Source organism: Periplaneta americana, chromosome 6 (assembly GCF_040183065.1).
Source record: "Periplaneta americana isolate PAMFEO1 chromosome 6, P.americana_PAMFEO1_priV1, whole genome shotgun sequence".
In the NCBI taxonomy this organism is placed as follows: domain Eukaryota; kingdom Metazoa; phylum Arthropoda; class Insecta; order Blattodea; family Blattidae; genus Periplaneta; species Periplaneta americana.
In genome coordinates, this window is record NC_091122.1 from 144,764,455 (window position 1) to 145,624,454 (window position 860,000).

At 35.3% G+C, this 860,000-nt stretch overlaps 8 protein-coding genes and 1 non-coding gene across 16 annotated transcripts in view; 1 reads left to right on the forward strand and 8 right to left on the reverse strand.

Moving 5' to 3' along the window:
* LOC138702289 (pickpocket protein 28-like) overlaps positions 1-28,353 on the reverse strand; it is a 42,121-nt gene extending 13,768 nt beyond the window's left edge. Inside the window, exons 1-9 of the mRNA XM_069829873.1 lie at positions 28,140-28,353; positions 25,124-25,536; positions 20,719-20,922; positions 19,053-19,194; positions 16,193-16,320; positions 12,275-12,389; positions 8,907-9,183; positions 6,490-6,543; positions 6,038-6,152 (exon numbers count right to left, since the gene is read on the reverse strand). Of these exons, the coding sequence (XP_069685974.1) occupies positions 6,038-6,152; positions 6,490-6,543; positions 8,907-9,183; positions 12,275-12,389; positions 16,193-16,320; positions 19,053-19,194; positions 20,719-20,922; positions 25,124-25,482 (1,394 nt within the window). The 5' untranslated portion in view covers positions 25,483-25,536; positions 28,140-28,353. The remainder of the gene's footprint in view (positions 1-6,037; positions 6,153-6,489; positions 6,544-8,906; positions 9,184-12,274; positions 12,390-16,192; positions 16,321-19,052; positions 19,195-20,718; positions 20,923-25,123; positions 25,537-28,139) is intronic.
* Positions 28,354-39,417: 11,064 nt separating this feature from the next.
* On the reverse strand, positions 39,418-66,400 carry LOC138702292 (pickpocket protein 28-like). The gene is made up of 10 exons (XM_069829876.1): positions 66,013-66,400; positions 60,461-60,664; positions 52,947-53,088; positions 52,137-52,264; positions 49,471-49,588; positions 47,843-48,119; positions 46,278-46,331; positions 45,223-45,337; positions 41,042-41,139; positions 39,418-39,680 (listed from the first exon to the last, which is right to left on the reverse strand). Exons 1-10 carry the CDS (start codon positions 66,363-66,365, stop codon positions 39,502-39,504), a joined length of 1,668 nt encoding a protein of 555 aa, XP_069685977.1. The 5' UTR covers positions 66,366-66,400; the 3' UTR covers positions 39,418-39,501.
* A 16,828-nt stretch (positions 66,401-83,228) lies between these two features.
* Positions 83,229-148,663, reverse strand: LOC138702272 (uncharacterized). Its single transcript, XM_069829853.1, has 23 exons — positions 148,444-148,663; positions 144,523-144,730; positions 136,845-137,030; positions 128,850-128,991; positions 127,067-127,226; positions 125,459-125,611; positions 125,225-125,371; positions 122,974-123,161; positions 121,224-121,474; positions 118,399-118,608; positions 117,991-118,210; positions 116,271-116,334; positions 102,530-102,737; positions 101,242-101,427; positions 96,611-96,752; positions 95,078-95,231; positions 94,751-94,900; positions 94,527-94,667; positions 91,945-92,132; positions 89,269-89,519; positions 87,588-87,797; positions 84,848-85,067; positions 83,229-83,419 (listed from the first exon to the last, which is right to left on the reverse strand). Exons 1-23 carry the CDS (start codon positions 148,589-148,591, stop codon positions 83,354-83,356), a joined length of 3,993 nt encoding a protein of 1,330 aa, XP_069685954.1. The 5' UTR covers positions 148,592-148,663; the 3' UTR covers positions 83,229-83,353.
* A 33,271-nt stretch (positions 148,664-181,934) lies between these two features.
* On the reverse strand, positions 181,935-234,190 carry Ranbp21 (exportin-5-like protein Ranbp21). 2 transcript variants are annotated; one of them, XM_069829223.1, is made up of 16 exons: positions 233,503-234,190; positions 226,914-227,144; positions 222,333-222,641; positions 220,300-220,452; positions 215,703-215,954; positions 211,934-212,209; positions 207,762-208,193; positions 202,298-202,495; positions 199,103-199,345; positions 198,001-198,264; positions 197,790-197,913; positions 194,877-194,962; positions 192,120-192,352; positions 188,210-188,447; positions 182,711-182,842; positions 181,935-182,322 (listed from the first exon to the last, which is right to left on the reverse strand). In XM_069829223.1, the coding sequence occupies exons 1-16, from the start codon at positions 233,770-233,772 to the stop codon at positions 182,176-182,178; spliced, it is 3,588 nt and encodes a 1,195-aa protein (XP_069685324.1). In that variant the 5' UTR covers positions 233,773-234,190; the 3' UTR covers positions 181,935-182,175. The 2 variants fall into 2 exon arrangements, with proteins under 2 accessions (XP_069685324.1, XP_069685325.1); XM_069829224.1 differs by lacking the exons at positions 226,914-227,144; positions 233,503-234,190 and adding an exon at positions 223,173-223,298 and having other exon boundaries at positions 182,064-182,322.
* Positions 234,191-242,390: 8,200 nt separating this feature from the next.
* Positions 242,391-252,906, reverse strand: LOC138701884 (NAD-dependent protein deacetylase sirtuin-3, mitochondrial-like). 3 transcript variants are annotated; one of them, XM_069829225.1, is made up of 6 exons: positions 252,416-252,906; positions 250,648-250,816; positions 249,602-249,837; positions 248,745-248,896; positions 244,769-244,885; positions 242,391-242,757 (listed from the first exon to the last, which is right to left on the reverse strand). In XM_069829225.1, the coding sequence occupies exons 1-6, from the start codon at positions 252,453-252,455 to the stop codon at positions 242,548-242,550; spliced, it is 924 nt and encodes a 307-aa protein (XP_069685326.1). In that variant the 5' UTR covers positions 252,456-252,906; the 3' UTR covers positions 242,391-242,547. The 3 variants fall into 3 exon arrangements, with proteins under 3 accessions (XP_069685326.1, XP_069685327.1, XP_069685328.1); XM_069829226.1 differs by having other exon boundaries at positions 252,530-252,717; XM_069829227.1 differs by having other exon boundaries at positions 242,598-242,741.
* A 7,308-nt stretch (positions 252,907-260,214) lies between these two features.
* Positions 260,215-276,913, forward strand: LOC138701886 (uncharacterized). The gene is made up of 3 exons (XM_069829228.1): positions 260,215-260,459; positions 268,314-268,454; positions 269,802-276,913. Exons 1-3 carry the CDS (start codon positions 260,292-260,294, stop codon positions 272,127-272,129), a joined length of 2,637 nt encoding a protein of 878 aa, XP_069685329.1. The 5' UTR covers positions 260,215-260,291; the 3' UTR covers positions 272,130-276,913.
* Positions 276,914-277,076: 163 nt separating this feature from the next.
* Positions 277,077-297,583, reverse strand: fy (fuzzy planar cell polarity protein-like protein). 3 transcript variants are annotated; one of them, XM_069829230.1, is made up of 9 exons: positions 297,428-297,583; positions 295,110-295,231; positions 294,282-294,429; positions 289,582-289,710; positions 286,246-286,443; positions 285,961-286,160; positions 284,483-284,646; positions 282,928-283,087; positions 277,077-281,207 (listed from the first exon to the last, which is right to left on the reverse strand). In XM_069829230.1, exons 2-9 carry the CDS (start codon positions 295,190-295,192, stop codon positions 281,150-281,152), a joined length of 1,140 nt encoding a protein of 379 aa, XP_069685331.1. In that variant the 5' UTR covers positions 295,193-295,231; positions 297,428-297,583; the 3' UTR covers positions 277,077-281,149. The 3 variants fall into 3 exon arrangements, with proteins under 3 accessions (XP_069685331.1, XP_069685330.1, XP_069685333.1); XM_069829229.1 differs by lacking the exon at positions 297,428-297,583 and adding an exon at positions 295,946-296,117; XM_069829232.1 differs by lacking the exons at positions 295,110-295,231; positions 297,428-297,583 and adding an exon at positions 295,946-296,086.
* Positions 278,198-278,269, reverse strand: TRNAY-GUA (transfer RNA tyrosine (anticodon GUA)). The gene has a single exon. It is a non-coding gene; the product is annotated as a tRNA-Tyr (tRNA).
* Positions 297,584-312,556: 14,973 nt separating the features above from the next.
* ckn (CRK like proto-oncogene, adaptor protein) lies at positions 312,557-817,159 on the reverse strand. 3 transcript variants are annotated; one of them, XM_069829235.1, is made up of 13 exons: positions 816,969-817,159; positions 425,115-425,282; positions 358,974-359,065; positions 353,227-353,322; positions 347,488-347,742; positions 346,649-346,759; positions 345,153-345,254; positions 341,530-341,796; positions 332,918-333,190; positions 323,582-324,577; positions 316,996-317,113; positions 316,156-316,228; positions 312,557-313,983 (listed from the first exon to the last, which is right to left on the reverse strand). In XM_069829235.1, the coding sequence occupies exons 1-13, from the start codon at positions 817,018-817,020 to the stop codon at positions 313,866-313,868; spliced, it is 2,721 nt and encodes a 906-aa protein (XP_069685336.1). In that variant the 5' UTR covers positions 817,021-817,159; the 3' UTR covers positions 312,557-313,865. The 3 variants fall into 3 exon arrangements, with proteins under 3 accessions (XP_069685336.1, XP_069685334.1, XP_069685335.1); XM_069829233.1 differs by lacking the exon at positions 816,969-817,159 and adding an exon at positions 641,094-641,934; XM_069829234.1 differs by lacking the exons at positions 332,918-333,190; positions 816,969-817,159 and adding an exon at positions 641,094-641,934 and having other exon boundaries at positions 313,724-313,983.
* Positions 817,160-860,000: the final 42,841 nt, after the last annotated feature.

An 860,000-nucleotide genomic window follows, 5' to 3' on the forward strand; every position in this document is an offset into this window, starting at 1 on the left:
TATATTTCCATTTCGTACAATATTCTGGTCACGAGACATAGTCATATACTTTGTCTTTTCGGGATTTACTTCTAAACCTATCTCTTTACTTGCTTCAAGTAAAATTCCCGTATTTTCCCTAATCGTTTGTAGATTTTCTCCTAACATATTCATATCATCCGCATAGACAAGCAGCTGATGTGCCCCGTTCAATTCCAAACCCTCTCTGTTATCCTGAACTTTCCTAATAGCATACTCTAGAATAATAATAATAATAATAATAATAATAATAATAATAATAATAATAATAATAATAATAATAATAATAATAATAATAATAATAATAACACTTTATTGCCAGAATAAAGACACATAATAATTTTTTAATATAAAAACACTCTAGCACCCCCAGAAAGAGTAAGTTACATACTCTTGCTTAGAGAGCATTCCACATAGTCTAATGTTAAGACATTTTATTAAATAACAGAGTAAAAAGGAAAGAAGAAGAAGAAACACAGATATCACAATAATTGAACTTTAAATTTTCTCTGTTAACAGCAATTTTTAATTGATTTTTTTAAATAAAGAGCATTAGCAAATTGTATGTTTAGGAATTTTGCTATTATCGTGTTATAAAACCTTGGGCCGAAGTTTTTACTCCCTTCGAGAACACCTCTGCTGTATGTTTTGAGAAAAGATAACTAACACGAAGTACGTTTGGTTTTTAATGAATGTTTTAATTCTTCCAATTTCTTATTGTGGGATGGCCCTATTTAAAAAGGACATAAATTAGCGTTTAATCTGTAAAACGACTACACAAAACCGTCACGATACTGTAATATCAGAATTTCTGTTATAACAATGTCACCACGATATAAATACAAATTCAAATATTTATCTGCCAAATTCTTCTCACTATAATTCTGTTCATGGGGGGGATATAAAATGCCGGAACACACTAAACAAGGAGCAGAATACTTCCTTGTTGCACAACAAACACAATGCTTTGTTATTTCGAGGAAAACAGAAGTTCTTATATTCCCATTCGTCTTTGTAAATGTATCTTTTTACATTCCTGTTGGACATGATTCCACCACTGATACTCGCAGACTTGTGGTCGCTATTTGGACGGAAACAGATATAGGAACGAGTAGTCTGCTAGCTAGCAGTGGGAGGGGTTCAACTATGATTGAGGGGAAGGGAACACACTGTGCTACTTTGCCCATCGCTGTTGTAGACAATCAATCAATCAATCAATCACAACTCAAACCGGGGACGGTTTCTGACCTCAGTCACTAAAGCTCTCCAGCGATCCTCTCTTCAACTGTGTCTTGATAGCCTCTTACTAGGAGCAGATAACTGTTCATTTGGTCCTTCAATCGCAGTCATGGCCTACGAAGTTGTTAGACCCCTAATATTCTCCACCACTCTTTGGAGGAGACATGTATGATCTGGGCATAGATCATAACCAGGCTTCGAGACTTGGGACCCGATAAATAAGTTTACTGTGCATGTACTATAGACTGCAGGTAGTGAAAGGTAGAGATGTGTCGAGGTAACAACGTTGCTATTTAGAATGGAGTACGGTAGTATGGGGGAACACACACACATATGTACAGGGACATCATTTTATTTTTACTAACATTTTTAATATTAACTTGCCTATACCTCTGGATCAACGCCGTTTGCTACCCCCTTCCACGACTGGAGTTCGATGATACTGACGTAATATACAAACAAATCACTTTACTAGGTATAGGAGGGAAGAAAAGTAGTTCATCCATTTACGTAAACTAGGAAATATTGCGCTTTTGAGTTTGATAATTTTCATTAGGTTTTTGTTTAATCAAAATACAGTACAGTATTAACAATGAGTGTTTTTACTCACGAACTGAGCTTTCCATGTAGACGTATTCATTATACAGTGTATATTATACTGTCTACAGCACATTAGCGTACAATATAGAGAATGAAGTTAAATTGAAAAATAATCATAATATGGATATTTAAACACATTTTTGAAAATGGTGGCTGTTCATTTCGATACAAGCTTCAGTTCCAATGTGCATATTATCGCACTATAGACTATTGTACATAATCCCAATTACCAGTTTCGTTCTTCGTACTAGTAACTCATGTTAAAATAATTCTGTACCTACTTTATAAAAGAGTACCTTACGTACTGTAAATTCAATCTTCACTTCTGTCCGATCCGAAAAAATAAAATTACTCAGACATACTATCTACTGCCCGTCCAAGTGGATATGTCGTAGGGTCGTAGAAAGGGGGGAAATCACGTGACAGTTAATTACTTAACAAGGCCCTTTTATTTATGTTATTTTAAACAGTTGTATAATATTACGTAGACGTCCAATTCCTAACACAAATTAGTATTCTCAGAAAAGAGCAAAGACAACCCAGCCACTAGCTGGCGAATAAAAGCTGGTGGGGGAAACCGGGATACGACGTAGGCAAATGGACGACGGTACCTGTGCGAAAATGATTCAATATTGAAAACTCTTTCGTCACTGGAAAACGCGAACATATTTTTGGAACTTACTGTTTACTATGACCGTAACGCTACTATGACTGTATATGTGTTGAGGTCGGTTGAGAGTGAAGTACATTAAAAAACTCAGGTACAATAAAAATTGAAGTAAAAATAAAATGATGTCCCTGTACATTCTGAAAGTAAATATACATTACACAATGATAATGTCAAAAGAATGTGAAAAGTATTTATTATCCTGTCTTTTATAAACATCTGTGTTTAATTATACACAGTGTTAATGGTGGAAATAAACATGTAGCAATTTTAATTTCTTCATTTAACCTATTGGTCGCCTTTAGGAAGTGCAGTTACAGTACCGAATTGCAATGTACTACAAGATAAATTTTCAGTGTCTCAAACGTAAATCTTTTTCGCTTATCTGCCAAAGACTGTTTGTATTTTGAAAAGCTGCGCTCTACGTCGCATGACGTGATAGGAGCAAAACAAAGAAACATAATATCATTTCAGTCTCTAAGAGACAGTCCTTTATTCTCGGGTGACTATGTCCAATAATTTGCTGTTTATATTACACAATGTTCCATATCCGTTATTTTTACATAAAATTGATTTCCACTTCTGTTTTACACATTCGGTAAACGGTGTACTTGGTGTCTCATTAAATCTCTGTGGCATTTTCTCAACTAATTTGAGGGCTTCCGGTATCTCTTGCTCTGACTTTTCTAACAGTGTTATAGTTTCAGACACAGTTTGAAAATAGGTTTGTATGAAAACCAAATTATTCATCAGAACATTCAAATCCAGAGCGTTTTCCTTTGCGTATTTGTTGGCATTCATTCTACAGTACCCCCACCCACTGTACGCTTTACCATTATACTCAGTACGCCGTTATGCGCATTTCCCACTGAACTGCTCTATTGGGTCCGAAGTCTCGAAGACCTGATCATAACCAAGCCATCATGTTCTTTGGTTTTTCACCAACACCACTGTATCTGTCTTCATAGACAGTTCTTAATTCCCCATTTTTTAGAATTCTCCTGGAATCATTTGTATAATTTGGCCATAAATCTTTCTCAAAATTTATTTTTCGAAAGGGACAATTGATTTTGTTGGATGTATTCACGCGTTTGGAAACGCAACATTAATTTTAATTTTCGGAAGTGGTATTAGTAGTCTACGAATTGTTATAGAACAATTACTTCATGAGATCGTTGTGCAAAAACATGTCGATAAAACAATGCTTCAATAACAGTTCTTACATTTTACATATCGTAGTTGTTCCTGCAATAAATCCTATGTGACATATTTATCGATTTTCAGATTTTTGCTCTATTAAATAGCTTAAATAGTGATACAACAAATAATAAAGTCTCCTACATGTAATTATATTTCTTTCTTTCGAAAATGTAAGAGTTCACAGTCTCCTATGTACGGCTGCCATAGGATGAATAAATGTGTTTTTTCCTCCTACTGAAGAATTGTATATTTTGCACATAGGAGTTATTGCAGGAACAACGACGGTATGCACTTCACAGATAGGTATGTTAGCTTGTAAATATTGTATGTCAGCAAAATGTTATAAAAGCTGAAAGAGGAAAGAAAATATAATTATGTAAATAGGCACAGTACCAAGGATAAGAAAACACACTTTCCCGCTAAATTTGGTAGCGTCACTATACATCTTAAGGGCTTAGGTACAGCTTACAGCAGTAAAAGCTTTGGAAATATTCAACATTTTTTTCCTCCATTACTGTACCTTGTACAATAATGAAAATTGGTATGTGTAAAACACTGTCCTTCTGCTATATGAAGAAAATATGTTTAGGATTAAAAAGATTGTTTATATTTTTTTTTTTTCAAAATTCAAAACTGTGGCAGTTCACTGTGCAGTGATGAAGCGTTTCCCTCATGATTAATAAACTTGTTATAACTTTTTCATGTTCTCTCTCTTTTATTTCATTGCTGAAACTCATGTTTACAATATCATGCTCTTTCAACTACAGTCCTTAATAAATAATATCTTTTTCATTTTGTATTAGAAGAAAATACTCATATTTGACCATTTTTTAAAATGAATTTATTTTCTATTAGACCATCTATCAAAGGTAGAGAAGTGATTTTCAATCATATTACAGAAATACATGCATAAATACACACAAAAATTTCATCACAGAATGTTGAATACTTTTTGAGTTATGAGGAAACGCCTCATCACTGCACAGTGAATTTTGAATTTTGAAAAAAAAATATATATAGCCTATAAATATTTTTTTAATCGTAAAAATATTTTTATGCTCACCATGCCGAAATGTAGTAATTATACACGTGGTAGCAGCCCTTTAATGCACCTCATTAAAGTACACCTATTCATTATAGTTCAGTTGTTCAGCCAATCAGAAATCACCATTGTAGCATTATAAAAGCGCAAGTATCGATTATTCTCGGATATGCAATCGAAAGACAACTAGCGAAACGTCACGGAGGCTGGAAATCCAATACTGTCGCAGAAGGTTATGTTCTGTTACTATAATAATTAGCGCTAATTGTAAATAATATTCAAATAAATTCAATTTGTCATCTCGTTTTTCAATGTCTAATTTAATTTCAATGTTATATCAAGATTAATATTTAGTTTACTCTCTAGATTATATCAAGGTCAATGACATTCGTTCCTCGGAAAAAATCAATACTTTCGCGTCTGCGCACATCTCACAATTTAGAAGGTCAGTTCCGCTTCTCACTTATATAACCATAACATGAATACTTATGAATAATTTGAAGTTATAAATATGCTCAAACATAAAAAATGGTATGAAACTTGCCTATAATAGTAATTAAGATGCTCCTATGAAAATTATGAAACTCGCTTGAGCTCGTTTTATAAACAAACATACTCGCGTCTTAATTACTACCATTATAGGCTCGTTGCATAATGTACTATTATCGTATAGCAGATGGACAGTGTTTTACACATATAAATTTTCATTATTTAAAAGATAGAGTAATGGAGGAAAGAAATGTTGAATATTAATGTTTAGGTGAGGGTTTGGACATTTTCCGTTGCTGGTTGTCACAATCAAAAATTAAGACAACGTTTCGAAGGGTGGTTCTCCCTTCGTCTTCAGGTGGAAGGAAGGAGAGAAGAGAAAAAAACCTACTGTTGGGATCGTTACGTACAGCTATTCTGTATGACTGATCAGCTGTGCGTAACGATCCCAAAAGTAGGTTTTTTTCTCTTCTCTCCTTCCTTCCACCTGAAGACGAAGGGAGAACCACCCTTCGAAACGTTGTGTCTTAATTTTTTATTGTGACAACCAGGAATGGAAAAACTCCAAACTCCTCACCTAAACATTAACAATCCACCATTGCTTTCAAACCCCTCATTTAGATCAAATGTTGAATATTTCCAAAATTTACTCTTTTAAGCTGAACCTAATCCCTTAAATTAAAGAAGTGGAACGACGTACGTTTCATCATTTTTACAAACAGGAGTATGGATGATGTTATTTCTTGTCTCAAAATTCGTATTGAAAGAAGCAACAAACTCACGGATTCGGTTGAACTTCTTTAGAGTCGATGTTGTACGTCACATCATTACACATGGATATGCATTTACATTTGTGTCTTCTGCCTGTCGAAGAATATAAGAACTTCACGTACAACTCTGAAATGAAGGAAAATAGATAGGGCCATTTTGAGAGATCTCCACACTTTTAAGAAAAGTAGCCATTGCGAGCACTGTTCCTAGAGAAAAAAGTCGAACTGCATGAGATCTGTGTTGACTGTGTATTTAATCTCCGTGTAAATGAATCTTTCGACTTCAACTTCTGTATTACGTTCACAGAAAGCAATAAATACAATGTATGTGAGTTAAACTTTTCACAGTTTGATGGGAGGTTTTGACATGAGCACATTAACAGTTCTCTTGTTGGAATCATCGTATTATTTTGCAGTGGTACAATACTTATATTTTTATACCTGCTACTATGAATACAGCTTACCTGGATGTTTTCCCAAGCAATGCATTCCTTCGACGTCACAAACTTTTGCGTGACCTGAAACAATAACGCATATCACAAAGTTGGTAATAGTTTCAAAAGCATTCATTTCTGCACAACGAAGAAAAAAAATGCATTATTTCAGTACTTCCACAATAGACCTAATTTTTATAATAGTTAGTTAATTTCCATTTAGAATTTAGAATTCAGAATTATTTATTAGTATGGCTCAGAAGTTGATGACCTAAAACTCACAGAAAAGTTATCTCAAATTTCTTAAAATATAACGTTAAAATTTAAAAAATGGCCAAGATTTTAATAGTAATAACAATAGTAGTAGTAGTAGTAGTAGTAGTAGTAGTAGTAGTAGTAGTAGTAGTAGTAGTAGTAGTAGTAGTAGTAGTAGTAGTAATAATAATAATAATAATAGGCTGACCAGACGTCCCCAATTTCCGGGACAGTTCCCGGTTTTGAGTTGCTGTCCCCGGGGAGCAAATATCTCCTTTTTGTCCCCAGAAATTTTGATTTTGTTTCAATGACTTTTACACATGAATATTTAAGTATCGTGATGAAACTGCTGTGATTAATGCACATTTCTGAACGGTTCTCAGTATGAACCAGCAGTATAGTATAAGATATTCTGCACTCTTTGAGAAGAACATACGATATACCATCTTTGTCTTCATTCGCGTTGTGCGGAAGCGTTATAACTGCCAGCGTCCATTTTTAAGTAGTTCAAAAATGATTAGTTTTGTGACAAACGAACAGGTGAAAATTGGTGTGATGTTTTTCAATATTTCAAAAAAAAAAAATTCTATTCCATTTGAAAATCTTCTCAAAATAGTGTCATTAATCATGTGTCTTTCAGTCAGTAATTCGTCGACTCTTCTCCACAATGCACTCAATCTGGACTGATGAAAAGTTCAAGAATGAAAATTGAAACAGCTTTGTTACAAGTGAAAACAAACTTTCATTTCTCATGTGAAGACCTTAGTGTGAAGCTGTATGGGAAGGAACAGATCCTTAAAAAAGATATATTTTTCAAACCAGTAGGCCTACTTGTAAAATGTGTGTGTTAGAATTCAGTGTGTACAATATCATGTGAAAAACTTCGATACATCCGTTAGTGCTGAAATTGAATTCTTAGTGGCCATAATTATGTATAGAAGTTATGTGTGTTTATTCATTTAATTCAGAAAGTTAAGATATTCTACAAATTTAGTGTACAAAGTTCTATAATTGTACCTACTGTTACATGTAATTTCTGCAACATTTCAACGCATAGTGACTAGATAAGATTTTGTGGTTTTTCTTGAAATTACCGATGTACCCTGTTGGACCATAAAAAATCTGGTCAGCCTAAATAATAATAATAATAATAATAATAATAATAATAATAATAATAATAACAATAACAATAACAATAATAATAATAATAATAATAATAATAATAGTCATAATAAATGATGCCAATACAAATTTAAATATTAGGAGGAACTGAAATTCCCAGAATATCTCTTAATCAGCATTTTAGCAAATAGCCATCGCCATTCGTAGGTTCTCCTGTTTGAAGGATCGCCAGTTGGTTTACTTTCGGCATTTTTACGTCTTCACTTGTGAGATACCACATGCTAGATACGAGCACTGCACGTTTGTGGTTAGGTCTGTCATTCGCTTTCAAAATGCTCAAAATGGTCGACCGATTAAAATTCATGGGCAGTTTGTTGCAGTTCTGGGAGAGATAGTAATGTACGAAGAGAGTGTCATATGTTTAACAATGACGGACAAATTTTCACGATGATGAGCGAAGTGGACATCAATCTGCATATGTGTCAACAATTCAGAACTCGGGCTCTGCTTAAAAAAAATTGGCTGAGAAGTTTTCAAGCATCCTCCATATAGCTCTGACCTGGCGCCGAGTATCTTCAACATGTTTACTCACATGAAGAAATGTTTTAGATGAAAAGCGTGCCGTAGGCCTATGTCTCTGATCAAATCGCCTCTGAAAAAGGAGTTCTGTTTACGAGTGTAATAAAAGAATTGTGCGCTTGAGGTCTGAATACATCTGTAGTATTTCATACAAAAATACTACATTTGAATGTGAAAAATGAAAATTATTAGAATACATTCCAGTAATGTGGAAGCACTTTTCTAGTGTCAGGGAAGTCAAAATATTTTAGACATTGGATTCTAGTTAACAATATTAATTCAGCTAAATAAATAAATTTTAGGTTTACATTGTAATAATATGAGTAAGATAAAATAGAGCAACAATAAGGTCAACTTTTCAAAGAGAAGCAAATTTGACAAATATAAGTGCAAGACAGTAATGTTTTTGTGAAAAAGCAAGCTGAATAGACCCAATGTTACTTCCCTTCGGCGGCTTTTTGGGTATTGAAATAATTTTAGTATGAACTTACCAACCCTGCGGTAAAAGTATGGAATGCAGCCACACTTCTTCTGGGCAAGTCTCATGCGACATTGAGCCTTGCACAAGTTGAAGGTGTAAACGGGACTGATCTTGAGGAAGTTCTCCTCGGGGAAGCGACACTTCCTTTGGGCAACGCTCAGTTCCCTCGCTTCCGGGGTCGTGATGGTCCCAAGTGCTTGCAGGAGAATTCTAAGCATTCCTTTCACATACACAGGATGACCAAAATCAGACAAGTCAACGACGTCAAGTGGGTTATGATAGTAAAACTGCAACAGGAAATATTAAGATATAATAGTTGAAATAAAGAGTCCTCATCAGAGACCTGCAAGAGAGCGATGCTTAACGATATCTGAGATCGGTTTTACCGAATGCTCTTCGTGTGTAATCGCTCGAGCTCGGGTTTGGCCTCCGCTCGCTCGAGATCGCCCGGGGGATCGCTCCCCTGTCAGAACGAGCGCTCGCGTCAACGACTGTATGCGAAGCAGTATGCTACAGTACTACGTAGTGCAGTACTGGTAGAAATCGAATGAATTCATTCGAATTATTTGATTATCAAAACCATTCGAAATAATAGAAATATTCACAATATCACTCGATTATTCATTAACTTTGCTTACCACCACAACAAGCCGTATGAAGTTATACAAAATATGTACTCGCATAACAGAATATGTTCCATTTTATGATAATGATAAGAGCTTCGAGTTCAGAATCATATGACGCAACAATAGAATGATAAGCTTTGAATGTTCTGTGTGGGTGCTGCGTACTGACTCTTCTAACAGCCCCAGAATCTGACCCTGATCTTCATTAAATTGAACACCTGACCTACATGGCGATAAGAAAAAAGAGCGCTGCTCTCAGACTATAGACCTACGTATAGAATGAGTAATCAACATACTGCAATTTTATTGAACAATTCATTCATGCATTCGAATGATTTCATCCTACAATGGAATAATCATTATAGAAATCATTCGATTGTTCTCAACAATTATATATATCTAGTCGAAATTTAATTAATTACACATTTTTCTTTGTTTAGATTGAAATAGCCTGAAATGATTTTCTGTATAAATATATTTCATTCCTACTTAGTTTAACAATTAATCGTGATAATTACTGTAAATGCAAATGAAATGTTTGGTTATATTACTATAAAACGTATATAAAACAGACAAATTACAATTTAATACGTGATAACTAAAAATGTCTATCGATGTATGAAATGCAAATAATAAATTAGTAGCGATATATTTTGTTTCATCTCGGACGTAGCATGAACTTTACTCATACTAACTTGGGAATATTTTTATTTTTTATTTTAGTAGGTTATTTTACGACGCTTAGGTTATTTAGCGTCTGAATGAAATGAAGGTGATAATGCCAGTGAAACGAGTCCGGGGTCCAGCACCGAAAGTTACCCAGCATTTGCTTGTATTGGGTTGAGGGAAAACCCCGGAAAAAACGTCAACCAGGTAACTTGCCCCGACCAGGATTCGAACCCGGGCCACCTGGTGTGGACAATCCTATGTACTTTCAGGTATTCTTATCCCTTACTTCTCTGAATTTAGTCCAAGCAGAGCTAGTAACTGCTTTCCCTTTTTTCCAATACTCTTGACTCTGCTAATTTAATTTTATTTTCGGTATATACTTTCGACATCGTGTCTTGTAATCTTTTACCATCAACAGAGACGGTGTCCGAGCATCTGCTTGAGATCGACGTCGATACTATTGAATCATCTTCAACATTCGTTTTGATGAAACGTACTGATTAGACAAGCCTACAATTCACCTACTGCTTACTGCTACCGGAAGAGCACTCATGAACACCGAGCGCTCGTCCTCAGACCCGATCGCTCGGTGTGTTTCTTTCCTTCGTGATTTATCGGAAATATTCGTAGATGATCGCTATTCATTCCGTCAGTGCCTTCCTGGACTGATAACGATATCCCGCGCTCGCTCTGATGCAGGTCTCTGGTCCTCATTGAATACCGTGAAGAAAGATCACCTTTCCGTATATGTGTGTGCGTGCATGCGTAGTGTATGTATGTATGTATGTATGTATGTATGTATGTATGTATGTATGTATGTATGTATGTATGTATGTATGTATGTATGCATTCATGTATGCATTTATGTATGTATGTATGTATGTACGTATGTATGTATGTATGTATGTATGTATGTATGTATGTATGTATGTATGTATGTATGTATGTATGTATGTATGTATGTATGTATATATGTATTTTCAGTAGGTTATTTTACGACGCTTTATCAACATCTTAGGTTATTTAGCGTCAGAATGAGATGTAGGTGATAATGCCGGTGAAATGAGTCCGGGGTTCAGTTTGCCCATACTGGGTTGGGGGGAAACCCCGGAAAAAACCTCAACCAGATAACTTGCCCCGATTGGGAAACGAACCCGGGCCATCTATTTTCGCGACCAGACGCGCTAACCGTTACTCCACAAGTGTGGACTCTATGTATGTATATATGTACTGTATGTAAATGTTATGTTTTATTTAACGACGCTCGCAACTGCAAAGGTTATATCAGCGCCGCCGGATGTGCCTGAATTTTGTCCCGCAGGAGTTCTTTTATATGCCAATAATTCTACTGACATGAGCCTGTCGCATTTAAGCACACTTAAATGCCATCGACCTGGCCCGGGATCGAACCCGCAACCTTGGGTATAGAAGGCCAGCGCTATACCAACTTGCCAACCATGTCGACTGTATGTATGTATGTATGTATGAATGTATGTATGTATGTATGTATGTATGTATGTATGTATGTATGTATGTATGTATGTATGTATGTATGTATGTATGGCTGGCTTATATATGTAAATAGTAATTGTAATTTTATTTTCATATCATAGTTGGAATCTCCTGGTAGAGGGGCAGAGAAGGCCTGACGGCCTTATCTCTACCAGGTTAAATAAATAAATACTAATACTATAAATTCAATTTTTAAATTATGGTTTATTTAACAACGCTCGCAACTGCATAGGTTATATGAGCGTCGCCAGTATGCCGGAGTTTGTCCCGCAGGACTTCTTATACATGTCAGTAAATCTACTAACATTAGCCTGTCGCATTTAAGCACACTTAAATGCCATCGATCTGGGCCGGGATCGAATCCGCAACCTCAAGCACAGAAGGTGAGCGCTATACCAACTACGCTACTCAGGTCGACTGTATGTATGTATGTATGTATGTATGTATGTATGTATGTATGTATGTATGTATGTATGTATGTATGTATGTATGTATGTCTTTACTTTAGAATAAGAAAATACCAAAATTTAAGTGATTCTATTCTTTGTTTATATATAGAATATACACTCACCGTCAGTCCCGTGTTATTTCTAACAAAAAAGCTTGCAGTTACAGATTTCATGACAGGGTGGACTTCAAGAGTTTTGCTTCCTTCAATTAACGTCCAGTTATCTGCTAGCCAATACCTGAAAAATTAGGTAAAATGTGTTTGTCGATCATTTAAATCAGGGGTCGTCAGCACAGAGCACGCTGGGGCTAGCCTCTCTTACCCGCGGAAAACGCAGTGCACTATAGTGCTCTCGTAGCTGCTAGCGGGTATGCTCTCTATCTCTCCCTGTTGCACGACAGTGCACACGGGACGGCACCGCGTACCCATTGCACATTTCAGCGAGTGCTGACGACCACTGATTTAAATTATGGTCCGTCCCAGGAATCTGTAGAGTGAAAGGCGAAATAAAACCTCTACGCAAGAGGACTAGAGATGAACAAACTTAACTGCCGCTCTCGCTCGCTGTGTTCGCTGCATTTGTCTTTCGAGTCTCGGCTCGTCATTCTCGCTGCGCTTCGAGTCTCGCTCGTCATTCTCGAAATAGCATTTGGTCGGAGTGGAAAGATTTCGTAACTTTGAATAACATACATAATTGAAATAAATAACATATACTGTATGTTTAAATCAGATAAAAAGACGAAACAGAACAGTATCTTAATTAGCAAAATGTTCTGGTTTTATTATGTGATATTACCTCTAAGTTATACAGGGACATCATTTTATTTTTACTAACATTTTTAATATCAACCTGGATATATCTTTGGATTAAAGGTCTAGAACCGGAAACACCGCTTGCTCCCCCTTCCAAGACTGGAGTTCGATGATACTGGCGTAAAATACAAATCACTTTACTAGGTATAGGAGGGAAGAAAAGTAGTTCATCCATTTATGTAAACTAGGAAATATCGCAATTTTGAGTTTGATCATTTTCATTAGGTTTTTGTTTAATTAAAATACAGTACTGTATTAATACTCAGTGTTTTTACTCACGAATTAAGCTATCCATTCGGACGTATTAATTATGCAGTGTATATTGTACTGTTACAGCACATTAGCGTATAATATAGAGAAAGAAGTTAAATTGAAAAATAATCATAATATGGATATTTAAACACATTTTTTAAAATGGTGGCCGTTCATTTCGATACAGGCTTCAGTTCTTTTGTGCATATTATCGCACTATAGACTAATTCCAATTACCAGTTTCGTCCTTCATACTTAGTAACTCATGTTGAAATAATTCTATACCTACTCTATAAAAGAGTACCTTACGCACTGTAAATTCAATCTTCACTTCTGCCCGATCCGAAAAGATAAAATTACTCAGAAATGCTATCTACTGTCCGTTCAAGTGGTTTTGTCGCAGGATCGTAGCAAGGGGGGGAATCACGTGACAGTTAATTACTTAACGAGGCCCTTTTATTTAAGTTATTTCAAATAGTTGTATAGTATTACGTAGACGTCCAATTCCTAACAGAAATTAATGTTTTCAGAAAAGAGCTAAGGCAGCCCAGCTACTAGACTTTACAGAGGGGCGAACAGAAGCAGGTGGGGGAAATCGGGATGCGACGTAAGCAAACGGATAACAGTACCTGTGCGAAAATATGGTTCAATATTGAAGCTCTTTCGCCACTGGAAAACGTGAACATTTTTCTGGAACGCACTATACTCACTAACTCAGTACTACATATGCGGCCTCGGTTCTATGTGGAGGACGCTTGGAGTTTACTAGTAGAGGGGTGGAAGTGAAGTACATTCAAAAACTCAGGTACAATAAAAATTGAAGTAAAAATAAAATGATGTCCCTGTATAAATATAAAAAAAACAATTCTCAAAGAAACATAAAACATAACGTTAATATCTTTTTCCTTGAGACTGCAAACTTGATCTTAAACATATGAAAAGAAAATTCCTAGTCTTTTAATAAGGGCCTAGTAATTAAATAAAGACTGGGGAACGGATTATTATACACTGAAAGGTAGAGATGTTTCAAATAGGCTACTTGATTGTTTATACATATATAACAGTTGCCAAAGTAGATAAAAGTTCAGTCAGGTATAAATAACTGTGGCGATTGAAGGTTGCTTCGGGACTTCGGGAGATGATCAATATCGAATATCGGAAGACGCGGTAGTCTTTACGTCAAGGACGCGACTATACAACATTGTCGTGCGGGTTTTCCGCTTTGCGGGCGCTGTTAGTCTCGCTTTCTCGACCGTTGTTCATCTCTAGCTAGGACCAATGACCGCTCTGAGGGCAGGCATTGATTAAACGAAACTACCAATTGCTTGCAGGGACCATAGTATCATCTCATATACCACCACTCAATGGCGTGACAAAACATTGGGTTATATGGGTGCATTCATAGGTAAGGTGCTACTGGATGACTATGACAGCCGGTGGTCGACCATTTCAGCTGGTCGACGGTGTAACAAGCTTCAGCTCACAAAGCATTGAAGCTGTTTACACAAAGAAGTCATTGAAATCAACGGGGCGTGCTAATCGGTAGCGTATCTGAGCAACAATGGTCCGTCCCAGGTATCTGTAGAGTGACTTGACGCATATGGAGGCGAAGTCTATCTGTGCCGAAGTGTATTGCGGGCAGCATCAGCTCGAGGCTGCTAAGGGGTAAGATGTTAGTGGTAGAGTTAAGATAGAAATGATTCCGTTCTTGCAAGCGATTAGTAGCTTCGTTCAACCAATGCCTGCCTCCCCAGAGCGGTCATTGGTCCTAGCTCTCCCACATAAGGCCACATAAAGCCGTCAGGCCTTCTCTGCCCCTCTACCAGGGGATTACAACTATAATATGAAGAATAAAATTACAATTAATATTACATTTACAATTACAATTACAATAAAAATTAAAGTCCGACAAGATTACCTGATTAATGAAAGCTAGGCATTTTATCATAGAAGTTAAGAACAAAGAATATTTTTGTATTTACTGAATTACAAATTAAACCTAGAATAACAAAATTCTATAGTGGTGAAATTACCGGATATTGAAATATTTTGTGATATATTAAGAGAATTATTTACAAGAAACCATGTCTGAACGAATCTCAATTACTGACCAAGTGCCTAGTAAGTTTGCGTTTGAATTGAGTTTTATTTCGACAGTCCCTGATGCTAGCAGGTAACGAATTTCAGAGTCTTGGCAGGGCTATTGTGAAAGAGGATGAGTATGAGGAGGTGCGATGGGATGGTGTTGTTAGTATTGTTTCATGGCGAGAGCGTGTGTTCAGATTATGTTGGGAAGAAAGATAAGTGAAGCGAGACGACAGGTACGGAGGAATAGAAGAGTTCAAGATTTCGAAGAGAAGGAGAAGTGAATGTAAATTTCTTTTCTTATCTAGTTTAAGCCAACCTATTGTTTCCAGGGATGGAGTAATATGATCATATTTACGAACATTGCTTACAAAACGTACACACAAATTATGAGCACGTTGAAGTTTCGTTTTGTTGTCGCTGGAAAGGTCTGTCAGTAAAATGTCAGCATAGTCAAAATAGGGAAATACAAGCTCTGCACAAGGGACTTTTTTAAGCAAGAGGGGAGATGAACATTTATCCTTTTTAGCACATGGATAATAGAATATACTTTCCTGCAGGTTTCTGTGATTTGCATGTCCCAGTTGAGATTATTATCCATGTGAATGCCAAGATTTTTTACCGAAGAACTGAAAGGGATATGCACTGTACTTACTTTAACGGGGGAAATGTCGAGGTGCTTTATCTCTACCAGGTTATATAAATAAATACTAAATACATACCACTTGCGCAGATGTCTTATTTCGTCTTTCTACTCTACAGATTCCTGGAACGGACCATAGTCAGATTCACTCCGAATACGTAAAACGACTTTTATCATAATGCAAAATAACAATGTAACCTTAATTCTTGATTAAGAACCTGAAAATCTAAGGTTTAGTTGTCACTTACTCTGGATCGTTGTAGAATGCCGCCATGTTATTGTATGTGTAGCAAAGTCCTCTTTCTGTGACGGTCGACACAAGCGGGACGATCTTCTGTTCTGTGTTAACGGCTCCAAAAATTAATAATTGACGTACCTAAACAAGTATGACATAGAGCGTCACTTATATAAGGTAGGTGTCCCTGATATGGCCATGCTAAGGTTTGAGAATTTTTCTAGCCGCCATTTCGAAAAAAAAATGTAAACCACTTTTTTCTTACTCGTTCTCAGTCTAATGGACTTTCTTAAAACAATTTCCTTTCCCCATAAAAATAGCTTTAATTGTCCAAAAAGTCCCAAATTCCAAAAGTCTACCTAGTGGCCATATCAGGAACAGATGCACATGATATGGCCACCCTTGTTCCATGTTCTACAAATCGTGATTGTTTTCAGTTTGATAGCGCAGTTGTGTTAAAATTAAATAATTTTGGTGTAAAATGAATAAAAATGACACTTAATAATCTTTTTTATAATTCAAAATTGTAGTCAAAATAGGTTTTTCCATAAAAATTAAGTTGTTTTTCTTAAAATACAAACTTTTTGCGTAATCCCAGCTATAGGCATGTAAATTTGTCAGGTGAAAAAATAAAAGTGAAATGAACTTGATATGGCCATGGTGCATTTGATATGGCCATATCAGGAGCAGGTAAGCTTTCACGAAAATCGTTTGATTATGAACAACTCGTAAAAGATACGCCATAACGATAACACCAATCAACAGAACATTAAAAACTGACTGGAGTACGATGGTTTTCGTGAAACAAGTCTTTGAAAAACATGCATAAAACAAAGGAGACTTACCAGAGAAAAATAAGAAGAGGTCACATGAAAACCGCAAAACAGGCAACTGACGCCATATTGCTCAACCTGACTGGATGGAAAACGATCAAGTGACATACCAGGATGCCCTTTCACTGGATGCTGCTGCAATTTAGCGAATTTTTTGGTTAACTAACTCACAATAGGGGGGTGGCCATATCAGGAACATGGCCATAACAGGAGCACCCACCTTATGAGGGGCTCACAACCAGAGTGGATCAAGTCCACCAGTGATCAGTTTGTGGATTAATACAATCTCGGATAAAGAAAACTTATATTTATTCATTGCCATAACAAACAAAGATCATAACTCATTTGTTACTCCACAGAGGGCAGAATTTTCTATGGAAGGTGAAGGTTGCTAAGCGTGAGCCAGGAACTTTAAGACTCAATATCTCAGAACTATTCCAGATGGACTTGGTCCACTCTGATTGTGAACCCCTCATATCATGCCACAAGAAATCAAATTCCAAAGTAAATTTCACTCAGAATTGTTTAAATTATAAAATATTTCTGGTTGTTTATAAAGAACTTTGATAAAAAGTAATCTCATAGACAAACAAATGTTTACTTTCTCATTTAATAGGTTTTTGTTTTGCAGTGAAAAATAAATTTCAATACTTTTGCAGAAATGCACCGTTTCAGTATCGCTGATATAAAAGTGTTTCGGAAATGTCCGTCCGTCTGTATAAAGCAATTTCTTCTACGTTATTATAAGGATTTTCTTTGGTTTGGGTCAGTTGCCAAAAACTACAAAAGCGCTGCTCAATGCCGTTTATTTCGTAAGAAAAGATCTGAAATAGTTTTGGCTAAAACTTCTTGCGTCTAAATATGACAAAGTGGCAGGCAAGACCTCCAGACCACCTGAGAAATGTTGAGCACGGTAGGAGAGAATTGTTGGAAATGTTTTACATCGCGCTCTGCTTTTGATATTCAAAAGGTATGAGAAATAGCGGTCATGTCTTCGCAACATGAAAGACAAAAATGTGTACACTTTATCACTCTGGACACAATTTGTAGTTAAGCATACTTAACTGTATACGTAGTTGTTCATTAATAATAGCAAGTTTTGTACCGCCCTGTATAAAATATAGGCACAATACAAATAATGCTAAAGTACAACTAAAGATTAATTGAGTCATTAAATATGAAAAAAGGCGAAACCAAAAATATGAACAAAATATTTGTCTGAGAATCTATGTAGACTTGATATTAAATGGTATTAAGAGAGTGGGGTAGCAAAGTATAGATTAATATAGAGAAAGTCATAGGCCTATCATTATATTAACCTTTAATGTTTCGTTATTTAACATTCCAACTCAAACTCGCATAGTGATGTACAATAGTACTTTATGCAACGAGCCTATAATGATAGTAATTAAGACGCGAGTATGTTTTTTTATGAAACTCTCTTGCGCTCGTTTCATAATTTTCATACGAGCGTCTTAATTACCATTATAGGCAAGTTTCATACGACTTTTTATGCTCGACCATATTTCTAACTTGAAATTATTCAGAAGTATTCATTTTATTTGTATCTGACAGAAGATCGGAAGTGACCTTGTTCATAGCTCGTATATTGTGAGATGTGCGCAGACGCGAAAGTATTGATTTTTTCCGAGGAACAATAATGTCATTGACCTTGATGTAATGTAACATGAACTAATTTTGATATAACCTGGAAATTGATTTAGAATTGCAAACGAGATGACAAATTGAATTTATTTCAATATTATTTACAATTAACGCTAATTATTATAGTAACAAAACATAACCTTCTGCGACAGTATTGGATTTCCAGCCTCCGTGACATTTCCCTCGTTGTCTTTCGATTGCATATCCGAGAATAATCGAAAACCTGAACTTTAATGAATAGGTGTACTTTAATGACATGCATTAAAGGACTGCTACCAGGTGTATAATTACTACATTTCGGCATGGTCGAGCATAAAATAAATTATGTACCTGGATGAACTGACTAGAAAGAATATTAAAATAAAAAGTATATACCTCAAGTAACACCTTCAAGTAGTCCTCGCTTTTAATCGGGTTGTTTGGGATGTCTTTTATGTATTTAAAATTATCGTAAGTTGCATTCGCCAAGCTTCGAATAAATTCTTTGACACCCTCTTTGTCTTTCACATTTTTCAAACTGAAATGAAGTTATCACAGAAGAATTAGAATTGATACAGAAAACCTCCATTATTAATATATTATTATCTTTCTTTTAAAATGTTATTGAGCATTTAATAGTGAACTGCAGAAACAAAATGAAACAAAACACATTTAGAATGAAGCTAGGAGAGAAGAGAGACATTCTTGCATCCAATAATAGAAAGCATATCACATAATAAATAAGAGATTATTCTATAATTGTAACTTCATTCTGAAAAAAATACTGTAATAATAAAATAATATAAGATAGGTAACTATAAAACTTAAAAATAAGTTGCATTTTGTCATGTCTTCTTGAACGTTAGAACAGCTGAGTCAATACGGATTGGAGGGACGACCAAGCAGTTTCTGTACGAGAAATTAAAATGGACTGTCGTTTAATATTAGAAATATGTTTTCAATATCTATTTCACAATATAGGCTAAAGAAATAGAACATACGACAGATGGAAGTACATAAGGAAGTTTCGAAAAGAAGAGAAGTAAATACGTACGTACGTATTTAGTGTAAAATAATTTGTTATCCATTGTGTAGTTTAGTAGTTATGACTTTTTAAAATGTTTCACGGACTTATGAATAGCTCTGTATTTTCCTCTTTCTGGTACCACGAGAGACTCCATGAAATTGGAGCCAATGTTAAGTTGATGGAAACACGGGAAAGATTTAATAAAATCTAGTAAAAATCTCACCATCACTGAGTAAAAGTAAGAGTTTTTTAAGGAAGAAAACAATTTCAATACTTAATTCGTTCCCTTAAAATTGATTGCTAAAACAATTAATATATGTTAATATTTTACGTCTCATTTATTTAGCTTTATTTCAATCCATTCTCCAGTATGGAATTTTAGGATGGAGAAATGCTTGTAATACTAATCTCACTTCACTAATACGTATTCAGAAAAGAATAATTAAAATATGTCTTAATAAACCAATTGATTACTCATCCGAGCATTTGTTCACTGATTTTAATGATTTGAAAATTAAACAAATTTATTATATTTCCTTATTAAACTTCATACATAAAAATCGCAATAAATTCAAATTGTATCATCATAAATATGAAACTAAAAGATCCGATTTTATACGACTAGACCTACAGGAACCAAAGTGTTTCACAAGCACAGCTCTGAGCCATGGTACCTACTTTGGTTAAAGGTTATATAATAAAATAATTTAAAAATACCCAAATTTGGAACATTTTAGTATAATAAATTTAAAAAATAGCGTTAGAAGTTTAATTTTTAAAGAATATATATTGATTTAATATGTATATGTATTTTGTAAGAGTTAAATTATTAAAATTGAAATTGTATTTTTAAAGTTATTTTATTCCTATATTTTTTTTCTCCTTGACCTACTTTGTGTCAAATAATTATCTTTGTTTGTGTTAAGTATGTGTTTAGATAGCACCCTAAGCACGAGTTTTTACTCCTTCAGGGAAGAATTAAGTCTGTATTTTAGTACATGTTATTTTACTAACAATAAACAATAAACAATTTACTTTTCTGTGATGTATCTATCTAGCAGAATTTCGTCGACTTTGTCATCGAGGCAGAGAGTTCCAGCAGGAAACAAGGTGTACCAGTCCATGTTGTTCACCTCGATGGATATGGCTGTGGGACTCTCGTCATAATGCTGCTTGATGCTCAGACTCAACCACACTGCGCCAGAGATGGCCAAAATGACAAACACCAGCCACACGGCACTGCACAAAATTACGTCATTGACGTTAGACATGCTATATAGTCAAATTATAGGAACACTGAACATAGAATATTCTCATTAGTACTGTCGGTAACTGGAATCTATGGCATTTGTGGTTTTTAGATAGGTCTAGATGAGGATGGAAACAGTCCAGTGAGTCTATTTTAAAGTCATTTTACATTATTTATTTATTTATTTATTTATTTATTTATTTATTTATTTATTTATTTATTTATTTATTTATTTATTTATTTATGTATTCATTCATCCATTAATTTACTTATTCATTCATTTACTTAATTATTTATTTACTCATTTACTTATTTACTCATTTACTTATTTACTCATTTATTTATTTATTTACTCATTTATTATTTACTCATTTATTTATTTATTTATTTACTCATTTATTATTTACTCATTTATTTAGTTATTTACTCATTTATTTATTAACTTATTTATTTATTTATTTATTGTTTATTTATTTATTCATCCATTAATTAATTTATTCATTCATTTACTTATTTATTTACTCATTTATTTATGTATTTATTTACTCATCTACTAATTTACTCATTTACTGATTTATTTATTTACATACTTATTTATTTACACATTTACTTATTTACTCATTTATTTATTTATTTGCTCATTTACTTATTTACTCATTTATTAATTTACTCATTCACTCATTTATTTATTTGTTTATTTATTTATTTACTTATTTATTTATATATTTACTCATTTTCTTATTTATTTATTTACTCATTTACATATTTACTCATTTACTTATTTACTCATTTATTTATTTATTTACTCATTTACTTATTTATTTATTTATTTATTTATTTATTTATTTATTTATTTATTTATTTATTTACTCATTTACTCATTCACTCATTTATTTTTATATATATATATATATATATATATATATATATATATATACATATATATATTTAGTTAGTTAGTTAGTTAGTTAGTTAGTTAGTTAGTTAGTTAGTTAGTTAGTTAGTTAGTTAGTTAGTTAGTTAGTTAGTTAGTTAGTTAGTTAGTTAGTTATTTATTCTGGTAGAGGCCATGAGGCCTTCTCTTCCACACTACCAGAAGTGTGTGATTTGCAGGAAAAATTTGTTCTCTATTTTTCCAGAAAACTTTCCACTTGCCCAAATGCGTGCGTTCTTCCATCTCTTTCTTACAGAACTGCACATATGTAATGTTCACTCAGTATTCTTATCAAACGTCGTCTTAATCTTTGATGGCTGTGTCAATACTGACTTCAAAATAGCGCCATTGTCACGTTTGCTTTACCAAACATCCACACTGATTCAAAACAATCGCTCAAGAGTATCATATTCTGTGAACTTTACTGATATAATCTAAATTTTCACAACAATATTTGTTCCACTTGGGACTGATGCAAGCCTATCATTTTAAAGTAATTAGTTATAATTTTCTGAGTTGGTTCGTGATTCCCCGACTTTGGTATGTCTGTAGATTCCTTATTTTACTTTTTACAACGCATTCCCTGCTCAGTTAGTTACTCATACCCAAAGCAAACATTAAGTGTAGTTAATTTCCACATCAAATTTATTTTTAAATCCTGATCATTCTCGAACTGAAAACTACCTTCTGAAATACAGATTTTCAGCGACCAATGGTTTAAGAATAGTCTGGATAGGGAATATTTTTTTAATGTGAGCAACAACATAGCTATTAGAAATATAAATGGGCCTTTAAACAACAGTAAGCAAAAGAAATTATAAAGATTCCTATTCAGAGTAAAACTAAGGTGGGAAGAGAAGATAAAAGATGAATATGAAATATGAGTATAAATAGAGAGAATCTTTCACTCTACATAAAATTACAGACGTTCGCTTATAGAATATAGGTCGACAGGGCGACTCGCGAACGGTACGAAGGCAATACAACACGCGGCAAACCATCTCTCGCACACTCAGCAGTTTTATTATTACTAAAATTATCTTGATTGCAAAAGGTGTTGGAAGTGATATTCCTCTACTGCGAAACATCTATGGTATTTCTTAAGAAAATTGGAGTTCACCCGCAAGTTCTTTCGTGATTCTCCCAATTTCACTTCCAGAATTGAATGTGGGTTGCGAGATGACGGCTAGATTTCTGTAAAATATATTCCAATTTTTCCCCTGTTTCATCCAGTTTTTCGTCTGTAAGTACGCGCCATGGTCTTTTGCTGTTTTTATTCAATGCTGACTCCGTTTCTCTATTTTTTTAACGAGGCTGTGTACGAAGTTGCTATTGGAACGTAAAATTAGGAACTGTTCTTGCAAATCGTCTTTTTACCTATCCGTAATCACTCTTTTTCAGATAAATCTCTACTATAAAATTCGTTTGCTCTAATATAAATGTCTGTGGTGTCATGTGAGCAAGTTAATCTAAACCACATCACTAACACAATCAGAAGAATAACACGCAATCTAACGTCAACACAACCACTCCTACAGAGAAACTGAACTGGACTGCCAAGCGTGTAGGAGACGTGGTTTTTCGCGTGTTTTATGGCCTTCATACCGGTCGCGCGCCGCCCGGTCGACCTAAATTGTGTAAGCGAACTCACTATATAAGCGAGTAGATTAAGAGTAGCATAAGAGGTAGCATAGCTAGTAGAATTTAACATGTTTAGGAAATAAATGAATGTTTGAATAGAATAACAGTAGGCCTAATAGGGGAATTTTGAGGTGTGAGTGAAAATGGTAGAAGAAAAGAGAAGTTGCATGAAAGTTAGAAGAAAAAAAAATGTTATGTTTTATTTAACGACGCTCGCAACTGCAGAGGTTATATCAGCGTCGCCGGATGTGCCGGAATTTTGTCCCGCAGGAGTTCTTTTACAAGCCAGTAAATCTACTGACATGAGCCTGTCACATTTAAGCACACTTAAATGCCATCGACTTGGCCCGGGATCGAACCCGCAACCTTGGGCATAGAAGGCCAGCGCTATACCAACTTGCCAACCAGGGCGACTGAAAGTTAGATGTAGATATAATTTTATTATTATAATGTATCGAATTAATACTCTCATTATATATTAAGAATGGGAATAGGATCATAATAGTATATAAATTGTTTCTATTTGTATTTGTTATTGAGAATGGTGGGTTAACAATAATTTGGAATGCATCTAATCCGCCATGACCGGATAAATGTTTGATGACATAAATAAATAAATAAATAAATAAATAAATAAATAAATAAATAAATAAATAAATAAATAAATGGAATAAATGAATGAATGAATAAATAAATAAATAAATGAATAAATGAATGAGTGAATAAATGAATGAATAAAAAAATAAATGAATGAATAAATAAATAAATAAATAAATGAATAAATGAATGAATGAATAAATAAAGAAATAAATAAATAAATACATAATACCTAAATAAATAAATAAATAAATAAATCAATAAATCAATAAATAATAAATAAATAAATACATAAATAAATAATTAATTAAAAAATAAATAAATCATTAAAATAAATAAATAATTTAAAAATAAATATATAAATAAATAACTAAATAAATAATTAAAAATAAATAAATAAATAAATAAATAAATAATTAAAAATAAATAAATAAATAAATAAAAATAAATAAATAAATAAATAAATAATTAAAAAATAAATAAATAACTAAATAAATAAATAGGCCTGATCAAAAAATAAATAAATAAATAGATAAATGAATAAATAAATAAATAAATCAATGAATAAATAAATAAATGCATAAATAAATAAATACATAAATAAATAAATACATAAATAAATAATTAAAAAATAAATAAATCATTAAAGAATAAATAAATAAATAATTTAAAAATAAATAGATAAATAACTAAATAAATAACTAAAAAATAAATAATTAAAAATAAATAAATAAATAATTAAAAATAAATAAATAATTAAACAATAAATAAATAACTAAACAAATAAATAATTGAAATAAATAAATAACTAAATAAATAATTAAAAATAAATAAATAACTATATAAATAAATAATAAATAAATAAATAATTAAAATAAATAAATAAATAAATAAAAAGGTGAATGAATGAATGAATGAATGAATGAATGAATGAATGAATGAATGATTGAATGAATGAATGAAGGAATGAATGAATGAATGAATTAATTAATTAATTAATATTAACGCTTTGTACTTACTGTTCACCACATGTTCTTTTCGGCGCAGCCAGATGATTAAAGCCATGAATCGAGGATTCGTTTAGGTAAAGAGTAGCATATTTCTTTGCTATTGAAGGTGATGTATTCTTTCTTTGTTCTTTAGCAGGTGTCGAATTCTCGGAGTGTGAACTGTCAACATGAGACGGACCGATCTTAAGGTTTGGAAGAGTTGGCGCTGTTGAAAATGCTGATGCCATGCCCATAATCGGTGAGCTCAGGTAGGCTGCAGGATTTTCGTGAACTGGACCAATTAATAAATGGCGGTCACGCAGTACCTCTATCCGGCGAATCATCTGCTCGGAACGATTGGTCCGAGGTCCTGGATTCGAGCCCATCATCGCTTCTAGAGAAATGGTCCTCTTGAAAGGAAGTGCGAAATCACTTACTTAGTTCTGTAAACAGAAAAGAAGCTACAACTGTTCCGTCTCCCTCAAGATAGCAAATTCTTAATAGGCTCAATTATACATTTCTTTTAGAATTAGAAATACACACACCAGGAAACAATGTTCAGGAACATTTATTGCAACTGTTTGTAATTTCTCGTTTTACGTTAATCGCAACTGCTACATTATTTTTATGAAAAAAAAAAAAAATGTGAGTATTTTAGCACTCACTACCAAAACATCTTCAGATGATTATAGAAATTCCGTTTGCCGTTAGAGAAGGAAAACGATCTCCTCTACTTTAAAAAGAATGGTAACTTTATGCAGAATACAATGAAACAAGGCTGACGTTATGCATTTGCAGAGTATGTTTGATTGAAAAGCGGTCGTTGAAATCAGCGAAATTTAGTTACTCCTAGATTACTTTGCAGCACAGATGGAGAAAAGAAACGACTTTAGCCTACTTGCAAGACGGATAAAATAACGTAGGCCTGTTATTTTTTTTCTCCTTGTGAATCTTTGAGTATTTATAAAGAAAAATAATGCAGAGTTAGTATAATGTTGTGTATTCTCATTCAAATTGAAGGAAAACTCTTACAATTAACAATTACTTATGTGTTAGTATTTATTATAGAAGAGCCTATTTAAGATAAATAAGAGTGCCTATTTTAAGGATTTCGAATGCTTATTAGGATTCATAAATAGACATATTTAAAGCCTTAAGATTTGCTGTCTAATGTTCTCCGAAAATTCGTCAAAAAAAAACTTTAGTGGCCAAAAGTCCACCATTGTGGCTAAGAGGTTAGCGAGTCTAACTCCGAACCCAGCGGCCCCGGGTTCGATTTCTGGTCAGGACGAGTTGCCTCGGTGAGGTTTTTTCGGAGTTTTTCTCTCACTCCTATGGATGAATATCAGGTAACTTTTTTCAGGCGATTGGAACCCCACTCATCTTCGCCACTTCCTTTCCTTCCCCATCATCCTTTCCTCATCATCCCGTTTCTGGTTTTTCAGATCACTCTACAGGCGGCCTCCCGAAGCTGCTGACTCTCTCGGCCGGCCTCCGTGGAATGTAGTTCAGCGATGTTTGATGGCTTGCAATGGCACCCGAGGCGGACCTACTCGGGGGAGGAGTTTCGCCTCGGACTGATAGGGGGGCCTTGGGGGAAGTTGCCGAAGCAGGAATGGTATATGAATTTCTGTTGGCTGTAGGGACCGGTCGTTAAGGGAGTCATGTGGTTGGATTTGTGCGCGTAGGGGATCTGAGGCACGCAACTCATTCCATATCGAGGTTTAGCGCAATAGATCTCAACAGATTGCAGTGCTGGGCCATCCGTGCCCCCCTCTCACTTAAATTCCTTTCCATTCCATTAGTGGCCAAAAAAGATTACTGCAGAATGTATCATTCATGCAAGCACCTATTAGCAGATTTAGACAATGAAGAGAAGTTAAGACAATTTACTAAAATGATTCCTGAAATCTTATATTAAATTTAAGAGTGTGATTCTCTTATCACATTACCTGTGACACTTTGTTTTCTTACCAGTAAGAATCGTTACAAAACTTTGTTCTATCTATTCAAAACATTCAAGCAATTCACATCTGAAATCGTCCTGAAAATGCTTGAAGCTATCAGAAGCGACTAAAGAACCCACTATTCAGGAATTCAAACCTACTACTTGAAATTTTATTATTTAATTTAAGGGTAGAATATATTACTTAAGCTTATACCTATTTATAAATTTTTAATTAATTCATTAAGAGCAAAAAAGTTTGTGAAAATGGACTCTACCATATAAATTCAGAGTAATTCTTCACATAGTTTGCTTAAGAATAAAAGTTGTTATAATTTTGGCACATAACTGGTTTTTAAATTCTACTCCATAGAACTGTGTAAACTTTGTAGAACCCATAAATAGATCGTCTGATGAAATCCTTGCAATGACTTATTCTCTAAGTTATTTTATGTTTTGCAATAGAATTTGTAAAATTAATTCAATTACTGAGATGGTAATAAATTCAATGTAGTAATTATCTAAATAAAATGGGAAGATGATAGACCAACTCACTCTATATTAAATGATATGATGCGTGTGGTCGCAAAATCAGATACATACTTTTTTTTTCGAAATGAGTTAATGTTATATTTCATTTCTTCATATGATTCTACAACTGCTATAGCACTGTTATGCTCCAAAGCCAGATATATCACATGGATTTGTATGATGAAAAATAGTATTCGTTGAAAATCCTTGGTTCCTTGCAAACGTTTTTCCTTCAAACTGAAAAATGATGTTTCAGTGATGTATCTGATTTTGCAATTAAACGCCTCATATAATATTAGAATGATCTACACAAACTGAAATCACATCATACTATTAAATATTTTATTGGCAAAAGAAGTGCTGCAAGCCTCAACTTTTTTCAAAATAATGACATTACCATTTTGCAACATTACTTTTCGTTTACTTCTCATACTTCTTTGCGACATCGGCACAAAGATATATAAATGCTATAAAATGGGACTATTTATTGAACGATATAATTTCTGTTTTTATTTAAATAACGTTGTGGGCAATACAACACATTATAAGTAACCAAACTCATACACTCACCCTTTTAGTAGTGTAGATCTGTGGGATATGATGAAGCAGCCCAATATCTATTACAGCAGCGGAAGTAAATGCGATTTATATTTCAAAGAAAAAATGTAAAATATAGTCCAACTCTTCAGAAAATCAAGAACGACTGACATACAATATTCTTGTCAACAGGCGACACTGCAGTATTATCTTTCACTGCGTCACGCAATGACATAACCTAACCAAACCGCAATCACGTTAAATCTAAGCTTCGACTCTCTGCCAGACATGATACTGCATGCAAACAGATTCATGTGAAGCAGTATGTTTGGAAGCGGAATATAAAACAAAAAACAAGCAGCTCGCTCCAATATAGGCCTACAGGGTGTTTCAGAATCGAATACACAAACTGGGAGAGGAAGTCTTGGAGATCAAGGCGAACAATGTGGGATCGCTGACTCGTCCTTATCCTATTATGGCAGTGGTAGGTATTTTTATGGGTAAATTTAGCCGTTGTGCAGTGATCGCAGCAAACCCACGTAGCTCATTCACCTCGTATGCTAGAATGTGTCAAACCCTCCTTGCTATTGCTCAGTGGTAGATCGTATATACAGGGACATAATTTTATTTTTACTTCAATTTTTATTTTACCTGAGTTTTTGAATGTATTTCACTCCCACTCCTTCTACTAATGAAGTTCAACCGTCCTCCACACAGATCGAAGACCGCATATACAGTCATAGTAGCCATACTGTCAATAGTAAACAGTACGTTCCAAAAATATGTTCGCGTTTTCCATTGACGAAAGGGCTTTCAATATGAATCATTTTCGCACAGGTACTGTCGTCCATTTGCCTACGTCGCATCCCGGTTTCCCCCACCTGCTTCTATTCGCCTCCCTGTGAAGGCTAATGGCTGGGCTGTCTTAGCTCTTTTCTGAGAACATTAAGTTTTGTTAGGAATTGAACGTCTACGTAATATTATACCCATAAAAACTGTTTAAAGTAACTTAAATAAAAAGGCCTCGCTAAGTAATTAACTGTCACGTGATTTCCCCCCCTTTCTACTACCCTGCGACTTGAACGGACAGTAGATAGCATGTCTGACTAATTTTATCTTTTCGGATCGGGCAGAAGTGAAGATTGAATTTAAAGTACGTAAGGGACTCTTTTTATAGAGTAGGTACTGAACTATTTCAATATGAATTATTGGTACGAAGGACGAAACTGGTAAATGGAATTAGGTACAATAGTCTATAGTGCGATAATATGCACATTAGAACTGAAGCCTGTATCGAAATGATCGGCCACCATTTTCAAAAATGTGTTTAAATATCCATATTATGATTATTTTTCAATTTAACTTCATTCTCTATAGTATACGCTAATGTGCTATAGACAGTATAATACACACTGCATAATGAATACGTCCACATGAACAGCTCATTTCGTGAGTAAAACACTTATTGTTAATACTGTAATGTATCTTGATTAAACAAAAACCTAATGAAAATTATCAAAGTCAAAAGCGTGATATTTCCTAGTTTACGTAAATAGATGAACTACTTTTCTTCCCTCCTATACCTAGTAAAGTGATTTGTTTGTATATTACGCCAGTATCATCGAACTCCAGTCGTGGAAGGGGATAGCAAACGGTGTTTCCGGTTCTCAATCGTTGATCCAAAGGTATAGCCAGGTTAATATTAGAAATGTTAGTAAAAATAAAATGATGTCCCTGTACAATAGTACAAACAAACTCATTGCTGTCCTTAATGAAAACATAATTAGTTTATTTATTACAAACAATATGAATTGGAAACTCAAATTCATGAAAATAAAAAAGTACTTTTTAATAATGATCTCACCAGAAACTTTAACATTCACTTATCATGATGATAATGATATTTTTCAAAATTCGTCTTTTCTTGAAGACATGCACATTGTGCTACTTTAATGAATCACTTTTGCGCTAATTGTCCTTCCGTATGTGTTTTTTTTTCTTTAGAAATTGTCCACGCAATTTCATAGCTCGCCTCAAGAATGTTTTTCGTTATGAATTATAGCCCGGTTGTTGTATCTGCTTTAATGTTGGTTGTTCTTTTATTTATTTCTACATGAAACTTGCTCTTTAGTTCTACCACTTTAGCACAATCCGCACCTGCCAAGAGATGAAATTTGTAAATAGTTTATAGTAACTTATATTATCTTGATCATGAATTTTATGTCGAAATTAGTTTGAAAATATGCTTAAATATCCATCGATTTATAATTAAAAAGAAAAGGGCTGCAGCAGAAAAGGAGAATTAAAATTTAATTAACTGAACTGTAAAAAATTAAAAACGTAACCTTCGATATACAGTAGCTATGCGCAGAATGCATATTTTTATAATGCCGCTGCACATTTCTTATTTTAGCAAGTTACTCGTAGTAACACTTTTTGGCACAGCAAACATCTAATGCTGACCCTTCCTCATAAAAAGTACAGTATTGTTCTTTCAGTTCCATATGGAAATAATACTTCTTTCCCTTTCATAATTATTATCTGATCATATTATTGTATTGTTCTTGCTTTGATTTTGTAACAGAGTTTCTTTACAAACAACGCAGTGATAATACAGTAGTGCATCGTTTTTGTTCTTATTGGACGCTGTGGTCCAGTGCCTTGGCCACTCAGATCACCCGACCTCACACCATTAGAGTTTTACCTTTGGGGTCACTTGTAGGCTGTCGACTATGCAACACCAGTGAATGATGCAGAGGAGCTATTGCAACGTGTTGAAAATGCATGCCAATTGATCCGTGATAACAACATGGTGTTTGAGCGTATATATGTCGTGCTCAGGTATGTGTAAACAATGGAGGGTACACACTGAGGATCTTTTGTAAACGTTAAATGACAAGTTTCCAAACATGTACTTGTGACACAACAAAAAAAGAACAAAACCAAAGTATGACCGTTTCTCCAATAAATAAGCATTTTCCGTCAAATTTTCATTTAAGGAATTGTTCTTATTTTTTATTCAGGTACACGCTCACACGTTTTCCAAACATACTTATGACTCACCCTTCTTTTATTATTGTATTATATTATTATGATGTACCGAAGTACATATGATATCGTCGGTTTCTTGGTAAAAGTGACCAAGTCCAAAATGCAAAATTGCTGAGAAAAGGAATTTAAAAGTTTAATGATCCATCCAAAGATAATTGTACTTCTTTAAATGTTAGTAATAAATTATTTTGAAGGTAAATGTGCTATATTATTAGTTTTTAATATAAAACCATAACGAATAGAAAGAAGTAGTGGTCGCACTCTGTTAATTCAAACGGCCGATACCACGCGGCGCTAGTGCAGAGTTCGCTCAGTCTGTTCCGTGTGTAAGTACGTAAATACATTTAACGTAAGTTGCACTGTTTACCTTTCGCTCCATATACGTACGTAACTGGCGTTGTACTTACAACATTAAGACTATTTGAAAGAAAAACACATTCATATACATCACACTGTAAAACAAATAATAGTTTAATATGTAAAAGTTAACTTAGGGCTGCTTGTAGGCATGCAATATGTACTCACCAATAGTTACTTGTCCGACACTTTGGAGAATTTACGAGATGATTTGGCGGCTCTCGGAGCTTGGAGTTCTCGTCGGATTTGTTTCGTCCGGAAGAAGAACCGACATTTCATATAGTGAAAGATTAGTTTCGGTATGATATCCATGGAATGATCCAAGCAGCATCCTGTTCCCGGTGGCTGAATTACAATTGAGGTAATACTGTCTATACACTCGTGAAATATGTCGCCCCACATTCCATCGCTCAATTTTTCTTTTATTGTCTGTTCTGTTTGCGTAAGCAAATGAAACACGCACGTCCTACAACCCGGAACAAAACACGAAGACATTGCTTCAAATATAAAACGACAAAAACATAATAATCTCGTCCTTTAATAAATAAATCGTGAGAGCTACTCACTTGTCACTCGTGTACGAATAACTGCAGATTAGTGTATTGGTACTTAAAGTATTTAACGCACTTAATTACACTAAAAAAGCAAACGAAATGAACGAACACTCTACTGCTTCTTTTATGGATATTCGCTTCCAACTGAGCAATACCGATCGCAGCGCCACTAATTCTCTTGGTCACCGTCGACAATGCTGAACAGATAGGAGTGCGCACACTTCTTCTTTCTATTCGTTATGATAAAACTATGTCTTAAATTTTCATAATACTTGGAAGTCTTGGAGTGTGACTTGGTTATTTTTACCAACAAACCGATTATATTTCCATGCAGGCATTCTGCGTTATCATATGATGATGGATGGGTAAAACAGAGAAAAATTCCCTACGGCACCGAGACCCGAACCCGGGTTTTAAGTTCTACGTGCTGACGCTTTATCCACTAAGCCAGACATGTCAAAACCCTGCACATTGTGCAGTCGCGCACATTGTGCACTGGTCTGCGTGCAACGTGCAGTTCCTATTCCCCTACCTGGAGGGAGTGAATCGGCTTGGAGGGGAACGCGACAGGGCTGTACAGTACTATAGTAGTAGATCAGCTTTTGTTTCAGTAACACAGATCAGTACGGGTGCTCATTGAGCTGTGATTGTGAATGCGTTATGAAAAATAGAGTGAGGAGTCCACAGATATAACGAAGAAGAGAAATCACGAATCATATAACATAACTGTTATGATGTTTTCCTCAGTCAATAGTAATTATTTTAAAATGAAAGGCTTTCATCATATCATGTGGACCTAATAGTGATATGAGAATTTAAATCATATTAGTAAAGTTCTCAAAATATGATATTCGCCTGCTCTTATTTCTTAATTAGTACTCTCACGGCAAGACAAACATGACAATGATGTTGTTTTGGAGTCTGTACTAACACAGCTGTCAATGGTTAGACGACTTGCAACTTTTATTTGATAAGCTGATAAGTGATGAGAATATAGTGAGTAATACATGTGAGGCTCTTGAGGTTGTAAGGGAAGGAAGAAAGCAATTATTTGTAAGGCGGAAAAAATTTTCTGGAAAGATAATACATAATGGCGAATTTTCCACCTCACGTTACTATATTATCTAATATACTTACGTTAATAAATCTTTAAACCTGACATAAAGAAAATGTCCTCGCTTCACAGCTTGTGAAGTACTCTTTTAACTCAATTCAGTAACGCTCCCAACTTGCTAATACTTGCTCTCAACGTTTTCCAAATAAACTATATATACATTTAAATTCAAGCTTAATTTAACCAACTTATTAATAATAATGTGAATTTATATTAATATACAGCAAGGAAATGATTCCAATGTAAAAGCCTCATAATGTCCTATTGCATGTAATTGGAAGTAAAATATTTTCTTTCTTAGCATTTGTGCACCAATGGTCCCAATAATGCTTGAGGAACAATGAAAGAGTATTACTTTGAAATAATCAGTACCTACTACGTAAAATGAAATATTGTGTTCTTTTTTGTTGTTTCGAAATTACTGCAATATTTATATTTTCTTCAAATACTGTATACAAATCATGTAAATAAATTATACTTTACAAACGACTGCATTGTGAATTGTAACTGAGTAAGTCTATTGTTTCTTGTGTTACAATTATTGTCAAATATAGACACTGACAATAATTGTGTTTTTTCCTTCTGCTAAGTATGTTTATAATGTCCAAATGTCAATTTAATTGAACACTAGAAGAGCAGAATAGATTCTTGTACATCCCTCCCGCTAAGAACTGGTAAGAGCAACACGTGAATGACGCAATCTGCACAGACCGGCGTTCCGTGCACATACACTGCACTTTCAGTGTCTGATTTTTGACATGCCTGCACTAAGCCATACCGGATTCCAGTGCCGCTACCGGATCGAATCCCCTCAGTATAAGTTGTAATTCTCAGTTTTTCCTCAGTGTGGCTTAATTACGGAAAATTACGAAAAATAAAGGATACAAGAATGAAATCCTACTCGTAAATTCGTGAAAAATTTATATTCGGTATCGTGTGAGTGTTTTGATATATGTAGGCTATTATGATATATATGTGAAAAGTTCTCGTGTTATAATGACACGTACGTGACGTAATCTAATTGTCATATCAGAGTTCCGTGCTATGCCACTCACTGAATAATAAATTAATTGCCAGCATTCGTTCGGGAAAGCTTAACCTCGTTCACTAAACTTTTCGCTCGTTTATAAAAAAAGAGTCGCATTTTGTTTGTTTTATACTGCAGGTAAAGCAGAAATAACGAAAAGCTGAAAAGTCAGAATTAATTATTGCAATTATCATTATTATATATTTAATATGCCTATTCATCTATTTTATGTATAAATTATTTGTACTAGAGGTATATTTTACTTTCATTTTAAAGAACGGTACTGAACTATTTTTCTCTATTTCTTGCTTTATTTTCTTTCTTTGTCGGCCAGATGCCTCCGTAGTGTTTCGGAACTTTCGAGGAAGTTGAGTAGTATAGTTCACCAAAAATCATATTTTCAGTTTTCGGCCTTAAAATTTCACAGTCTTCTCGGAGTGGATAATATGAGGAGACAAGGAGAAAGGCAGAAAATAGGAAAGATTGGAGAATGCTGGGTTTGCAGTGAAAGACAAGCCCTTGGGCAGAACACTGAATGAATGACATACTTTAATTACACATTTTAAACATTTAGTCTTATTATCAAGTGAGGCGTTTAGTTGGAAAATCAGATACACCACTAAAACATAATTTTTCAGTATGAAGGAAAAACGTTTACAAGGAACCAAGGATTTGCAACCAATACTATTCTTTCATCATACAAATCCATGTGATGTATCCGGTTTTGGAGCATAACAATGCTATAGCAGTTGTAGAATCATATGAAGAAATGAAATAACTTATAACTAGACTTCGTGGAATTGCCACGAGAATCGTGAGGTTTACTGCGCACGCGGTATAGACTGTGTGAGAAGGGGTCATACAAAGAATGGAGTATTCCTCTAATGTAAATACTGAGCAGTATACTGCGGTTACAATAAAACCTGTATCCTGCATTCAAGAAATATAATGAATGATCATTGAAGTAGGAAATGTCTAAACATGTAAATGCACAATTATTTTATAGTGAGATATATTAACTCTTAAAATTTATTGTAAGATACTCACATCATCCTTGAATATGTGCATTGCAGTGAAGAGTTATGTACATTTTGAGCGACTGCAATATAACCTCCTCCGATGGTCACTTAAGCAGTTTTTATTTTGGGAAAATGTACGTTCAACATCACACGATGTAATAGGTGCATATTTGAAGAACGAAAAGTCACTACTTTTTAGTACACCAACTTCAGACGTCTTGTTGTGATGTGATGGTACATCATTTCTAATACGAAGTTGTGAATAGGCAGAATTTTTAGCAATAATGTTTCTCAACTTACATTTCACTTTTTCTGAAATTAGTGAATTCTTATTTTGGATAGCGGTTTGTGATACTTTATCCACTATAGTAAGGGCTTCTGAGAGTTGTAGTTTAGACGATTCTAACAGGATGATGCTTTTGGACACGATTTTAAAATTAGAATCTATGAACAAAATATCTTCCAATAGCTGTTCAGAAAGCAATGATTTTACAGCTGCAACAGCGGAACTGTCTGTGCTATCCAATGCATCAATTACCTCCATTATTTTGTCGTAATGTTTTACATAATAATTAACAGCATCCAATCACGTTCCCCAACGGGTCAAGACTGGCTGCAGGGGTAAGTGTATTCCAGGGGCAATTATTTGGAACAGCAACACTCCCATTGTAGTATGTTTGATTGAATTCTTCTCTGTTATGAACATATGTTAAGCTTTGACTATTCCAACCACAGTAATGCAAAAACAAGTGCTTACATAGGTATACATTAACTGTAGCTGCTCTATCTATTTGGACCGGTCACAACTCTTAACATGAACTGCTTATACTACGAGACAGGACGGTCGCTCTCCTCCTCTATACTACCGTACATCTGCAACCTGATTGCTTGCTGCGTGTGGCAATTCAACGAAGTCTACTTATAACATTAACTCATTTCGAAAAAAAAAAGTGATATATCTGATTTTGCAACTACACGCCTCAAGTGCAAACTACGACATCAAAAATCTTTTTGTATGAAGAATAACACGCATTCGGTGTTATCAAGCTCCGCAAATATATATTCAAACTGCGCAAATATGCTTCGCCGTCACAACAATAACAACTACCCCACTATTTTCCCCTCCCCTACTGTGATAGTTCGAAGTCATATTTTTCGTGTGCGCGCGCAGCACTGATTACTCTGCGCGAAGTTATGGCACTCTCAATCCTCCACAACTGGCGCACTGTCCATTTTTTACGTACTTTGGCTTGCAGAAACTGCAAGCAACATGATTAAAACATACAGTCAAAGAGGGAAAGAACTAAATGCAGTTGATGGATATAAATACAGGAAGTGTTACAAGAACAAAGAAGAACAGAAATGAATGTGCATAGTGAAAATGTGTACTGCCAAAATAGTGACAACTGTTGAAGGTGGCATTCTTTTAAATACAGGAGGAAACCACACCGTCAGGTGATTATAAATGCCGCGAAACGCAAAGCCAATAAAGAAGACTTGTTCGACGGAACTTCGAAATTAATCAGGAAAGAAATCTGCTCAGCCCCACAAGAAATAAGCGAGAAAATAACGACCAGGGATATAAACCTAACAAGAAGGAACTTGCTAGAGTATCCAGATTGGAAAGGAGAAGGAATGAGGAGGTAACACAAATGATGGAGATGGAAGAGTCGGTAATTGAAAGAATCGAGAAGCGAACCCTTCAATGGTATGGCCACGTAAAAAGGATGAAAGAAGAAAGATGGCCAAAGGTTATTCTGGAATGGTCACCTCGGGGAAGGAGGAAGCGTGCGAGACCAAGAAAAACATGGAAAGCCGGTGTCATGCAAATGATGAAGGACCGACACATGCAGGAGGAGCATTGGTGGGATCGAGAAGGATGGCGGAAGGGAATTCAGGACAACCGCTGAAGAGTGGAGAAGCCCATAAAAGTAAAAAGTAAAGTAAGTAAGAAGGAACTTAAACACGCAAAGAAGAAAACTTCATCCAATACTACCTAAAACTAGCAAGAGGTTCATGAAGTTCTACATGTAGACAACACAGAAAGCAATAACGGCGATGATTGTTTTTAACATTAGTAAGCAATTTTTAAACCTCCAGCATTGATCGACATAAAGGCATAGGCCTATGCTGCTAATCCTAAGCCAAGAACAGAGTACACAATATTGACATTACTGATTTGTTTACTCTGAATTCTGAAGGGAATTTGCTTAGTATTGATGTGAAAGAGTGGGGGGTAACTGATGAGGGGAGATAGTTGCGCACTTTGATACAAGATTGACGAGGGTTTTTATTTTTTTGCGGAGCTTGATATTTCCCCACGCATTTCATTCAGAATAACTGTCACGGAGATAGACAAATAGCCAATCGGCTTGGATCTCATATAAGATTCTTCCCCGCAGTTCCAAAGTCCATTGCAAGGACGCGTAATCACTTGTCTTTTAATTGCTTCTCGTCTAATATCTCTCACTTTCCTCACTCAACCTGGGATTTATAGGACATAAATATTAAATATTATTTAAATTTTAATAAGTAATAATAATTTATTAGACGTTTGAGATGGGCAGGGCATGTAGCACGTATGGGCGAATCCAGCAATGCATATAGAGTGTTAGTTGGGAGGCCGGAGGGAAAAAGACCTTTAGGGAGACCGAGACGTAGGTGGGAGGATAATATTAAAATGGATTTGAGGGAGATTGGATATGATGACAGAGAATGGATTAATCTTGCTCAGTATAGGGACCAATGGCGGGCTTACGTGAGGGCGGCAATGAACCTACGGGTTCCTTAAAAGCCATTTGTAAGTAAGTAAGTAAGTAAGTAAGTAATAATAATTTATATGAAGCGAAATACTCTTGAACCGGGACTTTCAAGCTATAACTACATAATCTAAATTATTTTTGGATTTAAAATACTAGTATAATTACTCAGGGTAAGAAATTATTAACAACATACAGTAGGCCTTATAATATGATATGATATGCTATGACATGATTTATTTAACGACGCTCGCAACTGCCGAGGTTATATCAGCGTCGCCGGTGTGCTGGGATTTCGTTCCGCAGGAGTTCTTTTACATGCCAGTAAATCTACTGACATAAGCCTGTCGCCTTTAAACACATTGGGCCGGGATCGAACCCGCAACCTCGAGCATAGAAGGCCAGCGCTATACTGGCTACGCTACCGAGGCGACTATTGATATGATATATGCTATGATATGATATGATATGATATGATATGATATGATATGATAGGATAGGATAGGATAGGATAGGATAGGATATGATATGATATGATATATGATATGATATGATATGATATGATATGATATGATATGATATGATATGATATGATATGATATATGATACGATATGATATGATATATGATATGATATGATATTATATATGATATGATATATGATATGATATTATATGATATATGATATATGTTATATGATATGATATATGATATGATATGATATGATATGATATGATATGATATGATATATGATATGATATGATATGATATGATATGATATGATATGATGTTCATTCAGTAAAAGGAAAAGAAATTGGTTGGTTCACTGGCTGAGAAGAAACTGCCTACTGAAGGATGCATTGGAAGGTATGGTGAACGAGAGAAGAGTTCGGGGCAGAAGAAGATATCAGATGATAGACGACATTAAGATATATGGATCGCATGAGGAGACAAAGAGGAAAGCAGAAAATAGGAAAGATGGGAGAAAGCTGGGTTTGCAGTGAAAGACCTGCCCTTGGGCAGAACACTGAATGAATAATATAATATAATATAATATAATATAATATAATATAATATAATATAATTACATACGCAGTTCTATGATGAAAAATAAAGTTTGAAGAAATCTTAAGTTATATTTTTAAACCTCATTTCTAATATAAACTTTCATTAATGACTTCATGCTTAAAGTCAAATTTCTGACATTTTATTTAGTTCTTATTAATATTTCAGCCCATATATATACGTATGTATGAAGGCCTATATATATATATATATATATATATATATATATATATATATATACTGTATATATTGCTGCAAATATCTTCACAAAAATGTGCGAGAAATGCTGTTGACAAACAAAACAGAAAGTCAAAATCCATCTTTGTCATGTTAATGGTGTTGAACTCGTGAAATGTTAAAGTCTTCACAATTTATTGCTCGTATAATCGCATTTGCTTCACACTCATCCAAGTATCAGGGCAGAGTTTCAATTTACAGAGATATGGATAACTACATCTTCATTCTGTTGAACAAGACGTTCTGTCTTCCCTTGGGATTCTGAGCCTTCTTCTTCTCTACGTGGATCCGGTACAGATAAACGTACAGGCGCAACGTGAGGAAGTAGAAGATCTCGATGATGCTGAGGACGCTGCAGCCCAAGAACAGACCGCCTGTCCCCCCCACAGACACTGAAGACACACCAATATGACAACTGGTGAAAGTCACCACAACTAATCCGAGAAGTGTAATAGAATTATCCTCAGTTAATTATATTCTAAATGTTAGCTAGAGGCGGGTTAGGGACGACCCTTCAGCACGTCGGCTTCATAGTGGCTTATTGTGCACCCCGAATTATGGGATGAATGAGAATGTGGTGTACCAGCCCACCGGCCGCATGGGACCTCTCATCCGCTCACCCAATGGGCCTCATACAATCCCAGCCTTAAATTCATACCGTCAAGGTGACCAAGCAGCACAGGATCCATTTCGACAGCCCTTCTAAGGTGTCGAAGCGCCCTCGTAAGTGCTCATAAGGAATGAATCCTGGCAGAGATATTGCGAAAGGCTTGGAACTCAGAGACTGTTTCGGAGAGGACGCCCCTCCTGCAAGCGGACCTGAAGATGCCAATGGAATGAAATGATGAAGATGAATGATATGATATGAAGAGTTCGCGGGAAAAACGAAGAATGTCACAGTTTTCTTAAGGTTGATGTCATTATCTAATTCAATGGATCACTGTGAAATTTAATTTGTTCTTATGAAAAATGGTAAAAAGGAGAATTATCACGACGAATACAGTAATCCTTTCCTTTATTTTCTATAGAAAGAGCACTACATCTTGCAGTTATAGATTCAATTAGATCATTATGTAATCCTTAACAGAAATGTGACATTCATCGTTTTTCCCGCGAACTCTTCATATGAAATCTAAATTTCTTTCTACAAGGAAGAGGAAGGGAAATGAACCGTGGCAATGAAAATTCCAACCCGACATTTGTCTAACTGTGGATTTATTTATTTATTTTTATTTTTTAATTATTTTGCTAGGTTATTTTACGACGCTTTATCAACAGCTTAGGTTATTTAGCGTCTGAATGAGATGAAAGTGATAATGATGGTGAAATGAGTCCGGGGTCCAGCACGAAAGTTACCCAGGATTTGCTCATATTGGGTTGAGGGAAAACTCCGGAAAAAAAACCTCAACCAGGTAACTTGCCCCGACCGGGGATCGAACCCGGACTACCTGGTTTCGCGGCCAGACGTGCTAGCCGTTACTCCACAGGTGTGGACCTAACTGTGGAAAACACGGAAAAACCACGTCAGGTTGGTCGGTCCAGGGATTTGAACCGCGGACCTCCGAATGCGAGTCCCATGAGGAACGCATGAGCGACCTCGCTTGGTTTTCCCCGACTGTAAAGGGCGATTTCGGCTACAGACTCGAGGTCCTAATTTTTATATTTTTGCAGTTAATACATGTGCAAATAAATATAACATTTAAATTTATGTAACAATTCATTTTAGTGTAGGATACACTGTATATCTGCTCACCCCAAAGATCTGTAAGTCCAAAGATAACGTCTCTCTTGACCCTCATCTTGGGATATTCTATCATGCGCCATTGTACCGACAACCCTGAGGTTTCGAGTCTGTGAATAAAATACAAGCTTCAGTAGAGTATTATCCAATTAAAACATAAGTTATATTTAATAACCATATTTTTAATTACCGGTACCGAAGAATTTCGGTAAATATCAAGGCAATAGTATTTTAAAAGTTTACTTGCATGCAAATAGGAAGGTGGTCCAGAAAGTAAGGGCTGGTCTAACTATTAAACAGAAACAAAAAATAAAAGAAGTGGTTATTATATCCACGATTTTCCTACAACCATTGTTAATTTCTTTATTTATATTTAATCGCCATGACAATTGAAACAGCTGTAATAGCACTGTACTGTAGTGGCAAAAAAACCGGACCGACCCTTGTAGCTGAGTTCAGAGCCTTGTTCACTTCAGAGCACGATAGACTGGTAACTAAGACTATCATGGTTCGAATCCTGCCTGGAAAGGAAACTTCTTTTTTTTCCTTATTCAAATTTATTCCCAATACTTTTCGATTGCAGCGATATTTTACTACGTAATTAATATTCATATTCTTTATTCATATTCTTCATTTGCCTGAAGGTACAAGAATACAAGAGGCCTCGTCAATGTGATAATATAAAAAGCAATGTGTCAATATTTAAAATATTAAAAGAGTAAAAAATAATAAAATTTAACTAAAATACTACATCATTTTCAAAAAATTCATTCATATTATAAAAGGGATTATTTTATAGCCATCTCTTAATCTGAAATTTAAATTGTGTTTCAAATCACTAGAAATGTCCACGTATATTCGTTAGAGAATGTTTACGAAAGATTAAGTGAATCATGTCTTTATATTTGTTGGTATCTTGTTATATACTTTTATTGCAGTAATTACATAGCTTGATTGTGTTTTTTGCAACCTGACATGTGGTACATTTAATTGATTATTATTTCTTGCTTCATAGCGATGCAGATCTACTATACTTGTATAATTAGTAATATTCTTGTTTGCATACATTAAAAGTTCAAAAATATATAGATTGTAGACTGTCATAACCTTTTCATTTTTGAAAAGAGATCTACATGATAGTCTGGGTGGTGACATTGTTATAATACGAACTGCCTTTTTCTGCAGTAACAGATTGTTTGGAAGGTCAGAACTATTTCCATATAAAAGTAATCCATATCTAATAACACTTTCAAATAGTGCATAGTAAACTTGTTTTAAATAATGTTTGGGAATCTTGTACATGATACTTCTCAAGAGATAAATTACTCTAGAAATTCTTTTACATACATAACTGACATGACTATTCCACTTTAGTTTAGGATCCAAATACATACCCAGCATCTTTACAGATTCATTTATCACATTATTTTGGGTTTGTTTCAAACTTAGAGTTAACACATGAGTTTTTTCATCATTAACAATAAATCCATTAATTGAAAATCAGTTTCTTATTTCAGCAAATACAGCTTGCTTCATAAAATCTAACTCAGCAGTATTATTATGTGTGATAAAAGTTGTATCGTCAGCATACATTATAGTTTTAGCCGACACATTGTATGGCAAGTCATTTATCATAATAAGAAACAAGAATGGACCAAGAATAGAGCCCTGAGGAACTTATTATTCCCAGAACATGAAGTTTACAGCTTATTTTCTAATGGCTTTCGAAATGGGCTACGTCAGCAGTCGAAACTACAACAGTTTCAATAGATTACTCGCTATCTTGTGAATGCGGGCGTGGCATGCGCAGTGGCTCATTTCGGGGATTTATTATTCCGTCGGTCCGGTTTTTTTTGCCACTACTGTACGCAAGGCAGATGGGCCGCAGCGGGCTATACCACCGGTACAGCCCGTAATTTTCGCACCTATTATCTAAATCCAGCCTGTAAAATGTGCGTTATGCAATGTGAGCACGTGCAAGAGGACGGTACCTGAATTTAACAGACTGCAGTAGAACCTCGATTTTCCGTCACCCTATTAACCGATTGATGGATTGTCCGACTGACTTTCTCTCTCGCTCTTTTTTTTTCTTGATGTAGAAAAATATGAAGTACTGTAGCCTATGTACATTATGTTAGTACGAAAATTTTTCTACACAGTGTTTTCTTTACAAACCTTTACCCTTATACAGTATGGTCTACTCTTAAAGGGGCCTTACTATCTAACTTCTATGCAAAATGTTTTCTGCAGGTGTCAAAAGAAAACCTGTTGTGCTACGAAAAAAAAGTACAAGTAATTGAATGGTTTGGAAAAAGGAAAACTGTGGTTCATCTCTCATCAGAATACGCAATAGGAATTACAACTGTGCACGATTTAATGAAAAACAAATATAAAGTGTATGAAGTATGTAAATCTATAACAAGAGACCTGTAGCCCTACTATTCCTAGGCTATCTTTTCACAGACAGCCGTCATAAGGAGTTTTGTCGTTGAAAATCAGACTTAAATTAGTGAACGTCTGATCTATTATCTAGCATGTTAAAACAGAAGACCGCAGAGGAAATTACGAAACTGTATTAATCTATGCACTTAATTTGTGAAAACCTTATATGGTACGGATTATCCGATTTTTTCGATTAACCGTTCACTCCAGCCACTTCATTACTACGGATAATAGAGGTTCTACTGTATGTTTTTGTTTCGATTGTCCGAAAGTCACGGCACTAACGTCATAACTGACAGAGTTCTCAATACCATTGTTCATTTTCAACCAATATTCACAACGAAAGGTAATCACACAAACTCAAAGTGTGATACTCGGCTTTGGAATTGTTCACTTTATCAGGTTGCGCATGTGCGAAACTATTAGAAGTCTTGACCGTCGATAATATCTGACCAGCCCTTACTTTCTAATGTACAGGGACATCATTTTATTTTTACTAACATTTCTGATATTAACCTGGCTATACCTTTGGATTAACTTACCCCCTTCCACGACTGAAGTTCGATGATACTGGCGTAAAATGCAAACAAATCACTTTACTAGGTATAGGAGGGAAGAAAAGTAGTTCATCCATTTACGTAAACTAGGAAATATCGCGATTTTGAGTTTTATAATTGTCATTAGGTTTTTGCTTAATCAAAACACAGTACAGTATTAACAATGAGTGTTTTTACTCACGAATTGAGTTATCCATTCGGACGTATTCATTATGCAGTGTAGCCTATATTATACTGTTTACAACACATTAACGTACAATATAAAAATGGTGGTCGTTCATTTCGATACAGGCTTCAGTTCCTTTGTGCATATTATCGCACTATAAACTATTGTACCTAATTCAAAATATCAGTTTTGTCCTTCGTACGAGTAACTCATGTTGAAATAATTCTTTACCTACTCTATAAAAGAGTACGTATCTTACGTACTGTAAATTCAATCTTCACTTCTGCCCGATCCGAAAAGATAAAATTACTCAGACATGCTATCTACTGTCCGTTCAAGTGGTTTTGTCGCAGGGTCGTAGAAAGGGGGAAAATCACGTGACAGTTAATTATTTGACGACGCCCTTTTATTTAAGTTATATTAAACAGTTGTATAATATTATGTAGACGTCCAATTCCTAACAGAAATTAATGTTTTCAGAAAAGAGCTAAGACTGCCCAGCTACTAGTCTTTACAGAGGAGCGAGTAGAAGCGGGTGGCGGGATGCGACGTAGGCAAACGGACGACAGTACCTGTGCGAAAATATGATTCAATATTGAAAGCTCTTTCGTCACTGGAAAACGCGAACATATTTCTGGAACGTACTATGCTCACTATCTCAGTACTGTTTATTATGACCGTAAGGCAACTCTGACTGCATACGCGGCCTTGGTTCTGTGTGGAGAACGGTTGGAAGTTTACTAGTAGAGGGGGTGGGAGTGAAGTACACTTAAAAACTCAGGTACAATAAAAATTGAAGTAAAAATAAAATGATGTCCCTGTACCTGTAATGCTAGTAAATAATGGTAACAGGATTTTTCCTGTCTCAATCTATTAGACAGCGAAGAAACTTATAATAATTATCAGAACATTTCCGTTTTTTATAAAACGTGTTTGTTTAAAAATATGTATTCTGCATAAGGTTTATATTTATTCTGCATCCTTTAAGTTGACGTTGGAGAAAGGAAGAGGTTAGGTTATCAACTTACGGAGATTTGAAGTCTCTCAACTGATCTACATAATACGTCACATCGTTACACATGGAAACGCAGTTGCATTCAATCTTCTTGTTTGTCTTTGGATTTATCAAAGTTTTATACATCTCTGGAATGAGAAAATATTAACATAATGAGAGCAGTCGCTCAAACTCGCTTTTAATTTGAAAAATAACTTTCAAATTTTGTCTGTACTTTCAATGGCATAGGATGCTAATCAATTTTTGTTACTATTCTTCATATGCTAATATATAGGAAGTAAGGTTTCCAAAATGAAAAATGTATAAGGTTCTCAAAAGTAAGGCATATTGTAATTAAATTGAACAAAGAGATTTCGAACAAAATGCTCAGATACGTCAAACCTTGTGTGCAGTTATGAATATTTTTATGGAAACGAAAAATATTTTTGAGACTACTGTTGTTCACTTATGACGTCATCTAAACATTTTATAATAATATCCTATAGTTTTGATATTATCTGAAATAGCATATTTTAATACAATATTTCGTTTTACACTGAAACATTATTATGTTTACTGAAGACACATTTTGTTAGTAATAAATCTCCAAGTAGCAAATTACATTTAACGACGCTGTACCAACTACTAGGTTATTTAGCGTCGATGAGATTGGTGATAGCGAGATGGTATCTGGCGAGATGAGGCCGAGGCTTCACCATAGATTACCTAGCATTCAACTTTCGGTTGGGGAAAACCTCGGAAAAAACCCAAACAAATAATCAGCCCAAGCGGGGATCGAACCCGCACCCGAGCGCAATTTCAGACCGGCAGGCAAGTGCCTTAACCGACTGAGCCACGCCAGTGGCCAATATATATATATATATATATATATATTTTTTTTTTTTTTTTTTTTTCCCGTAAGTCTTACCTTATGCGCAAGCTTTTCACATTCACACACACAATTTTTCATTTGAGCATTTTTGCGACAGTTATTTATTTTCTAGCTTAAACCCTGATCTACAATAATCCTTTAGCATAAAACGAGTAAAATATAAATTTACTACTCATGTACCCTTAAGCGTATTTTACCTGCTTTTTGTCCCAAGCAATGCATTCCATTTACGTCACAAACTTTAACATTATCTGTAATAAGAAAGTGTAATTTATTAGTCACAAAGTAAATAGTTTTATTGCCATTTTAGAAATAATGAACTACGAACTACCGACCCGTGGCAGGCGAAATAATTTTACTTAAAAATCAATACTTTATCTCCACCCATAATATTTTATAATTTTTCAACCCAAAAAAAAAATCATTACTACGCCAAATTCAAATTTTAGTTTTTATTAGGTACGTTGAAGACGTTGACCTAAATATTATGTCGCTCGAACTCCCTCATTGCACAGCATAAATTGAAGACTGAAGGAGGAAAACAAAGGGCGACCCAACCTAAGCCGATATTTTAGTTTTTGCTAGTTAAAATCAAGACGACAGAAAGTGAAAATTTAGATCTTTTGGTCACAGTGCATTCTAAGCCAATATAATTATCTGTATAACATTGAAGTATATAAATAAAGCAACTTAAATAGATGGCAGGTGATTCGTAGAATCCCTATAATTGCTTGGAACTTTGAAGTGGTGGTGGTTAAGTGATTGTGTAGGTTTTGATGTCTGTAGGTTATAATGTGTAAGTAAATTAAAGACCGTTATGCATGTTGCATTATTAAGAGTTATTTTATTTGTATCTTTTATGCTATGTTGCGGGTCTGCTGGTAGGGTATTATAGAAGTAGTAACAGTTTTTTTTTTTTGAATAAAAGCCTACTTATACGTTCTACGTTGAGAGTTCTTGCTGGAAAAAAGGACCGATTATTTTATTTTATTTTATTTTATGTTTTTACTTTACGGATGATGTCAAATAACATTAAAAACAAGTTTATTTGTCTATTTCTTGTTAAATCAATACATTATAGCAATAGACCTAAACATACAGTGCGTATACTAAGTGGCTCCGCAGAAGTAGCAAGCAGAACGCGGAGACTCGAGGAGTTGTGTTGGTATCGTGTAGGTAGTCAATGACCTTGGCCGTATTGAATGGTTAAGGATGGGAGGGAGCGAGAGAGGAGATGTAATATTCCTACGTGTTCAAACCAAGCGCTACACAGTACCAACTTTACATCGCTGCCTGGTCGAATACAGCCGCTTGCTTCACTGCGGAGCCAGTTAGTATACGCACTGTAGTTATCAATACATTATTTTCAAATTGTCTTAGTTCTCAAGAAAGATTTCATTTAAGAATATGTGTGCTTAGGGTACTTCTGGAAAAGGGCAGTACGTACTTTATAGACTGGAGCAGGGAAAGCATATGATGAAGGAAATTACGAAATTCTACAAAAACTCGCAATTATTCCCCACAGAATTAATAAACGGAAGCAACATTTCGTACATGTTACAACAATGAATCAATAGAAATTATATTTACAAATGTTGGACTAGTATCAGTGAAGAAAAAGGAAGATAGGGAGTCCTCTGAAAGTATGATGATAATGGTAAAAGAGGCAAAAACTGAGCGATTCTTATGGAGACTAAATGCTCAACAGTTACCGTGGGAACAGTCTTATAATTCCCCCTTGAAACAATTTAGTAGAACTCACCAACTCTGCGGTAAAAGTATGGAATACAGCCACATTCCTTCTGGGCAAGCCTCATGCGACATTCCGCCTTGCACAAGTTGATAGTGTAGATGGGACTGATCTTGAGGAAGTTCTCCTCGGGAAAACGGCACTTCCTCTGGGTGACACTCAGTTCCTTCGCTTCCGGGGTCGTGATGGTGGCCATTGCAAGCAAGTCCAAACTCGTCAAACTTCCATCCCCGACAAAATATCCAAAATCAGACATGTCCATCACGTCAAGAGGACTATGAAAGTAGAACTGCAATATATGAGATACATGCCACTCAGTATCAATATTATATTGAAATACAGTAGAGTATCGATTATCCTAAACAATTGAGAACGGGGAATATTCGGATAACCGATTTTTCGGAAAACCGATCATTTACGAAAACAAGTTGTACTGGTGTCATAAGAGCAGTATGAAACAAAGAAACACTGATATTAAACACAAAACTGTACATACAGTATATATTTTGTATCACACGTCTTACAAATAACACAGAGAACTAACTAGCCTAGTCTGACAAGTTCAAAATTGTCATTAAAGTAGGCCTACAGTTTACGAAAAGAAGTCCAATTTTTTTCTTCAGAGCTGAGACTCGTCTTTTTCTGCCTCTAAATCTCGCAAACAACACTAGCGAAACTTTTACATGGCGCGTGCAAATTTGAATTTGCCGACTTGAACGCTTTCGGTTAACCGATGTTTCGGTTGATCGGTATTCGGATAATCGATGCTCTACTGTAATGTGTTATTATTATTGTTATTATTATTATTTATTGTTGTTACAATTATTATTATTATTATTATTATTATTATTATTATTATTATTATTATTATTACTACTACTACTTTGTGTTGCACTATTGTATTGAATTTTACCTAAATTATACTGCGGTCCGTCCCAGGAATCTGTAGAGAAACTTAGCGCAAATGGGAGCGGAGTCTATCTGTGCCGGAGTGTATTGCGGGCAGCATCAGCTCGAGGCCGCTAAGGGGTAAGATACTCGTGGTAGTGTGTTCAGATAGAAATGATCCCCTTCCTGCAAGCGATTGGTACTCTCCAAATTTCACGAGAGGATCCCTGCGACGGGAACATGATTCTTGCGGGGTAAGAAGAGGGAGTAAGCCAGTAACTCACCGTTCTTAAGGTGCAGGTGGATGGGAGTGGTGTCATTGGCCGACTGGGACAAACAAGGCTCAGTCAATGGCCGGCCGGTTCGGTGTCGGGATAGGTTATAAGAGTGGGGGAAAACCGGCATTTCTTGCTCGGATGTTCTCGTGAAATGCGGACTGTAGCTTCGTTCAACCAATGCTTCTGCCCAGAGCGGTCATTAGTCCTAGCCCTCCTCCATACCACTTGCGGAGAGATCTTATTTCGTATTTCTACTCTACAGATTCCCGGGACGGATCATGATACTGTATTTTATACGAATAAAAGATTATGAAACGAATTAATCTGAATTTGCATTGTTTTTTTTATGGAGAAAGTTGCTTTGATATGCGAGTGTTTTGGATTAAGGGCACGTTTTCGAAACGTGTTATGCTCGTAATCCAAGGATTTATTGTATCTAGTTCTTTGTGTGCCACGTGTTGAATGAAAACTCACGCTTATGTTAGTTTCCTCCACATTGTTGAAGCTTGCAGTAACAGATTTCATAACAGGGTGGACTAGAAGCGTCAGATGTGCTCCTTGCCATACTGTCCAATTGTTTTTCATCCAGTACCTAGAAACGAGACATTTATATCACCTTTGCATTACTACATTAAAAGTCGTTTCATCACGTACAATTTTAAAGATAAAGAAGTGGTTTTCCTGCATATATAGAGCAGTTAGTAGCGTTCGGGGCCGTCGGAGCAAGACTCCTTGCTGTGAGAGTTCAGGTGTAATCACGAAGTGAAATAGACACAGAGAGGCGCTGTGTCACGGAAGTCCATTTGATTTAGTGTTTATTAGTGAGTTGGTGTTTTACTCAGTTTTGTGCTAAAATTGTCATCATCAAGTCCCAGATTCTTAGGTTCGAACCTTCTGCATTGTGTTACTATCTCATTACTCTCCAAATTATGGTTCCCAAACATTTATCAGTGGTTCCCCGCTTTTATCAATGGTTCCCAAACTTTTATCAGTGGTTCCCAAACTTTTATGAGTGGTTCCCCGCTTTTATCAGTGGTTCCCAAACTTTTATCACTGGTTCCCAACTTTTATCAGTGGTTCCCAACTTTTATCAGTGGTTCCCAAACTTTTATCAATAGGCCTAGTTCCTAACTTTTATCAGTGGTTCCCAAACTTATCGAAAGCGTGACCCACTTTTGAGCGACACTTCTGTATGCGACTCCCACAACAATGACGTCACGCTGCAGCGAAATAGGAACAAAACAGCTGGAAGGTTCGTTGGCTATCATGGCGGCTGTACAAGTTGTTGTCTGTGTTACGCTAGCAAGATTTTGCGAAATTTCCATACTGTCATCTCGTTCAAAGAAAAGAGAGCATAAACAATTCATTTCTTGAACCGGTAGCAATAACTGGTCCGTTGACATGTTCGCTCATAGGCCATTAACATATTTTTTTACGTTATGCTCATTACAAACAATACAGCAGAAGATACCGCCATGACACAACAGTGCACGATGTCATTCGTCTGCTAACTCCCGCTCTATACAAGAACCAATCAGATTCACTGATGGCGCCTGATGGAGACTGCCACCACCTCTGCAAGCTGATGGAACCGGTGCGACACCGGTGAAGCATCAGTGACGTCATCGTTGAAATTCGGAACACCGTGATGCCATCAGATTGCTCTATACGCTCGGAATACGCTCTATAAACCTACATGTTACTAATTACGTCGGGGGAATTTTTTTGGTCCACGGTAAAATACTAATTGTTACTGCATTCGTATTGCATTTTTGATCCAGGAGATATACTGATAAAAGTTGGGAACCAGTGATAAAAGTTTGGGAACCACTGATAAAAGTTTGGGAACCACTGATAAAAGCGGGGAACCACTCATAAAAGTTTGGGAACCATTGATAAAAGCGGGGAACCACTCATAAAAGTTTGGGAACCACTGATAAAAGTTTGGGAACCATTGATAAAAGTTTGGGAACCATTGATAAAAGCGGGGAACCACTGATAAATGTTTGGGAACCATAATTTGGAGAGTAATGAGATAGTAACACAATACAGAAGGTTCGAACCTAAGAATCTGGGACTTGATGATGACAATTTTAGCACAAAACCTTGGAGCAACAGTAACAAATATAAATGACACTCGGGAGGAAATTAAACGCAGAATAAATATGGGAAATGCGTGTTATTATTCGGTTGAGAAGCTCTTATCATCCAGTCTGCTGTCCAAAAATCTGAAAGTTAGAATTTATAAAACAGTTATATTACCGGTTCTTCTGTATGGTTGTGAAACTTGGACTCTCACTCTGAGAGAGGAACATAGGTTAAGGATGTTTGAGAATAAGGTGCTTAGGAAAATATTTGGGGCTAAGCGGGATGAAGCTACAGGAGAATGGAGAAAGTTACACAACACAGAACTGCACGCATTGTATTCTTCACCTAACATAATTAGGAACTTAAAATCCAGATGTTTGAGATGGGCAGGGCATGTAGCACGTATGGGCGAATCCAGAAATGCATATACAGTGTTAGTTGGGAGGCCGGAGGGAAAAAGACCTTTAGGGAGGCCGAGACTTAGATGGGAGGATAATATTAAAATGGATTTGAGGGAGGTGGGGTGTGATGATAGAGACTGGATTAATCTTGCACAGGATAGGGACCGATGGCGTGCTTATGTGAGGGCGGCAATGAACCTTCGGGTTCCTTAAAAGCCATTTGTAAGTAAGATATACTCGTCTTTTATTCACAAATTTATAGTACAATTTTTTGGTCCAGGAAAATACTCGTCTTTAATACAACAAAGGCAAAAGTATAGCCTCTCAGACGCACTTTAACCTATACGTTGAAGTTCGTATGGTGAAAGAAAACAAAGTATTACGCATGCGGCTAAACATATCGTCTATTTTCATTAGACGAATGACTACTTCATCGACATTTTAAGTTATATCTATGTTGAAGTTCTGGTAAGTCCACGTGAAACTTGTGGATTTCGAATATATCAGGGAAATGTTTTCTCAGAGTACGAGCATTTCCGCTTCTGCTGCAACTGTCGCTCATGAGGCCCGGTTTTTAACATTGGCACTGATGAGTGTATTCCGACACATCTTAAAAGTAAATTAAGAAGAGTGAAAGAGTTACTTGCTTACATTGGCTCATTGTAAATCGCTGCCTTGTTATTGTAAGTGTAACAGAGGCCCCTTTCTGTTACAGTCTCCACTAGAAGGACGTTTTGCGATTCTGTGTTGAAATGCTGGAATTTCGGCTTCTTCCGAACCTACATAAATATAAAAAAGAGCCGGTTTAATGTCAGAATATAGAGAAGTCCAAAAAAAGTATAAGTTACAGAGTTTTAGGGAAATAATTAAAATACTTTAAGTAATAGTGAACATTGAAAAGAATAAAACATTTCTTTTGCATTTTGACATCATTATCTCGTGATGTTTTCTAATTACTAGACAAATCATTAGAAAGAGTTGCAGAGAAATTCTCACTTATTTCACTATACTCCTTTTCACGCGACTTAGTTCATGCAGGAATCAGATATCTTAACATAAATCAAGTTCTAATATAGTTTCGGTCATCGATGGGCATGTTCAGTTTTGAAGAAACTCCTCATCTGAGCATTTCTTTGACGCTAAAAAAGATCTGATTGTTTATTAAGTTTGATATCTGCACAAAGTATACAAGGTTTATTTACATTATTAGCAAAATCATTTATGAACAAAATCGGTCTTAAAACTGATCTCTGGGGAACTCCAAATTGTAACAAATGTTTCTGACAGGATTACCATGATTGACTATAGTTATCTTTTGCAGATACATCTGTGAAAATTAGTTCTTCTGAAAATTCAGAAAAATATATACACTGATTTAAATTTCTGATATGACATACACAAAAATGTCTTAACATTGTGTCTTGGATCATAAAAGTCATAAAGTAAAAAGGAGTCGCATACCGCATATAACAGCTCCAAATAGTCCTCGCTTTTGATCGGGTTATTTGAGACGTCTTTAAACTCTAAAAAATTATCGTACGTTGCATTCGCCAAGTTTCGAACGAACTCCTTCAGACTCTCTTTGTCTTGCACATTCTTCAGGCTGAAATGAAGTAACCATAAGAAAGAATCGATAATTTATTCTAAACAAGTGTAAAATATTATTACAAGGTTTATACAGGGATATCATTTTATTTTTACTTCAATTTTATTGTACTTGGGTTTTTGAATGTACTTCACTCCCATCCCTTCTACTAATGAAGTTCAACCGTCCTTCACACAGATCCAAGACCGCATATACAGTCATAGTAGCCTTACGGTCACAGTAAACAGTACGTTCCAAAAATATGTTCGCGTTTTCCAGTGACGAAAGAGCTTTCAATATTGAATCATTTTCGGACAGGTACTGTCGTCCATTTGCCTACGTCGCAGCTTTTATTCGCCAGCTAGTGGCTGGGCTGTCTTAGCCCTTTTCTGAGAACATTAATTTCTGTTAGGAATTGGACGTCTACGTAATACTATACAACTATTTAAAATAATTTAAATGAAAGGGCATCGTATGTAATTAACTGTCACGTGATTTCCCCCCTTTCTACGACCCTACGACGAAACCCCTTGGACGGACAGTCTGTCTGAGTAATTTTATCTTTTCGGATCGGGCAGAAGTGAAGATTGAATTTACAGTACGTAAGGTACTCTTTTATAAGGTAGGTACAGAATTATTTCAACATGAGTTACTAGTACGAAGGACGAAACTGGTACTTGAAATTAGGTACAATAGTCTATAGTGTGATAATATGCACAAAAGAACTGAAGACTGTATCGAAATAAACGTCCACCATTTTAAAAAATGTGTTTAAATATCCATATTATGATTATTTTTAAATTTAACTTCATTCTCTGTATTGTACGCTAATGTGCTGTAGAAAATATAATATACACTGCATAATGAATAAGTCCGCATGGACAGCTCAGTTCGTGAGTAAAAACACTCATTGTTAATACTGTACTGTATTTTGATTAAACAAGAACCTAATGAAAATGATCAAACTCAAAAGCGCAACATTTCCTAGTTTACGTAAACGGATGAACTACTTTTCTTCCCTCCTATACCTAGTAAAGTGATTTGTTTGTATATTACGCCAGTATCATCGAACTCCAGTCGTGGAAGGGGCAGCAAACGGCGTTGATCCAGAGGTATAGGCAAGTTAATATTAAAAATGTTAGTAAAAATAAAATGATGTCCCTGTACAAGATAAAATAGGGTAAGTTTAACGCTGGGGTTAATGTGACATCAGATCTAAAAGACTGTTTTAGATTGATGTAGAATAGTGTTATCAGTGGCGAAATATATTACATACTTCCTTCTACAATTTTGCAAGTTCCTTTATATTGAAAAATTGATATAAAAACTTTTTTTTTTGCATTTTTTAAACATTTTTATTTAGACAGAGTTCAAAATTCGTCTCTGGAATCTACTCTGTAGATACTGAAAAAATAAGTTATAAAATCAGTTTCCTTACCTTATTTGATAGTATTTAGATTAGGTAAAATAAAATGTACTGAATATGGGAAATTAAATGCAACAGTCTAAGCATATCCGCGAATATGGTTCACTTTTACAATTTTGAGGGAAGTGTGACCTAAAGACCTCGAGGAGATGTGATCCCTTTACAGGTAAAAGTGACAATTAATTGTAAAATAAAAAGAACAAACATTAATCAGTCTATTAAGTTTTCCGTCTAACAGAGTAAAGGCCGGTCCAAAATAAATCGGGAACGGAAACGACAACGAGAACGAGAACGGAAAAATTGTTAAAATAAATGTATTTAAATGTAAACATTCTCAATTAACGAAAAGCTTGCCAGAGCTCGGGAGCAGGAACAGAGAGTTGGCTAAGTTTCAACTTTGCCGTTCTCGTTTCCGATCACAGCCTACTAGATTTATCCTGTTGTCATCAAAAAGCTATTTGGTCGTCATATATTTTGTAGCAAGAAGGCCGTGACATAATTTCTTGTCCATTCGTTGCTTGTAACTAATCCAGAAAGTCAGTATAATCACTTTCAATATGTATACTATGTTTATATGTGACCAGACTACCACGTGAATTAAATTCTTAAATATTCCGTGCCTTAAATTTCGAAGTTGTTTAATCTGTGTTGTGTTGGCTGACTTGTACTCATGAGAAAATGCCATTGGTCAAGTATACACAAATAACCAACGAGTTAGAAAGAGTCTTCTCTTTCTAACTCGTTGCAAATAACATCAGAATGCATATTATCGACTTTACATATCGTTATTGACATACATATCGATATACACAGCCATTTCCATTCTCGATTTATTGTGAATCAAAAATTTCCATGTTCACGTTCTTCGCTTCCCGTTCTCGCTCTGGTTCCCGTTCCCGGTTTATTGTGAACCAGCCTTAAGTTTTTACAGTTTCCATTGTTCAAATTGTTTCACTTTTTTATGGGTGTAATTTTTAGGTTAGCCTATGTACTGTAATAAATTATAGCGTAATGTTGTTCTAATTAGTGCACCATTAATCTTGTTACCACTTATTACTGCTGAACTTTTAAATGTATATGTAGTGCGATCACTTTACATCACTTCCATTGCTTGTGATAAAAAAACTAAAAACTTCTGGGAACGCCTGTCATTTAAAACCAGTGTTCGAATCTGAAAGTTAGAATTTATAAAACAATTATATTACCGGTTGTTCTTTATGGTTGTGAAACTTGGACTCTCACGTTGAGAGAGGAACATAGGTTATGGATGTTTGAGAATAAGGTTCTCAGGAAAATATTTGGGGCTAAGAGGGATGAAGTTACAGGAGAATGGAGAAAGTTACACAATACAGAACTGCACGCATTGTATTCTTCACCTGACATAATTAGGAACATTAAATCCAGACGTTTGAGATAGGCAGGACATGTAGCACGTATGGGCGAATCCAGAAATGCATATAGAGTGTTAGTTGGGAGGCCGGAGGGAAAAAGACCTTTAGGGAGGCCGAGACGTAGATGGGAAGATAATATTAAAATGGATTTGAGGAAAGTGGGATATGATGATAGAGAATGGATTAATTTTGCTCAGGATAGGGACCAATGGCAGGCTTTTGCGAGGGCGGCAATGAACCTCCGGGTTCCTTAAAAGCCAGTAAGTAAGTAAGTTCGAATTGAAGGAGGGGGAAAGTCGAGGAATTTCCTCACTTCTGTATTTTCTTCCTCAACTTCTGCATTCCTGTATTTAAGCTTATTCTTAACCGGGAAAAGAAAATTTCCCTATCTAAATATATGTTTTAACATTATTAAAATTATACCGGCCTGAACAGCAATACTGTTCATGAAATTGCATTTCCAAAAAGTTACTTTTATTTTCTCCTCTAGAGTGACTTTCTTTGCTGCAGTGAGTTTATTTTGAATATAATTTGTAAATCATCTGGATTTCAACACTGAAAAGGTTATCCTTTAATATAAAAGTAGTAAACCATTTCAGATTGTATCATTATTTTATAACTATACCACAAGTCTACTATAGCACGGTCTAGTATATACTGTATAGTGATGAAGCTCAATACGTAGTAAATTTGCATCCATAGGTAGTTGCTAACCACTAGGATCGCTAATATCGCCTCATTACAGACAATGCGAAATAGTACCGGCACAGTCTATTGTTCCTAGCACCCTCACAACTCAAGCTTCGTGACTGTATACACTAGACCAGGATGTCGAACAGCGCTCTCGAGCTGTGAACTGTAGCAGCCCTCATTCCTTCATTACCGTGCAACGGTTGAACACAGGTAGCAGACAGACCAGGCGAATGATAGTAAACAAAAGCGGAATGCGGCGGCTGGCACTTAGATAATTTTATACATCTTACTAATTTATTAAGAGCTCATTTTATATTTGCACTCGATAAACTCTGATGAACAAAGAATGTAGGCCTACATGAGGATGCATGATGATGATGATGATGATGACAATAATAATAATAATAATAATAATAATAATAATAATAATAATATTAATGCGCACGCAAAGTAGCCTCAAACTACCCATACCAACACATAAGACATCATTGTATTCATCATCATACACAATCTCGCTATCGCGCTTGTGGGAATACCCTATCCAGTGAAATCAGAAACTGTCAGAATTTAAGAGTGATCAAAAAGGAACTCATTTAGAATTTTCTTACTGTGTAGAGTGAAATGCAGTAAACTGAGTATTCTAACTTATTGCAAATGTTTCGTAATTGCCACTGTTTTGTTCCGCTTTACATTTGCACAGTCAGCTACTTGCTTCTGGATATTTAATCATTTTTCTTAATCACTAATCTACTGCAATTGCTACTGTTACTACTAATATATTAGGTATACAATTTACTTTATTACTACCTTTTGTGCTCATTGTGATCTTATCTTCCTACTAGCATATACAGAGACATCATTTTATTTTTACTAACATTTTTAATATTAACCTGTCTATACCTTTAGAGAACCGGAAACACCGCTTGCTACCCCCTCCAAGACTGGAGTTCGATGATACTGGCGTAAAACACAAATCACTCTACAAGGTATAGGAAGGAAGAAAAGTAGTTCATCCATTTACGTAAACTAGGAAATATCGCGATTTTGAGTTCGATAATTTTCATTAGGTTTTTCTTTAATCAAAGTACAGTACTGTATTAAGAATAAGTGTTTTTAGTCACGAAGTGAGTTATCCATGCGAACGTATTCATTATGCAGTGTATACTGTCTACAGCACATTAGCGTACAATATAGAGAAAGAAGTTAAATTGAAAAATAATCATAATATGAATATTTAAACACAATTTTGAAAATGGTGGCCGTTCATTTCGATACAGGCTTCAGTTCTTTTGTGCATATTATCGCACTATAGACTATTGCATCTAATTCCAATTGCCAGTTTCGTCCTTCGTACTAGTAACTCATGTTGAAATAATTCTATACCTACTCTACGTACTGTTAATTCAATCTTCACTTCTGCCCGACCCAAAAATATATAATTACTCAGACATGCTATCTACTGTCCGTCCAAGTGGTTATGTCGCAGGATTATAGAAAGGGAGGAAATCACGTGACAGTTAATTACTTAACGAGGCCCTTTTATTTAAGTTAAATTAAACAGCTGTATAATATTACGTAAACTTCCAATTCCTAAGAGAAATTAATGTTTTCAGAAAAGAGCTAAGACAGCCCAGCTTTTACAGAGGGGCGAGCAGAAGCAGGTGGGGGAAATCGGGATGCGACGTAGGCAAACGGACAGTACCTGTGCGAAAATATGATTCAATATTGAACGCTCTTTCGTCACTGGAAAACGCGAACATATTTCTGGAACGTACTATACTCAGTAACTCAGTACCGCTTACTATCTGCGGTCTTGGTTCTGTGTGGAGTTGGAACTTCCTTAGTAGAAGGGGTGGGAGTGAAGTACATTCAAAAACTCAGGTACAATAAAAATTGAAGTAAAAATAAAATGATGTCCCTGTATATAAATACTTATTTATCCATTCACTATAGAAACGTCGTTCCATATCCATACCAGTCGCCAGAGTTGATGCACACAATGCATACAGAGCATTGCTATAGCGAGGAGAGACTGACCTCACTGACTGACTGTCGTTCCAGCTCGGGTAGGAAACACTACTAATCGTTTCACAGCTGGAGAGCGCTGTTCGACATCCCTGCACTAGACTGTGACTATATGTTGTTATTTTTATAATCGTTTGTTGCCGTTGTTGTTTTCATAAAACGATTTTGACTGCCTCTGTGGGTTTGGTAATCAGCATGCTGACTTCCAGACCTGGGAGTCCCAGGTTCGATTCTCGGACTCGGCTCTCGGAGAATTTTCCTTGAACAAGAAAAGTTCCCTGGGTGTCTAAAATCTGGAAATTTGTATGATTGCGAGTGTACCGGGTTATTCGAGGTACTAGAGAGTTAACAATGAATTTAAAACATATAAGTAATATAATAATACATTTTTGTAATTCATTTGTGAATTATGTACAACCTATTAAGACATAAATTACCATGGTCCCAGAAATTCAAAATACCATGTCAGGTGCCACAGTAATTAAAATGAAAGTTAATAATAATAATAATAATAATAATAATAATAATAATAATAATACTTACTTACTTACTTACTCACTTACTGGCTGGAAACCCGGAGGTTCATTGCCGCCCTCACATAAGCCCGTCATTGGTCCCTATCCTGAGCAAGATTAATCCAGTCTCTATCATCATATCCCACCTCCCTCAAATCCATTTTAATATTATCTTCCCATCTACGTCTCGGCCTCTCCAAAGGTCTTTTTCCTTCCGGCCTCCCAACTAACACTCTATATGCATTTCTGGATTCGCCCATACGTGCTACATGTCCTGCCCATCTCAAACGTCTGGATTTAATGTTTCTAATTATGTCAGGTGAAGAATGCAATGCGTGCAATTCTGTGTTGTGTAACTTGCTCCATTCTCCTGTAACTTCATCCCTCTTAGCCTCAAATATTTTCCTACGAACCTTACTCTCAAACACCCTTAACCTATGTTCCTCTCCCAAAGTGAGAGTCCAAGTTTCACAACCATAAAGAACAACCGATAATATAACTGTTTTATAAATTTTAACTTTCAGATTTTTTGACAGCAGACTGGATGATAAAAGCTTCTCAACCGAATGATAACACGCATTTCCCATATTTATTCTGTGTTTAATTTCCTCCCGAGTATCATTTATATTTCCCCATAATACAACAAGTAATCTCCTATTTGTGTTATGCCGGTTCCCATCTAACCTAACCTCCTGTACTCCCACAAAGTCTATTTTATATCTAGCTAGTTCTTTTGCTACTAATGTTACCCCTCCTGTTCTATATAGACTTATAACATTCCAAGTACCAAATCTCAAAACCTTATTCCTTTGAATAATAATAATAATAATAATAATAATAATAATAATAATAATAATAATAATAATAATAATAATAATAATAAATCAAGCTAAGGCGCTTGCCTGCAGATCCGGAGTTGCGCTCGGACGCGAGTTTAATTCCCGCTCGCTTGGGCTGATTAAAGATTTGGTTTTTTCCGAGGTTTTCCCAACCTGACAAGTGTCAGGTAATCTATGGCGAATCCTCGGCCTCATCTCGTCAAATATCATCTCGCTATCACCAATCCCATCGACGCTAAATGACATTGTAGTTGATACAGCGACGTTAAATAACCAAGTAAAAAAATGTAATAATAAAATAGTAATAATAATAATACATAACTTTATAACAAACTTTAAAACCAAATATATTATAGTTGAAAAAAAAAATAACATTTAAAAAATTTGTATGTGAAGGAGACATTCCCCCCTCCCCCTCCTACATTTTTATCAATTCGAACATTGCTTAAAACAATTAGATTATGTCGTAAAATGTATATTAATTATGATAAGATTATTCACTTTTCTGTGATGTACTTTTCTAGCTCAGTATCGTCCACTCTCTCATGGGGGCACATGGTTCCCGCAGGGTACAAAGTGTACCAGTCCATGTTGTTCACCTCGACGGATATGGCTGTGGGACTCTCGTCATAATGCTGCTTGATGCTAAGACTCAACCACACTGCACCACACAAGGCTAAGATCACAAACACCAGCCACATGGAGCTGCAAAGATACATTTTGATACGTTTTTATATTATTCTACAGAAAACAACCAATACACACCATACAATATTGAAACTGAAAGGGACGCTGTTAAACGTTCGGTCTCATTAAAAAATAATAAACTGATTTTACGCGTTTCGCTAAAAGAATACGGTAAGCTAATTTTACGCGTCTCACTAAAAACAAATATAAGCTAATTTTACGCGTCTCACTAAAAACAAATAATAACCTAATTTTACGCGTCTCACTATAAACAAATAATAAGCTTATTTTACGCGTCTCACTAAAAACAAATATAAGCTAATTTTACGCGTCTCACTAAAAACAAATAATAACCTAATTTTACGCGTCTCACTATAAACAAATAATAAGCTTATATTACGCGTCTCACTAAAAATAAATATAAGATAATTTTACGCGTCTCACTAAAAACAAATAATAACCTAATTTTACGCGTCTCACTATAAACAAATAATAAGCTTATATTACACGTCTCACTAAAAATAAATATAAGCTAATTTTACGCGTCTCACTAAAAACAAATAATAACCTACTTTTACGCGTCTCACTAAAAACAAATATAAGCTAATTTTACGCGTCTCACTAAAAACAAATAATAACCTAATTTTACGCGTCTCACTATAAACAAATAATAAGCTCATTTTACGCGTCTCACTAAAAACAAATATAAGCTAATTTTACGCGTCTCACTAAAAACAAATAATAACCTAATTTTACGCGTCTCACTATAAAAAATAATAAGCTTATATTACGCGTCTCACTAAAAACAAATATAAGCTAATTTTACGCGTCTCACTATAAACAAATAATAAGCTTATATTACGCGTCTCACTAAAAACAAATATAAGCTAATTTTACGCGTCTCACTAAAAACAAATAATAACCTAATTTTACGCGTCTCACTATAAACAAATAATAAGCTTATTTTACGCGTCTCACTAAAAACAAATATAAGCTAATTTTACGCGTCTCACTATAAACAAATAATCACCTAACTTTACGCGTCTCACTATAAACAAATAATCAGCTTATTTTACGCGTCTCACTAAAAACAAATATAAGCTAATTTTACGCGTCTCACTAAAAACAAATAATAACCTAATTTTACGCGTCTCACTATAAACAAATAATAAGCTTATTTTACGCGTCTCACTAAAAACAAATATAAGCTAATTTTACGCGTCTCACTAAAAACAAATAATAACCTAATTTTACGCGTCTCACTATAAACAAATAATAAGCTTATTTTACGCGTCTCATTAAAAACAAATATAAGCTAATTTTACGCGTCTCACTAAAAACAAATAATAACCTAATTTTACGCGTCTCACTATGAACAAATAATAAGCTTATATTACGCGTCTCACTAAAAACAAATATAAGCTAATTTTACGCGTCTCACTATAAACAAATAATAAACTCATTTTACGCGTCTCACTACAAACAAATAATAAGCTAATTTTACGCCTGTCACTATAATCAGATAACCTAATTTTACGCGTCTCACAAAATATAAATAATAAGCTAATTTTACGCGTCTCACTATAAACAAATAATAACCTAATTTTACGCGTCTCAATAAAAACAAACAATAAGCTAATTTTACGCGTCTCACTAAAAACAAATAAGCTAATTTTACGCATCTCACTAAAAACAAATAATAAGCTAATTTTACGCATCTCACTAAAAACATAATAGCAATCTAATTTTACCGGTCTCATTAAAAGTAAATAGGTTAATTTTACGCGTCTCACGAAACGTAAATAATAAGCTAATTTTACGCGTCTCACTACAAACAAATAATAACCTAATTTTACGCGTCTCACTAAAAAAAAAATAATAAGCTAATTTTACGCGTCCCACTAAAAACAAATAATAACCTAATTTTACGAGTCTCACTAAAAACAAATAATAAGCTAATTTTACGCGTCTCACTAAAAACAAATAATAAGCCAATTTTACGCATCTCACTGAAAACAAATAATAAGATAATTTTACGCATCTCACTAAAAACATAAGAGCATCTAATTTTACCGGTCTCATTAAAAGTAAATAGGTTAATTTTACGCGTCTCACTAAAAATAAATAATAAGCTAATTTTACGCGTCTCACTATAAACAAATAATAACCTAATTTTACGCGTCTCACTAAAAACAAATAATAAGCTAATTTTACGCGTCTCATTATAATAAAAATAAGCTAATTTTACGCGTCTCACTAAAAACAAGTAATAACCTAATTTTACACGTCTCACTAAAAACAAATAATAGTAAGCTAATTTTACGCGTCTTACTAAAAACAAATAATAAGCTAATTTTACGCATCTCATTAAAAACATAATAACAATATAATTTTACCGGTCTCATTAAAAGTAAATAGGTTAATTTTACGCGTCTCACGAAAAATAAATAGTAAGCTAATTTTATGCGTCTCACTAAAAACAAATAATAAGATAATTTTACGCGTCTCACTAAAAACAAATAATAACCTAATTTTACGCGTCTCACTATAAACAAATAATAAGCTAATTTTACGCGTCTCACTATAAACAAATAATAAGCTAATTTTACCGGTCTCACTAAAAACAAATAATAAGCTAATTTTACGCGTCTCACTATAAACAAATAATAAGCTAATTATACGCGTCTCACTATAAACAAATAATAAGCTCATTTTACGCGTCTCACTATAAACAAATAATAAGCTAATTTTACGCGTCTCACTATAAACAAATAATAAGCTCATTTTACACGTCTCACTATAAACAAATAATAAGCTAATTTTACGCGTCTAACTATAAACAAATAATAAGCTAATTTTACGCGTCTCACTATAAACAAATAATAAGCTAATTTTACGCGTCTCACTATAAACAAATTATAAGCTAATTTTACGCGTCTCACTATAAACAAATAATAAGCTAATTTTACCCGTCTCACTAAAAACAAATAATAAGCTAATTTTACGCGTCTCACTATAAACAAATAATAAGCTAATTTTACGCGTCTCACTATAAACAAATAATAAGCTCATTTTACGCGTCTCACTACAAACAAATAATAAGCTAATTTTACGCGTCTCACTATAAACAAATAATAAGCTCATTTTACGCGTCTCACTATAAACAAATAATAAGCTAATTTTACGCGTCTCACTATAATCAAATAATAAGCTAATTTTACGCGTCTCACTATAAACAAATAATAAGCTCATTTTACGCGTCTCACTATAAACAAATAATAAGCTAATTTTACGCGTCTCACTATAAACAAATAATAAGCTAATTTTACGCGTCTCACTATAATCAAATAATAAGCTAATTTTACGCGTCTCACTATAATCAAATAATAAGCTAATTTTACGCTTCTCACTATAACCAAATAATAAGCTAATTTTTACGCGTCTCACTATAAACAAATAATAAGCTAATTTTACGCGTCTCACTATAAACAAATAATAAGCTAATTTTACGCGTCTCACTATAAACAAATAATAAGCTAATTTTACGCGTCTCACTATAATCAAATAATAAACTTATTTTACGCTTCTCACTATAACCAAATAATAAGCTAATTTTACGCGTCTCACTAAAAACAAATAATATGCTAATTTTACGCTTCTCAATATAAACAAATAATCAGCTAATTTTACGCGTCTCACTAAAATATTATGCCAATTTTACGCGTCGCACTAAAAACATAAAAACAAGCTAATTTTACCGGTCTCATTAAAAGTAAATAGGTTAATCTTACCCGTCTCACTAAAAGTAAATAAGTTAATTTTACGCGTCTCATTAAAAATAAATAATAAGCTAATTTTACGTGACTCACTATAATTTAAGCAAATAATGATAAGTTAACTTTACGCATAGATATCGATAAAAATACGATAAGTTACTTTTACGAGTCTCACTATAAACAAATAAAATGCTAATTTTACGCGTCTCACTAAAAACAGAATAATTAGCTAATTTTACCCAACTTACTATAAGCGAATAAGCTCATTTTACACGTCTCACTAAAAATAATACGGTAAACTAATTTTACGCGTCTCACTAACAATAAATAAGCTAATTTTACGCGTCTCACTAAAAATAAATAAACTAATTTTACGCGTCTCATTAAAAACAAATAATAAGCTAAATTTACGCGTCTCACTATAAAAAAATAATAACCTAATTTTATGCGTCTCACTTTAAACAAATAATAAGCTAATTTTACGCGTATAACTAAAAGTAAATAAGTTAATTTTACGCGTCTCACTAAAAACAAATAATAAGCTAATTTACGCGTCTCACTATAAACAAACAATAAGCTAATTTTACGCGTCTCACTATAAAAAAATAATAAGCTAATTTTACGCGTCTCACTAAAAACAAATAGTAAGCTAATTTTACGCGTCTCACTATAAACAAATAATAAGCTAATTTTACGCGTATCAATAAAAATAATGTGCTAATTTTACGCGTCTCACTAAAAACATAATAACAAACAAATTTTACCGGTGTCACTAAAGGTAAATAGTTAAATTTACACGTCTCGCTAAAAGAAATAATAAGCTAATTTTACGCGACTCACTATAATTCAAGCAAATAATAATAAGTTAATTTTACGCATAGATATCGATAAAAAAATACGGTAATTTAATTTCACGCGTCTCATTATAAACAAATAAAACGCTAATTTTACGCGTTTCACTAAAAACAGAATAATAAGCTAATTTTACCCAGCTCACTATAACCAAATAAGCTAATTTTACGCGTCTCACTATAAACAAATAATACGCTAATTTTACGCGTCTCACTAAAAACAGAATAATAAGCTAATTTTACTCAACTCACTATAAATAAATGAGTTAATTTTACGCGTCTCACTAAAAACACATCAGCGAATTTTACACGTCTCACTAAAAAGAAAATAATAAGCTTGTAGGCGTTTCACTATAGGGAAGTAAGTTAATTTTACGCGTCTCACTAAAAATAATAGACTAAAGTAAGCTAATTTTATGCGTCCTGCTAAAACAAATAAGCTAACTTTACCCGTCTCGCTGAAAAGAAATAAAACGGTAAGTTAATTTTACGCGTTTCACTAATAATAATAATAATAAAAAATTGGAAATAATAGAAAAAACAAATGACCTTGGGAAAGAACTCAGGAATTACGGCGTAAAGACTGCTGTAACAAAGATCTTTTTGGAGTTATTTGCACTCAGAAAAGCGAATTGCGAAAATGTATGACACTGAGAATTCGTTTTTGTAAGCCTACGAAGAAATATGGAAACCGGTTTCTCTTACACAGCATCAGTATTATGATAAAGTAAAACCTTACCGCTCCGCTTTGGTTCTGTCCGGTGCCGCCACGTGATTTAAACCGTGTATGCTGCACTCCATCAAGCAAGCCGTGATATAGTCTTTTGCTATTTGAGAAGCCGTCATATTCTTATAATCCTTGATGGGTTGAGGGCTTCCATTGCTCTGAGACGAGGCGCTATCGAGGACCGCAGTGTTGGCTATGGCTGGGGAAATACCGGCAATCGGTGAGTTTTGGTGGACTAAAGGTTTTTCGTCATGGACTGAGCCTCCAAACATGAGGCGATCATGCAAGATCTGTATCCGGCGGACCATCTGCTCGGACCGGTTGATCCTTGGCCCGATAGTCTGCAGGTTGGGTGCATACATCATAGTTTCGTCTTCAAGACCCGGGCGATAGTTAACTTAATTCTGCAAAGAATATATACATACAGTACATACTCATCGTCCTGCTCCATGGATGACTGATAGCATACATAAAATCAAGACGTTACATGACGCTGCCTACAGGAAGTAGTATAGACACAATAAATTTTACAATTATAAAAACATTAGGAACAGAACAATGCAAAGTACAGGGACATCATTGTGTTTTTACTTCAATTTTTATTGTACCTGAGTTCTTGAATGTACTTCACTCCCACCCCTTCTACTAATGAAGTTCCAACTGTCCTCCTCACAGAACCAAGGACGCATATAGTAAGCAGTACTGAGTTAGTGAGTATATTACGTTCCAGAAAAATGTTCGCATTTTCCAGTGACGAAAGAGCTTTCAATATTGAATCATATTTTCGCACAGGTACTGTCGTCCGTTTTGCCTACGTTGCATCCCGATTTACCCCACCTGCTTCTGCTCGCCCCTCTGTAAAGACTAGTAATATTATACAACTATTACGTACGTAATATTATACAGGGACATCATTTTATTTTTACTAACATTTCTAATATTAACTTGGCTATACCTTTGGATCAACGATTAAGAACCGGAAACAACGTTTGCTACTCCCTTCCACGACTGGAGTTCGATGATACTGGCGTAATATACAAACAAATCACATTACTGGGTATAGGAGGGAAGAAAAGTAGTTCATCCATTTACGTAAACTAGGAAATATCGCGATTTTGAGTTTGATAATTTTCATTAGGTTTTTGTTTAATCAAAATACAGTACAGTATTAACAATGTGGGTTTTTACTCACGAACTGAGCTTTCCATGCGGACGTATTCATTATGCAGTGTATATTATACTGTCTACTGCACATTAGTGTACACTATAGAGAATGAAGTTAAATTGAAAAATAATCATAATATGGATATTTAAACACATTTTTGAAATGGTGGCTGTTAATTTCGATACAGGCTTCAGTTCTATTGTGCATATTATCGCACTATAGACTATTGTACGTAATTCCAATTACCAGGTTCGTACTTCGTATCAGTAACTCATGTTGAAATAATTCTGTACCTACTCTATAAAAGAGACCTTACGTACTGTAAATTCAATCTTCACTTCTGCCCTATCCGAAAAGATAAAATTACTCAGACATATTATCTACTGCCCGTCCAAGTGGTTACGTCGCAGCGTCGTAGAAAGTTAATTACTTAACGAGGCCCTTTTATTAATTAAGTTAAATTAATTAAGTTATTTTAAACAATTGTATGGGTATAATATTACATAGACGTCCAATTCCTAACAGAAATTAATGTTCTCAGAAAAGAGCTGAGACAGCCCAGCCACTAGCATTTACAGAGAGGCGAATAGAAGCAGGTGGGGGAAACTGGGATGCGACGTAGGCAAATGGAAAATGATGCAATATTGGAAGCTCTTTCGTCACTGGAAAACGCGAACATATTTTTGGAACGTACTGTTTACTATGACCGTAAGGCTACTATGACTGTATATGCGGTCTTGGATCTGTGTGGAGTACGGTTGAACTTCATTAGTAGAAGGGGTGGGAGTGAAGTACATTAAAAAAGTCAGGTATAATAAAAATTGAAGTAAAAAAATGATGTCCCTGTACAACTATTTAAAATAACTTAAATAAAAGGGCCTCGTTAAGTAATTAACTGTCACGTGATTTCCTTCCTTTCTACGATCCTCCGACATAACCACTAGGACGGACAGTAGATAGCATGTTTGAGTAATTTTATCTGTGCGGGTCGGGCAGAAGTGAAGATTGAATTTACAGTACGTAATATACTCTTTTATAGAGTAGGTACAGAATTATTTCAACATGAGTTACTAGTACGAAAGATGAAACTTGTAATTGGAATTAGATGCAATAGTCTATAGTGCGATAATATGCACAAAAGAACTGCAGCCTGTATCGAAATGAACGGCCACCATTTTCAAAAATTTGTATAAATATCCATATTGTGATTATTTTTCAATTTAACTTCATTCTCTATATTGTACGCTAATATGCTGTAGACAGTATAATATACGCTGCATAATGAAACGTTCGCATGGATAACTCAGTTCGTGAGTAAAAACACTTATTGTTAATACTGTACTGTATTTTGATTAAAGAAAAACCTAATGAAAATGATCAAACCCAAAATTGCGATATTTCCTAGTTTACGTAAATGGGTGAACTACTTTTCTTACACCCTATACCTAGTAAAGTGATTTGTTTGTACAGGGACATCAATTTATTTTTGCTTCAATTTTTATTGTACCTGAGTTTTTGAATGTACTTCATTCCCACCCCTTCTGCTAAGGAAGTTCCAACTCCACAAAGAACCAAGACCGCAGATAGTAAGCAGTACTGAGTTACTGAGTATAGTACGTTCCAGAAATATGTTCGCGTTTTCCAGTGACGAAAGAGCTTTCAATATTGAATCATATTTTCGCACAGGTACTGTCCGTTTGCCTACGTCGCATCCCGATTTCCCCCACCTACTTCTGCTCGCCCCTCTGTAATAGCTGGGCTGTCTTAGCTCTTTTCTGAAAACATTAATTTCTCTTAGGAATTGGAAGTTTACGTAATATTATACAGCTGTTTAATTTAACTTAAATAAAAGGGCCTCCTTAAGTAATTAACTGTCACGTGATTTCCTCCCTTTCTACAATCCTGCGGCATAACCACTTGGACGGACAGTAGATAGCATGTCTGAGTAATTTTATATTTTCGGGTCGGGCAGAAGTGAAGATTGAATTCACAGTATAGAGTAGGTACAGAATTATTTCAACATGAGTTACTAGTACGAAGGACGAAACTGGCAATTGGAATTAGATGCAATAGTCTATAGTGCGATAATATGCACAAAAGAACTGAAGCCTGTATCGAAATGAACGGCCACCATTTTCAAAATTGTGTTCAAATATTCATATTATGATTATTTTTTAATTTAACTTCTTTCTCTATATTGTACGCTAATGTGCTGTAGACAGTATACACTGCATAATGAATACGTTCGCATGGATAACTCACTTCGTGACTAAAAACACTTATTCTTAATACAGTACTGTACTTTGATTAAAGAAAAACCTAATGAAAATTATCAAACTCAAAATCGCGATATTTCCTAGTTTATGTAAATGGATGAACTACTTTTCTTCCTTCCTATACCTAGTAGAGTGATTTGTGTTTTACGCCAGTATCATCGAACTCCAGTCTTGGAGGGGGTAGCAAGCGGTGTTTCCGGTTCTCTAAAGGTATAGGCAGGTTAATATTAAAAATGTTAGTAAAAATAAAATGATGTCCCTGTATTTTACGCCAGTACCATTGAACTCCAGTCGTGGAAGGGGTTATCAAACTTTATTTCCGGTTCTCAAACGTTAATCCAAAGGTATAGCCAGGTTAATATTAAAAATGTTAGTAAAAATAATATGATGTCCCTGTATTAGAAATGCCAAACACTGTCATGCTCTCAGTCTTGTCGACCCCTCCATTTCCCGACGGTGTCTTTGGAAGCATTTACGTGACATGGGAATAGGAAGTAAAACTACAGAAACTGAAATCCCAAACATATCACTTGATAAACTTAATCAATATTTTACTCCACCACTCATCTCACAACCTGATAAACAACAAAAACTTAACACTACGAATACTCTCTTAGCCATTCCTCTTCCCACTCGCGAAAAAGTTTTGTTCTCTAATATTACAGACACTGAAGTTAGGTAGGCTCTTAAAAACAAGAGGTCTAGAGCGCAAGGCTCTGACAACATAAGCATTATTTTCATTAATAAATTAATCGATATCGTGCTTCCTGTGATAACACATATTTTTAATTCTTCCATCATTACTTCTACCTACCCGAATCTTTGGAAAACGGTTTTAGTGCGTCCTCTACCTAAAGTAAACACACCTACTGCACATCTCCTAAAGCATATATGCCAGCCGTGGCGAGAATGTGACTCGCGAGACATTGTGGCTCGCAGTGATAGCTGTGCATTTCGCTTGCTTCTAACCTCCGCCAATCCCCACCCTCTCACTCACTGGAGTCAAACTCCGTTCCATTTGTATTTGTCTCTAACCTGCGAGTGGCATATGTCTCTCTCGAAACCATGTACGAAAGTTCAAAGTAGGATGGGAGGACGCATTTTTTTGCTATCAATGTTAGAGAATATTAAATGTATGATTTGTTCACAAGTATTACGAGGAAAACGGTTATATAACATAAAACGGTATTATACTACATGTTACTGATGAAACATTAAAAGGTTAAGTGTTATTGTTGTTGTTATCATCATCATCATCATCATCATCATCATCATCATCATCATCATCTCTGTACGTCGACCCTTTTTCAGCAGATGTACGAATAATGCGGTTAGCTCTTCAATTCGAACTCACTGATTTACTATGTGATATCAAAATGAAAGCTAGATGTAAGGACTTGACAAATGGTCAACTTTTAAATCTTCGCCAAAAATAAATATCCGAAGCTTCGTTCTTTCGCTTGCTCTGTTGAAGCCATGTTCGCTACAACTTACGTTTGTGAAAAATTATTTTCAACAATTAAAATAGTAAAAACCAAATTTAGATCACGACTGACAGACAAATACCTTCGTGATCAACTTCGACTGGCAGTAAGTGACATAATTCCTGATTTTGAAACTTTGTCGCACACACATTCTGAAGACAGTTAATTTTAGGCTGTGATATTGTTCATTTATTGTTCATTTCTTTCTTCGTTACACGAACTAAACATTAGTTTGTAGCCTTGTACTGTATAAAATTATATATTAAGTGCTTGACGTAAGGAAAATGAAAATCCGTTAATAAGTCAGACAGTTGCTTCACTTCCCCTTCGGGTGTCCGCATCCCTCCATAGGTGCTATGCACGTTGCAGGTTACACAGTGGCTCGGCGCACGATACATTTTCGCCACCGCTGCTATACGCCAATTTGCATTCTCCCCGATCTATCAAAGGCTCTTGAGCATATCCATAAGCAATTAAGCAAATATTTGATTGAATTTATTATTATCGACCCCTTCCAATCTGGATTCAGAAGCGTGTGTTCGTTTCATTTGTAATGTCCGCTACTACGATCACATTTCTCCTTATTTCGATAAATTATTGTGGCTCAGGTTATACGAGAGGAGAAAGTTACATTCTCTTTCTCTCTTATATCGAATTTTGAACACCTCTGCTTCCTCTTACTTTGTCTGATTTTATAATCTATCTCCCGATCATAACTTAAATACTCGGTCACAATATGATAACATGCTAGAAATTCCACTCCACACATTATCTCTGTATTCTTCATCTTTCACTGTTGCTACTTCTCGTCACTGGAATACTCTGCCGCCTGAAGTCAAGGGCTGCCGAACTTTAATTTTTTTTTAAAGTAAATTAGAAAAATATCTTGTGATGAATTCCCAGACCTAATCCGTTGCAAATATTTAATGCAATGTATTTCACTGTATTTATTTTTATTTTTTGTTTCTTATTTTTATTGTGTAATCATGTAAATCGTGTTTATTTATCAATTAACACCAATATGTATTTCACTGTGCTCTTTTATTATTATTTTTATTGTGTACATTTTATTCAATTGTCAGTTTCTGGTTTGATTATGTGAATCCTACTTACTTGTAATTTAATACTAATGTGTATTCCAATGCGTTTAATTTTACTGTGTACATTTTTATTGAATTTTCGGCTTCTGATTTTGTGTGATTCGTATTTGATTCTAGCAACATTAATATGTATTCCACTGTGTTCATTTTTATTTTATGAGGTAAATTTTTATGTAACTACTTCTTTTGATCTCATCATGTACCTAAATCGTATCAGTATGTAATTTCTTAAATCCGATTCCGTTTATGTCCAACTATGTAAGCAAGTTTTAATCCTGGTTGAGTATAAGAGAAGAATACGGCCTTAACTCTGCCAGGTTAAATAAAGCCATTATTATTATTATTATTATTATTATTATTATTATTATTATTATTATTATTATTATTATTATCATTATTATTCAACAGATTCGGTTAAATTGGAAAATATTCAAAGAAAATTTATTTCCTTATATGCTTTTCGGTTGATACCCAATTCCTCTGACTTTAACTAAGAGATTACCTGTAAATATTTTAAATGTTGCAGCCTTTATTCTAGACGTCAAAATCTTGATTATCAATTTCTTTGCAAAGTCATCAATGGTGATATTGATTGTGAGTCTATCATAAACAACATCAGCCTTCGTATTCCTACAAAAGGTTTAAGATTTCAAAAAAATTGTTATAACAGAAATTCTAAATCACTTTCTCCAATCTATAGATGCATAAAATATGCCAATTTGCGTGGACACAATTTAGATCCTTTTAAGGTATAGTTTCGTTTTGATTATTAGTATTTACTATTCTTGTTATCAATTTTATTTATGTATGTTTTTGTTTATTTAAGATATTATTTATTTGTTTTTGCACCTTTGTATCTTCTGTTTGTGTATTGTGCTGAACTATAATTGGCCTCTGGCTGTTGTTCAGCACACAAATATTAATAATAAATAAATAAATAAATAATTATATTACTTCTTGTAAAGGAAAGTCTTAAGGAAACACTCCACTAAAAGGTACATCTTTTTCTCTAATCATTTTTAACCAAATTTTGAAAGCATGTTTAACCACTTTCAGGAAAAGGCTAGACGATTTCTTACGGGCGCAGTCATATTGAAGTTATAATTGTGATCGAGTTTAATAATTTAATTTAATTTGGGTATGACTATCATTACTATTACTATTATTATTATCATTATTATTATTATTATTATTGTTATTATTATTATTACATAATTATTTTATTTGTGTTGTGAAGATAAAAAAAATTGGCATTGTATTATATTAATTATGTATTATATTGTCTTGTATTGTAGTATTGTATTGCTTTGAATTGTATTGTATTGTCTTGTATTGTAGTATTGTATTGCTTTGTATTGTATTGTATTGTATTAATTATGTTATATTCATAGCATTGTAGTAGTTTTCTATCATACTGGTTGAGTGGAAGACAAGGCCGAATGGCCTTAACTCTGCCAGTTAAAATAAAACATTATTATTATTATTATTATTATTATTATTATTATTATTATTATTATTATTATTATTATTATTATTAATATGCAAAGGAATAACAAAATCTAAATACAGCTAACTCCAATCACTGTCCCATGTCTGCCAACAGTTCAGCAGGCTGGGAACTTATTGTTAGCTTCACCAAAACTTGTTGTATTAATTCACGCACATATGTATGTTTTCACCAATAAATACAAATTTTGATCTCTTTGAAATAAAATTTTGTAAAAAAATTAAATAAGAATGTATTTTAAAAAGCACTACTTTCGAATAAATTCGTGCTGAAAGAAAATTCGCATATACACAGAATTCACTGTTATTTCCCGAGTTTAAGCTTAAGATATTTTGATCTGGAAGGCCTTAAAACATACAATTTTTTATTTTATTAGCTGAAAACCCATATTTTGCGAATTCATGTTTTGCGAAAACTAGTTACCTCTAATTATAAAATTTACCTTGAGAAGAGTAGCTCTGGCAACAAAGCAAAGTCAACTTCTAATTTTGCTAATGTAGAACAACATATTCAACTATAATTCTATTCTATGAAAACTCGAAGATTGATCTGCTTCCCTACGCTATGAAATCGAGCAGGTCTGTCTCGGAGTGTTCTCGTGAATCGGAATATTTGACTCGTATCTCATGCGTCACGCAAGTTCATGACAAGTGGCTACTACGTAACACAGCCGCGACACAATCAGATTCAATGTCTGTGTTGTGTTGTCGGTATTGTGACATGGATTCATAATGACGAAGCATATATACTGAAGCTTACACCTGAATACGAAATACAAATCGCGTGATCTGATCTCTATAGGCTACCTAACATATTAAAGGAAATGGATTTGTAACAAAACGTATTCCAATTTCCCTTTCCTTTGGTAAAAATTAAAAGTATTCTCTTTACAAGCTATGAAGGTGAATGGGGGCCATGAAGGTAGAGCTCTAAGCTTCTGTATCTCGGCACCAGAGTAAGACGGTGTTCCTTCCATTTAGATAGAGCGTAGTGCCTTAGAATTTGTCAAAGTGTGTTGGTTTCGCGAGCAAATGCTAGGAGTTCCGTGAGTCCTAAATGGTTTATAAATTTCATTTTATACTCGAACGATCCTACTATAAAATGTATACAAAAATCAGGCAAATGTTAATGTTAATATTATGTTTTATTTAACGACGCTCGCAACTGTCTTAGAATTTCTCAAAGTGTGTTGGATTCACGATCAAATGCTAGGAGTTCCGTGAGTCCTAAATGGTTTAAAAATTTCATTTTATACTCAGAGAATCCTACTATAAAATGTACACAAAAATCAGGCAAATGTTAATAAATGTTAATGTTAATGTTATGTTTTATTTAACGACGCTCGCAACTGTCTTAGAATTTCTCAAAGTGTGTTGGTTTCGCGAGCAAATGCTAGGAGTTCCGTGAGTCCTAAATGGTTTATAAATTTCATTTTATGCTCAGACGATCCTACTATAAAATTTATACAAAATTAAGGAAATATGAATAAATGTTAATGTTAATGTTATGTTTTATTTAACGACGCTCGCAACTACTTTAGAATTTCTCAAAGTGTGTTGGTTTCGCGAGCAAATGCTAGGAGTTCCGTGAGTCCTAAATGGTTTATAAATTTCATTTTATGCTCAGACGATCCTACTATAAAATGTATACAAAATTAAGGAAATATGAATAAATGTTAATGTTAATGTTATGTTTTATTTAACGACGCTCGCAACTGCTTTAGAATTTCTCAAAGTGTGTTGGTTTCGCGAGCAAATGCTAGGAGTTCCGTGAGTCCTAAATGGTTTATAAATTTCATTTTATACTCAGACGATCCTACTACAAAATGTATACAAAAATTATGGAAATGTTAATAAATGTTAATGTTAATGTTATGTTTTATTTAACGTCGCTCGCAACTGTCTTAGAATTTCTCAAAGTGTGTTGGTTTCGCGAGCAAATGCTAGAAGTTCCGTGAGTCCTAAATGGTTTATAAATTTAATTTTATACTCAGACGATCCTACTATAAAATGTATACAAAAATTAAGGAAATATGAATAAATGTTAATGTTAATGTTATGTTTTATTTAACGACGCTCGCAACTGCTGAAGTTATATCAGCATCGCCGAATATGCCGGAATTTTGTCCCGCAGGAGTTTTTTTACATACCAATAAATCTACTGACATGAGCCTGTCGCATTTAAGTACACTCAAAAGCCATCAACCTGGCCCGGGATCGAACCCGCAACCTCGGGCATAGAAGCCAGCGCTATACCAACTGCGCTAACAAGGCCGACAATATGAATCAATAATAACATGAAACATCACCAAAACTGTGAAGTAACGGTTAGCATATCTGACCGCGAAACGAGCGGGTCCGTGTTCAAATTCTGGTAGGGATAAGTTAGACACCTGGTTGGGGTTTTTTCTAGATTTTCCCTCGACCAATTGAAGCAGAATTGTTTGGTGACTTTCGATGTTGAACCTTGGGCTCATTTCGCCATCATAACTACACTTTTCCTGGTTCGTCATAATCTCCGTTTCTTTCCCATATTTCGAACTTGCCCCGATGTAGAGTCGGATGCGGGCTGCCATCGAACTTGGATTTCGTGATATGTGGTGATTAGTTGCTGGTGGTAGTGCTATGTACCGTTGGCTATCCCCTGAGCTCGTGCGACCAAGGTTGAAAGAAGGCGGTGATGTTTACGCGGAAAGGTAAAAACATTCTGTAGTATATTATTTACAAAATCTTCGGATTTCACTGTCACAAACATTAATGGTTAGACTTTTATAACCCGCTCCCTTAGGATAACAATAAATATCATCATTAATTTGAATGTAGTATTCACATCAGTTTGTATAAGAGGAGTCTGTGCTTCCATATATTACAATGTTAAATTTCTCAATTTTGGGTACACTTTTCTCAGAAGTTATAAAAGATGCAAATGTACAAAAGTAGGGCATATGTAACATACCTTTATGTGTACAACCAGTTAAATAAATTTGAAATTCCACTGAGCGGTTGGGAAAAAAATCATTGATAGCATTTTTTTTTTTTTTTGCATTAAGAATGACTGCAAATTATTTATTATTTTTGCTGAAGATAGAAATAATCTTAATTTTTAACCTACTGTGTAAAATGCCATCACATTGATATTGTATATTAATTTCAGCCTTCTTGGTACTATACTTTCTGAGAAAAGTGTACCAATGTCACAAAAATAATAAAATGCAGAAAAATGATGTCAAAGTTTCCATAACATGTAATGTTAAATTCCTCAATTTTGGGAGTACTTTTCTCAGAAGTGATAAATGATACAAATGTAGGAAAAAAATAGGGCATATGTAACATACTTTTATGTATGGAATCGACTAAGCAAACTTAAAATTCCACAAAGCGGTTGACAAAAAAAATTCATTTACAACATTTTTTTGCTGTAAGAATTACTAAAATATTTTTCTGGAGATAGAGCTGAAAGCTGAAAAATATAAGAAATAAAATCATATTATCATTTTACATATATTAAATTACCGAAAAACGATAAAAACCAAAATTTCATTGTTTTTTTGTCAAAATTCGGTGTACAGACTTCCTTTAAGGGAGTAAATAATATATTACAGAATTATTTTACCTTTCCACGTAAACATCACCGCGGTCTTTCAACCTTAGTCCCACGAGCCCATGGGATAGCCGACGGTACATAGCACTACCACCAGCAACTAATCACCACATATCACGGAAATATTTGTAAATATATTACACTTAACAACTACACACATACAGTAAATTGTAACACACGTCCAGATATTCGACAAGGACATGTTTGAAATATAGGAGTAGTAAGAAAACAGAAATACAAATTTGTAAATCAGTAGGCCTAACAATAAATTTCATTAGTGATGTAGCCTATGGTGCTGAAATCTGAATATGAGATAAAGAAAAATAATCAGTCCATTGAAATAGACATCTCATGCTCTTACCAAAAGTTTAAGGACACCCGTCCAAAAGTGATGTTTCACTCGTGTCCTTATACTTATGTGAAACCTACTGATGTTTATACAGAGACCAAATGCCTGTGAAAAGTGAAGCTTTTAATATAGCATAGTTCAATCGCAACAGCGGAAGTAATGATTGATATTTTAATAATTTTATGATAAAATAATGTTTATTGTTGCCTCAGACAACATGACAACATGAATAGTGTGATATACGTTGGCCTGCTTGCGTGCCTAATTGCAGTATTTCGTGTCACTATTATGCTGACTATATAATTCATTAGATTACGTTCAAAATATTTCTATTATTTCCTCTTGTCTTTTGCATTGTAGCTAAAATTGAAAACATAATATATGGCCATACTAGTGGCTTGTGCAGCAAATGCTGCAAACTAAGTTCATTAGACGTTCAAATCAAAAGTTTTCAAATTTATTTCCAATGAAGAATACCAGACATTTTGAAGTTATTTTCTTCCATAATAGTGAAACATACTCCCTCTGAATGCTTTTTATGCCAAACACTTTCCCTTGAACCTATCCATCTTCAGTTCTTGAGCTTCAATGCGAAAACGCAAGTAACAATGTTAGGACGATCAGGGAATTTTTCATATGGGAGTAATCCAGTAGCTATTTCAGGTCATTGCGGATTATAGGTGAGAGTTAAGAAAATTTCAGGTTCGATTAAATCAAAGAAATATGAAATTAATTTTGATTTTGTTTCAAGACGCAGGTAAAATAGGAAACATGAATCATTACTACCTAGGGAAATGAGAAAATCACACATATAAATATGTACATCACACTGCCATTAAATATATGAAAAAGACCCACATCACTTGACTAATAACTATAAACATATTTCATTTTTAATAACAATATTGTTACCTTACGTAAGTTTTATAGTTTTCAGTAACATTATATATAGCTGTTACTCAGTAAATTATAGAAATGAAGATCTAATTTAAAATATTCTTTCTTTGCATCTACTTAGGCCTACATAAAACCTCAAAAGTTTTCACTTTCATATCATTAATGTGTGTAATTAGTGGAAAATATGTCTACTCACATAATTGTATTAACTATAATAATATTTAATTTTAATGGTAATAATCTCATCAAACATTCTTAAGTTTTGTAGTTCTTAATATCCAATACACAACTGTACTCGGAAAACTACAGACCAGAGAATTAGACATGTAAATTATTTTTTATACGCCATCTGAACTCTAAATATGTCAGCAATCTTTCAGGTCATGGCCTTCGTGTAATATTCTTTATTGTAGTGTGTGTTTTGTTTTATTCTAAAAGCCATTATTTCTCAAAACTGACGACAGGTGGATTTTGGAAAATAGGGAAATGATGTAGGAAAATTGACATTTCACTGAAACTACTATTTTTCTGAAAAACTTTGGGTTCCAAGCTTCAAAATGAGGAGTCATTTATTAAAATCCGTTCAGCCGTTTTCCCGTAATTTTCATTACCAGTTCAAATTATATATATATATATATATATGATATAAGGATGCAAAGTATATACTCACCTCCTCGGGGCCCACCCTGGTAAATGTTCTGGAATGACAAAGTAGACTATCAAAACCAATTGAAGGGCTTGTGGAAGAAAGGCCTATCCCACATTTTAAAACTTTCGAAAAAAAAAAAAAAAAAGGGCAATCAAAGTTCTTTTAGGACAGAATTTTTTTTAATCTTTGTAGGAATTTCTTATTTTGGGAATACGTTCATAATATATCAGGCTTTATGTCTACAAATATGCAAGTAAATTGGATTAAAGTTATAAGTGAAATTAAATAAATAAAAATATGGAAATGAAAACATCTGGAATAAATTAATTTAAAAAATGTGAATTCTTATGAATGTATTATATGACAGACATTTTATTATAACTTACTTACTTATGGCTTTTAAGGAACCCGGGGGTTCATTGCCGCCCTCACATAAGCCCGCCATCGGTCTCTATCCTGAGCAAGGTTAATTCAGTCTCTACCATCATATCCCACCTCCCTCAAATCCATTTTAATATTATCCTCCCATCTACGCCTCGGATTCCGCAAAGGTCTTATTCCCTCCGGCCTCCAAACTAACCCTCTATATGCATTTCTGGATTTAAATCCGGACTCCTGGCTCAAAAACACATTGCGCTAACACAGAGACACCGTGGAGGTTTTTAATGAAATACAATTTATTAAGTTTCTTTCTACTTCAAGCATTTTTGCCACCTTATTAGTTTAATGATAAAGTAATAGATCTAAATAAAATAAACTATATTCGAACATTGTTCCGCCACTGTAGTCCACCTGCGCCATCTTTTATATTGTGACAGCGACGTGAGAATCGAACTCACGACCAGCGTCCCGCAAGAAAGCAGATCGCGCGGAGCACGGAGGGACGGCGCGCGGCGGAGTAGTGGGGAAAGGGGCCTACACGCGAGGGGAGGCTGCGCGCGCAGCTGCTACTTAACGCAGTGAATGGGGAACGGACCTTCCCGACTCTTCGAGAAGTCCGTCGAAGTGGAGATATCCAGATAATTCTCTACACACCTGTAGAAATTTCTCGCAACTATGATTTTGCTATAAAAGAAGAAGCGCCAGCGAACTCGAGCAGTTTTTCAGTTATTCAGTCAGTGAGTAAGCCAGAGCAAGCAAGCAAGCCAGTGTTGTGAACCGGAGTTCGACTCGAGTGTGCGTCCGCAACTGTACCAGCATCCGAAGGCCTGAGTTCGAGTGCAGTGGACCGCAGTTGGAGGGACCTGAGTTCGAGTGCAGTGGACCGCAGTTGGAGGGACCTGAGTTCGAGTACAGTGAACTGTCTCTGAAGGTCTGTGGTTCGAGATACGGTGAACTCGAGTGACTGAGCTAGAAGAACTGTGAACTGAGAACTGATAGTTCTGATTTGTAAATAGTGCTTTGTAAATATTAGTTAAGATTAACAGTTAATTGTTGTTTGTAATAGTCCAAGTAAATTGTCATTGTCGTCGGTGGAGTGCTATAACGAATACTGTGTTGAGTGAAAATCCAATTGTTGACGAGAACGTTTAAGGCGAATTGTAGAAAGGAATTATTGTTGTGACGAATAAATTACATTGTTGTTACTAATAAAATTCACAATATTATAAGGAGAAGTGGATGAGGGAAATAAAGCTATCATCAGATATGTAGTAACCAGATAATATATTATGTGAAGTAGGTAAAGCAAGCTTACTCGACTCTCATACTTTTTCCATCTTTGATCTAAATGAATGGATCCATCCTTGGTTCGACTCTCGAAAAGCCAGACAGCAACCATTTCTAATATGATTTTTCTGATAAGAAAATCATTTAAACGTGACTGGTGTGTACGTATTAAAAGTAAATTTTTGCGCCTGTAAGTCTTTCCCGCGACTCACAACCGTTGGAGAAGTTGTCTACATGCCACGGCGAATTGAACTCCATCGTTGGTTTATCAAGCGAACAAAACGGAGTGGACGAACTATTAACTATAACATAATAAAAGCCACTCGTGCAGCAAACTCTGATATCGTACCGTACCACTTTAGGAAATGGACACACAGACTGATTGACGGTAAGTTCAAAACCACTCTCTATGTATAAGTAATGCTGAAAACTTGTAAGTCCGCGAAAATACGAGGCTCATTTCATAAGTCACGGCAAATATATTACATGAGCCAATAAAACTGCAGGAATAGAAATTCACTATATGCGATTGAAGGTCACTGGAATGTGCTTCGCAATGCTAGTACCAAGTTAGATCCGGGTATAGGAGGCAATGGGTAAGGGAAATTGAAAGATGCGTAAATATAAATCATTGTTTTATTATGCACAAAAGGAAACAAATTACATTACTCACAGCTGACACTCTTCAAAATAATCCCCCAAAGCTTCCACACATCTTTGCCAACGATGATGTAGACATTGAATACCATCGGCTGTGTGCGATTCATCTATGTGTACCACATCTCGTCGAAACGCTGTTAAGATGTCGTCCCTGTTTGTAAACAGCTTCCCAAGCAGCGGTTTCTTCAATTACGAAATGAGATCAAAGTCGCATGGACTGAGATCAGGCGAGTAGGGAGGATGTTCCAAGATCTGCCACCCCTACCGCTGCAATGCTTCTTGTAGCTTAGAATGACACTGACGAGCATTTCTGTCACAAAGAACTGCAATTTTCACGTATGACTGCTGTTCAACTTTACTTATATCCATCATGGAGCACAGCCACAGCCTCTAACATGTGCGTATGCTGTCAACTAGCCACCAATGCACACAGACGCAATCTGGCAGTGGCATCCCATACAGTATACAACAGGTTTTCAAACATATGTACTGAACTAACCACATTTTCGGTTATTCGGAAGATATAACATAGTTGCCATGACTTATGAAATTACCCTCATAATAAATCAATTTTTGTAGCATTTCGGTGCCTTTTCTTTATTCTTCATAATATGAGAAAGTTAATGTATTGTTGAGATATCATCATCATCATCATCATCATCACCGAGGTGCAAGTATTGGGCCTCACTAGCCCGTTACAATCTCTAGCCACTCTTCCATCATCATATAATGATGATGCAGAAATTCTGCACTGAAATATCATATGTACTTCGGTACATCGTAATATATGATATGCGAAAAATAATCACTTAGTGATTTAAGACGACGCTTATTCCTTCGGATCCCGGCCACTTAGTCACTCATAACGAGTGCACCTCTGCACATGTGTGGACACTGTGCCATTGTCATACGTCTATGACGCAGTGTATGAGGGTAGGCCACTAGAGGGAACCCAAGAGGTGAAACTTAAACTGAGAGGATTCGATCCGACATTGGGATGGGAATCCGGTGTGGCTTAGTGGATAGAGCGTCAGCACGTAGAGCTGAAAACTCGGGTTCAAATCCCGGTGCTGAAGAGAATTTTTCTCTGTTCCACTCTTCCATCATCATATGATGAAGCAGAATTTCTGCAGTGAAATATCATATGTACTTCGGTACATGGTAATATAATATGATATGCGAAAAATAATCACTTTGTGATTTAAGACGGCGCTTATTCCGTCGGATCCCGGCCACTCAGTCACTCATAACGAGTGCACCTCTGCACATGTGTGAACATTGTGCCACTGTCACACATCTATGACGAGTGCATAAGGGTAGGCCACTAGAGGGAACCCAAGAGGTGGAACTTAAACTGAGAGGATTCGATCCGACTTATATATACTGTATATATAATATCTTATAATAATAAAAAATCGAATTACCAACAAGTAAAAAGAAAATTCATTACAAAATATAAACATAGAACCAATAAAGAAAAAATTCTCTTAAAACAACAGGGAATCCGGCATGGCTTAGTGGATAGAGCGTCAGCACGTAGAGCTGAAAACCCGGGTTCAAATCCCGGTACCGAAGAGAATTTTTCTCTGTTCCACTCTTCCATCATCTCCTTTTAGGTCTTTCAGCAAGTCGGCAACTTCTTGGTGTATATGATAAGATTAAATGGGGAAATTTAAAGTTGTTCATTCTATCCACATGATACCGTATTTCCATTGAGTTCTGTAACTATGAACGTATTGCAACTTTCAGCTCATGTAAGGTAACATACTGGTACTTATGTTAGTGTTATTTTTCAATTCTGTACTGTCCAAAACAAAAACTTGTCTGTTTACATAAGATGGAACAGAATGTATTAAATAAATAATGAACATACTTTTTGAACATGTACTAAAATTTTTTATTTATACAGTAGATAGAAGATGATTGTGAACATTTCATTACACATATACAGTGATACTATAATACACATATTTTCGTTTGTCTTCGCTATCTCTGCAGTCACAAGTATGGTTGATCAGCGAAAACTATTTCATTTCCAGCAGTAAATAATTCAAATACAGCAATCTGAAAAAAAAAAATGTATATATATATATAGAAACAAATTATGTGATGGCGATTTGGGAAATATTTACCAATAATAAAGTTTTCTCTCCAAAGTAGGTACATGAAATTAAGAAAAAGCTAAAACTCCCAACAAGTAAAGAAAGTCTAATTCATAAAACTAGTCCTACACAAGCAATAAAAACAGAGCATTATGTGGACCTGGTTGAAGATACCAAGGAGAATGACACTCCAAAAGATGTCCTAAATTTGCTAGCATTGGAAACTAATCATAGTAGATCCCCTAACAAAGAATGGCTTCATATTTTTACCGATGGATCTCTACTGTTCAACCAAAATTGAGCAGGTGCTGATGTTACATTTCCATTTTCCTCGTTTTATAAACCCTTAGGTTGTGGAGCTCCCCTTTTAAAACTTTTTTCCTATTTGGTGTAAAATATTAATTTTTTGTATGTAGAGAGCTCATAGCTGTGGCAACTGAACCAAATAAAAATATTTGAAAAAAAAAATTATTTGGTGGCCGAAATTTGAAAAAAATATACCCAATGCAGGATTGTACTAAAACCGATATATCTAAACCGTTTTTAAAGATAGATTCAAACAGTTTTTTGCAATGTATTTGCAAAAGCATGTTCTACAAATTGTCTGTAACAGAATTGTGATATTAGTCCCTATGTTTGTAAAATAAACAATTAAAACTTAATAACAATTTTCTGATTTCCTTTCTTGCAAACAAACGGACGTATTTTAAAATGAAACCATTTAACAAAATTCTGTTACAGAGAAAAGTTTCCTAATAGTCTAAAGAATGTGTGTTCTAAGTTTCATGCATGTATCTTTAATAGTTCAGAAATTATATTCATTTTTGTCTGGCAATGTAGCAAAAAAAATTAAGTTACTGGAAACCGATAAAAGCGGGCGTGTGATTTAAAAATCCGATAAGGGCACAAATACCCACAAAATGTTATGCAATGCATTCCACACATATCAAAGGGTATTTTAAAGAAAAAAAAATTTTTTTGAAAATTTAATTTTACCGGAAACAACAATAAAAGTGGGCGAGTGATTTAAAAATCCATAACGCAGGAAGTTTAAAAATGGCGACTCAAAATCCGATAAGGGCACAAATACCCACAAAATGTTATGCTATGCATTCCACACATATCACAGTGTATTTTAAAGATTTTTTTGTTTTGAAAATTTACTCATTTTCACCAAAAAATACCATCCTCTCCCCTTCTATTCGGCACTTTAAAATCTGTTGTACCAGATCTTTTATTTTCAACAAGTTGTTGTATTTAGTGATTCTAAAGCAGCTATTACTGCTATAACAACAAGTCTGTCGCCTAAAAATAAAAAAATAACTGATTGTTGGAAAATTATACACCATCTGACGAAATTTAATAAAAGGACAGTATATTACAATCTTACATCATTTGTTCCAGTCTTCAACAGTGGAGCAGGAACATAGAGTGTGTGTGAAGGTCCTGCACTGAAATAACGTCCAATGTTGAACCCATTGATGAATACAGCCCCACGACCCCAACCTCTCATATCCAAGAATGTATCATATGGTGTGTCCACTTCCAAAGTGGCGTGAAGCAATTTCGGTGCAATCATTTCACTGGACACAGGTTGCCAGCCATCCAAACTGAAATGTTAAGTTAATCAAATGATTTATACAAAAATTATATGCTTCTATATTATATCGTTTTAAAATTATTATTATTATAATTTTTAAAGCAGTAAATATCCGCTAACGCTGCAATTTAAGGGGAGGCAGAGGTGAAATTTTGAACAAAACTGAAGAAAAAATGAAAATTTATTTTTTATTATCTTTATATACTATATTTTGATATTCCGATGTTAGTTTTTGATTTTGTGCCCTTTAAAAGTATGAAATTAAAACCAAGATAACTGTATTACTATATTATTCCCATAATAAACTAATACTTATCATTATTTATATACCTTCTCTGAACATATAAATAAAAAGAAATATGTTGTTGTTGTTTTCTAATGCCAGGCGTTTGACAATAAAGTCATTTGACCTCTTGCACTCCAATATTTTTCAAAGATATTATCATGACCAGCCACTGAAGCACAGATTTTGAGGTGTTCCGAATCCATTTCTTATAAAAAGAAATATTGAAAATTTCTTACAATATGGTGCATGGAGCATTTTATATCAAACGATATAAAGTTTTATAAAATTATTAATATTTACAGAACTATTGTACTTAGAAAGTTGAAACTTGGTATGTCCATTACTAATAACATACTTAGTATCCATGATCAATTTCAAATAAATCGGATAAATTTTGTGGATTTTGAAATATTCACCTCTGCCTCCCCTTAAGTAATAGCATCAGTTTTATGCCCATAAATGGAGAAAACTAAGGAAATTTACAGTATGATAAAATAAATCCAAAGTTTAGATAAAAGCTAGTTTATCAATGAATTCCAACACATTGTGGCATAAACGGAAATGAGAAGGCTGATTTCTCAGCAAAAAAGGGATCAAAAATTTTTTCAGCATAAAATCCAAAATCTGGCTTATCAATGTGAAGAGAATTATAAAAAAAGAAAATATCTTGCAACTACAATTTTGAATTTACCAATGGAAATGAAAACCATAAATGGAATAAGTCAGTACAATTTGGACAATGCCCTAAAGGCTAGCTGCTGATCAATGCTAGACATCTTCGTGTACGACATGCTTTGGCAACATCGTTAAAAACTTTAAATTAGGAGATTCATGAGGAAGTACATTGTGTATCATCAGATGGTTCTTTTAGACGGGCAGACATTATTGCTATTAACGGACGCTTAAAACGGGCTCTTGTTCTTGACCCTACTATCCGTTTCGAAAGAAACCTAAATCAGGCCACCGAAGTTGATATTGAGAAGAAGTCTATATATGAATCTTGTCTGCCTTATCTTTCTCAAAAGTACAACGTCCCTCTTAAACAATGGTCTGTCATTGGTTTGCTATTTGGCAGTAGAGGTTCTATTACAAAATTCACATGCAATTATCTTACAACTTCACATTCCTTTTGATTATGTAATGTCTGTCCTTATAAATATTATCAAGGATTCCCTTCAAATATTACATCATCATTTCTATTTCAATTAATCCACTTATATTTGCCTTCAACAATTAACTTTCTTTTTTCTTTAATGTATCACATCACATTATATTGTACATGTTTATTGACCCTTGTGGTCACTCAAATTCTTTGAGCTGATGTCTATAATTTAGAAAATATATATACTTCACTGTAGCTCATTCAGAGACAAGTGGGTAATCAACTCCAAGTCATTTATTAAATAGACTATTACATGGATCAGGCAAGAGCCTGGTGCTTTGTCAGTGACGGAGTATAATTTAGAGCAAGACCATGTTCAAGGAGGAGGGGTTTGGGGTTTTCACTTGTCAATTATTTGGGAAGAAATCAGTGAATTAGAAAGTGAAATACTTCAATGTTATATGCAATATCTGAGCTATAAACGTTTGAAATTATGATATTGTAATTAATAAAGTTTATTACAAACTAGTTTATGAAAAAAAATATATTTTCCCCGTCATACCTACTTCCTCCTTTTAAAAATCCTTTTCTCTTACAGTACTGACACATCTGCCCTAGCTTGACCATTGTATGGATTCAATTACCCTCCTATGTTACTTCTTACAAATCACTCACGACACACCCATGTAAAATATAATGCTACATGCCAAATAATTTTGAAGGAATATGAATAATGAATCCATTTATAATACTGTGTATAGTGACTGAACTTGTTTGTAGCTGTATAATATATTCCATTAAAAAATAAAAATAAAGATTTCTCCAACCTATACCCGGGTCAATTTTATTCACTGTGTAAATTTTTAGTGTACAAATTATAAATTAAAGAAAATGGTGACGTCATGAGTTTTCTTAAAAATATGTACGAGGTCACATTCTGGGATGAATACCCAACAATTTCATTGGAAGTTTAAAAATAACTGTTCTCCAAAGGTATTCGAAGAAATTATGTTGCTGTTTTACAGTTTCCTTAAGTTTGGAAATCATGATATTTCTTTGGTTATAGGTGAATAATAATTAAAAAGACGGTGTCAAAATGTTTTTATTTTTATTTTTATACAAAATATGTTGAAGTAACTTACCTATTAACCCAATTAGATTTGAACTGTAGAGATATTACTTCCCATCCAGTTATTTCATTGTTATCTATCAAAATTTCTGTATTCTCTCGCAGACCTTTTCTTTGATCAAAAGTGGAACGATATCCAAAGTTAACTCGACCCCAGTTTTCTACCAAAATGTCCAGTGTTTTTGTTCCACTAGTGGTAGAGTTCATTACCAATGTTGCATCTCTGAAAAATTACATATATATGAAACTTACTTCACCACCACACATATTTTATGTAAAGATTAATTTTTTGGTCCTACAACCACTGGGTTGAACTTCGGCATAGCTGAGTGATCAGAGCACCCAGTGCATAGAACCAGGGATCCCGGGTTCGATCCTCAGCACCGAAGCGAATTTTTCTCTATTAACAACAAATGGTATTTAAGCTACAATTCCAATAACAAGTACCTAGTTCAATATTATCTAACAAGGGAAGAGTTTCGGCTCGAACAGGAATTTTTGGTTAAAAATGTGTACAGATGCTTACCTCACAATGGTGATGAAGACCGTAAAAGCATTCATACGTGTAACTCTCCGTTTGGTTGGTACCGGTATTGGTCAATATACTTCTTTAAAAATGTACATGAGGATTCTCTATAAAATGCATGAAACAGCATGGAGCAGAGCAATAAGCACAACACACAGAAGCAACACCTGAACAATCTTCTGAACCACACTCCAGTGCTCAAAAATCAAATGCTACCTGAATTACATTTTTGAAGTCCAAGACTTGTTCACGATTCACCTAACCAGCTGACTGCCAGGAATACTGATGCATAGGGCGGTATACTGGAGCAGACAACTGGTTATGAATAACAGAGTGCATTTTCATTATAAACACTCGATTTCCCAAGTTAAGTTCTGGATTATCAGCAAGAGTCCTTATGTAATGTGTTATCCTCCGAGCATATATTTTGTATTGTCTAAGGAAATAGATATTCAGAGGCTGGATATATTTAGTTTTTTTAGAAGGAATGATCATGCATTCCATGTCCTAGCCTTGGAATGATTCCTTTATTAAGGGTGCGTCCTTGTGCGCATTCAATGACTCACACAACAGTATATACTTTTGATTAGCTGCAATATTTTCAGACAGAACGTTGAAGAAAGATGTTCTTAAATGAGCTTTAGACATTTTACCACTCGCACTAGTTCCTAGGCTAGGCTAGGCTTACGGGTAAGGTGTCCCATCCCCTTAACTTGTGCAGTGCTCTCCCCACCCCTCAACTTGTACAGTGCTCTGACAGACAAACCACACATTACACAAACGAATGCTTTTGGGAGCTTTACAGGGATGTAAAGATGGACCTGTATACAAATTATGGATACGAAATTTCTGTTCGAGCCGAAACCCTTCCCTTGTAAGTTCACTGCAACAGATAAAATATTATTAATTTTCCATATACCAGGGGCGTATACTGGTTAAAGGGTTTGGGCTACCGCTGACCCTATTATTACACAAAATATATCTAACAATTACTTTAATTTTAATTACTATGGTAAAACTAATAATATAAAATTATTACATTATGTTATATTACAAACTTTTTCTTTTGTAATTTCCTTGGGCTACCGCCGGTAGCCCTGGTAGCCCGCAAAATACGCCCCTGCCATATACTAAATGTAACTGCTAAAGACGTAATAGTGTAACTTACTTAAGTACCCAAAATCCAAAATCGCCAACTTGCGAAACTGATGTCAGTTTCTCAGTCTTTCTTTCTCCATCCAGCATCACAATGCCCATATCATATATTGCATCATTCTTTACTTGCAGTACTGAGCTTGTGGTGACGGAAGTGTCAGCATGTCGGTACAACACATAGCCATAACTTTGACCATTTCCGTTATTAACAGGTAATGCCTCCATATGAACTACATTATCAGAATTTGCTCGATCCTCTGCTGGCTAGTAACATCAAATATCAATCCATTAACTCATCAACTGATGTGATAGTAATAGTAATAATAATAGTACTGTAATTTATTCACCATAAACATTTTTACAAATCATGGCTTCATCAATCTTATTTATAGATCTTAATGTAGTTTCTGATTATACTATAGGCATATTTATGAATTTGTAACATTGTTATTGCAGGACATCTGCTGACACGATTTAAGAAGGATTTTAAATTTCTTTTGTTTACTACTTATTATGGAGCTTGGAATTGTATTATATATGTTTATGCCTCTATGAAAAATACTTTTAAGACTTGTGGTAATTCTATGAGTGGACAAATGGATATGACTTGATGTTCTTGTTTGGTACATGTGATACTCTGAATTCAATTTGAATTTTGCTTTGTCTTTTATGAATGAAAGACACTTTTTCTAGAATGTCTATACAAGGCACAGGCAGAATTTTGAGCTCCCTAAAAATTGCTTTACTTTGCGACCTTGATCAACCACTATATCAGTAATGAAACTAAAGTTTTATTCAATCTGAAGTGTGTACTTGTAACTACATGTAGATATTTTTCGTGGATTACAATCCCATCTAAAAACGGATTTTCATCCATTGTCAACGTGGTGTCCTTTCTTATATCATGTATTGTATACTTAATTTGTGTTGTAAAAATAAAGTTCAACTCAAACTATTTTATTTTCGTGTATTACATTTAACCCATATTACATTTAGCAACCTTAGAAAGAATCTGCAATGTTCTCATAGTAACGTAAGATGTTGATAAAGCGTCGTAAAAAAAACCTACTTAAAAAATGTTCTCATGGATATGAATAACAAGGCAAGTTGTATAGTATGACTGCATTAACAAAGCAAGTTGCATCGTATGACTGCAATAACAAGGCAAGTTGTATCTTATGTCTGCAATAACAAGGCAAGTTGTATCGTATGACTGCAATAACAAGGCAAGTTGTATTTTATATCTGCAATAACAAGGAAAGTTGTATCGTATGATTGCAATAACAAGGCAAGCTGTATCATATGACTGCAATAACAAGGCAAGTTGTATCTTATGTCTGCAATAACAATGCAAGTTGTATCGTATGATTGCAATAACAAGCCAAGTTGTATCATATGACTGCAATAACAAGGCAAGTTGTATTTTATATCTGCAATAACAAGGAAAGTTGTATCGTATGATTGCAATAACAAGGCAAGTTGTATCATATGACTGCAATAACAAGGCAAGTTGTATCTTATGTCTGCAATAACAATGCAAGTTGTATCGTATGATTGCAATAACAAGCCAAGTTGTATCATATGACTGCAATAACAAGGCAAGTTGTATTTTATATCTGCAATAACAAGGCAAGTTGTATCGTATGATTGCAATAACAAGGCAAGTTGTATTGTATGATTGCAATAACAAGGCAAGTTGTATTTTATATCTGCAATAACAAGGAAAGTTGTATTGTATGATTGCAATAACAAGGCAAGTTGTATCGTATGATTGCAATAACAAGGCAAGTTGTATTGTATAACTGCAATAACAAGGCAAGTTGTATTTTATATCTGCAATAACAAGGCAAGTTGTATCGTATGATTGCAATAACAAGGCAAGTTGTATTGTATGACTGCAATAACAAGGCAAGTTGTATTTTATGTCTGCAATAACAAGGCAAGTTGTATCGTATGACTGCAATAACAAGGCAAGTTGTATCTTATGTCTGCAATAACAAGGCAAGTTGTATCGTATGATTGCAATAACAAGGCAAGTTATATCGTATGACTGCAATAACAAGGCAAGTTGTATCTTATGTCTGCAATAACAAGGAAAGTTGTATCGTATGACTGCAATAACAAGGCAAGTTGTATTGTATGACTGCAATAACAAGGCAAGTTGTATTTTATGTCTGCAATAACAAGGCAAGTTGTATCGTATGACTGCAATAACAAGGCAAGTTGTATCTTATGTCTGCAATAACAAGGCAAGTTGTATCGTATGATTGCAATAACAAGGCAAGTTATATCGTATGACTGCAATAACAAGGCAAGTTGTATCTTATGTCTGCAATAACAAGGAAAGTTGTATCTTAGGTCTGCAATAACAAGGCAAATCAGAGTACTTCACTGTTAATGTATCGAAATAATAAATTGAATAACGAAATTTTGACGAATAATAAATTAAACTTATACATGTAAACTCTCAATAATACTAATTCAAAAATGCAGTTTCACAAAGACCTTTCTTTGTTAATGAAAACAATGTTACTTTTACTTACTGCCAAAAATCCACTTCTTACGCATACCTTGTTATTGCAGAGCACCCCTCAATTATAGATTAATAAATTTGAATGCAAGCAGAAGAGACCAAATAGTCATATCTATTGTTAGACTGTATTACCAAATACAGAGTTGAAAAACTTACAATCTTGTCAATAATCTGATTGAAATCAAGTTGCCCTGTGATTGGTGCAGCGTTATATGCCATCTTCTTACTAATTTCAGGAGGAGAAGGAACCTTTGTGAGAACCTTATTGTATTTTGCCACAGTTTCCACACATGCATCATATTTGTCCGTATAATCGCCAGCTTCAGATAAAGGGGCATCATAATCTAGTGCAAAAAATATTACAATTGAAATGAGTACTACATTTAACTTAAAAAATTGTTTTAGTTTTAGTTTTAGTGTTTAGTGTTTTAGTTTTAAAACACACCTCGATCAAATTCTCAACACACAGATAAATTTCAGAACACACACACACTATTTGACTCCACGTTTCAACACTTTTCAACACGCAAACACACCCCCACAATAGGCAGTGAAGTTCGAGATGACGCCAAGATCTAGTAGGCTCTGAGGATGGTGTGAAAGCACCGAAAAAGCTGTAAGCCATAGTTGCTTATGTAATTTAACACGAGTAAGTTTGCCAATCAACCAATCATTTATATTTAAGTGTTAAAAGTAGTGTACGAAAGATTCAAGATGGATACTATTTTTTCATACAATTTTTCCATGAATAATGGTTTGTTGACTGAAAACCTCCCTTCAACAATTGCATTGCCATGGAACAGCACAAGTGAAAACTTTATTTAACATAAATTTCTAATTGTCTTATCCATTTAGTACACATTTCATGAGTATGTTAAGTCATGAAGGTGTTCAGAGAGTGGCGGTGATGGTAGTGGGAGAAGAAATAGCAATAAGGAATAGCAGTAGCACTTTTTTTTAATTATTCCAACATACAGGTTCTGTACTTGTAATGGCAGTCTACTGGTAAATGCAAAGGTAATATAATTATTTTCTTGTTAAGTAAATAGGTCGAGAGTTTAAAGTAGAACCTTCGTTTGGGGTTGACCCAGTGCTGGTCCCACAACAGACCTAACTAGGATTTAGCCAACTTGTTATGCACATGGTAATCGCAAATTTACCTACTTCATGACGACTATGGTACTGGTATACAAGATCTTCTCTCTGATGACGCTAAAACAAAGGCTGGCCTTGTGTGAGTATAACTACACCTGCAAAAAGTGACAGTACAAAACGAGGAGAAACTAGAATCAGTACCGGTACTTTAACATCTTGGGCTGAATGAGCTCGTGATTCATTGAAAAAAAAATCACTCTCAGGTTAGGTTACCCCGATATTCACTTCACTTTCCCCAAGGTTAGGTACAGGATAGATGAAATTCCCCAGTCATGGTGAAGATAACTATTTTTATCCAGTTATGTTAATCAAGTTGGGGACATCCAAAAAACGAAACTATAATGGATCCGCTAGGGTTTTATAAAGGAAGGTAGATACTGGTAATGATTGTTGTTGTTTAGTCAACTGTCCGAAGACAGGTCTGAACCTCACAAATGTTATCAAGAAGGCACCACTTATGAGGAGATAATGGTGTAGGGGTGTCAATTCCTTTTCCCCTCCATTGCATACATCACCGACTAGCTACATATTACACTAATCAGACTTCAGATGCATACAAACAACTGTCAAATGAGATGTACTGCCTGATAATAGATTTAGAGGAGACTGTTGTACCTTTAAACACTTTTCACATTTTATTTTTTTTAATTTTGACAAATGAAATTTTTTAAATGAAAAAATGCTTGAATTAATCATTGAAGATTCCTGTACAACTTCCTGTATGTATTTTCCTGTTTTTCAGATCTATTAAGGATGGAAAAAATAAAATGAAGGGATATGTAATGTGTTCAAAGGTACAACAGTTTCATGTACCTTGGAACATACCCTCTTGTAAGTGGGAACACATGGAATATAGGTGGAAATACAGTTGTAAAAACTGACAATCATATTTAAAAAATGTATTTGTCATCATAAACCAGAGCAGGTTTCTCTGATTCAGATTTTATTTCCTGGAGGAGCAATAACTGCTTCAACAGCTTTCTTCAAGGCATCAGGATCAATTGGGGGCCTCTTAACTCCAGACTTACTTCGTGACATAATCTTAAAATAAAAGAAAAACAAAAACCGTAGTATCGTGTACTTTGGAACATGTTCCATGGTACAAGATGTTTTGTGTTCAAAGGTACAAGAGGGTGCACTTTTAAACAAATATGGCTCCCAAAACTAGAGATTCGAATAAATCATGGAAATTAAAATATGTTATTACTCACCAGATGATAGGGAACACACCGTACTTGATAGATAGTAACAAATACAATCTGGTTTTGCATTAGAAAACATATATCAATGAACGACTGTTTACTTTTGGTACTATAAAAACTTATTTTGTCCACTGAACTCACACTTTGCAGTAAATCAAACTGAAACTACGACCAGAGCTACTTAGCGGCTTTCTCTATCATCTACTTCAGTTTGAGTCCTCTAGGTAGCAGCAAAAATTAAAAAAACAAAAAATGTTCAAAGGTACACTATGCTAAAGGTACAACAGTCTCCTTTACATACCAGCCAGAACCTCAATCAGAGGATACAGTAATGATTATGATGATGTTAATCAAGTTCATTCTTGTAGCTCTATTTCTTACCATAACTAGTAACATCTGCTCCATAGGAATTTCCTTCTCCATTTGCACCATTGAGAAATCCAAAACTAGTCCCTCCATGGAACATATATAGGTTAACAGAAGCTGGGAACACCAGTATTCGTTCCAGAACATCTCTGAAACCTTTAAGTTAATGACAATTCAAACAATTATGTATAAGCATTGTATTGTATATTTCATCATATGAAAATTATGTTCAAATATACCTTCAACACTGGTTGTGTGGTGTGATTCAAACCAGTGGTCAAACCATCCTGTCCAATATTCCATCGCCATTGCTGGTTTGTCAGGGTGTAAGTTCTTTAGCTGGGATAACATACCTTCAGGATTACTTTGGAAATTTGCAGTTTGTAACACTATAAATATTATAAGATGTAAGTTATTAGATAAGTGTGTTTTTCTTGTATATCTACATGTTTGTTTAACAATTCAGTACGGTACCATTTATTAATATAATTGCTAATTTCTAATATGGAATTTAGAATGAAAATAATCAAATACAAATAAACATTGCAGTAAAAATAAATTCATACCTCCAGGAAGGCCGCCTTTATCTGCATTAGAACTATCTGATGTGAATAAGAGCTCAACAATCCCATACTTTTCATAATCTTCTTTTAAGAATGACAAATAAGCCACATCTTCTTCGCTTCCATCTCCTGCCAGTGATCCATATTCATTCTCAAGCTAAACAAACAGTTACTGGTATCTAAGATATAACCTACATTTACTGTAACTCACGCTTGGTGCATAAGCTATTTATATAAATGGATTTATACTCCACAGCCAGTTGGAGTGACATTTTGCCAGTCACAGTACTGGTTCCTAATTAATTACCGTACTTTCGTAATTCCGTTAGGAATGACTGGTGTTCCATGCCTTCACAATAGTTTTTTCAAGAGCAGAAAGTTGCAATATTGTATCGAAACACATGGAATATCAACGAAATTAGGAGGTTATCTTAACTGATAAAAAAGGATTCCAATTGACTGTGTGTATGAGATAAAGTAATAAATGCTAAATAAAGTGAAATGCAATAAAATTAAATATAATATCGATGGCACAGAACCAGACTGTTCCAAGTCCATTTTACTACTTTTTTTTTTTTCAAGATAGCTATTTAATCTCTTGACATTCAAAGCTTCATGAAACAATTTGGAATAAATAATTTCAAGGAAAAATTGTTCCAGGGCCGGGTATCAATCCCGGGACCCTTCGCTTAGCGGCAAATGCTCTACTGACTGAGCTACCCCAGGAACTATACACGACACCATCACAATTTTTCCTTTTATATCCACACAACTCACATGAGCTGACAAGACGCCAGAACTCAACTGTGAGTGCACACAAATACTGTGTGACTTTAAATTGTGGCTTTCTGTTAATGTACCTCCAGTAACGAATGTATTATACAAATCTGGCTTTCAGGTAGTAGCTCCCTGTAAAGCAGGTTATTCAATATCTCAGCAAATCATCATTTGAAATTATTCAAACCTGCTTTACAGGGAGCTACTACCTGAAAGCCAGATTTGTATAATACATTCGTTACTGGAGGTACATTAACAGAAAGCCACAATTTAAGGCACACAGTATTTGTGTGCACTCACAGTTGAGTTCTGGCGTCTTGTCAGCTCATGTGAGTTGTGTGGTTATAAAAAGGAAAAATTGTGACGGTGTCGTGTATAGTTCTTGGGGTAGCTCAGTCGGTAGAGCGTTTGCCGCTAAGTGAAGGGTCCCAGGATCGATACCCGGCCCCGGAACAATTTTTCATTGAAATTATTCAAACCTGCTTTACAGGGAGCTACTACCTGAAAGCCAGATTTGTACAATTTGGAATAGTTTCATAGCAAACTTATGGAGAGGAATATTTACAATTTTGTTCGATTCATATATGCAGACAAGAACTGGAACACAATGAAACACAGATTTTTTTCTTATAAAAAGTTGGACTTAGAACAGTCTGGTTTTCAGCCATCGATATGTAGGATATATCTTTCGTTACAAAATATACTGAACTTTGTAACTTTATACACTTTTTTACTTCCCTTAAATACTGTCACACACACCTGTACAGCAATTATTGGGCCACCTTTAGTGAACTGCAGATCCACAAGAAGAGGTATTAAATTAGCATTATATTCCTTCACTAAATCAACAAATTGTGACTGCGAAGACCGTACAACCAAATCAGGATACCTCAACAACCAGCTGGAAAGAAACTGCTATTAAAATTCCAGTAATTTTATTTTTCATGACACTAGTATTACACAATAATGAACAACTGAAATGCGATTTTAAGTTATTAAAAACACCACTAACAACGCAACATTTCTTCTTCGTAATTACCTTTACCCTCTACCGTGTATATAGGCTACAGGATTTTTCATAAGTAATGCATAAATTCAATGACATTCTTTTAGAAATTCCTCGAACACGTCAAGTCCTATGTTTTGAAGAGAATATGTTTCTGAAAAAAAAATTCGCGATCATTGTTGTGCGAGTTATGACGTCGTAAATAATATTTTAAAATTACATCCTATACCAATATTTTTTTGCTATCTAATATTGTTACATTTTGCATCACTATGAAATACATTTGTTTTATGTACAAGCATAATATGTTACTCTGGCAACAAAACAATTTGATGATAAATTGTATTATTCTTTGTGTTATTAAAGCTGTTTTATTGTTGCAATGAACATAAAATAAAAAAATGTACTGGTACCAGGATCGGTACTTAAGAGATTAGGGGCTGCCAGACAATAACCACTTTCAAGAAAAGGCTAAACGATTTCTTATAGGTGCAGGTAAATTGAAGTTATAATTGTGATCGAGTTTAATAATTTAATTTAATTTAGGTATGACTATTATTATTATTAGTATTATTATTATTATTATTATTATTATTATTATTATTATTATTATTATTATTATTATTATTATTATTATTATTATTATTACAGAATTATTTTATTGGTGTTGTGAAGATAAAAAGAATTGTCATTGTATTATATTAATTATGTATTATATTGTATTGTATTGTAGTATTGTATGGCTTTGTATTGCATTGTATTGTATTGTATTGCATTATATTAATTATGTTATATTCATAGCAATGTAGTAATTTTCTATCATACTGGTTGAGTGGAAGAGAAGGCCGAATGGCCTTAACTCTGTCAGTTAAAATAAACCATTATTATTATTATTATTATTATTATTATTATTATTATTATTATTATTATTATTATTATTATTATTATTATTATTATTATTAAAAAATTGAAGAATTGAGATTCTGTTGTTGATAGGAAACAATGAAAAAAAATGTACCAATGCAAGAAAGGAAACCATGCACCTATTTTTCAGTCAACTACGAATGGAATGGAAACGAAATTCATAGAACATTGGCATGTCAGAAGTATAAAAAGATCCAGTAAATCATCCACTGACAAAGACTTAAAAACTTGATGTTTTGCCAATGGTCAAAGAGGAACCACAATACATATGTTCTGTAAGTTGTCAATAAATTAATAAAAAAATGTTTGTGGAAACTGACTTATGCCACTTTTCCCAAGCACTGCAGATTTGATATCTGAAAAGCAGCTGTTTGGAGAATATTTTATCATATTAACCATTACTCTTATAAATTCCAACCCTTGTATAGGTTATTGCAAGATCACTTTGATAGAAGACTGTGAGGAAATTACTGTTCTCTGCAATAGAGACTCCAACTTCATATCAAATGTGTTTTTTTTCTGTTGGACTTATGTACATTTTGTTAAATGAAGAAGTGAACATCATAGTTGTCAACTTTTAAATCCACCCGAGACTTATTATTGCGATTCTTTCAAGAAATAAAAATTTCCCTTGGACTTGTTACCATCCAGTTGCAAAGTGTGCACTTAACAGTCTATTGGCCAGGCTTTCATTTATATGGCATTTCCTCCATACACGATGAAACAGTTATACCGCCGTGACTTGGTTCCAAGAACCTTGTTTGTACATAAACAGGTTGCACCATGAAAAGGTGAAGGAAAGATTATAGATGGATTGTGCTTCACTATCCTTCTGCAATCCACACATCAACCGAATGGATTTAGATCGCCTCCCTGTTTTGGATTTTCAGTATCAACCCAGAGACAGGCGAGATTTGGGAAGACCAAGAAAACCAGGAATATATTTGCGATTTATAAGAAAAAGGACAAAATTCCTATTAATCCGGTTGATGATGATGATGATGATGATGATGATGATGATGATGATGATGATGATGATGATGATGATGATGATGATGACCAGACAAAACTAAAGGTATTGGTCAGATAAGAATTCACCCTGGATGGTAGACACGCACAGTTTTCCCAAAAAGTCATTGTTTGGCCAGAGATTGTAGGATGCAAAGTTTTGGTCCCTTTTTTTACGAGACACTTAAAAGTGACCACATGATTCCAACTGGAAAGTAAAAGATAGTGTTCCTCCCATGTTCGGGAATAAAGTGCTTCCAAATAGATGGATTGGATAAAGAGGACATGAAGCCTGCAAAATAACCTAATCTTTCTCCATTTGATTACTTTTAATGGAAGTATCTGAAAATTAGGGTGTATACAACAAAGTCTTATGATACAGGCAAGTTGAAGAGGAAAGTAAGTTTGTTGTATAGAGAAATGCCACTAGTAGTAAATGAAAATGTTGTTCAAAAGGAATTTGTGCTGCGACTTAGCCATTACCAAAATATAGGTACAAAATATTTCGAACATAGTGAATCTTAATGTTTAAACTCAGATAAATCAGTTTATTTACTAAAATATCTGTTAGATTTTTGCAAAAGCTAGTAAAATTGTTATATCTACTAAATTTTAAAATGTCAAATGTTGAAGTACCGATACAGCTAATAAAATGTTATTTAGTAGGTACCAAAATTGTTATGTATTATGTACTGTATCTAATTCATAATTTCACAAACTTCTAAAAAACGCCAAATTCAATCAAAAGTGTAATGGACACACATTCAAAGTTATTCTCTATCAGATAACGTGAAGAAATGTAGGGTTTAATTTTAAAAATATTATCCATGACATCATGGCTCGCAAAACAATGGTTGCAAAGATATTTTGTTTTCAAAGAATATTCCTTCCCAAATATAAGATTTGTGTGTACTGTATATGAGTTTTTGTAAAAAAATTTCTCCATTTAATTTTCATTGAATTTTTATGCTATTTATGAATGCGTATGTACATTTGTGAAACTCTTCTTCTTATAAATACAGTAAATTTAAAACACAGTTCAGTACCGGTACTTCAGATATCAATTCATGTAGGTATCGGTAACTAACACAAAAAGGAAAATCTTTACCTTATTCCACATAATATAGGCTTATGCCAGAATAGTTTCAAGTAGTGATTTTCTTCTGAAGAAAAAGGTGGTGGAAATCTGTGTAGAATATATTATAACGGCTGGGAAATGATTACTATCCAATGCACAGGAATTTTGTCATTTGTAACCTCCTTTTCGCCCAACTTTCAAGGCCTAAGCGAAGTTAAAAAAAATTAATTACCATATTAACATATTTTCTCGGGTTTCATGATGTAAAATACAACAAAAAGATGCTGGAACGTGCGTGTCATCAGAAAAAAAAAGCAATGGTTTCATGCAAACTGCAGTTGAAATTTTAAATTATTTACCCATTATCATAGCCAATCTAAAAGAAATAACTTCATCACTTAATTTAAAAATTTGTTGCGCATATTTTATTTAAATATTGATTTTATAGTAGAAACTCTTTTACTACTTCTACTGTAATTCAGTTGCGAATTGTTTATATTATGGTACAAGTCTCCCTGTATATATAGGCTAATAAAAACACTGAATTGAAAGGTAATTTTGAATTTTTATTTGGTTTCTTTTGTACAGACTGTAAAATTTTTCCTTTGTCAGAAGAGAGCCAATTGTTGATCCATAGGTTTGTAAAATGAGACTTTACTGAAGCAAAAGCATTGGATAGAGATATCACTTGAAGAGGTCTTGGTTGCAAATATTTATTTTTTACATTCTTCTATACTGTCCATCCATAAACCACAAAAGAAGTAAATTAAAATCATCAGTACCAGTTCCAGAAAACACAGCCCTGCAGTATATATTGACTACACCCCAACTCTGGCTACTAGCAACAGGCATCTATAATGAACACCGATCAAAATACCCCTCATTTCTCGTGAAAAACAACAACTGAATAGACTACAGTGGACTATAGTGGACTTTATGTTGTCAGCAAACAGCTGGATACATTAAGAAGATTGATTGAATTTTTATTTAAACAATTTAATTTGTTTCATAACACAAACAGTACATAATCAATTAATGTAATAATAATAATAATAATAATAATAATAATAATAATAATAATACATATTGCTGAAAATATACCAAATTCAAATAAAAAGAGTTGGATAGTACACAAGATATGTCAGAAATAGTGGTATAAAAATAATATTACAGAAGATAGCAGATAACTACAAGGAAAATTGTCTCAACATAACTTTTCCATCGAAAATTTCACAGAATATGTCGAGGACCTAAATTTGACCATTGATGAGAATATATTAAGTATAAACTTAGATACAGTTGTATAAAAGGTTATAATAATAGTCCAATTGTCTATATTATGTTCATCCATTCAGATATGAACTAGCTGCTTACCTTGGCATACCACCAAATTCCCATTCTGCACATATATAGGGACTTGGTCTTAATATAACGAATAAATCTTCTTCTTGAGCTGTTTTTATATATGTAACAATGTCGAGGAATTCAGACATATCGTTACCTCCATTTCCAAAGTCAAATACACCTTGTTGTGGTTCATGGAGATTCCATGGAACATATCTGTAGCAATTAAGCAAAATGCACTTATAAAATTTCTGCGAACTCCAACTCTGTCAACTAAGCACCTGATGATGAGTGTGTATGTTCTTTATGTGAATCACTTGCGATAGATACCACATAACAAAATGCAGAAATCGATCTATTTCTATAAAAAGAATATAGCAAAGTGTAAACATTAAACAATATGCATATTAATGCGCTCTTCCTCTCATAAATACATATTGTATTATATTGTATTGTATCGCATTGTATTGTATTTATTAACATTCCAATGGTATTCGTATATTGCTTCACAGCTAGAATATAGAACAATCAAAAAGCTTAATACTACTATAAAGTCTTAATTTATAGTCACAGTCTGGTTGAAATATATGCAGAAGAGGTCTACTAGTACAACAGAAAATTTTAGTATCAATTTCATGAAGCGTTGTTGAATGTCATGAAATCACCTACAGAACAGAAGTTGTGACAAATTATGTTTTGAGTTTCATTTGTTACATCCATAGGGAGGATATTAATAATTTTTACTGCCATATAACGCACTCATTTTTGATAGCACAATAGACTTGCTGATGAAGTATAAAAGTTATTTTTTGGCGTGTATTTATGCTATGAACTGTTGAAGTAGTTACAAAGTTTTCACGATTACATACAAGGAAGATTATTAATAAAAAAATATACTGACAAGTCATGGGCATTATTTGTAGTTTTTTGAAAATGTAAGAAGGTAAATGATTAAAAATGTATACGATTATTTACTTTTAACACTTGTATCAGTAATGATTGGTTAAATTTGTTATATAAACAACTTTCATGTATTAATTGAAACTATTATGATATTTTACCTTGGTTTATGACCAATTTCGGCTTAATGTCCGCCATCTTCAGAAGTGAAGAGTTTCAAGAACTGTTACGGCCATACAATCAAATACATAAATAATTTTATCCTGCAATACTACATTTAAGTACCGGTACTGTATATCTTAAATAGGAACTAATTTCAGGAAGTAAAAATTGTATTTAAAAATTTATGTTGTGTTTTGATTACGGTGTACAAAATTATTTTTCCATCTGTTTACAAACAAATTTAATATCAACTTACGTCTCAACGGCATTGAAACCAGCAGCTCGAAGTTTTCGTAGGCGATCTCGCCAATATTGTGGATGAACACGGAAGTAATGAATTGTTCCACTGAACAACGTGATGTTTTTATTGTTCAATAGAAATGTGTCTGGTAAAGTTTCCAAACCCGCTAGTATTCCTCCTTCCGTGTAATATTCGTACAAAGTTGGCAATTCTGCATATTTCCCTGGAAAATGTAATTGGTCAAATAATTGATTATATTTGTTAAAGTAGGACTTTACTCTATGGAACCATTTCATACATTTTTACTACCGGTATTATTATAATCATTAATATAGGCCTACAGGAAATTTCAATTATAATACAGAGCAAAACGAATATCTCAATAATGAGGTGATTTCTTAGTTTAGAGGTCCGGTATTCCATTTCCAAAATCGTTAAGATTTGCCAGAAAAGTCCATCAATAATATATTTAAATTAAGTACAACTGTCTCCTTTCAAGTGTTTTCCTACTTTATTTCTATAACTTAACAGTTTGTCGTCTTTATCAACCACCATTTCACTGTTGCTAACACTGTAAATTGCTTAGTCCCATATTTTTCAATACGCGAAGTACCGGTATAAAGAGAAATGTGTATTGTCGCAAAAGTATAATTACCGTATAATAAATTTTTGAGGCATTTACGGAACTATCGATACATGTTTTCAGCAGCCCTCGAATCCAGATAGCTTTTATTTTAATGTCGTCTCTACATGTATATACAGCTACGTATATTTCTCGTAAACTAACTGGAATTTTGTTCATATTCATTAACCGATATAAACGAATAAGTTCATCCAGGAATGACGCATGTGAGATATAATAACTTTCAGTAACATATGTAAGAGCAGGGGTGTTGTCATAAATAAAACATGTACCGGGGCGCATCGTAAAAAGATTATTATTATTATTATTATTATTATTACTTATTAGTAATGTCGCTGTTATTATACTACTAATCTACACTTATAAAATACAAGTTGAGTAAGAAGCGAGGGAGGCAATTATTATTTTATGCTCGACCATGCCGAAATGTAGTAATTATACACCTGGTAGCAACCCTTTAATGGACCTCATTAAAGTATACCTATTCATTAAAGTTCAGGTGTTCCACCAAACAGAAAACACCATTGTAGCAATATGAAAGCGCAAGTATCGATTATTCTCGGGTATGCAATCGAAAGACAACTAGCGAAACGTCACGGAGGCTGGAAATACAATACTGTTGTAAAAGGTTATGTTCTGTTACTATAATAATTAGCGTTAATTGTAAATAATATTCAAATAAATTCAATTTGTCATCTCGTTTTTCAATGTCTAAATCAATTTCAAGGTTATATCAAGATTAATGTTTATTTTACTCTCTAGATTATATCAAGGTCAATGACATTTGTTTCTCGGAAAAAATCAATACTTTCGCGTCTGCGCACATCTCACAATTTAGAGATATTGCACAAGGTCAGTTCCGCTCCCCAGTCAGATAAGAATAACATGAATACTTATGAATAATGTCAAGTTAGAAATATGGTCGAGCATAAAGAGTCGTATGAAACTTGCCTATAATGGTAATTAAGACGCGAGTATGTTTATGAAACTCGCTTGCGCTCGTTTCATAAACATACTCACGTCTTAATTACTACCATTATAGGCTCGTTGCATAATGTACTATTAAAAAGCAAAAATAAAGAAGCAAGGTGCCCCCAGGTTGCAGAAAAAAATACCAGGTCGGCGCCCTGATACAACTAAACCCCTGTGTAAGAAGTCTTTATTTTAAATCAAAGCAATTCAGGTCAAAGCCAACGAGTTGTATACAATTTTGTTACGTGTAAGAGGACCATTGTCGTAATGATATAAAACTTTGAAATACGTAGGCCTACCGATTTTCGTGAGTGGGAAGATATTAGAACTTTCTGAAATATAAGTATAATATGTTTAGGTATACCGGTAGCCTATATAATGCAAATTTTGTTAACCAATTATTATTATTATTATTATTATTATTATTATTATTATTATTATTCACCGAGGACAAGAATATCTCCAAACAAATTATACTAATATTGTTTTCAATGCAAATAAAATGCTACGGTATGCCTATCTTACAAAAAAATTATGCATTGGTTAGGTCAAAATTAGGATACTGTTCGATGATTTGGAATCTAATGGCAATTTAACATAACAAATTGCTTGAATAAGCATAAAATAAATTTATAAATTATCTATATTTTAAAAGTTGTAATTGTATTACTATCCACAATATGAAACACATAATTTACGATGCAATTTTTCAATGTTCCTGTTTTGTCTCACAGAGAAAATTGCAATGCTTTACTGTTTTTATGTACTGTACATAAATTAATAAAATAATAGACGATATCGGTATACATGTGATATTTTTCAATCACACTTCAACATTATCGTACACATCATGCAAAAATATTTAATATAATTTAAATAGGCTTACCAGAGGTCCGGATTTCACCGGACCTGCTTTTTAGGTATGTGTCCTGCGTCTAGCCTGGCATCGTAGAGAATAAGAAATTGTTCTGTTTTTCTCTCTCGTCAATTCTCAGTACACCAAAGACAGAAATCGTCTATGTCTGGAGTCTACTAGAGGAAACGGGTTTGTAAAATTTAATTTAAGAATCTATCGTGTGTGGATTTCCACAAGTATTTACGGTGACAAAAAAATTCCTTACGCAAAAAAATTGGGTCATCAGAGAAATACCAACACTCGGGAAATTGAACAAGTTATAACCTGATTTATAACCTGTAGAGTTAAAAAGTTAATTTAATTATTTATTGTTAACAGTTTTACATAACTTTTATTGTATACTAAGACTAACAATTTACCGAATTATTTAAAATATTGAAAATAAATGTCACTTCAAGTCCTGCTTTTATGGGAAATCCTGTTCAACATAAAATAGCCAGTTTTTAATTTTATTTTTCATCTGGTAACCCTAAATTTAAATGACTGAATAATTGTAGCTATTAAATAATTATTAATAAATTCAAACATATCGAATCATGAACGTCATAATCACTGAAACTTCACCTAAAAACGCTGCGTGGATTAAGTTACTTATAAATGTGCCATTTTGAAATATTCTTAGTTTCCTAGAGTCGACGGTATTTCGGAAGGCGGTCGTCTGCTAGAGTTAGCGCCGAGAAAGACAGAGAGGGTGAGCGAGGAAGCGTACAACATTGCCATATCGTAGTACACGCGCACATGCGGTACATATAGGGCTGAAGAGAATTTAATTTTTCAAAAGATAATGACTTTTGCCGTTGATTAACTTACTCTAAGCATGACACTAAACAAATCCTCTTTCCTTTACTAACAATTCTTTGCGCAGTTCGCAAACCCATATGACATGCGTCTGCAGTCGTTTCTTGCGCATTGGCAACGTTGCAGCCAGCACCATGATGGCTGGCAGCGTTCTGCTCGTCAACGTTTTTAAAATAATTACACACTTTAAACCTAATTCCCGCGCCTGCCTGTGCAATACTTGTCTTTTTACACTGTCTCATTCCATTCATTTATCTTACACATACACAGTAAATGTTAGTTTTACATATTCAGTGTATTGAAACAGTCACACGTAAACAAACGAACTCGGTAAGCGCTTGTTACCGACTAATTCCGATTGGTTCTACGATACAAGCTTGTGACGTCACATGCCAGAAATGCTATGGCGCATATAGCAGCCGACCGCCTTCCGAACTGCCGTCGACTCTAACATTTTATAAAAATACATTGCTCAGAATTAAATTTTTAACTGGGTCGTGTAACATACGACTTACAACCCTGAAAACGATTGCGTGTGTGTGTGTGTTAGATGAACTACAGCGCGACGATACCACATCACAAAGTACAGAAATCGTACAAGATCTCTAAAAGATTAGGCTATAGCAAGAGAGAAAGACTCTCGAATACCTTGCAAGTTAGTGCGCGTTTTCTCGCAATCATAACATAGACTACGACTTAAACATATTTACACAAAATGTTATGAACCAATAAATATTTACGTAAAGTAAAACTATCCCCTTATGTCATTAAGGCGCCTGGGAGCATGGACGTACAGCTTCAGGCTTTATTGATCTTGGCACTAGATTGAGGTGCTGTTGCTAAGAAATGCTTAACTTACCTTTTACTAAACTGCCTGAAACCGCTGTAAGAAGAACAATGGTGAAGACTGCCACAACAATACGCGACGTCAGTGTCATGTTGAACATACCAAACTGACACTCAATAATACATGCACATTATGAATGCATTTATATAATAGCCGATAACGAATAATATTATATACTGTATTATATCTAATCGGAATGACAAAGCTCAAGTGTAGTCTAAATGTAGCAAATATTTCTAGTCTTCTTCGAGAGGCTTGCTTGACATGGCGCTCGAGTCGATTGCAAAGATTCCTGTCGATTGTGTAACAAAACATCTACCTATCTTAAATTCTGCTGTTTTGGTGCTCTATAAGTACGATACGTTGTACAGTAAGGGTACCGTATATGTCCCGTCACGGATATTACATTTTTAACCACGAGGAAAACCAACGCAGCAGGCAGAAAGCTTAAATGAAATTTAGCATTTTATTTTGTGAAAATCTCATTGTTGTCCATCTTGATTACACAACTTTTAACACTGTATCACTTCGGAATATGTATGATAAGACTTTCTTGTGTTAAATTCTAACGTACCTTGTTTACATGTTTCGACCTATTTATGGGTCATCCTCAGAACTGGTCGTTGTTGGTCTTGGCGCCTCTTGTTTTGTTTCCTGTGAGGATGTGTTCGTGTGGTATAATGCAGAGTCAAAGAGTGTGTGTGTTCTGAAATTGAGTTGTGTGTTGAGAATTTTGTTGGGGTGTGTTTTCGTGTCTGTATATTTCATATTCATTGTTGTCGTTTAGTCAACTGTCCGAGGGCAGGCTGGAACCTAATAAGTGACACTAATAAGGTATCACTTGTATGGTAACTAAGCCAGGAGATAATAGGCTAAGGCGACCAGTTCTTTTCCCCCTCCATTGTATACGTACATCGCCAACTAGTAGGCCTAACACATTAATTTCACTAATCAGACTTGAGGAGAATCCCACGTAATCAATTTCCGTCATAAAGGGGAAGGAATAAACGTGAAAGAGTAATGTGCTCAGAATTACAGCACAGACTAACTTAAGACATTCATGATATTCAACTTAGTGGGAGATTTTTGTATCATGCGTCGTGTCACGGATGTAGAAACAGCCAACGTTTCATAACTACATATCGGCTCAATTATCAGGACATGGAGGTCCAGTTCAATGCAGTCCTGAGTAGCAGCATTTAGTATCGGGCATAAGTTCCCCTTTCCATGCATCTTTGATGAAGAAAATGAAGCGTAGCTCAAAACGTATATATGCATTTACGGCAAAGTACATAAACCCAAAATTTCCCATCAGTTATCAGATTTCACTATGGAGAAAAAGTCTGTGCTGTATCAGGGGTACACCAGCACATAGAATACATCGCCCAGTTTCAGAAATAAAACTACATATTTTGTGTTGGTATGAATGTTTTATTTTTATTTCGGTTTATAAGTGGACATTATGCGTGCTATTCATAGACATTTCGCAGCACGCGCTACGAGCGTACTAAGCTAGCACCAGCTATCCACTGGTTACTAGTACAGAATTCAAATCATATCCTATCGGTAACACTGGTTTATGAATACGAAAAACGCTGATAATCCACCGAAAGCCCGCGCTAAAAATGTCTATGAATACGGTCCTATGTGTCTATGGCAAGAGAAGTAATTAATTAAGGGCATGCAATATTATTTTTTTAATATGAAGCGACATTTCGAAATTACTAATGGTTCACTCATAGTACCTATATCACACGTGTCTATTATCAACAGTAACTTAATCTCACTAGAGGTTATGATTTATCTAGAGAAAATAAAATCTCGAGTGGGATTTAATTGACTATTACACGATTAGAAGAAAGTATATAAAGATTAGAAGAAATACAGTACTTTAATACAATAAAATAAGTACTGACTTACTAAAATTCTATTTCACTAATGTTAGCTTCACCAAAACGTTTGAACGGAGCCGCCATTTTCAGTTGACTGTCTATGCAGTAAACAAATGAATCGCAAAGCATGTTTTATAGTACCACAGTCTATATAGTATATAGTCACGAAGCTCAATACGTAGGAAATATGCACCCATAGATAGTTGCTAACCACTAGGATCGCTATTATCGCCTCATTACAGACAATGCGAAATAGTACCGGCACAGTCTATTGTTCCTAGTATCTTCATAACTCAAGCTTCGTGACTATGTACTAGACTATGATAATACCGTAAAGAATTTGCAGTTTGAAACGTTGACAAACAAAGAAACAAATGGTAGGGAGGTGATAAAACAGAAGAAAGTATATTAAGATTAGAAGAAATAAAGTACTTTTCACTAAAACGTTTGAATGGAGCCGCCATTTTCAGTCGACTATCTATGCGGGAAACAAATAACGATAGCAAAGCATGTTTTATAATACCGTAAAGAATTTGCAGTTTGAAATGTGGGCAAACAAAGAAACAAATGCTAAGGAAGTGATAAAAACAAACAAATGCTAGGGAAGCGATAAAAATAAACAAATGCTAGGGAAGTGATAAAATTGTGCGATAAGCAGCCATGATTGGTTGAAAGACGTTCTTTGATACCGTTTTTTTTGGTCAAAAGTAGTAAGACGTAGTAAAAGTGTAATAGTCACTTTAATATTGCAGAACTTGCGATTATAAATCTGTAGCTGCTCTCGATGCCGAAATATTACTGACAGGCCGCGCAGCATTGATAATTTTATACGCCAATTCGCCACTCTCATGCCCATAGCGAGGGGAGGTAGCATCATTGGACGTGGTCACGCAAGTTACGTTGGTTCATGCCTAACTACTAATAACAGTCCACACCTGTGGAGTAACGGTCAGCGCGTCTGGCTGCGAAACCAGGTGGCCCGGGCTCGAATCCCGGTTGGGACAAGTTACCTGGTTGAGGTTTTTTCCGGGGTTTTCCCTCAACCCAATACGAGCAAATGCTGGGTAACTTTCGGTGCTGGACCCCGGACTCATTTCACCAGCATTATCACCTTCATATCATTCAGACGCTAAATAACCTAGATGTTGATACAGCGTCGTAAAATAACCCAATAAAAAAAACTAATAACATTAGGATTCGGCTGTGGCTCATACTGTTGTTACAACACGCATTTGAAATTCTGACAATTTTTGTTTCACCATGGATCCCGGAAGGACTGCCAATACTCGGTGCGGGGAAAGATGTATTGTACGTTGAACATTACGGAAATATTAACTGCTACATTAACTTCAAGAATCGAGCTCCAGATCCTCTGAATACGAAGCCACAGTGATATTGCGACGCCTACTCCTTTGGTACTTTTTATCGCCAATTACGAAATGACAAGTTATTGTATAATGATTAGATAATTATGATGGCAAGATAATCCCTGATTTAGTATCTACGCTTTGGAATGTTGTCATCAACTCTGAGAAAATAAATGTATTGTTTCTGACCATCTATCACGCCCATCTATCGTGCTTATGATTAAACTACAGTGAAATTCCATACACATCCGCCCCCTCCTTAATGAAAGAAACAATTTGGAATATGTATGATAAGAACTTTCTTGTGTTAAACTTTAACGTACCTTGTTATGTGGTGTGATGTTATCATACATATTCCGAAGTGATACAGTGTTAAAAGTTGTGTAATCAAGATGTATAATCAAGACAATACAAGTCATTTAATACACAAATATAGGTCGGAACGGATAAAAGCCATAAAAACATCACACCACATAACAAGGTACGTTAAAATTTAACACAAGAAAGTTCTTATCATAGCCTACATATTCCGAAGTGATACAGTGTTAAAAGTTGTGTATAGATGTATAGAAAGAAACAACACAAAAACAATTCTCCCCATGTTTATAGTGTAAGAAGATGGAACGGAAAAAGGAATATTTTAGTTTATCAGTTCTAAGGATTTCAGCTACCATTAATATTCAACATTTCAATAATAATGACGAGAAAAAATGATAAATCAGGGACAGCCCATCTCGAAACTTTGGTGACCGAGTTTTCAAATTTTGAAGGGAACTGTACAGAGGGATATGCAAGGGGGGAGGTTACCGGCCTTTGAACCCCCCTCCCCCTTCAACTTAAAAAAATACGTATTTAAATTTGAATATTTTTCATCCATAATCGTTTTCCCTTCTCTATTTTTTCACTGTCAGAGTAACAAAATCTGCATCGACATAAGGCATAGTCCTTCTATACCTCTTTCAATATAATCCATGTGCTTGGTATTGCTGTACATTCGAATTATAACAATGCTACCTTTATTATAGAGAGATCTACCTCCTAGTATCGACTTTGTAATAAAATGAAGCCTACAAAATATGAAATTTAACTTGTTGTGAAACAAATTTAAAATGTTTTGACAGTTCTGCAGTGCAGATGTTAAATATTGTGCATTGTCGATTTTAAACTCATTTTAAGAGCGGTATTCACCAGTTCCGTTAGTTTGAGTTCTGACTTTATTGTGAAATGTTCTTTTAACGTTTTGTGCATTTGACAGTTCACATTTTATTATTTATTTATTTATTATAATTTTATAATATTTATAATAATAAAAAGTAAAGTAAATCCATGGAACTACAGCCCATGAAGGGCCAAGACCGACCAGCCGGCTGCTGACCTCACGTCCACATGCCGAAACAGAGGTGGACGATCATCCAACCAGAATGGAGGTATCATGTGGTTAGCACAATGATCCCCCCAGCCATTATAGCTTGTTTGCGAAACCGAATTTTCGCTACCTATCATAGCTCCCCAAGTGCATCACGATGCTGGGTGGACACCGGTCTCATATACTGGCCAAAATTTCATGCGAAAATTTCTTCCCTCATGAGGACTCGAACCAGCGTGCATTCCGTAACGCGAATACTAGGCAGGATGTCTTAGACCATGACGCAGGATTAATAATAATAATAATAATAACAATAATAATAATACACAAAACTTAAAATACCTATAATGTAAACTGTAAACAATTTTAATAATGACCCCCTCCCCTTTGACAAAATTCTGTGTATGTCACTGGATCCATACCTATCTAATAATCACAATTACCACACCATTCTTTAACGTGGAACATTTTTCTGCGTAGCACTTGAGAAAAATTGTAACAAAAATTACAACTCGAAACTATATTAGTTGAACCAGGACGTTAAAATTTAAACAGGTTATGTACCTATGATGGACGGGTCCCGTTCTGACACCGGTGTGGTGTCATCTTCAGTGTCCTTCGAACTACTGCTGTTCCAGCTGATTTTGATTTCTGGCGTTTGTGTTCGTCAGTTTTTTTTTTTTTTTTATGTTAGATGCCATGGAACTACTCTGCAGCACATATAAGGATCACCTTCAAATTTATACAGATGGATCTCTAAATCCTAATAATGGGACATCAGGAGCAGGGTATTATATTCCATAATATCAAGAAAGTTATTTCATACCATGTTCATCCTCCTCCAGTCTTGACACTGAATTGCTAGCTATTGATGCTGCTCTTCAGTGTGTTACTCAAATTTCTGAAAAATCTATTTGCATACTTACCGACTTCAAGGGGGCTATATTTAATATAATTAAATATGTACCAAACCTATATGCACATAGAATTATTCCAATTAAGAAACAACTAAATGAACTAAAAAAAACTCTAAAAGGAAATAACATTTCAATGGCTATCTAGCCATTGTGGTATACCTGGAAACGAGAAAGTCGATAATATTGCAAAACAGGCAACATATTTGCAACCAAGACCTCTTCAAGTGATATCTCTATCCAATGCCTTTGCTTCAGTAAAGTCTCATTTTACAAACCTATGGATCAACAATTGGCTGTCTTCTGACAAAGGAAAAATTTTACATTCTGTACAAAAGAAACCAAATGACCTGGAAATGTACAAAAACTTGCCCAGACAGGTTCAAACATTTTTAACAAGAGCCAGAACAGGTCACATTGTCACTCAGTTGTACCTACACCGATTTCACATTTCTGATAATCCTACTTGTCTGTGGTGTAATAATCATGATGAAGATCTGGAACACATTCTTCTATACTGTCCATCCATAAACCACAAAAGAAGTAAATTAAAATCATCAGTACCAGTTGCAGAAGACACAGCCCTGCAGTATATATTGACTACACCCCAACTCTGGCTACTAGAAACAGGCATCTATAATGAAGATCAAAATACCCCTCATTTCTCGTGAAAAACAAACACTGAATAGATTACAGTGGACTATAGTGGACTTTATGTTGTCAGCAAGCGGCTGGATACATTAAGAAGATTGATTGAGTGATGGATTGATTTTTTTTGTTATTCTTTGCACTAATTACGTGCCTTGTTACTTCATAAGTATATATGTATCACACGAACTTATACTTTATTTAAAATCTTACAGTACGGTACTTCACATCAGACATATCAATTCTCCAAGATTTTTCATTTTTTAATATCAGTAATTTAATTAATTTAATTTTAAATATTCTAAACATGCTTTCTCTGTTTTTGAATGTATTTTTCAGTTCATTTATTTATTACATCTATGTAGATTCTGATAAGGAACATAATATGCAGGTGAAGAAATATTTTAAATTACATCAGTATGATATCACCACTTGTAATCGTTATCTAATAGATATATTCGGTAAACGAGCATTGAGTGACTTCTTTTCATATTGCGGATATATGCATCTTCAGACATGTCGTACTAACGTAACTTACGAGACATTACGAACGTTTCATGCTAGTTTGCAATGTTCCAGCGGGATAAAAATTCAGCCAATTTCATACCTCAAGGAAGTGTGTAGGGATAAGAAAATGGAATATTATGATAGCTTAGGATAGTTTAGACTTTTATTAAGTCTTACATACTTATCTGTGACAGGTTAGATTACGGTAGTTTAGGGTTTTGTTATGCCTTGTGACAGGTTAGGTTAGGTTAGTTTAGGATTTTAGTGACAGGTTAGGTTAGATTAGTTTAGACTTTTATTATGCTTTGCATATACGAAACTGTGACAGCTTAGGTTAGGACAGTTTAGGCTTTTGTTATGCCTTGTATAAGCGAATCTGTGACAAGTTAGGTTAGGTTCGTTTAGGATTTTAGTGACAGGTTAGGTTAGTTCAGGCTTTTATTCTCGTCAAGATGAAGGTGAAAGCGATTGAGTGTGGCGCTCTTGAGCAGGTAGTGATTTTTTGTTTTCTACGGTAGCAGTTGAAGTCAGTCGGTGTCTATTCCAAATTTGGCGGAAGTCACTCAATGCTCGTTTCACCATATATTTTAACATCTTATTACAGTAGAACTCCGATTATCCGTCACCCTATTAACCGATCGGCGGATTATCCGACTTTCTCTCTCTCTCTCCCCCCTCCCTTTTTTTGCTGCAGAGCAAAATATGAAGTCCTGTAGATTGTTAGTACGTATTTTTACTTTAAAGAGTTATTAGAAACCTTTTACACAGTGTCTAGTAAGAATGCTTCCACGCTCTTCAAGTAACAGGAACAGTTTCTTCTTATTTGTGGGAGAGGGTGTTTTTTTCCAACTTGTAAAATAGTCATTACGGTATCTACTTTTAAAGAAATGACCCTAAGAACTTTCACACAATTGCAAACCCATGCACCAATCAGTATTTGTCCTACTGTTTGAGTGGTTGTACTGTTTACTTTCTATGTAAAATGTCTTCCATGATCGTCGAAAGAAAACGTGTTGTGCTTAGTATCGAAAAAAATTGAAATAATCGAGAGGTTTGGAAAAGGAGAAACTGTAGCTCATGTCAAATGAGTACGAAACTACGTTACACCAGCGAATAGGGATTATAAAGAATGGACACTTCGCGTCGGTACCTTTGATGTAGCCGGACCAATTTCAATTACCTTCAAGCCAGCTAGAGCGTCAGATTCTGCTTTCTCCCTAGAGTTGGCGCTGACATCACACCAGCTAGCAATCGACACAGCGGAAATATAACACATATAATTAATACATCTTGGTACATTATGTACTCAAATAAAATAAACTGGATCCATAAAATAATAAATCCTTCATTAACTGTAATGTCTAGACTCTAGAGTTCCTTTATAATGAGAGTTCAGACGTTGACCCCAACAACAATTAAAATATGTAATGATTTGATAGCACTGAAAATGGAAAAACAGAACTCTTACGAGAAGTAAAACCATATACCTATATTATATTATTATACAAATATTAAACGAATTCGATACTTAATGTTATAATGTATTATATTATTTTATAATATAATGTATTATATCTGAAATATAAAATATTATTATTACAACTAGTTTGTCACTGAGAAATAAGGAAAAGCTGAATTTATTTGAAGTAAAGCGTCACTGGATTATGCAATAAGGTAGGCGATGTTTGGATCCTGTGCCTTAATTCTATTCTCATTATTATCTTAGCGTATGCTCGATTATACTACCTCTAGCGTTTGAAAGTGGAACCTAGCCGCTGGCGCACAGAGAAACAAAACATAGGAAAATTCGCTCAGTGTCAATTCTTTATAAACCCTATTCGCTGGTTACACTGTGCGCGATTTAATAAAGTAAAAACAGTGATACAGTGTATAAAGTACGAGAATGTATATCTATAAAACGACTTCTATCTTTCCACAATCAACCATTAGGATACCCTTGGCCCTAAAACTCGTCATTGACAATCGGACTTAAATTAGTGAACTTCTGATCTACTAACTAGCATGTTAAAAATATGACCACGGAGAAAATAAGGAAATTATAGGCCTAAGTATTAGGCCTACGCACATAATTTATGAAAATCTCTTATGGTACGGATTATCCGATTTTTTCGATTAACTGTTCAGTCCACCCCCTTCATTACCACGGATAATAAAGGTTCTACTGTACCTTAATTGTATCCGCCTTATTTACTCATAAAACTTCTGTAAAATTCTATTTCAAAGTGTGGTTAGTAATGGTAGGGTTGTTGTTGCGTGTATTAATGGACATCAGTTTTCTTAATTATAAAATATAATAATAATAATAATAATAATAATAATAATAATAATAATAATAATAATAATAATAATAATAATAATATAATAGTAATAATAATAATCATAATAATAATAATAATAATAATAATAATAATACTTACAGACATCTACATAAATAAAAAAACAAGCTGCTGCTGTTTGGTCAAATGTCTGAAGAAAGGTTTGAACCTCATAAGTGACACCAATAAGGTATCATTCATGAGGCAACTAGGCCAAGAGATAATGGGGTAGGGTGACCAGTTTCATTCTCCCCTCCATTTCACACAATAGCCGATTAGCTACATTTCCACTAATCAGACTTCAGATGCATACAAACAATTGTTCTTCCTCTGACACATATTGTCAAGTGAGATGTACTGCCCGATAATAGACGTACGTATCAGTCAGAACCTCAATCATAAATAAAAAACAAGTCTGTAACGTGTAATTTATTAAAACAAAGTGTAAATATCTTACATTAAAAACCTTTCTTATAAAACATTATACTGTGCAGCAATATTTGGAACATCAGTCATATTTTGGTTTGTAATAATGAATATTACTCTGCACCCAGAATTGGATTTTCTGTGAATGAAATTTTTTCTCCTGCGGTGAACAGCTCAAACACAATAATCTGAAACAAAGAACGCATTAATTCGAGTGTATTCTATGTCTGATTATAAATCTAAGGCCAAATTTATTTAACATGGTCAATTTTAAATATCAGAGCTAATATTGGAATCAAACACTGAACCTTATAACAATGAAGCAGACTTGCTACTGCGCTGCTGGTTTATTCAAGTGTTGTGTGCTGACACTCATACATACATCATGATATGTAATTGAAGAGGTGAATTCCAAACTGGCCTAAGTCCGAATGACAAGTTATGGAAAAGATGACAAAAACTGATAAAATAAATTTGACAGCCTTAGATCCGTATGGGCTATTCCATATGAAATCAATCAGTAAAAATCCTCGCATTTTTTAATACTCTAATTTTTTCCCTATTTATACAAGGTGCTGAGGAGAGTGCATTTTCAAAAATATACTATCGAAAGTCAAACGGTTTTCGTATTGTTAAGTGACAAATTTAGCGTATTTTATAAAAACAAGCCTCTTTCGGCGCTCTTAACTCTAGAACCATTTACTGCAGAACATTGAATGGGAGCTATTTTGAAGCTGACATATATTAAGAAGTAATCCTTGTTTTTATTGTATACAGAGAGACAGATAATCTGATTTTACTTACTTTTAGGCTTTTTGCCCATTTGTAAAAATGTAAAAAATATTAAGAAAAAAACCTTGCATTATTAAGAGGGATTCGGCATTGTTTGCTTAGTGGCTCGGCAATAAGTTTCGAGGGTATTAAATAAATTATATTCACACGCCTAGACTTGAACGGTGCAGTACCGCATGAACTGGCCAAGAGATGAAGATAAGCGAGCGTGTGTGTTTATGAAAACTTGTGATAAAGCTAGTCCAGCTATGTGCTACTAGACGAAACATCACGTGTTTTTGTCTTCTGGCCTTGCTTGCCTAGGTTAGCTCCCGCCTCACATTCAGCTGGTTAGTTCACGCGCATACTATTTACTTTCTTTATTTGATATTTTCAATACTTTCTTATCAACGGTGCACCAGTAAAAAATATGTGTTTATTTGTACTTTCAATGCGGAATCTAACCATATATTTTTAAAATATTTTTTTCGTGGGCAAAGGCGTCTTAATGAAGAAAAATCTAAATTTCTCCATTTCCATAAAAAGTAAGAAAAACTGTTTACAAGTCAATATAAACTTTAACTTCTCAGCATCAAAATAAACCATGATTTTGATCACTGGGTGAAAGGGTTTCGGAGTCACAACAGTTTAAAGTTGCTAATTTTATGAAAATACGTTAAATTTAAATACTTTTAATTTAAACACTATGAAGTTCTGATGCCTCAAACTTTGCACAAAGCATTGTATCACAGTTGTCAACGGACCGAAAAAGTGTAATTGTATTTAAAAATTGCAAGGTCAATTTTCTCTATATTTAGGTCGATTTGAGATGGAATAGCCTGTATGAAAAAAAACATATGCAGATACTCAGTCAAGACTTAGGAGAGACTTTTATATAAACTTAAACAGTTATATAGGCTTGAAAAGGATAAATTAAAACGTGAATAAAGCAAGTTAAAATCTTAAAAAAGAACTTAAGACATTTTGGAATCCTAAAAGTATACATGAAAATATTACTACTTTTTAAACTGTAATCACCTTCATGTTTTCAAGTATTCATATTGAAGACTTACGTGGTTTGTTCCAGTCTTTAACAGAGGGGCAGGAACATAGAGTGTGTGTGGAGGTCCTGCACTGAAATAACGTCCAATGTTGAACCCATTGATGAATACAGCCCCACGACCCCAGCCTCTCATATCCAAGAATGTATCATATGGTGTGTCCACTTCCAAAGTGGCGTGAAATAGTTTTGGGCCAGTCATTTCACTAGACACGGGGTGCCATTCATCCAAACTGAAATTAATAAGAGTAATAGCAGCGGCAGCAGCAGCAGCAGCAGTAATAATAATATAATATTTCACATACTATGTCATATTTGCTAAAAAAAAAGCTTTAATTAAGTTTTATGCTACTTTTAGACAACTTTACTAGTTATCGGAAATATACCTGTAATGAATAAATTCTAGGTCGGGGCACTTTACCTTTTCACCCATTTAGATTTGAATTGGAGAGAGATTATCTCCCATCCTGTGATTTCATTATTGTCAACTAAAATTTTGGTGTTCTGTCGTAAACCTTTACGTTGATCGAAGTTAGGACGGACTCCAAAATTGACTCGTCCCCAGTTTTCTACTAAAATATCGAGAGTTTTCTTCCCACCAACGGAGGAAGTCATGCCCAGGTTTGCATTTCTGAAAAAAATGATAATGTTAAAAATAAGTAAGTAATTTTACCATCATCGTCGTCGTTATGGTCATCATCACAGCTTTATTCAATCCTTTCAAAGATATAACCCCTACTGGAAGTTTGTGCTTATTAAGAATTAACACAAGCATTTTTTAGATTTTTCTATGTAATGTGGTTTTGCAGCCTCTCACTCTGCTATTATATTTTATACGTTCCACTACTCTCACCAATCTGGAGGTCTTCCTATTAGTCTTGTTACATACTCTGACATTCATCTCAAAAGTCATTGTTTCTGTCCATTCATAGTATTATATTCAAATAATTTTTTAATAAACCTAAACAATATTAATTTTATAACGAATTTCGTGATAATTTCATGTAAATTAATTTAAAATGCAAATGTGTAAATATATCCTTATTCTGATTTTTTCGTCTAAAAGACGATAATTTGCTGTACAAATCTGGAGACATAAAAGATTGGACACGTTCTTGAACAAGTGCCAAAAACCACTTTTACAACTTAAGCTAAAAGGTTGGTTATTTCGTGATAACCTTGGTAATTTCATGATATTACATTGATAATTTCGTGAGAGGTAGAAGAATTGTGGAAAAATTAATTAAAGTCAAATGAAATTCTTATTTATTGTTACAAGACTTCAAACATAGTATTTCTGTCTAATATTCATAGCAAGAAAACATAGAAATACATATCAACACAGAATAAGAATGAAATCAAAGTAAAAGTTGAAATCGAAAAGGGATCTTCTTGGCCCTGAAAGGGTGAACACTTTTATTATGTACTTTACTATAACCTATATTACTAGGGTAACTCCAAAAGTAATACATAACATTTGTTTAAAAATTATATTTTTATCCTACAGCTTTGCTATTTTCAAAGAATGTAGATACATCCTTTAGGAACAAAATGTCACTTTTCCACATAATCCCCGTCCCTTTCAACTGCCTTACATAACCTAGGAACGAGGGCCTGTAGACCAGCACGGTAAAAGTCTGGACCAACACGTCTGATCCACTCTTTAGCAGCGTGCACAAGGGAGCCATCTTCTAACCTTGTTCCGCGAAGAGATCCTTCATTTTACCAAAGAGATGGTAATCGCACAGTGCCAGTTTATGACTGTAAGGTGGATGTTTCAGTGTCGTCTATCCGAATTTTCTGATCTGGTCTGTGGTCTTGTGACTGACATATGGCTGTGCATTGTCGTGCAATAGCAGAACATCCTGCTTCTCCTGATGTCGTTGAACACGATCAGTCAAACTTGAAGTTTCTTGAGAGTTGCAACATACCCATCAGAATTAATGGTGGTTCCGTGTGGCATTATGTCCACAAGCAGGAGTCCTTCTGAATCGAAAAACACAGTAGCCATAACTTTTCCTGCCGAAGGTGCACTTTTGAGTTTCTATTTCTTTGGTGAGTTTGCATGATGCCACTCCATTGTCTATCTCTGTCTCCAGTCAAAAATGGTGGAGCCATGTTTCATCTTCTGTCACAATTCTTGCAAGTAAATCATCTAGCACTTATCATTGGCACTTAACATGATAACAAATCAAACAGAAGCTACACTGAACCCATTGCGTCCCCCTTTTCTTTTTTGTTATCACATCTTATCTTCAGATTTCTAAAATTCGTGTTGTAATACAGTTTTTAAAATAGTATAAAATGTAGCACTTAATGCTCAACAAAATTTCGCCTCAAACAGCTAAGATTTCTATCAGTAAAGCTAAGGCTATATGGCGACTACAGCTGTATCTAAAATTCCCAAAAACATTTCCTAAAATTTCATTAATATATAATAAATCATTGTACCAAATATCATATGCTTACCTTTAGTAATAAGCCTGTAATGTAATTACAAACATCCACAAAATTTGTACGCCTGAGAAGTCAACGCTAACTTGCTCTCTCCAAACATAAAAGCTCACTGAAGCAACTACAATAGTCACACAAAGCATAGCTATATGTTTCTGGAAACCGGACAACATATGCAATCCCTTGGTGGAAATTTGAATCTCGTAACACCATTGGTTAGTTCACGAAAGAGCAAAGAAAAAGTATCACGAAATAACCACTGCCACGAAATTACCAATGTTTACCCTAATATGTCAGACTGGAATTTCTTCATTATTTCACAGTATATGTACAAAAGACAGCAACCACAAAAGTGTAACAGATACAGAAAACAAAGAACAAATAAGGTGCAAATGTTTTAAGTCATCTTTGCTAATATCATCTCTGTGCTATATCTTAGTATGAACAACATAAAAATTATACTTTCAACTACGAAAAATTACTCAAACATCAAAGATACATTTCTTGAATTACAGTCAAACCCCACTTCTACAGTACATATGCGGAATTTATAACTTCCCACTATTTACACAATTTTCTTGGCTCCATTAATTTTTCAACATTCAATTTACATAGCTTTTCTCGGTTCCCAGAAAATTACTATTATAAGAGTGGTTTTTGACCTTATTTATAAATTGTTAAGTTCAAAATCCAATTAAAGAAATTTTTCTAAATCCAATCAAATAGGTACCAAGTCATACAGTAAATTTATAATGCCACTTATGCAAATACAAAGGTGTGTAACCTACTCACTTAGCTTCCCAGAATCCAAACATTGCTAGCTGAAGAACTGATGTAACTTTTTCTGTCTTCCTTTCTCCATCCAGCATCACAATGCCCATATCGTATATCGCATCATTTTTCACTTCAAGTATAGATTTGGTTTTGACAACAGTGTCGGCATGTCGGTACAACACATAGCCATAACTCTGGCCATTTCCATTGTTAATAGGTAATGCCTCCATGTGCAACACATTATCAGACTTACTTCTATCCTCTGGTGGCTATTAAAATGCACATAAATGTAAATTAATCACAACTGAAAATAGATCTAATAAACAGACGTAAGAAATTATTGCTATTAGCTGCCTTAGGCGAGACCCAACATCATATTCACTCTACATCACGGGATTCTAGTAGCAGGTCTGTCTAGTAAAATGATTTCCAAACTTTTCTGACTGTATGACACTTTTTATTTTAATAAATATCCACGAAATAAGTTTCGTTGTCATCTACCAGGTATCAAATAAAAATGTTTTGTTACTAATTTTATTTATATAATTACAATTGCAATCATATTTAATATTAATAACACACAAATAATTAAAAAATAATAATAATAAAAGTACAAGTTTAATGGGGTTGATGTTTCTGCTATTCATCATCTATTCTTCTTATTTTTAATATCAGGATCCTTATGTAATGTGTGACAAAAAATTACTTAAAATAGTGGTTATTTTAATACCTTAATGAGAAAGTATGTGTCTTTACTAACACGTTTTAGTATTTTCATAGCAAATTTGTGTTCACAAACACAACTATAATAATAATAATAATTATTATTATTATTATTATTATTATTATTATTATTATTATTAATATTTATTTATTAATTTATTGATATTTATGTGCTGGACAACAGCCATTGGCCAATAAAAGTCCAGCACAGTAATACAATTAATACATTAAAATGAACAACTATGGTACAAATTAAATATTTCAGTCAACAACAAAATAAAGAACATAGATTAAAATAATTAATTTACAAGAATTAATACTATAAAATATTAAGGAAAGGAGTTGTGTATAAGGATTATGCAAATAATATTAGCGAAGACATTGCCATACTTCTATACATTGAATGGATCGAAATCGCCTACATGTAAGTTAGCATGTTTAATACATGTGGAGACTGGCGAGGAAGATTTAGAATTTCTAATACAGAAGAGTTTGTGATGTCTCATGTCCTTCATAGGAATACGAAGGCTGACACTGTTTAAGAAAGACTGACAATTAATGTCATCTTTAAGGACCTTACATAAGAAAAAAATCGAGATCACGATGTCTAACATAAAAATTTCGACATTTAAAGTGCTAGCATTTTTTATCATAGTTATACCCAGAGTTATTAGGCAGGAATATGTACGAACATAATGAAATAAATTTCCTTTGAATATTTTCCAGTTTTGCCGAATCAGAACTAGTAATAGAGTTCCAAATTACAGAGGCATATTCGAGTTTCGATCTGAGTAATGTATAGTATAGTATTAAAAGAGAGTCAGGTGTTGAAAAAGTATAAGTAATTGACCGAATTATTCCTAACATTCTTATAAATATAATAATGACAATAATAATAATAATAATAATAATAATAATAATAATAATAATAATAATAATAATAATACTCGTAATAATAACTTAGACAAAGTCCAATTTTTAATGTAACATTAAATTATTGTTTCAGTTTATAGCATATTAAATATCAAAAAGAGTCCATACTTACAATTTTATCAATGATCTGATTGAAGTCAAGTTGACCAGTGATTAATACAGCTTCGTACGCCATTTTTTTACTAATCAGAGGAGGAAGAGGCACTTTTGTGTGAACCTTATTGTATTTTATTACAGCTGCCTTGCAAACATCATATTTGTCTGTATAATCCCCTGCTTCTGTTAACGGGGCATCATAGTCTGGTGAAACATGGGAAAATTAAAATAATTGCCTACTATCACAACAATAAATAAGAAATATAAAAAGTGGCAAATGTATGAAAAAGGAAATTGTTATATTTAAATTAAAAATTGTACCATATTGACTCAAATATAACACTGAGCCCTAAGTAAAATAAATATATCTCAATGTAATATAATCTACTCTTTGAAAATATTACAGAATGAACAAAAATTTACTAATTGAAAGCTATTTTCAAGTTTTCAGTTCCAGTCTTTATCAACATCCTCTTCTAATAATTACTTCCAGTCTTCTTGTTATTATTCATCTCTATTATATTTTTTATTTTTCTTCTTCCTCCTTCTTTTTCTTTCACCTTATCTTCTGGACTGGAATTCGATTCTTCAGGCTGGTAATGCTCCCATAAAATGTCATCCTCACTGACAACCGTGTTATTAAAAACATAGAATTTTTTTAAATCCACACTGCCTATATAGCAGACATTTTTTACGACTAAAAATGGCGAGGCTGCTATTATAATACAAGTACGATTTTTACAAGACTGTTTTATACAAAAAAAAACATAGTATTAAATTCGGACCAATATGGTATTATACCAATTAATGTAAGACACTTTTCCTCAAACTATTGGCTTCAAAAGTAAGAATGAAGCTTATAATCGATAATTTCACAATACTTTTTTAATTTCTGTATTAATTAATATAAAAAATAATACACCATGTTCCTAAAATATCGGATAGGTTTCACTCATTAACAATGAAAAAACTATTAAAGACAGCAACTTTCGTTTTTCCATATCGCAATTGTCAAATCAAAAAGTATCTGTTTACTCCACTAGATGTGTGTAGTTTTTAGAGCAACGCCATGAGTATGCATATTCAGAAAACTGGAGGTACAGCATAAAATACAATGTGTAGTTTGGTATATCAAGACGGAACCTGTAATCCAAATGCAAACTTCAAAATGAGGTACCAGTTGGCCTACCGTCTACAAACACCATTAAGGGTTCGCAGTACAACAAATTCATGGACACTAGAAGTGTTGTGAGGAAAATAAGTAGGAAAGCTGGGATAAGTGATAAAGATATCGAACGAGTTCGAGTATTATTTGAACAAATTCCAAAATAGTCGATTTGGAGGGCATCCAGAGAGTTGCATATGTCATTAACTGTAGTTCATAATGTGTTTTGGGCTCTATTCGTATAAACTTCAGTTGGTGCAGTATCTCTAACCTCATGACAAGCCAAAGAGATTTAATTCTGCTGATCACATGTTCGACAGTATTGAAGATGACACCAATTATTTGGATCGCATTGTTTTCTCAGACTTTTCACTTGTCTGGAAATGTGAATATATGCAATGTACGGATATGGGGATCCGAGAATCCTCGTGAACAGTTTTTGAGCGCTTCCACAAGTGGAACACCTACACCCAAACATAATTTTTCAGCAAGACGGTGCACCTTGCCATTGGGCACACAGTGTTCGTGATTGAGTCTGCATTTCAGCAGTAGATGGATTGGTTGTGATGGACTCATACCCTGGCCCCCTTGCTCACCAGACATTACGCCATTAGATTTCTTCTTGTGGGGGTATGTGAAGGCTAAAGTGTACACGAATCAAGTGCCAAACATTGAAGGACTGAAGAAAAGGATCAGAGATGCAGTATAGAGTATCACTCCTGACCTGGAGAGAGTTTTACTACCGTCTAGAAACCCTACAAATAACTACAGGAGCCAATATTAAAGTGATCACAACTACATGAAACTTTTTGAGTTGACAATGCAAATCAGAATATCGTCGCAAGTTGCTATCTTTAATACTTTTTGAGTTATTAATGAGTGAAATCCATTAGAGACTTGAGCAACATGCACGGTTACATGCTGATAGTGAATATTGAAAGACATAGGACAATAAAGAACATGTTCTTTACAGTAATGTACAAAAGTTAAGTGTGTAGCTTTCAACCACGTGTAGCTTATATTCGATAAGATAGATAATTATATATATTAATGTATATTAAATATTAGCTATTCTACTTGGCATCAACTATGTTTTACTTACCATAACTGGTGACATCTGCTCCGTAATGAGGGAAAATGTCCACAACATTTGCACCACTCATGAACCCAAAATTCGTTCCTCCATGAAACATATAAAGGTTAACTGATGCAGGGAATGCCAGTATACGCTCCAAAACATCTTTGAAACCTGAAAGTTACATACATATATATATATTTAAAACTCTCCATAATATTTGTATGCTGAACTTGTTAATATCAAGAAGGATGTAACTACCTGAAACTGAAGTTGTATGATGTAGTGGTTCAAACCAATGGTCGAACCATCCAGACCAATATTCCATTGTCATTCCCGGTTTGTCTGGTTGATATTGCTTCAGTAGTAATAATTCTTTTTCGGGATCTGTCTGAAAGTTTGCTGTCTGCAATACTGAAAAATAAAAATACACATTTGAATTTGCAGTAACCGTGAAAAAATTTTAATTTATATTTTAAGTCTGTGATCTGTTCACAGCTGTGGAGTAACTGTTAGTCTTCCTGACTGTGAAACGAGCGGACCTTGGTTCAAAGCCTGGTTGGAGCAAATTACCTGGTTGGGGTTTTTTCCGAGGTTTTCCCTCAACCACTTGAAGCAGAATTGCTGGATAACTTTCGCTGTTTGACCTTGGACTCACTTCGCCTTTATTAGCATCATTTCACTAATCATTTTCAATAGTTACAGACTGGGAGGACATGGCAGACATGGTTCCAAGATTCGCCTATAGATGCCATCTGTCTGCGGGAGCTGCACATATCCCAGAGAAGCTGCAGGTACATCAATCAGTGGACTGCAGTAAACAGGGGAGATGCAGCAGATTCATGCACGTGAATTGCAAACACTGCAGAGGAACTTCACAGGGAGGCGGAGGGGCATTCCTGTTCATGCAGACTCAGTCAGACCTGGATGCTGTGGCTGAATCGATAAGATGGCACCAGACAGTGAATCATGTGCTTATAAACGGTCCTAAGGATTTCAAAATCATCTCAATAAAGGAGGTTCCACAGTAAGCCTAAGGCTGCAGTGCTTGCCTATGGGCCCTCCTCCGAAGGGGGGGGGGGAGATTGATTTTTTTTATTGAGTTATTTTACGATGCTGTATCAACATCTCAGATTATTTAGCATCTGAATGAAATGAAGGTGATTATGCCGGTGAAATGAGTCCGGGGTCCAGCACCGAAAGTTACCCAGAATTTGCTCGTATTGGGTTGAGGGAAAACCCCGGAAAAAACCTCAACCAGGTAACTTGTCCCGACCGGGAATCGAACCCGGGCCACCTGGTTTCGCGGCCAGACACGCTGACCATTAGCCTACTCCACAGGTGTGGATGAAAAGATTGATCTACACAACAAGTACAGCCCATTAGTTAAAATGTATTAATTTCTTTTTATTTTATTTTTTTTTAATTTCAGACTCTGCTTCATTTTACATGCAATTATTATTAATGAAGATGATTTGGTACATTTTAAGGACTTCCTCTACCTTCATAATGTGGTAGAAAAAATGCATTCAACTGTATACCGAAAAATAAAATAACTGTTTTTATCATAATCATCGTCGTCGTAATCATCATCATCATCATCATCATCATCATCATCATCATCACAATGGTCGTGACTTATATGAAGTTTCAATTTCAAAATTTGACTGGAAAGGTTAAAAGACATTATATGGTGTATTGGCCTACATAAATATTCAAGAGTTTTGCTTGCTAATGGAGTTTAATTTTTAATTCACTAAGTGACTATGCGTATTATAATTTTTAATAAATTTGGTTTCCAACTACACAATTTAAAATACATGTTACATAAGAAAACTTCTATATATTTAGATCAAAATACTTTTTCACCTCCAGGAAGGCTGCCCCTTTCTGCATGCATACTGGGATTATCTGATGTAAATAACAGCTCAACAACTCCGTTCTTCTCATAATCTTCCTTTAAAAATGACAAATATGCTATATCTTCTGGGCTTCCATCTTCGGTCAGTGCCCCATATTCATTTTCAAGCTGAAAAATGAAGGGTTGCCTTAGTCTATTTATAACATATTAATCCACAAAATATGACAGGCCTACACAGTGACCAATGTTCTGAAACGAGATTAATTAAATGTTATTTTTACATGTAACTATTCAACATCCATTAGCTCGTGGTAGTATGTTTGGGTCAGTGGCGGTTCCTCGGAGGAGGGAAGGGAGGAATGTCCTCCTCACATTTTCTTCTTTTGAAAGTAAATACCAAATAAAATATATGCCTTAAAATTCGAGGAAGATTCGGTAATTTTTAAGTTCACAGTTATAAGAAAAACTCGGTTGATCGAGTTTTAAACGACGCGCGCTCATGTGCTGTAAAAAAACTGTGAGAAAGATGCGAGATTGTCTGTGTGGAGGAAAGGCACTCCATTCCTCCTCTACTGCAGTTAACATATATAGACAACAGCGCACTAGCGGCCGAGAAAGAAGTAGAGTTTTAAAGCAAGTAAATGAACGGCGAGGGAGGAAATCCTCCTCTGAATCAGTCATGGGCGGGAAATAGAAACCCACTGGTCGTGCAGCAAGCTCGCTACCGCTGCCACCTAATGATGTTGCATTCAACTGGACTATAACACATCTAGGAGGAGGCACAATAAATACAGTTTTAACGCAATGCTATGAAAGACACCATGTAAACTTTTTTTTAATTATGAATCAAAAATATTATTCATTGCACTTTATATTGGCTACTATTCATGGTTTGAAACTTTCGTGGATAATTGAAAGTTAAAGTCGGGTTTATGTAAAACAAAGAGGAAGTAGTTCTACGTAGTTGGCCCCTGAAATTCACTTCTATTCTTTGTTTACTAGACAGGGCAACAGCCAAGTTGTCAGTTTTGTACAAATATATTTGAAACTGAAAGTAGGTACTCCAAACTACAACATTTTTAATATAAAAAATTAATCGGCCACCAACAGCTTTGAACAATAATAGAACTGACATTCTTCAAAATCATGTGATACTGAACTTGTAAAATGTACATGTGGCAACACAGACCACGTGGGTGGGTGCAGTGTTCTCGCTTTCCTCAGATTATTTCCCATTTCCATTTCCGTAAAACAGTTCCGGTTACGAGTTAGTAGCTAGTCTCTTCCAACACGTGTGATGCTGTAGTGTGCTCGAAAAATGCTACGAGGTTGTGAATTTCCTTGTAATTGTTAATTTGCGCAATTATTCAACAATGAATGGAAGTGAAAACATAATATATTTTGGACAATTTATAAAACTCAGTTTACAAGAACAGATTATTGCTATACAGAAGGGAAGGCCAACCCCAACACTACCTGGTCTTACATGTATGCATGTAGGCTAATTTGTAGCATGTTTCATTCAAGAAGGTGTCATTTAGTGCTGTTAATTTCTTTCCTCCTCTTAAGAAATATGCAGGAGCCGCCACTGGTTTGGGTGATAAAGAAATACGTTGTCACTTTAATTAAATATTTAAAACATTTCAAGTTATCACAACTCAGGAACATGTTTATAATCGGCCACATTAATTCAGTTAGACTCAGATATTTAACATTAGCACTTCATGTTACCAGAATTTAATAATATGAATTGACTCATTTTTGGTATTAAAATATTTTGAACAGACACACCTGAAACGCAATAATTGGACCACCTCTTGAGAACTGTAGGTTTACAAGTAGAGGTAGTAATTTGGCATTATATTTCTTCACGAAGTCAATGAATTCTGGCTGTGATGACCGCACAGCCAAATCAGAATATCTCAACAACCAGCTGTAAAGAAACTGTAACATTAAAATTCTGTGGTAAAATATGAAGAAACTTAGTTATTTCAGATTGCTTCGTACTAAGTTACTAGTTAAAATAATATAATATATAATACTTGACGTAGCTTCTTTAATGACAATTCAGTGCTGCATACCAACTATTATATGAGGGGTTCACAAACAGAGTGGACCAAGTCCACCAGTGGTCAGTTTGTAGATTAATACAATCTCGGATGAAGAAAACTTATTACATTTATTCATTACCATAACAAACCAAGTCCATAACTCATTTGTTACTCCACAGACGGCAGCATTTTCTATGGAAGGTAAAGGTTGCTAAGCAGAAATGCTTGTGTATATTCCAAAAAATGCTACTACATATCTTACAAAAATATACAACAGTTGTCTAAAATTGCAGTATTTTCCTAAAGCCTAGAAACATGCTCACATAGTCACTTTTCTCAAACCAAGAAAAGATCCAATGATTCCAAGTAATAGAAGACTGATTAGTCTACTGAACATTCAAGGAAAAATTCTAGAGAAAATTATTGCAAGAAGACTTCTACCAATTCTTCAAATTCCATCAAAAGTACATCACGAACAGTTCGGTTTCAAGAAACATCATTCAACGATTCATTAACTAAAAAGAATCACAACCCATATCACAAATAACTTTCAAGCCGGCCAACATACAATAGCTACATTTCTGGATATAGCATATGCTTTTGACACCGTTTGGCACTCGGGACTTTTATTCAAATTAATTAAACTGTCAATAGATGATAGCCTTATTCACCTAATACATAGTTTTTTAACAGATAGAACTTTTCAAATCAAAATGGATGGCACATTATCAATAATCAAGAATATAAAAGCTGGAGTTCCACAGGGTTCCGTCTTAGCACCGCATTTATATTCAGTTTATGTACATGACATTCCATTGATTGCTGAATGCAATATGGGATTATACGCAGATGACACCACCTACTTCACCAGTGACATTTCAATCAACCTCGGACAATGTAATATGCAAAAACAACTCAAAATATTGGAAATGTGGCTAAGAAACTGGAGAATAAAAGTCAATATAAGTAAAACTCAAGCCATCATTTTTACCAGAAGAAAACCAAAAATACCAGATCACCTCAATCTCTTCTCCGAAAACATCTACTATAAACAATGTGTAAAATACCTCGGCATTACACTTGACAAACAACTTCGATTTCATCACCATGTTGAAGCAGCTCGTAACAAAGCATTAGCCAGATTCATTCATCTATAGCCATTGCTGAAGTCACCTTACATCAGACTTCCCTTGAAAAAAATCCTTTACACTTCTGTTATAAGATCTCAAATGATCTATGGCTGCGAAATCTGGAGCAATGCAAAATTCCAAATTATCAGACGTCTTCATGCTATAGAGAGAAAAGTATCCCTAACTATCACTGGTGCAGACTATAGAACCACCAATAAACAACTACAAGACATGCTTGAAATAGAATCATTCTACGACATTATACAGAAATTTACAGAAAACTTTCATGAGGACTTGCTGTACCACCCCAATCCTCTGGTAAGAGCCCTGGCAACAAGGGCATAAAATAACAACTACCGTCAAGATCGGTCACCTCAATTAAAAATATAAATGTTCCTCCTGCTTGTTAACCACCTCTGTTAAAGTAAAAGCCTTTTAAGGCTGACACTTATGTACCATACATGTTGCTGTTAAAAAAAAAAAGGTTGCTAAGCGTGAGCCAGGAACTTTAAGACTCAATTTCTCACAATTATTCCAGAAGGACTTGGTCCACTCTGGTTATGAACCCTTCATATAACATCCAAAAACTGTCATTTCATTATTTGGTATGGTGAAGTGAACACTATATTACCACAGTCTAGTACATACAGTCACGAAGCTCAATATGTAGGGAATATGCATCCAATGACAGTTGCTAGCCACCATAATCGCTACTATTGCACAGTCTATTGTTCTTAGTGCTCTCGTTGCTACACACTTGCAGCACTGTTTTGCGAGAAATGCAAAAAAACACCTCAAGCTTCGTGACTGTATGTACTAGACTGTGGGAACACCTACACAAAATTATGAGTTCCAGTTATAGGTGAGAATGATGGCTATCAGAGTTTAATTTTGACATGGGCAAGAAATGTTCGGTAAATTTTGCGTTTAACGCTCTCATTCAGAGATAGGTTCCTTTGATGCAAAGTAACTCAATGACATGGCGCTTATAACTTAGGCAGGTATGCTGCGGACTTTAGACATCCTTAAAAATCCGTCATACATCGATTAGTTCTGCAACTGTGAACCTTGAATGTAATGTCAATAACGGTAATCACTTACAATGACAAGTTTTCTTGCTAATTCAAAATATTGCACCTACAATTTCGTTAACTAGATCTAATAATTCATGTTAACATAGTTTCGCATCAGCATTTAATAACCAATTCGTTCATAATTTTTAATCATACAAAGGAATATAAATAATTGATTAAATGGCGATCTTACTCGTGTTAATTAAGTAAGCATGTGTGGCTTACAGCTGTTTCGGTGCTATTCGACACCATCCTCAAGGTACGATCACACGTCGCTACTTTTGCAGCGCTGCAGTACAAAAAACTGCGCAAGTCTTGTACTGCGACGTGTGAACAATGGTGCAACCCGAAAAGTAGCGGATGCCGAACCTGCTGCCCGCTACTTTTCCATGCTCCGCGCAACTTAAAAGTAGCGACGTGTGAACAGGGTTCTCAGGGTTGCAGCCGCAGCATTTTTGATATCGGTTTTGTTGAAACTTTTGCTGCGGTTGCAACCAGTGTTACCACCCAAATGTGTCAATGATACTTTTATTGTTTGGATATATTTTAATGTTAAATGTGATGAAAATAAATTATTTGTAACAGTTATTAAATACACAACACAGTCTGAGCATAATTGGTGACGATATAATTCATTTTTTAAATTTTCCGTAGCGTAGTTCCAAACAGGAGGGTTGCCAACATTGATTACGTGAATATACTGTTGGTTATCATTTAAGTACACAGGCGTTTTTAAAAGCTTTATAGTAAAAATAATGTCAATTTCTGAATACTAGATACGACAGAAAAGGAAATAATAGATAAGGAAGCTTTCGCATGAGTTTCTTACTAATGCGAACATAACCACAAAATGTATATTGAGAAGTCAACACGGAGATGGGAACCTGCAGCATGACTGTGGCTGCAAAAGTAGCGCCTTGCATGTGAACAGACTCGCAACCTCCAGTTGCAACTTTTGCAGCACTCGGGTTGCGCAGCACGAAAAGTAGCGTGCAGCGCGCTACTTTTGGTTTACATGTGAACACGACACGCAACTTTTGCAGGTGCAGTACAAAAGTAGCGCTGCAAAAGTAGCGACGTGTGACCATACCTTCAGAGCCTCGGCGCTATCTCAACTTCACTGCCTGTTGTGTGGGTGCGTTCGTGTGATGAAGAGTTGTGTCAAATAGTGTGTGTGTTCTGAAATTGATGTGTGTGTTGAGAATTTGACTGGGGTGTGTTTTAGTGTGTCTGTATATTTCATACTGTTCTAGCGTGTTGAGTTTTTGGTTTTTGGGTTGTATGTGTAGAATTTCCATGTCTGTATTTATGTTATTGTATGTGTGGTTAGCATTAGTTATGTGTTCGGCATATGTAGATGTATTGTGTCCACTGGTTATTGCTTTATGCCGAACACATAACTAATGCTAATCACACATACAATAACATAAATACAGACATGGAAATCCTACACATACAACCCAAAAACCAAAAACTCAACACACTAGAACAATATGAAATATAGGTGAGAATGATGGCTATCAGAACAGACACACTAAAACACACCCCAGTCAAATTCTCAACACACAGATCAATTTCAGAACACACACACTATTTGACACAACGCTTCATCACACGAACACACCCACACAACAGGCAGCGAAGTTGAGATAGTGCCAAGATCTAGTAGGCTCTGAGGATGGTGTCGAATAGCACCGAAACAGCTGTAAGCCGCACATGCTTACATAATTAACACGAGTAAGATCGCCATTTAATCAATTATTTATATTCAAGTGTTAAAACTAGTGTACGAAAGATTCAACATGGACATACAAAGGAATTAGTGTCTGATTTCGAAATCTTGAAAGTAAACTTAATTTCACAAAATGTAATTCACATGCAAGCTCTGCAGCAGAGAGCCAGTCATATTTTGAAAGTCCAAAGCATGTTTCAAAATTCAATATTTGAATATTTGTAATAATATGTTTTACAGTGTCCTCAGTTTACCTCATTACCCTGTTTATTGCTAATTTTCAGGAAATTAAATAACATAGGTTATATAACAGCTAGGTTTTATATTCTTATATTATACATGGATGTAGCATGTATTGTATGAACGTTTCATCTTATCTCGTCATCTTGTTAGTTCAGCTGTCTATTCATCTGCATGAACAACTCTCTTCGCATGAGAGGTATGCATAATTGTACAGGGTTTTATTTATAAATCTCGTCTGTCATAGAGTGTTTTATGTCTCAGCACAGTATTATACTGTGGTCTCAGATATTGCTCATGACATTTCCATAATTCAACTCCACTTCCTTCTCCATTGTTAGGATATCTGAATCTGTTCTCTGACAGTCTCACAGCAATATATGTAAACAGTACATCCATTCGCGGAAATTGTTTGTCAGTTGATTCTAGAGCAACGCATGTTTCTGTGTAAATATTATTTTAAATACGAATCAACTCGTCATGTACGTGCAGAATTTATTCAGACATTTCCAAATCAATTTCCTCATTCCAGAACTGCAATTTATTTATCTTTTTGCTATTATTTATACTCGCTTTAGCATCTCTGATCATATTGCGAGATAATCTTTTGAGTCAAATCCAAAGGCCTGGTAGACCCGGTTGACGAGTTGGTATAGCACTGGCCTTCTATGCCCAAGGATGCGGGTTCGATCCCGGGCCAGGTCGATGGCATTTAAGTGTGCTTAAATGCGACAGGCTCATGTCAGTAGATTTAATGGCATGTAAAAGAACTCCTGCGGGACAAAATTCCGGCACATATGGCAACGCTGATATAACCTCTGCAGTTGCGTCATTAAATAAAACATAACATTAAAAAAACATCCAAAGGCCTGTGTACTATTGTTGAGTCTGGTTCTATTGTTGTGAACTAGATGACGTCTGTAGATGTATTACTGATTTGTTATGAATATGATTTTGGTGATGAACGAAGCAGGTGATATTCAGGGATGTTGTGGCCCGAATTTCCTGGCATTTGCCTTACGGTTGAAGGAAAAATCTGAAAAACCTCAACCAGAAAATTCAACTTGACCGGGAATCAAACCAGGGCCCTCTGCATAAGAGATCAGCATGCTGACCCCTACACTACAGAGGTGGTCTGCAATTTATTATAACGTGCAAAAATTTTAATATAGTGATTTAGTGTAAAACAAAAAATTAAATTATGGTTTATTTAACGACACTCGCAACTGCAGAGGTTATATCAGCGTCGCCGGTGTGCCGGAATTTTGTCCCGCAGGAGTTCTTTTACATGCCAGTAAATCTACTGACAAGCCTGTCGCATTTAAATACGCTTAAATGCCATCAATCTGGGCTGGGATCGAACCCGCAACCTCGGGCATAGAAGGCCAGTGCTATACCATGTATGGTACCGAGGCCGACTGTGTAAAACAAAAGACACGAGCGAAAACAAATAGTTTTAACAGACGAAAAATTACACAAAATTGGCGCAAATCTGAAATGTATGCTAACGAAATCAGTCCTCTGAAATTAGCACAAATGGGGGTTTCAATTAATCTTGTAATCAGAATTTGTTTTCCTGATACAATGCCTGTTTATCTCAGAAAGGATTTTATACAAGTTTTAAGAAGCAGAGTTGAAGCGCAGGCACTGTCGATTGTGGCATGCTAGTAGCTGAGATGTAAAACACTGTGTGAGCGAACAAGATTTATAAATAAAGCCCTATAGTCTTGATCATTTTAGAACTTTCTCTTGTTTGTCTAGCTGTTTGTTCATCTGTATGAAACGACTTCGTTTTGGATGTATGCAACTTATCTCTAAAGGCTTCGTTATTTGCAATTGTTTCTTTGTAATTGTGTGTGTGTTTAATACTGTATACAGTATTATATTCCTATCTCTCTACCTACTAAGCTTCTCTCTGTTAATTATTTCTTTTTTATTTATAATCACTTTAGCTGTGAGACATATTGTGACTGTCTGTTGGTAACGGTACACTGAGTTTCCATTTGTTATCTTTGTTGTAGTGGAAGTGGGAATCAATCTGGCATTTTTCTTTGAAATAACTAGATTCCTATGATTGAAGAAATCACTAAAAATACATGTCAGACTGGCCAACTCCGGAATATCAACCAAGGACCTCCCGAATGCGAGTCTAATGTTTTACCACTGAGCCACCTCGCTGAATTAATTAGTATTTAGAATAACATTCTGTAACTGTGTACCTGTAGATATATATTAGTAATATAAAGATTCAATTTTAAAATGGTACTATATTATAACATTATCACCACATTGTAAGGTACTGTTAGTGTCTCTCCAACTGGAATGAATTTAAAAATGCTGTATCTTTCTTATTTATTTTATGTCCAATCATATTTAGCCATCAAACACTCAAAACCAGAGCCTGTTATTTATGAGAAACTTCGTGGTAATGGATCATTGTCAACTCATAACACCAACTCCAAGATCATTATCACAATATCACTCTCTAGTTTCTAGTGACAGTTACTCCTGATAATTTTCTTTTCTTGAATGTCTTGACAAAATACAGAAAGTTGCTCCTGCAAGAAATGCGTCATCTTCTTTGTTTGATATCTAGTTTGACACCGTATTTAGTTGAAATAGGATGGGTATATTGTAAAAGACTACAATATCATTCTCAAAAAAATATATACATATTAGCTATCAAGCTATCCAAAACACGTTAACACAATATCATTCCTTACAAAAAATATATTAACTATCAAGCTATCCAAAACACGTTAAATAACATTCATTGAATAATACTGTTATTTGTTACATAATGTAAACTCATCTTCACATGTTGCATAATGCATAGTGATTTGGTATTTATATTAATGGTACTAATTACAGTAAAATCACTCATAATCGGCACCCAAATAACCGGCATTACCAAAACAACGGCACTTTTGGCCAGGCCAAAAAAGAAAATGTTTAAGTGATATTGCCACATTAGGAAGTTCGCACGAACTTTCGTTTTCAAATTATTTGTGTTGTGTGATATGTTTTAAAAAGGAAAATCCACACAGTTTTTATGTTTAATATTTAGTTATGTTCGAGCCATCAATGTTGCCACATTAGGAAGTTCGCATGAACTTTAATTTTCAGTCAATATTCTAACCTATAATTAGTGTATTAAAATTATTTGCGTTGTGTGATGAGATTTAATAAGGAAAATCTAGGCTACACAGTTTTTATGTTTATTCAGTTATGAGCAAGTGATAGAGAAATAAGCTTCACATGGATTCAGTTTCAATATTTGGTACCGGTACCATGAAATACGAACTTTTTTTGTATACAATGGTATTTATTCAATTATCCGGCAAAATCTCGTATCCGCAACTAGCCTGGTTCCTTTGGTACTGGTTAAGAGGAATTCTACTGTAATAACAATTCCGTAAATGCTCGAGATACAAGATCATTAATGGCTTCACATCACCATCGAATTTAATAAAATCTCAACACAAATTCTATATACAAACTGTACGATGGCATTTCAATTTATATCATTGTCTTTCAGGAGGGAAGTTACTATTACGTACCTTGGCATACCTCCAAAGTCCCACTCAGCACATATGTATGGACTTGGTCTCATTATAACTAAGAGATCTTCCTCCTGTGCTGTTTTGATGTACTTAACAATATCAAGGAACATGGACATATCATTGTCCCCATGTCCGAAGTCAAACACACCTTGTTGTGGTTCATGGAGATTCCAGGGAACATATCTGCATTCATAAACATGTATATTTTGTATTGTTATACAATATGTAAAAAAAAAAAATACACAAACACATTTAGATATAAAGAGAGATATCAATATAGATTTTTCGAAAGTCAATAATATTCTGTCACAAGTGGGAACGGTTTGATTATTGGCATGGACATCTACAGCATGGCATGACGTAATCACAAATGGGAGAGGAAAATCAGTTGAAGAATATCTGGCCTTTACTAACTTACATGTACTAAACGAGGAAAGTGATAACACAAGAAGGGCACACGGGAAAAACTAACAATGTTACAATTCCTTTAAGGATGATGTCGTTATCTGATTCACAGTATTACTACCAAAAGTGGTAAAGGAGAATTAAAACCACGGATACACTCATCATTTCCTTTATCTCTAGTAGAAACACCAATAAATTTTGCAGTAATATACTGAAATAGACCATTATCTCACCCTTAATGGAAATGTGACATTGTTCGTTTTTTCCATGTACCGGTACCCTTCAACTTTTGAAAACAACAGAGATAAGAGCAACGTTGATCTGACAATAACAAACAGCCTACTATTATCAAGACTGAAAGCCTGGGAGTGCAGTGGAGAAGATAGCTACTCCCACCATCGCTACGTCACCTTCACTCTATCTCATCGCACAACTCATAACAGGACAGTTCATTTCCGCTGCTCAAAATTTATCATAAAACAAGACTAACTTGAAGAGTTCAGCAACGTCCTCACAAGGGAATTCTCCAATAGATATCTTATGACTAACTCGCAGAGTGCTTATATCAAAGAAATAGATGAACAATTGTCTAATATGGCCAGCACTGAACCTGACATTGAGAAACTCGTGAAAGATTACTCAGAAACTATACAAGTCATCATCATCATCATCATCATCATCATCCTTGCATGTATTGGGCCTAGTGGGCCGTTATGGTCTCTTGCCAATGCTTGAACGGTCTGCCCAAGGATCTCTTGTCCACAGGATGGTAATTTAAAATTTGGCGTGGAATTCTAGAACGAGGCATTCTGATGACATGTGATCTTCAGTTTTGTCTGTATTTCTGTACATATTCCGTAATCGGTTCAAATCTGCAGTTCTTTCATAATGTCAAAATTTCTAATGTGATCCATTCTCGTGTATCCTGCTGTACGATGCATAAATCTCATTTCTGCTGCCGTTAATCTTTGTGAATCAATATTACGAATCGTCCAAGCTTCACTACCAAAACAGAGTATAGGTCTGGCCAATGTTTTATAAATTCTTGTGCGTGTGTGTTTTTTGTACTAAGGTTGGTTTGAATATCTGATTAATTATCCCCATTGCTCTGTTGAATTTAATAATTTTTTCATTCAAATCTTTTTCTTCTTCATATGAAATTTGATAACTGAGATAACCAACATTTTTAACTTGTTCAATGATCTTATTATTGATGCAAATTTTGCTACGGACTGGTTCCCATGCCTGTCCAGAGGTTATAGGTGGCAACCCCGCCACTGGACTTACTTCCTCCAGGCTAGTAACCTGTTGGAAGGACATCTTCTTACTAAAAAGTCTCTATAAACTATACAAGTTACTTGCAAAATGTGTTTCAAAACTAGAAAACCAACAGGAAGATCTACCCAGAAGAAGACAGTTCCTTGATGGTCACATGCATTAACTATCTCACGCAAAAGAACTAATGCATTAAGAAAACGGTACCAGAAAACAAAAAAATGACCAGAACCTTAGGAAACAAAGGAAGAATGCGTACATTGAGGAAAAGAACTAGATTATTTTGTACCAGAAGACAAGGAGTGTGAAGATTGTGCTTATCATTAATTCTTGAGGGTACCCACCAACCAACAGATATTCTGGGTGACAGAGATTTCATAACGCAAGAAATAAAAGCAATCATCACAAGAATGGATCCAAAGAAAGCACCAGGAGAGGACGGAATAAATAGTTCAACTTTTACTCCAAGTCCTCACATTGTTCCTAAGGTACATAACAACAATCTATAACTCGTGCCTTAAAAATAGTGACTTCCCACAAATATGGAAGAAAGCACAACTCATACCTATCACCAAACCTGGAAAAGACACCAGTCCAGATGCATCTAAGTTTCGCCCGATAAGTCTAATCAATACTGTCGGAAAAATCCTGGAAAAACTTCTAATAGACAGGATAATGCACCATGTGCACTCAAACGACCTAATGAACCAAAATCAGTTTGGTTTTACACCAACTAAGAGTACAGTAGACGCCATGATGGCAGTGAAGGAGTACATATAGCAAAGCCTTGAAAATAACCAGTTTCTGGTCTTAGTTAGTTTGGACGTCCAAGATGCATTCGATGCGGCTTGGTGGCCCAGCATTATGAGCGCCTTGAGAAATTACAACTGTCCTCAGAATTTATACAACCTTGTAAGGAGCTACTTTAATACTTTAATCAGAGAAGAGCGACTTTGTGCGTGAACTATATTAAAGTAGGAAAAGCTGTAACAAAGGGTTGTCCACAAGGATCATGCTGTGGGCCAGGAATGTGAAACATCCAGTACAATTATTCTCTAATCAACTTGGAATACATCAACCACACCAAAGTCATCGCATTTGTTGACGATAATGACAAAAGGCAAAACCTTGCTGGAAGCAGAAAATTACGCCAACGTGTAACTTCAGAATATCTCGAACTGGGCCAAAGACAATAAAATAAAATTTAATGAGCAAAAATCTGAAGTAGTGTTGATAAGAAAGAACAGACGCAATATTGATAAAAGGACAAACATATTCTTAATTAACAAACTTCCGGAACAAGTGAACACAATGAAGTACCTGGGAATTGTATTGGACAAAAAGTTCGACTTCAGCACTCACATCCAACACGTAGCAGATAGAAGCACAAGACTCATAAATGCACTATCCAAGTCAGTAAAGTTCGTTTGGGGACTGAATCATGGAACTCTGAGAACAATCTATAAAGGTGCAATTCTGGCCTTATTATCCACTGGTTAATAAATCTAAAAATCGCGAAAGCATTCAGAACAATGTCTACTGAAGCACTCTGCACGATAACAGGCATGACACCTATTATAATCAAATTACAGGAGATAGCCAAAGCCTACAATGTCTTAAAAGGAAAATAAAATGCCAGCGTGGATACTGTGATACCACTAAAGGAATGGCCTCATCCAGCAAATTTCAATGGCATAGAGGATGTCGACCCTGCAAAAGATTATGCTGTGGAAATATACACTAAGGGCAGCAAGTCCATGGATGGAGTTGGCTCAGGAATCGTGGTGCTACTCAACAGTCAGATATCTAAACAATTACAATATAAGCTAGATGACAAATGTTCGAACAATGAGGTGGAACAACTTGCAATCTTGAAGACATAGAAACAGTACCAGAAATGCAACAGAACCTCAATTCTCCTAAACCTCTAGCTCTATATACTGACAGCAAAATTACACTAGACTCGCTAAAAAATACCAGAAATCATAAAAACTTAATAGAAAACATCAGGCAGATATTGAGCTATCTGAAAAGCAACCACTGGATGGTAGCACTCTCAGAGTCAAGGCTCACATCAGTATATATGACAATGAATTAGCAGACTATCTTGCTAAACAAGCTGCCGGAAGTGACAAGCCGGCATCCTTCAATAAGATGCCCAAGACCGAAGTACTAAAGACACTACGAGAAGAGAGTGTAACGAGTTGGGAAGGAGAATCACGAGCTACAAACAACAGAGCCGAAACAAAGAAGTACTTTCCAAGCATCGCAGAGGGACTAGTTATGAAAATCTCAATTACATCGGGACTCACGACCTTGCTCATAGGACATGGAAGAATAAGAGCCTACTTCTATAGATATTCCATGTAACACCAGATGCAACTTGCCCCTGTGAAGGAGGAGACCAAACTGTCGACCATCTTCTGCTCGAATGCTCCAAATACAACATGGAAAGACAAACACTACGGAGAAGCGTAATAACCAGGGAAAGGATTTATATGTAAATACATATTTACTTATAAAGCTAATATAATTTATATTTTGCATTATCTTTATGTTTCACAATGTGTAGGGTTGAAAAATCCTACTTTTATTTTCCATATTTTTCCATATTTTAGAGTTTAGTACATATTTTCGTTAATTTCCATATATTTTCCATATTTCATATAAAACAGTCCATATTATATTAGGTTTAACAATAAAACAAAACAAAATTCCATTAACTTTTAAAAATACATTTCAACAATAGAGATTTAAACACATGTTCAGTAATCCCTTTAACATCAGAGTTATTTGAAAATTAGCAGTCCTATCAACAATGGGAAAGTAAGTTACAAAACTGTATTAATTTAATTTAAAATTTTTAACAGACTTCAGTTGTGCAGCTCAACAGTTAAATGCCAGTCAGAGTACACATAGGTTCAGTTTTGTAAATCATACTATAAAGACGGTAAATATGCCAAAAGTACGTCATTCAGTCAATTTAAAATCAAAACTAACAAGTTACATTTCAGAATTTAAAGAAGATGGTTTATCAACTGACAATAAAATATTATTTTGTAATTTGTGTCAGTGTGCAGTATCATCTACACAAAAGTTCCTGGTGCAACAACACATTACAACTAGTAAACATCAGGCCAACAAACAACTAAATTCCAAGCAGAGACAATTGTTTTTAACACAACCAACAACATCGAATGTAAGATCTGAGTTTAACATCGACCTGTGCCGTTCTCTCATCTCTGCTGATATTCCTCTCTACAAACTAAAGAATAAGGTCTTCAGGGAATTCCTTGAAAAATATACTCAACATACAATCCCGGATGAGTCAACACTTAGGAAGACGTATGCTCCATCCATCTACGATGAGACAATACAGAAGATAAGAGATGAAATTAAAGATAGTTCAATTTGGGTTTCCATTGATGAGACTCCCGACAAAGAAGGTAGACTTGTTGGTAATGTAGTTATCGGTTTGTTAAGTGAACAATATTCTGAACGAATTCTTTTACATTGTGATGTTCTAGAAAAGTGCAATAACAAAACTATAGTTAAACTGTTCAACGAAGCTATGGGTATCCTGTGGCCAAAGGGTATTATGTACGATAATGTGTTATTCTTTATTAGCGATGCTGCCCCTTATATGGTCAAAGCTGGACAAGCATTATCTGTTGTATATCCTAAATTGACTCATTTTACTTGTGTGGCGCATGCATTTCATCGTGTGGCAGAAGTGGTCAGAGACAATTTCCCTAAAGTAGATTTGTTGATTTCATCAGTGAAAAAAGTATTTCTCAAAGCTCCCAGTAGAGTTAACGTGTTGAAAGAAATGTACCCTGAAATTCCATTGCCACCAAAGCCAATTTTAACTAGATGGGGTACATGGCTAGAAGCAGTTGAATATTATGCCGAACATATAGACTCTATTAACAATGTTCTCCTTGCATTGGACTCTGAAGATGCAGTCTCAATTGATACTGCGAAAACAGTTACCTGTGACATAAGTGTGAAGAATGACTTAGCTCACATTCAGCATACATTTTCATGCATCATAAAAACGCTCAAAAGTCTCCAAAATAGGCACCTTTCACTATCTGAAAGTTTTGAAATTATAAATAGTACTGTGGAACAACTGAATCGTGGTAGAGGTAAAGTTGCAGATGCAGTAAGAGCTAAGGTGGACACTGTACTTTCAAAAAACCCTGGATATGAAGAACTACAAAAGGTTGTTGCTGTGATGAGTGGTGAATCAACAGTGAAGATTAACTTGGACTTATCCCCAGCAGACATTGTGAAATTGAATTATGTACCAGTTACTTCTTGTGACGTCGAACGCTCTTTTAGTCAGTATAAATCTATCCTCAGAGACAATAGAAGAAGATTCACTTTTCAGCACTTGAAAGAAATGTTTGTAACCTATTGTTATGGTAACAGACAATAAAAATTGTGTTTTGTTGAAACTACATTGGAAGATAAGGTACGTCCATTATATTTTTTGTTTAGTTTGATTAAAATGTACCAATATTTAACGTACATAGTCATTTTTTTTATAATTTTTAGTCCATATTTAATTCCATATTTTGGTAAAAATCCATATTTAATTCCATATTTTGGTAAAAATAACTACATATATATTTACATATTTCATATATTTTTAGTCCATATAAATCCGTTCCCTGGTAATAACCAAGGGAGGATTTTGGCCACCAGATAGAAGAGACATAACGAAAAGTGGTGGTGGTAGTGGTGACAAGAAAGCATACCATTTTACTAAACTTATCTGCTTATTTGTTGATGTGATGAATCACTTTTTCCCCTATATACTTGTACACTCAATTGAATCCTACCATTGACATCAAGCTGTTTAGCGAGTTTTCACTTTTCATCTGAGTTAGATTGTTGCGAAAAAAAAAAGTACACAGAAATAAAATTGACTTTAATTCTATTTGGTGAGTTGCCATGATCGTGATATAATCTTGAGAAACTGAAAAAAAAAATTACTTTGTTACATGCATCTATGCACCTCTCTTTTTATTAAAATCAGAATTCAAGACATATATATTGTGCTTGTTTAGGGTTGTGGAAATAAAATATCGTTAGTATTCTTATCTAAAAGAATAGAGATCTTGATGTGCTAAGAGACTATATCATCTCTAATATATATAACCAAGGTACTTGAAATTATTAATTTATGTAGCCTATGTTTGAAAAACTGTTGTGCTACTGTTTTCTGGATTCTAGTGATCACCCTTGTATTGATGGGCAGATGTTTCTTTTTTGTGGAAGTATATTTATATATACACAGGGCTTTCATTTCAAAACTTCCCAGTCTAAATAACTAATTATTTAAACTGAATTCAATTTAAACAAAAAACACGTCAATTTAAATATTGAGGGGGAAGTCTGAAACCAGGCTTAATTGCATTTTAGATTTCACCCTCCACCCCCACTTTGAAATTTCAAATGGCGCCCCTATATTTTTATACTTAAATATGAAAGAGCATTCAATTGTTTATACACCTCATTCATTTCACATCTTTTGCCTGGCAACCCGACACTAAATCAAGTGTTCAAAATGTGCTCCATTGTTGGTTAAACAGTAAAGTCTATTTTGGAACTCCTAGCGACATGTGAAATAAATGGATGAGGCACATAAAAATGGATTCTCTTTCATATTTAAGTATAAAAATATAGGTGTGCCATTTGAAATTTCAAAGTAGGCTTGTGAGGTGGGATGTGAAATCTAAAATGCAATTAAGCCTGGTTTCAGACTTCCACTTCAATATCTAAATTGACGTGTTTTTTTGTTTAAATTGAATTCAATTTAAATAATTAGTTATTTAGATTGGGAAGTTTTGAAATGAAAGCCCTGTATATAAAGATTGGAGAATGATGGGTTTGCACTGAAAAACCTCTCCTTGGGCAGAATACTATGAATGAATGAACGAATAAATGAATATACCAGATCCCAAGCAAAAGCCACAGCAAAACTTACGTCTCAACAGCATTGAAACCAGCAGCTCGAAGTTTTCGTAGACGATCTCGCCAATAATCTGGATGAACACGGAAGTAATGAATTGCTCCACTGAACAATGTAATGTCTTTCTTGTTCAGTTGAAATGTGTCTGGTAAAGTTTCCAAACCACTCTTGATGCCTCCTTCAGTGTAATATTCATACAGGGTTGGTAGTTCATCAGACATCCCTAAATTTTAAATAATATAGAAATATGTACCGGTACTCTTTTTCACGTTTAATCTATTGTGATGCATAATAATACACTAGGAATAAACACATAGCTCTGGAAATTCATCTGAACGCCTGCTTCATGAAGATGATAATATAAAATGCACAAATAAATTATGATGCCATTCGGAGATGGCTCGGAGCTCTCTAGCAGTTACCTCTCAAACTTTCTGATCTCTTATGTTGCGGCCAACAAGTCTAAAGTATAATATATTACTGAATAATTTGCATTCAAAGTGCACAGTACTTACATATAGAAATGAAGGTAATGACTCGAAAAACTAGTAAGTACGGTATTAATTACAGTGAAACCTCTCATTTACGGACATCAAAGGGACATAACAATCTGTCCGCATCTGGGAGGTGTCCTTAATTGGGAGGGAGGCTCCCCAGTCTAACAGTAAATTTATATTATGCATTATGTATCCCTTCACGCTTTAAATGAAATGTATTACTGTAGTTTAATTCCAAATACAGTATACTACGTACAGTAAATCCTTTGCAACTTTGAACTACAGTAGATAAAACCGAAAAAGGGAACTACAGTTCTGTGCCATGCAATTTTATTCTAGGTCTACAGTTATGCAGTACTGTAATTTACAGTTTTCAAATTAACCTTTTCGTTAGGTGCCATGTCTCTCGAAACAGTACAACTGATTGAAGTGAAGAGAATAATCCTACTAACCCTATCATGTGTCGAATATAATTTCACGATCGCGGAAACTTTGGACCCATCAGACAGGTTCAATTTTATGACTTTGTTTATTCACCCGCTTTCAGCTAACAAGGGGTAGCCGGCTGAGCTAGTGGTAGCCTACGAGACACTTATTGTCTTCTTTCATGTTAAGGAATTAATGTACAGTTCTCAAAGTTAAATTTTTCATTTTTGTAACACATTATGTCTTGAAATCCAAGTTCTGTCCGCAGTCAGAAGGTAAAGCAAGCTTTAGGACTGTGAAACACCTGTCCGTATCTGTGTCTGAGATTGTCCATAAACGAGAGTTAAATGTATCATTACTTCTATATTATTTCAGTTGGGACATACAAATCTGTCCGTATATGAGGAGTGTCCGTATCTTGGGGGTGTCCATAAGGAGAGGTTTTACTGTATATACAAATATTCAGGAAACAAAATCTGTCAGGAAAAACATTCCAAGTACTGTACTGCAAAAAGTAACTCAATAATTTACTCAGAACTAAATACCGTAAAGTAATAACATTTAATTACTTTATCATAATTGTTGCAAATAGTTTTTATCTTTAGTTCTCGGCTTTTCGTATTATTTGGGTAAAATTGCTTCAATATCCGCAATACACTGAGATTAGAGTCTTCAATTAACAATAATACAGTGAAACTCCCCTTAATGGGCGTATCTCAATAGTGGGTACTTTTCACGTGGTGTAACGTTTATATTCGACCTACACTAAAAGAAAAAGATAAAAGGATTCTGTGAAAACTGAATCAAACTTCGGTTACTATGGAAATGCTTACGTCTGGGTATCCTATTTTACAGCAAATAAAAATCTTAAATTTCGATATAAAAATTTAGTTAATTTCGGTGCTATTTTGCACCAATATATATATAAATTCGATGTTATTTCACATTTAAAAGTACAACTTTTCGAATCTCGTCGTGGAAAATACATTACTGTATATTCCTACAAAGACTAGATGCTTGTATCACCAAAGAAATCTTAAAGATCTATTTTAACAATACTTACAGTTTTCTACTGGCACATACATGTTGTGTAATAGTTTCCCACCCTGCTGTGTATAATAGGCCTATACTTACTAAAAGGAATCACACAACTTTCAGACGTTTCTACTTCATATTTAAAAGTAAAGTCACTCAAAATACAATCTGGAGACCATATTATTCATAATTATTTATTGAAATAAGGTTTTAATATTAAATTCAAAATTGTGTGTGTGTCTATATATATATATATATATATATAATGTAGGTATTTCAATCATTTACAATTTACAGTAACAGGCCAATAGAGGCTAATTGTGAATGGGGACAAGAATCGCCTCCGATTCATATAACCAGACAACAATTTTTAAGAAAATTCCACTTCCTAAAACAAAATTGTAAATCCAGCCTATTCCAGTCACTGTTATGCTTGCCAACAGTACAGTCTTTTCGATAGTACTTAAAATTAAAATTTTAAAAATTACAATTATCTTGAAAACATTAATTTCGAAAAAATTCGTGCAAAAATTATAAATTTCCCGTAAACGGGACACAAAACTTGGTGTTACTTTGCGAAGTCAAACTTACATATTTTGACCTCAAAGGGCTTGAAATACAACTTTTTATTTTGTTAGATGAAAAATCGTATTTCGCTTATCCATGGTTTGTAAAACCAGGTATCTCAGTTTCCCATATGTATACATAACATATGTAAAACCTATTACGGAGAGCTTACTTACAATCCACTATGGGATGGAGGTATTAAAACACTTATATTCTGTGAGGGGGGGGGGGATAGAAGTTATCCTTGGCAGGGATGTTAATATGAATTTATGAGTGGGGGATAACTTTCAAACAGGAGGGAATCCCCCCCCCCCCAGTTAATTCGCACCCTACTTTTATGAGAAATTACTTCTTAATAGCAGACATTCTCAACAACGGAAAAATACACATACTGTATAGCTAAACGTCAAAAATTAATTTCATATTCGGAAAATAGGACTACTTAAAACACGCAGTAAAAATAAAAAAAGAAAACTCGGAAGAAGGTATCCACTATCGGGAAGTTTCACTGTATTACGATTAAAGTATTAAAAATTAAAATAAATACTATGTGAATGCAGAGCGACCCATTTAATGCGCAACAATTTATTTTTACTACAAAATTTTTCTTTTTCAGTTTGTCGCAACAGTGCTGGACTTATAATCCTGTGGACCCGGGTTCGATCCCCGGTGTACCCCAATTTATAACTTGTGTTGGGCAACTCCATAGTCTAGGTAACATAGTTTTCTCTGGGAGCTCCCTTGTAGTATCCCAACAAATCTCCATCATCATCTCATCCAACGAGCTAGAAAGCACTTTGATATCATCTCATCGCGGGTGTAGTGTAGACCAGCCTCCTATGGCGCGCCCTGAGCAATGATCCTTTCGGTAAATTGGTCTACACAAGTGGCTTCGTATGGGTGAATGACAGTCGAGTACCCGTCATTAGTTTTATTTATTCCTCCCCCCCCCCGCCCCCAGAGACGAAGATGATATAAAGCTTGGCTATTCCAAATTAATGCTGGAATCATACGGTAATGAAAAGGAAAATCGAAGTACCTACTCTCAGTAAATCTGAACACAATAACTTTATGACACAACAATTGGAAGTATATTTGTTGTCATCCTTGAGTTGTGCTGTAGGTGGTTACCACTATAATAACGTTTTATAATTATTTCAAATTCTTCTATATTGTTCTGTAACCACGTAACAGCACACAAATAATAAAAAGAAATACCGGTAATTATATGTAAAATTGTTACTCATGTGAACATTTTCTGCACAAATATTTATCTGTTAAGTATAGACTGAAAAATATGAAGTTTGTACTAAACAAATGATTGACAGCAATAAAACACCTGATTACACTCAATTCAATTCGACGAAAAGTAAAACTGTTCACGTGTGATACTTGACAATTTAAACTATACCTTTTGTCATGGCATTTCGGATATTCGTAGCATTCCACAAGAAATAAAACAACCAGCACATTAGAAACAAAAATATCAAAGCACGACAGTAATTTGCTCTTAAATTAAAATAGAAATATTTACTATTAGACACGAACTTTTTGTTCATTACGATTTCGTTATATACAATCAGAAACTGTCGAAATTCCAACCTTCTTTACCTACTGTCTATTGCCTACTGCCTTATGATGACGTGCGTGACTGATCGACTGAGCTCTTAACCTTGCAGTACTTGATGTCTCTTAGTGCCAATTCAAGAGGTATACTTACGCGCGAACATTTCAAAATTTAAATGTCCATAAATTTAATGTAAAACGTGATATCTTATCTTATTGAATGAAATTATTTTGAATACACTTCTAATCAAATCACACGTGTGACTGAGGAGGTAAGGCCTGTATCATGCATATCCAGTAGGCGTAGTGAGTCAATTCAATACTCTTATAAAATGTACTTACGTTAATTTTCTGAGATCTGCTGTATTGTAAATCATATTGATCACGACTAAATAAAATTATGCAACAGCGCGTTGTGCACCACTCCACTAAATGGCATTATATTGGTAACAATGTGCGCTCAGTTTATCGTCCCTCAACTGAGAAATGTATGCTTCTTAAAACCGGATCCTGTATTACAGAAATGAGATATTGTTTAAATTGTTGGAAAACTATGTAATATCATAAAACTAGTGAACCCCTTGTCATTTTAGGCACAAATCGCGACTGCAATGAAGTAAATTTATTATTATTTATCCCGACTCTTTAAGGGCTAATGGTACCAGTACCCGACACATTACATTTTTTAGAAATCTATTCATTTCACAAAATGAATAACGGCACTCATCAGGCATATTTCGTTGAAAAACAAACTAACAAAAATATTGCAATATTGCTATCAAGAACATTTGAAATGTAAATACAACTTCTTAGAAATAACTTGCCAAAAATTACTCGTATTTAGCCATTATTTTGTATTTTTGTAAAAATAACTAAAACTTTGTAAGACTCACAATTTAAATCCTGAAATGTTTTAAAGCTTTAATTTTATTGAAGATTATTATTAGGTTATTATAACAGTTTGATTATTGTTTGCTTACGTTTATATGGTTGATGACAGAGAATCTCATTCAGTGAACAAACGCACCAACATACCAACACAGCAAAATGAACTGAAATATACAATATCAAACCCAAATGTGACAAACAGCAAGAAAAGGAGAAAAATAACATATCTTAGTTTTTAACATAAATTTCACTACGGTACATAACAACTGAGAATCTTTTATCAAATGGCATTTAGAAGATCGTAGGTAGGCCTACCTGTTCTTTCTGTGTGTATTGATGAAATATGAAGAACAGCTTGATCGACAAGTGTAATTTCAATTCCTAGTTCTGTATTATCATTTTATATTGTATATTAATACCAATAAATTGAACATTAGAAATTATCTTGTAAGTACAGCCCGAAAGTTCACGTATTTGTTTTGGTTAAAATATACAAGCAAATAAGCATTTAAATATGTGGGGGGGGGGGGAAGGCACTAATGGAAGAAATAAACATATTTCAACATGTCTCTAATCTGAGTTGAGTAAAGATTAATTTTTGGTCCTACAGAATTTATCTGTAACAATTGTTATTAGAGGAGCGCACTCAAATGAGTGATTTAGTGGCAGGGATTCCATAGTATATGCACTATTAGGCGAAGAATCTACGTAAAGATTAATTTTTGGTCCTACATAATTTATCTGAAGTTATCTGTTTCGGCACTCCATGTATAATGGCAGTTGACTTAATATTATAAATGTCAACATGTATGTCGAACATGGAATAAGGCCACAAAGGGAATAACACTAGAGGAGGGGAATTCGATCCGGTGCTGTGAATTGAACTTCGGCGTAGCTCAGTGGTTATAGCGCTTGGTACATAGAACCAAGGACCCAGGTTCGACCCCCGTTGCCGAAGCAAATTTTTCTCCTCTAATAACAATTGAGTTGAGTGAGTTAATAATTTAAAATAATTAGACTAGACGACATTTCGGAAGGCGGTCAGCTGCTATATGCGCCGTAGCATTTCTGGTATGTGACATCATAAGCTTGTACAGTAGAACCAATCGGAATCAGTCTATAACAAGTACTTCCCGAGTTCGTTTGTTCATGTGTGAGTGTTCAATACACTGAATGAGTAAAACTAACATTTAGTGTGTGTGTGTGTGTGTGTAAGATAAATAAATGGAAGAAGAGACGTAAAAAGACAAGTATTGCATAAGCAGGCGCGGAAAATAGCGTTTAAAGTGTATAACTATTTTAAAAACGTTGACTAGCAGAACGCTGCCGGCCATCTTGATGCTGGTTGCATCGTTGGCAACGCGCAAGAAAAGACTGCAGAAGCATGTGTTGTGGGATTGAAAACCGTGCAAAGAATATTGCATTGCACGTGCGCGTAAAGTCCGATGCGGCAATGTTGTACCACAGTCTACTATATACAGTCACGAAGCTTGAGTTTTGAGGGTGCTAGAAACAATAGACTGTGGCGGTACTATTTTGCATTGCCTGGTAATGAGGCGATATTAGCGATCCTAGTGGTGAGCAACTATCTAATGTTTGCATATTTACTACGTATTGAGCTTCGCGACTGTATATACTAGACTGTGGTTGTACGCTGACTTAAGGCCCATTCACAATGAAAATTAAGCATAACCGTAACATAAACACAGAAGTTTGCGCCCAGGCTACCAAATGGGATCATTCACAATGATTCACATAAGCATTGACATAAACATTACCGTAAGACGTTAACATGAAAGTTTGCAAACTCCAAACTTTCATGCTTATGCTTACGTGATTTGCAAACAGAACACAATCATGGAGCGCTGAAGTATACGACAGAATATGAGGAAATGGCGTCGTTGTTATGTTTCCATGGTTACCAAGTATGTTTGCTGTTATGTTTTTATGTTCCCATCGTGAATGATGGTATGACTTCTTGATTTTACTGTAACGTTAAGTTAACGCTTACGTTATGTTTAATTTTCATTGTGAATGAGCCTTAACTCTCTCTCTCTCTGTCTCTCTCGAAGCAAACGCTAGCAGACTACCCCCTTCCGAATTTCCGTCGACTCTAATTATATCTCGATTCTTAACGCCGTCAGTGGCTTAAGCGCTGGCACCCTAGTCTTTCATCCAAGTGGTCCGGATTCGATCCTGGGCCAGGTTGTGGTGGACAAAGCAGACCTTGCAGAGGGTTTTCTTGGAGTACGGCTGCATTCATTTCCCTATATCATTCTACCAACACCACCACTTCATAAAATTTTGTTTATTATCATTATTATTATTATTATTATTATTATTATTATCATTATTATTATTATTATTATTATTATTATTATTATTATTATTACTACTACTACTACTACTACTACTACTATTACTATGTCATGCTATAACGACCGTCTTCTTTCAGTTCCCAAACGCAACTTTTCTCGATCCTGCAAATCTCCAATTAGTATTGTTTCATGTTCACTGCTTCAGTTATTTCATTTTTCCATCTTTATTCGGTTGAACATGGCTGTACCTTGTTTATTGTGTCAATTATACCAGTTTATATTTTCAACCCCCATTAATTCTTTAATCGTGCTACTCGTATTTCTGACTTTTTATAACTTCAACATTCTAGCCGATATTCGTAGAAAATTTATTTCTGTGGTCAGTATCTTACCTTTCATTCCAATTGGAATATGTCAAACTTCTAAGTGGTATATTAAAATTGGTTTCATTATTGTTTCATATATTTACAGTCCCTTGGTTTTCGTAATTCTTTCATTCCGTAATGTAGAGTTTAATGCATTTATAGCTCTTCGGGACTCAGATACCAGTATTCTATTATTTATTTATTACGTTTGGCAGCCCGTTTTGTTAATTAACATTCCTAAGTACAGTGGTCGAATTGGAAATAAATTGCTGCCGGTATGCACAAACTTGTGCTGTGTTACAATTATTCTGGAAATTCCTTAAATTAGACATTGCTCCCGAGCGCAAACTAAATAACACAAGGATATCACGCACTCCTGCAGGAATGTCGAAGAGAGGGTACAGAGAGAATGATGGGCATGTCCTGAAAAGAAAATGTTACTATAAACAAACAAATACAGTATAATTAATTAGAGTTCTGAAAACTGGACTTATCTGCTTTCAGCAGTGTTTCCAAAATTCTTGTAGATCATTCATTTTTTTAGTTTCCTCGGCCCTGCATGATGTAATTTTCAGACTCGACTTCCTTTATAATGCGTTTACTGGATGAAGATACTCGTTCTAACCACAAATCTAAATTCATTTTTCACTTCAAGCCAGTGGCACGAACATCCCAACAGGACGAAAAACATAGACTACCTATAGGGGAGGGTGTTGTACCTTGAGGATAGTGTACCTTGGAACACTTGATATATTCTAGTCAATGCTGCTATCTAGCGACGTATTCAAGAAACATGTTATAGAATGTACATCAGAGGGCAGTGTAAACTGTTTCCCGCACTTTTCTAAGCGTTGCTGTTCATGTGAGACAAGCCGTTAAATTTTACCTCTCTGTTGTAAATAATTTGAGTTTCGTATTTAAGTGTTTTATATATTGTTCGAAAGCTGAATCAGTGAAACTTAACTACCAGTCGATTCTGCACTTCTTGGTGAGTAAAATACACTATATTGTTTAAACATTAGTCACAATCTATGAACGATGAAAGTATTTTATCTTTGCAGTGCATGGTCTTGTACCTTGAAACAGAAGTAGGTGTTGTACCATGGAACACGTTCCAAGGTACAACATATTAACGCTTACTTATTTCTGTTTCAGGTAAAGATGCCTCGTAGTAAATTAGGGGTACAGAGAAAGCCTGTCGACGCGGAATTAATGAAAAAGTCCGTAGAAGCGGTCACTGCCCCACAAGACAAAAGAATTTCTATTAGGGAAGCATGTAAAGTGTACAGTGTCAAACTTGCTACATTGTCAAGACACCTGGCTGCTTTTAAACAATCTGGAAACGAGAATTTTACTTATTCAGTAAATTGTGATGTGAAGAGAATATTCAGTGATTCTGAAGAGCATTTTCTTGTTCAGTATGTTAAAAACGTTGCAAAAATGAATTACGGTTTGTCTAAGAAGGGGGTTAGAGAACTTGCATACAAATTCGCAGTTGCAAACGGAAAAGAATATCCTCCAAAGTGGAATGAGGAGAAAATTGCTGGGAAGGAATGGATGCGGTGGTTTATGCGAAGGCATGCAAGTGATTTATCGATAAGAAAGCCGGAGGCAACAAGTTTATCGCGTTCAAGAAGCTTTAATAAAGCCAATGTTGATGCATTTTTTAAAAATCTTGAAAGTGTGCATAGTCGCTATGGTCCTATTCCCGCACAAAGGGTTTGGAATGTAGACGAGACAGGTCTATCAACTGTCCAGACTCCTGCTAAGATTGTTGCTCCAAAAGGTGTTAAACAGATTGGAAGTTGCACTTCAGGAGAAAGAGGAAATCTGATAACCATGATAGCAGCAGTTAATGCTATAGGTAACCACATTCCACCCATGCTGATATTCCCAAGGGTATTCTTTAAAGAAAGAATGTTGTTTGGTGCTCCATCTGGAACAATTGGAGCAGCAGTTTCATCAGGATGGTCTAATGATGAAATGTTCCTGAAGTTTATGGAACATTTCATCAAATTTGTGAAATGTTCAAAAGACGAGCGCGTCCTCTTGATTTTAGATAATCATGAGACCCATCTCTCTGTAGAGGCTGTTGAACGAGCTTCTGCAGCTGGTGTTGTAATGGTTACATTTCCACCTCACACGTCGAATAAACTGCAGCCACTCGATCTGTCTATGGTCCTCTGAAGGGTTATTATAACCAAGGAGTGGATGCGTGGATGATCAATAATCCAGGAAGAACTTTTGACTTGTATTGTGTGGCTGAAATCTTAGGAACAGCTTTCCCTCAAGCATTTTCAACTACAAACATAGTTAGTGGCTTCAGGAAATCAGGAATATTCCCATTAGATCGTGGAGTATTTTGTGAGGATGATTTTCTTGGTGCATATGTCACGGATCGTGAAATTGACCTGCAAGCTGCGACTCCCATTTCCTCTGGACTCAATCTACAACCACAAAGCAGTGGAACTTCGATATCAGAGACTCCTGAGGCATCCCAAAATTAAAAAAAAAGATTGTAACGCCTGAGGAAGTCCAACCTTATCCGAAGGCAATGCCCAGGAAATTGAATACCCGTGGAAGAAGAGCTGGTAGGACACGAATTGCAACAGACACTCCTGAGAAGGAAGAGATAAGTTCATTGAAGGAGAAAAGAGCTTCCAAGACCCGACCTAAGGTTGCAAGAACTAACTTAATCGGTAAGTTGCAAAATGTTGCCAAAAGGAATCGAGTGCCATCTTCCTCTTCGTCTGAAGATGAACCTGTGCCTTTGGTCTCCACTGATGACGAAGACAGCACTGATGAAGCCTGCATTTTTTGCAACCAAGCATTTTGCAAAGATACGTGTGGAGAACAATGGATTCGTTGTTTAAAATGCCTACGATGGTCTCATGAACTTTGTGCAGGCGTTGATAAAGGAGCGTGGAAAACATATGTGTGTGACATTTATAAATAAATATTTCATTTCATATTAAATAAGGGAAGCCTAAACTGCAAACAATAGTGAAACACGATTTTAATTTTGATTTTTATGTTTAACAGTGTGAATTTTTAAGTTCTGATGTTCTTTAACATAATTTTATTTAAAATTCTTAAGTTCATGTTCTGTTTTGTGAACTTCTCAAGTTATTCATGTAAATTTATGACTCTCTGTGTCAAGTTACGTTCTTTAACATAACTTTATATCTTATTGTGTTAGCATCTCAAGATCATTAAAGTAAATAATTCTGTCTTTATTTTCTTAGTTTTTTACATTCATTAATAGGCCTACTTAGGAAGTTTATCCATTTAACATTGTTTTCTGATATGCTTGTGTGATAATTTAATGTGGATTATTAAATACAACATAAATTTCCGTAGTGTAAGTTTTGCACACACAAAACATCCACTGTTCCAAGGTACATTACCATGTTGTACCTTGGAACACTTGCCACGTTTTCTAAAAAATTGACTCTCCCTTCTTAGGGTATTCAATATAATATAGTCAGGCATATGTATCGATGGCTATACAGTGTTTCTTCAATCAAGACAAATCTGAATGTAAAATCGTGAACACAACGAAAGATATGGGCATAAATGTAAAAAGTGTTCCAAGGTACAACATTCTCCCCTACCGGTACTTGTTTTTTTTTTAAGATGGGACATGACAGTTAAGCGGCCGAGCTTGGAACTACAGTGCCATGTTGCCAATATGGACTACCACGCTGACAGCTGATGGAAGTTAGCAATTGTCGTTAAGATGGCTGACGTTAAAACATTCATTGACAATTGACGCGAAGGCAAGAAAACAATACAAAAATCGACAGAGAATCAAAGACGAAACGTACCAATGCTAACATTGTGTGCACAATAAATGTCTCAAAGAGAGCTATTAAGCGCTCGCCACGTGGGAACTGTAAGTTTGGCAACTCAACCGTTGTTACCATAGCAACAGGCCTACCACGATATGTGACATTCAGTTGTTTTTCCGATCGCAACGCTCCTGTCATGTTCCATCTTTCAAAAAAAACAAGTATATGTCGTGAGATGAGAATAAACGGATAAATCATGTGATTATCCATTGTTGCTATTAAAATTTTAAATTGTTGTTATTTAGTCAACTGTCCGAAGACAGGTTTGAACCTCATAAGTAACACCAATAAGGCATCACTCATGAGGTACCTATGCCAGGAGATAATGGGGTAGGGTGGCCAGTTCCTTTCCCCTTCCAATGCACACATCGCCGATTAGCTACATATAAAATTTTAAATGATATTGATTAAATGGTTATAATTAAACAAACCAAACTGTTAGCAGAACAAACAGATAATGCGGAAATTTTTAATTCTCTATACTAGAAGCGAAATCGATATTATCAACACTTATTTAAAATTTATTCAATTGCAGACGCTATTGTTACGCCATGAGAGGATAAAAAATACTTTCTATTCTCGAAGATTAGGGCCTACGTCATTCATGAGTTCACGTGGCTAACAAGAAAGACTGGCTACGGCGCGACGTCACATGGCCAACGTATGTGTTAGCCACGGCCAACATTTAACAAGTTTGTGTATAAATACACGTTTATCCTGAGCTCATGACATACAAAGCGCTCAGCCTTGGACCGAGTGGTGTGGAGGTGAAGTGTGCAGAGAGAGAGAGAGAGAGAAAGAGAGAGCGAGAGAGAGAGAGGAGAGAGCAATGGCAATAATGAACGAGTGCACACTATGGCTAACGTAATTGACTGTTTTTTCAGCTTCACTAAATAACAATCGATTTTAAATTTTTACTGCCGGTATGCATCTTGGCATCTTAAGGCTGATTCACAATGAACCAGGAACGGAAACTACGAGAACGAGAACGGAAATAATGTTAAAATAAATGTATCTAAATGTGGGCAATTCTCGCATTAAATACATTTATTTTAACAATATTTCCGTTCTCGTTCTCGTTTCCGTTTCCGGTTTATTGTGAACCAGCCTTTATTCTACTTCCGGTATGCCATACCGGCCCAATTCGACCACTGTCTAAATATTTATATGTTCAGATTTACAAAAGTATTTAATAAATTTTACAGAAGAAAGAGTTCGTCCAAAGGGCTGGATTGGGGAAGAGCTACCTAAAACACTCATTGCATTTCCGCGTTGAATAACAATGCTTCAGCGTTGAGAGCAGCGGTTTAAATTGTCCTCCATATTCTAATTGGCTAACTTCTGCTTCTCTTCCTATCCATATTATATATTTGTTTGTGTTAACGTGTGTCTTCCAAATCCCCATTTATATATGCATTTATTTATTTGATTGCAGTGCGTTACGTGTTGAATAATAGCATTGACCTCAGGTCATGTAGTTGCCATTCACTATTATTATTATTATTATTATTATTATTATTATTATTATTATTATTATTATTATTTTATTCACAGAAATTCAAAATTATATCGATTGATAAAATCTTATTCAGTGCAGACGCCAGCACAGAACACACTAGTTTGCCTTTCACAAAATGCAGACCGGGCTGAATCACTATTAAATTTAAAAGAAAAAGAAAAGAGTATTAACTTATTTAAATCTCCCAATATTCCTTGTAGTTCACCTTTCGTTTTAAAACTATGAGGGCATTATTGTAATAGCAAGTTTCTTTTGTGAGCTTATTGCTTAACGATATGCTCTGATTATTGTTGTTATTATTATTATTATTATTATTATTACCAGTGCTTTCTTTCTGGTGTAACGCGCCGAGACAGAGTTCCAGCACCTTTTTGTTCTATTTTTCATCATGGAACCGAGAAATACGTTAATAATTACGTTTTTAAAGTACGTATTTTTCTTTCTTTGAACTCCACGTAGGCTTTGAAAGTCTACCTACTGAAATGAGGTTAAAAATTCTCGTGCACTGGACAGAGATCAACTCCCCGTCCACTATAATATATTCTATAGAGAGTTTCACCACCTTTTTCTGCAGAAGCACTGCTTATTACTATTATCTGTAAATATCAGGATATCTAACAGATTGTTTAGTTTGTCCAACATTCCTCGTAATTGACTATTTTCACATTTTCTTATTTATTTATTTGCAAAAATGGTAATTTAAAATTACAAATAAAAGAACTAAAAGTTGAAATAAATGACAGCAAACAGACAGAATGAAACACCTAGCAAACAAAATGCGGTACAAAGCATTTACCAGTATTAATTAAACAAGTATGTATCATTATCCCTACTGAATACAAACATGTTAGGCCTAAACTTTTAGGGTGCTATGCATAGACATTTCGTTAGCCCGCGCTACGAGCGTGCTAAACTAACCCCGGCTATCGACTGATTACTTGTACAGGATTCATATCATATCATATCATATCATATCATATCATATCATATCATATCATATCATATCGCTAAGACTGGTTTATGAATACGAAAAACGTTAGTTCATTGATCATCTACCGAAAGCCCACGCTAAGAATGTCTATGAATATGGCCCTTAGACTCTGTTCATAAATGTGAAGAATTTAGACTTGTTTTGCGTCGGAATATACATTACATTTGCAAACAATAGAGGATTCCGTCAAGCAAGTAATTTTGTAATTTCTTTCGCACATTACAACTTTGAAAATTTGAAAGAACGTTTCTCCATAATAGACATGCATTCGGAAGTTGTAACCGTGAACAAAACGCAAAACATTTAGTCCCCGAAACACGTCTGGGGCAAGAAATTTTGTCTAGAAAACAGGGCGAAACAAAATGTTTAAGACAGATTTACATGCGACTACCGCTATTATATACTGCTGCTTCTGCTATTTCTACCTAAATAAGAACTTTCGCAATTTAGTAAATACAATTGTTGATATGGAAATAACACATTTTGAAATGATTCATAGCGCTATTGTTTTAGTGATTTCTTTTTAAGTAATTATTGAAATCCTCACCTGGACTCCTGTCTTGCGACATTAAAGCGTGCTGCACGAGTTTCTTCAACGTTTACTTTACTAGTTATTGAGCTTCCTTTCCGCTGGCCCTGGCAAAAGTCACATGTTTCTTATCACATAATAGAGGAAAAGAAGCTAAGCGAATGTAGATGTGTGGACGTCAAGCGGAAAGCATTTGATAATGACAAAGACAAAAACCTTCAACAGTTATAAAATGTTATCACAGTCTACTATATACAATCGCGAAGCTTGAGGTGATTTTTTGCAAATCTCGCGATAAAGCGTTCCAAGCTGTTAGCAACTAGAAACAATAGACTGTCCACGGTCGACTTTGGATTTAGAGTGGACTGAGTCGAATTTCCATCAAGTGCTAGGTCGTTGCGTATTTCGCATTGATGCTCGTGAAGAAAAATCCTAACATCTATTTCTTATTTTACTTCTAGATGCAAAAAGTGGTTAATAAACAGCAGGAGGGAAGATCTAATGACAAAGAATGAAGCATATCTTTATAATAATATAAAGTTTTGCTCTCTTCATTTCGAAAACACACAATTTATGAATGAAAACAAAAATAAATTAATCTGGAATGCAGTTCCAACTTTATTTGATGTTTCAAATAAACCTGTTCTGTTATTACCTGCAGCTGAGAAACAAAAGCTTTGCACTAATTCTACGTCTGTATCAGCTGAGTCCTTGAATAATTGTACATTTTCAGACAACTTAGGCCTACTTTTTTTTTTCAAAGGATATGTTTCTAATTATAGCTGTTAATTTTGTTATTATTTTTATTTGTTACTTTACTAGATACGTAGAAAAAGTAAGTCTGTTACAATAAAATTTATTGATCACGTTTTATTTCCAATTCTGGTGTGATTATTATTGCTTAACCTCAACCCGCTTTGTTAACTACGTAAGCCTACACTACAAGTATCGGTACACGTAAGTTACTCCCATTAATTCATATTTCCTTTATTATTGTTATTATATTGTTGTAAAGGGAAATGCAAATTAATATTTATTGGTTTCATAGTTCATTATCGCTATAATCTTGAATGAGTGAAGCGATTATAGTAAATTTCAGTTCGTTTTGCACAAACAAAAATAATATTAACCTATTTCTTGCAGGTATCTTCGAGTTTATGGTGGAATTTAATATACTTCATTTCGAAAAATCTGAAAGTTAGAATTTATAAAACAGTTATATTACCGGTTGTTCTGTATGGTTGTGAAACTTGGACTCTCACTTTGAGAGAGAAACAGAGATTAAGGGTGTTTGAGAATAAGGTGCTTAGGAAAATATTTGGGGCTAAGAGGGATGAAGTTACAGGAGAATGGAGAAAGTTAGGCTACACAACACAGAACTGCACGCATTGTATTCTTCACCTGACATAATTAGGAACATTAAATCCAGACGTTTGAGATGGGCAGGGCATGTAGCACGTATGGGCGAATCCAGAAATGCATATAGAGTGTTAGTTGGGAGGCCGGAGGGAAAAGGACCTTTAGGGAGGCCGAGACGTAGATGGGAAGATGATATTAAAATGGATTTGAGGCAGGTGGGATATGATAGAGAATGGATTCATTTTGCTCAGGATAGGGACCAATGGCGGGCTTATGTGAGGGCGGCAATGAACCTCCGGGTTCCTTAAAAGCCAGTAAGTAAGTAAGTAAGTAAAATAATAAATGAACTTTATCCATTTAATATTTCAATAATGGAAGGAAGGTGTTAATTTTTCCAAAAGAACACGACAACGAAAGTGTAACATATTTTGTCATCTGCTAGGAGAGATCTGTGATGATGAGGCGATAGTAACGATCCTAGTGGTGGGCAACTACCCATGTTTGCATTTTTACTACATATTGAGCTTCGCGACTATATATAGTAGACTGTGATGTTATGTTATAACTTCTTTGGTCTAAATATGGAAGTAAGGTTTTGAATTTGTAGGATATATTGCATGTGTTTATGGCAGGCTTGCCGTAAGCATTCACTCTGTGGGAAGCCAGCAAAATGATTAATTTGCTTAGGCCTATTACCAATCGGCCTATTTTGTTCTGTTTCCTTAGCTCGAGGTCTGCATTATTCCAATCTCATATGGAGGTGTTTAGCGCGAGAGAAATAATAAAATTATTATACGTACCGGTACCGGTATATTATGTTTCACTCGTAAACTACAACAATTCAGTATACCAGTACCGTAACTTTATTATGTTGTGAATGATAGATCTACTCGTATTAGGGCCTATTGTTTAAAGTCTATTTTCTTGAACTAACGTTTCAAATGAGATCATCGTACATGCACCGACCGAAATGATCCAGTCCAGAAAATGAAAGAATACCTTCTTATTTCGGTCAGATATATTTTAGATTAACCTCAAAATCTGTGCTTCGGTGGCTGACCATGACAATTTCTTTGAAAAATATTGTAGTGCAAGAGGTCAAATGACATTATTGTCAAACGCCTGGCATTAGAAAACAACAACACATTTTAGATTATAAAGAATTTTGTGTCGTCCAATCCAGAAAACGAAAGAACATCTTATTTTGGTCAGGATTGCTAGTTTTTTTTTTCAAGCGAAATCGGGACATTAGAAGCTAACTTAAGAAATTAACAAAATTGTAGGTAACTGTTTTCTGAAAATCAGTGTCCGCACGCACAATAATAAGCTTACTTAAAATTATAAAAAGTAAAATCATAATCACGACATTAAAGAGCGATTCAAAATAATACCGACAACGCTTAATATGTTGTACAGGACAGCGAACTGATCATTTTTCAATGGGGATCAATGTACAGAAATACCTACATAGCTCGGGCTCTGAGATGTCAAGTATGACAACGCTTTGGGGATACGATGGATGGGTATGCATTCCACCAATCCAACAAGAGCATCACATCTTCCATTAATTACAAAAGGGTTCGAATTCTGGATCTCTAACTTGGTTACAGAGCGTACATCGGCAGTGCAGAGATTGACGCACGTGGTCAAAAACGTGTGATTGTGTGCTAACAGCTAAGTATTCAAGTCGCTGCGTGGATTCGTGTAGTAAGGTCCTCTTCTGATGTTACAGAAGTCTCGTACACCATACACTTCAAAGTATCCCAAACAAAATAGTTTAGGGATGTAAGATCTGGTGACCGCGGTGGCCATGGAACAGGTCTCCCTCTACCATTGCCATCCAGAATGCCGTATGCAAGCAGATATTAGCCATTTTCGTAGTTGTGTACTGATACATCGCAACCTTAGAATGACAAGGTTATATCTGACAAAATTCGTAAAAGTCATGTTTTTACACTACAGGGTTCTATTTGACGCGTTCTATTAAAAAATATGTACCTTAATGCAGTGGCGGCTCGAGAACTTGTGGATTGGGAGAGCTGCAGTAGATTTCGGTACATACAAATTTCAATTCTTGATACCATTACTAATAAGTATAGGACAAAAATAAATGCACTCCATATCGAAAAACCAAAACTTCCTGACAGTTGGGAGATGTCTGTGGGACCATTTAGTAATCCCTGAGAAAAACTAATACCATCGATTTCAGTCTGAATTTCAGATCGGCAGACACTCAACTTACAATCTACCAGTTCCTTCTGAATTGTTTTAGAATAACCTTAAACAGTGGCATGTTCCAAATGATTTTTGAGAGGCTCGTTTAGATTACTCACGAACTGTAGCAACCCATGAAACACATCAGGGTTCTTCGAATCGTTTTTTCATCATGTCCCCTAAGGGGAAGTTCATATTGGCCACAAAATTTGATACAATCAATTTTTTTTTTAAATAATTTCACGATTTTTCTCACTTCTTAATTATGTTTGAGAATGTTTGTTCTGTTCGTTTCACTTAATTGCACAGCAGTATGAGTTGCGTAACATAGCCAATGAAACAACATTTTTCAGGTGAGACTGCGAAGATTCGTGCATTTTGCTTTTTAGGGGCAAATGTCCTAAATCTGTCACACCACTCCTAGTCCATGCAGCATCACCACCGAAGAGGAGGCAAGGAAAACAAAATACAGATTTTTTTTGTTCACATCCACGTAACCACAAATGCTTAGCGTAAATTTCATTGTTATACTTCCTTACATATATGCACTATTTCGGCTGGATGAAGCTTAAGTAAGATTTAAGTCGGGTAACGGACGACCCTTTAATTTCACTTCATTACATCAATATTCTCCGCAAGGGAAATTTGAGAAAAATAAAATTAATATTCTGTAATTCACACACACTCATGCTTGCAAATTTGCACTGGTTAAGTTACGATATTAACACAGTCTACTATATACAGTCACGAAGCTTGAGTTTTGAGGGTGCCAGAAACAATAGACTGTGACGGTACTATTTTGCATTGCCTGTAATGAGGCGATATTAGCGATCCTAGTGGTGAGCAACTATCTAGTGTTTGCATATTTACTACGTATTGAGCTTCGCGACTGTATATAGTAGACTGTGGTATTAAGACGTCACACCAAAGCATCACTCAGATATACTGATGGTCAACAATTTTCTAAAACTGGAAAAGAAGTCTCTTTCGTATTTTACGTGCTATATCAAAAGTATTCTACTCATGCAATCATTTTGAGTTAAGGCAAATATTTGGTTCTGCTGGAGGCTGGATATATACGTAATAATAAGTCAAAAGAGAATATTAATTTCGTTATATTAACTCGATAGGATTCTACAACAATAAGTATGTGAAAAGAAAATAAAAATTTTGTCTTTAAGTTTCAAGGGAATAGAGAATCCATTTGACGTAGCATTACAATAGCGGTGTGGGAGGAGAGGAAAGATCCCTTGTGGCCTGGCTCTGCAAGCCACTGCAGCGAGATATGGGTTTTAAACAGTGGCAGTTTCCCTCTGCTTCACTTCACCTCTCTACCCCCTGACCATGCAAGACACACTCTCTATGAGCTGACCACCCTGCAGATCCCAGGACGACTTTGAATGCAGTGTCAATTCCAATACAGTCGACGCGCAAAAAGATTATGCATAAGATAATAGTAGGCTACATATTCCTGGCCAGATGAAATATAAAGCAATTTACCAATAAAAGCTGTAACAATTCTTCTAAAAATTAAAATAAATATTATTTTTATTTTCCTGTCAAAGCAGGGAGTGCTGCAGCTCCGCAGCTCTTATGGACGAGCCGCCCCTGCCTTAATGCCATGTGTGAGAAAATATGGGAACTACGAAAGTGACAAAGTACTATCTGCAGGCCTTATATTCACACGCTAAGACAATGTTCTATCTACGAATGCGGAGCAAATAGAACTTTGTAGGGTATTGCTCCATGGTTTTCCCACCAAGCAGATACTAATGCCACACTAGCAGAGTTCAGAAAGGTTTGAATTGGCCACATATTAAGATGTTAACAAAAATAAGCTAACAATGAGTAATGTAACTTAACAGAAATAAACGGTGCAAAATACCCAGCCCCAGAACAAATTTTCCCTTGAAATTATTCAAGTCTGCTTCACAGGGAGCTGTACCTGAGAGCCAGATTTGCATAATATATACGGTATGATACTGTATGTACGTTAAGAGAAACCACAATTTAAGTCACACAGAGTTTGTGTGGACTCAAAGTTTCTGGTGCCTTGTCAGCCCACTTGGGTTATGTGGATAAAAAGGGAAAAACTGGGGCAGTGTCAGGTGTAGTTCCTGGGTAGCTCAGTCGGTAGAGCATTCGTGCGCTAAGTAAAGGGTCCCGGGATCAAAGTTTGGTTTCTGGCACCTTGTCAACCCACTTGGGTTATGTGGATAAAAAGGGAAAAACTGAGACAGTGTTAGGTGTAGTTCCTGGGTAGCTCAGTCAGTAGAGTATTTGTGCGCTAAGCGAAGGGACCCGGGATTGATACCCAGCCCCGGAACAATTTTTTTCTCATGAAATTATTCAAGTCTGCTTCACAGGGAGCTTTACCTGAAAGCCAGATTTGCATAAATGGTGCAAAAGTCTGTACATCATCAAGAACAACATACGAAACCAACTTCTAAACTGTGAGTAATATTAATAAAAAAATTCATATTTTACAATTTATTGTACGAAAAAACAAAAACAATGAGAAATGTTATGCATCACAAAATTCAGAGATCTTAAATATTAAAGAACTATAAAGCAACTCATTAAGATACGTTATTGTTCGTAAATAATCATGTAGAAGTTTTACTGTGCATTACAGTTTCATCATGTAATGGATTTACAGGGGAAAAAACCAAATTTTCTTTAAATAAACGTAACAACAACACTCAGATAATTCACATAAAGAAACACTGGTTCCGGTTTCAACAGTTACTTATTCAGCAGAAATTGTCTAATATTAGTGTAAATTAATTACATACACGAATAAAAAATATAACTTAAATATTTTATAGGCCATACGAAAACATACATCCATTAATTACATCTCATGAGAGTTCGTTCAGAAAGAAATGTATTGGAAGTAATATACTTAGTACTCAATCTATCACAGATAGCTTAAAAATGGAATATATGCAGTAAGAGCCATTTTTATGCCCATCAACATTTGTACGTAATTGAGTGAGGGAAATTTAAGAACTGTACTCTCAACATCGTATTGGCTAATAGTGTGACACATATCGAATGTAATCAAATTCAAATGTTTAATCTTATTTAAATGGCCCATACTGTAATGCAGTGGTTCCCAAAATGTGGGTCGCGACTCCCTGGGAAGTAGTGTAAAATAGCTGAGGGGGTTGCGAGATGATTTATAAAATAAAAGGAAAAAATGTATTATTAACATATAGCCTATTTATGATGTATTTACGAAACGTAAACAACGCTGAATTAAAAAATGTTTCAGTAGTTATAAAGTAAAAAATAATTGATGCGATAAATGTGCTTTTTTCTCCAGAAAACTCTCTCTCTCTCCCTCTCTAATATTTTCAATTTCAAGGAGATTTCTCGTGTTTGTTTTGATAAATATTATAGACTAAAAGCTTAATTTACATATATATTAGTTTGCAAATACTATCAACATTCTAAGACCTTTTTTCCAAGCTCCAGGTTTTCTTGCATTCTTTTGAATCCAAAACTGGTCTATGCTCTACGAAAAAGAATATAGTGTCGACATTCTATCAGTAGCTACGTATTTCAATGGGTCTTCATTAGCAGAGACCGGAAGTTTAGGCATTAGGAATCATTAAAATAGGCAGGCAAAAAGGCATCATAAATAGCTAAAATAGGCAGGCAAAAAGGCATTATAAATAACTAAAATACGCAATAAAAGGCAATTACAAAAACCTTGCACTTTCCACAAAGGGATTTCGGCAGCAACAAAAGTTTTACATAAGTCGAATGCAAATTGAGATTTTCGACTCGATGTTGCAATTATTGTTGGAAGCAAAGAAATCTTCTTCCCAGTAGCCTTGGAAAGTGCATTTTTGTGTTTGGTTGTACTGATATGTTGCGATATGAAATATTTAGCTAGCTACAACAACGTCGCAATGAAAACTGAAAGAAAAATAACGTTAGACCCGCACTCATTGTTACCTTGTCAAATAAACACAAGCGATAATTAAAACGTATACCGTTATAAATTTTTGCACGGCAGCACTCACTGTTGCAAAGAGAATATGAACTGACTGAATAACAATAATATACATTCGGTGAAGTCACTTTCATTGTACGGTAGCGGTTATAGAAATAAATTAAAATATACCTGTAGGCAATTTTTAATAATAAATTAATAAATAATTGATAAATAATCAAATAAATGAAAAAAAAAAGCATTTATTTTGTAAATTAGGCATTTATATTAAAAAAGGCAGAAAAGAGCAACATAAAACTGTGACGTTTCAATCAGAAAGGTATAATTCGTACAGATTTACTTTCAAAATGAAGACAGATTCAACACATTTAAAAAGGCATTCTGCCAAAGTTCCGTCTCTGTTCATTAGTATTTCTTGGAATTTCAGCCAGTTGAACGCAGCTATCTAAAAATGGACTCATTTATCCATCTGTAACTGTCATAATTGTTTTATCTTCCAAAAAAATACTCAAAAAGCTGTAAAAAAAACTCAATATTTGTTGTATCATACGGTACCGGTACATAGCTAATTTTACACGAGTTCTTAACACTGAAATGCATCAAATTCTTTTTGTCAAGTCGGCCAGAAATCAAGATTCTTATAAATTCATCGATTTTAGCTGTGGCTGTTATTATGTTAACATATTGGTCTGCAGATTACTATTCAAATTGTTTAAGCGTTCAACAATTATATCAGCAAGAAAATCCAACCTAACAAACCAAAAAGAATTGAAAAACTGATCTGTTTATTCTGATTTCTGATCTTGCAAGTACTGGAACATTACAAGTTTTGCAGTATTCACTGGTTTTCAGTAAAATTATCGCTGTTTTTTATTTTACAGGGATTTGTATTTTTTTAAATGGAATTAAGTACTGCTACGGTAGTGGGGCATCACAAAAAAATACCTCGTTCAAAAAGTTTGGGAACCACTGTTATAATGTAATGTTATGCAACCAAGAAGAACTATGAAAAAATGCGTAGAGAGCATTATGAACAACATAAAAATTAACAAATAAGCTTCACTTTTAATTTGATGCTTAATAGTACATTATGCAACGAGCCTATAATGATAGTAATTAAGAATCGAGTATGGATATTTATGAAACGAGCGCAAGCGAGTTTCATAATTTTCATATGAGCTTCTTAATTACCATTATAGGCGAGTTTCATACGACTTTTTATGCTCGACCATATTTCTAACTTGAAATTACCGGTATTCAGGTGTATACATTTTATTTGTAGGTATCTGACAAGATCGGAAGTGACCTTGTTCTAGGTCGTGAATTGTGAGATGTGCGCAGACGCGAAAGTATTGATTTTTTCCGAGGAACAATAATGTCATTGACCTTGACGTAGTCCCGTTAAACTTGATAATATTATATTATAACCTTGATTATTGAATTCGACATTGAAAAACGAGATGACAAATTGAATTTATTTGAATATTATTTACAATTAACGCTAATTATTATAGTAACAGAACATAACCTTCTGCGACAGTATTGGATTTCCAGCCTCTATGACTTTTCGCTAATTCTCTTTCGATTGCATATCCGAGAATAATCGATACTTGCGGTTTTAAAACGGTAGAAAGCTGACCTGTTATTGGCTGAACAGTTGTAACCTGAGTCGTCATTGGCTGAAAGACCTGACCTTTAATGAGTAGGTGTACTTTAATGACATGCATTAAAGGTCTGCTACCAGGTGTATAATTACCGGTACTACATTTCGGCATGGTCGAGCATAAAGAATTTTAGGACACAGTAACCTCATCTTCCAAGCATACTTTCATGTACTATTTTCCATTCTGAAACTATAGGGGCATAAATCGATAGAAAATCACATCTCCTAAGAAAACATATAAACATACAGACAAGGTATGAAGTGTCTGAAAAGACACTGTGCACTCAACACTTACACATATCATGTTGAACCAGATCCTACAAAATGTGTCGGAAATAGCTCCATCGACATTAAGATATGGAAAAGCTGTTAACAGATAACATAATACTACTTTGTGGCATATCAATTCCATTTCAAATTAAATTTAAAATTTCTGTATTTTACATTAATACAATTACTACAATCAGTGCACAGTAACTTTTTGGACACTAAGTAGAGTTCATCAATTTTAAAAATTCATATAATTTTGTAAATCCCATGAAAATGTTACTGACATTATAGGCCTCTGGAACTCAAGTTTGTTTGTATATCCTTCATTCTGATATCATTATCTCTATTTATTTATGCCTACTTAAAAAAATTATATACTGTACATTTAAATTAGTTCATTACAGAATTGTGTGTAAATATATCATTAATCATTGTCTTATACTCAATTCCATGACATAATTTGCACAAAATATGACATTGAGAACAATGTCATTTCCATAGTATAGTCAGTAAAATCACTAACCTCAGGATCTGATACAGTAGGCACTGCTTTACATGTTTAAATTGTAACTTAAACAATTACAATTTTATTTCAAATAACATTCATATCACAAAAAAATACCTTTCTTTTTTTAAATAAATATAAAAATAAAGCAAAATTCAGAATATGAAAGAGGAGTTCAACTCCAAAGAGTAATACTGGTTAGTGAGTGATTACTATTTGCGTGTCACCTACAGAACAATGTTAGAAGAGATGGGTAAAACTTGAACCACATTTATTTCAATAAACAAAAATAAGTAAATGTTTAAATAAGAAGTAATCAATATGAAATAAAATCTTCCATTTATGGAGAATTGAACAATTTCCTACTTTTACCAAAAATATACCTGCAAACTACATAATGGTACTTTTCTATTTTCCTCTACTTACATGGTTTTTGGCTATTTTCAATGTACCATATTGGCCCAAATCTAGTGTGATCTCGAATACAACCCAAGTTTTCAGATGTTCCATACGACAAAACCAAAAACACTTCAATATAATACGACCTACACTTTGAAAATATTACAGAATAAAGAAATTCACCTTATGAATTGAAACTGAATTTTTCTTCAGACCAGTAATTCCCCCACAAAATGTCATCCTCACTGCCACCCATGTCATTACAAACTCAGCACTTTTTGAAACTCTTCATAATTGACTCATAGCTAATCCTATTGCATGCCATAATTACCCATTGGGATATCAACTGCATACCTGTTTTATTATTATTATTTGTCTACTGGGGTCAAAGTATGGTTCCTTTTAAGCAACTAGTCATTCTGCTCTGTGTGATATCACTTCTAAACAGTAATTACCCCTAGTGTTATATTTCACACACGGGGGGAGGGGGAGGGAGATGGAGGGAGGAGGGGTGAGAAGATATATATATATATTGACTTTTAGGTGAGAAATTATCATGACAGAATTGTTACTAACAATATGGTGTCAATAAAAATTCCTTCGCTTATGTATAGTCTGGGCTAAGTTGCTCTTTTCAAAATATCTTTCTTTAAAAGTACATTTTTCTCTCAATTAATATCACTCAATAAAAGAATTGTATTCCAATGGATACCATCCCATTGTGGAATCCTGGGAAATGAGAATGTGGATGCATTAGCAGAGAAGGGCAGCACTGTTACTTACAGACCTGTTACTAAATCTACATATTACTCTGTGAAAAGATTTATTAAATCTACATATTTAGACTTCAACAAACAAAATTTGATAACACAATCTCAAGGGAAAAAATGGAACTCTCTGCATCATTATACACAGTTAATTCCCGATTTACCACGAAAATCGTCTGTAGCTGCATTTAGATTGGCAACAGGCCATGATTGTTTGGCCAAACACCTGCATAAAATTGGAATATATCAGTCCCCTAACTGCCCATTGTGCAACTCAAACCAAGAAATGGATTTCGGAACACCTCAAAATCTGTGCTTTAGTGGCTGGCCATGATAATATCTTTGAAAAATATTGGAGTGCAAAAGGTCTAATGACTTTATTGTCAAATGCCTGGCATTAGAAAACAACAACAATTTTGACCTAAAGAATTCTTCAATAATAAAATGTATACAGGTGTTCTAGTAAACCCTTCACAGCGATTTTGTTTTGTAGGACAGACCTCCCAATTCAGTACAGTACTGTTTATAATGTAACAGCAAGTTTTTCTTAGACTCCAAAACAATGTCGCATTACAGTATCTTGTTTCATCAGGTTATCACTCACAATAGACAACAGATAATTGAATGAGTTCAAAGACATTCTATAAAATTCAAAGAATTTGTTAGGATAAAGTTTCAGTTTCTCATGAATGAGCAGAAATTTTCCATAAGCTGTTCTTTCACTAATGACGGGATGAATCCACCATCGTCTTTGCCTACAGCGTCTACATCGAACTAACAAAAAAACATAAAGCAACTTAATGAGTTTAATTATTTAGGATATAAAATTTCTTTTGTTGAAAATTTGGATTTATCAGAGAAAATTGTAAAATTCAACAAATCAATGGGCATCATTAAGAGTTTTAAAACCTTCATTAGTACAAAAATCAACTCGTACTCGTCTTTATCAAATAATAGCTCGACAAGTCTTATGTTATGGGAGTGAAGCGTGGACTATAAGGACCAAAGATGAAAGCAGACTAACAGCTTGCGAGATGAGATTCATGCGCCGAACAGCTGGCTACACTAAATGGGATTGAAAGAAAAATGAAGATATCCTTCAAGAACTTAATGTGTCATCAATACTGGACTATACCTGCAGATATCAGTTAAACTGGAAGGAACATGTCTCAAGAATGGTTTCATCCAGGATCCCTAAGGCAGTAATGAAGTATCGTCCAAATGGGAAACTGTCACTTGGTTGACCTATGAAAAGATGGCAAGAAAATTGCTTTTTCAGGCCGTAACAGTTCTTTTGGGACTAGTACTTGACAGGATGATGATGATAAAGCAACTTTGGCTTGATAATCCATCTCGGAAGAAACACAATACAGTAGCTTCCACTACACTATGCACAAATGAGTTATTTCAGTCTAGTCTGACAGCTGTGCTGCTGAGTGCTACAAATCGTGAAAGAACTAGACTACAAATGTCGCTAGTGTGACACGTCATGTGGCCACACATAGCTACATTTAACGCAGAAACTTTGTACCTCGTCTGGCCACCCATTCTGCAACAGTTACAGCAGCTTTATTTGTCGCCAAAAACTAGCGACATTTTACAGCTCGACTGGCCGTATCCTTAAAGATAATCTGCAGAGAGTATGTAATCAGCTGGTTCAGTCTGAGACAGGTCGAATTACTGGCCAAGCATGGAATTACTATCCAATTCTATGGTCCCGAACCTTATGTTGGATCTTTATGTGTATAATCAAACAAGCTTTAAGGGACACTTGATGAAGGGTTGACTAGGAGCTTAGAGATCTACATCAGCCGTATCACAGGACAAACTCCTTACTAAAGAATCAAGACCTAACTTAACTAAACAACTCCTAACTCTGGAAAGGAAAAGCTTAAGATAGCTAATCGAACTACTGACTGGATACTGCCACTTGGATAAGCATTTACGAGGCGTATTCTTAAAGTAAGTTCCGTTTTCAATTATAGTCGTCGCATCACTGCAATTGTTATTTTGCGCATACGTTTTCTCTTCTTCAGTCCTCAGACAAGCTGTGCATGCACTTTCAGAGCTTCAGTCCGTGTGTGTGGTTAGTTGTGATCAGTTGAAATGTTTAAAGTGATCGAGCACCGCGCCAACTGTGAGATGCGGTCTGTTATCTGTTTCTTCAATGCGAGATACATCAAACCAGCTGACATTCATCATCAACTTTGTGAGATGTATGGTGATGATGCCATTAGTGATGGAATGGTCAGGAGATGGGTTAGGAAGTTCAACGTGGGCCGCATCTCTGTGCATGACGAGCAGCGTACTGGTCGGCCATCTTTGATCAATGACGATTTGGTGCATGCTGTCAATGAAAAAATTCATGAGGACAGGAGGTTCACAATTTCTTCACTTTCTTTGAATTTTCCACAAATGTCGCGGAGTGTTCTCTACAAAATTGTGACAGATTGATTACGATATCGAAAATTGCGCTCACGATGGGTACCCAAGATGCTCACCGAGGAACACAAAACCAAACGAACTTCCAGTGCATTGAGCTTTCTCACACATTACAGTGAGCAAGGCAATGAGTTTCTTGACCATATCGTGACAGGTGACGAGACTTGGGTGTCTCACATGACACCTGAATCGAAGCAGCAGTCCATGGAATGGACGCACATTGCATCGCCAAGGAAAAAGAAATCAAACAAACCAGGTTAACACGCAAGATCATGTGCACTGTTTTTTGGGACAGAAAAGGAGTACTACTCATCAAATTCTTGCCTTGGGGTGAAACCATTAATAGAGAATCCTATTGTCAGACCTTGAAGAAGCTCCGTCATGCAATTCAGAACAAGAGACGTGGGATGCTGACCGACGGAGTTGCGTTGCTTCATGACAATGCTCGGCCACACACAGCTCGTGACACCCAAAATCTCATCTCGAAATTTGGCTGGGAACAAATTGACTACCCCCTACAGCCGGATTTGGCTCTGAGTGACTTTCATCTCTTCCTGCACCTCAAGAAGTTCCTCGGTGGTCAACGTTTTGATGGCGATGAAGTGAAAACAGCAGTGAGGGAGTGGTTCGCATCGCAAGCGGGCAAATTCTACAATGAGGGGATAGAAAGACTTGTGCCATGACTCGATAAATGCCTCAATAATGGTGGAGATTATGTTGAGAAGTAATTGAAGTGTGGGGAATACAATGCAACAAAAATGGTTTGTAAATATCTTCCCGTTTACTTACTACACCCTTTTGGAACTTACTTTAAGAACACGCCTCGTACATACTTATATTGGGCCTCATAGATGACGCAACTTGTAGAAAATGTGGGATGGATGAGTCATCCGCCTCTCATTCTGCAGGACTGTCTAGGTTTAAGCCATATCAGACATTGATACCTCGGAAAAAACATAATGACTATTATCTCCTGAGGAGTTTCAGGAAATGAACCATATAGCATATTGAAGCTGGTAATCTACTGCAGTCTCCTGGGTTTATTAGTTTATGGGGTACAAACTGGGCTATTTGTGTCTAAGTGCTTCAGTAGATGTCTACAATCTTACTAAGGAAGAACAACAACAACAATAACAAAATAAAGTTCGTAGTCCTAGAAATTAAACTTTTACTACTAAAAAGAACTAAGCTGCAATTATAATATGAGTATGGTTTTCTGATGGCTAGTTTGATACACAAAAAAAAAAAAAATTCATTGTACTAGCTTCGGCCCAATACAGTAACATAATTAAATTCAATTACAAATATTATATAACACATGTTATTACAACAATCAGTACCTACTGTTCATGTTAACTTATTCTGAATGAATGGATGGAAAGTTTATTTCTTCTTTCATAAAAGCTGAGGTAAATTCACAACTACAAACCAGAATCACGTGACATATATTTGTAAGTGATTATTTTGTTAAGTGCTACATAATCTGGTGAATTATTGTACTTTTAGAAAGTACACAAACACTTTACTATACATGATGAGATATTCACAGTTCATAACGGCAATTTAACACAACTGAGCAAATATTTCAGTCTTTCTTGCTAAAAGCTGATTAACCTCTCATGTATGCTATCAATGCTTGTAAATTATTACATTTAAACCAACAATTCTTTTAAAGATACATAAGGGAAGGAGGAACGGTCTTATTGTCCAAAACAGATTATAGAATTTGAAAATTATTTTCAAACACATCCAATGTATGACATGATCATCTGCCTGTAACACCAGAATGATAGAAACAATAAAGACATACTAATATAGTATGATCATTTGAATTAATACCTATTTCTAAATGAAACTGGTAATTACATTTCTCCATAATATGGTTACGGAAATATATTTACAGATACTTCTCCTAGTCTTTGTAAAGGAGAATTATGCCTTCACGTTCGATATTACATATCATATAAACATCGAAAATGTATTCAGAGATACTTATTTCATGTGGTTTCCTATTTACGTCACACAAGAAAATCCAGAATCACTTCTGATAGAATATTCTGAACTTGACAAATGGATTTATTCAATTCCTCGTTTATAGTTCGTACAGCAATGATTTAACTGCTTGTCTTGTAGTAGTGAAAGGAATCACATATTAAATATTTTTATAATTGATTAAATGGCGATCTTACTCGTGTTAAATGTGTAAGCATGTGTGGCTTACAGCTGTTTCGGTGCTTCTTCACGCCATCCTCAGAGCCTACTAGATTTCAGCGTCATCTCGAACTTCGCTGCATGTTGTGTGGGTGCGTTCGATTGTTGAAAAGTGTTGAGAATTTGATCAGGGTGTGTTTTAGTGTGTCTGTATATTTCATATTGTTCTAGTGTGTTGAGTTTCTGGGCTATATGTGTAGGATTTCCATGTCTGTATTTGTTATTGTATGTGTGGTTAGCATTAGTTATGTGTTCGGCATATGTAGATGTATTGTCTTCTGGTTAGTGCTTTAATGTGTTCTTTGTATCGAGTTTGGAAAGATCTGCCTGTCTGTCCAATATAGAAACTGTCGCAACTATTGCATGTGAGTTTGTATTTGCCTGTGTGGTTGTATTTATTTGTTTGTGTTGTTTGTGTCTTTGTAGTGTGTGTTCTGTTCTGTATGCTATGTAGTATTTCTGTTTTGTGAATGAGGATGCGATCTTGTGTGTTTTTGTTTTCGTATGTTAGTGTGATGTATTTCTTGTGTTTGTGTTGTGTTTTGTGTGTATGTTGAGTTTTTGTTTTGTCTTCCTTATGATGTTATCTATTATGTTTGGGTTGTAACCATTTTCTTGTGCTATGTATTTTATTGTGTTCACTTCTTCATTGTAGTGTTGTTGGCTCGTGGGTATATTGAATAATCTGTGTACCATTGTCCTGAATGCAGCATGTTTGTGTTGTGTGGGGTGATTAGATGTGTTGTGTATGTGTGTGATGGTGGTGGTTGGTTTTCTGTATATTTTGAAGGTGTGTTTGTTGTCAACTTTTGTTATGGTGATGTCTAGGAAATTTATGGAGTTATTGTTTTCGAGTACCAGTGTGTATTGGAGTTTTGGGTGTATTTTGTTTATGTATTGGTGTAATTTCAGAACACACACACTATTTGACACCACATTTCAACACTTTTCAACAATCGAACGCACCCACACAACAGGCAGCGAAGTTCGAGATGACGCCGAGATCTAGTAGGCTCTGAGGATGGTGTGAAGAAGCACCGAAACAGATGTAAGCCGCACATGCTTACACAATTAACACGAGTAAGATCGCCATTTAATCAATTATTTATATTCAAGTGTTAAAAGTAGTGTACGAAAGATTCAACATGAAATACTTTTAGCTTTCCAGTTACAAAGTTATTGATCTCTAAGATTTATATTAGAAAAATCTCTTCAAAACTGAAATCTCGTGTCTCATAATAATATAAACAGCACTGTGTGAGAATATTTTATAGAATGACAAAATATACTGCTTATTGTTATTTGTTACAATGATCACATATTGTTTCCAAGTATATTTCAGGACATATACTGTTTAACTATGAATTTATGTATATTTACCACTATCTTTATTTAAGAGGTCTCAGGTAAGGGCATACCATTATACATCATACAACTTCTAACTTGCAATATAATTTCAGTGCTAAATTTTTCAATATAATGTTATCTCAGTTCAGCTGCCATATTCTTTGCAATAATTTAACCACCAGACATATTCCATGGATGTTACAATATGTATTGAAATTTGCATTTTATTATTTCTTCATTTTAGATTCAGTAATAAGAGCCTGGAACTTTAGGTGCTAAAAGTTAAGAATGACACAGAGTGATATATGGATAGATGTGGTGCCCGTGACGAGGGTTTTAAGCCTAGTTCACAGTACTCCAATATTTGCAGATGACACAAGTATAGTAATTACAGCCAAGAACTCCAACACATTCCAATCTTCAACAGAAGAAATTCTCTTCAAAATATGTGACTGGTTCTCAGTCAATAAATTAGTATTAAACTGTAACAAAACTAACGTAATTCAATTTAAATCCTGTCCAAATTCAACCTCGCAAATTTCTAGCGCAATAATTAACAATAGATCCCTATTAGAAACAACAACAACAACCAAATTTCTTGGCTTAAAAAATCGATAATGTGTTAAATTGGAAAAATCGTATTAAAGAAATTACCCCCAAACTAAATTCAGCATGTTTTGCTATTAGATCTATGCAAAAGATAGTAAATATCAATACCTTAAAAACAATATACTTTGCATACTTTCACTCGGTAATGAGTTTTGGAATAATATTCTGGGGAAATTCCACAGATAGTAACAGTATATTCCTATTACAAAAAAGAGTAATTAGAATAATAGTAGGTGCCAAATCTAGGGAATCTTGTAGGACTATTTTAAAAAAACTACAAATAATGCCCATGGCTTGTCAGTATATTTTTTCATTAATAATCTTCCTCTTATGTAATCGTGAAAACTTTGTAACTAATTCAACAGTTCATAGCATAAATACACGTCAAAAAAATGACTTTCATACTCCATCGGCAAGTCTATCATGCTATCAAAAAGGAGTGCGTTATATGACAGTAAAAATTGTTAATAGCCTCCCTATCGATATAAAAAATGAAACTCAAAACATAAGATTATTTAGGGCCAAATTAAAGTAGTACCTAATTTCTCACGCCTTCTATTCTGTAGGTGAATTCATGACATTCAATACGCTTCATGAAATTGATACTAAAACTATGTGTTGTACTAGTAGACTATATTGTAAATCTCTTCTGTATATATTTCATCTAGACTGTGACTATAAATTAAGACTTTATAATAGTATTAAGTTTTTTGACTTGTTCCATATTCTAGCTGTGAAGCAATGTATGAATACCATGGAATGTTAATAAAGACAATACAATACAATAATAGACAACAGAATCACAAGGACTGGGTAATGAATATTGTAAACTGTGCGCTAATTTGTAAGTGGTAATTAAGAGGATTACAGACCTTTAACAGTACCAAAAGGAAAATACTGAATGACAAGAATGACGTGTCAAAGAAGTGGGGGCATGGCTTCTATTTCATAAACTATACCAAGAAACAATATTAACTTTTAGCACCTAAAATTCTAGGCTCTAAGTTTCTTTTGATGTCACTTTACCTATCTCCATTAAAAAAAATAATAAATAAGTAAAGTATGGCATTTACATATATGAACTACCCCATTTAGAAGCAATCCTTTTAAATTATTTTCTATGAATGGTAAATCAAATCTTCCACACCACTCATTAGCAAAATTATCAGTTAAATTTGCGTGCACTCATCTTGAACAGCACTGAATTTTAACAAAAAACTTAAAATTAATTTGGTTTTCATGCAAATATATCCAAAATTTTGTAACCATGTTGCAATGAAAAGACAATCTACATGAATCACAAAGGCATAGGAAATTAAATTTTATTTAAAATAAAATGAGAGAGAAAAGAGACGTATAGGGAGAGCGAGGGGTGTATGTATACCCCACAGCTAAAAATTTTATTTGTCTGTATAAGACAACATGCGGCACTATGTTCTGATAGTCTTGCTAAAGGTTTTGATAAATTAAATAATTTCTACTTGGGTTTGCTAACTACTGTATTCTTGGATTCATCACTTCACTGCTTATTACGAAGCACAATTTCTCAATGGAATGTGATGATAAAGCCTTCACAAACATGTAACAGCTTTAACAAAGAGGAATAATTATCTCTTGTCACACAGAAAGAAAATTATTTTAATTTCTGTCTACCAATATGGCTGATGATAAAGTAAAAAAACACCTTGATAACATCCCAGTCTAGCATTCAACTGGAAAATACGAGGGCGATCCAGGAAATAACGACCGTTCGCGCATACCCGCCGCGCAGCTGACTCCCCTTCCTTGTTTGAAGGTCAACTGGCTTCCTTAACATGTGTTCTCATAATGTTGTGAGCACTGGTTGCAACAAGTCGCCATTGTGCATTTTGTGTTACTTCAAAATGAACGACATGATTGATAATCCCGCCGACTGGAAGGTGAGGAGTGTGATTCGATTTTTGAATGCCCAACATTTGAAACCTGCAGAAATTTACCGGAAATTGAAAGAAGTGTATGGTGATACTGTAATGAATGAAAGAAATGTGAGAAAATGGTGCGAAATGTTCAACAATGGGCGAACAAATGTCCACGATGAAACTCGACCCGGACGCCCATCACTCATCACAGAAGACCTGAAGACTAAAGTGAACGACAGAATCTTGCAAGACAGGTGCACATCACTCGACGAATTGCATATTGCCTTTCCTGACATGTCTCGTTCTTTGCTTGGTGAAATTGTGTTGCAACATCTTGGCTACAACAAAATCTGTGCCCGCCCGCACACTGCTGCTTCAACTCGAGAATTGCTGGATCAATTCGGTTGGGAAATCTTTGATCATCCGCCCTATAGTCCAGACCTTGCTCCTAGCGATTTCCACCTTTTCACTAAGCTGAAAGACTTTCTGGGTGGTACGCGTTTTGGAAGTGATGAAGAGTTGAAGAAGACAGTGAACACCTGGCTTAATGAACTGGCGGCAGAGGAGTATAACACGGGAATTCTAAAGCTAGTGAACAGATACGACAAATGTTTAAATGTAGGTGGTGATTATGTAGAGAAGTAAAGGAATCTTCAGTTATGTAACAGACTTTGTTTTTTCAAATAAATATATATATTTTTTTAATTATTACAACAAAACGGTCGTTATTTCCTGGATCCCCCTCGTACTATAAATTTAATGTTTGATATTGGGTTACTAACCCTTACTGGACATAACATTTTTATCAGGGTAATTAAACAAGTCTTTCGAAGTCCTATGTGAGCTAACATACAATGGTGACAGCTGTTGAATTATTCATTATTTTTCATTAAAACAGTGATCAAAGTGATGAAGTCAAAATGCTCATTATATGCCTCAAAACAAACAAGTCCTTTTTAATGGAGTATATAATAGAAACAACAGAAATTACTATTTTTGTAGACTGAAAACACAAATTGTCTGCATAAAAATATCCATGAATATAACATTACATTTTAAAAACATATAAAAAATTAAAAAGCTTCAGTTTATATCACAACCAACAAAAGATACATGCCCCTCTGTGAAATAGCCAAACAAAATAGGTTTCTTTCAGCAACAATGAGAACCTGTCCCAAACTGTTAATGCATATGCGCAATGTCAATGGTGGACTTGAGTGTTTTAGCAGAAAAAAAAAGACCTGTTATTCTGACTACTAATCTAGTGTTCCTGCAAGATTTTCAGAGAAGTTTGTGGGCTGCATCATTAATGTTATCAGAGGGATGCGCAGTAAGCAAAATTCTATGTTTCCCATCACTGTTAAATCAAAGATATTTTAAGTTCAATTAATTTCTTCCTTATGCTGTCATACCAACAGAAAACAACCATCGACAAGTTTGAAACTATCCATCATCGCACATACATAACACAGAAAATCTATGAACAGTTCCTCATTGTTTGATGAAATAACCATAATATTTAATCATAACAATGGGAACAAAGTCTCAAAGTTTACAGTCTGAGAATGAAAAATCTTATATACAGTAAAATCCCTCATATCTGGCACCCAAATAACTGGAAATACCAAAACAACGGCACTTTTGGCTAGGCAAAAAAAAAAAGTCATTCATGCGGAAGGAAAAATTCGGACGAAGATGCGAGTGGTTTTCATGGATCGCACATGTTGCATATCGTGTTTACTCTTTACATTGTTCACACGTGAAAACAGACAAAAAAAATCGTTATATCCTTGGACTATATCAGGTAGCATCAGTGAGCTGTCACTTGGACCTTAAAATGCGCAGAAATGATATCTTTAAACTTACCACTTGAACTCACCTACTTCGAAGGGGTGTTGGATGAGTCTAAATAGGAAAGTGTGAAATTTTCTATTCCTGCTTACTTATGGCTTTTAAGGAACCCGCAGGTTCATTGCCGCCCTCACATAAGCCCGTCATCGGTTCCTATCCTGAGCAAGATTAATCCAGTCTCTATCATCATATCCCACCTTCCTCAAATCCATTTTAATATTATCCTCCCATCTACGTCTTGGCCTCCCCAAAGGTCTTATTTTCTCCAGCCTCCCTATCACTCTACATGCATTTCTGGATTCACCCATACGTGCTACATGCCCTGCCTATCTCAAATGTCTGGATTTAATGTTCCTAATTATGTCAGGTGAAGAATACAATGTGTGCAGTTCTGTGTTGTGTAACTTTCTTCATTCTCCTGTAACTTCATCCCTCTTAGCCCCAAATATTTTCCTAAGAATCTTATTCTCAAATATCCTTAATCTCTGTTCCTCTCTCAAAGTGAGAGTCAAAGTTTCACAACCCCGCAGAACAACCAGTAATATAACTGTTTTATAAATTCTAACTTTCAGATTTTTTGACAGCAGACTAGATGACAAAAGTTTCTCAACCGAATAATAACAGGCATTTCCCATATTTATTCTGCATTTAATTTCCTTCCGAGTATCATTTGTATTTGTTACTGTTGCTCCAAGATATTTGAATTTTTCCACCTCATCAAAGGATAAATCTCTAGCTTTTATAGTTCCATTTCGTACAATATTCTGGTCACGAGACATAATCATATATTTTGTCTTTCCGGGATTTACTTTCAAACCTATCACTTTACTTGCTTCAAGTAGAATTTCCGCGTTTTCCATAATCGTTTTTCTGTTCCTACAGAGTGCAAAAATTTCATTCACGTGATAGTATCTTGGCTACTACCACTAAGCACTGCACAATGGATTCTGCGAAACGCAAGCAAAATATGCTTATGCTCAAATCGAGTATTACTTTGTCTTCATATTTGCGACATTGGCTACACTGCTCTTCACATCACATGACTCACATGACCGTCATTTAAAATTGTCATAAGGTTACGAAAACTTTTACTATTTTTTACGCTATTATGTATTAATGTATTACTGTATTACAATAATTATGAACTGATTAATGTACAATACTGTATTCAGTACTAAAAATAAACATTGTACGTATTTCAAAACTTTATTTTTAAACATCTATATGAAAATTACTAAATTTCAACATGGAAAAAAAATGTTTGTGCAGTAGTGTCTCTTTGCATAACCTATACACGTATTTTCCAATTATCTGGCAAAATCAGTTAACCGGCACTGACTTTGTCCCCACAGTTGCCAGATACGAGGAATTCTACTGTACATGAATGTTTAAGTTTCACATTTATGTCTTGATTTTCCCTTACTCGAATTTCATTGTAACATGTAGTCCTTTAGCAGTTGATTCGTTCAATTTTACAGATTTAATTTCCTAATGACCTGAAAAGGAATCAATATAACGATCATTGTCTATTAACTTCAGTTTTTGATGAAGGAAGTAAGAGGTAATGAAACAGGTATTCCGTATTTTCAAATAATTTATTAACTTGAGCTATATTTTTTATTCTTTGAAAAGTGTGCACAGTCCAACATCACTTTCTGTCTCGTCCATTCTTGCATTCTTTTGCCGTCTTGGAGGGCCAAGTCTTGGCAAATCTGCAATACGAATCTCCTTGCGAAAGAGTTGGCTGACATTCCTTCCTATTAACTGCAAGCAAAAATAGACAAACACGTTAATGTTCCTTTACACTATAATTTTGAAAAATATTGGAGTGCAAGAGGTCAAATGACTTTATTGTCAAACGCCTGGCATTAGAAAAAAACAACAACATAATTTTGTATAATGTATCTTAACACAAACTAAGTACGGGATAAGGAAAAATTCAAAATTTACTAACAAAGATTCAACTACAGAAGTGGAAATTGCGAATTGGCAGATGAAATAAGAGTAATAAAATCTGAATTTATTCTATTACCTTGTTGATTACTATTCTTTGTATGTTCAAAAGAAGACAAATGAAGTCACATAGGCGAACAAAATCAATTTTGTTTCAGACTTCATTATTCTTAGTGTTAAGTTCAAATACATTACTGACCTGGCTTGTTAATTTCTTGAAAATATCCCTCTTAGCTTTCTCAAATTTGTTACCCTTTTGATTAGCGGTTAGAATTTTTTCATCCAATTTCTGCAAATCTTGAGGATTGTAGTTTGGTATTTGACTCATAACCTAAATAAAAATATAAAATATAATTATTTTTAGTTATCTTAGTTCTCTAAAGCCACCTATCAAATTTTTAAAGTAATAAAAGACACTAAGATTCTTTTGCTGGCACAATTATAGCAGTAACAAAAATTTCATGCAAGCAGTACATACACTGAGTATCTATGTATCTACGTGACAAGCAACTAGTCCATGCCTGTGGCTATATGAAAAATGTTAGCTTATATAGTTAGTTGCAATAGTAGTGGATAAACCATGATGAAACATTTGAACAACACATAAATATAAAATTTTATCGAAAGTTATGCAAAATGGTAACTCAAAATGCTCCAACATCCTAAAACAGTCTTATTTTTACTTTGGCCAATTATGAGGTGGGGGATGCTTTCTTTTACAAGTCTTTCTGGTTACCGATGCTTGTAGAAGTGACTTGTAGTTGAGGCAAGTTACTCTCAAGGACCTTGTGCATAAGATACCAATAAGATAAGATAACAGGTCTTCACTGGAGATAATCCATAAAAGTAATGATTTGATCTCCAACTTTTATATCAGAAGTAGCTGAGATGTCTCATTACAACACAATTTTATTTGAATGTCGTTACTAAAGCCCAGATGGTTAGGCATTTATGATATTTAAAATAGGCAGGCAAAAAAGGAAATTAAAAACATGATTAAGGCTCTTTAGATTTAAGAAAAAAAGCGCAATAGCCAGACAAAAAGGCAGTTATATTCAAGAAACAGGCACTGCAAGTTTCTAACAGACTCAATTCAAATCTAGTCTTTCAGGTGAAGCTCCCTGTAAAGCAGATTTGAATAATTTCAAGGGAAAAATTGTTCCGGGGCCGGGTATCGATCCCGGGACCTCTGGTTGAACGTACCAGCGCTCTACCACTGAGCTACCCGGGAACTCCACCCGACACCGTCTCAACTTTTCCCTTTATATCCACACAACTCGCGTGGGCTGACGAAACGCCAGAGACCCACGAGTGCACACAAACTCTGTGTGACTTAGAATTGTGGAAAAATTTTTCCCTTGAAATTATTCAAATCTGCTTTACAGGGAGCTTCACCTGAAAGACTAGATTTGTATAATATATACGTTACTGTGTACGTTAACAGAAAACCACAATTCTAAGTCACACAGAGTTTGTGTGCACTCGTTGTGGGTCTCTGGCGTTTCGTCAGCCCACGCGAGTTGTGTGGATATAAAGGGAAAAGTTGAGACGGTGTCGGGTGGAGTTCCCGGGTAGCTCAGTGGTAGAGCACTGGTACGTTCAACCAGAGGTCCCGGGATCGATACCCGGCCCCGGAACAATTTTTCCCTTGAAATTATTCAAATCTGCTTTACAGGGAGCTTCACCTGAAAGACTAGATTTGCATAATATATACGTTACTGTGTACGTTAACAGAAAACCACAATTCTAAGTCACACAGAGTTTGTGTGCACTCGTTGTGGGTCTCTGGCGTTTCGTCAGCCCACGCGAGTTGTGTGGATATAAAGGGAAAAGTTGAGACGGTGTCGGGTGGAGTTCCCGGGTAGCTCAGTGGTAGAGTGCTGGTACGTTCAACCAGAGGTCCCGGGATCGATACCCGGCCCCGGAACAATTTTTCCCTTGAAATTATTCAAATCTGCTGTACAGGGAGCTTCACCTGAAAGACTAGATTTGCATAATATATACGTTACTGTGTACGTTAACAGAAAACCACAATTCTAAGTCACACAGAGTTTGTGTGCACTCGTTGTGGGTCTCTGGCATTTCGTCAGCCCACGCGAGTTGTGTGGATATAAAGGGAAAAGTTGAGACGGTGTCGGGTGGAGTTCCCGGGTAGCTCAGTGGTAGAGCGCTGGTACGTTCAACCAGAGGTCCCGGGATCGATACCCGGCCCCAGAACAAATTTTCCCTTGAAATTATTCAAATCTGCTTTACAGGGAGCTTCACCTGAAAGACTAGATTTGCATAATATATACGTTAACAGAAAACCACAATTCTAAGTCACACAGAGTTTGTGTGCACTCGTTGTGGGTCTCTGGTGTTTCGTCAGCCCACGTGAGTTGTGTGGATATAAAGGGAAAAGTTGAGATGGTGTCGGGTGGAGTTCCCGGGTAGCTCAGTGGTAGAGCGCTGGTACGTTCAACCAGAGGTCCCGGGATTGATACCCGGCCCCGGAACAATTTTTCCCTGGAAATTATTCAAATCTGCTTTACAGGGAGCTTCATCTGAAAGACTAGATTTGCATAATATATACGTTACTGTGTACGTTAACAGAAAACCACAATTCTAAGTCACACAGAGTTTGTGTGTACTCGTTGTGGGTCTCTGGCGTTTCGTCAGCCCACGCGAGTTGTGTGGATATAAAGGGAAAAGTTGAGACGGTGTCGGGTGGAGTTCCCGGGTAGCTCAGTGGTAGAGCGCTGGTACGTTCAACCAGAGGTCCCGGGATCGATACCCGGCCCCGGAACAATTTTTCCCTTGAAATTATTCAAATCTGCTTTACAGGGAGCTTCACCTGAAAGACTAGATTTGCATAATATATACGTTACTGTGTACGTTAACAGAAAACCATAATTCTAAGTCACACAGAGTTTGTGTGCACTCATTGTGGGTCTCTGGCGTTTCGTCAGCCCACGCGAGTTGTGTGGATATAAAGGGAAAAGTTGAGACGGTGTCGGGTGGAGTTCCCGGGTAGCTCAGTGGTAGAGCGCTGGTACGTTCAACCAGAGGTCCCGGGATCGATACCCGGCCCCGGAACAATTTTTCCCTTGAAATTATTCTGACTCAATTCAAATTTTGCAATTTCATCTCTATTTCAAGTAATATGATTCACTTTAATTTTCTTTTGAAATTTATTGTATGTATTTTCATTGTAAACTTTTATATATGTATTTGTTTTCTGGATCCTTGTGGTCACCTTTATTGAAGGGCAGTTGTTTTATTTTATTTTTAAAGGTATAATTCATTTTATCACCTAATTTAGACCTATATGATATCCGTGCCATAAGTCTATACCACTATGTACCGTAGTGGCAAAAAAACTGGACCGATCCTTGTAGCTGACTTCAGAGCCTTTTTCACTCCAGAGCACGATAGACTGGTAACTAAGACTTTCGTGGTTCGAATCCTGCCTGGGAAGGAAACTTTTTTTTGTTCCTTGTTCAAATTTATTCCCAATACTTTTCGATTGCTGGTAAAATTCATGTTCTGGGAATAATAAGTTAATTAAGTAATAAAATATCACTGCAATCAAAAAGTATTGGGAATAAATTTGAATAAGGAACAAAAAAAAAGTTTCCTTCCCAGGCAGGATTCGAACCATGAAAGTCTTAGTTACCAGTCTGTCGTGCTCTGGAGTGAACAATGCTTTGAAATCAGCTACAAGGATTGGTCCGGCTTTTTTTTTTGCCACTACCGTACATGTCTATATTTTCTAATGTTAAACTCTATCTTCTATTGGATAGAACAATTTTCATCACAGAAAACATTGTTCTCCATCAATTAACATAACTGGAACATGTTTGAAGCAAGCTAATGTACATGGACTTCCTTCTACCATAATGTAGTATCATCTTTCATTATTTGTCAGTTTCTCTCTCCTAGCCACTCCCAGATACTTCTAAACTTTTATGAACAAGCTGGTAATAATTCAGAGGAAAATCCAGATGCTATGATTTGGGTAGTGGGAGGAGATTTTAAACATACAGGTAATTCTGTTCTATGAAGGTTTAGTTATATCTGTGGGACAGTCGGCACTATACTAGCACATGAGAAGAGTAAATTGAAAGCAATTATGTTGATTTTTAAAATGATTTAAAAATTACAAATAGAATAACCTGTCAGTTTTGTTTTAAAAGGCGAAAATAGGTACTTATTCTTAAAGTAGGCAAAATAAATATACAGTACCTGGCCACATTATTATAATCACTCACATTTTTCCTGTACTTTAAATATTACTTCCTCGTTTGAACTCTTTCTTAAGCAGAATTCACATTACATATTTAATTTTTAAACAATACTAAGTAAAATTATAATTATAACAATGTTAATTCAAGAAATATTAATAAATAACCAACCACACCTCATTTTTACAGAAATTTCGGTATTTCGTACGACCTCCTTTGGCTTTAATTACGGCTTCAATTCTCTTTGGCATGCTTACAATACACTTCTGTATTATTTCCTGGATCCTCTCCTTGTGATTCCAAACATGTGTCAGCCTTTCACTAAATCGAACTCTGGTAGTAATAAATTCTTTTGCGATCTCTCTTGTTATGAGGTCCCAGACGTTCTCAATGGGATTCAAGTCCGGTGAGTTTCCTGACCATGGCAAATGTGGAATGTTTTTGAAAGCCAGAAACGTTTTGACTCTCCTAGCAGTGTGACAAGGTGCACCATCTTGCATAAAAATATATTTCTCCTCATTTGGGAACCATTCGTTCAACTGAGGGATAAGCCTGTTTTCCAATACCTGGATATATTGATCTTGTTTCATTGTTCCCTGAACAATGTAGAGTCGTCCTGAACCTTTGCCTGATATCACAGACCATATCATGACTGATATTGAGTGTTTAACTGTGTTAACCAGGCATCTGGGAGCAAAATTTTCTCCCTTTCGTCGACGAACAAACATTGCTTTGTCCATCAAACACTGAAAGGTTGATTCATCGGAGAAGCAAACCTGAATATTGTCAAAGAAACTGATGTGTGGTTGGTTATTTATTAATATTTCTTGAATTAACATTGTTATAATTGTAATTTTACTTAGTATTGTTTAAAAATTAAATATGTAATGTGAATTCTGCTTAAGAAAGGAAACCAGAGTTCAAACGAGGAAGTAATATTTAAAGTACAGGAAAAATGTGAGTGATTATAATAATGTGGCCAGGTACTGTAGGTTCTCATAAATATCTCGAAACACATTTAAATCTGTTTAAAACTTTGACATATTATGTCAAACTAGTAATAAAATGCATTTTCCCAGAGATTGGGGCTCTAGTCATTACAGTAGAACCCCGCTAGTCCGAACTAATTGGGAACAGGGCCTGTTTGAATTAAGCGATGGACAAGAAAGCAAACAGAAACTATCCCTCATTCCCTCCCCACCTTTCACTGCCCACCACTGTCTAATTCACTTACTAGTGATAAAGTAAGTTGTACTGTATATTGAACATTTTGAGTTTCGAAATTCTGTAGCATTAAATTCATTGAGTTTCAGTTAAAATACTCTTCCCCCCCCCCCTCTTCTCTCTCTCTCTTTTTCCCCATGTTCCGCTTATCCATAATTTCGGATTATTGGGGTTCAGACTAGGGAGGTTCTACTGTAATTTCTTCACAAATCGAAACTAGCAAAAAATTAGGAATGCAATTAACTACATACTTCTGTTATGCTGGGGAATAATGGACGCAATATCTCATACAACTGGGCTCCAAGTATCAGTAGAGAACTTAAATTTCCTTCATGTTGCCCATGCAACTGCAAGGCTTGCAAAACGGATGTCATGATATGAGCTGCCACTTCAGGAGTTAAACTTCCATCACTAGCTAGTTGTCGTACCATCGGAGCGGCTAGATTCGTTGCCTTCATGCTTGTTGTAGAATCGTTCCAGCACAGGCCTCTGTAGAGAATATAAGAAAGATTTTGTGCTTAGCATTCAATGTGAACTGTCTTGTATTAAGAATATAATCTAGTTACAACACGTTTCCTATATAAAGAAAAATGTTAACTAACGTGAATATAAATATAAAGACTGTGAGGGATAGTTATACACAGTTCGATTTGAAGTCCTGAGCATGGTAAATCCCAAGTTTACTATTACATATACTGTTTTTGCTGTAAGAAAAATCCTAATGTAAACATAAGAACGTTGCTGTCATACCCGTGATTGGCTCCCAGTCGAAACACTCACACGATGCAGGAAATTATAGTTCATATTTGTAAACCACAATCTTGTATTATTTGAAAATAAAACATTGAATTCTAGTTGTTAAATACGATGAAACATTTAACTTTGCTCATATGTAAAACACTATGTAGAAGAAAAGCTACTTTTATACAGTGAAACCTGTTCAAATCGGAACCTGAATAATCCGGAATCCTGTCTATTTCGGAACAATTTATTGGTCCCGGCGAAATTTGTATGTATTATGTGTAATTTTTCCTGAATAAAACGGAAACTGTCCAACGCGGAAACGGAAATTGTCTGCTACTGTTCAAAACGGAAACAATATTTTGGACACACTATATTTTGAAACAGCGTGTAATTTCAAGAAATATACGAAATATGTAGGTCACTAAGATAAAAACAAGTTTTCTTTGCAAAATTCTAGAGGGTACGAGGGTGTGTTGGCCCGTCGGTCATAAATTTTATTACCCTGTTGACTAGGCAGACGAGTCCTTCAAAGATTTTCAATGCTGCACACCCGTATACTGTCGTAGCTAAACAGAGCGCAAGTGTAGTGATTTCCAGGTGAAAAAAAAGTTGCATAAAATGTGGCATTAACATTAAGTGATGAAGTAAAAGTTATCGAGATAAAGGAAAATTAGAAACAAAGTCTATGTGAAATAATATTGAAGTACAGTTGTGGAAAACTCAGGTGTGACACTTTAAAAAATAAAGATCATAATGAGTGAGTGGCGTGCAGCCAATATTGGTGACACAAAAGGAACCAGAAAGCAACTGTTTATGTGAAAATAAATGAACCGTTGTGAGAGTGGGTTCTTCATGACCTTTCAAAGAACAAGCCAATTTCTGGATCTGTTCTGCAAAGCTAGCTATTGAACTGGGAAAGAAATTAAATAAACCTGAATTCAAGGCTTCTAATAGATGGCTCCTAGTCCAATTAATTAATAATGTGCAGTGATATGCAGTACAGTATTAGAGTATAGTGTTAGATATTAAATAGAATGAGATTAGTAAACTTTAGTAATGTTTAATGACTAATAAGTGAGTTACGATAATATTTATACAGAAAATGAGATTTTAATCAAGATGATTCACCAACGTAATGAGCGACAGAAAGCTGATTTAATGTGATCAGTGTTAAATGGAATATTTTGTACTTCTTGCAGTTTGGGACATGCCATTTTGTTTTTCATGTATATGAAAGATAAGATATTCCATTTTAATGTCACACCTGAATAATACGGAAGCCTGTCCACAACGGAAAAAAAATTAGGACCATGTCACTTCCGTTTTGAACAGGTTTCACTGTATTTTGTTATGTACTATGAACGCGGATGAATACCAACAGTAATACCGAGGTAGTCTGTTCTTGTAACAAGCTGGCGTCACTTGAGCTCTTAGTTGTTCACGTAAGCACGTGGTACTGAAGTATGGCTTTTGCATCCTCAACTGTCCATTGTGAAGACGTAAGACTTAAAAATAATTTAATTACAGTAACTATAAAGTAAATGTTTCCTAAACAAACGAATGCATAGTACTGAGGTTAGGCCTACTTGATGAGTAATGGGAAATGTTTAACATGAAGCAGAATGTACAACAGTAGGCGGGAACACGTACTGAGAATCTATGGCGCCAAACAGTGGCCAATGAAGCCTCACTTCAGTCACGTGCTATTGTTTACATTAGGATTTTTCTTACAACGAAAAGATTATAGTAGCTTAGCATAGGATTTCTTGCTAGAGCCTTTACATTTAAGTGTGCAAGTCGAATTTTGCTGGGATTTTGTGATTAATTATAGAGGGAAGTGAGAAGACTATTGGATAACCCGATGACCAATTAATTAAGAGATGGATAATGAAGGTTCTGCTGTAGTTAGAAAAATGGACTCAAGGAAGAAGGAACTTTTGTCATTAGTGGTTCTAAACAGCAGAAAGAGAATGAAGAGAAAATGTTCATTACATGTACATCCACTGTTGTTTGATCGGCTCGAGAAAGGGTTACTTTACACTCTGTACGACTATTACGATCTGAGTTAGAAAGTTTTTTTCACTGCTCCCGAATGTTAAAAACTTCATTTGATGCACTAGAAAAGTGAAAGAGGGAATCACAGGACTACATAGCTACAATAACAAATAAGGTAGAATGAATGTTTTGCTGTCTTTGAATATACAAATGACTGCCTTTGTTGGAAAATCTGCACAGTGACCTTGCTAGTCACATGTGGCGAGGGTGAGACACTTGCGTAAGGTAATGCAGTGTCCCAGTCTGAACACTCCGAATTTAAACAAATGTATCTCTACAAGTGACCACCACCAGTGTTTTAGTGTGAAACAACCCTAAGAGATTTATGAATTGATTTAATCTAAACCAATAGTTACATATAGGAGCATATATCGTCATTTGATGAATAAATTACCTTAGTTTATGTGAACCACGCATTTGGGCTTAATAATTTAAATGCAGTCAATCTTCTTGTCCATCATTGTACAAACAGCATTTTTAACAAGAGCCAGAACAGGTCACATTGTCACTCAATTGTACCTACACAGATTTCACATTTCTGATAATCCTACTTGTCTGTGGTGTAATAATCATGAGGAAGATCTGGGACACATTCTTCTATACTGTCCATCCATAAACCACAAAAGAAGTAAATTAAAATCATCAGTACCAGTTGCAGAAGATACAGCCTTGCAGTATATATTGACTACACCCCACCTCTGGCTACTAGCAACAGGCATCTATAATGAACACCGATCAAAATACCCCTCATTTCTCGTGAAAAACAACAACTGAATAGACTACAGTGGACTATAGTGGACTTTATGTTGGCAGCAAACAGCTGGATACATTAAGAAGACTGATTGTACAAACAGCAGGAATTGAGATTTTGTAAAACATTATCTGTACATTTTGTAGTGGAAATGGGAACTGATCCAGCATTTACCTTTCCAATAAAGAGATTTATAGTTATTTTATGATTCAAGAAAACACTAAAACTCGGATCAGAGTAATCAGCACCCAGCATTTGAACCCGAGATCTTCCCAGTGCAAGTCCAGTATTTTGCGACTGAACCATGTCGCTCAACTACTAAACAAAGAAGTTGTAAAAAGTGATTCAGATTTAAATAAAGTGTCGTGAACATCCAATGTGACTTAAAAGCACAATCTATGATCTTGTTACTACGGTACAATGAAGGATCGACATTTATGATGGCAACTGAGTAGTAAGAGAAGGTCAGTTATGCATGAAGAATATTAAATATAGTTTAAGAGATTGGAGAAAACAACAGCTATCAGAAACACCAGCTCACTGCTCCATAACTAGTGATACCTTCTATTACAATTTTAACGATATCGTAGATGAAATAATAAACCCCTTACCTTAGAACACATAATGCAACAGGTTGGCAAGTTACTTCATTTCTTAACGTCAATGTTCCAAGTTTGCTTATAACTTCTGCTTGTAGGCTAGTTGTGTTTGTGCGTGTGCATTCCATATCATCTTGATCCATAGCATTAAGCACTATTTCTGTACTTCCTCCTACTAGAATTGCTTTCAATACATCCAAGTATTCACGAGTGATTGTACGGTTCAACATATCTTCGAGCATTTCCTATAATAGTTAAAAATAAACATTAAGTGACTTTACACAACGGTTTATCTTTATAATATTAAATAAGACGTAAAAAACAGAACTCTCTTCTTTAATCTACAATCACTGAGGATATTTCATTTATTATTTCATACTGCATTCACTCGCGTAACTTCTCCCTTTTCTTCTCACAATTCAAAGGCGAAAAATAAAATCCATTGGGGGGGGGGGGGGGAATTACGCGAGAACTACTAAATATCGAGAATAACCTAGTCATAAATAACATCAAGAAATTCATTCATTAATTAAATTAAATCAGTGTTTAATATTAAGTACCCACACACAGATATACAATTTCAGTGGTTTTTCTTTGTACTGCTATTATGTCAGTTCTAATGCCTTTGGCCTGAACTCAGTGATCATGACGTTAAACTTAGAACATAAAATATTTGTATCAAAATTAATTTCTTAATTAAGTAAAAAAAAATAAATGTACATGTACACACATCAAAATTGTCTAAGGAACAACTAAAAAAATGAGAAATATTAAGAAAATTGACAAAGTTACAAAACTGAACGGAAGTTAATATTAAAATCCTAGTCATTTATCATTCTACCAGGTTACCATAGTAACCAACGTTGTTATTTGTATTGTTACATTGGAAAGAATTAAATTAGTGTGTTTTAACAGTGGACATAAATGTAACTAAAAACCACGTAAAATCGTAATAAACAGTTAAGAATAGTTTTAATGATGGAAGAACATCGTCATTTAAACCATAATGAAATGTTTAAAGCGACTGGCATAATTGAAAGTGGCGGAACACAAGATGATGCTGCAAGAGCTCTAAATACGGGAAGAGCTGTAATTTCAAGAATGTGGAGTCATTATGAACAATTTGGCAGTCCAGAAGAAAGGCACCAAGGAGAACCAAGGGTGACCACTGCAGGACAAGACAGATTTCTGTACCTTAGAGCCCTGAGAGAAAGAACTTCAACTGCCACAATGTTAAGAAGTGCCTTGCAAAATGTAACATAATTGTTTCAACTCAAACTATCAGAAATAGACTGCATGAAAAAGGCCTTCATGCCCGTTGACCTTTAAGGTGTCCAGCTATTCGTCATGGAAATCGAGCACGTCGTGTTTTGTGGTGCCAACATCAAAATTGGACAGTGAATCAATGGGGACAGGTCCTCTTTACAGTTGAATCACGCTTCAGTTTGCATCCAGACTCAAGAAGAGTGCTCATATTGAGGCCACCAGGTGACGCAGAAAGGTTCAGGAACGTACAGGAGATCCACAAATTTCAAGGAGCTTCTATCATGGTCTGGGGAGGAATAATGACCAATAGAAAGACAGACCTCGTTCTTGTAAGAGGAACACAACGAGCAAATGTTTATATTCAAAACATTTTGCAACCTTTTGTGCTTCTGATCACTGAAGAGAATGGGTCTAAAAATTCCTCTACAAGCATGATAATGCCAGAGCACATGTTGCCGGAGTGGTGTGTCAATGGTTTCAAACATACAATATTCAAGGGCTACAGTGGCCTGCGGTATCTCTTGATCTAAACCCCATACAGCACCTTTGGGATAACCTTCAAAGAAAAGTTTCGGAGGATCTAGACAACATCCAGTGTCTGGCTGTACACTCGGCTTAGACATCACTGGGAGAACATTTCTCAAGATGAGATTTCCCATCTTATTTCGCCAATGCCAATCGCTTTAAACATTTCATCATTAAAACTATTCTTAACTGTTTATCACGGTTTTAGGCGGTTTTTAGTAATAATAATAATTAGGGCTAGGATTTTGATGACCTATAAATCATGAAAAAAAATGTCCTAAAAATTGATCTTACTTAATTGGCTTAGTAGGAAAAGAGGTTTTGTACTACTTAATATTTAGACTAGTAATTAAATTAAATTATAGTACCAACATTTAAGTTTATTTAATTTTAAATAATTTTTTTCTAAGTGGTACACTTTAATTAATTATTTTACCTGATGTAGTTTCCATGTAGTCCACCATGTAGTCCGGAACTAGCAGGTATAGAAGAGTCTGTATTGAAGGGGTGGTTTGACTGACCCATTACATGGGGTGTACTACGTTAAAATGCCAATATTTGTGTAGAAAAACGATTAAAATATTATACAAAATAATGGGTATTAATGGACAAAATAAGTAGAGAAAATATGAAAGGATATAAACATTATTTTACATTAATAATGGGGATTTATGGCCAAAATTAAATAAAAATGCCTAAAAAAATGACCAAATAAAACAAAAAATGCTCTTATGAGCCGAAACAGGCAAAAAATGCAATAAAAAATGCCCTAACAAATACGTCTTAAAATACTCAGTTTATCACATAACATATAAATACTAAAGCAGCTATATTTCTGGCCTACTAGAAAAACGATGCATTTTCATCAAAATCCTAGCCCTAATAATAATAATATTCATACAATATTAAAGCTGTAAACCTTGAATGTTTCATACATTGCAGCCAGCCTCACTGAACTATTCATAAACATCTACTTACTTGGGCATCAGTGTTTTCTTCATCCATCCCACGTGATTCATACAACAGTGTAAGGTACCGCCACTTGTTATTGAGGTGAGTAAACACTAAAAGAAAATATAAAATAAATCACAAACTGCAAATTTCATCCGAGTATAATCAATTTGTGAACAAAGAAGGAATGCAAATCTGGCTTTCAGGTAGAAGCTCCCTGTGAAGCAGGCTTGAATAATGTAGAAGAATTGTGACGGTGTCGTGTATAGTTCCTGGGTAGTTCAGTCGGTAGAGCATTCGTGCACTAGACGAAGGGTCCCGGGATTGATACTCGGCCCCAGAACAATTTTTCCCTTGAAATTATTCAAAGACAGGAATGTTCACAACACTTTCAATAGATATAGGTTAAATGGGTCCGTCTTCTTGCTTATCAAGTAATGTATAGTCTTAATTGTTAACTATGTCACATTTATTGAATTGTGATTAACGTTTTCGGCAATTATTTGCAATCATCAGATCATCATAAGTATCATGTTATACATGCTGAATACTGAATTACAAAAATTAAGTGGAATAAAGTAATATTCGAACAAACAAACATGGTTATCACTTGACTAGATAAATGTTACGATTAGACATGCACTGACTAAGCTGTTTACATGAACAATATTTTCATTTTATCTTTTTATTTTATCATAATGATAACCATGTTTGTTTGTTCGAATATTACTTTATTCCACTTAATTTTTGTAATTCAGTATTCAGCATGTATAACATGATACTTATGATGATCTGATGATGGCAAATAATTGCCGAAAACGTTAATCCAATTCAATAAATGTGACATAGTTAATAATTAAGACTATACATTACTTGATAAGCAAGAAGACGGACCCATTTAACCTATATTTACCTAATTTAATTGCTTATCAGTCTATAGCACCTTTTCAAAATGACAATACTTTTTAATAAAGCTAAATATTTTCACTGTTTTAGAAGACAAAACTCAGTATAGTAAAAGAGTTTGAAAAATGCATTTAAAAGCTACGGGTATTTAAGGCTGTGTATTAAAGCTCAAGTCCATACTATGCACTAGTGACTAGCAACTAGCTGAATAGTAAACTATACACTAAGAACTTTGGACATACACTTAAGGACAAAAAAAAAACCGGACACTTTAATGTTTGCTGGTATTTTGCAAAACATTATCTTCTCATACAATATTATGGTAGCCATCTGTTGTTATGGAGACGTGTATACATTGTTGATTGTTTTTTGTTTTATAAACAAGCCATTACAACCAAATATTCCAATTTTGCTTTCGGAGTCTCAGCTATAACAATTTTGCCTCAACCATTTTGTGCTTCATTATCGTTATCATTCGTTATTTCATTTTTACATTTTCTGAGTTTAGTGGGGTTGTAACATTTGTCTTAAAACAAGATGCGACCTGAAGATGTGGCTCAAACTGTAGCCCTTTACGATGATGGACGCAGTGTACGTTACATTGCAAATGTTATGAATATGGCTAGAAGCACAACCCATGATGCCATAAAACGGTATATAGAGACCCTAGAATATACCAGAAGACCAGGTTCGGGTCGTCCAAGAGCTACAAATCCAAATGAAGACAGGTATATGGTGTTGAGAGTTCTTAGGGAGCGCAACCTGCCAGCTACTAGTGTAGCCCAGCAATTTGTTAACATGCATGGACGCCCAATTTCGGCCAAAACAGTTAGAAGGAGGTTGAAAGCAAGTGGACTGATATCAAGTAGACCTGCAACTGGTCCCAGACTTCTCAGGATGCATCGAGTTGAACGACTGCGTTTTGCAAATGATCACAGGGATTGGAGAAATGGACAGTGGAGCTATGTTCTGTTCACTGATGAGTCCCGTTTCAATCTGTGCTCACCTGATGGACGTGAAAGAGTTTGGAGAAGGAGGGGAGAACGATTTTCACAGTGTTGCATTTCCGAAAATGTGCCGCATGGAGGTGGTGAAGTGATGGTTTGGGCAGGAGTGTGTACGGATGCTCGTACAGAGTTGGTTTTTGTTGAAAATGGAAGACTAACAGCTGATAGGTATATAAATGAATGTTTGGCTGATCATGTTGTGCCATTTGGCCAATTTGTTTTAATGCATGATAATGCACGGCCGCATATTGCTCCATGCGGTCGGAGATTATCTCCAAGAAGTGGGAATCCATGTTCTTCCATGGCCAGCAAGGAGTCCAGACATGAACCCAATTGAACACGTGAGGGACATGCTGGGACGGAGTGTTAAGAATAAATGACCGAGACCAGAATCGTTACAAGAGTTGAGGCAAGCACTTGGCGAAGAATGGGAACTTATTCCTCAAGAAGATATTGCTAACCAAATTGAGAGCATGCCAAGACGTATGGATGCAGTTATTCAAGCCAGAAGGGGTAATACCCGTTACTAAAAAGAGTTTTTAATGTCTAAGGCACCATAAAATGAAAAAACAGACCAAACGATGCCATAGTTATACGCCCTTTGTAATTTTTTGTAAATTTTCTCATTAGAGATTTTTTTTTTTTTCAAATGTTGTCGTATAAGGTGCTAAATGAAACATTATTTTGTTTAAATGGGTTTTGTTTCATTTTGAAATAATTGGCAACAAAATACAAGCAAATATAGAAGTGTCCAGTTTTTTTTTTGTCCCTGAGTGTATTATATGCTGGAATAATGGCCTTCTTCAGAGACTATTTTTCTGAAAACCATGGCATTATGGTATAGCACTAAATTAAGAAGGCAGTGTCCTAATGCAGTTTCATTATGAGTTATCAGCTGTTATTATTTAGAAATTGTAATTCTGCGATTATATACAGTTTCCGAGTGAACAGTTCATGATACTTGACTCTCAGGTTTATGAACTGAATGGTAGTTTCCTCAGACCCTAGAAAGGAAATGTATACTCACTGTAAGGGCATATTTGTGCTAAGACAGGAAGAAGAACTGTCTCATAACAGACAGGTGGACATGAACACACAAATGGTTTGAGAAATGCTCGGACTAAAGGCCGAAGACGGTAGTCTGGCGCAGCCTGAAATGACAAATATCCAATATATGACATATATTAAGTAATTCCAAACTATACGCCATGGAAAACAACACTCAGAGCTGAACCTACCTCCAAGTTTGAAAACATTGTAGCCAAGATATTAGGAACTAGACCTTCCATTTGATAGAAGTCTCTGCCTAAACTTGGGCCTGTGTTACCCAGAATATGGTACGTAGTATCATGCACCATTGTCAGGAAGTGCTGCATACGATCCAAAGGGGTCTGAGCTCTAGGATGTGACACATCCACATGTTCCACAAATGAAGCAGTTATGGGTGTTCCGAGAACATTTGCTCTATCCACCTCTAGCATTGTGTGCGCTCCCCGATAACCCTGCATACAGAAACAAGTGTTATCATGTCCATACATCCTGTTCTATGACATCAAGTGATTAAATTCATTATGATTTTAATTTTTTTTTAGTAGGTTATTTTACGACGCTTTATTAACAGCTCAGATTATTTAGCATCTGAATGAGATGAAGGTGATAAGGCCGGTGAAATGAGTCCAGGATCCAGCACCGAAAGTTACCCAGCATTTGCTCATATTGGATTGAGGAAAAACCCCGGAAAAAACCTCAACCAGGTAACTTGCCCCGCCCGGGAATCGAACCCGGGCCACCTGGTTTCGCGGCCAGACGCGCTAACCGTTACTCCACAGGTGTGGACGATTTTAATTACTATGGCGAAAATCATACTCATATGTCAGGCAACAAAGTTCCATCAAAAATAATAAATTAATTACGTTATTACTACACATTACTTTATAACAACTTAGATTTTCAAATCTAACTAGCTTTAAAAAACCACAAAATGCTAAACACTAGGACAGTTTCAACATTAGCGTACATAATAGCAGAAAAATTTGGACTTCATCAGACAGAAGCTCAAGATTAAAACACTGCAGTCATGAGATCTGTCAGAATACCAATTAACCTTCGCCTCCCTCACATCAATCAAACTTTTAAATGAATGTTTTCTTATATTATTTTAATTCAAAGCCCGAATTTTTATCCCAACTACTTCGATTTAAAAGAATTTTTATTGTCATGAAGACTTTGTATCTAAAAAGCTCCTGGAGCTAACTATATACAGCAGAATAAACAATGATAATGAATTACATAAGCTTCTTTTATTTAAATCTGTTAAATACATTACACAGGAAAACTTACTTCTGACACAGCTGCAAGAGCTTCAGGGGTCCACAATCCATTGAAGACTTTAAGGAGCATGAGAAAGTGTGGTATGAGAGGAATAATATGAGGTGTCGCTGGATTGCGGCAAACTGGGTTACCAGTTTCTGTATGAGCCACAACGAAACCTCCACGAGCAGCACGATCTGGATCCTCTGGCCAAGAGCATCGTTTAACAGCTGCCAGAAACAGGTTCACATAAAACAGCATGTGGGATCGATTCTGACCTGTGGAAATGGAAAATGAAGAAATAAAAATAGCACATTAATAGTAATAAAAAAACTGTTATTCTTGTAAACAGAATTCAGATTAAATTAAAATATAAGGTAGCCTATCTTCAAATTAAATGTAACACTTTTAACATGTCCCCAATAGCAGGAAATTATCTTACATCATTCACCCAATCATGTCCTTTCAGGAGGGCTGCGTCATAATTTTGTAGACTCTGAAGATGGTCTACAGTGCATGCACAATGCTGATAGGGAAAATGGGAGTACCCTGAGAAAACCTGACATCAAACACAGTTTTTGTCCACTACAAACTCCATTTGGACGCACTAGGATTCGAACCCAGGTTACAGGCATGGAATGCAGACACTTTGGCCATTTGGCTAACAGTGTACCACACTTTTACCATTGAAACAGATACATTAAATAGACAGCAATAAGAGAAACTGTTATAGTAAATATGTCTTTGCTTCATCTGAATGGCACTTCATTCTTAAATGGCATGAATAAAATATCGTATTTTCTCGAATACACCGCGCACTTTTTTTTACCGAAATATACCACTGAAGCAGATACAATAAATAGACCAAGAATAAGAGAAACTGTTACAGTAAATATGTTTTTGCTTTAACATCATTTGAATGGCACTTTGTTCTTAAATGGCATGAATAAAATGCCGTATTTTCTCGAATACGCCACGCACTTTTTTACCGAAATGTACCACTGAAGCAGATACAATAAATAGACCAAGAATAAGAGAAACTGTTACAGTAAATATGTCTTTGCTTTAACATCATTTGAATGGCACTTCATTCTTAAATGGCATGAATAAAATATCGTATTTTCTCGAATACACCGCGCACTTTTTTTTTACCGAAATATACCACTGAAGCAGATACAATAAATAGACCAAGAATAAGAGAAACTGTTACAGTAAATATGTCTTTGCTTTAACATCATTTGAATGGCACTTTGTTCTTAAATGGCATGAATAAAATGCCGTATTTTCTCGAATACGCCACGCACTTTTTTACCGAAATATACCACTGAAGCAGATACAATAAATAGACAAGGAGTAAGAGAAACTGTTACAGTAAATATGTCTTTGCTTTAACATCATTTGAATGGCACTTCATTCTTAAATGGCATGAATAAAATGCCGTATTTTCTCGAATACACCACGCACTTTTTTACCGAAATATATCATTGAAACAGACACAATAAATAGACCAGGAATAAGAGAAACTGTTACAGTAAATATGTCTTTACTTTAACATCATTTGAATACACTTCATTCTTAAATGGCATGAATAAAATACCGTATTTTCTCGAATACACCGCGCACTTTTTTCCGAAATATACCATTGAAACAGAAACAATATATAGACAGAAATAAGAGAAACTGTTACAATAAATATGTCTTTGCTTCAAAATCATTTGAATGGCACTTCATTCTTAAATGGCATGAATAAAATACCATATTTTCTCAAATAACCTAAGCACTTTTTTCCCAAAATATACAAGTAAAAACTACAGGTGAGCAGCTTATTAGAAATGAAGTTGACAACATTGCCCAATTTTCCTTCCTCACAACTCCTAAAGGTACGGTCACACGTCGCTACTTTTGCACCGATGTAGTACAAAAAACTGCGCAACTCTCGTACTTCGACGTGTGAACAATGGTGCAACTCGAAAAGTAGTGGCTGCCGAACCTGCTGCTCGCTACTTTTCCATGCTGCGCGCAGCTTAAAAGTAGCGACGTGTGAACAGGGTTCTCAGGGTTGCAGCCGCAGCATTTTTGATATCGGTTTTGTTGAAACTTTTGCTGCGGTTGCGACCAGTGTTGCCAACCAAATGTGCCAATGATACTTTTACTGTTTGGATGTATTTTAATGTTAGATGTGATGAAAATAAATTATTTGTAACAGTTATTAAATGCACAACACAGTCTGAGCATATTTGCTGACGATATAATTCACTTTTTTTATTTTCTGTAGCGTAGTTTCAAACAGGAGGGTCGCCAACATTGATTACGTGAATATGCTGTTGGTTATCATTTAAGTATATAGGCGTTTTTAAAAGCTTTATAGTAAAAATAATGCCAATTTCTGAATACTAGTTAGGACAGAAAAGCAAATAATAGATAAGTAAGCTTTCGCATGAGTTTATTAATAATGCGAACATAACCACAAAATGTATTTTGAGAAGTCAACATGGAGATGGAAACCTGCAGCATGACTGTGGCTGCAAAAGTAGCGCCTTGTGTGTGAACAGACTCACAACCTCCAGTTGCAACTTTTGCTGCACTTGGGTTGCGCAGCACGCTACATTTGGCTTACGTGTGAACACGACACGCAACTTTTGCAGCTGCAGTAAAAAAGTTGCGCAGCAAAAGTAGCGACGTGTGACCGTACCTTAAGGTGGTAGCGCATGATATCTTTCCGCATGGGTATTTCAATTGTTAACATTGTTAAATGGCATTTGGATTAGCAGCGCATGTATCAGAATCAAGTTCAAGTGTGATAAATGTATACTTTGTACGTCTTATACTTTCAATCCTGAAAATGAGTACCACTAGAGTTATAGAGAAAAACTTAAAATTATAAAAAATGCAGAGGAACATGGAAATCGTGTGACATATGCTATTGATGTTGCAAAATGTCGTGGAAATAGCTGATTAAGTAAGACAAATGACATGCATAGTGTGTGTGTATTGGATGGATTTGAAATGAGTCCTATTCCAGGATAAAATTTATTTATTTATTCTTAACTGAACTGTATTTGTATTTGTTTTTAATTTGCTGTGAATACACATGTTGAAAGTTTTATTTTTTTAATTTGTAGTGTTTGTTTTAATTTTTTTTCCTTTCCCCTTTCGAAAGTGGGATGTGAGGGTGCACGTTATTCGAGAAAATATGGCATCTAAACAGGTTAATAAAAACAGAACCTGACCATTGAGATCATCACTGCTGGGTTCGACAGGAGGACTATCAAGACCAACAAACGCCATGAAGTCTAGTGGACTCTTGAATGCCTTGGAACTCAGCACAATCCATTCTTCTGCACCAGTTCCAATCACCTCACCAATAAATCGCGTCTGCCGTTCATAGTCACAGAAGTGGTTGCTGATCAGCAGTAAGGCTTCCTATTCCACACCACGAAATCAATACAAAATTAGCATTCTCATTATCTGTGAAATAACATCACAATATACTCATTTTCAGTCTTTGAAATGACTCAATCAGAAGCAACATACCGTCGCCTACAATTAAGAGACTCTACAGCCACGTAGTGACTTAAGACTCACAATATGTTCAGCACCCCAAGATTGTCACCAGTATATTTAAAGTATTATTATGGAAAGTTTATGTGTAATTTTACAGCAATAGCTGTAAAAATTTTAACGACACCACGAATTGACTGCTCGTCTACAACGCACCATTTAACTGCAAGGTAAGTTTTTACTATACTGTCACCAAGAACGCATCTACCAGTAGCAGGCTACATTTTGTATGAGAAATGTCAGTAAATTGTTCCATTATCTCTAAACGATTAAATGCTGTACTCACTACACCTCTAGTCTGCTATTTCCTCACCATTAGAACTACAGTAAAGCTTCCATTATCATTCTTAATTCATTTTTTTTAGTAGGTTATTTTACGAGACTTTATCAACATCTTAGGTTATTTAGCTTCTGAATGAGATGAAGGTGATAATGCCGGTGAAATGAGTCAGGGGTCCAGCACTGAAAGTTACCTAGCATTTGCTCATATTGGGCTGAGGGAAAACCCCGGAAAAACCTCAACCAGGTAATATGCCCCAACCAGGAATCGAACCCAGGCCACCTGGTTTCGCGGCCAGATGCGCTAACCATTACTCCACAGGTGTGGACTTCTTAATTCATTCCACGAAGCTGAGATGGTTACAAATGCTCGTAAACAAATCACTTAAATCCATCTTACAGTGACAATTCAATCAGAAAATAAAATCATTTTTGGATCTTACTACATTACTCTCAAGAGAGAACCTGTATGCAGTTCTGAAACATTGGAGTAATAAGTAGGAACCCGAAAATTTCGCATTTGCGAAATACGCGAATTTTTTAATTGTGGAGTGGAAAGTATCTTTCTTCATATGTAAGATGATTTAGCATGCTTTTCTAGCAAAATTAAAAGTGCGAAAAAATTCGAATTTTCTATCAAATTGCGAAATCACAACAAAAATGCTATTTAAGAGAGATTTATCGTAAAATACAATTTTCAAGCCAAAAACGCGTTTATACAAAAATTGAACACACTTTTTAAATACTCGAAACATGCCAATTAATTATCTCGTTATCAATTATTGTCCACAACATTGTTATTAACAAAAGTTGGTGAATGGAGCAATAAGAGAAAGTATATTGACAATAATTTATACGTCAGAGTATGAAAAATGATGAAGTTGTTAATTTACTATAGGCTGTACAACGTAATGAGACGTACTAAATTGAAACTTCACCATTTTCCCCCCCATTACTTAATCACTTGCTTAAATTTGTGATTTTCTAGCTGTTAAGTTTACTTCCCCATTAAACCCTTATTAATTAATAATCTCCGTCTACCTAAACGCTCATAAGAAAATCAGCCAAACAAAATAAACCAGAAGAGCATAAACCATGGGCAATCATTAAAATATATGATCCACAAAATCCCCAATAATTTAAAGTTATTAACCCACCAATAACAATTCCTATATGAGCTACAGACTGCTAGCAACACTTCTTTAAATACACATATATTACAGACTTCATTGCTAGCAACAAAAATTCAGCAAGGGAAAGTAAATATTAACAGAGTCACACTGCTATCAGTAGCTTGAACTATCCATATGATATTATACAAAATCTGATTTTCATCAACGCAACCTTACAGACGTTTTTAATTTGTCAATGTATGGGAATAAAAGTTCTACTTCTGAACTAATAAGAATTAACTTCAAAATATAGATTTTGGTTAAAAATACGCAATATAATAAATTCACTACTTATATTACATGATGCAAATACAACTTAGATACAGTCTGTGTAGCATTATAACTAATTCAATTTATTTATGAAGAAATATGGAACTTAAACATCACATACTTTTAAGTTCTATCTCACCTGGTATTTATAGTGAATAAAATCATCTATTGTGCATTCACCCTCATCCATGGTATCAGAACAGGATCAATAATTTTTACTTGCAGATTTAGTCTTCGAATTATTGCTATTTGCTCCATCATCTTCATAATCCATTGTTTCAGTAGGTTAGGTTCGGCAATGTCACTATTATCCACACCAATATTATGTTTTCCTACTTCATCTTTCATTAAACCAATCCATTTTCAATATTTTGTTCACATGAGTAATAGTGCTTTTCCAATCATCATGAGTAGTAAACTGAATGCTTCAGGAACTATTCTCTTCAAAGTTCTTAAAAACCCAGTCTAATTGCTTTCAGAAGTATTTTTCTTTACCATATTTCAGGTATATTAAATTAAATTCAAATTTAGGTGATAGGGAGGCGATCATAATAATCTTCTATCATGTACTAACTAATCAAATGAAAACACAATCTTTGGTCAATGTGGTTGATGAGACCAAGTAATTCAGCCTCCCTTAAAGCTGGGTCATACTGTTATGTCATTTTAATCAAGACAGAAATGTGTATATATAACTTACTAGAATATGATGCAGACATTTTGTTTCCCTTCTCAGACAGGTTGCACTGTCCAAAACGATACATCCGACAGTCCTGGAGCCAGCTTATTCTTAATGTATTTTGTAATTGCTTGAACCCATTTTATAGTGACTATTACACTCTTACTACGTCATACTACTTTTGACCAATAAAACGGTACGAAAGGACGTATTTCAACCAATCATGGCTGCTTATCGCACAATTTTATCGTGTCCCTAGCATTTGTTTAATTTTATCGCGTCCCTAGCATTTGTTTCTTTGTTTGCCAACATTTGAAACTGCGCTGGTCTGGACGTCAAAAATACATATAAAATTACAAACCACTCCAGTCGATGCACAGCAGTTTCAAATATGACTCGCATTGGCATTCAAGAACAAGAATTAATAAAAATCACTGATCATACCTATGCATATTCTGAAATCCGATTTACAAATAAATGAAGAGCACCATTCGGAAATCCTGAATAAGTTGAATACACCATGTAGGCCTAAATCAACGAGTTCCACTTTTATTATGCACACGTCCCATATAACATCAATTGAACCACCAACCACATTCAAATTTGAAAATTGTACATTCAATAATTATTCCTTTTAAAATTATTCATTCGGAAATTCTGAATAAGTTGAATACACCATGTAGGCCTAAATCAACGAGTTCCACTTCTATTACGCACACGTCCAATATAACATCAATTGAACCACCAACCACATTCAAATTTGAAAATTGTACATTCAATAATTATTCCTTTTAAAATTATTCATGTTTATTTTTTATGTCATCGTCGTTAATTGAAACTTTTCAAACACTTGTGTATATTAGTTAGGTTATGTTATAGCTTCTGCTCTGAGAGGATAAAAAGAACTTCTGCTATATGATATTATGGATAGTCACGTATCAAGATTGTTTAATATTAAGATTTATTGAATAGTAATCATTACAGTGTCTGTATAAAGACACTACTGCCATCTAGCATGCATCTAGCGTAATATTTGTAATGTTGAGATGGTACAATAATACATTTGAAGACAGTTGTAGTTTCGTAAGTCAATTAATATTTTATTGTATTGGAGTACTTCGTTACTTCTAATCTTTATATACTTTCTTCTAATTGTGTAATAGTCAATTAAATCCCACTCGAGTTTTGATTTTCTCTAGATAAATCAAAACGTCTAGTGAGATTACTGTTGATAATCACCTTCCTTCGACCTTGTATCACACATTAGAAATGATTACAGAGAAGATCCATATCTCCTACAGTATGTACAACTGTAAGTTCCTGCCCTGTATTCTGACTCATGTAATCAACTGATAATCATCCTGGCAACATTTCTGTACGATGTAGAAAATGTGAACATTTTTGTCCAAGCAAATGACAAATCCTTCCTATCCAGACTCACTGTTTTGTGAAGTACAATAATAATGTAATCTTTCTGTTATTATATTTGTATGTCGAATTAAAAATTTTCACTTACCCTTCAATTTTGAAATCCGATTGATATATTTTCTCTGAAAGTTTTGCTGTCATTATAAAAACAAATTTCCTTTTTACAAAGCATAATACGAAGCTTTTATAATGTAGGTTTTTTTTTTCTTCTTTTCCTTGCTCATAATATTCTTGAAATATCTTATCACACACCTATCTATATCATTCATTTTATTTGAAGAGGATGTCTGAGTTGTAATACCGAGAAAGAAAGGTCTCACTGTGCTCGAAGAAGTCCATGGCATCTCTCAAGAGGGATCCTGTTGGCAAATTGACATGCTTGCCATTCCGCCAGGCTCTACATCCGCCTACATTATTGACCTGACAATCAGGTTTGAGGCACAGGAACAACAGCCCGCTAAGTCCACACAGAAAAGTGCAGAATTTATGAGCCCACAGTTCCATTCTATTTGGAGAAATATCACCTCACCTCCATTGAAGTAGTTGGGCTAATGGTTGGCGCTAGGTGCACAATACCTCGCCTCTTTGTCAGTTTCTGCAAGAAGTTCCAGCTGAACAACAACTTCATTCGTGATGTTTCCCTTACTGCTATCAGAGGATCACTTGCCATTTTAAAATACCACCTGTACTTTGTTTCCTAAGAAGGAAGAACTTTTGTTTGAACGTCTAATCTATTTGTTTACTATGTTTAGGCCTGTTATGTGTATGCTATTATCTGTACTTAATTTCCCTTTTTTGTTCGTTCTCCACATTTCTCTTTTGTAGTCTGTTTTTGTTTTCACTCTGTGTGTTTGTTATGCTTTGTCCAATGAGGCAGTCCCATTATTGGGAAAGCTGACAAACTGTCTTTCTCTCTCTTTCCCTCTTTTCCCATTTTGCTAATAGATTAATGTTTACCTACAATATCAGCAACACATAATGTTACCTTCTTCAAAGGTATAATAAGCCCAGCTGCCTTTTCCATGTCACAAAACTTTATAGCAGAATATATAACATGTCTGACATGATCACACAGTTTACCTTTTGATGATGATGTGCATAAGAAACGAAATTCATAATGTGGCTGTATTCTAGAAGTAAATGGAGTTTGTCCCAATACTTCCTGTGACAATGATGTCCTTGGCCATATAATACATCAACATTAATCAATTGAAGTACACCTGTCTGCAAAGGTAACTTTTTGCAAACATCCAAATACATTTCTCATGCTACTGGTAAATTTCCATAAAGTATACTGTACCTGTAATGTTACTCTCTCCAATCTTGAGAGCTGTTCTGAATCTTTGCTTAATCCTTGTACTGTTGCATATACTTGGTCAAACACAGGAAGCAAAAGAAGAGGGTATCTCTGGGCAATTTTGACCATAAGACTTGCAGCATGCATGCGTACATTTTTCACCACTCTGCTGCGACTGTCTTTAGCCTGTCCAGGTTGACTAAAAACTAATGCTGCAAAAATTTTATCTAGAACACGTGGAAGAAGGCTTGCAGAACCCTCAGCCGTTGTCATACTCAGAAAAACAAACAATGCCGAGACACAAGACAGAAGAGTGGACAGCAACAAGGGATCTGATGGCTCGTAATTGAGGCATATTTCCAAAAGACGCAACCCTGATGCTATGCTTGGACGCTCTGTTGGTACTAATATTCGGCTTAAAACACTTTCCAGCAACTGAAAACAGAACATTAAAACATAATAAATCCATCATAAAAAGTTTAGCGTAATGGATACATTTTTAAATTACTAGAAGTAAATGTTAATGCTTTTACCATTGGTATTTCAGGTTATCACATGCTTAAGTTTTGTTACAGTTTTCAGACATTGTAAATAGCAATCTTTTTTGCACCATGACGCCTCATGACCAAATATGAATATCTAAAGTAGAGTAGCAAGAAGAGGCAGATTGGACAGAGGGAAAATGATGTCAGTCAACTAATCCTCAGTGCAATAACATATCTTCTTCTTGTGCAGTTGATTTGATAATGACTTGAAAACTAATGCATACAAGACTATCTATTATGGAGAATGATTGCAGGATAAAGAAACCATCTGATATTATAGATTGTTGCTGGACTAGTGATCATCACCACAAACAGACAGAAACTTAAATGAACAGATGTATATTCCACAAAACCTTCAAAGTGGGCATAAATACAGCTAAACAGCATATAGCAAATGCAGTTTACATTGTCGTGGTGCAGTGATATAGATGTCACAAACCTGAACTGCAAAAATGACATAGTATTATCTCACTGTAAAATTGACGAAAAATGTCGACTATTAAAGATAATCATAGATTAATAAAATAAAAGTGTTACAAACCAGTAAATTTGCAAATTATTTTACTGAACAAAACTGTAGTGGAATAACATAATGGAAGGCAACTGCACAATTACCGTATTTATACATCTTGATTACACAACTTTTAACACTGTATCACTTCGGTATATGTATGATAAGAACTTTCTTGTGTTAAATTTTAACGTACCTTGTTAACATGTTTCGACCTATTTTGGGTCATCTTCAGAACTGGTCGTTGTTGGTCTTGGTGTCTCTTGTTTCCTGTGAGGGTGCGTTCGTAGTGTAGAGTCAAAGAGTATATGTGTTTTGAAATTGAGTTGTGTGTTGAGAATATCGTTGGGGTGTGTTTTCGTGTTTCCAGATATGCAGAACACATCACAAATGCCAACCACACCTACAGAGACATCAACACAGACATGGAAATACTGCACATCCAACCAAAAAGCCAGAAACTCAACACACTAGAACAATATGAAATATAAAGACACACGAAAACACACCCCAACAATATTCTCAACACACAACTCAATTTCAAAACACACACACTCTTTGACTCTACACTACGAACGCACCCTCACAGGAAACAAGAGGCGCCAAGACCAACAACGATCAGTTCTGAAGATGATCCAAAATAGGTCGAAACATGTTAACAAGGTACGTTAAAATTTAACACAAGAAAGTTCATATCATACATATACCGTACCGTATTTAGTTGATCATAAGATGCACCCTTTTTGGTAAAATCACCACCTTCAAAACTGAGGTACATGCTATATTCGAAACAAATGCTGCATCCTCTGTGCTTTAGATGGTAGCCTGCTTTGGGAGGATGACAATAAAAAAGATTTCAGTGATGATTTGGATTTTATATATTATATACATGGCTTGGTTGTGTTATGAGGGTGGATCATTAAGTAGCACACAATTTTTTTCTGTGATGTTATTGCGGCTGGGATGGTGAAATTTTGCAGACATATAATTTGAAGTTTGCACTGGAGAAGTCATATTTTCGATTAGGTATAGCTCCTGCAACAGAAGCATTAACTACTTAGCAAAATGGCGCGCATGTTATTGTTGTTGACTTGTAAACAGCAAAGCTAGGCATAGTCCTTTTTTGTGAGTGAAAGGACAAAATTCCGAGTGAAATATGCAAGGAAATGTTGAAAGTGTATGGGGAAGACTGTTTGGACCATACCAACATCTCCACGTGGTGCACATTCTTTGAGGGAGGCCTTGTGAACCTTGTTGACCCACCACGTTCTGGACACTCAGTAACAGCTGGAATGCAATGAATGTCACAGCCATTGGGGAGGAAATTCTGAACAAGCGGATTCATCTGCAAATCTTGTCAGAGTGGTTAAATATTTCTTATGGTACGGTGTATGGTACTGTGTATGACAAACTGAATTTTCATCAAGTTAGTGTCCGCTGGGTGCTAAAGAACCTGACAAATGGTCAGAAAGACAAGCGAATGATGACATGCTTGGACCACTTATGGAATTACACTGCAGAAGGACACATCTTTCTGGAAGAAATCGTAACCATTGATGAGTCCTGGGTGTACTACCCCACACCCGATACAAAGCGGGCCTCCATGAGTGGAAACATCCCGATTCTCCAGCAAAAATAATAATAATAATAATAATAATAATAATAATTCAAAGTGACGCAATCTGCGAAAAAAAGTTCTAGTGACAGTGTTCTGGGATATGCATGGTGTTCTGTAGGTCAAGTTTCTCACGCAAGGGACTGCTGTGAATGCTGCATCTTATGAAAGAACATTGGTGAAGTTGCATCATGCCCTTCGTGACAAACACAATGCTGCAAATGTCAGACTGCTCCATGACTATGCTCGCCTCCATGTTGCGACTTTTATCCATAATAAAATCGAGAAATTTGGATGGAAGGTGCTCCAGCATTCACCACACAGTCCAGACCTTGCACCATTGGACATTCACCTGTTTGGTCCAATGAAGAAATTCCTGGGCAGCCAACACTTCAACTCCAATGAAGAAGTGCAATTGGCTGTGTGCAGATGGCTATAGGCTATTCCTAAAAGACGGAGTTCTATGAACAGGGCATCTTGAAACTAGTGCCACGATGGGAGAAATGTGCTAAGAGAATTGGCTCCTATATTGAAAAGTAGCTGAAGGATGTGGCTTCATTGTGTGTAATTTATTTTGTTTTACCTACTACACTATTTTTTTAAATTGTTGTGCATTACTTAATGATCCACCCTCGTATATTCGTCAGCAAACCTTTTTTTTTTTTTTTATTTTGATGTTCTCAAAATTCGGGTGTGTTTTACATACAAATGCATGTTGCAATATGTTGTTGTTGTTTTCTAATGCCAGGCGTATGACAATGAAGTCATTTGACCTCTTGCACTCCAATATTTTTCAAAGATATTATCATGGTCAGCCACTGAAGCACAGATTTTGAGTGAAAATAGCAAGTTGTAGCCGATTTAAGTGAACACCATATTTCAACGTTTTGGTGGCTACTTCATTCACACACAACCCCCAGAATGTCTGGAGGACTACATCTGCTGTTGGTCGACGGGTCCATTGGACCTAGCTGGGAGATCTTGTTGATCACCAGCTTTCCCTCCTTAAGCCACTGGAGGGCAATTTTAGTGCCATAGCAGGTCAGCACTAGGAACAGAAAGTAGAAAGAGGAGGAAGGAAAGTGAAATGAACCCCTAGGCCTCGAATGCTCTAATGCCGTCGGGGTCGAAGAAAGTAAGAGTTCAGTCAGAGGACTGGATAGGAAAGGGTAAAGAGGGAATTAGGTATTGAATAGAGGAAAATTATACCAAATTCAGTCATTAACTCATCAAGCTGACCAGTGCTAATTGATGAGTAGCCCCTCCCTTTAGTTCAGCTCGTAAAACCATGCTTACTAACAGCTGCACCACGAGAAGGTAGGGATGGGACATGGGGTATTTGCCCAGGTTGGTTCCTTTAGGCCTTCAATGGGAAGGATTAATGGCTCTCCCCCCTGTATCCGACAGATACCCTTTTGCAGCCATGTTGCAATATAGTAAATATGATATTTATAGCATGACATTAAATCCCACAACATGAAAGATTAGTAAAATGAAAACGTACCTGGGACAAAGCTTCCCACTCCAGATAGGTAGCTGACTGGTAGTTGCACTCAATACCTTGTTCTAACATTGACTTTTGTATCCTCGTAACCAACCAGTTTTCTACATATGTAAATGTCATTAATGGAACAACTAATGTAGCTTGTCTAAATGTCTGCAACAATTCTGACCGACATTGATGGAAGAACTGGGCAAATTCTTCTTCACTATCATAGTCAAGACAAGCATAGGCGGCAGTTTCATGAGTGTTGGTACATCTTGATAGTGGATAGCTGACCTGTAATATTCATATCATAAAAGAAAAGAACAAACGTAGCTTTAAAAGAAACAGATGAGTGAAACCCTCATGAATCTAAAATGATTTCATTTGGATAAATAATAAGACTTGCTCATACAGGTTCCATCTGAAACCAACACACTAATTTTGAGGGATAGTTGGGGAGACCAAGACAAACACTTTTTGTCAAACAACATGGAATTGGCAACACGTAATTATCTCTTTACTTCACGATCATAATGTCTGAAGTACAATAACAAACAGTACGGAAAACATTACAACAATAAATGTCCTCGATTCATCTCCAAATCAAGCTCACAGTGGCACACCTGGAACTGCCTCACTCTCCAAAATTCCAGGAGCACCAAGAATTGTTTTTGTTGCTGCCATTATTCTGTAATGAAGGTTATTCTAGTTGTTGACTGCCATGGCATAACACAAAGTGCCCATGTAACCAAAGAAAAAGAAGTCAAATTTGTTGCTCATTGTCTAAACATTACAGTAACAATAATTTGGTAATCATATAGAAAATAACTATGCACATCAACCCCATGTTCTCAGACAAAAAATAATGTTTACCTTGGGATCTCCAACTAGTCCTCAAAGTGTGTGTATTGGATTCTCATATACCTGTACAGTTTCATACAAAATTAAATCACATACATTAATTCGTTCTACAGTTACAAAGAGATAGATTCAGTAAATAACCAGAATCGATTTATTACAAAGGAATAAATAATATTATCTATTTACATATCATCTCCACCAAAGTAGTTCCTTTAGGTGGTAAAACACTTTTGCCAATGTTTGAAGGCATTCCTAGAAATCATTTTTCGATCTCTCTTTAAATGTTCTGTTTGCAAACTGTTGAAGAATATATTCAATCTGACAAAACACTGAAAGTTTGACAGTCGCAGGTCCCGAGAATATGTTGAAAGCTCCGAAACTATTACATTGTAATTGACAAGATACTTTTTGACTGCCAACGAGTGATGTATAGGTGTGTTATGTACGTAGAACCAACTGTTTTGTGTCCATTTTCCCACACATTTCCTTGCCACTGACTCAATGAGATGAAGGAGCATTTCTCTGTTTACAATATGCCTTTCTAACATAAATTCATTCTGAATGAGACACAGACTCTTAAAGAAAACCTCTAGCATAATCTAGCCTTTGCTTTTCTCGAGACGAAATTTTTGTTCCTGAAAATATGATTTATATTTCCACTTACACAACTGACATTTGGGCATGGATATTACAAAAATCATCAAATTTTATTTCCAGTAATTATGATGTTAAAAAAATTAACATACTGATCAGTGATAATGTTTACATAGTCATTCAGGTTTCTTTGTGTTCAGGAAGAGTCAGTTCGGAACAAAGTACTGCAAACATAATGAATGTTCAAATCATTGTGACAAATTCCATAAAGACTTTCATTTACATTCCTGCTTATGTTGACATCTCCTGAATACTATTTCACTGGCCACTTCATATAATGCTTTCATCATTTTCCGAAGTTGACAGTTGCCTGTACACATCAGCGGACTGTGTCTTTAATATCCAAATGTAACAGATTTGCCAACATACAATCAATGGCCAAATGAACAAACGTGCGCATCTCCAACTGAAATTGTAAATTGGCTATACAAAAAACGATTTTATAGTTCAATAACAATATCAATGTTATAAAACTGACAAAACCAATGGGTATTCATAATATATGTTTAAAATTGTCGGACGGCAACATTCATAACAAATTTCTTCCCATCATTCACATCTGAACACATCTACTGCACTCCAACTAAGGGAACTTCTATGAGAACACAACTTCCGTCATAAGAGTTAAACCTCCCTGATGAATGCTACAAACTCCTGACAGTAAAATATTCCATGTGGAAAATGAAATTGCCAGATTCCGGGAAGTTACTGAAACTATCTTGTATAAAGTGTTTTTATATGTCTACTGCTGTTCATATTTTCATTGAACCTGTTCTGTTGTCAATTTCATATTGTGGTATGCCAATAAGCTATTAATGTTTGACTATAATTATTTATTTATTGTGCCACCTTTGCTTATCTTAAAAGTTAATACTTTACATTAACGTTTTCGATACGTATGTATCATCTTCAGATGTAGGGTGTTAGGTAAACATTTATGATGAAAACCTTGCCTTATGGTATGGAACTTATTATGATTTTCGGATCTTGTTAAAGTGAATTGCTCTGACTTAACCTAATTTGGTCTATAATACACATGTTACATTAAGTTAAAATCATTTGCAGTCCATATAGTACAAGTTCAAAGATTCAAAATATTTAAAAGTGATATAAAACTATTAATAGAGAAATATAAAAAACGTTGTAGAACACTTTTAACACTGTAAGCACTTGTTGGCTGTGTGTGCCAGTTTTTAACATCGTTAGATGGGGCTGCTTCTGTTGATCTTGATTTTAACAGCGAACTGATGCGGAGTACTGTTTATATCACTGACATGTATATAATTATTAACAATGTGTATTATTAAAGCATTTCATTCAATTTTGGTCACTAAATTGATGTGAAAATCATAGATGTATGTTGCTATGCTGCTGTGTGTCGGTGGTTTGACGTTATTGGTACAATTGGATGTTGTCGAGTCTATGAGTTTAAAACAGCCTTGCGTGTCTGTAACAATATGCGTTAATATTAATAAATTGAATTGAAAATTGGCTGGTGTTGTTTTAAATTAAATTGAAGCAGTTCTAACCAAAATTCAATTTAATTTAAAACAACACCAGCCAATTTTCAATTCAATTTATTAATATTTACGCATATTGTTACAGACACGCAAGGCTGTTTTAAACTCATGGACTCGACAACATCCAATTGTACCAATAACGTCAAACCACCGACACACAGCAGCATAGCAACATACATCTATGATTTTCACATCAATTTAGTGACCAAAATTGAATGAAATGCTTTAATAATACACATCGTTAATAATTATACACATGTCAGTGATATAAACAGTACTCCGCATCAGTTCGCTGTTAAAATCAAGATCAACAGAAGCAGCCCCATCTAACGATGTTAAAAACTGGCACACACAGCCAACAAGTGCTTACAGTGTTTAAAGTGTTCTACAACGTTTTTTTATATTTCTCTATTAATAGTTTTATATCACTTTTAAATATTTTAAATCTTTTAACTTGTACTATATGGACTGCAAATGATTTTAACTTCATGTAACATGTGTATTATAGACCAAATTAGGTTAAGTCAGAGCAATTCACTTTAACAAGATCCGAAAATCATAATAAGTTCCATACCATAAGGCAAGGTTTTCATCATAAATGTTTACCTAACACCCTAAATCTGAAGATGATACATACGTATCGAAAACGTTAATGTAAAGTATTAACTTTTAAGATAAGCAAAGGTGGCACAGTAAATAAATAATTATAGTCAAACTGTTCTGTTGTATTTTTAACTTAAATACATACATACCCTTGTAATTTTTGGTGCAGTACATTCCAGCCACTTTGGGACAAATGTAAGAAAAACTTTATCCTTTGAGATGTGTTCATGTCTGAAGAATGACATCCATAAAGAATTAGCATAATGAACTAAAGTGAGGCTGGGATGTCGACTAAATGTTAAAATGGCGTCTAGGTAAATGGCAAAATTAGGTGGACGACCATTCAGTCCATCATCTTTCCCCCACAATATACACACTTGCGATCCAAGTCCTGTCAAAACCTGCAAAAAAAAAAAAAAAAAAAAAATGTTACATCACACACAATGACCAAAATCAGGTAAAATTGATACAATACATGAATTCTATAAATGGATCTAGTCATTTTCCCTTGAATACTAAGTGGCATTGGTGATTGAAGGAGAGACGCTACAGCGAATGATAAGTGAAACTGTATTTATTGGAAAATGAAATCCATAAGATGTCAGTCTCATTACATTCGAAATATCAACAAAATTGTAATAATTTTACAAAGATTTCTAATATAGTAAGTTACGAGATGCTATATGCAATGTTCTCATATAATTTCGAACATTTGTACTTTTATACAATGAAATGTGACATAATAATTCGGCTTTGTAAGTTTTAACACCAAATGAAATTTCTTGTGTTAGCACAAAGGTTCACTACAGAACAGACATATGACATAATCAATTCTGAATTACTACTATGCTATTATGTAGAGAATGAAATTAATCTGCACCAATTCTATCCATATTACTTAGGCTCACATTACGAAACAAGCAATAGTTCAAGTTCCCATGGGAGAAGATTTTCTTCTCATGAAATTTCGGCCAGTATATGAGACTGGTGCTTACCCAGCATCTTGATGAATCTGGGGAGCTATGCTAGGTAGCGAAAGCAGTCAGCTGATCGATCTTGCCTTTATGTACTGTCCCACCACGGATTATTATTATTATTATTCTATCAATATCTTCTGTCAGTTGGTTCAGGTGTGATAACTTATGGCCTAACCAGAGAATACCATTCGGCCCTAATCTAATTCAATGTTTTTTACATAAAAACTGCAGTGTCAAAACAGTACTTGTTTTATAAACACAGTCTAAACTTTTATAGTCGTAAAAGATGCCTACTTTATAGGACTGTCTAATAGTTCCCATCTATAAAAAAGGAAACAAACTAGATTGTTGAAATTATAGGGGAACCTCATTACTATCAACATGTTACAAAATACTGACTCGAATAATACAATAGAGATTGGAACCATATGTTGAAGGAATATTAGGGGAGTACCAGGGTGGCTTTAGAAGTGGACGATCTACCACAGACCAAATATTTACAGTCAAAATATTGATGGAGAAGATGTGAGAAAATTATATATTATATTGAGATATTTTTATTTTTCTATATGTTGCTGTTGTTCCCTAATGCCCGGACACTTGGCAAGGAAGCCAATATTTTTCGTAGATTGGGTGGGTTGGGATAATTTGAGCATGAGTTACAATTTATTGAGTAAAATTTTACCTAATCTTCAAACACATGCCAATGTAATATATATTGTCTATTTCACAAATTATGGATTAATAACGGAGAAAAATTTGCTCCGGCGCTGGGCATCGAACCCAGGACCTCCGGTTCTACACACTGGGTGCTCTACCACTGAGGTATGCCAAGGCTCAACCCACAGCATCCTCTTCTCCTCTGGTTTTTCTTTTTGGCGTACTCCATGTTCGACATTATGTCATCATCATACAGGAGTGCACTCATATGAGTGACTTTGGCAGCTGGGAACCAACAGTTAGATGATGAAATCTGTGTGACGACGTTATTAATTTTTGATCCTACAGAATTCTCTTCTCCTATGGTTTTTTTCCAGTTATTAATAAATAATAACCACAACACAGAATTCTGTAAAGGTAAAGGTATCCCCGTAACATGCCATGAAGGCACTTGGGGGGCATGGAGGTAGAGCCCCATGCTTTCCATGACCTCGGCACTAGAATGAGGTGGTGTGGTCGGCACCATGCTCTGACCGCCTTTTACCCCCGGGAAAGACCCAGTACTCAATTTTATAGGAGGCTGAGTGAACCTCGGGGCCATTCTGAAAGTTTGGCAACGAGAAAAAATCCTGTCACCACCTGGGATCGAACCCGGATCTTCCAGTCCGCAGCCAGCTGCTCTACCAACTGAGCTACCCGGCCGCCCCAGAATTCTGTAGGATGAAAAATTAATATCATCACATAGATTTCATTGTCCAACAGTACATAATTGTTGGGTCCAGCTGCCTAAGTCACTCATATGAGTGCGCTCCTGTATGATGACATAATGTATGTCGAACATGGAGTAAGCCAAAAAGGGAAAAACTTAAACTAATGCAATGAAATGTTTCATAGTATAACTTTGTTCTATTTATGACCATCTTAGTAACTAGATACATAAACTCTCATTAGCAAATACTATAATCTGGAGCCGCTTCAGTTCTTTCTTGAAATTGCCTCCCACCCTACACGCAAGTTACCTGTGTACTGCGGGATGCATTTCTTTGAATCTCCCCAGCTTATCGTTTTGAGCACATATGCTGTAAATGACTTGTGAATTGTAAGAATAGAAGTTTCTGAGCAACTGAAAATCGTCATATTATTATGAATGAGGGAACTTCGTACAATCTGAAAGTAGAATTTTATGTACCATTAGTTTCTGGAGAATAATTATGCTAATTTTTTTTTAATGTATTACATGATACTCACTTTAAAATCTTTCTTAAACGAAGTAATGAAGCTATGGACATTTTATGCAAGATAAGACCACATATATTGTTGTTGTTGTTTTCTAATGCCAGGCATTTACAATAAAGTCATTTGACCTCTTGCACTCCAATATTTTTCAAAGATATTATCATGACCAGCCAATGAAGCACAGATTTTGAGGTGTTCCGAATCCATTTCTTGGTTTGAGTTGCACAATGGGCAGTTAGGGGACTGATATATTCCAATTCTATGCAGGTGTTTAGCCAAACAATCATGGCCTGTTACCAATTTAAATGCAGCTACAGACGATTTGCATGGTAAATCTGGAATTAACTGTGGATTTTGATGCAGAGAGTTCCATTTTTCCCCTTGAGATTGTGTTATCAAATTTTGTTTGTTGAAGTCTAAGTATGTAGATTTAATAAATCTTTTCACAGAGTAATACGTAGATTTAGTAACAGGTCTGTAAGTAGCAGTGCTGCCCTTCTTTGCTAAAGCATCCGCATTCTCGTTTCCCAGGATTCCACAATGAGATGGTATCCATTAGAATACAATTCTTTTATTGAGTGATATTAATTGAGAGAGCATTTTAGTTATTTCTGCTAAAATGCTCTCAATTGTAAATTATACTACCGGTATATATTTTTGGCAATCAAGCAAGTCATGAACTATGATACCCAGATCACCAGATCTGAATCCCTATGATTTTTATTTGTGAGAAATATTTAAAAAAATTGCAAAGATAAAATATACAGTGTAATTACAAAAAGGAAACATTAAATAAGAAGTAATATTAGAGGAGAAAAATTCGCTCCAGTGCTGGGGATCGAATCCGGGTCGTTGATTCTAAATACCAAGCACTCTACCATTGAGCTACGCTGAAGTTCAATCCACAGCACCGGATCGAACCCCTCTCCTCCAGTGCTTTTTCTTTTGTGGCCTGACTCCAAGTTGGGCATGTATGTTGACATTTTTATATTAAGTCAACTGCCATTATACAAGGAACGCACTCAGTTGAGTTTCTTGGTGGCTGGAATTCCACAATAATATGCACAGTAATCTGTACATTAATATGCACTGTTGCTCGAAGAATCTAAGTAAAGATTATTACTGTGCATATTACTGTGATATCCCAGCCACCAAGTCACTCAACTGAGTGCACTCCTTGTATAATGGCAGTTGACTTAATATAAAAATATCAACATACATGCCCATCTTGGAGTCAGGCCACGAAGGGGAAAAGCACTGGAGGAGAGGGGTTCGATCCAGTGCTGTGGATTGAACTTCGGTGTAGCTCAATGGTGAGAGTGTTTGGTACGTAGAATCAAGGACCCGGGTTCGATTCCCAGCACCGGAGCGAATTTTTCTCCTCTAATATTAATTGTTACTGTAACAGATGTATTCTGTAGGACCAAAAAATAATAATAATATTAATAATAATCTTTACGTAGATTACGTGAGAAGTTTCGGTAATTCCTGAACAATTTCATCTTGGAAGAGTAAAGTAAGAACACACTCTTATTACGCAAGAACTAGAGAAAACTATTAGAAGTGAAATTTCTTTAAAGGTATTGGAAGGCAAAAGAAAAAATAACGCAAACCTGCTAAATCTGATCTACAGATGAGTAACATTTTATTGATTGGTTGATTTATTTAGTGAAGTAAAATGACGGCCAAATTAGAGATGGTGTCAACAATAAGAGCAGCAATAAGCCATTGTGCCTAAAATTTGATGATAAAGAAGAAAAAGTATTTAAATTAATACAAAGAAAAAGTATTTAAATTGATACATATAATGGAATAGCTTCGGCATTTAGAGACCGAACAACCACTCAGGAATTGGATTTACTGTTCTACTTACCAATGTCAGTCTCTTTAGAAAGTTGTAGTGGCGTTCATCAAGTGATTTGCTCGATGCAGCATCAGCAGCCTTAAAAATGCAGTTCATCACATCCGAGCTGAATAATACCAACAGAGGCATGCGTTCTTCCACATGACCCTTCCGATTGACAATCTGATTGAAAACAAAGCAATTACCAAACAGCTATTAGAAAAAATACTAGATATCTGTTTTATGCATTAACAAGGGGATAATAGACTAACAAAACTTATGTAACTACTGAAAATGCTAAAACAATATTCATATGTATTCATTTCAAATGTAAACTGTAAATAAATTTGAATTTGAATTTGAACATAATGTATATTTGGCCTCCATTATATAGTGTGGGTTTAAGCTTAATACACAGGGAATCGTGAAGTATGACTTGGACTTTAGAAACCTGTTAAATAGGTCATTTTGAGCAAAAAATGTCATATGAACACTGGTCTGATGATGATCAGTATTATGCAGAACTAATAAAGGGAATAAATTACAAATACGCAGAAAGATTATTAAACAGAAAACGAGCACATCTCTGATTGAAAGCAGATTTGCAAATAATCCGCCTTCCATTTTAATGAAATGGTTACACAGATGTGAATTGTGCACAAAGCATATTGTAGCTATATATTAAAAGAAAAGGCGCGCACGCACACGCACACACACAAACATACCCCCCTCACCCTTAAATAGAGATTTAGCAACTTTTTCAGCACCATACAGTGACAAAAGTAAAACTTTCTCTATTGATAACAAGGAATCTAGTGACTTCTTAACTACTGTTTGACGACTTTCTACTACTAAGATTTATTTCAAATCATCCGTCCTCAAGTGAGGTTGACAACTAGGATCCAGAATTAACCAACATAAAAGATAAAGGGAAATGAAACGAGCAAAATAATGATTTGATTTGTACATTAAAACAAAAATTTACATGTTAACATATAGATGAGAGTGTAGAAGTTGAAGAGAGGCCTTCAGAATTTCCATTACAATCTTCTGAACCTCATAAAAGGGAATTTGAAAGGATTTAAGGATATCACATGTAAATTTTGGTAAACAACCCCTCACTCCAAATAGTAAGCCTGTAACATCCCAGTTGTAAAGCGAAATGCCAGTACGTGGCCAAGTGCTTCAGTCTCGCTGCAGCCGGGATGGCGACAATGGGTAGTACTGAAGGTTCTTCCAGGGACAGATCTCACTGCAGTGATGTTGCAAGACACCTTGATGGCATTGATGTATTCCGAGGACGAAAGACACTTTTTAGAGGAGATCCAGGAATTGGCTTTGGGGCATTCTTCAAATGTACAAACACCTTTGCCTTTATGTGGGAGCTGGCACCATGACTGGAATGATTGTTTTCTGAGAACTTCTCTGAGATGTTTTCCTTTAGTTTGAGGAGTGACGCTGTTTGGAGCAATCTTCAGGCGCGTGAGAGATGTTTTCTTCTCTTCTTCTAGATTTCTCAGGTGATGTAGATGTGCATCATTCACGTGTTCCAGTCGCCTACAGATGTTATAGTGTTGAATACTGGCTTCCCATTCAGCTCTCAGAATTCCAAGACCTGTTACGTTCTTTGATGCATACCGCATGGCATTCGGAGTGTCATCTGGGCAATGGCAACACTGATAATGTGACTCAAGAAAGAAATGCAAGATTGCAAAATGAGGATGTTAGGCTGCTCATCGATGGCTGATGTCAACAGATCTCATCTATCCTACAGCTTTCCCAATACTTTACATCACAGTAAAACCCCACTCTGTTCAGTGCAGACTCCACTGTATGTATTAAGATGCGAACAAGTTACAAAACCTGGATCACAGAATGGCGTAAGATTTTTTTTACAAATGAATGAAGAAACTAATGATAATTGGACCAACGTCCATATGGCATTTTTTGCTCAAAATGACCTATAGACCTGATTCCTCAAGCATGGGTCACACTACATGACTCATCCAGAATATAACAATGTATTTCTTCCGTGTAATAACTCAGATAGTAACGAATTATACCTGAAGTAAACATTCTGCTGCAGGCGCCTGGAAGCTCTCATCATCCAAGAGAAGACAGAGTATCTGCAAAAGTCTCCCCTCATTTGCCATGATATGACTTATAGACACCCATTCAATAAAACCAGTGAGTGTCAGTAAAACCACCTGTACTACGCGCACATGTACATTCGTGTCTTGGCTCTGTTCACGCAGACTCTTAACAGACTGAAAATGTTCCATGATAAGATGAAGGAAGAAGGCAAATATTTCTCCCATATTCAATGTGAGTGCTTGATAAATATCTCGGCGACGCTGAGTTGATTCCAAGGTCTGAAATGAAGAATAAATGATACTTTAATAAATGTTTTAAACATTCTCATCAAGCAGATAAAATGGAAGTTAGTTAATATTACAGTTTCTCATTTTTTAATAGTACATTACGCAACGAGCCTATAATTGTAGTAATTAAGACGCGAGTATCTTTGTTTATGAAATGAGCACAAGCGAGTTTCATAATTTTCATACAAGCGTCTTAATTACCATTATAAGCAAGTTTCATACGACTTTTTATGCTCAACCATATTTCTAACTTGAAATTATTTTTAAGTATTCATGTTATGGTTATCTAAGTGAGGAGCAGAACTGACCTTCTAAATTGTGAGATGTGCGCAGACGCGAAAGTATTGATTTTTTCTGAGGAATGAATGTCATTGACCTTGATATAATCTAGAGAATAACATGAACATTAATCTTGATATAACCTGGAAATTGATTTAGAATTGAAAAACGAGATGACAAATTGAATTTATTTGAATATTATTTACAATTAACTCTATAATTATTATAGTAACAGAACATAACCTTCTGCGACAGTATTGGATTTCCAGCCTCCATGACGTTTCGCTAGTTGTCTTTCGATTGCATATCCGAGAATAATCAATACTTGCACTTTTATAATGCTACAATGGTGATTTCTCATTGGCTGAACAACTGACCTATAATGAATAGGTGTACTTTAATGAGGTGCATTAAAGGGCTACTACCAGGTGTATAATTACTACATTTCGGCATGGTCGAGCATAAACAATTATACAGTATAGGAAGTAAATAATGAGACTGATTTTTTAATAAATTTTAACTCCAATTGTTAAAACCATCATGACAAGAAACTTTCTTGCCTACCACATTAAATATAAATTACCAGTGACATATAATGTGTTATACTTTGTTTCTGGGGGGGGGGGGGGGGAGAAGTTACGTTCATTGTTATAAAATCAAAATGGAGCAAAGTGCTAACATTAAATTCTGCATAAATATCAATAAAAGTACACCAAGGACAATGTCGATTCAAAAGCTCATAAGACAAATGTTTATCCCTTCTTCGTCTTCTTTTGTATAAGCATTTGCCTGTTTGTTTTCACACACATTCTGTCAATGATGATTATATCTCCTCGTTCCATCTTTTTAGAGGCCTGCCTACTTCACTTCTTCCTCTAGGTCGTAAGTTCTTTACTGCTTTAATAAGTCTTGTTTTGCTGACTCTGTCTACATGAGAATTCCAATTTTTCTTGTGCTTACATGTCTCAACACCTATAATATTACACTCCTCTCTTACATCCTGATTTCTGACTCTGTTAAGTCTTGTTTTGCCTACAATGGCTCCGAGGATTGCCGCCTTGTTGTGGCAGAGGGGCTTAATACACAATGACAAATATGCATGTGAGCGAAAGCTACAGGCTAGTAAGAGGCGAGGGGAAGCGAATAGCAATCCACAACCGATAGATGAGGCTCGAAGTCAAGTGAAGACCACTCATCTAGGGTTCCTGACACCCAAAATATGTTAGGAGGATAGACAACACCCTAAAGCCCAGAAAGGCAGCTTATCTACAGAAAGGAATAATAATAATTCCATTAATGTATTATGTTTGTTGTATTTTTCCAATACTGCAAATCTTTTCACAAAAGAATGTAAACAATACAAGTCACAATAAGCTATTAAATCTGGGTGCGCAAGAAGAAACATGGGCATAATATGCCTAAGTGGATTTGAGTGGGGTGAGTTCTCCATGCTTGATGGCAAGGTCCAAGAAATGTAAATTAGGCACCTTGTTTTTGTTTCATTACTTGCTCATGCACCATATCCTCCAAATTTGGCACTCTAAGACAATGTCTATTATTAAAACAAAATCTGTGCTGAAAGAAAAATGTTTCAATGGCATCAGATCCAGCCACGACACAGTGACAATCTGTCTGACAAAACCACTACAAGTTTCCCGTTCTTACTTAAGTACCAAAAAGTTAGAGGATTGTACTTGGTATAACACAAAGTAATTCTGATCACATCTTCAGTGTTTCTTTAATATTAAATCAGTTTCATTACTTATCACAATGTAGATAATACTTACTTACTTACTTACTTACAAATGGCTTTTAAGGAACCCGAAGGTTCATTGCCGCCCTCACATAAGCCCGCCATCGGTCCCTATCCTGTGCAAGATTAAGCCAGTCTCTATCATCATACCCCACCTCCCTCAAATCCATTTTAATATTATCCTCCCATCTACGTCTCGGCCTCCCTAAAGGTCTTTTTCCCTCCGGTCTCCCAACTAACACTCTATATGCATTTCTGGATTCGCCCATACGTGCTACATGCCCTGCCCATCTCAAACGTCTGGATTTCAAGTTCCTAATTATGTCAGGTGAAGAATACAATGCGTGCAGTTCTGTGTTGTGTAACTTTCTCCATTCTCCTGTAACTTCATCCCGCTTAGCCCCAAATATTTTCCTAAGCACCTTATTCTCAAACACCCTTAACCTATGTTCCTCTCTCAGAGTGAGAGTCCAAGTTTCACAGCCATATAGAAGAACCGGTAATATAACTGTTTTATAAATTCTAACTTTCAGATTTTTGGACAGCAGACTGGATGAAATGTAGATAATATATAACCTAAATATAGGGTGGATGGTAACCTCTGCATCAAAATGAAACTGGTAATAGGCCATGAGGAAAAATTTGAAAAATCTAAATAAGTTTTTTTTCCCTAACATTCACCATTTTAGAGGAAATTGTTATGCTTCTATGAAGCATGTACAACATCATGGGTACTGCAATAACTCTACTAAGCATGGCGTTCACTCCTTACCTTGCTCTCTACCTCTGCTGTACTCAGTTGGTGATGCACTACATTGTGCTGCGATGCAAGATTTATTTTAACGATTTTCGCAATTATTCAATTTAAATTCATGGCTAAACAGTTTGATATGCAAAAAATTATTCAAGACATTAACGGTTCAGATTATTTTTACCTCTTTACTTATATAGCAGTCAGTCATTTTTCTCAGGCCATTACTGCAATAGAGGACTACAAATATTGGGCAAAAACTCTTTTTTTCCTGCTTATCGGTGCTTCACTGAAGGAAAAGTGTAATAAAAGTTTTGTTACATTTAATATGTTGTTGCTTTCTAATGCCAGGCGTTTGACAATAAAGCCATTTGACCTCTTGCACGCCAATATTTTTCAAAGATATTTTCATGGTCAGCCACTGAAGCACAGATTTTGAGGTGTTCCGAATCCATTTCTTGGTTTGAGTTGCACAATGGGCAGTTAGGGGACTGATATATTCCAATTCTATGCAGGTGTTTGGCCAAACAATCATGGCCTGTTGCCAATCTACATGCAGCTACAGACGATTTTCGTGGTAAATCGGGAATTAACTGTGGATTATGATGCAGAGAGTTCCATTTTTCCCTTGAGATTGTATTATCAAATTTTGTTTGTTGAACTCTAAATATGTAGATTTAATAAATCTTTTCCCAGAGTAATACATAGATTTAGTAACAGGTCTGTAAGTAGCAGTGCTTCTTTGCTGAAGCATCCGCATTCTTGTTTCCCAGGATTCCACAATGGGATGGTATCCATTGGAATACAAATTCTTTTATGGAGTGATATTGAGAAGCATTTCAGTTATTTCTGCTGTTTGAGATGAAGGTGTGTGTTTACAGACTATTGACAGAATAGCTGCTTTGGAGTCTGACAATATGTTGTTGTTTTCTAATGCCAGGCGTTTGACAAAGTCATTTGACCTCTTGCACTCCTATATTTTTCAAAGATATTATCATGACCAGCCACTGAAGCACAGATTGTGAGGTGTTCCGAATCCATTTCTTGGTTTGAGTTGCACAATGGACAGTTAGGGGACTGATATATTCCAATTCTATGCAGGTGTTTGGAGTCTGACAATATAACTGCATTCTTAAATTTATTGATGTGGCATAAAAGATTCCTGAGACTTTCACTTATTGCAATGATTTCTCCATCAAAACTTGTTGTTCCATATCCAAGAGATCTATAAATGAGAAGAGACAGCACGTAACACCTGCACCGGCACCTTGTTCTCTGGAGATCAAGGATCCGTCGGTGTATAAATGAAGCCAGTTTTGTGGAGGGTACCTAATATTAATTGTCTCTAAAGACAATGTAAAATTACCTCTTAAATTTTGGTGCATTGGTTCCCTTCCATCCTGTATAGCAAGCACATGAAAATATGCTTTCACTCATTCAATTACTCATATTTACCTTTCATTACTTGTCACAGAATTACCTGTAGAAGAGCCACATCCTCTGCTAATCTCAGAAACACAAACAAAACTAATTCTGTTTGACTTCCTCCTCGTGAACAAGCAGCTTGGAGTTCAGCTAGTAACGTTGGCCATTGTTGAGGCCATTCTCTTTTGATCATTTCCACAATAACTCTAGACAAGGCGTCCTTGATATGTACATGCTCTTGAAATTGTGGATGTATATCCCTCTGCAATAGTTCCATTGCATTTTCCTGCAGAAAAAGAGTAAATGTGTAAAAAATTATTAGCGGCATGAAGACAACATATACTACCTCATTATGCATTTTATGTATTTCACAACCCAGTTTTTTATCCCACTGCCAATGATATCACTCACAGTTTATTTTCTTGCATTACCACCTTGAAGATACACATAAATGAAATCATTATTTTACTATCAATAAAATAAAAATATAGCCTCCATTATTGTGTTCTGAACTGCATACAAAAAGCAATCTTCATAAACCCAAAAAGTAAAATATTTGACCTCAGTGATAAATTAAATTGTACAGTTTAAGTGAATTATGTGATTTATAACTACTCATTGTTAATACTTACAGAAAGATGCCTTCTCTCCCATACACAGTAATCAGTTATAGGTTGACAAATCGAACTAAAACCCTGACCAAGTTACTACGTGAGTGCTGGCTGTCTTGGAGTGAGCAAGTGAGAAAGCACGGGAGGAAGGGAGAGAGCACTATGAACTCAGCGTTGCCACATTTAGTAACAGGGATAGGCTACATAAGATTATTATTATTATTATTATTATAGAATTAGTATATTATTAGTATAGAATGCAATACTCGTCTGAGATGTTCTCGACTACCCTTATAACCTATTTCATCTTACAGTTTCTTTAATGTAGGTACTTCATTTTTAGTGTGTAGTACTCTTGTATTTTTCTCCTTATAATGCACCTATCCATATCATCCAATATAATTTTTTTGCTCACTTTTCGGATTTTACCGGTGTGGATAATTTGGTTTGGTTACTGTAGGCTACTTTTGTTTCTCTTCTAATTTTTTTAATGAATGATTCCGAATTTCCAGTTGCTGTTGCAGCTCGTTTTGTTGCTTGACGCAGTGGCAAATTAAATGAATTCCTGTTCTTCTCAGCAACAAAAAACTCATTTACCTTGACAACAATACTTCTTCCTTCACAGTCTACAACTTTATTCTTGCCTGTCTCCGTCGGTGTGAATTAATTATTTGATAATACTGTAGCTTAGGAATCTTCATACGCACGCACACAACACAACTCACAATCGGCTAGACTGAAATCGGCAACGTTGTGATAACAGTTGTATTGTACTTGCAGGTCCACTCACAGTTTGTCAAACCTGCTAACAAAAGTATTAAAAGGTTGACTAGTTGCCTGCAATGCTAGCATAATGGAACCTTCCTAGCAGACAGTCAAGGCAAAAATGAAAAATCCGTTATTGTTATAATACTGGAGAGTGGTTCTTGTATTGGTCGCAATGCCCACACACACCCTCTCAGATATTTAAGTGGTGATTGGTGACTGAATGACGCAGGTCGAGGGAGAGGGAAGAATGAAAGAGAGAGATTCCAGAAGTTGGAGTGTTTTACGGGGTTTCACTTGAAGTTGTCAACCTATATTTAGATGAACAGCATAAAAACTTAGGCTCACCATAGTTTTGCCTTCAGGTCAAATAGTTCTACTTATAGCAGATCCCCACCATACTCAAACAGATTAGACTACCAGGTTAATATATCATTAACAATATTTTATTTTTATAGAAAAAATAATAATTTTGGGCTTAAATGGGTTAACATAAATTTATGTTGCTTCACATTCTACAGCAGTGGACTTCAAGTTCCATATGAGAAGTTGTCCAATTCTACCAACCTTCCATTATGCACTTTTCGTATTATATTTTTCATGTTCCACCCATTAGGCCTACCTAAACAATTTTAGCAACTTTCATAAAAGAGATATGAAATCGGAATTATAATCTAAGAAAACATAAGTTACCTACAAAATCCTATGTGAGATGATGTAGGCTAAGATGAGTTCCTCTTCATTAATATTCACCTCGAAAACAAAGTGAAGGCTAAACAACAGCCATAAAGCCAGTACAGTGAAAATGATGTTCATAACAGCTGAACTAATGTCAGGTAATTCCACACACAATTAGGCCCATATCACAATTAAGTAATTTCTTAGAAGATTTTTTTTTTATTTTATTGGGTTATTTTACGATGCTGTATCAACATCTAGGTTATTTAGCGTCTGAATGAAATGAAGGTGATAATGCTGGTGAAATGAGTCCGGGGTCCAGCACCGAAAGTTACCCAGCATTTACTCGTATTGAGTTGAGGGAAAACCCCGGAAAAAACCTCAACCAGATAACTTGCCCCGACCGGGATTCGAACCTGGGCCACCTGGTTTCGCGGCCAGACACGCTGACCATTACTCCACAGGTGTGGACTCCTAGAAGATAATGCTCATGAGAAGAGAGAGCCGGTATTAGTGGATATTGATGGGGAACTTTATTACGTCATAGGTGACTTCATAAATCATGACAAATGTGTGGAAAATATATTCCTTTTTTTTTTCCCTGCCCTCTCTCTTCCCCCTTTTTTTTATTTATTCTTGGAAATAATTCACATTTATTTTATATTTCTTTGTTTCTACGTATTTTCTAATATTACATATTGTAATTTTTATATTTTAAATTATTTACTTTACCTGAACAAGAATCGAACCATAGAGAGTTTTCGCTTTATTCTCCATACCAATGCTCTACCAACTGAGCTCTTAGAGCAACTTGAAGAGTGATACGAAAATGTTTCTATTGGTATTTTATGGTTATAAAATATACAATAACAGATGGCAGCATTAATACCTTAGTTTTAATTTTGAGAAATAGATGCTAAGTACTTAAGTCTAATTAAAAATATGGAAACATTTCTAGCGCGTTGAAAAATACTAATAGAAACCTCCTTTCAGTTGGATAATGAGTGTCTGATTCTGATAACCATGCAATCAGCTTGACCAAGTATGTCTACGGCAAAAAGAAGTGTCAGTGAAGAAAGTGAACATACGTGTAATGACATTAATGGAAAACACTGGATGTTCTATAGCAGCGTTTCTCAAACTATGGTCTGCGGACCACCTGTGGTCCTCGAGGTTGCCCTTGTGGTCCTTCAAAAGAGACAGAAGGAAAAATAAAATTCAAACGAATTGCGTACTGGTATCGCACTATAGCTGAAAATCTCCGAGATTGGAAATGACACATGACAGTCACCTTTCAATTTTTCTCTCAGTGCTGACATTTTATGAAATTTATTACCCTACCCACTCTACTCTCAGCAACAAAAGAGGGATTTAAAACACTATAAACGTCGTGTTTCTCGCCAGCTTTTCCCTGCACACTGGCGCTGCACCTGTAAACCAGCCAGGGACCACCTGAATTCACAAAAGAGGACCAAAATATGTATTTATGGCTTTCTTAATAGTTTTGCCGACATCCAATGTGCATATTGAAATAGTCACGTATTGTACGTCGTACACCAATAATAGAACATGTCAAATTCCATCTTTACTTGTTGAAAATCGGGCATGTTTCTGCATTAATTTTTTTTCTATTTTTCTAGATGACGATATAAGAAATTTTAGACTCCATCTACAATATTTTAAAATCCGGGCGAATCAGATTCAGAAATTCAAATTACAATACTTTTCTAATTATATTTTTTGTAGCAAATCACAAGTAACTTATAACAAATTCTGTGCATTGTTGATTCGTTGCTGGCCTGTTTGCAGTTGTTTGAAATCCTTCTTATGTGGTACACGCTAGTAGTTGTCTATGTCTGTGTTAAATAGTGCCCACTAAACATAATGGGAAACTGGCTTTGATCCGGATCTTTGAAAAGAAAGGAATGTAATGATACGCTTCATTTAGGCAGTACTAATAGTTCAGAAGCTGTGTGTGTGAAGATATTAATATCAGTGATTCTAATGCCCTTAAATAAATACCTAGTCCTAGTGGTAGCTGTTCAAAGAAAAAATACTTTCGTAAATATTACAAGAGTTATTTGGAACTTGGATTTACTTGGTGTGACAATGAGAGTGAATCGAAACCTCGGTGCATTATTTGTTACGAAGTGCTTTCAAACGAGTGTCTGAAACCCGCGAAATTGAAACTGCACTTGAAGCACGCAAATGTAAAAAGTAAACCTGTCGAATTTTTTCAACTATGTGTTGAGTAAGGTGGTCCGCGGAACTGTTCTGACTTAAAAAAGTGGTCCCCACTTCAAAAAAGTTTGAGAAACGCTGTTCTATAGAATTTGCTCAACTTTAAGGATTAATTCCAACTGCAGTAGAAGAAGATTATGAAAATTGTGGTGCTATAACAAATTTTCTAAACAAAGGAAATCGAATCAAAATATTCTCTATCTTTTCAGGTGCTTATGTTGCGGGAAAACTATTTCGGCTGTTACAGAACAGTCTATAACATTCTCTATGGCACTCGGCAGCAAGCGTGCCCGGCATTAGTGCTTGTCATTCCTGGTGAAAGGGGTCTGCAAGTCGCATGCTACAGTCTTTCTCTCTCTATCCCTGCCTTCAAGGACACAGCACATTGTCACATTGCAACTGATAGCTGCTGTTCAGTTGCCTATGAACTCTGTTGACGTTTGTATTGAAGTACGTACGTCTTAGTTGAAGAGTGAGGTTTAATGTGACACCACAAAAGTTCGCACTACAACAAAGGATTTATCTTGTCGAGTGTTACTTTATAACGAAGAATTGTGGAATAGTGCAACGACGTTTTGCAACGCAATTTCCTGGTGTTCTCGTTCCACATAGGAAGACTATATTAACCTCGTAAAAAAGTTTAGAGAAACAGGGTCAGTTCTGAATAAACGTGAAAAGAGAACCCCAAGTGTAGCTACTGAGGAAAAACTCGCTGAGATAGGAGAAAGGTTAGAACAGTTTCCTCGAAAATCTCTCCACTGTCTCTCACAAGAAACAGGTTTCGAAAACCACAACATTTGGAGCCACTAAAATTCTTAAGTTTATGTCCTACAGAGTGGCAATACTGCATGAATTACCAGTCTAGAGATAATGTGAGTAGTGAGAATTTTTGTAACTGGGTTTTACAAAGTGTTGCCGATAGTGCTGTGGATCCTATAGTAATTATTTTGACAGCTGAAGCATGGTTTCACTTACATGGCCATGTTATAACGCAAAACAGTAGATACTGGAATGCAGAAAATCTTCATCTCATTCATGAAACTCCTTTACATAATGAGAAGGATGGCGTATGGTGCGCTATAGGCTAACTGTATATAGGATTACAGGCCATTGACGATACAATCAATGGTAACAGATATAGGACACAAATAGGGCCTATTCAATTCTTTTTTGAACAGTTAACCGATATAGAGTGCCAGAATGCTTATTTCCAGCAGTGCATTATTTATGGGAAAATCTAAAAAATAAAGTACACAATCCGTGAGTTAAAAGACAGGGAAAAATTTCAGTAAGCTTATACGGATTCCTCACTGACAAATATATCTTAAAATACTAAAAAGAGTAAAGTTGTCTGTGTTTGTCGAATGCGCATCATTATGCTTACGGAAAGGCACTTTTCAGTGCCAATAATTTATTTTGTGTGCACAAGGTTGGAATTTTGAAGTAAGAGGGAAAGCAAGGAATCCATGTTCTGAAATTTATCCAATAGGCCTACTGTAATTTCAATAGCCGACTCTAGCGACTGTAGTGGACTCCATTTACCGGGAATGACAAATGCTGATGCTGGGCCCGTTTGCTGCCAAGTGCCGTAGAGAATGTCACAGACATAAATACAGTTCAAGAATATTACAGTTTTGCAGAGAGATTTGCTACGTTATCGTGACCAGTAAGTTAATACTGAACTAAGAGGAGGGCAGGGCACAGTAGTCAAGAGAGACAAATCGTATATTTGGACGAGAAAATACAACGGAGGCATATAGGTCGGTAATTTGCTAGGAGACGTCGTTGCATATAGGCCACTTTTACACTAAATCTAAAATTTCTTTTCGCAAGATATACTAAAACCCTAAACTAACCTAACCTAACCTTTTTCTTAATCTGTGACAGGTTACGTTAGTATTTTAATATACGTTGAATACACTAAGGTTAGGTTTAGTGTAAAAGTGGTCTATATGCAACGATGTCTCCTAGCAAATTACCTTTACATTTTATGTATAATAAAATAACACAAATAATTTATAAGGTTATTGTTCATGTGAAACAATTTATGACGTCAAACACGCATGACGCCATAAACGATACTCTTTCCGTGAATGAGCAAATAATATGCAAGGCATGCCAAAAGCCTGAACAAACCAAACCTAACCTGTACTGATCCTCGATTATTGTACTGGTGTTGGTTATAATGACCAACGTTTTCTACCGAATTTCCCAAACTTCAATTAATATGAATGTCCAATTTCCTGAATAAAGTTCAGAACACGGTTACCTTCCTTTCCCTCATTTTCTTATTTTGATTACTTATAACCATTTATTGTATCTTAACTTATGACCTAAATTATGCATTACCTTAATAAATATTTTTTCTTGTTGCGACATATGGTTCCATCGATATTTTACACAATGTTCCATCAATTGCAGCCCAAAATGACGTACAAAATGGGATGCATTATTCTTCTGGGCTAAATACAACCCACAATGCACACACATAGGAGATGCCTCCTTAAATCGTTCGCATGCTGTATATGCTTCCATTCTATGTTCTTGCGGTGCATTTGGATCCATAGTTAACTCGACAGCACGAGCCAGCTCTTCTGCAATTTCTGCAACTTCTGTCATGTTTTATAGGTACTTAATATTCTAGTGAATGTTCCTAAATATAGAGAAATTAAGCCTGAATGTCTAAACACACAACACTCACAACATGGTCAATTAAGCCGGTAAAAAAAAATTGAAGTTTGAACATATTACATATTCTACATTATGCCACTTAACAAATGTACAAATAAACTGGGCTGTATAATAAACTGATATATTGGACAATTTATGTTCTTCGCGAATTTGAAAATTCATTCGTCTGTACGATTTGAATCGTTACATTGCACGCCACAGAAATAACCAGCACCCTCAACGTCCACAAAACAAATCAATTCTCATTTCTCTTTCCTCAACATACATTGTTGCCAAGTATAGTTTAGATGTTCTCTGACTTGCTCCAGATTGTTGATTATCTTTGCAGAGAAAGTGGCAACGCTGTGGAAATGTAGGGCAGCCAACGAGCTGGATGTGGCGAACACGTCTGCACCAGCGCTCTGGGTGGTACTAGCTTGAACTATCGGCAGTGTACGAGTGTACACAACTATAGCGGAGTTTGAGACTTCGGGAGGCCTAGCGTGATAATCTAAATCCTCCCGATATGTAGCGGAATTAAAAAAAAAATGTTAGCAGTTTAAATTTGTATAATTCCCCTAAAATTACCTACATAAATTTTGTTCGTTTTTTCTATAAGATTTTGTGTAATTAATGTTCTCTAAAAGATGACGCTAAAACTCATACTTTTAATCACGAATTAAAATATCACTTCATTCTCAACTATAGCAAAAAATAAAACTGTTATCTGCCATTGTCTGTGCTTCACTGAGAATAACATTAGATCTGAAAAAATGAAATGTATGCTGTGAGAGACACAAAATAGGTGATAATATTAGAAGGTTCAGCAACAAATGTTTGATAAGAGTAGTCTAATACAACAACTTGACATGAGGAATTTGAATAATGTGTAAGTAACATATTTTCCCTTGAAATTATATTTTTGATCTCTCCATATTTAGCAGTACTGACCTCCGTAGCGGATTTCGTATTTCTGGAATTGAGCACACTATGGGCCGCCAAGTTTTAACTGGTCAGCTGTGAGACGTATACACACGTGGAGATTTTTAAATTCCCTAATTAAGATGCCTCTTTATGATCTGCTTATAACTGTAGTAACCTAAGTGACAAAAAAAAAAAAAAAAAAAAAAAAGAAAGAAAGAAATATATCGTATTTCAATTAGTTTGTTGTAGAAAAATTCTGTAACGTGTAGCACTATATTGTTTTTATAGATTCCCGTTGAGAAATAATTTGTTAACGAAACAGTTGGTTTCAAAAATTAGAAATAAATGGTATCCCGCAACACACAGTATTTTGTGTTCTGCACACTTCCAGAATAAATGCATATATTTTGTAAACGAAAAGAGATGGTTGCTGACCAATGCAATATACGAACCATCAACATGTGGGAAATTCTGTTCTACTTAGTGCAACACATGCACACTGAATCACAATAGCGAGTGCAGTTAAAATTATCCCTATATGCATGAATCAATCCCAAGTCTGACAGTTGAAAACCAGCCAGGCAGCTAGCAGCTAAAATTATATCATGTAACCTACATTGCTGATCACTCATTGCCAGTTCTCTTGATAAAGAATATTTATCAATGAGTTACGTTTCCTACGACCTTTAAAATGTTTAAGCTTAGATAACTTACCTAAAAATAAGAACTATGCTTCTATGGTATCATATGTGTTATGAGAATCATGTAATCAATCACTCAGTTATTAATATACTCTACTAGTCAGAATTTGACGTTGTGTTTATATACCAGTAGTAGTTAATAAAATGAAACATCGGAATATGTATGGCAAGACTTTCCTGTGTTAAATTTCAACGTACCTCATTTACATGTTTCGACCTATTTATGGGTCATCTTCAGAACTGGTCGTTGTTGGTCTTGGCGCCACTTGTTCTGGTTCCTGTGAGGGTGTGTTCCTGTGGTATAGTGTAGAGTCAAAGAGTGTGTGTGTTTTGAAGTTGAGTTGTGCATATGTGGAGGTGTTTTGTAATTTTGTTATGGCTGTGACGTGTGACATGTTTGTAACATGTTTGAAACGATCTGCTTGTCTGTCCTATGTCGAAGTTGTTGCAGGTGTTACATTTGAGTTTTTATACGCCTGTGTGGTTGTATTTATTTGTTTGTTTGTGTTGTTTGTGTGTTGAGATGTTTTTGTAGAGTGTTATTTGTTCTGTATGCGATGTTGTAATTTAATTTCTTGAATGAGGTTGCAATTTTGTGTGTTTTTTTGTTTTCGTAACAGTCATAACAAAATTACAAAACACCTCCACATATGCAGAACACATCACAAATGCTAACCACACCCACAGACATCAACACAGACATTGAAATACTACACATCCAACCAAAAAGCCAGAAACTAAACACACTAGAACAATATGAAATATACAGACACACAAAAACACACCCCAACGAAATTCTCAACACACAACTCAACTTCAAAACACATACACTCTGACTCTACACTATACCACAGGAACACACCCTCACAGGAAACAGAACAAGTGGTGCCAAGACCAACAACGACCAGTTCTGAAGATGACCCATAAATACAGTAGCATGCAAATTAATCCGAACACTACATATTTCTACATTTTCTGTCATTGTTGGCCTCAAAGCTGCTCATACTGCTTCAATTGACATCTGTAGTACGTGTAATTCCATTGTTGAAGGTCTGTCATTATTATTTTTTTTATAATATGTGACATGTTGCCTGTCGTTTTGTACCGGTACTTATAAGCATTTCAGTTGTGTTGAAGACTTAATACTGCAATCCTGTGTACATTCTGTCGTCTTCACAAATGGATACAACTCCACGAAAACGGTCTAAAATTATAACATTAGTAGAGCATTCTTTTATGACACAGAGGCAAATTACTGCAGAATGTCACATCGGTTTGGCTACTGTTAATTCGATCATAAAACGATACAGGGAGACTGGATCTATCACACCCCAGAAAAAAGGAAATTGTGGCCGGAAAAGGAAGACTTCACCTGCAGATGATCGTTTAATTGTCAGGAAAAGTAAATTAAATCCTAGACTAACTGCTGTCGACTTAACCCGCGAGTTAATGGCTACCACTGGGGCGAATATTCACGCACAACAGTGCGGTGTAGGCTTTTGGAAGCTGGACGAAGGGCTTGTAAACCTATTAAGAAGCAACTGCTAACCCCTGTCATGTGCAAAAAACGCTTAATGTGGGCAAAATTACATCAATACTGGACAGTGAATGACTGGAAGAATGTACTTTTTTCCGATGAGTCTCATTTCGAGGTCCACGGCCACCGTGTTTCTTACGTACAGAAAGGATCCGAAAAAGTAACAGCAGCTCATCTCCAACAAGCACCCAAATACCCCCCTAAAGTAATGTTTTCGGATTGTTTTACACATGAAAGGCCTGGAGCATTAATACCTATGAAGGGAATGATGAATTCTGACAAATATATTCACTTATTGGAAACCAGAATCGTACCCCAGCTGCAAAAATCATTTCCGGATGGCAGAGGTGTGTTCCAACAAGACCTGGCACCATGCCATACGTCTCGAAAAACTACAGAATTCTTCAACAAGAAGAATATTCAGGTACTCCCCTGGCCAGGCAACTCACCCGACATCAACCCCATTGAGAACTTGTGGTCAATTTGCAAAAGAAGAATGCAAAAAATGGATTGTTCTACAAAGGAGAAGATGATTTCTGCCCTCGTTGGTGTATGGTTTCGCGATGAAGAAATGAAGAATATTTGTGGGAAATTAGTGGAATCCATGCCAAATCGTCTCAGAGCTGTTATTAGGAACAAGAGAGGCCACATAGATTACTGAGGTATGTCTTAGATCCTTTTTTTATCCCGTTTGAGTGTTTTTGCATAAGTAATTACGTTGTTCGGATTAATTTGCACGCTACTGTGGGTCGAAACATGTAAACGAGTTACGTTGAAATTTAACACAGGAAAGTCTTACCATACATATTCCGAAGTGATACAGTGTTAAAAGTTGTGTAATCAAGATGTAAAATAAAACACTTCCTCACCAACAGGACCACTAAGACTTTTTAAGGATATTATTAAGGATTTAGATTAGGGCGATCAATGTTCATATTTTAGGTGCAAAATTTTATTTTCTCGATTTGTACTGTTACTGGCTACAGGATATATTATCTAAAATATCATCGAAAGATGTTTAATGTCTGTGGTGATTATAATAAGAATGTGACGTTATATCAGTTGATTTGCTGTATTTACAAGTTAGTGACGTCATGGAACTGTGTCCAATTCCCTCTGTCAAAGTGTCCATCGCTGTTAGTACTACTGGAGAAAAGTAGACGAGCATTGCAATCGTATTCTCCAATTTAATCTTTGGAGAACTGCATCTGACCCTCAGTACTAAGCAGAATACCTGTTCTGCAATAGTCATCAACAACTGTTTTTGTTCTACTGTAATTGAGAGTTTTCCATGGAATGCCTTCATTTTTGTCTCCTTTTTTATATTTTAAAATTGTACATCTGGCTTATTTTCTTAAAATAATATATCGCTTTTTAATTTTTGCCTCATCTTGTATTAAAGTTAATTCAGCAGAAAAGAGCAATTTATTTATGTATTGTCTTTGTCTGTTAATACCTGCTCTTATAGTGTTGTGTTGTCTTTCCAAATTCTTAGGAGATCTGTAAGATGTTAATAAGGTAAGTGATAAACTAGAGCCTTATCTTACATCTTGAATTATGTGTTTTTGTTTATCTATTTGCATAATAAAACATATTTGTTTTCTGGTACATGAGACATGTGACTTTGATCAAATGTTTTCAGTATCTTTCTTATTTAAAATATTCTTGTGGTAAATTAGAACCTTATCTTACATCTTGACTTATAATGTGTTTTGTTTTTATGTTTATCTATTTGCATAATAAAACATATTTGTTTTCTGGTACATGAGACATGTGACTTTGATCAAATGTTTTCAGTATCTTTCTTATTTAAAATATTCTTGTGATAAACTAGAACCTTATCTTACATTTTGACTTATAATGTGTTTTGTTTTTATGTTTATCTATTTGTATAATAAAACATATTTGTTTTCTGGTACATGAGCTATGTGCCTTTGATCAAATGTTTTGAGAATCTTTCTTATTTAAAATATTCTTGTGATAAACTAGAACCTTATCTTACATCTTGACATATAATGTGTTTTGTTTTTTTTTTTTTTTGTTTATCTACTTGTATAATAAAACATATTTGTTTTCTGGTACATGAGCAATGTACCTTCGATCAAATGTTTTTGAGTATCTTTCTTATTTAAAATATTCCTGTGATAAGCTAGAGCCTTATCTTACATCTTGAATTATAATGTGTTTTGTTTTTTTTGTTTATCTATTTGTATAACAAAACATATTTGTTTTCTGGTACATGAGACATGTAACTTTGATCAAATGTTTTGAGTATTTTTCTTATTTAAAATATACCTGTGATAAACTAGAGCCTTATCTTACATCTTGAATTATAAAATATACAGTATTTGTTTTCTGGTACATGAGCCATGTGCCTTTGATCAAATGTTTTGAGTATCTTTCTTATTTAAAATATTCTTGTGATAAACTAGAACCTTATCTTACATCTTGACTTATAATGTGTTTTGTTTTTATGTTTATCTATTTGTATAATAAAACATATTTGTTTTCTGGTACATGAGCTATGTGCCTTTGATCAAATGTTTTGAGAATCTTCCTTATTTAAAATATTCTTGTGATAAACTAGAACCTTATCTTACATCTTGACTTATAATGTGTTTTGTTTTTTTTTTTTTGTTTATCTACTTGTATAATAAAACATATTTGTTTTCTGGTACATGAGCAATGTACCTTCGATCAAATGTTTTTGAGTATCTTTCTTATTTAAAATATTCCTGTGATAAGCTAGAGCCTTATCTTACATCTTGAATTATAATGTGTTTTGTTTTTTTGTTTATCTATTTGTATAACAAAACATATTTGTTTTCTGGTACATGAGACATGTAACTTTGATCAAATGTTTTGAGTATTTTTCTTATTTAAAATATTCCTGTGATAAACTAGAGCCTTATCTTACATCTTGAATTATAAAATATACAGTATTTGTTTTCTGGTACATGAGCCATGTGCCTTTGATCAAATGTTTTGAGTATCTTTCTTATTTAAAATATTCTTGTGATAAACTAGAACCTTATCTTACATCTTGACTTATAATGTGTTTTGTTTTTATGTTTATCTATTTGTATAATAAAACATAATTGTTTTCTGGTACATGAGCCATGTGCCTTTGATCAAATGTTTTGAGTATCTTTCTTATTTAAAATATTCTTGTGATAAACTAGAACCTTATCTTATATCTTGACTTATAATGTGTTTTGTTTTTATGTTTATCTATTTGTATAATAAAACATATTTGTTTTCTAGTACATGAGCCATGTGCCTTTAATCAAATGTTTTGAGTATCTTTCTTATTTAAAATATTCTTGTGATAAACTAGAACCTTATCTTACATCTTGACTTATAATGTGTTTTGTTTTTATGTTTATCTATTTGTATAATAAAACATATTTGTTTTCTGGTACATGAGCCATGTGCCTTTGATCAAATGTTTTGAGTATCTTTCTTATTTAAAATATTCTTGTGATAAACTAGAACCTTATCTTATATCTTGACTTAAAATGTGTTTTGTTTTTATGTTTATCTATTTGTATAATAAAACATATTTGTTTTCTGGTACATGAGCCATGTGCCTTTGATCAAATGTTTTGAGTATCTTTCTTATTTAAAATATTCTTGTGATAAACTAGAACCTTATCTTATATCTTGACTTATAATGTGTTTTGTTTTTATGTTTATCTATTTGTATAATAAAACATGTTTGTTTTCTGGTACATTAGCCATGTGCCTTTGATCAAATGTTTTGAGTATCTTTCTTATTTAAAATATTCTTGTGATAAACTAGAACCTTATCTTACATCCTGACTTATAATGTGTTTTGTTTTTTCTGTTTATCTATTTGTATAATAAAAACATATTTGTTTTCTGGTGCATGAGGCATGTACCTTTGATCAAATGTTTTGAGTATCTTTCTTATTAAAATATTCCTGTGATAAGCTAGAGTCTTATCTTACATCTTGAATTATAATGTGTTTTGTTTTGTTTTTTTTTTTTTTGTTTATTTATTTGTATAATAAAACATATTTCTTTTGAAAATGGCAAGTTGTAGCCGATTTAAGTGAACACCATATTTTAATGTTTTGGTGGCTACTTCATTCACACTGCATAGAATTGGAATATATCAGTCCCCTAACTGCCCATTGTGCAACTCAAACCAAGAAATGGATTCGGAACACCTCAAAATCTGTGCTTCAGTGGCTGACCATGATAATATCTTTGAAAAATATTGGAGTGCAAGAGGTCAAATGACTTTATTGTCAAACGCCTGGCATTAGAAAACAACAACAACATATTTCTTTTCTAGTACATGAGCCATGTACCTTTGATCAAATGTTTTGAGTATCTTTCTTATTTAAAATATTCCTGTGATAAACTAGAGCCTTATCTTACATCTTGAATTATAATGTGTTTTGTTTTGTTGTTTATTTATTAGTATAATAAAACATACTCCTTTTTTGGTACATGAGGCATGTATCTTTGATCAAATGTTTTGAGTATCTTTCTCATTTAAAATATTCCTATTCATTAATAGTTTTCTGTGCAAGGGCAGATATTTCACTCCAAACCCAACATTCTCTAATCTTCCCTATAATGCCTCCTTCCCCTTAGTCTTTACATATGATCCATAATATATCTTAATGTTGTCTTATCATCTGATATCTTCTGCCCTGAACTTTTCTCCCATTTACCATTTCTTCCAATGCATCTTTTAGTAAGCAGTTTCTTCTTAACCAGTGACCTAGCCCATTCCCTTTTCTCTTCCTGATCAGTTTCAGCATTATTCATTCTTAACCCACTCATTCTCATAGAGGTTAATTTCTTATTCTGTGTCTCCATTTCACATGGTTCATTCTTCTCCATGTCCACATTTCAAATGCTTCTAGGTATTTTTCTGCACTGCCCTCATACAATGCCACATTCCACATGAAGCACTTCATCAGTCTCTTCCATAGTTATTTTTCCAGAGTTCTGCAGAAGATGCTCCTTTCGTTGCCTTTGTTATCCTCCTTTTAACTTCCTGGTAGAAGCTTATGTTACTACTTATAGTACACCCCAAACATTTGAAGCTGAATATCCCATTAAAGAGCTTCATTTACGCTGTTAAAAATTTTTCAGTATCTATGAGAGTAATATGCGTCTCCAAATTGTATTCTCTTCCTTTCACAACCATTATTTTATTATGAATACATTTTCTTCTAAGATTAAAACGTCTCACATATTTTGCAGTCCTCTTATTACTTCAGCATAAATATGCCTTTAAAGAACCTATAAAATTATTTTCCAACTAACTGTCAAAATCAATTATCTGACTTTGTTCCATAGTTGCCAGATACGAGGGATTATACTGTATTTGATATAAAAAAAAAATAAAAAATTTTAGGCCTATATAAGTAATTCTTTAAGCTTTATTTCGAATATAATAGCAAAATATATTAATTTCATTAATATAATATATTACATTATATTATCAATATCTATCTATTATGCAGTTGGTAAAAACTTCACTCTCAAGTTTCATTTTATGGCACTGCCTAGAAAAGGATATTATTTCATCTTCTCATACTGTCTGGCAACTTCCTCAAGGTCATTGTTCCAATCCAAAGCCACGGCCAAACATTTCACACTTTCAATGATGTCACCAGAGAGAATAGCATCATGTTCTCGAAAACCAAAAGTTCCTACTACTGTCCTATTAAGGAGTAGTCTTGGGATGTTTAATTGCACAGCATCTGCTACACCTGCAAATGGATACACCTGCAAACATGATAGAACACATGAACATCTGATAGGAAATTAATACGTAAGAAAATATACCTAAGCTTCAAAGTATATGTTAGAAAATAATTAAATATGACAACAAAAATTAAACAAAAATAAAATTTCGATTAATTAATTTTCAAAACTACAAATGTGACTATTAATTTTCTACATAATGATATAAAAGAGCTATTCCATCTCAAATCGACCGAAATATAGAGAAAATTGACCTTACAATTTCTAAATACAATGAACCTTTTTTTGTACGTAGAGAACTGTGATACAATGCTTTGTACAAAGTTTGAGGCATCAGAACTTCATAGTGTTTAAATTAAAAATATTTAAATTTATCGTATTTTCATAAAATTAGCAACTTTAAACTGTTGTAGCTCCGAAACCCTTTCACCCAATGATCAAAATCATGGTTTATTTTGATGCTGAGAAATTAAAGTTTATATTGACATATAAACAGATTTTCTTACTTTTTATAGAAATGGAGAAATTTAGATTTTTCCTCATTAAGATGCCTTTGCCTGGGAAAAAATATTTTAAAAATATATAGTTAGATTCCTCATTGAAAGTACAAATAAACACATATTTTTTACTGATGGTATGTTGATAAGAAAGTATTGAAAATATCAAATAAAGAAAATAAATAGTACGTGCGTGAACTAACCAGCTGACTGTGAGACGGGAGCTAGCCGAGACAAGCAAGGCCAGGAGACAAACATGTGATGTTTCGTCTAGTAGCGCATAGCTGGGCTAGCTTTATCACAAGTTTTCATACACACAGGAGTAAAATGACGCACAACACTCGCTTATCATCACCTCTTGGCCAGTGCGTGCGGTACTGCGCCATTCAAGTCTAGGCGTGTGAAAATAATTTATTTAATACCGTCGAAACTTATTGTCGTACCACTAAGCAAACAATGCCGAATTCCTCTTAATAATGCAAGGTTTTTTCTCAATATTTTTTTACATTTTTACAAATGAGCAAAAAGTCTAAAAGTAAGTAAAATCAGATTATTCCTGTGCTAAACTATTATTATTATTATTATTATTATTATTATTTTTATTGTAATACAATTCTGAGGATTATATTCATTTGTTCAAAGTTTATACAATAAAAATAAGGATTACTTCTTATCATAACCTACCAAATGTCAGCTTCAAAATGAGCTCTTGTTCAATGTTCTACAGTAACTGGTTCCAGAGTTCTGAGCACTAAAAGAGGCTTGTTTCTATAAATTACGCTAAATTTGTCGCTCAACAATACGAAAACCGTTTGACTTTCGATAGTATATTTTTGCAAATGCACTCTCCTCAGCACCTTCTATAAATAGGGAAAAAATTAGAATATTAAAAAAATGCGAGGTTTTTTACTGATCGATTTCATAATGTGTAATAGCCCAAAATAACATATTTCAATCATATATTGATCATATGACGTATTTTACATATTTAATTTCATATTATGTAAGAACAATTCATGCTAAAACCTCCGTTCCAAATGTGCACATTTTTAGATCCCCACAGCAGATAGGCTGTAGCAATCTTTATCCATTGTTACAGTCACAAACTCAATTTTGTATTGTCTTAGTTAGCTACTTTTATTAAACAAGTAGTAGTTTCGTTATTAATACTTCTGGATTTTCAAGTTTTACCTCAAATTCATCAAAATAAACATATGCTTTAGATTCATATATTTTGTAAGAGACGGCTCTTTATCTGTTGCAACACAGTGAGATTTTCGAAGTTCAGATTCTAGCTTATGCAGACGACCATTTTATTGTAAGTAGATCCATAGAAAATTTTTAGTTGAGTTTCCTTCAATTAGAACAAGAAAGTATAAAAGTTGGGTTGAGAGTAAATGAGGAGGAAACGGAATATATGATAGTTACGAGAAATGGAATTATATTTATTCATTGTAGTAGGACAAAAAATTTAAGAAGTGCTGGCAAGTTATGACTAAAATCATCCATTCTGTACAGAAATAACTGGTTGTTACCTCAAGTGATGTGCCAATGACAATGAGGAAATCTGCTAGTGTAGCATCTATTTCATGTAACCAAAAACGATCTGGAAGAGCCTCACCAAAGAATACAATGTCCGGTTTCACTAGTCCCTGAAAGCCAGTATGAAGAAAATGAATACCAGCAAACAGGAAAATACAGCACGATAATGTCCTTAATGTTTCAAATCTGGATCAGAAATAAAATAAATTGTTAAGCAAAGAAAATATACATTTTCCAGAAAAAGAAATGTATATTTCCAGTAAAATTTTACTTATTCAATGATGTTATATGGAGGAAGTGCAGTAATCATGTAATTGATGCAATGAAAATTATGTTCCTCATGATTTAAAAATTATGTATGATGAACTTGTGTGTATACTGTTCTCCAACCAGGAGATCAACCGTGAAAGGAATGTGCTTACTATTGCCTCATCTATTGGAACGAAGTAGATAAATAATATTACCGTTATAACGCCAGTTTAAAAACCATGTGCTCTCCTGCATATGTTATTTCCTGTATGAAGAGATTAAAAGACCAGGAGATTAACTGTGATCTAATTTTGTAACTAGGGTAGTATCAATATGTCTGTATCAATGTTATGGTTTGTGCTGTGAGAGCTAGCCAATAGAGATAAGAGTACCCACGTGTGTGACCTTATGACATCTTATGACATCAACATTAATTCACAGCATTACCCCCCTTCGTCTCATCCGGCGGAGACTTTCTCGTGGTTGGGACACAGTATGCTCACATGCATGGTGTGGTCACATTAATGGAAAAACATAATTCTAACTCTGTAACAATCATTGTACTACATAAAGATTATTATTATTATTATTATTATTATTATTATTATTATTATTATTATTATTATTATTACTATATACACTCGGGAGGATATTAAACGCAGGATAAATATGGAAAATGCGTGTTATTATTCGGTTGAGAAGCTCTTATCATCCAGTCTGCTGTCCAAAAATCTGAAAGTTAGAATTTATAAAACAGTTGTATTACCGGTTCTTCTGCATGGTTGTGAAACTTGGACTCTCATTCTGAGAGAGGAACATAGGTTAAGGGTGTTTGAGAATAAGATGCTTAGGAAAATATTTGGGGCTAAGCGGGATGAAGTTACAGGAGAATGGAGAAATTTACACAACGCAGAACTGCACGCATTGTATTCTTCACCCTACATAATTAGGAACATTAAATCCAGACGTTTGAAATGGGCAGGGCATGTAGCATGTATGGGCGAATCCAGAAATGCATATAGAGTGTTAGCTGGGAAACCGGAGGGAAAAAGACCTTTTAGGGAGGCCGAGACGTAGATGGGAGGATAATATTAAAATGGATTTGAGGGAGGTGGGATATGATGATAGAGACTGGATTAATCTTGCATAGGATAGGGACCGATGGCGGGCTTATGTGAGGGCGGCAATGAACCTTCGGGTTCCTTAAAAGCCATTTGTAAGTAAGTTATTATTATATTTTTATTGTAATACAATTCTGAGGATTATATTCATTTGTTCAAAGTTTATTGCAAACCCAGCATTCTCCAATCTTTCCTATTTTACGCCTTCCTCTTTGTCTCTGAATAAGATCCGTATATCTTAATCTTGTATATCATCTGATATCTTCTTCTGCTCCGAACTTTTCTCCTGTTCACCATTCCTTCCAGTGCATCCTTCAGTAGACAGTTCCTTCTTAGCAGTGACCCAGCCAATTTCTTTTCCTCGACCTGATCAGTTTCAGTATTATTCTTTCTTCACCCATTCTTTATAACACAGCCTCATTTTTTATTCCGTCTGTTCATTTGACATGATCCATTCTTCTCCATATCCACATTTCAATTGCTTCTAGTCATTTCTCTTCACTTTGTTAGTAATGTCTGTGTTCCTGCCCCATACAACATCATACTTCACACAAAGCACTTCATTAATCTCTTCCTTAGTTATTTTTCCAGAAGTCCGCAGAAGATGTTTCTTTTTCTATTAAAAGCTTCCTCTGCCATTGTTATTCTCCTTTTCACTTCCTGATAGCAGCTCATGTTACCACTTATAGTACACTCAAAGTATTTGAAGCTCTCCATTTCTTCCACTGCTTCATTTTGATATCGCATGTTTAATGGATCTAAATTTGTAATTACAGTGCAAGCCCTGCAAAACAATTTGGACACAGAGATAAAAAAAAAATACGTAACGACACAATACGTGAGTCTCTTACCTTTTCGTGAAACACTTCGTCCAGTGTCTCACCTCTCTCATCCAGAAGCCCATTGTTAAATATGCAAAGTGCAGTACAGTAAGATCATCATCATAATAATAACAATAATAATCATCTTCATCAATCATCATTCCACATACCAGACCTACTGGTCTATTAAGGTCTCTATCTAGAGTTTTTTTTAGGTCTTCAAGTTTCTGCAACCTCTTGGAATGTGTGATAAGATTCGTTTTGGTCAACGAGTATGGAGCATTCTGGCAACATGTTTCCAGTTCAGTCTATAATGATTTATGTGTTGAATAACCGGGTATATTTTTAATTCTCTGAGTATGTCCTCATTCCTTCTGCGGTCAAGTAGGGAATAGCCAGCAATTTTTCTATGGACCCTCATTTCTTCCACTGTAAGTCTTTCTTCATCTGCACTCCTGATAATCCATGCCTCACTCACTGCCATATGTAAGAACTGGTCATGCAAGAGTTTTGCAGATCCTAAGCCTTGAAAAGGTTTAAAAACTTGATTGATTAATGAATTTAGAAATTTTACGCTTCATATCTTCTTCTTCAACAAATGAATGGTTGTAACCGAGGTACTAGAATGAACTAATTATTTCTATTAATATGTTACTTATACAGATGGGCAAATCGTAAAACAGCGAACACTAAGCTCCGCCCACGACCTCTGTCCACTTTTCCCCTACAAGCTCACTACACACTCTAGCGGGAAAGAGTGGAAATAGGGATTTAGGGTGGGATGACATATAGTGGAGGAAAGTGGAACAAAAAGAGTGAATGCGGCATCTACGAAGCAAAAGCGTAACTTAGTCCTGTTTCCCTCTCCAGCCTCTCCTTCTCTCTTCCTTGCTTCATGTCTCTCTCTCTTTTTTTTTCTTATGACTTAGCAGAGGGTAGTATTCGATCCGTTGATCTTCCTAACTTCCTAACGAAACGCACGCACGCTTTTTGGTCACACTTTAGACCTCTCGGCTACCGTGACGAGTTGGTGGTAGAAGGGAAAATGAATCTATTTATGTTCAAGGGAAGTGCCATAATGTATTGCAGAAATGCAATGTGTGTCGTTGGATATGTCTTAGTATGTATGTGGTTGTCTAATGCACATAATATGAAATATGTGCGAGGCGGTAGGCAGTGATCCACCGAAGCGGGGCAGATAGTAGAGAGAGACAGTAGAGAGAGAGAGAGAGCAGGCGAGCGAGGTGCCGAGTGGTGAGGGTGGGGATAACTTCCCCTACTGGCGCTGAATTGGCTTTGTACCTAAAAATGCCATTATTTTCGTTTATTGTGCTGAAATTATCATATTAAATTTGGAGGCAGTATTTTGTAAATTATGTATAGCACATTGAAGTTCAGTAAGTTCATACTGCATAATATATGTGAAGTACATGCAGGTACATATTGAACCGCTCGAGATTAGAACACACCTATGCATGCATGGTGCACACCCACATACACGTACACACACACACATATTTTATATGGCATATTATACAACTATAAGGTGCAAAAACGTAAGAATTATAAAGTTGAATTAGTGATCTCATTACATTAAATGAACTGTGTATTACCAAATCTGCCTCCACCTTCTTTGAAAATTGGAATAAAACAATCATTTAGACATTTATTCAATGCAGCTTCTACCTAATGAATTACTTACATAATTTGCTAATTTTTAAGATCCGTTAAAATTTATAATGAAGTAATAGTTGTTTAAAGCAGTTTCATATTCTTACTTTACACCAACTTCTTTCGCAGTAAACAGCTTCTCCTTTCAAGATAGATTCTCGGGTCTTAAACGGATCGTACTTCTTTGTACACCTGATGCAAGATGCAGTGCTGAAACCTCCATGGGCTTCTACCAATTTATCTTCTGGTATGCCGCTCACTTTAAGAAAAATAAAATAACCAGTCAAGATTTAAAAATTAAAATTATTTTTGCAGTATGCATTACAGTCAGTTTTGGGAAAAAAAAAAAAAAAACCTAGAACAAAATTTCTTAATTAATGGAGTTGTTATAAATTCTATTATGGAGCAATTATAAATACAGTATTAACATTTTACCAACTTGTGTAATTATTTCTCATTTGTTTACCTAGATTTAAGGCATCTTTCACTAAGGATAAAGTTTTTGATGTGATTAGAGTCGAAGGCTAATTTTTTTGATGTGCCGAAATGTGCTAGTAGCTTAAACAGAGAAAAACTGATGTCATGAAGATGTCGTTCAACTTGTAGTTTATTTTCATAAACAATATTCTGAAACTATACATAAATGTAATTAATCATTTACTGTATTATGTCTATTTTTTACATCACATACAAAAGGCTCCATTACTGCTACTGCCGCCGCCACCACCACCACCACCACCACCACCACCACCACCACCACCACCACCACCACCACCACCACCACCACCACCACCACCACCAGCAGCAGCAGCAGCATCACCACCACTATCATCATCATCATCATCATCATCATCATCATCAACAATAACAATACAGTTTAGGCAGATTTGGTCTGTTCACAGAAAACAAGATAACTTAAAAGTTACACAGAAATATATGCTGGACTAACAAATTTGCTACTTACATCTCTCAAGACCATCAATGTTCTGTGTATACATGCGAAGCAGTTTTCCTTTTTGGTGCAAAAGGCGAACAAAATGATGTCCCAAATTAGGATGGTACTTTTCTCCAGGATACAATTCCTTAGCTAGCGTCAGGAATGGACGTGGGTCACGCTCGAAGTAGCCCAAATCAAAGATTGCTTCAGGATATGGTAGATTGTACTGCTGTAAGTTGTAATAAAGTCCAGTGTCTGGAGACCTGAAGGTAAGCTTTTTACAGTGCTATTAACTCTGCAGACATCTGAAAAACTTGTAATTTAAAGTAAGTACGACATTCTCAGCTCCACTTCATTTAAAATAGCACTTTCATATTTTGGGTTACTAAATAATCAAAACTATATCAAGTGCATTTACGCCTAAACACATGTTTTGTACAAGATATTCGACCTAGGTCTATTATTCCCTTTTCTACAAAAATATAACAGACATAATACTTATTATGAAGTAAGATAAGAAATTAACTCATGTCATATAACTTATTTGTAGGCCTATTTGAGAATTTTTCCGAATTATTACGTTTATTTAAGGTTTCCTAAGTTACTGAATGGATATGTAAATAAAGAAATTTACTTTTTCTTAGAAAAATATTCAGTTCCACACGAGTGTATTTTTTTTTTACTTGGTTATTTAACGACGCTGTGTCAACTACGAGGTTATTTAGCGTCGAAATTGGTGATAGCGAAATATCTGGTGAGATGAAGCCGAGGATTCGCTATAGACTACCTGACATTTGCCTTACGGATGGAGAAAACCTCGCAAAAAAACCCAACCAGGTAATCAGCCCAAGAGGGAATCGAACCCATGCCCTAGCGCAATTCTGGATCGGCAGGCAAGCGCCTTAGGCAACAGAGCTACACCGGTGGCTACAAGAGTGTATTTAACCATATTTATATAAATGTAAAACTATCTAAACAATTTAAATACTGCTAATTTTTACTTGGCATTATGAACATTATTAAATTTCATTTGACTTGTTCAAAATATTATAGATGACAACCTCCAATGTTACCTGAAATCGGGTATTCCACTTGGTGTACTCAGTCCAGCGCCTGCCATAACTAGAACATTGTTACAATTGTCTTTCAAATGTCTCGCAAGTTTCTTCACAACTTCAGCAGCTGCCTGGCTGTTTTCACTGAAACATCTTAGGTGACTTCTAATATATATTTGTGCAGAAGCTGTAAAAGATATTAAAGTAAAATACATTTACATTTTGTATACAATTTCAAAACAGACAGCTATTGAATGCTAATATTATACAGAGAGTTCCTATGCAGATGGGTCCCTCTACCTCTACCCAGCAAAGTCTCTTGGTGGACAATGAATAGTCGTTTCCCGATGTATGAACAAATCTGTGCACATTTCCCTACACAGACTGATTCCACTCCACCCTTTATCACTTAGCTTCCATGGGACAAGCACTCCACATTATTGTCAGTAAGTCGACCTGGGACTGATCTGCATTTAGGAACTTCCTGTATATTTGTGCAGAAGCTATTAAATATATTTAAAGCTAATATAAAATTGGTATTTTTATTATAGCGTTACCAAGTTAAGGTACAAAATATGTATTTGCATTCTTAGGTCCTAGATATCACGAAGAAAACAAATTGAGTGCTGATGCATATACTCGCAACTGTCTAAGAATGTGCCCTCACTTCCTAGGCATACCAAAAGTCTTAGAAACAAACCTAACCTAACCTGACACTGATTCAACCTTACGAAAACTCGCTTTGATCGAATCAGTGACGGGTTAGGTTAGTTTAGGTTTTTTCTATGCCTTGCATAAACTCACAATTGTCTAACAATGTGCTCTTTCTTCCAAGGCACACCAAAAGCCTAAAATTACCTAACCTAACCTAACCTGTCACTGATTCGACCTTAAAAAAACTCGCCTTTCCTCTGTGAATCAGTAAGCAAATGCACGGAAATGAGATGCATGTGCTCCCCCCCCCCCCCCCGATTAAATGTGAAGCACAGGAACGCCATTTCATAATTTCAATTAAGAAACACGCCAAACGAATTATCTTTGCACCAAAAAGCGGATGCTCCCTGGACCAAAAATACACAAATTCAATCTTCTAACAAGATTTTTTTTTTAAATACTTTCGTTTTATAGTTTATTTCAGCGATTTTGAAAAAGGTAAGAAGTGGCGTTCCTGTAATTCACAATTACCCCCTCCCTGTCACCTATCTCTTCCACCTCGCTCGAGCGATCCTCTCCGCCGACCAGCACTTTAACAGAAACTTTCGACACTTATTTTCGATGTGAAATTGGCGTAGACACTCAATTTTTTTATATACAATACACGTGACTGGACTACAATGCAAGGATATAAATAAATTTGCAACTTAACATGGTAACGCTATAGTAAAGAATTATCTTAAAATAATATACATTATTTTGCATATCATTTCAGAATAGGCAGCTACTTACTACTATATTTTTTGTTGTTTTGTTTACAATGACTACTTTACCTATTACTTATTCACATAATGTAATTTATTAATAATGAGTATTATCTCTCAATGCCTCATACTTCAAATGCATGTATGAATGTGTATTTGACAAACAGGTGTATCGTACATAACCTCATTTCTTACAATAACCATTGACTCATAATAACATTACGGAGAAATATGCTTCTCAATATGTAATGAATATAAATAAAAATACTCTTTTCAAAATAATAGCAACTCTTTATCTTCTTCAAAAGGAACCTATGGCAGTTAAAATAACAGAAACTCTTTATCTTCTTGATAAGGAACCTACTTACTTGTATTATATACAATTTTCAGCTTCTGTATATTTATCATACTGTCTGACGTGTCAGTAAGTATTTTAATCGCTTAAATAATTATACTGACAACAAGTTGAGAATATAAATTACCGGTAATTTATATTTTCATTGAAGGTAAAGATCCTTGACAGTGTTGTTATTTTCGGAAGTCTGATCAAGCACGTTTGACGTTTTACACTCCTATCAGTCATAACGCCACCACAGATTTCGGGGGGGCCAATAATCTTATGAATAATGATAGGCTTACATTAAATTAATAAATACATGATAATAATGAATACCCTAAACGAAATGAACAAAAATAGTAATAAATATATGAAATATGACATTAGGCCTATAGTATTCAACAAGTTGAAATTTGAGTGTATTTCTTCTCCTCTTCCAAATATTTCTCGCAACATAGACTGCACTCGTAGTCTCGAATGTAATTATTTAATTAATCTTTTCTCCCGTATGTTTTTTGGTATTATCATGTTTTTTGTTGTATTTACAGCTATTGTTGTTAGGCCTTGAAAGAATTCCCACACAGAAATTTGTTGCTAGGGAAACCATTCTTCATAACATAAAATCATGTACCTAAAACTATACTGAAATATACCCATTACAGTGCACTTATTGTTACTTACAGTGCAGTTTTGCGAAGGCTTTGGAATAATATTGTTCTAAATTCTCAATGAACAATATATTGTACCCAGTGCTGTAGTAGGGCCGTACCGTCTAAAATAAAAACTCGCTGTTACCATACTGGAAAAAAATTAGACTCGAAAATATTTTAATTATGTATAAGTAGTCTTTAATATAAGTATTTTGAAATGAAGGATGTTATCTATTTGAAAAACATTTTGATTTTGATATCTGGCATAAAAGTAGCGGTTGGCATCTCATATCCTTCGTTGTTTTATCGAAAACCATGGTCTGACACTTCATTAGTATTGCGATTTGTCAATTTCGAGCTTACATACCGGCGTGGTAATTCTACCTATTTTGTGTTGTGCGAGGAATTCGCTTATCAAGAGCGACCGATGTGCTGGGGCATTGTCATAATTTCTCCCCAATTCTGTCCTTGCCACAAGTTGGGTCTTCTTCGTCGAACTGCATCACGAAGACGCCGAAGAATTGCAACATACGCCTTCTTACTGACAGTTTGACCCTCAGGAATAAAGTCGAAATGTACGAGACCCTGGATATCGAAGAACACTTCAAGCATTACTTTCCTCTTTGAGTCTATACGCCTGGAGAGTAGGTCACATACCACACGGACAAGGCAGAGAAGTTGCCTATAAAGCCACCCGAAGTTCCGATACTTTCTGGGCTCACCACGGCAAGAGAGATTCCGTGCCGACCGATCAAAGGGGGAAGTAATGATTGAAGTGTTCTTCGATATCCAGTGTCTCGTACAATGTGAGTTTATTCCTGAGGGTCGAACTTCAGTAAGGAGTCGTATGTTGCAATTATTCGGCGTTTTCGTGATGCAGTTCGACGAAGAAGACCCAGCTTGTGGCAAGGACAGAATTGGGTTCTCCATCATGACAATGCTTTGGTAAGCGAATTCCTCGCACAACACAAAATACCTGTCCTTCCACAACCAGATCTTGCTCCAGCAGATTTCTACTAATTTCCAAAGGTCAAATCCCTATTCAAGGGACGGCGGTTTGCGTCAGCCGACGAAGTGAAAATTCATGTGACAAGCGTTCTGTGGGAAGTGAAAAAGATGGGCTGCAGGAATGTTTCGAGAAGTGGTATGGACTCTGGCAGAGTGTGTCACTGTCCAAGGGGCGTACTTTGAAGGCGGTGTTGTGTAAATGGTTATATGCCATCTGAAAAAAAAGATATCCACATATGTTCGCACTGAGTCTATACGTCTGGAGAGTAGGTTACATACTACAAGGACAAGGCAGAGAAGTTGCCTATAGAGCACGGCGTTGCCACCCGAAGTTTCGGTACTTTCTGACTACTATAATTATAATTAACACAAACTTTATGACATGGCGCCTCAAGAAATCATAAGTGATACTAAAAAGGCACTACTTATGAGGCATTTAGATCAGGAACTGGGGTAGGGTGGCCAGTTCCTTTCCAACCTCCATTCCATACATCGCCGATTAGCTACATATTACACTAATTAAACTACAGATGTGTACAAACAATAATCCTCGTAGTTTATTTCAATAATTTTTTGTATAATATGGATTTATAAGCACAATAAAATTCGTTCAGGACACTAGAAAACTCGTAATTCGTACAAATAATTTATCAGCATATCAATAACAACCTCATAAAATTACTTACAAAAAACACTCCCAAAAATAATATACACTTATGAAAAAAAATAAATAAATAAAAAATTATTTGATTAACAACATTTTCACCGTTACAATTACACATATATAAAAACTAAATATAAACATTTACATAGCGATAATAAATTTTACAGGAGAAAAAGTTCGTCCAAAGGGCTGGACTCTGGAAGAGTACCCAAAACGCTCATTGCATTTCCGCGTTGAATAGCAATACTTAAGCGTTGACGCAAATAAGTAGTGCAATGGCGATCATCAGTAATGGAGATCAAAATTTAGCCGATTTGAGATACCAAAACTTTAGCGTCATGACTGCAAGGACCGAAGGTCTCCACAATAATTGTTCTTTCTCTGACACATATCGTCAAGTGAGATATACCAGTACTGCCTGATAATAAATGTACATATCAGCCAGAACCTCAATACTATATTAAAAAATTATGTATATGTACTTGACTCAGATTTTGCAGAAGACGGTTTCTTTTCATTGCTATATTTCCCGCATGTTTTTTCATAGGAAAGTGTTCCTGAACTACTATTCGTTTTACAGATTATATTTCCACGTTGCATAATTCCAGTAAAATGTTTCTCCATGTGTCAATATGATTACCAGTGAATTCTTGAAGTATTGCATTTAACTTCTTGTGATTGAGGATTCAACTTCTGTCATCTTGAAAACCGCTCATTAAACTGCACAGTTCCACTGCGAACTTTAGTACGTAACGTAAGTGCTTCTCTACTGTGCATGCTATTGTAGTGTAGTGGCTGGAGTCATCAATTCATAGTTGCTGATATACTATGAATTGTTTATATGGATAGAGTATAGAATGCTAATGCAATCTTATATATAAAAGTCAATGTGGCTATGTATGTATGTATGTATGTATGTAGGCTACTCAATACAATCTATACGCTTTGACCGATATTTGCCAAAGTTTACACATTTAACCTTCATAAACCGGAGAAGAACATAGGCTACATTAAAATTGTGCAAATGAACGTTAAATTAATTAAAAATGAAAAATATAAATAAATGCAATCAAACATTCATGTATAATATTAAAATTCAATCTTCTATAGTCAATTGTTTTTTATTATTGTCTGTTGTATTTAACATCGACTTTCATGAGGCCATGGAAAAAGCAAAACGATATAAAATAACATTGTAGATACATAATGAAGGCCAAAATCTAGACAATTCATGCAATAAGTATGTTTATGCAATCCAGAACCGTATTATGTGTTTCTCGAGACAGTTGTAGTTAATGAGCAGACTGTGTTTTATCAAACTCAATTCTTGAATTCTTTGAAAACACAAGGACTGCCAACACATAATTTAATACTTAATTGAATCACCAATACCTACGATTGCGAAATATTGACCTACAAAAATTATGCAATGGAACAGGAATTGATGTGAAAAAACTCATGCCAAACATAATAGAAGTGACAGTATTAACAAGACGAAAGGAGAAGATGTTTTTATCTCACATATTCCTATGATAGCCAGTAACATGCCATTCGACTTTAAGCAACTGCCATTTTAGTGCGGCTAGCATTCGTAATGACCGTAGTAAAATAAAGCTCAAGGACAGCCGCTCAAAGTTGCAGATATTCACTAAAAAAGTTCCGTTTTTCACATTGTAAGTATTGCGGAACTTGCACATTTATACAAAAGAGGGGAAAACGAATTGTATGCATATCAATGATACTTTTGTCATGTTCCTAATGTAGTATGTGTATGTACGTAAGCTCACTGAAAATAAAACTATATTAATTGTAAAATATATACAGTATCTTTAAAATATTATTGCCCATGTCCAATAATGTGTTATTGCGAAATTCTGTGTAATCATGTTGCCATTGTAGTATGTTAAGCGTTGTGGAAAGAACAGTCACTTCATTTCTATAACATATGTCTTTCAGAATATTATTATTTATGTTGACTTCTTGCAAAATTATACTCTATCTGCATTCTGTATATAAAATAAAAAGTAATATACTTAATACCGGTATGTTATGAATTTGTTAGATATATAAAAATCTTCTAATATAAATTGAATTATATACGTATAATATATTGATTCTTTGGTACCACCGATAGACAGGTAAGTTTCGGCTCACGATGAAACCCCAACGGATTCAGACTGGGAACAAGGGAATTCACTAATTACCGTCAGCTGTCTGAAGTTCAAATGAAAGCACACATAGACATGATATTACGTGAAATGTATGTCAGCACAGCTTCAGATCAATGTACAGATCTTATAATTATTTTATCTCTGCCTCTGTGCAACATAACATGTGAGGTGGGGAGGAAAGGAGACGGCAGAAAAATTAATGGTAATTAATATGCTGACAGCCACGACTAAAATAAGGCACTTGAAATTTAGCGGTAACTGACCGGCAGAGATAAAATGTAAGATCTGTAGAACATTGAGTCAACACTAAGTGGGTGTACAGAGATCGAAGGTTGTGTTTTTGTTTTGCTGACCTTCAAGACCATGTTAACTCATTTAAAGGTTACGTGACTGTAGCCTGTATATATTTTTGTTGGGTTTTACTTTGTGTATAGTTTGATTTTTCTATTATTTTATTTGTATTTCTGGCGTTGTGAAAGAGAAGGCCTAATGGCCCTAACTACACCAGAATAAATAAATAAACAAAACAAATAAATATATAAATTTAAAAAATAGTTGAATGTGAGACACATGATAAAATGTTTTCGTCTCGGTGCCTGATCTACAACTGTTTTTAATTTAGTTAACCCTGGCAGGCATTTGGCTGAGGAGTTCATTAATTCATGCACGAGGAAAGCTTAGCAAAGACAATTTGTTTTGGTTGTCTATAGTTAGGTTTCCGAGATTTCCGAAAATTTAACGACCAGTTCAATTAAAAATAGAAGCAGAAAGGAAAACCCGGGCAACGCCGGGTGCTTTCAGCTAGTAGATCTACATGCCTCTAAAAATCAAAATACTAAAATCGCAGAGTATTATACAAGTGTCTGAGAAATTAAATGTAATTAGGCCTAAATAAATTTTGGACATTAACCCAATTAACAAGTTATGAAGTGTTTTTAAAAGACAAAATATCATGAAATTAGAATTATTAAATATCTATAAATCTTGATTACACAACTTTTGACACTAGCTTATATCACTTAGGAATAAATTTATGGTGATCACTTTCACGTGTTAGTTTACATTTAACGCGTTAAAGCGATCGCCTAAGTTATTAAATACTTAACAAATAAGTCCAGCTCAAAATATTAGATTTCTAATAAATTGTGATATGATAGTTTCACAGAAGATGGATAGATCCCTTCACTACAAGAAGGGCAATATCATAAGAAATTTGTTTCTTCAGAGAAAAAAAGAGTTATTATTAAAAACGTAAAAATGTGCGAGGAATTGAACCATGATTATAAATCATGTCTTATGACAGACATTTCATCTAGATCATGCTTAGTTTTAAAATGAATAATTGGTATATATCAGGTTCTTTTCACGGTTAAAAATATCAGGTGGCTGTTCATTGCTGGAATATTGGATTCAAATCGCACTGTAGTTTCATCTACAGTTTCTAACAACTGTGATACGCAATTTCAACTCGTTATGTATTCTAACCAGTGGTAAGTGCATGGGCCTATTATAATACCGGTACCGTACTTTATAATTTTTGTTTTTAAAAATGGTGGTGGTTGTTCCTCGTGAGCTCACCATAAGAAGAAGAGCCAAGGACATGAGCTAAAGTTTCTATCTAGTTGCAATGTCATTCGCCATTCGGAGTTGCTAAGACCTTTTCTAGTTTCTAGCCATCAGTTAACCGATGAACAGTCTGCATATAGCACTACTACCTTGACATGAGTTCGTTTTTGAAACTCACGGAAGTCCGAAACTTTTTGGTTCTTGCAGCTTCATTCAATCTAATCATATTGTTCTAATATATTCAACTGTTTAATTCTGTCTGTTTCAATACTATTGTAATTACTATTTTTGTTGGTGACGTGTTCTGCATAATTTTATTTGTTGTGCAGTTTGGTTATTGCTTTTATGCATTATAATATCTTATTTGGAACTACTGCAGGTAGGTTTTTTTAGTAGGTTATTTTACGACGCTTTATCAACATCTTTGGTTATTTAGCGTCTGAATGAGATGAAGATGATAATGTCGGTGAAATGAGTTCGGGGTCCATCACCGAAAGTTACCCAGCATTTGCTCATATTGGGTTGAGGGAAAACCCCGGAAAAAACCTCAACCAGGTAACTTGCCCCGACCGGGAATCGAACCCGGGCCACCTGGTTTCGCGGCCAGACGCGCTGACCGTTAGTCCACAGATATACTACTGTAGGTCTCCATACCAGTTTGTCCTGTATAGAAATCGGGAGAAATATTTAAAATTATTATTTTAATTTGTAGACTTCAATTGAATTCTATTTATTTGTTTGTTTGGTGTGAATGTTTAAATATTTATGTAATGTGCTTGTTTTGTACCACTTGATGTTGTGATATTATGTTATTGATAGGCAATAAGTAAGTTACACTACATTATGGTACACTATTAGTATTCTACATTAATTGAAAGTATTCCAAAGAAATTTCTTAAATTCACTTTATTGTAGACAAAATGGTTAATTGTGAAAATTTTAAGATGTCCCCCGACATATTACATAAAAATATAATAGTACCATATAATTATAGAGTTGGTTACTATTATAATAAGTCTTTAATAATTTTATTGTGATATTTTCAGTTCTAGATGAAATAAATACCGGTATATCAAATATAATAAATGAAATAAATAAATACCGTACAATAAATAAATAAATAAATAAATAAATACTGTATACTGGTACTTATTTTAAAGATATTTTTGCATTTATATTGGATTTAAGATGGGCCTATGTGCAAAAGTGGAACTGTAACTAATAAGAAATGTACACCTATGCTCATTGTTGTTGTTGATCTGGTATGAATATCAAAATAAATAGTCGTGGAGTGAAAATTATCTTTCCTTCTTTTGAGAATATGTTCTCTTGAGCTTGTACTATGTTGTCTCAAGATTATATTATTGTTCATAGTTGATAACACAATTTCCAAGACAACAAAACTAGATCGGAATAATTGGGCTTAACCCATGAGTAGTGTAAGATTATTAGCAAGTACCAGTAATCTTAATAGGTAAATATTGGCACAGTTTTCCAAATTATTCCAAATACATATATAGGCTATAGTGTAAAACGACAGCCATTTTGCATTACCTGCATATTATCACAACTGAACGAGAAAGGTAATCATGGGTGATTCACTCTCTCTTGTGGAAGAGAAAACTAATCACGAATCAAATGTACATAATATTCTACACTTCTACAGATTTATACGTTTTAAATCTGTGTTATATTAAACTAATTTTTTATCCGGCGAGGTGAAGAAATTTCATTCCATTTCTGTTGGCAATCCTGACTGTTTATAGCCACCATTTCTGCAACGTGAAACGACGTGAAGTCACTAGTTTGTACAGTGCTCTACGTACGCAAGGTCAGATATGAAGTTGAATGGAGCATAAAATAAGAATGGAAAGTGTTTTTGACTCATGTAGACAAATTTGTCGTCTATGTATAAAGACAGATGATGTCATTCTACATCCTATTTACGATGAACCCTTCATCTATGAGTTCGACTTTCCTCTCCCTCTGAGAATCATGGCGTGCACTGGACTTGACGTAAGTACTTGCTTAAAGTGAAGTAACTAGAAATCATGTTACGATATGAAACAATAAGATTTTAAATTACATTATATGTTGTCTGAAGTAGGTATGGGCGTACGCTAGGAACCTGAGGTAGGCCAAGTTTTGTGACCGAAAGTAGCTTTTGCCTTTGTGGGACAGCAAAGAGAATCAATAAAAGAAAATGTTTTAAAAGTTCCTAGAGTTTGTGATCAATTTCCGATGATTAGGCCTATGTTTTTTTCTTTTTAAAGTTAACATTTTGTAATACCTATAGGCCTAGGCTAGCTAGGCTCTTATGGTAGTAAATTACTGTGAAAAATACAAATAAATGTTTATTTCTATATATAGTCGGTCTGGGTAGCGTAGTCGGTATAGCGCTGACCTTCTATGCTCGAGGTTGCGGGTTCGATCCCGGCCCAGGTCGATGGGATTTAAGTGTGCTCATGTCAATAGATTTACTGGTACCGTAAACTGGGGTTACTTTGAACACAGAGGAAACTTTGACCATTTTTTTTTTTTTCAGAAAATCATATTTAGGTTTCTACATACTGCACTTGTTATAGATGGAGGTAAATTTGGTATGAGAATGATTTTATGATAATTTACCTCCATCTATAACAAATGCAGCATGTAGAAACCTAAATATGATTTTCTGAAAAAGTGGTCAAAGTTTCCTCTGTGTTCAGAGTAACCCCAGTTTACGGTATGTAAAAGAACTCCTGCGGTTCAAAATTTCGGCACACCAGCATCTTCCTCATTAATGGCAAAGAACTGTTGACAAACTGGGGCACTACTTCGAAGGATATTAGCAGTTAAGACAGGTTGTGCTTGTACAGACCCAGAAACAAATTTGGGGCACCTGAATTTTCCAAGTTCCAGTTATAACATACTGCGTATGCTCAGTAGTACAGTCCCAGAAACAAAATTCAGGTGGCCCAAAATTTGTTTCTGGGTCTGTACTTTGTTGTTCATGTTGTATGCTATATGCCATACATAGTACAGCGTTTCTCAAACTATGGTTCGCGGACCACCTATGGTCCTCGAGGTCTGCCCTTGTGGTCCTTCAAAAAAGACAGAAGAAAAAATAAAATTCAAACGAATTGCGTATTACATTATAGCTGAAAATTTCAGAGATTGGAAATTACACATGGCAATCGCTTTCACTTTTTCTCCCAGTACTGACATTTTATGAAATTTGTTACCCTACCCGTCTATCGACTTCCCACTATACTCTCAGCAACAAAAGAGGGATTTAAAGCACTATGAACGTGGTGTTTCTCGCCATCTTTTCCCTGCACTTCTGGTGTTGCACCTGTACCCAGTGAGGGACCACCTGAATTCATTACAAAAGACCAAAGTACCGAACCTTTTCTTGTATTTATGACTTTAAATCTTTCTTATGTGGTACATGCTAGTACTTGCCTATGCCTCTGTTAAATAGTGCTCATTATACATACTGACAAACTCTGGTCCAGATCTTTGAAAAGAAAGGAACGTGATGATACGCTTCATTTAGGCACTGCTAATAGTTCAGAAGCTGCGTGTGAAGATATTAATATCAATGATTCTAGTGCCATTAAAGAAATATCTAGTCATTCAAATATAGGCCTAGAACAACTGTGTAAGAATCGACAGGCTCTGTCATCTCATTAATGTGAGTACCAACATTTATTTTTTTTTTAGTTAAGTTAAAGATTATCCAAACTCTAATAGCCTTGAATAATTAAAAAAAAATTAATTTTCTTCTATTAACGTTAACTTAATTAGCTAATACTAATATAAAATTAATTGAATTAAATTAATTTTAATGAAGTAATTCAAATTTAAAATATAAGTATACTGGTATTAAAATATGCAAAAAAAAATTATAAATTTACTTTCGGAGGGAACAAGAGTAAGGTAGCCCGCAGAACTGTTCTGACTTAAAAAGTGGTCCTCACTTCAAAAAAGTTTGAGAAACGCAATGATTTTAGGTTTCATTAGTTGCTTCTGCCCTACCAGAGACTCTGTCTCATACCCCATATTTTGGTGGGAGCATTAAAGAATATACATCACACACTTTCAAACGTATACACCAGATTTCCAGAGAGAACAAAAATGGTGTCCACCACTGGGGGGTAATGGTTAGCATGCGTGACATCCTCCACTGGGGAGTAATGGTTACCATGCACGACATCCTGGTTGGAACAATCCATTACGAGTAAATGCTGGACAACTTTCCGTGCTGGACCCTGGATTCATTTCGCTGACATTATCACCTTCATTTCACTCAGATAACCATCGTAGTTTATAAACCATCGTAGTTTATAAAGCATCGTAAAATAATCAATTTAAAAAAAAAAAAACAAAAAAGAAATAGTCCCAATGACTTACGAATAAACCTCTGTATGACTTCCAACCTCGAAATAATGTTCGTGGCTGAAACGTTTTCTTCTTTATCCTGTCAGACAGTCCTAAGAGAACTGTTACAGCCTGGGAAGATGAGTTTCATGCGATCTTTTCATATGGCATACCACAAAGCGTTTTTCATTTGGAGAATATTTTATTATTGCTTTGGGGAACCTGACGAGTCCATTCTCAAGAAATGCTCCTTCCAGTTCTGCTGATATCTAGAGATGTAATCTAGAACTGAGGCCACCAGTGTAGCTCAGTCAGATGAGGCACTTGCCTCCCAATTTGAAGTTGCACTCGGGCATAGGTTCGATTCCCGCTTGGGCTGATTACCTGGTTGGGTTTTTTCCGAGGTTTTTCCCAACCATAAGGCGAATGTCAAGTAATCTATGACAAATTCTCGGCCTCATACTACTCACTATCACCATTCCCATCGATGTTAAACTTAGTAGTTAATACAGCATCGTTAAATAACCAACCAAAAAATCTAGAACTGGTGATACATATATTAAGTTCTTGTAGCCAGCTGTTCAGCGCATGAATCTCATCTCACGTGCTCTTAGTCTGATTTTGTCCTTTTTACTGAGAGTCCGTACTGGTCTATCCATTATTTATATAGACAAATATACGTAGATTTTTTTTAAACTAATGATGGTTTCAGAAATCGGTCAATGATGCCCGTGGATTTATTGAATTTCAAAATGTTCAAGAAAAGATAGTTTATAATCTAAATAATCATGTTGAGCAATTCTAGTTTATTATTTAGAATCTTTTTCTAAAACTAGTAAATAGTCCACATCTGTGGAGTAATGGTCAGCGCGTTTGGCCGCGAAACCAGATGGCCCGGGTTCGATTCCCGGTCGGGGCAAGTTACCTGGTTGAGATTTTTTCCTGGGTTTTCCCTCAACTCAATATGAGCAAATGCTGGGTAACTTTCGGTGCTGGACCCCAGACTCATTTCACCGGCATTATCACCTTCATCTCATTCAGACGCTGAATAACCTAAGATATTGGTAAAGCATCGTAAAATAACCTACTAAAAAGCTAGTAAATAAGTGGTATTATACCTATATATTACCAAATAAATAATACAGGAAGATTCATTTGTAATTTTTCAGTTTTTACAGTACCCATCGATGCAGTGTGTTATCGGTACATATGTCACCTGCTCCTATAGCAGCTGAGTCAACCATTTGGGAAGCAGCAATGCTTGATCATCTAGTCATTCTATTGCAGTGGTTCGACACAATATTGGACAGGGATTAACTGGGATTTTATTTACAGAATAAAAATTCTGTAAAACGTGTATTCTTAAGTTTTGTCACCAGATATTCAGAATCTCCCATACCAACCAAGTAATTTTTTTTTGTGGGTTATTTTACGACATCTCAGATTATTTAAATGAATGCATCAAAATGACTTTTTCCTCTTAAGTCATATATTTCGATAATTTGATGTTACATCCTTTTTCGAGGGAGATCTTCAATTCTTCTGGCCTCATGGACTGGTTAGCTTTTAGACTGGTCTCTTGTCAAATGCATGTCTCAAGGGTGGGATGGGGTAAGAATAGCAGTGATGGGTAACCCGTCTTTCTAAATAAGCCATAAATAACAAAAATTATTGCTGTCTAGCAGGCATGAGAGCACACTGTTCTCTACCCTTTTCAGTTTCACTTCTGTGATGGTGTTGTACTGTTGTATTTCATAGTATAGTAATGAAATCCAATAATAATTTAATTAATTCGAGAATAAATAATATTGGAAGAAGGGAAGTATTAAATAAAGACATACCCACGACATCACAGGCAATTTTTCAGAAAGAAAATCTTAAACCACGAGCTTCCAACGCATCCCAGTATGAGCAACATAAATGGTCATATGGTGTAAAATAAAATTTTCTATTGGCTGTGCGCTTGTTGCTGGGGAGGGAGAGGGGGAAAGTGTGTCTATTGAAGGCTTCAGCCACCTGAAAAAAATATTTCCAAGGGTATTTCAACACATACTTCTTCAGCTGAGCATTATGCATTGCTTCATCACATTCAGTCACTGAAACAAACTCACAGCACAGCAACTTAGCCTATTTGGTGAGTGACATTATTATGAAGAACGAAGAGAAAAGAAGAAAATTTCAAGCAAATTTTCAAGAGGAACCTGCTACATTAGAATCCACACCTGAGAATAGTAATAAGTACTGGACTCATCTAAAAAGCTGTATACATACATAGAAAATAGCAAAAGAAATTATAGGATACAGAGAAGTGAGAACAAAGATACCTTGGGTCACAGGGAAAATTTTGGAAAAGCTGGAGGAAGAAGAAAGTGGAAAAACATCAACAGGGAAGAAGGTAGAAGAAACTACAGAAAACTAAAGTGATAAGGCAAAGAAAGACTGGATGAAAAATAAATGTAAAACAGTAGAGGATCTAGAGAAAAAAAAAAGATACGATTTAATGTACAATGAAGTTAAATATTTGGACTTCACGAATAATAACACAAAATCCATGGGATTGATAGAAGACGAAATAGGAAATTAAATAACAGACAAATAAGGAATACTGAACACAGGGACAAAATATGTTATGTAGAAGAGTTATATGAGACAGGGAATTGTTCAGATAAGTTAGCCATAGCAGTATCAGAAGACGAAAAAGGATTTTCTATTTTAAGAGAAGTTGAACTAGCACTTAGGGAAATGAAGAATGGGAAAGCAACAGGAGTTGACGGAATCTCAATTGAGTTAATGAAATGCTTGGGTGAAGACAAGAAGGAAATTCTATCATTATGCAACAAAATATATGAGAAAGGCAAATGGCCTGAAGATTTTACAGAGACAGTATTGCTGCCAATACCAACGAATTACACGAGAAAAACAAAGGGTCTGAAGATTTTACGAGACAGTATTACTACTAATACTGAAGAAAAATAATGCCAAGAAATGTAACAAGTTCAGAACTATCAGCCTGATATCACACTCCCCAAAGATTCTCCTGCAAACACTGAATCGACATTTAAATTCTAAGATTGAAGGACAGTTGGAAGAAGAACAATTCGGCTTCAGGAAGAGGAAAGGTACGAGGGATGCAACTGGATTACTATGAACATTTGGTGAAAGATACCTCGAGAAGAATAAAGAAGTGTATGTAGTATTTGTTAGTTTAGAAAAGACATTTGACAGAATGGATTGGAACAAACTGATGGACATCCTGAAGAAAATTAGTCTGAATTGGAAAGACAGGAGGCTTTCAGTAATCATTATATGAAACAATGAGTCAAAGTCAGGATAGGGGAAGAAATATCTGAAAGAAGTGAAATAGAGCAATGATTATGACAAGGATGCCCTTTATCACCTATCCTGTTCAACATCTACTTGGAGGATTTAGTAAAGAACTGTTTCCACAACATGGGAGTGGTGATAGAAGGAGAAAGAAGAATAAAGTGCATAAGATTTGCTGATGATATAGCATTGTTACCAGAAGAGGAGATGATACTAAGGGATATGCTACTGTTGTGAGCAGTATGGGATGAAGATAAATGTAAACAAGACGAAGATCATGGTTGTCGAAAGAAAAATAAAGAACGTAAACTTGCGAATACTAAATGAGGCAGTAGAGCAAGTGAACTGCTTCAAATAAATAATTGGGGTTGAAGCAGTTACTTGAGCTCCTGCCAGGAAGTCAAAAGAAGGGTAACAATAGCAAAGGAAGCTTTTAATAGAAAAAAAAAGAGCATCTTCTGCGAACCTCTGGAAAAGGAACTAAGGAAGAGATTAGTGAAGTGCTTTGTGTAGAGTATGGCATTGTATGGAGCAGAAACATGAACATTATGACGAAGTGAAGAGAAGCGACTAGAAGCATTTAAAATGCGGATATGGAGAAGAATGAAATGTGTGAAGTGAACAGACAGAATAAGAAATGAAGCTGTGTTGTTAAGAGTGATTAAAGAAAGATTCTGAAACTGATCAGAAAGAGAAAAAGGAATTGGTTGGGTCACTGGCTGAGAAGAAACTGTCTACTGAAGGATGCAGTGAAAGGAATGATGAGCGAGAGAAGAGTTCGAGGCAGAAGACGATATCAGATGACAAACGACATTAAGATATATGGATCATATGCGGAGCCTAAGAGGAAGACAGAAAATAGAGAAGACTTGAGAATGCTGGGTTTGCAGTGAAAGACCTGCCATAATAATTAATATTATGAATAATAAACATTCTATATAGGAAGTACTTAAAAACTAATGAGAATTTGGTTACCAGCGATTACATTTTCTCTGTGAAGTCAACCACACTCAATTTAAACGACACAGAATATCTCACTCACTTGTCGCTCCTTTTTACATTAACACCTGATACTTATCTCTTTCTCTAAATAACTGACTTCGGAAGTATGGTATGTGAAAACTGATACCATCAGTAGAAGAAGAAAGAAAATTGTCTCTCTCAGTGCTGTGACAATGGAAGAACTAATGGGACAGAGTACAGTAGATAGTTTGAGGATAATCGGACAAAGAGAGATGTTCCTTTTTGTCAGTGCTGAGACAATGGAGAAGTAAGGGGACAATGGGACAGAGAGTGATTTTATCTTCCAATTTTGCCACAGGAATTTGTCATTGCTAATGTACACTACTGCAAAAATCTTAGGCAGGAATTTATAACCTAGAGCCTTGTATTGTTCAAACGTTGGAGGGGTCTAATATGCGGATGTATTTTGCTCTTGATGTAGAAGGGCGTTTAATAAGCGAGTAAATATGATATTATTAAAATATACGCTAAATTTCGACTTAGCTTGAATCTAGGTTGTAGAGTGCGAGATTCCGAATATTTGCGATGAAAATTACGAATGAAATTAAAAATTTTACATAGTTTTTATTTTGTAAATACATTGCTGCTAAAATAATTCACTACTGAACGATTGCATTAGAATGACTGGAAGCCCACATGCTGCTGTTTCCCAATGTAAATAGCATTGATGGGCACTGTAACTGCTCTCAAATTGTAAATGGATCTCTCTCTTTTATACTTACAACGTATAAATTATCTTAAGATTCTAGCAGTCATAACTCTCACAAACATTGTGTTCCATTTAAAAAAAAGACGAAGTATCCAACTTTGTCCAGAAAATTGTGTTTATTTTAACTTACAAGCACACAGGTACAATACAAATGAATGCAGAAATCGTTTGAGAGTTGACTATATTTTATTAAGGGCTGTGAATTGTACTTATGCAAATTTTTTCATTACAGTTTCTCTAGCTTTTCCGAACTCTTGCAGAAAATTAAGGTTACATTATGTCATTTTTTAAGACCATGAGAATTTCGTTTTAGTACATAGTTTTTGTCATTTTGATTTAATTTATCTGTATTAGCTAATTTACTGATAAAATGACAATGCAGAACTAGTCTCCATCTAATTTGTTCATTTTAAGTAATTTTGTTTCTTCATATTTTCTTTGGTTGTTTTCAGGTATATCCATATGATGGACTACCACAGCTCATATGCCACAGGTGTATGTACAACATAAATCATTTTTACAGATTTAAAGAAAAATGCGAATTATCAGATAAGTTCCTAAGGGCAGAAAAGGAGACAGAAGAGGAAAAAATGGTAGATACGAAAATACTGTGTTATTGGCACTCATGTTATTTATCAGGCAGCAATCAAAATTTGTATTATAGATTCGCATTATTAATTAAAACAATCAAATAGGCCTAGTTTGATGCAGATTGACAGATAAATTTGAATTCAAAAATTGAAGGAGACTGTAGTTCCTGGAAATGTATGAAAATAGTATGTTGAAGAACACTGTTTACTGATTTATTTGATGCTTTGTTTAATGATTTATTTGAAATAGTGAAAGACTAAGTCAAAAGAAAGATCTGACCAGTGGTGGGAGGACACAATGAAGTGAGCTGAAGAGTTTATGGATATAGAATTAAGTTTGTCAGGAAGGGAGGTTCTGGGCGAAATTAGCGAAAGAAATTTTTTGAATTTTTTCGTTGATGAATGAATTATTTATAGAGTACAGAGTATGCTTACAGACTAACAGTACCAGAGCTCAATGTTTGAGCTGATGTAGACAGCTTTGATGACATGTCTCGCCCTTCTATAGCCACAGAGTCCATGTGGAGCTCGCATGCACCATAGCTCTCTTGCGCTATCTCTTTTACTCTGCAGCAGTGATCTTGGGCTCCTTTGCTTGCCTTGTGATGCCCTTGCCTTGTCTCCTGTTGTACTTATATCACTTTTGCATTTTCTCAATGTTTGAATTTCGAAACATTTTGAAGGTTCACAAGTTTTCACCACTCCTTTATAAAAGTTGAGGGTGCAACTTACCCCAGATCACTATTATTGTTTACTTAGTCGATCTCATTGTGCTCGATTAATCGATAGTTTTTGAGACATGTTTTGCCCCAGCCACCTAAGAACTGAAAAATTCTGAGTATCAACAATATGTATGTACTCTGTAGAAATATTAAATAAACAGTGAAACACTTTCTCAATATACATGTAAGTTGTTGTCACTTTATGGAAATTTGATTGTGTAAATAACGATAGCAGGGATGCCTTATGAGTTGGGTTTACAGTGAACTACTTCTGCCAAAATCCACATTTCCACTATTAGAAGTGCTTATAATGCTGGCAACAGTACTTTTGTTAACATCTGTAAATCGACTTTTTACACCACAATAATTCCTCTATTCTCCGAATACTTTGAGTTATGAAAAGTGCTGTTGACAAGACTACTGTTCTTTTTTTTTTATTCATAACATGTGTAATTCATGATGCATTATCCTCCAAATGTTTAACAAAATGAATATACTTAGTGGAAGCCAATATGTACTAAGTTATTCTATTGCTGTAATAAATATCATATTGGGTACATTAATAATTAATGTAAGTTTGATTAAGAATTAAACATATTTAAATTGATTTTATTTAATTTATTTTCAGAGAACTAAACGTAAAAGAAAGATTATACTAACAGAATCACCAGATGAAATAAAGACAGAAGAGGTGAAAGAAGAAGATGATGATGATGACGACGACGACGATGATTATGATGACGAAGATGATCTAGTAGATGACATAAACAAAGCTTATTATGAGCAAGAAAATGAGTTGCCAAATGTTGCAAACATATCAGATAGTAAAGAATTACATAAACAGGAGTCATTGTCATCATCCCTATCAAAAGAACAGAATTTTGAGATCAAACATAATTTATCTCAAGTTGATGCATCCATGACAAGTCCTATTCTGGTGAATTCTCAGTCAGAAATAAATTTGGATGCACAGGAATTAATGACCGAAGTACAGAATTTTGGCAATCAAGACGGCATTTCTGTTACTGACTTGACTGCTCCCAGTATAAAAGAAACTGCACTGAGACAGAATCCTCAGCGAGGCACAGAAATGGTTGCATGTGGAATATCAGTACAGGTATCTGAAAGTAATGCCAACTGTGTTGATTTTGTCGAAAATTCGGATTCCAACAATGTGCTGAGATGCAGATTGGAAAAGTCCCTATCAAAGCCATGTTCTCAAACTCTAACAGAACTGAGTGTACATAAACCATCGTCTTCAAAACAAGTTTATGATGTAACTTGCAACACTTCTCTGATTCTGCATTCAGACCAGAGAAATGTGATTTCACCCAAACATCAAATGTCCACCTTTATTGACTTGTGTGGAATTTCAGATCAGAATATGTTCACTGGTTCCACTAAAAAAGAAACTGTATTAAGACAAAATCCTCAGCTGGATGCAGAAGTGATCACTTACAAAACACTGTCACCTGTACAAATATCTGGAAGTGATGAAAACAGTGTTGACTTTCTTCAAATTTTGGATCCTAAAAATTTGCAAAGACACAGATCAGCAAAGTCCTTATCAATACCGTGTCCTGAAGCTGGGATAGAACTGAGTACACATGAACCATCTTCAAAAAGGGTTTGTGAAGTGACTCATAACACTCCTGTGATTTTGCATTCAGACAACAGAAAAGTGATTTCACCCAAACTGTTAAACTCCACTGAAAAATCTAATTTTGAAACTTTTGATAATGGTCCTGTTGCAACTTCATCAGAAACAAAATATCCTGTATTGAAGATGAAGTCCCGGTATGAAGTTTTGAATATGAAGGTGTTGGAGAAACAATACAAAGCAACTAAAAATACAATTACAAAGTTAACTGATACATCTGTTGATGCACAAGCTGCATTAAAGAGACAGTGTGTGGGAAATGAACAACAGGAAAGAGATAACGAAAATGAAGAGGAGAACTCAAGGGATGGCTTAACCAAAGGAGGACATAAAGAGACAACAAGAAGAAGTTCAAGAATGATGAAGAAAAGGTCAAGTGACGAAGTGCTTGCAATGGAATTAGCCATCATGGAACAACATAAGAAGTATGTTTCTCCAAGAAAAAGGAGAAGAAAATGTAGAACACTGAATCCAGATACTATATCGATTGATGTAGAAGCTGCAATAAAGCAACAGCGTGAAGAATATGAAATGGCATGTAAGGTGAAAAGAGCATCTCAGAAAGAGTACCCAGATGAGACAAATAATGCAGAGGAAATAATAAAGAAAAAGGGTAAAAATTATCAGGTACTGAATAGTCCCAATAAACATCTTATTGAGAAATATCAAACATGTCCAATCTGTGATATTGTGTGTCGGAAAAAAGCTTTCAATGATCACTTTATAGCACATTCAGTAGATAATGCTGAAGATAATAAATTTACATGCCTAATTTGTCAAAAAGCTTTCAAAGTAAAATTTTCACTTATGCGTCACATGTTGATTCACAGTGCAGTGAAGCCTTATAAATGTTCTAAATGTAACCGTACTTTTTCTGATACATCAAATTTAATAAAACATGAAAGAAGTCACAATGACATTAGACCATATGTTTGTCAGTTCTGTAATGCAGCATATACAGATAATAGTTATTTATTGAAACATATGAGAAATCATCATAGCAAAGTGAATGTCACAGATGCGAATTGGAAAGTTATACCACCAAGTACAGATCATGACTGTTACACAAAACGAGAGAAACGTGTTAGAAGACCTCGATACAGAAACATAAAATTGATAAGGCAAGTAGAAGAAACTACTAATAAGATTGGCATAACTAGTACTGAAAGTACTGAAGATATGGAAGACATAATTATTGCTTTAGAAGATGAATCAACTCCAGTGCTTATTGAAGAAGAATGCATTGACAATGACTTTATTGTGGTTGATGAAGTGATAGTCGGACAATTTGTGTAAACACTGTCTTATCAGCTTTTAAAAGTCGTGAAGAATTACATAATCACTGTGTCCAAGAACATTTTGACAAGACATGGAGTACATGTAACAAGAATTTAGAAATGAAGAAAGTCTGGAATTTTGTATGAAAGTACATGAATAATTGTGGAGGATAAGAGCAATATTTAGGTAATGAGTTTTCTTTATATTTAGTTTTTATAAAACTTGTTGAATGTAAATTGCGTAAAAAATTTTCCGTTAAATATTGCACATAATTCTTATTTGTTAAACATTATTTAGAATACATTATGTAAATTGATTGTTAAATTTCATATTGATATTGATGAATTCGGTCAGGAAATAAAACACACTTTTAACAGATGCAGGATTTTAATCTTGCATATATTGTTACTGGCAGCTAGACAGCTCAGTAGATAGAGAAATAATAGCCAATTATTGGCTATGGCCAAAACTTTAAGAATAATTATGGGGTCTACTAAACCTCCTATAAAATGGAGTATTGGATCTTTTCTTGGGGGAAAAGACAGTTCAAGCATGATCAGACCACACTATATTCTAGTGCTGTCACGAAAACAAAGAGCTCTACATCAATGGCCCCTATACACCTTTATGTCAAAGGGAGATTACCTTTACTTTCCCCTTTTATACAAACTAATTCGTAGCATGACAGCCCATGAAGGGCCAAGATGAACCAGCCAACTGCTGACCTCACATCCACATGCCTCAGCAGAGATGAACGATCATCCATTGAATATGAGTAATGTGTCATGAGCATATTTTCTAAACCGAATTTTGCAACCTATCACAGCTTTCCAAATTCATCACGATGCTGGGTGGGCACCAGTCCCATACAATGGCGAAAAAAATACACACAAATTTTTAATTTACACAACAATAAAGAATTTTTGTGTAGAAATAATATTGAACAATGTCAAAAAATTGAAGAACTGATTAGGTATGTATATAATCTTAGACAAAAAAAGACTGGCTGTGATATGCTAAGTCCCTTTTGGAAGACTTCAGTTAATTCTGAGAGAGCATAGGTTTACACATGAACGAATTTCTTATTCTTGATTCAGGTCCATTCTTCCTTTTGTTTGTTTGTTGGTTTTCGTCTGTCTACAGATGAAGTGTTATAACTATAAACACAGAAAGATCTCCAACTCAATGTATACTTTGGAAAGCCTATTGAAGCTATATTGAAGCTATATTGGTAAAAATCGGAACTACATCTCATGTTACACAAACCAATCGGTATTACAGGTATCCATCGTACAAACAATGTTATTGCTAATATTTTTCATATTATTCCCCAAAGAAGCATAATGGTTATAATGAAGTGTTTTACCAAAATATGAATACCACACATGGTTTTGGTTTGACATATGAATATACGAGTATAATGAATATAATGGTTAAACATTAAACTGAAAGCCATTGACAACAAATTCCCTCTGCTACTTGATGTGTTCACATCAACAGACTGTCTTTAATATTCAAACGTAACAGGTTTGCAAACATCTAGTCACCAACCAATTGTCTCCAACTGAAATTGTAAATCAATTGTACAAAAAGACAATTTTATAGTTCAATAATAATAATAATAATAATAATAATAATAATAATAATAATAATAATATCAATGTTATAAAACTGAAATTCTGTGCATAATAGGTACTCATAATAAGTTTAAATTGTCAAAATGGAAGTACTTATAATCAATTGGTTCCCATCATTCCCATTAGAACACAGCTACCACTTTTTGACCAAATGTGGCAAACTAAGGAACTTCTACTAGAATACAACTTCTATAATAAGAATTAAAAATTAAATTATGGTTTATTTAACGACACAGCATCGCAAGTATGCTGGAAATTTGTCCCCCAGGAGTTCTTTTACATGCCAGTAAATCTGACAAGAGCCTGTTGCATTTAAGCACCAGTAGCGTAGCATGAAATTTTGAGCAGGGGAAGCTAACTCAAGTTGTCTTTCATGCAATATGAGAAAACGTATTACAAAAATACAGTCTTAAAATAAATAGTAGTCAATGTCAAGTCAGCAGTCGAAGATTGGTTGGAACCTCGTAAGTAACACCAATAAGGCATGACCTCAAATGATACGTAGTAAAATATGATTTCATGGTATACACATATCTCTTAACAAATAGACACGTATACGTATAACATTAGCTCACTCCCTGTCATACTTAGAGAAATCACAATATTAGTATTATTAAGTAAGTATGTGCCTGTCTTTTGGTTGTGTCCTTCATTGACAGCAAGGGAGTCGGTCATTTGTTTTTTAAATCACACTTTTGTTCTTAAGTCAGTCTAGATAATACAATTGTCCTAAAAAAAGTCAAGTAAATTAGTGTCAGGAACTGTTATTTCGCTCATTATTTATTATATCAGCCACAATGCACACTAACACTTCAACTGAACACAACTGACGAAAAGGGATAACTCGGAAACTACTTATTTTAAATGTTAAAGCTAGCTTCTTGCGAGCCTTGCGGCTAGGGTAGTTTAGTTAGAAAGGGATGGAAAATCTGCGGGGTGGATTACACAGAAGAAACCAGTCTGCTTGGAAGCTGGTGTGTGCAGGCTTCTTGTTTACTGCTGCATCACAAATAATCCTGAGCTGCCGCATCACAATATTTAACGCGTAAATATAAATCCTATTAAAATTAATAAATAATTTTCTCCATAAACTGCAGGTTTATTATGAAATTATTAACTGGGGAAGCTAAGCTTCTTAGCTTACATTGTCGCTACGCCACTGTTAAACACACTTAAATGTAATTGACCTGGGCTGGAATCGAACCTGCAACCTCGGGCACAGAAGGCCAGCACTCTACTGACTGTCACTCAGGCCGACCATAAAAGTTAAACCCTCACTGGTTATAACTAATCTTATAATTATTTATAACAAAAATATATTCAAGAGGTAAATTAGGTGCAAAATAAAGATCTTTTCCCTAGTTGTATGAATCAAACACTGCCTGAAGAGGACTTAGACACATTCACACAGCAAGAGATCGATCATGTTTTGTGTCTAAGGCTGTACAATATATAGTTCAGTGATTACTCATGCTTATTTTAATTCGAAGATTAATGGTACTTCAGACTCATAAGGAAACTATTACTTATAGTGCGTGTTCAGTTCAAAGTGTGTCATGGCTCGCTGTATGCCATCATGTGGCTAGCCGATGAGCCTAGAGAATTCAATCTTCCTACACTTCTACAGAGGTGTTTACCTAAATGCGAGAGAAGTTGCCTAGCAAGTATGGCGTTCATTCTGAAGTACGCAGAGTCCGTGGATACCCTCTGGAAGTACATACCGATACGTGCGGTAACGCCGGTAGTGGCAGGAATGTGAACTGTTTGGAAACACGTACTGAGGTGAGTTTTTTTCTTACTGTCGGGATATGGCGAGAGGGTTAAGACGATTACTTACGTATTTGTTGACATTAACTTGGACGGTCAACATGGACACTGAGCATTTGATTTGTGTTGTGGAATGTTGCGGTATGCAACGGATGATAACAAATACCCTGCGTATGACTTGCCCGCGCAAAACACAGTTCGAAAGAGGTTATGGTAGCACACAGACTGTACAGACCGCCATCTGTTGCTACGACGTTCAAGTTATACTGTACACATTCTCAAGTTCAGATTGAACGCCTTGATTAATATGCAACTTCTCTGACATAAAAGTTGAAACTCGCTTCAAATCGCTGACTCACAACAGTGACGTCATGACACACTTTGAAATGAACCCGCAGTACAATGTTTGCTATTTTAAGAATATTAAAAGGACAATGATTTAGCCTATATGTCTTTCATATTAGTATATTTTCTCATGTGCAATTCCATATATTTCGAAAGGAAATTCTATTTTCAAAAAAAGGATTATATCTCAAATCTTTGAATGTGTAATTTTTTTCTCTTAAGTTATAAATTACCAATCTATTATAAGTATAATTACTCATATATTACCTCCATATATTTTGAAAGGAAATTCTGTTTTCAAAAGAAGGATTTTATCTCAAATCTTTGAATGTGTAATTTTTTTCTCTTAAGTTATAAATAACCAACCTATTATAAGTATAATTACCCATATATTACCTTCATATATTTTGAAAGAAAATTCTATTTTCAAAAGAAGGATTATATCTTAAATATTTGAATGTGTAATTTTTTTTTCCCCCCTTAGGTTAAAAATTGCCAACCTATTATAAGTTGTTGTTTTCTAATGCCAGGCGTTTGACAATAAAGTCATTTGACCTCTTGCACTCCAATACTTTTCAAAGATATTATCATGGCCAGCCACTGAAGCATAGAACCTATTATAAGTATAATTACCTATTGATAAAATAAAACTATTTAACTGTGTTTAAACAAAAATGTTGTTGTTGTTTTCTAATGCCAGGCATTTGACAATAAAGTCATTTGACCTCTTGCACTACAATATTTTTCAAAGATATTGTCATGGTCAGCCACTGAAGCACAGATTTTGAGGTTAAACAAAAATGTAAAACAGCATGTAGTGTATATGTCTTCAAATCCAGTGATATCAATTTACTCAATCCTTCAAGTAGCTAGAGGGATATGTTTAAGAATGAGAATAGCAGTAAATAACTTCTATGAGATTTTGAGAGTTAATCACAGACATTTTTGTAAGCATAATAGTCCATTTAATAAAGTTTAAGGGTTTTAAACCTGTATCCTCTTATCTCATTATAATAAGTCACAACTTCCTTGGCTAATTTTATGTAAATAAAACATGATTTATGTATATGGTGTTACACGAAAATGGTACCTAAGTCAAAATACTATATGTGGATTTGAATTTTTGTACATGATGACTAAATAGGTAACATATCTCGTGTAAGACTATTTGTCCATACTGTAAAATATTAGATAAATGTATTCTATTTTGTTATTCAAATGAAATAAACGTTTTATAGTCAATGTGTGCTATTTATTTTTAATTTTTAAGCATGAACACACGAATGACATTATCTTACTCAATGACAATAAAATACCTACATATCAGTGTGCAAATAGTACAGAATTCACATGTACATTACATCTTTCTTTCTGCTCTTCTAATGTGGTACAAGTGGGATTGATATAATTGTGCAGACTGAAGGGGGCAATAGAATACATTAAAATAAACATGAAATTAGGCTGAAAGTCTGCATAGTTTGGCCAACAGTGAGTTTGCCAGCTCATGTATGAAAACACTACCAGGCTTCCTAATGACACGAAATACCCGACGATATATATTACCAGTAATCCTTTTATTTAATTTGCAACAAGATCGTTCATTGCAATGAAAAACTGCAAAGGAAAAAATTATTCCTCACCAGTTTCTGTAAAGGTAAGAATAAAAATCAGACTTGTATGGATAGTAATTATTGAGTAAAACAGTGTTAACATTTAGGCGAACATTATTTTTTCTGAGAAAACATTCATTTGGGAATAACATATTAGAATGCTTTGTTGTACTCTATCTGAAAATTATAAGCTTTGGCATGTCACCCACTTGTTTGTTTCATGGCCTATTCCATATGAATACAACACATTTATTTTGTGTTACATATCAAAGCATTTGAAAGAACCATAATCTTAAACATTCTCCGAAACAATTATGTTATTGTTTTGTTTGTTTCATGGCCTACTCTATATGAATACACACATTTATTTTGTGTTACATTATATCAAAGCATATGAAAGAACCGTAACATTTACAAGAGAGTATTCATTATTTATGCTAGTCAAACTTCTATTTGTATGTGAAATTGAATGGAGATTTCAAATATGTAAAATTTAATATAGGATGCCATTTAAAAAAAGTGTACATAAATCAATACTTTTGTGAGACCACAGCCATAAGTTTTAGTTAGATATCTCCAACGTTTGTTTTTGTATTTTTTCATAAAATGAATATATAAAGAGTTATTAGCAATATTCCATACTCAATTAACACACTGTATAACCCTTAGCAGCAGTATCATCTCTTCCAGAATACGATGTAAGAGTAATGGAACGGAGAAAAATTCTCTCCGGCGCCGGGATTTGAACCCGGGTTTTCAGCTCTACATGCTGATGCTTTATCCACTAAGCCACACCGGATACCACCCCAGTGTCGGACAGAATCGTCTCAGATTAAGCTCCAACTCTTGGGTTCCCTCTAGTGGCCGCCCTCTGCACTACATCATAGATGTCTATGAACGTAGGACCAAAGTCCACACATGTGCTGAGGTGCACTCGTTATGAGTGACTAGTTGACTAGTACTTCGGTACATTAAAATAATAAAAAAAAATAATAATATATCTTCCAGAATAGTACATGCATAACTAAATCAGAGTGTTTTTAAATTTAATAGATCACGTCACACAAAATAGTGCACTTACAATATAAAAAATTACAGCTTTCTATTTTTTATTTATTTTTATTTTTTAGATGACTGTAGAAGAAACTTATTATCACACGTCCAAAGAATGCAAGCCACTCACCTCTCAAAAATGTCAACCAACAGCTAAAAGATGTGTAAGCCAACAAATGACAAGATGAAGCAGGAACAGGTCAAGGAGCCTGATCCTGACAGTACATGATGATGAAAATTACATCTTTATCTCGCAATTTTATGTCAAAGAACTCCAAAGGATGACAATCATGACAACATGGAATGTAAGGAATATATTACATCTAGGAAAATGAAAAAGGTAGACGAAAAATGTATGAAATAAATCTTGTAGCATTGCAAGAGATAAGCTGGCAAGGACAAGAAAAGATAGATAAACAGGAATACTCAATGTTATATAGTAGTTCTGAGGAATGAACTGGACAGTTTTCTATAGGATTTATGAAAAAAAAAAAAAAAAAAAAAAAAAAAACCAGAAACTGCATGCTAGAATTTGAAACAGTTAATGATAAAATATGTAAAATAGGATTAAAGGGAGGTTCAGGAATGTGACAGTGATATCAGCCCATGTACCAATAAAAGAGAAAGAAGAAATAGAAAAGGAATCTTTTATGATGTTCTTGAAGATACGAGTATATGTAGCAGAGTAAATAGATGTATGTTGGTCATTATGGGAGACTTTAATGTTAAATTTTGGATGTAAGAAAATAAAAATAACAAATGGTAGAACCATTTACATTACATAATGTAAGTAATGAGGATGGTACTTTGGGTACTTGTGGACACAAATTACAGCTAGGAATAACTTGTTCATAAGAAGCACACCATTTCTCCCATAAAAGAATGCATATGGGAATTTGGAACATACCTGATGCAAGTTAAACCAAACTGATTATGTGCTGGTATCACTGAGACATTATTCATTGATAATAATTGGTATTAAAAGTTGTAGTGGGCCAAATTGTGACTCAGACCACTACGTGGCAAAGAAAAAAAAATATGGGCACGAATTTTAAATGTAAAATACAGTACAAAAAATGCCAATAATGAAAGCTAAAACATGGGATATATGTTTATAAATTAAATAAGACAGGAAGATGAGAAATAAGTATCAAGAAGTCTTTGAAAATAAAATTATTGAAAAAAAAAAGAGAAAGCAAGGAAGTATGTAAAAAAAAAAAGGATAAAATAGATAGAAAAAAAGCAGTAGAGGAAATTACTGGAGAAAGAAAATTATCAGAAATGAAGACTGGTTTAACAAAAATGTTACAATATTATAGTACAGAAAAATAAAGCTGGAGAATATTTGAAAATAATGAAGGTGAAAGGATGGAGAGAGACGATTAAAGATAGAAAAGTATGGAGAAAGATTGTAAAAGAGCCCGAAGCTCATCAAGGGCTGTAGCGCCAAGTGGAAGGAATTTTATGTTAAAGCCTAGATCATATTATATAACAGATAGCTCATCCCTATATTAAAATCGGTAGCACTTTGAAGAGAACAACCGCCAGTATCGCCACCCGTCCACCGTAAATGAATAAGAGATGGCAGTACATTCGCTAATGCAATTCAAATGGGAGTTATGACATGACTCCTTAGATGGCAGTATAGTAAACCTGACAAAAGTTGTTACCATCAAAGCCTATAAAGCCAAGCAATCTGGGTATATATGATCTAGGGTTAAAGAAAAACATAGCAGTTCTAATGAGTCCTGTTTATAGGACTACCTACATTTATGAGTTCATAAGAGGGGGTAATGTGAAATAGTAAAAAATAAATAAATAAAGAAAATAAAAATAATGCCAGGATTTTGGAGAAAAAGTAGATACCTAAGGGATCAAGAGAATTAAGGAAGTTGGTAATATAAGGCAATTTCATTTCATCATTAAAAATTTGTCTCTCTTGGAATGTGAATTTAATTTCAATATGACTGAAGAGAGGCATAATTTAATAATATTCTATGATTATTTTTATTATAGTTTAATTGCAAACCATATTATTAAATGTTATTATTGCTACAGTTCCTCCAAAACAACTGACAGTTGAAAGTTACTTTCAGAACATGTGACATATCAGTTTAAAAATGTTGATTCACTATACATGTTAAGAAACCTAGTATATAGCCACTGCTTTAATGTGGTCATGATATTTTTTTATATTCCTGTCAAGAATAAAATATATTTTTAAGAATATATAATTTATAATATAATAACTGTTTAACTATAACTGCTATGGTACTGAGATTTTTCTATTCTTAAAATTGTATTCACGACATGAAAATTGCATTTATAGCAGAAATATAAAACATATCGTAATATTTTCCTCTCAAAAAAAAAAAAAAAAAAAAAAAAAAAACAAATCCTCTCTAGAAAAATGTATAAAATCACAATATTACATTCATCTCCTATATTTGTGTTTCAACACAGCACCTTAACAATTGGACGGATGTGACACAATTTTAGCAGTCATTTTCTTTAAAACTTCCATATATTTATCATGGATATACCTTATGTATTAATGTTCACTATCAGGTACGCTGTAGCATGAATGGCAAGTTTTATAGAGTGATTTAACTCTATTTGTTTTGTGCTACCAACAGAGTTGTTTGTCTGCTGTTAAAAATTTCAAAGTGCGACGAGTTATAAGCCTGAAACAAATAAGAAAAATTAGATGTAGAAAAACCATCACTCATATGCTAATATTGACTCACGTAATTACTGCCTTCCAAGTGTTACAATATGGTAGAATTCTGATTAGGGAATGATCAGTCAGTTTTTGCTAGTGTTACAATATGACAGAATTCTGATTAAGGAATGATCAGTCAGTTTTTGCTAGTCAATCAGTTTTTGCTAGTCAATCAGTTTTTGCTAGTGTTACAATATGATAGAATTCTGATTATGGAATGATCAGTCAGTTACAATATGGGAGAATTCTGATTAAGGAATGATCATTCAGTTTTTGCTAATACTGAATAACATAATTATTGTCTTTCAAGTGTTACAATATGATAGAATTCTGATTACGGAATGATCAGTCAGTTTTTGCTAATACTGAATCACATATTGTCTTTCAAATGTTACAATATGGTAGAATTCTGATTACAGAATGACCAGTCAGTTTTTGCTAATACTGGATCACATTATTGTCTTTCAAATGCTACAGTATGTTAGAATTCTGATCAGGAAATGATCATTCAGTTTTGTTTGGGCTATTAATTATAAGATTGTTGTTCAGTTAACTGTCAAAAGACAGGTTGGAATCTCATAAGTGACACCAATAAGGCATCACTCATGAGGCAACTAAGCCAGGAGATGAGATGGCCAATTCCTTTCTCCCCCCATTGCATACAATGCTGAATAGTAACATATTCCACCAATCAGACTTGAGCTGTGTACAAATAATTAGTCTTCTGACACATATCGTCAAGTGAGATGTACTGCCTGATAATAGATGTACATATCAGCTAGAGTCTCAATCAGAGGTGATTATATGATTATAAAAGAAAAGTATTGCATGCTACCACACTTATGCAATTACAATACTCACCTTTCTTGACAAAATGTAGTCTTGAAAAGTAGGGTGCATATTACATTCGCATGCAAACACCAAGACTCGAACAAATTTAAATTAACACTCTATTTATGCTAAGAGATACTTGCTGGGAAATTGCTAACAGAAATAGTCATTGTGGGTTCTTGTCTATTGTGCACTTTTCTTCCGTAATTTTATGTCCATTTTTGACAAGAATCATTATTAATACAAATGTTATTTTTAACTACAGTAATCACTTACCTGCTGACACTTTTTCCTTTATTCTGAGATTTTATACGGGTATGTACAACTTTTTAACAGTCGCATATCTTTAAATAAATCAAAAGAATTTATCAATTAATGATGAAAGGGTGGCATGATCTTAGTCATTGTCAATTAGTAGTCTGATATTTAACTCAGATCTGTTGATCAGAAGTTACAGTTCTGATATCACAAGAGAGGATGAATGTGATGTACCAGTATAGCTAGAGGTAAGGCTGTCTTTATAAACTGTCTTAATAATATAATTTTAACATTGAATGGTTTTTAGCATAGATGCATATTATATCTGCCAGTAATTTTTTTTTTTTTTTCTGAATTTTAGGATAAAAAAATTGGTGTGAATATTATACTCGAGTAAACATGGTGATTTACATTAAAATAGGAAACATATGCAATGGAGAAAACATTAAAAGATGGAATGAAGTGAAGGCACGTTTGTAATTGACTCTCTATGATGTGAAATGTGAGAGAGAAAAAAATAATAGAAAATAACTTATAGTTTAAGTACTGTTTTTGTTATGGTTCATAATTGTGGAACTACAGGCAAATGTTACCTCATAGTGTGAATTGGTACAGCAGAAGCATATAGAACACACAAGAGGGTTGTACCATGACGTAGAGCATGGCATTTGTGATATTCTGAGCACCAGTATGTTTCAAGAGCTACTGATGTTGCAGGACGTTTGGAGGCTGTTGCTTCTTCTGATGAACAATCTGGAACAGTAAATGAAGATCAACTCAGTACTGACCATGCAATTTTTATATGTTGTTGTTTATTGACAATAAAGTCATTTGACCTCTTGCACTCCAATATTTTTCAAAGATATTATCATGGTCAGCCACTGAAGCACAGATTGTGAGGTGTTCCGAATCCATTTCTTGGTTTGAGTTGCACAATGGGCAGTTAGGGGACTGATATATTCCAATTCTATGCAGGTGCTTGGCCAAACAGTCATGGCCTGTTGCCAACCTAAATGCAGCTACAGACAATTTTCGTGGCAAATTGGGAATTAACTATGGATTATGACGCAGAAAGTTCCATTTTTTCCCTTGAGATTGTGTTATCAAATTTTGTTTGTTGAAGTCTGAGTAATACGTAGATTTAGTAACAGGTCTGTAAGTAGCAGTGCTGCCCTTCTTTGCTAAAGCATCCGCATTCTCGTTTCCCAGGATTCCACAATGGGATGGTATCCATCGGAATACAATTCTTTTATTGAGTGTTATTAATTGAGAGAGCATTTTAGTTATTTCTGCTGTTTGAGATGAAGGTGTGTGTTTAGAGACTATTGATAGAATAGCTGCTTTGGAGTCTGACAATATAACTGCATTCTTAAATTTATTGATGTGGCATAGAAGATTCCTGAGACTTTCACTTATTGCAGTGATTTCTCCATCAAAACTTGTTGTTCCATATAGACCTAGTTGGGAGATCTTGTTGATCACCAGCTTTCCCTCCTTAAGCCACTGCAGGACGATTTTAGTGCCATAGCAGGTCAGCACTAGGAACAGAAAAGTAGGAAGGGTAGGAAGGAAAGTGAAAAGAATCCATAGGTCTTGAATGCTCTAATACCATCGGGGTCGAAGGAAGTAAGAGTTCAGTCAGAGGACTGGATAGGAAAGGGTAAAGAGGGAATTAGGTATTGAATAGAGAAAAATTATACCAAATTCGGTCATTAACTCATCAAGCTGACCAGTGCTAATTGATGAGTAGCCCCTCCCTTTAGTTCAGCTTGTAAAATTATGCTTACTAACAGCTGCACCACGGGAAGGTAGGGATGGGACATTGGGTATTTGTCCAGGTTGCTTCCTTAAAGCCTTTAATGGAAAGGATTAATGGCTCTTCCCCCTGTATTAAAATCTGTGCTTCAGTGGCTGACCATGACAACATCTTTGAAAAATATTGGAGTGCAAGAGGTCAAATGACTTTACTGTCAAACGCCTGACATTAGAAAACAACAACAACATTAATAATTCACACATGGAAAACAACAAAATACTGAAACTTCCACAACATCCATTCCAAAAAAAAAAGTACTATTGCTGTTCCACAATTGTTTAGGCCTACTAAATAAGCTCGACAATTTGACTTCATAATCCATTGTTCATTACCTGGAGAATAATCCATGAAGGTAGTTGCTACTTGATGGTGGAAAGTTCTAAGAACATCTAATCTATGGGCTCCACTAAGAGATCGAGCTTCTTTCTTTCCAGCATCTGCCCGCTGGTTTCGAGAAAGTAAGAATTTTCCTGTTTGACGATCCACCCACAGCAAACTGAAACATGCAAATACTAAGAATTCGTTTTTCTCTTGTCAAATGGAGCATAGCAATAACAAACTGTAATCATCACGTGCTGCCTTATTGCTGAAACAGTAGATCCTTCCTATAAATATACAGTAGATTTTTTTCAGTTTAATTAAAATAAATTTATATCACTTTAGTTATAATAGTTCTGACCACTGAATTCTACTCAATGACAGGGTCATATAAGCATTACTGTTCTAAGCTATCAATGGGCTACAGCAGTGGTCCTCAATCTTTTAACATAGGGACTCCCTTTTTCCGTCCTTTATATAACAACACCCACTATGGTCACACTAATTTTTATGTACTCAATGGCATTATCTTTTACTATTTCGGAAAATAGAAAAACTGGTTCCTAGCGAACATTTTGAAAACTACAAGTTCGTTAACAATGTTAGGTATCCAATGCAAAAAAATAATAGGCAAGTGCAAACAGTTCTTGAGGTTGAAGTGCACATGGCTAACTTAATCTGCTTGTACGTTTAATTAAAATGGCAGAGTTCGTATACATTAATTAGTTCATAGTATCCTCCAAAGTATCAATTACTTGTACTTCATAAATGAAAGCAGTGCTATTAATATTAAAATAATAATGAAAACTCATTCAATTTTAAAATAGCTTTGTTCGTAGTACAGTAAGAAGCTGTTGCCACTGATCAGACGCATAAGCATATCCATTTTTGCGTTCATAGTAGCAAAGATGATAGTTGCTGACTATTAATTTGTTGTTTGTACAATGTTTTCAAATGATTTGAAAAGATCATCTAACCATTGAAACAGTTTCTGACAGTAGCGAAAATTTTTAGTCAGAACATGAATGCGCAGATTCACTGCCATCTATATACTACCATAACCTTTTCCAAGACAAAAGAATAATATAAAAGAGACTGTGACAAAAAATACAAGTTGTTTATCTTGCCTTCCATTTTCATTTTAATTCAGCTCCAGTATCTTACACCATAGACAAATAAATTAGCTTGAAAAATAAGTGAATTTGTATGATAAATGAAAACCTGCCAACTATTTAGCACGTAGATATGCCACCAAGCAACACCATTTCCGTTCACAAAACAGCTACCAGGACTTCCCCTTATAAACCATTTGAAATTCATTCGTAGAGGGTAAGAAAAGGTAACTAGTTCCAACTGTTGGCAACTGTGCATGTGCATGTAGGCTATTAAATCAAACGGTTTCATATTTGTTCTACGAACAAAGCTAATATAAATATTCCCTCTGTACAAACAATAAAAAATGAAAAATAAAGACTACCAGTATTATTCTTACCCCATGACACCAGTATCGAGTTGGATACTGGGAGGGAAGTTCCGGGGACAACATTGTTCTGCAGCTCTTAAGATGTCAATAGCTCCCTTCCAACATTGAATAGACACATGTTCTATTTCAGTAAGTGGAGGGGATGGTCCACACAGGGCACAAATCTGTATACCTCCTACTAATCCACATACCACAAGTCTGAAAGGCACCTGAAATTACATAATTCAGTACACTATATGTTTTTTATACATTTTATCGTATATAAAAAGAAGACAATTTCCTTCATATACTCACAGCTGGGCTCCTGCATGGTAGAAACACAGGTATATCACATGCCGTACATGTACCCTCAACAGCAACAAGAAGTGCGAGTAATTTTTTCTCCTCTGGATGTAGTTGCCACCAGCTAGACGTAGCAACAGCCACCCGTCCTCGAATTAAGAGAAATCCATAAAGCGAGTCCACACACTCAGCCCAAGCATCCACCAGGCTCTAAAATACAATCATTGCTGCCAATTGATTCGTCTCCCCTACATGTACACACTATTGGTTAATTTCTTTCTGAAAGATACATCAGCTATGGAAACAAAGTAGGAATTTTCAGGTATTCATTTGATAACACTGTTCTGCATGGATTTTGTTGTTTTGAAATAAATGAGCGTTTCTGAATCAAAATTTCACACTGTTTGCAAAAATGAAATCCGTTTTCGCTACCACGTCAGAATGTTTTACAATTCAAAATTTTATGTTTTCAATATTTTTTTGTAATATAGTAATATTACAGTGTGCTTGTCATTTGTTAGAAAGGCACGACAGCTTGTAATTTAAACTTTATTACTTAAAATGTGAAATAATATATTTTATTATGTTTGTGTTTGATATTTATTAAAATCTACAAATTATATCTGCCCTTGGGGGCTGTACAATATTGTATCCTCCTCCTCAAAATGAACCGAGGTTAAGACAGCCGTTGTTTATTCTGAGAGATTTTTATCTGTCTGCACCCAATGTTATTTATAAACACGAAGTTGAAATGTTTAGTGTCTCAGGTCATAAAAAAATTATGAAGGAAATATTTACTCTTAGAGATTACGAAAACCATCTATTGTCTATCTGTGGAGATTTCAAGATTATTGGACTATTAATTGGTCAACATACTGGTTTCACGAAATATCATTGTTTCTTATGTGATTGGGATAGCAGAGCTAGGTCAGAAAAGTGGGAAAGGGAACAGTGGCCACGTAGGATTAATTTAACACCGGGTGAAAAAAAAAATAATAAAATGTGAGCCTCTTATTGATCCCTCAAAAGTATTGTTGCTACCTCTCCATGTGAAATTCGGTTTAATGAAACAGTTTGTGAAAACTCTAGATAAAGACAGTGAGTGCTTTAAATACCTTTGTGTTACATTTCGTTCATTATCCTATGAAAAAATTAAAGCTGGTGTATTCGTTGGCCCACAAATTCGAAAATTGATAATGGACAGTCAGTTCGAGAATATGAGTCGAGATCTAGGGCCTAAAGAATGCCTGGAATGCTTTCAGAAATGTTTTTATTTTCCTTGGAAATAAAAAAAGACCCAAATTATGTTACCTAGTGATGCTACAAAGTTTCAAACAGATTGGCTGCAACATGAGTGTCAAAGTACATTTTCTTCAGTCCCATCTAAATTATTTCCCTAATAACAACATGCGAGGAGGTCAAAGAGAAGAAAATTTGAAGTGCAATATTGAGGTAAGGTTATGGATGTGCTTATAATTATTAAGTAATATTAATTAATGATTAATTGGTGGCAAATAGCAAATTGTGACCTAGTTTTTCTCACAAAATTCTTGTTGAAAATAATTTTTATGACGTTTCACAAAGCTATAATTTCATTTCTAGTTATTCATGAATTGTCTGAAAACATGACATGATGGGGGGAAAATGGAGATTATTTTCGAATTCAGCACAAAAAATCCGTTTAGAATCGCCTATCAGATTGAAAACAACAGAAAATAAGTTTTGAAATGCAGAACGGTGTAATTATTGTTTAATTAACAATCTTAATATAAAATAACATTAACTACAGCTTTTTTTTTCCCCAAGTACAAAAAATAAAATTGTTCATATTTCCATACATATTCTACGAAAATCTGTCTGTCTGTCTGTCTGCCATTTTTTCCATAACTATAAACCCAAATGTGGTACTTTTATATTCAGAGAGTGTAATTGTTGCTGCATGACTGGCATAATTTGCATCATTTCTGTATTTCTAAGTGTTGCTAACCAGAGATATGAGCGGAAATAAAGAGCAGCCATCAAGTTCTTGACGAAAGAAGATGTACTATACTGCTGTTGAGATCTACGAAAGGCACAGAAATGTGTAAGGTGAGGTGACAATTGATAAGAGTAATGTGCGAAGATGGTAAGTTCAAAGAAGGAAAAACCAGTGTTGAAAACAAACTGCATAGTGGAAGATCATTACAGCAGTCGCCATGAAAATCCAAAACAGAATGGACGACATGATTCACACAGATAGGCATATCACTGTCTGAGATATTGCTGTGGAACATGGCTGTGATCAGTGCTGCTGAGTAGGTTATTAACAATCTTGGACACAGGAAATTGTGTTGCAAGTGGGTTTCAACTCAATTAACAGCAGATTTAAAAGAAAAGATAGTAATTCCACTAAGTTTACAAGTCTGTCTTTATAAACATAGATACAGATTAGTAGAACTATGGATAGGGAATTATTAGCATCTACACATTTTATCCATACAACTTAATAATACGTATTAATTCGAAATTTGAGTGGGATATGAAAACTATTTTCATAAGAAGTTCCTCAAATAAATTTATTAATTTAAACAAATACAAAAACATCTAAACAGCTAAACATCTATATTATCCAACACACAATCAGGGATTAACATTCATTATTGCACATTATTATCATGTATAAATGGATGAAATTCGCCTTTTTCATGTGTGTGACAAAGCAATAGATCCAACCAGTATCAGTAATCTGATGTAGAAAGTGTAGCTGCCTTCCTCATATGTGAGAAAAAGAAATAGGTCCCACCAGTATCAGTAATCTGGTGTTGTAAAAAGTGTAGCTACCGAAGTATAAAATATTCATATTACTGTAAGTGTATACATGTGCAAAATGCAAGTATATGAAAATTGACATATTAAAGAATGTCATGAAATAATATTTCATAAATATTTTAATACTCCCCTGTGTCGACAGCACAGATTTTAGGTCAATATTATATTCTAAAATTACATACACTTATTACAATTGGATTTTAAGAGAAAAGGGCAAATAAGAATTTAACACCACAGTAATAAAGTAACAGATGTTTTACTTTCATATCTGAAGATAAATTATGAATTACCATTATAATTTTCTACGCTTGGGAGGGATGAAAGAAAAAAATAAGCTGAAGCTGACGAATACAATTATCAGACAAATCTTTATATGGTACCGATAATTTGCAAATAACATGTTTCAAATTATCGCTGTATATGTAGATTTGTCTAATATAATTGCACTCATCAGCTCCAGCTTTTTTTTTATATAACATGTCATTTGCAGATTACCTGCAAATGCTTTTTACAAAACTAACACTTTGTTACTGTACTGACCTGCAATAAATGGTTCTCCTGACATAACATAATTTCTACTAAACCCAGGAGATCACTGCAAGTTACAGCTCTATCACTACCAGTTGTATCTGCACACTCCAACAAACGATCCAATATTGGATAGCAAACCTGTTAAAATAAATCCTACAGTTAGAATACATAACTGTTGTAGTAACTTTCAAAATTAGCTTACAGCAACAGTAACAATAACAACAACTAAGTTCACAACCATCAACATCTTCAGCATTTGCCAATAGGTATCACATACTCACTCTCATGAGAATAGCACATAATATATGTACCTGTATATAAGCTGTTAAAGCATGATGAGAGTTTATTTGTGATTCATAGCCTATCTTTAGAGGTCACTACATTCTATTACGTGTCTAATATTGAAGCATTTCTTCAAGTAATATTGGTAACTACTAAGTACATATTGGAGGCGTGTGGTAGCATTGCTGTTGAGGCGTAATGTTGCAAAGCTAGATGGTTGCAGGTCTGATTCCTGATAGCATCATGGATTTTCTCCATTGATCTAATCCTTCTGGCCGCACTATGGCCCTGGGGTTTATTCAGCCTCTAACAAAAATGAGTATCAGGGTGATTTCCTTGGGAGTAAAGGCAGTAGACATATAGGACTTGCATCTCTACTGCCATTAATATCCTTAGGAACATATTTTTGGGAAATAAGGGAAATGCGAATGAGGGAAATAAATAAGTTAAAAGAAATGTAAAATAAATTTTAAAATGTATGTGTGCATATAATGTAATATAGAAATTGTATGTTAAGTGAATGATAGCTATACTATATGACTGGAGGTCAATGCTGTCTTTCAACATTGTAATGCACTGCAACCAAATAAATAAATAAAATAAAAATACTGCCATTAATGCTGATTATACAGGTAGGAGCCTTAATTTCCCGCCACCCTCTGGACCAATTTGGCCTGTAATGGGGTTAACTTACTATTTTAGTAGTGGCAAAAAAAAACCGGACCAATCCTTGTAGCTGATTTCAGAGCCTTGTCCACTCCAGAGCACGATAGACTGGTAACTAAGACTTTCGTGGTTCGAATCCTGCCTGGAAAGGAAACTTTTTTTTGTTCCTTATTCAAATTTACTCCCAATACTTTTCAATTGCTGATAAAATTCATGTTCTGGGAATAATAAGTTAATTAAGTAGTAAAATATCGCTGCAATCGAAAAGTATTGGGAATAAATTTGAATAAGGAACAAAAAAAAGTTTCCTTCCCAGGCAGGATTCGAACCACGAAAGTCTTAGTTACCAGTCTATCGTGCTCTGAAGTGAACAAGGCTCTGAAATCAGCTACAAGGGTCGGTCCGGTTTTTTTTTTTTTGCCACTGCTGTACATATTAAAACAACAAGTGTCTACGTGATGACTATGTAAAATACATTCCATTAGAGAGGCAAGAAAATAATTTTACTATGTAAAATACATTCCACTGGAGAAGCAAGAAGATGATTTGTAAGATTTTGGTGTGTAGTGTGCCAAAAGTACTTAAGTAATAATCACATTTAATTCTGAAAGATACAGGCAACTAAAAATGAATCCATTTTTCAAACACTTAAGGCTAGTTATGAATGACAATATGCCATCTTCCAATAAGATTCTGTCACAACTCAAACATCTTCAGCTTCAATAAAATAAGAACATTAATATTTTTAATAAATTTATCACCTACACTCTTTAACATCTACTTGGAGGATTTAGTGAAGAAGTGTTTCCAGGACATGGGAGAGGTAACAGTAGGAGGAAGAAGAATATAGTGCATAAGATTTGCAGATGATATGGCATTGTTTTTTTTTACTTGGTTATTTAACGACGCTGTATCAACTACGAGGTTATTTAGCTTCGATGGAATTGGTGATAGTGGTATGATATTTGGCGAGATGAGGCCAAGGATTCGCCACAGATTACCTGACATTTGCCTTACGGTTGGGAAAAACCTCGGAAAAAACCCAACCAGGTAATCAGCCCAAGTGGGAACCGAACCTGTGCCCAAGCGCAATTTCGGATTGGTAGGCAAGTGCCTTAACTGACTGAGCTAAGCTGGTTACGGCATTGTTAGCAGAAGAGGAGACGATACTAAAGGATATGCTACTGGAGCTAAATGAATGACAGTTGTGAGTGGTATGGGATGAAGATAAACGCATGCAAGACAAAGACCTCAGTTATCGGAAGGAAAATAAAGAATATAAACTTGTGAATTCTAAATAAGGTAGCAGAGCAAGTGAACAGCTTCAAATAGTTGGGATGTATTATAAGCAGTAACATGAGCTTCTGCCAGGAAGTCAAAAGGAGGATAGCAATGGCCAAAAAAGCTTTTAATAGAAAAAGAAGCATCTTCAACGGCCTTCTAAAAAAATGACTGAGTAACAGATTAGTGAAATGCTTTGTGTGGAACTGTATGGGGCAGAAACATGGACATTACGATGAAGTAAAGAGGCAAACAGAAGCATTTGAAATGTGGAAATGGAGAAGAGTGGAGCATGTGAAATGGACAGACAGAATAAGAAATGAAGCTGAGTTTGAAAGCGTGAATGAAGAAAGAATGATGTTGAAACTGATTAGGAAGAGAAAAAGGAAATGGCTGGGTCAGTGGCTGAGAAGAAACTGCCTACTGAAGGATGCACTGGAAGGAATGGTAAACGAAAGAAAAGTTCATGACAGAAGAAGATATCAGATGATGGACGATATTAAAATTTATGGATCATATCCAAAGATTAAGAGGAAAGCAGAAAATAGGAAAGATTGGAGAATGTTAGGTTTGCAGTGTAAGAGCTGCCATTTGGCAGAAAACTATGAATGAATGAATTTGAGGACAGAATTATTAGTGTTGGATTATGGCTGCCACACTCCCATGACTGACCACTGCGATTCATATTTGTGAGAATCGTAAAAGACAAGATTTATAAAAGCATTTCTTAAAAATTGTAGGAAATAAAAGACATTATTCAAAAGGAGACAGCATTACTGGTAACTTTCAATGATGAACTTTGCCATGTCAATTTTTTACGAAGGTATCAAGAAAGTATAGTAGGCCTAAAGCCTTAGAAAAAAAGTTTTGTCGCACAAATACTTTATAAATTCCAGAAAAAAGGCAGAGCACATGATCAGACGTAAAACGAAACAAAACTAATTTTATTACCTCAACTAGTTCTTCTCTTGTAAACCAGGTCACTCATCCTCTAATCATGAACACTGCCTCCTTTGTGGAACTTAGTATCTGTGCAACAAAACTTTTTTCAAAGACCACATGAAAATAGGCACCATTTCCAATAGGTAAGTGCAAAAGCTGCATTGTATGTTTGCTTTATTTATAGGACTCACGCAGTTAGCACTCTTGGGAGTGTTGCTAAGCTTACTGATCGCACAGAGGCTGTTGGCATTGAGCCACCAAGGAAAGAATCGCACTGTATAGAGTAGACCAGGGTAATTGCAAACACTTTTCACTGATTTCAAACATATTTCAACATTACACAACCCTCAGTAATGGTAAGCATGACGAAGAAACATTGTGTTATTTTTAGATCTTTTTTTTTTCCTGAAAATGGGTTTAAAATAATAAGGTTGACTTTTTTCATCTTTTAATTGCTAGTTTACATTTACCCCACCTGTTTACATTTACCACTTTGAGAGGAGGTAATTGTAAACATCAATTTTCACACGGGCTATCAGACACTGAACATTTTTTGTTCTATTTCAGAAGAAAGAGCTGTACTCCTTCCAACTCCAACTTTGGTCACTGGTATATTTCGTCCCTTTAACCTATGATATATGACGATATAGGAACTCAGTACCTCTCCTGAGCTTCACGATAACTGTAGTTACTATTTTTCACATCTGTGACAACCCTCTCTAAATCCTCTACAGTGTAGTTGGGTGGGGATCTCTTTGATTACTGAAAAGTACGAAATGTAACCATAGTAAAACATGTTTACAATTACCCAAGCAATTAAAACTATGGGGCAAATGTAAACACGCCATAATTTAATGAAATGAGGTTATGGGAGATCTCGAAACCATTGTAATAAATGTTAACTACTATGCATTACTCATAAAAACATATTCTTAAAAAACAGCACTGTACATTTACTTACAATGCCAAAAATGAAGGTGAAGCAAAGTTCTTTCTCAACTTTTTTGTAGACTCTTACAAAATATTCGTTCACAACTAAGTAGTTACTCCTATTTGGTGCCAAACTGCTTTGTAGGTTAGTCAACGTGTTAATTTAAATATTTGCCCGAGTTAAAATTTTTATATTGACAGTTTAGTATTTCTCACAGCATTTGTTTACAATTACCCCTGTTTACAATTAGCTTCATCTACCCTAGAGGTATAATTTGATAACTACAAGTCATGTAGTTTCATATGTGACAATGGAAATAATACAACTTATACAAGCATCAGAAAAATGGTTACCAAGAGAATCAAAAACATTCAATCTTGCTTATAATAGTTCACATGAAATTTACTTAAGACATTACCACAGTCTAGTATATACAGTCATGAAGCTTGAGTTGTGAGGGTACTAGGAACAATAGACTGTGCGGATACTATTTCGTATTGTCTGTAATGAGGCGATAGTAGCGATTCTAGTGGTTAGCAACTATCTATGGATGCATATTTCCTATGTATTGAGTTTCGTGACTGTATATATTAGACTGTGACATTACCCTGAGTTCTCTCTTGAGACGTTCGGCATTTCGAGGGGAACGCAATTCATCTATACCAACTGCTAAGACCATTGCATGGAAGACTGACGTCAACAATTGATCTAAGAGCATTTCATTTGCGCCACATGCTGCAGCAATGAGAGTTACACTGGAAAAAGGGAGAAAACATTAAAGAAAACTTATGATTAGGCCTACTAATAATTTATAGTGTTGCCAGTAACAATAATTCACAGTTTAATTGGTATCACTACAAAGCTATTTGATAACATGAAATCTATAAGAATGATACCTTTTCTCATTTCCAAGTACCTATAAAACTATCCACAGTCTCCAATGTACGGCATAAGTATAAATTTAAATGAAGATAATAAAACGAAGGAGGAATAGGGCTACACGTATCTAATCATTTTATATTCCAACATGTAAATAAGCATTGATTGAGGCAGTATTATACTGTATCATAAATAGATGTTCCTAATGTATGTTCTTTTTGGAGGGAAAATGTAATTCATACAGTAGGCCTAAATAGAATAAAATTAATGTTTGTCTTTGTCAGTACCGGTAATAATCAGAGATATGATGTAGGCCTAATTATCATTTACTTGAATTACTGATTTAACAGTAGGCCTATAGTCTGTGAGGTAGGGCTCATATATTGTAGATTACATTTCTCTGCAATTAGCAGTATTTTAATATTCTTTCTTTGAAATTCAAAAAGTTGCATTAGACACACAATCAAGAAAATTACAAGACTATAATAAGGCTTTTTTATATAAATTCTTTGTTATGTTTATACTTTATTATAAAAAAATGTTCTAGCATTTTTACCTATCTTCCATAACTCTCCAAACTACAGTCGTCTCTTGAGTTGCTGTACTCCTTAGTATAACAGATTGTGATTTTCCAAACATGTGTACTCCATTCAGTGATGCCACTACCGAGAACGGGAGCTTAAACATAACATGTTAAATTTTATAAATTTCATTTAATTTTTATTGCATTCCATAGAATTTATCGCTAGTTACATTAGAACCTTTGAATAACACATGACATAGACCTATAATTGGCTAAGAGCCCAAAAAGTAGACCTATAAACAGTACGTACCCTACTTAACATATATACAGATTTCATTGGCCTTAAAACAATGTAACATTTGTGCAGGTAGGTACCTTTATGCATTACTTTATTTAAGACAACTGCGCTTGGAAGAATGTATTTTTTTTTTGTATGTATGACCTACATTATATTTAAATGACTAGTAAGTTACAGCAGTTTGTGGACATTCGTACAATAGTTTGCTTTCTTTTTTCCGAATTCATGTCATCCATTTGGACAAAAATTATCTTTAAATAGCTTAGGATATTTTTGTAAAGTATTTGTAATATTGCTTTGACAGGTTCAAAAATCCAAAAGTAAGTTAATTATGTGAAAAAAAATGTGATTGCAGTCCCTCTTTTCTTTTTTTAATAATCTAATATTTATTAAATATATTACGAGACGCTATGTTTCATATTGCATCTTTCTCGCAACTCTACATAAGTTCATTGTGATTACATCGACTTAAATTCTAGCGAGATTCCATTTCGGTAAAATCGCGTCTGAAAAGAGAGGTTATGTAAGGTAAGTTCAAAACATAATAATGTATATTTCATAAATAACTAACCAGTTCGCTATCCCCTCTTTTCCTTGTAAATAACGGTAATCCACCCGATGTCGTCAAACACATCACATGAACACCCATCACGAGGGGTTATCAGTTTTTATTAAATAAAGTCAAATACTTTGCTTCTCACTCCAATGTCAACACACTACTAACACCACGCCAGTTGCTACCATGGATCAGCGTTGCCAACCCTGCGGCTTGACTGGCTCGTACAGGTGCTATAGTACATGCACTTAATAAACACTACTGAAACTCACAGATTACATCCCAATATCAAAAAAACTGACAAATTTATCAAAAGAGAATTACATAAAAATAATATTACTAGTAATATCACAAAACTTGAAATATTTCATCAAAATTTTACTTCCAAAGAATTACCTATAGCTATAAAAAAATTAAAAAACCAAGAAATCTCCCGACAACATTCATTCAGAATTTTTTTAATATCTGGAGGAAAAAGCCAAATGTGTACTCTTATCCATTTTCAATTTATCATGGAACACCTCAATTCCTGCAGCTTAGAAAAAAAATCATTGTACTAATCACAAAAAAGAAAAAAACCTGCTCATGATGTTAATAGTTATCGATCAATAGCACTATTAAGCATGATAGCAAAAACTATGGAGTCAGTAATCTCCAATGGATTAACTTGATATTTAGAATCCCAAAATCTTTTATCACCAAGACAAGCTAGCGTTCGACAGCTACACTCTACTAATGAACAAATCATACGCCTCGGCCAAGAAATAAAATACAGTTTTAATAAGAAAGATACGTTGGCAATATTTATTGACTTTCAATTAGCATATGGTTCTGTTTGGAGAAATAAATTACTAAAACTAGGTATCTCCAGCAATATGTTCAGATGGATATCAGAATTCCTTAGTCAAAGATTCATTGCTACTCCATTCAATAACTCACTTTCTAATTACAGACAAATATATCGAGGTCTACCCCAGGTCGCTGTCCTCAGCACAACTTTATTTAATATTTATATAAGTGATTTACCTTCCCTATTAGAGGAATCAGACATGAAAACAGCTCTATTTGCAGATGATATAGTTTTGTGGACTTCCGGATCTCACAGACAGAGACAAAATTAAAAATTCTGCTCTTAAAGCTCTAAATCAACTACATGAATGAAACACATCAAATTTGATAACACTCAATTTAAGCAAAAGTAACTACCAAATATTTTCACTTGGTAAAAAAGAAAAAGAATTCAATATCCAATACAATGACCAACACCTTCCTAGGACTTATGAATCCAAATATGTTGGAGTTATTTTCGACAGTAAGTTAACATGGAGCAACCATTTGAAGTATATTTCTGGAAAAGCTCGTAAAATATTCTCCCTTCTGAAAAGACTTGCAGAAAAGAAATGAGGATGCTCTTGAAATACTTTGAACACTACATACAAAATGTTTATACAGCCAGTGCTGACATACTGCGGAAAAATTTTAATTAACTTACTTCACCTTTCATAAACGAAATAGAACATGTTCAAAACAAAGCTCTCAGCCTCATTACTGGTGGAATCAAAACAACTCCAATAGATTCTATGAAATTCCTTCTGTCCTTGTCGAGATAGAGTCCTGGCACTTTATCTGTGCACTTCGATGACGTCAGAGCAATGTTTCACTACAAATTGTAACAAAAACACAGTAGCCATAACTTTTCCTGCCGAAAGCACAGATTTGAATTTCCTTTTCTTTGGTGAATTTGCCACTCCATTGTCTGCCTCTTTGTCTTCGGTTCAAAATGGTGGAGCCATGTTTCATCTCTTATCCAATTCTTGCAAGAAAGTCATCTCCAGTGGTCCAAAAGTTCACTGCACACTGTTTTTCAGGTTTCTTTGTGGGCTTCTGTCAACATCCTCGGAACCCACCTGGCACAAACCTTTTTTAACTCCAACTGTTTCAATATTCTGCACACATTTGCTTTTTCTAGTCCAACTAGGAGTGATAATTCTTGCACTGTTACACGTTTGTCAGCCACAACCATGTTGTTAACGTGCTGCACATTGTCAGAACTTCGTGCAGTGCAGGGTCTTCTGCTGCGAGGTGTATCCCGAATATTGGCGTGCCCTCTTTCAACAGGTAATCTGCTTGCGCAACTAACTGTACTGCGCCAACTAACCTTACTGCAATCAACAGCTGCATCTTCCTACACCTTTTTCAACTTCTTGTGAATGTTTCCCACTCTCTCGTTCTCACTGCACAGGAACTCGACAACAGCACACTGCTTCTGAAGAATGTCAAGTACAGCAGCCATCTTGAAGGAGTGTTATCATGGCCCATTCATGGGAACAACTTACATTAAATTTGAATACAAGCGGGAAGGATGTATCTATGACCTTCATAAATTGCAAAGGTGTAGAATAAAAAATGAATTTAAAAAAATGTTGTGCATTACTTTTGGAGTGGCCCTATATTGGTTTTGGTATTGCCATCACTTTAGAAAAAAATTAAAACAATATTAACTTTTACTGTTGTTATTATTACCGCTTGGAATTTAATTTAGTTATATCATCAATATGCTTGTGTGAAGTACTGCAGCCAAGACAATTAATTAAATTGGCTCACTTGTTCTACTCAAAGCTTCATTATCTTTGCTCTTAATAGAATTTTATCTTTAAAGTCTATAAAATAATTTTTTTTATGTTGACATTTTGAATTATCAGGGCTGGGACGTGGCAAAATGGCGCCTCAGGCAACAAAAATACTTTTTGCTCCCTTGTATTTTCTTATCATTTGTAAAACTTTTCTCCATGACTATGACCATGGTTTGAATTGTAAATTATTTAAAAATAGCTTGTAAGAAGGTCTTAGACTAGAAACGTTTAGTTTAAATGTAGTTCTGTTTATAAGTATGAATAAGGGTGTAACTGTTTGTCTTATTTGAGCTGTTGTATCAGTGAAGCGAGGTGAGTCAGTGAAGTTATGGTTTTTACAGTGCAGTGAATAGTTTCGATCAGTAATAATTTATAGTATCAATGAAATGTGTTGTATAGTGTAGTGAAATGTGTTATATAGTGTCAGTGAAATGTGTTCTAAAGTGTCAGTGAAATGTGTCATAGTGCCAGTACAGTGAATGAGATGAGAGTAAAGTGAAAGATTATTATCAGTACCAATGTGAAACTGATGTAGGGCCTATATATATGTAGGTTGTAATGTAAAATTAGGTTCACTTATTAATTAGGTTACAGGTATTTTATGTATTATTAATTGTAATTATTGTGTATAACAGTATTGTATATTCTAATTGTATTGTGTATTGTTTATATTGTTTGGGCACTGCCACCAGGTGCTTGCCCACTTGCAGTGTAAATAAATAAATTATTACTAAAACTTCAGAAATTAGGTATCTTCAGCAATATGTTCAGATGGATATCAGAATTCGAAAGATTCAACATGGAAATAAATATCACTTTCCTTCTGTCCTTGTCGAGATAGAGTCCTGGCACTTTATCTGTGCACTTTGATGACGTCAGAGCAATATTTCACTACAAACTGTAACAAAAATATCAGTTCAAACATGCACACGTAGCATTGATTTCAGAAGAGGAGCTGAACTATTCTCAAGACGAAAGTAGGTCTTATAAATTATTCTAAGAGTTTCTTGTTTATTTATTTTCATTACCGTATATGTCTGATAGGTATTTAAAAATATAAAATTATTCTAAGAGTTTCTTGTTTATTTATTTTCATTACCGTACATGTCTGATAGGTATTTAAAAATATAACATTATGCCCTTTTTTTTTTTTTTTTTTTTAATTTTAGGAACAGGTGCTTCTGGAAATGCGATAGTGGCAGGAGTGCTGTTCTACACATGCACAGTTTTCCACCTTGTCTTTTGTACTCCCCTTTCACACAATAACAGTTTCAGAACGCACAGATGAAGTGTCAGATCTCTACAATAATATGGTAAAAGGATAAGTATGTTATTAATCAATAGAAAAAGTTATATTAGAAATGTTGAAATCAAACACACCAAAACAAGTCCCCTGATTTCGAATACAATGTACAAGCCATCAAAAGCTTGGAAGCAAATCTCCAACTCACCTGGCTGAGAACCCGAGAAGAGTTATTCTACAATGTACAAGGTTTGCTTTTTGGTATGAGGGGAACTATCTATTCACAATAGGCCTACTATAACTTTATTTAATAACTTTGGCCTCAACAAACAATATCTAATTTTATTTAAGTAATTGATTAACTAGCGGACTTACTCGTGTTAATTATGTAAGTTTGTGCGGCTTACAGCTGTTTCGGTGCTTCATCACACCATCCTCAGAGCCTACTAGATCTCGGCGTCATCTCGAACTTCTCTGCCTGTTATGTGGGTGCGTTTGATTGTTGAAAGGTGTTGAAAAGTGGAGTCAAATAGTGTGTGTGTGTACTGAAATTGATCTGTGTGTTGAGAATTTGATCGGGGTGTGTTTTAGTGTGTTTGTATATTTTGTATTGTTCTAGTGTGTTGAGTTTTTGGTTCTTGGGTTCAATTTCAGTACACACACACTATTTGACTCCACTTTTCAACACCTTTCAACAATCAAACGTACCCACATAACAGGCAGAGAAGTTCGAGATGACGCCGAGATCTAGTAGGCTCTGAGGATGGTGTGATGAAGCACCGAAACAGCTGTAAGCCATACAAAACTTACATAATTAACACGAGTAAGTCCGCCAGTTAATCAATTACTTATATTCAAGTGTTAAAAGTAGTGTACGCAAGATTCAAAATGGATAATTTTATTTGCTGAGAACATTATTGCTGATTTCATTGGAATTTTAAATCATCACACATATAAAAATATTTAAATTAAAAAAAAACAGCTTGTCATATAATGTAGACCTAAATACTAAACGAATATATATTTACTATATTTATTGTACTTACCATCTTATATGATTAACCAAGTCAGCTGTGTCTTAGGCAACTTGTTAAACACAAGCAGCTTCATTTATTTCTTTCTTTGAATCAATAAATGTTTTTCCTTCTTAATAAGAATGTGTAAATGAATGAATTTTCATTCAGATTACAAGCAGAAACTCGTATTCTGTTGTTACTCTGTTAATCTAGTATAGTTTTAAGTGCCTGTAAGATGGGTAATTTATATACTTTCGATTAATGATATTTGAGACTAATTTTCTTCATGTTAATAATGCCAGCCATTTTCCACTCCTTTAAATCCCGCATCCTCCTGGACCTTTAGTTTGCCATCCTCTTGCTACAGCTCCGATTCTTATTCATTTGCTATGGATTTTATAAAAAGAGTTCTTTATAGAGTGGCTGAATTAAAATAACTTAATCATCAGCATGTGTGTATATATATTTTTTATGACACGTGTATATGTGTGCGTGTATATTTATATATTTAATCTAATGGTGGGTACTTAATTGTTCGTCATTCATCCACATGAAGCCAGTTGTATAGACCAATTTACCAACAAAGTAGTTGCCCAGGGTGCACCATAGGAGGTTGATCTACGTTACACCCATGATAAGATGATGGGGATTTGTTGGGATGCCACAGGGGAACTTGAGCTCCTGGAGGAAACCCCTGTGTTACCTGATCCACAGGCTTGCCTAACACAAGTTATAAATCAGGGGTACACTGGGGATTGAACATGGATCTACAGAATTAGAAGTCCAACTCTGAAGCCACTAGACTACAGTAGGGGTTTTTAAAGCATATAATAAAGTAATAGAAGTGTATTGTCAATAATATGTCACTATCAAGTTCTAATAATATTGGTAATAGATATACCCATATTCTTTTGTATTCTGTGGAAATAAAGCAATTACTGTACCTATTTTGTTTTTAGATTAAAATATACAAAAATTCAATTAATGCCTTTTGCATTTTGTAGTTGTTTCGTAGCAAAATGTAGCAAATACTAATTTTTATTTTTAATTAATTTATCAATTTTTTAACATTCAAATTCTTATAGATTTATAATTATTGAGAATTAGAGCCAGTTATGAACTTTTTAATAAAAAATTAACCCCTAAATAAATTCTTTTATCATTCAATAAATCTGAATATAACATCTATTCTTATCACATACTATTGAACACGTAAGAAAATGTCGGTGATAATTAAAATAATTTGATATTATTTTTATTTAACTGCAATAACTTCATATACAAGCAACGGAAAACTATTTGTCAACAAAAAAACTCAATTGGAAAAATGATAAAGATTCATGGAGAGTAAAAGAAAAACTACAAAATAAATTGATTTTAACTAACATGATTTGAGGAAGAGGTGATTTGTTGGAAGTGTATGAGACAGGAATGGAAAGAATATGTTTTTAAGGTATAAATAAATACAGCACATTCATTTGTTCTATCTCTGAATTTTCAAATTGTTCTTTATATATACACATTATTTTAAATCTAACTGGGTGTACATAGACAAGTGATTGATATTATATTTCAATAGACTTATTAAATATGGCATTCATATGCCTGGAAAATGCAACAGGAATGCTGATGCCTTCATTTCAAATATATGTGCGCGTGGCTCGGTTCACATGTCTGCCATCTATTGTCCAGGGATGTATGACTGATTTAATCTTTTAATACCAGTCTATAATGTCTTTTTTTATATCTAACATTGCTACCAAACTATATAGAATTAATAATTATAACACTACCTAGTTTTGTACAAAATTCTACAAGTTGATTATAAACTATACACATTAATATTTCCGGTTACTGGCATGACTTGATGCCAACATTTTTAATTGTCCGTTACAGAGTAACTACATCTAACAAACATGAGTGGTAATACAAACGGACTCGTATCCCATGTTTCTGTTGTAGATGAAAATGGATAGCAATTCTCCTTTTAAATTATAGTAAATGCTCAGCAGAAGATTTGCTTTTCTGCCTTATACATATTTCAAATACAAAGGAAGTTAAGAGTGATGGAAGTTGCTGCTTAATGGGTGGATTGCAAAACAAGTATGATACTTAACACAGTCATTTCGGTTTAAATTTGACTCTTACAAAATGTTTAATACACAGCCCAGAAATTAATGGACTTGAAAGTAAAAAATATCATGATAATATGATTATTTATATTATTCAGAAACTAAATTATATACTGTCTGCCCACAAAAACTGTTATATATATAAAATGAGATTAAAATCGTAAAATGTATAAATAACAATGAATTTCAACAATGTAAAATTGAAACTACAATCATTAAACTGATAAATATTCTATACCAAATTTACAGAGAAACCAACCAACCAACTCCAATAAATTTATCTTCCTGAAGATAGTTTTGTTTCTCAGATTCCCATAAAATGGAGCAGTCTTTGTTTCAAGCATACAGTAACATTTTCCACAAGCTCAAAATTCTAAATTGAGAGCTATCTTTCGTGTTCTTTTTTAACTCTCCTTAGTTATGTTGGAACTCTACGAAGAAGAAAACGAAACAATGATATATAACGGCACATGTCCCATCTTCAGAAAAGAACCTAAAAGTGATATAAATAACTAGGAAATATTGTTGTAGTCTTACTAACTTATTTGTAATGAAGAACTGAGCTTATATTACCGTAAATAAGTTCTCTGTGATAATTATAATTACATTAATAAAAGTGATGGTCTGAATTCACTGTTATTTCTATTATGTATGTTTTATATAAAACACGCAAGGACAGAGAAAAATGTTCCCAGCATAAGATACTATTCTCAAAATCCAGAGCCTTTCTTTGTGAAAATATCGAACAAGCAGAAGTCTTCTTGTATGTTTAGGTTATTTATACAGTTTGTTTCAGAATTTAAGGTCAAATGTAAGATTGGAATATACACACTAGTATAAACAGAAAAGTTTCAGTTAACACAAGTCCACAAATTAACGATTATTGAGATATTGCACATATAATGTTAAGATTCGCCAGTCTTGTCTGCTTAGACACATTCTCATTTCGTTTATTTTCTCTTTTTACAGTGGTGTGAGACTAAATAGCAGGCATGTTGCTTGTCAGAAGATATTTTAGATCAGTGATGGCCAAGAGATCGATTACTGTCTACTAGTTAACTGTCAAGCCATGAATTATAGCCTGTGGTAACCCTCAACCCAAAAAGGTTGGCCATCCCTGGTTGATGTAGTACTGTTGTTAAAATGGAATGACATCATGGCAACAAGGTCGAGGTGGGCTTGAACCTTGGCCTCCCAGATCACCTGACTCCAATTTGTTATGTTTGTGTCTGCAGCCATGTGAAGCTCATAATGTGGAGTTTGTCTCGACACAGTTGCAGAAATGGAGCATTGGCCTGAAAGTGTTGGTCAACACCTAATGTTCGAAAGAATTCAAAACTCAATGCAGAGAAGAGTACAAAATTTCAAAATTTCGTACAGATGTTGGGACATCATTTTTAAACACCTTTTTAACTCTTGTAGCATATAACATCTTGATTGTCACAACACTAAAACTGAAATACCTTATGTTTAATAAAATCATTTTTACAATTTTTGTTTGTTTCTGCACTAGTCCTTCCCTAGTCAATTGTGTACCTTAACATAAAATTTGTAATATCTTGCAAACAGTTGATTTGTGGACCCATCTGAGCTGATGTTTTCTTCTTATGTTAGTATGTATGTTTCATCCTTACAGTTTTAATCATCACTTCTGAGACATTCTGTATAAACATCTTGTATGTCCATTGTGTCCGTCCTCCTTTCCAATTAATATTTTACACGAAGATTATTACATTATTTCCTTGTAAATGAATGATTCATGACTAACGTGTAAAACTTGAGGAGGTGATTCCGCAGGTTACTATTTTGTAAGTATAGTTTCTATAAACATACGGTTTGCAACAGTTGCAGAGTTATTGTTGTCCTCTGTCATTGTAATCTGTCCCTATTTTGAACATTACAAAATAATGCAAAAGACATCTAATGAAGTACTAGTAGGTACTCTCTTGGAAAAGAAAAGATTACATTCTCGAAAGAACAATCATTTGCTACGAAACATGCCTCACATCTTCGGAATATGTTCCTAGAAATATATTTGTTTGCTATTAATTTTCGGATCCTCGTGATCATCCTTAATTAAGGCCGGACGAGTTATTTCTCTCTCTCTCTCTCTCTCTCTACTGGGTGTTCAGTTCAAAATGTGTCATGGTTCGCTGTATGCCGTCATGTGGCTAGCCGATGAGCCTAGAGAATTCAATCTTCCTACACTTCCACAGAGGTGTATAATCTAAGAGGCAGAGAAGTTGCCTAGCAAGTACGGCGTTCATTCTGAAGAGTACGTACCGATACGTACGGTAACGCCGGTAGTGGCAGGAATGTGAACTGTTTGAAAATACGTACTGTCGGGATATGGGGAGAGGGTTAAGACGATTACTTACGTATTTGTTGACATTAACTTCGATGGTCAACATGGACATGGAGCATTTGATTTGTGTTGTGGAATGTTACCGTACGCAACCGATGATAACAAATACCCTGCGTACGACTTGCCGGCGCAAAACACAGTTCGAAAGAGGTTATGGTAGCACACAGACCGTACAGACCGCCATCTGTTGCTACAATGTTCAAGTTATACCGTACACGTTCTCAAGTTCAGATTGAAGAACGCCTTAAATAATAGGCAACTTCTCTAACATATAAGCTGAAACTCGCTTCAAATCGGTGACCCAACAACAGTGACGTCATGACATACTTTGAAATGAACACCCAGTATAATTTTTAAGTCCAATGATGCATTATGATTTTTAAATTTCCCAATTTGCTAGAACTAAAATTTTGCAATCATCAAATACTGAATTAAGATATTTTTCAGTCCACGCCTGTGGAGTAACGGTCAGCGCATCTGGCTGTGAAACCAGGTGGCCCGGGTTCGAATCCCGGTCGGGGCAAGTTACCTGGTTGAGGTTTTTTCCGGGGTTTTCCCTCAACCCAATACGAGCAAATGCTGGGTAACTTTCGGTGCTGGATCCCAGACTCATTTCACCGGCATTATCACCTTCATTTCATTCAGACGCTAAATAACCTAGATGTTGATACAGCGTCGTAAAATAACCCAATAAAAAAAATAAAAATATTTTTCAAATATGATGTCTGTATTATATCGTACAAGACAAAATTTGCTCCCATAACAATTACAGGTTGGTAATGTCGGAAAAAGAGAGGCAATTAAGGCTCAGTAATTCCCTCTCAGAAGATATAGGGCCTTGACAGAGTAACTGTGAAATTGAAAAGAGTCGTACTGTACATGTTTTAAAATGGAATTTTAGTTTACATTGACCCTTATGATAATTATTCGATCAATAAGCTATAAATAATCACGTTTTTAGATGTATTAATATTTTAATGTCATTTTTAATTTCTGTTTTGTGAACCAACATTTCGAAAAGTGATAATGCAAATAATGCGTCTCCCCTCCTATTGCCAATGTCCTAAGCCATTATCTAATTCCCTTGCTTTTGAATATTAGCCTGCCAAATTTTTTGCTTTTCTGAATCAAGTTTATTGCATTGCAGAATTAAATCTTTCTCATAGTTACGTTGAATCTATATATAATACCTCCCCCATTTATTAATAAAAAAATATGACTAGAACCAAGTCTGACTTGAATTTCAATTTATAAGCACTACTCTACCACCAAAGTAAATCAGGTTTGTTTTCGATTATTGTTTCTCTGGTAAGTTGTTTTGATGTATGGGATACTGGAAAAAACATAAGAATAACCAAACAATAACTATTTTACTAAAGATACACTTGTTTTTTAATTTTCCACGGACAAACAAAGGAACAACCATTCAAATGATAGATGATGATGTTTTCGATTATATATTTTCTTTAGATGTTTGTTTTTATACATTACTACTGCATTTCTTTCCCTCTTTCTTCACATAAGTACAATGAAACAGGAAAATGTTATTAGTGTTATTTCCACATTTTCTTCCTCTTTATATGTTTGAAAATTATTTTTTACTATATACAGTATATTTCAGACCAAAACTCTTCCTTCACTTACTGGACGTAATACAATTTTAATTAAACTTCACGAAATTATGCCTTAATATATTACCCAAAAGTATGGAACACTTCGTGTTTTTTTTTAAGTTACTACTTGAATTGCAATCCACCTTTTTGATAATACGAGGCCCTTATAAAGTACGAGTTTTACAAGTCAGTTTCCCTAATTCTATCACGTCTCTGCAAGTGCTATGAATTATTATACATGTGACAGAGTATTTCAAACACTAAACAATAATGTATATTTGTGTTCTCCAAATGTTTAATACACACCCAAGTTTTCACAACAGCAGTGGCTTGTAGGGGCCAGAGTTTTGTTCTTAGTATTGATTCTCTTCAACACTAATACCTTTCAGTAGTAAAACACTGATTTATGGTTTCTGAATTTTAAATAAAAATAACACACATTTTAATGTAAGTGTATCCAAAACAGCACCTGTTATTATTTAAACCGGAATATATTTTTTTATGCATATGTAACTCTGACCTCCACTTCTCTGAAACTTGTAGGCCACCAATGCTTCATAGTAAGTGTTGCATTTTAACAATAAATATTAACTGCAAGAACATCTCTACTTTTGAGTATTAACACAATTATTCCAGCATCATCTCGAGGCTATCAATATTCTGAAAATTAATTCAATCACTGTACAAGATAGACAATATGTTCATAATTGAAGTACAGAATGTAAGACATTAAAGTGTAATGTCGTGTACACTATTTTGTCCAGTGGCAAAGTAATAGGCTGAGACAGCTTCAGTGTCTGTACCATATTCTACAGTATAGGTATAATAGACATGGAGGGCCTAGCCTGACCAGCCAACACTGGCCTCACGTCCATATCCATCAGCAAAGGTGAATGATCATCCAACTACTACAGGGGTGTTATAGCTGGTTTTCAAAACCAGATTTCGCTATACAGCATAGCTCCCCAAATTCATCACGATGCTGGGTGGGCACCGGTCCATATCTTGGCCGAAATTTCATGAGAAAATTCCTTACCCATGAGACCTCGAACCAACACTCTTTCCATTACGTGATCCTAGTCCTGATACTTATGATGCAGGAGAGGTAACAGACATACATTTTAATAATCAATGATGAAGGTCAAGATGATGGTAATGATGATGATTGAAAACATTTTATGTTTATGAGTTTTTATTATTACATAATGCTTGATAAGGAATTTTATCCATTTTTTCACCTAGATGCCAGACTTTGTACCATTTATATGTGATGTGATTTGTTAATACCATATGTAAACGAATACTCTGCGTGATTGAATAATCGCGCATCCTAGTTTTAGGAGAGAAAATTAAAAGGTGTTTGAGGTGAAGCAGTACCAACCTTACGCGCATCCCAGTTTTTCCCCACTAAATTTCGGAAAAAATATGCGTGGAGTATTTGCGTATATATGGTATTTTTCTTGAATTTTGAGTGGATTTCGAAATACGTCCATATTAGTAGTAGTAATAATAATAATAATAATAATAATAATAATAATAATAATAATAATAATAATAATAATAATAATAATAATAATAATAATAAATTATCTTCTTTAAATTTAGTGTACTTAGGTTGCAGTCTCCCTTTACGATCAGTTTAATGTGACATGAGGTACTAAATTGCAGCTTCAACATTCCCCCCCCCCACCAATACTTCATCACTTGCTTAACCCTTTCATTCACTACGTCCTTTACAGAGGACAGCAACTTCAGCAATGCCGCTTCAGGGACGATGAATTATTGAGAGCAAGCCACATTTATGCTATCCTCTCCAGAGACATAGTTCTCTGACTAACCGCAAGATGTTGCCAACGGATGGTTTCAAACTCGCATGGCCATTTTGATGAGAATAAAACACTTTGAGTCGCGAATTATTTTTTGTTTAGAAAAGTGTAATTGTTCTTGACTTCTTTTAAGTTTTTGTGAATTGTCCACAGTCTCATTTTTACAGCATAATGCCTGGACTTCCAGATCTGAATTGTCCACTTGAGAGGACAAGATGAGTGAAAGGACCTCATCGTGTCAGCACTGGGACAAAAAGAAAAAGGAGTTTGTCAAATAAATTTGTGTATAACAAGAAAAAACAACTGTTTTCAGTAATTTCACATAAAAATTAAAAAATCTGCTGTTTCATTTCAAATAAAATTTATAATTTTAGTGAAATGATTCAAAATGGTTGCTCTTCATGACACCTTTCAAAATGGATTCTGTTAAAAATACATAATTTCAGTGAAAAACATTCAAAATGGTTACTCTTTATAACATTTGTTGTAGTCTCTTCAATAACAAATGCAGCTAAATAAATGAATGAGATCTGTTTAGTCACCTTGTCCTCTCAAGTGAATAGTTCATATCTGAAAATCCAGGCATCATGCTGTAAAAATGAGACTGTGGGCAATTCACAAAAACTTAAAAGGAATCAAGAACAAACAATTAGACTTTCCTAAATAAAAAGCATAATTCATGACTCGATGGGTTAAACTGAGTGATTTTCTAGCTGTTAGGTTTACTTCACTGCTGGCAACACTTCCTCGAATACACATATGTTACAGATATCAGGATAGTTAGTCATTTTGTAACTATTAAGATTAGCACAATTTGAGATATTTATCAGGCGAGGCAAGCTACTCTAATTTCACCAATTTTATTCAGATACCACATTGTGTGTATATTTTATATCGCGACTGCTATTGTAACATAACATAATATATTACGGAAATATAATTATTATTGTTATTACACTACATAATATGACTGTTTAGTAACATTCGTGCTTCAAGTTCAAGGTTCATAACATTGAAGTGCCAGACATCTTTAATCTTTGGTTACCTCACCATACCAGCTTGTCTGTAGTTTCGTACCCAGAGTTTCACTATGTTTTGGTATCCATCCACTGCACATGAATTTCTGTAAGTAATGACCTAAAGAGATTCTGTTTTTTATAATATTTTAGCCATCGGCATAGTTCAAATTGGTAGGTGTGTTTGCCTGCTGATCCAGAGCTGCACTCATTTGATTCCAGCTTGGGCCAATTACTTGGTTGGATTTTTCCATGTTTTCTCCAACTGTAAGGCGAATGTGAGATAAGGTCTCATCTTGCTATCAACAATCTCAATGATACTAAATAACTTAGCACTTGTTACAGCATCATTTATATAATGTTCAAGGATGTTTCATTTGATCAGTGGTCTGAATTTCTGACCTGTATTTGTTTTCCCATTAAATAAGTCTATTAATGTACTACCACTTCCTGAGCTTCCTTTATCAAATTAACTTCTATCTGTAAAAATTATTTTCGCCTCAATTGGTATATTGTTTATTATTTCTCTTGTTAACATTTTAAGTAGCAGATAGTTATGTGTGCGGTTACCCAGTAGAACTTAATCTACATAGACCTTTCTGCCATAATGACAACACTTCAAGAGTGTGAATTTCTAGTTTTAATACACGTTTTCCAAGGGGATAAGCAAGGAATACATAAAAAATCTACAATTCTTAAGAGTAAATGACAATTAAGACTGTAATGGTGGTGATAATGATTATAATGACAACTATAGAGACAAATAAAAATATGAAAGAGGAAGGGGATGAATCCAGATTACTCTTTCAAACAGTCACAGAAAAGAAAAACCTTATCTGTAATTAAAATATTCTACTGTCGTTGCATAACTTATTGACCAAAACTATATGTAATTCATTGGAATACACGTTTATGGAAAAAAGATATTTGTTACTGTACAATGAGATCATCTTTAACTATTCTATTAAATGCCTTGCTTACTTTGCCACTGTAATAAATTATAAACTATTATAATGCTGAATATAAATCTTCTCTAATTACATAATTCGCGCTTAAAATGAATTTCTATAACATTCAGAAAATCTTACCCGTAAACAACAACATAGTAATACATAAGTATAGTCATAACATAATTTAGATGCCTTCAAATTTTGCACTTTCGTTACACTGCATGAAAATGTTCTGGGTAATGGGAAAATTATTATTTCAACTGTAAATATAGGCTACCTACAAATTGGTATAGACATAAAAACACGAAAGAAAGTGTCTTAAATTACTTACATAGTACATTTCACTATTCTGAAGACTGGCTAAGAAGAAACGTCCTACTGAAGATGCACTAGAAGAAATAGTGAACAGGGAAAAGTTCGGAACAGAAGAAGATATCATATGATAGAGATATACGGATTTTTTTTTACTACTGGCAGGTACTTAACTGTTCGTCATTCACCCAAATAAAGCCAGTTGTGTAGACCAATTTACTGATGGAGTTGTTGTCCAGGGTCACAGGAAGCTGATCTATGCTACACACGTGATGAGATGAGATAATGATGGAAATTTATTGGGATGTCACATAGGAACCAGAACTCCCGGATAAAACCCCTGTGTTAACTGGACCATAGGCTTGTCCAATAGAAGTTATAAATCGGGGGTATGTCAGCGATAGAACCAGGGTTCACAGGATTATAAGTCTAGCACTCTAGCCACTAGACCACCATGGCAGCTATATATAGATCATATGCAGACTAAAAGAAAAGTAACAAAAAAGCGGGAATATTTGATTATGCTGGGTTTGCAGTGAAGGACTTGCCCTTGGACATAAAACTACGAAAAAAAATGTGTGTCTATATGTGTGCATGTGTGTGTATGTCATTTGGTTAATACCACGTAACCTATATAGTTTTGTAAAGATTGGAAATAAAAATTATTTTGATATTGATAGACAGCTTGTTTAATTTACGTAAATCAAAACTGTACCTTCAGTATCAACAATTATTATACCTTTCTTACTTACTTACTTACAAATAGCTTTTAAGGAACCCACAGGTTCATTGCCGCCCTCACATAAGCCTGCCATCGGTCCCTATCCTGTGCAAGATTAATCCAGTCACTATCATCATATCCCACCTCCCTCAAATCCATTTTAATGTTATCCTCCCATCTACGTCTCGGCCTCCCCTAAGGTCTTTTTCCCTTCGGCCTCCCAACTAACACTCTATATATATTTCTGGATTTGCCCATACGTGCTACATGCCCTGCCCATCTCAAACATCTGGATTTAATGTTCCTAATTATGTCAGGTGAAGAATACAATGCGTGCAGTTCCACATTGTGTAACTTTCTCCATTCCCCTGTAACTTCATCCCTCTTAGCCCCAAATATTTTTCTAAGAAACTTATTCCCAAATACCCTTAATCTCTGTTCCTCTCTCAAACTGAGAGTCAAAGTTTCACAACCATACAGAACAACCAGTAATTATACTGTAATTGTTTTATAAATTCTAACTTTAAGATTTTTTTGACAGCAGACTAGATGACAAAAGCTTCTCAACTGAATAATAACAGGCATTTCCCATATTTATTCTGCGTTTAATTTCCTCCCAAGTATCATTCATGTTTGTTACTGTTGCTCCAAGATATTTGAATTTTTTCACCTTTTTGAAGGATAAATCTCCAATTTTTATATTTCTGTTTCGTACAATATTCTGGTCAAGAGACATAATCATATACTTTGGTTTTTCGGGATTTACTTCCAAACCTACACAATTATTATACGAGTAATTCAAAATCTTAAACTGGTTTCTGTAATTAAAATAGCTTTTCAGCATGTACTTTCCACCATTACTTTACCATAAATTAAGTTTGCTGCTGACTTAACACCAGACAGTAATTAATGTTAGTTTATTCAAATATGCCATATATTATGGCAGAAATAAAATTGAGAACTTAAGAAATCAAAACTTTTTTTTATTGAAATATTCATATCTTTAAAATCACTAAAAAATTCCTTTAAAATATAAGTATCGAATGGCTTCATTATTGAAAGTGATTAACCTACTTTTGTGTAAAAATTAATCTGCGATATTTAAGTGTTCCAGTTGGTAGTCAGTGGAGCAACTGGTTACGGATTGAAAGGTCTTGGGTTTTTGGCGAGATTTTTCTAGATGCCAAAACTTCCAGAAATAGCCCTTGGTGATGATCACAGAACTTCATTCTAGTGCATGGAAGCATGGAGTTCTAATTTCTTATTTCTTCATGGCATCTAAAGGGAGACCTTTTACTATTTGTAAACACAACAAAGCTTAAGAGTTACGTTAACCATTCACAAATTCCTAACCATAAACTACATTTTGTAATTGTCGACATTTATGGTTATGGCTCATAATACCAGTAGGTGAAAATGGAAAGTTAATTAATACAATAAGGCACATAATATGAAAAAAGCAAATTTTTGGTATCACAGAGTGACAAATTATGTCAAACACATCTCATAAGTATGAAGGACAGAATATATTCGTGATTTGTAATTGCTATTCTCTCTTTGTCATTAGGTATAAAAGAGACACTAAGTCTCTTACTTCAAAATTACAAACTTCCATTCACTCTATGGCCAGTCAACTAGTTGTTCAGAATATCAAGTTAAGACGTCAGTGCTTTATACTTATTAAAATTAGGCACGTATTTGTTTGCACTTTGTTAAGTAGAAACAAAATGAAGCTGCACTCTCATGTTCAAGGAGAGGATAACAGTAACAGTATATTTATTTATTCCGATCTAAACGATGAATATTCTGAATGAAATAGATTTGCACTTAAGCTACCAGAAGAATGGCATACCGGTACATAGCAGAAAGACGTTGATATTCTAAATGTTTAGCAACAAAAGCTTGATTTATATTCAGCATTACATCGTTAACTTAAGTCTGTTCATATAAATAATGTACCTTCTTCTACTTTATCCCTACATTTAAAATTTTTAAAACATATTCAACTTGACAAACAAGACAGAATTATGAACACTGACTTCTTCCACTCATACTTTCAAAGCATGCAATAGTACCAACTTAACTGTCCAATGCTAGGAACTGATGCTTCACTGGCTGAGCCCTTGTCGTTTCTCTTCTTCCAACATGGCATCCAATTCATCTGTTAGGTTAGCAAGCATGTTCCCGATATCATTCAACACATCAGCTGGTTCCTGACCTGCGGCTCTGTAACAGATTAAATTAAACCTAAGTTAAATGTTGTGCATTACAATAAAGGAGAGGCAAAAAAGTTTAAGTACCAACTTTCTATATCAGAGACCTAATCTGTGCTTCAGTGGCTGATCATGATAATATCTTTGAAAAATATTGGAGTGCAAGAGGTCAAATGACTTTATTGTCAAACGCCTGGCATTAGAAAACAACAACAACATATCAGAGACCTAGTTTCAGATCCCAGCACATCCAACTGTACTGTTTTGGGGTACAATTTTTCAAAGTACACCTGATTCCCCTGTAGTCAATTCATAAAATCTCCATTTTTATCTCACAATTACTCTATCAAGCATGATATTTTCCTTGCATCTGTCATAATGTTTAGTAGCAATGTTAACAAAATGCTTAGAGCATCTTCTAAGATATAGTACCACAAGGAATGTAGTCATGCCAGGGTGCCGCCCAGTTATTTTTTTCTGCAACCTGGCAGCGCCCCACTTCTTTATTTTTACTTCTTAAAGTAATAATAGTCTTACTTTCCTTTTACTCAACTGTGTATTTTATAAGTATGGGTTCATAGTAAACAGAAGCCGCATTACCGGTACTAATAAATAATAATAATAATAATAATAATAATAATAATAATAATAATAATAATAATAATAATAGATTATTTACTACACTTAATTAAGCTTACATAAAATATCCTACTCTCTTATTCGACTCTTCACCTGAGCATTTAAGCTGCATACAATTACAATACCTTACCCTTTTCTTAAGACACTTCTGAAACAATTTCCCTCAATCGACTGTAATAAAATTCTGGAAATATTTGCTGGTCATCTTATTTTTTTTTCGTGCATTGAAGTCTCTGTGACTGTGATTCGATCACAATAGGTGTTAAACGGAAAGCTCTTGTTCTGTTATGTTATTCAGTATAAATTCATATTTAAATTGTCTTGAAAATGCGATTATTCTTTGTCAGGGTTCAGGTACTAGGAAAACAACTATAAAATACTTTTTTTCTCTCAAAATAATTAAGTACATACCGCTATTGTAAATGTAGTTGACGTACTACATAATGGGGTATGTACTACTGTACATGAAAGTTGTAATTAAAAAAGAAAATGATAATAGATACCATATATAAGTCAAAATTAAACTAACCACCTAATAAGTAGTGCCTGTAAATATGCTGTTTATGCACGGTTCTTTGAATAGCATGTTGTCGGGGTTTAACATAATAACAGTAATAATAATAATAATAATAATAATAATAATAATAATAATAATAATAATAATAATAATAAACTTATTGCGATGCACCCTGGTACTATTTTATTTACAACTACACTCCTGACTACTACTCTTTTATGTGTCCGATGATAATCAATTATAAATATAGTAGTAGTAATAGTAATAAAATGGTAATATTAGCAGCAACAGCAGTTAGTAGACTGTTGTTTATGATTATGATTATTATTATGATGATGATGATGATGATGATGCTGATGATGATGATGATGAAGAAGAAGAAGAAGAAGAAGACGAAGAAGAAAAAGAAGAAGGTAGAAGAGGAAGAGGAGAAGAAGAATAATAATAAGAAGAATAAGAAGAGTTTTTTCAATGCTTATTTGTGGCTAAAATGTAATTCGTGGTTATTGTAACAGCTTTTGAACTAAACTATTGATATATACAAAATAAAACATATCACAGGAATCATAAGCTAGAAATCAAGGGAAACCTTTTATTTAGAAATGTATGCTTCATTTAGTCTCGGAAAGGCATACCAATACAAAAATACATAAACCGTGAAAGTAAATTTACAATGGAAGCTTCAATGCTTTAATTTAAAAATCTGACCACTTAGTACTGACTATTACCTTGTTATCATAGCTACGCAAATATTGCATACTTCGGTTAGTGTGCTAGTTATCTTTATTAATTATCTTCTGGCACATATTATACTTCTATAGTGACTTCGAAAAATTAAAAATTATACTACTGTAATAAAACGTCAATGGTTTAATATTCAAAGGGAAAATACACACATTTTTATTTCATATGTGACACGTTTTCTAACACACTAGAACCTCTGTAACACACTTGAACACTTGAATTCCAAAATGTTAAATTAATTTATAAATTTTAATTATAATTTTCTTTTTTGTTCAAAATAAATACCTCTCTCTCAATGCCTTCTGACTAGCTGCAAGATCACCTGGAGAATGCTGGACTCTTTTTGGAGGCACATAATCTGGAACAAAATAAATTCCTGTTACCAATTTGAAATTAAATTAGTTATAGTAAATACACCGTATCATAAAAGTCATAGTGGGGTCTCAAAGAATTATATTTTCTGAATGAATAGATGTAGAAATGTAATATTGATGCCAGATGAAAATAAAACTTTTTCGTCTGTAAGTTTGAGGCACTGAAGGAAATAAAAGACTGTAACAATCGAATTTATTTATTTATTTACTAGCACTTCCTCAAATTAGAGGCTGGCATTAGACAAAGCATACAAAACAATACAAGTGTATAATGCGATTTTATCATTCCACTGGGTTTCCCCCCCTCCCCCAAAATTTAGCAATTGTTGTAATAATGAATAAAACATAATGAAAATAAAGGAGATATCACGTTAATAATACAGACGTCGCCTACCATCTAAATAGACCTCTTCCAATGTAACAGTCTTACCAGACCTCGCCTATCCTACTCCTCTCTCTCTGTACTTCATGTCACAACAGAATCACTCTCCTGTAGTACAGACCTTGTAATAAGACGCAAGCAAGTTACAAGCCTGGTTCACAGTACAGCGTATGCATTTTTACAAATAAATTAAAAACTAATGATAATAAAATGGTCTCATGGTCATATAACATTTTTGCTCAAAATTGCCTATGGAACTGATTCCTGAAGTACGGGTCATACTTCGTATATCAAATATTTAATTAACACAACACTATACCAATAAATTATTTTACTTCATGCAAAGAAACCTGCAATGTGACAACAAACCTGTTTTTGGATAGTCCATGGTGGTTAGGGTGGGATGCGGGCGAACAGCTCGCTGCTTGATAGTTCCAGCATTCTCATTGGCAAATGGCAGTGAATCCGATTCTGTACTCGAACTTGACTGTAAACAAAGATAACGTTAAAATATCAGTATTCAACTTCAAAACCTGAAGAGTTGATGATATACAAAATAGTTGCTGTATAGTTTAGTAACAAATAATTCTTAGCCAATTGGGGGAGGGGGAGGAAGTAAACAAACAAGACAATTTTCTAATCAAGTTACAGTACTTAACACAAGTACTTTGAACTGTATGAATAAGATCTTACATTTGAAGAATAGTTAGAAGTTTCGTTTAAATCATTACTCAAATTCTTTTATTACCTGACTAAATTTAAATGCTTTTGATTTATAGGTTTGTTTCTAATGCCTGCAGATGTGTTCAAGTAAGATCTCCCTGGGCTGTTATACTTTTTTCGCAGAGTAGAATTCCATTTCTGGGATAGAAGCATTTGTAAGGCACAATTCAACAAGTTATGACAAGATGTTTTGTTTGTTAAGAGATTTTAGATTTTCACAGTAATTCGGTTGTTGGAATGCATTTGAGATTATCAACCGTGTTTTGAGTATAACATTCTTCAATATTTTCGACCCAGTAGATGTCAGTTTTTTTTTTTTTTTTTTTTTTTTACAATGACACCATGGCTCATAGATATCATTAGTGCTGAGAAGTATAGACCACTTAGTTCGTCAGAAACAATCCAGAGTATACCACAAGTGGTGGGTCTACGTTACACTCTTAATGAATGAATATACAGAGTGTTTCAAAAATACGGGGCATAATTTCAGGTATGTATTTCCCACATGTAGACAATCAAAATAGTTCATTACAACATGTGTCCGGAAATGCTTCATTTCCGAGTTATGGCCTTCACAACATTGAAATTCACTGGAACGTGTTTCTTTCCGCAGGTCGTTGTCATTACAGAAGATGTTCAAAATGTCCACCTCCTGCTTCAATACAGACCTCACATCGATGTCTCATTGACCTGCGAACACGATCCCAAACTCCAGGAGTATTGCGTATGTCCTCAGAACATGCCACAATTCGATTCCGAAGAGATTCCAAATCAGGCACCGGAGACGAATAAACCAATGATTTTAAATGGCCCCACAAGTAGAAATCGAGAGGGTTCAGATCAGGTGAGCGTGGAGGCCAAGCAATTGGGCCACCTCTACCTATCCATCGATCAGGAAACCTTCGATCCAAGTACCGGCGAGGCGTACGACTGAAGTTTGCAGGAGCGCCATCATGCAAGAAGTGAATGTGTTGATAATTGATCAGTGGAGTGTCTTCTAAAACATGAGATATGGTTCCGGTGAATTTCAAAATTGTGAAGGCCATAACTCGGAAATAAAGCATTTCTAGATACATGTTGTAATGAACTATTTTGATTGTCTACATGTGGGAAATACATACCTGAAATTATGCCCCGTATTTTTTAAACACCCTGTATAGAGGAGAATTGTTGCAGCTCTCTAATTCAGGAGTAGAGTTCTTTCATGTGTCGTAAATCTATGATATGTGACTCGTTTTACTTTCTTTTCATTGTCAGCTTTGTCTGAACTAGTCAATCTTAAATCTACTAGTCAGCTGAAGGACAATATTAAATTATGTTTCATTTGAGAAATACTCTGTATGCGAAAATAGTGTTAAATAGTATGCATTGATTCTCCTACAGACAAAAGTTTAAAATTTATCCATTAAAATTATGTTTCACAATAATTATATGTAAGTTACACTGTGTTTCAAAATTGCAGTGAAACTTTCATATGGGTATTATTATGTTTACAATATTACTTCGTCTTCAAAAAACTAAATTTTAATATTGCTTACAAAACTAACAACTCTATCGGTAAAATTTTGTTCAATAAATTTGATACTACAGTGAAATTTGTGTAATTCGAACGTTTTTAATTCGAATTATTGTTTATTTCGAAGTTTTCCTTTGTCCCCTTGAATTTCCTATGGAAACAGTGCATAAATATCGTCTTTTATTCGAACATAATTTTGTTTCATTCGAAGAAAAAAAACCCAGAATGGACATGAGTTTTACAGTGAAATGTGGCAAAGGCGGAACGAGCCAGTACTGTAACAAATTGACCTGACCATAGGGGTTGGAGGCTGGAACCGGGAATGCATTGTATCTCCTTTTCGGAGAAAGTGGTCCCAGTGCGGTTTGACATCCCTTGGAGTGTCATTCACCTCGAAAGTACAGTTACCGTACTCAGTTAAAACGGTCACTGTGCATTGCTTTTCACAAACTCCGAAACCCCGATCTTTCACTTCCGAGAGCTAAGAAGATTCATTGAGGGACACCAAAATGTGCATGGTTCTCTGTTTGATGCATTAAATAAACTGAAGGACTTTACAGTAACCCAGCAAATCAATAAAAAGAAGCAGACTAAAATCACATCCTACTTAACAAAGGCCTAGTAAGGTATGTTTTTTTAACTACTGTATGTGTTGTGCATAAATGTTTACTAATTACTGTACCGTACTGTATTTATGTAATAGGCCTATCATTATACAGCACTATATTTTCTTGTATTATAATACCCTGTTGTCTTGAAATGTTATAGTAATACATAGTACATACAGTACACTTGTAGTTTGCCTTCTGCAGTACCATTTTTTTAATTCGAATTTTTCCATAATTCGAATTTTTTCTTATGTCCTTCAGATTCGAATTACACAAGTTTCACTGTAGTAATTTTGACAAATTTAGTTCTTCAGGTGTGTACAAATTAAATTGTTAGTTTCCAGATTGTGATGCCACATACATAGATCAAACGGGCCGGAATTTCAATATAAGATACAAAAGAACATAGAAACATCTCTCATGAAATTTCTCATTCTGCTTTCAGTGAACATATATACAATAACCAACATTATTTTACAGATATTAACTCAGATATGGAAATTTTACATACTAATAGGAAAGGTAAATTACTAAACATTTTAGAATCTATTGAAATACACAAAGATAAATCCATCAACTGTCATAATTTAAATGAAAAAGCAATTTATGAAAAAAACATTCTTTTTGATCTTTATATTACTTCCGATTTGAATAGAAAAAGATTAACGTAGTATCAGTCAATGTAATTTCTGTCCTTTCCCTCATCTCAGTCAGTCTCCTTTAAGCCACGCTACAACGCGGTCGATCACCTGAACCAGCCGGTGAGTCTTTCATACAAATCATAACTTTGTCTATTCTTCTTTCATTTATTTTCTTGTACTTTTTTAAACACGATATATGTTAACCTTTTATTATAAGATTGTATACACATCATGTGATGTTAATTATTTTAAATTGTCAGTTTTATCCATATTTTAACTTTATCCTACTTTTTACATTCTTTTTATAGAAGACATACTGGTCATAAATTTCTTAACTTTTCCAGCCTTTGTAAGAATTAAAGATTATTATTCAGACATTGCACTTTTCTGTATATCATTTTTAAATATAATATACATAAGTCTCATTATATTTATTCTCCTTTTGCAGTCGTGGTAAAGTCACTGAGGATGGAGAGGCAGTCTCCGAAACATGTCTGAATTTTAGTAATATTAATAATTATTTTATTTGAATAGTGTTCATACAACTGTGATATACAGTATATTTTGTACATTTCTTAGAATCCCTTGTTAGAGGGCATACATCAACATGATATTCAAATTCTTGCAACACTCTCTTCAACATAAGCTATCTCTGTTTATGGATCCAATCGCAGCACTGAACCAATGTCTTACTAACTTACTTCTTCAAAGTCTTGTGGTAGAAGTGACACATGAACTGTATCCTTCACATACCCCCAAAGAAAGAAGACACAAGGTGTCAAGTCTGGTGACCTGGTAGGCCAAGAGTGACAGATGAGAACATTGGTGGTAGCATGTCCAATCCAATGATGTGTTAGATGGTCAATTCAGAAATGTCTATGAAACAACCTTCGTTACCATTATTACTGAATTTGTTTTCGCAAATTGCAGAACGCAAAACAATTTATAATATGGAATTTCCATTTTTCAACTATGTCTCTTATGGTGATGGAAATAATATGTTTTCCGCAATTTAAACTTGGGGATGTTCACTATCAAATTACGTGTATGTTAATTTCTCATTAATTATATTTTTACAGTACTGGTACTTAATAATAATCATATGAAATAATTACCATTATTTCAAAACAGGGCGTATTAAACTGCGAAAATTTGTGTGTACAGAATAAATGTTGAGAATGTATATGACAACATTTGAAAGTTAAGACATGTTTCTCTGTGTCCAATGGTGAATTAACTTTTTCAGTCTGACTTCAATAAAAATATGAAAAACAATGCATTAAGCGCACTGTTAATAGTACACCATTATAGAAGCAATATATACTTTAAATTAATCACATTCAATTGCAAATTAAGGATAAAGTCACAATAATTGAAGTTTGATAGCATTGTTAAAACATGATGCACACTTAGTATTATGAAAATGATGACCAGAAGAATAATATAGTTTAGAATCAAGTGCAAGAAGCCATTTAAAAATTTGTTTTCGCATTTGTGGACCACTAGACACTGGTATCCTTGTCTTTTAATAATTATTTCCACGGTTCTAATTTAATAATACAATCAAACAGCAAGACTCATATTCCTCATTTTGTGTGTTTAGCTCAAGCAGGTGTTAAGATACAAGACTCATTCTTCTTGCCAGAAGACATTATGTCAACAACATTAATACTGTATACCGGTACTTTACTTTCGCACAGTTAACAGTGTGACTTTTTCTACAATACAAAAATGCATTTTGTTCGCAATTAAAATGAAATCAGTTGTTAATAAGTCTTATATTAAACATAAGAGTGTAGGCTACTGATTTGGCCATACATACATTTGGTCGATAGATTAATAAAGAGAGAAATTAATATACTGGCAATTATTTCTCACTTGACAATATGTGTCAGAGAAAGAATAATTATTTGTATACATCTTACATTTGATTAGAGATATTTGTTACTAGTCAGTGATGTATGCACAATGGAAGGAGAAAGGAACTGGCCATCCTACCCCATTATCTCTTGGCTTAGTTGTCTCATGAGTGATGCCTTATTGGTATCACTTATGAGGTTCTAATCTGCTTTCGGACAGTTGATTAAACAACAAATAACAACACTAATAGTACTGGTAAACTTGGCTATTTTGGATTTTCTGACAATGGATGAGACTAAAGTGACTTGTATGTATATCATGTGAATTTCAGATAATAGTAACAATAACCTGACACAAATACGAAGAAAATGGGAATTTCAGTTAACAGGTAAAAAAACTGAAATGCTTTCTGTTATAAACAAGTGATGTTCATTTTTACTTCGATACTTTTGCATAGAAAATGTGATGGGAGAGAGAGAAAGAGACGCAAATACTCAGAAAGAAAGGCACACTGATGACTAGGACCAGGAAGTTCTTGAACTAAAAAAAACATACTAAATGTGCATGCAAGTATGCCTTTAAAAATCTTAAAATATGCCAATAAATATGCACTAATAAAATGTTATATTACTTGATATATAAATAAATAAATAAATAAATAAATAAATAAATAAATAATAATAATAATAATAATAATAATAATAATAATAATAATAATAAGCAATAAATGTAATAATATTATTGGTCAAACTAAATGAGATTACACTTACATTTATTGTTGCAAAGTTGAAGCATGTGAATTGCTGTCCAAAAGAAGCGATGGGTTGCAGTTCATCATAATTATATGGCATAAATTTTCAATAGAGATAGAGAGTCTATTCTGCTGTCACTATAGATGGATTTGTATCTTGAAAAGCTTCTCTTAACGTCACAAAACGTTACTGGTGCATACTTAAATGCTTCTAACTGTTCCACAGTAAAAGATAATCCATTGGAATTAATGGAGGATTTTTCGTTTAAAATGTCTCTAATTTTGCAAATTTGTATGTACCATATCCAGGAGTTTCTGATACCATGTTAACTTACTTTATCCTTAAGCTTTTTCCATACACTACCAGGAACAGAATTTAGGCTAGATATTGTTTCTTCAAACACTTGTAATGCCACATTTAAAGAAACGCCTACCCTTTAAAGGAAGTTATTGCTTTATGCACACTACTGTGCCGTGAGATTCACTAGGTGTGCCGCGAAATTTTCAGTACTTTTCTGGTAAAAATAATTATAATAATTTCACTCAATACCATTTAAAAAAAATAGAATATGATGCTTTTATTTTAAAAATCCAAATTATGCATTTTTATGTAACATAAAATCAGCCTTAAAGAGATTAAATGTGAAAATATGCCACAATAATATAAATATCATGAAATATTATGCATTTATTTAAAAACAGCCGAAATATGCAAATATATGCAACATAAAATTTGGTTTGATAAGCTTAAATGTTGATGATTCGTAAGATAATTAATCAGCAATTAATTACAGCCAATGGAAAAATATATGCAAATGCATGAACTTCCTGGCCCTACTGATGACGATCAACTTACCTTGAAACTGGCATCAGAACCATTGCGACTCTGCTGCATGGCAAGACTGGCAATGAGCTCTTGCTCCACAGCCGAAGTGGCTGCTGAAAGCTCTGATGCTCCTGTTGTGTCAGCAACATTGCCCCATGACCGGCTCATAGTGGGAGGAGACGAATTCATCGTCAAGCCTTCGAACTTCTCCCTAAGTCCACCACTACCCAATGGAGAAGCTGGTGCGGGAGGAGGTGGGAGTGGAAGGTCATCATCGTCTGTACCTGTAAGTTCGTCACCACTGGGATAGGCTGGCAGAGAGAGGGATGGCGAAGAAGTGGTGGAGTGAAGATCCACCGTCACTACAGTGGTGGTAGCACTGCTTGTGGAAGAGGATGAAGCCTTTGGCACGGGACCACTGCAGTCTATAACAACATCAGACGCTCCCTGACCTCTGAGTTCTGATGCAATATCTCCAGCCCGCGAAGACTGTCTCTTTGGAGGAGAAGGTGGTCTTTTCTTTGGTGTACAACGGGGACTCTCATTTCCAATAATAGAGGCTGTAGGCGGTATTGATTCCGATACATAGTGCCCACTGCTTCCACTACCTGTACCAGAATTGTACTGTTCCAGGTTGTATTTACTGATATCTACCAGGTCTCTTGGTAAACTCTTGTAGGTACCACAGAAAGATGACGGTTTTTCAAAATCTGGGATTATGAAAGTAGATCCGTCATTTGTTGTGGATCGTGTTTTGGCTGTGATTTTGGCTACAGGTCGTGGTCGGACTAGTCCACGAGGACGTGGAAGAGTTCCACCACCCTCATGAAGGGCCACTGCTGCTTCATTGGTGGGTGTGATGTCTCCATCATCATAGCTGCGGGGTCTCCATCCACCAGATGGTGCAGGGGTTAACTGGTGTTGTTGATAGTAGAAGGTTTGAGTATTCTCAGCACTGAATGTGTGGTGAGTTCGCTCAGTGCTGTCCTCCAGGCTCTCGAGAGATTTGCCTCTGCCTCCTCGAATCTGAAACAGTAAATAATAAGCGCTGGAAATTCCTCATGAACAAATAAGCACAGAATTACTTATCGAAATTACAAACTGTGTAAAGCACATACAATTTTCCGGAAGTATAAAATGTTATATGTTATAAATATTATAAAAAATTATATTAAGTGCCATATGAAATTCAAATTTACATAAAATAAAGAAATAAAGTTTCATTATCGTATCTCTCATCTTCTATTTCGTATGTGAGGTATTATTTAAGATATCATTTTCTAAATTTAATTTGTTCATACGTAGGTTATTTTCATATTTCATATTAATGTTACTTTTAACCAAATTTTACCATTAAATATATATTCCAATCAATATCCCACACTTTATTACTGACAACACACTTAAATATCTTACTTAAATCTGAAATTTTAATACTGAGTTAAACTGCTATCGAGTTAGTTTATAAATAATCCTGAATCATGTACCTAGTTTTCTTTTACTGCTGTCAATCATAGTATTAAAACTGCTGAATTACTACTTTATCTGCAAAAAATAGCAGTTTTCGATTAGTATCATAAAAATTAACTATCCATGTATAGATAAATTTGCTTAATTTTACACATAAATAACTGAATCTTGCCACAGGTTTAATAATATAATTTATTAATACATCGCAAATTGATCTCAATAAATCCAATGCAGACCTAAATGATAAATGTTGAATACTCGTATAACTTAAAAATTTCAAGTTGGCCTGAACTTAAATTCGAATTTTCAAATGAGGTTTCTGCATTATATTAACATTGTAATTTCAAGACAATTGAAAGGCAGAAATAATAGAAATGGAATCACTATATAACTCTATTTATAAAATACAAGAATACTTAGTATCTACCCTAATAAGCTATCATTGTTATCCAGTGCTACAGTTGAAACATTTTTTTACTGGAATTCGGCTATTTCAGAAGCCCCTAAATTGCTTCATCAGTCATTTCCTGTATTATTTATACTGGAAATGTGCAACCCTAATATTATTTTTACTGAAACTGCGTTCTGATCTAACTACAGCACTGTCCTTACCCTATATCTAACCAATAATACATTACAATATAGTTTAAGTCTCACGGTATCTTTAAATTATCTAAGATAAAGAATTACTTTGATATAATTGTGTAGATGTTTAAGCTAGAATAAACTGTGGAATATTATATTCTCTTACTTTTGTGAATAATTTTAAGAACTGTGTGTCAGTATCATAGAAGTCATTAAAATTGTCATCACTCTCTTGTTCACTCTGCTTGAATTTGAAAATTCGCCAAGATATCTAAGATCTAAACTTTTTTCTCAGAGTAATGAAGACTTAAACTGCAACTTGGTCTTATAGTTTGAATCATTTTTACAACACAGTTTTATAAAATATTACTTGCGTCAATATATATTATTGTTACACAATAAAAATGGTAAAAACCATTATTTTTATTTTTGGAATAAGCTGATATTAGAAGTGAAAAGAGCTGAGAAGAAGGAATGCATTCATACTTGTCATATCTTAATAGGTTAAGGTAGGCTACAATCAGTGAACATATTTAATGAAATTATGGCTGTAGATATCTTTTATATACAGATTAGTGTAGGAAATTAAATGGAAACGCTCAAATATATTTATCACTGATGTTATTATTACAGTTTTAGTTCAGTTGTCTCATCACACTCGTGTCTATGAGCCAAAGGTCATAACTGAAGCATTCTACAATGTTAATAAAAATCAAATAAGCAGTAGTTGAGTAAGTCAATAATACGCATTCAAGCGCAGAGTTGAAGAAAGTGACAATTTCATTATTATTATTATTATTATTATTATTATTATTATTATTATTATTATTATTATTACTTTGGCTTTTAAGCAACCCGGAGGTTCATTGCCGCCCTCACATAAGCCCACCATTGGTCCCTATCCTGAGCAAGATTAATCCAGTCTCTATCATCATATCCCACCTCCCTCAAATCCATTTTAATATTACCTTCCCATCTACGTCTCGGCCTTCCCAAAGGTCTTTTCCCCTCTGGCCTCCCAACTAACACTCTATATGCATTTCTGGATTCGCCCATACCTGCTACATGCCCTGCCCATCTCAAACGTCTGGATTTAATGTTCCTAATTATGTAGGTGAAGGATATAATGCTTGCAGCTCTGCGTTGTGTAACTTTCTCCATTCTCCTGTAACTTCATCCCTTTTAGCCCCAAATATTTTCCTAAGAATCTTATTCTTATTCATCATTTTACTAGCTATCTCAAATATTAAATTAATTATAATTCATTGAATTAAATTAGCTCATAAATTAAGTTACTACTTTACCTTACAGATTTATCTAAATTTAAATAAATGTGTAGTGAAGAATATTGCTGGAGAACCTTTTAAGTGTAGTGTAAATATTTGTAATTTAAATTTATGTATTGTATTGATTAAGGCTGGTTGAGTGGAAGAGAAGGCCTTATGGCCTTAACTCTGCCAGCGAAAATAAAACATTATTATTATTATTATTATTATTATTCTCAAAAACCCTCAATCTCTGTTCCTCCCTTTGCTGTGGTCGTGCCGGAGAATCAGTCCCATTCTGAGGCTTATTGTTAGGTTTCGTAACAAGCGGTTTTTTACGGTAATGGGTTGTTAGCCTTTGCCCAACCCCCAAGCTGGAGGACCATCCCTTATCGGCTGTCCACAACTGCTTATTCAATATATTCGCAGCTACCCTCCATATCTGGAGGCCGTCTCCTCTATCCGCAACCTGAGGACGTGCCATGCCATGGTGATAGGGACCCACAATACAATACATATTATTATTATTATTATTATTATTATTATTATTATTATTATTATTATTATCATCATCATCATCATCATCATTTGTTTCTTTCACTATAGGCTACAGCAATGAAGATTTGCTCTTTGTTTAACAAATGAATATGGCATAAAATCTTTAAAATAAATTAAGTAAATAAATAAATAAAACTAATATAAATGTCACGTCATATCATACTGTTTACACTTCCCTAATTTTTTAAATGGTATATCTTACATATAAATATGAAATTAAGACAGTTGTTATAAACAGAAACCCAACTATAATGAAAAATGTATTACCAGAGGAGAGACTTGCTTATACACAATGTTAAGTACAAAAAATTTGTTCTAATGCATCTATTATTACAAGTTAACATTGTTGATGCTGTTCTGTGCAATAACTTATTTAAATGTGCAATTGAATGTGACTGTTCAAGATGCATTACAATTCTATGTGAAAAGAATTTTGGTAAATAAATCTTGCAGAAATTTTCACAAACCGTGTCGTGATTTATATTGCATTATTGCTTTAGGAACCATTATCAACATGCATTTGTGTAAAAAAAAAATGTCATGCATAAATTGCAGTAACATTGAACAGAAAAATTACATGTACAGCCCATTGCTATGCACAAATATGAAGCACAGTTAGCACTAGTTATCTATGACTGAGGAAACACATCACTAAAAATTCAGGAAATAAAATACAATTTTCTGTAAACTCGATCTCAAAGAATTGCAGGACATATTAACAATATTTGTTGCACACTAATTATGTATTCAAGATTTTATTCCATTACCGTTAGACAGGTCTACGTTTAATTCAAAACCTGCAAATACATTAAAATGTAGCCTTCTTGTGAGATTTTCTGCAAAGAAACACATAAATTATATCCTTAAAATTAAAGCATATGGATATAATCACCATTTAAGTATAATAAGTATGATTAAACATGGAAAACTGCTAGTAATTCTGGAACATAAAATCAAGAACACAACCTGCAATTATATGTAACATATAACTTGTATATCATTTCCATATTAATGTCTTATCATATTTCTAATATAAAAAAGTCCTGAATTTTTAGTGGAAATCTTTCAGAAATTTTAACATTATCTTAAAAGTTTCAAAAATAATTTTATTATAAAATTCAAGTTTTCATAAATAATATTTCATAATATGTTATTTATTTTTTTGTTATATATCAACAATAATTATTTATTCATATAAATTAAAATAATTTTGTGAAGCTATATTTTTTATTTTAATATGTATTTATTATTTGTAACACAGCACAGCCAAAAATATCCCATTTTAAAATGCAACTACTATTGATATAGCATTGCAGGTGAATAATGTGGTGAATTAAAGAAAGTAGAATTGGAACATGTCGTAAAGGCAATAATGTAATAAATAAATAAATAAATAAATATGAAGGTATGAACTTTAAAGTTATAATAAAAATATAGCTCTTCAGACTGAAGGTGCATACATAGCCATGCACAGCACCTATTGTACTTGCCATTTATAAAGAAAGAAAACAAGAGGTCAGAAAATGTTTGTGTGCGCGCAGAAGTGCGTGTTTGTGTATATGTCTGCGTATGTGCTTTTCTGCATATACAGACAGAATGTTCGTGTAAAGCATGAGAGAAACAACGCTTGAAAATGAACACAGACCTTAGGTTTGGTGCTGAAATTAAAATTCTGAAATTTCCTGAAAGGATTGACTTTAGGACTCGAAACATTGCAAAGTAAATTAACAACAGTGTGGTTCCTTAAAGCACATATTGTATGTATTATTTTAACTGTAATTAATTAATAAATCGTTTTGTTTTAATATAATAATTAATGAATAAATATGCGAATGGGATGTATTATGAGAACATTCCTTGGCCTGCTTTCAGAGTAATATATCATTTATTTTTAAATTAATCGATTATATAATTTCGTAATAGTAAAAATACACATACTGTTATATAAGTTAATCGGTCCATATGAACTAGTAAGATTACAGCAAACCGTGTTCCTATAACCTACCTACAAATTAAATATCAATAATAACAATACATACATATAAGATAAGAAAATGGATCATTTTTCCTATCAGGCAACAAATCATAATGCTGAAATAGAAATCAATTGTTAAAAATTAATATACGACCTCTAAGAACTAATTAGTAACTTACATTTTACATTATTTGTTTCACCTAATGTTTAAAGTTCGTGGCTGATTTTCCTTTCATTTAATTTTTTTTAATATAATTTCTACACAATGAATTCAGGCATGATTGTTAATAATGTTGTTGTTTAGTCAACTGTCCGAAGACAGGTCTGAACCCCACAAGAGACACCAACAAGACATTACTCATGAGGCAACTATAAATTAAAATATGAGTTACCGAAAATAGCTTTACATCCAGAAACATTTACCGGTACATATTAATATGTATATATGATACAAACTTATGTATATCAAAATAATTTTGGAAGATCAGCCATGAATGTGTTATTTATGTTATTTCAGAAATCTAGTGAGAAGAGCTTGCCTTTCTCCAAATTTAATATACATTGCTCCCTAAAATACAGAGAAATAAATATTAATAAATTAGGCCTATAGCAATGGATATGCAACATTTTTTTTAAGATACATGAGATAAAAGAAGACATTCACTAAATGAATTAATTTTCCAGCCTTAAATTGTAGTATTGTAAACAAACCTGTGACATATTCATGTTTTGCCTCCACAATTAAATAAATTTTCAAGTAAATCTTTATAAATATATCATATTTGACAGTAGATAATAATTACTAAAGGAACTCTGCATCTGTCCGCAGTACATGTTGAAATACTTCAAATACGTGAATCAAATTGAGAATGAATGAAGCCAAAGTAACAGAATATGTATGGTTCGTTGATTGCTAATGCCTCCTAAGATGTAGTTATTTCCATCTTGTCCTAGACTCTGCTAGTATGACAATGGGAAGGGGCATCTGCAAGATTAAATATATTACCCCTGATGATAGAGTGGTAAGTATAATTTTGACGTAAGTGAGATATGGCAGGTAAAAAGTTTAAATCTTAGTCTGAAATAAAACTATAGATTCTGTAGCAATTATTCATTATAACACTATGTTTTCTGACAATAAGAACTACTGCTATTGCAATGGATAAAAGTGCTATGAGAAGAATGAAAGTTATTAAGGTTCAAGGGAAATAAATCTCAAACATCTGATTGTAGTACAAGTAAAATATTATGGCACTGATAAAAAGTAGGAAAAAAAGAGCTTCAGTTCGATTGGCGTTTCCTGTAAAACAGATTTATCGTCATTTAAAAAATTTTAAAATTGCAGAAGATAAATGGGAAATGATGGGTGCTTTACAAAGACAGAGGGAAATAGTTCAAAGATATGCATACTATAGAAATGTAATAGTTATTGAAAGACTGAATGATGTATAATCTAGAAGCTACTCATGCAGATAAGTTAGAAGAGGCAGAATATGAAGCAAAAGTTTTAAGAAAACGTAAATTTTAATATTATGTAAAATTATTGTGCTAGATTATTTAACTTGTAGCAAGACGCCTGAATCAAAATAACTTAGAGAATAAAAGTGCTGTCAAACACATGCTTTCTCAATCACCCATTATATCTTAGGAAATACATGAACTAATTTTATTTATGCAGATACTCTCAGAACAATATTACTTGTGAAAAGGATACAGTCAACCATTTGAACATTAACTTTATGTTCAGTATGTTAAATGTAGTAATTTTCCACAATTCTCCATAACTGGGGTTTATGATGGTTATTTACCCAATACGAAAAAATAATGGAAATGAAACATGGTACTTTTCTTTAAAGAAATTATCATTTTTAGGGTGAAAAAAATAAATCTTTTGAAATAGACCTATGTTGTCAGAAAATTAAATGCTACCAAAGTAACAGTATAAAAACAAGATAAATAAAGAGACTTGAAACATGTCTATGTCACAATAATATGAAATATAAATAATTACTTTGTTCTTAAAGACCAAATAACTTTCTACTATTTAAAGAATGAAATTATGGGCATTTTGTCTTATTTTTATGGAGTGAGGCAAGTTTAATCCTAGATTGAAAAGGAAGTCCTGAGTTCCAATGTAATCTATTTTAATCTAATTTATTTATTTATTTTAAAAGTATATAAACTTTAAAATACATGAAGTTACCCACTACTTAAGTTTCATTTTAAATTCAACACATAATATCTTATAATGTAGTGTACTGTAACTAATATTTACTAGCCTACATGCCTATAATTAATTTATCACACTGAATTTCAGACAAAAGTCTGTAAATGAGAGCATACTGTACAGGTACAAACAATGGTTAATTTTTTTAGTTGGCTATTTAACAATGTTGTATCAACTACTAGGTTATTTAGAGCAGATTGAATTGATTATTCTGTCTATTTCACAAACTCCATTCTTTCCCATATCTCACATTTCAAATGTTTCTATTCGCTTCTCTTCACTACGTCGAATGTTCGGACATGTTTCCGCTTCATAAAATTTCACACTCCATACAAAGCACTTCACTAGTCTCTTCCTTAGTTCTATTTCCAGAGGTCCACAGAAGATGCTTCCTTTCCTAATAAAAGTTTCCTTTGCCATAGCTACCCTCCTTTTGACTTAATGGCAGCAGCTCATGTTACTACTTACAGTACAGCCCAAGTACGTATTTGGAGCTCTCCACTTGTTCTACTGCCTCATTTCGAATTCGCAAGTTTACGTTCTTTATTTGTCTTCCAATAACCAAGGACTTCATCTTGTTTATATTTATATTTATCCCATACTGCTCCCAGCTTTCATTTAGCTCCCTTTCTCCCCTTCCCCTTCTGCTAGCAATGCCATATCATCAGCAAATCTTACGCACTTTATTCTTCTTCCTCCTACTGTTCTGAAAATAGTTCTTTACTAAATCCTCTAAGTAGATGTTGAACAGGATAGGAGGATAAAGGGCATCCTTGTCTTACTCCTTTCACTATTTCACTTCCCTCTGACATTTATTTTCCTATTCTGATTTTGATTGTTTCATATAAAGATTACTGAATAGCATACAATTGTCAAATAAACCAAAATGAAAACAAGTCAAAAAGAAGCAGAACAAACTGAAAAAAGCTGAAATGCGATCAAGGCGATGGCTAACAAAAGAATTCGCTGGTGTAATTTTATAAAAGCCCTGTGCTTCCTAGAGGAGTGAAAGGATCCTACTACCACTATAGTTTCACATCACAACATAGTAATTGTGAAGAGACACAATTTCTGTTTGTTTCAGTTGCATAAAATAGAGACCAAACTTAAAACGTTCTTTACATTCAATTAGTATCATTATAAGATTTAGTTCATTGCAGTTTGACTCTCTGTTATACAAAGTTAATCTGAGTTTTGTCAAAATTAGAATTAGAAGAGATTACATTGGAACTGCTGAAGTGAGACAGCAAGAGAGTGAGAGAGAGAGAGAGTGACTGAGTGACTACCTTGATGGGGACAATATCTGGACAGTACATAGGTTGGAAACTGAACGGTGATGGTGCTATGGTGGAAGTGGTCGTGCTAAAGGCATGGTGGTGATGATGCAGTAGGTGTTGGTGGTGGTGGTGGCTGTACGAAGAAGACATTTGCTGGCTCCCTTCCACCTCCCATGGCTGGTGGAATGAGTGGAACGTTGTGTGCACGTTTGGTGGGAAGCAATCATCGCCCTCATCTGGCGAATTCAAACCACCGCCGGGCGGAGTTGAGATCAACACCTCCTTGAAACAAATGGAATCAGAAAACAGCCACACATGCAAAAAAGGAAAACTAAAACATAAAATAACAAATAACAAAATACTGGGTATGGTTTTGTTACATATGCAGCTGCAATGCACTGAATTATAGAAAGAAAATCTTGCAAAATAGCAATTAAATTCCAACTTTTCATTGTCAATATGCTGAAATTTTAACCAAGAATTATACGAAAATATGAGGAACGGAAATACATTGGATGTGTCCTACATTTTATATCACTGAAGCACTGGCTCAAGGAGGTTCATAACCATATTACGTTTTGAACGGATGCTGAACAGCCAGAACAGACTTTTAATTCTGCAAGCTACAATATGGTTACAATCTTGTTCTGCACTGTCGAGATTGTTACTAAGGTCGGCCAAGGTCTCCAGCTGGTGCTGCCCTTGAGTGGGACATGAATAGAACTCTGAGAGTTTCCTTCTGCAGTGGCATGAACCCAAATGTGTATAATAAATACTTCCCAATATATATATATATATATATATATATATATAGAATAACCCACTCACACAGAGCGTGGACTGGTGTGACATGCCGTATAACCACCTCGACCCTGCGATCTTAATTGAACTAATTTATTTCCAATTAATTCAATTAATTTTAAATTACTCTTAATTTATTGCAATGTAATCTATTTTGATTAATTAATTTTATTTCATTGATTTAATATATTTTAATTTTATTGTTTTTGGACAAAAAAAAAAATATATATATATATATATATATATATTAATTTGAATAGGCCTACCTTTAATCTGGATATTATGAGGGTCGTTCCGAAAGTAATGCCTCTTATTTTTTTGCGTTCACCTGTAACATCTGAGCCAGATGTCAGTGGTATTGTAGCAAAGGTTGAGCCTTGACGCTAATATCCTGTTAGTTTGGTTGTCGTGTGCCTGATAGTGGCAGCAGGATAGTCTACCAAAATGGCATCTGACATAGAAGAGCATACGAAACAGAGGTGTGTTATTGAATCACTCACTGCCAAACAAATTGCACCCACTGACACCCATGAAAGCTTGTTGAAGGCATACGAAGTGTTTAGTTAGTTAGTTATTTGATGACGCTGTATCAACTACTAGGTTATTTAGCGTCGATGAATTGGTGATAACAAAATGGTATTTGGCGAGATAAGGCCGAGGATTCGCCATAGATTACCTGGCATTCACCTTACGGTTGGGGAAAACCTCGGAAAAAACCCAACCAGGTAATCAGCCCAAGCAGGGATCGAACCTGCACCTGAGCATAACTTCAGATCGGCAGGCAAGTGCCTTAACCGACTGAGCCACGCTGGTGGCTGGCATACGAATATGATACAGTAAATGTGAGTACAGTGAGGCAGTGGATAGTGTGTTTCAACAGTGGCAAAAATGGCAGTTTTTTGGGATAAACGGGATGTGATTCTTTTGGATGTCCTGGAGCCTGGAGAAACTGACAATTCTGAATGCCACAAGAAGATGCTGGCTAAGCTGGAAGCCCGAATTTCCAGAGTCAGATCAGAGAAGAAAACCTTTCCGTTGCAACAAAATAACGCCAGCCCCATACCAGTTTCGCAATCACCGAGCATGTTTCAAAATTTGGCTGGACTGTCTTACCACATCCATCATATAGTTCGGATATATGGAATACATGGCCAACATTTTCCAGACTGGGATGTTGTCATCACACTGTAAGGAAGTGGCTCTTTTGTTTTTGTTCAAAGTTTTTTTACATGTGTGTCAAGGTAAAAGTGCATAACGAATGATGGTGACTATGTGGAAATCTTGTTCTATTTATCTATGTTATTATGCTCTCTATATCTGTTATAGTTTCCATAAATAGGAAACATTTCTTTCGGAACAATCCTCATATATAAGTTTGCAATATGTCCTTAAGTTAAAATTTTAAGTGAAGAAAGCAGAATTTTCGTAATTTCAACAGGCCTGTTTTTAAATTATCAGAACTAGTATGTCATGTTATCAAAAAGCGTATGTTATGTATGTCATTCCTGCACTTAAGTTAGATTTTATAGTTGCACATTGTTAAAAACGTGCTTTTTGCACAAGGGAAATCAATGTAACAAATACAATATAATGGTTTCTTGACCATCATAAAATTTAATCAGAAAGACAGAGTAAAACAGAGTGGATGGGATGGCATTATTTGCTTTACTAAACAAGTAAAAACCAAAAGCTTATTATCAGTTTTTATTAATATTCAAAGGTAACTTACTTTCATAGAAGCTCTCTCCCTAAAATATGTATTTTTTTTTCTATAATTAATTGATTAACTAGCAGAGTTACTCGTGTTAATTATGTAAGTTTGTGTGGCTTACAGCTGTTTCAGTGCTTCACGCACCATCCTCAGAGCCTACTAGATCTCGGCGTCATCTCGAACTTCTCTGCCTGTTATGTGGGTGTGTTTGATTGTTGAAAGGTGTTGAAGAGTGGAGTCAAATAGTGTGTGTGTACTGAAAATGATCTGTGTGTTGAGAATTTGAACGGGGTGTGTTTTAGTGTGTTTGTATTTTTTTCTATTAAAACATTTATACTGCAGTCGTAATGCCACTTACATTTGATAACTGTTCCAAATATTGGGAATAGTTCATGGCGATAAATACAAGGTCAAAGAATACATGTATACCAGTATATGGAGATTAATCTTCTCTGCGAAAATATCAGTTTCTGAATTGTATAAATTCCCACTCTATAAAGTTTGTAACATATATAGCGAACAAATTTAGTTGTTTACTTTTACTCGTTTCCAAAAACACCAGTATTTTATATATATAAAACAGTCAATTTCTCTTCTCATTGAGACTAAAAATAATAATAATTCTCTTGCATTGCAACTATAAAACAAATGTTCAGCATGCAAATGAAAACAACATAAGTATAAAAACGACAAGTTCACAAATCCACTGATATATCACAATTCTACAGGATTCAAACATCACCATTTATGCACGAAAGTGAGGAGGAACATGATTCATATGTAAGCAGTGAAACCAGGCAAGTGAGGAAATGGGTACATTCCACTAACGGATCAATCAGATTTGCAATGAATCAAAACACCAAACACTCCATCACACTGACAGCATGCAGTTTAATTAACAGTTAGTACGATTGTTTAAATGTCTTACCCCTCTTAACTTGAGATTATTTAACTGATCAAATTATTTTAATAACATACGTCTTCTTCAGTCCCTGTTATTTTTCGAGAACAACAGAATGTTTAAAATATAAAAAAAGCAAATATCAAACTCTAACAGGTGTAATATAAAGAATATATTGACTAGTCGCATAAATCCAATAATAAACAAATGAATCCCAACTTTTTTTTTTTTTTTGTGGTATTCTAAGTTTTGTTTATAAGAGAATGATAAATGTTTTCTTTATCTAATGGCAGACAATTGACTTACGTCATTCACTCAAACATTCCTATATGTATGTGTTCAAGCTGTAGTTCTTTTTGCCACCATAGGTGATGCATTCACTGCACAATGGGATGCGAACTACAATAATATAATACTATATGACGAGGAATGGAGCAATGGTGGAATTCTGGTACGAGAAACGGGAATACCCCGCAAAAAACTACAACCATGCATCACTTTTGTCTATCACAAATTCCACTTGAACTTGCTGGGGTTCGAACCCAGTTTTCCAGCGTAGAAAGCCAATGTTCTAGCCATTCAGCTCATGATGGGTCTGAATTGTATTTCTTAAGCCAAATGTGTTTTCTGAATTCAAAAATATTGAACATTACAAGTTCCCACACGACTTCGAGAAGCTTATATTGTTTGAATTGCAGTAGTATGTATAAAAATTGCATGAAAATGAAATTAATAACATTTCTCATCCAACAGATCTATGCTCAAATTGTAATTGTTCGTAAATATATCACCATCACTTTCAATGAGGAGAAAAAAAAACCTTACAATAGACCATCTTACCTGTATCCTAATTCTCATTGATTACAATACCGGTACACGCAATTGTAAAATTATTTCAAAGAAATGCTAAAGCTAATGTTAAATGAATAGTAATAATGTGCATTATTTGGAGAGGAGGGGGCATAAACACTTATTTTTAATATTACTAATAATGTGAATTGCAATAAGCTGATATTATAACAGCTTCACAGTCACAAATCGAGTTTAATAGAAGATTTTACTCTGTTCCTCTAAGCACGTTGTTATAATAATACAACAAATTTCCAAAATCAGGAACATCTGACAGACACCAAGGATCCAAAATACATAATAAACATATAAAAGTTTATAATAAGCAATTTATTGCAAGAGACGAAATACAATATACTGCACAGATCATTGTACTGTGAAAGTAATTTAGGTCCTATATAAATGACTGTGCAGAATGGATAATGAATCCCTCAATATCACCAAATTCCCAAACATGTGAAGTTGAAGGCAAGAAGCGTGAATTTCATGTACAAAATAAGAAACTGAAAGGTTTTATAGCAGAGATGATAAGTTTTGAAAGGTTACATATTCCCTGTAATACATTTAAAAACAAGTTCACGTGCTGCATCAGGAAATATACCGGTACTTAAATAGTATCGTTCTTAGCAATCACACACATTATCTCGGAATGATGCTAACATTCTCTTCTGAGAAGTAGAATTTCATTAGGAAGGGCAGTATTATGATTATTTCAGGATACTGTAATTGGAAGAAATGATCTTTAATAAAATTTTGATATAGATTATTTAAAATACAGTACGAATCATCTGCTCTATGTTACATTCCTTAAATCTGTAAGTAGTAAAACAATAAATTTCTTGAATAATTCATCATTTTCCGTGATTCTTTCTTTTTATGTACTATTTTTTTTTATCTCCTGTAAGTTTTAGTCAATACCTATATAAATAATATTGGTATTTTCCCCTCCCACTTTTAATAATTAGAACATAATTATTTCTGGTAAAATATATTTAAATAACACTCTGAAATCACAATATAATACAAAACAGAGAGTTGTCTGCCTTTCTTTTAAGGGAGTCCATAATTAATTATGGAATAAAATGGAATATAGGCAGCTAAAAGCAAATTAAGTCTACACTTCAACCACAATAAACCATAGAGTCTGTCTGTCAAGCGTTACATGAATCCTTTTTAAATATAATTTTGAAATTTACTGTGTAAATATTTTAAAGAAAATAAAATGGAAATCCTAACTTTAAATTATAATTAAAATAAAAGAGCCGAAACTTATTCCTTTAAGAGGAACAGAAAAAATTATATACTTTACATAATACCACACTAAAATATAATACACTATTCTGTAAATTTCCCATGTAAAGCAAACAGCAACAATATAATACAAGACGTAAGCCAAGCAGCTTTAGATTTAATTTAACTACTAGCCTAAATAATTTCTGATTTAAACATCTCTAAATGATATATTTCAAAAACTCATACGAAGTCATATTTTTTAATGCTAAATTCTTGAACAGTTACTCTGAAATATGGAATATACATAAATAAATAACTTACTTTCTCCCTCAAATACAAGAATGCAAATTTTGCTAATATACGTAAGTACTTAACATTTTATGTAAACTTGCATTTCAAATGCCTAATGTTTTTAGAGAGTCATCTGCCATGTTACAAAACATGCCAATTTGCTTTCTATTAGATACAGGGAATTCATGCTCATTACCATGCAATTTCATGTCATGTTCAAGTAACTTCCACAAAGTAAAACTAATATTTTCAAAATAATATAGTACCTTCTAATTGTACCAAACAGATTAATACACCTAAGTTAGTAAGCTAATTACAGGCAAATGAAATTGAAACTTTTTAATAATGCTGAGATTACACTAAAAACATATTCTTTTTTTACAATCAACATTATCTTGGCTATGACAAAAACAAAATACTGACAGTTACAAGTTTAAAATGATATTTTGGATATTTAGAACATTTTTAAGGTATCACCAGACTGTTAACTATGAATGTAAGCAACAGAATATTATAACCTTACTTCTGCCTTAAGTTCCATTTATTGACTCTTTGAGGATGCTTTAATGCCTACATAAATTTCACGAATTCAATGAAATACGTGACACATATCCTCTAAAGATTATTATGTAAATATAATGCCTAAATGATGGAGATTAACAAAGCATAATTTGTAAAGAGAAACTGTTTGTTACTTTTAGCAATGGAATGTGTTCATAATTTTAATAAGTATGAGGGCCTATTTAATCTAAATTTATTTCCCTATTTGTCTCTCTCATTACATACAATTAAAATATTTTCAGTTCATATTTTCTGAATTTATGCCAGCTTAAAAATACTGTCATGAAAAACTGGGTACAGTAATAAAAAAATAAGAACTAAACTTACAGAAAATTTATAACTTTACAAATGAATGCATGTAAAGCTGCATATAGTATAATGATACTTAGGTATTTATAATATGTGTGTGAAGTATAACCCTGACATGGGTAAAAATTATTCTGAGGTATTATAAATTTTTAATTATTGCATAATACGTTATTTATAAACTATATATATTTTATTAGTTCGAAGATAATAATACAAGAAAGCCTGGCGAACAAATTTTCTTCTTCCTTTCTCTGTCATAAATACATGCACAAAGTTCAGTTCTGCACAGATTCGAACAAACAGGTAAAGATAACATTTATCAAGCATAATTATTTACCTGTGTAATATTGGCTATGTATTGAGACTTAAGATACCTATATCTCACTAATGTAAGACCTACGAAATTTAACTGGAAACCACTTCATTGACATTTATGTTTTCAACATTCACGTAATTCAAAAGAGGTTTTCAGTAGGCTGTAGTCAATCTTTCGTACGTATGTTATAATGATTTTATACAGTCAATTTATAGGGGACATGTAGATATGAAATATAAATTTTAGTTTATAGTAATGACACTTCATTCAAAGTCGTTAGACATAAACAATACAAAATAGCTATTTCCCAAAATCAACATTAATAATTTTCTTTTGAATAACCTTTAAGAAACAATAAACACTGCAATTTCATTTTCCAATGAAATTACTAATAGCACTACTTTTAAATTAATGTTTGATAGTACCCTATTGTTGGATTTCATTAGAAGGCAAGTCTTGTGTACAGCCTATGTACTTCGCAATTTGTATTTAAAACAACAATTGTAAGAATTCATGACCCATTTTAGTAGAGAGCAGTGTTTTAGTCATGCAACCCCCTTGCAAAATATATTTCGCAATCCCTTTGCAAAAACTCATTCTGTTTCATGAAAACATTGTTGCAGTTGCAAAGTTGCCAGTTGAGGCCCACAACCAATTCATCATACTATCAGCTGATGAAACATTACAACTGGAATATTTACAGGTAAATTGTAAGAATTATATAAGTTCTGGCTTGCCCGGTGAAGTGAATAGTATGGGAATTTAGTCACAGAAGCTTTGAACATATTAATCCCTTCTGCTGCTTCTTATTTATGTGAAAAGGGCTTTTCGTCTATGTAACAATGAAAGCTAAATATATGAATTGTCTGTATCCCTTGAAAACAATTTTATTTGCTTCTGTGTGTTTCTAACGTGGAAGTTTTAAATGAGAAACAAACACATCCATCACATTAAGAAAAATTGGACTGTAATTTTTAATATTCATTCATTCATGTAGTGTTCTGTCCAATGGCAGGTCTTTCACTGCAAACCTAGCTTTCTCCAATCTTTCCTATTTTCTGCCTTCCTCTTCGTTTCCTCATATGATCCACATATCTCAATGTCGTGTGTTTTAATAATTGTATTTCCAATGAATATTTGTGTGTTTGTTTTTCTCAGAAAATTGTTCTATTAATTTTGTACAATTTCCCCACCCCCTCCCCCTGCAGCTTCTGTGACATGGTCCACGATTCTCAGTTTGAGAAACACTGTAGTAGAGGAATGTACAAATTTAACTTACGATCTGAAGAGTGTAGTTAGTTAGTCATCTTCTCATACATAACCTCACATCTTTACAAATGTACTGAGTATGCAATCGTATCACTTTCGTTTCACAATGTTTTTATATAAAACAAGGGAAAGTGACAAATAACAACCATGGTATAGGAGAATAATTCATGCGGCTTTTATATCAAAATGAGAAATCAATGAAATGACATTCCTTCTTTTAAAGGAAATGTATGCCTAATTTAGGGACTTGAACTTATATTTGCTGGCAGATGGCCCTCTGTAACAAAGCAATATAGAAAGTATATCTAATACTATTAAATTCTAAAGCAACACAGTAGGTATATTACTTTTTACGAAATCAAATCTTGAAGGCAGCATACCTGTGTCTGTCCAGGATGTGGGGGAAGATTAGTAAGTACTATGTCCGTCCCCAGCTGTAGAGGAAACCTCTTGCCAGCACGCACATCCTTCACTCTCTTGATAGCTAGCAGAATCTTCTTCTGATGCCCTAATTTCACGATGCCTATATCTTCCAGGTCTTCCCATGTGAGTTGAGTCACATCTTCCACTGTCTGGTAGCCCTGTTGGTGTAGTGCTGGGCCATATTCTTCCAGACGTAACAGGCGAAGCCATTCCTCCATGGAACCCTGGGTAATGAAGTACCATAATTGGAATATAGTTCAAACTTTCAAACATCACGCAAGGTCGTAGTTACATGTCAGCTCTTACGTCAGAAGGTAAAAGGAAATAAAGGCCAAAACATGGATTTTTAAGTTATAGTTCATTTATAGATAGATAGATTTTTATTAAGCCGTAGGAATGACAAGCATTCATGGCATCGTCAGTGTACAGAAAATTGACAATACATAATATAATACATCTAGTGCTGAATATGCTAGGATACAAAATTACAAATGTTTTAATTTATACGCTGAAGGTGAGAACATTTTCGGTGACACAAGCTAATATATACAGTATTATACATAGAGCTTAATACTAATTTACATGTAAAAGTCAATCTTAATTGTACCAATTTCAGAATACACTAATTCAGATATACTAATATTTTTCTTCCGAGCTAGAGGCATGTGGCACTGTCCCATGCAGTCTCTCTGTTTTCTCTTCCCAGTCTTGGCTTTAACTCTACCCGACATAAAACCATCAAAGGTAGTATCCGGAGGAGAATGTTAAAAACTAGAGCTTTAAATTTAGATAATCATTTCTGCAAAGTGAGAAGTGTTTTAATAAAATATTTTTTACCTCTTTTTTTAATTTTCGCATGTTAAGGTTTTTAATATTTTGTGGGAGTTTGTTATAAAGATTGCTGCCTCTATGTGATAAACTGTTAATACTTCTGGTAAGTCTGTGGTAATTCAAATGTATGTTCCTGGATGTTCTGGTACTATACTCATGATAAAATGAATTTGTTTTAAAAGAGTCTATATTTTGATGAATGTAGCACACTACCTCTAGTATATAAATATGCAGGGCACAGGTAGAATTTTTAGTTCTCTAAAAATGCTTATACTTTCAGATCGGATATATATATATATATATATATATATATATATATATATATATATATATATATATGATTTTATGCTTGTTTTGTTGTTGGTACTCCCGAATTGCAGGGATATATATTTTTTCATAGATCTATTCAAAAGAAGTGTACTTCGGGACAAGCCTTAACATCCTGTTTTCCTAGAAATGACAAGGAAGCTTCCCTTTACCAACCATTTACTAAAAGGCACTCATCCTCAGATCGACAAAGCAACAGTTACGACAAGACCCTCCATTAAGGGAAAAATGTGGTGTTGACAAGTATCTAACCAAAAGAGTAATTTCTTAGTTTCTATCAGTGAAAAATATAGTGGGACTGCATTGGTGTTAATGCAGCTTCTGTGGGTACCTCTTTGTTACTTGTTAACTTAAACAACAAGTTTAAGCCCCCCACGCCAAGGTGAGTACCCACGAGGGAATACAGACTGATTATTTAGTCCTGACAGCACAGCGACGCGAAAGAGGGGAAGTAATAGGAGTAGTGGGGAGAGTTTCGGAGTAGAGATAAGGGCGAGCGGTCGGTAAAGGAATGCAGTACTGGAAATACATCGCTATACCGCATGCGTGACATCTGATCGCTCTGACTGCAGGCAATAGACTAACCTGAACATCCCTTGGCGTAACTTAATGGACTCGCCTGACCAAGACGCACATTACTGGCGACTTACTTACTGGCTTTTAAGGAACCCGGAGGTTCATTGCCGCCCTCCCATAAGCCCGCCATTGGTCCCTATCCTGAGCAAGATTAATCCAGTCTCTACCATCATATCCCACCTCCCTCAAATCTATTTTAATATTATCTTCCCATCTATGTCTCGGCCTCCCCAAAGTCTTTTTCCCTCCGGCGACTATCAGGACTAAATAATCATACTGTACACCCCAACTCTGGCTACTAGCAACAGGCATCAATAATGAACACTGATCAAAATATTCCTCATTTCTCGTGAAAAACAACAACTGAATAGACTACAGTGGATTTTAATGGACTTTACAGTATGTTGTCAGCAAACAGCTAGATACATTAAGAAGATTGATTGATTAGTTTCTATCAGTCTCTAGCAGTGTTTGTATGTGGAGTGCAGTGTCCAACTGATTATCATGACACAGTGAATGCAGAAATTTTCGAAGATTGTTTTGAAAATAGTCTTAAAAGTCAAGAAGAACTCTCTGAAATTCTATTACATAACGTTTTTCAACATAGACGAATTCTCAATCCTGGAGAGAAGATTTCATGCAAACACACAGAATTCCTGTTCCTTATCTGCTAATTTATTTTTCATGTTTCCATTCTTCTGCTACAAACGGTTGTAAGTTTATTTACTGTTTAATATTTACATTTACTTCATTTTGCATCTCATAAATTTTAATTCTCAAATAACATTGTCGTAAAAATCGAAGGGTTCATAACACATTCACAATGTATTTAGCAAAAGATGTGGCAACCCTGTAAAATCTGGCGTCTGACATGTTCAAACTGCTTTCAGACAGGGGGATAAAGTGAGGACATTAAGGTTTATACCGAATACACGCAAATACTCCTAGCCATCAAATAATCCATGCACCCTAATTTTAGAGGTGAGGGTGGGAAATGGATGTAATTTGTGTTTTATTTACAAGAAATTAATCCTACATAATGATGTACTTCAAAACTAAATAAAATATCAATTTGTTCTAAAAAACGCATCATAATCTTCACATGCTGTTGTAGAAGCATCCGGGACACTACTTACAATAGCAAATTAGGAAACACTATCTTGGATAATTTTGAACGGTTCCATCCACTCAGAAAGAGACCATCCAATGTCTCACCTCTCATGCCATCTATGCGAGAGATGTAGAACGTTTTTATTCAACCCGTGGTTTGCAAAGGGAAGTGTCCTGTGAGTCGTTCATTGATGATTCAAGAGAATAGTTGGAATCGCAGACTGGGAAGAGTCTTGAATGAATCATTAGAATCGATTCATAATGTATGATTGAATCGAGTTGCCCAACTCTATTGACTCGTGATTTGTGATGTACCGAAAAACTACCCAATGGATATATGATCTGCCCCAAACCGACGTTTGAGACACATATGCATCTAAATAAACCTAGATTAGATTACTGGTAAGATTAACTTTCAACTACCGGTAGATTTTGGAAAATGTATTCGGAATTTAAAAATGACAAGACGTTTAATTATAAAATACGTGAAAAATTGTAAAATATAAAGAAAAGAGTATAAATGGAGATATTTCTAGAAAGACATGAGTATGGAGTATTTGGACTTTTAGAGAGTATAATACTCGTAAAAAGAGTAGGCTATATCTGGTCACCCTATAAAATGAGAATCCTTATGCAATCTATTTCGTAACAAATATAATGAAGGAAATGATAAATATTATAGGCCTAAGTGTATATTACAAATAAAACATATGAAAGGCATAATATTTCCACTTACAGGAATGTAATCTGGAAGTCCATCTGATATATTTAATTGAGCAATCTCAGCCTTTAGTTTCTTTCTGTGATTTGGTTTCTTTATGCCAATTGCTGTGAGATCCTGAAACAAAATTATTAAATTAATTTATATCTTCATTAATAAGAAAAGCATTCAAACACAGCAACAACACACACATGTACCAAATGCGAAACTTCTTAGCTCAGCAAAATAACAATGAAAGAAATTTTAGAAGATGAATGATTAATTTGCCTTGCAATTAAAATAATTTAATTTTCTAAGTCTCATTAACCAAAAATAATAGTATTCGGTATGACATCAGCAACTAGGAGACAATGATTCATTATCATTCGAATGCAGGTAATGTGAGAAGAAAAACATCTAATTTTGTTTTTAAATTTTTAGAAAAGTGCAAAAATACTGTAATAGCAATAAATTGTAATTACCTACCATTACTTATCAGATGGTTTTAACTGAGAAAATATATTTAAATGGCATACATTACATGACAGTCGTTCGAGTTTTTATTCTTTGCATTATTTTAAATTGAGCATCACTCACTTGGCCATACTGTCTCTACTAGCAGTTCAGAAGTCTCGCCAGAGAATTCTAGGCAGATTTCCGTAAGAGCCAAGATCAAAATATAGTCATGACAATACATCGATTGCAAGGCATCTAATCGCGGTAATATTGAAATGGATAACGCGAAGCTTATTTTGTTTTTTCTTCTTAGAAAGATAATGCAATTAAAAATACATCTTCCTCGGAGATAATCACTATATTTCCTGGTTTAATCCAAAACACTACAAGGAAGTAATGCTCTTGCTGTAACAGTTAATATCTGATGATCAATTCGGAAATGTTGACAAGTGAATGAAACTGTAATAAAAATTCGAATGCTCCAAACGAATCTGTTTCAGTAAGTGAGTGTAATCTTAACTCCTCAGACTGATATCATCTGTATGCCAGTCACAATATTATACCCAGCTGTATCATTTTTGGTAGATACTCTGATGATGATGATGATGATGATGATGATGATGATGATGATGATGATGATGATGATGAATACTAAAATGGACAGTGACGATGAATTGATGGAGGGAAACCAAAGAACACCAATAAAATCTCTTAGGAACCTCGACTTTGTCCACCACAAATACAACTTCGCCATTGCTGGGATTTGAACTCAGGTTCACAGTCATCGTAAACCAGTGCACTGATAACTGAACTATCAAGGTGGCAAGCCACTGTCTCTTAATAAATAAAGAATTTGCTCCCACCAAGTATAAAAAAGTGAAAACAGGGCATCTTTTTAAAGTGTACACAGTTAAGTGTATAGTTCATGTAATCATAGAAAGTGTGAAAGATACTAAAAGTGGGTTTCAATGAGATTTATATAATTATATATTATTCCAACACTATTCTCTATTTCGTTGTTCTGAGCACTTTTACATAGATCTTTATCACTGATGTTTTTTATTCATTATACTTACCTCTGGTGTCATTCTGCACATAGTAGGCATGTCATAGCCAGCTGAAGCAAACAATGGGAAATATTCCTCGAAGTGGAGGTCCATCAGCCATGAATGTAGTACATCTTGGTCCTAAAACAATGTATATGAATGAATGTACATCGTGTATATTATGTAATAGTGTAACAAAAATTCATAGGTATAACTTTAAAACCAATGAACATATTTTTATTCTATTTTCTTTGTAAGATTAACATATGTTGGGACCTTAGCTACACAGTTTCTACATGTGCACTTCTTGTTGTTCTAATGATGTCCAATCTATAATCATTTTTTTTGTAGTCTAAGTCCTTTACATAACCTCACATAAAAAATCTAGCGGAATTAAATCTGATGACAGAACATTCTGATGGTTAAGCATGCTAACAAATGAAATGTTGCTTATCAGAAAACAGCACTCTTTGCAAGAAATTGTTTCATTCTATTCTGTCCTACATATTCACAGCAAAATTAATTCCTTTTTCCTTGTCTGCTGAATTTTCACTTCGTTTGGATAGAGTTTAAGAATTTTATGTTCTGTATTATTTTCGTCTGAGTAGTAAAGTATTTACTAGAGTATTAGTTGGGAGGCCGGAGGTAAAAAGATCTTTGGGGAGGTCGAGACGTAAATGGAGGATAATACTAAAATGGATTTGAGGGAGGTGGGATCTTGCACAGGATAGAGACGGATGGCAGGCTTATGTGAGGACTGCAATGAACCTGCGGGTTCCTTAAAAGTCATTTGTAAGTAAGTAAGTAATTAAGTAAGTAATTAAGTAAGTAAGTAAATAAGTAAGTAATTAAATAAGTAAAGTACTTACAGGCACCCCTTGACTCAACAGTCTCTCTGCCCGTGCTGCTGGGCCACCGTGCTCAGATGAACCCAAAGATGATGATGAGAGTGAGCAGCGTGGACTGGAAGAGAGTCCACCCATCGTTGTTCCACTGTTTCTTGGACCGGAGGGTCCCAGGAGATGGTACCCTGATGCTCGACCACTGTCCAGACTTGCGGTGCTATGCCGTGACCCTGAGCCTGATCCAGAACCGGATGACCCAGGACTGTCTCGCCCAGGGCTCTGCCAACATAGCATAAAATCTTTCCTGAAATCACAGACTATCTGGATCCCTTCATCTATGTAGTATATAGCCTACAATAAAGAAATCAGTTTTGAGAATTTGTTATTAGTTTTTAGTTTTGTAATTACCGTATTTACCCGAATGTACGTTAATCCTGAATCTAAGACGACTCCCTATTTTGGGGACTTCCTAAGAATTTTCTTTATTCACTTACCAGTACTATTCTTTTACTTGGCAGCCCGGATATGTACAGGCTATTCCATATGAAATCGATCAGTAAAAAACCTCGCATTTTTTTAATACTCTAATTTTTTCCCTATTTCTACAAGGTGCTGAGGAGAGTGCATTTTCAAAATTATACTATCGAAAGTCAAACGGTTTTCGTACTATTGAGCGACAAATTTAGCGTATTTTATAAAAACAAGCCTCTTTCAGCGCTCAGAACTCTGGAACCATTTACTGCAGAACATTGAATGGGAGCTCATTTTGAAGCTGACATTTAGTAGGTTATGATAAGAAGTAATACTTATTTTTATTGTATACAGAGAGACAGATAATCTGATTTTACTTACTTTTAGGCTTTTTGCCCATTTGTAAAAATGTAAAAAATATTGAGAAAAAACCTTGCATTATTAAGAGGGATTCGGCATTGTTTGCTTAGTAGCTCGGCAATAAGTTTCGAGGGTATTAAATAGATTATTTTCACACGCCTAGACTTGAAAGGCGCAGTACCCCACACACTGGCCGAGAGTTGAAGATAAGCGAGCATTGGGCGTCATTTTACTCCTGTGTTTATGAAAACTTGTGATAAAGCTAGCCCAACCATGACTGCTAGACGACACATCACGTGTTTGTCTCCTGGCCTTGCTTGTCTCAACTATCTACAGTCAGCTGGTTAGTTCATGCGCGTACTATTTATTTTCTTTATTTGATATTTTCAATACTTTATCAACGGTGCATCAGTAAAAAATATGTGTTTATTTGTACTTTCAATGCGGAATCTAACTATATATTTTAAAAATATTTTTTCGTGGGCAAAGGCGTCTTAATGAAGAAAAATCTAAATTTCTCCATTTCCATAAAAAGTAACAAAAACTTTTTACATGTCTATATAAACTTTAATTTCTCAGCATGAAAATAAACCATGATTTTGATCATTGGGTGAAAGGGTTTCGGAGCCACAACAGTTTAAAGTTGCTAATTTTATGAAAGTACGATAAATTTAAATATTTTAAATTTAAATACTATGAAGTTCTAATGCCTCAAACTTTGCACAAAGCATTGTATCATAGTTGTCAACGGACAGAAAAAGTTGCATTGTATTTAAAAATTACAAGGTCAATTTTCTCTATATTTCGGTCGATTTGAGATGGAATAGCCCACACAATGTAAGAACATTGACTTTGAGTGGACGTAACAATATTCCTTAATCTGCGATTTTAAGACGACCCCAGATTTTTTAATTTGAGAATTCGAGTAAATACGGTATATTTGTAGAATGAGCTCAGAAGAAATTTTTGGGGGTTTCGACCGTGTGATTGAATTTAATAGATTCGTAGGTTTATTCATCCACTGAAGTCAATACAATGGCATTGGATACCTACGTCAAAAGATTACAATAATCATAAAAGCGAATTAAATATTAAAATTAATTTTACCGGTGTTCAAAAACTCTTCAATATTATAAAAACTGTCTTTCAACAATAAATCCCTCACTTCTTGAATAAGATATGGACTTAGACCTTTAGTTTTCCGTTCATATACTCTTAAATCAGATTTTTGTCTTATATTGTAGTTATGAATCTGATCATTAGATGTAAAACTGTTATAATTTTGCTTAATGTGGCATAGTAGACTGGCAGACAAAAAATTTGGGACACTTAAATTTTACTTTATAAATGTATTTAATAGGTCACCAATATATTTAAATAGTGATTAATAAGATTACAATCTGACGATACAAAAAAAAATGAACATGACTTCATAACACCAACAATTACCAACAATAATGCCCATTGTTGTCACACTCTGCATTAGCAAAATTTTGTTGAAATCTAGATTGTGATGTTATTGTTTTAACTGTTGGTGGTATGAAGTCATAATCATTTTCGTTTTCAGTCTATGTTACGTTTATAATCGAATAATTAAATTAATCACTATTTAAAACATATTGGGAACATGTTAAATACAAAGTAAAATTCAAGTGTCCCACATTTTTTGTCCGCCAGTGTAGCCTATATTAAACGTGCGTGTGTATATGCGCGTGTTTGCGTATATGTGTGTGTGTAATGATCTCGATTTAACAACAAAGTTATTTTCTTTCTTGTATTCCAATATTTTGATATTAAACATACTGTATATAGACTTGGGAAGGTCAATATAAGCTTATTTAGTTAAAAAAAATTGGTCGACAGGGATCATGCATTGTACATTATATCTCCATGCTTTGGAACTACATATAAGTTCATTATTACGATATTACTACTCTCTTCAATTCATTATGCCTGGATAATCCAAACAATTCGATCATTAACCAGGCCTATAGAGTTCTACAAAGTAGGCAACCTTCAAGTTTGGTACCATATTGATCTTATGGAACCTGTAAGTAATTCGTTTGGTACCATATTAATCTTATGGAACCTGTAAGTAATTCGTTTGGTACCATATTAATCTTATGGAACTGTAAGTAATTCGTTTGGTACCGTATTAATCTTATGGAACTGTAAGTAATTCGTTTGGTACCATATTAATCTTATGGAACCTGTAAATAATTCGTTTGGTACCGTATTAATCTTATGGAACCTGTAAGTAATTCGTTTGGTACCATATTAATCTTATGGATCTGTAATTAATTCGTTTGGTACCATATTAATCTTATGGAATCTGTAAGTAATTCATTTGGTACCATATTAATCTTATGGAACCTGTAAGTAATTCGTTTGGTACCATATTAATCTTATGGAACTGTAAGTAATTCGTTTGGTACCATATTTACCTTATGGAACCTGTAAGTAATTCGTTTGGTACCATATTAATCTTATGGAACTGTAAGTAATTCCTTTGGTACCATATTAATCGTATGGGACCTGTAAGTAATTCCTAATTGTTTGAGATATTGTTTCCGTTTCCACACAGAAAAAAAACTGTATACTAAACACAAAATTACAATGAAAGACTAAAATGTCATATACAGGGAACGGATTTATATGGACTAAAAATATATGAAATATGTAAATATATATGTAGTTATTTTTACCAAAATATGGAATTAAATATGGATTTTTACCAAAATATGGAATTAAATATGGACTTAAAATTATAAAAAAATGACTATGTACGTTAAATATTGGTACATTTAATCAAACTAAACAAAAAATATAATGGACGTACCTTATCTTCCAATGTAGTTTCAACAAAACACAATTTTTATTGTCTGTTACCATAACAATAGGTTACAAACATTTCTTTCAAGTGCTGAAAAGTGAATCTTCTTCTATTGTCTCTGAGGATAGATTTATACTGACTAAAAGAGCGTTCGACGTCACAAGAAGTAACTGGTACATAATTCAATTTCACAATGTCTGCTGGGGATAAGTCCAAGTTAATCTTCACTGTTGATTCACCACTCATCACAGCAACAACCTTTTGTAGTTCTTCATATCCAGGGTTTTTTGAAAGTACAGTGTCCACCTTAGCTCTTACTGCATCTGCAACTTTACCTCTACCACGATTCAGTTGTTCCACAGTACTATTTATAATTTCAAAACTTTCAGATAGTGAAAGGTGCCTATTTTGGAGACTTTTGAGCGTTTTTATGATGCATGAAAATGTATGCTGAATGTGAGCTAAGTCATTCTTCACACTTATGTCACAGGTAACTGTTTTCGCAGTATCAATTGAGACTGCATCTTCAGAGTCCAATGCAAGGAGAACATTGTTAATAGAGTCTATATGTTCGGCATAATATTCAACTGCTTCTAGCCATGTACCCCATCTAGTTAAAATTGGCTTTGGTGGCAATGGAATTTCAGGGTACATTTCTTTCAACACGTTAACTCTACTGGGAGCTTTGAGAAATACTTTTTTCACTGATGAAATCAACAAATCTACTTTAGGGAAATTGTCTCTGACCACTTCTGCCACACGATGAAATGCATGCGCCACACAAGTAAAATGAGTCAATTTAGGATATACAACAGATAATGCTTGTCCAGCTTTGACCATATAAGGGGCAGCATCGCTAATAAAGAATAACACATTATCGTACATAATACCCTTTGGCCACAGGATACCCATAGCTTCGTTGAACAGTTTAACTATAGTTTTGTTATTGCACTTTTCTAGAACATCACAATGTAAAAGAATTCGTTCAGAATATTGTTCACTTAACAAACCGATAACTACATTACCAACAAGTCTACCTTCTTTGTCGGGAGTCTCATCAATGGAAACCCAAATTGAACTATCTTTAATTTCATCTCTTATCTTCTGTATTGTCTCATCGTAGATGGATGGAGCATACGTCTTCCTAAGTGTTGACTCATCCGGGATTGTATGTTGAGTATATTTTTCAAGGAATTCCCTGAAGACCTTATTCTTTAGTTTGTAGAGAGGAATATCAGCAGAGATGAGAGAACGGCACAGGTCGATGTTAAACTCAGATCTTACATTCGATGTTGTTGGTTGTGTTAAAAACAATTGTCTCTGCTTGGAATTTAGTTGTTTGTTGGCCTGATGTTTACTAGTTGTAATGTGTTGTTGCACCAGGAACTTTTGTCTAGATGATACTGCACACTGACACAAATTACAAAATAATATTTTATTGTCAGTTGATAAACCATCTTCTTTAAATTCTGAAATGTAACTTGTTAGTTTTGATTTTAAATTGACTGAATGACGTACTTTTGGCATATTTACCGTCTTTATAGTATGATTTACAAAACTGAACCTATGTGTACTCTGACTGGCATTTAACTGTTGAGCTGCACAACTGAAGTCTGTTAAAAATTTTAAATTAAATTAATACAGTTTTGTAACTTACTTTCCCATTGTTGATAGGACTGCTAATTTTCAAATAACTCTGATGTTAAAGGGATTACTGAACATGTGTTTAAATCTCTATTGTTGAAATGTATTTTTAAAAGTTAATGGAATTTTGTTTTGTTTTATTGTTAAACCTAATATAATATGGACTGTTTTATATGAAATATGGAAAATATATGGAAATTAACGAAAATATGTACTAAACTCTAAAATATGGAAAAATATGGAAAATAAAAGTAGGATTTTTCAACCCTACACATTGTGAAACATAAAGATAATGCAAAATATAAATTATATTAGCTTTATAAGTAAATATGTATTTACATATAAATCCTTTCCCTGGTCATATAGAATGAGTTTTCTCTACAAAATGTACGTATTCACGATTACTTTATAACAATTATTGTAAAACACTTTCAACAATTTTATTGCCCACTCACCTGGGTCATATCGATACCTTGATCCTCTTGGAGAGACAGCTGGTGGTAATAGGCCGCTCCTTTCCCTGCATGCATCAGCTGAGTGTATTGTACTCCCTGAAAGACGAATAAAAATTAATTCCAAATCCTACTAGTAACAGAAAGAAAACAAATTAAAACTTATGTTTTAGTCTTCCACCATTTCTCCTCTGCATAAAATTCAATCACAAAAAAGTATCTGCTAGTCACATGTGGAATTATTTGTTTTAATTTCTCTATGAAATTAAGTCATGGTGATTTTCATTAAGAATGAGTATTGTTGTTTAGTCAACTGTCCGAAGATAGGTCTGGACCCCACAAGTGGCACCAAGAAGGCATCACTCATGAGGCAACTAGGCCAGGAGATAATGGGGTAGGGTGGTTATGCAGTATTAAAATAATTCGAACTGTATTGTACAGAGGCTCTAAAAGTTATAACTCCCAAACAACATAAATAAAAACTATATCAAATTTTGTCAATTTAAAAGGAAAGTTACATTTTATTATTTTCTGTATTGAAGCAGCATATATTCCTATTCTTGTGTATGTGTGTGCGCGCGTACGTGCATGCGTTTATTGTTAATAGTAGAGCAGTAACTCAATAAGGGCCATTTGTGAAATAAATAAATAAATATATAAATAAATAGATAAATAAATAAATAAATAAATAAATAAATAAATAAGGAAATAAATAACTAACTAAATAAATAAATAAATAAATAAATAACTAAGTAAATAAATAAATGAAACAAACAAACAAACAAATAAATAAATGAAACAAATTAAACAAATAAATAAATAAATAAATAAATAAATAAATAATGTTTAACAATGTAGGTCAGCAGTTTTCAAACTCTTCTAGGGATGTAGGTAGCGGTAATTAAATATATCCTAAACAAACATTTCAGAAAACGATTTACAAGAGATCTATATTAGTTGAAAAGTTTTAAAGAGAATTTACACAGTAGCGTGAAAAATGACTAATTTTTTGCAAAATAAATATTCACAAACTTATCTTTTCATATGTCACAACGAGGGATGTATTTCAGGTCAGGCAGGTCAGGTGGGTCCTGGCGGCTCCAGGGTACTGTTTTTCGAGGCCGGACAGTGCCAGGACACTTTTATCATGTTCATATTATCATCAAATTTTGCATTTATGAAACGTCATAGGCCTATTTTATTCATATTTAAATAATTTCTTAGTGGGATATAGCTACTCCCCAGACCTAACAACCTCTATATCTAGATTCGAACCCATGTATTTTCGACTGACATTCCATAAGTATTCCTGCTGAAATAATGATGATGACGGTGATGATGATGATGATGATGATGATGATGATAATGACGACAGAGGTAACTATTACCGGTATTACCGAATTCACAGAACCAGGCACTTTTTTGTTTAGAAATACACCACTGGTTACAACTTGTACACTGCTAACAAATCATCTACTTAATTTACAAATAAGTACATTTCTATGCTTCACCTACTATACAATGCACTCCATAATTTTATGCAAACAGGGCCTGATTTATAACTTCAGAGGTCCGGAGCTTAATTTTCTTTCTGAGGGCCCTTCTATTCATATTATGATAAATAGGCCTATCTTATTTCATTTAAATTCTGTCACATATCTCCTTTCACCATGCATTTATTTCACATAAGTTTTTATTAATTCTCTATTTTGGGAAGAGGGATTAAAAATAAAGTGGTCCCATAAGGTATCAGTGATTGTGTGTGGCCACAAGACAGGGTCAGAGCTGACTGCATTGGTTGTAGTATCGGTACTATCCCTTGTTTCCTCTAGTGCAGTAATGCAGGAGTTTGAAAGGAATGTTTATTTTTTTTCTAAATTATGGCTTAGGCTTATACAAAAAAAAAAACCTTGGCTCTCCACAATTTAGTAGCTGTGGCGAATTGTTCTCTATTTATGCCAAAATCTTCATTAATCTGTGTTAAAACATTCTTAACTGTTTGAAACTGGAGGTCCTTGTGGGTAAAGAAGTTACTGCTGAGAACATACTAGTAGAGTCAGAAAGTACCGGAACTTGTATGGCAACGCCATGCTCTATAGGCAACTTCTCTGCCTTGTCCGTGTAGTATGTGGCCTGCTCTCCAGGCAGGCTCCAGCAAGACCTGGAGAATATGGTGGCTGTGGAAGGACAGGTATTTTGTGTTGCGCGAGGGATATCGCTCACCAAGAGCGACCGATATGCTGGGGCATTGTCATTATGAAGAACCCAATTCTGTCCTTGCCACAAATTGGGTCTTTTCCGTCGAACTGCATCACGAAGACGCCGAAGAATTGCAACATCGCCTCCTTACTGACAGTTCGATTCTCAGGAATAAACTCAAAATTTACGAGACCCTGGATGCCGAAGAGCACTTCAAGCATTACTTTCCCCTTTGATCGGTCGGCACACTGAGTCTATACGCCTGGAGAGTAGGCTACATACCACACGGACAAGGCAGAGAAGTTGCCTACAGAGCATGGCGTTGCCACCCGAAGTTCCGGTACTTTCTGACTCTATTAGTATGAACGAACATAATTGCTCAGTGATCAGCGTTGTTTTTCCTATTGTTGAATTTCTATAGCTTTCCGTTTTCTTTTATTGGCTCCTAACTCAAATTTGCTTAGGAATTCCATTTTTATTTATGGACATTCCTACAAAAACACTAACATTACCACTACACACCGAATATGGTCCTATACCAACAGAAATTAGATAAGCTGCAAAGAACATAAGCACTAGGCACTTGATTTGACACTCAATACAACGAGAAGTTACAATGTTGTTGACTTTGACTGCTGAATTCATTATTAATTATTATTATTATTATTATTATTATTATTATTATTATTATTATTATTATTATTAAATAGGCCTATTGTTACAATTGGAATAAACTGTACATGTTAGTGAACATTTACAAGTCAAACACATTAAACTCTGCAATCAACTTTTATGACTCTATTTCTCACAGGGCATAATATAGCAATGAAATGCTGATGAAATAAAACTGAGAAGAGAAACCGAGATAGTTACAAAACACTTATTTCAGAACTTCGTCTGTCACTAAATTTCCTACTGGGATCGAGCTCTAGCTTCTTGATAAGAGTAGGTTACTTACCTGACGGAAAATAATATATATATAGCTATTCGTATGTAACAGTAGAATATAAAGCATGGAGGTTAATTATATTTACTAACCGATGCATGTTAGCTAACACTTAATTTAATTTTGACGAGGACTGCATGTAAAGATGGCTACTTTGTAAGCAAGTCTGCAATGAAACCTATGCTGCTAATTCATTTTCCACTCTCTACTGTAGCTAGGATTCGAAGATCGTCTGGCACCGGTTATAAAACTGATTTATTACCGTGCAATGCTATAAACCATGTCAAGGAGCAATAAATTTCGGGCAATCGCCTTTAGGATAAATAAAAAGTAACTTACAATCTCTGAAATATTTGAAATTTGAAACTGAAAAAAAATTACAGCCAATAAATAACAGCATATGTAACTTCATGACTAATATATCCAATAATTCACTTTTGCAACAATAATAATAAGATGCCGTGAATAGAGGTCAAAAAGTTTACGAATACAACAGAGCATTGGCGTTTTGTTATCGTAATCATGTGTAGTATATAGTAATTTCAACTTCCCATGAACTTCCGATGCTGGTTTCATTTTCACTCTATAATAATATAATTCCTGGTGTTGTGGAAGAGAAGGCCTGATGGCCTTAACTACACTAGAATAAATAAATAAATAAATAAATAAATAAATAAATAAATAAATAAGTAAATAAATAAATATATTCCTATCCAAATTCAGGTATCTTTTTTTTCGCTATAGAAGCCAAGAAGAGGAATTGTTTCTTTTTTAATATACAGTAGAACTTGGTTATAGCGACCTCGTTTTGTGCGACACCTCGTCTATAACGTCAAATATTCTGTGGTCCCAACTAATTCCCCATAAGACATATGCTTCCCTACCTTGCTTAATGCGACAAACGCATATGCGTCTACCTCGCATATAACGTCATTTTCAACCTCAGTTTGGAATAAGATTTTCTAAGAACCAAAGTATTTTAAGAAATATTTTGTTGAAATCTGACTCTGACAAATTCTTTACAGTCTCCTTCTATCATAGACCTCTGGAATGCAGGCGGATTCCCCACCCCATTATAAACTGCCCGAATTCATGCGGTATTAGATCAGTTTCGACAGGAAGTTTTCACTAAGTGCACGCATTTTAACGTAGAATGTCAACTAAAAGGAGTGACCCTTTAGAAGTCATAATTATGAACATGTTCTATAAAGCTAGGGAAAGGAGCAATGAAATTGGAACTGAAATTATGAACATAGAACGTAATTTAGCCCTAGAAAGTGTGTATTGGGCAAGTAGAAGACGACAGAGTAAAATGACTGATTACTTCACTTCTAAGTAAAGTAGTTTGGTGAGTACTGAACAAACTGTTTTAATACAGAATACTGTATTTATAATTGTAGGCCTACGTGTATTTTATTATGTTCATTGTAGGCTTAAAAGTCAATACATAAATCTAACATAAGTCTAATTAAGTTTGTTATTTTTCATTTTCCACCTCACTAGATTGATAATGTGAATCTCGGTTACTACGACACTCGTTTATAACAACATAATTTTCAAGGTCCCTTGGATGTCGTTATAACCAAGTTCTACTGTACTAGTATTTTACAAATTCTTACAATAATTTTAATTTTCAGGAACTAATTTTGTTCAGTTTATTAATAGCATGCAAAACCGTCCTTCTTCCTGCATCTCAATAAGAGTGTAATTAACACATTAACTTTTAAGCAAAATATTAACTTCCGGGAGGAGAAGAGTGACATTACTAACTTTCATTTTTCAACTGTCTGTTCTTCCAGGAAGTGTAACACACAACGGGTTATTAGAAGACTAAAGTTTTAAACATCTTAATAAATTAATGTATTCCATAGATTTAATATTTAAAGGCTGACAAATCACTTAATGAAACAACAAATGTGAGTTCCAATGTTCAGAGGACGCTGAAACATAGGCGGAGTTATGGGGGGAATGGTGGTCACAGTCACCCCTCCCCCAAACTTGTCACAACTCTTTTTTATTAACGTTACAAAATATTGAATTCAGAAGATCTTTTTTTAGTTTGTTTATGATTAAGTTTCTGTGCTTAAATTGATGAATTAATGTCTTCAGATCATGTATCTGGACTAGCCAATAATATTTATTTTAAATTTCTGTTAGCAATGTTACGTAGTTTTATTGATGTATGTGTGTTTCTGTACAAGACAAAAAAAGAAAGAGATTGTTTTAAATTATTATAATTTGTAGTAGGCCTACAGTTCAAGCCCTATACAATTCGATCCGCGGATATGAATGTAATACTGTAAGAAACATGCTCCCGAAAATACCTTCATGAAATAATCATATTCCGATATACTGTACCACGGTCAAGCTATAACGGGGGAGGACGTAAATGATGTCCCCCATAATCCCGTTATATCGGGATTCTATAGTTTTGCTTTGCCCCCCCCCCCCCCAAGGAAACGGTTCTCTATCCGCCTATGCGCTGATTGTCACATATCTATATGTAATACATCAGTTCATTTGATCTCTAGATAATTTAGTGATAATTTTATTTGCTTTTCATGTATTTCTCTTTCCACTCAAAATAACAGAAGCGTTTCCTTACCTGAGGTCCTGGAAAAGTGAATGCTGGATACGAGAACTGGGGTCCTGGAGACTTTCCAGATATGCCATATATATCGCCATGATCACAGCCATCTGCAAAAATTAATAAGACAACAATTATACTTCTTAAAATTAAATAATTTATCTCCATTATAGCCTACTATGGCTCATCCTGGGAAACGACTCTGTAGGTGAATTGGTCTACAAAACTGGCTTCATATGGGTGAATATGACGAAGAGGCAAGTACCCGTAATTAGTAAAAAAAAAAAAAAAAAAATAGCCAATCAGTCTGTATCATATAACGTCAGTAATAATTCCTCATAGACCTATGCAGAATTTCTTGAAAAGTACGACAAAATATTTCCACCCCCAGTCTCCTCTCCTTCTTGTAATCTTCAAGCTAACTAGATGCGTCTCAACATCTTATAAGTTTATTAATACAATTACTGAAAAATTCTATGTCAAAATCTATGCTAATATTACACCATATGGTGAACTTGCACATCTATAGTGAAGTGCCATATGGAAAAGTGACTTTTGAGAAGACAGAAATGACAGTTCGAAAGTGCCAAGTCTGGACTGTAGGGAACTAGAGATATTTTCTCAACGATTTTGATGCAAGAAGTCAGAGTGAATACTGCTCTATGCAATGTACTGATTCAGCTATTCAGTTTGTTCACATATTGTCGACATCTGCTAACCTCTATGCGATATTTATTACATGAAATAGTTAAGTATTATGTAAACGAGGAACTGAAATTTAAAAAAATAAATATGACTGTTGTAAAAGATAATTAGATGAATATAGCAGCAGGGACGATTTACATACACTTGTTTATTATACAGTTAAAAAAAAGAGAATTTCAAACTTAGCAAGTAAACAAGTTTGAATGTTTAAAATAAATGCGATAGGATGAAAACTTGCACTAAAACCAGAAGTGTAAGTTAAACCAACATAAGTTGAATAGTTCTATGATAGAAAATTTGTTATTAAATTGTGTAAATATTGTGTATAATCGCTATTTGTGAATGTATCAGTTTTAAGATTAAGTTTATGTACTTTTGAACTATTAATAAATAATACCAATATTGCTCTATGCATAGTAGTGTGTATCATACAATGGCATCACATCATGTGTTATGAGAGAGTTTCGAAGTCTGTACAATAAGTATCCAATTTTAGATCCAACTCTTTTATAACAGCTCATTGTGTATCAGTAATTAATGAAAAATCCACAACAATAGTAAAATTGTGTGCAAGACATTTCATCATTACTGGTACCATGTGAATTACAGGTTATTACAAAAAATTAAGTATAAAGTACAGCAAAAATAGTTTCTTTTTAAAGTATGAGGCAAAAGGTTACAGAGCATTAATCCCAATGCAGGTGGCTCAACACATAAACCAGAGGGTTTATATGGCAGCGAAATTTTAATAATATGTTCTTAAAATATTCTATACCAAGGTGGAAATCGAAATCAGTATATTTTTATCAACTCCCGTCTCCGAATCTAATTAGAATTGCTTCAACTACGATTGTACACCAGGTCAAGAGGCCTTAATATTTACGTCAAATTTCTCAATGTTGTAGATTGTAGAGTAACGTTCTGCTCTACAGTGATTGTTCATTTTCTCTCCAAGATTCCACAGAATGAATGCTATGGCAATCCCAAACTACTGTCGACATGACTTGACTTATAGGACACTGGTGACATTTCTGATTTTTTTGCTCTCTGGAGGTAGTGGATGTTTCCAGGTCACTGAGGTTTGTTTGTTCTCTGTTAGAACGTGACGAACTCATACTTCCCTCCCCTGTGACATTACAAAAGAGAAGATCCTCGTCTTCTTTCGTGTATCGCACCAGAATTCAAGAATTTCTTTCTGTAAACTGTCGAAGCACCCAGAGTGACCATACATTCTGAGAGTCAAGGCGTATGGGCAATTTCGCAAACTGTGGTCATTGGCAAGTGAACTTCTTGCAATTTCACCTAGTTTTCAAGAACCCTCAAAGCGTGGAATGTTCTATAAAGTTCACTCCATTAAAACAATACAATCTTGATTTTTAGATATGTGAGTTATCAATACATGAAAAGCAATGCATGACGAATGTCGCTTTATTTTATTTATTTTTTTCGTTTTCGTATATTATTCCGACATATACGGAATTAAAATTTGGAGCTAGTCTTGATGAGAGTCCACCTGTATGTAGGCAACAATTTCGCACGACTGTCTACAAAATGACAACAGAGGCTCCTGTTTACTGCACATGCGCAGTGTGTTGTAAGCGAAACTTATACAATAAGGGAATTACAAATTTTATTTCCATATTTGTACATGCACAATATTTTGATATTCACTTTCCACATTTCAGTCGTCCAAGGTTGGCAACAATATGGCTGGTAAAACAGAGCACTTCTTAATGAGGTGGTAATGAAGAACTGATGGCTGATAAAACGACAACCATAGAAAAAATCTGCCTCAACATAGTCCCTTTCCACCACATGTTTAGTTCATATGTATGAGACATTCTTGGTTCCATTTCAGCGTCTCTTGTGAATAAAGATTTCGTTTGTGTATAGCCCATATTCTATACACCTTTATTCCTTTATTCACAAAAGACAATGAAAACAAACGAAGAATGTCACACAATATTAAAGTAGGGTACACAATAGCTCAAGAAAAATTACTTTTATCCATAACTGCTATCATATCTAAACTGGTCTTTATTCCATCGTCCTTGACAACCTAAACAATGGCTTTATTCACAGCACTGAATTAAACGTTTCAATCAATCAATCAATCAATCAATCAATCAATCAATCAATCAATCAATCAATCAATCAATCAATCAATCAATCAATCCATCCATCCATACATGAATCAATGAATCGTTGTATGAATGAATCAATGAGTCGATAAATGGATGATTGTTGAATCGGTGGATTATTGATTGATTGATTGAATGAATGTACTGAGAGAGGAAGAATTATCAATTAAATGGTAGTTAAAAACTTTTTCCATGACAACCAACACATCAGCAACCATAAAATCCATACATCCATTCATTTATGACTTCTTCACAAACAACACATTAAAAAGAAAAGGTGTGCAATTTATAATTGAATTTAGATACTAATCATGAAATATAGATACTAGTAATGGATAAAATATTGTATAGCACACAAGAGTAAACAGATTTTACTGTATTATACTATAAATTACAATAATTGTAATAAGCGAGATAAGTTCAAGTATTCGCTATGGAATTACCTGACAATTGTAATATTACAATAATTAAAATAATTGTAATTTATAGTATAAGACAGTAAAATCTGTTTACTCTTTAATTATTAAAGACATTTATTTCATTTTATTGTATTATATTATGCTTCCGGATAATATATAATCATCTGCATAGATAAGGTGGTAGCGTGTTTGCCTAATAATCCCAGACTAAGTTCGGACATGTGTTCGAATTCCGCTTCGGTCGATTATCTGGACCGGTTTATTCCGATATTTTCCCCAATTGTATGGCAAATGTCAGGTAATTCCATAGCGAATACTTGAACTTATCTCGCTATTCCATACAATAAATAACCTAGTAGGTTATGCAGCATTGTTAAACAAACGACTTAAAAATAATAATAAACGCTGTGTAGTTAGATCACAAAGCGGAGTCTATCAGTCACCTCGTTTTTTTAAATAAAAACACTTCCAAGCACTCATTATTATCCTTAAGAATCGATATAAAGCCTAAGAACAACAATTATGTTGATGTAGGTCTATGTATGCTTCGAAAGGTTTCATTTTCAGGACTGAACACATTTCTAAACATCAACTTATATCTGTATTCATTTTGGGTCTTCCCAACATAAGAACAGATCTGATACAATCCACTAGAAAAACCATTAAATCAAATCACGTTTTCTCGCTGCATCCCCTGTAAGAACAACACTGAGAACGGCCTTATACCCGCATCTTAATGGAATTCTCGACCTTCAACTTTTCCGTTTGTAACCCAGACGTTTAATTCTTTTATTTCATGTGGATGTGGTTTCCAGCGAATTCTGAACTGTGGATTGTAGCAGAGAGCGAAGAATGTACTTTTTTTTCTCTTCGTGTCTATGGCGTCATATCTTCTTCATGAGATGAAATCAAATGTTTATTTACTCTAAATTCAATTACTATTGTAACAACAGCTTTGAAACAGGAGTGACACATGTTGAGTGATGTATAGTCAGCCGGCATAAATAAAGTAACTGTGCGCGAGTCTACAACCCCCAGACACAAAACAATGCAAGGCCAAATCATTAGCGGCGACTAGTCAGTAGCGCTCTGTACTTCGTACAATGTATTGCAGAAACAAAACTACATCCTTTTCAAAATAAAGTTCTACGCTAAAATGGGTTAAGTGGTGTCCAGCTTCCAAAAAACAAGAATTAAGAGGACTTATGCCCGTGTGCACCATTCTCGATTAAAATTTGGCCATGGTTAAGTCGGCACTTGACCATCTTCAACGCCAATTTGCGGAGTATCAATCTCGATCAAAGTTAAACAAGCAAATTGATGATGATCAAATTTGATCACGGGTGTGGGACGATTATCTTGAATTGAACATGGTCAAGTCGAGAAAACCAAAATGGCGGCACGATTTGACGTACTTGATGGAATTGAAGATGAAATGATGTATCTTGAACACGCAAATCACTGCGGAAATAACAGAATTGGTGTTATTGTAGAAAGTGTAAGTTTGTAGATGAATAATAAAAATGTTTTTTTTTTCTCAAAATAGACTAATGTATTATATATGTTTCTGCTTTGGAAGATCGGGACTTTACTTGACGACAAAATATTATTTAGGCCTAACTGTCCAATTTTGTTAACATAATAATAAAGTAGTTATTCTATGCCGGTAATAATATAGCAAAACTAAATGACCATTTTGTAGAATGCGAGATTATCACTTATTAGCTATAGATTTGCCGTTTGAAACTATTAGAACCTACATGACATTTTGGTCAATTAGGCTATTTACGCTTGAATTAAGAGAAATTACACGGATACCTTCCTTTCCCTCTTACTCCAAAATTCCAACCTTGTGAACATAAAATAAATGGATAAATTTCAGAACAAGGATAGGCTACTTTCCTTTCCCCTCTTACTCCAAAATTCCAACCTTGTGCACACAAAATAAATTGGCACTAAAAACTTCCTTTTCGTATGCATGATGATGCGTATTCGACATACACAGACGAATTGCTTTTTTTTATTTTAAAATAATTGTTAGGGAGGTATCCGTATACTGAAATTTTCCCAAATAAATTATTGGCACTGAAATGTGTCTTTTCGTAAGCAAGATGATGAGCATTCGACAAACACATACAAATCTGCTCTTTTTAGTAGCCTATTCCAAGATAATTGTCAGTGAGGTATCCGTATACTGAAATTTTCCCAATTATTATCAATAATATGAAATAACCACTGCATAAATTACGTTACAAATTATGTGGAATTATGTAAACACGTATAACTCATGTTGAATTGTGAGGTTAAATCCAACCAGGTAACCTGCTTTTCTCTTAGAGAACTGTTAAAACTAGTCGGTTGCTACACTAGGAGTCACTCGCTGAGATTACAGAAGCTTATCTTCCTGACTAGAGTCGTGCACAATCGGTTACGAGAAATAGAAATTATACATATTGCTATTGAACGCCTGGCGCTATAGTCAGTATGTAAAGCACTCCCATCTCGCGGAGTGTCTTTTTTTTAGTAGGTTATTTTACGACGCTTTATCAATATCTTAGGTTATTTAGCGTCTGAATGAGATGAAGGTGATAATGACGGTGAAATGAGTCCGGGGTCCAGTACCGAAAATTACCCAGCATTTGCTCGTATTGGGTTGAGGGAAAATCCCGGAAAAAACCTCAACCAGGTAACTTGCCCCGGGAATCGAACCCAAGCTACCTGGTTTCGCGACCAGACGCGATATACGTTACTCCACAGTTGTGGACCCGCGGAGTGTCTCAGGTTCCGTTTATCGAATATTCTAATTGTTTCTCATTCTTTGTGGATGGACGGTTCATTTAATTCATATATTATTATTATTATTATTATTATTATTATTATTATTATTACTATTATTATTATTATTATTATTATTATTATTATTGTTCTATCTTTTTAATTTTTATTTTATTAATATAAACGTTATGGGGGATAAGCTTTTTGGCATTTTTTGTAATTATTATTATTTTTGATTAGTGTTGGTTTTATAATAACTATCAGTTTAAGTTTATTAAAATTGTATTTTGTTAGCTTATGATTTTTGATATTTAATTAATTTATTGAATTTTTTATTTAATTGTTGTTTTTTTGTAATTATGACGAAATTTATATTTGTGAAGTTTTTTGTTAAAATTTTGAAAGGAACTAGGCCCACATTGAGCCATGCAGGGGTTACAAGAGCCCTTGCAAGGACGCGATTATCATCGTGTAGCCTACCATTTAATTGATAACTCTTCATCTCTCAGTACATTGAATCAATCAATCAATCAATAATCAATCAATCAATAATCAATCAATCAATCCATCAATCCATCTATCATCCATTCATCGACTCATTGAGTCATTCATACATCGATTCATTCATCCAGTCCAGGTATTACAGTTTGTACCTTCAAGGGCAACAACATGCTTCGTGAAAGTACAAGCGTTTGAGCTTCAGAGTACTTTTCTTTTTGTTAATAGCACCCTATCGTCTTAAAAATGATTTATTAATGAAATAATAATGCAGCTCTTTAGAGTAATTAAAAGGCATTATATATTAACAACTACTGTTTTAGAGGTATGCATTTTGAGTTTAAAATGTAAATATTACACTAGAACAGTGGTTCCCAACCTTTTTTAACTGCCGACACACTTTACTGAACGCCCACGATATCGCGACACAATTATTTGATTTTAATAATAATAATAATAATAATAATAATAATAATAATAATAATAATAATAATAATAATCTTTTTTTCTGGAGAAAAAAGTGGTGGAACTTTGTGTAGAATATTTTATAGCGAACGGGGAGATGATTAGTGTTCACTGCAAAGGAATTTGTCGTTTTTAACCTCCTTTTCCTCCAACTAAGACTTTCAAGATCTAAGCGGAATTCAAAGAAAAATTATATTAAAACATAGTTATTCACACATATTTCGGTTCCATGATGAAAAATGCAACAAAAAGGTGCCTGAACGCCGTTCCAGCGCGTTCCGCTAGAAAAAAAAACACTGAATAACAACTTCTATGTAGTTTCGGATATCCAGTGTTGTAGACAGGTTGGTGGTTAACACGCAATCGAAAAATGTAAAAGAACAAACAGCAACGTGAGTAGCATTAGAAAAAAACAAAGATATATGTCAAAAATCCCAACCTATCTATGTGGATGTTCGATAAAAAATTTTATTATCGTTTTTTGAAAACTCGCCTATTTAAATTTGTTAATGTGAAGTCTGCGCTTGATGAGTTGCACGGAGTTTCTCTATACGTGGCCTTATGACTGAAAAACTGAACTGAGCATTGTTGCAGTTGTTCACGTTTCATTGGTAAAGTCTGTCCCAAAATAAAATGTACCATATCAAAAACATAATTGCAAATAAAAATGCGTTGTAAAGGAACTTTCTGCATCGCATAAAAATTTATTTTTGAATTCCAAAATTTCGCGACACATTTCATGGTGCTATGCGACACACCGGTGGGAACCCCTGCACTAGAATATAGGTCTATGTACTTATTTGCTCTTCTCTTTAGTAAGTAAATGTAATTTATTTTATTTTATTTTTGCATTTCTTCATATTCTGCATTACATTTATTTCCTTTGTTGTTACTTTTTTTTTACCTTGGGGAATTTAACTGAAGTGAATTTATTATGGCAGGCAGAGTAACTATCTCATGCCCCCATGTTTTAATGCTACCAGTGCACTTCATTAGAACCAGGTACCCAGCTTCGAAGCCGTTAGCCTTGAGAGCTTACAGTGTATTTATTTATCACCTATTTTCATATTACAGGGTTGTTATCTAAGAAATTAGCAATTTCTTTGTTTGCTTGTGGTGGGTGAGCGAAAGCTCGTATTGTAGCCCTGAACCACCGGACTCCCCTTGTTGTTACCGGTGTTCATTTGTTCATTTATGCATCAGTTGTGAAGATAAGTGTATTAAAATGTCCAATCAATTGTAGACTATATCAAGCAAACACATTTTTTAACAAGACAAAGTAAATTTCCTTCAATTGTTACTCAGTTTGTGTACTCAGAAAATGTCGGTTTCATGTATGATGAAGTGCGGCTGGTGTTCTGTCTACCTGCAAAACATAAGGGGTAACCGGTTGAAAATCGACGTGGGATAGCCTGACATTCGCCTTACAGTTGTTCGTCTTACCTCGGAAAAAATCAGAAACCGGTAATCAGCTGAAGTGAGATTCCAACCCATGCTTGTGCACCGACTCCCTTTTATTACCTCTAAACCACGCCGGTGTCTCATACTTAGTTCGCTAAGGACTGGACTGTCTTACACTGCAAACTTGAACTCGCAAATATTTGGATTTCTGAGTCAGAAAGACGTTAATCCCACAGTATCAGTCGACACGAACAGTAGCTACAAGATAATATACTCCCAGATCTTCAGGGAAGCAGAATATGCTAATTTTAGGTTTTATTTATAGAAGCATTAATGTATTTCATACAATGTTATTTCCAAGTAATTTCAAGCATTTTCTGAACAATAGTATTAAAATATTGTGTAATTTATTCATAAAATTCGTACGTGTCTTTTCCTGTCATTGTGTTGATGCTACGCAGGAATTTTGAGTATGTCGAGTATGGCATGGTGCAAAGTGTACGTGGATAACAATAATTATAAAGTTAGGAAAAGGTAAGACTCAGCAGAGGAACACAACTGGAAAAAAAAAATTGTGATGAAAGAAAGCGGCATTAAAAGAAAGAAACTTATAAGTACGCATAATTATTTTCAGTAATTTCTAAATATTTTTAAACCACCACTCATTTCCAGGTCATAAAAGCTATACAATTTCAAACCATTATTACACGTTTCATAAGGCAATATTTTAATCCCTTCACCCGTCTCATATAACAACATACAATTAATGGTAAGTTATATACATATAAAAGTATAATTTCAGTAAAACTTATGAAGATGACCACTCCTCTGACATAATTATCTGTTTTAGTTGTTCGTATTTTCATGGAATTGACAAATCCCCATTTAATTAAATAGTCTTTCTCTAATTTATTTGTCTACCGGTGTAACTTGAATACTGGCAACTCAGAAGTTATACTGCTTAAATATTATGCCTACTTCATGCATATTTTACTTCTACAATTTCAACATTGTAAAAATCGCAAGTTGAAAATTTTGTAGAATATTTTCCTAATACCCTGAGAAGTGTAAGTGGGGTGACATAGTGAAAACATTTATACACAATAAATAGGCCACTTTCTTCAAACACAAGTTGAAATTCTAAAAAAGTGTTTATCGGTTAATGAAATAGTACACTTATATCACATTTCAGTGACAACTGTTTTAAGGCTGATCCACAATAAACCGAAAACGGAAACGACAACGAGAACGAGAACGAGAACGAGAACGAAAATATTGTTAAAATAAATGTTTTTAAATGTGAGCATTCACAACTAACGAGAAGCTTACCGGAGCCGGGGAACGGAAACGTGAAAATTAATTGTGAATACTCACATTTAAATACATTTATTTTAACAATATTTCCGTTCTCGTTATCGTTTTCTTTTCCATTCCAGGTTTATTGTGGACCAGCCTTTGCTTATACACGTATTGAAATAATGCGTCTATGCCTAATATGGCGAATAAAACACTATTAAATACTTTGCAGTAGAAGTACACATTAACTTTTGCAAACAACTAAGTTGAATGCCAATGTGTTTTTTAAAATAAATGTGAAGATTAAATTAATATAGAAATGTATGTGTATTTCTTGATGTCTACACAGTTTTTCATAATGTAAGACTGTAAGTTATTTTTTTTTATTTTGTTATTTAACGACGCTGTATCAACTACTAGGTTATTTAGCGTCGATGAGATTGGTGATAGCGAGATGAGACCGAGGATTCGCCATAGATTACCTAGCATTCACCTTACGGTTGGGGAAAACCTCGGAAAAAACCCAACCAGGTAATCAGCCCAAGCGGGGATCGAACCCGCGCCTGAACGCAACTTCAGACCGGCAGGCAAGCGCCTTAACCGACTGAGCCACGCCGGTGGCTACTGTAAGTTGACATCATCACAAGCTACTGATGCTATTAAAAATTGTTTTATAATTTGACCTCATTTTAAGTTGAATAGATTTGAACGGAATGAGATGTGGTCAATGTAAGCAGGTTTTATTGTAATTTAATAATAATATTAATAATAATAATAATAATAATAATAATAATAATAATAAAATATTACGGTACATTAGAACACAGAAAATACATTTACGCACATACAAAGTTTTTTTACCGCAGCATGACTATGACAAATAGTCACAAATACTATTTCCTTTAGGACACATGTATGTATGTATGTATGTATGTATGTATGTATGCATGTATGCAAGTAAAATACAGAAGATTAGTATTAGTATCGCTATAGGTCTCGCAAGCAGGGAATATCGACGGAAAGAATGCGAATGAAACAATGCGATAAGGAAGAGAGGGCGACAGGAAAGGTCACGAGATAGCTTACATGATATTCAAGAGTACAGTCGGAAGAGAAATGACATCGATAGAATCAGTCTTGCGTTGTGATAGTTACATTACGACTTTAGTTTGTTTCATTGCATGTGAATACGTGTCTCGTATCGCACGGTATTATTATTTCATTCGTAAACACATGTTGCGCGTTTAATTAGCTTCGAATTTTTCTCTTGCTACGTTCTTTATTTCCACAGCGATGTCCTCATTTGTTCATCTTCTTGGAAGAGACAGTACTTCCATCGGCTCGTACCTCTCGCTCCTTCGGCGTGCCTACATACACACGTCAAAACAGACAGCAACGCCACTATTGCTTTTCGGTAATCGTTCCTTGCGCGAGCTATACAAAAATTTTTAAGTTCTAAGTCATGATTCTATCATTAAATGTTAAGATACAGTGAACCAATGTCATTATGGAAGCAATAGCAATCTTTCTCAAGGTCTGTACTATTTTTACAACACAGATATTTACTGTTCATCTACTTTTGAGCCACTCTGTATGCAATGGGAGTTGTTTCTTAAATCCTACATTTCCGTTATCACTTTATTTACATAATTTAAAATGCTTTTGTAGTCTTTATTAATTGTAAATTGAACTCATTTAAAAAAAATCGAGATATAAAAGTTACTATATGAGCCGTTCAGAGCAAAAGTAGTGTAAGTCAAAATTGTGTAATTAGGTTTAAAGTAAAAATTCTGTAAAATACAGCGCAAAGTAGCAATTAATATGGCCTTCTTGCTATCCACTGACTACTAATAGTTCAAATAAATTGAATATTAATTGCTACTTTGCGCTGTATTTTACAGAATGTTTACTTTAACCCTCATTATCCATTTTTGACTAACACCACTTCTGCTCTGAAGGGTTCATATAGTGACACTGACCGTTGGTAGTTTGAAAAAAAACATTTTTAATAGCCTACTTTCCCTGCCTAATCACTATATTACAGACTTACTGAGTGTCATATTTAAAATATTGAACGCTATTACAATATCGTAAATGCAAAAACAGCCACCTGTGTGTGTGACTTGTTACAGTTCCCGTGAATAACAGGAAAATCACTCGAATTTTAGTGTTAAATATACAGCATTATCTTAAACCATTCTAGCATGAAAGCAACAGCACCAGAAGCCAGTTAAAACTCCCTACATGCCTTATTATGGCGGCCGGGTAGCTCAGTTGGTAGAGCAGCTGGCTACGGACTGGAAGGTCCGGGGTTCGATCCCAGGCGGTGACAGGATTTTTTCTCGTTGCCAAACTTTCAGAACGGCCCCGAGGTTCACTCAGCCTCCTATAAAATTGAGTACCGGGTCTTTCCCGGGGGTAAAAGGCGGTCAGAGCGTGGTGCCGACCACACCACCTCATTCTAGTGCCGAGGTCATGGAAAGCATGGGGCTCTACCTCCATGCCCCCCAAGTGCCTTCATGGCATTGTACGGGGTACCTTTACCTTTTTTACATGCCTTATTATAAGCGAGGAGGTGGTTTTGTCTTCGGGCCGTTGGAAGAACTCAAAAAGGGATTGTTGGAGAAAACATAAGCCTTAAAGGTTGAGGTAAACAGAAGATATAACAAAACATTATACGATACTTACGTTGCTCCTTCGCCAAAGGCATCTCTTCCCTCACTCATTCCACCCTCTGACTCCCTACTGCCATAAACACAAGGCCAGTGCTGGTACACATGTGAGAACTGAGAATAAGGGCTTCTAAAATGTTCCGCAAGTAAAGAGAATATAAACTCCCATCAAACAAGCTTGTTTATCCACTTCGCTCTTTAGAACATTTGTATAAAGTGAAGAAAGAAACGAATAACTGAATTTTACACAAATATCATTCAAATATTTCCAAGAAATATGGACATAGTTGGGTAGTATCGGACATCGGGTAATATCGGACAGTTCGTTTCTTTCATCTACCACCAGATCGTAGTACCTGAATGACATGGTTACGTTTCTGTATGCGACATCACAGAAATGTAACCATGTCATTCAGGTACTAAAGCCTGTGCGATGTATCTTGTCTCACTGTGAAAAGAGAGAGAAAGGAGATATATCCTACTTCGTCTGTGTTGTTATGGCGATGAGGGAGTGGAGCGATGCCGTCCATCCACCCAGTGGCGGAAGGAACTAGTTGATACATTATGTAGCGCAAAATAAAATAATAAAATATCTTTCTTCGTACTGTGTAGTTCCATCACTGAGCTTGTCTTTCAAGAAACTGAGTTCCGGTAGCCTGTACAATAACAAGATTTTGAAAGGAATCCTGAAAATTTACAACCCTCCTATAATCTCCACCCTCATTTGAAGGGACTTGGTTTTATTGCTACTGAGACAAGATAAACCTTACCAAGTATATCATCTGGTGGTAGATGAAAGAAACTCACTGTCCGATATTACCCGATGTCCGATACTACCCAACTCTCCCCTAAGAAGTGGAGGAAAAATAATGTCGAAAATAAGCGGACAGTTCTCTGCATTTAAACAGTCTTTAAAATGATTCTAATGGCAATATGAGCTCAAATCCAATTGTCTCACTACGGACTTCAGAAAAAAAAAATTGGAGAAAGAAACCAGAAAAGAGGACTTAACACGATAAACAAAGTGACAAGGCGAGAAGCCTGGTGGTATAAAAATACAACTAGTTCATGGACACAGATTGTTATGCCACAGGACCCTGACGCGCCTCGATCATCAACTGTTAACGCAATCTCTTGACATTCAGCGGAAGTCGAACCTGCAAATATTTACGAATCAATGTTTGCTTATATACGTACTTATTCAGAGGAGCATGCATATAATAAGTATAACAAACAGACTTATTAATTTGTTTCTCTGGCAAAGTTTCAGCTTACATTAATTAAATGGTTTTAACAAAATCTTCGCCTCACAACGAAAATATCTCATCTGCAACATTTTATAAAAAATCTGTACTGTTACTTTCTATTTTTATCTTCAGTTCTTGTGCTTGTACGGCCTAAGTGTGGTTTCACAAATATTTCATACACGATATTCTTGTCGGAAAAGATAGAATTAGTTGTAATCGTTAAAAATTGAAATTGTGAAAATTTAGCAACAAGCTAAGAAAGAATAGATTTTAATATCTCTAATGTACAAAATAGACATAGAAACATCCTAAATAGTTACGATAGCTACGAAATACATAACATTAGGTAGATACTGGATACAATGTAAAACTACTTTTTCTCTCTAGATTTCACACCAAAATTAAATGCAAATTATCATCATACATGTATAATAATAATAATAATAATAATAATAATAATAATAATAATAATAATAATAATAATAATAATAATAATAATAATAGCATATCTGCTTATATTTTTTCATAACAAAATTATATGAAGATTATTGTAGTTTGTTTTATACTTATTTAAATACTAGTCATATCCGTGTATCATAAATGAAAATTCGCTTTTCTAATGTGTACTGAATCATCACGATCTAAACTGAACTACACTGAATGGAAGTCAGATGTATACTAATGCTTTAACCTTGACATCTTTGCAGCCTGTATTATCTGAACATTCAATGTTCGTACTAAAAGAACTTTTTGAAACTTGATGAAGAAGGCGTTCCGTTTTTAATAATAATCTAAGCTTCTTAAATTTATTTAAACAACATGTCTTGAGAATAAGAAAATGTCAGATACAGTCTTGAACTCAATTGTGTTCTTGAAGTCTGAAGAAAACATAATAATAGCAGAGAGGCACAAAGATATATATGAAGAAGATACAAGGATGGATGGATGGATGGTATGTAGGTAGACAGACAGATAACCAGAGACAGGTAGACAGACAAACAGATAGACAGACAGGCAGACAGACAGACAGGCAGACACATATGACAGAGAAGGTAGATAAAACATAGATAGATAGATAGGTAGGTAGGTAGGTAGGTAGGTAGGTAGGTAGGTAGGTAGGTAGGTAGGTAGGTAGGTAGGTAGGTAGATAGGTAGGTAGATAGATAGATAGATAGATAGATAGATAGATAGATAGATAGATAGATAGATAGATAGATAGATAGATAGATAGATAGATAGATAGATAGATAGATAGATAGATAGATAGATAGATAGATAGATAGATAGATAGATAGATAGATAGATAGATAGATAGATAGATAGATAGATAGATAGATAGATAGATTCTAATGTTTCTGAACAAGTGCTCCACAGTCCGTCAGTAACGGTACCTTTTCTCTAGCCTACCAGTAGAATAATAAGCTATGCTATCACATAACTTCCCATTTCATACACTTGAAAGATAGTCTTTGCAATCCACCCCCCGAAAAGTGAGTAATATGAAACACAGCTTGGCAGTCTATTTCATATAGCAATATACAAAAATCTCTGCATATAAAGAAGTTTCCTCCCTTACCAGACAAATTACAGGAAAGATGAAAAGATGCTGTTCATGGGCAATGGATATCCCAGCTGTCTCTCCCTAGCCCTCTGAAGGTAGTGTGTGAAGTTGGTTTTCTCACCAGTTCCCTCCCTTTTCCTAGCTACAGAGAAAGATTTATAAGGCATTCCATACTAAACGCACCCTCCAAACTTGTATTCTGAAATACGCTAGCATCTCTCTGTTTCTCATCCTTCACACAGGAAGAAAATCCCTGCCAACTTATCCAAATTAGACACATTCAGAAACATAGAAGAAATGAAGCTATTCAGTCCTGTGGCTCGTGAGGGGTAACTGTAGGCAGCTTTCAGAAGGTTGTAGATAAATTTGGAAAATAATGCCGTTACCAGAACTAAAATACTTTGGAAATTAAATCGCTAAGCTGTACAGGAACTTGTTGTGTTATGTTGTTAATATAAAAAAAACAGCAATCTCAATCAAGGAACTGCCAATGATTATCAAGTAATTATTCATTATGGCGACTTCAACTTCAGTGCCACTGCTATAAGAAGCAGACACCCCTTGGTAAATAAATAAACAAGTAAAGAAGTAAATAAATGAATAAATAAACAAATGAATAACTAAGTAAATAAATTAACTAAATAAATAATAAGCAACTAAGTAATAAACAAGTAAATAAATAAAAATAAATAAACACATAAACCAATAAAGAAATAAACAACTAACAGTCTTACTAATAACCCGTGTATAGTTTTTATACGAGACTTATGCAGAGTTGAGACAGAAAACGTTACTAATAAACCATGAATAAGCTATGGACGTATAAACAGGCTGTAACTATACAATGGGAATTGCTTTGCAGTAGTTATATACACGAAATCCTTTGTTTAAGCGTTGTATATAGCGAAAAAAATGGCCGCCCCTCTAACAGCTGTTAGTATCGACTGTCATTTTATGATGATGGTTACCTTATAACCACAGAAGAACAAACCAAAGATCATAGAATTATTAGAATAATATTCCTGTAGCTTGTACTCTTTGACCAAAATGTAGTGTGGTAATCGATTAGAGCCAGTTGTACTATCGATATTTAACACGCCACACTAGAGCGCTCTACCGGATGCAATAGAGAACCTCAGATATTCTATTATCTTTCGTAACGAAGTAATGACGAAACTATGACGTAGCTGTCTAACAGTCATACTGTTATACACGGCGTATGTAGTGATTATTAGTAAGGAATTTACACACGACTTATAAACGAGCTACTCATTGTATACGAAGTAATGACGAAACTATGACGTAGCTGTGTAACAGTCATACTGTTATACACGGCGTATGTAGTGATTATTAGTAAGGAATTTACACACGACTTATAAACGAGCTACTCATTGTATAAGTATAAGACAATTAAACGTCTGTATATAGAGTTTTTATTAGTAAGACCGTAAGTAAATAAGTCCATGTATTGTGGGTCCCTATCACCACGGCATGGCGCGTCCTCAGGTTGCGGATCGAGGAGACGGCCTCCAGATATGGAGGGTAGCTATGAATATATTGAACAAGCAGTCGCGGACAACCGATGAGGGGTGGTCCTCCAGCTTGAGGGTTGGGCGAAGGGCTAACAACCCTTCACCGTAAAAAAATAGCTTGCTACGAATCCTTCAAATAAGCCTCGGAATGGGACTGATTCTCTGGCACGACCACAGCAAAAATGACGTAATTAGGAACATTAAATCCAGACGTTTGAGATGGGCAGGGCATGTAGCACGTACGTATGGGCGAATCCAGAAATGCATATAGAGTGTTAGTTGGGAGGCCGGAGGGAAAAAGATCTTTAGGGAGGCCGAGACGTAGATGGCAAGATAATATTAAAATGGATTTAAGGGAGGTGGAATATGATAGAGAATGGATTAATTTTTCTCAGGATAGGACCCAATGGCGGGCTTATGTGAGGGCGGCAATGAACCTCCGGGTTCCTTAAAAGCCTGTAAGTAAGTAAGTAAGTAAGTAAGTAAGTAAGTAAGTAAGTAAATAAATAAATAAACAAATAAACTACTAAGTACAGTGGAAGCTCTTAAGTTCGACATTCTATAGTTCGACTGCTTACGTAGGAGAATTAGATACGCCCCTATACGGGCACTAAGAAATGAGTTTGCTATTTGAATGGGAATTGGTTCTGTGTCTTGTAGTGATACTTTTGTTAAAGGAAAACAGAATATTTTATTGATTTGGACATCCATATTTAATCACTGATTTTAAATTAATGAACTCTTCTTTTTCTATTTGAGAATTTTGCCGTTTGTGAGACTGTGGTACTAGAAGCGCATACACAAGTCTTGGAGCGGGCAGGAAATGCAAGTACAGTACTGTATTCGTTGTTGGATGAGCAATAAGAATCTGTATTCATTTCACCTGCTACACCTACTACCCTTATTGGACTGAGCTTTCAATTCTGTTCAGTCGAACTTAGGAGAGTCCACTGTAAGTAACATTGTTATACATAAGTGTTCTGCCTCAGGGCAGATCTTTCACTGGAAACCCAGCATTCTCAAATCTTCCCTATTTTCTGCCTTCCTCTTAGTCTTCGCATAAGATCGTAAGTAAATAAATAAACAAACAAACAACTAAGTAAATAAATAAATGGTTAGATAAATAAATACATAAATAAATAAGTAAATAAACAAATAAATAAACAACTAAGTAAATAAATAAATAGATAAATAAATAAATAAACAAAGTAAATAAATAAATAGATAGATAAATATATAAATAAGTAAATAAATAAGCAAACAAACAACTAAGTAAATAAATAAATATATAGATAAATAAATAAATAAATAAATAAGTAAATAAATAAATAAACAGACAACTAAATAAATACAGACAGACAGACAGACAGATAGATAGATAGATAGATAGATAGATAGATAGATAGATAGATAGATAGATAGATAGATAGATAGATAGATAGATAGATAGATAGATAGATAGATAGATAGATAGATATTATATACCTGGCCCACTGGACATGTAGGTAGGTGGGTACCTATGTAAATAGATTAAATAGATAAGTAAATAGGTGACTTGGGACCTAGGTGGGTGGGGATATTGATAAAGAAGTAAATATGTACATCTCATAGTATATCTTGAGCTATAGAGATTGTTACACTAGTGGGTGGTACCTATTGCGCATGCGTGACACTGATTTTTACTCTTCAGCTACTGTGGGGAGCTGACAAAGAAGTCTCTGCGAGGTGTATTTTTATTAGGTGGGGTGAGGGGAGGTATTGACGAATGGAGCACCGCTCTTCCTAGAACTGTCCAGAGATAAGATAAGTTGTTATGAGTATGACCCTTATGACACTAAACAGATGACATCACTGTCACCACATGATGTTTAATATATTGTGGCTGAAAATATCAACTAGTTTGAGACTAGACCTGTGTCGGTGTATTATGTAAGTTGAAACTGTTGATTTATATTTTAAAAGTTGATCGAATGTTTCACATTGGTTAATTACTGTAATGTAGTTAGTAGTGTGTCATGTCGTTTTCTGCGAGCAAGAGTGGCGTTACGCTGGCTGTTGCCTGCGTGTAGGATTGGCATTACTCCACATTCCTGCCAGGGCTGATCTCGTGAGCTCCCCACAGTATAACACATCAGTTGTTATCAGATGAGGTATGTGATCAATGTTTGAAGTTCGTCGTATACGAACGCCGTTCTTACATTAATCCTAATGTCCACTAAAGTCACCCAGAGCTCAATATATACCGCGAAATGTATAGATAGACAGACGAGCAGATAACAGATAAACAAATAAACAGAAACAAAGATTAGATAATGAATATGTACATTAAATGAATATGAAAATTCTTGTGAATACAATTCAAAGTAAATTAAAAAATGTGCAAGTGATGGGGAAATCGCCGAAGTAGTGTATGTATTTCTCGAAAATTTTGGGCTGTATTCCTCGAAAACTGTAGGCTATACTTTATTTTAAAATGCTTTAGTAGCAAGTTAAAGCATTATTTATACTGACAACTTATTTAAACTTCAGTGATACTTTGCTAGAAAGGCACTTGTAAGTGAAGAAATATACCATGTTGGCAGAATGGATGATGATAGAATCTAAAAACAAATTTGATGTTTAAACTTTGCGGTAAAGAGATAATAGTCGCCTACGTCAACAGACGGTATGGTGAAGACAGAAGAGGAAATTTTTCTCATCCCGTAAATAGAGATGATGATGATGATGATGATGATGATGATGATGATGATGATGATGATGATGACGACGACGACGACTGTAATAGAGAAATCTCTTGTCTCCGTCCGAAAAAAACCTGTGCTCTACTAGTATCAATTGAGACAATATAACTTCTGAATTCTACAAGAGGGAACTTTTCAAACGCTCTGTTTTGATTACCTCGTGGTATCATTATGGCTGGTCACGCTTTGAACCTAGGCACACACCTGCTCGGGCATCCGAAACTGACCGCGAAGGTCCTGTGAGCGGCACACAAGGTCGTACGTCCACCGATACCGGATACTTTAACCATCGCGGCGCATACCCCACCCGACCCAGCTCAACGCAGGTCTGCATGGTTCACCTCCCGGGAGAAACGCCAGCCGGAGCGGCGTGGGTTTTAGTAACTTTATTGTTTCGTCCTTTAATTCACTCATTCTTGTTTTTTATTGCCAACGCCGAACTTGGCCTGCACAAGCCCTCGGCAGACAAGACGTGTTCTGTACTGTTACTAGGACTATTTATTTCTGCTAGGGTCGAAGCCTTATGCTTTCTTTCGAGGCACTTAAAAATTTTTTTACGCATCTTGATTAACCAGACGTAAGTGCAAGTTTGAATCAATAAATTACTGAGATTTGCGATAAATTAATTAGATTAGGAAATTGTATATCGTATATAGATGATTTCTTAAATTATTAAGTTTGTACTTTTGTGAACCAATATCAATAAATCACACTCATATACATCTTGATCACACAACTTTTAACACTATGGCCCGGTTTCTTCAATCTTTGTTAAATTATAACAGTGTGTTATCCCATTTTAACTGTAAACTTAACAGTTGAAGCATTTGTTCAACTACTGTTAGTACTAACAGGCTGTTAAAACCCATTTTAATTTAACTGTTCAATTTCATGCAGTTAAATCATTTAACTCTCTGTTAGCATATAAGTATTCAGTATGGCTGGTGCGTTAGATGCTGAACTTTTATATCGTAATTATTTAGAAAATGATATCCATGAATACATAAACAAAGCAGATGATTTTAGTGATTTGACAGAACAGAAGTTCATACAAAGTTGTAGGCTATTTTCTGTCAAGCCTCACTTTTCGCTTTCAACATAGATCGGACTCAGTGGCATATACTGGTTAAAGGGTTTGGGCTACCACTGACCCTATTATTACACAAAATATATCTAACAATTACTTTAATTTTAATTACTATGGTAAAACTAATAATACAAAATTACATTATGTTATATTATAAACTTTATCTTTTGTAATTTCCTTGGGCTACCGCCGGTAGCCCCGGTAGCCCGCAAAATACGCCCCTGAATCGGTTTATTTATTTATTTATTCTCAATAATTGGTTTATACTGCGAAATTATTTCCAGCAGAAGGTTTCTCTCGAAGGAAGAGAAATTAGTCCTATGATTTCTTTTTGTTCCAGTATTTTCCAGTTCACAACAGCAATACCAATACGACAATACGCCGTTACACGCTATTGTGATACAGACGATAGAAAGAACCATAAGTCAAACCTGAGAGAATAGAAATACTTCTATGCTCTCTGAATCAAACAACGGAAACAAGCGAGAATCGCATCTGTCAGAGTTCAGAAAACAGAATTGAGCCCATACATGGTTATAGGTTAAGGTTAAATTATAGAATTTCTGGTCCTAACAGAGTGTTAACAAACAGAATGTTAAAACGTGAAGTATAAAGTTGAAGAAACGCAATATTGTTAACAGCAATTTATACTTTTAACTTACAGTTAATTAGCGGTATGTTAGGTGCATTTTAACAAAGGTTGAAGAAACTGGGCCTATATCACTTCAGAATATGTATTTTATTGCTTTCGCGTGTTAAATATTAGGTACAATACCTTGCTGACTAGTTTCAGCCTGTTTTTCTTCAGAACTGGCTGGTCCTAGTCTTCCCGTCTTTTGCTTACGTTTCCTGTGTGTTTGTATAGTGTAATGTGGAGTCAAAAAGTGTGTATGTTCTGAAATTGAGTAGTGTGTTAAGAATTTCATGCGGATGTGTTTTTGTGTGCCTGTATATTTCGTATTGTTCTTGTGTGTTTAGTTTCTGGTTTTTCGGTTGAATGTTAGAATTTCCATGTCTGTGTTTATGTCGCTGTAGGTGTGGTTGGGATTTGTGATGTGTTCTGCATATTGGAAGTGTTTTGTAATTTTGTTATGGCTGTGATGTGTTCTCTGTAACGTGTTTGAAATGATCTGCCTGTCTGTCCTATGTAGAAGTTGTTGCAGGTGTTGCATTTGAGTTTGTTTACACTTGTGTGGTTGTATTTATTTGCTTGTGTGTTGATTTGCTTTTGTAGATTTTTTTTTTTTTTTGTTTTGTATGCAAAGTTGTAATTTAATTTCTTAAATGAGGTTGTAATCTTGTGTGTTTTTTTTTTTTTGTGATGTATTTTATGTGTTCTTGTGTTTGTGTTGTATTCTTATGTTTTTTGTAATTAAGTTTCGTCTTTCTTATTATGTTGTCTATTATGTTAGGGTTGATCCGTTTTCTTGTGCTATGTATTTGATTGTGTTTAGCTCTTCTTTGTAGTCTTGTTGGTTCATTGTATGTTGAGTAGTCTGTGTGCCATAGTTCGGAATGCAGCTTGTTTGTGTTGTGTTGTTTTCTAATAGGATTTATTTATATAATGTCGTCTGATTGCATGGCCTCACAGCGACTACAGTTTGCTTCAGATAACGACACTTTTACATTTGATAGAGGATTATACTAAAATATTATTACAACTCTTATTTACATTTGATATGAGCATTCCAACAAACATTACAACACTTTTACATATTTTGATACGAGATGCAATAAAAGTATGGAGGGGTGACGAACTAGGATAGCAAAACACAGAATAAAGAAAACAAGTGAGATAAAGAAGTGCAAGAAACGAATGACTGGAATTAAGGAACAGTAATTAAAACAAGAAATACGTTCACTTCCAAACTTATCTCATTACGTTCTTCAAGTAAAATACTCGTGTTTTCCCTAATACCGTGTTTTCCAGATTTTCTCCTAACATATTCACGTCATGCGCATAAACAAGCGTAAGTATGTGTTTGGTCAGTACATGATTTTTTAAATTCTGGTACTCTGGATGACCTGCTGAAAGAAAGCTTACCAGTATTTAGATTTGCAAGTTTATTTTTTGAATATATTTTATAGTAGTTAAATAGAAAAGTGAACATTTACTGTATATATCTAACAACGAACCTGCTTTACAGGGATAAAGCAATGATTAGTGATAAGATAAATAAGTAAAATGAGATCGAGATAAGTAAACTGGTAAAGAAGGATCAAGAAAGGAGTAATGAAAGTGAAAATTTTGAACAGGTTAAATTAAGTTACAGTATTAGGTTTGTAATGAAGGTGAGAGTAGCGGAAATTAGTTGGGGTTGGATATAAGAGGTTTCAGGAAATAGTGAAGAAAAAATAAAACTGTTATAGTAATACGAATTATAGTGAACGATAGTATGAAACGTGTTGAAAATGGAAGAAAAGTAGAGTGATAAATATGCAATATAGTAAAACATATGAATGTTACTAGATGGTAATGAGAACAATAGAATTTAAAAATAAAGATTACTTAGGAAAGAAATATGAGATTATAGTGAGGAGTTAAAGGAGTAAGGGGGGATTGATTACAAAGAAAATTATTGCTGTAAGACAGAGAAATAGCGACTTCATGACTGGTGTAAAGCAGTGACTAAGTACAAAACTATATATAAAGGGCAGAAGGATAGGCATAAATGTAACTTTTGTTTAATAAAAGGGAATAAAGTAGTAGGTATGAAATTTAGGTACAATAATAGAACGTTCTGCAAGAAAGTGAATATCTAATAAATGTAATTATGGTACCGTATGCGAAATTGTGAAGTCCATATTACACGAATGTAATTGCTCACATGAAATATATATATACATATATATTTTGATAGTTCTATTTCACTACACATTACAACATTTTCACAATCGACATGTGTATTCTTAGTACACATTACAATACCTTTTATACAAATTTATGGCTTTGAAAAAAGTAACTAATTTTACACAGAGAACTAGCATTTCAATGAGTCAATTTTGTGTAACGAATTCTGATTCTAGTCATAAGAACTTCTTCTTGTCGTATTAGAAGAGGAGTTGAAAAGACGTCCATCGAATTTAATATTGCGTAATGGAGTTTACTGCTTGGGAGTGTTATCTAGATATCTTTTCATTCTTGTAGGATATTTCTTCCCATTACTTATATTTTAATGATGTAAAGTCATAATATTTGTGTTCATGTGTGATAGGAGGTCTGGTGCTTCTGTAATAATTATTTTTTTGTTTTATCATGCTCACATCTGGTATGAAGTATCACGGGTTAAACCCGGCAGATGAGATTAATTTTTGGACAAAAATCAGAAGTACGATCACATTTGTGACGAAAGCAGTTCTGGAGACACTATTATTACAGTACGTTTGAAGCATATAATAGTAATATAAGTTACAAGAGCGGTATGTTGAGTTTTCATTGTCGAGGAAAAGATTGAAAAAGCGAAACGTAGTTGAGCTTTTTTAATTTCCGAGAACATGAAAACAAACATACCGCTCGTGTATCGTACATTATTTTGTGCGAAGATCGTTTATTAGATACCTGAAAGACGAATTTCTAATTAGTTGCAATGAAATCTCCATCTTGGTTTCTGTTTAATGACGGCAACTTCGGAAAACCAAAATATCTTTCTTCAACATTGTTGCTATAAAATGTTTTCTGTGTTTACTATACTCCAGCAGGCCGTGATATACGTCTGTCTTTCCCCCCCCCCCCAGTCTATGTATGATTTATTTTTCATTTTAATATTTTAACAATATTATTTATATAACATATTGCAGTAATAACATCCGCATCTGGAATCTTGTTGATTTTTTCACGGCTTCCTTAATGTTACTTGTATCAGGAATGCAATAAGTTTCGTGGAGTAGTAGACTTTACTTAATTTTTTGCAAATATTTAAAAACAATAATTAACGTTGCAATTTAGGTGAAATTGCAGTGGTAAGTTTCCAATTTATAATTATTACTATGTTGAACGTCTCTAAAAATAATATGTTAAAAGCCTAAAGCAGTAAAATGAATGTCGCGCTTAAGCGGTAAGAAGAGGGAAATTGTTATGTGTGTTACGTTGGGAATATTGAATGTGGTATTTCACACTTACCGCGTATTGGTTCTGTGCGGAAAACAAGCAAATACGCACGATCTCGCACAAAATAAATTTACAGTTCGACTTATACTGTGGAGTATCTACGTACATAAACAAATAAACAAACAGGCTAACTGTAAATAAATATAAAGAGATGAAATGGTAAAGAGATGTAGGCTCATACATTGTTACTAACTCCAACATAAGAGATCTGAGGACAGGATATCTTTACGTGTAACAATTCGTAGGCCTAGACGAATAATTTCAAGGGAAAAATCGATCAGGGGCCGGGCATGGAAATAAATTAATTACAACTTCACAATATTTTGCCTTTATACTTCACAATGTGAGAAAGTAAAACTTGTGATTAGAACTGTATTCGATTGTCGATGTGGCAAACAAAAACTTTTTAATATAACTTAATACTAGGCTGTGTTCGTCAACTTACTAACCATTTCAGCAAAACCCGTCTTTAGCTTGCGAGGTCTTGTATCCCTGGCCATTCATCACAGCATTAAAATTGGACGGAGTTATGCAATAAGAGACCAAGCGCCAAAAACCTGTTTCGAGATATTGACCATTGAAATAAATCTGTTTTTTTTTTATAAAACATTTAATGCAAGAAGTATTATAACTATTACAAAAAATAGCACAGATAATACCAAGAAAAGGCTAACCGATTTTTGACAAGAGACCAGCAATTGAATGAATATTTCACAGCAAATTAAATAAATGAATTTTATACAATAAACAAATTTTTGCTTATAAATAGCAGCAAAATTCAAATATCGCATTCTTGATTTTCTTTTTTCCGAGTTAACCCTTAAATTGACAAAGCTTCATTTCTCACACTAGTTTATTAAACCTTGTCGGACCGTAAAGAAAACAACTATCGCAATGTCCATATTTTTTTTATGTTGTGCAATATTATAGTATTGTGAAATTTTAATTTTCCTACCAATTTTTTTCTAATGTTCTATTAAAACTAGTGGCTTGTGCAGCAAATGCTGCAAACTACGTTGATTAGACGTTTAAGTAAACATTTTTCAGATTTATTTTTAATGAAGAATACCAGACATTCTGAAAGTTATTTGCTTTCATAATAATGAAAGATACTTTCTCTCGAGCCAATACTGAAGAGAACCATGCATATAAATATCTACACCACACCGCCATTAAATATATGAAAAAGACCCAAACCCACTTGATTAATAACTATAAAAATTTTTGATTTTTAATAATATTATCGTACGTAAGTTTTATAGCTTTAAGTAACATATACTATATATACTATATAGCCGCCACTCAGTAAAATATAGAAATCAAAATCTGATTTAAGTTATTCTCTACATCTACTTATATAACCCCAAAACGTTTCACTTTCATATCATCAATATAGCATTAATATGTATAATTAATGAAAAATAGTCACATCATGCCATTAACTACAATAATATTTAATTTCTAATGGTAATAATGTCATCAAACCACCTCAAGTTTTGTAGTTTTTAATATCCAATACACAGCTGTACCCAGAAAATTACACACCACAGAATCGAACCTGTAAATCTATACTAATAATAAATCTGTAGCCGAAATTTTTCCGGTAATTTTCGATTTTCCAAAAATAATTGGTCCTAACATATATAATTAACCACCCTGAAACCGGAAATCGCTTTTTTGAAATTTTTGTTTGTATGTATGTCTGTCTGTATGTTTGTTACCTTTTCACGCGATAATGGCTGAACCGATGTCGATTAAAATTGGAATATAAATTAAGTTCGTTGTAACTTAGATTTTAGGCTATATGGCATTCAAAATACATTATTTAAGAGGGAGGTTAAAAGGGGGCCTGAATTAAATAAATCGAAATATCTCGCTTATTATTGATTTTTGTGAAAAATGTTACATAACAAAAGTTTCTTTAAAAATAATTTTCGATAAGTTTTATTCCTTGAATAAGTTTGATAGGACTGATATTTAATGAGATAAATGAGTTTTAAAATTAAAATAACTGCCATCTAAGGCCGTGTAATGAATTAAAAAACAAATGACTTCGTCTATAAGGGGCCTTGGACAGCAACAATCGAAAGCTATGAAAGATAGCCTACAGAGAATGTTTCTGTATTTGTACGAAGTAATATCGGAAGCTAAATTAACCGATTTGTATAATTAATTATTATTTCACCATTGGAAAGTGTAGTTTCTCTAGATGGACATAATGCTATAATGTTATTACAGTAACTTCTGATATAATATAATATATATTTTAATATAATATATAATATAATATAATATAATATAATATAATATAATATAATATAATATAATATAATATAATATAATATAATATATAATATAATATAATATAATATGTAATATTATATAATATAATTTAAGTTATTTGAAGGGTTCACAACCACAGTGGCCCAAGCGCCATTTACTGAATACGTAGAAAACAAGGGTTAAAATTAAGTTATTATCATAATTCAATGGAAACCTATAACAAGTAAAATAAAATATACACATTGAATCTAAATGATGTCAATCTTCATTAAACTATGGTTGCATGTAATAAAAATTAAGAAACATGTTAAAGGAATTGTCATTGCACCAAATGAGTGTCTCTGGACCAAAATGATCGCATTTTAATTATTTGGATGCAATTTAAATTAAGTAACATATTAAACGATTTATCCTTCTATCAAACACGAATGTTCCCTGGATCAAACGTCCTATTTTAATTGTGTAATTACTTTATATTTATTTCTGACGGGTGCAGCGGAGCGCACCGGTACGGCTAGTTATTTTAATAAGCTAAGTTTTTAATAACCAATTTAATTTGAGCTCTAAATATGTCAGCATTCTTGCAGATCATGGTCTTCGTGTAATATTGTTTACTGTAGTGTGTGTTTTGTTTTATTGTGAAACGCAATTAGCTAGTTCTCAAAACTGACGACAGATGGATTTTGGAAAATAGGAAAATTATGTTGAAAAATTGACATTTCACTGAAAACTACTATTTTTCTGAAAAACTTTCAGTTCCAAGCTTCAAAATGAGGGGCCATTTATTAAAATCCGTTCAGCCGTTTTCCCGTAATTTCCATTACCAGTTCAAATTATATACACAGATTATAGCATATAGCCTATTAACCTGTTGTATCCTATAGGATACATTGTCAATTTAAGGGTTAAATTAGCCTGCCATCAACATATTTGTGGAAATATCTATTTTTTTTTTTTTCAAATTGTCGGTTGGTCTATTACTGCGTAACCCTGTCCAATTGAAGTAAACTGATTTATCCGGGAATGTTCAAAGCTCTGTACAGAAGAGATCAGTTCCTGTACACATTTCTCTCCTGACATCCAAGAGATAAAAAGGAATGTATCTGTAGGAAGCCTTATCTCAAGTTTCCACCATCTCTGATATTTCCGCGCTACAAAGCAAATGCTTTTTGGAAGTCGTAAGCACCGCCTGCTATACGAGAAGGCTCGTGATGTATACAGTAACACTCCAACGTGGATGCAGAATGAAAGTTTTATTACGTTAGGTGTGAAGTGCGAATGTACGCCATTCGTGATGTGCTGTCGCTTATCGAGTTACATAGTCAATAACACTCGACTCGCGTTTGGCCAGCGTTTGATTTTATATATTTCGTCGGGTATCTTTTCGTTTTATTTCCAAATCAACAGACCAAAAACTTAGGGCTGCTTACAGCAAATATGTTCCAGTTTTAACATATAAGCAATCCTACTAAGCGGCTGGTCGAACAACGATTATTATCGATAGGAGTGTGAGTTTTTGGTATTAACGAACTATAAGAAGTGTTTGGAAACTCAATCGTATTCGCAAAAACAAATTTCACAAAGGTGTTTTAGAAAATGAATGACATTTAATCGCGAAATATAATGAAATCTGATGATTTCAACGAAATAGGCTCATAGTCATGAAATTAGTACTTGAAAACATGTTTCCCCCCCCCCACCCCACGACGCGAAAACAAAGAGATAATCCTTCCTAATAAAATAAAAATAAGATTTGACTGCTTTCTGAAGATTGCCCGACAAAAAAGAAGAGGAGTTGTTAGAATTATCTTCTGGTTCGAGTTTAAAAATCTTATTTTCTTCATTTCTGTTGCAAACTTGGTCGTGTGCACAATCCCGTATCCCGATGTTTTCTGAATTACACTACAAGACTTCAAGTAATTTGCATTAACGTTCAATACTTCTGTTAGCGTATATTTTCTGCTCTAGTCTTCTGAAGAACAAATAATATAGAAGTAAGCTTTAATGTTCAGCCAGGCTTGTAACTTAGAGTAGGCCTATCTGTAATTGAGCCAAACTTGGTAAAACTGACAACTGCAAGGTAACATCAGCACTTCCACTGACAACCTTATGGCAGGCCTAAGTCTAAAAACTGGTTTAACTTTTCATAGCAAATATAGGGTAAATTAGGGTCTGTTGGACAGTCGGGCATGTTGGACACTTTGTACTTCAACGTGTTACCTCGCCACTTGTGGGCACCACATTCTGCTAGAAGTCAATGACTCAAGTAGTCCCACTCGTGGCTACTTCCGTCATTGATTTCTAGCAGAATGTGGTAAACACAAGTGGCGAGGTAACACGTTGAAGTACAAAGTGTCCAACATGCCCGACTGTCCAACAGACTCTAATTTACCCTATGTATTATAGTACATAGACTAACTCTATATTAATGCATTTTCAAGTTATATTAAATAGCTATGACTAAAATTTAGCCTAATATCGCTACCAATTTATTAAGGATGCTTAATTCACTACATTATACAAATACGTAATCAGTATAACATGTTTATGAGCCTAAATTATGCAAAAAAAATTAGAGGGTCTACCAAAATGAAGTATGAACTCTAAGGTATCCGTGGCGCTCAAAAGGTTGGGAACAAATGCGCTACAGTATTAATACGTATAACAGTGTAAAGCAAAAGCATGCACTTTATTATAGTATATTATACTCTCTCTCTCCCTCCCCCTCACCATCTCTTTCTCTCTCCTCACTTAGATGTAGCTGACGTATGACGTCTGTTTTTAAATCTATCTAACCAGCCAGAACTAGCACTGAAATTGAATTGTGAATTGCAGAAACCCTACATGTCCATTTGAAAAATTTTTCAAGAGATACAAATAACTTATTATCTTCACAAGCCTTTGATATTTTGAAATTACTATTTTTTATTAAAGCATAATAATAATAATAATAATAATAATAATAATAATAATAATAATAATAATAATAATAATAATAATAATAACAATAATAATAATTACTTACAAATGGCTTTTAAGGAACCCGAAGGTTCATTGCCGCCCTCACATAAGCCCGCCATCGGTCCCTATCCTGTGCAAACTAATCCAGTCTCTATCATCATATCCCACCTCCCTCAAATCCATTTTAATATTATCCTCCCATCTACGTCTCGGCCTCCCTAAAGGTCTTTTTCCCTCCGGTCTCCCAACTAACACTCTATATGCATTTCTGGATTCGCCCATACGTGCTACATGCCCTGCCCATCTCAAACGTCTGGATTTAATGTTCCTAATTATGTCAGGTGAAGAATACAATGCGTGCAGAATAATAATAATAATAATAATAATAATAATAATAATAATAATAATAATAATAATAATAATAATAATAATAATAATGTAGTTTTTGAGATATATGAACTTGAATGTTTTTCTTTAATATTTCTGGGGCGTGGGAAATTGGAATGCCTGGACATGTGGGGTTTCTGCAATCCATGACTGGTAAAATTACTTCATTTAGGCCTATTCAAAACAATTTCAAGGTGAAAAAGACGAAGAAAAATATATTTTTTTTTCATCTTCTAAACTACTTTAAAATATATATCTATATCTCCTGAGTTCTGAGACATTTGTTGTTTCATTTTTAAAGTTCAATATAATTCTATACTTAAAAAAATCACTGGCGTGAGGAAAAATGCTGAAAAAAACCTGCAGGTTACAGTTAGGACACAACTGCAGGGACAGTATATTATACTATACTTCAGGTCTCTGCACATACATCTATATCATAATCATGTGTGAAGCATGGTATAGTACATTATCTACCAAAAAGTAATTGGACACTGTTTTTGCCCCTTTAGAACCTCGTTGTACCACCTCTTGTTGCTATAATGTCAGCAGCCACCTTGTCAGGCATGCTCTCCACTAGTTTGTGTAGGATATCCACTGGAATGCGTCGCCATTCCTCTTGCAACATGGCACTCAGTTGGACAATGGAAGTTGGCCCCATGTTTCGGCGGCTACTATACAGTGGTATGCAGGCAATAATATTCACTGGTTGGACTGGCCTGCACAGAGTCCTGATCTCAATCCCAATGAGCACCTTTGGGACGAACTGGACCAGCAATTGAGGTCTCGGGAGATACGGCCAACTTCCATTGTCCAACTGAGTGCCATGTTGCAAGAGAAATGGCGACGCATTCCAGTGGATATCCTACACAAACTAGTGGAGAACATCCCTGACAGTGTGGCTGCTGTTATAGCAACAGAGGTGGTACCACGAGGTTCTAAAGGGGCAGAAACAGTGCCCAGTTACTTTTTGGTAGATAGTGTATATAATCTCAGGACTTAGGAGGTTAGGCCAAGAAATTGAAAAAAAGTACACAAACACAGAAAAATAAAAAATTGTATGATTGGTAGGCCTATACTTAATTCCTCAAATCCCTTTAAACTAATAAAAAAGGAAAGTAAACTGAATAATTCTTTTGGTTTCTAAAAAATTCCTGACTTGCGATCCTGCAATTCATTGTAACTTACTGCCGCTGTGAAATGTACGCGAGCACAGGACGTGTAGGGTTTCTGCACCATTTGAAAGGGTTATGTATGAATATTACAACCATATGAAAAACTGAATTTGAGAAAAAATATAACTTGAGTTTCTGCAATTCACGATTCAATTTTGGCTACTGCCGCTATCTGGTAAATATACAAGCACTGAGAAGGCTTCCTTGTTGGATGGATGGTGGAATACATATCAGTTTCTGCAAGCTATGGTACTGAACATATAATCTTTTCGCTGTAAGAAAAATCCTAATATAAACAATAGCACGTTACTGAAGTGAGGCTTCATTGGCCGCTGTTTGGCGCTATAGAATCTCAGTACATGTTCCCGCCTACTGTTGTACATTCTGTTTCATTTTAAACATTTCCCGTTACTCGTCAAGTAGGCCTAACCTCACTACTATGCATTCGTTTGCTTAGGAAACATTTACTTTATAATTACCGTAATTAAAACTCACATAACTTATATACATTTAAGACTATTTGTTTTTCTCTGCTTTTGAGAGGGTTTCTACTCGTGTATAATAATCACACACACACACACACACACACACACACACACACACACACACACACACACACACACACACACACACACACACACCGAGGATGCAGAAGCCATACGTACTTACGTGAACAACTACGAGCTCAAGTGACGCCAGCTTGTTACAAAAACAGACTACTTCGGTATTACTGTTTGTATTCATCCGCGTTCATAGTAGCCTACATAACAAAATATAAAAGTAGCTTTACTTTTACATAGCGTTTTACATATGAGTGAAGTTATATGTTTCATTGTATTTAACACCTAGAATTCAATTTTTTATTTTCAAATAATACAAGATGATAGTTTCCAAATACGGACTATATTTTCCAGCATCGTGTGAGTGTTTCGACTGTGAGCCTGTATTTACATTAGGATATTTCTTATAGCGAAAACAGTATACATATTTAAGTACAATTTTAACCAATATTCCAGTTATTTTGCGGGTTTTACAAAACTCTCCATTAATAACCATTAGTTGTAAAACGCAATGCAGAGACGAACACATCGAGTGACTGCCAATAATTCGCTAATGTCAATTAATACGGAATAACATTGCGACAAATCGCTCGCTTCGATATGCAGTGTGCCTGGCTGGTATTTATGACCGGCCGTTACGCTATCTGATATTTCAATTCGCACTCGCAACTACAACAAAAAGTACAAACGCAGCGTAGCCATCACTTGGGTTATGTTAACTGTGTTTGTTATTAAAAGGATGACAACATATAACGAAATATTTGACCCACATCATTTCGAATCTCTATAATTGAACCATGCTGTTTTATTGGACTTTATGACCGCAGCAGATCGATTAGAATTAGTGCCATCACATTCTGAAACCGTGTTAAATCAATGGAAAAGCGACGTAAACATCACCACAAATAGCAAATATTTTTATTCGACTTTCGGACGAATTCAATTCGAAGTTAATTATTTCTCACTGTACTCAAACGTCGACCCAGACCAATACACAAAAGCACACATTATCAGGATTTTATTAAATCCGTTCCACTGAAGTAACTTCAGAGAATTTTTGCGTAAAAATTGGACTTCAAATGTACCGAGAAATAAAAATAAAAAAGTTGAAATTGGGCTTCTGACAGGTCATTAAGGGTATATATACCTGAACGACCACAAATATTATCAGAAAATGCAGGCTCTAAATATCTACAATTTTGTAAGAAAATGAACTCACAACTGGATAAAAATTACAAAGTACTACAACAAGACTTATTAGAACTTAAATATCTGATAAAAGTATAAAAAAGGTTACTAATAATATTTTTCAATCCAGTTTTATCAAAGTATGAAGAAAAAAAAGAACAAAAAAATTCTGCAGTTATATACAATGTTATGGTCTCTCTGGCATCTTTAATATTTTTCCTGCATGTAATAAACACTTATTTCTGAAAAGTAGACTGATCTCAGACATGTAGAGTTGTTTATTTTAATACAATTAATTTTTTATTTGTCCTATATAAGATATATTAAAATTTACATAATATTTTCTGACCTAATTTTTCTATTTATAATTAAAAGGGCATTATTGTAGTCTATCTTTTCCATAAATGCATGTAAAATCAGTGTACAACATTTCAGACTTCTATCTCTAATGGTTGTGGAGTTATGAAATAATATCTGTGAAAATTTTCTAATTTTGTAAAATTTAATTTAAAGTAAAAAGTGAATTCTACAAAGTATTAGTAACCTTTTTTTTTACTTTTATCAGATATTTAAGTTCTAATAAGTCTTGTTGTGGTACATTGTAATTTTTGTCCAATTGTGAGTTCATTTCCTTATAAAATGTTAGAAAATTAGAGCCTTCATTTTCTGATTTTCTGATAATATTTGTGGTCCTTCATCAGTGTCTCCTGAACTACTGGTGATCTTGAATTCTGTGATGTGCATTTGTCGGTTGTAGGGGTAGGGGTGTGTTGCTCTTATGGCTTATGGTGGGGGCTGGTTGTTTGTGTGTTATGACGTATCATGACATCGAATAATACTGTATGTGGGTATAAACTGTAATTGTTTATTAAGTATATATTGATAATGTGTTCTGCGTAATTTGATGTGATGTGGGGTTTGGTTAGGCCTATAGCTTTAATATGTTCATTATATCTTGTATGAAAGGATCTTCCTGTCTGTCCCATGTAAGTGAATCACCTGGGCATGTGGAGAAGAAACTAAAAGCTTTTAGACCCAGGTTTATATGAATAAGTTTTAATCTTTGGTTAATAGGAATGCGCCCATACAATATTGATAGACTTCGAAGTTCAGGTCCCGATCGAGGAAATACAGGTTGACTGCTAGCGGAGTGTTGGACGGAGGTGAGGGAACAGGCTAAGGCTTGTCTGATTTTTCCGATCTGGTTGGAGATTTCGTACGTACTAGCAATGAAGCTGGAACAGTTGGGACTACGTGAAGTCACTGCGTTGACGAGAACAAAATAATTCAACTGGAAGAAATTTTTAAATATACATTAAATTCCTTTCACAAAAAAAAAAAAAAAAAAAAAAAAACTTACAGTAAAAATAAATAATTTTATTTGAAATTGCAAAATGCATCACAAACGCAGAAAAAAAACACAACCTTTTATTATGGATTAAAATGTAAAATGACACGATTTTGAAGTACCGGTATCAGTATTTAAAAATTATACCGTATAAACACAAATTAGAAATACTGTAGGAAATATTTAGAATATTTATTTTAATTAGTATTAATATATTATTATATTTAACAAACTGTATATTTTAAATAAGTATCTTCTTAATTTGTGATACCGGTACTTCATCTGATTCTTAGTTTACTCTATTTTGTTATCAAGTTAACGTACAAAAATTTCATCTTGACTTCTTACTAATATTAAATTCTTACTAAATAGAATACTTCACTTATTTTTATTTTAAGTATAATATTATCTTAGTTTCTTGATAACGAGTTTTACTCATACGAAGGTTAGGTTTATATTAAATAGAACATATTGTTTTCTAAATATTTTATCTAAATATTGTTTCTCTTATATTAATCTAATTAGTTTCAGACGAGTCTACTTCTGTGATCTATGTTTTATAATGGAAATATAAAAATTGAAAATTTATCCTTTGAAGACGTGGAAAAATTCAAATATCTTGGAGCAACAGTAACAAATATAAATGATACTCGGCAGGAAATTAAACACAGAATAAATATGTGAAATGCGTGTTATTATTCGGTCGAGAAGCTTTTATCATCCAGTCTGCTCTCAAAAAAGATGAAAGTTAGAATTTATAAAACAATTATATTACCGGTTTTTCTGTATGGTTGTGAAACTTGGACTCTCACTTTGAGAGAGGAACAGAGGTTAAGGGTATTTGAGAATAAGGTGCTTATGAAAATATTTGGGGCTAAGAGGGATGAAGTCACAGGAGAATGGAGAAAGTTACATAACGCAGAACTGCATGCATTTTATTCTTCACCTGATATAATTAGGAACATTAAATTCAGACGATTGAGATGGGCAGGGCATGTAGCACGTATGGGTGAATTCAAAAATGCATATAGAGTGTTAGTTGGGAGACCGGAGGGAATAAGACCTTTGTGGAGGCCGAGACATAGATGGGAGGATAATATTAAAATGTATTTGAGGGGGGTGGGATATTACGGTAGAGACTGGATTAACTTTGCTCAGGATAGGGATCGATGGCGGGCTTATGTGAGAGCGGCAATGAACCTGCGGGTTCCTTAAAAGCCATAAGTAACTATGTTTTATAATTATTATGTTTATGTCGTTTCTTTTCCTTATTTTGTAATTTATGTAGGCCTACAGTTACAAATGATCCCGCGCCGTGACGTCGTGGTCTAAGGCATCCTGCCTAGGACTCGCGTTACGGAATGCGCGCTGGTTCGAATCCTCATGGGGGAAGAAATTTCCTCTTGAAATTTCGGCCAGTGTATGGGACCGGTGCCCACCCAGCATCGTGATGCACTTGGGGAGCTACGATAGGTAGCTAAATCCGGTTACGCAAACCAGCTATAACGGCTGGGGGGGCTCATCGTGCTAACCACACGATACCTCCATTCTGGTGGAATGATGGTCCACCTTTGCTCCGGCATGTGGCCGTGAGGCCAGCAGCCGGCTGGTCGGTCTTGGCCCTTCGTGGGCTGTAGAGCCATGGATTATTATTATTATTATTATTAGTATTATTATTATTATTATTATTATTATTATTACAGTTACAAATGATGTGTGTTCTGATATTGTAATAATTAAGTATTATTATTATTATTATTATTATTAATATTATTATTAAAATTGTTACAAAGTACCTTTGCAAATACGAGCAGTATTGCCCTGTAGGACTGCTTATAGGCCTAAGAATAATATTACGTTTCTACACCCTAGAGACGATAATGCGATGTATTCCAACCAGCCAACGTAATATTTACGTTTGTTCTTCAGGCGAACATTTAATTTTTTTCTTGCTTGGCCTACATTGCTCCATCCAACTAACATGTGTGTATGACGGAGAAGGGAGTAGCTTGAACCTTGCCAGCTGCTTTGTAAACACTGTATTATTCTATGTGTACTTAACTTCAGAGTAATTGTGCCTCAACTTCGAATTCTAAATATTAGACACCATTTCGAATCTTGCGTACACTACTTTTAACACTTGAATATAATTAATTGATTAACTAGTGGACTTACTCGTATTAATTAATGTTACATAATTAACACGAGTAAGTCCATTAGTTAATCAATTAATTATTAGACACCAATTTAAATACATCCTGTATATTTTCTTCAACAAAAGTATGATTTTTTTTTTTTATAATTAGCTCTTTTATAACAACGCCTTCCTCAGTGGTAATCGGAATACAGAAAATACAATTCCTGCAGTAATGCGATTTGAGATTAAACGTAAAACTTAACAGGCGAGTTAAAATATGTCGTTATTCCATTCAATTGTTTATAAACTCTTTTCACATGAAGCGTTCTTTTGCTACGGTTTGTCAACGTGTAATCACATTCTCGAATAGCATTTGTACTGTGCTGCAGGGAGTAAATACAGGTCCACCACAGCAAATTGAATTTAGTGTAAAAAATCTGGCGCTGTCAACCGGTGATTACATTTCTGATTGACCGTGGATTAAGAGACTTGTGACCGGTCACCTACCTGCTGCATTGGCTTACCATAGTCAACTTCGTATATCGATCATTTCAGAAGGGGAAAAGTAACTAACTCGATTTTAAGAGATTTGAAGAGAGAGACGAGGGAAAAAAGAGAGGAAGCTAGATATCTCCACCAAAGCTTATTACTGACTACTCTCAAGTTGCTTCGGGCTAATTCGGGGTTATAGAGTCACATCCGCCCATTTTCTGATACTTATTAGCTGTTAAGTACGAGCCTTTCGTACAAAAAGGACTTAAAAGGCAGAAACAATAATAATTTTAAATGTATATCACACCACATGATAATAAATACATAACATTAACGTATCACAATACCAATACTCACAAAATTGGAACTTCATTCAGAAAACTAAAATACAAGATAGCATACAAAACAAATAACACAACACAGAAATATCTAAATAATCACATTAAACATTCAAATAAATATAATTCAACTGGAGTTTACAAACTAAAATGCAATATTTATTTTAGTAGATTATTTTACGACGCTTTATCAACATCTTAGGTTATTTAGCGTCTGAATGAGATGAAAGTGATAATGCCAGTGAAATGAGTCCGGGGTCCATCACCGAAAGTTACCCAACATTTGCTCATATTGGGTTGAGGGAAAACCCCGGAAAAAAACCTCAACCAGGTAACTTACCCCGACCGGGAATCGAACCCGGGCCACCTGGTTTCTCGGCCAGACGCGCTAACCGTTACTCCACAGGTGTGGACAAAATGCAATAGTTGCCCATATTTTTACATGGGACAGACAGGAAGATCCTTTCATACAAGATATAATGAACATATTAAAGCTATAGGCCTAACCAAACCCCACATCACATCAAATTACGCAGAACACATTATCAATATATACTTAATAAACAATTACAGTTTATACCCACATACAGTATTATTCGATGTCATGATACGTCATAACACACAAACAACCAGCCCCCACCATAAGCCATAAGAGCAACACACCCCTACCCCTACAACCGACAAATGCACATCACAGAATTCAAGATCACCAGTAGTTCAGGAGACACTGATGAAGACGTAACATCACGTCGAAACGGGCCGTCTGTCCAAGGTGTATACCTTTTTTTAAAAACTTTAACACTTTTTAACGTGTGACTAAACAATTTTATGTTTTTAACAAACAAACTGTTAACGTGAACTATAATCAATGGATATCACATACTTACAATTGAGACAAAATGTGAAAACATTTATTCATTTAATTGCCATTTTGAACTACAGAAAAAGTCCAGAGTCTGAGTGGCGACAAAAAATAATGGGATAAAAGTGAAGTTTTATGATGGCAGCAGAACCGAAGTACTGTGGGAAAACCTATCATGCAGCGTTCATTTCTCATCACACATTTTTCACAATCAATCATGGATCGAATTGCAGACTCCTCAGTAAGAAGCCATTACTCATTGAACTACATTGAAAGCATGACATGATTTACGTGCAGTAAATAAGATCTTAGAAGCGAAAGAATGGAAATGCAAGAGATTTCGTTCTTGGAAGGAACTCACATAAGCATTTTATTACAATATTTAATGAAAGTAAATAAACTTACATAGGGTAAACTAGGGTTTGTTGGACAGTCGGGCATGTTGGACACTCTGTACTTTAACGTGTTACCTCGCCACTTGTGGGCACCAAATTCTGCTAGAAGTCAATGACGGAAGTAGCCCCACTCGTGGCTACTTCCGTCATTGACTTCTAGCAGAATGTGGTGCCCACAAGTGGCGAGATAACACGTTAAAGTACGGAGTGTCCAACATGCCCGACTGTCCAACAGACCCCAGTTTACCCTATCACAAAATATTGATTTTATGAGAATTTCTAACTACACCTAACTGAATTGCCATATCTGTTAGATATTAATACTTTAGTTCCTATATTTAATAATAGTAAATGTCTGCAACATTACTTGAATTGTAAGTGGCTTCTTAGTTAGTTTATTACAGTCATGAGCATTTGAAAATATGTTATATATATATATATATATATATATATATATATATATATATATACACATACGTATATGTAAATACTGTATATATATATATATATATATATATAATACAAGCTAAAACATAATATTCAGAGAAGGTATTTGTAGAAACATATTTTTTCTAAGCCATTTATTAAAAAAAAACACATTTGAATCTACAGGAAGTAACTTAAGGGGTTAGGCACAGCTTACAGCAGTAAAATGTTTGGAAATATGCAACATTTTTTTCCTCCGTTACTGTATATTGTACAATAATGAGAATTGGTATGTGTAAAACAGTGTCCTTCTGCTAGCCTATATGAAAAAAAAAATAGTTTTACGATTTAAACAAAATTATTTATATATATTTTTTTTTCAAAATTCAAAATGGTGTCAGTTTACTGTGAAGTGATGAAGCGTTTCCCTCATAACTCATAAACTTGTTAACTTTTTCATGTTCTCTCTCTTTTATTTTATTGCTGAAATTCATGTTTACAATATCATGCTCTTTCAACTACATTCCTTAACAAATAATATTTTTTGTATTTAGTGTTAGAAGAAATACTGATATTTGATCATTTTTTAATAATGAATTGTCCACACCTGTGGAGTAACGGTCAGTGCGTCTGGCCACGAAACCAGGTGCCTCGGGTTCGAATCCCGGTCGGGGGAAGTTATCTGGTTGAGGTTTTTTCCGGGGTTTTCCCTCAACCCAATACGAGCAAATGCTGGGTAACTTTCGGTGCTGGACCCCGGACTCATTTCACCGGCATTATCACCTTCATATCATTCAGACGCTCAATAACCTAGATGTTGATACAGCGTCGGAAAATAACACAATAAAAAATTTAAATGAATTTATTTTTTATCATACAATCTATCAAAGATAGAGAAGTGATCTTGCATCTTATTGTAGATATAACATGCATAAATACACACAAAAAATTTTATCACAGAATGTTGGATAATTTTTGAGTTATGAGGGAAACGTCTCATCATTGAACAGTGAACAGTCTTTTGAAAAAAAAATGTAAATATATTTTTTTTAATCGTATAAATATTTTTTTTAATATAGCAGGACAGTGTTTTACACATACTAATTTTCATTATTTTACAAGATACAGTAATGGAGGAAAAAAATGTTGCATATTTCCAAAATTTTACTGCTGTAAGCTGTAACTAACCCCTTAATGAGATTCACATGGTAATCTGTTAAATATCTTAAAGTTCACCCTCAATATATTAAAATAAAGTCTTAACATCTATAAACAATAATCTATGCTATAAAACTTAAAAAATGCATTTAGAGTCCAATAAAAACCCTTCCATTTTCTTCAGAATGCTTGGAATGAAGTTTAAATCAGTCTGAAAACGAAACAATCCCATAGGAAGAAAATATGATGTCATATAAATCCGCCCCTTAAACATCACATATCTACAGTATACTGAGGAGTAATTAAAACTGTAGCCTGTTATGAACCGTGCTACGTATCTCGAAACATTTTCGCCCGGTTAATGCGAGTAATTATGTCCCCCACTGTACATAAACGTCCATTTATAGTGAAACTCAATCAAAACAAAGTTTAAAAGTAGTGCAATACAAAATTGCTTATAGTTATAAATTAAACATACAGAAAAGATCACTCTACTTCATCTCTGTTTCTTAGATCACTTTCGCCTGCATACCCGTCCAGTAAGTCAACAGGGACGCTCAACCCACGTACCGCAGACCGGATCCGGCCTGTAATAGTTCTTCACGCTAGTGTTTCACATCAGTGGGTCTACGAGTTTTATACAACTTCTACGAGCAATTAATTCGTCACACAACTTTTCATAAGATAAATATGACTAAAAATAACTGTATTCTTATTTAAAAGAAATAGAAAAAGGATCAGAAATAGTAAAACGGTGATTATTCTTAGTCAACTACAATCATTTACAACAATAATAATAATAATAATAATAATAATAATAATAATAATAATAATAATAATAGTAATCATAATACTAATAATAATAATAATAATAATAATAATAATAATAATACTAATAATAATAATAATAATAGTAATCATAATACTAATAATAATAATAATAATAATAATAATAATAATAATAATAATGAGTTTATGTATGGTAGTTTGGTAGTTATTACATTTTTATTGTACTTTTGGAAATGTACCAATACTTTTACGCAAATTTTAGGATCACTATAGTTTGGGGCCATTTTTCAGTTCCGTTCTCACTGAAGATTGTAAATCAGCATTATGTAACTATTTTATCGCAGAATCCTTTGATAATAATTGTAGCTAGCGTGACATAACATATTGCACTAATCAGACTTAATATGTAAACAATATACAAAAAAATTGCTCTTTCTCGACATAATAGGTCTATATCGTTCATTATATTATTATTATTATTATTATTATTATTATTATTATTATTATTATTATTAAAAGAATATTATTTACTAAATTCCTATATCCCATATTTCATCTCCCTTAGATTGGCAGGTATGACGTTACATGCACTCTGCGATTGTCAAGAATGACATGAAGGGTACTATTCATAGACATTTCGCTAGCCCGCACTACAAGCGTGCTAAACTAGCCACGGCTATCGACTGGTTACTTGTACAGGAATCGCATCGCATCGCATCGCATCACATCACATCATATCGCTAATATCATATCATATCATATCATATCATATCATATCATATCATATCATATCATATCATATCATATCATATCATATCGCTAACACTGGTTTATGAATACAAAAAAACGTTAGTTCGCTGATCATCCACCGGAAGCCCTATATGAATACGCCCAAGTTTAGTTCAGTATTTCACCGATATACGACTGAACGCTTGGTCGCACTACAGTGACTCTTTCATACAGTCACTGTAGGTCGCACTACAATCTGAGAAGGAAAATGGTTGATTGTGGTTTTCATTCGAGGGGAAAAAAGTTGCTGTTATTGTTTTCAGTAATAGCTCGACAGGACAACTAGAGCGTTATTTAAATGAGCCAGAAATTCCAAAGAAGAGTAATCTCATGAAAACAGAGGGTAATCGCTTTCCCATGCTATAGGCCTATGTTTTTCACTCGACTTAGTTCATAAGTCTCGTATTCTTCATGGGAACAATATTTTGTCTGGGAACAAGTAATATTTAAATTACCAACACTAACAGTGACTGTCTTAACAATACAACTAGGCAACGTTGCTTAAGCGCGAATGGCTCGTGTTGTTCTGGGCGGCTAAAAAGACGCGTCCTCCATGAATTAAGTCGCATAGAAAAGGAGATACTACCTCCAGCCCTGAAGAATCTTTTGATTCTTTTGGCACCAGTAGGCGAACTTTTATCTGCATATCGTTGGCAACTAAAACAGAAATATGTCAATATACAAACACGAACATAGACTTTTATAAGCATTATTCATATTATAATGTATAACATTCTTTAATATAGTCTAGAGAAATTTCAGTTTCCCTAGAATTTTGATAAAGTTTCACGACGTGTCTTTAATAAAGCTTTAGACCTACTGATGTTTTCCAAATATATTTTATCGATATCGATATTCACTTTCTTTTCGATAAATATAAATCGATACTTATCGATATCACACTGATACGATATCGATAAATTCAATTGTACTCTATTTGAGGAAGATTGTGAACATTTCATTGATCAGTTTACTCAACCGTATGCCGTTCCAATTCTTATCTCAGCAGGAAAGATGAATATTTGTTTTCATCCCATGAAAGAAGAAAGCAAACTACAGCCCAAAGCTTCTGGGACGATGACTGCACGCACAATAATTGAATCCTATATGAAAAAACAGACTGAAGTCACATTTGTTTATGGTCAGTAATTTACAGTACCGAAATTGGAAAATGTAACTGCAGCTTGGCTACAAGACATATTTCCATCTCATCAGTACTGCAATCCGGTAGGAAGTTTTACTCTTATTGGATACCAACTTGTTTAGTACGACGTATTTAAGATGTAGACATGGTGGCAATAATAAGCTAGATATACATTCAACCTTTCGCCTTAAAGAAGCTTCCCAAATGCTACTCAGGCTGAATTCTGAATCATGTGCATAAAACCAGTATCTTTTCTTTTTTTGTCTGGCTGTTCTGGACGCAGTAAAAAGCTGAACAGTGTCTAGCAGAAGGGTTATGGGCGCATCCTTCGTGTATATGCAGCACCAGATATGAATGCGGCGACGCCAGAAACCGCCTGGGCAAGTCGAGTCTTACATTGCACCTCACTGCATACAGATGTCCCTGCGCACCCAACTAACTGCTCGGCGTAGCGAATGTTCATTAGATTACCGTCATCAGTACAGACTGGCACCATAAGAAGAAAATGTTGCCAAAATATGAAATTTATTTTGGAAAGAATATTAAAATATGAAATAAAAGTTTCAATGTTAAAATATCTTCGTTCGTTACCCATTTTGAGCAGGTTTACACCATTCTTTACAAAATATGCTGTTAGAAATTAATAGTTTTGTCTATATTTAATATGCTACCGCCACCGGCGTAGCTCAGTCGGCTAAGGCGTTTCTTACCTGCCGATTCGGAGTTGCACTTGGCACGGGATTGATTCCCGCTTGGGCTAATTACCTAGTTGGTTTTTTCCGAGGTTTTCCCCAAACGTAAGGAAAATTGTCAAGTAATCTATGGCGGAACCTCAACCTCATCTCGCCAGATATCATCTCACTATCACCAATCTTTTACAATATCCACCTCGCGTCAATGGAATTCCTTGTCACAAAGTATTAGGGGCTGCAAGACAACAAACACCTTTAAGAACAGCTTAAAAGATAACCTTATTAGCATTTCACTCCAATCATACTGATTTAAAATATTACTGACTACACTGTTGCTTTTTTTCTTTAGACATCATCCTGATTGTGCTGCATTTTCAAAATTGTCTCATAATAATCTCTTTCTATTATCTAATATAATTTGAAATATATTAACATTCTATGTATTTTAGTTTAATTCTGCTACCCAGTTTATTTCAGTGTTTAATTAATAGTTCATAGTATTTTGTTGTTTAATTCGTAAATAACTCTTGTATACATGTAACTCTCATCTAAATCAAATTGTTGAATTCTTTGTAAGTTCATGCATATGTATATACACTTTTTGCTGGTTGTGTGGAAGAGAAGGCCTTACGGCCTTAACTCTGCCAGCTAAAATAAATCATTATTATTATTATTATTATTATTATTATTATTATTATTATTATTAATTCCATCGACACTGAATAACGTCGTTAAATAACCAAGTAAAAAATATAATAATCCGAGGCGCGACAGCCCATGAAGGATCGTGACCGACCAGCCGGCTGCTGGCCTCACATACTGAAGCAGAGGTGGACGATCATCCAAGCAGAAAAAATATATATGCTACCAAATAAAATAAAATATATCTGCATAATGACAGTTTCTCAGTAACTTTTCTATATTTTTTTTGGCTAAAGATCACACCTTCTGTCAGTTAATATTGTTTTGTACAAAGAAAAAAAAAATCTCTCTACATCATATGATGTAATGGGAGCATACTTCTATCGTACTAGATCTGCTTATTTTCCCTTGCCGTAGCGTCGTGGACACGCGTTATGGAATGAGCGTTGGATCGAGTCTTCATGGGGAAATTAATTTTCGGCCAGTGTATGGGACCGGTGCCCACTCAGCATCGTGATGAATTTGGGGAGCTACGATAGGTAGCGAAAATCGGTTTCGGAAATCAGCTATAACGAATAGGGTCTTCATCGTGCTAACCACACATTATCCCTGTACTGATTGGATGATCGTTTACCTCTGCTATGGACATGGCGCTATTTAAAAAGGACATACTTCTTGGAACATCCTTCAGAGATGAAACACAGTTTTTGAAAACATGTTCAAAATATTCCTTTCCCCCCACTCCCTATGACATTTTGTATAGAGTTTGTTCATAAAAACAGTCACCCTGAGTGGTGCAGTTGGTACAGCGCTGGCCTTCTGTGCCCGAGGTTGCGGGTTCCATCCCGGTCCAGGTCGATGACATTTAAGTGTGCTTAAATGCGACAGGCTCATGTCACTAGATTTAGTTGCATGTAAAAGAACTCCTGCGGGACAAAATTCCGGCACACCGGCGACGCTGATATAACCTCGGCAGCTGCGAGCGTCGTTAAATAAACCGTAGTTTAATTTTTCTTCATAAAACTAAAAATAGAGCAGCTACAAGTAGTGGTCCATACTCTTTCCTCACCTGATAGAAATCTTCGGCATTTTCTATCCCTTATACCAGGCAAGTATAAAAAGAGTGACTGCATCAAATTGAATGGACATCCCTGTTCACGCATAAAAGTCATCCCCCGTCTATCATGATTAAAGAGAAGCCGTTGAGAAGTTCAATCAAGACGCAACCACATAGGCAACGTCGCGACGACAGTCAGCGTATGGGATATTCCTAGCCTGCTACTTTTTCCAAGACGACGAGCGGAAGAAAGAAATTCAAATCACGTTGTAATTAAGCCCCCCCGTAGTCGAACTTCAAACCACGTACCCGCATTACACACTTAAACCAAGGAATTATTTGAAATGGATGAAAATAAACTTAAACCTTAGTCTGCTGAGATAAACTGTCGTGTAAAATCCTTAAATGTAGTCTCATTTCTTATCCGAAGACCTGAGGTTAACGAGGGGCGTGGTCCATCTGCCGATGTCCAACATGGCTGTCACTCTACATGGCGATAGTGGGAGACTTATTAGAGAGCGTATCCTGAATATTAAGACAATCTAGATGTAGGCCTAGTATACACATAATTATGATGTAGGGAGTACTGGACTTCAACTTTAATTTCTGGGGCACACAATCAACAAGAAAAATATCTAATTTTTTAATGAGTAATGTGTTGTAACACCATATGTAATCCTATTGAAAGTTTAAACAAAATTTATATTAGAAAACTTTTAATATAGGTCTAATCAAATCATAAATAAATTTATTAAGCAGGATAAAAAATACGAACAGCAATTTCTATGGGATAAAATTAATGAATTCTACATTTATGTGTATTTTATAGGAGCAGACAATTTAATTCAAGCATTAACTAATATCAATATACCTTTTCAAGAAGAAAAAGAGTAGTTTTTTCTTTCATTTACTGTATATCTCTTCTCCCTTATTTCCATTTCATCTTCTTTATTTCTTCTTTTATTATATTACTATGAAGAATTTAGGCCTCTAACCACGCAACATATCTTACAATAGGACACAAACACGATGTCCAAGCGCAGTGGCGTATCCAGACTAATTATTTTGGGTGGGCCACATATGCAGGGTTTAGAAAGTACCTGACCCATCTCCTGACAATGCTGCTGCCGTCAACTCCCATGAAACTCATTCTCGGAAGTCTTATTTAATAACATGCAAAATTATGATGAACAATCATGCAAGGCATACCTATACAAACGCTTCACAAGGTGAATTGGAGCCGTCCAGATTTCCTAGCAACGAATCTGTCGATCGCTGATGATGAGTCCTTCAACAAATCCCAACTTTTCTCTCTCTCAGTGGATAGAATTGCTAGATTACAAAGCCTTGTGCTTGACATGATTGTCGAAAAGTTTTATATCATTGTCTTAATGAAGGACGAACATTTACTAATAGGCCTATCCATTTTTGGAGACTGAGGTGCTTCCGGTAATGAATTTGCAAGCGCAAGAATATCGTCTAAACATACCAAATAAAATAAGGTGTCAAATTTTTCTAGCTGATGGAACAATTCAGTAGCCTCCACGGCTTCCTTTTTTTATCTCTGCCAGACAATTTTTTAGGCCAAGTCCAACACAGTTAAATTGGCTCTTGAAGAAATGAACGCATTTTTGACTTCTTACCTTAATGCTATCGACTGTAACTATTGCTCTGGATCCAGGGTTTAGTTTTAATGTTGAGTATTTTCCATTAAAAACGCAAAAATTCGCATATTTTTTTGGCCCACCTGGCCCACCCGCTGGCTACGCCACTGTCCAAGCGGTAATGTCCATAAGTCATATGTCCACTACTTGAATGTGCACGAAATGAGATTCACGATAAAGAAGTTCAAATAATAGAATGTCCATAACTTCTTAAGTCCACAAAAGGAACTGGGAATTGTGAAATGTCCAATAGATATAATGTCCATTTTTAGAAAGACCACTGATAAAAAAGATTATTATTATTATTATTATTATTATTATTATTATTATTATTATTATTATTATTATTATTATTATTATTATAGGTCTAATAGCAATGTATACATATGCGAATTCAATACCACATGAAGTAAAAAATACGCTTCCTTCAAGAATATTATCTAACTGCAGCTCTGTATCTTCATAAAGTCCTTCAGATAATTTGTTATGCTTTCTTCATTCTTGTGTAGATCATATTCTGAACTATTTGCTCCATTTGTCGTAAATTCAGGACTTCTCACTTTTAATGGAATATCTAACATGATGGTGGCCGCTAACCAGTTGTATAATGGTAATTTCGTTATTCCTTTGATCTTTTCTAATGAACCCCATAAATCTCCAAACTGACGCGTGGTGTATGACAATTTGATGCTGAAATCTATTTTGCCGGCCTTCAACGGTATTTGAAGTGCGTTAATGAACCTATTAAAACTTGATCATAAATATTCCATATTTTAGGGCCAAATCCAGGTGCCCTAGGCGTAGAACAGAGACATGACATAACCAGATATTTAAAAATATGGATGTTACATTAGTGGACATGGACGCTGTGGACGAAAATTTCTACTTACTCGATCGAACGCCTTTTCTAAATCTACAAAAGCAATATTTGTTTTTAGATTAAACTTTCGTGTGAGGGTCCCACCACACTGAATTTATACATCCTAATGCCGTCTTATGTATTTTGAGCAATTTTGTATTTAATTTCGTAATCCTTTCTCTATGGCCAATATAAGATGAAGATTAAATCTATAATAGATAAGATTAATTTCATGTTGGAAACCTGTTCTTTACACCAATTCTACACCAGCATTGCGAAATGCATGGAAAGCTACAGAATTAAAATGAAAGGAAAGAAAGTTTATGCAAATTAAATGCGTGTCCTTAATAAAACAAGTGTAACTACCACATTTATATCCTAACGTTGACATTCATTGTTTATGGACATTTCGCGACAGCTATCAAAGACAGAACAGTATATTTTATATATTCCTAGCACGATATAATAATTTATTTTTAATCGAAAGGCCAGATGGAAATATATAATATAGATAATTTATTCATATCGATACTTTCCATATCAATTCGTTATCGAGAAAAATACTTAAGTCTAAAATTATCCACACACATAGGACTAACAACAGAATTCATTTACATTTGCGGTTGCCTTTTGTTCTCAGAAACATTTCCATTATGACTGATAGCATCGAAACAACGAAAAATGAAATTGGCTTCTTTTATTAAAACGGGACAGACATTATGTCCAGAACATAAATGAAGGTAAGATTCCGATGGCTTTCAAACTCCATCAAACCTCTCCCAGTTTCCATGAAGTGACCAGGGAAATTCCAAAGCTGAGTATGCAGTCACACCATAACAGCGTTTGTCATATCTACCTGATTCAGTGTTCCAACAGTGAATGTACTGTATAAAATTGTCGAAGCGTAAAGTGTTTTATGCTAGACCATGCCGAAATGTAATAATTATACACCTGGTAGCAGACCTTTAATGCATGTCATTAAAGTACACCTACTCATTAAAGGTCAGGTCTTTCAGCCAATGACGACTCAGGTTACAACTGTTCAGCCAATGACAGGTCAGCTTTCTACCGTTATAAAACCGCAAGTATCGATTATTCTCGGATATGCAATCGAAAGAGAATTAGCGAAAAGTCACGGAGGCTGGAAATCCAATACTGTCGCAGAAGGTTATGTTCTGTTACTATAATAATTAGCGTTAATTGTAAATAATATTCAAATAAATTCAATTTGTCATCTCGTTTTTCAATGTCTAATTTAATTTCAATGTTATCTCTGTAGGTTCTTATGGCCTAGCAAGGTCAATGTGGACATCTGTTCCTCGGAAAAAATCAATACTTTCGTGTCTGCGCACATCTCACAACATACGGGACATTGCTCAAAAATTAATAATATCAAGTTAGAAATATGGTCGAGCATAAAAAGTCTTATGAAACTCGCCTATAATGGTAATTAAGAAGCTCGTATGAAAATTATGAAACTCGCTTGCGCTTGTTTCATAAATATCCATACTCACTTCTTAATTACCTTCATTATAGGCTCGTTGCATAATGTACTATTCTTTGGAAGATAAGGCGAATATTATAAGTGACATTGAACGTGGTCTTTCGCAAACGAACGTGGGTCGACAGCATAGTTTAAGTAAATCAACTGTGAGTAACAGTATACATTGTAATCCATTCCACAGAAATGAAATATTTGATTTTCTTGTTTACAATTTCATCCATTTCGTCATTTAAGGTTAGGGGAGAGACACTTCGGATATAGTGAACCTCGGATATAGTGAACGAAATACGCAAGTTCGCAGAGGTTCACTATATCCGGAATTGACTATATTTGTAATTCTATCACTTTTTGTTCCTTCACGGATCCTAGAACTAGTGCCCATATTCGATGCGAGGAAATACGTATTCTACGTAAACACACACAAATTTAGTATCAATTTATGATACGGCACACGAAAATACTTACAGAGGCTCATTGCCATCTGGATGGTTTTCCAGCAAAAACTGCGACTACCAGGGAAATATGCTCCTTTACAGCAGATTGAATCTGTTCCTAGAAGTTGATTCAATAACGCTGATGACCGCACTGAATTGTGAACGCAACAACTGGCTTATTGTGTTGTATTTCAATTTAGTTTCGCTTTCAAAACATTAAGGAACGTTGGCGTGCAGCATTCTTCTTATCCAAAATGAAACTCTCGACTGCAGAACTTTGTCAGATTCAGGTACGGGCCTTAACACTAAACGACACTAAAACGTTACTGTTACTGTTACGGTTATTGCGCACTCGTCCCGCACGCGTTATTAACCGCAAATCGAAATGCGTTTGTCAACTGCCTCAAGGTCTCTCGCATATTGTTGTTAAACCCGTTCCGAGACCAACCTAGACCAACTAACGAGATGACATCCGTTTCTTTGCAGACTGAATCAGACATGACTGAAATTGTTAATAATTCCCTTTGTATATTTAATAAAAATAACAGTAATAAAACAACTGCAGTAAAATGCACCCACGTCTGAACTGCATACACTCATAATACATTTAAATTATGTTATTCTGACCTTGCGTGAGTTGTGGATGAAACGAAAGGTAGTGTGGGCTAATGGTAGCTCAGCTGACAAACTCTTACTAAAGGGGCTTGTGATCGATCACCGGAAAATTCTGTGAGATTTGTTTGAAAAGCGGTTTTAAAATAAGTTCTACGAAAAAAAAAAGTGTTTTACTTGTCATTTTACTCGACCACCACCATCACCACCACTATCTAAACCAATATATTGGCTTGGCCTATGTGTACGTAACAAAGACAAATAATTCATTAGCTGTATAAATATATCATTATGGAGAATAAGGGGATCATGAATTAAGCTAAGCGTTTGCATAATATGAAAATGTTTCTAGTACTTAAAAGTATTTATGAAGGACCATTTTCAATTGATGAGATAAAAAGTTAACACATATTTCTCCAAAATTTTTCATTGTAATTTTGATTGTTTCCCGCTCCTCCCGATCCTATTCCTCAATCTCGACATAAAATCTACCCTCGTCACATTGTTTGTAACTTTATCGGACTTAGTAAAGAAAAATATTAAGCAGTGTAAATCAGCAGCTACGATATGTATGTAGGATTGCTGGAAAATGAAACGAATATTTTTTTAAAATGCTATAAATATCAGTAACAATAAGAGAAAATGATTTCTAATGGCCCAAAAAAATTAAGGAAAAAAACACCTATCTGACAAAAATGGCAAAAAAAAAAAAAAAAAACAATATAAGTGTAATATATTTTGTTTTGTTATAACATAAAATTAATTATAGTATCAAAGGGAACAGTTTTAAAATTGAAAGAAAACGTTTAATCAACATTCGTCCCCGAATGATAAATATTGATGTATTGAAGTATTTCTCTTTGTTACGTACACATAAAGAGTCTTCCAATAAGAGTGTCCACTTTTAAAATAAAATAAATTATTTAAACGAAAGAGGTATATTTATTTAATTACTATTATTTTGAAGCACACTTGATGTCATTACGTATGGAAGAGAACGTCAGTTAAATGGCCGCCGCGGCTTCGTTGGGTTGCGCGCAGGCCTATAGGCACCGTGCATGGGTCTCAAAATCGTACTGGTGGCGCCGCGCAGTGTCTCAATTCCTAATTAACTACAGGCTCGCAGTCATTCACTAGTCATGTGTGATATAGAAATTACATGCGGCTTTCTGCCGATAAAAAGTTGTAATATTAGTAAGAATGGGTTCATTGATTCATAGTGTTCTGCCCAAGGGCAGGTCTTTCACTGCAAACCCAGCAATCTCCAGTCTTTAATTATTTTATAGACGCAGTGGAAAGTTCAGTACTGCTAGAGGAATGTAAAAATGTAACTACAAAGTTCCTGAAATATCAGTGAAGTTGTTTGGCATTTAAATCAGATTTCAGACCATTGAATGAGGGTGAACAGTCATATTACGAAAACATTGATATGCTTATATTTGATGTCATGACGTGCGTAATATTTGTGTGTATAATGTCTCTATAAATTACGTATTTTAATGTGATTTAATTCTATAAGTAGTCTTAATTACACTTCCTGAATAATGGGCGACTGAAAATTCTCTAAAACATAACACATAATGAACAATATCATCAACATACTACCTCTGGTTGAGGATCTGATGATATGTACATCTGTTATCAGACTGTACATCTCACTTGACGATATGTGTCAGAGGAAGAACAATATTGTTTGTATGCATATGAAGTCTGACTAGTGTAATATGTAGCTAGTCGGCGATATATACAATGGAAGGGAAAAGTAACTGGCCACTCTACCCCATGATATTCTGGCCTAGTTGCCTCATAAGTGGTGCCTTGTTGGTATCACTTGTGAGGTTCAGACTTCTCTTTGGACAGTTGAATAAACAACAACAAGATCAACATGCGGAAGCAGTTCAATTGATAGTTTGTGTAAAATGTTATACTGTATATTTTAATTCGCTGAATGCACCTTTCAACATGAATTCGAACACTGGCAACGCTGCAAGTAGTTTCGACTTCTTCAGCTGTTAATTTACCATCGTGTAGATACGCTGGAGTAACAACAATGATTCCTTTATCGGAGAGGTTTGTTATTATTCCGGGAAAACCTGACTTTATCACCACCTTCTAATAAGGTCAATAATCATCAATCAGTTGTTATGAATGTGTCACTCGATCTGCCTCGGTAGCATTTACATTTGAAGGCCACCATCTGATCCACATTGGGTGGCTGTTCCACTTCTGAACAATTAATTGTCACTCTACATTTTTCAATATTGCAGGCATTGTTTCCTGAATACTTTCTCTGCTAGGCCAAAACCCAAAATTACAGTAGCCATTGTGGATGTCAACAACATTAAAGTGGCGGTAAAAATACATTATAATTATAATTGTACGATTAACTCCGAACATCACCCTCATAGCAGAATACGACAATCCAGTTTTCATTTTAATTGGAAAATATGAGTAGACGATTTTCTTTACTAATCTTACTCTTGGACAGAATTTTTCGAAAGCTTTCGATGTGAAATTCACTAATAAAAATGGAAAAAATAATATGTATGATCTACATCTTGGGGCGTTTCGACTATCTATGGTAGCTATTTTTTGGTTAAATGATAGAATTGGAAATATTTCTTATTATGATTCTACGGGTATGATTGAGTTTCAATTGGCAGCAATTTTAACAATATATTCGAAACCACAAAATGTCACTCCCATTAAGTCTGGTAGTTCTGTCTCATATTTTATTGTAGAATAATTTCGGAAATCTTGCATTTCATTAAACGTATCATCTGTTCCTGAACTCCTGTCATAACATTTCTTATGTGACTTCAGTTCGGCATGTAATGGAATAGACACTTGAGTAGACAATTCACACAATTCAATTGTGAAAGAAAAAACAAAATCAATAAGAATGATTTCATTTACTTCTGCCTGTATGGCTACTTCATTTTTCGAAATAACACTTGTTGAGCATTCGCCTTCCATAAAAACTTAAATTTTCATCTTTTCTTCTTCTTTATGCGTCTCTTTCGTACCTTTCCGGAGCTAGTTGAGATGAGGCAGTCTTTTTCTTGTAATCTTTTATAAAAATACTGGAAACGGTATGCTAGTTTTGGGGGTGTTCTGATCTCGTTCCCAATAAAATGAATGCCGCAAATTCTTGCTATATACTATATACATTCTATTTTTTATATCAGGCCTAGTATATAATAATACTATGATTACAAGCAGTGTAGCCTTATTTACTTTCGTCTGCGTACTGTATGGATCCACAATTAGCATCGTTGCGCTTCAGTTTTCTGTTTTGGGAATGAATAAAAACAATATCGGTTGGTGTGTTCCTATAAGCATTACTACACTCAAGAACACAGCAATCTGCGTTACCTTTCCGCTTTTTAGGATCATCCATATTTCTAATCATTTAACCTGAGATGTTAAGTATATTCATACGCTTCAAGCACAACTCTATCGCTGCTGTCCCGCAGTTAGTAACAACAGTCGCCACCAGAGGAGCTTGCACGGTGCCTATACGGGTCTTCCAATTTTCAATAACAGACAAACATAAACCAGGCTCCATTTCACAAACAGCGCACGTGATATTGTTCCTTAGATCATTAACTGTTTCTGGCTTGTTGGCATAAACCTGTTATTTAACATAACCCCATAAGAAGTAATCTAGTGGCGTTAAATCACATGATCTCGGGTGCCAGTTTACATTACCACCACGCGAAATGATGAAGCCTCTGAACTACTCCCTCAAAAGGTCGACTGTTTAGTAAGCAATATGACACGTGGCGTCATCTTGCTGAAATGAGACGTTTCTGAAATCCATACCTTCCAATTGAGGCCAAAAATAATCCCTTATCATAGCCCGGTGTCTTACACACACCTTACACTTCACTTAAATGCACGGAATGCTTGGCGAACGGATGACTTTTTAAAAATAAATTTTAATAATTTCTACGTGTCGTGAAATGGTGTAACATTTCATTATTATTTGCCAACAACTGTAACCATGGGAAAAATATGACTGTTATAGCTTCATAAAAAGGCAGCTGTTATGTGTTGAAAGTATGACACTCTTATTGGAAGAACCTTTACATTGGGATAATGAACTTGAAATTTTTACAAAACAGTAGTTTATAAGTGGTTAAAAGTATGATTTTGTATGTTCTAAAACCAGAAGAATCGAAAAATGGGGGGGGGGGAACATAGTGAAATAAAAAAAAAATCTCAGCCACTCAACCACCTGAAGTGAACGAAGACAAAAAGAAAATCTACGAGCCCACGATTCAGTACCTATCGGCGAAATACAACATAGAAAAAAATCACAGTTACCGGTCTCTTCTTCGGAGCGAGAGGCACCATTCCGAAAGCCTTTGTAAAGTGGAGGGAAAAATACAAGCTGACGAGAGATCTTCAAGATGCCATCGTCACCACCATAATAAAATTTTCTGTAGCGATATTTCGTCAGCATCTTTATGGTGTACATTCAATTTAAAATGTACTTGGTTCTATTTTTTTCTTATGTCTTAATCAATTTTGTCTGAAACCTGTTTATATAATTTTTCATTTTAAATTTTATTGTGAGCTATTCTGTGTCGCAGGGCAAACCCAAAATATTGGGTCAGACCAATAAAATAAAATAAATGACACATTCTTTATAAATAAGCAACACAGTTTTGAAAACATGTTCAAAATATTGCATTTTTTGCCCCTTATAACTTTTGTAATATAGAGTTTCTTCATAAAATTAAAAATAGGAACGCTGTGACCAGTGTTATATATTTTTACTTATCTTGTAGTACATAAATATACTACCATAATCTTTTATTGCTATTTTCAAAATTATTTCCTTAAACAGTTAATTTCAACTTCATTGGACTAAGCATTGATATGTTTTGAGAAAACTTTTCCTTTTATAGAAAGACTTCATTCCACTACATGAAGTGATAACTAGATTTGCGAATCTTCTATAAATGGGAATCAGATAAAAAAAAGTTGCTCGCCTCATTTAAGAATAACTGGACTTAAAAAAGTTTAAATGGGAGAAGCCGTTTTGTGTACCTGCACAGAAAGAATGCTGGCTGAGAAGCCCAAGAAGACTGAGGCGAAGTCCTCTGAACATTTTCACCCTTCGAGTTCAACTTTTTAGAAAGAGGTCGTAACTAGTTCCTAGATCAGCATCGCAGCCTCTCTTGGAATTAAATCCACTACCTTAGAGACTTGTACGACCCTAACTTTCAATGTTTAATTGAGTTTCTAGTTTCGAAGTTTCATCAAGTGCTAAATTATGTAGTGACGGACCGAATTCCGAGGCGATCATGATTCATGAGCACGGTGGATCATCTTGCAGGATAATGATACGCCATTCAACACCCAAATTCAGAAACCTCGACTAAAACAATACACACAAACTACGTTTCACTTATTACCTATCAATTCTCAATGTTGTCGATACTTGCATTGTCGTCGTCTTAACCGTCACAGTCGCCGTCATCATTGTTGCTGTCAGTTTTGTTATCGTCGTTATTATCGCCATTATTATCATCATCATTACTACCTCATCGTCATCATTAGAGCCAAAATCACAGATTTCATAATTATCACACTTATCATTAATCTTATCATCTCCATAAATGTCATCATGATATTAACATCATCAAGTCATATTCATCGTCATAATCATAGCATCTTGCTGCTAGCTACAACAACGTCGCAATGAAAACTGAAAGAAAAATAACCGTTAAAAATAACGTTAGATCCGCACTCGTTGTTGCCTTGTCAAATAAACACAAGCGATAATTAAAACGCTTACTGTTATACATTTTTGCACGGCAGCACTCATTGTTGCAAAGAGAATATGAACTGACTGAAATACAATAAATTAAAATATACCTGTAGGCAATTTTAATAATAAATTAATAAATAATAGATAAATAATCAAATAAAGGCAAAAAAAAAAAAACATTTATTTTGTAAATCAGGTTTTTATATTAAAAAAGGCAGAAAAGGGCAAAATAAAACTGTGACGTTTCAATCACACAGGTATAATTCGTACAGATTTACTTTCAAAATGAAGATAGATTTAAAAAGGCATTCTGCCAAAGTTCCGGTCTCTGGTCAAAATCGTAAACATCATCGTTAATATCACTCATTATCTCCACCACAATCAGTAATATCATTATCAACATAAATTTCATCATCATCATCATCATCATCATCATCAATGTGATTATCTTCGTCATAATCATGCCATTATACATTATCATGAGTATCATCTTTGTTATAATCATAAATGATATTATCAACAGTAATCTCACTAGATGTTTTGATTTATCTAGAGAAAATCAAAACTCGAGTGGGATTTAATTGACTATTACACGATTAGAAGAAAGTATATAAAAATTAGAAGTAACGAAGTACTCCAATACAATAAAATATTAATTGACTTACGAAAATACAACTGTCTTCAAATGTATTATTGTACCATCTTAACATTACAAATATTACGCTAGATGCATGCTAGATGGCAGTAGTGTCTTTATACAGACACTGTAATTATTACTATTCAATAAATCTTAATATTAAACAATCTCTGATACGTGACTATCCATAATATCATATAGCAGAAGTTCTTTTTATCCTCTCAGAGCAGAAGCTATAACATAACCTAACTAATATACACAAGTGTTAAAAAAGTTTTAATTAACGACGATGACATAAAAAATAAACATGAAGAATTTTAAAAGGAATAATTATTGAATGTACAATTTTCAAATTTGAATGTGATTGGTGGTTCAATTGATGTTATATTGGACGTGTGCGTAATAGAAGTGGAACTCGTTGATTTAGGCCTACATGGTGTATTCAACTTATTAAGAATTTCCGAATGAATAATTTTAAAAGGAATAATTATTGAATGCACAATTTTCAAATTTGAATGTGGTTAGTGATTCAATTCATGTTATATTGGACGTGTGCATAATAGAAGTGGAACTCGTTGATTTAGGCCTACATGGTGTATTCAACTTATTCAGGATTTCCGAATGATGCTCTTCATTTATTTGTAAATCGGATTTCAGAAGATGCATAGGTATGATCAGTGATTTTTATTAATTCTTGTTCTTGAATGCCAATGCGAGTCATATTTGAAACTGCTGTGCATCGACTGGAGTGGTTTGTAATTTTATATGTATTTTTGACGTCCAGACCAGCGCAGTTTCAAATGTTGGCAAACAAAGAAACAAATGCTAGGGACGCGATAAAATTAAACAAATGCTAGGGACGCGATAAAATTAAACAAATGCTAGGGACGCGATAAAATTGTGCGATAAGCAGCCTTGATTGGTTGAAATACGTCCTTTCGTACCGTTTTATTGGTCAAAAGTAGTATGACGTAGTAAGAGTGTAATAGTCATAATAAATTATTCATCAAAATCGCAAACGTTATTATGATGAAATATGCCATTATCTTCGACATAATAAAAAGCTCCATCATTACTAGGACTATCGCTGTCTTCTATAAACATCATTAATGCTATTATCTACAGTAATCTCACTAGAGGTTTTATCTACAGAAAATCAAAACTCAAGTGGGATTTAAATGACTATTACACGATTAGAAGAAACTATATAAAGATTAGAAGAAATAAAGTACTCTAATACAATAAAATATTAATTGACTTACTAAAATTCTATTTAATTAATGTTAGCTTCACCAAAACGTTTGAACGGAGACACTATTTTCAGTTGACTATCTATACTGTAAACAAATGACGATCGCAAAGCATGTTAAAGTACCGCAAAGAATTTGCAGTTTCAAATGTTGACACACAAAGAAACAAATGACAGGGAGGTGATAAAACAGAGAAAAAATTTACAAAGATTAGAAGAAATAAAATACTCTAATACAATAAAATAGGTATTAAATGACTTATTAAAATTCTATTTCACTAATGTTAGCTTCACCAAAACGTTTGAACGGAGCCACAATTTTCAGTTGACTACGCGAGAAACGAATGACGATCGCAAATCATGTTTTATAGTACCGTAAAGAACTTGCATTTTGAAATTCTGGCAAACAAAGAAACAAATGCTAGGGAAGTGATAAAAACAAACAAATGCTATGGAAGTGATAAAAATAAACAAATGCTAGGGAAGTGATAAGATTGTAGCGATAAACAGCCATGATTGGTTGAAACACATCCTTCCGTACAGTTTTATTGGTTAAAAGTAGTATGACGTAGTAAAAGTGTAAGTCATCATAAAATCCATTGCCATCATTATCACACCTTCACCATCATTAATGTCATTATCCTCATTACTAGGTCTATCATTACTTTCTATGTATATTACGCTCTTCACTAAAATCATTATCATTATGAAATCTATTATCATCATTACTAGCATATCATTATCTTCTATTCTAACACCATTTTGTTACTGTAGATTAATTCAGTGTCATATATTGTATTTATATTTTTTAGAAATGATCTGTATAGCACTAAATGCGCTGATCGATCAATAAATTGTTAAAAAAAAAACATAAATTGAAACTCTCAGTTTTAAATTCCATAACATATTGTGTTTTGGTTATCGGAAAGAATATTACTAGAAAAGAAAAGTGGTCATAGAAAATCAGACGGAGGACGCTGTCCACTGCACTGCGACATTGGCTTCGTTGTTCCTTTATACACGTTCGTTATGCCACACTCGTGCTGACCACTGCGTATGAGGTTATGAATAGTGGATCAGTAAAGCCGAGAGACGCAAGATTTTTCTACAGCAATGTGCTGTCGAAAACAGTAGGAATGCACGATCTCCGTGCCAAATCTTAAGACACTGTAGCAAAGGGATCGACAACTTCTGATAAAGAGAAACTGGGCATTGAAGCATCACGAGATTTCCATCACACGTATTAATTGCCTCACAAACTTCAGGCTCTCCTTTCAGGTGTGCCTTAGAATGTGCTAAAGTTCCCCAAATTTTCAGGTGGGGTAAATTTCTTATTCTGCAATTCCGAGTCTGACCACCACCACCACCACCACCACCACCACCACCACCACCACCACCACCACCACCACCACCACCACCACCACCTTTCTTAATTTACTTTCGATTGTTAAATAATTATTGCGCGAAATTAAATCTTCCAGACTTGGTGATGAAATTATTCTTGCTGTTTGTGGGTCTCTCTGTAAACCCTTATACATCATCAGGTAGAAGAGGATCGACTAAGTAAGTAAATAAGTCTTGCTGTTTGTTATGTGAAAGCCCAAATAAATTAAATTCTGATACCTGTTCAATAATTTTTCCTTCCACTTCCAACTTGCCTCTTACTGGTTCTCTCGAAATTGCCACACATCGATTAATTTCCATAGTACATTTTTAGGAGCTGTGTTAAAGCGGTGGAGCAACATTTTTGTAAGGCATCCTCTATTTCTGAGAGTGTAACATACTATGTGAAATTTGGTGCCGGAACGAATTTTTCTCCAATAACAGGTATGAAATTTCGTGTTTCCCATTTTGTATGCCAAATGTTGTAATTCTTTATTTGTCTGGTCCATTACAAGATATTATAGATTTTGTAAATCTATCAGAAGTTATTCTTAAAATACACTCACACTTTATATTTTTTATATTTTAAACTAAAAATTTTGAGCTGCTATCTTACAGTATCGTTTCTGTGATCATATCGGGTACATCCAGCAACGTACCTCAAGAACTTCATTTCAGCTTTTTCTATCATAGATAGTCCAATTCTCTTGATCCATACGTAAAAACAAGCACTGCCAGTATTTCACAGGCTGTTTCTTGTTCTATATGTTTTGATTTAGTATTCTACATATGCTTTGAAAATTGTGTACTTCATTTTTATATCACTCCTATAACTATGAGTTACTTCATACTCCAAATATATAATTGAAATGTTATACCTGTTCCAATATTCTATTCTTGAACCATCATTTTGAGATCAGCCCGGCTATTCATCATCCGAGTAATATGAGTGAGAAAGTTTACTTTTGTGGCTACTAATCCGAACGCAAAATACCCCAAACTGGAGAATCAGCGTTTGATATTGGAGAAAGTTATCCTACAATCCTAGACGTATGCTATCCAAAGCTATGGAGGATAAATTTGATTGCTTTAAAAACTTTCGAGTAGATATATCTAATTTCAAGAATTTTTGGCGTATTGAGGTAAGCGTTCACTACATCGTATCGCTCTCCTCGTACGAATCGCACGCTACGGATATTTTAAGTGCAGTGCGTTCACTGTAACGGCTCTACCTCGCCTCATCGGATTCTGTATCAGCTGTTTAAAACATGTGATGTATGATATTTACATTGTTGACAACATAGGAATTTTGAGGTTAGGTCTATTAATCATGAGTGTTAACGAATAAGAATTTGTAATTGTTTCATGCTTCTTAATTGAAGAGGAAGAAACGAAAGATATACTGGGTAAGAAACGACTTGATTACTGTAATGGGAATGCCTCAAATTATATAATTCTTCGCAGTTTTCTATAAGCGAAATAAGTTTTTATGTCTGCCATTTTGGCGCGACACTGATCATGGCACAACATAATAGTAACAGTTGAGCAATTAAAATTGATTTATTAAAGAAGGCCATGATCGCACGCATCGGAAAAGTTGCTCATCCGAGAAACGTGGACGGATTTACCGAGAGCCGATGCGTGCGATACGATGTAGTGAACGCGGTTACATAACAATTATAGCAAAGATTGTCTTTTTCCGATCCGTACGATTTGTCCGATGAGTGTGAAGAAACACATCGATATGATTTACAGGTTCACACCGAAGTGTGTCACAGTTTTCCGTCCACTCCTGTGTGCTACACTGAGTAACGTACACCGCTATTATGGGGTTGTGAAAAGCTCTTGGACCCCTCACGGACTATGTCGCAAATGGTCAAATTTACCGACCATGAAACGGGGTGAGGGAGAAGTGGAAATTTAAAATTATGAGAGAGAAAAGGGAGTTACACGAGCACGAGTAAGCTGGGGCAGGAGCTCGCCAAAATGTTTTACTGCAGAATAAAATAAATGGCAATGAAGCACGTGGTCCTTCAGTATTAAGCGATGTCCCCTTCCAATCAACTATGCGACTTGCTGCTTCTCTGTCACGATTGCGTTGTGGATATCTTGATGTTTTGTTGGATCTGTAGAAAGACTTACCATGCCCCCACTTTATCCGTACAGGAGGTACGAATGGATTTCGAAAAATAATTAAAGTATTGTTTCTCTCGAGAATATTTAATAATGGGAGATGAAATTGAAGGGTTGATAGCAAAAACCGGGCAAGTTCAAAATATTAATTTTTCAGCGAGAATATTCAATAATGGGAAGTGAAACTGAAGGGTTGATAGCTAAATCCGGACAAGTCCAAAATATTAATTTTTCAGGAAACGAAAAAAACGGTCTCTCACGTTTCTCATACAATAAAATAATCTGACGTATTTTATATAGTTATCTCATATATCTACCAACTGTGGTAAAAAGTTTCACTGTTCTCTTTTATATGGTTTCTTGGAAAAAAAAAGAGAGAGAAGAAAAAAGAAACATTTGGACATACTCAATTTTTGCAGAAAATTTTACATGTACACACATTAATAAGATAAAAGGTATATGAAATCATGTTTCATTCATACTGTTAACTGTATCAACAGACAAAGAAATACTTTATAAATGTTTTATTAGATTAAAAACGTTTTTATATTTTTTCTCTTTCTAAATTTTTGTCCTTCAGTCTTTCAATTTTTGGCACGTCAGATATATCAAGTACCGAAAAATAATTATTCTTATAACAACGCAATAAACTATGCTCAATAATAATAATAATAATAATAATAATAATAATAATAATAATAATAATAATAATAATCATTATCATTATTACAACTGTTTTCACTCATCACAATCACTGCTATTGTATCTTCTGCCACCTCGACATTCTCCTCATTCTGATGACTTGCTTTTTTTAATCTGATTCATTTTGATGATCATTCATTTGTAAAACGAAATGTTTAGCCAATAACACCGACAATAACAGCTAATATGACTATGAAACAAAAGAAGACAACACTAATGCCATTTTCATGATATTTTCTAACAAGACCCGGATAATTTTGTGACTTGTCCGTCTTTTGTTAGAAAGACGTTGGACTAATCCGCTTTTTCTAGAAACGCTACATTTTCAAACACTCATTTCAATGGCACAAATCCGGTTTTGTAGAAACTGTTACGTCAACAGATGCCGCTTAAAATGAAGTGAAGAAAACTGTACTTTGCTCAAAATTAGAATTTTTAAACTTGTCCGGTTTTTTTGCTATCAACCCTTCAATTGTGAGAGACAAGTGAAAATTAAATATTTCTTCAAATAAATTTCAAATTTATTGATACAATTTTTCCCAACTACTGTCAGTTCTTCAAACCCAGTGCAGACAAAATCCGAGCTCAAATCTCATTAACCGACGTCGTACCGCCTCATTAACTTATCAATGTAGAACATTAATGCGCAAACTTGAACAAACTGAAACCCAACATTCGACGTTAACGACCAGAACTCCTACGTGATCTTATTTCACGATAACACACACAGCAATCCGCTCGTGGGTGGTTGCGCTGTAAAACTCTGCCACTGCCCCTTACAGTCCAGACCTTCATTTATTCAGTCCCCTTCACAAACACCATTCATTCAAAAGACAATGTTTTAATTTTAGTTTCCACTTTTACCACGAGATAGCTCCACAATAATTGAATAACCCCCCCCCCCAGCGGAAAAAGGGAATAAGTACATAGGGAAACCATGCAACATATACCCTTATTCCGGAGGGGTTGGTAGCACAGTATCTGTTACAAAGGCGTCATTTAGGAGGGGCAGGCTGGGTCAATTGCTTCCCCCTCCCCGATTTTAACATAAAAAAGTTAGTAATTGAAAAGTAGGCCTACTAGTAAAGAAAGAATGTGAGAACTGTACCTTTAATATTAAAATATTCGACTTTTATAAACTCTTAAGAAATAAAAGACGAGATTTGTTGGGGCTAATTGGACCAAATTATGCAGAAAGGAACCAACGCACACAGCGCTAAAGATGAGTAAAATTGAGTTGAAGTTGAAGGAAAATAAGAAAAAAATTCACTCTCATATTTATCAAATTCATATTATTTGGAATACTTTTACCCAAATATTGAATTCATAAATCTTACAGTTTTAAATATATAATATATTTTTTGGTTCGATTCCTTTCTTCAAAATGACATACAGTTCAAATGGCATTCTGTAGAAATGACCCAACTCATATATTTGTATTGATGCAGTATTGTTTGAATATTTTAGTGACATTCATTCATTTCTAGTGTTCTGCTTAATGACAAGTCTTTCACTGCAAACCCAGCATTCTCCAATCTTTTATATTTTACCACGTTCCTCTTAGTTTCCGCATAAAATTAAATTAATTTAATTCTAATATGAGTACTTATGTATTAGCAGCCTTAGAGCAATGAGGCCGATGAATTCATAAAAAATTGCGTACCGATATTCATAATTTAAGACTTAACAAAAATAAAGTTTCTAACCGCAATATTTTTTTTACCGTAATGCTTAATACTTGCTAATTAATTGCATTTTCATAGTTACAATAATCTGTGTGGATAGAAATTATATTTTAGCTACATAAAAAAGTACTTTTAGCTACATGAAATTGTATTTTTAGGTGCTTAAATCTATGTTTTAAATGCCTATTTTGATAAATTCACGGCGTATTTTACGTGCCTGAAAGATAGTTTTTAACTGCCTAGAAATCCGAGGTGTATTAATAACCAACGATCTTTTTACAGACTTTGGAGACAATATGTCTGAGATATTACTGTAAATCCTTAAAAAGGCATTCACAGGTGCAATAAAACGTGCTGAATTACACTTAGGAGCAGATTTTACAGGTAGCGTTTCTGCATTAGGGGAGAGTCGGGTAGTATCGGACATCGGGTAATATCGGACAGTGAGTTTCTTTCATCTACCACATGATGATAGTACCTGATTGACATGGTTACGTTTCTGTAATGTCGCATAGAGAAACGTAACCATGTCATTCAGGTACTACCATATGGTGGAAGATGAAAGAAACGCACTGCCCGATATTACCCGATGTCCGATACTACCCGACTCTCCCCTAATACCTTTCTAAAATCACAATCTTGCTGCATGGCGTCATCCATGGGAAAGGAAATATTTGAACTCCGCCTGCAATAGAATTTGGGCAAATTAAATCGGAAATTTTAGGTAGAATAATTTTTACAATTTAGCTGCATAACCAATCACAAGAAACAAATTTCATATCTCAAAGCAACAATGTTATTCAGTTTAAATTTTTTTTTGTGGTCAAGTTAACCCCAGCGGTCAAGTTTACTCCAGTTTAGGGTATGGAATGTAGTCCATTTCAGAGGAAATAGAGAGGCGATATATTCTATAAAGTCTTCCCTAAACAAATCTTGCCTCTCCGAAGTAAAAACTGAAATGACGCCCCTGATCTATTATCAAGATCAAGGAACAGGATAATGTCGGTGCGAAGTTTTTGGGTACTTGCATCGGCTCCAACATCAGGAAAGGATGAGAAAGGTCCCAGTTACCATGGATGTTACTAGAGTTACCCCCACCCCCATTCCTAGACAGGAGAAAGACGTAATACTAAACCCCATTTCAGTTTGGTTGATAGGCTTTCCCCTCTACTCACACTCCCTACTCTTAGTGAAGGGGAAGATGCTACTGTCCATTTCACAAACGTTCGACTAATTGACTTCCTACATAGTGACAAATTTTATTTCTGAAAGGGTTTACTGATACTCTATATTTCGAAAGTCCATACTAAGCGCTTGTATTTCATTTTATTTTTGTTTATATTAACTGACACATTAAAAAGCTGCCGAGAGCAAAAGATAAATGTTTTCTCCACCGCTAGTTGCTACTCTACAGCATACACAATGGGACAATCTGCACTGTGTCGCTCCCCCTGACTTCATAATACAAACTGACATTCCTAAATGTAACTAATTATATTAGTTGAAAATATCGTAAGAACTACACAAAAATATACTCTAACATGTAATTGTCAAACATCTGTGACAATGTATTTTACATTCACTTATGTACTTAATTTAATATTTTATTTTCTAGAGTGTACAGCTTGGGGGGTGCAGGTATAAGAGGTAACAGCTACCAGTCTGTCACTGACGGACTCAGGGAAAGTAGAAGGGGAAAGAAATGCCATCGAATCCTCTCAACTTGTATGAAATGTCGTTTACGTCAAAATTAAATGTTGTCGGCGCGATATTTGCATCCAAAGACAATCACGGAGCATAATAAAATCAGGACACAAGGTAGTACCTAAATAAAATATCAGTAAACTTCTTGAATTATTTATTAATAAACTGCAAGCATTTGACTGTAAAGCCGTATATAGCTACTCATAGGGTAGCTGAAATGCTAAAGGCTAGTTTTATTCTGAAACAATTCCGATCTCTTCACAGATCATGAAGTCCCAACTGGTCATTCCTTATTTCCAAAGGACAAAATACAATAGCAGCAATTGGAGCGCCTACTCACCGCGAGGCGGCTGTCCCTCGGGCCCGGTGATGAAGCAGCCGTCCTCGCTGCTACTGTAGCCCGCCGACCCGAAGCTGCTGCCAGAGTGCCGGAACACGTCGGGCACCGCGGGGGGCGCCACCTTCTTCACCTGCGGCGCTGGTTTCGGCGGCCGACTCATCCCACCCACTGCAACACATACAACATCTGCTAAGTGTTTGCATTCGAGATTACCACACTAAGGACTGGAGACCCCACGGGTACCAGGAAGCTGGAAACACGTTTAGTCACAAGATCAATATTGATCAACTTCGCGGATGGATTCTGCAATCCTTGTCGTCCAGCCGAAGTGCATGTGGATGAATGTTCAACGGAAACCATCCGTGCATTTCTGTAGAAGATAATTCACGTTATCAAGTAGAGCAAATTCGCCACTTCACCATCCTTATTTAATGAGTCATGAGTACTGTGACGTGAGGTACTCTGACCAGAGCAAGGGAAGTGAGAACGAGACCCAGGAAATTAAGGACAAGGAGAAATAACCAGGATTAAGAAAATTAGGAAGGCACAAAGAAAACAAGGAGGAGAACAAGACAAGTAAGGACGAAAAGATGAAATCAAGGACGAGAAAAAGAAAATCAAAAAGAGGAAAACAAGGAGGAAAAGAAAAACAAGGACGAGAACAAGAAACAAGGAAAAGTACAAGAAAAACAAGGACGAAGACAAAAACAGTAAAGAGAAGTATAAAGATAAAGACAAGACCAACAAGAAACATAAGGACAAAAACAAAAACAAGAACAAGAAACAGAAGGACGATAACAAGAAAAACAAGTATGAGAACAAAAAAAGGCACAAAGCAAGAAAAATAAGGACAAGAACAAGAAACACAAGGACGATAACAAGAAAAACAAGTATGAGAACAAAAAAAAAACAAGGCACAAAGCAAGAAGAATAAAGACAAAAACAAGAAACACAAGGACGAGAACAAGAAAAATAAGGATGAGAACAAGAAAAACAAGGATGAGGACAAGAAAAACAAAGATGAAAACAAGGACGAGAATATGAAAAAGGACGAAAACAAGAAAAACAAGGACAAGAAAAAGAAAAACAAGGACGATAGCAAGAAAAACAAGGAAAGCAAGGATGAGAACAAAAAAAGGCACAAAGCAAGAAAAATATGGACAAGAACAAGAAACACAAGGACGATAACAAGAAAAACAAGTATCAGAACAAAAAAAGCATGGCACAAAGCAAGAAAAATAAGGACAAAAACAAGAAACACAAGGACGAGAACATGAAAACAAGGACGAGAACAAGAAAAATAAGGATGAGAACAAGAAAAACAAGGATGAGGACAAGAAAAACAAAGATGAAAACAAGGACGAGAACATGAAAAAGGACGAAAACAAGAAAAACAAGGACGAGAACAAGAAAAACAAGGAAAGCAAGGATGAGAACAAGAAAAATAAGGATGAGAACAAGAAAAATAAGGACGAGAACAAGAAACACAAGGACGAGGACAAGAAAATAAGGATGAGAACAAGAAAAACAAGGATGAAAACAAGAAGGACGAGAACATGAAAAAAGGACGAAAAGAAGAAAAATAAGGACAAGAACAAGAAAAACAAGGACGAGAACAAGAAACACAAGGACGAGAACAAGAAAAAGAAGGACAAGAACAAGGAAAACAAGAACAAGAACATGAAAGACAAGGATGAGAACAAGAAAAACATGGAATAAAACAAAAAACAAATACAAAAACAACAAAGATAAAAGGACGAGAACAAAAAAAACAAGGATGAGAAGAAAAACAAAGACTAGAATAAGAACATAAGAAGGGGACAATCAAGAACGAGGAAGAAAACAAGGACAAGAAAAACAAGGACGATAACTAGTAAAACAAGAATGAGAACAATAAAAACATGAAGGAGAACAAGGAACATACGGAGATAAAAAAACAAGGACAAATAGAAGAAAAACAAAGGCGAGAACAAAAAAAAAGGAAGGACGAGAACAAGAAAATCAAGGACGAAAACAAGAAAAATAAGAACGAGAACAAGAAAAACAAGGATTAGAAAAGAAACTTAAGGGAGGGGAGAATATGAAGAACAAGAAAAATAAGGATTGGGAACAAGGAGAATAACGATGGGGCTAAGCGGGATGAAGTTACAGGAGAATGGAGAAAGTTACACAACGCAGAACTGCACGCATTGTATTCTTCACCTGACATAATTAGGAACATTAAATCCAGACGTTTGAGATGGGCAGGGCATGTAGCACGTATGGGCGAATCCAGAAGTGCATATAGAGCGTTAGTTGGGAGACCGGAGGGAAAAAGACCTTTGGGGAGGCCGAGACGTAGATGGGAGGATAATATTAAAATGGATTTGAGGGAGGTGGGATATGATGATAGAGACTGGATTAATCTTGCACAGGATAGGGACCGATGGCGGGCTTATGTGAGGGCGGCAATGCACTTTCGGGTTCCTTAAAAGCCGTAAGTAAGTAAGTAAGTATAGTGAAATTTAAGAAGGAAGAAAGGAAAATAGCGACGGAAGCAAGAAAAGTAAGGTCGATAAAGGGGAAAATGCAGATGAGGAAAATAAGAACGGAATTAAATTAAAGACGAGGCAAGGAAGATAAAGATGAGGACAGGAGAAAAGACAAAAGGAAGGGACAGGAAGAAGAGGATGAGGAAAAGAGTAGAACAAGTAGAAGAAGGCAATAGCAATAAAATGAAGGACGAGAACATTTAAATGACAAGAAAGTCCTTGTGTTTAATTACTCAAATCTATTTTTAGTTCGTCCTCCAAACACTCCACTAACGTAATGTATGCAATTTTTTTGCCCTGTAATGACTTCCAATTTTTACGGAAACTTTAGAAAAACCACATTCCTTACATTAAATAGAACCTGCGACTCTCTTCAGCAGTCCGTCTTGCAAACCCTCTGAGTCCACAGCAAGTCGCAGATCTTCAATAGTCGAGCAGTCCACCTCGTTACAGAGTTAAACAAATGATGCTCATATAAAGTTAACGTCTAGCTATGAATACAATTTGTATCTTCGTTTCTAATCGAGTTTGGTGAGAGCAGGCGAAGATAAACGGTATGATTATATAATGGAGCCTTAAACGCCTCAATACATTCGGAAGAGAACAACGTCGTTCAAGCCTATACGTTAAGGAAATTTAAAGAGTTGTTCCGTATTCAACTTAATTTTATGCAAATATAATCAAACCTGTTCGCCACTTCAGGTTAAAAAAAACTCTGACGGTGGATTACACAGACTTCCTTTCTTTATGTTTTACTCAAACACAGTCCAAGTCTCTATTACTTTATTTACTTTATCGTCTCTTGTGTTTCTTTTCTTCCTTGTTCCCTTTAAAACAATAGTAACTTACATTTCCGTATTCTATAACAAAAAACGTTTTGTGATGATGTTTATAGGGATTTTAATAAGCATTTATATGTTAAAGTTTTTAGAATCATAAAAGTGATTTGGGAGTTATGATTTCAAGCTTGTCTTTATAAAATAATGCATGAGAATGGAATTTTCACCCAATTCACATACAACAGAGTAATTAAATATGTATTGAATTGTATTCGAAATGGAAGTACTGCATTCTATTAATATTCAGATGTTGCATACGAGCTGTGATAAACAATCTAAATCTACATCAATCTATTCCTGACTTCCCGTTGAATTTCGAAATCAATAACTTTGAAATCAATAAACCTGTACGAATTTTCTATCACATTTCGAAATCAGTAACGTTGTACTAACTTCCCATCACATCGAAATCAATAACGTTGTAGTGACTTCCCTCCACATTTCGAAATCAATAACAATGTACTGACTTCCCATCACATTTCGAAATAAATAACGTTGTACTGACCCTCCCGTCACAATTCGAAATTAACGTTGTACTGACTTCCCATCACATTTTGAAATAAATAACGTTGTACTGACTTCCCATCATATTTCGAAATCATTAACGTTGTAATGACTTTCATTACATTTCGAAATCAATAATGCTATGCTGACTTCCCATTACTTTTCAAAATATATTACGTTGTACTAACTTCCCATCACATCGAAATCAATAACGTTGTAGTGACTTCCCTCCACATTTCGAAATCAATAACAATGTACTGACTTCCCATCACATTTCGAAATAAATAACGTTGTACTGACCCTCCCGTCACAATTCGAAATTAACGTTGTACTGACTTCCCATCACATTTTGAAATAAATAACGTTGTACTGACTTCCCATCATATTTCGAAATCATTAACGTTGTAATGACTTCCATTACATTTCGAAATCAATAATGCTATGCTGACTTCCCATTACTTTTCGAAATATATAACGTTGTACTGACTTCTCGTCACATTTCGAAATCAATCACGTTATAATGACTTCTCAACACATTTCGAAATCAATAACGTTGTACTGACTTCCCATCACATTTTGAAATCAATAACGTTGTACTGACTTCCTATCACATTTCAAAATAAATAACGTTGTACTGACTTCCCATTACATTTCGAAATCAATAACGCTATGCTGACTTCCCATTACATTTCGAAATCAATAACGTTGTACTGACTTCCCATCACATTTCGAAATCAACATTGTACCGACTTCCCATCACATTTCGAAATCAATAACGTTGTACTGACTTCCCATCACATTTCGAAATCAATAACGCTGTGCTGATTTTCCATCACATTTCGAAATAAATAACGTTGTACTAACTTACCATAGCAAACCAAATTGGCTCCCACCTTCACAGTCAATTAGCATTAATGGCAGTATGGATGTCAATCCTACGTGCCCGCCGCCTTTAACCTCAAGGAAATGCCCTTGGTGCTCATTTCTGCTAAAGGTTGAGCAAACCTCAGGGCCATAGTGCGGCCGGAAGGAGAAAGTCCAGGACCTTATCGGGAATCGAACCTACGATATTCCGGCTTTGCAGCGTTATGCCATAACCGAGACGCTACAGAGCGCCCCTATGTGAAAAATGAATTAAACAAATCCAGCCAAATGTGCAGAACCATCAAACTCCTGTATGGTTGCAAAAATTGGACACTAACAATTTCGAGATACCAAAAGAAGTGAAGCTGCCGAAATGAGGTTTCAGAGGCATGTGGCAGATATACAGTAGAAGTTCAGAAAAAAAAAGCGAGAACATACGCCAAGAATTAAATGTAATAAGCCTAAGTACACCATAAAAGATCAGTTTAATATATAATATAAAACCGGTAGGAATATCTCAAAATGGACGACTGACGCATTCCGAAGATACTACTACACTACAGACCTACAGGACGAATAAACGCAGAACGTTCGATGTAGCGCTGGAGTGAACAACTTCAGACATTCCTGAGTTCGGAACAAACTAAATATAATGAAGGATGGGTGGAGCGGAGGACTGAAAACGCGGGTTCGAGTCCGGGTTCCGGAGAGAATTTTTTTCCGCTCCATCCATTCTTCATCATATGGCAATGCAGAATTCCTGCACGGAAATATCATACGTACTTCGGTACATCACAATAATGAACTAAATATAGTTCATCATCATCATCATCATCATCTTCCTAACAAGTATTAGGCCAAGTGGCCTGTTACGGTCTCAAACTAGAATTTTCAGTCCATCTCTTCTTTGGACGGCCTAGAGATCTTTTGCCACATGGATGATAATTAAGCAGTGCTTTTGGAATTCTGCATCGATTCATTCGTTCGAGATGACCCTTCCACTGAAGTTGATATTTGCTGATGAACTGCATAATGGGTTCTATTTGAAGTTCTTGCATTAGGTCCTCATTTTTTTATGATCCTAGCGAGTATATCCAGCTGTTGCTCTCATAAACCTCATCTCACTTGCTGTTATTCTACTGACATCTTTATTCTTCACAGTCCACGCTTCGCTACCATAGCTTAATACTGGCTGTGCTAAGGTTTTATACAAGCCTATTCTTGTGTGTCTTTGTACTAGTGAGGGTTTCATGATTTTATTAATGATCCCCATTGTTTTATTATATTTACATATTTTTTCAGCAATATCTACTTCATCATAAGGTGATAGTGTATAGCCAAGATAAGTGAAGGTATTTACTCTTTCTATTATTTTATTATTCAAACAGATTTTGCTTGGTACAGGGAATTTCCCACAAAATGACATGATTTTCGATTTTTCAATATTAATTTCCATGTTATATTTTTCACTGACCTTATTTAAATTGTGTACTGAATATTGTATTATGAATGATCGTTTGCGTTTGTATATTTAATAATCTGATTGGCTATGTATTGTATACTTTTAGTAGAGCCATCGATGTTGGTCAGTCGACAGACTCGCTGGGCTGCTGATCCGGAGCTGCGTTCGGGCTTGGGTTGGACCCCCCTTTGGACTTTGGTTTCTTCGGAGGTTTTCCCCAGCCGTGGGACTGAAGCCGGATGGTCTATGGCGAGTCCTTGACATCAACCCCTTTGATTTGATTACCCCCTTTGATTTGATTACCTGGTTGGGTTTTTCCGAGGTTTCCCCCACCGAAAAGGCAAATGCCGGGTAATATTTTGGCGAATCCTCGGACCTCATCTCATCTCACTACATCTCGCCAAAATGTAAAAAAATGTAAAAAAATGTAAAAAAATTGTACAAAATTGTAAAAATTGTAGAAAATTACTAAATTGTAAAACTATAAAAATTTGTAAAAATTGTAATTGTAATATTGTAAAATGTTGACATGTTCCACATCTTAAAGCTTCATTGCTCATGTAAGATCTATGGAATAAAATAAATGAATGAATGAATGAATGAATGTAAATCATCTTCAGTTGATGCCATGAGAACTAAATCATCAGCGAAAAGTAAAGCATCAAGCTGCAAATTTCGATTAATTGGAATAAATCCATGTCGTGTCTGTCGCCAATCTTGAATGATTCTATTTATATATATAATAAACAGAAGTGGTGAAAGGCCACAGCCTTGTCGTACTTCACTAACCCGTGAAATTATGATAATGATGAAAAGTATTGAAGAAGTGAATGGTATGCTCGCGTCAGAATATGAGTCTACCTAGTTTTAATGATACAAATAATTAAAAAAAAATGGTGGTTTGTGCATGTACACATACAAAGCGGGTTGCCCACTATACCTGGTGAGGTTTATCATATCTCAGTAGCAATAAACCAAGTCCCTTCATATGAGGGTGGAGATTATAGGAGGGTTGTAAATTTTCAGGATTCCTTTCAAAATCTTTTATTGTATAGGCTGCCGGAACTCAGTTTCTTGAAAGACAAGCTCAGTGACGGAACTACACAGTACAAAGAGAAATATTTTGTTATTTTATTTTGTGCTACAGAATCTATCAACTTATCCCTCCCGCCACTGGACGGATGGACGGCACCGCTCCAGTCCTCCATCACCATAACAACACAGACGAAGTAAGACATATCTCCTTTCTCTCTCTTTTCACAGTGAGACAATATACATCACACAGCCTTAAACAAAATCTTTGACGAGTTTGATTCGAAATCTTTAATGGATCCTCGAAGGAGGCGAAAACTGAAAATATTAGACCACCATTAAATGAGTGTGTCCAGACGGAGCAAGGATAAACTTCTGAAATTCTATATCTTAATTTCAAGAGAAAGTGAAGAAACCTGTTTGAAACGTAAGAGTGGAACAGGGGTGCTATGCAAGTGCAGTGCCGGAGTATAATTACGACTATAAAATTTGAATACTGCCACCTCCGTAACAAGAAGGCCTTGTTGTGAGGAATGCCGTGGGCTGCCAACATCATCTCAGCAATGTGTATGCAAATGCTCGACATAATTGTTTATCTTCAAACTTGGTGCTGATGGCAGTGTCTACTCATGTTGCACAAGTCACTGCCCTAGCTACAATTCCTCCTTCATGGACCAGAATATAACAGCGTTTACATTACAGCATTTGGCAGTTTGGGACAAAAAACAACTATAAAAGTAACCCCATTTAGTTAAAAAAAATACACAGGAAGTTTTAAGTCACAATGACTTTTACAGTCCACTGGAATGTCTAGCATAATCACGAAGTAGTGGAGACAAACTTTCATAACTTCACGGTATTATATTTTAACTACAGTATTTAGTAGTGAATATTCAACAATGACTATGATGATAACGGTATTTCATTTCTTTAATGAAGGAAAGTCTTTCACTGCAAACCCAAGTTTCTCCAATCTTTTCTATTTTCTGCCTTCCTCTTTGTCTCCTCGTAAAGAGTGGGTGAAGAAAGAATGATGTTGAAACTGAACAGAAAGAGAAAATGGAATTCTTTGGGTCACTGGGTGAGAAGAAATTGCCTACTGATAGATGCACTGGAAGGAATGGTGAACTGGACAAGAGTTCGGGGCAGAATACGATATCAGATGATAGACGACATTAAGAAAAAAAAAATGTTGTTTTATTTAACGACGCTCGCAACTGCAGAGGTTATATCAGCGTCGCCGGATGTGCCGGAATTTTGTCCCGCAGGAGTTCTTTTACATGCCAGTAAATCTACTGACATGAGCCTGTCGCATTTAAGCACACTTAAATGCCATCGACCTGGGCATTAAGATATGTGGATTATATGCGGATGCTAAAAGAAAAGCAGAAAATAGGAAATATTAGAGAATGCTGGGTTTGCAGAGAAAGACCTGTCCATGGGCAGAACATGTATGTATGTATGTATGTATGTATGTATGTATGTATGTATGTATGTATGCATGTATGTACGTATGATCCATATATCTTAATGTCGTCTATCATCTGATATCTTCTTCTGCCCCGAACTTTTCACCATTCCTTCTAGTGCATCCTACAATAGGCAGTTTCTTCTCAGCCACTGACCCAACCAATTCCTTTTTCTCTTCCTGATCAGTTTCAGCATCATTCTTTCTTCACCCATTCTTTCCAACACAGCTTCGTTTCTTATTCTGTCTGTCCACTTCACACGTTCCATTCTTCTCTATATCCACATTTTAAATGCTTCTAGTCGTTTCTCTTGACTTCGTCGTAATGTTCATGTTTCTGCCCCATACAATGCCACACTCCACCCAAAGCACTTCACTAGTCTCTTCCTTAGCTCTTTTTACAGAGGTCCGCAGAAGGTGCTCCTTTTTCTATTAAAATCTTCCTTGGCCATTGCTATTAAGTTCCTGGCAACAGCTCATGTTACTGCTTATAGTACACCCCAAGTATTTGAAGCTGTCCACTTGGTCTACTGCCTCATTTAGAATTCGCAAGTTTACCTTCTTTATTTTTCTTCCTATGACCATAGTATTCGTCATATTTGCATTTCTTTTCATCCCATATTGCTCACAGCTGTCATCTGGCTTCAGTAGCATATCCCTTAGTATCATCTCTTCTTATGTTAACAACGCCATATCATCAGCAAATATTATGCACTTTATTCTTCTTCCTCCTACTATCACTCCTCCCATGTTGTGAAAACAGTTCTTTACTAAATTCTCCAAGTAGATGATGGGCAGGGTAGGCATCCTTGTCGTACTCCTCTCCCAATTTCACTTCTTTCTGACATTCCTTCTCCTCTCCTGACTTTGAGATAACGGTATTATTGTCATATTATTTAAAAAGCTCTCATCCACAGGACTTTAATTTGGGAGCTCTTCTTTTATAATACTCATAGAAAAGAATAAGATCTAGTTGTTTATTATTCACCGACGATTTAAAAATCATTCGTGCAGTCAAAAGTACTGCCGATTGCCCATCTCTTCAAGGATACATTCATGCAATTGCAATGTGGTTTCAAGACAATGACAAAAAATTAGTTACTTCTTAGACTAATGTCATAACCTTTTAGAGGAAAACTACTTCAAGAGAATGCAACTATTACTTAATATTCAAATTAACAGAAGAAATTGTGTTAATGATTTTGGAGTATTCTTGACAACAAACTGTATTTCCATGTATCATGCAATTAGAATTTTGGGTCTAATACAGTCAATAACTTATTCTTTCTCTGCGCCTGATTCACTTTTTAATACTTTATATTATTGATATCGAAACTAGAATAGTCTATGCATCTGTAATCTGGAGTTCTGTTACAACTGAATCGGCCAAATTAGAAAGTATTTTATTTTATTCAAGATCCTTAAAGACGATATAACCTGTGATTATTTGAAGAGTAACGTTAGCTATCGTGTTCCTGTGCAAGGTATGAGAACTAACTGTCCTACAACAGAAGTCAGAAATTATAAATCTCTTTACCCTGCTTTCAGATGCATTAAAACTGCCAAGTTACACAACAGTGAATTCGATCAATTTAATTTACAGACTTACTTTTTGCATAATTGTAAAATAGGCTATACACTGTGTAAATCAAAGCATTGGACATAGGTATTTAACATGCGAAATTAGTTTTTCTCAAATATTCTCTCCCGTGTTCATTTTAGGGGGAAATGTAGGATATAAATATTTTTTTTTTTTTTAGAATTAATAAAAATAATTTCCTATAAAACATACAGAGAAGGTAGTGTTTACAAATAATTTCTTTCCCATTTAAATTCTCATATCCAGTACTCTGATTTCCACACTGTGTAATATGAAATCCACGTTTATAAAAATGGTCTGAAATATAATACTGAGAAAGGTTCCCACACGCTATGTCCACGGATATTTCGTCCACTGTTTCGTAAGTCCCTTTTTTGTCCTCTGGTGTTTTATGTCCACTATTATTTAGTCCACAGTTTAAATGTCCATTGTACTATTTTGTCCTCTGAAAGTTTGGTCCACATTTTATTATGTCCTACATTTATCTTTGTTCTCTTTATTAAATTATCCATTTTATTGTATCGTCCAGTACACAGTGTTCAATTATTCCTGATTGTCCATTTGCATAAATGGTTTAAAACTAATACATTATTACTGCTACACCACTTCCATTACTATAATAATAATAATAATAATAATAATAATAATAATAATAATAATAATAATAATAACGTGAATGAAGTAGTAAGTATAATATTGTTGTGGGCTAGCATGTCCCGCTCTCTTACGGTTGTTATCATATAAGCCATTTTAATGTTTTCACTTACTTTAAAATTTAATACTGAACCAATGAACTACATATTTCCATATAAATGAACATTATTATGCTACAAAATAATTCAATACATTTCCATAGCAACCGTTCTTTTTCAAATTGCATATTGGAAGTACTTGTTATCAAAAAATGACCAAAATATTCGAGGAAAAAATATTTAGTTGACACAAAAACTAGTAAACAAAAAAAAAAAAAAAAAATGGGGAAAAAATTATGGACACAATAATTCTTGACCGAAATATTAATGGACAAATTTTTTTGTGGACGAAATGTTTGCTGGACTACTTTCCTTGGGCTGTGGACGTGAGATAGTGGACAAATTGATGGACGTACTGTTGTGGACGTATCGTCTTGGAAGCTTGAGAAAGAATATTCTACAAATAATAAGTTCTGCTAATAATAATAATAATAATAATAATAATAATAATAATAATAATAATAATAATTCTAGACGTCACGCGCCAGAAGATTGCTCCAAACAGCGTCACTCCTCAAACTACAGGAAAACATCTCAGAGAAGTTCTCAGAAAACAATCATTCCAGTCATGGTGCCAGCTCCCACATAAAGGCAAAGGTGTGTGTACATTTGAAGAATGCCCCAAAGTTAACTCCTGGATCTCCTCTAAAAAGTGTCTTTCGTCCTCGGAATACATCAATGCCATCAAGATGTCTTGCAACGTCACCGCAGTGAGATCTGTCCCTGGCAGAAACTTCAGTACTACCCGTTGTCGCTATCCCGGCTGCAGCGAGACTGAAACACTTGCCCACGTACTGGGGTTCTGTAAGAAGGGAGAGCTACTGCGTAACAACAGACACCATCGTGTCCGTACAGCAATTGCCAACCTGCTAAGAAACAGAGGATGGGAAGTACATGAGGAGATTCATTGTGTGTCTGAAGATGATTCTCATAGAAGAGTCGATATAATTGCCATCAATAGAAGAACCCAGAAAGCGATGGTCTTAGACCCTACGATTTGCTTTGAACGAGACACGAATCAAGCACTGCAGATAAATGATGACAAGCGAGCTAAATATGTACCTTGTCTTCCATACCTCAATGAAAAATATGGCATTTCGCTTTACAACTGGGATGTTGCAGGCTTATTATTGGGGCGAGGGGTTGTTTACCAAAATTTACATGTAATATCCTTAAATCCTTTAAAATTCCCTTTTATGAGGTTCAGAAGATTGTAATGGAAATTCTGAAGGCCTCTCTTCAAATTTTACACTATCATCTATATGTTAACACGGAAATTTTTGTTTTAATGTACAAATCGAATCAGTATTTTGCTCGTTTCATTTCCCTTTATCTTTTATATTTTGTTAATTCCGGATCCCAGTGGTCAACCTCACTTGAGGACGGGTGATTTGAAATCTTAGCCGTACTACGTCTGAAAATTGTATCTCTTGGAAAACAGTAAACTTTAAGACAGTTGTTGAAACACGTAGCGTGATATAATATGTAATCTAAGATGGAAATTAAACTCATTTAATCACGGACGATCTTCTCGGGTTCCATATTGGGAATTCTAAGGCATCACTGCTAATTCCAGCACATCATCGGTATTGCCTCATTGGTTGGATCATCATAAATGGTTTGACAAGAGTTAGGCCATCTGGGTCACGTTATGCAGTGACTGTACCCGCAGCGGTAATGAAATAACGCTCAATTGTGCACGTTTGGAGACACCCGGTGTTGGAACCCGCGTCACGTGCGCCGGTGTAAGGATATGAACAATAATAACAGCTAACGCAGCAAGCAGCTGGAGCATTACATGCTCGCTCATCTGACACGGGCACGGCCATAAAGACCCAACAACGAAACCGAGCGACGAAATCTGTTCCATAAAAGTCAGAATACACTTCAACTAATCGGGGTGGAATAACGCCATCTAGTCCATGTGGGGCTAGAAATGTATCAAACGAAACTGATGCCAGTTCGATAACAGTAAAACGTCCACCAAAATGCAAAATAACTTCTTCATATAAAATGATTAATTCTAATATAACGATTTGGAAAAATGTTCCCAAAATGCCAACTGCTATACTATATGGTAAAGGTTGGTAATATCGTGATATGAGTAATATTGTGATAGTTCTTTTTGAGAATTTATTACAATTTTACTGACCGAGAAGAATATCGATTTTTTTTTGCGTCAACGTATTAAGGGAATGTTCGTTGACAAGTTGCTGCACAAAACAGGTCCTTCTCTCGCTCAGTAAAATTGCAATAGATTCTGAAAAAGAAATATCACAATATTACTCTATCACAGTTACCAACCTTTACCTTACTTGTAAATTGTAAACTTCTCCTTTACAATCCAAGTTTGTAAAGTTGAACTTTAAAAAGAAATTCAAATTTTTATAAAATACATTTTTCATACTTTACAAGTGTTTTATTTCGCAATGGAGTGAGCTTACAAATCTTGAATGTGATTAATATAACTATTTACAGCGAAAAGTAGAAATACTGTAATTATACACAGAGTAATAATTTTCAAAAGAAAGGGTTTGGCGACATAACGAACAATCCTCTTTTCATTTATTTCTTGATCTTATGCTTTAAATAAATTTTATTAAACTGAGTAGGTAGCTCTATGTATCGGCATAGTGAGGGTAACATAAGAACAGTTCCTAAACAGATTTCCGTCTTGTCAGTTTTGCCAACTGTTACCAGATAACACCATATGATGTAAAATCACGATCCTACATACTGAATGACTTATTTACTTACCGTACTTTAGATTTTTTTCTCGTTACCAAACTTTCAGAACGGCCCCGAGGTTCACTCAGCCTCCTGTAAAATTGAGTACCGGGTTTTTCCCGGGGATAAAAGGCGGTCAGAGCGTGGTGCCGACCAGACCACCTCATTCTAGTGCCGAGGTCATGGAAAGCATGGGGCTCTACCTCCATGCCCCCCCCCCCGAAGTGCCTTCATGGAATGTTACAGGGATACCTTTACCTTTTTACCTTTTACTTTACCTTTATGTTGGAAGGATATTCTAAATAATTCAACAATTTGTAACATATTTTCGTAGGCAAACTATACGAGAAAGGGATCAACATTAGGTATTTTGTCTGGCAATATGAAATTCATTGGTTTGACTAGACAATTGATTCATGAGATCTAATCTAAAAATGTATTTTGTTTGGCCACAAGTGACACCAACAAGAAATCACTCATGAGACAAGTAGACCAGGAGATAATGGGGTAGGGTGGCCAGTTCCTTTGCCCCTCCATTGCATACATCGCTGACTAGATACATATTATACTAATCAGACTTCAGATGTATACAAACAAATTGTTCTTCCTCTGACACATATCGTCAAGTGAGAGTAATGTTAGGTATTTTGCAGAGGTTCTAATGACTCAGACGACGTTGAAATGAATCAAAGAAGACGTAATATTTTCCAGACAAGAGATAACACATTCGTATCAATAGACTACAGGTCTATGAATATAATGAAAGGTTTGAAATGAGTCCCGATGCAATGAAAGCACTGTGCAAGATATAGCACCTCACATCCATCATCAAACAGGAAAAACTGAAGTCTAACCTCCAAACAACTCTGTGTTGCTTTTCATGGAATGAATACTGGGTGTCAGTTCGTCAGTTTCACTCAAGAGCAGGCATTCATTCTAAGTCTTCATTATGCATATATATATATATATATATATATATATATATATATATATATATATATATGTATGTATATGATCTCCCTTATCTCTGACAAAGTTGCAATTTTATTCTCATCATTAGGGAATGAATCTCTAGATGCTGATAAAAGAGAATGTTTTGGGACTTTATAAAAAAGCTGGTTTAGGATTTTTAAGAGTTCTTATAAAATTAACAATTAATAATTTTAATAATTTTAGTAAATATTCCATTTTGGGTGGAATTTATGCACAAAGAACTGGTGATGACAATGAGTGCTACTGAACTGAAGATTCAAATTCTATCAGTGAAAGAGACTGATTGCTGATTGGTCAGTTTTATTTCGCATACGGGGAGGCATCGATGCGAAAACTAATTTGTAAATTATCGCCTAACCTGAACAATCTACCACCCCTTTTATGTTAGAATGGGTTTTTCCAAATGAACTCCGATTCCTGAAAAATAGGAAAATAGGTGAAATCTTCTTCCCTTCCCATTTAAGACCAATATATGGAACGAACTTGCCAGGCAGTGTTTTGATTTCAAATACCACTTTTGTAGTTTTTGTGGGAATTTTTACATTTTAAGTACCGACATACTTATTTTTAATATATGAAAAAATACTAGAAAGGCGATTTCCAGGCACAAAAATAGTTTTTAGGCATTTATAGGATTTGATGGCTCATTTAGGGGTTTCAGCTCCTATAGAATTTTAATAGGGGCATTCTGTGTACATGAAACGTAGAGATATCTGAATAACAAAAGTCTAGGGTATAGCAAACAAAAAAGGTACGGAACTAGAAATTCGTTCCCCACCCATCAGTAACCTGGGAAGGAGCTAGTTCCTACTGTTATTTAATCGTAGACTAATAAAAGCATTGGTCTAATCGACCAATAAACGCATTGGTCTAATCGACCAATAAACGCATTGGTCTAATCGACCAATAAACGCATTGGTCTAATCGACCAATAAACGCATTGGTCTAATCGACCAATAAACGCATTGGTCTAATCGACCAATAAACGCATTGGTCTAATCGACCAATAAACGCATTGGTCTAATCGACCAATAAACGCATTGGTCTAATCGACCAATAAACGCATTGGTCTAATCGACCAATAAACGCATTGGTCTAATCGACCAATAAACGCATTGGTCTAATCGACCAATAAACGCATTGGTCTAATCGACCAATAAACGCATTGGTCTAATCGACCAATAAACGCATTGGTCTAATCGACCAATAAACGCATTGGTCTAATCGACCAATAAACGCATTGGTCTAATCGACCAATCACATCACGAAACTCAGTGTCGCCAATATAGCGAAATTTTGAGACTTTAAATATTCCTTAGTGATAGGCCACCATATAAATCGAACACCCAGTAAAATACTGTCGTATGTCGAAAATTATCCGTAATTTATCTTGTAATGATTGAAATATTACCGAAAGAAGCTTTGAAAATCAAATGAATTATAAGTCACTATGCTTTTTTCTTTCTCCTGCAAAATCTTTTTAAAACACACAACGAATTTTGGAGGCGCAGCGACGATATTGTAATCAGCAACATTAGCAAAAGCAATTTAACTGCATGCTGATAGGCTTATATCAGAATGTGACTGTACTAAAACACAATGTGGGCATTCCTAAAGTTTCCACAGTACGATAAGTTACTATAGCTGGGGTCCCTGGTGGGTGCATATTGTGGCGTCCCTCTACATAAACATACAGGCGTACACGCGTAACAACTCTCGTACCACACTTAAACGTGACTTTCCACCACATCTGTGAATACGTCCCCTGCAATGAGCTGATTGACACGGCGTATACACACGTGTTCCAACAATTAGCTGCACCTGGCGCTCAACCCCTCCCCCTCCTATTTATAACACAAGATCGTACTTGTTAAGGAGGCAAGGCCCCTCCAACAAGTACCATGATGAACTAGTATTTTATATTTATTTTACAAGGAGCCCGATGAAATGAAACCTCGAGGCTAGAGATTAATGGATGGCGTTCAGACGTACAACAATATTTTCAAAACGTCATCACCAACACGCACCAGCCGTGCTCTCAAAATAAAAAGTGTAAAGCGAGAAGAAGAATTCCTAGATAATATAATGTGTCCGATAATGATTGAATTATATCTTTCATTCTTCCTGTACTTCACACGTTTTAAGAAGCAAATAAACTTGGGAAAGAGATGTAGGCCTACCCCTATCCTAGCTTGGCTTGTAGTTGTCACGTGTCGCCTATGAGGCGGTCACGTGCCAAGCTGATCAAATGACAAGACAATTCCGATATGTAAACATGTAGACTACTGTACTATAAAGTTCATTCAGATTTTTTAAAGGACGCGTTATCGTCAACTACAATTATTTTTTAAAAACATTTAAAATAACTATAGCCTACATTTAAAACATAATTTAAAATTACTGCCGACTAAAATTCTAAATCATAAAGACGTTAAAAAGACAAAGGCAATTTTATTCTTGTTTAAAATATTATAATAGTACATTATGCAACGAGCCTATAATAGTAGTAATTAAGACGCGAGTATGTTTATGAAACGAGCGCAAGCGAGTTTTATAATTTTCATACGAGCGCCTTAATTACCATTATAGGCAAGTTTAATATGACTTTTTATGCTTGATCATATTTCTAACTTGAAATTATTCATAAGTATTCATGTTATTCTTATGTGACTGACCTTGTGCAATCTCGTAAATTGTGAGATGTGCGCAGACGCGAAAGTATTGATTTTTTCCGAGGAACAAATGTCCTTGACCTTGATATAATCTGGAGAGTAAAATGAACATTAATCTTGATATAACATTGAAATTGATTTAGACATTGAAAAACGAGATGACAAATTGAATTTATTTGAATATTATTTACAATTAACGCTAATTATTATAGTAACAGAATATAACCTTCTGCGACAGTATTGGATTTCCAGCCTCTGTGACGTTTCGCTAGTTGTCTTTCGATTGCATATCCGAGGATAATCGATACTTGCGCTTTCATAATGCTAGAATGGCGTTTTCTGATTGGTTGAAGAACTGAACTTTAATTAATAGGTGTACTTTAATAAGGTCCATTAAAGGTCTGCTACCAGGTGTATAATTACTACATTTCGGCATAAAATAACATTTCTGAAATTTTGATAAACACCAGAAACCATATTTGGAATTTTTTTACGTAAATATACGTCTATAGGCCTATGGAAAGGTATCTATATCGTAATGTAATTTTAGCAGAAGACTTATTTACGACAAATTCTTCAGAACCAAGGTTTCACCATAATTCCTTTCTTTCTTTGCCTGATACGAACTATACCATCCCTTTCGTTCATTTATCTGATGTTATTTGTAGTCGATAGTCGTTGAGTATCTTTAAATTTTAAATAAAGAACACTTCAGGTCTAATAAAAAATATTCTATTTCATGTACATCATTCACGGAAAAGCTAATTCCCAGATAATGGATATAATACAAAATCCCACAAGTAGTTCAGGAAAAATCATTGTACACACATAGTATCCATGCTAAAATCTACTTCTTTGGTACAACAGAAGCTGAAATATTCATTCATTCATAGTTTTCTGCCCAAGGGCAGATCTTTCACTGAATACAGTACCTTGTGGCACACCAATATTAATTTTTCTTATGTCACTATATGTTTCACAAATTTTTGCCATTTGATATGTCACTCAAATATGACCTAAATAATTCCGAATCAACTTCTTTCATTTCAATGCGCGAAAGTCTCGAAATGAACATTTTTTTAGAGCATCACAATGCTTTGTCTCTATACACTCTATAATGCGAAAGTAAAAATCAATGGCATGTTACGAAAGAACCGCCATATACTCATACTCAGTCTACTGTGACAGTAACTAATATGATAATGAGGACGATAATGGTGACATGAATATATGAATGAAATAATTCCGTTAATGTCCAGGCTGTATTATGCTGGCTAACGAGATCTACGGCAGAAATAGGAATTTTTTTATCAAAGAGAATCTCTAATACGAATTATTCACTGGAGGGCGAGGTGAGAAAGAAGTCCGTGCCTTATAGAGAATACAAATCCGTCTTTCTTCTAGAAATATAAAGACTGATTTATAGCGCCGTGAGTTAAATATATCCACAGAGAAATGATGAAGGTTGATTTATTACATGCCTCGGTGAGCACGATCAACTGTTCTTCACGGAACCGAACTGCCAGGAACACGGAAATACGAATACGCGCACGCCACCTCGCCTTCCCGCAGTCATACTACACGTGGTTCTTCAAGTTACCAACACGAAACACAACAAATTATTATTATTATTATTATTATTATTATTATTATTATTATTATTATCATCATCATTATTATTTTCTACAAAGACTACTTATAGAGATCGTATTAAATTGAATAGAATAAGCCAAGATTATAAATGCAATACATAAATAAATAAAACAGAATTACTATATTAATACAGGCAAAATGTAAGGAGCTATTGATGCAGCCTGCATAACAACAAAATGACTAGCGGTCTTTTAACTGTCTTATACAATGACTAGCTCGTTTATAAGTCGTGTGTAAATTCCTTACTAATAATCACTACATACGTCGTGTATAACAGTACAACTGTTACACAGCTACGTCATAGTTTCATCATTACTTCGTTACGAAAGGTAATATCTGAGGTTCTCTACTGCATCCGGTAGAGCGCTCTAGTGTGGCGTGTTAAATATCGATAGTACAACTGGCTCTAATCGATTACAACACTACAAAGAGTACAAGCTACAGCAATATTATTCTAATAATTCTATGATCTTTGGTTTGTTCTTCTGTGGTTACAAGGTAACCATCAACATAAAATGACAGTCGATACGAACAGCTGTTAGAGGGGAGGCCATTTTATCCCTATATAAAACGCTTAAACAAGAGGTTTCGTGTATATAACTACTGCAAAGCAATCCCCATTGTATAGTTACAGCCTGTTTATACGTCCATCGCTTATTCACGGTTTATTAGTAACGTTTTCTGTCTCAACTCTGCATAAGTCTCGTATAAAAACTATACACGGTTTATTAGTAAGACAGAAAGTGTTAAAGAACAAGAAATATATTACTGACATCTACATTGGTTGGGGGGGGGGGTAACCTGACTTCACGGCGATCACAGAGTTTGTTTTGTGTTACAACACACATTTTCCCTGCCTGTGCTTTACAGTATTGTTGTTAAACCTTTTTAATGATGAGACGCCCGTTTTCCTCACTTTAATTTAGTACGGCCCACTAGCGTAAGGTGTAAGAGTAGATTTTAGATCCCCCGGTCATATATATATATATATATATATATATATATATATATATATATATATATCAGATTGGTCATTCCCATGTTATTAAATGACAATTTATAAAAGAGAACAACCAATAGAATCGCCACTGTCGAAAAAGAATATTTTGATAACGACCACTAGATGAAAGTACAGCTGCAAGCCATTACGCCATGCAATTCCGTCAGGGTTATAACGTGACTTATTTTGCAGTCACTAGATGGCAGCATAGTGAAATTGATAAAAGTTGTCTTGAAAGTGCATTAGACTGATCAATCTGTTAATATGTGATCAGAGGTAGAATATAGTAGGTAATGTGAAATTTAGTATTAATGCAAAATAGACATAATATTAATATATTATTATTACTACTAGTAGTAGTAGTAGTAGTATTAGTAGTAGTAGAAGAAGGAGGAGAAGAAGAAGAAGAAGAAGGACACTGCGTATAGTAGATGATAATTATTGTTTTACATATATGTTCTTTGAAAAGCACGTTTTGTTCTCAACATTTCCGATCCTGTTAAACAGTGATTGTCAACCTGGAGGACAGCGAACAAAATATTGTAATTGCAATACTGCTACTGTTACTCCTTCCGTTGTTCTGGTATAATTTTCTTTCCCCAAATAGCAAGTACAAGCTTATAAATTTCGCTTGATAATGCGCTTCCACTTTCTTGTTTTAAATCCCCATTCCGAGGCTTGTTGTGTGGTTTCGTGACAAGCTGTTTTTTTACGGTGATGGGTTGTTAGCCCTTCGCCAACCCTCAAACTGGAGGACCACCCCTCATCGGCTGTTCGCAACTGCTTATTCAATATATTCGCAGCTACCCTCCATATCTGGAGGCCGTCTCCTCTATCCGCAACCTGAAGAGTTAATAATAATAACAATAATAATAATGATGATGATAATAATAATGCTTTATTTTTTCTAACAGAGTTAAGGCCGTGTGGCCTTTTCTTCCTCTCAACCAGAGACAATATTTCTCTATCCCTATTTCATTTTTCTACTGATTTTCGTCACGTTTGATCAGAGAATCTTACTTAACCTTGAATGTGAAGTACTGTGCATTAACTCTCACGGATATTATGTGGGTTTTATCCCAAAGCTGCTGACGAGAAATTCCTAAAATGTTTCATTCACAAGGTCGGTCTCGGTAGCTCAGTTGGTATAGCGCTGGCTTTTTGTGCTCGAGATTGCGGGTTCGATCCCGGCTTAGGTCGACGGCATTTAAGTGTGCTCAAATGCGACAGGCTCATGTCAGTAGATTTACTGACATGTAAAAGAACTCCTGCGGGACAAAATTCCGGCACACCGGCGACGCTGATATAACCTCGGCAGTTGCGAACGTCGTTAAATAAACCATAATTTAAAATAATTTTCTTTCATTCACAGGTAATTGTGACCTTATAGGAACACTTAAAACTAGGTTTTATTGGACGTAGATAGCAATTACTAGAGTACACACGGAAAGGAAATTAGTCAGCAGTCCATCTCACAAAGGGATAGACGAGTAAAACGATGCAGCAATTCGCGCGTAAATTTCAAAGAGTTATATCCCTTTGGACTCATCAGTCCAGAACATAACTAGATAAAACGCACGCATTCAAATACGGAAGCGAAGCAGACGTCAAGGACGTACAATCCTGGAGCGAAGGTCACGGAGATAAGAAGTTGGGTCAGTTTATACCGTATATAGGCAAGGACTGCAAATCGTTCCCGAAGAGTCATTGCTGTTTTCATGACGGCGATGCCCTAAAATAGAATTCGAGGTGGTTTACATGTATGTCGTAACACCGCGAAGAAAAGTTGTCCAGACGACTTGTAATTTCAAGACAAATTGTCCAGTCGGCTGTACAACAAAAATAATAGTAACAATAAAAGTAAACAAACAGCTTCTGCACGTATTAGTAAGACACGTGCAAGAAAAAGTTATATTTTGTTAGATGTTACGAGTGGTGGCAGCTAGTGCGACTAGAATGGGCATCTCATCTGCCTGTTCTGATCCTCCAGGTTGATTGCTGACGGCAAAGCTGATGATCTCACCCAGTAAAAAAGTAACAAAGGAAAGTATTAAGGAAATGACATATTTTCTCATTATACTTTTTATTCGTTTTTTAGGGGATAGTGCCATTGAAAAAAGTGTTTGTATTTTCTTCACACGAATTTGAAATCCAATTGCCTAGAAGATTTAAAGAGCAAGGTGAGTCGATTATGAGATGAAATTTGGGGTAATGAATTTAAATGTAATTAGTAAAATCGTAAAAGAAAGGTGTAACGAAATTACGAGACAAGAGTTATATCAAAATGTCAAGGAATTAAGAATACTAAGTAATTTTAAGAATATCAAAACGTCATGGGAACAAGAAGAATATATAAGAATAAATATTAGGGAAGTGAGTATGAGCTTAGGTTGGTGGAGGCTAGGAATACGGAAATTGACAAACAGGAGGGGTACCATAGAGAAGAATATCTGCCCCCTTTGCGGCATGGGAGGAGAGGCGTTCCATTTACTGTAATAGGGTAAACTGGGGTCTGTTGGACAGTCAGGCATGTTGGACACTCTGTACTTTAACGTGTTACCTCGCCACTTGTGGGCACCACATTCTGCTAGAAGTCAATGACGGAAGTAGCCCCACTTGTGGCTACTTCCGTCATTGACTTCTAGCAGAATGTGGTGCCCACAAGTGGCGAGGTAACACGTTAAAAGTACAGAGTGTCCAACATGCCCGACTGTCCAAAAGACCCTAGTTTACCCTATTAGAATATAAAAAAAACAGACAATACAAGGAAAAAGTGGTTAAATAAAACATTTTTGAGTATGAACAGATATGTAGCATAGGGAACTAGTGGGGCTACTTCCATCATTGACTTCTAGCAGAATGTGGTGCCCAAAAGTGGCGAGGTAACACGTTAAAGTACAAAGTGTCCAACAGACCCTAGTTTACCCTATAAGAAAATATGTAGTACAACTAATATAAGAGAGTTAAAAAATAGGTACATTTTTAATGATAGTGAAGCAGAAATGGGAAGAGAATGTTAAAATTAATGGTGTATGAAATTGATCTTGTAATGTGTGTGTGTGTGTGTGTGTGTTTTTTCCTCATGCTTAGAGAATAGGATGTGATGTATGGATATGTTTAGGAGAGGGGTTGTGTTCAGATAGTAGGTCGTGGAAGGTGTTAAGTTAAAAAAAAATACTGAACTAGTTTTTCAGGGTAACGTAAGACTTGGCATAGGCTAGGAGAATAAGATAATTTACAAAGTAAGGCCGATCTAAGGTAATATAGAATTGTAACAGGTCTGTCTTACAGATATATGATGGATGAATGGATGGATGGATGGATGGATGGATGAAGGAATGAATAATCATATCATATCATATCATATCATATCATATCATATCATATCATATCATATCATATCATATCATATCATATCATTGCCGGCCCTGCTGCTGGTGTCAGTAGCCATCTAGTAGGAGTGTTCATGAAGAAAATATGGCGACTTTCATAATAATTACATTTAGTTCGTTCAGTCTATGTCTTGTGATATATTAAGTGTTAATGTAGTGATAAGTATTTTATATATATATATATATATATATATATATATATATATATATACATATATATATATATATATAGTACAATAAGAATTCAAATGTGTTGTGGTTGTGATCAAAGTATTGAAAATTGGTTTACAGCGATGGCAGTGATAAAAGTGTGCAATATTCGTTCAGTGGCTGGTGGATACTCTATATTGACTCAAAAATATAACAGCTAGACCTATGATAAGGGGAGTATGACGTTAACATTATCTGGTAAATTTTGGAAGAATTATGACTAGTAATTCCTAATGTGTGTACCTTCGCCGACCACACTTGACTTTCCGGGTCCCTTAAGTCAAATAAGACTAGCATTTACAGAAGTATTTGAAGTTCTAGTGCTGTGACACGAACTTACCTTCATTTCTTGGAACGGTCATGTGTCACCAATGGCACAACAAACATGTACTGAATAAAACCACTCAGTAAGTAGGCCTATACTACAATATTAACCAATATTTACGTTAATTATCCACTACGAGGGGCACGAAATGTCTGTCACAACAGAGTGCGGACACCCTGATCAGAGCACACTGCACGACCGCACAACTTACAACGGACTGAAGACATCGACCGACCCACGATTCGCGCACTTCGAACTTGAGAAACAAGAACGCTTAAAAATACAGAATGTATTCAGCGAACATAACTAGATACAATTACAAAACACATTAAGCGTCCATTACGAAAACACCAATATTCACACTCCATAAGCCGCTCTCGCCCTCTCTACGACCTATAGCATTCTAATGTTATCGCGAGGCTCACGGCTAGGGGTGTCCTTTCTGCGTCAATGGAGGCCATAAAATGTATTTCTATAATGTATACATGCGTATATCAAACTCTTGCGGAATTCCATTGTGTTCGTAACGGCTGCGGTACAGCTTTAATCCTGAACGAATGCCCCTCCGGTACCTAGTAGACTCATCATCACTCAATCTTGGGTTCGATTCCTGACGTTGACTAGAATGATAATTTTAAAGGACAAGAATGAAAAATGGAGTTTGTTTCTGGGGTTTTTCTTTCTCTCAACATTACAAATTTCATTACACCAACAAAACTAGGCCCTTTACTTTTTATTTTATTATTAATGACCTTAAATGTCATTTGGATGTTGAAAGTAGTTTCGCTTCTAATGCTTTCAACTTAGAAAATAAATATTGAAACGTGATATAAATTATATACGGTATTATAGTATTATGTCCCGCGCCGTGGCGTCGTGGTCTAAGGCATCCTGCCTAGGACTCGCGTTACGGAATGCGCGCTGGTTCGAGTCCTCATGGGGGAAGAAATTTTCTCATGAAATTTCGGCCAGTGTATGGGACCGGTGCCCACCCAGCATCGTGATGCACTTGGGGAGCTACGATAGGTAGCGAAATCCGGTTGCGAATACCAGCTATAACGGCTGGGGGGATCATCGTGCTAACCACACGATACCTCCATTCTGGTTGGATGATCGTCCACCTCTGTTTCGGCATGTGGACGTGAGGCCAGCACCCGGCTGGTCGGTCTAGCCCCTCCACTGGGTGTAGCGCCACGGATTATAGTATTATTTCAGATCTCTGAAAGATTTATTGCTTGTTCAAAATTCATTCACGCATAGCAAGGTAATTTACTACAACTGGACAACCGCTAATCCTTAGGTGTGTATTATCTGGTTGGAAGAGCAATTTTTAAATATTTTAATGTGTAATGTTTAAGTGGAAACCTATTTGGGATGTATCTTATAATCTCCTGCGCCTTGCTTCTTAGCAACCCGCATCATATCGTTATTGGAAAAGTGAATAAAGTTTGAATATCATCGTATGTATTACCCTAAGTCATACATATCCAGATAGCTCGATCTTACAGGCTTTGCCGGTAACAACTTTTGTCAGGTTTATTATGCTGCCATCTAGTTGTTACATAAGGATTCACGTCATAATTCCCATTTGAATTGCATTAGCGACTGTTCTGCCATCTCGTGTTCGTTTACGGCGGACGGGTGGCGACCCTGGCGGTTGTTCTCTTCAAAGTGCTGCCGATTTTAACAAAGGATTGAGCTATCTGTTACATATATGATCTAGGATATTACATTCAAAATATCACTAGTGGCTTGAGCAGCTATTGCTGCATTTATTTTCTTGCACTGGTTTCGATATTCATTAAAGGTTTAAATTATTTGTCTTATGATTATGCTAAAATGGTTTTCAACAAGCAGTGCTCTTCGATTATTTGAAATTACACAACCACCAATCACTTAAACGTTTCACGCAATTAGAATCCACTGCCACCTTTTTTAGTTGGTTATTTAACGACGCTGTATCAACTACAATGTTATTTAACGTCGATGGAATTGGCGGTAGCGAGATGGTATTTTACGAGATGAGATCGAGAATTCGCTATAGGTTACCTGATATTCATCTTACAGTTAGAGAAAATCTTGAGAAAAACCCAAGAAGGTAATCAGTTTAAGCGGGAATCGAACCCAGCACACAGCTCCGGATCAGCAGGCAAATGCCCTGTCACCTGGCTTGGACGTGTAAAATTTACAACGAAAAGTATAAATAATTCTATGCGTAATAATTTTTCTTGGGGAAGCGCTTTTCGTTTTCTATGAATTGTATCGTTTCGTCTGTAGTTTATTTTATTTAATACAAAATAATTATTTATTTATTATTTATTTATTTAATCTGACAGTATTAAGGCCATAAGGCCTTCTCTTCCATCCTATAAATACAAAAAATAGATACAGACGCTGATGAAAACAATACAAATTAAATTAAAGCCCTATAGAGGGTCAACAGGGTCAAAAGAACACTATAGAGCTCTCATCGAGCTAACACAAGAAAAAAAGACAAAAAAAAAGAAAAACCGAGACAGCAATGATGATAGTGATAACTAATAATAATAACAATAATAATAATAATAATAATAATAATAATAATAATAATAATAATAAAAATACATTACATATTAATTGTCAATTATACAACAGCATAGTTACAATATTTACTATATGCCATGGGTTAAGCCAAAGTTGCGCAACCTGACAGGTGTGCAACAAACAATTCCATCAACTAGAATGTGATTTTTTAATTTAAATTTGAATTTTGATATTATCCGACAGTCTCTGACATGGTCAGGGAGAGAATTCCAGAGGCGTGGGATCGATATGCTGAAAGATGATGAGTAGAAGGATGTTCTGTGCAGAGAAATGGAGAGAAGGTACATGTTCCGGGTTCGAGGTAGTGAAAGGTAAACAAAACGAGATGCTAGGTAAGAGGGTGTGGAGGTGTGGATGATTTTAAATAGTAGTAAGAGGGAGTTCAAGAATCTCCTTTCTTTAAGTGGATTCCAAGACAACAATTCTAGTGACGGTGTTACATGATCGAATTTTCTAATGTTACAAACGAAACAAACGCAGATTAGGTATATGGAAAAAATAGTATAATTTTGAGTGTTTCGTCAATGTATGTTCTTGAGTTCAAAAGATCCAATAATACTTACCGAAATAAAGGTCAACTTCATGTGCAGGCCTATTATTTCCGGACGCTTTTACTCGTAGATGCAGAATCTAAACAAACCAGCCCAATAGTAAAGTTGGTAGAAATAGCTGTACACTGCCAGACGGGTGGCAAGCCGAAAACGTGTAATTCCTGCGAAAATATCGACATCAATTTTGAGGCATCACAATTCTTTTTTTTATTTAGTCTTCCTATAACAACAAAGTAAAAATATTAGATCTTTTCCACTGGATGCAGACGTAAGTAAACATAATCCAGTTTCTTATTAGAACAGAAGAAAACTTCCGTTGTGCCATACAGAATAGGCAACGTGCAGGAATACAGACATTCCATTTAAAGAGGCGTCTCATATACCATTAATATTAACAGAGATGAAACGTTTATCTAACATAAGAGAATTACAAAGCAGGAAAGAGATATATAGACAGAGATTAAGTTAAGGGAAACTTGCTGAGAAAGTTCTGAAGATGAATATTAAATCGATCGTGGAGGAGGATACGGAGAAAGAGAACTTCTCTGTTCTTGCTAATTAAACAATAATAACTTTAATCTAGGATCACAAGCAGGAAGCGATAAATGATTCTTCTTGAATGTGCTCCAGCAGATAATCTTTAAATGTAGCCTACTCAAATCACAGTAGAATCCAATACGATACAGTTTAATCTCCAAAATTCAGAAGCACCCAACAAACAGTTAATCTAAACCGTAAAAATGTATTTTGTCCGTGTAAATATATTAGTTCGCCGCTGTGGTTCTGCGGATAGTGTACGCGCTTCTCAATCAGACAGCCCATGGTTCGATTCCCAGCGTGTGGGGATATTTATCTCCAATCCGCGGGACTGGGTGTGTACCACTTGTCTCCGGGGTGGTCGTGCATTGTGTTGACTACACTGTTAACGAGGACCGCTATGTGAGAGTCTAATGTTGATCCAGAGGGTCTTTGCGTACACTGAAATCGTATATAAGTGGGTACTAAAGACGTACTATAGAAATAATATTCCTATGCATTACGGTTTCTATTAGAAAATGCTACCTTACATGTAGGCCAACCACTACTCCATAGCGGTGAATGTTCCTCATTACAGGGCTAGTTTTATTGTGAAGATTTTTCAGATGTTTCATGAAAAAATAAATAAGTGTGGAAATAATTTCGTGATTTCTTCACCATGTAATATCATACAGTCATGCACAATCTCAATTAGCAACAATATACACGGTATTGTATTTGCAACATTCATAGCACATAAAGTTGTTAATAACTGACCTAATAATAATAACTGACCTAATAATAATAATAATAATAATAATAATAATAATAATAATAATAATAATAATAATAATAATAATAATAACAGTTATATCTTGGATTTTTAGCTCGTTTAATGTACGCTGAAACACAAGATTTCAATGCAACTAGCTTTAGGCAATATCATCGCTCGAGAGTTTGTCGTGTTGCATACATTTTGGGATTTTATATAAAATTGTTGGAACCTATCCTATTTGAGCCTAAAAATCCGAAGTATAATAATAATAATAATAATAATAATAATAATAATAATAATAATAATAATAATAATAAATTTTCTGTAAATCAGCCTTATTATTACTTAGTTCAGTTTACTAAAACCTAGTCATCAATGGTCCTGTAGTCCGTTAAAGAGAATAAAAGAATTCTCAAGTACTATAATTTGTCTCCTTATTGTTTTACAGCTGACATCTTCAAAACTAATAAAATGTATGTACTTAATCGCTAATAATAAAAAATCGGGCCTACTTACGTGAAATTTAACATTCCTTTTAATTTACAAATGTTATACACAAATGTTGAGATGACAATATGGAGTAGGGTAAAGTTGCCATTTCCGTGATACCCTTAATCCCCTGATACTTTTTTTATAGTTGAATGTTAGTCCAAGCTTTGCCGTTCAACTACAGCGACAGACATTTTTCTCGAAAGAGTGCATCTTTTGCCTCATTGTGAGACATCGGTGAACTTCCTAGCAAGATACCCAATCCCGTGACATTCAGTGAAAAAAAAAAAAAATCACAGAATTAGGAGTATCACGGAATTAGGCAACTTTACCCTATTGGTGAAACAAAAATGGGGATGAAGAATATGGTTCTAAAACAACCTAATAGGGGATGCTGAGAAATCGAAATAAAGAGATTATTGGCTGAGTGAACTATACTGAATTTGATAGCATTGAGTTTCGTAATTTCTTGTTACTGGAATGACAAGATAACCATTTCATTATCCATAGTAATTAAGCAGTAATTGGGATCAATACCATATACTACCAACACAATTTTGATGTGAAACGTCTATATTCGGCCCAAAAGGAAAGAAAAGTTATAAAGTTATGGCATGCAAGTTTTACTCTGGCGTCACTCACTGTACCATGGAAACATAAGAGTAAGATTAACTTTGTGCCATATGCTTTTCTACGCGGCCCGTCTCGCCCAGTTCTATTTAATATGCCTCGAGGACACAATAACGTTTCACGCAATAACTTGGGTTTCCTTAAATCCCTCGCCACTTTTTTCCTTCTTTTTCGTCTCTTGTCACCCTTCTTAAATGCCTGTTTCTTCTTAATAATTCTATCTCGCTTTCACTACCTGATTACACTTTCTTCAATTGTTTCGTAAGTGAAATCTATTTACTATTTTTAAAAACTTCCAAGGATAGACTAATTATTCTAACCTATTCTTGGAAGTGGTCAGCACGGCGTGAAGCCACCGCTGAGACAACATAGAGCAACACGTGACAAAGGATTATCACCCACTTCTGTGAATGGAAAATAAATATTTATTTACTAACAGCCTTAATTACACGGAGTTAAACAATAACATACCAAGCGCCAAAAACCTGTTTCGAGATATTGGGCATTGAAATAAATCTGTTTTTTTTTAATAAAACATTTTATTCAAGAAGTATTATAACATTCACACTATTACAAAAATAGCACAAATAATACCAAAAAAAAGCTAACTGATTTTTAATAAGAGACCAGCAGATGAATTGATATTTCAAAGCAAAATAAATAAATGAATGTTACGCAATAAACGAATTTTTGTTTATAAATAGCAGCAAAATTAAGATATCACATTCTTGATTTTTTTCCGAGTTAAATTAGCCCGGCATCACCAAATTTGTGCAAATATCTATTTTTTTTTCACATTGTGGGTTGGTCTATTATTGCGAAACTCCGTCCAATGTTTACTACTTCTTTCTTATTTCTTTATAATACGGACTAATTTTCTAATATCCCTTCGTAGTGCTAAAACATATTTCTGAGTACTGCATAATGCTCTCTCCTTTACGTTTTATTACCCAGCATTCGTATCAATAGAGAGTGAAGAAGGTAGTAGATTTATTTACCTGTATTCATTTGCTTGCAATTCATGTTCCTGTATTTTAATTTGCGATCGTACATATTATATGTAGGCTATTACAATACATTTATTAATAATCATAAGTTCTCCTCAATTTTCAGTTTTACTAGTTCATAATATGTTCTAGTTCAATTCCGAATATCCCTTCAACATGATAAAAATGCCACTTTTGAGTACTGAGTAATGTTTTCATCTTTACATTTCTTTATACAGCGTCTGTATCAATACAGAGAGAGGAAGACAGTGCCTTTGGAGTCTAGCTAATTTTGGAAAAGCTGGCAGCTCCAAATGGCGTTGGACAATCCTGACAAAGATCAATCGGCAGGCTAGCAACATGTTCCGATAAGTTGGTATGCGTGTGAGACTTAATTATCACCAGTACGACAACTTTATACGCAGACCAGTACTCTTAATTACGCTACTTATCTCCAGATAACGCTACTTGCCCGAAAGGGAAGAAAAAAAGGAGCAGAGCAGCAGTTTTTGCAGCACGAGACTGTTGTCGTCCGACTGAGTAGGCAGAACTAGTTCTCAAGAATAATGCGTCGGTAGGAGTTTCTCCATGTCTCAAGCGAGGCTTTTTATTATTCTCTACTAAATTAATCACTATATACCGTATCGGGAAGCCATTGTGTTACTTGCAGGGGAGACTGTGTACATAATAGTCACGTGTGCGGGACGTTCTCTTGTTTTACTTTCCCATAAACATCAGAGTCAAGAGATCAAATAATAGAATTTGATTCACAGATACGAGTAGAGAAGACTTTTCTAATGTCCGTGAAATCCGAAGGACATACGACTGCCAGACTCAGACGATTTGTGTATAATGTGTGAAATTTAACCTGCCAAGACCCGAGTAAAAACAAATTTAAAATACACTCATTACAACACAGGCCTAATTTTCATAAAACACTGCTTTTGCAAACTGTGTAATTTTACATAAATGTAATGGAAACTTCTAATTTCAATATTATTATATATGGTTTGTATGAAAAAAACAGTTTCTTTTACGCAGAACGGAATTAATTTATTGAAGAAGGTAAATTGTATTACTAAGAGTAAGGTGCTAGAATATGCCATTAGGAAAGTTCAGGATAACAGATGGGGTTTGGAATTGAACGGGTTACATCAGCTTCTTGTCTATGCGGATGACGTGAATAAGTTAGGAGAAAATCTACAAACGATTACAGAAAAAAAAAAAAAAAACATGGAAATTCTACTTGAAGCAAGTAAAGAGATAGGTTTGGAAGTAAATCCCGAAAAGATAAAGTATATGATTATGTCTCGTGACCAGAATATTGTACGAAATGGAACTATAAAAAGTGAGATTTATCTTTCGAAGAGGTGGAAAAATTCAAATATCTTGGAGCAACAGTAACAAATATAAATGACACTCGGGAGGAAATTAAACGCAGAATAAATATAGGAAATGCCTGTTATTATTCGGTTGAGAAGCTTTTGTCATCTAGTCTGCTGTCAAAAAATCTGAAAGTTAGAATTTATAAAACAGTTATATTAGCAGTAGTTCTGTATGGTTGTGAAACTTGAACTCTCACTTTAAGAGAGGAACAGAGATTAAGGGTTTTTGAGAATAAGGTTCTTAGGAAAATATTTGAGGCTAAGAGGGATGAAGTTACGGGAGAATGGAGAAAGTTACACAACGCAGAACTGCACGCATTGTATTTTTCACCTGACATAATTAGGAACATTAAATCCAGACGTTTAAGACTGCCCGTCTTAAGACTGTCCTGCCCGGACATGTGGCACGTATGGGCGAATCAAGAAATACCTATAGAGTGTTAGTTCGGAGGCCCGATGGAAAAAGACCTTTGGGGAGGCTGAGACATAGATGGGAGGATAATATTAAAATTGATTTGAGGGATGTGGGATATGATGGTAGGGACTGGATTAATCTTGCTTATGACAGGGATACATGGCGGGCTTATGTGAGAGCGGCAATGTACCTCCGGGTTCCTTAAAAGCCATAAATAGGTAAGTAAGTAAGACTAAAGTGAGGAGCAAATTTATTATTAACGCGTTCAGCCCTGGGATCGAAGTCCGAGCTTCTCAAATATAAGGCAGGAATAGGAATGACAAACATTTCTCCATCATGCTTTGTTCATATTATTATTATTATTATTATTATTATTATTATTATTATTATTATTATTATTATTATATCGACTCGTCAACCCAGTATGTACGCTGACTGGTATTCAGACGTTTTCCTGACGGAAAAATCTGTGTAAGAAGAGTGGCTGTAGGTACATGAATGCATTGATGAAGACGTTGGCAGACAGGCAAAATGAAGTCAAGATAAACAGACGTACTGAGGACATGCTTCAAATTATATTCTCTATGTCTAAGGATGCTACAAACATCCATGTCTAATGAGAATGAAAAAAGAGAAAGAAGAAAAAAAACTAATTTCCATCCAACTCAAGCCTTGTATTAGGAAACTGTATAATTGGTATCTTTACGTTCGTGATTTGTTAATTACAACATCCCGTTTTAATGGAACGTTGCAAAGATAGTGTAATAAATACGTCGGCTGCACGCACTGCGATATGTGATGTCGGATTACCTCATGTGCTAAGTGCTTCCAGTACGCTACACCTCAGCCTATTAGTTATAACGCCTGCCGCAGTCTTCTCGAGTTAGCACGTTACTTAAGAGATCAGACCCTAATTTACACACTTTGCCGGTCGGAATCAAAACGCCTGCACTTAGCGTCGAACACATGCGCATCCGACTGTGAGTATGCCATTTACTACATCGTAAATTCATCCAGTGGCTGTTCATTTTACTGTTACAGTGCTGAAGATACTATTAACAATTTCTTTTACACAAAGTGAAAGAGGCACTCCAATTGTTACTGTTTAATTATTGTACGAACTAAAACATGAGGTATTGTGTTGCTGGAAAAACATAAATTTTCGCAGAAAAGCACAGCACCACTCATACAGAAAATGAGCTTTTCGGTAATTATGCCGTCTCTTTGTGGACAGTGAATTATCCTTGGACGGGTTTTGTTCATATTCAGTAACTTATCTATACGAGTCAATTTTGTCTGAGAATGGTACACATGAAGTACAATAATTTTTAATAAAACATTAAAACCAAAAAAGCGCAAAATCGTTGTAAACTCAAAATCTATCCTAATAATTTATTCTAAAATACAGTGTCTCCGACACTGAATACTTGGGTTTTATGATGTTACTCTGACTCTGAAGTAAATATTATGTTTCCAACATTTCAAATTGCAAATTCTTTACGATACTATAAAACAGCGGTGGCGAAAATGTAACTCGCGAACACTGTGTGGCTCGCAATGATAGCTATGCATTTCTCTTGCTTGTATCTCCCCCAACCCCACCTCTCACTCACTGGAGTCAAACTCCGTTCCATTTGTATTTGTCTCTGACCTGCGAGTGGCGTATCGTCGCAATGTCTCTCTCGAAACCATGTACCTCTACAAAAACGAAAGTTTCAAGTAGGATGGGAGGACGCTTTTTTTTTTTTTTTGCTGCCAATATGATGAGAATATAAATGTATGATTTGTTCACAAGTATTACGAGGAAAACGGTTGTATAACATAAAACGACATTATACTACATGTCACTCGTGAAACATTAAAAGGTTAAGTATTATTATTATTATTATTATTATTATTATTATTATTATTATTATTATCTCTGTACGTCGATACTTTTTCAGCAGACGTACGAATAATGCAGTTAGATCTTCAGTTTAAACTCACAGATTTGCAATGTGATGTTAAATGACAGCTAGATGTAAGGACTTGATAAATGTTGAACTTTCAAATCTTTGCCAAAAAATAAATATCCGAAGCTTCGTTCTTTCGCTTGTTCTGCTGAAGCTATGTTCGCTACAACTTACGTTTGTGAAAAATTATTTTCAACAATGAAAATAGTAAAAACCAAATTTAAATCACGACTGACAGACAAATACCTTCGTGATCAACTACATGCTTTGCGATCGTCATTTGTTTACCGTATAGATAGTCAACTGAAAATGGCGTCTCCGTTCAAACGTTTTGGTGAAGTTAACATTAATGAAATAGAATTTTAGTAAGTCGATTAATATTTTATTGTATTAGAGTACTTTATTTCTTGTAATCGAGTAATATTCAATTAAATCCCACTCGAGTTTTGATTTTCTCTAGATAAATAACATAAATAAATATAAATCTAATCGACATGAATATCGTACTCGAAGACAAAAGTCTACTTTCCCATTAATTGAGCCTAAATGTCATACAAGTGCAGCTCTTAAAAATGATGCTAGTTTCGGCCCAAGATTTTATAATAAAATTACAAACCATTTTCTAAATTTGAAATATTTTAAAATTGAAGCTTTTAAAAAAGAAATTTGTAAAATTATCCATGATATGTAATATTAACAAATGTATTTTTTTTTTACCTTTTATTTCTGTCGACTATATTCATGTTTTTATTGAATATCACTGGCTTCTGTCGGATTGTCAATTTATATTAAATGTGTATTTTTCTCTTTTTTCTTTATTCTTGCTCTTGTGTTGTATTTATTGGTTTGAATTAAGATACTTACTGTTTTAGTAAACTGTCCTTGTAAATTTTATGTTATATTATTGACTAAGACCACACCGTACATGAGCCTGGCTCTTACGGTAGTGGCTAGAAACATTTTTGTTTTATAAATGTAATTTGTACTCACTAGCTAGCTAGCTAGCTAGCTAACATTAAATCCATACGTTTGAGATGGGCAGGGCATGTAGCACGTATTGGAGAATCCAGAAATGCATATAGAGTGTTAGTTGGGAGGCCGGAGGGAAAAGACCTTTCGGGAGGCCGAGACGTAGATGGGAAGATAATATTAAAATGGATTTGAGGGAGGTGGGATATGCTGATAGAGAATGCATTAAACTTGCTCAGGATAGGGACCAATGGCGGGCTTATGTGAGGGCGGCAATGAACCTCCAGAGTTCCTTCAAAGCCAGCCAGCCAGCCAGCCAGCCAGCAAGCAAGTAAGTAAGTAAGTAAGTAAGTAAGTAAGTAAGTAAGTAAGTAAGTAAGTAAGTAAGTAAGTAAGTAAGTAAGTAAGTAAGTAAGTAAGTAAGTAAGTAAGTAAGTAAGTAAGCAAGCTAGCTAGTTAAATAAAAATGAATAAAATAAATCAAAACGTCTAGTGAGATTACTGTTGATAAACATTTATTGCAGTAATTATAAATTGGTAGAATGATGAATGGTGAAACTACACTGAAAAATAATTACCCTAAACAGTCTTCTTTTGCCAAACGTTCAACTTGAAATCGTCAGAATCTGAACCTATTCGTAGGTATCTATCTGTGAGAAATGGCGGAACGAGAATCTAGGGCAAAACTGGAGGAGTCTAAAAAAATTGTCCTGCAACGCAACCACCGTGCAACTGCGAATTTCACAGGATTTCACGAAGATCAAATCCTTGTCCCTCCAATGAACTGACGTACCATTGGGCTTCAGTTCGATAGGCTAACATCCATTACATGTTTAATTCATAAGTTACTCCAGCTCATACACTAATGAAAGATTTTTATCAAGAGCTGCAGGAGAGCAAATAACAAGCCGCATTTGGCCCGCGGGCCTCGTAAGAAGTGTCACTGACAGTCAATATTTACATAATGTATTTGCATATTGCATTTTTCTACTTCAAGCCTTAAAATATAACTTCCTGTCACAACGAATCACCTGCTGCAGAATTATATTCCCAGAGACTTGAACCTGTAACCTTGCTAATACGACGGATCTCTTACCTTGTACAACAAAAGTGTAAATTCTGCATGAAAAAACCAAACTTAAATTTCATTCGCTGTCTCCGACCAACATTTCCCTCAAAATCATGACATCCTGTTTGTTCAATGTACAAAGAAAACTTCATTTTACATGTCTGCTGCTTTCGCTATCAAGGAACGTGACATGGAAATGAAAGATGGATGGAAAATATGTTGGTAATTCTTCAGGCGTTTTTTGTTATTATTTATTATTTCCAGACAGAAAAAGAGAAGAATTTGGTCACAACATCGACAACACACAGCAAACAAAGCTAACAAAAAAAAAAATCCCCTACCTCACATCTTTTCTCAAAGTGCATAACTCCATACATTACACACATACCGGCACTCTACATTTTTCAATTTCCCTTTGTCAGAAAGCCAAGTCAAAAACTGTAGTACATCACAATGGCAAACTAGACGGGATATGTGCCACTACGCCTGCGTCTCTTTCTCGCTGCACGTTATTTCCATGTGCTTCACAAAAGGCAAAAGCTTCAGCAAAGGACGAAAGTTTGTGCTACCTCTCTATTGCTCTCATAAAGAGAAGTAACTAACCCGTACAGCTTGGAAACAAGTAATTTATTATGTAGTTACACAATGTACCCGTCACCTTCCACCAATCCTTCTGACCTTTGTATTACTCTTAACAAATCGCTCACGAACCACATAATTCACATTCGAGAATAAGAACGATAGACAAACGTAGCGAGCTTCCACGTCTTTCTTAAACCATTTCCGTCTAATATGTTTATTCTAAAGAATAAAAATGTCTACATCGCGAGTGAAAAGGAATTAAAAGAAAAAAAAAAGAATAGGTAAATCAATGTCCTTTTCGCGAAATAAATCAGAAAGAAAACATTATTTATGATAGAAAAGGAAAATAAAGGAAACTATTGCCTCAAATGTAGAATTATTATTATTATTATTATTATTATTGTATTTACTTGTAAAATACTATGTTTATTCTAATAAATAAAAATGTCTACATCGCGAGTGAAAAGGAATAAAAAAAAAAAAGAACAAGTAAATCAATGCCCTTTTCGCGAAATAAATAAGGACGAAAACATTATTCATTCATTCATTCATTTATTTTATTCCATAGATCTTACATGAGCAATGAAGCTTTAAGATGTGGAACAAGTCAAAATTTTACAATATTACAATTACAATTTTTACAAATTTTTACAGTTTTACAATTTAGTAATTTTCTACAATGTTTACAATTTTGTGCAATTTTTTGGCGAGATGTAGTGAGATGAGGTGAGGTCCGATAATTCGCCAAAATATTACCCGGCATTTGCCTTTTGGTTGCGGAAAACCTCGGAAAAACCCAACCAGGTAATCAAATCAAAGGGGTTGATACCGAGGACTCGCCATAGACTACTTATGACAAAGAAGGGAAATGAAGGAAAATACTGCCTCAAATATAGAATTATTATTATTATTATTATTATTATTATTATTATTATTATTATTATTATTATTATTATTGTATTTACTCGTAAAATACTATCGACATCATTCTACAGAAAGAACCAAACCCAAACTACTGAACTGAAAATAAAAACCTTTGTGAATTTTCAATTATAATAAAAGTACAGTACAGTGGAGTCCCTCCGTTGGAAACTTGTTATGGAAACTTCTCATTTGGAAAGCTAGCTGACTCTGCCCACTACAGGAACTCCACTCAATACGTTACTGATAAGGCGATCGCTTTGCTCATGCTCGACGTTGACATCAAAGGATACAGTAAAGAAGAAGAAAGAAATGTATTTAAACTTATACATGAAAATACAAACGTAAATAAGAATTATGTTAGCATCTACATATGTACACGTACAAATATAGAGAGAAGATTTTTTAGTAACGGAAACAAATATAAGAATAAATAATTACAGTGGGAACTCCTCTAAATAAAATAATTGTTTTAACATTAACGACAAAAAATATTTTTAAGTAATTTAGACTGACACCCTTTCATAACACGAGTACATTTTACTCAGACAAAAAATTAAGTTGAAACTTGTGGGGAATCTGCTGCGTGGTCCCTCCAACGCTTAAAAACTAGTATGTACAGTGTTTGTATTCACCCGGCTGCTTACACCACGTCCTCTGTCTACCAATCACTGAGATCATCGCTCGGCAGTGGTTCCATCGTCTAGGTAGGGGCGGGCACATAAGACCAATAACGTAGTACACAGTACGTACAAACGTATAAAATGATCTTTGATTGGCTAATAGTTTTTATTCCTATTTATGAAAAACGAAGGGACTCCACTGTGATATAATTCAGACTTTTACTGTCTCACTTGAAAACATATCTGCAGTGCTCGGGAAAAGTGACACAAGTCAGTTTCCACAAACCTTTTTTGATAATTTATTGACAACTTACGCAACATCTGTTCCCTTGGGAAAAAAATACATAGGTATTCCTCCCATTACAATAATTCATACAGAAAAAAGTCAAATCGACATAAACCAGTGTAAGTTGTCAATAAATTATCAAAAAAGGTTTGTGAAAACTGACTTATGTCACTTTTCCCGAGCACTGCAGATATTACAATGATGGAAGCAATAGATTTCCAGAATTTGAGGGAAAAAAGACAGGTGCACACCTTTACTATACTGCATAATTGGACGGAATTACGCAATAATAGATCAACCGACAATTTGAAAAAAAAATGAGATATTTGCACAGATCTGTTAATGGCAGGCTAATTTAACTTGGAAAAAATCAAGAATGCGATATCTGAATTTTGCTGCTATTTATAAGCAAAACTTCGTTTGTCGCATAAAATTCATTTACTGTATTTATTTTGCTTTGAAATATTAATTCAACTGCTAGTCTCTTATCAAAAATCGGTTAGTCTTTTTTGGTATTATTTGTGCTAGTTTTTGTAATAGTATGAATGTTACAATGCTTCTTGCATAAAATATTTTATAAAAAACATTTATTTCAATGGCCAATATCTCGAAACAGGTTTTTGGCGCTTGGTCTCTTATTGCGTAACTCCGTCCAATTATATTTACGTAGAATTACTTGTAAGTGCGATTACGTGTCGACAAGTGCATAGCAAAGAGAATACAAGGAGAACAAGGGGAATACAAGGAGAACAAGGGGAACACAAGGAGAACAAGGGGAACACAAGGAGAACAAGACAAATACAAGAAGAAGACAATGACAATAACGGGAATGCAAGGAGAACAAGTAAATACAAGAACAAGAAGGAAGACGAGGAGAACAGGGGGAAGACAAAGAAAACGAAAACAAAGGGAACAGACGAGAAACAAGGGGAACACAAGGAGAACACGTAGTTGTACACAAAGATATCCCGAATAGTAAAAATATTCATCGTATCGATATTTTCTTCTTCTTTCTGACTGAAGACGTAGACATGTAGTAAAGCACGTAAGCATGATCCTGAGTTTGTTCTCCTGCATCTCCTCGGAAGACAACGTGTGTTTCCCGAGGTATCGATGCCTCAAGTCTGGAAAAACCATCAGAATATGAAGTGACGATTCAAATCCATCCTACATGCGACAGCGGTTATGATCGACGCTAAACTTCTGCAGTTGATACACAGTCATTGAAAAAGGTGAAGAACGACCGTGTCTGAAATAGTGCTTTGTCTAGGAGTTGAAAAGAGTTACCAAATCAAGTGTAAAACGCAAGTCTCACGATGAAGTTTAAACTGTGTTGCAAATTCTCATTCAAGAAAACGTGCTGCTAAGCAGTGCGCTGCAATGTCGATCCTTTGACTCGCTCTCACCCTTTGACATAAAGACTACTAAAATTGCCGCGTGGGTTCTGCAATACAAAGCAAGTATGCACGATATTATGACTTCCTGTTACCCAACACAAAGCCCTGCTGAAGTGAGGTTCTACACGTAGGCTAACTACCCACAAGCACGTCTTCCCCTCGAATCCTTTTGCATCTTGACAGCACCACCACAGCATCTACTTCAGGGCAAACCCTGCAACGGATAGGGCAGTAACATACTAAAAAAAACCAGGGGTGCCAATTAATATTTCGAGAGTTCTAAAATTATATGTACTGAACCAGGATAATTATGCCGATTCGCACCGTTAGCCGAACACCACCTATAATGTCGGTTTTCCAAGCTGATTTCGCCAGTTCAACTCCTGAGGAGTTCAAATGATATTTATGGTAACGTGTAGGCTAGTCAGCACAATGATCCCCCTACTGTTATAGCTTGTTTCCGAAACCGGATTTCGCTACCTATCGTAAATCTCTAAGTGAGCACCGGTACCATACACTGGTCAAAGTTTCAAGAGAATATTTCTTTCCCACGAGGACTCGAACCAGCGTTCATTCCGTAACACGACTCCAGGCATGATGCCTTAGAGTTAGATCTTAGACCACGACGCTACGGCATAGGAAAATATCAAATGTAGCTCACGTTACATCATTAGGATTATTTTCTTTGTAGAAAATAATATTAACTAAAAAAAGATTAGGCCTAAATATTTCTCCAGAAAATAAAAAAAGTTACAGGCTTGTGCTTTATTGCAACCAATGTCAAGAGTCCAGCCAATATAAGAGGTATTTTCTTCAATGTAAAAATTTAAGGTATCTAGATCTTGCATTCAGATAAGGGTTTGAGATGCTGAAAAATTGTTTAGGCCTAATTATGCATATTTAATGTATTTTATTTGATAACATATTAAATATAGACGATATTATTGTTTTTGAAGGTTTATTTTGTAACCGATATGAACTTGTTCCAAATAATTTAGAAACGAACAATTAACATCGAAATATTTATTTGATATTTTCATATTTGGCCAAAATTTTCTTAATATATTGTGCCGGTCTCTATTTATAATGGACATTTTTAGCAGAAGGAAGGAAAGAATGAATTTCGGAAAACGTATTATTTGTCTTTCTTGTATTAAATTTTATATTATCTTGTTAACATGTTTAAGCCTGCTATTGGCCATCATCAGAACTGGTTGTTGCTGGTCTTGGCGCCTTTTGTTTTGTTTCCTGTGGAGGTGTTTGAGTAGTGTAAGAATGAGTCAAAGAGTGTGTGTGTTCTGAAATTGAGTTGCGTGTTGAGAATTTCATTTGGATGTGTTTTTGTATGTCTGTGTATTTCATATTGTTCTAGTGTGTTTGGTTTCTGGCTTTTTGGTTGGATGTGTAGAATTTTCATGTCTGTGTTGATGTCTCTGTAGGTGTGGTTAGCATTTGTGATGTGTTCTGCATATGTGGAAGTGTTTTACACTTTTGTTATGACTGTGATGTGTTCTTTGTAACGTATTTGAAATGATCTGCCTGTCTGTCCTATGTAGAAGTTGTTGCAGGCGTTGCATTTGAGTTTGTATACGCCTGTGTGGTTGTAATTTTTTGTTTGTGCTTTGAGGTGTTTTTGTAGAGTATTATTTGTTCTGTATGCGATATTATAATTCGATTTCTTGAATGAGGTTGCAATCTAGTGTGTGTTTTTGTTTTCGTATGTTAGTGTGATGCATTTTTGTGTTCTTGTGTTTGTGTTGTATTCTTATGTTTTTTGGGATTATGTTTTGTCTTTCTTATTATGTTTTCCGAAGTGATATAGTGTTAAAAGTTGTGTAATCAAGATGTAGAATGCATTTCATTAACTCTTCGACAACGTGAATATTTTCCAAGTAATTCTGAAAAGGCAACAAAGAAGAGTTTCTTTTCTCTAAAATATGTAATTATTACCAGTGTTCGAACTGATCCTAGCATAACGTCCATAAACTTAAGTTTCTTTCTATTTTACTGCCGTCTGAAATCGGTAGAAGGACTAAAACTATACTCTCGCTCCTGGCAAATCTATTTAGTATTCATAAAGGAACCACCCGACACCACAAGCAATTTGCAAGGAAGATCGGTTATTCAATTACGTACGCCACCAGACACCTGTAAGAAATCACTTTCAAATTATTCAAATTCTTATAAAAATCATTTCGCATTAGGCTGGAATTGTAGTGTTACAAGTACAGATGAGGCGTAAACATCGATTTTTAACACTAATTTGTAGCATAGTCAGCAATTACCCTTAGGCATATACCCAAAAGTCAGAAGTCTAAAGCTACTAAGGGTAGTGTAATGTATATTGATTGCAAAATCGGAGCTGACTAAAATGTAACTTTATACCAGTTGAAAATTTCCTTTGGAACAACAAACTTTTAACTGTTATACCAGCTTGACTGTTTTCCACAAATCTATACAGAATTACCCGATTGATCTGGAAATAATCCTGAATCTCTGTTGTTAAAAGTCTCTTATATTCATTGTTCATAACTAGAGTCCAAAACACTGTTACCAACGTTGGATCCTAGGCTTATCTATCCTAAAATTTCAAATTCAATTTTGAGCGAAGTGCCAACATTATTATCGAAATAGCTAGGAAATGTGATTTGAAAATCATAAGTTCATAACCCTAGAGCAGAAGCAAGGTAAACGTACAGGAATCATGTTCGCGTGAAGAGGGTTCGAAATCAGGGATCTATAATATTTTCTCCTAATATTTACAGTATTTCTTTACATATCATTTGCTACCGCAATTTGAAATATACTACTATACTGTAGTTTATAGCCTACAATTACTCTATATAGGCTATCTGTTATTTAATCTCAAATAAGCTTATGTAAATTTTATGATGAACTACATCTTTCTCCTCACTAGGATTGGGAGTGGAGGTAAATTGGGAATTAATCGTAACATAAAAATTAAGCCCCCTCTCGCCCTTATATTTAGTTTTTTTTGCATTCCTCTGTTTTCTTTGTGTTCCTCTTGTTCTCCTTGTCGTCCCCTTTTTCTCTTCGCATCCTTTTTGTTCTCCTAGTCGTCCTATTTTCTCAACGTATTCCCTTGTTCTCCTTGTATACCCCTACATCTCATTGTATTCCCATTATTCGTCTTGTCCTTCCCTTCTTCTCTTTGCCCCTTTGTTCACTTTTTCCCCTTGTTCTCCTTTAATCCCTTTGATTTCCTTCTATTCCCCATGTCCCCCTGGTTTTTCCTTTATTTCCCACCTGTCACTCATTGTACTCCATGCATTTCCATTTTTCTCCTTACTGTACCACTGTTCTCTTTGTCGTTCTCTTCTTCTCCTTGAACTCCTTTTATTCTCTTTGTCGCCCGCTTGTTTACTTTGCATTCCCCTTGTTTTATTTGTTTACCCCTTGTTTTCCTCATTTTTTCCCTTATTATATTTGCCTTTCCCTTATTCTCGCTGAGATCCCTTGTTATCGTTTTGTTCACCTTGTCTTCCCCTATTTATCCCTGTATTCTATTTGTTCTCCTTGTATTCCCTTGTTCTCCTTGTATTCCCCTTACGTTTTCTTGTTTTGCTCGTATTCCCATTTTTCTCCTCATATTCCTCTTGTTAATCTTACTTCGTTCCTATCCCAATTGTGTGCACCTTGTTCTCCTTGTATTCCCCTTATTCTTCTTATATTATGCTTCCTGTCTTTGTCGACAATTGGATCTGTCGACTTTTTCTCTTCGGTTTCAAGCACTTTAATTAGATTAAAGAGAAGTTCCCTCAAAATGAAAGATAAAAAATGTTCCCCTTAACCAGGTTTTTAACTTTGCTTTTATATTGGCACTGTGAGTCTCAAGTGATATTTCTCAACGAATTCATTACATAGTGTTGCCACATTGTTCAAAATTAAATATCCTTTTTTATTCTTTCGAAAATTTAAGCCTTGAGTTCGATGTTGACAGGAGTATTTCCGACCTCTTGTGCGAATTACGGTAGGCCTATAGTTCATGCACCACTTCTGGTGAACTGGAAACAGTTTGACATACTTACTTATTTACTGACTTTTAAGGAACCCGGAGGTTCATTGCCGCCCCCACATAAACCCGCCATTGGTCCCTATCCTGAGCAAGATTAATCCAGTCTCTACCATCATATCCCACCTCCCTCAAATCCATTTTAATATTATCTTCCCATCTACGTCTCGGCCTCCCCAAAGGTCTTTTTCCCGCCGGCCTCCTACCTAACACTCTATTTTTGGATTCGACCATACGTGCTACATATCCTGCCCATCTCGAACGTCTGGATTTAATGTTCCTAATTATGTCAGGTGAAGAATACAATGCGTGCAGTTCTGCGTTGTGTAACTTTCTCCGTTCTCCTGTAACTTCATCCCTCTTAGCTCCAAATATTTTCCTATTCTCAAACACCCTTAACCTATGTTCCTCTCTCAAAGTGAGAGTCCAAGTTTCACAACCATAAAGAACAACCGGTAATATAACTGTTTTATAAATTCTAACTTTCTGATTTTTTGACAGCAGACTGGATGATAAAAGCTTCTCAACCAAATAATAACAGGCATTTCCCATATTTATTCTGTGTTTAATTTCCTCCCGAGTATCATTTATATTTGTTACTGTTGCTTCCAGGTACAGTATTTGAATTTTTTCACCTCTTCAAAGGATAAATTTCCAATTTTTATATTTCCATTTCATACAATATTCTCGTCACGAGACATAATCATTTACTTTTTCTTTTCCAAACCTATCTCTTTACTTGCTTCAAGTAAAATTCCAGTATTTTCCCTAATCGTTTGCGAATTTTCTCCTAATATATTCACATCAACAGTTTGACATTCCTGGTGGAAATGTTTACATAATTTTACCTGATATTAGCTTAAAAGTATTTTAATGAGAATGGAAGCATATTCTACCTATATCTTCTGAAAGGGAATTACAGTATTAGCTAGTCTATAACCCAATAAGAAGCCTACAATTCATATACCATTATTAGCGATCTCGCCATTGATAATCCTGATCAAAATACTTTGGCCTCCCTGAAATGTAGTCAAGATAGTGAGTACGGTCTATCAATACAGGCATATAACCATTATTATATATGCTCCGGAGTGTACTTCATTCTATTCTGTGAAGAAAAAAGCTGAGTACAAACAGAAGCTGCAGAAGTAAAACCCCTGGTTTCCACAGCCACGCCGTCTCCCCAGTCAGTAAGTTCTCCTCCACCTCTCAAAACTCCCTACTCCCTCGGTTCGGTCCCTCCAGTTCTCTGGGATAGCTCGAGATTGCCTACAAGCGTTTGGCATCACCCAAGGAAGAAAGTAAGAAAAAACTCCACTACACGCCAACTCTGTTCCTCACTCAGCAAGAAACAAAAAAATAGAACCACTTCAAAAACGAGAATGTTGCCTCCGCAAATTGCAGAGTGGCAATACAAGCTCAGCTTTTATTATTACATAAAACTCTGCACAGTTTTTTAAAAGAGAATTATTAAACAGAGTGCAATGCGTGTGCGTATGTTACTGTTGTTCACACGTAGAGTTTCTGTTAATATTGTAGCACTGAAGCCCCCTCCCCAAAATAAAATTGCTCATCATAAGCAGCCTACCATATTCAGAAACTTCAGTGACAATATTTGAAACACGAGCTGGACCATTACGATGCTGTTTCACATATCTTAATAGGAATAGAAGTATCAAGTAGTGGTACGCAAATTTGATTTGGGATTGTCACAATGCTCAATCTGATGCGATATTTTTGGGTGTGCGCACTGTATTAACGATACAAAAATATCTAACATTTTGGAAGTATCTATCGACTCCACTGTCAGGTAAGGTAAGGAAGATTAGCTCTTGATATTGGATCTAACAGATAGGTTCCCTTTCTCTACCAGTCCTGAAAAACAGTTCTTAATAACGGATCTATCAGATAGGTTCCTTTTTCTTTACTAATCCTGAAAAACAGTTCTTAGTAACGGATCCAACAGATAGGTTTCATTACTTACCAATCCTGAAAAATAGATCTTACTAATGGATCCAACAGATAGATCCCCTTTCTTTACAAGTCCTGATAAAAACAGTACAAAGTCATGTTCCCCTTTTCTTACAAATCCTGAAGATATATTTTTATAACGAATTAAAAAATCAGGTTCCCTTTATCAAATCTAGAGTATAGCCTTTAACAACGAATCTGACAGATTCCCCTTTGCTACCGGTCCTGAAGAATAGCTCTTGGTAACGGATCCAACAGATAGGTTCTCCTTTCTTCAGACTCTAGCAATTTTAAAAAAAGTTTTTAATAACGGATCCAACTGACAGGTTTTCCTATCTTTACTAGTTCTGAAATAGAGCCCTCAGTAACGAATCCAACAGATAAATTCCTCTTTATTTAACCAGTTCTGAAGAAAGACTCTAAGTAACGGATCCAACAGACGGGTTCCTCTTTTTTTACTATTTCTCAAGTACAGATCTTATAGTAAAGGATCCAACAGACTGTTCCTTATTTACTAATCTTAAAGAATAGCTTTTGTAGCGGATCCAAAAGTCAGGTACCATTTTCTTTACCAGTCACGAAGAATAGTTCTTGGTAATTTATCCAATAGATAGGTTCCCTTTCTTTACTAACCCTATAGAACAGTTCTTAGTAACATATCCAATAGATAGATTCCAGTTTCTTCACAACTTCTAAAGAACAGCTTTTAATAATGGATCCAAGAGATCGGTTCTCGTTTCTTCACTACTTCTAAAGAACAGCTTTTAATAATGGATCCAAGAGATCGGTTCTCGTTTCTTCACTAGTCCTAAAGAATAGCTTTTAATAATGGATTCAACAGATCGGTTCTCGTTTCTTCATTAGTTCTAAAGAACAGCTTTTAATAATGGATTCAACAGATCGGTTCTTGTTTCTTCACTAGTTCTAAAGAACAGCTTGTAATAATGGATCCAACAGATCGGTTCTCGTTTCTTCACAACTTCTAAAGAACAGCTTTTAATAATGGATCCAACAGATCGGTTCTAGTTTCTTCACTAGTTCTAAAGAACAGGTTTTAATAATGGATTCAACAGATCGGTTCTCATTTCTTCACTAGTTCTAAAGAACAACTTTTAATAATGGATTCAACAGATCGGTTCTCTTTTTTAACCAGTTCTAAAGAACAGCTTTTAATAACGTATCTAACAGGTTCCCATTTCTTTAGACCTACCAGTCCTAAAGATCAGCTTTTAGTAGTAGATCAACTGAGATTGCCGATTCTTTACTAGTGCTGAAGAATACTCTTAGTAACGGTCCACGATTCTCGTTTCTTGCCTTCCTCGGTAAAATGGTGCAGATACGTAGTATATTTTTGCATCTTTGACATGGCGCAAAATCTAAAATGTCGCAACAAAGATAGTCTCCTCGCTAATGCAGCGATGGTTAATACAAATGTGTTTTATGTAGAAGTGGTAGAACGAATGCAGGAAAAACGAAGTACCCTACATCGAGTTTTCCACAGCATACAGTTTCTTTTCACCACAAATTTCACTTGAAACCAGGATTTGAACTTCTATCTCTGGAGTGAAAAGTCGTTCGGCTAACAGCGCGTACCAGTTTAATTGTAGTCATCATAAGTTTCATGTTTGAGAAAGTTACACTTCACTTTACCCTACGAGTACGTTTCAATTGTATAAAGCTCTCTGACTAAAGATCAACTTTGATCGAAGATCGGAAAGTGAACCGAGTTCAGACGCTTCTTCTATTGTATAAAACTTTTCCGCGATCAAATTACCTTGGTTCAAATGCAATCCAAGTTCACGTGAAAAGGATTTGGCAACATCGCATAAACAGGTGAAGTATGTGATGCGCGGGCCATGTTGTACAGGTTTGTTCAGTGTCGCCAATGTAGCGACTTTAACTCTTTTTCAACGACAATTACTTTTAACTTTTATATTGCTTAAATAGAGATTTAGCGACCTTTTTAACACCCCACAGTGACAAAATTTAATCTTTCTTGGTTGATAATGAGAAATCTAGCGACTTTCCAACTACTTTTTGGCGACTTTCCGTACACTCTGTTTGGAGACACTGGTTTGTTTTGTGCATTGTAAATAATGGCGAACAATAAGAAGAAGATTGACTGTTCTCCAAATTGTTATCATGTTATGGTGCTTGATACTGCTAAACATAATAAAGCTTTATAAAACGACAATTTTCGTTTAGTAATACAGTTAATTGAAAATGTATGAATGTACCTATCATATCCATTAATAATTAATGATTGTAAACATAATATAATTATAGGTTATGTTATTTGATTCTGGTGAACACGATAAAGCCTTATAAAATATAAGAATGTTTGGGTATTAAGGCAAGAAATTAGACAAAAAAAACACACACACACACACCCACGCACGCACGCACGCGCGCACACACACACACAGATATATACACCATATGTATTAATATTAATACGAGGGCTATTCATAAAGTAACTTCCGTTCATTTTTTACAAACCTGTGAATGACGTTACAGAATTGGGTTATACCTTATTTTATTTCAAGGAGTGCAGTTCGGTGGCTCCTTTGAACACCCACTTACAGATTTATGACTTCCTACACAAACACCTCTGACAATTCCATCCTGTCCCCTAGTCCCAACATTGCACAGTTGTCACAATCCTGATGACCTTCGAAATTATGCAGTGAGACTGACGGGATTCTTGGAATTCGGAAAAGATGCGGCAACTCTGCCTCCACGTGGATTTGACGGGCAGCTGTCAATTGTTCTGAACGAGGGTTGTGATTGGTTACTAACAAGAGAAGACAAGATTTCCGTCATAGTAAGGAAGACATTTATTTATGACAACCAATTAGTAGGGGGCAGTAGAAGGTCTGTCGGCAAAGTCCTTTCTATGAAACTGCACTCCATGAAAAAAAATAGAGTATACAATAAGTTTGAAAGTATACGCTCTAGTTTATTTTTTCATAGTTTTCAGTCACATTGAGATTTGAGACCTTGTCGTAGCATTTGACGAGCTTTGAAATTCCACAATCGTAGAATTCGACCGCCTGCGACTGAAGCCAACCTACGACGCTGGTTTTCAACTCTTCGTCATCGTCAAAGCGCTTCGAGCCAAACCACGTCTTCATGTGCATGAAGAGATGGTAATCGCTAGGCGCCAAATCTGGGCTACAGAGATGGTGATCCGATAATTACCAGTTGAAGTATAGTTGAATACTATAGCCCAGATTTGGCGCTTAGCGATTACCATCTCGTCATGCACATGAAGACGTGTTTTGGCTCGAAGCGCTTTGACGATGACGAAGAGTTGAAAACCAGCGTCGTAGGTTTGCTTCAGTCGCAGGCGGCCGAATTCTACGATTGCGGAATTGCAAAGCTCGTCAAACGCTACAAGTGTTTCAATGTGACTGGAAACTATGTGGAAAAATAAACTAGAGTGTATACTTTCAAACGTATTGTAACCCAATTTTGTAACGTCATTCACAGGTTTGTAAGAAATAAACGGAAGTTACTTTATGAATAGCCGTCGTAGTAATGGTTATTCTTTTTGCACAGTCTGCCACTCGTATATTTCAAACAGAAAAGAAATAACTGAACTTGGATCATCTAACTTAATTGGAGAAATTTCTTCAGTCAAAGTTGATTTTAGTTTGAGACAAATTAATATCAGATTAGAAATTCCAAGTTCAGCTAGAACGAGGATCAATTTAACCTCTGATCTAAGATTAAATGGTTTATACAATCGACCCTTAGTCTCTCAAAGTTCATTGCTTCTAGCATAACTATCGAATATCGAGTACCTGCACTATTGACACTTCCTTACTGAGCATAGAGAAATCCTCGTTTCATCCCATTCCTGTGTTCTAAAACATTCTGAATTGGATCAGAAGTTACAAGGGATAACGACGGCATCTTCTTATTAGGTAAAGAAATAGACTGAATGTGAAAGGATATTTACAGTAATCAGGTCCACTTTAGATCTACGCGTGATACACTTGATGAAGATACTAGTTTTCATGTTACGATGAGAGATGCAGTACGAGGCACACAGATCCTGTGAAAGATAATTCAAGGATGTTATTTCCCCATGTTCTCTCTTTTTTTGCTCCTGTCCCCACAGTCAGTTTCAACACAACTGCTCTATTTTATTTAGGAGCCGTGAATTTTTTACTTCGTACTGAAAACGCACTAAAAATCTTTACAGCTGAAAAAAAAGAACTTTAAACAGCAGAAATAAATGTCAAAATTCGCTCTAAACTCAATATGAAAACGTGCATACTAGGAAAAGCTTTTACCCTATATCAACAACTTGATAGTGTTTTTTATTTGGCTGTACAGATGTACACAGCTGACTTGTTTGCTTTAGTACATGCAACATGTAAATTTATTTACGATAGTTCCACTGATGGCGAACAGTGACAACGTAATTTCCGCCAAGAAAGAGCTTGCAGTTAATAAAAATAAATGCCCCTAACATACACGTAACACGCAAGACAACCACGTCGATAGAATAAACTTCAAAGCTGTGATGATGGAAAAATGTCGACTTAGATCTGATTGTGAAACTAACCTAACATAAAACAAACTCACATTTTTTTATTATAGATTTATTAATTTGTCCTACAGAATAATATCTGTAATAATGACAATTAATATTTGAGGAGAAAAATTCGCTCCGGCGCCGGGGATCGAACCCGGGTCCTTGGTTCTACGTAGGCCTACCAAGCGCTCTGTCCACTGAGCTACGCCGAATTCAATCCACAGCACCGGACCGAATCATCCTCCTTCAATGTTTCCTTCCGCGTAGCTCAGTGGTCAGAGCGCTTGGTACGTAGAACCAAGGACCCGAGTTCGATCCCCGGCGCCGGAGCGAATTTTTCTCCTCAAATATTAATTGTCAATATTACAGATATTATTCTGTAGGACAAATTAATAAATCTATAATATTCTCATAGCTGCAGTGCATATGTCTGTACAGATTACTGTGCACTTAACTGCGGAATCCCGGCCAAACAAGTCACTCAGCTGAGTGCGCTCCTAGTATAATGGCAGTTGACATTGGACATATACGTCAACATATATGCCTAACTTGGAGTCAGGCCACAAAGGGAAACACTGAAGGAGGAGGATTCGGTTCGGTGCTGTGGCTTGAATTCGGAGTAGCTCAGTGGTCAGAGCGCTTGGTACGTAGAACCAAGGACCCGGGTTCGATCCCCGGCGCCGGAGATAATTTTTCTCCTCAAATATTAATCACATTTTTTATCATGACTCAGATGAGATACCAGCAAACTGCGGGACTCATTGGTCATATTGTTGACATGGAGAAGAGGGAGATCTCTTAAAGTAAGATAATTCCAAAACTCTCTGGGACCAATCTTGGTAAGTAACGAACACTCTCCTCTTCATAGTTACACTAACCAGCACATCGAAGTGGCGGTAATAAATCACCATCAACATTTATAATGACGATAATATTAATAATAATAATAATAATAATAATAATAATAATAATAATAACAACAACAACAACAACAACATGGCATTACAGACATTGAATCAGTGAAGCTATAAAGCAACTCAAAAGTTTTAGTGCCACACTGCAAAGCTTTCTTCTTCACACGATATCCGCAAAGATATATGAGGGGCTGTAAATCTCACGGCATCTGCTAATAAATATCAGCTGGAATTTTCACATCGTTTCTATTTTCAGATACTAGAGAACGCTATCCGGAATTTCCCTCTTAGATAAAGCAGTACACTGAATGTATACATGCTATACATGCTGGAAGCGATATAATTCTGCAGACTAAAGGGGACAATAGACTACATTAAATATATATATATATATATTAAAAACTATACTGTGTTTTGTATATTAAGTGCGTGGTTAATTACAAAATTAGGCTCAAAGTTGCGTAGTTATTATTATTATTATTATTATTATTATTATTATTATTATTATTATTATTATTATTAAATATCCGCGGAAAAGAACCCTAATTCACCAAGCGATATGCTAGGGTTTTAGTTTTTGTTACGTTTAGTTGCGTAGTTAGGCAACAGCGCATCGCAGATTCACCTACGAATACACACACGAACTCGGTCTGAATAGCAATATTCCGTCCCTTAGTTACTGCGGCAAGGCTGCCAACTTCCTTCCTTACTTACTTACAAATGGCTTTTAAGAAACCCGAAGGTTCATTGCCGCCCTCACATAAGCCCGCCAGCGGTCCCTATCCTGTGCAAGATTAATCCAGTCTCTATCATCATACCCCACCTCCCTCAAATCCATTTTAATATTATCCTCCCATCTACGTCTCGGCCTCCCTAAAGGTCTTTTTCCTTCCGGTCTCCCAACTAACACTCTATATGCATTTCTGGATTCGCCCATACGTGCTACATGCCCTGCCCATCTCAAACGTCTGGATTTTAAGTTCCTAATTATGTCAGGTGAAGAATACAATGCATGCAGTTCTGTGTTGTGTAACTTTCTCCATTCTCCTGTAACTTCATCCCGCTTAGCCTCAAATATTTTCCTAAGCACCTTATTCTCGAACACCCTTATGCCCACGTGCATCAACGTCGGTTAGTGTAACCATCGGTTAAAATTGTGACCTAATCCCCGATTAAGCATTTTTACGGTGGATCGACCTCGGTTACGAAGTTAACCACAGTAATCTCTAACCGGCCAAATATGAGCGGTTAAAGAAGATAACCAGCGATTAGTAGAGCAAGTAAAGCAAAATGGCGGCCATAACCACAGGTGATTATTTCGAAGACGATTATTATTGTGCAGTACTTGAATTACTTGGATAGAGCATGAGCGTGAAGGTTCTTTAGTGGAAAGAGAGAATTCTTGCGAGCAATTAGGTGACAGAAAATTTCAGGAGGGATTTCGTTTATCAAAATCTACAAATGGATCAATTGAAATAACACAAGAACAATCATATTTCTCCTACGGATCGGCTGCTTATATTACGATTCTATGTAACTATTATTTTCTGTATTTTAAGAGGGAATACTCGAATACCAGTATCTCTTTCTCTATATCTCTGGCTGAACAAAGAGAGGTTATGGATGGATCTTAGGATAATGCACAATTCCCTGGTGTAGTCCAAGATCGTACACACATTCCTACCAATTTTCTGCATCCTTTTCCTTTATGGATATTCCATCTTTTTTATATAATAGGCCTACATTTAAATCTAGTAATTAAGTCTATCGATACTTCAACCTAACATTGGGATATAATCATTTTTGGATTCAATTTTCCATTTTGTACGATTTTAACCTAAAAGTACTGAAAAACAAAGAAATGGAACTCACAAATATAACAGCGCCCAAAGGCAAACAAATGCAACGCGAAAATGTAGGATACGTTCATTTCGATGTAGAACATAGTGAGCGCAGTCGTTTTTAGACGTTGACTATTATCTTTGCAGCGGTATGGATGCTTTCCTTTAGCCATTTTGTAGAAACAATGCACCATCATAGACTTTACTCTGGTTAAATGAGGTGTCAGCTAGCCATGTTTTAGTAATCGGTGATTATGAATGGTGCACATAAATTACATTTTAACCACGGCTACTGTTTAACCATCGTTTCGTAATCTATGATTACTGCGTTTTTAATCAATGTTGATGCACTTCGCCATTAACCTATGTTCCTCTCTCAGAGTGAGAGTCCAAGTTTCACAACCATATAGAAGAACCGGTAATATAAACTTCCTAAAGGCAGTAAATAACGATATGTGTTAAATTTTTACTTAATTCGCAAGAAAATCGTCCATTTGATTAAAAACCTGTACAAAAGGAATAAATCATTCCTTATCAGCAGATAGCCGATTTTGATAATATGTCATCTTTTTTTCTTTATATCCATTGCAACGCCCGTTTTGGTCGGCGGGAAAAGACACATAAGTAAAAAGTCGATTTTTCTGTTGTACCTAATCACATAAGTTTAATTTTTTTTCTAATTTTTGAGATAATAAATTTTTTTATATTTTAAATTGAAAAGGGTCTTACTTTAACATACATGAATTTCATTATTATACTTATATTCCGTTAAGAGTAAAAAAAAAGAAAGTCTCTCCTGAAAAATTATTATTTTTTGACTTATGTGCCTTTTCCCGCCGACCAAAGATTATAAATCCTGAATACGAACTGCTGGTTACAGAAATGTAGAGTTTTTACGTTATTTTGGTCATTTTTCGCTGTTTTTAAACTTTTAGGCCATTTTTGGTCAATTATTTTAAATTTTAAAGTGATTTTTTAGTCATTTAAGCTAAAGACTTCAATAAAGAACTAAAATTTCCCGATACAGGAAAACTCGCAAAATTAATACTGACACCATCCCATACAAATGCGAACTCTGAAAGGATTTTCTCGATAGTTTTATTTAGTAGGTTATTTTATGGCGCTGTATCAACATCTCAGGTTATTTAGCGTCTGAATGAGATAGTGATAATGCCAGTCCAGCACCGATAGTTACCCAGCATTTGCTCATATTGGGGTGAGGGAAAACCCCTGAAAAAACCTCAACCAGGTAACTTGCTCCGACCGGGATTCGAACCCGGGTCACCTGGTTTCGCGGCCAGTTCTCGATAGTAAATGATGTCAAAAGGAGGAATATATATAGAGATGAAACTCCCGGCTGAGTTACTGTTGTACGCTCTACCTTCCAAACAAAGGAATTATGTTAGACAATAATCCAGGATACAAAACTTTGAGCACAATCGTTAAAGTACTCTCAGAGAAAGCTTTAAGATAACGCAGATATAAGAAGAATTAAAACACTCAGTGATCTGTCACTCTTCAAGTATGTTCCTGTTGTCAGCATGGATGTAGAAAAAAGCTTCACAATAATTATAACAATGCCCTCGCCGATAACCGTCGATCGTTCACATTCCACAATCTTCGGATGTACACTGTCACCTATTGCAATGGAGAAAAGAGATGTTAATTTAACGTAGGAATTTTACTACTTATGTATATTGTGACAGCGACGTGAGATTCGAACTCACGACCAGCGTCCCGCAAGAGAGAAGATCGCGCGGAGCACTTTGGGATGGCGCGCGGCGGAGAGGGGAAAGGGCCAAAGCGGCGAGAGAGTGGAGAGAGAGTGCGCGCGCATCTGGTGCTGGTAGAGAGGAGAGGGCTCTGGATTTTTCTGGAGTGCCATCTCTAGAGACGCGTGGAACTTTCGAGGCTACGTCGCTGTGGTTATAAATTAAGGACGCGAAGGAACGACAGTAGTTTTCAGTTATTCAGTCAGTGAGTAAGCCAGAACAAGCAAGCCTTGTGTACCGGAGTTCGACTCGAGTGTGCGTCCGCAACTGTATCAGCATCCGAAGACCTGAGTTCGAGTGCAGTGGACCGCAGTTGGAGGGACCTGAGTTCGAGTGCAGTGGACCGCAGTTGGAGGGACCCGAGTTCGAGTACAGTGAACTGTCTCTGAAGGTCTGTGGTTCGAGATACTGTGAGATACTCGAGTGACTGAGATAGAAGAACTGTGAACTGAGAACTGATCGTTCTGATTTGTAAATAGTGCTTTGTAAATATTAGTTAAGATTAACAGTTCATTGTTGTTCGTAATAGTCCAAGTAAATTGTCATTGTCGTCGGTGGAGTGCTATAACGAATACTGTGTTGAGTGAAAATCCAATTGTTGACGAGAGCGTTTAAGGCGAATTGTAGAAAGGAATTATTGTTGTGACGAATAAATTACATTGTTGTTACTAATAAAACGTCACAATAGTATTGTTTATTTTTAGGTCATTTTTTCAGTATTTTAGGTCATTTCCTAACATTTTTTTGGGATAATTTTATAGGCCATTTTTAGGGATATTTTTAGGTCATCAAAACCCGCGCCCTGCTTATCAGTTTCTTATTTTTAAAATATTAGTAGGTTATTTTACGACGCTTTATCAACATCTTAGGTTATTTAGCGTCTGAATGTGATGAAGGTGATAATTCCGGTGAAATGAGTCCGGGGTTCAGCACCACAAGTTACCTGGCATTTGCTGATATTGGGTTGAGGGAAAACCCCGGAAAAAACCTCAACGAGGTAACTTGCCCCGACCGGGAATCGAACCCGGGCCACCTGGTTTTGCGGCCAGACGCGCTAACCGTTACTCCACAGGTGTGAACTTCAGTTTCTCTAATGGTAAGAGTAAAAATCAGAATCATACGGATAGTACTTATCGAGTGGTAACATTTAGAGGAAAATTATTTTTTCTCAAAAAAGTAGTATACATTTTGGATTAATATGGTAGCCTATTAGAATGTTTTGTTGTAGGCCTACTCTATCCCAGGAATAAAGTGTTAAAATCTGCAGAGTTATATTACTTTCACCTTTAGTATAATTTTTTTTTTCGTCTGAAGTATTTATTACCCTAGAACGGACTTGAAGGCGTGATACAGTATTTAGATACAGAGTCAGATACGGAAACCGTTAAGTCACCAAGGACAACATAGGCTACTGCATAAGATACGATATGTATATGTATAAAATTACAAACTATAAACTAAATATGCAGTTCGTTAAAGCGCCTTGCAATTGTTAAAAGAGAAAATAAATCATGGTGGTAGGAGTATAGCGACGATAATAATAATGATAATAATGATAATAATAATAATAATAATAATAATAATAATAGTACTTATCGAGTGTTAACATTTAGGGGCATGTAGCACGTATGGGCGAATCCAGAAATGCATATAGAGTGTTAGTTGGGAGACCGGAGGGAAAAAAGACCTTTAGGGAGGCCGAGACGTAGATGGGAGGATAATATTAAAATGGATTTGAGGGAGGTGGGATATGATGATAGAGATTGGATTAATCTTGCACAGGATAGGGACCGATGGCGGGCTTATGTGAGGGCGGCAATGAACCTTCGGGTTCCTTAAAAGCCATTTGTAAGTAAGTAATAATAATAATAATAATAATAATAATAATAATAATAATAATAATAATAATAATAATAATATACTCACTTTTGGCTGAATTGTAACATTACTGAAGATGATGATTATAATGATACAAATCACCATTATCTATAGCCCTACAATTCCATGTCACATACAATCTAGTTTTAAATATTTTAATATGTATTCAACATGTATCTTAGCCATAATGTTTCCACACAAAGTAGGGTAAAGGTTGGTAATATTGTGATATGAGTAATATTGTGATAGTTCTTTTTGATAATTTATTACAATTTTCTTGAGCGAGGGGAAGATCGGTTTTTTGCGTCAATGAATAAAGGAAATGTTCGTGGACAAGTTTCTGCATAAGAACTATCACAATGTTATTCGTATTATAATATTACCAAACTTACCCTATTCATATTCTTGTATTGTTACGTGCAGTTTATGCCGAAAACGTTTAACATTGTGTAATATTTTGCTAATTATAGCATTGTGATTTTGATAAGCCATTTGACGGACATACCTATTCATTTATCTCTTTCATCTGTTTTTATTGGAGTCCATGTTTTAGCAGCGTAAGTTAACACTGGTCTTACCAATGTTTCACAGAAAGTGGTTTTTATTTTCCTGGACAATAACAGACTTGAAGTGATGTATTAGTTCAAAATATGCTTTGTTAACAGCCATGGTGCGCGTTATAACTTCATCAAACATGTTGTTGTGCTTGTTATAGCACACCGAGTCTCTTGTTTGTAATTCTGTCTTCCTTATTACATCTCTGGAGAAATATTAAATAGGAAACACTGCTAGCGCATCCCCTTGACGTACGTAGGTCTACATCATTATATTACGTTATGGAAGACGATGAAAACTTTGACTGCATCTTGACTACGTTATTCTTTCAACATTAATTACAAGAAAAAAACAATAAACAATATCAGCAGAATTCTTTACACACCAATCCAAAGACAAGCAATCCTCCAAGTATGCTACACTGTGCAGAACAGCGGTGACCAAAACTCGAGCTGCAGTGATTACATGCGACAGACAGCCTATGAAGTAAAGAGACGGAGGAAAGGTACTTAGCATGAAAACTACAACCAGTGGTGGTTCTGTACTAACATCTTGATCAATCTCGCGGATAAAAATCTCAAGCTTTGCTGTATCAGCAATTTCACTGCTGTCATCAAGAGCCAGTGAATAATATACGATTTTTCTTGCTTCTTTTTTTAACAGGAATTTTCTAAGTTCTTCTCTCGATACTTGGTCGAGAAATTCGTACTTTTTCAAAATTAAAAACTTCTTATGGACAAGTTATTTAAGCTGTTTTAATCATGACTCTTTTGAGAAATTCTGTTCTATTAAAAGGTTTTAGAGCACGAGATATCCCAAACCCCATTAGGTAGCTGACTTCCTTACATTTATTTATCTCATCTTTCTCTTCTTGACCAGGATTTAAGAAATGTTAATTCCTAGCATTTAACAGTTAGTTAGCAGTCTTTCTACAATATTATTATTAAATGAATAACTAATAAATAGTTACCCTCATCTAAAGATTAAGAAGATTAAAATTGAGATAAAACCACAGTATATTGTATACAGTCACGAAGCTTGAGTTTTGAGGGTACTAGAAACAATAGACTGTGACGGTACTATTTTGCATTGCCTGTAATAAGGCGATATTAGCAATCCTACTGGTGAGCAACTATCTAATGTTTACATATTTACTACGTATTGAGCTTCGCGACTGTATATACTAGACTGTGATAAAACCTAATAATTTTATCCTTCTACGGAGGAGATCTAAAAAGTCAATATTCATGCACGTACAGAAGAATTATAGAAACACATACTTAATGTGTCAGTAATAATAATAATAATAATAATAATAATAATAATAATAATAATAATAATAATGATAATAATAATAATAATAACAATAACAATAATAATAATACTAATAATAATAACACATTATTTAGCGTGGCAATTAATGTTTCTATATACTCCTAATTGAACCGTTGAGCAAAGTAAACATATCACATTTTGTCCGACAGAACAACAAAAAAGTTCTCCTCATTCTTTACGAAACCACCTCTTACTGCTTGTAGAGACAGAGTTTGTAGAGAGACATGATACCGCCACTGCTTGCCTTCAGTATGTAAATGAAATACACAGCAATGTACAGGAAACTCCTCGTACCCGTTTGAATGTCTGTGATTACATGATGTAATCACTACACCCTTGGTCACCGCTGGTCTAAAGGTACAAAGAATCAAACCATGCTCTTTCACTTCTCAAAAAAAAAAAAAAAAAAAAAAAAAAAAAAAAAACTGCGTAAGTCTCCTCCAAATTTCTTGCATTTACGCTTTCAGTTCCTCACTACTTTATGAAATGAGCATCAATCTCTTCTTTCTATTCCCTGTCACGGAACTGCCCTATACTCATCCTCCTATATTTCAGAATTGCCTCGTCTCTGCAATTCGTTACCCAATGACGCCAGGGATTGCCGGATTCTTCTAATTTAATTTTAAACTTTGACGAAGTATCTTTATCTCGCGAAATACGTTACTGACGAGTTGCAAGATATGCTGATGTTTTTTCTTCAGTATTTAGTAACAATAATATTTTCTCGTGTCAAATGAATTCCTTTTATCTTTGTGCCAGGATACTAAACGACATTTCATACAAGTTGAGAGGATGCGAAGGCATTTCTTTCCCCTTCTGCTTGCCCTAAGTCCGTCAGTAACAGACCGGTAGCTGTTACCTCTTATACCTGCAACCCCCAAGTTGTACACACAAGAAAATAAAATATCAAATAAAGTACATAAATGGATATAAAATACAGCGACACAGACAATTACATGTTTCATTATGTTTTAGTATCGTTTTTACAATATTTTCAACGAATAATTAATTAAATTAAGGGATGCTACTTTGTATTATGAAGTCAGGGGGAGCGACACAGTGCAGATTGTCCCATTGTGTGCGTTGTAGAGTAGCAACTAGCGGTGAAGAAAACATTTATCTTTTGCTGTCAGTAGCTTTTTAATATCCCAGTTGATATAAACAACAATAAAATGAAATACAAAGGCTTAGTATAGATTTTCGAAATATAGATTACCGGTAAACGTTTTCAATAATAAGAATTTTCACTATGTTCAAAGTCAATTCATCGAACGTTAGTAAGATAGACAGTAGCATCTTCCCCTTCACTGATGGTAAAGAGTGTGAGTAGAGGGGAAAACCTATCAACCAAACTGAAATGGGGATTAGAACAGTCTGCCTTTCCTTGATTAATTATATTTGAGATGAGTGTGACTTATTTTTGTATTAGTTTTATCTTCATTGTATCATTCCTTAATATGTTAGACTAATTTGTATTATTTTGAATTTCTACTTAAATAAATAAATAAATAAATAAATAAATAAATAAATAAATAAAGTGTGCTTAATAACGACGGCTTTCGTAGCTATCCACCTACAAAAATCTAAATTGATCACAGTTGTATTAACCATCATTGTTAATAAAAGTGTTCAGAGGGCATCATTGTTAATAAAAGTGTTCAGAGGGGCAATGTTATAGGCCGCTGCTGCACGTAAAATAACAAAATACGACAGAAAATTGCAGGATGTAACATGAGGTTGAGTCTTGCCTCAGAACTAACCGCAACAAATAGAAACAGCCAGTCTCTCTCTCTCTCTCTCTCTCTGAATCGCACATAAACTTCACACTTCTAAGCGATCTGCAACCTAAAACTTTTCCTTTCTTCAGGGCAAGTTTCCCGTCTCGAAAAATCTGATCTAGCAATCTTTTTATACACGTTTTTCTCCTCTTTTCCTTTGGTAGAAATGAAATACGGTAGTGGGTAAAGCCAAGTGAAGTCACTGCAGTGCAGCAAGGAGCTCTTGGCCTTGTTTCGCACAACTTCTACGGAACTACACAGTTCGTACTTTCTGGGACTGTATCAGCGGAGCAGCGATGCGCTCAGCGAAAAGTTTCAGCTGAATGGTGCACACGTCATCTCCATGCAACATATTCTTCCTACAACATATGCGCAGATTAACTCGTATAAAGTGTATGAAAATAATGGAGACAATGACATCACATTTTGTTTAAGAATTTTATTATAAACTTTCTGACTGGGGTTGGCTGTAGTAACGCTTAAATGCTCTGTTTCCCTTGTCTTTACAATCCAACACGAAAGTACTGTCTCTTCCAATGCTGATCTATAGCTAGGGTTGTCAGATATTTTTCTTTTAATTAGGAAAATTGCCAATTTCTTTAACAAAAATGCGGGAAACTGGCATTTTAGACATTTTTAATTTATCGCACTGCTTATTAAACTGTGTATGCATTTGCCATATTATAACTTCATTTCTGAGTGATTTGCAAATAATTTAAGAAAATAACGACAAATTGGAATATAATTAATTGGTAACATAATTAATAAATGAATTATTGCAAAACATGTAACATCTTTAGTGAAAAAGTGTCATCCTTATTACATATTTTTTAAATTTATTTCCTTATTCAATTCAGAACAATTTAAGTTTATGTGGTGAAGAGAAGACAGGGATCACTGCAGCTGGATAACGACCTGATGTAAACTAAACGGCACACTTACAAAAAAATTTAACATAGCCTAATTAAGTCCTAAAAATAAATTTAAAGGAAGGAAACAGTAGAATTCAACAGTTCTCGTATTGAAGCACTCATACACATTTTGAAGTTACAGCTTTCTCAAACTCCTTAACAAACAACAACAAAGCTGTTAAATGAAGCAACTGGAATACCGACGGTTTTCTGCTGAACTTCGAGTACAAGAAGCATTACCTGGACTTAAAAATACTGTGCATGAAGATATGGCGGTTATTCTCAAGTAGCCACTCAGGCCAGAATGCCTTTCTCGCCACGAGGAACATAAAATCTCGACTTGGTTGTTCGCTCGCAAATAAATCTCCTCTCCACTTGTTTCGCTTCCTACAACTTCGCCTGCCATGCCTTCGCTTGTAAAGGAGAACGTCTGCACTAGGCATTAAAGTGTTCCTTCCAGGAACGCGTGTTTTGCACTTATCTCCCGTATGCAGCATACACATGTAATTTCTTTTAAATTCAGACATGAAATGTCTAAAGGTAAACAGAAAATATGATGGCTACAGAAATCCTCATGTCAAAGACCGACGAATGTCGAAAGAATGTATTTTAAGAATAATTTATTTATTTATTTATTTATTTATTTATTTATTCCTATAACAGGGCAAAGCCCCAATTACAATAGACAGTACAGATATTCTTTTACAAAAAAAAAAAAAAAAACATAGATAACATGAAAAAAAGAGTTGAAACAGACACAAGTGTAAATACAAATTAAAATGGAAAATGAGAAAAGGAAAGAAAAAAAAAAGAGAATAGACAAATAGATAACTTACTACCTAAGTAAGAGATACAGATATAGATATAAATGAAAAATACAAAATAAAATAAAATAAATGAAAAATAGTTAAATATAGATATCATAGCCAAAAATGTAAAATGTAGCTATAATTGGCAAATTACAGAGTAACAAATAGCAATATTATATAAAATCAACTACCTTCAGTATATTAATAAGAAAATGTTTGTATTCCATGTAAGAAATGCAGAAATCTAGATCCCATGTTTTACATACTGTATTTCATTGAAATTTGAACACATTTTTAACACTGTTGAATTTTTATGTGCTGAAGTGTTTGGTTTTTTATAATATAACAATTGACGATTTCTTAAATGTGATGCTCTAGCGTGATATTATGTAAGAATATGGTTACCATATGTCAGCTTTTGATAATAAAAATAGTCGTCCGCATAGACTGAATCGGGGGGAGATGACTATCGGGGGAAAATGCTTATTTCTTTGTAATTTCACATTCTTCTGAGAGAGAATGCCACGCGCATGTCTTCATGATTACTGAGACAGTTGAATGTCTGTAGAGTGGCAGCTAACTCATTTTGCCACGTGTTCTTGTTGTGAAAAGAAGAAAAGCAAGAAAACAGCTCATCTTTCTGCTATAAAGTAATTGCAAAGGTATCTTAAACCATCTTAGATTGCGTCACAGCACTAGGCATCTTACCCCGATACTTGGGGAAGATGCTCACTTTCTTTCGGGGTAAGTTGGCAACTTGTTGCAAGAGTTTTATTTTTTGTTTTATTGCAGGGAATGCGTAAACATTACGTAATTTCCTCTGATAGAGGTCAGTGGATTGAGGACAGTCTTCAACTTGCGATGGAATATGTTAGAACAGGAGGTATGAACTATTTTAGAGCTTCGCAAGCTTACGTGATTCCTTACCTTTAAGCGCCGTCTAATAAAGAATGATGACAAAAAAATGTACTGGATTGAATTCATTGTGTGCAAGAAGTGATTTCACGAGACTTGCACACGGCAATAAAATCTGTGTAATGACTGTGTTGCTAAGTAGTGATAAACGAGTGAGAAAGTGTCCATGAGCTTTAGATTAAGTCATTTTTGTTATATACATGTACCAAACCAAGTTCAGGTAAAATACATATAGCAGTAAATGTGTTAATTGCATTTCCCATCTTACCCAACTATCGGCGAAAATTGCCTACAGTGCAGGCAAAAAGAAAACCTGTATCTATAAACAAGGTAATTAATATTTTCTGTTCTGTACCAAAAATATAGTTTCAAAATACCTTCCAGACTTTGATATTTCAATATGAAATTCAAAACTAAATGAAGAGATCTTAAATTTTCAATCAAAGGAAAAGTGAGGTATCTTTTCCCGATCCAATTTACATTTTTGGAAATCCTCTAATTTGTCCGCGTTTTTCATATTGAAGTCTTATTTATTATCTTTTTTTTCGTTTGGTCTCATGTTGCTGTGAGATGTGAGAAGCATATTACAGTGTATGTAGTTTTTAAATGTGCAAATGCTGTTTACCCAGATACATCCTTCATTTTGTTAATTGTAAATAGCAATGAACTTATCAAGGAAGTTATTAAATTCCATGGATTAGACTTACCATCGATTCTGTGAAAGTCTTGTTTCAGTGAAATTTAATTTCCGACATTTTACATGCGAACGTATGTTTGATTATTTGTATAGTAAGTAACAGGTAATTGTTAAAGAAAATTAGATCTAATGATAAATATTCGGAAGCTACAGAAGTGATGTAAATGACGTAGTTGGTACAAGGAGTTCGTTGGTGACAGGAATGTGTCAGGGTTTTCAGATTTCAGAATATGATAACCCTATGTAAGAATGACAATTAAATAAATATTTTCCTGTAAACTGAACGCAACAAGCAAAATAAATGAGAATTAATGATTGTCGAGACACGTAAAACTACAAGGCCGCTTGGAAAACTGTATAAGTTGGTAAAACTCCGACTCCGATATGAAATACTTCAAGAAAATTCAACACTTCTACTGTCATGTGAATCACCAATGCGACGGTCATGTTCAAAGGTATTGATAAGCTACACGATGTGAGAATACTTCATCCACAACTGAGCTTTGCTGTATCCTGCGACAACTACTAAGACTTAAACACATAACAAGTAATTTATAAAAAGTGGCCTATTGGTTGACATGATAGTGATGAAATGTTTTATGGTGTCATTTACCATACACTAGGTGGGTGAGTTCTCTCCCGACCGAAACGCAGAATGCTTGTGTAAAGGAGAAGGATCAGGCGGTTTCCATATTACCCCTTAACGTTACCCCTCCTTTAACAGATCCGTGAAATACCGTACTCACATCACGAAGAAATCCTTGTTCCTCACAAAAACCAGCTTTTTTCGAACTTAGGCTACTTTTTCTAACAAGTAGAGCACAACATTCAACAAAATGTTAACAGAATTAATTAATTTTCACATTAATTGGAAATTTAAAATCAGAAAGATAATGGATATTATTAATACTTTCACCATCATCAATACAATTGATAATAAATTAAGTTCAAATTTTAAGAATTAAGAGCGAAGGACAGACATTAAGGATTAAACGTGAAAAAAATAATCTTATTATGGATCTAATTATTTTCACTGTAAATAAAAAAGAACGCTTTACTTTACAAAAAAAAAGTGTAAAAGGTTAGAGAGGAGCAAAATTCATAAGAATTGCCATTGGAAATGATGCATAAAAATAACAAATCCCTCTGAGACTTCGTACTTCCCTGAACGAGCTCGGCTTTCTTGTATTAATGGTCTGAAAATTTGATGCCAATATCCGCTGCTATATAAATTACCACACCCCTCCTAACTACCATCAGCTCATTGTATTAAATCCCCAACGTATTCTTCTCCCTTGAACACGTGTTGTAGATGCGGGCAAGCTTTGAGATCAAATGCACTCGCATCATAACAGGGCTGCAGGCAATCCCGGGCCCATTAAGCAATTTTAAACCTTCTTTGCTTTGTTAAACCAATTCATGTATCTCAGCACATACCAGCAAATCCAACTACGAAGTTACATACATACATAAAGAAGATGCCAAAAAAACTTGGCGAGTACAGAGCGGCACAATATGATGAAAATGTTGCCGAAATATGAAATAAACATTTCAATGCTAAATATCTTCGTTCCGAAACCATTTGGAGCATATTTAAATAGTTATTCATTTTAAGGATTAATAGTTTTATCTGTATTTAATGTGCTAACAAATGAAATATAATAAATCTGCATAATTAAATAGCTTTCCAACATCATTCAACTCTTAACTGAATGCAAGAACTAGACAACTCAATTTCTTATACCCAAAAGAACAAAGAGAAGAATTCTTACATTGACTGTACTCAACACTGATTAGTGATTACAATACAAAACAAGTGAGTTTTCTGGTAAAAGATTACACCATGTGTCTTTGTACGATGTAAAGATCGCTACACATTGCATGGTTTAATAGGAGTATACTTGTATCGTGTCACAATTGGTAATTTTATATTTGCTGGTATTCCACTGCTCTTACCTTCAAGCACTTTACCAACTTCATAGAATAGAATGCGTGGCTTAGGTTTTTCAAGCGTTTCCTAGAAAGCATCTCTATTGTCTCCTTATAATATCTGAAAGCCGGGTTACGTGGTTGCAGAAATATTAACAGAGAAAGACAAAATCGTACAAAATATGAAAAAAGTTTGAACATTTTTATGATATTTATAGGGTGATTCACGAGGAGTTACTGTCACTTACGCAGCATATTCCGGAAGACATTTTGAGCAAAAAATCATATAAACATGGGTCCTATTCTCAATATTTTCAGTTACATTAATTTGAAGGTGTTAAAAATTATCTTCTTTCTTTAGCTTATAAGGGTAAAAGAATATTATAATTAGAGAATTATTATAATTAGAAGTGGAGGCCGGGTAGCTCAGTTGGTAGAGCACCTGGCTACGGACTGGAAGGTCCGGGGTTCGAGCCCAGGTAGTGACAGGATTTTTTCTCGTTGCCAAACTTTCAGAACGGCCCCGAGGTTCACTCAGCCTCCTATAAAATTGAGTACCGGGGGTAAAAGGCGGTCAGAGCGTGGTGCCGACCACACCACCTCATTCTAGTGCCAAGGTCATGGAAAGCATGGGGCTCTACCTCCATGCCCCCCCCCCAAGTGCCTTCATGTCATGTTACGGGGATACCTTTTACTATTCAGAAGTATCATTTCTTTAACTGGCTAGTATTCTGAAGCTAAAAATGTGTTAATTCCATAGTTGCTCCGTACAGATTTTTTTTTTCAATTTTTAAGTACAAAATTACATTTTTCTTACGCATTTATCAAAACAAATTGTTACAAATCACGCCATTCTTGTAAACTCTTTAAGACTGCACAATAGGATGCAATATTGAACTGTAAAGAATCAAGTTCCTAGAAGTCGTGTGATCTGTTACAATTGTTGTGATAAGTGTGTAAGAATAATGTAATATTTAGTTACAATCATAAAAAAATCTGTACAAAGCAACTAAGGAATTAACAACGCATTTTTAGCTTCATATTACTAATTTCATAATGATAGTAATGGTTGGCCGATAAGCAGGAATAATTATGAATGTATATATACATGATATACTTTGATAAGCAAATAGACGACTCTCATATAATATACATACATTCATAATACTAGCCAATTAAAGATAGTATACTTTTGACTAGTTCATTCTCTGTTTCTAACATTCTTTTATCCTTAATTCTAAAGAAACTTCAAAATAGTGTAACTCTGAAAATATTGTGAATATGACACATGTTTATATGACAGTTTTTGTTCAGAACATCCTTAGAAATAAGCTCTTTAAGTGTGGCAACTCCTCGTGAATCACCCTGTATAAATTTAATCAGAACTTTATGAAATATGTCTTTATGCGTTAATTGTGAAAATTCTTGTTCTCAGACCGCTAGTAGGCATGGTTTAGAATATGAAATTTCATATTTTGCCTGTCATTACTGATGAGGAAACTCTTAGCGAACGGAATACTCTTATTTTCGTTTCAAGATTTAACGGCGATTACTGATTACGACACGTTGGGCATTGTGACAGGTTAGTTTGTGGCTCGTTATCCCGAAAACGCTAATGTCTAGGGATCTTCGAGTATACAGCTTCAGAGACCTTGCAATCTTTTCGGTTACTGTACCCATTCTCATATTTCTTGCTTTTTTGTTTTGTTTTCCGAAGACAGATGCGGTCTCACGAGACATGATCCTGTAGAGACATATGAGTCTCAGTAGAGTCGCTGGCCCGTAGAGACATCTGTCCACAAAGCAGGGACCTCAGAAAAAATTGCTTGTCCTTGATATAGTTTGAACGTTTCAACTTAGGATCTATTGGTCATGATTAGGGTTACCAGATACTCATTAGTGAAAAACAGAACAAACTAGTTCAAAAAGCAGGACAAAGTCCGGACACAAAAACATTTGTAGATGTTCTTATTCTTTAGGACTTTTTCAGAATCAAAATTCGAATTTAATTGATTATTGCTTGTTAAGTTGCGTAGGCATATATTAAATAATCATCTATACAATAAAATAAAACAATTAAAATAGTTAAAACAAGAAAATAGAATAACAGTACAGTAAATTTTAATTCCAGCATCGTATACAGAAACATAGGCCTAACCTATTTTTTTAACCAAATTTTACATGTAGCCATAATTACAAAAACTACTTCATTCACAACACAGATTGTTCCCGAGGTGGTGTTACAAACTTTCAGGGATGATGGCGAAGGGCACACGTATCAATTTGAGATAAGGAACTCAGGTCCGGAAATGACTGAGTCGAAAGTTACAGGCAAAAGTAGTTGTGTGGAAATGAAATAATTTTTATTCCTCTGTACACCTTATTTATGTATATTTATCTGTACATCTTACACATATTCTATTCATCTGACGTTGTTTACGTTGTCTACTTACAGTATTCCATTCAGTGCGCTGTCTGAGGGGTGGGGACAGGAAACTACACTAGCGTAATGTGTAACGGACATGGTCGGTCCTGATATGCATGTCTGTAGACAGCAGTGTATGTGTACAAGTTGCAGTGTCCAGTCAATCAGTTCTAGTGAAATGGAGGAGTACACGGAAGCGGAATAAGCAGACCTGATTTTCGAATACGGATGAGCCAATGGGAACAGTAGATAAGCTCACAGATTGTATCTACAAGTACCCACGTAGGAGACATCCGGCCCATACCATCTTTCCACGGCTGTTCCAAAGGTTAAGGGAAGGAGGGCATGTGGTACCAAATTACAATTCCATTTCCACACAACTATTTTTGCTTATAACTTTGAACTCAGTCATTTCCGGACCATGGTTCCTTATCTCATATTGATAAATGTGCCCTTTGCCATCATCCCTGAAAGTTTGTAACACCACCTCGGAAACACCCTGTATATTTGCTGACAGATCACTGAAACAATGACCTTAACTACACTCGGAAAAATAATTTCGTATGTTTACAGTTTTGCTGGTGCTGATTTTCAGATGAAAAAAATATTACATTGGCTCAACCTCGTGTTACTGATGGTATCGCGGATCATGCTACTGTTTATGCACGCCGATCGACCGGTTTTACGGTCAAAGCTGATCTGTCACGGTTTATTCGTGGCTTGTATTCGAAAGAGAATACTGACCATTGACGCAAATACTTGTAGCACTATTGTAACGTTGTAACTAAATTTTATTGACCAGTGATGCTAATACTTGGAACATTATTCTACCGCTGCAATGAGTTCAGACTCTGAATAAAATAGAATATGGACGAAAAACTATAGTTTTATTCGCAGTTGAGAATTAAGTTTTGAAATGTAATTGTAAATATGAGATGATTGGGACTTTTTCGTAAAACTACGGACATTTAACAAATCTTTAAAAATAAATACGGACGCCAGGACAAACATTCAAAATACGAACATGTCCTGCTAAATACGGACGTTTGGTAACCGTAGTCATGACGAATGGCGACTTTTCTCCCTAGTCTATATTACTTCGTAATCTATGACAGAAAACGATTACAAAACAGAATCAAGTTAGGTATCGTCTGAACTAGAACAGTGGGACTGTCGCATGGTGGTGCAATGGTCGTAACGCCGGTCGTATTTGTGAGGAGCGCCGTAAATGGGAACAAGTCGTATAAGGGATGTAGTCTAATTGCAGTCCAGAGGACATCTGCATTACAGAGTCAGAGTACGAAGTGACATTTTATCACCCATCCACTAATTTTGAGTTTCATGCATCGGTGAAAATGTAGCAGCACAATGGTTCACGTGTACCATATTCAGTGCGCATCTCAAGGACTGTTATTCAAACCTGCATCACTCCTGCTAGATTATAGCATATAGCCAAGACATAAAACGACTGCAATATTTACAGCACTTTAAGTAGATATATTTCCATTCTTTCTTGAGATGTATTTCTTCACTTTGCAGACCTTCTTGAAAATGAATACCAGATATAGGCATATTAAGAAGCGGGGAACTTCTTTGTTCTGGAGATTTTACACAACAACGAGAATCGTCAATAGCTTTACATAGCGATTTTCAGACGTAATTGTGACATTCGTGACTCTCACAAAGTTACATCAACGTGTTAACCAACATCTCACATCTGAGACGTTTTACAATACAAAATGTATTAGCAATCCTCTTCTTTCTGTTTTATAGTTCTCAGTACAGAGAAACGGACTCCAAAGGGTTAAGGACCCCTATTTTATACTACGATCGAATATATAGCGTTAAGGGGTTAGGTACAGCTTACTGCAGTAGAATTTTTGGAAATATTCAACATTTTTGTCCTCCATTACTGTATTTTGTACAATAATGAAAATTGGTATGTGTAAAACACTGTCCTTCTGCTATATGAAAAAAAAAATATATATTTACTTTTTTTTCTTCAAAATTCAATTCACTGCGCAGTGATGAAGCGTTTCCCTCATAGGCCTAACTTATAAACTTGTTAACTTTTTCATGTCCTCTCTCTTTTATTTTATTGCTGAAACTCATGTCTACAATATCATGCTCTTTCAACTACATTCCTTAATAAATAATATATATATATATATTTTTTATTTTGTGTTAGAAGAAAATACTGTTATTTGACCATTTCTTAAAATGGATTTATTTTTCATCAGACAATCTATCAAAGGTAGAGAAGCGATCTTGCATCATATTGTAGATATGACATGCATAAATACACATCAAAAACTTTCATCACAGAATGTTTGATAGTTTTTGAGAAAAAATGTAAATAATTTTTTAAGTCGTAAAAATATGTTTTTCATATAGCAGAAGGACACTGTTTTACACACACCAATTTTCATTATTGTACAAGATACAGTAATGGAGGAAAAAAATTTTACTGCTGTAAGCTGTACCTAACTACTTAAAAAGTTTTAATGCAACTCTGTGGAAAAGAATATTGCAGATCATGAAATAAATATCCATTTATTTAAATCTTTACGTGATATGGCAAAAAAAATTATATCATTTCACTCAAACTTTCTCTGTCAACAAAGCCGACTGAAAAATGTATTGTACATTTAACATTCGTCCCATTTACTACGAAATGTCATTGCAGGAGGATTTGTTTCTCTGAAGTTTGGTGGAAATACCAATAACAAGTTTAATAATAATAATAATAATAATAATAATAATAATAATAATAATAGGCGGTGACACAAGAAAATCCATGGTAAGGATTTTATCGACCATAAAATCTATCGCCCACTGTCGGTTTTGAAACTTCACATCTGGGATCCAACGGTTGCCACGGTATCCACGAAACCACACAGGACGGATTTTAGCAATTAATTCAATGAAAGTCTTTAGTGGAAGTGAAAATAAGTACCTTGGCCGTAACCGACCATTATCGAAAAATCGAAAAATCGAAAGAGAATTGGGAGGACAAATTTAAAAGGTACGCAAAACGCGTCCTTGCAAGGGGTTGGGGACTGTACAAAACTAAATATGTGAGCTCCAAGCCTGTTGGCCACTAGTCTCACTCCGGGTTACGCTGCTCCACTGAAGGAACTCCAGAAAATTTTGAAGGGGAAGCCGAAATTGGACGTAACCTCTTAGGTACCACATACGCGAGGGGGACTGAGATTTGATCAAGTGATCACGGAACGGGAAGAGGAAGAGCTGGCTGGTGTTTGCCGTTAGGATGGCAAGACGCTGTCATCTGTTGTTCGATGACAAAGCATGTGAAGGCCGTCGGAAGAAGCGCCGTGAAATCTAAATCTGCAATTTGAGAGGTCCCTGTCCTTTCAAATTGCGACTAATTGAGTGACCTCGTATATTTAATAGACAATTATAGGTTCTGATCTAGGGCATACGTCGTTTATAATAAAGGGGAATATATGGTGAAGGGCATATAGGTCCGTGGCCCATTTCTTATAGGGCTCATCCCGACATTTGTCTTACGCCTGAGGAAAACCACGGAATACCTTAGGCAGGATGAGTTGTCTCATATAAGAGACTAGCCAATTTGGCTATTATGTAGGAGGTGATTGTTGTCATGAGCCTTGTTGATTCGTCTCAATTTCGAGACCAGCCATTTGGCTATATTATGGCTCAATTACGAAGAGGGGGGAGAGATGTAATTGTTAATTAATTTAGAGTTAATTAGGGAGATTCATGGGGATATGAGTGCAAATCCGTGGCCCATTTCTTTTAGGGCTCATCCCGACATTTGTCTTAGCGAACCGACCATTATAGCCCCAATATGCCTATATACAGACACTAAAGATTCGTACATATTAATATAATATAAACAAGCACAATGCCAGTAAATTCATAATAGCCTCAAAACAACAATCCGCATAACCACAGCAATCTATCCCAGTGATCTCAATTGACATTTGACAGATATATGACGTCATATAGTAGACGGGATAAGATCAGATCTCTTGGGTGCTTCACTGAGCCACTAATGATAACATCTTCGGATCTGTCAGTTACTCAATTGTGATGAGACCGAATCTTCATCGTTAGCTAAGTCAACAAGTAAATTCCGGAACGAAGTTACAGGGGATTGATATAATCCCTTGTCAATTGATGAAACGTTTACGTTTTCGCTTGGGTGTTAAGGCTCATTCACAATGAAAATTAAACATAACGTAAACATTAACATAAGCACATAAACATATGCCACAAACTTAAGTAGCCAAGGCCCATTCACAATGAAAATTAAACATAACGTATACATAACACGTGTGTGGAAACAAACATACCGAATCAACAAAACTACAGAATCTATTACATAAAAATGGAGAATTGCACAATGACTGACGATGTAGCTATTCAATTTATGTTTCTAATAACTACAATGGCATCAGTATATGGCTTTCAATACTTGAAATCAAAGAAACGGAGATGTAAAATAATCAACTTTTCGTCATATGATTCCATGTTGCGCGCCTAGCTATCATCACGGCCAATAGATCAAAATATTGCCTGTAGGCAAAGCCCATGAGATGTTAAACAAAACGTGAAAACACGCTTTCCGCTTGTGTACTGTTTCCAAATCGCATAAACATAAGCATGAAAGTTTGGAGTTTGCAAACTTTCATGTTAACGTCTTATGATTAAGATTAAGTTCATGCTTATGTAATTCATTGTGAATGATTTCATTAAATAACATGGACACAAGGTTTTATGCTTACGTTATGTTTATGTTTAATTTTCATTGTGAATGGGCCTTTATTGTGATTTTTAGATTCTTAATGAAATGATTGAAAGTGAAAATTTAATACAATTTGTGTTATGTATTGATTACCTTTTATTTTTTTATTGAATATATACCAACACACCTATACGTACAATTATTTAGAATAGAATTACTGTGTTTCATCTGAATGATCGTTGCTTAGCAAGTGAAACCAGAAAATTGTGGCTAACTCATTGCCGTTGTAATCAAGTGACGTCAGATGTTGAAATTTTAGTAACATTTTTTTCATTTGACACTCGAACATAAACGTCATGAAAGTAACACATACTTTCTCATACGTTTTAACCGATATCTTTCGAAACCATAGTGTGAATGATTTTAATGTTCGGCTACAGCTGTTTTAGCAGTTATTCAAAAGAAATCATTCAATATGCACCAAAATAAACAGTGGGTTCGTCGCTGCCTGGGAATTTTTGGGATTCTGACAAAATTCGCAACGAAAATTAGACAATTCGATATAATGTTAACATGTGAGAAACATTTGGGGAATAAATAGAAGACCTTAAAACACGTAAAAAAAGTTCATGTAAACATAAGTCAACTTCGCTTTGTTTCTTTTTTTAATTACAAGTTCATGCATGTTTCCCTATTACAACGTAGTTTTTACATCCTTGTTTACAAAGTCCAATTCTACAGATAGTGCTCAAAATAGTCACCGTGAGTTTCAATACTGGCTTCTGAGCTCCGCATCACGGATTGCATTCTTCTGTCCAATATTCCAAGTGTCTGTTGTATCATCTGACATCCATCTTCAACACTCTGGCGACGAATTTCAATGGTCTCAATAGGTCCTGAACATACAACTGCTTTTAAATGTCACTGTAATTAAAAATCCAATGGGCTCAGGTCAGGTGAACGAGCAGGCCAGAAAGTTGATCCCCCACGGCCTATCCATTTACTGTATAGACAATCGCTAACTTACAACCGTCCTAGCAACAGGAGTAAAATATGAGGCATCTCAAAGCTTCCACTATCCCTTGTTTTCATTTTAGAAGTGGCAATAATGAGTACATTCTCTTTTTTCCTTAACAAGGCCTACTACTTTAAAAAACATGACTCACTAGTATAAAAATTAAACCGTATTTTAAGAGTACCTGCAATAATTATTAAAAAAAAAAGCAAAATTATATATTATTTTAATAATAATATTTTTGCTTGTCTTTCCGTCCTCCATTCATTCCCAAAACTCTTCCTACATATTAGTTAACACCATGTATAATAATAATAATAATAATAATAATAATAATAATAATAATAATGACTGATAAATATAGGAATTTGAGGATACCGTCCAGCTCATTTCATTTGCCTCATTTTATGCAAAGAAATAACGTTAAGAAACCATCGACATAGCTCAGTCGGCTAATGCGCTTGTCTACCGATTCGGAGTTGCGTTCGGGCTCGATCCCAGGTTGGGCTGATTACCTGATTGGGTTTTTTCCGAGGTTTCCCCAACTGTAAGGCGAATGTTAGGTAATCTATAGCGAATCCTCGGCCTCATCTCGCGATCATCAATCCCATACTCTCTAAATAACCTAGAAGTTGATACAGCGTCGTTAAATTACGAAGTAAAAAGAACGTTAAAATGACATTTTGCACCTGATTTAAAGTTCACTGCAATTTTAAATAAAGATCTATTGACTCTTCTTTTTGTAAAAAAAATCATTACATTTCATATGCATAATTCCCAACTAAACTGACTAGTTGATATTGAATATTAACAAAATCCGCCTAATAGTTTAGGAGAAATTGCTGTATGTAGACGGACAGGGGCAGACAGACAACATGGCTAAAACCACTTTTTTCGGTATCTGGGATGCTGAAGACATGTATTTCCGCAGCATCACAAAACATTCTGTAATACGGAAACAGGTAATAAAAGAGTACATTTAGGAATGAAGCGAAGAGAAAGAGATAAATACGTAAATAAATAGAGGATAGAATAGTAGGGAAACAGTAAGTGATGTAAGTGTTGTAAAATAGAGAAAATGGAAATAAAGACAAATAATTTAGGAGAAAATAGCTGGAAAAGAATGATTAAGAGTAGACAGACAGACAGACAGATAGATAGATAGATAGATAGATAGATAGATAGATAGATAGATAGATAGATAGATAGATAGATAGATAGATAGATAGATAGATAGATAGATAGATAGATAGATAGATAGATAGATAGATAGATAGATAGATAGATAGATAGATAGATAGATAGATAGATAGATAGATAGATAGATAGATAGATAGATAGATAGATAGATAGATAGATAGATAGATAGATAGATAGATAGATAGATAGATAGATAGATAGATAGATAGATAGATAGATAGATAGATAGATAGATAGATAGATAGATAGATAGATAGATAGATAGATAGATAGATAGATAGATAGATAGATAGATAGATAGATAGATAGATAGATAGATAGATAGATAGATAGATAGATAGATAGATAGATAGATAGATAGATAGATAGATAATGTAGATTATTAAGGAAAGAAATGTGCAATATTTAATAGGAAAGCAGGAAACGGAAGGGAGACAGTCTAGATATAAGAGAGAATACAAGAGGATAGATAGGGAAGGATAGATAGCAATTCAGTTAAAACAGAAGAATAGGAAGTAATCAGGAAATACTTGGCAAATGAATTTAATACATAAAAGGGTGGTATGTGTTAAAGCAGCGATGTCAGACAGGGACTAAACGGAGCGGAGAGCTCCACTAGACTGGTTTCGTGCTCCGGTGTTTCCACAGACATAAGCAAGTTCAAGTTCCGATCTAGCTCCACAACCGGTATTGGAGCTTACAACTCTGACACTACTGTATTAAAGGGATGGTGGAACGTAAAGCAGAAATGTAAAGGTCCATCATAACTATGAAATTGTAAAGTTGGCTGACAAATATCAAATATCAAAACATTTTTATGTAATGAGAAAGTTTAATGAAATTAAAGTAATTATCTCTATTTGGAGACTCGATGAGTGTAAGTGTAATTTGTGGGACCAAAGACGATGTTAAAGCAGGTTTTCATTACGTCCTTCCTTATCAAACATCCACGGACGTACCTAACTAGGGAGCCATCCCAGTACTTCCTACAGAGAATTTTGTTAAGAAGCAATCAAATCAGAAATTCTTGTGTGACTGCCACGGCGGAAAACCTATTTGTAGCTAATAAATTTTCATTCTCACCAGTACAAGAAAAACAAAAGAGAAGCGATACTGAAAATTTTCGATTTCAAAATTTTCACGATTACTCGAAAATTGATAGAAGGGCTGTATTATTAAGAACGCATGAAACGCATTATGAGAAAGTATGTGTACACCTTCATTACACTCATTTATTTTCATTTTAAATGTTGAAACAAGTGGCTTATCAATAATATAACTGGGAGGCAAACAATTTTCATAAGCTCAGCAAAGAAAATACTGCTTTAGAAAAGCCCATTATTAAAAGAATAACTGTCTGCTGGAATGCATAAAGATTAGATTTCACTGCAGAAGAACGGAACAGGTCCAAAGTTTTATTTCTACGCAGCTGGGTTCCACCTCAACATAAAATCCACGTCACCACAAGATATTCCGAACAAGGAGGAGAGAAAATAAACACGAGCACACAACCATAACGGAGAACAGCGATGAAATACACTAACAAGACATTTTTTCACCCTCGCTGTCTGGTCGCCATATTTCCAGTATGGGCACAAATAAGCTGTCGTGATTTGGAACATTTCCCACCTTGCCAACCTCGAGAAAAAGAAAATTAAGCAAAGTTTAATGGCTCTATTTAACAGCCTTCAGAGGGTGACGTCGTTAAGATAAGATGCAGTTTTAACTTTTATGTTCATACAACTTTTAACTTGTCGCATTTTCTGCTTTTAATTTAAATAATGTGGCTGTCAATTCCGTTACGGCCCAGTATGGTCAAATTAAGTATTACAACTTGTATCATACTCTACATACAACAAATACAATAGGAACAGATATCAACTAATACAGAATGAATACATTATTTTTGTTGCTATTGCTTCTAGTACTAGTGCCGTGTTGCTGCTGCGAATACCAGTTCATGCTGGTGTCAATGATAGTAATACTACTTCTTATTGGTGTCAATGATGGTAATACTACTTCTTATTGGTGTCAATGATAGTAATACTACTTCTTATTGGTGTCAATGATAGTAATACTACTACTTCTTATTGGTGTCAATGGTAGTAATACTACTTCTTATTGGTGTCAGTGATAGTAATACTACTTCTTATTGGTGTCAATGATAGTAATACTACTTCTTATTGGTGTCAATGATAGTGATACTACTTCTTATTGGTGTCGATGATAGTAACACTACTTCTTGCTGGTGTCAATGATAGTAATAGTACTTCTTATTGGTGTCAATGATAGTAATACTACTTCTTATTGGTGTCAATGATAGTAATACTACTTCTTGCTGGTGTCAATGATAGTAATACTACTTCTTATTGGTGTCAATGATAATAATACTACTTCTTATTGGTGTCAATGATAATAATACTACTTCTTGCTGATGTCAATGATAGTAATACTACTTCTTATTGGTGTCAATGATAGTAATATTATTTTCTAATGGTGTCAATGCTAGTAATACTACTTATTGGTGTCAGTGACAGTAATACTAATTCTTGCTGGTGTCAATGCTATTAATACTATTTTCTAATGGTGTTAATGCTAGCAATACTACTTCTTACTGGTGCCAATGCTAGTAATACTACTTCTTGCTGGTGTCAATGCTAGTAATATTATTTTCTAATGGTGTTAATGCTAGCAATACTACTTCTTATTGGTAAGAATGCTAGTAATACTACTTATTGGTGTTAATGATAGTAATACTACTTCTGGCTGGTGGCAATGTTAGTAATACTTCTTCTTGCTGATGTGAGTGCTAGTAATACTACTTCTTCCTGATGTCAACGCTAGTAATAAATTACTGCTTCTTGCTTATGTGAATGTTAGTAATATTATTCCCTGCTGGTGTTAATGCTAATAATACTGCTACTTGCTGATGTGAATGCTAGTAATGCTACTTCTCACTGGTGTCAATACTAGTAATACTATTTCTTGCTGGTGTCAATTATAGTAATACTATTTCTTGCTGGTGTCAATGCAAGTGATATTACTTTTGGCTGATGTCAATGCAAGCAATACTACTTATTGCTGATGGCAACACTAGTAATATTACTTCTTCTTGGTATCAATGCTAATAATACTACTTCTTGCTGGTCTCAATGCTAGTAATGCTACTTCTTGCTCGTCTCAATGATAGTAATACTTCATACTGTTTCTGCTATTAATAACGTTACTTCTTACTGTTTTTAATGTCAATAAATCACTTTAAGGCAGTATAAGTACATTATCTCATGAATGGTGTGGCAAATATGAGAATATGACCTATTGATCCTCCCTCACGATTTTTGTAAAACTGAAGATTCGGGACAGATTTAGTTAAAACAGTCCCGTACACGCAATTAAAAAACCATGAATGGCTCATGAAGCAGACTTTAAAACACAGCGAAACGAACTTCAGTTCTCATTCACTAATTTGTCATGACATCATATAATAGCGAGCAACATATGTTGGTGTGAAAAAAAAAACTTTCTTGTGCGATATATGAAATCCATACTGATGACGCAAAGAGATAAAGAAACGGAATTACAACACATGTCCGGAATTTTTTTACTGCTGTGGTATTTGTAAAGTGTTGCCATTAAATTGAGCAAACGTCACTGAACAACTGTGAGCTTCCTCTAGATGTCTAGAATAATAGCGAATGTATTCCTAATAAAGTCTTACAAATTGCTGTAATTGAGAAGATATCCATTCCAAGCATTTTCCCTTGCGGATTCCACGTTAGAAGTCCTTCTTTAGTATTCAGGAAATAAGAAAATTAATATATTAGCTATGACATTTAACATCTTAAGTGAATTGCAAATATAGAAATATATATGAGCGTAACTCTTGCCCCTATTTGTTTGACGTTATATAATCCCCCACATTCACAGGCAGTGCTGTAAATACAAACCTGTGCTCCTTGAATCGGTGTGCGTATAATTTATGGAGGCAATTTCGTGCGTACCTACAACTAACTGTTCCTTTGTTTATCAAAGACACCAGTCGTGTAGGGGTAAGCGTCTGACTTGTATGCAAGGAGATTCCCCTATACGAAGATCACCTGAATTCTGCTGTAATGCCTTAAAATGTAGAGTCGTCTACTGTACATCCCGACAAATAGGGCCAAGAGATATAGGTAGTTGTTTAGTCAACTGTCCGAAGACAGGTCTGAACCTCACAAGTGATACCAACATGGCACCACCTATGAAACAACTAGGCCAGGAGATAATGGGATAGGGTGGCTATTTCCTTTCCCCCTCCATTGCATAAATCACCGATAAGCTATATATTACACTAACCAGATTTCAGATGCATACAAACAATACACTCAGGGACAAAAAAAACCGGACACTTCTATATTTGCTTGTATTTTGTTGCCAATTATTTCAAAATGAAACAAAACCCATTTAAACAAAATAATGTTTCATTTAGCACCTTATACGACAACATTTGAAAAAAAAAAATCTCTGATGAGAAAATTTACAAAAAATTACAAAGGGCGTATAACTATGGCATCGTTTGGTCTAACTGTTTTTTTCATTTTATGGTGCCTTAAACATTAAAAACTCTTTTTAGTGACGGGTATTACCCACTCTGGCTTGAATAACTGCATCCATACGTCTTGGCATGCTCTCAATTTGGTTAGCAATGTCTTCTTGAGGAATAAGTTCCCATTCTTCGCCAAGTGCTCGCCTCAACTCTTGTAACGATTCTGGTCTCGGTCGTCTATTCTTAACACGCCGTCCCAGCATTCCCCACACGTGTTCAATTGGGTTCATGTCTGGACTCCTTGCTGGCCATGGAAGAACATGGATTCCCACTTCTTGGAGATAATCTCCGACTGCATGGGCAATATGCGGCCGTGCATTATCATGCATTAAAACAAAATTATCGCCTACAAATTGGCCAAATGGCACAACATGATCAGCCAAACATTCATTTATATACCTATCAGCTGTTAGTCTTCCATTTTCAACAAAAACCAACTCTGTACGAGCATCCGTACACACTCCTGCCCAAACCATCACTCCACCTCTTCCATACGGCACATTTTCGGAAATGCAACACTGTGAAAATCGTTCTCCCCTCCTTCTCCAAACTCTTCCACATCCATCAGGTGAGCACAGATTGAAACGGGACTCATCGGTGAACAGAACACAGCTCCACTGTCCATTTCTCCAATCCCTGTGATCATTTGCAAAACGCAGTCGTTCAACTCGATGCATCCTGAGAAGTCTGGGACCAGTTGCAGGTCTACTTGATATCAGTCCACTTGCTTTCAACCTCCTTCTAACTGTTTTGGCCGAAATTGGGCGTCCATGCATGTTAACAATTGCTGGGCTACACTAGTAGCTGGCAGGTTGCGCTCCCTAAGAACTCTCAACACCATATACCTGTCTTCATTTGGATTTGTAGCTCTTGGACGACCCGAACCTGGTCTTCTGGTATATTCTAAGGTCTCTCTATACCGTTTTATGGCATTATGGGTTATGCTTCTAGCCATATTCATAACATTTGCAATGTAACGTACACTGCGTCCATCATCGTAAAGGGCTACAGCTCGAGCCACATCTTCAGGTCGCATCTTGTTTTAAGACAAATGTTACAACCCCACTTAAACTCAGAAAATGTAAAAATAAAGAAATAACGAATGATAACGATAATGAAGCACAAAATGTTTGAGACAAAATTGTTATAGCTGAGACTCCGAAAGCAAAATTGGAATATTTGGTTGTAATGGCTTGTTTATAAAACAAAAAACAATCAACAATATATACTCGCCTCCATAACAATAGATGGCTACCATAATATTGTGTGAGAAGATAATGTTTTGCAAAATACCAGCAAATATTAAAGTGTCCGGGTTTTTTTGTCCCTGAGTGTATTGTTCTTCCTCTGACACATATCGTCAAGTGAGATGCACTGCCTGATAATAGATGTAGGCTACATATCAGCCAGAACCTCAATCAGAGAGTATATATGTCTATACCGCCGTATTATACACTATCTTCCAAAAAGTAATTGGGCACTATTTTTGCCGCTTTAGAACCTCGTGGTACCACCTCTTGTTGCTATAACAGCAGCCACCCTGTCAGGCATGCTCTCCACTAGTTTGTGTAGGATATCCACTGGAATGCGTCGCCATTCCTCTTGCAACATGGCTCAGATGGACAATGGAAGTTGGCCGCATCCCTCGAGACCTAAATTCCCAGTCCAATTCGTCCCAAAGGTGCTCAATGGGATTGAGATCTGGACTCTGTGCAGGCCAGTCCAACCGGTGAACAACATTGTCTGCATACCACTGCATAGTAGCCGCCGAAACATGGGGCCAACTTCCATTGTCCAACTGAGTGCCATGTTGCAAGAGGAATGGCGACGCATTCCAGTGGATATCCTACACAAACTAGTGGAGAGCATGCCTGACAGGGTGGCTGCTGTTATAGCAACAAGAGGTGATACCACGAGGATCTAAAGGGGCAAAAACAGTGCCCAATTACTTTTTGGTAGATAGTGTATTTGTGGTAGCGTGTGCCTGCCTCCAGATTAGCTGACCCGAGTTCGATTCCCGGCGGAGTCAGAAATTTTCGTGTAAAATTTCTACCTCGGGACTAGGAGAGGTGGCGGCGCACAACTTCTAACCACTAGATTGTGTACCAATATGCCTGGGTTAAATCTCAGTACATATGAAGAGAAAGCATGTGTCACTGTTCATAGTGATCCATTTGTAGGACGGGGACATTAAGCCTGGCGGCTACCTTGGTGGTACTATTCGACAGGAGTAGGTTACGTACCGGCACCGGCTTTCCCCTTCTCTCTTCCTAATCTTCATCCATTCCCTACACTACACTTACACGAACACTTACATATATACTCACCCTAGTACACGACATAACTCTCCACAGATACATATCATGCATAGCGTAGCCCGCCGAAGTGGTATGCAACTTGAAAATGGGTCAAAGTCCTGCCATCTGTCCGCAATATGCGCAATATCACGCAAGTGAAGTGGGTAGGCATTATATATAAACATTAAAGATTTTACTAATTTATCCTACAGAATAATATCTGTAATATTGACAAATAACATTTGAGGAGAAAAATTCGCTCCGGTGCCGGGGATCGAACCCGGTCCTTGGTTCTACGTACCAAGCGCTCTGATCACTGAGCTACGCCGAATTCAATCCACAGCACCGGATCGAAATCTCCTCCTTCGATGTTTCCCTTTGTGGCGTAGCTCAGTGGTCAGAGCGCTTGGTACGCAGAACCAAGGACCTGGGTTCGATCCCCGGCGTCGGAGCGAATTTTTCTCCTCAAATATTAATCATATATAAAGTTCACCATATTCGTTACCAAATCATATTAGTTTGATCAACGAAATAGGTTTATTGTGTAAACGATTTAACTGAAACCAGAACTTGTGGTCCTCTTTTCTTCTGTGAACTATGCTAGAGTCATTCAGCAATGATACACATGTGAAGGTAGACATAGACCTACTTATCCATCCATCTATCCATCCATGTCTTCATTTCTTTCTTGATTACGAAAGGGTTCGTAGTAGATGTGTGCGAATCTTGGATGATACAAGGAAGAATTAGCTATGGCGAATAGAATTCCTTAGAATACATATGGGCTATTCCATATGAAATCGATCAGTAAAAAAACCTCGCATTTTTTATACTCTAATTTTTTCCCTACTTATACAAGGTGCTGAGGGGAGTGCATTTTCAAAAATATACTATCGAAAGTCAAACGGTTTTCGTATTATTGAGCGACAAATTTAGCGTATTTTATAAAAACAAGCCTCTTTCAGCGCTCAGAACTCTGGAACCATTTAGTGCAGAACATTGAACGAGAGCTCATTTTGAAGCTGACATTTGGTAGGTTATGTTAAGAAGTAGTCCTTATTTTTATTGTACATAGAGAGACAGATAATCTGATTTTACTTGCTTTTAGGCTTTTTTGGCCATTTGTAAAAATGTAAAAAAATATTGAGAAAAAACCTTGCATTATTAAGAGGGATTCGGCATTGTTTGCTTAGTGGTACGGCAATAAGTTTCGAGGATATTAAATAGATTATTTTCACACGCCTAAACTTGAACGGCGCAGTACCCCACGCACTGGCCGAGAGCTGAAGATAAGCGAGAGTTGGGCGTCATTTTACTCCTGTGTTTATGAAAACCTGTGATAAAGCTAGCACAGCCATGCGCTGCTAGACGACACATCACGTGTTTGTCTCCTGGCCTTGCTTGTCTCGGGGCTAGCTCCCGTCTCACAGTCAGCTGGTTACTTCACGCGCGTACTATTTATTTTCTTTATTTGATATTTTTAATACTTTCTTATCAACATACCATCAGTAAAAACTATGTGTTTATTTGTACTTTCAATGCTGAATCTAACTATATATATATTTTTTTTTCTAGCCAAAGGCATCTTAATGAGGAAAAATCTAAATTTCTCCATTTCCATAAAAAGTAAAAAAAATCTGTTTATATGTCAATATAAACTTTAATTTCTCAGCATCAAAATAAACCATGATTTTGATCATTGGGTGAAAGGGTTTCGGAGCTACAACAGTTTAAAGTTGCTAATTTTATGAAAATATGATAAATTTAAATATTTTTAATTTAAACACTATGAAGGTCTGATGCCTCAAACTTTGCACAAAGCATTGTATCACAGTTCTCTACGTACAAAAAAAGTTTCATTGTATTTAGAAATTGTAAGGTCAATTTTCTCTATATTTCGGTCGATTTGGGATGGAACAGCTCATATATAGTTGCACAGAAAAGACAACGATGGTCACGAAAAATTAAGAGATAGACGTCATGAGCTTCAGTAAAACGACAAAAATGTACAGAACAAATTGGAAAGACAGCGTTGAACACGTGACAACCACGGGAGTCTTAAAAGAGACAATTTACAAATCTCAAGGGAGAAGACGAAACAGCCGAATGAAACAAAACAGAGATGGAACGGATACCAAGGCTTTTTGGACAACGACTACGTATCACGAAAACGATGAATTTAGAATATCAGTGAGACACTGTGGGCGAAGAGAAGAATGGCGCACTTTGGGGTCGACCGGGAACTCAAGTCGCGGTGCTGAGAGCTGCTGTTAACTTTTTCTGCCACGTAAGATTAATAACTATTAGCCACATTTAGTGAACAGAGCCGTAATGCTACTTCAAGTACGTGCTTCACTCCATGGCTACGAGAATTAGTTCCGGACAATCGGACGTATAGTCGGCTCCATGCACCACAGTCTGCGTGTCCTCCACGCACCTGCGCGCAGGTCCGCCTCAACTTCTTTTCGTTATCGCTTCAACGTGATGAAATGTCGCGTGAAGCACGTCGAGGTCTTACAGAACTCTTTGCTACTTTCTTTCAAAGCCGTCGTGTATACAGTGGCAAAGGCGCAGTATTTAGAGATCCATCTGTATAAATTTGAAGGTGATCCTTATATATGCTGCAGAGTAGTTCCATGGCATCTAACTTAAGAATGTAAGGAGGATCATTTTTGGAATGAATTCCTGGAATTTGTATGCTACGTTCTGGAATTACCCATTTCCATGGAGGAATTTCGTTCACAACATAGATTGGTATTTCTTCTTTGTTTATTTTATAGAAATTACACTGGATATTATCTGACAGTTTGAAGAACATCTGAGATCTGGATGAGGCTTGCGATTTTAAATGTATTTTTAGATCCTTTTGTAATACATATTGTCTGATTGGTTGAATATTACATTCAATTTCTAGGACAACAGTTTATGTAGTTTTTGGTACTCCTAGACATAATCTTAAGGCTGAGTTTTCAAGAACAGAAATTTTTTATAGATGAGTTGCTGATGCTCCTCCCCATATTTCACATTCATAGGTCAATTTTGATCGTATATAAGCATTATAAAACACGCATTGTCGTGATATCTGATCCCCATTCCTTATTTGTTGCGATCTTCAAGAGATTTAATCATGGTAGGCACTGTGTAGCAACATTGGTTAAATGTGTTTTCCATAAAAGTTTTTCATCAAAAAGTAATCCTAGGATCTTTGGAGTTGGATTGTACTGAATTTATTGATTATTCAAATAAATGTGAGGTTTATAGTCACATTAATTTAATGAAAACATACATTTAAATTCACGTTTATGGATTATTATCAACCCGGCACAGCTATTCCAATTCGTCCACAGCACAAAGTCCAATTATAGCCTACAGAAAGTTCATAATGTGTGTAGCCTATATTTTATATTGCTATTGTAACATAATATTTTGCGGAAATATAATTATTATTCCTTTGTACAGAATGAACAATAAGTAATGCCATTAATTTCAGGAGGCTATTCCTTGAGATACTTCAAACAAAAAAGTTTAACACAATTTAATACAGTTTTTGCTTCCTTTTTGAGGTAAAAATTGTTTTATATTAAAAATTTCATAGAGTGTTTTGGGAAAGCGATTGATTTCTACCCAATACAGGCTATTTAATAAATTTAACAGAACAGTGCATTGTGATAATAAATGATTGAAATAATTTTAGTTTTGTCCTTTAAACATGTAGAATTTGGATAATTTCAAGGGAAAAATTGTCCCGGGGCCGAGCGAGTAATCGATCCCGAAGCGAAGGGTCCCGGGATCGATACTCGCTCACATTCTTTTGCTGCTTCCCGTAGGCTCAGGCCTCCCGCATGGATGAGAACCATTTCCAGCCTCTCAGGAATTGTGTACATTGTCTGTTGCTACCCGATTCGCTGGTAAACTAGCACTTACTCACCTGTCTACATAAAAAACACAAGTTATTAATTACGGCGCGCGACCCAAACCACATTTCTAATTTAAGTTTCGTACGCTCCAGAGATGTGACACCTCAGTTTTGGATGCGTTTCCCCTAACCAAACTGGTACTTTACTTAAAACGCGAACATGTTTGTTGCAATTTTCTAATAATATAAAAAAAAAGGCTCTTACGATTTTCTTTAAATTTTGCACACGAACTACACGTATCAATATCTAAAACATTTATTTGATACTATTTTTTGTACTTACACTAATAACGGAGATGTCCTATGTCGCGCGGATTTTGAATCACCCTGTATTTTAACGTAATTTGACTTTGTTATTTTGATTAAATATGCATAGTTAAAAATTTGATTGTAATTGATACGGGTAATATTTTGGCGAATCCTCGGACCTCACCTCATCTCACTACATCTCGCCAAAATATTGTAAAAAAAATTGCACAAAATTGTAAAAATTGTAGAAAATTACTAAATTGTAAAACTATAAAAATTTGTAAAAATTGTAATTGTAATATTGTAAAATTTTGACTTTTTCCACATCTTAAAGCTTCATTGCTCATGTAAGATCTATGGAATAAAATAAATGACTGAATGGAATGAATGAATGAATGAATGAATGAATGAATGAATGAATGAATGAATGAATGAATAATTTTGATATTCATTAACTATACCTTGATATATATTATATATAGTCTTCATGATTTTATTGCAATATTTTGTTTTCATAAGATATCTCTAATCAAAGTCTGAAGATGCCATACTGCATGGCGAAAACGTTAAGGGCGCTATTCATAGACATTTCGCAGCACGCGCTACAAGCGTACTAAACTAGCCCCAGCTATCCACTGGTTACTTGTACAGAATTCAAATCATATCCTATCGCTAACACTGGTTTATGAATACGAAAAACGCTGATCATCCACCGGAAGCCCGCGCTAAAAATGTCTATGAATACGGCCCTAACAGTTTTAATAAATAAAATGTAAATTTATAACTGTATAATTTACATTAAAATAAGTCACATAACTGAACAACATTTTTCTTTTTGATTTAGTAGTAAACTTACTGGAATTTTGCAAAAATGAACTTAAAATTCATTCATTAAACGCAAAAATTCGGTGAATTGTTTCCTTCCTTGCTTATCCTATCTGAAGGTCGAGCTCCCCACAGTATCGACAGTGCAATAATTTTATACAATCTTTAATTAGGTTTCCTGTCTTATTTTGCGTCTCTTGCTCGAATATCTTAAGTTCAAGTTTTTATAGGAAGAAAGGTAACTAGAATTTCCGGTGCTCCATCCAGTGCGGTCTCCACAAGATATCTCGACTGACTTACAACGGGGCGCCTCCACTTTTTCCTCTCATACTCACGGAGGTCGACCTGTAGGCGTCGAAAAATAACATACCTACACCACAACTGGCCCACCTACAGGCGCTTGCAAATCAGAGCGTTGCGTAACCAGAACTCCTTTTAAAAGCAAGAAGATCAGAGACTGGAGGAAAATCAAATTATAACACTTATATCGGTAAACTAGTCCGAAGTTCCTTCAATTCGCAACGACCATTTTGCTCAAGTGCATGTCTAAAATGCATGTCTAATATTACAAGATGTGCACTGTCTGAAAGGAATAATATTCGTTCCGGATTTCATTAATATCAATGTGAGCAACAAATTGGTACACCTTTCGCGAACTTGTAAATAATCGGTCCATACTTTAAACTAATCTTTATCATCAGTTTCCAATTTACTGAAGAATGGATTTTAAAGGTCATTAGTTGATTTCAGTCACTAATTCTGCTATATGTTGTTTTGTCACCTGAAATCCTCTGCTTTGGCTAAGGTAGCAAACAGGTCTGATTGGCTATCCTTTCAATTTTTAGACTGGAACAGGTCGAAATTACATGTGTAGTAAATTCGTGACAAGAATACGCTGATTCTGAATAATAATAAATTATAGACTTTCCAAACAATTTCTATAATGCCCTCGAAATACCCATGTTTGAAAGATACAATACTGTCGAAATTTCTTCATCATCATCATCATCATCATCATCATCATCATCATCATCATCATCATCATCATCATCATCATCATCATCACCATCATCAACTGAATCCTCTGGTCAATTCCGCCCACTAGGAATGAAAATAATTCCTCCATTGTTGTCTTGGTGCACCCATATAACTCTGCATACTAGATTTGTAGGTTAAGCCTGTTGAACTATTTTTGTTTCGTCCATTTTTAATGTGATCTTTCCAGTTAGTTTTCTTTTGTCATATTAGGTAATTTAAATTGAAATCTAGTTCCTTCCGTATTGTGCTATTTCTTAATTAGTCAATTTTAGTATAGCCTATCCTCCATCTCACAAGCAAACGTTCTCATGAGGGCAGATAAAAAAAAGTTATTTTTTTTTCTTCCATCATATTAATAATGTCAAAACAAGTGCTTATACAAATTTTGGCAACTCGAGCGCAATTACGAGGGCCCCTCAGAAAGCAAGTTTCCCTGGGGCCGTTTACAGAAAGAAAACACAATTTCATGGAAAGATTTATTGGAACAGATATAGCAACTGTTGAGCTATTTTTCAACATAGTGCCCACTGGAATTGAGACTTTTTCACAACAGAGAAGTGTAGGCGGCTGTCACACACTGATTCCGATGCCAGGCGACAGACTTTTACGACACAGGGATATAAAAGTTGATCCCACAGTATGACAAACGTCTCATTTCCGATGGAGAATATGTTGATAAAGAGTTTAACAATATCTGTATCTGTTCCAATAAGTCTTTTCGTTAAATTGTGTTTTCTTTCTGTAAACAGCTCCAAGGACATTTATTTACTGAGGGGATGGTCTCTTCGTAATTGCGTTCGAGTGGCCAAAATTTGTATAAGCACTTGTTTTGACATTATGAACGTGGTGGAAGGAAAAAAAATAACTTTTTATCTGCCTTCATGAGAATATTTGCTTGTCAGATATTTCATTTAGATATTTTCTATTTTTCTCTTCTGCGTCCTGTTTAATGTTCAAGTTTAACATCCATACGTTGAATAATTTCAAGGGAAAAATTGTTCCGGGGCCGGGTATCGATCCCGGGACCTCTGGTTGAACGTACCAGCGCTCTTACCAACTGAGCTACCCGGGAACTCCACCCGACACTCAACTCAACTCAACTTCTGAGACGGTGTCGGGTGGAGTTCCCGGGTAGCTCAGTTGGTAAGAGCGCTGGTACGTTCAACCAGAGGTCCCGAGATCGATACCCGGCCCCGGAACAATTTTTCCCTTGAAATTATTCAAATCTGCTTTACAGGAAGCATTACCTGAAAGACTAGATTTTCATAATCCAAACGTTGTGGCCACTGTTGTATAGAATTTTAGTTGAGTGTCTTTCCTAGTTTTATTTTCAAAGATACGTTTGAAAGTTCCACACATGTTGGTGGTGAAATTTACATAGGTAGTTTATTTTGTGCGTAATCATTAAATTGATATGAGATACCACGCCCAAAATATTTAAAATGACTAACTTTTTACATAATTTTCGTTTTTATTTATTTACATACTCTGACAAGATTAAGGCCACACTGCATTTTCTCCCACCCTACCAGATAATAAAGATATAACAAATAAGAACAGTGACAGCAAATAATGCAAATTACCTTAAAATCCAATAGAGGATCAACAGGATCAAAAGAACACCATAGAACACTTATAAATCTAATACAAGACAAAGAGAGAAAGGTAAAATAACAGCAATAGCAATGATGATGATGAGATGATTTATGGCTTAAGCCGAAATTGAAGTTGAGCAACTTCACAGGTGTTTAGCATGCAATCCCATGAACTAGAATATGACTCTTTAATCTGCACTCGAATTTTGATATAGTCCGACAGTCTCTGACATGGTCAGAGAAAGAATTCCAGAGTCGTGGAATAGATACACTGACAAATGATGAGTAGGAAGGATGTTCCGTGCAGAGGAACAGTGAGAAGGTACATGTTCCGGGTTCGAGGTAGTGAAAGGTAAAGAAAATGAGATGCTAGGTAAGTGGGTGTGGAGAGTGTGGACGGTTTTAAATAGTAATAAAAGGGACTTGAAAAGTCTTCTTTCTTTAAGTGGATTCCAAGGCAACAGCAATATTTCAGATCTTATTGGGAATTTACCTATAAAGACCATCAGTTTGGATCTTTCTCTGAATTCTCGAATTTCACCCCGAATATTATTAATTTATCAGAGATTCTGCAATCATTACATATCATAAGTAAGGCAATTATTTCTTAATGATTCCTAATACCTAATGAAGTTCGAAGAAGACACAGAGTTTGAGAGGTTGGAAATCGTGAACTATGGAATTCACTAAGTCGGTCATCACATGGAAAAAAAAAAATTATAACAATGGATTTTCATGACCGAAAAAGAAAATTTTGCCTGAACAGTCCTTTACAGGAGCAGGATTCATTAGTGTGACGTATAGTAATGATACGAATCTCTTAGCTTTAATTCTCTTCCGATAAACCCATCGCCCTCGTCTGGTTTTGATTCCGCAAATCTCGGATCTATTGGCGAGCACGGCACTCGACCACCAAGGACAACGTAACTTATTATGAATGTTGGCGCAGAAATGAGGTAATAGCGACCCAACCCACGCGAGAGAAAGAAGAAAACATATTCTGCCGCTGCAACTTTTCTTTTGCCAGCCTACATTACCTGTGAATCATTGGATTCTTGCAATTCACTTCAATGAATGGCTGCTTGCTTCATGAAGGTCTTGTAAGAAATTCGTACCACACGTGCTGTCGACCCACAGGACCGGAATTCCACTCCGATATGATCTCACACTTCAGACATTCATTCACATCTCGAGGATTACGCGACCTCTCGCACACAATATTGCAGACATGCAGTGAAATCTCCACGAGTCCACCTGAAAGAGTCTGGGGGGAGTAGACAGATTCATCTGCAGCACCGCCATGCCGAAGATCAGGTCTTGAAACTTGCTGTATCTAGCTGGAGTCGAGCCTGCTAGTAACTCGGAATTCGACCAGAGTTTCTTCTGTGTCTAATACTGTAAATAGATGAATGGAGTTTTTTTTTAAATCTGTTATTATCCAGTCGTTCTAAGTACTCTGCCAGACTCTGCCCATTTACTTTGTCAAAATAATTGATGTGCAAACCATTACAAAAACTCTTAAAACCAAACCAGAAACGAGATGCAACTAAAGATCTGCATGAAGTAATGGTGGTACAGTATATACCTATTTTCAGTTACAGCTATGAAATGTAGATTATCAATAGAGATGATAAAAGAAACGAGACAGGGAATTAATCGAATCACTATAACTGCGTGAAACATGTATACTGTCTGTAATTATTATTATTATTATTATTATTATTATTATTATTATTATTATTATTATTATTATTATGGGCATCTAAGGCTTATAAGGATGTTTGGGGTTTGTAAAAAAAAGTCTGATATTTCTGTATTCATGCTACCTGCATTTAAATATAACAAGGCAGAGCCTTTTCATTAACTACTTCATAATATTTCACAGTCTAGTATATACAGTCACGAAACTGAATACATAGGAAATATGCATCCATAGATAGTTGCTAACCACTAGGATCGCTACTATCGCCTCATCACAGACAATGCGAAATAGTACCAGCACCGAAAGTTACCCAGCAGGTAGTTTCTTTCATGAAATGTCGCGAGTCATATAATAATAATAATAACTATAATAATAATATATTTTATTTCACATGGCAGAGTTAAGGCCTTAAAGCCTCCTCTTCCACTCAACCAGATCTACAATACAAATGCATAATCATAATCTAATATATATAAACAAATGAGGATGGATTCGCTCACTTAATAAGCACAGGTCGCGCACTCCATTTGATCAATGTTGTAGCAAAAGAATAACCTGGGCCATGAACGGACAAATGAAGCGCCTTAACTAAAGATTGCACTTCTGGTGGTAGAGCCCGGACGAGAAGTCATGGCACCGGCGAAAGGTACGTATTTTAGCTCGTTTGCTTGGACTCGCCCTCACACTAAACTGGAGGGGTGTTGGGTTAGTTGGTTACTAGCATTCCGAGTGTTCAGATCGTTCTGCTACTACCGCTATTGCTAATACTGAAAACATTGTCCTTCTGAGCGCCCTCATTATGGCATTGTCTAAGGTGTGAAATCATAGAGTAGTTCATAGTCAAGGACATGAAATAGCATACAATGTATGGAAATTCATGTCAGAAGAGGCTGTAAACGGAATACCAATTCCATTGGAAAGCGTGTGTGCAAGAGTACTGGCTGCCACTGGTATTTCAAAGCAAACCTTGGCAAGAATCAGGAAAGAAGGGGAAAATATTGAGGCAGGAACAGCAGATCTTTCTCCAGTCCGGAAAAATCACAGCCGAAGAAGAAGATTGTTGCAGCTGTAGACAGTTTTGATGAGGAAGTCATAAGAAGACTCATCTATATTTTCTACGCTATGCATAAGCAGAGGCCGACTCTGCAATCGCTTCTTCCAAAAATGGATATCAGTGTATGATTATGTGAAGAAAGTAGAGAACAATTACATTGAAATTGAGCACGTGATGGACGTATTTTGGAGAGCATTTCCATAGACTTAGGGACATCTGATTCCAGCACAGATCAGTCGTCTGATTCGGACAGAGAATAAGAATATAAAGATGGAAAAGCGGGCGTAATTCCATTAGGTACCTTCGGACTCCTGAGTAGGAAAGTAGTGCTACTAAGGTAAGACGAATGTTTTTGGAAAGAGATGAAACGGATATGCCTGCCGCTCTGAGCTTGAGAACCGTAACCCAAACAACCCCCACTCCTCTACCCTGCTGGCCGGCAATTTAAAACTTCGCGCATGTTGGTGCCATAACATCTCGTCTCAGCTCTATCGCCGCAACTCCAGTAAGGGGTAACGCTGTTATAAATTAAGCCGTTTAGAGCAAAAGTGGTGTAAGTCAAAATTGGGTAATGAGGTTTAAAGTAAAAATTCAGTAAAATACAGCGCAAAGTAGCAATTAATATGTCGTCATGCTATTCACTGACTACTAATAGTTTAAATAAATTGAATATTAATTGCTACTTTGCGCTGTATTATACATAATGTTTACTTTAACACTCATTACTCATTTTTGACTTATAGCACTTTTGCTCTGAACGGCTCAATTTTTCTCGGGTGGTACGCAGGAAAGCGCTCCATATTAAAAGAATCGGTCGGGATGATCTAGATAGAAATACACCCAATCTGCTGAGATGGGAAGAAATATAAGACGGAGGAAACTAATGATGTAAGTTGCGTATCGGTAACATGGAATTCATAATATCTACCAACCACGGAATTTAAATTGTTTTAATCTTGTGAGTGTGGATTATGCCTACGTTAAAAAATTGGACCTGGCCAATGAGAACCTAACACGGATGTGCAATTATTGCGTCAGTCGTAGATCAGATCCGTGGGCACATCAAATTGGCAGTGAGACTTCGTCAATCTGTTCCAATATATGGATGAAAGTAGACAGAGGGACTGTAAATAGTGGTAAAGAAAAGGAACTGCTTTGAAAAATTCCATTACGTCCCTTTTGCCAATCGTAAATTCCCCTTGCACTCTTCGGAATCTGCACCCGGATCTCCGGCGTGGAATTCCTTTGTTCTTAGTCCGTCAGCTGCTGGTTTGCGACTTCCCTCCTTGCCTAAAAGAGCGGCTTGACTGAAGTTTCTGGGTCTGCGACTACAAGTAGCCTATCACACAATTCCCATCACTGCTCCACCCATCATCTTGTAGTAACCCCCCCTTCTTGAACCAAACCGAAATACTAGAAACAGTCCTGGTCAGCCACATCTTGCGTACGTCGGATGTGAACACGTAGGCGTCGCAGATGACGTGCAGCCAGTAGTTGACCTTACAGAACGTGATGCATGCGGCCTAGCTCAACGCCCGCTCGCTCATTACTGGGAGTACCGCACGCGGAAATGCCTGCTGCATCGTGTTATTATTATACGAGTGGAACACGTACACCTACAGGCCGCAAATTTCCAAGAGGCGAAATGCTTCCCCGCACATCAAAATCCACCGAAGTAGTAATCATCAATTTTCTAAGCAGAAAAAACAATTCACCTCTGAGATTAGCATCAAGGCGCCATCATGGCCTGCTACAATTCCTTTCCACGGATTTTTCATGCTGTCGCAAGGTGATACGAACTCCATTAGCACGAGTTTCCTGCTGCTTTGTCGCTGTTTATGATAAAAATTACAATGGCGTTGACGATCTTCGTAGTCCGGACTAGAGGTAACCAAAAACACTCGCACATATCTTAGAACAGAATAGAATAGAATGTTTTGTTTTCGCTGGCAGAGATAAGACCGTAAGGCATACATGGGCACAATTTTCGGTTACGTGAGGCACTCGATTTGAAATAGTTTGTTTACTAGGAGAGAAGACTGCATCGAAAAATCGAAAGAGGACAATTGGGAGGACAAATTTAAAAGGTACGCAAACGCGTCCTTGCAAGGGGTTGGAGGCTGGACGAAACTAAATATGTGAGCTTCAAGCCTGTTGGCCACTAGTCTCACTCCGGGTTACGCTGCTCCACTGAAGGAGCTATAGAAATTTTTGAAGGGGAAAATCGAAAATGGACATAACCTCTTAGGTACCACATACGCGAGGGGGATGGAAATGTGATCAAGTGATCACGGGACGGGACGAGGATGAGATGGCTGGTGTAAATCTCCACATTGAAATGAACTGTGTCATTTCGCAGTGCAGGAGGAGTCGAGAAGACTCTGTCGTCTGTTGTTCGATGACAAGGCAGGTGAAGACAGCCAGGAGAGACGCCGTGAATTCTGAATCTGCAAATTGAAAGGTTCCCTATCCTTTCGCATTGCAACTACATGAGTGACCTTGCACATGTATTTAGTAATTTTATAAAGTCTGAACTAGGGCATGAAGTCGTTTGTTAGAAAAGAAAAAGGGGGATTTTATGGGGAAGGGCATATAGGTCCGTGGCCCATTTCTTTTAGGGCTCATCCCGACATTTGTCTTAACGCCTTAGGAAAACCACGGAAATACCTTAGGCAGGATGAGTTGTCTCAAAATAATAGACTAGCCAATTAGGCTTTTAAGTAATAGGTCGATTGATTTATGATAATGTTATTATTAATTAATTTAGAATAATTAAGAGGTCATGGGGATGTGAATGCAGGTTCGTGGCCCATTTCTTTTAGAGCTCATCCCGACATTTGTCTTAGCGCCTTAGGAAAACCACGGAAAAACCTTAGGCAGGATGAGTTGTCTCAATTTCAGAGACTAGCCAGTTGGCTCTTAGGTAAAATGACTCTATGAATCGATGAATATATACTAGCCAATTGGCTCTATGATAGAGGACTGCAGAGTAGGATGGGAAATATAAACTGCTGTGACCTGCGTCACCTTATCGTAATCGCTAAGGCGCTCAGTGGCGAATTATTAGCAATGCGCTTGGTTAACGTGAGAGACTCGAAAACTTTTATTCAAATTGGGAAAATTAATTCGGCAGCTTTAATCATAAACCTCTTTACTATTTCTCCATCATTGAATTGATTTAAATCACAGGCGAGAAATTGCGTAACTAGCCAATAATATTCCATCACGTTGTCTACGTTTATTTTCTTGAGTATTCTGGCGTTCCTCAAAATTACTTAATAGATTTGCACATTCTCGACCTAAAATAATTTCAGAAAATCATATTTCGTTTTCTACGCACATTTGATTTTTTTTTATAAATTTCTTTTGGAAATAATACGTACAAACAACATTTAATTCCTCGTACCTTTTAATGTAGCGTGTTTAAGTTATAATGTCGTATTTAGTACACTATGCAAATGTTAAGATCCTAAATTTTCTTCGGAATAGTACGAAAAAATAACATTTAATTTGTCTTATCTTCTAATTCAGCATGTTCTTTATAACATAAGGAGTAATGTCGTTGTATATTAAATTTATTAATGCCTAATAAGATTTTCGAGCATAACATACATCGTATGTTCTCCCCCTCTAAACAGAAAAAAAAAAAACTCTTCCTCCCATTTCTCATGAAATAATCGTTTTCTAACGCGTACACACTGCTTTGATAATACCATTATGCCACCACTGATATTGCTTATGAAACTGATATAGAATATGCCCACGCCTAGGATCTACGCCAGGGAGGAACGGGGACTGTGAAGATGATGCCACTCAGACCAATAAGCTCTGTGAAAGTCAGTGAGGCACTAATTCTCAAGTGAGGCAAGATGCCCATCTATGCCATAAGGCCTTCTTTTCCACTCATCCAGCTTAATTAATACAATAGTGACATACATGTTTAAATTATGAATATTTACAATACACTATAGAATCTTCAGCAGTAACCTTGAGTTAAATTTTGACTAGTGCGTGGTTACTTAATTTCAGAAAAAGTCTATAAGAAAAGGTAATAATTTATGAGCTAATATAATACAAATCATTCTATATGCAATATAGAATTATAATTACGTTGAGTTAACTAGGTTTGTTAAAGGGGGAGAGAATGGTATAGCCTAATTCGAAATATTTTACCTAATTGATACACATTTCACATTTTTAATATTTAGAAATATCATTGCTGCAACAACTTAAATTAGAAATTATTTAAAAAAAAATTGGAGCTCAAATTTTGAAGAAAAAAAAAAGTAGCAGGACACAGTAATTCACTAAAATAGATATAGTATCAGTAATTTTTAAAGATAAATTCAAAATGTCTATGACATTTTACTTGTAAAAACATATTCTTAAGCATAGAACATAGTACGAAATGAAAATAAAAAAAATTGAAATTTATCCTTTGAAATGGTGGAAAAGTTCAAATATCTTCAAACAACAGTAATAAATATAAATGATACTCGGCAGCAAATTAAACGCAAAATAAATATGGGAAATGTCTGTTATTATTAGGTTGAAAAGCTTTTGCCATAAAAAAATATGAAAGTTAGAATTTATAAAACAGTTATATTACCGGTTATTCTGTATGGTTGTGAAACTTGGACTCTCACTTTGAGAGAGGAACAGAGGCTAAGGGTATTCGAGAATAAGGTTCTTAGGAAAATATTTGGGGCTAAGAGGGATCAAGTTACAGGAGAATGGAGAAAGTTACACAACACACCACTGCACTCATTGTATTCTTCACCTGACATAATTAGAAACATTAAATCCAGACGTTTGAGATGGGCAGGGCATGTAACACGTATGGGCGAATCCAGAAATGCATATAGAGTGTTAGTTGGGAAGCCGGAGGGAAAAAGACATTTAGGGAGGCCGAGACGTAGGTGGGAGGATAATATAAAAATGGATTTGAAGGAGGTGGAAAATGATGGTAGAGACTGGATTAATCTTGCACAGGATAGGGACCGATGGCGGGCTTATTAAGGGCGGCAATGAACCCCTGGGTTCCTTAACAACCATTTGTAGTAGGAATAATAATAATAATAATAATAATAATAATAATAATAATAATAATAATAATAATAATAATTTTAGTATTGCCTTTGAAAATTTTGAAATAAACGATTATTTTCAAGATGAATTTTAGAGGTATTTTAATAGAAATAGGGTGGAATAGTTTTCAAATGCAACAAAATAACAACTACAGTGAAAAGTTTGGCTAGTAGTCTATAGAGTGTGTGTTCCAATATTATGCATGTAGCATTAATAGTTGCGAAGATATATAATTTTTATATGAGAATAACGCAAAACATTAAAGTTACGGTACGAGAAATTGCATCAAAGTTTAATGTCATTTTAAAACTTTGTGCACCAGAGCTTTAAAAATGGCGTCACAGCAGCTAACATGGACATAAATTCGCATTGAATTTAATGTAATATATTTTAAAGGATTATTTTCAAATTCGCTGGTTTTCCACCATATTAAAACCATTCTCTCCCCTTAAATAAAAAAACCAGTAGGTCTACAGTGTAGTGAGTTCCCCTTTCTAGTACAAGCTGTTAAAGATGACAAATCCTGGAGAAATTGCCATATGATTGCAAAGGAAGCAGGAGTACTTTGAGAAAACCGCCCCGGTACAGTTTGCATCCCTCACAAATTCACTTGATAGGAAATCCAAGCTATAGGCATTCGGTTAATGACACACTTTTATTCTGAGCAGTTATTAATTATACTGTGTTCATTGTAGGCCCAATCAGTGAACTATATCGTGTTAGTGTAGGAATCGTGCCAGAAGTGTAAGTAAGTGTTTTAATGGACACGTCGCAATCTGCTAATTGCATTGCGTGAAGCCCACACAAGGTCTAGGACACACAACGTTCGGACCCAGGTCACGTATCTCACGCATTAAGAATCATGACAAAGAGCAGCAAACCTCCAATATCAAGGACCTTTCCCGCACTCAAATAACTTGACCTTGTTTCAGAGGGTTCACTTTCTTCTGCAGGAAATCTGATGAAAATTATTGCATCTTGCGTACAGCGATTCACATTCAAACAACGTGTGAAAGGTGGGTCATAAAAATTAATAAAATGTAATTTTTAATTTGTTTATTTATCGACACTGTATCAACTACAAAGTTATTTAGCGTCGATTGAATTGGTGATAGGGAAATGATGTATGGCGAGAATTCGTCATAGATTACCTTACATTTGCCTTACGGTTGGGGAAACCCCAGGAAAATCCTAACCAGGTAATTAGCCCAAGCCGGAATCGAACCCACACTCCAGTGCAGCCTCGGTTCAGCAGACAATCGCATTACCGGCAGAGCTATACCGTGGCAAAAAGTAAATTAATAATCATCTTCGTCTTTATCTTCAATATCATCATCATCATCATCATCATCATCATCATCATCATCATCATCATCATCATCATCATCATCATCATCATCATCATCATCATCATCATCATCATCATCAGCCTTCAAGTATTAGACCCCAGTGGATCTGTTACGGTCTCTTGCCAGCGTTTCCTATGTTTTCCTAAATTTCTTCGACCTCTTGGGACATACGACAAAATCTGCCTGGGCCATCTAGAGCGATCCATCCTCTTGACATCTGTCTGCCACTGAAGCCTGTATTTCTGCAGATAATGGATAATAGAGTCAATATTTAATTCCTTCAGAATATCTACGTTCCGATTATGGTCGAGAAGAGAGTATCCAGCAGTTTTTCGCATGAATCTTATTTCGGCAGTTGTTAGCCGTCTTTCGTCGCATTTTCTTAGAGTCCAGGCTTCACTGCCATAAGCCAAAACTGGCCGTGCGAGAGTTTTATAGATTTTCAGCCTTGTATGTCTTTGTACTTGGGAAGGTTTGAATACATTGTTGATGGTTCCAGCAATTTTTTTTTTAGAAATTTTGAGATTTTGTTGTCTATATCATCATCAGTGATGTATGATAGATTATAACCTAAATAGTTGAATGAATTCACACGTTCTATTAATATGCCATTTATAATGATTTCGGATGGGACTGGATCTTTTCCTAAAAAGGCCATTTGCACAAAAAATGACTTAACCCTGTTTACCTGAACACCATCGAATTTATAGCAAAGACGTGACGTGCCCTTATTCTTTTTAAAAATATATACTATACGACAATGCCTCATATAGAGTCAAATTGTCCATAAAAGTGATTTGTATTATGGCAACGCATAACAAATATTGTGGCGAATATTGTTTATCGAATAAATTGACAACAATGTAGAAATGTAATAATTATAGCCGCGACGCTGTTATTCCCGGCGTGACTCCTCCTCTTTGCTTACGTCTTAGGAAGTGAAGGCTCTATAAAGTCTAGGTAGGTAGTATCGTTCGCCATTTTTGTTCTTTCGTTGCCGAGCTACCATACGAGGAATCTATTTGCCACACTGTTAAACATTATCGTATCGTAGCTCCTATGATAATAAATCAAACGCACTGTAATTCAGCAAATAATTGAGCGGCAAATGACATCTTCGTGTGCTTTCTGCGAACGCCAACGAAAGATCCAAAATGGTGGGCGATTGTATTAAGTATTTAACGAGCCTTAAGAAATGAATAACGTCTTCCTCAGCGAATCACAAGACGCACACGTTTAAATGTAGCCGACCTGCAACGCGATTGGCTGCCGGAAATTAGAGCGATGGGACTATAGCTCAGATATTTTGTTTAATATTTGTCATCAAGCTTTCATTTAGATGTAGTATTCCATATGGCGAACAGACGCGTAAGGGAACTGTGCCTAATATCGCACCCATTTTGAAAAAGTAGTTTTTCAAGTACTAATATATCACATAAATTTGAAATAAATACGGATTCTTAATACGGGTTTATTATACTTATATCAGTGAGGTCAAATTTAAAAATTACTTTTATTTTACATTTGTTTTTCAAGTACAAAAGAAAAATTGCAAAAACGGTATTAGGAGAAATACTGCTCCTAATATCGCACCCCTCATTTTGTGAAAAATACATAGGATAAATGTTAAGTTTATTGTATAGAAACACATTTTATTATATATCTGTTGTATTTAGGCACAAAACATGTTTTTTTAATAACATACAAATACAACACGGAAATTATAAGATTTTCTGATGCAATGTGTTTGACAGTAAATAACTACATATTCAGCTATCAAGGTATAAAATGAATAATTTCGAGGAAAAAATTGTTCCGGAGCCGGGTATCGAACCCGGGACCTTTGGTTTAACGTATCAAAGGTCCCGGGTTCGATACCCGGCCCTGGAACAATTTTTCCCTCGAAATTATTCAAATAATCTTACAGGGAGTTATACCTGAAAGCTTGATTTGCAAGGTATAGAATGTTTGTTAATTAAACATAATTAAGATATTTAGAGAACTAAATCTAACCTTCCAAACAATAACACAATGCAATTTTTGTAATCATCATCCCCAGAACACTCTTCATGGCACCAAATTCCACATTTAGTGCATACGATCCATTTTTCTCCCCTTTTGTCAAAAGAAAACTTCACGTTGCAATATGGACATTCTGCAAAATTTTCGCTATCTCCATTATCAGTGGAGATGTACACTGGCTCATCCAACTCTTCGTCTTCTGAATCTGAAGATACCTGACTTTGTTTTTTCTGTCTCTTCCTTTGAGTAGGTACTTTATCAATCTACTTCTTTTTAATGCTTTTTCGTTCATATGTCTCCTTATCTGTGAGTAATTTCCTCTTAATCATCAGCCAATTCCTTTTATATTGTGAACTTTTTAGTAGAGCAGCAGAACCACTTTTACGTCCTCTATCAGTTGGACTTTTTTGTTGTAAGTTATTTTAGGAATTGGTGAAATGTCAGCAGGCGTAACAAAAGATAGAGTTTGCCTCTCGACTAATTTTGTGGAGTTTTTGGCTCGTTGATACTGATAGAGCCTGGCCGAGGTTGGGAAGTGTTGGCATCATCTAATCTATTTGGTAAAGCTTCAGATGAATGATCACTTGATTCATGGGTATTAGGAGAAACTTCTTGAAATTCAAAGTCGCTGAAGATATGGCGGTTGCAAGGATACAGACCGGTATTTCTGAAGCCATTTGTAGCTACAGCAACAGTTGCTGCTTTATTGAAAGCTTCTCCCAATAGCATACCAACCTGGTAGTGAGTCACTACTCTGCCTGCATTTTGTTTGAGCCACTGTTCAATTGCTTGAGCATAGTAAGTTTTGAAAGGTAGCATGAATGCCACACCCAAGAGTTGCATCTTATGTGTGTAATGTGGAGGTAAGCACACAATATGAGCACCATTAACTCGTGCTAGTTCGAGGAGTTCAACATTTCTAGTGTGGGAATAATGCCCATCTAACACTAGAATTACTGGGTCATCTTTCGTAGGCTTCACATTGCTGAGAATGTGATGACACCATTGAACAAATCTTTCATTCTGAATCCAGCCAGATTTGTGACAGACCGCTAAGCTACCATTTGGTGCTGCATCCAGAAGTTCGGCTTTTATGTTGACCCTAGAAAAACCAAAAACGGTGGCAGGAAATGGTCAGCTGCACTCATTTATGTCACTTCAGTCACTAAAGATCCCCTCTCTGCTGAAGATACAGATCCAACCTGCCTCTTACCTTTCAGACTAACTAGTCTGTTGCCTTTGTGTTGAATCACTGTCAAGTCTGTCTCGTCACAGTTGTACAGTCTGTTTGGTGAATTCTTGACAATGCTCATCAATGGTTCATAAATGTCAAAAAACTTAATTACGTTCTCCTGATTGAAACCTCTGATCCTTGCCATAGTCGTGCTTTGTGGTTTCCGGAGACTCAATTCCTGGTGTCTTCTCAAGAAACTGTGCAGCCATTTCCGTCATGCGGCCTCATCGTTCTTCGAAAATGAGTGGTTCAGACCATTCATAAATGCTAACTGAAAAGCCATAGTTTTAAGTCCTTTACAGATAAACCATAAAATCGCTACTCCATTTCTAAGCAATATGAAACCAAAGAATCTTCCAGTTCAAATGGAAGTACATGTTTTATACCAAGTTTCGTGCTCATTAGTTTATCTACACCCTCCTCTTTGTTATTGACTTTATCTTTTAAAGTATACTTGGGAACAATAAAGAATTGGAAGCACGTTGCAATCCCATGGCTTTGTTCCTAACTGATATGATTGCAGCCTTCATAACCTTCTCTTTCCACAGCTTACAACTTTTTGGACTCATTTGCAATGACAATTTTTTAATAATTTTGGAATTATCAGATTAATTGTACGATTGTATTTGTTTGCAGTAACATCGTCCTAATATCGCACTGTGCGATAATAGGAAAACAACAAGTGTGCGATATTGGGCAAATAACATACACGAAACAAAATAATTTGTTTCAGTAAAAATAAAACGTTTATAATATTTCTTTAACTGAATAAAAATATTACACGACTAACCAAAACAAACTAACGGTGTATAAAAGTTTTGCTCCTTACCGTTGGTTGTATAAACACCACTAATATCACACACTACAAATATTTTCCCATTGCCTATTCCTTTCTCAAGGCGTGTAGTATGTATTGAAGCTCGCAGCAATCCATCTGCGGGCGCTAACACTCCTTTTAATTGAATTGAATAAGCTGCTATTCCATTCAGGGTCTTATGCCTGTTCTGAACTCATAAACCATGGGGTGCGATATTAGGCGCATGTGCGATAATAGGCACAGTTCCCTTATAAATTCGAAAAATTAGTTTGAAATTAATAAGCTACAACGTAACAAAAGATTAGTCGAACACGTGCGCCGAGTGTTACATATTTGTTCATGTTAAGAGCGGGATGGACTATAGCAAAAAGAAGTAAGGATTTACATAAATTGTGATATTAGCAATATTACATTACGTACGAGTAATAATAAATCCCTGGATTGACGCCTACGTCTGAGTTTTTAGGTGTATCACAATGACAACGTCGATGATGACGATGGTCATTACTATTATACACTAATGTCGGCCGTCACGTGACAAATGCGATCCATTCAGTGCCCTTATGAGAGTCATACAGGTAGTAGTAGTAGTAATAATAGTAGCAATGGTAATGACAGGCGTGCGACATAGCTTCACTGGCAAGCGTGGAACAGGGTTCAGAGGATCGACATTAGAGAGGCCGGCCGTTTTACATTTCACCAGCAGAGGAAGAGTTACTACAATTGAAGCTCGAGTAAAATTGTGGGTGTGGTATGAAGGGGTAGAAATGACACGACACACGTGCAACAAGGGCGGCAACCCCTCAAGGGGTTAGATACGAGGGAGCATATATCTCCACAGGAACACGTATTTACACGACTGTCACACGCACGCGTCACATTATTCGATGCGTAGCCTAGCAACCAACAGCTGTTCAACAAAATGTAACGCGATAAAATGCGAGATTACGAAATTGCACCGTAAACTCGATTTCAGTAAATGGAAACTCAAGCATGTGACGTAAAAAAAAGTATACAAATATAGCACACTGCGTGTATATCAAAGTCCAGTGGTATTTGCTTCCGTTTTTGTACATTCCTCACTTTAGTTTGGTCAAACCGAGAGCTTGGAAAATTGTTAGTTTTGAGTTGAAATGCAACTTCAAATAATTAATCTGGTTACGTAAACACTAATATTTATTCATCTTTCACTTGTCCTATGTCAGAAAGTCTGTCATTCTTTGATGGCATCATTGAAGCTTGTGCTAATGTCACTCCTGAGATGCTTCAGCGTGTTCTCTATGAGTGAGGGAAAAGTTTACGGCTGTAAATGTTGAACATATTTTATAACACAAAGTTTGTTTTATGTTATTAACATTCCATATCATTTTTTTTTTTTCCATTTCGAATTTCAAAGTTTAACTCAATTTTATGGGAAGATCAATGTGCGATATTTTGTACAGGATTTGAGATATCTTAAAACCCAATTCTGCCATTGGTTTTGTCACTAAATTTTACATTTTAAATTTTTAGGTTCACACGATCCCTTTTCCGTTTGAAATTTCAAAGTTGTGTTCAATAAGCTACGGTGGCTTTGAATATGCTTGATTGTTACAATTATGTAATTGGTTGATTCGTTGGTGTTATGAAAAATGAGAACATATATATTCACCTAATATATAATATGAAATATATATAGAGTGATTCTAGAGGAATAGTAAATATTTTAGGGGAAGGTAGTAGAGATGAACAAAACTAACTGCCGCTCTCGCTCGCTGTGTTCGTTTCATTTGTCTTTCGAGTTTCGGCTCGTCATTCTCGTGCGCTTCGAGTCTCGCTCATCATTCTCGAAATAGCATTTGGTCGACGTGGAAGGATTTCGTAACTTTGAATAACATACATCATTGAAATAACATAAATGTTTAAATGAGACAAAAAGACAAAACAGAACAGTATCTTAGTTATCAAAATGTTCTGGTTCTATTATATTATGACATTACCTATAGTTATATAAACAGAAAAAAATACAATTCTCAAATAAATTTGCATTTCTAAGAAACATAAAACATGACATTAATAGGCCTATCTTTTACTTGAGATTGATTTCAAACATATGAAAAGAAAATTCCTAGCCTTTTAATAAGGGCCTAGTAATTAAATAAAGACTGGGGAACGGATTATTATACACTGAAAGGTAGAGATGATGTTTCAAATAGGCTACTTGATTGTTTATACATATATAACAGTTGCCAAAGTAGATAAAAGTTCAGTCAGGCATAAACAACTGTGGCGATTGAAGGCTGTTTGACGTTCGGGACTTCGGGAGATGATCAATATCGAGTCTCTACGTTAAGGACGCGACGTATACAACATTGTCGTGCGCGTTTTCGGCTTTGCGGGCGCTGTCTCGCTTTCTCGATCGTTGTTCATCTCTAGAAGGTAGTATGGAAGATTTTGAGTAAAAAATGTTCATATAAACATGTGTCTAATTTTCAATGGGTGTGGAGATACAGCTGTTTGAATGTTACGCATAACAAACCTTTCATATGGTATGAAGGAACAACAAAAGACTACGTACAAAGGAATAGTACTTAGGCCCACATATCGCTCTTCTTAAATCGTCTTAGGGGAGCACTGTTCATAAAGGACTTAAATAAACAACTGTTTGCGGTTTCCTTGGCTACAAGAATGGGCATGTTCTTCCAGGATGAAGGATATCGTTTTAGCCGTAAGCTGAACAATAATTTGCGTTCAAGTGCACTGGCCACCAAAGTCACCAGACTTTACACCTGTCGATTTTTGTCTGTGAGAGTCGATGAAAGGCGAAGTGTACAAACAAAAACGAACACAAAGGACATTTTGGTCGCTCGCCTTATGAATAGTGCTCCTCCCATAAAAGAACAAACCAACCTCAGAAGAGGAAAATTTATTGTTGTCAACAGAACGGAAAGTGAATTGAACCGTTGAAGTGTACTGATATCTAGTAAATAAGCAATAAATGTAATCTGATTTGTAATGTTTGTTATGCGTAACATTGAAACAGCAATATCTCTACACCGAATAAAAAATGGACACATGCTTAAATGAACTTCTTTATTCAGAATAGTCCACATTGACATTCTCTAAAATATTCACTAATCCTTCTTCATAATCACCCTCTACTAAAGTGGTTCCAGACTTTTGATTCATTGTGTATTTCAAGCATACCGTTTAACGGAGATGCTAATTTATGCATGAAGTGAAGAAGTCCATATTCTCTTTGATTATTCAACAATGTTACTAATGTAGCTATAACTACTAAGAGTTATTTCAGCACAAAACTTCTCTTTATTTCAGCACAAAACTTCTCTTTGATTTTTCGCAATGTTACTAATGTAGCTACAACTACTAAGAATTACTTCAGCACAAAACTTCTCTTTGATTATTCAACAATGTTACTAATGTAGCTACAACTACCAAGAATTATTTCAGCACAAAACTTCTCTTTGATTATTCAACAATGCTACTAATGTAGCTACAACTACCAAGATTTCTTTCAGCACAAAACTTTAAAGTGGACTGGTTACCCGTTCATGAAAAAGTATCACTTTTCTTCATAATCGTTATATTTATTGTAAGGCAAGAAGCTTGAAAACGAAACAGATCAAGAGTTTTACATAATACAAAAATATTAACAATATTCTTCAGCACTTCGTATACACATTTTGTACTTCGCTATATCAAAATCGGTCTTGAACGATGCGTGTTTTGAAGAACTTACATTGGATTCTTTTCAGGGTACCAAAACCTATTCAAGGACACCACATTTCCACCTACAGGAATTATAATGGATTCCATATGTCATACCGATCATTTTTACGGTTAAATGTCACCGTGGGGATTAAATGATCTCGAGTGATTAAAGAACCCCCGTGAAGGTTTGTGGAATCGTAATTCCTGTAGACCACAATGGCTTAAAAAGAAACAGAAAGCACAAGAGCAGCTCTGCCTTTAAACGAGTAGGACACGAGCAGAGATGTGAAATGCTGCCTCCCCACTCTGCTCTCGTTGGTCAGTCTATTGATCATACTCCACATGCTCCTTCCCACTAATGCATTTCTATCGATTCTTCCAATATTGACTTACTTGTTTACGATCCCCCACACGCACACAGCAACAAACAGGGAGGAAAGTTAAGTACTCCACTTACCTGAAACAGAAAGAAACCATATGTCATTCTCACAATGCAATGTTACCTACTTCATGCCATAGGCTACGTCTAGGAAACAAGCACAACAAGGACTTCGTTTTTATAACAATTATTGCGAAAACAGACGAAATGATACACGGGGTGAGTAAAAAGTATGAAACAAAGCTTGTAACTCTCTTATTTATAATTTTCTATGAAGAAACTGTTTATACAAAAGTTGTAGGATATCAAAGAAGGAACATTTTGAACATATTTTCAAGTACTATGCTTTTCATTTATGAAGAGTGTGTCAATGAGTCTGTTTTTTTTAAATGGCACCATTTTTGGATTCTCCAGGTATCAGTACATTATATTGCCATTTATAAACTATTCTTTTGCTAAAAATTACCTCTTTTGATGGCAATGTATGTGTACTGAAAAGGGAAATTTTGATGTTTCAGTACATCAATTTGAGGAGGCTTTGGATTAAAGAACTGCAGGCAAAAGTTAATAGAAACAAGTGAATAAAGCTAATAAAAACAATTGAATAACAATGATTAAAAATTAAACAATTTCAGAGACAGATTTAGGAATTTTTGGCAGTAAACGGGGGCCATTTTGAGCACCTTTTGTAAACTGAAATCAACACGTGATGTAACACAACAATGCTAATTTTGGTTTTAGTGGGTTTTCTTGCTTTAAAATCCATTTATTGCATTACTATTGCAGTTAAATTTCAATGATGCATATCCTACAATGTATGTTTTTTAAATTACAAGTTTAAATAACATTAATATTGTTACGCAATTGTTTTATTAATTTTTCTCACTTCTTTCTATTAGCTTTTGTCTGCAATTGTTTAATCCAAAGCCTCCTTAAAATTATGTACTGAAGCATTAAAATTTTCCTTTATTTAATACACATACATTGCCATCAAAAGAGTTAATTTTTTTACAAAAGAATATTTATAAATGGCAAAAAAATATATGATTTTGTACGTACTGATGATACCTGGAGAATCCCAAAATGGAGATATAAATACATTGTGCTATTTAAAAAAAAACAGACTCTTTGGAACATCCTCTATAAATGAAAAGCATAGCATTTGAAAACATGTTCAAATATTCCTTCTTTGATAACCTACAAATGATGTATAAATAGTTTCTTCATAAAATTAGAAATAAGAAAGTTACAAACATTGTTCCATTCTTTTTACTCACTCTGTATATAAATAATATAAAAAATTTGCGTTCATATTTCATAAACAATACCCAACTGAATGACACAATGCATGAAAAATAATAAATCAAACACCAAAATAGATCAACGTGACATTTGAAAACCACGACGAAGATGAGGGGATTCTTTCAGAAACGGAAAGTGTCAAATGTGTATCTTGATCTTGAATATGATAAAAAGATAGACAAAAAAATCCCCTACAGGGCAACGGCCTCTTACCCAAGGTAGAGACTTCTATTATTCTCAAATGGTGAGCCAGTCCATGAGAGATCAAACATATTATATTGTAGACAGTCTCAATTATTTTATATTCATACTTTACACACAATGCCACTTTAATGTCTCTGACTCAACAGTAATAAACACCGTTCCGTTTTCATCTCACTACATTGCCCTTCCATAAAGAAAGCTCCCTGGCCACAGACGTCCATTTCTTGAATATGATGGTTATATAAATATAGAAATGATTATACAGACATAAATGATAATGACTATAGAGATTTTACAAATGTAACGATGGTGATAATACTGATATAGAAATGATATGAGGATAGGAGTGGTAATATGAAGACGAGGACGATGGAAAGAAGACAGACACGATAACCTGAAGACATGGACCATAAAATAGGAATGATGCTATGAATCAGGGACGTTGATATGAATAAAGGAATGATGATAAGACTGGGATAAGGGTGGTAATATAAAGATAAGGGAGATGATATGAAGACATAAATGATAATAATAAGAAGAGATGGATGATAATATGGAGAGATATGATGTTATGAAGACGGGATGACAGCAATATGAAGATAAGGATTATAATGATAATATGAAGACAAATAATGATGATGATCATCCAAGAATTGGCTGTATAGGGCTAAATGTTTACAGTCCATGTCTGTAAATCGGATATGAAACACGATTTTAGCTTCTAGGATAAGGAACATTTGTAACATTAAAATACCCACGGCCATTAGGGCGATGTTTTTCGTGAGGGTGTCTGTTGTTAAGGGGTTGGAAAATTATCGTTAAATTGTTACTTGGAGCATGATGTTGGTGTTTTTTGGTCGTTGTTCATAAATTATGAACAACTTATACCCCCTGTGGGAAATTTCCTCACCTTACAACGCTGTCTTTAATCTACTTACGACTCGGAAAGAAACTGGAAGGTAATTCTAAACAGCTCTAGAGAGAACAACATATATATCCTGCAACATAACTTGCAGATTGCAGTGCTTGATGGTTAAGAAGGGCGGAGGGCGATGGGGAGAGGAAATTATAACACAATTTCAAAAGTACTGCAAATTAAAACGTAACACGTGCTAACGATTGCATAAAAAAGGAACTTAAAAAAATGTTGAAATGGAGGAAAAATAAAAAGAGAGAAAAGTCTCGCGATGGCTGTATATAATGGTCTTTGCCAAACGTTTCTGGCTTAACTGGGAACGCTGCCATAAATAAATACAGAGTTTACTGGAACCCCCACCCCCACCCCACTGCTAATCTACTCCAAGTCCACAACTTTAAGCGTGTCGTTTGTTGGATTTAGCTGTCGCTTTAACAGGCTCCAAGCATGATTAAAATATCAAATGGTATGGCAAGATTAAAGCAGGAACAAATATCGTACATTCCTACAGTCTACTAGTTATAAAATAACTTAATAAAACGAAATTGAGGTTTTGCTGTGTGAAATTATGTAAGTCAATTTGTCACTTTTCCCTCTTTTTTTCACAGAGCTCTTAAACCGGACGCACGCAGAACAAAAATGACATCCTCTTCTTCATTAACTCCGCATTATTTAAAGGATTTTATGCAAAGAATTAGTTTATCTTTCATTTCCTCCGCAATATTCTATGCAAATAATTTATTTCGGTGTAACTCATTATCAGTCTTACTAATAAACCGTGTATAGTTTTTATACTAGACTTATGCAGAGTTGAGACAGAAAACGTTACTAATAAACCATGCAGAAGCGATGGACGTATAAACAGCCTGTAATTATACAATGGGAATTGCTTTGCAGTAGTTATATACACGAAACCCCTTGTTTAAGCGATGTATATTGAGAAAAAATGGCCGCCCCTCTAACAGCTGTTCGTATTGACTGTCATTTTATGATGATGTTTGCCTAGTAACCAAAGAAGAACAAACCAAAGAACACAGAATAATTAGAATAATATTACTGTAGCTTGTACTCTTTGACCAAAATATAGTATGGTAATCGATTAGAGCCAGTTGTACTATCGATACTTAACACGCCACACTAGAGCGCTCTACCGGATGCAATAGAGAACCTCAGATATTCTATTATCTTTCGTAACGAAATAATGACGAAACTATGACGTAGCTGTGTAACAGTTGTACTGTTATACGCGACGTATGTAGTGATTATTAGTAAGGAATTTACACACGACGTATAAATGAGCTACTCATTGTATAAGTATAAGACAGTTAAACGTCTGTATATAGAGTTTTTATTAGTAAGGCCGTATATGTATGACATTAAAACACAGGATCAAACTCGGAGTAATAAGAAGAAGCGGGTTAGATGGTATAGCAAAAAGAACTCAAACGATGATATTACTAATATATTGTAAAGGACACGTGTCGAGAATGGATCCATCCATATGGATGTACAGTCTTAGAAAAGAGTTCTGTCGCAAGATAGGTTGTTAGTTCCAGAAAGGAGGCACTGCGCACAATCAGAGGACGAGCGACCTGGTTCACAAAAGAATGGCTAGTTGAGGTAATAAAATTAGTCTTATTTCATCGTATGTCTGATCATGCGCAATGCCTCCTTTCTGGGGCTTATAAAGTATCTGTGCTACAAATCTTTTTTCTAAGACTGTACATGTCAATATGGTGGGATCCAAGACTAGGACAGAGGAACACTGGACGTCCAAACACAAGATGGGCTGAAGAATTAAAGATAAGTTACAATTAGATGGTCAGCAGAGGCGTATACTGGTTAAAGGGTTTGGGCTACCGCTGACCCTATTATTACACAAAATATATCTAACAATTACTTTAATTTTAATTACTATGGTAAAACTAATAATACAAAATTATTACATTATGTTATATTATAAACTTTTTCTTTTGTAATTTCCTTGGGCTACCGCCGGTAGCCCGCAAAATACGCCCCTGATGGTCAGTGAAGTAGAGTGGGAATGGAATGGAATTTAACTGAGGGGGGCACGGAAGGCCCAGCACTGCGACCTGTTGAGATCTATTGCGCTAACCCTCGATATGGAATGAGTTGTGTGCCACAGATCTCCTTCGCGCACCGACCTAACCACATGACTCCCTACGACCGACAGCCGACAGAAATCCTTATACCATTCCTGCTTCGGCAACTTTCCCCAAGGCCCCCCTGTCGGTCCGAGGCGAAACTCCTCCCCCGAGTAGGTCCGCCTCGGGTGCTCATTGCATAAGCCATCCAACGTCGCTTAAATACATTCCACGGAGGCCGGTCGAGAGAGCCAGCAGCTTCGGGAGGCCGCCTGTAGAGTGATCTGAAAAACCAGAAACGGAATGATGAGGAAAGGATGATGGGGGAGGATAGGAAGTGGCGAAGATGAGTGGGGTTCCAATCGCTTGATTAAGTTACCTAATATTCAGCCATAGGAGTGAGGGAAAAAACCCCGAAAAAAGACCTCACCCAGACAATTCGTCCTGACCGGGAATCGAACCCGGGACCGCTGTGTTCGGGAAGTAGAGTGGGAATTCAATGTATACAATGACAAGAAGAAATAGACGAGTTATGTGAAGTGTAATTGCGAAGTGACGAAGACTGTTGTATTAAATTATTGAATAACTTAATAAGGGCCAGACAGTAATGACATTTATGCACAAAACGACATTGAATATTTATGTAGGATTTAGATGTGTTTGATACCCCATATTGCTGAACTGTGGAGCTTTTTTATCGGCAGTATTTTGTGTTATCGGTACCTTGCGAGTTTTCTCTGATCACAGGAAGCTTTACCTCATTGGGGATTTATGGCTGAAATAAATAAGCAAGGAAATAAGTGGATAGTACAAATTGCTTCAAGTGTGAGGACGATAGAGATCAAGGGATCCAATCCTTGGAAGTTTGGATATTATTATTATTATTATTATTATTATTATTATTATTATTATTATTATCATCATCATCACCGTCGACATTGTATTATTTCTTCACCGCAGGTAACTACATTTCCCTGTATCAATTTCATTGATTTTCCAGCATGAAAGATGGAGAACTCCCAGATGACTACGCAGAACGCGGATGCAGATGACTGGTTGACACGACGCTCCGCCTGTTCTGTCCCTGGAGAGGGATCTTGGTGTCCATTACATAGGAGGCTGGATGGACTCCACTGTCCCTATATTAATGCTGACGGATAGAAAAAACTGTTTGTTCTGTATCGAACGTCAGACCCAAAATCTCTCCCGTCCAAGTCTCCTCTACTGTGAATTCAGGATCATACAAACTATTAAAAAATGCAGAAAACAGTAGTAGAAAATAGTAATATGCGTTACAAGAGCGGTATGTTGATGTTTTCATGTTCGAGGAAAAGATTGAAAAAGCGAAACGTAGTTGAGCTTTTTTAATTTCCGAGTACATGAAAACAAACATACCGCTCGTGTATCGTACATTATTTTGTGCGAAGATCGTTTATTACATACCTGAAAGAGGAATTTCTAATTAGTTGCTATGAAATCTCCATCTTGGTTTCTGTTCAATGACAGCAATTTTGGAAAACAAAAATATCTCTCTTCAACATTGTTGCTATAAAATGTTTTCTGTGTTTACTATATTGCAGCAGGCCGTGATATACGTCTGTCTTTTTTTCGCCCCAGTCTATAAATGCGAACTTAAAACAAACGGTAAGGTTATGTAATGATTTATTTTTCATTTTAATATTTTAACAATATTATTTATATAACATATTGCAGTAATAACATCGGCATCTGGAATCTTGTTGATTTTTTCACGGCTTCCTTAATGTTACTTGCATCACGAATGCAATAACTTTAGTGGAGTAGTAGAGTATATTGAATTTTTGCAAATATTTAAAAACAATAATTAACAGTGCAATTTAGGTGAAATTGCAGTGGTAAGTTTCCAATTTATAATTATTACTATGTTAAACGTCTCTAAAAATAATATGTTAAAAGCCTAAAGCAGTAAAATGAATGTCGCGCTTAAGCGGTAAGAAGAGGGAAATTGTTATGTGTGTTACGTTGGGAATACTGAATGTGATATTTCACACTTACAGCGTATTGGTTTTGAGCGGAAAACAAGCAAATACGCACGATCTCGCACAAACGTATTGTACTTGACTTAGCTCGGGAATTCCAACCAAAGGAATTTTACATCATTATACTCCAGATTCTGTGAAATTATTTATATTATCATTGCTTCATATTGGTTATTACAATGTATCACGTTTAATTTGAGATCAAAGAGTCGTTAATTGGAAGTCAAATGTACTATTTTGTGCTTTTAGGAACTCTAACTAGATTGCTTCCGATTCAGACACCTCAGCCGAGGACAGAACCCTTCTTCTCTCCTCCTAAGTAATTATATATATAGAGGGTGAGTCAGGAGGAAAGGTAGCCTACATGTTGATAATATTGGTGATTCTGAACAAAAAAGTTTATATGAAATATGCCCTGCTCTTAACAGTATCTGACATCCAGCTGTTTTAAAATCACGGGCGTCAGTCTCAAGTCCTTTATCAGCACTCATATGCAAAAGCAACCAAAACATTAGATTGTAGTAGGATCAATGAAACGTATCCTGGGCGTTGGATCAGTCGCGGTGGAGTCATTTCTTGGCCAGCGAGGTCACCCGACCTTACTCCATTGAGTTACTGTGTGTGGGGTTGACTTTAGACCAAAGTCTATAAGCACAAAATGGAAACAAGGGAGGAACTTCTCGCTCACATTTTACATGCTTGAGCTCAAGTAAAGGAATGTCCGAATCAGCTCAGATCAACAACACAACAACTGTCGACAGGAGCTGCAAAGCGCATTGAAGTTGACGGTGGACTTTTTGAATATGTTCTGTAAAGAAAAGTACACAATTGAACAGAACATAAGGTAACAATGTTTAATTTACTATCATGTGTATTTTTCCCGTTCCTCAATGTTTATATTAATTTTCTCCAAAACCGTTAAGAACAGGACATATTTTCATATAAACTTCTTTGTTCAGAATCACCAATATTATCACTCCTCAAACCATGTACCCTTCCTTCTAACTCAACCTGTTTACACCGAACATAATAATGATGCAAGTAAACAATGTCTTTCGTCTGCTGCAAAACGGTAACGTTGAAGTTGTCTGTGCATAACTCACACCAGGCGTCTAAGCATCGGTTTATTAGTAACTGCCGTGTACATTTTATCTTGTCACTGGACATCTTGAGCTTCCTACATCCCCAAGCCTACATTAGGGGTTCTGACGTTTTTTATGGTGCTCCCCCATGGTCCTAATATAAACTTTAATGCCCCCCCTGCACCAATTAATCACCTTATAGAATTTTTTTATTATATGTTCTAAAATTAACCTTTCTCGCCTTCATCGCCGAGGGGCGCACCCCATACTTCACAGACCATTGCTATATCGCCTGCCTCCTACACCGTGCCTTGGCTGCGTGGAGTGCAAGAGCAGATTTGAAGTCTGGTTGGTTGTCTTGTTGACTGTAACAAGTTAAGTATGATGGACCGCCCTACATGCAGCTGAGCGACCTTTACAGCGATGCTGGAAGGAGAGTAATTGATGTGTGTTTAACTGTCCGGGATTATTTGGAGGAGAGTAGTTAAGATGTTAGTACAATGAGATCCCTCTTACGTCATACATCACGTCACGAGGACAATGACGTTATAATGCGGGTGAATAGCTTTGTCTTATATTTATATACAAAACAAAAATGTAAAACTACGTTGGTGCTATATCATTTTATAGATCTGCTGCCTTTTATTTTTGGCACAGGATCTTTTGCGTTTTTCCTTGGCAAACTCCGCCTTGGGTAGAGAAAATATATATTTGTCATTGTCTTCTTTGCATGGATACGTTTGTATCGTTCTTATATAAAGAGAGAATTCAATTTAATATACGAAGTTCAGCCAAAAAAACATATCAGAATATATGAGCCGGCATTATACCCCGATCTTGAAATTGTTGTTGCACATGGCATGCAATGAATTGTTCGTAAGTTTAAATTTAAGCAAATTACAGCCGTCTTCTTCATATCAGTTCTTCAGGCTTGATTTCTTGTCACGTATGTCTTGTCTGTTTCATGATTTGAGACGCTCTTCTCCAAATATGTCTGTCTGCAAGTTAGGTTTACTTTTGCTTACTATAGGCGTTATTATAGCATAGTTTTATTTATAGTCCTAGGTTTATTGCACCTATTTATTTATAGTTAGATAAATTTACGTTTATTTTATTTTTTTATTGCTGTAATTATTGTACATTTTTATTTAATATTGTAATGTTGTTATTGTATATTATATATCATTGCCACCGGGTGTATATCCAATTGTAGTGCTAATAAATACGAGATGTACATACATACATACATCCTAACATACATACATAACACACACACATATATACATAACACTCACATATATACATAACACACACATATACATGTGTATATATATATATATATATATATATATATATATATATAGCCTACATACATATACAGTATAAGCAGAGTCTAGTATATACAGTCACGAAGCTCAATACGTAATAAATATGCATACATAGATAGTTGCTAACCACTAGGATCGCTACTATCGCCTCATTACAGACAATGGGAAATAGTACCTGCACAGTCTATTGTTCCTAGCACCCTCAAAACTCAAGCTTCGTGACTGTATATACTAGATTGTGGTATAAGTATACATACATACTGTATGTACACGCCGCATGTATTGATGTATAACCATTTGCGCCTTGGTTATTAAGATTAATCCTGTTCTGAGGTGGGTCACCTATTACGTCGGTTTCTGTTAGCCCCGTGTGATAGGATGACGTAATTATAAATATGGAAGAAGGTAGGATGGATGATGTTGAAAATGATGGCAAAATGATCTCAGGATCCGGCGCCGAAAGTTACCCAGCATTTGTTCTTAATGGGATAAGGAAAAATCTCGGAAAAAACCTCCCAATCAGGTTTCGATCCTGCATCCGCTAGTTTCGCACTCAGACAAGCTGACCACTACTCCAAAGCGGTGTGTGTTTTTGTGTATGTATGTTCATTTTTATTTTAGTTTGTCATTTACCGACGCTGTAAAAACTAGTAGGTACCATTTAACAACGATGGAATTCGTCATAACGAGATAATATTTGGCGAGATGAGGTCACGGATTCGCCATTCGACTATCTATCTGACACTCGCATTACAATTGGGATAAACGTCTGAAAAAAACAAACCAGGTAATCAGACAAGGAAGAAGTCGAACTTACGCCCGAGCTCCGGAAGGATGTTTCAAGTTTTTATGTTTTTTTATTTAACGACACTCGCATTATTATCTATTATCAACGTCGCCGGTATGTCGGAATTTTGTCCCGTAGTTATTTTTTAAATGTCAGAAAATTACTGACATGAGCGTGTCGCATTTCAGCACATTTAAATGCCATCGATCTGGGCCGGAATCGAACCCGCCACTTCGAGCACAGAAGGCCAGCACTTTACCGACTGAGCCACCCAGGCCGACGGGATATGTTTATAAAGTTACTTTTATGATAGTCTGTTATGATTAGAGCCCGGATGTTAGGTATTTATAATAGTTAAAATAGGCAAGCAAAAAAGGAAATAAAAACATAAAAAAGCACAATAATCTTTGAAAAAGGCATTACAAATTTTAAAAAGGCGTAATATATTTTAGCAATAAATTTAAATTATATCAACATAACTCACATATTTACTTCGTAGGTGACACATGTTGACTTATAAAATACTTTTTTCCGTGATTAACTGTCTTTTCACAATTCTTACATAACAAAACTGTTCCATCAGTTGAAAACACATGGGAACCAAATTCACTAACGTAAGTATGAAGTTTACTTTGCAATGGTTTACTGAATTTAGGCATTCGAGCTAACCGATCTTATAAGAAATACCTTAAAAAGACAAAATAGGCAAAATAAAAATTGGTCCTATCACTTTGATTTACTCCAAATCACATTTATATCTATGCAAATAATGATTTACTTCCATCCAGTAAAAAAGTCATTTTGCCAAACATCCGGGCTCTAGTTGTGATATTTTCAAAGTGTGTGTGTGTGTGTGTGTGTGTGTGACTAATGCCTATCCACTTCACTTGCTTGATTCGGGTTCCGCATACTGCGGATAGAAGGCAGGGATGTGACCCATTTTCAATTTGCACACCACTTCGGCGGGCTACGTTATGCATGGTGGATATCTGTGAAGAGTTAAGTCGTATATTAAGGTGAGTATATGTTAAGTGTTTGTGTAAGTGTAGTGTAGAGAATGGGTGATGATGATGAAGGTGGAAGAAGGGGAAACCCGGTGCCGGCACGTAGCCTACTCATGTCGAACAGCACCAAGGGGGCCGCCAGACTTAACATCCCCATCCGACGGACGAATCACTATCAACAGTGACATATGCCTCCCCTTCAAAAATGTACTGCGGGGAGATTGGGGATTTAACTCAGGCATATTGGAGCACAAATAGTGATTAGAAGTTGTGCACCACTATCTCTCCTAATTCCGAGATACAAATTTTAAGTAAAATAGTTTATTTTACTATTAGAACAATTATTGCCTGTCGCGGAAATAATGAACAGATTATCTCAACAATCAGAACAGTGAGAGAATGTTATTGAAAAATGTCGATCAGGATCTTTATTTCAGAATGAAAAACAATTATTCTTCCTCCAGTTAAAATTATCTCTGATATGGTACATAAAGCAGTCATTCCACATAGAGTCGGATATTAATTCAATATATATCCTGGAATTTCACTTCAATCAGCAATAAAAGTACCTGAGAGCCGCGGACGTGTACAAATCGCTGCGCCCGCTCGCTCGTCACATTTCCGGAAATGCCTCGCAGCAGTCAGCAGTCTCTCATTTCCTCCGTAATAAATGGACGCGGGCGGCATCGAATTGAAAGCTTTCACAGTTGGTTGAAGACACCGTGCAGCTATTCCAGACCCACGTGTCCAGCAACACGGGCACCTTGACCTTTCCACGAACGCGGCAATTATAGTCTCCATTTATTAGTAATTTCTGCCGACCGTTGTGTACGCGACGGTTAAGGTGCAGCTATGACATGAAAGAAGGCCATGATCGTGGTCAACGGTGTTCAGTTTAGGAGGGCGCACGCGCTCGTGTTCCCCGCCCCAGCCTCATGACTTCGCTCTAGGGGCGATGCCCCCAGGGATTGATTACTTTAAGCTGAAAAATTGTAACTTTTCAATCAAAACAGTAATGTTCTCATGCTCGAGAAATAAAACAATCTCTACAATGTATTATTTCATTGCCTAATAATCAAACTCCTATTTATGTGTTCTTAGAGTAAGAATGGGAATTTTTTAAAAGGGCATCAGTCTCAAGAAGTAAATCTGTGGGGGAATGGAAAAAAAATTGTCAGGTTAAAAATATAATTAGAAATATTCATTTCCGTTGATACCACCTGAATCGCAGTCTTCATTTATCTAAATTAACAAAGGTAAAAGGTAAAGGTATCCCCGTAATATGCCATGAAGGCACTTGAGGGGGCATGGAGGGGCTAATTAACAAACGATCATTAATTTTCTTGTGTACATTTAGTTATTATTCACGTTTAAAATTAGGGAAAACTTAAAACTTAATGGTAAACATTTTATTTCAGCTTATGTTAATAGACATTTCAAATAAAACAAACCAAACTATACATTTGAAATTACCTCTCAATACAGAAATTAACAACAACAACAACAACAACTATATATATGAATGGGAATTTTTTAAAAGGGCATCAGTCACAAGAAGTAAATCTGTGGGGAAATGGAAAAAAAAATTGTCAGGTTAAAAATATAATTAGAAATATTCATTTCCGTTGATACCACCTGAATCGCAGTCTTCATTTATGTAAATTAACAAGCAATCATTAATTTTCTTGTGTACATTTAGTTATTATTCAAGTTTAAAATTAGGAAAAACTTAAAACTTAATGGTAAGCATTTTATTTCAACTTATGTTAATAGTCATTTCAATTAAGACACCAAACCAAACTATACATTTGAAATTACCTCTCAGTACAGAAATTAACAACAATATATTTAGGAACATTAAATCCAGACGTTTGAGATGGGCAGGGCATGTAGCACGTATGGGGGAATCCAGAAATGCATATAGTGTGTTAGTTGGGAGGCTGGAGGGAAAAAGACCTTTAGGGAGGCCGAGACGTAGATGAGAGGATAATATTAAAATGGATTTGAGGGAAGTGGGATATGATGATAGAGACTGGATTAATCTTGCACAGGATAGGGACCGATGGCGGGCTTATGTGAGGGCGGCAATGAACCTGCGGGTTCCTTAAAAGCCATTTTTAAGTACATATATAAACATTTAGTCATCATATCGTTCAGTGGTTAAAGGCCACTTCATAATGTCCCTATATAGATCACAATATTCCTCTGGAACGTAGTGCAAAGATGTAGCAAAATCCTTCATTTTGCCAACTTTTATAGGCACTTTACCGCTCATGTATGCTTTGTTACGAGGGAAACTCATTTCCAGATGATGGAGCATTCTCATGTCAAATATGTGGCCAATAATGCCATTGATAGTACCATAAGCAGCAGTAGGCTAAGTGATCATCTCTGTTGTTGAAGTGCAATGTTCTTGCAAAAAATGTCTTCAAAACGTTGAAATTCGCCCGAATTTGCGAGTATATAAGCTATTTCGTAAGTCAACATATTTCTGTTTTATCGCGACTACGAAATTACGTATTTACGGTCAGAAACAATTAAGTATCTAATTTAATAGTTTACTATGCATATTTGCACATTTCGCGTTTTTGAAGTTCAACATAAAATTGTGCTTCTAACAATAAATTGAAAATTGATGTTCAACTGATTAATCACATAGAGGAAAAGAAGTCGAAGATCAAAACTTAAGTAAGAAAAGGGTGGTTAGTCTGTTTTGAATGCACTTGCAGCTTCTCTCTGTGAACACATTGGAAGCCCCACACTTTCACGCGATCCACAAAAAGAAAAGAGGCCATTTATCATCACCTTAAAATATAAAAACAAAATTACCGACAAGATCGCACGACAAATCAAATTTAGCAAGTCGATGGGCTCCTCTTAAAGCCGCCGTCGAGCGGAGTGTTAATTAAGCTGCCACCGACGGAATACAAATGATATTTCAGTGATCGGCAGTGTGAGTCTTTTCATTAGTATAAACAACTTCTGCCCCATTCGTTGCACCTAATATATTTACATCCTGTAAGCAGCAGCATTTATCGAGAACCATCTCCAATGCGGCTTTCCCTTCCCTGTTATTATGGCAACAAATATGGAGTTTAAAGGGGGTGTGCCGAAAATCCTGCACGCACGTAAGATAATATGCAAATTACACGACAGTAGTAATGGTAATGTTTATGCCCGGTATACGATGTCTTCTAAGTGTTACATGCTATTACGGGACTATAGCTTATAAAGTTATAATGAGTAACAAGTGTAGTTAATTCATAAGGTGAGATCTTAAGCCCTGAGCTCTGCTTGTTTCATTTCTGAAAGACGATATTCAGTGCTGCCAAATGGTTTTCAATCGATTCCGCTAGATTGCGTTTAAAATCCCGCGATTTTGGTAAAAAATAAGCTAGACTTCTGTGAACAGCGATTACAAAAGTACTTAAGTGATTTTTAATTTAGGGCCAGGATTCATATCATAAAGTCTGAAATAAGCATAACAAATAAAAATTATGCAAAAAGATGCAAAATAAAATTTTTGTGTGTTTACTACCTTTCTAGTCCCGCGCCGTGGCTTCGTGGTCTAAGGCATCCTGCCTATACTAAAAGCCAGGTTATGAACCGACTAAAGCGGAAGCAACGTTCTGTTGCTCTTTTTCTAAGCTCTGTTGCCACATAGTGGCGCGAGATTCAAAGCGTGTTCAGCGTTTGTCACCGATATGTTTAAAATAACTACGTACTATCTATAGTTCTCGATAACACTATCAACAATATTAGTAATTAAAATTACTGTTTTTAAGAAAGTACGAGCTAATGACGCTGGTACGAAATGCGACTCGTAATGCACGTGGTACTCCAAAGGAACTGGGAAGTTTGGCTACACTGTTTCCGTGATTCCGTTGCCAGATTTTCGTTAGCAGACGACATTTTCACGTGAGGCCCAATGAAAAGCTCCGTTCTCCTTCCCCCCTCCACCCCGCCATACTCAACGTGTCATCGCTGCACAGGTTACCCCTCTAACCCGCACTTTCCTCTCGCCCTGCCAATTACTTCCTGTTTAGTCGGTTCATAACCTGGCTTTTAGTATAGGACTCGCGTAACAGAATGCGCGCTGGTTCGAGTCCTCATGGGAGAAGAAATTTTCTCATGAAATTTCGGCCAGTGTATGGGACTGCTGTTCACCCAGCATCTTGATGCACTTGGGGAGCTACGATAGGCAGCGAAATCCGGTTGCGAATGACAGCTATAACGGCTGGGGGGGGGGGGGACTCATCGTGCTAACCACACGATACTTCCATTCTGGTTGGATGATCGTCCAACTCTGCTTCGGCATGTGAGCGTGAGGCCAGTAACTGGTTGGTCGGTCTTGGCCCTTCGTGGGCTGTAGCGCCACGGATTATTATATTATACTACCTTTCTAAGAAACGAAATGTGAATGATAGGTAGGCATAGGCCCATAGCTATGCTTTTTCATTTGATATTAAGGTTCAATTTGTATACCTTATTTCATTTCTTTGTTTACCTTACTTTTCCTTACTGCAAAACACAACTAACAACTTCTCAATGTTCTCTGTTGTCATACTTCGTTTTTCGTCTACAAGAATATTTTTGAATGCTGAAAATTATCATTACAACATCACAAATTCAGTGTACAAATTGTGAGTTTGTAAGATCCAGGTTCAAGCAAGCCACATCTTCTTGGCATAAGATCTTCTTCGCTTTCAGCATAGTCCCGTAACTAGTGTTTTTATAACACCATGTATAGTTTTATCTTGATAGCCTCACCAATGGCCTCTTGTGTGTGGGAAATGCGTTCTGACAGGGATTTTATTAATCTTGTAGTGTAGGCTTTCACGGCCGGAGTCTATAGATCTACCAGCCACGGAATCAGTTGCCTTAGGTACACCGAGAAGAGTTTTGCGACCTCGGATACCACTCCACTGAAGATGTCTGCCGCAGTTGCAGACGAAACGTCTGGTAGAAAACCAACCAACAGACCACGGCCTTTCAGCCCGGAAAATGAATCTAGATCTAGGGATTCTATTACTTCCAATAATTTTGCAGGTGGTATCACGTATCAACGCACTCATTCAAACCGCACAAAAAATACAACAAAATCACGCACTTGATACTCGGTCTACTGGCACCCCAACCACTCCCATGGTTGGAGTGGTTGTTTTGGTTTTTCCACAGCTATTCTTCATCTGCAAGAAAATTCCGATTATCGCGTACAGCAAACAAAATACATATACTGATAACCAAACAACCAAGTCTCTCTCTCTCTCTCTCTCTCTTTTACAAAATATGCACATTTGGGGAAGGTTGTACAACAAAATTCTGAAATTATAGAACAATATATGCACAATAGTCTGTAACATGCAAGAATATGCACGAATAACCTTGCACACTCGTCATCACCATAGGTAGAAAGTTCGTACCAAAACATAGATTTCAGTTGAGTATAACGTGGAGTATAGATATCACCGAGCCTTGCCCTGCTACCGCTCGATACACACGATACGCAGTTCACATAAACAACGCATAGTGTCATTCTGTGCACCTGCGTAGAGTGGTGAATAGTTTGAAGAATACTGTTAATTTATGTTAATATTTTTGGTTCTGAAAAAAGTGAGTTATACTGTTATTGTATTATTTACGTAATGTTAATATTATGCATGATTTCAAAAAAATTATCTCATCTGTTATTAAATAATTATGCAAACAGAAGTGTGGAACACGTTTATTTCTTCCCGGATTATTCTTCGTTAAATGTTGACGTCTCGTGCTGCTATGCATTCGGTTGCGTTACAGTCCAAGTTCAACATCGGAATTACGATACGAACTTCCTAGCTGTCATTACAATAGAAATGAAATATTTTCTTTAAAACAATTACTATGGGTTTAATATTATGTGTCACATACGAGATACACTATTAGATTCACAAAATAGTTGTTCACCTGATGATAGTAAAATATACTGTATCGTATTTCAGATTTGCTCCAATAACGTCTTGTGACGTGGAAGGAATATTTTTGGAGTACACATGAGCCGTTCAGAGCAGAAGTGGTGTAAGTCAAAATTGGTTAATGAGGTTTAAAGTAAAAATTCTGTAACATACAGCGCAAAATAGCAATTAATATGTCCTTCGTGCTATCCACTGACTACTAATAGTTTAAATAAATTGAATATTAATTGCTACTTTGCACTGTAGTTTACAGAATGTTTACTTTAAACCTCGTTACCCAATTTTGACTTACACCACTTCTGCTCTGAACGGTTCAAATATTGTTTTTTTTTTTTTCTGAACATAAAAGGAATATTTCTTTTGATAAAATGAAAATGTTCATTGTTATTTGTGTAATGAGGCTAGAATCATAATTGTATACTTTGTATGATATAAATGTATGGATAAATTATTTTAGTTTGGGAGTTACGAAGTTTATAATTACAAATTATTGTTTTTTATATCATTCGTTTATTATTTTCTTGTTCTAAGGCTGTGGACGATTGAAGCAGATGTTTGATTACCATCCGGCTGTACATGTTTGTTGTTCTGGTTCACTGACATTGAGGAATGCGCTATTACTGTTAATTCGGTAGAGATATAGTCCAAGCTCACACAACTTAACAGTTTTGGTATCAACTTCCTAGCTCTGGATGAATAATGATTAGGGCTAGGATTTTGATGAAATTGCATCTTTTTTCCAGTAAGCCAGCAACAGCTGCTTTAGTATTTATGTGTTATATGATAAACTGAGTGTTTTAAGACATATTTGTTAGGGAATTTTTTTGCATTTTTTGACTGTTTCAATTCATAAGGACATCTTTTGTTTTATTCGGTAATTTTTTAGGCTTTTTCATTTAATTCTGGCCATAAATCCCCATTATTAATTTAAAATAATATATATTTCCTTTTATATTTTCTTTACATATTTTGTCCATTAATACTCATTATTTTGTATAATATTTTAACCGTTTTTCTACACAAATATTGCCATTTTAACGTAGTACACCCCACGCAATGGATCAGTCCAACCACCCCTTCAATATAGACTCCTCTGTACCTGCTAATTCCAGATAAGAGTGGCCTTGTGGTAGACTACATGGAAACTAAGAAGTATATAAAAGTATATAAAGTATATACTGACCGGCTACTGACCTCACGTCCACATGCCGACGCAGAGGTGAACAATCATAGATGGAAACTACATCAGATAAAATAATTAAAGTGTACTACTTAGAAAAAATTATGTAAAATTTAATTTAATTACTAGTCTAAATATTAAGTAGTACAAAACCTCTTTTCCTACTAAGGTAATTATGTAAGATTAATTTTTAGGGCATTTTGAACGTCATTTTTGGAAGATTCTTAGGTCATAAATGCATTGTTTTTAGGACATTTTTTCATGATTTATGGGTCATCAAAATCCTAGCCCTAATAATGATCATACAAACCTGTAGGTGCTCGTCGAGTGTATTCCGTTGAATTCTCGGCGAGGAAAGTATTACCTAATTTATCTCTTCCCTATAGATATGGACTGTACGATTTCTTCGTGTGATCGTGTTCTTAACAATCTGGAAGATATAGAACTGCTTCTGAAGTCTACTGTAATGTTTTGCATAATGAATTAAATTCCTAACCGTTGAAAATAAATAAATAATATTCTTTATCTGATATTTTAGAACTGATAACCTTGTACGAAGTCAGTCAGAAGATGGAATATCGTTAATGGAGCAGTGCTGATAAGACAGCGGCAGGGAGGAAGCACTTCAACAAAATCCGCCCCACAGTGTTACAGAACTTGTCTTTGTTGTCAAGTGGAACAGCTGACGGTGAGGTGCGGGCAATGAACAAGAGTGATGCAACATGGGTGTTTTAGGGTCAAGCTTCCAGACAATAGTTGTCTGAAGAGGCGTGAGTTATGACCTTCAACCGCCCACGATGTCACACTTGCTGCAAGGTCAAGATTCGGAATCGGAAGACTTCGTGGTCCGGCCATTTGTTTCAGAATGCGGCACCCATTTCCGCGTATACTGCAAAACCACTTTGTAATTATTAAAAATCCACAACAGTACAGCACAAAATGTTTTGCTTGTGAAGATGGCTGTGAAATGATTACAATTATGGACGGAAAAGGGGAATATCCTGGTAAAATCTTTCCGCACCAACAGCTTTCTGCGCCACGAAGTCCACAGGGAACAAGAGTCGCACCTGGGCCGCATGAACAAGAAGCACAATGGCTAATAATGAAACGGAGTTAATGAGTACGTAGGAGCGACTAAGAAATGTCGTAACTGCATCATACGCCCAAATAGGCCTAGCCTGTATGATTGACACTATTCTGAGCAATTTCTTCCAGAAGGGGTGTGGTGTAAACAACAGTGAAGGCGCAGCTGTGACATTGAATGGGGTTACTGTGGAGATCCGGCGTCGTGCTGACTCACCATTACAAGAGTCTCGTTCAGAATTCCATACTGCAATTTATTATGAGAATAAAACTTTGTCAAGAGTAAAATATAATAAGCAGCAAGTTAAGATATTTTCAAACAGCCATTCCTAAAAATGCCCTGTTTGAATTTAACAAATAAGAAAAGCAAATCCATGTGGTTGATAGAGGACAAAATCGGAAATTAAATAATAAGCAGACAAAAAATAATGAACAGTTGGACGAAATATGTAGAAGAGTTATATGAGACAGGGAATCGTTCGGTTGACGAAAGCATTTTCTATTTTAAGGGTAGAAGTTGAACTAGGCCTAGCAGTTAAGGAAATGAGGAATGGGAAAGCAACAGAAGCTGATGGAATCCCCATTGAATTTGTGAAATACTTGGGTGAAGACAAGAAGGAAATTCTATCATTATTCAACGAAATATATGAGCAAGGCGACAGTGTTACTTCCAATATCGTAGGAAAATAATGCCAAGAAATGTAACGAGTTCAGGACTATTAGCCTGATATCACACTCGGCGAAGATTCTTCTGCGAATACTGAATCGACGTTTATGTTCTAAGACGGTAGAACAGTTGGAAGAAGAGCAGTTTGGCTTCAGAAAGGGAAAAGGTACGAGAGATGCAATTGGACTGCTACGAACAATCGGCGGAAGATATCTAGTGAAGAATAAAGAAGTGTCTATGGTATTATGACTTTCATTTGTTTCCGCGATCGTCAACTGTTTCCCACCAGATGTCATAAGACAGTAATCGCAAAAATTAATAAAGCGGTTCAAACCATGCCCTGCTCACTTTTAAAAATAACTGTCTTTTGGTTAGGAAACGTACAGAAATTAAATAACTATTTCAATGATAACCTAACTTTATACCTAACACTTGCTTGAGTTTACGGAAAGTAAATTATGGTTTGAAACATCGTTTGAATGAGTAGCAAGAATATTTTCGCTATATTTACTCACTTTGAATATTCTTTATCTTGCACCATTCCCTAATAATTCAAATGTTACTATCCCTGCAGCTTCTTTTATTTCTTCTGATTCACTTTCAGAATGATTATTAATTTTCGAACGCCACTTCGTAACTTCAGCTACAACTATTCGTAAATTTACCGCCATATGATATTCAATGCCGCAACTGTCACATCGATCAATACTCTTTAAAAGTAGTTCAGAAATTTTTCGCCAGCTAGCACGTCCAGCACTTTCGACTGATACATGTAAATAGATTACAGTATTAAATTATCTAATGTATTTATGAATACTGAACGGTTGTCTGAAAATAATGTACGACACACATGTTAAAAATAATTTTATTTTGTTCGTAAGGCTGCTACCTTTGGCCTACGACCTTCTTGCAAACATCCCAAGCCATAAAATAAAATTTCATTTTTAAAACTGAAATGCGATTATTATTATTATTATTATTATTATTATTATTATTATTATTATTATAAGAAATAAAAAAGCAGACATTACCCAAGAAATGTTCTGATTAATCAGGACACAGGCATTTCTCAAGGCGATAGACCTGATTAAGCAAGCACGCCTTCGCGTTACGAACGATTTAACTGATCGTGTGATAGATAAACCATAGTGTTCAATAACCCACAGTCAAGCTTAGGAAATGACACTGTAACAGTCACGGCCGCAACCTTCACAAAACGCGCAGCGTGCGCTCGTACACACATAAGCCCACTTGCAGCCCACTTGGGTTCCCATCTGACAAGTTGAAAGCAAATACTAGTCACATTTTCGATGGTCGAAAATGAAAGCGCTAATATTCGTGTCACGTTGTTTTAACATGGCCGTAGTGAAGAGTAATGTAATACTGCATGTAAGGGCATGTTATAATACAGGTATACAAGCCTCTTTCGAGTGCGTATTTCTACAAACTCGAAAGCTTTATGCCTTTTCTTTTCAAGTATTCGTACGCACTTGTGATGTTCCGCAGTGAATACATTTACATTTTTCTGATTTTAACGTGAAATGTTTATGTGCTTAAAACTCGAGAAATCTGGTCATATGTCCATCGTTGTGGCTGAGAGGTTAGCGAGTCTAACTCCGAACCAAGCGGTCCCGGGTTCGATTCCCGGTCAGGACGAGTTGCCTGGGTGAGGTTTTTTTCGGTGTTTTCCCCTCACTCCTATGGATGAATATCAGGTAACTTTATTAGGCGATTGGAACTCCACTCATCTTCGCCACTTCCTTTCCTCCCTCATCATCCTTTCCTCATCATCCCGTTTCTGGTTTTTCAGATCACTCTACAGGCGGTCTCCCGAAGCTACTGGCTCTCTCAACCGGCCTCCGTGGAATGTAATTAAGCGACGTTGGATGGCTTCTGCAATGAGCACCCGAGGCGGACCTACTCGGGGGAGGAGTTTCGCCTCGGACCGATAGGGGAGCCTTGGGGGAAGTTGCCGAAGCAGGAATGGTGTATGGATTTCTGTTGGCTGTAGGGACCGGTCATTAAGGGAGTCATGTGGTTAGGTTGGTGCGCGTAGGGGATCTATGGCACGCAACTCATTCCATAACGAGGGTTAGCGCAATAGATCCCAACAGGTCATAGTGCTGGGCCATCCGTGCCCTCCTCAGTTAAATTCCATTCCAATTCCATTCCGTTAATACGGTGACATCATTAATTACAATATGACTTGGACGACTGAGATTATGCGTCTTGACATGAAAATTTAAATTATGTTTTATTGAACGACGCTAGCAACTGCCGAGGTTATAAACGTAAATGGGAGGATAATATTAAAATGAATTTCAGGAAGGTGGTATATGATGGTAGAGACTGGATTAATCTTGCTCAGGATAGGGATCGATGGCGGGCTTATGTGAGAGCGGCAATGAACCTCAGAGTTCCTTAAAAGCCGTAAGTAAGTACAGTGGAAGCTCTTAAGTTCGACATCCCATAGTTCGACTGCTTACGTAAGAGAATTACACACGCCCCTATACGGGCATTAAGAAATGGGTTTGCTATTTGAATGGGAATTGGTTCTGTGTCTTGTAGTGATACTTTTGTTAGAGGAAAACAGAATATTTTATTAATTAGGACATCCATATTTAATCACTGATTTTAAATTAATGAACTCTTCTTCTTCTATTTGAGAATTGTGCCGTTTGTGAGACGGAGCTGTCGAAACCCACCGTGGTACTAGAAGCGCATACACAAGTCTCGGGGCGGGCAGGAAATGCAAGTACAGTACTATATTAGTTGACGGATAACAAATAAGAATTTGTATCCATTTCACCTGCCACACCCACTACCCTTATTGGACTGAACTTTCAATTCTGTTCAGTCGAACTCAGGAGAGTCCACTGTAATTAAGTAAGTGTATCCGTAGATGGGAGGATAATATTAAAATGGATTTGAGGGAGGTGGTATATGATTGTAGAGACTGGATTAATCTTGCTAAGAATAGGGACCGATGACGGGCTTATGTGAGGGCGGCAATGAACCTCAAAAGCCTTTAAGTAAGTAAGTAAGTAAGTAAGTAAGTAAGTAAGTAAGTATTCAGCGACATGGTGTACAAAACCAACATGACGAAGCAAAAAGAGGCTTACTTATCATCCGATGTCCTAATTGAGATACAAGTCACAAAGAACAGTCAGCTAGCCACCGGCATAACTCAGGCGGTAAGAGCGTTTTCCTGTTTATCTGGTGCTGAATTCGGGCTTGGGTTTGATTCCCGGCTTTCCCTCTTCGATTGATTATCTGCTAAGGCTTTTTTTTTTCCGAAACAATCATATGCGAATCCTCGGCCTCATCCCGTCAAACACAATCCCGATATCATTCCATCGTCGCTAATAACTAGAGACGAGAATTTCATGCACTATAAAGTCCCAAAACATGCATGCATTTATGCACTGTCAAACTATGAAACATGCACGATCAGGCAACTAACTACATTTCTAAATAGGTTTCTGAGATTTCTGCCCTTGTCAGTCAATATGTTTTTGTTAGCAGCGAATGAACTCTCTATATCGCAAGAAGTTATGGGTGCAAACTTGAATGAATTTTCTTCTGTGATTTAGTTTTTTTCTTCTCCTTCTTCAATTCTGCTTCCTAAAGCTAAAATAAGGGACATAAAAATCAAGAAACTGTGCCCGCTGAAAACCATTAAAACATGCATTTAAACAGAATATAATGTATGCATGTAGCACTTATGGGCGAATCCAGAAATGCATATAGAGTGTTAGTTGGGAGACCGGAGGGAAAAACACCTTTGGGGAGGCCGAGACGTAGATGGGAGGATAATATTAAAATGGATTTGAGGGAGGTGGGGAGTGATGATAGAGACTGGATTAATCTTGCTCAGGATAGGGACCGATGGCGGGCTTATGTGAGGGCGGCAATGAACCTTCGGGTTCCTTAAAAGCCATTTGTAAGTAAGTAAGCAAGTATAATGTATATTACATGCATGATTAAGCTAAAAATTGCTTTAATATGCATTATGCATGTTTTTATCCCCAAAAAAGGCGAAAACATGCAAATAGGCTATGCACTGAGTACAAAGTTTGATCTGTCTCGTATGTCCCTATATAAACATGCATTTGCATGGAATTCTCGTCTCTACTAATAACCTAGTAGTTGATACAGTGTCGTTAAATAACCGACTAAAACAGTCAGTTGGGTATACACGGATGTAGAGTTATAATCATTACGGATATTAGAAAAAAGTGATTTTGAAAAACGGATGTAATAATAAAGCAGCGGGGTACGCATACTGCGAGATTAATTTCAGTTCCCATGCTCGTCTAATCAAATACTACTGTTTTTACATGACCCGAAAGAAGTTTTCAATTCGAGAATGGTGGGGATGAGGAATCAAAAGGGGTACTTCTGTATAAACACGCACGCGTTCCATGACAAGCTACTGATTTGAAAGATTTATGATACTGTAATCAATCACAACCATCCATTTCAACCAGATCTTTTCAGCTGATACGGAGCCTATTTTCAACACAAAGGTACACACACTTTAATGATCGTCTGATTTCTACACAGAGAACACGAGTAAAAGGAAATTGCATGAAATGTTTTGTGTAATATACGACATCGTAGTTTTGGTTTCATACAATTTTAATATCAGTGGAATTCATCTAGAGGTCCTTAAATTATTACAACAAAACATTCGCTGCTAACCAGCATTAGATAATACAGAAATGGTCCAAACTCGCGTGCCGCATGAAACAGCAAAATTATCCCATAAGATTGCATGCGTGGCGAAACTGAATGTCCAGCCTTGACCTCAGCACTCGATTCAGTAGCGGAGCACTGACGGAGATCGGCAACTCCTTTAGTTTAAAGTAATTACTTTCAACCCCTCCAGCTACATCTGGAGAAAAGCGAGATGGAATTGAAATGGAACTCTAGACATTTATTCATACCGACTACAATGTGTTAAATAAATAGGCTTTAATCGTGAATAATGTTATGCTTCAAGTGCTACTCTTCCATTCAGGTGGCCGGGATTCAATCTCCGGTGAGATTACGATGGAAATTCTGATGGACAGAGCAGACGTTGCAGAGTTTTTCAGTTATTCATAGATTTCAAAAAGGCATATGACTCGGTTGAGAGAAGTTTTATATAACATTGTTATTGAATTTGGTATTCCCAAGAAACTAGTTCGATTAATTAAAATGTGTCTCAGTGAAACGTACAGCAGAGTCCGTATAGGCCAGCTTCTGTCTGAGCTTTTCAAATTCACTGCGGGCTAAAGCAAGGAGATGCACTATCACCTTTACTTTTTAACTTTGCTCTAGAATATGCCATTAGGAAAGTTCAAGATAACAGAAAGGGTTTGGAATTGAGCGGGTTACATCAGCTGCTTGTCTATGCGGATCACGTGAATATGTTAGGAGAAAATCCACAAACATTAGGGAAAACACGAAACGTTTAGTTGAAGCAAGTAAAGCGATAGGTTTGGAAGTGAACCCCGAAAAGACAAAGTATATGATTATGTCCCGTGACCAGAATATTGTACGAAATGGAACTATAAAAATTGGAGATTTATTCTTCGAAGAGATGGAAAAATTCAAATATTTTGGAGCAACAGTAACAAATATGAATGACACTCGGCAGGAAATTAAATGCAGAATAAATATGGGAAATGACTGTTATTATTCGGTTGAGAAGCTTTTGTCATTTAGTCTGCTGTCAAAAAATCTGAAAGTTAGAATTTATAAAACAGTTATATTACCGGTTGTTCTGTATGGTTGTGAAACTTTGACTCTTACTTTGAGAGAAGTACAGAGATTAAGGGTGTTTGAGAAGGAGGTTCTTAGGAAAATATTTGGGGCTAAGAGGGATGAAGTTACAGGAGAATAGAGAAAGTTACACAACGCAGAACTGCATGCATTTTATTCTTCACCTGACATAATTAGAAACATTAAATCCAGACGTTTGAGATGGGCAGGGCATATAGCACGTATAGGGGAATCCAGAAATGGATATAGAGTGCTAGTTGGGAGGCCGGAGGGAAAAAGACCTTTGGGGAGGCGGTGACGTAGATGGGAAGATAATATTAAAATGGATTTGAGGGAGGTGGGATATGATGATAGAGACTGGATTAATCTTGCACTGGATAGGGACCGATGGCGGGCTTATGTGAGGGCGGCAATGAACCTGCGGGTTCCTTAAAAGGCATTTGTAAGTAAGTACGTAAGTAAATAAGGAAGCCATATTACTGTTCGTTCACTGATGTTTCAGTAACCACTCTTGCGTTCTTATAACTGTCGTGTACCGATAAGCTTCACTGCCTTCAACCAGGACAAATACTACCCCTTCCTTCCCAATAGCTAAACTACCAGTGAACAAACAGTAAGAATTTTATCCCCAATAAAATGGCATCCTCCTCGATCGGATATTAACGCATGAACCTGGCCATTTTAGAAACCATGGTAACCATTAGACCACCAAGTACGATACATTTTATGCATTTACTTACTTTTTAATATCTATCGTCATAACATATGCGTAGGATCTTTGGCCATATCAGTAGCCCATTGACTATTATTGAGTTTCTGTTTCTATTGCAGTGTGTTATAGATGGTTTGTGCTTATGTAATGTTTATGAAATTGGTCATTAAGGCATGGTATAGGTCATTTTTTATCTCGTGAAACCAAATGCTTACGTGCGCAGTAGTATATAGTAAGAATCTTATGGTGGGGGTAAGTGAGCTCGCTAGCTACAAGTAGAAGTGTAGTGAGGGAAGGAAGCTTTTATTCTTCCCCTGACGCGCAGTAAGTTTCACGAGATAACGAATGGCCTATATGCAGATTTTCAGTCCGACATTTGCCTTTTTTTACCGAAGGAAAGCATGAAAACCACCCAGTTCAATGGGCCGGCGAGGTGTTTGAACCCGGGAATTACCGAATGCGATTCTCAACGTTACCATCTGAGCCACCTCATTCGATACTATCAACTTGTAGCAGTAAATAATCAATTACAACGGTTTACAAAAGATAGGCCAAATGATGTGTTATCTACTTCCAGGAAAGGAACTGTAAAAGTTTTCTGTCTCTTAGTATTTCATGTTAATGTTCGAAATAATGCAATTCAAAGTACTGTAGTTCCCACTAATTATGTCATAAAACCGAAGCTACCTAAATATCTGACAAATTATTTTCGCCTATAGGTCCACACTTAATATTTATTTCTTGTTTTTTCTCCCCAAAGACTCGAACATGATACTATGATTCACGATGCAGACGTGTATAATGTTACGTCTTTACCTATACATTAGTTATTCCAAATCCCCCTCCTTCAACACGTCAGGAGTGTGGTGAACGGCGTGTGTGGGATGGAGCGCCAAATTCTGCACACCCACTTCGAACAAGGCCGGTGCCAGGAAACCTGGATATCGTAGCTTCTAGTTCAACCCACAACAGGTAAATACGCTTAGCATGCCTCAGATCACTTGCACACGTGTACGCCGTGAGACGGACGAAAAAAGGAAACAAGCGTATTTATTACAATAACTATAGTTCCTCTTCAGTCTGTCTCGGGAACTAGTTTTCGATATCACAAAAACTAGACATGGTGCTAAACAAGAACTCATCACAATAGAAAAAAAATAACGCCCTGTTACCATTGCACCACGAGGTCACTTCTTAACTGGGTTACGCCCATACGAAAAACGTTACTTTAAAATCCTACACGCAAGTTAAGAAAGGTTCCTCGAAACAACTTATTTAAATGTTCCCACCGTCATCTTTCTTATGGTCTATACAGAAACATCGCAAGCACCGTGTTTATAATGCCATTGGACAGGATGCGAAATCGAACTCCGGCATACTGTTAATAGCGGCCATAATTTCAAACTGGATAACATAATTTTAGATTTAAATGTTGTATACGTGTATTTCCAAACCATTTACTTCGTCAAAAATGGCTGGGATCGGTTTCAAGCTACAATAAAATATCGCTCAGAACACGAGAACAGGACTTGTACTATAGGTAACACAGTAGACTTCATTATCGATCTGTTCGTCTGAAAAAATCTGGTTAGTACTGTAGTTTTATATCAGAAACTATTTCGTTTATATGACGTCATTCCATTTTCGACCAATGAAGTGTAATGAAATTTTAAATTCCAACCAATCACAGTCACACTTTGCGATAATTTTTGCAGCTAGATTTATCGCTATCAATTTATCGCATGGTCGTTCTTTTGTTTAGTCGTTGTCGCCAACTGTTTCCCCGTAAATTTATGATCATGAATACATTAAACTGCAACTACACGGTTAAACTTTTCTTTCAACTTTAAAGCAATGAATGCAAGATTGATATTTAATATTAATATATTTACGCAGTGAAGACGACGTTCAAAACGGCGCACCATGTAGACACAAAATCTTCATGCATCTTAATTGAACGTACCTTTTAAACTTGATTCTTTCAATATTCTTCCCAGATAGCACGCATACGCGATTCGAATATTGAACTGTGTAGATCCAGCTTTAGTTACGTTACACACTAAAGTGGGAATGCGATTGTCGAGATATAAAAAAATGCTTTCGTGTAGCACTGATTGTAACGGTCGAAATAAGGCACAGCTGACATTAGTCCTGCTCCCACAGGTAACTTAACCTATAATTGTAGCCTATAAAATTTGTATTTTGTGAATGAAATGAAACAATTAATAGAAAGTCAGATGTTCAAATTTATGTAACATCATCGCATATCAAACCCAAAGACCTTGCATAGTAATAATAAGATCTTTGAACAAACTGCCTTCCGTATGGCGTAATAAAATTCGTGTTTTAATTAGGCCTATCTATACAGAGATGGCTTCACTGTGAAGCAACATGTCTCGTTGTGAATACATGAGCATTGGTATATAGCTGTCCCCACTGTTACTGTTAAATTAAATTATGATTTCAGCAGATAATGAAAATGTATTTATGTTATAATAATAAGAGAAAAGTGCAGTACATGTAATTAACATTTTTAAACCTGTATTTCGCTTTTTGCAATTGGCATTACTGAATAATCACATCGAATTTCTTTATTGCAGTAATCGATATTCATCTACGAGTATTTCAACTTCACAATGTCTGAATAGGTTAAGTATTCGTTAATATACAATTATTAACATTTTGTGATCGAATTTTAGGGATATATTATTTACATTTTTATTTTATTCACGAAATAGTCCTAATAAATGTCACTGAGAAATCTCAGACCTCTCGTGACATTACTACAGATAATTTATTACACACTATGTCACAGATCTTATTTTAACATATATGTACTTCACTTCTTGTTAAGTAGGGAAGAAGTGTAACGGGCAGAGACTGCAAAAATTTCTCTCAGCTAGGATAGAACCTAGCACGTTAACGTTTAAGTCAATTTTATGGTCGAAACGAATGTGTTGTTCCTAAATTTATGTACACAAGGTTAATATTTTAAAATTTTTCATTGAAATCTTTTGTTATGTTGAAAATTTACAACATTCAGATAACCTCTAACTTACTCCGATACTAACAAGTCACTTGACCTTAGTGTAGAGGTGAGATGTCCACAAAGTACTGTAGAGTCTTACAGCAAACTTATTGGTATTTCTTCCGAAAACCAGCAAGTCTTGCTTCACTGGAAGTACCAGCAAGATGCATAATTCAATCTTCAAGCATATACAGTACGTATATCGTATTATATGCTTGGGTCGGTACTGGGTGTCCTCTTTGAAGTTCAAGAACGCAAGGACGAGTAAAAATTGCAAATGCTTTTCCATGTATCTCTCTCCATTGCCATAGTTTTTCATTCACTGACTCCCACCTTCCTGATATTTTTCTCCACCTCGTCCATCCATCACGGAAGTGTCAAAGACATAAAAAGATCAGGTAGACCATCCAATGCCAACGATTTGAAACTTGACTTTTTGCTAATGTTGAAACAGGGATCACATTCTTCTATCCGCGAAACAGAATCTACATTAGATATCGTCTGGAAAATATTGCACAATAATAAATGCCAACCATTGCAGGAGTTAATTGAAGACGACTTTGACAGAATATTGCAGTTCATGTTCTCTGAATTTCACCTCTATTCAACTCACGGTTAACTAAGAAATAAATATCTAAATCTCTATATAATCTATAAATATCTAAATAAATATCTTTCAGCATATCTATTTCATGTCTCTTCTCCTTGACCATGTCAGAGACTGTCGGACAATATCAAAATTCAAATTTAAATTAAATAACCACATTCTAGTTCATGGAATTGCTTTTTGAACACCTGTCAGGTTGCGCAACTTCGGCTTAACCCGTGACATATAGTTGTAACTACGCTGTTGTAAAACTGACAATTAATATGTAATGTAATTATTATTATTATTATTATTATTATTATTATTATTATTATTATTAGTTATCAGTTATCACTATCATCATTGATATCTCTGTTTTTTCTTTCTTTTTTTTCTTGTATTAGCTCGATGAGAGCTCTATAGTGTTCTTTTGACCCTGCTGACCCTCTAGAGGGCTTTAATTTAATTTGTATTATTTTCACCAGCGTCTGTATTTATTTTTTGTATTTATATATGCTATCTGGCGGGATGCAAAAGAAGGCCTTATGTCCTTAATCCTGTCAGATTAAATAAATAAATAAATTATTAAATAAATAAATAAATAAAATAACCGATTTGGATGAGTTTCTTTAAAAAGAGGTATATCTCATGTTTGTGCATCTTCTGTCACCAAATCCTATCATTATCAGAATCTCAATTCTCTAATTTTCTGTTCAGAACATCTTTTATGTTGATCTCATCAATAAAAACTGATTTCATAACACCGGGACTAACAATAAAATAATTGTATTAGTATATCAACCATAACCATAGTGCGTCTGTATAAACATACGAAGCAATGTATAAAGATATTTTATTTCACATGCTATCAAAACACCATAGGATATCATTTAAAAATGTTCTCGATGTCATAACTCGCAAAAATAGGATTCACTGGAAGGAATGGTGACGGGAGAAAAGTTCGGGGTAGAAGCAGTTATCAGATGACAGACGACATTAAGATACATGGATCATATGCGGAGGCTAAGAGGAAGGCAAAAAAATAGGAAAGATTGGAGAATGCTGTGTTTGGAGTCAAAGACCTGCCCTTGGGCAGAAAACTATAAATATAAAAAAAATATTCATTTCTAAATACAAGATTTGGTGTGTCTGAGCTCTTTATGGAAAATTCTCTCATCTAATTTTAGCTGCAATTATAAAACCCTGTATACGTAAGAAGACAGTGTTTGGCATTAAATTGAAAAAAAAAAAAATAGTATATTGCGATACAAGTATGGTAAGTGAGATTTACGGGCTCGAGGAAAAGTTTGAAAAAATGAGACGAAGTTGAGTCTTTTCAATTTTCGAGTTTTTGTAATATACTTAACATATATTATGTATAGCATATTATTTTTTTGCACGAAGGGCATTTATATGAACTGGATTATATTGTATTTTAACTAAATGTTATATGTGTTATGGGTATTTAGTGTATGAATTGGATTATATTATAATGATAAACAATAAAGGATGAATCGCGTACATTGTTGTTATGGCAATATGTTTGTAAATAAGTATTGTTGTCTGTGTCGCCATATCTTGAAAAAGTATATATAAGCAACTCGATTTGTTATTTATTTTTAAATTATTATGGAAAAGGTTATGGATAACGTGTGCAATGATGTAAAAATCGAAGAAGCCTGGATGTGCCAAGGAATTATATTTAATAATTACACAAATTGTAGTGTCACGATAAATTTTTTTTTTCGTTGTTGGTAACTCTATAGCATCTATTAGATGCTTTATGGTTGTGCTAACAGATGGAGTTACTTGTCAACAATGTGACGCAGAAACGTGCGTTCAGATTACTGCTCAGCGACAGTCCTGATGTATTTCTATATTTGTGATGATTGGTTAATTAATATTAACCCGGCACACTCACAATCACACTAATTTCCAGACTCTAGACACCCAGGGAATTCCTCTTCTTCAAGAAAAATTCACTGAGAGCCGAGCCCGGGAATCGAACCCGGGACTCCTGATCTAGAAGCCAGCATGCTGACCAACAGACCACGGAGGTAGTCGTCACGACAGATATTACAAAATAAATGTTTGTATTGTGATGAATTTACTTACGGCACTAGAACTTTTGGTCATATTTCAGCATTAAGATTACTTTTGTTTCCATAGCAACTAGATTGCATGTGGGAATGTTAACTTACGATACATATCAACAATATGCCTAAGTACTAAAAATTAGTTACATTAAAAAAATTCCAGCATTACGTGTAACTTTTGAATCAAGCGGTAACTTATATGTCTCCGTAAGTACCACAGCAACGAGAGATATGTGTGAGGTTCAGGAGATGGTGGTGAAGGTAAGAGATTGGGTTGCTTAGTTACATTTTAACCAACCCTTTCGGACGATAAATTACCCTTAAGTTAGTCAAGTCTGGTGTAAGTTATTAGGCAGTCACAATGCCACAAGTCTCCGAACAACTTGATGGTATTCTCTCGTGATCACCGTTGTCTCTTCCACCTTAAGAAGGCCACAAATTCAAACAGAACTACCTTGCCTTTCCGTTCCAAACTTTAAACATTCATTTGTCCGCCCACACACTCAAAGCCAATTTTCTTCAATGTGATCAGCTAAAATCCACATAAGAACGAAGGAGGAAGAAAAACAAAAGTAGTTTTTCAATTAACTTATCTGCTTCACGTCAGCTCTGGGGAATACTTTCTGCTACTTTTTGTATCGCTGGTCATTGCAAAAGACACCAAGGGAGAACCTCTCCGAGACCAAACGGAATTCCCATTTGTTCAAGACGTCTGTAAAACTTTGAGAAAATCGTAGAGCTTATTTTTACTACTATGAAGCTGAAGAACTGGAATGTTTACTACAAGTTTTAGAAACTCTATCAGAATGTTTCACAATAAATGATGTAAGATATTTTGTCACGATTTCTATAAAAAACTTAACAAATTTTCGACAGATAACATCATTTTTTACAATATTATTTCATGAAATACAGAGACACTGTTCTAAGTCTTATAGAACTCTTTTAAAAATAGTCAAGTTGTTTTTCGTTCAATAAGTTTGTCATGATATTTTCATTTTCAAATGTTCAATATAGTCCGCGTCACCGTTTTTGACGTGTGAAATAAGTAATGGGAACGTTAAGTGCGAGTGTTTTTACATTTGACGCAGTCAGTCTGACGACTGTGTTTGGCAAATGGCTGATGTGACGTGTATAGGAAGTAGTACCATTCTCAGCTGCACTAGCAACATGCTCACAAACTGGGCACTATATATCTAGGACATACGCCAAAAATGCTGGCGCCAGCTGTACAAAATTTTCACTACTGCCAGAAGTTTTATAAAAAAAAATAGGCTACCACTTGTTTTGTCACAACTTCATTAAAACTGTGACACTGTTTTACAAGGTTTTAAGGCGGAATATATCATCAAACATTGGCTTACGAATTTTTGGGAAAATGTGCTCACAATTTAATGTCACATCTAACTTTTGTCTCCTATTGAAATACGATAAAGTGATAACATGCTGACTTTATATTCACATGCGGAATTCAATGTTATGGAATGTGATAATTATAATATGTTATCGGGGTTCTGTCGTTCTATTAGAAATTAGGGTAGTCCTATAATTATAATATACAATATTTTTCCTCAAATTTATCTTTATTCCACATGGAAATAGTTGTAGTAATAGTACAGTTAATCATTTAATAGTAATATTAATTACAAAAACCTGCATCAGTCAAATAATCTAATAACAGAATCAGACATATTTCGAAAATGAAACACCATTATCATCAGTCAAATGGTCTAATAAATGAATTAGACGTATTTTGAAAACGAAAAACCATCATCATCAGTCAAATAATCTAACAACAAAATTAGACATATTTCGAAAATGAAAAACCATCATCATCAGTCAAATAATCTAATAACAAAATTAGACATATTTCGAAAATGAAAAACCATCATCATCAGTCAAATAATCTAATAACAAAATCAGACATATTTCGAAAATGAAAAACCATCATCATCAGTCAAATAATCAAATAACAAAATTATACATATTTCGAAAATAAAAAACCGTCATGATCAATCAAATAATCTAATAACAGAATCAGACATATTTTGAAAATGAAAAACCAACATCATCAGTCAAATAATCTAATAAGTAGAATCAGACATATTTTGAAAATGAAAAAAGCGAATATTCAAAATTATAACAGATTAAGAGGTTAGGTGCACCTTAGAGCAGTAAAATTTTTGGAAATATTCAACATTTTTTTTCCTCCATTATAGTATCTTGTACAATAATGAAAATTGGTATCTATAAAACTCTGTCCTGCTATATGAAAAAAATTATTTTTACAATTTAAAAAAATTATTTATATATATTTCTTCAAAATTAAAAATGGTGACAGTTCACTGTGTAGTGATGAAGCGTTTCCCTCATAGCTCATAAACTTGTTAACTTTTTCATGTTCTCTCTCTTTTATTTTATTGCTGAAACTCATATTTACAATATCATGCTCTTTCAACTACATTCCTTAATAAATAATATATATATTTTTATTTTGTGTTAGAAGAAAATGAATTTATTTTTTATCAGACAATCTATCAAAGGCAGAAGAGTGATCTTGCATCAAATTGCAGATATGACATGCATTAATACACACAAAAAAGTTCATCACAGAATGTTAGATAGTTTTTGAGTTACTGTATGTGGGAAACGCTTCACTACTGCACAGTGAACTGAATTTTGGGAGAAAAAAAAATTAAATATTTTTTTTAAATCGTACAAATATTTTTTTTTCATATAGCAGAAGAACATTGTTTTAAACATACCAATTTTCATTACTGTACAAGAGACAGTAATGGAGAAAAAAAAGTTGAATACAGTATTTCCAAAATTTTACTACTGTAAGCTGTACCTAACCCCTTAAGCGACTTGGACATTAAAAAAGCTAATAAACGAGGCCGAATGGGCATACACTGGGTTATACTGATTAATAATAATAATAATAATAATAAAATAATAGTATTAATAATAATAATAATAATAATAATAATAATAATAATAATAATAATAATAATAATAATATGTTCACTGTAATCAATAGGCCTGCAAATCAACATTTGCAACTGCAAACTACAAAATAAAATCAAAATCTCAGTTACATTTTATACAATTAACTGAAAGATTTATGGTGAAGATACTTACTATATTAATTGAACTGAGAAAATCAAGATTAAAAACAAAAATTGCTCGCACACTTTCTAATTGCCAATTAAATATTACAGCCAATTCCTTTTTATTTCAAGTAATTCTACAGTGGTGTTATAGCTATTATCCGCAGGCTATTTCAAAAGAAAACATAAAACTGGCAGTCAGATAATCGATAGTCGTTAGTATTTTCTACTCGGAGCATCTATCAACTTCAGATAGGCCTACATTACAACGAATTAGTTCTGTATTAGCATATTTCCTTTATTAAGTTATTTAGAATCTTGTGTTCAGTTTGTAACAAAAAAATGAAACAACATTTCTATTCCGCATTATATTCTCGAGTCAATCTACAACGTTACTAAGGGACCTGTACTCCAGTGTCGTAAATCTCCATTCGCCTGAATGAAGTCCAGTGGTTAGTTAACAGTTATTAAGCAAAGGATGAAAAACTTTTTAACCAATTCTGCACTGAATCCGAGCTTTTAGTCACAGAAATAAACACATGGCCTTCCTCCCAAGATGACTCACCACGTACGTTCACTTCAACCCAGCCTACATAGCTTTTGAATTCACTGTCAATAAACCAATGGAGAAGAGACATAACTTTCATGCCATGACGACATATTTGGAAGTGGCAAAGTGCTTCTCAAGTCCACAGGGATTCCACCCGCAATAGTCCGGTATTTTTATCGGTTATTTAATGACGTTTTACCAACTATATGAGGTTATCTAGCGTCGACGAAACTGGCGATAACTAAGTATGTCCAAGGATTCGTAATGAAGTTACCCGATATTAGCTTTACAAGTGGGGAAAACATTGGCCAATTTGATAATCAGTCCAAACGGGATTCGAATATAGACTACAAGCTCCATTTGCTACAGTTAATCTGGGAGAAAAGCAATAACTCGCCAGAAAATGTGCAGTCGAACTTAATAACTCCAAAATAAAAAGTGACAGGGGTTCTGCGGAAATCCCTATGATTGCGTGTAACGTTTATACAGGGGAAGCTCTTAAGTTCGACATCCTATAGTTCGATTTCTTACGTAGGAGAATTAGACACGCCCCTATACGGGCACTAAGAAATGGGTTTGCCAATTGAATGGGAATTGGTTCTGTGTCTTGTAGTGATACTTTTGTTGAAGGAAAACGGAATATTTTATTGATTAGGACATCCATATTTAATCACTGATTTAAATTAATGAACTCTTATTTTTATATTTGAGAATTGTGCCGTTTGTGAGACGGAAGTATGGTTACCCCATAGAAGGGTCTCGTAACACTAAGCACAATAAACAGCAACTAAAGATTTGTAGGATAAAATTTATCTATAAATTCGTAACATGAAAATTAATTTAATAATTTTCTTAACAAAAAATGCGTGTTACTCCACCCCAGACCAGCTTCGAAGAAACTTAACTAAGTAGAACAAATCGGTGATATTGGTCCAAGAACAATAACCAAGATAGCAAACCTGGTAACAACGAACCCAACACAAAGGTATCGCCGCACGGGACGGGCAGAAAGACAGATTATGACAGAATTTCCAAAATCACAATTTCAGTTATACTAGAGGCAGAAGAAATAGGCGGGTATGGCGAACCTCTCATTCACTACCCCGACTCCTATACCCCTCATAACCTGTTTGGTGTATGGTCTTGTCCCAAATAACTTACTCTTCCAATCACGAGGAAATTAAAAATTAAAGTGCAAAAAATTAATATGTTTTTACTGTGTGTAAAAAATGTACACGTTATTGTAACATGAACGAGTTTCGTAATAAAGAAATACTTATGTATTAGAAGCACACTTCAGAATGGCTTAGCTTAAAATAAAAAATAAACACAATAAGTATGACTAAAAAAATCGTTCTACACAAATTCTCTTAACCGATGTAGAGAAACACTACACGCCATGGCAGTGGCTGTCTGCGTTGATGATGAGACACTTTTAATGTCGTCTCAAATTTTAAGTTCTTTGAAGAAACAACAAACTTGATAAATAACGCCTTTAGTATGACTTCTGATATCAAGGCTTGACTGAGACATGATAGCGATTACTTGGATGATTAGTATTTAAAAATACTGTTTGTTACGTTACGTTGTTATGATATATTTTTTCGAACACGGTATAACACAGTAGTATCACAGACGAGCACTTGTCAACAACTAGCATTCGAACGCAGCGACAGGAAGGTCTCTTTGTTCAGGTGAGAAACCGATAGAGAAAATGTTGAGTGAGTAGTTTCCGCACAAGACCAAAAACCCGCCTATTTCTTCTGCCTTTACTATAGCTATCTGTGAAAACTTCTAAACAAAATTTTTGCATCATAAAAATACGGTCTTTCCTTATCTTGCATAATGAGAAAGCACAATTACAGTAAATATATTTTCTTTCCCCATTAAAAGATTTTTATTACCTTTTTATTTCCATGACCGTACTAATACCTGCCAAACAAGATCCTATATGCAGTAGGCCTACTCACCTACCGCGATATGAGTAATTGCACAAATTAATACCATCAGATACCACGTGTGACAAGCAGCAACACAAAGCAGACACATTTTATTACAGACGCCATTTGCATTTCACTACGTACAGAATCCCCGTGATTACAATTGTATAATGGGAAGAGAACTGTCTCCTGGAGTAAGCGATGGCAGCTGGAACTGCATGTCGTGACGTTTTAGTGCCGTGCATTAAACCAGCAGTGCACCCACCGCAATGCGCTCCTGCTTCTTTCATTCAGAATATTACCCGGAAGTCACTTCCAGGGGTGTCCATTTCTAACCATTATTATTACAAGCTGCTCTCAACAGAAATTATGAAACAGCTGCAGGAATTGTAAAATAGCATTATTATGGGCAAGAAAATACAGTGAAACTTCTCAATAGCGGACACCGCTGGGGAAAAATTAAATGTCCGTTATTGAGAGTGTCCGCTATTTAGAAAATCGTTAGTATATATACAGTACATTAAAATTTCTCACACTATATTTCAACACTATATTTTACAGTATAATACACTAGATAGTGAGATTGTGAGATTGTTTACAATATTCATCCAGAGAGAAATCGTACCAGTAAATGTTTTGTAAATGAAATAAACATCAGTCACTGTATCACTTCACCTTACACAAAGAAATCTAGAATTGTATTCTCAGTGTATGATTTTAAAATAACATCCTTGTTTTTCAAAATTTCACTAACCTGAGGTTTTCCCACATTAAACTTTGTGGCCAGCTCACGAACACTTAATTTCTCCTTCTCACTATGCTTTACAATATCCACTTTCTCTTTTAGTGACAAACGTTTAAGTTTCTGTGACATTTTTAATGTGACTGTACTTCCGAACACTCAAACTAAGAAAGTACGGACTGCTCATGTACAGTATCACAACTAACAACTGTGCTGCTTACCTTCAATAAAGGACAAGAGCGTTCAAATGCACGATAATGATTGTTGCAAAGAATTCCGTTAGTACGGACTGCTCATGTACAGTATCACAACTCACAACTGTGCTGCTTACCTTCAATAAAGGACAAGAGCGTTCAAATGCACGATAATGATTGTTGCAAAGAATTCCGTTAGAGTTCCGTTTAATTTACAACCGCCTTTTTCTTTTTTTTTTTTCTTTCACGCTGTCCGTTATTTGGAAGTTTTAATTGTTGTTGGGAGATACATTTCAGTGTCCGCGTCCGTTATTGAGAATTTCCGCTATTTGGAAGAATTTTATCATAAGGACCAATGTTATTTTGCAGGGGAATTTTAAAATGTCCGCTATTGAGAGGAGTCCGCTATTTGGAAGTTTCCGTTAAGGGAACTTTCACTGTATTTTCATAGAATACAGAAAGGAAGATCAGCGACGGCAATATTAAATGAAGTATTATTGGATAAAATATACCAAAGAACATCAAAATTCAAACTTACAGAAGTTCACACTTCGAAGTACTACTAGTTCGCCGAGTTAGCTCTGTGGTAGTGCGTCTGCCACGAGACTAACCGGTCCGAGTTCGATTTAGATATTTTCGTGTAAAATTTCTACCTCGGGACTAGGAGAGATGGTGGTGTGCAACTTTTAATTACTAAATTGTGCACCAATATTTCCGGGTTAAATCCCAAATCTCTCCGTAGTGTACATGAAGAGAAGGTATATATCATTGTTGATAGTGATTCGTCTGTTAGACGGGGACGTTAAGCTTGGCTGCCTCCTTGACAGGAGTAAGCTACGTGCCGGCACCGGGTTTTCTTTTCTCCCTTCATCTTCATCATCCTCATACATTCCCTTACTACACTTACACGAACACTTACACATACAATCACCCTAGTACACGACAGATACATATCATGGACGGCGTCGCAACAAACTTTGAATGTAAATGTGCAAGAATGCGACAACCACATTGGCAGAAATGAAGATGGTAATGCAGCAAATGGAATCAGAAATGTGTTTGAACTAATCTGAATTTAAATGAAATGCTAATGGCATGGGTAATGTTCAAAAATGTATTGCGCAATAGATGTTTAGGAATTGATTTCAAAGAGTTGGTGCAATTCATGTAAGTTAAGTGAACAGTTTCTTCTAATTGATTTATATAATAATTCCATCGCATACTGCAAATTGTGAGCGAGGATTTAGTTGCATGAATCTTGTAAAAACTGGAATTAGAAACCGCTTTTCAGTAAAAAGAGTTAGTACTCTGCCAACAATTAATCTTGAAAGACCTACTAGTGAAGAATTTCAATGTTTAGAGTGCCCATAAAACAACGTATTTTAATGTGATGTAAATTAAGCAATAATTGATTCTAAACATATCTACGTCTAATGATTTACTTACGTAAGTACATCATCGTTGTTCCTGCAATAACTCCTATGTGGCATATTTATCGACTTTCAGATTTTTGCTCTATTAAATAACTTAAAATATAGTGATACAGCAAATAATAAAATCTCCTATATGTAATTATATTTCTTTCTTTCGAAAATTTAAGAATTCACAGTCTCCTATGTACTACTGCCATAGAATGAATAAATGTGTTTTTCTTCCTACTGAACAATTTCATATTTTGCACATACGAGTTATTGCAGGAACAAGGACGCTATCTAAAATGTGATAAGATGGATTGAAAGTAATAAAACTCCAGAAACAAATTGCATAACTTTTTGTTTCTGCATACTTTATTAATTTTATATTTCTGCACATTTATTTATAACATTGCACAAGCATTTCGTAATTAGCACAAATATAATTTTCTATTTGTGCATTTTTGCGACAATTATTTATTTTTTAACTCAAACCCTGGATTCTACACGGATTCCTACTTCGTTTTTACATTAACAAAGTACTATGTATGTCTTCATATCAAACATTTTTAACCATACAAGCAATAAGTGTTGACAGATATAAGCCTGTTTAAAATGAGAAGGCAAATGTTTATACCTTGACGGGCTAGGGGTGAGTTCGTATACCATTCGGGGACGAGGTCATATTAAAGAAAGTGCAGCGTAGGGGGCAAGTACATGTGATCGTTGAGGACGAGTTCATAGTATATTAAAAGAGTAATTGGGACCGAATTCATGAAATCAGGATATTGAGGACGAAATGACACAGAGATTCAGTCCTTGACGACAATGTTGATAATCATGAAAGCATATTGTAGACGATATCATCACCATGTCTGAACACTTTATGTGACTAACCTAATGAAGGAAGTAATAAGTTAAGTATAGAACTGCCCAACAAACATATGACCCATTTCCATGGGACACAAACAGAAGCCGAACATTCCACATCTCTGCGAATAGAACGCACATTAGCTGCGTTATTACCAGGTCATATCAGAGGATAAAGCGAATTAATATAAAGAATAATTAGTTGCATTCAATTACGGACATTAATCAACACATACGCATTAGGATCAAATTAAGGTTAACGATATTGCACGCAATTGCTAATGAAGTTCATTGACACGATGGACATTAATGGAGGTATAATTTAATGCCAGGTAACGTGTGTTTAACCCGTAATGTAGTCATCGAGGAACCGATACAAGCGATTAGCTCAAAATGATGGAGCTATAAGATCGGTGACATTGTGTACTGTGGGTTCGTATATTAATTGGTCGGTCTTCCGGCTAAAGGAGACAATAAATTTGATACTGGACTTCAGTCTCGTCTATAAACATTGGCTTACAACAGCCGTGGCGAAAATGTGATCGTGCGCCGAGCCACTGTGTAACCTGCAACGTGCATAGCACCTATGGAGGGAGGCGGACACTCGAAGGGGAAGTCAAGCAACTGTCTGATTTATTAACGGATTTTCATTTTCCTTACGTCAAGCACTTAAATATAATTTTATACAGTATAAGGTTACAAACTAATGTTTAGTACGTGTAACGAAGAAAGAAATGAACAAGAAAACATAGGACACATTATCACAATCTATTAACTATCTTCAGAATGTCTTTGCGACAGAGTTTCAAAATCAGGAATTATGTCACTTACTGCTAGTCGTAGTTGAACACGAAGGTATTTGTCTGTCAGTCGTGATCTAAATTTAGTTTTTTACTATTTTCATTGTTGAAAATACTTTTTCACAAACGTAAGTTGTAGCGAACATGGCTTCAACAGAGCAAGCGAAAGAACGAAGCTTCGGATATTTATTTTTTGGCAAAGATTTGAAAAGTTCAACATTTGTCAAGCCCTTACAGCTGGCTTTTATTTAACATCACATTGTAAATCTGTGAGTTTAAATTGAAGATCTAACCGCATTATTCGTACATCTGCTGAAAAAAGATCGATGTACAGAGATGATGATGATGATGATGATGATGATAATAATAATAATAATAATAATAATAATAATAATAATAATAATAACACTTAACCTTTTAATGTTTCATGAGTGACATGTAGTATAATGCCTTTTATTTATACAACAGTTTTCCTCGTAATACTTGTGAACAAATCATACATTTAATATTCTCATCATATTGGCAGCAAAAAAATGCGTCCTCCCATCCTACTTGAAACTTTCGTTTTTGTAGAGGTATATAGTGCTCGTGAGTCACATTTTCGCCACGACTAGCTTACAATGATCTAGAACTGCAGATTTTGCTATTTTCCTCAACCCCAACAAAAGCACTGCGGAGTCAGTACATAAATCTCCTATCTTCTGTCTCAGACTCCTTCATAAGAGTTTATTACGTAATGGTAAACACACTCGAATAATAATTAATTTTCTTTCTTATCTGCTTAACCTCCACTTTTTTACCCGACTTGCACACCACTCAGGATAGAAGAGGGAGATTCAGAGCATCGTCAGAACACTAAACGTTTCAAAAATGCATGTGAGATCGGCATGATGCAGAGCCACCCCTGCGACTTCACAGTACAATCACAATATAATTGACAAACACGCAATCCCGTGGAAAGAAGAAAAATTTTTTCTATTGCCCACACTGAGAATCGAACCTCAGACTGATTAGTTGGGAAGAACACACTCGTTATCCACATACAACGTTGTGAAACTTGTTCTCATTTCCTCCCATTTTTTCCTTCGTAATTCCACCAACACACTCTACAATTCCCCTTTCATTCGTCTTCGTTTCTGGAAAAAATGAGCAATACTTGTGTTTGTAAGGCTCCGTAGTCCTACTGACTGTTACTCCAAGTTTGTCCAGAGATTGTTAGATAGCGTACAGCTGAGTTTGATCAAAAAATTAAAAGACAGCGTGACTCCGGACAGTCTTCCGCCTGAGCCACTGTGAGTCAAAGGGCGAACAACCATACAATATTATTCTGCAATTCTTTATCTTTATTCACGTGACTTGCGTGGTCAAACTTTCGCATTTATGGCACCGTTAATGCTGTAAGTGGCCTTATTCTTTGTCATAATGTATTTATTGCTTTCATCCGCTTTCATAATGTCCTTTCTAGGAAAATGAAATTTATTTACTAGAAATTTATTTCGCATTTTTATCTAATCTAAATCTTGTGGCCACGCAGAACTTCACCTCATACGAACATTGACATAGTATTTTCATGTCATTTACCAACACACGAACACAATGTGTGCTCGTTAACAGTTAACTGGCATTTCAAAATTAACCTCTTCCGGCAAGGCACAGGCAAATGCAGTTATTAATGCATTAAAAGATTGTAAACTAGAAGATAACATTGAAATCCTTTTTTGTGACATAACTACTTCAAACACTGGCCGCATTAATAATATCTGCGTATTAATTTAGCAAAAGTTGGAGAGAGAATTGCTGTTTTTCTCTTGTCGATATTGCACTTACGAACTAGTTTCACGTAGTGCATTTGAAAGTAAAACAACTCATATTGCAAACAGTCCTGATATTGAGCTTTACTGATTGAGTTATTCATTATATTTTTGGGAGAATAAACTCAAAATCCATCCGCCAGGTGCAATGCACCAAGCCCAGTGGAGTTAGTTAGTTAGTTAGTGGGGTTTAAAAAGGGCGCGTCAGCTACTATGGCTATTTGCGCCCTTATCTAAAATCCTTCACAAAACAAACACAATGCAATAACCAGAATGCTTAAAAGAACTAAAAAAACATAGATCCACACTTGCTCAATCAAGACACAAGTCTAGGAAAATGACATAACATTATTTTGAAGTCGTCTTTACTTTCCGCTGTTGTTAACGTCCAATGTCGCGCTTGCTTTTGGCCACCCTTGCTAAATTCAGTAGCTGAGAACGTGTAATAATATAACGAGGCGGCAGGGTAACCACTGCAGAAGTTCCTAACTCCAGGCAACAGCTGCTGATGGGTTGGTTTGCTTGAGGTAATGAATATTGCGCCGCCTTCATATTTAACAGTATTATGATATACCTTCAAGGTATTATACAAACAGCCTGCTCCAAGTCATTGAACCGTAAGTGCTTGTCAGCTCTAATATACGAACATCAAGTGCGTCAGTAATACAGCTGCAACTTCAGGCACAGTCGAGTCTCTCTTTCTTATATCAGTAACTTCTGGAAGAGGGTTGATATAGTTCCGTACGTAGAGCAACGGTCGTTACGGTCAGAAAATATGTCAGTTCGATACCGGGAACATCATCATCATCATCATCATCATCATCATCATCATCATCATCATAATTATCATCATCATAATCATCATAATCATCATCATGTTACATAAACGATTTAGCTGACAAGCTAAATTGCAACAGTAGACACTGCCCTACATATACGTAGAATGTACCAATTCAGGTATTCAGTTTGTTGACTTAATGTCGATATCTGTAATCTCAATGCGAAATTTATTATATGAAGTAGTTATTATCTAAAAAAAGGACCTAAAATTAAATAATAAATATGTCTGTTGTAAATGATAATTGGATGAATATAGCAGTATGGGCGATTTATAGGCCTATACATTTGTTTATTGTAGAGTTAAAAGAGAATTTCAAATTTAACAAATAAGTTTTAAGGTTTAAAATAAACGCGATTGGTTGAAACTTGCACTAAATCTAGACGTAAGTGCAAAGTTAAGCCAACATAAATTGAATAGTTATATGATTGTTATTAAATTGTATATTTCCGTCCATAGCGCTATAGCCCATGAAGGGGCAAGACCAACCAGCCGGCTGCTGGCCTCACGTCCACATGCCGAAGCAGAGGTGGACGATCATAAATTGTATATTTATTGTGTATAATTACTACTTGTGCATATATAAGTTTTAATTATTAGGCCTAAGTTTATCGTCGTTGTTCCTGCAATAACTTCTATGTGCAAATTATAAAATTGTTCAGTAGGAAGAAAAAACACATTTATTCATCCTATGGCAGCCGTACATAGGAGACTGTGAATTCTTAATTTTCGAAACAAAGAAATATAATTACATAGGAGATTTTATTATTTGCTGTATCACTATTTAAGAGCAAAAATCTGAAAATCGATAAATATGTCAAATAGGAGTTATGGCAGGAACAACGACGTGAACTATTAATAAATACTAAAAAATACACCACCACCACCACCACCACCAACACCATCATCATTAGAGCCCGAATGTTTGGCAAAATGCTTTTATTACTGAGTTGACAAATTATGTCAAAATTATATAAAGTGCCCAACATCACAGTCCAAGGCCTGCTCATCGGTGCAAGCGGTACCATTCCACTCAAACTCAGCGCTTCCTGAAGGCTACAGGAACTTCCAAAGACTTAAACAGTTGGTGTTAACCGTCTTGAAGGGGTCACTCGCCATCTTAAGGAACCATCTATACCAAACTGTAATTTAATTAATACGTCAGACATTCATATTTTAAGAATGTTTTTCTTCTACATCTTTTATTATTTCACAAGTACATTTCTGTACAAAATTTTGTGATAATTGAAGGGTTCAGAGTCATAATGAGCCAAGCGCCATGCATTAAAACAGAGAAAACAAAGGTTAAAATTAAGTGAATACCACGATTTAATAAAACATACAGCAAGTAATATAAAGTATTCACATTAAAACTAAATCATATGTCAATCTTCAATAAAGTCTGGCATTCACTTAACTTTAACCCTTGCTTTCTCTGTTTTTAATAAATGGTGCTTGGCCCACTATGGCTCTGAACCCTTTAATTTCTAGTATTAGGTAGGCAGACCTACAGTTCAGAAGGAAACTTTTTGCTTCAGTTATAGAGTAGAACAAAAAAACCAATTATCACTTTATTAAAGAGCAGAAAAGCTGTTTGTAACGGCCCCAACGAGTAAGAGAGATACTCTTTACATCCTCCTTTTCATCTGAAGACGAAGATAGAAACAAGCTTCGAAATGTTGTGAATTCCTATTCATTTATTAAAAAACATTGTAGGAAGGACAATCTATACTGTCTCTTATATACATGATGCCACTGCCAAGGAGATAATTCCCGAAAGCTCATATCAAGATCATCCCTTAGAAATAAAATAAACACGTCACATATCCGTTCGTTGCAGAAAGAAATGATTCGAGCGAATTAAACGCACATCAAGAGAGAACGAGAGATAGTGCTGATTTTAATCTCACAACTGGTGAGTATAATAGTGAGTGAAAAAACGCACCGGAAATGTTGATTTTCATATTGGGTAGTTACTGAACTGGAAGAACATTGGCCTATATGAAAAGCATCAACATTTTCTTCCGAGAGTGAAGAGCAGACGCGGAAAATAAATCCGAGACATAAATGGAGCTCAAAAGGATTTTTGACAGCTGCTGGAGAAGATCTGCCGACTCTTTCCAACTCCCAAGCGATGTTAAGCAAAAGAAATAACACAGAAGTGATGTAATAGCATAACAGGATGTTTGTATCAGCCCGGTCTGCACATTCGCAGAGGCAAAATGAGACAATCTGACTGCACAGCAGTCGGTTATATCCTAACAGAAAGTTACAGTCAAGATCGATCAAACATTTCTTTGTGTTGCTTTCAATCACTTCATCCCCTGGCGCTTACTTACGGTTTGAAGCACAGTGCGGATTTTCTCCAGAGTCAGTTCGTCGTAATTTTGTAAGGAGCCGGTCAGAATAAAAGTGGGATTACTGCGCGGTGAACATACGCAGAAAATCTCTTTTCCGCTGCATGTAACAATGCTAATCCAGAGATCAAATACTGTAATCTCCACGTCTCATTTCTTTTTCTGCGATTCAATCAAACCAGCTGCACACTGCAACTAGAAAAAGACAGTAAAGGTAGCTCTAATTATTTTGTGCGAGATCGTGCATATTTGCTTGGTTTCAGCACAAAACCAATCCGCGGAAAGTATAAAATTCCACATTCAGTATTCCCAACCTAACACACATAACAATTTCCCTCTTCTTACCGCTTAAGTGACATATTGATTTTACTGCTTTAGGCTTTTAACATATTATTTTTAGAGACGATCAATATAGTAATAATTATAAATTAGAAACTTACCACTGCAATTTCACCTAAATTGCAATGTTAATTATTGTTTTTAAATATTTGCAAAAATTAAGTAAATTCTACAACATTACATAAATCATTACATAACCTTACCGTTTGTTTTAAGTTCGCATTTATAGACTGGGGAAAAAAAGACAGACGTATATCACGGCCTGCTGTAGTATAGTAAACACAGAAAACATTTTAAAGCAACAATGTTGAAGATAGATATTTTTGTTTTGCAAATTTGCCGTCATTGAACAGAAACCAAGATGGAGATTTCATTGCAACTAATTAGAAATTCCTCTTTCAGGTATGTAATAAACGATCTTCGCACAAAATAATGTATGATACTCGAGCGGTATGTTTTCTTTCAATTCTCGAAAATTAAAAAAACTCAACTACGTTTCGCTTTTTCAAACTTTTCCCCGAACATGAAAACTTCAACATACCGCTCTTGTAACGCATATTACTATTCTTTTTATTCTTATTTTTAAGGTGGTTATTTAACGAAGCTGTTCCAACTGCGAGAATAGAACTGGTAATGAGATGGTACTTTGCCGGACAAGACCGATGATTCGCCATGAGACTGTCTGACATATAGCTTACAGGTGGGGGAAAATTTTAAATTACGGTTTATTTAACGACGCTCGCAACTGCAGAGGTAAACAGCATCGCCGGTGTGCCGGAATATTGTCCCGCAGGAGTTTTCAGGATTTTTTTTTTTATTTTAGTAGGTTATTTTACGACGCTTTATCAACATCTTAGGTTATTTAGCGTCTGAATGAGATGAAGGTGATAATGCAGGTGAAATGAGTCCGGGGTCCAAGACCGAAAGTTACCCAGCATTTGCTCATATTGGGTTGAGGAAAAACCTAGGAAAAAACCTCAACCAGATAACTTGCCCCGACCGGGAATCGAACCCGGGCCACCTGGTTTCGCGGCTAGACGCGCTAACCGTTACTACACAGGTGCTCAGAACACGACTGAAGAGAATTTCATATGAAATGAAGTGTTATGTGCCTCGAATTGTTTTAAGCGGGTTTTCTCGTACAGTGATTTTACATCGTATTTACATTTCCATTCATATCTTTTTACCGGCCAAGCAGGATTACACTAGTAGTGCACAGAGGTCCATAACCAGAAATCTCGCATCACGTTCGGCACCGTAGAAATCTTAAAATCATAATAATGGCCAGTAAAGAAGAGAAGGCCTGATGACCTTAACTCCACCAGGGTAAATAAATAAATAAATAAATAAATAAATAAATAAATAAATAAATAAATAAATAAATAAATAAATATCCCATCGATGTCAACATCAGTATGATCTACACCTACGTCATCAAATTTATTATAATCATTCTCGTTTATATTTTTCATCATTGTTAATATCGCCAGCTTCGTTATTATGGTGATCTCTTTGCCACTATCGTCATTACCAGCCCACCTTGCAGCGCGCTGACTTACGACGACTTAGACAGGGTTGAAATCCCGGAAATGGGACAGTTGTATTTGTTGTGGACCAAAACCAACCAGCAAACATTCTCATGGGGGCAGATATAAGTTATATTTTTTTCTTCTACCATGTTAATGTCAAAAAATGTGCTCATACAAATTTTAGCCACTCGAACGCAATTACGAGGGTCGCCCAGAAAGTAAACTTCCCTGTGATAGCTTACAGAAAGTAAACACAATTTCATGCAAAGATTTATTGGAACAGATACAGTAATTGTTCAGCTATTTTTTAACATATTCCCCACCGGAATTGAGACAATTGTCATACCGAGGGATCAACAGAGAGGTGCAGAGGCTGTCACACACTGGTTCCGATTCCAGGCGGCAGACTTCTACGACACAGGGATACAAAAGTTGATCTCATGGTATGACAAATATCTCAGTTCCGGTGGGGAACATGTTGAAAAATAGCTCAACAATTGCTGTATCTGTTCCAATAAATCTTTCCATGAAATTGTTTTCTTTCTGTAAACGGCCTCAAGGAAAGCTTACTTTTTGGACGGCCTTCGTAATTGCGCTCGAGTGCCCAAAATTTGTATAAGCACTTGTTTTGACGTTATTAACATGGCGAAAAAAAACTTTTTATCTGCCTCCCATGAGAATGTTTACTTGTAAATGGTGAGGAGCTTTTCGGGATTCTCCTGTTTCGGCCACCTGCATAGGTTATGCAGTAGTGCGTTTGCCTTCTGATCCCGAGTTGCGCTCAAGCGTGTGTTCGATACCGACTTGCCCTGAGAACCTACTTGGAGTTTTTCTTAACTTTTTATTTTTATTTCAGTTGGTTATTTAACAACGCTATATCAACTTCTAGGTTATATTTCATCCGTGGAATTGGTGATAGCAAGATAGTATTTGGCTATTATAGGCCTAAGGCAGGGAATTCGCTGTAGATTAACTGTCATTCGCCTTACGTCTGCGAAAATCTCGAAAAAGGCCCACCTAAGCAGTCAAGCCAATGGGATATCACACTCACGCCCAGGCACAATCACGGTTCAGCAACTACGTCGTGGCAGAGTTTTTTCCGAGGGTTTCCCCTACTGTAAAAAGAATGTCAGGTAATTCATAGCGAATCCTCGGCAAATACCATCTCGCCATCACCAATTCCAATCGACAAAGTAAGAATACTTGAGGAGTTCTCTGGAACAATAACTTAAGTACAACGTCTTGCATTTGAGTTACAGAGCATCAAAAATTTTAGAATCCGATGTAACAGCATTAGGCGTACGCAGAACGATATTCAAATATTTCTAGAGGGCTTTGTGTTTTTTGGAAATAAATAATATTTTGTCAATAGGGATATGAGTTATTAAAGATTTAATATTATATCGTCGTTGTTCATGCAATAATTCCTATGTTACATATTTATCGATTTCCAGACTTTTGCTCTACTAAATAACTTAAATAGTGATACAGCAAATAATAAAATTCCCTATATGTACTTATATTTCTTTCTTTTGAAAATGTAAGAATTCACAATCTCCTATGTACCACTACATAGAATGAATAAATGTCTTTTTTCTTCCTTACTTACTTACTGGCTTTTAAGAAACCCGGAGGTTCAATGCCGCCCTCACATAAGCTCGCCATTGGTCCCTATCCTGAGCAAGATTAATCAAGTGTCTATCATCATATCCCACCTCCCTCAAATCCATTTTAATATTATCTTCCCATCTACGTCTCGGCCTCCCCAAAGGTCTCTTTCCCTCCGGCCTCCCAACTAACACTTTATATGCATTTCTGGATTCGTCCATACGTGCTACATGCCCTGCCCATCTCAAACATCTGGATTTAATGTTCATAATTATGTCAGATGAAGAATATAATGCGTGCAGTTCTGTGTTGTGTAACTTTCTTCATTCTCCTGTAACTTCATCCCTCTTAGCCCCAAATATTTTCCTAAGCACTTTATTCTCAAACACCCTTAACCTATGCTCTCTCAAAGTGAGAGTCCAAGTTTCACAACCATAAAGAACAACCGGTAATATAACTGTTTTATAAATTCTAAGATGTTTTGACAGCAGACTGGATGATAAAAGCTTCTCAACCGAATAATAACATGCATTTCCCATATTTATTCTGTGTTTAATTTCCTCCCGAGTATCATTTATATTTGTTACTGTTGTTGCTACTCCTGTGATATATTTATCGATTTTCAGATTTTTGCTCTATTAAATAAGTTAAATAGTGATACAGCAAATAATAAAATCTCCTGTATGTAATTATATTTCTTTGTTTCGAAAATGTAAGAATTCACAGTCTCCTATTTAACACTACCATAGAATGAATAAATGTGTTTTTTCTTCCTTACTTACTTACTGGCTTTTAAGGAACCCTCCCCAAAAGTCTTTTTTCCCTCCGGCCTCCCAACTAACACTCTATATGCATTTCTGGATTCGTCCATACGTGCTACATGCCCTGCCCATTTCAAACGTCTTGATTTAATGTTCCTAATTATGTCAGGTGAAGAATATAATGCATGCAGTTCTGTGTTGTGTAACTTTCTCAATTCTCCTGTAACTTCATCCCTCTCAGCCCCAAATATTTTCCTAAGCACCTTATTCTGAAACACCCTTAACCTATATTCTCTCAAAGTGAGAGTTCAAGTTTCACAACCATAAAGAAAAACCGGTAATATAACTGTTTTATAAATTCTAAGACTTTTTGACAGCAGACTGGATGATAAAAGCTTCTCAACCGAATAATAACAGGCATTTCCCATATTTATTCTGTGTTTAATTTCCTCCCGAGTATCATTTATATTTGTTACTGTTGTTGTTACTCCTGTGATATATTTATCGATTTTCAGATAAGTTAAATAGTGATACAGCAAATAATAAAATCTCCTGTATGAAATTATATTTCTTTGTTTCGAAAATGTAAGAATTCACAGTCTCCTATGTAACACTACCATAGAATGAATAAATGTGTTTTTTCTTCCTTACTGGCTTTTAAGGAACCCGGAGGTTCATTGCCACCCTCACATAAGCTCGCCATTGGTCCCTATCCTGAGCAAGATTAATCCAATCTCTATCATCATATCCCACCTTCCTCAAATCCATTTTAATAGTATCCTCCCATTTACGTCTCGGCCTCCCTAAAGGTCTTTTTCCCTCCGGCCTCCCAACTAACACTCTATATGCATTTCTGGATTAGTCCATACGTGCTACATGCCCTGCCCATCTCAAACGTCTGGATTTAATGTTCCTAATTATGTCAGGTGAAGAATATAATGCGTGCAGTTCTGTATTGTGTAACTTTCTTCATTCTCCTGTAACTTCATCCCTCTTAGCCCCAAATATTTGCTAAGCACTTTATTCTCAAACACCCTTAACCTATGCTCTCTCAAAGTGAGAGTACAAGTTTGACAACCATAAAGAACAACCGGTTATATAACTGTTTTATAAATTCTGAGATGTTTTGACAGCAGACTGGATGATAAAAGCTTCTCAACCGAATAATAACAGGCATTTCCCATATTTATTCTGTGTTTAAGTTCCTCCCGAGTATGATTTATATTTGTTACTGTTGCTCCCAGGTATTTGAATTTTTCCATCTCTTCCTACTGAAAAATTTTATATTTTGGAAATATGAGTTATTGCAGAACGACGATATGCTGGAAACGGAAAAACGACCTTACGTAAATTAACTTATTCCAGAGACCGCCTCAATTTCGAAAATTCTCGAACAAAATTGCATCAGTCGTGTTATGAAGACCTACAACCGCAGACGCAGAGATCGAAAACAACCATAGATACGATCTGGTGAAGGTTAAAAACGAAATAATGATAAAATTGGACGGATAATACATATAGCTTGAGCACAACAACTATGCATTACGAATACCATAGCTCCATATTAGGGAGCATTGACGCCGCAACTGTGAAACCACAGTTGACTGGGGAAGATTTAAATGGAGTGGAGCGGTCTGCAGAAGGTCACTACTAAAATAAAACTTGCATTGTAGCTCAATTTATCGCACACTGTACTATCTCTCCATTTTCTATTGAACGTCTCTCGGGGTTTCAAACACAGTCCTCTCCCTCATGCAGTAGTACCTATTATTAGGTTACGTCAATTTTCTGCTTTTCCCCTCCAGAATTCTTTCAATTTCCTTCAACAGCACAGTAAAAAACGGAGTGAGACAAGTGTTCAACAAGCTTGGAGCTCATATAGATCTTTCTCGCAACACTAAATTTCCTTGCAAGGACGAGTGGTCGTGTACCTTTTAACAATTTCCCCTCCCATTTCCCCTCCTTTCACTGCGTCATTGTGTCATTCCACATGGCCCGCCTCGCTCCGTTACACAGTATAATTATTGGATACGGTTTAGTCACCCTTTTTATAGGTAGTATTTATTTAACCCTTAAGGGGTTAGGTACAGCTTACAGCAGTAAAATTTTGGAAATACTCATTTTTTTTCCTCCATTACTGTATCTTGTACATTAATGAAAATTAGTATGTGTAAAAATATTTACATTTTTTTTTTCAAAATTCAAAACGGTGGCAGTCCACTGTGCAGCGATGAAGCGTTTCCCTCATTACTAAAAAATTATCCAACATTCTGTGATGAAATTATGCATGTCATATCTACAATACGATGCAAAATCACTTCTCTACATTTGATAGATTGCCTGATAAAAATAAATTCATTTTAAAAAATTGTCATGTAGGCCTATCAGTATTTTCTTCTAAAACAAAAAAAAATATTTATTAAGAAATGTAATTGAAAGAGCAAGATATTGCAAACATGAGTTTGAGCAATAAAATAAAAGAGAGAGAACATGAAAAAGTTAACATGTTTATGAGTTATGAGGGAAACGCTTCATCACTGCACAATGAACTGCCACCATTTTGAATTTTGAAAAAAAAAAAAAATATATATATAATGTTGTTTTAAATCGTTGTTTCATATAGCAGAAGGACAGTGTTTTACACATACCAATTTTCATTATTGTACAAGAAACAATAATGGAGGAAAAAAATGTTGAGTATTTCCAAAAAATTTACTGCTGTAAGCTGTACCTAACCCCTTAAATCTTTCCTCTTCTAACCTAAAAACTACATAGGTCTACTAAGAATAGAGATGTTTCATATGATTCCAAAGATTTCATAAATCACCTATCACTTTCTGTTATTTTCTTCCTGTGAAGTTCTCAAATAATGGACTACGTATTACATAAAATTAAATAACACTTTTAACTCAACTAAAATATATTAAAACTCTCTGCGTTTAATAATAATAATAATAATAATAATAATAATAATAATAATAATAATAACTTAAATTCACAATGACATTTTACATTAGTCTGATTTGCTGGAGACGGATCATCTTATTCCAGAAAAGGTCATGTGAATGCATAAACTTAAAATTTAGTAGTAAGTAAACCAAATTCAATTATCGTTGTGGTCTTGAAATGTTTTCAGAATTATCTGAAATATCTGTAATTTCATTCATGTCTATTAAAAAAAAAAATGAACAGGCGAATAGCACATGCAATTGAACCTGCGCCCTTTCCTGCGTGAACTGAAACGACAGCCACTTCCTCAAGTAATTGAATTGTATATTAATTATTAAGCTGACATTATCCACGTGTATTTACTCGCAGTCTAGCAATTTAGTCAATGATTTAATCTGTGAAGAGTAAGCAAGATTGGATATTTATGTAAGTTAAATAGAAAACCTTGAATTTCGCTAAGAATCGCATGATGAAGTGCATGCACGTAAATTTTTCTTTTAAACACTTCATTTTAATGAACGGGTTTATGACTAGGCCTACGCCAATGGCGTGCCGTACATGGAAGGCAATGGAAGCATTGCTTTCCCTTTTCACAAAGCGAAAAGGAAAACATTTATTACAGAAATTATATTTCAATCGTGAGAGCTATGAATTCTCTAATCTTAAAATGTCACAAAATTTTTTTACTCTGAGCGTCTGTCCTGGTCAAGATGGATTCTTTATTCATTGGCAGATACGAATTCGTTTATTTCCGATTCGATGATTTTACTGGTAAAGAGACCAGAACTGCTATGGTCTCAAATATATTTAGGTGAGTTGACTGCTATCAGTTTTCTACTATACATATACGGTCTTACTAATAAAAACTCTATATACAGACGTTTAACTGTCTTATAATTATACAATGAATAGCTCGTTTATAAGTCATGTGTAAATTTCTTACTAATAATCACTACATACGTCATTTATAACAGTATATCTGTTACACAGCTATGTCATAGTTTCGTCATTACTTCGCTACGAAAGGTAATAGAATATCTGAGGTTCTCTATTGCATCCGGTAGAGCGCTCTAGTGTGGCGTGTTAAGTATCGATAGTACAACTGGCTCTAATCGATTACCACGCTATATTTTGGTCAAAGAGTACAAGCTACAGCAATATTATTCTAATTATTCTGTGTTCTTTGGTTTGTTCTACTGTGGTTACAAGGCAACCATCATCATAAAATGGCATTCGATACGAACAGTTGTTAGAGGAGCGGCCATTTTTTCTCTGGAGGCCTATACAACTCTTAAACAAGGGGTTTCATGTATGTAACTACTGCAAAGCAATTCCCATTGTATAGTTACAGACTGTTTATACATCCATCGCTTATGCATGGTTTATTAGTAACGTTTCCTGTCTCAACTCTGGATAAGTCTCGTATAAAAACTATACACGGTTTATTAGTAAGACTGAATATAAACATTTGTATTATTGTTTCTCTCACATAAAATTGCACCGCACGCCACTGGTCTACGCATGACTTAAGAGTAAAATTGTCTCTTAAAAATTTGCCATTGCATCTTATTTCATTCCCATATTTCCATCTGTGTCCGCTAAGTCATACAAACTTGGCTATATGCCACTGCTAAACAAGAAACTTCAAACAGAATATATAATCAAAACCATTACATCTTTAATGAGAACTGGATGGAATACTAATTTTAAGTACGGCATCATAATTCTCAACTAAATGCATGTTGGAAATTGAAAGTGTTGTACATGGAAAGCATTTAATATAGCTCATACTCAGAGCCATCTTCTTTGAAGATCAATGTGCATTATTAAACATAAATTAACATCAACGTTTCGTCTTACGCCTTTTAGCTCTTCAGAAGTGTAATTATCTCAGCCTACGTAGAAATGATACCGCATCTTTCATTTCGAACAATTTAGAAATAGATCCTAATACCGCTACTTTCGTTTTGAACAATTTAAGAACACTCAGAATTTGGAATTAGCAAACAACATATATTATTTTGAAGTAGGAAAGTAACATCATGGATGAATATATAATAGGATGTGAAACTTACTGAGTTTCCAGTAACACATACTAGACGCGCTGTTGTAGAAATTGATCTTGCTGCCACCTGTTGGGGGGAGGGGCGTTATTACATCTAGAAGCCCACCAAGTGGCGAAAAGAGTAATTACTCCATGCATTTAGCAGCGCACCTGGTGACGAAAATGTTAAACTGCAGAACGTATTCCCTCCCTCCCAGCCTCATCGATATTCAAAACTAACTCAATTTAGAATAAAACATTTATATTTTTATTCCTCACAGCATCTTCTACTGAAAATTCTTACCGGAGCCAACAGGAAGATAAAAGAGACGATCTATTTTACACTACCCGATTAAAATATAACCAGACAGGGACAAAAAAAGCAAAAGGTTAGATAATTGGGATTGTATTCTTTGGGTATTTAACGTACAGCGCAATGGAAAAGTCTGCAAAAACTACTTAGATCAATCTATTATATTACTATTACTTTACAATACATTCAACAACACTATTTTTACAACGTCCATAAACGTCACTGTTTAACATACACTGCTTATACACACACGTATCACTTTATGTTCACTTATTATTAGCAAGTTTCTGTCTGCCATCTCGGATGTAAAAGGTCCAAATGTGGGGCATCATCAGATATATTAAAATTATATGATCTGATCCAAGACGTGTCATTTTCTAAACATTGAATAAATTTAACCCAAGATTTTATCCATTTATTCATTTGATTTTAACATGATCATAATTTGCATAACATTATTTAATAAATATGTATTATAATGTAACATGAGTTATATGTACACACAATTCCAATTTAATCGTATTTGAATTTAAACTACATTGAAATTCATCATTTTATCTTATTTCTTGTTACAATTAGTATACATATAACTCATGAAATTTTATCACCATGTATTACACACTGTTCGTATTTGCTTTTATAAATCTAATTTAGTCTAAGTTCAGATCATATAATTTTAATCTAAGTTCAGATCATATAATTTTAATATATCTGATGATGCCCCACAAGGCGAAAACGTTTATATACCTTATATTCATGTAGCAAATAAATATTTGCAGATAGTTGTGTCTTTGATTGAAATTGATAACATTATTTTATGACATTACTAGACACATCTGAAATATAAAATGAATTGCAAATTGCTTTACAGAAACTGATGTTCGTTCAATTTCTCATGATCCTGACATAATAAACAAAAAAAATCCAATTTTTTAAAGGAGAGATTGTATAAATTGATTACAATTTTACATTTTATATCTCAGTATCGATCAATTCCGGTGAAATTAAATTTTTGCAAACTTACATTAAATTCCTCCCGCTTTATTCTGCACATTTAATATTTTCAAGGAACTGTTTCTGATTACTTCCTTGATATTTTTCACAAAGCTGTGAATTTTTAAGTACGTAATTCACACATCAAAATAATTTGTAGGCCTAATAAGTGCATGAACAACAATAACTAAAATATTTCCTTTACATGCTGTAAAATTATACTTCTTCTTCAATTTCTATACAATGCAACCTTTTTATGGCTCTCATTACTTTCAAACGATTAAATAAATGTTACAGGTAGGTAAGATGCATGTTACAAATATAACTTATGGCATTAGTAGTTTATCATTCGATTTTAAACATACTCGTTTCTACATATCGATGGTGTTGAACAGTAACCATGTGTGTCAAAAAATTCAGTTTTACAGAAGATCAAATAAACAGTTTAACATCTTATGAAGTTTGTATCCATGGCTTGACGTGAGATGTGTTTGCAGAAGATTCGTGAAGACTTATTTGATAGAAATAAAAGTTATATAATTTTTTTCTTTCTCTCTCTCCTTTAAAAAATATAAGAAGTTGCTGTTTTACACAGTGATATACTACTGTGAATTTCTGTTCCTACTGCCATCTTTTATAGCTGGCTTGTATCCATTTAACTACTTTGGACTATGTTTTAATGTTTTAAATTGATGATTGAGGTGGAGATGGTTCATGGTAGCCCTATTTAAATTTCCAGTACGGCATTTGCCTTTGTGATCCCAGTCAAATTGGCCGGCCACGGTGTCTCAAACGTGTTACAATATGAGCCACCTCGATCGGTAATTATTTTCTTAGTAAGTTCAGAGGAATTAAATAAAATTATAAAATGTAATTTCATTTGCTTCATTTAACATTTTACATTTGTTTCTTCTACAGTCAATTTTTTGTTGATTTCTTTTGTAATTAACATCGAGTTTTACACTGTTTCATGGGTTCGTGGTAGAAACAAAGCAATACCACTTAGTAAAACTAATGAAAATGAATGACATAGAAGTAATAAAAGATTATGAAAGGAATATAATATCCAACAAAACAAAACCATTAAAGAATATTAATCATTAAAACTTTTTGATCTCATGCCCCTCATTCGTTATAATGCTGGAAATTTCAAGGGAAAAATTGTTCCTGGGTGAGTTCAGTTTGTAAGAGCGTTAGCGTGTTCAGCCAAAGGTCCCGGGGTCGATTCCTGGCCCCGGAACAATTTTTCCCTTGAAATTAATCAAGTCTGTTTCACAGGTGGTTTACCTGAAAGCTAGATTTGCATTGTTACGGATCGTTGCACACATAAATGAACAGAATTACTGATATTTTTTCCTTCAAATAAACAGGATAGCATTGAAGAAAACTGGTTTTCCATATTAAATTACCATGTTCAATACTTTGAATTCCACAATGTATATGAATTTGTACAAAATTAGAGATAATGAACTTATAAGTCGAATATATTCTTTTTAGAGATGATTACATAATTATTATATCGTGTACAATTCAGGAAGCTTAAGTCGAATATGTTCCTTTTAGAGATGATTACATAATTATTATATCGTGTACAATTCATGAAACTTAAGTTTATTTCTTTATTTGAGAGATGAAAAAATTAGAGATAATGAACTTAAACCGTACAATTCGTAAATTAAGTCGAATATATTCTTTTTAGAGATGATTACATAATTATTATATCGTGTACAATTCATGAAACTTAAGTTTATTTCTTTATTTGAGTGATGCAAAATTAGAGATAATGAACTTAAACCGTACAATTCGTAAATTAAGTCGAATATATTCTTTTTAGAGATGATTACATATAATTATTACATCGTGTACAATTCATGAAACTTAAGTTTATGTCTTTATTTGAGTGATGCAAAATTAGAGATAATGAACTTAAACCGTACAATTCGTAAATTAAGTCGAATATATTCCTTTTAGAGATGATTACATAATTATTATATCGTGTACAATTCAGGAAGCTTAAGTCGAATATATTCCTTTTAGAGATGATTGCATAATTATTATATCGTGTGCAATTCAGGAAACTTAAGTTTATTTCTTTATTTGAGTGATGCAAAATTAGAGATAATGAACTTAAACAGTACAATTCGTAAATTAGGTCGAATATATTCTTTTTAGAGATGATTACATAATTATCATATCGTGTGCAATTCAGGAAACTTAAGCTTATGTCTTTATTTGAGTGGTGCAAAATTAGAGATAATGAACTTAAACCGTACAATTCGTAAATTAAGTCGAATATATTCTTTTTATAGATGATTACATAATTATTATATCGTCTACAATTCAGGAAACTTAAGTTTACATCTTAATTTGAGTGTACACTAATGGTTTCATTTACGCGTGTCTTTTAAATTACAGTTCAATAAAATAAACATAAAAAAGTTTGAGGAAGTATAAGCGATCTTCGTGACATTCACTTTTAGTATACATTTTTATACTGAATTTTAAATTAATACAGTTCAAGATCACGGAAAAGCTATAGATAAGTCGATTAGATCCTTTCTGAAAGGAAGCCTTCAACTTTTGAAAAGTTCACTGCGACCGGACAGTGCTTGAAATAATCTGATATCTCCTTTGCAGTTGAATTATAGACGACAATGCGAAGACGTCTGCATCGGAAGCCAAGATGGTGCAACCATGCATATAAAAAGAGATAGTGGCATGGAGGCCAGGAAAAAAAAGGCAACTCAAGCATCAGCAACAGACGGGAGGAAGCTGTAATTCTATCGCAGGCTGGAGCGCTGGTGTCACACACAGCATCGCGAGATTATGGGCTTCTTCGGTGGGAATCTCTCGAACTTCCTCGCAGCTTCCGGAATTCGGAATGACGACCAACATGGCGGCTAATGACAATCTGTCAATGATTTGTTTTTTTTTTTTTATTCCTAATGAGTTCTTTAATGTCAGATACATTCTTCAACAGTTATTTATTCTACGTTTAACGTTAAGGCATTTAAATGAGCCTTGAATGTAGAACAGTCTTTGTTTATAACGTAACATTTCTAGGATAACCTTCAACAATCCAGTTCACTTCCGCACTCTTCTTGTGAAAGATCATGATAGCTATAGCAGACAATCTCGATTATTCTGCTTATGCACAAATCAATGTTGCGAACACATAAATTGTATCCCTGTCAGTATAACACCTAGAAATCCGTCAGAATCTGTCAACATTAAAAAAAAAAGACCTATCCAATATATCTATATAAATAAAAGCAAATATTAACGAAAATTCCTTACCAATCTTGATTAAAATAATAATAATAATAATAATAATAATAATAATAATAATAATAATAATAATAATAATAATAATAATTCATTCACATCATCTGCTTCTAATTCTGCAGTTTATGTGCTGGGTTAGTCTACACTACTCCAAAAATTAATCAATTAAAAAATGACAGCAGCTAAAAGAGTCAAATGACAATGTAATTCGTAATTTCCGCCAGAAAATCCGTCACTCGTCAAAGCCATGGAGGCTACATTGAAATTCCGTCAGTTTTGACGGAATTTCCGTCCAATTGGCAACACTGACACAAATGAATGTGAGGTCAGATAACATAACACAACGATGGATGATAAAAAGTGACTGCAGTTGACTCCAAAGATGATGATATCGTTCTGAGAGGACATGATTTTCTTTCATATCGCCATTGATACTACAGCTGCACCTAGAAGAACATTCATATCACCACAACAACCACCACTAACATCACAATCACATCTAACACCACAATCACAGTCACAACAAAAACCACAACAGCACCATAATCACAGCCAGTATAACAAGCACCACAATCACAGCCACCAACACTACAACCAACATCACAATCACAGCCTCTACAATAGCACCGCAATCACAGTCACTGACACAACAACCAACACTACAACAATCACAGCCACAACAAAAACCACAATAGCATTGAAATCACAGCCACCAACACTGCAACCAACATCACAATCACAGCCAGCACCACAATCACAGCCACTACAACAAGCACCGCAATCAGAGCCACCAACATTGCAACCAACATCACAATCACAGCCTCTACAATAGCACCGCAATCACAGTCACTGACACGACAACCAACACTACAACAATCACAGTCACAACAAAAACCACAATAGCACTGAAATCACAGCCACCAACACTGCAACCAACATCACAATCACAGCCAGCACCACAATCACAGCCACTACGACAAGCACCGCAATCAGAGCCACCAACACTGCAACCAACATCACAATCACAGACTCTACAATAGCACCGCAATCACAGTCACTGACACAACAACCAACACTACAACAATCACAGCCACAACAAAAACCACAATAGCACTGAAATCACAGCCACCAACACTGCAACCAACATCACAATCACAACCAGCCCCACAATCACAGCCACTACAACAAGCACCGCAATCAGAGCCACCAACACTGCAACCAACATCACAATCACAGACTCTACAATAGCACCGCAATCACAGTCACTGACACAACAACCAACACTACAACAATCACAGCCACAACAAAAACCACAATACCACCGCAATCACAGTCACCAACACAATCACAACCACAACCGCCACCGCCACCGCCACCACCACCACCACCACCACCACACTAGCACCACAATCACAGCCACCACCTCTATCAGAATTATAACCACAATCATAACTACCACTACTATCATAGACATCATCATAATCACCATCACTATCACCAGTTCAAAGATAATCTCGTAGCCTTTTCTCCTCTTTTTCTTGAAATTTTATATATTTACGTGAAACTGAAAAGAAGATCGGCTGCGATGCAGTAAACGAATAAGGTATGCAGCTTTAGCGTTGCTGAACCGAAGGGTCCACATTCTACTTCAGGAATGGATGTTTATCCGTGATAAATATATGGAAGGCAGGTGCCAATGTTAACCAGTGCTACGTGAGTCTCGCCTTGAGTCAATCTAGTCTTAAGTCTCAATTCCCCCCCCCCCCAAAAAAAAACAAAAGTAATAATGAGTAAAATTCTTGAGAGAAATGAAATAATCACAATAAAAACACGTCAAATAATAAAGATATAAAAGAATCCACTGTTAGATTTGTGGTGCACGAAATGGTTGTCGAGTAGGTTTTTTCCATTTAATGTATATCGCTTATATCTTCCAGTTGTTGCACAATTAGGGCCTACTCCTTTATCTCAATATCGTTATTTTTTGTTTACCAACAGTTCAGTGGGTACATATAATTATGTCAAATACAGCAATATTGTTACAAGTCGGATAATAATAAATCTGGAAATCAAACGCTTCGATAATGAAGAATCTGGTATAATTCATAATCGATCTAATGAAACGACTGACACATACGACCTGAACGAAAGCATTCTTTCTTTTTATTCACACTTGTAGTTTGATTTTCTTACCATTTTCATAAGTCACCAAAGACTTTTAACAATTTACCCACCAAAACTGGGTAGAGTAAAATATTACAAGGACGTGAACCATAGACCATCTTGGGTACAAAACAAAAAACCTGGTACCCAGCCTAACTTGTGGTGGTTGGGGGAGGGTGGGTTGAAAAGTGGTTTATCGAGTCAGGCCCTATTGTCACTAAGGTTGTTTACTTGTGGGTCATTTCAAGGGGCGCGATGTTTGCGAGAAAACATTCTCTTCTCCCCTTTAGACATGTCGCCAGCAAAAAGCAATTTCAGCGGGTGCGTGGTCAGTTGGCGTAACACTGTCCAACTTACTAATTTTGTTTCAAGTGAGGGATGTTCCATCTGTTTACAACATGTTTGTATAATAGGTAAAACGTTGTACAAAAGAGATGCAACAACCCTGACTAGAAGTTACTCCCCCACCCCATCGTTTTCTGTAACATTTATACCTTATGAGCAATAAATCTTACAGGTCTCACAGTGCAAGAAAATTGGTCGACGTTGAAAATCTCTTTTCAAGAAAAGAAATTTCAGACCATGGATTGGATTGCGTTCTGTTACGTAGGCGTGTGTTTCGTAGATAAGTCGCAACTTTCGTATCAGTATAACTTACTCTTTATCGTTTCGTTACAAATTTAAAATCAATTTCAATCTAACACAAGTCCTTGTCGACATGTTTCGAATGATCTGATATAAAATTTGAGATAAAGACAATTATTTAAAAAAAACCTCCGCTTGTATCTTACTATTTATTATTCTATTTCATTTTTATGAAGTCTCGAGATGAGAGCTTCTAAACATACCAACGTACTCACATTTATTGTTGTTCTACAGATAATACGGAACAAAGTATTTTTTTTACAAACAACTGAATTAGTTCTGATCTTAGCTATATAAACTATTATTTAAATAAAACTTATAGCCCTTGCAATTGATGACTCATAACATGTAAATTAAAGGCGTAATATTTATTTAATGAAGTGGAAAATTGGGAAACTGAAGTCAACTTTGAGGAGATTCCGAAAACGAGATAAGAAAAGCAAACGCTGAAGCAAGATTACAAAACACAATGTTGCTAACAAACCGTACTATTATGCAAATCTGGTTTTCAGGTAGTAGCTCCTGTAAAGCAGGTTTGAATAATTTCAAGGAAAAATTGTTCCGGGGCCGGTATCGATCCCAGGGGTAGCTCAGTCGGTAGAGCATTCGTGCGCTAAGCGAAGGATCCGGGGATCGATACCCGGCCCCGGAACAATTTTTCTTTGAAATTATTCAAACCATACTATTTTATTAATTTTCTCTTAAGTAAAATCCTAATGTCAGTGAAGTTTATCAATTTTTAAAAACTGCCAGCACAGAAAATGGCAGCAGTGTCAACTCCTCTACTAGTGAGGTATTTTTATTAAGACATTTTTATGATGTAGGATTGGTCGTAAATTAAAAGAAATTTGAAGCCCTAAATTTGAAGAACGGATTTTTATACTATGGGTATCGGACACGTTTTCTTCTAAATTACTAAAGGAAAGGGCAGTTGGCATGGTTTACGACACACCAATTTTAACGGGTTTCAAAACTCGTCAAACCAATATTTTTAAACTTTACATAATCACATTATTGTGTTTTTATGATAATATATCAGCTTCTTCTTTTGTAATTTTTATTTACATTTTCGTTTTAATTATTTTACTACATTCCTTTTTTTTTTTTTTGTATTTTCCTTACGTTTCCACTCTTAACAATTCGCACTTATTGAGTTACTTATGTCATATTTCAATCTACAAATATGTATTTAATTTCTTGTATTGTGGTATTATTTTCATTTCGTATTATCTCAATTTTTTTTTTCGGTTTGTAATAATTATGTTAATATTTGTTATTTTCGCTTTTCGTTTAATATCAGTGCCTGATTATCTCATACTGTATATTTATGGCCTGGTGGAATGTAAAAGAATGCCTTTGGCCTCAATTCCATCAGAATGAATTAATGAATCAATGAACGATCGAATGAAAGAATAAATAAATAAATATGAAATAACTATCAGCACATTCTTTTTTGTGCGAAATCATTTTCAAATATTCTTCTGGATTAATACAGGACAAGGCAGTTGGTATGGTTTAAAACGAAGAATTTTAATGCGTCAAAAATCTGCGAAATCATGTCGAAATATTTCTAACTTAACTGAAATCGTTAATAAGCTTACTTTCAAAAACAGTATTAAATGTTTCATGACTATTCATTTTGATTAATTTGGGTGCCTGTGCATGTTTATTACATTAACACTATTATTACTATTTATTATTATTTCCGCCGAGTTAGCTCTGTGGTAGCGCGTCTGTCTCCGGACTATCCGGGACTAGCCGGACCAGGTTCGATTCCCGGCGGCATCAGAAACTTTTATGTAAAAATTCTACCTCAGAACTAGATGAGATGGCGATGCACAACTTCTAATCATTAAATTGTGCACCGATATGCATGGGTTAAATCCCAAATCCCTCCGCAGTGCATATGAAGAGAAGGCATATCGCTGGCTCAATATTGCAAGGTTCTATGTCTATATCAGAAATATTACTACATACACCCTTGTAACATTTAGCCAGCGATATGTCGCTATCGATAGTGATTCGTCCGTCGGATAGGGACGTTAAGCCTGGCCGCTGCCTTGGTGCTATTCGACAGAAATAGGCTACGTGCCGGCATCGGGTTTTCCCTTCTCCCTTCCTCACCCATTCCCTACGCTACCCTTACACCAACACTTACACATACACTCACCCTAGTACACGACATAACTCTTCACAGATACATATCATGCATAATGTGGCCCGTCGAAGTGATGTGCAACTTGAAAATGTGTAACAGTCCTGCCATCTATAAGCAGTATGCGGAACCCGAATCACGCAAGTGAAGTGAGTAGGCATTAGACGCACACACACATTATTATTATTATTATTATTATTATTATTATTACTAAAATACGTTTTAAGGCATGACACAAATCCGCGACTTATTATCGGTATTCATTAAGCCTGGTACTGTCCGAATGTGTAGTCGCTTTCAATTCCTGTAATGGAGTCGTTACTTTCGTGCAATGCTTATTATATTTCAACGGCGAAAGCCATTGGTAATAAATGTTTGGCCTGGTGGATAAACCTAACTGCATCCCAGTGATTAGGAGAGAAACATCACGCCTAATGTTCGATGTGATTACAAGTTGCTCCAGGCGAGTCATGCTATCATCAATGTGCTGTAATGTTTATTTATAGAAAAAACACGGGATGGTTCAACTACAAAGACGCCTCACGTTTTTGGTTTTATAAGGACAGAGACGGTGATGTCCAGACCTTATCTGAAAGCTAAGCTGTCAAGCGTAATTTTTCTTTAACATATCACATATCTGTGACACTATAAAGTGTAGATGATGATATAAGTGTAGATGAAAAGTATTGTGATGAAGAATATTGAGAGTTTCACGCAAAAATACTATTTCAGTACTGAAAGAAATGGCTTCTGAAATTCTATCCATCACCGTCTGCCAGTCCATATACTACAATTTCACTGAATTCTGATATATTTTTATTGCTATTAAGTATCTACGAGTCAATTAATTCGGAGTTGACATACTTGAAATAGAGAGTAGAATGAGACATTAAACAATTAATTAAGCATTTAACTATGATTAAACAGCACAATTAAAATCTTCCTTTGGCCAGGGCTACAGTTTCTTGAACGTTATTTTGTCAACAGTAATCTCACTAGAGGTTTTGGTTCATCTAGATAAAAATCAAAACTCGAGTGGAATTTAATTGACTGTTACACGATTAGAAGAAAGTATGTAAAGAAGAAGAAATAAAGTACTCTAATACAATAAAATATTAATTGACTTACTAAAATTAGATTTCACTAATGTTACCTTCACCAAAATGTTTGAACGGAGCCGCCATTTTGAATCAACTATCTATGAAGGAAACAAATTATGATCGCAAAGCATGTTTTGTAGTACCGTTAAGAATTTGCAGTTTGAAATGTTGGCAAAAAAATAAAGAAACAAATGTTTTTTTTTTTTTTTAAATCCAATGCCACCAGGTTGTCTTTTCGACGTTTCTGGTCTTCTCTCCTGGCCATGGCTTAGTTGTAACCCACTTCTGAGGTTGGGGCGCCTGAAAGGCGGAGTTACATTACCCCGATGTTGTGATAGGATGATCATGATAATGTGATGCCAGGAGAGGTCTTAAATCTAAACTTAACCTAAATTCCAGACCATGGACGAACACAGGAATAATCCCCTTTTGAGGAATCGAACCCGGGACCTCATGAACTATAGCCAGAAGCTCTGACCACTAGACCACGAGGCTGGTCAGAAACAAATGTTACGGTAGTGATAAAAAGAAACAAATGCTAGGGAAACGATAAAATTAAATAAATACTAGGGAAGGGATAAAATTGTACGATAAGCAGCCACGATTGGTTGAAGACGTCCTTTCGTACCGTTTTATTGGTCAAAAGTAGTATGACGTAGTAAAAGTGTAATAGTCATTTTAATATTGCAGAACTCAGCGATTACAAATGAAACGAGTGGTAGTATAGTCATTACAAGGAAACATAATGATGTCTTATTGCTGCGTTTCATAATAATTATTATCATTTACTTAAGTAGTTGGGATTTGCAAATTATTTAATTTTATTCGTTGAATAAATAATGTTATTAAATTCTGAAAAGAGATATCAGCAGATTAAGAGCAGATGAAATGAAATATCTGCGACGAACTGCAGGATACACACTTCTGGACCACAAGAGGAACGAGGATATACTGCAGGAACTCAACATGCAACCATTAGAAGAAAAAATTACAGAATACAGAAATAGATGGCTTGAACACATTTCCCGTATGGTAGTTGGCCGGACACCCCAAGAAATGCTAAAATACCACCCTCAAGGACGACGACGACCTGGACGTCCACAGAAACGTCTATTGGATCCTGTATAGCTGGAACCGAAACAGGCCAACTATGGCCTAATTTCGTACCTGAAATATGATGATGAATTTTGAACTCATGGTTTCATCTTATTAGCATAATTTCACTCGTGCAATTACTACGGATAAGCAGTATCGAATGTGGTTCAAAGAACATTTTGTTTCTTTGAAATCACAAAAGAAAGAAAAATTCTCTGTTCTTTTCACTCGTACTTCGTCTCATATAGCATAGGTCTGATTCTACCCTGCATGATACAAAACCATAATTGGATATTTTTATCGACTATTACACTCTTACTACGTCATACTACTTTTGACCAATAAAACGGTACGAAAGGACGTATTTCAACCAATCATGGCTGCTTATCGCACAATTTTATCGCGTCCCTAGCATTTGTTTCTTTCTTTGCCAACATTTGAAACTGCGCTGGTCTGGACGTCAAAAAAATATATATATATATATATATATATATATATATATATATTTTTACAAACCACTCCAGTCGATGCACAGCAGTTTCAAATATGACTCGCATTGGCATTCAAGAACAAGAATTAATAAAAATCACTGATCATACCTATGCATCTTCTGAAATCCGATTTACAAATAAATGAAGAGCACCATTCGGAAATCCTGAATAGGTTGAATATACCATGTAGGCCTAAATCAACGAGTTCCACTTCTATTACGCACACGTCCAATATAATATCAACTGAACCACCAACCACATTCAAATTTGAAAATTGTACATTTAATAATTATTCCTTTTAAAATTATTCATTCTGAAATCCTGAATAAGTTGAATACACCATGTAGGCCTAAATCAACGAGTTCCAATTCTATTACGCACACGTCCAATATAATATCAATTGAACCACCAACCACATTCAAATTTGAAAATTGTACATTCAATAATTATTCCTTTTAAAATTATTCATGTTTATTTTTTACGTCGTCGTCGTTAATTAAAACTTTTCTAACACTTGTGTATATTAGTTAGGTTATGTTATAGCTTCTGCTATATGCTATTATGGATAGCCACGTATCAGAGATTGTTTAATATTAAGATTTATTGAAAATCATCTGTCAAGTGACGTTGATTACTGGGATTCGGATAATTGAAGTGGAATGCAACTGTCTTAATAAAAATTAAACTGGATCAACAAAGCTTTCTTGACTAGTAACCGTCTACAGAGTTCAATGAAGATTCCATAGTTGGCACAACTGCCATCTAGCGTAATGGTGCAATAATACATTTGAAGACAGGTTTATTTTCGTAAGTCAATTAATATTTTATTGTATTGGAGTACTTTGTTACTTATAATCTTTATATACTTTCTTCTAATCGTGTAATAGTCAATTAAATCCCACTCGAGTTTTGATTTTCTCTAGATAAATCAAAACCTCTAGTGAGATTACTGTTGATAAACAAACAATTTGAAATTCCGATAACAGAAAACTGAACAAACATAGTGTTTTCTTTCTCCATAACAATTCTCAATGCACCCTTAACGCCGGTACACTAACATCTTCTCCGAGAAATGAACTCCCTTGGACCAATACGACAAATGTATCACGGAAGAAGTAACAGCGGTATTCTTGGAGTTGGCATCGTCGACAAGTTATTCGGATGTGACAAAATACAAGCAAACATTACCGTATGAAAGAAATAAATGCGTATCTAATTCATCAAAACATCTTAAAGACTGAAGAGATAGGGTGGATATAAAAGATGTAGTAACACGCTTCTTTATGAAACACGCTAAAATTGATCCGACGAGCCTCTAATGACCAATGTGGGAGCCCCAGAGCGGTATCTAACTCACACGCGATATTCCCATGAAGAAGGTTCATAGCGGCCATAAAAGATTCGTTTGCTGTTCAGCTGCCTGGCACGAGAGATTGGATTTCTCAACACCAAATAAGGCCAACAATTGATAAAATGATTTCAGACAACACACACTACAAATGAGCGTCCTGGAAAGATTCGGAACCCACGAGATTACTTAAAATAAACTTGAGAACACAACAACTAAACGAATTCCATAAAAAACAACATTCTGTTCCGTAATGCGGTACAATACGTCCCTTACCCACTGCCTACTGGATCGCATCTTATGACTGTCATAAGCAAAGACGTTGTAGTTGTCATAAGATGCGATCCAGTAGGCAGTGCTCTTACCTTACGTGCTAAAATAAACCATCGCATTATTTGAACCAACATTAAAGAAAGAAAACTCCGTAATATCTGGACGAGAGATTGGATTTCTCTACACCAAATAAAGCCAACAATTGATAAAATGATTTCAGACAACTCACACTACAAATGAGAGTCCTGGAAAGATTCGAAACACACGAGATTACTTAAAATAAACTTGAGAAGACAACAACTAAAGTAATTCCATAAAAAACAACATTCTGTCGCGTAAAGCGGTACAATATGTCTCTTACCCACAGCCTGCTGGATCGCATTTTATGACTGTCATAGGATGCAATCCAGTAGGCAGTGCTCTTACCTTACGTGCTAAAATAAACCATCGCATTATTTGAACCAACATTAAAGAAAGAAAACTCCGTAATATCTGGTAAATTTTTAACTTTACACACTAGAACTTCTAAGAAGAAAGAAATTATGTCTGGTAACTTCTGAACTGCTATAGATGTTCTACGAAGAACGAAGGGTGAGGTCATAGTCAAAATATGCGAATTCAAAACCGGTCAAAGATATAAATCTCTGATTAACTGTTACGTTATTTAAAAAAATAAATAACGAACTTTACTGTGTTAACATTTTAAATAAAAAAGGAGTATCTACCTCCATATTTTCCATGCGCCTTCACGAAGTACAGGGGATACTTCCACCTAAAATGTTGTGTTATTTCTAGATAGAGCACTTAACTCTACGTTATTTTATTTCAAGCTTTCACATCCAGTCAATAGACTATTCCGTTAATTTCACGTGAATATGATAAATGACAGTGTATACAATTTCGAAGTTATCTCAGCACTGCTATTCTGAGAAAAAGCAGATTGGATTGTAATATGTGGTGCGAATTTTCCAGGGAAAACAATGGGTTACATCATTAATTTCCGAAGAGAATCCCACGCCTAGAAGTCAGAAAATCTTGCGGTTAAACGGAGCGGAAGAGAGATTTCTGGGGAATTCAGCTGCGCTGGTTAGCGTTGGCTCCCGCCTGTCCGTCCTTAAACCCCAGAGATTTCATCTACGCTTGTGCACTTTCTCGCTGCAAGGAGCAGGTAAAATTCATTTCTAGAGGTACCGTTTGTTGCATCTCCGTCTACACAATTCGTTTAGAAGCAGTTTTCGAAACCTTTGGCGTTGGCAGTTTGTCCAGGTCTTTTGTCAGTCTGCTGCCACTCGGGCATTTCCTGCGAGCCAGGGCTGTACACTGACCAGAAGATCGCGCTATTCATTATATACGCTTGCTTAATGTGTTCGTGTAAAGTTAGTGCACTGAAGTATAAAAACATGTCGGTCCGCTTTTTAAAGGTAAGTTTTGTCTTTATAACATGGCATTTCCTGCAGGTAAGGGGTGCACAAAACAGGACATCATGTAATTCCATCCAGACAAAATTTCAAATTGTGTCCTACTGTTTTCATAAACAAATTAAGGTTTTGTGGTATTAAATATAATACCTTACATTAGTTTAATCTTATTTATCAAATGGAAAACAAAAAGGGGGTGTATATATATATATATATATATATATATATATATATATATATATATATATATATATATGAGTTGCTCACTTAGAATATAGGGATATTTGATATGATATGTTATGATATGATATGATATGATATGATATGATATGATATGATATGATATGATATGATATGATATCATATGATATGATATGATTTATTGATATTAGTTAACAAAAATACAAACTTAATAATTTAACAAACCGATCTCTATACAAAAGTATAGGCTATAGGAAGTTCTCCAGGGATCAATTTTAGGTTCATTATTGTTTCTAAATGATTTAACCCCAACAGTAAAAACTTATACAAAATAATCTTATTTGCAGTGATACGATGCGCGGTTAACTCAAGTAAGTAATAAGGTCACATTTTTAACATTTCTAATACAGTTTTAAATCAAATGGATGGTTTAGTGCAATGTTCCGCAGCCGGTGTGTCAATTGTTTGAGCCAGGTATGCCACATTTGTTTTTTAATTCGAAAAAATGTTCACAAAGGCAATTAATATAATAGCTTGTAACAATGGAATCTTACAGTGGTATAATTCTATTGCCCAGCTAAATAAGCAGTTAACATGCGGCATTTTATTTCAACGAAGCGTTCAACCCTCAAAATTTTAGACTTGATATCAATTATTATGTGCAGTAGCAATTGTTCTTCACCTAAATGAGTAGGTGAAATAGAAATTAAAAAACTGTAATACTATTTTAAGTTGTTTTAAATATATCCGTATGATGCATAAATTTCTAATAAAACGATAAAGCGAAAACAAAAATTAAGAAGAAAATCAAACTGGTATGCCATCGTTATATTGAGACATTTCTGTTTCGGTTTCACTTGACCTGATAATACAGTGAACAGATCGGTAACCAAAACATTGTACCAAGTAAATTGGAATATTTTCTATTAAACATCCTCACTTGGCAGATAAAAATGTGTATTACTTTTGTCATATGATGGACCAAAAAAATTTGCAGGTAATATTCATTTTTCTTCGGTTGTGAAATGTGTTGAAAAAGTGATGAACTTCTTGCTAAAATAAAGAGCCCTCACACAGCCGTCGACACGCTGATAAGGAGATCTAGATATTTTTTTAGTAGGTTATTTTACGACGCTTTATCAACATCTTATGTTATGTAGCGTCTGAATGAGATGAAGATGATAATGCCAGTGAAATGAGTCCGGGGTCCAACACCGAAAGTTACCCAGCATTTGCTCATATTGGGCTGAGGGAAAACCCTGGAAAAAATCTCAACCAAGTAACTTGCCCCGACCGGGAATCGAACCCAGGCCACCTGGTTTCGCGGCCAGACGCGCTAATCGTTACTCCACAGGTGTGGACAGATCTAGATATCCCAGTCACACTTTGCAGATACCATAATTTGGTTTAGATTTTCTTTCTTCCTTATTTTTTGTATTTTAATGGAAAAAAAAATAATAAATTCTGTGCTTTTAATAGCCCTTCTTCAACGTTTACCTCAAAATGAATTAAAATTTAAACATATAGAAAATGATCATTCACATCAGATGTGAATGTGTCACAGTGCACGTGGGTCGATTAATAAATTAGATGATGAAGAAGAAAAAATAATGAGAATACATTATTTTCCATTAAAACATATTCACTGTAATAAATTAACTATCCACCACTTCCTAAAACTCCCGTCATTTATTTTCCTTTTGTTCACATTGCGTCATGTAAGAAAATTCCTTTTAAAATGCTACAGCCACTTATTTCTGCTATCATGTCTTTATGATATTGAATATTGTAAGTTTCTTTGTGATATTCATTTTCTGACCACGCAGTGTTACTCCAGTTGCAGATCAAAAGAAATGTATTTTAGTAGATTGAATTCGTTTCTCGTTGATTTATTTTAGTGTCCATGTCTGCATCATATATCAGCACAGGAGCGTCATTGATTTATACAATATATCTCCCTTTTCTTTCAACAAAATGGATTGCTTTCAGTGGCTCCCATCACATAGATCTGTTGTCACCGAAGAGAGGACCCTATTTCATTTTCTTACGGTTTGGAGACACGAAAAGAACAAAACAAAGCCACCCCTACTTCTACACAACATAACACGTAGACAATTACTAGAAAGCAAGAACTCGTAAATTACTGTTCTCTTGTTGCTTTGCTGGCGTGTCAAACATTTTATAGGGTCTGCCCACATGAAATACCTGTCTTATCCTTTATATCACAATTTAGCAAAAGTGTGCAACATCCATAAACTGCAGACTTGAAAGCAAAACTAGAAGCAAACAAATACAGCATGTATAAATTCTAATTTTGCACACTGGTATGTAATTTGATGGTTGCAGAACTATCAATAGTAGCGGAGTAGGGGTCTATAGCATGGGTGTCCAAACGCCTATAGAACCAGGAGATATTGCACGTCAAGCATGCACTGCTAAGGTCAATAACTTTCCATATAAAATAGGAAAAACGACCTTAAAGGATATGCGCTGCGGGTTGCTTACGCCAGGGGTTACCTCGTACGACATCTATGGTCTATAGCAGTGACGTCAAAGCAAGCGCTAAGTATGGAAAGAGGAAGGGTTGTGTATATGAATAAGCAACCTGTTGGATTAAGAAAACAGTGGTGCACAAACGTCAAACGAAACGTGAAATGTTATGTCATTATTTTTATATGGCTTCTTTCTGTTTAATATTATCTATATTATCTGTAAAACAAAAGTACTAACACTGATTTATTAATATTCAATTCAATTCAATTTTATTTATTTCAAATATACAGAATAAAGAAATATAATTACAAAACAAACAAAGAGAAATACAAATAAAATAATACAAGCAATATAAAAAGAAGATACAGTGGTATTAACAAAATTTGAGACCGAATGAGCAGCGCTCGTGCTCGGTCGCAGTTCAGATATAATATTAAAATAAAAAATAATAATATAAATAAGTAAAATAAAATAGGAACTAAAATATAATTACAGCGGCAATGGAATTATATAATATAATATTAACACTATAGAAGAATAATATCGCACGTGAAAAGTAGGACTAATATATATTTCAAAATTATAGAATACAAATATAATATAGGTTGATTAATTCATACACATAGGCTATAAATTTATTTAATCAAATTGAAGATATTAACACGTTTCTAATTTTCTTGTTATATGTTAGTGGGTTACATGTAAGAAGTTCTGGGTGTAATTTAGTTAAAGCATTGTACAACCGAGGGCCAAAATTTATGCTATGCTTTAGACCAGCAGATGTGAGACATTTAGGTTCTACTAATGTTGAATTAATATTTCGTCTTGTGTCATAATTGTGTGTCTGTAATACAAACTTATTACGATTTTTATGATAAAATTTTAACAGCGTATACTTATAAATTTGTTCAATACATTAAATTCAGAATAAATTAATTTAGTTGGATAATCGAAACGTTTCTTCAAACAAATTTTAATTATTCGTTTTTGTAGTAAATTTAACGGACTAAGATTAATTTTTGTACTTCCACCCCAAGCAATTATACCATATTGAATGATAGACTGAATAATGGCCAAATAAACATTTCGTAGAACTCTAATAGGTAAGTAGCATCGAAGATTAACGAATTTATAAATTGTTTTACGAAGCCTCTCACAAAGATAAGTAATGTGATGAGGCCATTTTAAATTCTGATCAATAATGATACCCAGATATTTGACATACGTGGCTTCTTTCAAAGGTGGACATTTACAACTTCTGGGATCTAAACAATTTTCACTGTGTATTATTAGTCTATATTTATCGCTAAATTTTAAATTTTGAACACTGGCAGCTGTTAACGAAAAAGGAACTAAAGTTGATTTAGATATATTTAAAGAAAGGAAGTTGGAATTAAGCCATTTTTAACAATGTTAGCACCTATATTAGCATTTCTATATGCTTCCTGCCAAGAAAAACCACTGAAAATAACTACTGTATCATCCGCATATGAATATATAGATCCATTAAATTTTTCTAAATTTATATTTAGCAGATCATTAACATATATCAGAAATAAAATAGGTCCCAAAATTGTTCCTTGCGGTACACCTATATCAATATATTTGTATTCACTAAATTGATCTTCAATTTTGGTCATTTGCCTTCTGTTACTAAAATATGATTGGAATAATCAATAGTATGTAGTTTGTCCAAAAGTAAATTATGATTGATAGTGTCAAAAGCTTTCCGTAGATCCAAGAAAATACCCAAAGATTTGTTTCCGATATCTAGTTCATTGATAATTTTTCCAGTAACATTAATAAGAGCATCATCAGTAGAAATATTATTGCGGAAACCAAACTGATTTTTAGAGAGGATTTTATGTTTTTCTAAATAATTTATTAATCTATTCTTTAAACATTTTTCAAGCAATTTGGAAAATGTTGGAAGTAAAGATATAGCTCTATAGTTATTTAAATTATTTTTATCTCCAGATTTGTATATTGGATATTGCACTTGTGTTTTAAATCTTAATAACATAATAGAGAGTTAAAAAGGAATATTCACTTAAATTCCATAGTAGTGTAATATTATACTGTATTAAGTGGATGAAACACATCATTCATAAAGAAAGTGATATTCCAAAGAAAGAGATTGAGTATGACATAAGTTGGAATTTAAATTGATGGTATCTTTAGCCTTACAGAAGTAATCAATAAACTAATCAAAACAATATTACAGTACAAAGCAAAGTTATATACCTAGGTAAGGGTATCTGTTTTAAATGTAACTAATATTACATAACAAAACTCTTATCGCATTATGCTTTTAAGGTGATATTTGTGAGCAACTTCCTATCATCAGAATATTAAATTATTTTCTCGAAATCTGCTGAAGTTATAGAGCTGACATTTTCACAACACATGGGCACGTATCTTTTGCTTATGTTGTAACAGTAGTTGCTTTGTTAATTCATTTCCTTACAAACTATTTCCATGCGAATATTTTCAAAATTTTCAATACACTATCTTTAGTAATACGTATATACGGTATATTAGATTTACGAGAACTTCTGTAAGGCTATTAAATAAATAGGCCTATACCTGAAAATTTCACTTTTCTTTACGAAAAGTTGAGAAAATATTTCTTTTGAGTAAAAAAAAGTGAAACTTGTGAAAAATGAGCATTAAAATTAAAACTTACATTCTTATAATGCACTTATACTTCTCAGGCAAATCTAAAAATTAACATGGATACAGTTTTAATAAGTTCTCTTTCCTTTATCTATTGAATCAGTGCTGGCCATCCCTGAATATAGGTCGACCAAGCAGCATATACCACCTCTTTCGTCTGTCTCTTTTCTTTCCGCTGTAAAACGCTCAGGCTCTCCTGGGCTCTAAAGCGCGCGCTTGCTCCTGTAGGCATCAATTGACATGCCTGGTCTATAGTATAATACGGAGTGCTAGAAGTCAGCAAGCCTGTATTATGGTTTCCCAAGGTGAAGTGTTTTGCTACTATTAAAGACTGGTTCACAATAAACCGGGAATGGAAACAACGAGAACGAAAATGAAATAATGTTAAATTCATTTAAATGTGAACATTCACATTCTTCTCGCGTATGTAGTAACTAAGAGGTTACGTCCATTTTCGGCTTTTCCCCTTCAAAATTTTCTAGAGTTCCTTCAGTGGAGCAGCGTAACCCGGAGTGAGACAAGTGGCCAACAGACTTGGAGCTCACATATTCAGTTTCTTTCAGCCCCGAACCCTTTGCGAGGACGCGTTTTGCGTACCTTTTAAATTTCTCCTTCCACTTCTCTTTCAATTCAATTCAATTCAATTCAATTCAATTCAATTCAGAAGATTAAGGAAACAAGTTGAGGATAGGAAGACCTGGAATGACATCTGTAAGGCAGCCACGGTTCAACAAGAAGTGAAGTACTGCTGAGTAAGTGAGTGAGTGAGTGAATGGTAAATTTATTTTAGTGCAGCCTTGTTTTCAGCATACAATATTGAGTACTCGAAATGTAGGTTAATGTTCTAGCTTCCATGAAGTTCTGTTTGATTCACCGTGCATTCAGGAGTTCTAGAAACAAAAGTGAAACTTTCAAGCCCGTCCGTTACTTGCAGATGGGCAGAAAAGACTGATTGACGTGAAGGAGGAGTCTACTCCGTTATAATAAGCAGAAGGTACAAACTTTTACGGAGGCGCCACCGTACAATACGATAGACAGACGGGCTGACAGCCATCCATCCGAAAAGGCCGTGACCCCGAGTGACAACGTGCGTGTGCGCTATCCCATGAACCAATGTAAATTTAATTTTCTGGCTTGTACACGTGGATTCTAATCTGATTGATAACGTACGCTTGGTTATGTAACGTAACATTACGTGAATGTGTACGGTTGTCGGGAAAGCTTCCATGTCGTAGTTTGGATTGATTTTCATTGAGCTTCCGAGATTCACTCTCTGGCAGACCCTGTGAAACTTGGAGACATGCCGATTGTTTCTCCAAGTGATTAGGTTTAACGTATCCTTCTAATTTTATTTCTCTATTTTTTCATGCATAAGTCATTTCAATGCAGATGTATACCCCCTGTTGAGTACTGTAAATAAAACAAATGAGAGACGAAGTAGGTAAACGAGACAGTTTAGACTTCAGAGAGAGATAATAAATATACGTAGGTAAGTGTGCATAGAATATATACAGCAATATAGGTGGAACATGCAGTTAAAAACTGAACATAATGTAGTCAGATTATAGATAAGAGTACAAGAAGAGATCAGGATGTAGATACAGATCTGGATACAGATATAGATAAATACTTAAGTAAAAATGAGCTTGCTTGTACAGATGACGTTACAGATATATATCAAAACACAGGTCTTAGACGTATACAGTATATTATATTAATTGGTTATTTTACGACACCTTATCAACTGTTATGGTTATCTAGCTTCTGAATGAGATGTTAATAATGCCAGCGAAATGAGTCCAGAATTCAGCGCCGAAAGTTACCCAGCATTTGCTCTTAATGGGGTGAGGGAACACTCCGTAAAAATCTCAACCAGGTAATTTGTCCCAACCAGATTTGAACACGGGCACCTCGTTTCATGGTTAGTCTTGCTAACCGTTACTCCACGTCTTAGAAGTCTAGATAACGATGCAGATATACATTCTATTAGATACGTAGTTATACATTATAAATATACACGCAGGCATAGATTAGATACAAAAACAGGCTATATATACAAAAAATTAGATTATATAGAGATTACAGATCTATTAAATCTCTACCGGTAACTGGCGGTTAAATTTCAAGTGGCTTATCTTGGTCGTGGGTGTCAAAGCATTAAAAAGCGTTACAACTTTCTGCTATCTCTCTTTCCCCTCACCGCAAAGGGTGACGTTGCATAGAGGCAGAGATATAATAAAAGAACTGTACACATACAGATAAATATTACACTCTAAGCACAACCCGCTGCCGTCATCCAGACTGTAGCGAGCTTGAAACACTTGGACACGTGCTTGGACAATGCCCTAAAGGCGAGCTGCTGATCAATGCTAGACATCATCGTGTACGACATGCTTTGGCGACATCGTTAAAAACTTTAAATTGGGAGATTCATGAGGAAGTACATTGTGTATCATCAGATGGTTCTTTCAAACGGGCAGACATTATTGCTATTATCGGACGCTTAAAACGGGCTCTTGTTCTTGACCCTACTATCCGTTTCGAAAGGAACCTAAATCAACCCACCGAAGTTTATATTGAGAAGAACTCTATATGTGAACCTTGTCTGCCGTATCTTTCTCAAAAGTACAACGTCCTTCTTAAACAATGGTCTGTCATTGGTTTGCTGTTTGGCAGTAGAGGTTCAATTACAAAATTCACATGGAATTATCTTAAGGAACTTCACATTTCTTTTGATTATGTAATGTCTATTCTTATAAATATTATCCAGGATTCTCTTCAAATATTACATCATCATCTCTATTTCAATTAATCCACTTATATTTGCCTTCAACAATTAACTTTCTTTTTTCTTTAATGTATCACATTACATTATATTGTACATGTTTATTATATTCAGGACCCTTGTGGTCACTCAAATTCTTTGAGCTGATGTCTATAATTTAGAAAAAATATATTACTTTCGCACATACAGACTTTATTACAAACGTAAATATAGATTAGATGTAAAGACATAGATCAGAGATAGCAATAATAGATGAGAATATATAGATCAGACACGAAGGCACAGTTCTGGCAAAATATATAGACTGGATACAAAGATTATACAAGTAAGATTAGATATATACATATAGTTTATATGTAAATATATAGATCGGATGCACATATTATAGATTCGTAGATACAGATATAGATTATTATTTTAATAGGTTATTTAGCGTCGATGAAATTAGTGATTGAAAATTGTATTTGGCGAGATGAAGCCCAGGATTCGTCATATGATTACCTGACATTCGCCTTATAGTTGGATAAAACCTCGGAAAAAATATAACCAGTTATTCTGCCCAAGCAGGCATCGAACACAAGCCCAAGCGCAATTCTGGATGAATATGCAAACATGTCAACCACCCTAGCTATGCCATTGGCCGATGTAGATTACAAACGTATTATATTGATTACATTAGATAACTTATATAACATATCGAGAAATAGGCATAGTTTCAGCAAATAATGGAAATGACTGGTTACCACCACATGGTGAAAACAATAAACTTGTTACGATGGAAGGAATAAATGTTAGCCTATTCCGTGACACAGAAATTTCAAGAGTTAACTTGCTTTACTGTTGCATTATTAAATTACAATTGAAGAATTTGCAGCAAAAAGGAAGCCGTTCCATTTTTTGTCATTTTTAAGCCATAGCCTATATCATATCCTGTTCAGAATAATATGCTTTTTCGCTTGATGCAAAAAGGCAGAAGCTTCGAGTGTTAATATTTAGATATCAGGTTGCTCAACAGATGGAGCTCTTACTCCAAATCAGAGGATGAAAGCATTGTACTTGTTTACAGCAAACAGAAAGGTCGTTCTTCATTTCATTTATTGTATCCCATAGATCTTACATCAGCATTGAAGCTTTAAGATTTGGAACAAGTCAAGAGTTAGGCTATACTTTTTTTGTGAGATGATGTGCTGTTTGTGTCCAGTGTTACACAGTTCTTTTTTCTATTCTTTGCTATTCTGACGAGTTGTGCACCACTATTTTAAATCTCTTAGCCCATTAATAATTTATATATCATTTAGTGCATAAAGGAGAAAGCTCCAGAATTTGAAAATTCGTTCTTCTCTATTAAAAATATATGGTTTTACTTGTCAATAATAACTTACTGAATAATATGTCAATACATAGATAATAAGTAGGAGGAAATTTTTTGAATTCAAGCTAAATAGAAAAAAATTGAACAGTTTTCTCCCACTCTACCCGCCCCCAGTTTGCCAACAAATTAATAAAATTGTGAGCTACCGGCGTAGCTCAGTCGGCTAAGGTGCTTGTCTGCCGATTCGGAGTTGCGCTCGGGCGGGGGTTTGATTCCCGCTTGGGCTGATTACTCGGTTGGGTTTTTCCCGATACTTTCCCCAACGGTAAGGCAAATTTCTGCTGCTAGCTTCTAAATTCACGTGTTAAAAAAATGTTATGTTTTATTTAACGACGCTCGCAACTGCAGAGGTTATATCAGCGTCGCCGGATGTGCCGGAATTTTGTCCCGCAGGAGTTCTTTTACATGCCAGTAAATCTACTGACATGAGCCTGTCGCATTTAAGCACACTTAAATGCCATCGACCTGGCCCTGGATCGAACCCGCAACCTTGGGCGTAGAAGGCCAGCGCTATACCAACTCGCCAACTAGGTCGACAAATTCACGTGTTTTAATAACAAATTCGTATAATGAAAAAAAATATATATATATACATATAATACGGATATGTAGGTAAAGTGAAAGAAACTTTCTTTCCAAAATAACATTTCATTTTAAATTTCGCAGAAGAGCACACAACACCAATCCTTAGAAATTGCTTGTTTAGGAGACTAAACAGATCGACCGGCCTAATTATTTAAGTTATTATGACGAAGATGATGATGGTGATAGTACTACTACAGTGATGCGGTGGTAATGGAGGAAATGGTGATGAAAAAGATAACACTGATGGTTGTGAATGTGAAAATGGTGGCAGTGGTTGTGTGACGAAAGTGATGAAGAAGGTGGTGACAAATAATGGTTGTGAAGGTGAAAATGGTGATAATTGTTGTGTTGATGAAGATGATGTTGAAGAAGGTGATAAGTAATGGTTGTAGTGATGAAGGCGATGATTGTAAAGCTGATAACAGGTAATGGTTATGGTGATGATTGTGAAAATGATTACAAGTAATGGCTGTGGTGATTGTGGTAATGAAGATGGTGACAAGTAACAGTTGTGGTGATGAAGTTGACAAGTAATGGTTGTGGAGATGAAGGTGATTATCATGAAGATGGTGGCAAGTAATGGTTGTGGTGATTGTGAACACTGTATTGGTGAAGAAAGTCATAGTGAATATGGTGATAAGTAATAGTTGATGAAGGTGTGATAGTGATGATGGTACAAGTAATCTAAGGCGAATCCTCGTCTTCATCTCGCCACATATCTCGCTATCATCAGTTCCATCGACGCTAAATAATGTCGTAGTTGATACAGCGTCGTTAAATAACCAAGTAAAAAAATGGAAACATGCTTTTTCCTGCAAGTCCGCTTCGTTAGCAGCAATGCTGTATCGCATGACTACCGATTAGAAATAATTATTCAGAGATTGCGCATATTGTATTTGGAGTTTATCAATAGGAAGGAAGCAGTGCAGGTTGGACAACCCTGCTTAGTCACTGGACGCTTTCGCAGCGGCCGGCGCGTGCGCTTCGCTGCTTGGAGGGAAGCTCCTGGCCGGGTCTCGTCTGGTCTGGCGCTGATTCCGAGAAACTGCGAGGATCTGGGATTTCTTTGATAGTCGAACACTAATTGATCCCTGTCAGCATTCACCGTCACTTCTATGAAGGGCATTATTCTCCAGGAGGCTAATTCGTGCGAATCTCCGTCCACGACTTCCCACATTTAACGCAGGTCCGATAAACTGAGCTACTCTTTGTCTACGCTACAGATTTATTTATCCGCGGTCCAACATCCTTGGGGAAGTCGACTTAATTTTCAGTCGGTAGTGCCTGGAAAAAGAGTGAGGGATTCTTTTCTGTAACTTCTACACAAGTTTTCGGTTTCACCCAGCCTCTCATTATGGTCCACAATAAACCGGGAACGGAAACGACAACGAGAACGAGAACGGAAATAATGTTAAAATAAATGTATTTAATGTGAGCATTCACAATTAACTTTCACGTTTCCGTTCCCGGACTTCGGGAAGCTTCTCGTTTGTGAATGCTCAAATTTAAATACATTTATTTTAACAATATTTCCATTCCCATTCTCGTTGTCGTTTCCGTTCCTGGTTCATTGTAGACCAGCCTTTAGATTGTAGCTAATTTGAATGCTACTACTTAGGACCGGTATTATAAACGCCGTTTAAACCTTACGTTCAGTTTAAACTCAAGTTTTTCATTCTGCTTCGTATTACAAACCTTAACTACCAGTTAATTTTGAGTTAAATTGAGTTTAACTTGATCGGCAGTCTACTGCCGTTTACACTGCAGTTTAAGGTTCAACAGCGCAAGACGGAGACTTCCGCTATACACATCGACATGACAGATGTTTTTCAAGAACTGTTGACTGACGATGAGGAAGTCATCAATATTACTGAGCGACCACGGCGGTCAAGAATTTTCCTAAACACAGTACACCACTTTGAAATATACACGAACACGAGTTTTAAAACAGATTCAGACTTTCCAAGTAGACAGTCTTAATCTTCAGAATTAGACTTTACAGTCCCTAACCTTATTTCGAAAAATTGAAACTTGAAATGCAAGAGAGAGAGAAAGAGTGTGTGTGCAAACATATGTGTTTTAGGGTTTGAATTTAAAAATTCCTTTCTATTTTTTAAAATATGCTGTTGAACCTCTGCGTCAGTTATAATACTAGTTTTACGCTGGGCTATCTTTCCTCTGATAGGTGTATATACTGAAAACTATGGAAGATTTTCGAGGTGTCCATAGTTCTACTATACTAAGTCTATTGCGCATTGAACTGTGAGTGGCAGACAGTCTCCTGAATTTACTATGAAATACTGGGATGTTTTATAAACACACTACTACTACTACTATTAATTCCACAATTTGGTACATTTGACAGACATCTACGGCTGACCACTAGGATCCAGAATACAAAGCACAGGTTAAATTAAAAATAAAATACAATATGATTTGCGGAGAGAATGCAGAACAACGATAAATTTAAAAATAAAGTACAATTTGATTCGGAGAAACATGAAAGTACAATGAAGAATAATGAAATGAAGTAAAAAAAAAATATTACGTAGTATTATGATTGTGTAAAATGGATAATGAATCTCTCAATACCATTATTACGTAACATTACTAAAGTCATAAAAATAGTTTTATTATTTGACTGACTTCTGTTTCATAAACTTCCACACAACTTATAAAATGCGCACACTAATATTATAGTTCATTCATTAGCCACTGATTGTGTATGGAGTTTAGTCGCTGGTGGCCATGCACGGTTAAGTCTGGTTGCAATGTGTTTGGGTGTATAACCCTAGATCATACGCAGATTGGTCTGCGTAATAGGCTTTGACGGTAACAACTTTTGTCAGGTTTACTATGCTGCCATCTAGTTGTTACATAAGGAGTCACGTCATAACTCCCATTTGAATTGCATTAGCGACTGTACTGCCATCTCGTGTTCGTTTACGGCGGACGGGTGGCGATCCTGGCGGTTGTTCTCTTCAAAGTGCAACCGATTGTAACATAGGAATGAGCAATCTATATGTGATCTGGGTTATAACGTTGGTAGCCAGCTTCTTGCTATTTGAGGTTAAGTCTGACGAAGTAGGCGTATTGGTCCTCTACAGGTTTTTATATTTTCTGTGTTATCAAAGAACAAAGATGTTTCTTAATGGGGATTGTTCACGAGTATCGGCCATTTTAACACCAATAACATAATAAAACAGTAGCGATCGTCTTCTTTTCTTTCCTAGTAGTAATACTAATCGTATTCCATTATAACTTAACTTAAATGAGATTCTGTAATACGGCGCGCTGAGATAAACTCTCGGTTAGGTTTATCTTTGGTTTAACTTAATCTTTAGATTAACTGTATTTATAATACCGGGTCCAAAACAGAAAGATTTCAACGTAAATTCGTGCCCTATTGATGTGAGTAATTCTTTTCTAAAATGCGTGTCCCGTGCTAACCCAACAGAAATTTGGAAAACCCTAACAGAGAGAGGTACTGTAATTAATGGAAACCAATTAGAACTGCATTACTCATGTTTGGAGTTTGATTCTAATTCTGATCGCGGCACTCCGCTGAAGGTGAACGAACGTCAAACAGAAAACCGAGACGCCCCAAATAAACTTACTGCGGTGAGTCCACACAAAACCGCAGACACCACATAAAGGGAACTGAACCGTGGCCCCACAGGTGGTAGATCTGTGATCCGATTTCAGGCACCTGCATCACTGTCCTCTACTGTTGCAGACCTGTCATGTGGTTCTCTCGACCATCCCTAAGACCTCGAGATTACTCGTATTTCTGACGTCATGAAAGTAACTGCACCATGGAAGAAGAAATGTGAACTGATAAAGAGTGCAAATTTATCTGCTGCTAGCTTTTAAATTCAGGTGTTTTAATAACAAATTCGTACACTGAAAAAAATATACATACAGATATATAGGTACAGTGAAAGAAACTTTCTTTCCAAAATAACATTTCATTTTAAATTTCGTAGAAGAGCACACAACACCAATCTTTAGAAGGCAAAAATTGTTTGTTTAGAAGCCTGAACAGATCGACCGACCTAATTATTTAACTTGATTATGATGATGAATACAGTGATATTGCTAGCGACGATGATGGTAATGGTGATAAGATGATGGTCATAGTACTACTATAGTGATGACGGTGGTAATGAAGAAAATGGTGATGAAAAAGATAACAATGATGGTTGTGGTGATGAAAGTGAAAATGTTGGCAATGGTTGTATGACGAAGGTGATGATGAAGGCGGTGACAAGTGATGATTGTGAAGGTGAAAATGGTGATGAAGGCCATGATTGTAAAGATAATGACAAGTAATAGTTATGGTAACGATTGTGAAAATGATTACAAGTTGTGATTGTGGTGATGAAGATGGTGACAAGTAACAGTTGTGGTGTTGAAGATGACAAGTAACAGTTGTGGAGTCCACACCTGTGGAGTAACGGTCAGCGCGTCTGGCTGTGAAACCAGGTGGCCCGGGTTCGAATCCCGGTCGGGGCAAGTTACCTGGTTGAGGTTTTTTCCGGGGTTTTCCCTCAATCCAATACGAGCAAATGCTGGATAACTTTCGGTGTTGGACCCCGGACTCATTTCACCGGCATTATCACCTTCAAATCATTCAGACGCTAAATAACCTAGATGTTGACACAGCGTCGTAAAATAACACAATACAATAAAAAAAACAGTTGTGGAGATGAAGATCATGGCAAATAATGGTTGTGGTGATGAAAGTGATGGTCATGAAGATGGTGGCAAGTAATGGTTGTGGTGATTGTGAATACTGTATTAGTGAAGAAAGTGATAGTGAATATGATAACAAGTAATAGTTGATGAAGGTGTGACAGTGATGATGGAGCAAGTAATGATTGTGGTGACGATTAAGATGGTGGCGAGTAATGGTTGTGGTGATTGTGAACACTATGACAAGTAATGGTGCGGTAATGTAGCGATTATGGTAAAGACGGTGACGAGTAATGGTTGTGGTGATTGTGAACACTATGGCAAGTAATGGTGTGGTAATGTAGCGATTATGGTAAAGACGGTGACGAATAATGGTTGTGGTGATTGTGAACACTATGACAAGTAATGGTGTGGTAATGTAGCGATTATGGTAAAGACGGTGACGAATAATGGTTGTGGTGATTGTGAACACTATGACAAGTAATGGTGTGGTAATGTAGCGATTATGGTAAAGACGGTGACGAATAATGGTTGTGGTGATTGTGAACACTGTGACAAGTAATGGTGTGGTAATGTAGCGATTACGGTAAAGACGGTGACGAGTAATGGTTGTGGTGATTGTGAACATTATGACAAGTAATGATGTGGTAATGTAGCGATTATGGTAAAGACGGTGACGAGTAATGGTTGTGAAGGAGATGATTATGAAGTGACAAATAATGATTGTGGTGTGGTGATGATTGTGACAAGCAATGATTATTGTGAAGATTGTAACAAGTAATGATTGTGGTGACATTGAGTATGACTGGTAGTGGTGAAGATGAATATGTGCCGTGGTTTCAACGCAGTAGGTATTATTTATTTATTTTTAAATGAGGAGTTAATCACTGAACAATAACAAGACAAAGGTCAAACGAGAACAAGTTGACCAAAGAACTTTTGGAGAAAAGTTGCCTCACATATTCTTTGTCTACCATGATAATCACATAGTATGCCAGGAATCGAATCACTTTCCCCTTCAGGAGAAATAGACAGCTCTACCTATGGAGCAGGGTTTAAGCCAAAGTCGCATTTGTCGCATTTTGCTACTCGACTTATAATGATAATGCAACAAACTTTGAATGCAAATGCGACAACCACATTGGACTTCAGAAACGAAGATAGTAATGGAGAAAATGAAATCAGAGCTGTGCAAGAACTAATCAGTTCTGAAGAACCTGAATTTAAATTAAATGCTGATGGCATGAGTAATGTTCAAAAAAGTATTGAGCAATAGATGTTCAGAAATGGATTCAAAGAGTTGGTTCAATTCATGTAAGTTAACAAGTGTAGTAAATAATTTCTTTTCATTGATTTATACAATTCCATCGCATACTGTAAATTGTGAGCTAGGATTAATTGCATGAATCTTGTAAAAACTGGAATTAGAAACCGTCTTTCTGTAAAAAGAGTTAGCACTCTGCTAACAATAAATCTTGAAGGGTCTACTGGTAAAGAATTTCAATGTTTAGAGTGCCCATAAAATAACGTATTTTAATGTGATGTAAATTCAGCAGTAATTGATTCTAAACATGTTTTATGATTTACTTACATAAGTAAAGTATATCTAGAGTGTGGTTAAGATGGATTGAAAGTAATAAAACTCCAAGAAACAAATTACATAACTTTTTGTTTCTGCATACTTTATTAGTTTTATGTTTCTGTACAATTATTTATAATATTGCACAAGCTTTTCGCAATTTGCACAAATATGATTTTTAATTTGTGCATTTTTGCGACAATTATTTGTTTTCTAGCTTAAACACTGCTATGGAGATAGCAAAAGGATCGTGCTTATGAAGTTTGGTTTCACATAGTTCAAGCAAATTATGTCGTACTATGAACAAACTGGCGCTCAGCGAAGCTATTTTGTCAACTCTTCCTCGCCCAGGTGTTTAATTAAGCGATATTATAGTTTTGTAAGAGTAAACGCAAGAAGAGCTTGCCACGGAAAGCTGCGCGAACTTTCGGAAACGTTCGGGTGCACTCGACCTCGCTTCGTTTCGATTGGCAAAAACTGTCGTCAGTTCTCAGTCATCTGCTGGCTTGATGTTTCGAGGAGTGAGATTTATCACAGTGCATGTAACGGAAGCTAAACCTAGTTGCAGAGTAACTAATAACCAGGGAACGGATTTATATGGACTAAAAATATATGAAATATGTAAATATATATGTAGTTATTTTTACCAAAATATGGAATTAAATATGGATTTTTACCAAAATATGGAATTAAATATGGACTTAAAATTATAAAAAAATGACTATGTACGTTAAATATTGGTACATTTTAATCAAACTAAACAAAAAATATAATGGACGTACCTTATCTTCCAATGTAGTTTCAACAAAACACAATTTTTATTGTCTGTTACCATAACAATAGGTTACAAACATTTCTTTCAAGTGCTGAAAAGTGAATCTTCTTCTATTGTCTCTGAGGATAGATTTATACCGACTAAAAGAGCGTTCGACGTCACAAGAAGTAACTGGTACATAATTCAATTTCACAATGTCTGCTGGGGATAAGTCCAAGTTAATCTTCACTGTTGATTCACCACTCATCACAGCAACAACCTTTTGTAGTTCTTCATATCCAGGGTTTTTTGAAAGTACAGTGTCCACCTTAGCTCTTACTGCATCTGCAACTTTACCTCTACCACGATTCAGTTGTTCCACAGTACTATTTATAATTTCAAAACTTTCAGATAGTGAAAGGTGCCTATTTTGGAGACTTTTGAGCGTTTTTATGATGCATGAAAATGTATGCTGAATGTGAGCTAAGTCATTCTTCACACTTATGTCACAGGTAACTGTTTTCGCAGTATCAATTGAGACTGCATCTTCAGAGTCCAATGCAAGGAGAACATTGTTAATAGAGTCTATATGTTCGGCATAATATTCAACTGCTTCTAGCCATGTACCCCATCTAGTTAAAATTGGCTTTGGTGGCAATGGAATTTCAGGGTACATTTCTTTCAACACGTTAACTCTACTGGGAGCTTTGAGAAATACTTTTTTCACTGATGAAATCAACAAATCTACTTTAGGGAAATTGTCTCTGACCACTTCTGCCACACGATGAAATGCATGCGCCACACAAGTAAAATGAGTCAATTTAGGATATACAACAGATAATGCTTGTCCTGCTTTGACCATATAAGGGGCAGCATCGCTAATAAAGAATAACACATTACATAATACCCTTGGCCACAGGATACCCATAGCTTCGTTGAACAGTTTAACTATAGTTTTGTTATTGCACTTTTCTAGAACATCACAATGTAAAAGAATTCGTTCAGAATATTGTTCACTTAACAAACCGATAACTACATTACCAACAAGTCTACCTTCTTTGTCGGGAGTCTCATCAATGGAAACCCAAATTGAACTATCTTTAATTTCATCTCTTATCTTCTGTATTGTCTCATCGTAGATGGATGGAGCATACGTCTTCCTAAGTGTTGACTCATCCGGGATTATATGTTGAGTATATTTTTCAAGGAATTCCCTGAAGACCTTATTCTTTAGTTTGTAGAGAGGAATATCAGCAGAGATGAGAGAACGGCACAGGTCGATGTTAAACTCAGATCTTACATTCGATGTTGTTGGTTGTGTTAAAAACAATTGTCTCTGCTTGGAATTTAGTTGTTTGTTGGCCTGATGTTTACTAGTTGTAATGTGTTGTTGCACCAGGAACTTTTGTGTAGATGATACTGCACACTGACACAAATTACAAAATAATATTTTATTGTCAGTTGATAAACCATCTTCTTTAAATTCTGAAATGTAACTTGTTAGTTTTGATTTTAAATTGACTGAATGACGTACTTTTGGCATATTTACCGTCTTTATAGTATGATTTACAAAACTGAACCTATGTGTACTCTGACTGGCATTTAACTGTTGAGCTGCACAACTGAAGTCTGTTAAAAATTTTAAATTAAATTAATACAGTTTTGTAACTTACTTTCCCATTGTTGATAGGACTGCTAATTTTCAAATAACTCTGATGTTAAAGGGATTACTGAACATGTGTTTAAATCTCTATTGTTGAAATGTATTTTTAAAAGTTAATGGAATTTTGTTTTGTTTTATTGTTAAACCTAATATAATATGGACTGTTTTATATGAAATATGGAAAATATATGGAAATTAACGAAAATATGTACTAAACTCTAAAATATGGAAAAATATGGAAAATAAAAGTAGGATTTTTCAACCCTACACATTGTGAAACATAAAGATAATGCAAAATATAAATTATATTAGCTTTATAAGTAAATATGTATTTACATATAAATCCTTTCCCTGCTAATAACATAACATTGTTGAAAATACAGAAGCATGCATTCTTTTATATATAAAATCACTGAATGAAATTACAAAGATGTTATAAGAAATATGTAATCGTGTAATAATTGATATTTGACATTGTAATAAAATACTAATAACTAATACTATGTGATTTCATTAAAATGTTCCGATAACTATCGACTTATTTTAATCTGTATATACTCTTTACGTTACGAGCGGAGCCTGTTTCGTTTTTCATACATTTATAAACGTTATAAATAATTCCCTAGTTTGAATGTGTAACGTTTCATTAGCACTTCCTAATTTAGAGCCAACGGGGGGCATTGTTAAGTATATAGAATGTTATACAGAACTCTGTTATTTTACAAACACACTTTGAACTCTATAAAAATCCTGATATCAGGGATAAAACACAGAATATGTAACGCATATGCTCGCTTCTACCTGCTCTGCACAATACACTCCACGATACGAACAGCTAAAGACCGCGCTTTCGAATGAGCCCTATAATCAGCATTAGGTGATTCATAGCAGCCCTGTAACGAGCATGACGGCACGAGGACCGAATATCGTTCTCTGCGCATCAGTCAAATGGGCAAGCTTTCTTTGCTCTTCCTCTACATACAAACATACGAGATTTGGGACCCCTGTTATCATTAAAACAATGCATAGAATAAAAAAACTTAATTAGTAAGCAAATTTCTTATAAGCTGGCAAGATCTACAGTCACTATACTAATCGAAATAAACGGAGTGATAATATATCACAGATTATTTCGAACGTTTTGTTTTTCACTCTATTTTGCCTGGGGAGAAGGATATCTGGCTGGGTGGTCTGTACATAGACGTGCAAACGCTGCGGAGACCGTCCTTGCCTGTCCCAAAAATCGAACCCCTATGGTTCCCTCTCCCCACAAGCGCTCGGGGCTCACAGAAGAGAGATGGCATTGTAAAGTAATTGTAGGGACAAAGGAAACAGGCTCTGTGTTCGTGAAATCTGCTGGTCTTCAGATTTCATTATATGCAGACCCGCATAAAGCTTCGTGCTGAATCAGATGACCTGCAATACATAAATAATCAATTCCAAGGAAAAGATACAAACAATACAACGTGTTCAGTTATTTAGCTGAAGTGAAGCGATCGAGATTCGAACTTCGGTGGATGCTATGTTTGAGACGGAAAGAAGATTTTTTAAGCTTAATTAATAGCTTACTCCTGATATTTTAATTTCACTAGAGTTTCATCATTACCATATTTATCATCTCACTGCCTGTGTAAACATCTTCTAAAGTTAATAAAGATCGTTAGATATATAACTACAGAAGCATAATAAGCCTGAGGCATATCGCAGACGTTTTATATTCTATGGCTTCCAAAGTTTAAAACTATAATTAATCTAAGTCATTATTACTGCGACTTGCTATTGTATATATCTGTTCTTTGAATAAAATTTAATGCAGTTTCTTAATATAGAAAATAAAAGGTGTTCAATGATAGTCCTCTTTAAGATATGAATACTCAGCATAGTATGAATGGAAAAGTTCTCTACCATTTTGTTCCTTTGCGCTTAGATTTCCAGAAATAATTATTTTACATGATTATTAGAGGGGTCTAAAGCAAGCTTTCAGGAATGTTCGTCCAAAACATTTGGTCCAATATGCATTTTCGTCCTAAGCACTTAAGTCCAAAAGAGTATGTCCAGAACATTTTCGTCCTGCAGGAAAGTAGATCCAGAACATTTTCGTCCATTGTTGGTAAATAATGAAAAACACAGCATACGGTACATCAATATCATTAAAAAATTATGTTGCATAAATCATAATATAATAAATTTCCATGTTATCGCTTCATGATTCTGCATAACCACAAGGTGTTAACTCTCTGGACTTTCACCAGGCAGGGATAAAATACATATAGGACGAAATTTCATATAGGCCAAAAAGGATTTGGACAAAAAAATTGTGAACAAAAATTTATGTAGGACAAACGTACAAGTGGACAAAAGTAAATCAAGGACCAAAATAAATTGGACGAAAATGTAATGGACGAACATTCTGTGAACCCTAAAGGGCAAGGGATATAAGTACACCTTTCAAAATATTTGAGTTAAACATAGGAGAGTGAATTTACTAAAGTTCCCATTTATTCAGTGCACAAAGGCTATATGTGTTACTCAAATAGGTGCTGCTTTATAAATATGTAAAGAAAAACTACTTTTCGTCACCGTCACTATACCACCTAGTCACTACAATTTTGTCACCCGGTGTTTTGGTCACTTCGACTTTTTGGTCACCCGATATTTTGGACACCAGTACACACTTTGTTAAAAATAATATATTTTGGCAAGTAAAATATCCATAGGTACACTGTATAAAATGTTATGTGATTAATGTTTCAAAATTTCCAAACTGCATAAAATATTACATGATTTTATGTTTCAAAATTGTCACCCAAATTATGTCCGATGGCTCTGAGGTACGTAAGAACATCTCCATATTGTTTTTTATAATCAGGGTATCGTTCTGTGATCCTACTAATCTTTCTATCTAAATCTTAAATATTTCCAATAAAACATTAATAAATTATTAAATGTAATCGGTGTCAAGAAGTTATAATGACGACATCTCCGGTGACGAGAATTCCTAGACCTGTCAGCTATTTGATTTGGAGCACAATGGATATGTTGCAGTTATATCCCTTATGCTCTTTACCCCTCACTTGTTATCTCATTATTCTTTAACCCATATATGCCCGTAACTTTTATTTTTGAAAAAAGTCTTCATTTTCACAAATGTTGCTTCTTTTAGTCATAGTAAGAGAATGACAATGCAAAATCTCCGCTTACATAATCATTAGTGCCCATTTAGCCGTGGGTCGAAAACCACCCTGTGGGCACATGTACAACCTTTTCATGCATATTACAGTAAAGTCATCATAACGATTATTTACTAAATCTGTTGGACATAATTAATAAAAAATGACTCCTTTGCTTAATATAACTCAAAAAATTTATTATTACACTTATATTTTGTGTATACAAATACAAAGTGACATTTATGTACAAAACTACTATACATATAAACTATCTCTGTTACTGAGAAATTCCAGGTGGGTGGTATGTAATAGGGCGTATTTACTAAGGTTGTTGGACATAATTTAGTCAACCTTTTACATGTTTGATATAATAGGATTTTTTTATTACTGTAAGGATTCAGTTTTTACAAAAAAAAATATATATAAAACAATAAATTTACAAAACTACTACTACCAATGAAAAAAAAGTTTTGCACAACTATAGCATCCTAAACCAAACAAAATATTACCGGTAACCACTAACCAAATAAGTGCTGCTTTCATGAACTTACAAATGAAGTGAATGTAAATGGATGTACATCACAAAAAAACTACGCATGAAACTGTATGAAACACTTGTCATACAATGCTACATAACAACTTTTGCTTGCTTTTGTGGTTTTACTTTTGCACTAAACACATCTTTTACATTTTTGGCCCACAACGCGAGAAACAATAGACTCTAATTCTACAGAACTGGAACGATTAATTGTAGCTAATGACTGTTTTTATAAGGTCACATCAGTCCCTCCAATTATCCCTGATGCTTCTATAGAGGAGACCCAGGAAGACAGTTGTATTTCTACCACGTTTCCATTTTCACAATCTTTGTTATGAACAATTTCATTGCAATCTGCAGACTCCTTATTGACAAAAAGTTCAGCTGGAGCCTCAAGTTGGCGATGGCACAGAGATTGTTACAATCTTCGTCAACCGAATCGTCACCAGTTTCATTACCGTCATCTTCAGGAGGTTGTAGAACCACTGAATATTTGAAATATTTTCTTGAGAAAATACTGTCTCAAGTTCTTCCAGTATTTCGAAAGTGGTTAGATTCTTTTTGTGAGATTTGTCGTAATTATCTCTAAAATGAGGGAAAATGACTTCATTGGAAAAATTTATTGGAACAGACAAAGCAATTGTAGAGCTATTTTTCAACATATTCTTACCGGAACTGAGATATGTGTCATAGCATGGGATCGACAGAGACTTGCAAACGGCTATCAAACGCTGGTTCAGATCCCAAGCGGCTGACTTCTACGACACAAAGATACAAAAATTGACCCCATGGTGTGACAAGTCTCAATTCCAGTTGGGGATATGTTGACAAATAGCGCAACAATTGCTGTATCTGTTTCAATAAATCTTTCCATGCAATTGTGCTTTTTTCTGTAAACGGCCCCAGGGAAAATTACTTTCTGGACAGCCTCGTAATTGTGGTCGAGTGGCCAAAATTTGTATAAGGACTTCTTTTGACATTATTAACATGGTGGAAGAAAAAAAAATTAACTTTTTTATTTGCCCTCATCAAATGTTTGCTTGTTACTCCACGTATTTATAAATCGTAAATGTTTCGTAAATTTTCATAGGGAATATGAAAGTAAAGAAAATCGGCTCACAATAATTATCAATAATAATACAGTATTATTAGAAAATTTAGCAAAATGTACGAAAGGTTTCCCTATGTGCCCATAGGGTCGAAAACGACCCATGCTAAATTTCTTACACTATTACGCCTCTACTGAATACAATTCATGACTCCACCTCATGTAATCATATTGGTTACTGCTTGCCCTATGTAATAAAACAATAACAGAACTAAAATACTTAACAATGAAGTGTCTACTTACATTTTTTTGTTGACGTGCATTATAACCAAACTGAAGTGTTACACATTTTCAGTTAAAATGCATTGCAGAGAGTTACAGCGGAACAATTGGACAAACAAAAGTGTTGCCAATATATTATCAAACACATAATGATGGTGTCCAACCGAAAATGTAAACAAATATTAAAGGACTCAATAAAAATATGACGTGGGTCGTTAACGACCCTGTGGGCATATATGGGTTGCAAATTTAGAAATAATTATACATATTATAAATGTCTTTACATTAGAGTTCTCAATTCCAACAAATATTTGACATAATGTTTCTGTCACGTTTACGGTTTAAGAGTATTATAATATTTTAATTATTAACAAATCATTTAAGTAATGGATGTAACTTTCGCCATTCAGCTGACTCATATCCATAATAAATTACGTACGTTATAAAGGAGATCTCGTTTGTAACGCGCAATGCATACTTGAAAAATGTTGCCAACAACGCAAATATTGATTAAAGGTTTTTTTTTTTTTAATGTTAACACACATACAAAACAGAAATGCTGGCAAGTTATGTGCATGAACTTTATACGTAAGCGAAATGAACGAAAATCTTCCTCACTAGACATACACTTTACTCTCAAAATTACGTTTAGGAACTTTAATGTGAAAATCTGAAGAGACATACAGTGTAGACAACGACACGCAAGTTCGACAACGCTGTGAGACCCTAACGGAATAGGTAGCCACGTTCTTGAACTTCCTTTTGTCCATCGGAGCGCGAGTCCTTTTATTGCCCAGTCGAAAAGGAAGGACGCATCTCAGCCCTACCATAAAGCAGAACAGAACAGTCGCGCTACACTGCAAAATATTAAATACTGTTCTGCCTATATGAACAAAGTTCCAAAACATTACAGCTTCAATTTCCGGTGTCTGATTACTTCTTCATGGAAGAATTCTATTTGTAACTTTGTACATATTATTTTACTAACAATAAACTTATAATAAAAAGCAGATGGGGATGCATGTGTTGTCAATGGTGCGGTGGAGTCAATTCTTTATTTACGGGTATAAACGTGCGTTTTTCAACTTGATTTCTTATTACATTAAGTCCCCAGAAAGTATTTCCATGCTATATATATTTAATGTCCTTGCTATGAAACAGTGGTCTCGGTTATATTGTCCGTCTAGCTGAGATATCAACTACTCTCTCGCCACATTGTAAGAGGCATAATAAAATTTAACTTCACAACTTCCTTCTCCCGCATTACCCCTAATAGTACCCATACACATCCCTACCAGTGGCGGCTCGTAGTCAAATGTCCAGGGTAAGCAAAATTTACAGAACATTTTTAATGACAGCTCGCTTTCATCATGCCCCCCGAAAACTTAACTCTTGCTTACATATCAATACTGTTACATCAATGAGCCGTCTCATAATTTGTCGGTTTTTTTTCTAGTTTATTGTTATACTGTTGTCTTGCAACCCTTGTTGTTCAGACAACATTTCCGAAATTGGATTCAAATTCTTTTCAAGTCTCTTTAGACTTACCGAGTTACAAATATGATCTGATTCCAAGTACCTTCTTTAGATTACAATAACAAACGTGACCACCTACAGCTTAGCTTTAACTTCACTTCCTGTTAGCCATTTATGTGTTTCATACCATACTTACTTACTTACAAATGGCTTTTAAAGAATCCGCAGGTTCATTGCCGCCCTCTCGTAAGCCCGCCATCGGTCCATACACTGTGCAAGATTAATCCAGTCTCTATCATCATATCCCACCTCCCTAAAATCCATTTTAATATTATCCTCCCATCTACGTCTCGACCTCCCCAAATGTCTTTTTTCCTCCGACCTCCCAACTAACACACTATATGCATTTCTGGATTCGCCCATACGTGCTACATGCCCTGCCCATTTCAAACGTCTGGATTTAATGTTCCTAATTATGTCAGGTGAAGAATACAATGCGTGTAGTTCTGCGTTATGTAACTTTCTCCATTCTCCTGTAACTTCATCCCTCTTAGCCCCAAATATTTTCCTAAGAACCTTATTCTCAAACACCCTTAACCTATGTTCCTCTCTCAAAGTGAGAGTCCAAGTTTCACAACCATACAGAACAACCGGTAATATAACTGTTTTATAAATTCTAACTTTCAGATTTTTTGACAGCAGACTAGATGACAAAAGCTTCTCAATCGAATAATAACAGGCATTTCCCATATTTATTCTGTGTTTAATTTCCTCCCGAGTATCATTTATATTTGTTACTGTTGCTCCAAGATATTTGAATTTTTCCACCTTTTCGAAAGATAAATCTCCAATTTTTATATTTCCATTTCGTAGTGTTTCATACCATGAAGGATTAAATTTTCTTGCACCTTTAGCACTGACTTTATGAACAACAGAGCTTAATGCAGGAGTGGGTCGTCCATTGTCCAAAATACTTCTCTTTTCAATATCATTACGACGCGAAAACGGACAACGTAACAGTTTACTTATTATATCAGACATAATATAATATTATTGTTATCACTTACATTAACTATAAATCACCAAATATACGTAACACTAATATACAGTACGTACTTGCAAAAATCACATTTTCTAGAATACACTGTTTAAAAAAAAAAAACATCTTTTAAAACACACTGTTTACAAACTGTTATACTACTCGTAACAATCTACGTTCCAACTCGTGAAACTTTCAAACAGAAATTTCGCAAATCGTACAGTAGGTGTTCGATAATGCTCGTGGGTTCTCGTTAGGGCAGGCAGAATTCTAGCGCGCTGGCTTAAGCATAGAACGCATGCGCTAAGAAAGCATTTAGAATAGCGATCTCTTTTAATGCTTACTCCAGGGCCAGCTTTGAAGTTACGTGGAAGGTCGGCTAACTTCGCTTCTGCCTACCTTCTGACGCATCGTGATCTGTCCAGTGTATTCTTGTCGCATAAATCGAACTGCCAGTAGTAAGCAACGTCCAACTAACCCTCAAAAAATCCCATTCATAGTTAATTGAAGAATTTCTAAGCACCTAGACAAGAGTATATAATTATATAAGGTTTTCCAAATGTGTTGGGGTAGTTAATAAATATCCACTTTTAGGTTTTTCTAAATGTGTTGAGGTAGGCATAGCCTACCCTGCCTGCCCTGAGGAGCCGCCTCTGATCCCTACACAGGACAACTTGAAGGTCGCCAGGATTGTTTACAGAAGACATAAGAGGCAACAAGACAGTTGAAAACATGAGATAAATGAAGTTTGTGGCTATGGACTCGGTGTACCTACCGGTACTTCAATTTCCGGCGACTGAAAGTGAGACTTACCACCTCGCTATGAAGCATAATATGTTTGTCTTCAAGATGATGATGATGATGATGATTATTATTATTATTATTAAGAAAAGATGGAGCTAAGAGAAATACGATAAGAATACGCTTAATGAAAATAAAAAGAGAAAAACTAGGACGAAGCAGAAAAGGTGGAGAACGAAAAGAAGAAATCAAATTTCACAACGGCGCGTTTGAAATAGTCCTTGGCTCAAATACCTTAAATTATAGGTCAGTGGTCATCAGCACTCGCTGAAATGTGCAATGGGTACGCGGTGTTGTCCCCTGTGCACCGTCGTGCAACAGGGAGAGATAGAGAGCATACCCGCTAGCAGGTACAAGAGCACTATAGTGCACAGCGTTTTCCGCGGGTAAGAGAGGCTAGCCCCAGCGTGCTCTGTGCTGACGACCCCTGTTATAGGTGATGCAATAACGTTCCGGGGATAGGGGATATCTGATAGTTCTATGGATTGGGGGAGGTTCTTACAGTAACTACCCTGTGTGATGACCCTGCCCGACTCATATTTCGCTCCTCTACGTACTTTGTATTTGATTTACGTATCTTCCCCAACCATAATGACATCGTCCAAGTTAAAAATAAAACGAGATACGTAAAACTTTTAACTTTTCCTGTTGACTAATCCATTTGCAGCATAGATAACTAACCACACTGGCGCAAAGCACTATCTGCTCTTGTCAGTTTCTTGCATTAGCAAAGCACTGGTTACATAGCGCTTGTCAGATAAGATTAAAATTAGTAAACAGCCCACCCCTCTAATAACAGATACGTATGTATTTCACTAGGTATGCTTAGGATAAGAGAGAGAAACTTCAATATCGTTGGGATTTCTTTTCCGTAAAGTTTTCTCAATAATTGAAACCGCAGTATTTGTGTGTAAAATTACACGAACATACCTTCTTCACTACAAATAATTATTGCTGCCTTAGAGCGTGTAATTTCGAAATTATTTACCGCCGAGTTAGTACTGCAAATTATAATAGAAAAAAAAATAAAATTCCCATTAATTTATACCAAAAGATATAAATATACATGTATGCAATGCTTACTCACTTTATTTGCGTGATTCGGATTCAGCATATTGCGGACATATATATTATTTAATGTACCGAAGTACATATGATATTTCCATGCAGATATTCTGCGTCATCATACGATGAAAGAGTAATGGAATGGAGAAAATTCTCTCCGGCGCCGGGATTTGAACCCGGGTTTTCAGCTCTACGTGCTGATGCTTTATCCACTAAGCCACACCGGATACCCACCCCGGTGCCGGACAGAATCGTCTCAGTTTAAGTTACAACTCTTGGGTTCCCTCTAGTGGCTGCCCTCTGCACTACGTCATAGATGTCTATGAACGTAGGACTGAAGTCCACACATGTGCTGAGGTGCACTCGTTATGAGTGACTAGTTGGCCGAAATAATATATATGATATGCGTAAACCACTTCGTGATTTAAGACGGCGCTTATTCCGTCGGATCCCGGCCAACTAGTCACTCATATCGAGTACACCTCAGCACATGTGTGGACTTCAGTCCTACGTTCATAGACATCTATGACGTAGTGCAGAGGGCGGCCACTAGAGGGAACCAAGAGTTGGAACTTAAACTGAGACAATTCTGTCCGGCGCCGGGGTGGGTATCCGGTGTGGCTTAGTGGATAAAGCATCAGCATGTAGAGCTGAAAACCCGGGTTCAAATTCCGGCGCCGGAGAGAATTTTCTCCGTTCCATTACTCTTTCATCGTATATTGCGGACAGATGGCAGAATTGTGACCCATTTTTCAAGATGCACGCCACTTCGGTTGGCCACAATGTGTATCTGTGAAGAGTTATGTCGTGTAAGGGTTCGTGTAATGGGTGAGAATGATGATGCAGGTGTGGAAGGGAGAACGGGAAACCCGGTGCCGGCACGTAGCCTACTTCTGTCGAATAGCATCAGGGGACCGCCAGGAGCTTTTTTTCCCGTCCGACGAACGAATCATAAACAGTAACATACGCCTTCTCTTCATATGCACTGCGGAGAGATTTTAAATTTAACCCAGACATATTGGTGCACATTCTAGTGATCAGAAGTTGTGCACTGCCTTCTTTCCTAGTCTCGACGTAGAAATTTTACAAGCAAACAAACCTCAGACCTCGCCGAGAATCGAATCCGGACCGGCTAGCCTGGAGGCGGACCACAGAGCTAACTCGACGGACAAAACATAATATATGCATCCAAGAACGATTAATAAACTTACGACTGAAAGAGGCACATTCTGTGCAACAGCCATATTGATGTCATCAATACAATTTCAGTTTAATATTCACAGATTACAATATTTATAATAGTGGAAATATCTGTTTTGTTATTTACAAGTATGATACGTATACAGAGTGGAACTGAAATAACCTTGCAGATTGAAATGGACGGTCGGATACGCTCAAATGAATAGAAAACCTATGTTACGTTTTGTGATTAAATGCACGGTTAATTAGAAAATTAAGTTTGAAGTTCCAGCAGTCTGGCAACCTCGCCGCTAAAAGGCTCCTTTCGTATCGCAATACAGAGGGGTCAACTAACTCAGCGTTCGTGTATAAGTAGTCCATTTTATTTCATGGAGTGCAGTTTCATAGAAAGGACTTTGCCGACAGACCTTCTACTAATTGCGTGTCATAAATAAATGTCTTTCTTACTGTGACGAAAATCTTGTCTTCGCCTGTTAGTAACCAATCACAACCGTCGTTAAGAAGAATTGACAGGTTCCCGTCAAATCCACGTGAAGGTAGAGTTGCCACATCTCCAAATTACAAGAATCTCGTCAGTTAGCACGAGAGTATCATCACAGTCTACTATATACAGTCACGAAGCTTGAGTTTTGAGGGTGCTAGAAACAATAGACTGTGAGAACACTATTTTGCATTGCTTGCAATGAGGCGATATTAGCGATCCTAGTGGTGAGCAACTACTGTGCTCCAACCACGAGAAAGTCTCCAGGGAATGAAGGGAAGGGGGATGATGCTGTGAATGAATGTTGATGTCATAAGGTCTCACACGTGGGTACTCTTATCTCTATTGGCTAGCTCTCACAGCACAACCCATAACATTGATACAGACATATTGATACTACCCTAGTTACAAAATTAGATCACAGTTAATCTCCTGGTCTTTAATCTCTTCATACAGGAAATAACTTATGCAGGAGAGCGCATGGTTTTTAAACTGACGTTATAACGGTAATATTATTTATCTACTTCGTTCCAATAGACGACGCAATACTAAGCACATTCCTTTCACGGTTGATCTTCTGGTTGGAGAACAGTATCTAATGTTTGCATATTTACTACGTATTGAGCTTCGCGACTGTATATACTAGACTGTGGTATCATTGAGAGTGTATTCTGTAGCATTCATTGGGCGGTCAGCTTGTGATATTACTGTACGTTCTCTTCTTCAAAACACGTGGCATCCAGATGGGGATGATGGCCACGAATCCTCTCATTTCGAGGGTCACCAGGATTGTGGCAATTGTGCAATGTTGGGACGAGGGGACAGGATGGACTAGTCAGAGGTGTTTGCGTAGGAAGTCATAAATCTGTAAGTGGGTTTTCAAAGGAGTCACCGAACTGCACTCCATGATATAAAATGGACTATACTGTCTCGCGCTCCCTTCTTTAGCTACAACGTTGCAATGTGGATTACATCGTTCAGTGGTTTGAAATGAGTGGTTTTAAAATTAAATTTACACGAAAACCGCCCACGTTATTCAAATACGACATAGGGATAAATGATTCTTTATTATATTTTCTCGATATGGACAAAAATCGCGATCCAATTCGTAATAGTTACCGAAGAAGAGGGTGTTAAACATTTTAATTTTCTGAGAAAACTATGAACTTTCCACCAATATGGTATGACAGTTTTTTGTTATATACAACATGAGCTATTCGCTCTAAAAATCTGCAGCTTTATTTCACTTCCACCCTGTATAATTTTGATGTTATATTATTGTGTAGGCAATTTTCGAAATAATAAAGCAAACATATAGCAGTTTGAATATAATTAATATTAAATGAAATCGTGGGAGTAGGCCCTATAAATGGGTACAATTTAGACTTGAAATCACAAATGAAATGTAGATTGTTTTCCTGCTGAAAACCAAACATCCCATAATATCACGTAGCCTTAGGACTCGACCCTTTCAGCCAGTGTTTACACGAAGCCAGAGTATCCAGGCAATGTAATGGAATGTGGACGGAGACTGACAACCATCCATGCACCGTGACACATGCAGTGCAGCAATTTATAGAATAGGACAAGTTAAATGCAAATATAACGGTGCAGTAATGTTCTGCAACGAACATAAGAATGTAAACTACGTGAAACGGTATTTATGGTATCTATAAACTACAATTAAAACATGTGCAAATGTGATGAAACTGTCTCACGCATTCCTAACCCCGGCATGGTATGAAGATGAATAGCCCACATCATAATAGGCTACTAGCAAATAGCAATTTCTTTACCTTCGGCAGAGGACATTCAGTAGGCTATATCGCTACAATAACAAACTAATTTTTAGCCCCACCAGTTATTGGTCCAAATTAATAATTAATTATCATTATTAATTTTTGAAAACAATTCTCATTTTCTTTACCTTACTAGGATTTTTTTCTTTGAATTCACTTCGAACATAACATTTCTGACATTACTACTTCTACAGTAGAATAACTTACGAAGTAGAGACGTCCGGTACTCAACAAACAAAAAGAATAGAACGAGCCCATATAGGCTAATATGAAGAGCGTATTCTCAAAAATAAAAGAAAGTATAGGACGAGTGTACGTCATACGAAGGAAGGTTCAGTAATTAAAATATAAATAAATTAACTGAACATAGTCCGTACACCGATAGAATAAATAAGTAAATAAATAAATAAATAAATAAAATACATAAATAAATACCACCGGTGTAGCTCAGTCTGCTAAGGCGCTGCCTGCCGTTCTGGAGTTCCGCTCGGGAACGGGTTTGATTCTCGCTTGGGCTGATTACCTGGTTGAGTTTTGTTTTTTTTTCCGAGGCTTTTCCCAACTTAAGGCGAATGTCAGGTAATCCTCGGTCTCATCTCGTCAAATACTATCTCGCTATCACCAATTCCATCGTTGCTAAATATAATATATAATAACATAATACTTTATTGCCAGAACAGAGATAGACTACTTATTGCTTTTTATATGAAAACACTCTAGCACCCCCAGAAAGAGTAAGTTACATACTCGTGCTCTGGGGGTATTCCACATAATGTTAAGACATTTTATTAAATAACAGACTAATAAGTTTTCTCTCTAAACAGCAATTTTTAATTGATTTCTTTTAAATAGGGAGCATTAGCAAATTGTACTGTATGTTTGGGAATTTAGCTATTGTCATGTTATAAAGCCTTGGACCGAAGTTGCTACTGTGCTCATATGCTACAGTTGTACATTTAAGTACTGTCAAGCATATGTTGTCTGATCTAAATAACCCCACAGTTGATACAGCGTCGTTAAATAACCAAGTAAAAAATATAAATAAATAAATAAATAAATAACTAAATGAATAATATCAATAAAATAATAATCTACAATAGGATATTACGCGTATTAATATTATTTAATCTTCATAATTCTCTTAGTACAGATCTCGGATGTTATCTCTGCCAGTGGACGACGTCATAACTTGCGGTGGAGAGGAAGAGGGAAAGCAGCGGTTGTACAGCACTCAACGCCCTCAACAATGACAAGCGCTCGAATCCCAACTGCCATTCATCGGCAGAGATAAAATCCGAGATCTGTATAATAAAATTCTTCCAAAATGTTTATAATCCACTGCGAAGATTTTCTGATAATTTATTTCGTAAAATATAATGCGCAGATGGGATTTAACAAATGTTACTGAATTAGTCATAATAATTGACTCTAATAAAACAATATAGCACTCGTTCTATTTTAAGAATTGAAAATACTGGTTGATACGTCATAATATCTCGATAAAATGCAATATAGGCTTACCGTTTTAGTATCAATTGTTTATTCTTAATTAGAATGTGTAGGTTATAATATAGGCACTTAATGATTCTATTCATCTTTGACCCGTTAACACTAGCACACAGATAGAGAATATAATCGACATGATTATTCATGAATCAACGAATTTTAAATTTGACACCTTAACATATCACATAGAACAGTATTCTCAACTTAAGGTTAAATATGTTGAACTTCATTTTATATTTGCCCGAGATAATGTCTCGACGATTTTACTAATTCTGTTTATTCTCCAACCATAAAATTTTCCCCAACATTACGATCTTCGGGGGTACTGTGACAGAATTTTCCCTCGACTGTCATTGTTCATGATACTAATCATTTCTGAATCACTATCAAAAATGTTTTAGATTCTGTAATCGCAGAAAGGTAGTAGGATGGCAGGGGAAACAGAAGTGCCGAGATAAGACCTATGAATACTGTCATTTTTCCTCGCAAATGCCACTAGGACTCGAAGGTATTTAAAACCGGATTTGCGACTGACGCGACGGTGTGAGTCAAGGACTTCAGTGACAGCATATGGCTGAGACTCGAGTATTTCCTACAGGTGACGGGGGAAGGTCTGCTATTTCCTGTTTAGGTGAAGACAACTTCGCTTGTACAGAAACTATTTATGCTGTATTTCATATACTCTCCATCTTCTTCTCGTCCATATTCTACAGTGCTCGCTTTTCTTCTTCTTCTTCTTCTTCTTCTTCTTCTTCTTATTATTATTATTATTATTATTATTATCATTATCATCATCATCATCATTATAATTAATGATAACTTCAGAGTATTTTCCCCAGGAAAAAGTTAAACGAAGATAGAGGCTAGAAAGCGTTATTGTTCTCCTATTTAGACATTATTATTATTATTATTATTATTATTATTATTATTATTATTATTATTATTATTATTATTCGTAACATATATTAAATGCGACTGATCGATGTACAGGGACATCATTTTATTTTTACTTGCATTTTTATTGTACCTGCGTTTCTAAATGTACTTGACTCCCACCCCTTTCACTAATGTCCTTGCTAACGTCAGTCACACAAACTTACGGCCGCTGTTGCTAGCAGTGAAATAAACAGTACAGAGTACAGTGTGTTTCAGAAATATGTTGCATTTTCTATAGAAGAAAAAGCTTATATTATTGAAGTTTATTTTCACACAAGTATGGTGTGTAGCATAACTGAGTTTATCTGTGTGAACTGAGCAGAAGAGAAGATTAGAGTTACCGAAAGTACGGTACCCTATAATATGGTACGGTACTTAACGGCATTATTTAAACAAGAGTTTTGTTTTACTATTTGTAGGTATGAAGGACGATAATGGAAACTGGAATATTACAATATAACCGAATGTGAACAATAGTTTTTCTTTTTTTTTTTTTTTCACAATTTCCTAATTATATCATTACGGAATATTTTTGTAGAAATGCCATTAATCTGATAGATAAATTTTGAGCAACAGAGTGTACAGAAAGGAAGAAAAGTGTAAGATGGCCAACGAAGGTGACAGAAGATGCTAGAGAAAGGATACAGCGAGGTCCTAATAAGTCAGTCAAGAAGTTAGCTGTAGAAATTGGGGTTTCTTACGGAAGTGCTCACAAAATTCTCAGGAATAAATTAGGTTAGTAATATGCTGAATAAAGTAGACATTACATAATATAGCCTATATAACCGCCTGAAGACTTGAGTTTGTGAAAAAAAAATTGTTACTATTCTACTGTTTTTTGATAAAATACTGTAAAGTAATGACCAAACTGAAAATCGTAATACTATATATCCCTGTAACATAAATGGATACACTACTTTTCTCTCCTCCTATAGCTAGTAAAATGATTTGTTTACATATTGCACTAGCAACTCCAAACTCCTGTACTGGAAGGGGGGTAACAGTGTTTCCGAGTATAGCCAGATTAATGTTAAAAATGTTAGTAAAAATGAAGTGATGTCCCTGTATAAGAATTGTTAAGGATAGACTACTGCAATACTAGTTTTAAAATTAAAATACTTTGTAAGTAAGACAACAGCTTTCATTTACAGTTTGTTAGCATTCAATTTTGAATTTTAGTTCTGTGCTAAGGGATGACTAGACTGCTGTTTAGGTTGATTAACGAGTATACTGAAACCGGGGGATTCATTCATTTCCCTTCAGTGTGGCACCTGTTACGTTACGTCCATCTTTCGGCTTTCATGCTTAAAAACTTCGTAAGTTCCTTCAACGAAACACATAGAAACGGAATGAGACAAGTGGAAAAAAGGCTTGGAGCTCACACAGATTCTTCCCCACAGCACCAAATCTCCTTGCAGGTACGGAAGCTCGCCTATCTTTTAGTAGATTTTTCCCTTCCTTTAGCCTTATTCGGTTTGATTCGTTATTTTTAAGTCAGCTTTCTAATGTGGAATAAAATTAGCTTAAATTTAAAGTACAAAATTAGTTTAATACACATGAATTCCCAGGAGAGAGAAATTCTGAGCTCTGAATCTATTTTCAGAGTTCAAACGCTCCCAGAGACATCCCACCAATTCATGACTTATTATACCCTATTATTATTATTATTATTATTATTATTATTATTATTATTATTATTATTATTATTATTATTATTATTATTATTATTATTAATTTTATTGTATATGATCAGAAAAATATACTATTGTACTTCTACATAGAAGACAAACTAAATAAAAGAAAATTAATTAGGCCTAATTCGTTGAACACTATAAACTAGGACAGACCAATAGTTTCCCAAGAGATTTTAACAACAGAAACTGAAATATAATAAGATAGAAGACCCTCAAAAGACAAGCACCGAAAAATATTAATTTTTGCTCCATTTATATTATATTTTTGGTCCAGGGAAAATACTCGTCTCTTAGGAAAATAGCACTCTTTTATTAGCAAATTATATCGAAAGGAAATACTACATTTTTATCATTTTGTTTACGGTAAAATATTTAATCTTTAATCCATTTGTATTGTATTTTTGATCAGGGAAAATACTGGTCTTTTATTCACTTATTTGCGGTACTATTTTTCGGTCCAGGAAAAGTACCCGTATTTATCAGTATTTATTTTATGTAAACACACATGAAAATAACTACATGATTAGAAATCAAATTCATAGCCTACTGCCTACATATAACACGAGAAGTTAATCATTGTTCCATGTAGACCTACCCTATTATAGGTTAAATAAATCTCAAAATAGTTTTTATGTTATTGGATTAAAATTAAAGCGGTGAGATCAATAACAATTCAAGTCCATTTACACAAGTTTAGAGAAAAATGCAAAAAACTTTTTTTTTTTTTTTTTACCTAATTATTATTTTTTGCACGTAATATTTCTGGTTGTTTTAGAGATCATGACAAAGTAGTATACCAACTTTTAAAGTCGTAACACTTATGGAAATATCCAACATTTAATTTCAAATTTGCCAAAAATGAATGGCCAAAACTGGAGTTGAATGGTTATTGATCTCAGCGCTTCAAATTGTTTAATGAGCTTGGAGATAGTTTGAAAAATTTAATATTAGCTATTATTTTTAAGCATAAGTTATAATTGGCTAATTGTTCATCCATTTTATGACATACAACTATTTTGATTTCAAGACAGTATCCATTTCTGTAGTAGTATAATGCATATGTCTTATTTGCTATTGAAATTGTTGTAATTTCTGAATGACTGAAATGTAAATTGTTAAAATTATTCAATATTATTAAAACAAGAGGAACTCGATTGACTGCCACGTGCAGTTAAATAATTATCGACATTCATGAATCTGATGTTGACAGTTGAACCATCCTGCCCCAGCCCTGGCGAGTAGTAGCCTGATAAGTGATAAGTCACAAGGTCCGAAGTCTCATGTTTTTCCATATCAGTTTCGGAAACAGATACAACCTCTAGAATTTCACCCATCCTATTTTAAATTATTGCAGATGATAGATGAAATAAGGAGAAGGAGGAGAATGGGATAAACTCCAGTACATGGATTGTACCCTTTCCCTCTTACTTCAAAATTCCAACCTTGTGCATACAAAATAAATTATTGGCACTGAAAAGTGCCTTTTCGTAAATATAATGATGCGCATTCGACAAACGCAAACAAATCTGCTCTTTTTAGTATTTTAAGACATAATGTGGCAGGTGCAATCCGTGTTCTAAAATTTTCCCGGAGAATGTTGATGGAACGGTAGATGGAAGCGGGAGTACCCGATAAAACCCTCTGCAATGTCTGGTTTGTTCACCACAAATTCCATCATAACCTGGCCGGGGATCGAACCCTGATCACCTGGATATAAAACCAACGCGCTAGTGACATTATCCCAATTCACAAAAGTTATTTCAACTCCTAATTTTCTGCAACCACCAGATCCGTAGATTCCAGTCAAGAACAAGAAACTCGCTGATTCTCCATTAAGACTGCGCAACGTGTCCTACCGGCCAAGGGCTATTGCCCCTGATGTACAAAGACAGCATGCTGAGAAATTTGCCAGTAACTTACATTGCAGGAGGTTCTTCCAGCTGCTTCCAAGGGCTCTGAGACATCGGTTCAGCGTCCCCGAGGCGGCGCTGAAGTTCCCTGACACCGAGCCCGAAGACGTGGAATCCCCTCGACGAGTACAATTCGCCAAGTTACCATCGGAATGACTTCGACTTAACAGCGACAGCGGCGTCATCGAAGTCGAAGCGGTGCTCTTCCGGCTCAGCGAATTCGTCATCGAACTGAACGAGTATTGCTTCGAGTACGCCCTGCTCGTGATGGACGCTACTTCCAAGTCCTCCGAAGCCACAACAATGATCTCGTCGTCTTCAGAAGGATCCCTGAAGCTGCGGTACGTGGAGGACAGGTTTCTGTTTTTTCTGTTGGTCGCTTGCAGAGACTGTCTTCGTGCTTCGCTGGATGATGACCTCTTTGGAGGTAGTGGTGGGGGTCCGAAGCACGTGGCCATTGTTTTGGAGGTGTTGTCTTAGCTTTAAACGCGTGTAACAATTCAGATCTTACTATCTGGCTTCATCCGGAGCAAAGTAACACAACTGCACGTATTTGTTTGTATGAAAGTATAGACGACGCAATTATAATCTCCATATTTCACTCTCGTTAACACATGCGTAGTCAACACAACAGAACGCAGTCGGTTTGACAATGTTTCACGCTTTTATTTGTCGGCGAATTGCACATAGAGCACTGATGTAAGTCAGTTAATTTGCTAATGAACCAAACAGTCTGATGAAAAGCTTTGAAAGCAGGCATAAAAGTATTTGAATCGTCAATAAAAGCAACACACACACATGAACAAAGCACTGATTTTAATACTGGTTATACTGTTAACTCGACACACATTCTATCGAACAAAATCACTTCAGGTAAAATCCAATTATGAACAGAAATTAATTCACGTGTTAAACGAAGCTTCGTTCGCAACAACACACGTCAGCATGGAACACAGTACATAAACCCCATTCGCAGACACGTTTTACGAGACGAGCGAGGCAAGAAACAAGTGACAGTCTGTCTCAAACACATTCCTCGATGCCAGTCATCTTACGAAGTCGCGGCGAGGCCTTGTGACTATCTGTGTGACTGCCAACACACAATTACCGAGTATTGCAAGAAGACATTTAAACAACCCACGTGCAATAATCCGTTTAGCCAACCATCGCGTAGAGCGGAGGGGAGGGGAGGGAGAACAGCTCACGCGGGATGGAATCCAAACAGACCAGACTTCGCTTTGCCCGCCTAAACATCAGGCCTAGCTAACTAGGACTAAAGTTGAACTTCGCCTCGCCAGCCGGAGAGTCCCGTCGGCCGGGGGGTAGTGGGGTACGGGTCGGTTGGATGTTTGGTGCCGCAGTGTTTGCCTGCATCACGTGACTGCCGGGGTTCACCACGCCCCCCACTCTCACTCTTGGTCGTCATGACAAACACGAGGGCGTAGCCCCCTCTTCTTTTACCTCTCCATCATTAACTATATTTTCTTCCAACCTAACCTGGGAAAATGCATTAATATTTTATAAAGAAATGATTTACAGGAGGAGCGAGGCGCTTTGGACACACCCATTACTTTATTTTTAGAACGTTTAGGGAAGCGATGGCTCCATTATCATACGTCCGAAATGTACAGTTATTCATCTATCCCTAAAGATCGTGGTTTTTCGTATTAGAGATAAATGCGAAATACCTTCACCTCCAAAATATAAACAGTATATACCTATAATAAGCAATGTATATGCAGTTTAGTACTTTTGAATTTGCGACAAAATGCGAAAGTGTCTGAAAATCCGATATGATCCTGTTTTTTGCGAAATATACGAGAAATTGTAAACAAGTTGACCTTTTTAATAAATTTGTGATTTTCTGCAAAAAAAAAAAAAAAAAAAAAGCTTTTAATTCTATTTCTGCGTTGACGAGAATTTTATAAACAACAGTTGTTAAACAGTGTAAATATAGCAACATGTTTGCTTTACTGAAAATTCAAATCAAGTTTGCGTCAAATATTTTTCTTTAAAAATTTGTAAATTGATTACTAGGCTACGCAAGAAGGATTCTTATCTACAACCACGTATATATATAATATATTTAACGACGCTGTATCAACTAAGGGGTTAATGTTTAATGTTATGTTTTATTTAACGACGCTCGCAACTGCAGAGGTTATATCAGCGTCGCCGGATGTGCCGGAATTTTGTCCCGCAGGAGCTCTTTTACATGCCAATAAATCTACTGACATGAGCCTGTCGCATTTAAGCACACTTAAATGCCATCGACCTGGCCCGGGACCGAACCCGCAACCTTGGCAGCGCTATACGAACTCGCCAACCAGGTCGACCTGCGGGGTTATTTAGCTCAATGAAGTTAATGACAGCGAGATGGTATTTGGCGAGATGAGGATTCGCCATATATTACCTGACATTCCCTTACGATCGGGGCAAACCTCGGGAAAAAAATCCAACCACGTAATCAGCCCAAGCGGGAATCGAACCCGCGCTCGAGTGCAACTCAGGATCGGCAGGTAAGCGCCTTACCCGAGTGAGCTACGCCGGTGGCTGCACGTATATTGTAGGATGATCTTTTAATATTACGTGAGTATTTACAAAGGGGTGCCAATGAATTCTTTCCATTACGGATAAACGATATGCTGGATGTGTTAATTGAAAATACTAAAGCTGAAATTGTATTACGATAGGCTATAATTCTTGCATGCAAGCATCTAACAAAACTTGATTCACAAATGGTTATGAATAAGACGAACATTTTCTTCCAGGAAAGTGGCAAGTTCTTTAACCCAGTAATTGTTTCAATCCTTCAATATGCAGTTGTGTGAAAACATAAGGAAAGGGAACAAATTTGGCTGAGTTCAAATATTAATGGCACATCTGCACCTTGAAGTTTATATGGGCCCCAACAAATAGTGTTGATGCTGCAAGATCTTTCAGTACGTAGGCCTATAATTTGATCTAGGATTCTAGGATGAAAGAAGTCACGATCGGAACATGTATAATGTTAAATTTCAATCTGTGAACTGAATGTAACGTTGATCAAGATGAATTATAATTTTATTTAATCCGAAAACTTGTTCAATTTATTACTTAATAATTTATTATCCTTGATTTACTATTTCCTGTTTATACTCTACATACAATATGCTACATTTGAAAATCAAAAGTTCTACAAAATGCTAAAATTGCAATTAAAAGTGCTGGATTTCTAAATTATACACGCTAAAAACCACGAACTCTACCGCGCATGCATCTTGTTTAACCAACAACAGCGCCACACTACGGACAACGTGAATATAGCGACTATTTCCTGTTCTAGACAACTTCCCAAACACAGGCAAATACGAGGGCGTCGATATTCCCCCCTCAACCCCTTCGATTCCGCACCTCTGACATCAATTAAATTGTGGTTTTATTTACAACATAACCTAGCAAAATGCGTTAATATTTTACGCCACGTGTATTTACAAGAAGACGCCCATTTCACTCACTGCTTCACACAATATGAAACAATCGCCAATCGTTGCTAGGGAGTTTGTTTTCTGCTTCGCATTAATTTATTCATATTTTTGCGCGTAGACTATAATCTGACCGAGTCCTCCAAGTTGACATTTTTGGATAGTATAAAACAGCTTTAAAACATAAAAGTTTATTGGCTCTCCTTCCTAGTTCTGTCCAAAAACAACTAAACTACATTCTTCGTCCATTCGTTACGTCAGCAGTAACCTTAATCACGGCCGCATATTTGTGTGTCGCAGACTGAAGTATACGCGGTTGGTCGAATAGGACGCAAGCGAACCGAGACAAATGTTTCTGAATACCCTGTACTGTCTGGAAAGAAATATTATATGACATAACTGGTCGAAATGGGTTTATGACCGTACTTGAAAACTGTTATATGCTTTAATTTCCTTCGTCTCGTGCTTCATGCCACATCTTAAACTTCATGTCTGAGTGTTCCTACACTGACACCTATGGTTGTAGCTATTGTTCTTCTCAACTCATTCTGCTGCTCTCTGAATTCCGTCTATCCATTTTAGTTCACGATCAGGAATGTAGCCAAGATTTTTAATAACGGGCGCAATAAATGTGACTCACTATAATTCTGGCTGAAAACATTACCAATGCTGTGATTCTTAGTGAATCAAACGTCTTCGTTTCAGAATTTCTTATACAGGGACATCATTTTATTTTTACTAACATTTTTAATATTAACCTGGCTATACCTTTCTATTAACGATTGAAACAGGAAACACCGTTTGCTACCCTTTCCACGACAGAGTTCGATGATACTGGCGTAAAATACAAATCACTTTACTAGGTATAGGAGGGAAGAAAAGTAGTTCATCCATTTATGTAAACTAGGAAATATCGGAATTTTGAGTTTGATAATTTTCATTAGGTTTTTGTTTAATCAAAATACAGTACTGTATTAACACTTAGTGTTTTACGCACGAATTGAGCTATCCATTCGGAAGTATTAATTATGCAGTGTATATTGTACTGTTACAGCACATTAGCGTACTATATAGAGAATGAAGTTAAATTGAAAAATAATTATAATATGGATATTTAAACACATTTTAGAAAATGGTGGCCGTTCATTTCGATACAGGCTTCAGTTCTTTTGTCCATATTATCGCACTATAGACTATTGTACCTAATTCCAAATACCAGTTTCGTCCTTCGTACGAGTAACTCATGTTGAAATAATTCTGTACCTACTCTATAAAAGAGTACCTTACGTACTGTAAATTCAATCTTCACTTCTGCCCGATCCGAAAAGATAAAATCACTCAGAAATGCTATCTACTGTCCGTTCAAGTGGTTTTGTCGCAGGGTTGTAGAAAGGGGGGGGGAAATCACGTGACGGTTAATTACTTAAGGAGACCCTTTTATTTAAGTTATTTTAAACACTTGAATAATATTACGTAGACGTCCAATTCCTAACAAAAATTAATGTTTTCAGAAAAGAGCTAAGATAGCCAAGCAACTAGACTTTACAAAGGGGCGAACAGAAGCAGGTGGGGGAAACCGGGATGCAACATAGGGAAACGGACGACAGTACCCGTACGAAAATGATTCAATATTGAAAGCTCTTTCGTCACTGGAAAACGCGAACATATTTCTGAAACGTACTATACTCAGTAACTCAGTACTTCTTACGCGCCCTCGACTTTGTGTCGTGAACGGTTGGAAGTTTACTAGTAGAAGGGGTGGGAGTGAAGTACATTCCAAAACTCAGGTACAATAAAAATTGAAGTAAAAATAAAATGATGTCCCTGTACAATTCAGCATGAGATTTGCTCTTTACGTGCAAACTGTAGATTTTAAGTTTGTATTATATAATTTGTAGGACTAAAAAAAGGCATTGGTTATAGATTACGCTGCATCGTACGTATAGTTCTGTGTTAACAAATGCTGTGTCCACACTCGACTCGACTAGTTACGGTAGCGGCTGCTTGTACAGTCCGCTCGTATCAATGAACTCATAACAGAATTTACATTTACAGGATTACTTGTGTTTCAAATTAATTAACTAGGAACAAATATTAAATTTACAAAAAATATCATTATCACCAATTAAATTAAACACATTTTCCCCATGTTCTGAATTCAGTCGTCTTATTATGTGTTTTTGTTGGATTTTTGTTTCTGCATTCTGATACAACCTAACGTCACTTAGGGCCGTATTCATAAACGAGACTTTGGATGAAGACTTTCCAAAGTCGACTTTCATAGTAAAGTTTAACTTTGTTAAAAGTCCTATTCATAGACAATACTTCTGAGACTTTGACTTTGACTTCAGTAAGTCGAGATTTGACGATCTTATTCTAATGTTGGCAATAACAATCACTGCTTTCTAAACGAATTAAATTAATAGTTGACATAGAGTAGGCATTGCCATAATAAAAGCCATCTTTTGAGTCACAAATCAATGAAACAATTGAACATTGGTACATGTTAAGTGATTGTTAGCCGTTCTTACAGCTTTACATAAGAATAATTTATTCGAGAGCTTAGTGTGAAACTAATGTGAGTACAAAAATTGACATTTTTAGATCTTTACGCCTTTCGATAATAATTCGTTCTTCTACTTGGTCACAAAAATCGTAACTCAGTTCGAACAGTCTTGTACTCGTATATAATACAATAAAATTCGTAACTACAGTACAAAACATGTTGGTATAGTTCATCTGAAATAGTATTGCCTGTTAAGAATTTTGTTGTGAATAAAACATCGATTGTAGTTACAGTACGTTAGGTTCACATTAAGCCCTGAAATTATTTCACTATAAAATAATTTTATTCTGAACATATGGAGATAAGAAGATGCCACCAATGACAGACTGAAATAGACATATTATCCTGCTGACAGTTGGCAGAGGTATTCCCTGCATGTCTGCAGAAACTACTTAAAAATTAATTGAAATCAATATTCAGAAAACATTATGTCAACCGCAAGATTAAGGCTGGTTCACAATAAACCGGAAACGGAAACGACAACGAGAACGAGAACGGAAATAATGTTAAAATAAATGTATTTAAATGTGAGCATTCACAATAGTTAATTTTGAATGCTACCATTTAAATACATTTATTTTAACATTATTTCCGTTTTCGTTCTCGTTGTCGTTTCCGTTCCCGGCTTATTGTGAACCAGCCTTTATACTCGTAAATTAACTGAATATCCTCTATAGAATTAAACAGTCAAATCAATATTAAGCTATCAATCCTTACTTGTAGCGTAAAATAGCGATGAAATAAGTTCAATTATTGGTAGAATAGATAATCCTCTTTGATTATTATCCAACAATGAAAGTTGAACGAAAAGTTGAAACATGACGAGGATATCTAATACGGTCTGTTTAGCAAATCTGTACCTTGATTTGAATTTATTATCTGTATTCTAATTCTACTATTCCTTTAGCTGTGAGATTATATTCATATGTATTAATTCTTCTTTTTTTAAAGTTAATACTGTATACTAGATGTGATTATGTATTCAGTCTCTTTTTTATTATATATATTTTTTTATTATTATTATTTTAAAGTTAATACTGATTGTGTGTGTGTATATATATATCTATATTCAATCTCCCTTTTTTTTACTTAATTATGTTTATTATTATTTTTAAGTTAATATTTGTATACCAGTATGTATTTTTTGTATGTGATTTGATCCTGGTTGAGTGGAAGAGAAGGCCTGATGGCTTTAACACTGCCAGGGAAAATAAAACTATTATTATTATTATTATTATTATTATTATTATTATTATTATCTAATACTACGCTAAGGAACATGAGCAGCTTCAATAATCTCCTAAGTTTCCTGAATATTTTTGGCAAATTGAACAATTTCCGAAATATCAGCAGTTTTCCTTATGTTCACAAACGAAAGACAAAGTCAAAGTCTAGATTTTCGGCGACTTCGAAGTAAAGTCACGATTGAAGTATACTTTCGTCAAAGTGTCGACTGTGAATAGGAAAATGGTCCAAAGTCTCGTCTATGAATACGACCCTTAAGCAGGTCTACTATTAAGGAGTGTCGAATGTTCACTCTATCTGTTCCTTACAGATAGTAGAGACACCCTGCAGCGGGACGAATTTTGTAAACAATGTAGCCTATATAGAAATTATTTACTACTCTGATACCAATACTTTTTTTTTTCAGCCCTAATAATTTCAATTTCAATAAATTCAAATTCAATTAGGGAGAACATGGACACGCAGGATTCGAATCTCACTTGGTTTGATTACTTGCGGTCCACATCTGTGGAGTAACGGTTAGCGCGTCTGACCAAGTGGCCCAGGTTTGAACCCCGGTCAGGGCAAGTTACCTGGTTGAGGTTTTTCCGGGGTTTTCCTTCAACCCAATATGAGCAAATGCTGGGTACAGATGCCTCAAACTAGCAAGCTGTCTCGTTCGCGCAGGCGCATAGAGCACTTCTCCCTACCACTGTCCGCCTACTGCTGTGCACTGTGGACTAGAACGGTACAGCTCAGTTCTAATAACAGTTGAGAAGGCTGCATAGGGAGGGTACATCTTGAATACATTGTCAAGAGGTCAACTTTTCAGATAATATGACTATACCTGGGTATCGGAGCCTAGGTGGGCCCCCTCCGTTAGCTCTACTACTTCCCCTCTCCAGGCAGCTTCCTAGTTTGAGGCATCTGTAACTATCAGCGCTGAACCCCGTACTCATTTCTTCACCGGCACTTGCGTTTGGTTACCTAGAGTCACCAACCAACCCGCAACAGTGTAGTAGCGTATGAGGTATAGATCAGTGGCATTGAACTCCAGACATACGGTTCAGGTCTGCCTTCAGTAAGGCAGTCAAATGCCGAAACAAAACACGAAGCGAGTAGTCGGTGTAAATAATTTTGTTTTTACCGTGATTTACTATAATATTGTTATTTCCACCATTTATTTATTCATAGATGTGTACTGTACATACTGTATATAGGTTGTGTCCAGTTACGGCGTTCACGTGTAAAACAAGCACGTATTCATAATTAATTTCTGAAATCTGGCATTAGAGGCGGTAATATCACAGTCTAGTATATAAAGTCATGAAGCTTGAGTTTATGAGGGTACTGGGAACAACAGACTGTGCGCGTACTATTTCGCATTGTCTATGATGAGGCGATAGTAGCGATCCTAGTGGTTAGCAACTATCTATGGATGCATATTTACTACGTATTGAGCTTCGTGACTGTATATACTAGACTGTGCTAATATGGTATTAGAATTTTTTGTCCTACTCTATCCAAGGAATAAGCTGTTAAAATCTGCACAGTTATACAGTATTACTTTCAGCCTGTATGTACAGCAGTGGCAAAGAAAAAAAAAACCGGACCGACCCTTGTAGCTGATACAAAAGAATCCTGTGCTGTGTATTGTGTCAAACTGTGGTAATTTCAATATGGATAGTGAAGCCAGAGGTATGTACTGCTATTTAATGTAAAATTACGCAGTTATCTTTGCCGAATAGAGGTAGGAATGTAATATTGATGCCAGATGAAAATAAAACTCTCAAAGTTTTTTTTTTTCGTCTGTAACTTTGAGGCACTGAAGGAAACAAAAGACGGTAAGAATCGAACAAATGCAATAAATTTCATTGTTACAATCAATTATACAAGATGGATGTGTTTTGTAACTAGCAAAATTTGAATCTGTGACTCTGAAATCAGCTGCAAGGGTCGGTCCGGTTTTTTTTTTTTTTTTTTTTTGCCACTCCTGTACGCACACAAATGCTGCTATGAAATATGTGAAACCGAGAGCGTCAGTACCTTTCTCATATCTATCCGCATATGATTTTGTAATACGCCTTTAGCATTCATCATAATGCCAAATTTATAATAGCCCAGCATCAATCACCAGTCCCCGAATGCCTTGAGGCGTGTTTACTAACACAAGATGATTAAGGATCCTCCAATTAATGTACTGTATAGGCCTACATGTATGCATATAAAGTCATTTTTCGCTAGAGCAACTATTTCAGGAGGCTGATTCGAAATCGTCAGCGTGTGAGTCTTTGTGCGCTGCTCTTTGCTTCCTGATACCACGAAATGGATATATTCATTGAGAGCAATGCGGTGTGGTATAATAATGATACGAACTCGTTTTATTGGGTTTTGTGTGAAATTAATGCAGGCAGTAAATCAGTAAAGTCAAACACGCAGATGAAACAAACGAACGACCCTCGGGCTGTATAAAACACAAAGCGTGGGCCTATTTCTCATTCAGTAGGATTTCCAGCGTGTATTTCAAACTCTCTCTAACGCAATTGCAAAAATGTGCATTCTGTGTAACACATTTCTATCTTAACATTCTGGATTGACTTTTGAAGTATAATGTTCCATGTTGGTGAAACGAATTGAGTAATGCCGTCCGGAAAGTAAGGGCCAGTCTATCATTAGAAATGAAGAAAGAGCCACGAAAATGGCAAATACAAATGAAGGATACTTTTTTTTTTTTTCAAAAATAACTTATGAATATTGTGTGGAGTAGGATTCCATGTACTTTAATCCTATGAATCGAGAACTGTGATGTAATCAGTCAAAGTGCTACCACAGTCTAGTATACTATCTACCAAAAAGTAATTGGGCACTGTTTTTGCCCCTTTAGAACCTCGTGGTACCACCTCTTGTTGCTGTAACAGCAGCCACCCTGTCAGGCATGCTCTCGACTAATTTGTGTAGGATATCCACTGGAATGCGTCGCCATTCCTCTTGCAACATGGCACTCAGTTGGACAATGGAAGTTGGCCCTATGTTTCGGCGGCTACTCTACAGTGGTATGCAGACAATAATGTTCACCGGTTGGACTGGCTTGCACAGAGTCCTGATCTCAATCCCATTGAGCACCTTTGGGTGAATTGGACCTGCGATTGAAGTCTCGGGAGATGCGGCCAACTTCCATTGGAATAACTTACTGTATATGTAGAAAGGGGGGATACAAGAAGAACAAAGGAAGTGCATGGGGAATAGAAGGAGAACGAGGGGGAGTAATGCGACGAGAACAAAGAGAAGACAAGGAGAATAAGGGAAAACAAGTACAAGGGTAATATAGTAGAACAATGGGAATACAGGTAGAACAAGAGAAATAAGGGTATAACAAAGGGAATACAGATAGAACAAGGGAAATACAGATATAATAAAGGTAATACAGGTAGAACAAGAGAAATACAGATATAACAAAGGTAATACAGGTAGAACAAGAGAAATACAGGTATAACAAAGAGAATACAGGTAGAACAAGAGAAATACAGGTAGGCCTATAACAAAGAGAATACATTAATCAAGGTTTTATTTCATATACCGTCTATGCTTATCCTTTTAACAAGTTTATTGGTTTTTCAATACTTTGTTACATATATTTTGAATTGAACGTTTTCGGCTCTATTGAGCCATCATCAGAACCATTTATTCCCATATGAATGATAAAGGTACACATATAATGCAATACAAATAAACCCAAATAATATCAAATAACATTATTCTATGTAAAACATTAAATATATGGCGATATTACATTACTATAATAAAACTGGCTATATAAGCCATATTCAGGTGTTAAAATATTGATGTTAAAATTATTACATGATAAGCTTTGAAATGTCTATGTGGAATTCCAAATGTGATTCCACATAGACATCAACCCGATAACTACAATTATTGTTTTACCATTTTAAAGCTTATCATAAAATATTGATGTCAAAATTATTACATGATAAGCTTTAAAATGGTAAAACAATAATTGTAGTTATCGGGTTGATGTCTATGTGGAATCACATTTGGAATTCCACATAGACATTTCAAAGCTTATCATGTAATAATTTTAACATCAATATTTTAACACCTGAATATGGCTTATATAGCCAGTTTTATTATAGTAATGTAATATCGCCATATATTTAATGTTTTACATAGAATAATGTTATTTGATATTATTTGGGTTTATTTGTATTGCATGATATATGTACCTTCATCATGCATATGGGCATAAATGGTTCTGATGATGGCTCAATAGAGCCGAAAACGTTCAATTCAAATTTTTTGTAACAAAGTATTGAAAAACCAATAAACTTGTTAAAAGGATGAGCATAGACGGTATATGAAATAAAACCTTGATTAATAAATTAGCTCATCGGTTTCATCATGCCTTTTAAATTAAAAAAAGGGAATACAGGTAGAACAAGGGAAATACAGTACAGATATAACAAAGGTAATACAGGTAGAACAAGAGAAATACAGATATAACAAAGGTAATACAGGTAGAACAAGAGAAATACAGGTATAACAGAGGTAATACAGGTAGAACAAGAGAAATACAGGTATAAAAAAGGGAATACAGGTAGAACAAGAGAAATACAGGTATAAAACAGGAATATAAGGAGAATAAGACGAGAAGGATAATAAGAAAGGGAGAACAATGGGAATACAAGAAGAACAAGGGGAAATAAGGAAGAATAAGAGAAATAAAAGAACAAGAGGAATAAAAGGAGGATAAGGGCAATACAAGAAAAAAAAGAGGACTACAGGTAGAACAAAGGGAATACATCGAGAATAAAGCGACGAGAAGAAAAACAATGGATCGACAAGGATTGGTAGTTACATTTTTATGTGAAAATCAATTCACAAATTAGTCCCTCCCCTATACTTAGTGAGGCTAAATACGTAGTTCTACAACAAATAAATGTAGTCTATACAAGAACACGAATACCTCTCGTCCCTGCCGGGATTCAACGAAATATTGATAAGATCTTCAAGCTCACTGGCCACTAGTCTGACATCGTATGCATTTCGTCGTCCCACCGATAGGAATTGAGAGAATTGTTTTGAAATAGAAGAAGAACTGAAATATATTAGGACTCAACGTACTCGCCTTTCCAGGCATGGACAGGTTCATAAATATCAAATTATTTAAATTCATTGCTGAATGGTGAACGGTACTTTGTGCTTTGACAGCCATTAGGCCTATTATTACTATAGAATAAATGTTAGAGGGAAGCGCTGTGCTTTGATTACAATGAACACAATTTTCGGTATAAATATGTTGCAACGCTTTTACTTCCCTTTGATAAAACTCAAATTAACTTTGAATCAGATAATACATCGTTTTTATAAAAAGCTATTAACAAGGTTATCGCATAAAAAGCCAAGCATTCATTCTGCGTTATCCATTAGATTGTAATTCCATTCCAAAAACTCACTACATGACACACCGGATGTAATAAATGATGAAGTTACTTCATATGAGAACGGATTTACAACTCCATGGGAGTTGTGTGGTTCAATTCAAATTACTTATTTTCAGAGATTATATAATTATTGTCTTTTTATTACGGATAATAGCTTTCAAAATTATACCAACAAACACGAAACCGATAACAAAGTACGACTGTAAAAATTACAAATCACTGGAAATGTATCTTCGACTGTATTTCAAGCGGTAGTGTAGGCCTTAATCGACAAAAACTTCAGCACACTGTGGTTCGATTCAAGCAAGGAGGGAAAATTTATCTACCTTGCATATGGATTGTGTAGGCCTACGAGTCCCTTGTCTCTTATTTGTCAATATTATATTAAGTGACAGTCTTGCGTCATGCTGACAACATGACTAGGGAGATCCTCTACTAGTAAACTGTATGGATTACGGTAAAAGGTGACAAGTCCACACGTATCTAGATCACTGACATGGATCCATTGTGCTACTTTCAAATTTTGATGTGAACAAGAAATGGCCCACAAATATTGCCTATAGCCACCTTTTAAAGAGAAGCGTTTATGCTCGAATGTGTAATTATTAAAATTTATTTATTTTATTGCTAGTAAGTTTCAAATGAATACAAGTTAATACAATATAATATAAACTAGCCCACTCCTGAATGAGTAAGACTCGTGCTCAGGAGGGGATTCCAATACAAAGAAAAATAAAATGAGAGTGAATAAATTAGATTGAAAAGTGTTAAATATCTAAACCCAACTATAAATCCAATACATTTTTTATTATTAATTTGGAGATGATTAGTAGTTAAAATAATATTAGAATAAAATTTGTTTAATCTAGGACCTTGACTCATGCTATGATAAAAAGCTGCACTGGTTTTAATTTAGGTTCAAATAAACGCAGATAAATCATATTTTTACTTCTATATTGATGTATTATACCTTTCAAAGTTATTAAGATTTCTGTGAAAATATTTTAATAAAATAAAATAATAAATTTGTTTAATATTGAAAACTTCGAAATATTTAAACAATAATTCAGTTGACTAATCTTTCTGCTTTTTTTAAACACATTTTTAATACTTTTTCTGTAGTAAAATTAACGAATAAAGGTTGGATTTGCAAGTTCCACCCCAACCTATAATACCATACATAAATATAGATTGAAATGATGCTAAATAAATTGTACGTAATTGACAAAATATTTCTTAGAACAACAAAGTAATAAAATGGTTTACGTAATTTATTACAAATACAATGAATATGATTATTCCATTTTAAATGGTTATCAATAATTATACCAAAGAATTTAACCTCATTAACTTCTTTTATAACTGAACAATTGCAATTTATATAGGAACAATCAAAATTATGAATTTTAATTTTAGCGTAGATGAAATTGGTTTATTACCTTTATTATTTAAAGAAAATGGGGTAGCTATTGTTTTATCTTCATTAATTGCAAGTGAATTTAAATCGAACCATTTTTTGATTAATTTTAAGCCGCAATTTGCATTATAATAATGTTACAAAACTTTCAATATTTAACGTCATTTGCATGGCAACGGCAATGAGTGGGAACCAATACAGAACCAGAAACGTATTCACATCCATCATCTACGAAGTATTTAATTAAATTACATTTATGCACGGGAAAATATCGAACCGTGTGTACACTGCTGTTAGCACGAAATTCATTCGAATAAATACTCGTTTCGAGAAATTCCCGTTCCGTCTGAACAGGGCCTAATTCCATTTTAGATACAAGTTGATTAAAAAAGGATGGTGCGAAAGTAAAGCTGAACTAACAAGGGAAGAGTTTCGGCTCGAACAGGACTGGTTAAAAATTTGTACAGACGCTTACCTCACAATGGTGATGAAGACCTTAAAATCATTCATTTGTTTAACTCTCCGTTTGGTTGGTATTGGTCAATACACTTCTCTAAAAATTGGAGCCTACATGAGGATTCTCTACAAAATGCATGAAACAGCATGGAGCAGAGCAATAAGCACAACACACAGAAGCAACACCTGAACAATCCAGTGCTGAAAAATCAAATGCCACCTGAATTACATTTTTGAAGTCCGAGACTTGTTCAGGATTCACGTAACCAGCTGACTGCCAGGAATACTGAAGCATAGGGGGTATACTGGAGCAGACAACTGGTTATGAATAACAGAGTGCATTTTCATTATAAACACTCGATTTCCCAAATTAAGTTCTGGATTCTCAGCAAGATTCCTTATGTAATCTGTTATCCTCCGAGCATATATTTTGTATTGTCTAAGGAAATAGATATCCAGAATCTGGATATATTTAGTTTTTTAGCTGGAATGATCATACATTCCATGTCCTAGCCTTGGAATGATTCATTTATTAACCCCACACCTGTGGAGTAACGGTCAGCGCGTCTGGCCGCGAAACCAGGTGGCCCGGGTTCGAATCCTGGTCGGGGCAAATTACCTGGTTGAGGTTTTTTCTGGGGTTTTCCCTCAACCCAATACGAGCAAATGCTGGGTAACTTTGGGTGCTGGACCCCGGACTCATTTCACCGGCATTATCACCTTCATTTCATTCAGACGCTAAATAACCTCGATGCTGATACAGCGTCGTAAAATAACCCAATGAAATAAATAAATTCATTTATTAAGGTTGCGTCCTTGTGCGCATTCAATGACTCACACAACAATGCACACTTTTGATTAGCTGCAATATTTTTAGACAGAACGTTGGAGAAAAATGTTCTTAAATGGGCTTTAGACATTTTACCACTCGCACTAGTTTCTAGGCTAGGGTAGGCTTACGGGTAAGGTGTCCCCTCAACTTGTACAGTGCTCTAACAGACAAACCACACTTTACACAAACGAATGCTTTTGGGAGCTTTACAGAGATGTAAAGATGGGCTTGTATACAAATTTTGGATACGAAATTCCTGTTCAAGCCGAAACCCTTCCCTTGTAAGTTAACACAACTGTATCAATATGAAAAGACGCATTAACTTCCAAGCTCTTCAAAGATTGTACCGCCATGTAACAGCAGTACTTGTACTTTTCTGTGGAGTACAATTACACTTTCTCTTGTCCAGTTTCGTATAAGTTAAGTCACTTCTGTTAGCACGACCACTGTGCAAAGTGCATGCTTTCATTTTGTCTCAAGAACAGACTTGACATATTTGTTTACTTTCAAATAAGTAAAGAATGTATCCTCTCTACACGCGATGAAGGGCACGAAGATAGAACTTCATGCTTCCGTGTTCTCGAAGCTATGAGTTAGTTTGATCGGCAACACGCTACGACCGTCTTTTACTTCCAGGAAAATTGGTACTCAATTTTACAGAAGATTCAGTGGACCTTGGGCCGTTTTGAAAATTTTTGCAACGAGGAAAATCCTGTCACCACTCGGGATTGAACCTGGACCTTGTAGTCCGTAGCCAGCTGCTTTTGTATATTACAGATCCGCGATTGTATCGTATAAAGCGGCATCCAAAGCTGAGGTTTATCGTATTCTTTCTCGGTTATTCTTGTCAAAGGACTGTGCAGCATGACGAATCTCTCCTTCAGAATCTACTTTTATCCACCAACAAGAGCAGGAAATATTTTTTTCTGATAACTTCCCATTATGTTTCGTTTTAACTTGCTTCTTGATCGCTAAATTATAATCTCAGCGACTGTAAACAGAGCGTATAGTTTAAAAGGATCATTAAAGTAGTCTAAACGAAGAAGTGAACTGCCTAACTTCAGGGCTTGTCCATCGTCAGTGGTGGAACTTTTTAGTAATGTTGGACAAAATAATTAGTTATATTTTTTTATTAAATAATTAAACTGTAGCAATCATTGTACTGTATTGCAGGTAGGGTCTACATAATGTTCATATTCTGCACAGTTAATGCATTAAATGGACGGAGTTACGAAATAAGAGACCAAGCGCCAAAAACCTGTTTCGAGATATTGGCCATTGAAATAAATGTTTTTTTTTTATAAAACATTTTATGCAAGAAGTATTATAACATTCATACTATTACAAAAAATAGCACAAATAATACTAAAAAAGCTAACCGATTTTTGATAAGAGACCAGAAGTTGAATTAATATTTCAAAGCAAAATAAATAAATAAATGAATTTTATGCAACAAACTAATTTCTGTTTATAAATAGCAGCAAAATTCAGATATGGCATTCTCTTCTTTTTCCGAGTTAAATTAGCCTGCCAATAACAGACTTGTGCAAATATATAATTTTTTTTTTAATTGTCGGTTGGTCTATTATTGCGTAACTCCGTCCAAATATGAGTTTGTATACATGTCAGTACTGTAACAAAATCTGGAACAATTAAACATATAACATGTTTGTATTTTATTGCTCTCTTAAACTAAAATATTATAGTAAACTATATTAATACGGACTGAAACATTATTTTATCTTCTACCTAACAGAATAATACTTAAAACTACAATAATTCGAACAGAATTACCCACCAAAAGTGTCATTGGTGTGATTTTGCTGTTTCCATCCTCTCTCAACATAATGTTTACAAACGTTACAAATAAATTCGAAACTCTTGAAAATTCATTTCCAGTTAATGAATACATACCACCACAATTAATATTATTCTATATTCTTCAAGATAAATTAAGTTTGATTAAATAAACTTTTTGAGTTATATGTAGGTCTATACCTCTGGTTGAGATTCTGGCTGATATGTACATCTATTATCAGGCAGTACATCTCAATGTGTCAGAGGAAAAAACAAACTGTTTGTATGCATCTGAAGTCTGACTAGTGTAATACGTAGCTAGTCGGCGATGTATGCAAGGAAGGGGGGAAAGGAACTGGCCGCCCTACCCCATTATCTCCTGGCCTAGTTGCCTCTTAAGTGGTGCCATGTTTGTATCACTTGTGGGGTTCAGACCTGTTTTCGGACAGTTGATTAAACAACATGTAGGTCTAAACATTTCGGCCTCTTTCTTATGGGCAAGCTCCTTAGTTTTCAATCGGTTATTCAAAGACACTGTATCAACTGTGAGATTATTTCTAACACCGATACTACATTCAGAAATTCGTGTCAGCTCTATATCATGCCAGTAATAAATATCCACAGCTCTTTAACAATCAGTTAATAAAACAAGAATTAAATAATGAAGAAAGATGTAACTGTCATTAAGATTTTATGTTTATTTTTACAACAAATGAAATATTGAATATCCAGCTACATATTCACGGGATCTGAATTCGACTCCCGATAGACAAGAGGAAATTTATCTGCCTTCCATACCGACTGGGTTTGTGCCATTTGTCTTGTATTGTTCTGTGTCGTTATAAACCAGGCATTCCAAAACGCAACCCGCATGGCATACAGCCAATGATATATGTGTGTGTGTGTGTGTGTGTGTGTGTGTGTGTGTGTGTGTGTGTGTGTGGGATGATGGTTTGCCAACTATTTTTTGTTAAAGGAAACGACAGAATGTCACTCAGGCAATCGATATACTGCACTTTCATAGCTAGGAACTATAATTTTTTTACGTTATATTTATAACTGTACAATATGATAAAAACACACACAAAAACGACATTTTTAATAGAAATTTAATTGTATATTGCATGTTTGCATTTAAGTAAACAATCATGTTTATTAATTATTACCTAAAGGAAAGAAATAATATTTTAGTATATTTAATTTTTAATGAGCCCATTACCATTCTGTCTGTTGATTTATTAATTTTTCTCTAATCTCATTAATGATTAAATCATGTATGCAGTTACAAATTATTAATATACTTATTTTAAACCCAGGCGTATACCCTAGAGATGAACAACGAGCGAGAATGCAATACTAACAGCGCCCGCAAAGCCGAAAACCCGCACGACAGTATTACCTGTCGTTGACTGCTTGAAAGCAAATGTTCAAAACATCGAGACTTCGGGAGTGATCAACTCTCGAACGGCAAGCAGCCTTGAATCATCACAGTTGTTTATACCAGACTGAACTTTTATTTGTTTTTTTTTTCTTTATATATATATATATATATATATATATATATATATATATATATATATATATATATATATGTGTGTGTGTGTGTGTGTGTGTGTGTGTATAAACAATCAAATAGTCTATTTGAAACATTATCTCTACCTTTCAGTGTAGTAATCATTTCTCCAATTTTTATTTTTATTAAAAGACTAGATTTTTTTTTTCGTATGTTTGAGATCAAGTATATAATCCCAAGTAAAAAACGTTGTATTTAACGCTATGTTTTATGTTTCTTAGAAATTCAAATTTATTTGAGAATATTTTTTTATTTATATAACCATAGGTAATATCTGGTAGTAGAACCAGAACATTTTTATAACTTCGATATTGTTTTCTTTTGTATTTTCGTATCAATTAAACGTTGATAATGCAAATCAAGCTTTCAGGTATAACTCCCTGTAAAGTTGATTTCAATAATTTCGAAGGAAAAATTGTTCCGGGGCCAGGAATCGAACCCGGGACCTTTGGTTTAACGTACTAACGCTCTACCAACTGAGCTACCCGGGAACTCCACCAGACACCGATCCAATTTTTCCCTCTATATCCACAGACCTCAAAGTGGGTTTACAACCGTCAAGCAACCAACATTGAGTGCACACTAACTCCGTGTGACTTAAATTGTGGCTTTCTGTTAACGAACAGTGACGTATATTATGCAAATCAAGCTTGGATCGGTGTCTGGTAGAGTTCCCGGATAGCTCAGTTGGTAGAGCGTTGGTACGTTAAACCAAAGGTCCCGGGTTCGATGCCTGGCCCCGGAACAATTTTTCCCTCGAAATTATTCAAACGTTGCTAATGTTATTCCACTTATATACGTTATTCAAAGTTACGAAATCTTTCGACCAAATGCTATTTCGAGAATGAAGAGCGAGACTCGAACCGCACAAGAGTTACGAAACGAGACTTGAAAGACAAGTGCAACAAAAACAGCGAGCGAGAGCGGCAGTTAGTTTTGTTTATCTCTAGTATACACAAATAATATATCTACAATAATATTAGTACCCGGAATTATTCCTTAACACTGCGTAACGAATATGGAAGAAAGACAGAAAAATCAGAGACGACAGACAGCAATAAAATAGGGTAAAATATGAAATATTTCGGGAAATAGGGTAGAATAGGCAACTCTAGTAGGAGGAAAGTTTACCTGTGCAGTGACGGAAAGTCGTTGGAACAAATAATGGGGAAAAAAAAGAGTAGATGAGGTTATAAACATGTAAACTTATGATTATAACTTCCTCCCATTCAGGCTACTCCAAAAAAAATTAAAAAAAAAAGAGAGAAAAAACCAATGGAAAATCGAGGTTTAGCTCACAAAAATGTACCTAATTCTTGCTTTTCTCAGAAATGTAATTTATATTTTCAAGAACTCATGAATCAATTATTACTTACTTACTGGCTTTTAAGGAACCCGGAGGTTCATTACCGCCCTCACATAAGCCCGCCATTGGTCCCTATCCTGAGCAAGATTAATTCAGTCTCTACAATCATATCCCACCTCCCTCAAATCCACTTTAATATTATCCTCTCATCAACGTCTCGGCTTCACCAAAGGTATTTTTCCCTCCGGCCTCCCAACTAACACTCTATATGCATTTCTAGATTCGCCCATAAGTGCTACATGCCCTGCCCATCTCAAACGTCCAGATTTAATGTTCCTAATTATGTCAGGTGAAGAATACAATGCATGCAGTTCTGCGTTGTGTAACTTTCTCCATTCTCCTGTAACTTCATCCCTCTCACCTCCAAATATTTTCCTAAGCACCTTATTCTCAAAGATCCTTAATCTCTGTTCCTCTCTCAACGTGAGAGTCCAAGTTGAAGCAATTATTATGATAAAATTCTTTATACCATGTATTGTGGGTCCCTATCACCACGGCATGGCGCGTCCTCAGGTTGCGGATCGAGGAGACGGCCTCCAGATATGGAGGGTAGCTGTGAATATATTGAATAAGCAGTCGCGGACAGCCGATGAGGGGTGGTCCTCCAGCTTGGGGTTGGGCGAAGGGTTAACAACCCATCACCGTAAAAAACAGCTTGTTACTTATCCTTCAAATAAGCCTCGGAATGGGACTGATTCTCTGGCACGACCACAGCAAAGGAATAAGGTTTTGAGATTTAGTACTTGGAATGTTACAAGTCTATATAGAACAGGAGGGTAACATTAGTAGCAAAAGAACTAGCTAGATATAGAATAGACTTTGTGGGAGTACAGGAGGTTAGGTTAGATGGGAACGGCATAACACCAATAGGAGACTATTTGTTGTATTATGGGGAAGGAAACGATAATCACCAATTAGGAACAGGATTCTTTATTCATAAAAGTATAAAATCAGCAGTAAAAAAGGTCGAATTTATCAGTGATAGGTTATCGTATTTAGTACTTAAGGGTAGATGGTGCGATATCGTAGTTACAAATGCTCATGCCCCTACAGAAGACAAACATTAAATCCAAACGTTTGAGATGGGCAGGGCATGTAGCACGTATGGGTGAATCCAGAAATGCATATAGAGTGTTAGTTGGGAGGCCAGAGGGAAAAAGACCTTTAGGGAGGCCGAGACGTAGACGGGAAGATAATATTAAAATGGATTTGAGGGAGGTGGGATATGATGATAGAGAATGGATTAATCTTGCTCAGGATAGGGACCAATGGCGGGCTTATGTGAGGGCGGCAATGAACCTCCGGGTTCCTTAAAAGCCAGTAAGTAAGTAAGTACAATTCTTTATAAGTAAATGTTTCATTAGGGAGCGTGTGTAAAGATGTTGCAATTCAAGCTGAAAGATATTTCACTTTTTTTTTCAATCACATAAACTGTTCAGCGATCACTACGCGGAGCAATGGTGGAATGAGGAACTGAAAGTCACAGCAGTGGCACTGTTTACAAATTTTAGCATTGAATCCGGTTCCTTTCCGTGAGAACTAACCAGCTGATTGAGCTACAACGTGTCTACAATTTATGGCGCACAGTAGTTGGCCATACCAAGATGTTATCGACATCCTACGCTCACACTTTGGCAAAGCGGTAATGTATTGTAAGAATGAGCGAGTAACAACGCTAAGTATAAATGAGACAAGTCCATTAAGAGAATGTAACCGAGAACTGTTGAAACATTAACTACCTACATTAGAGAGCTGTGCGTTATTTGTACAGGGAAACATGAGAGTGGGCAAATTCGTATTTCAAGTGGCAACTGCCCATTATGTGACGGCGCCAGTCGAAAACATACCACGCTTTCCTTGAAGACTCCAAACAGTTCAAGTGCTAAATGCGTAGCCCTCTTGTTTTGCAAATCTGAAGCTGCATTTGACAAAAACTGTTGCTAACGCTATACTCACAGATGGAAATGGACAGAAATATTTAGAGAACGCTCTGCACAGTTATCTCTTCGCCGACAGGAGCGCTTATGTAGGCAAAAATGTTCATCAATTGCCGTTAACTAACATTGGTGACCTGCCATTCAGTGTGTTTAACATTGATTAAGTTTTGTCATCTCTTAATTTTCCTCCACATTCATTATTAGGGGTCCATAAACAAATTTGGAGGAAAAAATAATTTCTTCTGCACTAGACGTATACTAGGGAGAATCGGGAAGTAACGCGAAACAATTTCTTTATGGTATACTATTTTGGTTAGGACGTTGACAGTTGGCAGATAGTTTGTGGAGTAACGGTTAGCGCGTCTGGCCGCGAAACCAGGTGGCCCGAGTTCGAATCCCGGTCGGGACAAGTTACCTGGTTGAAGTTTTTTCCGGGGTTTTATCACAACGCAATTTGAGCAAATGCTGAGTAACTTTCGGTGCTGGACCCTGGACTCATTTCACCGGCATTATCACCTTCACCTCATTCAGATGCTAAATAACCTGAGATGTTGATACAGCGTCGTAAAATAACCTACTTAAATGATAAAGTAGTTAGTTTGAATCTTGCGCTGCAGACAGCAATGGCTCGATTAGGTGTCACCTTGGTGGAACGAGTGGTAACTACTGAGCAAAGATGGAATGTGTGCTAGCATCGTCTACTTGTGAAGAGCAGAGAGGTGTATTCCGTTTTTTTTCTGAGCAAAACAAAAAAGTCCGAGTGAAATGCAAAGGAAAATGTTGGAGGTGTATGGTGCTGATTGTCTGGACCGTAGCAACATCTTCGAAGAGGGCAAGTTCTTCGAAGAGGACCGAGTAAATCTTACCGACGAAGTACGTTCCGGCCGATCAGTGACCGCTGCAACTCCACCCAATGTCAGGGGTATTAAGGCGGCAGTCACCCACCATACAGCTCAGACCTCGCACCGTCTGAATTTCACCTCTTCGGACCAATGAAAAAATTCCTAGGAGGGCAACGCTTTGGTTCGGATGAAGAAGTGAAATCAGTCGTGCCCAGGTCGTTATACGCCCAGAAAACGGAGTTTTATGAACGAGGTGCACTGAATCCGATGTCACGATGGGGGAAATGTGTCGAGAGACTTGGTTCCTGTTTTGAAACATAGATAAAACTTGTAGCTTTTTTCTGCATTATTTCGTTTTGCTTACCTATTAAATACGTTGTTGTGGATTACTTTTCGGTTCTCCCTCGTATGTGTAGGCCTAATGCAGGAAAAAAATAACTAGCAAAAATATTTATTGTATTTGATCTAAAATCTATAAATTTAATAATAATAATAATAATAATAATAATAATAATAATAATAATAATAATAATACTAATAATAATAATTATTATTATTAGTATTATTATTATTAGTATTATTATTATTATTATTATTATTATTATTATTATTATTATTATTATTATTATTATTATTAAGGAATGGAGATTGAAACCACATGGAAGTATACCGATAAGTCGTTTGTCTCAAATAGATACTCTATTATTTGCTGATGATATTGTGTTTATGGCAACTTCAGAAGATAATTTACAACGTTTGGTTTACAACTTTAATCAAATGGCAGAAAGTTTCAATATGGAAATTTCAACTGACAAATTTAAAGTGGTGGCTTTTTTTTAGGAAAAGAACCAGTCCGTAGCAAAATTTGCATCAATAATAAGATAATCGAACAAGTTAAAAATGTTAGTTATCTCTGTTACCAAATTTCATATGAAAAAGAAAAAGATTTGAATGAGAAAATTATTAAATTCAACAGAGCAATGGGGATAATTAATCAGATATTCAAACCAACCTTAGTACAAAAACACACGCGCACCAGAATTTATAAAACATTGGCCAGATCTATACTCTGTTTTGGTAGTGAAGCTTGGACGATTCGTAATATTGATTCATAAAGATTAACGGAGGCAGAAATAACATTTATGCGTCGTACAGTGGGATACACGAGAATGGATCACATTAGAAATTTTGACATTATGAAAGAACTGCAGATTGAACCGATTACGGAATACCTACAGAAATACAGACAAAACTGGAGATCAAATGTCATCAGAATGCCTCGTTCTAGAATTTGAATTGAATTGAATTAAAAGAGGAGAATTTGGAAGACAAATTTAAAAGGTACGCAAACGCGTCTTTGCAAGGGGTTCGGGGCTATAAGAAACTAAATATGTGAGCTCCAAGCCTGTTGGCCACTAGTCTCACTCCGGTTTACGCTGCTCCACTCAAATTCTAGAAAATTTTGAAGGGGAAAGGCCGAAAATGGACGTAACCTCTTAGGTACCACATACGCGAGGGGACGGAAATGTAATCAAAGTGATCACAGGACGGGAGGAGGAGGAGCCTCGTTCTAGAATTCCACGCCAAATTTTAAATTACCATCCTGTGGGCAAGAGATCCTTGGGTAGACCGTTCAAGCGTTGGCAAGAGACCGTAACGGGCTATTAGGCCCAATACATGGAAGGATGATGATGATGATGATGATAATAACAATAATAATAATAATAATAATAATAATAATAATAATAATATGTGGCACCACAGCCCTTGAAGAGCACAGACCGACCAGCCGGCTGCTGGCCTCACACTGACATGTCGAAGCAGAGGTTGACCAGAATGAAGGTATCGTGTGGTTAGCGCGATGATCCCCTCAGCTATTATTTAATTGTTTAATGAAGCTCCTTTTGGTGGTCTTCAAGTATGCCAAAATATCCACGCGCCTGGTAAGAACCATTCGTTGCTAAGCAGTGTATTTCTTCTACTTCCCAGGATTTGTTTTTCAAGGCAGTGCAGTGACGATTAATGATCTTAAACGATGATGTCTAAAATTTCTGAGTAAAGCACCTCGATCACATTGCCCTTGGGCGTGAGCAAGAAAAAAAAAATGTATTGAACGGTATCTACTGTCGAAGTTTAAATATTTTGAAAGTTAATTTTATTTACGTATTTGGCCAATGATGAAGTTTTGTTACAGTCATACAAGTTGATACATATTCACAAACCATAAAATTTTCTAGAATTTTAGAGAAAATATTTAACATTTCTGTGTTTCTCCTCTCTATGAAAACTTGCCTCACTGCCTCATACCCATACTGTTAATCTCTCAGACATTAGAAGTAAATCGTTTATTGTCGTCGCAGTGATTTGTTGAATCATGCAAGAGCTGGTATGCAGCCCACATTTGAGCTTTACTTGTGTTTATTGGTTGTTGCAGCGGGCTCTACGCCCAAGGCTGCAAGATAGACAGATTTTTCTTGCCTCGGAAATGAGTGATACGACTATTACAAACCCACCATACGGGTGTTAAAACACAAGAAGAAGGGCCATTATTCTATTAAAGATCTTAGTAAATGATCTGTTTCCTTCTCCACTCGCCTACATACAATGCAATGTTCCCAGTACAGTATTAGCATCTCACTCACTCAATGGCGAAGCAGCACGTTTCATAACGCATGCCAGTTCTGAGGCCCTGACTTCACAGCCTCTCTGAGTCAAGCATCAAGGCTAAAGAATGAAATAACTCTCCACAGAAGTTAAAATAATGACGCACTGTTTTGTTGTAAAGGCGGTAAGCTAAGTTACGTTAATGAGTAATAAATAATAAATCCATTTATAAATGAAAATCCATTCCTCTCTAATATATATCTCGTATCAGTTAATGGATAAAAAAACTCGTAATACATTTCTTGCTTATACAATACTCGGATATAAATTTTCTGTGTTTACATAGAAATAGATATGAGGCTTATAAACATTAATTTATAACAAAACTACAATACTTACTTTATTTATGGTGATTACGTGCATTGCATCTAAGTGAGACAGACGGAATTCAAGGTTTTCTCTGTCACCGTCCTATTAATTCATCATCATCATCATCATCATCATCATCATCATCATCATCATCATCATCATCATCATCATCATCATCATCATCATCATCATCATCATCATCTTCAGCAGCAGCAGCAGCAAGAACATTATCGATTAAGAGAGAACTTGAATAAAGCATAAGTACAGAGCATTCAGCTTGGCTGTTGGCCAGGAACACGCACATTAGGTTATGGTTGATCGTCGCCCTACACTCATGCATTATCGATCTGTAAATCCAGGGTATTTTTACTCATATAACATTCATTCATTCATTTATTTTATTCCATAGATCTTACATGAGCAATGAAGCTTTAAGATGTGGAACAAGTCAAAATTTTACAATAGTACAATTACAATTTTTACAAATTTTTATAGTTTTACAATTTAGTAATTTTCTACAATTTTTACAATTTTGTGCAATTTTTTACAATATTTTGGCGAGATGTAGTGAGATGAGGTGAGGTCCGAGGATTCGCCAAAATATTACCCGGCATTTGCCTTTTGGTTTGGGGAAAACCTCGGAAAACCCCAACCAGGTAATCAAATCAAAGCGGGGTAATCTAATCAAAGGAGTTGATGCCAAGGACTCGCCATAGACCATCCGGCTTCAGTCCCATAGTATTCACATAATTATACACAACTATTGTTATTTAGTAATGAGTAGGGCTAGGATGTTGATGAAATTGCATCTTTTTTTCTAGTAAGCCAGAAACATACCTGCTTTAGTATTTATATGTTATGTGATAAACTAAGTGTTTTAAGACATATTTGTTAGGGCATTTTTTTGCATTTTTTGCCTGTTTCAACTCATAAGAGCATTTTTTGTTTTATTCGGTCATTTTTGAGGCATTTTCATTTAATTTTGGTCCTAAATCTCTATTATTAATGTAAAATAATGTATATTTCCTTCGATATTTTCCCTACATATTTTGTCCATTAATACCCATTATTTTGTATAATATTTTAATCGTTTTTGTACACCCCATACCCCATAGTATACCCCATGTAATGGATCACTCCAACCACCCCTTCAATATAGACTCCTCTATACCTGCTATTTCCGGATAAGAGTGGTCTTGTGGTGGACTACATAGAACTACATCAGGTAAAATAATTAATTAAAGTGTAGTACTTAGAAAAAAATATGTAAAATTAAATAAACTTAAATGTTGGTACTAGAATTTAATTTTAATTATTAGTCTAAATATTAAGTAGTACAAAACCTCTTTTCCTACTGAGCCAATTATGTAAGATCAATTTTTAGGGCATTTTAAGGGCATTTTTTCATGATTTATAGGTCATCAAAATCCTAGCCCTAGTAATGAGTACTAACTTGTGGTATAGGAGTTGTTCAAAGTGGTAACCAATTGCATTCACATATTTGAGTAAGATTTTATTCACACCCTAAAACACGAAGTATACAGGAATCACTACCACAATACAGAAGAACTTAAAATATGAATTAATTAATTCATAGTTTTCTGCTCAGGGATAGGTATTCGACTAGAAACCCAGCATTCCACAATCTTCTCTATTTTTCGCTTTCCTCTTACCCACCGCATTCGATCCATAGGCATATCGATGGCTGAGAACCAGACTGTTCTAAGTCCAACTTTTTATAAGAAAGAAATCTGTGTTTTATTGTGTTCCAGTTCTTATCTGCATACATGACTCGAACAAAATTTTTAATATTCCTCTCCATAAAGTTGCTATGAAACTATTGCAAATTGTTTATGAAGCTTTGAATGTCAGGAGCTTAAAATAGCGCTTCTGAAAAAAAAATAGTAAAATGGATTTGGAACAGTCTGGTTCTGGACCATCGATATATCTTAATGTTGTGTAATCATCTGCTACCTTCCTCTGCATCGAACTTTTCTCCCGTTCTCTATTCCTTACAATGCATTCTTCAATAGACAGTTTCTCCTTAGCCACAAATAATATAAGAAGATATAACGGAAATACGTAAAACGTTTACGTGTGATAATAATCACTGTAACTAACTCTTCTAAAATTTCCGAAGAAAAATCGTAACTTTAGGATACCACTGTTGAAACCTTCCTGAGTGATAATTCATATGAACAGGGGTTCAATTCCGAACGATTAAAAAGCGATGTCCGTTTATTAGTTACGAAAATGCTATATACGCGCCACTATGGATCGCGTCTCATCATATCGTTTTTTATGTCATGATCTTGACCGAATATTAGTTGCTAGATATACAACACAATTGGATTGGATAGTTCGGATGCAAATGCACGCATAGGGAATAGTAATAAGAACTTGTTTCAGCAACTCGCGTAGTTCACAAGCGAGCGTAAAGCGACATTGAAGCTTTTAAAATATACTGTAAACTATCAGCTTTCCCTTGAGGAATTATTAGTAGGAATGTATCCGTAACTATAAACTGTACCTACATCTTTAACTATCGATCTTACGTACTTACTTACTTACTGGCTTTTAGGGAACCCGGAGGTTCATTGCCGCCCTCACATAAGCCCGCCAGCGGTCCCTATCCTGAGCAAGATTAATCCAGTCTCTACCATCATATCCCACCTCCCTCAAATCCATTTTAATATTATCTTCCCACCTACGTCTCGGCCTCCCCAAAGGTCTTTTTCCCTCCGGCCTCCCAACTAACACTCTATATGCATTTCTGGATTCGCCCATACGTGCTACATGTCCTGCCCATCTCAAACGTCTGGATTTAATGTTCCTAATAATGTCAGGTGAAGAATACAATGCGTGCAGCTCTGCGTTGTGTAACTTTCTCCATTCTCCTGTAACTTCATCCCCCTTAGCCCCAAATATTTTCCTAAGAACCTTATTCTCAAACACCCTTAATCTCTGTTCCTCTCTCAAAGTAAGAGTCCAAGTTTCACAACCATACAGAACAACCGGCAATATAACTGTTTTATAAATTCTAACTTTCAGATTTTTTGACAGAAGACTAGATGACAAAAGCTTCTCAGCCGAATAATAACACGCATTTCCCATATTTATTCTGCGTTTAATTTCCTCCCGAGTGTCATTTATATCTGTTACTGTTGCTCCAAGATATTTGAATTTTTCCACCTCTTCGAAAGATAAATCTCCAATTTTTATAGTTCCAATTTGGTACAATATTCTGGTCACGAGACATAATCATATACTTAGTCTTTTCGGGATTTACTTCCAACCCTATCGCTTTACTTGCTTCAAGTAGAATTTCCGCGTTTTCCCTAATCGTTTGTGGATTTTCTCCTAGCATATTCACGTCATCCGCATAGACAAGAAGCTGATGTAACCCATTCAACTCCAAACCCTCTCTGATATCCTGAACTTTCCTAATGGCATATTATAGAGCGAAGTTAAAAAGTAAAGGTGATAGTGCATCTCCCTGCCTTAGCCCGCAGTGAATTGAAAAAGCATAGATAGAAACTGGCCTATACGGACTCTGCTGTAAGTTTCACTGTCACACATTTATAAGCGTAATTTAAAGAAATGGAATAGTATTTTTTTTCAATAAAGCAGCCATTGTTCTATAGCCGTTTGAAATTGTATTACTCTAAAGGACATCAAAAATGATATCCTGAAGTATACTTCTTATTCTTCTGATGTAGGAGTTCCTCCCGTTTGTTTCCTCTATCAAGTTGTTTCCTCTGAAGATTGCATTCAATCTTTACCCATCTATTAAAAATCTTCCTCTTCTTTTCTTCCCATCCAAGGATCTGCCTTCTTTAGCGCTCTCTCACTATCCGATCTGCCTCCATTCTATTTTTATATTCCTTCCAATAATTTCTCCTATCTTTAATAAATTTAGTGATGTAGTAAACTTTGCCATTTGCTCTAATTTCTGTAATGGGTATTCTGTCAAACAATGATTTTCTTTGAATAATATTCATAATTTTCATTTCATAGGTGCTCTGATTTTGTTCAGTTTTCACTGTCTCAGCTATGGTTTCTGCTGCGTATATCAAAATTGATCCAACTTTTTTTTTATTCTTACTTTAATTTTGACTGTCGAATATTTGTTGCACCAAATGATATCTTTCAAGTGAATCAGGGATTGCAGAAACAGCACATGCCACTATTTGTGGCGAAATGAGTTTATTCAAGTTTCATGGACTGTTGATATAGGGCTATCATTCCATGCAGAAACCACATAACTTATGTAACTTATGTTAGTATAGCCGTCTCACATTTGGAGACCTGTAAAATCCTGGAAGCGCGCAGATACAACTCATGTCAAAGACATGTGCCGACACATTGGTTCCGATTCCAGACGGCAGACATCTACGACACAAGGATACAAAAACTGATCCCATTGAATGACAAATGTCTCAATTCCGGTGGTGAATACGTTGAAAAATAACTCAACAATTGCTATATCTGTTCCAATAAAACTTGCCATTAAATTTTGTTCTCTTTCTGTAAACGGCCCAAGGAAACCTATTTTTTCACGTCCTTCGTAATTGCGCTCGAGTGGCCAAAATTAGTGTAAGCACTTCTTTTGATATTATTAAAATGATGGAAGAAAAAAATATTAATTTTTTTATCTGCCCCCTGGAGAATGTTTGCTTATAAGTACAAAGGAGAATGCCATATTTACGGTACCTTCTTCATTGGCATATCCAGACAAAATCGTGCCAATTCAAAGAGAGAAGCTTGACGATATACGCAAACTAATGCGTTACATACCACATGAATATCAAGAATTTTATAATAACATTCTTCAGTGGTTTATTGTGAAAAAATAAGTTTATTTATATGCTGAACTTATGTATTAAGCACACAGTAGGTCTATGCACATATTATATCCCTAATCTGACAAATAAACTTTAGTTGAACCGAAATTATTTTTGATTCCTTGCAGAAACAGCACAGGTCAAGCTAATATATATATATATATATATATATATATATATATATATATATATATAGATTTATTTCATTAACAATTCATTAGATTCCAATAAATTTGGTATAAAACGACACAGCTATTAGGCTTCTGTCTGAAGAAGCCAGCACTATAACCAATGATGTGATCTACCACCAGTAATACCGTTTTTGTGTCCACTAAAAAATTTAGTTTTCATGACATGTGCTGTTTCTGCAATCCCCGATTCAAACTATATGTGCTGCCTTGTCAAGTTGCTTCATTATTTCTTTGTATAAATTCCTCCTATTTTATTATATGAACTTCGAAATAATTAAATTCTGACACCTGTTCAATAATGTTTCCTTCCACTTCTACTCTGCATCTCATTGGTTCTTTCCAAACAGACATACATTTACTTTTTTTCGTATTAATTTCCATGTGATATTTTTAGCAGCTGTGTTGAAGTGATATATCCTAAAGTTATGACCTTTATTCGTGAATCACCGTGTATCGATAAGAAATTGCTCACTCTGTGGTATTATGAAACATGAATGTTCGAGTTCAAAATACAAAGCCAACAATCACATTTCACGAGAAGATACCTGCGAGGGAGGTATGGTTCTTGCGGGGTGAGAGTAGAGGTTCAACTAGTAACTCAGCTCCTCTGAACGGACAGGTAGATGGAGATCGTGTCATTGGCCGGCTGGGATAAACAAGGCTTAGTCATTGGCCGGCCGGTTCCATGTTGGGGAGTTGGTTGTAAGAGAAGGGGAAAAACTCACATTCCTTGCTCGGATCTTCTCCTGAAGTGCGGACTGTATCTTCACTTATATTACATTTTCTTCCATAAATTATACAGCTCGACCGAGTTAAGTCTACGAGCCGAGAGGGGAAGTTTGAGGCAGTTCTGTAGTGAAAGGAGGCGGTAACGAGAGGAGACCAGTACAGTCTCATATGACAGCAAAGTTTTCCTACTGCGCTTCAGTTCATAGAGCGGTAACAATTTAAGACGCTTTGAAATAGACTGTACTTCTACTTCTGCTTGACAGTGTGGTTTGGCGTTCTGATTGGCAAGCGTGGAGAAAGTTGCATGAGGGGGAAGCTGGGAGACAGCGTAACTGTTGCCTTTATCTGAAGACAAGGACAAAAAATGCGTGCGCTCCGTAGTGTATTTTAAACGATGTGTACACGTTGAAATCTGAGCGTCAAGTGACCTATGTGGCAACTGTGTTTTGCCTCTACACTCCATCCCGATATCCCCACTCGCAGACTTGACTTGGGCAAGCTGTACATCTGTCAGCTTGGGAATTCTGAAAAAGTACTTTTCAATAATATTCTGTATTACATGATTACTTTCGAGAATGTTTTGACGTTTTAATCTGTAAATAGGCCTATTGTGCTAACGCGAGCATGATTAACTTAAGAGGTGATAGTTAAAATCATTACTTTATTACAAAAATAACTGTCAGGTGCAAACACATATAAAATCAGAAACGCCATATTTTTCACAACGTCACACACGGAAGTTTTATAAATCGATTTAATTTATATACAAGTCCATAAGTAAACAATTTACGACCATGTACAAGAAACCCGTAGGTTGGCAATATAAGGTACAAAAATTGAGTTCTTGTTTAATTAATCATGGTGCTACAGACATCTGAATAACAATTCCACTATTAAAAGGAAGAAAACCGTCGACGCTTTGAGCTGGTGCAAGACTTGGTACAAGCAGTCGCAGCTACACCAGAGTATGCTTCTACATTTATCTTTGTGTTTACTGCTGAAGCAAGTGGGAGTGAGAGATTTATCTCTTTGTTAACAACGATATCAAGATTTTATGTACTTCGTACTGAAGAAGGTATTCTTGTAGAACTTGCAGACATTAAACAAAGCCAATGCTCTTCGGGATTGAAGCGTGAATAAATTAAAGCCAAAATCAGATCGTGTAGCTTGTTTAAGAATTGCTACGTCGTTGGTTTAACACTATAAATAATGGATCATACAGAGTGTTCAAGTCATTATTGATATGCATGTAACTTCAATTTCTGACTATCCTTGACTGTAAGGTCGTACTCGGTGGAATAGTCGTTACCGTGATAATTAATGAAACCGAGGTTCTCAGGTTAGAACCAGGCAAATGGATTTTAAAAGGCGATAAAACCTTTAGCGTGACTCCCTCTAAAAGGGATATAAAACCAGGGGGCTCGTGTTGAATTACGGGACGCAAAAGAACCATTTTCCCTTATAATAATATCAGGTAATTAGTTTTTATTTTCAGTCAATCACTTATCATGTTAAGATGGGAGAAGTAGATTCTGTTGCATCAAGTTACAATATTAATATACATCATGAATATTTTCGACTTACTTTTCAAGTCATCTTCAGGTGATAGTTTACTAACAAACAGGTACATTTGAACGTAGGTGAAAAATATAAAGATAAAACACACTTATAAAACACAAGTAACAAGTTTAACCATGCTTACTTTTCTTAAAGTGGTTAAATGGCGTACATGGTATTAAAACAACATTAAGATAGAAACCTTCCAGTAAATATAGTTATAATTTATACAGTATATTAAAAAGGCAGGCAGTGTGCCAGAGTTGTAAAATTAAAATAGTTTAAAAATTATTATTATGTATAACTGAAGGCTAAGGCTTGTTCATTATAAAGTTCAATATGTTGGAAGACTATAATAAAATGGATGTGAAAGAAATTCTCGGTCTATTCGCCGCGGTGAGAGGCATAATATGAAAGGTGTACAGTAGAGGTTTTCAGAGGTTGTGGCCTTCTCATCTTGGCGTTACATGGTAGACTCTATCTAAATGTTATTTTAATACCATGTACGCCATTTAACCACTTTAAGAAAAGTAAGCATGGTTAAACTTTTTACTTGTGTTTTATAAGTGTGTTTTATCTTTATATTTTTCACCTACGTTCAAATGTACCTGTTTGTTAGTAAACTATCACCTGAAGATGACTTGAAAAGTAAGTCGAAAATATTCGTGATGTATATTAATATTGTAACTTGATGTAACAGAATCTACTTCTGCCATCTTAACATGATAAGTGATTGACTGAAAATAAAAAAATTAATTATCTGATATTATTATTCACAAACTTATCTGAGCTCAATATGACTTTTAAATTCATTTTCTCTTAGCTTACATAGCTGCAGGCAAAATTTGACGGTCATTTCTGGGCCATGAACAATGATGAATTTCCACGTTGGCTAACCTTTGCAGTTGAAAGTTTCGTTATGGCGATGCGCTACTGAAAATAGTCGAATTTTGACAAATTTTATCATATTTTTTATTTTCGAACTAAAAAAATGTACGTTTTCATGAAAATTTTATCTCAGTTTCTTAATTTTATTATAAGTATGATTTTATATTATAATTGGTAGAAGTTGTATTATTGTACGAGTTATGTGTAACCTAAACTTTAAATTTAATTACTGTATCTCAAAAAAGAAATTTTCTAATTTTTTCAACGACAATTCTTGATTTTATTTCTCACTGGTTAAAGCTATAGTGATGAATCTTGGCATACTTATTCATTAATATCTCTGTGAAATGGAGCATTTAATTGGCTGTACTCAGCATAGTTTTATTGCTAGAGAATTATATTTTTATTGTTGTTATAACATTAAAGAAATTATATATATATATATATATATATATATATATATATTTACAAATGAACAAATTAAAGCAAGGCATTACTAATGCTCCATGACACAAAATGCAGTGCCACAAAAAAAAAAAAGAAATAAGATTTTCACTAAGAAAATTAAAAAAAAACAAAAACAAAATAAGTTTAATATTTTTGAAGTGTTTATGAGAAAATATTGAAATGTACAATGAGTGATTACGATATTCATATACATATTCAGTAAACATTTCAACTCTCTAGCTAAAAAATTGTGGATTTTAGAAATTTCAGCAGCGGATCGTCTTCAATGAAGTAGTATTAGGTATACTACTTGATGTGTCACAATTCCTCCGATTTCTTTATCGAGTCTATACGTATTGCATTTCTTCAATACTGTCTATCTCGCGTCCCGTTTTCAAAATTTATCCATCCACCATAATCTAGACACGCGTTCACAGCACTCTTCAACACTATCCACACCTTCCCACCGAACATTCTCATCATATAATTTTATTAGTCTATATTATAAATTTTATCACATCACCTGAAAGAATATTATTAATTTTTTGTATTGATATGCAATACTTCATTTGTTTTATACTAAAGTACTCTGGCATGGTCACTATGGTAACAGTTTAATTTAATGTTAGTCCTTGTGTTATATGAAAGCAGTTTTATTGATTAAATAAACATAAAACAAGATGTTCCTAACATAAAATGGTAGAATTGAGACCTATTCTACTCTAAGATGGCTGAAAAATAGGTGGAAGTTTTGGATAAGTTCCGTTAGAAAGCTTGCATGTATTTTGTTTTGTACGTCTACTGTCATCAGGATCTCATTTCTCTCATTGAGTTACATTCATTTTCGGATTTCCCGTTCAAATATTCTATGTCAAACGGAACGGCGAAAATCGAAGTGAGACAAGTGGCCAACAGGTTTGGAGCTCACGCAGACACTTGGTTTCAGTCCTGTTGTCCTTGTGAGAACGAGCGATCGCGTACCTTTTTAATTGTTTCTCCTATCATTTCCCTCTTATTTTATTATTCATTCATTTTGGTGTATATGGTTAAATACATGAATATCAAGTACATTACAGTTCAATATCATACAGTAATCTTTCCTTCCGAAACCTATAGGGGATACACAAAACCGCGGATAATAGCGAACCCTATAAAGAAGCCTTTTTCGATACCATACAGGTACATACCTACGATAAAGTTTATTCAACAAATCACAAGCAATAAAACATCAGCAGCAAATAATAATAATAATAATAATAATAATAATAATAATAATAATAATAATAATAATAAATACCCTACGTTGCATGTTATTACACTTGTGAACACACGCTCTCGCCGTCTACATTTTTTGTAAAGCTCTTTAGATTAGGCCCTAAGAGGTTAAACGCTAAATTGCATAAAGAAATATCACCGAGATTAACCTCAGAAAAATGAAACCGCGGATACAGATTCCGCGGATAAAGGGGGATTACTGCATTGTATTTTATTATGACTTCAATTCGAGTATAGACGTTGCAAGCAATCATTGAGATTTTTTAAAATTTCTTGTCTCTTTTATTTTTAAGAGATATTTTAACCGGAAAAGACAGCATGAATCCCACTCTACACCATCATTATCTTTCTTGGAAATCTACAATAGTATCCCTACACCTATTTCTCTACAAAAGTACACCTATTTCTGTCTCACATATCTGTCCATAGTTTTCTTTGGCTGCCAACTTATTTTTTCTATTGACTTTGAATGTTATGCCTTGACACACTACTTTCTAGCATTATGTAGGCTATACGTGGAATTTCCAATTGTCTGATTTTTGTTATTTTATTTGTTACTGAGTCTACCTCTAACTTATTTCTGATAAATTTTAAACATCAGAGGTTAAACAAATTAAATCAAACTTCATTTACTTGCAACAGCTGAAATATCTGACCAATTTAAGGGTTCAGAGCCATAGTGGGCCAAAAGCCATTTATTAAAAACGGAGAAAGCAAGGGTTAAAGTTAAGTGAATATCATAGTTTAATAAAGATTGACATATCATTTAGATCCACACCTGTGGAGTAACGGTTAGCGCGTCTAGCCGCGAAACCAGGTGGCCCGGGTTCGATTCCCGGTCGGGGCAAGTTACCTGGTTGAGGTTTTTTCCGGGGTTTTCCCTCAACCCAATATGAGCAAATGCTGGGTAACTTTCGGTGTTGGACCCCGGACTCATTTCACCGACATTATCACCTTCATCTCATTCAGACGCTAAATAACCTAAGCTGTTGATAAAGCGTCGTAAAATAACCTACTAAAAAAATATATATCATTTAGTTTTAATGTGTATACTTTATATTACTTACTATATGTTTCCATTAAATTACGGTAATAACTTCATTTTAACTCTTGTTTTCTACGGTTTTAGTAAATGGCGCTTGGCCCACTATGGTTCTGAACCCTTCAATTTTTTTTCCTCAATTTTCTGCAATGATTATGTTATAGATTTTTAAATTAAAGAATTACGGGACATCTTAACTACATGAGCAATAGGACAAAGCATGGACACAAACCTAGGCCTTATGGAATGTCAATAATTACTAACGATTCTTGTCAAAGAAAGAATCCAGGATTACGGTGTTCAGAGTAGTCAATAAATTTCTTGGTTATACGGCAGGTATAATCTGCATGCTTGATGTTATCTGTGACAGCTGTAGTCTGAACACGGCTGAAATTTTACATTATACCAACGTTTTCTATCTTACTTCTGCTTGCGGTATATATCACAGAGGATTTAAACACAAGTATATTTTCTCTTCGTAATTAATCGATGTCATACATCCTCAGCCGGAAAAATCCATAAGAAAAGAAGAGTTTCTTTGTTATTGTCGCCACACATACCGTCTCTCTCCCATCCCCGCGCCCGCCAACACGAGGCAGTGCTCCCGTCTGCCAAGTTTCGCTAAGACCCATTAGTTTACCCACACAAGCAGACATCGTCTTTGTGCTCTCTGATTAGCGCGTGGATGTATGATGCACATTACAGATACAATGTCAAGACTAGACATGGTGGGCTCAAACAGCTAAGTAAGTCGTGACAATCTTCATATGAATACTGCAGTAATTAGTTCTTTGACAGACGGATGAAGATACAACACACGGCTTATAGGCTATGTGCTTCCAGCTCATAAGCACATAGTTGTGAACAGGAAGGCATTTGTGAAGTGTTACTATGTGTTTGGTGAGATTGATAAATACTTTGTAAAGGCCTTTAAGTAGTTCTTGGCGCTAATATTCTGTAAATAATATAATAAAACCTTCAACCAAATAAAACAGATGGATAACTGTAATGAAAATTAAAAGAAAAAGGGAGTATTTCACTGAAGAAGAGAGTATGACTATAAAAGAATATGTAGCCAATGAAAATAAGGTTAAATATCACGATACGCTTTGTGTAAATACTTTACTCAATATTATAAATAAATAAATACATAAACACATAAATAAATATGTAACTAAATAAATAAATAGGATAGATAGATAGATAGATAGATAGACAGACAGACAGACAGACAGACAGACAGACAGACAGACAGACAGACAGACAGACAGATAGATAGATAGATAGATAGATAGATAGATAGATAGATAGATAGATAGATAGATAGATAGATAGATAGATAGATAGATAGATAGATAGATAGATAAACAGATAGATAAACAGATAGACGGATAGATAGACAGATAGATAGATAGATAGATAGATAGATAGATAGATAGATAGATAGATAGATAGATAGATAGATAGATAGATAGATAGATAGATAGACGGATAGATAGACAGATAGACAGACAGATAGACAGACCGACAGACAGACCGACAGACAGACCGATAGATAGATAGATAGATAGATAGATAGATAGATAGATAGATAGATAGATAGATAGATAGATAGATAGACAGACAGACAGACAGACAGACAGACAGACAGACAGACAGATAGATAGATAGATAGATAGACAGACAGACAGACAGACAGACAGATAGATAGATAGATAGATAGATAGATAGATAGATAGATAGATAGATAGATAGGTAGATAGATAGACGGATAGACAGACAGATAGACAGACAGACAGACAGACAGACCGACCGACAGACAGACAGACAGATAGATAGATAGATAGATAGATAGATAGATAGATAGATAGATAGATAGATAGATAGATAGATAGATAGATAGATAGACAAATAGACAGATAGGTTGACTAACAGATGGGCAGACAGATAGATAAATATATATATAAATGAATAAATAAATAAATACATAAATAAAAACATGCGTTGCTGTTTTTGAGGACAGCTGAGTAAATCACGATGTAAATTAAAAGTTTCCACATATTACATAACAGAAACTTAGAATACAGACACAAAAAATTATAACAAATCTGACAAAAAGCTGTAATTGTTTCAAAATTATAACAATAAATTCAATGGTAAAAAAGTGATAGAATAAGCACAGATACGATGACAAGAAGAGAAGAAAGCCGAGTGAGACGGATATAAAAACAAAGAACGAAAGTAGATAAAATAGTAGTCAAGGAAGGAATGACAGTGGATGTGATGAAATGTAAAGATGAACGGGTGAATTAAAAAAAATCAATAAAAATAAGTGAAGCTTAGGATGGAGAATATAACAAAAGTGGTTGATAAAAGAAATAGTGACAATAGGAAAATTAGTATATAGATAATGAATGGGAATGATAAAAAGTAATAGGCAAATTGTAATAAAGGAGAAAGTATGGAATAGTATTAGAACAAAAATTAGAGAGTAGAGTATAGATAAGGTTTAAAGGTTAAAGGGTATGAGTATAGAATCTGAGATGACAGTAGGGGCTAAATTTGAGAAACTATAAGGGAAGAGGATATTTAATGTAATAGGAGAAATACAAATAAAATGTTAAAATGATAGTAATGTAAATGTAAATAAATGTGATGATGCCACCATATACAGAATTGTGAGAGCCATCACTAGGTCTACATGTAGATAGATGTAATAGTTGTTGACAATAAATATTCATATTCATAACAATAAATTATAGATATACTCTGGTATTATCACTTGCAAACAACCTATAAACTTCATAACAAGTAGATCCCAGGATTTCCACAAAGAAATTCCAGATTACGCCATCAGAAAGCGATTTAGAAGGATCACAAGATGTCAGAGAATATTACACATGATAAACACACAGAAATTCCTGATTGTGTTATCTGCAAGTAACTTAAAAAAAATCATAAAATGTTACCAGAGAATGCTTGAGATTCAACAGAGAGAATTTCGATATTACTATCTACATTACACTTAGAAAAATCACAAGTTGGTACCAGGGAGTGACTATCGGTAACAATAAATACAGAGAAATTTTGGATTACCTACATATGACTTAGAAAATCACAAAATGATAGCAGAGAGTGAATGATGAATGGTGATAAACAGAGAGAAATTTCAGATTACGTTATCTGTAAACGACTTAGAAAAATGACAAGGTGTTACCAGAGAGTGACTGAGGATAAACATAAAGAAATGTCTTATTAATTATCAGCAATTTACTTAGAAAAATGACAAGATGTAATCAGAAATTAACAGATGATAAATGTAGAAAAATTCCAAATTACATTATCTAAAAGCGACTTTGAAAAATCACAAGATGTTACCAGAGAGTGATCAAGGATAAGCACTGAGAAATTCCAGATTATGTTATCTGCGAGCTACAGTATTTAGAAACAAAAGTTCAAAATAATTTATCTGTAATTGACTTAGAAAATCACAAGTTCATATACGGAAATTTCTGAAGAATAATGCACAGAAATCATCGAACATGCACTTATCTGCAAATCAGCTGTAAAGGTCACGCTAGAAAAGGGATATTTTACCATTGTCAGCTACTGAGTGATATTACGAACAATTAAAGTGCTGTTAAATAGAGTCCATTAAGGAATACCATTACTAGAGACAGGATTTCCATGCAAATACATGTTTTTATATAAGCTTGCTACAGTTCTCAAACTTTGTAAATATCCGTTTCATGGCTTAGTGATTCGAAAATTGCATACTTTTTCCGTGCGTATTTGCATGTTTTGGTCTTTTTAGTGGTAAATTCATGCATAATGCATGTTTTTTATATTTTAAGTTTAATAATGCATATTTTGAGGTTTATGTTGCATATTACGTCCATTTTTATACGTAGTTTCATTGCATATTTTATATTAAATCGCATGATACTGCATTTTATAAATGTTGCCTCGTAGAGTTTGGTATTTCTGAGCTTACAATATTTGAGTATATCGTCGTTGGTCCTGCAATAACTCCTATGTGACATATTTATCGATTTTCAGACTTTTGCTCTATTAAATATCTTAAATAGTGATAGAGCAAATAATACAGAGCGTTCGCCTACGGATGAGGCCAGGAAAGCGGCATGTACTGATACGCCGCTTTGTGCGCGCAGTTGTTGAGACACGCTCGACAATCAAGGACATCAAGGTCGACAAGTTATCAGTTGTGAGCCAGATGTTGCAGTATTTAACACGTACAGTGCAGTTTCTTGACACAGTTGCATAAATATTCAGCGTGTGTGTAAAATTTGTTAACAATGCAAGACGCAAAATTCTCGCTTGAACAGAGAGTTTTGATGTATGATGCATACATGAAAATAGAGTCATGTAGAGAGGTGCGTAGGCAATTTGAAGTGAAATATCCGGGTGCTCCAATTCAGGGTAGATAAATGCTACAATTCCTAAGCGAAAACGAAGAGTATTGACGGGAGAAAAAATTGATGAAATCAGTGCATCATTTACACGCTCTCCTAATACATCTCTAAGGCATGTTTCACAGGAAGTTAGTGTTTCAAAAACATCAGTCTTTACTGCTGCTAAACTTTTAAAATCAAAACTCTACAGAGTATAGTACGGAAAGCGGAAGCTTACAGATAGACGATTGCCGCAAGCGACACCGCAGGCAGGCCGCTTTCCTGGCCCCGCCCGTAGGCGAACGCTCTGTAAAATCTCCTATATGTAATTATATTTCTTTCTTTCGAAAATGTAAGAATTCACAATATCCTATGTACGGCTGCCGTAGGATGAATAAATGTATTTTTCCTCCTACTGAAAAATTGTATATTTTGCACATAGGAGTTATTGCAGGAACAACGAAGATATGTACTGAAAAATATAAGTGAAATGCTAACAGTTTGCAGGGTTTCTACCTGAGGAATTTGAACCTTAGCAACTAATCCTCTCATTGAATTGTCACACTGGAATTCCACACTCCTGTTCTATATAAGTCTTACCTTGAGGCTAAAATTATTATTAGAAGAATGCCTCTTCTGCTCCCTTCCATACTTTGTAGTTTGGCGACAATAGCACTAACATGCTTCCCCTAACATGCCTTTAATTTGGAAAGGTAGTGTAGTAGGCTACATGTACAGGTGTTTTGTGAATTAGCTACTGTATTTGTGTTCTGTGGTGATTTGTGAAGTGTTGTAATGACCCCGATTAAATGTTCGAGAAGAGATCTTGTGGCACAGTGGATCAAGGGAAAAGAATATCTTAGAAATTTGGAAAGATTGTTAGTAGTACATTGTGCCATTCGAAAATAACATGTAAGTTTCAATTTTGATAGTGCATATTTTCAGTGTTTTTTTCTTTCATTGTGCATATTTGACCATTTGATAGTGCATGGATGCATGCATATTTTACGACTTGATAGTGCATGAAAATCCTGTCTCTAATCATTACAAAATGTAACAGCCTGCAGGTATCACGACGAATAGGAAAACATATGGTTACCTTACAGCAATGGATTATATATAACCGCGAAACTAATATATAACAGGATTTCTCCCAAAACGAGTCGTCCGGGCAGTTTGGTGAGCTCCCTGAGAGCTGTAAACGGGGTTAGTAGTACAGCAACTATGCAAGTTTTTTTTTTTTTTTAATTTGAATGCATTTCATTTACGTCAATTGCAACAATTTCATAACAAAATCAGTACTCAAAACAATTTGTCACCTTGACTTTACTGCCGTTCTATTAACAAACTTGACTTGTCTCAAGCAGCCGTCTTGCCATACTGAGCTGTAATAATTGCAAACCAAACAAGATTTTCTAGTTCTGTCACAACTAGCGACATGACTTACAGATTCATCAGTCATGCCTGAGACCATGTCTGCTGATTGCAGCTCTTCTCCGAGGAAGCATTTATTACCATTCTGTGAAAGAGTACGCAGGAAACATACCAGACGGTTAGTCTTAATCAACACTTAAAGCTACATCTTCATTACATTTACTGCAGAAAATAATATACATACAATGTGCGATGTTCAGTAACACATCATCAACCACGTTTTTCGCTAACACAAAATAAAAAAATTATGTGAACCTTGTCGCTTTTTAAATTACATGTCAGACATCAAGGACTAAATTTCGAAACAATGAGACTTTCTGTCTTAATTGTGACTCTCTGTAATTTCTCCTCAACAAAGCGAGGAATATTAATATCTGTTCTCATCATCATTATTATCATCAAAAACATTATCGTAGTCGTGAACCCTCTCAACTATATGATATTTCCGTATCCCGGTACCGGAAAGAAATTTTCTCCGTTCTAACTATTCTTCACCATATGGTAATGCAGAATTCCTGCACGGAAATATCATATGTACTTCGGTACATCATATAATAATCCAATATATATATATATATATATATATATATATATATATATATATATATAATTTTCAAAACATAACATATACAATTAACTACTATCTAAACACAACCCCTCTCTAAAACATAGTCTACCCATATACCACACCCTCTGTTCTCTAAACACACACACACATACACCCCCGCGCGCGCGCTACAAGATCAATTTCATACACCATTAGTTTCAACTTTCTTTCCCATTTCAACTTGACTATCATTAAAAATTTGCCTAATTTTTTAATTCGCATATACTAGTTGTACTACCTGGTAAAAACCTATACATGGCTTCCTCCGGGAAGGAAGTAAAGCGGAGGGTCCCATGTTATAGATTTACGGCCCGCAGAAGGGCAACTCCAGGTGATATTCATCGACTATTCCTTGTCCCTGTTGAATTCCGAACCTGAATAGCCTCTGCAGTTGGAAGCGTCGTTAAATAAAAAACTACGACATGATATATAGGCCTATCCAAAAGTCCGCTTTTAATCGGTTATTTAATGATGCCATTTCCACTACTACGTTATTTAGCGCCGATGGTACTGGTGATAGCTAAATGGTATTTGGCGAGATATGGCAAAGGATTCGCAAGAACTACCTGATATTCGCCTTGCAGTAGGGTAAACCTCGGAAAAATCTAATAAGGTAATCAGTCCAAGTGGAAATCGAACCCAGGCCAAAGTCCTTCTTAAATACTGTTGCATTTTGGTGTGATTCAGTCTAACTGAAATACGACAGCATCCTTCACAGAGTTTTTGGGCTTAAATACTTGGTTAACAACTCCCACTGACCTGTTACAGTTCACAATTTTCGTTGGTATGCAGATACTTTGCACTAGAGCAATATTTTCTCTTTATTCTGTGTATAATAAGAAAGTGGAAAGGTTGTCACATCATTTTCCTTTGCTCTTCAGTTGAGATTATCAGAGTCACTCTCATTGCGACGCGTTATTTAAGTCTGGCTGCTATTATGAAAAGTTTTGCTACGGGAAGGAATCCGGCGAGATGTTCAATACCTCGAAGCGGTGTTTCTGGCAATCCAATTAGACACAGTATTGACATCGCAGCTTCCAAGTTCCGTCTTACTCATTTCCCTACAAGACGAGCCGAGTAGAAATGAACCAGTCCCTTTCATCTTCTGTCAGTATAAGCATCATTTCCTGCCTCTTTATGTGGATTCCCAGAGAACCTAACGTTTCTAGAAGAACTCCTCCGCCCGGGGCCACAAGACCGACTGGCTGAATAGTAATTGTTGACTGCCCAACTCTGATTAATGTGAGGTCTGAGGGGGAAAAGGAGTCAGATAGATCCTCGAAACAGTGGCGGATTTGGCAGTTAAAATCTAAGCCCACAAAATAATATTGGTAGCTTGCCAAGGAGTAGTGTTATTCAACATAAAGGCTAGAAGAAAAAAGATGAAGCAATGTAGTAGTAAGTGTAATGATTCCAAAATACATATAGCGGACTGCTAAAAGTCACTCGTTTCAAGGAAATAATGTCCTGCCGCACGTGGAGAACTTTAATGCTAATTGTTATTTCATTGATCTTGTGCCAAAACGAACTAATCCTATTAGTTTCTTTCCTGCTCCATAAAACTGGAGTTAGTTTCAGTTGTTGTTTCTTGTGTCTTAACTGAGACTATAATTCAAGCTTGTAAATTTACAAAGTTCTTTCTCTGCTAACGTATGCATGCAGTAAATCTCAGATTAAACTGTGTTTAACAAATTCAATTTGTACAAAACAATTACTAATCCATTCTATTTGCAGAATACAATATGTCTAACTTTTTTTTTTTGGTCTGAAAGCTTATTGTATGTCAGTGGAATTGGTGATAGCATTACGACATTTGGCAAGTTGAGTCCGAGGATTCAATATGGGATTTCCGAACATTCCCGGACAGTTAAGAAATAATAGCTATATGCAGGCATATATAGAGATCATTTCTAACATTATTATTCTATTTAACGAAAATCGGCAATTGAAAATTATACAAATGTTAGAGCTATTATACACTGTCTCAAAATGATGGTAACACTTTCATTACCACGATCAGAAATGTATATTTAGATCTATCATCATCATCATCATCATCATCATCATCATCATCATCATCATCCTATAATTTTTATCACTTTCCTAGCATTTGTTTTTAACTTCTCTCTAGCATTTGTTTCTTTGTTTGCCAACATTGTACTTTCAATAATAATAATAATAATTGTACCTTAAAAATGATTCATGTTTACTTCATCATCCTTAATTAAAACTTTTCTATCATCTATCTTCTTTATATTATTTAGGTTATGTTATAGCTTCTGCTGGATGAGATTATGGATAGTCACGTATCAGAAATTGTTTAATATATACTGATAATTGAAATGGAATGCGTTTTAATAAAAATGAAACTGAATCAACAAAGCCTTCTTGACTAGTAATCGACCATAGAGTTCAATGAAGATTATATAGTTGGCACACCTGGTAACAAGAGAACAGCTCATCATAACACACTACTGCCATCTAGCGGAATATTTGTAACGATGAGATGGTAGAATAATACATTTTCAAAACAGTTTAGTAAGGTATTTTTGTAAGTCAATGAATATTGTATTGTATTAGAGTACTTTACTTATTCTAATCTTTGTATACTTCCTTCTAATCGTGTAATAGTGAAACAAATCCCACCTGTAGTGAGATTACTATAGATAAAATAATATAACAAGTATCTAATTTCACATATTTGGGATGTCTAATGTTATGTGAAGAAAAGGACATGAATATTAAATTATAAACGACACTTCGATAAACAGACGTTATCTAAAAGGATGTATACAGAAAACAGCAAAAGTAACAATAGGATATAGAGAAGGGGTGAGAACAAAGAAACCTTCGGTCACAGGGAAAATGTTGGAAAAGACAGAGGAAAGAAGAAAATGGAAAAACATCAACACGGAAGAAGATAGAAGAAACTACAGGAAACTAAACAAGAGAAACTGATAAGGCCAAGGAAGACTGGATGAAAGAGAAATGTAAAGAAGTAGACGTTAAATGTTATCAGAAAAAAATAGCTTCAACACAAAAAAGAATGGATCCACACCGCATCCCAAAATTAGCTCTACAATATAAACCTATGGGCAAGAAGGACTTGGGAAGATCAAGACAACGATGGAAAGACAAGAAACATTTTCAAGAGGTTTTACGGAAAAGGTGTCAGAGGATCTAAGCCGGATTGGTTCATGAAAAAAAAAAAGTTAGATGAATGTGCATTTGTAAACAAAATTGAACCTAAAAAGCCTAGATCATATATGTAACAGATAGGTCGGCCTTATAGACTTTGAGGTTAACAACTTTTGTCAGGTTTGCTACGCTGCCATCTAGTTGTTACATAAGGAGTCACATCATAATTCCCATTTGAATTGCATTAGCGACTGTACAGCCATCTCGTGTTCGTTTACGGAGGACGGGTGGCGATCCTGGCGGTTGTTCTCTTCAAAGTGCTGCCGATTTTAACATAGCGATGAGTTATCTGTTACATATATGATCTAGGCTAAAAAGGTAAAAAATCACTGCATCACAAAGAACAAATTATAACTTAAACGATGACAACTGAAACCACTCTTGCGCGAGGTCTGGTGGCGCTTCTTGCCGCAGAAATCAGAGACCCAGACACTGAGACTTCGTACAGACAGCTGAAATACCGACCTAATGCATTAAATCCAGAAACTGCTGAGATGCTAATGCTGGATCATTAGTCCCACGCCTTGCCTCCAAGTGAACTTCTCTGCCAAAACCACAAGCAATGTCCTCCACCCGCCCTCCCCCCCCCCCGGACCTGCTTCTCTTACCAAATGAGGCAGAGGATGGCTAGGCGAAATTAATGCTGATTATAAAGCAAAGAGAGACCAGGCAACGATTAATTGAGAAATTGGAGTGATTAACTGAGCAAACATTTGGCCAAAGATTATAGTAGAAGCATAGCCGGTGGCACGATCTGTATAAATTTAGACAGGTCATTAAATAATGTTAGAGACGGATCAACACTGAGTAATTATATGACGTAAAGCTGAAAAGTTAATGAAGGCTGTAAATTTAATTCAGCAAAAGCATATTGATATTTATACGTTTTCATAAACTGAATGTAAGTATAAGAATTAGGTAAAAAATTTAGTTTTTTTTTTCAACTTGAAATTCTGTGAATTATCAGACTTATTTAATGTAAAAATTCAAATATAATTTTATGCTCGACCATGCCGAAATGTAGTAATTATACACCTAGTAGCAGTCCGTTAATGCATGTTATTAAAGTACACCTATTCATTAAAGTTCAGGTTTTCGATTGTTCTCGGATATGCAATCGAAAGACAACTAGCAAAACGTCACGCAGGCTGGAAATCCAATACTGTCGCAGAAGGTTATGTTCTGTTACTATAATAATTAGCGTTAATTGTAAATAATATTCAAATAAATTCAATTTGTCATCTCGTTTTTCAATATCGAATTCAATTTCAAGGTTATATCAAGTTTAACGTTTATCTTACTTTCTAGATTGTATAAAGATCTTGGACATTCGTTGCCCGGAAAAAATCAATACTTTCGCGTCTGCGCACATCCCACAATTTACGAGATTGCACAAGGTCAGTTCGCTCCCCAGTTACATAAGAATAACATGAATACTTATGAATAATATCAAGTTAGAAATATGGTCGAGCATAAAAAGTCATATGAAACTTGCCTATAATGGTAATTAAGACGCTCGTATGATAATTATGAAACTCGCTTGCGCTCGTTTCATAAACATCCTCGCGTCTTAATTACTATCATCATAGGGTCGTTGCATAATGTACTATAATGATACAAGCAATCCGATACCATGCTATAACAGGAGTCCTTGCAGTAAAATAATATATTTTAAATATTATATTCACAATTTAATTAAAAATATGACATAGGGGTTTATAAATCTTACCGATTGCAATACTACGTCTTTACTTCCTTCGTATGAGATAGATTCGTCTATCCATTTATATATGTTTATACAGTACATTACAGCCAGTGCCAGCGTTTTTGGAGCGTGTCCTTGATTAAGAAGCTAGTCAGTGACCACTTCTTGCCAATGCATCTAGTAACGATACCACCCAAATACACGTCACATCAGCAATCTACCAATAACAGTTGCCAGTATTATTGCCTACTGATTGCGTCAAAGGCAAGACAATCGCACTTTGCGTGTCTGGGGTGTGTCTTTGGGCACACTGTCCAATCAGTGGCATCTGTTGCCACTTCGGCTGAAAGTGGTATCACCTCCTAAACAGATGTAACGTCAGCAATCTGCCAATCACAGTTGTCAGTTTTCTCGTCCACACACAGTGGCAAAGATAAGAAACTCGCTCTAAAGGTTCCCATTACTTATTTCACGCGCCAGAAACAGTGGCTTTGGTTATATTTGTATTTTCTTGCAAGTAGGCCTATCTTATACAACACTCCACAGGTGGCATCACGTGTACGATTTAGCATGTGCAGCATCTAGCGGAGACTTTTTGAACTTCCTGATACACATAAAATGTGACATTTTTCTCGTTTGTACCTCCAGTAAAGACGTAGTTACGTCAAAAAATTAAATATCATTCAATTTTGCATCTTTCAAACAACATAACGGGCATGTACAAATTAACATAGAATGTAGTGCCTATCCGAAACCTGGATATGTAGCGAACCTGTTTGTCACTCGATGTGGGAATGCGTAGGGTAACCAAACGTCCTCTTTTGTCCGGACATGTCCTCCTTTTTATGCCTTTGTCCGGGGTTCGGGCAGATTTAAAAAAAATCAAGAATTGTCCGCCTTTTCGTAACTTGTATGCCTGATTAAATTACATAAGTTAGGTCAGATGCAACAGTGTTCATGAGTAGGATAGTTAGGTAGCTTAAGCTACGTTACGCGGTCGAACATCCATACCAGCGTCGTGGTACTAGCACTGAAGATGGAGGAGCATTCCTCCGAAAAATGTATGGTTTTTAACCGATTTTATTAATTTTATTCAATCATTAAAAAGTGTTCATATAACTGTATTAAATCACTTTTATTGTATATAACTATTGTATGCCTGATGTTTTCAAATTATCTGATTTGACACCTTTTTCAAGTAACTTGCCTGTAGGTGGCAGCGGCATCGGCAGAATATACTCTTTGCCAACGATCATAATAACTCTTTTTGCTCCCCCTTGCTACGGTCGTTGCTCACAGGTTGCTAGTAAATCGAGAGATCGAGGTGCGAATGTAAATCTAAATACATATTTTCTGTCCTCTAATTATAGTTCCCTTGACTTGCATATGTTGCTAACTGTAACATCATTATTATTGTTTTCATAATTATTTTGTAAGAAAATAGATATTAACATACTTTTAAATGTGATGTAAGCCTAAATCTGCACTGTAAATATTTAGTAATAAAATAGATATTGACGTACTGTAATTTGAAGTATAATATAAGCCTAAGCCTAAATCTAAGTATATATTTTCTGTCCTCTTTTTTCGAACAATGTCCTCCTTTTTTAAGCTTTGTGTCCCCTTTTTTATCAATGTGAATCTAGTCACCCTAGGAATGCGCCTAACTTGAGGACTAGTCCAATACATCTTCTAAAGTCGCAATGGTAGCTATAATGTCGTCTTCCCGAAATTCAATTCAATTCATGTTACATTGATAAAAAATTAAACAGTTTCAGGCAATATTATTTTACCTTAATGCCACATTTGAGAACATTTCAGCCAACGCGTGGAGAAAGCCAGACTTACCTGCAACAAACAAAACATACAAAATAGTTAGCATAAGAAGCATAATATTAAATGCATACAAGAAAAGGGAGAGAAAAATATTTATTAGACAGTATAAGTAAAATACCTTTATTTAATGGGTCAATATTGATAAGTAAAGATTGTATAAATTCATTACGAAGCCAGATTCTGTTCTGTTTACAATACACTACATACAAGAGAGCTCTATGTTTGAAAGTCTTGCATCTTTTCTATCTTATCCAATCATGGCAGGTTAACGACAAATGGACAGCCACTCGTGTCTTTACGTAAGATCGAAAACAAACTACCAAACCACTGCGACTTCTGTAGAATACTAATCGTGTGGCTTTCGTTAAAAAAACACATAAAATTGTCCCGGTTTCCTAAACAAAAATTACAAAAACATTACCTATAGAATACAGCACAATCGCTCTTAACTTTCTAAGGACGACCAAACAGCCTATATACACAAATGAAAAGCGACATTACAGGCAATGACAGAGAATTCCTCAAATTCCCTGTCACTTTTTAATGTGAATATGTCTATAGTTATCTGCCGATTTGAAGTTACGCTCGAGCATAGATTCGATTCCCGCTTGGGCTGATTACCTGGTTGGGTTTTTTCCGAGGTTTTCTCCAACCGTAAGACGAATGTTTGGTAATCTATGGCGAATTCTCGGCCTCATCGCCAAATACATCTCACTACACCAACAGACGCTAAATAACCTAGTAGTTTGTACAGCGTCATTAAATAACCGATTAAACAAAATAGGTCTATAAATTCGGTCCAGTACTAGGATGTCATCCCAGAAATTCGATGGACACATTTTCAGGCGAGTTTTTTCGCGCCTATAATTTCTAAACTACACGACATATCTATTAAATGGCGAATAATTGCATCCAACGTGACTTTGAACTGAAGTGGGTGACATCATCTAGCGATACGCGGGAGAGGTGACGAGGTACGAATTAATAGCGTCGCGCGGCAGTCGAGAGAATGTGAAGTGATAGAACGTTCGCAGTGGTGTAAAATTATTCGTAACGAATCAGACTACAATCTCAATTGAGCAACAATCAGCTGTCAAGAAATTAAATCGAGTGAAGAAAGAAAATTCACAATGGGGGGATTGTTTTCAGAATTTTAAGTATTTGACTTCTATAAAATTTTTAACAATGTATTATTGAATTTCATACATAAAAACCGAAATATATTTAATTTATATTCACATAAATATAAAACCAAAAGATCAGACAACATATGCTTGACAGTAGCCTACCTAAATACAGCCTACAATTTGTTGCATATAATCATAGTAGCAACTTCTGCCCAAGACTTTATAACATGATAATAGCTAAATTTCCAAACATACAATTGAAGGGTTCAGAGCCATAGTGGGCCAAGCGCCATTTATTAAAACGGAGAAAAGAAGAGTTAAAATTAAGTGATTACCATAATTTAACGAAACATATAGCAAGTAAGATAAAGTATGCACATTAAAAGTAAATGATATGTCAATCTTCATTAAATTATGGTATTTACTTACCTTTATCCCTTGCTTTCTCCGTTTTTAAAAATGGTGCTTGGCCCCCTATGGCTCTGAACTCTTCAATTTGCTAATGCTCCTTATTTTAAAAAAAATCAATTAAAAATTGCTGTTAACAGAGAAAATTTGAAGTTCAATTATAGTGATATTTGTATTTTTCCTTCTTTTTCTTACTTTTTACTCTGTTATTTAATAAAATGTCTTAACATTATGTGGAATGCTCCCTGAGCACGAGTACCTATGTAACTTACACTTTCTGGGGATGCTAGAGTGTTTTTATATTAAAAAAATCAATATATATATCTTTGTTCTGGCAATAAATTATTATTATTATTATTATTATTATTATTATTATTATTATTATTATTATTATTATTATTATTAGTATTATTATTATATGCAGCGCAAATAGCAGCGGTCTTATAGGGACGCATAGCAAACGATAAAACATCATGGTTACCATAGAAAGCGACATGTTCACTCTCAATTCACACGAGAATGGCTACTCCCCAGACTTCCAGCACAACGAAGATTCGTATACCGAGATTTCAGAGTATCAGGAAAAAAGAGATGGTGATTGTTCCTGCTGAAGTGTATCTTAACAGCAATTCTATGCATAGAACTTGCAGCTGTCTGTCGATATAGCCTACCCATATATTTTTTTTTTTTATTTTGTGTATGTACTCTGAAAATTTGTTAGCGTTTGAAGGGAGCTTTCAACAGGAACTCGTTAACAGTCCCTTGTAAGGATATAAAATGAAGTTAGGAATGAAGTGGAACTTGATATCTTTAAACATGGTCTTTCTTTATTGTTAAATTACAATACACAATTACAACACACAATTACTAAACCCAAAAGAATAATTTTTTCTATGAAGAAGGAAATATTTTGCGGATAGGAAATAAATTGGGGTGCAAAAAAAGTAATAATACGATGTCACGTCATTTCCCAGAAGTATATTTATGATTAAACATTAATATTAGTACGAAATATATACCGTCATTCTAGTGCCGAGGTCATGGAAAGCATGGGGCTCTACCTCCATGCCCCCCAAGTGCCTTCATGGCATGTTACGGGGATACCTTTACCTTTTACCTTTACGAAATATATACCTAGAAAAGATGAAAACGATCGAGAAAGCAAGACTAACAGCGCCCGCAAAGCCGAAAACCCGCACGACAATGTTGTATACGCTGCGTCGTTGACGTAAAGACTGCTTGTGAGTGTTTCGAGACGTCTAGATTAATCACTCCCGAACGTCAAGCAGCCTTGAATCACCACAGTTTATACCTGACTGAACTTTTATCTACTTTGGCAACTGAGATATACAGGGTGTTTAAAAAATACGGGGCATAATTTCAGGTATGTATTTCCCACATGTAGACAATCAAAATAGTTCATTACAACATGTGTCCGGAAATGCTTCATCTCCCAGTTATGGCCTTCACAACATTGAAATTCACCGGAACGTTTTTCTTTCCGCAGGTCGTTATTACAGAAGATGTTCAAAATGTCCACCTCCTGCTTGAATACAGACCTCACATCGATGTCTATTGACCTGCGAACACGATCCCAAACTCCAGGAGTATTGCGTATGTCCTCAGAACATGCCACAATTCGATTCCGAAGAAATTCCAAATCAGGCACCGGAGACGAATAAACCAATGATTTTAAATGGCCCCACAAGCAGAAATCGAGAGGGTTCAGATCAGGTGAGCGTGGAGGCCAAGCAATTGGGCCACCTCTACCTATCCATCGATCAGGAAACCTTCGATCCAAGTACCGGAGAGTCGTACGACTGAAGTGTGCAGGACCGCCATCATGCAAGAAGTGAATGCGTTGACGATTGATCAGTAGAGTGTCTTCTAAAACATGAGGTGTGTACGCCTGCCCCGTAAGTCTGTTTGATTTGAATACATGTCGCACAGTCTAACGCCTACACAACACTGAATGTAACCTTCGCCTCGGAATGAACTGTCAGAGTGCCCTCTTAATGTCTCCTTTGACGGCAACGACCTGCGGAAAGAAAACGTTCCGGTGAATTTCAATGTTGTGAAGGCCATAACTCGGAAATAACACATTTCCGGACACATGTTGTAATGAACTATTTTGATTGTCTACATGTGGGAAATACATACCTGAAATTATGCCCCGTATTTTTGAAACACCCTATATATATATAAACAATCAAGTAGCCTATTTGAAACATCATCTCTACCTTTCAGTGTATAATAATCCGTTTCCCAGTTTTTATTTAATTACTAAACCTTTATTAGAAGACTAGGAATTTTCTTTTCATATGTTTAAGAACAAGTATGCAATCTCAGATAAGATATAAGATATTAACGTTATGTTTTATGTTTCTTAGAAATGGAAATTTATTTGAGAATTGTTTTTTTTTATTTATATAACCATAGGTAATATCATATAATAGCCAGAACATTTTGATAACTACGACACTGTTCTGTTTTGTCTTTCTGTCTCATTTAAACATTTATGTTATTTATTTCAGTGATGTATGTTATTCAAAGTTACCAAATGTATCCACGCCGACCAAATGCCGACCAAGAATGCTGAGCGAGACTCGAAGCGCACAAGAATAACGAGACTCGAAAGACAAATGCAACAAACACAGCGAGCGAGATCGGCAGTTAGTTTTGTTCATCTCTAATACCTAGGTACAAGCTGTTGAAAAGGATAAAGGGGATATGACATATTCGCTTGTCTGACGGCCACATATTATTCTAATCAAGTACAAGGAATGCGTCGCTTACCTTCCACCTTGTATATCGTTTCCTTCAGCGGATATGGTTTAATTGGAATACGTCGGGTTACGCGTCAATTAAACAAGAAGCCACAGACAGAAACACTAAAAAGTTAGTAATGTGGCATGTTTATAGTTGCTTGTTATCCTCTTTGATCGATCTGCCGCTTCATTTGTCATGCTGCCATGACGACGCTCTCCGGAATAAGGTGGAGAAGTGTGGAACACGTGTACAAGCGACGGGGAGGGAAACGATCAACACTGACAAATAACGATGCTTGTTACAGTCTTTTAAGTTGTTATTCGTCTGCTCGGCTCTTTCTTCACAAGAAACGCATAAGTACTTACACCACAAACGAAAAGAAACATGCAAATAGCATGGGATAAGGTAGTAAAAGGAGGGCATCTGCATTTCTGAACTATGCATATTTTATGGACACGGGTAGCCTGGTGTGCGTTCAGAAAGAAAGATGTTTAGTAGGAACACGTGCCCTGGAAATGGTCCGTATAAATGAGATGCGTTGACTTCGCCCGCCATAAAGTAACAGGAAGAGACAATGTTCCTGTCCCAGACTCCCTATAATGCGGTGAAAACACAACCCTTTGAATGCCTTTTCGCTTTTTCTTTCAGCAGTTATAAACTGTGAACTATGGCAACCGCAGCAGTGGTTTACTAGTGTTTTTTTCCCTGCTGGAAAGGCAACAGAAACAAAAGCAACGCGCCTCGTATTTTTTTTAGAAGATATCTAGTTCGAATACCGAAAAAGACAAATTATAGCCACAATCACGCCATGACTTGCAATAGACTCTCGCACATGACGGACCTCCCTGACCGTATGGTCAGCACGGTGCAAGGCCACTGCGAAGAGGTCACTGGACATGTACAAGATTTTTTTAAACTCGTTATTTAACGACGTTGTATCAACTACTAGGTTATTTAGCGTCGATAAGATTGGTGATAGCGAGATGGTATTTGGCGAGATGAGGCCGAGGATTCGCCACAAATTACCTGGCATTTATCTTACGATTGGGGAAAACATCGGAAAAAACCCAACCAGGTAATCAGCCCAAGCGGGGATCGAACCCGCGCCCGAGCGCAACTTCAGACCGGCAGGCAAGCGCCTTAACCAACTGAGTCTCGCTGGTGGTTACACGTACAAGGGACAAACACCCGTCCCATAGATTTGAGATAAATCTCCTCCCACCGAGGAATCGAATCACGCAAATCACGAACATACTTTAGTTTAATATTATACGTACAATATTAGAATGTAGGCTTTCAAGGCCGGTGTCATTGAGACTGGAGTTATCCCGGCTAAAGGGCCGTGGTCTGCTGAAACTGTTGTTACCAGACGTTTCGTCTACTACTGCGGTAGCCATCATCAGTGGCGAGGCACACGGGAGCGCAAAGATCTCCTTGGCTTGTCAAGGACGACTGAGACTGGGAATCAATCAATCAATCAATCGATCGATCAACCAATCAATCAATCAGTCAATCAATCAATCAATCAGACAGGGGTGAAGGTAGCCCGAGTGAATTAAAATGCCAGGCACAGTAATTGAGGGGGGCAAAAGGTAAAAAAGGTAAAGGTATCCCCGTAACGTGCCATGAAGGCACTTGGGGGGCATGGAGGTAAGAGCCCCATGCTTTCCATGACCTCGGCACTAGAATGAGGTGGTGAGGTCGGCACCACGCTCTGACCGCCTTTTACCCCCGGGAAAGACCCGGTACTCAATTTTATAGGAGACTGAGTGAACCTCGGGGCCGTTCTGAAAGTTTGGCAACGAGAAAAAATCCTGTCACCACCTGGATCAAACCCCGGACCTTCCAGTCCGTAGCCAGCTGCTCTACCAACTGAACTACCCGGCCGCCGATTGAGGGAGGGCTTGGGCGTAAAACATGGTAACTGACATTTTGGTCAAAATGAGTTATGTAGCGTATAATTATGGTATCTTACATTCTGCGTCTAATGCAGGAGTTAGTTTTCCAACATCTCAACAGATGGAAGACGTATACAGATTTTACTTTTCTGATAACTATACAAACTGTTGCATGTTTACCTACCTAGTAACTTGAAAACACTAAAACGTCACTTACCATGGTTTACTCCCGGATGAGTAATCAATTGGTTTATTAAGACATATTTTAATTATTCTTTTCTGAATAAGTATTAGTGGAATGAGATTAGAATTACAAGCATTTCCCCACCCTAAACTTGCAGGTTTATTTTTTAAAATGACTATTTTGTGGTCAAAATGTACACAAATTAAATTTCTCCAACAACTATTTTATGGATAATGATAACTGTATGAAACAATTAAGAATTAAATTAAATTAAGTATAGTAAGTATAGTAAATAAGTATTAGTGGAATGAGATTAGAATTACAAGCATTTCCCCACCCTAAACTTGCAGGTTTATTTTTTAAAATGACTATTTTGTGGTCAAAATGTACACAAATTAAATTTCTCCAACAACTATTTTATGGATAATGATAACTGTATGAAACAATTAAGAATTAAATTAAATTAATAGCAGAAAACGGGATTTTAACCAGGGACCTCTCGATTTGCAGTCCAATAGTCCAACATTTCATCACTAAACTATAACACCGGATATAAAGTACGTTTAACACGACTTTCAACTGTTTGACAATAAATTGTCACCAGTTTTGACACTACAACAGTCGCATATGATCCATATATCTTAATGTCGTCTATTACCTGATCTCTTCTTCTGCCACAAGCTCTTCTCAGCATCATTTTTTTTTCACCCACTCTTTCCATTTCTTATTCTGTCTGTCCACTTCACACGTTCCATCCTTCTCCATATCCACATTTCAAATGTTTCTATTCGCTTCTCTTCACTTCGTCGTAATGTCCATGTTTCTGCCCCATATAATGCTACAATCCACACAAAGCACTTCACTAGTATCTTCATTTTTATTATAATTATAAATTTAATATTAGGTATAATTATAATTGTATTCTTAATATTGTAGTTGTAATCTCCTGGTAGAGGGGAAGAGAAGGCCTGATGGCTTTATGTCTACCAGTTTAAATAAATAAATATATACTATACTATCATGTATCTTCGTTAGTTCTTTCTCCAGAGGTTCGCAGAAGATGCTTCTTTTTCTATTAAAAGCTTCCTTGGCCATTGCTATCTCCTTTTGACTTCTTGGCAGCAGCTCATGTTACTGCTTATAGTACACCCCAAGCATTTGAAGCTGTCCACTTGCTCTACATCCTCATTTAGAATTTGCAAGTTGATCTTCTTTACTTTTCTTCCTATGACCATGGTCTTCGTCTTGTATTAAGATGTATTTGAAGGAAGCGGGATATGACGGTAGGAAATGTATTAATCTAGCTCAGGATAGGGATCGATGCCGGACTTATGTGAGGGCGGCAATGAACCTCCGGGTTCTCTAGAAAGCCATTTGTATTATTATTATTATTATTGTTATTATTATTATAATTATAAACCTATAAAGAGTCCAAACCTGTGGAGTAACGGTTAGCTCGTCTGGCCGCGAAACTAGGAGGCCCGGGTTCGATTCCCGGTCGGGGCAAGTTACCTGGTTGAGGTTTTTTCCGGGATTTTTCCCAGACCAATATGAGCAAATGCTGGATAACACTCGGTGTTGGATCCCGGACTCATTTCACCGGCATTACCATCTTCATATCATTCAGACGCTAAATAACCTAAGATGCTGATAAAGCGTCGTAAGATAACCTACTAAAATAAAATAAAAACCTATAAAGAAACACAGGCTTACATTCAAATTCCAAGAACAGGAACAATACTTGAACAAGAAGTAAAACGTAAAATGCAAATAACACAGAAACTCGTTTCACTATATAGTGAACGTTAAAAACAAATGCTAGCGAAATATACATAAGAGTCATCGGCCACACAAACTCTGGAATGCTTTTCTGGACACAGAATTCTGGTTGTACGCCAGCTCTGAGATTAAGGGTCCTCGCCTACGCGGCCAAAACATTGTTTATACAGTGTTTTATAGTTGAGTCGGCTCCAGCACAAGAGCGGTAAAACACCAGTAGTCGCAGAACAAGTGAACGACAGAGGGGCTCTAAATCTAAATAAAATTGTCGTCGTGCCGAGATTATGCCAAAGCAGTTACTGGAATAAGAAAGGAGCCACGTAACATTCAATTCTTTACAATTGAAGAATTACATGGTTCAACTAGATCTGACAGACTGCTGATAGCCGTGCTGGCAGCGCGCTGCTCCCTGAACGCCCACATCCCCTCAAACGCGTGTGTACACACAACAGTAGTGACGATCTGAGTATTGCAGCAGTGGCGAAAATGTGATCGTGCGCCGAGCCACTATGTAACCTGCAATGTGCATAGCACCTATGGAGGGAGGCGGATACCTGAAGAGGAAGTGAAGCAATTGTCTGACTTATTAACGGATTTTCATTTTCCTTACGTCAAGCACTTAAATATAATTTTATACAGTACAAGGCTACAAACTAATGTTTAGTACATGTAACGAAAAAAAAAATTAACAATAAAACATAGAACATATTATCACAACCTAAAATTAACTGTCTTCAGAATGTCTCTGCGACAAGGTTTCAAAATCAGGAATTATGTCATTTACTGCCAGTCGTAGTAGATCACGAAGGTATTTGTCTGTCAGTCGTGATCTAAATTTGGTTTTTAATATTTTCATTGTTGAAAATAATTTTTCACAAACGTAAGTTGTAGCGAACATGGCTTCAACAGAGCAAACGAAAGACCGAAGCTTCGGATATTTATTTTTCGGCAAAGATTTTAAAAGTTCAACATTTGTCATGTACTTACATCTAGCTTTCATTTAACATCACATTGTAAATCTGTGCGTTTAAATTGAAGAAGATCTAACTGATGATGATAATAATAATAATAACACTTAACCTTCTAATGTTTCAATAGTAGCATATAGTATAATGCCGTTTTATGTTGTACAACCGTTTTGCTCGTAATACTTGTGAACATATACATTTAATATTCTCATCATATTGGCAGCAAAAAAAAAAAAAAAAAAAGCGTCCTCCCATCCTACTTGAAACTTTCGTTTTTGTAGAAGTACATGGTTTCGAGAGAGACATTGCGACGATACGCCACTCGCAGGTCAGAGACAAATACAAATGGAACGGAGTTCGACTCCAGTGAGTGAGAGGGTGGAGGTTGTGGGAGGTAGGAAGAAAGAGAAATGCATAGCTATCATTGCGAGCCACAATATGCTCATGAGTCACATTTTCGCCACGGCTGGAGTATTGGAACAGATCATCTGATGGAGGGTGAGAAAGTAAACTTATTCGAATTGGTAAATTACTTGAAATTTATCTGTAGAATAAAAGCATTCAAAATGAAGTGTTTACCGAACGAGTTGGTTCCGACAAAAGTGTTAGAGACTCGCATTCGGGAGGTCCCGGGTTCAAACTCCGTGGCCGACCAATATGACTGGGGATTTTCAATAGTTTCCCTCAGTCACAAAGGCAAATGCCGGATTGGAAACTTACATGCCATGATTCATTACCAATATCATAAACATTAATCAAAATTGATAATCTGTTACATGAACATAAGTCATCTACAACACACATTAGGAACACGACCTAACGACTAATAACATTAGCATTCGTCTGTGGCTCGTAATGTTGTTATATGGATCCCGGAACAGATGTCCATACTGGGTACCTGTATATACGTATTCTACGTGAAAAATTCCACCTGGAGTCGACAGGATTAGATCTTGAATCTCCTGCACTAAAATCCGACTCTTCAGTACAGACTGATATCGCAAAAATGCAGCAATTGAAGGATTTGTTTTTTTTTTTTTTTAGAAAAACAACCATAGTTCAAAAACATAAATTTTCAGGAGAAACAAAAAGAAAAACTATCTGGAATGGGTGTTATTGACACTTCAAGCATGAAATTCATCATTCATTTCTTAAGGTGTTCTAGAAAACTGAAGACACTTCAAGCATGACATTCATCATTCAATTCTTAAGGTGTTGTAGAAAACTGAAGACACTTCAAGCATGAAATTCATCATTCATTTCTTAAGGTGTTGTAGAAAACTGAAGACACTTCAAGCATGACATTCATCATTCAATTCTTAAGGTGTTGTAGAAAACTGAAGACACTTCAAGCATGACATTCATCATTCATTTCTTAAGGTGTTGTAGAAAACTGAAGACACTTCAAGCATGAAATTCATCATTCTTTTCTTAAGGTTTTGTAGAAAACTGAAGACACTTCAAGCATGAAATTCATCATTCATTTCTTAAGGTGTTGTAGAAAACTGAAGACACTTCAAGCATGAAATTCATCATTCATTTCTTAAGGTGTTGTAGAAAACTGAAGACACTTCAAGCATGAAATTCATCATTCATTTCTTAAGGTGTTGCAGAAAAATGAAGTACATTTATAACTTAAATTGCCTCATAGAAATACATGTGTAAATGCAGGTAACTGTGGACAATAGTTGATTTAAGAAAAAATACTCTGTTGTGGCTGAAGTGTGCCTCTCCTTTAATCTTCTTTTTCTTTATTATATCTGCTTCGTCCCCTTTCGTTGCTTAGCCTTTATTTCTTCCACAGGGTTACTTCTGCACCTAAAGATGACTCCATAAGTAATACAACAATTCACGTGCTGAAGTATTTTTCTCTAAGGTGGCTTTTGCCGCGTACATAAGAAGCTGTACTGCCAATCTACTACAGAGTAAAATTGTATGGCTAAATGTTTCAAGATTATATGAATGGAATATTTGTAAATTTGTCCTAGACAATGGCTGTTTAAAATAAATAAAAAAAAAGAGTCTTTGGACTATGGTTGTTTTATGAAAAACACTAAAAATTTCCACTCCTATAACATAGTACTACGGTGTTTTTTTCCACTAATATTAAAATGGATTTGAGGGAGATGGGATATGATGATAGAGACTGGATTAATCTTGCTCAGGATAGGAACCAATGGCGAGCTTATGTGAGGGGGGCAATGAACCTCCGAGTTTCTTAAAAGCCAGTAAGTAAGTAAGTAAGTAAGTAAGTAAGTAAGTAAGTAAGTAAATAAGTAAGTAACAACTAATTCAGTAGATGGCCGCTACAATACGTTCACCACATGCTTAATATCTCAAATTTGCAGTTTTCGGACTATGTTTTTTTTTAATCCTTCAATTGATGATTAAGAATAGCACAAAGAATTGAACTGCTCTGACAAACGTTGTTGCTCCACAGTCGTTTTGTAAAGCACAAAATAATGTCAAAGGATCTACACGAAAAAGAATTGCGATTTCTTTCACGAAACGTATATTATAAAGGAACTTACTTACAAGAAGAAAATGGAAAATTATTTTAAGCTCTTAACAAGATAAAAGAGTATTCAAATGTTACGGAACTCATATTACATTACTAATGAAATAACAAAATATATGATGTTGAGAAAAGAAGTAAGAGAACGTCAGAAAACGGATTAAATATGATAAAATTATGTTTTTTTAATGTTCGTTCGGAACCGGTGGTATTTCTTTTCGGTACATTCTTTGTGTAGAAATTTTAACCCAGAAAACAAACAGTAAATTAAATAGAAAAGAAATGGGAACTGGGTTCTACTCCATCCTGTTACATGTTTCTAATTTCCTTCCTCACGAGGACTCGAAACAACGATTATTTGGTAACGCAAGTCCAGGCATGACGCCTTAGGCCGGCAGCATACTGCATCGGACATTCTGTCTCGGACATGACGATTCAGGGTTAGACCACGACGCTAAGGCGCGGGGCTATTATATGAACCGTTCAGAGCAAAAACGGTGCAATTCAAAATAGGGTAATGAGGTTTAAAGGAAAAATTCTGTAAAATACAACGCAAAGTAGCAATTGATATGTCCTTCGTGCTATCCACTGACTACTAATAGTTCAAATAAATTGAATTTTGATTGCTATTTTGCGTTGTATTTTACAGAATGTTTATTTTAACCCTCATTACCCATTTTTGACTTACATCACTCTCAACGGCTCATATTACGTGTGATCATGATGATAATAATCATAACTTTTAATTTGTTATTTTACGACACTCTATCAACTGCTAAGGTTATCTACTGTCTGAATGGGGTAAGGTGATAATACCGGCGAAATGAGTCCAGGGCCCAGCGCTGAAAGTTACCCATATTTGCTCTTAATGGGTTGAGGGAAAACCTCGGAAAAAAAACTCAATCAGATAAATCTTGGCATTTTTATGGATAGCGATCTAAATTGGAACACTCAAGTAACATACATTTGCAAAAAAATATTTTCTCAACTTCACTCCTTGTTCCATATGAAAGAATTTTATTGCGATTCCTTGCTAACTAATGTAAGTTCACTCTTAGCTGAGAGACTACAACGTGTTCCTAATGTGTGCATACGATCCATCTGCAATACTTGTAAGTTTGACCATATAACACCTTCCCTCCAGTTACTTTCATGGGTGCGTCTGAAGGAACGAAGAACAATACATTCACTATCTCTTCTGTTTAGAATCATGCATACTTCTACTCCGAATTATCTGTTATCGAGCTTTAGATTTCTTACAACTCTTCGAAACCGACATCAAGTACTTCTTTCTATCCCTCATCATAGAACGTCTATATACTCATCTTCCTATACTGTAGAAATACCTCGCCTCTGGAATTCGTTACCTAATGACGTCAGGGACTGCCGGACTTTATCACAATTCAAAATTAAATTGGAAAATTTTTTCTTAGTTAATGTTTTTAGGTATTGCTAGAAGTACTGATTTGTGTTTTTTCTCTTTTTCTTTTTTAATCTAGATTAAAATTGCAAGTTTCTTGTTTATGTTAGTTAATTAGTTAGGATACAATTAATTATGATACTTAATCACTCATTTAAAGTTTGTGTGACTGCAACCTGTGTATATTTTTGTGTGGCTTTACTTTGTTTAGAGTGTTTTTTTCTCTCTCTTTATTTCTTGTGTAGCTTTACTTTGTATATAGTGTATTTTTTTCTCTGTTTATTTCTATTATTGTATTTGTATTCCAGGTGTTGTGGAAGAGAAGGCCTGATGGCCTTAACTACACTAGAATAAATAAATAAATAAATAAATAAATAAATGTCCCAACCAGGATTTGAACCCGAAATGATGATTATAATAACAACAGTAATAGTAGTCATAATAATAACAGTAATAATTTATTTATTTATTTATTTATTATTTTGCTAATAATTGTAACATAAAATATAATATATGGGCCTACAGAAAACACTTTAGCTCTCCCCTGAAAGAGTAGAACTCGTGCTCAGGGGCGGATTCCTGAATTGAAATTAATAATTATACAATACAATTTGTCTTATGTCTACTATGCAATTATAGTATATAAATTTAAATTTACAATTTTTCAATTTTCATAAAATCCATACATAACTTTTTAAATTTAATACTAGAAATATTAGAATTGACGAGATTTGGATATTTAAATATAAATTTGTTATATATTTTCTTGGGCATAAATTACTACTATGATTAAATACTGTAACAGTGTTGCATTTTGGTTCAAACAATCTTAAAGAATTCATACCTTTTGATTCATAACTATGAGAATACAATTCAAAATTATTTCGATTTTTATGTATGAATTTTATTAATACAATATAATAAATTTGTCTTACGTTAAGTACATTAAAGTACAAAAACAAATTTTGAGATCGAAAATCAATAGGTTTATGAAGATATATTTTAATTATTTTCTTCTGTAATATATAAAGTGGATTAAAATTGGATTTAAATGAGCTACCCCATCCTATAATTCCATACATAATTACCAATTGAAATAAAGTTAAATATATTGTGCGTAATAAACTTATTGACAAGTAATTCCTCAATAAAACAAAATAATATACTATTTTACGTAATTTATTACAAAGGTAATTAATGTGTTGGTTCCATTTTAAATGATGATCGAAAATTATGCCTAAATATTTAACTTCAGAGGACTCTTTAATAATCGGACATTTACACTGTATAAGACAATCAGAATTATGTAATTTAATGATTAAGGGGACACTCAACTATATTTTGGAACTTTTTTCCTATTTGACCAATCTTTTTCAAATTTGGAGAAAAAGTTTAATATACACATGGAAAGTAACATGCAAAATCTCAGCTCATTAGATCCAATACTTTTCAAAATAAAAAATATTTCAATTTTTAATCAATCATTAATTGAAATATCACTTTTAATTATCATTTTTTATTTTTTGGCTTTGTGCATTTGACTGTGAAGAGGGGAAGAATTCTGCGTATTGATTTAGTTCTGTCACGTAAATTAGTGTAGAACTTTCATTTCTATGACACTTTTTCTCCAATTTTTAAGTTGAGTGTCCCCTTAATATAGATGTAGGAGGTTTGTTACATTTTTCAGATAATCAGAATGGAGTAAAGTCATATGTAAGTTCCTATTCATTGACGAAGATGTCCTTAAAATGCACAACAATCTTATGTAGATATATCACGAATAATTAGCATAAAACAATAATAAATTAATAATTAGTTATGAAATATAAAACCAGGTGTTCGTAAAAAAATACTCAGCGGCAGTAGATTGGAAAGACTGCCATTCTACATAATTATCGTACATTTCTACTCATACAGTAGGTCTATATTAGTATCGTAGTTATAAATAATGCTATTAACAAGAGTTGTTAAGACGTGAGAAGCCAAACCTAACTGCAAATACTAAGATTTATAGCGTGCAATAATTTAATTAATTCCTTCTCCGTACCTCACGCTACATACAAAACAAGTAATTAAATCCCTTAACTGAAACCCCACCACGAGGAAGTTGTTAAGCAGCCATTATGTTACCATTTTTTGATAAGAAAGTGAAGTTATTCCGGATCGTTAGCGAGTGTTTCCGAGGTTATCCAGTTAAGATCAATACCGTGTTAGTCACATGCAATTCGCCAATAACAGTCATCAAATAACGGAGGAAAAAATCCGATAAAAATTATTATTATGTGGAAGTCGATAGAACGTGCCTTCGGAGCATTTCCAACTTCAGGGTCTCTTGTCGCCCCCGCCTAGGGCTCTCAATCACAATCTCGCTCTTTCTCTCCCTCTCTCTACCTCTCTCATACACACACAAATCGAGTGTCGTTTGAGAGTAGAATCAAACTAGAGTTTTCCACACTCATAGCAGCTCTTTGTAATGTCTGCAGCTGATCGTCATGACGCTAAACAAAAGCCTCTCCATTCGTTGGATGTCATATCGGCACTCTCCAATACCAATTGCGTCCCATCATCACCACAGGTAAGCAGTGGCGTCAGGGACATGCAGGGACAGTGGATTTAAAAGATTGCCCCTCTAGACCCGACTCTAAATTATGCACTATTGCATCCACTTAAGCCTGTCAGATCTCCGCTCAAACTTATTACTGTACAGGGATTCATTAAAATTTGCCCTTGTGAAAGAAAATTCCATTTCTGATTTTAGGGTTGTGAAATATTGGTATTAATATTGGCTTGTAGTATTCGGGAAGGAATTTAAAAAGCCGATTTCTCTATTTCCAGAGCATAAGAAAGCTATTAATCGCCATCAAATTCTATAATTGTATAAATTAATAGTACATTATGCAACGAGCCTATAATGGTAGTAATTAAGACGCGAGTATGTTTATGAAACGAGCGCAAGCGAGTTTCATAATTTTCATACGAGCATCTTAATTACCATTATAGGCAAGTTTCATACGACTTTTTATGCTCGACCATATTTCTAACTTGAAATTATTCATAAGTATTCATGTTATTCTTATCGGACTGGGGAGTGGAACTGACCTTGTACACTATCTCGTAAATTGTGTAATGTGCGCAGACGCGAAAGTATTGATTTTTTCCGAGAAACAAATGTCATTGACCTTGATAGCCTATAATCTAGAGAGTAAAATAAACATTAATCTTGATATAACCTTGAAATTGATTTAGACATTCAAAAACAAGATAATAAATTGAATTTATTTGAATATTATTTACAATTAACGCTAATTATTATAGTACCGTAACAGAACATAACCTTCTGCGACAGTATTGGATTTCCAGCCTCCGTGACGTTTCGATAGTTGTCTTTAGATTGCATATCCGAGAATAATCGATACTTGCGCTTTCATATTGCTACAATGGTGTTTTCTGATTGGTGGAACACCTGAACTTTAATGAATAGGTGTACTTTAATGAGGTCCATTAAAGGGCTGCTACCAGGTGTATAATTACTACATTTCGGCATGGTCGAGCATAAAGTTATTTATACGTACATTGAGAAGAAATTTCTCACTTTAATATTTTGGCTATGCTACATTATATAATAGTCTAAAGATAATGATCTCATGCAAAAATTGTACAAATTTCAACATTTGTGTAGTACAATACATAGAACTTCGAAAATTAAACTAGAACCGACAAATAGCTATTTTTTTTTACGAAATACAGTAGAGCGTCTCATTTAGGCACAGTGGAAACTTAAACAAAGTGCAGGTAACGTGTGGGGGGAGGACGAGCCGTACGATAAACACGAGGGATGCGCAAGGTTTTAATTACAACATTTATAGGGGAGCATTAATTGAAATTATATTTTCCAAAACCACACAAAACAAAACAAACAAACAAACACAAACAAAAAAACACAAATTGCATAATGTTATCATTTACACATTTTAACAAGTAAGCAATTGTAACGTTGAAATAATTCAATATAATAAATACAATTTTGCCACTTGTATGATGTTGCTTTCAAGCAGCATTTTTACGGTCATGAAGTTCATTCGCTGTATGGCTAACATACTACCACTGTCTTCTGTGGTCGAATTAACAAAACTACAGTATATTAGTCTGAAGTAACAACACTATTTCCTAATAGTACATTATGCAACGAGCCTATAATAAAGGTAATTAAGAAGCGAGTATGGATATTTATGAAACGAGCGCAAGCGAGTTTCATAATTTTCATACGACCTTCTTAATTACCATTATAGGCAAGTTTCATACGACTTTTTATGCTCGACCATATTTCTAACTTGATATTATTAATTTTCTTTGTATCTGACCTTGGCCAGTGTCCCGTATGTTGTGAGATGTGCGCAGACGCGAAAGTATTGATTTTTTTCCGAGGAACAGATGTTCACATTGACCTTGCTAGGCCATAAGAACCTACAGAGATAACATTGAAATTAAATTAGACATTGAAAAACGAGATGACAAATTGAATTTATTTGAATATTATTTACAGTTAACGCTAATTATTATAGTAACAGAACATAACCTTCTGCGACAGTATTGGATTTCCAGCCTCCGTGACTTTTCGCTAATTCTCTTTCGATTGCATATCCGAGAATAATCGATACTTGCGGTTTTATAACGGTAGAAAACTGACCTGTCATTGGCTGAACAGTTGTAACCTGAGTCGTCATTGGCTGAAAGACCTGACCTTTAATGAGTAGGTGTACTTTAACGACATGCATTAAAGGTCTGCTACCAGGTGTATAATTACTACATTTCGGCATGGTCGAGCATAAACATAATTATAGTACTTGGGAATCATAGACTGTTGGTGGTTTGAGATTTTCAAGCGTTTGCTGGAAACTATCTTTACTTATGTCTCCTTATACTAATGTCTGAAAAGCCTGATTCAGTGTCAGTTATAGAAATGTTAACGAAGTGGGAAAAATCGTGCAAAATATGGAAAAAAAAAAAGGTGAAGATTTTTTAAGACATTACAATTTTATCAAAACATTAGCAAATGTGAAACATTTTCGGCGTTCATTGCAGATGGAGGATTGTGAAAATCCTTACTCCCAAACCGCTAGTAGGAATGACTTAGAAGATAAAATTTCGTATTTCTCCTGTCACTAGTAATATGAAAAGTAAGGTGTTGTATACTGAATAATGAGTTGGGATTGACCTTGAATCCTCCTCCACGCATTCCTTGCAGACTCATCACCTCACGTAGAGGCCGGACGTTGCTCATCCCACACAGGAAGAGATGAGACGTAAGATTTCACAAGCGGCTTCTTGAAAACGCCGCTAGCGCTGTAATAAATAAAACTGGAATTTCTGACTTCCAATTAACGAAACGATAAGTGATGTCTAATGCTGTACTTAATAAACGAAAGAAACGAGACTGGTTCAGATAACTGACCTGAAATAAGTTATTGAGGGAACTCTAAAATCAGCAGTCAGAAGTAAATTCCACCTTCCTGTGACATAATACATATCTATGTCACGAAATATGTTATTTACAAACGGTAAAATTTATATAAAATTTGAAGGAAGAGGCTGAATTACGTAATCTCAGTGAAGTCAGTAACTTTTACTTGAAATTAGCGTGAATAAACTGTGTAATAAAATGCATACTTTTCAGCTTGTAAGTTCAAACATATTTTACGGAGATTTCGTCAAATTAATTGTCCTACTTTATGACTTATGGTATAATCAGAACAGAGCATTTATTCATTGCATTTAAACGGTCCGTCCATAACTTTAAACAATTTCCAGTTTCCTGCGTCTTAAAGATCTAAATCATTTTTATATTTGCAAAAAATAGAACTAATTACACTTTATTATTAATACCTTTTTTAATAATGAATGAAATTAATTCTTGATCCACACACCTTTAACATTTGTATCATATATCACTAATGATTAGGCCTATGTTAAAAAGTGTTAAATTAACAATTCTGATACTGCACTGTGTTAACTAATAGAAATTTAATACGGTACTTTACCTTTGTGACTAGTTTAAACGTGGTTTCTCGCTAGGGTGACCAGATTCACATCGATAAAAAAAGAGGACACAAAGCTTCAAAAAGGAGGACGTTGTTCGAAAAAAAGAGGACAAAAAATATGTACTTAGATTTAGGCTTGGGACTATTACTTTAAATTACGCCAATATCTATTTTATTATACAGTACATTATGCAAAGAGCCTATAATGGTAGTAGGCCTAATTAAGACGCAAGTATGATTGTTTATGAAACGAGCGCAAGCGAGTTTCATAATTTTCATACGAGCGTCTTAATTACCATTATAGGCAAGTTTCATACGACTTTTTATGCACGATCATATTTCTAACTTGAAAGTATTGAAAATTAGGTCTTTTTATGGTTATGTGCGAACTGACCTGAATTGTGAGATGTGCGCAGACGCGAAAGTATTGATTTTTTCCGAGGCCGAATGTCATTGACCTTGGCACAGAATAAGAATGAACATTAGTCTGATATAACCTGGAAATTGATTTATAATTGAAAAACGAGATGACAAATTGAATTTATTTGAATATTATTTACAATTAACGCTAATTATTATAGTAACAGAACATAACCTTCTGCGACAGTATTGGATTTCCAGCCTCCGTGACTTTTCGCTAATTGTCTGTCGATTGTATATCCTAGAATAATCGATATAACGGTACAAAGCTGACTTGTGATTGGCTGAAGACCTGTACTTTAATGAGTAGGTGTACTTTAATGATATGCATTAAAGGACTGCTACCAGGTGTATAATTACTACATTTCGGCATGGTCGAGCATAAAAAAATTTACAGTACAGATTTAGGCTTATATCATGCATAAAAGTATGTTAATATCTATTTTATTACAAAGTAATTACGAAAAAAACTTAATAATAATGATTTTACAGTTAGCTACATATGAAAGGCAATGAAAGTATAATTAAAGAGAACACAAAATATCTATTTAGATTTACATTCGCACCTCGATCTCTCGATTTCCTAGCTACCTGTGAGCAACGACCATAACAAGGAGGAGCAAAGAGAGTTATGATCGTTTGCCAACAGTATATTCCGTCGATGCTGCTGCCACCTACAAGCAAATTACTTGAAAAAGGCGTCAAATCAGATAATTTCAAAATATCAGGCATACAAGTTTCGAAAAGGAGGACATTTCTTGATGTTTTAAAAATCCGCCCGTACCCCGGACAAAGGCCTAAAAGGAGGACATGTCCGGACAAAAGAGGACGTCTGGTCGCCCTATTTCTCGCTATTATCATTCTAGTGTTACGTGTTACGATGTTTGATAATGGCGAAAACCCACGTCGAAGCTTATCACAAAGGTGAAGTACCATTTATTAAGCTACAATTCTAGTGCTAGGATATTTGATAGTGGTGAAAAATCACGGCGAAACTTGACACAATCGTCAAGTACCTTATTAATAAATTTCCATTAGCCAACCAGTGCATATCAAAAGTTGTTAATTTAACAAATTTTAACATTATCATTAGCAATACTTAATAAAATGTAATCTAATTAAACATATTAAAATATAATTAAATAAAGGAAATTTAACCTAGCGAAGTACCTCAGTGATAAAGCACTGAACGTGTATTCGGGTTCAAATCTCAGAATTGGCCAATCTAATCGGTGATTCCCTTGATCACTCGAGTAATGTAACTAAGACTACAGTTATTTAAAAATGTAAATACCAGATTGGTTTCCATTTCGACTGAAAATCTCTATATACTGTATAATGTTTCGCAAAATCTCATGTCTGCAGATATGGCCAGTAGATGGCATAGTGATTCGCGGACTTCCAATAGATGATACCAATCCATTCTATTAAAATTAGAAGAGTTGCACAATGATCTTGTTAAAGCGACTATAAATAGTGCAAAAAAGGCAGAAATTTAAATCAAAATAATACATATTTATATGTAATATAATTTTTATTAACGGTAATTTGCAGCACTCATTACGTCTCTCTCTCTCTCTCTCTCTCCCTCTCTCACACACACACACACACACACAAACTCGGCTAATTTTTTAGGCTTATAAGTTTTGTTTTAAAACTTTTATCTGGATATATTATTTTCCGTACGATGCAAATACTTGTAGTTAACTGTTGTTCTAAACAATGATTGTAGGACATTTAAATCTATGCTGACTGTTGTGACAACAGAACTATTGTCAATATAAAATAAATCTCAGTGTTGTTATTTATGAAGTAAAAATACAGCTATTTGATATGCTTAGATTACACTCGATAGTTCCAGACATATTGAACGCACAAAAAAAAATCTTCCATTTAGTGTAGACGATATTGCTGCATAAAGGCAAAACAACGTATAGGTTAGTCAAGAACATTATAACGTATTAAAATAAACTTTTCTACATGCGTATTGAAAACGTGAATTTCCATAAAAACCTGTAAATACATTTTCCAGTATCATTTTACTTCGTACCATGAGAGTACTCATAGCAGGGATGGAAAATAAAATAAAATTTAAAAGAACATAGCCAATATGAAATTACGGTGAGAATGATAAAGAAATTTAATTAAAAAGTATCATTACATTCAAATCAGAGTGTTACGATAATAAAATTACGGACGGTTTCATCATTCAGGAATAAGTTGACTGATTCCACACGTTTAAGCATTTCCAAATACTTTGTTTCCAGTTTATCAATGTTAGTTCTCTCATATTCCTCAAATTGAGAGACAAATTTCCACGCGATTGCCATCTTGAACATACTGAATGAAAGTAAATACTAGCCTATATTTCTTAACCCATTACACATATTTAATAAGAATTCAGAAAGAAACTGTAGCTATATTAGTTGCTGAAGTTGTTTAGCATTAGTGTCTAAGTACATAATATGATATGAATTATGAATAACTTTTAGCAGAAAGAACTGTTAATATATAGAACAGAAAACACACTACAAAGACATCTCAACACACAAACAACACAAAGAAATAAATACAACCACACAAGCGTATACAAACTCACATGTAATAGTTGCGACAAGTTCTACGTTGGACAGACAGGCAGATCATTCCAAACACGCTACAAAGAACACATTAAAGCAATAACCACAGGGCACAATACATCTTCATATGCCGAACACATAACTAATGCTAACCATACATACAATAACATAAATACAGACATGGAAATCCTACACATACAACCCAAAAACGAAAAACTCAACACACTAGAACAATATGAAATATACAGACACACTAAAACACACCCTAATCAAATTCTCAACCCACAGATAAATTTCAGAACACACACAATATTTGACTCCACTTTTCAACAGGCAAACGCACCCCTACAACAGGCAGCGATGTCGAGGTGACGCCGAGATCTAGTAGGCTCTGATGATGGTGTACAGTATACACCGAAACAGCTGTAAGCCACACGTGCTTATATAATTAACACTAGTAAGTTTGCCATTTAATCAATCATTTATATTTAAGTGTTAAAAGTAGGGTACGCAAGATTCAAGATGGATAATATTATTTGCTGCATAATGATACATGTAATTAAATTACTTGGATGGACAGACAAATATAGCCAAATAGGGACACCCATTACTGATACATAACTGAACTTTGTCGAGGAAATTCTCATTGCTGAAGATAGCTACAACTGTTAAGATGAAATTTGATGGACGCTGGTAAACCCGGCCATTAGAAACACAAAAGAAGAAGGGTTGTGGCGTTTCCTTCGAACAATGTGGGAAACAAGTAGCTGGTGGTCCGCCCTTCACGCCACTGCGAACCCTTCAATATAAATTGCACGTTATCAATATCAAAGGGAGAGATAGCTGTCAGACCCAGTGGTTAGCACCGCCCGTGCAAGCAAGAGCTCTCTAATTATTCCATTCTCCGCACACGATTTATTAATTAAAACACATATTCGAGTGATTTAAATGCTTTTACATCGCCGCATACAAGAAACACAACTCCGTTCAGGAGACCAATAAATTAAAACACGCGTTCATATACGCCTCTTAGTATATCAATCGAGTCAATCCGACGACAAAATAAATCACCTGTGTTAGTCTCTCCCGAGATCTCGAGTGCGCTTGCGCAAAAATTCTCCTTACCAAGGATAGCAACACCAATAAACAAACTCCGCGCAAAAGTGTCTTTAAGAGATGGGTATTTATTTTTGTTAACTCGGAGCTCTCTTTTATATGGGTCGTCCCACAGGCGCCTCAAAGTGACTTTTATTGCTCCGATTCACTCAACACGAACATATTTACGGTTTTCAGCGTGGTCGATCCCTTGTTTACATTGTACTGGAATTCCAGAGTTCATATCCCGAGCAGAATAAATAGAACAAAACAAACCCACGGTTTTGGTGGTACGTTGTTCCCGTTGTTTCAGTTGTTTTTGAAAACAAGCTTCTTTCCGTGTTCATATATCATGCGGAAAAAGTAAACATCTTTTCCACAAGTTATTTTTGTTAGCCTATGATTGTTTAGTTATTTATATAGATTAGTCTTCAGATGACAGAAATGTGGACGCAAATTAGGGATAATTTTACTCTGGTAGTTGGGCGGGAAGCGATTTAAATTTAGTCCTGGCATAGAAGTGCTCATCAACTGCGAGAAACTAGCTGAGTGGTGCTTGGGTGTCAAAAGAACAGTCTCCGTCTTTTTTATTTATCGCCACGCTCGCTCCCGACATGTCCCGGGTACCAGTAAGTATATAGTAAATTTACAAGGTGGAGAAAAATGTATGATACAAAATGAACAATGAATTATAGAAGAATGTTTGCATACCTAGAAATGCACACATTTTGTCATTTACTTTAATGGCAACAGATGCTTATTTTTTAAATGACATCCGATAAATGCCCTCTTTCATTCACTTCACAAGTGTGTAGTCGACTAAGGAAACTATCCATCACACGTGCCAGCATGTCGCGCGGGATGACTACAATTTCATCACAGATGGAAGCCTGAAATTCCGCAATTGCCTCCTTGAGAGTGGAATTGACCTTCCCCTTGAAGTAGCCAAAAAAAAAAAAAGAAATCTGGAACTCATATGTCCGGGGATCTAGAGGGCCAGTGGATATAACCAAACAAGAAATGAGTCCGCCCCGGAAACAGCTGTCGCAATCTGTTCATGCTGATATTAGCTGTGTGGACAGTAGCCCCATCTTGCTGAAACCATTTGTCAATGTGTCTTATTATGCTTAATTCAGGTGCCAGAAAGGTGTTAAGCATTTGAAGATATCGTTCTGAGTTAACAGTAACGGTTCTGCCTTGGGGATCCTCGAAAACGTATGGGCCAATAATTCCAAATCTGACTACACCGCATCACACTGTAACGTTAGGGGTGTGCAGTGGAGTTTCATGAAGCAACTGAGGTTTGGTGTCTCACCAATACCGGATTTTTTGCTTGTTGACAAATTCGGTTAAATGGAAATGTGCTTCATCTGACATAAGCAAATTAGGCATAATATTGTTCTACGTAAAGATTAATTTTTTGGTCCTCCAGAATACATCTGTTATGCTAACTATTGATATTAGAGGAGAAAAGTTCGCTCCGGCGCCGGGGATCGAACCCGGGACCCTGGGTTCTACGTATCAAGCGCTCTAACCATTGAGCTACGCCGAAGTTCAATCCACAGCACCGGATCGAATCCTTCTCCTTTAGTGTTTTTCCCTTTGTGGCCTGACTCCAAATTCGACATGTATGTTGACATTTTATATTAAGGGGGTTAGGTACAGCTTACAGCAGTAAAATTTTTGAAAATATTCAACATTTTTTTCCTCCATTACTGTATCTTGTACAACAATAAAAATTAGTATGTGTAAAACACTGTCCCTCTGCTATATGAAAAAAATTTACGATTAAAAAAAATTATTTACATTTTTTTTTCAAAATTCAAAATGGTGGCAGTTTACTGTGCAGTGATGAAGCATTTCCCTCATAAGTCATAAACTTGTTAACTTTTTCATGTTCTCTCTCTGTTATTTTATTTCTGAAATTCATTTTACAATATCGTGCTCTTTCAACTACATTCCTTAATAAATAATATTTCCTTTTTTTTATTTTGTGTTAGAAGAAAATACTGATATTTGACCATTTTTTAAAAATAAATTTATTTTTTAACAGACAGTCTATCACAGGTAGAGAAGTGATTCTGCATCATATTGTAGATATGACATGCATAAATACACACAAAAAATTTCATCACAGAACGCTGGATAGCTTTTGAGTTATATGGGAAACGCTCCATCACTGCACAGTGAACTGAATTTTGAAAAATGTAAATAATTTTTTTAAATCTTAAAAATATTTTTTTCATATAGCAGAAGGACAGTGTTTCATCACATACTAATTTTCATTATTGTAGAAGATACAGTAATGGAGGAAAAAATGTTGAATTTTTTTAGTAGGTTATTTTACGAAGCTTTATTAACAGCTTAGGTTATTTAGCGTCTGAATGAGATGAAGGTGATAATGCTGGTGAAATGAGTCCGGGGTCCAGCACCGAAAGTTACCCAGCATTAGCTCGTATTGGGTTGAGGGAAAACCCCGGAAAAAACCTCAACCAGGTAACTTGCCCCGACCGGGAATCGAACCCGGGCCACCTGGTTTCGCGGCCAGACTCGCTAACCGTTACTCCGCAGATGTGGACAAAATGTTGAATATTTCCAAAATTTTACTGCTGTAAGTTGTACCTAACCCCTTAAGTCAACTGTCATTATACAAGGAGCTCACTCAGTTGAGTGACTTGGTGGCCGGGATTCCACAGTAATGTGCACTGTTACTTCTTACATGATGCTTTCCTTTAAATTATAAAACTTTTGTTTTGATGTAAGAATTTTAAATTTCTTATTATTTCGTAATTGCACACAATTTACATGCTTTAATTTTCAAATGACCTTCTGTTTCTGTACTTAATACTTGATCATCCGCTGATAAAATGGTAATCCTATACTTTTTGTTATTAGTTATAAAATTCTCTCTTGTAATTGCATCTGTATTACAAAACAACGGACGTCTTTTCGTTTACGTTTATAGTTTCCTCCTTTACAAACCAATTTAATTAATTTAGAAATATGTCGTCCGTCTTTATCATAACTTTCAATACATTTAATGTGGCCTCCAGCAAGGTCGGACGAACGATGGGCATCTCACCGCTTTTAAAAATCGTTGATCTCTGCCGGGTTTGAATTTGCGATCGTCAAAACCTCGACAACAGAGGACCGGTCAAGTTGCGTGATTAAGGTTTCCTTGCCGCTATCAGACTGAACTACTTCTTAGATCCGTTTCATGTGAATAATCTGAAATTATTCGAATTAGTGTTACGAGTACCATGAATAATTCTAGAAAGCGGTTAGCAACTTCCTATTTTTCATACTTATCCACCTTCATATCTGTGGGCCGTGAAAACGGGAGAAGTAATACGGAATAATTGAGTGTTAGCACACAACATAGCATTAACATTCCATCACCCTTTTGTCATTATTTAGTCTCGCTGTAACGGGGGAAAGTACAGTTCTGGTCACGACTGCAGCGGCCTGGGGTATCATCTCGGTAGTTCCGTGTAATGGCGGTCCTTGAAAGAAGAAATTATCATTTCCCTATTCAGAACGATGACATAAATTACGTCGGACAATGTAGCTCCTACTAACGAGGAAACAATGGCTTTGAGAGAAATGATTTCGCCATATCGACTACACAACCTGTGTCGAAGTATGATGCCAATTCCGTTCCTGCATGCGCTTTGGAAACAACCTTCAGGTGTTGTAGAATGATATGAGTCACTGAACTGTTCTGTCAGTTTGCAAACCCTGAGAAGTCGTTTATTTTGAGAAATTTGTCATGTGTAACAAACATACTTTGACCAACACAGAGATGGGCATTCGTGTGCATTTACACTGTGTGCACGGAGCACTTTCACTCGTGTGCATTACTCTGAAGTTTGCCTAACCTCTAGGCCCTCTTGAATTTTATTTTATTTTATTCATATTGGTGAAATTAAAGCCAGGCCCTTCTCTTATACTCCACCAGGTCACAAATACACTAACAGTGAAATTAAACGAAAAGTGAAAAGAACAAAAATACTAACCTACAATATAATAAAAAAATTGAGATAATACAAAATTAAATCAATACCACAATAAACAAAAGTAAAATACAGACCTATTCATTAGAATGTAACATAAGTAACTCAGTCAGTGCAAATATTTAAGAGGGAATGCATAAGGAAAGTAGAAAAAATGTATGCATTGTATTTAATCAATTGTCTCGATGCCGGAACAAAGGTACTCCGTAACGAAGGTTTCAATAGCTACAAAGAATTTAGTTACACTTATTTGCCGACAGGGGGCAGGGGGACAAATGGTAGGCTCGGAATGTAATAAAATAATAACGAAAATATATATAAAAATTACAATAGAAACAGCTATGGTGATAAATTAATCTGGTGATGAAGGAAGTATAATGATGATATACATACATACATACATACTGTACATACGTACAGTACATACATACATATACAGCACATATAGGCTACATATATTATATAAAATAATTTATAAAAGCTGTGGCAAAGATATGGGCTTAGGGGAGAGTCGGGTAGTATCGGACATCGGGTAATATCGGACAGTGCGTTTCTTTCATCTATCACCATATAGTAGTACCTGAATGACATGGTTACGTGTCTCTATGCGACATCACAGAAACGTAACCATGTCAATCAGGTACTATCATCGTATGGTAGATGAAAGAAACTCACTGTCCGATATTACCAGATGTCCGATACTACCTGACTCTCTCCTATAATTGAAGGGAATCCAAATTGAAGTAGTGAAGTTTCAGTTTATTACTACGATTCTAACATGCTGTGGTAGAGAGATCCAAAGATGGACTGTAGAAACGGTGACAGATGAAGAGTAGAAGGATTTCTATGTCTTAGAATGGAGAGTGTGATGTGGTGAACGAGCGTGATATGAGGACAAAATTTTCTTGTTTCGTTGAAGTCAATGATCGACGAACATCGATTGCAGCACTTAAAAAGCAAACTAAAATACATAAACAGTATCATATATAAGCAGAGTTTTTGTGAGTCAGTTACACTATGGCTAGCACGAGCGATATTAAACGACGCCCAGTTTCAGCAGTGCCTATTGGCTCGCGGAAGGTATTTAAAGAAAGAAGATTAAAATGGTTTGAATATGTAAAGAGGACGAAAAATGAAAAAATACCGTAGATGATGCTGGAGTTGACTACGGAGAAAAGGATAAAAAGGAAAACCAAAAGAACAAAGGGTGGACAGTGTCAGAGGATGACTACAAGAGCTCTCACTAAATATGTGTGGGAGCAAAATTTATTTGGGTGAAGGATGAATAAGGTCTATTATATTGTAGGAAAACTTTAATAACATTATTATTATTATTATTATTATTATTATTATTATCAGCATTGCTACTATTATTATCACTATACAATTACTGTGAAGAATTACCAAACCACATAAAAATCGAGTGAATTTTATTACGATTTCCATAATGAATAATGTGCATTATTGTGAGTTTTGTAAGAATGTCACTTCAATGTTCTGCTCCACTACTATAAATTATGCGTTTTAACATTCCTCTACCATGACTACCTGAATGACAATTGCAACAAAGGATCATAATCCAGGTGCTACAAACATTGTTGCAGGAGGAAACGCATTCCATCATAAACAACTTTCTCCTACGATTTATCTGCCTTAATCACAAGACCTCTCAGTTCAAGGAGAAGCTACAGAAAAATATCTATTGTTATTGCTTCTGATTTGTATGCAACATCTGGATACGGCGATTTGGCAAGAAATCAACGCACGCAACTTATTGTGCCAATGCGAGCTGTTTGGCTCATTCTTCGATTTAATGGAAATTTGTGGGCAACGACGTTCCAGAGCAAGTTCTTGCGACACCGCGCATAAATACGAGTATAATTGAACTCTTTTCAAATGATTGATTGTAGTCTCATTTTAACAGATATTTTGTTTCTCCAGCTTTTTACTTTCAAGTTTTCTAATGCCGCAAAAAATCGATTTCTAGATGTTTGTGGAAATACAGTGAAAATTAAAAATTTGCTTTATAGGGTAAAGGTTGGTAAATTGTGATACTAATAATATTATGATAGTATTTTTTGAGATTTTTTTTACAATTTTACTGAGCGAGAGAAGGACCGGTTTTGTGCAGAAACTTGTCCACGAACATTCCCTTAATACGTTGACGCAAAAAAACCGATCTTCCTCTCGCTCAGTAAAATTGTAAAAAATGCTCAAAAAGAACTATCGTAATATTATTAGTAACACAATATTACCAACCTTTACCCTACATGTCATCTGTCCGTTTGTATGTCTATGTGCAATATACAGTATGGTGCAGTGACTTACGCAAAATTTTGTCAAGGGGGGGGGGTCATTATTAAAATTGTTTACAATTTATATTATCGGAATTTTAAATTTTGCGTATTATTATCATTATTATTATTATTATTATTATTATGTTACGGTATATGCATTAATATTATTTATCATATATTTATATTAAAAATATGAACTGTCAAATGCACAAAACGTTAAAAGAACGTTTCACAATAAAGTTAGAACTCAAAACAACGAGCAGATGAATACCACTATTAAAATTAGTTTAAAATCGACAATGCACAATATTTAACATCTGCACTGCATAACTGTCAAAACGATTTTTTCAATATGTTTTACAACAAGTTAAATTTCATATTGTGTCGGCTTCATTTTATTACAAGGTGGGTACTAGGCGGTAGTCTTTCTATAATAAAGGTAGCATTGTTGTCATTAAAACGTGCAGCAGCATCACACACAGAGAAGGGGTAGGACTATGTCTTATGGCGATGTGGATTTTGTTACTCTGATAGTGAAGAGAAAACGATTATTTATTAAAAAAATACTCAAATCTAAATATGTAATATTTTTTAACTTAAGGGGCGGGGTGTTATTAAGACAAGAAAAATTCGCTCCGAGTACTTGGTACTACGCACGAAGTGCTCTAACCACTGAGCTACACCGTAGTTCAATCCGCAGCACCGAATCCCTCTCCTCTAGTGTTTTTTCCCTTTGTGATATAACACCAAGTTCGACATATATATTGACATATATTAAGTCAAGTGCCATTATACAAGGAGAGCACTCAATTGAGTGAATTGGTGGCCGGGATTCCACAGTAATATGCACTGTTGGTGCGTAAAACCAAGAACCCGGAGCGAATTTTTCTTCTCTAATAATCACTGTTACCATAACAGGTATATTCTGGAGGACTTAGGTCTGTCAGGACTGAGGCACAATGGCCCAACTGTTAACGTCATCCCTTATATGGTACATACAATGGGCCTGGATGTAAGACCAGCGCGTTAGCGCTGAGCACAGAAACGGCAATAGTTCGCTTCTCATTTCATATTTGTCATAAGCGGTACAGTGAACGCCAGCACACTCGTTAAATAGATTATGTAGGACGTTGTTAAAAGTATGAACGTTTTATTAAGACATGAATTTGAAGCATCATGGGCTATTGTTAAACTTTTTCTGCATCCTAAATAAATTTCGTCAGATTAATGTATTAATCTCATTCATTGTACCAGCTGCGTCATTAAGATAAATAAAATTCAGGCTAATGCAACGAAAGAGAACTTCAATTTCTGCTGCATCTTTATCCATAAATCATCGTGTCATTTTATATTGCAGGCTATACAGCTACTGCAGCTGACACAACGACCTAAAATAAAACAAGGAATATAACCCAACTTGATTGATTAGCAGACTATCCGGGAGCCTCTAAATTAACAGCTGATACAGTGCTCTGCATCGCGATACCGCTGCAAATGAACAAGGAAATTAAGAAGTGATTAAGTGACCCGCACAAAATACGAGAAATTAGAGAAACTCTAGCTATGCAGGTAATTAAGTTACTCAGGGCTTCGTAACTCAATGTTTCTCAAACTGCGTCCTCAGAAAATTCAGGGGTTGCAGAAAAACTTATCACCAACAAAACCAAAATCAGCACTGTACATCGTAAGGTAAAGAGAGCTCTTTAAATGCATGAAGACGAGATCCATGACCTCGGCACTAAGCTACCGGCGACAGAGCAGCATCTGTTACCTATTATACCTGCACCCCCCCCCCCCACAGTTGTACACACAACAAAATAAAATATGAAATAAAGTACGCAAGAAAATATAAAATACAGCCACACAGATATTTGACAAATTTCAGTGTAATTTAGTGTCGTCACAACATATTCAACTAATTACTAATTAAATAAGGTATATTGGTTTGTATTTAGAGTGGCACAGTGCAGGTTATCCCATTGTGTGTTGTAGTGTAAGAACTAGCGGCGAAGGAAATATTTATCTTCTGCTCTTAATAGCTTTTCAATGTGCAAATTCATATAAACAGCAATAACAATGAAATATAAACGCTTAGAATAGCCATTCACAATATACAGGGTGTTAAAAAGGTATCCAATATTTTAGGGGGTGGTAGTATAGACTATATCAAAACAAGAAAATGTCTAATAAACATGAGTCCTACGACACATAGAGGAGAAGGTGGAAATATGGGCTACCATTTTATTTTCCTCGTAATAATGGAAAATGGTGTGGCATACTGCTTGGAAATCTTTATTGACATACAGAGTAATTATTCATATACAATTTTTCCAGTCTTAAAGGTCAATAGTTGCAATAGATATTTGCATATAATTACTTTTTGAAAGTAAGACGAACTGGTCCTGTACAGGTAGTAGGGTCTAAATATGGGCTACCACAAAAATTTGAAAATAAAATTGAAAAAAAAAAAAACAAAGAAACATACGTAGGAAACATGTGTCACATCAATGGCAATATTCTATAACAAATAACGATAGTGAAAATACGGGACGTGTTAATGTGTTGGTAATATGGGCTACCTATCCCATATTTGACACATAGCGGTAGCCCATATTAGCAGCATCGACTCATGAAGGTTTCTAAGATTATGTATGGCAATTGTTGTCCTAAATAAATATTACTCTTATGCCATGTGATAGAGCTATTCTTCGTCAGTGTAACACATCAAGCGTGATTTATAAACATGAAATATATTTCTTTCAATAAAATTGAACCTATATACCTGCAAAAACTTTGAAATTGATGAAAAACATAAAGGACACACGACATCCACACCACAAAGGCAACTGTTTTGTCTCTTTGTGCACGCAGACTGATGGACACGAGATGTACTTTTACAGCTTTTTCGCTAGGTAACAACACCATATATAGTAAAAAACGAGGTAGCCCATATTACCATCCTAGCCCATATTTCCACCTTCTCCTCTACTTTCTGAGATCTGAACACTTCTTCACAGAAGGTGCTCATGTGACGTCCATTCATGGCAATGCATTTTTCTGCCCTACAATACAGCTGGCTACCAGATAATCATACCGTAGTTGACACCCCTGGGATGGAATAATGATGCGTCGCAAGGAATACTGAAAACAAAAGTTTAGTTGCGGATATGAGCGGGGTTCAGCAGAGAAGGTGTTGTGAATTTTCGTGATCAGCATGTGTAGGCTGGTGAAAATCCCCATGTAGTTGAAGAAACAAGGCATCAACACCGATTCTCATCATCGTATAGGCAGGCGTTCTTGGTGATAGCCTAATAGGGCCATATGTGCTACCACAGAGATTAACTGGGGATCGTTATCAGGACTTTCTTATTAACGTATTATGGCCATAAAACAAATTTCAAAGAGTGCGTGATTGCTTACGCCAAAGGGCAGAGGAATGGATTGCCATGAATGGACGTCACATTGAGCACCTCCTATAAACAAGTGTTCAGATCTCAGAAAGTATGTGTTGTAGGACCCATGTTCATTAGACATTATTTTCTTGTTTTGATGCATACTAGCACCTCCTAAAATATTGGATACGTTTTCTTAACACCCTGTATATTACTGGTACAAATATTCTAAAATAAAATTTGTCACTTTTGTTGAAAGTCAATCAGTCGAATGTTTGTGAGTTGGACAGTAGCATTTTCGCCTTTACTGATGGTAGAGAGTGCGAGTACAGGAGAAAGTCCTATTAACCAAACTGAAATGGGGAATAGAATAAGATGTTGTCCGATTGCCCTTCAGAATTTGATGAGGCCGTTTTATATGTCTGGGTAACGAGAAAAATCTCGTCATCACCTGGGATTGAACCTGGAAAATGCCAGGTAGCTCTACCAACTGAAGTAAGCGGCCACTTAACGATCATTCATTATTATTAAAGTATAATTATGACTCCGAGTACAGAATGAGAATTTCAGATAGTCGTAAATAACGCAGAGTTCATAATTATCCAGTTCGCCGTTGTTCCGCGGCAACTTCTTTGACAGAATTGTAATACGGACAAGTATAAAGCGCAGGCTTTCCGATGCTAACAGAATGGTATTATTTACTTTGTTCGAAGTAGAGAAGACATTAACAACTGGACATGTTTACAATCATAGTAGTGTGCAGGTGTGACTATTGTAAAGGATTCCGATTACATATCTACTGTATCTGGGATCGAAAACCAGTAACAAAGTTGAGCCTTAACGGCGACGCTATAGTGCGACTCCTGTATAATGTCAGAGATCTTGCTAATGATTTACAAGAACCGGAGGCAAGTTTATTTTCGGATTGTAGCTTAGAGAATGATTTCCAAAATCTTAATGAATTTTGAGAATTTCATTAACACATCTCTTTCTTCAACATACGGTATTTCAAAGACCAAGGAAATAAAATAATTTACTTGTTCAAGAACTGAATAATTCATGTAATTTTAATGTTATTCAGAAGTTACAAAAGAGACTAGATCTGAATTCATGAAACTATACGTAGAGAAACTGACGTCTGTTTGTTAAGAATGTAAGCGTTTAAATTTTGTTACAGATGTCAACATTTTATGGATGTGAATTATATGTACGTGTAAAAACTTAACAAATCTCCTGCGGCAGCTGAGTGGTCAGACCTCCGGCCTGTCACGCAGGCGGCCCGGGTTCGAGACCCGGTAAGGTCTGGAATTTTTCACTCAAAAATCCATAGTGACACTTGTGCCTGACAAGGTCGCAGTTGGGGTTTTTCTCGGGGTTATCCTGTTTTTCCCTACATTAGACATCTAGATCATTTCGTCGTCATTCCATAGCATTCCCCGACCACTGGCTGGCGACGCACGGATGGGGCTGGCCAAGGGACGAGCGGAGTTGCCTGTTTGAAATCTGGGTACGCAGCGAACCTTAGTGTAGTCAGCCGGTGTGGGTTTGAGAATTTGCTAGCTTGAGGGTTAGCGCAATCGATCGTAAAAGATCGCAGTGCTAGTCCATAGTGTCTCCTCCCGTAAATTCCTTTCCATTCCATTCCAATACTTAACAGTATAGTAGTAATATATTTATTTAACCTGGTAGAAATAAGTCCATCAGGCCTTCTCTTCCCTCTACCAATATTAAAAATATAATTACAATTAATATTAAATTTACAAATACAATAAAAATCAAAGTACTAAAAGATTAACTGATTACTAAAGGCTAGACAGTTTATTGTAGAAGTTAAGAACAAAGAAAGATTTTTTTTACTTAAGTAAAAATTAAACCTAGAATAAAATTGTAGAGTGATGAAATTACCAGATATTGAAATATTTTGTGCTAGAATAAGATAACTATTTACAAGAAGCCATGTCTGAACTAGTCTCAATTACTGACCAAGTGTCTAGCAAGTTTGCGTTTGAGTTCAATTTTACTTCGAAAGTCCCTGGTGCTAGCAGGTAACGAATTCCAGAGTCTTGGCAGGGCTATTGTGAAAGAGGGTGAGTATGAGGAGGTGCGATGGGATGGTATTGTTAGTATTGTTTCATGGCGAGAACGTGTGTTCAGATTATGGTGGGAAAAAAAGGTAAGTGAAGCGAGACGACAGGTACGAAGGAATACTGCGTGTTCAGTTCAAAGTGTGTTCATGACTCGCCTTCATGTGGCTAGTCGTTGAGCCTAGAGAATTCAATCTTCCTACACTTCCACAGAGGCGTATTACGTATGTGCCAGAGAAGTTGCCTAGCAAGTACGGCGTTCATTCTGAAGAGTACTTACCGATACGTACTGCAACACCTGTAGTGGCAGGAATTTGAACTGTTTGGAAACACGTACTGATGTGAGTTTTTTTCTTACTGTCGGGATATGTGGAGAGGGTTAAGTCGATTACTTACGTATTTGTTGACATTAACTTCGACGGTCAACATGGACACGGAGCATTTGATTTGTGTTGTGGAATGTTGCCGTACGCAACCGATGGTAACAAATACCCTGCGTACGACTTGCCCGCGCAAAACACAGTTCGAAAGAGGTTATGGTAGCACACAGACTTTACAGACCGCCATCTGTTGCTACGACGTTCAAGTTATACGATACACGTTCTCAAGTTCAGATTGAACGCCTTGATTAATAGGCAACTTCTCCGACATAAAAGCTGAAACTCGCTTCAAATCGCTGACTCACAACAGTGATGTCATGACACACTTTGAAATGAACACCCAGTAGAAGAGTTCAATATTACGAAGAGAAAGAGAAGTGAATGTAAATTTCTTTTCTTATCTAGTTTCAGCCAACCTACTGCTTCCAGGGATGAGGTAATATGATCATATTTGTGAACATTGCTTACAAAACGTATACACAAATTATGAGCACGTTGAAGTTTCGTTTTGTTGGCGTTGGAAACGTCAGTCAGTAAAATGTCGGCATAGTCAAAACACGGCAATACAAGCGTCTGCACAAGGGACTTTTTTTTAAGCACGAGGGAAGATGAACATTTATCCTTTTTAGCACAAGGATAATAGAATATACTTTTCTGCAGGTTTCTGTATGTGAGTGTTGAACTTAAAAAAATTGGGTGTAACGCAGTTGAAGTAAGGTTATGGTACATTATCTTAACACACATCGGCGGACATTCCTCACGTAACTCTTGCCATTAAAAAATTTCAATTACTTTAACAGCATGCCTAATTATAATAATTATTTTGCCATAATCATAAAATTGTCGTCTCTTTAACATTACATGAAATGTATATTATGGGTTTATAACAATTAATTTGGGATCTTTAAACTATAGGGATGGTAAATTCAACTCGAACTAAGTATAATATGATAAAATTAATATTATATCGTATAGAACATCGGCTAGCATTGCGCATAACAATGGAAGCAGGACATTTCACTGAGCCGGAGAGGTAAGATGTAGGTAGGCCTAATTTGTGTTTTAATAATAAAGCCAATGTGATCGAGTTACACGCACGAGGACTCCACCTACAAGCATGAGCCATTATTAATGACAGCTCGATTCCAACATAATTCAGTCGACGTTGTACTGCTTATAGTCGTAACATATACTGAACCTGCAGGGGAGCGTGTTTCTCATAGCACAAGATAATAGAACACGTCAATAAATTAAACTCGACATTAAAGAGACTCCAACAGAGTAAAACTTTAATTACATAACTGGTCGCAATCTTACTGATTTACAAAGTGTTAACTTTCTTTTGTTACGACGTTTCGACTGCTTATTTTATTACATATCGAGGAACTTAACGACCTATCACATTATGAATGACAAGCAAGTGAGATCTCTGATAAATAATTTGTAACTATTTCCTAAGGAAAATACTGCTATCGTAATGGTTGTCTGCGTGCCAGTTAGTTGTATGTATGTATGTATATATGCGTGTGTGTATGTATGTGTGTATGTATGTATATATGTATATGTATGTATGTATTCAATTTATTTTCGCCATTAGACATACAATTTTAGGCTTCGTCAGAATACATTGAAGAACATAATAATACATTTTAAAAAACACTCATAAAAGAAACACTCAAATTTAAATACTATAATGAAAACATTGAAATAATTGGAAGCTTCTAAATTAAAGAAAACAGTCACCCTTAATGTATTAATTGTAACTAATTGCAATTAAACGTATTTATTAAAAAACAATTTCATACAAGTTAGTGTTGAAAAACTCAGCAACAGAATAAAAAGGATTATGTATGTATGTATGTATGTATGTATGTATGTATGTATGTATGTATGTATGTATGTATGTATGTATGTGTGTGTATGTATGTATGTATGTATGTATGTATGTGTGTATGCAGCTCTATTTTTTACATATAAGTTGAAATGAATGTTTAATAAATATATTTGAAATTTGTTTAAACAAAAGCCGCCCTAAATAAGGGTTCGATAGATCGGCCTACTAATCAATTCATAAAGAATAATAAATCTTCCTGAACTTGGTGAGGTTGCCAAAGACAAAGAATGTTAAACAGTAACATTTAAAATGACATTACAAATGTCTTACAAGAAATTTGTTTACAAGAAACTAACATTTTCAGTAGATAATATTTCACATAACGAAAATTTATAAAAATACAGATAAAAAAATGGACTGAGAAAATTCAACTGTAATTTGAATTGAAATACAAATGTCGCCGTAAAATCTGCACTGTATTTTTTCACACTCGGAATGGGACTGATTTTTTGGTACGACCAGAGGAGTTTAGGAAAATATTTGGGGCTAAGAGGAATTAAGTTACAGGAGACTGGAGAAAGTTACACAACGTAGAACTGCACGTATTGTTTTCTTCATCTGACATAATTAGGAATGTTAAATCCAGACGTTTGGGATGGAGAAGGCATGTAGCACGTATCCAGAAATGCATATAGAGTGTTAGCTGGAAGACCTAAGAGAAAAGGACTTTTGGAGAGGCCGAGACGTAGATGGGAGGATAATATTAAAATGGATTTGAGAGCGGTAGGATATGACGCTAGAGACTGAATTAATCTTGCTTAGGATAGGGACCAATGGCAGGCTTCTAGGAGCGCGGTAATGAACCTCTTGAGTTCGTTAAAAGTTACTTGTGAGTAATAAACGTACTGTATTTTTTAAAGGCACTGTTTTGTATTAGTGTGATTAAGAGTAATTTTTACCTCTACATATTTCTGAAAAATAAACTACATTACAGCCCAAAATGTCAAAACTGATGACTTGTTTTAGTGTCTTATTATTTATCAGAATTTCACTTACGATGAAAGAGTAAGGGAACGGAGAAAAATTCTCTCTGGCACCGGGATTTGAACCCGGGTTTTCAGCTCTACGTGCTGATGCTTTATCCACTAAGCCACACCGGATACCCATCCCGGTGTCGGACAGAATCGTCTCAGTTTAAGTTCCAACTCTTGGGTTCCCTCTAGTGGCCGCCCTCTGCACTATGTCATAGATGTCTACGAACGTAGGACCGAAGTCCACACATGTGCTGAGATGCACTCGTTAGAGCTGAAAACCCGGGTTCAAATCCCGGTGCCGGAGAGAATTTTTCTCTGTTCCATTACTCTTTCATCGTATGATGACGCAGAATATCTGCATGGAAATATCATATATACTTCGGTACATTAAAATAATATATATGATATGCGTAAATCACTTCGTAATTTAAGACGGTGCTTACTCCGTCGGATCCCGGCCAAATAGTCACTCATAACGAGTGCACCTCAGCACATGTGTGGACTTCGGTCCTACGTTCATAGACATCTATGACGTAGGGCAGAGGGCGGCCACTAGAGGGAACCCAAGAGTTGGAACTTAAACTGAGACGATTCTGTCCGACACCGGGATGGGTATCCGGTGTGGCTTAGTGGATAAAGCATCAGTACCTAGAGCTGAAAACCCAGGTTCAAATCCTGGTGCCGGAGAGAATTTTTTCTCCGTTGCATTACTCTTTCATCGTATGATGACGCAGAATATCTGCATGGAAATATCTATGTACTTCGGTACATTAAAATAATATATAGAATTTCACTTGTTTAAACGTACAGAATGTTATTACCACTGTTTTGTAAGAGGATATGAAAAGATTGTTCGAAAGGGATACAATGTATGAGGAAGTGTTTTCGTGATATTAATTTCTACTCTTGGTTAGTATGCGCATGTATACAGTATATTATACATTCTCAATAAACATAATTTAATATTAAGAGTGAGTTTCATACTTCCACAGTACAGTCCTTAGAGAAATAAATGCTTAGTTTTTCCATTACATTCAGTGCTGAATGTGTACATTTCACATTAGCACCACTTCGGAAGTGTCTGAACTAAGCGTGGAGCGCTATAGAATTCAAGCCTCGTGGGGTAAGTGAGTGGACATTTTAGTGAGTGCCTCACGAGTGTGTAACTTGTATAACTCTGTGTCAGGCAATTGTTGAGCTATTTACATATGAATTAAGCATTTCCACAACAGTTCCTCACACAGAATTACATGCTGAGACTAGGTTGCAATTACATTCCCCGCAGGGACCGAATTATATAATTATCGTTCGTTGGATTCAGAGTACAAGGAGCTGCACAGCGACGCATTGAAAAACTGTCTGCAGACAATGATAACGACAATTAGAGAATCAAAATATCATTAGCAGACTGAAACTAAAATTAGAACTGCAGTAATGACTGTCTGACAAAAACTTGTACTTATTATCAATTTAGTACTCAAGTGCATGCTAAAGTCAACCACAGCCACGTTGAATTAAATAGTAATATATTATTTTAAGAATTTCCAATCTTAATGATTAATCAAAATGAACGTATTGAAGTTTTTAGTCTGACTATTACACTTTTACTACGTCATGCTACTTTTGACCAATAAAACGGTATGAAAGGACGTATTTCAACCAATCATTGCTGCTTATCGCACAATTTTATCGCGCCCCTAGCATTTATTTAATTTTATCACGTCCCTAGCATTTGTTTCTTTGTTTGCCAGCATTTCAAACTGCGCTGGTCTGGACGTCAAAAAAAAAAAATAAATAAAATAAAAAATACAAACCACTCCAGTCGATGCACAGCAGTTTAAAATATGACTCGCATTGGCATTCAAGAACAAGAATTAATAGAGATCACTGGTCATAACTATGCATCTTCCCTGAAATCCTATTTACAAATAAATGAAGAGCACCATTCGGAAATCTGAATAAGTTGAGGAATAAATCATGTACATCAACGAGTTCCACTTTTTTTAAGCACACGTCTAATATAAAACACTAACACCAACCGCTAAAACATTCAAATTTGAAAATTGTACTTTCAATAATTGTTTCTTTTAAAATTATTCATGTTTATTTTTTATGTCATCATCGTTAATTAAAACTTTTCTTGTTTATTTCATCATCCCTAATTAAAACTTTTCTAACACTTGTTTATATTATTTAGGTTATGTTATAGCTTTTGCTATATGATATTATTGATAGTCACGTATCAGAGATTGTTTAATACTAAGATTTATTGAAAATCATCTGTAAAGTGACCTTGATTACTGGGATCCGGATAATTGAAGTGGAATGCAACTGTTTTAATAAAAATGACATTGAATCAACAAAGCCTTCTTGACTAGTAACTGTCTACAGAGTTCAATGATTCCATAGTTGGCACACCTGATAACATCACATAATCATAACACACCACTGCCATCTAGCATGCATCTAGCGTAATATTTGTAATGTTGAGATGGTACAATAATACATTTGAAGACAGTTTTATTTTCGTAAGTCAATTAATATTTTATTGTATTGGAGTACTTCGTTTCTTCTAATGTTTATATACTTTCTTCTAATCCTGTAATAGTCAATTAAATCCCACTCGAGTTTTGATTTTCTCTAGATAAATCAAAAGCTCTAGTGAGATTACTGTTGATAATAAGTCATTAATATTCATTCATTCATTTAGTGTTCTGCCCAAGGGTAGGTCTTTTACTGCAAACTCAGTTATCTCCAATCTTTCCTATTTTCTGCCTTCTCTTTGTCTCCTCACGTGATCCATAGGGAAGAGTAGCCACCGATGAACCGTTGCCATATTCTTGGTCATATTGACTGCGTATGCGTGAAACGTCATCTCAAGGCTCTCCCTCGTGTATGTCACTCCTGAGTTGTGTTTTGGTGGAGGCAGCAAACACGTGGGCTGAACAAGAAGCTCAGATTAATGTTCTTGTTATTTTTACTGTAATTTTGAAGTAACTTTAAGTACAGAATAGATTGACTTAATGACAATGAGTTCTGAAATGACATATGTAACTGGAAGCAGCGTTCTGTCTGCTTCCTTTTTAGTTGTATATTCATAAATTTTATATAACCTCTTCAGCGCTTTTGAAGTGTGATTAGAAAATGGCGAAGTAGCTATGGATGGGCCAGCTGGAGTTCCCATGAATGGACTGCATTTTAAAATGGATCACTCAGGAAGCAATCAGAATCAAGACTACTGGTTTTATTTCATGTTAGGCGGAGTCAAAAGAAATACTTTGTGTGGCATGTGTGTCTTGAAAAGGAAGACTTTTATCTACAGTATAAGAATAATCTCAGACTTAATCACATAATTATTTTGTTGTTCTGTAATTTAAAGTTGTATGCTAACATTTTTAACTATTGTATTAGTTAATCTGAAATAGCATAAAACTTTAAAATATTGAAATGACAAGGACTGTGTTTTTAATTATTTTTTTACAATTGTATTAAATGTAAGTTCAACATCCATTAATCGAATCTATGTTTCTTCATTGTTATGAATTTTCCTTTGTAGACATTATTTTGAGATTTTTTTTTTTTTTTTTTGGTCTATTCATGGGAACATGGTGGTCCATTCATAGGACCCTGTCACTTTCATTGAAACAATAGCCGAATTTTTAATGAGCTAATATTTAAACAGATATAAATAGGATGTAGCCCTGAAACTTCATTTTATCATTCCTTATTAGTAAATTGTTCAAGCCTATGAACGGAATTTTAAGGCATTGTCTTTGTTAGATAAAATAAGAAATCGTTAGGCGGTCCATTGATGGCTACTTTCCCCTATATCTTAATGTCGTCTATCATCTAATATCTTCTTCTGCGACGAGCTCTTCTCCCATTCACCATTTCTTCCAGTGTATCCTTCAGTAGGCAGTTTCTTCTCAGCCAGTGACCCAACCAATTCCTTTTCCTTTTTTTGATTAGTTTCAGCATCATTCTTTCTTCACCCACTCTTTCCATTTCTTATTCTCTCTGTCCACTTCACACGCTCCATCCTTCTCCATATCCACATTTCAAATGGTTCTGTTGGTTTCTCTTCACTTCGTCATAATATCCATGTTTCTCCCCCATACAATGCTACACTCCACACAAAGCACTTCACTAGTATCTTGATTTTTATTGTATTTGTAACTTTAATATCAATTGTAATTATAATTGTAATTGCATTATTAATATTGTAGTTGTGATCCTCTGTTAGAGGGATAGAGAAGGCTTTATGGCCTGATGTTTACCAGATTAAATAGATAAATAAATATATACTATACTAATATATATACAAACACATATCTTCCTTAGTTCTTTCTCCAGAGGTTCGCAGAAGATGCTCCTTTTTCTATTAAAAGCTTCCTTTTTCATTGCTATCCTTCTTTTGACTTCTTGACAGCAGACATGTTACTGCTTATAGTACATCCCAAGTACAGTATTTGAAGCTGTCCACTTGCTCTACTGCCTCATTTAGAATTCGCAAGGTTAGTAATATATTCGTATAATATAACAATATATAATTCAGTAATATATTATTTTAAAATTATCTTTTTTAAAACTTGTATTTCTTGACAAATCCATGTCAGTTTTCTTAGAAGCCTTACATCCTTATCCAGTAAAAATTTCAGTATCCTCAGCAATTCGTGACACAATGGATAAATAAATAAGCAATTGGTCCATTGGCGGTATAGGATAATTAATCTCTCTTTAAGGCATATGCATTCATTTTTGTTTCTGCTTAATGTTTGATCGTCTCTTACTTTCCAAACAGTCTTCGCATAATATTGATTCAGCTCTCAAGGCAGAACGGGCCAAACGACACTTGTTCATCAAAAGTCTATCTAAATTCGCCGGGAGTCCAATTCTGACAAGCGTATTACTACCACAAACTGTAAGAGATCTAACATTAGCAAGACTCCAGATGGTACTACGCAGAAAGTCCAGAAAAGCCCTTTAAAGTAATCAGGAAACGAAATTTAGAGACTTCTATATTATTCAAATGACTGGCATTGCATATGCAGAGCTCAGGAAGCAAGCGGTTGCTGGGAGCAAAGGTTGAAAGATTACAACGGGCATTCGGAAATGAGGGAAGCGGTTTTCTTTAATAACAAACTCACTGCATGTAAGCCTCGAGATGGACTAACATATCTAATTCTAGATGTTGTGTAACATCATACAGTATTACCTGCGCCGACTATCACGAAGTAGTGGGGGGTGACAGGTTTCTAATAAACCCGGGCTCCTATAAGAAATATTTCAAAACTTTGAACTGATTTACGCGCACTATTTTGCGTTGCAGAACTGGATCAGGTTATTTAAATGGGACAGACTTAATTAATCCGTGGCGCCATGTTTCCAGAGCCCTAGTTCCACTCTTGCCTGCAGTGCGGCGAGACTACAGGCAGCAGGTTTATGCAAGTCCGCCTCGCCTGGACCGGAGCATCGTGTCATGTGGGAGGATGACACGACACCCTGCAAACAGGTACACTCTCATCTTCACCAGCCACAGTGGCGTATAGTTAGAAGCATATGGCACATAACTCCGAACCATCGTGACTGGGGGGATATGTTGTTAAACATTATCAGTCTTACTAATAAACCGTGTATAGTTTTTATACGAGACTTATACAGAGTTGAGACAGAAAACGTTACTAATAAACCATGCATAAGCGATGGATGTACAAACAGTGTATAACTATACAATGGGAATTGCTTTGCAGTAGTTATATACACGAAACCCCTTGTTTAAGAGTTGTATATAGAGAAAAAATGGCCGCCCCTCCAACAGCTGTTCGTATCGACTGTCATTATATGATGATGGTTGCCTTGTAACCACAGAAGAACAAACCAAAGAGCACAGAATAAGTAGAATAATATTGCTGTAGTTTGTACTCTTTGACCAAAATATAGTATGGTAATCGATTAGAGCCAGTTGTACTATCGATACTTTCCACGCCACACTAGAACGCTCTACCGGATGCAATAGAGAACCTCAGATATTCTACTACCTTTCGTAACGAAGTAATGATGAAACTATGACGTAGCTGTGTAACAGTTATACTGTTATACACAACGTATGTAGTGATTATTAGTAAGAAATTTACACACGACGTATGAACGAGCTACTCATTGTATAAGTATAAGACAGTTAAACGTCTGTATATACAATTTTTATTAGTAAGACCGTATAAAAATTATTATCGATTCTGATGAGTACACGTCTGAAACTGAAGCGAAGTTGACACTAGATTCACGTAAGGTTATTTCCTAAAAAGCCAGTATGGCAGTCTTGTGAATGTTGTCAATTGTTATCAGCTATCACCAAAGCAGGTGAAATCACAATGCTGTGTATTGAAATACTAATATTAATTATTCTTCATTTATGACTGCCTGATGGATTGATTGATTGGTTGATCTAATAACAACATTTATTTTGTCTGCCAACAAAACATTCATTGGTTTCACTAAACGGTTCACGATTCTGAGACTTAACCTAAAAAAAGTATTTTGTCTGACCACATGAAATGATTAACACTAACTCCGAAAACCAAACACCGTTTTAAATATAATCAATTTATCTACTAATTGAAGGGTTCAGAGCCATAGTGGGCCAAGCGCCATTTATTAAAAACGGAGAAAGCAAGGGTTAAAGTTACGTGAATACCATAGTTTAATGCAGATTGACATATCACTTAGTTTTAATGTGTATACTTTATATTACTTGCTGTAGGCCTATGTTTCCATTGAATTATGGTAATAACTTCATTTTAACCCTTGTTTTCTACGGTTTTAGTAAATGGCGTTGGCCCACTATGGTTCTGAACCCTTCAATTATTACTGCATCATTTATTAATATTGATATTATTAATTACATCCAAATTAAAAAAACTGTCGCTAGAACTTTGGTTTCATGAAAGTTGATAGCGTCTTGAAAGGCAAACGATGCTGTCAACATGGCAGTTAGAATGTAACAGATAGTGGTAGTATTTGTCAGTACCGAAATTCGAAATGGTTATAAAGTAAGAAGACTCGGGCTATACATAGGCCTATTTCCATTCAGTAATCAGTAGTATCTGGGAAGTCATTATTCAGATGTTGTTTGAGGGGAAATACATTTTAGGGAAGACCTAGTAGGATATATTACCACGCTGCGTGCTCTCTATCTATTACCTCTGAAATGAACTATTTTCCATACCATAAACTGGGTAAACGTGACCACTGGAGTTAACCATAAAAATAAAAGCATTTAAACTGAATGACATTGTTGCTTTGATACTTGTACATGAAATTTGTGTCTTGTGATTTGTTATGCAGTTAAACCGTAAAAGTTAGTCTGAATTTAAACCGAATGACATTGTTGCTTTGATACATGAAATCTGTGTCTTGTGATTGGTTATGCAGTTAAATTGTAAAAGTTAGTCTGAATTTAAACTGAGTGACAATGTTGCTTGCAATTTAACTGCGAAACCAATCACGAGACACAAATACTTCGACTCCATTCAGAATGAAAAATAAACATAAGCATAAAATCTTATACCTACATTAACGGGTTTCATTTTTAAATTGTTCACATACAGTATATAATATTCATTCATTCATTCATTCATTCAGAATGTTCTGCCCAAAGGCAGGTCTTTCACAGCAAATCCAGCTTTCTCTAGTCGTTCCTATTTTCTGCCTTTCTCTTTGTCTCCTTATATGATCCATATATCTTAATGTAGTCTATCATCTGATAGGCCTATCATTCTGTTTCTGCTCCGAACTCTTCTCCCGTTCACCATTCCTTCTAAAATATTATATTTTTTATGAACTTTCAAACGATTATTCTTAATTTTCTATTTAAATTACTGCATTAACATTGTAGACACAGAACACGAAAATATCTATTAAGATATGGGAAGAAATACAGCATAAGGACTATACATACCTTCGTATAATGTCAGGTCGAATAAAAATCAAAGATTTAGGTAAAACCTTTCATTACAGAATAAATAAACAAATTAATTGAAACAAGTGACCTATGAAACTAATCTTAAGTTATTTAATCTTCTACGTATCATCATCATCATCATCATCATCATCATCATCATCATCATCATCATCATCATCATCATCATCATTTTCTTCTCCTTCATCAATCGTTCCAAGAGTTGGGTATTTTGTCTTTTCAGTCTTTACTTTCGTGGGAGCTTTCAATCGATATCATAACGAGGACATGGTCAACATAGAGCAAATGACCATGGTTAGTACAACCACAGTCTACTATATACAGTCGCGAAGCTTGAGGTGTTTTTCTGCAAATCTCGTGATAAAGCGCTGCAAGCGGTTAGCAACTAGAAACAATAGACTGTCCATGGTCGACTTTGGACTGTGTCGTATTTCTATCGAGTGACAGCTCGTTGCGTATTTCACATTGATGCTTGTGAAATGTTCGTTATTGGTTGTGGTTGTAATGAAAATGTTCATGGCTAAAATATAATAATTGGAATAATAATATGGGACAAGGAGGAGATGTTTGTAGTGCTATAAATTGTAGCAACAGTAAGAGAAAGAGGCCAGAGTTATCCTTTTTCCGATTTCCGAAAGATTCAGAAAGGTTCCTGGGTTTCCACAAGAATGCTGTGCAGAAACAAAACTCTTAATTTTGAAGTTCTTTGTGACTGTTAGAATACATTATAACCTTAAATTTCACAATGAAATGTTTCAGTCTAACCGAAAGGACATTAGATAACGGTTAAAGTTCTGTCACTTAGGCTGCTAAATTTCCAGAGAAATAAAGGTTAGATCTACTTTTTTTTTCAGAGGATATATTTTTAATTGTAGCTATTAATTTTGTTATTATTTGTATGTGTTATTTTACTAAAGACGTAGAAAAATTAAGTTTGTTTTAATGAAATTTATTGATCACGTTTTATTTCCAATTCTGGTGGGATTATTATTGCTTAGGCCTACTTTTTTTTTCAAACTACATGTTTTAATTATAGCTGTTAATTTTGATGTTATTTTTATTTGTTGCTTTACTAGATACGTAGAAAAAGTCTGTTACAATAACATTTATTGATCACGTTTTATTTCCAATTCTGGTGTGATTATTATTGCTTAACCTCATCCCACTTTGTTAACTACGTAAGCCTACACTACAAGTACCGGTACACGTAAGTTACTCCATTAATTCATATTTCCATTATTATTATTGGTGTAAAGGAAAATGCAAATTATATTTATTGGTTTCATAGTTAATTATCGCTAAAATCTTGAATGAGTGAAGCCATTATAGTAAATTTCAGTTCGTTTTGCACAAACAAAAATTAAATTAACTTATATCTTTTTAGGTATCTTCGAGTTTATGGTGGAATTTAATATACTTCATTAAAATAATAAATTAACTTTATGCATTTAATATTTTAATAATGGAAGGAAGGTGTTAATTTTCCAAAAGAACACGACAACGAAAGTGTAACATATTTTGTCGTCTGCTAGGAGAGAGAGATCTGCGATGATGAGGCGATAGTAGCGATCCTAGTGGTGGGCAACTACCCATGTTTGCATTTTTACTACATATTGAGCTTCGCGACTGTATATAATAGACTGTGGTACAACACAGAGCATTTACTAAGCTTCAGACACATCCAGTCCGTATTAAAGAGAAACACATTTCAATTTCTTTCCAGGAATCGAAATCTGGTGTCCTGTTTCTATAGTCTGATACGCCATCACTTTAGCAGGAAGAGATGCATTAACTACGAAACGAAAGCATCTTACAGTAAACCGCACAACGGAATATGTAGCGTCAGACATTACAGTAGTCACGTAGACAAACCGTTCATTGTGCTAGAGTGTGTTAATTAGGGTGATCTAGAGACATATTGAGAGGTGCATCTGGCACAGGAGTGTGCACGCCACTGCCAGGCGGATCTCTCGACCTCAACCTTATTTGTACGCATCTCCCTATTCTGCAAATATCACTTACATCAGGCTGTAAGTATTGCTACACCCAGACATGGTGCAGAAGCTAGGTGGCATTAAAGTTGAAATCCACAAATATGTCACAAATCAACTAAACGAATCGGTGTAAACAACTACCTAACTACACGGTATCAAGTATTGTACGTAGAATAAGCAATTCCTCAGTATAATCCACGGTTTACGCTAGAAAATAAATGAGGAGCATCGTTTCAAGACGTATTAAGTCCCCCAGTGGACGAAATTAAATTTGTTACTTTCTATTTATTTATCTTTCATGCTGCGAAGTCTGATGGTTCCAAGTCGTCATATTTGTAAACAGTGAAACCAGTACTTAAAAATTGTTTTGTGTAGTGTTTTGAAAACTTCTCCGGTTTACTAGTAATCTTGTTTTTCGTCGTTCGTGTAAAAAAAAATTGTAAGGGGCACATAATACGTTTTGAAACGATGCTCCTCAAATAATTCTCGCAAAAATTCATCACTGGAAAATTATATTTGTGCAAATTGCGAAATGATTGTGCAGTATTATATATAATTGTGTAGAAAGATAAAACAAAAAGTTATGTAATTTGTTTCTTGAAGTTTTATTACTTTCAATCCATCTTATATCACACTCTTAGACATGCTTATGTAAGTAAATCATTAGACATAGGTATGTTTAGAATCAATTACTGCTTATTTTACATCACATTAAAATACGTTGTTTTATGGGCATTCTAAACATTAAAATTCTTTACTAGTAGGCCCTTCAAGATTTATTGTTAGCAGAGTGCTAACTATTTCTACCGAAAGGCGGTTTCTAATTCCAGTTTTTATAAGATTCATCCTCGATCACAATTTACAGTATGCGATGGAATTATATAAATCAATTAGAAGAAATTGTCCACTTAACTTACATGAATTGCACCAACTCTTTGAAATCAATTCCTGGACGTCTATTGCTCAATACCTTTTTGAACATTGTTCATGCCATTAGCATTTCATTTAAATTCAGATTAGTTCAAACACATCTCTGATTTCATTTTCGAGGTACTCCCGTTCCTCATTCGAAAAAATCGAAAAATCGAAAGAGAATTGGGAGGACAAATTTAAAAGGTACGCAAAACGCGTCCTGGCAAGGGGTTGGGGGCTGTACAAAACTATGTGAGCTCCAAGCCTGTTGGCCACTAGTCTCACTCCGGGTTACGCTGCTCCACTGAAGGAGTTATAGAAAATTTTGAAGGGGAAGCCGAAATTGGACGTAACCTCTTAGGTACCACATATGCGAGGGGGACTGAGATTTGATCAAGTGATCACGCAACGGAGCGAGGAGGAGATGGCTGGTGTTTGCCGTTAGGATGGCGAGACGCTGTCATCTGTTGTTCGATGACAAAGCATGTGAAAGCCGTCGGAAGAAGCGCCGTGAAATCTAAATCTGCAATTTGAGAGGTCCTTGTCCTTTCAAATTGCGACTAATTGCGTGACCGCGTATATTTAAAAGACAATTTATAGGTTCTGAACTAGGGCATACGTCGTTTATATTAAAGGGGAATATATATGGGGAAGGGCATATAGGTCCGTGGCCCATTACTTATAGGGCTCATCCCGACATTTGTCTTACTCCTTAGGAAAACCATTTTTACATACAATTATTATCTCAGGAGATTAAAGTTCCCCGAAAGCCTAACTGGCGAAACTCAATGGCATTGATGGGGAGTGGGTTCATATCTGATAACTATACGGAACCTGCCTGAATAATTTTTGTGGTGTCTAAGGGACTGAAATCCACGAATCCAGAATTCATCTTACCAATCTTACCCATTACTTCTAACACTTGTACGCTTAATTCACCAACTGCATTTAGAACCTCCAGTCGTTAACTCTGTACTTACACAGTTCACGAAACACTTAATACAAACGTTCTATGGTCAAGTAGCCATAAAAATCCCTGTAAACTACTCCTACGATTGAGTATTCGAATATAGGCTTACAGTATACTAACAAACAAGCAGTTTCTCACTCACCTGAATTCAGACTCTCACAAGAGGGACTGCGAATATTCACCCACAGCGCAGATGATACGGGGACTGCAGCACAGCTAGTCTACATGCAAATGAAAAATTATTTGCTCTCTTGTTAATGAGGAATTAATTGAATGACCTTGCAGGCTGGTTACTGCCTTTCAACAGTGCCAGTATTGGCCGCTGATCTGGTTTCTTTTCGAATAAGGCGCATCATGATCGCTCCTTTCTCTACCGCATTTATAATTACAGACAGGGTCATCGAATAAGATGCAGGGGATTTAATTTTCAAATAACTAATATACAGTATTAATGTAGAAAAATAAGTAATTTTTCTTTCAAAATCTGTAGAAGGTTTCAAAGTTTTGTTTCCCATGTTAACAGGCCTAATTGTCAATTTGAGTTTCATTCGTAGCTTTGTCCACCTCAAAGAAGTGTCTGATTGTTTTTCTCCAAGTGAGCTGAATCATCTCAGGCGTGAGAGATTTCATTGCGTTCGTACACCATGTTTCAAAATTACGGTAACACCTTAGTATGATTATTATTATACAGAGGTGTGAAAATTATTAGAATAATCTTAATTTTAAAGGTTTTTTAATAGTTCCTTCACAAATATTAATTGAATTGATGAATATTGGTATATATTACTATACTGATGTAGGATATATTTACTACTAACAATGCCGGAAAGCATTGTTGTACATTGGTATTTTTCTTATTTTACAATTGTTATGGGAATTCAGAAATTATTATATTGTGTTGGCGGAATTGAAAACATAAAAAATTATATGCACAAAACAGATGTATACGTTCATTTGAACCTTCATAACAATGTAAACGCAAAGAACAATTTGTTTAAAGCATTTCTTAATTAATTTTTTATGTTTCCAATTCCGCCAACATAATATAATAATTTCTGAATTCCCATAACAATTGTAAAATAAGAAAAATACCAATGTACAACAATGCTTTCCGGCATTGTTAGTAGTAAATATATCCTACATCAGTATAGTGATATTATATACCAATATTCAACAATTCAATGAATATTTCTGAAGGAACTATTAAAAAACCTTTAAAAATTAAGATTATTCTAATAATTTTCACACCTCTGTAGATCCTAACTTTGTGCGTGTATGAGAAAGGAAGATTCTCAGGAAAATATATGTACCGATCTTTGAAAATGGTACTTCGCGTATACAAAACAACTTAGAAATGCAGTCTATGTACAAAGACTTAGATATCATATCCGATATTAAACTTAGGAGATTAGAATGGCTAGGCCATATTACTAGAATGAACGAAGATAGAATACCTAAAATTTCTATAGATGCCGAAATAATAGGTCCAAGAAATAAAGTTGGAAGACCTGAGCTACGTTGGCTTCATGATGTCCAAAATGACATAACGGAACTCAAGTATAAGAGATGGAGAATCAAAGCACGTGATCGGACAGATTTGAAGGCGGTCTTAAGAGAGGCCATGGTTATACTCAAAGGACCATAATGCCACAGAAGAAGAAGAACTTGGTGCGTATAATTTGTTTAACAAACTCTCAAAGTTTTTATTGGCACGTTATAAGCACTTAATGTTACAACCCCCTGTTAAATAGCATACATCATTACGTTTCAAAGATTGGCTCCATCTTAGTCTTAATTTAAAAAAAGAGAGGCGAGAAGAGTACTCTACTCGTTGGGGTCGTTACAAACAGCTATTCTGTTTGCCTAAGCCTATTTATTTAATTTATTAAGATGATGTCCACACCTGGATTAACGGTCAGTCAGAATGGTCTGCACAAGATGGAAACAAATTACAAAATATAAAGAATACTGTTCGAGTTTGGGATTCGTCTACAAGAGCGTCGCGACACGAGGATGTTTTACTCACCCGGTTGAGGATTGGCCATCTCCTACGTGGCGAACCTCAGCCGGAGTGCGATATGTGCCATGTTCCACTTACGGTGGAACACTTTTTATTGCGTTGCAGGAAATATGACCATGCACGGAGGCAATATGGAATTCGGCCGACATTACGTGACGCTCTTGGAATTGATTTTAATTGTACAAATGCAGTTCTGAGATTTTTATCAAATACAGGTTTGGATAAGGTGATTTAGTTTTTTATTGATCCGTTTTACTTATCCTCCGGAACCTTTACATCCGGAGGTTACATTTGTTGTTTTATATTTGATTTTACATTGTTGACATTTCGGACTTTAGACATCCGAATATTTTATAAAATTTTATGGTTTTAAAATTTAATTCACAAGTTATCTCTGGTGGCCTTAGTTTTATTGTTTTATTTGTTCGTCTTGAATACCACCTAGTGTGGTAGAATTGCTCACTTTTATGATTCTGTAGAAATCACCTTATGTATACTGCATTTTTGTGCCTCGTTTTATCGTGACAACGCTTTTTAGTTCTTTTAGCACTCTGATTATTATATTATTTATGTATTTGTAATAATAAGAATTTTAGATAAGGGCGGAAATATCCATAGTAGCTGACGCGCCCTTCTTAAACCCTACTACTACTACTACTACTACTACTAGTAACGGTCAGCGCGTCTGGCCGCGAAACCAGGTGGCCCGGGTTCGAATCCCGGTCGGGGCAAGTTACTTGGTTGACGTTTTTTCCGGGGTTTTCCCTCAACCCAATACGAGCAAATGCTGGGTAACTTTCGGTGCTGGACCCCGGACTCATTTCACCGGCATTATCACCTTCATTTCATTCAGACGCTAAATAACCTAGATGTTGATACAGCGTCGTAAAATAACCCAATAAAAAAATTAAGATGATTCTCAGAAACTTATTAGTAGCACACATTTCCTGGATGCGGTACGAGCAGTGTCCGAGGTTAGAATGGCAATTAGAAGAACATTTGAGTCATGAATTATGCTGAACTTATGTATTAAGTACACACTAGGGCTGTGCATACACTGTATCTCTAATTTGACAAATAAACTTTAGTTGAACTAAAATTATTATACTACAAATTTGATTCCTTGCAGAAACAGTACATGTCAAGCTAATATATATTGATTTATTTAATTAATAATTCCTTAGATTCCAATAAATTTGTTATAAAACGACACATTATTAGGCTTCTGGCTGAAGAAGCCAGTACTGTAACCAATGATGTGGTCTACCACCAGTAATACCGTTTTTGTGTCTACTGAAAAATTTAGTTTTCATGACATGTGCTGTTTCTGCAATACCCGATTCAAATAATCTAAAGACTTCCATGATTTTAATCATTTCATTCCTACAATTTCTCTATAATTTTACGTCTCTTCGGAAGCTCATCGCCTTTAATTCCCATCGAATGTCTTGTCTACCAGGATCTATTTGCTTTTAAATTATTTTGTGTGGTGTATCAAGATGCGTTTAGCTGTAAATATATAATTGCAACTTTCAAAGTTAAAAAGTCCCGATTGAAAATATTTCTGTATTGCACCTGAAATAATATTTTCTGCAAGAACGTGACTGACACAGGAGGATATTCGTCCTACTAAATTAAATCTGATTTATATGCATTTGGAATACACACCACGAGCAACTACGCACGTAAAGATGCATGTATTCTGATTGACACAGGCGGAGAGGCATGCTGTTTGTCCCAAGGCAAAGAGCATTGCAGTCCCTTAATAATTAGATTCTGTGTGCTCGTTTTTCATGTAAATGGAAACGCATGTTGATATTAGCCTGAAGGATGTTGCGAGGCCAGGAAATTGTCCCTTCCTTCGTTCTCTGAGAGTAAACCCCGCGCGAAGCAAAAAGCTAATATTTGATATTGTCCACTCGAAGCAGGTCGGGAATACCTAAGCTGTGACCTGACGACACATCACTGGATGGCTTCACTGTGTGACCCAGGAATTCACAACTTTTTTTCTACGGGAAAGTACACACAGTGCTGCGTAAACACTTCAGCATAACGTTGGCGTAGAGTTACGTGCATAATAATTTTCAAATTTAAACTGTCTAGTCTGTGCAAATTCACAAAATGAATTTTTAGACAGTCATTCATAAAAGTAGATATTTTTAACGCTAGACAAACGTGTTAAAAACTGACTATTACACGACAGCGTGCGAAATTAATAATAATAATAATAATAATAATAATAATAATAATAATAATAATAATAATAATAATAATAATAATAATAAAGATCTACCAATCTGAAGTGAAATATGTAAATGAATTATTAAATTATATAATGTCTTATACATATTGAACGGCTGTTTAAAAAAAGTGTAGGAGACACTTATTAAAAGTTATTTTATTTTGTTCGTAGGTTTCTTATACTCGGCCTGCGGCCGCGTTTCGGAAATACGCCAGCTCACAAAATAAAATGCCGCTTTTACCACTTGTATGGTAAATGACTACTATTTTTAAGACGTAAAACTAATCAACTAATAAGAGCAATATATACGATATGATATTTATTTGCCAGCCAACTTTGCAATTAATAGTTAAGGTGGACCATCACCTTTTTTTTTTTTGATCCACCATCCCTTTAACACATACCACCCTTTTCTATTAATATATTTATTTGTCAAGTATTTTCTGATTACTTCCTATTATTCTGTTTTAATGAATTGCTATCTATTCTTCCCTATCTATCCTATTCTACTCTCTCTCTCTCTCTCTCTCTCTCTCTAGACTGTCTCCCTTCCATTTCTAGCTTTCCTATTTAATATTGCATATTCCCTTCCTTAATAATTCATATTATTTATTTATTTTATTCTCTATTCTCAAATCTACCTGCTCTTAATCATTATTTTACACTATTTTCTCCGAAATAATTTGTTTACATTTCCCTTTTCTCTATTTTACAACACATCACTTACTATTTCCCTACTATTCTGCCCTCTATTTATTTACGTATTTAACTTTCTCTCTTCACTTCACTCTTAAATTTCCTCTTTTAGTACCTCTTTCCATAAATGTATTTCTATAATACTCCTACAGTTATAATACCCCTGATACTACTCCTCACTCGCAACACTGAAAAACATGAAATAATTCATTCACTTAATAACACTTCCAATTTCTCTTTCTTCCACTTCCCATTTGTTCAGATGTTCTTTCACTTTGATTTTATTTTTCATTCATTGTTTGTATGTCTATCTTACTACACTCTTACACTATCTTCTTCACTTAACACTTTCTTCTCTATTTCTATTTTATCACTTTTGACACCCCTAACTTTCTTGCACTCACTTTTTAGCCCTATAAGAGCAATATAAACATTTTGTTTCTGGGTATCTGCTCAAGGTCATGACTGCTGTTGCAAGATTGGGGGAGAAATTTATTTAGAAAAGAGGAACAGCAGAACCGTTTTGGGCGCCATAAATTTTTATATCAATTATCCGATATTGCAAACATTTCGAAATCGATTTTTCTTACAATGCTTCCTTTAATGATGAAATAAAAGGAAATAAATTAGCTGATTTTATTACCATACAAAGCTTTAAAAGACAATTTACTGTAACTTCATGACAATTTATTGCTTTTAAACATTTAAAAAAATTCTCAAATTTAAACGTGATAAGTTACTATTTCAATTAGTAATCGTAAATGTTTCCGTTGCAGTCTTGACATCACTGATGATGGGGATGCAATCCCCGAAACATGTATGACAAATAAAGAAGCTCAACAGACGTAGTGCTCATACAACTGTTATACATTTTTTTAAATGTTATTGTATTTTATCAATTTTAAAGAACACTGTTATAAAACTGACCAAAGACGTCTATTTTATCATTATACTAATTTGTAATCATTGTTTAAAACTGTCTTCTACTCTGACTCATGCGATAGTGTCTTCCATTAATTTCAAAAGATCAGGGTTATTTTTGGACAGAAAGTAGAGCTTTATGATCCTCTCAAATAGACGAGAAGTGCGTCCCTTGTGTTTAACCGTGTTGACAGCGTAATACCACAGCCTAGTATATACAGTCACGAAGCTTGAGTTTATGAGGGTACTAGGAACAATAGACTGTGCCAGTACTATTTCGCATTGTCTGTAATGAGGCGATAGTAGCGATCCTAGTGGTTAGAAACTATCTATGGATGCATATTTACTACGTATTGAGCTTCGTGACTGTATATACTAGACTGTGGTATTACTAGCCATTCTATAAGAAAGCCCATTATTATTACTGAAGGTTCCGTACAGGCTCAAATACTCGTATAAATGATGACGGAATGAATCAAGGAGCTCAAACGTTGAGAGCAGCTGAATTATTAAACATATTTAATAAATGAATAGCAAGCAGTTTGTAAGTGACTTTTGTGGCTATAACTACAATTTACACAACTCAGTGTGGCGTGGGGCAGTCGCAACTACGAATCTAAAGCACGACATCCAACTTTGCTTGCACCAGACTGAGCAATGAAACCAGGGGTCTAATCTGAAACTAATTATCAAGAATACAACATCCATTTGCCGTGTTTTTTGCATGCGCCTAACATACGGTGATAGCCACAAATGACAGAATTGCATTTTTATTATGAAAGAGTTGGGTTTAGATGTGGAACAAGTAGGTGTTGAAAAAATGTGCATGCTTTGGCTTTTATATATGTTTATACGTGTTTTTCAAGGAGGTAGGTAGACTAGTTTACGATCTTTTGCATACACAACGCCCTTTGCATGAACGTATTTAAAATGCCCCGTTCTTCTCTGCCTAATGTCATGATCTCACGAAAATGCCCTCGTGCATTAAAAAAAAAAAAAAAAAAAAAAAACAGCCGTGATATATGTCAGTTTCATATTCAGGGAAACAGAGTTTTTTGTTTTAGCAACGAAACTATTGAAAGTAAGTAAGTAAATTTCCGTCCTTTATCTACACGAAGGACCAAGACTGTGTTTCTTGTTTAATGGAGTATCCGCACGTTCTCTTAATGAGCCATGATTTACTTGTTCCCCATGCTCTATACCCATACTGCCATAATCTCATTAAGAATTCACTGTAATTCTACAAACCTTCATTTCTCGTCTCTGAAACGTGTGTGTAAATAAAAAAAAATGAATTCATTAAATCCACCACTGTAATTAAACGTATAGTGTTTCTGACTATAAAACTAGGGGACACAGGTTCAATTCTAAGCGGGGAAGTGCAGATTTAAGTCTCTTATGTAAATAAAACAATGCTCTTTCTTTTGTGTCTGTCTTTTATCTAAATAATGACCTTTTGTTAGACTATCCACATAGCCAGTACGTTCTAATATTTGTGAATATCCAGTACCAGTTCGTAATTTTCATGAGAACAGAATGAAACAAGTGTCCAATTCATGAAGGAAGATGATAACTAGAGACCGGATTTTTAGTTTTTCAAAAAGACCATTTTAGGTTTTTGGAATAGGTGAAATAGGTTTTTTTTTTAGGTTTTATGTCCAACCAGTGAAAGGGTCGCAAAAACTTCCTAATCGTTAAAAATGTATCGTTACATTTATTCTGAATATATATATATATATATATATATATATATATATATATATATATATATATATATATATATATATTTATTAAGGCAGCATGGATCAAGAAACTGACCTTTTCAAGAACTGTTTATCAAAATTTATAAGATTCGAAATTTTTAATCCTTCCCCTTCAACATTATTTGTAGTTTGAATATGTAACAATTGACATTTTATATAATATAATTTGTCTTGATATAACTACATAAATTTCAGTTTTCAATAGGTAAAAGGCGCAGTACACACACAGCTTTAGAACTGAATTTGTTCAAACTTGATCAAGAATTATTTTAAAAAGTAACAAAAAACAAAACATTATTTACTGGAACTGTTCCTGGTTGCAATATATGACCAAATACGTTTGAATATTCTCGTCTGAAAAGTTTTTTCTATTGTCCCTTAAAATATATTTGAAGGACGAAAAGGTTCTTTTGACAGCACATGATGTCATGGTGCAAATTTCATCGTATTGTATCGTTACAGTTATTCTGAAAATATATATATATATATATATATATATATATATATATATATTTATTTATTAAGGCAAAATGGACCACGAAACTGACCTTTTCAAGAATTGTTTATCAAAATTTATAAGATTCGAAATTTTTAGTCCTTCCCCTTCAACATTATTTGTAGTTTGAATATGTAACAAGTAACATTTTATCTAATATAATTTGCCTTGATAAAACTACATAAATTTCAATTTTCAATAGGTAAAAGGTGCAGTAGACACACAGCTTTTGAATTCAATTTGTTCAAACTTGATAAAGAATTATTTTAAAAGTAACAAAAAAACAAAACATTATTTACTGGTACTGTTCCTGGTTGCAATATATGACCAAATACGCTTGAATATTCTAGACTATTTTCTATTGTCCCTTAAAATACATCTGAAGGACGAAAAGGTTCTTTTGACAGCACATGATGTAATAGGTGCACATTTCATCGCTGCCATTACAGCAGGTACCCACGGTAACTGACAATTGAAGCTTTCCCCCTGAAGAATGGAGCACTCATTTTTTCAATTACTGGATTCCTATGCAATACTTTCTTCACTTTTAATGTGTCGGCTTCACCCACGGTTCCTGATACTTGTTTCTGTAGAAGCGAGTCAATGACACCAATTGAATCTTTCAGTTGTAGCGACGAAGATTCCAAGTACTCAATATATTTTGGAAGATCACTGAAATGTGCCTTGAGAAAAGCAAGGGAGCCATAGTTGTCACTGCTAAGCGCGGGTTCCATTCCCGGTGCCGGAACGAATTTTTCTCGAATTAAGGGTGATAATACACATTGACTACTTCATAGTAGTCGTGTTAATATTCAATGAGGGTGGCGAGACCTCATATAATGAATATGTGATGTATTAAATGTTAACAGTTGTCACAAACTATTGTTGAATATGGTCATAAAGTCATTTAAATATGCGCTCTTGCATACACGACTTACATATGTCTAAAATGCAGGTAGTAGGCCGTAAACATTACAATGAGAAGAGTTCAACCGGCACCGTGGATAGTGTCCCGGCATAGCTCAGTTGGAAAGAGCACTCAGCGCGGGTTCGATTTCCGGTGCCGGAACGAATTTTTCTCGAATTAAAGATGATAATCAGGGGCGGCTTTTGTTGTAGTGCCAGTGTGCCATGGCACCACCAATGAAAGAAACAAAAAATAATATCCTAGAAAGCAGTTGTAATAGTTTATTTCTACACATTTTATTCGTATTTCAATTGAACAAGCGCGCGCACAGATCCGGACGCACTCTTGCAGCGTTTTTCCGAACGTTGGAGCCACTTCGGTGTGGCACTGCCTACGTCCATATAACACTGTACAAAAGGCTACTGATTCTAGTTTATATGCGTTTCTTATGGCAGACTTCGAGCCGAATTCAATTTGACTCAGTAGTTAATATTCCGCCCGCTAGAGCACAGTAATGCAGAAATTTCGCTAGATGGCTGGGTTGTTGGAGATTTTAGGAAGGGAACCATCAACCGCTGACTTGCACGAAAACACAAGTTAAAGTTCTGCGACAAATGTTAATGTAATGTTGCCAATTTAAAACTAATGCACATAACTTGGATTTGAATGTGTAAATTATTACCCATTTAACTATATTGAACGCAGAGATAGTCATGATTCTTTTTATATCATGTAAATCTGTTTGTTAATGTTGTGTAATATTTGTTTTATTTTGCGGCAACTAAATATCGCTACACTGTTGCTATAGTATTGATGCTTTTATTAACGATACATGAAATCTGTGCAGGACATGAACATGTGTTATTTAGGCCGCTGCCTTGGATTCATCGGCCTGTTAAATAAAGTGCAAACGTGTTTGTTTATTATCTATATCACTGTTTATCTCGTGTTTTTTTGCCAGTAATTTTACTAGTTATAAAAGTTATTTGTATTTGACTAACAATACTGTGAAATTTTTTATTATTTGTATCTGTAAATTTCATTATTAGTTTCGGAAATGTTATTGTAACTGTTACTAGATGCATTATTAACTGTACACCTGGTAAAATAGCTGGTTTAATTAATGTGTTTTATTTAACATAATGCAAACGTGAACTGCGATTATCAATTTCACTAGGGTAATTTGCGTACAATCTTTTTTCATTTTTGGCACCACCACCAGAATGTCTCACCGACCGCCACTGGTCATAATACACATTGACTATTTCATAGTAGTCGTGATAATATTCAATGAAGGTGGCGAGACCTTATATAATGAATATGTGATGTAATTATCGATTATCTTGAAATTATCACCACCACCTTTTCTGTATTTACTCATACCTCCTTTTCAAAGCTACTTTAAGCACTAATATAACGTACAAAAAGATAGTGAAGTCATATATGTATAATTCAAGAGACGCATCTCTCCAATCGTATCTAGTCTGGCCGCATCTAGCTCGTCTACCGAGAGCGACATCTCACAGTCATCGGACAACACAGCCGCCTTCCACTTATTAAAGAAGTAATAGAGCACTGGGAGCCATCTAGTGTGAATCAGATTAAACTAGACTCTCGGGCGGACAGAAGCGCAGAATACGGCGGGAAGTGACCGTCTGTATAATCTGCTAAGAACAGCTGAGTATATTGCAACGTGGGAGTCAAAGGGTTAATGATCCCATGTTAAGACTAGGGAATTATTTACGTTGGTGTCCACCGGGAATCGTTGTCCAGACCCTACCAAATATTTACCGTCGACTGGCACTGTACCAGGTCACGAATATGGAATAACGCCGGGCGCGGCACCCAGGAGAGAGGCTGCGTGCGCTTCTTTCTATTGTACGAGTATTAATCACATCGCCGACGCTGGAGTGTCCACTTTCCACGCTGGACACCAGCGGTGAATTGAGGCACTAGACTCCAAAATCAGTCTTATTCACTTTCTGAGGCAACAGTTTCTGAATTTGCTCTCTTTTCTATAACATTCTATTGACGCATGATTTTCCAAACTACGATTTATCCTCATGTTTGCAGTTTATCTTGGGAAAGATAAATGCGGTAGCTTCCCGTTGCTTTCCGCACACCACTCTCTCCTTCACATCTTAAAAGATCCCAGAGGGCCCCAGCGTGGAGGTGAGGAGAATGGATTTGACTATACCTGGTAAGGTTTATCTTGTCTCAGTAGCAATAAAATCAAGTCCCTTCAAATAATAATAATAATAATAATAATAATAATAATAATAATAATAATAATAATGATTTATTTAACCTGGCTGAGTTAAGGCCATACGGCCTTCTCTAACACTCAACCAGGAGTAAAACTGCGTTACAAAAAAACACTACAAATTTACAAAGTAAACTACAATTTTACACACAAAACTGAATAAGATAATAATAATAATGATAATAATAATAATAATAATGATAATAATAATAATAATAATAATGTAAACAACAAGTAAGTAGAAATCAGACATAATATATAACATACAGAAAGAAAGGAAAAGGCATAATAAAATGTGAACAGTAGGTTAAAATAAATAAGACATACAAAGTATAAAAAAATAAGACAATTAATGATGATGATGATGATAATAATAATAATAATAATAATAATAATAATAATAATAATAATAATGAATGAGGGTGGAGATTATAGGAGGGTTGTAAATTTTCAGGATTCCTTTCAAAATCTTGTTATTGTACAGGCTACCGGAACTCAGTTTCTTGAAAGACAAGCTCAATGATGGAACTACACAGTACGAAGAGAGATATTTTGTTATTTTATTTTGTGCTACAGAATGTATCAACTAGTCCCTTCCGCCACTGGATGGATGGACGGCATTGCTCCACTCCCCCATCGCCATAACAATACAGACGAGGTAAGACATATCTCCTTTCTCTCTCTTTTCACAGTGAGACAAGATACATCACACAGACTTTAATTAGGCCCACCGGACTTCACCGAAATTCACCGCAGTTCTATCAGGGTTTTTGACCCGATCAGAGACCAGGAGAATTTTTCTCCGTTACTCCACAGGTGTGGACCAGTGTGTTTATATTTAATACCCAATACATCTTCTTAATGTATAAAAGTGAATGTGGGTATGTATGTATGTATGTATGTATGTATGTATGTATGTATGTATGTATGTATGTATGTATGTACGTACGTACGTATGTGTGTGTATGTATGTATGTATGTATGTACATATGTTTGTATATTCTCTATACAAATCTGCATGCTTTGACCGATATGTGCCAAAGTTTGCACATTTAACCTTCATAACCAGGAGAAGAGTATAGGCTACATTAAAATTGTGCAAATGAACGTTCATTTAAATTAAAAAATTAAAAATTAAAATAAATACGACCACCTCTGTTGTGTAGAGGTCAGCATACTGGTCTCTTACGCAGAGGGCCCGGATTCGATTCCCGGTCGAGATTTTCTCACGGTTTTCCCTCAACCGTAAAGCAAATGCCACGACAACCTCACGTTCCCGTTCCCGGGCTCCGGGAAGCTTCTAGTTAATTGTGAATGCTAACATTTAAATATATACATTAAAAAAAATTCCGTTCTCGTTCTGGTTCTCGTTTATTGTGAACCAGCATTAATAGTTACCCTGGCCACACCAAGCAACCCTTTACAAACTAGCTCTTATAAGAATGAATTATTTTTTTTTCAACAGTAATCTCACTAGAGATTTTGATTTATCTAGAGAAAATCAAAACTCGAGTGGGATTTAATTGACTATTACACGATTAGAAGAAAGTATATAAAGATTAGAAGAAATAAAGTACTTTAATACAATAAAATATTGACTTACTGAAATTCTATTTCACTAATGTTAGCTTCACCAAAACGTTTGAACGGAGCCGCCATTTTCAGTCGACTATCTATGCGGGAAACAAATTACGATCACAAAGCATGTTTTATAGTACCGTAAAGAATTTGCAGTTTGAAATATTGGCAAACAAAGAAACAAATGCTAGGGAAGCGATAAAATTATGCGATACGCAGCCATGATTGGTTATGAAAGACGTCCTTTCCTACCGTTTATTGGTCAAAAGCAGTATGATGTAGTAAAAGTGTAAGAGTCTTTAAAAAATGCAGGTAAAGTTTGTACAAATTTATTCTTATTTCCCAGTTCGATAACTGAAACTTCTAATATTTGAGTATTTATGCTTAATCATAGCTTCAAATATGTTAATGTTCAAAAGTATGAAAATGACTTAATGATGACGCAAAGGGCATGAAAATGGCAGAAAGAAATCAAGCAAGATTGAAAGAATGACCTAAAAATAAAAAAAATAGGCCGAAATGATAAAAATTAAACAATAAATATGCATTTCTATAATCTGAAGGACATGATCAGGTTTTATGTACAAGTTAGCAATGTCTATGATGCATCAATTATAGTGTGTCATCAAAATCCAGACCTCGCTAATAATATTATGTTAATCCTCCACTCGTCCGATAGTCTACCAATAGTAAAACGGGAGATGTATAGGCGTGAAAAGAAAAATTCTAAATAATTGATTAAATGGCGATCTTACTCGTGTTAATTATGTAAGCATGTGTGGCTTATAGTTGTTTCGGTGCTACTTGACACCATCCTCAGAGCCTACTAGATCTTGGCGCTATGTCAACTTCGCTGCCTGTTGTATGGGTGCGTTCGTGTGATGAAGAGTTGTGTCAAATAGTGTGTGTGTTCTGAAATTGATCTGTGTGTTGAGAATTTGATTAGGATGTATTTTAGTGTGTCTATATATTTCATATTGTTCTAGTGTGTTGAGTTTTTGGTTTTTTGGTTGTATGTGTAGGATTTTCATGTCTGTATTTATGTTATTGTATGTGTGGTTAGCATTAGTTATATGTTCAAGATTCAACATGAAAAATTCTAATGAAGAGGAATTTTTGCCAAAAACACTTGCCATAACTCTGCTGAAGGCTAATCTGATCTGTCTGCTTGCATTTGAAACTGACAACAACAAAGTTCCATTATTCATTACATTCTTAGACATAATCCGCGCTTTGTATTAACCCTGCTCTTAACTTCTATGCATAGTTACCCTGCAGTCTTGGTGAAATTGTATTTATTTAGTTATGTTTCCAGCCCCATCTCATCCACTAGTACTTTATCTTCGTCTCTTTATGAGATTCTATAAATTAAAACTGGCGGTGTCATTTGTATGCATAGCTCGAACTTTATTTACGCGCGTCCTTGTTTCGTTTCAAAAAGTTGTTTAGTTACTTGGTGTCACAAATATAATGAAACATGGCTCTTGTTATGTTTCTCTCTTTGCTTAATTGAAGGGGCTTTATAGGTGTCGTAAGAATTTCTTGCGTATCCGAATCGTATTATCGTCTTCAACTCTAAACAATAAATTGGAGACAACACCTTGGAATACTAAGGATGCCTTTCTCATACGAATTGATCGAGTACAAAAACGTTTGTGTCACTTTCGTCGGGACAAACCTTGGTTCTTTCATACACGGTGTAAGGGGTATAAGTGCTGTCCTTTTCACAGTCGTCGGGGATGGTCTACAGGATCAACAAGTTTCCATACAACATAGGGTCAAAACTTGATAGTTTTCCCAGAAAAAAATTCTCTTATTTTATTCGCGTTATACCGCTTATATCGTTAGTAAAATTACGATTACATCAGTAGGTATAACTAACAAAGAGTTAATATTAGTTTAAATATATATTTCTGTGTTCTATTACGTTTAAATAAAATTGCATGCTTAAATTTGTTCATATTCTGGCGTGAAAGACGTGACAACGTGTTCAGCAGGCAGTACTCTGCACAGGCGTACGTACATGTCAGCTGAGGTCACGCTCCTTGTCCATAGGTCAAATGCAGAGCGGATGACAGTTCGGTACCAGGTATTCGATAAACAACTTACAATGTCATTCACACCATCTGCTTGCTCATGGCGTTAGGCCCATAGACCTGGCACAATTGACGATAAATTTCAATCGGCGCTATGCCCTGTGCATTCAAAAACTTGATCACTGACCGCACTTCACTCGGCGGGAGCTGGAATAGGGCGTCCATCTTCAACCAATGCAACGAAGCTACTGAGAGCACTCGGGAAGTTCCGCTAGCGCATGCGCCATGACAGGACATTACTCTGTCACGTACACGCAGTCGCTTCGCGCAACATATGGTTTGCTAGCTGTGGGACGAGTGGGAAAGTTACTTTATGGACGCGCCTCGTATTATCAGACAAAACATCTCAGTTGACGGTATGTGTCAGAGAAAGAACAATTGCTCGTATGCATCTGAAGTCTGATTAATATGTAGCTAGTCGGCGGTGTATGCAATAGAGGGGGAAAGGAACTGACCACCCTGCCCAATTATCTCCTGGCCTGGTTGCCTCATAAGTGGTACCTTGTTGGTGTCACTTGTGAGGTTCAGATCTATCTTCGGACAGTTGACTAAACAACAACTACTGAAAACATTTTTTTAAATTTATGTTCAACGTTGTTTATATGTATGTTTCTAAATACAACATAATTGTATGTTAATAGGTAATTTTTACTCGAACCCTCAAGGAAGTTAAGGGTCACACTTTGGTAACCATCGACACAAAATATTATAATGAAACACAGTATCGAAATCGGAATCGGTACATTTTACAGAAAAACTCTTCCCAGAACTCCTTTCAACTGCGACACCGATTCCACATCCCTGTCCTCAAGATGGACTCTTCATCACGCGAGATTCGAAAGGTAAGCCTACTTTGTCGGGTCCGTTATACTTGCTTGGGGTAGCCAAGACGTGGGAAGTTTTACTTAGATTCTTGTGTCATTAAACTTACAGAATATTTAACAGTTATGGAGGGACAAGTTCTGTTCTTTTGGATGGACAAGTTTATTAGTCTGGAAATACTAGGACGCTTGTAGGAGTACGTGACCATGTCATCCCACAACTATTTGAATCTTGATCACTTATAATCAGCACTTCCAGGTCGAGTTCACTAGTCTTTGTTCTATTATGTATCTCTAGTCTGTGTTGACGCACTGCGAAATCATAAAACTAGAGTTATCTGGACTTGAACTCGTTTAAGACTCCCTACGTTGAAACAAGTAATAAGTGATAGAAGAAATTAAAGATGACAAATTGAGCCCCATACTTAACGGTACCGCATAAATTGCAGCGGTCAGTAGGCCCTAAATAAAAGAGAACTAGATGGACAACCGAGTTTGGCGTAGTGGGAAGGACGTAGTAGATAGCGCTTGTATCCTGCATTAAACAGATATGTACGATAACTCTTATTCGCGATTGCAAATAAATCTAAAGGAGCAAGGAAATGTAGTGGGATGTAATCGCGGGAACTGGAATGTCTTTCCTTCCTACACACTACTTCATCTACAGACGAATGCTGAGGTCCGGAGGACTGCATGCGGAATCTGACCCGTGAAGTTCTGAAAGGCTGTTCCTTCTACATAGCTTCATAATGATTTGGGACTCAAATTAGAAGCCATTCATAAGGGAACTATACGAACGAGAAACGTATCCCCATTCAATTGCTGCGATACACAATTCAGTTGTAACCTGGCCATACTTCAGGCTTCACGTCATTCTTGACGTAAAGACAATCTAAGCACAACTAACCTAATATCCTCATGTTGTGGCATGAATTCCTATCTTTACGGAAAACGTATTATGTCTTTCTCGTGTTAAATTTTTACATTACCTCGTTAACATGTTTCTGCCTGTTATCGGCCATCTTCAGAACTGGTTGTTGCTGGTCTTGGCGCCTTTTGTTTGTTTTACCTGTGGGGGTGTGTTTGTGTAGTGTAATGTGGAGTCAAAGAGTATGTGTTCTGAATTTGAGTTGTGTTCAGAATTTCATTTGGATGTGTTTTTGTGTGTCTATATATTTCGTATTGTTCTAGTGTGTTTAGTTTCTGGCTTTTTGGTTGAACATGTAGAATTTCCATGTTTGTGTTGATGTTTCTGTTGGTGTGGTTGGCATTTTTGATGTGTTCTGAATATGTGGAAGTGTTTTGTAGTTTTGTTATGTGTTTTTTGTAACGTGTTTGAAATGATCTGCCTGTCTGTCCTATGTAGAAGTTGTTGCAGGTGTTGCATTTGAATTTTTATACGCCTGTGTTGTATTTGTTTGTGTTGAGATGTTTTGTAGAATATTATTTGTTCTGTATGCGGTGTTGTAATTTAATTTCTTGAATGAGGTTGCAATCTTGTGTGTGTTTTTGTTTTCGTATGTTAATGTGATGTATTTTTTGTGTTCTTGTGTTTGTGTTGTATTCTTATGTTTTTTGTGATTATATTTTGTCTTTCTTATTATGTTGTCTATTCAGAACACACGCACTCTTTGACTCCACATTACACTACATAAACACACCCCCACAGGAAACACAAACAAAAGGCGCCAAGACCAGCAACAACCAGTTCTGAAGATGGCCGATAACAGGCAGAAACATGTTATTTTTTATTTATTTTTTTATTTATTTTAACTAGCTACCTAGTGAGTACAAATTACATTTATAAAACAAAAATGAACGAGGTAATGTAAAAATTTAACAGGAGAAAGACACAATACGTTTTCCGAAGTGACATGGTGTTGAAAGTTGTGTAACCAAGATGTATCCTACCTTTAGTTATCATTATGCAAGTAATTTAGCTTGAAATTTTAATTTTGATCTATTATTGGGCGTTTTTTGTCTCTTAGTATAGAAAAAGTAATGTCTGTGCTCCATATTGGCATAAAATATAATATACACAGAATATAAATTCTGCAATATTCGGGTAAAAGTCTCTTCTATAATAATGTATGTCTGGTCAATTTTCTTTAAAATGTGTCGAAATATGCAGATGAGAGTATAGAAACGAGGTAATATGGTTGGCTCATTTCATTTTGTGTCTTTTGTTTATTTCTTCACCTTGTTTTATTGGTCCCCTTCTGAAGAATGGCGTCTAATTGAATGACTATGGCACCATGCACGCAAGCGAGAGGAATGCTTAAAAGTGAATTGCGAAGTTTTGAGTCAGTCTGTACGAACTAAGTTTTAGTTCCTTTTCCTCACCTCCGCTGCTGCTTTAGGTTGCAAAAAAGGATACATCTCCTCCGTTCTCCCACCACTGCCTGCGTCTTCTAATTCCAGTAAGAAGATTATGTAAATTGGCTGTCTTCTCATTCCCCACCCTGCCTACTGCTCCTCTTTCTTCTTTACTTCTCGTTCACAAAGACTTAATTAAAAGAGAAATATAAGATGTTGGTGCAGTAACAGAAGCAGCACGAACTTACGGGAAGGAGGAAATCCGAACATTTTCCGCTTGCCCTTTCTTCCACCCCTCATAACATCCACCTCAGCCTAGCCTCTTTGCAGTAACTATAGCATTTTCGTTTTAAAGCCGATCGCCTGATGAGAATCGAGCTTTGGTCCCATTAGAATACAAACCACCTGCGCACTAAAATTTGGTATTTGGCGGAAAAGATAACCTTTCGCTTTATTTCTGAGCTCCACAAAAGAGATAACGAGACAATGATGGGGACTTTCTTTCAGAATTAGAATAATGTAGATTTCGGAATCTAATTTGGACACTAAAAGAACTCAGGGGTGTTCAGTTAAGGTTTGTCAAACAAATGACTCTCTTTTACTTGTACGTATCCTCGCCGAGGAGTAACAGCATGTCTGATTGTGAAACGAACGGGCCTGGATTCAAATCCTGGCTGGGAAAAGTTACCTGGCTGAGGTTTTTCCCGAGATATTCCCTCAACCAACTGAAGAAAATTGCTATGTAATTACTATTTAATACGAGAAAAATTCGTACCGGCACCGGGAATCGAACCCAGGACCTCTCAGCTCTGCGCGCTGAGCGCTCTTTCCAACTGAGCTATGCCGGGACACGATTCACGGCGCCGGCCGAACCCCTCTCGTAATGCTATAGTAATAATACACATATTGGAAACTTCATAGTAGTCGTGTAATATTCAATGAGGTGGGCGAGACCTCATACAAATGAATATGTGATGTATTAACTGTTAGCAGTTGTCACGAACTGATGTTGAATATGGCCATAAAGTCATTTAAATATGCGCTCCTGCATACATGACATGTATCGTCTCAAATGCAGGTAGTAAGGCTGTAAAAAGCATTACGAGAGGGGTTCGGCCGGCGCCGTGGATCGTGTCCCGGCATAGTTCAGTTGGAAAGAGCGCTCAGCGCGCAGAGCTGAGAGGTCCTGGGTTCGATTCCCGGTGCCGGTACGAATTTTTCTCGTATTAAATAGTAATAATACATATTGGCTACTTCATAGTAGTCGTGTAATATTCAATGAGGTGGGCGAGACCTCATACAAATGAATATGTGATGTATTGCTGGGTAACTTTGGACCTCGGGCTCATTTCGCCATTATAATTGAGGCGCTCTCTGGAACAAGAACTTAACTATAAAATCTTGAATTTGGAATACAGAGCATCAAACATTGTAGATCTGGTATAACAGCACTGCGCAATGGCATTCAAATGTTTCTAGAGGGCGCTGTATTTGTTGGAGGGTAATTATATGTGTTATTAAGGATTCAATATATGCTGTAAATGAGAAAAAAACTTAACGTACGTTAAATTGTTATTCCAGGTAAAGCCTCAATTACAGTACCCCTCTATCATCAACATCTCCGTTTCTTTCGCATATTTTGGGCTTACGTCCGATGTAAAATCGGCTGCGGGCTGCCACCGAACTTGTCATTAGTAGGGCTAGGATTCTTGGGTAAATAAATATTTTATTTGCATTGTAATAGAATTCTGCAGAACTCGCGATGAAGATGGGGATGAAAACAATCACAGTGCTTGAGGAAATTTCAAGTAAAAACTAAAAAAACTAAAAATTATTCTTAGAATAAAGCAACACAAAGTACACATAAACCACATCTCTTTAGTAAGTATACATACAAATAGTATTTAAATAAGTTATTTTAAAAACATTAAAACAATTCATGTTATATACATGTCATTTTTCAGTCGTATTTGTAAATAAACATTTTCACACAATACGAAGTAAGTAAATCAAGTACCTTATCCAAAAAAAAAAAAAAAATGCGTTATTTTTATTTTATTATTTATTTATTTATTTATTTATTTATTTATTTAACTATTCCCAAAATATTCTTATCAAATATTACGTGAAATGTTAATTTCTTTTACAAAACTTCAAGAAATCCTCTTGTGACATTACCTATGATGACTGTAAATAAGTTCTTACAGGAAATACACAGCTAAGTATTAAATTGGGAAACCATCTTGCAGTACAATAACCAGCAAACATAATTGTTGGCCAATAACTACCATAAGGAATATTTATAGACTGAAAATATTATTTACATTTTCGTTAATTATTCATTCATTCATACTGTTCTGCCCAAGGGCAGGTCTTTCACTACAAAACCAGCATTCTCCAGTCTTTCCTATTTTCTGCCTTCCTCTTTGTCTCCTCAAATGATCCATATATCTTAATATCGTCTATCATCTGATATCTTCTTCTGCCCCGAACTCTTATCCCGTTCACCATTCCTTTCAGTGCATCCTTCAGTAGTCAGCTTCTTCTCAACCAGTGACCCAGCCAATTGCTTTTCCTCTTTCTGATCAGCTTCTTTTTTCATCCACTCTTTTCAACACAGCTTCGTTTCTTACTCTGTTCATTTCACATGCTCCATCCTTCTCCATATCCATATTTCAAATGCTTCTACTGTGGACCATTTTAATTTAAACTTAACTGAAGTTAATATTTGAGGAGAAAAATTCGCTCCGGCAATTGACATTGGACATATACGTCAACATATATGCCTAACTTGGAGTCAGGCCACAAAGGGAAATATTGAAGGAGGATGATTCGGTCCGGTACTGTGGATTGAATTCGGCGTAGCTCAGTGGTCAGAGCGCTTGGTACGTAGAACCAAGAATCCGGGTTCGATCCCGGCGCCGGAGCGAATTTTTCTCCACAAATATTAATTGTCAATATTACCGATATTATTCTGTAAGACAAATTAATAAATCTATAATATTAATTAATAAATCTATAATATTAACTGAAGTTGCCGAATGATTTAATAATATTTTCTTGTTGTTGTTTAGCCAACTGTCCAAAGGCAGGTTTTAACCTCATAAGTAACACCAATAAGGCATCACTCATGAGGCAACTAAGCCAGGAGATAATGGGGTAGAGTGGCCAGCTACATATTCCGCTAAACAGACTTCAATTGCATACAAACAATTGTTTTTCCCCTGACATATCGTCAAGTGAGATGTACTCGTACATACCAGCCAGAAGCTCAATCAGAGAAAATATTTTCTCGATGGAGCTTCATTTATATGTTTAAAAAATGTTTATCGCAGGCGAAAGTTATCCTTCATTTTAAGTTTACTTTATCCTCTCACGTAGAATATATCAACTTCATGAAAGATAGTTTCGGGTTTCGAAACAATGGCGAGGGGAAAGCATTTGTACCTGCTGGGTTCGAATCAGCAGCCCACAAACTCGCAGCCAGCTACTCCACGGCGATATGAGAGAGATGCACTATCTTCGTGAACACACCGCGTGGATTCTACATTATAACGCCCGCTTTTTCAGCAATACTGTATCCATACAAGAGCTAAATATGCAAATTCAAAATGTAACTTCCCATACTGGTACGAAAATTTCCGACTTCGCTTCCATAATAGGATGCAATTTGTCGAGGCTTGCTGAAATGCATGATGATCTAAGCAAAACTAAAACGACTGCAAAATTCAAGCATTTGCATGATTTTCACTACGTTGTTAGTTAACTACAGCGCCTCTAGGGACCTGGCAGGAACGAGAGAGAACTGGAAAGTGAATTAGTTTATATTAAGGCACACATATATTCTGTGGGAGCGTATGACACTCAACTCAGAGAAACTATTCTTTGCCGTAATGATGCGACATTCAAAACGAACCTTAACTCTATTAGCCTCGATTAGCCTGTTGCAAAAGAAAGAAGAACAGGTCAGTGAAGCCTGTCTCTGCAAATACAATTAACACACCCGGCTTCTGCTGTTCTGGTGAGGGGAGAATTCTGGAGATGGGAGAGCTCTGAGCTTTCACGTAATGAGTAAAAAATTAGCGCCATACAATAATAGCGTACACATCCATGGATGTTGAATGTATTAGTTTATGTACAATCACTGCATGAATCGACTCTGTATTAAGTTAAAGTTTAAATAATATCCAGGGGAGCAAGGAGGGGGGAATTTACTCATACAATAATCTAAACTAACGTATAATAGTACATTATGCAACGAGCCTATAATGGTTAGTAATTAAGAGGCGAGTATGTTAATGAAACGAGCGCAAGCGTGTTTCATAATTTTCATACGAGCGTCTTAACTACCATTATAGTCAAGTTTCATACGACTTTTTATGCTCGACCATATTTCTAACTTGAAATTATTCATAAGTATTCTTATCTGACTGAGGAGCGGAACTGACCTTGTGCAATACCTCGTAAATTGTGAGATGTGCGCAGACGCGAAAGTATTGATTTTTTCCGAGAAACAAATGTCGACATTGACCTTGACATTGAAAAACGAGATGACAAATTGAATTTATTTGAATATTGTTTACAATTAACGCTAACTATTATAGTAACAGAACTGACTTTATTTCAAATATAGGTGATTTATTGATTTATTGTCTTTCGATTGCATATCCGAGAATAATCGATATTTGCGCTTTCATATTGCTACAATGGTATTTTGTGATTAGTGGAACACCAGAACTTTAATGAATAGGTGTAGGCCTACTTTAATGAGGTCCATTAAAGGGCTGCTACCAGGTGTATAATTACTACATTTCGGCATGGTGGAGCATAAAAAAAATTAAATAACAGAAAATTGTCTTAGGCAATTTAGAGCCCTTAAAAATATTCATATATTCAACATATACGCGAAGCTTCAGGGTAAGCAGGGTAAGCTGAGCTTTCCCAAATAATTTCGCAGAAGGGACAAGATCAATTTAGAATTTAGTTAATTAAAAACAGTAGCGTTTCCGCGTTTCGTTTACCTTTTAGCGACGTAAAGCACGGCCTAGATCACTACTTCCGAACCATGCCTTCAGCACAGCTCATCCAAAAATTTTGTCACGTTTCGCTAATATTAACATAACCTATCTTACTTGGATGTATTTATTATAATCCATGTGCGGGTTGCAATATATTAAGGGGTTAGGTACAGCTTACAGCAGTAAAATTTTTGAAAATATTCAACTTTTTTTTTCCTCCATTAATGTATATTGTACAATAATGAAAATTGGTATGTGTAAAACACTGTCCTTCTGCTATATGAAAAAAATATATTTTTACGATTTAAAAAAAATTACTTATATATCCTTTTTCAAAATTAAAAATAGTAGCAGTCCACTGTGCAGTAATGAAGCATTTCTCTCATAACTCATAAACTTGTTAATTTTTTCATGTTCTCTCCCTTTGATTTTATTGCCGAAACTCATGTTTACAATATCACGCACTTTCAACTACATTCCTTACTAAATAATATATATTTTTTATTTTGTCTTAGAATAAAATACTGATATTTGACCATTTTTTTAAATGAATTTATTTTTATCAGACAATCTATCAAAGACAGGGAAGTAATCTTGCATCATATTGTAGATATGACATGCATAAATACAGACAAAAAATTTCAACACAGAATGTTGGATAGTTTTTGAGTTATGTGGGAAACGCTTCATCACTGCACAGTGAACTGAATTTTGAAAAAAAAAATGTAAATATATATTTTTTAATTGCAAAAATATTAATGAAGGAAAAAAGTGTTGAATATTTCCAAAATTTTACTGCTGTAAGCTGTACCTAACCTCTTAAAAGGAATTATTCACTTGATCTTTGACATGGATGCGAACCAGACACGTGTGCACTGGCGTTCAAAAATATCTGACCCCTACTAATCGATAGTAATCGATAATTTGTTTGTGTAAGTGTGGCTTCTTTAGTTATTACTTCTATAAATAGATGGCGAAGATAACAGTGTCAGCAATAGTACATAAATATACTCATATTATTAAATTAAATATTTTATTCCCCTTTGCTGACATTAATTTATACTTAATCTACATTATCATTTTGTCAAACACATTTTTACCCCTCCCAAGATCAGTGTCATCTACTGAGAACTAGCGGAACTATTTCGAAGTTCGTCCATTTGTTATATGCTTGGTTCTGACTTATCCAGTGGTTAGAAATTTCGCTTACACGATCAGGAAATTCTAGGTCAGATATCTTTGAACGCTAATGTACAATCTATGCGTTATACAAGATTGGCATTACTCACGTACATACGGACAAATAACATTTACGGGATATTCTCATGTTTACAATATAGGTCTATTAGTTAATTGTTAATTGTCTGTGGTTCAAAAACAGTTATTTGTCCTCAATACATTTGTTATTATTATTATTACTATTATTTTTGTTAGTCTATTATTGTAGAGTTGACTATTATTGACAACTTATTTAATTTACATAACATATACGTTCATTAGACACACTTAAATTTTACAGTGAATTGTATTTATTTAACCTAATTCCATTACTCTAGTTCCTGTATTAGACGAAACATGCTAAAAACTTAAAAAAGTGTATTACGAGATGTGTAAACATTTTATAACGAATTATTTCTCATACTTGTAAGAGCAGCTGCGATTCCTCGCATTATAGCTGCAACTGAATATAATTGTAATTATCGTTTGCAAGCACATATAAATTTGCACAAACTTTGTAATTATCGTTTGCAAGGACATACAAATTTGCACAAACTGTCCATTAGTACAAACTATTTGTATGTCTAAATGTGTGTGTCTATAAACAGTACTAATGCATGTAACAGTCACATGATTGTTACATGCTCCTTTACAGAAAGCTTTGTGAACCATGGAAATTTCTCATACAACAGTTAACGCTATTTCGTGATTATGTACGATAATAAATAACTTCGTGCCCTTGACCAGTGTGGATTTAATTCCGGAGAGAAGGACTTGAAAATAAAACACGAACTATTCATTTAAAGCGCCGGTCATAGGTAAAAATTAAGCTTATTTTTGACAGTGCGGAAATTTAAACGCAATTTAGTGAAAAGTGGGTGAAAATAGAATAATGATGAAACTGACCGGGAAGAGAAAAATAAATTGGCTGGGCCATTAGCTAAAAAGAAACTGCCTATTGAAGGATTCACTGGTAGGAATGGTGAACGGGAGAAGAGTTAGGGGCAAAAGAAGATATCAGATGATTCACAACATTAAAATAAGGTCTCTTATGTGGAGACTAAGAGGAAGGCAGAAAATAGTGAAGATTGGAGAATGCTGGGTTTGTAGTGAAAGACCTGTCCTTGAGCAGAACACTATGAATGAATAAATTAATGATAAAAATTTGGCAACACTGCCCACATCTCCAGCAATATAAGAAATAGATACACTTAACATGCAGAATCCGGCGTAATGAGTGTTCCAATCTCAGAACAGATTCTTAATCATAATCGACAAAAAAGTAGGCAGAGGGCCAAACGGCTACAAGTCAATTTGTGCGGCGTTAAAAAATCCATAGCCATTAACGAGGAGAAATTTTCTGTACAAATAGCCTACATGTGTGAGACTTCTACTTTCTTTCAGTACCGGTATTTACTTTCATTTAATTCTTTTGAACAAAGAAAATGTTCCGCGCCGTGGCGTCGTGGTTTAAGGCATCTGCCCAGGACTCGAGTTACGGGATGCGCGCTGGTTCCAGTCCTCATGGAGGAAGAAATTTTACCATGAAATTTCGGCCAATGTATGGGACCGGTGCCCACCCAGCATTGTGATGCACTTGGGGAGCTACAGTAGCGAAATCCGGTTGCGAAAGCCAGCTATAACGGCTGGGGGGGGATCATTGTGTTAACCACACGATATCGCCATTCCGGTTGGATGATCGTCCACCTCTGCTTCGGCATGTGCACGTGAGGCCAGCAGCCGGTCTGGGCCCTTCAAGGACTGTGGCGCCACGAATTATTAAGAGAAAGAAAATGTATACAGTTCTGAGGAACGTGAAGTGACAAATTCAGAATCACAGCTGACAGTTACTGTATTATAGATTAATATAATGATAACATTGACTGACTATAAATTGCTGTAAATAATGATATGTGTAAGTTTACACGGCATTTATTTCTTCACGTCAAACGTTGGCTCGATTTCCATATTTGTTCTCATACAATTTATACACACATGTCAAAGTTCACAATCTCGTTAGCAAAGCACACCTACATGCTACTTACTGCGCCTCGAAAGCAATTATACGTAAGATAAAACAGTTACAAGAACATTCAAACGTACTAATAATAGTTATACAGCTTTCATATTTAATAAAAACAAGTTAAACTGCATTTTATTACGTCGAAAGAGATTAAACGGTTTATTATTATTGCTGCTGCAATGCTTGAAAACGATAATCCTGATAAATGAGCAAGATGTTTGACGAGTTTGTCCAATATAGAGATCGCAATCATAATAGGCCTAAGGTATTTTAATCCGTGCTAGAAAGCTGCCATTGTTTTTAAAGACTGGCATGGTTCCAAATTGTAGTACTTGGATTATTTCTTAGTATTTGTCTAATCCACATTTTAAGATGTCTTCCTTGTTCTCTTCGACCTTCACGTTTGTATAGTATTAAGCTAGAGTATGTAATTCCATGGATTTCCTAAGGCGCTAAGACAAATGGGATGAGCTTTAAAAGGGGTGCGTCACGATCCTACGGTATATCATCTTCACATAAATTTCGGCATTTTCCAAATTAAAGCCTCCGGATCCATGTATGGTGGGTCCCTATCACCACGGCATGGCGCGTCCTCAGGTTGCGGATAGAGGAGACGGCCTCCAGATATGGAGGGTAGCTGCGAATATATTGAATAAGCAGTCGTGGACAGCCGATAAGGGGTGGTCCTCCAGCTTGGGGGTTGGGCGAAGGGCTAACAACCCATCACCGTAAAAAACAGCTTGTTACGAATTCCTACAGTAAGCCTCGGAATAGGACTGATTCTCTGGCACGACCACAGCAAAGGAGACGTAGATGGGAGGATAATATTAAAATGGATTTGAGGGAGGTGGGGTATGATGATAGAGACTGGCTTAATCTTGCACAGGATAGGGACCGATGGCGGGCTTATGTGAGGGCGGCAATGAACCTTCGGGTTCCTTAAAAGCCATTTGTAAGTAAGTAAGTAAGTAAAGCCTCCGGATAATCGGAGCCTTGCTTTCGTGTGTCGCCTTGGATACAGGGCAAGCTTCCTCGAATGTCACTCGCATAGCACAAGGGCTCGGATCCCTTGTCTAGCGAGGACTGTGGTGATCCCCTCTTGACACCAAAATCAGTAGCCGGATTATTTTGTTTACCACTGGTTGGGTTGTGTACGTTAGTCAATTGTGACGTAACAACTTGTAGTTAACAAATTTACCATTTGGTCCAACAGTTTTTATGGTGTGGGGTCGTTGTGCACTTCCACGCGAAGTTCTCGCGATGTTCCCCGCACATTTAATATATAGTTATGTCTCAGGGTATGATATAGTAAGTTAAAACAGTCTAATACTTGTACTTTGCCAAGTTTATTGATCTCATGATAAACTATCTGAATTTTAAATCGTTCTTTGTCCATGTAATTCAGGCATGTCGATTGATGCCCACAGGAGCAAGTGCGCGCTTTAGAGTCCAGGAGAGCCTGAGCGCTTTACAGCGGAAAGGAAAGAGACAGACGAAAGAGGTGGTATATGCCGCTTGGTCGAGCTATATTCAGGGATGGCCAGCACTGATTCAATAGATAAAGGGAAGAGAACTTATTAAAACTGTATCCATGTTAATTTTTAGATTTGCCTGAGAAGTATAAGTGCATTATAAGAATGTAAGTTTTAATTTTAATGCTCATTTTTCACAAGTTTGATTTTTTTTATTCAAAAGAAATATTTTCTCAACTTTTCGTATAGAAATTTTCAGGTATAGGCCTATTTATTTAGTAGCCTTACAGAATGTTTTCGTAAATCTAATATACCGTATATACGTATTACTGAAGATAGTGTATTGAAAATTTTGAAAATATTCGCATGGAAATTGTTTGTAAGGAAATGAATTAACAAAGCAACTACTGTTACATCATAAGCAAAAGATACGTGCCATGTGTTGTAAAAATGTCAGCACTATAGCTTCAGCAGATTTCGAGAAAATAATTTAATATTCTGATGATAGGAAGTTGCTCACAAATATTACCTTAAAAGCATAATGCGATAAGAGTTTTGTTATGTAATATTAGTTGCATTTAAAACAGATACAGTACCTAAGTAACTTTGCTTTGTACTGTAATATTGTTTTGATTAGTTTATTGATTACTTTTGTAAGGCTAAAGATACCATCAATATAAAGTCCAACTTATCATATAATACTCAATCTCTTTCTTTGGAATATCATTTTCTTTATGAATGATGTGTTTCATCCACTTAATGCAGTATAATATTATACTACTATGGAATTTAAGTGAATATTCCTTCTTAACTCTCTATTATGTTATTAATATTTAAAACACAAGTGCAATATTAGGAAATCAGTGTTAGTACTTTTGTTTTACAGACAATATAGATAATATTAAACAGAAAGAAGCCATATAAAAATAACGACATAAAATTTCACGTTCCGTTTGAAGTTTGTGCACCACTGTTTCCATACTTAGCGCTTGCTGCCCGCGCACGACGTTAGGGTCAGAAAAATGCGCTTGCTTTGACATCACCAGGGAAAGGATTTATATGTAAATACATATTTACTTATAAAGCTAATATAATTTATATTTTGCATTATCTTTATGTTTCACAATGTGTAGGGTTGAAAAATCCTACTTTTATTTTCCATATTTTTCCATATTTTAGAGTTTAGTACATATTTTCGTTAATTTCCATATATTTTCCATATTTCATATAAAACAGTCCATATTATATTAGGTTTAACAATAAAACAAAACAAAATTCCATTAACTTTTAAAAATACATTTCAACAATAGAGATTTAAACACATGTTCAGTAATCCCTTTAACATCAGAGTTATTTGAAAATTAGCAGTCCTATCAACAATGGGAAAGTAAGTTACAAAACTGTATTAATTTAATTTAAAATTTTTAACAGACTTCAGTTGTGCAGCTCAACAGTTAAATGCCAGTCAGAGTACACATAGGTTCAGTTTTGTAAATCATACTATAAAGACGGTAAATATGCCAAAAGTACGTCATTCAGTCAATTTAAAATTAAAACTAACAAGTTACATTTCAGAATTTAAAGAAGATGGTTTATCAACTGACAATAAAATATTATTTTGTAATTTGTGTCAGTGTGCAGTATCATCTACACAAAAGTTCCTGGTGCAACAACACATTACAACTAGTAAACATCAGGCCAACAAACAACTAAATTCCAAGCAGAGACAATTGTTTTTAACACAACCAACAACATCGAATGTAAGATCTGAGTTTAACATCGACCTGTGCCGTTCTCTCATCTCTGCTGATATTCCTCTCTACAAACTAAAGAATAAGGTCTTCAGGGAATTCCTTGAAAAATATACTCAACATACAATCCCGGATGAGTCAACACTTAGGAAGACGTATGCTCCATCCATCTACGATGAGACAATACAGAAGATAAGAGATGAAATTAAAGATAGTTCAATTTGGGTTTCCATTGATGAGACTCCCGACAAAGAAGGTAGACTTGTTGGTAATGTAGTTATCGGTTTGTTAAGTGAACAATATTCTGAACGAATTCTTTTACATTGTGATGTTCTAGAAAAGTGCAATAACAAAACTATAGTTAAACTGTTCAACGAAGCTATGGGTATCCTGTGGCCAAAGGGTATTATGTACGATAATGTGTTATTCTTTATTAGCGATGCTGCCCCTTATATGGTCAAAGCTGGACAAGCATTATCTGTTGTATATCCTAAATTGACTCATTTTACTTGTGTGGTGCATGCATTTCATCGTGTGGCAGAAGTGGTCAGAGACAATTTCCCTAAAGTAGATTTGTTGATTTCATCAGTGAAAAAAGTATTTCTCAAAGCTCCCAGTAGAGTTAACGTGTTGAAAGAAATGTACCCTGAAATTCCATTGCCACCAAAGCCAATTTTAACTAGATGGGGTACATGGCTAGAAGCAGTTGAATATTATGCCGAACATATAGACTCTATTAACAATGTTCTCCTTGCATTGGACTCTGAAGATGCAGTCTCAATTGATACTGCGAAAACAGTTACCTGTGACATAAGTGTGAAGAATGACTTAGCTCACATTCAGCATACATTTTCATGCATCATAAAAACGCTCAAAAGTCTCCAAAATAGGCACCTTTCACTATCTGAAAGTTTTGAAATTATAAATAGTACTGTGGAACAACTGAATCGTGGTAGAGGTAAAGTTGCAGATGCAGTAAGAGCTAAGGTGGACACTGTACTTTCAAAAAACCCTGGATATGAAGAACTACAAAAGGTTGTTGCTGTGATGAGTGGTGAATCAACAGTGAAGATTAACTTGGACTTATCCCCAGCAGACATTGTGAAATTGAATTATGTACCAGTTACTTCTTGTGACGTCGAACGCTCTTTTAGTCAGTATAAATCTATCCTCAGAGACAATAGAAGAAGATTCACTTTTCAGCACTTGAAAGAAATGTTTGTAACCTATTGTTATGGTAACAGACAATAAAAATTGTGTTTTGTTGAAACTACATTGGAAGATAAGGTACGTCCATTATATTTTTTGTTTAGTTTGATTAAAATGTACCAATATTTAACGTACATAGTCATTTTTTTATAATTTTAAGTCCATATTTAATTCCATATTTTGGTAAAAATCCATATTTAATTCCATATTTTGGTAAAAATAACTACATATATATTTACATATTTCATATATTTTTAGTCCATATAAATCCGTTCCCTGGACATCACTGATGTAATTAGTACATATACAATTTAGAAAGAACCAGAAGTTAGCATGTTTTGGAATTCAGGTCCTCAATATAAAAATAAAACAGTTGTCAATCTATCCGTTCCAAGCCTATCTTTCGATTTGCTAATATTTAATATTTTTACATTCAAGGTTTACCGGTCTCTTCCACAACCCTCAAATTGGAGAACCATGGTTTTTCTCTCTGGGCTTTTCTTCTCTTAACTGAGTTATAATTTTTAGGCGCTGGAATTTCGTATTCACTCTATTGTTGAACGAGGAAGCACGAGGTGGAGTCGTATTTGCTGACAGACATGTTACATTGCAGGCATTGCTCAGGACTTTCGTGGTTCTCACATACAAGCATCTGTTACAGCCTCTGAGACTCAATATCAGCCTTTGGACAAGATGAGATCTTATAAGAAATTAGACAATCAGAGAAGAATTGAAGACATTTGGAGTAAATGATACAATCGAAGAATACAGGCAAATAGGCACCAACCTGCTCTAAGAATGGAAGGAAATCGCTCATCAAAGCTAGTCTTTCAATACCAACCAAATGAAAGAATGGAGTGATCGAGAAAAAGGTGGTTTGGAACAGACAAAAAAGGCTAATCCGACAAGTAGACTAAGATCATTTGCAAATTTATTTAAGCGAAAAATAATATCATTACACGATATTTTTGAAGTCAATTAAATGATTTCTAACTTGCAAGGTATAATTCTTTTAACTTGACTTATAGAAAACTGTTAAAGGCCAACAGTCGTAGGCATAGCACAGTAACACAATACAATTAAAAATTAAAACTAGCGAAAAGATAAACTTATGTCTGTAAACATCAGACAGCTAGAGTCACTCCTTGCGGTTCTGCACGTTAAGGCATTACGTTGGCTAAATCGATTGAATGCGACGTTGTCGGTTCTTCCTTCTAGGGTTGTCACTCACGAGGAATTAATTTCTCTATTCTTCTGAATCCAATTACTCTGAAACAGCACCCGTTATGAACAAACAAATTACTACATAAATGTGACAAATTCAATTATACTACGACAGCAATAGGAAACCATAATAGAAATTAAATTGCTGTCCCTGAAACTGCGATAAAATAATTTAACAAAATTAATGCTTTTGGAATACTGTCTCCGAAAAACAAAATTACCTACATCTCTGCTTTCGTTTCTCTTGCTTCAAGATTTCAAACTAGAAAAGGATACAGTAAATTTCCTTTCACTGTTCATAGGTATGTTCACTTGACAGGTATTGGAGCCTGTAAATAGTGATAGTCTAGCAATCAGTGGCACGACAACTCGTGAAGGGCCAAAGCCGACCAATCAGCCGCTGGTCTCACGTCTACATGCATCAGCAGAGGTGAACGATCATCCTACCAGGACGGGACTTGAGTTGTAAAGTTGATTTGAATAATTTCGAGGGAATTGACAAGACTTTTGGACCTTACTGTAGATGCCTCATATGGGGAAACGGGAGAACCCCGAGATAAACCTCAACTGCGACCTTTTCCGCCACAAGTGCCACTTTAAACTAACTTCAAAAATTTTTTTACTTGTTTTTGTGAAAAAAATCCCCCCTCTCAGTTAGAAACCATAGGTTTAGATTATAAGAGTGTGCCGTTGGGATTTTAAATTACAAATTTAGTGAGCAACATGTTGAAAAAATCGAAAAACGCTGCCTAAAGCAGAGCGCCCACTGGAACGACAAGCGACAGCAACACGACACGGATTTGATGCCTTGCTTGTTGCTAACGTGTATGTTCTTATACAGGGACATCATTTTATTTTTACTAACATTTTTAATATTAACCTGGCTATACCTTTAGAGAACCGGAAACACCGTTCGCTACCCCCTTCCACAACCGGAGTTCGATGATACTGGTGTAAAACACAAACAAATCACTTTACTAGGTATAGGAGGGAAGAAAAGTACTTCATCCTTTTACGTAAACTAGGAAATATCGCGATTTTGAGTTCGATAATTTTCATTAGGTTTTTATTTAATCAAAATGCAGTACTGTATTAAGAATAAGTGTTTTTACTCACGAACTGAGCTGTCCATGCGAACGTGTTCATTATGCAGTGTATATTATACTGTCTACACCACATTAGCGTACACTATAGAGAATGAAGTTCAATTGAAAAATAATCATAATATGGATATTTAAACACATTTTTGAAAATGGTGGCCGTTCATTCCGATAACCTACAGGCTTCAGTTCTTTTGTGCATATTACCGCACTATAGACTATTGCATCTAATTCCAATTACCAGTTTCGTCCTTCGTACTAGTAACTCATGTTGAAATAATTCTGTACCTACTCTACAAAAGAGTACCTTATGTACTGTAAATTCAATCTTCACTTCTGCCCGACCCGCACAGATAAAATTACTCAGACATGCTATCTGCTGTCCGTCCAAGTGGTTATGCCGCAGGATCGTAGAAAGGAGGGAAATCACGTGACAGTTAATTACTTAACGAGGCCCTTTTATTTAAGTTATTTTAAACAGTTGTATAATATTACGTAAACGTCCAATTCCTAACAGAAATTAATGTTTTCAGAAAAGAGCTAAGACAGCCCTGCTTTTACAGAGAGGCGTGCAGAAGCAGGTGGGGGAAATCGGGATGCGACGTAGGCAAACGGACAGTACCTGTGCGAAAATATGATTCAATATTAAAAGTTCTTTCGTCACTGGAAAACGCGAACATATTTCTGGAACGTACTATACTCAGTAACTCAGTGCTCTTTACTATAAGCGGCCTTGATTCTGTCTGGAGAACAGTTGAAACTTCATTAGTAGAAGGGGTGGGAGTGAAGTACATTCAAAAACTCAGGTACAATAAAAATTGAAGTAAAAATAAAATGATGTCCCTGTATAACCCATAATATGAAATGAACGGAAGCCCACTCATCTGATCAGACAACTCGACACTATCTGTGTTGTGTTGTGTCGCTCACAGTGCTGCATGCTCCACTTTTTGTTGTATCAGTTGTGAGTTGGTAATACAAGGGTTAAGATGAGGGAGGATCCTAATTTCAATATAGCATTTATTGAACTTATTAAAGATTTGCCATGTCTTTTGATACTACATCTATTTTTCGGGTTGAAAACATAATAAACGTATTGCAAAATCATTTTATCTTATTTACACAGAATAATGTACCGCTGAATATTATAACAGGGCGAAATATAAAGATATTCTAATAACCTTTGCTCACTTTCCGCTATCTGGAGCTCGGATTTCACACACAATCTCATTCCCATGTTTCGCCATCAGGTCTAGAATATTACTGCTTTCCATTGACTAGCTAAAGGAATATATAAAGAATTCTGTATAAGCACAAAACGACAAAATGTTAGGAGTGTCCGTAAATAGGACCTGTCCGGTAATTGCCCCCCCCCCTGCCCTATAAACATACTGTAAACACATGTTTACTTTGGTGTGGACGAGAAACGAACAATTATTATTTATGTGATGTATAAACATATAGGCCTATTTACTTGATAGTTATCAGAAGGCGTTCTTCAGCATTGACTGAAATCCTGAAGTTAGTGTTCTTTTTAGAAATTGCAGATCCAACTTTCTGTACCAACAGATTAAATGGTTCTCTACTCATTCTGTAGAATATTTTAAATCTTTCTGGGTATATATTTAATTCTTTGAACAGATTAAAAGGACCATATTGTCCCAAATTAGCATGCCAAAAAGGATGCACCCAGAATCACCTCCTATGTTTTCTGCCACTGTAATTTGATATTAGCTAAATTAACTAGATCGAGAACGTCCTCATCCTCCGACGACATGTTGTATGAATGAATCAGTCCAGTGAGTACCAGTTCACTTTGCTGTCATGTTGCTATCAGTTCGTGTTGGATCAGTGTTTTCGTCGTATCACTATCATATTAGTGGGCTCTCTGCCTTAGACCACGAAGTTACGGTGCGGGAGATTGGCGCCTGTGGTAGATATAAATAATAATAAAAGTATAAAAAAGGTCAAGGCTTGTTACGAATTATGGTTCCGATAATAATTAGAGCACATTCCTCTTCCATATTTGTTTACTATGTAACGGATATCATTCTTTGTAGTCTTGTTATTGAGTTCTTATAACACACTTTTTTGTATAGAGAATGAAATAAAAACAGCTTAACTACACCAGATGCACATATATCACACACTTGAGTACTATCTTGGTACAGAAGTTTCTGCTACCCAATTATATTTTTATTGCCGGCGTTTATCAGCTTCCGAATCTAACATCAAATTAATACCTGCTTATGAGTATTAAATGTTAGGTTGGGACAGCTAGCGTTTCTCTTATTTGAAGTGTCTGCAAGGTAAATGATATGCAGATTTGGCATGCAGAACGCTCTTGGCTCGGTTTCAATATTTCATCCACGCGGCAAGCAGGCTGATAACCATCGACTGCGTCAGGCCTGTCAAATGCGCGGACCTCTATACATTACGCCGCTCATTGCATGCCGCACATAATTTTTTTTTCTGCGCCAACTGTTATATAACTACGTAAATCAAAGCATACAATAATTGCAAATGAATTCCTTCTTCTCGCAAAATTTACTGAAAATGTAGTAACGGCTTTAATATTAAAAAATGAAATGTAAAACCATTATTGTACAATAATAATAATAATAATAATAATAATAATAATAATAATAATAATAATAATAATAATAATAACTTACAAATGGCTTTTAAGGAACCCGGAGGTTCATTGCCGCTCTCACATAAGCCCGCCATCGGTGCCTATCCTGAGCAAGATTAATCTAGCCTCTATCATCATATCCCACCTCTAAAAAATCCAGTTTAATATTATCCTCCCATCTACGTGTCGGCCTCCCCAAAGGTATTTTTCCCTCCGGTCTCCCAACTAACACTCTATATGCATTTCTGGACTCGTTCATACGTGCTACAGGTCCTGGCCATCTCAAACTTCTGGCTTTAATGTTCCTTATTATTATTATTATTATTATTATTATTATTATTATTATTCATATGAATGTATTTTTGTGTTTATATATTTCGTATTGTTCTAATGTATTTAGTTTCTGGCTTTTTGGTTGAATATGTAGAATTTCCATGTCTGTGTTTATGTCTCTGTAGTAGTGGTTAGCACTTGTGATGTATTCTGTATATGTGGAAGTGTTTTTTAGTTTTGCTATGGCTGTTATATGTTCATTGTAACGTGTTTGAAATGATCTACCTGTCAGTCCTATGTAGAAGTTGTTGCGCGTGTTGCATTTGAGTTTGTATACGCCTGTGTGTATACGCCAAGACCAGCATCGACCAGTTCTGAAGATGGCCAATAACAGGCTGAAACTAGGTAACCATGTACTGTAATATTTAACATGCGAAATACCTGTATATATGATACATATTCCGAAGTGATATAGTGTTAAAAGTTGTTTAATCAAGATGTGTAATCATTTTATATTATTTTTATCATTATCATTATCATCAAATACCTTATTATAATAATATCGGACAGCTGTATACTAGCAGCATTGGCATGAGTGCGAAATATCGCGAACCTGACATCTAGCGGAGAGGGATGGAATTACGTCCACATATACAAATATTAACATAGCGAGATTCGGACTATTGTTTAAAACGTGAGATACTAATGTGGAATTATATATGAAACACTTAAGAAATGTTTAATAATATTTAATGTAAAATTATTATATTATATCAAAGCTGCATATTATGAGAAATACTGCATACTTCATATTACTTTCCGTAATTAATTGTTACATATTTTTGCTTTGGTTTACCGAGACAAAATCAATCTGATATTAGGAATGAATTTACAGTAATGTTTTATATACGCATTGCTGACAACTGCAAAGATAAAATTGATAGTAATCTGATGCTTGTAATAATTATTAGTAAAGGCATGTGGACAACAGTAAAACTTAATTTGATAAAACCTTAAAATCCAATACATTTTAACTTCTATTTATTTATTTATTAAGTCTAAATAAAAAAAGCTAATTTATATTTTTCTATCAACACAAAGACGAAGGAATTAGACCTACTGAAGAATGTTGTTGACTTACGTTTTATGAACTGTCGAAAATCGAAAGTAATGCTGCAATTGTCACAATTATAAACAGCACACATACACCCTGACATTTTAACACTAGTACTAATTCATAAAACTATTAACAAATTAACTAGCCCAGCAACAATATACATTGTAGTTGATTACAGCTTGTTTCGCGAGTATCTCCATCCCGGCAGGTAGGTAGCAGCACCATCGTCGTTCGCACGTAAAACTGCTAGCTGTCCGGTATTATTATAGTAAGGTATTTGCCATGGATAAATACATAATAGGATGCGAAACTGCGATCAGCACCATCTGGATTTGGGGGTTTGAAATAAGGTGATCAGCGCCCAACGTCGTAGGTGATGAATATTAGAACTACGTATTGGGTACATTACCCAGAGTTCTCTATTTATCCGTTCGAGATATTGCTGTACGGGAGAGTCGAAGAGCCGAGATGGCGGACTGAAACTTACTAATAAGTGAACATAAAGTGATACGTGTGTGTGTATAAGCAGTGTATGTTAAACAGTGATGTTTATGGACGTTGTAAAAATAGTGTTGTTGAATGTATTGTAAAGTAATATTAATATAATAAATTGAACTATCTAAGTAGTTCTTGCAGACTTTTCCATTGTGCTGTACAATAAATACCCAAAGAATACAATCCCAATTATCTAACCTTTTGCTTTATTTTTTGTCTTTGTCTGGTTATATTTTAATCGTGTATTGTAAAACACATCGTCTCTTTTATCTTCCTGTTGGCTCCGGTAAGAATTTTCAGTAGAATATGCTGTGAGGAATAAAACTGTAAATGTTTTATTTTAAATGGGTTAGTTTTGAATATCGATGAGGGTGGGAAGGAATACTTTCTGCACAGTTTAACATTTTCGTCACCAGGTGCGCTGCTAAATGCACGGAGTAATTACTCTTTTCGCTACTTGGTGCGCTGCTAGAAGTAATAACGCCCCTCCCAGAAATAGATGGCAGCAAGATCAATTTATACAACAGCGCCTCTAGTATGTGTTACGGGAAACTCATTAAGTTTCGCATCCTATTATATATTTATCCATGTATTTGCTTTCATCTCTTTCTGTTCTTACTCTTATGAACACATTGAACCAAGATTATATATTGGCAAAGCAGCAGGACTGCTGGTTATGTAGACACGAAAGGCCAAACCACGAGTGGGAAAATAAAAGAAAACCACAATATAATGGGCACTCCGACTTTCCGACCGAATGACAAAGAGTCAAATTTCCACATCTCTGCAGAAAATCGAGCCTTTAATCATGGAATATGTGCAGGTATGAGGTACAATTCGATACTACATAGATACAAATCGCATTCAATGTTTTATACGTTGGTGAAAATATTTTCAGGATTTCATTATGTTCTTCCGACCCCTTGCACGAGTGTAAACCTGTGTTTTACTATACATATAACTCCCCAACGCCAATAAAAACCAGAAACAGGATACTGAAGCAGAAGACTACAAACTGAGAGAATTTCGACATCTGCGTAAATCAAAAGCCTGCTCAATACAAAGGACACAAACAACCCCTGGCTTATCCCAATTAATTTTCTGAGTAATATTGTAAAATGAATTTCCGTTGCTCAGTGATTGAGGCCGAATAACTCATTCCATTTTCAAAGCCACACACGCATCGCATCGCGTATTACGTGTTACTTCACTCAACGTATGATGGGAAGTGTATATCATTGAACGCAGCTGTTGCCGACACAGTAGTGGAGGGAAGCTACCCCTTGCATCCACCCTACTTCCAGAATATCATTCGGAGGGGGGTTGAATAGCCTAGTACGATGATAGGGGTAGCTACTACAGTAGGGTTGGTTAAACCTTTCTATATTTGTGGGGGCCAGTTCCGTACAAAGGATATATGATTTCACTTTATGAGACCTGTGGTTTTGACTTTATACTGCGAAAAGTCGTCTAGTACGACTAAGATATAAGATTTCCTGATATTATACACCATCTGCTGCAGAATAATTGCCGTAAGGCGTTTTAAAATAAAGTTATCTAAATTATATTACGCCGGACGTGGATTACGCAAGGACTAAAGTTACGTTCACACAAAAAGCAAAAGGTTCTCGTTAACCGTGTTCATTAACACTGTTAACAAATTATGTTAATTCACAGTTTTCTATGTTTATCTGTAGTAATTACACGAGTGCAATTTAATAAGATTATTCAACAATAGTACATTATGCAACGAGCCTATAATGATACTAATTAAGACGCGAGGATGTTTATGAAAAGCTCGCTTGCGCTCGTTTCATAATTTTCATACGAGCGTCTTAATTACCATTATAGGCAAGTTTCATACGACTTTTTATGCTCGACCATATTTCTAACTTGAAATTATTGATAACTATTCATGTTATTCTTACGTGAATGGGAAGGGAACTGACCTTGTGCAATCTCGTAAATTGTGAGATGTGCGCAGACGCGAAAGTATTGATTTTTTCCCCGAAAAGAATGTCGACGACCTTGATAGGCCTATAATGTCGTTAAACTTGATATAACCTTGAAATTGAATTCGACATTGAAAAACGAGATGACAAATTGAATTTATTTGAATATTATTTACAATTAACGCTAATTATTATAGTAACAGAACATAACCTTCTGCGACAGTATTGAATTTCCAGCCTGCGCGACGTTTTGCTAGTTGTCTTTCGATTGCATATCCGAGAATAATCGAAAACCTGAACTTTAATGAATAGGTGTACTTTAATGACATTCATTAAAGGACTGCTACCAGGTGTATACTGTAACTACTACATTTCGGCATGGTCGAGCATAAATATAATTACGCAACTTGCACAACCGAACTTGCGTAAATTATAATAATGATTATAAAATACAGGAATAAGCGATTATATTGTTTTCTTATAATGAAGTTAAAAAAAACAAACTGCTATCTGTCACGGCACACTAAATACTATTGCCAACTACTCAGAGCGGAAATACGAAACAATACTTCAACGCAAGCGTAAGATAAGCTGAAATTTTACATTACTTACTTATGGCTTTTAAGGAACCCGGAGGTTCATCGCCGCCCTCACATAAGCCCACCATCGGTCCTTATTCTGAGCAAGATTAATCCAGTCTCTACCATCATATCCCACCTCCTCAAATACTTTTTATATTATTCTCCCATCTAGTCTCGGCCTCCCCAAGGATCTTATTCCAATTAGAAACAGAATCATTACAGTACATAGAGCGTAGTGTCGTTTATGTAAGAGAATCTTAGAAGATACAAATTTATAAACAAACATTGCTGATTTACTTCAATAAAAACCACAATAAATTTAAATTTGATCCTCATGAATACCATACGAGACAAAATTACAGTTTCTTTCTAAATACTCCCAAATGCCACACAACTGCTGGATTAAAACACAGCAGAAATTTTGGACCCAAAATATATAATGAATTAATTAGAGCTTACCCTGAGGTAAGTACACTTAACACACATAGATTTAAGAAACAAATCAGATTAATTATTTAATTGTTTAAGCTAATTGAGTTAAAAATTGATACTCTAATATTTATGTACTTTTGTTTTTTTCTATTTGTATATAGAACCTATTATTACATGCTGTATTATTTTACTATTTATTAATGTTATTGTGCTCAATGAGATTTCAAAAAGGCATATGACTCGGTTAAGAGGGAAGTATTATATGATATTCTTATTGAATTTGGTATTCCCAAGAAACTAGTTCGATTAATTAAAATGTGTCTCAGTGAAACATAGAGCAGAGTCCGTATAGGTCAGTTTCTATCTGATGCTTTTCCAATTCACTGCGGGCTAAAGCAGGGAGATGCACTATCACCTTTACTTTTTAACTTCGCTCTAGAATATGCCATTAGGAAAGTTCAGGATAACAGGCAGGGTTTGGAATTGAATGGGTTACATCAGCTTCTTGTCTATGCAGATGACGTGAATATGTTAGGAGAAAATACACAAACGATTAGGGAAAACACGGAAATTTTACTTGAAGCAAGTAAAGCGATCTGTTTGGAAGTAAATCCCGAAAAGACGAATTATATAATTATGTCTCGTGACCAGAATATTGTACGAAATGAAAATATAAAAATTGGAGATTTATCCTTCGAAGAGGTGGAAAAATTCAAATACCTTGGAGCAACTAACAAATATAAATGACACTCGGGAGGAAATTAAACGCAGAATAAATATGGGAAATGCGTGTTATTATTCGGTTGAGAAGCTGTTATCATCCAGTCTGCTGTCCAAAAATCTGAAAGTTAGAATTTATAAAACAGTTATATTACCTGTTCTTCTGTATCGTTGTGAAACTTGGACTCTCACTCTGAGAGAGGAACATATGTTAAGGGTGTTTGAGAATAAGGTGCTTAGGAAAATATTTGGGGCTAAGCGGGATGAAGCTACAGGAGAATGGAGAAAGTTACACAACACAGAACTGCACGCATTGTATTCTTCACCTAACATAGTTAGGAACTTAAAATCCAGACGTTTGAGATGGGCAGGGCATGTAGCACGTACGGGCGAATCCAGAAATGCATATAGAGTGTTAGTTGGGAGACCGGAGGGAAAAAGACCTTTGGGGAGGCCGAGACGTAGATGGGAGGATAATATTAAAATGGATTTGAGGGAGGTGGGGTGTGATGATAAAGACTGGATTAATCTTGCACAGGATAGGAACCGATGGCGGGCTTATGTGAGGGCGGCAATGAACCTTCGGGTTCCTTAAAAGCCATTTGTAAGTAAGTAAGTAAATTGTGCTCAATGAACTCTCTTAATTTTGTGATATTTTTGTATAACTGATCTGAACTGCGCCCGAGCACGAACTTGTGCTCTTTCGGGCTGCAATGCCTAATGTAGCTCAAGTATAAATGAATGAAAGAATGAATGAATGAATGAATGAATGAATAAAATAAATAAAATAAAAAATATATTTTAGTTTTCGACAGCCGCATGTAGTGTTAGGTAGTATAATACTTAGTTACCAACACAGAGGGAAACTGTCAATGTCTTTTTATCGATTTTACTCTATCATACGTTAGATGGAAGTCTGATGATGTGGACCAAGCTTAAGTTTTAACAATCGTGAGTCCGTTAACATAACACTTTTCTTCGGTGTATATGACGGTCAGACTGGGTCTCACTTTACTCATCCCTGTTGTCCCTGCCCTGCCCGCTGTTACATGGCGGAATAAAAAACATCTTAGCAGCGATATAACTGCTCCACGTCCGAAATGGACACTCGAAGAGAGCCCCGCTGCGACAGATGTGGCAAATTCTTCAGAGACACTTCAACAAGTGAGGAGCTAGGGAAATACGATTCCATTATCTTCAGCGGCGAGGAAAGGTCTATTTCATTCCACTGTTTTTCCTTCCTTTCTGTTTAACTCCGCATTATCGGTGCTATGGTGAGTATGTAATGCTCCAGAAAGCTGCTATGAAAACAACAGATTTTTTTTTCAAATCTCGGCCCTTCGAGACAAAGATTTATGAGTCTTTAACAGCTGTTTGGTTATGATTGATGTTCAGAGCGTAACAATAACACTACATAAACACTGTGACAATATTATACAGATAATTCTGTTTTCTTTATGTCATATAATCTTAGTGTCACATTTTCCTCGCTGATATACAGGCTTCGAGACTTGGGACCCGATACAATAAGTTTACTGTGCATGAACTACTGGGTGTTCAGTTCAAAGTGTGTCATGGCTCGCTGTATGCCGCCATGTGGCTAGTCGATGAGCCTAGAGAATTCAATCTTCCTACGCTTCCGCAGAGGTGTATTACATATCTGCCAGAGAAGTTGCCAAGCAAGTACGGCGTTCATTCTGAAGAGTACTTACCGATACGTACGGTAATCCCGGTAGTGGCAGGAATGTGAACTGTTTCGAAACATGTACTGAGGTGAGTTTTTTCTTACTGTCGGGATATGGGGAGAGGGTTAAGACGATTGCTTACGTATTTGTTGACATTAACTTCGACGGTCAACATGGGCACGGAGTATTTGATTTGTATTGTGGAATGTTGCCGTACGCAACCGATGATAACAAATACCCTGCGTACGACTTGGCCGCGCAAAACACAGTTCGAAAGAGGTTATGGTAGCACACAGACTTTACAGACCGCCATCTGTTTCTACGACGTTCAAGTTATACCGTACACATTCTCAAGTTCAGATTGAACGCCTTGATTAATAGGCAACTTCTCAGACACAAAAGCTGAAACTCGCTTCAAATCGCTGACTCATCAACAGTGACGTCATGACACACTTCGAAATGAACACCCAGTATAGGTTATTGACTCACTGCAGGTAGCGAAAGGTAGAGATGTGTTCAGGTAACAACGTTGCTGTTTAGAGTACAGTACGGTAGTATGGGGAAACAGACACATATGTATATTCTGAAAGTAAATATACGTTACACAATGACAATGTCAAAAGAATGTGAAAAGCTTTTATTTTCCTGTCCTTTATAAGCAATTGTGTTCAATTATACACAGTGTTAATGGTGGAAATCAACATGTAGCAATTTTAATTTCTTCATTTATCCTATTGATCGTCTTTAGGAAGTGCAGTTACAGTACCGAATTGCAATGTACTACAAGATACATTCTCAGTGTCTCAAACGTAAATTTTTTTCGGTTATCTGCTAAACAAATTTTGTACTGCGCTCTACGTCGCATGACGTGATAGGAGAAAAACGAAAAAAACCTAACATCATTGCAGTCTCTAAGAAACTGTCCTTTATTGTCGGGTGACTATGTCCACTAATTTGCTGTTTATGTTACATAATGTTCCATATCCGTTATTTTTAAAATTGATTTCCACTTCTGCTTTACACGTTCAGTAACCGGTGTACTTGGTGTCTTATTAATTCTGTGTGTCATTTCCTCAACTAATTTGAGGGCTTCAGCATCTCTTGCTCTGACTTTTCTAACCGTGCAATAGTTTTCATACACAGTTTGAAAATGGGTTTGAATGAAAATCATATTATTCGTCAGAACCTTCAAATCCAGAGCTTTAATTATTCTGATTGCAGAACAGTCGTCACTCATTGTGTCGATTATCTGCGCAATTGTACGGGAGTATTTGGCATAATAAATAGCTGCATTAAGCCATGTACCCCATCTAGTAACAATGGGCTGTGGAGGTGGAGGAAGAGTGTGTGCTAGTTTCTTGAATTTCGTAACCGTCTTTGCGTATTTGTTGGCATTCATTCTACAGTACCCCCCCCACTGTACGCTTTACCACTATACTCAGTACTCCGTTATGCGGATTTCCCACTGAACTGCTCTATTGGGTCCGAAGTTTCGAAGCCTGGTGATATAGTAGTTAGGCCTAGAGCAGTGGCATGACTAGAAATTAGAGGAGAGCCAAAAACGAGAAATAATAATTTGCTGAGAGGCACAATGCATTTCACAGTATTGAAACTTAACAAATGCGCGATATTAGCTCAAGAGACTCAGCAAACGTCTTTGAGGAGACCCGTATGCGGCCCGCGGGCCGCGTAATGAGTACCACTAGAGTATGCTAGCATCTATGCCCAAATGTCACCTCTATGAGTTCTGACTTGTGTTATGTAGAAGCGCACGTTGTTACGTATGTTTGTATGTCGATGATTTCATTGTGATCTCATTCAATCATAGAGGAGGTGCACCAGGTGACAAATGCCGCCACATATATCTACACTGCAGTTTTTTATTTCGGAAATTGGAAATGATTATTTTTGTATAAGGAATGGTAACATAGGCCTATTCTTAGAATATATATTTTATGCTCGACCATGCCGAAATGTAGTAATTATACACCTGGTAGCAGCCCTTTAACGCATGTCATTAAAGTACACCTACTCATTAAAGTACAGGCGTTCAGCCAATCACAACTCAGCTTACAGGTGTTCAGCCAATAACAAGTCAGCTTTGTACCGTTATAAAACCGCAAGTATCGATTATTCTCGGATATGCAATCGAAAGAGAATTAGCGAAAAGTCACGGAGGCTGGAAATCCAATACTGTCGCAGAAGGTTATGTTCTGTTACTATAATAATTAGCGTTAATTGTAAATAATATTCAAATAAATTCAATTTGTCATCTCGTTTTTCAATGTTGAATTCAATAATCAAGGTTATATCACGTTTAACGGGATTACATCAAGGTCAATGACATTATTATTCCTCGGAAAAAATCAATACTTTCGCTCTGCGCACATCTCACAATTCACGACCTAGAACAAGGTCACTTCCGATCTTGTCAGATACAAATAAAATATATACATCTGAATAATTTCAAGTTAGAAATATGGTCGAGCATAAAAAGTCGTATGAAACTTGCCTATAATGATAATTAAGACGCTCGTATAAATATCCATACTTGCGTCTTAATTACTATCATTATAGGCTCGTTGCATAATGTACTATTTTGTCACTGTAAAAGTAGTTATTTCACTAAATAAGCGTAAATTATTGTTTACATAATATAATTATGTATAAAACTTCTGTTGCATATTTATTATCAGATTATTAATTTTGAAATTCAATTGAAATCAATAGTGTGGCAATCATATTTGTTCAAAACGTTACGATTCTGACTGGATTTTTTTTTTTTTTTTGTAATTTTTGCTTCGTATCATAGAAACAGAAACGTTACACATTTCGGAACTATGTATCGCGTTCATCATTATGCAACAAAAGGAAAAAGAAACCAATTTGTTAGACCGAAGACTAATTGCATTCTTAAGTTATTGTCTTTCATAATGGTGGATCCGATATGTAGCTGCGAAAAGTTGAATGTTTCTATATTTCACACGGAGCGAAACTAAAAAAAAAAAAATAGCGGAAAATTGAACAGCATGCAAGTTTTAAATAATGTCTAACAAATGAGATTCATGATTATGACACCGATTTTTCAGTAACATACGCAAACGTCGAACAAACTAATGAACTACAAAACTTATGTAATGAATTTCAAGCATTCATATGTTGTAGTTTGTAACTTGACTAACCTTCACAGTGCCATTAACTTACCACGAGGACAGAGATGGTGATTTGTTTGAATCCTATTAACACGAAAAAAAAAAAAAAACCTTACAATATTATACCAGTTACAACATAAATAAATTATATTTATTTATGACCACAAACAACAGCAAATAGTATTGACAGGATTAGAGGTTATAAACAAAGCGTGCTGTTCCACGTGAATGAGGTAATACGATGCTGTAAACTAAACACGAAGCACAAACAAAGCACAGGGTGTGTGGATCCTAGTCTCACTTCAACATCGGGTCTCCTGCCAATATTCACACGAAAAAAATAAACATATATACAAATATTTTGTTAACGATTACGTTTTAAAATAATTCCAACATCATTGGTGGAGTGGTTACCATTTCTGCTATTAGATCGTAGACTTTCAATTGGCAGAAGGCTATTGATGTTTGCCTGCAGTTCGAGTCAGCGCCAGCGGTGCGTAATCCCGCCGTTCCCGCAGGTTTGTTTCTCCGTAGAACGTTCAACGAATGGATCTTTCGTCATTCGTATCTTAACGGACACTTCAAACAGTTTCTATTACATTGGTGAGTAATCATAATTATGTTAGAAATATCGATACATTGTCCTTATGATGACTCCGTGGTTTACACCTTCAGTCGTCATCCTGCCTAAGGGTTTTCCGTGGTTTTCCTAAGGCGCTAAGACAAATGTCGGGATGAACCCTAAAAGAAATGGGTCACGGACCTGCATTCACTTCCCCAGACATTGGTAACGGCTCAAAATTAATAATTATCCATACCTAACTCGGGCTCTAACAGAATCTAATCGTCCTCTTTTACAGATCGATGGAGACTCCTGATCTGAGAAAAATCATCAAAGAGCCAATTGGCTATTACCGTTTCGTTGCCTAGACTTCGACCACTTCTAATAAGTTACGTCCATTTTCGGCTTCCTTCCTGGAAATTTTCTAGCGCTCCTTCAGTGGAACGGCTAAACCCGAAGTGAGACAAGTGGTCAACAGGTTTGGAGCTCACATATTCAGTTTTTCACAGCCCCAACTCCCTTTGAAGGACGTGTTTTCACGTACCTTTAAAGTTTCTTCTCCTATTTCCCTCTCATTAATTAATTAATTAATTAATTCATTCATTCATTCTCAGTACTTTCAGTCCATCACGCAGGCGAGTCCGGGTTTTAACTGTCTGGATTTTCAAAGTGATTATTGTGGCTAACAAAGTCGCAGTTGGGTTTTTGTTGGGGTTCTCCCGTTTTCCCACTCAAACGAATTAACATCGTCCGGCCAATCTCCATTCCATTTTCATCTTTAGCATTTCTCCGATCACCATTTACAGATATGTGAGAGGAATCAGTCTAGAGACATGTCGGGATGTCTGCAGAAACATGGATATGCTATAGCTATACATTCCCATATTCCCATCTGAAAAAAATGTTTACTAATTAAGGAAAATTATGTGAAGTTGAAAATAAGCTCTCAAAAGGAGTGATGAATAAAAATCGATACGTGAACAGCTTTATTATATTACATATTTTTAATGTGCGTGGTGCGAGAAATGAAACAAGGTGAATATAAGGATAACGGGGAATATAAGGAGAGCAAGGAGAATACAAAGAGAAGGGGAAGGCAAGAACAACAAAGGTAAGACAAGGAGAACAAGAGGAATGTAAGGAGAACAGGGGGAATATAACAGGAAGAATGTAAGAAAAACAAAGCCCTTGTTCCCCTTACATTTTTCTTCTTTCTTTGTCTTTCCCTTGTTCTTCTTGTCTTCTTTTTCTTCTCCGTGTATTATTATTGTTCACCTTGTCTTCTGCTTGTTCTTTTGTATTCCCCTTGTTCTCCTTGTCTTGCCTCTTTCCTCAATGTATTCCTATTGCTTTCCTTCTCTTTCCTTTGTTCTCATTATATTCTCATTGTTATACTATTCCCCTTGTTCTCCTTGCAGTCTGTTTGCTCTTCTCGTATTCCCTCTTTTCTCCTTGCATTTCCCTTGTTCTGTTTTTCTTCCCCTTGAGCTTCTTGTCTTCCTCTTGTTCACCTTGTATTCCCCTTATCCTCATTGTGTTCCCGTTAGCCTTGTATTTTGCTTCCTTAATTTCTCGTACCACTCACACGTAGTTCTACGTATTGATATGCAGCATAGTAAAGACATGCACCTGTCGGCAGGTGATCACACTCTTACGTAGTTCTACGTAAAGATATGCAGCAAAGTAAAGTCATATACCTGTCGACAAGTGATCGTACTCATACGTAGTTCTACGTAAATATATGCATCGCAGTAAAGACATGCACCTGTCAACAGGTGATCGCACTCATATGTAGTTCTACGTAAAGATATGCAGCATAGTAAAGTAATACACCTGTCGACAGGTGATCGTACTCATATGTAGTTCTATGTAAAGATATGAATCATAGTAAAGGCATGCACCTGTCGACAGGTGATCGCACTCATATGTAGTTCTACGTAAAGATATGCAGCATAGTAAAGTCATACACCTGTCGACAGCTGATCGTACTCATGCGTAGTTCTACGTAAATATATAATAATAAAGACATGCACCTGTCGGCAGGTGATCACACTCTTACGTAGTTCTACGTAAAGATATGCAGCATAGTAAAGTCATACACCATACACCTGTCGACAGGTGATCGCACTCATACGTAGTTCTACGTAAAAATATGCAGCATAGTAAAGTCATACACCTGTCGACAGGTGATCGTACTCATACGTAGTTCTACGTAAAGATATGCAGCATAGTAAAGTCATACACCTGTCGACAGGTGATCGTACCCATACGTAGTTCTACGTAAATATATGCATCATAGTAAAGGCATGCACCTGTCGTTAGGTGATCGCATCGACACGTAGTTCTACGTAAATATATACATCATAGTAAAGCTTTGCACCTGTCGATTTCCTGAGGTTCTCCCGAACTGTATGATGAATGTGAAGTAACCTCATATCGAATCCTAGGAATAATCTTTGCAAAAATTCATATCGATATCACAAAATGCATTGGCGCTAGATAACCGCAAAGTTAAAGCGCCGTTAAATAAGCGAATAAGAAAGGAATATAGTATTCGCTACACGAAGAGTTGCAGATAACAGAGGATTTCCCATTTGTGCTGGGTGAGAACTCTTCTTGAGTAACGCTATAGACAACAGACGATCGCCATTGAAGAGGCGTCACCAACAAGGACGAAAGAAGATATCGAATACCGACATATATCACACTCCCGCGCAAATTGACAGATGAAACAACGTAAAAGAAACACAAAGCAGTAGAAGTACGAAATATTATGCACTCTGAAGAAAATCAGATAATTCCCAACACAGTTTATGCACGGTGTTCGCAGGTGGCATTTTACACACACAAATTTAAGGGCAACAAACCTGTCTGCCTGTCTAATAATAATGTTCTAACAGCGAGATAAATCCTGGCTTAGCCTAGGTGTGGGCATCTTCGAGGTCGATAACCGCGCCGTGGCGCCACCGCAGCACATTGTTGTACCAAAACCTGCCGCTTCCACTTGCGCGGCATTCCAACTGTGTCACGTGGCCCATCGTGCACAGCCAAATACTATAAATTTAAAAACCAAAATGATATACAAGATCAAGTGCCTTTTAATTTCAAAGATTTTACGCCGACGCCCCATGCAAAATACGGACAATTTATGATTATGCTCCTCTGAAATGTACTTGCCAATGTGTTCGAAGTTTGCGGGTTCATGCCCGCATATTCATGACAGGATTTGAAATAGTCCATCTTTGTGTAAAAAAAAAAAAAAAAAAAAAAAAAAAAAAAAAAAAAAAAAAAAAAAAAAAAAAAAAAAAAATTATATGCTGTACCAGGGAACACCAACTCTCAGAATACGTTACTCACAACCAGTTTCGGGAATGAAAATACATTTGTGTTCGCGTGAATGTTTCACTTTTGCTTCTGAAGGTATGGATCTATGATTAGAGAAGTAATTAATGAAAGGGGTGTTCATAATATCTGTTTAGAATTGTCATATTGGCAATACTTATCACTACTCTCTTTCCAGCTAAAGACTGAAGTAAATATAAATAAATGCACGTGGCATAATGGTTCCTGATTGGCTATTGGACGCACAACGCCTCCAAACTCATGCTTGTCATCTTCTTCCTCACATTAAAATAGTTCCTTCTAAAATAATAAAATGTATAATATAAATGGAATACGAGTGAATTAAACATGCTTATAAGAACACTTTCTTACGATTTAAACAACATGTTTATGTTAGTAGTTTTAGACATTACTTGTTATATCATTGTAACGTGTATTATGGCAACGCGCATGCGTAATAGGCATTAAATCCCTCCCAAGGTGACTTGCAGCTTCACAGAGCACATCAGCACAGCTGGTATAACACAGTGCGAGATTCAGTATTGCCAACGTCAAATAAATTACTGTAGAATTAAAGAAATTTTCCACTCTTCAAAGAATAACATTTAATCACGAATATACAGAAAAAGAAAATCCACTATTCCCAGTAGAGAAATAATAAATATTAACCCTCTGTGAGCATTTTACGGGTTAGTTGAATGAATGTGTTGAAATGTCTGCAATATATCAGACGGTGGCTGCCCTGCGTGCTCACTTGCTGAAAATAATGCGCCCTGGTGACTGCTTTGGTAGCTAGCTTGCGATTGCGGAGTAATACATTTCGGTTTGTTTACGTTTACTTCAATCTTTAGTTAGAAATAGTTTTTTTTTTTAGTTTCTTTCCAGATAATTTCCAACGGAACACAACTAGAAACTCTCCAGCTCCAATGCGGCAAATTAAAGAACTTCTATGAGGATACACCTCGCATCATAAGAGCAGTGTTGAATCCAGGGAGGGAATTACCCCGCCGGCGACATAGAGTTCCTTCCCCCCGCTCTAATCTAATTCAATTTTTTTAAATTTACACTAAGATCCAGGTCCAGATTGCCTGGTGACAAAAAAAAAAAAACAAATGATATTAAAAAATGAATGAGATGTATACATAATTGAATACTCTTTCAAATTTAATTATAAACATATATAGGGGTGCCATTTGAAATTTCAAATGAGAAAAGAGATGGGGAGAGGGTAAAAAAATGCAATGAACACTGGTTTTAAACTTCCTCCTCAATATCTAAATTGACTTGCTTATCTACAACATATCAGATGGAAGGCACCTGGGAAGTACATGGTTTAATGATCGGAGCGAGGGGCACCATCCCACGATCAACTGTAAACACTATCAAAACATTTGGAATCCATGACATCATTCCAAAAATAATTACTTCAACCATTAAAGGGTCTGTGGCGATTCTGAAAAATCATTTATACGGAATATAATCCCCCCCCCCTTTTCTATTCGTTAGTGTGTGATTGTTACAAATATATGTACAAATTTATTATTTCTTAAATTTAAGTTCCTAGTTCACATTTCAATTTGACTCATCTATTTTACTGTAATCGTTACTAATCTTATATGTGTGTTATTCTGTGTTTTTGGCAACCCAGGATGCCTGGGCAGACTATTTCTTGGAAATAAATTATACAAAGACAGTGTTGGGAGACCGGAGGAAAACGACCTTTGGGGAGGCCGAGACGTAGACGGGAGGATAATATTAAAAAGGATTTGAGAGAGGTGGGATATCGATGGCTGAGAACCAGATTGTTCTAAGTCCAACTTTTTATAAGAAAGAAATCTGTGTTACATTGTGTTTCACTTCTTGTCTGCATATACAGTATTAATCGAACAAAATTGTAAATATTCCTCTCCATAAGGTTGCTATGAAGCTATTCCAAATTGCTTCATGATGCTTTGAATGTCAGGAGCTTAAAATAGCTCTCCTGAAAAAAAAAAATAGTAAAATGGACTTGGAACAGTCTGGTTCTGGGCCATCGATATGATGATAGAGACTGGATTAATCTTGCACAGGATAGGGACCGATGGCGGGCTTATGTGAGGGCGGCAATGAATCTGCGGGGTCCTTAAAAGTCATTTGCAAGTAAGTAAGTTAAGTACTTTATAATTAGGCTATGTTAAATTAACTCTTTCTGTCTTCACACTCTGCGTATTTATTAATCACACCCTTTTGTGTACGAATAATAATTTTTTTATTAAATTAAAATGAAGTTGAGAATATTTCGTTAAGCTTTTACATTTACTGTAAATTTTCCTAAATTTTCCCAGGCTGAGCAGAACAGCGCGGATCTTATAGTTTGTGTTGACGTAGCGCAATTGGATATCGTCACCATATTAACAGGAAATGTGGCCAAATTTCTCGAATTACAAGTGCATATACATTTCAAATTAAAAATGTAAACTTTATGAGCTTTGTATGTTTATCAATCGGTTGTCAGTGAAAAGTATTCGCTACTAAACAGCGCTGTCATTGGTGGTCTAGCGGTTATCATGATATCCGTTGACGATAAAATCCTTTGAATGATTTTCTCAGAGAAAGCTGTGAGGCTCATGTCGTAGATTTATGGCACATGAAAGAACTCTGTCGGTCATTTCTCTCCTACGTTGAACTCTATTGAAAAGAATATAGTCGTACTAATACTACAGTCTAGTACATACAGTCACGAAGCTTGAGGTGATTTTTTGCATTTCTCGCGATACAATGCTCGAAGCAGTTAGCAACTGAGAGTACTATACTAAAAGCCAAGTTATGAACCGACTAAACAGGAAGTAGTTGGCAGGGCGAGAGGAAAGTGCGGGTTAGAGGGGTAGCCTGTGCAGCGATGACACGTTGAGTATGGCGGGGCGCAGGGGGGAAGGAGAACGGAGCTTTTCATTGGACCTCACGTGAAAATGTCGCCTGCTAACGAAAATCTGGCAACGGAATCACGGAGTCAATGTAGCCAAACTTCCCAGTTCATTTGCAGTAGCACGTGCATTACGAGTCGCATTTCGTACCAGCGTCATTAGCTCGCGCTTTCTTAAAAACAGTTAATTTTAATTACTAATATTGTTGATAGTGTTATCGAGAACTATAGACAGTAGTTATTTTAAACGCTGAACATGCTTTGAATCTCGCGCCACTATGTGGTAATAGAGCTCAGAAAGAGAGAACAGAACAGAACGTTGCTTCCGGTTTAGTCGGTTCATAACCTAGCTTTTAGGACCAATAGACTGTGTTATAGTAGTGATCCTAGTAGCTAGCAACTGAAGTTCAACTGTCATTGGATGCATATTCCCTACGTATTGAGCTTCGTGACTGTATGTACCAGACTGTGCCAATACAGTATTTAGAAAGTGCTGATTACAGTAGGGTAGTATTTTCGAGATGGGTAAAAATTACAGCTTACAATCAATCATATTTACGTTAAACTTATCGAGTTACCACTATGGCTTAGAACCCTGAGCTCTCTAGTAAAGTTCTGTAAGTAAGCTTGATCCTTACTGTAAGATGTTTTCATGTACAAAACAATCACGAGGACTTTATTTTTAAATGATTAAAGTCCACACCTGTGGAGTAACGGCTAGCGCGTCTGGCCGCGAAAGCAGGTGGCCCGGGTTCGATTCCCTGTCGAGACAAGTTATCTGGTTGAGGTTTTTTCCGGGGTTTTGCCTCAACCCAATATGAGCAAATGCTGGGTAACTTTCGGTGCTGGACCCCGGACTCATTTCGCCGGCATTATTACCTTCATCTCATTCAGACGCTAAATAACCTAAGCTGTTGATAAAGCGTCGTAAAATAACCTAACCTAACCTTAAATGATTAAATGTTGAACATATATTTCTATACAGTAACAATTTTGTTTTGACAAGTTTAACAAAACTGACTGTATTTTTTAAAAATTCGCATTCTTTTTAACATTTTCCTATCGTCAGCTTTTCTTCTGACAAAGCAGAATATGACCTACTTGTAAAAAGCGTATCTCTTTTTATAGCTCTGACGGTCGAGGAAGTACGTATTATAAATTCAGGTGTAGGTAGGCACTATGCCAAAACACCCCCAAACTGATGTAGGAAAAAAACACTTTACCTAACGTAACCTGGAATCGTCTGACCGCCAGCCCTTCGCAACGCATCATCCAAACCCATCTGTAACCATCAGTAAAATGTGCCACACCCCGAGGAGGGGACCTGGCTCATACCTGCCTCTATTGAGCGAACGAGCCAGCCAGAGAGTTTTTGAGGGACTTCGAAGAGGATAAAAGACGAGTGGCGAGAGAAGAAAGGCGTAGGTGGAGAAGAGCTTCGAGTAAAAAAGGGGAACATGCAAATTATCGCTCTCACACTACTCAATAGAGAGATGAGGATAAAGGAGGCACGGAAGGTTGTAGCAAAGCAAGAGAGGCAGTATCACGCTGTCCTCTCCTCACCCATGATGCATTTCAGCTGGGCTTGGTACTGTACAACACTACTATACTATTTTCGCTGTAAGAAAAATAATAATGTAAACATAAGCACGTTGCTTCATACCCGTGATTGGTTCCCAGTCGAAACACTCGCATGACGCAGGAAAATATAGTTCGTATTTGGAAACCGTAATTTTGTGTTATTTGAAAATAAAAAAAAATTAATACTACTTGTTAAATACGATGAAACATATAACTTCACTCATATCTAAAACGCTATGTAAAAGAAAACCTACTTTTATATTTTGTTATGTACTATGAACGCGGATGAACACCAACAGTAATACTGAGGTAGTCTGTTCTTGTAACAAACTGGCGTCACTTGAGCTCGTAGTTGTTCACGTAAGCACGTGGTACTGAAGTATGGCTTCTACATCCTCGGTGTGTGTGGTTATCAGTGGCGTAGCGTCAATGTAAGCTAAAAAGCTAAGCTTCCCCAGTTAATAATAATTTCATAATAAACCTGCAGTTTATGAACAAAATGATTTAACAATTTTAATAGAATTTATATTTATGCGTTAAATATTGTGATGCGGCAGCTCAAGATGATTCGTGATGCAGCAGTAAACAAGAAGCCTGCACACACCAGCTTCCAAGCAGACTGGTTTCTTTCACTCATTCTTCTGTGTAACCCACCCCGCAGATTTTCCATCCCTTTCTAACTACCCTGGTCGCAAGGCTCGCAAGAAGCTAGCTTTTACATTGAAAATAATTTAGTATCCGAGTTATCCCTTTCGTGAGTTGTGTTCAGTTGAAGTATTAGTGTGCATTGTGGCTGATATAATAAATAATGAGAGAAATAACAGTTCCTGACACCAATTTACTTGAATTTTTAGGACAATTCTATTATCAAGACTGACTTACGAACAAAAGTGCGAGTTAAAAAACAAATGACCGTGTCTATTTGTTAGAGATATGTGTAAACCATGAAATCATATTTTACTACGTTCCATTTGAGGTCATGCCTTATTGGTGTTACTTACGAAGTTCCAACCAATCTTCGGACTGCTGACTTGACATTGACTACTATTTATTTTAAGACTATATTTTTGTAATACGTTTTTTCATATGTACATGAAAAACAACTTGAGTTAGCTTCCCCTGCTCAAAATTTCATGTTACGCCACTGGTGGTTATTAATCATAAGAGTGGAAACTCTCTCAAAAGCGGAGAAAAACAAATAGTCTTAAATGTATATAATAAGTTAAGTGACTTGAATCCAACGTTATCTATTCAGAGCAAGTCAATCAGACCGCATGTTCCAGCTGTTGTAGACCGTCTCGTCATAAATCCTGCCGACGATAGTTCTGACGACTCGATTTGGAAGGAATAGGAATAACTCCTTTGTCCGGCAGCGATTGACCTTACACCTAAGTTTAAAATAATTTAATTAAAGTAATTATAAAGTAAATGTTTCCTGTGCAAACGAATGCATAGTAGTGAGGTTAGGCCTACTTGACGAGTAACGGGAAATGTTTAACATGAAACAGAATGTACAACAGTAGGCGGGAACACGTACTGAGAATCTATGGCGCCAAACAGCAGCCAATGAAGCCTCACTTCAGTCACGTGCTATTGTTTACATTAGAATTTTTCTTACAGCGAAAAGATTATACATAATACTAACAAGCCAACATTCCCATGGGGGCAGATAAAAAATTAATTTTTCTCTTCCACCAAGTTAATAATGTCAAAACAAGTGCTTATACAAATTTTGGCCACTCGAGCGCAATTGCAAGTGCCGTCCAGAAAGTAAGTTTACCTGAAGTCGTTTACAAAAAGGAAACACAGTTTCATGGAAAATTTTATTGGCACAGATACAGCAATTGTTGAACTATTTGCGTTCATATTCCCCACCGGAATTGAGACATTTTTCATACCATGGAATCAAGAGAGATTCACACTATATATTTAACATTATTTATTTATTTATTTTATTTATTATAATATTAATGTGTCGCTCAACATCACAGGCCAATAACAGCCCAACACAACTGATACAATTATAATACAAAATTAAAATGGAATACAATTAAAAATTACAATAATAATAATGCAAAAATTAAAATAAGTATGTAAAATTGTAATGTTACTTAATAATTAATGGATGCAGAAAAAATTAAAACTATCTTAAACGAATAATTCGTTTCTAACCTATATTATACTATAAGAATACTAGAAATGGTACAACGAAAATTAAATAAAATTTTTACGAGAGTATATAATGATAAGTCGTTGCCAAGAGCAAACTAAGTCGAGAGTTGAAAGGATCGAATTCGCAACCATGCATGTTGGCATTTTTAATGCATCTGGAGACTAATGAAAGAAATTTTGAATTCCTATTATAGAAAAGTTTGTGAGCTCTCATATCTTTCGTCGGTATAGGTAAGCTAATATTATTTAAAAAAGAGTCACATGATATGTCACCTTTGAGGACCTTGCAAAAGAATAAATAATCGAGTTCATGGCGTCTAGCATACAAACTTCGACAATTAAAGTATTCGGATTTCCTCTCATATGTATACTCAAAATTAATGGACAGAAATCTGAATGAACATAAAGATATAAATTTTCTTTGTATATTGTGTAATATAGCGGAATCAGTAGTTGTAATCGAATTCCAAACTACAGATGCATATTCGAGTTTCGATCGCACAATAATAATAATAATAATAATAATAATAATAATAATAATAATAACAAAAATCGTCCGTAATTATTAAGTATTTATTATTATATTCGCGAAATAGCCTCATTAAATACAACGTGAACTTTTCATTCCCCTCGCTCTCGTAAATGTATCAACAAAATTAAATCATCTTGTGAAATTACCTATGATACAATCAACAACTAATTCATACAAATAAAGGTATAAATCATCTGCCCAATACGATACTTTCTCATAAAATGCAGTATATGTAGAAGATAATATTCTCATGCTTGACTATGTATGTCACGATATGTAAAGTAACGCTACAAAGATTGTACGGGTTTGAAGCACACTATGTATGTCAGAAATTAACAAATATACATATAAATATGGCACTTTACGAAGGAAACGTCTTGCACATTGTCTCTTATTAGGCTATTATTATTAACGTTTAATCGGTGTAAAATATAAATTCTTCGCACGACCAAGTTGTGATGTCTGAAGCTGTTGTAAGTTATTAATTACTGCATTAACTTACGAAAAGATATTCAATCATCCGGAACGGGCAGTTTAATAATCGTCTGAATCAAGTGTAATAAAACCACAGAACGACGCGGAATGGAAAATCAGACAAGTAAAATAAAAAATGCAGTTGAGAGAAACCTTTAACAACACGCAATGCTTGACGGGAAATTTAAAGCAACCTACGACTTCTTCTAAGCCAAGATATTCTAAGAACCTTTCCTAAAAATTGTAACAAGTAATTTTAAAAAGTGGTATACCAGTACATTAATTAAAATGAGTGTATAATCAGAGCTGGATTTCAATGTTACGTTTTGTTATGAGTACTGTAAACTATCTTATCGGGTGAGCAACTACAGTCCAAACACACGCAGAAAACGCTCCCGCCATCAGGCAGACTGTGAGTCTCTCTATAAACGCCGTGCTTTATAGGCAACCCTTCGGCTTTTACTGTTATGCGGCACAGACTAAGCGATCTACGGTAGGCGTTTAAAATTGAGCACAATTTCTTACAAATAGCTGTATAATTCTGTAGTTCACACTGAGACACATATACGCGTTTTTCAACTCTGCACATACAAAAATATGCATATTGACAATATAACGTGAACTTTCCACTATTATATAAATTTGAATAAAGTTTTATGTCTGCAATATTGGGTTTGTATTGTCTGACTCGTAAACAAGTTAGGGTACAGTATTATTGCACGCGCATAACTTTCTTTGGCACATGTACAAGATCCTACAAACTATGAGTCCTTGTATTAGTTTGCTCTTGTACTGTAGATGATTATGAGTTTCTGGAGCTGTGGTAAAGAAAACGAGAGCAAACTAACCCCAACATATTCGTCCATCGCAAATTCACATCAAATTTTCGGCATTTTAACCCTATTCTTCGGCAATTTTTTTGGCCAACTACGCTTATTTTTATGGAAAATGTTGACGTTCATATTCTAAGCATGTTCGAACCCATTCTTCTTCTTCTTCTTCTTATTATTATTATTATTATTATTGTTGTTGTTATTATGATCATCACCATCATCATTACTATTATTGCTGTTCAGTCCCGAATTTCTAACCAATTCAAACAAGAGTCCAATTAGATCTATATGATTATATTATTATTTGATCCTACAGCATTCTCTGTTATCGTTATTTATTAAAAATGGAGAAAAATTCGCTCTGGCACTTTAGATTAGCCAGGCATAATGGATCCAACAGTGTAGGCGACCTGAAACAACCGTCCAGTTGTTTATTTATTAGCCAGGCATAATGGATCCAACAGAGTAGGCGACCTGAAACAACCGTCCAATTGTTTATTTATTAGACAGGCATAATGGATCCAGAGTAGGCGACCTGAAACAACCGTCCATTTGTTTATTTATTAGACAGGCATAATGGATCTAACAGAGTAGGCGACCTGAAAAAACCGTCCATTTGTTTATTTATTAGACAGGCATAATGGATCTAACAGAGTAGGCGACCTGAAACAACCGTCCAGTTGCTTATTTATTAGACAGGCATAATGGATCCAACAGAGTAGGCGACCTGAAACAACCGTCCATTTGTTTATTTATTAGACAGGCATAATGGATCTAACAGAGTAGGCGACCTGAAACAACCGTCCAGTTGTTCAGATTAGCCAGGCATAATGGATCTAACAGAGTAGGCGACCTGAAACAACCGTCCAGTTGTTTAGATTAGCCAAGCATAATGGATCTAACAGAGTACGCGATCTGAAACAACCGTTCAGCTGTTTAGATTAACCAAGCATAATGTATCTAACAGAGTAGGTGACCTGAAACAACCGTCCAGTTGTTTAGATTAGCCAGGTATAATGGATCTAACAGAGTAGCGATCTGAAACAACCGTTCAGCTGTTTAGATTAGCCAAGCATAATGGATTTAACAGAGTAGGTGACCTGAAACAACCGTCCAGTTGTTTAGATTAGCCAGGCATAATGGATCCAACAGAGTAGGTGACCTGAAACAACCGTCCAGTTGTTTAGATTAGCCAGGCATAATGGATCTAACAGAGTAGGCGACCTGAAACAACCGTTCAGTTGTTTAGATTAGCCAGGTATAATGGATCTAACAGAGTAGGCGATCTGAAACAACCGTTCAGCTGTTTAGATTAGCCAAGCATAATGGATCTAACAGAGTAGGTTACCTGAAACAACCGTCCAGTTGTTTAGATTAGCCAGTCATAAGAGATCTAACAGAGTAGGCGACCTGAAACAACGGTTCAGTTGTTTAGATTAGACAGGCATAATGGATCTAACAGAGTAGGCGACCTGAAACAACCGTTCAGTTGTTTAGATTAGACAGGCATAATGGATCTAACAGAGTAGGCGACCTGAAACAACCGTTCAGTTGTTTAGATGAGCCAGGCATAATGGATCTAACAGAGTAGGCGACCTGAAACAACCGTCCAGTTGTTTAGATTAACCAGGCATAATGGATCTAACAGAGTAGGCGACCTCAAACAACCGTTCAGTTGTTTAGATTACACAGGCATAATGGATCGAACAAAGTAGGCGAGCTAAAACACCGTCCAGTTGTTTACATTAGTCAGGCATAATGTATCCAACATAATAGGCGACCTAAAACAACTGTTCAGATGTTTAGATTAGCCAGGCATAATGGATCCAACAGAGTAGGCGACCTGAAACAACCGTCCAGTTGTTTAGATTAGCCAGGCATAACGGACTCAACAGAGCAGGCGTTCTATTCCAATTATCATAATAAACTAACCCTGATGATGAAACAATTCAGCTGTTCGGATTAGCGAGGCAAAATAGACCTCACAGTGTAGACAACATTTCAGATGTGGTCATATGTACTTTGATAATGAATCTTTTAAGTCGATTCCAAACATTGGAGATAAGCCCAAGCACACAACACTTTTCTTCTAAACAAAATAACAGTGAAAACTCAAAATTTCATAATTATGTTATTTTCTCTGGTCGGAAATAACGGTTGTCTAAAATTATTATTATTATTATTATCAATATTATTATTATTATTATTATTATTATTATTATTATTATTATTACTTTACTAATTGAATTTTGAAATTTAGGGGGCAATAGGATCTTCTTTCGTTAAAGTAAAAGACTAGGTACTTCTTATCTAATCAATGAATATAACCTATCGTAATCTAGTTTTCCATCCTCCTGAATTAAAATATACGTCGTTATATTTAATTATTCATTATTTCACACGTTACCGGCAATGATATGGCAGGGAAATCGAGCACTTAATAAATTCTAATCTCCAAACCCCCGTAAGAACGAATGCAGGAAGAAAAAAAGAAACCGACCGTTTTTCTTCCAAATCAAGGACCGTAGTCTCCTATGCACATTACCATATGAAATTCCCAGGATCCAATAGCTTCCTCGTCCCGAAGAGATTGGACGAGGAAAGTATATAAAAATACAAAACGGCAATGGAAATCAGCGGAATTGTGGCACAAAAGAGCTATAATTTCGTAAAGAAGTGAACTAAATGGAATAAACGGGTTGCCCTGGGCTCTGAAGTTCAGGAAGAGGGTGAATAGCCGATGAAAATAACAAACGGTAGCATGGAGGTTGAAAAAAAAATATGAAAAATATTCAAATTACATTTCGCCCCCATCCATTGATAAAAAGAACCGGGTTATATGAACAAGAGGCACAGAAAGTAGAAGCTTTTGGAGTACGGAGGTGGGAAGGGCGAATGGGGTGAAAAAAGGATGGATGGTTGAGGGCAGAGTGGAGGGTAGATGCAAAATTATACAGTATAGATTTCTTCATAACAAGCGGCAAGGGCGAAAATTAAAAAAAGGGAAAGGAGGATAGAGAGAAAGTCTGTTACTACGAAATTGAGGAAGAAGAAGATATCTAGAAATAAAAAATCGTGGGAGAACTGCATTGCAGTAGGGCTATAATGATGTTAGATAAAGGATATTTAAATGGAAAAAAATTGATGTAACAAAAGAGATTTGTTAACAGAGGAACTTCAAAAAGACGGAAAAGGAAGTAGAAAAGATTTTTTGAAACGTATATTAAAAAAAGAAGGCTGTGAAGTAATATATGAATTACACAAAATTCATGGTCGTGTGTCAAAGTAGTTACTTTCCTCAACGCCTATTTGCTACAATTATTTTTCCACTTGTGAGTATAAAATTTCAAGAATATACAGACGAGTTTCTACGAAAATATTCAGTGTCCATTTTCACTAAAAGTTATCGATTACTTTGAACATGTTTCTTACAAAACGTGCAGGTTCGTCTCATAGTTTTCTTTTTTTATTGGTTTATTTTACGACGCTTTATCAACTGTGAGTGTTATCTAGCGTCTGAGTGAAATAATGCCAGGGAAATCAATTCAGGGTCCAATGCCGAAAGTTATCCAGCATTTGCTCTTAATGGGTTGAGGGAGAACCCCAGAAAAAAAGCTCATGTTATGTGTTATGTACAGGGAAAATAATTTAGTTCAGTATTTCTCAAACTTTTCTGAAGTGGGGACCGCTTTTTTAAGTCAGAACAGTTCAGCGGGCCACCTTACTGTTGTTCCCTTCGACAGCAAATTTATCATTTATGTAGCATATTTTAATACCAGTATACTTACATTTTAATGTAGAAATAATTAATTAAAATTAAGTTAATTCAATTAATTTTATATTAGTATTAACTAATTAAGTTAATGTTAATAGAAGAAAATTTCTTATATCGTCGTTTGCAAAAACAGAAATAAAAAAAAATTAATGCAGAAACATTCCCGATTTTGAACAAGTAAAGATGCAATTTTGCATGTTCTATTATTGGTGTACGACGTACAGTACGTGAATGTACAGACTGGGTCTCAGCAAAACTATTAAAGTCATAAATACATTAAAAGTTTCGATATTTTGGTCCTGTTATGAATTCGGGTGGTCTCTAGCTGGGTAACAGGCACAGCGCCAGATTTGCACGGAAAAGATGGCGAGAAACACCACGTTCATAGTGCTTCAAATCCCTCTTCTGTTGCTGAGAGTAGAGTGGGAAGGCGATAGACGAGTAGGTTAAATAAATTTCATAAAATGTCAGTAGGCCTACTGGGAGAAAAAGTGAAAGGCAATTGCCATGTGTTATTTACAAACTCTGAAATTTTCAGCTGTAGTGTGATACACAATTCGATTGAATTTTAATTTTTCTTCTGTCTTTTTTTGAAGAATCAAAAGGGCAGACATCGAGGACCACAGGTGGTCCGCGGACCATAGTTTGAGAAACGCTGATTTAGTTAGTTATGAGAAAGGTGGGAGTGCAGGTGAATAAGAAAATTAGTATAAACAGCTATTAGTGTAGCTGAGAATAAGAGAAGTGAAGTAGTTTAATAAAGTGTGATAAATTAGGAAGGATAAGTGAAAGTGAAAGGACATGAAAGACATACTTAAGAGCAGGTATTAAGGTCACGATTCATCTGTTTTAAACTGTAAATAGTGTAAATAAGGGAATGCTGAGCGGAATACAGAAATGTGAAGGGTCAGCAGGGCCGAATATATTGATATATACATATTATATCATATTGAGACAGGAGAGTTACTAAATTTTTCTGTAATTATTTCCTATGAAACAGTATCGTATGAAAATAAATGCAAACAAGACGAAGACCATGGTTTTGGGAAGAAAATTAAAGAAGATAAACTTGCGAAATCGAAATGAGGCAGTGGAACAAGTGGAGAGCTTCTTGAATTCGTTTATTTAAGCTCTATAAAATAAAAAATTAGATTTTTTTAAAGAATGTCATTAATATGAGATTCAACATTTCTTTAATGCAAAATTATAGAATTAAACGAAACTTTCACACATTTCTCATTTTGCAAGGGTACACATGCATACAAAAAATGAAGACATTCTGTCTTTAAGTTAGTGTTTTTCATTCACCAATCACATTTCCATAGTTTGCTTCACAGTAGATGATCAGCACCAATTGTGGCTATTGTGTCGCTCACTGCTGTACTTACAAATGGTGAGACAAAAGGAAGGGGTTGTTATCTGTCTTGGAATGTAAGAGAATGCTTATTTGGGTACAACCCAGCGAGTTTGTGTTAAATTGCTGACAGACAGAGAAAGATATAATAATAATAATAATAATAATAATAATAATAATAATAATAATAATGATAATAATAATAATTTGTCTCTCAGGAGTTCATATACATGCCAGTAAGTCTACTGACATGAGCCTGTCGCATTTAAGCACATTTAATTCCATTGACCTGGGCCGGGATCGAACCCGCAACATCGAGCACAGAAGGCCAGCGCTATACCGACTACGCTACCCAGGCCGACTAAAAGTTGGAATGTTGTAAGAATGAGAAGGGGTGGCCCGGAGGTACTTCTCTACTGTGTTGTTCACTGCTAGGAAGGAGTTGTTATCCATCTTGGAGTGTAAACGGTACAGGATATTAAGAAAAACAGTAAACAGTTACGAAAAATGATGCAAAAATTAAAAAAAAAAACTTAAAAATAGGAACTAACGAAGAAATAGGCATTTTTAGGCACTATAAAACTCTTTTATTTATAATTATATTTCCATGAAAAATATAAATATTAAATCTCAAACCTGTATGTATCAAGGAAAATATAGGTTTTTGCCTAAATTCCGCTCTCTAGTCATAAAAATGACTTTTGAGTTAAATTTAGATTTAGATTTTATTTAATAATAATATATACATAAAAACGTTACATTAAAATACCCCGAAAGAGCAAAGCTCGTGTTCGGGGACAGTTCCGTTACATAGATATACATACTTTTTAGACAAAACACTTAAGAAAAAATCTCACATAAAGATGATAACAAAATTAGTAAATAATAATACTAGTAATAACTGAGTGAAAAAAGAGACGATGTTGAGATTGATGGATTAATATTAAATTATTATTAGTAGTATAATTAGTGCATGTTGATATAGTAACCAAGATAAAATAGAAAAATACACTTAGGATAGAAATAAACTTGTTTTACAATACATGGTAGATAATATATATACAGGGAAGTCTGTCATATAAATTTTTTAATTCTGGATCTGAAAATTTCATTGCTTAAAGTACTGTATTCTGGATGAAATTTTATTATCGAATTATATAGACGTGGACCATAATTTGTACTGTGTAGTAAAGCAGCAGATGTGAAACATTCAGATTCAACTAATGAAAATTAAACATCGAATCCTTACTGCAAATAATAGTTTTCTACACAAGTAAAACACATACAATGCTAGTATTCTTTTGTTTTTTACACACCTAATTGTAGAATTACCTTGTATATTTCTCTGGGGAACAAAACTCCATTTGTATAAAAGATGACTTAACTCCCTTTACCCGAACACCATCCAATTCACGATAATTTTTGTTTCATTGAAATGTTTTCCAAACTCTTATGAAGAGTAGCCCATCCAATACAAATTGCTAACTCGCTCGTTGGAATGGCTGTAACATACGGGATGACTCGCATCACTATGGGGACATTATTATGAAATATGTCTATTTTGTGCTGTGTGGCTAGGCTCAGCTGGTAAACCCGCTGCATTATTACGGCTTATAACTATTTCATCTTCCAATTTCAATTGCCTTCGCTGTAGGATCGTAGGCTGGTGAAAACCCAAGCCAATCAACGCTCGCCACAAACACTGAGAACTTTTTATCCTCCGGGGTTCACATGAAAAAAAAAAAAGCTTGTGATTCTTTCAGTATTTGCTCGTCCGCGAATATGTGAACACACCCTGTGGCTTTCCACGCTCCATCGCACTGTAACACATGATATCCCCTCCAGACTGCGTGGCGGTAGCCGAGGCCATTTCTGCCAACATTACAAAAATGCTCACGATTACAATCACAGGCTCGTAAATTAAAGCTTCCAGGAATATTAAAGACCCAACACAGAAGCGAACTTATGACCTCCCTAACTGCCTTGCGAACAAACCTTCATCCCCCCCCCCCTCCTCTCAGCATCCTCGCGGGAAGGCCAACCGACCATCCGACTGACTTTATTGGAAACCGCGTGTAACTATTTGTCCAGTAGTAATTCATTTTCCTCGCCCCAATACCGAACCAAACTGCAAGATAATCCATAAACCCTCACGAGTCGAAACTTTAGAATCAAGATCGTTTATTAATGGGATATTACGGGGGATTTAATTGGGTTGACCAATTAGTGTAACATCGGACAAATGGATAGAATTGCGTTGTGTGTACGTATTCCCCCAGTTCTGACCACCAGCAAGGGCTCTTCGGTCTCTGCCATTGTACCTTATTCATTGTGCAGTTTATGCTTTGTGGAACTTACAGTCTGGGTAATTGGATTCAGAAATCTGTATTTAAACAGCACAAATGTGAAAGCAATACAATAAACAATACGATAGTTACTACCCCTGTTCTCTTCTCAATTTCATTACATTTTCGCTTCGTTGTTCCTACTGTTATTGTTTTAATCTATGATAAATGTACAGGGAACGTAGTTCAGATTACTGGAGTCATTAGTCACAGTGTTACAATTAGAGGACAAATAATAATAATAATAATAATAATAATAATAATAATAATAATAATAATAATAATAATAATAATAATAATAAATTTAAATTTCTTCCAGAAAAAACATGACTTTTGAGAGAGAGAGAGAGAGAGAGAGAGAGAGAGAACGAAACAGTAATACCACAGTCTAGTACTGTTCTCCAAGCAGGAGATCAACCGTGAAAGGAATGTGCTTATTATTGCGTCATCTATTGGAGCGAAGTAGATAGATAATATTACCGTTATAACGTCAGTTTAAAAACCATGCGCTCTCCTGCATATGTTATTTCCTGTATGGAGAGATTAAAAGACCAGGGGTGGTATTCATAGACATTTCGCAGCACGCTCTACGAGCGTACTAAGCTAGCCCCGGCTATCCACTGGTTACTAGTACAGAATTCAAATCATATCCTATCGCTAACACTGGTTTATGAATACGAAAAACGCTGATAATTCACCGAAAGCCCGCGCTAAAAATATCTATGAATACGGCCCCAGGAGATTAACAGTGATCTAATTTTGTAACTAGAGTAGTATCAATATGTGTGTGTATCAATGTTATTGTTTGTGCTGTGAGAGCTAGCCAATACATATACGAGTACCCACGTGTGTGACCTTATGATATCTTATGACATCAACATTCATTCACAGCATTACCCCGCTTCGTCCCAGTCCCCAAAGACTTTCTCGTGGTTGGAGTATAGTAGCCTATATACAGTCACGAAGCTCAATACGTAGTAAATATGCATCCACAGATAGTTGCTAACCACTAGGATCGCTAATATCGCCTCATTACAGACAATGCGAAATAGTACCTGCACAGTCTATTGTTCCTAGCACCCTCACAACTCAAGCTTCGTGACTATATACTAGACTGTGGTAATACCAGAAATAATCATATTCAGTTACACAATGAACACAATGGCATTGTTTTCTTGCATTCTTAGATTTATAATCCCATGAAATTAGTGTCTTTATTCTTCTTCACGTTTTCGAGGTCCAATTTCATCCTTTGTTTGTAAACAAAAGCACAATCACATACGTTCACTAAACCTCCGACTGATTCAGAACCGTACTGTTGGTAATAATTATTCTAGAGAGAGATACTGTAAGAAGATGTTAACTAAACTTTTTCTGAAAAAGATAGCTGAAACGCAAGAATCTTGACTAATTGCTAAAATGTTAACACGTTGTTAACAAATAACGTCTTACTTTTTTTTTTTTTCAATAAATTCTGTTGATGAAACCAATCCTAAATATTTCATTTAAATTATAACTCAATAGAAAATTATCTACAAGTTTACTCTTATCATTTTAGTCAGAAAAGCAGTCATTTAATGTGCACTACAGACATAAACAGAGATAATTTCAATGCTGAAAATAATTACCAACACGTACAGAGCTGCAACTGCCTTGACCCGGCACGGGCTAGGTTATCAGGGCCTCTGTATTCCCCGACAGTATTTTGAGGTCAATCTTAAAGCGGCTCGGACACAAAGCGGTCAACTGAACTACTCAAATCAACGAGAGTTCTCAAAGCTGTTATCCCATGTTTCTTCAAGGTATGTCCTAATTACAATGTATGTTCAATTGTTCAATAGTTGACATATAGGCCTACAATGTATACAAATTAATTGCAGAAGATTTACGTTTGCGGATGATTCTGCAATTTCATCAAATTTTGTCTCGGGGTTTACTATGAAAGTAATGTTACGTATTATACTATTATCAATTTTCAAGGAGATTCCAAGCTCGACATGTAACTTATGTTGACATTTATATTAAGTCAACTACCATTATACAAGGAGCGCACTCAATTGAGTGACTTGGTGGCCGGGATTCCACAGTAATATGCACTGTTGGGCGAAGAATCTACGTAAGGATAATTTTTGGTCCTACAGAATATATCTGTTATGGTAACAATTGAAGTCAGGCCACAAAAGGAAAAACACTGGAGGAGAGGGATTCGATCCGGTGCCATGGATTGAATTTCGACGTAGGTCAATGGTTAGAGCACTTGGTACGTAGAATCAAGGACCAGGTCTCGATCCCCGGCACCGGAGCTAATTTTTCTCCTTTAATATCAATTGTTACCATAACAGATATATTCTGTAGGACCAAAAATTAATCTTTACGTATAGAAGAAACAAGTGCCGGAAGCTCCCATCCAAAATTGAACACGGGATATATATATATATATATATATATATATATATATATATAGAAGGGACATGTATGTCAATGAATAGGGTAGGGTAGCATAAACCGCACCGCTTCCTAAATGGCACCACTGCTAGTTTAAAACAAGTTAGTAGCATCTAGTGGTATTGTTACAACCTACCATATGAACTTCCACCATGTCACTTGATTTCTGCCACTTCTTTGTGCTAGCAACATGGTGATAGAGTATTTAATATAATCGCTCAGGTGGATGTAAATTTAGCTAACACTTTGTAACTAAATAACGGATTTATATGCAAAGGAATTCATAATCTTAAGATGTTATTGATTAAAAGAAATATTAAACAATATTTAACTTCGTACGATTTTCGAACATGTGGTAATTACAGGCTAGAATGAAGGAAATAGTAAGTTGTGACGTAGTTTCTTAATTCGCACCACTTTGTAGGTGCCTAATTCGCACCGGTGCGATATGAGCAACTGTAGCAATTCTAGCCGTACAAAAGAAGGCCTAAAAATTTTAACTGAACGAGGAAAGCATCAGGTGGGTGCAATATCAAGTGGTGAAAAGGGCGTTAATACAACAAGTGTGTGTTGTACAAGCGCACTAGATATTTTGTGCCACCTATGAAAATTTTTAAACGTCAAACACTGCATCCTACGTTACCAGCTGGTGTTCTTCCAGGATCGTTATTTGTTTGCTCTGATTCAGGTTACATCAACAGTGAACTATTTGTCGAATAGCTCAAACATTTTATTTGCCACTCAAGCCTGCCACAGAAAAAAAGTGCTGCTTGTGTATGTCCACCTATACGAACCATTCCAAAAATTTAGAAGGTAGATTATCTCAGGAAAATGATGTGCTCCTATTTCAGCTTCCTCGTCATAATACTCAGAGGCCCAGCCTTTAGATGTTTCTATCTTCAAACCATTTCAGACAGCTAAATCATGAAGCAGTTCTTAGGTGGCTTCGAGATAATCGTGGAGAAAAGGTGACGCAGTTTACAGTTTGAACTGCCTGGTGAAGCACATGGCAAATGTGTAACAATAAAAAACGCATTCAGGAAGTTTAAATGTTAGGTAATTTATGCTCTATTTTTTAAATTTCATTTGAAGATGCGTTACTCTCTTTCATTAATTTCAATAAACTTGTAATTTGCATTTATTACATTATTCATATTAAATACTGTTCAATATGTTCAATATTAAAAGCTTTCCTTCATCCTGTTCCCTGCAGTGAAAGAGGTGCGATTTAAGAAACCGCAAGTACTATTTAAGAAACTAGTTGCCTAAATGGCACCACTGACAAGTGTTTCGAAAATGTCATTCTACTTCAAAAATATTAAATCAAATTCAAGGATTCTTTTTTACATGAAAGGTAAATGTTCTGGGAATGTATTTCTGTAAAGAAATGCAGAAAATAAAAATTGTATTGTTCAATAAAAATTATAAATGCTAAAGTGGTGCGATATACGCAACCTTACCCTATAAAGTACAATTGAAAATTCAATTTGAACTCAAGATTAGCCGGAGTTGATGCTGAAATGAGACTCCTGAATAAAAGGTTGGAAGGTTATTGGATTCGGATGGGGTCGATTGGCAACTGTCTGCGTTGGCGACAATTCAAACGCCGCGTAATCAGTGACTACGAATAATTACTAACCTCACGACGTAACTCTAGAGAAGAAGACGTTCACCGTCCTTGACTTTCACAGATCGGATCGTAGAGATTCTATTACGAAAACACTTTTTACTTAGCCTTTTGTACATCTTGGCAACAGGAGTACGTCACACTGGGATGAAGCAAACTGCATCGCATTCTGTCACGTGTTGCATGAAAAACACTGCAAAAACCGAGTTCGCAGACATAACGTAAACCTCAGTCACACGCTGTGGATCTCGAGATCAGCAGGTGCAAAGAAGCAAAGATCGAAAATTATCGCTTACTTCTAAGCAGCTTATAGCTTCCGATTTCGACAGCAGTAATGAATTAACTAGCGCCCTATATGATAGCAACTCCACGCCTGTTTTACATGATATTTACCAAGTTGACTTAAGATAAATTTGTTAGCCTTTCTCTCCTCAAGTTTCCTGTTTCGTATCTCACTATGAAATCACTCTGCAAATAATATCACATCATTAAAGGCACATTTTTAATGTGGGAACGTTTTGCTATAAGTAAATACTGTGATTCGAGCATAAATAAAATTTTTAGTAATGAAAGACGTTCAAATTATGAAAGCGAAGAAAATTGCAATTACAGTATACTTTTCGCAAACGAACAGCTAATAAGATCAGATTCAGAAGATAATTTACAAACTGTAAGTCGCACATTAAACAAAATTATAAAACACTATGGTTTTTACATTTTCAACAGAAAAATCCAGGTAAAAACTCTACGAGGAGCAAAATATTAGTTAACAACGAAATTATCGAGCAAGTAAATACATTCAATTGTTTAAGAAGTTTAGTTTCATGTGAAAATGCAAAAGACATTGACAGTAAAATTCCAAAATTCTTAAAAATTTCAGAAAAATTAATAATACTTTCAAACCCAAGGAAGTATAACAGAGTGTAAGACTCAGGTTACGAGTACATATCATACCAGCCCTTCCTGTGCCAATAACTCGATGGCGATAAGGTAAAAGGGCTTATCCCACAAAGGAAAAATGTTTCATAAACAGCTACAATTAAATTTTAACACGTTATCATTAGCTACTTTATATGAAGGAATGTAAACATAATTGCCAAAAAACATATCTTCACGTTTTGTAATTAAATTTGAACTAATTACAGCAAAACGTCACATTTAAAAAATGAGAATTAAGCCCTTTTACCTAAACAACATCGATATGTTAGTGAAAGTTGGACTATTAGGAGCAAAGATAAATCCAGATAGAAATCTGCCGAGATGAAATTTATGCGACGAACAGCAATATACGTACAATAGAATTAGACTTCAAACGAAATGACGAAATTTAGCACGAACTGAAATTGACCCCCATTTTGAAAAAAAAAAAAAAAAAACTGGAATATACATAATGGATTGGAATGAACATGTAAATCAAATACGCGAACATGTAAATCAAATACGCGTAAATCAAGATTGCCAAAATTAATGAGTTGTACTCCAAATAAAAGAAGACAGCGCCATGCTGCTTCTGTATAAAACAAATCTACATAGCAGTACAAGAAAAAAAAACTATAGGGTAAAGGTTGGTAATATTGTGATATGAGTAATATTGTAATAGTTCTTTTTGAGAATTTTTTACAATTTTACTGAGCGAGAGGAAGATCGATTTTTTAGGTCAACGTATTAAGGGAATGTTCGTGGACAAGTTTCTGCACAAAACCGGTCCTTCTCTCGCTCAGTAAAATTGTAAAAAATTCTCAAAAAGAATTATCATAATATTATTAGTATCACAATATTACTAACCTATTCCCTACTTTCAGATAGCCTAATTAAAAAAAAAAGTAGAAGGTGTCTTTAAAAATGTTCTCGATGACGTCATAACTCGTACAATAGTCGCAATACTATTTTGTTATCATAAAATATTCCTTTCTAAATAGAAAGTTTGATGTGACTGAGAAATTTTTGTCCAAAATCCCCTCATTTGATTTAATTGCAATTACAGTGGACTTTTCTAAGTCCGACTGAACAGAATTGAAAGTTCAGTCCAATAACGGTAGTGGGTGTGGCAGGTGAAATGAATACAAGTTCGTATTGGTTATCCATTAACGAATACAGTACTGTACTTGCATTTCCTGCCCGCCCCGAGACTTATGTATGCGCTTCTAGTACCACAGTGGGTTTCGACAATTCCGTCTCACAAATGAAGAAGAAGACTTCATTAATTTAAAATCAGTCATTAAAATATGGATGTCCTAATCAATAAAATATTCTGTTTTCCTCTAACAAAAGTATCACTACAAGACACAGAACCAATTCCCATTCAAATGGCAAACCCATTTCTTAGTGCCCGTATAGGGGCGTGTCTAATTCTCCTACGTAAGCAGTCGAACTATGGGATGTCGAACTTGTTTTCTGTCGAACTTGTTTTCTATCGAACTTGGTAGCTTCCACTGTGTGTTACTTTTGAAACACCTGTATAACATTGTATACGTAATTTTAATTGAAATCGTTTATCAAGAAAGATAAAAGAGAAATGCAGATTTAAATTCAAGAATATATCTGTAAAACAGTTCTGAATTTTTAATGTAATATAATTTTGGATCAATACCGATTTTCAGGAACAATGTAGTGCTGGTGTAAAACAAACTCGCAAAAACATATATGATTGATTCCATGTTTGGGTGAATACAGATAAAAGAATGGAACGGAACAGAATAAAACACAACAAAAGAGAATAAAACACGACAGCAACACATAGGAAATAATACCGCTGAGTTAATTTCCCTTTTCCTGTCAACGCATATCGAAGCTACCAGCCTAGATAATATTCCTGACTTTAGTAATCTATGTTGATTACATCAGTTCTACTGAAGTGCAACAAGAGAGGATTATAAAAAGAACAAGATGAACTAGTAATATCTTCTGGTGGCGCAATTGTGATTATATAATGTATTTACTCGTTACAATGCAAGTTTTGAACTGATGTAGCAATACGTAACACTCCAGTTGAGATTTCGAATCTTAAAAGTTACATTCGAACATGAAAATCTTCATTGTGCGTGACACAAATAATTAGGGCTCTGAAGTTGATGACCTAAAATTACAGAAAAATGACTACACCGTAAAAAAATGCCCGTTCATAAGCAGAAAAGGGCAACAATGCAAGAAAAAGTAGAACATTTACTTAAAAAAAAGACTAATAGACAATAAAAGACCGAAAAATGCATAAAAATGCAAAATAAAATTAGACTATAATAGTTCGTGTTGAAGTGAAACTAGTTTATAACATCCTGCATTGTCCGTCATGTCTAAGAAATAAAATGATATTTCGTCAACTTCCGTGCCCTACTAATAGTATTAGACATAGACAGAGCTTTCAAATTATGAAGCGACAAATTTTCAAAACAATTATTTGAAACTAGTTTATAACATCTTGCATTGTCCGTCATGTCTAAGAAATAAAATTATATTTCGTCAACTTCCGTGCCCTACTAATAGCATTAGACATAGACAGAGCTTTCAAATTATGAAGCGACAAATTTTCAAAACAATTACCTGAAATGTTTTAATCAGAAACTTAACATTTACTTCAGTTTCAAAACATGAACATGGGTGTCATTCGTGAATACCGATGCTTACACGTCGGCCATTCTGCCTCAGCTCTGACACAACCAGGAATCGAGGACCCGGAACTTCAAGCCCTCCCAGAATCGGAAATCCTCACTAACTCCAAGATTTCGCAGCAGTCTATTTTTAACTATTATAGATGACAGGGTAAAGGTTGGTAATATTATGATAGTTTTTTTTTTTTTGAGAATTTATTACAATTTTACTGAGCGAGAGAAGGATCAGTTTTGTGCAGTAACTTGTCCACGAACATTCCCTTAATACGTACCGCAAAGAACCGATCATTCTCTCGCACAGTAAAATTGTAATAAATTCTCAAAGAAAACTATCACAATATTACCAACCTTTACCCTATACGAAATGAGAAAGAGGTGGAGAGTGTTGACGCAATGGAAGATGGAAATGGGAGTAACTAGAGAAAACCCCCTGCTTTGTCCATCACAAATTACAACACGATCACGTCTAGGATCGAATGCTGGCGGACTAGATGGAAGAATAGTGCGCCAGTGCTTAACCACAGATACGATAGAGTATCCATCAGCTACTGAACGAATATTGCACACTTTTATCACTGCCAATGTGGCGCTATAAACCAATTTTAAATACTTTTATCACAACCACAACTCATTTCAATTCTTATTGTACTATAATTATATATATATATATATATATATATAATTATTACTACATTAACACATTTAATATATCACAAAATATACACTGGACGAATTAAATGTAAAAATATTATGAAAGTCGCCGTATTTCCTTTCTTGAATTACGATCCGCTTCCACTAGATGGCTACCGACATGAGAAGCAGGGACGGCAATACATGCAAACGAAATTATACCAAATGTAAGGAATGTTACTATAGGTGTGTAGTATTATGTGACAGGTTAGGTTAGGTTAGATTAGGCGTGTAGGATTATGAGAGAGGTTAGGTTAGGTTTGATTAGGAGTGTAGTATTATTACTATGTTGGCGATACTGAAACCCACTGTTACATTAAAGAAATATGGTCATATTCTTCATTCACTCGCGACTATTTTCGTATATAAGTAAGCTCTCCCAGTGATCACATCAATTTCTACTAATGAATACTATAAATCCAAGGTATTTTCAAGGTAATTTATCGAGTTCCTACATTGACTGGGACATAAGTAATATTCATCTTAATAACAAATAAAAAAACATTAAAACTGTAAGGCAATGGTAGAGGTATTCTTTTGTATACGTCAGAGGGGACACAAAATAGAAGTAGTTGTTCATGTTTTTATATTTCAGCACTAGAATGAGGTGGTGTAGTCAACACCATGCTTCGACCTCCTTTTACTCCCGGAAAAGAGTACTCGATTTGATAGGGGTATGAGTAGACCCGGGGCCATTCTGGAAGTTCGTCTACGAGAAAAATCCCTTATCAACCAAGATTGAACCCGGGACCTTCCAGTCTGTAACCAGTTGTACCAACTGATCTATCCGGTTACCGGTTAAAATGGTACTGGAAAAATATTTTAAAACTATCGAAAAATAATAATCAGAAACAACATTTTAAAACTACACACAGAAAAAAAATATATTACCTTCCCATTTATTCATAGAATATTTGAAGGGTTCAGAGCCATAGCGGGCCAAGCGCCATTTATGAAAAACGGAGAAAGCAAGGGTTAAAGTTAAGTAAATACAATAATTTAATGAAGATTGACATATCATTTAATTTTAATATGCATACTTTATATTACTTGCTATATGTTTTGTTAATCACTTAATTTTAACTCTTGTTTTCTCCGTTTTTAATAAATGGCGCTTGGCCCACTATGACTCTGAACCCTTCAATTATAGTTTTCGAGATAATACATATTTAATTATAGCACGCAGAAATAAAACGATTGTAAAGTATCTACCTATGCTTTTTTGTTACATTTCATAGAATGACACTGGACAGATATGAAAGACATGACAATGAAGAAAGTGGAAACAAATTAAATTATTATTTAACGTACCTTCTTTTTTCCTGGTGGGAAATATTGCTGTAATCCACGACCATAAACACATCTTGAAAGTAATGTTTTCTTGGAAAATACACTTAAAGAGATTCTTTTTATATCACTATTGCATACACAGTTTTATCTTAATACAAACATTGCAACGTACAGTACATCAAGCTAGCAAAAATGTCAGAGATTCAGTTCAATTTCACATGCATCGTCCTCAGAACACAATAATTCAAAATTAATTGCTACAGTGAACGTAAAAGGTTTCCTACGTGAAGTTAACGTTACTTCAGCGTCCTGTATCCGAAATCTACTATTCACTTCCTTCAATTTCCAGCTGTGTAAAGCTGAATCAACAGCGTCTGAGCTTGAGGCTACAGCGTGAAGAGTTTGTTGGTAGACTGTCAAACAGATTTCACACCACGCTTAGCCTGCAAAACACTTCCAACCGCTCAACTTCCTCCAGACCGCAAGAATCGCAATACAATTTGAAAAATTACAATAAGCAACCACTAGAAAACAACCAAAACAGCTTTTGTATATCGCGTAACAAGTGTCAAGACGTTTTTGCTGACCACAACACACTTATTTTTAATTCCCATGACCTCAGCTTCGAGCGTGACCTCATGAGTGCTACATTCCAGTGTTGGTAACATTGTTTCGCGAAGAAGATCCTGCAGAAGAAGATGAAGGAGAACGGAAACGGGCATGAAGCGCAACGTGGGCCGCGAATATAACGTGGTCAGGGATTGGTTGTAACCCACAGCACGTTCCAATCTTCTCCCAGATCTGCCGCTTCCACTACTACGTTTATACTTGGCTGTGACTTAATCCAAACTACTACGTAGTCCGCGACTCTCCCTCTCCGCCTCCCCTCCAACCGCGGGGCATCAATGTGGCAATTATAACATCATCAGATAATGGCGACAGATTATGTTGTTTCGTTGTATCTAAAGTTCAACGAGCATTTACGGCAGAATCTTAAGTATTCCAAAGCCTTGGAAATAAGCAAGTTGGCAAGGCATGACGACAAGGTCGTATCGAAAGCAGTGGCGAGAATTTCTTAACTTGATTGAAAACTTGAGTTAGCTTTGTCGGTACAGAGACTCACTGCAGTTCCACGTCAGTAACAGTGTAACTGTTTTCAAGGACATTATGAAGAATAAAAACGAAACTTAAAATAAAAATATATTTCCATTTTGTAGGCCTATACACTCTTTTAACACTTATATAATCATTGATTAACTGTTAAGGGGTTAGGTACAGCTAACAGCAGTAAAAATTTTGGAAATATTCAACATTTTTTTCCTCCATTACTGTATCGGTATTGTGTACAATACTGAAAATTGGTATGTACAAAACATTGGTCTTCTGCTATATGCAAAAAATATTTTTACGATTTAAAAAAAATATGTATGTATATATATATATATATATATATATATATATATATATATATATATATTTCAAAATTCATATGGTGGCAGTTCACTGTGCAGTGATGAAGCGTTTCCCTCATAACTCAAAAACTTGTTAACTTTCTCATGTCCTCTCGCTTTCATTTTATTGCTGAAACTCATGTTTACAATATCATGCCCTTTCAACTACATTCCTTAATAAATATATATTTTTTTATTTTATGTTAGAAGAAAATACTGATATTTGACCATTTTTTAAAATGAATTTATTTTTTATCAGTCAATCTATCAAAGTTAGGGAAGTGATCTTGCGTCATATTGTAGATATGACATGCATAAATACACACAAAAAAATCATTAAGGAATGTTGGATAGTTTTATAGTTATGTGGGAAACGCTTCATCACTGCACAGTGAACTGAATTTTGAAAAAAAAAAAAAAGTTAAATAATTTTTTTTTAAATCGTAAAAATATTTTTTTCATACAGCAGGACAGTGTTTTACACATACTAATTTTCATTATTGTACAAGATACAGTAATGGAGGGGGAAAAATGTTGAATATTTCCAAAATTTTACTGCTGTAAGCTGTACCTAACCCCTTAAATTATTTAAATGAATAAATAATTACTTCATTTATTAACATTTCAAATAATGAGTTAATGTACCTGATAGACTACTATCGATGTCATTTTCATCATCTGCTGAATCCTAGATACAATACCATCATTATCTAAACTGTTAACACAATGAAGTCTTTATTTATTAATTTAAATAACTTAACAGTTAATCAGCAAAAATATATATTGGCTGATTAAATTTAATGAGAAAGGAGTATGTACTGTTCATTACTAATAGTGACAGGTACATACATATAGGAAGACTTTACAAAACCATTTTGCAAATTTAAGAAAAAAAGGGGGGCATTGACAATAGACGTGTGCATGAAGAGGTATAAAACATTGAAAGAATTTTTCCTATATATTTTCCCATTCGAAGATAACTCTCTACAGAAGCATGTATAATGGTGTTATATTTGAGTATTTTTATTTGAGATTTCTGATTAAGATTGTTAATTCTTGATCTTAGTTCCTCTGCTTCTATATTGGTAATAATTATATTTTTTTAGGTGAAATTTCTTTTCCAGATAAAGATTTTTTTGCCACCAAAAATTTTTTTCCATATACAAATTCAATATGATAAATTAATTTACATTATAGATTTTTTTGTTCCGCCCCGTAACGTCGTGATCTAAGAGAGTGACTCTCAACAGGGGGCAGCGGCCCCCTGAGGTTCAAAAGAGCAGTTAAGGGGGATCCCCGAATAAAATAAAATGATGATGATGATAATAATAATAATAATAATAATAATAATAATAATAATAATAATAACAATAATAATACTTTTAAAAGTTTTTCTATGAAAATTTAAACATCCGACTATTTTGCGTTAAATAAAAACAATTAAATAATTAAACAGATACCGAATTTCACATGACTATGTTTTAAATTCTACCCTACACCTTAGATCAGGCGACTCCACTCCAGCTGGACCGTCTGAACAGCATTACAGGCCCTCGGGCAAAAGCAGTGTAGTAGTGATAATAATACAGGTAATGGTCATGTGGTGTTCGTAGTGGAGAAAGAACTAAGGAAAGACTAGTGAAGTGCTTTGTGTAAAGTGTAGCATTGTATGGGGCAGAAACATGGACATTACGACGAAGCGAAGAGAAGCGAATAGAAGCATTTGAAATGTGGATATGGAGAAGCATGGAGCATGTGAAATGGACAGACAGAGTAAGAAACGAAGCTGTGTTGGAAAGAGTGGATGAAGAAAGAATGACGCTGAAACTGATCAGGAAGAGAAAAGGAATTGGCTGGGATCACTGATTGAAAAGAAACTGCCTACTGAAGGATGCACTGGAAGGAATAGTGAACGGGAGAAGAGTTCGGGGCAGAAGAAGATATCAGATGATAGACGACATCAAAATGGGAAAGGGACATAGTGAAGAGATAGTAAAAGACTTAGGGTGGGAATCTCTCAAATCAAGGCGATGAAAAACCAGACTCACCGCATTGTTTAAGGCACAAATGGGACACAAATGGACCGACATCAATGCTAGATTAGCAACACCAACATACTTAGACAGGGCAGATCATATTAGGAAGTTTAAATGTAGAAAACAAAGAACGTACGTAGCAAAATTTTCCTTTGTTAACCGCACAATAGTAGACTGGAGCAGCTTACCTGCGGCAATCTTTCAGGGTTGTTCTCTCAAAATCAATACATTTAAGGAAAGGTTGAGAAGATTACAATGAAAATGTAATTATAGGTGCAGTGTAATTATCTAAGTTGTGTCATGTAATTAATTAAGTTGATATGTAATTAATTAAGATGATATGTAAATAATTAAGATGATATGTATTTAGTTGATATGTAAATACATTAAGGTGATATGTAATTAATTAAGATGATATGTAATTAAGTTGATTTGTAATTAATTAATTAAGGTGATATGTAATTACTTAAATTGGTAATAGTTGGGTGAAATAGAAATACTTATAAGTTAGGTTTACTTTTGTTTATTGTTAGGCGTTATTATAGAATAGTTTTTACTTATAGTCCTAGGTTTATTGCATCTATTTATAGTTAGAAATAAATTTAGGTTTATTTTATTTTATGTTTTTTTCTTTTATTGCTGTAATTATTAACTTATATAATTGCAATGACATTATTGTATATTATATATCACTGCACCGGGTGTATACCCAATTTTAGTGTTAATAAATACATAAATACATACATACATACATACATACATACATACATACATACATACATACATTAAGATATATGGATCATATGAGGAGACAAAGAGGAAGTCAGAAAATACGAAAGACTGGAGAATGCTGGGTTTGCAGTGAAAGACCTGTCCTTGGGCAGAACAATATGAAAAAAAAAATAATGATGATGGTGTGGTGGCATTTTTTACCTCTCATTATCAGATGTATTCCTAAACAAAGTACCAGAAAATTTCGAGAAATAAGAGTCATTTTTCTTGGTAACATTAGTACGGTGGAAGGTACAAAGGCAAATTATGTGCTCCTAACTAAAATTATAAGGGATACAGCTTACTATCAACATTGTTAATGGACAATGCTTACAAATTATATCAATTAGCTGAAGGTGGACCTGCCTTTTGGAGAACCAGGAACTCAGCGCTTAAAATACCGACTGGCTATACAGATTAAATCGTGAGGGCAATGAATGGAGAATCTTCCGAATTCAACGCCAGCGATCTGTTGCGCTCAGTTTCCAAGCCAGACATCCATTATTCAGCTTATTAGAGAGTTAAATCGGACGCAAAAAGAGTAAATTTGCAAGTAAAAGCATTGTTTTAGCAATTTAGTACAGTTAGGCAGTTTAACCCGATCAAGAGGGTAGCGAGACACAATATGACGGGCGGGACATCTGGTCAGGTTCCTGCTTTATGCGCGGAGCTCAAAGTGTCCGTCTAAAGTGGTCCGCTGAGCATATAAAAGCTATTCAAATTCCGAACCATTAGCTTGATCAAGTCCCTAATTGACATGTGATAGTATCAAACGAAGCCCCCAATCCGCCCGCTCTGTTCTATCCCACACTAATTTGCGTGGAAAAGCCGGACGTGGCCGGGCCTATTTGTTGCAAACAGAACCTCTCCTTTCTCATCATCTGACAACGTTCGAGGGATCTCATTCGTCCCAAGTTTTCATTACACGAAAGGATCTACCATAATGTTCATAATGCGTGTGTTCGTTTCATTTGTAATGTCCGCTACTACGACCACATTTCGCCTTCTTTCGATAAATTATTGTGGCTCAGGTTAAATGAGAGGAGAAAGTTACATTCCCTTTCTCTCTTATACCGAATTTTGCACACCTCTACTCCCTCTTACTTATCTGTCCGATTCCACAGTCTTTCTCGGTATCATAACTTAAATACTCGGTCACAATATGATAACACGCTAGAAATACCACTGCACACATCATCTCTCTATTCTTCGTCTTTCACTGTTGCTACTTCTCGTCACTGGAATTCTCTGCCGCCTGAAGTCAAGGGCTACCGAACTTTAATTTCCTTTAAATGTAAATTAGAAAAATATCTTATGATGAGTTGCCAGACCTAACGTGTTGCAAATGTGTTCCACTGTATTTATTTTTATTTTTTTTTTTTGTTTCTTATTTTTATTATCTAAATCGTGTTTATTCATCACTTAATGCCAATATGTATCCCACTGTGTTGTTGTTTTTTTATTATTAATCTATTTTTTGTGTACATTTTATTCAATTGTCGATTTCTGGTTTAATTATGTATACTAATGTGTTTATTTTTATTTTTACTGTGTACATTTTTCTTTTTTTTATCGAATTATCGGCTTCTGTTTTTATGTGATTCGTATTTGATTCTAACAAATTAATATGTACTTCACTATGTTTATTTTTATTTTATGAGGTAAATTTTATGTAACTACCTCTTTTGATCTCATTATGTATCAGTATGTAATTACTTAATTCTGATCCAGTTTTATGTTCAACTGTGTAAGCAAGTTTTAATCCTGGTTGAGTGTAAGAGAAGGCCTTACGGCCTTAACTCTGCCAGGTTAAATAAAGCCATTATTATTATTATTATTATTATTATTATTATTATTATTATTATTATTATTATCATTATTATTATTATTATTATTATTATTATTATTATTTTGAAATCATATTACTTTTTGAGTTTTAAGTGTATTAATATTCATAAGATACCAGTGAAACATGTCTAAATTCTCTTTCTCTCCCTCTTCTACTCTACCAAGATAAACAGGAAGGTTGTAAAAATGTTTTCACTCCTAACAATATATGGAAATTACGAAAGAGGCAATAACTTTTTACTACAAACGACCCGTAAAATAACCGACGCTACGTTTTAACTCCAAATGTAAAATGGATGCTTTGCAAGTAAAAATATCATACTGTAACAACCTCAAAACGCTCGTTACATTTCATTCATTTGAAAGGAGCAGCTTTCTGAATTAGGCATAAAGTTTATATTACAAAAATTTAAGAGTTACGTTTCATATCCGCCAACAATACTGTGTCTAGTATGGCTACTTAATGTTTGCCGTTTTAATATCGCGAAACTGCGCTTAGGTTAGCTGTGCGTCATTCTTGATGAACACTTATTAAATTTCTCTGAGTAATGTTACATATCAAACGATTCTAAAATACTGAATAGTATATCATGACCAAGCAAGTTCATGTGGGTTACGTAATCACATGATAAATATAGCTACATCATGACAGGGAATCACAAAACGATCTTTGCAGCAATTATCTAATTTATAAACTGTTACAATGATAATTTCATAACTAGGAGGCGCATGCTGATGAAAATGTCATCATTTTTCTTTTAACTTTTAAACGATGCCCTTTAATGCAGTAGTTCGTCTTATGATTAAAAAAAAAAACAAAATATGCAATTTCTACGTTGCAATAGATTAATCGATAGATTAATCGAGTTTTGATCGATTTGAAAATTATTGTTAAATTTAACTTGTGTTCGGTGACAAGCATAAGTATTAAATGTAGTATATCTGTATATATTGTATTGTTATATTACAAAACAACTATTTTAATTATTTACTAACATATTTATTATGAGACTTATAATTTATTGTGTCAATTTCTCCGGGAATTTTTGAGAAAAACATAAATAACAAAATGTATGAAGACTCATCTAGTTAATACTGCTTCTTACATAATTTTAAACATGTGAATGCATTCACATGCTCCGAATTAAGTGCCGCTCTACGTTTAGTAACAATGTTTCCTGCATAAGTAAAGACGAAGAAACTTTTTTTTCTGTCAAGCACTTCTCCACGATCGTTCAATTTAAATCCAAACGTTTAACCGAGTTAACCTCTCAAATTCTCATATGACATAATGGAGTTTACACTTTTCACAGACCACAGAAAACTGATTTTTTTTTCTTTATCAAAGACACAACTTTCATATAGAAAATATTAGTCTTAATTTCTTCAAGAAAAGTGTAACATGTGTTCCAAAACCGTGACAGGAAGGCGTAGTGTATATTTTTAAAGCAACAGCTCATGATGGTTTCCACGTTCAAAGGTTAAATATACTGACAGGGCAGCAAGAAAGAGAGAAAAAGTGGGAGGGAGAACACCTCCAAAACTGCGTGGTCATCGCGAGTTGGTAAACAATGCAGAGGCTGAGGTCACCATTACACTCTGTACTCTACTCCTATGTTCCTCAAGGTAGCCTCGCATGGTCAGCAGTTGGAGGGCTGTTGAAGTACCGTTGCGTTACAAGAATAGTAACACCGCCAGAATTCTAAAATATCATCCTCTTTACTTGCCGTTTCCAATCCCGTTTTTCAAAGTTCAGTATAAAGTCTGTCTAACGAAAGAATAAAGTGATGTAAACACATGCACGTGGTCTTCGAATCTGTGATTGACTCCTGGACGCATCATACATTTTTTTCCCCCATGAAATAGTCCTAGCAAAATGTTTTTATTTCATTTTATTACAATATATTTTTAAACAATGTCTTAAACAAATGTAAGAGCATATGTTATAAACAATATGAAAATAATGTTTTTCTTTTGTTTGTTGCCATGTGAACAGATTTATTGTTGTTAAATACGGTTGCATGAATATTTAACAACGGCGGGGTGATACTTACTTACTTACTTACTTACTGGCTTTTAAGGAACCCGGAGGTTCATTGCCGTCCTCACATAAGCCCGCCATTGGTCCCTATCCTGAGCAAGATTAATCCAGTCTCTACCATCATATCACGGCGGAGTGATACATTCCGATTTTCAATTGGTGCTCTATGGGGTTCATCAACTATTATTTTGCTGGACAAAGTATAGTCAAAGGAGTGTGCTTTTTACGAAGTCGCAATAATACTATACAGATTAATAAAATAAGATGTTCACGATTTCATAGTCGAATATCTTGTAAAATACTAGAACAAAATAATCTATCTCTCATATAAGATGTCCAGAAAACATCCGAGTTTGTTTACAAGAGGATACAAGGAAATTAGACTTGCATTCACTAGTATTTGAACTCGAGGTTAAGTTGTGGAAACATATCGATATAATCACTGACGCTACGTCTTCAAATAAATTTACTTACTTATGTATTTACTAATTCGTTTATTTATTTATGGGATATCATGATGACCTACTAGTTATACCATTCTGTGTCTCTATTAAGGTTTGCTGCACTGTACATCCAGGACCTATGCAGCCTCAGGACATTGCCGGTCGGTGGTTAGAGAAATGCTGTTGAATATATTAGGTATGAAAGATTTTAGCAGCTTAAAATACTTATAAAAATCAAATTTAGCATTTTATAGTACTTTTAATGTTGGAATTTAGCATTTTATAGCGTTTTCAAATGAAACATTTCGTATGGAAAATTTAGCGGTAGAAATTCAATGCCAGCAATGTGTTAACTGGTGAATATACAGTATTTTTGATTTTCCAGTTAAAATTCTTTAAAATAATAAATAAGCAAATTAACACATAAAATTAAAGTGAAATTCTGAATATTAAGAAACATGCCAAGAGATATAGTGTGATTTCATCCAGATCCATCTTATCACTCAATCACAATCATCCGCATCCAGATAGGTCTACAACTTGTTTGTGAGTGAACACTGGACGTAAACAGATCGCATAGGCAACCAATATTCTATCAACAACACCAGAGAGATTAGTTGAAAACTCTAGATGACGATACAGAGAACAACAAAGTGAGTATCAGGTAGGTCACATTTCTGGTACAGTACCATAAAAGATAGTATGGAGGTGTGACCAAACTGTTTGAAAAGAAATGTATGAACCTGTATGTGGCGGGGACTTTACATAGATTCTCTCTCTCTCTCACTACAAAAAACATAAACATGTCTCATAAAATGTAATTTCGCTCTTTACTCGCAGAAACACACATATTTCGCATTTTGTACTCAATTTTGCATTTTATTGCGGATTAGAAAATATACAGATATACAGGGTGATCCATTTGGGTATGGATAAAATAAAAACATTTACTATTCAACTTTATTTGTTGAAACTTTATACACACAACACTGAAAGATGGGAGATTTCTCAGAGCTCCACATGACCCCCATTGCGTACCCTGCACAACTCATAACGGTGATGCAATTCAGCCCATGTCCGTTGTAACATAAGAGGGGTGATTTCTTGTAAATTTTGAGTAATTTTTACTCTCAGATCATCAATGTTCCTGGGTTTCTATGAATAGACAATGTCTTTAACAAAACCCCACACGAAGAAGTCAGGTGGGGTTAGATCTGGGGAGTTTGGGGACCAAGCCAAGAGATGGCTGCTTCTCGTACTGGGTTTCGTCTGCGACCTCCTCCATTTTTTTTAACACAGAATCTCTTTCTACAAATGTTCGATACCACAACATTATGGAATCGAATTTAGGTACATTACGCACACAATACTCACGTGGAAATTCCCTTTGAACTCTTTTAACACTCTCAAATTTATCATACCAAATAACACATTGTGTCCGCTGTTGATTTGTAGTGGCTATTGTAATCATCTACGATTTTCATTTGTTCTTTCAGATTACGCATTGTTGATTGTCATAATTATAATATGGAAACTCCCATTTTTTAATCATAATATAACCAGCAAGAAATTTTTCCTACTATCATAACAGCTTTATAATAGTAAATTAAAATTACCCATACCCAAACGGATCAGACTGTAGTAATATATACATTTATCATGCTTGTAGACATAAAATTAGTTATTTTGATAGAATTTGGACACATTTCGTATTTATCGTGATTCCGAAAATCTACCATCTCTAATGATAATGTAATTGAGAAATGTTGACGAAATCATGTTGATGCCTGTATAAGAGAACGGGAGAACCCCGAGAAAAACCCCAATTGCGATCTTGTCCATCAAAAGTGTCAGCATGGATTTTTAAATGAAAAATCCCAGGCCTGATTGGGGCTAGAAATGCGTGGCAGACTGATGATTTAGACTACAGAAGTCCTTAAAATACATACAATCTCAAACAAACGGTCGCAATCATAAAGAGAAAGACAGAAGAGGAAGTCATACCATCATTCACGATGGGAACATAAACATAACAGCAAACATACTTGGTAACCATGGAAACATAACAACGACACCATTTCCTCATATTCTGTCGTATAATTCAGCGCTCTACGATTGTGTTCTGTTTGCAAATCACGTAAGCATAAGCATGAAAGTTTGGAGTTTGCAAACTTTCATATTAACGTCATACGGTAATGTTTATGTCAATGCTTATGTGAATCATTGTGAATGATCCCATTTGGTAGCCTGAGCGCAAAATTCTGTGTTTATGTTACGGTTATGTTTAATTTTCATTGTGAATGGGCCTTAAGACTTGAGTTTTGGACACCCCTTTTCTGTAGCACGGTATCCATTGTGTCATACACTACCAAAAGTCACGTGACCTCTGTTGCAAGAGAACAATCGCTAGGCGATTGACCCGATGAGCAAAATCGTGGAAGACGACAAAAAATGGGCTGTATCCCGATTATAATGGGAGAAAATAAGTCATTATTAAAGATCTTCCTACCTCATAAATATCTGGTCAAACATGATTGTTCATCCATCGACGGCGACTTTCTAAACTGCGGCACAATCGTTTGCACGAAATGAAAGAAAACCACGGAGATGCCGGTCCAACTTCCGTGCGATGCGATGGTTTCAAATAATGGTTATCGTAATCGTTCTCAGATTGCGATGTGTACGCCCACAAGCCATCTGGACTGGCAAGTCAAACGCGCAGCTTGCAAATTTCGGGATTCAGGGGTGAACAACCTGCAGGTCAGTCCGAAGGAAGTGAAACTTTATATCATCCCGAAGCTAGAAAATCTTTGCGTATATTAGTTATGTAATTAACTAGCCTTTGAACTATGCGATTAAGGAAGAGTTAAGGCTGGTTCACAATAAACCGGAAACGAAAATCCGAACGAAAACGAAAACTGTAAAATTGTTAAATGTGTACATTTAAATGTGAGCATTCACAATTAACGAAACGCTTGCCAGAGCCCAGGATCGGGAACGGAGAGTTGGCCAAGTTTCAACTTTGGCGTTCACGTTTCCGATCACAGCCCACTAGATTCATTCTATTCCCATCTAAAAGCTATTTTGTCGTCGTATATTTTGTAGCAAGAAGACCGTGACATAACCTATGCATTATTTTGTTCTGTGCTATGCATTATGGAGCAAGTTTTATTTGATGAGATTCTAATATTGAGTGTTGAGGAAAATCCTCACGTTTACGATAAGCGGCGCGCCTCGTATAAAGATGAGAAAATGAAGGAGAATACGTGGCCTCCAATAGCTGCATCTTTGAACACCGATCGTAAGTGAATCATATTTTATTACTGTATTGGTTGTATTACACACTACATATTCATGCTTCAATTCAATAACTACTGTTGTGTTCATTTTTGTTATATTACAAATGTTTCTTTTCTAATTAGTTTACGTTATGGTAGACTTAAAATAGGTTGTGATAATAAAGATGCATGGGCATATTTATAGTACCGTACCTAATGAAATATTTCAGTTGAAATTTCGAAGTTGGTTAACCTGTGTTTATGTTTGCTGCCTTGTACTCATGAGAGAACGCCATTGGTCAATTATACACAAATAACATCAGAATGCGTAATATCGACTTTTCATATCGTTATTGACATGCATATCGATATGCAGAGTCGTCTACGTTCTCGGCTCATTGTGAATCAAAAATTTTCATATTCACGTCCTCTGCTTCTCGTTTTTATTCTGGTTCTCGTTCCCGGTTTATTGTGAACCAGCCTTAACGCTGTAAGCCGGGAGGACACGGGTTCGATTTGTGTTCATGAATTTTTTGGGCTGGGTAAGCTCATTTCTGAGCGGGCTACTAGTTTACTTATTCTCGTGTCTAAACTGATTCCCTATTATCATAAACGTACAGGTAAACAAAGTCACATTATATATTGTGAAAAAAATGCATGGAGATATACTTCATTTATAATGCTTTTTATAGTTATGTAAAATAGTTCAATGTTAATAATTGAGCCGTTCAGAGCAGAAGTAGTGTAAGTCAAAATTTGGTAATGAGGTTTAAAGTAAAAATTCTGTAAAATACAGCGCAAAGTAGCATTTAATATTTAATTTATTTAAACTATTAGTAGTCAGTGGATAGCACGAAGGACATAGTAATTGCTACTTTGCGCTGTATTTTACAGAATTTTTACTTTAAACCTCATTACCCAATTTTGACTTACACCACTTCTGCTCTGAACGCCTCAATTGTTTCTGTTCATTAATACACTATGACTCTGTGTCTGGTGGAGGAAAATGGAGTTATTCAGTCTAACAAATACAGACCTGGGCGCTAATACATTAATTGAGTCACTGCAAACTACCCCTCAACTCCCCACACCACCTTCTCCGGCTGAAAGAGTACAGTTTTGGCCCGATACGAGTAGACAGGAAGATAAGTATTGCTCAGTGACGGATTGTATAAAAGAGGCATCATGGCTTTTACAAACTTTCGGCTCTCCCTAGTCGCCTGAAATTTATCATTGATGCACAGTGCCTTACTGTTTGTTTGTTTATACGGCGGTATAAGCGAAAAGGACATAGGCGGGAGTTTCTGAGTACCTTTTTACTTCGACTTTGTGCCCTGGGCTGGGCTAATGAATATAAGATCAATTCAGGAAATAGAGTAGTAGATTCCTTAAATGATTGTGAAATTTCGACTCTCACTTTGAGAGAGGAACAGAGGTTAAGGGTGTTTTTGAATAGGTGCTTAGGAAAGTATTTGGGGCTAAGAGGGATGAAGTTATAAGAGAATGGAGAAAGTTAAACAACACAGAACTGCATGCTTATATTCTTCTCCTAACATAATTAGGAACATTTGAGATGGGCAGGGAATGTAGCACGTATGGGTGAGAGTGTTAGTTGGAAGACCAGAGAGAAAAAGACATTTGGGGAGACCGAGACGAAGATGGGAGGATAATATTAAAATTGATTTGAGGGAGGTGGGATATGCTAGGGACTAGATTAATCTTGCTCAGGATAGGGACCAATGGCGCAATTATGTGAGGATGGCAATGAACCTCCGTGTTTCTTAAAAGCCATAAGTAAGTTGTAAGAAAGATTTATAAATATTTCTTCGGGTTCCCGTCTTTACATCCAGAAAACTTTGAGGAATTTCTGACTGACGATCCAATGTCTATTCAACCTGAAGACTGAAGACAGTAAAATTAAATAAAAAAATGTGCGTGGATTACGTTCTTGAGAAATACCCTACCAGACGCGATATTTACATCCTCTCTTTGGCCCGATTTTGCAGTCGCAACTAACAGAACAGTTGCAAGTGTTTCATTTCCGCTTGGAATAATATATGTGTATGGATATTGTATCGATATATTGAAGGACATTCAGTCAAATACCGGTACTTACATTTTATTGATAAGTAAGAGTGAGAAGGAAAAGGTAAACGAAAAGAAGAAAGAATTTTACTGCAAAAAGTGACACAGCTAAGTGAAATATTACAAAATTTGAATTCATCAAGTCAGTTTGTTTCATGTTCCTTCCTGCAGCTTAAAATGATTTCAAATTTAAGAAATCTTGACAGATTTCTATTAACTTTTGGACGAACTTAATGCATAGTGACAAGTGTGACAAGATTTTAAATCACACCACTAGTACTAGTTGGTTTCCATTTCTAAGTCTGGAAAAAGTGAGAATGAAGATTTTGTCATGATGAAATTTAGCCGGGACTCAGTTTACTTCAGAATGGAGGATATGAATTTTTTCCTGAGGTCCATCCAATTTCATCAACACTAAAAATTTAATTCCATTTCATTGTACTCACTTAATGCAATGTTATGATAAAAAATATGATCGCATTATGTGTATGAACTTCGCAGATGCCCAGCCACATTACTACTGTTTAAGTAAACCGCCCATGAACATGCACCACTGCCAATGGGAGACGCTCCGTGGGCAAGACAGGCCAGCATAATGATTGTTCTGGTGCTATTAGGCAGGACTTGCAGGCATTCGAGGAATAATCAATCATGTCAGTCGGCAGCCCGTTAGTGTTAAGGGACTTCTATGTTATCTCGTCACCATTGGGGAGCTGCCTGAGCCATCTCTGTGGTATTTCCGGTGCTGAAAAGCTAAAAGCTACTCGTAGGATTTCCATTCGTCTCATTCCTACCTCCTGGGGATTTTATGCATAAAGATCCGGTTTACATAGGTCTGCGAACTTTAATCCGTCATCTCCATACACACAACTACAACAGGATTTTTTTGATCCTTTATAAGCAAGAGGGGCTCGATTATTTTTATTTTAGTAATTTATTTTACGACGCTTTATCAACATCTCAGGTTATTTAGCGTCTGAGATGAAAGTGATAATGCCGGTGAAATGAATCGGGGTCCAACACCGAAAGTTACCCAGCATTTGCTCGTATTGGGTTGAGGGAAACCCCCGGAAAAACCTCAACCAGGTAACTTGCCCCGACAGAGAATCGAACCCGGGCCACCTGGTTTCGCGGCCAGACGCGCTAACCGAAGGCTAACGTCTCGAATGGGTTTATTTTGCCTTACCACTCCTATAATTAAGAATTATTCTTGAACTCCGAATGGCCGTTTTGTTTGTTAGATATCGTGACTCCGCTATGGTGTGACATCTGTCGGTTCAGCCAAGTTACGATGAAGTTCAATAGTTGAGCAGTTCGGACTTTTTCCATTGCTATTTGTAAAAATTATAACACAACGTGTCTTACGAGGAATTAATTATATTGCCATAGAATATTTGACGGTAAAGAAGAAATGTATAAAACTACGTCGTTATTATAAAATTTTAATTCTATAGCCTAATAGGGTCTATATTAATCCATTTTACACTTATATTTACTTCTCATTATTCAGTTTATACATTTCGCATATTGGATATTATCATATGGACGTCTGTCACTTGTTATCTGGTCACCAGCAAAAACTTTGTTATCCAGAATACTTAATTCGATTTCAACAGTTGGGCAGTTCTTACATGGAGGTAAAATTGACAACGTGTCAAATTTGATAACTCGTATCTTCAACAAGCCAGATAAGGTAACTCACTGGAGTAAAAAAAAAAAGCAACATAAATTCCAATCAATATCACGTAAGCCTTTTTTTATCGTCCAAAGATAAGTTTTAAGAGTTGGAAATTAAATGTAATAGCTAACCTTTATTTATACTTTTAGATTAAAGGTGTGATTATGAAGAGAACGTGCCAGAAAACAGGTTGCATTCTGAGTATTACTGCACTGGCCAGTGACCCACAGCAAAATGGCACATAGCCAGCAATCGTAGCCTACAGTTTCAGGCTATGTTTGCTTCCTGAGTTGTTTAAACAGCACCTTATCAGTACGGACGACGTGATTTACATAAGCCGATATGCACTGTTTCTATAATTAATTTTGATGCCGGAAACGCTCTCATTTATCATATCTTTGCCGACTCAGATGTTCTTCGTATTCTTAGAAGTACGTGCCCATTTCTACTCAGGCGATGTTGCCTTGGTTACGCTATCTGAGACCTACCTACATTAATAATATGTTCTCTATCATCGAGGCAAACTGGGAATCATATCTATACTAATAATAAATCTGTAGCCGAAATTTTTCTGGTAATTTTCGATTTTCCAAAAATAATTGGTCCTAACATATATAATCAACCACCCTGAAACCGAAAATCGCATTTTTGAAATTTTTGTTTGTATGTCTGTGTGTATGTTTGTTACCTTTTCACGAGATAATGGCTGAACCGATTTATATGAAAATTGGAATATAAATTAAGTTCGTTGTAACTTAGATTTTAGGCTATATGGCATTCAAAATATTTTATTTAAAAGGGGAGTTACAAGGGGGCCTGAATTAAATAAATCGAAATATCTCGCTTATTATTGATTTTTGTGAAAAATGTTACATAACAAAAGTTTCCTTAAAAATGATTTCCGATAAGTTTTATTCTTTACAAAATTTTGATAGGACTGATATTTAATGAGATAAATGAGTTTTAAAATTAAAATAACAACGCCATTTAAGATGGTGCAATGAATTAAGAACAAATGACTTCGTGTATAAGGGGCCTTGGACAACAACAACCGAAACAGGGGCCTTGGACATCAAAAATCGAAAGCTATTAAACATAGCCCTCAGAGAATGTTTCTGCATTTGTATGAAGTAATATCAGAAGCTAAATTAACCGATTTGTATAATTAATTATTATTATTTCACCATTGGAAAGTGTAGTTTCTTTAGATGGACATAATACTATAATGTTATTACAGTAACGTCTGAGTAAATCGAGGACAGGTAAGATTAAAATAGCTTCTTATGCACAGAAAATTTGATAGGCTATTTTGTACATTCGTTTTCTGCATTTCTTAAAATAATATTTATGTACACTCATTTTAATCTCAGAGAATTAACGAACAACGAGAGTGTTAGTATGCAGTAATAGTACGTTAGCTTAGCAATCCATTATTTTATAATTCAAATTTTAACTATGCTCAATTGAATCGTGTTAAAATACATAAAATATATATGCAATAAATGCAAAGCAAAAAAAATTGGGTAATGAGCGAAGCAGATTATCTTGCGCTGTTGTAAAAGTTGTTCCCTGGATCAAATGTCCTATTTAAATTATGTAATTACTTTTTATTTATTTCTAACAGATGCAGCGGAGCGCACGGTACGGCTGGTTTACAATAATTTTGTAAAGTGAAACGTATTGTAACTGACAGAGTATACAAAGTGTCTGACTCAAGCCGTTAATAAATTGTTTTATGCATAACGCACAACTCGACTAGGGGTGGATACACAATACTTTACGCCATGGAAATTATTTAACTCATAGCGCTGGCATTTTAGTTTAAGTAACTAGTTAGTAGTAGTTTAACTTATATAAGGAGCAGATAGCAATAATCAGATGTGGAGAAATACAAGAAGAAGCTAAAATAACAAAAGGTGTACGACAAGGGTGCAACATGTCACCAATCCTTTTTAATGCATATATTGAACAAGAAATCAAAGAACATACAGACATTGGGGTGAAAAATCAAGGAGAAAAATGGAGTATGTTAGGATGATTTCGCGTTGTTGGAAGAAAATAAGCAGGATCTTGAAAAGATGTTGGAAAAAATGGATTTTAGAATCATCATCATCTTCATCACGAGTGGCAAACTTGTGGCTCGTTCCGTCTTCAAGAAAACTGATCCGACCATCTCATCCGTGGCCTGCCGACATTTCTTCTACCTACAGGTTTATACTTATTTATTATTTGTGGTATACGATCTTCATCCATTCTTTGTATATGGTCTTGCCATCTTTGTCTGTATTCAATGATTGTTTCATTTAGACTCTGAATTTCCAAATCTTTTCCAATATCTTCATTTCTCTTTTTGTCCATGAGTTTATAACCTGCCACCTGTCTCAAAAATTTCATCTCAGCAGCCTCTATTTTCTTCTGTTGTGAGATAGTCAAAACCCAAGTTTCACACCCATAAAGCAAGGTTGAGATCGCCATTACTTTGTAAAGTTTTAATAGTGTTGCTCTATTACAATTTTTTAAAGTTCTTTTTATTGTACCACATAGTGTTTGGAATTTGTTTAATTTATTTTGCACATCTCTATTGCCGGTATATGATACAATGACACCAAGATAATTAAAATCACTTTGTTGTTGGATGGGCTTATTATTTATGCAATTTTTTGCTCTTAACAGATCTCTTCCTTTAAGAGCCATTATTTTCGTTTTTTCATATGAGATTTGAAGATTATATTCACTAGAATCATATGGAATGAAAATAAATAACAGAAAAACCAAAATTTTGGTATGTGGAGAAAAGGAACAAACAAAAACGCAAATTAAGTCAGGAGATCAAATGTTAGAAGAAGTTAAAGAATTTAGTTCTCTAGGCTCCAAAATTACAAAAGATGGAAGAAGTGTTAGAGAGATAAGAAATAGAATTACTTTAGCAAAATTGGCATTCAACAAGAAAAAAAAACATTGCTAATATCAAAAAACATATCAATAGACATCCGTAAACACTTTTCGAAGTCGTATGTATGGAGTTTAGCATTATACAGCTGTGAAGCTTGGACAATCGCCAAAGAAGAAAAAAAGAAGATTAAAGGCTTTCGAAATGTGGTGCTATAGAAGAATTCTGAAAGTAAGTTGGAGAGAGAAAACCACTAACGAAGAAATATTGAAGAGAATAGGACATACAAGAGAAATTATGTATACAATTCAAAAGAGAAGACATTCACTTTTAGGCCATCTAATTAGAAATCATCACCCAGTTGTCGAAATAATAGAAGGAGAAATAGAAGGAAAGAACAAAAAGGGACGCCCACGGATAAACTACCTTTCAAATATTGAAGAAGATACTAGATGCTCCACATATCAAGAAGTGAAAAGACTTGCCATGAATAGGGACGCATGGAGAGCTGTTACAAACCAATCGCAAGATTGAAGACTGCAGAAGAAGAACGACTGAAAATAGCTAAAATAATAAATAGACATAGGTTCGGTGGTCTGATTGATATATTAATTCTTACGATGCGTCTGAGTGAAGAAACAAACACTTAAAACACGCGGATCTCTCGTGTGTATTTGCATGGCTCTTAGCTAGAGTGATGTGTTCGTATGAATGTTTCGACTGTCTGAGAGGGTTCGATACCAGGTTCTTCCTTTCGTACATTTTAATTTCGAACTTCGAGTTCAGGTGATTCTAGTTGGTAGCCATTCACGGTTCGAATCTCTGAAGCTCGTAACAGCTAAAGTGAGGCGGGAGCGAGAGAAGAATTAAATATAAGATGTTTCAGAAGCAAACTATGTCGATTATCGTTTTTATTTTTTTTTATTTTATTGGGTTATTTTACGACGCTGTATCAACATCTAGGTTATTTAGCGTCTGAATGATATGAAGGTGATATTGCCGGTGAAATGAGTCCGGGGTCCAGCACCTAAAGTTACCCAGCATTTGCTCGTATTGGGTTGAGGGAAAACCCCGGAAAAAACCTCAACCAGGTAACTTGCCCCGACCGGGATTCGAACCCGGGCCATCTTGTTTCGCGGCCAGACGCGCTGACCGTTACTGCACAGGTGTAGACTCGATTATCGTCCAACTCCATGCGGGTTGTTATCGATCTCGTATGTCTTAGACTATATGGTTTATCACAGTTTGATTCCAATTTACTGCTGCTACCTTAACGAAAATGACGAGTGGCAAACTTTGGAGACCTGGCGAACTTAGAGATACCTACCTTATTTTAAAAAGAGTCAGAAATTACAAGAAAAGCTGGAATCACCTTTCAAATTTTGAACTGACGACCTGGATGACAGAGACGAGTAAAAAGATATTTAAAATGTCTAACAATTTCTTTCATTTTGTGAGTCGAAACGGATCACCTAGTCTAGAATCGTGAAGGATTCTGATGATGCAACTCTTCTAGACCTATATTAAGTTGGAGACAAACAATCTAGCTTACAGTTCCAACGAGATAAACGTTTTAAAGTTCATTATTACAAATCATTTCTATTGGTAGGAAGATAACAATATATGAAGAGTTCACTGCAAGAATGATGGATGTCACTTTCTTGTCGAAAATGAACAAGACTGTCAATGCACAGCTTAAGACATATAGAATGTACATAGAGAGTTATATGGCATTAACACTGATAGTCATTGTTTAGTAATGATCGGAAAATCACAGTTAAGCTTTGAGCACTAGACATTTCAAACTTTCAATTGCTTCTCCTGCAAAATGTATTCCAAATGACATCCATCATTCTTGCAGTGGACTCTTCATATAAAAACTTGGAATTTTAATCGAGTATTAAGAACGTTCACCTGGGATTGGTCGCTTTAGCCAAGTCACCGTTACTAACAGACGATGTAACGACTTATGACAAGAGCAATCGTAATCCAAAAGGTGTCAAAATAATCTTCGTACAGTAGCAAATAACAGGAAAACGCATTTTTAGTCTTATCTGAATAATATAATGGGCACAAACATTCAAATCTTATCATCAGGGAGATAACGAGACGAAACCAAACTGTCTGCCAGCTGCCACTGCTGTGGCGTGATGGCTGATACGTCTTGACCATTATCATAACACAAAACTAGCAGAAAGAGAAAAAATGTTTTATAGACAGGATGCAAGTCTATTCAACGTGCTGATAAGACAGAACTGTCTTATATCACAGATACTGTAACCGAAATCTCAATGGAAATACTTTCCATAACGGATCCAGTTTGCACGGATTACATTGTCATTTGAAAGTTTATCGTTTAATGTTTAGGCTACGTTATTTATTGATTCCAATGGAATGCATTATTTCTTTACGTAGGCCTACTGTAAGTTTTGTAGTCTATTAAAAAAGATACATACACATTGTGTTTGGAAAATGGAAAATGCCGCCCAAGAATCGCAAGACTTACAGTGAGGTAATCAAGATCCACGCTGTAGAGTAAGGGTTAGCATGTCTGACTGTGAAACGAGCGGGTCCGGGTTCAAATACTGGTTGGAACAAGTAAACTAGATGGGGGTTTTCCGAGATTTTCCCTCGACCAACAAAAGCGTAATTGCTTGGTAACTTTCGGCATTGGACTTTTAACTCATTTCGCCATCATAATAACTAGAGACCGGATTTTAAAGGGAATCCCTTTTTATTTCAACACGAAACATGAAATATTTAATTACGATGTTCAAAACTATGTTCCACCGACCAAATTATGTGGTTTTGGCTTCCCTTTTTCCCTTTTTCAGTCCATATTCCCTTTCCTCCCCCTTTTTAAAAACATCTCTTATTTTGGTCCTTTTTTGACAGAATATCGCAAACATTTCAATAATGTTCCTATATTTTTTCTATAACTTCATGAGCAAGCGAAAATAAATACCATTCTTCATCTGATTCCAGACATTGAAAAACTAATAAAGTGTGCTGATTTAGAGTTCAGAATAAAAAGAAAATTTTCACCCCTGGTTTCAGTTGATGTTGAGCGATCATTTTCTGTTTATGAATACATTCTGCATTCAAAGAGACAGAATCATATTGAAACATATTGAAATGTTGAATGTGATCAAATAAAACACTTTCCTTATGTTGTGAAGCGATAAATATAAGCTTGTGTGTACTATGTATATCCATGGATGTGCTGAAGTGTGTTTTCAATTAAAATAGCATCCTTCTGAAGGAGTAATATAGTCCTCTTCGAAGTCTTTTTTTCACCATATAAAATACTACACTTTCCTTATGTTGTGAAGAAATAAATGTAAGATTGTGTGTGCCATGTATATCCATGAATGTGCTGAAGTGTGTTTTCGAGAGTATTATAATCCTTTTTCAAATCCTTTTTTGACTATAACTTTTCCTTTTTTTCTTTTGTCCTTTTTGATGAAAAATTTTCCCTTTAAAAATCGGTCTCTAATAATCACATTTCCCACTCTCTCATCATTTCCGTTTCTTTCCCACATTTCGGATTTTCTCCAGTCGGCTACGGGCCGCCACTGAACTTGAACTCTGTGGTATGTGGCCATTAGTTGCTGGTGGTAGTGCTGTGCATTGTGAACTCTCCCATGGGCTTATGGTAGCTCGTGGGATCGAGGTTGAGGGACCGTGGTGATATGTACATGGAAAGGTAAAAGGGATTATGCTGTAGGGAGTACGGTGGCGGCTCGAGGGGGAATCTATAGCACGGGGGGCGTTAGGGCATGCATACCATTCCATTATGGATCCATCCAAGCGGCCTACGTGCGAGGGCAGTCCGAAGCCTGTGCCCTTCCTCTCAAGGGGGACTAATATATTAGAGATTATCAGGAATAAATTAAATTACGGAACTTTTCTTAAATCGAAATTATACCTAAAAAAGAAATGGGATACATCATGTTCCTGCAGGCTAACGTAATATTAATCATGCTTTGTGTAATTATCACGGTAATAACATGAGAAGTTTTTTGGTTCCTAGAATGATATTTATTAGAACAACTATAGCAACAAAATGGGAAAAAGAATATTAAGTCATGAAATACGCTAATGAAAAATAAATATTAATTTTATTACTTGCAGCTGTGCATTTGAGAACTGGGTCATTGCAATCACTGCAACTAGATAATGCCATTGTTATGTTACACGACGTATCTTTTAGTTTTATTTGCAGAATATACAAGGTGAGTAAAAATATGGAACACTGCTTTTAGCTTACCTATTTCTACTTTTATGAAGGAATTTCACATACAAAAGTTACAGATATAAAATATGTAAAATACAGATGTAAGAGTCATATTTTGAACACGTTTTAAAAAAAACTCTGTTTTCATATCTGAACAGTGCATGAAATCATATAACCTATTCATTTTCTCATTTTTGTATTCTTCATGTCTCAAAACGTATAAAATTATATTTTTTACTATTTCTAAATCATTATTTTGTAAAAAAAAAAAAAAAACCTCAAAATTATGATCCAATGTATGTGTACATAACAGTATTTCCATTCGTTCTTTTTCTATATGGTTCACCATGATAAATCATAATAACATGAAAAAACCGTTGTTATTCAATTGCTTTTTGTTAAATCATTACCGACGTCATTCATGCAATATCTCAACAACGCTATAGCTTACAGGAGTGAGACGGTAAACAAGTAACTTAATTATTTCTCGGTACGAGAAGGTACACAAGACTATTAATTTATGACCATGCCATAAAAGTGAGGTGATACACAGCAACGTAAATATGGCTTCACTCTATCAGCTTTCCTCCAAATTACTTTCAGCAATTTAATATTCGCGATCCATGAATTCAACTGAAACGTATGGGCTATTCCATATGAAATCGATCAGTAAAAAACTTCGCATTTTTTTAATACTCTAATTTTTTTTCCAATTTATACAAGGTGCTGAGGAGAGAGTATTTTCAAAAATATACTATCGAAAGTCAAACGGTTTTCGTATTATTGAGCGACAAATTTAGCGTATTTTATAAAAACAAGCCCCTTTCAGCGCTCAGAACTCTGGAACCGTTTACTGCAGAACATTGAACGGGAGCTCATTTTGAACCTGACATTTGGTAGATTATGTTAAGAAGTAATCCTTATTTTTATTGTATACAGAGAGACAGATAATCTGATTTTACTTACTTTTAGGCTTTTTGCCCATTTGTAAAAATGTTAAAAATATTGAGAAAAAACCTTGCATTATTAAGAGGGATTCGGTATTGTTTGCTTAGTGCCTCGGCACTACTAGACTTGAACAGCGCAGTACCCCAAGAACTGGCCGAGACATGAAGATAAGCGAGCGTTGGGCGTCATTTTACTCCTGTCTTTATGAAATCTTGTGATAAAGCTAGTCCAGCTATGCGCTACTAGACGAAACATCACGTGTTTATGTCTCCTGGCCTTGCTTGCCTAGGCTAGCTCCCGCCTCACTGTCAGCTGGTTAGTTCACGCGCGTACTATGTATTTTCTTTATTTGATATTTTCAATACTTTCTTACCAACGGTGCACCAGTAAAAAATACGTGTTTATTTGTACTTTGAATGCGGAATCTAACTATATATTTTAAAAATAATTTTTCGTGGGCAAAGGCGTCTTAATGAAGAAAAATCTAAATTTCTCCATTTCCATAAAAAGTAATAAAAACTGTTTACATGTCAATATAAATTTTAACTTCTAAGCATCAAAATAAACCATGATTTTGATCACTGGGTGAAAGGATTTCGGTGCCACAACAGTTTAAAGTTGCTAATTTTATGAAAATACGATAAATTTAAATATTTTTAATTTAAACACTATGAAATTCTGATGCCTCAAACTTTGCACAAAGCACTGCATCACAGTTGTGAACGGACAGAAAAAGTTTCATTGTATTTAAAAATTGCAAGGTCAATTTTCTCTATATTTCGGTCGATTTGAGATGGAATAGCCCGTATGCGTCTTGCGTATGCCAGAATGAGAGTGAAATTATGGACAGAAAACAGCAGACGGTAGCACTTTCATTTGCCACGCAACACCTCTTGCTTGTGTAAGATACATTTCCCGTGCAGCAAAAACATCGTAATTCAAATCTCATTCATAATTTTTTGTATAATGTCGCAATAAAGAGGCCATTGTAGGAAGACATCTGGTTACACAAAGTAGGGCAGCTGAGATGTCACTGTGACACTACGTAAGAGGCAAGACGCGCAATGACGCAGAGACATATGCACGGTCAAATATTTTCACACGGAAATTAACTCAGTGCTAACTTCACACCTGTTCATTATTGAAATCTACAGGGTGTTAAAAAATTATCTAATATTTTGGTTACTAGACATAAAGTCCAGGATTATAATGTCCATACGTCAAATTGTCCATGGAATAATGTCCACGTTGAAAATGTCCATGTTAAATCGTCCAGAGTCAAAATGTCCAGTTCTATAATGTCCACTTCACTCTGATGTCCAGAGTCAAAATGTCCATAGTAGTATAATGTCCACTTCACTCTGATATCCAGAGTCAAAATGTCCATAGTAGTATAATGTCCACTTCACTCTGATATCCAGAGTCAAAATGTCCATAGTAGTATAATGTCCACTTCACTCTGATATCCAGAGTCAAAATGTCCATAGTAGTATAATGTCCACTTCACTCTGATATCCAGAGTCAAAATGTCCATAGTAGTATAATGTCCACTTCACTCTGATATGCAGAGTCAAAATGTCCATAGTAGTATAATTCCCACTTCACTCTGATATCCAGAGTCAAAATGTCCATAGTAGTATAATGTCCACTTCACTCTGATATCCAGAGTCAAAATGTCCATAGTAGTATAATGTCCACTTCACTCTGATATCCAGAGTCAAAATGTCCATAGTAGTATAATGTCCACATCACTCTGATATCCAGAGTCAAAATGTCTATAGTAGTATAATGTCCACTTCACTCTGATATTCAGAGTCATATTGTCCATAGTAGTATAATGTCCACTTCACTCTGATGTCCAGAGTCAAAATGTCCATAGTAGTATAATGTCCACTTCACTCTGATATCCAGAGTCAAAATGTCCATAGTAGTATAATGTCCACTTCACTCTGATATGCAGAGTCAAAATGTCCATAGTAGTATAATTCCCACTTCACTCTGATATCCAGAGTCAAAATGTCCATAGTAGTATAATGTCCACTTCACTCTGATGTCCAGAGTCAAAATGTCCATAGTAGTATAATGTCCACTTCACTCTGATGTCCAGAGTCATATTGTCCATAGTAGTATAATGTCCACTTCACTCTGATGTCCAGAGTCAAAATGTCCATAGTAGTATAATGTCCACTTCACTCTGATATCCAGAGTCATATTGTCCATAGTAGTATAATGTCCACTTCACTCTGATATCCAGAGTCAAAATGTCCATAGTAGTATAATGTCCACTTCACTCTGATATGCAGAGTCAAAATGTCCATAGTAGTATAATTCCCACTTCACTCTGATATCCAGAGTCAAAATGTCCATAGTAGTATAATGTCCACTTCACTCTGATATCCAGAGTCAAAATGTCCATAGTAGTATAATGTCCACTTCACTCTGATATCCAGAGTCAAAATGTCCATAGTAGTATAATGTCCACATCACTCTGATATCCAGAGTCAAAATGTCTATAGTAGTATAATGTCCACTTCACTCTGATATTCAGAGTCATATTGTCCATAGTAGTATAATGTCCACTTCACTCTGATGTCCAGAGTCAAAATGTCCATAGTAGTATAATGTCCACTTCACTCTGATATCCAGAGTCATATTGTCCATAGTAGTATAATGTCCACTTCACTCTGATGTCCAGAGTCAAAATGTCCATAGTAGTATAATGTCCACTTCACTCTGATATCCAGAGTCATATTGTCCATAGTAGTATAATGTCCACTTCACTCTGATGTCCAGAGTCAAAATGTCCATAGTAGTATAATGTCCACTTCACTCTGATATCCAGAGTCATATTGTCCATAGCTCTATAACGTACACTATGTACATTGTTCACGGTAGTTACAATAACCTATGTAAAAATTTTCAAATGCAGAACTAATCAGTACTGAATTTTTTTTAAGGACGGAACGAAATCCTCAGTGCCATCACAGAAGTGTAAGCCACTTCTTTCTTTTCGTGGATACCTGTACCAACATCATGACTTTAATAGAGATAGGACAAAAATATATTGGCGATACAGGAACATGAACCTCCCAAGCCTGAAAGGCATGCAGCACAAAAACAACGCGGTAGAAGACTGGCACAATCTTCTTCAACGCGTGATGGCTGTACATCCATCCACTTGGCGATTTATACAGTGCCTAAAGCGCGCGAAGAAAATAGAATTTGGATACAAATATTGCAAGCAAGAGTGAGGCATACACAAATTAAAGAGCCGGGAATGAAACGTATTTGACGAATCAAAGACAAATTCTCCAGATTGTGAGAAACTACAACGGGTTCAAAGAAAAAGGAGAAATTCTCTTAAATCTTAAAAGTATTAGTTACCAACTTAAAAGTGGGGCTCCGGTTCCCGATGATTAATAACTTATTTGTACGAGTTATGGAATAAAATTTATTGTGTTCTATTCAAGCAGACTTTTCCTTTGAACTTGGACATTATGGACGTTTGACACTATGGACGTTTTATCATACAGTATGGACGTTCTGTAGTGTGGACTATATACGGTGGAAGCAATATTTTAGGAGGTGATAGTATGCATCGAAACAAGAAAACAATGTCTAATAAACGTGAGTCCTACAACACATACTATCTGAGATCTGAACACTTGTTCATAGGAGGTGCTCAATGTGACGTTCATTTATGGCAATGCATTTTTCTGCCCTATAATACAGCAGACTACCAGATAATCATACCGTAGCTGACACTCCTGGCATGGAATAATGATACGTCGCAAGGAGTACTGAAAACAAAAGTCTGGTTGCGGATATGAGCGGGGTTCAGCAAAGATGGTGTTGTGAATTTTCGTAATCTGCGTGTTTAGGCTGATGAAAATTGGCATTCAGTTGAAGAAACAAGGCATCAGCACCGATTCTCAATTAACTTATGGGCAGGTTTTCTTGGTGATACATTAATAGACCCATACGTGCTACACAGATATGAACTGGGGTTCTTTATCAGGACTTTCTTATTAATCTATTACCAAAAATTTCAAAAGAGTGCGTGATTCCTTACGCCAAAGGGCAGAGAAATGCATTGCCATGAATGGGCGTTACATTGATCACCTCTTATGAACAAGTGTTCAGATCTCCGAAAGTATGTGTTGTAGGACCCATGTTTATTAGACATTATTTTCTTGTTTTGATACATACTAGCACCTCTTAAAATACTGGATACTTTTTAACACTCTGTATGTCCCGTTAAATACGAGAACGTCCTCTTTTTTCGTAAATGTATCCCCGTTGTCGTCTGAGTTCTTCGGGACGTGTTTCTGTCGCTTATTAAAAAATTAGTGACTGAGAAAAAACAGAAGAGGTAGTCAGTAATCGATCAGAAATCACGAGCACGAGACCACCTCTTTCATGGGAGTCTTAGAATTTTGTATTTTTACAATTTCTTTATATTGTATTTTTCTGGCAAATAAAAAATCGCTTGGAGAGTTTGTGGAGCGTTCTGGAGGTTAAGTGCTCTTACGTAAGAAATATATTTCTCACCAGGCTTTTTCGCAATACACTTAGTTCATACCATTTGCATATGCAGATCAGTTTTTGAAGCTTAAATGTGTATGTAAACGGAAAATTAGAGAGTTGAAACAGCCAGTCTGAGATATTTATTTTTTTATTGGCAGAGAGGAGCACGATGCAGAAAAAAAAGATGAGATGCGATGCACAACAAAGATGCAACTGCTCCACCTGTTTCGGTTCACCAGATACAACAGGTTCCAAACAGAAGTTTCCGAATAACAGTTTGACAAATGAACTGTGAGCTGGAACTGTCATACTGTACAAGTTTTTCGTCTGCGAACAAATTCTAGAAGATAGATTGATGTCACATAACAATCTGTTGTGAATAAGCAATTCAAGACAGTATTACATAGTGGCTTCACAGTATTAAAATTTATATTTGAAGTAGGCTAAGAAGAAGCTGTCTATTGAAGGATGCATTGCAAGGAATGGTGAACAGTAGTAAAGTTCTGGACAGACAAAGATACCAGACGATAGACAACATTAAGATATATGGATCATATTATGCGCAGACGAAGAATAAGGCTGAAAATAAGAAAGAGCTGAAAGTACTGGATTTGCAGTGAAAGACATAAGTAGAAAACTATGAATGAAAATGAATCAGGAAAGGGTTGTATTGTGCATTACTTTAACTTAAAATATCGACCTTAAGATTTTAAAATATAAGTTTATTCTCGAGGAATTTTATAATAAAATAAATACAAATGGTTAATAACGTGTATTCTTCGGAACATATGCCTACATCCCATTGACTTTGAATACTCTGATCAAATCCAAATAACAGAGTGAATCAGGGGGAGATGACTATCGAGGAAAGATGCTTATTTCTTTGTAGTTTTACATTCTTCCAAGAGAGAACGCCACGCGCATGTCTTCATGATCACTGAGACAGTTGAATGTCTGTAGAGTGGAAGCTAACTCATTTTGCCACGTGTTCTTGTTGTGAAAATAAGAAAAGCAAGAAAACAGCTCATTTTTCTGCTATAAAATAATTGCAAATGTATGTTAAAATTTTAATACATCCTTGAATTCGTAATAACTGTCAAACCTTTGTAATGGATGTTGTAGTAAAGATTCTAAAGTTTGTTTTGTTGACAACCAACGATCTTGTTCCGCCATCTTAGATTGCGTCACAGTACTATGCATCTTACCCCGATACTTGGGGAAGATGCTCACTGTCTTTCGGGGTAAGATGGCAACTTGTTGCAAGAGTTTTATTTTTTGTTTTATTGCAGGGAATTCGTAAACATTACGTAAGATCCTCTGATAGAGGTCAGTGGATTGAGGGCAGTCTTCAGCTTGCGATGGAACATGTTAAAACAGGGGGCATGAATTGTTTCAGCGCATTGCAAACATACGGGATTCCTTACCGTACCCTTAAACGCCGCCTAATAAAGAATGATGACAAAAATGTACTGGATTGAATTCATTGTGTGCAAGAAGTGATTTCACGAGTCTTGCACACGGCAATAAAATATGTGCAATGACTGTGTTGCTAAGTAGTGATAAACGAGTGAGAAAGTGTCCATGAGCTTTAGATTGTCATTTTTGTTATAAACATGTATCAACCCAAGTTCAGGTAAAATACATATAGCAGTAAATGTGTTAATTGCATTTGCCATCTTACCCAACTATTGGGGAAAGATGCCTACAGTGCAGGCAAAAGGAAAACCTGTATCTATAAACAAGGTAATTAATATTTTCTGTTTTGTACTAAAAATATAGTTTCAAAATACCTTCCAGACTTTGATATTTCAATATGAAATTCAAAACTAAATGGACAGTATCTTAAATTTTCAATCAAAGAAAAACTGAGGCATCTTCCCCCCCGCATCCACTCTATATATATATATATATATATATATATATATATATATATATATATATATATATATTGTATATATGCCAATGTAACTCAAGTTTGATTGAGCCACAGGGTTTTGCGTAGGACTACGTCATATGTCGGATGTTAATAAAAAAATTGTTTTGAACAAAAGTGAACTGCGATTCCGTCCCAGGCACAAATTCGATAACCGAGTTCGAAGACTTCGGCGACGTGATAATCTTTCTTCGCTGTTGAAGCCGTTTTAACTCGCTCGGTGCTGGTGATTTGGGCTTTCCTTTCGACTTACGCCTACTCTTGCCTCCTGTTGAGATTTTCGCCATTTTTTGTTATATTCATAAGCGATGTTGCGTGGCATCTTCAAAGTGTAGGTCTATACCTACACTTTGAAGATGTCGATAGTGATGACGTCTATGAAGTATCTCCACTGGATAAGTGTGCTCCCCTCTGTATTAGGGGCAAATCACTTAAGAGTAGAAAAAGCTCAACAAAAAGATAGATATAGGTATTGATGATAATGATGATTATGATGATAATGATGACAGTAACGTAAATGTCTAGCGGTGACAACCACGACGTTTATAGTCATGATTTTTAACGTTGTTAGTGACAACTAATAAATGATAATGGCGATGATAATTATGATAGTGATAATTATAAAGACTTAGAGACAGAGACTGACAGTGATATGACTATGGCATGTATTAAACAAAATTAACAGTTTTCATGAAGTCCGAGGACAGATCAAATTACAACTTTATGCTTGGTTCAGGAATTTTACAACGCCATCATATTTCTACATCCGGTTGGTCCGTGACATCATTCGATAATATGCTGGCCATTATCACTGACGTCAGCAGCAACAATAAAACTGATGCTAGTCGGTGTATGAGAGTTGCATGACAGTTCACGATTTTACTGAATTTACAGCTTGCGTAAACACGGAAAATGTGAGGAATATGTTTATAATCATTTCAATAGAAATCGGAACTTAATATCTCATAACTGTATTTCGTTGCCATATATGGCTTATTAAGATTGATGGCTTTGATCTCATGGCCTTGCTTATCGAATTGCTCTTATGACATTGTTCGTACAACGTTGTTAAAAGTAAAACGATAACAGATGTTTTCAATGCTTCCAAACACCATGTCGAAATAAAGATATATTTATAATTAATATGTTTAAGACGGTACAGTATAAACACACTAGTACAGTGTTATTCTCTTCTCAGAGGAACCAGCACAGTCTTCCCTTACACATTATTGTATTCTGTATTCTTTTATTGTATTACCTTGGATTCTATTTTTTTAATCCGTGGCGCTACAGCCCGTGAAGGGCCTAGACCGACCAGCCGGCTGCTGGCCTCACTCCCACATGCCGAAGCAGAGGTGGACGATCATCCAACCAGAATGGAGGTATCGTGTGGTTAGCACGATGATCCCCCCAGCCGTATAGCTGGTATTCGCAACCGGATTTCGCTACCTATCGTAGCTCCCCAAGTGCATCACGATGCTGGGTGGGCACCGGTCCCATACACTGGCCGAAATTTCATGCGAAAATTTCTTCCCCCATGAGGACTCGAACCAGCGCGCATTCCGTAACGCGAGTCCTAGGCGGGATGCCTTAGACCGCGACGCCACGGCGCGGGACTGGATTCTATTTACATTTCTTAAAAGTAGATGATTTGAAGGGCTCAGAGCCATAGTGGGCCAAGCGCCATTTATTAAAAGCGGAGAAAACAAGAGTTAAAATTAAGTGATTACCATAATTTAACGAAACATATAGCAAGTTAAGATAAAGTATGCACTTTAAAATTAAATGATATATGTCAATCTTCATTAAATTATGGTATTTACTTAACTATAACCTTTGCTTTCTCCGTTTTTAACAAATGGCGCTTGGCCCGCTATAACTCTGAACCCTTTATTTCTTGTAAGAAACACGATCAAATGAGACTCATCTGCCCGCCTCACGTGATCTGCTATCCTTAAAGTATGATCACATGGTATAATAGTTGCCGTGAGTATAGCAATCGAGAACAGTTTGATTCTATACATTAGAAATGTGTAGATGTTAGACGAATATTGACTTGCTAGTGTGGTTCCAAATCCGTCCAAAGGCGACCCCACCAAGCAGTGATTGATTCTTAAGAGCAGACGGTTCTGGACCACACAACTTACAACCCCGATTTCTAACAATATGACATTAATTTGTTCAGCCTTTAAAGAAAGCTGTAAGGCAGTGATCGTCAGCACTCGCTGAAATGGGTAACGGGTAAGGAGTGTATCGGAATATGCAGAAAGGAGAGAAAGAAAGCATATCCGCCAGCAGTCACGGATGTATCTCTCTTATCCGAGTGTAACGCTAGCCCGAGGGTGCACTGTGCTGATGACCGCTGCTCTAAGGGACCACATTCCGCACGGATGGAGTATTGGGTGTTGAAATAGTCCAAGTGTTTATCTCTGACGCCTCCCTTCATAATGGGACGCACGTGTGAATGACTATAGAAACCTTTTCTGAGAAAATCTACTGTATCCATGTTTCCGGCTAAAAGTATCCAACGCCTTCACACATAAGACGCTTACGGAGAATTCTTGCAAGAAAACCTACTACATCCATGTATCCTTAAAATTTCCATATGTGTCATAGTTTTACCTTAATAAATAAATTTGTAAATCGGCTTCAACGGGTTTCATTTGATCACGTCTGATATATAAAGGACTTGTACTATATTAATTTATGCTTGGAACCTATATAGAGTTTTGCGCGTTATGAGATTCTGAATTTAAGATCTGATTGCAAACGATATGAACAGAATTCGAGCCGCAAAAATGCATTCCCTCAGATTCGTTAAACGACCTACAAAGGAGACTGTTATAAGCAAAAGAAGAGGCCTAGTACCTTAAAAATTAAAGTTTCTTTTTAGACACAATGAACACTTATAAAGGGCAAAAAGGGTAGAGCTTCATGCTTTTATGACCTCCGAAATAGAATGGGGTGGCTTGGGCAGCGTCAGCTCCGACCGTATTTTCACTCCAGAGAAAACCCGGTACACAATTTGGGTGAAGGTAAATTGAGCAAAAATTTACCTGGGTCTGATATGAGATATGTAAATTAAGCAAAATTAATTAAATGTTTCAGAAAGAAAATTAAGTCAATTAAGCTAAATGTTTACGTAAATTGAGCAAAATGGATGCGTAGCCTAAATTGAACAAAATATATATGGGTGCTAATTTCAAGGCTTTCACCACCATCATCCTCATATCGGCTTTAAAAGGATGTCAAGTTTATGGGTATGCCTACATAAAAATGAAAAGAGCCATCATATCTCTAAGCTACACTTGGAAAAACCCAAAACTGTCAGGAGAATAAAATTTATATGTAAGAATTGTCACCAGTACAAAACCAACAAGATAACCCAGTGTGGATTCGTAAAGCTGACTTCATATTACGAATTGGATAAACATTACGACATAATTTATAAAGAAAACACAAACGTTCCCTTTGAATTTAGGAAATTTAAGAGGCATTATTGGTATAAGTTATATATAATATAAAATAACTGATAAACTCCTTCAATAACTGTCTTAGTTTATTAGCCTAATTAATTACACAAATAAAAAAACATTAGGTCATAATATGACTAGCAAAATACATGTAACCAATGATTTTATAATCTTCGTCATGTATTTTGCAAGGTCATATTATATTTGCACACTGTTCATGTTTTTATGTTCATAATATTCATATATGTTACTCTTTTAGGCCTGATGATGCCACACACGGCGAAAGCGCTAGTCACATTACAATTGTAACTATGACCTAATGTTTTTTATTTGTATAATTCATTAGGCTAAAAAATAAGACGGTTATTGAAGGATTTTATTAATTATTTTATATTTAATTTAGAGTTACGATTCCATTTCTACATAATTTTAATATAATATACAATTTTTGATTTCAAATAAAAGAAAATTTTAACTACCGGCACACCTATATTTTGTAAAACACGTTACATATACTAAGTCGTACACCGTTGTGACTGAGGGGTTAGCGAGTCTAACTCCGAACCCAGCGATCCCGGGTTCGATTCCCGGTCAGGACGAGTTGCCTGGTGACGTTTCTTCGGGGTTTTTCTTTCACTCCTATGGATGAATATCAGGTAACTTTATCAGGCGATTGGAACTCCACTCATCTTGGCCACTTTCTTTCCTCCCCCATCATCCTTTCCTCATCATCCCGTTTCTGGTTTTTCAGATCACTCTACAGGCTGCCTCCCGAAGCTGCTGGCTCTCTCGATCGGCCTCCGTGGAATGTAGTTAAGCGACGTTGGATGACTTCTGCAACGAGAACCCGAAGCGGACCTACTCGGGGGAGGAGTTTCGCCTCGGGCCGACAGGGGGGCCTTGGGGGAAGTTGCCGAAGCAGGAATGGTATATGGATTCTGTGGGCTGTAGGGACCGGTCGTTAAGGGAGTCGTGTGGTTGGGTCGGTGCGCGTAGGGGGATCTCTGGCACGCAACTCATTTCATATCGAGGGTTAGCGCAATAGATCTCAACAGGTCGCAGTGCTGGGCCATCCGTGCCCCCTTCAGTTAAATTCCATTCCATTCCAAGTCAGTAAAAATGAAGATGAAAATAATTTTGTTCTTCATCTTGCCAATTTAAATATCGAGTTTTTGCAGAATGTATCCACTTTATTTTTGCTCAATTTACATATCTCCAAGTCAGACCCAGGTAGATTTTTGCTCAACGTACCATCGCGCACAATTTGGCAGGAGGTAGAGTGGACCCTTGGGCTATTGAAGCAGTATAATCTGTAAATATAAGCATTGTACTTATTGCTATTTAAACACATGAGGCAGGAATATCGGGCGATGGTTGACGAATTACAAACAATGATATTTCAGTAGATACACGAGCGTGAAAAATTGTTAGTAACGAGCACACCTGCAGCTCTATGCACTTGATCTGTGATGTCACCGCTTGACATAATGCGCGTTCATGTGATGTATGATGCCACTAGTCAATTAATATACCATGCTGTCTGTTATTTTTCACGCCGCTCTTTTGACATTTACTACAAACACTTTAAAAGCAATTGCGTCAGAGAAAGGTGCGTTCTTTCTTGTGACAGCACCTCCTTATGATTCTTTCTTAGTCCCGGGATGACTTGGGATACTTTGATGAGAAAGAATTTTCTCGCTTTTTTACTCAAATCCGAAAAAAAGAACAAAACCTTCCTAAAAATATTCGGAATCGTTACAGAAAGATAAATAAATAAAATTACAGCTGGGGAAAACTTCTGGAAAATCAAACCAGATAATTAGTTCAAACGGAATTCGAAGCCACTCCGTGTGAATTCAGTAATGTGAGCTTTTATTGGAAATGACGAGAATCTTGTGAAAACATTTTTAAAAAATCTGGAAGCAGCAACGGGCCAGAGACGGAAAATAAAACTATGAATTAACATTTTTCTTAAATTAAAATAAACTAACTTAACAAATTTGAGGTAATCATGGAAGATAAACTCAGCAATATATTAAACTGTAGGTCTACATACACACATAGGCTATATTGCATACACAGTTGAATTCGCCTATGGCGTTATCGAAGGAATTAAATAAATTATATCGCAATAAACGAGTGTCGCTATAAGAAAAATAAATAGGCTAAACACACTAGGTAAGCAAAATTCACAAATACATTCACAATGTTACATATTTTGCACAACTATAATTTAATTTGTATTTTATATAAGCCTAGAGCAAGGCTACTACAATTTTTAAATACCTTACACCGTTTTTTAATTATTTTGAAAAAAACTCTATTGGATTGTAGAAAATAGCAAAATACATGGTAAATTCTATACTGCAAAGTAATTAAGGTAAACAGAACAATTAAGAGCGTAGATTGAAGAAACCTGTAATAATTCTTTTCGACTTCACTTTTGCAAAATATTGCATCTGTATATCATTCTCAATTCTTCTTTAACCAAATCAAATTCACGGGACATATCAGCTTTCTTTCTACCATACTCGAATTTTATAACATTAACTTTAACTTCCACAAACAGAACTTTCCTTTGCACCTCGCTACATTGTCCTGTATGTAATACCTGTATGGACACTAAATATCTGAAGTTATAGTCTGAACTGAATATATGGATTCCAGTAAGGTACAGACCGATTATTTAGTCCTGACAGCTCAGCGACGCAAAAGAGGGGAAGTAATAGGAGTAGTGGGAAGAGTTCGGAGTAGAGATAAGGGCGAGCGGTCAGTAAAAAAATGCAGTACAGCTTAACTGTGCTGGAAACACACAGCTCTACCACACGCGTGACATCCGATCGCTCTGAAGACAAGCGACTGACTAACCTAAATACCATACAGGTATTACCTTGACGTAACTTAATGGACTCGCCTGACCCAGGTGCACATTGTCGGCGACTGTCAGGACTAAATAATCGTACTGTAGACAACTTGGCCTGCTATTACTTTTACAGATTTCTTGCCATGGCCTATTTTACATTCCACCCTATTTTCTTATAATTTCATTTCTTGGCCCGTAAAGTGCTTGTCACAGTAACTGAAAGCCGTATTGGTCAGTAATGAGAATGACATTACTGCCTACCTGCGAATTTCTCTGAACGACAGTCCCTATTTTATGTACGTAGAACATTGATCTTAAGAGAATTTACACTGTTAGCAAAACTGTCATTATAAACGAGATGCTAATTAAAAACTATACTTCTTAATTACTGTCGCTGTAACCGAGAAGTGGGACTATAACCAAGTTCAACTATATATAATTATACACATAGTCTTGAAGTATTTTAATGGATTTACCACGAAGAAATGAGACAGCCCTCTCCTTTCCCTATATTATCACTAAATTTATTGCGAAAATGTAATATTTTATGCAATACATAAAAATGGTATTTTATAAGGTTCACGCAAAATTGGAATCATGGCTCTGAATATGACATTCGCATAAAGTCAACAAAGTTGATGTCGATTTAAAGATATCTAATCATAAGGAATAATTAAGATTAACAGGTTTACATTACCGTATCAAAGTACAGACATGTAGAAAAACAGGTTCTAAGTCTCGGCTTCAAAATGACTCTGGAATACACTCACCTGAAACAAACAATAAATAATCTAAGTTACGCAGCAATCTTACAAATTAAATTACATAAAGAGCGTTCATTTCAAAATTTCCCAGTCTAAATAACTATATAATTTAAATTCAATTTAATTAAACCAGTCTTAATTCCATATTAGTTTTCACCTCCTTACTCTCAGCCACCATCACTTTGAAATTTCAAGTAGCACCCCTTTCTTGTGATACTTAAATCTGAAAGAGTATTCAATTGTTTATACACTTCATTTATTTGTTTTCGCTACTTTTATTTTCTATTGTCGCCTGAGAACCTGTATTGTTGTTATTGTTGATTACAGCTGAGGAGAATAAAGCTACAAATACTCTTCAGCATGTCATGTAATAGTTGTGTTTGTGTATTAAATTATTTTAAAATGGTGTATGCCCTACAAGAGAGAACAGAAATCATCCTTATTAATTAAATTTAGGAAATTACAAAAAATAAACTGTTTTCTCATCCTCAGTCAACTGACAATTACAATAATACAGGTTGCCAGCTGACGATAGTAAACAAAAGATGCGAAAACATTTTTTTTTTTTTCGTTGTTGGTAACTCTATATCATCTATTAGATGCTTTATGGTTGTGCTAATAGATTGAGTTACTTGTCAACAATGTATTTTATATTTTGATGATTGGTTAATTAATATTAACCCGGCACACTCACAATCACACTCACATCAATACAGATGCGAAAACATGTATAAAAATGTATAAACAATTGAACACTCTTTTAAATTTAAGTATCACAAGATAGAGGTGCCATTTGAAATGTCAAAGTGGGGTGGCTGGGGGTGAAACCTAATATGCAGTTAAGACTTCCCCCCCAATATCTAAATTGACGTATTTTTTGTTAAATTAAATTTAAATAAATTATATAGTTATTTAGACTGAAAAGTTTTGAAATGAACGTTCTGTACACACTAAGTAAACTAAACTTATTACTTAGTCTACCTTCATACCAATGACAGACCATATCATTAAGTGAAACTGCTGAAGTTTTTTATTAATTGCTTTCAAATTCGGTACGTTTGTTGTGTTTGTACACTTAAATAACAGTGCCAAATTTCATAACGTTTCATACATTAGTTCCTCAGATATTAATTTTCACTTATTTTAATTATAAGAGTATTGAATTATGCGTAAACTTAAAGCATCCCTGGCGGCTTCAAAATTGTTACTGCGTTTCAAAACTTTCTGTAAAGCTCTTACATCTCATGATTAAGAAAACTGCGCATGTATTTTTAAATCTGAGCATTGGTTAATGAAATAAAAATTTTCATATAATTAAATCATAATTTTTGCTAGATAATTTTCTTCAATGTTTGAAAGTTAAACATTCATATATAATGTTTTCAATGAAGAGCTGATTCCATACACAACTTTGTGTATCGGAATATGCTGAGTATTCTTGCAAAGTTACGTGCAAATCAGAGCGAATGGAAGCCGCTACGAACCTTTTAATTGACACAAAACGTAGTTCAGAGAAAACTAAATTTTTAGTGGGTGTGGTAGTCTTAAGAGAACTGCGCGTAGCATTTTAAAAATGGCCAGACTTTAAAAATAACTGTCGGAGACTAAACATAGGATATAATTTGAAACAAATATATAACTATTTAGGGTAAAATAGGGTCTGTTGGACAGTCGGGCATGTTGGACACTTTGTACTTAAAGTGTTACCTCGCCATTCTTGGGCACCACAGTCTGCTAGAGGTCAATGACGGACTTGGTGGCTACTTCCGTCATCGACTTCTAGCAGAATGTGGTGCCCACAAGTGGCGAGGTAACACGTTAAAGTACAAAGTGTCCAACATGCCCGGCTGTCCAACAGACCCTAATTTACCCTATGTGAAAAAGCAAACGTAAATATTTTTGTCATTTTGGCCAAAAACTCAGTTTATATGTCCCTTAAAAACACACACAAGACACATCACACACACAAAAGACATCTACGCGGAATGAAATGCCATTATATCTTTTTGTACCTTTTTCAAGGGGACACTATGGTGAAATAATGGTGAAAATAAAGAAAATCGATTTACAAATTTATTGTGGCTTTCTATTTATACCGAGCTCAAAAAGCTAACTAATTTATGTTCCCATGACTATTTTCAAGCTTTTGAGCTAATATGAAATTAAAATTGTGAAAACTGTGACGCAAGGAGCCTTTCTAGTAACATCAATATAACATACATTTAAAAAATATCATTTCAAAACTATTAGCCCTAAGGGCACCAAATTTTGTACAGATGATAGTATTGCAGGCATGTTTATGTAGTTTAAAAGTAATTAATTTTGGATGAAAATTGTAAAAGATTTAAAACTCACAGAAGTGTCCCCTTAAAGAATCATGACTAAAAAATAAAGTTATATTTCCTTTCACGATGTGTGTATGTGTTTTGTGTGCGTTTCTGTGTATATTAGGATACAGAAATGTATATATGTAACATGTTTCAACACTAGACACGTGGCAAATGTATGAGAATGTTTCGCCTTATCAAAGAATCATAAGAACAAGTTAAAACAAATACAATTATATAAATTAATTAAAAATGCCGACATTTAATATTAGTCTCAATGGAATAAGTAATAAATCAGAACAGACGTTCTTTATCGTAAGGTTAAAGAAATGCCCCAGCTGATTCATAAGCAGAAACAATTGTAGACGTAAACTCGCCGGTTAAAAGTTCAAAGAACAAAGATTATCGGAAGTTCGTTTGGGTACAGATATATTTCACCGCAGGATGACATCGTTACGTTACGAAATAAAAATGCATCTTCCAGCGAAACGTTACTCGTGCTGATCATTATGGGATGATCATGCACTCAAATGACAATCGCTCTTCCCTAAGTTACCTTTATACCACTACTTTAGATCTCACATTACAAATGAATGACCGTGAAACGAGCAGGCTCGGGCTCGAATCCCGGTTGGGACAATTTACCTAATTTAGGTTTTTTCGGGGGTTTTCCTCAACTCATTAAAGTCTGGTCCACAATAAACCGGAAACGGAAATGACAACGAGAACGAGAACGGCAATATTGTTAAAATAAATGTATTTAAATCCGAACATTCACAATTAACGAGAAGCTTACAGGAGCCCGGGAACGGAAACGTGAAAATTAATTGTGAATGCTCACATTTAAATACATTTATTTTAACAATATTTCCGTTCTCGTTGTCATTTCCGTTCCCGGTTTATTTTATACCAGCCTTAAGAGTAAATGCTGGGTAACTTTCGACGTTGGACCCGGATCTCATTTCACTGGCATTATCACGTTTATCTCATTCAGACTATGGATAACCGTAGCAGTTGATTAAGCATCGTAATATGACCAATTAAAAAATTAATGAATGGCTACATGAATGGAAGAAAGAATAAATAGACGAATCAGTCAAGGCTGGTTCACAATAAAACGAGAACGGAAACGACGAGAACGAGAACGGAAATGATGTTTAAATACATTTTATTTTAACAATATTTCCGTTCTCGTTCTCGCTGTCGTTTCCGTTCTCGGTTTATTGTGAACCAGCCTTCACTCTTTTCGTCACTTCGTCCATCCATCCATTCATCAATATATCCATAAGTATAGGTCTCGCAAGCAGGGAATACCGACGAAAGGAATGCGAATGAAACAATGCGATAAGGAAGAGCGGGCGACAGCAAGGGTCACGAGTTAGCTTAAATGATTTTCTAGAGTACAATCGGAAGAGAAATGACATCGATAGAATCAGTTTTGCGTTGTAATAGTTACATTACAACTTTAGTTTGTTCCATTGCATGTGAATACGTGTCTTGTATCGCATGTTCATTCGTAAACATATGTTGGGCGTTTAATTAGTTTCGATTTTTTCTCTTTCTACGTTCTTTATTTCTACTGCGATGTTCTCGTTTGTTCCTCTTCTTGGAAGAGACAGTACTTCCATCGGCCCGTACCTCTCGCTCCCTCCGCATGCCTACATACACACGTCGAAACAGACAGCAACGTCACCTTTGCTTTTCGGTAATTGTTCCTTGCGCGAGCTATAAGTAAGTAAGCAAAGCGAATGTCAGATAATTTCATAGCTAATCCTCCTACTCATTTCGTTAGCAGACAATTCCACCAACAAACAAAATAAGCCTTAATGATGTGCTGCGTTAGGAAAAAAGAAAAAAAATCTATCTATCTATCTATCTATCTATCTATCTATCTATCTATCTATCTATCTATCTATCTATCTATCTATCTATCTATCTATCTATCTATCTATCTATCTATCTATCTATCTATCTATCTATCTATCTATCTATCTATCTATCTATCTATCTATCTATCTATCTATCTATCTATCTATCTATCTATCTATCTATCTATCTATCTATCTATCTATCTATCTATCTATCTATCTATCTATCTATCTATCTATCTATCTATCTATCTATCTATCTATCTATCTATCTATCTATCTATCTATCTATCTATCTATCTATCTATCTATCTATCTATCTATCTATCTATCTATCTATCTATCTATCTATCTATCTATCTATCTATCTATCTATCTATCTATCTATCTATCTATCTATCTATCTATCTATCTATCTATCTATCTATCTATCTATCTATCTATCTATCTATCTATCTATCTATCTATCTATCTATCTATCTATCTATCTATCTATCTATCTATCTATCTATCTATCTATCTATCTATCTATCTATCTATCTATCTATCTATCTATCTATCTATCTATCTATCTATCTATCTATCTATCTATCTATCTATCTATCTATCTATCTATCTATCTATCTATCTATCTATCTATCTATCTATCTATCTATCTATCTATCTATCTATCTATCTATCTATCTATCTATCTATCTATCTATCTATCTATCTATCTATCTATCTATCTATCTATCTATCTATCTATCTATCTATCTATCTATCTATCTATCTATCTATCTATCTATCTATCTATCTATCTATCTATCTATCTATCTATCTATCTATCTATCTATCTATCTATCTATCTATCTATCTATCTATCTATCTATCTATCTATCTATCTATCTATCTATCTATCTATCTATCTATCTATCTATCTATCTATCTATCTATCTATCTATCTATCTATCTATCTATCTATCTATCTATCTATCTATCTATCTATCTATCTATCTATCTATCTATCTATCTATCTATCTATCTATCTATCTATCTATCTATCTATCTATCTATCTATCTATCTATCTATCTATCTATCTATCTATCTATCTATCTATCTATCTATCTATCTATCTATCTATCTATCTATCTATCTATCTATCTATCTATCTATCTATCTATCTATCTATCTATCTATCTATCTATCTATCTATCTATCTATCTATCTATCTATCTATCTATCTATCTATCTATCTATCTATCTATCTATCTATCTATCTATCTATCTATCTATCTATCTATCTATCTATCTATCTATCTATCTATCTATCTATCTATCTATCTATCTATCTATCTATCTATCTATCTATCTATCTATCTATCTATCTATCTATCTATCTATCTATCTATCTATCTATCTATCTATCTATCTATCTATCTATCTATCTATCTATCTATCTATCTATCTATCTATCTATCTATCTATCTATCTATCTATCTATCTATCTATCTATCTATCTATCTATCTATCTATCTATCTATCTATCTATCTATCTATCTATCTATCTATCTATCTATCTATCTATCTATCTATCTATCTATCTATCTAT

Excerpts from the sequence above, each read along its gene's own strand:
- fy (XM_069829229.1), bottom strand. The coding sequence starts at position 296,023 with ATGGGTGTTCATGTGATGTGTTTGACGACATCGGGTGGATTACCGTTA. Across the intron at positions 286,444-289,581 it reads AGGAGAACCATTTATTGCAG|AGCCTGGTGGATGCTTGGGC; the intron begins GTCAGTACAGTA and ends ATTGTATTTTAG. Across the intron at positions 281,208-282,927 it reads GTACCAATTCACACTATGAG|GCTTATAACTCGTCGCACTT; the intron begins GTAACATTTGCC and ends TATTTGTTTCAG.
- Ranbp21 (XM_069829223.1), bottom strand. The coding sequence starts at position 233,772 with ATGACAGAAGTTGCAGAAATTGCAGAAGAGCTGGCTCGTGCTGTCGAG. Across the intron at positions 212,210-215,702 it reads CTGCACCAAAAATTACAAGG|GTCAGCTATCCACTATCAAG; the intron begins GTATGTATGTAT and ends TGAATATTACAG. Across the intron at positions 198,265-199,102 it reads CTCTTGCAGCTGTGTCAGAA|GGTTATCGGGGAGCGCACAC; the intron begins GTAAGTTTTCCT and ends TTCTGTATGCAG.
- ckn (XM_069829233.1), bottom strand. The coding sequence starts at position 641,541 with ATGGCCACGTGCTTCGGACCCCCACCACTACCTCCAAAGAGGTCATCA. Across the intron at positions 324,578-332,917 it reads CAGATATTGTCCCCATCAAG|ATTCGAGGAGGCAGAGGCAA; the intron begins GTAGTCACTCAG and ends TTACTGTTTCAG. Across the intron at positions 313,984-316,155 it reads CAGAAGGCATTGAGAGAGAG|AGCCGCAGGTCAGGAACCAG; the intron begins GTATTTATTTTG and ends AATCTGTTACAG.
- LOC138701886 (XM_069829228.1), top strand. The coding sequence starts at position 260,292 with ATGGAGCATAAAATAAGAATGGAAAGTGTTTTTGACTCATGTAGACAA. Across the intron at positions 260,460-268,313 it reads TGGCGTGCACTGGACTTGAC|GTATATCCATATGATGGACT; the intron begins GTAAGTACTTGC and ends GGTTGTTTTCAG. Across the intron at positions 268,455-269,801 it reads AGACAGAAGAGGAAAAAATG|AGAACTAAACGTAAAAGAAA; the intron begins GTAGATACGAAA and ends ATTTATTTTCAG.
- LOC138702272 (XM_069829853.1), bottom strand. The coding sequence starts at position 148,591 with ATGAACAAAAAGTTCGTGTCTAATAGTAAATATTTCTATTTTAATTTA. Across the intron at positions 101,428-102,529 it reads GGTTTCAATGCCGTTGAGAC|ATATGTTCCATGGAATCTCC; the intron begins GTAAGTTGATAT and ends TAATTGCTACAG. Across the intron at positions 87,798-89,268 it reads TTTGGATTTTGGGTACTTAA|AGATGCAACATTGGTAATGA; the intron begins GTAAGTTACACT and ends GTAATTTTTCAG.
- LOC138701884 (XM_069829225.1), bottom strand. The coding sequence starts at position 252,455 with ATGATAAATATACAGAAGCTGAAAATTGTATATAATACAA. Across the intron at positions 250,817-252,415 it reads GAAAATTGTATATAATACAA|CTTCTGCACAAATATATATT; the intron begins GTAAGTAGGTTC and ends TATCTTTTACAG. Across the intron at positions 248,897-249,601 it reads CATTGATGGTCTTGAGAGAT|TGAGCGGCATACCAGAAGAT; the intron begins GTAAGTAGCAAA and ends TTTTTCTTAAAG.
- LOC138702292 (XM_069829876.1), bottom strand. The coding sequence starts at position 66,365 with ATGATGTATGCACCCAACCTGCAGACTATCGGGCCAAGGATCAACCGG. Across the intron at positions 46,332-47,842 it reads ATACTTTTACCGCAGAGTTG|ATAATGTTAAAGTTTGTGAC; the intron begins GTGAGTTCTACT and ends TTCTTATTACAG. Across the intron at positions 41,140-45,222 it reads TTGAGAGACTTCAAATCTCC|ACTCGAAACCTCAGGGTTGT; the intron begins GTAAGTTGATAA and ends TTTTATTCACAG.